This window comes from Falco cherrug, chromosome 1, assembly GCF_023634085.1.
Source record: "Falco cherrug isolate bFalChe1 chromosome 1, bFalChe1.pri, whole genome shotgun sequence".
In the NCBI taxonomy this organism is placed as follows: Eukaryota; Metazoa; Chordata; class Aves; order Falconiformes; family Falconidae; genus Falco; species Falco cherrug.
The window spans coordinates 42,279,239-43,432,671 of NC_073697.1; the positions used below are offsets into that span (position 1 = coordinate 42,279,239).

Here is a 1,153,433-nt window from a genome sequence, read left to right on the forward strand (position 1 = left end):
TCGTGGGTTTACAATTATGCAGATGAAACTTAGAGCATTTGAAATCAGCCTTCATCTTGACTTTGACAAATACTGAAAATCAGGGCATTGAAAAAATGGCTGGAAAATTTTCCCAAGAGAAAAAAATTCTATTTTGAAAGAAATGGCTTCATCTTGACATGTTTATAATACAAAACAAAGCGAAAATAGAAAGATTTGTCAGAACTGTCATAGCAACCTGCTTTGATTTAATTTACCAAAATTTTGTTATGGAAATTACTCAAGTTTTTTACAAAGTATTTTATGTAGTTTGCATGAAGAAATCATGAAATGGAATGGATCCTAGTACACTGTCAGAGAAATTTCCAAATTAGGACAGTGGTAGTTTTTTTCCCCCCACAACATACTATTGCAAGTCGTATGATCATTATAGTTTTCTAGATGTTCTTTCAATACTTCTGCGCAGGTTCATTAAGTTATGAAAAAGCGTTTTCTGTTTTCTTTCCTTTTTTTTTTTTATGGGATGGTACATTCAGCTGTCATTCAGACATAAAGCATGCTTTGAAAATGTAAACATTCCTGCAGTGTCATTCCCGTTTGTGGTGTGCTTTATGTAAGGCTCACAAGGCCTTATGTAACTCTTGACCTGATCGATTAAGAGGTGCAAACATTTTCAGAAGTAACAAGCTGCATAATTCAACTGGAATGTGCACAGCATTTTTGATACTGACATCAAGTTTTTTATCTAAATGTGGCATGCTCATTTTACGTGGAGCATTTTTCTCACACTTCGTACTTCTCTCACAATTATCAGGTCCATGCGGGTTTTCAGAATGTCAATTTTCTTTCTGTTTGAAATGACATCCATCTCCAAACTAGAAGTGGGTGAGCCTGCTGCTAGATAATTGTCTGCCTTCATAAACCCACAAGATTATTCAGACTAGTCATGGCAAACAGACAAACACAAAAAGGAATTCTTTACATCTTTACCTGTTACTGAAAAGTGAGGACAGGGCAAAGGGGTGTGAAACACTTCAGGCTCATTACTCATGATTTATTAATTTTTTCATAATACAACCCCCTGAATATGATGTTCCTCTATTGCTCCTGTGGATAATAAAAGACCTCTTAGTTGAAGTACCTGATCTTTAGCAGAAAAAAATGTTTGACCTTGCTAAAAAAAGTTAATTAACAGGAAAACCTCTGTAAATTAGGTCAAAAGGTCCATTAAGATGCAAGAAAATTTCAGCTTACAACAGACTAGTCACCATCAGTAGTGGCTCTTGTCATCAGCTTTCCATTATTTAATTTTGCTCTTGATTTTTCTCCTCTTTTTTTATTTACAGCTGCTGCTCCTTTAGAAAAATCAACTTTCTGTCATTTTCATGATTTGTGAAGGCCTGAAGGAAAAGACCACAATCATCCATAGTATTTTCATTTGTGACACTGACTACTAACAACTTCATTAACTTTCTTCAGGTCATGTTTTAGTTAAAAGCCTTTTGTGCATTTTTACAGATGTTAATGGAAAGATGCACCATCTTGGGCTTCTGTCAATAGAAAAAAAAAAAGAAATTAGACATTTTAAATACATCAAGATGTAGGAGATAATTTCTGTAAACCTTATTGCATCTAAAACAAATCTTGAGTCTATCTCACCACTGCTTTGTGCCCACAAGATAGAAAATATATTTAAGTGATTGCATTTCTTCTGATATAAAATGTTTAGCAAGTAACTTATCACAAGTATCTGTTTTAACCCTTAATTAAGTACAGAGAATCCTTAATGTAGTACAAACCAGAAAGTGTCTTCTTGTAGACCAAAATTTCTACATCTAGTTACTTCTAGAGTACCAAGATGCATTGTCAAATATGGATATTCCCTGTTACGTTTTGTTGACTAAAAGTCTCATAAAAACAACAGGAGTTGGTATAGTAATGCCCAAGAAAGGATCAAAATTTAACCCACGACTCCTAAATGACATTGCACAAGTACTATGATTCTGTGGAGAAATCCAGCAATTTTCATGTGGATGAGCATGTACCAGACAGGTTTCCATCTCATCTCCTATGTATGGAAAGCACAACAGGATGTAATAATCGAAAAAGCAGAAGGTTGAGGACAGTAATTTCCCTGCAGTGAAGCAAATCCATTGGCTGTTTTCTTCAACAGAGGAATACTTAATGAACTGCATTTGGAGCCATGGCAGCACAGAAAACCCTTCTGTCATGGTTTAACCCCAGCTGGCAACTAAGTACCAGCAGCCACTCACTTACTCGCCCCTTCCTCCCCACTGGGATGGGCAGGAGAATGAGGAGAATTGTGAAAAAGGTAAAACTTATGGGATGAGATAGGAACAATTTGATACTGGAAATAGAATAAAATAACAATAACAACTGTAATGAAAAGGAGAGAGGGAGAGAGGAATCAAACCCAAAGGGGAAAAAAAGCCCCAGAGGTGATGCACAATACAATCACCCATCACCCACTGACGAGTGCCCAGCCAGTCCACCAGCAGCAATCAGCCCCTCCCGGCCAGCCCCCCTCCCCCCGCCCCCCCCCCGAGTTTATATCCTGGGCATGACGTTCTACGGTATGGAATAGCCCTTTGGCTAGTTCGGGTCAGTGTCCTGGCTCCTTGTGCAGCTCCTCGCTGGCAGAGCACAGGAAACTTTAAAATCCTTAATTTAGAGTAAGCATTACTTAGCAACAACTAAAACACCAGTGTGTTATCAACATTATTCTCATACTAAATCCAAAACACAGCACTGTACCAGCTACCAAGAAGCAAATTAACTCTATCCTAGCTGAAGCCAGGACACCTGTTCCTCAGACTGAAAATTTTGAAGAGAGTCATTCTTACTCTGTGACGGTTATTAGAATCTGCATATTAATCCTTCTCCCTAAACCTTTCTTTAATTAGGAAAACAAGGGCATTCTGGGGACAGAGCAGTTCCAAAACACAACTTCAACTACTTCTGCAAAGGCATGAGCCAAAAATACATACTGCAGTTCTTAATCTGTGCACTTTCTGCCTAGTTCCTCTACCATCTCCTATCCCTTCTCTCACACACTCAGCCCAGCTCCCTCCTTTGGTCTCTCTCTCCCTTGTCTTGTTCTCCCCTACAGACAAGACTACCTGAACATATGCTCTCTGTACATATGAACTACACTGTCTTATGGTTTGCAACATAATTGTTTACCTCTGAGAAGTTTCCCTAATTGAGATTCCTAGCAAGAAAAAACTATATTCTGGCATTGCGTAGGATTCACAGTCACGGACAGATTTCCTGTTGTTTTGATACAGTGTGCAAACATAAGAAAATAGAGCTTGTTTTCCAAGGAGCTAACAACATCAGCAGCGCAAGGCATGAAGTGTTTACAAACAACAGATGGGAAACAGCTAGAAGGTGGTGGTCAACATGGAAAACATTGCTCTGTGCTTAAGAGCTACTTAGCTACTGATCAAGGTTTTTGCTTAAAGCTCCTTGGAGAGCTTTAAGGAAAGATACAGAAAATATCTTTTCTGATATAGTTAAGAAAATTCAGATGTAGAGAAACTGAGGCAGCTTTAAAGAAGTCAAGGCAGCTATTCAAGGAGGCTTGAGGAAGAGCTGAGAAGCTACATTTTCCTGAGTCTCAACCTTTTCCCTCGCTGCTACCCCTGTCCAGACAGAACACGATTCATTGTATATATGCAAGAGATTTTATGGCATTTGACTTGAATATTCCAATGTTTAGAGTACATCCTTGGAATATCTAAAATATTTCTAAATCTTTCTTTTTCCACTCCCCCTCCCCTTCAAAATATGGAGGTACAATAAATCTACCACTCACTGCCCTTCTTGCAATTAAAGGAAGAGAGATGACACCCACCCCACCCCCACCCCCCATCCTTAATAGGGGGCATCAACTGAATTTCAAAATAAAATTTTAAGAAGACTTAAAATCTATTCCTGTGGTATTGAAAAGTAACCATTTAAGGAAAAGGCCTTATTAATAATCTGCTGTGATGGTCACTAATCCAGTCAACATTAGTCTGACAACAGCAAAGAGTAGGTGTCTTTTTTGCATTTCTTTGGAATTTTTAAAGTCAGCTTTCTGAAAGCCATGAAGGTTAGTTGCCCCATCCTCTCCAGCATGAAAGAGTGGATGCACATACCCCCTGTGTTTTTTTCAAAACAAACTGCATCTGCTACTTTCCTTCTAGTTACTACAGAGGTACAAGTCAGGGTAAGTCCCTGGATGGTCTGACTGGCAGATTCTTTTGAGCCAGAGAAAAGACTCAAAAGGGGTGGCAGCGGGCAGGGCAGGCAGGAGACTCTTAAGTGTCAGAACTCACCTTGCATATGACTCCCTATGCAATAACCAATTTAAATGACCTGCAGGGTGTGAAGGCTTTACTGTTGCTTACTGTGCTGCTCATGCACAGTAATATCTAGCACAGAAGTGTGTCACTGCAGAGGAGAAGCAAGTCACATTTTCAAGCAAATGTGCCAAAAGTTCTAAAACCAAAATACAGGTCTCAATACCTACCCAAAATGCACCCAAATGTGCTCAGGGATGGTGAATGATTTCAGTCAGTCCCTGTATATTTATGTGCAAGCAAGTCCGAAAGGTAATGTCTTATTAATACAAGGGACTGAACTGTCTTTGAGAGCTGCTGACAATCTCCGTTCAGCACTGGCAGGTAACTATCTACTTTAAAGAAACAACCTATTAGTTGGTTTGTCGTTAAAAGCCTAAAAGAAGCTTAAAGCATTCCGAGTTTCACCTGCAGCTTTCCAAGCCTGCTCAAGTTGCCCAAGAGATCCTCCTCAATTTCTCTCACTTAGATATTAGTGAACTGATTCTTTCCATTAAGACACCCACTAGTCTTAGCTTTCCTGTTCTCAGAAATTCTCTTTTTCAATAAAGCAGAAATGTTATCCAAATAGGAACAGGCCTTCAGGATTAGGTGGTGAAAGAAATTAAGTCCATCTAGACATAAAGAGGTATTGAGATAATAACAGAGGAAATAAGAACTCAAAAATGTTCATGTTCTTGAAGCAAACAATCGAGACCCGTTTCAGCAATAATCTCTCTTCATGTAGAAGAAAGTTCTACAAGAGAAAAGATGAGCAAAACGTGTGGAGGTATTTTTGTTGGTTTTTTTGTTGTTTGTTTTTTTTTTTTTAATGCATGCAGATGCAACACTGAGACTTTATGCTGGGGTAAGGGGGGATAGTTCCTGCTATGGTATTTTCACATGAGCTGGATGTAAAGATAAAAATACACTTTTTAATACTTCAGGAAGTGGACTAAACTATTTTAAGACTGAAAACATGACAAATATTAGGTCCTACTGAATAAATTGATATTGTACAGTATTTCAATGCTAGAAAAATAGAAGAAAATAGAGAAAAAGAGCTAAGTTACATGACAGATATATTACAGCAAAACCTAAATGCCAGCAGTAAAGACAAATGTGGGGAAAATTATGATAAATTGATTGCTATGTTAAAAAAAAACAGTAAGAAAAAAGCAAAAAGCTGGCATTAGCTTTACAATATGATATTGGGATTATATTTCCAAATATGCTCAGATTAACTTTAGAACTACCCTCATTGTAAATTCTTTTTGTATGCTGGAGAATATGAAAGTATAGATTATTATCCACACTATCTGAAAATAACTTTGTCAGAGAACACATGTAACATAATTTTATGGTGAAAACCTGTATTTGCTGAGTATTATGTCACATCTATTGTAATAATAGGTACCAGACTACGGCTTGATTGCCAGATTTAAATGGCATGCAGAAGAAAATGATTTCCAGTACATTACATCATGTCAAGGCATCTGTTATCTCATGTTGTCATAAAAGCAAAAAAAAACCCCAAAACACCACAAAAGCAAACAAACCAAAGAAAACCCAACAAACAAAAGACAGAAAAATATTCAGTAGATGATTTAGAAAGTCAAGTTCAGATCTGTCCAGGCATCAGTAAACTATATTTAGTATTTGAAAACTGGGACTGCTGTGTGCTGAAATTTCCTATGTGATACCCTTGGAACCATCAATCTGCCTATATAACCACAGATGCCAACATATAGTTCCTTACGCACAGAAACTTAAAACCCACTTGATTTCCTTCAGTTTTTATCCCAGGGATTATGCAGCTTTGAGTTTTGAGCAACAAAGAGTACTGTACTTACAGAACCTAAATGCTCTTTCTGCCATGCAGCCTCCACAATGTAAATACTACAAATTGTCTACAGAGGTTGCAAGACACCATGGTTTCTCCTGTACACCTACCTTCTGGTTGATCACACTGCCACTACAGATTTAGGTCGCGTAAACATCTTTCAGCAGTGATCCCACCCATTTCCCTGATGGCCTTTTATATAGATAAGGACTGCGACATCTACGCGAGGTGACTGGGCACAACCAGCGGGTTGATCTGGCACACGGTAGGCTGAGGCTGTGGGATGCTACTTCAAGAACCCCAGCTCTTTGAGCACCTTTTGCTCATAGGTATTTATGTGTCTCCAAGTGTGCGTTCTTCCCTGAATACCACACACTGCCTTTTTACTTCAATCAGCTGCTCTCAGTAAAAACTAAAGTGAATGCAACTTGTATCTGACCAGTTACTTCTTTGAGCAACAATATATTGCAGAACTCAACTTGAAAATCTTAAGTAAAAGTAAAGACTAAATGGCCAACAGGGACCAGGCTTAGTGATAAATGTGAAGCATATCCTCTCTGTATTTTTCTTTAGTTCTTGTTCTAATCATTCTAATCTTCCATGTAAATGCTTAATATTTGGGTTCTGTATTATGACAGCAGTTCCACAGTCAGCACAGAACTAAAACCCCAACATATATTTACAGAAAGCATCCATGTATACTTCACGTAAGCAGAAGAGTCTTTTTGTCTGTCTTGCTAATCAAAGTGCCCAGTATTTCTGATGCTTTGGTGATATCTCTTTTCTATAGGTAGCTGAACATTGGCAGTGGGAGATCCCACAGCAGTTGCAAGTGTTTGTTAGGAGCTGTCAGTTGGCCTCCCATGTCTGGTAAGAGCTACATTAATTTACAGAGCATTTCAGCAGCTTATCTCAGTTTTTAGTAAACAGGGATAACAAACTTCATTTTCTTCCTTTTCTTTGAGACAGTTAACAATGATGAAAAATAAGGGTAGCTTCAAAAATCGGTTAATAACAGAAATAAAGGCATGTTTGAACAGTGGACAGAGCTCTCTTTCAGAACCATGAAAAAAAGAAGTTCATACAGCCCTTCATATAGCTCTTCCAGATTTCTTCATTGCATTCTGGCAGAACTCTTAGCAACAGTCCAGCAATTCACGTCTTCTGCCTTAGATGAAAGTAAACTAGACTAGCTAAGTAATCTGATTCATTTCTTAAACAGGCACACTTTAAACAGAAACATGTACAAACACTTGAATGAGTCCTTTGGTTTGAATTTACAAGAGATATATTTGCAGCTTAGTTACTGGTGAAGGGAAGAAGTTACATCATTTTTCATAATCATGCTTATTTACTATTTGTGGTTCTTATATGTACACTATAGCTCATGCTCATTTTAGTCAAATGCCTGGAGAAACATTTAGTTGACATTCAATTAGTGATGCAATGCACTGTGATACAGGAGTAGGTAATTTACTATGCTCTGTTTGGGAACCTTGCCTATTGCCATTATTATTCTCAACAGACTAGCCAGTTACAACAGAGTAAGGCACTGCCCCTACCTAGAAGAATTAGCAATCCAGAAAATATAAAGTACAGAAATGAAGGCAAGAAACAGAAGGTCTGCAGGTAAAGGTTTCCTAACGTCACATGTTCAATAGGATGGGAAAGACAGTAACAGTACCTAGAAAATTAATGTGATGCAACCTGAAGCCCTACTAAAGACACAAACTAAATGCCCAGTTTGCTTTACAACTCTAATTTAAACATCATCATAAAGAGGAGGTCAGCCTAGCATGATCTCTGTTTACACACACAGAATAAGTCATGTTTCAATCCTAAATGGTATTACGAGGTTAGAATAATTTAAAGTATTTCTGTATACTAATTACTGTGACTACTTACATCTGTCATATGGCTGTAGCAAATATGTGCTATGATGGATCTGATAATATTTAAATTCATATTTAAATGAGGTTTTGCCTAAGATTTTTTTTTCCCTGCTTCAAATTCTCCCCTGGATTCTGTTGTTGGGCCTTTATAAAGGGAACTGAGGTTCCAGTTCAGCTCCCATCTTCCTTTACTTACTGTAAAAATGAATATAGAACCCGACTATATCTTCCTCAGGCTAGGAAAGAGAAAAGACCGGCAACAACTGCCTCTGCTTGAGGCCTACCTAATGGATACCTGTACTATTAACATCATTCCCTTACAGGCTGAGGCAGGGAAATTGTTTTGGCAAGCTCCCTCCAAGCCCAAAAGAGGCAAGAAAATACAAAAGTGAGGAAGGACTCCTCCCCCTCCCCTCCTTGCTGCCTGTGAGTTTATGTAGAAGCTGGGGAAGCAGACGGATGCCACAAGAAGTGCAAAAGATGCATGGAACAACAGCACCTCAGCGGGACTCACACTGCCTCAAAACGACAAAGTCCCTGCAAAGCCACCTACTCCACAGGGATCCTCCACCACTGGGGCTTATGGGACCTCAAGGTCAGCAATACTGGTGCAGGATGGTGGCTGCATGTTCCATCCAAAAAAGACGGCAGAAGGTGCTGCAGCGTGATGAAGAGCTTGGCAAGATGACCAATACACGTGAAGTAACCAAAAAGAAAAGTGCAAGGCTGTGCAGAGAGGGACAAACCCTGACATTTGGTGCAGGGAATGCAGGGCTGCCCGACACCCGAGTAAGAAGAAAGCAAAGTCTGTGCAGTTTAAGAGATCAGGAGATCTGCAGTTCTTGCCATCGGTCCCGGTGGTACACCCACAAAGCAATTGTCCTCCCCTTGCCTAGCACCTGAAGCAGCGCAGGAGATCATTACAGGAGTAACCCTACACGAACCCACGCCCCCCCAGCTCTTTGTCCGCCAGCCCCTCCTGCCACAGCTGCCAACGCTGCCCCTCGGCGACCGGGCGGCCACGGGCCAGGCTGCCCGCGGCCTCCGCACGGGATGGGCCCGCCGCGGCCGCCCCTCGCCCCGCCGCGGTGCCGGGACGCGCCAGCCACCCCCTGCCGGTGCCGCTTCCCGGCCCGCTGCCCCCTCCCCTCGCCGCCGGGCCCCACGGCGCCCGTGCAGCCGGGGTGCCCTCCCCTCAGCCGCCCACCTGCCACCGCCCCGCGCCTGCCCCCGGCCCCGCTCCCTGCCGGCGCCGGGCGCCTCCCGCCAGCCCCGCTCCCCTCCCCTCACACCCCCGGCCCCATGCCTCCTCCCTCGCCGCGCCACCCCCTCCTTCCCACCCCTCACCCAGCCGCTTGGTAACGCCGTTTCCCTACTCACAGCAACTGCGCAGTGAGGCGACCCGGGCCGGCCTGGGGACCGGCTCAGCCGGGACGGGCGGCAGCGGCCAGGCCTCCCCTCGCCCCGTCGCCCCCTCGGCGGGCAGCTCCCCGCGGCCGGCGGCGGCGCAGGCGCGCTGCCTCCTCCCCTAGTGGCTGCCGCGGGGAGGCTGGCGGCCGCGGCAGCAGCTCCCGGGTCCCCTCAGAGCCGAGCGAGCGCGGCTCGGGCCGGCAGCGGGAGGCGGGCGGCGAGGGCGGGAGGCGGGGGCCGGGGCCGGGCGCTGTGCGAGGAGCCGCCGCACACCCAGCCCTCAGTCACCGGCGTTGCTGGGGAGGAGGAGGAGGCGGCGGCGGCGGCGGCGGCGGCGGCGACGAGAGATTCTGCTACCCCCACCCACCGAGCTGAGGTGAGGCCAGGGCAAAGCATCCTCCTTTCTTCCCCGCATCCCTTCCTCCCTTTCATCCTTCTCCCCCCCCCCCCCCCCCCCCCTCCGCGCTCCTTCCTTTCATCCTTCCTTCCTCATCCTCCTTCCCCCTCATCTCGCCTTCCCCTCATCCTTCCCTGCGCTTCCTGGTCCTCCTTTCCTTTCTTCTCTCCTTAGCCACCTTTCTCCACTCCTCCCCATCCCCCAGACTCCTTCTCCCCGTGCCCGTATTTTGCACCCACCAGAAATAATAATCATGCCTTCTTTCCTTTCCTCTTTTTTTTTTTTTTTGTAAACGCAATTTAATTCTCGCCCAGCGAAAGAGGGAAAGAGACGGTCACAGAGATAATCCCCCCTCCTTTAAAGAATGGATTTGAATTAATGGTCATTTTGTGGTGTGTATATTATGGGAAGAGGGGGATTATATTTAGGGAAGAAAAGAAAGGGTCAAAGGTGTGTTTTTTCACTTATTCATCTATTTACCCACCATCACACCGAGGTGAAACCTAGCTCCGTATTATTTTAAGTCTTTTCCAATTATTTTCTTTTTAAATTGTTCTCCTTTCTTCAGACATCAGAGGTTTCTTCCTCCTTTTTATCCATCCACTGTGCGTCTCTGTAATTTACAGTCGCTGCTGCTGCTGCTGGGATTGTCTCAGCCGGGAGCCGGCAGGGAAGGGGCACTGGGAGCGGTGCTGTTCGCTGGGGAGGGGGCGGCGGGCGCAGGCAGAAAGCAGCTTTTTCCATCCCTTCCCTATAGGCCTCTTCTAGGGGCTGAGATCTTTCGAACCACCCGCTTCGTATCCCATCCGGAATCCATCCCGAAAGGTGCCAACTCCCATCAAATGATTTGCTCCAGTGGCAAAGAGCGAAAGTTTAAAACGCGGCTTTGTCTTTTTGTGTAGCGCGCTGGGGATGGGGAAAGCTGCGTGGATGTTGGCTGGCAAGGCGATGGCCATAGCGTCTCGTTGCGTGGCTTCTGGAGTGTGAGAAGTTTTGCTTAGAGGTGGTGGTGGGGAGCGGCATCGCTGCTGTGAGACGTCCCTGGCTGCCTTGCCCATTTGGGAGTTGGCGTGGTGGATGTGCGTGCTTAGGGGAGCACCCGTATGCCAGGGGTTCAGGAAAGTAACTTTTCCATACATATGGTGGGGTGCAGCATGAGGAGCAGGTAGCACGCACCTGCCTCTCTATACATTGGAGGGGTGAATGTGCTCCCTCATGTCTCGCTGGTTGTGTGTGATGCCTTTTCTTTTTAAGGCACTGGTCCTTAAGGTGGCAGAACGTTTATTTGATTGTTAGTATGTTTCAGACAATTTCAGCCTTTTTAAAGTTTTGTCAGTTGAATTAGAAGTTTGTTTATACTTCCTCAGCTTTGGTATGTTTCAAACCCCCTGTTATTTTAGAAATCTACACATACCACAGCAGCCAATACTATAGCAAAACTCTGTCAGCCTGAAGAGTATTAAAACATGCATGCTAGATGTTATCTTGTCATGGATTTCCTAAGAAATGTTGATTCTGTGAACATGTCAAGATTGCAGTGAATGCTGTGTGTTTTGGAGCACGAGGTAGGTAAGTAGCGTGAATAGGGGTAGTCTTAAATGACTTAAATGTCGCTGATGCGAACAACAGCTCTTACTGGCTTTGTGGCTATTACAATGCTGCTGGTTTTCCTTTTTACCTACGGCATCTATGATTGATATTATGGTTTGTATCAGGCTTTTTATACTCCCCATCAAACAGAATTCTTTGGAGAGGAGAAAGTACTGACCCTCAAGGGTGAACTTTTGCACTCAATTGTGTAAATCATTGTTTACAGAAATGCCACCTCAGCTGTGTACAAGGTAGCTGTAATTCTGTTAATGGGCTCTGCTGATGACAAAAGCCTCAACAGGGAAGCTCCAGTGTCACTTGAAGCCCTTACATGGAAATGCAACTCTAATTTATGCAGATTTCTGAAATCCCTTTTAATATTAATGTTGAGTGTGTATGGTACTACTGAAATGCCTTTGAACCACTGAAAACCAAGAGCATTCGTAGACTGAGACTTTAAAGCTAAAGGAAGCAATTAGATCTTCTGCTCTGACCCCTTGACTATTATAGTCAGTTGGATTTTATCCATTTTTGAGTGCAGCAACTTGCATTTGGCTGAAACATATTTTCCAGAAAAAATTGGAAGTTTGCTCAAAGACAGTAAGAGGTGGAGAATCTGCTGTTTGTTACTTGGCTTTGGCTTCCAGTCACTGGTTACTGTTGTACCTTTCTCCAGTATGCTAAAGAACTCAAAGTATTTTCTTACCATGGAGGTGTTTATCTTCTGTAATCTAGTATTCCCTCTTTTCTATTTAAAAAAAAATGAAGCAAACTAAAATTATTTAAATTTGTTATTGTGTGCATTTTTCTCACAACTCAGTTTCTGTGGCTTTTTTTTCCAAATCCACTTTTTCAGCATTTTTGTGAAAACGTGAGCTGGATATGGTATGCCAATGCCTTGTCTCAAGAGTGTTTTGTGAGTTTAAATTACCTCTCTAGTGTTGCTCTTCCGTTTATACATCACATTTACATACTAAACCTTCATCTGCAGCACTGCATTTTGATCTCCTTTTCACTGGGTAAGCTTGCTGTGGCAAACTCTTTGCAGGACTGTTTCTTTCCACAAGAGTTCATCATTCTGTAGGAACACATCATGTGTTTCTTGATTGTAGCTTCGTAACTTTGTACATGGCTTTTTTAAAGATTTTTTTTTTTTCTTGCATAGATGGAATATATGAACCACTCCTGATTGCTTTTTGTAACTGGTTTATCTCAGTGATGTAGCATTCTATTAATTTATAACGTGCAAATTTTGTCATGATTGGTGGTGTAGACTTACAAAATTGAAAAGGTGTTTTGTGATAGTGTCTCCACCTTTGGGGAACTGCATCTTAATCTGAGTTATGTTGTGATGTGTTCTTCTCAAAAATCTGTTGTGGTTTTTTGGTTGGTTTTTTTTTTTTTTTTTTTTGAGATGTCACTCTAACCAGTTCTTCGCCTGTTCGCCTGTTTAATTGGAGCTATTTTGTCATCAGGCTATCACAGAATGCTACACCAAGTGCTACAGAAGTTTATATATGCATGTGCATATTTTTGACCAATTGGAAGTATTAATTTTATCAAATAATGAAACCACATTCATTTAAGAAGATTGATTTTTATTAATTTTACTTCCTATTATTTGTCATATAACCCAGCTAAATCAGTTGAATCTTATATAATTTTTTATTAAATTGTTGTTTTGCTCAGGACTGCCATGATTCTAACCTTCCTATAGTTATAAACACTGTCTCACTAGCTCTTTTAGAATACAGTTTTAACATGAGTGTTCATTAAGACTTTTGAAACTTCCCTGGTATTTTCAGAATTGCTAGAAATTGATGTTGGTGGGATAGACGTCTCTTTGGACACTTCTGTGAAAAGCCTCTTCTATGGTGATCTTTGGTCCTGCTGACCAAAAATGTTTTTTGAATAATGTTGTACTTGTAGTGGACTGAAGAAGTAATTAATCATTCTTTTGAGGTTCCAGCAAATCATCCTACTTCTTTACGATGCAGATTTACTTACTGAATGTATCTGCCCTTTTGCACTTTTAGTATAGATCCTGTTTAGTAGCATATCTATGAAGGGCTAAGATGTCTTTTGTGCTTACAAACCCTCCCCTGTTGGTTTTCTTTTTCCCCTATTGCCAAGAAATGTCTTCATCCTCACCCATCAATTTTTTACACTTACTCTTTCAAAAAGCGTGGATTTTTTCATGCCTTAATACTTTTCTTGTTGTGTATGACTTCTTACTTCTAATAGCAGTATTTATTGAAATCTATTTTGTTGCCAATTTGTAGCAGTTATGACAATGCCTTCTAGGTATTACATGCTGTCTGAACACACAAATATGAGATTTTTATTTTTTTTTTCTGTGTACAGTGACAGCCTTACAATTTATTACATTTCCGAGCCGAGTAGGCTTATGCTTTTAATATAACATGTTGCAAGGCTTGGCTAGAGGATGCTAAGCTATATATTAATTTTCTCCATCCTTTGTTCATAGGCAGTACAAAAGCATAGGGCATACTTTGGTTTTAGATACAATACCAAATGGTAGTAGAAATATGAAAGGCAAGTATACAGAAATAAATAATACAATATGTGGTTGGAAATAGAAAAGGCAGAGAGAGAAATATAGAGTAACAACATGAACATAATAGTAATTACAGTAGTATGCTTAGGTCATAACTTGATTGGAGTTTTTGTGGCTCAGGTCTATAGAAATTGTTCCCCTAAAGCTGACTTGAGGTAAGATGCAAGATGAAAGTGACAAAAAGAATGTTGTATTTTAGAAGCTAGCTAAAGCTGCTTCTTGACTAAAGTAAACTTGTTTGTTTTGTATAAACATAATATTTGCTAGGATAAACTTTCTTGAGAAATTAGATAAACAATAGAGTGTGTCAGTTGACCAGGGAGATCTTTCCCAAGACACAGCTTTCAACACAGCAGGCTTCTGCAGGGAGCAGAAGTGACTGAGACTCGGTCCCCCTGTGAAGCTCCAGGATTGATGGGTAGGGTCCTCCAGCTGTATCAACACGACCGTGAACCTCACTGTGATCAAACTGCTTCTAAGTCTAGCATGCCTGGAACATTGTTGGAAACAAAAAAGACAGCATCATTAAGAGTGCTGTAACAAGTTGAAGACATGACAACAAAACCCAGAAACCAGGCTTTGGCCAATTAAAAGAAGTGGTTCGTCTTTTATTCCAGCTTCTTATCGTCTTATGGAAATTCATAATGCATCTTAATATATCTCAGAGTGATAACACTGTTGTATTGAGTCTTGGTCAGGCTCAGCACTCTATGGATGTAAATTAATTTTGTCTAGGGTTTCTGGTTTAAAGCTCTACATCTCGGTTTTTTAAATGGTTTCCTCAACATCATACCTGAGCCATTGAGCGAGGACTAAGATACGTGGTTCCAAACAATGATCGTATACAAGAAGGCATTCTTAAAAATCTTCAAACACTAAGGTGGTTTGAAGCCATATTTATTATAAGAAAAGATCAGCAGTTCTAGAAAATGAAATTTTCTACACCTACATCGCTTACCAGTACAGTTGGTTGTCGTTCAGGATTTTCATGTTCCTCATGTTTTGGAATTGTATTTTCCTTTATCTTGCAACAGGGAGGTGAAATATAAAATTTCCAGCAAAACAAGGATTCTTTGCACAAGTAGGAATATCACTACTCTCCGTATATACGTTTTGTTTCAAATGTCATGTTCAGTCATCACACAAAGCATTTTGAATTTATAGGGGGCAGGAGGAAAGCTTTTCAATAGTTTTTCATTGGATGTGTTAAGAAAACACACCTTTCTTTGAAATACTTTACCTCTGCTGAGTCAGCGTTTCCTGACAGCAAGGCAGTGTTTGTTTTTTTCTCCTTTGGAATACTTTTTGGCTAGCTCTGCTTTTCAGTCACATCACCCCTTGCATTAGTATTCTAGTATTGAGAACATTAGAGAAATATTTTCAACATTGCTTCAGAGACTGCCCAACTTTTCAGGCTTCTTAAGTAATGAGAATTATTCGGTTAAGTGAAGCTGAGTCTTGTAACAGTAAGAACATCTCCCAGGGTTTTCAATTGAGAGGTAAGAAAAATAGTAGATTTTGCAGGTTTGCAAAAGAATCTCTGTATTCAGAGTATTTTAAAGCTATTTTTATCAATATTCCAATCTGTTATCACTGGTGTTATAATAATAATAATGTGACATTTGTTTCTCCTGTGTACTTGTCCTTTTCTTTGAAGTTATGTGTTTTAAAAACAAGTATGCAGTACATTATGCTTAAAGTAGACAAGAATATTAGAACAGAAGACAATTTGAATAGAAGTGGAATTTATAATCTGAATACACTTTTGTAAGCAGAAGGTGGAAGTGGTTTTGGTCAGGCTAGGCTCCCAGTTGCCCAGGTGACTTCTGCAAATGGGGCCTTAAGCTTTTAAATTACTTAAGGCTTCATGTAAATAGATTAATCAATTTGCTGATTTCTACAACTAATCAACCTTAATTTTTAATACTCTGTTATTTACTAACAAAAGCCACTCTTCTATATTCCATTGAATCTGTCTTTATGGAAATTCTCCATTAAAGCCTGTTCAGCGTGGCTGGGACAGCTAAACCACTTGGCTCTATAAGTTTTACTTACAAGAAGTGAATCAGTTGCCAATATTTTATTCCTTATATTTTAAATACAGAAACAGTGTCCATCCTGTGCAGAGCTGAGAAATCAGCTTTTATCAGTTCTCTAAATCTTTTCAAACATCAAAAGGAACTCTGAAAGACCTCTCCCTAAAGATTTAACTTTCCAGTTAGATTATGGAGTAAAATACTACTAAAAATTTTTAGTAAGCACCAGTTTTATTTCTATTGTAGTATCATAATGTCACTGGCAATAGTTGTGTCCTTTCCAGAGGAACCACATTAACAAACATTAATAAAACCTCTTGAAAAAAGGAATAAAAATTATTTGCAGTTTTAACTCACTCAAATAATCCAAGGCAGGCATATTTATCTGATGAGATATTTTTTGCTCCTTCGCTGCCTCTGGAAAAACATTTTGTTGTTTTTTCTTGGTATAGCGAGATATCCTCTTTAAAGTTGTTCTGAAACTTCTGAGTCGGTTTAGAGAGTTCTGTACATAAATAGTATGAAGTAAATGAATGAAGATAAATAAATAATAATGATTCCTCTGTCATGAAATATTATCTTCCTTGAAACTTTATCAAATGGTCTTTCTTTCTGATACAAAATATGATCAACTGTGATAAATTATCCATGATTAATTCTTCATGTGAGTTCATATCTGTACTATTGCATGTCCCTCACTGGATGCAATATTGCAGCTGTAAGCAAGATGGGGCTAATGCACGGAGGTGAAATTTGTTTATGGCCAGCGTTGTGTAATACAAATTCTGATTGTTTTGTTAGGTAAAAGAAGCATAATACATATTTCCTATTGAAATGACTAGATCTCGTGCTTAAACTCCTGGAAGCAAAAGCTGCAGTTGCTCAAAAATATGTGCCACCATATTTATTGAGAAACTTTGAATATAGAACCCAATTACTTATTTTTTTTCCCCTGCATCTCTGTAAAAAAACATATGATGAAAATGGTTATTTCAGTTTTTACCAAAATAGAAAAGGATTTATTTATAACTTTTTTTTTTTTTTTTTTTTATCATGCCAGATAAAGTAAAATGCATCATCTGTGCTTGATTTTGATACAGAATCTATCAAAATGCTTCGTGGATGGTTATCTGATGGTTACAAATGTTGACTGTTTAGGTAAGAAAAGACTGTTCAGCCTTTCAAGGAAAGTTATGAAATAGATAACAACTAGAATTTGAAGTCAGAAAAATCCAGAGTAAGTAGGAGGATAGTTCTTCTATTTGTAAAATATGGCAAAGCTAGTTAATTTAATTCTTGCATGTTAAAATCCACAGGTGAATCTGTAAGTTTCAGAATTGCAAAGGAATGTTTACTATTTGTTACTGGTTAGAAAGAAACAGTTGCCATTTGTTACACAGGTGGGGTTTTTTTGATTGGGGTCAAAGTGAGAGAGATTCATGTGTCTTTATGGCAGCATATGAACTCATTTCTAGTTCTTACACAAATATTCTTGACTGCTTACTATAATCAAGTCAGAAATGCAAATTCAGAATTACAGCTGCTTAGTCTAATTTTAAACGTATCTATTATCTCTGTAATCTACATTTCCAGTGCTTAGATGCTATGCAGAAATACTTCTAAGAAAAATAAATTGTCAGGAAGTCCATGAATGAAGGAGGATGAGGCTGTGTAGGGATAGAATAGGAATAAATAGATTCAAACAAAGATTCTAGTCGGCTGGGAGCACTAGTTAGAGACTTCAGCAGTGTGCAAAGCTGTCACTTGTACTTGGGTAGGCTGCCCATGCTTGCTGTAAAATTCAAGCCCATTTCATTCAGCTGACAAAATGTTTTGGACTTTTTTGGACTTGCTAAATTTTGTTTCTGGGTCACATTTGATACCTAGCAAGAACTGGAACATTAAAAAAAAAAAAAAAAAGAGAGAGATTGAAAACCTATTGCTATTTTATGATTTGATTTTACTTGTGTGGCTTAGGGACAGTTCAGTGCATGGCTAAGACAGCCAGCATGCTGAATCCCTGGATGCTTTAATCTGCTCTTGCAGACTAAAAAGTTTTCAGGTGACTTGCATCCTTGAACAAAGTTTAGGGTGTTTTGGGTTTTTTGGGTTTTTTTTCTTTTAATATATATTCAAATTCAAACCCTTGCATGCAGGCCTGAGCTCAGGCAATATTTAGTCAATGCAGGTCAGAGTAATGGAACTGTACAGCTGCTTTCTGGGTGCTAAAGAGCAGTCAGGACATGAATCTTGAGCAGGATAGTCTTCTACTCACTCTCTGTTGTGTGAAAGCCAGTATCAACCCTCATATAAATGTTATCAGTTCCCTGTGTCCTTTCCTCATCTTCTAAATAACTGTATTTCCAGAGCATTTTCTACTGCCTTACAAATACTTTTTGGCTTGCCCTGTTCTAATTCTGTATTTACTATCAACAGTATTTTTGTTTACAAATTCAGTCTAAGGAACAGAAAATATAAATGGGGTATCTATGTTCAATATTTACCTTCAGCTGGCAGGGTAAGAAATAGCATTCTAGTATTAATTTTTGTTAATTTAGTATATTAAATTATAATCTCCTGAATGTGATCACAGAAACTATCACCTTGTTTCTTGTGGAGTCTTCTTGGAATGCCAGCCAGAGGTATTGTAGGATCTGAGGCGATGAAGTTCAAGTGCAAGGTCCTGCATGTGGGTCGGGGCAATCCCAAGCACAAATACAGGCTAGGCAGAGAATGGGTTGAGACCAGCCCTGAGGAGCTGGTTGACAAGAAGCTCAACATGACCCAGCAATGTGTGTTTGCAGCCCAGAAAGCCAACTGTATCCTGGGTTGCATCAAAAGAAGCATGGCCAGCAGGTCAAGGGAGGTGATTCTCCCCCTCCGCTCCCCTCTTGTGAGATCCCCCCTGCAGTGCTGCCTCCAGCTCTGGGGCCCCCAGCATAAGAAGGACAAGGATCTATTGGGGTGAGTCCAGAGGAGGCCACAAAGACCATCAGAGGGCTGGAGCAGCTCTGCTATGAAGACAGAGAGTTGGGGTTGTTCAGCCTGGAGAAGGAAGGGCTTTGGGTAGACCTTAGGGCAGCCTCCCAGTACTTAAAGGGGCTGACAAGAAAGCTGGAGAGGGGCTTCTTACGAGGCCCTGTAATGCTAAGACGGGGGGAATGGCTTTAAACTGAAAGAGGGGAGATTTAGATTAGATGTTAGATCATCCCAGAGCAGCTGTCGTTGCCCCATCCCTGGCAGTGTCCCAGGCCAGGCTGGACGGGGCTTGGAGAAACCTGGGCTAGTTGAAGGTGTCCCTGCCCATGGCAGGGGGTTGGAATTAGATGTTCTTAAGGGTCTTTTCCAGCCCAGACCATTCTGTGACTGTATAATCTCAAACACTGCAGCATAACATAATTTACATAACCGACTACTATGGCAGCATACATTTTAGGCAGACATAGCCAAAAAGCCTTAAGAATTAATGTTTTGAAGCAGCTGAGAAAACTGAGTGACTGTAGTAGCCATGGCGACTTTTTTTGCCTTTGTTTTTAAGAAGAATTATCACTGATATTAGCGTTCATGTGAGCCTTAAGCTGGGTATCTGTTCAGCAAACTGCAGATTTGGTGGCAGTGAAAGGAAAATCTTGGATATATGGACAGACCCAACACATGAAAAGCAGCGTGGTTTGGATACAAAAATAGCAGGCTTGCAAACACAATTATGTTGAGAGTTGTCATAATGACACAAATGTTTTTTTGAGGCTCCACACTCCATGCTTTCCTTGTTTGCTACTAGTTTTAGAACTCTTTTGGCCTGACAGGCGCTGAAGTTGTACCCTTTACCTCAGATGCTGAAACTGACATAGGACTGACTGATTCTTCCAGACTTGAATGCATCCTAAGGGTAGCATCAGCTTAATTTTATTTTATTTGTTTTATGGATTTTGGGTTCATGAGGATGATGCTGAGGTGCGTGGACAACATGAGTGTGTTCAAGTTTCCTGTCAGCTTAATGAGTTTATTATTGCTGGGTGGTTGACAGTCAGCCAAAAGGAATAAACAAAAAAATTACATAACCCAAGAACAGCTTTCTTGGCGCGCTTTTTTTTTTTTTTTATAAAAAGATCAGTCAGGAGGAAGGGGCAACGGGGGAACACTAGAGGTGTCTTTTTTTGGGTTTTTTTTGGTTTTTTACAGATCAGTTTTCCGTAATGATGTAAAAATTGGGATTTTTTTTTTTTTCTCTCTCTACACCAGGGGTCCTCAAACTACAGCCTGTGGGCTGGATACGGCCCTCCAGGGTCCTCAGTCCAGCCCCTGGTATTTACAGACCCCCCCCGCCAGGGGTTGGGGAGAGGGAAACCAAGCAGCTGCGGATGGCTGCCTGCCACTGCATCTGCGCGCCGGCCCCCTGGTTAAAAAGTTTGAGGACCCCTGCTCTACACTATAGAAGTGTTGGGAGATGGTGTGAGGTCCATTATGTTGCCATGATGTCTGGGAGAAAGATTTATCATACCCTAACTTGTGATGGCTGAAGCCTTTCCTGATACACTCTTGGGAGATAATCCACAATAATTATTTTTTGAAACAGAGCATGAGCGGGATGGACTGTAGTGATTAGGATATGGGTGGATCAGAGCAATTAGTATTTGGTTACAGAAAAGGAACAACTTTTAAGGAAGGACTGAAAACCACAATCCCCAAAGAAATAAGGTTTTGGAGTTTAAATACTTCAGGTGTGCATAAAATTAGTGGTGTCAGTTCGGCACTTTGAATGGGGTATCCAAGTTTTTGAATGACCTTGTCCACTCACCTCTTGGTTACTTTGGCTTGGATGTTTTTCTTTTATTGCTCTTCTTCATTAAGAGTTGGTGGGGTTTTTTTGTTCGGGGTTTTTTTCTTTTTTTTTTTTTTTCCATTGGGGTGAAACCAAGATCATGTGAGTGAGGAAAGAATTTTGGAATCGCTCCTTTAAAGATTATTTTAAATAATTGGTACTAGCTTTAATTAGAAATTACTAAGAAATGCTTAGAATTGAAGTCACCTCTTGGCCATTACAGCTAAGGTATAGGAAATACAGGCAAAGCATAGCTGCTGTGGGAAAGGCATGTTGCGGGAGCACTTTTGAGAGCTTCAAGAACTTAGAAGTCCTTTAAATAAGAGGAAAGTATGTAAATAATAATAATAAAAAAAGTGTTGTCTTGAGCAGATGCACTTCCTTTATACATTATAAAGAAGAATAAAACCACAACATCCATATTGAATCATAGCTCTGGTGTTCACATAATACTCCTTTTGCATTAAATTAAGTGCCTCAAATCTGAAATGTGTTTAGCTGGCTTTGGGAAATGTACAAAATGTGAGAGGGACTTCACAATGACCAAGTAGAAAGTTTTATTGTAGTGGGAGCCTCTTCCAGCTTGGCAGATGGGTTTCTTGGTATCTTAAGCTAAGGGACTACTTCGGGTATTCAGATTATGCAAGATTAAATCTTTGATCCCTTCAAATTAATTACAGAATTTTCATTAATGTTGTAAAGCTCTTACCCAACACTTCTGGAGCTGGCTCTGCCTTTGGCTGTGGGCTGTGTCTGTACCTTCTAAGTGTAGCAGGAGCCAGTCCTGTGTGGTATTACAATGATACATAATAAGTTGCTTGAATCTCTGAAAAATTCAAATGCTCGCCTGTGTTACCTTGTGGAGCTGTTGTGAGTACTAATGATATCTGTCTCATGCTTTTAGAAAGCAAATGTTTTAGGCAAGCAGGATTATTTTTTTTTAATATTTCAATGTTTTTTTAAAAAAAGTAAATGTCCAGTACATCAGCTCTTCTTTGCATCTGGTTTCTCAGCTGCTGCAAATATACAATACATACTGCTCAAAATTTTGTTTTAATGAGCTTTTTTGTTCCTCTTCTGTTCTAAAGATAGCTTTCCTTCTGAAGTGAGAAACTTCTGTTGTGTTGGGCTAGTTGAACAAAACATTATAGACGGACCCAGTTAGCTAAGGACAAGCTCGTAGCACACTGTTGTAGACACCATGCAGTATTCAGCTTGCTCATCAGTTAGGTCATGGGTCTCATGCAGGTCCTCTGTTATATGTGTCACTGCTGTCTTGCTTCTGTACGACATCCTGGGTTATAGCTCATCTCAGTGACAAAAAAACCCTCAGGCGTATCAGAGTACAGAGTTACTTGATGAGTTTCATTGTATTTCACTCAGATGGTGCTACTGTGCATGAACGGTGCCATGGGAGGAACCACAAGTCGTGGTTAGTCTCTAGTATGGCAAGGTACATTAAATAATTACAAAATGTGGTGAGAGTACTGACATTTCAGAGTTCCCTTGGATAAGTGATAACAGGGAGAGTTATGTCTCAAAATTATGTGTATTATAGGTGTATGTGTCTCCCATGCACAACATCTTGTGTGAAGAATGTATATTTGTTGTGGGCTTGTGTTTCTAAATACAGGGTACTGTGGAAAATACTACAACGTGAGAGGCAAGATATGTCAAGGATGGTGATCAGAGTGAATATGTTAGAAAGGTTTCATTATTTATTTCTCCAAGGAAATGGTTCCTGAAGAACAACTACTGTGTTTTCATTTTTGGTTCCCACTAAATAAAATGATGAATTTGATGAAGGTTTGTAATCACTTCGATTTCTTCTGTCACAATAGTGATACTACCACATGCAACCTTTGCACATATTTAATCACCATTACAGAAAGTGTTGGGGTTTTAGCTGTATTTATAAAGGTCCTCTCTTTTGAAAGTGCAAAACAAAACGCCCACTACATTTTACTTATCTTAAAGAAAGTTTTCATCTGTTGTTATTCCTAAACTTCAAACTTAAGTCCAAAAAGTGTATGTCTAGTATTTCCAGATAATTTAATGAAAATTATGTGTTAGTAGTATTTTTAAAGTTAAAAACATTTGAATGTGTTAAAATTGAGCTTTGCAGAATACTGTGAAAAAGAGGAAAAATAGACCACCTTATTTTTTATTGTAATCAATCGTGTATGCTTTGAGTGATTTCTGGATATCTTACGTGTTAACGTAATGAAGAATGTCCCTGCTGAACTGTTTTATGCTAAGCTATGTTCTTAAGCCAAAAGACAAAAATAGTCTTTAAGAATTGTATTTCCGTGAAAACTGTTAGCAGATGCTTATTGTTGTAGTGAGGCCTCAGTAAAAAGTAATCTATTATTCCTTGTGTTTCATTTCGAGATAACTGAATGTAAGAAGATACTTATTTTTTTCTATGCATTTGCTCAGAGTTGCTACAGTCCAATATTTGCTGTCCTATTCCTATTTTTGTTACTGCTTTTTGTGGTGAAGGCTTGTGGTTTCATTAACATTTATTTTAAATCTGGAAAAACCTGACTGAGGACTAAATAGAAAATAATTCTGTTTTCCATATAGGTAAGCACAGAAATACATGAATAAAAATCAAGTTGGCCTCTGCTCCACGCTTCAGAAGTCTCCTGCACGGCTTTATGAACCTTTGGGAAATGGGCCATGCTATCTTTAATTTTGTAAATAATTAACGTTCTCTGTGTGATTATTTTTATCCAAAGTATATTTCTAGATTAATTTGTGGATAATAATAGTTGTAGTTCTTAAGAGGCTTTTTTTTTTTTTTTTTTTTTTTTGCTGATATTTCTAGCATAGGAGAGTAGGCTCTTACCCATTAGCCAGCCACCTTCCTTCTGTGGGAAGCCATGCATTGAATGAGAGAATTAAACAATTTTCACAGACTTTGAACTTGTGTTACATTGTGATAACCCTTGAAACCCAACATGTACCTTACATGTTAACTCCACCTATAGTTTCCCCAAGTCTTCTTAAGAGAGCTGCTTTGTCACTCACAGCATCTGAACACAGGCTTGTGTTTGTCCTTTGAATTAAGCAACAGTGATTAAATTACATATGTTTTTGTGATCCTTAATTTTCCTGCCTAAAGAATGGTATGGTGACCTTATGTTCACACTATAGAGAATGTGTGCTTTGTTAACTGCATTCTAGATCTGCCCCTGAAGTTTAAACCGGAGGCACTTGTTCTACAACACCAGCTTTGTTGTTGCAGGTTATCACTATCGCATCTGGACACTTGCTACGTTAGGTGCCATGCGGTAGTACTTATTCTCCTTGTATTCATTTGATGTGATTTGCTTAATATAAGAAAACAAGCCCGTACAACATTTATTTTTAAGTGAAGAAGAAAAAAAAAATGGCTTTCTTTAGAATGATGACAATGAACTGTTTATTACCACAAGCTGTGCATTTTATTTTCTTTTAGTTAGAAGGCAGTGATTTGTCTGAATTTTTGGAGTGGTTTTTAAGTGAATAATGATATAAGAGCCTTCTTACTTGAGGCTTCTTATAACTGTAGTTATTTATACAAGGAAAAACTGTCCAAGCATGGATTATTTATGCAGGGGAGAAAACTGGATCTGGATTGATACAATTTTTCATTCCTATCTTCTGTGAACTAATTTGTTTTAGACACTTAGGAGCTTCTTGTACCATTTCCCTTGATAAAATGATTCGATTCAAGCTTCACCTTCTGTTCTTCAAGGCAAACTTTTTTCCCTTGTGGCTTCAAAGTATTATGGCCTTTCCCCTTTCATTTTTAGCAGACCTGGTTTCATTATACATTTAAAAAGTAGAACTCATATTTTTTTTGGTCCAGCGGTATTGGCATGTTATTTTCTTAATTGATCTATTTTTTTCCCTCTGCAACAATTGAGACATGGATGAGAAGATTAACTGCACTTTTGCCCCCCTTCCCTTTTGATTCCACTTTTGATGCCAGTCCCCTCCGAAGATGGTCCAGTCTATGCCTGGAGCCTGGGCTCAGCCTCCCAGTGAACTGTGATATGAATTCACTCTGTTGAGCCACCTGATTGTTTCAAAAATTGGTAGTTGTGCCATTGGGAATGTGCAGTCACTGTTGAAAAGAGCATCCAAACAGCCTTCCTAAAGCATTGCTAATTATTGACAGTAAACATAAAGAGATGATGTAGAGGATTTTATATCAATAAAGATCTCTCCTACCTAGAGCCAAGAATGACCTATTTTATTTTTTTTTTTTAGATAAACCAGCAGGATCTGTCTGTAAACAGTTTCTAAGCAACAGCTGAGTATCCTTTAGAAAGAATGTCACTTTTTATCTCTGACTCCTGGGTTTTATAGCCTTTCTGCCCAAATCGGCACCATAGATTGGGGGTGGGGGTGGGGTTGGAGCACTCTTGTCAGCAGTGATAGTTCTCCTTTTTTCTAGTAGCAACCACCTACAGTTCACTGAGGTGTGTTTGAAATTAAATCACTGTCTACTTTATTGTTGGTTTCCCAACAGCTTTGCTGTCACAGTCCAGCATTGTGAATTATTTCTGTGCAGTTTCATAAACATTCTGTAATGATCAAAGAACCTCTATTTCTACTTCCATTTAAATCCAAGAGGTGACAAAACAGAAACAGCCAAATAATTTTATTTGTGTTTTAATGATTACATGGTTTGAATGGGTTTTAAGGCAAAAATTACTTGTCTCCCCAGCACAGCAGGTCTCTTTCTTCATCAAGAGTTGTGTGGCATCTGTCTCAAAGACTGGGGTAATTCAGAGGCAAAGAAAAACCAGCCCTTTGTGATCAGTTTTTTATTACCTGGGAACCCGCAGCTCAAGTGACCAGTTTTCCAAGACTTACCTGCATTAAACATTGAATGATTTGCATCTATGGTGCATATTTTTGGTCAAACAGTAACAACTACCCAAGAAAGGGAGCTAACCTCTTCCATGGTAATATAGTTGTAAACTGGGGGGGGGGGGGGGGGGGGCGTAATCTCAATGGATGTTGTGACCTCTTGTGACCAATTTTAAACAGATGGTATTTGAAAATAGCAATAATTTCCCTTCAGCCAAAGATTCATAGAAAAAGAATTTTTAGAGGGAATTTTGTTTGGTCTGGTTTACTACTGGAATCTTATAAAAAAACGTTAACCTGGGAGCTGTGGATGTCAAGTAATTGGTTGAGGCTATTGGAATTTACAGTAGTCATAAATGTTAAGTTCTCTGTTTTGCAGCTGAGCTACCATGTCTTGCTATGTCTGAGACTGCTTTTGAAGTGAGGAAACACAGATCTTGTAGAAAGCAGGTTTTGCACCAAAGGACATTGGAATGGAATAAGGTCATGAACTTATTTAGTAAGAGGTGGGGAAGAGTCAGTTGGAATCTATCTTCCATTATATACCAAGCAGCTCTAGAAAAGCAGCCTTCAAGAAAATATGGTGGAGGTTACCTACAGAAAAAGCTTGAATTTTAATGTACTAATTCCATGCTCCCATTTATGAGTTGGCTATGCCAGCTCTGTCAGGCAACAGAAGTAAACTTTTCGTTTGTTGAAGCTTTGGAAGGAAGAAGAGTAGCCTCATCAGTTACCACAGGATGGTAGGACCTATGGAAGTATATTGTTCATTTTACTTAATTTTTAATTTGCTCGCTCTTATCTGCTACTGTTAAATAGTACTTCAGTTTGAAAAATGGTCTTTTGCTAACAGTGCCTGAAGAGATGGCCTGTGGATGTTGGAACTGGTTAGATTTCAGGTTATGACTGATAATATAGGCTGTAGCCTATGGCCTGATTTAAGAGAATTGTAGAGTTTTATTTCTTCCCCAGAAGAGGTAAAATGATAGGTCTCTGTCCAAGTCTTCTGAGAAAAAGAGATCTCTGTAAATGTTTCCTCTGTTACTGTGAGAAGCTGTCTCGTTTCTTATAAGTGTCTTTATTTCCTTTGTTTGATTTGAAATCAGAGATTTCTGCTATGTACAGAGCAGGGAGTTAAAAAGTAATTGAGGCATTTTGGCTTGCATTAAGAAATAAAAATAAGTAGACAGAGTTCTGACTTATGAAAGACAGGTCAGATGCTATTGCGTGCAACTGGGAAACACAACAGGAAAGGCAGTTTAAAATACCTGTTTGCAAAGCTAACATTAAAGTAAAAATATCTTGAGTAAGAAGACATATGAAACATGAGCTTCTGAAGAACTTTCTATGGAAAGGACAATAAAACTGAAGTTTTGTGATGTTCTTTAGGGTCTGCTAGGATGGCTTCCTGTCAAATACCATAAAAACAGACTGATGAAAGACCAAGAGTAAATTCTGGTTTTAATGTTTGCAGCACTTTCACCTTCTCCATTATATTTTGGCCAAGAGCAGTATATTGTTATAAAATTCAGACTGAAAGTAAGCTTTTGTGGCTTTGATAATTTGATATTTTCAATACCATGAAACAGTAATCCCAGTCAATTGCTATCAATAAGTGATTGATATTTCCCTCTAGGTTTGGGCCAAACTTATTTAATAATTTGTCTTTCATGTAATAATAATTCCTCATTATGATTTCTCTGATATTCTGTGAAATATGGATAAATGCCAATGAAAGTATGCCTTTGTTACTAAATATTCTGTTAGCATACTAAATATTCTTTTTCTGTACAAGTAGAATTCTTCCATCTTTAGCAAGCTCCTGGTTTATAAAAAACCCTCCCTTTTCATAAGCAAACCATTGTAGCTTTGTTTCCTGCATATATTAACAAAACGTTTGTAGGCTGAAGAGGGCGAACATGCAGTGAGTCATCTTCTGTTGAGAATAAAACCTGATACATGTGTGAATGGAATCTGGCTTTGTGAAGTAGAGCATGTAGTTTGTTATTATTGTGTTTTGGAGGATTTTTTTTTATATATATTTTTTTGCTTTTAACAGATGTACAAGTTAGGAAATTTTTAATTCGACTTGGGAAGTGCTGTCTTACATTTGAAAATCTGCAAGTATTGGGATGAATTGGATTTAGTAGAGCTTTACTATGACTAGGAATATCTGCCTGAGGTGTTTAGAACACTTTTGGAGGTGCCTCCTTTGATGCTTTTTAAGGAACTTCGATTCTTAAGCCTAACCACAAACACTAGGATGCCTAAAAAGTTTGAAAATGAACTTAATGCCAAAAGCTTTATGAAGCTCCTTGCCAATTAAGTAGCTTATGTTTGAGCAAGTACAGGATTTTAGCAGAAACATGAGTTGATCTGATGACTTAAATGAAATGCCAATATCTACTTAAGTTGAAGTGTAAGTTGTACAAAGATTTCTGCAGCTCAGAAAATACTACACATGGTGATTACAGGCAAATTTAATAACAAAATCTGGTATTCGTTCTATAACAGTTGTTGAAAACAAAAAGGATACGTATGGGTTGATTCATGCCTGGTTATTCCATCCTAGCTGTAAGACTTAGATGTTTATGGGGCTCCTGGGTCCCAGGGCAGCAACTGGACAATTGTTTTTATTTGAGGACAGATGTGTTATCTTTTCATAACTTCTCTCGTTGATGTTCCCTTCATCTCTGAAATATCCTGCTGCAATTGGTTGCACAAATCTGAGGGAAGAAGTACTGCCTATTTGATACTGGGAAACCTGATGGCTGAAGAATTTGAGGTGCATTTAAGTTCTCATATCGTAGGAAGTACTGTGAGCTCTACTCCTCCATGCTGTCTGTCTTCACATGATTTCAATCATATTTCTTTGTGATTTATATTGAAAATTGAAGTGTGTTTAGACTGTCTTCATGTGGAAAGCATTCAATGCCTCTGATTATGGAGACTTTACAGATACATCTTGTAGTTCTACCAGACCTTTTTGGAGGTGGAAGGGCATATGGCATTAAAGACGTAGGTGGGCAATATGTAATAATTTATACAGTGATATACAAGTATTCCTCCCCACTCCATCTTTTCTTTTCCTGAACAAAGCTATGCAGAACTACTGGTTTTCAGATGGCTTCCAACTGTGACTCCAGGATCAGTTACTAACTTCAAGCCAATCATTTCACATGTAAAGTAGGATTGCTTTTCCCCATGTTGTTTCCCATATTTTGCAGTGGTGGAAAATGCATTTTCATCTGCCATCTTTACTGCTGGTTTCTGAGCTTGATGAGATCTGCAAATCTGTGTAATGAGAATTATGCTGGAGTATTCTGCTTTTATCTTATTTATTTTATTTTTTTACTTTTTATCATTAGCAACTAGTCACTTTACTCTTCACCTCGTTTTTTCATGTGGTGGCAGGAATTCAGTCTGTGGACTAGTGATACTATAAAAATTATATAGAGTAGATGTGAAGTTGTGCTTTACCTAGCAGAAAGCTTAGAATCCAGTTAGATACAAAGTTAGCAATTAACTATATTGCCTATTAAAATAGTTATGGACTGAAGTCCTGTGACAAAGTAGGAAAAGCTCCCCGACAGTGAAGCAGAAGCTTTCTGTCTGAAGGCAGCTGTACTGAGCTGTAGTCAGGGGCCAGAGAAGGCAATGATCCTTGGTTTTGAATGAGCGCAGAACTAAAAGCATTACTACTGACAACATCTGTAACTCTGATCATACGCATTTTGGTTCAAAGCCTTGTAGGAGGTAGCAAAAAAAGCCAAATTCACTATAGCGGTGTTTGTTCTCCAAAAGGAACTACACATACAGGAAGACATGCTTAAAAGGAAATTAAAAAGAACACTAAAGCATACCAATTTCTATTGGTCTTTTTTTTTTTTCTTAAATTTCAAGGCAGTAAGGAAAATAAAGAATATTCATTGAAAAAGAAAGCGAAGAAAAGACAATGAGGAATCAGGACAGTAGTGAAACCTATTTTTAGATAAGTAAATATTATTTAAAAAGTTATAATGTGCAAGTATTTAATGCCAAAAGTAATTCTGCAAAAATGTTCAAGACATGAAAGCCAATTATGAATCTCTTTCAGATCTTTTAGAAGGAAGAAGTGTTCCAGTGAGTTGGTAGTCAACAGACAAGCGAGGTAGAAAAGATGGAGACAAAGAGCATGAGGCCTGGCAGAAAAGCCAGGGAGATTCTGTGCATCCTTGTGTTATGAAGGATTTTCACACAGGAGTTTATAGGAAAGGTGTTTGAGACTGCAGTGTTAATTAGAGATGGTTTAGAAGCAGTAGTTGCAATGAATAGTATCTCGTCACTGAAGTGGAATTATTTTTTTAGATCATCATGTATTCACTTTTTTAGTTTGGTCTCATACTTGATGCTCTCTGTGTCTAACATAATGACGAATGACATGTGCTAGGTTTCACACCACAGTGAGCATTGATTAGTTTCATCTTTTATAATTTCTGGGTTGATGTTATCTGATTATTGCAAGTGTTTATTGATGGTTAATGTATTGTTTTGCTTGAAAAGATACATAAGGTGAGAGTTTTACCTCGTTTTGTTTTTTTCTTAAGAAAACTACTTCACTTTCCATTATAATCCTACATGAAAACTATTTGTATTCCATTGAGGTGCCTATAGTAATTTATTTACCTGATGACCTGAAAAGTTTCATTTCCATTTTCGAGTTTATCTGGGTTCCTTTGTTCTCTTAATCTTCACAGAGATTATTTTTTTTGGGCACTGATCAAAGATTCATTGTCAAGATGGAAACTGTATGAAAATAAAAGTTCTGTGGAAAATTAATCTGACGTTAGCTAAATTGCTTTTTTTGAAGAACTAGCACTTCATTGTCACCTGTTCATCTCTTGCATTTCCTTTAGCCTGCAAACACTAGTCATTTGTTAATTAATCCCATCATAATTTGCAGGGGTTTATATATTTATGCAAGGAGTTACTTCATGGTTTAATTTTGGTGAAGAAAATGCATTTTCTTTCTTTCTCCTCAGTTCAGGAGATTTTCAGTTCTAGTAAAGGTCATCTTGAAATCAGACTGGAAAGTTGTTTTGAAAGACTGAAAGGCAAGCACATTAGGTATGTTGGTTTCCTCTGTGATCAGGGCACACAGTGATGGTAAGCACTTGGACAAGTTGCAAACAATTCAAAATACAACCCTGCAGTTACTGCACCTTCTTGTCCTGGATTTGAAGACATGGAGAATGTTTATTGCATTATATATATATACACACACACACACACACATATACATACATACATACATACATTTTTATTTTTTTTTCTTTTTTCCTGAGCTGATATTATTCCCTTCTGTATTGCTTCTCCAGGTTCCTCTCAGATCCATTTGAGGTGAAATCAGTTTCCTTGAGAATAGCAACACAGCATCGGGGAAAAAATGCTTTAAATTCTTTAAAATGTCCTCTCAAACCCCCTCATGTAATAAAGTTTGAATTATTTGTTTGAATTTCCAATTTTTTGAGAATAATCCCCCCCTTAATTTTGAAATAGCCACTTACAGAACTTTGTAGTGCAGAGCCAAAAGCATCTCATATTTAAATAATCTGACCATATGGATATTACTTTTGCAGATGAATGAATTTTGAGGATTCTCAGTTAAACTGGAACTGTACAGTCTGTATCTTTGTGTGTTTATATGTCTGCTGGTTCAAAAAGTACAGTTGTAGAACGATGGATATTTTAAGAATCAAACACTGTTCTTCAGACCTTTTTGTGCAAGAGATATATAGAAATCCCATATTGAAATGCTCCTTGTTTTCTGGCATATGGATTTTCTGAATTTTCAAGGAGGTCAGCCACTTCTTTTTCCCTCTGTGGAGTTAGGACAAAACCAAGTAGGCTGAGTAACTGTTGTGTATTTGTCTGATATCCCTTTGCTCTATTCTTCTCGAGCAGAGATTTTTATCTGGAAAGCCAACTATATTCTGTCTACCATTTCATTGTGTGCTTTCACAAGTGCTGCTCTGCTTCTGGTACAAATGGATGCAGTCAAGGCAGTTTCTAATCCATGATGATTGTAGATTTCTTTGAAGCCAATGGGTGTCCTAAGCATCCTCTTACAGGCTTAGCAGAGGGAATGTTTGAACAGCTTTCTAAGTGTAGCAGGCTTCCCACCAACTCCTACGAAGTTGCTGTACTTTTGTCATCTATTTAAAATTCATATGGTCCTAGCTTCTTAAGACTGCTTTTTCGCTTCTTTGTGTTCGTAATTCTTTTCACCTTCAGCCAATAATAGGAAATCCTGTGTGAATTGAAAAGCCTGTCATACCCAGATGTCGGTTGGCAGTTACTATGTTACAGTGTTCCTTCAAGTCAGTTGTTTTTAAAGGAGAAAAAAATTGTCCATTAGAAATATATTTAATAAAATCACACCACTTATTGAGTTCTTGCTGGTTTGCCTGGAGGTGTGAATAAAAATGTGATCAACTTAAACCTGGCATCACATTTTTCAGCGTTACTGTAAAAAGCATATTAAGGTTTTCATTACAGTTTCTCCATTTTCAGAGTTTTATATCACCTACTAATTTACTCATTATAAGAACATTACATGGAAGGTCCATGTTGAACCAATAAAATTTTATTTGCAGAAAAATGCTCTCCAAACAGCCTTTCCACCTGTTCAGGAAGACACACAGTTTGCGAAAATTCTGCTAAAAATATATCCAGACCCTTTTGTTCAGAGAGAAGGAAATGTTTAGGTTAGGGTTCTCTGTGTATTGAGAAAAAAAATAGCTTATGGACTAAACCATATTTTTTTAGTAACTATTTAAATTCTGTGTGCTCAAAGTTCAGTATATAGTGAGGTAAATAATTTCTTGATTTTTATTTTTCTAAAGTCCAATCTAAATTGAATTATAACATGTATTTAGTAATCCCTGAAAGGATTGGTTTTCTCTTTATTTTATTGTTGTCCATTGACTTATTTTGCTTCCTGTGTCTGTGTTCATATGGCAAGAACTTGATCCATAATGCATAACATTATGCTAGCACTTCCAGATTTAATTTCTGTTTTAAAAAATGGGGGTGTAGAGGAAGCAAGAGAACTTCACTTTGTAGTTGTCGTGGGTAGTGATGGTTTTTATGATTCCTTGAGATGGAAGGGGAGGCTGCTTTTCATGTGTTTTAGTACCTTTGATTTTGAGACTTGGACAAAGATCCCATTCTGTTTGTGCTAAGTGCTGTGTAAATACCGGGCAAACCCAGACTCAGTCTCCCTGCTCAAAATGCAAGACAACAGCTGGATTTAGACAGATGGAGTTCAAACACAGGCTGAGTTAGAATTGATCAGCAAGGTAAGGCTTGGTGACAGCAACCCACCCCAGCCCAACCATCGCTGGGTTTCTGTATGTGGCCCAGCCAAGAAAAAGTACTAGGAGGGGACAGAAAGAAAGCAACAAGGAGACAGATCTTTGGAAGTGTTTCGCTTGCAGGTGCCGAACACAGCTTTTGAGAAGGTACAAAGTTACCTGTTTAACAATTTAGTCAACTGCTTTATGGGATGTTTATAGCTGAAGTCAACTTGTTGCAGAAGGCTTATTTTCAGTAATTCTTACCTCCAGGGCTAACTTAAGCAGCTGCTGTTGATGATTCTTGTTCTGTACCACCTCCTGAGCTACACTGTAATCTTTTGCAGGGCTGATCTGTTAAAGATGCTTATTTCAAACATCGATTTATTTTTTATTCTTGGTTTCGTCTGGTTCATTATGCACTTGAGTAAGTACTTGTATGAGCAGAACCTGGAGCCGAGCACGGGGATAGGAAGAAGTGGTGAGGAATAGGTGGATGCTGCTGAAACATCGCTGCTGCAGAAGGAAAGGCTCATTAAGCTACAGCCCCGTAGGTGTCTGCAGGAAAGTTTGGAAAAAGCTTTAAAAGTGAAGGTGAGCACTATCATGCAGAAAGGTGATTTAGTTAGTGGAAGAAGTTTGAGAAAGCACTGCCTTTACAAAAACCTACAATATCTTTGTAATAGTTTCCTGAGTGTATATGATGGAATAAGATTGGAGTTAACAGAATGTACAGAAAGTGAGATGCAGGATGATAATATCAAGAAGAGAAGGGGAAGAAGCTTAACTTCAGGTATATGGATAAATCAGAATGTCTAAGAGTGTAATATCTGGAATATTTAAGTGTAGCTTGGATTGGACAACATAAAAGGAAATCCAAAAATAATACCTACATAACAGGACAGACAGATAGTAATTTCATTTTTGACTGTTAATATGATTATCCAGACACAAGGTATAGCAGCCACATGGCTTCCTTCTATACCTCTAATTTCATGATAACTGTTCTAAAATATGAATATCACAACTGAATGCAGTACGGCAGTTCTGTTGCTTTCCATATGACCTTTAAATCCTCTTTAGTAATTATTTTTCACGCTATTCCCGCTCTCTTCAGAAGAGTCAGTGTTTTTTTTTTTCTCTCTTCACACCATTACATTTATGTTACATTGGAAGAGTTTTCTTGAATGATCCCAATTTACCAGATAACTTAGATTTTTGTGGCTGAATTGCTTTCATTGTTGTCTTTGCAGTGTTTGGAGTTTTTATCACTTTACCTGTTTCTTTTTTTTTTTTTTTTTTCTTCCTTCTGTAGAGGATATAAGGTGCTTGGGAAAATATTTTATTTCAAGTAATGCAGTCTGAAGAGTCTGAAAACTTTTCTTCTAATTGAGAAGTCATACCAACATCTAACCTGATTCTCTTCAGGCAGATAAGTAAATTGATTATGGCAGGAAGACATTTGTGCTGGAAAAGACTTGTAGCAAGCAGTTAAAGCCTTTGATTTCATCAACACTTTTTAGTTATGGTAAAAGGAAGGTAAAGCAGTAAAGCATCCTTTCAAGGGGTTATTTATACTGGTCGCCTGAATGTTGATATAAGCCTTTGCCAGGTGTTCCAAATTAACCTTTGGTGTGCAGGTATTCTTAAATGACACTTCTGATTTTTTAGCAGTGAATGTATTTTTATTGGGTTTTTTTACTGATTTTTTTTTTTTTGGGAGGGGGGGCAAGGGGAAGGGATGAAATATTGAATTTATATACTTTAAATCAATGCCTTGGAACATGTGAAAATTTCATTACTCAATAGTTTCCTTGAAATTACCTGCAAAGTTAACCATGCTTTCTGCATGGATTAAAGCTGAATTCAGAATTAAATCAGAATGGAGATTTATATAAGCAATAACCAATAATTTAAATAATTTACATCAGTTGTTTATTGCTGCATTCAAAGTGTTAGTAGAAAGCTGAGGAAAAGTATGGATATATCATCAGATATATTAATTTTTGCTCTTATGCATGCTTTTGAAGGAACTTTAAATTGTACTTATAAGTTGGCCCAGAAGATCATCAGGTAGAACATATTCAATTAGTATTTGATATTACACACACACCCCTATCCCAAAATAAAAATAATAATAAAAAAATATATAGGTGCTCCAGGTATAATTTTGTGAGAGATTTTGTGCAGGACATGCTTGTGTGATTTGTGTGATGATCTCAGAGACTGAAGGAACTTAGAATCACTGCAGAAATTTAAAAGTTTGTAGAATAAAAATGTTGTCTTAAATGGGGCTGAAAATGCCTTTGTAGTCAAAATCTGTATATTAAAATAATTTTTGGATTTTAGAACCATCATATGAATTAGCAAGCTTAAGAGAATTAATTTTCCATTTACAAGGTAGTACAAATATAGCCAAGCTTTTCCATAGTGAAACTGGTATTAGAAAACTATTCTCAAATGCATTTAAAGTCAGCATAGTGTGTTCATCATGATTTACAAAAAATAAGCATATGACCAAAAAACTAGTGAAACAATTTGTATCTTTTTGTAGACTTCTTTCTCTATAAAAGAAATATTTATTGAATTGAAAAGAGCTCCTGATTTGTTTAAATGCTGAATTTCTCATCTGTACGTTAAACTTCTTTATGTGGCATGAAGTCTGAAGTGAATAAGAAATCTGGTCTGGGACCTGCAAAGGCTGTGGAGTAAAAAGACAGTTGCTCTTACAGACAGTGGGGGATTTCTTGGTTCCCTTCACGGTGAATCAGAACTGTGGGACTGGCAAAGGAAAATCTTGGGCCTGTTATTAGATACAAGAAATAATTTCATTAGATATTCACATTTTTAAATTTGGAATTTAATTGATATAAAAGATCTTTCTGGTTATAATATATCCCTCCAAGAATTTAGGGTAATAGCACCTTTAGTACTGTTGTAGCAATCTTGCCAGTGGCATGAAGTTGCATGCCTCACAGTTGAAGAAACAGTGTCATAAAAAGCCAATAGCGGTTTGTGTTGGCCAGTAGATTTTATGAGTAGTCTCTACCAGAAAAGTGATATATGTACAGTTTCTAATTTTAGCCAGGAATCCAAGCTAGGAAGTTCCAGTTCAGTGGCATCTGAAACTTTCTCGCATCTCTTCCTCCACCAGTTTAGTTTTGACTTGGGTTAGTAACAGTTTGTTAATTCGCACACACTGGAAAGTATAAAATAAAAAATTGGAAGTAACAATGTGCAGTTTCACCTGTTTAGTCTCTGCCTTTCGCTGCTGTAATTCCGGCACCGTGTGTAGTTCAGGTGCAATTGTCCGTAATGTGTGCAATGGGAGCAGCTCAGAACATGCAACCGTTTGTGCTACCTTGAGGGTAAAAATGATGTTCAGGCTGCACCCACCCAGGAAGTGGGAGCAGGAGCTGAAGAAAAGGCTTTTGGTTTCCCTTTTCAGTAAACCCACCTCAGAGACGTATAAGAAACTCATACGTGTTTCTACTTGATGAGGAATAACTCATGGGTGAAAGGTCTGGTTGAGCGGGTTGTGAGCACTGTCGGGGCACCCATAGAAGTGGCCACATGCTCCTCTAGTGTGCGAGAGCAAAAATAATCAAGATTACTGTTCATTGACCCCCCTCCCATTAGCATCTACAAAACAGGATAACACTTGGTTTTGAGCACCTCTTACACAGATGAAGAAATTTGAGATGTTTAAGTAGCCCAGCATCACAGTGCATAAAGAAATACTGGTCGGTCAAATGACAAAAGAGCTGGGACGGGATGAAAAGAGAAAACGGGATAAGGGAGATCCTGCACCATGATGTTGCTTTGGCAGCACTACCATATGCAAGCAAGCTGTACTGAACTGGTTCTTGCTGAGATGTCAATGTGTGCTAAACTATCAACTGGAATAAAAAAAGTATTTCCATTAGAGCTCTATTTAAATTTCTAAGCAGCGCCTCAAGGTAGTTCTGCTACCAGAAAAAGAAAAGGCTTCCAATGTCTTTTTGATTGGGTGTAAGTTTTGGGCTATAGCAATTTTGTTAACTTTTAGGGGTTTTTAGTTGTGTTAAGTTTTGCTATTTGACTATGGATATGAAGCTGATGGTTTTGGAAAATGTAGATCAGAAATCTTCAAATGCTCTCAAAACATGGGTTTTTTCCCAAGAGAAATGGACAATCATCACATATCACTTTTTAAGGTTATTACCATTTCCTGCCTAAAACATAAAAAAACCCCAAAAGCATGAAGCAGTTTTTCCAAGTAATGTTAAAATTATTCTATTCCCCTTAATTATTACCATCATACTATTGCCAGCGTTATTTCGTTTCTGCATTTATCAGTATTAAAATGAAAAGCCTTGTTTTTCTGTCAGGCATTTTAGCCAATTTCTCCTCTGACAGCTTTCTCTTTCTTCATTTGTTCTGTTTGTTGGAAAGATTGGCAGTTCTGTAGAATATGGAGTTTATAGATGCATAGTGATTTTCATAGATTACAGGAAAATTAATCATCGCTCTTCTGGTTCTGATTATTACTGTATTATTCCAGAATTCGATAAATGGAAATTTTGGGATTGAATTTAGTTTCAATACCGCGACTTCTTGACCTCTGGAATGTCTGAAATTGCGTAGACTTTTTTTTTTTTTTTTTAAGTAAAACAAACTGAAAAAAAATCCAGTGACTTGGGTCTTCAAAAGATCAAAATGTAAAGTAAAATAATAGTTCATATGAACTGGTTTTGGTCTTTATGCAGGTCAGGCAGCACCAGCAAAGTTAAGATCCTTTGTAGAGTTACACATTTTGAGGTCAGAGAATGGCAGGAAAAATCAGGTGTTCAGGTTGTTACCCTCTTACTGCACAATCCTCTCTGGACATATTGGGCAAAATGTCCTTGGTTTATGTTACTGGTTGGTACCTGGTTGTTGTGTGCTGAGTTTAGATGCTCTGGAGTGCAACCTGGCACTGCAGAAGAACATGCTCCAGAAAGACGTACTCTTTTTGAACATACATGTGTTTACATGGATTTGTCATTTCTGCTGTGCAGAAATGTAGCTGAGACCTGTTTTATTAGATAGGGAGGTATGGAAAACAGGGTTAGGATATGGGGAAATCATATGTACCTTTTCATAAGTTTCATAAGAGATGCCAGGTTTACCATCCTTATTCCAGTAAGTGAAAGAGCTTACATAGGCTATGAGTTGGTAGGAGAATCTTTCCCTGAAGCAGAGTTAGGGGTTATGTTTGTACCTCATGTGGAGCTCAGTTTTCAGATCCAAGAATATAACTTCCACTCTGACTGAATCTACTGGCCTGTAAAAAATCTGTCCAAAGGATATCTTCCCCACCCCCAGCATTTTTAGACATATGGATTTTAGTTCCTCAGCCTTTGGAGCTATTGAGTCTTTTCCTATTGGAAGTTAGATTGATTGGTCTGTTTCCCCTTCCCCCAGGTTCTGCTTAAGGAATTCACTGAATCATTCCTGTTAAAAATCTCTCTCCTTCTTACTCTCTAAAACAATGATTCAAACCAACCACAATCAACACGAGGCAAAGAGCCAATGTCATTGTAAATGACAAAACTCAAATTTATAAGGACCTGAAATCAACGCCCAGAAGTGAGATACTTTATTTCACCTTTGCTTTGGAGGTATTATACATAAGAAAGATGCTTAACTACTTCATTTGAATTTATTGCTCATCTTTGCCTCATCTATGTTTTCCAAGAAGTTCTGTTACATTTAAACTTACTTAAATCCAGAATAGCTTCAAATAACTGCTTTAAAACTACATCTACAGTGTTGTATAATATTTCTTTCTTGTTTTGAAGAAGATAAAGGTTGAAAATAGCTTAGTCTGGACTGTAGAATAATCTATAGAAATACTGGGAATAAATTATGAACGTAAATCATCAACTTGGAAATCTCAGAGCTTTGTTTAGTAGAGATATTCTTTGGTAGTTAAATAATAAAGAAGTTTTACTCTATCTGGAAAGGATTATAGCATCATTATTACTTCACTGTATATAATTCTCTCTCTACATGTCTTGCTATATAGAGTGTATACACTGGAGAAAGCTTGTAATTTCACTTTCTTTAGATAGTGGTATTCTTACAACTATGGAAGAGTTGCTACATATTCAATATGGAACGTTATGGCAAGTTTGTGTGAGAAGTATGTATGTAATAGATGTGTGCTTCTGGTTTTAATTTTTAGGTAGTTTAAAAAGGCACAGCGATTCTACAAGTGAAGCTGTGTAACATAATCACACACTGCTGACAGAAACAATTTACATTTGAAAGGCAGTCATCTCTTTTCTGGTATTTTATTGCTAACATTTTAGGCAGTAGAGCCATGTCTTAAACACTTTTTGCTGTGGGGTAATGTATCATCTGCAAGTCCTGAAATCCAAGCAATTAGAGTGGGAAAAGACCTATCGACTTTGTACAGAATATTTTCTTGACAATGCAGGATTTTTTCCTCTTAATGTTTTCAAATATGTGTGCCGGTTCTAATCACAAATACTCTTCCCAAAAGTCTTTTCCATAGTTCCTAAATACAGATCACCACTGAAAAGACACAATATATCTCTAGTTCTGTGGTTTCGTTGTGCTGTTTCTTATTCATTAAATAATTGTGATTTTTAAAATACAAAATTGTTAAAGAATTGTGATTTGGAAAAAAAAACAACTATTGAAGTTTGTTCTGTTATTCTCCTCATCAGTTATTTTTCTAAGAGGCAAACTGTTCTTCTTGATCAGTGACCTTTAAAACTACTTGATTTACGTTTAAATACAATCCATCATTTACATTCCTAATAAAAATAAACCCAGGAAACTCCACAATATTCACATTATTAACTGAAAAACAATTATTTTCTAAACATTATACCCATGGAAAATACTACTGTTAAAATTGAAATCAGAAGTCAAAATCTGACAAATTGACCCATTGTAGTTATCTTCTAAATTTCCTTTGTGGTCTTTCACCTTGGGCTGTCCACTTAATTCCTGTACTTAATTTTTCAAGAATTTACATTTAAAGAGTACTGGATAATGTTATTTGACAGACTGATTTTTTTTTTTGAACTGTTGAATGGAAATTTTAATTAAAATACAGAAAATTGACATTTAAATGTTTTCTTACTTTAATAAAATATATATGCAGGATGAATATGTTATTTTTCTTACCATTTAAATCAGTATAACAAAAGTTATCTGTCATTATGAATTATTTTATTTTTCTTTTTTTTGGTGTGTGCATGTTCATCATATCATTTCAATTTGAGAAATGGTAGATTTCTGGTAGATTTCAGGTAGCTATACTGATTATTCACCCCCCCACCCCCTTTATTCTGTAAATGCTGAAATTAATAGAAGAGACAAGGCTTTCCAGCATTTTGAAATACCAGTTATCTTCTGAACTTTGAACGAAAAAGATGTGGGATTAAACTAAACAGATTGAAACAAAAGCAGTTTTTCACTGCATCTCCTGAACGTTAGCCTCACAAGCAGAATTTTGTTCTAGCTACCTAGGCAGTGAATTCCACCACTTTGATAGTTTAACTTTCCTTAGGGTGCATATAGTGAATGTGTCACATTTAGATATTAATTTGTTTACAGTCTGTCACTCTTTTATGATGACTTTTTTCCTTGATAATTTTTTTTAAATACTTCACCAATTTTATAATGCTGATTTGTGTAGCATGTGTGTATTATATATGGAGTATCTTCTAAAGTAGAAACATAAACCCAACTGTGAATTAGAGAGTTTGCAGAGCACCAAAAATCGCAGCTGGAACTTCAGTTCTAACCTTGGTAACTGCTGCAGAGCAGCAGCATGTTGTATAGGGCAATTTTACACTCTACCTATCTCTCTGTTTATTGTGTATGGGGGTAAAAAGTATATTGAGGATTGGCTTAAAATTTAATAATGTATTTATTGCAAAAGTGCAATAAAATACAATGTTGAAAAGTATTCCTGGATAAAATAAGGAAAAATAGAAAAAAACCTTTTCCAGTTAAATAATACTTCTGAATCTACCTCTTTTTTTTCCCACTCTTCAGTTTCACTAGTCTGAGAGGCTTCTGTCCCTTTGCCAAAGTATTGATTGAATTTTTAGAATGAAGTATTCTCTTAATTTCTTTAGCTAAGTTGTATAAGATAACCATTATAAATTGTCTGAAAGCAAAATATTAGTTTCCAAAGGAAAGTTAAAAAAAAAAAAAAGTGTTTATCTTCAGCTTCATTATAAATTGATGAACTTGCAAATTTTAATTAGCTTTGCTCATTAGTTTTCATCTTGGTAAGCGAGAAGTGCATGGTATTGATCAGAAGTTCTAAAACCTGTGTGATTAAAATCCGTAAGTAATATGTGACAACACAAACCGGTGTTGATCTTCGATGTGATTTCTGTTTCAAAATACAATAGAATCTTGTTAATATTCTCAGTTGGACGACATCTATGAAGATTTAATAATTCATGTTGTAGAATAAGTATCAAGGACATTGAGTGACACATCTTAGTAATTTTAAAGTTTGAAGGCTCAATTTAATACAATATTGATAGCTTGCTCACAAATACTCCCCTTTTATATTATTTTAATATTGTCTCTCAGGAACATAAAGTCAGGTTTCGCTCCAGAAATGTGTTATGCAAAAATGAGGAAGATGGAGCAAACACAGTTGTAGCTGACACTTGCCTATAGGCAGATTTTTATTTTTTTTCTTTTTTTTTGTACATGTATCAGACTTTGAGTAAAAAAGGCATAACCAGTCATATTCCAGTTGCCTCTGGAGAGGTTTGTTGGTTTGGTTTGGGTTTTTTTCTTTACTGTAGTTGCACTTATAACTAGAAGCAGCTTCTCCTATGCAGGATATAGGGAAAAAAAAGGCCATTTCCTCACAAAATGTGATAAATATAAAATCCATATGTTGGAAAGCTTGATCACAAATATTGGTACTGTGTTTTGGAGGAGAGGGGTGTATATCAGCGGACAAATATTTTTCTGCCCTTACCTGGAAATCCTCCATTATAAACTGCCCGCTGACAAACCATCTGTTCGGTTTCTTCCATTGGAGCTCGCCGTAGCAGGTTCTAGGGAAAAGCTTTTCCAAACCTGCTCTTCCTTGAAACTAGAACATAGCAGGATAAAAGAAATGCATTTAAAAGGTAGTAATTCAGACCATTCACAACATGTATGTACATGGGTTCTGAGGCATATAAATGTCCACATTAGGTAAAGTATGTATTCCTGTATTGAAAACATACTGGGAAGCTGGGGAACAGCAAGGTTTAGAAACAGGGGTTTTGGGTAAGGTTGGATAATTTTTTATTTGGTCCTGCCTTTCCTCCCCACCTCTTAAACAAGTCGATATTTATTTCTGTTTTATTTGATTTTTTTTAAGTGACCTTGCTCTAAAGTAATCAACTGATTGCTTGATTCAAATGAGACATTTTACATAAGCAAATGAGCTTTTTGGCCTTTCTTGCTTTAATTTATGCTTTTTGTGGAGACCTCAGTGTTGCTGCTTATGGTCCAGGTATTTTCAGTTTATGAAACAAAATCCTACTAACCATGACTTTAATTTTGACATGCATTTATGCATTCCTGTAATCCGTTCTTTTTGAGAGGTTGATGTGATTAAAGAGAATAAAATTTGTGCTTTCTATACTTAGCCTTTTCACATTCTAACTTTTCCCTTTTCATTTTCTTTTTCTTTTTTTCTTCTCTTTTCCTTACGTCACAGTTATTTATAGACTTTTTAGTGTGAATAAATTACAGTTCAAAGCCTTTGGACTTTAATACCTTGGGATATATTTCAATTTCCTGGTTCTGTGAATTATTATTTTTTTTTTAAATCAGTGGTTAAAGCAGCAGATGGAAACCTTGGTGAATCCTTTTCTCAAGTCCCCTGATTTTCTCTCCACTCTTTGTACTTCCTTCAATCACTAATTTTCCTTTTCTTTTTTTCTGTGACTTTGTGATCCTTCTCAGATAGACATGTTGCAAACTCTCCTTTTCTCCTTTCTACCATGGCTTCTTTATTTGATCTTTCTCTTGAAGTTTACATGAATTTCTGTCATGTTTAACACATTCAATTTAAATGCAGTAGAAATATTTCATAATGATAAGGCAGCCTAAAGCAAAGCTTGAGATATCTGTACTCACTTCTCCGTCCCTACCAGCACTTAAGCTAATTACCAGTATTATTTCTGAAACTGTAAACACATTTGTTTATGTTCTTTTATTCAAAAAATTAACGGTTTCTGTGGTCATTCAGCTAGAAGAATACTTTTTTGTCTTGGTTTTCGTTGAAGACTTCACTCCCAGCATTAACTAATAGTTTCTTCAGATGTTGCTGGAACATTAAATGCTTTGAAATCTTTGCATTTAAGTGTCACTATCTATTAATGAATGTAATTAAAAAACCATCACCCACCACTACTCTGGTTTCTTACACCCAGAAATTTCCGAGACTGACTATTAAGAATTCTGAGGTAGCTTCAATCATGTTGTTTATTTATCAGAAATGCTAAATATTTTTTTCAGATTAGGGTTTTTTAAATAATTTTTCCTGTCTGTTTTTCTAAGTAGCACACCTTTAAAAGGAGAGTCAGGGAGTGCTACTGCTGTAAGGACAGAAATAGTGGGGGGGTTGTAGAGGAAGGGGGCTGTGGGCTGTTGCTTGGGATGTTTTCCTAGGGAACAAGGATTCTGGGCTGAGGAAAGTATCAAAAGGCAGCTTTCTCCCGGTCTGCAGGAATGCATGTAACCATAAGCTGGGTGATGAGACACCATGACCGCTTCTTACATCTCTAATTTCAGAGTGACCATCACTCCTGCTTGGATGGGATGGAGGAGGTCTGTTGGAGGGGGCTGCTTGTCCTGAATTACCATGTGCAGTACTGTCCCCTGGAGCTAAATCCTAAGGTCTTGAAGAGAAAATGGGCTTAAGATAAACTTTTTTTCCGTTTCCAAACGGAAACTATTTTAGGTGGCATTCTGCTCTGAGCGTGGCTAATTTGAGGCTCTTTGAGTCTCTTTGAGGCTCTGTTTACTACAGAGACAGTTCAAATACTGGACTCCACTGGTAGGTTCCTTCAGATAGGTTCAGTGTTGCACTGTACTCAGTAATGAAGAAGGTTTTGACAGGTTCTCACGTGAATCTGGTGGTTTCAACAGAAGGACATGTGGTTCATGTAGAAACAGATAAACAAAAATTGCACGAGGCATCTACAGTCCTGTTTCTCATCTCCAGTCTGGTTTGCCAACTTAGCATGAATTTTCTTGTGAAAGAGAAAGTAAAATTACTTGTTTATATAATGTTTTATTTATATAAGTTTTATATAATTACATAATGCTCCTTCATTCTTCAGTGAAGGGAATCCCCTCGCTGGAAAAGGCAATGATATTTTGCACTGTTGGTTAGAAATTTTGTCCTAATAAGAACTATCCCCTATTTTTTATCCAAAAACCTAATACAAAATATATTTTGTAACAGGGAAGAATACAGCTAGGTGTATATTAAGTAAATAATCTCACAAATGGGCTTATTTTGGAGTATGGTGTGTGTTGTCAGCTCTGATGTTATGAGCCTAAGAATCACCTATTTTGAGATTTAAGATTATACGAAAGATTTTTCTGGTCACAGTAGAATTGGAATCTGTTCTGAGGTGTTTGCGGCTGATAGTTTATATTTGTTTTTCTAAAAGAATGATTATACACTATGTAATACATCAGCAGTAATATGTTGCTATGAGAGAGCAAAAGGATAGCATATAAATTCCCAAAGGATTTACAAAGCTAATGTTTTTCAAACCTTAAAAAAATTTTAAATGGGGGGATAAAAATATCAAAAACATTGCACTTAGTCTAAATATAAATTCTTAATCAGAAGCTTTACTTTCCGCTGTGAAAAGTTCTTGTTCAATGTAAAAATCTTTATAAATTCTCTTTGCATTTTTATTTGATGTCATTCTAGACATTTGAAATATTAAAGCAAATTCTTGCTTCAAATCTGTTTAGAATTACCTGAAGAGTTTTGGAAATGCTGAACTCTGAAAGGTTAACATCACATTTTGTAGAGGCATCATCGAACATTCTTCTAGTATAGTGCTGAATGTGTTAATATGAAACTCTTCATGACCAATATTAATATTTCTACTTGCACATAGATAAAGAAATCCATCTAGATAAAGAAAAGCATGGTCAAAGTACACAAAGTTTTATGGTATGAATTGCTGAATTGTATTCCTTGGAATAGTTGCTATGGAAATAGTTTCTTTGCTAGCTTTTTGTTATTTAAATGCCTCATTGCATACATAGCAGAAGAAATTACAGAGAAAGTTTGACAAATAGAAATAAACCTTTTAGTGGATGTATTCAGAAAAATCATCAAATTCTAGGTTGCCTAGCACTATCCCGTTCTTTTTGCTATACCTGTTCTGTTCACAAATTGAGTATACGCTTCAGTGTAGTGGTGTAATAGATTATTTTCCAGGAAAATTTGGTGAAATGGAATAAACAGGCCATATTAGATGCTGGCTTTATAGCTGGTGTTTTTGTATCTGCATCTCCAGAGATAGGAAGAATGAAGTTGTTCTTGACCCAACACAAGGAGTAGGTTTCTAGGTCCAGGTCTGCCCTCAGCTCAGTAGTGCAGCAGTTGCTTCCCTGGCCTTTAAAATGAACAGATCTAGGTCAAATGTCCTTGGTAACGTGTATTTCTTCATATATAGATTTTCCTTTTCTTTCCCTGAATCAGATCTTAAAACATTATGAGTTTCCTAGACCAAAGTTAGTAAACAAAGATCTGACACTGTAATGTAATAGTGTTTATTGTTCATATCACTGGTTCTTAAATTTGTGATGATGTCACTACGAAGAAATTTATTCTGATTAGTGTGAAGGATTATATGAAGTACATAATAAGTTGTGCTACGTATTACACACCATCAACTTAATATTATAAAAGGGACAAGAATAAATCAAAATCTACTGTCCCATTTCTTTGTTTTTTGCCATGTACAGAATTAAATTTATTTTCAAACACTTAAATGTTCCATGTTCAGTGTATACTTGACTGTAAAAAAAGCAAACAGAAATACAATTATGATAATCAGAAACTGTCAACAGGAGGTAACATGTCTTTGAAATACTGTGTTGATGGGAAAAGATGCTTTTGGAGAAATTTTTGAGAGCTACTAAGAAAAGAAAGAATTGGGACAAGTCATCTGATAAACCAAATACAGAAGTATTTTCCAAAGTTTATTACTAAAGCAGTGAGATGTGTGTACAACAGAAAGGGAATGGGGAATGGAGGGAGGGTGGGTAGAAAGAAAAGTGGTCTTCAAAAAGACTAAAGGTTAAATCAGGCTTGAGAACTTCTGGTGCTTTAGTCACTATGTAGTCATCATCAATCTCACATAATAGGAACTCGAATCTTTTTCCCATTGAAAGCAATAGAGAAAATTGCTAGTGGTTTCAATAAAACAGGTTTGGAGCCCATATCATGGGCTGTTAAGGGGAGAAAAAATTCCTTGCTCTTTTAAGGTCTCTGTGTGTCTGACACACTCTTTTGAATTGCCAAGCTGCTGATGAATGCTATCTTAATCTGCAGCACTGGGGGTTGTAATTATAAGTTAAATGTGGTAGATTGACTACAGCACCAGCAAGTATAGCCTAAACAGAGAACTAAAGTTATTTCAGATAATCTAAAGAATGATAAGGTATCATATGAGACTTGAGTTTCAAGTTTGTCATGAAGCTCAAGATAAAAAGACTGAAAAATATCTAATTAAAGTCTGGTTTGTCTTTGAAATTTTTATACTATGTGAATGGGCAGATTTTTTTAATTTTATTTTGCCAGGGTTTTTAATCAATCTACTGAGATGGCATGGCTCAGAAGATTAATAATTTTTATGCTTTGTTTCAGTTATTGCCATGTAATGGGTTATTTATTAAAAAGGTGATAAATTTAAAAGAATAACAAAGTGTCCCAGAACAAATACAGTTTCTAATTTTCTGGTACTTTCACATTGACTTTACTAGTGGAATGTTATCAGAAAAGTAATTGGTGCTAGATTTCTTTGTTATGAAAAAAAAATACTGAATGTTAGGGAAGCTGAGTTATGCAAAGGTTTAGATGTTTAGAAAGTTTGAAATATAATGAAAAGTAATCCTAATACAGCCCTCTTGTAGTTTCGGGATGAATGAGATGCTGCTCGCTTCAAATGACCAAGTCCTCTTACTTTGAGTACACCAAAGGTTCATTCTAAATTTTACATATTCTATTTTCTTGCATAATACAATACCTGTATAGCTGTATGTTTCTGAAGTGTTAAACATCTCACAGTCGCAAAATTATTTTTTTCAGTCCTTTGGTGAACTGGAGGAAACTGTTTATTGCAAGGAAAGAGAATGGCACAAATGAGGTGACACCTTGAAGTTACTAAAAAAAATATAAAGCTGAGGAAGGATTTGAAACAACATTTTGTGGCTTTTGATCCAGTTCTGTGTCAGTTACACCCTGAAGTATCTAACATATACCCAGAAGGAAAATCATCCATGCTAGAGCTCACTTTCAATAGGTCTCTGAGGAAATGAGAAGGTAAGTGTGAGGTGTATGTGTTGTTCTACTAGTAACAGCTCACTCCAGGCTTCTGGCTTCAGTCAGGATGAGGGATCCTGGTCTGGGATGCGTCTTTGTATGCAGACACTAGAGTTGCACACAGTAGAGAGAATCACCATGATTTATTTTATTTCTATCTACATTGACTTCCATCTAAAAGTAGGTTGGCTTGATGTCACTGAGTTGCAGCCACCTTCTGTTAACAGGGTATGCTAACCTTGGCTGACAAGTTTGGGCACTGTTGAACTGAACACTCGTAGAAAAGTGGAGTTGTTTTCTTGGGCACAGTCACCACCGTTATTGCAAGATTCTCTCTTAATCAACACGATTTAGTGAATTGCTAGCATCCAAAACTGTCACTTTCTTTAGACAGCCAGGCTTATTGGTGTAATCTGTAGGATGGCTACTTTAGGAGTGATGGTCCCAGAAGGATTTTATAAATAACTGCTGCTTCACTGGGAGGTGGTATCTCTGACTGGCATTAGTGATATAATTCAAAGTTATGTATTAGTGTGGAGGTTCGGCAGTGAAATAAACGTTTCTAAAAGGTCAAATTGAATGTACGCAGTCAGGTCTGGCCCTGTTCCCAGATTTTATGAATGAAAACATAATATTGGGCTTGTAAAATCATATCCTTTCTCTTTTAGTGGAAAGTAGCCCTTTTAGCAGACTTTCTTTAGAATTTCTAACTGCTTGTGTAATCTTGTGTGAAAAATGAGATACTTTGCTGTTCTGTTTCCTTGGGTACAAGATTGTCTTCTGTGTGGTCCTTGTTTCAGATGATTGCTTCCTTTGTGTGACATAGTTAATGACATTATAACATTTTGGCATGACTGAGCATATGTGTGTCCATGGCTGATACTGAAACTCTTTCTATCCAAAACCTTGCTGCAGTGTCTCCTTGATGCCTAAGGCTTCCATGGTTAGCAAAGGAGAGAAAAAAACCCACCCCCACCCCCCAACAAAACCGAAAAGAAAAAAAAAACCAAACCCCAAACAAACAAAAACCGACCAACCAAAAAAACCCCAACTAAACAACCAGAAAAAAAGCCCAAATCCCTGGAAGATATGTTGGGAAAAATTAATGCATTTTTCGCAGTACAGGACAATTACTCGGTAATTTCTGTAGGAGTTACACAGCATAAGGCAAAGCTGAAGTGATTTGTAATACTAGACTCCTAAGTGAAATATATATACATTTTACCTTGATTTGTTCTGCTTATTATTTTATGAAGCTTAGCTTTTCTTTCCCTCCTGTAAGACCTTTCATGAAAAATCTCAAAAATCATAATGTGGCTGTCAATGGGAGCTTAGCTTTTCATTTAGCTTTTCTAGAGTTGTTTACGTATTTTAACAACTTTCCCTTTCTCATTACACCTTCAAAGTAAATAGTCATTAGAGAATTTGACTCTATATTTTACTTATAATCTGGTTTTGAGCACTTTATCATGTGAGCTACCTGAATTACCCAGTCAATACCCAGGTTATAAAAAAAAAAAGGTATCTACCTACAAAATCAAGCTATGGCACTGGTATGAAGGCATGTGTGTGTTCTGTGCCCAGAGGATTCCACCATGGCTGGTGCAGTCGTTAATCGAATACAATTCCTTACTTTCTTCATAAAGATGAAACCATTACAGTAATGTGTCTGTCCTGTGTGACATTTTCAAATAATCTCTGCAGGTTCTGTTTTTACATGCTCTTTCACATTGATTATGCCAAACCGTGACAGTAAGCCAGAACACGTTTCAAGATGCAATTCCAAGGCTAAGAAGTAATCATGCAGCTGGCACTACTTGTTTTCCAAGTGGGAAGTGGGGATACACTTTGGTCTGAGAATGCTAGAAATTGTCATAACTTGGGACTGTGCTTGGGCACACATTCATCCAACATGCTGAACTTGGTATTGTGGTATGACCACACAGTCACATGTAAGCGTTCCTAAACTATGTGGGGACGAGGCACAGATCTGTGCTGCTGGACTGAAAAGTAAACCATGCTGTAACTTTTCAATACTTGGTACTTGCTACCATTTGTACAAAGGAACAAAAGGTTGGTTTCCTCCTCCTCTTTCTCCCCTTCAACAAGGTACTTTTTGGAAATGTGTTCTTTCTTCTTTTTTACAACACAAGGGAAGAGTAACAGTAAAAGTTCAGTAAGTGAAGATTTCGGTGCTTTGAGGTGGAAGGATGCTATGCCTTTGACTTTGTTTTAGTGAAACTGGAAGTGCCCTTCAGCCTTATCTGGAAATTCCATCCAGCGCTCTCAGGTTCGTGAGTTTTAGTATTGCATTGAGCAGAAATAATGTCATGTGTGAAACAGCATTATTGTGCCCTTCAATTACTGTGTGTAAGCCTGGGAAAATTATGTGATTTTTCAGCTGAAATAATAGATGGAGACCTTGATGATGCAAGTGATGACGGCTTAAATACCTGGTTAAATATCAAGAAGTGTGTATCTCTTCAAAGAACTAACAAAGTCCTCCAAAACAGATGCTGTTGTCTGGAGGAGGATATGCAGACCACAATGTATGCAAATGTTGAATTTAAAGGTATTTTGTGTAAACTGATGATCTAACACGGTTAATAATTAGAATTTATGTATGTGCTGGCATATGGGAAAAACTAATTAACCGCTGGTGCCTAATGGTGCCTAATAGAAGATGGTAACTTACAGGCAAATGCATGAAGAACTCATCAGATGCTTGTAAACAAGAGCCACGATCCAGATTTTTTGGATTCAGGCTTCTGTATAGTTAGATGCTACAAGGTTCTGTTGGGTCAGCAACTTGCAGTGTTAAACTTTCTGTATACTACATTAAAAAATCCCCTGTAACAAATCCCATTTGCTCAAATTATGTGGTTTAGCAAGTCTGAGTGAGTCGGGTCCCTCTAAGAGGTGAAGTTAGTAATGGACTGTGGTACTGTCCGTTCTGGTGGGAAAACCAGTAGGCACTGGAAAGCTGGAAGTGGACTGTGGGAAAGGCAGGTAATACATGGAACCTCCCCCAACAACATCACTTTGTTAGAATTGAAATCACTTTGAAATCTTGTTGATTGGACATGGTTTAGTGGTGGAGTGGGCAGTTCTAGATTAACAGTTGGAAGTGATGATTTTAAAGCTCTTTTTCAACCTAAACGATTCTGATTCTGTAGGGAATTTCTGATTTTGAATGCAAAAATAGAAATGTGAGCAGAAAGGTTTTAATATATAATTTTAAAGTTGTTATGTATAATTTTATGTTTAAACACTTTAGTAATTGCCACATTGGAGGAGAAGGAGTTAGAAGGTGATTGGTAAATAAGTTATTTTTTGTTATTTTTAATATTAACATTTAAATTTTAAGGTATTATTGGTAAATAAGCTAGTGCTCCTTGTTCAACAATGAAAGGCACAAAAATGTTGAAATGTCTTTTTATATTAGAAAGTTGGCTTTGTACAGTTTTGTATTCTTAATAAAATTCATGCATATATTAAGTTCTTCTCTGCTGCATGTGGAAATTAAAAGTAACTTGTCCAATTGTTCTTTTTAATTTCAGGAAGAACTATACATGCTTTCCTTTTTCTTTTGCCTAGAAGGAATAACTTGAATTTCCTAGGTTACTTTAAAGTACATCTACATGTTTCTTTGTTCATTTTATATTTTGGGATGGAGGGGGAATAAGAATAAAGAAAAAGAGGAAATAATTCCTAAACCAACAACTTTCAACCATATAAATATACTAATATTAACTTAGAAGAAGATGAATTAAATATTTGGTATATAACTGTAGATTTCCATAGGTTTTTAGTTGTAAACTGAAGCTGTAGTTTACAACAGTAGAAAATTATACTGTGGTCCTTTGAGACAATATAATTTATGAGATGTATTTGTATTTAGGCAGCTGATAAGGAAAGGATATGAAAAGGAAAAAATCATACGCATAGGAATTGAAGTGACGAAGGAGACAATTTGTGTGATTCAAACAGAACACTGTAAAAAGTTGTTTGAGAGAGCAAGGTCAATTATGTATAAAGCTTATTCTGAAAATGTTTCATTTAAATTAATTAGGTTTGTTTTATTGGAACTAGAAGTAGCTGGGTCCTTATAGGTTGTGTCTTTTATCTGGCTAGGATAAGATGGGCTAGTTTTCATTCCTCTGTTACTTGCTGGTAAAATGAACCAGATTATTTTAAGGCAATCTAAGAGAATGAAGCTATGGATGATGGATAGATAAATCTGAATGAAAGTGTGACAGAGCAGTGGTGATTAGGACATCGATTGTATGAAGAACATCTAAGAAATTGTCATTTTTTCCATCTTAAGCACTTGTCTCACTAATGACAAGATCAAAATTAATTCCACAAAATAATCTCTTTTGATTTCGTGGTTTCTTCTCAGGCACAAATACTGTGTTTCTTAATGAAATATGTAGCGCCAAAAATAATGAAAAAAGATAAGTTTGTAGCACCCAATCTGAAGAGAATTGTGTAGAAATTGCAAAAGGTGACATTGTAACTGTAAAAGTGAAGATGAATACTGAAAGTCTGTTCCCTTTAGGTCATCATATTCTCGGAGGCAATCCTCCATTTGACCCGAGATGAGTACAAATGAGAGGAAAGACTACAACATGTCATAAATTATCCCAGCCTTCCAAAATAAGTGCTATCAAGATGTCTGATAATGTGAGATATTTACCATAATGACATTATTTAATCTTGGACTCAGGCTTTGAATGTGGTATTCAGTGGCAATAGAAATAAAATGTTAAGTTTTTCCTCTTCGTAATTTTTACTTTTAGTTATATATATTTTCCTACCAATATAATAAGTTGAGTTGTCTAACTTAATTTAAAATAGTGCACACACATGTATATTTGCAATATTCCTGGCAAAAGCCTCTGGTCCATAAATCTAATTTCCAGTATTTAAATTTTTAGCGAATACTACCTTAAATTACCCAATGAAGTTACATATTTTAGACCTGTATTTCTGTAAATAAATTTTGCTACATCGAGGTAGGAAAAGATACTGGTACATTTCTGGGATTAGTATTATGCATCAGTCAGTAATATACTGTATAACCTGAGCTTGAATTTTGCATTTCTTAATAGGTTAGATTCATTTATGGATTTGATTAAATGTGCTCTTTTCAATGATGCATTATGTTGTTGCAAGGCTTATATAGCGAAGATTTATCCTTGGTTAATACTTCAGTTTACTTTGCTTACTTGGAATAAACCAGTGAAATTATGTAGAACTAATTTTTTTCTCCCCAAATTGTATCAGTGGTTACCAATCCTTGCTCAAACATTTCCTTATGATGCCAACTGTGTGGTAATGTTCCCAAATTCATATCTAGCTCTTATACAACAAGGAATTTCAAAGTTATGGAAGGTTCAATATTTCAAATTCACAATGAACTCAGGGGAAGTTGAAGAAGTGGTTCTAATGGAACAATATAAAGAAAAAAAATTAGTTAAACCCCAGTAAATTTCTGATGCTACTGCTTTTGTAAAGTTTTAATGTTATAGATGCTGTCACTAGAGATAACTCAAGGGAGACATAAGAAGATGTAAATAAAAAGAAACTGATGGAAAGGTGTCTTTTGTTGTTATTGTTCTGGCTTTTATACTACAGTTCCTTTTGTAACAAAGCTGAAGTTGGTAAGTTATCTGGTCATTGCACAAGCTATTTTTTCTTAGTAGCAATCAGACATGTAAACACTTTAACAGAATGAAAGAAAATAGAAACAAGAAAGCTAGAAATGATTTGATAGAGTTTCATAATATCACCTCATAGATTATTAATTTTTCCCCCACTACAAGAGTTTCACAGTGTTGGGTTTGGTTTTGTTGGTGTTTTGTTATTTTTTTTGGTGTTTTTTTTTTATTTTTTTGTTGTTGGTGGTTGTTTTTTTTTTTTTGTGCTGGAAAGATTAGAACAGTCGTAGTTTATTTGATACCTTTTGATTATAGTGTATTTCATAAATGTTAAGAATTTTTTAAAAAGTAGAAAAAAATGGCATGTAGTTTTAGAACAGTTTATTGAAAAGAAATGGGGGGGGTAATTTGGTAATAATTTTGTATTTGGAGAATAGCAATGTCTTTTATTTTACACTTACATTATAGTTAGTAGGTGACAAATTGAAGATAGCTGCAAGGGTCATCCAGAAATGAAGTGGAATATTCATTGCTAAGGCATTTATTTTTATTTGTCGGATCATAGAATCATAGAATGGCTTGGGCTGGAAGCCACCTTTGGAGGCCATCTACTAGTCCAACCCCCTGCCATGGGGAGGGACATCTGCAACCAGACGAGGTTGCTCAGAGCCCCGTCCAGCCTGGCCTTGAATGTTTTCAGGGATGGGGCACCTACCACCTCTCTGGGCAGCCTGTGCCAGTGTTTCATTGGCCTCATCATAAGAAACGTTTTTGCATTATATCTAGTCTGAATCTGCCTTCTTTTAGTTTGAAATCATTACTCCTTGTCCTATTGCTACAGGCCCTGTTAAAAGTTTGTCTCCATCTTCCTTATAAGCCCCCCTGAAGTACTGAAAGGCCACAATAAGGTCTCACAGAAGCCTTCGCTTTTCCAGGGGGAACAACCCAAATCCCTCAGCCTTTCGTCACAGGAGAGGTGCTCCAGCTCTGTGATCATTTTCATGGCCTCCTCTGGACTTGCTCCAGCAGGTCTGTGTCTGTCTTGTACTAATGACTGCGGAGCTGGAGGCAGCACTGCAGGGGCGTCTCACCAGAGCGGGGCAGAGGTGCAGAGCCCCCTCCCTCGCCCTGCCGGCCACGCTGCAGGGGATGCAGCCCAGGGCACGGGTGGCTCTCTGGGCTGCGAGCGCACAGTGCCGGGTCATGCCCAGCTTCTCATCCACCAGCACCCCCAGGTCCTTCTCGACAGGGCTGCTCTCCATCCCTTCATCCCCCTTCATCAGCCTGTACTGATAGTGAGGTTGCCCCAACCTAGGCGCAGGACTTTGCCTTGTTGAACCTGATGAGGTTCACGTGGGCCCACTTCCCAGATTTGTCTAGGTCCCTCTGGATGGCATCTTGTCCCTCAGGTGTGTCAGCTGCACCACTGAGCTTGGTGTTGTCTGGAAATTTGCTGAGGGTGCACTTGATCCCTCTGTCATTGATGGAGGTATTAAACATTACTATTATATTAATTTCAAATATTGTACTGGAATGCTTCTCTATCCATGACACAGAAATGGGAAGAAAAAAAAAAGTTTCAAAAGGAAAGTAGTTTCTTAATATCTGGTTTCAGAAGAGTTTGTCCTTTTATGTTAAGAAATTTAATTGCTGGTATGAATGTCTGAGTTCCTTTCTGTGACCTAAGGAAGTAATTAAATGATGTTAAATAGAATCCTATTTCTCAAAATGAGTTCAATTTCTTTTGAATTTTCTCATTAGCTACTGTCTTACCATTAAGTAATTGTGCAAGATCATCATGGAGTAAATGTAGCATAGAAGTTTTAAACCTATATTGTTTCTTTTGAGAATGCATGAACTATTGAAGGTCCTTTAAAAGCTGGAACTAGAGAAGGGAAGAAGTGCAGAAAAAAATAAATAAATGATGGTTTGATTAAATTTGACATTTATTGCCAAACTAAGCTGATAGTAAGGAGCTGATCAACCTGAAGTGCACTAATAGTGGTCTTTATATTTTATTGCTGAAACAAGGCACAGGGGGCAGAAGGGGTTGTGTGTCAACCTCTATGGATAAGACAAAGGAAGAGGTCCTCATTTTGCCTAGTAAGTAGTTCATGTATACATCTACATGATCTGTGTACATTGCTGATGTTTTTTCTCTCTCTTTTGGCACCAATAGCTCATAGTATTGTCTGAACCTCCCTCTTGACTTCTGGCGGCATGAGAGGCATTGAAAGCAATACCGCTGTATCGCTGCCTTTTAGATACTGAAGGAAAAAATGTCACCACCAGTTCAACACTTGAGTTATTCTCTGTGCCTCATTCTCAGTACTGATTCCTCACTTGCAGGAACATTGTAGATCTATGATATGAAGTCGTTTTCTTGAGTGCCTGTGTGCTAAGCTGAATGATTCCTCTACACACTTTTTTTAGTAAATGAAGCTGCTCATGCTTGAAAGGCAAATTGGAGCTGTCATCTCTGTGTTTACCCTCACTATCTACTGGGTTACTTGATTCCTGATCTGCCCTGTCAGTGCAAAGCTGTTCCTGCTGTAATAGCTTGGCACCACGTACCCTCGTTATTTTGTCACACAAGAAGTGGAAAAGGAGTAGATTTATCTCACTCCAAAACATTAGCCCAGTCTTTTATTTCCTTGGAGATCTCCTTATCTTCCTGGAGATTGTCTCCAAGTGATTTGTCTTTCTCTTCTACCAGAGTAGACAGTAGGCCAGGGTGTCAACAGCTTTAGACTCCATTTAATGAGGAGATTAAATGGTTGATGCCTCAGGGTAAAAGTCTAGAGAAAGCACTCAGTGCTACTTGCTGGACTGCCCTGCGAGCCTTGGGCAGCCTGCAGCTTAGGGGCTTCAGGTCAATCCGTTGGGGTGGTTTTGTTTGTTTTGTGTTTCTTTTCCCCTTTCTTTCTGTTTCATGAATGTAGTGAGTTAATCTATGAGCTGATGTAAACTTCTAGCATCTGTAGTACCCTATGACAAGGAGTTCCAAAACCTTTGCTGATAACATGTAGGTTTTTTATTTGGCACTTTAGTAGTTTTGGTGTGTTCTTTTTTAATTGAAAAAGACAAAAGCAAATGACTTTTTCACTTTATCCATGATACTTCGGGCCTTGTTGGCTATATTGTATCCCCTCTCAGTCTTGGGGTTGGTGTGTTTTGTTTTGGTTTTTTTCCCCATAATGAAGATTTTAATCTATTTAGTTGTTCCCTGAAGTCCTTGATCATCCTTGTTGCAACTGTATTTCTGAGTTCTGCAATATTCTTTGTAGAAAAGTAATGGCCAAATACTATTCATGACATGGGTTTATAATGGCATAATGGTGTTTTCCATTTTGTTCTCTTTCCCTTTCAGAATAATACCTCACTTTATTTTTGGTTGCTACTCTGTGTTAAGCTGGAATTTACATATAGCTATTATAATTCACAGATTGTGTTCCTGGGTATTAATAACCACTTCAGAGTCCATCATTATGTATGTAATCAGGATCCTGGTCCTTTTTCCTGTTTTTTTAATCACTTCACATTTATCGAAGTTAAATTTCATCTGTCTCTTTCATAGCCATTTCAAGAACTTCAAAGCAATTCTGCTTGATGGCTCTTGTTTGGTTGGAAGGAAGGAAAAAGGGAGAAACAGCTAAATGGTAGGAGTATGTGGGTTGGCATTTTCCACTGCAGTACATGTTGTATTCAGTCCTGACTTCAGTTAATTTATTGTCAGTAATTAGGTTTCTCAGAAACATAAGAGGAGGGGGAAAGGACATGAAAGTAAAGGAAAATAATAAAGCTTGGACTATCTATGGTTTGTTTGAATTATAAGAGTATGGTGGATCAGGAAGGCAGCATGAGATATAGAAACAAGTCTGGAACCCGTAGCATTACTGGAAACCTGATGCCTTCTTAAGAAGTAATGAATAGACGCCCAAGAAGATGTGTTATAATAGTGTTGGAAATGGACATTTTCAGGCTTTCAAAGACTTAGTAAAATATGTTGCTACCCAAGAGCAAGACCAAAGGAAAAAATCTACACTGGAAGGATGCAGTAGAAAGGAGATACAATTGTTCATAAATCCCTTTCATTTTTGATGCTCTGTTTCTGAATTTTCTTTATTGTAATGGCCAAGCTGTGTTGTACTAAAATCTAGTTTTACTAATTCAAAGCCTTTGTAGTATTTTTGGTTTGCTTAATTGGAAGGAAAACTACAAGTAGATCTGGCTCAAAGTAGTGGTTGACCTAGGGCCCAATTACAGTCACAGTGATGCATCTGAGAAATTTTCTCAATCTGCAAATGTGGTATAGACTGACCACTAATTTTATGTGAACTGTCTTCTCTTCACTTATGGTCACATCATAGATATCAGCAGCTAATTAAAAAAAAAAAATGATTTTTCTAAAGATTTTTAGAACAATGACTGTAGAAGTTGTAGCTAGTATAGATAACGTCCATATGTATGACAATAGACTGACAAAAACTAGAAAATTACAAATTTGGTTTGTCACTATGGTTTTTGGTTTTGTCTCTGTGTCCCCCCCCGTCCCCCCCCCCAATATGTTGGTTAATAACACAAGTCTGAGGATATACTTTTTAAAAAAAATATTATTTTGGGCCTTTGAGAAGCACAATATTGTTGAAAGGCCATTTATATTCTGCAGATGCTTCAGAAAAAAAAAAGAATGATTAAGTCATGAAATGTATGAGTAGGGAAATTATAGAAGTAGTGTACTCTCATTTGTTCTTGGGATGTTTGATTCCTTCATAGATGAGGTGGGGGAAAAATGTTTAGCTATGAGTACTACACTGAAAACAAAAAAATATGGACTGATGGCAATACCGTAAATATCGTGTTGCAACCTAGTGTGTTAATAGAATGGCTGAGTAGACTAGAAACAGTCACATTTAGTCTACTTTCAGATGTTAGAAAGCTGGAGCTGCTTGATAAGAATTAGTTTAAAAAATAGTATGGCGCAGTGGGCTTATGTGAAGACAAATGGGGAATTCAAGGAGTGGGATGTAAACATGTAGTAAAACCCAACTGAACAAGAACAAAATAGCCACAAGGGACAAGCTTAAAGTGCTTTGTACATTGCAGCAGAACAAGTGATAGGATGCCATGGATTAGTAAAAGCAGGAGAATAACCTATTGACTAGATATTTGAATACAGTGTATAAAACAAAAACCGAACAAACAAACAAACAAACCCCCTCAGGCTTAAAGAATGAACATACCACACCAGGACAAATGGTGATATTGGATACTTTTCATGCCTGTGCAATAAAGAGAAGTGATGATGACACTTGCTGCTATTGAATTATCTTCTTCGTTTTCTTTATTTCTACTTGGAGGACCCTAGTAAAACCCAAGAACATTCATGCATCACTATGATGGCTGGCAACATACACTGAAGTTATTAAAGATGTGGATCTCAGCCAAGTAAAACAAATTTGCTGTGTCAAAAATGGGCTTTTTTCATGGTAAGATACAAAGGAGGAAACTTTAAGATAGTGGTATGGTTAGGAAGTTTGTAGCAATGATAGTAACTTTTAATGCTACTGCTCTGTATGGAGAACGTAAATATCAGCTGTCATTAAATTATTATCTTTCCATCTCACTCCTGTAAGTAATCTTTTTAGCTAATGCTGGAGAAACATTGCTTAATATAAACAAACCCCAATGTGTGTGTTCTCCACATCAAATAATTTTCTGTATTTTACGAGTAGCTTTAAAGACACAGTGGGTTGTATCGTCAGTGCCAGTGGCTTTCCAGCCATATGAATTATGTTGCCATGGAGCGTAAATCTCTAGATGTTACTGGCCTGTCTGGTCTGTACCATTTGTAATTAGTGGGAACTCTTAACTCTATATGCTTCTTATCTTAATGGAAAGTAGTGTTGTAGATTGTATACAGTGTTCACTGCTAGAGTTCAAGGGTTCTGGAATTCAGTTTGATAAAAGCTGAATTTAGTTATTGCTGGAGTGTGTGAATCAGCTTCTCGGGAAACCTGGTTATTTGTTGGGCACCATAAGAACCTTCAAAGCATTCACATGGCTGTACAGAATTTTCTGAAATTAGTCCAGATCCCACTTTCTGCTTTTGTTTTGTCGACCTCTTTATTATGTCTTGTGATGCATTTGAGGTTAAGTAGCAAGATTCTCCAGGTGCAATGCAGTAATAGTTTTATATTTTAATTGAACCAGGCATTTTCTCTACAAAACTTGAGCAGTGTGTTTTCATACACTGACAGAATGGCATGCTGGAAGGAAGAGATGTGATTAGTGTAATCACCTGTATAACATGCACCGTATCTTTTAATGGTCATTCGTGTTTAAAGTAATCCTTACCTTTGAGGCAGTGAAGTTCTGAATTTAAAATAAGCAGTGATGGAAAATCCATCTTGAGGTCCTTGCAAATTGCTCCCCATCAACATTTTCCCTATTTAAAAAAAATTTAATAGCTATTTATTTCTAGTAAAAACTTGTTTAATTTCAGCTTTCACTCAGTGGATTTTAGTATACCTTGGCCTGGATGAAGGAGCCTGTTACAAACATTTTTAATTCTTTACTTTTATGACCTCTAAAGTTACCTTAATTAAAAATCTATAAATCTATGATACTGATGGTAATTTTGTAACCCCTGTGTAATACTTCGTTAACAGATTTATGTGCCTACTTTTCCCATTATTTTGTGAGAGGGTAATGTTGAATTTACAGCCTTACTCTGAGGTTGTTCTGTCTTCAAATTTTAAGCAAAGGCACAAGCCTTTTCCCTGCTTTTCAGGAATGTCTTCAGTACTCCACATATTAAAGAAAGATAAGGAAAATTCAAAATTAGTCCAAACTTATAATAGATTAAAGAGAGAGGACAAGTGTTAGGAGGTCTGGTCCTCTTTACATTACATTTTTCCAAAGTGTATGTAGGTTTTCGGAGAAACTGCAACTTTTTTTTTTTGTAAATGTTATTTTCTTTAAGCATGCCATCTACACTGTTCTGGCTTTGGATGTCATCTTTTATGTTAGTAATTGTATGTGTTTTCTGATTGTCTGCATTACTTACTTTTTGAATAAAGGACTGTTCTGAATAGGTAACACAGGCCTTTAATATCTTTATTAATCATTTCAGAATACCATGTCTTATACCACATTGTATTTCAGTATTTCCTAGCTAATGAAACTGCAGAAAATCCTGCAAACACACAGCTGGGGAAGACAGAAGATTTTGGATATCATCATGGATGGCTATGCATTGTGCTTTATTTAAAACATGCATCAGCATAAGAATAACATCGGGGGGGAGGGAAGAATAAAGCACAATTAGGCAATTTAGTTCTTATTCTTAAAATCTATTTACATCATTATAGATTTTTACTTTGTCCTGGTTTTGGATTAGTGGAACAGTGGTAAATAATTATGGAATGGTACATGTGGCTTCTATCAGAATATGAGGCCTTTCTGAATGGGTTTGCTAGGGACAGAGCAACTTTCTTTAACATGCTTAAAGAAAGAGCAGATTTAATGAACACAAGGTTAGCTGATAAACTTCTCTAAGACTTTTGGGAATTTCTGAGGCAAGTGATGAACAGATTGACAAATGCAGATACCAGCAAAAAGTCAATGTGTGCATCTAGAAGTTGGTGGGAATGTTCAGAAAGATTATTAGTGGCCCTTAATATTAATTGCCAAAGAAATGTCAACTGTGCTTCCACAGGGCTTTGTTTGAAAGCAGTTCTGTTTAATGTGTTAATTATAGAATTGGAAAATGGAACAGCTCATTCTCGGTAGTTGGAAGCTTGTAGACTTTGCAAGGGCAAGGGGAGCATGTTGTCATCCAGTACATCACAGTGAAATTGTACAAGCTTTCAGCTGGTTTTATCTGTAGTTAAGATAACTAAAAGATTCTGTTCAGTGCAGGAAAATAGTGTTGCATCTGTAGGAACAAGAGCAAACCCCTCCTAATTAGAATAATTAATAGTTAGATAATTTAAAGCTTAATGAAGGAGAAAGACATGTAGAGATGATGTTAATAGTATTGCTGTTGTAGTGAAACTAGCAGGGAAATAGTCTCCTTAAAAAGCCAACCAAAAGTGCAAAAACCTCTAAAGCTTTGACTCTCCATAGGAAAAAATGCTAATTTTTTTTATTTGAAAGTAAAAATGGTAGATTGTATGGAATAAGAAGTTATCTGTCAGAGAAATGAAGAAAAGCTGCAGGGAAATAGAGGTAAGGTTAATTGTAGTTTCAAAGTATGAGGAATTGTAAATAGGATATTTTCAGTGAAAGGATGACCCCTATATGCAGTGGCAGAAGCTTCCAAAGTTCAAGAACTTTTATTGAATAACTGTTGGAATATGAGATACAAATTCTGTGTTGCAGAGGGAGCAGATGTGCTTTAGTTTATACCAGTAGTGCTTAATACTTCTCTGCTTTTGTAGAAATGTAAGCAGGTATTACCAACGCCAGTTTAATACAGTGACTTAAATACCAAGAGGTTAAATAATTTAGTCAATAAAAGTTTTTGGGTTTTGTTTTTCCCCCTGCAAGATATGAGATTAATATTTTCTTAAGAAGGAACAGGACTTTAACAAAGCTTTTATGATTTTAGTAATAAAAAGGAGAATAATTTCTGTAATTTGATCATATCTACAGTAATCTAAATGTCTTATAGAGGTATTACTTTGCTATATGTAGAAATTTGAAGTAATTTTGGGGGAAATATGGTGGAGAGAGAATGCAGAGCATAGGATCTGCACCAAGGACCTGATTTACAATAATTTGGTTTTCCTAGGCTTGCAGTGTGACCCTACCTGAACCAGCATCTCAGCAGCAGTGAGCTCAGAGACTTTGATCACGTCCAGAACTCCGTGAGAAGACTTTTATTAGCAGACACTGAAGAGCTGTGTGAATACAGAGTGATCTGTTGAGAAATCTTCAGTTGTGCAGAAGTAACTTGGCAATCTTTTGCTGGAACTTAGGCTTCCTTTTGGTATAGGTTCCTTAAAACCTTTTATTTCACTGAGCTTTTTAGGAAACTCCACTGCCTTAACTGTAAATGTTATTCAGTGGAAAAAAAGCATGTTATAGATAATGTAAGATAAAATATTTTAATGTAGACATTTTATGTATGGCTACTTAAAACAGCTTTGAAGCACTTTCATTGCTTACTCATCTTGGGGAAAATCACTTTTCACATCAAACAATTCTACTCCTAGTATTTACCACATCAATCAAATGCGAATCCCTCTGTTTTCTATCCTTCTTAGGGACAGCCCTCCCCAAAACACCAGGTTACTCATATAGAACCAACCATTAGATTTTTAGGTGTTTTAGGAATTAGGTATTGTATCTAACATCCTCTTAGAGTGAGGATCTTTTATATATTAAACTTCTCCAGAGCTGAATTCATAGTCCAGCTTCTTGCCCCAGAGTCCACAGACTGACCTCAGGTCCATACTATTCTTTGTCTAAACATCTTTTCAGAATGGGCCTGTTAGGAACTGGATGGAGCTCAGGGGTGTGCTGGACCAAGGGGGGCATAGGTTTGTACGACCACGCCTGACATCATGGTACCACGTTCCTCAAGGCCATCAAGGGCCATGCTGATGTGAGAGCCTGAACAGACAAGCGACCCATAGCTGTAGATGTGTGAGCCATTAAACTGGAATTATTTTTCTAAGCTTTATAGTAGATAAAAAAAATTTGGACATTGCATACAGCTCAGCTTTGCCCACAGTTTTGGAACATATTATCACTGTTTTTAGTTAAAGCAGAAGAACCCGCAGGTCATGCGGGTGGGTGTAGGTGGAACCTTTGTTACACTGACCCTTGTGCTGCAGTTTGCACCTTCGCTGCGAGTTCTTCATGGTCGCTTTGATTTCTGGAGGCAATTTGCCCTCCCGGATCAGACAGGTCTTGGTGTAGGCAGTTGCTCCCAAGACTGAGCTGGTTAATGTGACTGAAAAGTGTGAATGACTCAGCCATGCCTTTTTATAGCTTTTGTGTTTCTGTGTCAGGGCACGCTATGGTCACCTTCCCCCAGCTTTGTTGCCAAGGTAATCTTCCCCTTGTCAAGGCCTTTTTCCTCCTCACTTGATGGTTTGTTGGCTAGAAGTCTGGCTTTGCATGATGGGCTGCTTCCATTTGAGAACATCATTTTGTTGAGGCCAGACCAGAATCTCAACCCATGGAGGTGGAGGGTTAGCAGAAGCGGAGAGGGCTGTGAATCCAAAAGGAAGCTGAGAGCTTAGAAGGGCTCAAATTAAAAATTCTCTGCATGGTTAAGCTGGGGAGTGGGGCCTAGAGGTTTATTTTGGCTTGGGTTTTCCTGCTTAAGTTTTAGGCGAGAAGACAAAAGAGTCATTTATGAGACAACATAAATAAATATGCCAAGAGCTGGTTGTTCAAACATATGGAGACATGTATTCCTCCAAACCATCCTGCTCCACCTTTTTTTCTTTTTTTATTTTCTTTCCTTCTTCATCTTTTTTTAAGAAAGGTGATGGGAACTGCCCATGTCAACTGATCATTTCAGCCAGATCTTCTGGAGGCTGTACTGGGCTGTCATTGACTAATGATAGGTGCTTTTATCTGTAGAAAAGGGTGTTCTCTATTCCCTTTTCCATTGCTCTCTTACTCGTCATTGTTAGTCTCCGTCCCCGTAGCATTTCCCCTGTATTTTGCTTCTTTGCAAGTTTTATGCACTTATTCTCTGCGTCCTTCTGTCTCTACTTGTATTCTTGCATTAGTAGAGACAGAGAATGGGCAAATGGATTGAGAATAGTGTTGGAAACCAGGTTCTCTTGAGTATCGGAGCTCTTGGAATGGCACTTTATCTGTTCACGTCAGGTCACAAGGTATGTCTGCATTGCTCAGTACTGCAGATAAACGTAAGGTAACAGCAGAATCTCAGCTGTATATACCAACAGGTATGACTGCGGTCTTCTGCCAGCCACGTCAGCCAAGTGGTGGAGTTTCTCGGGCTGCGTACGTTGCTAGTGTTTCTAATGTCTGAGCTAGTTTGTCCTGTGCTCCAGCCTGCCCTGTACCTATACGAGGTAATTCGGAGCCAGCTCACGCATCCTTAATGTCACACTGTTGTACTCTGTAACCATACTCAAGGATATAACCATTCACATTTAGATTTCTAGCTCCCAGTGAAGTCAGTCAGGATTTTTCCATTTCTGTCTCAAGAGACTGTGTATCCTGCTGCAAGGAATTCCCATATTCTTCACATAAGTCTGTCTCTGTGTACAGAGGTGTTTGTTTTGACATCGTTCTCAGTCTAAGGATGCAAACCAAGAAAACGCGGAGTATCTGTCATTCAGTTTCTCAGTCATCTTAAACCAGTTTGTGTTCGTGCTGCTGCTGAAGAGGCAGTTCTGTCTTCCCCTTCACCTCTGCTGCCGTATTCAGAGCTTTACTTGTTACTGGTGCCGTCACACGCGTGCCTCCCAAGTCAGGCAGGGAACTGAAAAATTGTTTTTCTTCTGTAGGATTTAGTTAGAGCTCAACCATCTTATGTTCCTGATGGAATTCATAGCACTGTTACAAAACACAAAGGATGGAAACATGCAGGAGGAGCTGAACTGGCCTCTACTGTGGAAGATCAGGCTGGTGTAAAGCACATGCCCCATCAGTCTGGGCATGGGGACTGTAAGCCAAGATGGTAACTGATGTGGGAGAATCCTTTGTAAAGCTTTATTTTTTTTCTTTTTATATATAAAATCTTTTTTATATATAAATCCCTTGAGGTGTTAGGGCTATTAAAATTTAATATCTGGAAACAAGGGCTAAATTATTATTATTTTGCCTTTACCTCCTCTCAAGTTACTAACTTTCCACCTTGCTGGACACCTTTCTTTCTCGTCAGTGAAGTTCATTTTTTGCCTTCTAGTAGCAAACATAATGTTGGAAGTACAGACTTGTGATGCCAGCATTGCCAATCTGGTATTGTCACCAGATTAATGTTGCAGATTTGCTATGAATCAGATAGAATGGGTTTTTACTTCATTCTGTATGAAACGTTTACCAGCTGTCTTTCATGTCTGCAATGGCATTGCAGATGTGAACTGGACTAACATCTGTTGGTTTAGAGTTTTTCTGGCCTCAACTGGAGACCTGTTCTAGGCTAGCAATGTTTATATTTCTAAAAAATTATCAGTTTGCTTTGGCAAATGTTGCTTTTGCTCACGTAGATTTAAAATATTTCCATTTTGCAGCATAGAAATGAGGTCCAGTGTCACTTGTGAGCAGTTTTTGACCATCAGAATACACATCTGTGCAAGCTGCAAGGGAAGTGGATCTATTGTATGGGAAAACAATATGCTGTAGTGTGATAGAGAAAAAAGTAATTTCAGGTGCAGAGTATTTTGGTTTTGTAGAATGTTTGAAAAAGCAAAATTTTGCTGTGTGAAAAGGTTGGTGATAAGGGTGATGTGGAGTTAGATTTTTGGTGACTGTTATGTTAATGAAGAATTCCACTGATGTGGAATTTGGCTCAAATACCGGTATCCACTCTAAAGATTTGTTGACTGAAGTAAATACTTTCTTTACAGACAGGCTTTGAAGACAAACTGCCTAAACAAATGTTCACATTGAATGCTAGTTACCAGACCAGGTAGAGACATTTCTGTATTGCTGTATTTAGGAAAAACTAAAAGCTTAAAACAAGAGACAAACGTATTTTAGACCATGCGGAAGGATGAAAAAGCAAAGTTAAGAAATGGAATTCCTGAAATATATTCTTGAAAAAGGGTGGAACTAGTTTCAGGGTTAGAGCTGCAATAATCTCTATATTTCTTCAGCAGTACTACTACAGTGCTATTAACATAATTTATTTATTTAATGATATCAAATTTCAAATATCAGGATGCCAGTTGGTAATATATGTGAACAACAGAAATTAAGTTTCACTGAAACTTTCTGCTAAAAATATTTTCTTAACTCTGCAATCACAAAACCACCATGTGAGCTTTATTTCAATGAGACTTACCCCAAAGAACAATCAGTACGTGTTTCTAAATTAGAGGCTGAAACTGAGATGAGAAACGTAATTTCACATTTTGAAGAACAAATTGATTGTTTTCTGTTATGTTACTGAGTACTTAAAAAAATGACCGTAACTGGGAAACTCCAGGGGTAAGCAAACGATTACTAAAAAAATACTTTAGAAAACAAGGGATATCAGTCTAGTCTAGAAGGTAATGGGAAAGGAGATATCTTTCACTTATGTGAAATATCTATTTTACTAGTGTTTTCTTCTATCTAACATAATAGACTTTTATCTTTATACGAAAAATATTATGCGATACCATTATCCTCTGCTCACACAGGTTATCTCACTCACTAGTACTGTGCAACCCTAAGTCAGGTGTAAGCTATGAAGCATTTTGTTTTCAGTGAAATACTTAAAGCTACTGGATTGGGGAATATTTGGTCTAATAGGCATAAGATATCGTTAGTGTATTTTCCTTTATCCAACTGAGCGGTCCCTGTTCACCTGTTCACATTAGGGATATCATTGTAGAAATGGCAAGGAAGAAATATTCCATCTATTCATATACATAGACTTGGGCAGGTAACTTCTTTTTAGTCTTTTGTCATTTAAAAATGCTGTTGTGACAGCAGCTGGAGAAATGTTGAGTAAAATGCTTAATTTGACTTTTTAATTATTTGCTTTTGTGGGGTAGATTTTACTGCAAATGAAAAACTTTCTTACGGGTTTTTCCTAAGGCTCTCTCTTGTATGTATCCTTTTTATAGTTGAAAGTATTGCTCACCCTTTCATATTGAATTCTGAAGGATATTTTTTCTATTTCTTACTTAAGGTTGACACTGAGGCAGTGTTCTGATTGAAAAAAGTGACCATCCAGGTTATCTTTTATGTCAGCTTTATGATTGCCATCCGCTGAAATTACTTGGCTTATGTAGGCTTTGGACTATGTTACAGCTTTGGATATATTTTTGTATAACGAGAGGTGTATGTTTCAGTACCCATGTTAATAGTGAGGACAAGCGTGCTTATTAAAAAGAATGAAACTGTATTTGACACATTTAAAAGTATCATAACTCATAAATTATTGACTAGAATAACTGTGTACTGAAAACATACTTCTAGAATACACAGGCCAACTGGAGTAGCAACGATGTTACATGAAAAAGAAAGAGGTTCTGTGAAAGATGATTAAACATTGTTGGAAAAATGAGGATAGCTTCCCCATTAACCATGTTTACAGCAACTAGAAACTGTCTAATGATTTTCTTTAATCGCATATATGGGAGTTTTCAGCATTGTAAACCATGAAGCCTAATGATTTTTTGCAGAAGAGTGGAAACTGGATAGCAATGTAGCACACACTAGATATTATCTGATAATTCTACCAAATGTTCGCAAATGAGAGAAGGCTGAGAGCTGGTTTGATATGTGATTTATAAATACATTGATTAGGGGATTCTGGTACGCCTCTCTTTTTGAGCAAGTATTTTAAGTTGCCTTCTAGTAACATGGTTTTTTGCAGACTGTGAATGACTTTTGCGTAGCCTTACTAGCATTTTCATTTTGGGTGATAGTAATTAGTCAAGACATTCTCCTGAATAAAGCAGTAAAAGCAGTACAATTTATTTTGTATATACTAGATAATGTTGGTAAGTACTGAATACATACCTTATTGAATCAAGCTTTATGAAATGGATTGTTATTCAAGGAGCAATAGCTGAACTTCTTTTGATTTTGTTCATTGAATTGTGTGGTGACTTTTAATTTCATTTATTTATTTTTTAATTACTGAAATTCTCTTGTCAGTTAAACTTAGTTTTCTGGAGAAAACAATTTTAAACTTTTGCGATATTGTACACAGAGGGCTTGATTTGGATCTCACTTATGCACCATACAATATGATGATATTGGTTTGTCTTTACCTGCTAGAGTTCTTATGGTATTCTGGGTATTTGGAACTACAAATTTTTAATTTTAATTTTAAAATGAAGGGAAATATTTAAACCAGAATTATTTAAAATGAACATTTTTATCACATTTTCCTGTGGGTTTTTTTGTTGTTTGTTTTTTATTGTTTTTATTGTGGGCAAATTAGTTTACACGTGGCATTACTTGTCACCAAATACTTTTATCACTTTCCAGCTCAGTGAGGTGCATTCTATGTCTCTTACAAACTGACAGCTGGATTTTTCTCTATCTGGAATTTGAAATGTAAAGTCCACTATCTTGAAAAATTCATGAAGACTTAAATTGGCAAATAAAATGACAGCAACTTGCTGCTGCCTTTGTTTTAGGGCTTGTTTAGGCTTTTAAGCCTAAAATGGTCTGGAGAATGCTTATTTTGTTTTTAAGCAAGTACTACCATTTTAGGTGTAAAATTAAGGAAGCCTGAATGCTGTGGGGAAGTTTTACTCAAAAATCGGAACAGGCTTGTTGAATTTGTTTTATTTGTTGTGTTGGTGGGTTGACCCTGGCTAGCTGCTACAAGCCACACTCTTACTCCCCCATCCTCAATGGGACATGGGGACAAAATATGAAAACATTGTAGGTGGAGATAAAGACATTACAGTCATTTACCAGTTACCGTCATGGGCAAAACAGACTTGAATTGGCAAAAAATAATTTATTTTATTGCTAATTAAAATACAGTTCGATCATGCAGAGAAAAAATCCACCCCCCTCCCCCCCCTCCCCCCCCAACAAGCACCTTCCCCCCCTCCCCCCCCCCCCCCCCCATCCCCCCCATATTTTCTTGGTCTCAGCTTCATTCCTTCACTCCTGACTCTTCTGCTTCCTTGCCTTTCCTGCCCAGAGCAGTCCAGGGGGGCTGGGGAATGGGGGTTGCAGTCAGTTCACACTTTCCCCCTGCTCCAGTATGGGTCCTTTCCATGGGCTGCAGTCCTTCAGAATGAACCTGTTCCTGCACGCGCTCTCCATGGGATGCAGGTCCTTCAGGACTTACCTGTCTGCTGCTGCATTGGGTTCTCCATGGTCTGCAGTAATATCTGCTCCGATGTGGTTCTCATAGGAAATTTCTGCTTCACCATGGACTTCTCCATGGGCTACAGTGGAACCTCTGCTCCAGCACCTGGAGCACTTCCTTCCACTTTGCCTTCTTTGACCTTGGGGTTTGCAGGATTGTTTCTCACACTTTTTTTGCCTCACTCCTCGAATTGCCATGCAGTGTTTTGTCCTTTCTTAAATGTGTTTTCCTAGACATGTCACCAGCATTGCTGATGGGCTCAGCTCTGTCCTGTGGTGGCCCCTGCTGTGCCCAGCAAGGGGCAGCCCCTGATATCTTCACATAGAGCCAACCTTGCAGCCCCATCACTACCCAAACCTTGCCACGTACACCCAGTGCAACATGTATGCAGCATGTTAGGGTGTCTATTCTTAAGGGAAAAGTTTTTAAATATGAACATTTAAGCACTTGGTGGATGTGGCAGTGGCGCACCTGGGAGTTCTTGGGAGCAGCGGAACACTAGCAAGATTATGGAGAAGTATTTCATATATGAACAAGAACAGCATATGTGGTATTTTCTAAATAAACTCTGCAGTATTTGGGTATTACACATATAATGCATGAATGTTGTGTCATTTTGTCTGTTCTAGGGAGTATGACTTCTGCAACGTCACCTATCATTTTGAAATGGGACCCCAAAAGTTTGGAAATCAGGACTCTCACAGTAGAGAGGCTATTGGAGCCGCTCGTTACCCAGGCAAGTATCTTTGACTTGTTTTGCGTCTTCCTCTAGCCTGATACTATATTTACTCATTTTACATAATTATATAATAATCTTTGATAATAAAATCTTGAACAGTTTTTGTTCGTGATCTCTTGTGGAGAGCTCTGTTTAAAAATGTTTAGAGGTTCTTGTTCTAAATAATTTATAGTCTCAAAGTATGAGCAGGTATACAGTAGCAACAACTATTTACTTATGTTTGTCTTAAAGGCAGTTTAGAAATTTATGAAACCATCAACTTTAAGACAGGGATCTGATTGAGCCCATACTCTTGTTTTATTATTATCCCATAGAGGACAGGTTCACATTAAAAACAAAAAAACAACCAAAAAAATACAGAAACTTCTAAAATCTGTTTCATTTTGTGCCGCAATGGATTAGGAGTGTATGCTCAACCAGTTACCTTTTGACTGAGTAAAATTAGCTAATAGAGGCAAAAACATTTTCCAGTGGTCTAAAAAGAGCAAGGTGAAAGTGATGCTAGGTGACATGTATAATGTGTATAATAGTGCTATCCAGCTTTTAGCCAGGTAGACCAGTTTGTTTATTGTCAGAGCAGATTTTAGTATTTCTATGCACAACACGTTTCCTGTGTCTGTACAAATTTACATGTGCTGTGAGTGCACGCACGGGGGCAGGAGCTGTGCTGCCCAGAGAAATATGGCAGTGGACATCAAACTTCTGTCAGAGCAATTTGCTGAACCCATGGCCCGGTGCTTTTCTGTTCCTGAGTTGCCATTAATAATGGGAAACTGGTTACATAATTTTATTCTAGTAAGCTGCAAGATGGGTAGCTCCATTATTTAAAACACATAAGTCATTTTTCTTCGAGGAATGCTCATTATATTAAAAATTAATTCCAGCTAACCCCATCTGTCCATCCACCTGCTACTAACAATTTTGTCCTAGACATTGTGGATCTTGAGATTGGTCTGCTGGATAGAAATGTAGGCTGCCTTTTGAGTGTGAGAACAGACCTGATGTTTTTGTTTTCAGAATAAAACAGAGATAAAATATAGTTACTCTTTTAGTTCCTCAAAACCGAAGTCTCCGGATGGGTCCTATGCTGCTTCCAGTGAGTCACTCTCTAAGGAAATTACACCTATCCTTTGTTTTTGAAAACATTGTTATCTTTCTGCAAATTATTCTGGACATGTAAATCTCTAACAATGTACACACACAACTTTACAGACTCAAAGGCAGAGAGATGTATGTTTCATTTCATATAGCTGTTGGTAACATGGTAATTAACTTCCGTTATAAACCTCGATAATTTTATTGTTGATATGGAAGATGGACTAAAATCCTGAATTCATTTTGATACCAAATGAAAATGAGGTTACCAGCTCTCTGTTATTCCAATACTGTTGTTGGCATAGAACTTGAAGCTGCCATGAACTATGATCTATTGTGAAAAGAACAAATTACGGAGTCTTTTGTGTGTGAATTTCCTGTTTTCCTTTCTTTTCCAACACTTTACCCAGAAAAAGGAGTACATCAGCCAAGAAGTGAAAGTACCATTGAAGTTGCATAGTTTCTCAGGTTGCTTGGGTTAACTTTTGGTTTTGCTAGATTTGTCTGATAGCATGCTTCAATGAATGTAAATAAAGAAATAAGTTGTACTACAGGGTGTGGATTTCTTCAGTGGTGGAAACTAAGGTGCCCCTTTGCCACTGATGGTGGAAAATGCAGTGCAGTCAAGAGTGGGTAGAGAAATACTGGGCTGTTATTTTATTCAACATTTATGAATATTTCTGTTCAGATTTCTTCATTTCATAGGTTTTTAGATAGAATGGACATATACAAAAACCTTCTGAACATGTAATTTAATTTATTGTATTGAGAAATAAGTAGTTTTACTTATTTTCTGTATTTTGAATCCAATATATTACATTTGACTAAAGCCTGGTTTTGTGAGCTGCACAAACATAATCACAAAAGCTTCAAGTGATGAGAAATGCGCTACCTTCAGATTGTGTTCATCTGTTGCATTTTTAGCTTAAGTTATTCAGCTGCTCTTTCTGTTTTTCTGAGATAAGTTAATGATCATCCCAGTTTAAAGGCTTTTCTTTTTTTCTGCTTAACATTGTATACACAGTCTGGTCAAGTCAAGAAAGTATCTCATTTACCTCTGTTTGGGCTTAGATTGCAATCCGCCTGTGCAGTGACAACCTTCACAAGATACTACATGCACATTCCACATGCAAAGATTTTGATCTCCTTAAAAAGTTTCAAAGCACTTTCCTTTTAAAGAGGACACCTAATTTGAAAGTTTATCTTGGGAAATAAATAAAAATGTAAATATTTAAACCCCGGTCAGTTTGAATTCTGAAGTCCACCGTAGATTCGTAAGAGCTGGTGACTACAGAAATCATGGAGATGTGAAGTTCTTCTGTAAGTCATTAATTGCAGGTAACTGAATAGAGGGGAGATTTAATGGCCACAAAATGCAACAGAACTGTGCTGCAAAAGTTCCTGAGCAGCCTGATCTGATCTTGAAGGCAGCCCTAGTTTGACCAGGAGTTTGGAGTAGATGGCATCCTGAGGTTCCACACAGCCGAAATTTGATTCTGTGATTTCCAAGACAAATCCATGTTTTATTTTGGCATTTACAATTGAATATTTAAAGTGCCCTCTTGTTCTCCAAGTTGGACATGATTTTGGAAAATGCTTGAAAAACCAAGAATGGTTGTACACAACTCTTTGGGCTCCAAAAATGCTAATGAAGCTGCTTGTATCAGTGTGTGTGTGGGGGGGGGTGGGGGGTGGGTGTGGGTGTGTGTGGACTCTGAGCTAGGGTATAAATAGGCATGTGGGTGTCAGATTTTCAAACGGTGGCACCTCCACTGATTTCTATGGAAATTTTGGGGAGTAATGCAGAAATGCATTGTGGATATGAAAAAGAACACTTCTGTGTGCCAGTAGAATGGTGCATTAAAACTGAATTTTAGACAAGCTCATTAGTGTTCTGGATGAGAAAATATGGATAACCTGTGAATTGATTTAAAAGAAATTATAAGACAAGAAGGCTGTCTGAGCTGGAGGCAAAAAAAAAAAAAAAAAAAAAAAAAAAGTCCATTAACTGATCATGAGAGTGCATTAGAAATGACAGAATTGCATTTATTCTAGGAAGCCCTGAACTAGCAAACTAATTAAAACTTTCTCTGGCTTTCAGAGATGTAAGAGTATTATAGTTTGCTGGAGTACCTATTTTCCCAGTGCTTGTTGTCATGTTTAAAGAGTAGCAGATATGCCCTGCCACATGTCTTTTATCACATTACCATTATTGAGATTTTGGAAGAAGTGCACAATTGAACAGTTTATTAGAACTTCTTTTCTCAGCCATATTGAATATAATAATTGAAATATGTTTTTTTTTTTTCTCTGGCATCAATGTCAAAATTAGCTAAAAGTATAAGGTATATGTATTCATTGCTAGCATTGTTTTCTGAGAGTTTATAATAGCTAATCCTTTTTTACTAGAAATCTTATAATTTTTAATTCTATAAAGTTTTTATAAGGAAACGTATAACTTGAAAATATATCCTCAGGGGTTACTGCCTCTTATTCTCACCCTCATGCATAGTAACCAAAATGAATTACAATTTCATTTGTTACACTGTGGTTGGTTTCTTAAAAAAGAATTACACTTTTAGGAAGGGCATAAGAGCCATTCCGTGATATTTTATATGCAGATGGAAAATAGTATTTGTGGAGGTTGCCCACAAGGACTCAGAGGATTATTTTTTATTTTTCCCTGGTGGTTTTGCAAAATAATTAAATGCAAATGGATGCAAGTTATATATATTAAGGGGGCAGGCAGGAAGAAAAACGTCCATAAACCAGCAACATCAACACAACTTTTTTTTTTTTTTTTTTGAAGACACCAGAAATATTCATGTGTGAACAAAGGGGTGACAATATGAAGGAGTTGTGTATAATTTCTGAAGCTAAGGTTTGCTCTTTTGATAAGATTTCAGTTTCCTAGTGTCAAGCTGTAGTTCTATTCATTAGCTTTTCCTAGGTATTCTAAGTAGCGGTGTGGTTGTTTTACAAATATGCCTTTATTACAAGAGCCGTGCAGCAATTGTGCCTTTTAGCATCTTTATATTTTTGGACTACTCTGTATTGTTACAGCATATTAACAGTAATGTGAATAATGGTGAGTGTTCCTGTTGCAAATTTTTCATGACTGATTGTTTTCCTTCAGTATGGCACATTTTCATCCTAGATTTTCTATGAAGAGACAATTCTGAATTACAGTGCATGTTTTGGTTTTTTTCCCCGATAAATTTAAGATGCCCATTACAGTAACTTAAAATGAAGCAATAGTATGTTGTAAGGCAGGTAAAAGTAAATGATTAATGATTTTTCTTTTTTTGGTACATAATATCACTTGGTAAAATTAAGTACCTATATCTATAAAATAAATGTCATTAGATAAAATTCCAAATAGTTTTAATTAATACAATTTATTTAGGAAATCATAATAATTACAGCTGACATTATACTTCATGAACTTGTGCCTAATGTAAACCCTTGTGCAATGTGTATGGAAAATGGACTAATGTCTATATTACCATGGAAAATATAAATATATTCCCAACCCTTCCTGTTAATTGGATAGTATTTATATTCAGTGAACCTTGTTTTGTTTGCATTTCAACCCTAAATCTGGTGTGCAAACGAATCTCCACAGGAAATACATAATTTATTACTATTGTCAGGGAGCTGCATCCAAAACACACCTGTGTGTGTACACAGCCGGCTTTCCTCTTGGAGGGTTTGTGAATGCGGTTGCATGTTTCAAAGAATTTTGGGAAGAGTTGAGTAAGTGGTAATGGAGCACTATATGCCTGATACACGTTCTACTTGTTTTCATTTTTGAGCAATTTTTCTATCTGATAGATTCAGCTGAAGTCATCTTCAAAATAGATCTAAGGGAAGATGAATTATAAAAGCTTATTTTTTGATCATTCGAGCTCAATCCAGCTGTGTAATAAGGTCAATATTTTTTATTTTTTTTTACTTGAACACTATTCTGCCAATTGTGAAGTTAATTTCTTTTTGAGCTCCGCTGCTGTCAGAACACTCCCAGATCTGTGGTGTTACTGGGAGTGCAGGAGGTTGAAGTGCGCATCAGTCTTCTCTGTCCTGGGCTAATTATGTGATGGCCGTTCATGTCAGGGAGTTGAAGATGTATCCTACCAGAAAATGAATATGGAATTTTTCATTTCTATCTAAAACTGAACTTTAAACATTATTTATGAAGTTATTCTGTTGAATAGCAACAGAATCCACCTTACTTTCTCCAACATTATGCTATGTATTGCTTAAAATGATTTCTGAACTAGAAACTAGGAGGTGCCTGTTTTCTTCAGGTTTTTGTGGTTTTTTCCATCCGTTAGAATCTCCAAGAAATATCGGCTGCATTTTGGCTGTCACTGTTTCTTCTTTGCCATGGGATTCACTAACATCTGTGCCTTTGCCAGCTCTAGTTGGGATCTTAGTATGGAGACTTTGTGCTGGCTAAGAGAACCTTTAGCTAAATTTTCTTTCTTCTACTTTTATGGTTCTTTGCTTGAAAACTCTGTACTATCTGTAGTATGTAGTGCCCTGTAGGGTCTGGACCTTGTCAGTCTATGCCTCCCAGTGATTCTATTCACTGTTTAAAGGAGCTTGTGTATGTGTTTGGACTTCTGAGCTTATGTGTATGCAGGTTAGCATTTTCTGGGGGAAGACTGAAGGCATGGAGGGCTTTAGATCTCTTTAGGGAAGAATTAGCGCAAGCAATTGCATAGCTGAAGTCTGGGAAAGTCCGTGATACTGTCTTCATCCTCTCTGCAGAAATAGTACAGCCTGGGGTTTTGAAACTTGTCCAGCAATCTTCCTAAGCGTATTCTTTTCTCGCGTGCAGTTTTCTTGCAACTGTTTCATGGGAGAGTTTTCAGAGAACAGTGTTCCTGCCTGGGATTTCCAAACTCTAAGCAAGAAGTTCCAACTAATATGAATAATTATTGTAATATCTATCTTCTACTTGTGTCCTTGAAGATGTACAGCAAGATGCAGTGAAGCAGAGCTGAGCCTTTTCCTGTCCTCAAACACACAACTCAGCAGGTTCTTAACAACCCTGTTGATTTAATCGGGGTCACGGCTGTAGAAGGGGAACATCTAAAGGTTTTGAGAGAAAACTGGCTTTGGTTGCATTTTTAGTTGATTCTTTTCAGTTTGCTTGAAAAGCAGCTATACATTTTGTTTTTTCAGAGTATCTTGTGAGCTACATGTCAGTTCCAAAAATTCTCAGAGTCAACAAATATATTAGCAAATTGCAGCCTCTTTCTTTTATGTCCAAATTGCTAATTAAAGCAGGATCAGCTTATCTTTTAAGAGGTGGTTGCATAGTTAGTAGTTGGTGGCCTTGTTATAAAAGAAGTAATGGATTTTCATTTTGGCTGATAAGCACATTCTTGTTGGTATCATAAACTGATACTTATTAAAAGTGCTTGAAACATTTTTTTCCAGTGGTTAAAATAAAAGACTTCAAAATTATTGCAGCAGATATAACTGCTGATATGATAATTTATATAACTAGAATAGTTCTCAGTTTAGGATATATTTATAATGCGATTGAGTGCCTTAATGGGGGGTAACTTGAAAAAATGTTTTTAATATCACCAAATGTAAATCATATGTATGAAAAATAAGTAATATCAATGATGTACGATATGAGCAGGGCGTTGGTAGGGTTTGCTAAGCAGCAACTTTGAAAGAGCTGTTCTGGTATCCAACTGAATGTGAGCTCATAGCAGCAGAAGTTAATATGATCCTAAGGTGGATCAGCTGATGGGTAGACAGTAAGTGTAGAGAGGCATTATTATTATTCTAATGTAGCATTAATGAGATTATTACTGGAAGGATTCCCCATTCTCAAAAAAGATGTTGACAAATTGGAAGGAGATCAGAGAGGAATTACGTAAATGATTCAAGTTTTGTCAATGGCAGACTAAAGACTCTGGATGTATTTAATTTATATGCAGGCTTATCAATAAAAAAAAAGTCTTAAATTAGCATAGACTTTAAGGCTATTTCTGCTGGTACTTACAGTGTAAATAATATTCTAGAATTAATTTAAACTGAATTGAACTGGGATTCACACCCGGAAACTAAAACATCCCAATGTTAAACTGATTTTTAGTAGGAATTTTGGAGTAAGTTTTTACAGGAGTAGGCTGTAGTAAGTTAAAAGGTGTTATGATCTTAACCTGTGTACATTTGTGTATCAGCAAAAAGCTTTTTTATAGTGAAGGGTTTTTTTCAGTCTGACGAAATCCTCTGGCTGGAAAATGAAACAATAAGTAAATATAAACTAGAAATGAGATGTAAATAAAATACAAGCTGGAATAATTCTTTTAGAATGATGGGCCACTCTGTTACGACATGCTTTAAGTCTGCCAGGAATTACAAAACTGGGAAATGAATTACTGGAAGAACAAAAAACTGCAATAATGGGACTTCTAATGTCATGAATCGGGGAGGAAGCAGGAACAGGATTGTTTGTTCTCTTTCATAGATTGGATTTGCCAGGAAAATAAATACACAACCTATGTGATTAAATATGTATGCTTCAAATGACTTTGGAAGCAATTTGGATATTAAATTTGTAATCTGTCTTAGCTTCATTTTTGAGAGTGATGTAAAAATCTTATTTGCTTCCTTATTTTTCATTAACTTAATTTTATGTATGTCATCAATCTGCAAAAATTAGAACAGCTACAAAATAATCCTGATTACAAAAAGAGTACGCTAATTACAAGATTTTGCTTTGAGGTGTTAATTAACCTAATTATAATTGAATCATGTTCTGAAAAGCAATGGCAATTTTAGTTCCATTTCCCTTCAATACATATTTCTGAAGATTGGCTTATTTATTTGCAGTTCAAAGAATTCAGGTTATGGATAGATGGATGACTTTATTTTAAATTTGTTTGTTTGTTTGTTTGTTTGCTATGTTGGTTTCTTTGAAATACTATTCTGTTGAAATACTGATTCTGTTGGGTGTGCACCTTTGTCCTGGTTTAGGCTGGAATGGAGTTAATTTTCTTCCCAGTAGCTGGTACAGCACGGCCTTTTGGATTTAGTATGAGAATAATGTTGATAACACGCTGATGTTTTAGTTGTTGCTAAGTAATGCTTACTCTAAAGGATTTTAAAGTTTCCCATGCTCTGCCAGCGAGGAGCTGCACAAGGAGCCAGGAGGGAGCAGAGCCAGAACACTGACCCGAACTAGCCAAAGGGCTATTCCATACCATAGAACGTCATGCCCAGTATATAAAATGGGGGGGCGTCTGGCCAGGAGGGGCCAATTGCTACTGGGGGACTGGCTGGGCATTGGTTAGCATTGTATTGTGCATCAATTATCTTCCTTGGGTTTTATTTCTTTCTTTTTTGTTTTCTCCCATTTAATTATTATTATTACTATTATTATTACTACTGTTATTAAACTTTATTTCAATTATTAAACTGTGCTTAACTCTCAGGTTTTACCTTTTTCCAATTCTCCTCCCCATCCTGTTGGGGGACGGGGTGGAATGGGTGAGCAGCTGCTTGGTACTTAGTTGCTGGCTGGGCTTAAACTATGACAAACTTTTAATGATTAAAATATTTTTTTTAGTGCTCTTTGAATGTTTTATAAAATGCAATAGTATGGAACAAGAGAGAATTTGTTGTATTTTAAACAAAACATTGATTTTCAGCCAGAGAGGTTTATAAATGTATTACAGTTTTGCCATAAGCACATGGTCTAAAATACCATATTTAGTTTCCTGTTTAGTAAATTAATATTTAGTATCTCTTTCCACAACCTCATAAGTGGTTGGTGTTCTTGAATACTATGTGTCTGAGCAGCAAATGCTCAGATTGTGAAGAAATGTCCTCTTCTACTTGTCTTTTTCAATGAATGATTAATATTTTCCTCTTGATGTATTGAAATTGTTCTCTTAATTATTATTTTTCTGTGTACTACTATAGTAATTCAGTACTCGTTGATGAGACTTCTCATACCTTTTACTACTGTATGATGGGGCTGTTAAGCATCTGTAACTCATGCTTAGTGTATTCAAAACAGATGTGTTCAATATTGTGCAGATGACCTTTGAAGAATACAGAAGCAAAATTACTCTGCAGAGGAGAAGTTTTTCTTTTTGTAGATATCTGTTTCTTAGAAGAAATGTTTTAAAATTCCTAAATAAATTCAGTATTAGAATTTTCTTTCTGGTTTAGTTTGTTGCGTCAGTGTGGAGCAAGGGACTAGTTCATCAAATTCTCACTCTTGGCCTGATAGCTAGCTCATAAATAAAAGGGTGTTTAGCGAAAAACCATAATTGTAAGAAGGTAGCCCTGACACCTTATTTTATGTAAGTCCTTTTCTTTAGAAAGTAGTTTTAAAGATGAAAATGGATGGAATTAATTATGTTTGCCATTTTAAAGTAAGAAATACAGCTTAATTTTAGCTTACGAAACAGTTAGTGTGGAAGAGGATAAACCAAAAATAATTCTTCACCTGCTAGAAGTTACTGCAGACTTGACTTTTGTTGGCACTCAATCTGCTCTCCTTTTTCAAATCACCTGCTTCTGGTATGTGTGATTTAGCAGTGTCCTGTGCCACGTCCCTTGCTCTGGGTTTTGCCTGACGTGGTGGATGCTGGAGCAGAAGAGCTGTGGCACAGCTCCGGACTGCACCCACCCCAGGTTGCTTTGCTTGGCAGCAGCCGGGTGTAACCTCTTGCTCTGCCATACAGCCAAGGACACGGGGTTGTTGACCTGGGATCTGACACCACTTCCATATAACCTGACTCCTTTGACTGCTTCTCTTAGCCTGTATCATGTGATCCGATATTTGAAGATTTTTTTCCACCTTTTGCCCCACCTTGAAAACTCTTGACAACATACAGCGTATTCAGCCCATGTTCCTTTTTTCTGTTTGCTTTTCCCCTCAAACATTATCTTGGCTGTCAGCATGCATTTGGGATGGAGGGGTAGGGAAGAGGTGAATCCTCAGCTCTTGTCTTTCTGACAGACATGGTCATGTACTTTCTGTGACTTAACTAGGCAGCACTTGTGGCACCAAGTCCAGGTTTAATGTAATTCCCTTCTCCAAGCCACAATCAGATTGGCAGTCAGTCAACCTTTCGAAGTTAGCTCATGATCCATAGGATATACAACAATATTCTGACCTTTCAAGTTGTGAAATCACAAGCCAGCCATACGCTGCTGAGTATCATATTATGAAATGTGCTCTTTCTTGTTCTAAAACCTTATCTGCTTGTACAAATGGTTAAACTGTGTTTTCAGAGAAGTTTGGAGAAATGAGGTTTGCAACGGGAATTAGTTTTCCCGATTCATTTCATTTTGCTCTAGAGTAATGAAAATGTATTGTATCTGCTTATGCTAATAGTAAATTCTTTTATTAGAAGGTATTCATGTAGAAGCATAATGAATCCAGTGTACTGAATGGCTACTGAATATTGAGTTGTTTCCAGGGGATATGTATTAACCTATTCAGTTTTTCCCAGTGAATTACACAAATCTGCACTCTGTAGTGCAGAACAATTAAGCTTTTACTACTCTGCTTGAAATACTTTAATTACCAGGTAGTTTTTTATTTTTCTGGAAAAGCAATTGGCTAAAAAATTAAGGGAAATGTATGCATGAGGTACAACATAAATATATATTTTCTTTCCTGTCTTCTACTCGGTCCATATTCTATAAATATATGCTTCCTTCACGTGTTCTACCACATAAGATCTCTTTGAATGCATCTGTCATGAACGTGTAATATTTGGGGGTTTTTTATTCCTTTTTTTAACTGATGGTTTTAGTGCTTCAAGAACATGCAATATGATATTGTTGACTATTGGAATGTGATGGATTAAAAACGTCTGTGATAGGGTTTTCATCCTTTATAGAAAAAGTAAATGGGCTGTATTTGGGAAGTTCCTTTCTGACACAAGGGAGGTTAACTGAAAACATGCAAGTGTATTCTTGGTGTGGTACTATGATCAGTTAGTTCATTTTGTAATGTGGTCCATGCTCTGTAAAGTAAGCTTTCCTTTATGAGCCACTTATGTGAAGAATAAATTCACTGTCAAATAGATACCTTTATTTGGGAATTTCCGATTTTAACAGTGTTCTGGTTTGTTTGTTCAAGATGTATCTGGGTTACACCATTCATTTCCAAGCAGAAATGAATGCCACTTTACCCCCATGCCTTCTGATCCAGAAGATCAGATTTAAGACTTAATTATTGCAAATATCAATAATTCAGGAAAGATAATTTAATTGTGTGTGTGTGTTTGGACACAGAACAAGAAAGTCCAGGCTGTGAGCTACATCTGTCGTCTTCTCCATGTGGCAGATGTGTCTGAACACAGGAGGTTCTACCTCCTTGCTAGCTTGCTTGGACAAGTAAGAAGGAGTTAGAACATTATTTTCTATTTTCATATGTTGGCTGGTATCTTGCTGCTAAAGGCTTTTGGTCTCCTTGTGAGGGATTTTCCTGTGTTCCCAGCTTGGTTGCCTGTGGGTCAGGTTTACTTGGGTTTGTCACGTGCAGTAAAGCCAGGTAGAAAGCTGCAGTGCCATGTCAGGAAGAGTGAAGAACTGGTCTTCTGTTGTCAATCAAGGTAAAATTTAGAAGCCTCAGCACTTTATCAAATGTACCTTACCATCACTCCTCAGCCATTATTAGTTTGGACCACGACTTGAAACTGGAAAGGCCAGACCTTGTTTTGAAGTATGCGTAGCTCCTAATGAGGCAGGCCACGTGTTTTTGTTATTAATATACCCGGTTACAGAAATGTTATTAATTCTTTGGGTAGAATGATTCAAGTTGTGCATATTCCTGTAACTGCCTGACAACTTTGTTGATAGATACATACCAGTGGTATAATACAGGATGGACTGATGCAGCTCAAAGCAATTTATTTTTCTGTCACAAAGGGCATCTTGTGAGTGCTTCTCTTTATTTATACTTTAGATTATTTCATATATTATGTAGAAAGTAGTGAGAGTTTTTTTGTTAAAGAAAAGTTGGGGAAGGTAGTTTGTGACATTAATAAAATTGCAGCAGTTGTACCCATCTTTAGGGTCTTTAGTCTTCCACAAAAATTAACTTTCTTCTTGCAGTAGACAGACTGCAAAAGTGGAAATTATTCTTGCAATCATCATCCTGGAGCTTTTGTAGGTGTTTAAATTTTTCTGAACAAAAGTTACTAAGCAGTTTGGAAGTGAAGACTGAAATTTTGAGCTCAATATAGTCACTGCATAATGTTTTATACATCTTTAATGAGTGCTTAGTAATGCATATGTTCTTCACACCTCTCAGCCTTTTTCATTGAAAGAAAAATGTTCAAGAGTAAAATTGGTATAATCAAGTTACACAATTGCGTTCTCTTTTCAAGTGATTAGCCCTGCAGTTTTCTCTTAAGAGTTAGGAGAGTATCCTCAATTAATGTGAGGGATTTTGCCTTTTCTGATTGTGGTTTTTGTGTGGGGGTTTTTTGTGTGATATCCCCCCCTTTTTTCTTTTTCTTTTTTTTTTTTTTAATTTTCCTTCTTTTCTTTGTTTTGCAACTGTTTTGTTTTTACAACCCAGCAGTAGCCCTTTAGGCTGGATGAGCCAGCAAGGACATTAAATATCCATAGATCATTTACTTTACATCTGTCATAAAAATGGGATAGGAAGCTCAGAGTATCAGCTTATATATACCGAGAAGTGTGAGTTTTGTGTGTAATCACATAGTTAGAGTGGTGTATTTTTTTGTCAGCAGAAAAATTCTAGAACAATTATGTTAGAAACTAAGTCAGAATAAATTAAGACACTTACATGATTCTTTCCTAGTCATTAACAGTGACGCTTCTAAAGCTGATTTGCCTTGAAGCAGGATGCATCCTTTCTGTCTGCAGCCTTCCCTCCAGGTCTGCTGGGAACTAAGGGAAGCAACACTGACGTTTTTCTCTCTGGGGTATTAGATAGCAGCCCCCCTCAGCTGTAACAGGAGAGCTGCAATCAGATTTGCAGATGTCTTTGTCAGTGCTCCTGTGAGCTGATGCCCATAGAAGTCCTGTTAAGCAGCCAATAATTTGGTGCTTACCTCTCTCTGAAATGGGATCACTACTCCTGTGAGGAGTCAAAGTGCAAGCTGCTGTGAGTGGCACGGCCCTGAGTGCTGGTCAAGAGAGCTTTTTGGTCTTGTGCATCCACAAATCATCAGCTGAAGAAGGTACATACTAATGCGCTGTTCACATGTACTTGTTAACCCATCACTCTGTTAATTCCTTATTCACTATGGTCCCTCTGCTACTTGAGGCCGCTGACTTCAGTGTCTGCAACAGTTACACTTTTATCTGGAGTACTGTTCTCTGGTGCTCCACCTTTTATTTCTGTTCTAAAATCTTGCATAGCATCGAGTGACTTAGTAGTAGGTACATACCACAGTCACATCTAATTGAGGTTACAGACTCAGCCAATATAAAGCAATATAAAGAGAATGGCCAGTGGTCATACCCACAATGTGGTTTTTGAGCATCCTTAGAAAAACAATCAAGCCCTTTCATTTTTGGGTTGTATTTTGTCAAGTCTCAATTCTGAAGAAGCATTTGGCTTGCTAAAATGTTTTTAAAAATGCAAAAGTCTTGGTGCTTCTCAGGAGTTCTGTATTCTGATAGCAAAGTCATTTCACAGAGAGTATTTCTCCGTCCCATGTTAGAATCAGGTGCAACTGCAGAGGTGCTATGAGTGACAAAACTTTGGCCTGGAATTATTACCTGCTACTGCTTCTGCTGACCTAAAGCTTGTGGCTTCATCTGGACTTGATGCCAAATGTTAAGCCATGCCAGTGAAGCTAAAGGATTTTTAAGTTTATGTAATGTAGTCCTCTCCTTGTCCTTCTGGACTCCCCTCCAGTCCTTTGCTTTTGCCAGTTGCTGTGTTTTGTTCCCAGGTACCATTCTGTTCCAAAACACCAATAAATCTTATGAATTGCATGTCAGGAAAATGTAATTAAATACTTTTGACCTGGAAGGAAAACTACTGGAAAATATTTAAGCTCTCATTTTTTATGGAGTGGAAATTTATTAGAGTGAAGCAGTTTTAGAACTTCGGAGGTGATGGTTTTAGAAGTTTAATTTCAGATTTTAGCATTGTATACCAATTTTATGCAGGATTGTCTTACTACTCCCGTTTGACCAGACTATTTCTGTCTACTCCTTCAAATACTTCCCTTAGCCAAAAAGTTTCTAGTTATTACATCATCAATCTATGCCCTGTGGTAATTTCTTTTTTTCTTCCTCCCTGTTCTTCCTGGTTATAATATCTGTGGACTGTAGATTCTTTTAAAGTCATTGCATAAAAAAAAAAAAAAAAAAAAAAAAAGGTCTGCTCCTTTTAACCCAGGAAGTCTTGTTCCTTTCTTCAGGCCACACTGTGGTGGTCTGTGCCAATCTTTTAGTAGGTCCTTGATTTCACAGTAGGTACGTCAGTAGTTCCTCAAGGCTCCCATGGTAACATCTGGTTCCATGGTACTTTGTTACTCTTCACTCTGACACAGCTTTTGGGCTAGTGTGTTTTTATTACAAAAAAGGGCAGGAATCAGCAGGGTTGCATTTTTTTGGTTTAGATTTTCCTGGTTTAGAGCAAAATTACTTTAGGTTAACAGGCTGTTTGGTCTAAATTCATTGGCTGGTTATATGCTGAGGTTTGAAGTCTCATTTAAAGAAGTCTCGTTCATGCATTGGAAAAGCAGTCATGTTACATATGTTCTGTATACTTGGCAGTCTGAACTGCAACTGTAATTACAAATTTTCCATTGAACTGCTGGCAAATACTTAGGTATTGTGTACTCTTTATGAGTCAACTCAGTTGCAGTGAGTCAGCTCCTCTTCTGACATGTATGTCTTTCACTGATACGGCCATCAGAAACCTGAGGCTTCAGATGCCACATATTAAGAAGATATATATTCAAATGTAATATATCCTTTTTTTATATCCCTTTCCCTCCATTGCACTACCCGGTACTGTATAGAGCATTATCTTCATTCATTTCCTTGCCAGTGGTTGCTGTAAGCTTATGTAATGTATACCTTGAGGTTATATGGTTTGCTGTGTAGTTATGTGATACTGTCACTGTGCACTCTGTGTGTGAGATGACATATTTGTCACCACAGTATCTGAACACTCTGCAAAAAGCTTAGTTAGCCATAAAATGAATATGTGTAATCAGCATCTAATTTCACAAAAGTCCAACAGGGAAGCTTATGCTGGGTCCCTGCATTTCCATTTCTGTCAGGTAGAACTATCAAAAAGTTAATTGTTCATCAAATTCTGCCTTATGCTGGATTCATTAAGTTCCACTTTTGTCCACTGAGAGAGTGTGGGGAACTCAATATTCATAAAGCCTTTATTAACATTTATAATTAAATTTTATACTACTGCATAACTCATTTTTACTTTTCATAAGATTTTTATGATGTTGCTTGTCCTTGTAAATTTATTTACTGTGGTCCTAATGTAGTAAATCTCATATGAGATACTGAAGAACTTTACATGAATAACATGTTCGGCAGCTTTTTTATTGAGTTTTATTCTTGTCTGACACATTTTGTTTTTAAGTAACTAAATCTATACATTTCAAATGTTTCTAAGACGTAGTAGAGATCTAGTTTGAATACGTTCTGGGTTTAATAAAGTTTCTATCTTGATGCAAGGTGCGTATGTGAAAAAATGCTAGCATTTTACATTAAATTTTCCATATTGATAAAGTCAACGTGTTCTGTTGACCATATCGATCAATTCTGATTAACCGCCTTAGCCCTGAATATTCAATTACTTTTATGGCAAAAGTCACACATTACTCAAATTATTTTTCCATTTCTAAGAGGCCTTTTAGAGGGGTGTCATCCATCATTATCACCACATGCACACACACACTCCGACCCACCCACCTACACTAAAACAAACAAACAAACACCAAAAGAAATAATAGTTTTACTTCATCAGATTGTTTAGTTCTGGTCCTAAATGAATTCAGGAAATAATTTTGTATGTTTTCTCACCCCATGTAAGACTTTATATTATACTGTATTCTGCAGCATGGTTTATATTCTAAAATTGGTTCCACTTAGAGATGAAGTGCATATGATAGTTCATTATTTATCAGATTTTTCTGTTTGCTGTGTCATATTTATTCATTTAACATAGACTTTATTTTTATAAGTTGTTCCACACAGGGAAACATAAGTCAGCTAATCAATTCCCACGCAAGCAGTAGCAAGCCTGTCAGCCTGTCTGCTGCTGGAGGGATGTGGATTGGGCATACTGGGAAGCAAGGGATCGTGAGCTGGGAAAACATAACACTTCTGTAAGCACCTGTTCTTTGAGCATCTCAGTCTCAGAACAATCTTGTCTGACTTATTCTGAGCACTTCATCCAAAATAAAGAAAGTACTTTAAGACTTATCCTCCCAAGCTAAATTTTTTATGGCAACAATGTTGTCCCTGAGTCTCTTACTAGACTTTGATAAAGGATTAGCATAATCTAGTTATAATGAAAATCTGACCTGCTTTTGCCCTGCTTCCTAAATGGCTGGTAGGGAAAAAAGGCATTCCTAGATGAGATGGATGAGCAGTTGTCTTACTTCTTGAAAGAAGAAAAATACCGAGAGTGCCATAGGCAATTTGAAATTTTTAGAGCTCAAAAAGAGAGACTTTTTTCGTGAGGTCTTTTTTGAGGTGCTGTGGTACTGCAATACCAATTGCTATACCAATAAGCTTTGAAATAAATTTTCTGTAAAACATTGCTGTTTGTTCCATAGGCTTTTACCTAGTATTTGTTTTTTTCTGGAATGGTTAACCAGCTGTGGGATACAATTACAATACATTCTTTTCACCCAAAGTTTATGAGCTAATCCAAAATCAGAATAGTTTGCAAGCGTTGTGTTGTTACTACTGAGTTATGCAAAAGAAGCTGTTTTAAGATCTGTGTTACTTAAAGCAATATTTTATTATAGTTTGATGTAGGAGAGTGACATTATTATTTTTTAAGTATAGGTGATCAACTAAGAAGTTAAGAAAAGGTCCTGTGAGATTTTGAATTGTTCCTGCTTACTTTTGATTTTCGGATTTCTACAGTAGAGAGGTGTGGAAATTACTTGGCCACATTTTGGAGAATTTTCAACATGGAAGTAAAAGCAAAACCCGCCATCTCCACATTCTTGCCTGGCAGCCTTTTTCCCTCTTGTGCCTTTGTAAATCACATGTCTGCAATACAAGAGATGGGGACACTGGGTCTCCTCAGTAAAAGGGCTATAGGATATTGGCAAAATAACACATTTTGAGTAATATTGGTCTGGAAATGGTAAAACCATTGTTGACAATCCTCGTCACAAAAAATGTAGTGTAATATGTACATGCAGGGTGAGAAACTGGAGCATGCAGGAAGATATAATAATTTCATGCAAATTTATAAATACTTGAAAGCAGAGTATTAGGAATAGATTGTCTCAAGTTTAATACTCACTACTTGTTCATATACTGAAATTAATTAAAATTTCTACTTTGTGCTTCTTACAAGTATGTATTGTTAGAAATACTCAGGCTAAGAAGCAATCTTTCTCATTTACAACATAGTTTCTTATAATTCTGTAACATGACTCTGGGATTTACTGTGTGCAATGTGCTGATTCATTCTTATTCACTTGATTTACGAAAACAATTGAAACTCCTGCTAATTCTACTATAAGCACTTGTTTAATGCTAAGTACATACTTGAGTGCCATCCTGACTGCAGGTATTTCCTTGAGATAGCTTCCTGACAAGAACTGTAACTTTCAGTTGCTTGTATCTTTTTAGCTCTTGTTTGTTATTTACAAAAGCCAGTTAAAAAGAAGGGGAGAAGAAAAAAAAAAAAAAAAAAAGGCAGGATTCAATTCCTTTTAGCTTGTGACATTGGAAATCAATAGGGCTGTCGTGGATTGATTTTTGTACCTGTGCTAAATAAACAGACATTTTTCTTAAGTGTTATAATCTTCTTTCTTTTTATAGTTGTGAAATATTTATATTAGCTTTGTTGCTAACATGTAACAGTAAATTGCCTAGAAATTATTTTTTTTTTAAATTAGGACTGATAAAATTTTTAGCTTGTAAATTCTACAGGTATCCCTAGATTTATTTTAGATCATGTCTGCTTTTAGAAATTGATGCTTACAGGTAAATGTAAAATTAAGTTATTGAAAGACTGAGTAAATGCAAGTGCTTTTTCTTTTAAAGAAGCATTATAGATAAAAGACTTCTTTTTCTTTTTCTAATTCTGTACTTTGCTAAAGGAGATACTCAAGCTTTAAAATTCTGTTTTTCTAGATGTTAGAATAAAAATTGCATGGTATGACCATAACTATGTAGAGATTGCAAAAAGTTGATGTAACAGTGGTGCTGCAGAAGTGTTTGTTGCCATACAACACGAGCAGCATTTTACATTACTCACACAGTACTCTAACCTATCTTTGCTTATGTCGCTATCAAATGCAATAGTAGACTTGGGCAGATTTATTGCCATTTGTTAACATATCAGCGGTGCTGAATGACCCAGTTGCTAGATGATGTTTAAGCAGATGTTTCAGGTGGGACTGAATATGGGTTTTTGTACTCTGGTAGCCAAGAAGTAACTTTTCAGTGGCAGAAAAAAATAATCTGATTGGTCTATTGAAAATTTCTTCAAAGCCTTTAACATTATAACGTATTGACACAGGAATTACCAGCGCTGTGAGATAGCTGCTGTGTCCTGGCAGTCCCTTTCAGAGGCAAAGTGGTGTTAAAAACAAAAAAAAACCCAAAACCAAAACCCACCCTCAGACAGATGCTTTTATAAGACCTGATGCTTTTAAGGGCTGTCAAGCTGAGCTGTGGTTTGCCATGTCTCCTGTCTGCACCAGTGCCCAAGAGCAGATAGTTATGGGAGATTGTAAGGCTCGGTGAATGTGTCAACATTACTGTCTTTGAATCACCTACTGGCAGAAGCCAAGGCTTCCTGAGTCTCAGACTTGGGGGCAGAGAGGAGGGAGGAGAATGCAAAGTTCATGAAGGTTTCATAGCTATCGTGAAGCTGTGTGTGCATGGAGAAAAGTTTGCTCTCTCTGGTCACTCTTCTTCCTCATTTTTTTGTTCTGCATCTTTTTTGAGGGAGTGATCAGTCAGAGAAGACTGAGAGGGGATCTTATCAATGGCCACACACACCTGCAGGATGAGTGTCAGGAGGACGGGCCAGGCTCTTTCCAGCAGTGCCCAGTAGCAGGACAAGGGGCAACAGGCACAAACTGCGACACAGGCAGTTCCATCTGAATGTGGGGGAGAACTTTACTGTGAGGGTGGCAGAGCCCTGGCACAGGCTGCCCAGAGAGGCTGTGGGGTCTCCTTCCCTGGAGACATTCAAACCTGCCTGGACATGACTGTGCAGCCAGCTGGAGGGGAACCTGCCTTAGCAGGGGTTGGACTTGGTGATCTCCAGAGGCCACTTCCAACCCCGATCAGTCTGTGAGTCTGTGATTTGATCTGAGCTGGCAGTCAGCAGCACTTTTTATTGAGTTTGTACAGGGTATAAGAAACATGGATTCTTGCAGTTACTTCCTGTAACAGGGACAAGACTTGACTGTGTGAGCAGAACTCAGTGCCATGTATCTTGGCTTTATTAAGACTTTTAAAACTGCCTGAAATGGCATTCTCAGGACAAAGCCATTTTTTAGGTGAAACTGTTAGGAAATGAGATTTACTATCAGGTTTCACTGTCAATATAGGTGAGTCAAATTATAATCTGATTTTTTCAGTATTTTAGCTAATAGTCTAGACGATGAATGGAGAGACACTGACTACATTTGGAGAGAACATCAAGCTAGAGCTGGGGCTGTAAGCATGTTGGTAGACAGAATTAGGAGTCGACATAACCTTGGCAAATTGCAGATGATAATCTGAAAATATAGAATATAATTCAGTACAGGCAATTAGAAAGCTGTACACTTGGCCAGGCATAATTAACTGCATAAATACACATCAGTGATGTGCCCCAGTGAAGGAGGCAAGGAATGGTAGTGGATCATAGCTAAGCATGTCAAGAGTGTCATGATTTACTAAACAGGCATGCACTAAATTCAGCTGTAGAACAGAAATACACCTTGCTGAAAAATAATCCTCCCATGCTGTTCAGCCCTGGGAGGGCTGTGCTGGTCAGGTAAGATGCAATATGATGTTCACTTTAAATACTGCATGTCAGGAAAGATTTGGATAGTTACAAGGAGTCTAGATAAGAATGATAATGAAGACCAGAAGTCTAGAAAACATGACCTTCTATGAAAGATTGGACAAGGTGGGGCTGTTTTTCTAAGGAAAGATTACTGGAGTGGAATGTAACAGTTCTCAAGTATATGAAAAAAGAATGGGACAATTTGTTCTCCTTGCCTGTAGTAGATAGGATGAGAAATAATGGACTTACATTGCAAAGGGGAATATTCCAGATAGATATCAGAAAAAGATTTATCATGGTAAGATTAGTGAAGCACTGAAATAGGTTTCCCAAGAAAGCCATGCAATGGATGGTATTCAAGGTCTTTAAAACTGTAGTAGGTAACGGTTCTGCCATACCACTGTCAGGAACAGGGGTAGAGCTGATTCTGTTTTGGGGTGAGACAGACTAGATACATTATTTTTTTTTTCACTTTTTCCATGCATATCATGCCAGAATGATTTTGTTTGTTTGTTTGCTTTTCCTGAATTTGTTTCCTGTTAAGTCTTTGCCTTTTTGACAATCGGTGAGTTGTGGCCTTCACAGCATCTCTTTGGTCTCTTCTGCACACTGATAGCTCTGTATAAATCCTTATTTTTCCCTTAGTGAGCATACCTTTATATTTTCGATATTGAGGTTTATCTACCATTTTATCACTAAATGCAGCAAGTGTCTTCTGTGCTGGTTTGTGGTCAGCTTTTGTTTTGCTTAATTTCAATAGCATAGTATTGCATTGCATACATACTGTGTCATCTGTTTATTTTCCACTTTATTCGTATATCAAACACCAGAATTGTTCTCAGATTCTCCAGCATCGTTCCTATGTTTTTTGCTAAATTTCAAGGCTGAAGTATTTCAGTTACAAATCTCTTATTGCAGGACCAAAAGGAAGTAAGAAAATTGGTGGAGACCTTTGATGATCAGAGATACTCTGGATGTAATATCTTAGGTCCGGGGAACTTAGCTGTTAGATTTTACATATTTTTATCATTAAGTTATATTATGCTGGTGTTTGTGAATGAATATCGCTAAAATATGAGTGATTTCCTGAAAAAAAAAGGATGTGAACAAACACAAGGCATAATATTAAGTTTTTTTGTCATAGAGAAAGCAGGAAGAGTCACAATGCCTCTTTTTGACCTTTGTCTCGTTTCAATTCTCCAGACATTTTTCTTTAAGAAGAAAAAGATTGGCAGATTCCACTATTCTAAGAGAGCTGTAAGATTTTTATGAAGTGTTAGGATTGGGATCAAAGACTGGGACAAGAATAAACAATCACAAGATTTGTCCTTACTCAGAGACTGATAACCAGAAATGATAAGCAATCAAATTTTAACTAAATATTATGGGAATATTCATGATGTTTTGCCTTTTTTCTGTGAAAATTCTGTGCTATCTCTTGAAAGAGGGATTATATTTTCTGTATTAAAAGCAAACAGGGAATGTGCTCCTGGGGTATATGTGTATGTGTAGGTTTTCATTTTTATTATTTTTAAGAGACTGTATAGTTTCAGGTCAGCACTGAGGCTTTCCTATTCTGGTAACAAAGTATTCCCTTCCACTTAGTCTGAAAGAGCCTAATTTTCTTGGTAAGAAAATTCTGGCTTCCCTCTACAGCTGTTGATCAAGTTTGAGACTAATAAGCCACCTAATGCCTTCTTAAAAATCAGGAAATTTATCAGCTGGAGATAAATCAGCAGACATTCTTCCTGTGGGAACAGGATTTTAAATGGGGACTTTATCTTTGAGTGCAAGCTGTGCCTCCCAGTCACAGTGAAGCGAAGTTTTGACTCATTACAAAATGTTTAGGCATTAGCATCATATGCCTAATGAATAACGTCACAGATCTGAGGTTTGGTATCTTTTAGCCTGTGCCGCCATGGAGGAGAGCTCTGTTGCGCCATGTGCTGTACAAACTCACAACAAAGTGACTGTTCGTACTTTCAAGAGCTTTTTGCTCCCTTAGTCTGTACTGCTTTCCTGTTTTGTTAGTCCTTTGTGCATCTGTCTTTTGTATTCAGCATAGGGAATTTTATAAAGCTGTTTGAGCCGAGTGATTGAAACAAAATACAAGGCTGTTACACAATTTTCCAAAGACCTTGAAACAGAGTGGGGGGAAAACCTCCTTCAGAACATCTGTAGTCAAACAAGAAATATTCTGGTTTTGAAAAGTTAATAAGGTGAAATCTTTGCTTGTGCAATCAACCATTAAAATTAATCAATTTTCCATTCATTACTGATTATATTGAAGAGATCATAAATACTTAATTACTTGAATTCATATTCTGGCCAAAAATACTTAGCAAATGTAAAGTAGATTTCTAACTTTCTAAGGTTGTCTAACTTGATGTTCTTTCTGTGACTTCAATTTCACTTATGAAATAAAAGTGAATATTTAAGCCTCTTGAAAATCTTAGTTCCACCTGCATTTGCATTTGTAGGAAACAATCAGGTTGAGTTTGGTTGTTGGTGTCAGATACCAGAAATATTGAAGATTTATGTGGGAATTCTGTTCATTAGGAAAAAAAAATAAATCTGTCATTTAAAGACAAGGCTTGTTGGTTGCCACTTGTTTTCATGTTATACTATCAATTTTTACGTGCAATTTAATTCTGTCTCGCTTATCTGATTTGTAGTCAATAGTATTTAATAAAAACCACAACACTTTCTGTGAATTTTGAATTCCCAAACAAGCCTTTGGGGGAGAATAAACATACCAATGTGTATTCCAGTACTGAGCAGCTTCTAGCTCTTCTGGAAATCTGAATCTGTTAATAGAGATTGTTTCTGTGTATCTAATATTGGAGGCATGTCTCTGGATGTTGACTTGGGTTGATTTAGTTACTTAAGAATGGAACCTTTCCTGCTGATTGTATTTTAATTCATTGATTTCCACGTTGTTTGTATTCACAGTCATGGGTGAAAATTTTTCAAATTATTAAACCCAACACTAACAACAAACTTTGAATACACAGAGGAATATTAGATAAGAGGGGATGACAACCAGGAAATGTAAATCTTCCTAATTATTCTTATATTGCTCACTGATCTATTTATCTTCCTTAAAAGAAACATTTCCTGCTGTTCGATGTGTATAATCCCTTTCTTAATTTCATCTAAATACTTCCAAGAAAGATGTTTATTGTCTTTAAACTCATCCTTCTTAATTGCTGATGTTGTCAAGAAATTAGTAAAGATGTTCATCAAACTTTACGGTTTCTTGTTAGCTAGCAACAGTTGAAGCAAAAATCTACTCTTTCCTCATAAATTAATAACGTGAATAATTCTATTAATGTGTTTCTTCTGCACATAGTCTCTCTGTGGCAGACCTGTGTGACTGTCTGCTGGGATGAGTGCAGTGAGATTGTTGTTCCAAGTTGCTTTTCAAGTAGTAGATCAGCTCTCAACAATTCAGCATACTTTTTTTTTTTTTTCTTCTTTCCTTTCTGGAGTTTGTGTTTTCCTACTTGAGAAACAATCTGACCATCCAGTTGAAAAAAAAAAAAAAAAATAAAAATAGCAGGCTTGAAGCAGTTTGTATTGAAATTCAGGTTTTTTTGTTTTCATAGTAAAGCAGAGATTTCAGGAATCTCATAATTTCTGGAGTTGCAGAGTGCTGATAGTTTTATTTGACTGAAATATGTGCACTGAGCAGTCCCTTTCCTCTTTCCTGGGAGTCATGATTTGAGATGAGGTGAAACTGAGAATTCAAATGAAATTATGTCAAATATAGTCTAATGACCTAATTAAATCTAACCTGAATTTACCTTTCAAAGGGATACAAGTAACTGGCACTGTATAATGTGCAATATAAAATTTTTCCAAACAGTATGCCACAAGGTATGTTCTGTATTTTTTCTTCCAGTTCAAATACTGAAAACAAACAAAACCCCCAAACCCCAACAGCATTTGTTAGGCATGTGCTTTTGTATATTTTACTCCCACATCTACTTCTAAAACCTCTTTCCACCTTTCTGACGGTTTGTCAACACAGCAAATCGCATTTGGCCTAGAAATTAATGGAAAAGCAGCTCACTTAACAGGGGCCTTCAGACTTAAAAATAGACATTTTCAATAGTACATGGTTTATTTAATAAATAGTACCAAACAAGTATAATTAGTAAAACTGACATTTAATCTTCAATCCTTAATGCTAGTACTTAGGAAACACCTTTTAGTTTGTGCTCTGACATGAAAACTTGTGTGTGCAGAAAAGGTTTGCATGTTCTTTTTTTAATAGAAAACTTGAGGCCAAAAGTAGTAAGACAAAGTAAGAAATTAAGACAAAAGAGCAAAACCAGCTTGCAGTAGAATCATGTCTGAGCTGTTGAATTTGGTATTATAATGGATAAAAATAGTCTGAATGTGTTGACCTGCACTAAATGTAGGAAAGTTCATTTGCTTCTTCTACCGTTATTGTATTTTAAATGTCAAGTTGACCAAAGAAAATTATTTTGAAGAAGCCCAAGATTTACATATTGAATGGAAAAAATGCAAGATTGTAATTTTTCGATACCTACATCCTAAGCAGTATCTAAATGTTGAAGTAATTCAATCAGTCGTTACATAAGGGCTTTTACAGAATTCTGCTAACATATTATTTTGTATGTTAAGCCATTGGTAGTCCGGCAAAACAATAAGGAAAAATATGCTTGATTTTAAACTTACCGTAATTTGCCATAGTGGGATTTGCACTAGTTTAACTCAATCAACTTGTGAATAAGATGATTTATATGCACCAAGCAAATATACAGTATGGTTCTGGTTTGCTGGTGTAGCAGGATCAGCAGCTGCAAGTCGTAGACCCTGGATCACAGTGGGCCAGCACCATTGCCTAAAAAAAAAATCCCTGTTGAGGCCACAGGTGTGCTGGTTGAAGAGGAGATTCAGCAATCAGCAACAGTTCTGGCAGTGAATCTTTCAAGTACCGATGTGGCCTCAAGTACAGTTTTATAACAATCTAAAATAAACAGGGTTTGTTTAACACTAGGCTTTTATCTCTCTTGCCTTCTCTTTCAAGAAGCTCTGGTGACACCTCCAAAACATATACATTAACAATAAAGAAACCTTTTGGTTTTAGTCACAGGCTGAGCACATCACTGTCATCCTTGTGGATAATTCCCATAAATAAAATTTATGGCACTTTCGTTGATGCATAAATCTTAGTTAAACTGATGTTCAGTGATGTAGAATTATGTTGTATAGTGAGAGAACAGCAAAATCACCTTTTGTTAGCTCCTTCCAGAATGTACCTAAGTTAACTTATATATTGCATTATATAAATGTAATTCTCTTTACATTTATAAGGGAATGTTTTCTGTAACAACTCAGAAACTTGTGCTTCATTTAAAAACAGAAAAAAACCAGGGTTTTTTGTTCCTTGATAAGGATGTTCATGTAATTTTCAGTAAGTAGCAAAAGTTATCTAGAAACAGTTGCAGGAGGTGCATTCATATTTAAATGTAACTTTAATGAATTAACATGGCAAATAAAAAGAAAACAAAACAATTATATTTAATTGTATCAAAAATAGAAGTACACAAACGATACCCAGCCCAAGTATAAATAGGCTCCTTGAAACAGTAGAGTAGTACTTAGACTAATGTGCAACCTTTCAGGTGGTAGAGTGGAAGAATTTTTCTGTTTAGTTTGACTAAATGATTGTTCTTTTAATCCTTTGCTCTACTTTCACTGTGGTGCTTAAAGATTTCCACTCATAGATGCTAGTCTTAATGTTTCTATTGTAAATTTCTAGTGTCTTCTAGATTACACCACATGTAATATTTTTACAAGCTGTTACACATTCCCTGTGATAACTGCCTGAAACTTTACATATTGTACATTCAGATGATTTATTTACAAATTTTTGGTCTTTTGTGAGTCAGTCCTTTTTTTTTCTTCTTTTTTCCAGTTAGAGTTGTACATATTTCTCCTGACTATGCATTGCTTTGAAGACAGAAATTAAACTGCATCCTCAAAGACTGGTGATTTTCAACGTGTCTAGTAGTGTTTGTGAATAACTGCCATTCTTTTCTGGAGCATTCTTTTCTTTTGTTGTTAGGAACAAAAGATGGTTGTGTTTACAGTTGTGTTCTCTTCTGTAACAGTGGTGGTGGAGAATTTGGGCATTTTTAAAAGGCTTTTCTTTTTATAATTAGAGAAAAAACAGTTAAGAGGTGCTTGTTAGGAAGCTGAGTGGGGAAAAGATGTACTTTCTTTTTTGTTTTAATTTTTAGCAGTAATAGCCTACCGAGATAATTGCTGTAAAAATGTAATATGGAATTATATATTGTTGAGGATGACATCCTTGTTAAATAGCTTATTGTAAAAATACAGCCCGAAGTCCATATACTTTAATGTTAATTAATACATTTGTTCTTTAATAAAAAGCTTCTTTTCTGTGCCTTTGTGCCAGAATAAGTTGAAAACCAACTTAATGTCACTTTCTGTGTTTCAGACTTAACAGCTTCTCTTTGGCACCTGCTGTTCTGTTCTGCCAATTGCCACTTACTGCTGGGAATACATATATACACACATATATCTAGACTTATATATGTACGCTGCTTTTCTTTTAAATCTCTAAGACTTTTATTGGCTGTCACTGCCAGTTGGGGTTATTTCCCCTCAGATTTGTAATTTTCTTTCCTTCTCCACATGGTTAAATTTAATCCAAACTTATTGTTACTGCATTACTATTCAGAAAATTGATGCTGATAGTAGTAATGGTAAGGGGCAGTGTGTTAGGAAGGACTATTTCATTTGCAGCAAGAAGAGAAAACAATCTGATTTCTTTACCATGGGGGGAAAACACACACTCAAATTCAGTTATGAGGTAGGCAGACAAATGCCTAGTACTGTGGTAATTAGAACGGTTTAGGTACCATATGCTGCGGGATAATTAGACTTGTTACTCATGCTTTTGTTGAAACAATGAAAAAATTGTTGGTGTCTGCTTGACTAGATCTATCTGTGGAATGAGTGGGACAGAAGTAGCTGTTAGTTCTGTGTGTGATGCTACTGCTCTCTCTTCTTCTGACAAAAAAATCAGATCAGCAGAGGGAGTACAGAGATGGTTTCTGTCCCTGGCAATTCCTGGTCAAAAGCCAGTACTTGCTTCTAGCTTGACCAAAGGTGATGTCTGGAAAGGTTCTCTTTTACCATGTCTAGGATTCTGTTTCTGATAGGCTATTTGAATTAGCAAGTTGTAGTGCCATGGTAGGCCACCAGTGATGAAATTCTAAAATAAAATTAGATATGTTTGTGTGCCAGCATAGCATAGTACCCTTCTAATCAATGGAATATGCTCTACTAAAAATGTACCCCCCAGCCCAAATGGACGAGGTGGTTGTTCTCTACTGCAGATACACCGTATATATGACCATCAAAAGACAGCTTTGAATCTAATTTTAGCTAAAAAGTAGTAAGTTGAAAGTTCAGCCAGTTAGCATTACAAAAACCAACAGCCAGAAAAGCCTAAGAGAAAACAAAGCAAGAGACTTGCAACAGACTCCTTCAAATCTCTCACACAATTTCTTTGTAATAACTCTATGGTATTATTCTTCTATTTTTTAGGGTAGCTTTCTTTAGAGTTTTGCAGTGCAAAAGGCACACAATAGAAAGAAACTGAGTGCTTTGCCAAGGCAACAGATCTTGACTGTAGTTGAAATACAGGCTTTGCTTTCTAAGCCTGTCTACAGTGTATAGGGGATGAGCGAACTAGAAAGCAGGTCAAGAACTGGCTGGACTTCTAGACTTCAAGAGTAGTGGTCAAAGATTGATGGCCACCAATTGCCAGGGGCATTCTACAGGGCTTGGTGTCAATCTGATGTTGTTTAATGTCTGCTCATTGATTTGGGCAATGGGGTGAAATGCACCCTCAATAAATGTCCAGACAACATCAATTTGGGAGGAGGGTCGATATGCTCAAAAGCTGGGGCTGCCGTGAGGAGTATCTCAACAGGCTGAGAAAATGGGCTGACGGAAATCTAATGAAGCCCAATAAAAGCCAACACAAAGTCCTGCGGTGGGGTGGAGTAATTTGATGTCATGAGACATGCTGGGGACAGGCTGTCTGGGCACTGCTGTGCAGAAGAGGACCTGAGAGTCCTAGTGGATAACAAATCCAGAATACGAGACTGCAGAGCAACGTTGTCGTAAAGAAGGCCAAACTCATACAGAGTTGTTCTGGTGGGTTTAACATAAGCATAAACAGAGGGCAAAGGTAAGTTATTGTTCCCCCAGTAGCTGTAAGACCACATCTGCAGTACTGAGTCCTCCTTGGGGCTCATGAGTAAACAAGACATTGCTGTACTGGAACGAGTCCTTATCTTACGTTGAAGTTGACCCTGTTTTGATGTAGGGCTGGGCTAGAGACCTCGGGAGGTCCCTTCCAGCCAAAAATAACTTATGATATACATAGAACACGTGAATTTTGAATTTTAAGTTGGCAGAGGAAATTTTATACAGTGTATGAAATGTGCAGAATAAGCAGGCTAAAAAAGCACCATTCAGGGAATACTCTCTTCTGTCTTTTTTGAGTGAGAATTTATAGGTGCTTTATATTTACAATCTCTGCAATGTTTTGTTTGCTGTTTATAATGTAAGCATGACTGCGACTGAATGGTCGAGCTGTGGCTATTGATGTGTTGTGCGATTCTTTCAAGATTGCATTTCAAATTATTCAGAACTGAAACAATTGGCAAACTAAACTCTGCCTGTGTACTTGCACCTATTCTGGAGGTTGTCATCACCATGAAATGGGTGGCTGAAGGTGAAATGTGCCAGTATCTGAAAATTCATGATCAGCAATATTATGTTGTTCAAACTCTGTATTTCAAGTTGTTCTTTCTCCAAACTGGATACCTGAGTGTGTGTTTATTGGTTGCTTAAGGGTAAGAAATGGTGGGGAAATAAAAAGTGTAATAGTCTGGTTTCATCTGGTCTGTCTGAAATCATACCATTCTGTAGAGTTAAGATTTCACTTAAATAAATTTGTTTAATAAGGATTTGTTAAATTTGTTAAATAAGGATTGAAATAACATGCTAATAATATTACCTTTAACTTGTCCACATTTTGCCTTAGAGAATTTTGCACAATATTCTTGGGGAAAAAAATATCCTTATTTTCTTGGTAGTAATTTTAATTTTCTTCATTTTCTCCAGTTGTTTGTTATTGAAAAAAACCAAAACCCCAACAAACAACTCAAAGAATAAGTTAATTTCATTATTCTTAATACTATTGGAAATGGAACTCCCACAAAATCAGATATTATTCATTTTGGGGGGATTTTGATTTAATCTGTTGTATAAATAGAGTGAAGATTGTTTGCTTCTGTTTTCTGCTGTTCTTTACGGGAAAGGTTTTCATTAAGAAAAGATGTATTACTTCTTACAGAGAAACTAGAGTACTAACTCACTGCATATGTCTCAAGTATTTTAATTCCTTCATTTCCAGTACTTTACATTAACTGAAATGGAAACTCCTGGGAGTCTTTTTCCTTAGGTTTTTAGTCATGTATAAGATTGTTTTAAATGCTGTTTGGGAGAGTTCACAAACAGGGAAGTTACCCTAAGGGAGCTGGTCTTTGAGGCTCCATCAGTAGCTAACGGAGGGCACTTCTTCGGCTAGGAGAAGCCTGGGGAGATCACCCTATGATAAACGCGTCCTACCTGCCTTTATAGTTGCGTGCTATCTTAGTTCATCCAGTCAAGGATTATTTAAATCCACTTATGTTATTTTCACTAATAGAATGTCTTAGAAATTAAAAAAAAAAACCAACAACAACAAAGGAAGAGATAATATTAAAGCATCTATTCTAGGTACAATGTCTGTTAAGCTAGGAAACAAAACTTTCCCTCCCCTCAACATAAATAATCCAGAATTAATTAGAAAAAGCTGTAGAGGCTTACAAAGGAAATTGCCACACCACTCCACCCCCTGTCTTTTTTTTTTTTTTTCTCCTAGCAATTCAACTGTTGCCGGCTTTGTGATTGAGCTCCTTTGAGAATTAAATCTTAAATGAATCTGCCTTTCAGATTGTTAACAGATTTTTAAGGAGAAAAGAAGCGTCAAGAAAATGCTACGTTAAATATCAACTAAGAATTTAACTTTGTAAACCATGTGCTGTTTGTAGTGACAAGTCTCATACAGATCCAATAACACAGCACAAAGTACGGTAAGCCCAGGGGTTTCGCAAGTAGTGTTTTACTCTAGTGTGGTGTGCCCTCATGTGGTTAAAGGAAATATCTTCTCGATTGAGTCAGACACCCTTTGAATTTATTGTTTATTCTGCTAAAGAACTGGGAGAAAAAAAGACTGTTAGCCAAACAGGACATATTTTGATGCTAAGTAGATTTTTGGACTTTTTTTTTGTTGTTGTTGTTTGGTGGTTGTTGTTGTTTTAAAGCTCTCAAATGGTACTTAGAGATGAGTACAAATATGGTAACGTTTGGTTCTGATTCAACAACAGATGTGTGTAATTTGCTTATTTTGTTTTATGAGATGCTGAGGATCCACTTACCAATATTTAGGATGCAGCACCTTTGTTTCTGAGTGGTTAATACTGATATCTCTAAGTATGGAAATGGAGACTTGTTTGTTGATTTTCTCCCACATAATATATAATACCAGTAGTCTTTTACCTTTGATACTATTTGAATACTAAAAGAATTAATTTTGTCATGCTAACACCTAGCTAGCTACTCAATATATTTCACATCATGCTTGTTATGTGTTTATAAGCTTGACTATTCATTCTGTACTCAGTTTTGGAAGGAATTAGAATTATGTATGGTTTATTATTTTTTTTTTAATTTCTCATAATTAATGTAGGTTGCAAGCAGCTTGTCTGGGGGGCTTCATATCCTTACAGCCAATTGCATGCAAAATATCTTTTCTTGTACTTAGAAAAGTAGTATAAAAAAGTTTTGCCCCAAATTAAAAATTAGTAAAATCTGAGAAACCCAGGAAAACACACTTATGGCATCAGTGACATTTACTGTTATAAGTAACAAGGAAAACAACAGATGTCAGCAGGGGGGCTGCACTTGTAATAACATTAACTGTGTGAAGTTAAATAAAGTTACTGAATGCAAAAAAAATGCTTCATCCTCAATTACTGCTCAGATGTTGCTAAGACTATTGGACAGAGCACTGGAAGTTAACATTTCTGTCTTCTTGGAGGTCACTGCTGCTTAACGTGTATTTAATGATTATCAGGTAGACTATAGCTTTCTGATTATTTTTAGCTGAGGTAAGATAAACCTCACATTTTGCTGTTTAAGGGAATATTTTTTGAACTGTAGCCTGTTAGCCATGGCTAGGTTGCATGGAGATGATTGTTTAGGGCCAACTAATTTGACTTTACTGGTTTTAACTTGTTAAGTTCCCACACAGATATGTGATGTCACTACGACAAGGGTGAGCAGAAGGAAGAGGGTCACAGGATCACAAGCAGGAATGACTGTCATCTCCAAATGTTGCTCCAATTAAAATTCAATCTATTGCTATATAAAACCCATAAGCAACCTTGATTTAGAGCTTTGGAAGACTCGAAGGTATGGAGATGGCAAGTGCTTTGGGGCACCCAGATCCTGGAGTGTAATTCATAAACCAAAGTTAAATGATTAGGTGTGGCTGGTTCTGTTAGGTGGTTGAGAGCCAATGAAAAGAGAGCAGCCGAGGAAGAAGCGGAGAGAGGAGAAGAGAGAACACAGGCCTTGGATGAGGCGAGACGAAGAGAAGGCAGCAGAGGGACTGGCATGAAGAGTGTGCTGGTATGAGATGGTGAAAGACCTTGTTGCAGCCTGATAGTCTGGAGAGTGCTGTGACAGTTGGTGCCCCGTGTGAGGCCCTTCGATTATGAGACTGTGTGTAATGAGTGGTGACAGTGGTGATGGCTGTGCTGGGGGATGTTTGAAGTTTTGAACAGTGACGGTGGTGCCCAATGCAGTGGAGACAGGTGGGTATAGCCTGCGATCCAGATCATGTTGAGATAGGCGGAAAGAGCCTGGGGATCTGGATCAGACACTGGTAAAGGTGAGCTGTTGGGATCAAAGAGAAGGAAGCCCAACTGCCGTGGAGTTTAGAGACTGAGGGTAACAGGCGATAGCAGCAGAGTACGTGGCCAGACATGGCAGCAGCCTGCAGCAGTGGCGGGTCCAGAGCAGTTCCGGCCAGACAGCGGTGATGGCTGTGCCGGGGGAAGGCGTGGGAGCAGCGCAGTACCATGAGCAGCTCCGGCCGTTGCTGCTGCTGCTCGGGCTGCTGGTATTCTTGCTGGCATTTATATGCTTGTTGAAGGTGTCTCCAGTTGAAGAAGAAATGGGAGACCACAAAGATGTTAAGAATTTTTTCGGGACACAGAATGATGTGTTAGTGCTGTATTCTAGATCTGCTGCTGCTGCAAGCTCACTCAGGTTACTGTCCAGTGTGACCCAAGAGGTGAAAGGACAGGGTACTACAAGTTCATCAGAACCACCCTCTGAAGAAATCAAAATCCCAGATGCTAATAAAGCAGATAAGAAGAAAGGTGATCAACCTGCAGAAGATGAAAAACCCAAGATAAAAGTGAAGAAGGAATATGAGTCTGAGTTCAGGGACAAGTTGTCCGAATTGTATGAAAAGTTTATTTGTAAAAAATTTGTGATGGTTGGTAAAAACATGAAGTATGAAATGTTACAAAGAAAAAGAAAAAAAAGAAAAAAGGGGATTTGTAGAGGAGTTATAGAGGACTATATGAAAAACTTATTTGTAAAAAGGTTGTAATGATTGCTAAAAACATAAAAAAGAAAAAAAAAAAAAGGAGGAAGTGCAGTGGAATAAAGCTGGGTTAATTATCATTGATAATATACAGCTGTGGGTTGGCTTCAGGGGCGGTGGATTGGTTGATGTAGATAAGGTGCAGGTGTGGCTGGTTAAGTGGTTGAGAGCAAATGAAGAAAGAGCAGCCGAGGAGGAAGCAGAGAGAACACAGGCTCTGGATGAGGCAAGATGAGGAGAAGGCAGCAGAGGGACTGGTGAAGAGTATGTTGGTATGAGATGGTGAAAGACCTTGTTGCAGCTTGATGGTTTGGAGAGTGCTGCACCAGTCAGGCTCCCTGTTCAACACTTGGTGAAGAGAGATGTTTAGGAGTGAGATTAGGAAGATGACAAGTGGGAGAGATGCCAATGAAAATGGACTTTTTGAAATTCCATCACTTTCTGGAACTTACACGCTCAACTCGGAGCCCACAAAAGGGAGTTTATGTCATATGGTGATTAATTGAGAGCAAGTCTGGTTGAAGTTAGATAAGTCCTCCTTCATGGTGAAAGAATGGCTCATTCTTCTCTTTTCAAACCCAACCACGCTAGTGTTGCAGCCCATCTTCTTATAGAATGTTTTGGATGTTAAGGTGTTCACCCAGGAAGGAAGAAGACTTGGTTCCCTTCTCTCCTGAGCCTGAGGTACTTCAAACCCATATTTCTTACCCCCAAGATGATGCTGTACCCACCAGTTCCTAGCCCGGTCTCTAAGCTACGTAAGGTAATGATCCTGCTAAAATTGGGCCATGGTGTGGGGAAAAATTCTTGTTTGCTCATCCAACTCAGTATAGGTATCGGCTATTCTTATCCGTGATGAAGAAATAGATGACAGAAAATGCATGCCTATCACTAATCATGAGTCTCAGTCTTTGAAATGGTACAACCTAACTTGCTTGTGTAACCTAAAAAACTGAAATAATGGGGATCTGTGGATTTCGTACTTTCTTGATGGGGAGCAAGCCCTGTTGTGCAGTTAGAAGAACCACAGCGAATTTGAAATAGAGAGGAACATCTTAAAATTTGACTTTTATATTTTATTTACCTTAGAGGCATTGAGCAGATTTTTTAGGAATTGGATTAAGCCAATAGTTTGTTTGAAGACTCTTTTCTCAAAGTGATAGTAACCTATTGTGTACTCACTCTAATTAAACACCTGCTTAAGCTTCCTAGCTTGGCAAAAGCCAGAATTACTGAAATTCCTAACGGCACAGAAACAGGGAGGGTATCTTGTAATTAATGTTGCTGTTTGTACTGCAAGTTCATTGTGATGGTCTTGGTCCCAGTGGTTACCAGTTGACGAGTGCCCACACCGCAGCACCACCATCAGTGACACTAACCGGTATTCTTCTTGTCAGGCTTTCACAGAGGTTGAATGAGCTGTAGCAACTGAACAACTGCTTCTGTGTCTTTAGGGCTTTTCCTGGGGTCCCAGTCGAGACAAATTGTTTGGGTGGTGTGGGGAACCTTGACTCACATATATGAGCAAGTGGATCCATTGGAGCCCAAGGAATACGAACCTACTCTCTTTCATGAGTGGAATATTAAAGTAATTTTTTTTTTTTTTCTGTCTACAAGGTAACTCCTTTTATGATGGAGTTATAAGAAAAGAAGCTGGAATTCATATTGGCCTTATAAATAGCATCACAGTAGTTTAGTGCCAATTAACAGTAGAACTTGGTCACAAAAGGAGAATTGAAACACTGTTGTTCCTAATTTATTACAAATTAGAGGTGAAATATATTAGAGGAGACATTTTGTTAGCTTAACTTATATTGATTATTGTTTCAGTTGTGGGAGAGTCAGTGAAAACTTATTGCAGGTTTGTATGACTGTTGTATAAAAGATAATTTTCCAGCAAGATTTGTAGGAGGAAAATAAGCATGATGGGCAGAGTTTATTGGGTTTTTTTTCTTATTATTGTCAACAGAACAAGTAGTAGGAAATTCCATAGACCATACTTGCTGAAGAACTTGAAAATACTTGCTGATGAACTTTAAAAGTGCCTTATATAATATTCATTCACATTGGCTAGCATATATCAGCCTCTTCCCATGGTGTGAACACTGATAAGAAGAATATAAATTAACAGTAGCGGTGTTGCTATCTCTAAATTACGTCCTAAAGGTACATCATGTAGACAGAATAGAAATATGCAGACTTGTTCAGAAATTTGTATTTGGCAGTGGAAACATGAATGAGAACAGTTAGCTGTCCTCAAGTTAGATTGGATTAAAATATACTGGCTCTAATCAGTGTTGCCCAAGTTATCTGCGTACTTTACATCCAAAAGTTAGCTATGTCATTGGCATTTTTTAACATCCTAGCTAATAACTTATACATTACAGAAAATAGTCTGCTTACTAATGGATTCTTCTAACCAGTAGGTGTTTACTAACACTGAAAGGAACTGGAAGGAGTACAAAAAGACTTGGTTAAAACACTGGAAATTGTTGTAGATATGAAAGTTATATTTGTCAAATATCTATAGATTATAGGAGAAGAATTGCAGTTTTATGACTTAGGTAGACAGCTGGTGCTAATTGTGCAGAGATAATTACAAGAGTTAATTATGTAAGCTGTTATGATTTATGGGCTAGTGACAGTGAGTGGCACATTTCTTAAGTTGACAGAGAAGATTGAAGAATGGTAATTATGAAAAAAAGAAGTTATATTAAGGACTGAATCATGCTCAGAGCAGCTGTGTTCACAATTACATTGGTGTAATAAGGAAAAAAAGTTTTACGCGTAGTACTAGAGGATAAGCACAAATATGGAAAAAAAAACAAGTTAGCTGCTTCTATGTTTTGTATGTGAATGGAGAAGTAGTTGTTGCAAGTATTTTCTATGATATTTTGCTGAATCTTGTAGTTGGATTAAGATTACTTAATGAGCAGTACTTCTGAGAGCCATATCATAAAGTAACTATTTTGTGCAGGGTTGGGAATAAAGCAAAGTCCCATGTGTTTTTCCTCTGGTTTTGGATGGTCAAAGTCAAGAAGGTCACAGACAGTATTCAGGTCTGTTCTCTACTTCATTTTGAGCAAGGAATTGAATCTGATCTGCCATGCCATTGCTTTAACCCATAACACAATCTGTTTCTCTCTAAAAGAATTTTGAAAAGTCTCTGTTTCTTCCTGCTGCAAAAAGAAAGAAAAAAAGGAAATGTAACCCTGAGACAGTTTGGAAAATGAAATTCTTGTTTTTCAGAGAGTTGTGGTGATTTATTTCTTTGAGCAAACAAACTTCTTTCGGAAACAGAGGATTTTGAAAAACAACGCTCAAGGGGATACCATTATTATAACCAGTGAGGCAGTAAGATAGTGCATTCGAGTGGAAGGTAGCCTTATATCTAGAAGCAAAAGGGCCCTTGCACTAAAATGTCAGGGCTGTTTTTTTTCAGGTCATTGAGTGTTTCTAGCAGCTTGGTGATATATGAGTGTATGAGAAGAGAAGAATAACTTTGTAGCTGTTCACTTTCAAGAAATGCCACTGGGAAGAACAAGTAATACTTACTTGAAAATAGAAGGGACATAGGGGAGAATAATGACATTTTTTTTGCAAATAACTAATGATCCTTCAGAGAAAACTTTTTACATTTATTTCACCCTGGCACAACCAAACCAAAGTATTTGTACAAATGGGAATGATTTTCGTAATGTAGATGTTGGCATAGCCATAATTGATCTACCTGCTTTGGTTTATTAAAAAAAAAAAGTAAACAGATAAATGCTGTCTACCCTCTGAAAAACTCCAACAGCCTCTGCCATTGATATTTAAAAATCATAGATTCACAGAATCATAGAACGATTTGAGTTGGAAGAGGTCATCTGGTCCAGTCTCCCTGCCATGTGCTGGGACATCTTCCACTAAGATTGGTTTGCTCAGAGCCCCATCCAGCCTGATGTTCAATATATCCAATGATGGGATATCCACAACTTCTCTGGGCAACCTGTGCCAGTGCCTTGCCACCCTCACAGTAAAGAATTTCTTCCTAAGATCTAATTTAAATCTTCCCTCTTTCAGTTCAAAACCATGACCCCTTCTGATGCCAAAATGGCACAGAGTAACTGCTCAGAGACAAATTTTGTCTTTAAGCAGCAAAGGTATTTATTTTGTACAACATTGGAGAGCTAGCCGATTAGTATCGGACAAACTAGCTCTGAAGTTTTTAGTGAAAAGTTAGGTATTTCATACAGTTTTCATGAGAGGTTACAACATCTTTACATACATATTCATTTGATTTTGACACCCAGTCATTCCATTCATAATAGGTGTGACCTAGGTGGAATAAACCTTTCAATTTTCGTTGTTCAGCGATTTCCTGACTTGATGGTCTGCTTATCTCCTTCAGGTGCCCACCTTATCTTTTCTAATTATTCAGAGTACATTCCTTTCTCAATATCACCCAGAGCATTGCACCAAACTCATCCTGACTTAGCTTTTTAAGACCATGTTCTGTTTCACTTCTCCTGTCACAACAGGCCCTATTAAAAAGCCCATCCCCATCTTTCTTACAAGGCCCCATTAATTACTGAAAGGCCACAATATGGTCTTCCTGGAGCCTTCTCCTCTCCAGGCTGAGTAACCCCAACTTTCTCAGCCTTTCCTCATAGCAGAGGTGTTCCATCCCTCTGATCATTTTTGTGGCCTCCTCTGGACCTGCTCCAACAGGACCACGTCTGTCTTGTGCCAGGTACCCCAGAGCTGGATGCAGTACTGCAGGGGGGTCTCACAGGAGGGGAGTAGAATCTCCTCCCTTGACCTGGTGGCTGCACTTAGGAAGCAACTCAGAATACGATTGGCTTTCTAGGTTGTAAGCGCACATTGCTGGCTCATATCTAATTTTTTACCCACCAATATCCCCAAGCCCTCGTCTAGAGGATTGCTCTTAATCCTTTCGTCACACAGGCTGTACTGAAAAAAGGTGAGTGATCAGTGAGAAACTGCCAGTATTAGTATAATAGTAATAATAATAATAACAATAACAATAATAACAATAATAATAATGTTTTCCTCAAAAATTGTCAGTATGAGTATATTTTGTAACGAGGTTATAGAAAATCTTGAGTAACTAATGTAATTCAAGGAAATACTGAGGAAAGAGAAGGGTAAGGTATTACAATTCCTAAACTTTTGTCCCATGATTTCAGAAATCCGTAGGGAAGACAGTTTAATTCACAGAGCCAGGAATGTTCTTCTATGAGCTGTAGCTGCTGACTGGGGATTAATTTGATGAGTATGTGATCTAGCTCTATTGCCTTTCGCTTCTGGCATCCCTTCCTACACATGACCTTTTCAACAGGGAAATCCATGCTAATAGAATTTTCTGCTTTTAGCAAAGACATCCTCACCTTTCTTTTGTGCTGCTGCAGCTGTGTAAGGAAGACTTAATTCAGGATGGGACTGAACTATTAATTAGTGAAGGTCTGTTTTTCCAACAGAGATCTGTGCTAGAACTGTGTGAAGCTTCTTTAATAAAATAAGAGAGCAAGGTTCCCTAGTGTGATCACAAAGCCAGGATCATTATAGGGCTGCCAAATTAGCTTATGTTAATTATCAAGTGATATATTTGATAATTGTACAGAATTTTAGGTGAGGTCTGCATTAATTAGTAACAGAAGCTGATAGAGACGTTCTTTCCTTTGTACCAGTATAGGTGGGATAAGAGATTTAAAATAAACCAGTTGGCTTTAAAGCCCTGCCAGAAAAATGAGCTAAGTTCTTGTCCTGTCTTTTTGTCTTCTCCCTGCTCCCCCCCCCACCCGAACACAAATGTATAAAATCTTCTGGGCAGACAGTTCTGAAAAACTCAAGCATAGTATTATTAAGATAACAGGATATTATTTTTTTTCTTTTTATGGTGCAATTTATCTTAGGTTATAGGTTCATATATGGCTTTTAAAAAGGGAAAAGTAGCTAATATGCCATGATTTTTTTCTGTCACTGGTATACGAAGTCTTTCTCCTCCCTTCCCCTCTCCCAATATGACTGACTTCTCTGAATGGTACTTCTAATTTTGGAAGAGACTGATTTCTTAGCATTTCAAGCTGGAAATTTCATATAATTCAAAAGAAGCTGACACAAGGTGGGCAAAATTGTAAGATTCAAGTTTTTGTGAGTGATTTTCTTCCTGGTAGGGTGTGTATTATGTAGAATCCGACCTGTCAGTGCAAAGGCTGGAATCCAGAATTGCCCTTTCCCAAATGAATTTCTTGACCCCACACTGAGAATGATTTCTCCCATTGTTTATGGCCTTTTAGTCAGGTGAGTCTTCTATCTCTTGCTGCATGATGGTACAACTTTGTTTAGAGCAAAGAAAACCCCAGCATTCCAGTTAGCGTACCGTTCGTGATTACAGTACTTCCTTGGGAAATGGGAGATCTCCTCTGCAACAGGAGGGTCCAAAATTCTACTTCCCTTTGCATTTTTTATTAGGCCATCATATTGAATTTTACAGAATATTTTTGGGAACCTCGAATAAAATCTGCTTTATGAATGAAAATTATTGTACTTGTACAAATTGTTGAATGAGTTTTTCCTTATAACCAGTTTGAAGCTCTCTTGTTCCAACTTGTGCCTGACTTTCTTGTATTGGAGGCCGCAAAACTGGACACGATATTCAAGGTGTGCCAGGGCAACTGTAACTTGATAAGACCGTACTCTGTACCCCTAATATGGAGATTAAGTTATCTAAAAATAAGTGCAGAAGAACACAAACATATTAGAAAATTCTTTAAGCAGTACAGTAAGTCCATGACAGTTTTCTTTGACTCAATGCATAAGGAAGGTGACAATGAAGGTTCATAGAAGCTGCTTAGTTTTCTAGGTGTAGCAGTAATGATTACAGTTGGGATTTCTGTCTTGTGGTACAAGATGAGGAAATTTCTTCATGTTCTTTGGAAAATATTTAAATTTTGGAACAAATGTATGCGCTCTTTGTGTCTGCTCTCAGTGGTTTCTTTACTATGTGTCACTTAAGCAGCCAGAGACTTTCTCATTCATTCAGAGATTGTACTGCAAATGCAGTTTCTGGCACTTGAAGTTTTTGCTTTGCTCATAAATTCACATTATTTCATTTAGATATGCTGATTACATTTTAAAGCTGTATGTTGGGAACAGTCCATGTTGGGTCATATAATTGTGTTTAAGTTTACTCCTTCCTGTACTTGCAGAGATTGATAAATTCAGAATGTGGAGGTTTTTTGGAAGGACATGTATTTACATGTATAAATTATTACATGTGCCAGAGATTTCAATTTACACTTTTGTTAAAATTAGCTGAAGATGCATACATTATGTTAAATTGGGGTGAAAGTGTGTTTTCTTTTTCTTAAGAAAACTAACCTCTATTTGCTTCTAGAGCTGTAAATGAGACTGTCTCTGAAATGGATGAATAGTGTTACTTTGATCAAATTACTTTGGAACCCCGATTCAGCAAAATAATCAGTTTTATCTATTAAGTTCATTTAAGTGTATGTGATACTGAATAATTTTCCAAGCAGATTGAAGTGCTTGGAATGGAGAAATAAAATTAAGTGATAGATAGGAGATGTGATTTGTACAAGGTCAGACTTTAGTGACAGTGATGGGACTGGAATAGATGTCGTCTCTCTGCTGTCTTCATCCACAGGCCATGTTACAGCAGGAGATGTTATGATGTTTCAGTGGTACATACTGAAGATTATATTTCTTTTCCTTTTCTTTGTAGTTTCTATTAAGAAATATGTATTTGTTAACCTACACCAGCCTTTTCTTTGATCTTAGTGTCTTTTCTTTTTCCCTTTTTTTTTTTTTTAAATCCTAGGAAATTTGTTTTCATAGAAAAAACAATTTAGGTCTATCTTAAAGTTCCAAACATTTAAGTGTTGGTTTTTTTTTTTTTGTAAATAGTAATATGAAAAATATAACTGTTCCTGCTGATGGTTTCTTAACGTAGAGCATAAAAGAAAAATAAAATTGTCCAGTCACCAGCCTTCTGAATTATTAAAGTAGGTTCTGTGAAAAAAATCAGGAACTACACTGTGTCTGTTTGCTTTTAAATCTCTTTCAAATATTTAGAAACTAAAAAGCAGGCTACTGGGGTTTCATATAAGCCCATGAATATTTCTATTCAGATAGAAGAAGTGTCCCGAATATGGCCTAATTATTGCACTAATTTCTGATTGAAATATTAAATTGGAAAGAGCTACATGACAGAAAAAAAAATCAAAAATTGAGAAGTAACCAACATAGTTATAAGGGGCATGCATTCGTTTTCTTCTTATTGTATTCAATGGCATTTAAATATATATAAAACTGATCTGAGTCCAATTAGACTCAAGATTTGGCCTTCATATTTTTGTGAATGATCTTACCTGTGTGTGCCAGTTGACCTCTTTGTTAGCAAAATAAAATAAAATAAAATTTCCTAGCATCTCTAATGCTGCTGTTCAGATAGCAGTGAGATGTTGCTGTTAAAGTATTTTATGTCTGTAGATCTCCACTGTTTAAAATTCATAAGCCTTTGCTTCAGTGTTACAAATCATTGAGCTACACTGGCAAAGAATGTCTCTAGCTCCCTTTTGTGAACTTCTGCTCTCTTGGTAACACGTATTATGTGATTTCATGTTTATACTTGAGTCTGAGCTTTTGATATGCTAGAGGCATTTTTATGGTAAGTGTGTTTGTTTTTTTTTTTTTAATGTTAGAAAAAAAACAGCAGCAAAATTTATGAGATACGGGCAGACTTTTTAGTAGGGCCTGTAGTTGATAGGGCAAGGGGGAATGGTTTTAAACTACCAGAGGGTAGGTTTAGATTAGATATCAGGAGGAAATTCTTCCCTGTGAGGGTGGAGAGGTGTTGACACAGGCTGCCCAGAGCAGCTGTGGATGCCCCATCCCTGGCAGTGTCCAAGCCCAGGCTGGACGGGGCTTGGAGCAACCTGGGCTGGTGGGAGGTGTCCCTGCCCGTGGCAGGGGGTTGGAACTGGATGCTCTTTAAGGTCCCTTCCAACCCAAACCATGCTGTGATTCTATCTATGAATTGGGATCAAGAACACATCAGTGTTTCCTTTTTAAACAGATTATTTACTTTGGGAATGCTGTTTTCTATATGTCTGTTAGAAGAAGTGGTAGGAAAAGTCTCTGTCTTCTGGGGCAATTAAGAATTTCTTATGTAATGTGCTACTCAGGACTCGTAACACCCCAATGTGTTAACAAAAATTCTATGCCAGAGCTCGTTCCTCTTCATCTTTGCACATGTACATGTGCTCTACACGGACTTTGCCACAGAGATTCTTTACTGAGGGTGTTGAGCACTGATAGACACCTTTAAGTGATTTTTCTGTATTTCTGCATATTAGTCAGCATAAGACAAAGCAATTGTCCTATGTTAAAAAAGCAATAAATAAAATGTTATTAAATACTTTATAATTATATCCATATATTTGGGGAAGTTCTGATAAACTTTTCCTACTGTTTTATGGTGGTTTGGAATTGTTTGCGGTTCTGTAGGTAATTAGATACCAATGTGTTTAAAGCTGAAAAAAATATTTGCTATGAGCATAGTTTCTTTAAAAACAAGCCGTGCTCACATTCTTCCTCTCCCCAAGAAGGGTTGGTTTTTGAAAATGCTACGGATAGTTTTTGTTTCTCTTGTAAAAGTATCCTATTAAGTTCTTTTGAAAATTCCTTAGTTTTATTATAGGTGTGGAGGAAAAAAGCTCCCAATATATGGATAGAAATAGACCCATATTTATTTCTCATTTCCTGATGTAATTGCACCTGTGATGTGCCCTTGCAGTCACCTCAGAGGCTGCGGCCTGTTTCTTAACTGCTCCCTTCTTGGGAATTCAGCAAACCACTGCCTATAGTCTGGGTTACAGACACCTGCAGTTCACTCTGTGTAAGAAAATCTGAATTTTGTCTTTGTCCTTATGCTTTATTGGAATAAAACCGAACAGTGATAACTGATGACAAGCCAGCTCCCGTTAAACAAAACTCACATAATTAATACCTGTTCAAGTAATATTACATTCTTACTGTTCAAGAAATGGATTCTTTTGCAGGATTCCTCATACTTAGCAGTTTTAGGAGGAAGGCCTCTCTTGTCACTCAAGACAGTGTAAATTAAATCAGGATATATATTTCTCTAAATACACTTACTTAAAATTGCCTGGAGATAACTGTGTTATAAGGGCTGTATGTAAAATGGTTTGCTGCTTCTGCTGCTTCTACCATTAATGTACTAGTAAATCCAGCATATAGAAACATTTCGTTAAAGAACACACACACTCTATATCCCTCTATAAACAGGTGTGTATATATATATATAAAATACATATTTATATATACAACCAAAATATTTTTAAGGGTATAATGGTAATAAAAGATTTATTCAGGTTTTATTCACTTAATTTAGCAATAGAATATCTGTTGTCTTGTTCTCAATCTGATTTTCTAGGTTTCCTTCCTTGTCAGTGATGTCTTATTGACTGTCTATCTCTAGGGACAAATTTATGGTGTTCTACGACAGCTGTGGTCACTATTCCCATTCATTGACTGCATTAATTCAGTACTTCCAAATGATCTCACAAGAGATATGTAATTTTTAAATGGGTAAAGTTAGGTGAAAAGTACCCCACCTCATAGCTGAATTGTGCACAGAAGCAGAAGACTTAGAATTCTGTAAGAGTGATTTTGATGATATTTAATATGAAACTAAAATCTTAGGGGGACTAAAAGAAGTCTGCAATAGAAGTAATTTCTGTGTCTTCACAGGACTTGAGCAGCACTTCTGCCAGCTACAACTTATGTGTGTATGAGAGATTTCCAGTGGTTTTTTTAGCTGTTGACTGCTCCACCTACATAATAGAGAACTATGAAATAATCTGATCTAACTTAATTTACTGACCACCTTTTCTTTACTTCAGATCTTTTTCTTCTCTATACCCTCTGAACCATGCTGGCAGTCTAGTTCTAATTTGTTCAATATGTCCAAATAATTAAGATCAATTTCTGACATTATCATCTTCATCTTCATGTCTTCTATGTGAATTTCAGCATATGCTTAAACAATTTTATTGCTGCTGTATGTGAATGCTTTTCTTAGTCATCCTTATGATGTACTGTACAAATCCATTCCATCTGCTAAACCTGAGTATAGATTACAGAGGTAGCCTTGTTTGCTTATTTATGACATTCTAAAATCCTTAAATAGACAATGATCAACTACAAAAGGATCTTTAAGAAATTTCATGAAGAATAATTTCAAGGGAAAACTAATTAAAAATGTTATTTCTAGATATAAATAGTGGAAAAAAACCCCAAACTGATGATGGAAGAATCTTACCTTCTTATAACCAGGCAGAATCCTTTCTGAAAGAAGGCTCTGGAATACATTTGTTTTCACCTAATACATCCATGCATCCAAGCATATGGTGTTTTCAAGCCCTAATAATCCTTTTTTTTTCCTTTTTTTTATTTTTCCTTCTCCCATAGTCTATAGTTTTTAGATGTGATTTGAAAAAAGTAGTGCAGAGATGACAAAAGCCTTTATTACAAATATATTTATTTTCTTACAGTAAATTTCTGTCTTTGCACACCAATAACTCACTTCAACTGCCCTGGTTTGTATCCTGGATAGTGCGCATTGTGTCCCACAGCATTATGGATCCATTGCTGGTTTTTTATACACTGAACACCTGATTTAACATCTGGTTCAGTATTCCTTTTTTACAGAAAGGCAGCCTTTTACTGATGGAGTGATATAACGTTTTTTTGGTCCAGCTAAAAGCTGTGGTGTACACTGTGCTGTGTTGTTCAGCATCCTGCTTGAAGTTTGTAATCAGTTTATTGACAGCTCAATAAGGAATTCCTTTAGGAGATTCTACAGACATAGAAGCGGATTTTCTTTCTTTTTGGATGCTGTGGACAAAGTGGGATCATTTCACTGTCCCCTGTCTTCTTATGCTGGAGCAGTACTAAACAGAATAGTTTTAACCTGTGTAATCTTTGCAGCAGGAGTTATTAATTCCTTAATGTCTGGGAAACAGCCACAGTGTTTTTGTCAGTGCTTGAATGTAACTGGCCGTGCTTATCTCAAGTGACAATTGCTTTTTGAATGGTTTCTGACCCATAGGTGTTAGTTTTTCATTTTATTGGCTTATTCATTTTAAAAAAATGAAAAACAGTGACAAAATGATGCTTTAGCACCAGTGCCCTTCCATACCTGTTTCTTATCTTTTTCTTCTTCACTGCTGGAACGTGATTTGCTTAGCCCAAAATAAACAGATGTTAAAAGGGAAAACCTTTTCAGAAGCGTGGCAGCAGCACTTTGGATTTTAAAATTTAAATTGTACTTAGTGGGGGTATTGATTTACGTGGCCATCTATTGTTTTACTAATAGTTTAAGAATCATTCAAATGGACCAAAACCTTGTTTTTCTTTCCCAAAGGTAACAACGCTTGTTAACACGAGCAATAAAGGACCATCTGGCAAAAAGAAAGGGCGCTCTAAGAAGGCTCATGTGTTGGCTGCTTCAGTGGAGCAGGCTACTCAAAACTTTTTGGAAAAAGGAGATCAAATTGCTAAAGAAAGCCAGGATCTCAAGGAGGAATTGGTTGCTGCTGTAGAGGATGTACGCAAACAAGGTATGTGGAACAAAATGCTTAACAGGGTAATTCCTTTATTTAATGCTTTTCAAGATTTCATCTGAAACCAGTTTGTCAGCTGCTCGGACGATGTAATTAAAACTATGTTCTCTATTACAGTATATCTGTAATATGACATATAAGTATTAAAATAGCTATACCTTTGTGAATTGCAATGAGTATAAAGAATGTTCGAACTTGGTTAAAAAATGTGTTTGAGTTTGTGTGTGTGTGTGTTTTTTTTGTGGGTTTTTTTTTTCCCCTTTTAGCTGTTCTGTCACCAAATAATGAACTTAAGTATTACTTAGCAGCTGTGCTGCCCAGTGCCAAAGCTTATTGTGTAATTTTCAACTTGCTTTTTATTCTGCTGTATAACAAAGTGATGTGAATTATCACTTCGCTACATTTCAGCAGTGGTGTAAAGCCTGTGTATGGAGATGTAGAATTAGGATTACGGTGCATACATTTCTGAACAATCTAACACTAATCAACCAAATAGTTCAGTAATATAGAATTATTTGTGGCTTCAAGCATATATGGAAATGTATACAAAGATTATAAAATTATGAAAATATCCAGACAATAGCAATATTAAAACAATCTTTTTTTTCCCTGGGTGTTGGTGATAAATGTTAACATTGGTTTGCACACTGCATAGATTAAGCTGCAAGTTTCAAGATACATGTAGTTACAAAAAATTACCTAGTTGGGTATGGGACTTGAGTATGGGATAATAACATTTTCTTTACTGGCAGAAATAAACATGGTGTTGCACAATTTAATAATTGAAGTTTGAAGTGGTACTATAAGAAAACTGCTTTCAAGTCAGGCTTTGCAATCATGGATATCATCTGACAGTTTTCCTTCAAAAGGTAAAATGTGTACCAGATGCTTTCAAATTTACAAGTGTGGTAGGGGAACAATATGTTTTCAATATATGCCCATAACAAAACTTTTTTCTTTTATTGACTTTGTAATTATCTTTATTGCAGCAGCATTAAGTACCTTTCAGGTTTGTTCAATTGTAAAGCCTATAATCTCAAGATACCATCTGCCATATCATCAGTCCTGGGTTTTAGAACAAGACTGACAGATCTGTTGACTGAGATTTTGAAAGGAGTCTAAAGGACTCTAGGTATAACTTACTGATTTTTTTATCGAGTTAGGTCCCTAGCAGTCATATGATGTTTTTTTCCGTTTGTGAAAAGACTGAAATGATCATATGAGCAGGCAGGGTTAAAATATTGTATACATAAACAGTAATTAGTGAATATTGTAGTCTGTTCTATCCTGAGGCTATTTCTTCCTCCTGTCCACTATATGTATATATGGTTTCATTGTTTTCCTGTTCCTGTGTGCTTTGGGATTTTTAAAAATATTCAGCTGCCAGTACATCAAAGTAGAGTATCTGCTGTATACTCTGAATGTTATATGAGTATTCTGTTGTTTGATTTTTGTTGGGCTTTTTTGGGGTGCGTTGTTGTTAATTTTTTGGAGGTTTGTTTATTTTCTGTGGTTTGCTTGGTTTTGTTTGGTTGGGTTTTTTTATGCCAATGCTTGTTTGTTCTGGCATGCAGTTTCATTTGTCAACAAATTCAGTTTCCAATTGCTTACATTTACTTATTTAGTGTTATGTCAAATTCTAGTACAGCATCTTCAGCAGTGGTGTGAATGTCCTTTTCCCCTCTGAGTTTATAGGTCTCTCATTTGGGGTTGCAATGCTGACTCAGTTTTGCTAGCAGCTCCCAAGGATCCCTCTACTGAGCTAGAGTCGTCAGCCTAAACTGTTGCATGCTCTCTGATCTAGGCAAATATACCATGTTCATTAGCATGCTATCAGAGCTTCTTATTATCTTTCTTTATGATTAGAGCTTTGTATTAGTTAACAGTGATTCTTTGTAGATTTTTGCTTTGTAAAGCTAGAGGCGTCTGAGAGGATTTGCTGTGGAGGGTTTTGGGTTTCTTCTTGACTGCATTTCTGACTTTTTAATTTATAATAGGTTTTTTGTTCTTTTTAAAAAATCTGTATTTAAAAAAAGACCAGCGATGCAGGAAGCAGAGAGGAGAAAAGAACTTAAGCAGTATTACACAGAGTGATACAGGCATTCATCTTTTGTCAACACTGCAGGCTAGAGAAAAGTCTGTCAGAAAAGTGGAGTAGCGTTCTTGGTCTGTACAACATGAGTCCGTAATTAAGAGAGCAGGAGACACCAAACACCATTATTAACACACACGAGCCACATAAACTAGACCAGCTTTGGTGCAATGTGAAATGATATGTTTAGCTCAGTGAATAAAGAGCTGGATTAATGAACTGAGGCAGTGTTTTGCCAGAGTATTGCTAGTTGAATTTCTGGCCAAATTCCATCTTGGATAATTACACCATCGACCTAAAAATGTCTCCTGCAGTTACAGCTGGCTCTGGTGTGCTCCTCATTTCCTGCCCTATATTGCTGTATACTATTATATACTACTATAGACAGTTGTTGCAATTCATCCCAGAGAGCTTCTTTCCATTGAAAGGTATCAAATGAATGTGCTGTATCATTTGCAAAATACTTTGAAATTAACATGAATGCAAAGAATATATAGCTTTAAGATTCTTGTTACTTCAGTAATGTGGAATGTATATTTGTTGTACAGAACTCTGATGAGAAACAGTTCTCATTTACAAAGTTGAGTTCTAAAAAAGCAAAGAGTAAGAAGCTGGATTTTTAATGTGTTTTTTATTTATTTTGCAGAATTTAATGAAAAGGGGTAAATATTTTATGCATAAAGCACATACATACACACACTATATACACAGGTTGTATCCCATAATAATTCCATAAAAGGAATACTTTGGCTTTATAGTTCAAAACCATCAAAGTATTATTCTCCAATTGCGATGCCATTGAATACTTTGCTTTATGTGTGTTTATTCTGTTCTTGTCAGAGTTGTGTGAAAGATCTCCCAGATGGGGGGCAAATGTGACCTAGGCAATGTTAAGGTTTGTTGTTCATGTCTTCATACATTAGGGCTGAGGGAAAACAGTCTTCTGCATATTGAGGTTTTGGGAGGAGTGAGGTTTTTTTGCATATTTTTGGATTACAATAACCCTAAGCCCTGAAACTACAAAGCCTGAGAAGTCAAGTGAAGAAAACTTCATAGAAATAAGAAATACAGTATGGGGTGGGGGAACAGAGGGGTGTGTTCTCATAGCATAGCTGTCTAAATGCAACTGGTCTTTTATCGATCGCTGCAAAAGAAGGAAATTCCCTTTGGAGGAGACATTCAGGTTTTGATTCACACAAAAATCTATAAAGAAATGCAGGTCCATTGGGTTTAGGTCTGATTAAATTTATTAAGAAGCTGTCTGGGGTGCCAAGGAAAGCAAGACGAGGAATAAGATTATATTTATGTAAATTTATTCTGTTAAATGACTTTGGCAATGTCTATCTTGTAGGTATGTGCTAGTGACTGCTTGATTGTAATATAATTTTCCTAGAAGTTTTCTAGCATATAGCTGAAACTTCCATTAAAAACATGATTTTGTCTAGCAGCTGGTTGTTGCATTTTGAATTTTGCTTTTCAAGCAGGATAAATACAACTTTTCACCATAATCTGAAATACATACTTCGGTCAGGGAACAGAAAATAGCTGTTGATGTGTTTTGCATTTGAAGACAGTGTAAATTTGAGGGGTTTTTTTTCATGCAGATTTATTTATGTGGTGTAAAAAGAATATGATCTATATATTCCATGGCTGTCAGTAAGCGTGAAAGTATGTATCAACATCTGACACGCAAATATAACTAACTTTCTTGGTAACTTTTTTTTCTTGGTGATGGAACATTCTAGAAAGTAAGATTTTAAAGCTTTACTTTCATGGTTTCAACTACTGAACTTTTAAAACTTTTTAAAAGAAGTTTTTTAACTAAACCCTGTGCAAGATCTTCTTCCTTACTGTTCCCTTCTGTCTTCAGTTACCTTGGGAGAAAAGCAGGGAGTCTGCATATCTCAGGTAGTGGGAGCAAACCTCAAAACATACATACATAAGTTGCCGGTTACTTTTTATAATAATTTATGGTGCAATTTAAGCTCATTTAGGCTCTCCTGATTTCAATAACAGCAGTATGACATGGGGAGAAACAGATTCTGTCTGGATAGATGTAATGTCACATACGCTGTGCCCTGCAGCTGTCTGTTTTGTGTTCCTGGAGACTGCTGAACTCTTAGCCAAATGCACAGTCTTAAAACAGTTGCCCAGTTCACCTGGCATTGTGCTTTTTAGGAGGCCTTTCCTGAGTGCACAGTTAGACCTTGTTAGACCAACAGTTCCTTCCTGAAACCCAGCCCTTGCAGTGCCATGCTATCCCAAATCTTTCAGACTTGCTGCCTGGAGGTTTTGACTTTCCTGCAGCAGGAAATCCCTGCTTGGATGCTGCCTGCCTTAAAACTTTTCCAGTCTATTTAGAATTTTGTTTTCTGCCTTCTAATCTAATAACTTTTAATTTTTTAACTGCATTAAAAAACTGCAGCCGTTTCTGTTAACCAAGGGGTCTGTGCTACTCTCCTCTATGCTCATCATCTCTTTCCTTCTCCTTTTCTTTGCTACCTTCATGTGGTCATACATTTTGTCTTTCTTTGCAATTCAAGGCCTGAAATTTCCCCTATCTCATGGTCTCTTTAGATCTCCCATTCCCTGTTAACGTTTCTTTCATCTCCTTCTCATGCCCTTGTTCTGTCTTCACATAAGGTCCTTCTTTTCTCTCATATTCAGTCATGGTTTTGTAATGCAAAGTAGAAACAAAAATCAAATGTCTTTTTCTTGATCTCTTTTTTTCCCCAATTTACTTTACAAACTTAATATTCCTTGTTTGTTGTCCTTGTTTTCTCTACCAGATTACACTCTGAATCCTTCTCTGACCCTGGATGCCTCTTTCATGCTCTTCTGTTAGCCCATCCTTCTAATTTTACTTATTTTTATCCATTCTGTCCCTTTTCCCCCTACATTTCCTTCGTTTCTCATGCTGAAAGTATTCGTAGTAAGCCTGTCTTACTTATATTTAAGTTCAGGGTGTGAACATCATCTTACATAGCATGTTATACTAATGCCTCAGATGTACTTGCTTAGCAGAGTCAGCTGCAACAGACTCTAGCAGCCCTGATTTACTCGATCCACATTCTTGGCTATCCTTTTGACTTATTTATTAAAACAAAAAACCAAACAATGAATCAAACAAATAAAAAACCACAAAGGAAGAAAAAGAAAAGAAAGAAGAAGGGAAAAAAAAACCCACAAAAGAGTTTATACCCATTAGTTTCTAAGAGCTTCCCTGAAATAGTTTGGGTGTAACACTTAAAGTTGCATTTCAAATACAAAAAACCTTAGCTGAATACATTACATTTTGGTTCATATGGTTAATAAGAATTCAGCTAATGGAAATAGTCTTTCTCTCTCTGTCTCCCTGCTAGTTCTTCAGCATTTTTCCTAGTTTATAAAGTATGTGGAAATGAAATTACTTCATGAGGGTGTTTCTGTTGAAGCCATTAAAAGACTTGTCACAATGTAACTATCACTTGATGTTGGAAAGGAGGAAACTATTTTTAGAGAGAAAGCAAATGATGAAGTATTGTCTGATTTCTGCATTTGTTTTCAACTCTGAGTCCCAGTGACAGGATTCAAGCTGAAGGGTTGATCTGCAACTGAAGATGTGTAAAGGTATCTCTTAACTGTAATATTCAAGCAGTGATTCCTTCAGGGCTTTTTTGGTATTTTTCTGAGTCTTTCTGGGTGATTGTTATTCCCAAAGTCTGAGTTGAATGAAAGAACTGCAGGATATTGCGTTTGAGTCGGGAAAATATGAAGGAGGAACAACAGATACTTTAAAAAATAATAAATCTGATACTAATACTTTGTCACTTTAAAATTGTCTACATAACCTGAGGTATTATTTCTTACCTGGGTTAGGGTGCAAATAAATCTTTTTTTTTTTAGGAAAAAAACCCAAAACTAAACAATCTTTTCACTACAAATACATTTTCCCATTGTTTATTTATAATACTTCTCATTGAAATGTATGAGAAGTTCTCTGTCTTTTTTTATTTATTTATTTTTTCTTATAGAATTTAGTGCTATCTAGCTTCTAGCTCTTGATAGAGGAAAAAATGTGTGTAGAAAGGAATTGCTGAAAAGCAGTTATTTTAGACAAACTAGATTTTCTGTCCATTTCTGAAAGATTAAATGAGGCTTGTGGTCTGTCATGCTTGATGGGAGAATGAATCCTGATCTGCACTTTTGAAAGAACCTGTATATATAATAAACATGTTCTCTGTTTTGTCAGTAGTCCGTATGATGAGGTATTCTGCACCTTGCTTTTTGCTCATCTCACCTATGGCTCATGCCTGTCCAACAGAAAACTTTCAGTATGATGGTTGGAAGACTTATATTCAGCAAGTCACTGAAGCTGTTGCCTGAAAACTCTAACTTGTTATTAAAAAAAATATTCATGATCTGTTTTGAATTGCTTGTTATATTTGGAAGCAACTTCAATTTTAATTCATGTTCGCAGTGCTTATCCTAAGAAATACATCACGCTAAATGTCAATACCCTAACACTAGCTTTTTCAGACCCTTTTCAAATCCGTTCATTATCTTTCAGCTCTCAGAGAATTTAGCATCTGAAAGACATTAAAGTTCCTTTTCTAAAATGATTTAATCCACTTCTGATGAAAAAAAATGTTGTTGTACAGGATCTCAAAGAGCTGTTATACAATAAGTAGTGTCAGGGGTTCCAAAATCCAGTAGTGAGGCTGGTGCAGCTCCCCAGGTCCAAGGCTGAGTGTGTATTCCCAGTAGGCATATGCAGCTCATACATACATATATACACAGGTTGCCACTACCATCAGACACTCCACATTCATTATTCTATGATTCTATGAAACACTGGCACAGGTTCCCCATAGAGTTGGTAGATGGCCCATCCCTGGAAATGCTCAAGGCCAGGTTGGATGGGGCTCTGAGCAACCTGATCTCATTGAAGGTGTCCCTGCTTTTGGCAGGGGGGTTGGACTAGATGGCCTTTAAAGGTCCCTTCAACCCAAAACCTGTTCTATGATTCTGTGAAACAAACCCAAAAGCACAAGTCTTATCCTCTTCCCCTCTGTGGTTGATTAGCATTGAAGATGTTAGAAATATCTTTATTCATATGTATAATGTAGATCACTTCAGTAGCTGGGTTTAGCATCACAGTCAGTCCCACAGCTGGCCCCTGCATCCTGGTCTCCCCAGTCGCCCCACTCTCAAAGACACACACAAACACATGGAAGCAGATGCCTCAGTCAACCTCTAGGTGCTGTGGACTAGAGCTGGAAAATCAGAAATCTGGCCCAAGGCATGGCCAGACAAATTCACTGACCAGCCATTGGTTCACATACGGCTGGCCCCTTTATCCTCTTATGCCTCCATTTTTCCATGCTTGTCCGTCCCCAAATCATCTTGGTCCTTCCTTTTGCCCACCTTTGGTTCCTTCTCTAAACATTCCGTTACAAGTCTTGTGCAGTCCTAAAATGTTCTTGCCCTACATCCCATTATGTGTCCTGTATCCTTGAACAGGAAGCTAAAACCAGAGGAAAATGAAATGCGGACAGGTGCTTTTCTGTACATAATTTTCCTTAATGGTTGAGGCCTTTGGGGAGATCTTGAACTGATGATATTTCTGGTTCTTGGTAAAGTCAGCTGACTGAGAGCCTCTGCTTATTCTCTGCGCCAATTTCAAAAGGTTTATTTCTGTTACAGCCTTGGCTGGAGCTTTTTTAGTATTAATTTCACTTTTCAATATTTTGTTGAAGCTCATGTTAGTTTAAATTTATGAAAACACCTTACGTCTGCCAGTTAAGTTTGTTATAAAGGGTAGCTGGTATTTGATATATTGGCCAAATATGACAGTTTGAGACAAATTTTACAAAAGCACAGTGATATATGTTTGAAAAGTAATATAAATTAATATAGTAGGTGATTTTTCCTTTTTCATACTTTGTCTTTCTTAAAGATTTTATTACTATCATGACTGTAGCAGTGAAGAATGAAATTGCTTTAGAATGTCGTTTTTTCATAGTTGTCAAAAATTATATTATACTCACAAATTGAAAGTTATAGTGTTTCTTCTAGAAATATTTGACTTCTAAAATCAGATCCTAAAATTACCACTTGATATTTTAGAAGCATATCTCTGTTAAGGTGTTAAACAGGTGTTATTTGAGAAAGGATTGCAGAATACACCATAGTTAAAAAAAAAATATTAAGGGATTGTAACTAGGGCATATTTTTCAGTAAATATTTTACTCCACCATCCATTGTGGTGTAGTATTAGTATGCATGAAATTTATTAATTCAGATCAAATTTAGAAAACAGTTTCACTAGGTTTTAAAAGAAATAATAAAATAAGTTCTTACACATTGGAAGAGGCCCCTGTAGGCAGTTATCTTGCCCTTTTCTGTTTTCCAGCAGTAATTCTAAAACTGGGTACACTTAGTCCATGGTTAGTAATCCCTGGCAGTATTAAATGTATTGTCTTTTCAATTACATTTTGAGATAACAGTGAACAGTGTTCTGCAAGATTTTCCTGCATGCGTGAAATCTGTATTTAAGTCATCTATGTGTATAATTCAAACCAGAGATTTGAATTGAAGCATCTGATCCCTCAGAAGAACGCTGTTACTGTGAAGCTGTAGAGCACCATGGGATGAACATCTTGGTCTCTCTTTTTGAAGCTGTTCTAATTTATGTGCTAGTGAAGCATCATCTGGATCGCAGCTGAGTGTTTGAAATCACTATTGATTCATTGGACAGAAATTCTGAACTGAATTTCTTCTTGTTCAACCCAACATTAAAAAAAAAAAAAAGTTTAATTCATGCTTTGAACTGGAAAATCAGTTATTTTAGTGTGTCAGATCAAAAGTATTTGGAAGGAGATTCCTTTCAGCTTGGCAATGGAGTAACTTCAGATGACTGGCTGTAGTGCCCTCTAAAACTTATATCACCAATGATAGAAGTTTTTAACAGAGCAAAGGTAAGAAGAGTTTCACCAGCTGTCTAATGTAGCGAGGCATACGGCAAAACGGGGGGAGATCTGAGGTGGTGCAGAGACTTTGTCTTGGGTGTTTAAACAGGGAAGTGGCCTGTTGAAGGCAGAAAGTCAAGGAGATGGGCTTGAGATTTGATCGTTATGCTTCAGTCACATTGCTTTGAATGAAGAGCTGATGGACAATATGGGTTGTGTTGTAAAGCCAAGGGAAGGACAAGTTTCCTTCTGCACCAGCACCACTATCCTGTCCTGTTGGCTCCACCTCTCCAGTCCTTCCCCCCTTGCTGTGCTGAATGATGAATTTTAACTTTCAAAAGCTGTAACTGGAAAACCTCAAGTGATTTTATAATGATTAAGCAAAAAAAGTTTACTGACAAACTTATACAAAACTTTTTCATTCTGTTAAGTAAGTGTTGTAAATGAAGGGGTAAAAAATATTTTCAATTTAAAAAAGCAGGGTTTTCTTTGTCCAGAATGAAATTGTATATAATGCTGTAATTCACCTAAAAAGTGGGCACCTTGGGTTCTGATCTGTGTTACCACGATTATTTCTCCTACTTACTCAGTTACATTTAATGAGCAACATATAAGCTGTCCTTGGAGCAATAAATCTTATCTGGGAGTCTTACTTGCACCCTCCTTGGACTTCCTCCTTGCCTAAAGTATGTCTCCTTCTGTGTTATTTATTTTTGACTGCATTTTCCGTGGCAGTCATCAAACTTTATAAGCAGTTGTGAAGAAGCTTCATTCTCCCATACAGAATAGGTTTTAATTTTGGATATGGTTTCAGAAGGTGGTAGCCGATGAGAAAAGCAATAAAAATGACAGTGTGAAAATTTGAAATACGCTTCCTAATATTTGAATCCTAAAAGGTACTTCATCAACATACAGAATACTTTATTTATTGTCTTTCCATTTACCATTTTGAACTGTCTTTGAAGTACATTTTTCACGTTACAAAGGCCAGTATTATGAGTAATATTTTATATCCCCTCACTTTATAAGATGTTTTAATCAAATAACACATGCTGCTTTCCTCTGAGAAATGTCAAATTTTACTGTTCTGATTGCTAGCTATCTTGTTCTCTCTCATTTTAGTTCCTTTATCAGAGATTAATACTCTTTAGGTCTGCAAGAAACAGCTGCTGTTTATATATGAAAGCTGGAGTAGGAGACCATTCTGTAGTGCCTATGGTATTTAGAATTATTTTTGTAACTACTAAAAATACAAGTCTGGACTCTCCACTGATTTTGATTTGTGATGTTTGCAAATCTCTTTCATCCATAATTTTTCCAAATTTGACTTTCAGAGCTGTGCTTGGCTTTTTTATTTGTTTGGTTTAGTTGCAGATAAATCGGTTTATAACCTTTGTTTATATTATTATGTGATTTCTACAGTATTTAATGAAACAAATGTTGTTTTTCTTCACAAAAATGTTCCAACCATATCTTCCTTTCACCTGTTTCTTATGGACCTTATGGTTTTAAATCACTTTTAATTTTATTACTTTATGTTGTTGTTTTATGGCTAACTTGCTAGATATCATTGTCCACAAACATGTGACTGAATTAAGCTACTGTTCAGTTAATATATTTTCCACTGGCTGAAACTGTTTCTGTTTTATACTTTCATTTTTCTTTTATCGTGCTCTTTCCCAGTTTTTGGAGAAGTAAGATTCCCATCCTCGGAGAAGTGAGGCAGGGGCCAGCAGACCTGCCTGGGGCTAGCGGGGGGCAGAGCTGGGCCTGTGGAGGAGCCCCTGGGGCAGCAGCCCAGGGGCTGAGTGCTCCGGGCAGGCCGGGCGATCCGAGCAGGTGTGTGCTGGCTGGGGAGCTGGCCTTACGCTGAGCCAGGGGAGGGTTATATTGGGTGTGAGGGAACCTGTCTGCACTGAAAGGGCTGTCAGGCGCTGAACAGGCTGCCCGGGGATGGGAGGGAGTCACCATCCCCGGGGGTGTTAAAAACCATGTAGCTGTGGTGCTTGGGGACAAGGTTTAGTGGTAGCCTTGGTAGTGCTGAGTTAATGGTTGGACTCAATGGTCTTAAAGGTTTTTTTCAACCAGAACAATTCTATCATTCCCTCTTGCTTCTACATCTGAGAACACTTTCTGTGCAGAAAAACTATTTTTTCTGAGTATGTATAGCTAATAGAAAAATCTACTGTCGAGCATTAGAACTGTCCTTTCTAGACACCTGGGCATGGTAGAAATTACGTGGAGTTTATAGTATAACATTGAGGGGCAGGGAGGAGGAAGAGAGGTCAAAATTCCTTATGGATGCTATATGCTAGAAAATTAAAAGAAAGTTTCAAAGTCAGAGGAATGAGTTTCTGGAATAACACAGACATAGCAATAACAGAGGCAGAAGGAGGTGAGGCAGTTGTATGATAAATCTGTCAGTTGGTGATGAATACTGGAAAACTGTATGCTGTGATTGCAGTGGAAGCATGTAGGTAGACATGATGATCTAGGAATCCTTCTAGCCCTATGTTCCTGTACAGAGCATAATCTGGTTGAATGTTAAGGTTTATATGTGGCACTTACAAAGTATTTTTGGCTCATTTGTAATTCTGTCCAATGAATCATAGAATCATAGAATAGTTTGCATTGGAAGGGACCTCTACATGTCATTTATTCCAACCTCCCTGCAATAAGCAGGGGCATCTTCAACTACATAAGGTTCTCAGAGCCCCATCCACCCTGGCCTTCAATATTTCCAGGGATGGGGCACCTACCACCTCTCTGGGCAACCTGTGCCAGTGTTTCACTGCCCTCATCATAAGAAAATTTTTGTCCTTATATCTAGTCTGAATCTACTCTCTTTTACTTTGAAACCATTACTCCTTGTCCTATTGCAGCAAACCCTATGAAGAAACCTGTCCCATTCTTTCTTATAAGCCCACCTGAAATATTGAAAGGCTACAATATGGTCTTCCCAGAGCCTTCTCTCCAGGCTGAGCAAGCCCAGCTCTCAGCCTTTCCTCACAGCAGAGGTGTTCCATCCCTCTGATCTTTTTTGTGGCCCTCCTGTGGACCCACTCAAACAGTTCCATGTTTTTCATGTACTGAGGATTACAGAGCTGGATAAAGTATTTTCACAAGTGTGGAATAGAGGGGGTAGTATGATGTCCCTTGACTTGCCGACTTATGTGCAGCTTTTCATCCACCAGCACCTGAAAGTTGTTCTCATCAGGAGTGCTCTGAATCTTCTCAAACCCCAGCCTGTATTGATAGCAGGGATTGCCCTGACCCAGGTGTAGGATGTTGTACTTAGCCTTGTTGAACCTCATGAGTTTCACATGAGCCCACTTCTCAAGCTTATTCAGGGCCCTCAGATGTGTTAACTGCACCACTTGGTATGGTGTTGTATGGAAGCTTGCCGAGGGTGCATTTCATGTCACTGTCTGTGCCATTGTTGAAGATCTTAAACAGTACTAGTCCCAGCATGGACCCTTGAGGGACACCGCTCATTACTGATCTCCATGTGGACATTGACCTATTGACTGCTACCCTCTGATTTCTTGAGGCTGCATGGTAGGACAAACATTTTATTTTCTTTGTTCGTTTGTCTTTATTTCTACTTTCCTTTCCCCATTTCAGTTTTTTCTTTTTTCTTTTTTCCCTCTGCACGTTGCCTATGATTTTCCTGACTAATCTAATCTCTATTTTGTGTTTGCCTTAGTGAGTACTAAAGATGTGTGATTTGGGGATTATTTTTTGCTATTCAGTATGAAATGGAAATACTCAATTACTCTAAATATGCTAGTTTAAGTAGCAGAGATACTTTAGCTAGGCTAGCATAGAAATCTGTATGTACTAACAGACTTGCTGAAAAGTCCATCAAATAGATGCAGCTGTTGATTATTCCTGAAAGTTAAGCAGTTTTTACACCTCTTGTGTTTCTTAATAAACTTCTATAGTGACACCTATATAGAGAGCTCTTGCTAATGATTATTTCTTTGTGTTCTTGCTAAAAGATAGCGATAATCATATATTGTTTATGAACCTTTTATTATACAAAACATACTGATCTGCTTTTCTGTGTGTTGGTGGGTGCCTGTAGGTCGGCTTTGTGTTTTGATCTGTGCACCACAGTGTAATTTCACAGTATGAAGGTCAGGTATCTCTTTATCTCTCTGCACAGAAGCTTTTGCATTTTTTATACATTAATGCAATAAGTATATTTATATAAGGGGCTATGATGTTATATTAACACCTGTGTGTTATATGAATTCTGATTGAAACTGGCAATAAAGTATGAGGGTATTAAAATGTTACCAAGTCAAGTTTAGATGAAAGATTGCTGTAGTCTTTGAAAATTACCTTTTAATGTAATTCCCAATTTTGGAAAGATGGGCTTAATTTTCATTTGGGCATGATTTTAGAAATCCTTGACAAGTTCTTCTATGGTGTAAGAATAACTGCATTGGGTTTCAAATATAGGTTACCATAAATACTATGTGAACAGACAGTAAAAATGAAATAATTTAATTCTTTAAAAGTAAATTCTGTCCCCTGCTTTATGTAAAACCTGCAAGTGCTCTTTGTATTCTTTGTTGTCATCTTGCTCTTATCTTTTTGTGTTGTAAATCTATACCATAGATGTTATCTGTGCTGGTAACACTCCTTGGTGTACTTTTCTCCTCTCTTATGCTAACCTGTACTGGAGTACCTTTTTCAAATGTTGTATTTAAATTTTACCTGGTATTTTTCTGCCTTGGCCAAAACCCCCTGAATTGTCTAATATTAACATGTCCGTTCTGTTAATCCCAGTCAGGGTGTTGCAGAAAGGTGTGTTTTGGGGGTTTTTTTTGGTTGTTTTTGTTTTACTTTTAGCTGTGTTTGTTCCCCAGGTTTTTAATAATAATGTTAAGAATATGGTTTATGCCTCTACCATTTTCATAATCTGCCCATATGCTTTATCTCAGGGTCATCAGAAAGCTGGGTGATTGGCAGCAGCAATACCTCTTGTTATATTAATCCCCAAGCTATGGGGTGCTTGGACATGTGCTCTGTTCAGAGCCAGGTGGTCCCTGCTTCTCTTACTACTTCTGTCAAGTCATTCATGCATAGGAACTAAGTATCAGAAAAAGCATATATTAGCAGGGATATAAAAGTGACCCCTTAAAACAGTTAGTGAGCGGATCAATCCCCTAAACTGATCAGTCTCATCATTAGTCCTACCCACCTCCTCACAGTGGTTCCCTATGAGTTGACATTAGTAACTTGCTGGTCCTTCTGTTCTCAGGAGCTCATTGGGAATTTTTTATAAATTTATTAAGAAAACATGGCTTCCTGGAAAATATCAACCCTTTGAAATGGAAGTGTATCTCAAAAAAATATCAATTTCAGCCAAGTTTTTCACTGGGTAATTTTTTTTTTTGGTGTGATAATAGAGAATGATGGAACTGATTCTAATTATGATTTTAAACTTAGTTCACAGTGCCTAGGGCTTAGATATAATCTGATTGCTATCTTGCTTGGCTGTACAGTATTTGTAACCCTCTTCAAGCCCAAGACTGAAAGTAATATCCAGAACGATGGAATCCGTCTGCCTAATGGAGAATGCCATAGTGGTTTTCTTAGCGCACTTCCTTTCCTGTTAGAAAAGTGTGTGTGCTTTTCAAATATTGTTCCTTTCTATACCTGATAGGTTTCACACATATTTATTAATCACAATTCTCTTTACAATTCATACCTTGTTATGCAGAAACCCATTAAATGATTAAATTCAAGAATTGAATTGCTAGGAGTCACAGAAAAAGATTTTTCTTTGTCATTTAAATTTGCTTTAGTCCTTTTGTTACAATAATTATTTTAATATATTTACCATGCACAGTTCACCAAAAAGACAACTTTTCCTAGCAACTGCCACTGTAGTTATTTGAATAGTTTTGTCTTGCTTATGTGATGACATACTCATTTGAATGTGCTTCTTGTTTCAGTTCTGCAGCTATCTGGTAAAGAATGAAAAGCTTATTTTTAATTGGATATCTCAAATTTCTAGAGTAAGCATGGAAGCTGTGGAAAAACTACTAGCTGAACAAAGAAACAACAGGCTTCCTGCAGTGCTGAATCAATGTGTCCCGGTATCTTGCTGCATGGCAGAAATCTGTTCTGCTGGTAGCTGGAAGACAGCCTTGCCACTTTCAGTAGCTGAACTACCCCAACAAGCACACTCAGGTTTCCTTGGAAGGGTTATTATATTATTGTGTTCACTCCCAGCTGAGTATGAGAGCAAACTAGCTTGTGTACAGCCTTGGGCAATTAGGTTTATCAGGCCACTGGACCAAAGTAAGGAGAGAGCCAATTTGGCAACACAGACACTAATGGAGATAAAAAGAAACATTTTCCACATCTTCTGTGGAACATCAAAGTTCAGCTGTGTGGCTTTTGCCAGGATACAAATAAGGCCATGTTAGAAATCAGTTGTTTGAATTGTTTTAAATGTTCTTCTGTATTTATTGGTATCTTAAGAGGTCTAGTGTGTTTTCACGTTCCCTGTCACCAACCACAGTGCTGAACATCTAAAATGATCATGTTGATGTTCATGAACTCTGCAGTTCAGTGAAGGCTAATCACTTGTTTGGTTTATCCCTGAAGGATGTTAAACTGCAGAGTAGGTGAGAGCTGCAGACAAAGAGGGATTAGAAATGGTAATGTATTCTCACATCCAAAACAATTTATTTTTGAATTGAAATCTAATTAATGTTTTATTGTACCTAAGTGTATCAGTGATGTTTCAAATGAACCATTAATCTGACTATTAATTAGAAAAGTTCTCTCTAAAATGTAACATTTGTGAAATAATTGGTTTAGATTGCCATAGATATGTAACTAAATATCTTAAAGTTCTGTGTTACTGGTATTTTATTGTCCCTTAGGAAACAAGTAGCTGGGTTAATTAAAATTACATATTTTAATGATCTATGTAGAGAATAATACGGTATGCTATTGGATCTAAATGTGAATATTGAATCAAAAATGTATACTAGCTTTAAGGATATGCACTGTGCTTTTAAACACATAGTGATTCATCTTCCATCACTCTATCTAAAGGTCAAATGTAAAGTGATTCAAATGTAAGTGAAGTGGATTGTCTGTATAAACAATTCCAGAGAGATGCAGATCTATAGCTGAAATGAAATGTGAAAACTACAGGCCAGATCATATAGGGACTTTCTGGCCTTGAAATATATTAATACAATGAGAAGTGGTAATTCTTCCACAGAGAAGAGAACAAAATCCCAAGTGCAAGTCAAAGAGGAATGAGTTTAGGTGAAATAGTAGTAAAGATTTAGAAGTATTGGGAAAGGGGAGATGAAGATTTAACAGCCATTCATGGGAAGGTTTAGAAATTCTGAATAGCATTTTTAATACATATTTATGTTAAGTATACAGCATTCTTCAGTATGAAAATACTCTACAAATTACTTTCCAAATTTTAACAAATGTCTATACAGTGTCAAATAGAGATTACTATTGAATTTAATATTTTCAGTAATTGAGAATGTATTTTAAAGTAGTGTAAACAAAATGTTTTAAGGTATGGACTGAATAATCAGTATGATTGTATGGGTAGGAGGAATATAAACAGTGAGAAACCAACCGTCAAACACCAGATTTAGTTCATTATTCCTGAATCAGAAACTGGACTGTTGGCAAGTATACTGGAATGGACAGTAGGTGGTCCTACTCTGTATTTGGTGAATTGTTAGACAAGTCCAAAGGGGATAAAATTGCAGATCTTTACATCCTGAAGGGTTTGGGTTTGCTTGTTTTAATAATGAGACAGCATCCATGAGGAAAGGATTAAAAACCTGCTTATGTTATTTGATATACACCCTGTTAGCAATTATGGGTTATTCAGATCTGTCATATTATCATTTAGTATCATAACACTGTTCTATATGGAATCTGCAACTCAGTTTGGGTCTATACATTATTATAATTCAGAATAGCTTCATAACAACACTTTTGCTCTAATTACAAGGAGAGCACTCTAAAATACTTTAGTTAGGTCACAGATCAGTTGTCACATCTTTTTAATCTTGGGCATGTAAAACAAGAGACAGAACCTAAAAGAGATGGATTAATTAGACCACAGCTTTATTAATTTCTTCCATTTGAGAACTGCTCAGGAATAGTACATACAGTCAGGCTGTCATTATTTCCTTAATTATTTCCAGGTGTTTGGAGTATTGTCAGCAACCCCTACTGATCATAGCTTGTTCTCTAGATTGCAGCTTTGTGCCCACCATCTTCTGTCTCTTAAAAAACACTTAAAGGCTTTGGAAAAATAGCAATTTCCTCAGCATATTAACTGTTAAGTGCTTTAGTCCGTTCCTTTCTTCATAGGTAGATGCTTACCTTGAAGTCTGCTTATGGTTCCAAAAGTTCCAGTTGACCAGCACAGCATGTTTGTGCACTGTTACAAAAAATGTGCCAGTAATCAACCTTGGTACCTCTCAGCCATGCCTTTACTCCTTTTCCCTGTATGCCATCCCCAGCTACTTCCACTAGGCTAAAATAGGAATTGCTTTTTCAAAGATATGGATCAGGAGGTACTTTCTTTACCCATGATAAGTCTATTCAATGATTTCCATATCAAATGGTGTATAAAAATTGACAGCTTTTTATGTGTGCCTATGAAGTGTATCTCTACAGGGCCTTTTTTGTAAACTACATGGAATCAAATTCATAGTTTGTTATTTAAATGCTATACATTTTACAGTTCTTTTTCAATGTGTGTTCAGCCCATCATTCAGAGTTGACATAGTGAAGACAGCAGGAGTGTGTATGTGTGTGTTGGGCAAAGGGAACAATTATTGCTGCTCCCACTTAGTTGTGTATCATAAGAAAATTGGTTGAAGAAAGTACCTTCTTTTAGACAGGATTCTTGTTCTGTATCCATAAAACAAAGTGATTGTGCCTTTAGTTTTCAAGAAACTGAAAATTATATATTAGTCCTGAGGAAGCCATGATCAAACTATTTGTTTTGCTTTTGTCACTACTGTTACACGTTATGTGATTGCATCTGAAGACAAGAGGTGATAAGATCCATGGAGCTGATCGTTTTGAGCTCCAGTGTTAAGAACTTGTATGGTTTGGGTCTTGTTCCAGCACCTTTGTGGTACCAGCTGTAGCGCATGCTCCTGAAGTTGTTTGATATCTGGAGGAAGGAGAGATTTCACAGAATCACAGAGGCAGGAAGGGTCCTCTAGAGATAGTGTAGTTCAACGCCCTTCCTTAAAGCAGGGTCAGCTAGAGCAGGTTGCTCAGGGCTGTGTCCAGTCACATTTTGGATACCTCAACTGATGGAGACTCCCCAACCTCTCTGGGAAGCCTATTCTGGTTTTCAATCACTCTCACAATAAAAATGAAAATAAATAACGATAATTAAAAAAAATCATATATCCATTTCAATTTATGTCATTGCCTATTCTCCTTTTATTAGATATCACTGAGAGGAGCCTTGTTCTTCATTCCTTCCTGTCAGATATTTGTATGCATGGATAAGATCTCCCTGAGCTCTCCATCTCTCTCAGCCTGTCCTCATATGACAGATACTGTAATCCCTTAATTGTATAGTGGCCCTTTGTTGGTTTTTGACCCAGTATGCCCATGTCTCTTTTCTACTGGAGAACCCAGAACTGGACACAGCTCTCCAGGCGTGGGCTCACCTATTTGGAATAGAGAATGATCACCTTCCCAATGTTGTGGCAACACTGTTCCTAATGCAGCCCAGGGTGCTGTTAACCTTTGTTGCAAGGGTGCATTGCTAGTTCATGTTCATTTTATTATGCACCAGGATCCTGTCTTTCGGCTTGATGGCCCTTGTCATGTGCTAATGCCTGGGGTTACTCCTGCCCAGTCACAGCACTTTATATTTCCCATTATTTGGTCTCACTAAGTTTCAGTTTGCCTATTTCTCTGGGGTGTTGGGATCCTTCTGAATGGCAGCACAATCAGTTGGTATATCTGTCACCCCTCCAAGTCTTGTATCATTGGAAAACTTGCTCTCTGTCCCATCATATAGGTCACTGATGAAGAGGTTAAGCAGTCTTGGCTCCAGTATTAGCCCATGGGATACTCCACTAGTGACTTGCCTCCAGCTGAACTTGATGCCATTGATCACAAGCTAGACCAGAAGTTTGGTCAGCTTTCAATGCATCTCACTATCCACTTGGCAAGCTCACAGTTCATCATTTTGTCTATGAAGATATTACAGGAGATAGTGTGAAAAGTCTTACTAAAGTCAAGATATAAGCAACTTGATGTGGCACTTACGGACATGGTTTAGTGGTGGACTTGGCAATGTTAGGTTTATGGTTAGACTTCATGATCTTAAAGGTCTTTTCCTACCTAAATAATCAAATTTTATAACATTCCCCATTCTCCTTGTGTTCAAAGTCAGGTTGGACAGAACTCTGAGCAACCAGATCTAGTGAAAGATGTCCCTGCCTACAGCAGGGGGCTTGGACTACATTATTTTTAAAGGTTCCTTGTAACCCAAATCATGCTATGATTCCCCTTGCCATATCATTGGAGTTCCCTTTGTAAGTTAATACTGACTGTCCCAGATCACCTTCCTTTCCTTCATAAATTTGGAAATGGCTTCCAAGAGTATTTACTCCATGTTTTTTACAGCGATTGAAGTGAGGCTGACTGGCCTGTAGATCTCCGATTCTACTTTGTTTCCCTTCTCAAAGAGAGTAATGAAGCTACCCCAATCAATCACCACGATCTTTCAAAGATAATTGAGATTGAAGTGGGGCAGCTCCCTTGGCATCTGTGGGTGCACTCCATCAGGGCTCATGGACATCAGGGGTCACGGGCTCATGTACAGTGTGTTGCCATGGAAGACTTTTAGCCTCACTTTTGAAGGAAACATTTCTTTACTGTGCTGAGATTGTTAGATTCAAAGTAAAGGTGATTCTGAACAGCTGTACCTTCAAGGGCTCATTAGATCGCTTTAGGATTTGTGTTACAGAGAAAGCTGTTTTTCCAGTGTTTCTCTACAAATGGTCCCTCTTTCCTTTGAGGGACTTTCCTCAGTTTTAGAGTTCTGCTTCCCATTTAATGTTTTGAACATGTTAAAACAGTTGTGGCTGCCCAGGGAAGTGGTGGAGTCACCATCCCTGGAGGTACTTAAAAAACCTGTACGTGCAGTGCTTTAGGGACAGTTTAGTGGTGGCCTCGGCAGTGCTGGATTAATGGTTGGACTTGATATTAAAGGTCTTTTCCAAACTAAATGATTTTTTGGTTCTATAACTTAGGCATGTCCAGTCTATTTAAATGTTCCCTAATGAAGTGTAAGCCTGACTGCCTGCCGCCTTTCCCACTGCTCTCAGGAGCTTCGGATTCCCAAAGAGAAGTCTTACCAGTAAGGGCTTGTTATTTAACCATTTTATTGGTTTTGTAAATATTAGTAATATGTTACTCCACTTAATGTGGCCATACTGATATTTTTAAACAGCCTTTTGTCAGAATAGTTGTTTGTAAATCAAGTGCTATGGAAGCTCACATTTATGAAATGGTTAGTTTTTGTCAGTTACATCTGCAGGTTGTGTATTTTTTTGAAAAAAAAAACCCATATAATCATCCTTTAATTTCTCTTTAATATACATGCATAGATATGTATCTATATTTTTGTGTGTGTATCTGTCTTAAGAACATCATGGAATACTTACACATTCATGTTGTTTATTAACATTTTCCCTAGATACTGATATAATAAAAATGTTTTCTTTTCAGTTAAAAATAGGAAGCAATCAGCCTTATACTTTTTGGAAATACATTCAGAAAATATAAAATTTCTGAATGTATGTTTGTGTGTATAGAGGTTTTGAATATGTATCTTTATGTATATAAAATTAGAGCAAACTATGTATAAATTTGTTGATTTTATCTGGTCTTCTTTCCCCACTCTTATGCTGATTTTCACTTTCAATATGTAGTAATTACTTAACGCCTTTCCAGTTGTTTGGGGCCGTATTTCATTGTAAGACTTAATGACGAGAAGCAGAAATTTGAATAGGATTCAGCATGAGATATGCAGTGGATTGTACATTCCTTTAGCCCTTTTGCCATACATTTTTTGGAATGTTCATCTTTTGGGTTGTACTGAATCATTCAGAATTTTGGTGATCTTTACAATCATCTGTTGATAGTTCTTTGCAGAAGTTAAGCTTGTAGTACTTGAATTACCTTACACAGATTACCAGGGGACTTGTATGTGTATGTGATTCTGGTCAAATAAATCTTTGACTACTCGTATATGAGTGCCTGAATTTAATATACAAAATGAAATGACATCTTGTATTGAGAATCTAAGGGAAAAGGGTTTTTTTGAGCATCAGGTTTAAGACTTCTTTCCTAGGTGCTGTAATTTTATTACAAGAAAGTGATTGAGTATGACTCAATCTAATCTTGCATTACCCCTCAAGGAAGGATAGATAGAGTAGGTCTGTCAGTTAAATACTATCAGAGCAAGCCAGCTGGTTTGATAGTGACGTTGAGAGATAATAGCTGCAGGTGTGAACCTTCTCAAACTGATGAGATCTCAGAACCTAAATAATAACTTTGAACACATCTTCTAGTTATTGCTCAAGCACAGGAAAGTGCCTTGTTGTGTGGCTGTTGTCAGATTCACAGAATCAGAGAATGGTTGAGGTTGGAAGGGATGCCTGGAGGTCACCTGGTCCACCCCCCCTGCTCAGGCAGGGCCACCCAGAGCCAGTTGCCCAGGACCACACCCAGACAGATTTTTAATCTCTCCAAAGAAAACAACTCCAAAACCTCCCTGGGCAACCTGTGCCAATGCTTGGTCACCCTCACAGTAAAAAAGTGGGTTTTGATCTTCAGAGGGACCCTCCTGTGTCTCAGTTTGTGCCCATAGTGTCTGGTCCTGCCACTGGGTACTACTGGCAAAAGCCTAGCTCTGTCCTCTTGGCACCCTCCCTGCAGGTGTTTATTAGTAGCTGTGCTACTGGTAATCATTAGAATTCAGAAATGAAGCTGAATTTCACTGTTAGGTTTTATGTTGGTGGTGGTTTCTTTGGGGTGGTTTTTTTTTGTTGTTTGGTTGTTTTTTGTTTTCATTTGGGCTTTTGGTTTTGTTTTCTTCCTTTTTTTTTTTTTAATGATAAACATTTCCTATGTGGTTAATAGGGGATTTCTCCTCTGAATATTCTATGTTTTTTAAATCACTTTTAACCCAACTAAGACTCATCATTTACAAAATGTAAATTAAATGCACACTCTTTTCTCAAAGCAAGGTGCCAAGGAATTTGTGTATGGCTCTTAATAAGAAAGTGGCTGAATCTGTATGTCTCACAAAACAGGTATACAAATCCTGCAAGGTATCAGGTGAAGTATTTCTCGTAGCTGCAACTGATATGACCTAGAAAGCTGCAGTTCTAATCAGATGTATTTCAGAAACATAATTGTTTCATAGGGCTGCTGTAATCATTACAGGAATGGATATTCTATGCAATAAGAGGAGACTGAAGGCATTAATCTGTCATGGCTCATTGCAAAAATGCATGAAGCAAAAAAAGGCACAATAGGAAGCACAGTGGAGGAAGGATACTTACTTAAATGGAAGGACAAATGGGGCATGAGAAGGAATGGCTATAAATTATCTAATAGTACAGTCAGTATGGCAATTAAATTGTCTCTAATGAAAAAAACCTGTCAGATTCTGGAGTTAGTTTGGAATGAGTTTCCTGCTTCCAGTAGGATTAATTGGGGTTAAATGTCTGAGCTGTTTCTAAGATGGAAGCTTGATAAGTTTATGAGTGTAGTTATTATCATACTAAAATTATTATTAATTATATTGTGACATGACTGTCTGCAGTGGCAAGGAAGCAGACCTGGTGACTCAAGATGTCTGTGCTGCTTGCATTGACCTAATTTTCACTGAAAGTAATTTAATATAGATTACAGAATAACTTCAAATTAATTTGGAAATAAATGGATAACTGGAAGTAGGGTTGGCTTTTTCCAGATAAAAAGGTTTCTCTGAAAAATAATTTGAGTAGCTGTAGCTCCAACATTACCTTTGGCCTAAGGTTTGATACCATTGCTGTACAAAGATAAAAATATGTTAATTAGCACTGAGATAGACTTCCTCCTCCGTAACCCCTAGTTTTCTAGGTTATTAGATCTTAAATTGGGAACTAGTAGTTCTTTATTAAACAACCTGCTATGAACTTCTATATTAATACTTTTTAGATTTGCTGAGTTTTTATGCGTATTAAGTACCTGCTGCTTAATTATTTCAGAGAAGATTTATTTCACCTAACTTGAGCTTTCTAAGCTTAAATAACTAATCCAAACATTTTAATCCTTTTTTTGACTCTCCATATATTTTTCCCTCTGTCCAGCAGTGTTGATTTTCAAATATATTTGCTACTGCTATCTCCTTGGGTAGTCAAACCTAAGAAGAAAATTTTCCAGCTTGTTTTCCTGGTGCGCTGGCAAATTATCAAATATTATTTCCTTCTTTCATAGTTCAATATTATTTATTTTTATCTGAAGCTGCAGACTGGTTATTTGACAGAAAATGGTAAAAACTCCTTAGGACCAAAGTAGAAGTTAAATATTTTGCAAGCATCCTCTTCCACAATCCAAAGCTTTCTTTGGCTGCCATTTCATTCTGGATATACCTGGAGTTTCATGTACCTTCACATACAAAAGTGTTGCTGCTGCATGCTCAGAATCACTTCCATCTCATCTGCATCCAACTTAGAACTTAATATGAGAGAAAACCTTGCTGGGCTTTTCACACAGTTGTATGCATCCCCTTGGGTTCAAATCAGCTACATAGGTTCTAAGTGCATGCTGTATCAAACTTTCTAAAAAAAGCTGTGATAGTTGTTTTTCTTTAAAAAGTAACTGAAAGGGAGGTGATGCTTTCCCAATTCTTACACTGATAAGATGAATCCAGTCTTCCATAGTTGGATCACATTACCAGATTAGGAAATTCAAATCTAACCCTTGCCAACATCCTAGACTCTAAGCTATTATGTGGTCGCTCTCAGCCTCTCCTTTTACGTAGAATATTTTGAGTTACTGACTCAATAATAATAATAACAATAGAAAGATTTGTGGAAATTTAATTCCCAATTTTTAGCACCCTCTCAGTCATGAGTTGTTGATAAATTTTTCCAATACCTGCTTGAATTAAAATATGTGTCAGAAAATTCTTTATGGCTTCAGAGTTCCTTGCTCCTGGTTTCAGTGGTTTTTTTGGCACATGGGTAAAATGCAAAGGAACATAGGTACAGCGATCTTTGGTCCTCCTCTGCAGAAACCTTATGGTTTCTCTGCAGAGACCAGGTACCTAGATGCTGAGCAACACAACATTTAAGCATGTTTAGATTTTTTTTTTCTGTTTATCTGACAATGGTCATTTGTTCATTGTCTCTTAAGAAATCTTTTGAGAGTTTCGGTAACCTTACAGAAATCCAAGAAAAGTATGCAGCCTTAGAAATGAGCATTTTTCTACTGAAATTAGCTATTATCAGCTTATCATCCAAGATACACTACACACAAATTATAGTAAGTACACACAGTCATAATGGTAATATAATAAGGAAAAGAGTTCTGATGGGAATTATCCACTGTGACTGTCTTAAGTCTCTCCCTCACTATTTGCCTGACCTTATGGGAAGTTATGCCATCTGGGATTTTTATTTTTTTTAATGCTGTTATAATGGTCTTAAAAGAATGTAAATGTGCTTTGATTTCACATTATAAGTACTTTCTTTCTGAGTTTCTATGCTGGAGACAAACAGGATTTATTTTTTATTTTTTAATAATAGCAAATTTTGGAATAATATAAAATCTCCTTTGAAATGATGTTTGCTCCTTTTTCAAACTGATTTCCCAGGGAAATAAGGCTTGTATAATTGTTGATCTGTTGACAATTCCTAGTATATTTAAATTACTGTCCAGTTTCAACCTATGCATAAAAATCTCAACATAATTTAAAAAGTAAAAAAAAAAAAAAATCAAGAAGGGGAGAAGACAACAAAATAAAACCTCAGACTTGTGTTCACACCAAGACAGGTAAAATTCCACATTCTTTGCCACTAGCTGGCTGGTAGGGCAATGTGTGTGTTGTCCTGGCAAGGCAGAGTACATGCTATTTCTCTCTCATTGAAAGTGTCATGGAGAAAATACAGAGTGGGTTTTCAGGTAGTATAGTAGCAGAATAGGTGAAAATGAACACGAACCTATTAATTCATCTGCGGAGGCACAAAGTATTCTATGAATTAATTTGTGGTTTGAAAAGAAGATTGTAACAGCCAAGCTGAAATACAGAATCTTTTGAAAATTTAAGATACATTTAGAGAATGCTGATTTTTTTGTTTTTTAAAAACAGCTTGCATACAGAGCTTTCTTTCGGCAAATGGTAACAGTACAAAACTAAGTCAGTAGCTTGTCTTAAAAATGAGTTTTTGTTTGGCATAGCCACAGTGTAATTCCAAGTAATATATCAATGGGATTGTGCTCCATAGATAGGCTGGGTTATTTGAAAGACTTTTAACAAGTCTATAGAGCAGAACACAATACCTTTTGGAGATACCTAAGCTAGTTAGTAAAGCTGCATAACAGCAGGGCAGCCCTACGCAGCTACACTAGCTTGGATCTTGAGTCATCAGTGTGGCACAGTCTAACCTAATTAGTGCTGGCTCTGAGCAAGACTCATCAGCTGGTACATGACAGGGTGCAGATACAGCTGAGTTGTTCCTGTCTGTGGAGACAGTGAGAGCCTAGGATTTGGGTTTAGAGGTTTCTATACTGGGTTGTTTTCCATAGTCTTTTGAAGTGCTTTAAAATACACAGCCATGTTTTTCTCATAATAACATCTCTGAATTTCTATTTTTAATGTATAATTTTTTTTCCTGTTTCTTGCATTGTGAAGGAAGATGATGCATTTTTAGTTCATTATTTTTCTGCTGACACTGTTAAGTAAGGTGGTGTAATCACCCATTTCCTACAAGCATAAAGTTAGACAGCAAGTGATGCATGTTTTCCCTGTTGCTTAGAATAACATGCTACTAGTTTGTATCAGCTCTTAAAGATTGGGGCTTACTCAAAACCATTCTAATAGCCTTCTTGAATTAGTGAACTTTTCTGGAGGCCTCAGCATTTAATATTCAGTTCTTCATTCTGGTCAATTCATCCTTCATGTTCTCATCACAATTAGGAGTCAGTTGGCTTTGACTTCTGTTGTTACAGCAAATGCTTACAGTATATTTATTAGTATATATATTCAGATTTTTGTCTTAGTTACAGGTCCAGGTTCCTGTTCCTACATCTAGAACCATACTGTTTTACGAGTAACTTTTGAACTACAAATGCATCATTCTGTTTTCTTAATGATTATTGAAAAAAATAATTAATGTGTCTGGAATTGTTTTGGAAAATTATGGACTGATATATGTTCTACGTTTCTGTGTGGTCTGTGTTCTATATTACTGCTTTTCTGGTGGTTACAAAAAAAGAAACATCCTGTGGCACAACGCCCTTCACAGTCTTCTGTGAGTCATATATGAAAGGAAAAGATATGTGCCATTCTTTTTCAGTTACCACTGCATTAAACTATTAGTTTATTTGATTTCCAGAGGTGTGCTATTTATTTTTCATTTGCTAAGTCTTTCTTACATATCAGAATTTACCTGATTTCCTTGTGATGTTCACCACATTTGCCTGTAATTTAATGTAATGTTTCCTTTTTGGTTGAGCTTCATGTTCTGTGTTGGCTTAAAATAAGTTATCAAATCACTGAAAGACGGTTATGATTTAAAAATAAATAAATTATGGCCAATTATGCAATTTATTCCTTGTGAATATGGCGGGGTGGAATTGTTCCTACTTCCTGATTTCAAGGTCTTTGCCATTGGTATCTTGCCTACTTCTCTGAATGCACTGCACTGTCCCTGGCTCACCCTTTCCAATCCGATATTTCCCTCAGTTTCTCCCTGTCCTCCTTTTCCTACTATATTCTAACTTATTCTGTTCCATAACAAGCACTATTTCCTATAGTAGTTGAAAGCTGTTAGATCTCATCTTTACAAAAAGAATAGAAGCCCTTTCAGTGCTGGGAGCATTAAGAAAGAATGAAAAGTACTTAGTGCTTTTTAGCAGATGGAAGTATTAGTAAATTTCATCCTTTAAAATCTTGATTTAGTTACCAAGTACCATGTTGAATAAGATGTTTGTTGCTGGAATTGAAGAGGAATAATGTGCTGAGGCACCAGCATGTTTCACTTGTGATACAAGACAGTTGCGCTGTCCAGGAAGATGCAGCAATAGAGATATCTGGGTGGTTTGGGATGGTGAATAGGTAGAGTCGGTAGAGGACATTGGGTGGTAAAATCACAGCAGTGATGGTCATAAAGGGAACCATGAGGGTCCCCAGGGCTGAGTGCCGGACCCTGCCCCTGGGTCACACCAGCCCCCGGCAGCTGTGGGCTGGGGGCAGGGGGCTGGGAACTGCCCGGCGGGACAGGGCCTGGGGGGGCTGGGCGGCAGCGGCTGGGCATGAGCCCCCAGCGTGCCCAGGTGGCCCAGGAGGCCAGCAGCGTCCCGGCCGGAACGGTGTGTCCGGCAGGGCCGGGGCAGCGCCCGTCCCCCTGCCCTGGGCACTGGTGGGGCCGCCCCGCGGGGCCTGGGCTCAGCGTTGGGCCCCTCACGGCCAGACAGACACTGAGGGGCTGGAGCGTGTCCAGAGCCGGGCAGGGGCTGGGGCAGGGGCTGGGGCACCAGCCTGGGGGGGGCGGGGGGGGTCAGCCTGGAGAGAAGGGGGCTGGGGGGGACCCGGTGGCTCTGCAACGGCCTGGCAGGAGGCTGTAGCCAGGGGGGTCGGTCTCTGCTCCCCAGGAACCAGCGACAGGACGAGAGCAAACGGCCTCACGTTGCGCCAGGGGAGGGTGAGATTGGGTGTGAGGGAACATTCTGCACCGAGAGGGCTGGCAGGCGCTGGCACAGGCTGCCCGGGGACAGGCGGGAGTCACTGTCCCTGGAGGTGTTCAAAAACCATGTAGCTGTGGCACTTGGGGAGATGGTTTAGTGGTGGCCTTGACAGTGCTACGTTAACGGTTGGACTCGATGGTCTTAAAGGTCTTACCCAACCTAAACAATTCTATGATTCTATGATTGGGTGAGCGGGGGGAGGAAATTAATAGGAGTGATAGCTCTTCCAGGTGGATGAGAGCAGAGTGAGTATCTGAGCAAGGGGGCAAGGACTGAGGAGCAGAAGCGAGCAGTTTGAAGGCAGAATTGTAGAGAGGTACAGTTAGGCTAATACAGCTGGAGTGCTATGTCCCATCCTCCCTACCAGTGCATGTGAGCTCTCTATTTCTGTAACACACGCTGCTGGTTTTCTTATGCTGTGCTGGTTGCACCCAAGCAACCTGTCTTGGTGTTTTGGTTGCCTTTTTAGTTGTTACAGGTGGCTGCTCTAGAACAAAAAAAGGCAGAGAGTATTGAGGCAGTTGCTACAAATTTAAAAAATATCTTTCTCCTGAGGAATTCAATATTTAGTAACTACACCATTAATTCTTTTCTGACAGCAGTTAGTTTATTTAGCGAGTTGTTTATACTGTCTTTAAGAAAATAGAAGTGTACAACTTACCTTTCATGACTTTTTTCCCACCCCCACCCCCCACCCCAATTCTAGGAGAAACAATGAGAATTGCCTCTTCGGAGTTTGCTGATGACCCATGCTCCTCAGTAAAACGAGGCACCATGGTGCGGGCTGCTCGTGCCTTGCTTTCTGCTGTCACTCGCTTACTCATCCTGGCTGATATGGCTGATGTCATGAGGCTTCTATCACATCTGAAAATTGTATGCATTTTTAATATTCTGTATTGGTTTTGCATGTTTTTTGTGTGTAGAAAAATAGGGAATAACTCAGTAATGGGTATCACTGTTCATATTTCTTACTGTTTCACTGCTTTTTCTTAAAGTGCTGATAAAAAGGTAGGAGATAACACATTTCTACATTAGTCTGAATTATTTTCTAATTTTGCAGAAAAATAACTTTTGAGGAGTTAAAGTTCTTAAATATTTTCAGTGACTGGACTAATACTGCTGTTAAGCAGCTCTCTGAACAAAACAGGTACATTTACCTAACTCGCCTCACATCTTACTCCGGTGGCTTGCTACCTCGGTACTTGTGGAGTATTGCTATCTTGTGGTAAAGTTTAGGTATTACAGTTGTTCTACTTTTTTTCCCTGCACGACTTCTGCATGTATCAAAAGATTGGATCTTTAATTTGGAGTGAGACAATAGTACAAGTGTCTTAATCAGTCATCAAAAAGAGAGACAAAATAAAGAGGAATTAAAGATTGCCAGATAATTTGGTGTAGATTTATATTCACTTTTGGTTGCTGCCATTCCCGTTTCTATACAAGAATATTAAAACTTTGCAGTTGAAACTGGGAAATGTTTATTTTATTTATTTTTGCTAGTTATTAGACTATTTCACTTTTATTGCATAAATAAAGAAACAAAAAAATCTGAAACAAAACAAAAATTTGCAGAAAATTACATATAGAGTATTTAAAGCCAGCAGATTACATGTGTGAGTTTAGCAGAGGGGATGAAGAGTTATTTCTTTTTAATAACTGTCCAGAAAGGGTTTTTTTGTTGTTGGTTTTGATTTTGTGTGTGTGTGTTGGGTTTTTTTGTTTGGTTTTTTTTTTATTTGTCTTTTTAGCAGGGTAATTGTACAACAGTGCTATGTTGTGGAAAAAAACAATGAGAACCCTTCAACTTGCAAACTGTGCAGATAACTTCAACAGTTTGAAAACAGTTTTTATAATGAAAAACAGATTTTTCTGCACAGAGTCTAGTGAGCTCTGCTCTAATGAACAAAGTGCTGCTCTCGTGTCAGCATGGGGCTCTGATTATGTGCAGTGTAAGCATTGTCTCTCGAATATGCTTTTAATTTTTCTCCACTATAATAGTCCATGCAATTGTAATTCAAATAGTCTTTTGCTAGTGAGGCTAACACTTCAATATTATAAACAACAGTTTTTTTCTAAACAGTATGATTAAAATTTAGATTCAAGCTCTTTCATAGGCTCTGAGAAATACTGTTATCACATCTGAGATTTCTTCCTTCTGTTATAGCAGTGTACTATGTTATGTAAAACACAAATGTCCAATACTGTTTTATAAGTGGGTGTGTTTACTTACACAGTTTACGCCCTAGATTTGCAAGGGCAGTGTATGGCAGTGTGGTTTGTAATCTCTGTGTTTATCAGATGTTATTATGAATGCTGTTTCCAAGAAACCAGGCATTTCTGGTTGTTTTCAGCAAAATTCAACTTAAGGACCTTACATTTGTTTTTAATTTTTGGTTGGTGTGGGTTTTTTTAGCATTTTAATTTTTGTTAGGTTAAAAAGGGTAATTAATTTCTGAAGATAAACTGTATAAATATTTTTCTCTTACCATTATATAACGCTAACTAGTTTTAGATGGGAAAAAAAATGAAATTACTAAGAAAGAAAAAAAGTGTTGGTATTTTACAAAATTGGCAAAAGAACAGCACTCATTTTGACTCTAAGGTAACATGCAAAGACAAATGTAAGTTAAACATAAAAATAATAAACTAAAATAATTCTGCATGTCAAAATTATGAAGCCTGATTTATATGGAAATGTACTGTAATCAGTTTTCACTGAAAGCATGTCAGAGACTTCTTAGGAAATAATGCATTTTAATTATGTTTTAGAGTGAATATAGGCAGATATTTTCTGGAAGGATACTTGGTTATTTCTACAGATTATCATTTGCGTTACTAAAATTAGTAATAGTTCTTATTGCAGTGCAGCTTGTGTAATGCTCATAAAATAGCATATACTAATATAGTATGTGATCATGAACATACAAAATTATGAGTATTGTAATTAATTACATGCAAGTTAATCTGAGGAACACATCTGTGCAGTTGAGTAAAGTTGTGTTTTTCTGAAGATCGAGAACTTGCCCTGACATGAATTTCTAAAAGAAATTGCAATAAACAAGGGGTTTGTGCTTACACGCTTTCTAATACTTCTCATTACTAGTTTCTTCGTTTTGGAATTTCATGGGCTTGAGCTCAGACTGACACAATAGCGTATTATCAGCAGTTTTTGAAATCTGATTATCAGAGTGGAATCTGTAACAAATTCTTTAGCAGTTTTATTTTATAGGGAGCTGGCAGGACTTAACAAAAATGTCTATCAGTTTGTCATGCCTGTGCTCAGCATTCCAAATATATTAAAGATGAAAGATTCAGGTAGTTTAATATAAATGCTTCTTGGTGTGAAAGGAAGTTGTTCGTATTTTGCACTGAATCCTATAGGAACAAATTAGACAGTTCAACGATGCTTTGGTAATTTCTGCTAATAGTTAAGGCAGTCAGTTCAGCTGTAAGAATTGCCCTTCTTTTTAAAAGTAAAAGAAGAGGTAATTGGATTCTGAATAAGGTATAGCTTGCAACTCTCAGACTTAGTATAAAAATTCCAGCATGACAACTATGGATTTATGTGCTTGAATTATACATTTTTCCAATAGAAATTTATGGGTTTAATACTCTACTGCCCTGTAATTTGTAAGTCTGCAGTAATCAAGTAAAAGCTCAAAATAAAAATATCTTCTCTCGCTGGTAGGAAAACACAGAGCAACACAAACGTTAAAATAGCAGGTTCTGCGCATAATTGTGCTTTCCTAAATGCATTAGATGCAAGCTAGTCCTGAATAAATGGATTCCCAGTGGCATTTGGAGAGTAAGCTGCAAACCTCTGCTTCTGCACAGGAGCACGTCCCCATTGGAATCAGCCATTTTTCTTTGAGGGGAAAATTTGTTTGTTATTGAAAGCTTATGCACATTCTCATGAATTGAAGCAATAGATTTTAGAAAGGATGGATAAAAGCTTTTCAGTTCTCAATCTCAGAATTGCAGTTTTACCTTGTGAGGGAGAGCTTTGAATTCCCATCTAGTCACAGGAAAATTTCCTTTACTTATTGCATTAGAAGAACATTTTATCCCTTTAGATTTTTTTTTCTTGCTGTACATAAAGTTTCACAATAGATTTGGTAGATTAACTTGTTGGTATAACCAGGGGTTTATATCTTTGCCTGTTAGCTACAGCATGGCTGAGTAAGCACAGATATGTTTTCTTTGGTAGATTTTCTCAGTTTTAAAGTAACAGAAAAAGGAAAGCTGAGAACTGAGGAAAAATAAATAATATATATATTCTGGGTGCAATCTATTGTTGTTTCATATATTACACAAAGTTACAACGTTTTGGATATATCAGGGTAAATTTAAATCTTAATGGTAAGATTATGTTTCCATTTAAAATGTTATTTCATGTGCAGGATTAATAACTTCCCTTTGTTTTCCCATAAAGCTGGTACTGTACATTAACATATTTATCCATTTTGTTTTGAAAACCACAGATATTAAACATTTAATCTGATAAGTGTGAGTGGGGAAATTAATATAGTTAGGCCTTTTACATTAGTTCTACGTGGTATCGAGGTACATTAAATGGGAAGTAACACAGAGTGCAAATTAGACAGCCTCTCTTTTAAGAAATCTAATTAAAGCTAGTGGCACTGTCATAAAGCCACTGTACAGTGATGGGTGTAAAAGCTAAACTGAGTCCATAGAATAGAGAGTATTGGGTAGCATAGTTATAGACTTTGTCAAAGAATGAATCCCGCTTAACATGTTAACACTGTCGATATATCGTGTTCTAGGTAGAGGAAGCTCTAGAAGCAGTGAAAAATGCAACAAATGAGCAAGATTTAGCAAATCGCTTTAAAGAATTTGGAAAAGAGATGGTAAAACTGAACTATGTAGCTGCTAGACGACAACAGGTAAGTACATTTTAGGCTGGTGCTTGAGAAAGTCTGTCCTGATCCTAAAGATCTTGTATTTTATATCCAAGTCTGGTTTAAAATGTAAAATAGGTAATTGCTGTGTCATAGCCTATAATTTAATCACATTCATTTTTTTGCGTGTGATGAAGTTTTTCAAAAATTTCTTTTAAGAAAATTTTCTAATTAATTTAGTTCAGTTAATTCAATTAATAACAGAATGAAGGGTGAAAAGGCAAGTGATTCAGCAGGTTAAGGATAGTTTTCATTTGATGATTATTCCCATTTAATTCTAACCTGTGGCAATTTGAGGTCACTCTGACAGCTGGTAAAGCACGAGCTCTTTGGCAGTCTCGTATAATTCAAAATCAGGAAGAATAGATGTCTACTTCGTGTTCAAACCCACCACTAGTAATATTCAGATACTCAAAAAAACCCCAAGTACTCCATTCATTACTAAGACAGATAGAAAGAAGACCAGAAAATCACAATAACATTTTTTTCAATGCCTGCAGTTATACATCTTTGCAAGAAAGATAGCTTGCTCCTGAACACTGCTGCTTTTTTTAAGAGTCCAGACAGTGTTGTCACTGTGGAGTTGTATATGGTCTCTCCAACTTCGACTGAATTTGAACACCTGGAATCATTCAGGGGCGTGCTGCCTTTCTATTGCATAGCACACTGAATTTGGAAAGCTGGCGTTCCATATTCATTTATCTATTTACTTTACTTTCTGCATTACAGTAATGGCAATTTACTTCTGTATCACTATTGTATTTTTTTATGAAGTAGAATGTTTTCAAAGTTATACTGAAATTAAATAGCTAAAAATGTAAAAACTAGTCACTATGGACAGTACTAGTCTGTATGTTCAGACACTTCCCATTTTGAAATACAGCTACAAATATGGGAAAAAGACAAAAATGTGAAGGTACTAATGAAGTTATATATCTTTTAAGCTATTATTGGAGGTGTAAAAATAAACAGAAAATCTTTATTATAAAACTTTTAAAATTTTCTTAAAGTGAATTTTTATAATGCAAGTAAGTTTTCCCATATAACTGGAAAATCTTGACAGCATTAGAAGAACCTATTACTTAGATACTCTTACATTTTCATTTCATGTCTATTTTGTAGCCTGATGGAGCTTTTAGGAAATAAATTCTCTCTTAAAACTTCTACCTGTCAGTCATGTGTGGTTGAAATTAGTCAATGGGTAGAACAGTTAAATTCAGAATATCTGAGTTCTTTTTTAATTTTTGTCATAGATTCTATGTGTGAACATTGAACTACTCAGCTCTCTAGACTGCTTTGTTCATAGTTTTAAAATAGAAGTAATAGTGTTTTGTTTTTCCATATAAATACCATTAGGACTACCTTACCTAATGTTTAAAAGGCTTTCATGGACAATGTGATATATCCTATGATTAAATAAATCCATAGATTAGACAACAATAATACAATGTCATCTTATTCTGGTAACATATTGCACAGTGTCTGATACTTGTTATCGGGGAACCAAAAGAAAGTATATGTCATTAAACACTAAATGATATGAGGAATAGAGCAAAATATGAAGGAAAGGCGACTGTCTTTAAAAGCTGAAAACTTATTCATCAAGGTAATATTTTTATTTTGATTTATTTTAAAGGTCTACCTTTTAATGGCTTTACAGAGAGCATAGGTATACTACTCACAAAAATATGGCACTTGCTGCAACAGGATTGTTGCACTCCTGTTGCCTTTATGGAATTTATCAGAAGACTGAGTACAGTTGAATAGGAAGACTAATTGGGAAAGTTTTATATAAATTTTCTGCAGGTCTTTGAATAAGAGAAGCATATAGACTCTTTGTGAAGAAGATGTGTGCTGAATTTAACAGCTGTAGCTATGCAGAAGGAATGGACTTTCTTGGGCAGGAGGGGGATTTCATTCTGTGACTTAGGGTAGATTCTGTCATTGAGTCCATCTCTGCAAGCTCACCGAATGGTATTTATGCATGGATACGTAAGCTGTGTAGGCAATTCATTCTAACAGGAAAATTTTAATTTACAACTATAAAAATTGTGTGGTTTTGTATAGGAACTGAAAGATCCTCACTGCAGGGATGAAATGGCTGCAGCTCGAGGTGCTCTGAAGAAGAACGCCACTATGTTGTATACTGCATCCCAAGCATTTCTCCGTCACCCTGACGTTGCAGCTACTAGAGCCAACAGAGATTATGTCTTCAAGCAAGTACAGGAAGCAATTGCTGGTATCTCCAATGCTGCCCAGGCCACCTCGCCCACTGATGAGAACAAGGGGCACACTGGTATAGGAGAACTTGCTGCTGCATTAAATGAATTTGATGTAAGTATCAGAAATTTTTTGAAAATAAAGTGTTTCTCCATGCAATTTTTTGCTTAAATAAGTGGTTCTTGAATAGGCATCAGATTTCCCTTCTCATTCAGGTCCATTTCCTCAGACTGCAGAGGCAAAGTGCAGACATTAATTTGTGTTATTTTTTAATGAGGAATACTTGTTTGCTGCTAATAGACTTGAAGTATAAGAAGGTTTTTGTGCTCATGTTCAGTGGCTGTGACAGAAAGAAGTCCTTTTTGCCCTGGTGTCCTAGAAAATTCTAGCTACATAATTCAAAGTAATGCAAAGCCTGATTAATCTGATGGTTTAGTTCTGTGACCAAGATCTGTGGCCGGCTGAATGGTAAAATCATGTTTGTCTGGCAAGGCAGGAAGTCAAAATGAGAAAATAAAGATGGAGCTGAGCATCCTGGAAACATTAACATTCAGCGTGAATCATGAATTAAGTTAATCAATGATTTTGCAAAAACGTCGTTCAGAGTTAATAGCAAAGTGCTGCAGCCTCTATTCCAGCAATAGCTACAGTTTTGCTTAAGCAACTTTCTTAACAGCTCATTGTTTAACTGTTAATTTCATTGGCAGTCCTCTCTTATGTTTTTGCCCTATGTCGCACTTGACTGTCTTCAGAAAGTGGAAAAAAAACCCCCAAAAACAACCCAACCCTTAATTGCAGACAGTATCTGAAAATATTTTCCTCTTTCATTCTGACTTTAGGTAAGGGTTTGTTAAAATTATTATTAGGGAATAGTGTCCTTTTCACTTTGATTAATACACAAGGCTACAATGCAAGCATCTGTCATGCACATCAGGAGTTACTCAATTTTGCTGTATTAGGGGCTAAAAGTAGAGGTGTGGTACAGGTGGTTCATCTCATGGTGTATTGGATGGGGCTTGTTTTCAGCATCTGTGGCTTACTGTCATTGGGTCTACTTTGGAGATCGTAGTAGAAAGGGTAACTATCATAGGACCAAGGGAAGCTCCAGGATTGAGTAAGATACTGAAAAAAGGCAGAGAATGGGGATACAAGTAATAGTAAAAGGGCAATGGGATTGGAGGTGGAGACATGACAGCAGAAAATGTGTGGATAGGTATAGGAAGAGACAAGCAAAAGAAGGTAAAACCATTCAGAACCTACTGCAGGACCTAGAAGTTGACAGTTGACTCCTGTTCCATCACATTTCAAGTAAATGAAACTGTACTGCCTGCATCAACTATACTGATCTTTTTTTCTCTTTTTTTTTTTTTTTTTAACATATGTATTTCTAGATATTTTCCTGTAAAGTTATTGTGGGTCAAGATTTAAAGAATTCTGCATAGTTTTCAGGGCCTTCTCAGCTCACAGGTCCCTTATGGCTAAGATCCTGAGGGTAATATCCCGGTTTGGTTTGATTATACTCTGGCTTTTGTGTGGGACTTTGCATGTTATGGAGAGCAGAGGTTTGACAAATAAACATGTGACTTCTCAGTCCCAAACTGATGATGATGCTGCTCTCTGGAAAAGGCTGCTGTTCAATGCAAAGAGAGTTGTGCTTAGTGAAAGTAGATTTAGTGAAGACTGTGCGAGACATCTGATAGCATCCCCTGCCCCTCTTTGTGAGAACATTTGTTCACCGTTTTTCTCCTCAGGTAAAGTCTGTTCCACTTTACATGATGTTGCAGTCATTGTGAATGTGTGTGAGACTTACATCCATAGTATCATGTTCTGGTCACAATTGCTTGTGGGAAAACAGCCTATCTTTTTGGAAAATTTTCTCTTTCTAATTTATAAGAAACTAAATGAAAACTTTATCCTCTGACTTACTGAGGATACAAAGATTGAAACTATTGTTTTATTTGCATTTTAACCGTATTTCCTCTTTGACCTCACTGCTTAGCTGTTGAATGAGATTTATTCACGCCTAATTTTGCAACAGAGGCAACATTCGCTGAACTCTAGGAAAAGCCAAAATTTATAGCTGCAATGGTGGGGTGATTGTGAATCTACCCTTATGTTGTACAAGCAAGAAAAATTGCTGGACTAGTGAAATTATCATGGATTAAAAAGACGGTGGAAAAAAAAGTTTTATATTTATGCTGGTAATATATTACTTCAGCAAGGGAAAGTATGTTTATCTTTTCTAGTGAAAATAATTTTACAGTATATTTATTTTCCAGTATCAGTCATATTGAGATCAATTTGTGGTTGGTATGAAGTGCGTACTAAACTTTATATAACAAGATAGTTTTTCTATATTAAAAATAAGTTTTCAGGTTTTTCCATAATATTTAGCGCTTCTTAGCCTTCATTATTTCAAATTTCAGAATCGGTGATCTGTGGCCTAGTGCTTTAAAAACTGCAGTGTAAGATGTCTGAATTCTTTCTCAAAATATTTTTTTGAGAATATAAATTTACTTATTTTAAGCACTTCAGCTATTGTGTAAATAGGTGTCATGTTAATTGTCATATTCTATACAATGGTGGCTTGTAGTATATAGTCACCTGTGAGTTATTAGCAGCAAAGTTTTGAAAAGACTTGTAATTTATTGCTTCTCAGAGATAATTTATGTAGAAATGAGGCAAGTTCATGAATCTGTTATTAGATTTGCTGCTTTAAAGTACTGTTTGAAGTTGATTGATTACAAAAGTACGTGTTTAATGCCTCGGGGTTTGTGCTTTACCTTAAATGCTTTAATCATTTAAATGCAGATATTCCTGGATTTATTAATAAAGTAATGTATTAGTAAAATTTTGTATATATTTTATGCTAAATAACAGTTTCTGGGTTCTTACTACAACTAAGGATACACATTTTATCTCCCCTTGTGACACTTGCCCAAATATATTCAAGTTACATAAAGAAGTTCATTAAAAACTTATTGTGATTCTGAAAATACTCTGTATTCACTCAGTGAAATACTAGCTTTGGTCTGGTAAGGTCTCAGCCATTCTAATTATCAAGGGACTTCTGTCTTTTCACATATTGAGTGTTGTGTGACTGATTTGTCTGGTACCCTCCATGCTGTCCCCATGGCCATCATGATGTGTACCAGAGACAGGACCTACCCATCAAACTGGAGTGCAGAGGGGAGGTAGATATAAGATCAGTAAAATGACTAAGTGAGAAGAAATTCACAGGAGGACTGTGAATCTGTGCTAGATGAAAACTGAGGTGAAAATTGATGGTGTCCGCACTCCGATGCGGGGTTGGCAATTGGAAAGAGGTAAGAGTATATATGGGATGTGGATATAAAAAATATTTATATTTGGATATAAAGTGATGGGATAAATAGATGTAGAGTGGCTGTCTGCCACAGCAAGGCTGATAGGTGGGGGACATGTTCTGCATGATGGAATGGAGAGGGGGCAGTGACAGGCAAAAATAGTATTTGTTGGGCAGTGGGGTTCTCTGTTGAGTAGGAAAGTGCCTTTGTTCAGAATATGGATTGAGATGGTGATTTCTTAGTTTCTAGAAGTGTAGCTGTGTCAGTGGGATGTGCTGACAACAATTTAGAACTGCTAACCAATGCAGAAATTCAGATTCTAGGGGCTTCAAACAGGGTACCCTAAGATACTTAACATTTTAAACAATTCTAAATATTTTGATTTACATTTTGGTATGAAAAATGAGAGTAATCATTCTTGCACGGTGCTGTGAGGAAAGCAATAGTTTTGTAAACATAAAGATGTTTACTATGCAGCCACCATTGACCCATAAAAAGGAGCATTTCTGTGTTTGGAGCAAGGCTTGGATTGTCTGCAATAAATTATGAGTCAAAGATAAAATAAGTTAATAAAACCTCTGATTTAGAAAGGGAAAGAAAAGATACCTAAAGGAAAAAAGGACCACCCCACCCCCCCACACACACTTTCCGCTGATGCTAGAAGTAAGTATCTTTTGTATTGCTCCAGAAAGAAAACATCAGAACTGATGAGATGGCTTAGCTGACTTTCTCCTCAAGTCTTGTGTTTGTATGAGTGTCTGTAATAAATTGGCATATTCAGTATCTGTCAATGGAATAAAATGCTGTGCTATTATATTATTATATATTATATATTATATATATATATTATATTATATTATATATATAGTGCTTGCTTTTAGTACATATTAATCCAGACACACTCCATACTTTATGTTATTTTAATACCTCAGTGATTGTTTCTGTGTGTGCACACATCCATTTGTCTTTAAAGTTGATTACCAGCAGTATTGATCCATGTTATATCTTGAACTGCTGTGCGTGTGTGTCACCCCTTTACTGTCCAATTTCAAAATTTCATTGAGTCTTGAATGAGTATGAAAATAATTTGGTTTATAATGGAATTGACCTGACTGAGAACTGGAAGTGGTAGTTAAAATGCTTTTTGGTACTTGAGATATTTCTGTATTTGGGATGAGTCCTGAGGTACTGAAAATATATCTTTTTTTTTTTTTTTTTTTTTTAATTATGAGAAGGATTTGAACAGAAAAATTCCAGGCAGAGTAACTCATTCTTTAATAAATTTTTGAACAGCACAAGTCTATGATTTGGGAGAGGACTATGTTTGATGAGAAACAAAGTGTCTGATGACACCAGTCACTGTCCTCCAGAGTGTAAAATGAAGTTCATATTTAATAAGTGAACTATCATAAAATTTCTTGAGGATATTAATGACCCTTTAGGAATATTTTGCAGGGCTAGCGAGTACAGTTCTCCTTAAATGGAGTGAAAGATCTAATAAGCATGTAATGAAGGAACAGAAATGGCATAGAAACTGAAGAGACATAGTACTTGGGTACGACAGTAGCAAAGGCTGCTTTTTTTTTTAATTAAAATAAAATTAAGAGCAGTCAAAATGAGACACAAAGGTAGCAGAGAGAAGAGATGCTGTATCATTAAGTGACTACTTTTAAAATGTTGCTTTTTGGACAAATAACTGTATTAGGTGTTCAGCTTGAGAATGGATTTCTCAGAATATTTATGGAATCTCAGTTTACTTGTTCTTCACAGAATTGATTTGTGATGCTGAATATAAAAGAGCAAAATGTGGGCTTCAAAACAAGAACTGAATGGTGTTTGTTTCAGTATCGAAATCATAAGAAACAGTTACAAAAATGTTGCTGCACATCCCAAGCAGCTATTTGAAACTGCACTTGTTGAGCTGTAGTGTCTAGGGAAGCACAGCCAAATGGCTATTTCTGTACAGTAGCAGCTATATATCGATTTTAAATAGGAATTCATGTGTTAGTGTGCACTGGAGAAAGTGTGTTGCAAATTCAGATAACCTCATACGTGACTTTGAACAAAATGCAGGTATTTCAGTTTTTTTCCCTTGTGCAGCTGAAGTGGCTTTTAAACTGGAATGATGTCAAGTTGATCACTTCATGTGTGAAGGCCGGGGCTGCATCCATATGCTTCAAAAGCTTATATTCAGTAGCGAAATCCTTTGGCACTTTCTGCACTCCTTGGATCTCCCCTGAGTGGGGAAAAGTCAAAGACTGGTTATCTTCCGCGTATTAAGAAAGTAATGGAGAATGCAGAATGTTGCATTTTACAGTATACCTAACACCTTTACCTGTTTGCAGAAAGATATGTTTGAGGATGCTGAACTGAACTTTCAGGAGAGGAAAAATTTCAGAGGAATTTTTCAGTCTCCTGATGATGCCAAGGGGCTAAACAAGTTTTTTATTATATGTTATTCCTGCACTTTCCTGCCCATTGCAACCCCTTCGGGGTACTACTTTTAGGGTTCTTCTCCCAGAGGTTTCCATGCAGAACGTGAGTAGTATAGCAGCAAGAAACTCAGACTGAGTGTAGGTTGAGACTAGATGTAAGGAAGAATTTTCTTTACAATGAGGGTGGTGAGACACTGGCACAGGCTGCCCAGATAAGTTGCAGATGCCCCACTCCTGGAAACATGCAAGGCCAGACTGGACAGGGCTTGGAGCAACATTTTGTTAAAGATGTCCCTGCTTGTGGCAGGGGGGTTGGACTAGATGACCTTTAAAGGTCCCTTCCAACCAAAACTATTCTATGATTCTAAATTGTTTTAATCACCTTTTTCAGAAGTTCATTCTACTTTGAATCTTAGTAGGTAGCTTTACAGCATACTATGGTTAATGTTTTATCTGTGCTTATGTATGTGTGGGAATGTATATATATTGTATATATATATTACTGTGGAAGTGTCAACTGCAGTGTACAAGGGACAGCACTGTCAGTGACAGGATTTGGGTATCAAATTGATAGCAGAAATGTGACCTGTAAAGGGAAGCATACTTACTGGTGGTTTGGATCTTGTACCTTCATTGACCTTTAAGAGGTGAAAATGCTGCTGCTGCTCCTCTGTATTTTCTGTGTTGGAGCTCCATCTAGTGGTTTTTTAATATTTATTATTATCCTCCCCTCCCAAAATGCTCCTGTGTAGTAAATGATTATTGTGGAAAGAATTAGGAATCAAGTATACTGTCTGTAAGTTTAACCATACCACATTGCTACCACTTGTTTTGATGGTAGAAAAAGTAATGCCAGCAGACCAGGTATTTTGTGTGTTTTCCTGTAAAATACATTTAATGTGTTTGTATCAGGGCAGTAATCAGTTTATTTGCAAAGGAGTTTTTGTAGTGAACCCTCATCCAAACAGGTTTTTTAGAGATGATAAAAGCACACAAAGGACTTCAAAAAACCCTAATCATCGTTTCTATAAAGAAATATGTTTTCTGTAACCTGTAGCAATACAATTATTACATTATTATTCAATTTATCACAGATTGCTTATTTCATCATTAATGGTAAGTATGAATATCTGAACTGTTAATTCAAAAACATATTTAAATTTTGCTGGGTTACCTATAAAAGCTCAAAAATAACACTAAGTGAAATTTGGCAATTAGGGCTTGGTACTATTTTGATTATGTTTATTTAGCACCTCTGCAATGTTTATGTAACTCAAGTATGTGGTAAGTAAACACCACCAATATTGCAGGGAAACAATATCTCCATTTACATTCAGAGAACAGTGTCAGGGGGGGACTGCTGGGGCTGTGAAGGTGGGGGCTGTTGCTACTCCACCTGCTCTTGGCTGCGTACTCCTACCTAAGTGTGATATTTGTCAAACTACAATAAATTTAGTCATCCCACTGTCCCAGAAGGAAAGATAGTCACTTATTTCTCTGCAACAGTTCTGTGTTCTTATAATGCATCAGACCAGCTCATGTAAAGCTGCCGTGTGGCATTGCACTGTTCTTCTTCAAATGATAGCTACATGCTGTGTCTGCGAAGCTCAGCATAGTGACGGGTAGAAACATTTGATTTACTGCTGAACAGGAACTAAATAGCCTTGTTAGCGCTTTGGGGGACACTGACATACATACATAACGCAAACCTGTGAGCGCTTTGCATTTGTTTTCACGGTAGTGCAGGCACTTCTGACAAAGAAATACCTTGAACACCCTTATTTCTACGGTCTTGTCTCCCAGGTTGTTCTGAAAAACAGGGTCCCTCATATTACCTGCTTCTTTTTACAGAAAGGCAGTTTTTCATACTTTCTTGTGGTTGTGGCATTGTTTATCTAAGTTATCTACCAATTTGATTTTTTAATGGCATTTTTCATTGTGGTTTTAGTTCCTTCTTCAGACATATTGTTCACTTTGCAGTGGCATTTGCCTTAAAAATTGTATTTTCATTGTGCTAAGTCACTGAGAATCATCATCTCTGCCCTGAAGGTTTTACATTTTAAATAGATGAATTAATAAAGCGTAAAAAGAGAAATAGAGGAAAGAAGGTATCTTTTGTCCACAGTCGCAAAACTGATTCATAGAATCATGGAATACCAGGTTGGAAGGGACGTCAAGGATCATCTGGTCCAACCTTTTAATACAAGATTAATACAAGAGTCAATAAAGGAACTGCAAAACCCTAAATTCCAATTAAGTGTCTCTTCTGCTGTACTGTGCTGGTTATTGTGGTACATAACACATCACTTGAGTTTATTGGGATTGTCTTAGATGTACATTTTTGTAAAACTGTGTTATACAGAAGTTTCTTATTTAAAAGATATTTCTGCTCTAGGATACTTTTTGTACCTGCAGAGCTCCAGATAGACAGTGGTATGACTGAAGCAGCTGCTTTATCAGGTTTATGCTACTACGTTGTCTCACACAAATACTTTTCAAACTTTACTTTTTTTTTTTTTTTTTGGTGTTTTGGGCTTTTTTTCCCCTTATAGCATTTCATATGAGATTCACAACTGTATTACTTTGCCCGCAAAAATACCTGTCTTTTCTTTGAGAATATGAGTTTGAAAAATGGATTTAACTTTCCTTCTTTCCATAGCCCTATAGAACAACAGGAGTGTTTGGTTTGTTTGGTTTGTTTTTGTGGTTTCTTTTTGTTTGTTTGTTTGTTTGTTTGTTTTTAGTTTTGGTTGGGTTTCATGTGTTCATGTGTGTGTTGTTTTTTTTGTTTTTGTTTTTTTTCTAATCAGTGCTTTTAAACTGTTTTCTTTCTCAAATAAGAGGGTTGTTTCCCATTAGAACAGACAAAGTTGATATTGGACTACTTTTATATGACCTGATAGTTTCTTTTAAAAATCACTTTTACCCAATTACAAAAGGTAAAAACCTTTTGTTTAATTGGGGGTTTTGTGTGTTTTAAAGAATAGACCACAGTAAATTGTATAAAGGGCTCCACAGAGGCTGTTATTGTCATCATCCTTTTACACAATCTAACAATTAAGGAAGTACAAGGAAGTATTAATTCCTTATTTTTTTGTCAGAGGTTGTATGGGAGGTAATTGGGTGGGGAATTCTAGAAAGAATCTGTAAGAAGGGAGGAATCTGACCTTCCCTGTTACACAGATGCACACAACTGTACCAGGAAGACTTGGAAGACCAGTTTGTTGGTGTTTTTGTGGTTCTTTTTCTCCAAAAATGGTATTTCTTAGAGTTTTTATGGCGAGTGATAACAGACCTGTAATTTAAGAATCTTTTTGTTACCAGCTCTAAGGTTCTGTGGTACCTTAGAATTAATGGTATTTAGTATCTTGAGATAACTATGTTTTCCACATGCTGTTTTTCAAGCTTGCCAAAATACTGAGCACTATCAAAACTTGTGAATCTGTCCATTGACTTACGAATGAATTTGAATACATTTTATGTTGGCAATTTTCAGCTTCTTCAGAGCTGGAACTTCCTCCCTCACCTCCAGCCCCCCAAAAAATTAACATCACGTGTGTGTTTAAAAAATAAACAAAGCTGTCCTTCTGAAGAAGCTGCTGAAATTTGCTTGAGACTTTCTACTTATGGAAACTGTAGATGAGCAGATTTTTCCTGAGTGATATAAGGCAGTGCACATAGTAAGTAAGCTTTTACAGGAGCACGTACTTAATCTGGAAAACGCAGACAATGATACAGTAATCGTGGTTCTTTTGGAGTTGTAAACTTGTTTTGTAAGATTAAATTAATGGTTTGGTTTTGTTTTCCTTTATATTTCTGTAAAAAACTGGCTTTTTAGTATTGTTGAAAAAGATATTCTAATGCAGATAAATGTCACCAAGTTCCAATGATTATGTTCTCTGATAATACAATGCGTTTATGTAGGGTATATAGTTATTTTCCGTATTTTTAGTTGAAGTACAAATAATTTGTCTGATACTTTAAATTTCAGAAGTAGTGCCCTATAGTATATTAATGTTGATAGTTTATTCCTGTTTGAGCAAGAGAAAGATGGGTTATGGTACTAATTAGTATGAAGAGGTCTGTTTTCTGAAAGTTTTTATTCTTTATGAAAACACTGCATCTACTTTATAAACATACCTTTCTATAATTTTAAAAAATTGAGAATATAAGAGAAAATAAGTTAACTGTAATACGATTATAGAAGGTTTTATCAGAAGTTTAACAGTTTTGAGATAACTCTCCAATTATATTTAAATTAATTTTCTTGGACTTTGTTTCAGTAACAGAAGCCAAAAATGATGTATGTTTACACTAATCTGTGTATAGTTGTAAAGAGGCTTGAAACACTTAATTATAAGGGCTGAATTATGGTGTCAGTCCTTGATTTATGGTTCTAATGTTAGTTAACTAATTAGAAATGTAAAATGTTCCAATTCATTTATATTTATCGTTCGTTAACTGGCTATCAAGAAGTGATGGGAACTTGAGACTTTTGAAGGAATTTATTTAGCCAGATTTCTTGGCAACTAGTTTTTCTTCCTTCTGAGAATATGTTAATTTCTTGCTAACATTATGTTAATATATGTGTAAGAACTTTAAACGTGTCAAGAACATAGTCTTGAAGATGCATTTTGATACCAAGCTTTCTTTGGAAAGGAGTAAAACATTTTGTAAACAAAAAATAGTACTCTGGGAACCAAATGTCGAGAGCTGTCATGCAGCAGGTTCTCATCCCCATTCTCTTTTTCCCAAAGCTTGAAAACCTGTTGTCCTTGTGAGATATTTGAGAAATTGTTAGAGTTTAAAATAAACATCTAAAATATAATTTATTTGTAACCACCTATCAGAAAGTTGCTACATTGTTATTTATTATAATTTAAAGAAAGTGTACTACTACTGTTTCTTTCCTTGGAATCTCTAAAGTTTTCTTTCCCAGCAGTATTTCTTGTTATAAAAATGAATTGAGAGGCCCAGAAGTTGGTTCTGATCGTTTTGGAGGATGTTAGGTGTTGCTAGGTAGGGCTTGGTGGCCGGAAGATGTCGCGCTGTATGGAAATATAGGGCCCCCCCTCCGGATAGCCAATAGCTTTTAGCTTATGACATAAGCAGACGGAAGTGACGTTGAAAACCCAGGCTCTATAAGGCCGCGCCGCTTATCAATAAGTGCCATTTGCCATCCACCACATTGGTGTCTGTGAGCTGATGGACCGCGCGGCCTGGGGTTGGCCGCCGTGCCGTTCCTGAACCAGGTCACCGTGCGCCTGTGAAGGCAACAAGTGGTGTTGAAACCCGGCTGACCACACCGGAGTGGTTAGAGACTCAATGGCCAAATTGAGAGAGAGATTGGCTCAAAGAAAAAGAGACAGGGAAGCCCAGCAAGGGTGGTTTGGATCATGGTTTAACCAATCACCGTGGCTAACCACCCTGATACCCATCTTGATAGGACCGATTGCAATGATTCTGGTGACATTGATCTTCGGACCCTGTATATTAAACAGGCTCATGTCCTTTGTCAAGAGCAGGCTAGAAAAGGTTAACATCATGTTTGTAGAACACCAACAACTGCTTTAAAAATGTACTTGGTCACTATTTCCCCCAGTTTTCCCCGGCTATCCCCAGGTATCCCAAGCTACACTCCGTTACCCCCAGTCACCCCCCAATTACCACTTGCCCAGTGTGCCTTATCTTTGTACTCTTTTTTTTTAGAAATATTTTTACTATTACTATGTTAGCCTGTTTAGTTAAGCATAGGGAGAGGGGAAATGTTGCTAGGTAGGGCTTGGTGGCCGGAAGATGTCGCGCTGTATGGAAATATAGGGCCCCCCCTCCGGATAGCCAATAGCTTTTAGCATATGACGTAAGCAGACGGAAGTGACGTTGTAAACCCAGGCTCTATAAGGCCGCGCTGCTTATCAATAAGTGCCATTTGCCATCCACCACATTGGTGTCTGTGAGCTGATGGACCGCGCGGCCTGGGGTTGGCCGCCATGCCGTTCCTGAACCAGGTCACCGCGCGCCTGTGAAGGCAACATTAGGCTTAAGAAATAATGCTTCTGTTAAACAGCAAGTTCAACCTTAGTCAGTAGTGCACCCTTACAGTCATGCAGGTCAGCCACCTGCGAGGCTGCATTAGTAAGAGTGTAGGCAGTAGGTCAAGGAGAGTGGGGTTTTTTTCCCCCCTATGTTTGGTGCCTAAGAAACTATCAGGCCTTCCAGATCCAATGTGGGGCTTCCCAAGTGCAAGGAACACCAACACACTTGAGCAGATCTAGCAGGGACTGCATGATGAGGGACCTGCAGGAGATGACAGATCAGTGGGGGCTGGCAGAGCTGGGAATTTTTCAGACTGCAGAATGGGTGGGTTTGAGGAGGGATCTTGTTGGCATCTTCAAATTCCTAGTAGGATGGTGTAGAGAAAATGGAGGTAAAGTCTACTTTGAGATTCATGGTGTTGGGATGAGAGGCAACTGGCACAAGCAGATTCAAGGAAATTTCTGTTTGGATATTGGGGAGGAAAAAAAACCCAAACAAACCATAAAGGTACTCAAACAATGAAACAGGGTCCAGAGAGATTTGGAAAATCTCCCAACGATGGAGATCTCATGTTGAGTGGTTGAAGCCTTGAGCAGCCTGGCCTGATGTCAAAGTTGACTCTGCTTTAAGGAGGCATTTAAAGCAGATAACCTCAAGAAGTCCATTCCAACCTAAATTATTCTGTCATTCTGAAGTCTCATTAACAGAATATCCCAAACAAATATTTAAGTGACTTCTTAAGCCTAGAAATTACTTCTAAACTAAAAAAATTGTGGGATGAAAAATTACTGAATGCAACTCAGTGGCATTTATTCTTCATGAACTAAGGTCTGATGGTCATGAAGATCTCTTCTTATTTAGAAAAGAAATCCACAAATGTATTCCTTTTCTATGTTTTACAGTGAGAAAATTGGCTTAGATTAATTATACACCCTCAATGATGCATGTTTTATTATTTGTACAGAATTTCCTAAATTTATAAACAGACTGCGACGTAGCTGCTTGTGGAAATAGTGAGTCTCGTTTCAGTGATCAGATATTGGATATATTTGATCTGCAGATTGTCCATCCTCAAGGCTCAAAAAGGATGGAAATATTCCAGGAACTCGTTCTTGATAGGTCCTTGGGTGTCATAGAAGACTGAGTGCAGGGTCTTCAGAAATGGCCAAGGAGAAAAATGTTATTTGTGACTCACTCAGAGGTGTAAGATCTGCTGTTTGAAATTTGTTGTGTAGGTAGGAACCGGTGGAGGGACTGTACACCTATGACTTTAAAGAAGAGGAGGACAGTGAGGCATTTCTGGAAGGAGTGTTTATGTTGTTGTAACTGAAATATGAAAATTGCAATAGTGCTGCATGCATATTGCTTTGACTGCCTTTATGGGTTGAGAAGGAGGTTTGCTACAAACAGAATGTCTGTTGGCTATTCGTAATCCTCTAGTCTCTAGTCAAGAATACTTCCTGTCTTTGTTAACGACCATAGTTATGGTCATTTGAAAACAAATAAAAACCCAACACGATAACCACATGACTTTTAACATGACCATTTCATGGTAATTTAAAAGCATAACCAGATTTGTATAAGGAGATGCTGAAAATAATCTGAAACTTGCAGCTATTTTTTGTAATATTTTTTCTTACTTATGGCATAAATTGCTAAGCTGGTTCATTTGATGCAATCTCATTGCATCTACTCAATCAAATATGATGTTGTGGAGATGAATTTATATAGTTGATTTCTGAAAATCCCAAGTATTATCATTTGACTGAAAAGCACAGCTACATAAATATGCATAGACCTAACTCCTAGAGAAGTAATTTCTAATTTAGAGGCTTGTAAAACTGCCCTGCTTACTGCTGTGAAGCATAGACCCCAGAAGATACATGTGAGATGATATCTCACATTCTGGGTAATGCTGCATTTATTTCTTCTAAGTCAGCAGTTCCTGGAGCTGAAACAATATGCTTTCTGGTTAAATTTCCTATATTTATCCTTTTTATTAAATAGTGAATCTTCATAGATTTCCTGACATCCTAATGTTTATTACTATTTAACTGCTATGTATTCAGTTGTTAAAGATTTTTCAGGGCATGATCCTCTTTCTGTGTATAATGGGTTTTGTGTGTGGAATTAATTGGAAGTTTTATTGGGAAATAAGCTGATCTTTTGTGAAAACCTTGTCCCACTGAATTAAAGAAAACATATTCACTTGGAGTCAGAATTTAAGCTAGAATAAGGTCATTTGAGCAGGTTCTGATTTGTAATAAACAGATACAGTTTTCAGCATTGAAGGCAGATTGTGATTATGTATCATGGCCCTAAATCCTGATTTACACTTTTATACACTGAGTTGTATTTTTTCAAATTAAAAGTATCATTTGTCTTGTGCTTGTTGATTGCTCTTGGACAGTAAAAGAAATAGACTAATCATAAAGTTATAAAAACGTTTTGAAAATTAAAATGCTTCATTAATAAAAATTCTATATGGTTTTAAACAAGTGTGATTATTAGAAAAATTAATGCTTTTAACTTTTTAATTCCTATTTCATTATTTATTTTTAAAGCTCAAATGAGAATTATGCAGCTTACAGAGCGTTTTTAGACAATATACAATTATGAAACTTCTTTGCATGATTGCTACCACCATGTTGTTGATGTGCCTATAAGTGGGAGAAGGCAATTATTGCTTTTGCATTTGTTACTTTGAACTACAAAAGGAGAAAGGCAGGTCAGAGTATAATCTAGTTGTGACTCAAAACTCATAATATGACGTAAGATTGTACACTGATGGGGTAGAGTTGATGTGTTTCAGCTCTATTTTATATTTGGTACTAAGTTTGATATATCAGGTACACAAGTGTTTAGCAGTGATCATAATTATAGAATTAAAGTGTCTTTAATAGAACACAGTTTTTGAATTATTTTTTTCTAGTGGAATAAAGACATTTTGCTAAAGAGTAGGCTATTAGACAAGTTAAAGATTTTTTCAGACTGTCTTCCCTAAATACTCTCTTTTCAGTTAAATAATCCATCCCTTTTTCTTGATCTACAAACAAACAAAAAAAAGCTTGCAAGAGCCTTTAAAAAAAAAAAGGCTTTTAAAAGATTGTGGTACAGAATGGGAATCAGAGCTATTTCACCTTTTTGTCTAAGTGTCGTTATCTAATAATGGTTTTCTTGCAGTGTTAATTTCTTTGATTTTTATTTTTTTTTCTTCCCATTTATTACTGTGGTAATCTAGTAGCATTTCTGCAGTGTAGTCTATTAAGAAAAATAATCAAAATGGAGGAATTAGTTAACAGAATATTCCAGTTTCTTTTAAGTCATAAATAACTTTCACTTTTCATAGGAATTTCCAGAATATCCAAGAAATTTTCAGAAGATTCAGGAAAGAATAATATTAATTCACTTCAGGATGATATATATATATAAAATATTTAGAGGTAAAGAGAAATATACACACATTGCACGCATTCTACAGTAGTGTTGATTTATGCTATGTGCTTCCCAAATACATACTTGGATCAGCTGTGTTGCTCTCACCAGTAGTCTTTTATAACTATAGCTTGTGAATAATAAAATACTATAAATATGTAATTATTTAAAATATTTATATATTGGAATTTTAGAGCTACCAGGTATTTTTGTAATATTGATCTTTCAGGAATTTATTTATGTGAAAGAGTAAAACCCCCATGAAGCTGCTAAATTAAGATACTTCAAAAATGCCGAAGGCCCCTGTGTGCTCACAACTTTCCCACTCATATTTTGTCTTTTAGAACAAAATTATTTTAGACCCAATGACTTTCAGCGAGGCCCGCTTCAGGCCGTCTCTTGAGGAAAGGCTGGAGAGCATCATCAGTGGAGCTGCGCTGATGGCAGACTCATCGTGCACACGTGATGACCGCCGGGAGCGAATCGTAGCAGAGTGCAACGCCGTGCGGCAGGCCCTGCAGGATCTGCTCAGCGAGTATATGAATAATGTAAGTTATACGCTCTTATTACTGGCTGCTTCTTCATTAGATGATTAAACCTTTCTGAAGCTGATGTTATGACTAACAAAAACAATAATGTGTCTTTATACCACGAGTAAAGGTAATGCTATTTGAATTATTTACCTTTGTAATGGTAATGCTATTTGAATTATTTACCTTTTTAATATATCAGAAACATTTGAAAGAAGTTTGGAACAATCAGAATTTCATCGGAATGTGTTTTTTTACCTGCAAAGGAAATCTGTGCTCCCCGTAGCTTCAGCATTGAAATTTGTTCTTATGTAATAAATAGCCAACAAATAGTCCCTTTGAGGTAAAATACTTTTTTATATGAAAACTAATGGCAAGCGCAATGTAAGTGGAAAATGGCCAAATAATTATTTTCTTAATGAAGGTGAATACAGTTAATTTTCAACAGGATTTCCACTGTGTGATGGTGGTTGTTGTGTTTATTAGGAAGTTACCTATAGAAACTCACATGAGGTGGTCTGTTTGCTGTGTGGGTTAAGCCACTGAAGGTCTTCACTTACTGTTGGAGCTATTAAATATTCAGTTGCCATGAAAATAGTGAGTTTAGCACTAGTGCTGTTCACACAAAGAAATCTATCTGTGGTATCTTCAATGTAGCTCTCAGTGTAGGGTTTCAAGAGGTGTTAAATTGTTCAATGTGTACTGAGCTGTAGTGCATAACCTTTGAGTAACTTATCCCAGAAAATGCACTCTGCCTAACATTATGTATTACACCACGTAAGTACTATCGCTGTGTACTTTGAAGGATATGTGAAAAAGTCCTAAGCAACATCAACAACCTTTTTTTAAAAAAAAAAAAAACAAAAAACCCCCAAATGTTTGCAAACAGGTAGTTGCTGTTTCCTGTCATTGCTACCAGTGTACCAGGTAGCAGATTTTGATCCTATTTTGCAAGAATCATCAAAATAATGTTGAAGAGGCTGTTCAAGGATGAACCTTTAATGTTGTAACTTTCGTTGGTACTGTCGTAGCTCGTAGAGCGATACAGTGCAGTATCAATAGTGCAGATTCCAGTCCTTTAGTCATTTTATGGTAGTTCAGTTCAAAATTAACTGTGACATTTTTTAAGCTGTTATTCTATACACAATAGAGTCACCTCAAGGAATAGCTGTTTCTGTTGCAGAATATAAAAGCATGAATTATTTTCTTCTTAGTTTTTATGAAGTGATAGTTGAAAAGTTCTTGTACTGTGAATGAAAGCAAAGTCTATGCTGTTGTGTTATGGGTTAGAAATTATAAAGAAAGCATTAAATAACAGGTGATGAGACTGTGGTGGAAGAGGACTTGCTGGATTGCTTCCTACAGAATGCTGCTTTGTAAAACTATTACTGTTGGGTCTAATTTTTAAAGATCTTAAAAAAAAAAAAAAAAAAATGGATTGTATTTTCTTATTTTATTGTGGTGCCTCTTTTTAAGCACACAGGTTTTTGGTAATGATGTAATTTGCCCTTGGACCAGAAACATCCTTCTTTTATTTCTGACTACATTTACAGAGGAAGGAGAGTTTTAAATGTAGGCATTTATGACCAAACTGAAGGTGGCTAATATAGTTTCATCATTTTTACTTAAACACATAATGGTGTGAGCATCTGTTTTTGTGGTTATGGTGGTATGTTTTTTGAATTTGTCTTCCTCCTTTTTTCTTTTTTTTTTTTCTGTTTTAAGTAGTCCTAGCCGCAAAATTCCTATTTTTTTATATTATTATTTTCCTGCTTTATATTTGAATGCAATCAATTTAAGCAATTTTTACAGCTACTGTGTAAATATTGTAAGAATTAAAGTATACTGCAGTTACACAAAATGAAATATGCATCTGGCATGATAGAATTTGAGAATAATATTGTATTAAATGTTCTCTGTCAAGCTGATCTTAACAGATACCAGTCATAAGGTTCAGTTTATAGATTAAGACAGCTAGATTTTGGATTCTGTACATAAGTACAGACAGGTAAACTAGGGGTTGCAATTCAGTTGTTTAAAGATAGATGCCTAGTGCCATATTAAACAACTGGTTTACATAGTCCAGTGCTTATTTAAGCAAAGGCTCCTGAATCTGCTACTCAGAAATATTTGGATCTATCATGGGTCTTGAGTTGTATCTACTAGCCCCACTTCTGTGTCATGTACGCACTAGGGAAGAAGAAATGGTGACACTCCTACCTTTATCAAATGATTTGAACCTCAGTTACTTAAGCTGCTGTTACAATTGATGGAGATCAGATCAATACTGCCAAGGGAACCTGAAGAGCCATTCTGATGACTGTGGTGCAGTCTAATGTGGGATAAGTAAAATAACTATAGACTCCTGACGATATTAATTAAATCCCCATTAACCAGGATAGAAGATTAGAAGCCTAGCTTGTTGGCAGCTCCTTTTTAGGCATCTGTCTAGAGACTGGATTTCACCCATTTATCTGCCCTGGGAGAATCTGCTTTAGCATTTAACCATTTGCTTGAAACTCAGGGATGGATTTTCTTGGGTTCACAGTAATGGTAAGCATAACTGTATTCATTATGAGAACAGATTTTGCTGGGAATTTTTTTTTTTTTTAAAGCTTGGATGGGTTTCAAAAGGGTAAAACTGAAAGGCATACACCAAACATGAACAGATATATGTCTGATCAAGAGTTGGCTAGAGTGTCAGAGCACATTAGCTTTGAGATGGTTTACTAAAGATGGACACCTTAAACATCTTCTGCCCACATAGCCTTAAGCCACTGCAATCCTTCTCTGGCTTTAAAGCTTGTGATGTTAATAGGACATTAATATGTTGAGTTTTTTACTGTTTGATGATATCTAGAAAATGATGAATCATTTTTTGGAAGATGATAGTTGATCAAATACACATACTGCTTTTGATGCTTGCCACGAGATAAAAAGAACTTAAAGTGAATTACATGTTTTGTGTCCATATATAAAGGATACAGGCAATGAAGTGCGGAGTATTGGCAATGCGCTGTACAGTCAGCATTAAGTCAATCCTTCTCCAGCTTAAAATTGTTTCCTTCAAGTTATCTACTTTGATTTGGGTTCAGAGGGGTGTTTTGTTTGTGAACAAGAACATTTCTGTTTTTGGTTGTTAAGTAGATTCTGTATTCCCTTTTACCTGTTGAATATTTACACTTCAAAATCCCATATAAGCTGGTTGTGGTTTATGTGGTTCTGTCTTATATTAAATTTTCATATAAGTAAAACATTGAGTGCAAAAGAGCATACTCAGAATGGAGACGTTCTTGAAGCTTCACCTGTCTTTTGCTTTCACACCAGTGGATGATATTGCAGGCATGAATTGGAAACAGGCAGGATTACAGGCAGCTGTATGAAATACAAGGTTCGCTATGCAATACTGCATACTTTCTAGCATTTCAAGTGACGAATGCTGAAGGCAAAGCAAAGGGAAAAAAGAGTTTTCCCAGATTTTGTGTGCAAGATAAAGAAGTAGCTTCTGTCTGAACAATGTAGGAACCTCTACCTTTTAGGCTGTATAAGTAAACTTCCTCCACATGCAGAACATCCGCCTGTGCCTACCTCTTTCACAGACAGTTCCCTAGTAGAGAGTTGTGTGTCTTATTTTCGGTGCTCCTGTGGAGATTAAGTACATCCCTCATATCTCCAGGTATATTCCCTGCACCTGTGATCTGTTTTATTGCTAAGTGCTTTACAAGAGTTTAGTGGATCAATATGCTCTGCTACATGAGAAGAGAAAATTTAACACACGTGACAATGTTGTTTCCCCCATTTTTTCATCCATTTTTTACGGATCCATCACAGGCTAACAAGTAGGTAACAATATTCTAACAGTTACTTCTATGCCAGGGGTAAAATCTCTCTATGTATTATCCAGAGTTTTAATGAAGTAAAAGCTGTTTTGCACTTCAGAAGACTAGATAGATGCCACAGGTCGTCTTATAATTTGATGAGGAGGACATAAGACTGGCAAAACAAAACTTTGAGAAGTGAGGCATAGGCATATGAGTTTAAAAAAAATGCAAAATGTTGGCAACCAAAGAAAAATATGAAAAGGAATTCCTTAAAGAGATGGGCAGGGCAGATTTCAGCTTAGATGAGTGAAAACAGTGCTGGTTTTGCAGTTGTATTATATTCTGTTGTAAAGATTTTAGGAAAATTGAAAGAAATTTGTTTGGAGGACTGAAAAGACATGGTTGGAGATGTGTGTTTTGGTTCCTCCTTCCTTCTCCTCAGATAAATGTTTGTTCCATTTCCGAAGTGTCAGGTAAGATTTCATTTTTATATTTTTTTTAAGCTATCTTCGCTAATATTCAGATGTTTTGGTCCCACTTCAGAGGTTATTTAAGCAGTTGTTGTATGAGGTTTTTGAATCATTATTGCTACAGGAAAATTAGCCCCATGGATCTCTACTAGTTCTATGAATAAATATGTATTTGTATAGTATGTCGCATTGACTGGAGTCTCATAGTACATAAGCCCTCTGCAAGAGGGCAATGAGATGTAAACTGTTTCATTATTGTTTCTATATCTAGTAGTACATATTACTTTCATTTGTGTTATTGTAAGTCTGTCAAAATATTTTCCCAGCATGGTATCTACTATTTCTATGGTGAACTCAGCTGAACTTTAAATTTTTTTATTTCTGGGAAGCAATGGCAGGAGGATTCTCAGTCAGCTGGGTCATATGACTTTTTTTTTTCAGTCTCTTACAGAAAATTGATAGGGGTTTTTTCATGTTCTTTTATGTATGTGGTAAATAAAATCATTTATCTAAAAATAAAATTACATTTCTAGACTTCTGTAGAGAAGAACTAAATGCAGCTCCACAAAAGCTCTTAATGCAATTGTTTTCCACTTGTCTAAATTAAAAATTTATGTAATGGATTTACTTTACTGGATGCTTCATGATTTGTATTGCAGGCTGTTAGGGAGCAAAGATCCTAGAAACCTGGGAATTCCAGCTCTTAAACTCAGATTCCTGGATTAGAATTACACTGTCAAACTCATATAAACCAGTGCTGAGCACTTTTTATAGCAATCATCAGGGTGGTTTTGTGTTGATGTCTGATTAAGACAAGAAAGGAAGAAAATTATATCTTTAGAAAAATATGCTTAAACAAGGATGCTTCGAATTCCATCTGACATCATCAGTTTCAGTCCCAAGCAGAGAAAGACTGGATTTCTGGGTAGCGAGTGTATCAAAGAGAAATTTGGAAAGCTGGAGTCACTTGAATACTGGCTTGACATTGATTCAGGTCTGCATTTGAAAAGGCATTTCCCATCTGGTTCAAATACAAGGTTATCTTCTTAAACCATTGAGCTCAGTATTAAGCCAACCTTCATTCTCTTGCCTGCCTTTTCCTTTCACCCAATGCTCCTGCTCCCAGCCACCACCAACGTTTCAGAAGAGCTTGGGGTTTGTTTTTATTGTAATTGGCGTTTGGGACAGAGAACATTTCTATGTATCCAAGTGGAATGAACGATCCTTCATGAAGTCCTTCTATTATGACTGATGATCTAATGTTTAAATGTGAGGACCAGAGCACTGGAGGCTAGGCTTTTTTGTTTCGTTGATGCTTTACTAATATCACCAGAGAAGTAATGTTGCCTCATGTTTTCTCTTTGTTCTCTAAAGTTATCACCCATTCCTGATGTCTGTTCACTGTAGCTGAGATGCTATGGGCTCTAATTTCTGTCTCCTACAGAGAAGAAATTGTTATGTCTTGAAAATGCAAAATATAAGAAGAAGCAACAAGAAAGCACAAGTCTACATGCAATTTTCTTCACAAATATATCAGTAAAAAATTTGAATTGCTGAGAGCAAATTACAGTGCTGCAGTACATGAAAAAGAATTGTTCTTAATAGACAGCTGAAGTTATTGTGCTTGATGGGAGAATGAAAAACATGATAGTGAATGAAAATCTATAAACTCTCACGATATTGTCAGCGTCCATATTTAACAGCTCCATCTGAATTCATATTTTAAAAAAAGTAATAATTGGTGTGTATGTTTCAATTCTGATGCTGACTTGCAGAAAGGTCAGTCTGGGTGTCAGTGAGTAGTAAATTACAGTTATGAGACAGAGGGATGTCTTGTAGCTGTCCTGAGATGAGTAATCAGGGGTGAGTGACAAGAGATTGACTGCTGGGGCATTAGCATTGGCTGATTTAGGCGTGACTGGATCAGCAGGACAATTTTTCTGTTGGTACTGTTGCTGAATTCCTAGTTTTGTGAATATTTTTAGTGGACAATGGCTTGTTTAAAGCTTCCTACTGTATTTTAAGTTGGAGATGAGGTATTTTACTATTCACTTAGCTCTTTTAGAGGCTATATGTGCAGTTTTGTCTTTCCTAACTTGAAAGAAGTGAGTAGAAACACATTCGTTATTACTGGAGGAACAGGATGTGCTCCCAAGTGGGCAAATGTTTTATGATGTGTCACAATGTCACAGCATTGCTTCTCAGTCAGGTTAGGTTTCTTTTCATTTATGCGTCCTTCCTGAGTGCCTCAACTTCTCATGTCTGTACATAAATCACTGTCTAAGTATGCTACCTACAATGTAACTTGAGACACCTTTTAAGGAACCTTCTGTCTCTTCTTTTTTGATGAGATCATTGGAGCCTCATAGGGAATGCCCAGTATTTTTTGATACTTTTACAGACATGCTGCACTGCTTAAAATTGCACAAGTGAGTTTTAATTTATTAGTTCATGTCTGTATTTTCTGGTTTTGCAAGTCTATGTTCAGTTTGTTTTGTGTTTCCTGGCAGATCCAGACAACCATGCTGATGTTTTCCATCAGAAACAAATAGAAAAGCTCTGTGAGAAAGGGGGACTTTATGGCTTGGAAATGACAAATGTGCTAATAATTTGTCTTGACTCCAGGTTATGGTTGTTGCAAGTTTATGCATCCCTGTGGTGTTTCATCTGAGTAGTGTTTTATTTGGATGAGTAGATTTTTAAATTTATGAAATTAATATTTGTGGGAGTTTCTGTTTCTGAACCACAGTACTGATAGCTTTTCCCTGCTGGTGTCCACTGGCGAACATATTATAGGTGCCGCCTTTTTGCTCTTTATATTTAAAGGAAGACCATGATATGCCATGAGAAGTGTTATGTATGTCTTGTTAAAATGCAAAAACGTCACGTCAATAAATCACATAAAGGTTTTTGGAATCTAAGGCTGAATTGCTGTATTAGGTTGAGTGATGTTTCTGACAGGGTATTTCCCTCCAAATTAGCATGGACATTTTCTAGACTGCCAGTAAATCCAAGCAAGTGCCTGCATGTGAAGAATTACTTTTTCACTTTCTTTTATGTCTCTATATATTAATGAAGCCCAGTGATTGACCTGAAGGGTTGGGAAAAAAAAAGCTCTATATCATGTTACATCCCAGTGTCTCAATGAATTCTCTTTCTTACCACTTTATTGTTACTTCGTTATTAAGTAAAGTGCACTTTTACAGATCTGTTTAAATCTAGATAAACCCATTACTAGAAATTGTGCATTTAGTTTTTCCATAACTGAGGAGTGAAGGTGAACTTCCTTGGAATTGCAAACACTGCAGCAGGCTAATGCATGTAGACTTGTCCAATACTTTTTCCTGTTCAGACATCTTGGTAGATGGTGAGTCATGAAGCTAATAGGCTTTCCAATTTAACTTTCCAAATCGTATTAGGTGAAGGGTGCAGGGATACCAGGTATGTTATTCTGTTTATGTGGGTAAAAAACTCTGCAGACCTTAATGCCTCAGAATAGCTTCTGAATAATATTTTGTAGAGCAAACCACCTTAGGTAGATCTGGAAAGATATGAAGGTGCTCCTTCCAACTAGTTCCATGTTTATCCTTTCTATTCCACTTCATATTCTTGCTGGTGATACTTTGGATGCTACGACTGGGATTATAATGTGAACCATTTGGTTCTCAGCTGCTGCTGCTATTTTCAGATTTTTCTGTATTTGAAATCCCACAACCTCTTTTCTTATTGGAAATCAGTAGAGGAGGCAAACAGAAAACAAGCCAGGGTCTGGTATGTTTTTTTCAGCAAGAGTACCCTCTCTCCACAGGAATCGATGTTTAAAAAGTAATGTATTGTATGGCATTCTAAAATAACCTCTTCTTATTTGGGTAATAGTATATGAATGCATTGCCCCAAAAGGTCATGTAAGGTCATGTAATGTCTGTCGCTAGATACTTTGAAAGAGTAGGTAAGAGAATGGTAAAAGTACATCTGATTGTTTTGCAAAAGGGAGTTTAAGTAACAATATATATATATAAATACAATTTTTATGATTTAAAATCTGTTGCACACATGTAGAACTGTTCAAGAGCAGAATGGTACACCTTTTCAAAGGCATTCTCACTTTTTGTTTTTTCTCTGAAACACCTTTTTGAAGGCAAATTTTGTTTAACACAACATCTTTGGTTGTAGTGGTCACTAACATAAAATGGAAAAGAACTTCTGCTTTGCTTCTCAAAATTCTGTGAATTGAAAAGAAAAAAAATAATATTCTGAAAACCATCCAAAATAGACAAATATAAAAAGCTTGTGGTTTTTTAAAAATGTATGTCGGTATTATGGGTAGGCTCATAAAATATTTAGGAGACCTGTGAGAAATTAAGTACGAGGAAAATGATGCTAGAAGAAGATTAATGAAAGATGTCAATAGAATTTTGACACACAGTTTTGTTCACACATATGGAATATCAAAGTACTTTCTGTTATCTTGTCTAGGTTCTACTACACTTTTACCTTTTCTATAATGTCTGATTTTTCAGGAAGTATTAAAGATAAATCTTAGGCATTCATTCTCAGCTGCTATGAAACAGTTTTTAAGAAAGGTTGAAAACAATATACTATCAGAAATTAATGATACCTGTGTAGAGTACTAAATGTCACTTTGTTTATAATGGCGATAAATTGTCATGTAACCTAAGTTTGGGGAACTTTTAAAATACAGAATGACAAGATTTAAAACTAAAGCAGAACCAATTGTCTTAACAGCTGTGTTTTTGTTGTTGGTGGTGTTTTTAATGTTCTTCATCCTTTTCTGCTTATCAGGCCCCAATACGTCCTATACACATTTAAAATTAAGAGCCTGTTAAGTTGTGGTGGAATTTAGGCACAAGGTTTAACGTTTTGCCCAAGATTATTATATTGACAGTCCTGTTTTCTTGGAGTCATGAGGGCTGAAACTTTCAAACCACCAGTTCAGCCAGAGGTATTGTATCTTCCACAGGGCTCCTGACATAATTTTCAGTCCAAATAAGAATATAGAAGTTAATCCAGCATTAGCCAACTCAACTTTTAAGAATTATTTTTAAATAATGATGATTTTCTTGGTGTCTCGTATAATCTTTTTTAATCATTAATATTTCTAATCTAAATTTCTATCAGATCTTTTTTTTTCTCTGGATTTACCACTTTTTTCCCTGTCTTTGCCTTCAGAAATGCTGAATGCCTAACTAGGAAACACTATTTTTTCCACATATAAATTCAAATGTTCCATTGTCATAAAAAACATAAATATACAGGAGAATTCTATAAATTATATTTACACCTTTCTTTGCTATTTATTTTAGTAGGAAGGAGTGGCTAGAGGTTAAGGCACAAGCCTGGAAGTGAAGTGATTTGCCCTTTATCACTGATTTTCTAGGTACATATAGTGCTTAGTCTTCCCGGACCTCTGTTTCTCCAACATAAAAATCGAGCTGATGTCAGTCTTAATTCATTACATTTTGTCTTGCCATTTCCACATTAAAATATTCTGTAATTATACTGCAGTATTTGTGTAATAGTAGTTTTTGATTGTTGGAGAGTGTGCATAATGTCTATCTGTTCAATGATATAGATTTCTTCTCAATTTAATTCCTTCCTCGTTAAAGACTACCTGAATCCCCTCAGTCCTTGTACTGATTTTTTTGCTGTAACTGGGCAAATAGTGAATTGCTTTGCTTTGCCTATGGAACTGAAAACTGGGGGAAGAATGACATGGGGCGGAATGAAGTGGATGCAACAGTCATGGGGAAGGTTAGGTGAGATTTCATTTTTGTGATTTGTTTGTTTGTTTCTGACCAACAACCCAAGCTGCTTTCCTATAAAATATGATCTTAATTTCCTACATGCCATAGTTTGGAATAAATGATTTACTAAGTGGACCTCAAGTTCATCAATACTTTCCCTCCAGAAAACTTGCTTTTTTGACAAATATGTTTATTATCCCTTTTTGTTATACCTCATATACGTATGTATGCATACAAAGCGTCTTTTTATACCTTACCAGAGTATGTGCTCATTTTAAACAGTACAATCAGACAAAAAAAAAAAGTTAATAAAAAACAAACCAAGACAAACTAAAACAAGATCCCAAAAAACCATTACATTTTCTTCCAGTGATTTTCATGTTTTAGCACATTTTATTTCACATTAATTAGTTTTGTTTTTTCTAAAATGTGTTCTTAGAGAAGTACTGACATCTGCATCAGTGCCTTTAATATGCTGGAAAGCATTGCCGTAATGTTTGTGAGGCTTAGGCTATCTGACAATAATGTTGATAAAGTTATTTCTTTACCTGTAGAAAAGTACTTTAGCAATCTTGTGTATATAGTGTGATTCATAACTTCTGTAATTTTTTCTTTATATTGAAGTTAGCAGTTATGGGTCATTAATCTGTTGTTTTTCCATGTCTGCAAGTCAATATCAGTATGAGAGAAGATTTTAATGCATTTTATATTATAGTAATAGCAATATGATTATTAGCTCTGTGTATACCTGTTGTTGGTATATGGATGTTACTTTTAATATTTGCACAGTCCAGATTAACAGTTTTGTATTGTATTCTTTTGGATGCAAAGAATAGTATTCCCAATGCATATAGAATTATTGGGAGTGCATCAAAGTAAAATAAGCATGGACCTACTGAAATTAGGGAGCTTTCAGAAAACCACATAAAAAATCTGTGCCTCTTGGAGGCTACATAACGTTTTCTGTTCACTTAAGGTTGGGTTTTGTAATTTTGGGGGTTTTTTTGTTGGTGTGCGTAATGTGCCCAGATTCTGGTAATCATGTGGAAAACCTGAAGGCAACAATGGAAAAGTAAAGAGTAAATTAGCTGTGCAGACTCAGGTCTCTGAGCTACCTGGACTAGTTGAAGATGCCCCTGCCTGTGGCAGGGGACTTGGAGTAGATGGCTTTTAAAGGTCCCTTCTAACCCAAACTTTTCTATGATTCACTAAAAGCTGGTAGGAGGTCACATTGAAATAGGGCAGGGATAGAAGATGTGAAGTGAAATTTGTCCCATTTAGTTCATTAGAGCATCATTTTGATAGTCAAGGATACACTTTACCACAGGTAAAGGTCAAAACTCTTTTAATTAGTAATATCATTACGGTATTTTCACTTCTATTAGCAAGCAAAACCACAAAATTATAGTAATGTATGTAAACCTGCAGTTCATGTATCCTGCATTGGTTTGAATTATTAGTTTTGTGGTTATATAAGGTTTTTTTACAAATGAGAACAAGGCACTGCAAGTTAGTGAGGGAAGGGTTCAATATAATTTAAAGAATTATCACCTGAAATAAGTGTTAAATGTCCAGAAGAGGGCTCACTTGCACACCATAAGTGTTTTGTGCATCACTAAAGATCTGCATGCCGATTTAGTATAGCTGTAATCAAAAAACCAGTAATAATATAAAAAAATGAAGGGGCTACCTTGTTCGTAGTTATCTGTAAAAAAAAAAAAAAAAAAAAAAAAAAAGATTTTTAGGATTTGTAGGATCTTTAGAAAAAAGTAGATTCAAAAAGTTATTTTGGGGAAAAATATATTTGAATCAAATTAATGTTAAATCATGAAGAATGAAATAGAACTGGGGTGGTAAAGTTTTACTTGCATTTTTAAAAGGCATTGATAATTTGATTTCACTAAGGATTTGGCAGGCAAGAGGCAAAAGCCCCTCCTGCCCTTTTGAGATTAGTTCAGATGTATATGATGCAGAGCTCAAGAATATATGCATTGTAATACAAGCTAATTTCCAAGTTGCTTTCTACAACAGTCAAATGTCTGATAATGTGAAATGAGATATGTCCATGTTTAATGAATTTTGATATTTGACCTGAAAAATTACTTTATGACTTCCAAGATGCTGTAGAAATGCAAGGACATCATGTCTTGTGACACAGTAATAGCCTGACATTGGGAGCACATGCAGATTCTTTTTGTATTTTTACATGAGAAATGAAAGAGAGAAAAAGCTTCTCTACTGTAATCAGTTCCCTGAAACTTCTTTGGTGAAACAGTAGGTGTGAAAGAGGATTGTTTCATTTCTTTTAAGACAACTGAGCTGAAGGAATAAGTAATTTTCCTTTTGGTTTGGATCCTTTTTGGAATTTGAAGTATTGATCCCATATTCATAACATTTAATAGCATTTGGAAACTTTGTTAGAACCCTTCCTTTTAACAGATATTGCAACTGTTCGAAATATCTTCACATGCATTTGGTTTCAACAAAGTGAAATGAAACAGTTTGTAAAGTTGTTTTATTGTCGATAAAGCTGTAAGCTTGTCTGCTTCATAAAGTAAGCTATGATTAAGTTTAAGGTAACATGTTAACCACATATTTTCACAATACGTATGCTATGTAGGGGGTTTGTATGTTTGTCAGATTGATGGATTTCCACCTTGACCAATTCTTTCATTAAGCAATTTTTGAAAAAGGAAAAAACCAAAGGAACACTAGAAGGATGGCAACCCTGATAGAGGCATTATAATTTTATTATGCATTAACATTGCAATTAAATTTATACATGTCTGTGTAAAATCAGAGATCCTCAAAAGATAATTCTGTAGCTTTAAGCAGGCAATGACTGAGCTCTTTCTGTCAGGATCTAAAATACCTTGGGCTGCGATGTGTAGTAATGTAGTTACTATAAGCCTGTCAAATGCATTGCCAGATAGTATTTGAATCCTGGGATCAGGTAAATTAGATTTTAATTGGGTTTTAAGAGTAAGTGGAATAAGTAGATAAGGTAAAATTAACCAGACATATTGATGTAATGAAACCTTTGGTTCTCTTATAAGCTATTGTATTACACACCATACAATCTCTTGTTGAAAAGAGATGTCATGGTAGAGTAGAAAGAGATCAACAGTGATGGGTAAGGCAAATGGTGGTACCTAATGGAATCACATAAACATAATAACATAACCACATTATCTGGAGCACCATAAACCCAAGAAACTGGAGAAAACTGCAGTAGTTTTATTTTGTTACAGCATTTTGAAGGGGAAGAAAACAAATAAAAAGCCCAAAGCAAGTTTTTCTAAGCTGGTGGGACCGTTCACCGGGGAATTTACTGAGGCTATTGAATCGTGGGCTTTTTGATTCCTTATAGAGCAGAGGCTGCTGCAATGTGAAATGGCTAGAACATTTGCTTGTGTGTGTAATTTTTTTTTTTTTTTCTGTTAACTACCTTGTGATGGTTTTGCCTAATGGACTTACTGGTTGCATGACCTTTTTTTCTGGTAACTTCCTTTTGTCTTCCATATAGGCACATTCAGATGATTAAAAAAAAAAAAAAAAAGTTATAAAATTCAATCACTTGAACTCATTTGTTATTCCATTATTTTATCTTTAAACACATTTTTTTATAATTTAAAACTGAGCAATGTCTATAGACTAAAGGCCCTTCAATGCAAACTTTACTGTGAATAATTTATTACATCAGTAAAACAGGTCTGCATCAGGAGTAAGATTCTGTAATAGCAAGTTCTAATTTTTTAAAGATTTTCTACTTAGTAGAAAATATTAAAAGAAGAAAAAGAGTAGGGAAGTAGTAGGAGGATTTTGATGTCAGTCATTAAATCCATTAGATCTTTACAAAATTATGCCTTATCCTTCTGACTGTGTAGGTGAGCATAAACCCTTGTGCCTCATGCAGTACTTCTAATTTCTGCCTATAGGATGAGGACCATAAAGCCAAATCCCATGGATGTCAGTGAGGAATCATTTACTGTTACACAAATGCATAAGAAATTCAGTTGGGAATATAAGAAGCCTGACTTTCAGTATATCGATATAGTATATCCCCAGGAAAGGCAGTAGGGCTAACGATCAAGATTTAGAAATTCAGTTATGTACATGGTTAGATTTGGGTCTTAGGTTTTATGGGAGCTCGTTCATCCTGATGTGTTTCGTGTGAATAGCCATCACGCGAATGATCCACATGTTCAACTGTAAGCATTTTGTCAGAGTGAATTTAAATTAGTTATGAAATCAGATGTTTAAAAACTACAAAGCATAAAGAAGTTAATATTTTGAAATTTCATATCATGGTTTAACTAATGAAATACATTTTGAAGCAGAAATACAGAGGCTTTTTTCTTTTTTCTTTTTTTTTCCTCTTTTTTCTTTTTTCTTTTTTTTTCTTTTCTTTTTTCTTTTTTTCCTTTTTTCTTTTTCCTTTTTTTTTTTTTTCTTTTCTTTTTTTTTTTGGGGGGGGGGTTTCAGAAGCTACCGAGGAATGTTGTTTAAAGAAATGTGCCTTCACCTTTGATGAACATAGATTTTTATTTCCCTCCTCAAACATTTTTTCCTCTCCTTTCAATATAAGTAAATAAATGATTGAATAAAGAAAATTATGCCTGATTGGGAGCCTGTAAGACTAGACTTCCAAAGTAGATCTACATCTAACCATTTGTATGTAGGAAACAATAAAACTTGATGGCTCATTAGCTTGGAATGACCCGACTGTGTTTTATGCATAGGGGTCATTTCTTTACTAATGAGCCACTAAGCCAGATGGCTAGCCTCACAGCAGTCTAACTGCATTACTGTGATTTAGAGTTTTAGGCAAATAGCTTTTTTTTTAATTCTTCCCCCCACCCACCCCACCCCCCCGCCCCCAGACAGGATCTAGAGGGACAGTTTTTCTAGAACTGTGGAAAACAAAGCATTTGCCTTAAAAGATAAATGGCTAAGATGACTCTGTACTTCTCAGGGGTTTATATCAATTTGGAGTATTTCTTACGGTTTGTAGTGATGAAAGTCTCTTAGATACTATGCTCCCTGGAAACTTTTTAGTGGAAAGTTATTTTGACTATCTTATCTATATTGGATTTTGTTTCAATAGATAATTAATCAAACCCATTCTTATTGCCTTGTATCTGAGTTCATATCAAAATACGTGTGAAATGCAAAAGAAGAATGATTCTGCACAGGTTAACAGTGCAAGAATAATATCTGCTTTTTAATATGCATTGTCTTAGAGAATTTTTGCTTGTCTTCATGGCTAATGTATCAGGTGATTGGGATGAGGAATGGTTGCTTGTTTGGGCCTGGATTCATATTGCTCAAGAAACAATTCAGGCACCTTATGTGAGGAGCCAGGTCATTGTGGATCTCGCAAAGTCAACTGAAAGAGATTGATACCCTCAAAGCATGCTGTATTTTAAGTGACCCGGTTTATTTTCTGGGAGTGTTTTTCTCACACCATTGACTAAATCATACACAACATAAGTTTGGAATTTACACAAAAAGCTATGTAGAGAGCAGCCCTAAAGAGAAGAGTACTTAAAGGAGGGCAGTTTATGAAAGCCAACATCAGCAACGTGGTTTTGAAAGTGTTTCAAACACATTGTGCAAATGACCACCCATGGTCCTTTCAGGAGTTCCACATTTGCATGAAATTTGAATATAGCAAATTATCTGTTACTCTGAATAACTTTGTATGATGATTTGCTCGTATCTTATGGGAGTTTGTTACAGTGATGTTAGGTAATTGTATATAGATTCTTAGCGCTGAAAATTGGTCTTATCTTCAAAGGAGGTGGCTATGTTTAGGGGGAATAAGAACATAAAATGGCTCAGACTAAAGCTTTATCTGGCCCTAGTATCTTATTTCTGATAATAGTCATGGGGATTACTAAAGAAGAGTATAAAAACCTGACAAACATATTGTGATACTTCTTTGCAAAATTTATTATCTTAGCCTCCAGCAATTTGTGGTTCAGGGAGTTCCTGAACCAAAGGTGATATTTACTGTTTAAAAATGAATAATCTAGGATCCTTACTTAAACAGCCTGTGGAGCATTAAGATTTTAAGGGATTTACACTGGTCTCTAGAATAGCTGTTTTCCATCATTTCGACACCCCTGCCTTTTTTATTTAACCCCTTTTTTCCCCCTCTTGAGTTTTGCAAAGTGTTTAGTCCAAGATGAATTAGGAAGGGGAGAAATTGAATTAGGAAGTAAAGGAGAGATGTGAAAGCTATTCGACTTTGGTAAAATATTTTTGAAAGACATTTTGTATGTATATACATTTTGTAGATATGATCAACTTTAGCCTGCAGTCACTACATTTTGAATACTGAAACAAAACTGAACACGCTGCATCATGTCTTCTAAATATATCAAGCCTAACACATTGAGGTTTGCTGGCTTGATTTCCACCCACTACTGTTTTCCTGCTATACCTGCCTATTACTAGCTCCAGTAACTTCCAAAGTAGTGTGACTTCCTACTGTGGGAAATCTGCCTAAAATTAGCTGTGAAGATATGGCGCGGGAGATGGTCTGGAGCACTGTGATCTTACCGTGTGCTTCTTGAACCTGATTTAAAAAAACAAAACAAACAAACAAAAAAAAAACAGGTAGCCTGGTACAGCTCTTCAGGGTAGCTGTGTTGTGTGAGCAAAATGAAGACATGGCCAATGTGCTTTTCGTTGTCAGAAAATATTATAAAACATTTAGTAAAGCTTTACTTCAGTAAAAGGGTTTTCCTCTAAGCAGGCAAAGTCAGAACCAGGGCCAAAACTGCACAAGACAACTTTCTTCAGAGAGGAGGAATAAAACCAATGTCAAAACATGAAAAAATAAAATATTTTTAGGTGTGAATGTGCAAGAAAATCTTAAAACTGTTGTGATTTGCCAATGCTCATAAGTCTTCCATCTACAAGATCTCAGACAGGGGTCCTCAAACTTTTTAACCAGGGGGCCGGCGCGCAGATGCAGTGGCAGGCAGTCATCTGCGGCTGCTTGGTTTCCCCCCCCAACCCCCGGCCAGGGGGGTGGGGGTGTGTCTGTAAATACCGGGGGCCAGATTGAGGACCCTGGAGGGCCATATCCAGCCCGCGGGCCGTAGTTTGAGGACCCCTGATCTAAGACATGGGTCATTTTCTAATGGATATACTAATCACAGTGAAAAAAGAAGAGGTATTTTTTCTATTTTATCCTCATTTCAGCTCATATTTCTACGAGTTCACATTTTACGATGTGTTTTGTGTGCGTGTGTGTGTAGCTCACCTTTTTAGCTTCTGTATCTCTTAACTAAAGACAAATGAAGTCTTGTACTAAATATTAAGTGTTAAGACGAAATTTGTATTCAAGCCCATCATTGCTTTTAAGATATTTTTTTGTGAGGATGAAACTTTATCTGTTAGAAAGTAGAATGTGAATCTGGTCTCCAAGTCATATCTTAATCTCTAGTCTGGGAAATGTAAGTGTGTTGTGGGTTTTTTTTCCCTCTTTATTTGGTGTTGCCAGACTAACACAATGACAATTGTCATTGACTATTTTTTTTGTCAAACCATATAATTAGATGACTATGAAAACCAAAAAGCATTCCATTCACTGAAGAGTGGTTACACTTTTATGCCATGTAAGCAAAATTGTAATAACAAAAAGACAGTGTGTCATATGCTGCGTACACTTTTATTTGTTAATAACAAATCTAAAATGATAAATACTTTTCCTTCTGTAAAATTTTACTGAATCTCTTGAGAATTCAGTAGCACTGTAAATGTAATCTGCAGTTCTTTACAATTATGGTTTAAATAGACTGAGTCTAAAGGGAGTCTGCCTATTTGATTTCCAAATTTGCATCACTTAAAATCCAATCGGACCAACTGTTCAGATTTTTATTAGATATGGAATACACAAATGGGTTCAAGGCCACACTATGTATAGCAAATACATACCTTGTTTTACAGCATGGATTATCTAAATTGTTACTTAGCATGTAGTTTGACCTTCAGCCCACAAAGACTGCTTAGCAACTTCTTCAGTTTGCTATATTAAATCCTTTGATTTTCACTAACTGGTGTTTTATAGGCCAGCAGATTGCATTTGATTTTGTGAAATTGCTGTAACATATTGAGTTTAATGGATTTATGGAGGAATGTAAAACAAAAATAATACAGCAGGCGCTCAGAATTTTAGAACACAAGTGCATTAGGCTTGCAGATGGCCGATACGGATAGTGACATTGAATAATTTAGTGTGGAAGGTAATCTGGTTTTGACAGAATACATTAACATTTCACCAACGCATACAGGTGTTTGGGTAGTAGTGATCTGCATGCTGTGATCTAAGGCAGACCAGAGTGAGTCTGTGAAGCGCAGCATTATAATCTCCTTGACTATGCTTGACAAAGGAGAATCTGTTCAAAACCTGCTAAAATAGATTTAGAAGACCCTCAGTACTGCAGTTGCTAACATAATTTCTCACTGTCTGGTGTCATTTTTGAATTTTGATCATGGGAGAAAAATAGAAATATTTAATACTTTGATTGTAATTCTTTGTCATTACAGAGTGGATCTAAGAAAACAAGGAGAAGAAAACATGGCAATTAAGATACACAATTTCTCTTCTGTTCATGTGTCTTATGTCAAAACATGGCCTCTACTTTTTCCATCCAAATTCATGATGAGACACTACAATATTTTTGCCATGGCAACATCTTTAAAATATGGTAGGCAATTATAATCTTTGCAGGTGAGAATGAGTGAGGAGCAATCAGACTAATAACCTGTGACTGGCGTTCAGCTCAGCTGGGAGGAGCTCTTTGGGTTGCATTTCCTTGGCTGTGCATGCATTCCAGTAACGAGTTGTGTCCTATCTTTGGAGTAGTCTCTCCCTGTCATGCACAGGCAAACACATGCACAGTCACAGACCATGCTGGTTTCTTTTACTTCAGCCTGAAGTCAGTTTAGCATCACTATTATTTTTGTTAATTGTCTGGAAGAAAGTAACCAGTTCACCCCAACTCTTCAGTGAAACACATTTCTTTATAATCCATATTATTGAGAGAGGTGACAAATAGGAATACTGTAAGGACTCTTCATGATGACATTCGATAATGAGTATATAATTCAAATTATGTACATCATCTTTATCACATTTCAGCCTTAAAGATATATTTTCAAGCAAATCCTGAATAATTTTTGCCTTGGCAGAAAAGAACCTGCTAATTTGAATATTGGGGAAGTTAAGGCACAAATGGGTTCCACTGTCAATGAGTAAATGGTAACTTTTTGGTGCCAGGCTGCAGTGCTTGAGAGCATCATCTCTTCCAAGCCATGAATGTGTCTCTGTCTGTGCTGTGTGATCAGCAACAGAGCTGAATTTCCAGCTTTCAGCAGAAAGAAGGCACGGGGAGGTTGCTGAAGGACACGTTAAGGTTGGATTTCAGATGGGGCTTTGTGTAGTTGAGGTCATTTTCTTGACCACTCAGGCACTGCTTGAGTCCCTGGGTGATTGTCATTATTGAACCCAAATAATTTGATGAAGGAAAGGGAGGGAGCTTTAAGCAATGGATAGTGTAGGGGTTAAATTGAGTTAAACTTGCTGTTTTCTGCAGCTTTTGCCTTGCCTATTCAAAAAGGAAATAGCTGTCAGATTTCCTGAAAGAAACTACCACTAGTTAGAGCCAAATACTGAGAATTATGTTGAACAGTTGAAGTTTTTCAATATCCTAAGAAATGGAAAACTAGGGGATATAAGGGGAAGAAACCTTAATACAGTTAGCACTCACTATCTCTATAAAATAAACCGTAAGTACTATGAATGCCAAGAATAGCCTCACCATTATATTGATTTTTTAATGTTGTTCCTGACTTTAGTATTGCAGTGCAGTGACATTTCATTACACCCTTTGGAACTATAATAACTGAAGTGCAACACCAGCTGATGGAAATGAAATTAAATCTATCTTCAGTAATAAAGAAGTGACGTCCACAAAATATAGAATACAAACAAGTTTTCTAGTTTTAAAATGTTCAATTGCAACAATCTATAATTAAAAAATAAGTATTTGTATGTAGCCATCCTTCTTGTATATCAGCTAACAATCAGATAACTGAATTTCTCTTTGATTCTTAATGAAAAGTTCATAAAATAAATGCATCTCCAACCACACAGTTGTGAAATTTGTATTCTACAAAGTGTTTAACAAAGTTCCTTAAATACCTTCACATTTGTGGTGACAGACATACAAAAAAAATCCCAACCTTTTGTTGGGAAAATATCATCCTGTTTATGTCAGTCACTGAGTGATATTAAGTTTGTTTAACAAATAAAACCAACCCCTGACCTAAAAAGAAATATACTGGCTATATATTTTGCAGTCATAGGGTTGAAATGTTACTGCCTGCACAAATATCAAAACACCAAGAGCAATTCAGTACTTAGAGCGTTCATAATTTGTGTGTTGTCCTTGCATATGTTGTCTTGGCTTTTCCAGGTTCTATTTCAGTATTTGGAAGTGCCTTTTATACCCTGTTACTATATGAGCAGATAGTAGGATCATGTTTTCAGATCCCCATGCACATTTTGGCTTGCATAGGAGGTGCAAGCATGAGAATGGGTGAAGGATAACTTGAAAAGAGGTTTGAAGCCAGAAAGATGGGGAAATATACAGAAAAATAACAAATACATTTTAAATGGAGAAAAGTATTAATTAACATTAACAAGGGCTGGAAATTTGGCCCAAGAAAAATTTTGTTAATAACATGAAGGATTTACATTACCTGTGGAGCTGGTTAGCAACAAGGCCTTTTAAGAGGAATATATTTTTTTCATTGTCTTGAGGATATTAATTTTTTAGATTATGAACTTAAAAATAATTAAAAAACCAAGCCCAAATCAACCCTACAAACCAAAAAATGAACAACTCTCCCTGCATTTAGTTTACAGCCCTTCTCCTAGGTCAGAGAGCTTGTTCTCTTGTCAGGGAGCACTATTTCCCCACTGTAACTGTTACGACTGTGGAACGTACAGATAATAGGGGGCTGCGAAAGAAGTATGACAACTTTTTAAAGCTCAAACTTAAGGCAGCAGATTGACATTAACATACATCCTGATATATATATATCAGGGTCTGGACAGACAAGGAATGGGCAGAGACAGAGGTACTAGATTAAGCCTCTGGAAGTATTAGGCTTAAGTGCCTTACTTGCCCAGGCTTTTAAGATGTGCTTTATTAAAAGGCTGAAAAAAGCTCCCGTGTTAACGTGTTATACAGTGCCCCAACACTGCCAATCCAAAGTAAATCTCCAAGGCATGGCAATGAGATCCATGACCTGGAGGCATTTCTTGATTATTTTTTTTTGTTCGTTTTCTTAACGAAAGTAAAAATTACTGTCTTTGCTTGAATTCCTCATCACTCTTCTTTAAATGCAGTATTTACCCATGGTTAGCAGCCTGACCTTCCAGGTCACCAACATGGGGAGGAAAACCCCTTGGTTTCCTTATTCACCTAGCATTCAGATAAAAGGTCAAAGAAGTTTATTCTTTGGTTTTGGACATCCAAATCATCACTTTAGATGCAAATTATGCTCTCGTTGCTTTGCTGGATACCAAAGGCCATTGCAAAGGTATTTATTATGGCTTGTCTGATTCATGGCATTCTGTTAAGGGTTGCTATAATTGGATTTTGTGAATCCAAAGAAGGGATTTTGTGGGCTTGTCATAGCCTAATGCAAAGAGTACTACTGGACTACTAAAGGATTTGATTTCACAAGAAATATATGGATGATTATAGTGCCTGGTTCTTCAGTTTATGTTCTCAACATTTTTTGCATAGCTTTCTGTGAACTGCAAACCTTTATTAAGAGATAGGCAAGACGCTAGATTTTTCATTTTGTGCTACGTTATGGCAAAAGAAATTATATACTGCATGTCTGTTGTGCCATATATAGCATGTGATGCAAAAGGGCAGGTTTTAGCAATTTTAGTAAGTTTGGGGAACAAAAATGACTAACATTTGTTATCTTTAGTTTTTTCAGTTCTCCTTTGTGGAAGAAGAACCTAAACTCAGAGTTGCTAAATGACCTTTTGAAAGCGTTATTAAGAATTCAGAACAATTCTTACCATTTTCATCTCGATCTTGATGTCTGTATTACTCTTACTAGAGGTGTTTTCATTTCGCTGTCTCCTTTCCAAATTTCCTGACATATAACTGACAAGACCTACCCGGAACATAATGTGTGAAGACCCCAGCTGAAAGGGAGCAGAAGGAGCCTGACACTGAAATATGAAATGCAACCTTCGCCTGTCACTTTATGATATTAAAGTGTGTCTGGCACCTGTGATCACATTTCTTGGAGGGGGATGGTAAAATCTGTAGTTGAGATCAGTTATAAACTAATCTGGTTTTGCTTTATAACAGTCTTAATTTTTTTTTTTCTTTCCTCATATCTGAAATTTTATGGGTTTGGGAGACCTATAAATATTTTCAATTTCCCCTGGTTCTAGAAATAATATTTCTTCCTATCCCTGTATGTTTATTTTCTTAAATAAGTAAAGGGGCAGAAGTGGGTCATGGCTATTGGGAACACCTTATTTCTTCCTGTTCTTTTAAAAAACTTAAAAACATTTTCAATGAGTTCTTCTATAATACTGTTCTGTGGATAGAGAGCAGTGGGGGCTGAGGGGGTGGAAATCAGTATCTGGTTTTCATCATTATTGTTGTGTTCCGGGATGGCTAAGGGACACATGTGCGAGGTTACTTGCCCATGAGCATTTCGTGCCTTGTTGGCCTGATAACAGTAACTTTTGTAGCTAGAAGTGTTTGGGACTTTAATGAAATTGAAGAAAGGGACCGAGGGCAGTCCCCAGGAAAGTCTGCATCTATGAGAAGGGCTGATTTTCCAGTTGGTGGTTTCCTTGATGAGTAGCTAGTTAGCACCTGTAATGTCTAGCAGGGAAGTCTTAAGGAAATATGGCATACTTCCCTGAAGTAAAGGGATTTGACATTTAATGAGAGTGCCAGTTTTCCTCCAAGAGTGCAGTCAGGCGTTGGAACATGTTGCCCAGAAAGGTTCAATCTCTGTCCATGGAGCTTTTCAAGACCAAGTGGATAAAGCTCTGAGCAACCTGGTTTGGACTCATAACTGACCCTGCTTGGAGCAGGGGGTTGGACTAGGTGTCTGCCAAAATTCCTTCCAGACGGAGTTATTTTATGGTGTCACGATAGTTAAGGGAGTTTGGGCAAGCGGCAGCCCATTGCTGTTCAGAGTTCCTGTACGTTTCCAGCTGACAGCAGTTTGTATTTATGGCATTTTGCAGTGTGGTAGAACTGGTATTCCCATCAGTTGATGAAGCAGGATAAAAGTAGGATATTAATTAAAAATGGATACTGATCTCTTGTAGAAGGATGGTACAAAGGTATGCTTAACTCTCAGTTGATTCCCAATCTGCCAATTTTAAAGCTAAAAGCAGATGTTGAGTACTTTTGTGGCATTTGCTTCTCTTTTGCTGATTAATATAATAGTGAAGGGTCACAGTGCTAGCATCTTCTTTTTTTCTCAAATTAGTAATAATAATAATAAATAAAAGGTCTTTACTATACTGGCTGTAACCAGTGTCTCACAACTTTGTGAAGTAAATGCGGCATACAAGAAGTACACTTTGTGTGTGTGTGAGCCTTGAATTCTACCGGTGTATTTCAGAATAGCATACATATTATTAAAAAAAAAACAACACCAAAAAACAAAAAACAAAAAAACAAAACAAACAGAAAAATCCTCTTGTGATGTTTTTAATTGAAAGTCATAAATCACTTTCCCAAATTGAAAGTCTGTCTTTATATAATTATTTAAATTTAAGACTGTACACTTTATCAAAGAGAGATTTAAATTGCTTAAAGTAACTAGGAATTTACTGGCAGAATTAGATATGCTAGTTATTCTCATGGTATTCTCTATTCCTCAAAAATTTATTTGAATCCTTCTGTAAGATACCAGTAATTAAAATCTACGGTTGAAAAATTGGAAATGGATGTTTATGACATGTTAATCAAAGCCAACACAAGTAGAATTTACATCGGGGCTTAACAGTCTTGTGTTCACATACACTTACATTCATTATCTACCTGTGAATGTCTTTTTTTATTTGGAATAATTTAGAAAAAAAAACCAAAAAAACAAAAAAACCCACAAAAATTGTGGAATATGCAGTATTAAATTATTTTTTAATATTTATTAGGCTTTTAGAGGGAATTTCTGTGGTTTTACCTGAGTGTTAAATTTAGTCTGTTGTTGCTTTTCAAGTATTTTGCTTTTGAAGGTTTTGAGACAAAAGAATATGTGTAAATGAGGCAAGCACACTTGCAAACTTGTGCTATATCAATTTGTAGTTACTTTTCAAAGTTATCAACCGATTTGTGTTCCTGCCAAGAACATTGAACAGTGCCCCCCCACACCATGATTACAGTTTGCAAATAAATTAGCTAAATTTGAAGCTTGAAGGCTACAAGCCAAGAAAGCCATGTTATTAACTTATGCTACCTATGTCATTACAACATAAGGAAACTTACCAGGTAAGTTCTTCGCTAGCTGTCGTTTCCAACAGAGAGATTGATTTATGCATGTTCTAGGGAAAATTATGTTCTGCAAACCCTATCCTTCATGAATCCAAAGACTAATGAGGGCCCACCTTTTCTTCAGAAAATGAATTGAAATTCCTTGTGAATACTTCAGACTTCTCAGTGTGTCTGTATTTGTTTAGCGAATCTGTTGAAACAGGGATTTGCATTAGTTTGTGTTCAGTCACACTACTTTATAAGTCAAGAACTCTCCTTCAAAATAAGTTTCTGTTGCTTTTTTTCATGAATGTTCTTTGAACTCTGTGGTGGTAGCTTGTGAGTTGTGTTTTCAATTAATCTAATCAAAATGCTTTGATTGTCACATAAACTATGTTCAAATTATAAAAATGGGATTTATGAGAATATAGGCTTTTCTTTACCTATTCTTTTTTTTGTGTGATGTAAGCCTTTAAAAAAGATTATAAATATTTCAAAAAAAGATAACTAAAATCCCCAATGTTAACATCACATAAACAAAAACAAATGAAAGGAGTGTTCTGATCCCATGCAAAAAGAAATTCACGTTTAAAATTAGTGGGCTTTTAAACAGCTCTATCCAATAATATCCCGTCTGTCTTTCCCAAGGCATTCTTTTACAAGGACTCAGATATTTGAACTAAAAGTGGTATTAGGTGGCATTGGTTAGGAATCCAATTAATTTTTGATTATTTTAAAGCTTTTACTGAAGTTAATTTAATGACACTTTACTATGGAATTGGCATGTCATTAGACTGTCATGAATTTTAGCTCCATAGAAAAGCTACAGTAACAAAACTTTAAATCATGATGTTACTATTAACATACTTCAGTTATTTACTAACAGGATGTGTATAATTAGGAAAGAAGATACTGTAAGTAATTAATCATTTAAATATTAATACTGTAGAGATTCATTTAGGAAGAGAAAATATCCTGAAACATTCTTTAGATGTTGATCATGTGTTGGAGATTATGGGAGGTCTGCATGTTCTGTGCAAGGATGAGAAGATTTAACACATTTTAAAATACATTCAAAGATGTATAATAGCAATAATACAGTTGTGCCTGCTTTTGTCCTGTGTAACAAGCCACACTGATAAGGTTTAACTGGAGCCATGATGTTGAATAAAACATTTGATTTTCAAATAATGGACAGGAATAAGAACTTTCTAATTCTGTGTTCAGAAATTCTGTTTTCATTCTAAAAGGTGTGGGGTTTTTTGCCAGTCCAGGCTCTAAGCAGAGGCTCCTGTGCTTGCCTATTCCTTTCATTATTTTTTTTTGTGAGGGTGATGATGTGAGCGATGATTAGTAATGTCATTTAACTGCTCCTCCAGGCCTCCTCACCACCACTTGAGTGTGTGGCCAGAAGGGGGAAAAGTTGGTTTCATCCTCTGCTTGGCAAGGATTTAAATCCCAACCTCCCTTCTTATAGTTCAGCATGCTAACCAGAAGCCTGTCTGTTTTGCGGGGGTGGAAAGTACTTTTCACTTTTATATTGAAAATAGTTTAATTCAGTAGAAAATCGGTGTGTGTGTTTGGAGCAGAAGATTGTTTCTAGCACAAAGTGCTTGTGTTGCATTCTTAATTTTTATTAAAAAAATATAAAATAGTATTTTTACATAATTTAAAATGCTCAGAATAATAAAATGAATATTATGCACTTGCTTCTGGAAGAATCTTTGAAATCCATATTCAGTATGATAGAGAAATCACAACTTACCTGTTTGCTTCTTTTTTTTCCCTGGACTTTGTGGAAAAACAAGTTGTGTTGTATGGATCTCAACATGCTTACAATACTTTTCACTCTAAGACAATAATTGTTATCCAATCTACTAAGGCAAGCACTTCAGTTGAGTGTTTAAGGCATAACAATTACGTTATTCAGTGGGTACACTGATATGCGGGGAAGGCAGAGGATCGGTTCTTTGTTCTCTGCCTTCACCAAGGTGAAGGTAAGAGACATTCAGCCATGTGTGACTGATCTGTTGCTTACAGTCTTGTCTTTATAGAGTTCGGAAAAATCTGTGGGTCCATTCAAGATGTAGTGCGACGTTAAGATGCTGTGTCTTTAATGAGCCTCTAACTCAGTTTTTTTAATGTTTAACTAATTTATCATTTAAGAATTATAGATAAGTACAGAGATTAAAATAAATACAAGCATTGAAGGGGTTTTTTCCTTCAGGGCTATAGCATGGAAATGTAATCACCCTGGAAGAGATCTGGCTTCCCAGAAATGAGGTCACCTTGGCAACAGAATCTTCTATTATTGTCTGAAAGAAGCTAATCAGTGATTTGGCAGAGCAAGAGAATGATAAAAGGGCTCTCTGAGCCATTTCCTCTCTTTTTGGTCCTCTTCTGCTGTACAAGATGATGGTGAGGTGCTTGTGTCAGAAGCTGGAGGAGGCTCCTGTCTTTCATTAGTGCATAAAGATGCTCAGAGCACCAAAGGGAATAGGCGAACCCCCAAGAGGGACAGAAGCTGGTTATGGTTTAACCTGGCAGTCAGCTAAATACCACAGAGCTGCTCGCTCACCCCCCACAGCAGAGTGCGGAAGAGAATCAGAAAAAAGGTAATACTTGTGGGTTGAAATAAAGACAGTTTAAGAGGACAGGAGAGGAAGAGGAAACAACAGTAATAATGATAAAAGAATATACACAACAAGCAATGCACAATGCAATCACCCACCACCTGCTGATCGATGCACAGCCAGTCCCCCAGCAGTGATTGGCTCCTCCCAGCCAGCACCCCACCCCCCCCACCCCCCATTTTTTATTAAGCATGACAGGGAATATCCTTTTAGTCATTGGCGTCAGCTGCACCGGCAGTGTCCCCTCCCAGCATCTTGTGCCCCACCCCCTGCCCCTGGCTTTTTTAAATCCACTCTCATGCTGGCAGGGCAGTGTGAGAAGCTGAGAAGTCCTTGACTTAGGCACCACTCAGCCACAACTGAAACATCAGTGTGTCAACATTATTCTCATCCTAAATCCACAACACAGCTCTGTACTAACTACTAGGAAGAAAATTAACGCTATCCCAGCCAAAGCTAGGACAGTTGTAGTCAGCTTTTTCCACCAATCTGTAGTGGCTTGGGTTTTTCTCAATGACTAAAAGCAGTGATCCGTTCAGAATGATGTAAAACCTATCTGTGTATTCTCACATGCTTGTTTGTGATTGTCCTGGAGGATTAGACCGAAACCCACGAGGTCTCAGTCTTCAGTGGTATTCTGGGAAATGAGTGAACCCAGGCAGTGGCTACAGGAGGACTAGTGAGTCAGGGCTGATTCCTTGGGATAGGCAGCTGAGCTATCTGCTTGTGGGATGGTGCCATGTATCTTAAAAGTCACATGTTTTAGGTTTACTTTTAAATTTACTGCCAGAAACTTGCGCTTTTTTTCCTAAAGGCTTAAATAATTTTGATTGGGTCTTCAAGTAATAATGTACCTTTTTACCCTGACTCCTGTAATGTATATCCTAAATCATTTAGAGGGAAAACTTCTAGAGATGAAAATATACTTGAATCTTCTTCTGGCTTAGATGGGCAGGGAAACTTTATATTCTTGCTCTATTTACTTGCTTTTGCCTTTCTCTGACACCCTTTTGCTAGCATGCTTTTGCCATCCCTCTAGTAATTAGTTCTCTGCCACTGCAGTTGCCTATGCCTTTTTTATTTTCTTGCTGTGGTGTGCTTTGTTTGTTTGGGAGGATAAAGAGAGAGTGGATTTAAAATACTTAACCCAACTGAAGTCGTCTTTACATGGCCTACTTGGATGAAACGTAATCATGTGAGTTATACTAGATATCACGGTAGCTGATCTAATGGTTCTGTTTGGCTTTGCTTTCTATTGTTCCCATGGATCAATAGCAAAACAGTATGTATTTGCTTGTCTGAGTATTAGCCTGTTTCTTCACCCACAAAACAATTTCTGGTGTTGTCCATAGGGCTTACAGTTTACAATAAACTCTGTAATACTGTGGTGGAAATTATGTAGGAATAACAGGCTCGGTCTTGCCACATGCTTTGCCTTAGAAAAGAAACATTTGAGTCAAATCAGGTAAAGGAGTTACCATACAAAAATTTGCCATAAAACTGCTGGCGTGAAATTCAGTTCTAAAAGAGGAATTTTGGAGCACAGAACTATTAACAGTGTTAGACCTATTTTGTTGGATTCCCGACCACTTTGGTGAAACTGTCTATGATCAGAAAAGGTAATGAGAGCCTCTGGAAATGACTTTATCTATTTCTATACAGACTGGACATCATGTTGGGGCGTTAGATACTAAAATCATTAGTTCTTGGAGCAACTAGTTAAGAAAACAGCAAGAAGAGAGACAACCATTTATCTTGTCATTCTTAGGGACCAGACCTAGCTCAAGATACTGCTACTGAACACATGTGGTTGCCAAAAAAAGCATGCACACACACACACACCCACACCCCCACCCAGTTTAACTAAAATGAAAAAATATATTAAAAAAACCCCAAACCAACCATAATCGCTTATTATTTACCAGAACAGTTAGTTGGGTAACATGTTTACAAGCATCATGGATGACTTTTAAATATAGTGATAGACATGAAGCTAGTGCAAATCAGAAAACTCCCGAAAAACAGTCTTAGAAAAGACAACCTGCATGATTCCATAGCAAAGAAAAAAAGTCCCATAAATAAGACATTTTTTAACTAGTTGAAGTCAGATGCCAGTGAGGAAAAGGTAACTTGAATGTAAAACTACAGTAAGACCAAAGTAATATTTAAGAAACGTGTTGCTGAGGGCCAGCTGATTTCAAATACAGCAGAAAGGAGTTGTATGCAACCCAGTGGTGGTAAATTCTGTCTGCCATTCACAGTCCCAAACTACATTAGCTGTTATCACTCAAGCCATTGTAGGAGGGAGGAAGAGGAGAAGAGTTGGAGTCATTGTGGCTACTTCTGCAAAAATATCAGCCCAGTGGCCTCAGAAGTCAAATAGGAAATATTAGTGAAGGAAGAGACAACAATGTGGTAAATGCCTTGTTGCCACTGTATAAATTCATTGTACACCTGTATTTTAGATAATAAATTCAATTCTATTTATATTTTAAGAAGAATAGAGGAGGTTCAAGGAAGATTGACAATGATGATTAGAAATATGGAGGTGCTTTATGAAAAGGAAAGAAATTATTCTTCATCTTGTTTGAGGGCTGATTGAAGTGACACATTTTATGAAATCTGATAAAACCAATTGCAAAAAGTAAACTGGGAATGATTGTTCACCCTGTGGTACCATAAAGAAATAGGGAAAAGTTTAAAAAATCAGATCTAAAGCACACAAGTTATAAGGATTTTTTTTTTTTTTTTTTTTTTTTTGTGTGGCATATTTGTAGAATTATTTGCCCGTAGATGTTTTGAATGCAGGAGTTTAAAAGATTTGAAAGAAGGATTATGTAAATCCCAGGACAGTACACTATTTGTGTACACTAATTCTGATTGTCCTTTACAATCACCTGAAGAGTTTGTAACCTTCAGATTGCATGAAGGCAGACTAAGGAAGAATTATAGTGTTTCCTGGATAGGTCTTATATTTTTCCTACTTTTGTAGGCAATTGTTGATGGATATTGATGATGTTTAAAGTATGTGCATGTATGGCATGTGTTCATTGTACTGTATTCTAATGAAGCTGATATAAGGGCTACAGTTCTCCTCCTGGCATACTGTTAGATTGAAAAAAAGGGAAAAAAAAGTAGAGAAAAAGATATTTGCATGAGTCCTGACCTAAATAAGACCTCTTGTTTCTAGTGTAAATATATATTTATTTTGAGTTAAGATTTTATTGTATATCTCTGAAAAATGCCTTGTGTTTTACTTAGTATCTTAACCTGCAAGTTTTTTTTAGAATTGAGCTTGTAGATGAATTCTTAACCTTACACAATCATTAATAGAAAGCCTTTGGAGTTCACTGACATGGAATCTAACTGTGGAAAAGGCTAAAACATAATGTAATTTGGCTACTATTGCATGTTGACAAGGATTCCCCACTGCTAGCCAAAGATAAATACAATAAATAAACATTTGCATGTTCTTGTGAAAAGCAAATTCAAGTCCCATTTCTTTACACGTTTGTTTTTTGTTTTTTGGTGTTTTTTTTTGTGCCACTGTAACCAGCAGCGCTTACTGAGAAATAAAGCTGACATTGTAAATAGAAAGAACAACTCTTAAGCATAAAGTGGGCATGTAATTAATTGCCTATTTTGCTAGTTATTCACAGTTCCTCACTACCTTTCTTTTTTTCTTTCTTCAAAACATGGTATACACATTTTTTAGGCTATCTTCTGAACTCCTTAGATTCCTTGTGTTAAGTTTAACTTGGTAGATTCTGTAGCTGATAAGTCTCACTTAGGAGACAGCAGCAGGAAGATGCTGAGATTGACTTTTTTTGTCATTTACTCATGTCAGAATGATATATGTTATTTTATCCTGGTTTGGAAATAATTTGCAGGGGGAATACGTTGCAAGAAATATAATGTCAAGTAAATATGGAAGCATAGCAAAACATATTTTAGAGTACAAGATGTAAAATGCTGTTTTCACTGAAGTTATTTAAAATACCCTGATAATTAATGTAAACTGTTTGTATTTAGTGAGAACAACCACTGAATCCTGCAAGTCAATAAACAACAGTGTCATGGCTTTAAATGCAAATAATGAGACAGGCAGAAATCATTTTTAAGATATGCTCAAGTTAATGGCTCCATAATTATTAAATAACAAAGAAAAAAAAATCGTATCTGGTAAATCACTGCTATAACAGCAAAGGAGATGAGATTAGAGAGGATTTTGAAAAAAAAAAAAAGAGAGAGAAAGGCAGTGTGGGAGGTAAATTCAGAGGTTTACGGAGCATTGGAGAAGGCATGAAACTTACTATACAATCAGAAAAATAGTTCGAAATTTATTTCAAAGTCTTATTTTAGAATTTTTTTTAATAAGAGGTACAAACTGTATCATTAATGAAGAACATCTGTGGTCTAATTTTATAGCTTTAATTATAAATACATTTTCTTTTAAGTACATGAAAAGTTGTGCCAAATAGCTTCCTTTTAAATTTGAAGTGTTGAATTCAGGAATAAGGAAAAGTGATTCTTATCAAGTTCAGCAGAAAAATTGACCTGGAAACCAAGCTTACAAATCCCTAAAGTTGACAACAAGGGAAGTTTGATCTAATTTTCAAATGTTTAGTGTTTTATCTTTAATAAAATATGCTTTCTTGAGCTATAAGAATTCAATAACTTTTTTTGTTCAGAGAGTTTATTGAATTCAGCTCCACTCTCCCAAATACTGTTTGACTCTTTTCTCATTCTTCACTTCCTGAAGCACTTCATCTATCCACTGACTGACAGTTCTACATTATATTTCACAGTGATGTTAAGGGCTATGACTATGCAGCATAAACCTTCATATTGTAACTCACTTGGCATGAGAAATAGGAAATGTATAGACTGCAACAGCCACACAGCTAGTTAAGAGTTAACTGTGAAGGAAAACCAAAACTGCTTTTATCTATGGGAATCTACCTCAGTATTTCCAAAGGGCTGGAGATATATCTTTTTTTCTGGGAATTTGTGGATAAGAATCCATAGTTATGCACATGTGTTCTTTGCTGTTTATTCTATTCAGCTGACTATGTTTTTGAGTGTTTTGACATGTATATGACAGATCTAGTTTCATCAGTGATGCAAGTAATGGGCTTGACATGATGAATGTAGTGAAAGCACTTGTGTGGATTTGTAATATACTGGTTTTTTTCCATTTTATCTTAGTATTTATTTCTCTTTTCCTTCTCTTGCATTGCATTTAATTTAATTTTATTTTTTAGCTTTCTTAGGGTATTGCAAAGTAGAATAACCTACCGTAATACTGAGAGCTAAGTCCCTGACATTGCACAATGGGACTAGTTCTATCTGTTGCTTCAGTCCACTTGTTCTAACAAGAAGTCTAAGAGATGAAGTCTTGGATGAATGCACAAGACTGAAACCAGAATCTAACCCCTTAAGTGTCTTATCTTCTGCTGTACTCAAGCACTATTGATATTTAATTTTGAATCATGTCGTCAGTATTTTTCCATGGGTACTTCAGACATGACACAAGTACTACCCTGAACAAAGGACTATCAAATACTCAAGAGAACTAATATGCACAGGCTGGTGATTGGCAAGGCACTGACATAAGTCTTTGCCTCATAGTTCTCTCCGTTTATTGTCAGATATAACATGATACATTAAATGTTGGAGTCCACAACGAAGCGCAAGCACGGTTTGAGATGTTATCTATTTCGAGCAGGAAATTAATTATTTTCTGCACACAGATAGCAAGTCCTCTTATTTTCACCCATGCATCAGTTACCCATACTGTAAATACTTATCTCTTGACCCATTTTCTTAAACAGAAACAAACCTGTTAACTCATTAAGGTACTAATTTTTGGCTATGCTCTTCCCTTAGAGTCCTTCTAAACATAACAGAACTCTCAGCCTTGAAAACTCTTTTCTATTAAAGACACACAAAACAGTGAGGAATTGAGAGACTAAGGGCTAGAGGAAAGGCTGAAAATCGCAGTTAAGCTATTCAAATATTGTATGTCTCAGAATTTTCAGGCTGTCTTGTAAATTTTTTACTCTAGGTTTTGAAAATTGTAGCAATAGGAAAAAGATATTTAAAGGGTGCTTTTAGGGTTAAATTTTAGGGCATTTTTAACAACGTACCAAAAATCCTGACTTTGACAAATGCCAACCATAGAAAATGTTCTTTTTAAAATATGATTTGCCCTTATTTTGTAGTAAAATTGCCAGGTGAAAAGATTGCAAGTCAGTCTTAAAGAATTTGAATTTTAGTAAGTAACAACTATGTGATAAAACTTTATTACAATATCCTGCATGATTTAAATTTTTCTTATTATTTTATAAGTAGCTTAACAATACTAAGCATGCCAGAAGAATGTCTGTGAAAATATAGGTCTGTTTCGAAGTTTTGTTTTTGTTATAAATAAGATATGTAAGCCTTTCTACAGATTTAAGCCATAATGGTCCTAACTGGCCGGATTAATATTGACCTTCACCAGCAGTGCAATGTCGGAGTTTCTGCAGCTTTTTGCCCAGTACAGACTATGCGTACCAATAACAAAAATCATAGCTATAGTATGAAAAAAGTCATATTAACCTGACCAAATTTCTCTTGTGATGGTTAAGATATGTGAAATCATAAAGTGTAAATGGGGAAGAGGGGTAGCAAGATGACTACACTGGATGAAAAGTATCACCTAATCTGAATAGTAGAGGCTAGTTTGATGAAAGAAAATGTGCTTTTGTTAAGCATTTTGTAATATAGGTATTCTATTTACAACAGTGGTTTCTTATGATGTACTGTATTTGGGAATGCAATAGGTGATCCAAGCTGGGACAGTTTTTAGTTTTGTGTAGACGAGATCTATTTATTCCAAATGTTATTTCAGAGCATCAGTGTTTGTTAGTGCTTGTAAGTGTAGATTAGCAGCAGGTCAGATTTCTTTTACTCATAATATATGTAGTCCTACTGAAAATAGGGAAATATTACACCCTCAGTAGGGACGATGTCACAAAAACCTGGATAGGGTAACAGAAAACATTTTTGTAGAAGGCGGCTGATTTTTTAAGTGGTACTTGTCAAAATCTGAATGAACAAACTTTGCTTATGTAATACCATCTCTTTCCTCAGTGATCCACAGCACACTCTTTCCTGTTTTGCTTTGGTCTTTTTTCACTTGGTTGTTTTTTTGTGGGGGGTTTTTTGGTGGTGTTTTGTTTTGGTTTTGTTTTTTTTTGTTTTTTGGGTTTTTTTTGGTAGGTGCTTTTAATGATTTTTAATGGGTATTGCAAAATTAAGCACTTAAAACTTGGAAAAATATTTGGTGTATCTATTTTTGTTGTTGTTTTACACAGTGTGATAGTTTGACATAATTGAATTCCTTTGTAAAATTTCCACTGTCAGATTTCCGCATGACTACCCCAGAAATTCTTCAGATTTAATCAGTATTTGGGCTGTAGTTTCTTGGTGTCATGGTGCATCTACATAAATAAACATGAAGAGGCTATTTTATTAACATAATCAGTCTGGAGTAATGTATTTAATGAGAATATTAAAAAAAATCTTTCTGTAGCGGGAGAATGTGAACTGAGATTCTGATACTTCTGAAAGCCAGCAAGCAGGATTAACAAGTACCACCTTGATACCGAATGCACCCCTCAAAAAAGAAGTGGTGGGGGTGGAGCAGGGAAGTACAGAACTGCCTTCAGTTGAGCCATCTACAGGTATTGCATATAGATGATTCAGGTGATTGCTGAAAGGCAGTAGAAAATACTCTTCAGAATCCTGGAAGATTTGATGTGGGGAGGGAGAATACAGATCTCTTTAAATCAGTATCAGACTTTCATGGTACTTAGTGAGGCAAAGATTTCACCTTTCATAACTGGTTTACGTATAACTCTACAGGCAGCCTTTTCATCATGACAAATCTGCACTTTATTGCACCCTATATGGCAGTAGTGCATACACCACAGTGATAGTGTGGATTTATTATAAGTAATTAAAGTAAATGCTGCTATGATCTTCATTGGTAGACCTTTGACATCTTTTATTACAGTTGAATACTTCCTTAAATTTTACATCATGCTAAGGGCTGTCTTGTTTCTATTGTCTTATAAATAGCTTGAATTCCACCTTTATGAGAGTGATTACATGAAAATAAACTGGAAACAAAAGATTACTTTTGCAAGTAAATCTAAAATTTCTATGAATTTAATCAGACTTTCTTAAAAATTTAAAGTAATTTTCCTTCACATAGGAATAATTATCTCTTGAAGGTGAAAAGGATAACCAGCTCATCTCTACTTCACTTAAAAAAAAAATATGGGCATTACTTACAAGCATTTTCATTCAATAGGAGCTACTCTGATTCGCTTTTTCAGGACTTGCAATAATGGATGAAATTACTCATTACAGAATGTTAGAAAAACTGAAAGAATATTTTATGGTATTTGTATTTCTGACCTGTTGACATTCTCCAGTGAAAAATTAGTCCATCTCTGAACAAATACTGATAGCTTTGAGATTTTTAAGTATTGTTAGTCAGATAAAATAGCTTCTACAACATACATGTGTTCAGCTTGCCTTTTTTATTCTTCCCCACAGCATTGTCTTGCACAATTTACTTATTGAAAATTGTCCAAAAATCAGTGTGAGATCACTTTACATCTCTTGTTATCTGTGTTGGCAGACTGAAGGACCTAATAATTTTCTATAAACAAAGATGCAAACTCTGGCTTACGGAATCCTGAAGTCAAAATTCTTTGAAGGATCTGCTAGATGTTGGAAATATTTTCTTGGCTACCATTTGATATTCAGAACACTAATATGATGGAAGCACAGTAAACATCTCCTGAATGCCTTACCATGCTTGTGTAATAATAGACAATATTTATTTTCTAGCTAAAGGCAAAATAGACACTTAAGGGATCCTCTTAAAAGATGGTGCTGCCCATTTAAAAAGACAGACAGATGTATGGCTTCTAACAGATATCCTGTATCCGTGGTAATTACATGCTGATCTGTGATGTTATGAAAGGGATATTCATGAATTGAAGGGAAGAACTAACAGGATCCAGAATGTTTATTGACTTCTTACAAAATTAAAAAATAAATCGAGAAAAAACCCCACCACCAAGGAAACAACCCCAAATAAGCCCAAAATTAAAGCTATGATAGTTTTATTTAAGTCTACAGTGTAATGCATAGAGAAGAAAGCAGTGTTGTCCACTGTATTGGACTCAAAGTAAAATATTATTAAAAATGGGTATAGAAATATAAAACAAAATTAGTAGATGCTAGTTATTTTTCAATTACTGAGCTGTATTAACAACGGTCTTCAGAGGAAGATGTACAATTCACTAACGAATTCTGGTTCCAGATTGAAACTTTTATCTATGCTTTACTCATTGGAATATAATTTTACTTATTGTTTTCAAGTATGCAGTAATTAATGAGTAGTTATACCTATTCCTTGGTAAATATGTCCTGGATAAAGCCTCCAAGAAATTATTATGGGTTTGTTAATCCTTTCCAATAATATCGAAGAGATCATTTTGTTGTGAGGCACATTTAATGAAATACTAATGCACCTAGCAGATTAAAGAGGCAACAATTAGATCCTAGCTTTTGTTTGTGAATGAGGAAACTGCTTCTGTAAGATAGGGGATATATTGGGCCTGTGATAGTTAACTAATACCTTCAGTTAACACTAAATTCTTAATTAAATACGATTGTGCCTATAGTGGCAGAAAGAGCTCTTATCATGCTTTTGTCTGATTACATCACTTGCTACATTAAGTTCGTTAGAAACGTTAAGCAGTGAATAAAGGCCAAGGAACATGAATAATTTTTAATGAATTATGAATGTTATTGAGACCATTTATTGAGAAAGGAAGAATAATTAATAGTTGTAAAGAATATTTTTTTCTTCTATGTTCTACTTAAATATATGCATTCCTGGTGTTTTGTTTTGGGGATTTTTTAATTCAGTCATTAAATGCCTTAGGAAAAAAGATAACCAGAGCTCAAAATCATCAAATACTTTATTTTAATTTCCTTCAAAATTTGACAACGCAAGGAGAAACACCTATGTGAGCACTTCTATGACAGAAATGTCATGAGAGAACAAAAGATTGCTTCTAAATATACTTTTATCAGCCTACTCTGAACAAAGTATCTTTAGGCCAACCTTAGAGAAGAGGGAGAACAGAACTCTGACCTGTGCAGCAAGGTCAGAGGCTAGCTTTTGAAACCAAGGACTCCTCAGAAAACTCTATGCTAGTGACTTCTTTTCACATATAGGAAAGAAATCCACCATGAATGCTGAAGTAGATCTCTCAGGTGTCATATCAACAGCATAAAAGTGGAAGATACCTATTGTAACCAAGTTTTCAACAATTTTGGACTCTATATGTCATTATCAGCATTATCAGTTCCAAAGAACTTGTTTTGGACCTCAGTGTATCCCTCATCAGCTCCAACACCCGCCCCCCCCCAAAAACAAACAAACAAACAAACACCCAAACCCCAAAAAACAACAAGAAAAACAAACAAAAAACCCCACCAAACCAAAACCCCCCAAACTGACAAAGTTGGTTTTGTAAGATAAGTTTCATTGATTCTTCACTCTTCACAGCTATCACAAAATTGTTGGGTTTGGAAGGTGCCTTTGTAGATCCTCTAGTTCAACTCCTCTGCTCACAGCAGGACCAATTAGTCCATGTTTCCCATCTTCCATGTCTAGTAGAGTTTTGAATATCTCTAGTATCTGCCAAAATGTTTCCTTCTAAATACTTTGTTGTACAATCCCACTGGTAGTTCTGTACAAATTGCTATTTCTTTGTAAGACTAAGTTAAATACTGCTGGATTATATATACTCTTTTATTCCCATTCTGCTTGACTTTCAATTGAGTTGTTCTGTCCTGCCTTTTTACTTCATCATCATTTCTGTGCCCTACTTTTGCAATCATTTTCCTGCGTATTGACACTAATTTCAGTTGATACTAGGGTTTGTGAAACTCTTCCCTTAGGCGAAATCAGGTAAGAAATGAGAGCATGCTAAATAGAAGGAATAAGTCATGTTTGCAGAAGCTACTGCTGGCTGTAAGACTGTGCTGTGGCTTAACCCCAGCTGGCAGCTGAGCCCCACGCAGCTGCTTGCTCGTTCCCCCTGCCCCAGGATGGGGGAGAGGATCGGGAAGGTTAAATGAGAAAACTTGTGAGTTGAGATAAAGGCAGTTTAATAGGGAAAGCAAAAGCCATGCATGCCAGCAAAGCAGAACAAGGAATTCATTCCCCACTCCCCACGGGCAGGCAGGCTCTGCCATCCCCAGGACAGCCGGGCTCCAGCAGGTGTAACGGGGACTTGGGAACACGAATGCCATCACTCCCAATGTCCCCCCCTTCCTCCTCCTCCCCCCAGTTTATATGCTGAGCACAATGATGGTATGGTATGTCCCCAGGGTCAGCTGTCCCGGCTGTGCCCCCTCCCAGCTCCTTGTGCCCTCCAGCCTTCCCACTGGTGGGGTGGTGTGAGGAGCAGAAAAGCCCTCGGCTCTGTGCAAGTGCTGCTCAGCAGTAACTAAAGATCCCTGCGTTATCAACTTGGCTTCCAGCACAAATCCAAACTGCAGCCCCATACTAGCTGCTGTGAAGAAAATTAACTCTGTCCCAACTAAAATGAGCACAGACTGCAAAAGCTGTGACATTTACTATTCCAGAGTTTAATGTATATTATTCAACATATTTTTGTAACACTTATTAAATATTTTATGAAGTTGTTTCCCTGTTGTTTCTCAGTAACACAAATACACAGAGCCTGTGTCTGAGGGAGGGGATAGCTTTAAAGCTTAAGAGAAAAAACAGGAACTTGATTAATAGTTTCTGAAACTATTTCTTTTGCCTTGCATAATGTTTTGACTACTCTCTCTAACCAGAATTTTACCTGTGTAAAAAAATCTGGCTCTCCAATAATGCTGAACATGATGTGTTTCTCTAATAGTGCTGAACAGCACCAGAAGTTACAGGTAGGCTTTCTTAAGCAGGTTCAAGGAAGCCTGTGACTGTAGTTGGAAACTTTTCAAAACAGGGAATCGGGGTTTTTGAACAAAAATATTGCTGCACATCTTGGGTACTGTCAAAGATAAGATCATTACTTATAACTGAAAACCAGTGACACTGTAATTTTGTGCAACTTCTTATTTTTCAGATTTTTTCAGATTGCTGCCCTTTTTAACCCTGGTATATGAAGATGCTCCTAAAATTCTATCATTGTTAAAATACATTTAAATTAAACAAATGATCCTTCCTTCAATTTTCTAGTTACTCAAGTGCCACAGTGATATCAGTTAGGATATTGTTGCACATGAAGTTCATGTTGCTTGATAACTGAATACTTAATGTCACTCTGGTAACTCTACTCAGGAATATCTCCCCAGCATTAACACTCCTCTTCAGCTGAGCTTGTATAAAGAATTTTAAGTCCCATTAGATGGAAAATAATTGAGGAAATTTAGTTGATTTACTTTTGTTTCTGCAATTCATTGAGGAAAAACTTGCCTGTTTATGTTTTTTTTAGTGTTTTAATGTTTATATGCAGCTTGTATGACTTAAGACTGGGAAATCGTGGAAGATACATCTATATATTTAAGAAGAAAGATTTTCAGTGACTTGATACTTATATTTCCATTTCAAATTAATGGAGTGGAGAATGTGTAAAGAAATTCCATTCAGAATTATTTACGTTTTTGTAATGATTGTAATGGGCTGTGTTGCTCACTTTTCTTTATATGCTTCCTTACTTAAACAGTGTCACCAATTGTTACAGTGTTACATTCAGAATAAAATACTTCAGGAACTTGACAAAGGTGTTAGACAATGAGATATGTGGACTTTTACAGGGATTTCCGTATTTCTGCACTGTCACCTTAAATGTTTGTAGAATAAGCCAGGCAGAAGTCCTTTCTGGGAGGACTTCTGAGGGCAAACAATTAAAAGTACTAGACATGGTTTATAGAAGAATCTCAAAGAAGCAGTAAAACTCACAATTTAAATTAAGGGAAAAAAAGAAAAATAAGAAACAGTCTTTGAGGTTTTTCTAGGACCTAGCATAGTCCAATTAGCAATGGAACAATTTTGGCTCTTTAAGAGTTTCTGCAATCTTACCAGGTTTTAAAGTCAAAACTCCTCCAACAGATATGTACTATTGATTTGTGCATTTACATGTTCTAATTATCTTCATATGCAGAGCATTTTGACTCTTTTATGCTCAAACTATTACAATTTTTAATCTTGATCACTAGGTATGTCTAGCAATCAAATGTACTTTGCTTTCATGATGAGAAAAGCTTTTAAAAAATGCTTAACAAATGTATTTTGTCGTTGGTTTTTTTTTCCCCCCTCATAAACCCCCCAAGCCTTTTATTAGAGACTGGTTTGTATTCACAGACCTACATTCTTTGTCTCCTGTCTTTGGCTGTCAACTTTGTGTTCCCTTGAAGTTTGCAATGCCAAAGATATTACAGGCAAATACATCAAATGGCTTGTCAAATCATGCTGATTCCCTTTCTAATCTCGGTGCAAGCTTTCACCTCATCAGAGGTCCGGGAAGGTTATGAAATGAAGTTCAACAGTTAAAGGAAACTTCTTGCAAATACAGAAGAGAGTCTGTGGTCCACAGCCTGTTTTCATTCTGTGTGTGCTACAGGTTTTACCCATTATCCTAAGGGGAAGGGGTGGAATCAAAATAATAAGTAGTATCAAGTAATAAAACATAATCTTTTCCTTTAATTTTAATGCAACTGCTTCCTAAGAGTAAATTATAAAGGCAGTATTTAAAAATATATAAATCATACTCCGTTCCTTCTCTAGTCTTCTTTTTCCTTCAAAGTATCAAAAATATAGTCCAGAGGATTTTGATTCTCAGACCTTCACAAAATAATTGTGTTTTCTGACATAAATTCAGGCTAGGGAATGTATTGACCTGCAAATTATAAAATCTGATACTTTCTTAATTGTTCTGATCCTTTACTTTTCTCATTTTTTAATTCAGTTTAAATTACTACTATCACTAATTACAAATAAGAGGATATTACTTTAATTACCTTCCATGATTGGTGTGAAAATAAGCAAGCAGTTACCATAACCGTTATACCAAATGTTGCAACCTTAAATTTATGACCCTACTGCTAGCAGACAGAGCTGTTCAATTAAAATAGCATCTTAATGTAGCTGAGTAGTTCTAATTATTAACTTCTGTGAATGCTATATTTTGAACTTTGTGCCCTAGACTCTCTTGTTCACAACTAAGCAATAACAAGTGCCTTCATCAAAATGCAATGAATTCTCTGACATTTTGAAATAACTGCTAGAACCAGCTGGGGGATAGAAAATAATTGCTGTTCATATATATAATTTTTTGGGTTTTCCTTTTTGCTTCACCACTCGCCTGTGCACTGAAGTTTAGGGAAGTTCCTAAACTGTAAGTAGTTGCAAGCATTTGGGAGGAAATCAATTCTGTTTAATAAGGTCTGTCTTGCAGGTAATATCTCACTGAAATTTTCTTCATCTGGATCTAGGTTGAGAAGTTGGCTTTAAAATAGCAACTGTGGTTCTCCTTGATAGAGAAAGGTCAATGCTCAAAACATATCAAACAACTTATGTTAGATGCCCATCTTCCATGGGGAGAAATGCGAGGTATGTTACCTGCTTTGGGTAGTGACAACCTAGACATCTTCTGAGGATGGGTGCCATGATGGTAATGACAGCCTTCTGTATAAATTCTGCTTGTGCTTTTCAAGATGAAGAGGAGGGTTTCGTATTGTATTTAAGCCTGGTTGATTTAAATCTGGGGGATAGAAAAAGGAGGAGAGTGTAATGTTTCATCTCACTCAAAAACATGCAGCTGTTGCCTTCAAAATACATATCTTTGAAGTTAAAATGTAATGCTCTATAGCCTAGCAGTCTGGGAAATGGGTTCTCTGGACTGCAAGAGAAAAAGAAATATGGTCCTTTAGTTGTTGAGGGTTATGAAAATGAGGTTGTTGGAGAGAAAAAAAGACATAGCCGTAGCATCAAGTAAGCTGAAAAAAAGTTATGTTTTTTCCATTTTCAGCAGGACAGGCTGGGCAGTGTATCTGCTGTGATTGCCTGTGTTGGAAATGAGATCCATAGGGGCTTAAAGTGTCTAGAAAGTTCAAGGATAGGCTAAGGAGAAGGATGTTGAAGGAAAACAATGAAAGATTAAAGCAGTTGATTTGTCGCTGACAATTCTGTGTAGTAAAGATCCTGTGTGTATTCATCTTTAGGAAACAGTGCAGAAACTGCACTGGTTTTAGAGAAAGACCTTCGTATTGGTAATTAGAATTTGTTGAGCTGTTATGTATTTCATCAGCCCGTACTCTGTGGTCTTGATTCGGAAGATGTACATGCGTAGGTGTCCCAGTGTTTTTGGTGAAGCATCTCACACACACAAGGACACCTATCCAAAACCGAACCATAAGCAAACCACCTGATAAACCATCATCCAGGTCTCAGGGAAAATTATGGGATGACAAACCTGCCTTAGCATTTTTGCAGCACAAAGAACCTGCCAAATTGCTTTTTTCAGATATGTCACCTGTTTCTGAAGTACATTTAACTATCTGAAATAAATTATCAATAAATAGAAACAGTTATACACATATGTTTAATTTCACCTCATTTCATGTATCAGGGAGTATAATCTTGTTTCAAAACATGGAGTGGAATTTTATACCTATATTTTTAGGCTTGAAGGCCAAAAAGCATGATTAGAATTACACCTTCTACTGTCTACAGTTAACTGTAACTTAACTGTGAAGACTTTCTAATATGTGCAAACCTGTTTTTCACTTCCTTCTTAATGAACTGAGAACCTGACTTTTTTTCCCTGTTCAGTGGGAAATGGTAATTTTTTTCTTTGTCTGCTGATTGTAAGAATAGTATAGGTGTGTTGTCTCTTTAATCTTCATTATGCCGCATCTGTTTTAACATAGGCTTCACCTGTATTTTAATATAATTAAAAATTTGCTTATTGTTTCTATAAATAAGTATACTAGCAATCCCCAGTGATTTAGAAACTTCTTGCTCAATTGTCAATATGTTATTTTGACTTTATCACACTGATAATATAATAATATGTACAACACGTATGCATTCTCAAAATGGAAACGTAGACATTCTAGTAACTGTTCTTTCACCTGTTGCTGAAATACTCTTTATAATCCTGGGGAAGGTTTATGCATCATAAAAAAAAATAAAATTGAAAGGCAGTAAATAATATTATCCTTATTCTGCAAATAATTTCACCACTCTAACTTGCAGGCTTGCCTGCAGTAATAAATTTTTAGTATACATATCCAATCTTCTTATTTAAGGGCATAGAATGTCTTTGTTCAATGGAATTTTCATCAGAAAGAACATTATTTTAGCATTTAAACTCAGCATGTACAGAAGGCAAATGGTTATGCTTGTGCTGCATAGTCAGGAGTACATAGTTAATTGCATTAATTTTTAATATTATTATTCCACTTTTTATGATTGGAGTGTTTCAAGATTTTTTTCTGTTTGCTATATAGTTGATTCCAGACCTTGTACCAATGCAAGTAGCTTTTGTAGTTCAATTTTGGTTAACTTAAATGACAACTTTTTTCCAATTGTTTCTTTTAAAGTATTTCAGAGATTGCATTGCATCTAGCATTAGTGTGCCACCAAAACAATGTATTCCAGAAGGCAATATATTCTTGGCTGGTTAGTGACATAGACTGTCTCTGATCTATATTTTTCTCTACATTAATATTTATACTATGGTTTGACATAGTGGTGGGGGAGGCAATAAGGGGGGAAAGGAATGAGAGGCCCATCCTTTAGCTGAAACAGTTTAGTGTTAGCAAAGACAGAAGTGGTGAAGACAAGTAAAGGTTGGGTCTGTTCTGCACTGTGGATGAAGAGAGAATGGAACAGAGAGACAAGATTTTCATTATCTACATGGCAAGGGCAGCTGGGGGGGTGAAGGCTCTGCAGGGGCGGTAAGGAAGAGCACCGGCTACAGTGGTCTGCAGACATAGACCTGAAAAGTAATAAAACTCTTAAAATATAACACTGCAATAAGTGATGCCAGCAAGCTAGCTATTTCTCCCCTTTTGCAGCTTGTCTAGTATATCAGAAGGAAAAATAAGAGTCTTTAATTTGGTCCAGTCTTTGTTTCCATATTCCATGTGGACTGTATAGCTTGTAGAGTCTGAAGGAACATTACCGTAAAAGTGCTTTAAATCATTTTTGTTTATGCAGTAAGGGCAAACAAGATACTACCCAGAATGTGTATCTAGCTTTTAACTGCTCCAAGAACTATAGATGTGGGTCATTGCTGTGAGGCTGGGGGTTTTTTCCTACCGTGTAAACTTTCTTCCTCTGGAAACATAGTAGAAAGGTGATTGTGAAGTGGCTGTAAGGTTTTGTGCACTCCACTGACTCCTCTTGCAAAAGTGAAAACCTCAGAAGACAATCTGTGCTAATCACTCCAAAGACTAGCAGAGCTCAATTCTTTTTTTATATTTTTTTTTTTAAACTGGAAACAAAAGATAGGGCATTGCGTGGTGTACTTGCATGCTATGATTGAGTAACAAAATCAGAATTTTCCGTTTTGATGAAAAAGCAAACCAAGAAAACTTTAATGTCATACTGTTATAAATGCTCAGATTAATGTGGAAGTGAATTGAGAATATACTTTGAAGAATCTCAGGTAATCTTCTAGTTCATCCGTCTTTTCTCCATCCAGGTCATCAGTTATGAGTAGACTATTTCTCATAAAGGAAGCAGTGAATTTTCTAGTGTTTAAAAAAGATGCGTGAGGAGTTGTGAGTTTAAACCGAGAGGGGGGAAAAGCCAACAGCTTAACTTTAATACATATAAATATACTCTGAAGGTGTTTATTTTCATTTTCTCTTGATCCTGTTAGGTCTCAAGATACTCATGTTAGAAATAAGATTTTAACCTCAGTGTTCAAGCAAGTACTCTGGAATATCAAAAGGTGATACAGACAATGTAGGTATATTGATAAAAGGTTTTCTTTTATAACCCCATATGGCCTTTCCATTTCTTTTGTCTAAGTTTGTTTCCACATTTATGTTTTATCTATTTGACTTTGAAAGAGAATTAGCAAGGAAATCTATATTTAAGATTTTAGAATCTCTGTACATTTTTATAAGTCTTAAATATAACATTCTGATAACTGTGGGGAAAAGGCCAACTGAAATCACTAATTGCCAGCCACTTTTTTTAGAATGGCAAAATTATTTTTGCCTGTAATAATCCTCAGCAGTTTGCTTTGCTATTGTTGGAACATGTTTGACTACCAGTTGTTGAACGAACTTATATCATTTAAGAGTGGGAGAAGAACATTTGAAAAAGGAATTGGAGTATGTTTATTTAAAATAGGCAAATTAAGGTGGCACAAATATGATTAAGAATAATTTATAATAGACTACCTTCATATGGTTTTAAAAATAAGTAGTTTAAACCTCCCTGTGTGTAGTTTTCCTTTATAAATTTCTTCTGGAATGACAGAGGTTTCTCTAAACATCAGTTTTCCCTGATTTCTTTGTATTTAGTTTGCTGTTATATATTCCCAGCTCTGATTTTTAGTTGTTTCTTTTTAACCTCAGTTCAATGTAAGAATATGAGAATGTACAGTTCCAGATAATGTATTTGAAAAAGCCCTGATATTAAACACGTTTTTTTATTGCAGGAGGTTATTTCCCTGTTCAAAAAATTCTATGGGAAATTCAGAGTCTTATAATATCCTAAGAACATGATGGACCAAATTGATACTTTCCACTTTCAGGGGGTTTCCTCTTACCAGTTTGTCAGACTTTCCAGGTTAAAATAATCCAGGATGATTATCTTCCCTGGTGGGCACATCCATCCTCATCGCTGATACATGATGGCATTATAAGGTGCCAGGCAGGAATTATATGCCTTAAAACTGCTTGCACTCTGCTGCTGGGTGTCTAGGGCTGAGCCATACTGTTTTTGCTGTTAATAGGTATTTGGTCTTCTGTCACTTCTAGGTATTTAATTCTTTTCTCATAGGACTATGGGTTTCTTTGGCCTCCAGCTTTTTTGAGAAATGATCCTAGCAGCTGCATCATGCTTCTGGTGTCTGTATTCCCAGCCCTAAAATATGTGTGTAGTATTTGTCTCTTTGGAAGTTGGTACAATTATGTGTTGGCAGGTGAGAAATAATGTTGGATTGTGTTGGAAAATAATGTTTTATAATTAATGTTTAAATAAATGATCAGACAAGTGATGGACCTGCATAAGTGAATGCCAAGGAACTAGAGAGAAACGAATGTCAAAAACTATTGAGTAACCAGAAGGATGAGGGAAAGGGTTCGAGGTTGTTCTGACTCCAGAACAATTATTTTTTTCCAGTTATTTACATCTATAAAGCTTCAGGTCTGTCAGTGCCAGAAGCCCTATATGTTGTCTGGTCCAGAAAAGACAGAACAACCTGCAGAGACCACCTCCATGCATGTGTGAACATATTTGTATCATTATTTCATGAATATTTTCTTTGTCCGTTATCTCTGCCAGTTCGTGATGATCTAGTCTGTGTTATGTCAGCTCGACATGGGTAACAGCCAAACCAGTAATCTAGACAAGCCAAACTCAAAATAGTGATCTAGATGAGTAAACACTTAAATCTTAATAGCTGGGATGATTAGTTATGGGGAAGATCCTGCTTTAGTGCACAGCAGTTCAGATCGTAGCATTGGAAAAACAGCAAAGAAAGCAAGCAGAAACCAGTGGGCAATTAAGGGATTCATTTTGCAAATAGGGGATGGGATCTGGAGAAAAGACTGTCAACCGCTCGAGCAGAATGACACACAAATCAATACAAAAATAGGGAGTGGATCTGCATAATACAGACTCTCTTGAGTGCAAAAAGGAGATTTTTGGAAACAAACTGAATTACATTTAGAGAAGTTAAGTTAATAAACCGTGGAGGCAATACGTGTATGTGTTAGAAATATTCAACTTCTGAAGTTGTGTGCTTGCCTTGCAATTAAATTCTACTTTATTTTTTGAAAGAACTGCTTCTGTAAGAACGGTTTTGTTTAGTGGAAATTTATTCTGTCACAGGTTTCTAGAGGAAAAGAATTTACAGGCTTCAATCCAAACTCTTTAATGTGACTTGTAACTGAAGATTTCCAAGAGTGATAGAATTGTGTGGTTCCATCTACAGAAAACTCACATCAGAGAGCAAGAAGGCCTCAAAGGTTTCAAAATTAAGCTTGCTCCATAAATTGCAATATCCTTCACAAAAAACCAAACACCACCAAACCTTAAAAGATACACAGATTTACTGATTAAGAAAAAATATATGATGTCATATATTACATTATGAATATAATTCAGTATATCCTTATGTCATATTTTTTTCCATATGAAAGTACCTATTGACACTTGGCTGAGTATTTACTGAAGGAAAACAATGGAATTAGTTACAAAAATGTATATAAAGATGGATTTCTGAAATTATAAGAGCTCTATAATGAACATTAAATAGGTGGTTAGATACGCAATAACAAGCCAGTATGCTTATTTTTATGGAGACAAATCAAGTGACATATTAGCTTTTAAATGTCTTGGCACACACATTTCAGACTTCATATTAATAACAAATCTTCATGTCAATAGGTTAATTGTGTAAGCAGTTGCAGACGTGATGGAAATCAGTCACAATTAATGTCCATTTTTCTAACATTTATCATTTTCTTTTAAAGAGCTGCATTAAACATGTCATCAGAACTTTAATATTGGAAAACTTGGTTTTCTGTGGTTATTCATATGAACTCTCTGTGGATCAAAATACAATTTAAGGATTAATCAGTGTTCTCCACTGTATTTGAAGATCCAAATATATACAAGAATAACGTTAATATTGTGAGAATCTTGAAAACAAAAAAAAACTAGCAGCCAAACCTATTTGGTCAATATAATTTGAAAGTCCAAAGCGCTGGAGTGTGATGGATCTTCTGTGGACTAGAGGTAGAGAGGAAAAAACAGCCCCAAAGATATATTTGAACTTTTAAAGTTAAGATGTATTCTGCATAGGCAGGAAATAACCAGTTTTCCTTATAATTTCAAACCCATCTGATTTTTTGAAACCTGGTTAAGTTTCTGTTTACATACAACAACTCTGTGACTAAATTACCTGTACTTAAGGGAAATATTTTATCTATGCCATGGAACTAGAATTTCTAGGTTTTATAGGCTTGTGTATATTGTACAGCCTGGTACATATATTTGGTACTTGAACTCCCTGAGAAACGTATCTTTTTCCTGTGAAAATAGAGCAGTTCTCTAAATATCAGTGTACCAGCATATACCAGAATTAGAATACTGAGCAAGAAATGGAAAGAGAAGCCCTGCAGCAAATTCCTCTGTCTGAAAAAGGGACCAAAGGGTTTTAAAGTGGATATCTAGAAGAAAAGCTTGAGGGAGAGTTGCATTAGCTTTGGTCTAAAATATTTTAAAATAAAAGAGGGAGCAGTGTGGTGATTTGGGTGTTTCTGTCCATTGTAAAACTAAAAGCTGGATTATGTCTATAGATTAAGTAATCTCATACAAATTCCTAAAAAAATTAGGAAAACTTAGTTACCACTCTGAAATCTTCTCAAGTGAAACATAACCCTGAAACAAAATGTTGCAACCATTCTGCAGTCTGTGTCTTAGTTTGGAAATTTGTTTTCTTACTGTTCTCACACACACACACCAAAAAAAAAAAAAAAAAAAAAAAGTGTCAGCCAAAACAAATCCCCTATTCATTCACTTTTACCTAATTTGACAAATAGTTTGGATGGCTCCCAGCTTCCATTTTCAGTGCAAATATATTCTCCAAAATGGAGAAGCTGTGGGACAGGAGGAAAATGCTTGGATTTACTGAAGTCTCCCAGTTGCAAGTGCAAAAGTATCATATTTTGAGTTCCCCAAATGGTGCGTTCTTTTCTTAAATTCCATTCTTACATTCTTAAATACACACCTATATATTTTTTTAAGAGTCATATTGAACATGTATCGTGTGTCTTTGTTACCACGAAAGAGTTGGGAATGTCTGCTATTTATCCAGGGGTGCTTCAGGAGAAGATTTTAAAAATATAGAATGAATTCTTTCTTGTTAAATTCTGAAATATCTGTACCATAAATAGTCTCAGTTAGCTTTGTAGTGCATCTGCCACATTCTTCAGATGTGGATTGCAGCCTGGTTGCAGAATTCCTTTTCAAACTAATGAGCTATTAAAGGAGAACTCTGTGTTTAGAGAATGGTTAAAAAAATGCAGATGTTGGATAGATTCCTCCAAGAGGATTTTTAACTTCATATGCAAAACTTCATCTATTCTTAACTGTAGATCTGTGACTTTTTGCCATAATGTAATGACTTCAATGAAAAAAATGCAGAATGCCCTTTGGAGGTTATTCTGAAGGTATACAATAAGCTCTAACACTTAAGACCTCTAGTAAAATAGTTTAACTCCATTGGATTATACTTTCTTACTTTCTCTCCCTCTATTTTTTGAACATGATATCTGTAGAACTGTTATTCTCAGTTTAAATGTTTATGAAGATGAGCTTACAAATAGCTGTTAGCTATTAAATCTTTTTGAGTGCTTAATGAGTTATTGTCCTGACTCTTGCATCATTCTCTGAGGGATATGTGATACTATTTATTTTTCTTCATCATCTTTCAAAATTTTATGTAAAAAAGAAAGAAATACACAAAGGATATTTAATCTCTTCTTTTGCTGTCATTGCCATGGAAACATTAAAAGTAAGAGGAACTGTAGGAAGAAGATAAAAAGGTAGAGACAAAGAAGGAGATATAGAACAGTAAAAAGGAAGGTATGCGGCAGCACATTAAGTTGTAAGACAATCAATACTTAGAGATTGTCTCAGTTCAGAAATTCTGTTGTATTTGGAAAAGCTATACATTTTACACTTGAAATGAAGGTTAGTTTGATCAATTTGTATAAAAATAAGAATAATTTTTCCATTCAGTAGAAATACTGAAAACCCACTTCAATTCATGCCTTTTCTGATGTTTTCATAGCATTATAACTCTGATAATGGTGGAGATTTACATCTGAGTTGCATTATACTAGGATGAATGCTTCTGGGCTAGGATGGGCATTCTGTTTGCTCTTCTGGGTGGTTTGTTTTTTACATGTCTTGGACCATTGCCTAAACCCTCTGGAAAAAAGACCTTCCTGATAAGTATAGATAAGTCACTGAAGTCTGTATCCTTTAATGTAATTTGGTGTGAAGGACTGAGAGAGTGTATAATTGTTCTTTTCTTCGATGCGTGAATCTAATCCAATTTTATCGGCATGCACTTACTATAAATATCACAATTTCCCTTGTAACCAGCCACTCCCTCTTTTTCTCCATCCAACAGTCACTAATTTATCAGTCCTGTCTTTATATTTGTGTATTATCAAGTTCCAGTAGGTGGCAGCCCTGCAGCATTGTTTGTGGGTTTTGTAGGCTGAATAAAACTTACTGTGCATTGCAAATGGCTTCTTCTGCAAAACTTTGCAATAATTCTGATGTTCTCATTCCTTTCATGCCTATGATTTACCACTTGGAGGGAATAATGTCCCCAAATCTCCATGCTACATATTTTGTCCTGTGATGATGTCTACTATTGTATTCCATAGTAAAATGTGTATCAGTTCCTTTTTTCTTGTTGCTGGAATCTGTTCTTTAATCCCATGTTGTGGGTTGATCTAAAACACATGCAACAGTTACACTGCATTTAACTGGTAAAGGCATACTGTGTGCAAAGGCCCATTCGCTGATTTATTTTTAATAAATGGATGTTATGTGACTTGCTGCCACCATTTCGTCTTGGGGAATTGATACCTGGTTTGCATAGTCCACTGCTGTGTGGGAATGAAGTTGAGTGTTGTGTGAGAAGTTAGGCTGGCATGAACATCTCTGTATCACCTCTCCAGTCCTCTCTTCATAACCTGATATGGTAAGAGGATTTCCCACTGCATCTGTTTTTCCTATTTAATTTGTTAAGCAAACCTTTATCCATTTTTATAGATGTTCTGGGGTTTCATAAGCACAGGACAGAGCCTGGTAATGTAGTATTTTCTCCTACCAAAGGAGAAACAATCAGTTTGGTGATAACCCATTTATTAGAACTGTGTTCTTAAGCATTTTAAAGCTGGAAGCGCGTGGTCTGTGCGACATTATTTTAGTCTTCTACTGGTCTATATGTATAAGACTACACTGGTCATATACACCTTATTTGGGTTCTGGGATGAGAACCTGCTCCTTCAAGAGAACAAGCACATAAGACAGAAGAACTCAGCTTTCTGGATAAAGCACTGTTATGAATGTCATGAAGCTGTTATTTTTTTGGACCTAGTCATACATATGTTATTGTCATAGCCCTTTAAATAGTGTTGGTGTTGCTAAGCAATATTCAAATCATTTGAAGATATTTTGAAAGTAGTGAATACCTGCTAACAGTCCTTTGGGCTATACTAGTTGATTTACTACGGAACAGTATTCATGCATTTTTGTCCAGTTTTCCCTTTTTTGTTGTGGGGGTCTTTTTTTGTGTGGTGGGTTTTTTTGGTTGTTTTTTTTTGGGGGGGTTGTTTTTTTTTGTTGTTGTTTTGTTTTGTCTTTTGGGTTTTTTTACTCCAAGACTTTAACCTTTAAAAGAACAAAAAATGGAACTAGTGAATTAGAGAAGAGAACGGGGGGGGGGGGGGGGGGGAGATATGGGAGGAAGGTACACAAATGGGAATGTTGTGCTCATTAATGCAGCATTTCCTACTTTTTGCTCTTTGAATTTGAGAAATTTAGAAAGTGGAGATAAGAATTACCAGGCAGTGTGATGCTGCCTGGCAGCCTGTAGAATTCATACGATGCTGAAGGAGGATGCCTGACCTAAGCCAAACAAATATTTTTGCCCCTTTCTTCTTCCTGTTAATTCTTGAAAGAGCTGTTGGGATACTGCCTGGTTATATCACAAAAAAAACTCTTCAGTGAAGGAACACATATAGATACCAATATATTTTTAGGGGTGATACCATTCATATTTTAGTTAAGGTAGTATATTTTTACATTCTCAGTTAGAAATGAAAGAAAATGTTCTCATAAAGAAAGGCTTTATTGCAATTTGTGATGGTAGTGTAGGCTGCTACTAATTGTGACTAATATAAGTAACCTTTAGATATTTTAGATTTCTGAGTGCTGCATCATTGTATTTCTCTTTAGAACTAAGATTTGGTAATACTTTTTTTGCTTTTATTTCAAAGGCATTGTAGTATTTTCCTTTAAATGACTTACAGCTTTGCAGTAAACCACCCTCTTTAAATCTCTAGGGTTTTTTTCTTCATTTTAAAATCAAACTCAAACTAATAGCAAAACAGAGAAATTCTTACTTCAGTGTGCTGCCTATGAACCTCCTGCATGTAAATGCAGCTTGTTAAAGCAAGATTTAAGGAGATATCTTGTTGGATATATATGAGTTCCTCTTTATATTAGCTAGTTCTATTAAGGAGAGAAAAACAGAACTGAGTTTTAAATTTGTACAACTCTTTTATTAACTTAGTGAACCTGGTTTTTTTTGTTTTTGTTTTTGTTTTTTTTTTCTTCTAATTGGATCTCAATTAAATAATTTCTTAAAGAAATGACAGTTTTAAAACCTGGTGTTTTACCAGTGTGTTATAAAACATCTACACTGGGTCACCATTACAAGTACTGATGATGAAAGCAGAGTATATTACAGAAGGAAGTAGGTAGCAACACCACAGTTCAGAGATCTGTTATGGTTGGTGCCATACATATTAATTGACATATTATTTCTAGGAGGTAATTAGCAAGTTTTTGGAAACAGTCTGCAAATATTGGAACTGTTTAAATGGATAGCAAGTTAATGAACACTAGGGGACATAGCTTTTGAGGAAAATATTTGAAAGTCTAAAATACATGTTGAATATAAATCTTCTCAACTAAAATATATTTGGATTGTTCCTTGTCACATTTCAATGCAATTTGTCTCAAAGAGCAGATGCCTTATGCTTCTACCAAAAGAGAAATAATATGTTGAGTGATAAGCTATTACATTCTTCACGAGTTCTCAGATATTATCTGACTTGTTCTCCTGTGTTTTAAAGTCAAAGATGCTTTGTAGTCAGAGTAGCTGAAGATAACAAGTCTGGATGGTGCTCATTTCTTTCCACTGCTGATCTCTGGTTCACTGTCTGCTTCAAGGTCAAGTTTTTCATGAGTTGGAAGCTTGTAGTGCACCAGTTTGGTTGAGACAGTCTTGTGGTTGCAGAGGTTTGAATTTATGTGGTCCTTTACTGAACTGCATTTCCACTTTCATTTTATTCTGGGTATTTTTAAAAAAATGTGACATTTCTGTTTTTAACTTTGCTGAGTACATGGTCAGATAATCTGTTCCTAAGCTTTCATTAAACATATTCCAGTAAACATCATTTTGATATCCAGAGTGTCACCTGGGAATTAAGTAATACCAAATTATAAATTAAAAAATGCCAAATATCTCAATTGAAATGGGTGACCTTTTGGCACAAACTGATGATAATCCTGCCTTGAGGTAGTCTATTTGAATGCACATTCTTTCATAAGCAATTCAGCTCATAAAATTATTTGTTTGCTATTGTCTTTCATCATTGCTTTTGTAATTTCTGAACAAGCACACATCAGGCAACATCAGCAGCAGGGGTAGTAAAGCTCCTTCTTGGAGGTAAGAATACAAGCTCAGAATCAATATCTAAGTTTTCCCATAATACAATTCCAAATGCAATTTTGGAATATAGTCTCATAATGGGATTTTGTTTAGTTTGGGGGGGGCTTTGAGGGGTGATTTTTACTTTTTAAGGATATTTACATGGATGGTTCTAACCTCTGAATCAGCTTGTAGTAAAGTTTGCAGGTGTCCAACTTGTAGGTAATAGGGAGGCTATGTTTCTTCTGATGTTAAAACCCCCCCAAATACTTGCATACTAGCAGAGTTTGATCTTACTAACTAGTCCACTATAGCGCTTTTTTTTCCCACTCACCAAAATGTGCTGTTATATTTACATTCATTTGGACAAAATTTAATTCCTCAAAAAAAAAAGTTAGATTTAAAATATCCTGTTATAAAATTCTCCTGACTCTGATTTTGGCATTTCTCTACCCAGTTCAGCTTTTCATGAGCCTTGAAATACCTTGCATTTGTCTCAGTTTTTCCTGTTGATATTACACTACATTACTTGCTAATGTGGATGCAGCCAGCAATGGACAAAAATCGCCAGAAAACTGTATCCTCCAAGAAAAACGTGAATCTAATGTCTGATGAAGAAACTGGTTCTTGATCTGGAATCATGGAATCATAGCATGGTTGGGGCTGGAAGAAATTTCTGGAGATCATCTAGTCCAACTCCCTACTAAAGCAGTTCCCCCCAGCAGGCTGCACAGAGTCATGACTACGCAGGTTTTGAATGTCTCCAGAGAAGGAGACTCCACAGCCTCTCTGGGCAGCCTGTGCCAGGGCTCTGTCACCCTCAACATAAGGAAGTTCTTCCTCATATTCAGATGGAACTTGTTGTGCTGCAGTTTGTGCCCATTGCCTCTTGTCCTGTCGCTGGGCGCCACTGAAAAGAGCCTGGCCCCGTCCTCCTGACACTTACCCTTAAGAAATTTGTAGATCTGGGTAAGGTCCCCCCTCAGTCTTCTCCAGCCCAAACAGCCCCAGCTCCCTCAGCCTCTCCTCATCTGGGAGATGCTCCAGTCCCCTCATCACCTTCGTAGCCTCCACTGGCCCCTGCCCAGCAGTTCCCTGTCTCTGGAACTGGGGAGCCCAGCCCTGGCCACAGCACTCCAGGGGCGGCCTCACCGGGGCAGGGCAGGGGCAGGATCCCCTCAGGGCAGCCCCAGCCCGTGCTGGTGCCTGGGGCTGTCCCTCCCCAGGGCAGGGCCTGGCACTGGCCTTGGCTGAACTCCATGAGGTTCCTCTCCGCCAACTCTCCAGCCTGCCCAGGCCTCGCTGAGCGGCAGCGCAGCCTCCGGGGCATCGGCCGCTCCTCCCGGCTCTGTGTCTCCAGCCAACTCGCTGGGGGTGCTCCCTGCCCTTCACCCAGGTCACTGGTCAGTGAGTAGGATGGGACCGGACCCAGCAGTGACCCTGGGGAACGCCGCTGGCTACAGCCTCCAGCCAGACTCTGCGCCGCTGATCGCAGCCCTCTGAGCTCTGCCATTCGGCCAGTTCCCGACCCCCCTCACTGCCCACCAACCTCACCCGTGCTGCCTGAGCTGGCCTGTGAGGGTGTTGTGGGAGGCAGCATCAGAAGCCTTGCTGGGATCAAGGTGAACAACATCCACTGCTCACCCCTCTTCTACCCAGCCAGTAAAAAGGCTACCAGGTTGGTCAGGCATGATTTCCCCTTGGTGAATCCATGCTGACTGTTTCTGATGACCTTCTTTTTGTCCATGTGCTTCAAGATGACCTCCGGGATGAGCTGTTCCACCGCCTTTCCAGGGATGGAGGTGAGGCTGACAGGCATGTAGTTTCCTGGGTCCTCCTTCTTGCTCTTTTTGAAGACTGGAGTGACACTGGCTTTCCTCCAGTCCGTAGGCACCTCTCCTGTCCTTCATAACCACTCAAAGATGATGGAGAGGGCCTTGGCAGTAACGTCTGCTGGCTCCCTCAGCATTCAGGGTTACATCCCATTGGGGCCCAGGTGATGGGTTGGTCAGCAGCTGGCCCACATTTTCCTTTGTTGTCCTTTTCCTGCTGATGTACTTGAAGAAGCCCTTCTTGTTGTCCTTGACCTCCCTCACCAGATTTCATTCCAAACTGACCTTAGCCTTCCTTGTCACCTCTCTGCACGTTCTGACTACACGTTTATATTCTTTCCAAGTGGCCTGTCCCTTTTTCCACACCCCATAAACTTCCTTCTTTTGTTTAAGGTTTGCCAGAAGCTCCTTGCTCATCTATGCTGGCCTCCTGTCCCTTTGCCTGTTTTCTTACTCATGGGGATGCACCTATCGTGAGCTTGGAGGAAGTGATGCTTGAATATCAGCCAACTCTCTTGGACCCTACTGCCTTCCAGAGCCCTAACCCATGGGATTCCCCCAAGTAGGTCCCTGAAGAGGCCAAAGTTAGGTCTCCTGAAGTCTGGGGTTGCAATCCTACTCACTGCCTGCTTCCTCCAGGCAGGATCCTGAACTCCACCATCTCATGGTCACTGCAGTCAAGGCTGCCCACAGGAAGAGGTACTGTATAGTCATTAGCCACTATTACATACCCATTCCTACACTTCAAAAAAAGTAATTAAAAAAAGCAGCTGTGGATTAAAGTTGTTTCATATCATGAATCAGGGCCATTACAAAGAAATACAGCTGCCTTTGTAAGTAGGTAACTAATAACAAACAAGATGATTTCTTAAAGACAAGAGTTTGGCTGTGCTAAGAAGAGAAATAAATGCTGCTCCTGCCACCAGTAACCTACCTATATTTCTGTATTTAGCCACCAGTATCCCAAGATTTATCTCAATCTGTTTAAATTTAGTCCTCGTCTTGACCTATGATTTTCCAAATTGTGCAACCTTATAGCATAATGCAGTTGGGGAAAGTGTTAAAGTATGTCAGTGAGTGAGTCCCTGTCAATGATTCAGTCTTTCATGTCAGTATTGTCAATGAATCTCATGCCTGTCTTCAAAATGCTAAAATTAGCCAGCACTAGGTCCTCGGAGGAGCTTGCTGATCCTATCCTGTTGTGAATATTCTGTGCTTATGTCACCATACATTTTGAGTTGTCCTGCCAGACGTGTCTATTATTTCATGCTAGCTGAGGGGGCAGTTACCTTCACAATACTGCCAGATATTCTGAGTGTATCGCAGGTGGTGAGGCTTTTCCTATTATAGCTCGCAACAGTGCAAGAATCCTGACTATTAACACTATTTTTGGATAAAAGAAGAGAATGTTTTCTTCTTCTGCAGAACTCTTCTCTGTTTCAGTCAAGCAAAAACATATTGCAGTACTTGTAACCATCAGTGACAAAGAAACTTCCTGCTTTATGTATTTGCATCATGGATACTAATGAGGCATATAACATTGCACATTTGTTACTAACTTGGAGGTGATTGATCATTTTCATCATGTGTGGACAATTATTTCCTAAATAGGATTCCTAATATCATGACAACTTACACAGCCCCCTCAAACTGATTCACTCATGTAACTATGGCAGCTTCTTGTATTTTGCTGCAGAGATTGTCTGATTACTAAGAAATTATGATTTATTTAAATAATCAAACTCTATGTACTTAACAAGGAAACAATGATCTCTTAGAAGTTCCCACTGTGAATTATCTTTTCAATAGCATAATAACATTAGTTTTTCCCCCCTCAACATTAGCACACAGATTTGAAGTTTATGAATGTAAATGAATGAAGCTGGGTTAATTAGCATTGATAATATACAGCTGTGGGCTGGCTTCAGAGGCGGTGGGTTGGCTGATGTAGATAAGGTGCAGCTGTGGCTGGTTAAGTTAAGATGTTGGGCAGCCAATGAAGAGAGAGCAGCCGAGGAAGAAGCAGAGAGAGAGAACGTGCACCCTGGATAAGGAGAGACACGGAGAAGGCAGCAGAGGGACTGGCATGAAGAGTATGTTGGTATGAGATGGTAAAAGACCTTGTTGCAGCCATATGGTTTGGAGAGTGCTGCGACATATGAACAACAGTTACTGCATTAATACAGAATCAGATAATAATTTTGGATGGAAGGAACCAGTGGATGTAATCTGGTTCAAATCTGCTCAAAGCAAAGCTACCTTCAGTGTTAGATTAGGTTTCTCAGGACCTTGTCCTTTCACACTGTCTCCAAGGGTGGGCACTCCACAGTCTCTTTGGGTAGCCTTGTTTAGCAATATTTGCAAAAAAGCAAAAAGAATTTACCCAGATATCAATTGAACTCTGTTTGAGTTTACAGGGTGGATTTCATGACTGGAGGTTTGCCCAGAGTGTGAGAACGTGCCTGTTCTCCATATGCTTCAGAAGTTTTGGCCCAGTCTTCTCCTGGGGTGCTTTTGCCCTGTCCATAATGGGAATCTGTGATAAATAATTTTCTCTTGTGAATTTTCTGTGAAATTATCTCTTTCTTTTGATGAAAATTATATAAAGTGTACATTTCCATTAAACTAATCTAAGGCAATCAGTAAATATAGACTGGAGGGATGTCATCCACCTGTTTAGAAGAGGCAAGGGAATCTTTGGCAGCAGGCTGGCAAACTTGGTAAGGGGTGGCTTCAAACTGTAAGACCTGGGGAGTGGGGTCCAAAGTGGCAACACTCGGGCCATGCTGCCAACTGGAGAACAAGTCAGACCAACCAGAACAGTGGCAAATATTCCTTAGCTGCCTCTCAAGATGAGAAGCAGAAAACCAACCCCAAAGTATTTATACCAATGCATGGAACCTAGGGAACAAAAAGAAGGAACTGGAACTCCCTGCCCAGTCAGAAAGTCGTGATATCATAGGAATAGCTGAAATATGATGAGACAACTCATATGACTGGAGGATGGTTATACATCATTTATGAAGTTTCATAATGACAGGTAGGGAAGAATAGGAGGAGTTGCTGTCTATGTTAAGGAGAACCTTGAATGTATAGAAGTCATCTATGGTAATTGTGGAAGCCCTGTTGAATGCATCTGCATTAAGATAAGAGGGGTCATCTCCAAGGAGAATCTTACAGTAGTATTGGCTACTGAACTCCAAGCCAAGGTGAGAAGGCAAATGAATCAATATTTGGGTCATGTAAGCAAGCTTCAGGTCAACACAATCTCATTCTTATGGGTATTTTACCTACCCAGGCATCTGTTGGAAGAACAATACAGCAGCTCACATGTCATCCATGAAGTTCCTGGAATGCATCAAGGACTGCTTCCTCATACAAATGTTAGATGTGCCAACCAGGAATGAGGCACTGCTGGACTTGCTACTCATAAACTAAGAAAATCTGCTTTGTAATATCTTAGTTTGTGATAGCCTTGGCTGCAGTGATCACAATATTGTGGAGTTTGGGATGCTGCTGTGTATGCTGAAAATTATTACTAAGACAAAGGTTTTGGATTTTAGGAGACCAAACTTCAGCGCTCTCAGATCTCTGTTGGGCAGGATTCCATGGGAAGTTTCCATGCAGGATAAAGGAGCTAGCGAGTCCTGTGGGTTTTTCAAGACCCCTCTCCTGGAAGCACAAAACCAGTTCATCTGCTTTACAGGTAAGGGAAGCAGGTGGAGCAAGAGATCCCCTTGGCTTAACTGTCAGCTTCTGAGTCTGCTGAAAACCAAAAGAGAAGCATACCAGAGATGGAAAAGCAGACGAACATCTGCTGAGAACTACAGGGGCATTGCCAGAGTGTGCAGAGATGTAGTTAGAAAAGCAAAAGCTCAGCTTGAATTGAAATTGGCCAGAGATGACAAAAACTACAGGAAAGGGTTCTTCAGGTGTGTAAACAACAAGCATAAACAGAAGGAAAATATTGGTCCACTGTTTAACAGGAGAGGTGAATTAGTTACCAACAACGCGGAAAAGGCAGAAGTTCTCAAGTTTCTTCACCTCTCTCTTTACCAGCACTGTTCAGCCCCAGGTCTTTGAAACAAAACCCCAGGTTGATGCAAACACAAACCCACTATCAGTGATGGAAAAGTTGGTATGTGAACTATTACAGGAGTTTGACCTCTACAAGTCAATGGGCCCTGACAACACCCACCTGAGGGTGCTGAGAGGTGTCTGACATCATTGCAAGGCTATTATTCATAATCTTTTAGAAGTCGTGGAGATCAGGGGACATCCCAGAAGACTGCTGGAATAGAGCTAATCTCACATCCATCTACAAGAAGGGCTTAAAGCAGGATCCAGGAAATTATAAGCCCATCAGTCTTTGTTCCCTGGGAAAACTAAAACTAATCCTCCTGACGGCTGTCACAAGTGAAATGAAGCATATGACTGGGGAAAGCCAGCACGATTCACCAAGGGTGAATCATGCATGATCACTTTCTACAACAAAATAAACTGGTGGGTTGATGTGAGTTGAGCACTGGACGTTGTCTACCTGGATTTCTCAAGGCTTTTGATACTGTTTCCCACAGCCTCCTCCCAGAGAAACTGATGTGTTACAGTCTAGTAAGTGGTCTGTGTGGTGGGTGGGAAACTGGCTGATGGGCTACACCCAGAGGGTGATACTGAATAGCTTCTCTTCAAACTGGCAGCCTGTCATAATTGAGGTCCCCAGGGACTGATATTGGGCCCAGCGCTGTTTAATATCTTCATAAGTGATCTAGATGATGGGATCAAGTGTACCATAGAATCACAGAATCGTTTAGGTTGGAAAAGACACTTAAGATATCAAGTCAAACCATTAAACTAGGGCTGCCAAGTCCACCACTAAACCATGTCCCACTAAACCCAAGCACCACATCTATGTGTTTTTTAATACTTCCAGGGATGGTGATTCCACCCTGTTGAAGTATGTGGATGATAGCAAACTGAGTAGGGATGTGGACGCTTTGGAAGGGAGAGCCACCCTGCAGGAAGACCTGGGTAGGCTGGAAGAGTGGGCTAACAAGAACCTGATGAAATTCAACAAAGACCAACATAAGGCTTGCAGCTGGGAAAACATAATCCAGGAGTGCAGCACAGGCTGGGATCTACCTGGCTGGGGAGCAGCTCTGTGGAAGTGGACCTGGGGGTCCTGGTAGACAACAGGCTCAGTGTGACCGAACAGTGTGCTGCTGCGGCAAAGAAAGCCAACAGGGTGCTGGGCTGCACCATCAAGTGCATCACCAGCAGGGGTAAAGAAGTCATTATCTCACTCTGCTCAGCGCTTGTCAGGCCACACCTGGAACACTGTGTTCAGTTTTGGTCCCTGCTATGCTAAAAAGATGTAGGCAGGCTGGAGGGGGTCCAGGGAAGGGCCACAAAGGTGATGGAAGGGCTGGGAAGCCTGCCCTGTGAGGAAAGGCTGAGAGCTGGGTTTGTGCAGCCTTGAGAAAAGAAGGCTCAGGGGAGACCTTGGAACCTTGTTCTGGTATTTAGAGGGTGGCTACAAAGAAGATAAAGACTCCCTTTTTACAAGGTGTCACATGGAAAAGTCGGCGGGGAGGGGGGGATAATGGGTACGAGTTACTCCTAGGGAGATTCTGACCAGACAAAAGAAAATTTTTTGCAATGAGAACAACCAGCCATTGAAATAATCTCCCCAGGGAAGTGGTGGATTCCCCAACTTTTTAAGATTCATCTGGACAGGGTGCTGGCCCACGTTGTCTAGACCATGCCACTGCCAAGAAAGGTTGGACCACATGATCCTTGAGGTCTCTTCCAACCTGGTATTCCATGATTCTATGAAAATATTTGTACCTGAAATGAAAGAGGTATTTTACTAAAAGGTTGAACTAAGTTATGTGTAAATAGCAGATCCTGCTATTCCATGCTGTGGTCCAGGCTGGGTTTTGTGTACCGACTGTGGGTTAGCAATAGTAAACTGATAATACATTTGATTGCCATAATTAAAGGCATTTGATTACATCAGCTTGGAGTGTTTTCTATAATATGATTAAAATTGCACTGGAACACATTTAGCAGTTTTACACTTCAATAATATACAGTACGGAATGAAAACCTGGCAGCACACTGATGAATTCAATGTTGCGTGCAGGAATACAGAGTAAGCACAATTACAGTGTTTCAGAAGTAGTGGACAAGTAATGCATTTCAACAAATTTTGCTTTTGTCTTTGCTTAGTCTTCAAAATGAAGCTTCAGATTTCAAAAGTGCAACTTGTAACTCATTCAAGGTTGTTTTAATAGTTATTGTTTACACTGTTCAAAGATCAGGATGCCTGCTTTATTATTTGTATAAACTTTATATTTAAATGAAATGCATAGCTGAATTATTTTCTTCACTGAATCCTCTTGTTTGCTTCCTGCTGCTTTTCTTTCCTCTTTTGTTTTCAAAACCTGATGTATATTAGGTTGGTTTTTTTCTTTGACTTTCTTGTTTTCCCTTTTTCTTTTAAATCTCAATTTCTTCATCTCTTCCCCTGGGACTCTCTCATTCTTCGGTTTCCCTTAGTTTGTTTCCCCGCAGTATAAAAGCAGCATACTAGCAACACTAAAGGTACGTTCGTTAAAAGTGCCTTTCATCTAAGTTAAGGGTCTAAGGGACACTTTCCTCTCTGTAGTCAGTTTGATCCCTCTGCTTCCTTCAGTGATATCAGGTTGTCTGTTTTCCTTTATTATGTCTAAATTCCCCAAAAGTTGGAGAAAGCATCAATGGAAAAGAAAAGGACATGTTGAATTGGACCTTAAGGGTAATGAAAATGGGAAGCAAATGAGAGTGTAAAAGATAAACCGAGCTGTCAGCAAGCTAACAGTAGTATGGTACAAGACTTCACTAATAATAAAATAATACAGTTTCTGTCTGTACTATTACCTAGTTTGCTTCCATTTTATAATACTGTAATTTTTTTTAAGTGAAATGTATGTTTTGTTGGTATAAAACAGCATATAATTATGGAATGAGAAGTTCCATCTGAATGAGAGGGAGAACTTTACTGTGAGGGTGGCAGAGCCCTGGCACAGGCTGCCCAGAGAGGCTGTGGGGTCTCCTGCTCTGGAGACATTCAAACCTGCCTGGACGTGACTCTGCAGACGGCTTGAGGGGAACCTGCTCTCACAGGGAGTTGGACTAAATGGTCTCCAGAGGCCCCTTTCAACCCTGACCATTCTGTGATGCTGTGACTTGTAGAGCATTGGGGTAACAATTTAATGCATTTCGGTAAACCTCTTACTGATATCTTTGAATTTTCGACAGCCAAGTTCTTATATCTAGATTAAGAGTTAACTTCTCTGCATAGTTTTACTGCTATATATCAACTTCAACCTTTCTGAATGTGTAGAGTCTCAGGGTGCTATCTTGCCAATCTCAATTTTTAGTCCATAAAAATTGCTGATAAGAGACTCTCAAAACTAATTAATTTCTTTGTGTCTTTGAAGTGAGAAAGTCACAGCACCAAAAAAGCGATAGAACAGGCTTCCCTTGGCAACAGTTTTCCCTTACCAAACTGATCACAAAATAAAATTCTTATTACTTTAGGATAAGGCAAGATTGATATCAGAGCTGAGAAGAACTTGGTGGGAAGTTGTGTGATACTAACAGACCTGTAGAAAAGGACCGCATCTGTAGGGAAAAGGAGTTGGTGCTGAGGACCTGACATCCACATCATACCCATTTCAGAAGCGTTTGTGATGACCATGGCCTAGTCTGGACTCATGGCATGAACACCTGGCAGCAGCTGGAGCTCCTGAATCAGACCACTTGCTTTAGTTATACCTTGAATGAAGGCAGTCTGTAGATCTGAAGACCACAGCTTGGTATGGACCAAGTGCAGTAAATGGGAACCAACAGGGACATGATCCTAAAATGCAGATTTAGAGTCACTTGTGGTTCCCAAATTGTCTCTCTATGGAGTTTTACCTATAAAGAGACATCTGGGCAGATGAATCTCTTACCTCACCCCAGCTTTGGAGTCAAACATCATAACTGTTCCTCTGGTTAAACATTTTTCTCTTTGTTGTCGTGTTACAACTAGTAGTTTCCACTTCATGCCCGTGAATCAAATCATTGTTATTTTGAAAAGAATTCACAAATAATTTGGAATTCTAAGTGTCAGGTATTGTTTCTTCTATTTGCAAATAACACAATTACATTTAAAGAAGCTGTCACTACAAAACTAAAAAAACAAAATACCAAAAAAAAAAAAAAATCACTATTATTGGTCATAATTTGATTTATTGCATTTTATATCCCTTTTCTGGTAGGTGGTAATCTTCTTCAAAATTAAATGAAATACTCTACTTTGTCACGGACATATGCATGCAGAAAAAAAACTTTCCTGGGATTGACGGATAATTATTTTTCTATCTTAACCAGAGAATTTAATCACACTAACAAAGTACTGAAATTTTATGATATTAAAAATTTACTTGTAGTGCTTTGCATTTTGATTGTTGTAGTCTCTCAAAAAGTGTTAAGTTCATATAGTAGTTTAATTCTTTAAATGAGCTTAATTTTGTGATGACTTTTACCAGCATCACCCGCAGGTATTGTCTATATCAATTCAAACATTCAAAATGAAATTGACATCTCACATAGTATAATCAAGACCTTGTGTGGCATTCTTGTTCATTGCAAAGTTTAATTAAACTGGAGTGAATTTAGGGTTCATTTATGACTATAGGATACCCAACATTCAGTGTATAAAAAAACAAAAAAAGAAAATGAATTGGGATATAATTGGAGGTTAATAGAATTCTCTCACACAGACTGAACAGTCATTATTTCCATGTATAATTGATACATCAATATTTATTTATTTACAGGCTGATTGTGATTATTTTTTTAAAACATTTTTATAATTTCATCTGCATTGTACTACTCCACAATCCATGCAAAAGTGATAGAAATTGTCAGGATGACTGTGAACTTAATGTCAGAGTTGGTAAAATAGCATAGGCTCAATATAGCTTTGAAAAGAAGAGTTGGAGTGGAAAATGCCAGTGGAATTTTTGGTCTTAGATTTAGTTTTCACTGTTATTCATAGGAGAAATGTGTGAAAAGCCCACCTCGCTCCCCAGAAAAGACTTTATTGTTGGTAACTGTGTATTGTGTGTCTGTGACCTTTACTTTTGAAACCTTGGTTCCTACTTTGGAAGAACATAAAAATTATATGTGGAAAATGATAAAATCTGTCTACTTGTCTACCATTACATGAGCCAGCAGTGTCCCACAGAGGTAAGCAAGCCTGTGCTTGACAACCATGTCTGGGAAATATTTAAGAGTGTATCCACATGTCAAATTAATCAGAAAATATTTGCTCATCAGCTATCTCCAAAGGTAAAAGCAAAACCCAAACAAGCAGATGATTTTATATATATATAGAGAGATAATTTTACAAAGTTTTGTTTACATTTCTTGCCAGCTATGAGAAGACAAAGGGCTCAATTAAAAGGAAAAAAAAAAATATGTAAAGAGAAAAAGATTACAAAGAGAAATGGGATTTGGGGAAAAGAATAGAAAAAAAAAGAAAAAGGTCAGGATGCAACTGTCATAGTGGGTGACAGCAACAGACCTTTAACTTGCTGTCCTGTAGCAAGTCCAATTTGCCAGCAGCAGATATTAAGCAAAGATCAAGGAAAGTGTGGGGTGAGCTCTTCCCTGCTATGTACTCCAAGCTTCCACACAGCTGCTAATTAGAAACTTCCTGAGCTGAAATTAGCATCTGAATCACTGTTTTAATAGCCATCAATGGACTTATAATCCACTCATTTTGCTAAAGACTTACTGAACCCACTCATAATGTTTGAGCTTTCCTGCAACAAGTTTCTGAAATTAATTAGATAGTGTATGAAAATAGTAATTATTGTTGTTCATTTTAAATGTCCTACCTGATTATCCTATTTTAGATCTACTGATTAGTGGCCAAGTTACAAAAGAACGGCCTTTCCCTTTCCCTCTTACTGACTTAATGACAGTTTTGGGTTTATAACTTGAACTGCTGCATCCACTAGTCTCTCAAGAGATGCTAAGGTCTCAAATATATATTTTGTTGTGTTATTTTATTTTTTAAGAAATATTACTCTTTGATGTGTATATGATTATCTTTTTAACTTATCCTTTTTATATAATGTTTAGTAACTTGATGCTATTTAATAAGTTGATTTAAAAGATATGGAGGCAGTGCTCATATCAACTGAGTAATACCTTCAAAGAAATATGTTGTGGTAAGTCATGCAGTACAACTTATTAACCTTAGGTGGGCATTTAGAGAACTGCTTTGCATCTTCACAGAACTGAAAAGAATGAGGTTAAATCCAAATCTGTAGAGACCTCATTTTCAGCCAAGCATTTCAGTACATTTTTTCTTAGAATTGGCTGTTCTGTTAGTAAGAAAATGGTACTACACTGGAGTGGTGAGTGCCCAGAGAAGGTATCAACGGCCAACAGCAGCACTGAAATAGAACATGACAATTTTATGCTGATGTTACACAGTTTATTACCTTTGAGTGACCTTTGGCTGACAGTTAGCTACAGCTGAAGAATACTGACAAATCAGGGTGGATCAGTTTAATTTGTTTTTAATGCAATTTGCTAATTACTCTTGAAATTAGATTTTCAGGAGGTTTCATTGTAATGTTGGAAAAGGATATTGAGGAAAGAGTCGAAAACTTGCAGCAATAAGCACAATGCCTTAATTTTAGGCTATTTCTGTAAAACATTACTGCCATTTTAACAACAAACAGGGATCAAAATAAGAAGTGGATGTTTGGGATAAAAATGAGAGAGAGTAATAAAGTTACAGCTAGCTGTTTAATGGGATGTGATGATGGGGAAAATAAGTTTGCAGATTTGACATGCATTCTCTCAATTTTGCCTAGATTAATTTGCAGTGTTAGGCACATTCCTTAGATTTCCTTAATCCATGTGTACATTTTCAGAGGAAAAAAAATACTTTAATGTGGGCCATCATATGTTAATTTCTAATGTATTAAGGTAATTTGCTTTTGCTAGCATTATAGAAATGGTTACGGTAGTGTAAAATGAGTTACCGGTCTTCCCAAAATAATTGAAGAATAATGAGATTAATCATGAGTAGGAGGGAGTCCAACAGAATTTTAATATGCAAGAAGAAAATTGGATTATGTGGGACATATATTTTTTATCCTGCTTCTGTTAAAAAAAGGAAATACTCCATTGTATGAATGGGTTTTCCTAGGGTGTTACGTGGTTGCTAAGCAGATGAGGTCAAGGGATAAAACTTCCCTGGGAGTACATGGTGTAGTGCTTCAGTTCCAAGCATCAAGAAGATGCAAAATCAGTGAAGAGACGTCATAGGTGATAAACATTCAATAATATGCTGCACATGATGCTGTCTGAGCATGGGGAAAATTCAGGATATGCTTGAATAAAGATTTACAAATTAAAGTGTTAACAAGATGGTGGTATCTCCATCAGAAAGGGACTGTCATGAGAAGAGCAGGAAGGAGTGAGAGGTAAAAAGGAAGCCTTGCACATACTTCTGGAGGTTCTCCATGTGTGAGATGTTTTTGATGGCTGCCTCTGTGAGGTGGAAGAGTAAAGAGCTGAGGGTAGAGGTGTCCCAGGTTTCAATGTGTCCCTAATCCTCATGTGACAGGAATCTCCTTTCACCCATTGCCTTAATTAGGCTATGGACCAACTCATCACAAGTCATCGCTGGTGCTTTACCTTGGGCAAACAAATGTAGATCCATAAATTTCTCATTCTTCATGTGCGCTGAGAAGTATTCAGTTTTCTACTTACAGCAAATTAATGTGATGGAAAAGTACATGGTGATTTAATAATTTTGGAGACTTAATTTTATTTCAGATAATCAAACAAGCTAATTAGATCGCTGAATTTCACAGAAACATTTTGTCTAATCAAGGTCTTGGACAACAGGGGATTTGCAGAAATGAGCAGATCTTTTCTTGTTAAATATTGTTAAACTAGGAGATATCACGCCATATGGTATATTAAGTGAGACACTTGTCCAATCACAGACATCATTTTGCCATTTTAAATAATGCGAACAGAAATGATGTGAAAATCTAGAAATTAATTAGAAAGGGAATAGGTAAAGCAAGGTAAGTGGGAAATTTGACTTTCCAATTACTTCAACTTTTCTCATTAATGAAGTAGGCTAAAACCTGAAAAAAAGTTGTCATGGGCTGTTTTTTCTGGAACAAGGTCTACATAAAACAGACAGCATCCTAGCCTTTTCCTTTAAACTACCTTTTTTAAGCATTATCATTTCCTTCCAGTACAGTTTGCTGATAGTCTGACAGCACCATGCAGCACAGTATGAAAGCCTGGAGAGTGACACAACACTTCTTCACTTTGAGACTGTGCTTTGCAAAATAAATAAATAAATGAATTAATAAACCACAGCTTTGGACAGACAAATTTACCTTTGTTATTATAGTAGATGTGACACAATGTTCTTGGATATTTAATTTAAAATCATAGTTACTTACGTTATTGTGGCTTTGAAAAGTTTGTCAGTTTGTATGGGGAGATGTTAAGTAGCACAAGAAATTATTGCAATAAGTCTGAAGTTCTTGGTTAATGGTCTGCTTTAAAATGAACTTTTGAAACTATGAGAAAGAAACTAGACCCATGGAAGAGACATGAATGTTACGAGAAGAAGCAGACTCTGAAGGTTCTGGAGCATTTCTCAATGCTTATCAAGACTAACACCTAGTTCAGGTTGAGTTATATTAAGTGGTGGCTTACTGAGATTTGCAGAGGTGTATTGCAGGCTGTTATGCTTAACGAGTAGGTTTTTAGAGTACTGTAAGGCGGCCTCAGAAATGAAATTGGGTAGTTCCTAAATTGTCAAAGGATGACAGGGCTCTGGAAATGTTATTTTTAGTACAACTGTGCTGGCCTGTGTCTCGCCTAGAGGATATTTATGGAGCATTCCCAAGGGGTTTGGATTTGCCAAAAATAAGGTTCTTATGCCTTAAACACCTGTGTTCTCTATCCTCACTTACAATGTCACACAAGTTTATTTTTCTTCCACAAAGGATGCTTGTTCCAGATACTGGACACCTCTGAATTTCCCCTTTGGCGAGACTTTTGACCTGTAGTCCTTTTCGGTTGTTTTGAGCCTCTTTTGCAGGTCTTGGGAAAAGTAGGAAGTGCGTGGATGCATAGCCCATTGGACGAGTAAGGAGGCTGAGGCAGTGGTGATAAGGAGAGCTCTGAGACACTCACAGGCTCACCCAGTATGGTGAATATGAATACCATAAAAGTGGGGTGTATTTTGAGTGATAGGACTTTGCAGGGGATGCAACAAAAGCCTGTGGACGAGCTGGCATTCCTGAAATTATTTCTGTGTGATAGAGTGTATTGGAAGCATGGAAGTAATTTTTAGGATGTACAAATGGGTTTTAGTGTGCATGCAGCTTGGTTGCTGCTGTGGATGTGGTTCTTGGAAGCAGTAGAACCATCACCAGCTAAGACGGAATTTGCATCTAAACTGCAGTATAAAAATTACATACTGGCAATTTTTTGTTATTTATTTTTTTACATTACTCCCAAAAATGAGCAGTGATAAAACTAGTTACTTTAAACCACTGATCATCAATATATGAATTATTACAAGATGTACAGTAAAAAAAATAGTTACAGCTTGATATTAGATACTAGCTACTAGGTCAGGGACTGAAAGCGCAGGGTTGTATGTTCTTCTTTGTGCATAAGTCATTAACAACAGAAGAGAAGTTACTTGTGATTATTTTCTCCATAGAATCACTCCCCAGAAATAGTGGCAAATTTGTTCTGAAAATACTGAATATTCCAGGGCCTGAGCAGGGGTGGTGTGTATGTTATCTGGGTCTCTGTGTGTTGCCGAACAGCCGGTCACACGAATGCTGTGGTTTGTACTTTGATGTAATTCATTTCGTTCCTTCCCTTCTACTACAAACAGCCCATCTGTTGAAGTGAGTGGATTGTAGACAGCGTTTTAACTTCTGGTATGTGAAGTATTTTTGATGTTTTCTGTAGAAATATGAGGCCTTCATAAATCTGCAATGTACTGATTCTCTGCAGTGAAGAGTATTTTTTTTTTCCTGTGTGCGAGAGTTGAAAAAGTATAGATCAGTATAAATAATGATAAATAGAATGAACAGTAGCAATAGGCTTATTTCTGATTTTCTGCTTTTTGGAAAAAAATATTGCAAAACCCATGACAAGAACTATCATAAACCATCTGCTATTGCTTGGTGATCTTAATCTTTTTCACTTTGATTTCTTTTTGATGGACATGGCAGGCAAATTGGACTTTTCTTGTTGCCTGAGTGTCTGCATTATGGTTTCACCTTAGATAGCCAATACTTTCATTACAGAGTTGCAATTAGATACTAGAATGAAAACATCTTGTTGCTTTGTATAAATGATGGTACTTGTTGCACAATTATATTGCCAAATTTGAGTATAATAATATAAATTGTTAGGAACGTGAGTGGATATTATTTATGTTTAATAAGATTTAGGTATTTTTGGACTTAGCCACTAGAATTTTGGTTCACAAAGTTTATACTGAGTCTTCAGTGTAAAGTAGGGTGAGCCTTCAGTAAAAGAACTAACAGGCAACATACATGTAGGATACTTGAGGGTAAATAAGTGATGGCATCTGCGTGGTTCATCCAATTTGCAGTAGTGTGGTTACACATTGGCTTGGTCCCGTTGAGGTTCTTCGTTCTCTGGATTGCTGTGAATGAAGCTTCCATGAAGGGATTGAAGATAGAGGTTGGACACGTTTATAGCCTTGAACACTATTCATACGCACAATCCCTTCTTTGGTACTACTGAAGTATGATAAGGTTTGATATGAAGCCCTAATGGAAATATAAATTCTAAATATTTGTGTTTCATCTAATTTCTCACAAATCTCTCTGTTTTTCAGTCAAAAAACCAAAATAACCCTCGATTTGTTGTAGGCATCTGAGCATGGTCAATTTGCCATCCCCCAGGTGAATAAATTAGGAGCAGCGTGAATAGTTTTATCCCTTTTTTAAAACACGTTAGTATAATAGAGTATCTGATACCAAGTCAGTCCTTTTCATGCCTATTTTCTTTAATAAGCCTTTAATAGTATATTTCTGAGGGGTTTAATATTTTTAGAGAAGACTATATTGTGGTTTTTTTTGTTGACTGCCTCTTAAAACTGCCACATTAGAGAGAGAGGTTCTAAGATGTGGTTATTTCATATAGCCATCATAGGTTTGTTACAACATGGTGCCGCTTTTTAATTGTACTTTTCTGTGATATGTTTTCTAGGGTTTTGGTACTGTGTTTTAAGGAGATAATAGTTAAATTTATAACGTTAACATTTCACCACATAAAATATTGTTATTGCTAAGTCTTCCTTTAACACTGCCATTGTAATAATTTTTGCTTGTTGTTCTTTCCATACTTACTCTTGTCAGTACAGTGACAGTCAGAACATTGTTGTTGGAAATTAAGCTGGAATGTAAATTACCTGGAGTGATTACTGTAAATTCATATGTCTCTTAATTTTTTATTATTTAATTACCAAAGAGAATTTAGATTACAATCCTTGGACAGCACAAGAAAATGCATTGTGAAAATCTGATTTTCTATTTTGCATTGAATCAAAGGAATTCATTACTGACCATTGATGGATCTCCTTGGTATCCTCGATGAGATTTACTCACTGTGAGATTGCCAAGAGTTTTATAAACCTCTGAGTCCTGACGTTAGTGTGGGACTAAAACCCACAGCTGTTTATAACATTTTAAAGATGGTTCTCCTTCCCATGTGAGTAAAAGGCTGAATTGTCAGGCTTCCTAACGTGGTGAGCTTTTCCTAGGCAGCTCTACATATGCCACCATCTAGAGCTCTTAGACTATTGGAATATTAATTTACATGACAGATTAATATTTTTTTTATTTAAAGTTAATTCCTCCTAAAATAACAATTTAAAGGCATTAAACTTTATTCCTGTCCCTTCTGTATTTTTTTTAAACTAGAAATTTCTTTTTACTTCTTTTACTCGGCTGTCAACCAATCTCTGCAAGATAGGTGTAGCAGACTAGCAGTCCATTACAATTATGGTGTGAAATTAAACTCCTAGATATAACAGTACTGATCAGTATATGAAATATGAAAACTTGGAATCTGCAAAATATTGAAGAATGCCTTGCAAATAATAATGAATTAAAAAGAAAATCCAGTTTAGAGTAATTTAAGAAAATTTTGAATGTGTGAAAAGAGGTTGGATTATTACTTTTTTATTTTTATTATTGTTATTATTAGTATTAAAATTATTAATCTTAATGCTGAACATAATTATAGGGAGTGCTATGTATGCCTTTAAAAGAATCACTGGGTTTGGTTGTTTGGGTTGTTGTTTGTTTACATACGTTGATATATGTACATTGAAAATTATCCCAACTATTCAAAATTTTTTTGCATAGTTTATTGTCATCTATTTGTCTGTAGATATCAACCCAAAATGACTACAGCTGACTACTGTTCTCCTTCTGTTTGCCTCTGGAGTTGTTTTAGGACTCTTGTAGTTCAATGACATTAAGTTTATGAATTTGCAATAAGGAATGTAATTACAGCGCTATATGCAGGTTTTCATTATCTAGTGCAGAAATTCTTCAGTTACATGTTTGCAAGCTCTTTGATAGCAAGACTTCACTAAGTCACTCCACAAAGCTCATCCTGTTTTCCTGCACAGTCATACATGGGAAACAAACCAAACTGAAGAGAATACATTTAGAGAGGCTTTAAGTAAAATTGTTCAGGTATAACCATAAATTTTCTAAATTCTATTTTGTGTTAAACCTGGCTGTAATTTATAAATATAAAATTGCAACAATTAACTCTCTGAAACTGATACATTTAAGGAGTTGTCTTTGTAAAATGTAAAGAAGATGTAGTTAAGAAAAAAAAAGAAACCCGTATAGTGCAAATATGTGTAGTGTGGCATATTTTACATGAATATTGCTACTTTAAAAACAGAGCATGAAAGTGGTATATTACTATTTTAGAATTTAGCAGTATCAGAATATTAAGAATTAGAATTATTAAAATCATATTTCTAATTATGTCACCCAAAACAAACAGACTTTAAATTACTTTTTATATAGTTTTGCTATTTGTGGCAGAGATATTTCCTGTTGCATTTTATTTTGTCAGTTATCAAGGGTTGGGGGATAAATGTATCAGTTTGTAGCACCTCATAAACTAATGACTATTAAACTTTGTTTTGAGGGAATTCAAATGCTGAAAAATGTATGTATTTTCTTTAAGAACTCAAATAATTAGAGTATGATATTTTGGTTTACATACTTTTATTTTTCCAATATTCACATCTTATTCCAAAAATAATTTACATGTATTCAGAATGGATGATTGCAAGGAACGTATGTGATAGGAGGCACCGCTTCTCCGGCGCCTTGGTGCTGCTCTGGCCTCCTGAGGCCCTGTACCGGGGGCCTGTGGGGCTGCTGCTCTCCCCCCACCTTGCTTCTCATGCCACCACCTGCAGGATCTGTCCCTTGTCCCCGGTGTAAGCGGCGCCCCCCAGGCGGTGCCAGTGTGGCCGCTGGGCTGGGCCGTGGCCAGCGGCGGGCCCGGCTGGGAGCCGGCTGGCGTTGGCGCCATCGGGCACGGGGGAACCTGCTGGCACCTGCTCACAGGAGCCGCCCGGCAGCCCACAACGACAGGCCCCGGCCACGCAGGCTCCATACAGCCTCTTTTTCAGCTTCAGGGTTCTCAAATATTAGGGACTATTTCAGTTTATGTAGAAACTTTCCAACAATTAAATTCTAGGATGGAAATTTATTTCTTGATTGAGAAGCTCAGAATGGTTTATCAATATCCTGTGCAAAACAGATTATGACATTATTTCAGATTCTGGCAGTCTGGATGTTCAAAGATGGGCTGAACATGATGGTAAAGCTTACCAGGGAAAGCCGGGATGGGAAGGGATCGGGATCTTTCTAAAGAAAATCTGTAAAAAGCCATAGAGTTGAGCTGGTTGGCCAATGCTTGAGGGTGATGAATGTCACCAAGTAAGTGTGTGTGGAGTAGTACCTAGTAATGTTTCATTAGTCTTTCTGTGCTGAATGCAGGCAGGTAAAATGTATGGGGATTTTTAACTTTTGTTAATTTTCCCCAGCTCTTGAGCCAGTGTGTGTGCACTGAAGCCCTTGGATCATAGCAAAACAGAACTAGATGAACCAGGTACCTCTGAGTATTTGCAGTTTCTGTGATGTGCTGCTTTTGTGATAGTTCTGGGAAGCATGATTAGGAAAGCCTTGTAAATTTATAAATATCAATCTTACAAAATGAGAAATGCTCACTTTGGCAGGGTTGTGTTTCACTCACTGTCACAGCTGATTTGAAGTTTTAGGTAGAGGGTAACAAAAGAGGGTGGGGTTTTTTGTCCTCTAATCACTGTTTCTGACAAATTCAGAACAGATGGAATATGCCATTAAGAAAGAAAGAGAAGTAGAAAGAACAAGCCAAACTACTGCTTTGTGCCATTAAGAGTTTGGGGTTTTTTAGTTGGGTGACATTTGGTGGATAGGCTGCAATTATTTGTGGAATACTATGTTTTTGAGGTGAAGGACAAAGAGTTGTTCTCTCGTTCTCTTTTTCTCCATAGCTGATGATAATATTCAGTATATACTCTTTTGTTTCCCTTTGATACATAATTATTTGTATACAGCTACCTCCCTATTATGAGGACCCTGTATTTGATCAACTAAACCATTGCTTCTTATTTTCTGTCTTTAACCTACTTTTTCTCTGGACATTTCTATCTGCCCTAACAAGTCCCTGTCTCCAAGCCACACTTCCATTTTCCACTTTGTTACTTTTGGAAATATTTTAGTTCTGATGATCCACATAAATAGCTTTTTTTATTGGTTCCTATTATGAAATTTGGAGAAAATAGCCAATAGATAGTTACCTATATCTTTCTATGTCTATGGGACTTTTTCAGTTGTTCATTGCTGTATGGTTTTCTCTGCAAAGTTACAAAATAAATCTTACCCACTTAACCTTCCCAGCCTTTCAGCCAAATGCAGTACAGTGCCTGTGTTGTAGAGGTGGAAATACTAGAAATTGTGTAATATTAGACTATGAAATATATTAATTCTTACCATAAGGTACTTTAGCCATTTATTTTTACAAGCTATGCAGGCAGTTAATAAGCCTAAGAAAGAATAGAAGGAAAAGTACTGTTCTCTCATTCAGCATATTAGTTCTCTGTGAGATGGCACTTCTCTGATGTAATGCATATGCCTGCTTTACATAACATATAATTATATGCTGTGCTTTACATAACAGCAGAGAAGAGAGAATAAATAGAGAGAAGAGTATAAAACCATTCTTTCTCTTCATTTAGGGCTTTATCAAGAATCTATTAAAATCCCGTTAAATCACTTAAGTACAACCTGCACATTTAAAAATAGGAAAGGGGATTGGAAATTGGTGAGATCAGCAAAGCTACTTGAAACTACATTTGCATTCTTTCATCAGACTGATAAAATTTCAGGTTGCTGGTGTCCACACAAACAGCTAGTTCAATCTGCAAATAATGTCAAAGTCAAGCTCATGATTAGTGAGGAGATTCATGGTGCTCTGCCTTGCTTAAGTCACTGAACCAAAAATTTCTTTTAAACGGGAAGCGGGCCCAAACCAAAACTGCTCCTTTCATCACTTCTTTATCATGATAAAAAGAAATACCATGTAATGGAGTGCTTGATTACCAGTACTGTATGTACAAGGAAGCAAGTGTGAGAGAGAGAGTATATTACACTCCTTTAATCTTTGCTCCAGCAAATCCATGCACCTTAGAATTGCATTTCTGTTCATCTTTGTGCTCCCTTGGCATTTCCTTTGTTGCTTGCAATTATTTGTACTATATATAATAGCAAAAATTTTTAATTTTATGATAATTTTTATGTATACAAAATTGTGCTCAAGTTTCTGTGGGAACAGGTATACTTGTAGCAATAGGAGGTTATGGAAATATTTCTGAAAAAACAGGGCCAAACTATTGTTATGTTTACTTATAACATTTAACAGGGTTTTTTGTTGCTCCTCTTCTGCCCTTGAACTGGATAGTTGCAGTGGAATGGGAGAAAGGTATAATTTAATCTAAAAGAGCATGCTATGTTGAAAGTAACTTCAAAGCTATGATTAAACATACTTACAATAATTAGTTTCAAAGCATTCTAATTCCTAGGAATGTTTGAAGAATTCAGCATCTAATGAAGTAAAATAAATTACACACCACTTTGTTCATTGAATAAGCAATTTTCTTCTCCTAACCACCATTTATCAACAGAGCCTTTCACTGGAAAGCTTCTCAGCTCTCCTTTAACATACTCAGACCCAAGGACACTCCTTGTTCCCCCTCCCACAGGCACACAATGAGCTCGATTATTAAACCTTTGGTGGATATAATGTATAAAAAGTAATAGTTCACTTTGAGAGTTGAATCAAGAGAAGGGAAATGTTCAGTGCAAGCTCTGGAATGGTTTGCTTTAAAGAACTTCTCTTAGTATTGATGAAAGAGGAAAAAATGTATTTCCAAAATTTTATTTTCTGATATTCTTAATAATGCTAAATTGAGAAGTTCCATGTGCTATATAATTTGAGCTTTATTTTTTTGTAAAGGAAACATAAAACTTTGTATTTGTCATCATTGATTCACACCAAGTCAATAGGTTAGTGTTTTGGATGACTGAAGCAAAAAAATACAGGGGAGATATAGAGATATATATATATCCACAAGTAAATTAACCGACAGTAGTGAAAATCTTTCTCACATTTTGACCAAAGGATGTGAAATATCATGTGATTTCCCTCTCAGCAACAAATTTCTGCAGCAACACGAAAATTTAGGTGAGAAATTGGGAGAAACGGAGGAATTTTGATGTGTGATTAAGTGCAACAGGAAAAGGGATTAGCTTTTGGTCATATATCCTGGCTTTCTTACTTTTTATATATTTCAAGTACAATGAGAAAGTAAATTTACTTGACATTTCTTATCAACTATAAATGATTTGCAGTACAGGTGACGTGGCAGCTGTTCTGTCTATTTTGTCTTTGGAAATACAAAATAGCGAGCTCAAACTGAACTCTTTGTAGAACTGGGAAACATAGGAAATTCCTGATGCCATCAAGACACCAAAAAGTACACCAGAAGATGAAAAAATGGGAAAGACATCTGGTTGTTTTCTAGCAAGTCTGGAGTTATTTGTACCTTTTAACGGGGTTTATGTTCCTACTGTCTTTTGAGATCATGTTGTATTGTTTTACCTGAAGTAGGTATGTAGTACAGTTAGACTCTCTAACTGCCCATATAATAATTTAACCAGAAAACCATCATACTTATTACTATTCCTGTCTTAGAATCAAAATAATTTATTAGTTCATTCTAGAGTTTGCAGCATCTCTTGATGACCTGTACAGCCTGAACACCTAGAATCCAAAAAGGAAAATCACCACTTCCTTCATTCTACACTTTGACTTTCTTTTCTACTAGGAAAATTGGACCCGATATTTACCCTTACATTTATTTATTCATTCATTCTCCACACCCACACACACCCCCCCCGCCTTTGTATATTTGTATTCATGCCACAGTTCATATTGGGCTTGTCTAAATGTAGAGTTTCCATACTATCTGTACACACAGTCATGAGCAATATGTCTAACCATTCTTAGGCCTATTAAATTGAATAACAGAATTTTATAAGGGTAATACGGTTTTAGTAAGTGTTTACTGTATTAAGCAGTCTGCTGAGATGCCACAGTAATATTCAAAATGACAAAAACACCGGAAAATTAATTTAAGAGTAATTTTGAGAAACAATATGACTTATTTATTGCTAAAGACTGTCACATATTCAAAATGAGCTTGCATGGACTTGAAAAATTTTAATCTTAAGCCCCTGGGAAACTGGAGACAATTTTAAACAAGTTTCTTTGTTAATTTTCCATTTATAATGAGCATTGTGCAGAAACATTTTAAAACCCTTAGGAATAGTTTGTCAGAGATGATTCCCTTTGTGATGTAATATTTCATTTAGGTAAAATAATGAATAAGCATACAATGTAGAAATACATATATATATATATCATCATCATCTAAACCCACATATCCTAGTAATTACATTTTTATTACCAGATATAAGCAGGAAACATAAATAGAGGTAACAGAGCAATTATGACACAAAACAATGAGACTGAAAATTAAAAATTGAAGGAATACTCTGTCTGTGGTCTAGACCGTTTACTGTCATTCTATGTTGATGATTCAATATGGATTATTTATTGAAGAAATCCCAGCAATAAAATATATAGTTTACCAGCTATTCACTGGGGACATGAAGAATTAGAGCTCTGTTTTCTTATAAAATTGTAATGGATGGTCTTAGCAGTCCTAGATATTGTTTTTGTATTATTATTATTATTATATGTGGTATGGATATAAAATGTGGCATTGGATGAATAAGAAAGTACGTACCCTCTGAAAGTTATTATTATTTTACTTCAAAAGCTCTTCATTACTGTGCAGAAATGTTAGGACTATACTTGGCTGTTACATGACCATTCTGAGCAGGTTTTACTTTTGTTTTGATTTTTTACTTCCTGTATAAAAAATACATCCTCCTCTGCTTGTACTGAATTACCAGACACACACACACACATATATATATATATATTGCAGCCTTTGCACGTGGAAGCTGCTGCCTATGTATTCCCAGCTCTGAAAGAAGCCTGTAGGACTAGACTCCTGCATTTGCTTCTTTTTTTTTTTTTTTTTTTTTTCTTCCCTGTAATTGAATTTGCCCAATGAATTGCATAGCTTCTTTAGAAAACATTTTCTAATAAGGTTCCTACAACTTTGTGAAAACATAGAACAGCACAGGCAACAGGAGGTGCCTAGGAAAAAAATATATCTGTAGAACAAGTGTGGAGTTATATTTCCCTAGAATGCTTTCCCAGGCTGTGCTAAATCACAGCTTGTAAAGTAAGATGAGACTGAAAATGTAAATGCATTTGTTAAAAACTTAGGGGACAAGTTTTATTGCAAGTACTTCCTTGTGCCTATATTAAAAATGTGTATATAATGTGCACGGTTCTGAGCTGTTCTGCTTGACTTGTTATTGGTATTCTTGGTTATATATATATTTTTTTAAATAAATCCAAATTTGCATCAGGATGCATAAAAAAGGTTTTTCATACCTTTATTTCCAAGGTGGTTCAATACATGTGTTTTTCAAAATAGAGACATATAGTCATGCTGAGCTAATGCCGTATTTGGAAAGTTTAAGTAGATTCAGATTTGTTTTTCCTGAAGTTTAAAGTTTACTGTTATTGCACATTTTTTGGTTGATATTTTTGGTTTGGTTGGGTCTTTTGGGTTTTTTTGTGGTTTTTTTTTTTTTTTTAATTGGTAAAATATATACATTTATTGAAAGGCATAGATCATAAAAATACAGAGCTGTGCAATGAAAACTGTTTTCTAATAACTTTCCTGCCTTTGTTGCTTTTAACATATTTGCAAGATTTTTAGTTTTGCTAGAGTCAATGTATTCTTTTGTTTCATTGGGTTATCAAGCAGCATTACAAACAAGCTATAAAGAACTTGAGAAGTTAAAAGGAAATATGCAAGGAGAAAAAGGCTCTTATTTTCAATATTTTCAATGATCCTGCTTTATGTAGAAAGTTGTGTGTTCAAGGTTATAAGGAGTTTACAATACTGAATTCTTTGTTTACTTATTGTATTTCTGCTTTTTTGTATTAAAGCTGATGTGAGCTGTGCCACTTAATGCTCCACTGGAAGGTGCTAAATTGATCTTTTGTAGCAATTAGGATTGTATGAGAGCATGCCCAGGAAAGGAAAGAACATGTTCTTCCGTGCTGAAGCTAAGCTGTTTGTGCTCACTGGTGAAGCTGATAGATATCCACATAGTCTTTACTGAAATAGACTTCTTGCTGTGCCAGCTTTTATTGTGTCCACAGTAGAAAATTCGGGACTTCCCATCAGTTTGATGATCAGTGCCAAATGTTCTGTATTTCCTAGATTTATTTTGAAAACTACATTTATTTTTTTATATATATATATTTGTATGACCTGCATTACCTCAATGTCTTGATTCCCAAAAAATTGGGAAGCATATGAATTCCACCAGTTACATCATTCTGGTAGCTCCTGATATCTTGTCAGCTAATTTTCCTCAAAGATCAGGAAAGAAAACAGGTGAGGGGGGATCCAGTTGATGTATCAGTGATGTTAACACAGTCTCACAGGCTATTTATATCTATATAAATTAGCACTTTCAATTTTACTCAAGTCATAGAGAAAATATATTTTCTTTTCTTGACAGTATTAATGGGTTCATATTGCATGAAATGAACCCTTAATTTTTTTCTAGTCTATATCTAATATTTAATTTTATACAAATACTTTTATTTAGTGAGTATGCATTTGGGCTCCTAACTTTACTCTTCCCTTCTTTTCCTTTAATATAATCTTTCAGGGTTTCTTTTGTTTTGTTCTTTTTTTCCCCCAAAGGGATAGTATTTGGGCCATATTAATTTACATAGCATCGACAAAAGGTTGGACAAATTCTGGGCACCTGTACAGCAGCCCTTTTAATGTGAACGTCCCTGGCCATCAGTCACCTTGAGAACTTCAACACATATATTTTAAACCTGGCTGCTCCTTCAGCTCAGTTGCTTCCTTCTACAGCTATTTCACTCCCTCCACATCCACTTACAGGCTCCAGCTATTCCCTTTGGATGTGGGAGATGGTGGTGGTGTGGCTCAGAGCACTGTCATTGGTTTGGGGCTGCTCTCATGGGCTTGGGGTGCGTTATACCGAGGCGAGACAAAAATTTAGTTTTCTTATGTGCAGCTGGGAAATACCAACTGGGCAAAGAGGTTTGTTGGAAGACCTGGTCCAGGTTTATCTGTACAAAAGTGGCCAGTAGCTAATGGTTCAGGGAAAGACAAATAGATAATTCTTTGTTTAGTGTTTTATTCATACATTTCTCTTATACAGAAAAAAACCACACAAACAAAACAAACACAACCAGACTGTCCTTGGCTCCTTCAGCAATGTTACGAAATAAATAATTGTTTTAGCATACACAGAAGTAAAAAACAAGTATAGAAATAAATGACAAGTGTTGGCTGGATGAATGGGGCTCGTTTATATGGGATATTTTTTCTCCTCTTCTAATTCAAAGGCAAGTCCTGCTTATCACTGCTGTTGAATTTTGCAGAAAAAAAGATCAGCTTTTGCAGATCACAGCTTAAAATCTAACAACGCTGGAGTTTTTAGAGGCAAACTTATGAAAATTAATAAGCTGTGTAGGTTACAGGTCCTCTTGTACTGAAAATCAGTTAACCTGTATTTCTGAATTTGTGCTCTAGATCACAGAAACATAAATAACATTATTTTCAGAGGTCAGCGACAACTCAATGCATATGTGTATGCATGAAAGATATATTCTGTAGTATCTCAAAACTGATGGTCTTGTGTGTATGATAGTTTTGCCCTCAGGTCATTATTCAGCTTAACCTTGGATAGTTGTATAATCACCAAGACTCAAAGTATAGACATTTCTGACTAATGCAAGGTCTAGTGATAACAGTGACTGTCTTTGTATCTGGAATATTATGTTATGGCTCCTGTAACTCTTTGAACAGGTAAGGTGAAAGATGTGGAAAATCTCAAAAACGATGGGCCATAAATGATAGAGGGACATTAATAATTAAATGCATTATAAGTTTAAAAAAAAAAAAAAAGTATCCAGGACAGCAATTCTTAATGATATCTTCCATGGACCATTTAAGTCAATGAATTTCAAGTTCAACCATTTGTGCTAAACAAGGTTAAAATGACTAAAAGACTGACTATATTTTAATGGGCTATAAAGGAATTAAAAGCTGCCAGCAGTCCTTAAAAATATCATCGTTCGGTTCTGAATGCAATGCCCATTACCACAGAAAGATTTAGTCGGTCATAGGGCAATAACTAACTGTAGGGCTGCTGTAATTGCTAGTTTAATTGTATAACTGAGGTTTACCCAGTATAAATTCCCCTGTTGCCTATTCCCTTAGTAGGAAATAAAATTTCTTCATTCTTTAAGGAGCTACTATATTTTTTATGCTATATTTACATCATTCATTTAATATACAGCTCAGTTGTCTAATTACTGGTGACATGTGGTATCCAGTATTTAGTTTATTGAAAGGAAAATGACACATTATTTCCTTGGCTTATCTACACATTTGCAAATAATTGACAATAAAAGTGATTACTTCTATATTTTTCATTCTAGTATTTCAGCTAACCTCTTGACTGTCAGGATTTTGCTGATACACGATGCATGGTATTTTTACTACGTTGTACTGTTTCAACACTCAGCTCACCAGTGTATTTATTTGTCCTCCCAATAGTAATTTAATCAGGTAAAACCCATCAGCAACAATATAGACAACGTATTTGATTACCTCTATGTTGACAGAGAATGTGGGTGTGTTTTGTGTTTTGTGGTTTTTTTAAATAAATGTTTTTATAATTGAAATTTAAGTCTTAGATTCAGGTGAGTCCTGAGGGGGGCAGATTGTGTTACCAAAGAGAGATCTACCATTTAGTGTCACAGCCATCACATCCTTTTACCGGTAAAGGGGATGACTGCAGTGCTTGTGTGTGGAGGTTGCACAAACATGTTTGCATCCTTCAGGTCAGGGGTTCTGACTCTTGCTCCCTGCAGCTGAAAAACTACATGTGGGGCAATGGGCTCCTGTTGGTGAAAGTCCAGAAAGGATAAAGAACATTGTAACAGCAGAGTGAATATAAATGTGGAACTAGGCAATCCAGCATCCTTCTCCTTCCTCCCCTCTGACCTTGTCTTTGCCTTTATGCAGGACACCATGCTTGCCTTTAGAAAGAGGAATGCTTTCCAATTCCAATTCTTTCTAATTGTCTCTTTTTATCATCAGAAACTGGCATATTAGATAAGCAGGAAAGAAAGGAATTTGCTTACAAGTTTGTTAGGAGCAACAGCAAGTGGGGAGGAGGCAGTAGAAAAGTGAGAAAAGCTGCTTTTGTGTTTAGGTTTTAATTATTTATTTTTTTGAAATTTCACAGTGGCTGCTTGGCATCTCATTCTGAGCAGCAGCAGAGGCACTGCAGCTGTCAGGCTTAGGAGGCAGATATGGCATTGATATTCTTGCTTTCATGTTTTAGCAGTTATCTTTGCATCTATAAATGACAGAACCTCTTTTTAATATAATTTAAAATACAAGCCAGAATTCTGTAGACATTGATGGGAATCATGTGGGAAGTACTGCTACTCGCCATGAAAATATGGCTTTGTTAAGCTTAGGATAAGAAATGGATGAGATATTTTAAACAGAAAAAATGGGGTTTATTTTCTTTTTTGTTATTAATGGATGTGATTTGATAAACATATGGTAAATTTTGGGCTGGCAGATCCCCTGCTCCTGCTATAGTAGGCTTTATACTGAATGAATACATCAAGACTAAAGGAGAAAATCATAGAATCATAGAATAGTTTGGGTTAGATGGGATGTTTAAATGTCATCTAGTCCAATCCCCTGCCATGGGCAGGGACATCTTCAACTAGATCAGGTTGCTCAGAGCACCGTCCACCCTTGAATGTTTCCAGGGATGGGGTATCTCCTACATCTCAGGAAACCTACGCCAGTGTTTCACCACCCCCATTGTAAAAAATATCTTCTTTATAAGTAGTCTGAAGATAAAAATCATGTATGGTAAAGAGGAAGATGTTATATCTTGGTGTTAAAACCCTGTGGATTATAAGTAGGGTGTACAGCACGTGTATTTTCTTACAGCATGATGATGATTGGAGATGTGCCTTAAAACAGTTGAGAAAGGGTAAGTAGCAATACTTGCGGTACCAAAGGCAGGAAAACAGGAGTAAGAATTTTTCCAAGTAGTACTAAATTGAGAGATAATGAACATAAGGACATTTTACAGGTGAGAAAAACAAAGAAGCAAAAGACAAACTATGCATTTTAGAATAGCAGATAAACAGAAGGTTTTCGTGAAAGTAGTTACCATTTATTAGTGGAGTACAAAAGTAATGAATGAAACTAATGATTATTACATGCAGAATGTATACTTGCATCTATAGAGTAACGAATGTGGAAGAGTAGATTACAAATAAATGGTATCTAAACCATATTTTTTTCATAAATTGAAAATAAAGCTACAGTTGAGCACATCCTCCTAAATCTTAAGAGCAGAAGGAGAGTGGGAACAGAAGAACATGATTAATCTTTAACAGTAAACTTTTTTCTTGTCATTCTGAATCAAAGGCAACCATGCGTCAGATGCTGAGTTTGAATTAAGTAAGTGATAAAAATGCATGATTTGATGAAGTCAGTGAAAATTACTGATTACTGATATCTGGTCACACAAAAAGTCTCTCTTCACTCATCTTTAACGTTGACTGGCTAATCCTTCTCCTGATTCTTTTTGCTAACTTTTGAAATTATTATTTTTTTTAAAAAAATACTTGATTTGAAACAAACAAAAACAAAAAAAAAAGAGGGGATAGAACAAAAGGGAAAGGGAAGGATTATTTTGGAATTACCTTGGATTAAAAATATGGTAGATCCCATGGACTAGTATACTGTATTGCTATAATTATATTTAGGATTTTGCCTTTGAGGAACAAACTTAGAGCAGCCATAACTTACTTCCTACCTGAAAGCTTTAACATCAAATCAACAGTAGCCTATTACACAGGTTAAATTATTATTGCCATCAGAAAATGAACCACCGAAATAGCCATTTCAGGGGTGTGGATTAATCCAGACAGTATCAAAGAAATGCTAGGGCTTCAGTCTTATGTTGCAGTGATTTAGGAATTGATCAGCTTTGCTTATGAATGACTTTACATCTCTTTGACCTACTCTAGATGGGTGAATTTTGGCAGTGTCTTGTCTTTAAAAAAAAACCAAACAAACAATCATGTGAGACAGTCAGCAAGCAAGAGATGGAGCCATAGTTGTATCTGTAACCCCTACACAAAGGTGAGATTGGTGTTCTGGGGCAGTCACACTGTCCTCTCTGCAATTGCACCAGGCAAGGCTATCAGACCAAGTGCCATGAAATGATGACACCGCTGGGTGTTATAACTTCCCTGCCTGGAGCACTGCATCCAACTCTGGAGACCTCAGTGCAGGAAAAGCATAGATTTGTTGGAGTCCAGAGGACGGCAACAAAAATGATCAGAGGGCTGGAGCACCTCTTCTGTGAGGAAAGGCTGAGGGATTTGGGGTTGTTCAGCCTGGAGAAAAGAAGGCTCCAGGGAGAACTTATTGCGGCCTTTCAATATTTAAAGGAGGCTTAGAAACAGGACAAGTGGTAGTGTTTTTAAACTAACAGAGGGTAGATTCAGACTAGATATAAGGAAGAATTTTTTTTACAATGGGAGTGGTGAAACACTGGCCCAAGTTTCCCAGGGAGGCGGTAGATGCCCCATCCTTGGCGGTGTTCAAGCCCAGGTTGAACGGGGCTCTGAGCAACATGACTTTGTTGAAGGTGTCCCTGCTTACTTCAAGCAGCTTGGACTAGATGACCTTTGAAGGTCCCTTCCAACCCAAACCATTCTATGATTCTATGAATGCCAACAGGAGGTAAAGCTCTCTAAAGCAGCAATGTGTGCTTCTAAAATAATGCCTGAAACCTTTAGCTTGACTTCTTATATCCTGCCAGACATGTTGAATGTTTAGCTTCTAATAGTATCTCATGCCACCACATGTTAAAGCTTATAAACAAATTTGCATTAAATTTTTATGTGATAAATATTTGTTTGGGGATAAAGAAACCCTTATTACTGTCTCTTATAATGACCTCTGTCTTCCTGTAAGCCAAGAGAAATGTGAAGAAAAAAGGCCAATAGCACCCACCGATAAAACCCTTCCTGCAGAGTGTGTATAACAAAAATTATGCATAATTATATGTGTGAATTGAAAGAAATTGAACTTTGTACTTCATGTAAAGGGCCGAAGCCCATCTATGGTGCTAGAGTAAATTAATTCCAGCCTTGTCTCTTTTTCTTTCTGAATTACTTCAGAGCACTTCAGAGAGTCAGTGCTGAAAGCTATGTTGGCCCAATTAAATATTTTTTGTGTATTTCAAAGCCAACACAAAATTATACTGCCTGTTTGTTGTCTACAAATTCATGGAGATATACTTTAAAATACTGTTTTGCCCAAGAGGTTAACCGAATGTTGTGAGAATCTATATTCTTGCTGAAGTTGCCAGAAATTTGTTTTGTAGGAAGAAAATGTGCCACAGCACATGCTTTTAGTTTTCTGTTTATCTTAGTGTGGAGAGAGAATGAAGTCAGGATAAATCCTCTGGTTTGCTTATAAAGTGCATTGTGAAAGAAAAACCCAAAATTCTGGGTACCCCATGAAGTAGAAAATAAGTTCAGTGTAGTACAGGCTTGACTGTGGTATGTATCTCTCCTGTTTTCTTAATTTGCTTTTATAGGATATTCATTATTACTTAACTGCTTATTGTGCATAAGAAAATTGTCTCAATGGGTAACAGGTAGGGATCTGCCCTTTGTTTTTGCTGTAGCCTGAAGCACATGCATAATGCAAACAAGAATTAGAAAATCTCTGCTACAGTTTTCTGCATTCAGGATCATTTATTCCAATTTTTCCTCCTAGTACTAGAGCTGTAACAGTCTATTACTGCTTTTGTGATAGATGCCATCACTTCACCAAAAAACAGGGGGAATGGTGTAAAAAAAAAAAAAAAAAAAAAACAACATTTAAGTGTCTGTATATATGTATCATGTGTCCTTTTAAAGTTTCTTGCAATTTTCTTAACTAAATAAAACCACCGGGAATCTGAGAAAGAGCTGTAGCTATTGCACTTATGCACTGGAGTGCATTTCTTTCTACTTGTGAGATAATAGACCATAGGTAAAGAGTATCGGTATTTTAATGGGTTTAAATGAATAAATGAAGCCACACTTATGTGATAGGTAAATTTCTTCTTACAGTTTTTGTAATCTGAAGCTCTTTCTATCAAACACCATAACTATGGCATGTGAAGAGGAAAGAGAGCATCACAGCTTGAGTAGGAGGAGTGCATGCCAAGGCAGGGTCCTCTCCTGTAATCAGTAATTATGGGGATTCTGATTTCATGTCAGTATTGGCTTTTCATTTGCTTTCACCTTGTGCCTACCGGTAGCATAGAGTGGCAAAGCCCCCTGTGCCTGACCCAGCAGGCCCAGCATCTCCTGTCTGCAGCCCTTGGGGTGCTGTCAGCCGACTGTGATCTTGGGAATGAGATGGGTTACAACGTCCAACATGCAACGTGTCATAAGGTCTTATTATAGGTGTTTATCTCCACCTGTCTATAGAATCAGCAGCACTCACATCCCTGTAACACCGAGAGATGATTGCCAGTGACTGTTGTGTACATCTTGAAGGAGCTATGACTGAACTTACTGCTTGTCCTGTTTTTTTGATCTGTCTCACGACTTTGCTAAAGTCATGTCTAATCCTCAGTTTCCTACCTGTGAAAATACATAAAAGTGTTTTAATTATTAGTTGGAGGTTTCTTTTCTTTGCATATGGTAAGCTGCTGCTTTCTCCACACTATGGAATTTTTTCCAATTCCCTTCAAAATTGTAAGAATGGTGTCATACATAGTGTCATTGTCATGGCTGACCAAGAAAAAATCTTTTTGTGAGATAGGGAGAAATGAGGCATTTTCTCTATCAGATGTTAAAGAAAACCCATTCATCAAAATCTGAAGCTGCAGTATTAGTGTGGTGTCTGCGATGTGATAGCTCTTCCCAAGGCTTCAGCACTTGGGAAGCTGCCTCCAGGAAAGAAATTTGGTTCCTCATAGACAGTCTTAGTAAAAAGGGCTGTAGATGGGTGGACTGGTTTCCTTCAGCTAATGCCCTCTACGCTGTAATTTATTTCTTTTTTTTTAACAGATTTCTCCTCTAGGTCCTGATTTTTATTGTTGTCTTAAATGGTGTGATGCTTGCTGAATCAGCTCATGGAATGATAGATTTGCGTGTACTGTTTCTGCTCCTTAGCACAGAGCTGTACATGGAAAAAAAACCAGGCCTATTAGGACAGGAATTAGAATTTAGTATAAACCCCCTCCACAAAGAAGTATGTGTGTGTATAGGATGTGTGAATGGGAAAATAAAAGCAGGATGATAAATAGTTCTATTTTATGCTTTAGTATTTAATTTAATATCTATATTTAGCATGCTTATTCTGGTAACTGTTAAAGTTTCTGTGTGTTTACCAGTAATTGAGGAGGTTTTTTTAGCTTGTCTTGTAACTAGAGGTAAGGGGGGAAATCGGGGAAAAAATAATCACACCCAGATGTTCCCCTAGTGTTGAATTTTTTTGAAATATAAAAAGGCAAGCCCAGCCACAGTTAATTCTATGCTTCACATGCATATTTCCCCTGTTCTTCATGTACAAGATAATTTTAGTGTTCTCTGCATTGTCTTCACTTCCCCTCCTCCCTGAAGACAGAAAAACCCAAACTATCAAGTTTTGTGGGGTTTTTTTTCACCTGCTTTTCATTATCTCTCAGTCAGCTCTTTTACACCTCCAGGTATATTTATTTAATGTACCTTCAGCACCCTTGATCTTTTATAAAGCAAGGTGGTGACTAGTGAAAATCTGTGGATGAACAGAGCTCTGCAGCAGCAATGGCTCTTAATTGTTGCTGCAGTTGAGGATCCTAGGGAAACTGAGGCAAAGGTTTCACGTGAATTTAAGTCATATGTAATACCAGATTTGGGACACATGTCCACAAGGTTATTTAAAAACTCAAGCCGGTAGAACTAGATAAGTAAATAAGAATTAGGTATACTGCAATTACTTGGTGGATCTGGCCTCTTATTCAGGACACCAGGTTTCTGATAGAAGATGTGAAGGCTAACTGGCATCAATATAATTTCATTTCCCATTCATATTTGCAATTATAATTTGATCGTGTTTATGGTGTCATCATTCTCCATCACACTGTCTGTGTTCAAGTCTCTTGTCTTTCAGATTATAACTGCTTTAGGATAAAACTATGTTATTATCCTTCTCAACTGGGCATTTAATGTGTGATAAATATGTATTCACTGGGAGACAATTCTGTATTTTAGGAGATATGAATTGTCCATCTCAGATTTTCATGCTCTGTACCAGAGTTGCTTATTCCTGAGATTTTCATTACTAGACAGGTACTGCCAGTCACCAAGGCATAAATGTAACCATGCATTGTGATACCATAACAGATAACATTTATCTGAGAGATCCCTATGTCCCATTTGCAATCAGTACGAGCAAAAGCTGGAATGTGGTTAATGCACAGCAGGAGGAATGTCAAATTGTTAATAGCATCTTGCACCCAGGAGCAGCAGAACAGGTGATTCATGGCTACACTAAACTGTGAGAGAAAAAAGAAAACTCCAGTATATGGTGAATTTTCAGACACGGAGTTTCAAAGCTCTAGATCCTGAAATGGATTGTTTTGAAAACCTGGCAGCATTTAAATCCTTCCTCTACATTATATTTTCCTACACTATTTCAGTCCACAATCAAAAATTCCTCTTGTAGCATCTTTTGTTTCTTTGGTCGTTTGCCTCCTACGAAGACAGGCTGAGAGAGTTGGGATTGTTCAGCCTGGAGAAGGGAAGAGTCCATGGAGACCTTAGAGCAGCCTCCCAGTGCCTAAAGGGGCCTCCAAGAGACCTGGAGAGGGGCTTTTTACAAGGGCATGTGTGACAGGAAAGGGGGAATGGCTTTAAACTGAAAGAGGGGAGATTTAGATTAGATCTTAGGAAGAAAATTGTTACTGTGAGGGTGGCGAGGCACTGGCACAGGCTGCCCAGAGAAGCTGTGGATGCCCCATCCCTGGCAGTGTTCAAGGCCAGGTTGGAGCAACCTGGGCTAGTGGAAGGTGTCCCTGCCTGTGGCAGCGGGGTAGAACTAGATGATCTTGAAGGTCCCTTCCAGTCCAAACCATTCTATGATTCTGTGGGGTTTTTTTCTGAAATTCAAGGTTTTAGCAGGGGGGGTGGAACTAGATGATCTTGAAGGTCCCTTCCAGCCCAAACCATGCTATGATTCTATGGGTTTTGTTTTGTTTTGTTTTTTTCTTTAAATTCAAGGTTTTAGTTTCCAACATTAATACTTCCAAAGGAGTATCTTTAGTTCTGTGACTCACAGTGCTTTTGTTCTTGGTGTGAACATCATGATTCAGCATAAAACCATTGTATTTCTACTTCTTTTCTAAGCATACTTAGTTACTCTCCCCCTCATCTTTTTTTCTTATTCTCTTCACAATCTTGATAAGCTAACCAAAAGGTTTGACCCCTCCATCCACAACTGAAGTGAAAAGGTATTGTTAGAGAAAGTGAGATTGGATTGCTTGAGAAAGTGAAGGCAGGAGGAAGGAAAGGAGGGTGGATATATAAAAGAAATGTAGATGGTACAATTAAACTAGGTCAGTCAGTAAAAGGGAAATAAGGAAGGAGAATAAAAGGAGGGGGTATAGGTGAGAAGAATGTCATGCACGTTGTTTGTAAATCAAGCTCTGACAGCTTGTTTCAAATACGAAAAAAAAATCAAAACACAGAATATTGCTCAGAACTAAGCTTATTAGCAAGTAGAGAAGAATTATGCTGTTGGAGCCTGCTTTTCCACAATAAGTCTGTATAAATTTATGAAAAATATCTTACATGGTTAAGCATATTATATGTGCCAGAAAGCAGCACTGAGAATGGCACAAATGAAAAAACCCTAAAACCAGTAGTACCCCAGGTACCATAGGTGGGAAAAATCTTCAAGACCAGCACCATTTTACTGTGACAAAATATTTACATTTGACTTCTAAAAGAAATGGATTTTTGTTTATTTTGGGAGTGTGCATACAGCAGAAGTTAGGAGTCTGTATTATCTTGTGTGCAAGTTCAGTGGACATCATTAAGCTATTGTACATCTTTTAATTATCAGATAGATCACCATATATTATATTACCCTATTTTTGTATGTTTATGTATGTCTTATAACTGTGTTATTTAATATACCATTGAACATCACATTAGGTTAAAGATCACTTTATCCTTCATTATACGAACAGTTAGGGATTTATGTACAATTTGAAATTATTTCTCAAACTTAGGCTACTTTTAATGTAATTGGCACTGAATAATAATAAACACATCATAGCATTTGTACAATAAATTTCCTAAGGGGGGGGGGGAAAGCTACTTTGCTATCCTTGATGCAGACTGCAGTGCAGCACAAGTAAAATTTACCAAGATATTATTTTGTACTGTCTTAGTGTAGTATAGTTCGTTCTCATGCTTCTTCAGAAGCTCACAAATACAACTCCTACCAAAAGACAGATATATATTTACCATTGGTGAATAAATTAAGGATCATTTTTTATCATCTGTTTTGACCTCTGCATAATGCAGAGGAAAAAATATCCCTCATTAAATTCCTATTTGCATTGGGTTTGTGTGGCCAGAGCCTGGCGGAGGGGGCTGCAGGGCGGCTTCTGTGAGAAGCTGCCAGAAGGTTCCCCTGTCCCTGATGGCGCCAAAGCCGGCTGGGCGAGCTCCAGAGGAAGGACCCACACTGGAGCAGTTCATGGAGGACTGTCTCCCTGGGAGGGCCCCAGTCAGGAGCAGCCGTGCCTGAGGGACTGACCCAGCCCTCAGCGCCGCTGGCAGGAGTGGGGAGAGAGTTCTGGAGCAGAGTTGGGCTGGGCGGAAGGGGTGTTCAGAGCTGGGTTTATGTCTCCTGCCCCGCTCTGGGCTGGCTGGCAATCAGTGCCGCCGGTGTCCCCGAGCGGGGCCGGTGCTGGCCGTGAGGGCACCCGCTGAGCGATCTCCCCCTGCCCTCACCCCCAGCCTGTCGGTGCATGTTCTCTGCCCGGCCCAGCTGAGGAGGGAGGGACCGAGCGGCTGGGGGGGCACCCGGCACCCAGCCACCATCAGCCCACACACACTATTCAAAGTAGAGCATATTATCTCACAGTAAATCCTTTCTTCATTTTTAAGTGGCCTATTATGAAGAATTGAGCATAACCGTTAGCAGACTTTTCTAAGAATAATTATTATCAGAGTATGCTCATAAGTATACTTATTTCTTGTCTAGATTTGATCGTTTCAATGTTCAGCGATTGTTTATTCTCATATTTTTGTCTGCTGTTTAGCCTACTTCCCTCTTTTGATGGCAGAAATAGAGCAGGAGTCTAAAGGGGGTGGTAGCTGAAGTGGATGATAACTGTTGATATCTGCAGATGAGTTTGGAGCCTTTCTGTGGGGCTCTATAGATCAGGAGTGAAACCAGAGCACTTCCTAGCACTCCATTTCAACTCACAGTTTGGAGAGCTGAGTAAATAAAATCCTTCTTTCTTAATACTTTCTTTGTATCTCTCATTTTTAGGAGCCGGGAAAGATATCATCTGTCAAAAGGTTCCTGTGTGACTGACAGATTTTGAACACTGTAATAACTAACCAATGTTTGGTCAGCTTTCATATTTTTTAGTTCAGGCAGTTTGGAGGCTGATTCCAAGCTTATTATCTGTTGTGTTTGAAAAGGTGGTGCTGTACTTGCACTTTGTCAAAATTATTCTGTTTCCCAGTGCTGCTGGTGGAGGTCATTCTTAAGTTCCTTTGTGTTTGCATCTCCAGCTATGCTGTTTCGAGAGTACTTGCAGCAGAGCAGTAAGTCATAATGGAAGATATATTGGCAAGAAAAGAGCAACAGAGTGGCTGTGGAGTGCCTACTACTTTGGCAGCAGCAAAAAAAAGGCTAGTTATACCAAACGGAAAAAAAAAAAAAGATATGTTTGCTGATATAGCTGCTTAGTTTACAAATTCAGCTCTTTCTGTAATGATTGATACAGGCATCGACTGTGTGTTTTGTCATACTGGGTCTGTATGCAAGTAATACTGATACAGGCCTGTCACTAAGCCAAAAACCTACCTGGCAGAAGGCAGTGGAATCTTAAAGAGCAACGTGAAGTGCTAGGACAGGCTTGTGCACTGGGAGGATTGTAGAGGTGCAGGAGAGAAAAACAGAATTGCTCTGTCAAATTGCAGCTTTAAGGTAACACAGCAGTTTCCCCAAAGCAGAGGGCTGTTCTGCTTGATGCCCAGGACTGACCAAGAGCTGAGGAAAATATATCAGTGTTGTGGGGCTATTGAGGAATCACTCTATTTGGCTTTCTAAAGTAGAAGTTGACAATCTTGACCTTTTCCAAGAGCGTCAGCAGAACCTAATTGCCCACTGAGGTGTGGCTTGCTCTGTTTTGTGTTTTGTTGTTTCTTTACAAAGTGGCATTTTAACACAATCTGGTTACATTTTTATGGAACAAACCAACCATGAAATGCTTTATTGTTCCATGGATCAATAATGAGGGATTTCAAGCCTAAAAAGACAACTGTCTGGTTTCCTTTCAAGTTATTCAGTGGTATTCAAAGGTAAGTTGATGTGTTCTGTGACAGTCTCCGTCGTAAGAACCAGTTAGTGCTCTCCAATATGTAGACGTTTTAGAAGGAGCTAGGTGCAGATGATGTAATTTCACAGTTGTTCAGTGATTTTCCTATTAGAGAATAAGAAAACATGATTTGAGGTCAGTAGTTCACTACTTTTCTTAATGGAATTGACTGGTTATTATATAGCTTCTTTTCATTAAGAATATAGGAACAGCACTTTGGAATAGACTAATGGTCTTTCAGGTCCTCTGAACTCTTGCAACTTGCATTACCTATAGTTGTTGTTGGGTTTTTTTAATAAAATAGGTGTTTCTGTTTCTCTGTGGTTTAATCTGTGATTGTTGGAAATGGCCTGCGAAAGTGATGGTCTATTGAAGGCCATGTTTCAGTATTTTAATTAGTGTTTATTTGTGATTTAAAAGAAGAAACATTCCCTAAAATCTTAGTTTTTTGTTTTTTTTTTACCAAGTGTTGTATAGCTGAAGGTTAAAAAATAACCAGATGATACCTCAATACTTGTATGTGCTCCTGTCTAAATTGATCAGACAGCTAGATGGAAGAAACTGTAATTTATCTAATGTATTTGTCAATCTGCAAAAACATTTAATTTAATTAGAGCAATGGCTTAGTAAAGGCACTGTTCCCACATCTCATGGAGATGGACGTCAATGGACTTTCTGTTGCTGAAAGTCATCTGAAAGCAAACACACAAATTTAAGAGCATGAGAGAAAGTTCAGAAAGGTGTTGGATTGACTTAATTCCTTAAGGAAAAGATTCACGACAATTACTGTTAATATCCAATTGTAGAAGCATCTGGAAAAGGACACATTCAAAACTAGACACACAAATTTGTCGTGTGCCTGTGCACAGAGCCTTCAAAATTTAAATAGTCATTTGATTGGGAATCAAGGCCCTTGAACTGTGTTCCCACTGTAATTTAGAGATTCATTTAGTTAGATAAAGCACTTAATTTCACTGGGTCTTTTTCCCAATGGTATAACAGAAATAATAAACCTTTGCAGTCTAATTATGAGTGTCTTGTTAGACTTAATTCATTTGTAAGGAATGGCAATACCAGCATATGAAAATTGGCGTGTGGTGTGAAGTGCATGTGTGTATATTTAAATTTAATACACACACAGAGACACACAGAATTGTTAAAAGAGCACAGCTGGGGTTGCAAGGCCAAGTAGTCAGATTTATTTATTTATTTATTGCATATGGACACTCTCTTGTGACTACTCATTATGGCAAATATTTAATTACACTATCATATGCTGTCATCTCAGCAGAAAAACTCTCATTCACTTCACATCAGCTGCAAAGTTCCACCTCTTTTAGCCAACCCTTTCTGGTACCACTCATTTTTTAGCCATCCAGTTGCCCTTTGTCCTGTCTGATCCTATTTCTAGGTCCTTTCCCCATCTCCCTAATGTCCTTGGGAAGTTCCTGAAGAAATGGTTATGCTAGCGTATTTTTTCTTTACGTCTCAAGAACAGTTCCTTGGTGTTCAACAGACTGACGCTTGTGTGAAAACAGTGGCACTGTCTTCCTGATTACAGATACGTTTCATGAACCAATTTCTAACTCAATTTGCACAAATTCATGACTGAATTTGACAGAAAGTTTTGTTCAGCTGGAATGTGAGTGGTGCAGTACAGCTTCAGATACCTTAACTTGAATGTTTTAGTTCGGGTGTTGAACAGATGCACATTGACTTTGGAAAAGATTGTAAATTGACCCATTTTGTGTAGGTCAAAGAATAACAAGCCCCATTTCTTACAACAATTCCTATTAAATTTCAGATATGCTTACTGCTTTCTTATGGTTACTTCTAAGTGAGAATAACCCTATGTCTAGTACATGGAGGGTTTTGACATCTGTATTTCATGTTCGTAGGATGACTCTTTCATATTTGAGAAACTGATGAGTGAGACAATTGTTGTCTAAAATTAGGGATGAGGAAATAAATGGAAAAATCACTGAAAGTAAAAAAAAAATAGAATTACAGGATATATTATTGCAGACTTTGCATTGCATTTCCCCAAGCTATACGTGTTCACTGACTGTTTTGAAATATTTTTTTCCAAAGACTGATTTTGTTTTAAAAAGCATTTGCTACTGAGGAGTGCAGATAGAGCTTATCTATTATCTGCTGCAGCTAGCTGGAATATATGTATTTGCACTGTTTAGCTACGTGGTATGATGATGTTGTGGTGGCGCTACCTTATGGTATTCAAATATTTGAATTCACTGAGGTTTGTTGAATAAAGCCTGTTTCACTCAGCTGAGATAAAGGGTTCTGAAATTAGTAGAAGCGCCATCATTAATACCTATTATTCTTTTACTTTAATAGAAGATAACCATGCTCATTGCTTTTCAGAAAACAGAAGTGTTTTTCCAGGGCAGAAATTACTTTCTTTTTTCTTTTTTTTCTTTTTTTTTCTTTTTCTTTTTTTTTTTTTTTAATTATTCATTATTTTGAAAGCAACAAGGAAAATACAATAGAAAAAGATTGGTATTTCCCACAGTTTTAAACTTCTCTGAGAGCAAGAATTTTTAGAGAAGACAGTTGTTACATTAAATTGAAAATATTGTTAGCTTTACATGGCAGTGGAGACCAAGTCCTTTTCTTATCATTAGACTCTTTTTATCATTAGGGTTTTTTTAACATTATTTTATTTCTTATTTAAGTAGTAGCTTGTTCTTAAGATACAGACTGCATTTTAACTCCCCATTCAAGGTGCACCTAGGACTCTAGTGAAGCGGTAATGAATGATAGAAAAGACCCAGAAGACTTAAAGTTATATCTTAACGTAAGGATGCAGGAGTGTTTTCAACACTTGAGATCTACGTGCATGTATATCTCTGCATTAACTGTGTATCAGGACTGGCTTTGAGCACTCTCTGCTCTGGCTGTGTGTGACCACTTGAACGAATTTGGTCCTGTGCGTGGACCACCATGCAAAACTGTTCTTGCAGCTGAAAACATCTGGGATGTGGAGAAAGCCATGAACTTAGGGGATCTACTGATGCTGTAGAGTTCAAAGGATGCCGTCATGTCCAGTTACAGTAGCCCAGTACTGGTAATGTAAATTTATGTCGCTCCCTAGGTTTGGAGCAGTATCACCATGACTTCCTGTGCTCTTCAGTTGAATTATACATGTACAATATGAAAAACAAACTCACTGATTTGGTAACCCTAGATTTCTGTTCCTTAAATTGCTACATAGAAAAGTCACTACATAATTGGACTGTCATGTAGATCACATGGCAGTAATGCTGGACTGCATCCTTCGGGCTTTAATTCTCACATGGAAAAGGACTATGGAATCTGTTCCTTAGAAAAATAATTTTTAAAACTCCCAAAAACAACAACAGAGGAGACAGCATTTAATAAGCTAGCTAATATGTCAGCTTATTGTTTGATTTAACAGCCAGAAATAATGATGACTTCAAAGGCATGCATTGTAGCCAAGAATATTGCTGCTAACTTTACAATATTAATGAAAGCTGTAGAAGTATCTTTGAATGATGTGAAAGGTGAATTATAGTGCACCTACAGTCTTATGTGTCTAGAGCTGTGTAACTGCATTGCGTGTTTTTACGTGCAAATAGCTCTAGGATTAAGATTTCAAATAATTGCAAAAAATCTAAAATGCCAAAACAATAATGATCATTTTAGAACTGACCTTTAAAAGGTATTTCTATGTACTTTATGTCCAGATTGTTTATGAACAATCAAACTTCTGTTTTAAATTCTAAATCTAAGAAGGCGGGTGCTGTGTTAATACGGAGATACACAGACACTAAACTGTAGTTATAAAATTTTAAAATACCTGAAAACCTGTAATGTCTATATGCTAACAATTTATGAGTAATTTAAAAGTATAATTCTCTCAGGTAATAAATGCTTGCAAAATAATATTAATATATTTCTCTGACTCAACTGAGTCTCTCTCTCTCTCTAACACTGTGAAATAATTATAGGTGCACAGGATGTGATTTGACTGATGAGAGAAATTTGTCAGAACTACTGAGCTGGATGCTCATACACTGCAAGGTCCACCATGGATCATGTGTAATCTTGAATGTGCAGATGGGGAAGATTAGGTGTGAAAGGATGTAAAAACCACGTGCAGCTGGGGACAATGAAGTATGCAGCAAGAAATAGTATTTTATTGATTTGGTTATGTATTATTTAAAAAAAAAACAACTGCCTGACAGACAGTGAAGAGCCATTATGAATGCAATTACTAGTCACCAAGGGAAACATCTGGGAAACTAATATATAAAAAAGAGAGATGTCCAGTATAAGGTCAAATCATGCATGTGGAGCAAAACAGGGAAGAGTCGTGTTATGTTGAAACATGTTTTGTGTAGCTCTTGTCTTCTGAAGAAGGCAAAAGATTAGAATTTAGAAATTAAAAACATTTTGGTACCTAAGAAGTAAGAAAAAAAATCCATTAAAATTAGAAAACTCATTTTGTCATATTTATTCCTTGTCGTGTCTGGCAATTCTGTCATGGTGGTAAAATTTTGTTCGCCTTCTCCCTATTGTCTGAAGTTCTTCCCTAACACTGGTGAAGAATAAGCTTTTCATGAAGCTCTCCTAGCACTGAAACCGAAGAGCATCATAGAAGAGCAGTGGAGTTGATCACTGGCAATACGAATGTTCTCTCTTCCTTTCTTGGAGAAAAGACCTTGTTAGCAGACCACTGCTACAGCCACGTTAACAAGCTCAGCCAGGAATCACAAACAATCATACTTATGGTAGAGCAGATTTCATCAAGGCTATCCACTCTCTTAGGCAAGAAAGAAGGAACAGAAAGAACACTCCACATATGTTCATGAAGGTGTGCCTCTGCAAGCCATTCTGGGTGAGATCCATGTGCCCTGAAATGATTCTCATCTTGGGCTCACTCTCTACGCAAATAAGAACCTTTTTTCTTAAGTAGATAAATAGTCTCATTACTTCTTTTAGAGATATATTAGAGAGACAAGTATTGTAACCTAATTTTTGTTTTTATTTTCCTCTTACTGACTATAATGAGATCTTAGACAGCTAACTCTCATATAGACACCCTGTATCTGTGTTGGGGGACATGTCTGTTTGGTTAGAGCAGTCCCACTTTGCCAAGATAAGGTCATAAAATTGACAAGACACTGAGCTAGAGAGAGCTGTATGAGAACTACCTCTTGTTGGGTGGAAGCATGCTGAGATGTACCAGGAGATTTCTAGTCTACCAAGCTTTGGGGTTTTTTTCTTCTTTTTTTATTTCTTTTCTTTTTTTTTTTTTTCTTAACACAAAATACTAAGGTAGAATCTTGTAAGTCTTTAAACAAACAAGCAGAGAAGGCAGAAAAGATGCAGCATTTTATGAGTTTAGAAATCAGTCTTCCTGTTTGCTGTGTCCTATTAGATCCCTTCCTACAGCCCAGCTTTCCTGTCCAGAAGTTTAAAGTGGTTTTCTGTTGAATAAATTCCATGCAGCCTCTCTCTCTTCCTAGGGAAGGGGAAGGTTATGTCAAAATACATGTTTTGGAAGTGTCAATGATGTCTCTTTTATCAGTGCACTTGCAGTTCAGATCAGCCCTGCTCTTGCTAATGCCAATTGTTTACAAGTTTATATTATTTCTGTAAACCATCTCTTTAAAATTAAACTTGTTATAAAGTCTTGACAAAGGAAAAAAAAAAAATCCTTATTCTAACTAGATTGAGTTGGTCCAGCAGTGAAAATTGGAGATACTTGCAACTTTGTTAAACTGTGAAACAATATCACTTCTAAAGCTTTTGAAAATAATGCAAATACTTTGTCTAATAAGACCTGTTTTTTTAAAGCAATGCATTGGTCAATGAAGATGACAAATTGACAGTCCTGCTAAATAACAACCTCCATTCACAAATGAAAGCAATAGATGCAGTGGATTGTGATGCTAATTTCCATAGCTTGAGCTTTAAAATTGTTCAGGAAATATTATTTAAGCACAAAAGAGTTCTTCAGACAATGCTGATGCTATGAAATTTTTATTCTTTCTCCCCTTAGCTTCAAATGGCAAGTTAAAAATTGGTTCTCCTGACTAACTTCTCTTTTTAGATGTATCTCTGCTGAGAGTTCATACTGTGATTCTCATACATTATCTAAAGACATTTATTATTATTCTTTCCCCAGTTTTATGTATTTTTATGCATAACTGTTGACTTTAATGGAGCTGCTCCCTGTCTTCCCTGCATGTCTAGCATTTATTTTATATCTGCTTTTGCTTAGGCAGTATTCTGAATTGAGAATAAAGCCACCAGTTTGTCCATTGGAAATATCCACCATTACTGCTATTTATTGGAGCCATTATGAAAAATTTGAGCTAAATGGAGACTATGTGAGGAGAATTATAATTTTACTGATATATAGAATATAGGTAATTTGGAATTAGTGTCTCTCACCCAGGGGATCAGTTTGATTGTTCTTATATACGGAAGACAATTCAATTATTCTCCTTTAAGTATGTTTTGTAAATATATATTGTTGTGGATAAAACTGGGAATTTTTTTGTTCTTTTGAGACCTCCGGGCTAAATTAAGGACTTTATATCTCCTTCTCTAACATGTGAAAGAAAACCAACAGAGAAAAAATAGATGAATGTGAAGTAAGACCTCTTCCAGACTTCATTTTCAAAGCGGAGTGTTTTTATGTATATAGATCCTATACTAAAAGAAGAGCTGTATAGAACTTCACACTGTATGTTGAAGATAACAGGAAAATGTCTGGTTCTTTTCTTACATATAGGCACCACACATCTTTTGTGTCAAGGATATAGCTAGGCAGTTTATATTTTGTTAGTTTATGTTTATGATAAACCTTGTGGATGTCCTGAAAAACTTTGAAGTCCCAGAGCCCGTTCTTTGTGAGGTCAACAGAGAAACACCAGAAATGAACTTGGCAGCATGACAGTGTGGCATCACTCAGACATATCGCAGCTGCTATTTTAATTGAATGAGAACTTTAATGAGCAAAGTGAGGTTAACGTGCAGTCCCAGCTTTCCAGCTGATTAGATTGACAGTGTTTCATTTTACTGTCAGAGTTATCAAAATGTGTTTTTTCTTCCCCATGATATTCCCTTATTATAAGTTTTGCAGTAGTAGGGGAATGCAATTGATATGCAGTCAAATTGTTCCTGACAGAGAGATTTTAAAAGCTTTTAGATTGGATGTAAAGGAAGAAATTTTGTCTTTGCAGAGTCTGCTTAGCCCATCTATCTGCATTAAGCATCTAACAGTTACACTGAACAGAAATGACATCTTTAAAAAGACTAAGTGCTGCTTTAACTTTTTAGCGTCATTCTTGGGAGGTCTGAAGTTCATTTTCTTTTTTGCTTGGTTGCTGTATCACTCCATCATAACATTTTATGAAAAATAAAACCATATCTGTGTTCTTAATAGTGTACTTCCAATTCTTCCTTTTGGACCATGGAGGCTGGAGTTTGTGTCTCAGCATATGAAGTGAAAGCACCACACTGATAAATAATTGATGCATGCCTATAGATGGATTTGTAAGAGAAGAAATACAAGCCAAAAAGAAGTCTCTTACATTTCTTATGACTATTGTGGATATGTCTTTTAATCCTGCTTGTGAATCCATGAAGATTCTTATTAATATTAAGGGGTGTTTTTTTCCCCAACACTTCCTAAAGGGCTGTTTCAGAACCCCAGTCTTGTTATTGTCAGAAACTTTGTCTTTTTTTTTTAGTGTTCATACCTAGCCAATTCATACCTGATTAATTTTCTGCTAAGTGCCCTTCATCTTAAATGAATCTTAAGCTGTAGTTTCATTTCATGATCTTTCAATAGAACAGTCCTACAATGTCTCCTTGCAGCCCTCCTTTTACTAAAACTGTACAGTTCCAGCTGTTTTAGCTTTTTTCAGCAGCCCTTCTAACTCCATTTTTTCTGCTTTGCTCATTTAATTACCTCTTTCTTGAACATAAATGACAAGAAGTGCACAGTGTTCCAGATAAAAACTCACCATTGCCTTATGCAATACCATTAATATTTCCTATCTCTGCTTGCCTGACACTCCTAGTATTGCATTTACCTTAGTCACAGGCTCATTACACTGGTAGATTACACTTATTTAGAGTAATAGGTCTTCCTTCCAGTGCCATTTGCACCTGGTAATTGTCTGACAACAAATTCTTATCAATAGTCCCTAGTGTAAGGAGTTGAGCTTCATACTCTTAATTTCTAACCTATATCTTTAAACCTTGTGGTTATCCAGTCCTTCACAGTGATAGTAACTCAAACTTGTATCAAAGGTTCTGTCCAATTTTTCTACATAATCAAATTTCATGACTGCCAGCATGTATATCTGATGGTACTATCTGCTTAGTCTCATATACATTAAAATGAGGTATATGATGCTTAAAAAAAGAAAAAAGAAAACAAAAAAAGAATTAAAAAAAAGGGGGGGGGGAATAGTTTTTTTTTCCCCTCATAGTAATTTAGTTAAACGGAAATTAAAAATATCCTATGTCAACCATATTTTTATAAAAATGGCCTGAGTCAGATGATAGCACATACTCTATATGTCCATGTCCTGCTTGGAGCATTTGGCAATGAGTTCACTTCTATCCTGCGCTGATTTTTCTGTTTCTCCCTTGTCCAGGCTCTGCCCTGCCATTCCTTCCTTGGTCATATTGCAGCACCCTGCAGACAGGATCCAACAATCACCCTCTTCCTAACCCTACCATTACTGTGTTGTGCTCAGACTTCCCATTTTTGCCTTATTTCTTTCCCAGTTGCTTTTGCATGAGCAAACCGACGACGTGTCCCCTCACAGGCTCGATTACACAGAAGTACACTCTTGAGTGCAATATGCATTTCTATTTCTCTGGTTCCTGTCCCCAGTGTTTAGCCCATCAGCGTACAAATACATGGGATGAACTGGAGGGACCTTTGAGAATACTGATCTGATCTCTCATAGCTGACCCTTTGAGCAGGAGATTGGACTAGCCACCTCCAGAGGGCTTGAATTCAACAAACTTGAATGTTTCCATGATCCAAGTCCTGCTTATTTTGAAAAATCAAAACATCCTCCTCTTGCCTTTACCCCTCTTTTTTTTTTTTACATTTTTTTTTCTTTTCTGTTTAGTAAATGTTCTGATTCAAAAACCATTTAAAATCACATTTTTACTTGGACTGAGGATAATAGAACACGTGTATAACATTCCTGAACACTTTTCTTTAATGAAATAATAGTAGAAATGGATCATTTCTTAAAGTATTTATTTGTATTTAATATTACCTACAAAAGCTTCATCTAAACTGACATTTCTGCCTCTGAGTTACACTTACTAGAAATACAGAAAAGGTCTATGATCACTTATGTGCAATAGATATTATAGCTCAGAATAGTCCAGAGAAGTTTTACTTTAGAGAAAGATTTATTTGAATGGAAGAGTACTTTGCTATTCACATGAGCTAGGTCATATAAGTATAAAAGTTATTTTCAACATTGTATCAAATTCAAGGTTAAAAGCTCATTCAACTCTTTTATATTAAAGGTAATATTTATAGTATTGGTTACATTGGGTTGTGCAGCCCAAGACATTTTAATATTAACAATGTAAATGGTACAACAATGGTACCTCTGAGAAATACATAATATATGTATGTGCTCCTAATACTATTCTTATTATCATTATCTACTTTATCTCATTTCCATTATGTGATGGATATTAAGCAATATGAAATAGAAATGGCCATTTCCTCTTATTTTCTGCTTTGCTAGCTGGCAGTATATAACTGATGAAAATTCTTATTTTACCAGGCATGTTTTTTATTCCAAAACTGGATTGTAATGAGAGAATAGCAGGAATAATGCTAACAATGAGTTTGCTCATTAGTATATGGAGACATTTATGAGGTGTACAGATGTGAGATGCTCTTAAGAAAGAATGATTCTTTTGAAATTCATAAGGTATTTTTTTCCCCATAGCCACTAAAGAAGAATGCTGCAATTTATGTAATTACCATGTTGCACAGAAAACTTCTAGGGGGAAAAAAAAAAAAAAAGAATATGTGTCATTAGTATGCAAAGCCGTAACTCAATACAGTAAAAAGAATTTATGGGCTTGTGATTACATTCAATACAGTTAATTGACTCCCACTATTACTTATAAGCTGTGAATAAAATTTGGGAAAGGCACACACACACGCACACACATTTTTTTTATTAATCAGTGACTTCATTTTGTATTGCAATTAAACCCTAAAATAAACAGATCCTAGAATGTAAAAATACATCTGGGTCCTTAGCTTTCTATCGTTATTACTAGTATAGCAAAACTTTGGGTGGCCATGAGCCCCAAGACCACTCTGCATACTTAGTGAAGCTGAGACACACTACACTTTTTTTTTTTTTTTTTTTTACTTTTTGTTATCTCCAAAATTCTGAAAAACTGTTTTATTTAATTTTTTTGAGTCACTTGGTTGTGGTGTTTCTTTGTTGGTAGATGAGGCAAAGGACTGAAAGGAATTACAAACCCAGGATGCCCAGCATTGCTAATAGATAAAGCCTTAGGAAATATGTAATTGAAAGTTTTAATTGACTTTACATAATTATATCCCTAATTTTCAGAACATTTGTGTGTTAATCCCCAGCCAAAATTTGAAATCCACTCTTCCGGGTTGTTTGCTTGTTGTAAAGACAGAATATTAAAAAAAATTGTGTTATTCCCTTGCCTGATTGTGTACTACAGAGATGAAATTGTACAAATATAATGTGCTGGGACAATTCAACACTGAGCTCAGCAGCCACCCTGCTATTAAAATGCTGGATAACTGCCAAACAAATAAAAATAATTCACTTCATATCACGTTATTTCAATACTTTGATGAAATAGGGAAAGGCAACAAGACATTAATTATATGGCTCTACCAAACTCTGCAGCTTTTAGCAAAGTGTTTAAATGCACCTTTGCAAGAATTTGCTCGGTATTGAAATGCTGCCAAAATCTAGGTGTACGTGGTAGGTGCAGGTCAGTGCCATCAATATAGAAACTTCTTCAGGATCAGCAGTGACACAAAAAACAATCAAAATGTTTTATTTATTTATTAGTCCCATTGTGTTAGAGTCCCATTGCGTTCCAAGATTTGGTAAAGACTACACAGACAAATGCACGGAAGGCTAAACTGAGGGATATGGACAGAAAATCATTTGCCTAGATGAATTCTTCCTCAGCTTCTCCCTGTCCTCTGTTCCCATTCAGCTCTTTTTTTCTGGAAATGGATTTGAAACATAAGCCTTTACAGTATTTGCTTCGTGCCTCCTTTGTTATTTGTCTTGAATGCTTACAATTGAAAGCTGCTTTTTGTTTTTCTTTTCCTTTTTCTTTTTTTCTTCTCCCTCCGTCCTTTTTTTTTTTTTACCTTAACCTCTTCTGTGACGCAAGATTTAGCTGTTAGTAAGGTATGAAACTTATCCTTACATTTTAACAAAATTAGACTAAAATTGGGAGAGTCTGGTTCTTGAAAAAAAATAATTCTTCATCTCCTTGGTTAGTGAAGAGGTTATTCTAGGAAAGCTGTCAAATTCCATGAAGTGCTTTCAATACTACTTCACTAAGTCGCTATGTAGGCTTATGGCCAAGTTTTGCTTAAGAGTTCCTGCAGTAAGATAAGCGGTACCAGTGTGTTTGTAAATCCAGAGTCTAATGTAGTGAGAGGAGAGCCATTCACCTATTAAATACTCTCCCACAAAGGTCTGAAAGGGATGCTAGGAACACTTAAATGGTGTTTATACACCACAGTTCTCAGGAAGACAGATCACAGAGCACATCCCGGTGTCCAATTTTGTCTGTTTCCCTTTCCTCTTGCTCAACTGCCCTCCTCAGCCACACTGTCTGCTAGGCAGGCAAAAGTGAGGCCAGCATTGTGTTTTGAGTTTCAGACAGTAAACTATTTTGTCTGGTTTTATGGTTGTTGTCCTTTCTGCTTGGCTACTTCAGTCCGATGAGATTTGACACAAACAAGGATAGGAAGGATGTGCATCTTGGCTGGCCTGAAATCTTGCTTTTGTGGCATGATTTCAAGCATACTCTGCAATCTCGCCAGCATCAACTGGCTTCAGGAGCTCTAAGACTTTGGGTCATGGTCTTCTTAGGGTTACAGTAGAGTCTGAGGGCAGGGGAAGCCCTTGCTCCACCCCAGTTAGGTGTCAGTTCTGGTCTTTAATATAGGAGATTGAGAACAGGCTGTACTCATTCAATGCATTTATAGGAAACCTCAGTAGCTGAAGGCTGGGAAATATATACGTGCTCAGCAATTACTTTCACTCTATACATGCTGAGCAGGAAAAGATTGCAATTTCCAAAATGACTGGCATTGATCTACAGTACGTGTAACCACATAGGAGCCTCTTTTCCCTCTTTTTTTATGGTCATCTTGTGGGGTGTAAGTAGAAAGGGTAAAACACAGCCATCCATCCACTTGGGAGACAGCCTCCATTCTCCCCAGTTTGAATAGGGCTTGAAAATATCTTGCTCAGGGACTGAAGTGGTGGGTGACCAAATGTGAATTTTACTAGAGCATCCATTGAAAAACTGCTAGAAAGGCTGATGGATTTGAGCTGGGTTTTTTGTGCCCACTTCTAAGATTTCAGGCTAAAAGAAATCTTGCATCTCCTCGTTCCTAGGTGTGCTGTATTTTCAAAATGTGCTTTCGAACATGCACAGATGGACTGTCAAATCCAAACCACTTTTTTTTTTTTCTTTCACCAGAAGGGGGAAAGTGACAAAACTACATTAAAATGTCAAGAAAAACAAAAAACGGTTTAGAGAAAATGAGTGGAATAAATTGATGGCTATGTTAGCAACTGCAAAATAAAGTGATACCTTCCTCAGGTGAACTTTAGAGTATTATGCTGCTGACTTCAGCATGTTATACCTACTATGATACTGAAAACTATGGAAAGAGTTACAGCACTGCCAACTAATTGTGCAAGCACATCTAGAATCCTGCTAGTCATTGTAGGGCTCTGGTTACTCAGATCAATGTATTTCAGCAAATTCAGATAAAAATAGAAAAAGGATTGTAGGGCTTGGGCAAAAAATTTGTGAGATGTGATTAAAAGGATGGAAAGTATATCATGCTTTTAAGTAAGAATGAAAGGCAGAGATAGGTAGAATTAAAGGAGTTTTGTTTTAAAGATATCTGAAGGATACAGATAGAGGCACAATAATGGGCTTTTTCCTGTAGCCTCTCGCATTACACAACAAAAGGAGAATCAAAACACTCGAGCTCTGCATAAATACTTCAGAAATTTTTTTTCATATGTAGCACTTCAATCTTTTCCATTCAAAGATCCTGACCACTATTTATAAACAATACCCTAAGAAAAATATGCCGAGAAAGGTCTGCTTTTATATAGTGGCAGATTAATTACACAATATATCCTAAGATTGACTTTACTACTAAGCCTGTATCTACTTTTTTGTTCTTTTTGTTTCTTTTCTTTTTTTTAAGACCAAGGGAAAAATCAATCTAGAGTCACTTAATTTTGTTTAGATTTCCAAAGGAACAGGTAGACAGCAGTGCTGAGTTTAATTGGCAGCAGTGAAGTTACACATGTCAGTCCATCCCAGTGTCTCAAAACTAAGAGCTTAAAGACTCCTGTAGTCTTTCAGACTGTGAAGCTATCTTGATGTTAGTAAATGGACCAATCATCCATTAATATTTTTTTTAAAAGGGAGGTCATTAAAAAAAGTATTCATGTAGTATCTTAGTTTGGTGTGTGGGAGTCTTTGAGACTGACATGCCTTTGCTTTTTCTGCTAGTGATTTGCAAAACCTTCTGCAGATTCAGCTCTCTACAGGGGTGCCTGACAGCTGTGATGAGCACTGAGCTCTCAATGCTGCTTAGCGCTTCTTCCCATTGCTTCCTGTCCATTGGTCATGGAAAAGGGAAGTGTATTTAATGAAGTAAGGGAATCCCATTCATAATGCTGAGGAAGTGCTGTGGTTTCCTTTATCAGATCAGCAGAAAGTGTTACTATGCAGTTCCATAATGCCTGGGGAAAAAAACATACATACCATGGTTGGGTCACTGAAAAGGAAGAGAGAGGGTTATAAAAAGGGGACCTTTAAAAATTACCACAACTAACTTAAGTTTAGTAACATGGTTTTTTTTATTCTTCTTTCGGTGTCTTAGAGCCACTGTTAGATACCTGGGGCTGAGCCTCGTGAAAAAATTCACTTACACAAGGTATTAACTGAGTCTTTTCTCTACAAAGCAACTCATCCTGCAGCCATTTAAGTACATTGAGATCCAGTTTCCTACCCAAGTATGCAGTACAAGGATTGTGGCAAGTCATAGGCAAAAAAATTGTGGGGACAACCAAGTATTTAACCTTAAAATCTTCTGTCACTGTAGTCTGGATGTGGAGCACTTTCTTTTTAGTTTCCCTTTGAGCACCATCCTGCTCTAGGATGAGCTTCTTAATGGGAGAAGGGGAATAGCAGCTGGTCTCAATCTGGGTGAAGGTCTGTATTTCCTGGGGTTTCAAATTTTTGTCTCACTAAGAATGGGAAAGGAGGACGAGATCCAGAGTGGGGCAGATTTGGGAACCTGCTAAGGACACTGCCTAATCATCCGTGGTTGTGATGGTAACAGGAAAACAAGACAGTGCCTCTGAGTTTCATACCTAGATGCGCACAGTATTTACTAAAAGCTTCTTGGGTATTAAGGCATAATTTGAAATGGGAAAGAAAATCTGACATTTAAGAAAAAGTAAACTTCGACATAGTTAATAGAAATTATTAGAATTGTAATCTCCCTGAGACACGTTAATTAAAATAACACAACAAATGGTGCCTCAGTGCAGAGTTTGACATGCACTGTGGCTTTAAGTTGTTTTTAATAAACATAGTAGACAGTAATATCAATTTAGGAAAAAAGATAAGCAAGAATAAAATTCAAATTTAAATGCAAACGTTAGAGTAAAACAGATGACTCATGCTTTATCTATATTGAAGTAATTATACAGTGAGAACTCAGAACAGTGGCTTTGGACTTATAAAGAGCAAATCACCATAGTGAGATTTATCTTCTAGCTAATTTTATGGGAAATACAAAAGTTTCTAAAAACTGCTACTTGAGGGATGGGTACAAAAGGTCATTGCTTCTTCATTTCCCCCTTTTTTTTCCATTCAAGGACTTAACAATCATTCATGTTTGCTAAATCATTTTACTTTTCCCTCAATTTTCTTATTGAGGCTGTTGATTGCTTTTTCTGTGCATGTCTAAACTTTTCAAATTGTATTCATGTCTTTGTATATGATCTGCTAGAAATGGTTGCCAGTACGTTTGCAGTGTTAAGAGTCTGCAGGCATGGTGATAAACAATACATTCTCCAAGGAGATTTGTTAGATTACTGTGCTTTTTATTGTGCCTTAACTCACCTGTGAGCATCTTGAGTGCTTGCTGGGACCGGTGGCTCTGTTATCAGAAATGTTAAATCATAAAACAGAACAAAGACATTTTAGTTATGAGGACTATAGAGATCTTGATTGAAGCATTTTTAAAGTCTGATGCCAATAGATGTCAACCTGCAGTGTGTTAGAAAGTCAGATTAGTGGGAGGCTATAAGGTGGTTTGCAGATGGCTGAAATGCTGCACCAAAACATTAGAAGAGATGATTTTCAGTGTTTATTTTCCCCTCAATCACAATTTCTCATTTTAAATGCATTTCTCTTTTTTTCCCCCCCTTAAAATCAAGGTTAAAAAATTGTTAGTGTCTAATCTGTTTTCTCTCTGCAGTCGGGAAAACCAGATTTTTACATGCCATAATTAATGCTTTGCAGATCAGATTCTGCCTCCTTTGTCAACAGGAAGAAAACTTTATTTAAGTCTGTGGTGTAGAGTTAGTTTTCGACATTCTAGGGAAACAGTTCAGGAGTGCAGGTGGGATGATGAGCTCTGGGGAGATGCTAAGCCAGACCATCCTCCTTCCTTGTTTCTTTCCCACTCTTCCCTACATCTAATTGCAGACCTGGGTGAAGTGCAATGAAATTCAGTGATGGCTGGTAAGGACCTAACGGCATCATGCTATTCTGGGGAATTGGGATAAGATTTGGTCTTCAGTATCTGAGTACCTGTAGAAAAAGTTACTATAAAACTACTGGAAGTAGTTATAAGGCAAATACATGTATCTAACCTAATACCTTATGTTGTATATACTGGTTTGGAAATAATTGACTCCTTTGAACAATATTAAGCATTTCTCTAGTGCTGTCCATCTTCAGATTCTTAAGAAACATTTATCAGTCTCTTAATCCGCTAACCACACTGTTCCTCCCTCTAGCCGCTCACGAAATTGTATCAGTTTTCCTGGTAAATTGCCTTTCACGTTAAATTTTCAGTTCAGTCTTCTGTTTTATATAAAGCTTAACAGAACTTGCTTTTCTCAGTGGTATGCTGTGTTGTTGTTCATAAACTGTTTCTATTTTCATTTTACCTAAGAGTCGATTTAGAATGCCATGGTAAAATGATGTGGGCAGCCTCCCTCTTTGCAAGTGCTGGCAATCCATCTTCAGTTCTGCTTGCAGGTGGAGTGAAGCAGCAGAAAAAAGAGTGCACGGGCTAGAGGAAGGGTGGAACTCTGCTTGCAGGGTGAACGTATAGGCATAGGTATATCAATGAAATCAGTTGATTGCTTCACCTTTATGTGATATTAAATTGCAGTTGTTCCTCGCATTTCTGTAGGGTTTGTTGACATTATAGGAGGAATGGATGCAATAATTTTGAAACTTTGCTTGGAAACCTCAATTTTCAGCATAAATTCATGGTTTTGTACGTATATATATGTGTATTCAGACATGTGCTATATAATAGCCTTACTATTTTACCATTTTTTTTACCTGTATTGTTAAATAATTTGCACATTATAATACAAAGAGTGCCTTTTTGATTTAATACAAGAATAACACTGGTTCCTCTTACATTGAAAAGGTTTGGGTTTTTTCTCATCAAAGCTCCTATCTGTATAATTTGGGATTATGCACATGGATTTCACCAAAGGGTTCTTTGTTGAGTAGGAGTCAGTTTAAGGAGCAGGACTTACCCACGCAAGCAGAAGAAACTGCACCTTTGTATCATACTGTATCTCACTGTCTAAATGTTCCATATTTGTTCCACAGTAGCTCAGATGCCGCTGTACTGTGCTTTTATTCAATGCAGATATACAGTATGTGATATTTTACCTTATGCTGAGGTGCCATAACCAACTCAGTGAAGAACTTTCTGTTAGATAATTTGGCTCATACCTTAGGCAAAGTCTTTCTTGTCAAGATGGTGGGTAAAAGCAAGAAAACAAAGTCTCCTTCGACTCTGAATCTAGTGTGATCAGCAGAAAAGTACTGGATAGAGGTAGCTCTTGATTTATTGTATATCAGTTAATAAACCGTGCAATGAGAGAAAGGCTGGAAAGAGTCCTTGGGAATAGCACTATTTATTTCTGGAGTGTGGAGACATAAGATAAACCTTCCTCCCTCTTAGCTTCACAAAAGGCTGCTGTCTTCAATATCTTTCTTTCAAAAATAAATTTGATATTTTTAATTATTTTTTTTTTTAAAAAGGACTGCATGTAACATAAGCAAATCTTCAGGGCCAGAAGGTAAAATGTTAGAGATGCTGAGATTCTTTTAAAGGATTTCCCATTTAGCTTTTGGACTTTTAATGGAAGAATTACAGTAACACCTTCATTAAAGCTTAATAATTTTTGTTTTAACAGCAAGTAGGTGAAAGCAGAAGTAGGAATTTTTTTTCTGCACAATATGTTTTTTTCAGCTAATCAGTTAAGAAAATAAACTCCAGGCAATAGATAATTCTGTAAAACCTAAAGAATAATAGCCCTCAGAGAGCAAGTCTTTTTCAAGACTACAGTGTGAAGTGATGCTCAAGCCCCAATGCAGTTAGTTCCCTATAATTACTTGAAGGTGCTTTGTACTATATATGAAATAACCTTTGAGTTCTGTAGGGACAAAGATAAATACATGGAAAAAGAAACAAACAGAAACTGAAGTCTTCTGTAGTATCAGGAGATTTTATTAGGTAGTGGTTGACAGCATGTTTGACCATGATGATTAGTTGCATTCCACAGTAGTCACCTATTGCTAGAATCAATATTAAAAACTTCAGGCATTTTAGATCTTCTGTTCCACCTTCCCTAAATCTCTGCCCAAACAGTCAACCTCCCTGTTAAAAAAATGAAATTGTTAAATGATACAACCTCTCACATTCAGCCTTGTTTTCTCTGAAGAGTCACTAATACAATTTTAGATGGAGTTGTGACAGATGGGCTCTAAGGCAGATCTGGCTGTGTGGAAGTTTAGGTAGTTGCTATGACATCACGAGCCCTGAAATGTTGGTAGCAGGATGATTTTGGAGAAAATACTTGGCATGCATAAACTATCACCTGTATTATGCCATGAATAGTCTTTTGGGAGATCTGACAGCAAAATGATAACTTGGGAAAGATACAAATTCATTTTATAAAAATACTCCACCAAACATGGAAGTGTTGTGAAGGGCAGGAAAACTGTTCTAAAACTATTCCCTCTGCCAACGTGTTTCTGGACTCCTGTCTTGAGCAAGGAAACAGGGAAGGATACAGAAACACAAATCTTCTCAAAACACTTGATCTGCCAAGTCGTTAGGAACCCTCTTGCTTTCCCCTGTTTTAAAGGTCAGTTTTGAAAGGTGGCTGCTCAGGGATGGAGCTCCGCTCCTTCCCCTCTCAGGAGAGTTCGCAAAGAAATCGTGGTGGGCATCTTGAAAGGGAGATAATTTCATGATATTGTGTTACATGTTTATCTTTTGTAACTTTGCTTCCCATTTTTGGAATCAAGAATTTAATCTCTCACCATTGTTTTGATCATTTAATGTTTTTTGTATTGAAAAGAGCAGAAATGAACCTGGCAGTTACAAGACATAGTTTGCGCGAGAGCAAGGAATTCAAACAGACCAGTGCATGCAGATAAATCTATTAATTATGCAAAATATTTGAGAACTTTTGGAGACTTATCAATGCAGGCTTCTTTTCTCATGTCAGTGGAAGGACAGTTTTGATAAGGTGCCCTGTGTGGGCTGTTAAACAGTGCTGTTCATTTAGCAAGAGGCAAACAGCAGAAAGCTGTCTTCAAATGTGCCAGTGTCCACACCCGGTTGTGTCCCTCCCGTGAAGGTTATTGCTCCTTTAGTAGATTCAACAGAGAAAATGTCTGAAGATGCATTTACATCATTATGCACCAATGTCAGGTACAGTGGCTGGGGCTTGAGTGGGAGCTCACTTTTGCCAAATTTCTAGGGACGGGAATACCTGGCAGAGGGACAGAGCGAGCAGCTGGAGAACAGGAACATCTGAAATCACTGCAGCTGTTCGCGTCTGTGCAGCTGAGCCAGAACTTCAGTCAATTCTCCATTAACTTAAACTGTAACAAGATAAATCGAAATACAGCAAGGTTGCATTCAACTAAATCAAATTAAAATGGTTAAATTGAAACTGTTCTCATGTAGACAAATCCTATGACATATTAGAAAGACAATTTAAAATAGAGCTAACTGCAGGAAGACTTCATTTAGGAGTCTGGATTAAGAAAAACAATAAAAATAATCTCTTTTTGAATGAGATTTTATTATGTTGAATGATCAAAGAGTTTGGAAAACAGCTTCATCATAATTTAAACAACTTCTAGGGAAAACTGAAACAGGAGTCTTGTCCTTTATGCCCTGACAATGTCTAAACTGCCAGCATAAAGTAACTACTTGATAGCCAGGTAGAATGAGCTGTTTACTTCAGTGAAGTCAGTCTGGATTCTGGTTTTGAGGGTTGGTATGAAAGGTGGGCTTATGCGCACAGCAATGCGGTTGGAATTCTGGATATAGGTAGGAAGGTCAGTACAGAAAAGCAGCCCAAAGGACAGTGAGAATTGCAGATCCAGCAGGCTCGCCCAGCAGGTTTACACTAAAGTCAGATAGAGTCATCCACTGCCTTTTCTTCACTCCCAGCCCCCCACCCAGTAAGGTCTTAGAAAAAAACAAACTTGAAGCGATGGTGGGGAAGGTGAGGTCACTGTTGGAAACATCAGTACTTCATTCTGATTGCTATGCTTTGCTCTCTCTAGATTCAGGTTCTTTTTCCCTTGGATTTGTAAATTGGTTTTGCTTTATCACATACTGCATGGCACAGGCATTTTTTTTCCAACTGGATTGTTTTACTTTTGGTATTCATAATGCCCTATTAAAAATCAGGTGGGTTTGTTGGTTTTGTTGTGGTTTTTTTTTTTAGTTTTCAAAATGGTAATTCTTTATAGCTCTGTTGCATTTGAGAATTTTGCAACCGATGTCCTAATTAATACATTTTTTAGCATAAATTATACACATACAGTCAAATTTGAAATAGCAATTATTTTTAAAAGGTCTAAGTCTTGAAATCCCTAAATTTTCTTGCTCTCACACTTATCAGCTGCTTCTTCTTCCATCTCACTGCCAGTGTAGTATTTTCCAGTAATATATATTTAGTAATACGTCAAACAGCTGCTATGAACTATTTATCCTTACTCTGATCCTTTTCAGAGTAATAATACTTTTGCCTGTAAGATAGCATTGCATTATGAATATTTAATTTTCTTGACACTCTTCTTTGGATCTTCTTATATCTAGCTTCCCCCTCCCCCTCTACGTACTTATATCTTTATATATTCTTTAGTCTTCTCTATATTTTTATTGAACATAGACATTTGTGTTATTTTCTGTGGTTGCTTTTCCCCCCTATAGTTTCAAGCTGAGCAACAAAAAGCTGTCTCCTGCAGTGAGGCATTTTACCTTTGTCAAAGGGGTGAAGGACCTTCGGGACAGGTTTGCTGTTCTCTCTGCAGCCTGCATGCCTGAGCAGATTGGTGCTGTTCACTACACTGCTCTCTTCTAGCTAGAGCTTCCAGTAAAGTGATGGCTTCCTGCCCAGCAGTAAGGGAGAAAGTTAGTTTACAGGTTTTACAAAATAAAAATAACTTTACAATTCCTGAGCTAATATCTATCCATGAGTTTTATGCTGTATAACTCACTGGAAAAGTAGTTGTTCTTTAAATTTAATTAGGTATACTTTTTTCTTATTGCTTTAAGATACTTGTCTTGATTCAATTACAGTTGTAGGTGATAATTTAAAGTCAAACCTTGCTGGATGGTGGGGAAGAACTGATAAGAGTTTGAGGTGTTTCAGTTGGTTAGCATAGGCATAGGGTTGAATTACAGATGACTTAGTTTTATTTGACTTGGAATAATGTTGTTCTGGTAGAGGATCATCGCTTTCACCTGCCAAAGGGCCAGTCCGTAGTCACTGTGGACTATTTGCCATTGTTAGATGAGTCTCAGTGGGAAGTTGTAAACATGAATCGTAAAGTAAAGCATGTGTGTTAAGGAGCATAATCAGATGATTGAAATGAACTGAGGGAGGTGATTTTGTAGACCAGATGCATGTTTTGATACTAAAATACTGTGTTATTACCAGCTTTCACTGTCACACCACCATTTATTTGGAGGCATGTGTATGTAGCATCTTTGTTGGGTAAGAGGTTTCTCTCATGGAGCAAGAATAGCTTAAGAAGTTAATGTGATCCCCCCACTCTAACTGAGTACAAAGTATCTGGTTGACATTTGAGAAGATTTGAGGCAGTTAATCCCACCTTCAGGTGAAGGATTATTAAAATTTCTAAACAATCTCTGCAGTGGTGGATGAGGTCAGTTTTTGACCCTTTTTGAATCAAGGGAAGATCAGCTTGAAGGAGAAGAGAGACTAATTAAAATGGATTCTCCTGGCCCTATCATCTCTCTGCGGCAGCCAGCTGCAGAACTTGAAAAATTACTTTCTGCTGCTGGGCCAGATTCTGGTTATTTGCTTGGCTGGGTGATAAAACCATCCATGACCTTCAGCAGCGCAGAAGACTGCAAATCCTTTGTGGTGGAGAAAAACCCAGAAGCAGTAGGAGGACATTACAATTTCTAAAGTGGAAACTCTCAAATCCTCTTTTATATTTATGCAGAAGAATTGTCAAAATGTAGTCTGTAGGGAGAAAAAAGGCCATGGAAATGTCCAAGACAGGTTTATGTCTAAAGCATAATTTTAAATAATTTTATTTTAATAAGCTTAACATTTGGCGGTTTTAATATTTTTGATTTATGTAGATACATAGCGTTTTACCTATTGAAGATGTCCAGGAGTATATTAGAAATATGAAAATAGTCGGTCTTGCAAACAAGTACAGATAATTGGCCAAGTGCAAATAATGTGGAGTGCCAAGCAATTAAAATATATTTTAAAATACATAAATATGCAAATTTCTGACTTTTTAGTAATACTGAATGAGTTTTATAGTACTGTGATTCAGCTTTTTTTTCCTGTTCAGACTATCTAATGGGCAGATAGTTGTTGCCAGGACAAGCAATGTCAAAATTTTTTGACCCTACAATGGACTTACACCAATTACTCATTATTGGTTTTGTCCACAGAAGGATTCCCCAGGTAGCATTGCTTGCACAACAGCTTGCACTGTTTTCCCTTGGCAGTTGTCTTGCTATGTCTTATGGGGTGATTTAGCTAAATACAATGAGTAGTGCAGCTACACCTACCTTTTCTTATGCAGAAACCTCCCAGTCTCTCACAAATATGTAGATACCTTTCTGATGATGTTTGACATGATGATGAAGAACAAAGGCTCATGAATTTACTCTGTTTGGGTAATACTCCCATTAGTAGCAGCAGCAGTACTGTTTGCCTGTACATTAATTGCAGACAGGTCCAAGAAAAGATGTAACATGAGTCAGCAGAGCTGATTTTGCAGCCAAAAAGCTTAAACCCTGTCCTGGGCTGCATCAGCAGGAGAGCAGCCAGCAGGCTAAGGGATGCTTACTGTGCTGTACTCAGCATGTGCTAGGCTACACCTGAAATAGTATGCAAAAATTATTTATGCATATGCATATAATATTATATCTCATTGCACTACATATACATAAAGAGATATCTGCAATGTTCGTATCTGTCATTCAGTACCTATAATGTGTGATTTCAACATTTATCCCTCCTGTGTGTGGGTCTGGCCCCTTACAATTTATTGATTGCCAATGCATAGGGTCAGCACGTAGGAGAGTGAGTTACCCCGCAGCTCTGAGATATGGCTATTTACTGGTACTGTCTTGGCAGTGATATAATTAAAAACAGGAGAATGAGGTTTCCAGAGCTTTCCTGGCTGCTCTGCAAAGATGGCCAGGGAAGGGACAAGGAAGTTGGAATCATCACACAGTGGTAATGGTGCAGGAGCAGGTTTTCAACTCTAGCAGCAGTTGGTTTAGCCCCGTGGGCAGTACAGCCTCGAGGGTGGGGGTGGGGGCGGCAGCGAGAGGCATGAGGAGTTGTGTCCCACTTGCTAAGCAGTGGGAAGGTCAAAGACCCTATCCTGCTGCATGTACACCTTGAGTTGTCACCTGCTTGGTCCCTGTGTCAGTGACTTGACTGCACCTAGCAAATAAAGGCATCACTAGGCTCCTTTCAGCCTAAAATAGTTTCACCTTAGCTTCTTTAATTCAAAATTATCACTATTGTTTTCTGTAGCCCTTTATCATCAGCAGTACGTTTCCTTTCAGATATAAGATAGAAAATGTGATCAGAATATAAATGCTAAATTAAATTTAAATCCATTAGTTTTAATATAGAGATATCTCTGTAACAGTTCAAAATACTGTAGAGAAGAAAACAACATATGCTTTTTCTGCAGAACAAATATTGGCTTTAACCAGATTAGCAATATTAAAATGTCTTTGTTATTTTGAGTAGCTGAACTGTATAGAAAGGACTATTTATATCAACTTTTCAGCTCAAAAGGAAAGACAACTCTAAGCATGGACAATTCTGTATGTTTGTAAAGTATGGTTTATTTTTAAAGGAGTTTATATGCATATATTAGTATGCAGGTTTTATATTCAGATAGTTCAGTTGAACACTTTTTGTTACTTTCTTTTTCTGAAGCGAGTTGATACTTAAATAGTGAGGGACTTCATATAAGTACTTAAATAAATACCTACCTATATGCAAATAAATTCTTTAAGATTTTAAAGGGTTAAAGTAAAGTCATAATGCTATACATAAAACCAGAAAAATGGAATATGTGCTTGTGTAGGGGGGTTTATTTAACTTAATTATAAAACATAAAGCAATGGAATTTAAAATCCATTTAAAATTCACTCACAATTATATCAAGCTCACTTCCATTCTCCTGATAAGAAAGTAACTGGCACACTGGTTCCACAGATGTCCCTTGAGCAGTGGCTTGGTGATCAATAACTCCTCTGGACAACTAAGAGAGAGGAATAATCCACAGCCAATATAAAATATTGGCAATAAACTCTTAAAAGAGACTGATCAAGACCCTATATTATAATCTCTAGTATGCTTTTATCCCCCTCCAATTAAAAGTATGATTTTGTAACACACAGGCAGTAAAATTCAACTCCCCTTATCATCACATTAATGATATTCGAAAAGTAAGGAAGATTCAACTTCCATTTGTTTAATGTGTTTAGCTTTGAAATTGCATGCTATAAATACTGTGTGGTTTTGTAGTTTATAACTCCAAAGCTGTGAGATTACACCCCAAATCCTGATTTTCTGTGTTTATAACATTCTTCTTGCAGCTGTGTAAAAGTTAGGCACCTAAAGTAAGATAATCGTCCTTCAGTACTCAATGGAGAGATACACCAAGGGGAAAAAAAGCAAGTAATAGACTATTTAAGACACCTGTTTGTGGTGGGATGAATTATCCCTTGGAACTTTCAAATCTAATGGTCTTTTGGGCTTTCTTTTTTTTCTAAAATAGTACCACGTAGCATAACATAAAGTTGGATTTTCAAACTCCCTATAACTACTCAAGTTAAAAAACCCCAAAAACCCAAGTCATAGAAAGTTGTGTGAAGATAACTACATTCATCACAAATAAAGAATTTAATATCACTTATCTCTCTTTATACCTTTTATCTAAAGATGTCAAAATAAATGACAGAGGATAAGAAGTTTCACTATCAAATTATGCAGGTAAGGAAACTAAGTACTCTCTGTTATTTCATTCAAAGTCACAGAAGACTACAGTAATATCCCAAGTTAGTTTACCATGTCTAATGTGTTGTCCATTGGAACATGCTGCTTCCAATAACTTTTCAACCCAAATTGAATTTCCATTACCACTCACAACTTTATGTTGAACCACGTATAGAATCTATAGTACTGTTTAATAAAAAGTAATAAACTCTAAATGGCTTTCTCAGTCACAAGGTCACATTCAGAATGATGCTTTTCAGAATTACCATTTCTTGCTTTATTTCAGGAAAAGAAAGAAAGAATCTGCTTTTATCACCCCCTTCTCTTGCCAAGAATACTTGGCCTGTTGCTGATACTAGGAGAAGGGTCTACTCATGTTTCTTTTTATAGGTTACATTGATACTGGTACTGCATCCCAATTAAAGGTGCTTTGTATAGCAGCTGTAGGGGTTTTTTTCCTTTTTATCTTTTCTTTAAGCAAATACCTGTTGTACTTCATTATCTCTTAACCTTGCCTTTCTTCTGAAACTCTGCAACTGAAGGACAAACACTGCAACAGAAGAACTACCTAGAAAATATTTTGCAAAGGCATTTTTATATTAAAAATGAGAAGGCAGTTTTTAAACAGAATGAAAACAAAAGATGAATTTGTATTTAAAGGGTAGCATTTTTTGCAGTCCTCATAGCATTTATTCATGTTTTGATACTTATCACAGAAATTATCATGCTTTCACCCCATTTTGTATTTTTTTCCCCCAAATATCTTCCAGGTTTTACAACATCAGATTATTTACTGTGATCACTAAACACCCTTCTTACAAAATTCAATACTAAATCCTCTCTCAAAATGCCTGTGTCTTCAGATATATCACCCAACCAAGCTTTGCTATCAAGTTATCGTGGCCTTTATCTTATAGAAAAATCCTTATCCATGAGGGTTTTTCATGTTCCCAAATCACACTTTTCCAGCACTTTGTGAATTGTTAGGAACTGAGATACATCTGTGGATTCAAACTCTTTAAACATTCGATAGTTTTAAAAGATCAATAACTACAGTTTAGAATAAAAATGTTCTCCAGTCGCTAGCAAAAATATCAGTTTTTACAGGCTAATGAGGCTTATAAGGTACATTTCACAACTCACCTGTCTTAGTTATAGTAAGAACTGGATTGGAGCTGCACGTGAAAAGCATCATCTGAAACACGTGTAATTTTGTTTCATTTGACATAATTATCTGCAGAGTGGGGTGGCAGTCTGTGCCAAAAATTAAGATCCTTTCATAGTTTAATAAAATTATACTTTCTTAAGTGCCTGAATTTATAACAAGAGCAAATAAACATTTAAATATTGGGTTGTTATCTTTCAATAGATATTTAAAAATCTATGTATCTAAATTTGTGTCTGTGTCTGCATGTGAGGAAATCTATAGCTTATATAAATATATCTGTACATAAACTACAAATATGTTTAAAAAATAGAAAATCAGAGTGGTTGGCAGCAAAGCTGAATATTTAATGCTTAAGGTACTTTTCAGCATTATCAGAAAGCAGTGTAAATATTGCATCTGTTGTCCCTGGAAAATGCCAGAAAATATTGCTGATTTATTATGTGGGAGGAAGGAAATAAAAAAAGATATGGTGCTGAAAAATTGTACACTGTAGGAGAAAAAACTGACAAAACAATAATTTGTAAAGTTTTGCACTTGCTACATAAAAACTCCCTGCATTGGTTTGGATTTCAGGTTTATAAATCATCCATCTCTTCTCCACGTATGTGCTGCATAGAAATGGACTGTGGGTTTTTTGTTGGACTTGGTTGTATTTTTAAGTTATTTTTCTAACAGAAAGGATGCAACTATTAAGCTGGTATAGCTTCTTACTAAGATAAATCAATGCAAAACTATAATGTCCTATCTTCACTTTTTCTAGTACTGTATTTTACACATCACATCTTGCCTTTGACCTGAAATAATAACAATGTCTGTCTATTTTGTATTTTAGGTGAGTGTAGTAGTTCAGGGGCAGTCATCTTAGTTCCCTTTGGTTTACAGTGTCTACAATTGCATTTAATTTTCTTCTTTTGCAACCTGCCTAGTTAAGCTCAGTGAATATATACTAAACAGAAGACATGAAAAATCTTTGCTTATCAATAATCAAATAGCCATGCTTTTATGATTTCAAACCAGTGCCATCATTTTGAACATGGTGCTGTTAAAACATTAAGAAATTTGTTCATAAATTATAAGTTGGTAAGACCCCAGGAGGGTGTTTAATTCACGTCTCTACACAATCAAAGCTCAGACGCAATGATCTGGTTGTGAAAAATATATATCGGACGACAAATTAAATGGGGAGGGGGAGGCAGGGAGGACCCTTAAAAATTAAACCTGGAAAACTCCCAAAGTGAATGGCTGGATATAAAGGGTGAGTTTTAGCTCCCAGGTTCAACGGCAGGGAGTGGCCTCAGCATAAATTGTCTTCAATTAAACTTAAGTATTTAAGATTTTGATCATTAACACTGATCACTGACTTATGTTTTGAGGTAAATCTGTGTTATATAATGAATGAGTGATTCTGTGGGCTCCTTCATTCGTTAACTGTACAAGTTGAAAGACCGTAGTTGGAAACTGGAATAGTCAGCAGGAAAAAGAAAGAAAAATCTAAGAAACCTTGTGGGTAAGATTTAGGGTCCTGCCTTCAGTTTTGATGCTAAATAATTTGCTTTAGATTTCTTTATGTGGTATTTGTCAAGGTGTGAAGCTGTTGCTTGGTGCCCAGGCTGAGCTCCTTTACTCCTGACAACTGCTTTGAAAATTATAACGTATGTGAATGTTAATGTATGATCTGAAGAAAACATGACTTCTAGATCTGTATCCCTTTTGATTTACAGTGTGGCCGAGCTCTCTGAAAAAAGGATGATCAAAGTTGATTGTAAATTTCCCAATATAACATTAATTTTTTTCCATGGGAAATATTGAGATTGAAAGTCTCAGTTTTGGCTAAATTCTGATTATTTCAGCTGTCAAGGCTCCCTGTTCACTTTTTCAGTGCTTGCTCATACTCATGGTAGCTCTGGGAGACTGAAAATATTTTATAAGTGAATGGTAACTTGAGTTTTTTAAAAAAAAACCAAAACCAAAACCAACACAGTGGCACTTCAACATGATGAGCGATATGATGTTTTTTTCAATACTCTCTGCATCTCCAGGGATATTTCTTTTTTCTGAAATGGGAATTCTGGTTTCCATACAATCCTTAGAGCATCACTGGGTTGCATGACACACTGCTCTTGTATTAGAAATATGGTTCTGTTTCTAGTTTGTGTAGTTTTGGGGGACTGGTCCACCAATAAGTATTTTGACAAACAAAGTCTAATCAAATCAAATTAGTAGAAAATTATGGACCTTATGATAAACTGGAAAGGTTTTAGCAGCATGCTTCTGGCAAGCTTTTAAGCTTAAAAATAATGATTTTCTGAAACTTATAATTTGGCCAAGTACAAACAGGTTAGCTTGAGGACATCAATGGCTCCTAACTCTTGAATAAATTTCAAAGTACCCTGGCAAATTAGAAAAGTATTAGGGTTTTTAAGAAAACAGCTGGGGAAATTACTATCTCAAGTATTGTTAAATGACCTTAATAAAGGGATTGATACTCTTTCCTCATATCTTCTGACAATTCTCAAGAGGACCTGGGAAAGAAATTAAGTCGTCATCTTGCAAAACTGAGGTTGGAATATTACGTTGTGAGGATATATATTTCAAAACAGGAAAAGCTTAAGAATTTTTTCACAAAAAAAAAAAAGGAAAAAAAAGACACCGAGAGAAGGTAATTAGCAAAAAGTGAGTGAAGGCTACATTGCTTTTAGGAGTGATGTTTGGAGATTCACATATTTTACTTCCACTTTCAGTCACCATCATGGTAATTATTTCACTTAACTCTCTCTTTCTCTTTGTTATTGTCTTCTCCTTTCCCTCCTTTTTTGTGTCTTTCCCTCTCTTTTCTTCTTCTTAGGTTTAAAACAGCTGCAGAAGAATATCTCCATGTGACTTCTAAGACATACTTTTTTCTTAGCAATGATGAGTTACATACATAACCTTTCCCTTCAAAGCGTACAAAACATTTCACCTACACCAATTTTTTAGCTATTGCTACAATACAGACATCCTTTCAAAATATGGAAGTTTTGAAGAATATGAATTATATTAGGGTGAAAATGGAGACAAGAAAAAATAATTAAGCAGATTAGAATGTGGTGAAAATAGGGATGTTTATTGGAATTACAGAAGTGCTTTGGAGGCCTATGCAGTAGGTGTCATCCTAAGGAAAGATTTCTGCTCTAAAGAACATACACGCTAAATAAGCAACAAGTAAGGGGTATTTTATCGGTCTAATTGCAAAGAGTTGGGCTACAGGAAAGAAGACTTTTTGCTGATAGTCCCATTAAATAACTTCTTATTACACAACTAGTCCCACCAGGTAGAATAACAGTTAACTTGAACAGCACTATCTTTGTTTCAGAAGTCTAGTGACATATTCCACGTTATGCAAGACATCTGTTTGTCAGCAGAGTGTCTTAATTACAACACCATAATTTGTGTCTTTTTTTTTTTTTTTTCTTGCAACACTTAGGTCACCATCTTCATTGACCTCAAGCTGTTCAGACTTTATTTAATTTTATGTCATTTGATAGTTGTACATGTAATAGCTCACCACTGTCTCGGTTTGTGCTAAGTCTTTGATTTGCTGTTGGCATGAAGAGAAGCAGGGCAGCTGCAATCTTGCATCAACATCACCGCTTCCAGCAATGCCCTTGATTACTCTTGGAGGTTTTCTGTGTAAGTACGGACCGCTCCTAGGCTCCATGCATGCATGAAGTTCCACTGTTTCCTTTGCTGTAGGCAGGACTTGAAGGCATGGTAGCGAGTACTGTCCTTCCTGTACACTCAAGCATTTAAATAATAGAGGTGCCAGTCTGTGCCAGTCGAGAAAGTGTGGATGTGCTAGTGACCTTGTGTTCCACATTGCTGCGATATGAGCAGAGCAGAGCTCACGCAAAGTTCCGAAGAGCTACAGCAATTTGGGAAATCACACACAAGTCCAAGATACTCTTGAAACAGTATTTTCAGCTGTGTTATGTAATTTTACGTGCTGCATTTATTATTTTTTTATATTTTTTTTTTTTAATCTGCTCATTTCCAAGAAGGTTGGGGCACTTTCTCTTTCTCCATAAATAAACTTTGAAAAAATAAATCATATAACTCTCTGCAGAATAGACACTGAGGCCATTTACTAAGACAGCTGCTGTCTTCAGTAAGCATTACAGGTGGTGATGAATTTGCTCATAGCAATTAGTTCAGCTGTTTTACTCCTGGCAGAAGACAGGTGAGTCTAGCATACAGAACAGAGGAGGAATCAGGAGAAATTCTCATGATAGAGACAGAGTCCATTTAAACAGAAATAGGATTTAAAAATTGAAGACCCATAGGGCATTATTGACCCGTGTTTACAGAGGATACAGAACCGCTGATAGATAGGTGGGCAAAACAAGATGATCTCAGTGCAGTCAAAGCTTAAAGCATAACAGGGGAGACATAAGATTTTTTCATGGACCATTTCACTTATAGGAAGGTATGAAAGCAATGTAATGGATGAAATAGTGTAAAGATGAGAGCCATAGATGTGGTAGAGGAACTTTCAGTCCATCTCATGTCTCTCAGTAGGACTGCTTGATTCAGGAAGACTTCAGTGGTAGGTAAGATTGTGAAGTCACCAAAGGTGATTGTAAAATAAAATTTAAAGGAAAGACTATTACATTAGTCAGCCAGGAGACTGAACTTGGAGGAAAGAAGAAAATGGAAAAAAAGAGGGGGTGGGGGGGGAAGGGAAAAAAAAAGCAGAATAGTGGTAGAGAATTGAGGTAAAGGGAGAGGTTAAAATAGAACTTGCCTTCTGCAGCCCCAGGGAAGCATATGTTTTTATAGATGCTGTGAAGACTGTGTTTGATGGGGCTTATTCTTCAAGCAAAGAGGGAAACAAAATCCATGTAATACTATTTTTGACATTCTTTCTTTAGATTTGCCTTTACTGTCCAAAAAGCATCCCTTAATTTTTCAGGATCAGAGTATATATGTCATATAATTTGAAGTATCCAAGACAATATTGCAGAAGTGCAAGAACAGATAGAAGCCTTTTTTTTCTCTTGAGCCTAGCCTACCTCTGCTTTACTTCAGTAACTCAATGACTTGGGGATTATTATTTCTCTGTTATTTCTATAACACATGTCCTACTTTATGGTTATATGTTAGTTGAATAAATTCCATGAGTTAATATAGTCAAAATCAACAAGGTTTGAACATTTTCTTCAACAACACAACAGCTTCTCGAAAGATTAGTATACAATTCCTACTATACATCTACTAAGACATTGTGCTTTTTTTATTGCATACCATGAGAATGTTGTTTAGCTCTTCAAATAGAATAATGGACAGTATTAACCAAGTAGCACCTTTTTTCTTATAAAACATACTTTTTAAAGAACTTTAAAATACCTTTTCTTCAATAAAAAGTCGTATTGTAGAAAATAATGTGAGGGTACTTTAGTCAGTGGCTTATGGGACCTGCCTTCTACCATGATATGTAGAAAGCTTTGTGGTAAAGGGAGAAGAAAGTTCTTGAAACCACAATTTTGTTGCAGACATAGATAGGCCCAACAAAGAAAGAATATGTGTGGAGGGTATTCTCTGAAAAAGGAAAGGATAAAAATGGCATTTCAGTTTTTCTGTTCTTGATAATGGGTATGTGAGCATAATCTTAAAAAAAACCCCAACCAACCCGAAACCAACAACTCCCAAAACAAAACCAGAAATTGTGTTTCTTTCTGTTAAAGTTCCATGTTTTTTCAAACTTTTGCAAACCTTTCCAGAATTTTGGCCATGGTGTATAGGGAGATGGAACTTTTTTATTCATGTTTTCTTCCCAGACTGAAATAAACATGAAATATGGGGTGATTCCAGCTGCATACAAGTGAATATGCTCAGTACACCATGACTTGTGAGGGCATGACCTCTGGGGACTTTATTTCTCTGGGCAGATCAACCATGGTTCTGTGAAATATCCACGCAGATAAACTATGTTGTCTACTTGGCCAAACCTAGCTTGGAAATGCTGGTTTTGATAACTGAATTGACTATCAGTTTCTCATATTTGAGTCATATGGCTGCCCAGGAAAGGTTCTTGTGGTTAAAGGGCTCATGAGACCAATACTCTTGTTGATTCAGCCTTAGCCATGCTATATAGTATTAGGAAAGTCATGGAGAGTATAATATGACTCCAAACTAACCATTTCAAATGCAAGGAGCAAATCTAATCTTGTTATGATCCCTCTGCATTCAGCAGTAATCTGCAGGAGGGGGATTCCTCCTAACTTCAAACAGTTGCCCACAGTGGTTGGAGTACATCTTCTGAAGAAGCCTTCCTCTCTTCCATGTTTCTAAACACAGGCTAGACAAGTAGCTTAGGCTGGATGCCTCAATTTTACGTGGTTATGGTTAGATGAAATTAAACCAACCCTTAATCTGTCAGCGGATTTGTCATATGCAAATTGATGGATTAATGTCTCACTTTCATCTTTTTCCCATAGAAACAGTAATTAGATATGACAGAGAGCTGATTGTGTTGCAACATACAAGTACACAGCACTTCAGGAGTCATAAAGAAGAGAAACAGGATAGGAGATTAGTGGCACAGAAGACAAAACCTGATATGTGTAATCGTATTTTACATATTTTACATTTTGCTCCTCAGAAATCGTAATGACCAAAAGTATTCAGTATAACCTCCGTCATTTCCTAAAGGAAAGTAATAACAGACTATCCAGTACTGTGATTTTTTTTTTAATTTTTTATTCAGGAAATGAAAAGATTTTCAGGTATGTGTTTGTGTTTTACGACTCCTCCTCCACCCTTCAGTTTGTTAGTCTTCTTTCTAGCAACTCCCAGCTGCCTCATGTTAATGTTACTGTAGACATTGCTATCACAGAAGAAGGTAATTTTGAAAGAGTCTGTGTTTTGAATGAAGTTTTTATTATGACACTTGATGTCTATTAATTAGATGAGTCATATACTTAATTCACCATAGGGTTTATATTTACAAATAGTCATGAAAGAATTACTCAAAGACCACAAGCTAGATCTCTAAATGGAAGCAGACTTCTAAATAAATAATGCTTTCATGCTAGGAAATCTTAAAAAAAAAAAAAAAAAAAACAAACAAGACCCAAAATCCCCACAATTAATATAAGAGCAAGAAAGAACAGACTTTAGAATGTGTATGACAATGGAAATATAAGGGGAAAAAAATGAATGCATGCAAGCTTTCTTATATCAAATTCCATAGGTGCTATGATGAATCATCGGTATGTATTATGTGTAAACATATAACATCAGTCTTATCAGTTTTAAACATAATTCATAATATGTAGAAAATTGCTTTTAATCAATTACATTTTTTAAATTAATAGACCAACTTTCATAAAGTCATAAAAAGTGGAGAAACATAAAGTCACCAGCATTAATAAATCATATGCTATTGTGCAGTTATTCTGAAATAAGAGACTGTTTGCATTAAAACATGTAATTGGATATCATAATATTTGTAGGATAATTCAAGAATAATGATTATAAATGTTTGTTTTCATGAATAAAGGGACCAAAAGAGTATTAATAACTGAATATTACACTGAAAAAATGTGAGTTATTTTTGCCTTTACAAATATGCAATTGCATTTACCCAGAGAGAAGAGGTTTTTAAAAGCAGTAAATCTGGACTGTAAGTTGATTAATCCTTGTGGATAGAGCCCGTATCCTTCTAGGAGGTATGACATAGACGGATTTATTTGTTTTTAAGGGGAGTGGGTGAAGGTGAGGAAAGGATAAGTCTACCTCAATGTTTATATACATTTGGAAAAGAGAAGGGGATTTTGATTAAACCTCCAACCACTCTTACCATCAAAGGTAGAGAAAGGAACATATTTTTTTTGCTACAGACCTTGATTCATTGATCTTGGGGCATTTTATCGCAATGTGAAATATAGTTGGCATTTGCTTTTTACAACGTGTGAGAACTGAGTGTTTCAGAATTGGTGTGCCTGTTGTGTGAGGGGTGACAAAGTCACAGTCAGCCCTGTGGATGGACAGAGCAGTGAGGCATTCTGAGCTAGTTGGAATGTTTTATGTAATGCAACTCAGATGACAAACCAGGTCTGTTTTCTTACATCTGCTCAGCATTAACAGATCTTGCTAATTCAAAAAGCATGTTTGTAAGAACATGTGAGAGCTGCAGTTCATGAAAGCTCTTTTGTCCTTGACCTTTACATTTCAGCACTTCCACAGTCTACTGGAGTCTGTTGTTAAATGCCAGCCTGGAGTTATGAAGGCATGAAAAATTATCAGTTATAAAAAGAGTTGCCTTTCAAATGAGGACCAATACAAATCCTCAACAAATGTTGAGGCAAACAGAGCTCCATGCAAAAGCATTCAATGTAGGAATGCAGGGAAGTATTAAAATTCTGACAGCATGAGCAATGACAGGGTGAAGGAGGCCACTTTCCACTGTGGATAAGCCTGCGAGACGAGCATTGTGACCTCGTGGGGGACAGGCAGCTCATAGAAGGGCAGATGGTCGCCAGAATACTTTTAGTCTCTAGCTGTGCAAACAGGAAAGGGGAATTGGGATACGATGATGACATAAGGCATCTTTTGAGGATTTTATGCAAGTATACCAGTGAAGTTTACCTATCAAGGGTTAGTGGATGCATAACTGCATGTCTGACCCTGAAGCAGATAATGGTCTGTATAGTCTTCCAAAAAGCCACAGGCAGCAGCCCTTTGCAATGGCAGTAGGAGTCATCTCACCATACTTTCAACTTTTACAGCGTGGAAGTCTACATCTGAGCCAGCTATAACGCTCCAGTAGTTAATGTGAAAACCAGGAAATTTCAGTGGATGGTTCAGCTGATGTGTTTTACACATCTATCTAAATATGAGTTTATAGTGCCCTAAAAGTGCCCTGGCCCTATTATATCTAAGGACTTGAGATACCTATCAAAGATCTATATTGTAAATATATTTCTATCCTCAGATTAAAATGCCTTTTTTAGGTTTAGTTGCTACATTCCCCCAGTGTTTTATTTTCTTGTAGCACTCCTAGTCTATTGCTCTTCAAGCTTATGCTTACTGTGAGGAAAAATTACCACATTAACAGACATACAGTTTAGGTGTGAATGTATTTGGGGAAGAAAGAGAGCTCAAGTGCTGGTAGCCTGCACATCCCTTAAAACGCTAAATATGCCATCTGTGCTCCAGGTCATGGTATGTACAAGAGTCTTTGTAGACTTGAAAGAAAGGTGCTTGAAGACTTTTGGGCTATAGAAAATACCCCCTAACTACTGTGAAATATCATAACTAATAATAAATATTACTTCAGAGTGATATGGGTTTGGAAAGTTCAGAAGGGAGCATGAAGGCAGCATGAGATATTTTCACAAAGATGCTGACTCTCTTATCTAGTGAAAATCTGCATTTAAAAATGTTAAAACAAGATTTTAACCATTCAGAAGTATTTCTCTCAGATGGCTTTGAGGTTTGTTGGGTTTGGGGGTTTTTTGGTTCTTTTTTGGGGGGTTTGATTTTTTTTTTTTTTTTTTTTTTTTAATTTTAAGGCTTTGCATTATGCCAGTCAGGATCCTCCCTCTTGCCCAAGTATCTGCAAACAAACTTGGATTGCAAATATGTGTTAGGGTGTAGAAGACCTTACTAATTGCATGTGCTCAATATATTGTCTAGTGTTGATTTAAAAAAAAAATATTTTCAGAGAAATTGCATATATTCTGGGGACAGATGTATATGCAAATACAATGAAAGCAAGATTTCTCTTTGTGAATCTTCTAATTTAGCCTTTCAGCATAATCTTTTGATAGAAAAAAACTGGCACATTAGATGCTATTTAGAATTAGTAGGCTAAGTTATATTTTTAAATTATTGTTATAAATATTTTCTAATGCTTTACAATGCTTACAAGAAAATTACACTATCCAGGATAGACTATCTGTAAGTTAAGGGTGTAGAATTTAATCTATTTTAACTATTTGATCTTCTTCTATTCATTAAAGGCATTTCATGTTGGAAATGTTCAACAAAAATTAGAAGACAGTATGCAAATGCCAGAAAAGTTACAACAGTTTCAGAAATTAGCTGATTTTACTATTCTGATCTGCAAATTCCTGCTTGTTATAAAATATGTCAATAGAACAAAACATATGAGGGAACTTTTAATTATCTTGAAAACCTTCAGAAATAAAGGTTGCTATTAAATGACTTCCTTTTGTTATTTTTCTTAAGCACTTTGGAAAATTGCATCTAAGATGAGATAAATGTAGCTGCACATTTAAATTAAGATTATCTTTAGGCTAGTAATCTCATTTACTGTTCAGCAGTTTTAATTCAAGTCAAGACAGTACAATTAGTGTCATCATCCTGCCGGTGTTTCTCATTGCTTTATGGCTGTACTTACTGTTGTTAAGACAAGTAATTCATACAAAGTATAAGTCAGGATAATACATTATTAAAGAGAGCAAGTGTTGCTGGTGCAGCCTGATGAGCTGGACTTCCCTTCAGACACTGATTCTATGTTAGCTCTAATAAGAAGGTCTCATTAAAACACTTGACAAACTTAATATATTTCCATTTTAACATGGAGATAAACTTATTTCAAATGGCAGTCTGAAAAGCGTCCCCTTATTTTAATTGTTGGCTTCAAATGACAGCTGTTTTGAATATCTATATTATGGGTAATAAAATTTTAAGAACTATTTTCTCTATGATAAATTTTATTCCCCTTAATAGGAAGGGGGTTTGCTATTACCTGTCTGTGCTATGTTTAGGAAAATACCTGTTCCGAGTTGCATTATGCCGCAGCTTGCGTGAATATAAAAACGTCAGATGTTTCAGGTATACAAAATGGGCACTAGCTCTGACACTGGCTCTGAACATACTTTGCCTTCCCAGCTAGCATAGATTTGAGGGCTTTTTATTAGTAGTATTCTTTATTTTCTACATCTACATTAGTGGGTCCCAGAGGAAGCCAGATTTCCATGGGTGGGTGATTTTCTTCAAGCCTGCAGCATTAATTAAATTCCTGGATTTGGAATCCTGGGAGTCTAAATTTATCTTTTTTTTTTTCTTTCTTTCTTTTTTTCTTTCTTTTTTAGATAAAATCGTTGTTTGTATGAGTGATTCTGTATGTGATCTGGCAAGATGTGATGCTTCAACTTGTTTTCAGTAGCTGTGTATTCCCTGAGCCCCACTAGTAATGTTTCCTTCGTAAAGAACTCTTAAGTTGCTGCAAGTGCATTCCGGGAAGAGTAAAGGAGGACTGGTTTGTGCTGGGGATGCTTCCCTGAATATATTGCTGTTATATTCAATAATTTCACTACAGTAAAGATGAGCTCTCCCCACTATACAATCTGCAAAGTCAGACAGAGTGCAAGCATGTGGGAGTATTTTACAAGGAAGATGCATGAGGGAATGAATCAAAAGCACAGAAAGGAAACTTTAAACAAAAGCAGGAGACATCAGGTTACATTCAAGTCGCACCTTCAGTGCATACCTTGGTGCTGAACTTATAAATGTATACGTCATTTAAAAATATGGAGAGAGATGCAGAGGCATGGATGTGTAGAGGTATACATATATATATATATAGTTGTGTGGTAGGCAATGTAGACTGTGCCAAAAGCATGTTGTACCAGAAGCATTTCTAGTTTTTTACCATTCACTTTTCTTACCATAAAGGTGTTTAAGGTATACCTGTCTTTAATGAGTAATGGAATATATCTGAGTGGACTAGTCATGTCTGTCTTACTGCTACCAGCTACCCTAGTGCTTCAGCAAGGAAAAGCATATGGTGCTATTAAGACTATGAAGTGTACTCAGAGCTAAGTGATTCTGTGTGATACACACACACCCCTCTCTCTCTGTATATCTATATATTTATATATGTTTTCAGAATTAAGGAGAACATCATGGAAAGACTTTCCTGTTCTTATATCAGTTCTCCTCTATGTATATTTGTGAATTAACCTGGCGTAAGATGGCTTTTGCCTTGGCTAATAAATATGCTTTTCAAGAGTGGATCCTCTTCTGATTTGCACTTTCTTCTTTTTGGAATATGCAGTATTGGGTTTAACAGAGGGTATTTGGGGAAAAGAGGGGAACGGTGAAAATTCCACAGAGCATGGAGAATGCCACTATAGCAGTCACTCACACCTCTTTTCTCTGTAAAGTATTGAGTGTGTTTTCTACCATTCATAAGATAATAATCTCATATCTCAAATCAGATGATCCTGGTTTTTAGCAGCAGCTAAAAATGTTGGAAAGCAGCAGGATTTAGCAGATTGAGCAGAAAATCAAAGATAAACCAGTTCCTAACTGGTAAACTAGAAAGGTTCCAGCTAAAATTCTAAACCAGGATCATTGACAGTTGTTTTTATTCTAATATAATTCTTCAGTTTACTGCTCATTACCTTGGCTGTAAATCAAGCCAGATTAATTTTGTTCTTTGTGTAACTGAATGTTGAGCAATAACCCTTAGACAGCAAAGCGCACCAGCAGAACTGAAGGTCGTTTAAGACTGATTCAAAGTGTGCCTAACGAGCTTTGGACCAGCTGAAGTCATCCAAGAAAACAGTTCCCAAATAAATTGAGGGATTAATTTAAGAACCTCCTCTCACTCTGAAAAAAGTCATCAGACAAAAGCAACAATTGCTAGAGCTGTTCAGAGTTAAAAGCGGGATTAAGTTCTGACTAGTCCTGCAAAACTGGGAAGAGAAACGAAGAAAAAACCCAAACACTGAAGGTACCTTAGTAATTTATTTTTTTTTGGTAGCATTTCAATATTTAACCATTTTTGGTAATATCTGCGGTGACAAAGCATGAGAAGAGAATGTTACTGAAAAATGTGGTAGTTAGTGAAGAGCCAATGGAGTGCGATTTGTTTCTCTATAAAGGAACCTAAATTGCAACATTTCAGTGGATGTTAATGGGATTTGGACCAAGTCGAGTACTAAAAGCTCAGTTTTTTTCAGGTAACAGCCTCATTGGACAGGCAAGATTTCATCCCCAAATGGAAAATTCATTAGCAAAGTTGAATTTCAAAGATTTTTACCATTCCATCTTAAGTAAACTAGAACACAGGATGTCCACTCTTAAATCTAGCCTGGACTGAAGGAAAAAGAAGCATTTCTGTGGATAACAGAGCCACTGCAGTTGTCATTTAGGGGCGTGGGGCTTGTGGTTGGGTTCCCGGGTGAATAGGAAAGGTTGAGTTTATATTAGAGCCTTTTTGTAAGGGGCAGAACATATATGATGTCTCTCCTCTATTTTCCTGAATATGTATTTTCAAAAGTTAGATATCTTCAGAGCTGCTATTACCTTTCTATCAAGTTGTAAGGAATGTGAAAGAGGGGTTCGTGTACTGTCTTTAGAGAAGGGTAGGTAATGTTTAAGTTCATGTATATGCGTGAAAGCCTGCAGATGGCATGCATGGGTGTACAAGCGTCAGTTCCTTGAGATTGCAGCCTACAAACAGCTTAGGATTCATATTCAACAAATACAGACCTACTGTGCTTAATTCCCTTATGTTTAAAAGCCCTGCATTTAAGATCTTAATTAGTAAATAAATGTTTAGTTGTGATAAACAAGTTGATTAAAAGTATTCAGATTTATTGGAGAAGACTGTTTTATTTGGCTAGACATGTTTATCAGCCAGATTTGGATCCCATGATGCTAAATGTTCTATACTGGAAGAAAATTACATTTCCTGCCCTAAAGCAATAGCTTCATTTATGTATTTTCCTAAACAGACTATTGGATGCAATTTGCAGTGGTTGCATTTTTTACTTTTTTATCAAACACTGGTATTTATTTCACGGTTATGCAGTGGGATTATTTGAATTATAGAAAGTTACCATAAGATAGCTAAAACTGTGACTTTAAGTTTCTTGCATCATGGAAGCAATCGCCTGTGCAGGCACTGGGAAATTCTTTATTAGTGGCCACTTGCAAAAGTACAGTATGTGTGTCAGACATGGTGCATTTACAAATGCTAACCTCAGTCATAGGTCCAGATAGTCTCAGCTTTTCTCAGAACATGCTTCCTGTATCCCATTTTCCTGGTTAGTGAAACTGGCAGATACGGTAGGAAAAAGGAGAATAAATGCTAAATAAAATCAGTTTATACTTCACTCCTGTTTGTTTGTCAGTGTTTTGTAGGGGATGTGCAGGGTATGATGTTTCGGCTGGCTGTATCATCCTCAAGGGATGGGAATGGAGACATTGGCAGGGATTAACACTGGGTCCGCCCAATTCACTATTGGATATTTTATCAGGTTTTCAGGCGTAATATACTCTGTCTTTATGCAGAGCCAAACTACATTGTTTTGCAGATAGTTCAATATGCATGTTTCCATATGTAATTGAAAGTTCCACTTTTTTTTTCCCTGTCTGTGATTAAGAAAATAAAAGTTAATAAATTACAGGAAAAATATTAAATTATATTAGATACCACTTCCCCACAGTCATCTGGAAAACATCTCTGTGTGTTCTTAGAGTGTGCAAATTTTATATGCTGTTCCCATATGTTAAACTATTTGCAAAGGCTACGTTAAGACCTCGACTTTGGTTTTAAAACAGTGGTACATAAATATGTCACTGGTACCTTCTTCTGGTTTTGACAAACACAGTCTATAGTGAAAAGCATTAAATAAGTAAGAATTTATTCCTTAATTGTATACCATACCTACAATGTAGTTAAAATATATTTTTTTTCTATTAACATGTAGAATCAAACACAAAACAATGCCAAGTGATCACCTCACAGATTTTTCACAATTCAATCAACACAGTGCTTAGGCTCACTTTGAAAGCGTGACAGTGGAGTTCATACACATACAGCTAGAAAAACCTGCCAAGGTTCTTTCCCCTATTTGTTTTCTTTTACGCATGATAAAAAGAATGACAACCACATATGTTGGGGCAAACAGGTATTTCACCCTGAAAAATTAGCAGCCTGTGATTTTGCTCTTTCAGGAGTGAGGTAGGGATGATTTTTTTCTGTGTTGCTCTTTATGTTCATGAGCAAAATTAATGAAAACCTTGCTGAGAGACCATTCTTAATTTTCACCCAGCGCTGACTCGGCTGAGCTGGGCTGTTGCAGGTACAAAGTCAAGGCTCTGCCCTTTCTGCACTTCACCTGCTCTTTAGACAATTAAAATTAAGCATCTCTACATTTTCCATATTGTCAGCAAAAGGAGGCAAGAGAATAATTTTATCCACTGCCTTAGGTACCTGTCTTAGGATGCGAGGAATCGGGCTCTATATATGCATTTCTCTTTCCTGTCTAATGTAGTTTATAAGCACAACTTCAGGGTAGCTCACCTCAGGTAAGATAAAGGTAAGATAACTTTTGTGCTTCTTCCCTTTCTCTGCCTTCATGTCCTGCGTTTGGTGCTCTCTGTTGTGAGCATACCCATCCCAAACTGATGTGACAACTCCTTGTTCTTACTCACTTTTACTTGCCTACAGGGAAGCATTATGGATTTGAGCAATGATTTTGCTCTGTCTCTTGACAATGTTTTCAGAAGATGAATGAAATGCCATTTTAGGTCATTCCTTCCACTTCCCTACAAAATCTGGATTGTTCTGCTGTGGTGTTTTAAAACCTGCCAATTAAAGATCTGCTCCTATCCTGGGAGTATATTCCACCTCCAAACAGACATTGCTTGGCAGAGCTTGGAAAGTTTTAGGTTTCCTTATGAATGGATTTCAACCAGTATTATGGTTATAGTAATATATAGTATTATAGTAAATCTATAGACCATTCTTAAGTGTACTTCTTCAGAGGCAATATAATATTGCTCACTGAGGTTTTCATTTTCCTATTATCTTTAATATGGTTACAGGTTTTTTCCTATGAAGTGTTAGTATACCTGTGATGATGAATCTCATGTTCCATCCTGCGCATGTGGCGTTATAATTTTATTTTGTTAATTATATAATATAGTTACATAAAATGTGTTCAGAAATATCATTTTACAAGTAATAAAGTTAAAAACAGTAAACTGTCTTGTTTACATCATCATATGCAGGTTGTAATAATGTAGCTGTATGAAATAGGTGTAGCTAATATTTATGCATTAATATTTATAGATAAATGACATTTGCAATGGAAATTTGCTTGCAGATTCTCCATTATGATATAAAACTGACTTCCGTAGAATGTTTCATCAGCTTCATATATTGGCTTCTGGTCTTTGCTTCCTTACAATTTATGTCTGCTTCATTAGAAACCCAGCTCTTTATAATAGACTTTTTATTTAACTGAAATCTCTCTAACACTAAGCTACATTTCGCAGAAATCACTGTGCCGCATACTGCCAATGTTAGATGTGGAAAGAGCCCAGTTTTGCAACTGATCTTCCTTTAAACTTCAGTAGCACTCCTTGCCCGATATTTACATGGCAATCATGACAGGATAATTTTTGGTCTTACAAATCTATAAATTCTCAATTCTCTCACCCCTCTTCTCCGTCCATAAAAAAATAAGGGAAGTCAGGTCATCCATAGAATTACTTGATAATTTGCCCTCATGTATTTTAAATGGGGAATTATTTTTGCAGAAATTGCATTATAATACCATCACTAAGTTAAACACCCCTATATTTTTATGCACACTGTCACAAATGATGACTACTCTTTCTTCCATTCACATATCTGGAAGTTTGGTTTTGATGTGCTAAAGCATGTAAGATTCTGTACCTACCTAAAACACAGATGGGCTTAGTCTATGTACATAATCAAGTGTTTTATTGGAACTGAACCTACAATGCATGCCTTTATAGGAACCTGAATGCTTCTGCTTTCTATAGCGATTTACAGCATTTCTTATTTGTGCTGTGCCTTGTTTTCTGTCAACTATAATAGCATATTTAATAAAAAGCTACAATAAATACTGATATCAATGACATCAGATCAGCAAAGCACATTAATATTCATTGCAAAAATAAATTCTGCAGGGTAAATTATTGGAGGAAGGACAGGCATTTCAGATGATTTCATTGAGACACCAGAAATTGGAATGCAGCATAATATTGACATTAAAGTATGCTGCCCTTTATTTGATTTGTTCAGTAATACAATCATTAATTTTTCAGTAAATTATTCACACTTAGAATATAATAGCTTTGGTCAAGTTGAAAGCCGAAATAATAGTCTACCTCCAAAACCTGCCCAGATTGTAATGCTGAAATCCTTACTTACAAATCCTGTTCCACTGAAATACTTCTACCTCTGTGTTTAGCAATTAAATATGGCATAATTTGGCATGCTGACATTATTGATCAAGTTACGAGTTGCTCTCAAGATGCTGTTACCCACCGAATCTTTCCACAGGGCTGTTGCATTTGCCAGCAAAAATATATGTCCTACTGTGATGTGCAGTTGTGCATTGGTTCACTAGCTGAAAAATGTTTAACCTGTATCTGAAGAAACAATATTGAGCCTAGGAGGAATTAGTAGACTTAGAGTAAGCTGAAAATTTATTCTGTTTAAATTAGGGGGAGAAGTAAGAGTAGATGGTTGGGGACAAGTATGTGCCTTGGATTTCATTTGGGCTGCTGTCTGGAGCTTCCCAACATTTCGCTTTCCATGATCGCAGGCTCTGGAGGGGATCCATCATCGAAGGAGTTCCCTTAGGCTATTGTATTTTTCTGCGTATTTCATTCTGGAAGGAGAGAGTATTCTGTCTAGGAGACACGGAAATTATGCGAATCTCATTTAGAGAAGCTGTGCTGGTGCCTAATTTCTGTATTGTTAAAGCACAAAATTAAATTCTTGGTAGCTACGCAGTTTTATATAATTACGACCATTTTTCACTGAGCAAAGAGAAAAAAAAAAAGAAAAAAAAAAAAGTGCTGTTTGCATTAAGGACCATACAGTGATGCTGGAGAAGTATGTGACCAAGGTTCGAGTCTTCTAGAAGTAAAAATATTGATGAGTTCACACCCCCTTGCCCTTAATCTTTTATTCCTGAAGCCTTTAATCTCTCAGACAACATTCCACTCTGAAATTTATGATGTCCAGCAACAGATCACAAACTAACTGGTGCATCCCATTTCCAGCAGCTGCATCTGATGTGCTGTAAGAAAGGACGATGCTCAGATTCAAGTGATCCTAGCTGACCCGACATTTGTGAGGGAATGAGATTTCACTGCTGTTTCTTCTCTGATGAAAATATTCCCATGTTTTCTGTCAGAACATCTCTATAGTTTTAATAAAGTATTGTAAACATGCTCACCTGTTCTTCTCTGGCATGTTTTGAAAATGCAAAATAGGAAATCAGAAATAATTCCTGGAGGAACGTAATTAGTTTTGAGTTAGTTTTTTAAAATATGGTGATAGCTTGTGTTTGTAGGTAAAAGTTTCTACCAGAAAGCACAACTGCTTCTAACAAAATGTTTTTCTTCTGTGCACTAAGAAACTTCCTCAGGAATTTCAGTACCATTGCTTTGGATGCCTGAGTTAAGCAGTGGCATCTGAAAAACTGATTTATCCCCTAAAGAGCATGTGTTCCCGAGTATATTCTACTGAGAAGCTGAGAGCTCCATTGATAGATTATTTCTCAAATCACTGCAAGAAATAAACAGCCTTGCAAATTTAATCACACAGGGATCAGCAGTGGTATAAAGCTCTTTAAATGTTTAGAGCTAGAGAAAGGGGATATGGGAGTTTAATAAGGAGGAGGAGAAGAGATGAAATTGTTACTTAACTACCAGTTTCTGAAGGGAAATATGTTTAGGGAGTGCATTTTATCTTGTATGTATTGAAAAGGAGACAGCATTATGAGAAGATCTTTACACCTACTGGGACATTTATGTTGTTGTAGACAGGAATAGAAGAGCAGAATTGATGCTCTGTGTGTAGGAAGCACATCCATTTCAAAATTTTCCTGGATTTAGCAGTGTAACCTATTCTTTCCCCTTTAACATTTTAAAACTTTATTTTTGTTGACATTCATTGCACTGCCAGTATAAAAATACATTAAGCTATAATACAAACCTTGGGCTTGATCCAGGTGTGATGATGTCAGTAGGAGTCTTCCTACTGACTTTGGATGAGACTTATAATCACTCTCCCAGCAATTATTTAAGCCTTCTGGAAAACAAGCATTTTTTACGCAAAAGTCTAACCCATCTACAGTGTTGTTGTGGAGTTCTCAAGGGTGGTTTTTTTAAGCCTTTCTAAGATAAGATACAACAGTACAGAAACCATTGAATCTCAGTGTACTTTTTTTTTTTTTTTTAAAGGCTGACAGAAAGGAAATAATTTTCTATTATATCCATTCTTAGACATTTGAATAAATTGCCCGATTGTTAAAGATACTAAGCATTCACAATTCAGAAGAGCATTTTGTGTTAGTAAATGGTGAAGGATGTTTTTCCCCCCAAAGGGAGCACTGAAAAGAGAAGCAAATGTTCTGAAAATTAGTCACCATAGCCTGTTCTGCCTGGAAACAAGCTATACCTGCTTTTCTCCTTTATGTCCTCCTTTTTGGCTTCCAGAGTCATGTCATTTTTTTGTTAGCAGCTTTCTGCCTGAGGGTTTTTGTTGGGTTTTGATCTTTGCGAGAGCAAGTGCGAGGGCCTTATTTCTCCAGAGACAGTGAAACTTGTGGCAGAACAGGGCATCAGAGTAGCTGACAGCAGTGGCTGTCAGTGCACAGTTTGGAGCCCCGTCAAACAGAGCAGGAGGAGCTGTAACAGCCAGGAAGGGCTCTCTGGGTTAAGGGATGTGAGGCAGGAGCGTGGAAAGAGCTCAGGATTGTATGGAAAGGTTTGAGATGGATGGGCTCCATAGAAGGTTGGGAGGGCTGGGTGGGAAGAGGTGTTGTGAATGACATGAAGAGGACCTGAGAGCAGCGGGGAGTGATGGGTTCTTTGTGGAGAGCAGTCTGAGGTGCTGGGACATGGTGGGGGCTCAGAGCAAGGAATGTGGGAATGGAGAGAAGTTAGGGGGTTTGCCACAAATTATGAAAGTAGATCTGCAGACCTAGAGAGACCAAAGATCTCTAAGCTAAACCTGTCTCTGAGAGTAGCTGTTAACAGCCGCTTAGGTAAACAATAAAGCAGGGCAAGTGCTGAGTGATCCTTCTCTTTCGGATTTAAGGAATTTCTCAGATAAAAGTTGCATCTGGGACACCTTGTGTAACAATTCTTGAATTTGTTTTAAATGTTTCTTGAGTCCTTTTATATATGGCTCCAAGATATCTATGACAAATGTTTGTATGTGAGGAAGTATTTATTTTCCTCTGTGTAATCATTCATTGCAATTGTCCCCAAGGTCTTGTATAATGAGAACAATGAATAATTATTTCTAGTCACCTTTTCCATTAAGTTTATAAATGCATAGGTCTGTGTTTGTTTTGGGTTGTTTGTGTTTGATTTTTTTTTCCTCCTTTCTCCACAAAGCTCATTTTGAGTGGAAGAATTTTTATACTTCGATTACTTTTGTCTTTTGTATTTTCTGTTCTTCAGTTCACCTGTGGCATTGCAGACACAGGCACAACCCATATCTATCTGGTTTCCTGGAAATGCTCTCTGTGTTGTTCCCTAACCCTTTCAGAATGATTCCCTCTGTTTGTGTTCTTGATCAACCAAGAACATTATAGCTGTGTTTTTAGAGCACAACCCAAACTGGCACAATATTTCCATCTTGAGAGAATTGCTAAAGCAGGACATAGTGCTGTAAATACACTGTTGTGCTGCAAGCACTGTAATACTGAATTTCAGCTGGTGGGTTTTCATTTTTTTGTTGGTTTTGAGTTTTTTTGTTTGTTTCTCAGTTTCTTGCAACCTTTCACACTGTTGATTGGTTTTGACTATGCTGAATGTTTTGATATCATAAGCAAATTTCACTACCTCACCAACTCTAGATCAATTATAGACATGAAGATAAGCCAAGACTCAAAGCACATCTCTGTAGGATTCTTCTAACAACATCCCTTCACTGGGAAAATTGACCGTCTTTGATGTTTTAAAAGGATACAAATCTATGAAGGAATTTTCCCTTGTACCAAACAGTTCCTTTTAGAGCTTCTGTTAAGGAATCAATCACAAAATCTTACTGATGTGGCAGTACTGTTCAACTGCCTAAAAAACTTAATTATACCTTGTTCATCTACCCTTGCCTGGTGATGTGTTTGTACACAGTAGATGAATCTTAAAATCTCTGACTTGATAAATATGGAGAGTCGAACAGACTAAAAAACTTATTTTTACAGTTGAGTAAGAATTTTTTTATAGAATATGGAAGAGAAACAGAACCTAATGAGTAAATTTAATTGAAATTTGAAGACAACTATAGAGAAGTACTTAATTTACCCATTTTCCTAGCAATGATTATGATGATAAGAATAAAAAGGCTTTTTATTTCCAGAGGACATTTGTCTTGAAAATACAACCTTTGGTATACCTAAGATTTAGAGTGTATTTATACTATATTCATCTCATAATACAAAGTTTTTCACAATCATTAAGACTTTACTCCACTTCCTGCTTTGGTTTCATAATTTCTCTGTCTCTTTTTGGCTTTCTATGAGCTATTGGAGAATCTCATCTAGACGTGTTACAGACAGGGTGCTTCTACTGGGATTATATTCTTCTACTTAAGCATGTTAAAGTCACCAAATCTGGGCTCAATAAGAATTTTTTTTCTCTTACAAAAATTAGCAAGGATTTTTGGGACTCAGTTGTCTGGTCTGTTTTTTGGAACCACTTTGTCCCATGCAATCCATAGAGTTAAAGGGAGCCATGTTCTCCTCCTGCTGTTTGGTTTACTTTGTAACTTTTGCACTCAGATTTTAGGCTTTAACTTAATTGTAGAGGTTTTTTAAAGTATTTTACAGTGCCTGAGGCAATTGTTGCAGGCTGCCTAGTGGACCAGTTTCATTCTAAGTTTTTAAGTTCATCTGAGAATCCAAATTGTTTTGATAGTAATTTTGATAGTAAATTGATAGTCTTCAGATAAGTAAATTCCTGAGCAATGAAATTATATTAAAAATACTTCAAATAAAATTGTAGTTATGAGATCCGGCTTCAACTATCCACTGATCATCTCAACCCTTTACAACCGTGCTAAATAATAATTTCTCTCCTGTTTTATTATTTTGTTTCTGTTATGTCAGTGTATTACTAAAAATGTCAGTATAAGACTAAAGTACATAATTCTATTTTGTCAATGGAGGACTCCTGCTTTTTCAAAATAATAATACTAATAATTATTTTATATATATATATACACACACAGAGTCTGGTTTATTGTTCTGACTGGGGAAAATAGGTATATTTAAATAGGAATCATGAAGATGCCAAAATATGAAGGGTTTATAGTACATGTTGTAAGAAAAAAAAAAACAATAGAGTCCCTGACTCTATTGTGGTGTATCCATTTTACCAGAAAATTCCAGTCCTGTACACAGTTATATCTCGTTCCTGCTTATTTAGGTTCACGCATCTGGCAAATCTCAATGAAAACATCCAGACTGAATAGGGTGAAATATAACAGCATTGTCAGACAATCTTTATTTCAAAAGGATGTAAATCTGAGGGTATTCAGCTTTCCATACACATACTCAACTGAGTTATTATGTTTATTAAAGTGCTTGTTTGCATTATTTCCAGACACAGGTCAAAAAACAATATTCTATACAGATAAAATATATTGGTTTGTTGGGAAATAGAAGAAATTTATATCATCTGTCTCTTAAGACAGCATTAATATTTATTGGGTGAAAAAGCCTTTTTTTTTTAAAGATGCCAGCAAGTATGGGACAGCTGAGGATAATTTTTTCTGATGCAAGGTACAGACCATGTTCTCAGCTTTATGTACCTGATAAATGTTGCTCAGATTTTGTCAATGTCACTGAAGCCATTAGCAGATCGCTTCAAAAAGTTCAGTCATTTAAAAATGAACTGAGCTTTCTTTATGGACATCCATTATTAAAAAGAAATATAACAGAGTTGTCATGAATGACTTTCATCTCACATCAGTTCCCCATCCATGCAACTGCATTGCCTTCAAGGGAGCTGTTCCTAATCTATAACCATTATAGATTTTAAAGTCAAAAGGGCCATTCTGATTATGTGTAATCTGACCTTTGGCATAACATATGACATAAATTTCCACCTGCATTAGGCCTGATGATTAAGCCCATGCTTCCTTGAAAGGTGATGAATAATACATCACACCTAACTTCATCTCTCCAAGAAATAGTAATATAGTCTCAGCTTTCTTAAATAAGTGGAAAAAAGAGAGGTGTCTTTTAAGAAAGATACATTGCACGTGTTCAGTCACTTAAAATCTAATCAATTGAGCTGCCTGCTGTGTGTCTCGTCTATCCCTGTCCTCTGGTTTGGACTGTCCTTGTACTTTCACTACCTCATATTATTGGTATAGAATCAATCATAGAATGGTTTGGAAGGGACCTTAAGGACCATCTGCTTCCAAGCCCCGTCCAGCCTGGCCTTGAACACTGCCAGGGATGGGGCATCCACAGCTGCTCTGGGCAGCCTGGGCCAGCGCCTCGCCACCCTCACAGTAACAAATTGCTTCCTAAAATCTAACCTAATCCTGCTCTCTTTCAATTTAAAGCCATTCCCCCTTGTCCTATCACTACATGCCCTTGAAAAATGACCCTCTCCAGCTTTCTTGAAGCCCCTTTAGGCACTGGGAGGTGCTCTGAGGTCTCCCCGCAGCCTTCCCTTCTCCAGGCTGAACCCCCCCAACTCTCCCAGCCTGTCCCCACAGCAGAGCTGCTCCAGCCTCTGACCATCCCCGTGGTCCCCTCTGGCCCGGCTCCAACAGCTCCACGTCTCTCCTGTGCTGAGGACCCCCGAGCTGGAGGCAGCGCTGCAGGGGGGTCTCACCAGAGCGGGGCAGAGGGGCAGAGCCCCCTCCCTCGCCCGGCCGGCCACACTGCAGGGGATGCAGCCCAGGGCTGCAAATGCATATGAACCTTTCCCATGCAGCTTTGATCTCAAGATTTCACTGAGCCTTGATCAGTTTTCCTGTGGGTTTATTATTCTTGCTGAAAAGTTTATTGGTGTTCTGAATTAGTTTAGCTCTGATAGTCAATTATTGAATCTTGTAAATAGATCTCTATCAACCATAACAGGCAAAGTCAGAATCTTTTCCTCCTGTAGGGAGGGGTAAGGTGGAAGATCAAACTAGATCAGAAGGTCACATTATTTGCATTTCATCTGTAATGTCTGCAAGATATTGGATGATTTTATCCATATCCAGGCTTTTGCCTTTGGGTCAATCCGTATAAAATAAATATACAAAATATTCCACCTGAATATTATAAAACGTCTCAGGAAAGCACTTGGGTTATCAGTGCCTCAGTTCTACTTACAGCTCTGTTCAGTGGAGCCATTTTTATTGTCTGTATATGGATTTATGAACCCTGTTAATATTAACCTACCTCCCTCCAGAGATTGATTGCCAAGTGTCACTACAGCTAATCAAAGAAAATTATTACAATGTTATTCGTTTCTCTGTTCTTGGGGGGTTACCTTTTGGTGTAGAATTGTGGGGTTTTTTTCCAAATCATGTTGCATTGATGTTAGTAGGAGCAGAACTGCAACTTTTGGGAGCAAGCAGTCTGTAAGTGCAGTTGTCCTACATAAGAGACATGCTGAAAACATGTTCAGAGCACCTATTGTGACTAGGGATAAGAGTAGTTATTTTTTCTTAGTTACTGATTGCTGTTGTTATAATAATGGATCCTTCTGTATGAAGGCATTTTGAATCAATGAATCTGAAAAAGTATTTCAGATTTAATATACTTATGTTGTTCTTTTCTCCCAATGTGTCTTGATGTTAAATTTTCTGTAATGCGTGGCATTTACTCCTACTGGCCTCAACTGCATAAATTTAGGCATCTTCCTATGATAATGGCTAACTCCCAGCGTGGTCAGTGGAAAGAACATTCACATTTGGGACTGTTCTTCTTGGTTATTATCTTAAATAGCTCTGATAAGGGATAATGAATCCACTGAAGGTACCTATTAGAAAAACAAGGCGTGAACCACATAAACCTGGTATTTTTGAGATCTCCCTTATCCCTAGTCTTTCTGCAGAAGCAGCCTCTGGGCTAAATAACCCCTCCTGTTCCTTTACTCGCCAATATTTCAGAGCATAGGTTCTAGATGCTAACATGGTGACCCAGCTACCCATCAATTCCTGGGAAGTTTGCAAGGTAGAAAAGGGCTAAGGAAGCTGACAAGAACAGACAGAACAGAAATCTCCTTGATACATAGGATTTCATTATGTCTGTGGTCCATCAGATGATTATTGAAACAAAAAATCCCTTAGTAAGGAATAGTCTGTCAGTCTTATTTGGAGAGTTGGTCAAATATAACCCTGGATGAAAAAAAGATACTGAAGGCTACAACTTGTTTGTTTCATTGATTATATTATGCAAGTGCTTTTATTTATTAGCTGGGAATGAAATTCTGCTGTTGACTGAGTGAATACAATTTCTGTGACTGCAAGGGTTTTGTGCAGAGGGCAAATTAAACCTTAGATTTTTTTTATTATTTGCATCATTAGCAGTCAAGTGAAACTTTCCTTTTCCAAATGTTGCCAAAAATGATCCTGTTGCTTGTCTAAAATTAGAAAAATTTATCAAGATAGTCAGGAAGCAGACTCTTGGTATGCTTCTGAAAGGCAGTAGAGACAGATTCCCGTCATCTATGGAATGAGAATTGCAAGAATAGTTGTTGAGCTACGATATTTTTCTACAAAAGGTCTCCATAAACTGCCTGATTAACAGATATCAGCCCTGGAAAGTCCAACAGTATCATTACAAGGTATAATTTTATTAGGTACTTGAATACATTACAGGGTTTTCTAGTTGTTTTGTTCCCCAGTGTAAACGCTAAAATTGGTAAAGCAAGTGTAAGCCAGAATGTTTTAAAATGTGCCTGGGGGGAGGCGATTTGTCTTACATTTTAGGCCTTTTCAGTGCTACCACCAAATATTGCTTAAGTCTGTTCTTTGCTCTTGTACCCTCTTGGGCAGCAGAGCCTGGCCATGGCTTTGCTGTGCACACAGAGCCATCAGGCTCTGGCCACAGCAGTCAGGGCTGCAGCCGCCTTCCAGCCCTCCCGCACCTTCCTCCTGCATCCTTTGGACTGCCTCCCTTCAGCCACCGTGAGTTTATCTTATTAATAAGGCCAGGCAAGGTAGCGATATTCATGCCATATAATACCCTTGTTGAATACATCGTGGCAAGTCTCTCAAGGGACTGGATCACAGCTTTATTAATGTCCTCCTGCACTGCCCGTCGGTCTGTGCCAGCCCTGTGTTTTACAATCAGAGTATCTTGTGAAGAACAGTTTGTGCAATGTTGGTAAAAGAACAAAGTCTTTTGTGAAGGTAGAGAACAGGGTGTCTTCGGGTGTTTAGTGCTCTGTGAAGCTGTTTAATGTAACAGTGGTTTAATAAGCTGCTTTATATGTGTTCATGGACCACAGCGAGGCAACGCTGCCGACAGGTCATTTGTTAATTGAAGTTTCAGAGTGTTCAGCTGATAATATGTTTCCTGGCAGTGGGTATATTGGTAATAACATATTTTATTCAGGAGACGTAGGTGAAACTTCAGAGTCATATGAATACAGTTTTGCTGCTCTCCTTCACAGTGAGCTGACAACCTGCTCTGGGAAGGGGATAATGCAGGGTAAAGAAAACCATGAGAGAAACTTCATTTATTTGTTTGAACTTTACTAAGAGATGTCCGTTTACTCAAAAAGCCAGTTCCAGCTAGTTCATCTTTTAATGAAGTATTATATTTAATCAGCATCGCCTCTGACTTCAAATCTGAGAGGTTGCACATAAGGCTTTCAGTTATTCTCTAAGAGATGTTAGTACTTTTTATAGTAAATGAGACAGGACTCCTAATGACACCAATTAAGAGATGCGAAGGCCTTGTTCTGCTCTTTATGGTCTGATAGGTCAGTTAAAATGAGACAACAAAACATACCGTGCAGATGGGAACATTTTGGGCTCTTTGTGGAAAGATGAATGTCCGTGACTTAACTAGCAGAAGGAAGAATGAGCTTGCACAGCCTACCCAATTACAGTCTCTCTCTCACAAGAAAATGAAATAATTTGGAAACTTTGCAAACATTGTAGTGTGTTTATGTAGAAAGATAAAATGGGTATTTTCATGTGAGTGGGAGTGTGATGTGAAGTCTCTCTGCAGTCTCTTTATGTAACTTGTACCCTTCCCTTGACCAAACCTGCCATTACCTAGCTGTCATTATACAGACTATACCCCATCAGTAATGACTGTTCGAACTGTTTATATGACCAAAGCTGGCAGGACTTTGAGGAGGATAGTTAAAGTGCTGACAGAGTGGTCTCTTCAGTGTAAGGCAGAAATTTTGCAATTTTGTCCTGTCCATTGGATATGGAAAGTGCTCATCAGAAATCCGAAGCACCATTAGATTTCCCCTCAAATTACACACCTGGTGTTTAACCTTTAAAGGCCTGAATATTTTTTAATTACAAAAATAACTGTTATTCTTTTTGTTAGCCTGCTGCTCTAGGTGTTTGCTCTAGTCTCACCCTTATCAACGAAGGATTTGGTTCTGAAAAGGAAGGGAGGGTAAATAAATCTTAGACCTTGATACTTACATTGGTAGACAGTGTACAATGTGTCTGGAAAATCAACCATAAATAGGTCTTCACCATGGAAGATTAATGTTTCACCTTGATATAGTAACCTGTTCTGGTAAAGCTCCATCATTTATGTTCCACGTTGGAGAAACGTGTCACCCAGTTTATGGCCTCGGTGTTGCGTGTTGAAATATCATAGGATCTGGTTGACATGAGAGTTTGGGGAAACATTTCTTCATTAAAACTATTCTTCAAGTTGCACTTTCTCTTCCATTTTACAAGCAATCCATAGTGTTTAGAGGTAGCCACGCTTTCTGTGGATGTACAACTTCACATCAAAAATACGTGGTCTCAATCACGAATATGATGTGAATTCTTCTGTACTTGAAGGGCAGGGTGTGAAAAGCCAAGCTGCAAACAGAATAAATCTTTCCTTCCACTTTCATCTGGGAGCATTAGATATATAATCTGAATTTTCACCAGTTTGCTCGAATTTGTTACAGATTCCTGTCCACTCCTGTAGTCTCTTTGGAGACTGTGGTCTTCGCACCTCAAATTTCTAAACATTGCTTGGAAGATCAGAGGGAAGCACATGTATTTTGCAGGTTTTGCCTTGGAAATGGCAAGATATGTAGTAAGTTGGGATGTTTCTGGTTAATGCTAACAGTGAATTGATTGAGTGGAGAAAAGGAGAATGGTACAGGACCAGAGCGGGGGGGTGTGTGGGGTGTGTGTGTGTGTGTCCCATCCTCAGGGGTTTGTGCAGAGCTATTGTGAGAAAAAAATGTGGCTTTTAGAGCTCACTTGGCTGTTCCTACTGAAATCACAGGTAACGGTGTTGTTTTGTTCAAGGGCAAGTGCTTTCAACAGCCCAACTGCTGCATCTTTTGTAAAGAACTACTTACACGGAAATAATACAAATAAATGTATATGGGAGGTGAGGGGAAAGCTTTCCATAACACTGGGAATTTAAGCAAATTCAAATACTTGGGTATCCGGGAGCTATATAAAGCTTTTCATTAAGAGACTATTGAGATAAGTCATTTGAAAACTCATTTGCAACTTTAGCATATGAAATTTGAAGCACAAATAGATGGTATGACACTGCATTATTTGTTCAACACACCGATATTTTACAGGTATTCATAATACAAAGACTGAAATGAAGGAAATTTTTGCTACTAAAAGGTAATGAGAAATTGTAGGAACCGAGATACAATAGAGACACATATAGGAAGCGATCCAGGCAGCACCATCTTTGTTAATAATAAAGGAAACATTTTCCATTTACTCTAAACATTGATTAGATGGATGAAGTTGCAAAAAATAAGAAATTAAATCACTACAGAGCTAGCAGTTGTTTTGTTTGTTTGTTTGTTTCAACTGCTCTTACTTTGAGTTACTTTGCTAAATATGATTCTCAAAAGTCACCTTGAACTTGAAAACTTTGGAAAAGTTTCCAGTTTGGTTCTTTTTATGAAATGTCACAGAAAAATATAGCTGCACATTATGCAGTCATAATAAATTGCACTGATCCAAGAGTAACAGCAGACGTGCTGGTGTAGCAGCAGCTGAGAGGGGTCTTGCCTTGTCCTGCCTGCACTAACGTTATCTGGTGGGGAGCATATGCATTGTAGCACCTGATGTGACAGTACTTGGAGTTAGGGTGTTTCTCATTACCATGACTGGTCTGTCTCATCCAATGGCAGGGAAAATTCTGCTTGATTCTGTAGAATATTTTCCATCTTTGTTATCTGGGTTTCTTCATTCTTTACCAGTACTCATATTTTAGCCTGAAGATTTCATGTTTGCATTTTGCCCATAATATGGGGTTTTGTAAAAAAATTTTGTTGTTTTTTCCCTTTTTTTTTTTATTTTCCCTTTTTAAGTGCCTACCAGCTGTGTAAAGCACAAAACAAGATGCGTGTTCGTTTAATCCTACAGTCTGCCAAGCATTAAAGCAATATGTAAATCAGAGGAGTAAATGAATCACAGAAAAGTTACACTGACTTTTAAATCCTGCAAATCTAGTGTCCAATGTGTAGCATGAACTCTGTGCAAAAGAAAATAACTATTAATTTTGCAGTATTTAAAATCAACATTTTGAAAACTGTAGCCTGTGGGCCTAGGATTATAAATATGTTATAATATTGCTATGGTGTATAGTTAGTAACATAGTATACTTAAATACAAGTTATAATATAGTTTTTTATGTACAAATATCAATAAATGCATTAAATTGTATGAAAACCCCACTACTCTCACAAAGTTCTTAACAAATAATGCAATCAGAAGGAATGAAAATTATTAGTAACTACTATTTTCCTTATGACAGAGAAATCATTACTATATTATAGTGTGTTGTTTCACTAAAAAAATACATGACACGTCTTGAGAATGTTTAAGCATAATAAACTACAAAGTTAAATTAAATTTGTGATATGCATTCATTTTAATGGCCTATGACAAATATGAGAATTAAAAAAATTATATTATCTCAATTATCTCAGAAAACCATTGTGTTTTTTTTCTCCTAATGTCTTCCAAGAGGAATTGTACCATATAACTTAGATAAACAGAGAAATGTCCACTTAAAAATAGTTGGCCAGCTGGCTACTACTGCCAACTGAGAAGTCATTTCAGAAACCTTTACTATTTCAATGACTGTTTATAATTTCTGAATTAACCTAAATTAATTTGTTATCATATCTGCTTGTTTTTGAGCCAGAATTGCCCTCTAGCTTGAATCGGTCCTTGCAGCTCCTTTCTTCTAAAGGTGTTGGCTGTCCACATTACGTCCTTCTGGGTTTATTTGCTCTTCTAAATACAGCAAGTTCCTTGGGGCTGCACTCCTTGCCTAGACAGCCCTGTGTTTCGGAGGGCTCTGACAAAAACTGAATGAATGTGCAATAATAGGATTTTTTATCATGTTTCAGTATCAATACCTCACACAGCAGTAATGATACCTTTCTATACTGGCTGATACATAAACTCCATCAAACATCTGAAAACCATCATTCTCTTGCTGTTTGCTGTTTTGAAATCTCAGCTGAACATTTTGTTGGCATTAATGATGACCAGAGGTAGCTTTGAATTATGCATTTTAAAAAATGCTGTAAAGATAATCTTAACATTTAGAAAGTCAGGACACTAAAGGTAAATAGTTTAGTGGCTCTGGACTAATGTGGATTTTGCACCAGCTAGTTTGCTCCAGCTATTTACCCAATGAATGTCAGACTCTCAGCAGTGCCGTTTTGATGATGATGTTGGTACGTGCAGAAATATGTGTTGAATTGTAAGCTCTTCAGCACCAGTGCCAGGGTGGTGTTATTACAAGACTGAAATAATTTCTAGCTGTATCTCAGAAATGGTGTGTTCGCCCACAGATACCACTGTTTGGCATCAGGAATGCCGTACAAAAAGGCATGGAACAGGTTTTGTTTTCCTTTAGAGTTAGTTTGGATATGTTTTTTTCTGAGAACGTGACAGCTTTCTGTACTTGCAAGAAAATATATTTTCTTACAAAATAAGCTTATTTATGGGTAGCAACAGTGGTTGCAATGGTAATATATGTGCGTGAATAATATATAGAATAGGAATTTACAGATACATCCTGAGAACTTAATACAATAAATGTCTGTTATACAGAAATAGGAAACGTGAGAGGTCTTGGGCTCCAGCATTTTCATATTCCCCGTAGAAATACAGCGGTAGATGACACCTAGTGGGGTTTGGCATGAACTACAGGAACGTACCGAAGCTTACAAAACTTCATGAGTGGAGTTAAAAGAGAAAAGTATTTCTGGAGCTGTTGATCCTGTTGTTCTAGTTACAGATATGAGAAGTCTGTATCATTACCGAATTCTTCATCCTCTTAAAAAATGATGTTCGCAATGGGACTGTAACAAGAGGAGCAAAAAGCCTTTTTCAGCCTCTATGCTTTTCCTCTCAATATTTAATTTATACTTCTTGAGGTTGCAGGATTTAGAATTATAAATACACTACTTTGGGCTACTTTTAATGAAAAAAAAAAAAAAAAAAGGTTTATCTTTGCATGAGAATTATTATACCAACCTATCCTATGGAAAAAAAGATAAGCATTTTTTCCTGACAAAGAACAGAGTATCTGCTGTATTTGGCTGTTACCGTGATCTTTCTCAAGGCGTAGTGTCATTACACAGAATGATAGCTAATTAATTGTATTGGGCTTCATAGCACCAAACAACTCAGCTATACTTCAGTCTGAGAAGACATTTTTTAGGGGTTCTTCTGAGTCATGCATTTATTGCAGACCTTAAGCATTGTTTTACTGGTGCATCAAAGCATCTGGGAAGAAAAAGTCAGAAATATGTTTTCCTTCTTTCTGTAGGTAGGTCAGGGTTAAGGAAATAGGTATTTGATAATCAAACTTGGTTCTCTAATAATGATACAGTTTGGTTTTTAATATTATTGAATAAAATAAAAATAATAAATTAATTGAACCACTGTTTTCACTATCAGATGCTCACCAGCATGCATGTACTTGGCCTACAGCTTAGTTGGATACATGTTGGTTTCTGTTTACAAGATGATTTGTGATCATGTTGGAAATTATGCTCTTTTGGGATGCTGGGGTTTTTAGTTAGTATATGTCTATCTCACGTCTCTTGTACTCATTTATTTATGGGCCCCATTGAAGAATTTATCAAAAAATTATGTTTTGGGTCTGGTCATCAAGTGAGCAGGTATGTGCCAGAACGTTTGGTGTTGATTTAGTTATGTCCCTACTCCTTAACAGGATGGACATGGGAGCACAGTCACCTCCGTGAACATATAGAGTTATAATACATGCAAGGATGTTTGTGGGGATGGTGGAACAGGAAGATTTGTCCCAGTGACTGGCAGCTGACACATTACTGTGTGTTTCATACCTTTTATATCTCTGGAGAAACTTCATTTAATAACCCATCTCCCCTGAAAGCACCAGTGGTTGGTGTTCCTCCATGGCAGATGTGCTAAATTGGCTAGAGTCCATTTTAATCTCTCGTTTACTAGTTCTGATAATGAAGTCTTGACCTTCCAGCAGATGGGACTTGCAAAGCAGTTCTGCTTGGTGCTAACAGGATCTGTGGGCCAATCTGTGCCTGAGCATGTGGCTTTTATATCCAGTGGAGTGGCATATTGAGTCAGGGACTGCAGGGTGCTGAAGTAATAATAATTCTTGGAATTATTAAATAAGCACATACACATGCACCACAACAAAATGATAACTGTGGTAGTCTCTGCTTTCCTGTGGTCTTACCATGCATCCTCCTGGATACTATGTTCAGTGCAAGCATGAGCTTCCAAAACTGCTTAAACCCATTTAGATCAGCAGGCAACTCGAGAGAGAGCAGACCAAGTTGCCGTGCTTTATCTTCTGATTATGGGGTGATTATAGATGTGCTGCAACTTTGAGATAATGAATTTTAACAGTAATATTGTCACTTTGCAAATGGTAAATGTGGCACTTGGAAGGTGGTGGTGTTTGCACATCTGTATCTCATGCTCAAGTTTCTTGAAAGGGTTGATTTACAACGCAGGCTCAGAAAATAAAGTAATTCTGATGCAGTAGAAGGGAAAGAATTTAATAGATCCATTGACTTGCATTTTGTAGTGTGCTTAATTTACTTGATAGGAACTTCTGTCATTTAATCAAAACACAAACCACAAATTGTTACATACCCAACGGTAAACCCCATTGACCACACAGGCAGAGTGTATCCCGAGGCAGCCATGGTGACTACAGCCGCTGTCCTCTGCAACACCGCTCACCGTATGGTGCTTGGTCTTGTGCCATGCAATGCACTTGTGGCCATGTGTGACATCCATCGCTGAGGAATGTGTGTGGCCATGCTGGTACACCACAGAACTGGGTCTGTGCTTGGTATTGATCCGTGACACGCAGCTACATTACAGATGTAATTTGTTCAGGCTCCAAATTAACATACTGCTGGGTGTGAATGCAGAGCAGATGGACCGCTCTGGGATAATGCACTTGGACACTCATGGAGGCAGCTTCTCTTACATTCAGAGGCACAGAAGTTGCATTGCACAGAAGACATTCATGGAGAGAGCCAAGGACTAGTCATATTAAGTTTGGACCTAACTTGGGAAGACTTAGAGCTCCTGTAGCAAACAATAATTTGATTTCTGCTCTCAGGGGCCTTCTGGTAGCACCTGCCTTTCCCCATTAACTGTGTGAGGAGCCCGTGGTACGTTATATGCCTGACGTTAGGTGGCAAATACCCGTTTATATCTTCCATGTGAGTGTTTGGTAGTACCAACTGTGTGTAGTTAGCACTGGTAAAAGATGATAGCACTTTTTGAAGTCCTCCTGGTGAGTAATTTCTGGAAGTGGTTACTTACCCCATCTCTCCTGAAGAAGTGGCAGCCATGAATGTTGTCTTCAAGACAGCATGTCTGACTTGGAAGTTGCCACGTACTTACAGCAGTTTCTGTGCCATTTTGCATTTGAATGGGGCTGTGTGTGTGTGCCATGCACGCAGCCACAGCAGGAGTGAGTTTGAGGTTTGTTATCAGATGGAGAAGACAGCCTCGTTGTCCATGAGCTGGGTCCCTAAGGCAAAATCTCAAATGAGGAGTTAGCATTCAATCCTCACAAGTCTTCCCAACTTCACGAACATCAGTCCTATTCTTGAGGTTTTTATGCAGTCTGAATGTGACATTACCTGGTAGAAGACACTGCCATCAGAGTTTCCAAGGTGTCGCTCTGCAAACCCATTTGCAGCCCCTCTCCTGGCTGGGCTCACTCCGCTGGCCCTAAAACCTGAACAGCTTCAATTCCAAATTCACCCGATGCGCTGATTCAGCTCTCACCACTGCGAGTAAATCTGAGCCCAGTGGTGTGATCTGTAGTTATTTAGTGTGTGCTAAGAACAGACTGCTCAAGTCAGCGCTTCGTGTCTCAATGCATAGTCAATATACATAGGAGCAAAAGATCTAAGTTCTGACTTGTTCAGCAGCTCACAAAAGCCTTGATATTAAAAGAATAACTGGAGAGCAAGTTTCCTGCACTGGTGCTGACTGTGGTGCCTAGAGTGAAAATAAATTAGAACTTTTTACTTTGCAAAAGATGTTCAGAAATTAATCTTACAACAGCCTACATAGCACTGAGGGCTTAAATACTTTATTGACCAATTTGGCGTTCAGAGTCTGTTGCGAAAACTAGAAAGGGCTTGCATCAATTTATCTTCCCCATGTCATATTCTTTCAGCCATACATCTTTAGGCAGGGCTGGCTCTTGGGGTGTTAATATTAAGCTGCTGATCTGTGTTTACTTTGGTTTGGTACAAGTGAGTTCAAACCACAGTTGTGGCATTCTGTAAAATCCATAGGTGTTCAGAAGCGTGATGATTGCTGTGGTATTCAGGTAATAGGAGTGGCAATAAATAAACTTTTAATAGATTTTAATTTTTTTAAAAATAATAAAAAGTAAAATAAATTACACTTTAGAGTTCAATTCAGCCGTGTAATCAGCTGTGGTCTTTGGAAGCTGGCTGTTAAGGGTGGGCTGGCTGGTTTCTGTGCTCTTCATCTCTCTTCCAGGGGTTTGGAGCACAGGCTGCAGTAATCCCACTAGATGGAGCAGGGCAGCAGCAGTGCTGTATAGGTCGGGCCATAAGGGCAAACCCACATTATTACCTGCCAAGGAAAAGAAAAGAGAGGAGAGAATGGAATGACAGGCAGAAGAGTGCAAAACCGAATATGTGAAGAAGCAAAGAACAGACTTGTGAAAGACGATTACAAAAAAAAGCAAAGCAGAGGAAACCTACAGTGGAGATGTATAACAGTAATGAAGAAAAACAACATGAAAACAGATGTTGAATCTTATTTTTAAGCCCTAAGCACATTTATATTTTTCTTTAATATGCATTTTCCTACATCTCTGTTTTCTCCATCTTTCATCATAACTGGAAATAAATTTTATTATTTTTTTTATAGATGAAATTGTATTTTTGTCTTGAGAGTCTTACTTAAAGCTGAAGTATCCTCAGGAATGCATTTAAGTCAAGGAGGTTTTACAATCATAGTTTTCTTTGTTTAATTTCAATAGGGAAGATTTAACTTAACTTGACTACTCCAGAAATATTCTCCTTAAACTACATGACCATGTGGGTGAGCTCCACTTTTATTGCTCTGGGTGTTGGTTGTTTTTTTTTATTTTCTTGTTGATGCAGGGAAAACTAAGGTGTTTAATTGTGATTTTTCCATTGTTGCTGTTAAATATTGTTGAAAAGAAATATTTCTCTTGCTATTTCTAACATGAACCCCAAGCGTAAAGCTTCAACATGACAGTGAAAGTAGCCAACTCCATTACAGAGTTCATCTTCTTGATTATTTTGGAATATTAGGAAGATATTGGGGCGGGGTGGTGGTGGGGTGGGAATCTGGTGCAGTAAATCAGGTTTACTTCTGGATGATCTATATTAAATCAAAGTCAGATAAATCAGCAGAAAGTTGCAACAGTATTTGTTTTTTAATGGAAGATTTCAAGACATGCTTTTAACTTATAAACGTAGGACAATTTTGCAAATCTTCATCCAGCAATAAAGTAACTACTATTACAATAAGAAATAGATAAAATCCTGTAAAAATCAGTAAGACTGTTCTCAGATGTAGGTGGGGTTTTGATCAGACCATATGGTTCTGAGATAGTGTCCTTTATAGCATGTCCTAGTGACATGAATTCCAGGAAGTTTCTAGGTGATACTAATTTCTGCAACTGCATATACGTGTTTTAATAGAAGAGAAGCTGGGGTCATGCTGGTAATCCACTCTGGTTTATGTAATAATTTCCTTTAGGAGAGAGTTTCATGTTACTCTTTCTCTGGGGAAAAAAAAAAAAAGGTGATTGAAGAATTTCAGTTAACTATAATGCCACACAAAGCTGCCCTCCAGTTGTGCTTCTCGCTGGAACTATTTATGGGACTGCATTAAAAATCCAATCAATAGACAGCCAAATTAAAAATAAAATAAAATAAAAAAAGAGGAGGTCCTCCCTAAATGGTACTTTTTTTTTTTCCTTAATCCAAATATTCTAGAGCTAATTGTATTTGTGAATCTCCACTCCCCAGTGTTCCCTGTGCAAGCTTTTTACATCTTATTATAAATTATGTGTTTACAGTGGTCTGTCTTAAAGCAGGAGAAAAGGTCAGATACAGGAAAGATATGTTTGGAGGAGACAAAGGAAAGTCAGTCCTGAAGGCAACCTTCAATTGCCAAATCTCTACCAGTGGTTATGAAGCAAGAGTTTCACTGTACAGACACAGAGTCTTTTAAATGGTGTTACCTGAAACAAGCTCAACTGTGCGACGATCACTGTCTGGTGAATCCCAAAATGTGGAAAAAAATTCCATAGGTACTGCTACCAGGGTCACTGGGTATGCCACCAGCATAAAAGCACTGACTGTGTAGAGGCAACAAAAATAGCAAGTTCAGAGTTAAGAATTTTCTACCCTAATATGGGGAGAAAATAGGATGAGAAATTATAGAGGCACTAAAGTAAGGAATTACTTGTGTTTTGATGACTCTTGCCCTCAGCGGGCCAGGATTCTGCTCATGAGCTTTTACACAGTTTCTCTTGCATGGAATGAAAAATGAAAGTAGACACTGCAGCGTTAGAACTGTGATATCTGGGAATAGCCTTGAAAATGTTAATGAATCTCTAATTAGAAGCAGGAGTGTTCATGGGAATTGTGAATCATTTGCTGAGAAAAGCAGATCTGAGCAAATGAAATGCCTCCAAATAGCAAGGATGGAGAGCTATACATGGAATTTGAGTACAGCATGACTTCATCTTGGTATCCACCAAGTAACAACAGGCATTGGTAGCAAAGGAGAAAAGTAAGCAAGACTTCAAAAGAAAGCAAGTGAAGAAAAAATAGAGCAAAGTTGGGTAACACGGTACAAATTTCATGGATAGCACCCAGCATCGAGACAGACTGAATAACCCAGGTGCTGCTTCCCATTTAGTTCTCCATTGCACAATGAGACAATCATATAATAATTAGGTTGGAAGGGATCCATGAAGGTGTCTGGTCCAAGCCTTTGGTCATCTGAGATCAGGTTTGCTCAAGGTCTTATCTGGACAAGTTTTGAAAGTCCTCAAGGATGAGTATTCCAGAACAACAGGGAAAGAGCAATACCAGAAATACAGAAAATAGAATAAGAAGGAGGCACAACCTACTAGGAAGTAATGAGGTTGTGTTGGCAACCTAATACAGCAAAGGAGACAAAGAAACTGAGATGGACAATGAGTTGATGGTTCAGGCCTCCAAAAGTCAGATGCATGGGGAAGACTGAGGCTGTGGTGAACCAGAGACCGTATGCAGCAACTGTAGACCTAGGGCAGCAGAGCAGATGTAGGCATATGGAGAACTATAGAAGTATAGTAGTGTGGCAGTAGAAGAGGGGCCAATGATAGGCAGGCAGGTATAGAAAAACTTGGTGCAAGAAAGTCAAATAAAACTAGGCATAAGCAATTCAAAGACCTTCTAGGCTGTTGTCTGATGGAGAAAAATCATCAATGTGAAGTTGAGTCTTGTCCAACCATGAAAAAATAAACCAGAATTAATTCTTGAGAACAACTTCAGTGCACTTGAAAGTAAATAAATTAAAATATGATGGCATTCAATACCATGTCTTCATGCTGAACTCTGTACCGATAACCCTGTGCCCTGCAGGTCAGGGAATACATGTGTGGAAGGAATATTAACAGCACAAATGGATAAAATGGGGTGCAGTGCCATGCACAGAAGTAAGAGGAAGGAACATGGGTTACAAGTGACTAGGATATGAAAATGAGAGAAGAAAAACTTTTATATATGTGTATATATACATGTATACACACACACCGGGGTGCATATAATTGCAATTTAGCTATAGGTACAGCATTTCAGTATGTACTGCTTTATATACTTACAGCATGTACATCAGTATTTTTGTTGGTCGCTAGCCAGTCTAGTTGTACAATCAAGAAATTACCCAGTGTATAGTGATTAAATCACTAGTAATATATATTGTAGAGTAAAATTGGAAAGAGAGAATTTGCAATATATTGCTATAAAATGTAAATTTTGCTTCTGTCCAGTGAAGCTGATACTTGCTTGCTGTGAAATTGCCAAAATGCCTACAGTATATTGAAGCAACTCAGAGTTCATGGCCAGCATTTTCAGTAGGAGTTGGTGTTTTAAGTGCCATTCTTTCTATTTTTTTTTTTTTTTTTTTTTTCTTCTTTTCTTTGTGAGTTTCAAATTTCAGACAACTTGAGTCAGGTCAGTTGGGACCGTTGAGGTGCTCTGTGTTTCTAGAAATCAGAGGCAGCTTACCTTAAACTTGACCATCAGCATTTGAAGCTTTTTGCTATTCATATATTCCTTTGGGCCTGCGTGAGCTTGGCCAAAGGCGCAGAGGAGTCAGCAGCGGGATGTGGAGTTGCTGCCTGTCATCTTACTCCTCAAGGATTTTAGCGAGAGTAATGTCAATGAGAGGAGTCTCGCTGTATCCTATATTTTAGGGATGTGGCAATTCAAGCATGCTCCGGCTTCTGTAAAAATACATGAGAAGCACAGAGTAAGAAAGAAACCAAACTACTATCACCAGCACATACCCAATCTATTTTCTATTTGGCAGGTATCAGGGTATATTAGAAGTTTTTCTTTCGTTCGGGTTTGTTTTTTTTTTATTTTATTTTAATAGGCATAAAATATATGGAAAATTAAAATCTGAACAAGAGATATTCTACACCACTGAAATATATTTCATCCCTGACTTTCACCTGTGAATTTGTTATATGAGAAGATTTTTTAGGTTTCAAAAGCTGTCACATTCAATTCAAGGAATAGTTTATGCTGCCTCCTTCCTTTAACTTAGTGTGAATGTTGTACACAAGATAGCTGACACAGAGTTATGATATTAAAAGCATCATTTAACTTCTGGCACTTAATTTACCTCATTAACATTTTTATTACATTTTGTTACTATTGCATACTGAGAGAACATAGTTGTAAAGTCATCCAGTTCAGGCTGAGCACCTGTGTATGGTTCAGGGGTGTCAACACACTTTCATTGGCACATTCAGCTGGATTAAATAGTTAGGTTTTCCAGCTGCTCTAGTACCTATCTGTTTGGCAAAAGTGTAGAATAATCTACGACCCAGGCTTTTCCAATTTTCGAGATCACATTTCTAAGTCTGACCAAATGATATGCTAGAAAGAAAAATGGTGTGTTGACCATGGGACCGGTATTTGATTTCAAGCCTTGATGCACCAATACTTCAGTAGGAAATGATCTTGGTAGGATGACAGTTTGTAATCTATCCTCAGACAGCATGAAGGTTGTAAATTGCCATACCTGGTGTTTGCCATTGTTTCTTACTGATAATAGGTGGGAATTCATTGTGTGTGTTTATGGTGTTTTATTGATTGAGTTACTGAAGGTCATGGATACCAAAAAGTTGTGGGGTTTTTCTGCTGTTATGGTATAGATTTTAACATTTTTTTGAAAGTATGTTGGCATAATATACATGATTTTGATAAGCTTGCTATATTTTCATCCAAACTTCTAGAGTGTCAAAAAGTTAAGGGATCAAATTCTTCTGGACTTCTTGTAAATGCTTTCATTAATACATTAATATGTTTGTTGGGTTTTGGGTGTTTTTTTTTATTTGTTTGGGTTTTTTTAAATGTTAATGCTGTCTGTGTATTAGGAGCATGTAATTTCACTCTAACTCCGTTCAGTGGTAAAGAACTGAAGGTTATGTCATTTGTTTCAAAACCTCTTTTCCTTTTAATTTTCTGAATGGTCTTTGTAGTTTATGGACTGAATATCATGACTTTTTAATGATGATAGAAATTATACAGGATACAAAAAAAAAAAAAAAAAGCATCCCATTCTTTGAGTTCCTAACAATCTATAACTTTACAGTAGGAAGCTCAATTGGACCCTTAAAACTGAGTTTATGTGAAGTAAATGGTCAAACCAGTTTCTTAGATTAGTAACGCCTGATTATTTAATATATAAATATTTTCCTCTAAACAAAACAAAAAATAATGAAATTCAATTTGAATACCGAATCATTACTGAAAAGACACTGTAGAATGTAACTGTTATGAGGCTTCTGAATTGAAAAGTTCTATCAATTTTTTGTCATAAAAATGGAATCTTTGCAGAAATTTTAGTAATCAATTTTCTTTTAGATTCTTCTGTCTGACTATGTGGTATTACCTCTTTAATTAAATTATATCCTTCTCCATTCAATCAATGCTAATAGGTTAATCTATTTTCAGCTATTATTGTTTCTTATTTAGTAAGAAAAAAAAAAAGCAGGAGACAGTTTGAGATGAAGTAACATTTTGTGGCAAGCAATAGGCAGAGTCGGGGTGGCTTTTGCCATGAAACATTTAACAGTTGCACTTGGTAAGTCAGCGCAGGTAAAAAAATTTTGGCATATTTTGCCTTTTTTTGCAAATAGAATGGCTAAAATTAGTGTTTGGATTGGTTAGCTTGCTCAATTTTCAATTACTCCTTTTTTGCACGTTTGAGGCAGCCTCTGGAAAGTATTTCTATGGAATTGAGGAGTGAGAAAAGAGCCATTAAAGATCGAGAAGTAGTGAGAATGGAAAAGAAAATCTGAGCATAAGCAGAGGGAGAATGAGAGTAAGAAACTGTGTGTCTGGTTCAACACCATGCAATCTTTATGCACACATTTAGTGATGGTTTCTGTGGTAATCACCAGCAAACTATTGGTAGTGTGGTTGTCAGACCATACACTTAATATTGAATTTTCTATTCTACTAATTGTTTATTTAGCTGCTTAGCCTAAGCTTGGCTTCTAGTGTCTCCATTTTATTAGGGCTTAGTTAAACAATTTGGAAAGCCTTCTGAGTTTGGACAGAGGACTTCCCTCTGTAACCTTCAGTACAGTCCTAAGACTTTTACAGTTCTTGAATGACAATATCACTGATGTGTGACTTCCATGTCTGGGCATCTTTCTCAGCAGCCTTCAGCATCAGCATCCAGGTTGCTGTTTATTCATACAGAGGATATGCATTTCTCTGAGGATTGCATCCACATCCGGTTATCACCGCAACACTTAGATTTAGACTTTTGCTCATCCTAAATAAATTACTTCTAACAGGTGCAAAACCATAATCCGTTTGGTACTTGGCAGCAAGCAGAGGTAAATGGAAGGGGTGTGTAGCTTGGAGTCTTTGAAATCAATTAAATCAGATTCTGTTTTGTTACACATAATCTCAGTTCAGGTGCCGTCTAAAAGCTTTTTCTTTTAGCGTTTGTAACATTAGAATGTCTAGATTGGCATCTGCATACACCTTACACCCCTCCCCCCCCCCCCCCAAAAAAAAAAAAGGTAAAAGGATGTTTTATTCATAAATTTATGGTATTGTACTTAGACTCTAGTCTGCTTTTCCCAGAATTTCCTCCCACTGTGCTCTTCTCTCCATCTTCCCAAAATGCATATTTTCAGCCTTGAGAAAAAAATTTAGAAGAAAACCCCAATCCTCTGCATGATTTGCTGTCCCAACATCTCAGCCACGAGAGATCTCAGCGTTCATGGTTTGGAATAGTTTATCAAAGGGATCCAGGAAGAGCTTGCTGCCTGATTTATCTAATAATTAAGCGTTGCAGTTACTTAGCCTTAGATTAATATTGATTGAGTGTTATTTCTAATAATGAAAATAATCTTTTTTAATCAAATCATAATTTCATACATTGCTCGGTGATTTTCAATGATGCCTTTCATTTGCATGTTGCCTTTGTTGTTTTCCTTGTGTATATACACATATGTGCCTCTGTGTGTGTGGCTGTATACCAGAACAAACTTCTAAAAATAAGGCTACAAAGCCATTTCTTATGCCACAAATCTTTCTTGTGTGATGCTAAAAGTATTTTGAACCACAGACCCATACTACTCTTTTAACACAGAATAACTGAGGGAGGTCGGAAACTCAGACTTTGCTGTGCCAGAATTGATGCAGGAATTTGAACCTGGCAATCAAAACAATTACCAGGACCATAGGAGTGTGGAATTAGCATTCCCCATTGCAGCCTTCAGTTTGGGTATACTCTTAAAGATTCATTGGTCTACATAGAGAGAAATTATTTATTCTGCCCTTTGTCTGTCTGAATGATTTTATGTCTGTCATCCTTGTACCAGAGAGTACATTCAGGAGAGTGAATGAAAGTCTTGACAAAACTGTCAAATACTGATGAATCAAGATTCTCTAATTTAAAACAAAAACAAAAACACCCACCCAACCAACCAACCAAAAAAACCCCCCAAAACAACAAAAAAACCCAACCAAACATAACCAAAAACCACAACACCAAACAAACAAGAATAAAACCCACAGTGTTTATTTGTGGTCTGCAGATCTTTTACAGGGACAAAGAACTTCCTTCTTTTTTTTTTTTTTTTTTTTTTTTTTTTTTATGGAAGATCACGCTGTCTTTTAAGATAACATTAGGAAAATACACAGGTGGAAAAGTTATTGAGTTGTGTGATTTATGTAGGAGTTCTCAGCACCGTTGTTTATGTGGCTTTTTGAGGGAGAAGATTAGCATGGAAAAAATGTGTGTCTGTACATCAGTTTATCTTCCTAGATGAGCTCTATTGTCACCTGTTAGCTTGAGAGATGGAGTATCACAGACAGGTCTAGAAAAGGTAAATAATGAGGCTAGTGAGTAAGCTGAGAATACTGGGTTTATGCCATAAATATTTTTCCCATGTTAATGAATGAATGAAAGTAATTCATTTATTGGAATTTCTGATGGGTATTCCCTTCACACGGCTTCATAGAGCTAACTCTGACATTAGCTCAGGAAACCTTTAAATCTACAAAATATTTCATAGCACTGCAGAAATGTGAGGGACACCCCCCTTTTTCCTCAGTCACTATTTCAATTTATCTTCAAAGCTCTGGTTGTTGCATTCAGAGGACTTGTGCCTCAGGTCCCCTGCTGGTTCTCGCATACCAGCTGATTTCAGCTATAAATGCTGAGCTGCATTACGCTTATTTTCTGGTTTTGTTTTAATTTTCTTTTGCCACTGTTTTTCATGTTCTTATTGGAACTATTTATTCCATACAAAGGAGTGGAAATATCTTTTTGACAAAAACAAATATGAGGAATATGAAAGTCTGCAGAAGTTCTCAGCATGGGGAAATAGGAATGTAAGCTGTTCTGCAGTCACGCATAAAGCATTTACTGTCGAGCATCCACATCTACAATATTGGTGAGCATATTATTATATGCTTATATAAAGTAGTTCTTTTTAGCTCATTGTAAGCCCCCAGGATTAGAAAGTAGAGAGCAGGAAAGGGCTCCCTGATTTTAAGAAATCCATCCCAGTCTAACATCAGCTACCAGCTTACATAGACCCTTTCCTAAACAGACCAGGTTTCATCTTGCGCGTCATCTGTTCCAGTCCCTCATGCTAGGATATTTTTTTCATTTTTCATATCCACATGTTGATATATACTATTAACAGAAATATTGTCATATATATGGAAAACCCTTTCCTTAACAGCAAGGACTTCCTTGTCTTGTGGAAGACAGGGAGAAATGTTTTTGAAAGATCGGGATGACTTCATAACTCAGGGATGATAAACCCAAATCTTACGTATGTGTCAATCTGGAGCTCATTAATTGATAATTTTTCTGATGAACACTGTGTCTATCTATGCTGGTACTGGCCAGAGTTACCTGGATGAATTGCCTGAGAAACTCCAGTGAAATTCCATGCTGTTCCTTTTGCACTGATTTTTATGTAGGTATTTTGAAGTGAAAGATCCACAGACACAAAAAGCTTCAGGCTTTAGATTATCAACAGTGGCTTTTTGATCTTAGAGTGACCCTCACAGCCGAAAACAAATTTATTTTTGCAAAATGTGGAAAAAAGACATGAAAGGCAGGGGTAATAAGTACCAGTATGCAAAAGTCCAACTTATGACCAAAGGGAAGATGTGAGAAGAGTTAACTGTACACAATTGTACAATAACGCTTTATGTCTGCTGTGTTATCTATCAGGTTTAAATAGGTTTTGTAACTTTGATATACTTTTCAAAAAATATAATTAAAAAACCCCCAAAACCAAAAAAGTAGAGTATATGACTAACCTAGCATTACGCTCTGTATGAAAATCAGCAAAATCACACAATGGCAGGTCATTTAGGAGCAAGGTACTCTTTTTTGATTTTTCCTGCTGATCATATTTTTTTTCTGATTTTAATGCATCCTCAAAAAAAAAAAAAAAAAAAGACACCCACAATCAAAACCACTTTCTCTTGGCTGAGTTCAAAGGTATCTACAGGAGGAGCATTCATAGGCCACCTAATCAAAGAAGTGCTTTTAAACATCCTCTAAGAAATCTCAGTTCATTAGGGAAAGACCAAAACTAACAGCACAATGGACTGTTAAAAATTGGTCCTGAGGCTTTGCAAGAAGGGAATGTTAGCTGAAAACAACTCCCCAATAAGCAGGGAAAGCAGACCAGCTGATCTATCTTTAAGGGAAGGATTATAAAGCAACCTGGCAGGACTGTTTCTTCGGGGTAGTGGCCAACTATTTGTGCCATGCTGTTTCCATTTGAATGAAAAATCAGCTGCCTGACAGACTCTTATTGTTCTCCACATCTAGTGCTGTGGTCGATGCAGGGATGTTTGTTACTCTTTTGATGGTTTCAGCACAAAATGAAAGATAAAACAGACTTCATAAAGTAAAAACAAATTATTACTCTGCATAAATACAGAAAACACTTATCAAGCTACGGCAAAATGTTCACAAAGGCTGTGATTTTTCTCTGGAATGGTGGGATTTTGGCTGGGATTGGATTATACTTGCAGTGGCATAAGATCATGGGTCACCAGCTCTATCGCTAATAAAATCATTAGGGAAATTTAGCCCTGACAAGATGAAAAAAAAAAAAAAAGCAGTTGGCTGCCTATGTATCAGTCCTCTCTGCAGCACCACTTTTGTTTGGGCATCTTTTGCCATGTACAGGGAGACTCTGCAAGCAGAATGAACATAATTTCAAAGTAGAGAGCAAAGGTTTATTGCCCACCACTCAGAGCGGGTTTCGAAGCTAAATACTGTGCAGCTAGACATTAATAATGTCACTGCCCCAGTACCATACCCAGTGCTGGCTTGGGGGATTTCAGCCAGGTGTGGAAGGTTTCTCCTTCACTGCTCCTTGGGACAGGCTTCCAACTCCTCGTGGTGATATTTATTTGCCTTAGGATTTTAGATAGCTTTTCACAGAAGTATTTTTCTGCCTGAATCTTTTGTATCTCTGACTTCAAGAGAAGAGATGAAATCTTGAAAGAGTGATGGGAAGAGGAGCAGGTAGGGGGGTTGAAGGGCAGAACATATGACTGAGATTTCAGTGTGGGAAAGAATGGATGTGGGCTTGATGGCAGAAATGGAAACTGAAAGACAAGAATAGTTAACATGGAGCCAAATATTTGGAGGCTAGATGAAAGCTAATGAAAAAGGGCAGGGGGGAAAGGCAAGTCTTTTTCAAGGAATGTCTTTTTTCCCCTAGTAAATTGGAGTCTGAGCACAAAGATTAATTGTTACACATGCCATCAGGATGCAGATCAAAGCAAAACTAAGATCAAAACCCACACAATATTATTTTTATAAAGTATTGATTTATAGGGGTTTGGGCCATTAATAGTTTTCATTTATGCATCAGGTTTCTCTATTACTGTAATGGAAATTAGCATGGCTTCTCAGAATTTAATGAAATTCAGCAGCCCACACTGAGTGTGAATTTGGCCCTCTAGATCTGATCTGCCCATGACTTGACACCAACATATTTCTGTGGACTTCAGTGGTGTTAATCTTACCTCAGGTTTATAAGAACTTCACTGTTTAGTTCAAAAGAAAGTATTTCTGAGGATGTTAACTCAACTTTAACTCTGGATCTGAATTTTAATAATGGCTTAATTTGCTTCCTAAAATTGTTGAATTTTAAAACTCTTGACAACTTTTTGTAAATACTGTACATACAAACCTCTTCACATCTGTGCAGAACTAACAATATCAATGAATCAGGGAGATGGGGAATCACATAATTTTTGGCTCTTTAGTATTTTTAAACTGCTGGTTCATCCTCTGCAGCTGCCTTGTATTTTATAGGTACACTAAATTTGATGACCGTGAAGGGTTGTTAAACAATATTCTGTGATAAAAATAGTTCCCTTTGCTGACATTATATTTTTTCCCTAAACTAGCTCCATAAATTACATCAACAAAAACTGCTTGCACTTTTTCACACAGACACACACTCAGACATACACACAGACACACACCCCCCACCACCACACCACCACCCACCACCCCAATCTGAGACAGGTTAACTACATTGTCTGTAGAGAACCAAGAGCAAAAAGAATCACGTACAAATGATGGACCTGGCCCTCCGGTAATTATTCATGCTAAATATCCTTGGTTTTGCAAGCACTGCTATTTAAAGGCACTGGACTTTTTCACGCCACTGTCACCTGACCACGTACCTATGCGAGTTTTACACAGTATCTTTCTTACAAGATTTTTATCAGGCTTGACATCTGAATACAATTAACAAATTCCTGTATGTATTTCAGGGTAAATAAAGTAATATGATACTTGATAAGTGAATTAAAAGCGTTTGCTGACCCTGGTATTTCTGAAGAAGTTTCATATACTGACAGGGCTATAGAAGCTTGTATATATTATATGTAGTATGAATTAACATTGATATTAAAATGAGACTTTTAATAGTATCATTTAAGTAAGAGATATGCATTCAATTACTTTGATTTGATAGGTCAGAGTCAGCACTGTGGGAGATACTGACAATTTCAATAGAAGAAAAGTAAAGGATAAATTATATTCTCCTGAGTCAAGAAAGAAATTACAATAGAAAGAACAGTATTTAGAGGACAGGCAGGCTGATCATAAGCTATATCATAACAGGAAAGGTCATTCAATGAAACAATAGCTTGATTATTCAGCTATTAAAAATAATCGGGATGGCACTTTTACTTGCTATTGTTTCCCAACTTTATACAAGGACATGTACTAGCTAATAATAAAAGTATTGTAATTACATGCCTGCACTCTGTCTTCAAGCCCCTATGCATTGTATTGAAGGGGTGAGGTCAAAAAGGTTATATAAATTGTAGAAGGTGACAGAAGGACAGGAGAAGAACTGGGTGATATGTTTTATTTTCAGAAGTTAAATGCTGGGATTTTGAAGCAGTTGAAAAAAATGTTCAGACATTCGGTGAAATTCCATTGTTTAAAAAGATGTAAAAATTCCAGCCTGAAATAACTGTTTGGTTTAATTTCTGAAGCTCATTTTATGGTGCCACTCTTGTGTACTTACGCCCCTTACATCCCAGAGCACTGATCATCTAGATCTTTTAAGGCTCTGCAATAAAAATCAGTTAAACATTCTATTTTGAATCTCCAACTTCTATTGCAGTTACTCTTTAGTCTTCCTTTTTACTTTAGACTGTGAAATATTTCAGAATCAGCTAACATTTTATAAATATGTAAGATAAATGCTTATTGAACATTTCTCTTTGGATTGATATCAATAACATAATAGATAATTTATTTCTCATTTTGTTATACATATGCTTAGTAGCAGTGTGTTAATTAATGATCCAAAACCTCACCTGCTTTGCATAAAAGTCCTTTTATTAAAATAGAATAGGAATAAATTATCAGATTCCACCTTAAGAAACAAACAAACAAACAAACAAAACCAAGCAAAAAACCAAATTAACCCCCAAAACCCTACATATCTTGAAAGACTGGATTTTGCGATTCAGTTATACTTTTCATACCTATTGGGATCTACTTGTTCTGAATGAACAGTCCTAGGGAAGCTGCTCATGATAGGAGGCACTGTAGGTTTTGGAGTGAGAAAAAGAAAAAAGAGAAAGACATTAAAGACATTTGGACTCTTATCATATGGTGCTCCATTAGTATTGCTTTCTGATTATTTTCTACTGTTATAGTACTTGAGCATCTAAACAAAATCTGTTTAATTTCAAAAGGCAGTTATGGATTTTCACAATTTGATAGTGTTTCTTGAAATGTTGCCATTAGTTCTGAGAGAAAAAAAAATGCCTCAAGTTGTGTAAATAATGTGGGAAGGGGGAAAAATTTGACAAGATGAGCTCATAAATCAATGATGCTGAAAAGAAATCTGTCATCAGCTCAGCTTAATTACAGCTTGAAAATAGTGGTTTCACAGTTGTCAAAAGCGTAATAATTATGCCAGATTTCTACTTGTGTGGCCTGGCTTCATTTTTTGTTATTATTTTCTTAAGATGTGTATATATATATAAAAATGGTTTGGCAATACATTACACCAATATTCAAAATAAACCCTCTTTATTTTCACATTTTTGCTTTCCTGCTACTGTAATTGCGTGCATTTTTTAATCATCCAGCTTATCAGTGGTTGTTAAAGTACATTTAATTCAAAATTTAAAGATAATTTTAAGCTTCATTTTTCCTTTTCAAGACCCCATGAAAAATTCCTGTGAACTGCACAATCACATCATTTCCATTATATCTGCAAAGGAAAAGGAAAGTAGACCAAGCTTTATGCATTAAGAGCTTCTTTGCTGTGTCTTGGTTTCATAGCCTCTTCTGCTCCAATGATGAAAATTGAACATAGTTTTCATATAAGCCCTTACAGCAGTAGACTATTGAGCCTTTCAGAACAAAGAAGCAGAAACAAATGTTACAGTAAAAGAGGTTAAAAAGCTATTTTCAGAAACGTAGTTAAGTGCAGCTGAATCAAACTCTCCCTACAATCAGCTTTCAATAGTTTGTTCCGTGGTGGTTGGGAAGATGCTTCAATATTACATTTGGCAATCCCTGGATGTTTAAAGGCTCAATAATACTTGACATTGACATTCTGTCATGAAGAATTAGCTAAAACATTGGATCTAGAGCAACTAAGGAGGATGTGATATGTATGTAGGTGTTTGAAAATCATTGAAAAAAAAAAAAAAGATAAATTGTTGAAGCTGATTATGTAACTGTTAGTTCCAGTGGTGTGGAACTTGGTGAGAAGAGTAATATGAATCCAGGAAGGATTAAGGTTTAAGATCAACAATACCTTGATTAAGAAGGTCAGGAGAAATATGAATTACCCAAGTCTCAGTAAACATAATGTGTAAGAGTCCCTTGACCAGTTTACTTATAGGTAAAAATAATATCCTGGCAATGGAATTACGTACCTTATGCTGAAGTCAATAAGAACATATTGCTGCTGCCTTGAGAGCTGTATAAGGATGAGATTACTCTGCAGATACCTCCTGGTTCATTTTTTATGCATACGTGAAAATTGGTCAAGTCTTGCTTACAGTAGGTTATTTCTTCCCAAGTGAGGCTTTACCAACTCTTTTTCTCTGGCTTTCCTTGATTATCAACCTATTAACTGAAGCAAACTCACTTTGTTTAAAGGTCTGAGATTCAGAAACAAAATATCTTCCAGCTGGCATAGGGTCATGAAAGCGTGACCAGGGGAAGGGGAGACAGTTACCTACAAAGGTCTCATCTACAGCTGTTCTCTTTGATTGTGTCATGGCATTAACTAATTAATGACAGCTAAAATCTGTGGAGACACGTGTTTGTTCCAGACTCTACTTCTTAAAGCTAAAAACGTAGATAATTTGGCTTTTCCTATGGAATTAGGGAAATATCAGAAATGTAGCCAATCTCACCATTGTAGATCAGATGTTCATTACATTCTGCATATATCTTCTTCCTTCTCCCAAAGCAATCAAACCAAAAGACTAAAACCCTCAGGTGGAATGAGATCCTTTTCCAAACGTTGCAGTTGCATCATCACTTTCCTGGAAAGGTTATGTGTCTTTGTTTGATCTTTCTGACATAAAAGTAAAAACTGTCCTAAAAACCAAGTCAGGATTTGTTTCTGGGGGCTTAAGTAGATCATTTGTCACTGAAGTCTTGTTCATTTGGCTGCTGAAAAGTCAGAAAGAAAAATGTTTTACCAAAGCCGTAGAAGGATCCCAGTAAAGGAGCGGACGTTTGCTTTTAGCGGCAGGATTATTATCTGCTCAGATTCCAGATCTCTCAGGGACCTTTGCCAAGTCCTGACTAGTGATCACTGGTAAGCCTGCACTGAGGTAATATGTTTGGAAAAGGCAAAACAATAGCATCAGTTAAATAAAAATAGACAAGTAACAAGTAATTCAAAAGATTTTTCAAGATGATCATGACTAATCGTGAATAGCATGGCTGGAACAGAAATGTTGGTCAGCGTTAATATCTCTCTTTCTGGTGAGGGGGAGGGAAAAGGAGGGAGGGAGGTGGCACAGAGAGGTTATATATGATACTTACCCTGCCTGTGCTAAACCAAGGAGTAAAGTATCAAGGCCAGGCTGCAAATTCATTAATGCAGCTGGTGATTACATGGGATATAAGAGATGAACTGCTGCTTTTTAACAGTCTTGAAGTGTCTGTGTAAAATGTAAGAATGGTTTATACAAATTATTCATGTGGCCTCCCAAATAAATTGATTGAATTCAAACTCTTGGCAGTCCTGGCTCTAGAGTCTGAAAATGAGTTAGTTAAAAAATAATGCTCATAAAAATATATATTTAATCCTGAATATACAAAATAAAATTTCTAATGTGTGATAATCAGCATTTCTGTCTGCTTACACACGGTTATAATTTTTAAGATTAACTGTAAGGAAAAATGGTAAAACTCAAGAAGTACCATGCTATGGTTACTGACACATACAAATACAAAAAGCTTTTATCCAATCAGATAGTTTTTAGCATTAAATTACTTATATATAAGTATTCTCATTCATAACGTGTCTAGATTTTTTTCTCTGGATTCATTTATGTAATGGAAAACTTCCAGTGTTCACAGATCTAAGTATTACATCATTGTGGATTTAGTCAGGGATTTCATTAAATCCAATCACATTTTGCCTGAATTAGGACCAAATAGAAACTTTATAAAGACTTAATTTTTCCAGATACTAGCTATGATACAGCGTTAATGCTAAACCCATAAGTGACAACAAAAATACCCACATTTAAAAAAAAAAAAAAAATATCCAATGTTATGTACAGAATGCTAATGAAGGCACAAAGTATGTCCCAAAGATATTAAAATTCAAACAGAAACTGCATCAAATCCTTGAGAACATGATATTGCAGCCATACTTAGAAAGCTGATATATTTGGAAGTCATTCTAGCTTAATTTACGCATTGAGTAACGGTGAGCCTTGAGGATGTGATGCATTTGCAGGAAACTTATGCATCAGATTAGCAAAGAAAAAGATAAAAGAGGAAGAGTTGTAGTAGAGAAAAATGAAAAAATGGGATGTGGCTGGATGTGAGGAATTATTCTTCAAATCAGGTCTGTAGTCAAGGGAGATGGATAGTGAGAGACTTTTTCTTCAGAGCTCATTTGAAGGTAGTTTTGCTGATAACCATGTGGAAGACAGTAGAGCTGGAGACAAGAGAAAGTCAAAGAAAAGATGCCGGTGCCGGATGTGAAAATGCACAAGAAGGGGTGGGGAAAAAATCAGCCAAGGAAAATGTGGTGAAACTGAAGTTGTTTAAATGGGAAGGTACATAAGATTGGTGAACTGCTCCAAGCCATCAGCCTTGGAGGCAGAGAAGGGCAGATTCATTGTGTGCACACAACTGTTCCAAGGTGGAGGGGAAGGAAAAACAGGGAATTTGTGTCAAAAATCAGAAATTTGTGTGAGGTACCTTTGTGTGTCCTGACTATTATGGCTGGTCCTAGGCTGCTTAATATGTGAAGCCTTTCCATTTGTTTCAATGGGCATTGAGTCAAGGCGTTAAAGTGCTTTAGCATGCTCACCCGTTCAACAAATTCACACACACCCTCCAAATGTTCATATTCTCATGAAAGTATTTTTCCTGATGCATGCTTTATTTTGTTTCATTAAAAATGGACATATATCAAAGATTGGAACTTAAAATAATATTTGGAGTGTATTTTAACCCCAACATGTTTTACACAAAACTGAATTACATGATGTTGTTTGAGATATTCTGAAGACAGCTTTGACTTTTCATAATAATTAATGTAGTTCCTCTCAGCTCTATAATGTCTCTCAAATGTCAGCTTACTTGGGTCACATCCAGAAGAAGCACTGCAGTGCTGTCAGGAGAGCTGCCATTCTCTGGAAGGGATGACAAAATGAAACCCCTGTCTTCTTATGACAAAAACAAAAAAACCAAAAAAAAACCCCCACAACTCAATATACTTTAAAAACCAATATTGTTTAGTAGTGTCTTGTCCAATATATCATGGTTCTGATGACTAAATTATTTTCTGAAACAAAAGTGTTGTCATAAAATAATTTCTAAAAGTGCTTTCCAATACAATGTATTTCCCAACTGTAGTTTATGAGGAGAAGGATTTATTATTTTATATTGAATTACTGGCTTATTCCCAGTTTTAGGTCACTGTACTGTATATCTCTGAATAAGGATATGGTTAAGTGCCTGGCTGAAGTAGGCAGATAAATTAACAACTCGTGCAAATGTATTTATGTGTGGTCAATTTAGGTGAGTGAGCAGCTTCATTAAAAGAAAACAGGTTCCATAAAAAGAATGTAGTTTGGTGTATACACAGTATTGAAAGAGCTGAACTTTATTAATGCAATTGAGATATTAATGAAACAAAACACAGACTATAGTGAGAATTATTTTTTTATTATTATTTGTAAGCCTGGCTATGCATTGTTTCAGTATTTATATATACATAAGAAAGCAAAATACTATGTATGTTTCCTTCAACTTCTACCCAAACTATCCTTACATAAGAAAATATGCATCTTATAAAAAGAAACAACTAATTAAGGAAGCAGAGATTCTGTAGAAGAGCTTGTAGGTGAGTTACAATACATCATCGTCCGTTCATAGGCCATGAACATACAGCCATATATAAGTGAGATATATTGCCTAACTGCATTTGTAAGACTTTTGCTGAAGTACTTTATCAATTTAGGGTACAGACGGCACAAAAGATGAAGTCTGATTGAAAAGGAAAGTAAAAATAATGATCAAAGACCTAGAAAAACATGAGAGAAGATGGAGTGAACTGGTGGTGTTTCTTCTGGATAATTAAAAATTGCTACCATTTTTCCTTTAGGTCCTGAACTCTGTATAATGTTGCTGCAAAGTAGAATAAAATAAACAGGTTTTGTTTTCTTGCTGGACAGGAGAAACTGTTCTGGGGTAACATTGCAGCAGGGAAAGTTCAGCTTAGAATTAAGGACAATGTATTAGGAGTAAAGGGAGTTTAGCACAGAAGGATATTGCCTGAGGATGCTGCAAAATCCTTATCAGTGGAGAGTTTTGATAATAGCTAAACAATTGTCAGGAACGATAGAACTGATTTTGACTTTTTGCTGGAAAGTGAGCTAAATAGCTTCTTAAAATGCTTTCAATTATTTTTTCTATCATTTTAGCAGCTCAATGACAATATTTACTATGCTTGTATACAATATTTTAGAAAATGAAACTATAAAACCATCTTTGAATTAAACTGTACCATATCCCTGTTGTCAAACCCATCCAGAATTGTTAAAATTTTAGTCCTGTTCTGAATATGAAAAATCTGAGTTAGTGTTACCCATTCTTTCTCCTGGCAGTCTTTCTTCTTTAAACTACTCCAAAAGAACAAAAATTCTTGGAATGAAAGGCATTTCATGAATGAAAAATGGAGATTCAAAAATAGTCTGTGCATAAACTAGTAGCTTAATAAAGTGGAAGCAAGGACTTACACCTCTGTCCTACTCGGCTTTTATGTTGTGCATAAAATAAGCAAATAGAATAAAGCTAACATTTTCTGTCCTTGTTTCTGTCTTCAGCTTTTTATTCTTCAGTGTCTTCAGCTCTTTATTTTCAAAATCACTAAGCAGTGGTCTGCTATGCTATCAAGTCAGCAGAAATTTCCATTAACTTGAAGATAAGTTGTGTTAGGTCTATCTGTGTTGTATTACTGACACTACATAGATGCCCTTACAATTAAAAGTGTGTGTTTGTGTTTGTATGAGTGATACCACCTTTTAGATCAAAACTTGCTCTAAGGTTCTCACCTACAGCTGCCTGCTTACCTGACTGAGGGTTGATGGCCTCTCAGTAATTTCACAGTTCAAACTGGTGCAGACATATCTACCAATCCAGGTGTATGGATTTCTACACACTAGCTTTAACCCGAAGGTTAGTCGTTCCCTGCCAATTACCTTAATCCAATTTAATGACTTCATTACACGGCAGTTTGCATGCTGTCAGAAACTTACAAATACAGATGCATGTGCACAGATATTTTACTGAAACATTTGTGTGTATAGATAAGTTCAGATGAGGAAAATGGATAAGATGACAGTAAATGAAAAAGGTCTTAGTTTTGCAAAGTAAAATACAAAGTGTTCTTCTTGTTCCTAAAAAGCAATAGTGTATGGACAGTTATTTGGAAGAGTTCTAATACAGTTCAGTTGCAACAGAGGATTAAAATGCCAAAATTCTTGGCACAAAGAGAAATTATTTCATCATTTTTGCTGAGCTGTATTTACACGTAGAAAATGCTTTCTGATATGTAATCCAAATTTCTTTCATTGCAAATTGAGCTGATTATTTCTTCTCTCACCCTGCACAGACACAGAGGACATTTGAACAGTTTCCTTTACAAAATTTTTGAAAACATTGTGTCTTTTTCCAGAGCCACTTTTGTCTAGAATAGAGTTTCTTTTCCTGTGAATGTCATCTGATGCTGTTCTGCTGGCTCTTTAGACTAGCCTAAATTGGAAGTATTTGATTAGCTTTACTTCAGCCATTTGATATGCTGCTGGCAGTACCTTAGTACATGGAATTCTTTTTTCTTTTCTGACATGAAGCAAATCTGTATTTTCAAATGACATTACTTACCTACTTGAGGAAATTACTCTGAAGTAGGGTGTGAATTGAGAGTGCAATGGTTCCTGAGCCCCAATGGGGAAACTCGTATTACACAATCAGTCAGAGATAAAGGACCTTGCTGGAGGTGATTTCAGTTATTTTAGTGGAAATTTCTGCCAAAATTATGGCTGCTTCTGGAAGTAGCTGTTCAAAGTCACTTTCAGCAAGCTGCTGTCCTCTCTGGTGGGACATATATGTCCTTGTGTGGTTTGGAAACTTCTCCTTCTGTGCTCTCAAATAGGTGTCCATGTGTTTTCTGTCTGTCGGAAAGAAATGTTCTGTCCATAGCCCCAGATTCACATTATCAAGAGTCCTCCAGATCTTGAGGATGAGCTGATACTCCCTTGCCAGCATAATTCTGGAGAAACTTCACTCATCTTTGAAAGATCTGAAGCCACCATCTGAATACTCAAATTTAGCAGAAACTTCCATCACTAGAGAAGCAGAAACTTTCTGGATTAGCCAGACTACCTGTGATCTGAGAATCAAGCATTTTAGTTACCATGGCAGAAGTAAAACAGCAAAAAAATATTTTTCTTCCTTCTTTGGGGACCCTGATATATTAATCTAAAATCTCTTTGCGCTACATAGTTCTAAAAGAATGGTCTAAGCATCTGTGTTTATATTTTATTAGCTGTCAAGCACCATCTAATGAAGGTAGCCACTGACAGTGAAGTGAGACAACAAGGTATTTAGGAGTACTGTATTGATAAGTTCGAATTAAAGATTGCAATGAAATTAAACCTAAGCCCTTGATGGAGTGGTGTGTCTAAGAAAAAAATCTTTCTCCGGATCCATCCAGACGTGCTCCAGTTTAATCAGCATCATCAACGCAAAGCTCCCATCTGTGGAAGTGAGGCATACTCCCACCAGAGAGGCGAAGGGAAAGAGCTTCGTAACCAAAAAGATTCTGGTTTCTCCGTAATACCGGTGTAATTGTCACTCTCTTAATTCCCTGTGATAAAATCAGACTTTGAAATTAACTGAGTTGAGCTACAAATTTCTCAGGACAGGTCCAGAAATAACCTGTTGGTTATGGATACCTACACCAGGTAGGAATGTGGCAATCGAGCTCCCATTACGCACAATTAGCTCAGCTTCCTACAAGGCTCCTGTGGTGAGGAGTGTAATCAACTCACCTACAGATGTTGCAGTTTCAGGTGTTAATGCCACAGCATTTCTAGGCCGACCTCAATTCCCTGGGAAAACACAGCCCTTGATCCATGTTAGGATAGGGAGATGTCCCACTGTTCACATTAGATGGCATACAATGCTAATGGCAGCTTCTCATCACTGACCCTAGGTTTGTGGTATACCAAAGAAAGTCATGTCTGAAATAACAGTGACAGAATCACTCCAGTGATATGATCCACCAATTTTTGAAAATACATACAAACTTTGACATTTTGTGTTAAATTCAGGTGTAGACAGTTAGTGCTTTATTAACCACCAATATTGTATTTAAAATCTTGCATCTAAAACTGGGATCTTTGCCTGTGAATACTCCTACTCCTTGGCAAAGCGAGAGAGTCAAGATATGTATCTTGATATAGGTTTGTGGCAAATGCCAAATGTGTTCCTGCCTGATTATGTCATGTCAGCTACCATTCTGCCTGGAGAACTGTTGAGGAAATGAGGCAGATTTCCATTGCAAAATAGTGAAGTATTATTTCAATCATCATACCAGCAGAGATATCCTCATAAGATAAGGTTAAGATAAGATTATTAGAGTTATAAGGAAACTAAGATGAGTAGTATTTATTTCAAAGAAGTCATATCCCTTTATATACATTTATGTTTGCTCACTTATATTAAGATGGATTCAGTAAAAGACACTGAGCTTGTACATACCTGCATTACACAACGTAGGATCTTCCCTTGTCGTTACCTTGCTTCTTGACTCAGCCTTGTAGTGAATTGAGTGCTGGAATTTTTATGAGGTTTTCACTGTCTTAAATCCTCTGAAAGTTTTGTATAAAAATTGTTTCTCTGTTTCGCTCTTGGTATATGTGCTAGCTTTCCTGTGGTCTTCCTGGCTTCTCCTGGCCTGCTTAAAAGTGCATGCATATATGGTGATCTTCATAGGTCTTACCAGGGGTGACAGACTTGACCATGACATATTTTCTTAATATTTTCTTAATAACGATTAAATGATGCCTCCAGATTTCCTAGGAGGCGTGATTTAATTGTTAGCCATGTTATTATGTCTCCAAGTACACAAATATCAGTAGCTGTTTCATAGGGGAATTAAATATTTTAGTTCTTGTAATATGCAGTTTCCTTAATTTTGTGAATGTTCCAGCACTCTGGTGTGAGTTGAGCAACTTAGTTTTCTGGTAGTGAAATGAAGAACAGAAAAATTAAGCGATTTAGGTAAAATGGTAGAGCTCTAATCAATTCAAGACAAGATTACCGGGCAACTTCTAAAGCTGAACATGGAGCTAGCACTTCAGTGAATCTAAGTTCCCAACCCTGTGATATAAATAGACAAGTGTATGTTACTTAAAATGATAGACTGGCTTACTCCAAATAAAATGTTTCTTATGACGACCAGGGGCAAAGGAAGGAGTTATGACAGGAATGCTATTTCCTAAGTGGTTTAAAACCTTCTGCATTGTTCTTTAATCTTCTCCTTGCTAATGTCACTAATAAAAGAGATTTGTCATGACTGTTTATCCATCCCATTGCTTTAGTGCTCTCTCTTCACTGTGCAAGTTGTTCCTTTGTTGACTTCCCAGGTTGTCCATACTTGAAATCACAAGCAGACCGACAGGCCAGTCTGAGAAATGTTGCTTCATATGTTTGGTGTCACAGCTATTTAGACACTTGAAATTTCTTTTCAATTACATGGTCTTATTGGAATCTGTTACTGTGGTCTGCTAGCCAAAACAAGGACTTAAATAAAAAAAAAAAAAATAAAAAAAAAAATTGCTGGCTAACATTATTTGCATGGTAATTGCTTTGCAGTGCCTATTAAATCAGTGTTTCTGGCACAGCTTTGTGATAGCACAAGTAGAGATATTAATATACGGTGACAAAAAGCTTTTCTCCTTTTCTGTTTTTTAAATTAATTGCTGTTTTCCCATGGGGGGGTTGCGTGGGAAATGTATCCCTTGTTCCCCTCAGCTTCATGGGATTTTGATGAGGGCTGTTGCATGGGCTGCAAAACCAGTGATGTTTGCAGACGTTGAAGGAAATGTTTGATGGGGCAGGGTCAGCTCCGCTGTAGACATTCTTGTACCTTTGAGGCTCAGCTCATCAGCACAGGAGCAGAAAATCCAGTCTGAATCCAGTCATTTCCAGCTTGAAAATGAGAGATGACACGTGCCGTTCATCAATCTGAGATGCCTGCCAAGCATCTCAGCACAATTAACGTGCGTGTGTGCTGCAAGCCCCACACCTTCAGACCAGGCTGGATTTACTGTCCTTGCCTTCATTGCCAGTTCAGCCCATACACCATCCTTTTGACACATGCAGATGAAATGGACTCTCTGGCCATACACTGGATGACAAAGGTGTCCATTTTTCCATCTGGGATTTGCAGGCAAGAAATACGTGAGCCTCAGGTAACTCCTAAATCAGGATCTATCTCAGGGTTTGATCTCAGTTTGATTTCTCCCCCAGAGCATTGTCAGCAGTTATATAGGGTATATGTTGTCTGGGAAGAGTCTTCTGAACCTGACTGCATTAGGTCTGGTCACAACTCCTACTTGGCTTTAGTAAGCATTTGGTGAAGCCTGAGGTTGTGAAAAATAATCTTACAGGAACTATTTTTTTTATGTTATATAATATATCCTGCTTTAAGCATTTCTAAGATGCTTCAGGCCAAAGCTCTTTTGTCTCTAGTGCATCATTGCATACCAGTATTTTTAGCTGCCATGATTTAAAAATGTTACTGAAAAGACACTATCACACATTTTCTATATGATTTCTTTTTTCTCTTAAGTGCTCACAGGACTCGATGCAATTTGTAGCTAGAGTTTAATTAATTATTAGGCATATGTAACTGTCAATCAATAATTTAGATGCTTCTGGCTCACAGTTTTCGGAATGGAGCTTGGTTTATGAAGAGTGAACAAATATACCATTCCATCTGTTAGCCAAACCACCTGGCACAAAATCATTTGGGGCATAATTATGTAGTTGGCAAGAGTTTCAAAAAATGTGATTTCTAGAGTTTTAGTCCCAATTGATGGTTTAGTTTGTAGTGATGGAAACCTGACTAATGCATCAAGGACCAGTTCTTTTTTTCACATGTCTGTATTAAAGAACTTGTGTTCACCTTGCAAAAAATGCCTAACATCGACTAATATAGGAACCAAGAGACAGGCGTGAAATAATCCTGAGAGCGTAATCGCAGGAATGAAATTGAAGTTGGTCTGTTGTTAGAAGCGGTTGAAAGGGGTCACGTAGGAGTTGCATCATTGTCCTTTTAATCTCTGTAGGAGGAGACCTGGGACAATTTGGGAAATGATTTTTCCTTCTTGATGGTAGTGTGAATGTTTTTCTGAACTCTGGATTTTACAGGATTGCTACATCTGCAAATCTGTTTGCCTGTTCTTTCAGTGATAACATTTCTTCAGAACAGCACAGAATACACACATAAGAGACTTAGCAAATTATATTTGAAATACAAAGACACTTTCTCTTTTTAACTCCTGGAAGGGGAAAACAAGCTTATACAAGCTTAGCAATAGGTTAGATAAAACTTCTGAATTAGGAGCAAATAGGTACATTCTTTCAAAAGAAATACAATTTGCTGGAACTAAGTGTTTTCCGCTGGTTGCTGACAGTCTTTATGTGTACACCCCACCATGCACAAGTTGCACAAAAAGCCTGCATAGGCTGTTATCTTGTAAAGCTGCAGCTGGGACAAGGCTGATTTAATGATGCAAGGCGAGTGGTGGTTGTAGGGCACACCAGGAGACTGAAGCAGGTAGTTAGAATATGACGTAGTCCTTTTTTCACTAAAATCAGTGAGAATATCAAACAGGACCTGGACCTTGTTTTGAAGTTTTTTGTGTGCTGTTGTTCAGAGCATGTGGTCACACCTGAACAACTGGTTGTTCTGCACGTTACAGAAAGACACGGGCAAAAATTTGCCAGTGAAAATGCAAAGCAATGAGGTTATTGAAGAGGAGTCTTAATTATTAATGAGAAGTGCCTGCTCAGAATAGTTTGCTTTGTTAAGGTGTGCTTCCTTGTGGTAAATCATTGTCATGCCGTACTTCAGTGTCTGGGGAGAGAGCATCCTTAGTTTTAATCCTTTGCATGGTTAAAGTCATTCCGTTATCATTCAGTTTAATTAAATGGCTTTTAAGATTTAATTTTAGTGAAGGGAAAAATGATCTATCATCAAAACTATGATTGATTGTTCTTTGTTTTGTTTTGGTTCTGTTGTTTTATTGTGACAGATATTGGGGAAGAGCCTTTGAGAAAGCTTTAGTAATAAAAAATCCTTCTGGTAGTCTGTAAAATGTGTTATCTGTAATGAAAAAAAGAATTGTTGCTATTGTTAATTAATAAGTGATGAATTAGTCTGGCATCTGACACTTACTTTATCCCAGTAATGGCATTCAAGGGAAATCAAAGATTACATTAAGCTCTCATTCTGAAGAAGCCCCTTTCTTCAATTTGTAGAAACTTACGGCTCTTCAGCTAAAAATCAGGGTTTGCCATTGGTCTGCTGTGAGGAGAAATGTAGAAACAAATTATTATTTGACAGTGTAAGATGGAGAAGAGTTAATTCTATGTATGGAAACATGCATTTCCTATGTGAAACTAAACTTATTATCGCACTTAAACAGTGGGTAAAGAATTCCCACCCCGTATGAGGTGCTCAGCCAAATACTCCGAGTCACTCACTAGCAATCAGTTCTGTAATTGCCAGAAATACATATATGCCTCTATAAGTATTGACGGAAAAATAGATGTCCTTAGTGGATCAGGCTGGATGTCATCTTTCCATATTGAGCAGAGAAGCAGTTTTCTTTAGAGTTCCCTCTAAGCTTTTCCTTATACTGGCACCCATCCTCATGTTACCCAAGTGCTTTATTTTATTTTTTTATTTGTCTGTGCAGTTCCTTATATTCTTATTCTTGAAACTGTCTTGACAGCGGGCACTGTGAATACAGGAGTTGTCTGAAATTGCAGCAGTAAGGGATAGACTATCAAACTTAATCTGACTATGGATAGTAATGAAAATTTTCTGCTGGAACAGCAAATTGTTTATATTACTATACACAAATAATTTGACTAAACTGTTTTCTAAATATTTTTAATTAGGTAAATTTTCAAGACACAATGAAAATGAGTGTTTTTTTGAAATGTAAGATATGAGAAGTCAAACTGTGCCATATTTGTGATGTTATTCTTCAGTTTCAGTTGCAGAAATTAATAACAACATATAAGAATTAACATAAAAGTGCTAGCTCTGACCTCCATCTAAACTAGTATTTGGTCTTTGTCAAAAGCCACCATAAGATACAGCAAGGTATAGTCTTTGATGATGAACAGGTAATTTCAGAATAACCTATAGAAGGCCAGTAACCTTGCTTTAATTATTCAAATGCATACAGGAGTGCTTAGTGTGTTACAAGCCTTAATTAGAAACACATTCTCGGGCAGTATCTAAGTAAATCACTTGTAGAAAGAATTACTTAATTTTTCCATCTGTCTAAGACATAAATTAACCTATATCTAAAAAAAACACTAGTAAGGATGGCATTTGAAGCAGACACTGAAAAAACTGAAGTGATGGAAAGATTTTACAAGAGAAAAACTTAATCCCTTGCTGCTTCTTGTTTTCCCTATAACCACAGCCTGTTTCACCAGAATTTATTAGCTTGACAGTGTAGTAGGCTCCCTGAAAGTGCAACAAAAGGATGTTCACTTCTGCTCCAAGCCACCAGGTTTCATCATTTTGTGGGGTTGTTTTGGTTTTTGGTGGGGATTTTTGGTGGGGGTTTTTTTGTTTGTTTGTTTGATTGATTGATTTGGTTTGGTTTGGTTTGTTTTTCTGGTAGAGAACAGGAGCTTAAGCACAACATACAGTCCTAACAAAATGTTTGGTGTTCTCTGTACCAGAAAGCAAGCACAGCTCCTGCTCACCCCTCAGTGCAGCCAGCTAATTACCTCAGCTCCTTTGGACCACAGAATGTTCTAGAGTCGGGTTTTTAAAAGATATGAACAGAAAATGGCCTGTTAGGTTGCATTAGTCAGAGAAATTGGTAAAAATAAGGGTTCTTCCAATTTTAGTGAATGTCCTACAGAAGCCAGAAGGAGTAGCTGACCAAGAAGAACCTGTGTGTGTTTGGGACATGGGGATGTGATGGGTTTGTCTGGCCCTGGTTTCTCCAGTTGACTGTAGCTGTGCGGGTTTGTTGGGAACACTGACATTCGGTGACTGGTCCCTGAGTAGGAAATTAAAAGGACTGTTTCCACTGCGTGCTGTGCCTTGTCCCAGATGCTGTTCCTATAAAAGAACCTCTTTTAATGTAAAAAGTTTTAGGGATATATATACAAATTTAATTCAGTGTTCTGTAGAGCTGTTCCTTTTTTTAATGCCCATTTTTTGCATCAGTGATTTCTTGTACAATGAGTTCCACAGTTGTTTGTTGGGTTTTTTTTTCTTTAATTTATGATTATTTCTGACCCTATAGTGTGCATGAACCCCTGTCATACTCCGTATCCTCTTCTTGTAGTTTCTTGCAGGTAGGTACAAGCACATCACAAAAAAATTACATCTGCTGTAAAACGGCTTCTGCGTGAAGTAATGACAAGAAACAACAAAGTAATACAGCAGGCAGTTTAATGAGGAACAGCAAATGAGAATAATATAAAGGGAAGCAACAGAGGTTTGTGAGGGGAATAAAAAAGAGAGGGTGGGGGGTGCTTGCTTTTAAAGTCAGTTGCCAATGTATACATAGGCTCTCCCCTTCGTGAATTTATTTTTGCAGCAGCCCTGTGTGAGCTGGCCACTAGAGGGGGAATGGATACACGTTTTGCTCGTGTGCTGCAGTTTGTAGGTCCAGTTTTCAGCCTCTCTCCTTAGGTACAAACTTTCCAAAATCATTCATCCTTACATGTCAGTACCTCAGCCTTATCTAGCAGATATATCCTTTCCTAACTTATCATTAACAGAACTGGGGAATGCTTTCTAACTGAAGGCAGAGCTGTGATTTATATCAAGCTATTTAATTTCTTGAGAGCTGTTCTGTTATGTATATGTTTGAGATGTTATTCCACTTTCCTTTTTCCTCCTTTTCTTTTTTTTTCCTGAGCAGATATTTTCAATGCAATAACCAGCAAGATAGTTGGCCATTTGTTGCATATCAATTACATCACCAAGGAACGGATGAACAGCTCTCCTTATATCTTGAATTTTGCTTTGTATTTGACAATTGAGAATTTCATCCATCAAAGCTTATACAGTCTTCTGCCTTCGGAAGTCTTTTGCACATCCTCATGATTTTCATTACACTTTGTGATATAAATAATCTGTCATTTGAAAAGTGCCATACAGTTCCTGATTGTACCTCGGATGATTCAGCAGCCTTGGCCTTGGGACCACACTGCACTCTGTTTTTTTCACAGTATTGAGTAAAGGGCCACTGTATTTTTGGGTGCCTGGTTGTCTTCTGTGAGCATAGAGCTTGTCTTATTTATGGGAAACTGAATATCTTTTAAAGGCATTTTGTCAAAAGCTCTTTAAAAGTCCAAATATAAAATTGCTTTTATTGTATACTGCTTTTTTAATATTAATATTAGATTTTAATATTAAAATTTAATATTATTTTTTAAAAGAAGTTCAGGGCTACAGGTTTTTACAGAAGCATGATGTTACTCCACAGATAATCAATCAATTTATCCCTGTTGTATGATATTACAGACCTTAATAAATCTTGAAATGAACTTGCAGCTACTGAGGTAAGACTTACTGGTCCGTTATGTTCATCTCTAATCAGCTCTAAACTAAGTGAACTGCAGTGTATTTTAGTTATCCAGGTTTTAGTGCAACATCTACTTTTACTAGAAATGCTCATTTTTTCCTAGCTCCTCCATTTCATTTTTACACTCTCTTTTTTTTTGTTGTTTGGTTTTTTAACTTCTTGATAAACACCATTTGGATGTCCTGATTTGTTGTTTTAAATGCTCTACTGCTTTAAACAATCTTACTTTTTCTTTCTCCCTTACTAACATCTCTATTACCTGGAAACAATAGATCTTAGATAGATTTTAGCATTTGTTTAAAGTTTGATTTTCCAGGACTTATTCATTAAATCCTCATTAAGATTATCATTAAAAGCCATAGCTTGACTCCTTTGCTAATGAAAAATGACAGATTGGGGCTAGAGTATTCTACATAATGGGAAAACATCACCAGGGGAAAAAGTGAAAAGTTTTCAGCTCCCTTTTTGGTGAAAGACAGGCAGTGTAACTTCATAAAACTACTTACGGGAACTTTGTGGGGAGATCTTCGTTCCACCAGGTAGAATAACCTAATATAATCCCTAAGAGTTGCTGGAATCGGGAGATACATACACAAAACCAATACATTAGGGTTTACTTCAGGCTTAAAAGTGCCACCCATTGAACAAACAACTATTGGTTTAGTGTATTTCACATAAAAGCACAGTCTCCAAGGGTCCAGTTCTGTGCATAATAGCAATAAAATAGTTAAGATTTTTTAAAATACACCAAAAAGCCCATCGTGACAGAGCAGAGATGGACAGAGGAATAAGCTCAGTGTTCAGCTTCATAGGACTTCATGGGCTGCAGTTCCCCCATTGCAGATACATGTTTGTATATACTCCTTTTGTCGTCAAATATCACTGCAGTGCTTTCTTTTCCCTTGAGGAGTTTCTGCTGTGTTGGTTATCGCCTAATTCTCTTTCTGGTATTTATCTGCTATGGGCACTGTCCCCTTTTCAATTTTCCCCTTTATTTTTTTAGCAGTGTTTTTCTCTACCCCATGTAATTCACCTTTTTGGAGTTGATGCTCAATGCTTTCCACCTTCTGCAAACTTAAGCTTTGTCCCACTCTGTGTTTGATTTTGGGTGTGTTTTTTTCCCCCATAGAGCCTATGCCAGATGCATTTCTTCTACTCATATATTGTCTCCAGTATTTCTTTTGTCTTTCAGGCTATAGGATTCACATTCAATTTTTTAAACTACAGCAATGACATAATAAATTCATTACATCCAGTTCTTGTTTGGGAATTTGATCTGACAGTAGCATTGGGCTGTTTGTAAAGGTAGTTACGGCACAAGGGGAAGGTCTGTGAATCATCGAATCATGGAATAGTTCATGTTAGAAAAGACCTTAAAGATGAAGTCCAACCGTTAACTGAACACTGCTAAGCCCACCACTAAAGCTGCATATGCTGGTAAAGAAATACAGAATGTCCAATATGGAGTGACATTTACATGAAATTAAGGTAAACATTTGACATGCAGTGGCCTCTTTAACATGAGGATTGCAAACCTTTCAGCGGCAGCCACAGTTTTCTGTTTGCTGTTGAAAAAATTGCTTTGGGAAATAATCTGGATCAGAGAAGTAAATTTTCTGTCAAGATAAACTTTAGTACAGAGCCAAGTTTAAAAAAAAAGAGAGGGGAAAAAAAATCCCTAGGTGGTTTATCTCATTATTATTAACGTTATTTAATATTTACCAGGCCCTCTTAGCAAGCCAGTCTGTCAACAGAGGCGCTGAACTACAGAGACAGATTCAGGTTTACTCCCGGGAGCTCACTTTACCTCTCATCTTGCAGAGAGGGTTGATAGCAGATGTGTTTCAAAGGGCTGGCAGTTGTTAAAAGAATCAAAACCTCTGGAATTCAATAGCTGTGGACTGTTCTTGCAGTTTAGTTTGAGATTTTCAGGGTTTCCTCTTCCCCTTCTCCCCTCGCTTTTAATTCATTCTGCCTGCGAGCTTCTGGGAATGACATATGGGAGAGTGGGTAAGAAGGGATAAAAAATAGAGGGAAAGTATTTATTTCAAGTGATACTCAGAGACCTGCTTTCAGTCTGAAGTACCCCAACTATTAGGATGATGCTTGTTCATACTTTACTGTAACCACTAGGGTACAGAGGTGTGCTACTGCAGGGAGATTTGGTGTATGTATAAGCTGCATTGCCTTCATTGGATAAACCCTTAAATCAATTTGATATGTCCATGCATATATTTTTTAATCTCAGATTTTACTGAAAATACAATTTCTAGTCCTCTCTCTGGTGTTGTGCTCTGGTTTATTATTGGGAGAAAGATATGTCATGAGAAAGGGAGAGCAAAGTTTGCAATAAATGAATGACTGGGCTTAGTGTCTAACCATGTCAGTCAGAGAAATCTGCTGTGCTAGAAATGGAAATTCAGTGATGAAGTAGATTTTTATACTTACCTATTACCTTTGAAATCTTGGACTTAGTCTTTGTTAGCTCAGAAATGGAACCAAATTGGTCATGTTCCCATGGCACCCGTGTTGAAAGACATCTTTCTGGCGGTAGTTACTGTGTCTGCTGAGGATGTGAAGAACATGAGAGCAGCGAAATGGTTTAAAATAAAAAAGTGCCTTAGCAGAATAGTAGGTGCTGTTTGCCAAGCACAGACACATAATATTATCCTTCAGCCACTGCCAATTAGCTCTAATTTCTATAAGTGATGAACATATTTGGATTTTCAGGAAAAGGAGAAATGGAGGAAAGGTGAAAAGCTGGTGTTTGTTTTAGACTGAATTTCTTTTCTTGTAATGCAAATCTGGGTACTTTGAACTCAAACTCCTCTCAGTGCAGCCTGTTACATTTGACTGCCTCACCCAACTATCACACCAGCAAAGGCAAATAAGAACAGTAATTGCTTTAAAGGCTGAATAATTGGGTCTGAATGCCAACAAGTGACTTTAGCTTTGTAACAAAAACAATTGCCCTGTTCTCACAGAAATACAGATTTCATAGCAAATATGTTCGCTTTAAAGCAGACACACTGCAATAAAATTACAGTGCTCTGCAGCACTCGGCTCGGATCTTCACAGCCACCCACCCAATTACAAGCTGTGTCTTGCCAGCAGAAGATTGTTGCTTGGTTTCTGTAATATTTTTGTAGCCTTGCTTTCCTTTACGTAACTTTAGAGGTAGACTGCGCTTACTCCTTTCTTTTCACTGGGTTTTTCTGCTGTAAAAAAACCCATAAAATTGGCTGGAATGGAAAGTCGTTCGCATGGCTCTAAATGTGATACTTTTTTTTAATTTTATTTTAATTTTTTTTACATAGAACATACTCTGAATAGGTGTTTCTAATACCTTAATAGCTCTGGTTTATGTCAGTAATTATATGAAAGGTTAATCTCTAAATCACCAGTATTTCCTAAATTCCTAATAAGCTTCATGCTTGGAAAGGAACCCGTATAAATGCTCAATTTGTTAATATTAGACTGGGTTGAGCAGGTCAAGGAAAAGTATAACCTTGGTGCATAATGATAAATTGAACACAGCAAAAATATCTCAGATCTGTTTGTCCTAATAGATATGAATATGAAAGCTGAATAGGAGGGAGAATGAGTGTGGATATAATTAGTAGGAGAATCTGCTGTTGCTCAAGATCACCCGTCTCTGTAGATGAGGGTTTCTTGAGGGATGGGGGGAAAAGAAAAAAGAGATATTTTGGGTAGAAACCTCTGTTTTTCTAGAAAGTCCGTGGTGAACTGCGACTAGGATAGCTAAGAAGTCCAGCCAAAAAAATTAGTGGGAGAAGCATAGTGCTGGAGTTCAGTGAACAAAATGATGGATGAGGGGGACATTGTGCTGCCAGGGAACAGGAGGTGGCAGAGGAAATGACGTGGCTGCGTGCGTGTGCTTGGGAAAGCGCGTCTGTCCGTGCCTCAGTAAATGAGTGTGTGTGTGACTGAGAGTTTGAAAAGACAGGGAGAGAAAAAAAGAGAGAGAGAGAGAGAGATGCTTGGTATCTTTCTTAAATCTCTGCTGTTGTCCTTGCCACGGTCCTGACATGGGAGGTGAAGGCACTGAAAAATTGCATTTCCCATGTGTGCATGGCGGTCCGCTTGCCTTCTCACCAGCTCTTGTCTTCCCTTTCATCCTGTCCCTTCACCCTTTCCTTTTCTCTCTCTTGTTCAATGAAGCTATTTAGTGTTGTACCCTCCTTTCCAGAAGCTGTTTCATCCCTGCTTGCACAGTTTTTAAAACTGCTTTCTCCACCCACCTTCAGTCTTGGTTTTTCATCTGTGCTAGTCCTTCAGACTTACCATCTTTGAAAAAGAAAAGGCAAAAGAATCCAGTGACAACCTGATTCAGATGTCGTTGTCCCACTCTTTTCTCTCATCTTTTGTCTCCTCTTAATTTATTTTATTGTTACAGCACTGGAAATAAGGTTCCTGATTAAATACTCCTTCTTATTTGCCATTCTGCATACCGTTGGAGAAGCTGGGGGGAAGGGGAGGGGTGTTCCAAGTGTCTTTTTTGCTGTTTATGCAGAACGAGACTCATCCAAGAAACAAATTTAGTCTATCTCCAAAGCAAACGAGGGGCTTTTTTACCAGAACCAAAGAAAATTATCAAATAGGCTCATTTGAAGTTTCCCTCAGTGACTTAGTCATAAAAACATACAGAACATATTAAAAGCATACAAAAATATCCTTAGGTGTCATTAATGATCTTTCTCTGGCACGCATATGCAAGGCGGTTATGAAGCAGGAATGGGACTGCATCTAGATTGGTACCGAGCGCCTGGCTATTGCTGTGCGCTGGGCAGAACAGGTCGTCCCCTTGGTCTCACCCTCTGCGGTACTCAAACAGCAAGGTAAAGGAGGGAATTTGCAGCTTTAACACAGGATTTCTTTGTATTTTATATATTCAGGCCAGAAACAGAATGTGGCACATTAGCATTGATGCTGTGGTTTCAAATAACTTTTTTTTTCTTTTTTTTCTTAAGTAGTACAGAAAGGAAGGAAAAAAGACAGAAAGGAAAATAAATCATCCCTTATATACATTCAAACATACACAGCAACACTTCCTTCATCACTGGGTGCACTGTGAGTGTGTATTTATGTTAGCAGCAGGAGATTGCATATTAGAGATTTATAATGCTGGTGGTGTTAACCATCCTTAACAAAGGTAGGTCTTTTGCTTGCCTTTCACCCTGTCTTGTACATTAAAAGACACTTAAATATAAAGAAAATAATGTTAATTGCCTAATTATAAAGGGGAGATTAGTCCTATTAAACAGAACATTAAAAGGAGAATATTAAAATTATCTTCTTTCCTTTGATATTCCCAAGCATCTCCTGAACAAAAAACTGCCACAACTAACCCCAAAAGCATCTTTTATTTTTCTTCTTCCTTTTGATTTTGGAGCCATTTCATAAGCCAGAATTAGGGCATCAAAAGAGAGGGAATGACTTATCTCTGGACAGTTGGTGAACAAGAAGTTTGGAAGAAAGAGTTACAGAAAATTTCTCCCTGCAGTTGCCACAAATGCAGTACAAATATAATAATTCTCATATACACCAATGCAAGCAGCCTGAAGCAAGATGAATAACTGGATTAGCAATAACTGGATTCAAATGATCTTTTATTTCTCGATTATCCACATACGTTTCATGTAAACTTTCAGACGAATTGTGGGCACCCTGCAGAGTACCTTCATGCCGTGTAATAGCAGTGACACCCCTGTTTCCACCAGTAAATCTTCAGAGGGTATCGAGATCACCAGACATCCTCTGGAGATCCTTAGGAGGTTGTCTCTAGTAGATATTACCCTTAGAAAAGATTTCTGCATGAAGATTTTTAAATATGTCAATTTCTGAAGTTTAATAAGTGCTGTGCTCTATATGGGGATCCACCCATCATCCTGCTAAGGGTGGCAGCTCATTGGTGGTCGTTACCTCTCTTTAGGAGAAATGGCAACAGGCAATACCGGAATCAGGTCTCACTGAGCAGATCACTGCAGCTTTAAAGAAAAATGTTCTGTTCAGTTTACTTGAGCTGTCAATGCACGAGGCATGAAGCACAGAGGTGAATAAATTCCAAAGGCAGAATTGCTCACGTCTTTGCAAACGTAGCTAGAGGTTGCTAACACCAATAAACAGCAGGAATAATTCCAGAGGGGTGCAATCACTGGTGTGTTTAAAATACAACCCACAAATATGCTAAAAATACATAGAAATACAACCACAGGATGATTGCTTATGTTATCAGTCTTGCATCAGATTTACAGGGGCAAAACCATGACTGCACTAACATGTTTCCTTATAGCAACAGGGGTTCACTATAGAAATAAAGCTAGTTCATATATATTTTTATTTATTTATTTATTTATTTATTTTTTACCATACGCAGACAATATTTTAACAATCTTGGTTGGTTTTGGAGGCTTCCTGGCAGCTAGCTGTATTCAGTCCTTCTGGCTGCAGTGCTGCATGTTGATTTGAGGGACATATAATGTAGCCCAAAGGTAGAGAGCCAATTTTTCCACAGTTAAATTCCCTATCGCTTTCAAAGAAGGGTTTAATGGAGAAAATACTTATAGTTTGGCCCTCAGTTAGCACAGTATAAAATATTTGCTCTTAAAATGCGATCAGGCACCCAAGAAGACGAGGGGCTCAGTACCTGCTCTCTGCCCTCACTGCTGGGGTTGGACATGGACACTGAACCCTTCAGGTCACTTGGGAGTTTCAGGATGGATCAGGCCCTTGTGGGTTTAAGAAATTGAAAGGTGTATTTGTTTAAAGAAAAGCCTCGTTTTAACAGTGCTAGCTTGTTTCAAAGCTGTGGGTGAAATTTCAGTGGCCTGAGTAAAAAAGCAGTTGATTTTCATTAATTTTTTTCTGGGGAAAGTCCTCTCCCAACACATAATCTCATTGCTTGCACAGATGACATTATAGTCTCTGTAAATAAAAATTTTGATGAAGAGACTATCATCATATTTTATATAAAACAGGATGAGGTGTACCAAATAGAGGAAAATAAGTTCCGACTCCTTAAAAATAGTGTCAGTCAGAAAAAAAATGAATATCTAAACTTCACTCTTTATATTCAAAATTAATGGCTAAAACCTGTGCAGGGAAAAAAATGGTTTAATCTGTGCCTATTTTCTGCTCTGTGCCTGCTGTATTTTTTTTTTTAAGAGTAGGTGGCACTTTGATGCTATAAAAAAAGAGAAAAACCACGTTAAATTAAAATATATGTTAGATTTGTGATTTTTTTTCCCTCTATCGGTGGTAACCCTAAGGATGGAGAAATATGTGCAAAGCATAGAAATGTTACCCAGTTCATTCTCCGTAACATTTAATTAGCATGTAATGCTGTATGAAGAGAATCTCAAGATGCTCTGCCTAATGGTAAAAACTACCTCATCTTCATTAGTGTGAGAGGAGTTATTGAAAAGATCAGTCAGTAAGGTTGCTCACATACTGGAATGAAAAATCCAAAATATGAAGAAAGGAATCCTTTATTTAAGGGCAGTCAAATAAAACAGCTGTGTGATTCTACATTATTAAATCACTGCTTATATCCATTGATTCCATTTATCAGTCATTAGTAAGGAGGGTTCGTATACTTGCAGCCTCTGCAGAGATTTTAAAGTTGTTTTGTTAGTGAGGGTGGTGGTGAAAGTGAGGGACAGGAGACAGGCTTTGCTGGCAGTTTACTATAGGACCCAGAAGTAGGCTTTAATAACTCTCTGTCTTACTCTGGCAGTGTTACAGCCAAGGTTTAACTCTTGAAAGACACACAGGTTTCACCACCGAGAACCTAATAGTTTTTGTTCTTCTCTATTCACCATGGCACCACAAGCACAAAGCAAGGGTTTCTTTGCCCTTAGCATATCTCAAAAACAGGCATAAAAATGGGAAACGCTAGTAAAGGCCCTTACATTTAGATATTTTATTTTTGGTCTTTTCTATTTTAAAGAAATTTTTGAGTACATTTTGGCAGTGTTTCAGTTGTTTAGGTTTTGTTGTGTGTTGGGTTTTGTTTTGTTTTTTTTCTTTAATAGACTTTGCAATATGATCAGGTTTGATACAAAATACTTTTAGGGGTTATGATGCAGTTTTCATGGATCTTACAGCAACTGACAAGTGAGCTGTACTTAAAAATCCTCAGAAATCCTGTCCCATGGACACGGTCAAAACTTTAGTCTTTCTGAGGTGCACTGGCTCCTTGTTGTACGGACATCCAGTTACAGGTAGCACATTAACAAAAATATAATTCCAGTGTCATGCTTCATATCTTCAGTAACATGATGTAAGTGAATGTGTACTAATTACAATGTGAAGCCATCTGGTTAATTTTAAGCTTTCTGGTTTACGTGGCTTCTTTGCTCCTAGACTTTCATTTCAACACTCAGTATGAAGAGAAAAAGAGGTTAAACTGTTGCATTTTGTATACAGGGAACAATTCATGTAGTATACACCAGTCTGTAAAAACTGTAAATGCTATTTTTTTTTATTTTAAACAGTTTTCTTAGTTTACAAAAGATCAATAATTTGTACCTTTTTACACTCTCAGATTCCTGAATATTGACAGATCTTCAAAGGGAGTATTAGCATATGAAATATTAAGATTGACTGTCCTGAAGGTTTTTAAGACACGATAAAGCTAAAATGTCAAGTCTGTTAGACAGCCCCTCTTAACAATTTCGGCAGAGGAACGCGTCAGAAACCACCAGCAAAGCACAGCAACCCCCCGGTGCCACTGTCTGCCTGCACGCTGTTATTTGGTTTCACACTGTTTAAATCCCCAAGGAAAATCACACCTCGCATTCCCTCGCTGGCTGCTGGTGACAGGAACAAGATCCATACTCATTAATGATCACCAGGGCTCCCTCAATGTGGTTGGGTTTGTAATCAACGTAATACTCCTGGGCTGACATGGCAGCCATTTGATGCATGGTCTGTTTTTGCTTCTGCTTCCTGCGCTGTGTTACGAAGCACTGTCTTAGATGCCTTAAGCTGGCTGGAAAGCACTTCCAGGAGACATACAAGACCAAAACCACAATGAGGAAGGAAAAAATCAGTGCCATGGTCCCCGTCACCACCTTGTGTATCTGAACGGCGTTCTCCGAGTTCTCGCCGGGCATGGTCACGGTGATGGCATATGTGGTTGGGTCCCCTTCGCTGTCCTGCACGTCATACGTGGCGGTGGCAGAGCCGTAGCTGAACGTTTGGTCACTGTTGTTCGTTACCGGGGAGAGGGTGTTGACACCGGTTGTGTCTGCCACGTCTTCGCACAAGTGGAAAGCGTACACGGCATCCAGAACATCCTCGCCCTGCGCGTACTCGGGGGTGGCACAGAGCAGGTTGCTGTCGTAGCGACCCTTGAAGTTGCTCAGCCAGGAGGCCAGGGCGCAAACGTTACGGCTGCAATCCCAGGCATTGGCAGAGAGGCTGATGCTAGTGAGGGACTTCCAGGAGTCGAGGACTCGGGAGTCGATGTAGGTCAGCCGGTTGGAGTCCAGCTGCAGGGATTTGAGGTGAGGTACACTTTCGAAAACGTGAGGTTCGATGTATTCGATTTCATTGCCAGAGAGATCCATTTTTTCAAGTTGCCATATCCAGTCCAAAGTGTTTACTACGATGGTAACTTTATTCCTTCGCAAGCAGAGGGAGTGCAGGGAGATGAGCCTGGGAAAATGGGCTAAATTCACTTTCACCAAGTCATTGTGCTCGAGGTGCAGCTCAGTGAGTTTGAACAAGCCTGCAAAAGAGTTTCGAGCCAGGCTCTTTAACTGATTGTATCCTATGTCTAGAAACTTCAGGCTGCGACAGTCCTGAAAAATTCTCACTGGCACGAACTTGATGGCGTTCGACCGCATGTGCAAAGTTGTCAGTTTTCTCAGCCCGTGAAACAGGTCAGGCTCCAAAGACTGTAGGTTGTTGTATGATAAATCCACACTGCGCAAGTTTGGCATGGGTCGGAAAGTGGTGTTGGGCAGTTGGGTTATTTTGTTGGAACTCAGGGTGAGCTCTTTAACTCGCCGCAATTTTTGAAAGGCATTCCCCTCCACTGAGCAAATGTGATTGTGATCCAGATAGAGCCACGTGAGCTGCATTAACCCTGTGAACTGTCCATCATGCAGCTCTGAAAGGCTGTTGTACCGCAGAGACAAGCCCATCATGCCCGACAGGTTGCGAGGCATCTCTGTAAGATTCAGTGATTCACAGTACAAAAGCCTGCCCTCACACCGACATAGCTGTGGACACCCACTATTCACGGCTGGAAGCATTTTAGAAAAGATACCCAGCGTACACAATATCAACCCCGGGGGCTTCCTCAGCAGCCAGTTTAAACAGAGACCAATAAGAAGGAAATCCATTAGCAAGAATATTTCCAAATAGGCTTGAGAATGTCCATTGAATCTTTTCAAAGTCTACATCATATTTTATTTAAGGGGAAAAAAAGAAAACAGAAAACAAAACAAAGCCAGGAAACCAAAGCAAAACAGCAAACGGAACAAACACAGAGGCAAATATTTCACTTTACAGCATGCAGGAGCTGTGCAGCATTAAAGTTCACAGAGATTCAAAGGTAAAATGATAGTGATTTTGTTCATGTTAAATGCTGCAGCAAAGGAAAAAAAAAAATCTTTCTTCATGAAAGAATTTAATTAAAAAGTGTCTTACCCACCCTTTTCCAGAGAGTGACAACCTCCATTCAGTTGCTTCCTTTGTGTTTGGACTAATTATATGCAGAGCTAAAAAAGACCCCTCTGTGCTACAGATTCAGTCCCTTTCAATGTTGTGCAAGGCTGGCAAGCTCACAATGTCTCACTTCGCTTCTGCTCAAAGAGCGAAAGGCTTGTCCAGCTAGCTTTTTAGCTGACTCCTAGGACCTGCAAGTTTCAGAACTATGTACATGAGCTTGATCTTCTCCTTCTCCCTCTGTCCTTTTCTCTGCAGTTAACACTGTGGCGTGAAAAAAACTCCAAACTCTTTACTAACGACTCCACAGGATTTGTCAATCTGTTTAATGTCCATCATTTGCAACGACCATTGACCGGCACAACCTTTACTCCATAGAGAGATTACCATTCATTCACTGACCGGCTAAGGGTAGCTTTATTTCCCATTCTTTGTTCGCTTTGCTTGTTAGGTGATGCTTAGAGCAGAGAGAGACAGCAAGAATCCCTTCCCTTCAGTTGAGCAGTATGTTGCTAGAGCATGCAGAGGCACCTAGTGTTCACTGAGTGTCGTAAGCTGCTCATGATTGTACGCCTGCACTGTGCATCTCAGACATGGGCAGATTGAAAAGGGGTGGGCATAAAACCAACATTTGAGCGAACCAGGAAAGTAATATATGCTCTTTGATGAAATGGAAAATACTTTAAGCCTATCTCGCCATTTCTCAAACAGGCACGCACACACAGCCGCACAAATCATCAAGAGCGAGGCAGTGCTAAGTAGGAAGCTTGAGAATTAGGATTCTTTTTTTTTTCTTTTTTTTTTTCTGCTTTTGTTTAAAGTCTGAATTTATAAGCTATTAGCCGGGAGAGGGAGATACTTGATTTCTTGGTTTGGGAAGGAATATGTAAACCAGTATCTTTGGATTGCTTTTTCTCTCTAAATCTGATGATGAGATTTGCATTTCGGAGTCTTGGGGTCGGGGTCTCGGTGGTGGGGAGGGGGGGGGGGGGAATGTGTTTTTCTTCTGACATTGTCTAAATAGAGCATGATTTGAAATTCTGTGCATTCTTTCTCATAGAAATGCAGCCAGAGCTCTGCAAATAGGAATGTCTGGTTTCATATAAGCTTTAATTACATTTGGTCTTTTTCCATCCTGCATATTTTGTGTGTGTTCAGCACGTGCCTTTCCTAAAGGCTTTTTTTTTTATTGTTGGTTTTTTGTTTTTTGGGTTTTTTTTGCAGTGTACACTATGGCACACAAAATTATAATTCTTGCAGCATAAAGATTGCTTTGCTTTTGGAAAAAGATCAATGCATAGGTTACTCTGAACATGTCGGCAGCATGCAAAGAAAGGGTTTAATACCCAATCAGTAAATAAGTTTTGCAGCTTGTGCTGGTTTTTGGTCCGTGTACCAACAAAATCCTTGCCTGATCTTTTGCAGCCCTCATTTTCTATGGGAAATGCATAGACAATGGATGTTCTCTGTGATTTTTACTGAATGAAAAATATATGATACTTCTGTCAGGAAAATGCTGGCTGTCTTTTCCTATTATGAAATAGAGTCTAAAGCCTGTGTGCTGGTGAATGCAATCAAAGCTGACAGCTCCCAATTCTGCATGAATTCTCTATGAAGAAGTTTCACATGGAAATACAATCATTGCAGAAGATTTTGCTAATTTTAAGTTGATGTCAGTTATGAGATGCTAGATGCAGAGCAAAACCATTACCTTTGCTTTCTTTTTCACAATCATGTTAATTAAAAAAAAAAATATCTTTCTGAAGGATTTGTTGCAGAGCTGTGAAATCCTAGAGCTGTTCGTTGTAGCGGAGTGTGGCTGGCTGCTGCGAGTGTGTGCTGGTAGAGATCAAGAAATGCAGTAATTTGGTGCAGTAAAAGTTGCTTTACAGGAGTCCTGGAAAACTTAAGCTCTCGTGCATAAAAATGTGGGAAGGACATGAATTGCAAATGTATTTGCCAAAAGAAGTGTTAAATAAATTACAAATATAAAACACTTTGCGGTGTCAGAACCTGGGGATCAATGTGCTTTTATGCTCCCAATTCAGTTTATTTACATTTTTCTGTTGTTCACAGCCCTTGCATTTCAGTGGTTTCAAAGCAAAAATGTGATGCTTTAATAGTATGTGAACCTTTTCTACGTTTTAGCATTTGAGTAGGAAAGCCGAATGTGGTTTTCCTCTCCCAAGATCATACTGTTTTATTCAAAGCAGACTGTTTATGCAAGTGTCCACTGGTTGCAGTACACCTTAATTCTGTTTCTCAGTACACAAAAGCAGGCAGGAGAGCAATGACAGAACCAAGAGAAAGAGCATTGAAGCAGAAGAGTCTACATAAACCTTCTCCAAGAATGTATTCCAGATTGCATTTCTGACTATTTTCATGCAATTAGCAGGGGGAGGGGGAAATTAAAAAGGTGTCTCGAACTTTATATATACCAAAAAAAGCTTCAAAGCAATAAGGTTCTATTCCTTAAAAGACTGCAACCCTATGAGTCTTCATGGGGGAGGTCTTAATGCCTTCTCCCATATCACTGTTTGGGGAGAATTCTGCAACAGTAGCCCTAAAAAATTCAGCTATGTCTTCAAGGAAAACTGTCATTTTCTGCAAATCAGATGATGATAGTGATCACTTAGTTACCATCTAAATGCTATGTATAAGGTGAAGAATTCCTCTAGTAGAGATGAAACTCCTTGATACATCAGTGTGAAGAGCTGAATACTTTTTTTCACTGCTGCTTCTTGCTGTCACCTGGGATACAGCTTGGATCCTAACCAATCTGCCTATTCCCACACTGGCATATAATCTATTATCATTTGGTTTCCAGAGGCAGAAATAAGAGTAGACAGTAGCAAACCTATATAGCATCAGCTGGGAGACTGACAACTAGAATTAGGGACCCAGATTTAATGGCCCTAAGCACACTGCCTTGAAGCTCTGACAGAGGTCTATTGCATGAGGCACTCTGCTCTTATTTGTCCAAAAGTTGTTTGTAAAAAAGAATCCAGGTAGCCTTAAAATGAGACACTTGAGGCTGTGATGCTGAGGCAGAGGCAGTGACCAAATTCAATAACTGTGGCACATGGATCTGAAAAGACTAACTGGGGTGAATATATGTCTTAGCCCTGAAATATCTTGGGGAAGTTTGGTTTTCTTCTATGTTCTTTAAATGTACTTCTTTTGCAATAAAACTCGGAATCCACTTTGAACATTATTGTAGTGCAAAGGGCTTAATTTCCACTGTCTGAGCTGTTATCACAGCCAAACTGTTAAGTTTACACATTTTCTGAAGTTTCAAAGCCTCTGGCAAATCTCTATAAATTAATGGATTTAAATTAGCTTTATTAAATGTGCTATTATAAAACATTTTAAGAAGCGCAAACTAAGTTTGTGTGTATTTAAGGGAGATTGATTAAATCAATGTAAAGTAGGTTATAGAGGAACAACATGAGTAAAATTTTAGAAAGTTTAGCCGGGAAGCTCTTTCTTGTAGTCATGACAAGCGTAATTCACTGACAACACCCTGCAGTGATTGTCAAAATTGTTCAGGTTGAAAAAGGAAAACATTTTGCAATGTATTGAGTCTACACATTTTTAATATTGTGTTCAGATTAACATCACATATCATTTAAGTAGCCTCAGAATCGTTTCCTTCTTACTGAATCCTTGTATTGAGTGGCATTACTGTTTGTGCCTAGATATTTAACCTGCCTGAGTTTGCTATCCACTCCAGATGGGGTTGGGACAGAGTGAGTAAGATCAGAGTCTGGCCACTATTGTCTAACTATGCATATATACATCTTTTAATATATTAACCAGCAAAATACAAAAGGACAGAACAGTAAATTAAATACTGAGTAGATTTCTTCCTTGTATTTTCTGAGTGGTTTCTATCGGTATAAGAAGAAGTGGGACTTTTAGCGGTGACTTTAATTTCCTTTCAGGAATGGACAGACTCAAACCTTGGCCTTACATGGTAGTCTTTAATTTTCAAGGGCACTGAACCATGGCATTTTGTATAAAGGAAACATTTAAAAACAGAAAAGGGAAGAAAAAGATGTGAGTCAAAGTAAAGCAAATTAAATCTGTTATTTCTCTGGTATTTATATCTCAGTCATCCCTGACATTTGGCTGGATGTTCCTTCTGTGTAGGATTTAGGGTTTCAGCTGATAAGAAGTCCATCACCTATATAACGTGTCTTTTAGTAAATATAAAAATGTACTATATTATGCAAGCTTTGGACCAAGATATTCCTGGTGACTCCAGATGTCAAAGTGATAACTACCATTAATTTCTTTTAGTGCAGAACGGAAACATTGGATTTGTTACTACCTTTAAATAATAGATATTCTTGTTTAAATCACCTTATTGTTTCTGACAATGTGATAAACGCTTTTCTCTCTCATAGCAGTCATTCCGTTCTCATCAGCAGCCACATTCAATAGCAGGTAGTCATGTATAGCTCTATAAAGTCACTCACAGAAGAGACCTATCTGCAGAATTGTCAGTGCTGTGTGGAAATGTCAATTTTTAGGAAAATATATCAGTGGTTAGATGAAGTGTCTCTCTTCTCTGTTTATTACTGGTAGACTACTTGAATAAGCTAAAGAATTACTGACTCTCTTAAGTATCTGTGAAATTGCCTATGGATTTCTGGACATGCTGTCAAAACTGTAGGCAGTGTTATTGGTTGTGAATGTCCAGGTATAAAGGAAAAATGATAACAAGTAAAAACTATCTTTTTCTGATTAATCAACACATTGCTGAAGGTCATGTAGCATCCTGGTTAAGCAAAGACTGGTGTGTTACAGTCAAGTTACCAGGTTGTTGGAACTCCCGGGTTTTAGGGAAACTGGAAATTTAAAACTTGGTTTTCAATTAACTCTTGCTGATTTGTCTCTCTCAAAATGTCTTGGGAAGTCTTGGAGGAAGTATGTGTAGAGTGCAATGATTAACAGTTGTAAAGGATTTAGTTAGTCATATTTAATTGTAAATCAATTAGTTCCACCTTCAGAAATGCAAAGCTAGACACTTCAGAAAGGTTTGTCTCAAGACCTTCCCAAGCATTCCTGGAGGTGCCAGGGAATGAACTGTAATTGATTTCCAATTAGCTTAAGAATAAAGAGGGTCAGAGCTTATCTATACACTTTTATGCTCTTCTACTGTTGATAGTTCATCTGTAAGGATTTTTTATTATTAATAATATTGTGCTAAATTCTTTTATTTGTGTTTTAAGGCTCCTTTTTACTGAAAGGATTCGGTCCTTACATGGAGGTAGCTAATCTAAGATGACTGGTGATGCCACTGCATCTCTTGTTGGTTGGTTGGTTTATCTGGGTGTATTTACTCAGGTTCATCAAGCTTGGGAGAGGTTGGATGATGGTTCAACCATGACTACACTGCAGAGTGACAGAACAGCAGGGTTAGCTAGGATTGTGAAAACCTCCCCTGTAGCCAAACCAGTTATGGCCATAAACCCATCATGTATCCATTACTTATTGACAACTCGTGTCCTTCCCCAAAATAACTTGTGTTGCTCAGAAAGCTGTCAAGTCCCACCTGGGGATGCAGGTATAACCATGCCAGCAAACTCTTGCTGTAGGGAGGTCATCCGTGTTACATTGGGATAGCCTTCCTGATGCAAAACAGTTCACACTTTTTATCAATGACGTGACTTTAGTGGCAGTAAACACTTTTTAGCCTTTCAAGGCACAGGAAGTAAAGAGAATTGAGAGGAATTTATTAAATCAATTATTAAAAGCTAGGATGAACAAGTTAAAAGCTGTTCCTGGCAGTCTCCTGGAAAGTCTTTTTACAAATGGATGAACAACCCTTGGAAAATTTTCCCTGAGCAGAAAATCTGTTCTTTTCAGTATTAAACAATTTGTCGTTCTTAATCCCTTTCCTTTGCTCCTTTCCAAATGTATTTTAAAGCACAGTCAGAAAAGACAACAAACCTTATGCTCGCCTTTGTAGATATATTATTTCAGAACATATAGGTTGGTGGTAAAGTCAGGGCTAAACTAGTATTTTGAAATGGAATAAAGACTTACTGAGTTCTCTTCCATCACAGAGGGTACCATTTGACCTAACTCTGAAGGGGTTGTTTTACAGGGAAGTTCTGCTTTTCGATAATGTTACCTGGAAATAATATAATCTGAAATGTTCTCAGATCCTACTCCTGGATTTACTGAAGACCTGAACAATATGAGCTAGGTTGTGTAGGCATAGAAATAGATGTGGGACTGTAGCAGAGCGTCTATAGAAAACAGGCAATTAGATCTTTGGCAGACTGTATTATTTTCAGTTAGATGTGCGTCTTGGTATATTTTGGTAGATAGAGAAGGCAGGATTTTTACGTTTCTGTCCTTCTGTTCTGATGATATTCATAATCTGAAGGGAAAACTCAGGATAAAATGTTCAAAATCCTGGTTGCTTGTGTATTGCATCTTATTGGGAGATTAGAGGGAATCTGAATCATAAGCTCATACGCAGAAGTAATAATGCAGAAACCAGGCTGAGGACTCAGATTTCTGATAGAAGTCATTGTGATTTTTGCAAACTTAAAGCGACGGTTTGTTGACTACCTGAAATATTTATGACTTCATTACGTATTATTTGCAACTGATGTAATGTCTAAGAGAAATAACCACAGGTCAGGAGTCTCAGAAGGACACGTTTAAAGGCATAACAAAAGATAGTCATACCATCTAAAAGAAAGAGAATAACCTGACCTTTTTTTAAAAAAAACAAACAACAACAACGACAAAAAAAACCAAAACACACACCAAAAAACCAAAAAACAAGACCCACTTAAAAATACTGGGGCAATATTGAATGGTTGCATATGGTGTGGGTGGTTTGTGTGTGGTGTATGTGTAATCATAGAAACCCAGCCCTGCTCAATAGCTGATTTAATTTTGTGGGATCCAATGGCAGCCTTTGAAATGTGCCTTTCTGACTCTTTTTCAGTTTTATTTCAATATATTTATATGTCTGTGCTAAAGACTTTTTATGTCTTATAAGGAAGAAATGTACAGTGTAATCAAAACGTTGTGTTGCTCCTTTACTCTCAATAAATGTATGGAAAGGTATAGTAAATTCTGGTAACGTATCCAAAGATCCTGAATTTAGCTGCAGAGCTATAGAAAGCATATGTGAACCACATTCTCAACAGATGTACAATAATATGCATGTAAATTACCCTCACATTATATATGGTTTTAAAGGTGAAACAGTAGATTTGGGGGGCAAATAGTAACAAAGCTGTAGGGTTTACTTCAGATACATTTCAGAATCATATTTCCTCTCCTACTGCTCTAATTTTGAATCTTTAATGTTCATGTAAAATGAAGAGCTTATTGTTTCCTAAGACTCAATTTATGTTGTAAATGAGTGGAAAGATGCATAATCAACTTGAAAAGACAGGAAAAGATCAGCCTGTTTCTCAAGATACAGAACATTTTACTGTGTGTTTTGAATTCTAGAGACAATTTTTAAAGAACACTTGGCTTCTGCTCTTTTTTTTTTTTGTAGTGCAAATTAATTATAATTTGACAAGAGTGTGCTTGATTTTCTTCTTCAGATTTGGTATAGAGCCAAGCTTTATTAGTTAAAGCCTCTAAATCAAAATCAAAGGTCAGGATCTGTGAAATGCCTGTGGCTCAAGATATATTGTAGTTCTTTCCCCATTATTCAGAGATTTTTGTCTATGAAAAGGTGTTTATGCGTTTAAGTGGGTGCTGTATGTTTCATGCGTGGCTGTGGAAGAATAACCATTCTTCATGATTACATCAGTAACGTTCCTAAAAGCAGTCCTAAAAATGGGGGAAATCATTGGTGTGAAACTCCAGAACTATGAAACTTCTCTGTGGTCTATAAGTGCGGGCTGTGGGTTCACGCCCAACACAGCATGTTGTCAGGGTTCATGTTCCACAGCATGTCGTACAGCAGTTCTTCTTCTCCTGCCAGCCCTGTGGATGATGGGCAGAGAAGCTGCTCCCAAATTTCTCCCAGCATCATCCCTCAGCCCCCAGAATCCCTACTGGCATCGCCTTGGCCGTTGCTGGATGGGGCCCATTTGGGGAATGGGCAGGTAGGGGACAAAAGGTGGTTAGGGAAGCAGTGATAGTGATTGCCAGGTATGCCCACAGAGATCAGAAGGGGAGTGAGAATGGCAAATAGGCATTGTTTCTGTACTTAAAAACTTGATTGAGCAGTGCCTGAGCAGAGGCATTAAAGATACCTAGCTATTAAAAACAAACAAACAAACAAAAAACCAAAAAATTCCTGGAAGCAATACTATGTGTCCTCATCCTTGCTTTGCTTATTCTAATTGTATATTGGGTTTTTGCTTGTTCTATGTCCTTGTTCTTCCTACACCTAGGGTTTTCTTTTCTGTTTTCAGCTCTTAATTTCAGGGATTGTCTCTTCCTATGTCCCTGCATAATGCCCAGCATGGACTATCTTTTGCTGTGTCCTAATGACTATGATAATAGTCAACACAGCTTGGGTGTTCGAGGCAATAATTGTTGGACAAGAATAAATGAATTACAATGCTCCCAGATACATCATCTATACAGCTGAGGTTTGCTCACGATGTCTTTCTGCAGCCTTTTTTGCTAGCTGAGGTTGGACTATACCCTGACATTAGGTCAGCAGAGGTCACTTCTAGCTATTTTCATGGCCATGAGGGCCATGAAGGCAGTGGGCATTAGAAGACATTGAAAATGTAGTGGGAAAATGCTTCCCTAGTGCCAGAGGGATGAAATGGAAGGTATTTGCTTCTTTACCTTCTGCCCAATGAAAATGATATTGACAGCAGTTATAAAAGCATTTATCAAGGGGGGGGGGGGAACCCAAACCAACACCCAAACCAACCCCAACCCCAACAACCCCACCCCCCTCCCCCCCCACCCCCACCACCTTTGATACCTACTGCTTTTTCTTCGTCCTCAGTCTGACAGCCCACGGAGCCTCTTGGATGCATCTGCAGCACTGCAAAGTAATGCTGACCTTGGGATACTTCCCTGAAACACAGTCAGCTCTGAGTCTTTTGAGATGTGTTCTCTGACTTTCTGGATTTTCTGGCACCGTTGTATCCATTAAAGACTGATTAGATTTAAGAAATCCAAAAGACCAAACAATACTTTCATATTTCTTTATTTATGTCTAATAATATTGCCAGTAATATTCCAGTATATGAATTCCAGGATACTCTATACCTAACCTGATGCATGAAAAACGGGGACAGTATACTATTTCTTTCAGAGGCAGAAAAAAAACCAGTTTACTTATTGATTGGATCTTGCTGTATTGCCTAGAGATGAGGGTAAAAAGTGAATTAGCTGCTTTCAAGGACTATTAAAGAAATACATATTTTTTCATAATACTTGATTAATTGCTTACAGTACTTGTTTTACTTAAAACTGCAATTTAAGATTGCCCTCTAGTCAAAAGAAAAATGTGATAAAAATGTGACTTGAAACCAGGCAGAAAGTTTTCTAAAGCCCTTTGGGATTAATTCCAGTAATTACTCAATCGGACATTTCCCAGAGAAACAACCCTTTATGTATGAACTCCATTAATCATAATAACGTAGTTCACATGTCAGATACTTCTGTCCAGTCACTTCATACTTTACATTTGTAAAAGACTAATAAAAATCTTCACTAAATATGAGAAAATATTAAACTGCTTTCAAAAAATTCCAGTGTACGTGTATAGATTTTAAATCGGTTTTGGTCCTGTGAGGTGGGATGTGCTTATGTCCACAGATACACTGAAATTCCAGGCTGTAGCTGTCATCGAAATCATGTCTCCTGCTAATTCTGTATAATTTCATTCACAGAACCTTAAGGATGTTCCTGCTATCTTTTCTCCTCTGAACTGCCTGGAGAGGTCTGGTTTGTCTGTCCAGTTGTAAACATTTTATTAATTTGCTTATGTCAATAATTGGTCTTTTATAAGACCTGTATGTAGGAAATAAAAATTCTACTTTAGATCATCTACAAACATAAGAGTGAATTCTTTTTTCTTGCATATGAATTATTACACATTATTGGAACTTCACAGTGAATGTGGAGTAATTGGCTTTGATGATAAGCAACTCTAAGAAGGTTTTTGTTATGTTTGTCAGTGTTTCATCAGCTGAAGATACTCTGTAATATTATCCTGTGTTAAAAAGTGGTGGTTAAATGCTCATATTTGAAGAATTTACCATGCTTTCCTTTTCAGATTCTGGCATGGTTTTGTTCTTTTGAAGCTGAAAAGTGAAATTATCTGTGTTCTGATGAGAAGTGATAAATATAATCTTTTGCTGAATGTAGATAAAAGATGTAGGCAAATGAGCTGGTTTTAGCATAGCCTCCTCGTGCATGTTCTGACTTCTCAAAAGCTGAGTGGGGAAATAGTGCCTTGTCTTTGGAGATGTACTTGATTTTTTATTTTATTTTATTTTATTTTATTTTGGTTTATTTTATGTCATTATGGAGCAATAGGCAACGTACATAGACTGTGATGACTGACGCTTTCCGTTCAGGATTTTTGCATGTCAGTTGTCATTCTTTGCACACTCCAGTAGATGGCAACTCCAGTCTTCTTGACATTTATTCTCCATTCAGACTAGTAATATTTTCTGTGTCCACCCCCCCCCCCCCATCTATACAAATGGCTACGAGTTTCACAGAATATTGATTCAATCTTACTTTTATTGAAATCACCACATAGTATCTGAGCCGAACTCAGACAGTACCAAAAAGAAAAAAAATAAAGAGGCCTGTAAGCACCAATCCTCCTGGATCATAAAGCACATCTTGATTCCCCCATAACTTTTAAAAATATTTTAGGAGTTTTCATAAAAAGGATTAGTACCCAAAACTTCTTTTTATGTGAAATAAGTGAATGGGTTGGCTGCAAAGATAGCATACTGGCTCTAAGTTTGATGGTTTGACTGTAAAGCATATAGTCTGTACCTCCCTGTCGTTAATGTTCAAGTGTTTATTTTTGCGACGCACAGTAAATACTTGATCGGACTTTTTAAAAGTTGCAAATGATATTTCTTTGTCAACTTGATAATGATGTACGTAGGTACGCCTCGTGTGGGGTTAAGGCATTGTATGATACATGAGAATATTCTGAGGTTCCCCCTCTTGCTGCTGTACTCGGCCTGCTCTCTTCCTGCTTTTATTCTGTCCTACCAACTCTATTACCAAAGCATCAGTGCAGAGGAGTCTGTTTCTCCATTTTCCTCTGCTGACTTTCACAACTTAAATACTTGCCTGTAGAATGTGAACACATAAAACAAAGCATCTCTCTGTGAATGAATGCCAGACATCAACAACAGGCACAAAAGATTGTGCTTGCTCTTCCTGGGATGGAGGCTAACGATAATAACAGTCACACAGAGCATCCTTTCTCTCTCTCCCTGCATCCAGACTGTAGTTTAATTTTCAAATCACTTCCACTGTGTGAAGCAAGGTTTTATTTTGTGGTTGATGGTTAAAAAGGGGTGCAGTGAGGGGCAGTTAATGTTTATTTTCATTTTTTTTTTAATAAATACAGATCTAAATTCAGAAGAGTGCATGCTGCTTCTCAGGCTGTGTTGTGATTGTTTACCTCCTTCATCCTTAGAGAGTTTTCAGTAACTGCGTAAGAAACTTTTGAACTGCCACTGTCTGTAACAGCAGTGATGCAGTTTGATACTAGGTCTTACCTATACAGATACAAACATTTATTGTTTAAAATAAACTGCAAAAAGTTCTAAAGCAGAGCAATGTTTAAGGCCAGATTTAGATGTTCATGCTTTTATTGGTTTAGTAAAAACCTTGATTTTCAACCCAGACTGGATCAGTCTATGGACATTTTTACTTCACAGAAACAGTATTAAAATAAATTATGCTCATATAGGACAAGTGGAATATTCGTCCATTTAAGCCTGACTGATTTTTATGTAACAAATTAGTGAGCAAGGTAATTAAATCTCTTTTGGGTGCCTGTTTCATCTCTGGAAAGGATCCCAAGAACCTCAGAAAACTGACTTTTGGTTTATATATAGGTCCTGGGTCTATTGCAGCTAAGTGGCTTGTTTCTCATTATCTCATTTAGTGCTACAGAAACTACTCCACCAGAGTCTTTATTAAAACTTGCTTAAGGCTAGCATTTTCCCTTGGGTCAATAATGACTTTAGAGGAATGGATGTAGAAGCTAGATTTGTTCTAGCTACTGGAATGAATTATTTCTCATTGAGGCCCTGAGGCTAGTATTTCAAATTCGCCACCAGGCACTTCATCAAAAATTCTATTCCAGTATTGAAAAGACCTTCTGCTCCTATTACTAAATGCAGAGCCTACATTTGAAGATCTCCCCCCCCCCCCCCCAAACTATACACCTATACATTTCTTTCTGCTGAAAACCCATCAAATCACCACCTGCCTGAATGAAGATGTGGTTTAGAAATGTATCCTGAAGACCTCATGCATAGGGGACATGGTTGCCCATTATTTCCAGTTAAAATATGGAACACACGCAAAGCATCAAGCTAACTTCTGCAATGCTCTTACTGGTAAAAGCCATTAAAATCCTACAGCTCATTTTCCTGGTGTGAGCATGGTATTTATGAGAGGGGTAGTGTGGAAATACCATTTCTTCCTGCAAGTCCTCGCTCATAAGTAATCCAAACAACATCAGCATTGCTTATTGTTGCGTATCATAGAATCACAGGATGGTTTGGGCTGGAAGGGACCTTTAAAGGCCATCTAGTCCAACCCCCTGCAATAAGCAGGGACATCTTCAACCAGATCAGGTTGCTCAGAGCCCTGTCCAGCCTGGCCTTGCATGTTTTCAGGGATGGGGCATCTATAACTTCTCTGGGCAGCCTGTGCCAGTGTTTCACCACCCTGTCCTCGTTTTGGCTCACTCCCACCTGTATGGACCAGTATCTCAGCTATAAGGGGTAACCAGTCCTCTACTCAAGAGAGAGGTGGGTACTCACCATGGGTCACCCTGTGGTTTTACCTGCATGAACACAGAAAGGACGTGAGGAAGTGGGATGGAAAATCTACCTCGACCCTACAGGCAGCGGTATGTGAGTTGCAAGGAAAAACAATCCCAAAGGACTATCTTGGTTTAACCCCAGCCAGCAACTGGGCAACAGACAGCTGTGTGCTCACTCCTCCTGCCCCTGCGGTGGGATGGGGAAGAGAACTGGGAAAAATAAACCTCATGGGGTGAGATAAAGACAGTTTAATAGGACAGCAAGGGAAGAGAAAATAATAATAGTAATAGTAGTAATAGAATATACAAAAGAAATGATGCACAACACAATTGTTCACCACCCGCTGACTGATGCCCAGCCCAGCCCTGAGCAGCGATCGCTGCCCCCCAGCCAACTTCCCCCAGTTTCTATACTGAGCGTGGTGCCATATAGCCGGGAACATCCCCTAGGTCACCTGGGTTCAGCTGTCCTGGCTGTTCCCCCTCCCGTCGTCCTGTGCCTCCCAGCCTCCTCACTGGCAGGGCAGCACAAGCAGCTGAAAAGTCCTTGACTTAGCATAAGCACTGCTCAGCAGCAACTGAAACATCAGTGTGTTATGATTATTCTCACACCAAATCCAAAACACAGGGGTGTACCAGCTATTAGGAAGAAAATTAACTGTATCCCAGCCAAAACCAGGACTCACCCTCATCGTAAAAATGTCTTCCTTAAAATTTCTATCCCCTCATATGAGCAAGGCTTTCTGAAACATGCAGTACCTCAATAAGTAATAAATAAATAAATAAATAAATGACATTTTTCTAGTTTGGAAAATCTGCTCATGTTGATGGTAAGATAAAATATTGACTTAGAAAATACTTTGGACTTATGATCCCCAAAACATATCGCTAGCTTTCCCATTACTGGTCTGGCTTTTAAAAGTGATCATGGGAAGTTTACAAAATGTAATAGGACAGAAACATTTGTTCTCTTTCAGTGTTTTTACAGACTGAAGTATCTGTTGAAATTCAGAGGTGTTTGATATTAAAAAGAGATTTGCAATGGATAATAGGCAGACAGGTGTTTGGCTTTTCTTTGTGCTTGTCAAGGACAAAGTCTTCCAGCACATTACTTGGATAGCTCACAAGCACATTCACATTCTCATCTTATTTTTTCTTGCTGACTGGATTTTCCCCGAGTGCTATGTTCAGAGATTTCAAATGCAACATTACCTAAAAGGTGCCAGTAAAATCTGAATCAAATGGTGTATGTTATGATAGATACTGCATTTTAACTGCTATATCTGTAGCCCAATATTAAATATAAATAATTATTTTTATACATACAGTGAAATTTTCCCTATAACCATTTCCACAGTTTATTTCTAGCCCAACAACTGCAGGAATTGAAAAAGAAAAATCCTCTCCTTTTGCTCTATGCCATAAAACACACTCCTTACTTTTCATTACAAAGTAGATTTTTCCAGATGTTTCTATACAAAACAGAATAGACCAGTTTAGCAACTACCTTAGACTGTAAAAAATATTTTTTTCTTTTTTGCAATGTGTTTATTCTGTATTGGAATTTTAGAAAGCTCAGTTTTAGGCAGCATCATAGCAAGGATAATTGAGTAAATTCTGTGTACAGGTAAGTTTTTCCTGACAGTTTATAAGGCTGAAACAACATTTCACATAGTAGGAAGAAAAAAAAACCTTCATATGAAATTTGTAATCCAGGTTTAATCAAAATATCAGGAAATTGAAAAAAAATTTACAGACACAGTGTATAAAGAATCATAGAACCATTTAGGTTGGAGACCTTTAAGAGCATCGAGTGCAACCATAAATCTAACTCGACCAAGTCCACCACTAAACCATGTCCCTATGAACCATTTCTTTTATGTTACATTTAATCCCTAAGAGAAAAAGGCAGAGTTTTAGCCAAGATATGACATCACCTTTTGCATGAACGTTCTCTATTTAGTTTCCACTTTTAACAGTAGTGCTCCAGTACAATAGTGGAGCTTATTTTAGGTGCTTATTATATTTTTATCTTTTAAAAATCTTTTTACTTGAAATCTAAATTAAGTTAGACTTCAGTATTGTTGTTTGGTTTTGGGTTTGGTTGTGGGATTTTTTTAGAATACGGAGAATAGGCAGAATATGAAGAACTTGTGTTCTGATCTAAAGATCTTCAGGAGCTAAATTAGACTGTTACCAAAATCATGGGATGTGGATGTCTGAAGTACCTTTGAAGCTCTGAGTCTCAGTCCTGACAGTATTTTGGAGCCTCCTTGTAAATAATCTTTTATGTGGATGTTCCCATCTAACCCAGTCTTCTTAAAGAAATACAAACTGCTATAAATAAGAGTTTAAAAGTCCCTCTGCTCTTTTTAACGTGATTCTTTCTATTGGTTTTAGCTTGGCAAGTCATTGCAACATAAAACTAGGTTCATAGGAGTGCAATGGATTTAAGAAATCACTTGGTCCACCTTTTTCCTCTAAGGCAGTATCAATTTTGTCATTCCTGACACATCAGCTCCTCCTGTAAACTTCAGAACTGAAGACTTCTCAATGAAATCTATTTCCATGCTTCAGCTTTCAAATTCTGGGAGTTTAACAAGCCCAGTGCATCCAAGCTTTTACTGTTGGTGGAGTTTTTTGCTGATCTGTGGTAGCTGTGTTTGATCTTTTTTGGATCCATTCTAAATGGTCCACATTTTCTTGATATACGGTGCCCAAAAAAAAATCCCATGGTATTTAAGCAGAGACTTTGCTAGTTCAGAGAACAGCATCTCCCTGGCTGCAGTTGGGTCTTTTTTGCCTGGGAATGGTGCTTGCCTTTTCCACAGCTGGGTGACACTGATGACTCATGTTCAGCCTCTGATGCACAAAAGCCCCTGGAACCTTTTTCTGTGTGTTTTCTACATAGCTACTACTTGTTTTGTGTTTTATAGCTGGTTATTCCTGACTGAGTGAACATCTTGCACATGACCCTGTTGGAGAGCATCTCTTCTTCTTTTTTTTTTCTTTTTTTTTCTTTTTTTTTTCTTTTTTTCTTTTTGAGGACGTAAGTGCAATTTTATCAGAATCATTTCGAATTTTTATTCTGCCCTCCAAAGTACTTTCAGTGCTTCTCAGCTTGGTGCCACCTCCAAATTTAATAAGCGTATTCCGTGTTCTATCACCTAGGTCATTAATGACAATATGAAACATTGATGGACCCAAAAAAGACCTTTCTGTATCATTTCCAAGTGAGTCAAAGAACTGCTTTTAGTTAGCAAGCTCATTATATGGCATGGATAATTACATTATATTAATGAAACTGGGTAAAAGAAGGACATACCTGCATCTAACAATGATGACGGAAGAAGAACTCACGTATCCTGAGATTTCCTTTTCTTCTGTCAATTTTTGCCTGAGTTAAAGTTATCTGACTGTGCTTCGTTACCATCTAAGGCTCACAGGCAGGACACAGGAAGAACAAAACAGGTTTTCTCCTTCTCATTCCAGGGCTGAGCTGGGCATTTAGAGTCCTGTAATGAGAAAGAACGAGTGTTTAAGTAATGTCCATAAGCAATGTAAGACATGCTTCATTCCTCTGTCTGCCCAGAAATCCTGTACAAATAAACTCTGTAATTTAAATAAGGAAACTTGCAAGGATTTACAATAAAAGGGATTTTCTTCCCATTTCCTCTGATCCCATGGATACTTACAGAAATGAAGCCTCCATCTTCACTATTTCAACTGGGTAACAGGCCTTCCCGTAGAGCTCAATGATGCTAAGCATTCATTTAAATGCACAAATCTCTTTGTGATGAATTATGTATTTTCTTAACTTTTATTTTAATATGAAACAGGATTCTAAAAAAAATATTTTGCATGTTCTACTGTTGAAATAGATACATCTCATTTCTAGCTGTAAAGTTTCTCTGAGAAGACATACTACATTCATATACCCTGTCTCTACGAGCTTGACATAACATTTGAATTACTGATTACCTGCATTATGTGTGACAGTTCATGGAGCTGGACAGCTATGCCCCTGAGGACTCTCAAAGGCATTAACTATTTCAGAGAAGTCCTGGAATATATTATAACCATTAAATGGCATGTATATTTGCCTGCCTTAAGCTGTAAGACCTCAGTGTTATCCCACTTAGTTGGTGGCCATCATATATGCAGAATATATTCACTGGGAGACGCTTTTACTTTTGGTTTGCTCAGTTGAAATCAAGCTTCTGTTGTTTTTTTAGTACTGTTATTCTCCCGGGAATACACAAAGAATTTTGGTTTGGTTTGTTGGGATGGTTATTTGCAAGCCCACACACAGACAATAAATGACAAGCTGATATGATTTTTTGTTATCTAAACAGCATTTCCATGAAACTTTGGCTCATGTGGAATAATCTATTATATTATTACTTACAATTTATTTGACACCTGTCTGCTACTCTAGACACTTCTAGCTATTTAAAGTATATCTGTAGCTTCCAGTACGATAGTATTTGTGCACTTCCAATGTTTTTCTTTATGTCATTTATCTTCAAAACACCTGTGAAATATTCCTGCTTATAAATAGTGAAGGTAGACAGAGTCTGAACTAACATAGCAAACACCATGCAGGAATCCTATGCTTATGCAAAGTGTTGTGCTTCAGAAGTCATAAACTGGCACCCTGGGCATCCCTCCCTTCTGCAGCTTGTTGCATAAAACACATCATGCTCAGCTTATCCCCACATAGCATTTGATTTCCATGTCTATAAGGTTGTAATACTTTAATGAGGCATGTAAAGAAAAAAGAACAGCTTGTCCAGACCTGGCTTATTCTTTTGTATTTCTCATTCTTTTATTTTTATCTTAGGTTTTGTTTCATGTTAACCTGCCTCTCAGAAGAGGCTGACCATCACACACCGGCTATTTCACTGGCTGTCTCAACACCCAGGCACTTACGTGCCCGATCTCATCAGTCCTTGGTAGACCAGATAAGTCATGCTGTCTTCTAAGCATACATTTCCACCATGGAGTCTGTAAAGGGCTGGCAGCAGGTGGACTCAGAGCTATCTGCTCAATCCTTTTGACATCAGAGGCTTAAAATCTCATAGAAGTATTTTGCTGAATCATGTTACAGTTTTTAAATGCTCTGTATAATATGAAATTTCCCCCAGTGCAGCTTCAAACCTCATGTCCCTTATTAAATGCTATAGGGATTTTTTTTTTTTCCTAATGTGGTAAAATCTATCACCTCTATTACTAAGTATGATTTTCTTCTCATTTATTGTTCCTGCTACTCCTTCCTGTAGGGCATAAGTGATTCCTGCTGCTTGGCTTTGGGGGGTTGCAGCGGGAGGTGGCCACATGCCAACGACCATGCAGGTTTGAGGTGAGGTGGTATTTTTCCTGCATGTAAGCATCACCCATGCAGAAGCATTTGCAGAAGCAATCCCCAAAGCAATCCTGACGCCTATGCCATCTGCATAGCCCTTGAAACAGGTAATGCAGAGTGTGTCTTTTGTAGCACCGCCTTGCTTGACTGGCCTAGGAGAGGGAGGTAAACCAGTTCCTGGATGGCTGTGGAATCTTTCCAGATGCATCATGCCTTGTACTCACTCGCTGTCATGACTTACAGATAACGGAGCAAATCTCTGCACTGTATTTTGTTTGCCTGGACCTGCCTGTGTCACAGACATGGGGAGATCCTTGCTGAGAGGAGTTTTGCCACCACTACCTCCAAAAGGGATGCTTTACCTGGCAGATTAATGTTTATTTTGGGCATGAGCTTCCTCCATTGTGGGTTACGTGTTCCCCTCTCAGTACTTTCTCAAAGCTCCCTTTTCTGTGTCCTGTATATTTGTTCCCAAATCAGGCAACCCCAGAGATGCCCTTGTTTCCGCCCAAAATGGCCTCTCAGAGCTGGACTGGAGAAAACACCTGTAAACTGGCAGTTTTAAGGCAGGAACCACTGACAGCACTTGTAACCCTTTCTCCTCTCCTGTGTATCTCAGACATTCATATGGCCAGGATAAGCCCAAGCCGGTCAAGGTGCCTTGGCTCTTTGTAAGTGGCTGGGTTAACGCGCAGTTTGTAAAGGGAGAGTCAGAAATTGCTGGTGGCTTTGAAAGGCAGGAGAGCAGGGGCTGCACATTTGTGAGGTCGAGATTGTGAGTTATGAGACAGGAGAGAAAATAGAGGCAGAATTGATTCAGAGGGATATAAAGCAGGACATTACTGATATGGAGAAATACAATATTAGACAAATGAAGGGGGAAAAACATGAATTTAAAGGTACTAATATTGCAAAAAAAGTTGCAGGAATTGGATAGGATGGATAGAAAGAATTTAAATTTGGAGATAAAAGTTACCTGGATATACATGTATAGTGATCTACTGTTTGTAGTCTTAGGAGAGAGATATGTCCAGTGTGACTCGTGAACAGGGGCTGGTACCTCAAGATCTGCTGAAACAATCCTGCAGTCTCTTATAAAGTCACAAAGACCGTATCTGTTGGGTTTACTCACAGCAGAGAGGAATATACCATATGGGTGACATAGTTTGACCTGCTTAGCATATGGGGAAAACGGTACAATCCCAATTTGCTGCTGCCTTGGTGTGTTGCCTAGTAATTTGGGATCATTGAGTGTGCAATTTAAATTAAAATCTGTGAACATAAAGATACTCAGTAGCTTTGGAGTAAGGGGGGAAAAAAGAGGGTAGTAACAGTGAGGAAGTCTAATAGGAATTTAAAATTACATTTAAATTAAATTCTTGCCTCTGTTTGTAAATGTGGCAGTATTTAATGTGGTTTTGATCAGTGCAGTATGCTATCCTGATAGCAGCATATAAACACAACTTGTTGACGGTGCTGTCAGTATCAGGTTCCTGGGGGCGGTGGGGGATGCCCCTTTATAACAAGCCCTGGATTTAAGTGGGACAAACGATTTAAATATGGGACCGTGTCTGTAGACACAGAAAGCTGAGCTGAAAGTCCATTTCTGTTCTTCATGGAAAAGCTTCATCGAGCTGATTCAGGGCTTCACTGTGAGTGCCCCAGAGCCGAGGAGAAATTCATACAAGCGTAAAAGGTCATATAATACCCCAAAGAAATTGCTTTAAACTGTGTAATCTATAGGGCGAATAATGAAGATAGAGGGGTTTGGGTTTTTTCTCCCCCTCCAGAAATTTACCCTACATTTCTGCTTTGAACAGATGTCTTTAAAATGTGTGTGGGAAATTTCCAGGAAAGTCTCATACGCTTGAATTTTATTATGTTTCTGAAGTGTGGTAATGATTTGAGAGATGACTGATGCTATTATTTTGTTTCATTTTCAACATCTTGTGTTTCATTTCTTTTTATTATGTTTGCACAAATACAAATAGCTGTAATACTAATCACTGTACTAAATTGCTGAAAAAAAGAATATACAGAATTTCAATTTTTTGAAATATTTTCCTAGGCTTCTGAAATATTACTATACAATTTTTGTTTCCTTCCCAGATTTAATTGATATTCATGTCTATCTATGAGGGCAGTCATACTAGTCATTCAACGACATCCAAGTCCACCTTTCAAAATAAGCCTTTGTCTTTATGCTGTACGGCAGGAAAGACTGAAGACTGAATAGTCAGTCCAAAAATTGGGGGCGGCAAGTTTCAAGTAAAGAAATGGAAGCAACAAGGCAAAGGAGAGGTTTCAAGTGAGGTATTTTAGGAGACTGCGTTTTCAACAGAGTGGCTTAACAAACCAGGAGGTATCTTTACTGAAGCCTCATGAGCTCTTTAGGTATTGGCAGGTTGCAAGTCCAGAAACTATTTCATGAGTGAAAGAGAACGGATTAGATGAGCAAAGAGGCATAGGAAAACATACTGAACCATGGTAGCATCTCAGCTCAGGGAACAAAATTACACTGTTGTGGAATGGAAGAAAATTCTTGAGCACACATAGGTGTTCTACAGAATATTTTCTAACAGACAAAACACAGCATATTCAGTGAATCTATAGAAAGGGAGAAATGGGCCAATGAAAAGGACCATGAAGATCATTTTGATTCTATTGTAAATTACTCATAACAGTAGCTAGACAGTCAATTTGAGATTCTTTCTACAGAACGAAATTAAACAATATACAATGGAAATACCACTAACAGGAGGAAACCTTGAAACATGCGGGCAAGAAAAAGTAGAAGGACATAAGATCTAGGAACTGAAGAGACAAATTACTAAACCGTCAAGCTATCATGCCTGTAACTAGACTCTATGACAATATTTTTATTACTAATCTGCCTTCACCCAGCCCTTTCCCACTCACTGTAATGCACATCTCAGTTAAACTCTTTAGTATGGGAGCTATGAGTCTAAAGACATTGACCTTGATGGAGGGATTTGAGTTTTATTCTGGAGGTGTGTCTATGTGCTTATAGATATGTTTAAGCACTTGCATGTGTTTGTGTAGCAGAAAATAAATGTTAGCTAGCATTTGCAGGCTTCACTGAAGTGATTTAAAGGGAGTAGGTGGTTACTGCCCTAGAACATAGAAGGGGTTTGATGATATGAGAGAGTAGGAGGATAATTAAGATTGCAAATATTATTTCTGTAGTTATGTAGTACAGTATTTACTGTAACTAACTTCTGTTTCTGTATATCCAAATATTTAAGTTTTCTCTAAATTCCTGTGTCTTTCTTTCATGCAAAATGTTCTTAAATTTGTTTTCTTAAAGGAAACTTCTAACTGATGGGCATGCACAGAAATATTTGAAACACTGTTCCTTAAGACATAAAGCCAAAAGGCAAATAAGCATCACACACACACACACACACACACACAAAATATTAAAGCTTGTGTATTTTAAGCAGCATTCCTTTGTTTTCATAGTCTATATTACTATCATAAACTCTTCAGACTGCCATAGTTATGTCTAGGGATCATAGCGTTATTACATTCAGTACAGGATGCTAATGCTGTCTGCAAGGGACATAAAGAAAGGGGAGTCATTCCACAATGGTGCTCAGAAAGGAATATTAAAAAGATATTAAATATCAAAAATTGTTGACATTTTCATAGTATATTTGTAGTGTGTGTTCTAGGAATCAGTGGATGAATTTATTCCCCTTCCTCTGGTTTGCTAGTTGAACGCAAGACGTACAATTGGATTAAATGGAAAATATTTTATAGATACTTTGTTGAGGTCATAGAACTTTTATCACAGCAAGCTGGTTGTTTAACCACCATTTACCTGTATGATTGCTCTCTGATGCTGTAGTAATTGACATTTTAAAAAAAATAGAATGTTTATATTATGGCTTTTTAAAATAATATTTCTGGATCAAATTTACAAAGCAGAGTATTTCACCCTCTGATTATGAAGCAGTAAACAGGTCTGTTAATTTTCAGTGTATTCTTTTGAAAGTATTATTGTATCTAAATCAGTATCTAAATACTGATTTTACAATCTTCAATTAAATACAATACATTACTTTCAAAATTAATAATTTTTACAGTGTGTATCTGTGCAGGAAATCACAAAGTGGCTGTTATTATTTACTGTTTAGGTGGAGACATGCCTCTTGTGTACTGGTGAGAGACATAGTATGTGCCCAAATTCTTATTCGAATTCACTGAATTACCAAGTTGATCCTGCCACTGTCGTGCATTATTTTCTGGCAGAGCACAACCGGGATTTCATAGCTACTACACAAATACTCCATATTGTATGGGAGAATGCAGAGAAGAAACTTGGGACATTTTCAGAAATATAAATTTGGTTTCTTACACTACTGGATTAATTCTCCTGCTGGTAATATAGAGGGCAACTTTGATTAATTTAAATTTATTTGATTAGGAAGAAAAATAGTGACTCAAAAGTACATACCAAAATCTCAATGAGTCATAGATTAGTTTAGGTCAGAAGGGACCATTAAAGATCATCTGGGCCAACTCCCCTGCCACGGGCAGGGACATCTTTCACTAGATCAGGTTGCTCAAAGCTCCATCCAACCTGACCTTGGACAGTTTTCTATTGAGATGACCTTACTTTACCTCTGGTTTCAAGACTGAAGAATAGGATGGGTGCAAGGCATGACATGCTTCCAAGATATACTTAAAGGCAAGCTGTGTTCTGGATTGTTTCACAAATTAAGTCTTAACTGGGGTCCCTCCCTTAACACTCCCAGAAATACTGGTCTGTAACGTAGGAGATCATCTTTCCAACATGCATTCCATAAATGGGAGCAATAACCAAATATTTTCTGATTTACTGGGCATTTCCTGAGAGCTCATGAAACTCTTGAACATTCTTTCAGAAATGGTACTGCAGTACAAATAGTGGAGCACAGCATAGTTTCACAGGTCAAGTCTTTACACTTCTCTCCCACAGGAAAAATCATTAGAAAAATAAAGTTTTCATTCCTGTCCTTCTCCTTCAAGATAAATGGGGGAAAAAGAAAAAAAAAGAGAAAAAAGGAAAAAAAAAAACACAACAAACCAACTGTTCACTTTATACTAGAGAGGTAATATGCATCATGGCACTACTTTAAGATGAGATACTTCCTACCCATTTCACACTTTAGAAATAATTACTTAACACAGCACAGCCCATTTTATTCACTGTAACTTTTTCTCAGTAATTTACTTTGTAGTTTTGAAGTGAAAAGCATCATGCGGTGTGGAAAGCCACAGAGCTGCTCCTGCTGGGCTTTAGTTTATTTTTTAAAATTTCTTTAGGCATTTGATCATCATGGAATTGACTCACCCTTAACGCTAATTGCCATACTAAAGAAAACTTCACTAAAATATAGTCTATTAGAAACAGAACTGGATTGGGAATTGGAAATAGAGTCTAATTCCCATAGACTGTGGATTCAGTTACTGTCTTGTTGGTGTGCATCATGACCACATGTAACATGCAGAATCTTTACAATTGTTCCTGTTTTATAGCAATCATTGATTTTTATAGGAAGTGTTTCTTTAATTATAATTTTGTAGATAATACCAATGAAATTTTAGGGTATGACATATAAAAATAGAGTAATAAATAGGAAATGTGGAATGCTACTTTGCATTACTACTGAAATTGGTATTGAAGCCACTGCAGAATTAAACCTATGATTTGTTAGAATAATATGATTTAAAATGTTTGATGCTGTTATATATTAAAACCAGGTTTAATTCAGAACATCAAAATTTTAAGTTATTCAGAAGAGAAAGAAGAAAACGAGATATAGAGGTCAGTTGGCACTTCTACCACTTGCAATTAGTTGCTATATTCATCTGTCATTAAAATGTATTCTAAATGGCTGCAGATGTCTGTGGATATCTTTTAATAGTGCATGATTTGTACCGAGACTTGCAAACTACCACGTTTGTTTTGGTACAAACCATGAACTAGTCCCCAGTAAAAAATCTCCTGCAGTGAATAATGCAGTGCAAGTCCAGATCAGTGGTTCAGCTCCAAAGCCAATGCTAATTGATAACAGAAGGCATAGCCAGGATAATTTAAGAATTTAATTTCCACAGACTTTCAATCCTTTTGAAAATATACACACTTGTCTCATTGGATGAATTTTCAAAAGCATCTAAATAACTTGGTATGATATAAATAACTTTGGAGCTGACAAATCAAATCCAAGCACATTTAAAAGTTCTTTGGAGAGTTAATTTATTTTTTTTTTATTTAATAATAATAAAAAAAAAATTGGCACCTTTGAAGGCTTGTTCAGTTTCATCTATGAACATCAGAGTGAAGATGGTGCTAATTAGCATTTGTTATAAAGTTATTTCGGGTCTTACACTGGAACCACAGGTTTCAGTCTGCTGTGATTTCATTTAACATTCTTTAAATTTTTTTACACTTCATTTCCTACAAGAAGTCTTTGTGGCAATCTACCAAAAGAACTACCTTGCTTTTAACTCATTTTGCAATATTTTGGGAGTTTTATTTGTGCCTGAAGAGGAGGGTGTATCAAGAAAATTTGAAAAATATTTTTTTTTTAATTATTATTTATTTTCAAAGGGTGGACAAAGTGTGAACTGTGCAGTGGGTTTGTATGTTACATATTCATATACTTTCTTCCATTTCCATTAGTTATGAGATGGGCTCCAGTGGCAATTACCTTAATAGTTTCAATGCCATCGTTATCAACATAGAAAAGTTGACTTGTCATATTGCACATTCATAGTAGTAACTCTTATTGGAGGCTTTTATGTGGGTGTACAGAGCTATTCATTCCATTACTCTGTGGACCAGGCAGGATGGTCAAATTAATTACTCCCTCATGAATATAGAAGATAAAGGGCCAAATCCAATTAAAGACCTCAGAGTCTATGAGCTTGGAATTACAACATGAACATTTGAAGTGATTTTTTTTACCACAGGGGTACCAGGACCTGGGTTATGCATTGAGATTATTGAAAAAAGTGAAGTCACCTCAATCCAGGAGATAAACGGTGCTGAGTACAGCCTGGGCCCCCACGCTTCTGGGTCTTAAAAATGAAGGGTTGGAAGGAGAAGGCTTTTTCCAGCTTATGCTCTATCCTGAGGCATGTATGGGTAGTTATTTTTTTTTAAAAGGTTGAGGATCTAAATCACATAGAAGTTATTCTGCTCTCCTATTTTTTTATTTTAATTTCTTTTTTTTTTTTTTTTTTTTAATAGTTAAGTCTCACCCAGGAAATGGGAGGCCTCGGTCTGATTTTCTGTTGTGGGGTGTCATGGCTTAACCCCAGCCGGTCACTGAGCCCCACGCAGCCACTCCCTCCCTCCATGCTGGGACGAGGGAGAGAGTTAGAAGGGTAAGGGTGAGAAAACTCATGGGTTGAGATAAAGGCAGTTTAATAGGGAAAGCAAAAGCCGTGCAGGAGCAAAGCAGAACAAGGAATTCATTCCCCGCTCCCCACGGGCAGGCAGGCTCAGCCATCCCCAGGACAACTGGGCTCCAGCAGGTGTAACGGGGACTTGGGAAGATGGATGCCATCACTCCCAACAATCCTGCCTTCATCCTTCTACCCTCCTGCTCTATATACTCAGCATGATGTTCCATGGTATGAATATCCCTTTGGCTAGTTTGGGTCAGCTGTCCTGGCTGTGTACCCTCCCAACATCTTGTGCCCCCCAGCCCTCTGGCTGGCAGGGCCTGAAAAGCTGAAAAGTCCTTGACTCAGTATAACCATGACCCAGCAACAATTAAACCATCAGTGTGTTATCAGCGTTGTTCTCACACCAAACCCAAAACACAGCACTGCACCAGCTACTAAGAAGAAAATTAACTCTGTCTCAGCCGAAACCAAGACATGGGGAGTCGTGAATCTTTTCTTTCTTATATATCTCTGGACTGTGTGTATATTTTCATGTATCCCACTGAAACTGAACTGTGGTGTGGCTAAGGATCAGAAGGACTGCAGGCCCCAGAGCCCACCCCAGCACATCCCACCTGGGACCCCATGCAAGGCTGTGGGGGCAGGTTCGCGTTTGTTTGCCCTTTTGAATCCACCAGCCTTGCATCCCTGCCTTCAGGAGGAGGAGGAGTCCCTTCCCTTCTTTGATCCCATTCCGTCCACTTAATCCAAGTCATCTGTTTGATGATTAAAAAAATACAGCATATATTCAGTCGAATTTTGGAGTGTCCATAAAAAAAAAGTGAATGTTCCAGTCATTCAAAGGAAATAATGGTAAAACTCCTGGTGACTCTAGAGGAAGTGCAGAGAGGCTTTGTGAATGCACCAGTAAAGGTCTTTATGCATTGAGTTTTATTCTAAGAACAGAACAAAAGCCCAAAAAAATTCTGATATGTACAAGGAGAAAGAAGCACTAAACAGTTCATAGATTTAAAGCATTATTTTATGCTTAATTAGTTTGTAATAGCCTTTACAAAGGTGTTTGGGTGTTTGTTTTTTGGTTTTTTTTTTTCTGTAAAAAAACTGTTGATGAATATGTCACAGAGTTATTTTCAACAAGCTTTTACTTCAGATATCCCACATGGACATTCAGTTATTTTGTGTTGGCTTTTACACTAATGCCCTGTAATTGTGTTTCACTTCCTCTGATTAAACTGACAAGTAATTTGAGTGGATATCACTTAGCACATTGATCTGAGTTGGTGACTGGAATAGACCACAGCTTTGCTCTGTAAAAACAGAAGGAGTTGGTCCTTTGCTCTTGCATTCTTTTGAATGTCTGGTTGGAGTTTAAATAGTTTATTTTTATTTTTTTTCATCGCTAACGCCTCATGGGTGTGGTGTCCTACAAAGGAACACATGGACACAAAGAAGGCAGGACTCAAAGTGAATGATTTACTACTCTAATGAGTTATTTCCTTTCCCAGGCTTTCCTTTATCCCCATGCATTAAAAAAGGTTGCTAAAGTTACAGTATGTGTCAAATTAAACCTCATGTGCATTGTTTGCTTGCAGGTGGGGTTCTCACTGAAGACGTGCCAGGCTGAAAAGCCTTGTTGCAGACACATGTCACTGCCCTCAGAAAATTTGACACATGCAATAACCTGATACTGCTGCACAGTACACTGCCAAGTAGGGTGTCAGAGCTGTGAAGTAGCTGTGGTTTTACTGGCTGCAAGAAACATCAACCAGAATAATTTCAAATATTGTTTCAGTGTAGACTGTAATTGAAAGTGTTCAGAACAGGTTGGAGGATAAAGAGAAAGCAAAACAAATGAACAAACATAAAAACCCACCTGGGTGGTCTGGAGGGAACTGACATGATAAGGGAAAAGAAAGTCCCAATAAATTTGAAAAAGTATTTAATACTCTCTTATAAGTACAAATCTTGCGTTAGCATTGACTTTCAGCTGCATACATTGATGAATACATTTTTAATAGGAAATAAACCCTTCTTTCTTTCTGGATCATCTCAGGAATGTAAGTGTGATGCAATTAAAAAGAAAGAACTACAGAGGTATTACTCAATACACATCTCATAAAGAGATCTTTTGGATAGTGACAGATGCAACTGACTAGTTGAAATCCTGTTTTTCAGTGATATTTGATAATCAAAGCACTTTAAATGCCATCAAGAAAATTCTGTGACTCCTACGGACAGGCGAGATTTGGGAGGGTTTGTACTGTGAGGTCATATAATGCCCGTCTTTACGCCATTAACAATAATTCTGCATCTAAATAGAACATTATACTTGGAACTTCAATATGTTCCTTAGAAATGTGTGTAAATGTTGTGAACTCTTTGATGTACTTCCAACAGTCACTTTATTTGTCAGAGATGTCTGTTTGTTTTAAAAAGCTCCTTTGCTGAAAAGTTGCTTGAAGGTCCACATTATAGAAGCCAACATTATAGTCAAATATTGTCATCAAATAGAGCCTTTCTCTCAAATACATAAACAAACAAAAAAGTCTTTGCTTGCAACCAAATAACATTACGTCATTCTGCTATTCCTCCAAGAGGGAGACCTGAAAAATACTAAAAGGCTGTTTATGAGGGGTGCTGAGATGTCTCAAGGAGTCCTGCAATTAATTCAGTGAATAACGCTCACCCCTGTGACTCATAATATATCCTTTAATCTAAAACCAACTATGAAGAGATTGGCTACAAGTGCTTGCTAGAGAATGAGACATAAAACCAAGGCCAGTGGTCATACCAGACATCAATATCACTTCCATTAAGAGTTCTAATAAGTATTTCCACTAATCTATAACAGAGATATAACAAAGATGTACTCAATAAACTTTCTGAGTTTAGATGCATTTGGTATTATTTGTCATATGTTATAAATTCTTCTGACCTTCTCTACTGCTCCTCTTTCCTTACTTGCCCGGTATTACTTCAACTTTTTAACAGATAATGTTTTAATAGAAAATATTACAAAGGCTTTATTCATATCTATTTCATTACTTAATAACATTAATTATTATGCTTAGAATGCACTTTTCTCAAGAGCTTGTATTAAAGTGTGTAGATTTTAACACTTTTTATTAACATACTCCTTCACTATGGGCTTCCATATCTGATGGGAAAGAAAAAATGTATGCTATCTCCTTTTCTCCATTTATTTTAGATTAAGAGAAGATATCCAGAAGTGATTTAAAAGCAGATTGCAATTTACAGCTGTAAAGCAGTTGGTGATTAAATGGGGAGTTTGTAGTAGACCCTTTGCAAGTAGATGTCTGTGAAGAAATTAGAATAATTTTGAATTCTGGAGTAAACATTTCTGACCTTCTAAATGGAAGCATCTGCAAGATTTCATTTAACTGATGAGTGGAGGGATTCTCAGCTGGTGTAAATTAGTGTCGCTTTAGTGAAGCTGATGGTTTTATAATAGTTTACACCACCCACATTTCTTTCCTCAGAAATTCTATTTTTTATATACATTTAAGTGTAGTAGCATCAGTTTTGTGAACTGACATCAGAATATAAATCTTCTGTTTATTCTACAAAAACCCTTATATTTTCCTCGTTGAGTCCCCTGAGTAAGCATCACAAAGGAAAAGAAGCTCTTTAACTGCAGGAAACATTCTGCAGATCCCTGTTCTAATACAAATGGTTACAAAGTCACCCCCTGTCGAAAAAAGGCAGGAAGGGAAGCTTCAGAGACATCAGTTCTCAAGGGCATTGTGACAGAAACCTAATGTGCATGCTAACACTTGTATCACCTGCATTTACAGTGATACAGATCACATTATACACGTGCTGAAGAGATTTCTTGAGGACATATCAGAAAACCTGTCTCAAACTACCAGTCTTGGCTATCTCAACTGCATTTCCTTGTATTCCCCTATTACCAGCAAACTTCAGTTCCAAATTAGGGTAATGTTGGCATATGTCTTTATCTGGAAAAGCTCAGATTAAAGAAATCCAGCTCTAAGTGGTTTTTGGGTTTGTTTTTTTGGTGTTTATTTATTTATTTATTTATTGTTTTCTTTTGTTTTCTTCATTAAGTTGTGATAGTCCTGTGACCAGCAACAGACCTCTCTTGCAATCACACCTATAATTACAGAGGCAAAAAACAGGTTTTGCACAGTGTTGTCCTCAAGCCATTGGTAGTGACAGCCAAAGCATAAAGTGTGTCTGTATATTTTTGTATGTTAAGGGGTTTTGAAGGGTGAAAATGAACAGGGAGAAACAAGCAAGATTAGAATCATGGAATACCAGGTACAAAGGAACCTCAAAGACCCTGTAGTCCAACCTTTCTTAGCAGAAGTACAGTCTAGATGACATGGGCCAGCACCCTATCCAGCTGAATCTTTAAAGTGCCCGAGGTTGGGGAATTCACAACTTTCCTGGGGAGATTATTTCAATGGCTGGTTGTTCTCGTTGCAAAAATATTTCCTTTGGTGTTCAGTAGGAATCTCCCCAAAAGTAACTCGTACCCATTATCTCCCTGTCCTTCCCATGTGACACCTTGTAAAAAGGGAGTCTTTATCTTCTTTGTAGCCACCTTCTAAATACCAGAACAAGGTTCCAAGGTCTCCCCTGAGCCTTCTTTTCTCAAGGCTGCACAAACCCAGCTCTCAGCCTTTCCTCACAGGGCAGGCTTCCCAGTCCTTCCATCACCTTTGTGGCCCTTCCCTGGACCCCCTCCAGCCTGCCCACATCTTTTTAGTATAGCAGGGACCAAAACTGAACACAGTGTTCCAGGTGTGGCCTGACAAGCGCTGAGCAGAGTGAGATAATGACTTCTTTACCCCTGCTGGTGATGCACTTGATGGTGCAGCCCAGCACCCTGTTGGCTTTCTTTGCCACAGCAGCACACTGTTCGGTCACACTGAGCCTGTTGTCTACCAGGACCCCCAGGTCCACTTCCACAGAGCTGCTCCCCAGCCAGGTAGATCCCAGCCTGTGCTGCACTCCTGGATTATGTTTTCCCAGCTGCAAGCCTTATGTTGGTCTTTGTTGAATTTCATCAGGTTCTTGTTAGCCCACTCTTCCAGCCTACCCAGGTCTTCCTGCAGGGTGGCTCTCCCTTCCAAAGCGTCCACATCCCTACTCAGTTTGCTATCATCCACATACTTCAACAGGGTGGAATCACCATCCCTGGAAGTATTAAAAAACACATAGATGTGGTGCTTGGGTTTAGTGGGACATGGTTTAGTGGTGGACTTGGCAGCCCTAGTTTAATGGTTTGACTTGATATCTTAAGTGTCTTTTCCAACCTAAACGATTCTGTGATTCTATGGTACACTTGATCCCATCATCTAGATCACTTATGAAGATATTAAACAATGTTGGTCTCAATATCAATCCCTGGGGGACCCCACTTGAGATAGGTCGCCAGCTTGAAAAGGAGCTAAGATGGTTAAGATCCAATGCCAAATCTAAAATTTATGAAGTGTCTCTTTTAGGCAGTGGGAAGAAAGTGAATTATTTACGGGACCTCAAAATATCACAGCCTGAAAGTAGAGGAATGTCTTTTGGGGAGGCTTGTAAAAAAGATGCCCCTACAATGCTAATATTTTTTAATTCTCTGGAAGAAAATGATCCAAAACACACATAATTTGTCCAAATTGCAATCTGTAGCCTGATCCTTAGGAGGGCTGGACAATCTTTGTAGTTATTAAGAAGGGGTTCCATCTCATGTAACTTAGTTGTTTAAGAATTAATCATCTAGTACTACAAGACCTCCTCCATTGTCAGTAGAGAAACAACCCCATGTGGTGGTATCTATCCCATATTAAAATAAATACGTAAGACAGATGGGTACTCTAAAAATGCCTATCACTATATACTGAATATAGAAGGAGTGAAAATAACTAGATTTGTCAGTATTCCTAGATGGTAGAATTAAATGAGATGGTCCTACCCTGAAAACTGTCACTGCTTTCTTGAATGGCAGTGTGCTATGTTATGATCTGAATTTAATTAAATTACACAACTGTTAAATGATGGCAGGATATTCTTGCCTTGGGGAAGAACTTCTAGTAGATGCATGGTTTTCTCCGCCCTTTCCAAAAAACAAACAAACAAAACCCCACAAACAATGCACATGTTTTACCTAATGAAAATCAGTTAGATTTATATGTTACACTTGACTTGTAACTTAGGCAAGTCCCACCAGTTGTTTTTTCTGTGCTTTTGGTACCTCAGAATGCTGTAAAATCCAGTCCAGGCTAGTAGCTAGAAGAGGAGGAGTGTATCCCCACCACAGTGATCTTGGAAACTAGTTCAAAAATACACAGAAATACAGAAATATTCAATGTATGTCTACAAATCAAAAAAAGACTACCAAAAGCAACAAAGTGCTGCCTTCATTCTCAGGTATGAAAAAGTTATCCATCTTACGCATTCTGTAATATTATTATTACTCTAAATTCTTCAGGCAGTTCTTTTTTAGGAAGCTTAGATGCCAGTACATGATTATGGGTAGATATCAATTAATATGAGCAGCTGCCACTTGGGAACTAATAAGATCAAGTTCTAATCCTGTCTGGTCTGTCAAATCAAACTGCTGTCATTGATAACATTTCTGAAAATCCTTCGTTATTGCCAAAAGACAAGAAGCAGTTGCAACAGTGAATTATGCATAACAAGAAAAGGAATAGCCACAAACCAACCAAAATAAAATACTGCACTACCCACAGGTTCTCCTTCTTTTAAGAAGAAACCACATATGACTGATATTAAACACACCATTTAATTCACGAGTTCACCACTTGAAGGCATTCAGATATTGTGGTGGTGTGGACTACATAAAAAACATAAGCAAAATTAAAAAACAAAATCCTCTTCAACAATCCACATATTCAGTTTCCATAATTTCTTTATTTCATTAGATACTTGGTTACAATTATATACACATCTAAATAAATTCTGCTTGGATGCAGGCCAAGGACAAGATTTGCACATCTCAGGTACTGATATCATGTCCAGGACATGGTTCATTTATATTTTATTTACTTTATTTACTATCTGGGTTTGCAAGGATATGGCTTACCCAGTCTTCTGCATAGTTGTGATTATTTACGCTCTACTGGAACCAATTACACTCACTGTGATCTGGTCACAATTTTGTAAGGTAATTAAGAACTGCTGAAAGCAAGTGTTTTATTTTAGGTGAACTTCTTAACCATAACATACATTTATGAGCAGGCAAGATAGTATACATACTGGGATCTTGTCCTTTCTCTGTGGTAACGGAACCTTTCTCCTTTTCAACTGCATCAACAAAGGCCAAAAGACCTGAATATATAAAGGATATCTAAACAACCTTTTTTCTCCATTTATGCAAAATTCTCAATCTTTTTTTTTCTCTCTCTCAAGAAAAACTGAATGATTAAGAGAAAATGGGAATGTACAAATTTGCATTCCACGTGAGATGATCCTCTCACAAAATTGAAGATGGAAAACAGGTGACTGCAGAACCTCCAATGTAGTTACTTAGAATAAATGCTAAAAAACAAAATAATGTATAGGAATAAAGTATGGATGTAATCACTGAGCTGAGTAGAACAGTAATTCACATTCACAGCGTGCTCCTAAGAGACTTCCCACCATTCTATTTACTTTTTTAAAAAATATATTAATCCTAAGATGTCTTCTTCAGCTCATCCATAGAGGAACCATACAGATTTTCTAAAATATGTTTTCCTGACCCATGTCCCTAGTGAATGACTACGGTTTTCAACTTCCAGTTAAATTTAGTCTCTACTCACTTCTTCGAGGATATGTAGTTTAGCCTTTTCCTGACCCAAAATTAATTTTGTAAACCTGTCAGAAGGAGACTATGTATTGGTACATTTAAACCTAGCTTTCTGCTTAAAAGCACTGATGCAGCTTATGTGTGTTGCTCAGAATGTTTTTCCTCTCAGTACTAAGCCTCTCTTCATCACTTTTAAAAGGGCTATTGAACATGAGCATAGTTTTTAAAGAGTGATGTTGTTCAACGTTTAAAATAAAATATTAGGACAGATATATTTTTGAGCAGCAATTTACGCCTTAATAAAACATTGTGATATTGAAGTTCTGAATAAACTCTAAATAATGGAACCATCCAACTAGGCGATGATGAAAATATAAAAGTATATCAAGGTTTGGTAGCTTTTGGATCAATAGATAATCTTTCCACCTGTCTCCTGGAGGCTAAATTACTCGATTAATGGCAATGAGGATGCCTTGGACATGCAACACATAATATGTTAAGAAACTGAACTCTCCCAGGTATTTTGGCTTTTATCTAAAGCAGCAGAGGAGCCAGAGGAGTGTGTAAAAACAGTGGTCGCAAAACTTCTTACACTGTTTTAGGCTTATACTGTTTACCAATTATCATTAGTATTATTACTAATACTAGTAGTAGTAGTAGTAGTAGTATTAATAAATTGAAGCACTGAGGTTCTAAATTATGCACTTTAAAGGAAAAGGATAATAGTTGTCACTAACATCACTCATGTACATGTCATGCGCATATTTTTTTCTCTGTGACATTATGTTGTAAGCCTGCAGTTGCGGCACTTTTTGTGTATTTCTTGGCACTCCATCCCCTTCTTTCACAGGTTACTATTGTCAGCCATCTTGACTGCCATTGCTTATAATTATTTTATTTTTTTTAAATAATATCCTCGAAACAGCAGGTGTGCATCTCACACAACTGTAAGTAATCCCAACTTTTCAATACAGGGATATTCATTATCTTAACATCTAAAGCCTCTTTATAATAATAATTTTGGTAATAGCAATTTTATCTGTTTCATGGGCTGAAATTTAAGCTCTGTGATTTCCATATCGGTGGTATTTGGAATTATTCAAAACTAACAACGCATTTCCACTCTGGAGCGTCTTCATCCAAGGTTGATTGTATCTTATCCAAATTATGCTATGTCTGTAGGCCAGCTGGCGTGACTGTCCATGACTTGATTTTGTGATATTGTCTAGGATCAGAAGAGTGTTCTATTAAGTACCACATGCTGACCAGAAGAGTCCTGTAATGAACGAGTTGTGGGATATAAACGTCCTTAACACTTCTGAAAAAATATTTTGGGAGATTTTTATTTTATTCCAACAGTATAAACTCTGAACAGCTCATGAAAAGAATAAAAGGAGGTAGAACAAAAGTATCTTTTTTAGAAAAAAACCACAGTGCTATATCTTAGCAGAGATCATTCTAGCAGAGACTGAAATCTCTTATGATCCTTAAGTGCTTTTTGTTGTTATTTTATTTCAATTCCTAACTAAATGGAGTTTCCCTTCTAAATGCTTACCTTAATATTATGCACTTTTAACTGTGAAGCTTTTTAGACTTGCTTAATATAAAGAAAGCAATGATTGTCTTCTCTATTTGTTTTATTGTTCAACTAATATTGTTGACAGTGGTTGTGACTGTAGGCATTGTAGGGAGAAATAGAACAGTACCTGGATTTCTTCCACCAACCGGACACAGATGTGTTCAAAAGCTACTCAAGTTTTCATGGCAGGTGGCAAATCACATTTAAAAATGTATATTCAGGGAGCTAGATTTTACGCTGCATGATCTGGGAGGGAGGCTGCAGGCTTGAGCTAGAAGTATGATAAAAGACCCATTCCCGACCTGGGGGACTCTGCAGGCACCACAGCCCCTAGCCAGGAGCCCCTGAAAACAAGCTCCTCCTCATCAACTGAGAATAAATCAAACAGGTGGGGAAAAACTCTAAGGAAATTAGTGTGGGAGTGACACAGATTGAGAGAATCATTTGAAAATATCTTGAGTAAAACCAGTATTCAAATGCTATTAATGATCACTAGAAATCAGCAACCTGATTAATATGTTATCCTGCAGCAAAGTTCTCCTTATTACACCATGAATAGATGTAACTCTGTCCACAAGAACTCTGAATACCAGTATTTGGGCATTCAAGTAATCCTGTACATTTCTCCTTCTCCTTTTAACCCAAAGCCAGCAGCAATTTTTACTTCCTTTTTATCCCATCTCCAAAGTATCTTTCTTCCTTTTGCAGAAAAAGATTAATAGAGAAATGATGTAAGGCTCAATACTAAGCTTTATGTGGTTTTTTTCAGGAAACTACTAAATGCCTTTCCATGCCTTCTAGGAATGGAGGCCAAAAATTTATCACAGAGCAACACTAATATAAGTATTTAAGGACTTAAATAAATAAACTTTAATAAACTTATATTTTCAGCACAGAGCAGATGGTGTTTGACAGACTTGCCTGAAGCTATGTAACATCACATGCCATGCTATTTATTTTTCAATAATGTGATTTACTAAACAAATTTCTCCTTCTTTGAAATCATACAGTGAAGTAGAGTTTGTGTATACAGAGGAAAAGGCAGTAGCCATCTTATAAGTGTCCGGTGAAGGACACTTGAAATTCCTGGATAAGTACAAATTGTGTAGAATGTGAGAAGCATCTCTACAACTTCACGTGTATTCATATGTCTTAATAAAATATTGCCACTGAGAGAGTCTGGCTGGATCTCTGCCCACTTGGTTTGGTAGCCTGTTTGCCAGCACAGCCTGGTTCGTGCCATCTAGCGTCTCAGACAACATGGCTTGGGCGGTTGCACAGAGCAGGGAGGTTTTCGGTAAGCAATATAGGACAGTTTTTTCTCTCTTTTGGAGGGAGAAGGGCCTGGCCAGATGGATATTGACAGTTTGTGTTGTGTGACCTAAGGGTCACAGAAGGGTTCCCAGTTGTCTTGTGTTTTGCAATAGGACATACCTTAAGGGCCACTGTTTATGTAATTTAAAACTAGACTAAAAAAGTTACAGGATAAATTTGAGGAAAGGCTTAGGAGAAGTGCTAGACGCAGGCTACCATGGGCCTGCTCTTGATGATAGTTTTCTCCTATGAGCAATACAAAACACTCAGGTTAGGAACGTGAAGTACAAACTTTTGAGTCAATCTCAAAATTTCTACTTTTTTCAAATGGCCATTTAGGGAATGTCAGGAGCCTTTGCTCCTAAGCATCGTCGTTTATCAGATGCCTGATTAATTCGGTGTCATTGAATCCTGTAGCTGCTAACCTGGAAAAAGTCCCAAGTTCCTATTCAGGTCAATTTTCTGACCCCCTAAATGGGTGCCAAGCATTAAGTGCTTGACCTTTCATGTCAGTGGTGAACACAAAATACATCATTGAAGAAGAATTTTTAACTAGTTGTTTTGCTTGAGAGCTGTAAAATACCATCCCAATATAGCATGAAGTTTCATGGTGTTTGCTTTTTGCTTATTCAGTTAATATTCACTGCAAATTGAAGTTTAGCAAATTATTCCCTGATTTATATATAGATATATATATAAATAAAGGTTACCTTTGCCCTAACAAAAAATGTCTTTAAACATTTTGTGTATTTATTTATCTTTCTAAGACAATGCATTGAAGTTTAGGCAATGAGAAGGAAGAGAAGAATTTAAACAACATAAAAGAAATTGAATTATTTGACTGGGAAAATAAAGCATCCCAGAACACTAATGTCACCAAGGATACTTGGTTCAGCTAGTAAACAGCACACAGCTGGAGTAATTGAATTTTTCTTGGAATATAGCTTTGTTCCTAGCAAACTAGGAACCTGGCTGAGAGTAGCTTGCCTGGCAGTCCCCGTTGTACCATTTCAACAGTCAGGAGAAGCTTCCTATACCAAACTTATCTGCCTCATTTTTATTGTGAGATTTCAGCTTGAAAACCCATAGACTGTGCACAAATATGACAGCTGCTGCCTTGGTCAGAATACCAGGGACCAAATTTAGGATGTCTAAAACTAAAAGCATGTGCTGACATTGCTTAGGCTAAAGAGCCATAGTTCTTGAGCTGTGGACTAGATGAACTCAGTCAAAGGATGAACAGAAGAAAAATGTGGTAAAAAAATCAGTGGGTTACACAGATAACTCCTTTTGTATCATAGCAAAGAATTTGTAATGGATTCTTTCTAAAAATCTAAGAGGTAAACATATTTTGTGTTAAACTCTGGTGGCACTTGATATTTTTGTGTTTGAGTGTCTAAACCAAAAAAAAAAAGGGGACGGGTTTTACAGATTTCTAAACAATCATAAATGCATTGGCCTTGTATCATAATTAGAGTTACAGACAATAATAGAAAGCAGGCACTCTCTTGAATGAATGCTCAAAGTGGAAGACTGAAACATGGGCCACTTGCCAGTGTGGCCATGTAGAGCTGGTAACAGCGCTGTACATTTGAGAGATCATTATTGAAAGGGTATGTTTAATCCCCATCCCACCCTAAAAGTGACTTCTCAATAGTTCCCAGAAACGTATGCTATTAGGCTCAGCTGGAAATAGAAAATCGCTCTTAATCATATGCAAGGAATGATTTAAATAGGCGTATTCAAAAACAGCGTTGGGAAGGAAAGAGTACCGCCAGAAAGAATGGAAGAGCATTTTGATTTTTGATGAAAAGCCATCAAACATAGTTCAGTGTGATAAGAGTTGTGACAAATCTTTAGAGAAGCAGTTTTTTATTAAGAGAAAGGTAATACAGCTGACAAAGTCACTTAGTGCTTTTTGTGCTATTGAATGTAATATTTTTTTTTTTCCATTGGTTATAAACCACAAGAACCTTTTTTCCCCCTTTTAATCATCATGAGGATTTTTGCTTTGTGACTTCCTGCAGGAAGGTGTTTTAAGTGGAATTCTTTATACTGCACCTAATATCTACCAATATGATTCCTGTTACAAACGTAGGGACCATTTTCTTTCTGTCCTCAAGCTGTGTTGCTGCTTATTATCATGTTTAACATTCCCAGTGCCTGGCAGGATGGAGATTAGGAACTCTTAATTTTCATTTTACAGTGAAAGGTCTCTCCAGATTTTTGGTGTATTGGCTATAATATATGCACATAATTTATTGGTGGAACAGTCCTGAACTCTCCAGTGAGTCACCTCAGTCTTTCTTCTTATCATTTTGGGATTGTTTCAAAATAATCTGCTATCCCCCAACACATAAACATGTTAAAAACATTACATTGGAAATAGCATCTCGATGGAAGCAAACAGAAGGGGTTGCACCGATTTCCTTTGATAAATCTGAATGTCTTTTTTTTTTTTTTTAAGTGTATATTTTCTGCATTATTTTTCTCTAACTCTAATATTTCATTTTTAACAGACTGGAAGGAAAGAGAAGGGAGACCCACTCAACATTGCTATTGACAAGATGACCAAGAAAACACGAGACCTTCGAAGACAGGTAATCTATGCTTTTTATACTGCTTCTTGATTTTCCAAGAATTCATGGCTATTCAACTTCAGACTGGTTTTGCCACCTGTAAAGGTATAAAGAATATGTCCTTAATTAGATATGACACTACATTACATATGACATTAAGCAAAGGAGTAGTATTTCCTGAGCCAAAAAAACCAGAGACTGAAACATTCCAAGTGTAGCCCCCAATGGCTGTAGTATGTGGGAGGGTAGGCAGATTGGCCAGACCTTAACTGCCTTTGCAGCCAGCAACCCCAGTCATAAAAACACTGGCATATGTGCTTATTTGTGTTTATTTGAATACTCTCACTGAAATAACAGGAACGATGAGCAGAATATCAAAAAGTTTGTAAGAGCAATTATTTTCAAATAAAACTTCTAAGGTACTGTATTAAATAAAGATCCTATGAATATAAGGAGAAGACTAACAAATAACAGGATGCCCAGAGAGGTGCGAGATGCCCCATCCCTGGGAACAAGCAAGGCCAGGCTGGATGGGGCTCTGAGCAACCTGGTCTGATTGCAGATGTCCCTGCCCCTGGCAGGGGGTTGGACCTTTAAAGGTCCCTTCCAGCCCAAACCATTCTATGATTCTAAGAATAACTGCAAAGCATAGTTTAAACTGTAAAGGATTACTTTCTCATATTATGTTTATCATTGTGTTTGGTAATAAGATGGAAAGATTAATTCAAAAAGCTCGAGGTGGAAAAGAATAGAAGGAAGACTGGCAAACAAAAGGGAGAAATCCTCCATAGGTTTCTCTTTACACTTCTAAAGTTAAAGCAGGAGGGATTGCATCTTTTTACCTTTTTTCTCCTTTTGAGATGATCCAACTCTGCATTTTCTGTAAAAGTAAAGCAAAAGAAATTCTACCTGGTCAGCCAAAGGTTGCTTCTGTGAATATGATCCAAAATCCACAAATCTGCAAGACCGAGTAAGTACTTAAATGTATCTTCAGACACGTATTTGCAACATGATCGTTTCAGAAATGAGTGCCCCTATAGACAGTTTGAAATCGGTGCTCTGCACTGCTAGAGCTCAGCTCATTTCATCTCTTCCTTTAACTCACAGCAAACGCATTTGAGGATCGTATTCTTAGAGCTTATTTCTCTGAATAATATTGCAATGGACTTACAAGCAATATGAATCATTGACTCTCCTGTATAAACCCTAGCATCACATCTGTTGCTCAGCTAATGACAGGAGACAGACCTCTGCTGTTCTGACCTCCAGATTTATGGGATCCTAGGTTCTGCAGTGGAGCTTGTACCATGTGTTGCCTCCCACCTCTGTTCTTATTGCTTGAAGGAAGGAGCAGACTAACACATGAGTTGCTGTTCTGTGTGAGGCTCTCAGCAGTTGCCTGAATTACTCATCTCTAAAGCCAAATTTACTCCAAAACGTGATATGAAAATGGCACCTTTCTTAATAAACTGTATGCTTCTCATGTATATTCAGCCCCAATGGTGTTGAATTCAATCTCAGAAAGGTTGGAACTCTGTATGTGGGTAAAGTGAAGCACATATATAATATTTTTGTGCTTGGAGATGAAGCTTTTAATATAGGGGTTTTTTATATTTATGAAAGTTAATCATGTAGGTATAATGTTTATTAAATCGTGGCAGTTGCTAATAAACTAATCAGGATTAGATTATAATTGTGCTAGGTTTTGCACAAGCACAGAGGAAGATGGAGTCTCTGCTTTCAGCAATGGGAATTCTGACTATAAATTATCTTTCAGAATCATAATCAATGTTCTGCTTCATCACATGCATAATCATCAGTATATATGTGCACGTCATCCCAGACCTGCCTATATACCCCTTGCTAAATTTCAGAATATAAGGATGTCACTGAGGACTCAGTTTAATGGCTGGGAAGAGAGGCTTGGACATTAAACAGAAATGAACCACAGCTGAGATCGCAGTGTTCTACTATTTCAGCCATTCTATTTTGGGCTAAATCATGGGAGAGACAACCAACTTTGAATACCATAATGCCTTTTGTTTTTAATGAATCCATTCTAAGGCTCGCTTGTCAGATTTATGAAGCTTAATGTTTTCACCATAAAACTAGACAATCTACAAAATATGTTTTGGTAATGAAGAAGGTATATATAGATTTCATTTGGTACCCAGCCTCCCTTGCAAGGCTTCAGTAGTCAACCATCTAAGACTGATTTTTCTTTCTCTGCCCAGGTTACTTAGGTCTTTATTCCTGAGATTTATTTTGTTTACCTGTAGAACACACAGACATGTGAAATGATTGTGAATAGGATACATGTTACTAAAATTCCATCTCACAATTAACAGTTCACATCTATTCCTATTCTGATGGAATTACATCTTTTATACTCATCATTTAAACTCTCCTGGGCATTGAAAAATTATTATGGAGATCTAATTATATGTCTTAATATAAACGCCAGTAAGAACATCTAGCTAAGTCAGACTGAACAAGTTCTTGGAAGCAGACTATTCTCACCAGCCCATAGCTTAATGCTGCCATTTCTTACTTGATTTTGAACAATTTGGAGAAAGCACAGAATTCTGTGTCTGATAACAAGTTGTGCCAATTGGCAGGATTTGAGGTCTTTCCCCCCCGCCCCGTATGCAAGTCTGTCATAAATAAAAAAAAAATTAAAAACAAAACAAAACAAAAAAAACCACCAAAACCCACACAAACAAACAAACAAAAATCCCCAAACAAATAAAACAGACCAAAAAAAAAAAACAACAAACAAACCAAAAAAAAGAAAAAAAAACCCCAAAACCTAAAAGCTAAACAAAAGCATCTTTCACTGTGTGGTACAGCAAGCTAGATCTGCAGTAGGGTGCTTGTTGATGCCAGTTATTTTGTTTGTTTGCTTTACCTCCATTGGAAAAGGAAAAAAATACTAACCCTGTAGTTCAAATATTACAGCTAATCATAAAGCAGCATGCACACAGAGTATTTCAAGCATTGCAACTCTGCAGTGACATTGAAACAAAGATAAGCAGGAAGGGCACACCAAAGAGTTTGGCTAACAGACAAACGGGATGCCTAGCAAGGACCAACCCAGTCTATAGATCATTTGAAGTTGTATGAGCAGGGCACCAGCTGTTCTGCTGTCACCACCACTGGTGTCCCACCTGTTAGTACTGCTGCCTCCTGCCCTGCTGCCGTCGTCTCTTTGCCTTGTGTCCTGTTCCAGTTAATCAGTTGAGTTTGTTCAGTCTGTATGAGCCAGTCGGTTCCCCTGCAAGGTGTAATAACCAAAACCATTAGTTTTCTCTTAAAGATCAGATATCTGTACTGCTATTAATTTTAACGGAGCAGCCTGTCTGCATTATTCTATACAGTAAATTGAAATAATATAATCCTTCATTCTTGTGCATTCAAGCCAGATTAATGCTTCATATGCCTCTAAGTGGAAGGAATTGTAAAGAAATACAAGGTTTTTACCAACGATTCTCAGTTTCTACCGGAAATGATGCTCTCATGCAGCTGTAAAGGACAATTCATCCACGTCCTGTAGGCTTACATTTATGGCATTACTGAAGCTAGTTAGAAAAACTGTATGAAAGAAATACTCAACAGAAAATTTTCATTTTATTTAAAACTGGAAATCATCAGAAATTATCCAGAAATTGAAGGGGGGGGGGGGGGGGGGGGGGGGGAGAAAGCCTGACAGTGTTGAAAAGTAATTTTTAGATTTTTTCAGTAGTTTCAAATTTTTATTTTGAAAGTTAGTAGTTTATTTTACCTTAGCATTGCAGTATAATGATATACATATAAATACATTGAAAATTAAAAACGTATTTTCAGAGTTGTCAAAAAAGGTTTCCATTTTTTTAAGGCATTTTGATAATTTGGAAATTTTCAGGTTTCATTCCAAAGTAGAATAAAGCAAAAAATAAGTACTATATTTTTCTTGAAGTTGGATTTCTGGTTGTCCTTGTAGTTTTAGGCAACAAAACTTTATTATAAAATGTATTAATAGGAACTGGGAAGTAGAAAGTCCAGAAATAACTGCATTACCAGTTGCATTTTGATAAATACTTTGAATGTTTGGTTTGATGTCCTCGGCTTTTGTTTTATTAGAATAGTCTAACAAATTAAAGCTATTGCTAGGTATCAAAGTCTGTGTGTGGAGCATCAAAAGGTAGTTTTTGGCATCTGATTATTGTTATTGGCCTTGGACTATGTGTTGTTGGGTGCAATCCAGTTCAGCCTGGTGGGCAAGTACCACAAAAAGCAAAATAACATCAGCATCCTATTAATAGCTACATACAGTTAGTAGCTAGGATGGTAATTTTGAATATGGAAAGCTGTCGTCATTTCTAGACTCAAAATACCTCTGCTTGTTCTTATGGCTAAATGAATTCTTCAGACCACTCTCAGAGGCGAAACATTCTGATTTAGAATTTCTTTTTATCAAAAATCTCCTCTTGTCAGATTGTCTTTTCCAGAGAACATCCTACAGACCTCTGAGGAATACCTGTTGGGTAGACACAGAACTGAAAAACAAAATTCCCAACAGCTGAATTAATAAAGTCTTGCTTTCCATAGCATTGTACTGTCCATTTAGGGCTTCCTACAGCAATAATCTCAGGTCCTCCTTTGTGGTTTCTTATCTCCTCATTTTCTCCCATCCATCCTTCTCCCCTCTCCTGCTACCTCATCTGCTGTAGCTTGCTTGTTACTCCAGGCTGGTCGGTAAAATGCAGGAAGATGTGAGGCTGGTTTTAGCAATTGCTCAGCCAACTGGCTGGCTGGTACCCACATGGTGGTTGGCCAGCTGGTTCCTATGTTGGTACGCTGGCCAGCGAGCTACTGACTTTATATAACAAATTTTCCTCCGTAGGACTCTTAATTCAGGTCACCATTCTCCCACCCAGACAATTTTTCATCAAACTCCAGCTATTTAGCATCCTCAAGACCTTTCCTGTCTGTCAGATGGCTTTAAAATTGACCAACAGATTAAAATGCAATTGAAAACTGGATAGAGTTACTATCGTGAGCCTCATTTCCTCAGGAAACCAGTTTTGAAACAAAAGCCTTTATGGCCAAGACTGTGGTCCTGTTCTCTTTTACTCTGTTATCTGCAACTGCTGGTAATATTTTTATTGTATAATTACAGCATGTTATTCTCCATAAATAAGCCCTTCAATAAAAGTTCTATAATGACATGTAGTTTGTTTTCCCATATGATTTTCCAAGAATGGGTTTCACATGTAGCTGTGGTTTGTCCTTGTTATTGGTTATTTAATCTCAGCTACTTTGTAGGCTGAAAGCTGAAAGGCAGGCACTTCCGTGATTCCTGTATTGGTTTGGGTGAGTTCTCTCCCTCTTTCTTACTAACATTGATGGAGGTTAGGATATTGATTGCTGCTTCTCAGTGTGTGCTTTTTCCCAATAGCCACTACTAGCACCCTAGGGGTGGTGGCACACTTATGGATGCTTAGGATCAGGTTTAGCCATTTAGGCATAAATCACTATTAATAATGACTGCTATGCTGTCTTTCTACCCACCAGATACTCAGACTTGTTCAGTCACATACACTGTAGCAGCCAAATTAAAAATAAATAGATATATCCAAGTCATATTTGCCCTTTCTGTATCTCTAATCAGTTCTTTATGTATCATGTAGTTAGGACATCCTTTCACATGACCCTTACGTATTTTTGATTCGTCATTTACTTTATCCTCTTAAATACCTTTGTAAGACACCTGGTGGACTACAGGCACGGTGTTCATTAGTCTGTTACCAGCCTTATTCTCTAGCATATCTCCCCTCAGTTGCACAGCTACAGTTATCATACTCCTTACCTTTTAGTCCTTGATAGTACTGTTTCAGTAGCTATATTAGGCTATAAGTTGAACTTTAAAAAAGTTAAAGGTTGATGACACAAATACCTCCTGTAATTTATTCATGCAAATTTGGTAAAACAAAGATCTTGGGGAGAACTTCTTGAACATGCTCAGTTTTTATTTACTTCATAGGTCTCCAAAAGTATTTGCAATTCAGTGTACTTTCTTTAATATGGGTTACAACAGTTTGAATTAGATAACAGGCTTCATAATGTTCTTAGGCTTATTTGATATATTATTTTTTTTCCCTAGCTCTTGAGAGGCAGCGTATCTCCATTTGCTCTTTATGTCAGTCACTTCCACTTAGATTAAGTTGTATTGCTACTGTTTATGAATGCTATTTGCGGTTTTAAAAAAAATTGTTTAACACTCTGAAACCTGCCAAAAATTGATGTAGACTCTAGAGAGACTCTCAGAATAAAAACCTGGAATATTAACTCATGCAATTAGCCTAAAGGGACACCTAAAACTGAAAAAAACGTGTTCCATTGGAACAGATTTTATTGCAGTAACCCATACAGCACAAATTGTATTATGGGTAGAAACTTTTATAATGTTTTCAGTCTATGGACTTAAATCTCTCTTCAAATATATGCATAACTTGCTTCTTTACAGCATGTAAACACTTTCAGGAAACACAGGACACCCTCCAACAGAGGAAATTTTATCATTATCATTTTGCAGTCACGGTACTCTCTCGTATACAGACCAGATGACTTGTCAAATGCTGTAGGGAGGGCCAGTGGCATCTAGAAATAAATCTTTCTGCCTTGAATCATGATTTACTGACTTAATTTTATTGTTTGTCCTCTCTTCCTTCTACAATGCTCTATTAAGACAAGCAAGAATTACTGGCAGATTTTAGAAGAATAATCTGAAACATAGAAAAGTAAAGGTGCTTCTGAAAGTGAAGCTGCCTCAGCTATAGGCATTCGGTGTCATGCCAGCTCTGGGAGGTACACAGCAGCTGTACGTTAAGCCCAAGGGAAGTGCAAGTGCTCAGAAAGCAAAACAAAACCATCATATTCAGAAGAAAACAGTGAAGCCAATTCTAATCAAAATTAATAGATAATAGACAACTAGCTCTTTTCAGCTTCTTTGAGAAGCTGAGCAGCACACCCAAAGAAATAAAGACTCCTATTGAGGGGGCAGGAGGAAGAGAAGAAAAGAGAACCCTGGGAATTCACACCAGCTGATGGCAGGTGTAGAAATTGGGTGGTAATATATGAAAGCTGTTTTTCCTTCAATCTCCTATACGGTTAATAGAGAGTTCACCTTTAGAGGGTGGTCTGGCATTTCAAGGATGTATTTTTACAAATGCTCAAGCTCTTTGTATACAAGGAGTCATAAACAAACCGCTTCCTAATCTATGTACCCTAAAGATAGGAGCCTAAAGGTAGGTTCCTATGAATAGTTCTTTTTCTTTCAAGTTATGGAAGCAGTCAACACTGCAGCAATAAGTGCATTTCTAGGGGAGCTGGGGAAGCAAGTTCTGCCTCTCATTACCATAAAAGTAGATTCTGATGTGCCCTTTCTTGCAGATGAGAGGGCACTGGTTATAGTTATAAATCCTGAAGGTGGCACTTTTTTAATTCAAGATCTGTATAATTTAAGGAGGGCTAAAAACACAGAGGGAGAGGGTCATGGACCTTACCTAGCTCACATGCCACTGCAAGAATTTGTAAGAGAATTGATACAGTGCTTTGAAAACTCAAAACTTCATGCAAGTGTTAAGTAATAGCAGAATACCCAAGAAGGTTGTAACTTTAAAAATTTAGTCTTGCATGAATGTTTACTAACAATTTATTTTGCAAAGGCAAAATTAAAGCAAGGTCATACTTAAATAGATGCTCCATAGGAGTGTTGCTAATCTTATGCTTTATTACCAAAGAAGAGGCATCAGTTGCTCCCAAGCACAGCGTAACTAGTGGTATTACCTCATTCTGTTGCACAAAAATACTTCTTGACAAAGTATTGGCATTTTTTTAAAGGGAGCCAGCCAGAAGTCAATGTAAATGTCTTTGAACCTAAGACCACCTGTGGCATCAGCCCTTGCTCATTAGAAACTCATCACCTTTTCCTTGTTGCTTAATAGGTTATGTTTTCACCTGCAGTGATTCTAGCGCTCTTGATTAGGGAAATCTGTAGGCTGGCTTTCTGAAAGCAGTCTGTCAAATGCTAATACAGATTTATTTCTGTGCCAGCACTACATGCTTATTTCTTGTATTCAGTTCAGAGGTGTGTTCAGGTCTGGGGCCCCCAACATAAGAAGGCCATGGACCTGCTGGAGCAGGTACAGAGGAGCACATGAAAATGATCAGAGAGCTGGAGCTGCTCTGCTGTGGAGACAAGCTGAGAGGGTTGGCGTTGTTCAGCCTAGAGAAGGGAAGAGTCCATGGAGACCTTATTTAAGCTGTTCAGTACCTAAAGGGGCTGACAAAAAACATGGAGAGGGGCTTTTTACAGGGGCATGTAGTGATAGGACAAGGGGGAATTACTTTAAACTGAAAGAGGGTAGATTTAGATTAGCTATTAGGAAGAAATTCTTCCCTGTGAGCATGGCGAGGCGCTGGCCCAGGCTGCCCAGAGAAGCTGTGGCTGCCCCATCCCTGGCAGTGTCCAAGGCCAGGCTGGACGGGGCTTGAAGCAATCTGGGCTGGTGGAAGGTGTCCCTGCCCATGGCAGGGGGCTGGAACTAGATGGTCTTTAAGATCCCTTCCAACCCAAACCATGTTGTGATTCAATGTTTAATATGGGTGCTCTGCATTGCATGTATATCAGTACTTCCCTGGGTTTCTCTAGCAGCTTGCACAAAGGTGTTAGACAGGAGTCTTGTGTAATACTGGCTTATAAAGCAGAAATAGTAATGCTCCAGTTGATAAAGTCCTCTGTTCTTCCAGCTTCCACTGAGTTTTTAGCTGCTCCTTAAAACAACAGAAGTAGGCATACTCTGAATTTCACCAGCTTGGACTGAAAGAACTGTAAGCTGCTGCACGCTGTTCAGTACTGCATCCACTTTTTGTCTGCTACCATTAGGTAGACTAACTGGTGTATTTGTTTTAGGAAAGGATTTTTAGAAAAATGTCTAAAAATCTGATCTAGAAAATTAGAGGTAAAGAACTGTTATTTAAATTGCACTTAATTGTAATTTTGACCTGAACTTATTTGAATGCACGTGTCTCTGTCTCCCTCAAAATTCATTTCTTCTGGATATTTATCACTGTGACATTGAGTTTTTTATGGTGCTCTGAAGTGCTTCAGAGAACATGGAGAGTGTTTTAATACTGCTGATTTACTCTTTCAGGTCTGTAGTAATTTCCTTACTGCCTAATTATAAGGCTCAGTTTAATTTACTCCACACATAATGTTTACTGATGCACATATGGTGCAATATTTCAGGAAACTGTATCCATATCAGGTAGTTTTGTGTAAGGCTACAGTTTGTAACATTTCCATCAAATGAGGGAAAATTTGATCCTCAACATAATACTCATGATGAATTATTTTTGTCTGGCAAAAGCCAAAGAGTGTAGTAGCTATGGCTGCTTTTTCTTGTTGAAATTGGGAATTGATTTTTTTTTTAATTATTTTTTTTTAATGGAATGAAGTTGTGAGCACTGGCTGTTGTTGTGAGGGCTGGCCTTTCAGAGTGGCTTGTGAGGAATTATGATGCAAAACTCAGTGACAGCTATACTGCGTTAGAGTAGATTACTGCACATAAGTTTGTCTATTATTCCTCAAATAATGGCTCTTCATAAAAGCTCACATATTTCAACAAAGCTTTGTACTCACTCCAGGAACTTTAGAAGATGCCTAGCTCTGTAATCACTGCAGAGAAATGAATATATAAAGTTTTTTAAACTCTTTTTGATGAGAGACACTGTAAATATGTAAATATGGGAGATCAACAGAAGTATATCATGTTGCTACTCAGAACAACCCCAGTCCAAAACCAAAAAAGCTCAACCCAAAAACTTATTCCAAGAAATTTCTATTGATGATAGTTTTACATAAAGAAGTTTTCACTGTTCTGTAGGGTTGGCAATAGAGTGACCTGTAGCCGCATCAACGAAAGACACTTACAGAAGCTTGGATTCATAAGTACAGCTTCATATTTTGATATTCATGCAGTAGCATGAGGTAGGGAGCTCTGAAAACATGGGAAAACAGTACTTTTCCGAAGACTTCTATAATTCTGTCCTCCTAATGGGCTTATGGGCAATGGCAAAGTACATAGAATTTAGTTGTCAAATGGGATTTCAACATTGTGTTAGTTTCTTAATTGACATTAATTTTATTTGGTAACACTACTTCTGAAGTATTATAAAATGTCTTCAATGTTATTTATTACTTGTTTGTAAGGAACCGGAAATATAAAGAGTTTTGTTTTCAGTTTTTGCTTTGTGGAAATTACTGCAAAGGAGAAGAAAACAAAACAAACAAAACAAAACAAAAACAAAACCAGCAAAACAAAACAAACCCAAGAAAAATACCCAGGCTGTGATCTCACTGCAGTAAGGGCTTTTTTGAAAGGTATGGTTGATAACTGATAGCATCGGTTATCAATCATCTCTATGTATGGGGCAGGATCAGCTTGTGACTTTGAGTGACTCTCAGAAAGGATGATGAGAAATCCATTTTTGCAGAATACAATCAATTTTTAATCTTGTTTTAGCCATTGTCTGGAACTCAAACAGATAGGTCTACCAAAGACAGCTATCATCAGCTTTCATTGGAGCTAAATCTCTAGGTCTTAGAGAAGCTGTTGATAGTATTTAATATGCCAGCCTGTTCATGCATCTGGGGTAGGTGGGAATGCAAGTGTGACACATGTACCATTTACTTTATTAACACTTCAAAGCTTATTGGATCTGACTGCTCCTAAGTGAAGTTACTAAGCATGCTTATCATAGGATAATTACATGAAGGGTTTTCATAGACAAATATCTTCCTGTTTGTGACCAGTTATTTAACCTCCCCACAACAGTTTTGTCCCCACTTAATTTTTGTTTACTACATGTATAATAACGCATAAAGCTCCAAAGCCACTCTGTTTGATTTAAAACAACAAAGCCTGAGATAATACGTGAAGTCACACAATATGTTGTAGTTCTCAGTTTAATCCATGGATGTCTAATCCATGATTTTTATTTTTTCCCATTACCCTCCTCATTGTCACACCTTTTTTGCATCAGACCCTCTAGGCTTACAGTCTTAGTGACATTTTTGACACTTTACAGTCCTTGGTTTTCACAAGGATATGTTTCAAAGTCCTATCCTTTTTCTTCTCTGCTGGGGTAACCTCCTACAATCTTTCCCTTCTTTGTTCCCACATGTAATGTCCTGTTCTGCGACTTCATCTTTTCATATTCTCCTTGTCACAACTCTACCCTCCCAGATCATACAGAATGTGAAAGTCACTGTCTTTCTCTTCTGGGTTATTTTGACATCACTAATTCTTTCCACTGACTGTTCACTCCCTACCTGTATTTCTGTCCTGTTTTTCTAGCATTTTTGGATGAAAATCTCTGTACTGTCCTCTACTTCTTCATGCCCTGTATCGTTCTTCATTGTTAAAAAGAATAAATATTTGGTACTGTCCCAGCGCTCTGACTGGCACTGCAATTTTATTGTTCTATCCAGGCATGAAACAAGACAGAGTTCTTGCCCTGATAATACTCATATGTTTGGGGGGTATGTGGGTGTCTGTCCCTCAAGCTTATATATTTTTCCCTGCTTTTATGTAACTACACTAATGTTGTTAACAAGCCTGAGGCTTGCTATTGCTGAATAATGATAGCACACACAGTGCCCCGCTCTGCTTCCCCCTGCCCCGCCCCCCACCCCCCCCCCCAAAAAAAAAAGGGGGGATTAAATACCTAATACTTGGTAACTAGTTTCTTCTCTACTTCTGACCAGATAACAGTCTGAGGAATCCTTAGTAGTGACCTACAAGAAGGAGGAATGATTTTTTTATGTGTGTCTTATGCTCTTTCAAATTTCTGGTCAAAAATTGTCACTTCACAACTTACTTTCCATTAGTAAATTAATCCCCAGCCTTTTCCTGGCTAGGCAAGTTTCTCTTTAGAGAAAAAAAGTCTCTCACACACACACAAAAATATGAAGAAGTATGATCAGTATTTGTAACAGTATTTCTTCCTGAGTTTTTATCTTGGGGTTTTCAAGTGTGATACGTGCTTTAAATATTAATCTTGTTACTGTTTAATCTGTCAGGACCTAATTGATGGCATTGGCATTTGCATCCCACCGTCTACCATTTTTTGGTCCCACCTTCCTGGGTTGTAGTGTGCAGAACTGACTGAGACTTTCTCTTTAGCACTATATTGCAGTAGGTTCTCATGCTCACAGTCTTACTCACCAGAACTCAGTTTCACAACGTATTGGAGGAGGCACGCTAACTGCAGTGGAGAAGGCTTTATTTTCATCTCTTTCAATTAAATTAATCCCTGTTTGGGAGTGCTCCACAGGTGCGAGCTGGAGTTCGGTTCAGCTTGTAATGCTCGTTAAATAGAAAATGGTGAATAAGGTGCTCCTTGGTAAACTTTTGTTACAGGTAGCTTTATACTGCCAGTCTTTATAAAGTTTAACAATCTGTTAGAGTCATTAATCTCCTGCTGTGACTTTACCTTCCCGTGTCAGGATTAGACATTTAATTCTCTACTAGACTGTAAGTAGCACTGAGACATTTTGGTTCTAAAATTGTTGTATAGCCATGGAAAACATCATTTCAATGGCCAGTTTAACCTCTTTGAGCTCAATTATAGCTGTGAACCGACAATGATAAACCAGCCCTAAACAGAGTTAGAACAGTAGAACATGATGCTATCAAAACCAGCAACTGACTCTGTGCACCATAAACTGACCAAATTGACTGAACTGGAAAGACATAAAATCTGCCTTGTGGTACACTATTCATACTTCTAAAAATATTTACAGGTCTTGATGTTTTCCTTTTATAACATTGTGCTGGTCTGGCAAACTTATTCTTCTAGCTATATGTTAATTAATAAAGTTTTCTCCATGCCAAAAGGAATTAAGCAAGACCTTCATTTAATGTGCTTTCTGCCCCAACAAATGGAGTTTCATGTAGTGGAAGCTACCAACTCTGTGAAGTCACTTCTAACTTAAAAATTCAGTGGAGAAAACCCCCTAAAACATTATCTTATGAGTAATAGTTTGTGTCATAATATTTGCATCAGAATGCAGGGTGTATTAAGGCACTGCAAAGATATTTGTTAGCGTGCTTACGTGCACAAGGTCTTGTGCTGTTTTAAGAATAAAACTTGATGTGGTTTTGCTGCATGTTTTATGACCATTTAAATTCAAGTCACGAACTTCTCCCATTCCCTTCTAAACTGATGTTACTTCTATGAAACAGTAAAATATCTGGACGCATAAGCCATCACTTTGGCCGGACCTCGTTGCAGTATGCAGAGGAACATACAAGATTAGTTTTCCAGTAGTTATTTACCATGATGAATAGCCCTAATTCTATCAAATAGATGGGTAATGCTGAGCTAATACTTTTAAATGTCTTGTCTTGTGCAATTAATATTACCCTGTCATGTATCCATTTGAGCTATTGGATGAATGTCCTATGTTCATATTCCTGTCACATTTAACAAATGATTTTGTCAAGTAATTCTTTATAGCTTGTGGTGATGGATAGCAAAATTTGTAGTCTCCTGAGTATATAAAACCCGTTAACTATACCTTTCAACTTCAATGCAAGGGCATCCTAAAACTCAGATAACCAATTTCTAAAGAAATTATAATGTGTGTTTACAAGAGGGGTCAGAAGTATGCTACTAGCATCTCTGATTAACACGGCATAGGAAAACAGAATTTGTTAATTTTATATTTATCAAACCTGTGACAGTCAGAATTCAAATTCTTTTTCAGCTACTGCAACTATGAACCTTAGAAGGCAACTTACAATTGCTATTAGCAACAAGATAACCATTTTATTCATTCATTTGGATTCATATAAGTCTACTGTATATTTACAGTTGTAAACCCCAAATTGCTGGTTGCTGATGCTCCTACTGTCCTTTTTATTGATTTCTGGTATGTGTTTGTGGACTGAAGATATTTAATACCGATGAAAATAAGCGCATACTTAACCACCCTGAGACTTTTCTTACAGTTCCATGGGGCATATTGGTATAATCACATCTATACACATTAATCTTGATTAAAAAATGAATTGCTTTTTCATTGAACACAACACTTGGAAACAGATACCTCCTTATGGAATGATATAAACAGAGAACTGTGAGTGTTAATTTAACATTTAAAGTAGTTTTTTTCTCTACAGCGGACAGCAGGTTTTATTGACAGGTATTAACCTTGAGCAACTGGATTTTTTTAAAGGTTTTTTTTTTTCCCTGAGAATGAGATGGAAACCACATGGAGTTTTTAAAATCCTTTTTTTTTTTTTTGGTGTGTGTTCCTTTTGTGTGTTCCTTTGGAGATGCTACCATTTGGCCTATTTCAGTACAATGGGATTCAAAAAGTCTAACTGTAGGTACTGAAATAAGGCATCTCACCTGGAAGCAGAGTTTCCCAAGTGTTGGGATGTGGACACCTGCAGAGGGTGATTAACCAAATGTGAGATGAACCCTCTCTGGTACTTTCTCTCCCTTAATGCTGGCTATAGGTGAAACCCTTCATTTAGTAGGAAAGGCTTGATATGCATAGTGAATGGAAATCTATCAGTTGTGTAATGCAGAGTGCTCTGCTAGTGCACTGTAACACATAACATCTTAGTGTATTTTTTTCTCTATTTTTGCAATACGTTGATATATTTGCAGCAATATTACAAAATTATTATTTATCTTTGTATTGACATGGTACCTATGAAAATTATCCATGGATCAGGGTCTCATTGTATAAGATGTTATGCGAACAGACCCGAAGGACGGTCTGAAAGAGCTTTCAATATGAGGATAAAATAAGAGTCACCAGGTGGATATCAGCAGATTGATGAGAGAAAAAAGAAGGAGTACAAGGTGAAAATGTGATAGGTATTAGCTACAACACACCAGCTTCCTAACTGTTGGCAGGTCTCTGATATATTCTTTTTTTTTTCTCCCCCGTTTGTATGTATTATAGTGTTAGCTATTCTGAGTGCCTTTAATCATTTTGAAAGTGGAAAAATATTTTCCAGATAGAATCTGAATAGAATTAACTTTAAGGGGAATTAAGAATTGCTCTTCTTGATACATTGGCTGCTTTAGCTGTAATAGAAATCGAAGGAATACCTCATGCAAACATGTGCGTGCTATTTTGCTTTGCTTGTTTTTACTGCATCACTCAGGTATTGAATGGAAATATTCAAAGTTAGCTCTCTCCTTATTCAAGTAGAGCTGACAATTGCTGCTGTCAAACAGCAAATGCATCTTGGATCATGTATTTACAGTGCCTAACAATATATGAGTTTTCGGTATGACTGGGTGTTTTGATGACACCTTGTCTAGCTAGAGCTTTCTTGTCTGGTCTGCAAAATAGAGAAAATTACCTTTCCTGATGTTTCATCTAACTAAAATTGCATGATTTAATGATACTAGTGGCTTGCTGGACCTCCAAGCTGAATAGCTCCCCATTTGTGTTTGAGTCCACAGTTTTTCATCCTTAACAACCAAAAAAGCTGGAGAAAACATGCTAAAAATGTTTCTGATAAGTAATTTTATAGAGAAATTAAGGTTCCAGGAAGAATTACTTAAGATTTCAGTTATCTTTCTGGCTGTCTTTCAAATTTTAGTGAAGTTTGGCATTAATTAGTGGTTATTAGCAAGGTAGAGATGAAGTTAGTGACATCATTCTTCCAGTAATATTGTTTCAAATAGATGTTTTTATGAAATAACAGGTGTTTAATCTTCAGTAACTTTAGGGTGTTTGGTTGGGGTTTTTTTTCCCCTTGAGAATAAATTGTAGAATATTTTCTACAGTGCCTGGAAAATGCTTAGAAAGGTTTCCTGTTTATACCTGGTAGAGGTATTTGAAAGAGAATACAAAGCACAAGGCATGTGTTAAATGAAGTAGTCTTTATTGCATCGAATACTGTTCAGTGCAGGAATTAGAGAAGGCTTAGAAATATTCAGGCTAATATTTTTAATGGTTGCTTGAAGTTAAGCTCCTTAATCCATATTTGGCTTTTAAGTGAGCTGAACTGTTTTTTAAAGTAGCATGCAGCTTTCAATTCTCATCAATTTGCGATTTATTAGCTGGGTAATCACCACCATCCTATATAGATCCATTCAGTCCAGTAGAATTAGATGTCTGTCAGCATGAATCTCAGAAGGGTTTTGCAGAGCCTGGGCCCTGAAGTGTTTGATATTTGTATGCCTGCTGCAAATATATAACTTGGAGGAAAGAAAGAAAAAAGCCCAAACTCCCGTACAGTGCTGTGAGATGTGATATATCAATGCTTAAATACAAGGAGCCAGTGAATAGAGTAGGAATGTATATGGATACTTCTTTTATTTACTAGTCTGCTCTGTTTTGTCACAGCTGCGGAAGGCGGTAATGGATCATATATCGGATTCATTCTTGGAGACCAATGTCCCATTACTGGTTCTCATTGAGGCTGCAAAAAGCGGTAATGAGAAAGAAGTGAAGGAGTATGCTCAGGTCTTCCGTGAACACGCCAACAAGTTAGTTGAGGTAAGTGACCTTATTGATGCAGCTAGATTTCCATCTTGCCTCTCTTGGAGAGGAAAGAAAAATATATACTGCTTGAAATGTTAGAGGCAGCATTTCTGTAATACAGCTTTCAGGAGTTTGGGTCAACTTTATCCCAGCAATTGCAGAACAAAAGCCTGGGTGGCTGGCAGAAGGAAGTATGTGCTGTATTTTAGTTGTTCATTAAAGCAATCGAGCATGTTAAAGATGGTATTTTCAATATTTTTTCAAGAGTCATGAGCAACAAGAAGTAAATTTCAGTTCAGCTTTACTAACAGAACAATAGATCCTAATCTCTATTAAGTAAAAAGCCAAATAAGTGCTTCATGATGCTCTATCTGGTGCTGGCCAAAGGGTACTCTAGACTTCAGAGCTTGTCAGCCTGAATTAAAATAGGGAAAAGGACATACAGACAAGTCATAGCCTTAAGAGCATATTTACTCTTTAAAGGTCTGTATTAAACACACACACACATATATTGTCTTTCTGAAGAGATGTACTGTGTAAAGTTGAGAAATGATAATTTTGAGTCATCAGGGATGATATTGACATAGCTCTGTTCTACCGTAAGGAGTATAAATTGAAACCTGGATGCTCATTTAATAGACTTTTAATAAAATAATGATAATGTTCATCTCTGTTTGCCCTTTTTAACAGATCAAGAGCTATGAGAAACACTTGTATTTTTGGAAGACAAATATAGCTCAGTGATTTGCTTAAGATTATTACGTGGCATTATTGACTTCTCTGTACTAGCATTTTGAAGAGTATGTACCCTCTTTGCAACATCCTTTCTTGGTAGCCATGACACATGTTCAGCAGAGGAAAATGGTATTAGGGAACTACTGATGTGACTATACGTTTGAATGGCTTCTGTGCTGAAATCAAGCATTGTCCTAGCTCTCTAGTGCCTGAGCTGAAGCAAGGAGTAAGGGTTTCTTGTATGCTATTGACTAAAGCTAGACAGTTCCCTGACAAAATATGTCGGGTGGTGGTGGTGGTGCTATTTTTAGTGGGAATAAGGTGCTGTTCTGGAGCATCTCACTCTGCCCAGGTACAAACAGAGAGTCAAGGTACCTCAGTCAGGGTCTGGAAGTCAGGTTTTTGCTATAGTACTTGACTTGTAGGCACCTAAAGGTAGGTCCAGGGGTTTAAAAGCTCAGGATGGATTTTGTACAATACTGACTACAGTAAGGTTTATTACTGTTATCTGCAAGAGGAGCACTGGAGTGTCAGTGACTTTTCCAGTCCTGACCCCTCTGTATTATGTAAAGATTTGTTACTGCCACCTGGTGACTGGAACTGTGGCAATGGAAAAGGAAGTAGCCAGCAGGTATAATAAAGGGGGGGGGGGGGGGGGGGGGGGGGGGGGGGCGGGGCGGGGAACCAAACAGAAAACCCCTCCAAAATGTTCAGTTATAGTGTAGTGGTAGTTACAGCTGTACCCTTATACATAATATACAATGGACGTATGTGGTTAGTATTATAGCAGTCCCCTCCACTGATTTGCAACAGTGTTGCAATTACAGGTCTAACAGCATGATTAAAAAGTTAAAAATAACTCTACGGTTTTTTTATAAAAACATATCTATTTTAGATATATAGATATATTTTATAGATCTTTTAAAAAAGCTAATAAGAGGTAATAACATAAAAGGAAGAAAAATACCTTTTAAAAGCTATAGTAAAAAAAAAAAATCACTGCCCCCAGAAAAATACCCACAAACACCATCAACTGGCAGAAAACCAACAGGAGGGTGGGGTAGTTATCTAGCTTTGGTTTTACAAGCCTAACATTATATTAGACTTGTATTTTAGATCAAACTAGCATTTGGTTACTGATTTTGAACATTATGTGGTCATCTTTAGGTAATCCACCAATAAAACAGTGATGATAGTAACAATGGCCTTGTTGGCCCTAATAGCTAGTACTTTTATTCCATTTAGGTTGTTCCATATTATTAGAAGCAGATCCTTACCTGATTCTTGTATGTCTCTGACGTCTCGTACTAGCCTGTGGGTCCATCCTTACTCTTTTCCAAGAATGGGTTCTTTTAGATGGATCTTAGGCTTTTATTTGTAAGGATTCTTTTTGTTCTGGGTAATAAAATATCTTGAAGAATTTAATTTCTAGTGCAAGTGGAATTTTGAAACCCAACTTTCAGGTTCATCAGACTGCACAAGAAAATAAATATTTGGAATAGATTTATGTCCCTTGTACACTAGATTTTGCACTTAAAATAGTTTCATCATTTTTACTTAATGTTGCACAATGTATCTAAGCAGATGGGCTTCTATGGTTTTGTGGGTCAAGTATTTTGCAAATAGTAAAATGTTGTTTAAAGATGAGCCATAATCAAGTGACTATGAAATGTGAGATCCTTTCCCAGGCACAGGGCCAGAATTGCTTGCTAATATATGCAAACACAGTTCCACTGAAGTATGTGGAGTTGCACTTGCTTATGTTAGAGGAAATTGGCACTGCAAATCCAATACTGTGAAAACTCTATCATACTAATTATTAATTTTAAAATCAGAATCTGAATTTCTTGGATGTCCTACCAAGCTCAATATAAAGTCTATCAAAAGGTCAAGAAAAATAACCCATGTTTTAATACTTATTTATGTAAAAGCTACATTTGCCATTCTGAGAAAAAAAATGCATTTCTTGATAACTGATGAATATAAATGGCAAAATTTTCTTGGCATAGCCAATACATTTTCAAAAATATATATGCTGTAATAATGAGGGTTATGGAAGTTAACTTTCTTTTATAGTCTATATTGCATAATACTAAAATCTTCTCTTAGGAGCTGTTTTCATTATTGGTGTAATTTCCTTTCTTTGCCTCTTATCATAACATTTTGTCTTCTGCTTTTCATCTGACTTGCTATGATATGCCTCACTCAAGAATAATAACAACAAGGTGAATTCTCATTTTTCTACACATTCACTGACAACAAGTTTTGTCTATGGGTTATGTTGGAAACACAGAGTAAGGTGTCATCCCATGAAACCTGAGGCCCCTTATCTGTGATACATATATTTAGAAGCCTTGTTGTCTCAGGCTAAATAAGATAACAATAAATTAAAACAGGATTTAGATGGTACTGTGTCAGGCTAGGATACCTAACTCCTTTTCTTCAAATCATATTTCAGCAGTCATCTCTCAACTTTCCTGCCTTCTGAAACTGAAGTTAGAGAAGTGATGGTGCCTTTCCAGGTCATGATCTTTACCTCATGAATCCCTTAAAAAAATTATCACTAGTGATTGAAAGTCAGTAAATACCTGAGTTGTATTACCAGCTTCAAATGTGACCTTGGGAAGTCAGTTAACTTCTGTATCCAGGCACCTTTATTTGTAGTGTAAGGTTAATGACAGATAGTTCTAACACCTACCACAAAAAGGCACTTCACTGATAGATCAGCTCAGATTTATTCAATTCATCTATCAAAGCACTGTATGGCAGCTAATTAATTATTTTTTATTATTCTGTTTAGTAAAGCTTCCTTGGTTTAACTGTTAGTCCCCTTCCCTTAGACTGTTTCTTGCAAAACTGAATTATTAAATCCAACCAGTTTTCCTGGGAGATGAAATTCAGCATCCAGTAAACTTCAGAGCCATGATAGCAAACTCTATAGTTGCTTTCAGCAGGAAACAACACCGTGTTTAAAGAACGGTGAAAATTCAGATCATAGGGCCTTGTAGTTAAATTAATGCATTGGATCAGGCTTTCCAGCCTCACAAGGATGGAGAAATGTCCAAGAGACTTCTACTAATGACTTAAGTTTCTGTGGGGGTGGAGAGGTGCATCGGGGGTGTATTTTTAAGGAAAGACTTCACCGTGTGGTGATCAGTGAACTACAAAAGTTAAATCCAGTTGTGTTATTCTTCCCTGAAACTTAGCTCCAACAAAACTGGAATTAAGAGGATTTTTGTTCTTTAGCATGAACTGATACAGCACCACATTTGAAACAGCAAAAAATAATCTTTTGAAAAGACAGTACCTTACCAATTTTGCATTAATTACTTTTTATGAAGAATTCTCCTGAGCCTACATGAATCTATCAGTTTCATCTCACACAAACTTAAAGATTTTTGGAGAAACACAAAATAATCAAAGTTATCTTCTAAGAACACTTAGCTAGTGGAAAAGAACTGTGTTAAGCAATGGTTTATGGTGATTAAAAATTGATATAGTGCAAGCAAATCAATAGTATCACAAGTCTGGATAATAATTTGTAGAAGATGACACCTAACAGCAACATTTCTGTTTCTGTTTTATAGTCTCTTTGTCCACTAGACTTGCAGGAGTCTCTATTAACTTCCCTGACCATGTAATTGGAAGAGGATACTGGGGTTACTTTTGAGAGTTTAGGGGTTTGACTTTTTTTCTTTTACAATGTCAATTGGGAAAAAAAAGTTAGTGTTTGATCTTCTTTATAAGACACAATGCAGGGCTACCCATCATTTTCCCAGATGGTATTATTTGTAGCTCCCTAATTCAGACTGATTGAATCATAAGTGTGGAATGAAGGCAGGAGGGAAAAAAAAAACTACTAGTGTGCACAGTACACAAACAAGCACTTGGACCTGCTCAGTGACCCCTGCTTACTTGATTTGGTAATGACCGGGGGGGAAAGTGTGAAAGAAAATTTTGCTATGGTGGTCAACACTGAGTTTAATCTAGTTTTGCATCAGCTGTAACAGAACTAATATCCAACCCAGTATTTTTTCATTCCTGAAATATCTCTCAGAAAGGCTCACAGAGCATTTGGTTCGTAAGAAATGCAAAGCTAGACTTTCTCTTAGGGAGTGAAGATCTTCTGTGTAAATCTGCAACGCGCTTGACATCGATGGAGCTCTGACAGTTTGCAGCATGGCGCTCTAGCTCACTTTCAGGAGGTACTAGTGATCTTTGTAAGGAATATATAACAATGTTTGGGGTTTGCTTTTGTAAATATTGTATAAGTTCATGAACTGAGTTGGATTTTCATTTAAGACAGACAAAACCCAGAGTAACAAGCCTACGAGGAAAAAATTTGGCTTGTTTATTTCTTCAACTTTACTTCAAGGAACAAAGAGTGTTCCTACTGATATATTTCACAAATGCTGTCCATACTTGAAATGTTCTATTCTTTTTTATTTAAGTGCACAACACTGTGTTATCAGAGTATACAACTAGCTGCTTGCTTCTGGTAATGAAGAAAAAGTGTCAATATTCTTTCATAGCTTCTGTATCCATCTTCTGTCGTGAAAAATGTATACATTCCTGGGTTTCCTCCTACAAATTGGTCAGTTTTTATTCTTGTATTTTTCTTTTAGTTGACATTAAGCTAGATAAGAAATAATATTTAGAAAATAGAAATCCTTGCTTCTAATCAAGGAGTGTTAAGGTCATAGATTAGTTTAATTTAAGCCCTTCAAGTTGAGAGATTTTATTTGAAATTAAAGCTGTGGGCTACCTCTGTGTCCTAGTGTTTCATCTGCTCATTTTAGTTTTAATTTCCATCTCAGACCTTTCTTCCCTGCATGGGCAACAGATGTTCTTAATTCCTAGTAAACATCATGAGCATATAGGTGATAGCTAAAACCATGAGTCCAATTATCTGCAATGAGAGCATGAAAATGTTGAACTCGTTGCATTTATTTCTTTTGAGTCCCTGCTGCAGCTGGGTCTAGTTAGTCCATGTCTTCACCTTGCAGATACATATGTCTTTGAGACAAAGTGAACTCAGAGTATCTCAGGATAAAGCTGTCTGGTAATGCTATGTCATTGGTGAGCTCTGTATGCTGGCTTTTTTGCTTACATTAACCACTGGATATTGGTAGTCTGCTGGGATCCATGCCAGTTTCATCTGCTTTCTAGATTAAGGCTGAAATGAAATCAAATAGCCTTATAGAAAAGGCGAGGCACAGAATCAACTGTTGGTTTGTGACTTTTTGAGCCTCTTGTGTACCTGTCCCTGAAGAAGATGGTTGTTAAAGGAATTAGATAACCAATGTCTACGTTTTCAAGATTGTTTTCAGCCAAAAAACGTCTCTGCCTTCAGGCAATATGGGTCCACCACTGAGGCTTGCAAAGTCTGCTGTAGGAAGAAGCAGTTGCAGAACCTGCCTGTGATATGAAGGTTGCATCATTAGCAGGGAAACATGGATTGAATTAAACAATCTGGCAGTGGAGAACTTGGCTGCAGCAGATGCTGAAAACCCTGGATGCTGATCCCTCAACATCTGCCCTTAGCAGGTTTCTGGTGAAACCCTGTGATCCAGTGTGGCTGAAAAGCGAGGAGCTTACTTATCTCACGGCTACCTGGGCAATGCAGTTCCGTTTCCAGAATTTCTTCCCACTAATAAACACCTGAGTACACTAGCACACCAGCACTCACACACTTCTTCACTTTTTTTGCTTTCATTTTTTATCATATCTGTTCTTTGTATACTCTATTAGTTATTTTCATGAGAAATACCTGATCTTCTCCTTGCAGAAAAAATTTATTCCTGGTAATTTCCCAGTATTTTCCAGTTAGCTGCTTATTTTGTTTTAAAGATAACTAACTTTTAACCGTGCTTATTTACAGCCTCTGTAAAAGAGATAAAATCTTTTTTACAAAAAATTACTCCCTTTTTAATCACTGAGTAATTTTTAAAAAATATTTTTCTCATGAATATCCCCTGCTTAGCTAGGGACTCACTTCTCCAGTCTGATCATGCCACTGTCCTATGTGATTCACATGGTACAATTTCCCAAAATAAGATGACTCCTACAGACTCTAGTATCCACTTATGTCTACTATCTCATAGCAGTCTATGTGATTTAAATCTTGTTAATAATATAAGCAAGAGCTCTTGGTATCATTTTAGTTAATTGATTACATAAATTATGGATTTAGCTCTTCCTAACCAGTTGTTTGAATTTGTAACTTTAGTACACTAAGATGCTATACAATGCCTAGGCTGGAAATCATCCTCTCACTCTTCCATAAGAAGAGGTCCTTTGAAAGGAGTAAAAATGTAGAGCCTGTTAGTGCAAGGGGCCCTCTGGAACCTGAATGTCTTTTTTACTTTGAACTTAACCCCTTCTGTCAGACGTGATTATTATTTACAGACATGTCATCTTTTCCATCAGGAAAGAGATGAAAGGAAGTGGAAGCTCCTGAGACAGATACCAGCCTTCCTCAATTATTCACTCATCAATGAGTTGTTATCAGAGGCATTGCTCTGAAATTGTCAGCATGAATGCATGGCACCCATGTGATGACACAATATAAAGCTCCCAGCTGCATGGCTGCTCCATCCACTCTGTTTAGCAGCTAAAAATCAATACTGGCAGGTGTGTAGTTTACCTACTTTTGGTTTCTTTTAGGCTTGGGTGAGTTTTTTTAATATTTCTTTTTACTAGGCAGGAAATATGAAAGTCTGTTTGCTTAGCAGATGAAATTTATTATCGGCATTTTGCACTGACCAACCTATTAGTTTTTTGGCGACATGGAAGAAAGTGATCTTTTGCACCACCACCACCCCACCCCCCACCCCCCAATGGATTGTGATTGGAAGGGGGAAGTTCATCAAGTGGTATTAACCTCTGAGAGAGGTTAATAAAAGAAGATGGTAACTGCCTGTCCTTCTGATAGTCATATGATTCGCCTTGCGTTATTCATGTGTCAGTCAGCACAGCATCACTTATGAGACTCCCTTTTCCTCTCCCATTGACTGTTCTTTCTAGCAACCGGAAGAAGGATTTGTTAGAACAGGTATGTCAGTCTGTAATAAGCTGTAAAGTTGGAGTTAAAAGGCCCAAAGTTTAATTTGAGCAAACCTGTCTCTTTGGACTAAAATAGTTAGCATATATTAGGTAGAAATACAAGTAGTTCCATAGCTGACTTGTCTTTCAACCTTTTTAAGATGTAGTAAGTGCACTGGATAAGTTTTCAAGATGAATCCAGAGCAAGGCTCTTTTATTAGTGTTGCCCTCAAGACTTGTGTTTTTAATATTCAGGATGGCTTATGTCCATTAACTTCTTCATGTCTTAATTTCATTTGACTGTCCTCAATGTGTTGTATAATGCAGACATCTTTCCTACTTCCGATTGCCAGTTGTGGGGATCTGAAGAGAATATGTGCTTTTGAAGACAGGGAGAATGAGATACTTGGTATGTTATTTATTCAAAGGTGATATTTTCTAGACAGCCCCACCTACCTACCCCCATTCTTTATTTTAACTCTCATATTCTATTTTGTAAAGTGTTTTATTTGTGTCTCTGATAACAAGCCATAACCAAAACTGATGCTTTTCTCAATATTTTTTTTAAAAGGCTGCTTTGACCTATATTCTAGAAGCTGTATGTTTAGATTAATTTTTGCTACTTAAGACACATTAACATTTTACTACTATGTAAAATGTTTAGCATCTTGGCCTCTGTTCTGTGAGGTATTAACATGGTTATATTTCAGTCAGTGAATATTAAGAACTGTGCTTTTTACATATGCATCTGAGGTTTGACTGTAAGAAAGGAGTTTAATCAAATAATCTGTCTTGGAGCATGAAATTTAAGAGAAGTAAGGGGAATGGTGGGGAATAAAAGAAAGGATGAAATACACAAAACTATGCTGGTATTCCAAACTCACAACAAAGTAGGAAATAAAGCAAACAGCTTATATTACTATAGAGAAAGGGAATTCTGTCATCCACAATTGAGCCATTTCCAGCATGCAGGACAGAGAGAGGCTAGAACTATTTAAGAAGCCAAAAAGTTCAATACAAGCAGTAAGAACTTCTGAGGAAACTGAAAAGATCGTTTACAAGAAAATAGTCAGAAATAAAGGAAAACATTCAGACATGCTAAAAAAATTCAGCAGAAGATGTTCAAGGAAAAGCCATGTCAAAGAGTTGAGGACAGAATGTCATCTTTAGTGATGAAGTTTTGAACTGATGTAAAAGAAGAAATTGTAATCAAGAAATCTCATAATTTGAAACAAAAGTTGTAGCAGCTTTGATTTTAACAAAGATTGCAATCAAGATATATGTGCAAAATTTCAAATATAGACCCTTGAGCAATCATGTTTATTAACCCAGAACAAAGTATGCAAATGCTAAAATTATCTTCTCCAAATACTAGTATCATAGTTGTACAACAACTAGAGTTGTACAGGAGTTGTCTGTGTTGCTTTGATGTATGTAATGCATTGGTCATAGTGTATCTTACCCTGTTTTTTTTTCCCTGTATCCCATTAGCTAGATTCTAACAAGTGTGGTGGTTATGATGATGTCCCCTTCATAGGTATATCCTACTGCTTCTACTAGTGTCCAGGCTGTAGCTGCTTAGTTGGAAGTGCATTAATGTCAAAATAATCCTTCTTGCCTAAATGTTGCTTGTCAGAGATGCTGTCTGTGTTGGTTTTTCAAAGTTCCTGTGCCAGGGGGTACACTGGGAACTTTGCAACAAACTGTGTTTAGTGGCACCCACATATCACTTCCCTTGGTATACTTACAAGGCATTGCAGTGTTTATTATTTAGGAAGACCAAAACTCCTCCATCCCAATTTTTGATTAGAAACCTTTCACTGATACCTAATCCATAATCAGTTGTGCCAAGTAACTTCAACAGTGAATTCCCCTCAGTACCAAGGTTTATTACTCTATCTGTACTCTAAAATAGGTATTTCATATATTTTAGCCCTTACAATTTGTTCCACATCTCATCTGCACCTTTGTTAAGCAGGACCTTTCTTATAATAAATCTGTTCTCCACATAGATACTTGCAAGTTTTGATCCAACAACTCCCAAAATTTAGGCTGTTAAATGAGATCCTTTGGTCTCTTCCTATAAGTTTGGTGGGGGTTTTTTTGTTGTTGTTTGGTTGGGTTTTTTTGTTTTGGTTTGGTTTTGGGGGTTTTTGGGGTTTTGTTGTTTTTTTTTTCCTAAAAAAGTTTAATTACCTGTGTGACTCATGTTCATACCACCTGTTTTTCCAGCAGTTTCACTCCTATGTCTATGTACAAACATAAAATGTCCTATTTCTTCTTAGCATGTGCTAGGCAGAAGTAATACCTGTAGGCATGGTGTTTTGTGGCTTTACTGGAATGAAAATATCTTGTCACATCAATATGTTTTATGTGTTTTCCTGGAATTCCAGGTACTTTCAGTAATGAAGTGCACCTTTTGCCATTTTGGATAAGTTCAGTAACTGTTGTTACTGTGGTTTTGCACCTATAGTCTAAACTTTGGATGGCCTGTGTGGCTTTAAAATGTTTTTCTATCAAAATAGATCCTTGTGATGACCAGAAATGTTAGATAAGCCACATGTTTTTCTTCCCCAGGATAGCTGTTATTTGGTCAAAGTTTACATCGCTTGCTGGAAGCTTTTGCTACAGCATCGCATTTGTGAAATGGTAACAGAAATCAGGGGGATGCTATGAATGGACACAGAGCAGGCTGTGAGAAATAATAGTCTGGGAGGGCTGTTGGGGGAAGAGAAGATTTTAGGGTGAATTATCAGGGAAGTTATTTATGTGCCCTTGTAATGCTGCTGCTGAATGCCAAATATATATGGGACTAGATCTTTTTTCTTCTTTTTTTTTTTTGTTTAGTTTACTTATGATTTTTTTGCTTATTGACAACCCATGGATTCAACAAGAAAATTCAACATTTCATGTAGATACTGATCTAGAAAGTAAATATTCACAGTCATAATTTTCCTAGGTAAAAACTTGAGCTTAGTTATGAGGGAAAAGAGACACTGGAAAATCTGTAGTGCTGCAGCCCTGGTATGACTTGTTAGATAAATACAAGAGTAATCTCATTCAAAAATATCTAGATATTACTGAGTAAAATATTATAATCCTGATAACCAGTTTCCTTAGTGTTTGAAATTTTATTTTATAATTTAATTTGGAGATAAATTTCCAAAGAAAAAACAAACACCTCACTACTCTCTTACAATAACATTTTAACTACTGTGTGGATCATGTTTCTGTAGAAAAATCTTGATGATAATAAAGGAAGACTGTCTTCATGGCTTAGCATGAAAAGTAATTGGCTTTATTGCTTTATTTCCAATCTTGGACTTCTGAAAATCAAACAAAATAATTAAGTGGATTTTTTTCAAAATTCCAGAAAGTTTTTCCTGTGGCCTCAGAGCAGGCATGAGAGACTTCAGCCTGAAGACAACTTCTTAAGAAACTTCTAAGGAGCTGAGAAAAGGATTTTAGCGTGAAAGTGTAATCTCAACAGTAAGTTTAGTTTCACAGTACACAGGTTATAAAACTTGTGTTTTCGTGATCCTGAAGTGCTTCCAGGACTTCAAAAGTTCAGGAAAAGGACTTCTGTAAGATTTAGTCTCTTTACAACACATTATGCTTGAAAAGCACAAGATAGAGAAGGGAGGAGAAGTCAAGATTTTATCAGTGCCCATATTTCTTGCAGTCAAAAGGACTGAGGGTTAGAGGTCCTGCTTCTAAGAGATGAGTGACTTACAGGCTAGTGATATCACCCTAATGTCTGGGTCGTTATACCTAGATAAGAAAGTCAAGTTATTGCTTTATAATGAGACCCTTTTATCGTAGAGCCAAAAATGGTGGTGCTACATGTCTCCTTGTAGTGCACAGTTCCATAGTTGTACCCTCTGCGGTACCTAGTAGATGACTGAAGTTTTTCTTTTCCTTGTAATGAAAATAATTACAGTTCTTTCCCATAGATATGCAGAGTGTGTAGCAGATCAGCTGTTACCTTTCCAACACACAGTGTGTGCTGTTCTATATTTTAAAAGGATTTGGAAATTTTACTGTGCCCAAGGAAACAGTTAAGAACAGCCCTAAGAACTTAAACCACTGTTTGTGGCATGACTGAAAAGTCCCATAGATATGTTTTTGTTGCAAAAATTGCTATTGCCACAATGTCAGAAGGAAGATGAAGCCACCCAGCAATGTATATTAGCAAAAGAACAAGGAAATTAAAAACAGAAGTTTTTAGATAATGAGAAAGAAGCAACAATAATACCTTATTTGACTCTGACTGTAACTTCCTCAGCCAGATAATGATTCTAGTTGGGATGCCACTACAGCTGAGTAGAGTTGAAAAGAGTTGAGGTTTTTGTGTTATCCCTCTCAGATAATAACAATATCAAAGGCCATCCCTTTGTTTGGTAAATTTGTTGCTTTAAGTTATAAAAATTCAAATATACACAAGAAATGGCAGGAAAAGCTGCTACTGACCACTGCTTTTACAATATTTTATAATATTAAACCTCTAATCATAGTACTGGAACTAATCACTGAGTTACTTTGACATCCACTGGCTTAAAGGAAGTCAAACACTTAAATAACACGAGTAGGAAGTTGTAACGTTTCACATTCACAGTCTGTATAAGAGAAAGCAAGAGAAGATGAAATTTTGTATCTTGGGTTGCACACAGATATCTCAATATTACTGTAATCTTTGCCCATTTCATTGAATAATGGCAAATGGATAGGATGAATAGATCACTGGCAACCTTACACAAAAAGGTTATTCATCAGTGCAAAATATTAATTATACTAATTCCTAACACGTGATTTTCAAATGCCTAACAGGTAAAAACACTAAGACCATAAATTTTGCAGTCAGTCTTTTATTTACTGTCTGCTCAATTAAAAACTGAGCTTAATGAATCTCTCAAATGTACTATAATATTCTAGCATTCATTATTCCCCCCACTCCTCCATACCAGGTAAAAAAATATCTATCTTTTTTTTTTTTTTCCTCCTCTCCATCCCTATTTGGATCAGAGAGGAACTTCTGAGTCACACCATATATTTTCATTTCTGAAAGTCGCTGATAGCAGTTTTGCCATCTGAAATGATGTACAGAGAATGAGATGGCAAAAAGCCAGGAAGCAGCAGGAGCTCTGGAGAGCAATGTGCAAGTACAGCTTTACCTAAGTCTTTACCTTACATCTTTCTGTCTTTGCCATTTTCTGCAGAAGTTAACTTCTTTCTCACCCATATCATGGCCAAAAATCATCTTTTACTGTAGTTTTATTTTCAGTGAAACTCAGAATTCTGCTGAGAAATTGGCATCTCTTTCCCCATTTATGAATTGCCTGATTTGCAAATGAATGAGGTGTTATCTAAATATATCCACAATTGGTAACAACCATTAGGATGATTCATCATTTTTATACATTAGAGTTGCAAATACAAAAACTTCTTCCCCAATATTTTTGCTGAATATGATCCTACTCCTTGCCTTTACCTGCCTTTTTTACCTTTGTAAAGAGTCTTTTAGAGAAGAATGATTTCCCAGCTCTTCAAAGCAGAATAATAGCAACTTTTATTCCTTCTCATTTTGTAATCTTTAACACAAAAATGTTTGACATTTTTGAAACCATAAGTAAATGTGTACAACCAGATGCTTGCTCATTGTAAAATGTAAGTCTCCTTCCATCTTCACAGGCACAATGCCAGTCTCCATCAGCCAGGTGTAAATCCAAGGCTTCTAACTTGACTGAACTTAGAACCATGACCACTCAGGTTGTCTCAGGATTTGGGTGATGCTTTTAGTGCTCAAAAGCACCAAAAGTCTGTCTTACATCAGATTATTTTTTTCCTTTGTTGTTGAACTCAAAATGCTTTTTTAATTTAATTGTTAATATTATCTCCACTTTGTAGGTGACGTCCTAGAAGGTGAAATGCTTTGGGCAGAATCTATTAGTGGACCTGTGGCAGATCTGGAAAAAGAATCTGACAACTGTGATTTCTATCAGTGTTTTTTCAGTGAGGCTTTCACACTCATTGTTCCAGTTTCTAGGTCGGGGGTCCTCAAACTTTTTAACCAGGGGGCCGGCGCGCGGATGCAGTGGCAGGCAGTCATCTGCGGCTGCTTGGTTTCCCCCCCCAACCCCCAGCGGGGGGGGGGGTGTCTGTAAATACCGGGGGCCGGATTGAGGACCCTGGGGGCTGTATCTGGCCTGCGGGCCGTAGTTTGAGGACCCCTGCTCTAGATTTTAACCATACTATCTTTTGATTTTGGTTGTCTTTTTATTTACATATCACTTAAAATAGTAAACTAGTTACAAGTGAGCAAAAACCTTCAAGCATTTAGAAGCCATTAGGTACAGCCTACGCTTTACTATATATAAGCCAGTGAAAGTAAACATAGTATACATCCAGGATTAATTTTAAATAGCTAGAGCCTTTCTAACATACAAGATGAAATTCTTTTTGCCAACTTTTGCCTTAGACAAATCTTTTAGCCTTTTAGATGGCTACTGTCTATACCCTCTGGATCATCTTGTAAGAGAGGTGTATTTCCAAAAGGTGTTTTTCACTATCTCAAGGCAGGTCTATCAGTCAAAATACATGGGCTGCATTGACTCTGAAAATACCTTTCCCTCTTGTGCAACATTGTAGGGATCCTAGAAAATTAGGTGGCAATAAATGCCTTTTAGATAGCTAATGATGAGCTGAGTTACATAAGGTGAACCTCTATCCGTAACGAAAGAAGTCGTATCTGTGTGAAAGATTTTTACCGCAGAAGTCACTGCTATTGCCTGTGGTGTAGTTCTAATTCTGCCCTCAGTTACTTGCAGCGAGGATGGTATGTTGTAATTACCTTCTTGTGAAAGCCTAGAATGCTTCATTCCCATTGAATCCTTCCCTTGTAATAACACTATAATATCAAGTCTCTCTGAAAGTGAGACAACCAGTGGCACATGTGTCTAAAGGGAGCATAAACATTTCCCACCTCATGCAGGTTGAAGAGATGTTTCTCTAATATTTTCCTTTAAGCTGCAGCAAAAGAATAATATCCTGCAGCCACTCCCTGTGGTCGGTTGAATCTTAACCTGTTTGAGCTTTCTGAGCTTATTTTAGTCTGCAGTGTCTGTCAAAGATTCTCCTGTTTCCATCTTATGTATGTTGAAAGCTATCTTGGCATGTAAATGTAACACAACAGATGGGAAACAGTACAATTGGCTGACCTCTGCTTTCAGCATTTAAATAGCTAAACTGGTTTTATTACCTTTAAAAAAAAACAACAAAAAAAAACCCCCAAACCGAACAACAACAACAAAACCCAAAACAAACCCAAACAAACAAAAAAACTTGCAAGAACTTATACTGTGGGCCTAGTTAACACGTGCCAGTTGCAATCCTGTAACTGCAGTAGATTAAGAGGTCGGCTTCATAATGTTTTCATGGGATTGAAAGATACTTCCATTGATTTTAATGAGAACCATAGGGATGAGATGCCTAGAAATCTTTCCTCTGAGTAAAACAAGGAAGCTAAAATAACATTGGTAGTAGTGCACACGGACCTCATGAGTGTGTGTTTCCAAAGTCATACTCTTACTTTTCAGTATCATTTAAAAGATGCTGAGGACAAAGAGGGCTTGCAACATTGGGAAGTAAAAAATTGTGCTTAAAAGTGGTCAACACGCTTCATCTTAGAACTGTCACTTTCATGGGAAGGTTTTCCTTTTGGTATTATTTTTCTGGTTCTTTCAGTTCCTGATGCCCCCTTTTCTCCTGTTATTTACCCTCCTTTCGGGCTGAATTGTAACACCATTGGCTACCACTCTAAACCTTCAGCAGGCCAGGTTTTATTTTCTGCCAGAGAAATCCTGGATGAGCTCAAGAACACCATTGCAAAACTCAATACCATCCTGTCAGGAAAAAATAAATGCTATAAATGTATAGATCTATTACAATGTGAAAATCAGAGGACCTTAGTTATTAAAAAGCAGGTTAAAAGGACACTCCCCTCATATACCTTGTCTTCTGACAGAAGGAGAAAGATGTCCTTAGCATTTTTACCCTTTGTCAACTCTTTTTTTTTTTTTTTTTTTTTTTTTTTTTTATCTTTAGAGCTGAATATTGTTATACCTTCTCATGTCAAGGATTCTTTTTTCATACATGAATTGGGACTCCATCCGTCCAGTTCCTACCCCATTTGTCAGGCTGAAGTGTGGATTCAAAGTGCCTTTGAATGAACTCACACTCTGGCAAACACTGACTGGGGTTTCAAATATTACCAAAAAATGACATAATCAAATCAATGGACATATAATAAAAAGTGTTTGACACATTCTTTACAAATGTGAAATATTTATGGAATACTTTTTTTGAAAAAAGTCTGACTGAGATAACACAGCAACATATTTGAATACTCACTGCCTTTGGGCAGCTGTGAGTAGGTCATGTGCTTTGTAGAAGGGCCTTTGAATCTGATTTTTTTCAATTCTACCAACCACAAATGTTGTACACGTAGTTACAGCTGTAACTGTAACCGTACTATAATCTGATGGCATAGACATGGTAAAACTGATCTTCCTTTACCAGATATGAGCACAATGTTTAAGTCTATTTCTAGATGGCTTAATTTTTCCCCCTAGTGTTTTCAAAATAAAAGGACAGAATAACTTCATGCAATTAAATAACAAATTTATCTTTCATAGCAGTTATTATAGTAGGGAGGCAGAAATCTGTATTTTTACTTACCGATGCTGTTCTCTGCAGCTTTTGCTGCATGGGTTTTTGTACTTGTTTTTATTCTTCCTGCTTGCCCTTTTCTTCAGTAACATAATAAATAAAAACAAGCTCTTGTGTGTCCTTCTTAAAATCCTATACTGTAATTATGTCATTTTTGTTGTAATATTGATTTGGGGAAAGTATAGCCCATCTGTATTTCTGCAAATAAAGAAATGGAAATCTGAATCTTACAAGAGGGAGTTATTTAATCTTTATTGAAATGATTTGTAGAAGGCTTGCAGAAGAGAGAAATAAAGAAGTATTGTGATTTGAAATATTTTAATTTTAAAAGAAACTTTATTACAAAGTTGAGAATATATATGTATATTACATAAATAATCATCTTCAAGACGTTCCTGTGATCAAATTAAATTCCATGTTTGTACCTCATTCTGCAACTCTGTCATACTTACATGATAATTATCTGTCATACTTACATGATAATTATCATCATTATTGTTTCATCATGATGTCTGTTTAAAAGACCCTTTCACTGTGTTAGAAGACATTTAGGGCAGAATTTTCTTGAATTCTTCTTATAGGATGTATGAGATCCTGCACTTATGAGGACAGCAGAATACTTGCTACAAAGGGGCAGGAGGCTGATTGTCAAGTAAGGAGGAAAAAGAAAAAAAAAAAACAACCAAAGTATTAACAGGTTGAAAATCCTGCTTATAGGCTGAATGTTACAGAAATGAAGTACAAGAAAGACCACCAAGAATGGTAAAACATTAGATCAAATTCTCTAAATATCCACAATCTAATTGCTAATTCCAGTCTGATTTCTAATCTGTAAATTCCAGAAACTTTCAACATCTAGATCAAAGAGCTATTTGGAAGGTGATTCCAGAATTTTATTCCCACAATGATCATAAATCTTCTCATTTAATTTGAAAATCTTATCAGCATTTGAAGCTTTACTTATGTTTTCCTCCCAAGCACTTATCTCAAATGCATTTGTAAAACACTATTGTAGCTTCCTCTAATACCCTATTTCCCCAGCCTTCATAGAAACTCTTTGTACTTGTGTGGTTCATGCTGCTCCTTTTATACATATGGCTGTTCTAAGTGAAGTTTATGCTAACAATTTAATATATTTTCTTAAATTATCACTATTGATTTTTTCTTCTTCAGCATCTTTATCTGCTCCTGTATCTTGGACGCTTTATCTCTCTCTGATCTAGTCTGTTTAGTCTTTAAATTGATTTCACAAGTATGGCTTTTATGGTAGATTATAATCGTTGTTTGTAATCTGTCAAAGTTGTTACAATTCCTTGTGATTGAGCAGGCAATATAATTTCTATTTCTGCTTAATCTTTTCCGTGCTCTGCATTTTCTTGGTCTGATGGACATTGAGGTAATCCACGTTCCTTTGGCAGCTCCTCAGAGAGTTAAGTCAAAGCCTTTTGGTGTCATAGATACATCTGTAATGCTGAATAAAAGAGGATCAGAGAGCTAATGCAGGAGCTGAGATCATTCAGTGGGATTCTCTTCTTTAACAATATAGACATAGCAGAACACCTCTTTCTTAAAGGAACCGTTTACAACCCTTGTTACATGAGTGGCTTACGTTTTAAGACAGGAAGGATCTGTCAGAATACACATATATAATCTAAAGGGACAGAGAGACAATGTTTAATCATTTGTGGAAATCACTTTGTGACTGGAGACTGCTGAGACCATTCTTGAAAAGAAAAGCTCCTTCCTAGAATACTGTGTGTTGAAGTCTTTACAGGCAGAATGATGATAATGACAGTAGCAAATTATACTTAATCTGAACTTTTTTTTTTTTCCCACCTCATCTTTTGGGTCTGTCATTTAAAGTATTTTATAACATATTGACATGTATTTTGTCATGTCAGTACCCTGAAAAATCTTGGAAATCCGTAACATTTCTGCGAGGCTCAAACTCTCAGGAAATTGATGATATTTTTTTGATAAATATACTTACATCCAAAGTGTGTGACTATATGAGGTTGAAAAATGGCAGGATGGTGCAGAAAAATGTCAGTTCTGTGAAAGATTGGTAGAAATTTTCAATTAAAAGGGCTCGGTTGAAAAATAAGACAGCTCATCAAATTTTGTAGGTGATGCCAGACACTAATCTAAACAGTAAGAGAATAGGCTTGATAATAAAGGGTAAAGCTTGTAGGTGGCAGGTAAAAGTAGTGGGGTTAGTTGCACAGTAACAGGTGGAGCCATTCTGGAGCTGATGCAGTAAATCCCTACAGCTGAACATAGTCTTCTGAACCCTCCAAACAAGTACACATCGGGGATGTTAAATACAGAGATGGACACTGTGTAATTATGGATTTTAGTTATTCTGGGAAAACCTGGAATGAGAGTGAAGCTTTGTGAAATTTCTCATATGACTGCTTTCCCACTAAGAAATGCAGTTTTAGGCCAACATAAACTGTTTGTGAAAGATTACTGAATTTGGCCCATAGTAATATACTAGGTGTCAACCTGAGACAATTTTTTGTGATTATTTTTCATTGCTGCCATTGAACAGAAAAAAATATTATTTAAACAGCTCTAGGTTTTGGCACACATTTTACATACAGATAGTCTGTCTGGCACAGTTTTTGTATTTTTATTCTTTTATTATGAAAGAATTTTCCTGAATCTGTCATATATGTTTATAATAAATCTTGACCCTCACCCATGTATATATTCTACTTGACTAACAGTAATGATCTGGAGGAAAGATACCAGGATAAATTAATTTATAAATAATACTTTTTGAAATTGTGTGGGAATTCTCATATATTTTAGAAACTTGCTTGTGTTTCCTGCAGTACTGTGTAATATTAAACATAATTCCCTGACTAAGGCATTAGTCAGCTGGACCTATTTTACTCAATCCCCCTCATTTTCGTTTAGTTAATATATTCTTCATTTCCTTCCTTAAGCTGAAATGAGAAATTGCCAGGGATTTTTTGTAAACAGCTGATATACTCTATTATAAAAGCCACCAAACTTTTCTGGAAAGACAAAAAATTATTAGTTGTGACTGATCAAAAATTGCATATAGATATTAAAGAAAACAAAACTGATCTCAACGCTATTTAATGCATTGGTTAGGGGGAAAAATACTATAACGGGATGATATGATCTTGGTAATTTCTTGATGTAAACTTTTTTTTTTTAAGGCGTTCAGTGAACCACAATTGGGCAGGAGCAAAAAATACATTAATAGGAAACAATTTACAGTGTTTCGTGTCCTTTGTTTATCTGTCTTTTTACTTGGAAGTCTATGGACTGAGATGTCTGTATCTATTTTTTGACATAAAAGGGAAATCATGTAAAGATGTATGTTGAAGGAATTGGATTATCTTTATTTTTCAAAAAAAGTAAGCTAATGTTATAGTGATAGAAAAAGTATATGTATTAGTATTTCTAAACCCTGTACCAGTTTTGTGCAGGATACTATACTCTAGACATAAAGGATTACATGTAATTACTGTCTTTAAACTCAGTTTAACTAACTGTTGGAGAAATACACCAATAAACAGATGCTGATATTTTTTTTTCCTTTTTTGAAGCATAAAATGAATGGGTAGGATTGCTTTGATTTTTCAAGAACTAGAACTAGAAATTCCTTGCATTAGCATTTTCAACTGCTTTAGTCAGAGTGTTACCAAAGGATGACTGTGTTTTGTTTAAAACTCCATTTGAAGGAGGTTCTGAATTATGTGTAATAAACTGTATTTGCATTCAGAACAAAACCTTCATTTGCTATTCACTGAATCTTAAAGGTTTTACTGCATAGTGTTAAAACTTTCGTACAGAGACAGCAAGTATAAGTGCTTTATAGCCTGGTGGTCTGTGCATCGTCTACAGAGGTTAAAGCTGTGGGTTTGTGCAGCTTCAGGTGAGGAATGGAAATGGTCCTAGATGTCTAAAAATTAAGTTGTTGTACAAAGATGAGAATATATTAACTCTTCTTCTCAATGTATTTCAAAATCAAGGAGACACCACTGCTGTTGGGAAGGTGGAATGGGAGAGGACATACATTCTCTCCTCCTGGAAAGTGTTATCAGCTGTGAGCCTTTGGTGCAGAGATTTTTATTTTTTTTTCCCTTGGTTTACTCATTTGTGCTATGAAAGCAAAACTAGCTTGAGGTTCTGTAAAGTTGGTTTCTTATAGATTGCTCGGAGATGTTGAAACCAGTTTTTCACCACCATTGCAGAGTGAAAAACCTTAGTGTTCCTTTGGTTACAGAAACAATAGTAGCCTAGCTGCAATCTGAGAGGCTAAGAATAGTTTTCTCTATTTTGTCAAATAAATTCATAAAGATGAAGAAAAGTGAGTATCTTTTGGGTACACAAGATTTTAGGCAGCTACAGCAACTGCGTTTCAAAGTTTTAATATTATAGATAGAAGCCTAGCGCTCCCTGCTCCTCCCTTCTGAATTTGCATAGCCCTTCATAACCATCTAACATTTGGACTAACTCAGGAAAAATAATGTAGTAGCAAAAACTGTGATACTTATTGTCTCTGGTTCATCTTTGTCAGTACTTTTTTTTTTTTTTTTTTTTTCAGACAAAGATAAATTCCCTGTAAAGCAGAGTTGGAGCATCACTGATAAGTTAAAATGTTCTCCAAATTTAGACCAGTTAATTGTACATTATCTACCTTTTTACAGCGGACTTGAGGTTTTAGCTTGTTAAGGAAGAAAACTGCTTGATAGCAGCAGCTGTGTTATCAGTGAGTATTAAGGAAGATGATTATTTTAGTTAATTTGAAAACAGCCTGTGTGCCAGCAATCTAGAGAAGAAACATCTAGTTCCACTAATCCTCACTAATTGTCCTCAAGTTTGATAGAATAGTTATTTTTTGTGTTGGTTAGGAATTCTTTTTCAATTGGCTTATGCACTGTATAAAGGAAAGAGTTTCCCTCGGAATTGGAGTGGAGAAAAGAAGAGAGTTTGTGTAGGAATTTCATAAATAAAGAGCTTCTATTCTGCAGAGTAAATGCTGGGCAGCTTATAAAAGGTAGACTCTCAGGGAGCTGCTTGAAGCTTGTAGTGTTAGTGTTTCTTCTGTCTTCACCAATGTTTAGGGAGCTTTATGGAAGCCTATGGTCTGATGTACTACTTTTTGTCCAGAAAGCAAGCACTGCCAGTCTGTGTATGCTTATTAGGTTGATTTTGTGAGTGATTAGCTTTGCTTTTCTCCACTTTGATACCAGCATGGCACGGACTAACTATTCCTGCTTGTGGTGTGACCTAGACATCCAAAGAACCCTAAGGGTCTCTTTGAGGTAGGAGCACAGAAGTACAAGTAAAGATTGTCAACTTTTGCCATTATATGGTCGCTTTCTCATATACTGAGATGAACATATAAAGAACTGGAAAGCAGAGACTACCATCCCTTGAAAAACAGAGCCGTTTATTAACCAAAAATGAAGAGCAGTACTTCCCTATAGGGCATCTGGGAATACAAGAGTGCAGTTCAAATGTGAAGAACCGCTCACAAAAGCCAATGAGTGATTCTGAAAATGGATAAAAAAGCTTCAAAAGACTTTGGAATCTCTCAAGATAATTCTGCCAGCTTGCACTGGCAGATTTGGGCATTTTTTCTTAATTCCAATTTGAATACTGTTTCTTAGGGGAAAGAACTGTCAGCTGAACACTCTCAGTGGCACATTTGGCATTTGGCTGAAGGCTGAAGGGTAGGCTTCAATTACACTGTGTAAATCCAGAGCAAGAACATGAGTTCAGTCCAGTACTATACCAATATAGATGAATGCAGTATCTGCCCTATTTTATATTTAGGATTTTTCAGAAGATTTATTCTTAGTGGGAATGTTCATTTGAATGTCAGTGTTGAATGTCAGCTGGAGTGTTAAATGTTATTTTGAGTGTCTGTTGTTTGAATTTGGGGTTTTTTTAGTCCATGTGGATGAAACTAGCATTTCTCAGCCTGTGGAAACAGTGTAGGGTTTTTTTGCTTCCATAAATCATGTGAATTCAAGTAGAACATTAAGGCTTTCAACTTGACTGTGTTTGAGTTCAAGCCATTCTCTTGAAATGAGATCGAGATATTAAATGTAAATCACCTCTGTGCTCCCTTCGCAAATTGAATGCTTGCCTAAACTGGGAATAACACAACATGAAAATCAGCTGTTCTGTGAACTTCTAAAGCTGATCTTCAGTACACCAGTGTTTTCTCAACATATGTTCTATTCAAATAGCCTCAGCACAAGTCCATTTACCATTACTTATATTGGATTTTGACACCTAGGAAAAGAAAATTTAGCATTTTTTGCCCTGACTGATAAACTGAAAAAAATGTTGTTTTTAATTTTTTCATAATCAATGAATCCTGAACAGCTGCATGAGTATCTCTGTGTGTGTGTGTGTGACATTATTTTTCTTTTGTAATTTTAACCGAACAGGTGAATATGCATTGCAGCAACATGTTCACAGCCTAATTCAAACAGCAGTCTTGTGTTACTACACAATTCTGAATGATTTTACATTGTTTCTTTATGTGTTTCTTAAGACTACAGTGTAATGTTAGCATAATAGGTAGCAGGTAATGGCTTGCATACTATTTGACTGCCATTCTTTCAGAAGAGGTAGTTTCTTAGATGGGAACTGCCTAAGGTAAGTCATGTTTCCATTGACTCAAAAATGAAATTGGTTTCCTTGTGTTTATACAAATAAACATTTTCTACAGCTGTTATCCTCAAACTACTGAGTTCGTTTCTCCTGTCACTCACACTGATGTAAATCAGGATTAATTTTACTGATGCTCATGACCATATAATGCTAAATATATAGAAGGAAAAGAATCAATGCTTTGATAGCAAGCTGTCATTTTTGAAGGAAGACAGTAAAAACTAGCATTAAAAGCTTTTAGCACTGCAAAGTTCCAACACATTTTGCCATTTGGGAATCACTGTCTCTGGGACAAAACCCCGTCATACGCTTGCCTCCGCCACACACTGTCAGACCACTTGTGCTGCTCCTTCCCCTGCCCTTTTAGCTGGCAGGAGGCTGTCAGCATGGCAGCTGTCAAGGGGTTGAAAGAACTTAAAAAAATATATTGTAAGGGAAGGAAAGGACTTTTAAAAAATAATAACAATAAAAAGCATTAGCTTCCTGACAGTGAAATAAATGTGTATATAGCAGCTGAAGCAAGAAATACTCACCTAATTCTTTGGCTTATTGTTATTCTGGCTTTATTCTAATGCAGTTTTTTCCTGTTCAGTATCAGTTTATAAAACTGTGTTACATGTTCACTGACCCCAGATAACTAAACAAATCCCAGTGTGCAGCCAGATGAATAAATTCCAGTTTGTAGTATTGCAAATATATGCTGATGGCTCTTCAGCAAATTTGTAATAAATTAACCATTAAAAAGATGCAAGTTAGAAGAATAAAAGGATGTAGTAACAATGTGGTTTTGTACTACATTGTTTCTGGTACCAATGATATCTCTTTTTTTTTTTTTTCTTTGTTTTTCTTTTTTTTTTTTTTTAACATATAGACTACAACACATTCTTCAGTCAACCAATCGTGTCTTTGTAATGCCAATGAAATAAAAGCTTTTGTGATTAATTGACACATTTAGAAAATCCTATTTTATTTACCTCTTTCTATACATGGGCTGGCACTACAGAGGCACTTTTACATAGAGACCCATAAACATTTCTGGAATGCCATTGTGTATGTATAGAGAAGTGAAAACAGAGCAACATTTACTACCATTTGTGTATCGCTGGCGGATGGATAGTGGAATTCATTTCTACCCTGGTTTGTCAAAGCTACAATTTATTGACCAAAGCGCGTGTTATATGAGCCAATGCAGGTGTAAATCTCTAAAGCTCTGCTGAAGTGGAACAAAGCTCCTGTACATCACTTGGGGATCTTCAGATTTGTCTCTTTGGATGGATTGAATGAAGAGACTTGGTGATTCTATGTTAGAGTTGGTGAGTTCTAAATTCTACTTTAGAATTGTGCCATGGAGTGCAATGTTGAATGTGATCTGCAGTTCTTCATGGTGCACATGCTTAATTTTTTATAGCTGCACTTGAACCTCCTTTATCTCTTATTTTCACACACATATTGTAAAAAAAAATGTTTAAAATTTGCTAACATGTTTTAATGTGTTCAGGACTTCTCGCTGTTGGTGAGAATGTTGGTGTTTCTCACTGTGAGAACAGGGATTGTTTTTTACTAAATAGAAATGAGTTGACCACGGTCAATTTTAAATAACATAAGTAGTGATCAGAAATTGTATCATTATATTTGCATTATTTGGGGAGGCTAAGATGCTGCAGACATGTGAGCATAGACAGCGATAAAAATGGGTTAAACAGATCACAGGAACCAGAACCTGTTCTAAAGATAACTTGTCAGGGAAAGAAAAATCCTTCAATGATACATTTTAATATCTTTTTTTTTCCCCTTTTGTCTTCCAAGTGCATAAATATACCTTAAGTGCCTGGATAATATGTAGAAATTTAATTTACAAGATGAATTGTTTAGACTTAGCCAATAATCCTTTGCGGTGGTGTTTCAAGCAAAGAAATGCACACAGTAATAAGGAATGTCAAAATTCCTTTTAGCTAAAAATGTCACCTACACTGATGTATGAAGCTTCTTGGTAGATCCCATTTTAAGGGTTTGGGGTTTTTTGGTTTGCATTTTTTTAAGGTACTAAAGTTCTGTGAGTTTATTAGAGGCATGTGAAGATAGTCCTAATGGACTCAGATATCCTTACTGCTGTACAGTAGATAAATATTTTTTCCTTCATTTCTTCACTCACAAAATCTAATAGCTCAGATTCAGATTTCAGCTAGCACTGAGTCTGCAAAGGAGAAATATGCAGAAGAAAGAAAAATGGGTTTGTTGGGGGGGGTGTGTGTGTTATTTTGGGGGGTATTTTGTTTGTTTTTCTTCTTGCTAACATGCATTTGAATGGGCCCTGAGCTCGGATTAGTGCACACTTGTTGCAGTTTGTTTAGTAAATCTGACCTCATCACACACTAGTGCTATTTGTTTTCTCTAATTAAATGTTTAATGTACAAGAATATAAATCCTTACAACTGGTATCGACACAGACTTGTGAGACTAAGTGAAACAAACATCTGCCAGGGATGGTTTAGGTACAGCTGATCCTGCCTTCAGACAGGAGCATCATCTGTCAAGTTTCCTTTGAGCTCCAATTTCTACAACTCACAGTAATATTGTATTAATATTGGTACAGTCAAACGGATGTTCCTGTGGTATCTAGTCTCCTGACAAAACTAATCAAACTTAGCCAGAATGTTGCCAACATTAAAAGAAACTTGATTTGCCTACCTCTAAAGAAGGATGTAGGAAGGTCTTATTCCCCACCAGCTCCACAAATAGGTAATCTCTGGGTAAAAAAACCAACCAACCAACCAAACAAAAGTACTGTTAGCATCCATCAGCTTATCTGGACATATTCATGGGTGCAATTACTGCTTCTCAAAATAGCATGGAATAGGCCTGAGAAAAGACTTAATAATACTCCATTTTATTGCATGTGTCCTTGCATTTCCTATGTTTTTCAGTTTTTCCCTGTTCCAGGATGATATCTCGGAAATCGTTTAATCTAAAGACAGATCTTGGAAAACTGAATGATGACCTGCAGGATGATGAAGGGTAGCTTCCTAATCATCACAAGTGAAAAACCTACTCTCATAACTCTTTCAATTACCTGCGGCTAATTTTAAAGGTGAATTACTGAAAGGTTCTTGCAGAAACAAGAAACCAAAGTTCCAGAGCAACTCCTCAGTCTAGTCTAGGGTTTCATATGTCCAGAGTGATATTAACAGTGTTAGTTTCAACATATCACAAAAGTCAGGAGTCCCTACAAATGCATGCTAAACAGTCTTATTTCTCCAAACCTGTCTTCTCATAATCAACGTGTAACCCCTCAGAAAGACAATAACTCTCCTCCCTCCTAGTTAAAGGTTTGTCAGACGTACAAATCTTGCTGTAGTTTTCTAGGAAGAAGTAATATCTTTTATTAGACGAGCAGTTCTGTAAACAGTAGACATTATGAATCCTGGTTTCTTAGAGATTTGTATTTTCTCGTCAAGTATCAGAGCCAGGTGAAGCTTTTCACACGGAATTTATTAAATCTCTCACTACTTGAATTCCTCAGGGTGGCCTATCAGGTAAACTCATTCCTCAGTGAGGCATTAAGAGGCTAGTAAGGTTTGTGTCCTCAAAACAGTTGCTGGTTTTCATTGACATTTTAGAAATTTAATACTGAGACATTGAGACTTATCTGTTACTTTGAATTAAATTAATCAAAAGCTTGAAAAATTATTAAGATGGACCAGTGGAGAGGTTCTCTGCAGCTTTATCATGGACCCACTGGCTGCAGGCTTTGAACTAGCAGTTGGCAAAGGAGCCCAAGGTGCATACTGATAATGCCATTAAGTCTAATAGCAGAGACAATGGACTTATTATCCTGATCTCTGCACGGGAAGAGGACCATAAATTAAAGCACAGTGAATTAAAGATCTCTGTCTGCAGTCCTGTTTAGAATTTTGATGTCAGTTTTGATTTCTTAGATATACGTTTGTTCCCATTTTACGTTTAATGCTAAAAGTCCCGTGAAGAGTTCTTGATATAAACCCTCATTATTAAAAACTATTGGCATGTGAGCTGCATTCATATGGCAGTTATGGGGTTTTGGAGGACTCAAAGAAAAAGCCAGAAACTGCACTCTAATGCACAAGAAATAATTCTGGTTTTGTTCAAATGGTTTTGGATATTTATGAGCTAATAATGGTCCTTTGAAAAGGTAATCAGCTTTCATGCATAGAACTGCAAATGCATGAGAACTGGGGTAAAATGTAAGACTGAGTCAGAATATAACAGTTTTTAATCAAATAAACCATATGATTTACTTTAGAACTAAGATTAATATTTCCACATTTTTATTAGTATTATAACAAAAACCAAAATTCTATAAAAAAAAGTATGAATGCAATCTTAAATTAAGAGAAAATACAATCTGAGGATATGAATTCCAGCAGATTGAATAATTGAGTGGGTTTTTGTTTTTTACTTTAATGTATATCCCTTTCAGAGGAGGAAAGAGAACTAAATGTAATGCAGTTTTTCTCACCTCATTGTCCTTTACCTACTTATAAGGACAGATCAAGGTGTAAGGTTTCTCAGTGATAAATCATTCTAAAAGATATAAGAGAAACCATGTGTTATATGGATCAGTAAGTTTAGGCTAAATCTCTGCTAAGGATTATGTTTACAGTTGAAAAAGGTGGATGAGTGTGTGCATGTGCTCAGGTCTGTCTTGGCTGTAGTTGGCATACTGGTATAAATGCAGCTGCTATTAAACAATTCTTTAAAAAGTCATCTCTGTTTCTGGTCATACAAAAAGTACGGATATACAGTGATAGGACAAAAAGGGAGGAGTAATCGATTGTCTAGTTTTCTATATACAGAAATGGGAAAATGTCTTATATCCACATACTGTTTTTCTGTTAAATACTCTGGGTCTTTGTTTCTTGGTGTCAGATGCTCATATTGTAAAAGTAAGTATCATAAATATGAGTTTTCCAAGAGAAAAGGGGATGTATTAGCACGAAAAAGGGCTACTAAACAGAGGAGTAAACTAAATGATATTTTGAGCCAGTGCGAGCTCTCTCCATGCCAGGGTTAAGGCATACTGACAGGAGGAGCAGAAAAGGGAACATGTAGTTTGGTTACGTTGTCTACACATTCTTGTTCTGGCCAGATGCCATAATTGTGCATTTCTGTTGAACCATTATTAAATTATTTTAAAAATATTTAATAGGCTTTTATTGCACAAAATGGCTCTTTTCAGTAGAGCCAAGAGACAGGACGGGGGCAATAGGCATGAAGCACAGTAAGTTCCTCCAAAGTATGAGGAAGAACTTCTTTACCATGAACTCTGGCACAGGCTGTCCAGAGAGGCTGTGGGGTCTCCTTAAAACCCACCTGGATGTGACTCTGTGCAGCCGGCTCGAGGGGAACCTGCTTTAGCAGGGGTTGGACTAGATGGTCTCCAGAGGCCCCTTCCAACCCCAGCCATGCTGTGAGTCTGTGAAAAATTGGATACATGCAAGAACAATCTGTGTCTGAACTTTGTAAGCCCCTTAAAGTATTGCTCTAAATAAAACTGTCTTCACTCACCCCTGTGAAGGCAATCAGTTTTTTACAAGGTTTTGCCTATGAGCAAGGGAACTAATAAGTCTTGATTTCTTAAAAAATAATTGCATTCTACATGCCTTCTACCATTATAATCTCAGTTTCTTTCACACTAGCAATATTCCTTTTCATGAAATACCTGCAGTTTTTCCTCCAGTCCTTATGAGGGTTTATCACACTTCTACTTTTGTAATGTATCCAGTTTCTATCTATGCCCATATTCTTTCATTTCTACTAATTTCCTCATCTTATCTTCAAGCCTCCTTCCATGTCTCCTATATTTCCTTTGATGGCTGGAGAAATGCAGCATGAGCTGTGGCTGCATAAATGATTGTGCTGACCAGTGCTTCCAGGCTGTCCAGTAGGCCAAGTAAAATATAAAGCTGAATTCTCCCTCAGTGGTCAAGACACTCATCTTGACACAGATGTGGGCTTTCATGCAATTTAGGGGATGACCAGCACACCAGTCAGAAATCTTAACCTTCCTCAAAGGCAGGGTCATGGACAAAGTACAAGCACTAGAGGTACATTTACCCTCAATGATAATAAACTAATATTTACATAGATAGTAATGCAGGGTAGCAGCCTGACTAGTTCTGCATATCCAATTTCAGGTTTTCATGTGAAGAAGTTGCTATGCTTACATAGAATTTAAGATGATCCCACCTGTCTTATCAATCACTATAAACTGTAATAGACTGTTCTATAATTCTTTATTTATCTGCTCAGCTTGAGCCCTAAAATGCATAGAATCGTGGAGCATACTGTGTTGCAGAGGACCTATAAAGGTCATCTAGTCCAACTCCCCTGCCACGAGCAGAGACATCTTCAATTAGACCAGGTTCCTCAGAGCCACATCCAACCTCATCTTGAATGTTTCCAGTGACGGGGCACCTACCACCACTCTGGGCAGCCTATGCCAGTGTTTCACCACCTTTATTGTAAAAATTTTCTTCCGTATATCTAGTTTAAACCTACCTTCTTTTAGTTTGAAACCATTACCCCTTGTTCTGTTACAATGGGCCCTGCTAAAAAGTTTGTCCCCATCTTTCTTATAGGCAGGCCCCCTTTAAGTACTAAAAAGCTGCAATAAGGTCTCCCGACAGCCTTCTCTTCTCCAGGCTGAGCCACCCCAACTCTCTTAGCCTTTCCTCATACAAGAGCTTCTCCATCCCTCTGATCATGTTTGTGGCCCTCCTCTGGACCTGCTCCAACAAGTCCATGTCTTTCCTGTGATGAGGACTCCAGAGCTGGATGCAGTACTGCAGGTGGGGTCTTCCCTTGTCTATTGACATAGTCACTCCATCATAGAAGGCCACTAGGTTGGGCAGGCAAGACTTGCCCTTGGTGAAGCCATGCCGGCTGTCTCAAATCACCTCCGTGTCCTCCATGTGCTTTAGCATAGCTTCTAGGAGGATCTGTTCCATGATATTCCCAGGCACAGAGGTGAGGCTGATAGTTCACTAAGTACCAGGATCCTCCTTTCTAAGGGAGTTCCCAAGACCAATAACCTGATCTTCTCTTACACTGGGAGGGACTTTGTTCCCCCAGTCCCTGCCTTGCAGTCCATCCACTCAAGAGGTATGTGAAGAGAGGCTGCCAGTGAAGAATAAGGCAAAAATGTTGTTGAGTACCTCAGCCTCCTCCTCACTGTTGTTACCAGTTTGCCAGTCTTGCTCATCAGGGGGTACCCTTTCTTTGATGTTCCTCTTCTAGCTGACATACTTGTAGAAGCCCTTGTTATTATTCTTTGTGTCCCCTGCCAAGTTCAGTCTGATCTGCACTGGTCAGCTAACTAAGATTAGTTCTAACTCACAAGCTACATTTCTTTAGGGAACAGTAATTACAATTTGTGATTTGTTTATACCCTGGGGTGTTTAATATCACACTGTGTTGATATCTTCAGAGCTTCTGTTCCTATCCTGAACTTTGTTGAGTTCCTACCACAATACCCTGTTTTTCTTCAACAGTTGTCAAAATAAAGCTTCCTGATAATATAACTAACATTTCATTATCACAGCCTAGTCAGGCATGCATCTCTGTTCTAGATGTTCTGTCACTGAATAGTTTGCTAAAATAGTGGACTGTTATTAGATAGATGGATTGCTTTGGTAACTACTTGCTATTAATATCTATTAATTATAGCACTGCCAGGAGTATGTTGTCAAAATTGTTTTATGGGATCAACTCATACACATTGCAGTCTTGTAAATCTTCTTTCCATAGGACACCAACTGCCCTCTTGCCCCTTGAGTATTTCAGTATAGGTTTGATCATAATTCATTGGAGTTGTAATAGCAATGGCCTTGATTGCAGATTGACCAGAAAGGATTAGTACACGAACACCATGAATTTCTTCCTTGTTTGTTGGTATACCAAAACAAGAAAATCTGGCGGTTTTGCATCCTTTGGAGAATAACAGTTATTGTTGGTTCAAAGTTCTGTTGTCTGTTGTTTCTGAGATATTACTATAGTTTTTGGTGTTCCTATACATTCTTTGTTCACTGGTTTTTTTCAGTATGAATATACCAGGTAGGGAAGAATGGTGTAATAAAGCCTGTACCTGCTGTCAAATGAAATAGAAAAGTAACCTGATTCTGCTAACAGAGGTAAAATAGCACTGAGATGGGTCGCTGGTCTCTGACCTATGCAGAAAGAATTCCTGTAGATGGACATTTTACATTTGCTTTTTGTGAAAGGAAGAAAATAAATGTGTACCATTGCAATGCATACATTTATACCTGTAACTCAGAAGATCAGTAAATGAAATTAATCAACTCTGGCTATACTACCTAGACTCAGCAGTCATGTTAGCTATGTGGTTTAGAACAGAATATCAGCTTTTTGGCCCACCTGAATGGATGGACAATAGAGAACAGAACCCCTAGAGCTTTATAAGCTGCTTTATTGTAGGAGAAAGATGCTGCGTTTTATCAGTACAATGCTATGTTGCCTCATGACCAGTTAAAACAGGAATCTGGTCTTAACTATGTTCTTACTAAGTCCTGCTCTTCTGCTTGGTTTACTACAGCTGCTTGCTTTTTATTTCTTCAGCAACGGATGCACATGTATAGAGAGAAAATTATGAAATTATAGTGAGCCAGACACAGGGAGAGATCCCATATATCTGAAACTGAGTGGCCTGCTGCACTTCCCAGCTCCTGTGGGAGTGAACCTCAGGAGAAGCCCTTTTTGCTACCCTCATCTCCCTCTTTGCTGGCCAGCCAGGAGGCATACGGGTTCCTCACTAATACTATAAATTAATTGTATTCCAGCTGAATGCCTCAGAAACACACTCTTATGGAAATGAGGGAGGATCATCTGTATTTCCTAAGGGAATTTTCTGTCCAAGCATAAAACATTTCTATTGATTTCAGCTCTGGGAATTAACATCTGGACTCACTATTCTAAAGTCCCTGAATTTTCAGTCACTTAAAGATAGAGTGGAACAGAGAACCCCTAACAGATACATGCCTTGATGTTTAATTGTGGCATTGGGTCCTCGTGTACAGGAGGACGTGTAAATGGAACAGCTTTAGCCTGTTCTAGCTGAGGGTGCAGGTTGCTAGTTCTGGGCAGTACTCTACTCTATGTGGCCAACAGCATTGCTTGAATAATTTTACAAATTAAATTTAAGAGAGTTCCAGAATTGTTTTTCTTGTGTGTAAATTGGAAAAATGCTCTGAAACAATCACCTGCCTTTTCCATAACCAGTTTGCTTTCCCGTTTTCCATAGAGAATGCTTGGGCTGATCCTGCTGAGAAATCGCAGTGACCTGGAAAGTCGTTGTAAAATCGCAGATGCATCTTAGCATTGCACCTCCTGGTTTTAGTAGGTCTTTGGACCACAGTAGGGGGTTTCTTGTGCTTTCAGTCAGGCATGTTTATTGCAGTTGGGGATTGTGAGTGTGGTGTAGAAACTTGACCTGTTTCAGGAAAAAAAGAGTTGTATGGTCAAATTCCATCTAAAAAGAGAAAGAAAGAAAAAAAAAAAAGAATCAGTATTTACTCCAAGTGAATATCTTTTTTATTACTATCTAAAATCATTATTCTTGTCTAATATTAAAAGTAAAGGATCAGACATAATACAATACCCTTTTGTTGTATTCTTTACTGGCATCTCTGTAACTGAGCATGAACCAAGGGTTTTTTGTTTTTTTTTCAGTTATGAAAATAGTAAAGTAGGATTTTTCAAGTGGTTTCATTTTTCATCTCACTTCCATTCCATTGTATAGGCGATAACCATAGCATGCACAAGAATGGTCCTAGAAAATGGAGGAGATTCAGACTGCATTAACAGCACTTCACTGAATTTGTCCCATGATAGGTTCTTGGCATTTTGAGTTAAGCTTTCAGTACACGAGGCTTCTAACACTCTTGTCTTTCAAAAATCTCAGTCGAAGACCCACTAAATTTTTTCAAGTCAGGTTTACTTCAGACTTTACCAAAAGCAGAAACTTCCTAAAGTTCTTTCAACTAAATCTGATATGGAGGAAGTCCAAAGGGAGTTTGAGTGAGTGGAAAACCCTTGTTCCTGTAGTAAGTATGAGTGAATATGCTGTTGACCTGCATGCAATTCGATTTTTTTATACATGTGAATGTACGTACATGTGAATAGCTTAAAACTGTATCTGTTATATAGAGAAGACTACATGAGCAGTTAACATAAATGAGTGACAACTGGCGATGTTATCCAGTATGAGGTTCTCCCCATGCTATATGGAATAGGTACTGAGAAAGAGACCACAATCTAATACTTTCACGGTAGTTCAAATTGGCACTGCAGTGCATGAAGAAGAGAAATCTGCTGCAATATGTACTCTCAGTGACATTCTGATTTTTGGCACTTGTTTGCGTATGTGCAAAAACATCCTGTGTAGTGATAAATAGAGTTTTGCTCATAATATAATGCTTGAGTGAACAGACTGAGGATAAATAAGTTGAACATCTTGGGTAACTTAGCTTCAACTCTGTGCTCTCCAATAGAAAAAATCTCTTATTCGTGGCTCCATGAATATCACTGGGCTGCCTACAGCAGTACCAACATTAATATATGTCAAAATTTTGAAGGATTGGGAGATTGTAACAATATCTGCATAAATTACGAAGTGGATGGATAAATAATTACAAATTGCTAAGATACCACCCATCAGCTGAAACACATTAAGTGATTATTTGCTTGGCTTTAGTCCACTGTGAATGTTACAGAAGACTGACTTAAAACCACTTTCAACTCAAGCTGATTAACTGATGAAGTTTCAGCTTCTCAAGTGCGTGGTGTAGACAGGTAAGTTTGACAGTGTCTTGGGTTTATTTAAGTTATTCTATATTTAAAAAAAAAAAATAACTTGCTGTAAATTGTCTTATTCCTAGTATTTGCATCGGTTATCTCAGTGAAAAAGTAAGTAACGTAAATGGGAAAGACATGTATAACAAAAGTAAAAAAATCCCATACTTGAAAATATAGAAATCTAAGATATAAATAGATTGCATTCTATTTATTAATTTATTTATTAATTCTTTTTTTTGTATAATTTCTTCTAAGCAATCTATGGTGGGAAAAAAGGATACAAGAAAAAAATTAAAAATAGAATACATACATTTGCAGCAATATTCTACAGCCTTTCTGCTGGTATTGCTCTTTGCTATAGCATATGCTTCTCCCTTTTTTTTACATTTTTGCTCTAATCAATAGATTTCTTTTTTGGACCCTTTCATTTACATCACATTCAGAGTGGCCACATTAAATGTTTGAATTTAAGTTTGAACCAGAGGACAATACATTTTGGTAGTCATAGTTCCCTTTAATAATACAAAGACCTGAAGTCAAAATTGGAAATAGTCACAACAAATGCTAACTACACTTGATTTTCATCAGTGTAAAAATAAATTAAATTGGTATGAAAGATCCTTGATGACTTTTGTAACCTGGAGTGTGCAATTTTATGGCAGAAATAAAGTTTCCCTGTCTTAAGTAGTATGCATGTCAAAAGCAATGAAAAAAATGCTAATCCATGCTTCAGTAGCTACCTAGCAAAAAACTAGTGCAGGCATTGCCTATCCATACAGTACTTAGGCTTCCACCTGCCATGTAAAAGCATGTTCAGATAAAACCTGTCCTTGGTATGTCCTTTCAACAATGGTAATAAAAATTTGCATTAGAAACAAAGTCTTTCCCCACCCCCATCTGCTACACAGCAGAAAACTGCTTGAGGCTGAAATACAACTGAAAACATGCAAAGACATTTTATTGGACTGATCCTGCATATATTCTGGGTAACTGAAACTAATGGAACTATTTGCCTGACTAAAGATAGATACATAGCAAGGCGCAGAACTGCATCTTGGTCTATCGGTGCCAGTGATAGGAAATTAATATGAAGGAGTTGCTACACACTTTTTCACCTCCCCAGTTCTAGGATTGGGTCAGCAGCTTTGGTGATTGCACAAAAATATAGCATCACTGGATCTAGAGTGTTTATTTTCTTGCTCGTTACTTCTCCATGCTCTTGTAGGACAGGTTTAAGGTGATTGGCAATCGTTTTGATGGTATAACAGTAACTTAGCAAACTTGAAATGCTGGACAGTAATGTTTACCTACACAGCGGTTTCACTGTTACTAAGTTCATGCATTTTGAGGATGATTCACAGTTCATTGATTTTGATATTTAAAATATATTCATTCATATAATTACTCTTCCGACAGTTCACATTGATCTTAATACAAACTTAAATTCTGTTTAGGCAATCAGTGAATTCAGTATGCTCAAAGAACTTAGTAAACAGAAAAAAAAAATAAGAAAAAAAGAAAAATTAATTAACTGGTTGCTTCCACAGCTTCTCATAAAACCTCCTCTTCAATGCTTTGGTGGAGACAGAGCACTTGAAGCGTAAAGGCTGTCAAATCAAAGTTTTGGCAAATTGGTAGCTACAGTAACATACAGCCTTTTTCTTTTCCATTCCAAACTACTGCTCCATCCAACTCAGAAATGGCATATTAAATGAATTCCCAACCTTGAAAACTCTGAGTTCTTCACAAAACATGTTGCAAATACACACATGCAAAACAAGTTATAATGCACCATTAAAACCTCTTTTATTTGTGTTACCTTTTTCAACAATCATCAAGGCCACCTATAATCTAAGTTTAAATAATAAACTAGACACATCTAGAGGATGAGATAATCAGCCAAAGACCTGAAACAGTCTCTGGAAGTGCCTTTCTCTTTTTAGCTGTTATCCAAAGAGATCAGTTTGGCACCCAAACAAGTGTTTCAGCTAAGTGGGGTGGAATTTGGTCTAAGCTTTTTTGGTCATAGTTTTAGGCAGGAAAAATATCTGGAGTTGCTGAACTTATAGCAGGCTAACCTCACAGTTTCCATCAACTAGGAGCATGCATGTGGACCTTGTTAGGCCAAGAACACCAACTGATGGGAACTGGATTGTGTTTGATAACAAATTCAATCAAAACAATTAAGTAGCGTCGTATCTGATGATTGAGTGCACTTAAAACTTGTATTGTTTCACAAATCCATGCTTATATGATGGTACTGAAATACAGGCTTTAGCATGTAATTTCTATTTCTTGCATGTTTTAACAATAAGTTTGGGGCAAAGTCATAGTATTTCTGATTTCTAGTGCTAAATTCAATTTTATCCAGATTGGATCTACCTTTGTAGAATTTGCTTATCTCTATGCTTATTTGACATAATGAGATCTTCCCATGGTACAGGCTGGCATACTCCCTGCAGAACTGTCAAAATATTATTGCTTTCTGACTGCTGATGATACAGGGTTATATGCAAGATTTGAAATATAGCACAAAAACTATTTAGATTAGGATTATACATGATACGTATCTTTTTTTTAAAAAAAAAATAAACATAAATGTAATGCTTTTTTTGATGCATATTTAATGTAGCCATAGATTACGTTGGTACTCCTTCTGTATTGATAGTAACATCCAAAACAATGTACTGAATTTTAAATTATTTTATAAAAAAAGGAGAAAAACAATTTTTCTGGTTATGTCTGCATCCTTCTTTGGAAACCCATGGCACTTTACAATATCCAAATATTACCTCATCAGGTTCTAATGACTAATTAACAGAGACAGCAAAGAAATAACTTTTTATTTTCACTAATTGTCTTCTATGATCTCTTCCTAAAGAACTCAAAGACCTGCTTAATAGTTTGATTACCATTTCCTGACACCTAGCCTCTTTCAGTCACGTCTATCACTGCTGTCTGAGAAAAAGGAGGATACACAGTGCATCTCAAGCCTTAGGACAGATAATCACAAAATTAAAGGACAATCTGAAAAACCACTTATTTAAAATACAGGAAGATGGGTTTTGCTGAACTTAATACCATTTGCTAGTTTTTAAGATCTGTAATTTCCACTCATGTTAATGCATTCTAATTATTTCCTGCCTAGCTTTTGTTACTCATGAAGATTAAAGTGGTCTGTTTGATGTGTGCAAAGAAGTGTCTACAGAAAATGGTAAATTAATTGGAAGATGTCATCTTACGAGAACATTTTTGACTTGAGTGCTGTAAGGCTGTTAACAAACAGACTAACTCATTTGTCTCACAATGAAATGAAAATAAAAAATCACAACATTATGATAAAATCTTGACTAGGAAATGCCTGCAAGACTCTTTGAAGCCTTAGGTTCATTTCTTCCCTGGGCTTTGGCACCGTGATGTATGCAAATCACGTTCTACATAACTCTGAAGTGAAATAGGTTCTATGCAGAACAGATGGACCAGGGCTAATGTGGCGATGTGCACTGGAGATGAGAACAGATTAATACCACAGGGGGAGACTGGAGGAAAATTGGAACGATGGGGGTATTTGAACTAATTAATGAGTCATTTCCAAGTGATAGTTATGTCTTCAAGCACAGTAAATAATATCAAGGAAGTGTATTTCAAATTTTATACATGTGTTTTAATGTAGATTAGAATTAAGAGCCATACTTTGGCATTATTAAAAAAAATATCTTGTATTCCCCCATCCCAGAATGTACCCTTGTGATATAAGTATCACTGATGAGCTCAATATGTGCATGGTGACATGAATTGCTGTTTGTAAAACCCATGGCAGACTCATGGACTTGGCACAAAGCTTTTGGGAATGGATTTTTGCAAGGAGGATTGTATGAGCTGGTAGAACATGTTCTGCCACCTGCACCCAAGCCACAGAGATGCAGCTCTGCAGTGTCTGGAGGCATGGTCTGATTGCTAGATCTCATTCAGGTGTCTCTCTAAGTCTCTCCTATCTTCATCTTAATCAAACAGCCTTCAGACTCGTGAAGTTCAGAGTTCCCAAAGTTGTGCCAGAGCAACAGCATGTAGATACCTACATCTTTGGATGAGATCTTCAGGCGTGCATTACAGAATGAGGCTTTCAATGGAAACATTTCAGCTGACCAAGTTATAATACTCATTCTAATGGACATTTTACTCGGAGGCAGATAGTCACATAGAAATAAAGAGGTCCAACAGAGAACTAAAATTATTTTAACATGCACAAAAACATGAGGATCTGAAGCAATTAAGATACGTGAGAAATATGTAACTTCCCAGTATCAGTGAAGGCATCAGAGTTTTGTTTAGGGTTGGAAAAAGCAAAATTCCATGTGTTAGGACATCGAAGATTGTTCATTTTGCAAAGCTTAGAGTATATGGATGAGCCTGATTACTAGTATTCATAATGGACATGGTTAATAAATGGAAAAAGAAATGGTGATGAAAGGAAACATAGAGCTAATTGTCTGGATGCTCTGCATTCTCTACATGACTTCTTAGGAGATTACTTTCAAGCTATAGAGGAAGACATGAAACACTTGACAGTGAGGGAAGATTTTGTGAAAAACCTAATGAAGATGGCTAGTTCAGTTTGCTAGTAAGGAAACAATCTACATGGCTTTCTGCTCACCAGCACAGATGCTGTATCATTCCTCTTACATACAAGTCTTTCATTCTAGACCTGGTACAATAAGAAGAGAGAAAGATATAAAATGGCCTGTTGCCTAAAACTTGATTCCTGCTCTGCTGATTTCATTGCAGGTAGCAAATCTGGCCTGTTCAATATCAAATAATGAAGAAGGTGTGAAGTTAGTCCGTATGGCAGCAACACAGATTGATAGTCTGTGCCCACAGGTAAGCGAGATTCCTGCTAAAAAGTATTTGAGAAATCTTTTGGCATTAAAAACATCAGTTAGCTGAGACAGAGAAAACAGCCTGGATGAAGATTATAGCCTTGCCTTTGTCATTACATTGGTGCCTGTTTTGCACGAACTGTGAAAAATACGTTCCTATCTTGAGACCTGCATATGGAATGGGGTGTAATGCTGTATTTTTAACACAGTCTGTAATCTATTTGTTCTTTCCCTTGTGAAAAAAAATTTGCCACTCCTTGTAACAAGTGATTTTGCATAACAGGTAATAAATGCTGCGCTCACACTAGCTGCCAGACCGCAGAGCAAAGTAGCACAAGACAACATGGATGTCTTTAAAGATCAGTGGGAGAAACAAGTGCGAGTTCTCACTGAAGCTGTTGATGACATCACTTCGGTGGATGATTTCCTCTCTGTTTCAGGTACTGAGATCAAGGGACTTTTCTAAAAATATACTCCTAAATTAAAGTAATGGGTCAGAGCAGAGAAAAGCTATAATTACTAAAGCATCATTAGTCCATTAGTCTGAGCCTGTTGGAATGCTGATCTTTTATACTCAGTAGGAGCAACCAAGCCACGCCAATTAAACACTGTTAGCAATAGTTAGCTTTTCATCTCCCAGAAAATAGCATCCTACTTGTGCTTCTATTTCTAAAGAAGTTTTTGGGTTTTGGGGGGGGGGGGGGTGTTCCAACTCAGGCTCAAGGTAGGGTTTTGGCCACCTCTTAAAAATGTGTTCCAGACCTCTGTGTGACAGACTGACAGTATATGTAAAAATTGTTAAGAGTCCTTGTGCGGTTGTAGGCAAGAGGAAGAAAGACGAAATTTCCTTGCTGTATTTTGTAGTTTTGTTCAGATCAGCTGTGTCTAAACAGAGGGGCAGATATGCCATACAGTCCTGGCCCCCTGATCATCATACCAGTTTAGCAGGCCCTGGAAAGGGATAGGAAGAAGGGGAATAGGTAGATGCTGCATGTGTGTCCTATCTAAGTATGTTGTGTACCCCTATTTCCAGAAGGTTTGGAAGCACTTCTGGGTCCCAGAGTTACTGTTGTAGCAAGGCAACCAAAAAAAGTGATGAAGTAGTATAAGAAACAGCAAATCTTTGCACTTCTCTGACCTTGCTGGGAAGGATTACAAGGCAAAGTGAGGTTTTCTATGACAACAGAGGAATTATCTTAGTCCTTACGTAAAGAAAAGACGGAGAGGAGAAGGACATTGACTCTTTGGGTCATAGTCTTTTCTCCATCCTCCTTGTAAACTTGTGGCAGCATGAATTGTTATAATATAGTCATACACAATAAATACTATAATTGCAGAGTGCTGCATGTCTTGGGTTAATTGTCTGCTGCAGAAAACTCATTTCCCTATTACGGTTTGAAAGAGGTGAATTCCATTGTTGTGAATAAGGACATAGAACGTTCCAAGTGTGCTTAGCTTACTTTAATGTCACAGAAGAGCCAGACTTCAGGAGGTAGCTTGGCCTTAATTTTATGTTGCATTCTACATCTTTTTCCTTGATGTTTTCCAAATTTCCTAATAAAAGTTTAAGAAGTTTGGGAAAAAAAATATTTATCCTTTAAATAAGTCCTTAATTTTCTTTTTTGCCCTCCTTTTTCATTTTGTTTGGTTGTATCCTGCTATTATTAGTAACAGGGAAATGGTTTGGTTTAGTATAATTACACTCCACTGTTCAACACACTGCTAGAGTGTTTACTGCAAGCCATGACAAGAAAGAGAAAATGAACTCTCAGCATAAAAGGGTACTTCAGGATCTGATAGCACATAGAATTTTATTTGAGGTTTGAAGCTGGCAAACACATTTCAACAAGCCTAGTTCTACAATGAAAGGACAGACCAAGCTGTAAACTGTAGACCCAGTCCACAAGCCAAAGAGATAGCAAACTTTCTTAAATGGCCATTTGGTGATTTCACTGAGGACTTTGTTCACTCCAGGCACTTTTATCTGTAAAACTAAAAGTTACTTGAATGGATAATGTTTTTGTTTTTTTGTTTTTTCTCAAATCATGTTTGCTTCCAGCATAGCCTTGACTGAGATCCAAACTTTCCAAAGCAACTGAGAGGTAGTATTTCTGTTGCTTTTACATTTTTTTCTAATACTGTCCATAGACAAATCTATTAAAAATAAGAAAAAAACATCACATCTATCCAGAAAGCCCATTGCTGCTAGCTGTAAGCTTGGAAGCCTCAGCTTACACAGGGTAGTTTTATTTTTGGATATGTTTGGATAAACTAGCGAAGCATTCAAAATGGGCTAGTGTCTGGTTAAACGTACCTTGTGAAATGACACCTCCTCCTCTTCATATTGAGTGTCACATTTGATAGCATGTTGTATTAATACAGTGGCTACAAAACAAAAGAAGGCTGACCATAATTTTAAACAGTTACTTTTTATTCCAAATGCACTGTCTGGTCAAACGCATATAGGGCTTCTTGTTGGGCAAAATTTGGCTATTCCATGGTAAAAAAATTGGTGATGGTGAGGAAGAAAAAGTGAAGAAATATTTTAGAAAAACAACATCTTTTAAATGTGGATAGGGAATTTTTTAAACAAAAAAACTTTACCTTGCAAGTTACTCTGATTCACATCTCAGGGGACTTTCAGTTTTCATTCAGAGATGTTACAGTTTAAAATTCAACATCATGTAAAACATTTCTGGAACTCTCAAATGATTGAACCTTGAGATTTTTAGTAGTGAAGATCAGTGAGTCATTCTATTTTTGTGGCCAAGGATAATTAATAAAAAGCAGTTTGTGAATGTGTTGATTCTGTTATTTATTACTGTTACATCAAACTTAATATAAAGAACAGCATTATTACAAAGATCAGCATTCATTTATGGTGTCTGCAGCAGAAAAGTAAATTGTTATTTAAAGCCATTGATTTTCTCAGAGTGGGCTTGTTCAAGTATGAAATCCAGTCATAGTTTTATTATTGAAATTATTTTTAACTGGCTGCAGGGAAATAATGTCTGACCTAGTCAAAATCTGCTTCATCCTTTCACATTATCTGTATGTGAGAATACTACATAAACTATGATAATGCAGCACCTGAAAGTAGATGGCCTGATCCTGAGCTGAGAAAAAAAAAAGCAATGCAGCTCCCAAGGTTTTCATAAAGCTACACGATATTACACCATCTGAGCAGATTCACTGTTGTCAGCTTACTCCAGAACATGCACAGTCACATGTAATTATACTGTCTGTCATGAAAAATTCACAGCTTAATCTCTGGCATAGATGGAGTAAAGGAGATGAACTGCTCATGCACAGGTTCTCTGCTATCTACAAAGGCCATTTGCTGTTGTCTTTTCAAAATTATTTATTTTCTTTTCTAACTTATTTCAGCACAAATGAACCAAACATACTAAATGTTTATGGGAATGTGTAAATTCATCTTCAGAAAATTATCCAACTGTTTATTAGAGCATCTGCATAATATTTGACTGCTTTCCTTTTGCATTGATTTTTATTACAATTTCATTACAATAAAATACAGCGTCATGTTTGAAATTAATGTGACTATTTTTCAAAGAATTACAGGTTGGTACTTGCAGTACAGGTGAGAGGATGTAGCAGCCCAGTCCCTTTTAAAGTTAGATATCACACTTGGGATTTTTACTGTTATGTGACATAGTATCACAGAATATTTGTTTTACAGGCCTGAATAAGGACAGATTGGGTTTTTTTTAACATAGTGATTTGCTGTTTACCCAGATCGGTAAGCTTTGTTATGAAGAATGAAATAAGCCTTATTTGTTTCCTACATTCCAGAAAACCATATTCTGGAAGATGTGAATAAGTGTGTGATTGCTCTCCAAGAGGGGGATGTTGATACACTGGACAGAACTGCGGGTGCCATCCGAGGCCGTGCAGCCAGGGTTATTCACATCATTAACGCAGAGATGGAAAACTATGAAACCGGAGTTTATACAGAGAAGGTACTGGAAGCTACCAAACTGCTCTCTGAAACAGGTAAGCTTACTTGAAATATTATTCAGTATTAAGTCAATCAAAACTTGCAGTAAGTTTTCTGAAATCTGTAACTCAGAGGGGAATCTGTGCTTGAAAACAAGATATAAACTAACAAATTAATGACCATGAGTGTTTTCTTTATTCTCTACTCAATGCTATTGCAGACGATGTATTAACAAGAGCTGTATAAGAGAAGAGATTCAGTAACCCATCAAGGCTAGTATGCTTCATCCAAGTTTCAGTGATTTGAGTAAATAATACGTGGCTTTTCTTCAAGTTCTTTCTGAGTTGGTTGATTATGTATTATGTGTCTAGAAAATCATTACAAACATCACTCTGTTGTCTGTGCAGGTGAATGTACTTGTTGGTAACTGAAGTTGTGTTTCTAAACAAAGCAATTTTTCATTGAAAATACATATGAGCAACTGAAAATATATTACCTGATTGAAGAAATAGAAAAGTCTGCTAGATTATATAAAATGTATATTATATAAGATACATTGATTATATATTAAAAACAGGGACTGCTAGATGGATATACTGGGTAAAAAAACTGATTATTTTTTTTTTTTAAATCTTTTTTTACCTTCACTGAGGAACAGGGGTTGGATTCATCTAGGTGTAGATATAAGCTGGTCATTTTAGGCTCCTTTATACTCAGTATTATCTGTTGCTATGTGCGTCTGCATTGTTCAGTGCAGACAGTACTGTCAAGTGTTCTCATCTCAAAGCAGTGGTCTACATTTGTTTGGATGAATCATGTTTTGAATTTCATTGACTTTATGGACTGGTTCTCCACTCACTGTACAAGTGACCAGCTATGATTCAGATGCATGAATTGTGGATGTCTGAAAAATGTCTGAGCTGATCCTTCCCTACCTGGCTGCACTTGCTCCTCTGGGCTTTATAATAATCAAGATTATTTTAGGAGGAACAAATGATAATGGACCAGCTCAGGACACAGCAAGTGTAACATTCAGGCATCTCCATATAAGGTAGAAAAGCAAAAACTGCTGTAGCTTTGGCAGCCTCTGTGTTAGCTTTGAGAACAGAAATCAGCAAAATGAGCTAGAAAAAATGTTGGGATGGTATAATATTACTTGTATTATTGTTGTCCCCAGGTTATTTTGTTTTAGCCCTAATAGGGACCCCAAGCCTTATTTGCACATATAAGTACCAATGACCACAATCAAGAATTTCTGCTTGTTCTGACCTTTCATTATTAATTATTGGAATTTATAGCTGAATTGTAGTTTATTGGTATTGTGGTTATGACCAGAAAATTTGTGCCTTGAACACACGCAATGCTTGTAGAATGTAATATAGTCATTAACTTTCACAGCCTCTTTCCTGGGAGCTGCAGAGAGACATTTTTGGGGAGAGGTCAGAAATCATTACCATGATCTTCAGCCTGTGGTACATGCTCCATTTGTCTCTGCACAGCTGTTTCCTATACAACATTCCTATACAACAGTCTTTACATCTGACTGAACCTAGAAGGTCAGGGTTTGACCATGTACAGCTTGAAGATAATGCAATAAAGTTTGCTTCTTTCTTCCCTTGAAGCTTAGTGATTCTATTTGTGTCATGTGCTTTTAGGTGGGAGAAGCAAAAGTGGATCTGAAAATTGTTTTTGTTAGTCTCCCTATTTTTTACTACCCAAGAAGAGATCAATGGAATGAGTACTGTAAATTTACCTTATTTGAAAAAGTCTATGAACTGGCATGAATTCAAAGAAAGAAAATAATCTGTTGAGTTTGGTATGGAAAAAGTATTTTTTTGCACCCTTGTGTTAAAGTCTCCTTTTGGTAAAGGAGAGATTTGGAATTCTTCCTATCACTAAGATTTCTTTATTAAGCAAAACAAAACATATATTCAGGCTTTTTATTCAGCCAAAATTTCTGACCTATTTTTCTGTAAAATTTTGTAATAACAGTTTTTTCAACAGAGTAAGTGGCAATTATAAAACATTGTTATATAGATCAATAATAGGCACATATATACTTACTTTCCATATTTAATGCACTTTTTGATATAATCTGAATTATAACTAATTGCTAGAGTCTCTGGCCTAAGTGCATCTTGACAATATTAACTTGTTGATGCTAGGATTCAGTACTTAAGACTGAGTCCCTGTCCCTCAAAGTCAAAGTTATTATTTATGTTGTATTTTGTAAAATATAAGAAAACTTGTGAGGATTTTAAAAAAAATGAATTTTAAATGTTAGGAACTGTATGTCATGTACAAATTGTGCGACAGAAGTTCAGAAGATGGAATGGGCCCAAATTCAATGGAGCAAATGAAGCTAAAACCATTTATGCCAGACACGAATGTGTATCATAATATTACAGCATAATTTCTATCTGCAGCTTTTCAGGCCATTTACAAAGTCATTGATTATTATTTCTTTATGATTGTTGATTTAAAAAGGTAGAATTTCCTGACTCAATTTGTCACTGTAGAAAAAAGTGGTTAAAAGAGTATGTAGGCCACCCTATGCCGTTCTGTGCCCTGCCCATATATACCCTGCCCTCTCCCCCACAACAGGTCGCTGTCTACATATGCAGCCATGTAGCTATGGATGTAGAGATAAGGGCATCTATGAATACATACATACATTTATATATTCTTTCTATTCATCACCTTGAGATCCTGCACAGATTTTATCAGACACTCAAGAACGATGGGAGTGATTTACTTGTAGCCTTGTTCCACCCACAGATGCAGATATCAAAATTTCTGTGAGAAACACAGTGATGAACACCTTATCATTTTCATCTTTGTTCCTTTTTCTTTTTTAATTGACCTTTATTTATTTTTAAATGAAGTGCTTTCAAAAGCTAGGAAAACTTTATTTAAATGACAGCGGAAGGAAGATAAACATATTACCTTTCTCTTCTAGTTATTATTTACTTTTAACTATCAGCTTAGGGAAAAAAAGCCTCTGTTAAGCCTCTTTTCCCAGGGATTTCATATTGTTATATGAGTACTGGGTTTGATCCACAGTAGAGAAATATGAATACACTGTTTTGGAAAGAGAATCACCTTGCTAATTTTTTTATTTATTCATTATTTTTTTTTTGGGGGGGGGGGGCGAGGGAAGCGGGGACAGTGGGTATTAATCTTTAATGAAAGTGATATTGGTAGGTTCTGAGAAATTGAAACTATGCAAAACTTACTTTAATAACTGGTTTCACCTTAAAGTTTTATTTATTCATTGTTGTAATTTACAACCTTTGGAATATACGGGGTAGGTTTTTTTATGGTGTTTTAGTGCTTTCTTGCCTGTTCTTGACTAACCTACTGCCTTTATAGCCAAGTGGTTAGTAGAGACCAGATTCTTATCTCTTGACAGCGGTATTAGGGAGTGACGTATTGGTTAATGTCTTTTTAAATTGGATACTTTTATTTTCCTTTAAAACCAAAATAAAAACTTGACTCTCACTTGCTGACTTTCTTATAAATCCAAGATGAAAACTATAAAACCACAGAATCTACAGGCCTTGCTGGGAACAAACACAAAGTTCATACATTTTAGTGGATGTTAATTATGTGCAGGAGTAAACTAGACTTCCAGGTTTAGATTTTTTGGTTGTTTTTTTTTTTTTTTGGGGGGGGGGGGGCACTGTGAAGCTTTACTAATACCTTAAGCTCAGTTTCCTGAAGAGCAAGGCTCGGTGGCTTCCTGGGGACAGCCCCAGCCTTGGGCATCAGGCACCTCTGTGGGGACAGGGATGAACTGAGGGCAGGCTGGGATGGCAGCCCATCAGTGGGTTCAGCCCAGTGAGGGGAACAAGGTCATACACAGCCCAGGGACTGGTACACAGGGCCATGCTGATGGCTTCTGTTCAATCTTCCGTTGGTATGCAGCATTTGTAGAGAACTGTGAAATTATCCTGCTACAGATGACCGAAGGGAAAAAAAAGGAAGGAGAGAAGGGTGGAGAGGAAAAGAGAGGAGAAAGAAAAGGTTAAAAACAAAGAAAAAGGCAAAAAACGAGGGAAGAGAGAAAACAGCACAATTTCTCTTTGAATATTGAGATCTTTAATACTGTTCAGTGCCCTGTCCTAGCCATGACCGAGGCCAGCTGAGAGTGTCCCATTACCTTTAATGAGGAGGAGAGTGAAGTCTGTTCAGCAATTGCTAGAGAAGCTGTACCAGCTGAAGGGAGGAAGCATGAGTTTCTAAATGACTAAAAAGAATTGTCTGTAGAAAGAAATAAACAAGCAATGAGGTTGAATATCATTTCCCAAGATTTCTGAGATACAGGGAGGAGAAAAAGCTGTGATATTCTTTAAAGGTCAGAGGGCTGAATTTAAATTGGGGAAACTCGAGTAGACTGCAGAGTTGTAATGAAAGTGAGTGAGTGGGAAATGAAGGGGAAAAAGCAGAACAAATGGGACCAGAACTGCGTGAGAAGGGCTTTTTTGGGGGTTCCAGGGTTTTTTTGGATGGTTTTGTTTATTCCTTCATTTTGCATTTGGGATGTCTGGAAATCATCCTGGAAAAGCAAGGAATATAGTACTTGGGTTACTCACTCCTATGAAGGACATTGGAAATTCGGAATCTTCTGATTCAGACCAGAAATTTGAGCTTCAGCTTTTAACATGTTTTTAAAATATCCTAGTAACTTTGTAACTAGCTGATTTTAAGTAGGCCACTCTCTGACTTCTGTTTTGACTCAATTTTATTTTTTTTTTATTTTGTCTTTATCAGAATGAACTAAAGTTGAAAATCAGCACTACTGGCAATTCAGCAATAAGCCTGTGAGAGTTTTATCAGTGTGAGTAGGACAAACTTTAAAGATATTTATCACAAGGAAAAGGCAGCTCAATGATATTATCAAATCTAATACTAAAATGTGGTAAAGATGGATTTTCAAGCAGTGATATGAAAGGAAACAAAATGTAGAAGTAAGAAGATGAATTTAGGCATAGCTGTAATATATAAAAAAATATTGAATCTAAGGCAGAGCTAAAAATTGCAAAGTGGAGCCTATTTAAAAAAAAATGATGTTAAATTAATGTTTTATGGGAGTATCAGGTAGTTATAGTACAACTGATGGGTACCATCATCCTGAGAACATGAGATCGTTTATCCAGGGATTTTGATGAAATTATGGCTTTTCTTCTGCAAAGCACTGTAGGTTTTTCTTTAAAGTTTTGCTAAACTGAAATCCAAAGGTCAAGGTATCACCAACAAAAAACACTTGATACACTATTAAAAGAAAGGTATTTTACAAAAGGACCAGACAATATCCAAAATTATGTACCACTAGTGCCTGGTTTGATCCAAAGAATTTTTAACCAAAGAGACTATGTTCAATATGCAGAGGAATACAGTAATATATAATGTAAAATATATTATAAAACAATTAAATGAGACATGAAATTAATATATCACCATGGTGTCTAAAAGCTTAAATTCTATTTCTTTTTCTCTCCACTTTTAGGATTTAAAAAATGGAGTATAGACTAAAGGCAAATATAATGTAATTGATTTAGATTTTCAAAGGCTTTTCATAAAGTCACACACAAAGGACTGTTTGGAAAATGGGTAACCATGGAGTGAATGTTAAGGCCTTTGATGGGTTAAGAGCTGGTTACAAGGCACAAATGACCATTTCTCAGCAGGCAGAAAGATAAATCCTGTAATGCTTCAGGGGTCAGCTCTGTGGTTGGTGCATAATGTATTAATTACCAGGTGAACAGAAAGAAGCAAAATTTGCCAAAAGAAAAATGCTGGTTTGGCTAGTGGGAGTAAGGGAGTTTCCTTATCAGAAAGGTAAGGAAAATAATTTTATTCCATTTCTCTAGGTAAATGGAACTATTTAAACTGTATTATCTTCTCTGAATGGAAGGCTCTGAGCTAATTCATTCTCTCAGAAAAAATATGGCATCATTGTGGGCAGCTGGGCAAAGATACTTTTTCCATGCACAACAGCCCTCACACCTAACCTGTTAGCCTGTACTTAAGGAGGGTATTCCTAAATGTCCCAAATAGTTGCTTTATCTTTCATCTCCATAACCTAAAGATCTTCCAGAAATGGAAGAAGGTCAAGATAAGGATGACAAAGTTAAAGAAATGTGGGTATTTGGAGGCAAATTAACTCTTCTGGAATGTTTAAAAATACTAGGATTATCTATTTCGGATGTGCCAGACACTTTAAATAATGAATAGTAGATTAGAAGGGCCCATTTTAATAAACCATTATTGCTGAGTTGGTGTTAAAATCTTTTTCTCAAAAACATCTTGTGTTGTTAAAAGCCGTTTTTTAAAGTAAGGAGTTTGGTTGTGGAGGTAGAAAAGAACTTATACCAAGTCTAGAAAATATTGGGAGAAAAATGCAGTGAATATTGACTAGCTCCAACAGAATGTTTTGTGAATTTCAATGTGAATTGTACAATAATCTTTTAAAATAAAAACATTGGCATTCCTTGCATCCCCTTGCCTACACACACCTACGTACAGATACACGCAAACTTATAACTAAAGCAAGAAAGGGTGTTTTGCTTGTGTTATATAAGTCATTTTGTGTCCAACAGCATGCAACAGTTTCTTGAGGGCATTTTTTTAAGAGCTGCAGCTAGCTTTTATTTGAAATATTAACCTGAAGGGCGTTCCATTTAGTAGTAATAATATTTGGGGGTGCTCACTGTGTGTAGTCTTTATTTGCGCAAGGAGGCCAGAGAACAAGTGAGACTTCTGAAACTGGTGAGGTACATATATCCCTGCAGCCATAATTTCTTATCATTTGTACGCTTTGTGATGTAACCTTTCATTACATGGTTGCCTACTATGCTGGCCAGGAGGCACCTCACTGCAGACACCACTTACCTTGGTTCTTCCCTGACATATTATCTTTCTGCAAATGAGAATTCCATCAGGAAAAAAGTTTGGAGGTGTTTTTTTGTTATGTGTGTCCATATCTCACAATACTTGATAACGTAACTCCAGACATCCCATTAATTTCTACAACGTACAGCTCACCTGCACTGCATGTGAGCAAGTCTGACATTTCCTGAAAGTGTTGCATTACCATGTCTATACCACATGGTTGCATATACCTGCAGATAAAGTAGGAGCCTCCTCTGAAGTGCCAGAGGACTTACTTAACACATACAGGCCAAAGGGTCAGGGCTTGGCCATAAATTCAAGGCACCTTGAGAACTGATTTTACAGTCCATGGCTAAATCAGTGGTGCAGTATTGGCAGTGAAGGCTGATTCTTCCTGAAAGTCGTGTGTTTACTGCAAAATCCTGTAAGGCATACGTATTCATTCTTTTACATCTATCCTTTAACCTTTTCTTTGGGGAAAAGTGAATCAGTAAATAGCAAGAAAAGATGGCCTTGTGCTTTGGACAGTGATGTTTCATCCTTTTCTATTCCATAGCACTTAAACCAGCATGCTACAAATTTTGCCCTAATTCTACTTTTCCTCTTTCTTGAGTGACCAGTGTAAGGCACATAGGGTTTGATATCCAGAACTGACGAGGATTCACATTTTTACTGATAACTATTTACTTGTAACAGAAGTCTGTGACTTCTTCTCTGAGCACATAATGTAAACACTCTGAAAACCCAATCCAGTGATGTAAAACGCAGACAATTATATATGGATGTTTCTTCACCCATGACAACAAAAATATTATTACTATATGTATGTCTACGCGCAGTATGTCTATGCACATGTGCTACAAAGATACATAGATGGGAGCATACATCAGTCCAAGCAATAAAATATTTAAATAAAGTCTTCTTGGAAAACCAGTTGGTCTAATACTGTCATATTAGGCAATGAAGGGCAATGGGGCTGGGGCACCAGTCTGATGGGGTGGCTGGGGGCACTGGGGTGGTCAGCCTGGAGAGAAGGGGGCTAGGGGGGAACTGATGGCTCTCTGCGATGGCCTGGCAGGAGGCTGTAGCCGGGGGGGTTGGGGGTGGGTGGGTGGGGTGTTGGTCTCTTCTCCCAAGGAACAAGCAACAGGACGAGAGGAAACAGCCTCACGTTGTGCCAGGGGAGGTTCAGATTGGGTATGAGGAAAAATTTCTTCCCCAAAAGGGTTGTCAAGCACCGGAACAGGCTGCCCAGGCACAGGGTAGAGTCACCATCCCTGGGGGTATTTAGAAGACATGCAGCTGTGGTGCTTAGGGACATGGTTTAGTGGTGGTCTTGGCAGTGCTGGGTTAACATTGGAAGTGACGATCAGAAAGGTCTTTTGTAACATAAACAATTCTATGAGTCTGTGATTCTGTGATATATTGTATAGTATTTCCGTATATCTTTATAAAGCTTTTTCTTTTAAATTAGTAATATAATAATCATGACTGAAATGTTGTAAACTATGATACGATATGAGACTAGGCTTAAAAAAACTTTTAATGAAATATTTAGAATCTTCTGATAAGGAATGTACAGTTTTTCTAAAAGCAGACTTTGACAAACACTTCAGGCTAAATAAGATGTCATGTTTGATGTCTTATTCTTCCTTCAAACTGAAATGAGAAATATGCCGTCTTTGACAGGGTATGTCAGATACCACATAGTTATCATTCTTTGAATACCTGTTTAAAATACCTAAACATCCTAGTACACTGTGTTCTTTTGTCAATTAGTTAAATTAATGGGTTAATAAAAAACATTTAAAAATTTCAGAGTTCTGGATAAATTTTTTTCTAGTTTTTTTTAATCTATAGCTTTGTGATTTTCTTGTACTAAATCCTCTTAAATGTGGGATAATAGCAGAGATTTTTTCCTAAGAAATCATCACTGTTTTTTTAATGTACTGGGTTATTCATTCATTTTTTTTCTTTATTATTCTTCCCTGATAACCCTTTACCTTACAATACCACCGATCATTCTGGATAATCTTGTTGATTTATGTGACATAACCAACTATGATGTTTAGAAGCACAGATTCTCTGTGTGAGGTTTTCAGGGATCCTTCTTTGAACTACTAGCAGTGTACTTCTCCAGAACTTTAGACTGCTGTATCATTCTTGAATAACCTTATCCGAACCAGACCAGATTTTACAGCTACTTAAGGGCTATTTGGCCACATCTAAAATTACGTGTCTAGCCTCTGTGAACATGGCATAGGGAAAATCAAATTTCTAGACAATTACAAATGCTTAAATGAATGCAAAGCTACCAAGAGCTAGTCATAGGGTGAAGCTGAATACACCTGAGTGAGATCAGTGACTTCTCTGGAGCTCAAACACCTGTTTAGTTTGAGGACAGTCTGACTCCAGAGAACAATTTCTGGTCTTTTATAAGGGTGATTCCCTCAGATCCAAACCCCTGGATATTAGAGATTTGAGTAGGTGCTTGTCTTCTTAAAATGAAACTTTAAGAAGTAGCTCTGCTGATGCTGTTCAAAACGAGTCTTCTGGCTAGAAAAATGCCCCAAAGGTGAGACCTTTGGGAACCCTTCAGTTCCAGTGAGATTTGGATGGAAAGTAGCCTCTTCTTGCTCAGCCAGTACCCTCCTGGACATTGTTCTGATTTAGAGCCAAAACTGTTCTAGGATTTGGCACAGGAATGGGACTGATTTATGCCTAAACTGGGTTGTCTAAAGCAGACATCTGGTCTAAGCCAGTCATCTGTCCTCCCTCTCTATTCAATGGGCAGAGGAATATCAGAATTTGATCCAGCTGAATTTGAACTCCTTTCTTAAAGTAGGTTTGATTAATTGACTCATGGAAAAATCTATTGCTCCCTATTTGGTATTAGAAAACATAGATTTTAAAATTTTAGATCTATGGAGTAGGATGAAATCAGGCTAAGTTTCCTAACTCCTACTGCTATCATCAGGAATTAGAAACCCAGGCACCTGAAGGGACCTTGACCATTATTGCTTTTTTTGTGTCTTAATTATCTCTTTCTAGATTACTGTATATTCACATCTACTTATGACTGTGAGGAATTCAAGTTCCTAAATAATGAGGCCATGAAAATGCATTAAATTAGCTAGGTATTCATTTAATCTTGCATATTAACGAAACAATACTCTAATGCTATGAACAATAACATCCAAACGTTTTTAATTTTTATAATAATAATTTTATTATATAACCTAACCTTTCCCTATCAGTGATCTTACTGTTCCCATATCACTAAATAAAATTTGCAGCTATGTTTTGAAATGCAAATGTTGCAGTACAAACTGATTGCCATAGGAGAAAAAGTCGACAGAAAATATATTTTTAGAAATGGAGTATTACTTGATAATTTTAATATGTAAGTGATGGGGAGGTGAAAACCAAGTAAAGTTTTAGAGAAAATATTTTCTGTGTGGAGTAGGGTGGTTCACAAGAAAATATAGGTTATATCAAGGCATTAGTTCACCCATGGTGATGTGCTAGTTTTCTATTATGCTGATAGTAAAAAGAAAAAAATTTAAAAAATAATTAATAAAATGGAAGTAATTTTAATTTTGTTGTTACCCATTTTTTTCTCCAGCAGCCATTCAACCTAGATTTTGTCAACTGTGATTTTACTTTCAGTGCCATTGAAAACTCACTTAAAGAAAGGCTTTAAAATCTTTATTTGTTAGAATGACAAAGTCAGTAAATTAGAAGTGTTGCTATTAACTTGGGACCTGATTCCGTAAACATTTATGCAGGTGCCTAATTAATTCATGTAGTTAGACTGAGAGATCTTAATGGATCATATTTTTCAGTCCAAGTGTCTGCATAACTTTTAAAGACTGCAGCTTAAACTAAGAAACCAGTATTTAATTTTTCTCCCAAAGTATTGATTTGCTTCTGAATCTGAAATTCATAGCCAGTCTGTCTGTACATAGTAGTTGAATCATCCTCTATCTGATGCATTTACAAATTTCAAGTCCAGGTACAGATTTTATGACTTCGCCTGAATTTTGTTTGTAGCTCTTTCACTGTTGGTATATGAATATCCTTCTTAAATGACAGATAAGAAAGACTGGTAGTTTTGTGGGTGTAACTGAGTTAGATATTTGTCCATACATGACTGTCACGGAGCTCCTCATGTGTGGACCAATAACATTAACTGAAGAAGAATACAATTCTTAACACAATTTCCAAAAACTTTACTACATTAAATGGCAACATATGCTTGGAGAAGCTGTAAGTAATAGCATCTTATTAGTTTAAGATAGTTTTCCTTGCTTGTTTAATCAAAAATGAGCACTGATGTAAAAATGCAATTGGCAAGCAAGCAATTTATAATATAGCTTAATAGCTATTTCCATTTCAGAACAGCAAATAATGTTCATGTGTAATAATGTAAATCTAGGACTAAATTATAGACAGGTCTGTAAGGTTAAAATAGTTGAAAGAAGCTTTCACATCCAAAGGGCAGTCACTGTGCTAATACATGTGATAAAGAATGAGTATCTCATGTTTAACAGAACAAATAAAATATAACTTTCTATCTCCTCCGCATGGCCTGATGCTTATGAATCTACTCCTGCTGCTTCTTGATTAAATGAATGGAGTCATGACTGTTGGCATCTTTCCAGTGGCATAGTAAGAAAAATGATCTGTGGGGCTTCAGTCCAGAACATTATTGGTGTAAGGCTTCATTGGCTGAGTTGAAGGACTTTAAAATTTGGGTAGAAAGGGGAAAAAATCCCATACAGAGAGAATATGGAAAAATATGGAAGGTCCTGTCATACTTTGACAATTGAGCTCCACTTTGGCTTCTCCCTATTTGTTTCTCTTGTACATCCATTTCAAGCAAAGTAAGTCCAATAGCATGGTATTACTAAAGTATTATATGCATTTAAAACATCTCTCTAAAATTAAATATTTATTTCCGGTGAGGAATGTTTCTCATTGTAGCACGTTTTGCTGGATCTGGTGCTGAACAAAGATCATATAGTTGCCTTTTAAATACTTTAACAACAATTTCATAGACTCAGAATTGTTTATGTTACAAAAGACCTTTCTGATCATCACTTTCAATGTTAACCCAGCACTGCCAAGACCACCACTAAACCATGTCCCTAAGCACCACAGCTGCATGTCTTCTAAATACCCCCAGGGATGGTGACTCTACCCTGTGCCTGGGCAGCCTGTTCCGGTGCTTGACAACCCTTTTGGGGAAGAAATTTTTCCTCATACCCAATCTGAACCTCCCCTGGCACAACGTGAGGCTGTTTCCTCTCGTCCTGTCGCTTGTTCCTTGGGAGAAGAGACCAACACCCCCCCCCACCACCACCACCCCCCGGCTACAGCCTCCTGCCAGGCCATCGCAGAGAGCCATCAGTTCTCCCCCAGCCCCCTTCTCTACAGGCTAAACCGCTACAACTCCCCCAGCCACTCCCCATTAGGCTGGTGCTCCAGCCTCTTCCCCGCCTTCATTTTTCTTCTCATTTCTCTTCTTTGGAAATGCTCCAGCACCTCAGTGTCTTTATTGTAGCGAGGGCCCACAAACTGAAGACAGTATTCCATCTGTGGCCTCACCAGTGCTGACTACAGAATTATTATAACTGCCCCATCCCTGCCGGCCACACCGTTTCGGACACCAGCCGGGACGCTGCTGGCCTCCTGGGCCACCTGGGCACGCTGGGGGCTCATGCCCAGCCGCTGCCGCCCAGCCCCCCCGGGCCCTGTCCCGACGGGCAGTTCCCAGCCCCCTGCCCCCAGCCCGCAGCTGCCGGGGGCTGGTGTGACCCAGGGGCAGGGCCCGGCACTCAGCCCTGGGGACCCCCACACCACTGGCCCCGGCCCCTCGGCCCGGCCTGCCCAGAATCCCCTGCAGAGCCTCCTGCCCTCAAGCTTTAGCCCTTCTAATGTTCTCCCTGCATAACCTCAGGACACCCTTGCAGTCCCCCTGAGTGTCCTGCCCCTCCTTCCAAAGGCCATAAACTCTCCTTTTTTCCAGAGTCCCAGCCAAGCTCTCTGCTCAGCCTGGCTGGCCTCCCCCACCGGCTCCACTGCCAGCACACACCTGCTCGGATCGCCCGGCCTGCCCGGAGCACTCAGCCCCTGGGCTGCTGCCCCAGGGGCTCTGTCAGCCCGGCTCCTCCACAGGCCCAGCTCTGCCCCCCGCTAGCCCCAGGCAGGTCTGCTGGCTCCCGCCTCGCTTCTCTGGGAATGGGAAACTCTTATTGCTCCATGATAGCTGTGCCCCAGGTGGCCTCCAGCCACCACATCGCCCTTCTCGGCTCAGGAGCAGCCGGTCCCGCGGGCGCCTTCCCTCGCCGGCTCCCTCACTGGCTGGGCCAGGGAGGTCTCTTCCACACGCTCCGGGAACCTCCTGGGCTGGTCCCTCCCTGCCGGGCTGTACTTCCAGCGGGCAGCTGCTAAGCTGAAGGCCCCCACCAGAACAAGGGCTGCCATTGTGAGACTTCTCCCAGCTGCTTATAGAATATGTCACCTGCCTCTTCGTCCCGGCTGGGTGGTCTGTAACAGACTCCCACCAGGTATCTGCCTCGTTGGCTTTTCCCTGATTCCTACCCTCAACCCTATCATCACCATCGTTCAGCCCTAGACAACCAAAACACTCCCTAATCTACAGGGCTACTCAACACATCTCCTTCCTTGCCCGTCCCTTCTGAGGTGTTCATAGCCACCCCTTGCAGCACTCCTGTCATGTGAGTCATCCCACCGTGTTTCCATGATGGCAGCTAAGCCTTAGTTTTCCTGCTGCATTTCCATGATACCAGGGGGAGTTCTGATTTAGCAAGTAAATAATCTTTAAAACGTTTCACTTCTGTATCTCCCTTGCGGATCTCTGGGCCTAAGACTACAAACTCAGGTGGGTTTGCTTGTGACCAGACTAGTGTAACAAATACAGCATGCATTGCTGCCTGCTTTTCTATGTGCTTTCATATTCATAGATCAGGTAAAAATAATTGGAAAACGATTCTTGTAGTCCAAATTACATGCTTAGATGTTAAATGTAAACGTGTTCACCAATTTATATATATTCATATACAGATATCTATTATTTATATTTTTATAGATATTGGAGATAAATGAGTTGTAATAATCAACTAAAATAAGCATGTTTATCTTCTTTTTTTGGGGAAAAAAATCTGAGCAGTAACCTCTATCAGGTTATGAGTAATTCCCTTGAGGAGCTGGTGGAAGTTCTTTGATCTGAGTATTTGAAACATGATTCAGAAATAGCTTCTAGATAAAGATTATAGAAGCATTTATGTTATTTGGACTACATTGTGTTGTTGAAACATAGAAATACATAGAAATGTCTGGATACAACCACAAAATACGGTGGTGACGGTGTTTAAACTTTTTTTTTATATCTTGTACACATGCTACAAAAATCTTGGTCAGGTACTTAATAAATACTCCAACTAGGGCCTCACTGTGCAGCTTCACTGTATAGTCTCTCAAGTCTTTTTCTATATATTTTAATAATACTAGATTGACTTCCCATTTTTTACAATAGCATCTCTTTGTTAGACACACTGCAAGAATCCACTTGACATATCTTTCTGGTTTGACAACATGACACAGGTAATTATTCCTTGAGATGCTTTTTCTCATGAGTTCCATGTCCACCTTATAGTAACTTAATTTACATTTTCCTTGGGTTTCTTCTAAGAATGTCATGTGTGGCCATGTCAAAATTCTTACCAAAGTCAAGCTGTATCATATCTGCTGCTTTCTCCAGCTCACTAGTTGGCTTCCCTGTCAAAGCAAAAAAATTGTAATAGCTTGATGCAACTTATTTTGACAAATCTATTGCCTGTCCAACATCTGCTCATTATTTACAAGATAATTAAGCATTAATTGCTTTACATCACATTTCATTTTTTTTCTGGGTACTAAAATTAGGCTGAATGTCCTATAATTCTTCCTTATTTTCTTCTCTACCTTTATATAAATGAATATGTGCTTTTTCTTCTTTTTCTAAATCTTTGGAACTTTCATTGTTATTCTTTCTCTTGAGTTCTCAAAGATGGCTCAAAAATTGCTCTGATTATTTCCTTAAGAATTGCAGGGTACATTTTACTGTCTTTTCTTAACTTGAAGACATATTTAATACATACATTTCCTTATGTTTATGTAGATGTTCTCCAAACTGCCCTTTCCTATTTCAGGTCTGTTGCACTTACTATTAATTATATTAAATACCTGACCACCTCTGCTAGTTAGGAAATTCTAGATAGAAATTTAAAGAGCCTAAATATTAAGGTTCTTTCCCTCTCTTTTTATTGTCATTTTTGCACCTCTAGCTTTACTTTTTTAAACCCCATGACTCTAAATAATCTTTCTTTTATTCTTTATGTTTACTTGTTTTCATTGTATTTTTAATGTTTGCTTTTTGTTTTTCAGGCTAAAGACTTCTTTATGCAATCATATTAGTCTCCTACTACACTTTCAAGTGTTCCACTAATTAAGCTAATTTGATATATGCATTTATTAATACTCTTTCCAAAACTTCCAGCTGTCTTGAACTCCTTTTCTAATTAAAATGTTTCCCCTCTGCCTAGCAATGTTTTGTTAATGTTTACTTTTTTAAAGTCTATTGTTGCTGTCACATTTTCCTGTTTTCTCCAATATATCCCCAGTACTTATTGCACTTATTAAACATTATCTGCAATAAAGATACAATTTATGTTCATCTGTGTACATGAACAAAAACATATATATATGTGTGTGTATATATGCCTAGGCAGAATAAACAAGTTTTGAGTAGTTATATCCCTTTAAAGGGTTCCTATTTAACATCAAGTCAGTAATGCCAGAAACAGAAAGGTTAAGCTTTTAGTTACTGCCACTTTTTCTTCAAAATGTAAACTACTCTTTAATATGTCTTTTTGTGTTTTTACTTTAAATCAGATAGTAAGATGCATAAAACCATAGTTTTCATTATGAATAAAATATATTTAAGGACATTCAGTCAAGAAGAAAATGTGGTTTCCTACCACAGGGAAGTTTACTTCCTAGGAAAGATTGTCACTGCTGTTGATGAAAATGACACTGGAAATTCCCCCTTGTATTCATCAGTCTGAATGAGGCTACCAAAAAGTGTATTAAAAACAGGGTCTAAGGAAAAGATGGTAAAGAACTACAATATTATAACAAAAAGCATCTGTCTGACTTAGGAACCCTCTTTTCCTGTTTTGCAATTATGGTGCCAAAATAATAAAGCCAAGAGTACATGATTTGGATACAGAGATACTAAAAGGCATCACATAATAAAAAATATGTGAATATAATGAAAAAATTGCTTCATGTAAATCTTAAGCTTGACCCAAATTCCTTAAATTTAGAAGAATTAATCCCAATGCAATTTTGTATCCAGGTTTCTAATGAAGCATTGGTTCTGTTTGTCCTGTAGTACATGAGAGTCCAGTCCTCCAGTATTAATGTTAAAATACTGAGTAGGAGTAACTAAGTTCAGAAGTATAGGTGCGTTATAATTAGTGGGACCTGATGTTCCTCTTCCTGCTTGCAGGATTTGCGTTTAAGTTATTAGAGGACTGGTTTGGGGAATATTCATCTTTCTGCATATGTGACATGGAGATAGTTATTATACCTTCAAAGGAATCCTGTATAAAATTGGAAGAAAAGCCTGTTGTTACTTCAAGGAATGCCTTTAAACTATTTACATAAATAAATAATTGCTTTAAGATATGTATTTTAAAAGCTTATACTGCTGTTTATAATACCATTACCTAATATCTATGGCTATTTTTTGTGTTATATACATGATGATAGTGAAGAAACAGAATGTACATTTATGTGCCTTCACAAAAGTAATTTCCTAGGTTTTGCATTTTGTCCCTTGAACAATTATTATTATTATTATTCCATATGAACTAGACTGCAGTTAGTTATCTAAATTAGTAGGCATAATAGCTACATTTTGCTTTGATCATTTGGTATAAATATGTACTGTGTTCATTCCAAGTTGTAAAGGTTTTAAATGTACTTTATTCATAATTCAGGTATCTTACAGTCTTTTAAAAGTTAGTAAATCACACTTTTTTATGGAAGTTTTTCATTCCGTATTGTGCAATTGGAGGAGAGAATATGAAGATTGTTATTTCATGCTGTCAGAAAATGTTCCGGAGCTCTGCATGTGCAGAGTCAGTACAAACCATGCCATGAGGCTTCCCGAGTCTTGAAATTGTAACAGTATGTACTGTGTCTACTGGAAAGTATTTATGCCCAAGGGCAGGGAAAAATGTTCACGAAAGAAGGTGTCTAATCTTAGTGCCTTTCATTTTGTTTAATCTAGTTATGCCACGTTTTGCTGAACAAGTTGAGGTTGCCATTGAAGCTTTGAGTGCAAATGTCCCACAGCCATTTGAAGAAAATGAGTTCATAGATGCCTCCCGCTTGGTTTATGATGGAGTTCGTGACATCAGGAAAGCTGTTCTGATGATAAGGGTATGTAAGGCACCTGGGAAATAAAAGTTGGGACTTACAGGAAAGTATTGCATTGGATGAGAGGAATATAAAAGCTTCTTGGAATCAACTTTGTTTCATAATAAGTCAGAAAAGCTTGACATTGAAACAAACATGAAACAAAAGTCTGTGCAGCAAAAGTGAATTTGTAACTAAAGGGATGAGGGTGTTTTAGAAGATGAACCACAATTAATTTGTTAATCACCTAGGAGAAGATTTGATCACAACTGCCAATAGATGCAAACTTCATTACTGTTCCCATACTAGTAGCATTAATTTGCTAAGATCTTCAAAGTTTGTGTAGATTTTTCTTGTGGTTTGGTGGTGTGGTTTTTTTTCCTTAATGTATGTGTGCTGCCTAGGATATGAGGTAAGTCTGGTTAATATCTAAATGAATAAATAAATAATCTTGCTGCTCCAGTGAGCCTCTGCAGGGATGGTTTTGAATGATTACTGAGGCAAAGAATGTGTCATTTCAGTGCTGAGTAACCAATTGATTCAATTTACTTAGGCATCTTTTAAAAAAACAAACAAACAAATAAAGAACCCCACAGAACAACATAATTATTGTGAGAGGTGTGTGTCTTGTTTTTTACTGTAGTCTAAAAATTAAAAACCCAAACAAACAAACAGACCAAAAAAAGAGCCACCACCACCAAAATAACAAACCAAACCTGCTTTGGACATCTCTTCAGCAATTGAAACTCTTATTTAAAGCCCAAATTACCTTGAATCTGCCCCAGTGAAAGTCACGTACAAATAAAGCTACTGTGAAAATCACGGAGAAAACTTACAAAGCGAATAACAGTGCTAAAGCAGCAGCTCAAACCTTTGAGCAAACAGGTAACATACACTCGTGGTTGTGAGTATATTATGACACTGATGTAAGGCTTTAGGCAGCTGGACCACTCCAAAACAGCCCCATTTTAGTCATCTGTCACTATGTATTAACATTTACAGGAAAAGCTTTTGATGGGCTTAATTTCATAACTGTGAAATATAAACTCCATTCCCACACCCAGTGCTAATCTCAGGTAGCCTGATTTATAGTCATGGCTGATGACAAACAAGGATGGCAAACCTGTCCCGTTTTCTGGGTATGCAACACTGGGGTATTTGCAAGTCTTCTGGACTGGGTTGCAAATAAAAGATCTGTAAAGTATTTCAGTTTTTCCTTTGATAGTCTAGTTCCTTAGTCTGTAGCAGTAGTTTCCAAACTTCTTGTAGGATAAGAACCACTTCTAAGCACATTTTAATCTTTTTTAGTCTTTCATGAGTCATTTTAAATTGCTTCATGAGACATAATCATCAGGTGGGTTCTGCTATAGACCCACGCTTTCCCACCATCCCTTATGCAGAGGTGTATCTTCCAGCACCCCCCTGTACATCAGAGCTGTCCCAGAGAGGTCATCATGAGGCTGTCCATACTGGGTGAGATGCTTCAGCTAAGCACAAAGCACAATTTTAAATTCTGGAGGCACATTCACTTATTTAATTTCTGTCTTATGTTACATTAACTACTAGCTTCGAAAGCTGATCAACATACAGGCTTCACAGTCTCCTGTTTACATCCTAGATTACTTTTGCCATTGTATCACTGCTACTTTCTGCTCCTTGTATGATATGAGTTAATGAGTTCTGCTTACCTAGATTAGGAAGATGTACTTTTACATTCAGACAATGAAGTTATTTATGGAGCTAAATGTAGTACTCCTTACCCAGACAGAGAACTAAAGCACATAAATGGATTCATTATCCTTGTGAGTTAACTGGGAAAATCCACATATATAAACTGACATAGACTGGAGTTGCTGAATCAGAACCTTTTCTGTAGAAAACAAAATTAGTTTCAGTTTCAGACACATCCAAACATCTCACATTGAAATGAAATATATAATTAAAGGGTGAAGCGTTAAGCTATAAAATACAGTCCTTAGAATATTTTTATCTAATAATCTACCAAATCTCATATATCCCTTTAATTTAGGCTGTAAAACTTCTTGCAGAATTATAAAACCAAAAAAACCTTGCAAACTTTTTAGAGCATCTGCCACAATTATTTTCAGGCAGTAATTGTTCATGTGCATACCATGAAAGACTGAATTTGTCTGAGACGATTCCCTTATTCCATAGAGGAAATAAAGCCACTTTTTAAATTAATTTTTGTTGGTATTATTACCTTTAGTAAGCTGAAGGAAAGAGGGATAACTCTGCTCTTTTCCCTTGAAACATGGAGATTTTATTGTCCCTTTGAAAGAGAAAGGAGACTGATTTTTGCATTGAGGACTATTATTATGATCTATACAGAAGAAAAAATCTTTTTCACAGCTGAAGCGCTTGTATCAATAAATTTAGAAGTATAATTATAGAATGTAAAAATAAGATAGAAAATAATAACTTAGTGCCAACATATTTTTCTATTACTGTGTGGGGATCAAATTACAGTTTTTTTCATACCTACTTATGATATTCTCTCAGTTATTACACAAAAATTGTCGGTGCCATTAGGAAGAATCACATTTTTCTCATTCTTATGTATCTCCAAGCCTGGTCTTCTCTTTTCACACATGGCCTTTACTGTTAGCAACCTCGCTGTTAGCTACATATACATTAGCCTTAGTGTTACATGTGTTTGGATCAGGAGTACACTTTTTAAGCCAATCTCCAGTTGTTCCCTCTTGCTGTGTTTTAGTTCATTTTACAGAGTAGTCTTAGAGCATATAAACTTGATTCTTTGGGATGATTCTGGAAGATGCATCCTAGGAGCATCTTAAATGCACATCTATTCTGTTCTATTCTATCATTAAGGAACTTCCAGTCTGTGGGAAAAGCCTGTAGTGAGTCTGAGTAAAAATGAAGTGAGGGTAGTGCACGTCAAGTCCTTAGCCCCAACTGTTCAGATGTATGAATTCTCTTCTACTCTTCCATACTTGTCAGTGTAGACTTAGCCATGATCACCCACGGAGCAGCCACTGTGGAGACTTCCAGAGTGCTGCTACATCTCAGATCCTCTGGCAAACTAGACCTGGTGGAGAATCCCATCATCTTTTTAGACAGCCTATCTCCAAAGGGTGTTATGGGGTCCGTTGTCTACATTGACTACCTGTTGCTTCTCAGGTTGAATTTAAAGTGTGAGATATTACTGTAAATCATTGAACAGCTGAAGACATGCTGTGAGAGAGGTTCTTTTACTTTGCTACTCCAAAGCTGTTTGCAGCACCTGAGTCACTCAGGCTGCAACTGCCCTTGTGCAAAAACAAATGTACAGAGTAGCATGGAGCTGAATAGAAAAACATATTATAAAGGGTTTTTCTCTCCTTAGCTTTTAGAATTAGAGGGTATTTTCATGTTAAAAAATGGGGGATTATCTTTTCCTTCTTTCCTCTCAGTACAAGGTTAGCTTCACTTGGTGTTTGCAGTGCTGAAATTCTTATAATTGCATCTTACAATTTTTAAGTGCATACAGAACTATAGCATAGTGAGGTTTCTATCTTCATCATGTTTGAATTGGTGGAATATTAAACAAAAAGCATCTATAAATCTGCATATATATGCCATTTTATGACATGCATAATTCACACTTTTATACTGCAATTATATTGATGGAAGATACTTTGTTTACGGCAAAGTCTACAGTTTAGCAGCCAGAGAGATATTTTAAAAAATTACTGGAAGCTGAAAGTCACCAAATTCTTGTTAGAAATAAAGCATACATCTTAAAAGAAAAGTATATATTTACTGGGTGATTTAGCTCGGATTGTGAAAGATTCTTCTTCACTGGAAGAATTCATCTGAATTAGATGAATGAAGTGAAGAATATGCTTTATGTGTAGTAGAGATACTTTATGTGAAAATAGCCCTGGGAAGCCTTACAGCCTGTGCCACAGAACAGACAGACTAAAAATTGTGAAAATGTACCATTTTTCTACTAAAATCAGTGAGTTCATAAAATCAATTATTTTTGAAAATTACTTTAGCTCCTCCTGCCACTAGTGGTTGTCATAGTTTTATTTGGAAGCTGTCTCCAATCGCAAATCCATGTTTCCTATGTCTGTGTGATCATAGGTTCAGGTGCCTGCCAGACTGATTCAGTCCTTCTGTCTTCCAACTCAGATAAATTAAATTCCAGACTTTGTTGTCTTGGAAATTAGGTTTTAAATACCAAGGTCCTGTTAGTTGTGCACAAAAATTAGAGTTGTTATGGTATGTTTAGAAGGCCCTGCTAAGAGTAAAAATCTTTATGTCAAGATACTTCAATAGAATATTTCTTTTTTATACGGTTGTGTCTAAACAAACAGGAGACCCTATTACGTATGGGCTGCATCTCCAAGAGATCAATCAGATAAAACAACACAATGATGCAAGAGCGAAAAGTATGCAACATATTTTAAATGGCAGCCTACAGATAACAGTTAACTACTGTTCATCTTAATGAAAAATGTAGCTATTTTTTGAAGAAAATGAGGATGTTAAATTCACTACACTTGAAAACCTTGAGTAAGTGAATCTGAAAGTTAGTTTTTAATTAGATCTCACTGGTACAGAGAGGAAATACTGAGATTTCTTGTGCTTGTATATTATTAACAGTTGCATTAGCTTGTCCTTTTGGTTTACACTACATTTTCTCAAAGTTCAACATCTATACTTACTAATTTTCAATCTTTTAAAGATCACAAATTTTAACATTATGAAAGTCAGGCAGTAACAGCAATACCTTTTTTCCTGAATGTTTCTTTATAAATAAATCCCTGAAATGGAATTTTCAGAATATTTTAGGTTTTTTAAGAGGTATCATCATGTCCTTACTGGTTACAGTGTTGAGATGTAATATTCTGAATGTTGCACCTTTAATTTACTGCCACTCTGACTATAAAAGCCTAGCAAAGGGCTGCACGTTATCTTTTATAGCCTTATTTATTAAAGTGGAGATGGAAGTTACTAAGAGGAGTATACTTGGAGAGAGGGCAGGGGAGGGTACTGGTTTTATAATGATCAGTGCAACTAGATAGCTGAATGGACTTGGAGGATGGATAAGAGCCAAACGGTTTATGAAAAAGGGATTTAAACTCTCCACCCTGTTCCTCACAGTAAAGCCTAGGCAAATAAAAAGCTGAGCCCTATAATAGCAAATACCCTCTTCTGCTCAGGGTGTTGTATAATTCTCTTAGTAGCTGGTTTGCTTATGGTAGATTTTAAAGTCACATCCTTCCCTCAGGCAACTGAGGAGAGAGAATAAAGTGATTAAAGGCGATTGGAAAGCAAGACCATTGGACATTCTAATGATGGGTACCAATCTTTCTTTCTTTTTTTTTTTTTTTTTTTTTCCCTGTGTCAGTGGAGAAAAGATAAATCCATTTTTTCACCTGAAATTCATCTCCTGTCTATCCTGTTAATATACACTATTTCTACGCATCTCTTCAGAAAGGCAGCCTGAGTTTCATTACCATACTGTCATACTTGGTTATTTCTTCCTTCAGTGCTAAGCATCAAAACACATATTTAATTCATACATTTTAAGCCAAATGAACATGGCTGTGTTTTACTCTCCCCATCATGTGTACTTCACCACGTAGCTAGCAAAGCAGCTGATTTTCCATTACAAACAGTGATGTGCACTTCATGTTGGAAACCAGGCTGTAATATAAATATCGCCAAAAGACTTCTCTACATTATGTTAGAGGGTTTGGACCAGTTCCTAGTGACTGAGCATCTTCAAGACAGAGCTGTAATGACAACTGGCAATGATTAGCACCTCTGCTAGCAAACTTGACATTGCCTCCAAGCATGAAATGCCAGCATGGATGATTTCTTCTGTAATGACTGGCCCTCTAGGTTAACGCTGAGGTGTATGTGTACCCAGTAGGGTAAGGATTTTTCTGCACAGTTACTGTGATCTTTTTCTATCAGCACTGTCACATATTGTACCTTCAGAAGTTAGTCATGGCTAGATTGTTGTACTAGATGCAATTCAAGCACAAAAGGCAATATAATCTTCCTTCTAAAGACTATTTCTGGTTTTGCACCATCTATATTCTATATAGTGCTAAATAGCGATTTAAAGTAAGCTGTCTCTCCATATATACATAAGGAAATATTTTTTGCTAGAAGGTGAAAAACCCAAGTAAACAGATCCTTCAGTTATCTTTTTTTGTCCCTCTCACCAACATTTTAAACAACTTGAAGCCAGCATATACATAACTAGATTTAATCCATATGCCCAGGGACCCTCACACAATTCGTAGCACCAGCAATGGGGATAATGTCTTTTCAGTGTAGGGGATGAGGCAAATTCAAGAGCTGAAAAGAAGCATATGAACCAACAAGATAAAGCAGATTATAAACTTTACATTTGTTTAAAAACCAGTTGACATAATTTACATTTTCTTTCAAGGGGAAATCTCTTATTTGCTTTGATAACTTTTTCTTGCAGGATGTTAGTTACTTTTTCCTAGGTATTTACCTTCTCTCTTGAAGATTACGTGGAGATTCCAGTAATATAATAGCATTAATATCCAATTATATATGAATGAACATAATTTTGAAACACTGCATTCCAGTTGTTAGTGTTTCCAGAGGATCTTTGTTCCAGGAACTGCATTCATCATGTTAACAGAGTTAAGAAAAGTTGCAGCAAGGTAATGATAAATGCCATTTGTAAAGAAAACTATAGTTGAAACAACTTAATTTTAAAGACAATTCAATTTCAGTTCTTGACTGCTTGGGCAGACAAGTTAATTTAAAAGCAAAGAGAAAAAGCATTTCCTGAGCAGGTAGTCGATGAAATAAGAACTTACTGTACATGGGACTTTGTATCCTTTATAAGCTTGTCATCTCCTCTCTTTTGCTTTCTCTCTCTGTCTCTCTCTCTAGACCCCTGAAGAGCTAGAGGATGATTCAGACTTTGAGCAGGAAGATTATGACGTTCGCAGCCGAACAAGTGTTCAGACTGAAGACGACCAGCTTATTGCTGGCCAGAGTGCAAGGGTGAGTATAAAATCCACTTACTACGTTAAGTGTCTCTATAGCTACAAATAAAAAGCTATGCCTTGGAAAGCAAATGTAGTGATTTCAAATCTTCAGGGTCACTTAAGAAAGGACAGGAGTATTTTTAAAGCTTTTTCATGTCTCACCTATTTGAAAACCACTGACTTTATTGCATGATCTTCCTTAGGCTTATATGATGCTTTGTACCAGCTGTTTGCTCCAGCTAGTGCTGTAGGAGAAGGCCTTGCAGGTTTGGAATGTGCTGAAACTGTGGGAGTAGTCAGCAAACTAAAAAAAAAATAAATTAAAAAAAAATCCATCAGGGCACCATGTGCTGTACCCAGAGAAATCTTACATTAGTCATGTTTCCCAGTGTGCAAACCTGTCAAGAAGATCTGTTTAAGCTACCGAGTCATCCCTGTAATTTAATTGTAATTGAAGACATTTGTTACTGAGTCAGTGTAATTTTACCAGAGTAATCACATCATGATAAACTTGAGCCATTGTGATTTGTGACCTCCACTTCTGCACGGGGATTGCAAATTAAGCTGATGAGTGCTTCAGGGGTCATAGGTGCTGGAGAAGTGAAGTTTGTTAACGCACAGGATTATGCCACCCTCTGATTATTTTTTGGGGTGGTTTTTTTTTTTTACTTTACCTTTAACTAAACAGGCTGCTCAGAGTATATATAAAAAAAGATAAGTATAAATGTCAGATTAGAATTTGGGGGGCAAAGGGCATCATGAAAATATATATAACTGGAAAGAGAGTGCGAAGGAAAAAAAAAAAAAAAAAAAAAAGCCTTTACACTTTCCAGCAGAGAACCAGTGGGGAACTGGGAATTACCTGATTGATATTCATGGCTGTTTTGCACAGGTCTGCAGTTTCTTCTAATAAGTGTTAAAAGTGAAGTAACACACTAAATTAGAAGTATCCTCCCCATATGCACTCAAACACTGCAGCAAAAGCTGGTAACGGGAACAGTGACTTCTTACCTTGGCTTCTGGAAGAGGAATTGTAGGGCCGAGAACTTGAAGACCAAAAGGCATTTTGATGCTTTGAAAGATCAGTTCAGAGGATCAGGAAAGAGGAGTTCTCAGCTGCCGTAGGAAGATCTACAGTATGTTAGGGCTTGACACAAACATTTTATATCCTGAAAAGAAACAGTAGGGTAATGGAAACCTAAATGAAGCTTACTTAGAGTTATTGGAGGAATGTGACACATAGATTCAGTGGAATGGGCAGAGGTTTCTTTTTGTCTTAAATTAATTTCCCTGAATCTTGAATACAGTTAGTAAATAAACCATACCATGTATCAGAAAAGGTGGGTTTCTACCACTAAATCCCAAGGGCAAAATAATTTTGTACTTGCATATCAAGGACATTTCATATGTATCACTATCACCTATATAAAGAGCAGATGGGTTGTAGGTTCTCATCCCATAGAGCTGGGTAACCAGGAACTGGCATTGAAAACCCGGCAGTCAGGCAAATTTCAGAACTATACCTTACACTGACAATGATGACAGAATGATGTTCTGGATGCAGTTGACTATCTTTTATCTTTATATATATATAAATAAATCTTTTTCTATTTTAAAGAGCATAAAGTCCTGTTTGTTATATTCAAAGAATTGGCAGTAAGTCTTAGCTATAAAAGTATTGAGATACAATACAGTTATTTCACAGTCATCTTTTCTTTTCTTTTGGTTATGTCTAGGATTGAGTAGCGTATCATCCTTTTTTGATCTGAAAACAAAGTAAAGACTGCAGTAATATTTTTACTAAGAATCTAGTTTACCTAGGGACTTACAAGTCTTAAATTCTATTACATTTATTGCTGTTATCACTTTTGCACTTAAAACCTTCTGCTTCGATCAGCTATACACGGTATAAACATAATATATTATAAAGACAGTCCTGTTCCATAATAACATAGAATGCAATATGTACAGGAAGCAACAAATTACGAAAACCTGAAATGAAAACATGCTAAGCAGAAGCCACCCTGTCCACAGTCTTGAGTGACTCATTGAAATGAGTCTGCTAAGCATAATGGTATCGTATTTGAACCTTTTCTGTAGGAAAGCTGGATTTTTATTTGTCAAATGTAATGGATTAGTTTAATATGCTGACTTCATAAAGCTATTAGTGTTTCAGTAGAAATACTTGTATTGGTCTTCAACAGAAATAAAACAAATATATAAGCTGCATTTGCTATAGGATATAGCTTCTTTGAAAGCACATCAGCAGCTGGAATAGAAATGTTAAAACACTGCATACTGGTTTAAAGAGTGAGCAGCTAAAGCTGCCTACAGAAAGAAACCACATGCAAGACATACATAACGGCTTTCCAAATTTTATTACTCCTATCATATTCCCTTAATTTCAATTAATTCATCTGTTCTAGTGTTTTATGTGTATTTTATATGTTTATTTATTAGCTTGACTTACACTGCATTTTTCTGTAGAAAGACTAATATACCAACATTTGAAACTGCTGAGTTACATTGATAAGGCCTAATTAAAACTCATGTGTTGAATTTTAATTTGATTAACTTGCAAATTTCTCATTTTCTGATCTACTGTTTATAACCTTTTTTAATTTCACTTTTGGAAAAGGTCAATTATGAATTTTTAAAAGCCAAGAGCATTTTAAGAATATGTGGAGAAAGACTTCATCTGATTGAAAGTGGCATAAACAAGAAAAAATGTAATGACACTTAAATATGTGTCACACCCCATTAAATGCATAATGTGGTCTTCAGAACCCCCTAAAGACAAATAATAGCTCAACTCGGAAATCAGTATTGGAAGCGTCCGTTTGATCTTCAAAAGTAATTATTATAATTTTGTAGAGTTTTCTTTTTTTTGTGGAGGGCAGGGAACTTTGTTGTTCATGTCAAGGCTGATTAGTATCAACCTGTGTAGTGCCTTTTTGCATATCCTCTAAGAGACAATTAAGCCACTAAATATTGTTGAAAGTTACATTCATTACAATTCACTTCAAATGTATTATCTTGCATGTCATAGCTTATTTTACTGTTGGGTTAAGCAGAAAACCTCTGTTTCTGACAGAGAATGAGTGTGGGGGAGATGCGGCAATTCAGTCTACCTTTTCCCATAGATGTCATTCATTTTGTTCTTCCTAAATGTTAAGATTTAACAGGAATTTTCTTTAATCTTACTGTATCAACTGGTGAATAATCTGTATACCACGGCATCACATGTATAATTTTTAAATTTTTGAAGGCATAAGAAGAGCTATAAACATCCTTTGAATTTGTTTTAACCTGTCCTAACAGAAATCAAATGTCTGTGGGATTTTGCTTGGCATCTTCAACTCCCATAAAAAGAAACTAGAAGTCAGGTGTGCCATTTGGAACACTGGAAATATATAGCTTCTAGCTTCCTTTTTTTCATGCTCAACTTCTCCCATTTTTTCTCCAGGCTATCATGGCTCAGCTTCCCCAGGAGGAAAAGGCTAAGATTGCTGAGCAGGTAGAGATATTCCACCAAGAAAAGAGCAAACTGGATGCAGAGGTGGCTAAGTGGGATGACAGTGGTAATGACATCATTGTGTTGGCAAAGCAGATGTGCATGATTATGATGGAAATGACAGACTTTACTAGGTAAGGAAAAAATAACCTGTGCTGAGGACTTCTTCAGACATCCCACACCTTTCCTTTTTGTTGTAATGTATAGCCTGTTGAGATGATGTGCTGTGTTTTAGGGGTTGCAAAGACAGGTAACTCACATCATACGTAAGAGGGTGGGTTGTACAGTTTTCTTACACATGATTTCTCTGGATGTTTCTCCAAATGGGATTAATCACATTAAGTTTTTGTTCTATTTGCAAATCTGTTTTATTTGCAGATCATCTTGAATTTCAGCAGCAAAGATAGTCTGTGACCTTAGAGACACTCAAATGACATTTTGCTTAGTACCCATCTAAATGCATATGCCTCCCCGAACTTTCAACATTTCAACACAATTTGTGTCAATCAAAAATAATGGCAAAACTATTTATATCATTTTGAACACTGAACATCTTTCCAGAAAAATCCCAAATGAAACTGTTTTGATCTATACTTTATTGGAGCTTGTCAGTAATGATTTTTTTCTTTCATTTCTTTTTTCTATTTGTTTCTTGTTCTTTCCTCATTGCAAAGCATCAAAAGGCCATTCATTAATGATATAATATAAACAGAATTTCGTTTAAACATGGTCATATTGTTAATCACACCAAGGAGAACATTTTACAATATTATTTGAATTACAGATCACCATCATAATAAAAGGATTTTCAGTGTTTATTTTTAATATGAGTTCAAAAGTTTAAATGGTATTTGTCAAAATGTGATTAGACAAAACTGGACAAAAATCTTCATGTTTTTCTTCAGAATTAAAATAAGACATCCATTTATTCATCTCTCTGAGATGCTCAGATAGATTTCTTAATCTCTGGCTAATCACATTCCTTGTATCTGGAGCCTTTAAACCATTTCAGAGGAGACAGTCTCTCCATTGGTAATATAGGGTTCACACATACCTTATAGATTAATAGATAGCTTAATAGATAGGAGGCTGTGCATTAATTTGCAAAGAACTTTTCTCTCTGCACTTGCAAAATTAGTTAATTGCTAATAGACAACAGCACACATTTTTATCCATTTAACATTTGATTATGCATAGGGAAAGTCTGCTTACTTTACTATCTTACTAGACATACTTCTTTGCAAATACCTATTCTTTCAGTTTTCTCTCGATTTGTGCTTTTGCAACAATTATTTTTGTAGTAGATTTGCCACTCCTGTATACCAAATGACAGTGTAGAACTGTCTCTGAAGGTGATATTTTAGAGTAATCTTAATTACTTTCCTATTTGTATTGTATTTGGGTCTCTGATCCTTCTGCTCAAACACAGAGTTAAAAGCTGTCCAAATAGTGTCATCATTTCATTGAAGGAAAAAATAATGTTCTAAAGCAACAGCCCAGAATATGAACACTTTCTGCAACCTCCTGGACAACCTTTGGTACTTGAACGTCAAATTGAAAGTTTTGTAATTACTTTTTCTACGATCAAAAGAACAGAACTGATATGACAATGAGAAACAAAACTACTGTCACATTTGAAGTAAATTAAAAAAATAAAAATCAAAGTGCACCTCCATCTACATCATATTCAATAAAAACTTGTTTAATATATTTCATTAAAACAGAACAAAGCCTTTCACACCTTCTTGGTTGACTGTAACCTCAGCAGTATTAAAATATAATAATTTTGCAAATGCATCAAGTTTGTGACAGTCAGATCTACTGATATAATTGATGTATAATCATACGAGGTCATTCTGAAAGATTTTTCCTACAATTTAAGTTCAACAAAAGTGGGATACTTTTTGTTTTCCAATATCTGTTTAAGGTGGAAATGAAAGTACGGAAAGAATTTATAAAATGGAAATAGGGTTTAGTATATTACTCTTGGCATTATAGATGAAAAAAATGCAAAAATAATACTATGTTGTGCTTAGAAAAAAAGCCTTCAGTTTTAGTTTAAAAAAACCCCTTAGTTCATATTATGATTTTCCATCAGTCTTGTCTGAAGTATTATTTCTCCACATAATATATTAAAAAACCCAACAAAACAAAACAAACAAACAAACAAAAAAAACCCACCCCACACTCAAAAAAGGAAATTAATCTCCCAACTGAGGATTCTCAGAAGCAGTAGCAAATTTATTATTACAAACCGGATTAAAGTTCTGAATCTGAAGAAAACTCAGAAAAGTCTGCAGTAACTACTCTTTGTCTATGTACATTTTGGTAATTTTAATGACTAAAATCAGAATTTTGTGCATCATCTTAAAAGTATAATGAAAGATCAATCTTTAATTATACATGTTTTAAGTGTAACATTGAAGTGTAACATAAGGATTATGCTTCATGTATCTTTGTTTTCTGACAAAAATCTACAAAAAAGTGTTTTCTAAAATGTGACATTCTTGCTCCAGACATGACAGGCTTAACCTATAGCATTGGTTTGGGAATAACATGATTTTGAAATAGTTACGTATTCCAGAAAGAATGTTGGCTTAATGAGCACTTAAAAATGCATATACTTTTAAGTATTGATCATGTGATTGAAGGCACATCAAACTAAATTGCTAGTGAGGCATTTTGTAAGAGAGAGGAAATATAGCAGACCGATTTCTTAATCAAGCTGTACTGTAAAGTAGTTAAAGATGAAATTGTAATAAATTAAGAAGCCATTCTTATTACTATTTTAAAATCAAACACTAAACAGGGTCACTAAAACTGTTGCCTTTCATGATTTATTTAGATTGTGCATAATTGTATTGTATTTCACAGAGGTAAAGGTCCCCTGAAGAACACATCAGATGTCATTAATGCGGCCAAGAAGATTGCAGAAGCAGGATCGAGGATGGACAAATTGGCACGGGCAGTAGCTGATCAGGTAAGCACAAAAATGAGCAGAGACATGATGTAACCTCTATCAATGAGTTATCTTTTGCAGGAAAATATTATCTTTACTTGTCAAAAAATTACCTGTTGAAAATCACTGCCTGGTTACTGATCTACCCATTGAATATAAGTTGCTGCTTCTGTACCAATCAGCTTGGGTTTTGCAGTACAGGAAGGTCATAGATGAGTCTCTCTAAACCTCAGAAATGCTTGAATTGTTCCACAGCCTCAATTCTGGACCCAGGTGATTGTATTAGAATTAGACTGATGTATTTCCTGCCATGAAAGCAGTAGAGACTTGGATGCTCTCTTACCCTTGCCATATGCTTAGAAATCCTTATATTCTTTTCACCTTGGTCTTCCAGCAATTTCCCCTCAATATAGCACTTTTCTTTTTCAAGTTTCCCTGGCTCCCTTTCTAATGCTTTGCATGAAGGTATTGTGCTTTCACCTTACAGCCCCATGCTCCATGTTCTAAGGGTCTGTGTCCTCAATCCCATTACCAAATTCATATCATAACTGGAAAGATAAGCTTGCTATATTCAGCTCTTTTCTTTCAAATTGAGTTATCTATCCGTTGGGAGAGCAAGAGGAAGCATCATATTAGAAGTCAAGAACCAAATTTTGAAACCAGGTTCTAGGTAGCTAATTGTAGATTGAGGCAAAGTAGATTTGACTATTTTTTCCCTTGTAAACTTCCTATAGTTATTTTCCTTTCAATCTCATCAGGAGAAATTTTGGTGGAAGTGGATATTGATAACTTCCCTGCCTCTAGTCTTTCTCTTCAAAATAAATACTTTTTTTTGTTTGTTTGTTTTTTGTTATTCAAGTAAGCATGTAAAAGCGTAACACATCCTGCCAGGGAATAGGGGCCAGAGTGGCAAGAAACCTGAAGCTGCCCATTTTCCTATAAACTCAGAAATTTTGGGATTAGGTTTTCTTCATTATCAGCAGGCATTTTTCCTGTAGTTAACCCATTCCAATCCTTCAGATGTAGCATCTGTTCATTTTAGCATAAGAAAGAAGAAATCCATCTGTCAGCTGATGAAATTCCTGTCTACAGTATTTGCAGAGGTGGAATATTTTAAAGAAAGGAAGACAGAGACTTACTATGCTTAGAATGCATTGGCTTGAGTTACATTTTAAATTTCAGAAGACTGTACCATGTACACTTTAATAATAAACAGTAAAATCACTATGAGAATGAAGTGTTTGTTTTAATGTTTGCACTTTAATGATATTTTACAGAACTTTGGAGACGTGTATGTAATTTAAACTCTTTATGGACAGTTGCATTTATAATTACTGTTCCAATGAGAGAGATCTTAAGTTTTCATTTGCTCCAAGGTACTTGTATTTAAAGCCTTGTCAGCTCTCTAGAAGTATTGCTTTAAAGTTCATTTCTTTCAGTTCATAGACTTCAAAAGCAAAGTAAGTATTTCTGTATTAAATTGTCACCAGTAGGGAGAAGAGATCTCTTAGGGATTCACGCCTGAACAATGTGGCAACTGTCTGAGAAACAGAGGCATTATAGCATTGCCATAAGTATAGAGCAGATTAAGCCTAACAGCCACAATGAACCTCCAGCTTTGTTTACTGTTAGTTTTAAAAGGAGAGAAAACAAGCAAACTGCTTTCAGGGTTATAGATGACAGTATATGCAACTACTTCACCACAAACATATCCTTTGCCAGCATTAGCTGTTGGGGCTAGAGCAGTCATCTCAGGTCAGAGGCTGTGATGCTGTTGACTCGTGTGTTCAATTGTATCAGGTTTTGTTTAAGTGTTCTGATAATGTTTTACGAAAATTGAGCATAAACTTTGTAAGATGCTAAAAAGACATAGCGTGGAATCTTTGTTTCTTAAGCTATACATTCAAAGAACATTGTCAGTCACACTTTGCTGGGTAGCCCCAAAGAGTAATTTACTGGAGACAGGCTGTTAGCAATGGACCCTTTCAGCAGTGTTTCATCACAGCGAATTACTGAGGTCTGTTCTCCTGAGGCAAGGCTTTGAATATTAAATACAAGAGTGTTGTTTATCCTGCTGTTGTTATTGTGGGGGATGATGCAGTTTCTATTGAGAGTCCCAAAGGCTATGAATAAATAGTACCTGGGCCTTTTCTAGTTATTTTGATTATAAAACTTTCAGTGAGTCTACCATATTTCACCTAATGTAATTTGTATCAAAGCACAATTGAGACACCCAGCATCCAAAATAGTGCAAGACTGTAGATAGCTTTCCATCTAGTATGAAGAGATATCCCTTAGACATGCAGAAAGACCAGCTAATCTCATTATGTGCTTGGGAAGGGCTGCCATACTGATGTCATCTGCTGAGAAACTCTGTAATACGTCACACTTTAGAAAATAATTTTCTTCTGGCACAGATTAAGGTATTTATGCATTAGCAATAAGTGTGCCAAATCTGTCAATACCAAACCCAAGCAGCCTCACTCCTGCCTCTCTGGTCCTTGGTGTGTCAGTAAGGGGCTTGGCTTCTGCCAAGTCTGAAGCAGAGCTGTGTCCTCTGAAGGTCTGCACAAATGCCAGAGAAGCTGGCAAGACAGCCAAGAGTTGGCATTAGAGTGGATGTAATCAGTCAGAACTGGGTTTATCTGGGCTTTAACTGGTCCATGTTGTGTCTTCACCTAGAAGACAACTTGGAGTTTCAGGTCAGACTTGGGCTTTTGGCTGCTCAATAGATTCTTCTGTTCTGTACAAACTGATAGCATAAGTGAAACTCCCTCACAAACATAGCAATCATATGATTTTCATTGTCTTTCATTAGTGGCTGAGAGAGAGGTTTCTTCTTTTTTCAAAAAGATATAAGGCATCTTCAGGTTACAATTTGTAAGTCTTGAGTTGAATGAAAGGTAGAGTTTGAGTTTTCACATTTCATCGTCTCATGTAAAGACGAAATGAAATGGATCCACCCAACACAAACACATTGCCACTATTTCTTCTGATTACTTCTGTGTAATCATATAAACTCTGCTGCATCTAAACAAATATTTCTTTTGTCTGTAGTGCCCGGACTCAGCCTGCAAACAGGATCTGCTAGCTTACCTGCAGCGCATTGCCCTCTACTGCCACCAACTCAATATCTGCAGCAAAGTGAAGGCAGAAGTTCAGAACCTGGGAGGAGAACTTATTGTATCAGGGGTAAGCTGGTATTTGTATTTAGCCATTTATGTCTCTTCAAAGGGAGAATTTTTGATGGCAATAATGTACAAAACAAAAATACAGTGATTCATAAGCAAGCTTTTTAAAATGTTATCGCCATTATTCCAGACCTTACAATAACATGCATAGAGCAATTTGATTTTCCAATTACCCTTTGTTTATACTAACCTTGTAAAGTCTTCATTCTTCCAAAAGAAAAGCAATTTCATAGCCTAGAAAGTCATTGCCAAGCTGGGAATATTATAATTATTTGGAGCTTTTGTATATTTGCTCTTTATAAATCTTCTTTCCTTTGTTAGTACTGGTAATTTCCTTCCTCTGTGCAGATGCCAGCTCTATACGAAGTGCATATTGTTAAGATGGTGATGACTAATGGGATTTCATTCACTCAGGTTCCAATGCACACTAGGTTTAGCAAAAACTCTGGAAGGCCAGCAAAATATTTTAAGTTTTGATGCACGTGCTGTTTTCAAATACTATTGGCAAGCACAATGACTTTATACTCTAATTCCCATCCAGTTATCTCAGTTATTTTCAATGAACACTACAAACATTTTACGCACAATCTTTTTTAGAAATAAAGACAGGTATGTGCAGTAGCAGTAATATTATAACCTATGAATTTTCTACATTTTTAAAGTATTTTTTCCTTTCTTCTCCTAACATTGGACTCTGTGTCTCTGGGAGATTACTAGAACCAGGCAGTAGCAATTGCTGCTCTTCATGACTATCTTGTTTTGTTCTTTTAACTGATCACCCTAGTATTAGCCCCATGACACCTTTGATATCTTCTTACTCAAATACAGGCCACATGTATGTAAATGTATAATATGTTTCACTCTCCTGAGTGTATTTTTAAAATGACAGTGATTTGTGAGACCCAAGACACTTGAAACTTTGATACTTGAAAGATTGTTTTCACATGCAGTTTTGAAAAAGCACCCTTTCATTGTTTAAGCCCAATCAAGTACGAAGATTCCTAGGACAGTTAACGTGTGCCCTTCATTTCATCCATAACATTCCCCAGTGAAATCACTGGCCTTCCTCAAACATGTCAGAAGTCAGAGCAAAAGTTCTCAACTACACAACATTTTGATTTTTTGCAAAGCACTATAGAAGGTCTTAACCATTTGCCAGGCTTTCTTGGATCAAACATTCTGAAGTCATATATGCAATCCTAAAAGGAGCTGCTTAAATGTTCCTGTGTCTGTCCTGCAATTGGTCTTCACTTCTTGACGTATGTACGTATGTAATTTTAATACCTTGATCTTCCCACAGCAATGAAAAGATCCTCTTCCATTTTCCTGATATTAATGGAGTGATCTGACCTTGTATCGCTGACAGCTATGCTTCATAGTAAATGCTATGATCTTTTCTTACCTACTGCCATCTGGGTCCAGCTTTTCATACCCATTGAGTTGTCATATTCATCTATCTATAACAATTACCCAAACCAGTGCTTCTACCAGCTTGGCTTCTGTGGTTGTGTGTGTTTCTTTTCCAAGTCTCTTTATTCAGTGTATGTGGATGCTGAATAAGCCATTGTGAATCTCTAGCATCTATTCGTTACTGGAACATCACCATCCGTTGTAAAATTTAAGTGGCCGAACTGCTTGACTTCATCATTTCCAGTCTGGCATTGTTAGCATCTGCTGCTTTCCAGGATTCACCACCATTGTGTTTCTGTTTGGTTGGGTTTTTACAGTCAGTTGCAGATAAAGAAAAACTAGCTTCAGCCACAGAAATTATTTGGGTCTGTTCCAAAGACTCAGTAGTGCTGACATACAGAAAATTTTAAGATTGCCGAGCTTTCTTCTTCTGCTGTTGCTCTGAACAGGAGGTGGTATAGAGAGTTGAACTCCTGTGCATCCCTTTTTGAGAGCATTATCTTGTTATGTGGTATAACACACAGTACAGTGCTTCCCTAGTAGCATTTTCCAAGCTGTTTGTCTTCAAGGTGCTGGGTACTGTATGCTCCTTTGCTATCCAGAGATCTGATATCCAAGTGCACATCTACATCTGCTTGTCTACTTGCTGCTTCTGCTTCCATATTCTTCTTCATTTTCTCTTGGATAGCCAATTACAAATAAACAGTATTTTATTTACATTAAAATGAAATACCATTATTTGGCAACTTGCATACAGTACAATGTTAGAAAGACAATAGAAACCCAGAAATCAAACTTCCCAACCTATGACTACAGAAGTAAGTTTATGTGACTGCACTATATTTAAGTGTTTTGATGTAAATATCAAGTGCCCGGATGATTATTACAATGTTGTAATTTACTACTGTGTTTACAAAGAAACACAGTATAGCTAAGATTGACCCAAAATATGAATTATGATTCAGAACTATTATGGGGAGTACAGTCTCTGCTTGAATTTTTGCATTATCAAGAATATTAATAATATTTATAAATGAAATGTATGCATATGTATGTATGAATCTATGTGTGGGCATATGTATGTTTATGTAAAAAGGAAAGAGACATAAAACCAATTAAAACCTAAAAGACAGATGAAAGGAACCCTACAGTTCTTACAGTTCTGTTAGAGAAAAATGTGTTGCAACAACTTCAAAAATACTGTGTACATAACATATAATGAGCTATATATCCTTTGGTGGAAGTTCTATTTCTTTTTTCCTCACAAGACTCAGTAGTTCAGTATGGTTTATCTCTGAAAATAAGCATAAAGCTGATCTTGTTTGCTTTTTACTCTATAGAGTGATATGATACTAGCATAGCATATGAAGGGATTCTTTTTTGGCATCATTGACTTTGCTGCAAACAGGAAAACAGATCAAAAAGTAAGCAAATGTCACACTCCTGAAGTGTAAATTATTTCAGTAAAGCACTCACTGTTATTTTTCCCTTTCTTTCTTCCATTCCTTTTCCCCCAGCTCTTTCTCTCTTTTGATCTTTCCCATCAAATTCCCTGCATGCAGATAGCAAAATTATTTTCACCAGATAAGCAAGATCTGGCAATTGAGAGTTAGCATTAATCAGCGTAACTTTATTAATATCAATGGAGCAAAGCCAATTTAGATTATCTGTTAATTCAGTCCTTTATGTTGCAAAGCGAAAATCAATTCCTGATTCCAGTTGAGTTTTGAAAACTAAAATAGAGAAAAACTATATGATACCTGTTCTTCAGTGTGGAGCCTTGTAAACTTGAAGAATATTACAGGGAAGAAAGTAAAGAAAAGGGGTGAGGAGGAAGTTAGATAAAAGCAAAAAAAGAATTAATATTTAAAAAATGGAAAATATTTTTTTAATTTCTAATCTATGTAGATAATACCCTTTTTCCTAATAATAGTGTTTTTGACGATGGTCCATAAACAAATAGATGTTTCTGTAATTTTAAATTTGAATATTCAATTTCTAACTCTTCTCTAAGAATAAACAACTTTCTTTACAAAAATCACAGACTATAAGCACTTCAAAATAATTTTCTTTCTCTCTTGCCTTAGTTTATTTAATGTAATGTATGTTTACTTCATAATCAGTTGCACTATTGTATTGGAATGAATCCTCTGAGGTGCTGAGCATATGCTACTCTCAGTGAAGTAAATATCATTTACATATATTTCGCTCTTGCTGATAGATAGCCTTTTTGTGCTAGCTGCTTTTGTTGAGTAGTGTTGGTTTTAAGCACGATGTTTGTTATTTGGATAAAAATTCAGACTTCTTCTATCTCTAGGGCTGCTTTATTTTTTTAGTGTTTCTGTCCGACTTGTTAGCTAGGCCATTACAATAAAACAGATCTATATATTCATTTCTTACTCTAGAATAAATATCCACTTGTTCTGTTTACTGCTGCTCTGAAGCTAACCAGCTCATTTACCTACTACCCATTTAGGCTATGAACTTGCATTTTTTTAAATTCTTGTTTATGTTAGTACATAAGTTAGTTACTAGAGTCTTCCCTGCAGATTAAAGACAGAATCTAAGACAATCCCTTATCCAAGGCAGCCCCCTATCATGTTGTTTTGATATAGAGCTCCACAGATACAATCAGCTGTATTATCAGAAAATTTGCTCAAAGAGTCTTAAACTTCTGAGCCAGGTAGATATGCAGTGTCACACAGAGTAACAGCCATATACCTTTGAACACTGTCCAAAAATATTGGATCAACAGCCAAAGCACAGTCCAAACATAAACTTTATCTGGGTCCAGTTTCCAATTGTTTTCAAATGCCTATTTATATTTGCATAATAGGCTCAGCTACTATACTAAAAGAAGTATTCTTATAATCTTTATATATTTATAATTCTTATAACATGTTGATCTTGGTGAATTTAAGTGAGGGCTTTGGGGGAAAGGAAGGTAAAAAGGCTGGAGCCTCCATTAAATTTGGGTAGGATGTTATGAAAATTCCTGGACTGGGAGGTTGGTTATGTAAAAATCTTAACAGATATGGGATATACTTCAAAATAATTGTATGTTTGTTCTTGAGTAGTGATAAGAATAAGGTAACTGGAAATAGCTAGTCATCAAAAATGAATGAGCCTCATTATTTATCACAAAATAATAGTGTGCATCCAGCAGTTATTTCAGGTGAGCTGGCAAACAGTTTCCCTACCAATTCTGCCAATGGATCTTACATCTTTTAAACCAAAATGGTTTAAAGGTCCTTCTTTTCTTTCATTTAAGCCCAAATCACCATAAACTACCTTGTGCTGTAAAAGCAAGTTGGTACGTGTATGGCCAGTGAAGTATCATAAGTTGCTACTTACGAATTCTATAGACTCAAAGTCAGGTGATTTGAAGTTCACCTGCTATTAAAAGTGAGTAAGGCTGTCTTTCATAGAATTTGGATTAAGAGCCTATGCATAAACAGTTATTTAAGAGCCACTGATGTGTTATTTCATTTCCCCGCATCAGAAAGCCTTTCTAGAGTTTTTTCTTTGTTTTCAACTAGGCAATCAGGGAGAACCTTTACATTTAAAATTCTTATAGAGTATGGAGAAAGTGTTGTTTTGGAGTTTGGTAAATAAAGCAATTTAATACCTCCTGAATCAGGCAAAAAATTAGCACTATGTAAAAAAAGGTTTGCTGAAGGGAGAGTTGGCCAATGGACAAAACTGTAGGATTCCTTTTATTCAAGATTCTCAGGAGAACAAAAAGGTTACTCCTGTTACTTAGCTAGCAAAAAAATAAGTTTTACTGTTAATTTATATCAGACATGGAAGAATGCTACATGAAGTATACTCACAGGAACAGTCTGACAAAACCAGACTTTCTAGATATTTCTAGGCTGCACTGCCTGGATTGGCAAGCTGTCAGTGTTTTCAGTAGAAAACACCTGAGCTAAGACCTAGCTGTCATTAATGATTGATATCACTAATAGAAATTTTGTGGGTTTTACTGCTAGTGATTCAATTTATTTGGAGCTGAGGGTAAGAGCAGTTACACCTAAATAATTGCTGTGTTCATGTTTCTTGGACAGTGGATGCCCAAAGAATTATGCACCACAAAGAAGTGATACAGTCCTATGTCTAAGCTGACATCATTGCAAGACAAGGGTTTGGGTTATGGCAATACATGACAATGGATATAACACAAGTGAATATACTCAAATTGATAAAGAGAAGAGAAAGATGGACCCATGGACCCTATAGATAATCACTAAACTGCTTATGATTTGATTTTTATGATTTTCTTGTTTAATTTAATAATTTAGGTGTGGTGGTTTTTTTTTATTTTGTTTGTTTGTTTTTTGGTTTTGGGGGGGTTTTGCAAGTTGTTTTTCATGTTTACCCACAAGACTATAGTAAACATTTAGAATGGCTAAAAGGGAGTTTGGAAATATGAACAGTATATCATATGTACTAATGCTGAGAAAATAATGTAAGATGGGACTGATGGAATTATATTTGTTTACAATGGAGTTGGTGGACAGGAGTTCTGTTTTGAGACATGGAATGAAAGCAGTGGGTAAAGGAGAGGACTTTGGAAGTAATAAGGAAGTAAGCCAAGGAACTTGAAATATGACATATGAAAGAGTCAGGAAGAAAAAGCCCAACCAAAAGCAAGATAGGAATATGAAATCAAAGAATTGCAGTCGTGGAAAAGGAATAAGATAAACTCAGGACCATAAAGTTGGTTGGACTCCACAATAATATCTACTCTTCTAGTAGGACAAGTGAGGAGACAAAATAAAAAAGTAGGGTCTTTATTTCAGGCCTGAAGTTACCACTGTAAAAAGACAGCTTCCAGAACAGGAAGGCTAGGGCTAGGTGGGGAAAGTGAGAGACTTTATTTGCAGTGTATATTCAACTAGCTCAGGGCATCTGCTTTGGAAGAAATGAAGGAAATGAAAAATACAGGGAGACATTTCAGCTGTGCCTTTTGGGATGGGGATATATTTAACTAACCTCTGCATATGTGTTTGAATGTATGCAGACATATTGATATGTGAGAAGGTAAAATAAAGCCATAGTAAGTGTACTATGTTCTAAAATTTATGGCTACATGAAGCATGTGATACTTCTAAATATACAGGTTTTGATAAGCCTTTATCTGGAACAAATTGGTTTTTAGCTTTTCTATTTTTTACTAACAAAGGAGTCTTCAGCTCCTGCTGGCATAGGCTGTATCCCTCAATACATTGTCCAAAAAAGGGACTACCTGATGATGTGGTAAAATAAAAAAATTATCATCAGGACACTGAGGCAATTTACTACTCCTAAAGGATAAAGGCATCAGTGAGTTGTGCAGGTTAATCAAAATGAGTACTAGTAAAAACCCTCATGGTCGTATATTCATTATGTATGATGTATTTTATGGAAACACCATCTTAGAGCTTTTTGAAAGTTAAAACAGTGAAGAATTCCTAATTATCCTATGAAACACCTCTAAGATGGATAGAAAAAAGAAAAAGACATAAACAGATTATCTGTAGTGGTTCTAAAACCATTTACAATACCTCCTCCAAATATGTAACAATAATAAAGATTTAGCTCATTAGATTAATTTCATCTGTTGCTTCCCAGTAAAAGTACTGTGGTCTAGGAAGCCCAGAGGGTTTATGCAGTTGGCATCTTTGGAGGGATTCAAGTCCCAGGGAGACATTGCAGCAGCTGAGTGGATCTACTGTTGGTAATGAACTCATTTCAAGTTGAAGGTTGTTCAAGAGACCTCCAGAGAGCTCTTTCAAGTGACGTTTATACAGCATTTTGATTCAGTTAAGTGAAAGATCCCATAGGATCTTATTTCTACATCTGTGAGTTCACATGGTTTTATAACCATTTGCCTTTATAACTTGATTGGACAATAATATCCTGAGCTTTGGGCATCTGGGGGATCATAAGCATGTTCCACATAAAGAATAAAGAATATCACAAAACTTTGGAAAGGTTGATTTGTTTTTGTTAGTGTTATGGTTATGTCTTCAAGCAGCTGAGTGAAGGTGGATTGGTGGTGGGCAGAGTTTACATTATGTAAGGAAAAGCAGATGAATGAGCTTAAGACAGAACTGAAAATTTCAACAAAAAAAATAATGAAATAATCTCAGTTCTTTTGAAGCTACAATGGTTTGATATAAGGCTATTTTCATGACTAAGATAATACCTCATTGTATACAAATGCACATGGAAACACACATACACATAAATATGAAACAATATATCCTGCATAAATGGAAAGATGTTATCTAGAATTTCATTTGCAAGGCAAAATCACACTGCACTTGTCTTTATTAGAATATATTCATGGAGACAAGAAGCATGCACTCCACCTATATGTCTACATTTAGTAGATTAAAATTTAGACGGGTCAGATGTTTATCCTTATTAAGAAACATTTTGGCTACAGGGAACATGTTCTTTGCTTTATCCAGTAGCAAATATTCATGAATTTCTGAAGATTACATTTACTGAAATTTCTCATTAGAAGAGTTTGCTGCAAAGAAAAACATTTCTGATACCAAATGATGTTAAGCCATTTAATTCCATGAGAGCAAAGCAAAGTGTTATGGATTCAAGACTGAGGCCTGAAACACATATGAACATAGAAAAATATTAGAGAATTGAAGGAAGTACTAATGTATATTCTTCATTACATACTGCGTTTGTTTTAAAAATAGTAACCACTCTAAAATCCCAAGCCCACCTGCTACAGCAGTTATAGTTTCAGTTCAGCTTGTTTTCGTATTCCAGACCATGATGAATGAGATGGGAAGAAAATGAGAACATTATGGCTTTCTGATACACAAATTGCACCAGCCCTGCAATAATTAGCAAGGCTTAGAGAACATTCTAACGTACCCTGAGGTATGGTCCTAAAGGACTATTCCTGTAAAAAATTACTATAAAGAAAGAAAGGACTTCAGTGCTGTCTCATGTTCACTTCTTTTCCTGTCTTACTGCCTTTAAAGGAGGTAGTTTGGAGCCAAGCTTCACTATTTTGTATTAAATAAGAATTCTTTTCCCTTGGGGCATTCTCAGTTGGCCTCCTTCATGCACAGCATAGGTTTGCTAATAGGTACATCCTGAGGCTTTAAATAAAAATTATTAGGTTTGTTTCTTGCACATGGGAATTATGGAGAACTGAACTTACATGATGACAGATTTAACACAGAATAGGAGATTTTGGACTGTTTCTTATACAGAAGTACATCTTTTAGCTCTTGCAATTATTTAACTTCTTGATTTGGGTTGTGGTAAAACTTAGTCTCACTTCTAAAAATACTACCAGATGATGCTTTTACAGATATTAAAAGAATAACAACTTCAGTTCAGACTCATCAGTTTCTTTGACTTTAATTATGGTTCTTGACAACCTGTGTTGCAGATGAGTAACACACAGAGAAATACTCACAGACAAGAAGACATACCCTCAAGGGAAAGCATCAACAGGTTTTTCCAGCCAGAACAGAATCAATTGCAAATACTGAACAAAACACCTTACAACAAAATATTTAATAAAACTCACAATAGGAACATATTTCCTTTAAATGTAGGACACTATAATAGCCTTTAGGAAGGGATCAAACTGCGTGAGGAAGTTTAAAATTTGCCTTATATCTTTAACCTCTGAAATATTTTTTTCCACACTTGGAGCACATTATTATTACTCTTACTATTATTATTTATGAACCTCACAGAGGAAAGAGAAAAATATGCTTATTCTTATATCACATCATTAATCTTACATAACTGATAATCAGCTGCATCAACAAAAATTGTTTCTTTTGTATAATGTATTGAAGATATTGATATGGAATCAAAGTAAAAACCTATCCAGTATCAGAAAAATCAGTCCTAACCTCTTACCATTAAATATTCTTAAATGCTTTCTTTTAACATCAATTCTTTATAATTCTGATTAATACATCATCAAAGTACCTTGTGAACTAGGTTACCAGGGTAGGCAATAGTATCACTAGAAAATAAGATGAAGCATATAAGTGATGTGTCCTAACTCTCGTCAAAGACCAAATTAGAACTCTATAATTAGAGCATCAGTATCATTCAAAATACTGCAGAAGCATTTTCATCTTTTTTTATACCGGCAAATAGTTTTAGCATTCCCTTTGTCAAATGATTAAGGAAGTTACAGTTTTACTCAGTCTCAGATGGGATGTTACATGTTTCAGCATTCAGCTCAGATAATAAGCAACAAAGATTTTTCCATTTGTCCATCAAGATGATCCACTACAGCAACAGGACATCTTTGGGCCGGAGGTGGGTCTGTGTGAAGGTCTCAAACTTTTATGGTGTGCATCAGCTTGGTATTTTTACGGATTTTTTTCAATCTGTTGTTTCAATTTCTTAAAATATATCCGTTTTTACCTTCTGTAGGTCTACTGGTAGTGCATACAATGTTTCTGCACCGTTGGTACTCTTCAGCTTGTCACAGCTTTGCTGTACTCAAACTTTATAGAAAGCAGCCACTGGTACCTTGTGGTGCCTTCCCATTCCAAATTGTCTGTCCATCTTTTTAAGCAAGAAAGCAAGCACTTTGTTGTTTTGTGTGATAGATCTTTGATGTCAGAGTGAACATGGACCCTTTTTTTATATATAGTCTATATATATATAGATTTCTGGTGCCTGGGTGCAAGTGTTTAAATCAATGATTTAATCTGCATTCACATGATTGTCTTATGCTGTTAGGCTTAACTTCTGTCCCTTAAGAAAATACTTTATAGTAAATTGTTCACTTACTGTCTCTCTGCATTTCCATGCATTCATTTAATTAATCTCAGTTGTATTCCTTGGAACACTTGGAATATTTCCCTTTTTTCTTGAATGTACATAAATTTAAAAAATGTTTTCGTTCAGGTATATTCTTTCTCTGCTTTTGTTAAATGTTTAGGCCAGTAATGTATTCTTGTGTATGTTCATGGGTCAGTCATCTTTTTTGCTCTTCCCTTAATTTTCCCTTTATCAACTACAGATATCGTACTAAGGAGGTCAAAATAATATTTCAGATTGAACAGTGCTAGCCCCAAAATACTATCCAGCATATTATCTTCCACCTAATCTATTGAACTTTTTGTATCACATTATCATGATGGAATCTGCTATATTTCTCCATATTTCTCATCTTGTGTTGTTACTGGAGAATATTCTTGGCCACACTCTCTTCCAGGATTTAATTGTGCTACTTCCATACATTTCTATTCCAATAAAATATAATTTATTTCTTTATAGAACATCTTAGAACTGCTACTACAAGTGTAATATTTCTCATATTTAAGGCTACATCCTCTGGCCATCCTTATCTTTATCAGAATGAGCAATCCTGCTTAGGCTTCATAAGGTCTAGTGGTCACAGTAGTTCAAAATATATTCCTACTTTATTTGGCAAAAACAAGTGTGGTGCAATATTCAAGTCATAGGTTACCTAAGTCATGAATTAACTGAATTCCACTTGGTACCTTTTACCATAAAACCCTTTAAAAATTCAATTTTTCTTTTCTATTTGGCAGACTAGTAGGCATACATGTTAATAAGGAGTAGATGAAAAACAAGGTACCAGAAACCTTTTTTCTTCCCACTATCTTCATACATACAAATAGTTTGAAATCAAGATGAGGTAGTGAGAAATCAGACAGACATATGTTTAATTCAATTATCAACTGAAATTCACAGCACTATCATCACTTTGCATTACTCAGATGCAGCCTAGTTTTGCATTGTGTTCCTGAAGTTATTTATCATCTTTAACAGTCACAACAGCTCTTAATTTAGTCTACTGGACTAGCTGATTTGTCGAGGTTTAAAATCCACAAATATACTGGTTTAAAGTTGCATCTTCAGATACTGCAGGATTAGATTATGATCAAAGTTTCAACAGTAAAGAAGAAAAGTACTTCTGTTTTTAGGTGAAGTGACTGGTACTAGGCATTAGTCACAGAGTTTCTTTTTTTAATAGGAGGAAAGGAGAGAAAAACAGAGCACACAAACAGAGCAGGGAATACACATTAATCGTTACTAAGACTGAAAAAATAATCATTATTAGGTTAGAATTTACATGATGATTGTAGCAACAAAAAGCTTAAGGGAAAACTTCAATATTAACTCTGTGTGCTTATAATACATGCTCTTCAAAGAGATTTAAGAAGCAATAATTTTTCCTCTTCCAAAAGGCAGGATCTTATGCTAGCACTCTGTAATGGCACTGAATAGTCCCCCATTCTCTAAGCAGTTTCATTTAATTGAGAGGTTTAACAGCGTATACTTTTTTTTTTTTTTTTAATTTTAGTATACAGCTAGGTTATTATGAAAATACTGGTGGATAATATAAGCAATTATGTTTACTCTCAAACCTGCTTTTCCAGAATTTGGATGATAAAAATTCCATTTATAATAAAGTAGAATGAATATCCCATTTTAAGCCCTCCAGTTTCAATTCTTGGAAAATTGTTTGGGAAAAAATAATGTGCTTCAGCCTATAAGGTTGTCATTGTCTGAAAATGTACAGTGTTGAAAAACATTACCTCTTTGAAATTTTGTTGATATTTTCTGGAACTTTAAAGTGTGCTCTGTAAATAAATGTATGCCCAGATTTTTTATACTTCCCTCACTTGTTCTTTCAGCACAGTTTGCCAGTTCTCATTTTCAATGTGAAAAAAATATAATTCTTTCCTGACCTTCACGTAGTGATGTTGGTGGCCTGTCCTCTGGCTTACTCAATTACGGGGCAGCTCAGAGGTGTGGACTGTCTAATGTTTATTCAGCACGGGTGGACACAAGTGTAATTCCAGTTGTAGTCACTGGAATTTCAGCTGCTTGCATCAGTGTTTATGTTTTTGTGCAGTTCGGCTGTTCAAAACCATACACAAAATTGTGCTGCTTGGAGGTCTTTTAACCAATTTGATGCTCAATCTAATGTCAATCAGATTTTAATGTGGATAGAGCTTTCTATCCTCTCTGGTTTTCATCAAAAGGTGCCAAATTTTATACCCTTTCCCAATCAGCAAACCCTGTAGGGCTTGCATGCTTAACCTGTGCTATGGGAGCAAGTGAGAGGAACCAGCAGACAGCGGGGTCACTCATCGTGGAAGAGTCCCTGTTTCCTTGACCAAGCATAGCTCCTTCAGCACATGTTTTCCTCTCTCCTCACCTCTACGCTACGGCACAATATTTCCCTTGCTCTCTCTCTCACTATCTCTTTTCTGTATCTCTCGGAAATCAGACTGGAGTTCAGAGCACTTTCACTACCTTTTATGAGGTAGAGTGTGATGTCATAGATGGGGGCAGGGCTAGTCAACTTTCTACCCACCCACCCACCTGTGCTGAGGGAGCTACGCTTGAGACCGGAAGCAGTGACTCCTCGACGGTGAGTAACCTCCTGTTTCATATCTGTCTTTATAGATTGGGGGGTGGAGGGAAAAGACATGAGAATGGGGGATATTTTTTTTGTTGTTGTTGTTAGCTAGCTTTTTTTATTGTTTTATAATTAACCAAAAAATTAAACATAACCCAGAATGAATTGCATGTCTTATCTTAGTCACCTGCAAAAAATTATTTCCTTCCTCTTCTGAAGTCCTAGAGTTAATGTCATCTGTAAAGCAATGATCACCTTTGTTTGCAGAGGTGGCCCATTTACTGGAGATTAAACTGATCCTTCGATGTTTATCTTGCATTGTGAAAAGGCAGGCTCTAGTCCCCTTGAACTCAATTACTAAGCTTCCATTAATTTAATTACAGTAGTGCTGGGCCATAATTTTTATAAAGTACTTTGTGATTAAAGATAGATGGTGTTACATTTGTCATTATTAACTGTGGATAATGCCTGTTTATACAGCACAAGATTTTTATTCTCTATATTCTCTGTTACTGTTTTTATTTGCTTTATCTAGAATGTTTATGAAGCTATGTATTAACAATAGGCCAATTATAAAGCCTATTTTGTAGATGAAATAAAATTCAAAAGTAAGTTGTGGAAGATGTAAAATTAAGCAAGAAATCCCCAGAAGATGTAACTGAGATTTAACCTTTGAAATTATAAATTGAAGCGTTTGATTTTTTTTCTTGTGATAAGAACTGTGGGCAGAAATATTCTAACTGAATTTCTTCGTGTTTTTCTTGTGTCACTTCCTAAACATTACTATTTTACTTTAAAGCACTGTCTTATTACCTGTTTCCCTTGGCCCCAAGTATTACTGCTTCACTGTTTTAATATCCCTCAGCATTTTAAAAAAGACAAGATGGACTACAAAGATCTTCCTTTCTTGTTCTGCCTCTTGGGTATCTATTAAAGCTGTCACGGTGTCAGAGCTCTCATATTGAAGGGCAGAAGAAGGACCGCATGAAGATTTTGGCCCCTAGGGATGCTGCAAATATTGCTGTTCTTTTTCATTTAAAGCTCTTTACCAGCTCTGTGTGGGGTCTTGTCATATCTCAGTGAAAGGCACTAAAAGGCAGAAACGCATACTCTATAAATCAAAGAGAGTGCGATCACAGCCTTTTCAGTGGAGATGGTCCATAGTCTGATTGATGAAGTGTGATTTAGTCTATTTTCAGGTGACTAGGTGGCTTTGAGGCAACAGGTATAGGATGCGGACCATTCCATCTTCTGGTTAGCAGCATGTATTGGGGATTGATCAGTAGCGATAGATAGATATTCCTCCCTGATGTCTCAGTGATGCTCTTTCTATCAATGCATAGGAGAGTTGAATGAAATTCTGGGAGGATGAAAGTCTTGGTTACAAAGTTACCAAAACTTTCACTAATGACAGCTTCCCTTCCTGTCAGAGAGAAAAATAAGGATGAAGAATAGAAAGCTTGGCTCCCTGACAGGTGCTAGCTTTTCTAGCTTTGAATAATGTGTGCAAGGAATTTTATTACTACTGCTTATTCCTTTAGTAAATCAATGAAGTCTCCAAATCTATCCTTTGTAAGACCAAGAATTTGTCTGTCAAATTTAGCTTCCTTAACAAACTTTGATCTCTCTGGTAGGAAAGGAAGAGCAAGTAAGTCAATCTCTAATGTTTCACTGGGAAAACTTTATAGGAATTGCTGCTGTTAAAGACAATTTGAGTTTTTTTCTTTCCAGAAGCAAATGCTTTGAGGTAAAATTTAATTTAGATCCTAAGCACATCCTTTGCTGATGAGTTTACAGAATTGTCTTTGCACATAATTGTGCTTCATAATGCAGGAGGCTAATTTTTGCACAGAATTGGTAAAATGTAATGACCAACTATACAATGCCCCTACTCTCGCTTCAATGATACAAAAGTATTTTTGTGGCATAGAGAGGGAAAATATTTTTTTAAGTGATGGAAGGATTTAGAAAAGGAAATCAGAATTGGTATCATTCAGTAATTCTGGTGAATTAGAGACCGTGCTCAGCACTGAGGGGGTATTGTGGATGTCAGTGGCTTACTTTAAATCCAAAGAAATTTGCTCTCTAAATTTATTTTATAAGATGAACAAATTAGCAGCTGGCTGACATGTATGGGGAAGGAGTTTGTAGAGGGAATTATATTCAAAATGACATAAACTGTTGTGGTAATTAACCTGGAATCTGTCTGTGCCAAATCTAATAACAATTTTTTGTCCATGCAACCCCAGGATGTGAATTTGCCTGAATAACTGAACACTGGGAGAATAAATAGCCTAATTTTATATTTACTGAGCTAATTCCCCTGTTAAATAATTTTATAGGCTTCTATGATTTTAAAAAAAATTAAAATGTCTAAAGTGCACAGATTCCTGCATTTTACAGCTTTGCCTTAAATATGTATTCAGTCAATTGCAGTGTTTGTTTTAACTGCACACTGTTTACATGTACATAAATTAAAGTAAAATATTATAAGGCCTAGGTTTCAGCTGACTTAATTTAGTGTGTAATATGAAAACTTTCAAAGCAAATATCTAGGCAACTTCCTCCAATATATGCTAATTTAAATGTGCTAAACCTTCGTAAGAGTTCTGCAAACAGGAAGTTACTTTACAATAAGGCAGGCTTAAAAATTGTGCTGTTTTCTGTTTGCAAGCATAGCGTGTGTTACTGACTCAAAGCAAAACCAGTAACTAGTATATTTATACCCATATAGCATACTGGAAAGGGGTGAGCAATACTTTAATGATTTAAGATCATATGTAGGCATAAAACATTTTTTCAGTATAATTAAGATGGCTATGTAACATTCCCAAATTTTTGGTATTTGCCAGGCTGATTTCTTTTAAAAGTTGAATTAAAACTTTGTGGGTTGGTTCTTACCTTCTTTTTCTATATGAGAAGTGAGGGAGAGCTGTGAAATGCACCATCTGTTAGCAAACCATGTCAGCTGGCAGATAGATGCTTATCACCCTGCCCTCTCTCACTGCAGTTTTAGGCTGGTATAACACCATTGACTCAAAATGAATTACTTTTGATTTAATTTTGCTTAAGCAAAATAAGTCACAATGATAGTGCACAGCATTCTAAAGGACTCTTCGTGTTGATTTGAAGTACAGCCCTTTTAAACTTTGGCCTCAGTTCATTTGAATTGTCAACAAAAACGCTCAATAGCTCTTGGGCCGAGTATAGTGGTTGGAGGCAAAACTAGGACTGCCTTAACACCATGGACTTTCTGTTTCTGGGACAATTGCATCTCAAAGACATTAAACATGATTCTGTTCAGTCATAATGCTTTGGATTTTTACCAGTCCCATCTGAGTGTCTCAAAGCAAACATGATGGTGTACCCTTGTAAAACTGAAAACAGAAGCAAATATTGTCATTGCTTCCCTTCTGGAAATGAGAATACTGAGCCACACTCCAGGCAGAAAAGACCTATAGAATCGTGATGAGTTTCAAACACTACATCCTCCTTCAAGACTCAGTTAATTTTCAAGACCAGCATTTCTGTCTTCCATTCTATATTCCAGTTTTCACTCTGGATGGCCAAATAAAAATAAATTAAAAAAACAGGAGAAAGTTCACTGTAGTTAAGAAGTACAGTTGGAAAAAAATAGTTGGAAAAAATCTTGCAGTAACAGTAGGAGGCTACCCCACTCAAGTTGTGCAAAATATGCGAGTAGGTCTATGGTGTAAAGAAAATGAGTATTTTATTATTCAGTAAGATTTTACTTGAATTATGGAGAATTTTTGACTATTTATCTCCATTGCTATATGGAGAGTAATTCATCTAGCCAAGTGTAAACATCTATATCTGAGATGTTCACTCCAGGCTTCCTCTATAATTAGTAGTGATCAATGGCCATTTATAGAGAGTGGGATATTCTTGTTTCAGGTAGATGCTGACAACTGGTTAGATTTAGTAACATCTTAAAAAAATTACAGAGACATGGGCAGGTGAATTAAACCATGTATTCAGACAAGCATAGAGTCAGGGGGTTTAGCTCTGGGGGTCTTTTGATGGTTTATATTGATATATAAGTGACGTAAACTTTCTATGAATTTTGCTGTTGGAGAAAGGAAACTGCCTATTTTTTCCTGGACATAAATATGTAAATTGGTTTTTTATCTATATAAAGTAGATCTCTTGGGGCCCCAATCTCATTAGTTTCTGTAGGCTGGAGAGACTGATGTGTTTGTAGTATGTGGTTTTCCCACATTTGACACTTCTGGGAATCAAAAGAGAAGAATTAAGGAAATCAATGTCAAAAATGTTCATTAAGTTTGTTGGAATTCTTGGACTGTTGGGTCAAATCCTAGGACAAATATTTTGTAGTTGTTGAGCATCTCTGCCCAGATTCACTGTACTGTCTTTAGGATTGTAACGCAATTTAAGATCTCTAAATATAATTTAAAAGGTGAGGTACTCTGGCCCATCTCCATAGAAAAGGAACCCATGGAAGATCTCTAGTGCTCCATGGTTCGTGGTCTTCTCCACCAAGCACAGAAGGAGCCTGGAATGCACCAAGGTCCAGCACCTGGAATTAGGTAGGATGAGTGCAGGAAAAACTTCTTTCATAGAAATGGAAACTGAAAACCTTGCCTAGGTCACTGAACACACTGTCTCAATGTTTTTTATGAGCAGCCATATTTTTCTTTCCTGCATTCCTAGAAAAACTGTTCAGTTACAGACATCTGAAAAAAATGCTTCTGGGGATCCTAGTGCCACCAGCTATGAACAGTTCTTGGATCCTGACTAATATTAAAAAAACAATTAGTCACATTTTTCTGATGCCAAGTAAAGGCAGACAAGTCTATAGATAATCATGACTAACATACAATATTTAAGTAAGAACATTGTAAAAGCCAGTGCAGAAATTTTTCATTTCACCACTCTTATAAATAACAGCTGAGTTTATACTTTCATCTCCCTTCCATAAATTCTGGATTAGAGGGAAGATTTGGACATGTGGTAGAATTAATTTGGTTTTGTGTAGGGAAGATGTCCTGAGGTGAAAAGCACAGAAACCATTTGGGTTATGTGAATCATTGAGGCTATAAGTACTGCATTTCTTGTTCAGAGAAAATACTATCTAAAATACTGAATCACAAAAGAAAATGGAGACCAAGTAAGTTTCTTAACATGAATATTTTCTGAAGATAGTACTACAGGACTTAACCAACTTGAGTGAGCTATTAAATATTTGTCAATAATTGGCGATATTTTTTCCTCCCCTCTACAGTTACTCACTTTTTCCCTTTGGATAAGGCACTTGTTCTTGTAATAGTGAAAATGAGATTGCCAACTTCATCTACACTATACTTTTAGGTACATTTGCACATATACAGACAAGAAGGCTAAGGGAAAATAGTTATCTACATCTACCTAACAGGAAGATCTAGAAAAGCCAGATCCAGACTTGCCAGATGTGTCAGGTGTCAGGAAAAGGGGCAACAAACACAAGTTTTAACATGGGAAATTCCAGTTAGATAGAAGGAAAAAAGCTTTACCTTGAGGGTAGTTAAATTCAAGTGTGGAGGTCTCTAGTCCAGAGATGTGGGAGACTATCTATCCTTACACATACTCTGAATTTGGGCAAAATCCTGTATAGTCTCATCCAATTCAATTTGTTTTGAACAGGGCATTGGACTAGGTGACCTCAAAAGTTTCTTTTCATCCTAAAGTATTCTATGATTATATGAATACTCACATATTAAAACCTGAATAATAAAAATGAGCTTTCACAATTGAGAGCAAGATTTTACTCGTTCCAATTTATTCTTAATTTGCTGTTATCTTTGCTTGTTCTTTCCTTGTGAACTGCAACAGCCTTTACAATTGTTTCTGTTTTGTTCTGGTTTCATTTGTTTACAGTCTCCAGTAATTTTTACATATTTTGCTGGTTTAAAATAACATTTAGACTTAGCTAAAGTAAAAAATTTAATGAATTAATGCATTCACAAATTGTACATTCAGTAATTGACCAGGAAAAAAACCTAGTAAGAAACACTTACTGAATGTTATTTAATCATTGAGTTGGTCAAACAAATAGAACAGTGAATTGTGAATAAAATGTATTTAGAATAAAATGTTAGAATTTCCTTTACAGGTTAGTTGCCATATATTGTTAAACTAGCTCTGTCAGTGCTGGGTCTTTTCTGAAAAGCTGAAATGGGGCTCACTCTGAAAGGCTACTGTGGAGATTCAATGTTATTTCTTTATTTCATTGCACACTCTTGTAAAGTCCTGGAAAGTGGTCAGGGAATGAGAGAAAGGAACATTTTATGTGAGTTGAGTGATACTACAAGGACCCTCAACTCCAAGGAAGTAAAAGCCTTTTAGCACCTCAGAAGTGATCAATATCTTGAATGATCAAGCCCTTTATCTGCTTCTATGAGACATAAAATATATATGAACAACAGCAGGCAAATGTTAGGAAGCAAGGAACAATTGTCCTGGTACTGTCTTCCATTCTACAAAAGGATTTTGTTTTATTCATTTTAACTCTGTTTGATGCATTGTTTCCAAGCTCTTTTCTAAGAAAAGCCAGCTATGCTTGTAGAGCAGCTATCTTCAAAGTGTCTCTGTGCTGACCTAGGCAAGCGTTACTTTACAGATATGAAGCTAGCTGAAGGAGCAAATTTGCCTCAGAATGTGACAGATCCTCACAGTTGAAGATACGGAGATAATTCACATATGGATACCATACTGACACTTTTACAAATTAAAAGAGAAGTTGGGAAAATAGCACATTTCTCAGCATTGCAATCTGAAATCCTGCATTATGCTGCTTTTCTTTTTGTTTTCATTGTGACAAAATCAGGGGGAATAGCAAGAGAAAACACATCCTCATGTAAAGAATATAGTATTTCTATGCTTTATTGATTTTTTTTTTATCCAAAGTCTCCTGTATTTTGTCACTGAGTAGAATTTCCAGCCAACCAGACATGATTTGGACTCCCTTCAGGTAAGACTCTTAAGACATGGTTTTTATTGTTATTATACCTGTTCTCTAGACAAAGAACAAAAGGTTTGTTTCCAAAATTCAATTTGAAAGAGCACTAGGTTATTTTTGGCTTTTAAAAATTATGTCTGTCTTCAAATTACATACAAGTCAGAACTCAGTTCAGGAGGAGGGAGATCTGTAGCCCAGACTAGTTACATATCCTATATTTCCTCTTTCAGACTTAAGTGCAATTGGATAGGAAAGTGGAAATTTGTACTGAGATGCTTTTGACAAAGTCCTTTTCTATCTGTGACATCAGGTTCAGACAATGTCTTATTTTGTGTAGACTCCCGGCATATGAATCCATGTATAAAATGGTGTATACAATCCTGGCAATACACAGACAGCTTACATAAAGTTTTTAATGAATGACTTTTTTTACTGGGCCTGATACTGAGCTTTGACAGACTTCTTACTCTAATTCTCTTCAGTAAGCCTCCTGACAACATCAAAATATCTTATGTTTTGACTTAGCCTGTTCTGTCAAATATAGTTTGGACTTCATCTTTGTTGAAGATGTTTTATCTTTTCCATGAAGATTAGGTAGGAGCTTATCTTCAAATCAGTCATACAAAAATCTCTTTCCTCTTCATGATCCAAGAATTCAGATCAAACTATTCCATGGGACAGAATAATTTTAAAGTTGTAAATGTGGTTATACTAATTTTGCTACAATTAGTAATGTAACCGTGATGGCCATTACACAACCATTTTTTTGTCCATGACATTGCATCGTAGGCAACATCCTATCCTCCAGGCATTTGTTCTATGCAGAATGAGGCAGATTTAGAAGAAAAAAAAAGTGAGCCATCATGGCAGAAGACTCATTCCCATGTTTGTCTATTGTAGGTTGCTGTAGAATGTGTTTCTTCCTCTACATTCAGCCTTAGCAAAGAAAATGTGTAATATAGTACCTATAGTGCTGGCAAAGTTATAGGGTGACATCCTGTTCCCATCTATAAAACTCCTTTGACTGCGCTGACTGAAGATTTCTTCCTTGGTCTGAGGAATTCTTCCAGATGTTTGAGCATTCAGACTGATGTCAAATATCTTCCTTCAGTAACAGACTCTGAAAGTTTTGAGGCAGTGTTGTAGCATGAAAATGACTGATAAAGCAAGCTTATTTAAAAAATTCCAATGCCATATATGATTGCTTGTCCTTACAGCAGTGTTTCTGGTATACAATATGAATTGTACTGTTTTGGCATCTTTTTCCTGCTGTGCAGTGGCACATAATGAGCAGAAGAAAGACAACTGGTTCTAAGAATTATTTTATTTTGGGTCAAAATGTTTGCTCCTGTTAAATTCTGAAAAGAATGCAAAATACATTAATGAATTATTAAATATTGAGGAAATAATCTACATTATGTTTCGTATCTACAAGAAAAAAATGTAAATTTTTTGTTATAGCAGTAATGTCATATTGGATAAATAACGTATTGACTGTAAATAGAGTTGATGAATAGAAAACCTTAAGTATACATCAGAAATTCCAAAATATATTTTTCACCTTTGGAACCTACCAGGCTGGAAAGAAGCCAGTAATAATTATAGTTCACAAAAATAATTGGGTAATGTTAACTTTTAGTAGTTTCCAGTTCTTTGGGTTTTCATTTCACCATTTCAATTGTTAAAATGTGAGCTTTCAGGCTAGTTCATTAGAAGGACAAACACGGACAATGTTTAATGTCAGCCAGTCATATAAAAATGGCATTTTGATAATACCTACATCAGAAGGAAATTTAGTGATTTCCACAAGTACAACAAATCATATCAGAAACTAGAGGGATCAAAGTAAAAGAAAATAAGTGTCTGTGTCCTGCCTAAAACTCATACTAGCTATCTCACCCCTGAGCTGTGATCCTCAAACTCCAGGCTCAGAAAGCATCTACATTTCCAACATTAATGTTCCTCATGTGTGTGTTTTGCTCCAGAATATGCACACTAGTATGTTAGTTTGAACTGCTCTTGACAGCCTACCACACATAGCAAAAGCCTGAACTTTGACAAGGTTTACAGCTGGGTGCTTCACTGTTGCTAGATGACCCAGTTTCAGTATGCGATTTCAGTGCTTACATAACTTATTAGGACATTGCTGGACAGCAGAGCTGGAGCTGCCTAATATCTCCAGTGGTGTACTCGACTCTTGGGCCAAAACCAACTGCATCAGTATCCCTCAGACTATAACCTGTGAGTCAGGCTTTTTGCAAGGCTTCTTAAAGACTTGTCTACTTGTAGCTATTGATGAGAGGATAAGAGAGGACAAAGTAAAGATAAGCTGACTAAATAGGCAAATAATCATGATGTTGAAGTCCATGTTTCAGTCTCTCAACTGAGAAAGCAAAAAAACAAAAATCCTTTAAAAAATATTTATTTGTGAGCTTTCTGGCAGCCACTATGAAATGTAAGTACAGTCTCCACTAGCTGAGCATTTCTGAGTTGGTACATGGCTTACTCTTATTTTATATGCTTATGGAGAAACAAAAGCTATGCAGGGCTCCTGGTATTTCAGTGAAGTAACCTTTATGTCTTCCTACAGTAAAAAAGTGGGGGTTGTAGGTCTACTGGGTACATTTGAGGGCATTTAGGTGATATTCCTTGACTTTATTATTCTGATTTTATCATAAACTTAGATTACTCCTTCAAACCTCTTCATTTAGTGAATGAAGTATAAACCCCTAATTTTAGTGATACCAGTGTTGAATTGTATTTTATGATTATATTTATATAGTGGTTTTAGTTTCGTATTTAGTATTCTCCTCAAAGCAAATTAATTGGGATATTATTTTGTCTTTTATCTTTTCTTTTAAAATAGCCTGGAATAAGTAAATCAACTGTATAAATGCACCTCTACACATTTTCTGCATTGTCTGTTTATCTTTTCTGGAGAATGCCAGTACTGGGAGTATTTTTATATGCTTTTGCTTTTTCAAACCAACATAAAGCAGTTGGTAACCTATTGACCTTGTAAATTAAACATGTGTTACAGAATAGCAATAGTGTATAGAAGACAGAAAATACCCATAGTTCGTGGTATATTTACTTGTCTACTTTCTGTTGTCCTAAGAGATGGCAGACATTGTTACAACCAAATGGGCTTGGGAATCCCTGTGGATTTCTTACCTGTAATTGAAAAAATGCAGATGAGGACAGTTATTCAGTGGATTGGCCACCTATAAAGCATAACTACCTCCAGAATGAATTAAATATTCAACATGTATAAAGGGGTAAGTTAATTGCAATCAAATGTGAAAATAAATAGCTAGGAAGAGTATAATACTGTTTTACATGGCCACAGATCCCTTTTTAACACCATTGTGACCACATTACATTCCAAATAATGACACTTTGTTATAGAATTTCAAATATATAGGATAGCTTTCTCACAATAGAGCCATATCTAGCAAAAAACTTATGTACATGTTCAAGTGACTGAAATACTGCTTCAGCCATTCCATAGTAGTGCTGATAAAGAGCAGATGTCCCCTACCATAGGGGTGAGTGCATCTGAATGGCAAATAGGCTATTCTTGCATTAGCTGTCACTAATAGTTTTATGCATGAAATTGCCACAGAAATGTAAGACCTAAGTATCGTGGATAAGATCTTTTTTCTTACATGTATCTCATATATATATATGTAAGACTGGATTTACTATTAAGCACAGCTGAGAGGAAAATGTTCTGTTGCATAAGGATGTAACCTGGGAAAATGGTATTCTTGATTCACCGTCCAGATTCATAATTGCTTCCTGTAACCTTAGTTGCTCTAGAGGCTGTTGAGTGACTTTTGGTTCATGATAATGGTGACTGCACCTGTCCACAAAAGTATGAACTTGCTTTGGAAAGGAAGAATAGCAGGGAATGCACCCAGAATTCACAGATTAATTAAGAGCCTGGCAATGCCTAAGCTATCTGCTCAAGGCACACCACAGATCAAATCTTAGCCAGGAGTATTTGAACGGTTACAGGTTCTTTTTTGTCATGTTAAATAAATTACAATTGCTCCTCCCAATCTCTATAAAGCAAACCAGACTAAACTTTATTTATCAATAACTACTAATACTATTGTTTTGCACTCACACATTTCAAGGTCAATATGGACCGTTGTTACCATGTAAACTGTCTTCCTGCATAACTGGCGCACAGGCTCCCTGAATTAATGTGCATTATAAATGTCCAATAGTTATGCTTAGAGTGCACGTATTAAACAAAAGCATCCAATACTGATTTCATAACTTCTAGAGATAGAATCACTCTTTCAAGCGTTCTTGTGATTAATTATAATAACTGCTAAAAATTTCAGCACATTAATAACTAAAATGACCTGCTTCACCTTTCAGCCATTAAGTTTTGTTGTATCTTTGTCTAATCTGTTGGACCTGGAATATGATCAGCTTTCTGTTACTATGTACTTGCTGATTTCAATCAACTCATTTTTTAATCATTCACTTTATTAAAGGAAAAAACAGCAGACTGAATTTTTCCCACCAAAGATGTTTTTTGTTCTTGAGGTTCTTTAAAATCTGTCCAGTTACTCAGTATTGTTCTTGCATTGAGTATTCAGTATTCCATAACTGTGGACACACAATAATCTGAATATGATAATTTAACCTATTTCACCATATTCCTGCTTTTTGTATCCTCAAGGAGTAATTGCCTAGGATCCTGTATAGGATAAAGTTCCTTATTGTATGAGTAGGTATCATCTGCTATAAAGTTGGCCAAACTGAAATCTACATTTCTGACTTTTATCAGCTTATTAGATATCAATCACTTGCCCTCTGTATGGCTTATCACTTTCCAATAGTTACCTGCAAATTTCATCAGTTAAGTTATCAGTTAATCTAAATCTAAATCAGTTAAGTGACTTCCAAGTTTTTAACAGAAATATTAATACTGTAAAGTTGAAAAATGGTTTCTCCAAAAGCCCACTGGAAAAGTCACAGTTAAGCAATGATTTTTTTGTACATACTTTTGATACATATTTTTTGAAACTTAGGGAATCTGGAATCATTCTGTATGTGCCTTGACAATTTTGTAACATCAGCTGAGTTTTTAATCAAACTGTCATGTAGTACCAAGCAAAACACCTTTCAAAGGTCCAATTATATCAACAGCATTAATTTTAGTGATCCAAAGTTTAATTACATAAAAATATGATGTAGGTTACTTTGAAAATATTTTTACCCACAAAACCATTTGATTATCATTAACTATATTTCTTTCCTCCCTTTATTTATGGAGTCTGTCATAGACATTGCATTTTATTTGGGAGTGCTGTCAGCTGAACTGGCCTATAATTTCAGGGGTCATTCTAGTTGTGCTACTCAAATATTTCCAGACTAGGAACTATCTGCAATTCTTTTGGTGTCTCCCCCACTTTTCAAGGTCTATTAAAATCAAAACCAATATATAACATTCTTAAACAACCAGCTCTTCCAAAACTACCTTTACTATGTCATGGTCGCTGGAAATAAAGATTTTTTTTCTCTGCTTCCCTTATCTTTGGTGGTATATTTATGATTATAAATATGAAGATATCACTGTAAATTATTTTTTCTCCTTTCTAAAAACTGTGGTATAATTTTTCCCCATTACAGTGAGGTAACAATTCAGGGAAAACATCTCTTTTCATTTGCTTTACTGTTAAGGAGAAAATTTTCCAGCTTTATTCTCTCCCGCTTCTTCAGCTATTTTGTATTTAATTGCTGGTTATTTTGCTTAGATTATGTGTATATGTAAAAGAAGCAAGAAATCTTGATTGTCACAAAAATCTGGAAAATTCTGCATACAGTGCAGGAAAAATGCAGCACAGCTTATAAGCGGATCAGAACCTCCTCAAAGCCTTAAGGATTTTTGGGGGAAAAAAACCCTGAAATTATCTTCTTGGCAGATAATAGGTTCTGCTGCTCCAGTGTTCTACTCTTGCATTCACTAATTGCAAAGTTAGCTTGTAGCATTTATTTTTTTTTCCCCTGAATGATTTATGCCTTCCCTGGGTAGATGGCTGTTTTAACCTGGATAAGTGACCAGCTCCAGTGCAGTGGTTCTTAGGTTCTTTATGAATTTTGAATGTTCCCCAGCATTCACTGTTCTTGGAATTTTATGGGACAGTAATCTAAATTTCTCTCTTATGTTTAAGGGCTTTTCTTTCCTAAATGGAAGCAAACATATTTGTAAAGAGATCTAAATAGCAGAACACTATTACTTTGTGTAGGAAGTCAAAGGCTTGGTTGGCTTTTAGCACAAAAAGCTATCTTTATATTCATAATTCCCTAACCACTGCTAGGGAGTGAAGTTTGCTTTCTGTACTGTGCACTAATTTCCTAGTGGTACTTTTATTTGAAATGTTAATTTTCCTTTTATTTTTTTTTTTTTTGTTTCGGGTTTTTTTGTTTGTTTGTTTTGTTTTGTTTTGTTTTGTTTTTTATTATTAACATTATCTGTTTGGAAAAGTGTATATGTTTCTGTGCCCAGATTTTGTAAGGAATTAACACACTCGGGGCTTGATTCACTGCTGCTTCATTCCAGCTTTATGCCACTGTAGCTCTGCTGATTACAAAGCACAGCTTAAAACTGATGTAACACAGTGGTGTAGTAAGATCTAAATTTTAATTGAAATGCTGTTCATTCAGTTTAATTCTTCTTTACTGAGCCATAATACAAGCAAGGAGCTGGAGGCAATTAGAAAATCACTGGAAGTGCTTAGGTAGCCAAATTGGGTACATGGACTGGCTACCAGCAGATTTTGGAGAACATTCCTAGCCTAATGCTATTATGGGGGGTTTATGTCTCTTTTCTTATTCCAAGACTTGAAAGCATTTTACAATATGAATGAATATTAAGGGCAAGGACTAAGTATCTGCATGTTAAAATGTGATTAATAATGGTGAAAATAGGAGCTCTTATCTACTACAACAGCAGAATGAAAGAGATAATTGAAATGGCATCAAAATATGTATTGTGGTTTTCTAGAAGACATCATATCAATCTGGTTCCAAGCTTGCACAAGTACATGCTTCTGCACACCTTTATTAATATAGTCCATAAAATTACTAATGTGTTTAAAGGTGTAGATTGCATCCTTTGTATGGTTTTAAGCACCTAATTTAGGTGCCTGCTCATTTCAAAATGCTTCCTTTAATCATTCCATTCCTTAATATATGTCCCATGTAAAGCAGCTACCAGAACTCTTAAAGAAACACTGGGAAATGTGAGGCTATTAGAAATCTTCAACAAATAGAATTCACACAGGAATGTGCAGTGTAGACTTGATCCGGTCAGTTTATCCACATTGATTATGAAGTAAATATTATTTGACAGTATCACTTTCTATTCGAAATCAATCCACCAGTGTTTCAAAAAGAATCATTTAACAATGAATAATGCTTGACTGTAGATCTCTGCAGTAAATTAGAATATCCTAATTTAATAGAGTATGATCTGTTATTTGCCAACAAACATACAGATTGCCTTATAAATCATGCAGTAGTGTGGTTATAGAATAACACTATACTGAATTATAATTCATTACTCGCTATTGAACAGTCATGTTTCTGCAATATAATGTAATTTGCCATCTTTTAACTTAGTTTCTCTTACTAACAGAAAATACAAATTAGTTCTGAGGAAAAATATTTACTGGGGACATGCAATTAACTATTCATTTCAGGGAATGGCACCAAGTACATGAAAATCATTAAAATACTTTTTTGTTTTTCACCTCACTCTTTGTAGCTGTTTATGTATTTAATGAATCATAATAAGTGTAAGGCCACGGCTGAGGAAATAAAAAATAATGGGTAAGTCTACAAATTAATGTGTTTCCAGATACAGGCTTTCTGTAAGTCTATTCTTGTTCACTCACTGACACTTCAGAAAGTTTCTCCTGAACCTTTCCTCTGTTAATAATTCAAATTACTTGAGGTGAAGTATAATATGTTGGGGTTTTTTTGTTGCCTTATGATTGTTTATCCTGATTGCCGTGCTTAGCATTCCCGTTAAGGATTCATATGCTCCAAAAATATGGAGCAGTAAAGGTTTGCAGGGAGACAAGCCTTTTAGACTAATTAAAACTAGCTAAGAACTTACTGAGCAAGTTGAGTGGAATTAAACAGTTAATATTACATCTGGAATTGTTCCTATAAACTAGGAAAGACTTGTAAAAAATTAAGGCAGCTTCCATGGGAGAACGGAAAGGCTTTATCACAAAGAGTATATCCCACTTTGACAGTATTTTGGGAAAAGGATGATTGAACATCCTAATTAGTAATCTGGGTTGCTACAGTACTTAAGAGTGTATTTTTAGCACCTACTAATTTGAGGATGTCCAGTTGGCTTTGGCGAGTGCCTAATTCACATTTTGGAACACTGAGACATCGGAAGTCCCTTTATATGCTTAAATCCTTTTGAAAAATTTGGCCAGGGATATGTACCTGGTTTCAGTGTATGAAGCTTGCTGACTGGAAGTCCCAGTGGGCTGAAGTCCAACAAGTTCTTAAGGCCTTTTACATCCAGAGGATGCAGGAACCTCAGGCAGACTCATGCAGGGGAAAAACGTGAGGGTATATGTACGAAAAGGCTCCTAATCGTAAAGTAAGATTCCTTGTGAACTTAAGTTGCTCACATATTACAGTAGCTACAAAAACCTGCAGTTAACTGTTTCATCTTTTTATTTCTTCAGGGGTTTCAAAATCTCCTTTCATCTTTTCAGATGGGATTCTCTAACAAGCTCAGCACTGGCCTCACGCTGTTCCTGTAGACATCATTGAGGGTGTTATCCTGGGCTTAATAGGAATAATTAGAACAAACCTGAACACTTGGGAAAAATCCCTGTTGACCTGTTGCGTGGTTTCTGACATGTAAAAGTAAATTTTTAAAGGTCTAAGTGAGAAGTAACTTTTTTTGTGAAAAGAGAGGCAACTTCTTCACCTGTAGAAAAAAAATCAACAAGAAAAAAGCAGACAACACAAGCTTCTCCTTTGAATTATTAAAAAAACCTTCATGTGAGGTACCGCAGTCTTACCTTTGCAGTTCAGTGCATGTTGTTGCCGGTGCTTGTTACTACAAGCTACTTGATTAATCCTGAGGGAGAGGATTCATTTCATCTTTAATGAGATCTAAGAGTATTCAGACTTCAGTCAGGAAATGGTCCAGTGATCCTGTCATGGAGTAACCTTGCTGTATTTCATTTTCTTTTCTATTTGTAGCTGGACAGTGCCACTTCTCTCATCCAGGCAGCTAAAAATCTGATGAACGCTGTGGTTCTTACAGTAAAAGCATCATATGTGGCTTCTACTAAATATCAGAAGGTCTATGGTACTGCTGCAGTGAACTCACCAGTTGTATCTTGGAAGATGAAGGCCCCTGAGAAGAAACCTCTAGTAAAGAGAGAAAAACCAGAAGAGTATCAGACAAGAGTGAGAAGAGGGTCCCAGAAGAAACATATTTCCCCTGTACAGGCCTTAAGTGAATTTAAAGCTATGGATTCATTCTAAACCACTGAGCTTTACCAGGAGGGTTTTATATTCTTTTTGTATGCATACCTGCTGACTCGTATGCGTCTGGCATGGGGGGGGGAAGCAGTGTCAATTTGCATGCGACCTGAGACTCTATTGAAGTAACTAACTTTCTGCAATGCCAAAATATAGGGCATTCTCTTCTGATGTTAAATGGACTTATTCCAGGCTTCCTTTTTAACCTAAAGTATAGCATTAAATTGGCCAAAGAATTTGCATCACAGGGGTACGTGTGGGTTAAATAATAAATTCATGTCTAAACCCAGAAATTTTTATGCATGCAAGAAACATTAGGTTGGCAGGTATATTAAGTGAAAAAAAAAAAGGAATTGTAATGGTAGACCATAAAGCTTGTATTGCTTCTGTTCCAGTGCAAAAATGTACTAGCCAATATGCTTAAATGTGTGGCCCAATAATTAAATGATATAACTTTTAAGTCATCTTCACTATAGTATGTGAATTTTTAAAACAGATACAAACTAATTCATCTTAAAAATGCTTCTTTTAAACCATACTTCATTCTTTATATTCTAGTAGTGTTATGATTGCTAACATTTCAATTAATCCCATTAATATGACCAGAAGTTTACTTTCGCCAATTGAATTCCTTATGGTGGAGTATGAAGCACAATATGGTGATTGACATTGCCTTTTATATTATGATTATTATTATGATTATTATTATTATATTAGTAATAGAAGACCTGGTGGTGGAATGTTTAGAGACACGGAAACTGACAGTGTGAGAATTTAGCGGCAAATATGTAGGTATAGCTTGGATTACAGGTATCTGACATACCATTGTAACCACTAACTCAATAAACTCATTTAACCTTGGAATCCTCAATATGTCTTGTCTCTTAATGTACACGTATCTCCTGCATCATAGTTGATGTAGACAGTGGTTAATTTTGCTTCATGTTTGTTTTGGTTGGTTGGTTGGTTGGGTTTTGGGTTTTTTTTTTGTGAAGGAAAGGCAACATTACATTCATGTCCTCATTTTTTATAACCAGGATAGTCAAACATGGTCAATGGATCAAAAACAGAGTCTAAATTTGAGACAGATTTAAGCCTTGATACATATGAGATATGTTGTTTGGGATTAAATTATTTGTTTAAATACAACACCTCAGAAACAGCATAAAGATAGTTCAATATATCAAACTTATAAGGTTGGCATCTCAGAACCTTGAAAACCATCTGTCGTGCCACACTGGATAGACCTATATAAAGAGCATTGCACAAAGAAATGCAGGATCTACTTTTATTCCCTTTTAGCCCCAACAGCTGGCTTAACTATAGAGTCTGTATTATTGTTATGAAAAGGTCTCAGTGAAAATAAAACAATGAGCATGTATTTATTCTTCTTATAATTAAATACAATTTAAGAGAACATTCATGACCTCATAAGGGGTTTGAAGCACTGTGATAGGGTGCAGTATACTGCCAGTGACATGTATAGCCCTTACACTAAGACATGTTTGGATGCTTGTCTCAGATACTCTGCTTATTCCTCAGAATAGCAAAGTACCAAATTTTGTTCTATTGCCTTCCTACACAATCTATATAAAGGAATGTACTTTCAGAGGCCTTTTAGGAAATTACTATTTTTGCTTTGTTTAGTTGTGCTGTATAATAAAAAGGTTCCCCAATCAGAACTGGATACTGTACACATGATTAAAATACATTAGAAGATGTGGGGAAGTCCTTGAAGAGCTTTCCCTATAACGCCCTTAGTCTGACAATTGCTTGTGGTACCAGTAAACGACCTAAAAGTAATTGGGGTCTTTACAAATGAAATGACAGAGACAAAGGATGGTTACTGTGTTTAAAGAAAGAATAGGAAACCCCAGACAAATAAAAATATCCCAGCATGGTGCATGAAAAAAGAAAATAGGCAATAGGTCACAAATAAAAGTCACAGCACTTCTTGAGAAGTGTTTTGCTCTAAAACCGTGATGGATTAACTAAACAGTTGCTTTAAAATTATGTTGTTGCTCTAAGAGGCATCTCAAACTCAGAAATGTTTAGTAGAAAGGAAGTAGGCAATGACATCTATGACCGTGTCGTGTTGAGTCGCCACTGATCAAGGCTCCATGGCTAAAGAGGACTAATAGAAAGTATCCATTATCAGTCACTCAGTCAAAATAGTGACAGTGTCTGCAAAATGCTAGGGAAAATTAGAGTCTGTGAAGGTATAACCCAGAATTATATTGGGCAACTTAATTCATGTGAATTAGAGTCCTACTTTAGGGTGGATTATTTGCCTTCTGAAGGGATCTGTCTGTGCTCTAAATATCTTTATTGGCAGCATGATAAAATTTAGTGCTGACAAGTGAAAAGTAACGCACATGAGAACAAGAACAAAAAACCAACCAGAACATGCCAGTTCAGTGCTCAGCTCATGTAGTAAAGCCAACAGAATGTTAAGATTGATGAGAAGGGGTTTAATAAAGAGGGAAGTATCAGGTGATACTGTACAGCGGGGATGTGCCTATGTTTGAATACTTGAAGCAGTTTTATCAACTCGTGAAAGAAGAAATGGTATAGAATGGAAATGTACATGGAAATATGAGAGGGATTACCAAGTCTGGAATTGCTTTCATATAAGGAGAAAATAAATAAGGTAAGAGTCTCCAATTTCTTCAGGCTATGAGATGACTAAATAAGGAACAAGTAATCACTGGACCTTTTAACTCAAAAATTGGGGATGAAACAATGAATTACCAAACAGCAAGTTCAATATTTAAAAAAATACATTTTTTTCTTAAAATAAGTCAATTTTGGAATTAATTTTCACAACACCACAGTTGCCACAATGTTAACAATTCCATTGACTAGAACAACAAAGAATTCACCCCACAGACTTTCCATCTTGAAATCTTGCAGATCTTAAAGAGCTAGAAGAGCTTTAAATCCAATAGAAATTGTAAGCATAAAATAATGTGTGTGGATTTTGTTTACTACAGCCAGTCCTCTACTGAGGTAAGGGAACTCATATCACCAGCACAGCGTAATGAAGATCTGCTTCACCTCTGCAGCCTTTGGTCAGAAAGCTGCAGCTGTTTCTTGTGACTGTCACCTGGGTTCACAAGCCAAATGTATGGGTACCATACGTATTCCTATATACTTAAAACCTTGACAATTTTCTCTTCAAATTGTGCCTGCAATGCCAGAGAAACAATTACATTGCTGCTTCTAGAAATTACAATCATATATTTCTTGATGACGGAATTTAGTTATTTTAAAATAATTGTTTCCAGCAAATGAATGTACAGCAGGAAACTGGTCTGTAGATCAGCGTGGATGTCAGACAGGCATCCCTGAGCTAGGAGCAGTTTCTATCCTGCTGTGGTCTTCCATGCTGTGGTCACTCTTCCTGTTATTCACATGCCAGGAATTGTTTTTTCTTTATGAGAAGATAGAAGCCCAAATTAAAAGACTGAGCTATATGCTTCTTCCAGAAATGGCTATATCTTTTGACCTGTGGCCATGAGGAGAAGACTAGAGGAAGGGGGTTGGCTCACTTCCTGTCTTAATAAAATATGGGAAAGGGGGCTAGAAGAATATTTAAGTTTATGATATACTCGTTCAGCAAGAACAGCAGCCAATTTCTGAATTAAGAAGTCTGAGAAAACAGAAAGCCTGAGAACATTTAGATAACTTTCAAAATAATTTTCCTAAAATTATTTTTTCCTTAGCAGTTTATTTATTAAATAAATAATTTCAAAGTGAGAATAAGAGTTAAAATAGCTAAATATGTATTCTAGGTCAAGGAGCTAGTAGTCAAGGGACTACTGAGCAAGATGTCTTACTGCAAAGGAACAGAGGTTTTGGATGGGGCAAAGAAATTAAAACCGAGTGTAGTAAAATAACTTAGGACATTACTCATACATAGCACTTCCTTATCCTTAATCCCTGGTGATCTCAATTACATTATTAAATTTATACATGAGTTTAAGTACTTGGCTGCATATTAATGATAGTATTTGTATGCTTAAAGTTGAACAAATGCTTTGATAACAAGGAAGCAGGGGATAAAGCTCTGCACAGAATCACTTTGATCCAGTATTTTCTTGCTGCTCTGTCCTTAGAGTGTGAAATACCGATCAATAGTTCAGGTTTTTTACATTTTAAAAAGAGGTGGACCAAGGTGTGGAAATGTGATGGGAAACAATCCCACAAAGACAAAAATACTGGGTGGATATTTTTATATCTAGCACATTGGTTTATATCGCCACATGAAAGCTGACTGAAATCAGTTTCCTGTGTCTCTGTGACACTCAAGTTTAATGCTGTATAAGGTATATAGGCTTAAAATGACATTTCTGCATGTAATAATGTAGATTTCAATGGGATTTTCAAGCAAAAACCAAGTGGGTTGTTTTTGTTGTTGGTTGTTGTTTTTTTAAATTAACCCCCCCAGTATAAATCTAGATTGAAGGCTTATAACAGAAATAAAGTGATGTATCTCCTTTCACTCTATTTATAAACATGCCGTCAAACAGCCTTTCAGATCAGACTTGGTTGTTCGGTTAATTTTGCAAGGCAGAGGATAAATACGTGTCTGGAGAAAGAAGGAAACTGGAACAGGGAAAGAGGAGATTTTTTTCATTTGAACCTCATCAGTAGTTTGTCCGGGAGAGAAAGGTCACAGCTGAAGCTATGTTCAAGGACAGACACATTATCCCATGTCATCTTAGCAGTGAATTTAAGCATCTCTTTGGAAGTTCAGCACATATTGAACTTGCTGGTGAACTGCACCTGCAGACATCAGGAGTAGCCAAGAATTTTTCTGGTTTCTCACTGAATGACCAAGTGCATCCTCAAGCAAGGGTTCACATATTTCTCCTGCTTTAGATATTTTTCCCTTTATGACTCATTTAACACCAGGCTATGGAGAACTTGACAGCTTGATAAATGCTGTGGGAGGTAGAAATGTATTTTCGTGCTCTAGTTATACCTTTAAAGGAATAAATATTTAATTACTTGGGTGATGCTTCCTTCTTTTGATAACGTTAGGTGTGGTGTCAAAGGTGAGTAGCTGTTACCCAGTATTAGCCTCATCTTTTTGGGAAAAATTTCAAAGTTCTGTTGTTTGGTAATTCCTGTGTGATAATGGACTTGAAAAGGGATGCATCTTTGCAGAATGTAAAATGTTTATACTTACCTGCTTTATCCCAGCTCACAAAAAGTTAAATATAAGGAAGAAATAGAAACAAAGTTGTTTCCAAAGCCTCCTAGAATATTGAGAGGTAATGACTTTGCTAGGAGCATGTATTCGATCTATGTGCTGGTTTTGGCTGGAATGGAGTTCATTTTATTCACAGTAGCTAGTAGGGGCTATGTTTTGGATTTGTGCTGGAAACAGTGCTGATAACTCAGGGATGTTTTAGCTACTACTGAGCAGCACTTGTGCTGGCTCTCATCCCACCCCACCAGCAAGGGGGCTGGGGTGCACAAGGAGCTGGGAGGGGGCACAGCTAACCCCAGGGACATCCCATACCATATCACATCATGCTCAGCTTATAAACTGGGGGGAGAAGGAGGAAGGGGATGGGACAATGCTGGGAGTGATGGTGTTTGTTTTCCCAAACCTCTGTTACATATGCTGGAGCCCGGCTGTCCAGGGGATGGCTAAGCCTGCCTGCCCATGGGGAGTGGGGAATGAATTCCTTGTACTGCTTCACTGGCATATGTGGCTTTTGCTTTTACCTGTTAAACTGTCTTTATCTCAGTCCACAGGTTTTCTCACTTTTACCTTCCCGATTCTCTCCCCCATCCTGGTGTGGGGCCAATGAGCGAGCAGCTGTGTGGGGCTCAGTTGCCAGCTGGGGTAAAACCACACCTATTCCTTTTTTTTTCTGCAACATTTAATGCAGAAATTATAAAAAAGAGATCCTTTGGTCTGCATTTGTAGGAGGACATATTAAATTGTCTTAATGTCTATCTTCTTGCTGAACCATAGATTTGTCTGCTAACAGGAGAATTAATGGGGGGGGGGGGAATCAAAATTTTTATCTTAATTTCTCTTAATCTATTTGCTGATTTTTCTTTCAGCGTGTGGTTTTATTTATGTGTACTTTGTGTATGTGTGCATGCACACAGAAAAATTCCCAGGTTACACAGAGATTTAAATAGACAAAAATCTACCAGGTAACAACCTTCTCCCCAGGAAGCAGGTCTTGCCTTCATTTAGCTGGAATATCACAAGGATGCCACCAGAGCTTCTGCGTGGGCTGTTTGAGTTTTGAAGATCACTGAAGATCCCAATACCTGACTTCTCAAATATATTCATGTATATATAGGTATGTATGTATATGCATGTTTGGTGGTTTTGTTGGGGTTTTTTTGGGTGTATGGAAGTCAAGCCTAGTTCAGTTAACCATAGGCTCCTTGTTTTCATTAGATTGCCAGCAGTGTTACTGCCTGGCATTACTCAGGCTTATGCAGCCCAGTGTCTGGAACTGCAGGAGCTAACAGAGATCCTGCTCGTTGTCATATACAATTTTCATTATTAATTAGGCCATGGTCTATAACTGAGACCATAAGGAAGATCCATTATTTGGGCGATAATTGTGGAATAAATTAAGATCACTAGACTTTGTCATAGAGCTATGTGAAGCCTAGGTGCCTCTTAGTTTCATTTGTCCCTGAAGACAGGCTTTTAAATCTGCAGTATGCACAGCTAACAGAGCAGAGCAGCTCTGTGGTATTGCAGGGAGACTTTTATTTGCCCTGTGGAAAATAGCTCCTCTGGTTTTCCCTTGTGCCTTGAACTAAGCTGATTTGGGTGCTTACACCCTTGTATATGTTGTGGGGGCAAGGGGGATATTTATCACCTCTATCACTGGCAAGATGTCTCAAAAATCACATTAGCTGGATATCATGCACCTTGGGAGATCCCTTCCACTGGCAGCACTTTAAACCACAGATTTATGTTTGTGTGGATTGGTGGAAACTTTACCTGCCTGCAATCACAGGGTGTGCTACATGTTACATACCAGCTATATCGCACATTGAGTATTAGTCACCATTCCATTTTCTCAATGTATTTATTTGCAAGTGCTTCTATTGCTTTTAGAAATCATCTTTATTTTTCTTTATAACAGTGACTTGTCAAATGATTAAGTGGGGAAAAAAGAAACTCCCCTTACAACTCGGCACCTATTTTGCATGTACACAATCTGAAAGAAATATTTATGTGGAGGAGAAGGAGTGGTGTAAGTTCTTAAATCATAGGTATTTTCTCAAGTTACAAAAACTGTGTTGGGTGAGATCCTGCTAGTTATTTTTTCTTTTTCTATATTTCTTTCTAATTTCCTTCCTTGTTTTGACTGATCAGTTTCTACCTATTATTTCTCTTTTACAGGTAAACTTTGCCCATTTCATCATGAAGAAGCTGTAGTGCAAGTTTACACACAAGTGTTATGGACAGGAGGGCTCATCTAAAGCATGGAACACTGGAGAGTCCCATGACTGCAGGTGACTTGGGATAACTGTTCCACCTGTTAAAATTTTAGGGCTGGTGTTTGAGTTTTGCACAATCAGGGCATTTTTCTAATTTCTTTACTTTTTTTTTTTTAAAGAGTCACATAAAGGGATTTATATATGATATCTGTATGACAGCATTTGTGTGAAAGCCATTATATTTTGTACCTTGAAAACTTTCAGATTAGTTTCTGTGAGAGGAGGAGGAGGAGGAGAAAAAGCATTTTGCACTAGTGCCTCTAGAAAGACAATCTGGAATGAAGTGTAAAAAACAAATCCTGAGACAAAATAGGAAATGGACTGGTATAGTCATCTCAGAGTGCTGTCAGGGTCATGTAAAAGATGCCTATTTCCTTGAAAATAAGTAAAGAAAAAGTTTAAAAAAAACTTCAGAGAAATATTTATATGAATGCAGCTTATTTAATGTAATATTTTGAAGAGAAGTAAAGGTGGCTTTATAATTTAAAATTTAGGAAAGCTTAAGGAAGAATGTAAGAACCACAAGGTTTTAATTAATCTTCAGTGTCTCTCTCCACCCCTTTTCATTGTCCTAAGGACTCGTCATGGTGATGCCAGCAGTCAGATGAGCACATCATATTTACCCAAGCTGATGCAATGTTTCCCAACCTGACTTTGTGTAATTACCGTGGGTCCACAGAACAGTGTTTGGACAGGTACCAGCATTGCTGCTGCAAGAGTCTTCTGCAGGATTTTAGAGCTGGACCAGCCTTCTTCCATCTAGACATCAACATTTGGCTCCTAAAGCTGGTGTGTGGCCATGCAGGGTCAGGATGAGGCAGGCAGAGGGCTATAACCCCTGCAGAGACCCAGGCTCTAGCAGGCATAGCATCACTCTGTCTGTGATCCACAGACAGGGCAAATATGTTCCCCCATATATTCAGAAGAAGAAAATAAAAGGGAAAAAAAATAAACCAACAAACCAAAAAACCCAAACAAAACCTTCTGCAAAGGTTTTATGTAATTTCTCAGACTAAAAGAGCCCTAAACCACCATGGCTGCTCCTTCCCTTGAATGAGAAGTAGATAATGGAGACTCCCACTTAACCCAGTTGTTGGTAAGAAAACCAAAACTGAATGTCAGGAATGAATCTAAGTATACACCCACAGAGATACTGACAGGTAAACCAGTAATCTGTGTTAATTTGTTAAACACATTTCATCAGTGGAAAGAACATTTTTTTGCACTGTTGTGAGTTGAATTTTCAGACACACATTGTTACTGCATCCTACTTTATCACCATCAATTTCTTCAGCTATTTTTTATTCATCTAGTGCAATTTCTAAGAACCTTTTAAAAACTTAATGTGCTTGACAGGAGAAAAAAACAAAAGTTATGAAAAACACGCCAAAAAAAAAAAAAAAAAGGAAACAAAATAAACCAAAAAAACACCCTGATACTCATTTATCTGTCTCTTGATTCTTCCACATATCAGATCTAGCAGTATCATAGCATAAACCAAACACACAACACCTGCAACTCACCTCCTTAAAGGGCTACACTCTGTGATCACCATCTTTCCAAGTCAAACTATTTCCAGATAATGGGATTTGTGGATTACAGGAATTTTTTTAAGTCTAGGTCTGAAATTACATTGTACATGTAAAGTGACTTCATGGATAAAGATTTTCACATTAGGATTCCATTGGCCAGGCTGAATCTAGGTAAAAACAAATTAAATTGAGAAAAAATGGCCCAACTCATGTTCCTATATCATGAGTTGTGTCTAACTAGTCACAACAATTTTTAAGTTCTTTCCTTCAGCTATAGAAGATAAAGCAGAAAGGTGCTTCCAGCCTCAAATATAACTAAAAGGCTGACATTTGTCTCCATTTCAGAAGCTACTGCCTTGATTTAATGAAGATGTGAAGAAATCACTCTTGAAATGACTTTTTTTTTCTTAATCTCTTTTTCAAATGCTTTCCAGACCTAAAGAAAAAGAAAATTATTAGGGCAGTTCCAAAGCCTGTTAATTTATACTGTTCTTACTAACAAAAACGTCTGACTGAGAATATGGTTTGCTAATTGACCTTATAGTTGACCTGTAGAGCATCATGTGTTGGGCATACTAAGTTGTCCCATGATAATTCCCTCCTCATCAAGGCTTATTGCTTTAGTGCAGCTCATTAGGAAATGAGGACGTAAATTAAACTTGAAAAGAGAAATGGAAATGCTGAAGTTGATGTGGGAATAGCTCAGAGTATGTTGCATGCTGCAGAGGGTAAACTGGCCTTTGCTTCCTTACGCCTTGGCTAGAGATGCATTTATTTAGGAGTTACACCTCCCATTAAATTTAATTGCTTCCCCTGAGGCTCTCTTGGTAAAAGCCTGCTTAGGTGAAGGAGAGGTGCTTCCTGTCTGGGAAGCAGTATGTGGTGAAGGTATGGCTATTGGCAAGGGAGAGATTCACATTAATCTGCTTGGTATGTACACTTGCTTCCTGCAAAGGTGATGGTAGGGGCTGCAAAGGCTCATAGTCAGATTGCTAGATATAGCTGAGCTGGAAAACAGAATATGCTTTTTGTGATATGACAAAGGTTACTTAACTTGTTCACCTGTATTCACAGCATTTCTGCAGGAAACAATGAGCTAACAGAACTCATTCAGAAGTTAATTTCATTTATTATTGATGAGCTATTTCAGATTGCAGAGCAGTTTTATTTTTCAATTCAGGATTGGTGTTTCTTATTCAAGAAGTCTTTCCTATGTTACTAATTCAATTATACAGAGCACCTTGCTTCTTAATGTTTTGCTTTTGGATTATTCTCACTCCTTCCAAAGCCATCAGATTCTAGGTTTGCAGTCAAGCTATTGAAAGCTCTCATCTTGCTTAAATAAATACTTGATTACTAATGGTTTTATGGATGTAAAACTCCCTAGCATTGTGTCTCAAGTATAGCCACTTTGATGTTGTGTGGTGTTTTTTGTTTCTCCCCCCTGCCTCAGCATTTTGTGCTCAGGAAGAAGCATCATTATTTATGTTAACTAATTGGGTGGGTACCTTATAATACTGCCCTGTGATAGCATCAGAAAGCTTTTGTGGTAGCCTGATAGAGGCTACTGAGTAGCAGATAGAGGAAATGTTGTCAGCTTGATCACATGTGTCTGCAAGAGAAAGTTTGGGCCAAGTGCCTCTATAGCACAAAGGTTTCACTAAAGCAGGATATTATCATGGATTATCTCACAATATGCAGAAGAGTCCAGGCTGTAGCCTAGTTTCTCTTCACCATGTTGTTTTCTGACGTTGTGTCTACCTTGGAGATAACCAAACTGGTTGTGCCTGAGTTGCATTTGAAACCAGAAGCAGTATAACTGCATCACAGCTGTATTCTGTGCAAGGAAAACCCTGATAAACAGCATTATTACACTGGCTGAAAGAAGCCCAAGTTATTCAGGGTTGCAACACAGAAAAGACACAATTTTATTTTCTTTATAGTAATCTTTCCAAAGGAGAACAAAACAACTTTAAATCAAGATTCATTAGAATACGTGCCATAATATTTCTTAACATAACTAAAATGCAAAAATGTCTTGACCAAACAGGATAGGCATAAAAAAGCAATACAAGCAAATTTGCCTTTGCCCACTGCATTCTTGCAGGTGGTTGCTTGCGTTCAGATGTAGTTTCACTCAGTCACTGGTTTTCAGACTGGCAGCAAACACAGTCCTCAAAGATTCTACCTTCCCATCCCCTTCAGTGCCTGCACTGCACATGCACTGCCTGCATGGCACAGCTCTTCTTCTCCCTCACTGCTCCCTTTCTTTTCCTTTTTCTTTTGGCCCCATTCTATAGCCTGATTTTCCCTTTCTCCAGGGAGGATCTACTTCAGCCCACAACCGTTCCCAGCATTTCCTTATCTACTCAAAGCTGGTTTGAGGTCATCTGCCCCATGCTGTGTTGCAAGGTGAAGACATGATCCCCATCACAGGTATGTGAATTATGACTGTCAAAAGTAGAGCTATTCCATACCATCTTCAAAGCATTATTTGTCAGAAGTAAAATGTTCCTTCTGGATTTTACACACTATAGTGATTATATTGTGGAAAGGGTTAGTAGCTTTTTCTGTATTATCTTGTTATAATGCACTCAGCAATGGACCTTGAGACCCTCTTTGCTAAACCCCCTTGTTCAGTTTGCTGCTGGGGTACCTAGAAGTAACTTGGGTGGGATACCTCGGGAAAACACCTGAGGGGCTCCCCACTGTGGGCCAGCAGCATCAGGCCAGAAGAGATTTCTCTTCTATTTCTTTGCAGAAGTTTTGAGACACCCTTTGTTTCCCAGCTACTTCAAGCTTGAAATGGTCTGTGCTTTCCCTTACTTTGGCCCTGTTGTTTTTTGGGGGGGTTAGATATAGGCGTGTGTGTGTGTTTTGGTTTTGGTATTGGGTTTGGGTGGGGGTTTTTTTGCATATGGTTGATGTCTTGTTGAAGTATAATTTCTCTAAGAAGGCTTTGATGAGAAATTAGTTTCTATGTTTTATGTGACAGGGACGCATGTGCCCTGCTGAACTGGAGTTGTGCTTTGCATGGCACAGCTCTTACTGTGGGAACCAACCACCCAGCATTGGCCCTCTTAGCAACAGCTTCCTTTGCCTGTAAATCTTTTTTTCTAGGCTTTTAATCTCTCATAAGGACAGACAGACCCTGAAGCACTAGTGTATTTGTTATAGTCACTTGGCTGGCTCCATTTCTAGGCCAGTGGCTTTGTAAGACTCACAAAACTTGCTTGCAGTCTGCAGTATAGAAATGCATATGCTGACTAACGATAAACTGTTGGGTTGTTTTCTGCAAGTAGGGCATAAAAACCAGTATTGGGGCATCTAACATAAATATTTGGGTTAGGCTGGAATCGGAGGTGCAGCTAAGCTTTCCTAAAATGTCAGCTTGCTTAAAAAGAAGTCTTGCAGATGTGAGAGCTGGTGGTGGAGGTGGCAAAGAAAAGCAGACCATCATTGAAAAGTAGAGGTGGATATAAGTTGATCTGGTTTCTTCAAAATACTCAGAACTTCTAATCTAAATGGCGATGTTTTAGCTTGCCTGTTGGGAGCAAGTTTGGTGTTGCAGATTTTCATGCTGCCTGGTCTGTGTGTTCAGGATAAATCCCTGGCTGCAGCACATAGACCATTGGCCCCGGCTGAGCAGGTTTCGTACCAGAAGCAGCCTGTGTGTAATAGCATGAATCTCGGGGAAGGTTTGTTTAACCTCTTTGCTTTGCTTTTATTCTTAACTTCTGTCTGCCTGTCTCATTAACCTGCGTGATCTGATTGTATGGCTGTATGAGCACAGAAGCTCTCTGTCTGAGGAAGCTTCAGAAACAACTCTAAATTTTATAAGCGATCAATAAATTGCAAAAGACCCACTTCTGAAGTCATACATACATATCAACAAATAGGAACTTCAGAAATATGCTATGTAAAATCTCTATCCACAATTAATTCAGTTTTAAATTCCATATGTTGGCAGATTAGGCGCAGTAAAGAATGGCTAACACTAAAGCCATGAATCATATCACCAATGTTGCAGCCCCTTATGAAGAATTTTATCAGGAGATTATATTAACCTTATTTGAAATTGTCACAAACATCCTTTATTATAATTATCTTTGCCTGAGGTTCTGTTAAGAAACCATGTATCATTTTGTAATACAAATGCTTCATAACTGTGGATTCTTATCCTGTGCAGTAACATTAAAGTGACTTTATATCCCTTATGTGTACAAATTAAAAAGAAGAAAATTCAAAATACCCTCTCTTTAGCATAAATTGCCTATAAATATTTTGTCACAATGACCCTTCAGTCATAAATTAGCTTGGCTTATGCTATGCTGACACTGAATAAAGATCTTGTTCTCATACATCTGTTTTCTCTAACAGTAGTGATTTGACCAAGATTTAAATTTGCACTAGCAAGGACATCTTTTCCACTATCAGTGTTTTTTTTGTTTTGTTTTGTTTTATTTTAAAGAAGGGAATGTATCTTTCTTTGATCAATTTAATATCAGTCGATGGCAGCTCACTATCTTTTTAGAATCCTGTTGCAAACTTGTATAAAACTTAAAATACTAGCCCAGGTTTTCCTTCAGCGTCTTTCACAGGCAGCTCTGGGAATGTTTGGTCACTGGAGCTTGGCTTCTTGTTCTTACTGGGCAGAGAACTGTGCTATAAGTTTAAGTAACCTAGTGACTAATCCATACCATGCGAGAAGCCAAAGAAGCACCAGAGTAAGGAGGCAGGAAGCTACGGGTTAGGAGTAGCTGGAGGAGCATTTTGCATCATGGCAGGGATCCCTGGCACGCAGACCATGTTCAAAATGCCTGCCCTGCCTTCTTTTCTGGCAACACACTCAACGACTTCCTTTAAAGGGATCACCAACTCCATGAGCCTTATGCCTTTTGAATTCTCCATATGTAAAACAGCTTGAGAAATGCCTTAGCCCCATTGCCATGCCCCCTTCCAGGGGAAAAGGCTAACTACGGATATTTAACGAGACTAATGCAGCATCAGGCATAGATTCATCTCTACAATTTTGTGTACTTTCTTCTTACAATTTGTAAACTTGTACATCTGTAGAAATTTGTGAGACTTCTCTTGATGCAAGTAGGAGCAGTATATGGTCCCATAGTTAGACAGCTTTGGTTTTGGCAGCAGGCTATTTGAATCAATGGCTTTTAAAAACTAAAAAGAAAAGGCCCCAACAGTAAAACTAAAGTTTCTGGTGAACTTCTAAGGTAGTCAAACTGCAGGAAACTGTATTTCCTTGATGAAATCTCACTAAGAATTCTAAATAATAAGATGCCAACAAACAATCTTATGCAGGCACAAGGAGAACATTTCATCAATAATTGATGGCTGAGGGTTTTAAAGTTGACTGCAGCTGTCCTCATGCATGTATCTTTATTATAGCACTGTGTCTTCACCAAGATTTCTGGTTTTATTCAAAGAGGCCTTGCTGCAGGCATGTAAACATACTCTCCCAGGCATACCACAAGTACAAAGCACGGGGCTGTCCCTGATCATAAAACTAAGAAGGAAATCGGAGAACTGTGTTACTAATGAGTAACGTGTCCTTGTTAAAGTTGGAATATTTCAGAATAACCCCTGACAGAGCACCTTGACATCAACAGAGTTAAATGTCAAGTAGGGGAAATGTGCAGATAGGCAGAGAAAATAAAATCTGGGAACAATTGGATTTCTGCATTTTATAAGACTTCAGGGCAAACTGAGGAGCGTCTTGCTGCTCTTTGCGTTTCCAGGACAGATAGAGGAGACTTCTGATGTTCCATGCAAAAAACAGGCATTGGCAGTTCTGGTCTCTTAACAATCTCTGGTCCATATTGGGCAGAGCCTGAATATTATTTTTTCTGGAAGAAGATGAGGAATAAGGTATTAGTCAAATGATGTGTTATATCAACACCTCTGGCGTAGAACTGAAAAATAATTTTGCAATAAGATTCTAAGAGCTACTGGTAGAAGTTTTAATTTATAGAATATATCCAAGGCTTGTAGGATTTCTGTGCTCTGCATCTTCCTGGTAGGAAGGGCAGTACTATAACTGAGAGAAAACCTCTTTGTTTTGATACTGTATCCTTAAGCAAAATCCTACCTCTCCCTTGTCAGTTCCACCTTAAAATAAATGTAAGAAAAGACAAACATTTAAAAAATATTGCTTTGAATTGCAAGCAGACCTGTCTAGGAAACTGTCAGTATTTACTTTGAGGGGAAAAAATACTTATTACATTATTTCATAAATATTTTCTGAGCATTTCATTTAGGGAAAAAATCCAATAACTATAGTTTCCCAAAATACCAAATCTATTTCCCCCCTCAGTGAGAAAAATCTGTACTGAGGCACTGAAGGATTACAGTGAGCAACTGATCTTCCTGCTGTCATATTTTAAATCAAACAAAGCTTGCTATGGGAAAAGAAAAAAAAACAACAACTTTTTTTTTTATGTGGAAAGGAAATTTAACAACATATTTCCAACTAGTTCCATTTTGAAAAAATCAGACACTTTTCCACAAAGCAAACCCTCATCTGATTTAAACCAGAATAGCCACATCGACATCAGAAGTTATTCTCTTTAAGATCTTATAAGTTATTACCTGGTGTGATTTTAAGAGCATGATGGTTTACTGCATTCTTCAGTTGCAGTATTATAAGCAGGATTGACCAAGGTGTGCACACTGGAACAGTTACCCAACATATGCCTTTGACAGACCCACTTTTTGGATGCTGGCCATCTTCCCAAATTATAGCCTTTGGGACTGACATTTTCCACACTTTGTCTTTACGAACCAGCTAATAAAATAAAATAAATCACCTAGATCAATTCTGTCCCATATAAGGATGAGAGTAGGAAAAAAATGTATTATCTTGCTCTAGATAAGCACAAAGTGTCAATCTCCCTGAAGAGTGGGGTTTTCACATATAAAATATTCTTCCTGTGAGCTAGAAATTATTCTGATGTTTTTTTTAAAAAAAATCTAAATGGTGTGTGCTCCCATGAAAAATGCCTTGTAGAAATCTCAGTATGCAAAAGTAACGCCATAAACTTTTATAATCCACCAAATGTGTAATTTCATGAAAGAAAGTATCAAATTAGCTTGATAGGATCTTCTTTCAGAAGAAAACGTGATTTATAGTGCCTTCCTTTGGATCTTTTTCTGTTATATCCTGTGTCAACCATTATTTCCCTCAGAACCAACGTCAGGCTGATGTGCTTGTAGTTACTTGGTTTATCTAAATACTTACACAGTCTCCAGTTGAAGAGCAGGGATGCAGGGCACACAGGATTGCTGTGTTTTCAGATTTGTTTTGTCAAAGATTGGAAATCACACGCATTCATCTGGCCTAATGTGGGTGCGTAAATCTTGCGGTCAAAGATGACACAGCTAGGTACCACAGAGCTCCAGTTCATTACATCCTAGTGTATAATCATGAAATATGTGAGATTAACTGAGCACTCAGAAATGCCTGTTTCTCACCATTGGTTATGGGGGCATTTTAGGATGATTTGCTCATAGGTGTCCACACTGTCAACTTCTGAAATTAAATATTGTTCAGAGAAAGTAGATAAGACAAAGGAAGGATACCAAAGCCTGTCAGCTAGAGCGATGTTTCTTTGGGAAATGTGGCATGATTAGTGACTGACGAGCAGGAAATCGCAATGCAGGCAATGTACGTGTGCAAAACAGTGAATTGCACAGCTTTAACACTGCCAAGGTAAGCAAAACTCAACGTTGAGATGTCTATCTGCTACCTGCATGGCCAAATTTCTATTCCCTGGCTGGTTTAAACTATGATACAATCATTAATTACTTAAGCATGGGCAATTTTTCTTTTTGCAAGGTGTTCTGTCTTATTTCACATGTATGATGGACTTCTGGGGCTGTGTCATGGCTGCGTGGAAGAGGAGGCTGTCTGCCAAACTTCACTTTCTGTCAGAAACTGTACTGAGCAAGCCAAAGGGTGGCATAAAGAGGAGGCAGCCTCATGGTGAGGTAGCTGCATGCTGCTCTAGCGAGTTAATTATATTTCAGCTTCTGTCTTCAAATTGTGTGATGCCCAGCAAGTCTCTTAAACCAGACTTTGCACCAATGGCCATTAATTGATGTTCCCCTCTTCCCTGTCTCTCACCCTGAGACCTTAAATGATGACTGGCTGGAGTCTCAGCTCCCGCAGTAGCAGTCAAAGTCACGGAGTACTGTGTGTGTAAAAAAAAAAAAAAAAAAAAAAATTATATAGGGATAAGTGCCCTGAAAAAAAGAACATTCCAGGTGTTGCAGGCTAGACACTCCCAATTAGCGTACATATTTGATTTTAATCTCTTTGTGTTTTCGCTGTGGAATGGAGATATTGCTGCCTTCCAGCAAGGGTAACTTAATTAATATTTATGAATTACTTTGTTTCTATAGTGATGAGCAACCTAGAAGGTTCAGGAAAAAAATAGTAATAATGTTTTTGAAGCTGGAGTTGACTAGGGCAGAGTAAATAATGAAAGGGCCAATAAACTGAAAGATGAGAGTATCAAGTGGCTACTGATTAAGTGAGCAGTCTCCCCTGTCCTGTGAACGAGCTGTGAAACAAAAACAATTGGTTTTCTGTCTGTCCTGAGCCCCAGGAAATCAGGGACCTGTAAAACTGGACCACTTTTTCTATGGAATTTTATCGTGAAAGCTTTCTTTAGAACATTTAGTTACCCTGTGGAAAAAAAAAATATTTTTTCTTATTAAAAGAAGTTGAAAACTATTTTTTAAATGTATACCATATATTTAAAAAATATACAGTTGGCCTCTTTTGACTGGAAAAGCAGGAAGAAATGAACAAAGCATTTTACTCAAGCAAATATGTTTTAAACTTTTAAACAGTGGAAGGAGACAATGACCAAACTCCAAGTCTTTAGGTATTTTATTGCACAGATTTCCATGAAATCTCAAAGCAGAAGTTCATGTATGTACATTGTTTATGTACAAACGACATCTGTGTAAAGCTGACCACCTGGTTTTCAGTTTCTAAGAAAGACAAGTTTCTGTGTCAGGTCATTCTTGTGATGTGGCATGGAATGAGGTTCAGTCAGCTAGTAATAGAGGAATAAGATTTAACTTATGATGAACTACTGGAACTTACGTTGAGGGATATTATGAAGGAAGGTGTACTTTGAATCCCTGACATTTTATGTATGCAATGTGCTCATGAAAATAATTGCAAATAATCATTATGGATTTTTTTAACTAAAATACAACTGTGCTAAAAATGCTTCATGTGTAAGAACTTTGATTCCCATATAACACCTCATCAGTGGAATTTTACTTTAAGAAAAAGGGAAAAAAAGGTTAGGGAAAAAAGTACATCCTTTTTCTCTATTTTACAGTCAGAGAAATTGAGGTCAGTTACATTACAGACAACAAAATGAAATATCATAAAATGCAATTTTCACAGTAACATGCATCATAAAGGCAGGATAAAGAAATTAATGTTCATTGCTCAATTACACAAACTAGGAATTGTTAAAATATACAATAGATCATACATTGTCCTTGTGCCAGATAAGTTATCATTCTTCAGTGCAATATCTACCTGCAAAAAAAGATTGAATAGCATGCTGTTGTCATATTTAGTAGTGCTGTTCGAAATGTTCTATTGAACATTTCTTTTTAAAAAAGCTTGTTTTCAACAATTGGACAAAAAGTGGGATTTGGTATTTTTTGCTAATGAGAGTTATCAAGGAGGGGAGGTGGGGTGGGTTCAGTTTTCAGCAGAAAATCTGCATATTAGGAACAGCCACCTTTAAACTAGTTAAATTGAAAAAATACTAATTTTTTGTCTTCTTTTCCCTGAAAACATTTTACATTTTTAACTCCTGGATATTAACAAAAATGTTTGTTTCATCTATCGAAACTTAGATTGAGACATAATTTTCCTATTGACCATGAAGAGTGTCGTGTACAAGAGCCATCTCATTGACCCTGAGACTAAGCAAATTACTTGTATACAGCAAAATGCTGAGGGCAGGTTCTGCCACCTTTACCCTGCGAAGCATGAAGCATTGTCTGGAGGAGTAAAACCATTGTTCAGAGTAGCAAAGGTTGAAGAATCTGCTCACTAGCAGAGATACCCATGAAATGTCGTGACTAATTGGAAAAGCAACTCTGAAATTAGCATTTGCTGAATGGTTTAATAAAATCAGCGTGGTATGAAAAAATAACAGCAATTACTGTGTTACATAACTCCCAGGAAACATCTATCAGACATCACAGACTAGCTGACGATGTATAATTTAGCATTCCCCTTCCTCAGAACTGCATGTTCTTGCTCAAGACGGTCTCTTTCCACCATATCCCCCATCTGCTCCACCCCCGCTTCCTATCCTGTCTGATTGCTTGTACGCTTTTTTTTGTATATGTATTTTTTATTACTGATATTCATTTGAAGGAATCAATATCAGATCTGTGGTTGAATCTTCAAACTGCTGATGGCCTTTGCCAGTTAAATAGCGATTCCAACTCCCATTAGCTTCAACTCACTGGTTTCGATTTGATCTACCAGTTTATCTATCCAGGCTCTGGCATTGCTGTCTACTAACGCTCGCAGTTTTTGGGTTGCAGTTGAGAGTTGGCAGAAGAAAATTTCACAGAGGAATCCCTTCTCAGCACTGTTGTTTTTAATTTTCCCTGTACAATGCTGACTCTTAATTCATTTGTGATCATGGAAATAAAATGTCACAGTTCAGATACATTGAAGGAGAATGGCTGGGAGAACCAATGTGCTTTCATGTTAAATTCACCCCCATGTAGAATAATTCTGGGTTTATGTCTTTTTTTAGTTCTTTTTTTTATTATTTTTTTTTTTCTTTTTGTGGGCTATGCCAGTTTAAATTAGTGGTGCTTATGGCCAGGATCTGGATGTGTTTGATACCTGAAGAGAACTTACGATGACTTCACCAAGGCTTCAATGCTTTGAGTCGTAACTCATCACCAGTGTCAACAAGTGCAGAGGGCACTGAGGACCTCTCTGAGAGGCAGTTCATGGAGGTGGTGTTTTCATGAGGATGAGTAGTATAAAGTTCCTGATCCAACACTGTTGCAGTTACAGTTACACATGTAGGCAGGTAACACGAAAGAAGAGAACAGTCAAACCCCTTGTTCCCAGCAATATGCCCCTTGGCTGCAGTAGCCCCAAACCCTCTGACTCCTCTCAGCCTTTCATATTCTTCCAATCACTTTTCTACATCTCACGACTTCTGCCTCTGACTTATGCAAGTTATTTGACCATGGAAACTATCTAAAATTTAATTTCAAGGAATCGTGCTTATAAAGATGTATAAATCACCTAAGATAGGACATTTCAGTTTGAAAATTTAGTAATAGCTTTGCTGGCTTGAGAAGAGAATGGATCTTTTAGATGAGATGTTGATGGAATTATCTGGTGAATTTAGATACTTTTAGATGTATTCAAATCTCTTCCTAATGGCAACTGACAACCTGTGAACACGTAAAATACTCCGTGCATAGCTTCAGAGGTCCCTGTTACCAACATTTCTAATTTGAAAGCGCATAGCTCCCAGACCACACAGCCTCCTCTTTAAATGTCAGCGATTTATCAGTTTCCAGCTCTTACAGGGAACAACACCTTTTAGAGAGCATGGATACAGCATGTGATAAAACAGACGGAAGCTTGTAACTGCCTGTTTTTATTTTATTGACATTTCTGATGTGTGTAGAATTACTGTAATATAAAGTCAGTTAACCACAGTCTATAGCTGAGAAAGTGCTAAAACAGTGACTGAAAATGAGTGGGTCTTTAATCATCACAGACAATTAAAAAATAAAATAATAATAATAAAAAAGGTAGGAATCTTGCTTACCTAATAAATAGGTCACTAGAGGAAAGCTGATAAGAGGAGGCGGGGAAATCAGTGACTATGACATGAATGGAATAGTAAAAACCACTGACGACTGAATTTTTAAACCTACTCTGACAACATCACTTCCCTTGATGCTGTCATAATTGTTTGTGCAATTATTTATGGCAACAAAATTCTAGTTGTGCTGAAAGAAGTATTATGACCTGCTATTATAGTTTTAAGTTTTCGTTAAACAGTTATTCCTTGAATTCTCCTGCAATTTTTAGCTCATACTTTTGACCACAGAAAGACCTCTTTAAGTTGTTTTCTGTTTCCCTTCTACATAATCCTGAAAATCTTAGACTTCACAGTAGCAATGGAGCAGGATTCAGCCTTGAGGACAGTACATTGTTCTGTTCAGCTTTTCATTGGAGACAGGGATTATGCAGAAAATCTGAATTCTTTAGTGAAAAAAAGTAAGAACACCCTGTATTCTTACCGATAAGTTTTTAGACATAAGCTACATGAGGGCTGCATTTTGTGGAAAGAAGTGGAAATAGATTATATGCCTATGTAAAGCAATGGGATGAAATTACATCCTCTAACAAAGTTGTACAATAAGGAGCAGCCAATAACACATTGGAAAAAATAAGAGGGTCTAAACAGAATTGCCTCACTGAGCTGTGCTCATGGGCAGCACGATGAAGAAGGTGTTGATTTGTCCCCTTGTGAAAAGTTTTAGCTATTCCTGTGTACTGTGGGAATGTGGTGGCTGCTATTATCTCCTGTTCCTTCAGGAGGTGAACAAGTGTTGGCATCACTGGGATTGATTCTGCAGAGAGCTTTTGTCTTCCCCCAAAATAAGTCCTGTGGTATTTTGGGAAAAGGAAGATATTGATACATTCAGATATTCTCCATTTTTTTTTTTATTACCTGGGCATTTACATCAAAGTGATTGAAAATATCAGGATTCATGTGCAACAGGCATAGCACAGAATGCTCTGTATAGAACAGGCTGATTTATGTCTAAGGTATTAAGTCTCGATGTCCCCAGAGGAAGCCTAAATTATCAGAGAAGATTAGATACCCAGAGTTTAATTGGCTAAAAATGCTTTGTATGAGTCTGATGTCAGTGATAAGATTTGTCTGACCAAAGATAGACCGCTACGCTGCAATCGTCAGCTTTAGTCACAGTTTTACAGTGAGTCACTGAAGATGCCTCTTATAGTAAAATAAAACAAGCAAGCAATTGAAGGGTGTTGCTAATTACATCCTAAATCAGACATCTACCTTTGGTCAAGCAAATCACACTCTAAGGTAACTGTTCTTGTTCTTTGACAAAATCAGAGAACCTGAGGTGACTTGCTCAGTTGTGAAGGTTTGTAAAGTTAGGAGACATGAATCCAAACCTACATGCACTAGAAAAGACAACACTAGGCAATGCACAGGCAGGTGAGGGGCTAACACTTTTGTTAATGAAAATCAGATGACAATCAAAATGTCTTATCTGAAATAAGAAATAGAAGAAAAAAAAATCAAAAATCTTTATTGTGTCTCTTCCTGACTGTCAAGGTTGTTTTGAGATGAAACTGAACTTTGTATCAACTCTGCCACTGAAGGATAAATTAAGCTTGATGAGCACATATATAAGTAAAGTGTGTTCCATCTTGTTAGAAGAGTTTAGCATTTTCAAGCCTTTCTGCAGCTAAAGAGGCTAGGATTAGCACTACTGCAATGTGGTTTGTGTTTTTTTAAGTAAGTCCAGCATTTCCTAGTGAAATATTTTCTAAAAGATGAGAGGAGTGTGAAAATTAAAAAGAAGAGCTCTCTATGCCAGCATTTAAAAAGCTGCTTACTTTACCCCTTGGAAACAACGTATGGTTCCTAGTATGTTTTCAGGGTTTTTTTGTAGGACAAATATGTCTCAGTCTGCAGCCTAAATTGATAAAGCTTTCCTCTTCCTGATTGCATCTATTCTTCTTTAACCTTTAAAGATTAGGAAGATAAATATTTCATGTTATATATAACAAACACATATAAAAATATTTTCCTTTTCACCACATTATTCAGTGGTATAACAGTCTCTCAGCTGGAAGTCAGATAATACTGAGATGCCCTTTGAAGATTGGTTAAGTTTATTGTTACTGGAAGATTATTCTGGTCATATGAAGGAGAAGAAGAGCATATACTAACAAATTAAGCTATAACAGAATATTGGTAGGCAGATATTCTAAATGAGGCATAACAGGAAGTATAAGGCTCTGCTTTATTCGTATCATATGTCTGGGGCTGAAATTAGCCATATGTCACAAAAAATACAAGAGAAATAGAAGGAGTTGTCTGAAGAATTAAACTAGATATATACATCTTTCATTGTTCTTTTTATTCTTACCTCCACCAACCACGTTCTTCAGAAGGAAGGTGGTGGAGGGGTAGCTCGCTGGTGACTGTATTAATGTGGGTCTATAAAAAGCGAGGTTCAACTTTCCCAAAGATCTCCTGGGTAGCCTTAGGCAAGGTCCAACTCCCAAGGCTCAATCCATAATCTACTGGCTACACCAAACACCAAAGTGTCCAAGCCCTGCCAGAAGTCACAAACAAGGAGGAATTCCTTTGCCTGCTTTGCTTGAAGGTCTGTTGAAGGACCTGTTGAGGTTACCCTGCAATGAGCTCACTTCATATCTTGAGCTCTAATAAAGTCACAGTACCCACCATTGCCTTCGCTGGAGAAGAGGAGATGAGGTGAAGCCCCTACATATATCTCGTTGCTCAAGGCACTGTGGAAGAAAGGGAGTTACCTCCCTTCTGTCCCTCATTTTCATGCCTCTAAACATAAGGTTAAAGTCAGCTTGAACTTTTATATACACAAAGAAATGATTCATCTGAGGGGTAGGGGGTGACAGTAAGAAAAAAACACTGTAATTGCACTATTGTTTATAACTTAGTTTCCTCTTTCTGTCAGTACCTAAACACCAAAGGCTGATGATATTTTCTCAATGAAAGTGCTGTATAAAATACAGCCAAAGTCCTTGGAGCAGAAAACAGAACTCTCCCAGATGAAGTCATCAACCACTAGACTAGAGATTTAAACTCTCTCCCTCCCTCCAACATAATGAATCTTTAATCGCACTATATGAAATGAAACGGACTCGAAAGGAAGGGGTTGAAGATTTCCTTCCCACTTTTCACCTTGGAATAGCTGTACTCTGGTGGTTAGCGCATTCTCCTGGAGAAAGATGAGGGTTTGAATCCTCTCAGGGAAAGAGTAAATCAGGCATGTATTCCGCATCCTGGCTGAGTGCACTAAGTTCTGAGCTGTTAAAGAAAATGAAGAATATTTACTTTTCTGGGTAAGAGCAAGAGCTGAAGAATAAACTCAGTGTCAAAGGTTCAGAGTCATGCAGCCGGGAAGAGATCTCTGGAAGTCATCGAAACCTGCCTTCTGCTTAGAACAGGCCATTGGAGTTACATCTAACTTTTAAGTAAGGCCAGGTATTCAGGGCCTGGTCCTAGGATTTCTCCAGGGATGGAGATTCCACATCTCTGTGCAACAGGTTCCAGTGTTTGAATATCCTTGTGATTAAAATGTTTTTTTTTAATATCTAATTGGAATTCCCCTTGCTGTAATTTATGATGATCACCCTCAGTCTGCAGTTTTTGAATACGCTTACATTGATGCATGGGATAATTTCTAATTTAGAAGATTAGAAACCAAATCGGCAACAATCTTCCTAATTTATTCTCCAAACACCTGAAGTCTCCCAGAGGTTGTGATCTGACATGGAGGTATTTCATTCATGCCTAAAGACAGGTAAACAGTCATTACCTACAAAAGTAATGTAATGAAGGTATGCTCACCCAGAGGACCATTTCTTGTTCAAGTGTACAAGGTTTACTAGGTTGCACACCATCTGGATTCAGCAGTGTGCCTCATTCCCTGCAAGTCTTTACATGATTTCGGACACCTTTACACATCATCTGCATTTATTTATCTCCCAGAGGATTACAGATTTTTTTTAGTATTTCCTGTTTCCAGACGGTACTACCAAAATGTCAAATAAGAACTGAACATACTGCAAACTCTGTTTTGCACATAATGCAAACTTTATTTTGGGGCAAATCTGTGTCCAGAGAAGACTCTTAAAACTCCCCCTTCTCCCAAAAAACCCAAGCCAAAACAAACACAAAAAAAAAAGAGTAAAACAGAGACTCACCAGAGCCAGCTCTTTGGAATATAGTAGAGGCTGAAGATTTCACTTCAAGTACGGAGTTGTATGAAAGAGAAAGTAAGACTTCATCAAATGGGATGAGACTGAATAAAAGTCCAAGCTTTTGAACTTCACTTGTGCCAGATTTAAAGCCATAAAAAGTGGGACAAACTGATATGCTGTTTACCTTTAATCTTTCTTCATGAATTTTGAAAAAAAGATTAATATTCATACTTTCTGTCTAGGCTGCACTTTTTGTTTTTTTACATTTTTTTTTTTTTTTTAAGTAATGTTGAGATTGCTCTGGAAATTTATCTTTCTGGTGACTTAATTGCCAGTGTCTTTTTCAGATGATTCATTATTGTGATATGTAATGTGCCCATTGTTAAACATGTCCAACATGTTTTAAGTTAAACAAAAATACTTTTGCAAACTCTGAAGAAATATTGAATATATGTATGTAACACCTAAAGCATTTAATAGTCTTCTATTCTGAAGAATTAATCTGTGAAGAATGACTTCACAATCAAATAAATTTAATCGGTTTGGGCTGGTTTTATAAAGTTACTTCAAAGGGGAAAATATTTTCTTATGATAATATTTAGTCACCTTGGTTATTTTGCTCTGTGTATAATTAAAGATTTGTATTCATATAATGGCTTCCAAACATGCAAAACCCAGGTTCCATCAATCTCAGCCTACAAAAGACATTTGCAAATCTGAGTGTAGCAAATAATACAGCAGAAGACATAAACAGAGCATGGCCAGAAAATTCAGAAGAGCTGAGACACATTCACAGATAATAAGAAATGCATTTTGTCTTTCTGCTCCATTTTCTATGCCTTTGGGTTTGTATTGGAAAGTTTGGATAGTCTTCACAATCTCTTTAATATCTTTCATTCCTGCTTCTCCAGTCTTGATTGAGGACTCCAAGTGCAACTGCAACATAATTAGTAACATACAAACTACATAAGAAGAGGATCAAAAGAAGCAGTAAAAAGGTGGGACAAACCCACAAATTAATTTTATACTGTCCAAAATGTCCATGTTTCAAAATTAGAAGGAAGAGAAAAAGAAAAAAACCCGAACAAAACCAAACCGAAACAAAAAAAGGACAAAAGAAAAAGATGCAGCACAAATGCTACTTGGAAAGAAATACAATAATCTTGTTTAATCCTGAATCATTGTTGCAATCAATTCAATTTTGTAGGTAAGCTCCCATGACACATCTATTCCAAGAGCTAACAAGAGACAGAGCTGAAATACCAACAACCCAGACAGGAGACCAAATTTTCTCTTATGATGAAAATCTCTGCTTGGAGAGGTTTCAGATCTGCGTGATCGGTATGAAATTGAAATTGCTCCAAGTGATTTTGATCAGTGACTGTCTTCACAGACGAACTGTTTGATGTTAACGTAAGAAAGGAAACAGAGTGTTATGAGAGCAAATGAGAGCTTTGGGCGGGAGAACTAAGAAAAATTCTGATGGTTTTTTTCACTAGTCACCATAAATACATGTGATAGAATAAAAAGGAAAAAAAAAGGAAAAAAGATTAAATAAGACTAGAAAGATGACCAGGGTTAGGCAGATATAGAGGGTTTATTCTTTGCAGAACACAATAAAAAATTAACAACAGCAAAAGATAATGTTCAATAGCACATCAATAGCAGAAAAGTGTATCTACTGAATCCTTCATTTTGAATTAAAGGAGTATTATATTAAAACAAAAGGGATTTCATGCACTTTCTGTGTGTTATAATAAAGTTTCTGCCTTTAGTAAGGATGAGACCTTTTAATCTCATGAAGCATTCATACTGACAAGTAAGAGAACCTATTTACATTAGCCAACTTGTTCATCTCCTTATTAACTTGCGTCACTAGCGGCTCTGACTGAAATTGAGCCATTCTGAAGTCAAGAGCTGGCATGCAAGGTGACACATGGTCCTACTTTCCTCTTGTTGTGGATAATAATACTTATTGTGCTGTGATTAACCCTACAGTCTCTTCCAGGAGTAGTCTGGCTTCTCACTGGGAACCTGGACATTTTAGTGCAAAGCTTGGTGTAGCTGATGTATAGGGACACTTCAGTCTCACCCTCTGAATGTAGATGCAAGTATAGGTGAGGTGGTTTGTTTAAGATCAGACTTGAGCTTTCCTAAGGCTGAAGCGTTTTTGTTTTCAGAGCTATTATTTACCAGCATTGTGCATTGCATTGCCTCTGATCTTTACAGTGCAAGGTCACAAAGTATTGGAAACATGCAATAAATCTTCTGGTGGGTTTGTATCATTTTCATCTTCATTTAACAATACAATACATATTTACTCTCTAAGATGGTATTGCCTACTGGGTGTATAAGTACAAAGTGCCTTTAAATACTGCTAATCAAACTATATGAGCAGCTAATGGAAGTGATTGTAGACCTTACTGAGGAGCTATGCACAGTTTTGCTGCCTAGCAAGCAAAGCTGCAGCCAAATTGTGAACTTCAGGAGTTCAAAAACTTGTCCCTTGCTTCATCCTTGCTCTGGGGGATAGGAAGCTGTGGCAGCTTCTACTTGGTATGGCTTAGTTGTTCTTAGGTGCTCACTCAGGTTGGCTTAGCTCCACTAGCTGATGTATTGGCAAGATGGAATCAACACTTCATGTGGTTCTTGGTTTTTGTTGTTTGGGGTTTTTTTTAATTAATGTTGTCCACCCTCTGTAAAAAAAAAAAAAAAAAAAAAAAATAGCCTTCCACTGACATAGATACAAGCAGTATGAGGGTACCTATATGTTTTACTATTACTATTTTTCTTCCTCTATTGCTGTGCAAGTGACTTGGAAAGAAACCTTTACTTATTCTCACAGGGCCTACAGCAAAATCACTGTGCAACTTTGTTGTGTAGTAGAAGTGCACTTGAGTTGGTCTGGGACATGGATTTTTAACTGAATTTGGGGAAGTAAGAGTTGCACAGCTGTTTGTTTTGGGAAATGGATGGCCAGGACAAATCCAAAAGAGTATTCTTGCTTGCAAGAAAATCCCTAGGTGTTATTCTTAAGGTCATGGGTCTTGAACAGCTCATTCCAAAGCAGTTTATTTTCAACATTGCTTGCATTTAGTATGGCATATTGCATAATTATAAAATACTAATTTTTTTACTTTTAAGATAATTTTTGTTGTTCTTGTTGTTGTTTTCTTTTTCTTTGGGCCAGAAAGTGATATAAGTTATAAATTCTACATTCCAGGTTAAGCAGGACAGCACTGCTTACATCATGCAGTTTACACTCTGGTTCATCTGGGGTAAACTAAAAATAAGAGCGAACAGAAATTAGGTCTGTACATAGTATTGTTATAGCTACAACATACAGTGCTATTAAATTGTTTTCTATTTCCAATAGCAAAAGACCTGAAACGTCAACATGTTTGAGTGTCTGAAGATGCAAATAAGGATCTAGAAAGAACACCAAAAGCAGATGTCCATGTTTGTCAGGTATTTTAATATTATTTCTTCTATTAAGTCATACAGCAAGATGCAGATACCTCTGAAAAATCTCTTTAGCTATGTATATGCCCCATTAGAGAAACAACTTTAAAAATCTGTTATAAATGCCACAGTGAGCTTCATGCCTCTCAAAGGAAAGGAAATAAAGAATTACAGGAATCTTATTGTACTGGTGCTATGGGATGGGAAGTACAAATTGATGGAAAGCTCTGTGAAATAGGATACAATAAGATTGGTTTCCAGATGTCCTCAGCAGTCAGCTCTCCTCCTTGAAGACACCGTGGTTTCTCTTTCATTTATATTCTCCTTATGACACTTGAAGAAATTAATGTCACTACTTGCTCCTATCTCCCCCAGTAAAGCATGGTAGGGACCATGCACATTTCCTACATTTCTCTAGTTCCGGGTTTGTTTCAGAGTAGATTTTCAGTATGAAAGAAATTTAGTAGAGAGTAAACCAAAGGGAATAGATGTCCCTTGAAAAGGTTGAGCATTTATATTCTAGATTCTTTATGTCCTGTAACTGGATAATCTAACTGTAGTTCTCTTTGGTGTTTTAAATTATTTTTTTTAGAAAAAAAGTAGTTTTTTTTAAGAAAATAAGTAGTTGTCTTATTTAAAACTTTATTTATTTTATTCTAACGGATCTCAGAATGTTTACTAAATTGCCTATGTACAAAAGTCATTGACACAAGGATGATGCAGAGCTGTGGGCTGAAGCATCTAAATGTTAAGACTGGAAGCTATCCTGTGCATGTATAGGAAATTTAATGTTTTTTTCTCTCTTCTACTACATATGCAAAGAGAAACAGCAGCCATCTGATCATTCCTAAAATATATTGGCTAAACCAAGGAATATTTGAATGTGTAAGTCTCTCTAAAAATTGGATCAAGACTTACCTGTTCAATGTGGAATAATTTTCAGTGATACCTTATCTCCAGGATAGTACACATAATTACCGGTAGATTTCAGAAGAAGGCTGAATGGCACTTGCTGAATGAATCCCTGGTTTTCACTTACTGGTCTCTACACTGGTAGTGGAATCAAAACATTACTAAAATAAATTACTGAATCAGCACACACTGAATCAGTGACTGATTTCTTACCCAGGGTAAATCAAAAAAACCTTTCTGTCAGCTGCAGATATCACAGCACTTGGAAAACTGTCACGTTACACTTTTCTTTTTCTTAGATGTACTTACAGGGCCACCTAGCTTAACTTGTGAGTGCCTATGGCAGCCTGGGACAGTTTGGCTGTGTGTACCTCATCAGCCTCTGTGGGACAATTAGGTTCATCAGAAAAGAATCCTGTTGCTAAAAGTACAATCCAAATCACTTTGAAATAACTGGAAAAGCTGCCATAGGTTTTGGATCAGACCCCCTAGTGCAAGCTGGATGCAAGAAGAGCTGCTAAATTCAGCTGGTATTCTTTTCATCCAGATAAAAGATAAGCTCTTACTCAAGCTGTGAACTCCCAGAGGGAGAAAAATGAATAGAAGAGTTGTTCAAACACAACAGGCTTGATTGTGCCTGACCCTGTGTGGGTGCCGGGGAAATGGGAGACAAGTGCAAGCAAGCTTTCCCAGCTCCCTCTGGAGAGCCTGCTCCAGGCTAGACGTGGTTGTGCTCCCTGAGATCAGGGAGCCCAGGGGCTAGCACAGAATAAAATGCCTGGATCAGGGAAGAGGAAAGAGATGTCAGGATGTAGAGCTGTTTACCCCCATTGGCACATTATGAATCCTTTAAAGCGGGGCAGCTGCTGCCACACACTGGGTGAGATGCTGGCATTAATAAATCAGTTCAAATTAGTACGTGCTTGAAGTTGCACATAAACTGATCTGCTTAAGGAGATTTGTTTCTGTGCTCCCAGGAAATCTTGCTGGGATGGTACATGTTGCAACTGTGCTTTCTACACAGGGTTACCAGTGAAAAGAGAACAAGCAGTTGTATAAAAAAAAAAAAAACAACAAAAACCCAACTAATAAAGGCTCTGCAACATTTTTAAAAAATATGTAAACTAACATGGCCTACCAATATCCTTATAATGCTGTTGTGTGAGCATATAGTGGCTTCTGCAGTACAGAACAAGGAGGCACAATTAAATTGTCTCACAATATTAAGCAGGACAATGTACAGTTTATATTTATTACAGCAGCAATTCCCAGCTTGTCAGACTGGGGAATGAGGCACACCAGGGCTAAGGTGCAAGTGTGGAGAGGTAGGTGGCAAACCTAGGCAGAAGGACTGTGTAAGGACTAAGAGTCAGTTACAGAAAGCTGGACTTGAAACATTGTGGTGGTTGAGGTAGTGGGCAAAAATGGTGGAAAGTCTGTAGCTTTGAGGCTACCTAAAAAGCCTGGACTCCAGTGTGTGCTCAGCATCCTCCCTACTGCGGTGCCATAGGAAAACCCCATCATCTGTCCTCAAAGTATTGTTGGATCCCTTGTAAAAGAAGAGGATGATTGTTCATGCCTCAAGTTACGCAGGCAGCAAGTGGCTATCACAGCTGTTCAGAAAGGACCTGGGGAAAATCCATGCACACAGTAGTACTTCAAACTCCGCATTCTGTTGCTGCATTTCTGTACTGGAGTATGGAAAAAAAGTCCAGGATGTTTTATTGATCCAAAGGATCAGGTTAAGGCGCTCAAGTCTGGAAATGTATTTATAGCAAGAGATGAGTCAGCGTCATTAATATATCCTTATGGTTATTGGGTAAATAAGGGCAAAGATAAGGTGGTTAGTGAACCTCGCTGAGTGTGTTGATGCAAACTAAAGCAAAGCATTCAGTTCCAGTGATAGTTCATGGGCTCTTTAGCAAAGATAGTTTTTCTCTGTCCATTTGCTGTATTTTTTTTTCAGACTTCTGACCTTTATAATCAATGAGAAAAGGCCGTCAATTCTGCCCATTACTGAAAGAACATTTCCCTTTGTTACTGAAAAGGAGAAGTCAATGGGCCATTTTTTCCTGAACTGGCATAGCTCCACTAACCAATATTTTTCCAGTGAATTCAGGACCTGTGATGATTGATTCATACATTTAATGACAAAGCAGGCAAGTACTGCATAGGCGATGGCAGTAAAAGTTTCTGTATGCTTCAGAAATGATCTGGAGGGACCATGATGAGAAGGTCATTATTTCATTTTCCATTTTAATTTCCTTCTCCTGCTAAGCCTACTGCACAGTGCTGGCTGAATATGCAACTAATGCCTGGAGCTGTGCAAAAAAATATATGCTTGAGTTGGTTCCAGCTGACCCCTCAAAAAATCTGGTTGTGTGCAGCCTCTTTTAAACTGTTTCATGCTGATTGTGGGTGCAGTAGAAAGGAATATTGTTTCAACGTGCAAAGTTAAATGTTTGCTTTGAGTATATCAACACAAAATATATGGGCCTATTTGAAATGTATGTTGGTTTTTTTCCTCCTGAAACTGAGAAATGAAATGCACTTTTCCAAAAACTTTGGAGTCTACCATAATCAGAATTTTTTGGAGATTATACTTTTGGACTCAAAATGTTTAAGATAAATTTGAAATCATTACAAAAATTTCAGTGAGCTTAAATGAGTTTTAACCTGTGTGCTAATAAGATTAATCTTGTTTCTGATTGACCCACTCCTTTCTCTGCCAAATGTATAACATTATGAAGTACTTCCCAATGCTGTCAGGGCCTCTTTTTTTTTTTTTTTTTTTTTTTCCCCCCCTAACCTTAAGCTAGGGCTTAGTCAGCAGCCACAGTCATTTGCCTTTAGTTCTAACTTTCAAATTCAAGGAAGAAAGCTTAAATACTGCAAAACCCCTTCTGACTCCAGCACAGCCAGCTTTATACCCTGAAATGCTGGAGCTTTATACAAGCAGAAGACTCAGTGACTTTTTGCTGCGTCATAAATCTATGCAAGCAGAAGTAACTTTTGCTAAAGTGGAGAGTATGAAGCTGTTACACACAGTTAAGCTTTGAGGGTTATGCCAGAACAATTGCTTGAGTCTTTCTAAATCCAGCTGAAGGTGGCATCAAATTTATCTTCCTAGGCCGTATGCAGGAGGATAAGACTAAAATATCAATTCTGTCTCTGATCCAAGTCTCTATTTAGCAACTGATACTCTGGCTATCTATACAAAAACAATATATATATGTTTTATACATACATATATATATATGTATAGGTCTCTCTGTGTGTGCGCGTGCGTATCTCTTCATTGAAGTTGGTGGGAGTTTTATGATTTATTTCACCATGTATAGATGGATTAGATATCAGAGGTTATTGAATAAATGGTTCAGCATACATATTTCATTTCCTGTATAAGAGTTCATAACTATATATAAAGATTAGGTGTTTTAAAACAAACTACTGTAGCTTCAGCAGTCACATCTCCTTGACTAATTCAGGCTACAGTGATATAATTCAATAACAGGGAGATTGTATTTGCTGCTGCTTATTACCTGCTGTTCCAGATAAGTACTTTTTTAAAGGTGGTTTATTTGTCATCCCCTTTTATAACATTCTGACAGAATGGCATGTAAGTTATATGAGGAACTCTTGGTTATGTGCTGTACGCACAATATTTTTGCAAAAATAACAAAATTTTTTTGGATTAACTGTATTTCAGAATTTCCTTTCATAGCTCTTGTTTTCCCAGTTAATGCACTGTTTGTGTAGTATTTGCTGTATCTTTAGAAAACACTTACATGTTTACTTATACTTAGCTATCAATATGCATTCATTATGTTCACAGTGAATATAATTTTTCTGTGTGGGAATGGCATAAAATAGAACAAGTTAACTGAAGCCTTTGAAGTTAATCTTCTCTTCTCTTTGGTTTTTCTCTTGCTACACCAGTTGGCTCTGTCTCACCTTCCCCTCCTCCCTGACCCCTCTGAGCCCAGTCCTGTGACAGTCCCTTGGAAGCAGACGGGTGTTCCTCACTGACAGGCCCTTAGGGAATAATGTCTTTTTATGCATACTGCAAAAAGCCTAGCTTTTGTTTGGCACTGCATAAGACTTAGAAGGTTATAAGCAGTGCCAGATATTGAAATGATCTATCAGCAGTCTTGGTAAGGATATAGATAGATATTTTTTGCAAACCCTTAAAAACAATAACCTGAATGTGTATTCTTAGATCAATGCATAGTGAGTTTATAAAATACCATATGTGAGAAACAGATTCCTCCTCCTAGTTCCCATTTTCCATGGAAGTTAGGCTCTCAGGACATCCTTGGCTGATCTGACCCATGAAGAGGGTCTACACTGTCTATGTCAGCTGTAATTTGTGCTGTGGCTTGGCCTTTGGGGTACCTACTTCTTCCCATAGACTGCACAGAGAGATAACACACCACATTTATTTTAGAAAATCCACAATAATTTATTAGAAATATGGCTGGATGTTTTGTTGGTTGGCTAGTTCATTTGGTTTGGCTTAGTTTGGTTTTTATAAGTATTACAAATGGGCATTAAGAAACTAAAGTAATTTTGAGTCTAGGCTGAAATTGAGTAACTGTAACCAAAACAAATTTATAAATGACTAAAATTCTTCAACTATTGGATTGGCATAGTCATTAAAATAAATTAATATTAATAATTAACAGTTAATCTGAAGAGAAATTTTAACATATAGAAAGTGGGAAAATGAAATAATTTCTAGTTGCATGACTGCAAAACTAGTCTATCCGTTTCAGTCCTCAAAATGGTTTAGTCACACTACTAAATAATTGCTTATTTACCTAGTTCAGATTAGGTGTTTTTATCAGTGGAGTTCCCTTTTCATTCGTAACTGATAGCTGCAGTTCTCAGATCTCAAATTTCACTACATCTTTACACAAAAATAACTTTTAATGTAATTTAAGGTGGGATTTTTTTCCTAATAGATACACTTTGATTTAATAAATATGTTGATGTATCTGAAAGTAACAATTTGGTGAACTATATTAGGTTTCTATATGAGATGTGAAAAGTTTTCTTTACTTCAGCTAGTCCAAGTATTCTGGCTGAGGTTGTGAAGATGCCAGGTTTTGACCTATTTGTAGTGACGTATTAAAGAGTTTTAGAAGTGGCATTGTATAATGTAAAAATTCAACAGCCAGATCTATGAAGCATTCTTGGCCCTACGGTGCTGCTTCCTGGTGGGTGGTATCTCCCTCATCAGATGATTTTATATGGCTACACATTCTGGTGCTTCCCATCAAGGACAAGCAGGTTATGCCTGGTTATACCTCCAGATCACTGAGTTTCTAGTGGTTCAGCTGTGATGCAAATCTAGCTTTGTCTCCTAAGCTGTTACAGAGGTTGTGTATGAGTGGTACATGTGCCCAAGTAATTAAAAGTTGTCACATTTACTCAGTGGTTTGAAATAGATGTTTTCATAAAAATTACACCTGGGATTGTTTTTCTGATTTTGACTTATCAATTCCTGATGCAGACTTTTGCATAAATAAAACATAGCCTGGTATTACTTAATATCATTTCGTACAATTGGTGAAAACTAATTTGATGATCTTGTAGAGGGATTTCTTATTTCCCAAAAGAACCAACAGATGACATCTATCTAATTTGCCAGTTAAAATTCATACATGCAGCTTATATGAGAAAATTGATTGGCACTCACTTGACTGTTGAAGAAGATTCACATCAGTAAATATAGCAACTGCATTAGTATTACCTAAACTACCAAATGACAAAATACGTTTTGTCTCATTCTATTTGTAAAAGAACAACACAATTATTTTGCGAATAATCAACTTCTCAATTTAGTCACAATTACATGCTGTTATAATAATTAAAATTGCACCCTTCTATTTAGATTATCTGAACGGAATCATCATTTCTCAGCTTAAGATTTAACTACATCTTTCTTTTTTTCCCCTAACCCTCCAAAAACAAGGTTTCATTAAAATCATATGTAGGTTCTACACTTCTGTTCAGTTTTCATCTGGTTTGGCTGAGAATGCCAAAATGTGGGTACTTGAATACCTGTGACTTCAACAACTGTGTTATTGAATTGCTCTTTAGGGAAGAGACCTTTTCATTAGGCTATTCATAGGAAAAAAGGAACTGCCATCATGCTATGGCTGAAGTTTAATTTATTACAGCATTTTGTCCTTATTGGTGGCTGGCAGATAATGCAAAATACTGTACAGTTGGCAGTTATTTTATGCATGGCATCAAGGAAAGCTCCTTAGGAAATGTGGAAGATTTATATGTATTCACTATTCAAAACTCTTAAGACATAAATATTTGCTTTCTGTTCTTAAATGCACTTTGATCCCCTTATAACTTTAGATACCTGATTGCTGTGTTGGTCCTACATTTCAGTAGAAAATTTGGCCTGTGGAATATCTGCTGAGCTGCAGACCAAGAAAGATGCTTTCCCTGCCTCCTTAGCCTGAAGGAGGAGGGTTTTCTCAGTAATCTTTTTGCTTCATCCATGTTTCTGTGCAGTGTCTAAACAGGGTGAAATACAGAAATGACATACATATGTCTTCTCTCCTCCCGTTTTGGAAATTTTCTTCTTTTTCCTTTACCCATGAGCGGTCTTGTTCTCTGTCAAACATCAGAAGTGATATTTCACCTCTCCATGTGCAAACCAAGAACAGGCTCTCTGCCAAGCCAAATCCATTATAAAACTTTAACAGATCTGACACATATGGGTTGATGAATCTTCTGATGTCTTCTACTGTCACTTTTCACAACAGCAACAGGATGAGATGATTGTCTCGGACACCCCAGTTTCAGCTCAAGAAATTACCTGCCCCAAAATAGTGTAGTGGGTAAGCTGATATTATACAGAGATTTATTTGGAATGTTAATGTTGAGGTATATATGAAGTAACTAAAAGGGCACGTAGGAGTTGTCACCAGAGAGAGTAATCTGAATAATCCACTCCTCTGTGCTTTGGACATAGCTCTGACCCCCACACACAACCCTAAAATGGGAGTAGTGTTTCATTACTTGTAACAGAACTGTGAAGACATTTCGTAGAGGGACAAAACCTCACTGCAGAAGGCATGAATGCTACCACTTGGTGAAAATGGTAGGCATAATACTGGATTATAAAAAAAACAGACGTGCCTTGAGAAAGTGCTCCTTTCTGCATGAATAACCTCAGTGCCTCTCTAGGTACAATTCACAGCTTCGTAATAAAAAAGCTGCAGGATACATTAGTATTCTATGATACCACAGAGCTCTTTTTCACATGCATATATATTATATTTCTGCATATATGTTTGCACAATTAAATAATTTATAAAGGCACATTAAAGCAGAAAGAAAATTAAATATATTGTTATCCTTAGCTTCACTGTATGAAACTGCGAGAAAAAGCTTATAATAGCTAAGACGTTAAATATTCTTCTGAGGTTCTCTACACCTGGTCATCCTTTTTATGAAAGATTTGAAATCTAGTGTGTAAAGTATGTAAACATCTGTAGTACATTAAAAGCAACATCCAGCAGTACTGCATAATCTATTAGTACTTCATGAAAATGTTTATTGTCTAACAATTTGTTTTTGAAGCATAGTCTTGTGGTTTTAATAGTACGGCTGTTTCAATTTTTGACCCTACTGCAGGTTTAAAGTAAGATGGTAGGCTCTTCATTCTGCATCTTAATCCTTTCTATAAAACAGGAGTAATAAAGTGTGTCTGTTTCAAAAGGTTTTTTTTAAATGCAAATATAGAATACGTATATGACATCAGCCTGGTATAAACACATTCTCGTGATTCACCTGATTAATTACAAGTTTTAAGCCAGTAGAAACTACACAGTTTCCGTGTCATTTCCAAAACATTTTTGTCTTTTTTAGAGTTTTGAGCCTCAAGCCTGCAAAGACTCAAGCCTTTGCAGTATCACTGCATATTTCTATGGAATTGCAAGAAAGCAAACAGGCTTAGCCTGGGTTTATCTAGACTCTACCTTTGCACAGTAAAACACGTAGTATTTTTATATGATCATGGCTAGGCCCAAAATGTTAAAATAATATAGGCTCTTACTGCACACATTTATTGCTGTCCTAAATAATGCCACAATTTCTATGCTTAATTTCTTTCAGACTAAACAAGCTTGAAGGCTTTTCTTCTAGAATTTTCAACCCTGAAGCCTTTTATGGCTTGTGTGTTTTGTTATGCTGTGTTATACTTATAATTGCCATTAAAAAGATGGTGACTAGTGCTAAATTTTGTGCAAACCCAGAGATGCTGATAATACTTGCACTGAGGATTTGTTACCTAAATAAACAAGGTGGGCAGAGCATGTGATACCTAGCACTTGAATGAAGAGAGTGAATAGCAAAGGGCGTATTAAGGCTCTGGCCATGGTAAAAAAGTAAAGGCCTAAGGTGCAACGATGGCATTTATACAAGAGGAATAACTTTAAGAAAAAGGAAACAATACAAACTGAGCAGAATCCCATGATGATAAGAAAAACAGGCATGGAATGGCCTCAGTGCAAAAAGACTGAGAGGCAATGGCGTAGACAGTAAATTGGTACTGAAAAAAGAAAATTCAGTCAGTGCTGTAGGTACTGCTCTGCAAAGGGATAAAATACTTGCCTCCTTTTAACTACATTTAAGCTCATATTTCTACAAGTGCAAGCTCCTTTTACTCCTCCTCTTCATGGATTTGTTCATCTGTGACAATGCAATAAGAAAAGATGCCATAAGGGCTCTACTGTCAGTAAGACACATTCCACACAGTTTGGGCTATAAGAACCCAGAAAAAGATTTTATTCTGCATTTATCTCCTCCCATTGCACTGATATCTATTTTACTTAGTCCTGCTTCTTAGACTTTCATCAGCATTTATTTGATCCACTGGCTTTTTTACTCCAAACCCGTGAGCTTGTTGTCAGCACTTCGAGAAAATGCTAAGGGTCTCATCAGCTGTTTCTGCTTCAGTTGCTAAATTCTACCAGGTTGTGTGTGCAGCCATTGCCTGCCTGACCCAGCTATGTGCCTTATGGGAAGAGAAGTAGGTGGAATCGCTCTTCATATCCCAATGATGTTGGTAGATGGGAAAGAGCATGTTGTAGGGATTAGGAGCTTCCACTGTGAATGTGGACCTGCTGGAAATTTACATGGTGGTACCAAGGGACAGTGTTGAATAATAGCTAGGAAGTTACTGGAAAGATCTACAAATTAAAAAAGGAATTTAAACAGAAGAAACCAGACTTTTTTCTCTGCTTGTTATTACTGTATTTTCTGTCTGGCACTGGCATAATTCTGAAAAAAATCACACAAATGTGCCTGTTAGGATATGGGCTCCCAAGAACATGATTATTTGGCTACTGTTGTTGCTATAAATAACAAAATGAGAAGTTTGTGGTAGCTAATCTCTTGCTGTTTCTGAGAGTTTGTTTCATGGCTTGGACTCAGTGGGGCTAATTTGATGAAGTAGCTTGCTGCCTGCCAAGTGGCTGGAGCTGTATGGCACTGGGATCCAGCTACCTGCACAGCTTTGCCTAGCTGGAAAAAGTCAGCACAGCACTGGAGCTTGCTTTATGCAGGGGCAGCTGGCTTTTTAACTCTGACCCTAGGCTGGAAGCCTGGCTCTGACAGGGGTCTATTAAAGTCCTTGAATTACTTGGTATAATACCAACTGTTTTTATTTTAGCTTTGATGTCAGGCAAGACAAAGTTCCTTAGCCCCTAAAATTCCACCCGAAGGATCCAAGCTTTAGGCAACAGCTCATACCCAAAAGCTTCTTGTTACCTTTGAAGCTCAGCTGGTACAAAATCCCATTCTGATTTAGAGTAGTTGTAACCTAACTAGGGAACAGATTACTGTGAAGCTGCTCTATCTAAATGCCTCATGAATTAAAATCCTGTCTGTATTGGACTGTCATTTTTAGATATTTTTGAGTTGTTTGGGGTTTTTTTGTTTGGTTTGGTGTTTGGGTTTGTTTGTTTGTTTGTTTGTTTGTTTGTTTTCCCCTAAAAGCTTTTGTGTGTTTTTGGCCTTTTTCTCCTTCACAGCAGCTAAGCCTATGCCTTCAAATGTGATAGAGTGCTATGACAGGCTGATATTCTGGTCCCTATGTGGTTTGAAAGTAATAGCCACGTTTCTGCATCTGGGATTCAGCAGTCTGTAAAGAAAAAGGCAAACCTCCATCTTTTTTTTTTTTTTTCCCCCCTGTAAAATATATGGTTCTAGCACTGGGTCTTTGTGTTGCAGATTGATGAAGTGGTTTACTCAAATACACAAAACAGAGACAGCTCAGGATAGGAATTAGCTTAGTCACATAAGGAATGCTTTATATACCCTCTTCAAGTTTGGTAAGTGCCCTGTTCCTACCTAGATGTGTAACCCACTTACCAATCAAGAAATGCATTTAACAAACATTTTCTATTTTAGTGACTCAATAATATTGTTTCCTGACTCACTGTTGTAAATCTCTGTGTTCAACCGTTTATAATTTTACAAGGTTTGGTCCTTTTTGGAGGTGAAGTTTTCTATTCTTTCTGACTTCTCTGTGCTGATTTTTTGGGGGGTTGGGTTTTGAAAAAGAAAAGACACTTAAAATTTCTGCCTTTTTTCCCTACAGTAAATACAAAAGGTAGACATGTTAATGTAGAGAAAACTATCTGGTAAAAGCACCTTAATAGGATTATAGCCTGAGGTTTAGGGATCAATCAGTTAGGATGAGTGTCCTGAAACTGAGAGCAGGGAAGGAGAAAAGGTCTGGGACTCACTGGTATTAGGATTGAGGACTGACTGGTTGGAGTAAGAATGGAGACTGGTATCTCCCGAAGAGCTCAAGAGGAGCTGGCTGGAGAACAGGAAGATAATCAATCAGGGAGGGTGAAAGAGAAAAGGAAAATGGGCAAAATAAGAACAGACGGTCTAATTACTGAACAGGGTATCAAGAAATGTTAAGAAAATTCAAGAAAAGGGAGATCACAGAAGTCCTAAGGTCTGGGAACAAACACATTTGTATCCAGGGGTGTGCAGCATCTTACACATCGGCTTGGTTTCAAGCCTCATATGAGGAAGGAGTTCTGGTTTCAGCAAATACCTGTGAAATTCACTGTGTCCTTTCTGCTTTTCTATTGATTCCTATAAAGGATGAATATCCCCTACGGTTATCACTAACTTTGCTAGCTTATTTAGCAGAGAGTTGCATGATGGAAATGAGTCTCCAAGCACACTTATAAACCATGTGAATGTCAGCATAATTTATTATACTGAGGTGGGATGTATTTTTTGTTTACAGTTAGCTGCCAACACTAGAAAACTACAAATTTTATTTATTATTTTAACATAGGTATCCTGTATCTTAATTCAAACACAAAAGTCAGAAGCTGTCAGTACAGTGGTTGTCTCTGGAACTCTAAACCAGTTTCTTTTTATTTATGCACCACAATAACAATAAGTATATTGTATAAGACATGGAGGCACTGCACTTTGCACCTTCTTTGGAGTATTATTTTAGTCACTGTGCTCACAGAGAAGTCTTATGCATGAAATGTGAAAATAACCCAAAGCTGTTCCTGGATGAATGGACCAAATAAAACACGGAGCTGACTATATTGTTTCATGATTAAAAAAGATTAGAAATGCCTTACAGATGTATTCTTTCCAAGAAGATCTTAAGAATTCTTCATGTAATGCTAGGACAGTTTACTAGCTCCCGCCTCTGTGAGTGCTGGTTCAGTTTTGAGACCATCACTTCTTTGGTACATGAGGAAAATCTCTGTATCTCATCTGCAAAAATACTGAACTAGACATGTAGAGAACTTCTTGGAATGGACAAATGCAAATATGCCTAATATACAGAGCTGTTTTGAAAGGAGATCAAAAAAAGCACTTTTAGTTGCCCTCTGCCTCAGTTCCCTTTCAACAAAATAAGGACAACAGTATTCTTCACAGAAGTACAGAGTGGTTGAGGTTGGAAGGGAGCTCTGGAGGTCATCTGGTCCAAACTCCAGCTCAAGCAGGACCACCTAGAGTCAGTTGTCCGGGACTGTGTCCAGGTGGCTTTACTTCCACAGAAATATTTTGAAAATTAATTAATGTTTTTGGAGGATTTTGTTACTACAGTAATAAGCAACACTGAAGAACTCAGGAGGAAATTGAGTGCTATCCACTCTGTGGAAAGCAACAAAAACCAATTAGCATGAGCTCTTATAATTAGAAAATGTATTATAATGCACACTGGAGCACACTGGCTGATTGTTGTGGTTTTGATTCTCTGTCCTTAGTTATCCTTTGGTGCAATTTCTATTATATTGTTTTATAAATGCTCTAGTGGCCAAGCCAGCTAGTCCTGACTACAAAATATTTATTACGTTGATGCTTAAGTTATATTAAGTCTTTATGATAATTCCTGGAGTGCTTATGCATAAACAGCCGACAATGATATACTGCTTTCCCTGACATCTTACTTGTTATGTGTGTAGCATAAGTATTGGTCAAGTGAATTAATAAACACTGAATACATTAGATGTCATAGGAAGAATATGAAAGTAGTAACAACTCATGCTGTATTATCTGAGATTTCAGGCACTGACTCATTCCCTTTCTCTTTTATTTGGCAGCATATTTCTGTGAAAGCAGATGAACTTTGTCCTAAGAATGTGATGGGAAAGTGTTTAAATAAGATCAAAATATACACTTTTGACTTTTGTGTATTTTGTATATTATTTCAGAGCTTCTTCACAAATTAGCTTCCACTGATACCACTTACTGGTCACCATTTGCAAAGCAGACAAAATCTTGATCACAGAGAATGCAATCAAAACATTTTTCATTTAATTTGGTAATCTGTCCTGAGACTGCGTTAATTCAAAATCGTATGTAACAGTTTTTACATCATTCTAATCTCTTCATTATACCCCATTATTTGGACACCTACGTTAATTACTATCAATTTATTATAGTCTTAGTACTTGTAGAGATAAGGCAGTCAGTCAGCTGTGTTTGTCTGAGAAAGCTTAAAATGCAGTTCTTCATGTGACTTGAAGATTGTATGGACTTATGAGGAGTCTTGTTTTATAGCACAGGCCAACCAAGCTGTGGCAGGGAGCTCCAGTCCATGGGGGTTCTGGTCTGATAATAATTGTCAGTTAATTTGGGGATAAAATTAGAGGACTTTAGAACTGATCAGGAATAACTAATGAAGACAGGGATTTTCTTCAGATTATTATTTTTGCTCTGGACTGCACAATCAACTTTTCTGGTGAATTAATTGAGGTGTCTTTCTTTTTTTGACTGGTACAAATGCAAGCTTTTTACTTTTTTGTAATTTACTCTTTTGAAATGAAAGATGGACTATGGTGCAAACTATACAGCCCAGTTTTACTTTTAAGGCATAATAGTTTGCTACAGCACCAGGGCTGTAACGTAGGGTTTCTGGAAGTGATTGAAAAAAACAGCTTTCTACCATTCTCTTTGTGCTATTCATTTCACTGTTTTTAAATATTATGTGTTTTGTCTTGATACTCAGATTTGTTCTCAGCTATTTGGTGGTAGCATTGTTTCCATTTTGAGTTACAGCTAATTCAAGCTTTCTTGGAGGACAGAAAACGCTAAACATCAGGTCCAGCCCTGTTTGTGATCACTTATGAAGACACCTTACAGAACTGAGAACAGAACTTCAGCATCATCAGCATTTCAAGGTAGTCCAAATCTCATCTAGCCAATGCATTTATGCCTGCACAACACTTAAAAATTCGAGTGGCCTATTTTGTCTTAAAAAAATGTAAGAGAAAAGGTTCTATAGAATAGTTTTCCATTTATTATCAGTGTTGCTGTAGGCATTTCCATGCTGTAGAGTGGAACGCCTTAGGGAATCTTGGTGCGAAAAAAATAGCAAAACAGCAGGCCCAGGAGAACTTTGGTTTTTTGGATGCTCAGGGCACTGTTTTAAGACAAGAGGGTCTTTTGAGACCTGCACGGTTGTGTCAGCATGTCACAGCACTCTTTGGCTACAACAGTAGTACTGAGTCAGCTTGTGTGTTTTTGCAGTACCATCCCTTTTTCCAGGATTAAGATGTCCCAGGGCTGTCCCAGGAGAGCTGTCAGTCCCATTGGCCAGCATGACACCCATCACGGCAAGTCACCAGGAGAGGCTTTCCAAATCATCTTACAGACCCAGAAGGGCTGCCACCTAGGCAATATGGGACATTTCATGAGAAATTTGAGTTTGCACGACACTTATTATGGGACATTTAGGGGAAGAAGCAAAGACACGGAATAGGAGAGTTCAAAGTGGTTTGAGGAGGGGCAAAGGTGCATTCAGGGGATAAAAGAAGCTGGTCGTGTGTAAGTAGATTGCTGGACAGTGTGCTTTGTCTGGCTGTGCCCTGCACAACCATGATCAGTGCAGTCTGGCCTGCCTTCTCATTAAACTCCATTTCTAACTGTTTTGCTGGGTAAGAGGGTGTCTGTTCTGTGTGCATCTGTGTGTATGGAGTTCTGAGTGCCAGCAAGTGGAGTCAGACCATGGGTCAGAGGGGTCTGTACGTCTGCGATGCCAGCAGGTGGAGGGATTGGAGTGCATGCATGCAATGTGGGTGCATGAGTCACTCTGCAATTGCTAGTGAACATCAAGTTGGACTATCCTTCGAGTAGAGTAAGAGGTTTGGAAGTCAGATATCAAGGAAAACCCAAGTCTTGGCCAGATAATAGAGAGACCTGAGGGTCTCAAGTTTACAACTGAGGGGATCAGAAAGATCAAAGCCAAATACAGGATGAACTGTGGAGTCTGGGAGTCAACGGGGGGGGGGGGGGGGGTGGCAAAGGAAGATAGAGGATCAAAGGACAAGTTACTGAATAGACTGTTTAAGCCCTGCTACTGGGGACATCCATAATCGTATATAATATGTGTATATTTCCCACTCATTGATTATTATCCTGATCAGCCATATTGGGGAATAGCAGGGGTTTCTCTCTTAATTTGTGTGGTCAGGTGTTGTTTACATGTGTGTGTTTATAGTATATCACGTGTGTATGTGTGCCTCTTGGGAATGCACATTTAGCTTCACTGGCTAGACATGAATAAACCTTGTCTCTATTGGGCTACCAGATTTGGCAGTCCCTAAAAATTATATTACTTGCTTTGCTTTAGAGTCCAGGAGTCTCTTTTATAATTTAGTATCTTCTTTTAGCAGCCAGCATATGATCAACAGTCCAAATCCAGTTTGCTTAATTACAGATTTTTAAATGATGTTCCTAATTAGGAATCTACTTTCTCAATGCTTCCTCTTTGGCAGTAGCTCGTAATTTGACCGTTTTATGTAACAATTCTCCATTCCTGAGAAAGCCCTCTATAACAGGTACATCAACAAAGTTATTAATGTCAACTCTTTTTTCCTCTCTCTTCCCCTGCCCCTCTCTCTGTCCTAGATCATAGATTCCAAAATTGTAAACGTATAGATTTATATTAGATTAGGGGGGAACAATTCAAGCTAAATAGCTTTATATTCTAATCCTTAATCAAAAAACGTTGCAATTCTGGAATATACTCAGGGCTGGTTAACCTCAGTGGAACGGGTACCAGATAAAAAACAAACAAATAATTTCCCTTATTGAGTGATGACCATTATCTGGTTTTCCACTAATGCGATTCCGCCAAATTAAACTGATTTTTGACAATTGAAGGGAGAGAAGAATCAGTGTCAAGGTCCCACACTGCTCTCCACAGCTAGTACTTTACAAGGGAATGTCACTACTGACACAAAATCTCCTAATGCCATTAAGTTCTTTTGAGGTCATGATCTAAAAGTGAAATGGCACTTCCCATGGATGACTAATGTGCATGGCTTATGGAATTAAATCTGGTGACAGTGGTAAAGTCTGTTCAGGGACAGACTTGCATCTTTGGGCTAACCTCATATCTTCAGCACACTATCCTGGGAAAGAGGTAGTCAGCCTGTGTGATTTTCCAGTTGTGTTTTCAAGACCATTATGATAAAAACCTGAGAGATTAAGCAGTTTTTTTTAAAAAAAAACAGTAAATACATTATTTTGTTTTGTGGTAAAGAGACTAAAGCTTTGATTTCATTCTAGCCTACATCTTTGCAGAAAAGGTTATGAAAGGAGTCCCAGGAGGCAAGAAAGTAACCACAAAACAGGGAAATAAGCCTCTTTCAGCATATAGAAAGGAGAGGTGGAAGAACTAAGGAGTATTTCTGAAATAAAGTTCCACTGACAGAAGTGAAAAAATCTGAAAGTAATGAACTTTTGAGAAAAGTTTGATTACAGAAAGAAATATAGGCAGGTAGCCTATGGATAAGAAGATCGTGCCATAAAAGAAATTCACTAGTGACAATATACTTCCCTGAATATACATATAATTATTTTATTATTATTATTATTTACTTGATTCAGCTGAAGAGAAGGTGCTACTAGGAACAGGACTGGCTACAGCCCAATAATTTCTCCTCAGTCTGGTATCATTATTTATCCAAATAGCCCTTCAAGTGGTTGCTTTTCTCTTCCTCCTCTTTAATTACATTGAGAAGACTAAACTTTTCATGCAATTTAATGAATTTTGTCCTGGTTTTCTTGGAAAGGTCAGCTAAATTTGGTTGAGATCAAAGCAAACTGTGCAATACGACTGTAAAATAGGAGCTGAGATCTAAACTTGCCATTCTTTACGTTCAGTTCAAAAATGGCACAAGTCAAGACACTGGTCATGACATGAATCACTTTAAAAGAACCTTGGAAAAAATATCCCCTTCTTCCATGATAAAAACTAAAAATAAAAACAAATTTGCAGATTTAGGATTTAAGCATTTCACAAATGTTATAAAATTCTTTTGTATGTTCTTGACTTGCTGGGTGTTTTCAGCCTTTCTAAGTCTGATATATTTCAGCAATAAGAACAAGGTGGGTTTTTTTTGGTTTTTTCACTTTCTTCTTTTGAGATTATATAACGAAGATATTTAATAGACATGGCCAAGGAAAAAGGAGAAAAACGCACCAAGTTTTAAAATGTTTGTTTACTGTACTCTTTTCTTTCTGAAATTTGAAAGCCATCTTAAAGATAAATACATAGCTGAAAACAACAAAAGGAAGAACATTTTACATAAGTATCACCAAATTCTTTTACAATGAGTTTTATTAATACTTAAAAATCTTGATTAGTTCTGAGGTCCAGTGTAACTCAGGTTTTTAGAGTATTGTGTATAGAGGCTTTACTCTTACTGCTGCACTCCTATTTGATATAGTCTTATTTTCCTTCTTTTCTGAGATTACATGGCATGGATACATATGCTAGTATGCAGTCCATAAATAACATTTCATGAGGTATTACATCAAACTTTCTTCTGGCAAATTCCAATGGGGATGTGAGATACAAAACAGAAAAAAACATTAATCTCTCCCTATGTCTTTGTTAGTATAACATAATTTATCCATTGTTCCTTTTTTTATGAGTTCAATAATGTTTCACTAATGATCATTTAGAAAAATATAAAGAAATTACTCCTAGAGAAAAGAGGCTGTAATCATAATTTGTAGCACAGAGGGAGATCAATTCTAGACTTCACTGTGCTAAGTCCTGTGTAAACCCAAAGCAAAAGATGTTCCCTTTGCTGAACCTGATGATTAAGTATAGAACTATAGAAAATAAAATCTGTGTTATGAAATGTTTGAATCTCACTATTTTTAAGTGAGACTTGGAGGACAGAGTTTCAAGGTAGTTTTTGACAATCTCAGCCTAGAAGGCTCTGTTTTATTTCTGGTTTGTTTATGTTCTTCTTCTAATAAACCATGAGTAACATTTTGTGTGAACTTGTTCTCTGGAGCCTGATCATTTGTGCTGTCTTTGTTATAGTGGCTACAAATGTCACACTGAAGGTAGATATTGAAGGGGATATAATAAGATTTTTAAAAGAACTGTCATAGACGTTAGCGACAGAGAGGCTCAAGACAGATGAGATAAGGACAAAAAGTCACTACAAAGCCTTCATATAAAAGGAAAAATATTTCCAAGAGTTATGGGTAGTTTTGCCTTGCTCTAGAAATGGAGAGAAGCGGGTTAAGGATGAGCAGAGAGAATTGTCTTTTTGGGGACACAGATATAAACAAATCAAACTCTAATGATTAGGAGGAGATAGGGAATGAAGTTACTCACAGGACTGAGAAGATACTCTTCTGCTACAGCTATAGCATAGCTCTTTGTGAAATATGTACTCCCATCTTTGATTAAGAACATCTGGATTCAAGTTGAGAAATGTTTAATTAAGGCAGTAATTCAAAGATCATTGTCATCAGGAAAAGCTCATTTTCTGCCCCTTCCACAATCACTGGAGAATTTCTGACTCAGTACACCTGAGAACCTGGCACCCTTCATTGTTTTCATTTTTGTTCTCTGTTATGAACCAACTACCCTACAGAGAGAAGGCAGAAGATGCAAAAATTTGCCAAAAGAATGGGAAGTTGCCTCGTTTGTTATAACAGGTGCTATCTGTTGCACTTAGCTGCAGTATGTAACAACACCCACGTGGTAGGCAGGAGAAAATAGCTGCTCAAGCAGTCAGCATGGGCAGGCCTGCAAATAGTCCTGTCCCCTAGTAAAAGGAAGGGGGAAGAGAAGACATGTTGGTGTTATGCTGAGAAAGGTCTGTGCAAGGAAAGGCAGAAGAGAGGTAGGTTCTGTTATGCAACTGTTAAATCAAAGACGTAATTAAGCTTTAATAGTTTTTTTGGGGTTTCTTTTCATTGAACTGGTTGTTGAAATGGTATTTGATGTTTGTAGTTAAATGGTAAAATCTGTTCCTGTAACTAAGACTGTAGATGAGAGATTGGGCCTCCTAATTTCCAGAAGATGCTTACAGCTTTATTGTCAGAAATAAAATTCTGTGCAGGGGGGGGAAGGTCTAACTACAGAGAAGTTTGGGTTCCTCTTTCACCTAGATGTCCTTGCGTATGTTCAAGTTACTCCTGCTAGCTCATTGGCTATGTGTGTTCCCCTATGTTTGCCTTTATGTAGAGGTATTTCTGTATGTAGGCACTATATATATATATATATCAGGTGTTCTGTTTAATGCTAAATGTCAGATTAAACAGCTCTGTGTGTGACTGTGATGAAGTAGAGAATATGATTTTTTGCAAGTGATGGTTATTAGAGGTTTGGGGTTTTTCTCAGTGCTGCTGGGTTTAATTAGCCATACTGACACTGCTATGAGCCTTTTACTTCTCTGTAATCAGCATCTGGGGTGCAGCCTCTGAAGAACACAGAGAGTTATGTGCTTATTGTGCTGGTCTAATGTTTGTTGCCCCAGTACAGATGGAGAATATGCAATTTAGATGCAGCTCCTTACGTCTTAACGTGTAGTTCCTATCAAAACACCACTTACGCTTCACTTTTTGAATGTACTATGACTACTTGACCCTAAAATCCAGTGAAGGCAAGCAGCTGAATTTCTGAACTCGACCTCTTAGTGGTAAATTTTCCCTGACATAAAGTCAGAAGGGACATCCCAGTAACCAGAGACAAGTTTAGAAAAAGTGTAATATCTATTTTCTAGCAAGAGTCAAGCCAGATCTGGAGAGGTGGATGAGGAAGATGCAACATCAATATATCACTGTACTGCTTGTGATGGAGCCCCATTTTGAAGGCAGTAAGGAAAGCAATACATCATGAGCTGACTCTTGAATTTTCTATGTGTCTCTTGTGTTATATTGCCTAACCCCCAAAACTGCTGATGTATGCTTTCCTGAGATGCTGTTTTCTTCCCCAGTTGACCTGCTTCCCACTAGCAGTTTAAAAGTTGGGGAGTAGTTCAGATTTAATCAGAGCTTGAAATTCAAGTAGAAAGATTTAGAAGCCTGAGTTAACTGTACTACAGTCTATCCCCACTAAACTTTTGTCTGAAGGTTGATGGGGTAACAGTATAGGTGACAAAGAAAAATGTCATATAAAACTAGTTCAAATAGACTTACATTTCGGTCTTGAAACCAGTACTGCTGGTTACAGCTTACAACTTGACTAGTAATGCTAAAACTGAATATAATAAAAAAATGCCAATATCTCATTATCGAGGGGGAAAAATATCTAAGGATTTATGTTTGTAGGGAGGCATTTAAATAGAAAGTAATCACTTTAGTGACATCAAAAGAGAAGGACATACAGGCAAAGGAGAAAAAGAATATCAGAAATTATCGAGGGCTTGAAAAAAAACTATTATACACAGAGAAAATGGGAATGGCTGCAACAGTAAGATTTAAGAAGCCACAAATAGCAGTACTGCAAAAGCAGTCAAGAAGCCAGAGTGTCACTCTCTTAAATCTTTCACCTATACTTGTCATTAGTAGCAGGACTTGAAATGTTAATGAATATGCCCTCATATAGCAGTCCTGGGAATTGCTGCCATTACCAAATTAAAGGTGTAGAAAATGAGGCAGGGAGACACGGGTCCTGTAACTTTGTGCACGTAGTCTAACCCTGTCATCTAGCTTCCATCTATAGTTCCTGGAGAGACAGCAGCACTTGCAGAGGGCAATTCAATTTTCCTCTGTTGGCTTCCTGAAGCCATTGTAAAGCTTGACTATCAGTTAGGTTTCAATGAATCCTACTTTCAGTGATGCTTTCAAGGACATGTAAATCTTCTCTCGCTATTTGGGGAAATGAATGCAAATTTTTTTTCTTATGTAACTTGGGAAAGCATATAATTTTTTATAATAGTGCCATAGATATCAGAAAGTAACAGCACCAGCCTCTCAAAGCCACTGAAGGTTTTGATGGAAATGAGGTGGAGATGCAAAGCATCTGACTGTCTGTACAGTTTAGATAGGCTTTCAAATGCTTGCGCTTCAGTATAGGGACCAAAGTAATCCCCACATAGTTAATGAATTTTCCAAAATTGAAAAAAAAAAAACAATTGCACATTTTATTTTATTTTTCACTTTAACGAGGGACAAAAATTCCATCTCTACATTAAATACATGTATTTAATCTGATTTATTTTCATTCCACTGACTGGACCAGAAATCTATTATTTGCCTCTTTCACTCAGTTCCACGAGTTAAAATAAATAAATAAATTGTTATTCTTCTGCAGTCATGAACTTCTTTGGTCAGTATAAATGTTCCTCAGCATCTACAATCCTGCTAATGACAGATTTGGCTCCAGTTTATTATGGGATGTAAAATGCTGTAAACACCAACCTAAACTGGTCAGGATCATTGGCTTTCATCTGACATAGTCATCTCAGCTTGAACCCTTTGCTCTGTATTGTAATTAATCAAAGCTTACAAAAGTCAATGTAATTAAGAGCAAGGCAGTTCTAATGGACAAACTGCAAGTTGTCGGTGCTATATCTAAATAAAGCAACCAATTAGTGTAATCATTTCCTTGGCACAACAGAAAGCATCTGACCCTTTTCTTTATCTTGTCTCCAAAAATTTGTGTATCTGTGCTCCTGCTAGACATTGTTTTTCCCCTTTAGAGTGAGAAAATTAAATGCCAAAGTGCTGAATCACTAGAGAAGATGACCTTGCTGGAAAGATGAAATCTGAAAACTAACCACCTTGCCACTTGTGAGCACAGAGAATAAAACCTGCTATTTGTGAACCTCTCAGGATAAGTAGTACTTCGGCAGGAATGGTTTTAGCAGACTACAGTGTTCCTTAAGAGGAGAGGAAAAATCATTGTTCTGTTTTGATCACTTGTTTTTCTATGGCAGTAAGGCATTCAGCTCAGCCATCAATCTTGCATTAATAAACTTAACGCAGGTGAACTTTAGTCTTGAAACGTTCTTAAAGTCAGCTGGTAGGTGCAATCTGTATGAGGATCAGTACCATGTAACTGACATAGCTGCCTCTAGCTGAAAGCACGTCAGCCACTAATCACTTGATAGACCTTTGTTGCAGGATTTGGGGACTGAAGCGATGAAAAATAAGATATGAAAGAGAAGGCTAATTGGATGAAAGCTAGTAAACTTTATTGAATTTGGCAGGAAATACTAACTAACAGTTAATGTTTCATGATGTTTTGGTTTAAGATCTTGGTGTGTTGTGGGTTTTGTTTGTTTTTTAAAATTGGTTTGACTAGTTTAACTTTCCTGGAACTACCTTTGAGTGACCAGCTATATCTTTGATCTCTATCACCTCCTATAAATATCCGGGTCCTATTAAGTCTACCCTCCCACAGCACAGCATCTCATGTCAGATGACATGCTCTGTGTTTAAAGGCATGGCTATGATATGAAGCTGTCAGTCACAGGTAGGACATGCTCTGGTGCGGGCTTCCCTGTGTGGTCCCTGACAGTTGGGAGCTGCAAGGGACTTGCTGGAGGATGCTGCCCAGCTTACATCGCTGCCTGTTTTCTGTGATGGGTGGCTCTAATCAAAACTGAGCTAGATAGGGCTGATTCAGCCCAGGGAAATGACAGTGGCTGGGTTGATATTTTATGCCTCTCTGAAACCCTATTATTTATGATGGGTGTTTAAAGATGAGCTTTCACAGTAAAATGGAGCAAAATGGATCACTTCAAACTATCCTGAAGTCCAAATGGATTTGGAATCAGTTTAAAACAGATCTGCATCTCTTCTGTACTGGAGGTAATGCAATAATCTTCCCGTAAGACCTTCATAAACTGTGGTTTCTTTTTTCTTTTTTTCTTTTTTTTTTTTTTCTGCTTTACTCCTGCAAGTGATTTTGATCTTTTCAACTTGCATAGCTGCACATACAGGATGCTGTTCTGTTATATCTTATTTTTGTGTTTCACTATCTTATCAATGCACTCATGCACACAGACGGAAACTAAAAATATTTGAAGTACAAAGTTACATTTTATGCTATAATGTGATCATAGAGTCCGTTTTTCAAAGAACAGTACGGGACTATATTTTTAATGCCTCTGGCATTTATTTCCATTATGTTGTATGGCACAAGTCTGATAAAACTTCATGGGATGTATTGAGGCTTTAAGATATTGCTATGAAATGTTAGTCTCACTCAGAAATCCAAATGAATCCCACAATTCATTTACTTGCTCTGTATTGACAACAATAATCAGCAGTAAATATTAATGTGAATGCAGAATTGTGTGAATCCATTAGATACAGCATCGGTGAAGCCTTTATGCTGCTTAACGCTCCAGAACGTGACAGTTGTCAGCTGCATATACAGAAAGAACCGCAGAAAGATCACTCTTGATGTGGATGAGACTTCTATGTTTTTTGACAGATGAAGACAAATTGGTAATAATTATGTACTGTTTTTCATATAAATCTCTTACGGAGCATGTGAACAGGCTGAAATAGGGTACAGTAAATCATACTGTTGTTCAATATTTAATTACTGGAAGTTTGAATATCTGTGGGGTTTTTTCTTTTCTCTTTTTCCCTTTAAAAATAAACCCAGTAACTAACTCTTCATTTAAAATTGAGTGTCTTGGATGCTGAATTTGTTGCCTGGCAGTATCTGACAGCTAGAGGATGTAGTCTCAGTTACACAATTCTTTTTCAAATGCTGTTCCCTCTCCCTCTTCACACACCCCACCCCCCAAAAGAAAAACCAAACACCACAGATGAAAAAACAACATGTGATGGCCTCAATATAGCCATTGTATGACCTGAAAGATATTAAGGGAAGCTGCTTTTTTTTTTTTTTTTTTTCTCTCTCCGTACTGATGAAAGTAAAAATGTCCTAGGCTCCTGGGAAATAAATAAACAGTGAATGTAGACTCTGTTCTCTTCCTGGTTTACCAATAAAAATAAAATTCTGATTATAACTATAAATTCCACTTTTGCAATACAAAGAGACTGTTCTAATACTGTTGTAGTTACCAGAAAAAAATTAAAAACTTAAATTTAAAAGAGCACACCGCAGACCAGTTCTATTCATTAATACAAGTTCATTAGGCTTTCTGCTTTATCTGCCTTTCTAGAACATCATCAGTGACACTCAAATGTTTGAAAAAGACAAAACATGCAAATCATAAATACAAATGCAATGCAGATTCTTTCTACACCCAAACTGGTGATAATTCCTGGTGTCTGCCTGCTGTCACTAAACTGCTTTTGCTTTGTCCAAGGTAGCTGTAATGGCAAGCAGTGGCATGTGAGGTGAGGCAAGCTGTGCGACAGCTACTGGTGATGCTCAGCTGTTTGTGTGATTGAAGGTGCTTGTCACTATTGGGTGGCTCAGAATTTATTTCCAGAATAATGCCGTTGATGCTGTCAGCTGTAAAGTGCAGTACTGTTGCAGTCTGTAGCTGCGGTGGTAGGCAGGAAAGCGCAGCATGGAATAACAGGCAATGGGTCAGGAAAGAGGTGTGAAGGTAGTCCTAGAAGAAAGATACGGACTCAGACTATGACAGATACCTTCTCTAGCAAGGTCCAGCTAGAGAGCTTTTCCCTTTTCAAGGGTGAGAGGGATTTAAATGGTAAGAAATAATTATTGTGGACCTTCTTTTCCATAGAAAGTGTGTAATCTGCTCTGCAAGTGCAGAGTATTTGAGCTTCTCAGTACGTTCAGGATACTATTCCCATATAATCTGTGTTCCCTAGCTGAAAAGTAGTACTTGCAACAATCTTGGAGGAATATTAGGGTAATCTTAATTCCATATTAATGAAGCTTCTTTGTTGGTGCCTTCTCCAGGTTATTGTTTTTCTTAATGGCAAAAGAATATTTGCTTTGGGAGATAAGGGCCAGTTAAGCAGATACATGGCTTCTAAAGTTAAAGAATATCTACAGGTCTTGCAGTGCTTGTTAGAAGCAGATAATTTTCCTTTGTAGAGGTGGGAAAGGAAAGTTGGGGGGAAGAGGCAAAGTAGTTGCCCAAGGCTATCCTGCAGAACAAAAAGTAAAACTTGGGGCTCTTGGGTCCTGACTAAATGGCCTGTTCTCTGGCAAAGGAGCTATTTCGTGATTACAGAATATTATCTGCTTTACCTTCAGTGGTATTATTCAGTTAGTTATGGTACAGTATAGTTAAAAATTGTGCTTTCATATGTGTGGAACCTTATTTGCCTGCTGGAATTGAATGAATGTGCAGGAATAGGATAGAATTCAGTTTTCCTAAATTTAGTCAGAAGAAGAACGAGACAAAAGTATCACATCATGAGTACAATAATATCAAGCATGTGAAAGAAGGCTGGTATATTCCTCGCTTTCCATCCTCATTGTCTCCATGAAAATTCTACCATTATGTGTAACTTTACCCACTTTAATTTAGAGGGGACCTTTTTCAGTTAGTCCCATGGCATCATTAGCATATTTAATAGTTGCTAGCAATTGCCTTCTCTGCACATGCTGAGAGTAGCTATTTCTTAGGTAGTTGCTTAGACCCTCTGAAATGTGCATGGACTAAGCATCTACCCAGCAACATCCATCCCCTTGCAGTACTCAGAATGCCTTCCCTCTCCCCAGGCTGATGGCTGTGCCTGGTAACAGGAAAGTCAGTTTTATATTAGTTTCACTTGCTTTTAATTCTTACAATTATTTTCAGGATCCTTCTGCAGCTCAAGTCTCTTGGGGGGTCTATGAGGCTTTGTGTTTTCTTCCTTTCCCTCCCTCTCAGTCCAGTGTGTGTATTTGGGGTGGCTGGTTCGGTCCTCGCTCATGGGTGCCTGAGACAGGCTCTCACAAGTAGGGGAACATTCAGATGTACTCAGCCAATTTGGTCTCAAATTTGGGGAGCTAATTCTTTTCCCGTACTTCACTTTAAGAAGTATTTTACATGTTCCTGATTCTTTTTTCCCCTTGTATTTAGATTACACTCTAAATTTTAAAAATACCCTTATAGTAAAATGTTTACAAATCATTCTCGGAACTTCTGAAAGTTTAAAACCTATCTTTGGCAGCATGCCAGACAGATTTGTTGATTAAAAGCATGTTCCCTCAACTCACTTAGGGTCACGTGAAAATTGGCTGCTTTAAAATTGTCCCGCCTGGTCATCTTGACATGCAACTTGCAATATAGTCTATGCCCTGATCCATTTTTTCAAAGTTATGATTCAGTACTGTTTCTTCAAACAAGCACCAGACATAATGTATCAGAATAGGTTAGTGCCGAAGGACTGAAATCATGTGGAGTATGTCCAGAGTCATTACTGTATCCTGAAGTATGAAGAGGAAGAAGAAAAAGCAGAACCTCTGTGAACTCAAGGAAATGGTGGTTTTGGTTAGGAGAATACTAGGATGGCATGTGCAAAGATTAACTTGTGCTAAATCAAGTTGTAAATATTGAGAAAGCCATAACTACATGATACAATGCCTATATCTCATACAACATGACAACAGTACTGACAAATTCACAGCTGCATGGACTCTCCCTCTGTTCTGCATACTTAATTTTCACTGTGTGACCTATTTAATTGGACACAATTGCAATTTGCTCCAGGCTTTATTTTGAAACTTTGTGTGTCTGTTCAGGCCTCATAGCATCATCAGTCCATTGCTTAGAAGATCCTTTGGACTATTTAGCATCATTTGAGTAAATTTCCTTCATTTCCAGGAGATGCAGATCACTGGAAATCAATGCAGGCAGTTATTTAGATCCCAATATGTTTATGGAAGACACCTAAACAAAGAGTTTTCTAAACCTTTCTGTAGCAGAGCTGTTGTTTCTCCCAGTGCTGTCTGCTGAGTGTCAGTGATCTGTCTGGTTTTTAAATAGCAAATGTCTACCTTGAACTACTATGGCAACTGATAATAGTGGGTATCTGCCCTCTTTCTCCTGCCAGAGGTGTTGAGGTCTAGATGGCCATGAACACTGAAGAACTTCCTAACTCCAGAAATGATCTCTCTAACTCTCGGCTCAGTATTTTACAAGCATTCAGCAAATGATCACTGTATGATCTTGTAAAGTTTCCTAATAAATTTTGTATTTCCAATTTTTTTTTTAATAATTGCCAACAGAACCTGGGGGAGAATTTACATTGCTGCTTGATGCTTTGATGCAAGCAACTGATTCCTGGGATACAAAAAAAATGTTAAGCGTGTTTTGTTCTCTTTCAATAAATGATGGTATATCAGTTGATGTAATGATAGAAGGGTGTGGGTGTGTTTCACTGTGTCATATCCCCCTCCCCGCTCCTTAGAGCACCTTAAGATTGTTTTAATCTCTTGTAGCAGTAAAGTCACAGCACTGTTGTCAGTCAGTCTTTAAGACTACAGTCCTTTCTCACTGCAACACAGCTTGTGGCTTGCACTCAAATTGTGTTATCTTTCCCTTTATTCTTTCTTCTTCCAAAGTGTAAATTGTTTCCTGTCACTCTATAGGATTTTTCTCCCTTAATGATACAGAGAGAGATAACTACTCATAGTGCTGACAGAGGTAAGAGTAGTAGAGTAAGTAATACTTCAGATACAGAATGATATACCGCTAGTGGGAGTAAACTCAACAAAGATTCATATCCCAAAACACTAGTTAGTCTATCAGCGCTTCTGCCATTATCTCTTAGGCCACAAATCTGAGAGACAGTTTCAAGGTCAGCTGTAACTATATTGAAAATCTATAGATTTAAGAGAAGCCCAGAGGGTTAGCAACCTTTTTTGTCTTGGGTTTTGTTTCTAATGTGTGACCACATAGATACCTCCATTTGGCTGGATCAGTGTAATGGGATAAGGGTAAATATAAATGCCTACACAGATAATTATATTTTGGGAGGGGAGAAGTAGTATTTGACAGAAATATCAGGTGTATCTTAACCCATAATAAGTATGAGGTCAGAAGGTATTTTGTGTTGAGACTTACGTAATTACTGGTGTAAGTAAACATACACCATTAATACTGGCACTATGCTTATTTACCCAGAGAAAAGACTGATTGAATTGGCTCACTTAACTGTTTTTCATTGTTTCAAGAGGGTTTTTTTTTTGTGTTTTTTTTTTTTTTAAACAAAAACAACCAACCCCAAAATAAAAACACAACGGGGCGGGGGGGGGGTGGTGGGGGGGGGGGGGTGGGGAAGGGCATGCCTATATTTAAAGGCAAAGTTGTAACGTAAGCCACTTGCATTTCAGGAATGTTAAGTTTTTTGCTTGCTATATAATTAAACCAATATAATTATTCAGATAGAGGAGTGTTCCATAGTGTTAACTTATAGCTCATTCTTCCCCCTTCAGTTTTTGGCATTGGCCTTATTACAAACATAAGTACAAAGCTGCAGAAGGACAGAAAATATAGTGGAGATCAAATCAATTAAATAATGAACTGAGGAAGGGCTTGCTTTTTTTTTTTTTTTTTTTTTTAAATAAACGTAGAAACTAATCTTGTTGGTTCAGGGTAGACCTCAAAAGCCTAAGGCAAAACCTCAAAAGCCTAAGGCAAAAGGAGAGGCATGTGTCTGGGAGTAGTGACAAGATAATTTTTTCCCTGTTAGTGGAAATGAACCTCTCCAGAAAGTTAATAAAGTTGTTGGTCTGCAACTTGGAGAAGAGGTAGTGCTATCTACAGATGGGGGAGGAGAAGGCTTAAAGGTCTAATGCTTGTCTTCATTAGTCATTCTGGGAATGAAAACTGCAATTAAATCAGCATCTGTAAGAGAACTCACTGTCTCTTTCTGCAAGAGGGATATGAAGCAAAAAATACATATTTAGATTGGCTGAATTTGAACTTAGGCTGCTGTATCCTTCATTCTCAGAGGTTTTGCTCTTTAAAAGAGGTATTGGCAGGACGAAGCAGCAATATTTCATGTAAAATGTTCTCATAAACTAAGCCTGATCCAGGTTACAACCAGAACTGGTGCTACCCACTACCATTATTTCTATAATACTGTCTTCCAGGACTCACACTTGTAGCTCATAGGAAATAATAATTTAGTAGAGCCTTTTGTAAAAGGGCAGGGGGTAATGCTTTTAAACTAAAAAAGGATAAATTCAGACTAAATATAATGAAGGTTTAGGTTGGTGAAGCACTGGCACAGGTTGTCCAGAGAGGTTGTAGATGCTCCATCCCTGGAAACATTCAAGGCCAGGCTCAATGGGGCTCTGAGCAACCTGGTCTAGTTGAAGATGTTGCTGCTCATTGCAGGGGGGGCTAGACTAGATGGCCATTAAAGGTCCCTTCCAACACAAACCATTCTATGTTAATAAACCCCAAACTTGTGTATTTCTGGTGTACATAAAATTATTATCAGGGGGTGCAAAGCTGGTTAAAGATCTGTTTTCAGAGGGTTTTTAGAATGAGTCACAGACAGAAATGGAAGCATGAATTGAGGCTCTTCAGGGACATGTCCTAGTGTGGAATTATTAAATATTTTCATTAAGACCAAGAAGATGGAATAGAAATGTTACTTATAGAATATCAGGCTGCACTAAGCTTGTAGAAACTGTAAGTACATGGGAGGACAGGATGAGAATTTGGAATGATCCTGACAAATTGGAGACATGGCCTGGGAAAAATGGATTGAGATTAATCAGAGATTATTTCTACCTAAGTACAGAATTTTGAACTTATCACCTTTAATGTGGTGCAACTGAAGAAAGAAGCATTAAAATTGATAAGGAATCTACAAATGTCACCTCTGGAGGAAACTGGGTTATTTCTTGTAGAAAAGAGGAGACATAATGTGTATTGTAAGTGCTACTACAGAGAGGACAGAAAAGGGATGGGAATGGGATGGGAAGCTAGTGACAAACTCAAGGTTACAACTGATATGTTGGCCAAACATTCGTTGTGAGCTTGCATGTGCATAGTCTTGCAAACTCGGTGCTTTATTGACTGCATGGTATAAATCTGTCTGAAATAAATTCCTCACTGGTATCAAACCCTAAGTCTTTCAGCAAAGTGGACCATCTTTTGGTTTGCTTTTGTTTCTCTGCAGTCTGTTAGGATGAGGTTGGCACTAATGCTTTTTCCTACACATGAGATCAGGAACTGTAAAGCTATTGTACAAGTAAACTGTTCTATTTGTTTCCAACAACGAATTTGAAACTGAAGCATACATGCTCAAAGTAGGCTTTAACCTTCATCTTAACTTTTTGAGTAGTTTTTACATTAACATGCTATAGCTGTCTCATATTACGATCTGAATTTAAGACTGAAAGTACATCCAACTTCAGCAATTGCTTGTCACTCACCTGTTGAAATATGCGTTTATATTGCTAATCACAGTGAGGAATGTCTTTTCCCAGTACTATGCCCACTAGACTACCTACCACTTACCTGAATTTTCAGAAACCATTTTCCATAATAGGTCAAGAGAACTACAAAATAATATCCTTTCTGCTAATGCAAAAAGTATTTTCTTCTTTAAAATTGAAGTGGTTTCAGCACTTTCTCCTTTTTCTGTTTGTTCATGCTCCCTGGAGCTTGGTTATAGATGAAACGGAAACGTGTTGGATGGATGCCTTCTTTCTTATGACCTGAAATTGGCTTTAAACAGCCATTTAGGAGCAATTCTTGCTCATTCTTATGAAACTTCAAAGATTGTATGTGACTATGTGCTCATGTAACTTCTCAAACTAATCATTTATACCATGTTTTATCTCCTTCAAAAGTGGCTTTCTGGACATGCCGCTGTACACAACACACTACAACACACTACTTTCTTAAACATAATTTTTTGGGTATTGCATGGCTGTAATGCAAACAGTAAGTCATCTTTCAAATTAACTAAATTTTGCCCCTATTTGTGGGATGCTGCCACGGGGTGGTTAAGTTGTCTAAGTGTTGATTTGGGATGAAGTGCTTTTAGGCTACCTTGCTGCATGAGCTGTATTATGGAATCTTTGTGTAAGGAGAGTGTAAGCAAAGCTTTGAGTTGGGGTGACTACAAAAACTGTAAGATGTCTTTTCACGCTAGTTCATGAAGAACTAGCAATTAAGTGTGTTTGCTTGCTTTAGGCCCTAAAATGTCCTTTTATGTTCCCTATACAGACAATGGAGACAGGCTGCCCAAGAAATTGTGAATGCCCCATCACTGGAAGTGTTGAACAGGGCTTTAAGCAACTTGATCCAGTGAAAGATGTTTCTGTCAATGGCAGGAGGGCTGGACTAGATGATGATTAAAGGTCACTTCCAATACAAACCATTCTACGATTGTACCTTCGGAGGATGACTGATCTGAACTTAAATTGGCATTTCAGATACAGGGCCTGAATAATCATCCAGAAGATTATTTCTCTACCAAATTTTTCCACAGTGCCACTTTATATAAGAGTATATATTAATTTTTATTTCTTATTTTTAAATTTTTAACACTGCATATTGACACTATAGAATAGCTTGTGTACATGAAATAGGAGCATCTTGATCCCAGCCTTGAGCTTTCTATTTTAGCTGAGTTTGGAATGACTGAAACAATGCCTGGGAAAAGTATGGATTTGTTATTTGCTGCAGGGCTGAGTCTGTGGTCCTACAGTGCTTGTATAATCCTTGGAGGCCATAGGGTGGTTCTAGAGTTGTGGGTAGGGCTGGACACTTAGCACAGATTTCAGTGTCTGATATTTTCTTTGAGCACTTAAAGATCAGAGAAATAGAAAAATAATAATTTTCATTTTCTTTCCACTTAACTCTAAGTAGTGTATTTTGATAGCAGCTGACATATGGAAAGCTGGGGAAGAAAGTGCTTTGAAATATAAGTAATGTTTGTCAAAAATAGAAAATATATAATGATATGACAATAACAAAAACAGTTTGCATGCCCCCTCTAACTATTATTTGTTTTGATTTGACTGCAACAGAAAACACTCATCCACAGTTGCTGCCTGGCTTGTCAGTTATTTAAAATCACAAACCTTAAATCAATCCCATCATTCCTCCTTTCTGCTAAATAACAGCACAATCAAACACTACCACCTGCAGACACTGACCTGTATCTCAGTCCAAACTTTCTGCTGAAGCCCATGAGCAAGAACTGTCTACAGAGTTAACTAAAAGTCTAAATAATCTGTTCTATATGGTTGTGGGATTAATTTGTGCATACTTAATCCCATCTTTGTTCAGCACCTTTATATAGTCTATGTACAATAATCATACAAAAAATTAGGTTGTGAGGGACTTTTGCAAGTTTGTAGTCCAACCTCCTGCTCAAGAAAAAGTACTAACTTCAAAGTCAGAGCATGTTCCTCAGGTCTTTATCCAACTGAGTCTTGAAAATCTCTGGGAACGAAGATTGAAACCACTCCTTTGGACTTCTGTTCTGGTGTTTAACCAGTCGCATTGGGACAACCTTTTTTCCCCTTCCCTGCCCCCCATCTCTTGTACCCATCAGAGTTGTACTTGTATAACTTCACTGTTGCCTCTTGTGCTTTTACTGTGTTCTATATTCCTGCATCTTCATTCTTCTAGATAAGGACAACTTTAAAACTTAATAAAGCCTTCCTATTTCAGGCTAGACAAGCCCCACTTCTTCATCCTCTTGTGTGCATCTTTCCAGGTTCTCAATCTGTCTCATACTGGGGCAGAGGCACAAAGCTGCACAATATACTGCAGATACAGTCTCCCAAATGCTGGAAAAAGATGAGTAATAATTTCCTGTAATTGACTGGTCAAATTATTTCAAATGTGGTCAACTATGCAGTTTACCATCACTGTGGTTAAGGCACATGCTGAACCATGTTCCACTTCTCAACTGGACACCCAAGTCCTCTTTGACTCTCCAGCCAGTCAGTCCCCAGCCTGTGCTGTAGCATGGATTTAATTTCTCCAAGGCTCACATCATCTGTCTGTCTTCTGCTTCACAGTCAATTTATTTCTCTCTTCTTAACCTACCATCTAGCCAAGGAGGCCAGCAGCGTCCCGGCCGGTGTCCGAAATGGTGTGGCCGGCAGGGCCGGGGCAGCGCCCGTCCCCCTGCCCTGGGCACTGGTGGGGCCGCCCCGCGGGGCCTGGGCTCAGCGTTGGGCCCCTCACAGCCAGACAGACACTGAGGGGCTGGAGCGTGTCCAGAGCCGGGCAGGGGCTGGGGCACCAGCCTGGGGGGGCGGGGGGGTCAGCCTGGAGAGAAGGGGGCTGGGGGGGGACCCGGTGGCTCTGCAACGGCCTGGCAGGAGGCTGTAGCCAGGGGGGTCGGTCTCTGCTCCCCAGGAACCAGCGACAGGACGAGAGCAAACGGCCTCACGTTGTGCCAGGGGAGGGTGAGATTGGATAGTAGGTAAAATTTCTTCACCAAAAGGGTGGCCAGGCACTGGAACAGGCTCCCCGGGGACAGGGGGGAGTCAGCATCCCTGGGGATATTTAGAAAATGTGCAGCTGTGGTGCTTAGGGACATGTTTTAGTATGGGTTTGGTAGTGTTAGTCTTTATGGTTGGACTTGATCATCTTAAAGGTCTTTTTCAACCTAAACAATTCTGTTATAATAATTTTTCCTTAGTTTTACTTCATCCCAATGCTTGCTTGCTTGCTTGCTTGCTGAGAGTTCCTACAGTCACTAGGAGCATGAGATAAAACTCCACTCCTGTTCCTCCACTCCTTGGAGAGATGGGAAACTGTGGAAAAGAATAAAAATAATTACTACACCTGCAATGGCAACAGAAAGGCTTGGAGTTAGAGACCTGGGGTGCAAGTGAAACTTTTTTTTTTTTCTTTCCAGTCATTATATTGATATAAGACTGTTAATGAACACTATAGCAAAGGAGACAGAGAATTCAAATGACCTGCATAGAGAACTATGTGGTTGAAAACCTGTCTGGCTGTGATGCCTGTGGTAAAGATTAAAAGAACAGCTATGAAGGAGAAGCAACCAATTTGGAATGGAAGCCACACTCAAAATCATGATTCTCCCTGCTTCAGATTCAGGGTTCCTACACCTAAGCTAAAACAGAAGCTGCATTTACCTGTAGAGAGGGAGATGTAGTTAAAAAGGGGGGGTGGGGGGGGTGCGGGGGAGGGGGGAAAGAAAGCAAATGTGTTTAATATGAGATATATATTTGGAATGAATTTTCTGCGGAAGCTGAGAAAGCGACAGCTTTGCCTTATAGATCCTCCCAAAGGAGCTATGGCTCAAAGCAGTACCCTACTTGTCTTCATCTTTACAATGAAGCAATCCTGGAAGCAGATAAAGTGCACAGAATGAACACATAGAAGAAAGGCGTAAGTTTTCCAGTGAAAAATTGCATTCATTCAAAGCTGGAGAAAGTTGTTTCAGGCAGGTTTCTCTGCTTTATTTTGTTAAACTTCAGTCTGATCACAGCTTGAGCTCAACAGCAGTTTAAAAGCTATGAAAGCACAAAACTAGTCATTCTATCATCCAGCTTATGTCAGCTTATTTTGATTCAATAGAAGCATTGGAGCCAGACCTGGGTACTGTTGTATGCACTACATGGATGCAGTTTAGTGCTCGACTCTCCTTTATAATGCCCAGAGGTAACAGGTGGTTGTTTTTTTTAAAAAAACAAAAACAAAAAACCCCCCACAAAACAGCAATCTAGCTAAAGGGAAGAAAAAGGAGGGCAGGGGGAACCCATAATCTTTTCACTTGCTCTGTGAATCCATATGGTTTCTGGGGTAGAAACATGATGTGTTCACAATGGTACTCTTTGATTTCTAAAAATAAGGAAAAAAAAAAACTTCCTCTTGCATTGATCATATGGTGGAAATAAGGCACAGACCTTATTTTTAGATACAAAGTAAGTGGCTCACAGACACTTTGTTTAATGTGTTTTTGTTATATACTGCAACAGGGGCAGAAATCTCAAGTGCAGGGCTGTAAATAAAGAATGCTCCTGGCTGAGGAAGTAATACTGTGGCTACAGTCCCCATGTAGGTTAATTTCTAAACCCAAAGCACAGAGGTGTTTTCAAAAGTGACACTCGCAGGAGGGCAGGCTTTCAAAAGTGACTTAAGTTCCCAACCCTGCGAGTAACTCCCTGTTCACTTTCCAATGCCCTATGACTGATTTTTTAAACTGTTGTTAAAATCATTAACTCTTCTCTGCCTCCCCTTTACTACCTCCAGGACCTAGATCACAGGTCACATCCACAGGGTGACCTGACCCTGGACCCTAACTTGCTAACAAGCTTTCTGTGAAGCAAATTCAGAGTGTGATTTAGGACTCGGGACATTGCTGAGGTCATTCCCAATGGCTTGCAATCAGCTATCGTTTTTCAGACCCTACAGCCCCATATCCTTTCAATGCAGTTAGCTTTTGGAGCTGTGTTTAGCAGGTAATACTGAATTAAAATATAGCTATAACCATAGCCTCTTTGACTATGTCTAGGGTTCACGAGAGAGGTCTGTAATTATTTGTAGATGTTTTTTGACTGGGGTTTGGACTATAAATGCTTTCTGTAAATTTCTGCTTGCTGTAAGTTTGTTGGCTAAGCCTCTTAAAACATCTGACACATCAGATGGCTGACTGTGAAATCTAAAAGAATATGAATAGTACCTGGCTGTTTGAAGGTATGGAATAATGAAAAGAACTCTGAAAGAAACAGAAGGTCAGAAAATGCTCACTGATATCTGGTGTTTTCTACGTGCAAAACCATGGACGTAACAGAATTAATTTATTTGGGCAGTAAGGCAAGAAACAAAGGAAAGAGCAACTTAAATGGGGGAAGGGTGAGCTGTGAAATGAGCAAACTTAAGAAAAAAAAATGTCATGGGAAAGGTGTTAATTTTAACAATTAAAAAACCTCCATATAATTAACGTTTTAATATGTTGTAGAAGAATTCCAATACTGCTACAGGACACTAAAACACCTTTCTGATTAAAGACTGACTCTTAATAACAAAATACTCTAAATTAAAAAATAACAAAAAACCAAATGATTCTGCACGTTACATTTATTTAGGTTGTAGCAATTACATGGGCAACGGTCAACAAAATATTGCCTGCAGTTACCTGCAGAAATTTAACTGTGCCCTCATGCACATGCATTGCAATAGAAACTTAACTGGCATTTCCTCTTGAGCCCTAGTTATATGAGTATTTCTTTCTTATCTCATACGAAAAATGTAAAAGCCTCGTATTCAGCAGTGAGCAGAAAATTATGGATGCAGCCTGTATAAAGTTCTCCACTGTTTTGATCATACCTTAAATTCTATAGGTACTAAATGAAGGGGGAAAAAAAATAAAGGCTCTGCATGTCCCAGTTGTTTGAATCCATGATCAATGGGATCTCTCATATCAAATTCAGCAGCACAATGTTAATCAAGGTCAGTATCTCTTTTGTTTGCAGTGATTAAGGGTCATGTCAGGAAGACATATTTATTTGATTGTTTATGTTCTTCACATCTGATATGGATTGAAATCACTCGTGACCAGTTAGAGACTCCAGCCTGAGGCAGTTTAAATGGATGCTGTGACTTCAGCAATGGTTAGAGTTCAACCTCTGCCGCACATACACATTGTGTGGGATTTTCTGTGAGATACACTGGTGTTTTAAGAATTGGATGTTGCCAGTGGGCACGTTCCCTTGATTTATCTGTTTTCATCTTCCCTGTCTGAAATACTTCAAAGTCAGTTTGAGGGTGAGAAACACTTAGAGTTTTCTAGGTGCCCTTTTCTCTACCTGGCCTTTAAGCAGATTTTTTGAGAGGGAGAAAAAAATTGGCTGGTAATTTCATAAGAATTTTATTATTCAAACTTCAAAGATAATTGGCCGTAGCACACCAAATAGACAGTAGTCTATTTTAACTGTTACTGAAGGGTCTGTGGAAAACCTTATGGAGTCCTGCGAAGCTGAGAAGACAGAAGCAGACTCTCCTTGGGGGTTGCACAATGAAAGGCCATGAGACAGAGACCCAAAGTTTCAGCAATGGAAACAGATTTGATATTAGGAATTTATTTTTTCCTCATCGGTTTTTACACACAGGAACAGGGGCTGAGCAAGGGGTGAGGGAAATAACAGACCCTGCAGATTTTCCAAGGTGAGCTGCACAATCTCCCAAGGAATCTGATTTGTTGTTGAAGTTGCTCCTGCTTTGAGCAAGAGTTTGCAGAACGGACCTTCAGAGGTCTCCTCCAGACACAAATAGTGCCCAATTCTGTGATTATGATTCTATGTAACCTCTCCTGGGGAAAGGGAGATCCCCCTGGAAATAAAAAGTGGCACTTGATAAGCAGTGAATGCAATGTTTTTTATTTATGAGGATGAGCTCAAAGGGCTTTTGTCAGCTCAGTTCAGACTAGTTATATATGACATAGTGCAAAAGTCAAGAAAACAAAAGTTGCAGGGATCTAAAAATACTTTGGTGATCTCACAGGGCTTTCCAAAGTATATATATCTTCTGTTAATAAAGCAAGCATTTCTAATTAGTGTAAGTGACCACAAAACTCTAACCGAAGAGCACAAATTAGAGAAAGCATAGCCTAATTTAATGACTCAAAGTTATTACCTGCCTACACAAAGTCTGACATAAGGCAAGTATCAACTGAATTATGTGGATTGAATGAGAAGTCTGGTGTTTTTGTGCCAAGTGGAGGAATGAGCGGGGGAGGAGGATGGAAGAGAGGGGAAGCTTTGGCTTGTGACGGAGAAGCTCATTTACCCCAGATCTGAAATCCATATGCTTGTTAACTAGGAACTGGCTACATCCCAACATGAAAAATGAAGTTTACATTGTGTGTGTGAACGGCAATTTGCATTGATTTGCACATGATTTGTGTCTAATTTGCTAATCGTTAAACTCCGTGTGATATGTAAATAGGTAGAAAGTTAAAACTGAGGTTTTAAATTCATTCACTTTGACAATTTAATCTCATTGGCAGGAGTTGCCTTCTTTCAGACGATCTGAGTACATTGAAGTTCACCCTCTATGAAAGGCTTGCAAAAAGGTCTTTCACTCATATTTTTCCCTTCTATTACTGTTGTCCGAAAGTATATTGAACTTCTTTTGCAGTAAACTGTTTTTTAAGATTTTTGAGTTATTTAGATTATTCCACAGCCATTTACGTGACTTGTGGTCCATTTACAGATGAGACTGACCTATACAGCTAACTATCACTTTGAGATACCTGAAATACAGATGGGATATAGAGCAGCAAATGTAGAAATGGCAGAAATAGAAATAGTTGCCTGCAAGACATAGCAAGATTATGTTAATGGGAGAAGTATGAGGCTGAAAAGCTGCAAGCAGATCTTGTAATATTTCGGATAAATACATAGCTTTATTTTAAATGGGTTTAAATGCAAATGGAGATTGCTGTATTGCAACATTTGACAAAAAAAATAACTTGGACTTTTTTTGACTGAGATAGTAATGAGAGGTGACTAAAAGAGGTTACTTGATATTATCAGTGCCTTAACTATTTTGGGTGATTTCAGGATTGTTCATGACCACCTCAGGAGAGAGGTGGTGCTGTCAAAGCTGTAACAAGCAAAAATGAACAAGTTTCAAAGACCAAATGGAGTTTAACCTTCTGTTAAAGAAGGCCTTGTCAGAAATGCATGCAGTGCTAATACATTTTAGTTGACTATAGGAGCATGTTAAGTTTTCCTGATGTCCCAGGGAATAAAAATGGTATGTAAATGAAGTTGCTGCATGTGTGGGTTGTTCGTTAAGTTTTTTAATTTGAAAAAAATTATTCAATCAAAAAGCATTTTAACAACACAACAGTCCACAAAGTGTGACTCAGTGATCCAGTGCTCAGTGAATGGAGCACTGGATTATTAAAAAAAAAAAAAAAAAAAAAAAAAAATAGATCTCCTCCAACTTGCTTTTTCATCAAGACAAGACACAGTTAAGAGGTATAGAAAAATCTTTATTTTAACTGAATGATGTCAAGGCAGGATAAGGGCTTATGTTGAGTGGTGTTGTATGCTGGAGCCTGGACTTGAGAGACAGCAAAGTTCAATGGTGATGTGTAAGCACGTTCTGGACAGGATGCAATGTAAGAGAAAGAACTATCCCATATCGAGCATACTTATATTTTATGTGGGCTTGTAATGAATATGCAGCAGGTAAACATACCTTCAGATAAAATCAAGGTGAAAACAGTCTAAGAAATTTGCACAGACCATGAAGTAGCTTAAGTTTACTCTTTCATTCTGTAGTCAGTTGTTAGTTTGAGGTTTTTCTCAGTTATTTTTCTTGGTTAGGTATTGATGTTTCCACAGAAAAAGGGGATAGCTCATTACTATCCATCCATATTTACTTCATCATGTAACATTTTTTTAAAATCTTTAGTAGAAACCTAGAAGTTAATTTTAAAATGTTGTACAACTAGTACAAGGTCCAGGAGCACACATCGCCTTGTTACCTCCTCTACCACCTTTGTCAAAAAGTTATCATCAATGCTCTGCAGGAACCTCCTAGGCTGCATGAGCCTAACTGTGCTGTCTTTCCAGTAGACAACAGGGAGGTTGAAGTGCTCCCTGAGAACCGAGGCCTGTGATTGTGAGGCCACCTTCATCTGTCTCGGAAGGCCTCATATGCTTCTTTTTCCTGATCAGGTGGCTTGTAGCAAACACCCACAACAGTGTCCCCCATGTTGGCCTGCCCCTTCATTTTTACCCATAAGCTCTTGACTTTCTGCATCTGCCCCTAGGGAGAGCTCAGTGCAATACTGTCGCTCCCTCAAATAAAGAGTAACTCCATCACCTTGCCTTGCTGGCCTGTCTTTCCTAAAAGGTTCATAGCCATCTGTGACAGCATTCCATGCCTCTGTAATTGCAGTGAGATCATGGCCCTGTAATCCCCATGCTGGGTGTGTTGGTGTGCAGCATTTCAGAGAGGTAAATGAGCACGCAGGTTTCCCAGGAGGGGTGCAAGAGGGCCCACCACACCCATGCACACCCTTGAAGTGTCTGGCCTTCTGGTACTCATCTTGGGAGGCAGCTAAGGAACATATATTGCTGCTCTGGGTGGCCTGGCTTATTTCCCAGCTGGATATGATGGACTGAGCAGTGCCACTTTGAACCCTTCCCTCTCTGAGTCCTCCAGTTTAAAGCCATCCTCTCCAAGCTGGCCAGTCTGTTATGAAAGATCCCCTTCTAGGCAGATGGATCCCATCCCTCTTAACAGGCTATAGTCAAACAGTATCCCACTGGCATAAAAGCCAAACCTCTCATGACAGCACCAGCTGCAAAACCAGAAGCTGATGTGCTTTATACATCTATTTCTGGTTGCATCCCTTTCCTCTTACTGATAAAAAGGAATTAAAAATAACTTCAGCACCAATATTTTTTACTTGTATCCCCAGGGCTTTATAGTTTTTCTTGATTCTGCCCAGGGTCTGGCTTGCAGTGTCATTTGTGCCCATGTGGTAGAGTAGCAGAGGATAGTACAAAGCCTGTACAGACAAACCATCAGTTGTGATTTACTCAAAGCCATGGGGAGATCTGTTACCTACTTGTATTTATTCCTGCACTCTTGGACATAAAACTTGTAGGCAAAGGGGTGGAAAAGATAGGGAACTACCCATGCGGAGTAATTATTCTTATATATATTCAGAGTATGGGAACTGGCAGCTGATTTGAAGAAGGGGAGAAAAAAAACCCCAAAACCCAAACAAACCACCAAATACACTTCTAGGTCAAATTTGAGACAGGGGAGTACAGGACTTTCATTTAATGAACTAGTATTTATGTGTAAAAATTGTGGTGTTAAAGAACCATAGAGAGCTTAGCATTTGTTTTGAAAGGAGGCAAGAACAAGTCGCACACCTGTTTATAAATGGAATTGCAAACAAAGCATCAAGTTGCAGTTTGAGAAACCAAGCCTATGCAATTTTCTCATTTTAATGTCCCTGTAATAACAATCATATTGGACTAAGGTGTGTACCCTATACATTTTTCTACTTTGTAAGCTAAGAAGTTCATGGAACCATAATGTTTCAGGTAAGATATTTTAAAAGTTCATTGATTTTATTGGAAGCTATTCTAGCTGTGAGGCCAAAGGGAGTTAAATCAATGGCAAGTGCTTTGGAGGTTGGAATTTTCTGCCTTTTGGTTACAAGTTCATGGGTTTGCACTGCCTGATGGGCCATCCCATCTGGTTTGCAAGACAAAATGACCCTATGCAATTACTCACTCTTGAAAACTAGGGCATATTTTGTCAAAGTCATATCTGGCTTCAACTTTTTCTAGAACCCTTATTTTCCTTTTTTTTAAATAGAAGAAAGAATAGTCCTGGGAACTGCTTTTCCAAAAAATGTTTGTTGTGATCTGTAAAACTGAGCATTAGTTAAGCGGCTGCAATAAATGAGGAACAGGATTTCTAGAAAGGTTAAAGCACTGATATGGCATGGAAGGAATCTGCAGTTCTTAGTTTCTGGTCTCTGCTGGGACAATTTATTATGCTGTATCAGGTTGCTGGCTCTCCTCTTTCTCAATTAATTCAGTCTGCTAGTTAATGCAGCTAGTTACTAGCAAAGATAAGTGTCTGCTAATAGTAAATGAGATGAGACTCCTCCTGATTTCAGGGAATAAAAACATAGGCCAAGTTCTTTTGTTACTCACACTGCACTTCCCCTATCAGTTGTTCCCACTCACAGGTGAAATAAAACAAGAAACTTCAAGAGATGGACATCTAGTTATCCTTTCATAAGATAACTGGCTGGTGTCCGAAACGGTGTGGCCGGCAGGGCCGGGGCAGCGCCCGTCCCCCTGCCCTGGGCACTGGTGGGGCCGCCCCGCGGGGCCTGGGCTCAGCGTTGGGCCCCTCACGGCCAGACAGACACTGAGGGGCTGGAGCGTGTCCAGAGCCGGGCAGGGGCTGGGGCAGGGGCTGGGGCACCAGCCTGGGGGGGCGGGGGGGTCAGCCTGGAGAGAAGGGGGCTGGGGGGGACCCGGTGGCTCTGCAACGGCCTGGCAGGAGGCTGTAGCCAGGGGGGTCGGTCTCTGCTCCCCAGGAACCAGCGACAGGACGAGAGCAAACGGCCTCATGATGCACCAGGGGAGGGTGAGATTGGGTGTGAGGGAACATTCTTCACCAAAAGGGCTGGCAGGCGCTGGCACAGGCTGCCCAGGTGACGATGGAGTCACCATCCCTGATGGTATTTAAATGATGTGTAGCTGTGGCGCTTAGGGACATGATTTAGTGGTGGACTTAGTAATGTTAGACTTTTATGAAAGATCCGAAAGGTCTTTTTCAACCTAAATGATTCTGTAATCCAGAACTCCTGACTAAACAACAGGAGTAATTATGTATAATAGCATATGAACAAGAGGTTTGAACGTGGACTCTGCATATCCAGTGAACATCAGTTAAGAGGTAACATGTCAGCACACCTAATGCTGCAGCAGTAATCGGAAGCATTTGTCTCCACAGGAGTGCAACATCACATCTTTGAGTTTAGTCAATTTGAATCCTGCCAGCAATGCCTTGTGAGTCCTATGTTGTCCTTCCATTTCACTGCCTTGTGCCTTGCAGTCATTGAATATTGGACTATTTAATTGATTTAACATTATTTTGATTGTCTTATAAAGCAAATGCTGACCTTGATAAGGGAAGCCTCTTACTTTTTCACTTTCTTTTTTGCAGTTGCCAGCACAGCAATTAATATATACTTAATAGAATCCAAAATTAGTCACTCCTGAAAGTAATTATGTGCTAATTATGCAATTATTTTATTTTATATAGGCTGCAAAAAAATCTAAAGTACTTCAATTATAGTTTCTTTGAAAAATCAAGTCAACTACTACTTGACATAAATAGTCATTTATGAAATAATTTGTCACTTGACATTTTAAGACTTTAGGCATTTTTACAGCACTGTTATTGTGTACCTAAGAAAAGTACTTTTTCTTTATGTGGGATTTTTTTCCAATATTAGAAATGTGTTGTGGTTTTCTCTTACACATTTGTCTGAAATTAGCAGATTATATGTATATATAAGTATGAACAGATTATTATGCATTTGTCTGACTCCTAGCAGTTTTGGTTGAGTTTGAAATAAATCCTTTAAAAGTAAGATTTTTAAGAAGGGGGCTAGAATAATTTTGTGTGTAAATGAGGCTGATTAGATAAAGTTCTTAATGTATCTAATGCTTAATTTCTGCTTTCTTTTTTGAATCTGTTGGCCATTGTTGCTCCATTTCTCAGAAGCGGCAACATCTCCAGGCAGATAAAAGCCAGAAGTTTTCTCAGAATTCTGTCTGAATAGGTAAATTGCCCAAACTAGTGCTTCCAATCAGAGAAACTGTATAAGCTCAGTCTGTTCTGTTTGGCCAGCTAGTATATCAATCAGCACACACTAACGGCTTGCTGTTTGACATATAGGTAGCTGAAAACCAGGTACAGCTTCCCAAGGAACCGTCTGGGTCTATGACAAGGCAGACAAAGCATTGCAGTGGCTTGCCCTATACTGAGTATTGCAACAAGGAAAAGGTTTTGGGAACAGATGATGACGGAAAGCAGTAGGAGATAAGCCTCAAATCCACAGGAAAGTAGGCTTGTTCAGTTCAGCTGCTTATGAGTTATTTTAATTTTCCTCTAAAAGATGTCTCTGCAGTGCTTTATCTCCATAACAATATTGTTCAAGACAGTATCTGCTGTGCTCAGAGGGAAACTTTCATTTGTGTACAGGAAACAAATAGTGTCAACCAAATAGCACTTATGACCCTGTCTGCATAATACTACAATAATGTGGTTCTGATTTACTGTTACTCAGACTACACTGGTAATTAGGAGCTCAGATGAATTTGAAGCCTTATTATTGTAAACAATATAGGAAGACATTCACAGAAGATTTACAAAATTATGTTATGCTGTTTGGTATCTGGAAATCTAAGGCAGAGAGGGGTGAGTTATAAACCTGAGATTTTAAATGCTTGTTGACTCTAACACCTAGCAAGTCTTTGTTGATAGTAAATTAATTTTTATCAGTATAAAAAAAATCAAGCAATATTAAGGCGTTCATATTTACTAACAAGTATTTTGCAAAATCTGTGTAGATCCCGGATAGAAAAGCAGCATTCCAGCTTTACAAGGCTGGCTGTCTTCTCTATTCCCAAAGGAAGATTTTTTGCTCATCTTGAAATGTGGTTAGTTGCTTGCTACTGTTTGCTCTGAGTATGGTCACTTTTTTGGAAGTAATTTAGCACAAAAAGTTTTATACTATTCTTGTAACTAAATATATAGCTGGGAAAAGGGAGGTGTTCCTTGGGTCCTTGACCTCATCTGGCAGCTGTAGGTCTAGACAGTGCTCCCTGAGGGGCTGCCTTTTGTAACCCTGCATTACTACTTGCTCTTTCTTAAAGTAGGTGGTGGTAGGTGGGTGGGTGTGTCTTATCTGAGCTTTAACTTGAAAGAAATAGGCTACAGGTTTTAGATCTTTATCAGTTGCTGCATGAAAAGCTGTATTGTAGGGAGTCTGATGATACTGCTAAATACAAAAATATTCTCTACCATCTACCTTTTTCCTTCGATGCTTTCTGTAATCAGTTCCCTTATTGTGGTTTTACCTCACTCACTGCTGTGATTGACTGGCAGACAGAGACCACAGCATTGCCAATTTACATTTGCAATCAATGGAGCACTTAAGATTTCCAATGACATTATTAACATACATTTAATAAACAACAAAGTTAACTTTCAGCTGACATTTCTGCTTCAGTACATAGTCATAAACACTTAAAATGTGATTACACAGAACTCTTCCTGGATGGGCTGTATTGTATACCTCTGCTTTCCACTTTCCCTCTCAGACACTGTTCAGGACTCCTCTCCTGCTGAAAAGCTCCAAAACGTTTTGCCTTCTGACATCAGCAAATATATGTACACTATTTCAATTTGAGAGCTAGTTAGCAAAAAGCTCAAGGAGCTCAGATAGACACAGATGTAAGGATGTGGTGTAATTTCCTTAGTTTATGTGATCTGGGAATTTGTAACATTTATTTTAGAATATGTTTGCCTTACAAAGTGGCTTTAATCACCATCCACATTTGAGCAGCAAGGTTAGGCTAGCCTGTCACTAAGCACCTACATATGGAGCTGACTTACTGGTTACACATGAGGAATTTGCCTACCTTTATGGCTTAATACAAGAAGGTGTGAGCCTCCATCTTTGGTCTGTTGGCTCAAAAAGTGAGGGAAGAGCTGCTATGCAAGTCTAACTGAAGTCAGCGCTTTCTGTGACATGTCCCGCTGGTGGGAGCGGGGAGAGAGCTTGGGAGCAGGGTTGGGCTCAGCAAGAAGGGAGGGCTGGGGGGAAGGGGTGTTCAGAGCTGGGTTTGTTTCTCCTGCCCCGCTCTGGGCTGGCTGGCAATCAGTGCAGCTGGTGTCCCCGAGCGGGGCCGGTGCTGGCCGTGAGGGCACCCGCTGAGTGATCTCCCCCTGCCCTCACCCCCAGCCTGTCGGTGCATTTTCTTTGCCTGGCCCAGCTGAGGAGGGCAGGGACTGAGCGGCTGGGGGGGCACCAAGCGTACAGCTAGCACAGGAGTTGACAGAAGTGTAGTGGTGAACTGCATAGTAGCTATTGTGGCCTTGTAGTTTCATACATGTCTTTCATACTAAGTCTCATGTATTCTGCTACGACACAGAATTAGCCAATATATTGTTTGTGCTGGAAGGTCAGTGGAGACCATCTAAAATGGCTGAAAGCTAAGTGGGCAAGCACAAGTTGAATGGGCATCAAGATAGGCCTTGTTTTGTGCATAGTATTTATCTTTTTCTGTGGGTTTTTTTTAGGTGGGGAAGAAAGATTTCCCAGGAAGATTATTTAAAAAGCTAAAAACTTGGAGGTTTTGATAACTGGGATGGCACGTCTGGAATTACTTGTTTGTGAGGGATATTAGAAGCAAGCTTGGGATGCTGTTGATGCCAAAACAGCACAGAGTAACTGCTCAGAGACAAATTTTGTCTTTAAGTAGCAAAGGTATTTATTTTGTGCAGTTTGGGGAGCTAGCCAATTCACACTGGACAAACTAGCTCTGAAAAGTTAGATATTTTATACAGTTTTTGTGAGAGGTTACAACACCTTTACATACATATTCATTTGATTTTGACACCCAGTCATTCCATTCAAATAAGTGGGATCTAGGTGGAATAAACCTTTCAGTTTTATTTGTTCAATGATTTCCTGACTTATGATCTCCTTATCTCCTTCAGGTGCCCATCTTATCTTTTCTAATTATTCAGAGCATATTCCTTTAACATTGTCAGTGGTACATTCCTTTACCTTAACATCGTCAGTAGAACCTTTTCTTATTCAGAGTGCTTTTCTTATTATTCTGAGTACATTCCTTTAACATCCTCGGTGGAAACTTTTCTAATTATTCAGAGTACATTCCTTTCTCCACACAAACAGAACGTCACCCAGAGTATTTTACCAAACTCATCCTCACCAATCTTTTTAAGATCTTGTTCTGTTTCACTGTACGCTTACTAACTCTTAATAAAATATGACCAAATAAACAATTAAGATATTTATATTACGATTTTTTTTAAGTTTAGCATTTACCTGTAAACCATAGAATCATAGAAGTTACAAGGGACCAGCAGTAGAGACCCTAAAATCTCTTTGGGCAACCTATTCCAGTGTTCAATCACCTTTGCAACAAAAAAGTTTTTTCTGACATTTAAATGGAATTTCCTGTATTTCAGTTAGTGCCCATTACCTCTTGTCCATTCACTGACCACTGCTGAGAGGAGATGGGCTCTCTTTTCTTCATCACATTGTCAGGTGTTCCGACATGTTGATAAGATCCCCCTGAGACTTCTCATCTCCTGGGTGAGCAACCCATGTGATCTCGGTTTTTTCTCATATGGTAGATACTCCAATCCCTTAATCGTAATTGTGGCCCTTTGCTGGACTCACTCCAGTATGTCCATGAGTCTCCCTGGTGCTGAGTAAGGGAAAGGATCAAATGTCTGATCACTGCCCTCTCCAATCTATGTTTTCAGGCTTTTTGCATTTTGGGGAAGATAAGTTCAGTTACCCTTTGCTTCATGTTTTGTTGTTGCTTTTTTCTTTTGAAAGCATAAGGAGAAAAAAATGTGTGTAAGCAGCTGTGGAAGGAAGGATATGGTGGGAGGAGAAGCTACACCTTAGTGTAGCAAATTTAAATCCCAGTCCTTGAGAGGAAAAGAGTCTATTTTCATAGCAGAAGGAGGATTTCAAGGTTGCAAAGATTTGGGGAGCTCTTATGTGTTTAAATATTTAAACTTTTACTACTTCTGAAGGTAAAAAATAAAATAAATCAATAGGGAAAGAGAATGGAAAAAAAGCCACTTAGGAATGTGAAACTTTTTCTTCTGACACTTCCTAAAAAAAAAAAAAAAAAAGTTCTAATACCAGAAAAATTTATAATCCAGAGGACAAGAGAACCAAGCAAATTTAGTGGCATATGTTTAAAAAAGACTGTTTCTTTTTACAGCAGTAAACACATAGAGTTGGACTGAGGATCTGAATTTATTTGAAATTTCAAGGGTATGAGTTACTGTCTGCTTAACAAGGACTTAATTTTTTTTAAAATATTTAAACAATATCCAATACTAAATACGCTTTAATAAATAACAACATAGATTTCATGTTAATTCCTTCTGGTGGTATTTTCCCAATGTAAAGTTTTTCAGTACTGGGTAGACCAGGATCTGAACTATGTCACGATGGAAATAAGTATGCTGTCCACTAAAATAGCTTTATTTAATTTGCTGATATTAATCATTCAGACATGAAATCAAACGTGCCACCTCCAATACCTGTGAAGATATTTGGTTTTTCTCTGTTGTTAGACTTTTCTGCAGATATATCCCTAGGATTCTTTGGGTCATGTGTCTTCTTATCTTAATAATAGTAATTAGAAGATTAAAGAAGTGCATTCCCAGGTTTCACAGTTTGAAAATATGAATTGATTTTGTTGCCATGTAGCAAAGGACAGGGAAAGGAAGGCAAAATTGCACATTGACAAAGTAGGAGCCTAATATTAAATGTATTGAAAAAAAATCAAGAGAATACCATCATATTACATGTAATTCTGTGTTAGGAAGTTATATGCTTACTTTCTTAGTAAGAGTTTATGGCAGGTCCAAAGACTTGGCCATCTGAGTAAGAAAAATGCAGACTATTACTATTGATATTTTGCAGTTGGAAATGGCCTCATGGAGTAATTAGATTGGCCAAAGGTCTCTAAAGAAGTTGGCAATAAACCTCACCTTTGCTAAATCCAGTTTCCCAGCTGCAAGATCATCTTTCACCTCAAGCATAAAGAAATCATCGATGTTCATAAAGAGAAAAAACAGACATATTTGAATGTGAGTGAAAAGAAGCTCCTTTTTTGTACAAAAATGGGTTTTATCCTCGTGATCAGCTGATCTCTGAACTTTTTTTTCTCAATATATTTTTCAATTAAAATATGGAGATTTAAAATTAATTGTAATATACGGGCTTGTACCGTCAGCGAAAGAGGAGAGAGGGTCTCAGGGTTTCATCCTTAGAAACTGTTCTTTCCCAAAAGCTGAAATTACCCAATGATTTCACAATGAATGACAATCTTTAAGATGTGTGTCTTTTCTGCTCAGTAACTTCTGATTTCTTCAGTTTGGTCTCTTAATCTGTTTTTTAGTGAATATTGGTTTCAGTTCACTGCTTTTCTGGATGTTCTGTACCAAAGATTATCTTTGAATAGACTCCAAGCATGAGTAGCTTAGTAAAAGTCTCTCATCTTATTAGAGTTTTATATCCTTACAGCAGGCTCTCTTTCTCTTGTGACACATAGGCTAGTACTGCAGACAGGTGTATCTGCAAACTCTTTATTAACTCTTTAGGTATCTGCTTGCAATGACATTGACACCTGCACAATTTTAAAATAAGAAATATGGATAATATCTTCATGTTCATATTTTACTTCAAATTTTTTATCAAGTTTTCATTAATATGGTTTCTATCAGAACGGTTTTGGAAAAGATTTTATGCAATTCTTATTTGAAATCTTCTGGGAAAGGTGGGTTTTTTTTAGAATAAAGTGGGGTAGTGGATACTGGAAAATTAATGACGTAGATTCAATTAACTAATCATGCAGACTAATGCAATGTTAAAGAGGTAGTGTCCAGGAAAGCATTCTAATTACAACAAAGTATTTCTTCAATCCCATATAAATCTAACTAATTTTAGCTTACTACAGTCTCTGATGTCATATTTCAGTTTTGTGTTAGAGTGGTTATATGATGACCAGTCCTAGACTGATGACAGAAGAGGACTCAACATCTCCAAATTAAATGATCAGGGATAAATACTTGAATTACTGGTGACGGGCAAAATGCATGAGAGCACCAAGGTACTTGATGTGTGTTTTGCTGCCCAAGTTTGATTGTGATCCGCAAAACTCATACCAATTTACTAAGGTTTGTCTATATGGCCCAATGCAGTATTGCAGAGGGATGCCCGAGCTATCTGTGAATGAATTAATGCCAGGACTAGAACCAATATGTGTAGGTTAGACCTCATCCTTTTCTGATGGACTACTGGAGAGCGGAGTTAAATAACTTGGGTCAGTCTACACATCTTTTCATTGTCCTATGTCTGTAGCTGCTCCACTGTTGTTATGTGTGCCCAGTACCAGTCCCTTTTGGTGGGGCTGGAGATCTTAATGCTCAAGCCTCCATGATATTCCTTCTGCCTGGGTCTGCTGTGGAGTCTGATCTTGTTCCTCTGAGCCTGCCTAATACAGTGCTGGAGTGAGCTCATATTGCAACTTTAGCCCACTTCAACTTAAAAAGACTGCAAAAGCTAAAAATCCCATCAAATTCAAGTAAATCTGAGCAGTGCTGCTGTGCAAAAGAGATTTTAAGGTTCTTTGAAGGGATCAAAGCATGAGCTTGCTTCCTTGGGACAGGGGGAAAACCTGAATTCAGACTCTTTCTTCCAGGAATGTTTCTCTGTGTTTTATAGGAGAGGGCATCACTGGGCTTCCTGTAGGGAGATTTTGTGCAAAGATGCTTCTCTCTGGGTCCCACGTGGTTTTGGCAATTCAGCTTACCTGTGCAAGCAGGAATGTTTGACCTCGTGAGCCATGACCTTTCTGTTGCTGAGCTCCCAAAACTCCAGGAAGCAGCAACCTTTACCAGGGAAAAGTTGGACAGCATTGTGGGATGGCGCAGCACTTCTGAGAACATCACCTAGATTGCAGGTCTCCAGTTTGCCACGTGGGCAGCTGAGTCACAAAGACATTTATATGCATCAATTTTCATATCTGTTTCTCTGCTCAACCTCAAAGCTATTAAAAATTCTGTAGAGTGGCAATTTATAATTAGGAGGCAGTGGGAGTGTGATGAAGCATCCGCACTAGTATTAGTCTGAGTGAGTAGTCTGCATGTCTGGATGTGGATGTAACCTTTACATTGCTCTTCTTTCCATTTAGAAAGAAAATTAGAGCAGATGTGAGGATTTCCTGCCTTGGATTGAAATATTTGGAAGTCTGATAGTCTTAACAGAGCAAGAGATAGAGCAGTGTGACAACTGTATATCAAGAAATTTCAGAACATCTGTCATCATGATTAGTAAATCTGATAGGGAAGAGAAAAGCTGCTGTGCCCCTGTGAAGAAGGTTGGGCAAATATGCTAAACAAGGCAACTACATGTGTGCTGTGAATGATGTCTTGGGCAAATATTTCTGTCCCAGAAATCCCAGGGGTAGCATGGGTATTTTGCTCTGATTTACAGTTACATAAACTAAAAAGATCCTAAATGCCTGTGCAATAACACCTCTGCTGAAAGACCATGGAGGATGTTAAGTCGGATTAAATTGATTTAGTTTTTCCTATAGGCCTTTTGTTGAGTCAGAGACTGTATTCTAGTCACAATAAAACTGTATAGCAATAAGACCCCACTGCAATGCAACTGTCTTGAAAGCCTTTTGGGAATGCCTTATTAAGAAATAAGAATATAAATTTCTTCTGAAGGAATAAAATGCAGTTTAACTGCTTGAAAACCCAACTCCTTTAAAAGCAAGAAACACCTAGAGGTTTATTCAGAATTCGTGCAGAATCCTAAATTGATTTGATCAGAGAAATAGCAGTTACTCTTCCTTCTCAGAGCCCTCCTCCCCTGTAGAATGAAGGCAAGCAGTGGAAAGGAAAATCCTCATCTTTAATTTGAGCTTTGTAAAGCCCTGACAGATCCATCTTCTTTGTAAAAAAAAAAAAAAACAACAAAAAACCCAAAAAAAACCAAAAAAAAACCCCAAACAAAACAACAACAACAAAATTTTATTGGTTCTGATTTCATTAATCATTAAACAACAAATTATCTGAACTCTACCACATCACAGAATATAATACACAAAAGTTTTCTAGATCTATTATCTTGCTTAGTTAATGTTTCTGTCTTTTCATGGAATTACATCAATTATGAAGGGTAACAAAGCTGATGAAGGGTCTAGACTAGAGCACAAACCTTATGAGTAGCAGCTGAGGGAACTGAGGTTGTTTAGTCTGGAGAAGAGGACACTCAGGGGAGACCTTATTGCTCTCTACAACTACTTGAAAGGAGGTTGTAGACAGATGAGGGTAGGCCTCTTCTCTCAGTAAGTGACAGGACAAGAGGAAACGGCCTGATGTTGCACCAGGGAAGGTTTAGGTTGGATATTAGGAAAAAAAAAATCACCAAAAGAGTTGTCAAGCATGGGAACAGGCTGCCCAGGGACATGGCGGAATCACCATCCCTGGGGGTGCTTCAAAAATGTGTAGATGTGGTACTTAAAGGCATGGTTCAGAGGTGGACTTGGTAGTCCTGGGTTAATGGCTGGACTTGATCTTTAAAGATCTTTTCCAACCTAAGTGATTCTATGATTCTATGAATTTTTAGTTTTTCCAGGTTTAGCTAGGTTTCTTAATTTACAATTTTGTTTTATTTACCTTGTTTATTGAATTTGGGGGTGGGTGGGGTATATTTGGGGTTTTTTACACTTCCAGCTTAAGCTCTGATTGCTTTTTAATAGTCAATTTTTAGTAAGGCTCTTTATTAAAATCAAACAAATGGTGCCTGGTTGAAATATGCCAGTTGAAGAACCATCCTTGGTTCTTAAACTTTTTTATCAAACCTCTAATTTTGATGCCAACTTTCTTAAATGTTGTTGAACTTTTGTCAAGTATATAAAAAATTGTGATGTGAGAGTGTATTTAATATGGGGATTTAGAATGAGAGTAACTCAGATTAAAATGAGTTCTGGTTCCTTTGCTCTGGAAACATAATAAGAAACAATTGTGTGCTATTGTTCTGATTTCAGATTTTGTAATTTCTCAGCTTGAGGGTTCAACCATTAAATATTTAGGCTTGGCTTGGTTTGTAATTTTCTGGTTGGAAAAGAGGACTTTACAGTAAGGAAACAAAGCACATGGCCTCTTATGTCCTACCTGCTAAGCCTATTGCAATTTATGTATTAAAGGAAAAAAAAAAAAAAATTAGTCATTCCACAGAAGAGGAAAAAGAATCTGCTTCCAAACTTAATCACTTATGTGCTCCGCACAGATCACAGCATTTGTGTTAGAGCTGATTGAAAATTGCAAGTAGTATTCACAAACCTCATTGCCTGGAAACTTCATTACCATGCCTTCCTCTTCTTATGGCTTGGGCAATGTTTGTCTTACCCCTACAACTGGCTTCAAAGGCTCCTGTGAGATGTTCTTCCTACCCCATTGCTCTGGTTATGCTACCCATTTTTCCCACATGCCCATGTGTTCCACATCAAACATAATCTGTTTGTTAGCTTCTGTTGAGCTTCTTAATTTTTTTAATACTGTGCAAAGTAGTAATTCTAGTCTAATTAATTTTCCTGTTTCTTACTTTTTAGTTCTTATCCACAGACAATTTGCAAAAAAAGCCAAATAAGCAGAGAAAATGTACTCCAGACTGTTCACCCAGCTCTAAATCATCTCCAAACTAATCCACGTAGTGTATGTTCACTTTTTTGTCAACGAAGTCTTTTTAGTGAACAGAATGTTCTAAAGGCTCCATATTTAAAAGGAATTCAGATATTTTATATTCTTGATTGTGTTCCATATTCCCTGTCCTCTGGATTGCTCATAAATCTAGGCTGGTTGGTTTCCATTTTCATGTTTCACTCCAGTACTTCCAGTAGCCTTTGTGGGACAAAACTGGATAGTTCATCACTTTTCCAGTCCATTTGTATGTAACATCTGTCACTGAACATAATACTGTTTACTGTCCTCAGCTGAATAAGACATTCATAATGGGGGATAAAAGGTTTTCTTGAAGCTGAAGGAGCTTCCCTCCCCCCACACCCCCACACCCCATTTTTTTTTTTAAATTAATCACTTTAATCATAGACAGTTTTGATTTCCTGATGGACTGAGTCTGCCTTGGAATTAATAGTATCAGTTATTTCCCCTTTAATTCTGCTTTTTGGAGGGAGAAAGTAGGGGAGGAAGAAGAAAAAAACAGCATTAAGTCATGCCTCTCTCTAACAATAGTCTGAGTATGGGAAAAAGAAACATTGAATGAAAATGCTTTACTGCCCTCAACAAAGAGAACAGGGCGCTTACTGAAATGCTATTCCAGCTTTTCTCCATGTTGCCTAGCAGTACGTGAGGATATATATGCTCCATTCAAGAAGAAATAGTTAGTTGATTGTTTTCGACTTCCATTGCTTTTGAAGCTCTGTTCATGAATGATTTCCCTCATTTGATATGTCCATGGGATATAGGGCAGGTAGATATTTCCTGGGATGTTGCACCAAGCCCTCTTCTTTCATGGTCAAACATAAAATTAGCAAACTCCATTCTGAAATCAGTGAAACTCCTTATCCATACCGTATCAAATTATTCAAATATTTTTTTACTCCATGCTCAGATCTATTATATTTTTGGTTTTACTTCATCATAGTTTTTATTCCATTTATTTTGTTTAAAAGCATATTTTTTAGACTATAATACAGTTATATAGCACACTACCACAGTTAATAGAAAGCTGATATGACTACTTTGGTGGTCACGACTGCTGTTTAAACTCTTCTTTAAATATTTTCATTTCTAAATCAGTGATCTTAAATGTTGCTTGAAGAAGCCTGAAATTCACAGATTTGTATATCATTAAAATGGTATTATGGTCTTGTAATGTGACTTTTTTCATATCATAGGTGGTGGACCCCCAATGGTAACAGCTAAATCACATCTGTGTGAGAGTAGCAGGAGGATTTATCATTCTCAATGCCCAGAGTCTGACCTTCCTCCTGCCAAAGCTGTCCATTACATCTAAGATGTATCCAGGCAATATGGTTTCCATACTCAACAAATTATCCTTTAGGTTCTTCTCAAATACTTCTTGTTGAGATTTTAGTAGTCAAAGTCACAGATTTCATAATGACCTTGAGGAGTTCAGTCTGCAGACTGATAGCCATTTGATACTGAGCCCAAAATTCCAGCTGGTTTTTGTTTAGGTATTTTTAATGAAGTCTATCTCTTCTCTGCTGCCTTAAAAATTAAAAATATTTTCATTTCTTGGTGCTTAGTTTTCAAATACACTGAGATAGTTATCTTCTTTCTCCCAGCCATCATTCAACCATGATGTACATAATTAGTTCCTTTAATCTTTGCTAATAATGCATCATTTGATTAAAAGCTAGCAAGGCATTTATAATAAAGTGTACTTTCATTTTAAATCAGCAGAGCTATGTCATATGCTAGAAAAGCACGTGTCAGAGCAGCCTTAAGAGTTCCCCATGCCAATTTTGAAATGGGCAATAGGTCATGTAGGCAATAGAAGAGATTGTGCATAATGATAGCTAAGCTGGAATCACTGTTTTCATTCATTTTAGATATCTTCCCAGCCTTGTCCTATAACTGGGTAGAGAATCTGGAAAAGAGAATGAACACTGATAAGGTGCTTGGTCTCCTTTTCAGTTTGGAGAAAATGAACGTACCACCAGGTTTGGTGGTATTTATTGTATGAAGTTTAAGACTACCTGAGCTGTTTTTTTGCCCCACATTTCCTTATGCCTCTTTGCAGAAATACACACTATACCACATTGCATCTGTTTTTGTGGAAGTGTTTAAAGTGTAACTACAAGATGCATGTCCAGTACCTTTCTGCATATGCATAGGATGTTCATGTAAAAAAAAGAAAATAAAATATTTTTATATTGGAATCTATTGCATGTAGGAGGTATCACAGAGATAGATTAACTGTAAGATAAGTCAGTTAATTTTGTAGGTGGACGAAAAGATAATTCTCTTAAGTCTCAAAATACATGCCTGCATTTTTAACTTCTTATTTTGTTCAAGATCAGGATTTAAACAGCCTCTGTGAATCAGTGTAAAGTCATAGAATCACAGAACAGCCCATAGAATAGATCAGAAGGGACCTTTAAAGATCATCTGGTCCAACCTTTTGTAGGAAAGAGAGCTTAGCTGCGATTGTCTAGCACCCTGTCTTGAAAACCTCCAGTGATGGGGACTCTACTATGTTCCTGGGGAGGTGGTTCCAGTGATTGATTGTTCTCACTGTAAAAAATTTCTTTCTCATCTCAGATTAATCCCTCTACAGTATAACTTGTGCCTGTTGCCCCTTGTCTTCTCCCTGTGCCTCCTTGCGAAGAAAGACCCTCTACCCTCTTTGTGGCCACCCTTTTAAGTATGGGAATACTGTGATGAGGTCCCCCGAGCATTCTCTTCTCCAGGGAGAAAAAGCCCAGCTCTTTCATTCTTTCCTTATAGGACAGGTTCTCCAGCCCTTTGATCAGCTCTGCGGCTCTCCTTTGGACTGTCTCCAAACTGTCGAAATCTTTCTTGAGTTGTGGGGTCCAGAACTGGACACCGTAGTCCAGGTGCGGCCTAGCAAGAGCTGAGTAGAGTGGGATGATCATATCTCTCTCTGTGCTAGTGATGCCTCTGTGGATGCAGTCCAGGATCTGATTTGCCTTGCTGCAGTGGCATGCTGCTGACTCACATTCAGCTTGCTGTCCACCAGGAGCCCCAGGTACCTTTCAGAAAGGCTGTTCCCTATGCATGCAGATGTTAGCCTGTAGTGGTGTCTCTAGTTATTTGATCCCAGGTGCACGACTTTGTACTTGTCTTTGTTAAACTTCATGCTGCTCTTACTAGCCCAAAGTATTGTTCCAGCCTGTCCAGGTAATGCAAGATGTATTTATTTTCTCTATCTTTTTAACAGTAGAATACACAATGAATTGCTGTTTCTTGTCTCAGTTGCATTAAAATCTGGTTTGTGGGGTTTTTTTATGAAAAGAATATATGGGGTGATAGTATTGCAGACCTAATAAGATTAATTTGCTCACAAGATTTGGAAGTTTTGGTGGTTTGGTTTTTTTTTACTTTTGTTTTATTCAGTATCATTAATCCATATTTTTCTTGGTTACTGTGTTTTAGTATTTTAAAGAGGAAGCTTCTCTGCTGGCTTACTCAAACTTTATTGTCCTCAGGGAACTATCTGGTTTCTGTGTTTTTCTAGCCTGCTGCGAAGCGGAATGTAAGACTATAAAGTCTCTGTGGAAATTTCGCCTTGTTCATTATTCATTATCCTTGCCACTGCTGATGGTGACAAATGTCATTACTTTAATGACCATCGTTACCCATTGTCATAATTAAGGGTGATCATTTAATGAAACTGAATATAACATTGCTTAATGCATCAAATTAAGAAAGGATGTCATGGCTAGGTACACAATATCACCCATCATTTTTAAAGATGAATCAATAAATTAAACAATTTCTCCTTATTAATATGACAACATCGTCCTTTTAAAGGTTCACAGGAACAAAGAAAGGGGTGCCAGATGGTCCTTTTCCCTACTTTCCTCCCAATTCAGTGATGACATGGGAAGCTGGATTCCTCCACCATTGTCTGGGGATTACCCAGGAATGTTTCGTGATGGACATGTTATGCCTGGCTTCTGTATGTCTGCACCTCTCTAGTCCATTAGACATGTCATCCCCAAGTAGTTGCAGCTTAATATTGCTATGGCTAACAAATGTCTCCTTAATTTAAGTGACAAGCATCTGTATCTCTGGAACAGATGGCCATGAACTCTGGATCATGGATCACTGTGGGTGGTCTGGCATATATTTCAGAGGGCTGAAGCAGGCTCTGTACCGCTTTTTTTGCAGAAGCCATGCTATATGAAGTGCTAGTGCTCCATAATAGGAATGGCAATAATCCTGCATAACAGAGAAAGCTAATGAAAGTTCAATCATGGTGTCAGTTCCTTCTGTTTCAACAAGTGGAGTCCACAACTGACAAACAAATTCCATCTTTGTTGGGCAGCTGTACTAGATGTGCAGGATGCTCATTTGGGCTGTGTGCTGATGGTCTAGGTGGTCTGAGATCCCATAGGACATCTGTTCTGACACAGCAAAGAATACGTGCTGATAGTGGGAGTCTGGATTTCAGTTGGTTGGTAGGATCAGGAAGAATACAACATATGATAAGTGGGCACAGAGGAAGAGAAATTTAGAGACAGAACAGGAAAAAAAAAGGGGGAAATATCTAAAGGGAGGGAATGAAAAGATCCATACAACATGGGTCAGCATGTGAGCAGAAGCATTTGGCAGGCATGTGGGAAGGAGGTTTAGCCATGGGTGGTTGTGGCTTTGTGACAGATTAAGGAGCTTTAGTGTCACTTGTACATCTGTATTTAGTTGAAACAACCAAGGGCAAGTCACCTTATCTCTTTCCAAAAAGACATGTCCTTCCTTCTCAAAGGGTATGACATTCAGCCAGCAGTGAATATGTGATATTTAGATCTTGTTATCACAGACTGAGAGAGAACAGGAGAAGAATAGATGATAATGAGCAATGAAGTAAAGGATATACTCCAGTACAGCTCTTGACAGAGGGAACCCCTTACCTCAGAACTAAATTACTACAACTATGTTGTAGGCAACTCATGTAGATTTATGTATGTTAATAAGCTGGAAGTCTGTCTAGATATTAACAGGTACTGACTTTGTTTAGCTTGTGAACCCAATGAAAAATGAAATCAGATTGGTAGCAATTGGCTACCTTGCAATCACATTTACCGATAGAGGAGAAAATATCCACAGGTGTACAGCTGTGATTTAAAACTGAGCTTTAATGCTGACAGTGAGGACTACACCAGAATCTAAGTGTACACCAGAGTCTAAAGTTATGCCCTTCTAAAGTCTAAAATTATGCCCTTTGGGACTGAAGTTCTGAACAGTAATTTTTTATATATTTTTTTTCCCCAGGACATGCAGTCATTTCTTAAATATTTATTAGGGGTTGTCAGTAAATCAATGGGCAGTTAGCCCCACTGATTGTGATTGATAAACTTCAAAAAGTGTTGCACTCTCTAAGGATTCCACCCCACCCCACCCCCATCCCCCTTAGTAATTGGAACAACTCTTTGAGAACACTTTCAGCCTCAAGGACAGAATATGTAATTGTGTTCATGAGGTACATCTATCACAATAGGGAAAGAATTCCCGTGTAAGTATTGAATGGGAGATACAGGGAAAGAAATTCTAAAAAGAAAAAAGATTAAAGCACATTCTACCTTGTCTTCACAACCTTTAGATTTCAGCTTTCACTATAACTTAAATCAGAAAGCTGCATAATGGGCAATCTGTGTCTAGCCATTTGACACATCTCATTGATTCCCAGTCCATGCTAAAGCATGACAAAGCATGTGTATTTCTGATACCTAATAAGAAAGTGTGGATCTCATTGGGAAAAAGGAAAAAAAAAAAAACAAAAACATCAGACAACAAAAAAAAATACAAAACAAACAACTGCCAAAAATATTTACTTCTCAAGAAATCTATCCCCCATTTTCACTCTTTTCTTTCTGAAAGGGAGGGATAGATTAAAGTACAGCCATATAATTTACAGTTAGCCTTAGCCAGTTCTGAGTTATGCACTGTTCACACCTAAAATAGCACAAGGAAGCCAGAAGCACTAGATCAAAACACCCCCATTTTTCTTCACTTTGCTTCAATTCATAAATATATAGTCTTCTTTGAAGTAATTTATCTGTCCAAAGAACAGCCTGGAGTGTGTGTGTGTTTGTGTGTTTGGGGGGGGGGGGGGGGAGGAACCCAACCCCAAAAACCCAACCAAAACCACCATTGCTGAGCAATGAAAAATTCCCTTTGGGGACTATGTATATTGCACGCTTGAAAATGTTTTTAGTATTTTAACTGTGGTTGAAGGTGTGTCCTATTGTTAGTGTTACAGTTCCAGCTATAGACATGGTCACCAGGTCTATGTACCTGCAAAATGCAAAGAGGTTGTCCTTTTCTTAGACAGTTACTGTTGCAACAAACAAAACAGGCCAATACTGATAGAAAAATAAGCTTCTAAGATTTAGTCATGTTTCCATCATTTTTGCAATCAGCCACCACAAAGCCATGTTTAACTTACTGTTGTCCACAATGTAACATATTTCACCTTTCTCAGTGGAATTCTTCCTTCTCGGGTTTCACCTTTACAGTACCTCAAAGTTAATGCAAGGTTTTTGGCCAGATTCTCCATTACACTGAGATAATACAAAGGAACTTCAACAAAATCAGTGGAAATATCATAAAGTCATCCTGGTTTCACTCCATTTCAATCAACTTAATAATTTCATTTATACATTTTGTTTGGGAGACTCTTTGATAAAAGAAATACTGTCCTGAGACCCTGAACACTCAGCCAACCTCTGCAATGAAATAAGTTGAAATCAATCAGATTTGCAGGTGCAGTTTAGTATATTTTGGGACATAAATGGTTCTGGATACCTGTTTTTCAGCAAGAGTTTCAGATTATCTGAATTTAACTTCACAGCAAACTCCCTCATTGTTTCTGTGAATCTGTATCGAAAAATCCTATTTAAGATGAGACATTTGATGGGATGGGGTACGTATCTTTTCAGTTCTGAGAACTATAACATTTAACTGACTGACCGTTTAGAATAGAGAAGGGATAGAAAGAAAAAAAATCAATTAACAGAAAACATGTATTTTTATGATTTAATAGACAATATATACGTGTCTTTTCAGAGCTGCCAGGGTGTCTCTAAGTACTTGACGTGGTACACAACTTAGGACATTTTTATTCAGAACTGAAGGGAAGGTGTTAGATGTGTGAAATTCTTTTCCTAGCTCTAGTGCTGAGTTGGCTTTTAATTTCAGTATACTACTCTTTAAAGTGGCAAGTCATGATAATTTGCCTCTCAGGACTGCTGTAAGGTATCATAAATATTTTTAAGAGTTTTGAGACCCTTGGATGAAGTGTGTGATAAAGGGAAAATGCAAAAATGTACAGAGTTCAAGTGTGTTTCATTGGTGATGTTTATTTTTTTGACTGCTGTTTAGCTTAGCTTATCCAGTACTCTGCCTGGTTTGTGTACTGGAACCCACAGCAACTAAAATACCTACTTCAGTTTACTGTCAAGTGCCTCTTCCCTTTCCAAGATAATGCAGACTGTATGGAAATAATATGAGGCTTTTTTGTGAGTGGAATCCTTGTATGACTAAGGAAAAGGAGAAACACTGTGAACAGCTTGGAAGAGATGGCTGGTAATAAGTAAAAATGCAAAGGCTCTTATGTGCTATGGATCAGTCTGGACTAGAAGACAAGTTCAGCGGGTACATGTTGGAGGTGTTGAAGTGGTACAGAATTCAAATGTGTTGCACACCTGATCATATGCAGTGCCACTGTGGTAAATAAAAAGATCATTAATTCTTCTATGTGATTACAAGAAAAATGGATATCTGTTACATATTTCATAACAGAAGTTGTAAATTGCATTTCCTTGCCTTTACCCTCATCTTCACCATTTCAAATAAGGTGTTTAGGAGTTACTCCATGCCAGACCACTAGTGCCTGGAGTGAGCTAGGACACAGGAGACTGGGATCCTTTACTTGTGTTTACTACATAGATCACTACATTTATTCACGTCTAAGCTGCATAGCCTTGAGAATATGCTTCATGATTCTGCCTTTCAATTCCTCTTATATTAAATGGAGATAAGATTCCACTAAGCTTTTTTGGTGTTGTTTGTTTGGGTTGGTTTGTGGGTTTGGTATATTTAAATGTCTAAAGTTTATATTCTTCCTAAATGGCGTTTTTCCTGATGAAGCAGTGGTTGTCTCGTGTACATCAGGGTGCTGCCTCAAGGCATAAAAGTTCTCCTTGTTTTTCCTGGTTCCATCATAACAACTGTGGGAAAGTTAATTAATCATTTATGTTAATTTAGTTAATCAACCAAAGCTGTAGGAAAAATTTGTCTGCTGACCTGGAATATTTATTTTTTCTTAAGTTCTGTTCCAAATTTTGTATACATATGTATGTTCTGTTCCAAATTTTGTATACATATGTATTTACGTTAATGCTCACATAAGTTTAATTTTTAATGGCTGGAGGGTTTAGATGTATTGTCTCAATTTTTCTGCCTAGGTATTTACAGTACTGCGAGCATAAGGAACCTACCTCTAAGTAGTGCCAACATTTGTATCTTGATACATCTGCCTATGGATTTGTGGGTGTTCTGCTTTGGAGTTCTTGCATACAGTTTTCCCCTGGCCTTTTTTATATTTTTTTTTTATTATTATTTTTAACCTCTTTTCCCTGCTTGAATAGTTTAATCTGATGCCAACTTTGTAATAGAATTTATCTTCAACTCTAGATAAATTTATTCTTGAGTGCTTGAAACAGTCACTGACAGGCCTGAGAAATGCAGTTAGAATGGTTCTGTCACTAAAAGTGAAATTGTGGATAATAGGTTGCTCTTAGCACTTAAAAATATGATATATGTCCAGTGATATTTGATTGATGTGTGTCTGCAAACTGATAACTACAAAGCCGTTTTGCTCTCAAAGGTGGTGCTTCACTTCTATTCCGTTTCTGAGGGTTTAAAATTTCAAGAGTGATGAGCTGTATGAGACGGAATATTTTTGGAGGCTACTAGCCTTATTTTGATCCCATTCCTATAAAATAAATACTCTGCAGGTTATTTTTTTTTTTTCATTTTACACAGCTGTTTGGTTCTGTTTTAGAGAATAGCACACTGGGTTTCTTTCTTTTTTTTTTTTAAAAAAAAAAATTGATAGCATACTTAGGACAATTCAGTTTAGTGTGGCATAAGGTACATTAGAAGTTAGCTTGACATTGAACCTCAAAAGGTAATTTTAAAGCAGTGATGTATTACCATGTATTAGTGATGGTCCATCCATTCCAATCCTCCAGTGACTAGTTATAAATCCAGTTCTATCCATATCTTTTATGATAATATAACCTGAAATTGTAAATTCTGTGTCCAAATATATCCAAATATACTGTAAGTACAGGTTTGGAGATTTCATGAAGGAGATATAGAAATTGCTGAAAAACTTGGAGAGTTCTATAAAATCAATATAATGAGCTGTATAACACATAGCACAAGTGGGAAAGTTTCTGATACTGGAGGGGTCTTTGAACCACGAGAATCATCTTAATATTCAGTAACTCAAAGGCAGAAGCTGGACAAGCCACAGGGAAGGTACAGTGCAGCTTTTGAACAGTCTGAAAGCTCAGTCCATGTTCATTCTGAATCAAGGCCAAGCGACTTTCTTAAAAGAGGTTCCACCATTCAACTATAATTTACTGAGGTTGGTGCTGAAACTGGATGAACTCTGAAGCTTGCACTATTCAGTTATTAATTATTGACTGTCTACTTGGAACTCCTGCATGAAAAGAAGATCAAATGAAGTATCTTGTGAGTTCATAAAATGAATCAATCTGATTTTTATAAGTTTATATCAACATACATTCTTCAAAGATTATACACAGATTTGACGTGCTTCAAATCTAAAGTTACTACTTTTCTGATTTTAACAAATTTCAGTAACAAACCTTGTCTAGTGGAAATGTTTCTATTCGTGAGAGGAACTTCCATACTGTGTAGTTTCAAAGCAGGTAACAGTGATTCTTTCGTTCATTGAAGCTGGTACCAAACTTTAAAATAACACTTGTGCCAGCAATGCAGTGCAACCCAGCACACGAAAGGGTGTTTTCCTTCTTTATGGAAGGTTTCATAGCATACAGTAGATCTTAATTTTGCATATTCCCTTTATGAACCACCCTCAAGTATGAAGTGCAGCACTTGTACTTAAAAGTTACTGTCTGGTGATTGTGATAGTGGCTCATTCTAGATGGATGAAGTTTGTGAGCATTGTGATTCTTATGATCTTTCATCTACATGACTTTCATTATTTTATGGAACCCTAGTAAGTGTCTGGAGTATAGCAGTGCTTTGGATGCATGTATTGTTTGCAAAGACACTCATAGATTTGCAGAATCTTAGGCACATTGTAAAATCCTTCTTTCCCTCTAGTTTTGTGGGAGGACTGAGGAAAATGCCAAAACCATCTCTCCTTCACATGGAATCACACTCCACTGTTTCTGTAGAACAAATCTCTTGTATGGGTTTCCTATATGATTTTACTTCTTCACCCATGATCTGTAATTTTGTTAAAACACTACTTTCTGTCCTTGTACTAAATGTCATAGAATCACAGAATAGTTTGAGTTGGAAGGAACTTTAAATATATGGTTCCACCCCCCTGCCAAGGACAAGGATACTTTCTACTAGCCCAGGCTGCTCCAAGCCCCATCCAACCTAACCTTGGACACTGCCAGGGATGGGGCATCCACAGCTGCTCTGGGCAGCCTGTGCCAGTGCCTCGCCACGTTCACAGTAAAGAATTTCTTCCTAAAATCTAATCTGATTCTCCTCTCTTTCAGTTTAAAGCCATTCCCCCTTGCCCTATCACTACATGCCCTTGTAAAAATATTTATCTCCAGGTTTCTTGTCAGCCCCTTTAGGCACTGGGAGGTGCTCTGCTCTAAGGTCTCACTGGAGCCTTCTCTTCTCAAGGCTGAACAATGCCAACTCTCCCAGCCTGTCCCCACAGCAGAGCTGCTCCAGCCCTGTGATCATCTTTATGGACTCCTCTGAACTCACTCCAACAGGTCCATGTCCTCCTTGTGCTGGGGGCCCCAGAGCTGGACGCAGTGCTGCAGGGGGGGTCTCACCAGAGCAGAGTGGAGGGGGAAAATCACCTCCCTTGACCTGCTGCCCACGTTTCTTGTGATGCAGCTCAGGATATAGTTGACTTTCTGGGCTGTGAGTGCACATTGCCATGTCATGTTGAGCTTCTTGTCAATCCCCCCACCCCAGGTCTTTCTCCTCAGGGCTGGTCTCAACCCATTCTCTGCCCAGCCTGTATTTGTGCTTGGGATTGCCCTGACCCAGGTGCAGGACCTTGCACTTGGCCTTGTGCAACTTCATGAGGTCATTCAGGATTTCAGTGTTTTAAACTATTGGGATGATAAATGGAGCAGAACAGGGGGCTAATACTGATTTATTTTTTTTTTTTTTTAAACTGGTTTTGTGGTCTGTGGGTAATTACACACCTGGTTGAAACCAGTAGGCTTGGAAATAAACTGTCAGGAGCTCCACACCCTGACACATTCTACCTTTCCAGCTTTCTGATTATCACCAAATAAATGTTTTGCTCACTGAGGCTTATGCTGTTCCATGAACCTGATGAGCTACTATCAGGTGTGGCCCTGCTATGAGCCAGTGAGGACCTCACAGAAGGTCAGGTTACACATTTCTGGTCACATAATGCTCAGAGTTTGAATGAAATGGATGTCTATCAGATAATGGACCCTAATGGATTTCTGAGAAAGGTAAGAAAAGCATTTGAAGGTGATTTTCCTATCATTATAGAGACAAGGAGGTACAAAAATATCACAGAGCAAAATACAAGAATTCAAGCTGAGCTTAGTTGGTTAACTATGGTAAATCCAATCTTCTTTTTTTCCCCTCCTTATTTTCATAGTTTTAATATTGTCTTCAGTAAAGTATAGTTTAAAAGTAGAAAATGGTTTCAACTTTTCTCAATTCACTCTGATAACAATAGCTCTAGCATTTAAAGAACAGTGTTGCTTCACATGGAACTCTGTTCCAGTTGTGTACACCAAATCTAGAAAGTAAACTTAAAAAGGAAAGTTCACCTGCAAATTTTAGCTTGGACCATAAATAATTGGTAAATATCCAAATCTGAAACAGTAATTCCTTTTAACAGGCATAAGGCAGTGTTACCTAAGAAGCTTTGTGTAGCTTCGAAAGGGAAAATAAGGACATCATGATTCTCAAGGTACAATATAGCATACACTACAAGGCAGGGGGGAAAAAATGCTGCATTAATTTCTAGTCCTTCAAATACCATTTTCCTTTCTTATTTTCTGTTGCAAAGTAACGGGGAAATAGCTCTTTCTTCTGCCCTGTCATTTGTAAATCATCACAGTTTAGCCATTTCCTATGAGGTTCAGCTTCAAGATTTAGAGACCTAAACTAGTTGCCAATGTCAGCACATCTGCCAGTTAAGGCTGATTAAACCCATATTATAGTAGCAGGAGATCTAATCAACACAGTCAGTGCAGGTATTCAGGTCTCCCACAGTAGATGTATATCTGGTGACCTCTTTAGCTTTCTAGATTTCAAGGACTGTATTGGTTAAGGGCTTTGTTCAGGTGTCCGCACATATGTTCCTAGTATCACTAGAAATATCCTGAGATGTCCAGTCTGATCTCCAATTTTTGGTCCAAAGGGACATGAGTCTTCTCCAGATCCTGCATCTCATCTGCCAACTCCACTGTAAAACTAAGTTTTGAGAACATTAGTCACCATTCATTTCCTTAATTAAGTGTTTATGTATATCTTTCTATTGCTCTACATTTGGAAACTTTGAAACTTCAGAAAATATATTTCAAATTCTGATATGATACAGGAAGGAGTGTATTAAAGGAAAGGTGTATTCTTACAAAATGTTTATTGCCTTTGTATAAGATGAGTAATAATGTTTAGAGGATGAGGTCATTAACAACTACAATGCTGTGTGTAAAATCAAGGCCATACTGACGAGCAATATGAAAGTATTATTGCTTACAGATAAAGTATTAAAGTATGAACATTGCTGAATCCAAAAGGTTCAGAAAGAGAAAAAAAAACTATCATTGTTCTGGAAAATCAGCCTAAAAGTAATAAATGAATAAATACATAAAACATTCAAGCATTTAACTTAGCAAATGAAGGTCAAGAGAGGACCTACTGATTGATGTTCTGTGTAACTTCATTCACATGGACAGCAGAATTCTGAAAGCAAAGGGCACTTTAGTTCATCGGGGGAAAAAAAAGTATGAGAAGCTGTAAAATGCACAATTTTAAAAATTAGTATCATTAGCCATTACAACAACTCCTCTATCATTTATCTTTTTTGAACAGAAAATTAATGACTTTCTAAAAGGCATCCTAGGTCAAGTACAAGGTTTTAGTTTTGATGTAGCAATAGCTTGAAGAAAATTTCTAGTAAAATATTCAAAACACTGAGTTAATGAAGTGGCTAAACTGTGATAATTTACAGATAAAAGGGTGAGAAAAGATACTTTTATTGTCAAATGATCAGACTATCTCTGCCTGGATCAACGCATGACAAAAATATGCATTTACTATATTATTAAGAACTAGATAAGATTTTACTTACTGCCAAGATCTATCCTTTCCTTATTTTTCTGAGTTTGTAGTTTGGTTCTTCAATTATTTTTGTAAACAAAATATCTCTCCTCTACACAGAATTTGAATTTGCTTGGAAAAAATCTAAATGGTAGAACCATTTAGTATTTCAGTTTAAAGTTAATTGAGAACAAAACCCAAGCAGTTACCCACATATCAGACCTGGAATTGCATGTATAGTCATTAATTATACATATTTCTGGCTTTGAAATACTTTTGGGTCAAAAGTAGGAGAGGGAGAGACTTAGTATAACATATTTTTGCTATTTGCATATGCATACATATGTTGACTAACAATGTATACCTTTGGTTATTAGCAATTCAAACAGCTAAGTTACTCTTTTAACTTACTGTTTCATAAAGCCACAGTGAATTTGCATCACTAAGAAATTTTAAGAATGGCATCAGATTTGTATGTACTGGAAGACTTACCAATTTTCACCTTCTACTTTGTAGTTCAGTTTTGGGAAAATGCAAGAAGGAAAGAATGAAGTAATGAACTTTGTCTGTTTTTTAATTCTCATGTACAATAAATCACATATAGTGAAGACTCTTACTTAAGAGATAATTAAAATTGGAATTAAGAAATATGAATTACCACTTTGGGGAAGAAATTAGAATAGTTGGAAAAACAGTGATTCATTAGTGTGATCCAGAAGGGAAAGCGAAAAAAGAGGGGAAAAAAAAGTTTCAACACCCTTTTCTGATATGAGATGTATAAGAAATCTACTGACTAACAGTGGTTTGTGGGACAGATGGATGGAATTCACTTACTATATTTCTTGAAATTATTAAATGTCACAGGCATATATAAATAGTATATATTTATTTTCCTCCCTGCTCTCTTTCCTTCATTCATAAGCTCCAGCCACCTCCAGTTTTGACTATCTGAAACCAAAACTGTAATCCTTAAAACACTTCCATTCAGCTGCCAGTTTACCCCAGATGCTCTTAAACTCTAGTTTTCAATGTTATTTTTCCAAGTACCTGAAGTTCTGCTTCTTGGCACGACCAGACTGCCAAAGCTTTCACCATCAACAACATGGATGCACACATCACACCTCTGGGATACTTTCCTCCTTTAGAAACTACTACTGCTGGCATTATTTTGCCTTTTGTGTTTGTGTGGCTTAAAGAGAAACATTGGGTTAATGGTCATCAGCACTGGCTGCAGATAATATGCCTCTCATTGCTAAACCTATACCTGACACTCTCTTCCTTCTCACCCTTTGTTTCTGTTGAGGTCTCACCCAACAGGATGTATTTAAGCCTTATCAGGAACCAAAAATTCATTCGTGTTGGTACAGGTGTTAGTTGGCTTGTCACTGGTCAGTAGGAAAGTACAGGTTCATCACTTCAGGGTGGGAGCTGCTGTTTGTCTGGAGCAGAGTGAGTGTATCTTAACCATGTGGGTGGATATCTTAGCAGATTGCAAAGGAAAGCTGTTGTTCACTCAAACTTTACTTATTCCATGAGGGGTGGAATACCTTCAATAAGAGGGGTGGGAAGTCTCCCCATTCCCTATACAACAATTGCAAGCTACTCACTAAACTTTTATTTCAAATGAGATTTTTTTTCTCTCTGTTTCCTTCTATTTTTTTTCTTTAAAAGAAAGGCATGTCTGCTGCTGTGATAGTGAAAGAAAGATCACAAAGGCCTACTGTCAGTAAATGGTTTGTTCTGTTGGTGCCTGGTGATAAAAAACACCACCAAACCAAAAACAATCCAAGAAAAGAAAAAGGAGCAGGTGATATGACAGTCAAAACCACAAGAAGTGAGAAATAAAGGTTGAAGAAGGTGAATTTAAATATGCCTCTATTTCAAGAGAAATTTGTTTCATGCTTGCAACTAGGAGTCTATAAGAAATTAATAATTAGAGAAGAAAATGAAGAAGGAGACAGAATGAAGCAGGTTCTGACCTAATAACGTCAAGAAAAAAACACAAGGAGCCACAGTCCCCTGTGGTGATGCATACCATTTGAAGTATCTCACTTAATTATAGCTCTGCTAATTTGTAGTAGTTGCTAAATAGATGTACTGTATCCTATAGTCTTTGAAATACTGGTGAAATAGCATGCTACTCTATTTGTAATTTAGAGTCTCACAGCAAGCTGGAGCAGGTATTTGCCCATGCTGTTGAGAATGCCCTGCTTTTCTCCTTGGTGAACATATCAAAAGTGGTCTTTCAATTGGCAGCCCAAGTAAATTCCTTATGTGTGTAATGAAGGTGAAGTCCTGTAAATTAGGTTTTCTAATATGGAGTATGATGGTACATAAATCCTTGTCTGCATTTGAGATTTCATTCACCAAGACAAGAACTGTTTTGCATTAGTGGTGTATAATTTTGGAGTCACTTTGGATACACCCTGGCATCATACTTGATAGCAGAATTTGATTGCTAGTATCATAGGCATAACTGTAGAAGTAATGGGAAAGTTCAGTCAGGTCATGGAGCAGAATTGTTCCCAGTGGTCTCTCCTCATTTAAAACCAGATTCATTTAAGATGAAGATATGCCTCATTGTTCTTCAGATAGTCTCCAGAGCGTCTGGCAGCTGGACTAAGCAGAAATTAATTCTGATGGTAACACAGTGATCAAGGTGCTCTAGAATAGCTCATATTTACCAAACATATTTCTGCAAAGAATTTTGTGTATATATTTTATAACCAGAATAAATGTGCTGGCAATTGAAAACTGTAAGCCTGTTACTGGAAATTATTCTTGCAAACTGTACTTATCCAGTGACAACAGCACATTTGAACATCTGCTGTTACCTTACTGAAGTATATGGATTTAGCTGTTACTAGGAACTTAATAAGCCCAGTGCCTTCATCAGCTGCTTTTGAAATCACTGTATGATATGAGGAATTCTTTAGGGAATTGAAGCCATGGTGTATCATAATACATTTATCAATTGACAAATGCAAACATATTGATATATATATATGCAGGGAAGGGAAAAATACATCTCCTGGGCTAGATACTTATTGGACTGTGAAAGCAATTTAAAAATCAAATAAAGACCTAGACAGTATCTAGTACAAAAAAAATATTTTTTTTTCCCGAAAAAAGTCACTGTCTATGAAAGCAGATGGACTAGATGATCTTTATAAAATATGTACAAAAATGGGCTAGATTCATCGATATAATCCAGCTGGTTTACTATAATGGTGAAAAGCAGCAATAACAGTTAAATCAAGCTTATGGCTGATTTGCATTGTTTGACTGAGTCAAAGGATCTAGCAGTCCATGCAAATCGTGACTTGCTCCTTGTGTTGTATTGTCCATCACAAAAGTTCTAGGGCTTTGCTCTTTTGTAAATTATGCTCAATACCAGTGAACAAAGGCAAGTGGGTTTCACTTAATTCTTAAGCTGATCATTGCAACTCTCATCTGAGAGAGATTTTCCTGGATTTTGGACTTAAATGTGCCACAATTGTGCCCTAGTGCTGCATTAAGATGAGTCTTAAGAGACTGTTTTGTTGTAAGGGAGTCTTGATTCTCATGTTCTTGCATCCTACTGCTGCCACTTGTGCTGTTTCTTACATTTTTAAAAATAGTCTTCTGCTTTCTTCACCTCTCCTATGCCTCATCAACCATTTTTAATAGATATATCAATAACAAGTAGGGCTACTTTCATCTAGAGACTTTATTGCATCCTCCATGGAGTGTTAGCTCTTGTTTTATGGTTATTCGACTTGCTGCAGCTTTCAGTACAGCTTGTGTTATCACTGAGTTACTGAAATGAAGCTAACACATTCTTTACTACAAAGTCATCTTCTCCTCATGTCCTTGTTTGGCAGCTCTCTGCCTGGGCACTCTTGGGGCCTGCATAACAAAGACTCCTCCTGCTGATTACACAAAAAAACATCTGCAATGCTTTTGAGGAATCTCACCTACAATATTTTTTGCAAATGTTTCAGAGGTGATGTAGAATGCATGTGTGTTCTCTTTGTCTTCTGTTGCCTGTCTTCTATTAACTTCCAGCTTCAGATTCCAAATCTTGAAAGTCTAGCTGTTAACAGCAGAGTGTTTTTAGGAGACCTTTTAGGGCAGACAGTCTACCCCCTTTTCCGTAAGTCCCTGAATGTACCTTGTATCAGAACCGTATCATCTTAGCACTTCTCTGCTCGTTGCAGAGTTTCTGATACCCTACAGCGACAGAGAATACTGTGGAAGTCTTTTCAAGAGGGAAGAGTGCTGTCCTCTAAACCTTGACCAGTTCAGTTGCTGCTTTCATGACCAATCCTGTTGGTTTGGAAGAGCATCATCAGAGGAATAGAAAGTTCAAAGAGGAGAAGAAAATTGGCTTGACCCTGCTCAGTTTGCTCAGTGTAGTTGGGCTGGTCTCCCTTGGATAGGTGCCTTCTGAATGATTCTGGGAGAAAAATTTATTATATGTGTGACTGTGCTGAAATATATATCAACCAAGGCAGAACAAATCGGTTTCATTATGGAAACATCTAAAAAGTAACAGGATACAAGTCTGTGTGTGAATTACAAAATAGCGACGTACGTAATAATAAAAGTGTACTGCTGTACTGCAAGGATAAGTGTGAAATAGTAGCTGTAGCATATTATGTGCACACTAATAAAAGAGTGTGGCTGTGGCTCCAAATACAAACTGAAGCAGCTTTTTACCAATACTTGTAGGTATATGGTAGCATTTCATAAAAGGAGTGTTGTGTTGTTCTTCTAAACAGAGCGTTAACTGATTATCTTCTGAATTTCAGTTCCCCAAAGAGCCATAGTTGCTACCGATTTATGAAGACTGGCTTGATTTCCTTTCCGTAAATAATTAGGAAACTGTTCCTAGGTTACTGAATTTATATGTCTGACAGTTTATATTGCCAAACATCACACTTTCCTTGAAAGAAACCACCGTGTTGTAACTGTTTTAACTGACTGTAACTGTTTTAACAGACTATAAGTGTCGTAACTGAGCTTTTACCTTCCTGATTCTCTTCTGTCGTGCTGAGGAGTGAGCAAGTGGCTGTGTGGTGCTTAGTTGCTGTCTGGGGTTAAATCACAACAGATTTAGGGACACGTAGGAGAGGTCAAATGTTTTAAGAGACAGGTACAATCCAAAGCCCTCTGTGCAATGTGCTAAGTACTCTAATGAACTAATGAATCTACATTCATCTTTGCTAACTTTTAAGTTGAAATAGGCAAATGAATGTGAAACCACCTGAAATTAATGCCTTTTTGAATATCCTTTCTCAACAACAATTTTTGGAGGTCACAGACTTTAGTAAAGGAAATTGGATCCTATAAAGCATTTAAAAAATCTAAAAAAAGACAAAGCAAAGAATCTTAATGAAACTTCTAGGAAGTTGTGATTAGTATCAAATCAAAGTCAAGTTATCTATCAGTCCTCGGAGACAATGGGGAGGCAAAAAAAATAAAGACCCTATCTCATAGATATAGCAATATATTTCATTTAATTATGAGCAGACATTCTGAGTTTGGCAATGGGAGCTGTCTAAAAAAAGAACCATGCTGGGCAACAGTACTTTACAGGAATGAGTAACTGAAGGCTAACCCATGACAGTGCATTGCACAAAAAAAAAGGAATTTTAGGACAACCTTTATTTTCCAGAAGAAACATCAGGAAGCCAAAGCCTTTAAAAACATAATGAAAGTATTTACCTACTCCTTCAGAATATTTTTTGGGGAGTCTACTTTAAAATAGCTTACCCACCCAGCTAGCTACTTACAGCAGTGAAGGTAAGGATGGAGACCTACTCTTTCCTTCCCATTTCCTACTGCTAAATGTGTAAACTTACCACATTTTGCAGAAATGTCTGTAAGATTACACAACAGTTGTAGGAAACTGTCAACCTTATCCCCCACTCTCTTTTGTCCCTTCACATTAACCTATTTGAGGACATCAGTAGCCATGAATCTGAAGCCCATAAACTAAAAAACCTGATCACCTTGTCCATCCTGAAGGTTATACTCTGTGGTAGCATCAGGTCAGGTCCTGAATGAGTATGTCTTTCATGATTAAGCATCTCATCTGACTTCTGAATGTTTGGCATCTGGGCTTGAGTGCTGATGCCTGTCAATGTTGCAAAAGAAAAAACAACAGGTCTGTCTCACACATCCATGCTTTCTCTAGGCAACGCTCACTCCAGACCTTTCTAGCATTCTCTGCATTCCCATCCACCATGCTCAGTGCAGGCAGACTTAAATTTGAAAGCACACTGACATGGCAAGTCCTCCTGTAATATTAGCACCAAAGAAATGGATTTCAATATCAGCATATATGAGGGTAAGGCACAATTAATTATGTCCAAGTGAATCAGAGTCACAGGTTTATCAAGCTGTCTAAAATTTGTCATAGATATAAATCTATAGCAATTTGGTGTGTCTTCAAGTATGCTATTGTGAAGGGAATGATGCAGTATGTGCCTGAGCAGCTCTTTATCTGGGAAATAATACCTGGATTAGGTTAGATATATAAATACTTTAATTCATGAAGCAGCTTGGTCATTCTCAGAAAGCATTGACTTTTAAAGAGGTTTAAATCAAACCAGAAGGTAAAATGCTTCAGTTTCTTAAAAACTAATAGCATGAAGTGATTATTGTAGCAATAGACACTCATCTCAATAAAGTAACATTTTGCCAGAAACCGAGAAAACAAGCTTTGCTATCATACTTTTAAAAAAATATTTCTGTGATTTAGGGGCCTAAATACTTAGCTTTGAATTTGCCAGAGATCCAAAGTAATTTACATGGATTTGATAATTTGAGCATTCAAATTTGCATGTTGGGTCTGTTGGGCTACAAGATCTGATTGTAGGCAAACAAATAAAAGAAATTTGATCAAGCTGAACAGAGTTGAACAAATTAACATCCATGGAACAGCTTTTGACCAGACCAACAAGTACCTAATTGCTGTGGAAGATAATGAGAAAGAGAGTCATAAAGACAGTAGTTTCCACACCCCACCCTCCACTTACAGACCTTAAGCAAGGAGCATGCCTAGTGAGAGTCAGAAAGAGCTACGTTATACAGAATTTTATGACAATATGATGAAAAAGTAAAGACAAAGTGGTGCATGTACTTTCATAGATTCAGCAGAAATATACTTTGTAGAAGTTTTTGATTAATGATAAAATAAAATCATAATACTTGTACACAGTCAGACAGTCACTCAGCTTTCCCCCCTGTTCTTGACTTTCTGGGCCTTTGCAAATATAATAAAGCTCTTTACATATAGCTCTACAATCAATGGCCGTTGCAATGGGGAAGATCACAGTTAAAAATTTTACAATACCATTATATAATGAATATACTTAATGAATGTGCAAATGTTTTAAAATGGAAGTTGTTGGACAGTGTCCCATGTATGTAAGAGTAATTTTTCATGTCATCCAGTGGTTTCTGAATTTGAAGATTTTTGAATGTAAATAATTTCTTTAATATATCCAATCCAAAGGAAAAGGTATTTTTTCCTTCTGTTTAATCCACAGAGAAAAAAATGTAAATGAAAAAATAGAAGTAAAAAGGAATATAAAAATGACTACATTGGAACACATCATTATTGATTTTTGCATATGTTGTGTTCATATTCAGCCAAAAAATATTGCAATGAAAACCTCTATTGACATTTTCATGTTAAAATGTTTTTCTTGTCAAAGTTACCAGCCTATATAGCTTGTTACAGTGCTACATTTCACAAGGTTATCATAGGTACTGCATCTCAATACACTGACATAAAACTCACTTGCAAATCCAATGTAGATGAGCTCTTCCCTTCTTAACAAAATCCTGATATTGTGTGTAATAAAAAGTGAATTTCCCCTAAAAAATACTCTGTCCCATTCACCTTGATACAAATAGTAAAATAAATATAACATTGCATTTCTACTTATTATTTATGTTGAGAATTCCCTCCATCATAGATAAGCTTAATAATTATTTTTTCTTAATCAATGGTTCTTGTAACTTTAGAATGCAAATGGTTGTGCGTATGCACATTTTACATTTGGCATGTAGATAATCATCCACTGAACTGATGAGGGAAGGAGGATACTTATTTAGTTAGACTACTTAATTAAGAGCTGGAACATATTGACTCCGCTTTCTGGTTTGTCTCTAGCTTTTAGTGTGACATTTGTACACTTTTTTCTGTCTCTAAAATGCCATACTTCATCCTTTAACATGGGAAGAGTGTGGCTTGATTTCTTTCACTCTTTTTATGTCTTGCCTATTTAAAATGTGATGACTTGTTATAGCATTTGTCTGCATGAAGCTCCAATGTTAGCTTCTATTGCAAGGTAAATGACAAATATTGTTTATCTGCTGCAGGAAATATGGCATAAAATAATGAATTATGTACACTTTCAAATCACTGTACTGTAGCTACAACTATACTCTTATTTCACCTTTGTTCCTTCTTGCAAATGCTTAAAAAGGTTTACCTTGGAAATTGGCAGGATGAATAATACTGTTAGACTGAGCTTCAAATTAGGGATAGCACCAAGCATATTGAATTCTTCTCTTTCATAAGAGCACATTAGTAAAAAGTCAATTATTAACTCTGCTACTTGATTTATTTCAACATTTTGAATGTATTAGAGGTCAATGTATTTAAGAGGGTTTTTTTTTTTTAAATTATTATTTCAAGTGGAAATTAGGTTCTCAGAGGGTAAGTAGATTATAATAGATCCCAGCTCCTGGGCCCATGCATGGTATGTCAGTAGGATTTATTATAACTCGTACCTTAGGAGAATAAGAATTAAGTGTAATTTTCTCTTTTATTTAATGAGATTATATGCTCTTCAATAGGTATTTTCAGTGTGATTTGGTAGTGTATTCTTACAGAGAGATCCAGGCCTTAGCTTTATCAGTACTTTTTTTTTTTTTTTTTTTTTTAATTTCTGATTACTTCTTCTTGTACCTTTCCAATTTAAAGTCACATTCACAGTTTAATATGCAAATTTATCATCAGGTTCAGTCATACTGCATCACTTATGAGAATATTAAGCTGTGCAGGTCTAGTGAAAGCTCATTGAACACTTAAACGAAGGCAGAGAGTCTGCAAAAAATTAACAGTTAAACAGGTGAATTATATGCCATAAAAGGGAGGGGAATGAGAGACCACCACTTGCAATGCTGGGACACAAGCTCAATGTGCAAATGATCCTGACAGTATCTAGAACATATTGGTACAGAATGCATTGTTTATGAAATCAGACTTTTGTAACCTTAAAGAATTTTTAATCTCCTGATTTCATTAAGGTGCCATGATAAAGAAAGAATAATTTGATTTTTTAACTGATTTACTATTTACTTAGAAATGGAACTGATATGATTATTTATTGAAATATCTGGAGGCTGTTTTTCCTTAATTTAAGCAAACACAAACCAAAGTACTTGCAGAATCTATTGTATCTGCTGTCAGAAAATGATGTGACTGTCCAGGCACATGAAGGGATCAGATTGATCCTGTGTCTTGTTTAGCCATGAAGTGGGGAGAACACAACAGCAAAGAAAAATCAAAGTTTTTTCCATCTGTGGGATGGGAAGTAATGTTACTTTTCCTTTTGCACAAGTCTGAAATGCATACTGCCCTTGCTGCTGTTGCAGGCCAAACAAAGTTGCTTTCTAACTTGGGTGTAAAGCATATTTTGATAAGTAATGCCCCTCTGAGTGTAAATGGTAAAACTTATTCTGGTTATTTTTGAAAAACCAAGAGTTTGTAAAACATTTCTGGGGTCCTGCTTAGGCAAGTCCATGGAGGAGGGGACACAGAAAGAAGTAGAAAACTTTAGATAAAAAGACCTGTTCTTCAAGATGACCTCTGTTGGAAATGCTGAAGTACTGATTTGTGTTTGTCTGAGGCTGGCTTTTTTTGGAAAAGAGGCAGAATCTTGAGGACATGAGTAGGAAACGGTTTAATTTTAATTATTGGGTTTTTTTCTGGCTGATGAGTCCCCGTCAGACTTTGCTATTGTGACTTTTAGAATCTCTGAACCAGTCCTCCCAGTGCAATATTTTATTTTGGGGTTTATATTTGGGTTTACTTTCAGAGTTTTTCCCCCCCACAGTTGTCTGAGGTACAGATATATTCTTAGAAAAATAATCACTATATTCTTGCAGTTGCATGTAGAGTTCAATTGCTAGAAGAAGGTAAGAAGTAGAAATGTCTTCCCACTCGTTTGTTTTGTCCTAATTTCTGTTTGTTAGTGGTCCAAGAAACTACAATGCTGGAAGATTTCAAAATCTTCTACCCACTGACTGGTTTTAATGTATTAAGGAGAAATTGATTTCTCTTCACTGTTATAAATGTTTTTCAGAAAACTAAAAAGGCTGTTTTGCGAATCAGTACATTATTAGAAATACTCTGACAATCTGTAAGTGGTTTTTTGAAGCAAATATAGAACTGCAACATAACAGGACTTTTTTTTTTTTCTTCAATTGAGACAAAAATTTCAACATTAAAGTAATAATCAGGCTTATCTGTTTTCCTGAATTAGAACCCAAATTCAAGAGAAGAGTAAGTAAATTACTGCAGATGTACAGTAGACAGAACAAATTTCATGGAATTCATTTTCTGGAAACAGCGATACCAGATTGTCTCCATTTAGGAAGAAATTAGATATTCCTTTGGAAATTCTGATTATACCTTTGCAATTTAACTTTAGCTCTAGAATAGAACTGCATGGAATCTAGGAATCTCAAAAATCCACCTTCCCTATGAGACTAAATTATTGTTATCCTACAGTTAGGTGAGGTAACGTACTTTTCTTTACCAAGAATTCTCTGCAGGGAAGAAAGCAAGCTATTGATTCTAACACAATAGATAGGTTTCTCAATATGTTGAGTTTGAGCCGACTAAAACTGTAGGCTAGATCCTTAGCTAGTGCTATCTAGTATTAATGTCAAAGGAGAAAGAAATCTTAAAATGCATCAGGTAAGGATCTTTCTACAGGACAAGAGTAGTATTTTTATAAGCATGCAGGAAACTTCAATTTAAATATTGTAATGTGCTGCAAATGGAAATATAATCACACAAGTGGGATCTGCAAAAGAAAATGTAGGTTGCTACTTGACAATTTTACAAATAATTTAGGTAATTATTTATTGCTGGGGAAGTTAATGTCAGGATTGGTTCATGAATAAAATGGTTTCTTGTGTTTTGAGCAGCTTGTGTCACTGTTGTCAGCTCAAGTAAAGTGCTGGGGTAATGGTGGTGTTCTTATTATCAATACTTATTATTTATTGAGGCTGTCACTGCAAGTGGTGCATAACAAATATAAGTCAAGGCACGTTTCAGTGGTAAAACTTGGATAAACTCATTAGACAAATCCTACCTGAGTCAGAAATTCAAAAAAAAGAAAGGAAAATGAAAAAAAAAAAAAAAAAAAAGAGAGGGCAGGTGTATTTAATAAAATTGTTCATTCAGAGTCTAGCTAACACACATGGACAGCTGAAGAAGTTCTGTCTGGGCCTGAATGGGAGCTCACACCATCACAGGTAATGAAGAGATGAAGGAAGAAAGATGATAAACGAGGGTAGTGATGCTTCTTCACTGTGTCCTGAGTTATCTGATGTGTTACAATATGATTTCCTCGTTAACTATAGGTAAAGAAAAAGTGTTATTTCAGTTTATAGGATCAGAGGAAAAAAAACCCAAAAAACTTCCACTGGTGTCAGATGGAAGAAAAAATTATAGCCATAATTCATCTGCATATTGGTGGTGATTTAGCTTTTTTATTGCTGTATTTCTCACAGATAATATACAGACCAAACTCTTGGATTCATCAGCTGAAAGCTTTTGGGAACAGAGTACCCCAGAAGCACTGTTTGGGGTAGTCATCAGACTCTTTCGTAATTAATTCCTGTGCCCCATCTCATTCTGAGCTGGTTTTCATGGAGAAATTGTTCTTGAAAAAGACTGTGAAATGAAAATATTATTATTCTGAAATAATTTCTGAATGATAGTGACTTTATTACATAGATTTAATGCAAATTAACGAAACCCAAGTATTTTTGAACTTGTATGACTGCATAATGACATGCATGTGCAATTCTCAAATAACATCGCTTGTCATATTCCTTGTGAAGATAAATCTTGTGTATAGAAGACAGGCCACCAGAACAACTATAATTATTAACAGAATTTTATGTCCATTATGTTGGGGAGAGGAATTGCCAGTCATTTAGAGTAGAATTACTTCTGTCTGTAGAGTGGTCTGAAAATGTTGACTACTGTACTCTGTTTCCCTCGGAGGTGCGTAGATGCTGCCAGAATTCATGGTGGTTAGAGACAGCAGATTTTTCAGGGGAGGGCTAGCCACTGCATATTTGAAGGAGATTGTGAGTTTCTTTTCAAAAGGCCCCAGGGAAGCTCGCAAAGGACTTTAAATAATTCACATTGCAAAAATGCATCCGGAGAGCTTAAAGTCAATAAAGCCTCTAGCTCTTTATAGTACTTTATGACTGAGTCCTAGTATATTAATTGAAGCTCTCAGAGGCAAAGACACCATATTCTCAATCTGCTTGGGTGCAAATGTGAGATACCATATGGGAATTAGCCCCAAGAGGGAGGACACAATAAACCCACAGTCAGAAAGCTTAAATAAGAAGTGGGATTGATTTCTTTAGCATAAATAACACTTTTGCTACCCTGCATTTCATGAGCCTACATTTCTGATGTGAATAATTTTGAGCAGAAAAAGTGTGAGAGAGTAGAAATCTGTGTGGGATGGAAGATAAATTTAGGTCTGTAATGAGGGACAGTTTGAATTATGTGCCCAGTGTATCAGCTGTTAAAGAAATTTTTCTTTGCTGCTCAAAATGCAGAAGTTTCAAAATGTTTTCCACCCAACACTATTTCTTTCACTTCCTGTGGATGTTGTGGGCTTTTAAAAAGAAAAAAAATATCTGCAAATAATATAAAAAGCTTTCAGCAGAGCCCCTGACTAGTTTCCTACAGCCTATACTCAAGGAAAATGAAAACCAGCTCTGACCAAGCAGTTATTTTATGTTAAAAATATAACACTTCAGCAGATGCAGAGAATGTACAAGACAGATTTGATAACATAATTGAAAACAATTACCCTTGTTTGGGTTAAAATTAATGTCAAATTTTGTTCATTTTAACAAGCTTTTTCAAATTCACTAAGAAAAGATGCAACTTTCTGACTAATTTGAAATCTATTTGGAAGACATGGAGCCTGTTTTTCCATGGTTTTCACCATTCTGTCTGTACAATCTAGCGAAGTTAGAAACATTGGATCTTTGAAGATAGATGTAAGGTTTTTACTCTACTGTTGGTGATGCCAATCATCCAGTTGAAACCAAATTTTAGGAGGAGAGAGCAAACACCATGAGCACCAAGAGATAGGGCGTGGAAAGTGTGATCATTGTTTGTCATTTAGGTTACTGCTTTCTGTTAGAAATTTTCTTAACAGGTTATACTTGTTCAAATATAAGACTGATTATTCCATAGTCATAGGATTCATCTGAAGAAGCAAGAAAAATGGTGGCATGGCTAATTAAAGTCCTTCAAGAAAGAAGGTGGAATAAACTTTATATGGAGTTTTGCAGAAAAATAATCCTCTGTCTCCAAGTCTATAACAATAAGTTAATAGTTATTCCATTTGCAGGAATGACTGGCTCAGATTAACTGAAATGTTCAGAGGTGTAAAGATCTTAGCTGAATCCTGTACATATCTTGATGTTAAAGTCCCAGGGATATATGTGATACAATGATCTCCATTGGCTAAACAATATTTGTAAATAGCTTGGAGAAGAGTGTCTATACAAGTTAAAATTATTGAGAAATTTTCACTTCATGTCTCTAAACCTTTTCTATTGCCTCCCACTTCTACATCTGTCAACATTTAGTTATCCTGTAGTGTTCTGAAAAAAAACTGTGATTTGACCCCTGCCTTTCTTGGTTTGAGTCCTGGTTCCCCCCAAACACAGCAGTATCTAGGCAGAGGCTATAGAATTCCTTCTATAGCAAGAGAGGGAATTCCTTTAGAAGGAATTACTTTATAAAGCCTGTCAGTGCTGTTTCTTAAGCAGCTGGGAATATTTGCTATCAAGTTAGGAAGGAAATACAGAATCCAGTGTCCTACAGAGCATAGTACTTAGATATCCCAGAAAAAGATACACAAATTTCACATTAGGCAGAAGTGTAATAATCTTTTATTTACATAATGTCTTCTGCTAACCTCTAATACTCAAAGTCTGTATTAAAACTGAGGGATGGTGTTTAATAACCTTTCAGAACTTATTAGCATTAACTACTATAGCTCTACATATTTTTTGTAGTTTTACCAATGTGCAGTCTTTCTTTCTGTCTTATTAAACCTTGTGACCTGGAAGTGGGTTTTGTTTGTCTGTCAGTGATGTTCTGAAATGTGGTGCTTTCCCGATTAGAGCTGAAGTGTGCTACTCTTTTTCTCGCAGAAGCTGTCATGCTTCATTGTTCAAGTGACTGTTACCCACCACCCTCTTCATAATCCCTTTCAATAATTGAATAATAGTCCCATTTAATAATGGGAAAAAATGATACACTTTGCACCAGGTTCCACTATCTTTATGTCCTACATGCTGGTCCACACTGACATGGGAGGGTAGGGGAGATAAAGTCTGAGAAGAAGGAGTATAATTTAATTTCCCATTGAGCAGTGCCAGGAAGATGTTAAAAGGAAAAGAATTATGAATGTCAGAAGCCCCACAATCTTGTTGTTCTTGTATCCTTAACTTCAGTGTGAACGTAACATATTGATGGGTCAGGTCCTCAACTCATCTGCCGACAGAGGGTATGAAAGCTGGGAGATGTCATGTGCAAAATTTGTCACCGGAGCTGAAAGGCTCCTCTGTCTGTTTGGCAGGTAAAGTTGGAAAGCTCTGTCCACCCAACCACCCACCCACCCACCCACGCATCCATTCCCATCTCCTTATGGTGTCAGCAGATGCTGAAGTGAGTCACAGCCTGTTTCCCCCTCTGAAGGCACAGTTGTCTTAATGCAGGATAGGCAGATCGCGCTCCTGGCAGAGAGCTCTTTAATGGTTGACGTAGGCAAAACAGCCCAACTCAACACAGAGTAAAGTGCAGACATAACTGAGTATCCATAACATGCAATTGTCACAAAGGAGAGAAGTGGACAGGATTTGGGTTAAATCTGGGAGGATATCAAGTCAATTTGTTCCCTTTTGGGAATGAAGGCAAACACCATGACTCAGGGATCAGTAAGACTGTAGGACTGAAAATTGAGGCCACCTTTGGCTCCATCTGTGTTGGACTCAGTGACACAGCATCTGGCGCTGTTCCTCAGAGTCTGGAAAGCTTGAATAATCTTGGTAGAAAGAGGAAAGTTAAAAAAAAATCCAGGCTATCCATGAATTTCCCAGAAAAACTACTATCCTGCAGTATAGAGAGAAAAGGAGCCAGGTGATACCAAAATGAAGTGTTTAAATGGCATCAGACTGATAGTTCTGACTGAGGAATATTGGGCCAAGTGTATGTGGGTAGGTTGTACCAATGTCGTGGCCTTCATGTAAATCGTTTCTTCATCAAGACACTTTTAAACAAATAAGAGCAGGCTAAAATGGACCAGTCATGTCTGAATACTCAGGCATGAAATCTGAGCTGGACATCTTTTACATCTGACAAAGTCTAACCCCGAATTGCCTATTAAGAACATGTATATATGCAGTGTTGCCAACGCTGTGCTCAGAAAGGAAATGTGATGAGGCTGGTGATTCTCAAGAATCCGGATGCAAGGAGAATTGCTGGGGTCAGTATCAGATGCTCATAATGGCAGACCACTGAGAAATACAGGACTCTAAACAGTAATTCATTGAAGTTGTAGGTAATGAAATTGCTGGGCAGGAATTTATTATAGACTACCTAATTTCTCTAAAGAATGACCTAAACTACATCAAAAATTGTGCCACACTGAGCAATTTTAGCTGAGGAATACTAATTAGACATTGCAACATAACCTGCTTAATTCTCAAAACATCAGAAATACAGCAAAGCCTTGTAGCAAGGGATAATTTTTATATTCTCAGTAAAAAGTTAATAACTAATTTTAAATACAGTAACTCTGCAACTAACCTGTGATTATTGCCTGGTCAGGCTTGCTTTGCGCAAAGGGTTTGCGGCCACCAACAAAAAGTGGGAATGCTGCAAATGGTATCAAAGGAAGTGGCAAACTACAACAAGCATTAACATTAAAAAAATACAGACAGGACATCTTAAAAACATATTTGCCTTCCCCCAAGTCTGGGGATAATAGGAAAGGGGGAGGACTGCTTGAGCTTGTTTGGGAAGCAAAGAGAAGACAAGTGCAGAAGGTGGGACAGTAGTTGATGTCAAATGCAGACGGACTGCAAATGATGATGGCAAGTGCAGACAGGCTGTTGCTGTGTTTGGGAAGGGGTAGCCTACCTGTCCAGGCATAGCTTGAGAGGTGAAAGTGGGAAAACAGATGTTGCTGCTTATGCAGGTAGAGTGGATAGCTGCTCATTAATGACACAGGCATATACTGATACCACCCTAAATAGTGTGAGGAAGAAAAATATGCTACTCTTCCCTTGTCATGTGTCAGCTGCAAGCTGTTCACCTGCTGCAAAAAATGATAGAGCTTTCTCTGGTCTTGTAGATAGAATAAAAATCTTGCTAACCCTGGTAAATTATCAAACCAAGTTAACTTATATCATAAGCATTAAAGGAGTTAGCCAAGGGACTCTCTGAATCATAATTGTTTGTAGTAACCAAGTTTGAATTCCAAAGTTTGAAAGATTACTAATTTCAATATTGAAAAGGGCTAAAATGTATTAAGTGGGGAAATATATTGCATCAGTTGATCTATTCTAGGTAAAGTAACATAACCAGTAAAATATGGAAGCAAACTCCAGCAACAAAGGGTTAGAGGAAAAAACCCCATTAAATTGTCAGCATAGCTTCAAGGAAAGAATTTTTTTAAAAGCAGAACATGTTCTATTTGACAGAATTTCAAGTCTAGCTCAAGAGGTCTGTTTGTGATAAACTCTGGTTTTCTCTAAAACGTTTGAAGATTACTGTCTGACATTTGAATAAAAGAAACTTCCTGTACATAGAATGAACAGAGAACATTAGGTGGATTAATAACTTTATAACAAACAGATCTCTCAAATTAAGTTCTTAATGGGGGAGATGTCATTAAAGAAATTGTTTCTTATAGGTTCCAGTCCTATATCCAATGACCTATATCTTGTCAAATCATGGATACAGCAGACAGATTTCTGGAATATAAATAATGTTGGCATGATCTGAGATACCTGGGAACATGGTCATAATTCACCAAAATATATTCTGATATATTTGGGAATACAGAACTCAGTTTTTCCTGCAAGGTAGGGGAGTCTTCTGGAGTGCAGGGCCCTAGAGAAAATTTAAAAGTTATCCCAAACAGTCATCTCGGTCAAAACACTGATGTGTTGACAACAGGCTGCAACAGCTCTCCTTTTCTATTTGGTTTGGTTTGGTTTGTGACTCAGAACTTTTCAGTCATCAATGAGTTCTTGAGACCTTGGGATTTGCATTTAACTATCCAGACATTCTAAACAGTTTTCATGCATTGGATCTTTACAGCGTCTTAGTATTGAAAATTTCTCAAAGGAACTTCTGTTCAAAATTAGTTCTTCCCCATTCTAGTCTGTTGTGCTGTGTGTTACTCTATTAGTTATTTGTGTGTAAGAGAGAGGAAGGGAAGACTGCCTTGAAAATGTTTTACAGCTAAAGAGAAGCCCTACTGAATTATTTTCCTCTGTTACACTTTATGCAAAATGGGGCTGATGAAGGAACAGCAATTTGGCAGCCCGTTACAGCCATCTAGATGAACCATATTGAAATAATGACCAGTCAAATTACATGAATTGTGCTGTTCTTTGCACAGACAGGTGACTACTTTATTCCCTACCATGCATAAATAATAACCTACATACTCATTTAAAACAAAAAGAAAAGGAAAAAGAAAAAAAAAAAAGAAGAAAAGAAAAGGAAATGAAAGCCTGTATGTCATGCAAAGAGAAGTAAACATTGACTGTCAGAAAAATCAAACAGGAGATACCAAGCGTAGCTAAATCCTAGGCAGATGTGAGAGCTTTTTGGCTGGCAGGTGAGCTTGACTCTGCTTCCTACTGGAAATGGTATTTATACTCCATCAGTCCCTTCAGGTGTTCTGGTAGACTTATTCCAATAATTCTACCATTATAATAAATTTGGTGAAATCCTATTGTGTCCCATCTTTCTTGCTGAGAGAGGCAGAATGGAATAGTTATTGCTGAATGGTCAGCTACCAACTAGATCTCTATTATAGTTAGAAGGAATATGGGTTTTTTCCTGTCTTCCTATATTTGTCCATTACGGCTGAGAGATTCAAAGGAATATGACAGTTAGCTATCCAGGCTGCAAACCTGTGGGAGTGAAATGGGATCGTTTATGCTTTTTATCCATAAAGGATATCTCAATGGATATCCCAACGGGGACATTAGTACTAACATATCCTGAAAAGAGGAGAACCTCCAAAAGTGTTTAACAGCTCTAACCTGCCTGTGCCACTTTTAATTACTTCTGTTCAATCTTATGCTGAAGCTCGTCCAGTGAAACCACATCAAAACCTATGAATATGGCTATTGTTTAGGCCTGTGCGTTTGCTCAAAGCATCTAATAAAGCAATGCTGCTCTCATGCGGGCACAGATCTGAAGCACCTTTACTGATTGTAAGTGCTCCAAATATAAACTTGGACAACTAATTCTCATTTCACTAATACTAGAAAAATACGGCCAGATTCTTATGTTAAAATCTCCGGGTTTGAGGGAGTTTCATTGTTGGTGGTGTTGGGTTTTTTTCTGGTTGATTTTGGTGATAGTGATTTACCTTGCACAGCAGGTAACAGGCATCAATACTAGAACAGAACCAATAAAAATCAGCAGAGCTTTGATTTCAGACCAGCATCAGGCACTGATATTGTCAGGTCTGTGAACACAGAAGTTATAACACATTCATTAAAGAAAGTTTCTAAAAAAAAAAAAAAAAAAGAAATGTTGTTGATGTATATAAAAGAAACTGAAGAGGGGGAAGCTTCGATATTGTGCATAGTTTCACCTGATTTTGCCAGTATCTTTGAGCTTCATTCAGTGTTTATTTCTTTGACAGTGCAATCCTGCACAAAATAATGGGATTGAAACAGATGAAATTCTAGGTACAGAGCAATTAGTTTTTGTCTTCTTCCATCTTTCAAAATGACCAGTGTCAACCTACTGCAAATGTCTTGGCTACTCAATGCAGAATGCTAATTAAGGATGCTGACTTATCTTTTCCTAACTGTCTCTTTATTCGAACATTCAAAACAGTGCTAATTAGTCTGACTATATAAAAACAACAGTCTCCAACTGTTTAGTTACAGCTCCATTTATTCCCTATACAAAGACTCCCTTCTTGCCTTGATTTTAGTGTGTACATGTGCATATATGTGGTTTTGCTGTCAAATAATTTTTCTAATGGCAGGAATGTTCAGCCCAGTAATTCCCAGAGAAGATAATTTCCATTCTCTGCTGTGCACAGCTCTATGTACTGCCTAAACATGGAAGCGTGGCTGTGTGGGTGTACGTACGTTTAAGGGGATGTTTAACTTTTTGACTGTTTGTTTGTTTGTTTTTTTTAAGGACTTGAAATTATCTTGTTTAGGTATACTGTACTGGTTCAGTTTTTTATTCAGCTTCTTGCCAGAGGCAACTCAGGGCTGGAAGCTGTTTCTGAATACTTTCCCTAAGCATCCTGACTCTTCGATAGCCATGGGTAAGTGTGAGGACTGAATATGCTGAGGAAAGCTTTCTTCCTCCCTTCTCCTCATCCTGTAAGGCTGGGATGATAGGGAAAGCCTTGTTTTATTTATCCTTTAGGAAATTCAGTTGTGGACATGTCTGACCCAGCTATACAGCTGACAGGTGTGGTAGTCTGAGAGGCAAAGTGCTCTCTGATAATGGTGGTGCAGCTCTCCTGGTGTCACTGGGCTACAGCTGGGGAAAGGGAGATGAGAATTAGTGTAAGCTAAGAAAGTGGAAGGTGCATAAAGGTCAGAGAATTGTTTTTTATAACCTATAACCTCAGTCAGCCTCTGGAGGTGACTCTCCATTGATGTCTCTGTTGACATATCTACATTGACGATCAGGCTTCTGGGTTAGACAGTTCAAGTCGTGGCCTCAGGCAGATGGACCATGGCCATTTGACTTTCTAGCTGAAACTGTCTCATGTCTCTATCGCCTTCCACATTGCTAACTAGGAGGCAACAGGAGTTGCAGCTCCTCTGTCCCTGAATGAGGGGAAGAGAAATGAAGGTGCAGCAGCCCAAAGAGCACAGTGGGGTCACTGAGAGTCTAGTCAAATTGTACCACGTTGCCAGCTGTGGTTGCCCAAAGGCCGTGCTGGGTTTTGAGGATCAATACCTTTTGAGGATAAGTATCCTTTGAGGATACCAGTGATCCATTCAAGAGGTTTGGCAAAGGGGCTGTAGTGACTCATACTCCCCACCCACCCCCCAGTTAGTCTTTATTGCAATCACTTAGCATTTTAGGGTTATTTTTAATGGAGGTTTAGCAGTCAGTATTTGGTAGCCTGGTCTTTTATACTATTAAACATTTTTTTAAACATCAGGTGTGATATTCCTTCATCTTTTCCTCCAGGTTTGTTGCCTGAACTTGACATTTACTCCAGTTTTCCCTACAAATAAATCAGTTCATAACATTTTTAATGTTGTTATTATTATTCACTGTATGTCAGGTGTTATATTAACTCTAACTTCTGGCAGTATCCTGCTTTTACAGAGCCCTTTTTGTCACCTATCTAACACTGCAGTTTAATTGGTTTCCAGCTCAGTGCACAGCTCTCACTCACATACACACACAGAGGCACTAACACACGCTCAGCGCTTCCCCCCCCTGCTCGGGATGCAGGCTGAACATAAGAAATCAAAGCCTGCAGCAAGGCTGAGCCTGTTAGAACCAGTGGGCCTCATACTGAAGGGTATATTGATTTTCTACAACTTCCAGGGAGGTAACAACAAACATTTTATCATCGACTATACTCTTTTTTCTTCTTAAGTCACTTCTGCACGCTGCAGTCCAGATGGGCTCTTTGCTCAGCGTGGTACTGCATACTGTGTTTTCATTTTCAAAATTCAGTATCTTACCTAAAGTCTGAAGAATAGTATCTGCTTCTGCTGGAAATACAATGGAGTTTCTAAAATGCATCTTTCATGGTTCTTACTTGGAACCCACTGTTGTACTACATGATTTTATTTATAATCTTCATTGTAGTTATCCTCAGAATATATGTGACACAGGACATCACCTTTATTCTCCAATTTACAGTTAAAAACCAAAAGCCTGGACCTTCAAAGTTACACAGGTGTCTAATTCCAGTGGGAAAGCCCATTTGGCTTTAAGCTTTAAGGTCTGGGATTAAATGATATGTTCAAGGGCAAAATAGCCTGTAGCTATACACTGAAAACTATAGGTAACAAATCCTATTTTGAATTTTCTGCCTTGACAGTCTCTTAAAGCTGCATTTCTACAAAACAGATAATTTCTAAAAATTTTGCCTTAAAATAATTTATGTCATTACATTCCTAAATTTTCTTACATATGTTGGGTCCTCATGCTGTTATTGTTGAAATTCTTCTTAATGTTAGATATAAGGACTCTGGGAACAGAGCCTGCCTGCAGGAAGGCTGCTTTGTTCCTTTACATTACTATCATTTTACCTAAACCCCTGCGGCTTCTCCCTTTCTCATTCTCCTACCATGTGTAATCACTTCTGGTGTTTGCACAGCTTGGCACTTCCCTCTCTTGTTGCCCACCTTAACTTAGACATACGTGTCCTGGGGCTCCAACTGTGACAAGTCATTCCATAGTGGGATTTCTATATTATTCTGCGGGCCCTGGACGCTGCTCTGTCGTACCTTCAGACATGCTATTCCCATTGCAATGCCATGGTTGGGCATATTCACAGGTAACTGTTCCCGCCTGGGTCTGAGCATGGTGGAAGCTTGTTGCTCCTTCTACTCGCACTCGCTCCTTTCCTTCAAGGTTATGCCTTTTTGCTTTCTAAACCAGTAAATCATGTCTAGAGCTTTTTGGGTTTGCTCACTGCTATACCTCTGTCATCTTGGCTCCCAGAGCACCTTTGATTTAATGGAAGCGCAAGGATGTTTTTATCCCAGGAGATAAGCTAGTCACAGCTTTGCTGGCAGCACATCTCCCAGCCCAGACAGATGAGGGCTAGGGTTTGGAGTGGGGAGCAATGTACCACTTCTCCAAAATGACCATGAGCTCAGCATCTTGATTCCCTTGAGAAAAGTACAACCAACAGCTGTTAAATCACAATGGTGAAAACTTCAGTCCCGTTTGAAAGGCTCTCATGCCAGGGCCAGGGCTGAAAAACACCGTCAGTACCCTTTCCTGACTACTTTGCATGGCTTTGAATCCTGTTCCTGCTCTGCCTCAAAAGAGTGCTGGTCGTGACACAAAGCTCCTTGGATCAGGTACCTTTTCTTACTTGCTGACAAAATACCTATATATTATATATATGTAGATATATATAACTATAGGGATTTCATTTCTTTGTTGTTATTTTTTTTCCTGTTTGTGTAATTTTGGCTATAAATTGGAACGGTGGGCTAGGTTGACCAGAAGCTGCAGGACAAGTAGGCTTTTTCTTCTTGTGCATTTTTTGCACAGCTGTGTGGAATTTCTGTCTGCTGCTTTCATATTTGGCTTACCAAATTCAGAATGTAACTATAAGCCCTAACGTTTTTAGTCATTGACATGGGTCATAACCATTTTTGATGTGGCAACTAAATCAAACATGGGTGATCTGGAATCGGTAGTGGGATATTTTAGGTGTTGGCCTGTATTTGCAATGTATACACACAAAGACATGGGGGAAAAAAGGGACCAAGTTTTCTTGTTTATGCCCAGTGTCTGTTGTTTTGTGGGGTTTTTTTGTTTGTTTTTTTCTACTAGAGGATAAGATATTTCTTTAGATGTATGTAGAGGAGGAGGTGGCACCATACATATAACAAATAATTCAGCTTCTTCCTCCTAGAGAGCAGTTCTGGGCAGTTTGTAGGGTGGAGAGAGTTGGACTCAGTAGTGCAGAACTCTGGAGACTTTAACCTTCCAATTTTATATCACTTAAGCATGTGGGTGCTCTTTTTCTTCCATGCAGGGGCAGTCACAAGATGCCTAATTCAAGAAAGTGCTGGTCTAATCTAGCTAATCACTGGATTCCAGTCGAAGGATGTGTGGGATAAGGGAGGACAGTTGTTTCTGCCAAGTACTTGATCGGGAAACAGTAACAATTAGAAATGAACGCTTACTTTTGCAAGCCAAATATTAGCACATTTATTACTTTCCAAAATTATTATGAAAAGGCTGCTATAATTGTTATTAATCAATCCATTAAAAGTAATGGGGCATGATACCTATTACCTTAATAATGAGTTTCAGTATCAAAGAGTCCATCCATATTGCTTTTATGTGTTGAAGTCCACATCCTTGTTTAGTGATCGTCTAGGCTGGAAATGAAATCTTTTGCCAGGAGAGTAATTCACTCTGAGAGGTGACTGCATTAGCCCTGATTTATTTTAATAAATACATGGAACTATAGCTGAGACATGAAACAGAACAAGATCTTAAAAAGATTGGTCAGGATGAATTTGGTACAATGCTCTGGGTGATGCTCTGTTTGTGTTGAGAAAGGAATGTACTCTGAATAATTAGAAAAGCACTCTGAATAAGAAAAGGTTCCACTGAAGATGTTGAAGTAAAGGAATGTACCACCACTGACAATGTTAAAGGAATGTACTCTGAATAATTAGAAAAGATGAGGTAGGCACCTGAAGGAGATAAGGAGACCATGAGTCAGGAAATCGTTGAACAAAGACAACTGAAAGGTTTACCTCCACCTAGATCCCACCTATTATGAATAGAATGATTAGGTGTCAAAATAAAATGAATATGTATGATGTTGTAACATCTCACGAAAACTGTATAAAATACCTAACTGTTCACTGAAAACTTCAGAGCTAGTTTGTCCGGTGTGAATTGGCTAGCTCCCCAACGTTGCGTGAAATAAATGCCTTTGCTGCATAAAGACAAAATTCTCTGAGCAGTTACCCTGTACCATTTTGGCATCAGAACAAACATTTTTTGTAGCAAATGCAATTACCCAGCAGAGTTTGTCACAGAGTAGTTACCTTTCATTTAAGGCAAAGTGAAAACACCAAGGAAATTTTCATGACGGATTTTTTAAAGGTCAGGGTAGCCATGTGTGTAAATACAGAGAAACCAGAAGAAAAGAGAAGGTCAACACATTGTGTTACTGCTCAGGGACACTCAGATCCTTGCTCTGTGCCATGGGGGGGGGGGGGGGGGAAGTGGAATGGGAGCGGGGGCTTTTGGCTTTTCTTTGTCTCAATCGTTTCTTCATCCATAAAGCCGAGGAATGTGGGCACTTTCCTATATCACTGACCTCGTGTGAGGTTTAGTTCGTTAACATCCATAACAGCTCAGACACTGACGTGGAACAAAGGGCAGATAAAAATGTGGACAGACCGTTCCGCAGAGCTGCTGTTTTTCAAGTGCAAATTTTCCTCTGTCCAACAGTTGATGAACACACATTTCCTCTCCTTTAAATGTTTCCAGGGTAATAAAGCTAGATAGTAAGTTGCTGTCAACTGGGATGCAACAGTTTTCCGAGCATTCTTTGACGTTGTGTTTAAGGAGTATTTCTGGGTTTAGAAGTGCTGTTAAACAGGTGACTAGCATTCTACCAGATGACACGTGAGAGACAGTCTTTCATAACCATGGCAGGATGTAATTATCATCTCTGACAGGACATGCAAATCCTGCAGGTGTTAGTTAACTCATGAAATCTTTCTTTAGGATAATGGACATGTGCCTTGAGCTTTAGGAGACAGTCTGATAAGATAGCTCAGACAGCTAATGCTAAGGTTGCAATTCTACATGGGTTTGTACAGGTCCTGATGTAAAGAACTGAGAGATCTGGTTTGCTGTTTCCTTAAGCACACTGTTTAGTCAACTTTACTAAGACCTGCTTTTATCTTTTTACTTTCACTTCTGTCTCAACCAACACCCACTAATGAGCTACAAGCGTTAATTCCATTGATATATGATTAGGAGTTTACATGTTAGTATGAAATATAGGGTTCAGTGTATAGAAAAAAACCCCAACAAACAAAAAACCCTTTACAAAGAGATTTACTCATTGTCTGCCCAAGTGGGGGAGAGCTGTTAATATTTTCCTAATGTCTAGTCAAGTGCAAGAGATAGCACCTATTTTTCTGAAGGGCCATTATCATTTCCAAGGCAGGAAGGGCAGTCAATACCTGGAAGAAGGAGTGCTGAAACTGCCTCCTAAATAAATTAAGGATCAATAATGTTTGGTGGGAGGAAGGAGGATTTTAATCTAAATGGAACCCCAGGGAGATTTAAGAAAAGGATTGAACATAAAAACTACCATGCTTTGCCAAGAAAAGCCTGTTTCCTCTTCTAGCAACCCGAGCACATGGAACGGGCAAGAGAACATGTCACTGGCCATGGGAGTAAAGCAAACGTCGACAATATGTCAAATAGACACAAAGAGGGAAAGAGAGAGCTTTTGGATTTGATTTTAAGATAATTAGATTAAGCATTCTTAGTTCTCTTAATTTTCTTCTACCCCCTCCCCACCATATCTCCTACCCACTTCTTCATGAACCTTTGTTGCTGTGTTATTGGTTTGGTGCTGGAAGTAAATTTTAATTGCTTTCACCAAAAATGACTCCGGGCGGGTCATAAGTGGAGATTTTTATGGACAGGAAAAAGATGGATCTCCTGTGTCACATGAAACCCAGCAAGCTGACTGCCTCTAGAGGTTGCTCAGTGCACGTCCACCTAACACATGCTGGCTTGAAAGATACTTCGCACAGGAGCTGAAGGTGGACGTGTCTTCCTGTAATCACCAAAAAAAGCTTTCTGGGTTTAAGAACACATTAGAGAGCATGGTTGTGACCTATGGATCTCAACTGAGTTTGTAGCATCTCATGGGACTGAAGATGCAAAAAATATAAACACATCTGTCCAGAGTGAATGCCCTTGAAATTATAGACCTCATGGATACAGTGGTCAAAATCAGTAGGAACACTGCGGAGGTATATGAAAACACAAGTTACAAATAAGTTACTAGAGAAAAACTGACCTTGCTATATTTTGTGCCTATACTCTGAACTGTGAAATCTACCCATTCCAGAAAGCTCTGCCATTAATAAATTTAGAGAAATCCTCAAATAAATATAATGTAATTTAAAATTCATGAATAAATTTTACCAACATTTGGGCTGAACTTGAGCATGTACATGTTTTAATGAACTTGTATTATGCATATACTTCCTTGAATTGACATTTTAGATTACATCTTTTAAAATGAAAATCTAAGATAATTTTTTTTTTACTTAATGTCACAAACACTTTTCTTGCAAAATTTCTGTCAAATCATTTAAACTTTACATATTTTAATGTGTCTAAATTAAGAAAATAGTATCTTGATCTTCCAGATTTCTCTTCTTTTCTGGAAAAAAAGAAAGTTTCATTTGGAAACTCTTTTTTTATTCCTAACTAACTGGTAGTTAAAAATGCACTTATTACTGAATAGCAGCTGGAACTGTGTTGGTAACAGATTTTTTCCAACATTAATTTAATTGAGTAATCAGGGTTGTGGGTTTTTTGTTAATTTTAGATTAACCTATTTAAGAGAAATACTAAACTTTAAATAAACTTTTTCTCAGGTCATTTGGAAAATTCATTTTACCTGTTCATTTTAACAAAATCTAATACTTTATACCCAGATAAAAACTGAGAAAAAAAGATGCGAAGACAGAGAAATGGCACAGTGGGTTAAAAAGTCAGAATTCTACTTCTGAAAGGCAGTGATAATGATAATTTTAACTCAGCAGTTCATCAGAAATTCATAAGTTATAGATTAATCCAAATGTCAATTTTCTCATTAAATCTTTGACCAGAAATTTATACCCAACTTTATCAGGTATTTTTCTTTGTTTTTTTATTTTTTCCTTTGAGTGAACTAAAGAGGGTATAAGTGTTCAAAGCAAAACAGATTGTGTTACACGGAAGCATCTCTGTAGTCAAAGGAAGAGAAAACACTTTTTGCAAATATAACAGTGCTATTTGGGCAAGCATCCATCCCCTCCCATCAATAACTTCAAGAAATTAAAAGAGGGATTAGCAGATCAAAGGCAGTATTTTTTATGTAGGCTGCATAGAAGAGAAAATCTTCAATACCAGTGAGTTAAACAATCCTACAAATTTCCACCATTACTCTTATTTAAGTAGTTTGAGCCAATGAATGGTAGCATAGCAAGATAAATTCTCATGACCAGTTTGAGTCATTCTGGAAACCAGAACCTAAGTAAAGGAGACCCTTCGGTATGTTTACATAGAGTTGACCTTTAATACAGAATTGAGCATTTCATGAGGCTAGTAAGTAAATTTTCTTGAGTGATTCCCCTCAACACAAAAATTCTGTTGCCTCTCTTGCATCTGTAAAAGGAGGAACCCTCAGATCATCTAATTAACATGAGTGTATCTTTTTTTACACAGTTCTGTATAACACAGAAATCATATGGTCAAAAATAATCACATTCTTGACTTCATGCTGACAAATATGACAGAACACTGCGATTTCTACCAAACATCTACCAATGAGAAATTACAAGTGTTGCCAAAAGTATTAAAAATGAGACATTTCTTATTAGGTTACAATATGACATCATTATTTTTGCCAGAACATTTCCATCCATACAAAACTAATGTAGAAGTTGAATTAAATGTCTTACTTTCAGCTTGTAGTTATACATCAAGCTGTTCTTCAGTTTTTAAAAAATAGAGGACACAGATATTGTTTCTGCAATCTGAAACTGTCACTTTTCTGTCAGTTTATGATGAATCAGTATAGTATAATATAATGTAGTATAATATTTATTTTAGCAAAGCATATGAATTTTATCTGTTGTTCTGACATTCTTACAGACCTTGATCTTGTGAAAAGCAGGAAGGATAGAGTCTCACAGGAAGTATCTTAAGGTATAAACATGCATATTTAAGCAATATATAAACAGGAACTTCACTGTGTCTTCGGGTATCACAACAAAATGGGTGCTTTATTCTCACTGAAAGCAAGTGGGAGAACACTTTAAAACTTGCAATTTGTGGAATATTTACTGTTTTATATAGGATTTGTGTACATTTGACAAGGAAGCTGGGGGGGATGAGGGGGCTAAAGAGCACATTATAATGTGCCTCTGTAGCTTACTGGTTAATGTAGGATGAATGTACAGAGTTTGAGGCTGTGCCCTGAGCATTTTGTACACAGTTGGTATGGGTGGTTGATGTCTAAAATGCACAGATACTTCATGGAGTGTGAACTGCAACATGGGAATCTCCTGTCCAAAGGCAGTTCTACAGTCATGGTGTTTAGGAATCTGCATTGCATTTGCAAACTGTTGGATTTTCTCTTTCTTCTCACTTCTTTCTTTTCTTCTTAAGGATTTTAGCTGTCTCATTAAAAATAGATTATTCTATCTCCAGTGTTAATCACCTCTGAGCTGGTGATTGAAATCCTCTCCCGATGAGGGAGAGCTGCAGGTCTGAGTCTCCAATAGGCAATAGAAGAAATGGGATGCAGTGCTCTCATGTTGTGGTCATGACCAGAAAGCAGTCTCTGGACACTGAAGATGTTCTCCAGCCCTGAGACAAGATGGTCTTTAGAGGTCCTTTCCAACCTCAACTATTCTGTGATTCCTTGGGAAGGAAAGAGACATCCACGTCCCACACTTGGATTTCGACATAACCATTGTAGGCATCTTTCGGAAAAGCTGATAGGGTTTTGAATCTTCAGTGAAGGAAATGGCCGATTAGTTCTGCCTCAAATACTGCTTTTCACCAGGACTTGCTTCTCTTCAGCTTTTGCTTCCCTGTTTGTTACCTTAGAAAATTTCTCTGATGGTTCTTCATCTCCTACCCTTATAAATGAAAGCTAGCTATCATTGATTCCTCTACATGGGCTAGAATTTAGGTGTTATAATACGGAATATTCATACTAAGAGTGCCCAGTTTCTTCCTCTCATACCCTAAGCATCCACTGTTGCACACCATTGCAAACAGCATAATAATCTATTAGTACCTTTGGCATGACATGTCATGGGCTCCTGTGTTCTCACTACTTGTAATACCTCATGTCTTTTTGTACACTTGAGTTTTAGTTTAGGAGGCCTCCAAAATGAACACTTCTTAGTGTAAGGTAGGAGAAAGGTAGTGTCTACCCTCAATACTGAAAATATGATCTTGTGAATCTTATATGTGAAATAAAAACTCATAGAACTAAAAACTGATTCATTTTGAATTGAGGTGTCAGATACATACGAACTTCTAATGACATACCTGCACTTCCCTTCAGAAATGGCCTATGAGAAATAAGGTAAACTAGGAATAATCTGTTCATTAATATTAAGCCAACATTATGATTATAATCAACCTAGCTTTGAAATCAAAGGTAGTTAATAAAAAAGTTATCTAAAATAAAATAAAGGTCACTATCAATGGGCCGTCTTAATTATGCATGATGAGGAAATAATTAAACTTTGTGTTAGTATTGTCTGGTTTTCCAATGAGGACTAGCTGCTCTGTTATCTGTAATTTAAAAACTAGTGTGAGCAAGAAGAAACAGTGACAAATACAACCAGTAGATACTCTAACCCAGAATAACAACATGATACAGGAGAAGCATTGTCCTCTGCAAGGCATTTCAAACAATCGTTTGAAAGGTACAAAATTCAGTATATTGTTTTATGGTATTTACCCCATCCATGATAAACTTCTGTAGCAGATGGAAGGGTGGGGGAAGGTTAGATCTGGTTATCCTTTTCTGAAATACTTTAATCATCTGAAGCATAAAAATTAAAACCCTCTTTGTAAATCCAGATCAGTTTGTTTTCCAGGTATATATTTCTGAGGTGACTAAAAGGAATTCCAACTTATAGAAAAGATAAAGGTATTGACTGTCTTGTTCCTAAATGGGGGGGGGGGGGGGGGGGAAGAGGCAGAGTCATGTATCTTATGCTAACTTTCAGAAGTAAAAGAGAGTAACACCCCTTTTTTTCTAGGCATTAAACACCCCTTTTTTTCTAGGCATTAACCAGAAATTGAATTTTACTCTTATTCTTAAAAGGAACTTGCTTTTATTTTAGACTTATCACACCTAATACATTGTGATGAAATCTTGATAAATGCTACCCCAATGTGTGCAGCCCTCAAGGAGAAACGTGATGCTTACAGTTCATCTCCCCACCTACCCCAGGATCTAGAATAACTTAATTTGTTATAGATATACTTCACTGCTAATAGTTCAAGCATACAGAGATCAGTTATAAATTGGACTCTGGTAGCATCAATGTGAAGCATTTTTGTGAAGTACTTGGGTTGTTTTGTCCTTTACAGTTTTACAGTTCATTCTTCAGAAATCCTGTTTGTACATACTAGTAAAGCAAGATGCCTCCATGAAAATGTCTTCATCTTTTTGTCTTACTGATTCTCAGTTAGACCTACCCAGGTAGATCATATGAAGCAATTGATTCCTTAAATCTTCTGGGTTTTTTCACATTTCAGGCTTTCAGTTTAATAAAAGAATACAAGCTGTCCTCATGATATAATGTGCTCAGTTTGCTTAATAATTACTTGAGAGACAATAATCTTCATTGTGTGCAAAACTGGAAGGAAGACTTCATTGTCGATCTCACTCTATAAATCTTTACTGTGATGTGAGTCTCTTTTACGTGAATAGGGACCAGCTGCATGAGAAACCTCCATTGCCAGGGATCAAGGATCTGCAGCTGAAGGTTCACTGTCATTGTCCTGATGCTGAGGTGGTATTGATTTCCTTCACGGCTAATGAGGATTCTGATTAGCCAGGGTATTTCTTACATCCCTGTTCAGTCAATCATCCCCTACCAATGGAGCATAAAACATTATTCAGGTGGCATAAACACATGATATAATTTCTATTTCATATCCTACCATGTTAGTTTGGGACAGTCCATTTTGGTTTACAAACTCTCTCTTACTTCTGGGCTGATGTACTGAGTTTATATTAATATAATGAAATGAGAGACATATCATATATTTGCATTTATCAGATTTCTGGGGAAGTATTAATGTTGTTAATGCAGTGCACTTCAGTGTCTGACTGAAGTATTCTTGTGAGATTGAAAAAAATCCAAGTTCTGCTGCTGTCCCTGTCAATAATTTACAAAACAATCTGGCTTTGGTTAGACTTTGATGACATACTTCTCTTTCAGTGTTCATTAGCATGGAAAAAGAGGGAACACCATTACTGGAATCTAGGAACAATTTATTATTTTCCACTATATTTCAATCTTTTGCACAATTTTAAGAATTCAGAGCTTCTGTTTCTGTTTAACTGTTAAGCGATACATTTTTTATTCGAAGTGCAACAATTAAGTTTACAAATTTTTTCCCCATCAACTTGATAAACTGTTTTTCTGCACTAAGCAAGGAAAATTGCAGCAGTAATTAAATAGAATTATTTTGATTTCTCCTTACCTTTTGAACAAAAGAAAACCAACATATTTTCTATAACTAACAATGGCATCTCAATAAAGTTGTCCTTCCCTTAAATTAAGAAAAAGAAAAAAAGAACTTAAATAAAAAGGGCATTGTACCTTGAATTTGCCCTGTAGTTGTCTAAAGACATTAGAGAAAGTAGCTGAACAATAAAACACTATTTGGTCTGTTATTTAGAATAGGTGGTATGACTTACTATCTACAGTTTCTATTCCTGTTTCTGCCAGAACCTGCCCTGTGACCTTGGACAAGTAATTTCTTTCCATATTTTACTCTTCTGATTTGCAAAGCTGAAATCACCCATGTAGCAGAAACACAGAGGAGTCAGCTAGGACTTAGGGTGTCAAGCGATGACATGAGATTGGATACCCCAGGGCTCCTGTCAATGGAAACAAGGCACAGCAGTGCACCTATCTCAAATTAAGATGTTGTTGGTTTATCTTTATTAACATTAAGCAAACATGATTAACAGAAAGAAAATGCTCCCTTAGGGAATAAAAAGAAAGGAATAAAATATCATGTATTCTCCCTAAAGAGAAGTTAGTAATCTCTTACTTTTTTATTGCAGAAACTGTGGGGTGTTTAGCAGAGTGTGATCATGGTCTAGAACTAGGATTTCCAGGCACTCTGATAGTCACAAATATTAACAGTAATAACAGCAGCTCGTTATATAGAACATAACTTTTTATGTCCAGAGTCCTTTCAGGTTATTATTTGCTTCCTTATCCCATCCTTATACCTTTGTGCACACCAGACTGGGAATCAGCACTACTAGAAAGAAACTGGGATGAAGTGCTAAACCACTTCACAGCCAGGTGAAATGGAGCCAATGTCTTCAGCTTCAAACACAGTAAGGGTCACTATTACCAGGGCTGGAGAGCTCCGCTCATGTGGTTCTTTGTGACCCTAGATAAATCCTCTAGGTTCTTGGGGAGGGGATCAAAATTTTTGCATTCCTATAATATTTTCTGAGCTTGCATAGTTTTGGGTGCATGGGAAAAACTGCCCCTCATTCAACGTGAACTTACAGTTATTTTTATTACTTTACCTCCATCCTCTGCAAGCAGAGGGCAAGGAAGCCTTGCTGTCTCAGCTGCAAGATCCAGAAGGGTTCCATTTATATATGGGAACCAAATCTCAAAAACTTCTTAGGGCTGGGTAGGAAATTATTTCCTGTTGGGAGAGAGTTTACCATAAAAACATCCATGAGTTTGACATCTGCTTTCAAGTAACAGCAGTCTTTGTTTTTGCAATACTAGTCCAGGATTTCATACTCTTGGTCAAACTGAATTACTTGCTCTGCTTGCAGTGATCAGAAATATCTCTTCAGCTATCACTGTAATTCTCAGCTGGTGAAGGTTGGTCTCTATTGCTAAACAAAAGGGGAATTTAAACATTCAGACTGTGATTGTCCACAATGCAGCATTAACAGCTAACTCCCCCAGTTCTCACTTTCCCTAGCTGATCCCCAATCTGCTACAGATCAGAACAACTCTAAGAGCAGAAATCTGTACCACTGGTTCAGGGTGCAGACCTGTCCCTTTCCCTTCTTTATCATTATAAACTTCATCTGTGTGATCCCACAACATAGATGGTAATCTCACCCTGCTGCTCCACAGTACAAGGGTGACTTGCTCTTGCACTTGTCCACAGCAGCTCCACAGGTGCCACAGAATTCAGAAGAGTCCCAGAGATTTATTCCAAATGTGAAATAAAGGTAGATCCTAGAGAAAATTTTATCATGAAATCTATAAAAGTTTTTGTCATCTGATAAATGTCTTAATGTTTGAGTATGAGGGTTTGCATCTGTACTATTTTAAATTGATGGTATGGCCAGGGGTGCCAATCTTTTTGGTGGGAAATAGAAGATATGAATGATGCGAACATGTGCATCTTTCTTTTGTTGTCTGGAGGCCTTTATCTTTTAAGTGACTATTTTTTGAAGGTGGAAGAATGGAGGGCATAGAAAATTTTATCGGGCTACTGGACATGGTGGGCTAAGGGGGGGTGATATTGTTGTAGACTGTACGTCCTGATATGGTAACCAAGGTGTCTTTGGTATAACTGAAGAAGTTTTAGAAATTTGCATCAAACTGAGACCAAATAAAAAGATACAGACTCCTATGTTATGTCAGGAATACCACTAAGTCCCTCACAGTTATTACATGTAGACAATATGACACTGATGGGAAATTGTTGCCTTGTAGCCACCTTTGATAAGTTTAACATGATACCCTAAGTCCTCAAGATCAGCTGTGAATGAGTTGACTGTGGCTGCAAGAGAATATTTAAATATTTGCAGAGCTTCAACAAGCAGGTACTGATTTTACAATTCATGCATACCCAGGCCAATATGTTGGTCTATTATGTTGTTTCTTGTTTTGCTGATCCAGCATTTCACAATAAATTGTGCACCTATATGGTCTGATTTACCATCCCACAACTCTGCAGTAGAATATGGTAAATAGCTGAAAAGCTTATTTGCAAAAGAAGAAAAAGTATTTTCAGAATAAGTGAAACTAATCACAAATTCACAGTGAATTAATCTAATGGTTTCGACTTGGTTGCAAGGGAAGGGGTGGAGATGAGGAAATGAAGGATTTATGTCATCACTTCTGAAATTAAAGGTTTTGAAGCACAACACTTGTGTTTGGACATTTATCTGGATTTAATTAAAATAATAAATAAGTATGCATGGAAAATATGAAAAATAGTAATTTCTTTCTGTGCCACTCCTGCCCTTCTCTTTTGGTATTTGAACTAAAATCAGCTCTTTGAATAACCCTAATCCAAACTGAATGTGCACTGTGGAATTAGCAAAAGGCTTCATGCAGATTTTGAGAGAAGTCAGCCCTAGGCTCCCACTCCAGCCTGAGCAGTGGCTCAGAACATAGTTGTAGGCAAGTTTCTTAGCACCACACCAGTGGGGGTTCCCAGGAAGGAGGGATAGGATACCTGCCTGGCTTCTGCTGCCAGGCACAGTCCATCAATTGTAATGGATTGCTGGTGGGAATGAAGCCGCAGGCTCAATGTGTCTTTATCTTCTTACAAGTAACACACAGTAACAGAACAACGGAATATTTTTGTCCCCTCTTAATGCTTCTGCCAAGCATCTGCTGTGAAAATCAACATAACAATGGGTTTCCAGTGGTCAAATTCTGTAAGAGCTGTGATTGAGCCTTGCCCAAGGCTACACAACTTTAGTTTTGCGCTCAGTCTAATTATTTGTGGGAGCTGGCCCTGCTTAGCTGCTGAGATATCATCTAAACTCTGTTTGAATTCTGGGGGTTTTTGTGTTTGTTTTGTTGGTAGGGTTGTTTTTGGCGTTTGGTTGTGGGGTTTTTTTCATGTATGTATGGAGACATTTTTTGCTGAGAAAAGACCTTGGGTAAGGATGTCACTATATACCTGCCAGCCTTGTGCTTCCCTTCAGTAACGATCCTATTGTGCATAACATTTCTGGACTTGACTGCTGTTAAAAAATGGCTCCTAAGGAAGTTGTCTTCCCTTACTTTTATGGAGAAGCTGCTATAGCAAGTAAAAAATGTGAGTTATCAGGAAAAAGGAAGAAAATCTACCTGAATTTCTCATTATTCTGATTCCCAGTTTGTATAATGTTACTTATTATTGATTAAATAAGGGTATTTCATGTGTTTGTTTAATACGAGGGAAACAATTCCCTTGTAGCTACCTTTTTCTGCCACTTATAATTCCTAAAAAGATGGGTTGTTCAGACCTTTTCTCTATTTATCTACTTAAGCAATAAATTAGAAATATGGATGCACAGAAGTCCTTTAATAAATCTTTGTTAAAGCCATTGCTACAATAGTGTAAAAAGAAAGTTATATGTGAGCCTACTGGTGTAGGGCCAATACTTATTCATGAGGTAGGACACTGCATTGTGAGCAAGCTTTTGTGAAACTGTTTTTATCTAGAAGCCACCATCACTCATCAGGCAGATAAAAGTTAATCTGTGTTTGGCAGAAAATTAAACAATTAACGGCAGGAGAAAGAAAAGAAAATTGAAGAAGTGAATGATGACACTTTAATTGAGTAACGATCCATCCACGAACCTCTTCAAGAGTCCTTGCTATTAAGAAATGGTCCTGCTGGCCTTGTCCAATGAACATGTTTTCTCTATTGGAATTAAGCATGTAGAAAAAAGTTCAACAACAAGCTGTTTACTCAGCACTGCAGTATATGGTTAATTATCTTGGTTTCATGTGGTGCGCTGCTAAGAGGTTCAGATCCAGTGTCCTACACAATACGGTGGTGACCTACTACTGGAAGACTGCAAAGTCACACTTTCAAAGAAAACGAGAATTGGATGCCTGACCCAATTTGTGAGCTTTCAGGGTCTTCTGTGGCCTTAATAATCTTCCCACTCAAATACACAAGTACTAAATACATACTCTGGTGATCAGAACCCAGATACAGGAACAAGACATTCTGGATTCTGTTCCTGGTTTAACTTTTTATACATAGGTCATTCACTGTATCCCATTTTCTCTGTCTGTAAAATGAGAAATATGATCCTACAAGCTCCACAAAGGCTGTTGCTTAAAGCATACAGTTACTTTTATTTGCTGCTACAGAATTAATGAAATACCCTCGTACGCTTGAGCCATCTTGTGGTGCCTTGTCTAGTAATAATTTACGATCACAGACATTAGAAATCTTATCACAGTTTCTAGGGGAGAAGACAGAAGGAAACTTTGCTATCAGGTGGCTACTTCCATATCACCACAGCAGTAACATACTCAGTGCACCACAAAGGTCCCATTGCATTTTCCTGAAATCCCACTTTGGTAGGAGCAGGCTGTACTTGGGCCACCTCAGAATGAAGGGACAGAAAACACAGGAAACTCCTGTGAATTAATTCCTTCTGAAGGATAATAATTTAAAATGGGTGGTTTCTTTTCCTGCATATTTAATTGTAGCAAAGAGAAGTATGTGAAATAAAACATGCACAGCTTCTTTAAAGCTGTAGGTGATGTCCAGGCAGAAGAGAACTGAGAATGGTTTTTGTCATAAGCATTACAGTGAGCAGAGGAAAGAAAAGCCACTTTGGGAAGTAGCATTTCTTAGTTTATTCTAGTAAACTTATTATTTATCATTAGGATAAAGTTGCTTTTCCTCTTATAATATGACATATGGCACCTGATTCATATAGGAAAAATGTTTAAAGTTATTCAGTGCTTTGTCCATGGGTTTCTGCTGATTTGGTATTCAACTTTCTTTTGAACCAAGTGATAACTTTCCATTAGTATTTATCAGATTGCTCTCATAGCACCACCAATGAAACAGACATAATTTTGACAACAGAAGTGTAGGACACTAAATGTCCAAAGTTAACTCTCACTGCTTCCTTATCCCCCTCAGTTCCCTCCACACCATCTCCAATTCTCCACACATTTGCAGTTAGGGAAAACATTGCTTCCTCTCACATTTGATATTTTACTATCAGCTACTTTGCCTCATGTCTCATGCTAAGTAACAATACAAGGGGTAATAAGTAATATTACTCAAAAATCTGTGAAAATCTGAAGAGGTAACTGTGCTACTTCTATCCCTTAAATTATGCCTTCTTTTTCTGTTTGCAGATCACATTGAAATAAGAAATATTTTACTTGTTTGTCAAGGTGTAAGCAGCCATAAATGTGATAGCATAGCTAAGAACAAACTCATTCTCTCCTTGTTATCTCTGCATGAGTTTCAATATTGAATAGGATTCATGATACGCCATGCTTTCTCATTCACAAGGCTGTTACAGGAGCAGCCCATAAGGCCAGAGCTGTGATCTATACTTGCATGGAGTGTTGTGTTTATGATTCAAATGGCAGCAACTGGAAAATCCCAATTCAACATATGTATTTCACTAGACCTATTAAAAAAAAAAAAAAAAAGGACGAAAAGACGTGAGACTAGGCTAATTCTTTAAAGTATATGATCCATGGTAGATGCAGAGCAGCAGACATTACCCTTGCTCAGATGTCTGTGCTTACACAGAGCAAGGTGATAGTAAAGATGATTCATTCAAACTCCATTGAGAACAACTAATCAGCTACATATCATCTAAAGTACTCTGTCTTCCCAATGAAAATGGAAAGGATCCAATTAATAGTGGGGGAAGCTCTGCTGAGAGTTTTTAATAACTTTATAGTAGAAGGAAGTAACATATGGAGCTACAGTCTACTGCCAAAGAGGAAAAATAACAGAAAAGAAGAAAAATTATGATGTCTTGAAGATCTTGGAAAATACACAAAAAATACAGTCTTCAGGAATTCATTTGGTGGGTTAGAAAGCATGGGCAGGCACAGGATCCTGCCTTAGGACAGAAAGAAAGATCTGATCAGCTGAGGTTCAGTTCAAACTTATCTTTTTGCTGGTGACAAGGCTTCAGGTCAGTGGTGGTTAGCTGTAGAGATGCCATTCTCGGAAATAAATGCTCCATTGACACCACGGTGCTTCAACAGCTGCACCAAACTATATCACGCTGCTGGGCAAGCATAAAAGAACATGCTTTGTTTTGCTCTGTTATGGTGAGGGGACCAGCAGCTTCAAAAGGTGCTTTTGTGGAGAGATGGCTTCTGGCTTTAGCAAAAATTTTCAGAGATTTGACTAATAAGGGCTGTTGGGATACAGATCTTGTATTCAGAAAAAAAAGGATTGAATTGAAATTGAGGCAGTTATCTGGACCATCTTTTCCTCCCAGCGAGGATGAACTGTCATCAGGTAGGGATGTATCAATAGGAAGCAAGGAAGGATGTAAAGTGGGGTGGGTATGATCGTTAAATATGGGATTAAACATTTGAATTATCTGGCTTATCTGTCATATAGTACAGACTGAACCCAGCATTGGCTAGACCTGCTGTCCAGGGAGGGGCAAGCCATTTAACCTCTGCCTCAGTTTTCCTCTCTGTCAGGTAGAGATGAAATTATATTTTTAAGTATCCTGTTCTCAGAAAATTAACTTTTAAATGTGTTGTTAAAAACATAACAAAACAAACAGCCTACCAATAACCCTAGGCTTCACAGATTTATTATCTGTCTAAAGAACTTGATGGGTGAAACTGAAAAAAAAACAAAAAACAACAACAAAAAACCACCAACAAATAATTGCGTTATTAATAGGGCTTCTTAAAGTATATTTTCTTGGCAATATAGGTATGCCAATAAAGGTTAATTAAAATAGCAGGCAATCATGATCACATTAAATGGGGTGTATGCTAATCTCATGCACTTGCATAAGAACCTAAAAAGCATGTGACTTGAGGATGACAACAGAAAGCAGGATATTTTTAGCTAAAATCAATAGAACTTTCTTTCACTCAATTTCTGTGTAATATGGAGGTGAAAAATTTTCTTTTCTTCCCATCATCTCTATAGGAGGAATGAGACATAATAACATTTTTTGGCACAAAAAATCTGTGTATGAAAATCTGTATTTCAAAAAAGAGAAATGTGCCTATGAAAGATACAGTAAAGCATTAGTGACTTTTTTCAGTATCTTTCCATTTTTTCTTGTGTAGGACATACTACATATGCACATATATATGTGTGTGTGTGTGTGAACAGTGCATGTGTGTTTGTACAGACAGTCACACTTTTAGTCCTTTTCAGGAAAAAGAGAAGGAAAATGTGAGAAAATATAATGGAAGACTTAAAACAGCATTGTGCTGTATGCTGGTCTTCTGCCCAACAATAAAGTAAGACTGCATTTGCTGTTAAAATCTGACTGTTACAAGAAATTATACAATGATGTGTAAGCATATACAGTAAATAATCGCGTGTCATGAATACCATCTATGATATGCACGTTCTGCTTGGGTAAAATGAAATCTGACTTCCAAAGTGCAGGTTTGGTTGTCTAATGGAAGCTCCTTTTCAGATACTCAGTCAGGCAGCTGAGCATCACTTCTACCAGCAGAAGGTACAGGATGATATATTTCTCCTTTTAATGTCACTGATAGTTTAACCATTAATTTTGTTATGCTTTGAGCATCGCTGATAGACATTTGGATGCCATTACACATTTTAGAGGGTGCAAGGCTATCTCTGGCATCTTTTAATGGACAAGTTCTGGTAAGACTTCTGTCATCTGTCGGGTATCTAGTCTGGCAAAGAAGTGTTCAGGTGCTAAGGAGAGACAAGAAAGGTGCAGAATAAAGAGCTAGCTAGCTAGATTAGTATTTATTCAGGTGTGAAATAGTAGACCTAGTCACTCATTAAAACAAATGTTAAAAGCCCCAAAAGAAAAGCTTTCTGTCCTCATCCTTGATGCAAAGAATCTAAGAACAGTTCTAGAGAAAGGGGATAAGTATTTTTCTTATCAGATGGTAGTCTAGAATAGTCTCTCTATGGACAGAAAACTGTCTATAATAACCCACTGAGAGCACTACATGGTTGTTAAGGATGTGAAGTTATAGCTTTTATCATCTGAAGTTCAAAACATTAGAACTTTATGAATAAGCACCCAAACCCGGGACCTTTTTTTCAGACATATTCTTCATATTCCAGCTGTCTTGATAATAAATGAGCAGCAGGTGTCAGGTTGATTCAGACAGTCCATCTCCACCTGTTGGCAGGGAAGGGAAGAACAATACCTAATAAAAAAATCAGATCTACTGTATCTGGTATAAAATTACTTGAAGGGAAACGGTTAAGATAAGAAAACTTAGAGGATGCTGTTGTTCCTTTTTGCAATGTTCCCCTCACTATAATAGTTTCCATGAGCTAAGTACTGCTACCTTAAAATACCTGGGAACCTGCAGGGAAGGAAATGCAAATGAACTACCATGAAAACTGTTGTTTGCTCACATTAAGCTAAATGCATTATAAAGATGTGGTAGTATTTACCATAAAACATGGTTTGTTTTAATTTATATACTTCTTTACATCCATACGCCTGTATCCCTAAGGGCCATAAAGCAAAACGTGAACAGAAAATACAAAATGAATAAAATATATCTTGGCTTCATTTGTGTCAAAGCCACAATAAAATGAGGAAATATAATCAGCTTAGATGCTGTTTTGCTTTTATTTATAAAGGTTACTGTTTCAGTCTGTTTTAATTATCATCATAGCAGTTATTAAACTGTGGCAGCACAGAGAAGGCTGTATCCCGCCTTGACAGACAGATTAGTATCTAGTTCTAAATGAGGGACACTTACGTTAAAACTGGTTCTATAAATCATTCCCCAACTATGTGTTTATTGTGGTCTTGCTCCATCATTATTTTTTAAAAGTGCATTTCCCTTTAATTTCACGGGTCTTAATGGATAATTCTTTGCTGCTGGATGAAAGGAACTGAAAATGTCATGTACGATGCTGTATAAGGCCAACCAGTTTTACTTCTGTATGAATGGTATATGGATCTGTGTCTTCCCTAGGGCAGAGCAAAATATGTTGAACTAGATTCAATTGTTGAAAAAGAACAACATTCATTTTTATCAACAAAACTGGTGCAGAATGGGAAAACACAGAGAGAGAGTATCGGAAAGAATCCAAACCAATGTTGTTATGCTTGTTTTATCACTGCAACGCACCTAAGACTTTCACAATTTTATAAAACTAAAAATCAGAGAAACAAACAAACTAAAGCTCTTTCATATCAGAATTGTTCTTTCTATAACTCTCTTAAGGACCGTACAAATCCTGTTACAATTTGATTGAAGGACCAAAGTCCGGTGCCTTGTAATCTGCTCATAGCTATACAGTATGTGTTTTATTGCTGCTTGCTGTGTTTCTGTGTCCAGCGAACAAATACACTGCATCTTAATAAATTCTCTCTGAAGAACGTAAATAGCATACTGAGACATACTGCTATACAATGCAAAATTCTTTGTGATCAGGGCAGAGTTGCATCTTGTCAAATAAAGTATTAAAAAAAAAAGTTATAAAAAGCCCTTTGGTGCTTTTAATTAACAAATCAACCTTTGTGGTATGTAGGGGTCGTGGCAGAAGACATTCTATCATTGTTTAACACTGGTTGAATGGATTAATTATAGACACATTAATAATGGCTAGTACAATCTTATATTACATATTGATTTTGATCTTTCATAGCACAAACCAACTGAGGTTACTGAAGCTGTGGTTTTGTTTGGGTTTTGTTTCTTGGGTTCTTTCTAAATTATTGCAGGTGTAGTAAATACATCCTCCTGGTTCCCAACTGACTATATTTTCTTCCTTTAAAAATATTAATTAGGAAGGGACGCATTATAAACAGTATTATTTCATATGCATAGAAAAAAATGATCAGTTATTCAAGGAAGAAAATAATGTGACCACAAAAGCCTGTTGTGCTATAAGTACAATAAATATGTTAAGTACATACTGTTTGCAAACAGCTTGTGAAATATTAGGGGTTTACCCTTATTTTACAGATCATTTCATATAAAAATAAAAGAAGGGAAATGTTCTCAGATAATTTAGCTAGACAGAGTAATAACCCACATAAATCTGGGAAAAGGTGCCTCTCTATCACTAAAGTTCATCTGCTTCCCTTGGAATTGCTGGGTGAAGCTGGTGAAAGGGGAAACCACCCACATCTCCTCTTCATCCCACACACTGGAGATGGTATGTGCCTTGCAATACAAAGCACTCAGTTTGCCCAGTTTTGGTTCAAAGGGTGAAGGTATGGATGAATTTAATTAGAAAAAAAAAATCCAAAATTTAAGCCTAGTATTATTGTGTTGTACTGGTTTGAAGATATTTTTTTTTTTTTAATAATTTAATAATTTAACTGATGTAGTGCAGATCTGGGAATAAAAAAAACATCCCCTTTTTCTGAGCATCAGACCCACAGCAGACAACACAGAAGTCCTAACACCTTGTGTTTATAGATCAGCAAGCACAACGAAGGAGAACTTTCCCATTCAAGTATACATCAGAAAGTTTGCTTAACAGAATGTTTTCCCTTCCTTGCATTATGTTTGGGTTCAGTGAATAACAGAATATTTCCATTTGCATTGCTGATTTGGAGGAATGCAGTTCTACCACAAAAGACGACTTTGAGCCTTTTCCAACAGCACAGAATCAACTGTTCTACCACTAAATTATTATTTTTTAAACTTGACTGATTTAGCATAGTCAGACAGACATTGAAACTTTCAAGCTTTACCCAGCAGTCTGTTGGATATATAAACTCAGTTCTCTCACAAGATGAGTTCTATCACCTAAAATGACCTATAAGATTTTCAGAAATGTGTTGCAATATGCAGGGTGGTTTGCTTCTGAATTATTTTGGTTTTTTGTTTTGTTTTTTTTTTTCTTTTCTTTTAGAGAGCACCAGAGACATCTGATTGTACAGCACAAACACAATGCTGACATCTATCGCTCTCTCTTTAATCATTAGGAAAGGCCTGGTGAACCGCCTGAAATCTCAGTAGGCTGCACATGGGGGTTTTAAGATAGCAAGGAAAATTTTAGAGGATCTCAAGTACACCTAGAACCATGAAAGCCAAACATACCTAAGCCTGTATCATCTGTTCATGTTAGTTGAATCTGTTCATGTGAGCTTTTAAAGTCATTTCACATATCACCTCTAATCTCTTACAGATGAGAAATGCCTAACAGTCCTCAGTGCTGTAAAACGCCCATTTCAGATCTCTATTAGCTGTTAATTGCCATAGACTCACTTGGGGTCCTATCCTTGGTTATTACACTGATATGTCAAATAGCTGCAATGTGAAGCAGGGTGATAGAACTAGAAGTTTTCATTATCATGAGTTTGATTTGGTTTTGCTTCATTCATAGTGCAAGAAGCGAGGGCGGAGAGAAGGGTAACAAATACATTATGGAACTCCCTGCTTTAGAACATTGTACCACAAAATTTCAGCAGGTCTAATAATGAAACATAAGGTTTCATTTTTTATAGGACAATTTTTTTTCTTGTGTTTATAATTTAGGTGTTTAAACAATAATGCAAATAATGTGACTATAGAACAGAGCCCTAATATTATTTTTTCTGGCACTGTTTACATTCCCTACTTATAAGACAGCTGACGTCTGAAACAAGCAAAATCTCCTCCATCTTGAAAAACCCTCTTTCCTCCTAAGCATTTAATAAAAATTAACCTTCAAAACTAAAACATCTAGAATTAGATTTCTAGATGAAGAGGAGAGGCTTTCTTCAAGAAAACACATCCCTTGACCTGAAAGCCATGCTTCTTTTTATACAGCCCGGGCTAGGACCACCTGTCTGGGCTGCAAGCACACATTGCTTGGCTCAGGGCCAATTTTTCATCTGCCAGTATTCCCAAGCTCTTCTTTACGGGGCTGCTTTTAATCCATTCATCACCCAGTCTGTACTGGTACTGGTAATGGCCTTAGCCCATGTGCAGGACCTTGCACTTGGCCTTGTGTTTCACAGGTTCACATGGGTTCACTTCTCCAGCCTGCCAAGGCCCCACCAGATGGCATCCTTTCCTTCTAGTACATCAGCTGCACCACACAGATTGGTATCATCCATAAACTTGCCGAGGGTGCACTCATCCTGCTACGTCATTACTAAAGATGTTAAACAGATCTGGTCCCAGCACAGACCCCCGAGGGACACCACTCCTTACTTAGCTGTTGCAGCCACTGACTGCAACTCTTTGGATGCAGCCATTCAGCCAATTCCTTATCCATCAAATAGTCCGTCTATCAAACTCATCTCTCTCCAGTTTAGCAACAAGGAAATTGTGTGGGACCATGTCAAGGGCTATGAGTCTCAGAGACATTTCAAACAAATACCCTGGGACATTTAGAGAGCTGGAAGGCTTAGAGAATTCAGCTGCTTTTGGATATGTACCTGAATTGAGAGTAGTTACAGGCACCTTTGGTCCACAAAGCTTTCCTAGCATTAATATCATCCCTGCACAGTGCTGAAGGGAGTATATTTTCTGATCTTTATTTTACAATAGTGAAAACAAATGGACAAAATGTGATTTTGCAATAAGCCAAGTATCCTCAACTTCCACTGCTTTCAAGGGGGAAGACTGCAGAACTGAGCTCAAAAAATCAAACTTGCAAAACACCTTTAGGCTGGATTTTTTTTCAAGTGTTTATAGCCTTCCATTTATGAAGCACTTTTAAGTGTCTGTCCCCAGTTGTTGGTAATAAAACACTTTTAGAATGCTTCATTTAAAGGATTTGCCTACAGGAATATGGCCAGCTTTTAATAAAGGGGAAGCTGAAGCTGGATCTCTCAGTTGCTTCCTATGCTCTTAGCCACAATAGCATCCTTTGTATGTTGGTTATTTTTTCCCTCACCAAGTCAGGCCTTTTGCATGACTCTAGGAAAATACCCATGGAGAGGTGATCAAAGAAGAACAGTGAGAATAACAGCATGGTTTCTTTTTAATTCTATGTCTGCATGCTGATTTCAAAACAATGTGAAAACATGTTTTGAGAAAATCTGTTTGATGGGAGAAATGAGTAGCATAAAATGGATGGAAAAGAAGATACTTATTCATCAAGAAGCTGATGAGAAGAATTTTTTTTTTTTTTTCCATTGGGGAACGCTTAATTTCTAAAATTCAAAGATAAGGAGAGGAAACATTGATAAAGATTGCATTTCTGTCTTTAATTGATTGAACTTTCTTAGTGGTTTTGCAGATATGAATTTTACTAGTCCTAAGAGACATTGGAAGATAAAATTATTTCTATAGTACTTCAATATAACACTTAGTTACATATATTTAATGCTGTTTAAATGAAGATTTCAGATTCTGCACTTTAAGCCTCACTATTCTTCAGTATTATGGGGCATATAAAGCAAATACCTCTGGACCTCAAACTCTTCTTCAGATCCTGTGCTTTAATTTATAAGCTGATCAAATAATTCTGTAGTCTGTATGCAGTTTTGATTTCATGTCTTCTCCCAATTCAGTTTGCATTGCCCCAGCTGATGGATTAGTTTCAAATATTTATGATGTATTGTGATGCTACTGAAAAGCCCAGCTGGGGTAAGGTGTCCCTGAGCTGGGTTTGTATGTCGCGCTCCTGCTGTGCTGCGTTTCTGTGACAAGGTGCTAGGTTCACCACTCTGAGTGTGTAGATTAACTGACGTTTAATGCATCCTAATAAAAAATCAAAGCAAAGGAAAATTCAGCTTGCAGTGATTAGATTAGTTTACTCCCACTGAAGTACCCTGACATTTTTGCATGTTACTGTGCGTCCCGTAAGACTGAACAAACACATTGGCAAGAACAAGATATGTCCACTCCAACAGTGCAAGAATTTCTCATAGAAAAAATCCTGTGATGCTTTTGAAATGTTTCCAGTTATATATGTAACTCTTTTTTGCCAAATTTTAGATTAACTCAAAATTATAGATTTTTTTTTTCATTTAGAAAGTTATGGGTTTTATTTTGGGTTAAATGATCCTTGTTTTCCTTGGTTTGTTTTTCATGACCTATTTTCCTTTTATTTCACAGAGTCACATGCTGAATTATTGTCAAAATAGTATGTACCTTAAGTAACACTCCTCACTGTTGACTGAAACGGGAAAATAATAATGCAAAATAGCAAGGTGAGAAGTGGGTCAAACTTTGCCGTGCTGTCCATGAACATAGCATTGCATGGAAGCATGTTACTCAATAGTAGAGAAAGGAAAAAAGTATTTTTTTCTCATGAAAGTTAGTGATATCTTAAAAACAAAAATACTTCCTGCATTGAGATGAAAACAAGAGTTTTAATGGTTTATCATAAAGAAATAAGGATATATACCATCCAAGATGAACTTACCTTTATCCTGGATATTTGTCCTGGAATAGATAGGTCCAATTTAAAACAAGTTTTGAAATGCAGTTGTCATAGCCTATGATGTTAGTGTGCGAAATACTGAATTACTGATTAGTTAGGTTTTTTCTTTTTCTTTATATATATTTGTGTGACTACATGTTGATACATTTATTTATATGCATATAGAGAAGAAATAAATGCATTGTCATATATGTAATATATAAATCTATGCATTAATATATTTATCTAAGCAATTAACATTTTGACAAAGAATTGTATCTCAGTCTGAAATGCTTTTCTTAAATAAAGTTTCATGGAAACTGCTCTTGTGAAACATTTTCTTCTTAAAAGAATTGTGAGGAATTGTAAATGAGTTTTTTTCCAAACTTATCTGAAAGACAAGACTTTAATTTAAAAAATAAGAAGAATACATAGGCACGAGGCATAAGTACATGAGAAATAAGGTAGAAATTTACCTTGTCTATATAGAGCTATTAATGAGCAATAAGTAATTAGGAAGAAAAAAAAAAAAATAGTTGGAAACCAGATATCTTACAAGGACTCAATGACTGTGCCTTCCAACTGCAACTGTAATCTGTTCTTACACAGATAATTTTGTGAGATATCATCTGCTGATTTGAGGACATGCTGTAATGACAGAGGTCTCAATATGTAAGATCTTAAGCCAAAACAAAATGTGAAGAATACTCAGTACCAAGAAGCTTGTATTTGCAATGATGTAATGGCATGGAACTGAGAAGTACATACCTTTCCTGGAAGAAAAAGCGTTATCATATTTATATTAAAGGCCTTGCAATATTTATAACTGACTGATTGGGTGGCTTAGGGTTTTACAGCAGGCGGCAGCTTAGTGTGAGGCTAATAAGGAAGAAAATGCCAGTGGTCTGACATATCTGCCACTGAAAGCATATATCACAGAGACAGATGGCAGACAGGGATATGTTCAAGTGTGACATCCAGATTTTGTCATATTAGGTATATATACAGTCCATGATGATAATGTATTGACTGAAGTTTGAATACCTCAAAGACAGCCAACGTGGACGTAAGATCTTACCGGTTCACTGAAGAAAATTTGGATACTCCTGGTCTGGGCAGACTGGGGGGTTTTGGCCATCCTATGTGCTGTTGGAAACTGACTGTCTTAATGTATTTAATCTGTTTTTTCCCCTGAAAGCATTTTCTTGCCCCCCAGGTCTCATATTTAGTCTGCCTTCTGTACATGCCTTGGTCAGCCCAGAAGCAGGTAAGAGATTTATAACATTGCTTATTTTGGAGGGCATGGGGAGACAGTAACAGTTGTTTATTCAAATATATAACATGCATCGAAGCCTGCTTTGGTATTAAAGGCACTTTGTCTAGTAAGAGAGATGATCATCTCATCTTTTGTCACAAAGCATCTCACTATGAAGTCTGATATGTGAAACTTTCCTAGCTGTCTGTTGGTTTATCCATAACTAGCGTATTACTGAAAGGTCCCAGGGAATTGTTTTAATCAGCCACTTTGTTCCCTAGTCTGAATTCCTAATGCTTGGCTACAATTTAGATATAACTGCTCTATCCAATTTCTTTTTCTTAGCTATAAGAAACTTTCGATTCTGGGTTTATTCTGGCATCACAGAACTTAGACTGTAAGACTTAAACTCCTGGGACCTAAACTCCTGGGGCACGCTTGCAACTAGTAAAAGCACACGCTTTGTTAGCAACACAGTTTTCTTCTTGTAGGTATATTTAGAATGCCTCTGACAGGGATTTTTTCCCTTGATATTTTAAGTTTAAAAGTTCATGGTTACCAATACCTGCGGTATATGCAGAGAAGTCAGATGGAGCCATGACTCATCCTAAATATTTCTTTTGAGGGTAACATAGGCGAATTGCTTTTCAGGTAGAATTCATCAGGTCCCTGGAATGGAACGCTTTCTTGTCTACAAGTTCTTCCTGATGCATTGTATTGCTTTTCTTCAAAATGTTAAATGTCTTGATTTGCATTTGCATGACTTGATTGAACCCTTGTTCTTGTTTGCATGTGTAACAGTTGCATTTTATCCTCCCTTTTTTTCATTGTAGTTCTCAGCTCATGTTTCTTTCACAGCTATTGTTATATGTGCTTAATTTTGAAATAATTTTGCATGTATTTTCCATAACACCTTTTCTGCATTGTCACTGTGAATTGTGACAAAAACGTTGGCTGTATTTTCTTTTTATTTAATACTCTGCTCACCTTTTGAAATCTCCAGCTGCATCTTCTGATGGAGACTGAAATACTGACTTCTTTTAGAAAACTATTCCATGCAGTAGCTATGTCAAATTGGTTTTTCCAGGAAAAAAAAGGAAGAAAAATCTCACATTTTTACCACATCATGTTTTAAGCAACATTCCAGCGGTACCATTATACTGATCTGTGTGGGAGGGAGTCCAGAACAAAGTGTCCTCATTTTTAGTAAAAGAGCATTTTTCTGTTCTCCTCTATGCCAACTTCCTCAGAGATCAGTGAAATTATTTAAATAGATACATTTTAGGAATAACTCACATTTTTATAAAGTATTTCTAATCTATATTTTTCTTTATAAATGGGAGATTTTACTGTGTTGACTTGTTGAAACAAGAATGACTGTAAGGTTTAAGGGTGAAGTGGGAGAAGACACTTAAGTCCTTTTACCCACATGCATACATATGCATGTTTTATGGTAGAAGAATTAAGCTTTTTTTTGTGTGATTTTTTTGTTTTGGGGTTTTTGTTTGTTTGTTTGGGTTTTTTGGTACTGAAATCACCATTCCAAGCTCAGACAACTAATCTGTTGACAACGTGCCGATGCGATCTGATGTATTTTTATTCTCGGAGATGTTAAGTGCTAACTACTCTTGCTGATAATTTCCCTCTGAAATGTAGACCAGGTGTGCAAATGCCTAATGCAAATATAATTGCAGGTTTTGGTGCCCATTCAGAGTAAATACTGGGGATTTATGAGCAGTCTTTATACCACCTACCCCACCTGAGCAAGTTACAAACTGGAAGCATGCCTATCCTAGTGTGACTCCACAAACACCAAACTCAAACACTGTCAGCAGACCAGTCACATCGTAAGTGCTCTGAACCGTGCCATGCAGGCACTGCTTCTTCAGCATTCACCATCTACAGAAAGCCTGTGATGACTGAGATCCTAATTTATCCCTTACATTGGAAGGGAATTAAGCACCATAAGCATCAAACTGACATCATATGAGACAAACCTAGACTTGGAATTACTTTGCAGAGGTGATCAAGATGGCTTGTTCTGATTTAGGCCTGGTCTGGAAGAAATATAATCACATCCAGGTGATCCTGTGCCAGACCAACATAGCTCTCTTTGGGATAGGACTATGCTTGATTGTTATCAATGTCTGTGATTCATCATTAAATGAATTCTGACTGCAAAAGTCAGTGTTGGAGCTACCTATGCCCCTTAAAACTCTACATCTTACCTGCTACTTCTCTGCACCACCTTACCTTTCTCTACCTTTCCTTTCATTCAGTGAAACTGCAAAGCAAAGGGGAAGATAAATTATCTTCATTGGCTTATAAATCTAAGATACAGGGCCTTGTATAAAAATTATGGCAGATGTATATGTGATTGATTAGAGCCTGTTGTTTGCATTGTATTTGGAATTGAAAATGCAGGAAGGAGGGAATTTCAATAGCAAAGTGGAAATAGTTGTCATCAGGATTAATGTTAAATGATCATTCATGTCTGTCTTATCTCACACTAAGTTTTTTTTAGTGGAATTTTAATAATGTAGACTTTATTGTGCATTTACAGTGATAATATCCTGTCAATGTTTTGTTGAGCTGGTTAATTTACAGGAGCTAATTTAAAAGGTAGCTATTGTATTAGGGGATCTGTCCTGTTGGATTGATAACCCAGCTTTTAGGATATTATTTCCACAGGAAACAGACCTTCATCTTTTCTCCTCATCTATTCACTTGCTCTCCAGCTTCTAATTATTCAAGTGTGAAAGGAATTTCCTTCGTTTGTAGACACAAACATCTTCACCACACGATTTATGAGGTTGTCTGTAAAGCAAACTTATTATTTTGTCTTGTGTGTATTTATATAGAATTCTGTAATATATTAAGTTTGCATGTAGGGATAAATATAACCTCCAGCTGATATAAACCTGTCTGGGAGAGATATTTTTCCCTTGAAAACATTTAATGTATTTACTCACAAGTTTTATCATCAAATGGAATCATTCAGCATACAACCCAGGCATGCTTATAACAATTCACAAACAGCTTTCTCACAACAGCAACTGAACCACTGAAGCTGAATGTGGCAGCTATTTAACAATTCTCATCTGTGCAATGTGAGACTTGAAACAGAAAACAACCTCACCACTTTCCTAATTTTAATACATATTCAAACATTTTCCATCAGCTGTCATTTAGTTTCCTAAATTCCTTTTTGCGAGGCACTGACTGCCTTCTCTGTCATCACTCTGAACTGAATCCTGGTGTCTTCTTGAAAGATTTTATTCTACATTGGCCTTCGTGCAGTTCTCACCACTCTAGTATTTAGAGAAATTTCAAATAATCCATTGAAAAATGGGACTGAAAAAACCTTAAATTCTCTGGCTGGTGCCTGTAGCCAACTCTCATCTGTTCATCAGCCACTGTGAAAGATGTAAAAAACATTTAGCAGTAAGGGGTTTCAACTGCTCACATGTCTTTTGTGCTCACTTTCTGCACACATCCAGGCAATAAAGTTTTACTGGCACAAATGCTCACAGCAAATGGAACTCAAAGCTGCATATGAGCATCTGCAGAAGGTGAAGTTTAAATCTGTTCAGGAAGGCATCCTGTGGGAAGTCCTTCTGTGTTCATCCATTCAAAGAGCAGGAGGATAGGAAGCATAGCATATTTTCTAATTGAAAGTGATGAGCAACACATGTTGAATCTCAAGTATTTGCACTTAGTCCCCAGGGTAAAATGCTAGAAGATGAAAATGGTGAAATAAATTCATACAGCGTCCAATCTAATACTCATTAAAATAAATGAAAAGACAGTTTGAAATTGGACCAGGCCTATTGGTCCCAGTCAAGTATGTGAGGCATCTTATTATCTTTAAGGAGACTAAGCATGTATGCACATGTTTATGTGTAAAAAAATACGCACATGTTTAAATGCCAGGTCGCTTTGGGGCTGGAATAAATTAAATTAAGGAAACTGTAACTTACCCTCTTGGGGGCCGGGGGGTGGAAACAAGAGGCTAAATTTGCTTGTTACATTTAAAATGTTTAACAAAACATATCCTCCAGTTTAATAGAGATGTTCAAATAAATTCTTCTACAGTTTTCATTGGTAGAATGTCAATGGTTCACCTTTTCAAAGTGTCAGAATGCTAGTTGCCATTAGATAATTTCTCCAAGTCCTTTGTTTTTGTTTGGTTGGTTTTTTTAAAATGCTTGTTCTCTATTACTTAAGCATGCTTTTGTGAAAAGATGAGCATTATAAACCTTGCCTTTCCTCTTTCCCCTTAGAAATGCAGAATAAAGTTCTTCAGCAGAAGTCTACCCAAACAAACATACTCAAAAGCTTCATTCTGCATAACTCCGTGCTCCACACTGGATTCTGAAGGTAAAACCTCTTCAGAATACATACTCCAAACTTTTTTTTTACCACAGAGCCTTGTGTTTTTCTTTGAAATGTTCTTACTGAAATCTTAACCAATTCTGAACAGTTTTGTTTCTGTAAGTTAATCAGAGCTATGTGTTATGGCTGCAGATGAATACTGCTGTCCTCCTTAGGTTAAATATGACTTTGAATACAATTCTGGTAATGCTGAGTGTGACTACTGGCACAGCCAGCATCAGTAGATAGGATGTTGCTTGTATGTACTTTAGGAAGACAGATGATTCAAAAACATTTCAGAGGAGTATTGCATCGGAGGGATATCAAAGCTAGGTTGTGTCTGGAATATGTTGCTGAAGTTATATTTTAAATTACCTAAACATGAACAAAAACTACCTGTATGAAACCAAAGGAAAATTGGAACTTTGTAGGCAATGATGTAAGGAACGGGTAGAGGCAATGGACTGTATTAATATTGTACTTTTAATTTGAAGTTCTATTTTTCTCTGATTGCAAGTCATTGCTTACTTTAGTACTTTAATGTCTCTGTATGTGAAATGAGCCAATTTCCAGGTTGCTTATCAAAGAATTTTATTCTCAGAAGTATGGAATGTACATTATTAGAATGTTTCATTTTGCTTTGTTATCAACTTTGTCAAGGAATGAAAGACATTTGATTTCAGATTGTATTTAAAACAGAAATTATTGATACTTTATCTGCCGTTGTCATGACAGCTATGAAAAATTCTATATTTCAATTCTGAAATCTTAAATTCGATACCTTATGTCTCAGACATTTAAGGAAAAGAAACACTTAACAAACTTTAAGTTGAAAAATAACATTGTGAGCCTCAGCCCATTAACTCTTCTCTGACATTCTTCCTTTGTAACTTACCACGTTGTGGATGTGCACATCCGAACAGTGTAAATCAAATTTCACACCTGCATAAAGCACTGAAATAAATGGCTTTATACTGGCATGAAAATCTAGTGATGAACTGGGCTCTGATCCTGCTTATTTTGTTCACTTGGGAAATAAGAAAGGAAGACAAAGACAAGTAAAACATCAAGAAGAAGATCAAATGTGAGACAACATAAATGGCCTGAAATTGATTCCTTTTACTTTGGTGACATTTCATTAACTTCAGTGAAGTTTTGGAGGATTTTTATAGAAAGGCGAGTGAGAAGGGAATAAGGAGAAAGAAAAGAAAGACTTTTCTTGCAGACCCCTATAACCTGATGTGCTGAACTGTGATTTTATATAGGGAAGAGCAATACACTACTTTTGAATCTCCAAAATGACCTTGTCTGTCATCTCTTTATTCACACGTGACTTTGCAGGTCATTTTTATCAAGAATTTCTGGGGAAAATCCTAGCCGTGCAGCCCAGAAAAAAGGCTCACTTATAAAACCGCTAATTATAACTCTGGTATTTTTGAATGAAAGTTCCCTTGAGCTTTCATACTAGTCACAATGACAGGCTGTGACTACTTGATTATTCAGAAATGTTCCAGGAAGATGGTTCATCTAAGGAGATCAAATACATTGTGTTTTCTATCTACTGGTTTGTTGGTTTTGTTTCTTTTTTTTAGTTACTTCAACCAGAACAAAATGTACAGACACACAGCCACTGTGAAGTGGAGCTTCTTAATTAAGATTAAGCAATAAATAGCACTCCATGTTTGGAATATCCCGTTTCATATATTCAATGGGGAAAAAACGAACACTGAAACATTTCCTGACTTCAAAATCAGGCTGCAGCCAGGATTAGGCCAAAAGCTCCTGTTATTTTTATTATTGTACGGTTTGTTACTTCTCCTGGTTTCAGAGAAAGATGAACATTTGAGGTGGGACTCAGCCTGCGGTTTCTGATACATCTAAATGTAGATGCCTAAATGTGCGAGTCTTGAGTCCGGTTGCTGCAAATCTGGGGGCACTTCAACCACAGCAGCAGATCCACAGCATCTCTTCAAGTTTGGAAGGTATGACACATGGCTGGTGAAAAATAAGTGTCCTCTGGACTGGCGGTTGCAGGCCATGTAGGATGTCCTAGAGTGTCTGCTCAGTAGAAACCTTCACCAAATACCTCTTAAGGCTGTGTTAAACCCACAGCCAAGGCAGATCTCATCAGCATTGTAATTACCTGCATATACAGGGGTAAATTAGGGTGTGCTAGGCTGAGTGCTGGACCCTACTTTTGCTGGACAAACCAGTGCCATGGCAGTCAAGGAAACCACTCCACTGTAGCTAATTTAGAATTGCTCTGTGACTGCAGAAGAGCTGACAGCAAAACATGAACAAATCTCTATGCCTTGAAAACAAACCGATAAAATGCCCTGTAACTCAGGCTTTGTAGTGTGTACTGTGTTTAAGAACTTGTCTGGTACCAATACTTATATACAGCTGGTGCTCTTGCTCTTTAAAATCTGTCAATTTTATTTTCTTTTAAAAATAAATTTAAAAAATCTTTCATGTCAGTCAGCATGGGTATGAAAGCAAGTTTTATAGCAAACTCAAATCCATGAAAATGTGTATTCCTTACAGAAACATTGATGCAGCTGCTGGTGCGAACAGCAGTGCCCTAAGGTATGCCTATATTATTTTGTGAATGATGCATGCTGTGAAGGGTGGCTGAGCACAAAGCTGCCAGATGCTCTCTGACTTGCCTATTTGTAGGTCATTTGTGCATTCTGATAGCTGAGGTGTAAATGATAGAATTATGGAATAAACAAAAAAAATCTATATCAGACCTGAAATTTGCCTCGTGACTGCAATGATACAGCATTAGATGAACTTTTAATGCAACTAAATTTTATTCAGGAGCAGACTTGTGCCTGACAACAGATTTTACCTGTTGTCAGCTGCTGATAATGAACTTTTCTCTCCCACCTTTTCAAAGGTTACAATGGTGAAGCAAATTATAACATCCTTATGTGTATTTATTGATCTCATGCATAACTTCCAGCTTTATTTATCCAGAGGGGCTCTTGATTGTTTTGGTTCTTGAGAGGAGTCCCATGTGGAAAAGACCAAATTCTTATTAGTCTTTATAAAAATGCAAATGTGATGTTATCAGTCATTGTGGTGTTATCTAGAGAACACAACAAATGCTTAATCCCTTGTGCTATTCTCCTGTCAGAGTAAAGAGGAATTCCTGAATGTCTCCTAGGTTAAATTCACAGTCAAAAAGATTGAAGAAACACTGAGATGGAGACATTCACAGAAAATACTTCTTATGTGATATAGCATATGTTGATCAAACATCCAGAGACAGATCTAAAACTACTGATGGACTTTGGAGGTGGCCCAAATATTTGTGTTGTGTTAAAATAAAAAAGGGTGCAGCAATCACGTAAAGAAGCTTGTTTTGCTTGGTAACACTGGATCTCTCAGAGTATATGTCAGCACAACCGAATAAAGCATTAGAGATCACGGAACAATGAATGCCAGTCACGCAGAATGGGAGACCCTGTGCTGGAAATTTATAGGGAGGTATAAGGATTTAAGAGTTATAATAGTCAAGAAAATCAAGGTTTTTGTGCAATGATATGACTGTGATTCCTGATGTACAAAGCAGGGATTAGTTTGTTAAAAATGAAGGTTAACAGTAGCTTTCATGTGGCATCTGTGAGCCCAGTTTTGGAACACTGTGTACTCAGTGAGTGCCCGGTGATTTTAGTAGGATATTAAAAAGTTTAAAAATGTGCAGACAGGAGGCACAAATAAAGGGTTCTGAAGACTCAAGAAATGCAAGAGTGATAATTTGGTTTTTCATAAGGAGATTGAGTAGTGACTTCATTACAGCATATAAATACACTCATTGAAGAAAATGCCAAGTATTAAAGGACCTTTACTCTAATCAGGTATAATGGTTGGAATTTAGAAACAAATTAAAAAAAAAAAATTAAAAACAAAGCACAAATCCGTAACATGGAAAATAATTGCAGCAAACTACAAAAACAGTGGTGATTTCTCAGTCCTCTGAAATCCCCAACACGGTACAAATGCATGGAATAAGAAGTGACTGCTGTCAGTTAAAAGGCAATTCACTGACATTAAGGGATGTGTGGTATATAGGAATCTGACTGGGTGATCTCATAACTTGAAACTTTTGAAGCTATTGAAAGAGTTTGGGTAGGCTCTTGGGTAGGATACTATGAAGTAAAGGAATCTGAACAAGAAGGCATCTTGTGCTGAGAAATATGGAAGATGTCGAAGAAAATTGGTAGCATAACCAAAGCCTCAGGAAGGCTGAAACAAGCATGTAGATCCCTAAGAATACAAAAGCAGCTTTGACCTTGATGCCAAAGCCAAGGTGCTGCTACATGAGTGCTAGAAAGTGTTGCTGAATGCTCACACACATTTTATGGCTAAGACTATTGACCCTGCCAGTTTCTTTGCTTTCTTTGTACATATCACTTCTAGCAATCTTAATTTGACTTTCTTTCAGGAGCAGATAGGCTCAAGAAACCAGAGTAGATGGTCCTCTGAGACTTAGATTATATTTATAAAGCTTTATGTCACGCATTTGTAATAATACCAGGGGGAGGAATACACTTTCCATGTCTAAAGACACTGTTAGTGTCTGTTAGTATATATCAGGAAAAAATACTCTCTAGAAGTACTAAGTTAAAAAAGAAAAGAAAATATTTTCCATATTAAGCATGAAAATTATATTAAATAGGGCATGGCAAAATATATTAGGAAACTGAAATCTGAAGCTCTCATGGGGTATCCTGTTTATTGTGGTTCCAGCCAAGCTTATGGATCAGATAGTTATGGATAGTTTAACTAGGTTCAGATGTTTTTGCATGCTTACATCAGTAAGCCTTTAAAACTTCTCAGATTCACTTATATCATTAATCGTAGTTAGAGATAGGCAAACATGAAAAGCTACAGCCTACTCATTCTGTCTGAGGGTATTCAGATTAATTTTTCGTTAATTTATCCTTATTTCTGTAGCTTATGAGTACTTATTTATGTAAAAGACAGCACAGTGAGGAGACCTTAATACAGACTTTCCAAAGCAAAGACACCACTTAGGCAAATATTTGGTGAGAGCTGTGAAGTATTTTATGCTTGCTCTTAGCTCTTGGGGTCATTTTCCATACCAGTGAGAGTCTCGTTTGAAAATAATCCACTATTGTTAAGTCTTTTTTGTTATATTTATAGACTCCAAAGCCTGAATCCTCTGCTCATAACATTTTATCTGGTGATGTCCCTATTAATTCCCTAAAAACTTCTGGTTAAACTTGCTAATATCACTTAAGGAGGCTTCTAATCTTGATGTAGAGACTTTAGCTGATGGAACTGATCATGTTCTTAGATAAAGTTTTGAAATGGTTAATTAACCTTCTTTTTAAAATGTGCAGCTAATTTCTTATGTAAATTTGTCTGTCTTTGGGCCCCAGAGATAACATTTTGTTTGTTCAGTGGTTTCTATTGTCACTGTAGACATTTCCCCTTCATCCATATGCTGCATATCCATAAAACGTGATCAGACTGAGATCACTCTGTGCTTCCCTGTAGGATATTTATGTGTGGATGGTAATCCTGCATATCATAGGGGAATTGTAAGGTTTGCTTATTCTCTTTAGGGCAACTTATTCATTTTTAATAGTTGCTTCTGCAGTAATACTGTTCACTATGGTAGCTGAGGTAATGATGGTTCCTGATTATGAAAATTTTGATTAAAAATCCCTTGCTTTGTAAGCATTCCTGTACGGTGATGGCATTTCTTATCAGCCATAAGGAGAGAAAGAGAGTTCCACTTCCAGGTTTTAGCCTTTTTTTTTCCCCCATTGTCACTATATGTGAGAGTAAAGATGTCTGAAGTGCATATTGCTGTAAGTATGGTACCATATTCCAATGTCCTTCCTAGTTTTCTAATCAACCCAGGCTATATTCTTTTTTTTAAGATTCATCTCACAGTACCACCAGAGACCTCAAAATCTATTAGTGTAATGCCTCTAGTCAACAAACCACAGCAATGTATGGAACAGGCTTTGGGTAGAGAAGCTGAGGTCCTAATTTTTTAACGTTCTTAATGCTTTTTGACAAATGCATCCTTAATTGTTAGGTAAACTGTTCAAAGTTAGTGGCACTCTAACTTTTATGTGCTTGAGACATTCTTGTCTCAGTGACACGTTTGGGTGGGGCACAGGTGTGATGGGAGGATGTTTCCTCCTGCCCTTCCCAAAGGTGGAGTGGTAGTCCTGACCCTTGGACTTACACCAGTGTGGGTGCAGGGATATGAATAAATATACTTTTGAACTTGTTTCTGTTACACAGATGCATTTACACTAGTAAAGACAAGTAGGACTGCAGTACACAGTGTGAAATACTGAGGATTTTTCCTTTTGGTTCCACTGCATTGCTTTAAGTAGAGGAACTAAACACACTAACAAAAAAATCAAAACAGCAAAGATTTCAGGTCAGAAGAAAACTTTATGATTAGGTTTGTGGATGCCACAAACTAAAGCATATCAAATTCAGCACAGTTCGTGCATGTAACCTTTAAATTGCTTTTAGATTATCTAAACCATGAATTGTTTCTAAATAGAAACATTTCAAATGATAAATTCCACAAACTCTAATATTAATTTCAATTTAGCTACCTACCAAGATTAACCCAAAACAATTAATTATACACATTTTTTAAAAGACTTCCTCCTTGTTTCCACACTGAACTAACCTAACACTCACTGCAGTGGACTAGATTCTTTTTTTTAATTTTTCTTCAGAAATACCACCGAGAAGACATCTTTTGTCAGTTTCTGATTTTTCTTCATTTGTCCGTAATCTTAAAATGTACACCTTGATTCCCAGTTGCTCCTCTTACTGGGCTTATCTCCACTGGAGACCAATAAGTATCTTTCAGCTCCTGGCTGGCCGGCCAGATCACCCCTTGCCATGTCCCAGGTATGTCATCCCAGGATGCACTGTTACTACTCTCTTCCTGACAGTTTACAGACAGAAAGCAACCTCTGAGAAAGTTTGTAGACTACTGGTTATAAAAAAAACACTTAAAAGCTAGGAAGAAACCAAAAAGCAAATAAATAAGAAGAGGAAACCTTGACTTTGTTTCATTTGGGATGATGGAAATTAATTTTTTCTACATGTCTTTGTTCTTCTAGCTGCAACAAAGGACTCCACTTGTAGAATGATGAGCAATTTTCTTGAACCACTGCATGGTGATGGAGGTTATACAAGGATAGGAGGTATCAAATATTTCTGCTGTGTAGACCTTTTAATGTCAATTTATAGCTTTTGATTATTTTCACTCATAAAGTAGCTAACAATTTATACACTACCTATTTATGTACAGAAATATATTTCTAGGATTAAAAATCATGTTTGTGAATGATTTTATGTAAATGTAGAATTAATTTGCATTGTTAAATTAATTCTGTTCCTATCAAAACAGAAAGAACGTGTAAAACAGAACAAATAAAAATGAACAATAGCTTATAATTTCATTAATGGATATTTACAAACTGCAGGGTTATGCCATTTCTCACTGCAAGATTATTGTTCATTTTATACTTCAAATAAAACTAAAGAAGCCATTTGCTTTAAACTTTATAAAATAAGTATCCTACTAATATCTAAGCCATGAATTTTGGTTCTGGTCTTTTGCTACACTATTTATAACGTATGTTTATTACATCCTTATGGAATCACTTTTCTTTCACATAGCAAAGACATTAGCTATCTATCTGGACTTTGTTACTTATCTGCTCATAGTAATTAGAAAATATCTAAGGAATTATTTTTGTTTTCTAAGGGAAGAAATAGGGAAAATTAAAAGAAAAGAATGTTTTTTATCTCAGCTCATACTGGATGTCAGTTCATCTGCTGCCAGGGTCCAAAGGGTAAAAAGCAGAAAGCTGTAGACAGAAGGAACAGGAAAGCATCTACAATATGGGTTGTATATCAGTATCAGTCAGAGTCAGTGTTCTAGAAACCATGTAGCAAATATATTGCTGTAGACAATCTAGTTCCCTGGAGGAAGGGGCAAGATTTTAGCTTTATATATGTTTCTTCAGCTCTTCTCTTTTTATGCTTTTGGCAATATAATAATTGATTGTACAGAACTGTGGTGTAGGAGGTCAAAGAAAAGTAGGGGGGTTTAGGTCTCATGTAAGAAATATTGGCCTATACATCACTGATTGAAATGTTTCCAATTTGTATACTCAGGCTGTCAACATTAAGATGGTTTAAATTACACCAAAAAAGATTGGCGTACCAGAGAGACAAAAGGACCTGTCTCTCCCCATCCCTGAGAGAGTCTTAGTTTGGCACCAAAAATCACAGTCACTCCCAAAATGCTTGTGAAAATCTAATTATTTTTACTAGTCTTCCATTAATTTCAAATATTACCTATTTATCAAGGCATGAACCCAGATGGAGCTGCTGAAGGGAGAGGCTGCAGTGCAGACCTGGGGATGCAGGATGTGCCCAGACCCTTCTCCTGGGGTGGGCGTAGGCAGCAGACTTGCCTGCAGAAGCTGTGCCCGAGTGGAGGACATCCTGCAGCGGGTGGCTGAACTGCAGGAGGCGGTGAGAAGGCTGTGTAATGTCAGAGAGGCTGAGAAGGAGTGAGATAGCTGGTTCCAAGTGCAGTCTGCAGCAGATCGACAGCCCATGGCCAAACAGCCAAAACCTTCTGCAGTGGTGCATACAGAAGGGAGGGCCATCGATAGTGCAGGAGAATGGAAGCTTGCAATGGCAAGGACCTGCAGGAGAAGAAGGCTTCCCCCGAAGCCTGAGGTGTTCTCGCAAAACTTCTTCACTGCTCTGCAGACTGAAGAGGAAGGACCCGTCACATCAGGAGAGATGCTGGAGCTGAGTAAGGCAGCTGGTCTGCTCCCGTTGTGCCAACCAGTGCAACCAAGGAAATGGGACAGGTGCGAGTGGGTGAGTCTCTTCGAAGATGTCCAGAGGCACCCATTTGCCGACCTGAAGTGCTCTCTAGAGAGACGTGCTGCTTGCTGGGGGCTCGTATCGGGGTTGTTACCAAGACTTGTCCAACCCACTGACTATTATCCACTGCTGTTGTTTCAGGTGGATGCCAATGATACAGCCAGTAGTAGTCTGAGGGGCATCAAAAAGTGTTGCAGAGCCCTGGAGCTGCGGTAAGTGACTCTGGAGCACAGGTAGTGTTTTCATCAATCCTCCTGGTCAAAGGGAAGGGATGAAAGGGCCAGTCGAATCTGGCGAATCAACAAGTGGCTACCAGACGGGTGTCACAGCAGGGGTTTCGCTGCTTAGACCATGGGACTCACTTTGTGAAACCTGGTCTGCTGGGGGCTGGTGGGGTCCATCTGTCAGACAAGGGGAGGAGCATCTTGGGTCATAGGCTTACCAAGCTGGTGAAGAGGGCTTTAAAGTAAAGTTGCTGGGGGAAGGGAACCTCAGTCCATCCCACTCCTACCAGTTTGACACCAGTGCCAGCAAGAGATGCCCAGAGCCTGGAGAGGGATCACAGAGCAGCAGGAGAGCACCTGAAGAGCAGCACAAAGGGTTTCCAGCCAATGCAGTCAGGAAAGCAAACTCATTGGGAGCCCAACTTAAATGCCTCTATGCAGCTGCACTTAGCATGGGGAATAGAGAAGAAAATGTGCATGCACCTGCAGGGCTATGATCTGGTTGGAGATGTGGTGGGATGGCTCCTGTGACTGAAGAGTTGGCGTAGAAGGATACAGGCTCATTAGGAAGGACAGGCAGGGGAGATGGGGAGGGGGTGTCCCCCTCTATGTCAATGACCAGTGGGCATCCATGGAGCTCTGTTTGGGGATGGATGAGGAGCTAATGAGGGCTTATGGGTCAGGATTAAAGGGAGGGCAGGGACAGGTGACATTATAGTGTGGGTCTGCTAAAGGCTGCATGACTAGGAAGACCAAGCAGATGAGGCCCTCTACAGACAGATAGATAGGAGCAGCCTCATGTTCACAAGCCCTGGTTCTCATGGGGGACTTCAACTACCCAGATATCTGTTGGAGGGAAAGCACAGAAGGGCATAAGCAGTACAGGAGTTTCCTGGAATTTGTTGATGATAGCATCCTTCAGGTGAAAGAGGAGCCAATAAGGAGAGGTGCCGTGCTGGACCTTGTTCTCACCAACAAGCAGGGGCCTACAAAAAAGCTGGAGAGGGGCTTCTTACAAGGGCACTTAGTGACAGGACAAGGGGGAATGGCTTTAAACTAAAAAAGGGTGGATTTACATTAGCTATTAGGAAGAAATTCTTCCCTGTGAGGGTGGTGAGACACTGGCCCAGGCTGCCCAGAGCAGCTGTGGATGCCCCATCCCTGTCAGTGTCTAGTCAGTTCGGACAGGGCTTGGAGAAAATGGTCTAGTGGAAGGTGTCCCTGCCTGTGGTAGGGGGTGGGGACTGGATGGTCTCCCTTCCAACCCAAACCATTCTATATTTTATTCCGTAACTCGCTGATTGTTTCTGTCCTCAGTCTTTAAACATGCACAGAATTTCTCTCCATTTAACTTTTCAAAGCCTGCTTTGTTCCATGTCTTCCTGAAAATCTTCATCTTCTTTCTATCAAGTCTTTAATATCTCCTGTTCTATTTTCTTTGAAAAGGAAGTGTATGAATGATACTATTCTCAAAGTGGTATTTCTGTCAACTTCAGTTCTGATGGGTTATGTGGAAAAACAAACACATTCCAATAAGGTTATATACTACTTTCCAGGAAATTTTGTAAAATATATTTGTAGGTTTTCATGTAGTTTTCACAGTAGCAATTTTACCTTGGTAAATAATAACACTCACAATTTTGTAAATTTAGTGAAATAATTACCCACAGCTTTAAACTTTGAAAATATAGGTACTCTCCTGTGCTTATTATCGCTACTTTACTATGCTCCTGTTTTTCATAGACAGTTATTTTGGTGTATCGGGCATTTTGACATTTTTATGGTGAAATGTTAAAACTTGAGATGTTATCACTAATAAGTTCCTTTGAAATGTCTTACACAAGCCTGGTAAATAAAATTAATATGTAAAGTTAAAACTGGTTTTCTAACATAATCCCCACACATCTTTATCACACTAAGAAGCTGTTAACAAAAGCTCCTCCTAGATAAAGTAATGTAGTATTATTGTTACTGTTACTCACTTTGTTCTTATTTCTGGAGAAAGCTTTAGCATTACCTAGGAGACATGAATCTGTGCAGTAGGATGGAAATAGCCATCATCAATTACAAACTGAAGGTGGCTTTCTATGAAATTCCTGATCAATATCTGATAGATCCAAATCACCAAGAGAAAGACTGGAAGCATGCAGAAGACTAGCTGTGTGTTTTGGCCTTACTAAGACCTCCCTTGACCAGATGGAATGCCTAGTGATGGAAAAAAACTTGCACTTTTCTAGCCTTAGCATCCTTTTCACAACCTCTTCAGAACTGTCAGTCTGGTAGCTCTAACCAGAATTTAGCTGGCTTAGAAGAAATACATATTATTAATTTTTAATTCATTATCCTACATTTCAGCTTTGAGCTTTTAGACTGCTTCACTGTAGTTAGATTACTTCTTTTTCTTTCTAATATCTAGCTTCCCTAGCTATTCACCCACTGCCAGTTTCATGTCTTTATAATGCCATAGGTGAGCTGGTTTCATCTACAGTGTTTGTAAGAGCATTAGTTTGCAAAGGGCTCCTTGCAAGACAGAATTATACAGACAAGAAAGAAGTCAGAAGCACTTACAGGAAGAAGAGATTACAATAGATGTCTTCATCCTGACACTTAAATGGAGCATGACATTCTTAAAATATTAGTAGAACGTGGTATGTCAAGAAAATAGTAAAATATTTGCGTTCTATTAGGGGAAAAAAAAAAAAAAAGTGTAGATGCATACAGAGAGATTTGAAACCAGAAATGACAGGGTGGGTTGGGAAAAAAATTCTAGTAAAGCAGTAATGCTATCATGTGGAGAAAACACTATTGTACTTTATAAAAGATGAAAGCTTCTGTCTATTGTACGAAAGAGATAAAATAGAAAAGCAATAAATACTGCATAATCCGAACTCATTGTTCAAGCCATACGCTACTCATTCTCTGGCAGCAGTCCAAGATAAAACATCAGTGGTATGCATGTAAAGGTTTCTTTCATAAATATTTAAAAATTACTCTACTTAGTGCAGCAAATAATACAATTTATTAAAATAAATAGAATATGTGAATTAAGGCCACTTGCTACTACTAAGAATAGAGGTATCAATCTAATCCTGCTCAACCCTGGGATGGGCAGACTCAATTTTTTCCCACTCAAAGAAACATTAACTGAAATATGTAAAAAGAGAAACAGTTCAAAACTTTGACCCTCTTAAGTACTTCTTCTGTTTCAATAATAGTTTATAGGAGGAACTAAGAAACAAGTAAAAAAATATCCTTCCCAAATAAGCGGTTCCAGATTTGGTCCTAATCTGTTTTTTTCTTGTTGTGTTTGGAGAGTATTGAAAACATCTTCTTCTCTGTGCCACCTGAAGCTCTTACCAGATATGTGACCCAATAAAGCATAATATATTGTTTGTCTTTTGTGATACCAAACTGAATTCAACAATTTTTAATGTTCTCTTACCCTGATGAAAATGCATATGTCTTTGTACATGGGGAAATCTACAACAGGTAGGGTTATGTTGTGCTTTCTTTGATAGAAACTGTTGGATCTCTGTAGCATTGGCCAGTATTTCAGTGCAAAAGTAGAGAGAATGTAAGAAAGAATAAACATCAAAAAAATATTTTATTTGTTTCACATGAATTTTCTTCCATGCATAACATCACAGACTGCAAATTAAAATGCTGCATGCTGAGATTATTCAAATGTTCCACAGGAAGGTGAACAGAAGGTCTTCAGAGGAAGAGAATTTCACCAGGTAACCATTCTTCGAGAAAAAATCCAGGTTTTCAAACTGATTTTGCTAATATGATATCCACATTCCTTAATTTTAATTACTGCAGATGATGTTTACCATATTTATGTCCCCACCTCCCAAACCTATCCTACAAGCTATTTTCTCCTGGAAACAAAAAATACATCTTCTAAGATCTGTGTATCATCATCACCAGTACCAAATGTCAGTTGCTATTTTTGGTATCACAGAACAGTACTCCTACAGATAACTGTATACCATACCACAGCTCCTTAATTTAACTACTGATGATGATATATCTTCAATAGAATTAACCCTTCTGCTGTTGCAGTATTAATTACAAGAGTAAGGAGAAGAAAAAAAAAAAAAAAAAAAAAAGAAAAGGCAGTTGTTCTCATCACTGTAAGAAGCAGCATACAGAAGGGAAAAAATGCATTTGATTTATAGCAGGATACTGTATCTATGCACAGACCTCTAACATATACTCTGCATTTGCCTTTTTTTTTTTTTTCCCCCTCCCACCAGGGTGATTCCTCTATCACGCTCATAACAACTTCTAATTTTACTAATGTGTTTCTTTTAGAAAATTACCGATTCCAAGATGTCAAGTGATGAAATAGCCACTGTGCTCCCAAGCACAATATTCCATATGTTAATTACATTCATCCTTAGAAATGTCCTCCTTACTTCAGTTCTGAATATGTCTACCTTCAACTTCCAGCCATAGAATCTCATTATCCTTTTGTCTCCTAGGTCAAAAAGTTCTTTCCTGCAGAATCTTCTTGTATTAATACTGATCAACCATAATACTAGAGGATGAATGTTGGTGTTTATTGAAGCCAATTTGATTTTTCATAAACTTTTTGACTCTTACACTGAATGAAGACAAGAGCGTAAATTTCAAATGCCTGACATATTTTATATTGTTTTATTTTAGTCTTTGCATGTTTGACAATCTGAATGACTACTGAAAGTTTGGAGGAATGCTAAGTGTCCTGTCAGAGCAGCTGTTTTTCTAAAATGTTTTCCAAAACCTGCAAGATTCTGGAAACTTTTTTTTTCATTGCCATAACCAATGATCTTTTCATGGGATAATGTTGAAAATCACCCTTTTTTCTGCCTGGAGTGATATTACACTTTGAGAAAGGGATGCACTTTGAGAAAGAAAAAGTCAATCCTTGAGACTTAGTATGTAACAGGATATGAAAAATATTTTAAAGTTAAATCATATTATAAAACTCAGCGAGTCAGTATAATTTTAATTTTAAGAAACTGCTTTAAAGCAACCCACACTGACCCACTTTTTTGTTGTCGTTTCTTCAATAAAAATTGATAACACGTTCTTGTCCTTGCAGAATTACTGTATTGACAGAGGAAGTTGAACTCCATGCATGATTAATGACCAGGGTAGCACTCTATCAAACATGCAGCATGCATTGGGATATTCAATGCATCTGACAGCCCAAGAATGATTATCCTTTGGAGGAACAGAAAGCAGACCGTGACAAAATTACAGTTGCCAATGCGTCCTGCCGCATCAATAAAATGGCACACCGCAACAAACGGAACTCTTGATCTCACCACTTACACTGGAGCAGATCAATTGTATAAACAAGTTATTTAGGTGCTTAGACAGTTTTCTTTAATGTACTTTGTGGCTGATTAATAAGGCCTCCCTCCGCCTTTTCGACAACAGATGTTAGAGAGTGTTTGAGAAGAGAGAGAAACAAAGCGTAGTCTTGGGGATGAAGCAATACACTGGAAATTTCAATTCTGTCTTGTCTACGGATTTTAGTTCTAAATTGGGCAAATGACATATTTGCCAAGGCTCCACCTCAAGAAACTGTCACGCACAAGTGTGCCTGCAGGTACCATGTATAAACATAGAAACAACCCAGAAAGGCAACTCCGTTTTCAAGGCAGGCATTTGGTATGTGTTAGTGGGAGAATTCTGCCAAGTAGCACATCATCCAAATTTTTAAACCAACACATCTGGTGTTTTCTCTCCTAACTACAGAGATGTGTTCTCCTAGCAGACTATTAAATAACTTTCATCATACTTTCAGAATTTTTTCTCTTTGGGAATTTGAAAAAAAATGGACTAAACAGAGCAGTTTCTGTTGCAGACAGAGAGCTTAACTGGAACATTATGCTGAGTATATTCACCAGAAAATGAGGACTCGCTATAAAGGCAATGTTTTATTGAAGCATTGATTTAAACTAATGTTTTCCAAAATAACAGGTTTTCTACACTCATCTGTTTAACTTGTAAGGAATGAATTTTCAGAGGCCCTTCCAGGTATCCTAGTATTTCAAGTTGTCATCAGTTTCTGAACTATAATGCAGGGAAACGATTTAAATGCAGGGCTGTCTGATTTCTAGGTTATTTCCATTACGCAGGGGTAGTCTCTAACTCCACAAGACTATATGCTCGTCATAGAGGCATCATGCAGCAGGCAGTCTGCATCCGTTTCTTTTCCTGAAAATAACAAACCTCAGAATTTATTTTCTTTTCTAAAGCAATTTTTAGTTTTTGTTTTGTTTGTGGTTTTGTTTTTTTTTTTTAATTTGAGTTTGTGTTTCAATTTTGAACAAACCTATTTAAATACTTCCTATTTTTGTCCACAGAGAGAAATACAGCATTAATGAGGTGGATAAGACTATTCAGTTTACAGTCTTCATTTCTGTCTGTTTCTTTAATCTTAGATTTCAGAAAGTCTGGTTAATTCTCTTGCTTTTGTCTTTCTTATTTGTTTCTTCAGACCATTCAAAGTCTAAAGAGAACATTGCTGAACAAAACAATAAAACCTATGCTTAAAACAGTTTCAGCTACACAGACACAAATTTTAGAAATCTGTCAGGAATATCTGTTCTTGTCCATTTAAAAAAAAAAAAACAAAACACAAAAAACCCACAAAAAACAAAAAACCAAACAAAACAACAAGTCAACCTAAAGCATTTTGGAAGGCTCTTTAGATCCATATCTCTTCAAAGAGCCATAAGAACAAGTAGACTGTATTCTGCACTCATATTATTTTACGTATTTTCTTTGGTTTTACTTATTTTCATGTTTTGCTTCGGGTTTTGTGCATTAGCAGTTATACTAAAGGAAGAATGAAACATTTTGCATTTTTGCCATCTTCACAACTGTTGGATCATATGTGAAGAAATACTGATTTGCAATTTAAGCTACTCCAACATCCAGACTTTCATGTTCACCTCTAATAGTTTACCTTTCCTTCCACAAACCAGACAGTGTGTTATATACTCCCCCAGCAAAAATTCTCACTCCACTCCCTGGCACGTAATTTTCAAGGAAACATCTCCTCACTTGACAGAAGCCTTACAATTAAACAACGAACCAAGCTAACTGGAGTTTATTCGGTGCTTCACAGCAATGTTGCAGGAGAACAAAAAATGCTACTCTTGGTGGAAGGAAAAAAACAACTTTTGGGGAACGCTGTCCATTTAGTGGTCTATAAGGGCTCTTTCTGAAATCTGTGCAGGTTTCTCCTGCTTGCTCCTAAGCCCTGGATGTGGAGATAAAGAAAAGGCTTTGTTCACTGTCTGGGTGCCAGGCTGCAGAGTGATTGTGCCTTAAAATGTAGTGAGGGAGCAGCTAACACTAAACCTGGCTCTGAGCTCACCTGCAAATCAGCTCTGTGCACACCTGTCTGCAGTGAGGGGCTGCCCAAAGCCTCCCACAGCTTAAATCCTCATCTGGGAAGAAGAGACTTCCTCAGACGAGCATGGAGGGAGTAAGCAGCTTGGTAGAGTGTGAACTGGCTGCCAAGGTGTTTTGGTGCACATAGGCACATTCCTGGGCAGAACTTGGTGGATAAGCAATTGCATATAACCAGCACTTCTGTATGCAATAAAGGATCTCGTCTGGGGTCTGTGCCTTCATATGCCACAAACGGTGCCCAAATGGGGACTTGAGGAAAAAGAAAAAAAACCAAACCTGGTGGCCTAGCCCAACTGAACCAGGGAAGATGGATACACAAGCGCTCTCATCACCACTTCAGGACAGTAGGTGAGCAACTGGGAACCATGGGACAATCATTAATACAGGAACAGGAACAGAAAACCCATATGGATGCTTTGGACCAAAACAGCTGAAATCACCCCCGCGCACAGATTCTGCATTTTGGACAAAACCAACTGAGTCATCGCATTCCAGTGAGTACTCTGAGATTATAGTCTTTTGAAATAAACATTCCCTTAGTAATCACGTTTATCCTCTTGTAGCAGTAGGATATTGTGTCCAGTAGAGGCTGTATGAATTTCATTCCTGTATTTGCAGCAAGGAGGAAGAGAAACACTTGAATTTTTTCTGTGCTGTTTTGCAACTGTGACTAGATCTGTAGATTTAAATTATACTATGCATTTTATTTAAAGACCTGAAGAGAGACTTGAGCTGAAGCAGTTCTGAAAGCAAGAGAAAGAGAGTATATTATGGTGCCTTAGGTCAGTGCGGAAAGGAGGCTATACGAAAGGGAGAGGTGGAATTATTCAGTGTACTCCCCGTCTGGTACCAGACAGGGTGACAAGCTGTGTGAGAGCATCTCCTATACAAAGCTGTAAAAGAACTCAGATGCTTAGTTAAAGATTTTGGATTCGGTTTGGCGTTTATCATGAACTTGTACACTGCCATTGCAGAAGGACATGTTATGACCCCATACAATAGGAAAATGCGTCGTGTGACGCTTCCCTCTATGAAGTATAGTTTGGATTAACAGAGTACTGGGACCGAGCTACTGTGCAGGCAATGGATAACTTAATGAACATGAAAAATATAGATTGAGGGCCTTGGTGGCTTCCCACTCCGCTCATTTGACCAGCTGATCATGGACCTTCTTCTAATGGTGATCCAGAGAACAAACCAGAATAGTGTGGATCTTCCTGCTGCTTTCTTCGTTGCACCTGGTGCCACCGCATAAGCTTTAACCACATTGAATAAGTTAGGATGTTGGCTAGCCAAACAGGCTGATGTGACTAGTCTGGCCCTTGAAAAATTACTGATTTGAAAAATATTGATGTGTGGGTTTGTTTTATTGCTAGAGGTTTGGGCCATTGTTATGTCTACTGTGTTTGATGAACCTGATGTGAGCCATGAATCAAAGGGCTATCCATCGAGCTATGACCGTTCAAATTCACGCAGCCTTAACCTTATCTAATTTAAAAAATAAAAAAGGGGGAATTATAAGGGCTCTTTCTGAAGTCTGTGCAGGTTTCTCCTGCTTGCTCCTAAGCCCTGGATGTGGAGATAAAGAAAAGGCTTTGTTCACTGTCTGGGTGCCAGGCTGCAGAGCGATTGTGCCTTAAAATGTAGTGAGGGAGCAGCTAACACTAAATCTGGCTCTGAGCTCACCTGCAAATCAGCTCTGTGCACACCTGTCTGCAGTGAGGGGCTGCCCAAAGCCTTTTAATTAGGGGCATGCCCAAATCCTCCCATGGCTTAAATCCTCATCTGGGAAGAGACTTCCTCAGATGAGCATGGAGGGAGTAAGCAGCTTGGTAGAGTGTGAACTGGCTGCCAAGGTGTTTTGGTGCACATAGGCGCGTTACAGGGCAGAACTTGGGTGCACAAGCAATTGCTTATAACCAGCACTTCTGTATGCAATAAAGGATCTCACTTGGGGTCCGTGCCTTCATATGCCACAGTGGTCCACTTCTGTCCATAGAAATCCAGCTGTGTTTCCCCACTGGAACAAAACACAGTTCTCTTTCATAGAATCATAGAATGGCTTGGGTTGGAAGGGACCTTCAAAGTTCATCTAGTTCCGTCCTAAGAGCCTATCTTGCATCTACAGCTAATTGGCTCACAAGGATCTTACTAATTATGGTGGTTGGCAGAGCTGTGGAGATTAGAAGTATGACCTTTTACAACCTCTTTGCTCTATCTCTGAGGCCAGCGAAACAAAGAAAGAGAAACTAAGCACTGTTAGGCTGCTCCATGTGGTGCTGCCTTGTTGCCGTTTTTTGCTGCAATCCATCCTCCTGCCCTAGGAGGCAATGCATGAGTGACATGGCTAGCATTCGGCAGGACTGACTGACAGTTACTCTGTTTTGCTGCTCCTAGCTTTTGTGTATAGCTGTTTACACAACCTATGCCTGACACCGGACTAAACAGTGTTGACCCTTAGTGTTCTGCATAAATACTCAGCTTTGTATTAAACTCTTGGGGATAATTATCCATCTTCGCGTCGCCACAAATGTCTATGTGTTATCAAGCAGTAATATCATCTGCTTAGTATAGCTCTTTGTCTCTTCTGATAGTCACATTCCCTCATTGTGTTGTAGCTAAATCATGTCAGAGTCTAAATATTCTCTGATTGCTATTTGTATGATTGACATTCATTTGCCCTGTCAATATTCTTTGTACTACTGGAGTCGTGGGTCAGTACTGTGGTCCCTGCCTTACGCAGCTTACAGCACTGAAGGGGTGTTGCTTTACTGGAATTGTTATTATTCTTCTCTGTAATCTTCTCATCAAGAAATGCTGTGTTTCTTATGTTCCTAGTGATGTAAGCAGAGGGGAGCTCAGACCAATACCTAGATGAAAACACAGCTTTATTTTGCAGTTAATAATGTGACTGGGACTGAAACCAGCAGCTTTTAGTTTCTTATAATTCTAATCTTAGCTCTGCCTGTAAGTAGATCTTCCTATTACGGTATGAGTGAATCTGTTAACTCGGTTGCTACAGAGAGCAGGAGATGTCTGTCAGCACACAGATAATTTACTTCAGTACCTTTTAACTAAGAATGTATAAATTAATATTTCTGATTCAGTTATGCGATCTTTGTTGACAAGTGCTGTGTTCTTTGTGATGAGGATTATAACACCTCCCTAGAAAAAGAGTACCTGTCTAAGCAGGGATGTAGTAAAGCAAGTAATCTTGCTATCTGGATGTAGTTTAAAAAGATACAGCTGAATCACTGAGACTAATGGTAAAGGGGAGCAAACTATCAATACTACACCAGAAGTATTTGCATCTAAAGTATAGTCTTCTCATCCTTCTCACAGCCACAGAGAACAATTAGTTTGTAGTATAGTCAGAAAGATTTGTTGGCAGTATCATGTGCTTTGGTACAGGAAAAGTTTCAGCTGCTGTCAAAATGTACAGGTTTTTCCTGTTGGAAAAAGAAGGAGCAAAAAATACAGCCATCTTTCAAAATCTTGCAGGGGAATTTCAGTATGTATTGTGCTGCCAAGCATCTTAGTCGTTTGCTGCTAAATTGGTATTGTGCTGTCTAGAGAAGCTTCTTGGTGAAATCATTCCTAAAGATGGGGAGAAATGTCATTTCTACCCTGTGATGCACAGCTACATGTCTCTTGCCCTGGGGAGTCTGCAGCTGCTTCTGTGCTGTGGAGGAATGATTGATGCATGTACCAGTGTGAGATGTCATGACCATGTCACCCTAACCCCCAAAAGTCAAGTGATAAAACTTGTTTCCCCATCATGACCCTCTATTTGTGACAATTTCCTCTTGCTGAACCTTCATTTTTTTCCAGAGATGAGGACACATAGTTTTTTTGCAAGGTCATGACCCCCAGGCTCAATAATTGTTTTTTCTCTCTGGCCTATTTCTGCAGTTTTCTCATTCGATTTTATTACTCTGGTAATGAGGAGAGGACTCAAGACAGGTTTTGCTGTATATCAGCAAGTTTCAGAGTAAGGCAGACAATTCTGTTTGTAACTCAACCCCACATATAACAGCTTGCATTACAGAGCTTATGCAACTTGAGTTACATGGAGGAATTTGTTGTGCCACAACAAATTGTGTGCAGCACCATAGATGAGGATTTAGAAAGGTAAATAAAGTAAAAAAAAAAAAAAAAAAACAAAAAAAACCCAAACCTTAAACAGAAGAATTGGAACAAAACTGGAAAAATTCATTCTGTGAACATTTTCAACTCTACTTGCTATTACAGGGATCGTGAGCAAACAAAATTTTAATTTAAAACAAAATAAAACAGAAAAAGTTAAAAATTAGGGATGAATGCACAAATGGGCTTTTTATTCTATAGTCGCACAAAGTGTTGCAGACACTCTGAGATCTCACAGCACTTTGGGAGCTAGCAGCAGCAGGGAAGAAGAGATTTAGCATATGACGAGGAAGGCAAAATAATCAGAGAAATAAATTAAGGATTGTAGTAATGTCATAAAAACTGAGAGAGCAGATAGATGAGAACCTGTGTCGCGGTTTAACCCCAGTCAGTACCTGAGACCCATGCAGCCGCTCGCCTGATCCCCCCATGCTGGGATGGGGGAGAGAGTTGGAAGGGTAAAAGTGAGAAAACTCATGTGTTGAGATAAAGACAGTTTAATAGGGAAAGCAAAAGCTGCACACACAAGCAAAGCACAACAAAACAAGGAATTCATTCCCCACTCCCCATGGACAGGCAGGCTCAGCCATCTCCAGGACAGCCAGGCTCTGTCACATGTAACGCGGACTTGGAAAGATGAATGCCATCACTCCCATTGTCCCCCCTTTCCTTTCTTCAGTCAGTTCATATACTCAGCATGTTCCATGGTATGAATATCTCTTTGGCCAGTTTGGGTCAACTGTCCTGGCTGCCCCCCAGCCCTCTGGCTGACAGCACCTGAGAAACTGAAAAGTCCTTGACTCAGTATAACCATGACCAGCAACAACTAAACCATCAGTGTGTTATCAATGTTGTTCTCATACCAAACTAGCCACTACACCAGCTACTAAGAAGAAAATTAACTCTGTCCCAGCCAATACCAGGAAAATCCCACACTGTTTTTTCATGTTGACTAAGAGGCATATCTAATGATGGCAATTTGACATCTAAATGCCATAGATGACAATAAAAGTATTCCTCAAAGATGCAAGCAAAAAAAAAAAAAAATTGCCCTGGGATCTGGTCTGTCTGAAGCCACTTTTTAGACATTTACAGTACTTATTCATAGTTCAGTGTTGCTTTTAAACCACAGCCATCATAGAACCCCACCAAGGCTAATTCAGCAAAGAGAAAAGGAATTCTCTCTTTTCTGTCTCCTTGAAAGGTAAGATAAGAATGGTATGGTTAATTTATAGCAAGGAGAATTCAGGTTCAATATTAGGAGCAAAAAGACTGTCAAGGCTGCGATACGCAGGGATATACTGACTAGGCAAGCTGTGGAGTTGCCAACATGGGAGATCATTAGGAACAACTTATACAAACTTCTCTCAGGAATGACAGGAACAACCAAACACATTAAAGCAAGTGGAAAACCTGTATGATTTTTGGCCCTTCCAGCCATATAGTTCTATACTTCTAGGTGATCTGGGAGAAAATAGGAAACTTTCTGAGAATTTTTTTTTTTTTTTTTTTTAAAAAAAAAGGCCAGCAAGAGCAATAAAATTTATTCTCGAGTATTTTTTTTCCATGTCTCTTGTGTTTATCCTTTCTTGCCAGCCAAACTCCTTTGCAGTCCAGGACCACCTCCTTTAGCGATCCATCTCCATGAGGAGCTTCTTTTTGACTCATTACCTGCTGAGGAAGAAAACATTAAAAGATACCTGTTCTCAAGTGTTCCTACAAAAGGAACACACAATCCATACAACTAGGAGGCTTCTGGCACCCTCTTACTGTCTTGGCTTTTTGCCAATTCTCTTTTTCTCAGTGTAGAGGTATGTGTCCATTTATTTTTTTTCTTTTTTTTTTCCTTTGGTTCCAGTTCAAAGTTTGAAAGCTATAGCTCCTGTATCATGAGTTCATTTAATAATAATTTTACTTTAGTGGTATATCTTCATTTTATTGCCTGTGTGGGAGCAGATTCCTCTTTCCAAGTACTTTTTGAATCCTGGTCATTTTACTTATCCACATTAGCAAATCTTAGGTGCTCTGCATTGCAGTATTTCCCTCATAGCCTCTCTCGTGACAAACTGCATAGGGATTGTAGGGTCTAAACTTTTGTATTTTGCAATGTATTTAAATTAATGATCTGTAGTAAATGGTATATATGAACTTATATAAAGTATATATAAACTTACCCAGTAGTCCAGGTAAGTTTATATTAGGTAATTAGCACTGACATAGTTTTAGGGGTTTTTTTTAAGGGTTTTAGCAGTTAATTTAAGCCACCACTGTGAAAGCAAGTAATTTACAAAAATAACTATTGGACATACATTTTTACATTTGCCAGCTCAACGTGCTTATGCTCCCCAAAACACTCCTTGTTTAACATTATTAATGTCTTCCACGGGACTACCTGAATGAGTAAAAATTTCCCACGTGAGCAAGTTCTGTGTCCCAGATGGTATTCAGCCATACCTGCAGCCTTCACAGCTTTCCAGTTATCTGTTGGCAGTATTGCTGGTCTCTTTACACTGGATGTTTTCAAAAGGAAAAAAGGTGGGGCTGTGATCTGGCAGTTCTGAATTCTCTTAACTATCTCTGCCCCAGCTGTCTTCTGTGGTTTCAGTAAAGTTTTTGCTCCTCAGTTTCTGCTTTTATACAACAGTGACAATAGTATTGATGTAGAACAGTTCTATGGTAAAAATATATCTATAAAATATTAGGATGGCAGACACTAGATGAAGTTGAAGTCACTAATTATAGATAAGTGAGAATGCAAAGGTTAATTTCATGTAAGTTGTTTTTAACTGAAATTCACTCTGTGCATTGGGTGTATGAGGGGAGCAGGAATGCTAGAGCGTTTCCATTTAGAAATGTGTGGAAAAAGTGATTTTCCCAAAAAAAACATTGCAGGCTACCTTTATTGATCCAGATTTACTGCAATGGTTAGAAGTAGTGCACAACCTTTAAAACACACTTAGTGTTCACCAATTGCCTGAGTGTATGGTATATCATGCCAACACTTACACTCTTTTACTGCAGCCCTTTAAGGCCAGGACCCAGCTATATTTCAGAGGAGTAAAAAAAGGCTTGTAATTTCATCACTCTCCAAGTAATATGGCAGTACTGCAATACTCATAGGGGGGATATTGACTCAGTACTTACTGGTATTCAGTCCTAAATCACTACCTGTATGACTGATAAGGGAACAATACCTGTGGGCTGTATTGCAAAGAAATGGCATGCTTGACTGCACATCACTAAATGTATGAATTCAATACATAGAGTCTGGAGATTTTACCACTAATCCAGAAAGACAACAATCTACAGAAGGCATTCAAGCTTGAAGGTAGGCAGTTGCCTGACCAATTTTTAAAATCACAAATAGGTGAAGAGAATACTTCTTTTGTTTTAAGGGTATTTTTTAAAAAAATTGTTTTCTTTTTACTTGCCATATTTACTAACAAATCTGTTCTGATTGCATTATTTCTATGAAGTCATCCTTCCCTGCAAACACTCTCTATCTGACTACTTGCAGATTTTTGTGAACAATTCATCAAGGAAAAAATGCCAAATGAATGTGACTTTGTAGCTAAAGCTGTGTGAAAGTCAGCAGGTTTTGTTCAATAGTATGTGTGCATGCACTGTAGTTTGGTTTTGGTTTGCATGGATTCATGCCTTCTGAGCTATAGGTTCAGACAAGTCATCAAAATCCACTCCAAATGTCCCCATTTATTCTAGCTTCGTGCTGAAATCACTGTAAACACTCTGCTCCTATATTTGAAAATAAAAAGGCATGACTCACCCCTGCTTTCTTCCACCTTTATGCCATTTCTAACTCCACTGATTTCAGTGGCAGCCTGATTTTGGAGGAGTTAAACTGACATAAACTTAAAATGATACAACACTGAATTGGATCCCTCAGGCTTAAAAGATGGATTGCGATGATATCTGTGCACTAACCTTTGTGGAATGAATATGGAGATTTCAGTTCAGTTCCTATTTGCAGCACACAGTCAGCACTGAAGCCACCATCATTAATACATCTCTTCTCTGCAGTGCAAGAGCTCTGCAGAAATACAGTCCTTTTACTCCATCAGGACAAGGGTAAGAGACAGTGTCATATATCTTAGGAGGAGAGGGCATCCCTGGGGTCATCAAACACCGCATTCTGCATCTATATCACATACACAGAAATCTCTTTTACGTATTTAAACCTTTCTCTTAAAGAGGTGGGTTTTTGTTCCTTCTCCTTGCTTGACAATAATCGTCTTCAGCTAGCAGACCAGTTAGTGAAAAACCTTCTGCCAGGACCTTAGTGAATGACTTCGCTTTGTTTCTTTCACCTTTCAGCCCCCTGACATGGAATAATAAAAAATTCAGACTTTAAATAAAGAAACAATATTTCACAAATTCCAGGATAACTCTGGTGCTACAGCTGTCTGTGTGTTGGGATCTATGTGAGGATCTGAGAACTGAGGTGATTTTGCCTCTTCCAAAGTTTACTTTTAGAAATTTTATCCCCCTCTACCCATGGGACCTGATAGTGACCTTTCTTTATCCTCTCTAAGCAGTTTTGTGACCTGGGCATGCCCCTCTTGTCTTTCCCTACATTAATCAGTGATCTGCAGTCAGGGAATAATTATACATGTAAACCCCTAATTACAACTGTATATTGATTACTTCAAAACCAAGTTATTTCCATATAATCCTGTTGAATGAATAGTTAAAGGAGTAAACAAATTACAAATTCCTCCCCAATGTTTCAGGGAATTGAAGGTCTGTGCCAACACAAAGCATCATAATATATAAAACTGAGATGTAGTTTGTACTTTCTGTGAACAGCCTACCTGATGTCTTGGAAAATTGATGGAAATCAAATTGTTTTATTTTTCCTTCTTATGCAAAACCTGATGAAAACATGCTTTAGCTGGATTTTTTCCAAGCCTTTCTAAAGATTACCTGCTTTGAAAAATACTTTGAAGTTTACTGATGAAAAGCACACTAGGTAGTAGCTGAACATCATTATAAATACATCAGACAGGAGATGTGAAAAACTTTTATTATGATTTCCTGACTTATTCTTATGGTGAAGAACACCACAGATTTCTTTTTTCATTTATCTTCTATTGCTTGAAAATATCAAATCACTGTTAATAGTGAAAATGTGCAGTTTAATAGTTTTCTTGCCTATGTATTTATCTTGGCGGACCACAGAGAACCTTGATTATTTTCACTGTCTCTAGCCCATGAAAATTGTCACCTTTTTTCTTGATTTACACACAGAGCTCTAATCATAAACCATCTTAAGAAAATACGTGAGGCTGTCTGCCAGAGCTTTCAGAAAGTGCTTGTCATAACTCAACAGCCATTCCAAAAGTAATTTCTAAAAACTTAATTTTATTGTCCTTAAAGATATTTGTACTTTAAAACTTAACTATTAGTTCCACATCCATGTTTTAAAGGAGAAAAAAAAGCAGAGTGTATGTTTTCTGTAATAAACTTACTCTTCTCCAGAAAAAAAGAAAGAAAAGAAAAAACCCCACAATTTTTACTGTTTCTTTCACATGCAAATTCTGATGAAAAAATACCACACTGCAATTTAATTGAGCAGTAAACCATGGAATGTTATGGCTGAAATTTTGTTCTGTAAGGACAATGAGTGTGAATGGGATTTTCTACTGAAAATAAGACTATGGACAAGAAATGCTGTTATATATTTCTTATCCAACATTTTTATCAATAGATTATAAAAATATAGGTAATATATTTCTATTTCTGTATACACAGCCAAACACTCATATATATACGTACATATGTATCTATATATATGTCTCAAATGTATGCATATGTATTTAGATAAAGCTGTATCTACAAAATTAGTATCTCACCTGAGGGTTATGAAAAAGATTAATTTTTCCATGACAGCTTTGAAGAATGCATAATATGTGGTCATAATGCAGGTAAAGTGCATTTCAGCTTTGCAAGTTTATTGCACAGTAATTTGTTCTTTCTAGAAGGGCTTCATCCATTGGGCAAGGAGTTGAGTTTTCAGAAAAATTTTAGTTGAGAAAATGTATCTCCCCAGTGTTCCAAATTTTATTCACAAGTATGTTATCACTTATATTATTTTCTCACCTTTCCCTGACTGACTTTTGGTCCAAAATAGCTGCAGACATACCCAAGACTCAGTCTTATCTAAGCCATCCTTGAAATGACTTCAAGAGGTATCAGACTATCAGTGAAGAAACTTTCCTTGAATTCTTAGTGTAGCCATTAAGTCATCAGAGTTATTTTTGCAAAGGGAGGATTTTTGTGCTTACACATTTCATGAGTTTTATTGATATTAGAATTTTTTTAATATTAATAAAACCTGATGTGTAATCTGCGTTACTTCTGCCTTTGTAGTAGCTAATGAGTTTTTAGTTTTCCATAAAGCAGTGAACTGATAGAATGATCACTACCTCAATGCTATAAATAAATACTGAGATTAAATAAGACAGTATTTTAGGAACCAGTTGATTGAATTATGTCACTTAGTAAGTCAAAAGGCATTGAAATTTTCCCTTCCTTCCCACAGGAAGTGGTCTAAGTATAAGATGGAAGGGAGTATACAAAACCTGAATTTTCTAAAGTAAATTCTTTGTTCGTGACCATTGCATAAAGAGAATGAGACAGCCCAAACAAATGGGTTTGGACCCTATTGTGGTTTTAACTCCAGCCAGAAGCTAAGTTCTATGCAGCCACTCGCAAACTTCCCACCACCACCGCAGAGGTATGGAGAGGAGAATAGGAAAGGAATGTAGAACTCAGGGGTTGTTTTACATTTAAATTTAAATTAATTTAAATTTAAAATTAAATTTAAAACAATTTAATAATTAAACTAAAATACAATAGGAGGGGAAGAAACCCCAAACCAGTAATAATAACAATTCTAATGAAAAGGATGGAGGAGAGGAGAGGAATAAAACCCAAAGGGAAGGAAGAAAACCAAGTGATGCCCAATACAATTGCTTACCACCCGCTGACTGATGTCCAGCCAGCAGCAAAAGGTTATCGGCCCCTCCTGGCCAGCTCCCCCCAGTTTATACATTGAGCATGGTGTCCCATGGAATGGAACATCCCTTTGGTCAGTTCAGGTCAGCTGTCCTGGCTGTGTCCCATCCCAGTTTCTTAGCAGCGCCTGAAAAACTGAAAGGTCCTTGACTCAGTATAACCATGACCCAGTAACAACTAAACCATCAGCGTGTTACCAATGTTGTTCTCACACCAAACCCAAAACACAGCACTGCACCAGCTACAAAGAAGAAAATTAACTCTGTCCCAGGTAAAAGCAGGACAGAACCATTTAAATTCCCCAAATGAACCCTATGTCCTAGGAGCTAGACAACACTTGTTCATGTAAATTTAATATAAAGCCTGGGCAGTAAAACATGATACTGAACTCAGACTCACAGAAGAAATTTTGTTGGAAAGAATTTTCGCCTGCCTGCCTAGACATGTCTTCCAGGATTCACTTTTATAGATGTCTAGCTTTCTTAGCTGACAGACAGCGAATCAACCAAATATCTTGCAGAAATTAAAATTTAGATTTCTAAAGACTGAAGTTTGCAACTACAAGCTTTCACAGGTTTTCTCTGCTGGATGGTGAGGGCCCAAAAGAGTATATCTAATTAATCCTGACCAGTGTATTGTGCTTTGAAGTCTATGCAACTTCCATTCACTTACACCGCTGCACAAATTAATATTGTCCAAGCACAGTGTCAGTGTATATACATATATGTGTGTGCATATATATATATATATATATCTGTATAGCATTACCTCAGCGTAGCTAAATAGCATGATTTCTGGTTTAGTGTCCAAGTTCAGTTTCAGATATTATGTAGAATTTAAACATACCCAGAAAGAAGTCTGACAGTTCTGTTGGACATTTTTCATACTCCCACATCTGCTTACCTATCATACACAGAATAGGTACATGTCCTTCATTCACCTGTCTCCAACGATTTTCCACAGGAAGATCTTAGTATTACCTTAGACTAAACTTTTGATGTTTGGGCAAAATGAAGCTAGTTGTCAGTGTCCTTAGTTTTATAGAAGTTGCCAGTAATTTTATCTTTTTAAACAGTCTCTTAATATAATCTCATTTGGAAATCCCAAAGAACATTAATTAGTCATTCAGCATTTTATGGATGGGCTGTTATCTGAGCTTTAGGAAACCATACGACTTATTCTGCCACAGAATAAGTGACACATTTTCTGCGTGACACTAGAAAACGCAATGAATTTGTTATCAGCAGGAATAAAGCCCTGACATTGGTCTTGGCTGTGCTGTATCTTTTTAGAATATATGAACAACATTGTGTTTGTTCAGAGTTTAACAGAGTGGATTTTGACAGACATCGCAGCCTTAAAGCATTACTGTGTTGTTACCAACTGGTTGTGCATCCCAGTTCACTCTTTGGAATTGTCACAGGCTGTTTCAGCTGCATCTCTGTTCTTTCCCTCTGACCTCTTTTAAGACCTCTTTAGAAACACAAATCAATGGTTTGGGTTGGAAGGGATCTTTAAAGGCCATCTAGTCCAACCCCCCAGCTATAGGCAGGGACATCTGCAACCAGATCAGGCTGCCCTGTCCAACCTGGCCTGGAATGTTTCCAGGGGTGGAGCATTTACCGCTGCTCTGGGCAACCTGTGCCAGTGTTTCACCATGCTCATAAAAAAAAAAAAAAAAAAATTCTTCCCTATATTTAGTCTGGATCTACCATCTTCAATTCAAAACCATTATCCTATGTCCTGTTGCAATAGGACCTACTATAAAGTCTATCCCCATCTTTCTTATATAAGCATCCTTGAGGTATTGAAGACAATAAGGTCTTCCTGAATCCTTCTCCTCTCCAGGATGAACAACCCCAGATTTCTCAGCCTTTCCTCACAAGAGAGATACTCCAGCCCTCTGATCATTTTTTGTGGCTGATATTTGGAGATATCCTTCTCCAAACTGACTGAAGCTTTATGTTGTAATTTTTCTTTGAGTAAAATCCCATGCTCTGCCCCTCCCAACCAAGGATGTTAAACTGCAGACTTCTCCAAATTATAATAAATTACCTTCTTTTGGTCTGCTAGTTTTAATTTAGGGGGAACCTAGCAGAAGATTCTGTTATCTAGGGAACAACCAGCTCTAATAAAAGACTTGGGAAAAGACATCTTCAAAACAAATATTTCAAACAGGATATATCGGAAGGAAATGCATGTAGAAGGAGCACATCTGACTGCTGGCAACATGAAACAGCACATGGAAATGTTAAGTTGTTGCAAGGTTTGTCCGATCTTGGATTAAGGTTTCACTGAGCCTCAGGTCAGGAATGGCATTTGAAATAGTTTCAAAACTTTTGTCTTCATAGTCCTTTCAAAGCAGGCTAGACTATTTTGTTTCCTCCTCAGTGCTTTTAGATACTACATTTTTTCCCTCATCAGAAAGCTGCAAGTACAGTCACTAACCAGATCACAGAAACACATATCCCATTTCAAACATCAATATGATAATCTATGAAGACAGCAGCATTTCATAGCCTTTGTCACATGAATCCTTCCAGATCTGATACACTTCCACACTGTTCTAATTAATACTCCTTTCTTTAAAAAAAGTAAAAAATACATTCAGTATAATTTATCTATTATATATAGAATATATATCTAAAAGTGCTATTTATCTAAAAGCCTCTGGCAGCTGAAATCTGGATTAATCTTCTAGCCCAAATCAAATCATGTCAAGTCAGATCAGCTTCCTCATATAATGTGATTTTTGTGGGAAGGTCAGCTTTTCTCCCTGTACATGACCTATGACAGCAATGTGAAGAAGCAGACTTGGCATCTCTGTGAGGCAGATCCTGAGACAGTGGAATTCAGCACAGATTTCTTCCTTTTCCTAGAACCTAATCAATTTAAATCACCTGAAGATATGGCTTGAACTCTCTAATACATTTCATGGACCATAAATTTGGAAAGTAATAGATCCAAAAACTTATTTTCCTATTTTATTGCTTTCTCTTGTGGTAAAATCTTTGTGTGTCTATTCAAAAATCTTAGCTATCCTGCATAATTTTAAGAGCAGCAACATAAATTCTTATACTTGATCTCCATATGTATATTCTTAATTTAGCTACCCTATTAGCGTCTATGCTGCTTTACAGCATTTATTTCACAAACTTTATGCATAAGAAAACCTATACAAGTCTCCATTTAAAAACAAAAAGTCTAGAACAGGGCCGTGGAAATTACAGTGACCAGCAAATGCTCCTGCAGCTAGATATTGACTTTACAGCGTGATTAAATTATATCCATCTCCTCTCTCTCTCTTATTGTCATGTTTTTGAACTAGACTTCAGTCACTTCGGTTTAAACTCCCATTTCCAGAGTAATGCTTTTTAGCAGTGACAATTGCTGCAGATAATTTTATACTTGAAGCAGGTTGATGTATTAATTTTTATCTTAAGCCAGTTGCCAAGTATGGTACATCCAGTGGGAATTTATGTTCTGATTCTAGGTTAGCTCCTCTAAGTCTGTTCTTAACCTTAATAACTTGGTTATTCTGAACACAGAGTTGCTGATCTGATCTACATTCTGGCCTACAGACTCAAGGTCAGTGATATTGGGGTATCTAATATTAGAGTAAATTACAGAAAAAGAAAAAAAAAGAATGCATGACAAAACACAAGTCTCATAAGAATATTCAAGTCACTCCAAAATATCAAAAAACTCCAAACACAGGAATAGAGAGTGGGTGAATCACAGACAGGGGAGAATTTTGGCTCAGGGAGTTATTTATGTACTGGTTTTTTATTATTTTTTTCTTTCTTTTTAAAAAAAATATCTGAAGGACAGTGTTAATTCTAAATCAGTAATAAACTAGCTGTAAGTTACTTTACTGCTGACATTAACTTTATGTCATATGTTATGGCCTTTCTGGCAGGAAGCTAAATTAGCTTTTTCATTATAAGTGAACATTTTTTTTTCCCTGCTTTCTCTTTTTTTAATGTATTCAGCATCTTTGACAAGGAGAGATAGTCCTCTCTGTAGATTACTACCTGCATGCTATGTCAAAGTCACTGCTTTGCAACAAGATTCCTGTGAACAGAACAGCTTAATCATAAAAGGGAGTTATTTAGGTTTGAATCCATAAAGGAAATTAAAGTGTCAGGTCTGACCCTTGCATTCCAGACATAACTCCCAAACTGAGATAGCCATGTCTCCCTGTGATGTTCCTCTGCTCTGTTTCCTACACTGAGTCACTGCAGGGCAACATCACTTGTGAAACAGAGGTTCCCCAGAAGTCTCAGATTTCCTCTGGAGTATTTCCAAAACCATCTTATTCTTCATAAAACTGATTTTTTGCATCTGTCAGGTGCCTTATCCCTTCCAGAATCACAAACTGAGATTTGTTATACCTGCCAGGAGTGACGGGAATGAAATCTCCTGCAGGGTGTAGATTTATTGAGTTTTGACTGCCCAGAGACTTCATAACTCCTACTGCTTTCAGGTTTCTTCTAATCACCAGTACATGTGCTGTTCCTGTGTGTCAGGAGGTAAATATCTTTGAACTTCCTTTAATGAACTACTTTGACTTTGTGCAGAATAATTGAAGTTTCTTTAAGTTACCAAGCAAACAGTATTAGCAGGACAGTGTAGCCTAATGGTTGAGGTATCTAGCTTGGAAAGGAAGATTAAGGGATGCACTGTGTTCCAGTGCCCTCTAAATTATTTTATCTGATGTATATTGGAAGAATTGCTATAAAATAGACTTTTCAGATCTTTCGATATTATTAAGATGATGCTTTCAGACAAACATTCTGACTGGAAAGACTCTACTGACTGAGATACTGTTTATTTATTCTTGAACACCAACAAATGATCCTGAACAAGATCTCCATGATCTCTTCAAAATATCAGTTATGAAAATAAGACTTAAACTTTCAAGAACAGAGTTACATCTGTTAATTTTTAGAGAGATATGGGTCTTTGGAACTTATGTTACTTGACATTAAAACTGAAGAACAGGTGGTAGTAATACTGCCCTTCAACAATTTCCTCTGCCCTCTACAATGGTAAACTGCCTTTAAAGTCATGCATAAGTTTTTGTGGTTTTGTTTTTTTAAAAATATGTTAAGATCTCTCATATTAGAGATCCCAGATAATGGAGAGTAGCATCAAATTCTTCAGATTATTCTACTGTGAGACAAGTGAGCTGACAAAACTGGAAATTACCAGCTAACATGAGCCACCAAAATCCCGGTGTAAGCATCTAAGCTCCTCTGTTCTGGCTCACTTGTCCTCTAGGAAATTTTAGCTGGAGCTGAGAAACCATGAAAATAATGTCTCCACCTCATAGAACAGGCTGTACATACTCAGTTTAGCCATTAGTTTCCCTGGAAATTTAGCAGAGACACCAGAGCAAAGTGTTTTCACTAGGAAGTACTGCTCAGGAGCTGAAATCCTGCTGCCTGCCAGAGCTTACCATCTGTAGGTTAGTGCTAGGTTTCCTTTGGAAGCTCCATCTGCTTTAACTGCTTTCAGTTACTACTGAAAAAAACCCCTACACAATACTCCATATTTCTAACATTAAGGTTTCTAGCTGGGTATCACTGACTGAAGAAAAAAAACCAAAACAGCAGTGGTGGTGTGCATGGATAATATATACAATACTGATTTATAAAAACAACCACAGAAAAGAACTGATGAGCTACTTGGGGAAGAAAAGCAACCACTACTTCACTCAAATACTTCTGTTCTGCCATCATTCCCAATTTGTATACCTGCTCGTTTCTGTTCTTCCCTTTCTAGGCTTTGCTTTGTTAATTTATCCAGATTTAATTTTGATCTAATTAGGTACAATCAGTTATTGGTATCAGGACAGTTCCTGAGTAACATTAAGATGATGCCAAGAAAAGTAGCAATGCTGATCTAGAATGAAGGTACCAAGACTACTCTTCTGCCAATTTTAACTTTAAAAAAATATCTACAGAATTCCATGGGAATCAGAACTAAAGACTTAGCCCAGGTCCACAAGACATCCCTGGAATGTTAGTGTGTGTATATATATATATATATGTGTGTGTGTGTGTGTTTGGGGTTTTTTTACATCTATTAAAAAGGGAATAGTTCCCACTGAAAACCTACAGTGAAAGTATCTGCATTTAATAACAATAATAATGAAAATAATAATTAAAAAACCCAGATAACATTAATTGTTTAACCTCCACCAGGTTTCTACCACAGTTGTGGCTAAGTCTATTTTATTTACAGGTGGAAGCAATTGGATCCCTTTTTATTAGTCTTTATTATTATTTGACTCTTCATACCTGGTGGAGTATCTGATGAAGTGGCACATATTCTGTGCAAATACGAAGTGACCGGTGTGAAGAAGTCTGGCTGGAACCTGATGAGAAATTTAATCCCAGAAAAGCCCCCCAATCTATATAAATTAATGCAATTAAGGCTCATTGAACACTCCTCTGGACCCACTGTCAAAGCAGATAAACAACAGTCCAGCAGTCTGTGAATGTGTAATCAGATAGAGTCTGGAATTCACTGAGACGTGCTTATGCTTTCGACACAATGTCAAAATCATTATTTTGCCTTTGACTCTTCTGTTTCTTATACCTCTGCCTCCAGCTCAATAATTTATCCATCACACATTTACAAGAATGCAAGATAAACAGCAAAAAAACTAGCACAGCTCTACCCAATGGGAATTTAAACACCGAAACAAAATAAACTGTATTTAAAATCTGGTATGAAATATAAGAGTGATTCAGTTGGACAGATATTATTAATTTAATGGATTATTAATATGATATTCTATTTATATCTCCTGATCTATCCCAAAATCTTCTGAGATATTTTCCAATTAGTTTTTAATGATAATATAAAATGTAGCTACTTCTGGGATAAACACCCATCAGAAATTAGTAAGAAATCCATTGTTAAAAGCTAGGTATGAAGAATTTGCCATCTAATTCATAAAACTGGAATAGAGCAAGCACACCAAGGATGTTTCTATACCTTTCCATGTAGCCATTCAAAATTCGTACAATATAGTACAAGCACAAAACCTAAGGTTATATTGTAGAATCATAGAATCACTTAGGTTGGAAAAGACCTTCAAGATCATTGAGTCCAACTTAACCCAGCACTGCCAAAGGCACCACTAAACAACGTCCATAAGCGCCACAGCTACATGTCTTCTAAATACCTCCAGGGAGGTAACTCCATCATCACCTGGCAACCTGTTCCAGTGCTTGACAACCCTTTCGGTGAAGACTTTTTCCCTCATACCCAATCTAACCCTCCCCTGGCAGAACGTGAGGTCATTCCCTCTCATCCTATCACTTGTTACCTGGGAAAAGAGACCAGCTTCCTGCTGTCTACCACTTCCTGTCAGGCAGTGGTAGACAGCAATCAGGTGCCCCCTCAGCCTTCTTTTCTGCAGACTATTAGCTATTTCATCTTGTCTTCTCATTGTTATTTTTTTTCTTATTCAAGCTTAAACACAGAGCAAAAAGACACACAGTCCATCGCCGTCTAGTGTAACAGGGAAGTCTTCCCCTCTCATCTGCTCACATTTTACCTTTCTGGTATGCTTTCTTTCACTAATCAACCAGTTTTTGTGAGCTCTGTGAGGGAACATGGTAGAAAAATATGAAGTGATAGGGCAGGGAAGAGACTTTTTAAGGTGGTGGGTTTTTTGGGGGTTGTTTTTTTTTTTATATATATATATTAAAAAGGATAAAGAATTTATTTCCCTTTTGCATCCCTTTGAACATTGTTCTAGCTTACGTTACTAAAAAGCCTTGTTGCTTCCTATTTAGAAATTGCAAAGAAAGCTTAAATTTCTTAGTGGCTAAACTGACAGGCTCCAGGGACTGCAAGGTGGTCTGTTGAATGCAGGACATACATTTAAACTTGGGTGTTTTTTTTAAAGTGTGCAGATATGAACATACTGGTTGTACTACATTACATTATTGCATTTAGCTGGTAAATGCAATGTGCCTAGTAAGGATCTAAACCTCTTCTCATAACTTTAAGCAACAATATTTTTATGTTATGTTGGTCTAAATCAGGTAATCAATTCAGTTTTGATTTGAAAGATTGGTACTTCATATTCTTTTCCTTTTATCCTTTCCACTTTTTAAAAATCTTCAAAGAGTTTTAAAATATGTAAAGGAAACTCATGAAACAAGGGGAAGAACAGCCTTACTTTTTTTTGCATTAGTGATAAATACAGGGGTTTTAGCAGCTTTTGTGTGTTTTACTAGAATTTTTAAAGCCTTTTCCTTTTTCTTTTGGAATAACTAGAGCAGCATACAGAACCTCTTTCAAAGGCATCGGGTGGCAGATCATAGAATCATAGAATTTTTGGGGTTGGAAGGGACCTTCAAAGATCATCTAGTTTGCCTCCCCTGCCACGGGCAGGGACACCTTCCACGAGAGTAGGTTGCCCAAAGTCCTGTCCAACCTGATTTTGAACACTTCTAGGGATGGAGCATCCATGTCTCCATGGGCAGCCTGTTCCAGTGTCTCACTACCCTCGTAGTAAATAATTTCTTCCTTATATCTAATTGAATGTAGCTTCTTTTAGTTTAAAACTATTACTCCTTGTCATACCACTACACCACTACAGGCTATGGTAAAAAAAATATATCTCCATCTTTCTTATAAGCTCTCTTTAAGTACTGATAGGCCACAATAAGATCTCCCCAGAGCCTTCTCTCCTCCAGGCTGAAGAGCTGAGGCTCTTTCAGCTTTTCCTCATAGGAGAGGTGTTCCAGCCCTCTCTACATTTTTGTGGGTCTCCTGTTGACTGGCTCTAATAGGTTCATGTCTTTCCTGTGCTGGGTGCCCCAGACTTGTGTTTAAGACTCCAGGTGGGGTCTCACCAGGGCACAGTAGAAGGGGACAATCACCTCCATCAGCCTCGTGACCACACTTCTTTTGATGCAGCCTAGGGTACGGTTGGCTTTCTGGGCTGCAAGCACACATTGCTAGCCGGTGTCCAATCTTTCAATTACCAATACCCCCAAGTTCTTCTCCACAGGGCTTCTCTCAATCCATTCATCACCCAGTCTGTACTGGCACTGGTACTTGCCTCAACACATGTGCAGGACCTTGCACTTGGCCTTGTTGAACTTCATGAGGTTCACATGGGCCCACTTCTCCAGTCTGTCAAGGTCTCTCTGGATGACAACCCCTCCTTCAAGTGTATCTGCTCAGCTTGCTGTCATCTACAAACTGCTGAGGAGTACTGGTCCCAGTACAGACCCCCGAGGGACACCACATGTTACTGATCTCCATTTGGATGTTACTGATATCCCTTTGGACACAGATCTCTATTTTGACAGATATAATTATATACGTTGATGTTATCATACAAATCAATAACTGTTAGTCTGCTTGTGAAATTAAGCTCCTTGTGTACTCAGAAGAGATGGTAGTGGAAAAGGAGTAGCTCCATCTACACTGGTGGCGGGGTGTGTGCATTTGAAATCAATTGCAGGAGGAACAGGGTAGCAAAAAGAGCATGTACTACTTATTAATCATAAAAAGGAAGAGAGTAAGGAAAGAAATTTAAACTAAATATATTATTTTAGATATCTGCAAGTAGTGATTGCCGTGGTGCTTTGGAAAAAGAGACTGAAAAGCATATGCAAAAATAAAACTTCCAAATAATACAATTTCTCTCAGCCCACTTACGCCTGCTTTTAGCCTTAAAACATCAAGTGATGTTTCAGTCCTGGAGAAGGTTATTGGATTGACAATCCTGGAGAATTAAGTCCTTGTTTAGATTGTAAGGCTGGTAAATTATAAGAAGTCATATTAACAAAACCAGTTTGGTTTATTTTCTGAAGGTGTTCCCAAAGAATTAGGAGGCTAGACAGTGTATCAGTTGGTTCTGCCAACAAGCAGCTCAAGATAAATCTGGTCTGGTGTGATACTTTTCTTTTTTAAAACCTTCTGCTTTAAAATCTGTGCACTCTATAATTTATCTTATACACACCACAATTTTCTTCAGGTCTTCAGGTTACTGTTTTCTGTTTGAGTATTTTTAATCAAATTCTGCACATTGCTGAATGACATGTCATTACAGAGTGAAAACAAGATGTTAAAACAAACTATTAGATGTTTAAATTTTCTGTCACACTCAGTTTCTTCTCCCTTCCCAGTCCCTAAACTAAAAATATCTTGCAAATTAACAATTTCTGATTACTAAAATCTCTGCTTACAAAACTTTGCCCCCACGCTTCTGCTAGACCAATGGTTCTCTGCTGTTTGTGTAACTGCCCTGAAAGACGTACTGTCTTTTCATCATAAAACTACAAGTGACTTTCTTAGTAGGAGACATACTTGATGTCTAAAACAAAGCGAGAGAGAGCTGAGCCAAGGGGACCACAGTGCAACAGATACCATTGCTTTTTTTCTTGATACAGAAGGCAAATGAGAGGGTTGGATCACTATCACATGGTTACTGGGGTAGAACAAGATGGGTTTTCCCATTTTTAATTTGTGCCTCCATGGTTTTTTAGGTACTGAATCAGTGTCACTTTACTGAACCACATCCTCTGCTCTGTGGTGTAGCTCTAAAATGCTTCTAAAGTATATTCTGTACAAGGTGTAAAACTGGGGCAGTGATGGTAGTGATCAACAAGATCTATCTAGGATCTTGTTTGTTGAGGTGAAAGGCATATAACCAGTTCATTTTAATAATTTGTTCCATACTACAAACAGGCAAGAAATTGGACACTTGTCCTTATACAGACATATTTTTACTGCTGAAGGCCACCAAAAAGAACACAGAAGACACTCAGTCCCCTGAACAGGTTGTATTTCAGTTCATTGCATTATATGTAAGTTCCCCTGTAATTCAGCATAATGTAACAGAAAATACACACATATATCTTTCCCAGGTGAAAACCCAAAAAGCTTTACGAAAGCACAGCCAAAGGTATCAAAGCCAAATTTCACTGAGAAATTGTTGTTATTTTCTTCCTGAAGTGACCATTCTATGTCTGATCTCAAAGCATACAGATGACTGTTTTATGTAAAATGAAGTAGGAATGTAGGGGTTATTGCATTTGAGGTTTTACATTTTTTTTAAAGTACATCTGGCTTAAAAAAAAATCACCAAAACATACTGAAAGATAGATCTTTCTGCTCCAGATTTCCCCCAAAGATCCTTGATGTTATTTATGGAAAGTTGGTGTAAAAGAGTAAAGTTTTACAAAGTTATAAGTATCAGAAGTCATCCTTAGTTTAATAATAATAAAAAATTTAAATACATAAATAATAATGATAAATAATAATTAATAATAATAATGTTATTATGGTTAACTTATTGAGCTAGATCATGGATGCTTCAGCTGTCCTATTGTTCCACACAATTTAGAAACACGTAAAAGAAGGCCAACATTGATGCAACATGCTTACGGTTAAAGCATCAGAACAAATTGGCCTTAAATTTTGGAGCCACCGTTGTCCTTTCTACAATAAATATCTACCTGCTTTTTAGAAAACAAATGACTGTAAGATATCACTGAAGACAGGTCTTTGTGATGTTCATGTTCTACTTTGCTATTTCATGCTTAAACACATCTGGCATTTTTACATTTTGAAGGACACTGTTAGCTGTATAATCTGAACCGTACTGTACCTTAAAAATTTTAGTTCTGTTTGTAATGTATTTGGAGAATACTGAATCACAAGTGATAATTAGCTGAGGGTCTTTCAACTCTCTCAGAGCTAAGATAGTGAATTGTGAAAATTAGGAATTACAATTGATTCTGATCCAGATGTTGGATTGCTGCATGTTACTCATTAATTAAAACATTTATTACAAAGTTAGCAAAGGGCTATGGTGACATATCATTTTAAAGCATGTCTCTTTAGTGACCTTAGCCTTCCTGGCTATGTGCCAGATGATTTTAAAGGGGGACACAAATGAATAATGCATACTGTAAAACAGAGTTGTTCTCATAACAGAGGCCATTTCTCAGTGTTATCACTTGACCTCTGAGAATTAGTACAATAATAACAATAATCATCCAATCCTGCAGAAATATTAATTTTCATATTTTCATTTCCTACGTTTAGGGTAAATTACATATTTAAAGTAAATTAACTCCTTTTTAGGGGAGTAAAGTAACAAAACAAAGTCATGTATGATAAAGAATAGGATATGTAAAAGGCTGGTTACAAAGAAAGGGGATGTGTGGTGTTTGCCCAAATGTTTTGGTTTTGTATATATGAGTACTCTGGGATTCACTGTTGGGAATGCAAACAATAGAGGTAACAAAAGAAAAATCTAAGTAAGAATTTGTATAAACTAGCAACTTGACTACAGGAAAAAAAATCATACATGTTTCTCTGAATGGCAGAAAATCAGACAGAGATATGAAGAAGGGAAAAATTATTTATTCTTTCCTTTGGCCCATGAAAAAGTGCTTCCTAAGTGCATTCCTGACCACTTTCAGAAACAATTTTTTAAATTTCTACCTACAGTTCTGTACCTTTCCATGATTTCTCCTAGGAGACTGCATTGTCCCTGTCACTGTACTTCCCACAGTTAATACAGCACTCAGGTCTGACTGGCATGCAATGGAACCTGGATCTTAGCAGTTCTGTTTGCCTGAAATAACCCAGTTTGTATTGAATCTGTGGCACAGACCCCACCAAGTGCCTAGATTCTAATTTCAGTGAGATTCCTGCAGGAATTAGAAAAGATGACAGCAGTGAGCACCAGATAGTAAGAAGACGGTTCTCAAATGTAACTAGTATTCACTGGACACCTCAGTTTTTTTCAGTTAATAACTTCAGAACACTTTAATCAAGAAATTCAATTTTTCAGAAGGTTTAAGACACTTATTTTTAATTTGTGCTCCCCAAAATCATAAGTCATTTGAAAAACTTGGCTAGGATCATACAATCATAGAATATCTCAATTTGGAAGGGACCCATAAAGATTACTGAGTCCAACTCCCTGCTCCTTGCAGGACTACCAACAACTAAACCACATCACTGAGTGCCATCCAGACACCAAGATCCTGCATCTCCAGCAAAGGGGAAATGTATAATGCTTTTTAGATTTAGATATTTTAGATGCATTCAGGATTTTGAGGTTAGGAAAGGTATAGCAGTGGAAATAAGATACGCTGACCATTATTTAAGTTATCAATAGGAAGCATAACTTTGTATCTTAACAAACCCTTGCTTTGTGAGGCTGACCAACATTACATCTTCTAGGACTAAAGTCAGGAATCAAATCCTAATAGCAAACAATAACACCAAAATCTTAACCAAGCAGCACCAAAACCTGAAAGTTTCAGCAGCCGAAAATGCAGATTTATGTTAGCCTTGAAAGGTCTCTAATATTCAATAATCTTTTGGAAATGCAGATTCATATATAATTTACTTTGGTGTAAATCAGGAGTAAATTATTGAAATCTCCATTAGATGAAAGGACATGTTGCATGACTCTGGTCTAAAAGGCACCCAGTTCAATCCCCACCACCAGCTTTGTGTTCAATGCCCAAGCCTGTCAGTGTTTAAGAGGCATTTGGACAAAGCCTGTAGCAACAGGCTTTAACCTTTGGTCAGTCCTGAATTGGTCAGGTAGTTGGTCTAGATGATCCTTTTGGGTCCCTTCCAACTGAAACAGTCTGTCTAAGCCTTCATTTCCTCAGTCCCTGCACTGAGCCTCAGGGGCTTGAGAGACGTGGGAAGAAAGATTACTATTGAAATCTGTGATGAACAGATTTCTCCTAAGGCTGTGTCACTGCACGTAATATTGTGTTAGACCACAAATTTATATTGATTCCTATTGAATGCCATCTAGTGAACTGCTAACCATACCTCTTACGGAACATAAATATTAATTGGATTAACACATTTTGGCATATGAGGCTTGGTGAGATCAAGCCATCTATAATACGGTGAAAGGATCCAAGCAACAACTCAAGGGTGCTATTGGTCATGAAGACAACCTTGAAGGTGAGCAGCTTATTATGCACCAAGGGTTTGCAATTTCACTGTTTCCACATGTTAAATCTGGAAACTCTGTAATTTAATGGAGATAATGGGGTCAAGTTTTAAAGCTGAAACACAAATCCTATTATATCTTCCCTGGATTTCATGATCCACTCCTTTGAACACAGAGTGTTGCTTTAAAAAACAACCCCCGCCAAAAGATCTCACTTTCTATTCAGAAAACACAAAACTAACAGAGCCTAATCTTTCCAGCATTTAGATATTTCAATGGTGTCAAGGGAAGTGGGTGTTTTCAGCTTTGCTGAAGAGAAAGAAATGATACTTGAGATACTCAGTGCTTCTTGCAGGGAGGGTTGGAACGGTGAACAGTAATGCTGGAATTCCCAGCACTGAATGCACATCAATGGGAGCTGACAGATAAAACATAGGTAACTAATTTAAATGATTAAACTGAGTCATAAAACAATGTTATCTTTTGGAAAACTAATTCTGAAATGTGAACAACTGCAGGTGGTTAAGGATGCTTGGATTTCAAAATTCAAAACATAAAATTTTGTCTAAGTTTTCCAGGCATCTGTGAAAACTCACTCTGCATGTATCAAAAAGTGACAGTTCACTTAATACTTAAACACTGATGGCACTTTTTGTGCCTGAGATTAGTACTTTGTATTCCTACTTCATTCTCCCCTGAGTATATTCCCTGAGACGTTACAGGCATGTCCGAACATTACAGGTTTGCCCCTTGCCAAAATGACATAGATTATGCCTGACAATATCTGTCGTCTTTTCCATGCTTGCCACTAGCTAAAGGCAAATTTGTTCTTTCACTTTAATAAGAAAAATACCTCTATTCTTAAGATATGAAGGTAAGCCAGCGAGTGATTGTCTCTCTATGCTGATTTATTTGAAATCTTTGCTTTTGCAGAAGTGCTGTGCTGTGAGTGTGAAATGCACCTGACTCCACTTTAAACATTGTGTAAGCTCAAAGTAAATGGATTATATTGAAAAAATAGGAAAGATTACAGTTTTGTTTATTAAGTTGGAAACACATTTACATAAGAAACACATAAAACCAAATACTGTGTGCATGGTGATATAGTAGTCTCCTTATAGCTGTGATTTCAGATTTTGTCTGATGTGTCTAGCAGGAAGTTAAAGCTTCCTGCTAGAAGTAAAGTAGGGCTTTACTACCAAATAAAAAGAGCAGGTTTTTCAGGGTAATTTTCAATCTCTGAATTTCCATCCCTGGGTTTTGTTTCATATTTTTACTTTTATCTTATCTGCTGTCAAATGTAAATTAAATTTCAGAGCATGTTTTTCATTTTTCTATTAATACCAGGGACCTTTCTTATTGTTGTTGTTTTTTTGTTGTTGTTGTGTAGTATCTAACAGAATAATACATGAAAACTCTAGAATTTATCTAGGAATGATTCGTTTACAGAATTAGAGAGACACCTTAAAGCATTTTTTCTTGTACACTTCATTTCATTCTTTTTTCAAAACAAGAAGTTGACTTGTACTTTTACATTGTAATTCAGCATAAGCCTTCTTGCAAATAAGTTGGTTTTGCACACCATACATGATAATTTTTGGTGTTCTGCAACCATTTGTCTTTTGGTTTCATAGAAACATATATCTGATGATATATGTCACTTCACCACGTGCTTTCCATTTGTAAAGTTTTATTCATTCAGAGAGAACTGTGGCCACCTCATACCAGCACAGACAAATATTCTCTCAGTTATTTTGCATCTACTGTAATACAGTCATGGATACATACACCTGAAGCTGGCACACTACAGAGAAGCCTTCAGGCTGTTGTAACTGACGTTTAGGAGCAGATGGGTGCTGGGATGGGACCAAAATTAAATTAGTACACTACAGGTGGTAACAGAACTAATTGTATTAAGTGCTATTAAGCGAGCACTGAAGGCAATTCAAATGGAAGTCCATGTTTTCAACAATGTTATGTGTAGTTAACTCACTAATTGCTAAATGTAATGATTAAATGTTGAACTTAGGATATCTTGTCATCAGATTTTTCTTGAACACATATTTCAGTCCTTGAACAGTAGATGACTACTCTGTCATTTTTTAGAGAAATGTAAATCTCACTCAAGGTGGTTTCAAACTGTACCTGTCCAGTGATTCCTCTTTCTTTGTTGGGACACACTTGCCATGAGTGACTGCCAAAGGAGGTTCAGAGGGTGGCACAGGAGCCTAAGTTTCTGTGGACAAGAAATCCGCAGAGGCTGGCTGGCAATACGACAGAGGAGCTGTAGGAGAACCAAGATACTTGTATGTTTCCCCGCCGCATCATTGTGCAGTAGTGTTCACATGCAGGTTTTAGTGAGGAATGTTTCAGAGACATCAATGGAATTTGGAGAACCAGCACTGGGAAGATGAAACTGAGGGACAAATGGACAGAAATATATTGGGACCACCTGCTGGGATATAATGCTATGAGGGAAGCAGACAGCAAAATTTCTGTGAGGGATTGCACTCGTGAACTTGCTGGGGATAAGACATCAAAACTGAATTCACATTATTTTTCCCTCAGTGAAACTTTTCTGTGTGGTAGAGCTGAGGCAAATTTGCATTTACCATTAGTACAGTGTCATGTAGTATCATGTACATAGGAATGACCTTCAAGTATAATATTCTCTGTCCAGGTAATTTCACTAAGATAAAAAACACTGCAGGCAGAAAACCTGAGCAGTATGAATTTTTGAGTACTGTTTCTTTTTTATCCAAGAACAACTTCATTGTGCCTGTTTCTGAAGCTTCTCCACTGAGGGCACATGCAGGAGAGCCCTTGTGAACTTAGGAACTCTGATATCAAAGTTATTTTCCTCTATGTGGGTCATCCCTCTAATGTATTAGATAAATTTCTTCAATATCTACTATTTATATCCATGTCTTTAAATAAAGTTAGTAGAACATAGTTGCAAGAGACTCAGAAAGAGGAGCCTCTGTCTGTGACTGCAGGGATTGTGCAGAAAATTTGGATGCTTGGTGGAAAACTTTTAGGTTCTTGTCCTAGTCCAAGGTTAGGCTTTCTTTTGTGCTGTTTTTGTCTGGTGTTTTGTTTTCTAATTAAATGAACCGTAGCCTGAAGTTCTTCTTTGATGTATAATCCTTCCTGTGTGGAGATCACATCTTTAAACATATATTTTGGGGGAGCAAGATCACAAACAAATGGATCAGCCTTAAAATTGTGAATTTGGCTATGGGATCATTTTAAGTTCCTTGCTTTTGCAGTGTTAAGAATTCCCAATTGTTAAAGACTGACTTAAACATGGGTTATATAAAATTAGGAAAAAAGTGAACAAATATAAATATTTTACAGACTGATTTCCAGAGTAATTGTTTTTCTTCACTCCCCTACAACCCATTACATGTAAAAACTGTATCTTTAAAAGCATTTTAGACAGGAAATAAAATGTGTAGCAAACACCTTCTCATGTCATTACTTAAAAACTCTTCCTGATAAACAACATTTGTGTTGCCTTTTTTTAATATCAAAATAGCTTCATATGGAAGATTGTCAGTGTCAAAACTCTTTTATGATCTAAAAAAATGTAATTATGTCCTGTACAGAAAATCCTTTAGGTGTTATTTTAACTACATTCTTCCTATGTGCTTGTCATCTATATTATGTTTGTAGTTCGGGGTGGGGTTTTTTTCCTTTTAGGGGCTTCATGGTATTTTAAATTCAAGCTTTTCATTGAAATCTTTCTAATGGCTTCTGATGAAGAGTAGGGCAATCTGTGCATTAGGCTGATGTGAACTCTTTTCCCTTCAGTGGAAGCTCTTACTATGTTAATGTCAAAGTTACTACTTACAGTTCAGTTTATATGTGGACTATAATTGACCTCAATGGGATTTTGGTCAAGTCCTAAGAGAAATCTTGGGCACAGAGACTTCAGTAAATCATTATAATCCTACTAAAACTGTTTTTTTTTACATTGGTTACCCTGCATGTGCCCCCTTACCTCCCACATCAGCATCGATCTTTTTCATACTGTAAATGACTTGGAAGAGGAACAATCTCCTGGCGAACATGTTAACACAAATGCTATTTCTCAGAAGCTCCATTTAAAAAAAAATAATAAATAAAAAAAGAGCTCAAAACTGTCCTGTGTACCATCAAAGAAGGAACATGGGACTGAGAAGGATCCCTTGAGTTATTAAATACAATCCTTTCCTATCATATTCAATTAACCATGTCTCTAAAGACCATGTATTCAAAGTACAGGATAAGAGAAAAGAATTGGAAGATCAGAAAGACGGAGAGCATAAATAAACCACCAGAGGATGCTCATCAGGATATTTGTCTGTTGTATCAGCACACTGTCAGAGCACTAGTAATCTTTTTTTGTTGTTATTACCACAGCAAAATGGTTTTTATGCTCCAGCCATAGCAGATAGGAACTATTTTGCCTTTGCCTGTGTTGCGACTGGCTCACTATTACATCACTGTTAGCACTAATTCTTACATTCTTTTGAACGGCTAGGTATTGGCAGCTGATAAAATGTTATTGCGGTAGGTCTGATCTGGGATACCATGTTGCACATTACAAAGGTTTGAACCAAATGAGACCAACAAGATCCTGAGTATATCAAAAATAAAACCACCACCAAAAATCCCATGTGCATCATTATAAAATCATCTGTCAAGCTGCCTCATTCAACTTCTAATAGGCAGAACAGAACCTAGCAATTAATGTCACTATCTGTTATTTTCTTTGTAAATTATGTGGTTTTTTTCTTCAAATACTTCCTACTTTGCACTGATCTACTTCAGTAATACCTAAATCCCGTTCCATTGGGATAAAGTTCAATTCAATTCCTTTGAGTGTTAGGAAATGTCATGAATGTGCCCTGCATCTTGTAAGAATAGAAGAGCATATCAAGATGTTTTCATTACAATTTCACTTAATACTAGAGCTGTGCATGTAAATGAAACTGGTACCCTTTGTTAAAAAGGCATGTGATGCTCTGAAAAGAGTCACATTCACCTGGCTCAAATTAGTTGTCTGAAGTGTAGGCTAATTTCTTTCTTTAAGCGATCTTTACTATCAATATGTATCTCCAAATGCAAAGCTATGTTGTTTTTTCTCTTTTGACAAAATAGAAACTCTGTCATTCTATTCAATCATTTGAATACTGTTTTTATTTGTTTATGGAATGTCTTGCTATGTGGGGAAAGAGCACAGCTCAGCTAAGCAGTCATTGCATACAGAAGTAGAGGGTGCACTGCACTCAGTGAGATAGCTTGCAGTTTTAAGACTTAAACATGGCTCCTTACTATTGCCATTCCTTGCTCTTTCTTCACCCTTCAAAAAGAATGTGTGTTCTAATGACTCATGTGTAACGTGACCACCTAAGGAACCTGCCCATGCACAAGTCCATGGGACCTGATGAGATGTATCTGAGGATCCTGAGGAAAGTGGCTAAGCCATTATCCATCATATTTGAAAAGTCATGGAAGACTGCTGAAATTCCCACTGACTAGAAAAGGGGAAACATATCTCCTATTTCTAAAAAGGGAAAAAAAGGAAGACCTGGGGAACTACAGGCCACTCAGTCTCACTTCTGTGCCTGGCAAAATCATGGAGCAGATCCTCCTAGAAACTGTACTAAGGTACATGGAAAATAGAGAGGTGACTGATGACAGCCATCATGGCTTCACTAAGGACAAATTGTGCCTGACAGACTTAGTGGCAGCACTGCTGGATAAGGGACAAGCAACTGACATCACCTACCTGGACCTGTCCAAAACATTTGATACTGTCCCGCACAACATCCTTGTATCTAAAACTGAGAGACCTGGACATGATGGATGGACCATTCAGTGGATAAGGGATTGGGTGGATAGTCACACTCAAAAGAGTTCAAGTCAACAGGTCAATGTCCAGGTGGAGAGCAGGCATGAGTGGTGTCCCTCAGGAGTCCATATTGGGACTGGTATTGTTTAACATCATCAGGGACATGGAGCAGTGGACTGAAGCGGACCCTCAGCAAGTTTGTGGATGACACTAAGCTTAGTGGTGTGGTTAATGCTCTAGAGGGAAGGGATGCAGCCCAGAGGGACACTGACAGGCTAGATAGGTGGGCCTGTGCAATCCTTATGAATTTCAGCAGGGCCAAGAGAAAGATCCTGAACCTGGGTCGGGACAATCCCAAAAATGGATACAAGCTCAGTGACAAGTGGATTGAGAGCAGCCCTGCAGAGGAGTTGAGGGTATTGGTGGATGAAAAAATGAGTATAAACTGGTAGTGTGTGCTCACAGTCCAGAAAGCCAGTTGCATTCAGGGCTGCATCACAAGAAGCGTGGCCAGCAGGTCAGGTAATTCTCCCCCTCTACTCTGCTCTTGTGCTACCCCACCTGGAATACTGCATTCAGCTTTGGGACCCCCAGCATGAAGAAAGACATGGACCTGCTTGAGCAGGTCCAGAGGAGGTCCATGAAGATGATGACAGGAATGGAGCACCTCCCCTGTGAGGACAAACTGAAAGAACTGGGGTTGTTCAGCCTGGAGAAGGGAGGATGCCAGAGGAGGCCTTATAGCAGCCTTCCGATATTTAAAGGGGGGCTACAGGAAAGACAGGGAGGGACTCTTCATCAGGGAGTGTAGTGACAGAACAAGGGGTAATGTTTTTGAACTGAAAGAGGGTAAATTAAGATTAGATATTAGGGAGAAATTCTGTACTGTGAGGGTGGTGAGGCGCTGGCACAGGCTGCCCAGAGAAGCTGTGGATGCCCCATCCCTGGCAGTGTTAAGGCCAGGCTGGATGGGGCTTGGAGCAACCTGGTCTAGTGGAAGGTGTGCCTGCCCGTGGCAGGGCGTTGGAACTGGATGGTCTTTAAGGTCCCTTCCAACCCAACCCATTCCATGATTCTATGACTCTATAAAAAGTATAGATTAAAACTTTAATTATCAGTTTCTGAAAGAGACTAATTTCATGATCTTTTCTTTACCCTTTCAAGGCTGAGTTTCAAAGCTCGGGCTCATCCACTCTTTTTCATGGAAGTGTAAGTGCACTGCAGAAGATATATCTTGCAGGAAACTGTCTGTGTGGGAACAGAGGTGATCTGCTGTACAACACCCTCTTTGAGGATTGAGGATGGTTGATGAGAAAGGATCCACCCAACAAAGTGGGGCAAGAGGATCTTTACCAACTGCTTGCCTGACCTAGCAAGGGGGGATTTAAACTCGGGACAAAGGACCAGGCAGATAATGAGCATACTTAAGTGAGGTAGTAGAAGCTGAGGTGGAAAGCAAAGGATGCAGGAGGGTTAGAACAAGAGAAACCTCAGGAATGACAAACTAGACCATGAGGAGATCCTCTACAAGTGTATGTACACAAAGACACATGGCCTCAGAAACAAGCAGAAGGATCTAAAGCCTTACCTGTGGTCTCTGAGCTATGACGTTGTTCAAATGACTGAGAAGCACTAGGATGTTTAGCAGAAACATATTGATAGGTGATGTCATGTGGCTTAACCCCAGATAGCAGCTGAGAAAATTAACTCCATCCCAGCCAAAACCAGGACAGGTGAATACAAACTCTTCAAGAAAGACAGGAAAGGAAGATGTGAATGGTGCCTATGTGGACTTCTTCATTAGGACAGATGACAGTTTGGTTGAGAATTGGTAGGTCAGGATCAAAATCCTTCTTTAAACAATTCAAGAAAGACAATCCAGATCACAGAATCTTGTTCTCCATTGGAGGCTTTAACCTCCATGGTATCTCCTGGAAGGACAACACAGCAGGACACAAGCAGTCAGAAAAATTTCTGGGGCAAGTTAGGGATAAATTCCTCACACATGTACTGAATGGGCCAGCCAAGAGGGGTGCATAGCTTATCTGCTGTTAAATAAGAAGGAAAAACTGGGTGAGGATGAAGTAGCTTTGGTAGCTACACTTGTGGTATCTTTGACATTAGTAAGATCTATGACAAGAGACTGAGGTAGTAGGCTTGTTCAGCCTGGAGAAGACAAAACTCTAGGAAGACCTAATTTCAGCCTTCCAGTACCAGTGCACAGTTCATGGAGAAAATACGGTGGGAGGATGGGAGATAACAGACATAAGATGAAATAAGGAAGGCTCAGACTGGAGAATGTTGGACTAAAGACCTCCTGAGGTTCCTTCCAATCTGAATCATTCTGTGATGCTGTAGTAAAGGACAAAGAGTCAGAGATTGCAAAGTGTCAGGATAAAGACACAGATTTTGTGTCTCATTTGATGTTTTCTCATTTGACATGAGAAGACATGTCAGTGTTTCGACACATATGGCTTCATTGCTGTATGTGTTCTGCAACTGAATGCAAATGTTCTCAAGGCTATCCAAAAAGACTTGTGAAATAGACAGTGTCTTCCAAGGTGCTAGATTTTCATTTGGATAAGTGACTTTTCACAAATAAACATGGTTTAAGACATAGCCAAATGCCTCTATATTGGCTTATTCAAGATTTGTCTGCTGAATGTGTGAGTTCCCAACTAAGATGGTATGCAAGTCTACAAATGGATAACTTTAACCCACAATTATTAAGCTCAAGAATTTAATCAGAACTTGTTCTATGGCTATTTCATCTCAGTGCACAGTGAAGATTGAATGGCAGTTAAAACTTCAGAGTGAGAAACTGGAAATAACCAGCAAATCAGAAGGAACAATCAGGGACAAAGTGAGGATTTAATCTATCTCTGAACAAAAATAGGAATAAGTATTATGTCCTGCATATACTGAAATTCCACCTATGTTAGATGTTCATCTAGTTACCAGGAGGGCCGTTTTATTTTTAATTTTAAAATTGGCAGATTGTAACAGTGTTCTTGTACTTGAAAGATACTCCTCTGTAGCATGTTCTGCATACAATGGCTCAGACCTCAAATGATTTTAGAAACTGAAACTACAGCAGACTGCATGTCAGTTTTCTTCCTAAATGTCTCGTGGGGTCTGCCTATTTCAGGAAATCCTTCTTTGTGCCATAGTATGATTAGCAAAGCAGCTTATTATGAAATTTCTTGTGGTTATGAATAAAGGAGTTAAATAGTATTTTGTACAATTCTGCTGCAATCCAAAAGCACATATTTAATCATAGTATTACTTGGATTTTTGGCCAAGCAACATGATGTGTTTGGCTTTTGCAAGCTATGATGTATGGTTACGATAAGGTGTATTCTCTGTGTCCTCTCAGGATGGTCTTTTCTAACTGACTTTCTGTAGAAATTGCCTTGACTTTTTGATGTAGCAAATGTACTGAAAGCCTCTGGCAGACATTTTGTTAGTATTCCATTAAGATCAGGAAGGTCCGTGATGTTATTTAAGCTGACATTCTGTGTAGCACTTATTTTTGCACACAATTGTTCTGGTGTTAAGACTGTATATAGAAATACTTGTAAATTTAAGTAAACTCTGAATAGGTATGGAACATATCAGGTGTTTCAGAACTGCATTAATCAATTCATCTGGGTTTGTACTGCACTTCCTCAGGACCATCATTGTTACAGATCTAGAAAGCTGTGCATCTAGAAACATATGAAAACCTTTCTCATGTACTGGGAAATCACTAGCTGAGTAAAAAGCTTCAAGATGGTGTGATAGGGCTGCACTCAGCATACAGCTCTGGAGTTGGGCAGTACCAGGCAGGCCTTGAAGATATGCTCATTCCCTGTTGCATGCTATCATCTGAACCAGATAGGTGCTGTCCACTCATGTGGGAATAACTGAAACATATTACCCTTTACCTTAATTGCTGTTATCTGAGGCTACAACCTGAAAAGGTCCTCAGGCTTGGGAAAATTAACATTACAATTCAACCCCTGTTCTTGTCCCACTAGAGGCACCCAACCCACTTTAGCTTCCAAGCTACAAATGAGTGTCATTATTATAGCAAAGTCCTTATTTTGCAAAGGCTGGGGAATGTTTATGCAAGCTAAATTACTGCTACTCTGCTGTTCAGGCTGCTCTAATCTGCTGCTGTGAGAGTGGAAGCTGGGAACAGAGGGCATGGCTAGAAACAATCAAGACATCACACTCTAAATATGTGGCAACCAAGTCATTAAACACCTCCTCACACACATTTCTCTGTCTCTCCAAGCACAGTCAGCACCAGCTGTAACCCAATTAAACTCAACAGTTCACAGGTGTTCAGTGGAATGATTAAAACACAAAACCACTTTTCTGTTTAGGCTTCCTTAACATTTTTACAGCTATTTAAGTTTCATGCATTAAAAAATAAAATAAAATAAAATGAAAAAAAAAATTAAATCCCTGAAGTTGTACGAAAGGAAGAAATGTCTCCAGACACAGTTTGAGGTTAATTAAAGTATCTTTGCAAACTGCCCCATACTTCTTGCTGCACTACCCTACAACTCTTAAAATTTAAGAAATCTCATATTATTTATTCAGCTTGAATACTCACTATGAAACTAGGCACGTATTTAACAAAAGAATCTGGTCAGATTAACAGAATTTGGTCAAACAACATCACAGTAATTCAGAAGACTGCTCTGTCATATGATAGCTTTCTGCTTCTGATAGCCAGCCTGTGCCAGAGTGATTGCAGATGCTGGAGACCCTTTCCTACCACTCCACTCTTGCAACTGTTCAGGCAAACTAACTTTTGTGGATGCTTCTTTACTTGTAGCTTTTGATTGCTTAGCTGGCTGTATGCATACACTTGTTGTGTAGCTATTTGCCTACTGAATTTTTAACCTCGTATATTGAATGCATTCACTCACACATCTGTGGTATCATCTGCTGGTTAATTATATGTAGTGGTCAGTTTTGGAGTATGACAGTATGGAATCTGCAAACTATTGTGGGATGATTTTGAATAGCATATTGTCCTGGAATCTTGGTCTGGGAGCTGGCAGAGGAGAGACTGTAGGATCAATCATAATGTCTCCAGCTCCTGGACTTCAAACAGAAATGAAGCTGGGAACAGCTGCCTTGTAAAGCACAATTGCTGGTAGTCATTGAGTTGCAAAAAACACTTTTCTAGCTATGAAGCAGTAGGGTTGACTTTTCTATCTGTGTGTCTGGGCAGCTATTGTGGACTACAATTGCATCCTGTTATACCACCTTGCAAAGCTTTAAGTAGCATAGGGGAGTGCAGGAAAGAAAATCTGTGTTTTCTTCCCAGCTGTGGCAATTTTTCTGCTTGTGATCTTCAGAAAGAATTTAAGTGAGAAGAGATGGGAGAAATTTTGTACCTAGTGTATTTTAGCAGCTGAGTTACCCTTTGGAATTCATTATTCTGGTTCACTCTGTGCGGGGGGGTGGAGGGGGATAATAAATTTCTTTGCCACTAAAAATTCATATTTGGAGGGATGCACTTCACCTAATTTTAATGTTCAAAAATTTAGTTATTTAGAAAAATGGGTAGTTCTGGGATTATTTGTTCCATCTACACTAGACAGCTATTCTCAAATGACCGAACTTCACTAATAGTGAGAAGGAGCCCATATTGGTGTAGCTTGTACTAGATGTCCTTTTGACAGCTTAAGTTAGATTCCAGGCCTTTGAGATAATTTTTATGGTACAGTGTTTTTCTACAGATGTTCTTATTTATTCTCAAGTCTTTGGAATCAGTATAGTTTTCTCTCAGCAGGAGAAGTGATTTGGCCAACATAGAAAGGTCACTCTGGATGACTACATGATAGTAATTTTTCCTTCTTCAGCTTTAAATTTTATGAAGATTTGAAAGTACCTGCCCTTTATCTCAAAATAGCTGTTGAGTCACTGACTGCAATTATAAGACATCACAATGAAGAGAATTTATGGACTTTGTAATCAAAGTTATTTTGCATACATTAAGATTTTACATATTCCACTAGTATTACAAGTAATCTCCTAATAAACACACATTTTAACTACATCTGGAAAACAACAAAGCCTTCACATAAATTGCAAATGAACATGATCTGTATTATCTGGGAGCAGAATGCTCTTGTCTTACATTTGAGCTGTACCTTGCACAATGAGAATCCTAGGTGATACCAAAAAAACCCAAAATAAGTAAAGATGATAGCTTATGAATAGTATGAATTTTTCATCCTTTGGGGTTTTTATGTCAGCACTCATTTCAATTCAGGTATGTAAATCGAATATGTTACCATGTTGACTATTACTCTACTGTTTCATTTCCTACTGTTCCCATCATCTCATATAGTACTGTGCTATTTATCTTCCTTAATAACAAAGAAGGAAAATTGTGCTTTTAAATTTCTGAAAATATACACTTTTCAAAAATACGTTAGACTCATTGGGAAGAGAATGGGGGAAGATGGAGTAACAAATTAAAAAAAACATTTTAGAATAAATTTTCAGGAGGTCTAGGTGCTAACCTGTTTCTTGGCAGTATACACATTTGACAAGAATCTTCTAAAGAAACTAGTGCTTATTATTGCTTATGTGCATCTAGATAATGATCCAGAACCATTTATAAATTCTGTATTCATAAGAATCCTGATAAACAACACAAAATTTTAAAAACTGATAATTTTTTTTAGATAGACCTTTGCCAGCAGGTCATGGGCGGTGATCCTTCCCCTTCACTAAACACTGGTGTGATACACCTGGACTGCTGCGTCCAGTCCTGGGCTTCTCAGTACAAGAGAGACACAGACGTACTGGACTGAGTCCAGTGAAATTCCACAAAGATGATTAAAGGATGGTTAGTCTCACCACACAGAAAAAAAATCTACCAAAAAAAGCAATTAATAGCAGAGTAATCTGAAAGATTGAAACATTGCTTTCAGGTTTGTTTCTAATATGAGTAATGTTCTATTGTATATGCAGTATTTACAAAGTCACTCTTTCATCAGTTACGTAACTATAACTATTCAGAATGAAACAGACATATTTTTGTACCCAATATATTCAGTCCTTTGCAAGTTTACTTGATATAGGGAAGGAAAGCAGTTCTGTTTTGTAGCTGAAGGCATGGCCAGCAGCCATCACTGTTTAAATAATTGTAGCCTTGAGCCTGGTTTTGCATCAGCTAAGCAATTACCCTTTCTTTTGCCTTCTCCAGGTTCAAAGAATTCTAAACAGTGGTGCACAGATATTTTTTTTTTTTTTGCAAGTTGATCTATATTTCATAACATTGTGTGAATGCTGGTTGGGAAAGACATTGTGGAAGTTACAGCTCTGCAAACTCATTCCATAAAGACCAGATGCTGGATCTATAGCTTTTGTTGCAGTACTTACAAATTTGTTTTTTCTCCAGGTAAAAGTAAAATAATAAATTTCACTGTGTAAATGATGTAGAAATTTTCAGTGATGAGGGGACTTTAACAACTGCAAAAATGAGTATAATCCTGAGAATCAGTGATGAGGGTCACAGAAATAGAGGAGCATGGCAATTCCTAATGATGCCAAAATGGCACAGAGTAGTTGTGCAGAGATGAATTTTGTCTTTACGCAGCAAAGTTATTTATTTCCTGCAACATTGGGGAGCTAGCCAATTCGCACTGGACAAACTAGCTCTGAAGTTTTCAGTGAGAAGTTAGGTATTTCATACAGTTTTCATGAGAGGTTACAACATCTTTAAGTACATATTCATTTGATTTTGACACCCAGTCATTCCATTCATAATAGGTGTGATCTAGGTGCAATAAACCTTTCAATTTTCGTTGTTCAGCGATTTCCTGACTTGATGGTCTGTTTATCTCCTTCAGGTGCCCACCTTATCTTTTCTAATTATTCAGAGTACATTCCTTTCTCAACACACAAACAGAACACCACCCAGATGTACCAAACTCCCCTATTTTTTTTTTTTTTAAGACCTTGTTCTGTTTCACTAAATATTAATTTGCAAATGAGTTTGTCCTTATTTTCAGCTAAGGTTAAATCCTTACCTGATAGAAATCATTTATGGATTAATGGATCAGCATGGAAGTCCTGCATTTGCAGGATCCCTCTCCACAGCACTTTCCACTGCTCCATTTCAAAGTGTAAACTCCAAGTCATGCTGCTTTCTCACATAGACACCGCTGTATGCATTTGGCCATTTGCTACTTTCTCTTCTGTACCTTTTCAAGTTTTACTTCATGGTTTTTGATGTAAGGAGAAGTAGTAGTCAAGCTGTGACCACTCCTAAGAATCTACACGGTGGCTTAATGACATTTTGCCTTTTATTTTCTATTTCTTTCCCAGTAACCTGGCATTGTTTTGGTTTACTACTGAACATTAAGTAATATTTTCTCAGAGTTATCTCAAATAACTCAAAGGTACCTGTTTTGAATGTTAATGAAACTCTGATTTGCATACTTTTGGCTGTTTTTTTTCCTCCTATAATGCTTTTCATTTATCAACATCTAATTTCATTTTTTATTTTCCAGTCACTCAAACCCATGACATCCTCCTGCCATTCTTAGAGTCTCCCTTTCCTTTTAAGTCAGAAGCATCAGTAACGTTTGTCAGCTCAGCCTCTGCATCCTTTTCTAGATTACATGTGAACACATTGAAAGGCACAGGTTTTAGCACAGATCCTTTGGGATTATGTTAGCAACTTCCCTTCATTGTGAAAACTGTAATTATTTCCTACCTTTTTTTTCCTAGTCATTAATCAGTAGTTAATCCATGGGATGACTTTTCTTTTTATCCAATGACAACTTAGTTTCCTTTGAAGAGAAGTGTTTTCAAAAACTCTTTGAAAATCCAAGTATACTATTTATATATGCATTTAAGAAGTTCAATCTTAAAGGACATTTTTTCATGTATGGAAAAGTGACTTTCATGTCTTTGTGTGTGTGTGGCAGTGATTACTTCTTTATGCTTTGTTTGACATTTTGATAATATTTCTATGAAACTTCATGAATATTATAATGTTTGAGGAATAAAATTTCATTAATATTCTATGCAATATAATGTAATAGTTCATGATGTATTTCAAGATAATTTCAAGGGGACCATTTTTGTGATCTTAATCTTATATTTTATTAAACTTATGGTTGGAATAATTTCTTTAATCTTTATGTAATATTCCATCAAAATTTAAGAGGGTATTTCTTGAGTATTTCCTGAACTATTTCATCATTACTTTTATAATTTTTATTTAAAAAAAAAAAACAAAAAAAAACTTTATGGAACTCTACTTCTATGTTCGGAAATATGCTTGTATAAGACACTTTCTTTGAAGCATTCATAAAAAACAACTGTTCACATTTCAGTATAAACACTATTTAAGTGAAAATTTACATGTATTTAATATAAACTACTCTCTAGTTCTGTCTTTATCTTATTTATCTTCCCATTAAGTTTTAACGGACACTATAGCTAAACAAACAATCCAACAACATAGCAAACCCATTCATATTTTCATCTGACAACTCTAGGCTTTCAGCACTGTTTGTCTTCAGGTAAGTTGTTGAAACACTGCAGTAAAAGGTTCCTTCTTATACTTGAAAACCTGAGTATGATTTCTAAACTTGCTTATCTGCTTATGTTGCTAGCCAGGGTTGTGCCCAGGGCTGAAGACTAGACACCTATGGATAGGTCTCCAGCAAGTGACTGTGTCTTCCCCTTGGCTTTCTCAGCAGCTCTGCTGCCACATGTTGCCTAGAGACGTACTTCAGAGGTCAAAAATGGTATAGTTTATCAAGAAAATCAGAAAATAAAAATGTGAACATTCTTCTCCATCAATTTTGAAATGCAGCTTTTATACCTTTTTTTCACCCGGAATTGGGCAGAATGGAGCTGAGAAGATGCTTTACATGCTGTGAGCTAAATTGACCATCTTGGGCTATGGCAGCTGGGACCTGCAGAAGGAACGTAAACCTTTGTAAGCCTTTCTCATGGTAGCAGAGAAAATCCCTTACCAGTAGGACCAAAAAAACCACTGGCTGTTTGGGTTTTTTTTCCTTTCTTAAAGAATCCAGAGAGATGACTAACAGTTACCTGGGCTGCCAGTAACCAGAATAGTCCCTTATGAGATGCTCCCAGGATATAAATTGTCTATGCTGGAAAAACAGTCAAGACACTTGTGCTTTGCAATGGAACACCCACTGCAAAGAACAGCTATCATTTTTATCGTACTTCATATTTTCTGTAGACAAAGGTGTGAAATACATATTGTCAGAAGCAGAGGGGTTAGCAGTGTTCTCAGATTCCTGCCTGATTTCTGCTTTACTGTATTCCTGTACTTTCACATGTGTCTCAGCTTACTGAAATATTTCCCCTGAAGAGTTCACCTGCTGCTAAAAGGCTATGCTTTGTACTGGACTAAATATGTACATAAATGGCCTTAAAATACATATGTTGAACAGTATGATAAAATGCTATCAAGTGTACCCAACACACTGATAGGAGGCAGTCATATGAAGTTTACCTTATCACAGAGCTAAAATACTGCGGATTATATCTCATGCTTCTGTGATATGATACTTTGAACATCTGAAAAAGAAATTCTATGAAACCTGTTACCTCAAGCAAAACACTGATCAAGTGACAAGGTAGATTAATTTGGATGGTGTGTAGTTTTTACAGTAATTGGTAAATGTGTTCCTGGTTATGTTTTTATCACTAGATTTTGCAGGGACAGTGAGGGAGTGGGCAGTAGTAGGACAGGAGACTGGAAGATAGACGTATATGCAATGGAGCAGGTCAACAGGAAGGACTTATGAGGAGCTCCTGAACTGCTTGTTCTCAAGCAGTAGCGGTTTTTGCTGCTGAGGCACATTGCATGTTTGTTTTAAGCATGTGGCTCATGTGGGCAAGAATAGGTGTATGGAGCCTGCATGTTGGGGCCTGTCGTTGTGGGCTGCCGGGCGGCTCCTGTGAGCAGGTGCCAGCAGGTTCCCCCGTGCCCGATGGCGCCAACGCCAGCCGGCTCCCAGCCGGGCCCGCCGCTGGCCACGGCCCAGCCCAGCGGCCACGCTGGCACCGCCTGGGGGGCACCGCTTACACCGGGGACAAGGGACAGATGCGCCGGAGCAGAGGTGCCCCCCACCTGCGGGGCAGCCCCCAGCCAGGCAGCCTGTGCCCCCTGGGCCGAGGAGCAGCTCCCTCCTCCACAGCCTGGGGAGGGCCCCAGGCAGGGACCAAGTGGCTTGGGTGCACCCAGCCAGCGTCAACCCAGTACAACGGGATAAAAACTTTGGACAAGTTACCTGGGGAAGTAACTTTTCTGTTTGTATTAGCCCCAAGGCTGAAGGTGCTAGAACAGAACATTATCTATGCATCTACATTTAAAAAATACTTAAAATAAATTCTATTTAATGGCCACATGAGACATACTTTCTATGTGCCCTCCTCAGGGCTTCCAGGGTAGGTAGCAACTGGTCTCTTCTAGCTGGTGTCTCCAGCTGTCTCCTGCTCCCTCTTCAAAGAGACTGTAACAAGAGACACATCATCCTCAGAATGAATATAGAAATCTCACACCTTCATTGCCTTTGGTATTATCTTCAGTGAAATGCAGCTTGAATCAGAATCTTGACAGAATAGTTGGCAAGTTGGCAGATGCACTGCCAGAAATGCAATTTTTTTCCTTTGGTCATCAACTTCCTTAAAATCCACTTTCAGCTCCTTGAACTAGAAATGCTCTGTTTCCCAGGCCTAACTTCTCAGCTGCTCCTTTAGTAATGGATTTATTTATTGTTATATTCCAACAGTTCTTTCCTAGAGTTTCCTATATTTTCACCTCTCCCCAGGAATCAAGGAGCTCTTCACATTTTTGGTCCAATGCATGTAATAACAACACTGAACTGCAAGCAAGGTTTTAAACACAGATTTAAGAGCACTATAAGGTGGAGTAGTGAATAAATTGGTCAATGACACACAAGTACACTCAGTCTACAATGTCAGGTAGGGGAAAATCAAATTAACGCAAAGTAGAAATGCATCTATACAAAACCTTAACCTGTTTAACTAAATGAGGAGTCTGCTTAATGCAGTCAGGTAGAAATACAGCTCTCTGTGGTTGGAGCAGTAATTTCAGCCAAGAATATCACATCATACCAAAGTTTTAGACAGTGAGAAAAAAGGTCAGTACAACTGAATGAGAGGGAATCAAACAGTCCTGTAGAAAAGAGCTTTGAAGTGCCATGCCATTTACAGAATCACAGAATAGTTAGTTAAATTTAGATACCTTTGAGAATTCTGTCCCTAAATTAGTGTCCTATATTCAATGATGCCTGGTACCTATACCCTCAGTAAGAGTTGAAGGCACTGTCTTAAAGCCATAGAATAATTTGTCTTCAGGGAGAGTTCAAAGAAGGCTGGCGTAAGCCTATACCAGGGAGACCAGTACCATTAGCAGAGTACTGCTTATTTTGGCATCCATGCATTTTTACATCTAGACCTTTGCATCTTATCCAGGTGTTACTGCTACCTGCATCATAGTCCTAACAATTTTAAATATTAAGTTTTATTTTAGTGTCAGTTCTGCTTTTTAACATTTTTTGAGACAGAAAGGGACTATCATGTTTTTGTAGGTTTACCTGGTATAAAGAGTTTTAGCTGAAGTCAATGAAGCTAAGTTATAATCCCATCATCTCTGAGAACCATATTAGTAAGGTGTAAGGAAGAAATAAAAATTCCAGTTTTCTTCTTTGCCAGGCCTATAACAGAGTCTTATCTCTGAAGGTAATGAAGTAGTTTTCATTAACAGCTTTTGTTATCACATCTACCAGCCTGAGAAAACACCTCAGGAACTCTAAGAAATCTTACATGACAGTAGAAACTGATGTTTCAGCAATGTTATCAAGCCCCTGACCGATTTACCTACTAACATGTAAAGAAAAATTCATCTGACTGAACAAATGTTGAAGTCCACTTCAGGGTAAACTGAATAGCTCTCTAACCTGCTCCGAGTGTACTACCAGGATACACTGTAAGTAGTAATCACCCAACCCACATACAGCTTCCCAATTTCAGGCATTTAAAATAGCAAGCTGAATCCCACTACTAAATATTAGAAAGCTGTCATGCAACTCCATTGCCTAAACAGATGTTTAATTCCAATCAAGTTACCCAACATCCATCTATGTAGATTTGACAAATATGACGCTGGCATTGTAAAGGACTTTTTTCTCAGCAGCTGGTTTAAGTTCCTAAATCTGAGGATTAAATTCCTTTGCCCACTTAATGGCTGGTATGGCCACTGAAGACACTGTAGGGAATCTGAGATTTCCAAGCGCTGCTGCCTGGTTTGAGCTGACATGAACCCTCTGTCTTTCTGGAGTTCACACAGGGTACCTGCAGGGCATCTCCCATCACTGCTGGGTCTAATCCTGTCCTACTCACTCGCCAGTGACCTGGGTGAAGGGCAGGGAACACCCCCAGTGAGCTGACTGGTGACAGAGCTGGGAGGAGGGGCTGATGCTGCTCAGCGAGGCCTGGGCAGGCTGGAGAGTTGGCGCTGGCGGAGAGGAACCTCATGGAGTTCAGCCAAGGCCAGTGCCAGGCCCTGCCCTGGGGAGGGACAGCCCCACGCACCAGCACGGGCTGTTTGGGCTGCAGAAGGGAAGACTGAGGCCAATGTATATAAATACCTTCAGGCGAGTGTCAGGAGGACAGGACAGGCTCTCTTCACTGGTGCCCAGCGACAGGACAAGGGGCAATGGACACATAATGCAACGCAGGAAGTTCCATCTGAATATGAGGAAAAAACTGAAGGTGGCAGAACTCTGGCACAGGCTGCCCAGAGAGGCTGTGCAGTCTCCTCTGGAGACATTCAAACCTGCCTGGATTTGATTCTGTGCGGCCGGCTGGAGGGGAACCTGCTCTGGCAGGGGTTGGACTAGATGGTCTCCAGAGGCCCCTTCCAACCCCAACCATGCTGTGAGTCTGTGCTCTCAAATGCCATTAACCACTTTCATTTAAACTAGTGATTATTGAAAGAGTGTGACAAAATGTCACACTATTTTTCTTTGTATAAGCATCTTTATTTTTAAAAAATGGGTAAGCTCCCAAATCCCAATTTCTGAAATTTTCATCCTGTTCCTGGGAAAACAAGCTATCAACAGTGTGTGTGGAGCAACAGGAAAAATACTGTCATGCACCTTTGTAGAATTTGTGCTTCCTCCAGATAATATTAGTAATACAGAAGATAACTGTATGAGCTGTGTTGCTGCACAGCTGGCCTCAGGGCTGTTCCCACTATACCATCCAGGTGAGACCAAAGATGCTTAATGACATGCCAAGGTCATCCAGGAAATATGTTGCAGAGTAGGGAACTGTGGTGAATCATAACATATTAAGACCCTCCTTTGTTTTTCTTCTACCCAAATGACACCAACAAAGCTTGGGAGCATCAACAGTCATGCACTACTCTAGATAAATTTATCTTTTATAATTATCTTGTAGAGGAGAGAAGAGTTATCTGTTTGGCAGCAGTCTGCATGCTGCTTGCATATGGTATTCCATTTCCTACTAATCAATACCACTATAACACTAATTTTTGTAGAAAGAATATCATCTGTAAGAATACTTGTAAAAATATATCTATGGATGCACTAAAAGCACAAACCACCCAAAATACCACCAACATTTTAATTGTTATTTGAATTTTGGAAGTAGTTACAGTTAAAGTCTGCCTGTAGCTGTTGTTTAATTAATCAATCATTTCTGGAAGTAAAAATAGGAAAAATAAATGTTTTTGTCTTCCAATTAAGTTACTTACAACAGACATGGGTGAAAATAAAAAAAATCCACACCTCCTCAGATATAGACAGTAGGAATTTATAAAACATGACTGTGCCACCCAACATGAAGCTAAGAGGTGTATTTAATCTTGGAACTGATCATTAACTCTGTATCTGTCTTTCTCACTTGCCAGACTGAATCAAAAATAGCACCCTATTCATGCAGTTACAGCTAATACCACTGTATTTTAGCACGTGCTAGTGTGATTTTTGACATGGAAGAATCCTAAGATGTATTTAAGGTGAAGCACCTTAATTCTAAGTTTCCACATCAGAATGGCATGACAAGTGACTGCTTAGCTGTTTCTAAGTAAACATGAGGGAAGCTTTCGTTAGCCACCATCCTGGACTCTTCTTCAATACAAGCAGTATGCTTTGAAACAGGCTGGTGAGACAGACATATTCTGGCATTTTTTGAATGAATATTTATAGTCTTCCACCCACTGTTTTCTGCAAGTCACTCCTGCAAAACAGAAATCTTTGCTTTGGAATAACAGCCACTTAGCACGTAGAAAGAAATGCCAGTTTTGTAGCGAGGAGTTGGATGCTACCATCTCATGGCTTGTGGGCCAATGCTGCTCAGTCACGGGACAAAGATTTTTATTTTTAAAAAAGCCACTGAGAAGCATTAAAGTATAGTGCTTCTTGCAGAGCTGTTATTGCTAAACATCAGTACCCATAGGCCCATAAACGTTGGACATCATTAGCAGAGGGTTTCTTAGAGGCTCAGGAAACTTGACTAACTTCATTGAGGTGTCTACATTTGAAAAGGTTTTAATGGATTTCAAAGGCAATTCATCCTCACTGTATTTAAAATTAATCATAAAGGTCCTTGTTCCACCTTGCTCCTCTGGCATTTGCCTTAGGAGTCTTCACACTGGAATGCTTGCAGTATTTCTCTTTTGTTTTGTCTTTTTATTATCATGCAAAGTTGATTTTACTCCTGTTACTTATAAAAACCTACATCTGACTCCTGCTTATAGGGGAAGGGAAGAGTGAAAATCCATCAGCATGCTGGCAGCTAAGTTAGAACAGAAGCAGATTTCAAATCAGTAAAGGCAGCACTGCCTTTCTGTACCAGAGAATATCCACAGAGGCTGTAGCTTGGTGATCATAAAGAAACACCAGCTGAGGTGAACTATGTGCTATACCTTAGTGAGAAATCTTCCTGCATCTCCCCAGTTGCCTGCCACTTAATCATATAAGTGATTTCATTCTCTGCAAACTTCCCCAGTTTAACGTTGAGTTTAGTTCAGAATACTTCCAATGAAAGCAATTTCACAAAATCCTCTGGCAGTTAATTTCACTGTATAAGCAGAAATAAGATGATGAACTTCGAGAGAAAGCTTTCTTCAGCTTCCAGATGAAAACCTGTCTTCTAAACTGAAACCATCACATCACCTAAAAGGAGTTAATACAACCAGGACTACAGAGTGAAATGTAATACAAAAGCAGAACACACCAATACGCATTTCTCTCAAGTAAGATCTTTCATCATGTATTATATTTTCTGCATGGAGAAAATGTAAATACACGAGTAAAATGGTAAACGATTCAAGACTATATTCTTTTTGTACCGGTCTACAAAAAAAATAAAGAGCTGTAAAAAACCCAACAAATTAATGCCTGGAAAAAATGAAGCTGTTAAGATAATAAGTTATATACAATCTAGACACTTGGCAGTGCAATAGTTAAAGAACAGGGAACAAAAGCAATGATTTTTTTTCTTTCATAGTTGTGGACCAGAAAAAATGTAAGTGTAAATTTAATTGAATAAGCTCTTGCTTAATTTATTGGATTAGTTTTAAAATACACCTCATAATTACTTTATCCTCTGAGAAGTTTCAGAAGCTTTTAATGCTTAAAAGGCCAGATGCTTTACTGTGCTATGTATATTCAGGCATAGAGGATCTTACCAGATGAAGAAATAACTTCCTTAAAAGGGTTTTTGTGCCTCAGAAATGCACACACAGGTAATTTGCCTGACATTTTAAAAATTTAATTTGGGGTTCTTAGGAAAGAGACAATCATCAAATAACAGCTCATTTTCCATCCATAGAAGTTCCTTAATGATTCTAAATATGATGCATACTCTGAAAAATTACTTGACTCACAACCACGAGCTTTTATCACAATTTGTAAATGTAACAATATGCATCATTAATGACTCAAAATTTCAAATTTGCTTAATGATTTCTGCCTCATGTCTCAGTCATTTTGGTCAAGCCATTTTCTGCAGCGTTACATTGCTTTTAGGTTTTGTGCAACTTTCCCACCTTAACTCCATAATGTCATCCAATTTGAACTTTACTGCTAACTAGTATTAGTGAAGAGACCAGTCATGCTCAACAGCTGTTCACACAGCTTGAGTCCTGTACTCTTCTCTCTCCTTCCAAGTGGTGTGTAGGTTAAGGTCTTAACTAGCAAATTGTTCCTGGGCTGCAGCAACTGGCTACACAAAGGCATTTTCAAACAAAATGATACCAATGCAAAGCACACCCAAAGCTAATTGAAATTTTTGTATTTGTACTGCGCATACAGATTGATGGTCTGCTCCAGCACTGAATTAACTGGCACAGGCTGCCAAGAGAAGGTGTGGGTGCCCCATCCCTGGCAGTATTCAAGGCCAGGTTTGACAGGGCTTGGAGCAACGTGGGCTAGTGGGAGGTGTCCCTCTCCATGGCAGAGGGGTGGAACCAGATGATCTTTAAAGTCCCTTCCAGCCCCAATTCTCTGATTGATGTTTGAATGTTGCCTTAACACAGGAAGTAAAACAGACTCGGTGAGATTTGGAATAGCCTTCTACAAAGAGTCTATGAAATAAAGGAAATAAATTACTACAAGCTTCTGTAATTTCTAAGGCATTAGACAAAATTGCCAAGCATTTCAGTCACATAAAAAATGCAAGTGGAGAAGTTTGTGGTACAATCATGATGAAACATGCTGTTGAACAAACCCAACAAATGTAATTGCTCAGTGTGCCAAGGGTGGTTACTTCTGCGCTATAAGAATGTAATCAGTGATGCCCAGGCTGTTACACTTGCACCATGATCACAGGCTATAGTACCCAGTTGTTCATGGAAAGGAGAAAGCAGTCACTGCATGATGCTTGAATGAAAAAAAAAAGGCTGTTATGAACATCTTCGGGGGTTTTTCCTCTTAAATGGTTCTGCCAAATCATGAGAATGATAAAACTGTCCTTTGCAAAAATGAAGCAATCGTAGGTCAATAAATTCCAGCTACCTTTTAGAATGACATAACACAAAGCTGTGCAACAATTTGAAATTTTGAATGGGTGCTGATGTTCTTTGAATGTATGTGATATTTCAACAAGATAAGGCAGATTGTGTGACATGCCTGAGAGATTTTGATAACAGATTCCATATTTATGAGGCAGCTTGTGATGGAAACCATGTGCCCATTCTGAAGCCCAGGAGAAGATGAACAGAAAAGGTTTCCATTCAACATTGATGCAAGTGATACTGGATCAAATAATTCAGCTCTTCAGTATTTCAGGATGACTGACCAGCAGGATTAATTATTGCAGAAGCATTAAAAGCTTTTTTCCAGAGGTTTCTGAACTAAATATAAATAGCATATTTATCAGTAGGGTTAAACTTCATAGTCATATAGCCTTAATATGACTAGACACAGCCCAACAAAAGTTAATTTGTCTCAACTCACATAAAATGTGAATCATTACATACTTTGTAGGATGGAGGTATGTGATGATAATCTGAGCTATATGCTTAGCCATTGCAATACAGACATAAGATCTCCCTTTTGTATTTTACTTAACATGAACAAGCATGAGGACAGATTCAATAGACTGAGGATTGAAAGGAGAGTAGGACCTGCTGCAAAATATGCACAGCCGAGGCTAATTACCTGAGTGTGACTTAAATCAACTTGTCTTCTCCTAAAGAGCTCACACAAAAGCTGAATGTGCATGTCTATAATATGCAAAGATTTGAAGGTTTGCATTGCTGAGGTTTCCAAAAACCAAGTAACAGCTAATAGTACCAGCTGAAATTCTGGGAATTTGAACATGATTCTTTTCACTAAAATCATTAGAGATTTTTAAATTATTTTTAAATTATTAACTGATTATTAGGCTATTGTAGTAAGAAACTCAATTTTAGTAATATTTAAACACATCTTTCAAATTTTACAAAATGAAACAACTATCAAACTAAGCAAAAAGTGAAAAAAACACTATTTTTTCTAGCTTTTTAAAGACTAAGTGTTGTAACAGCTAATGACCATCACAGCTTTCTTTGCTTATGACAATCTAGTGTTGCTGTGTGCTGTTTAGTTTTTCTATGCAGTAATTTATCCACCAAGAAATCTACAATGAGAGACTCTGCAGAGAAATGAATTGGGGTGTTGGTGCAGTAATTATGTTATCAATTGATGAGTTGTGATTAGGTTTAATATACTGATCAGATAAGGTATATTTAAAAATATATTTATCTCAGCATTTGTATATAAATTGTATAAAGCAAATACTTTGTGAAAAAATTGAGGATACATTGATATCGAAGTAAAACATGCTTGATTGAGTCTACACAGAAAAATTACTCACAAACTTTACTAAATGAAATTCAGATGTAGGCTGACTGGACTAAGTAAGCTGGAGCATTGCTTATTATATCAGGAAGAGAGAACCATGAAGTGAAAGGGTAGGATATTAATCCACTTGTGGTTTCAAGTCTCTGCCTACAAATATATCCCAATTACATAGTATGCAATATCAACACTGCTTTGATATCAACTTGCTTTAAATAAGTTTAAACACTGTAAAGTTTGTCAGTGTACTTATTTGCACTAAGCATCCCCCCACCAAACCCTTGGACACAATAGGAGGTAGGGGGGAGTGCTTCACTCAACCTCTGTATGGTTTTAAGTAGATAATACCTTCTTGTGTAAGGTGATAGAACGGCTCAGTCCTCCATAATGTGAAAGCCTTCATATTAGTAGATCCATTTTGGTTAAACTTCTAATTGAAATTCACTGAAATTTTTAGTACAAACTTTCTGGGGGAAGTTGTGATTATGCTGGTTTTTTTTGTTGATGCACACACTTCCACCTGTGTAGAGGAAGATAGTCATTTGTTTGCAGACAGGTAGAGACCATATGATAGACCTAAACATCTTACAATTTAACAGAACAAATCCCTATGTATTTGTCCCACTTCCCTCTTGGCTGTATAATTTAGAACCACTGAAACTAATGACCTAGCTTCTTTCATGTGAAAACATGCCTACTTGCTCTGTTTGGGTCTTCACTGAGGGCAAGGTACTTCCCTGTCTGTCTCTGTCACTACAGTTCTAAACACAGGTTTCTTGTTTTGGCTAAATTAATTTAAGACTGTTCTTGTTTGTAAAAAGACACATGATTTTGTAGTTATGCTGCCCCAATGTGTCAAAATTATAACATCACTAAATACTACTGAAAAGGTCAGAGGAAATAAATAATTGCAACTCGTATTACATTTAGCATTAGGAGAGCACTGTAAGTGTCTTAAATTGCATGAAAATCAGATAATATATTTTTTAATTTCTTATTAAAAGAAGTCCACATTTTAGTTTCATTATATAGTAATCTGTGGCCCATTGTCTGTCTATTCCTATATTTGACAATGTCAGTATCCTATTGTGGAAAAAATAATTGGCCCTTTTCAAAGTGTACTGAGGGTCTGGAAAATATGCTCTAAAAATCTCAAGTGTAATGTTTTCTTAAAAAAAAAAAAAAGACCTTTCAGAATTCTAGAGGAGAGCTACAATTTCTATTAGCATACTCTATAGAGTGGTTAGGCTAAGAAAGATAATCAGTCTTACAACATTCAGTTGGACTTCAATACATATATATATATGCAGAGAGAAAAAGGGTTGTGTGTGCACACATGTACATATGTTAGGTCAAATTGTGGGTTACTTTAGCACCTAATATATCTTCATCAATCATAGATATTCCCCTTTATTTCCATACAGTTTTGAAATCCTGCTTATTTATGAATTCTATGCGCACTGCACTGCTGAAAGCTTATTCAGTCCAGAATACTTCTTTTGAGCAGCTTATACAACAGTAAGGCACAGCAGATTCTGTTATTTTTTCTTACTATTTATTGTCGTTTCAGCCCATTAAATGTATACACTTCTAGTCCCATAGGACATATGAATTCTGTTGGAAACATTTATTTTCAAATACAAAAATATATATTGAGCTTCTAATGTATATTCATGTTAATTAGAACAGAGACTGGTAAATAAGTGGTGCAATTGAGCCCTCTTTTACAGATGTGTTGAAAACAGACAAATTTCTGGAAGACAGGTGTTGTCATTCTGTCAGCATAAAGATCTTATTTATATATAAGTTTATATGAGGTTTCTTTTAAATTATTAGCACAAATTTGTATACTAGCTTTGAGACCTGTATCAATTCAGAAACAGTGAATACACCCACAATTTGAAGATTGTGTGCAGAGAAAACCTTTGCCTCAGACATATGAGATTGAAATAGAATGGACTGTGCTAAAATTAAGTCAGTGAGAGAAAAGAAAAAACACAGACTCACACTTAGATCTATATTACTAATAATACAGCAAAGAATCATTCCCAGATCATGTTATCAAAATTTTAACTGCTTTATGTGACTTTCTAATACCCTTTACCAAGCTTGGTCTAAATTTCAGCTGAATAGATGCATTTACTGTAATTTCTGCTTCATGTTGAGAGCTTCCATATTTCAGTATAAAAAGATGAAAAAAAGAAAGCTCTTACTTTCACTACTTCCAAAAAGAAGCCAGCTAGTTTCAAGTGAAATTTGCAGTCCAAACCTGTTTTAAATTCTGGGGACACCAGTTGGACACACGTAAGGAAGGAACGTCAGCTGCCTTTTAGTCAGTAATACACTGTTTCAGGCACTCAAACAAGAGGTAGGGCACGTAGTTCAATTTTCTTCTCTACATGTGGAGATTCAATCCTAGATCTCTCATTACTCACAAGTGTGTCCCAGTTAACTTCCAATATGCGATTACGCTGTGCCTTTCTCTGAAGTTATCCCACTGACAGTGCTCCGCTTGCTTTCATGCTACTTACATATTCATTGAAATTAGGACTTAAATCCAAGCATTCTATATTAGTCACTAATTCCTAATTTCTGGAGTTATTTTCCCTTTTTCTCTCACATTGGCTTAATAAACACCACAAACTGAAAAGACTATGAATGCCCTATAGTGAAATATGCTTTACTGTATGAGCAAAGTGCTCTCAGCAATATGAGAATATTAAACCTTGATCTCCTATTACCAGGTGAGAGCTTGAATGATGGAGCCATGCAGTAACAGGTAGTCAGACAGTATTACTTCATTTTCCATTTTGGGAAAAGTGCCTATGACAAGCCCTTCATCGTTTTGCTAGAGAGCTGTCACCATCCAAGCATGAAACAATCCTCTACATTCTTATTATGAAAATAATTAGCCACTGGAAGAATTTACCTAGGGATATGGCTGATTATCTATCATGAAGTTTTGTAATGAAGCCTGGATATTCTTTGAAGGGAGAATGTTGTCGTATTTGAACATATATATGGCTTACTGGAACACCTAGTGGTTGGTTCTGTGCAAGAGTCAATAGGTGACATATGAAGCCTCTTAAGCTGCAGGCCAGCTGAAATGATGATACTGTCTCTTTTGTGCCTAAAATCTATGAATATATAAAAAAGCTGCCTTGTGCTTACTGTGTTTGGTAATTTATTGTCCACTCTTTGTCCCTTGCTTCATAATTCTAGAAAAAAGCCCTACATATTTACTCAGTGAGATACGTATTTAAGGTCTTAGTCATGTAATGTATTCTTGTAATTAACATTTCACTGTTTGTTAACATAATGGCACTTACAGTATTGCAAAATGCAAACTATTAATCTTAATTATACAAGCTTCTGTATTTGATTAAAATAATCTGCAAAGCGCTTTGGCACAGCACTAAACAAGAGAATAAAAAGGTCAAAAAGAAATGTTTACTGTTGGTTCATTGGTAAGATGGTTCAGTAAGTTAGAGTTAGGAGTCTTGCAATAGAGCAAGCTGTAGGGAAATCAGAATTCTATAAAGTTGCTTTGCCATCAACAGATCAATACGTATGAGTTAAACCCTTTATTAATGGGAAATACAAATACATTACTTGGAAATTAACTGTAAAAATAATCTTCAGCCTGAAGTAAGTATACTGCACTTCATGTGGTGGTCTACTAAAGGTGAGGTAGGTGTGATAACTAGGACCTACAACTAGCCCTTCTGTAAGTAAACAGAACAGCAGTGCCTTGTGCTGCCCACTGAGCACCTTCAGGCATAGAACTGTCTACTCTTTAAAAATGCTGTAGCTAGTTTTGAATACAAAAAGATCATGCAAAAGACTAATAGCATAGGAAAGTGAATTCAGAAAAAGATTATCATTGAATGACAGAAGAATTTAGTTTTTAAGGGACATGTGAAGGTGTCTGCTCCAGTCCCCTTGAAAGGAAGTCCAAATTATGCACATGGCTTGTCCAATCAAACTTTGAATATCTGAAAAGATAGAGAACTGACAGCCTGTCATGGAATAAAAACTTCTTGTATCTGAAAATTCCTGGATTTCAGTTTGTGTCTGTTGCCTTTTCCCTGTGTACACCCAAGAAGAGTGTGACACCGTCACCTCCATATTCTCCTATCAGGTAGTTGAAAACAGCAGTACTATCTCTTGTTAGTCTTACATTCTTAAGGCAAAATAAATCCAGTCCTCTCAACCTATTGTACTATGTCTGGCAAAGCAAAGGGAAGAGTGTATTTTTTTACAGGACTACAAGATTTACATCTCCAAGTCATTGCAGCTACAAAGCTGGGACAAGTTTTGTGATAGAATTAGAATGGCTGTTGTTCTGAAAGAATCTCAGATATATCCACCCAACCATGTGCCACAGAACAGGGGACAAAATTCCCATTTCGGCTCCACCATGATCAATTGAAAGTTCTGACTGCACATTAATGATTTCTAGTCAGTATTCTGAAGCTACTAATATGGGCCTATTATAATCTTGGATACATCTATGCAAGTACGTGCCAAATAATCCTGATAATGGCTGTGCTATTGTCAAACTAGTGGCAATAGCTGGTCACTAAATCTTAACCAGTCATTAACTGCACCTGAAACAAGCCAGGAATAGTGTATTTTTCTTACCACCCTGAAAAGAAGGAACTGGAGATCCAGAAATAGTTCAAGTAGAAGAGGGATTAAGGTGATACATGAAGAGTATAATCATTCAAAGGAAGATTTTTAAAAGGAAAAAAATATTAAAGGCACCATGGGGAGCTCTAGACAGGCGGTAGAAAGACAGGTTTTGTAGTGGAAAAGACTGCTGTAGTGGCAGAACCATCCAAGGCTACTGAAAGTACAGTAGAAAAATTCCTTGGTGAAAAAAAGAAAGTGTGTCCTTGGAGCATCTCTGCCTTTAACTATGGCATACAGACTAAAAGAAGTTTGATTAGGACCTCCCGCAACACTGTTGGAAGTATCTGCCAGAAGAAAGGTAACAAGATCTGTTACAATATATCTTGCCATTACTAATGGCAATGATCAATGCCTGTGAGGTGGGGGGAAGGAAACTAACACACTGGGCCAATTGTCTGTTCCTACACTGCTCTTTAATCAACTAGATAAAGGGATATCAGGATCCAGTGGGTGAATGAAGCTTGCAAAATTCAAGCCAAAGCACTTATTTCAACGAGTGTAACTAGCCGGTAGAACAGTTTATCAAGGAATGTGATTCTGTTACTTGAAGTCTTTGCATCAATACTAGACGTATTTTTAAAATACATGCTTTAACTCCATACACATCTAGTGTGGAATTGCTAAAATTACATGGTCTGTTTGAGGTATGACTAGGTTATGGCTATGGCAATGGATGTTGAATGAAACTCAATAGATTAAATTCTCTTCCAGTTTAAGTGAATTTTTCCTGTACTTCTCTAGGGCAGGGTTTCACCAGATATCTGCATAACTTTATTCTTGAAAATGCTGGGGTGATTTCTATCACAAGCAGAAACTGATGATGAAATTAAAGGAAAACATGTCCTCCCAAAGTAAATTACTTTACTGTTGAATGCTTAGAGCTTTGAAAAAAAATAGTGCTTAGTAACAGGGAGATTGGAAAGAAAGTCACAGAGTGAGAAAGATTATTCTCTAAAACATGCCAGAAAAAAGCCACATAAATCTGAATGAACCACATTGCAGAAAGGTATTTGTTCCATTAACAAATCTTACATAGGTATTAAATAAAATCTTGCAGTCTTATTAAAAAAAAAAAAGACTATTTGAATGCATGTCAACCTAACACTATTTCATGTTTTATGCAAATTCACATCATCTTTATAAATATTTATTGATTTTAGGTGATTGTTTATTAAAGGCAATTAAAAAACCCTCAAATGTCTAAACTGATGCTGGGTAGATGTCTGTTTGCCTCAGATATGACTCCATCAAATTATGTTAGCCTAATGCCAGAAATCAATGCTTTTTAATCATATGGAGGAAACATTTTTAGGACTTTTTTTTTCTTTCAGTGGGTGTAGACATTTAGAATAAACATGTAAGGAAGAATTTAGAAACAATGCTTTTTACACTTCACTATAGGTGTGGCTTCACCACAATTTTGGGAAGCCTCAAGCTGACCTGAAATTAGAGATCTATCTTCTGGTTCAGAAGAAATGCTCTCTAAATATGGGTCATTTCATAACAGGCCATGACAGGGCTTCTAATTGTTTACTGCAGTGCTGTTGCTTTTAGTGTTTCCAGACCAAGAAGTATAAAAGATTCATACCAGTATAATCTAAAATTCTGGTACATTAAATATCTAGTAAAAATTGATGACAGAGCAAAATGTGACTGGGGGTGTCATTACAGACAATGAACCAAGTTACATACCTACTGAAAATCTGTAAGGACATAAAATATTAAAGAAATTCAAGTTTGTCACCTTACACAATCAAACTGAAGGTGAGCTGTTTTGTTTTGGATTTTGGTTGGTGTTACCCCCCTCCCCCGTTATCCTTCAATGACATCCAAGAGATACAAAGAAAAGCCATTACCAATTTTCAGCACTGAATTTAACATGTATTATTAGGCCCTTTGAATACAAGTTGTAGTATGATTCCCACTCCCCTACAGTGTTAAAAATTAATGATCAAGTTCTTGGTGTCACAAGCACAACAGTCTTTAAAAAATAATGTAGACCATCACTGCCTTACTTTTCCCATTTTCCCAGCTGCATGACAACTAGCTTAGACAAAACAGTATTAAACAGGTGTTTTGAATCCCCTTTTGTTCTGTCACAAAGTATGTACCAGCAAGTGGATGACTGACAGGTTTGCACATAAGCTGGTCTGTTGGCCAGTTTAATCCGTGAGCTGGGCCAACGGTAAGGGTTACTTTCTCAAAGTACCAAATAACTTTTGAGATGTAGTTGAAAAAATATGCCCTTTAGTGTATTCATTATCTCTCTAGCCTTCTGCTTTCTTTCAGCTTTTAGCATATATATACATTTCCCTAGGGTTAAGCTAATGTGTTTCTCAATTCCTAGATTGCTTTAACAACAAGAATCAAAGACGATAACAAAATGAATTCCCAAACCCATTCTGAAGCACATGAGTTTTGAATTTTAAGTATTTTCTTGTTTCGAGGTAAGAGCTGTAAACAGTATCTTCTAAATCAAATAGAAAAGCTTTAACTTGTGAAATGTCTCCATGTTCTCTTCTCAGCCACCAGCCAAATTAAACAATTTTATATGTGTGTCACAGAGCAAATCAATGACAACACCTTTCAGAAAATTAATTAAGAGCAAAGAATTTTTAAAGACCACTAGGTACTTTAGATGGGGCATAATATTAGGGAGTTTTCAATTTTCAAATGTGAAAAAGAATTTAAAGAAAACCAGTGAGAACATATTTATGCTTCCTGTTGTCAAGTATTTTGGATTCTTTTCAAGTCTTTCTGTTATATTTTATAAAACAGAAATCTGAAAGCAAATAATAAATGGCTGACTCATTTGTCAGATTAATGACACTAAGACTTGGTGGCTTGATAACACATATGGTATTGCACTTTTTCAGATTTTGAACTCTCAAACATTTCCTGAGGAAGTTGTAGTTACTTGCAGGAGCTTACAGACACGAGTCTTAATTTTTTTCTTAACCTGTAAGAGACACTGAAAAAGCTCCAATGTTTCATGGGTCACAAAGTAAAAACCACCAATTTGCTCTAAAAAAAAAAAATACATTAATTGAAATAACTGGTCTGCTTTGGGTGGCCTCTGGAATTCCTCTGCTATTAGGTGGCTAAAATTTAGAATTTACTAGAATTTAGTCATGTAGGATCCTTCTAGTGTCAAGAAAGGGAGACCTCCAGGTATCTGGAATAAAACTGTCTTCTTCAGGTTCATAAATTGAATGCTTCAAACCCAATAGACTAGCTCATGCTAAAGCACCAACACATTCAGCTAAAGCAGCTGACTCAAATCTCATTAATCACCTACACAAAACTGCTCAAGATCTATAAAATAAGACTGTATTTACACTGCTGTTGAAAAGACTTTCGTACAAGTCGATCTGGTTTCAGCTGGGATAGAGTTAATTGTCTTCTTAGTAGCTGGTACAGCACTGTGTTTTAGACTTAGGATGAGAATAATGTTGATAACACACTGATGTTTTAGTGGTTGCTATGTAATTTTTATTCTAAGTCAAGGACTTTTCAGTTTCCCATGCTCTACCAGCATAAGAGGGTGGGAAGGAGCAGGGCCAGGACAGTGACCTGAACTAGCCAAAGGGCTATTCCATACCACAGAACAACATGCCCGGTACATGAACTGGGGACAGTTGGCCAGGGGCCACTGGTGACTGCTGGGGGACTGGCTGGGCATTGGTCAACAGGTGGTGAGCAATTGTATTGTGTATCACTTGATTTTTCCCCCCCCCTTAGGTTTTATTCCTCTCTTTTTCTCTCTTCTTTTAATTATAATTGTGTTATTGTTAATACTTTAATTTCAATTATTAGATTGTTCTTATCTCAGTTCATGGGGTTTACCTTTTTTCCAATTCTCCTGCCCATCTCATTGGGCAGTGGGGGCAGTGAGTGAGCAGCTGAGTGGCAGGCTTAGTTGGTGGCTGGGGTTGAACCACAACACAAGTAAAAGACTTGAGCTGCTTTAAATTCAATGGTTTCACGAAGGAAAACAGAAATTGTTTGGGTCCTGCTTTATCTCTTTACCTGTAGGGTATTCTTTGCTTTGAAAAAAACTCTTAAAGTGCACTGCTTCTGGGAGCTGAAGCAAACACTGAAATTTTTAATAAGGTACACAAAGGACATAGTATCTACAGTGAGTCGAAGAGACCCCAGCTTGTATTTCAGGCAAACCCATGCACTGTTTCTGTAAGGCCAATGTAAATAACACATCCTGCTCAGTGATCTGGGCTCTGAGCCGAGCCTTTAGGCTGGCTTTCTTCAAAACAAAGCTCTAGTTCCTGATCTGATGAAGTTAGAAAAAGAACTTGCAGGTTGTGTTAAAGTTAGGTCTTTTGGAAGGTTGTATGTATATATTTTTAATAAAGGATCAGATACTTTAATATAATATGGCTTATTGCCAGTTCATGAGGGTGAATTTTTTTTTCCTTAGATTTGATTCAATCAACACAAACTCTGTACTAAAAACTTCCAAATGGGTGTACACGCTGCTAAGAATGTTAGAACAATATCACTGAATCAGGTATATTTTGGTCAAACATCTGGACTTGCAGGTTATTTCCAAACAGCCAGATCACATTAACAGGCTAGTAAAGACTTCATTAATTATTTTTTCTCATGTTTTATAGACAATACATGTGCAAGTCTTCATTTACATGGAATTCTCTTGTTAATTAGAGCAATCCTTGCAAGCAGACTTGCAGTTTCTTTTTTTAGTCCAAGATGCAGGTTATCCTATCTCCCCTCTTGAACACATTAAACACTTTCAGTTGATAGGATATAAAAATCTATTACTCTGCATAGAGTGTAACTCCCTTGTTTCCATTGTGTCTATCCTTTAACAAGGTAATAAATATCAGTTAGTCACCTGGAAAGAGGCCAGATACGGAAGTCAAGCTGAGTTTCACTGTCCAAAGGGAATAAAGGTAACTTGGAGCCACAGAGGGTCAGCCTCATGTCGGTTTGCTCAGGGCTACCTCTTTGATCTTCCTGATTAGGGACTTGGGCTCTGCATTTGCTTTGGGTTCACTTCTCAGCAGCACAGAGAACCAGAGCTGTTAGAGCATCAACAGCAGCAACAGAAGGGGAGATGAGAGAGCACATGTGGCAAAATTGAGAGCCACAGAAAGTCTAGATGAGAGAGGAAATGCATGAACATGCTAAAGGAAAAAATACATTTGTGACAAAACATGTGTGAATGAACAGCTGACCAAGTGATACTTTCTGCTTTTACAAGAAGTTTGTGCTATTTTATTTTAAAAATGTAATCTTGTCATTATAATTAACTGACATACAAAAAATTACAGCTCAGCACACACAATTTGGTAGAACTTTTGTTTGAACAACAGCTATGAAAGTTTGTTGAATTTATCAAAGACAGCAACAATTGCCGAGAGCTCTTACTTCCCTTAACCTGTTCTTCATCACAGATTGGTATGTGAGATGAGAAAGACAAATGCTCTACAGCAGCTGAATTCTCCTTTCTAAAGGAGTTAGGATTCACCACCAACTGACCAACAAAACTGTATAAACCAGTTAATCTCAACAACAAGCAGTGTATTAGCTTGTACTATCTTCACAAGCCACTACAATAATACAGGTTTTGGTTGTTTTGTGTGTTTGGTCGTTGTTGTTCTTTTAAATGTGTTCCCTAAACTAGAAAAGGCTCCACTTCGGTGAATTAGAGTAACACTCATTAGGCCACAGTAACTCATTCACTTGCAATTATTTCTCCTTACCCATACTAAATGACCTGTGAAGGACTTAAGAAAAGATGGCAAAGCAAAAAAAAAAAAAAAGGGTACAAATAAAGCAGATCAATCTTAAAGAGAATAAATGTTTTAAAGATAATTTTGGGGACGTTCATATAGTGCTTTTGCTGTTCTAGAAATACATGCTAAAGTATCACACAGTAAATTATGAATTAAAAAACATTATAGAAACATAGAATCATAGAATTGCTTAGACTGGAAAAAACCTATAAGACCATTAAGCCAAACCATTAACCCAGCACTGCCAGGGCCACCACTAAACCATGTCCCTAAGCACCACAGCTACACATTTTTAAAATACCCCCAGGGATGGCAGCTCCCCACATCCCCGGGCAGCCTGTGCCAGCACCTGCCAGCCCTTTTGGTGCAGAATGTTCCCTCACACCCAATCTCACCCTCCCTTGGCGCAACGTGAGGCCGTTTGCTCTCATCCTGTCGCTGGTTCCTGGGGAGCAGAGACCGACCCCCCTGGCTACAGCCTCCTGCCAGGCCATTGCAGAGCCACCGGGTCCCCCCCAGCCCCCTTCTCTGCAGGCTAAACCCCGCCAAGTGCCCCAGCTGCCCCCATCAGACTTGTGCTCCAGACCCTTCCCCAGCTCCGTTGCCCTTTCTGGACATGCTCCAGCACCTCAACATCTTTTAACATTTAACCTCAATGCCTACTAACAATCTGTAATTATTTCCTTTCAGCTTTTTACCTAATAGAAGAAAATATCTTGTGAGAAAAATGTCATGGAATTTTGCTGGGACACTACCATTAATGTGAGCACTCCAGAGAGTTAGATGCAAAGGCAGCTGTCAGTTTTGGCATTCAGGAAGCTTTAAGTACCTAGATTTGGAGCCTTAGAGAATATCTTCTAAAATAGTTTTTCATCATGAAATACATGAAGGGGCTTTTTTGTGTGTTATTGCACCACAAGGCATCAGAATGGTTCCAGTTTGGGTCATTGGACAGACTAGAGACCTCAGATCCATAGAACAAACATCTGTCACTTCAGCTGCCTCAGTGACAGACAGCTGTAGGAGGTAATTTCCCATCACATTGCCAATGATTAGAGAAAGAATAAAAACATAGGTTGATGGTGGGATTTACTGATGTTGACTGACAAAGAAATGAAGGCTAAGAAAAAGGTATCTGGGAGTTTCTCCCAACACCTCTGTTGCTATCGCTGTCTGTGTTTATACTTTTCCCTGGTCATGACAATGTATGTCTCTTCTTCCATTCCCACTCTTCAATACCTTTTCTAGGCTACACCTATTCTTATTATAAATCCTCCTTTATTTAAAAAAAAATGAAATCTTTCTGCATGTCACTGTAACACTGGGTAATCTTTCTCACTGGTTTGTTTTAAATGCTTTGCATGCTTCTGTTCCTCGCTTCTTAGTAAGCCAGTCACTGTGCTTTTATTCCCTCCTCCATGCTTCTTGAGTATTTAGGTTGCAAATAAACTACTAATTCTGAATTTCAGTGATTCTTGTGATAAAGGTTAGTTGCAACAGAAGTAACCCTTGGGCTGACAGAGCCTCTCAGCTTTGTAATAAGGTGGTAGATACAATGAATTGTGGCTCATCAGAATCTGTGTAAGATGTTATCCAGAGTAGAAAGAATGGTTTGTACATCTTACCAAACTCCCCAAAGCTTACTCAGAACATGTGCAATATTTAACTTTCTAATATGTGTTTATATGCGTATATATCTGCATTTACAAAATTGTAAAGATATTTACCACTGCCCTTCACAACTGGACACTTTTCAGACTCCTAGTCCTATTTCAAAGATTGAAAGCACTCGTATTTCTATGTGATTGGGCTATAAGCACTTTTAAAAAAAATCTTCCATTTGTCTAGATCTTTTTATTGGAGAATTTTGAACTGTATCATTTGAAACTCAAAATCACACGTACTGTGAAGTAGACATCTGACAGAGGATGCATTATCCTGAACAGCATATGCTTTAGAAAATTATAAACCTGTTTTAAAGTCTTACATGTGAAAGCATTAAGCTACATTTAGCTGTTCTCACCAAGGAACCCCATAACAACCAGTTGTGTGGTGTTTTTTCCTCTGCAATATCCATCTCTAACAAATGCAAACAATATATTGCAATTGATATACCATGTTCAAGCAATCTCAACAGAGCTGATCCCACTTTGCTTCCTTGTCAATAAACCATTCAAATCCTTAATAGCTGTGCATCTCCTCAGATTAAGGTAGACCAAACAACACATTTTGTTCCACAACAGAAACTTAAGTTACTGTTTCTAGCCAACTTTTTACATCCTATCCTTTAATAAATCTAGTGAAACCAGACATTTCCTATACATCAAAGAAACTATTTATCTTCCATGCAACCATGAAAGTGGCCTCCAAAAATCCCATCTGAAGGTTGCAGTGAGTCAAATTGTGTTTTTTAAGGGAGAATATGATTTAGATTGTTCACTGTATAGACAAGTGTTTTTTAGGAGGATTTACTTTTCCTAAATACAGCAGCTAGGAATTTTCATGTAAAATACTCATCAAGTTGACAAACAGAGCAGAGACAATGAAATCTAGTTGGGATTCCATGCAACTGTAATCATCTGGCAGATTAATGAACAAACAGAGCATTTTCCCTCTGGAGCACATAGGCTACAAATTTGTCTTTTAGAAAACAGTAGTATTTCCCCTCATCTTCTCCCCAGGAGACAAAGAAAGATATTTGCAACCATGACAATGTTAACAAGAAGGTATGAACTGATGACACTAGAAACAACACCTCTTTTCCCCCAGGCCTCAGGAAAAGTTTGCATTTAACTGCAAACTCCATTTAGGAGAATTATATATATTCTTTGACCTAGAACCATGGCTGCTTATTTCTGATTTCTGTACAAAAGTAGTAGTATTCCTCCCTTGGCACTACAAATAATATTTGGATCAGGTTGAGCAACTGTGTATAATATATATTGCTAAAGATTAAATCTTTAAAGAAGGATCTAGCAACTCCCACAAACCTGTCACCCACCGGCAGTTAGTAAGTTAGTACAAAGTAATTCTCTTTCTTTGGGATGTCAGTGGCAAGGTGTTAGGAGGGTCTGCAGGGAAGCCTTGGCAAGGAGAGCTCTAGGGCTGCCTCGTGCTGGACACACACAGCTCCCAGCTAGTTCCAGCCAGGTCCTGTCAGTCCGAAAACAGCCCCACTGCAAGACACATCTGATCCTAGCATCAGCCAAGCTAGTGGCACCTCTGAGAAAGTGTGTTTAAGGAAGGGCAGAAAACTGATGAAGCAGGTTATTCTCTGTAACCCACAAGCAGAGCATGCTGGTGCGGCTATCCATACGGGAACTTCAGTTTGGGGTGTGCCCTTACCGGAGTAGGAAAAAAGTATGAGAAGGAAGAAGCAGAGATATATAGTCATGAACCAGCTATTCCCTGTGGCATATGAAGGCATAGACTCCAGGTGAGACCCATTATTTCCACATCATTTTTCTGTTTCCATACTAACACCCCATGGTTCCCAGGCACTCACCTGCCATCCTGCAGTGGTGAGGAGAGCACTCACATATCCATCTTCCCTGGTTCAGCTAGGCTATGCCACTGGGTTTCATTCCTCGAGTCCCCGTTTGGGCACTATTTGTGGCATATGAAGGCAATGACCTTTATTGCACACAGATGTGCTGGTTATATGCAATTGCTTATCCATCAGATTCTGCCCTGGAACTTGCCTACATGCAGCAAAGCACCTTTACAGCCAGTTCACACTCCACCATGTCGTTTACCCCTTCCACATTCATCTGAGGAGGTCTTTTCTTCCCAGATGAGGATTTAAACTGTGGGAGGCTTTGGGCATGCCCCTAATTAAGAGAGTTTGGCCACACCCCTCACTAAGAGGCATTGGGCAGCCTCTCACTGCAGACAGGTGTGCACAGAGCTGATTTGCAGGTGAGCTCAGAGCCAGATTTAGTGTTAGCTGCTCCCTCACTACATTTTAAGGCACAATCGCCCTGCAGCCTGGCACTCAGACAATGAACAAAGCCTTTCCTCAGAAAGGGCCCTTTCAACTCCCTGCCTCTATTGTTTGGGGTGGGATGGAGGAGCTGGTACTGAAGGAGTGAAGTTGGACTTGGAAACAGTGGAGAAAAAGTGTTATTCTATATATTTGTCCTTTTTGTTTCTCGCTACCCAAATGGCAATAAATTAAATAAATTAATTGTACCCAAATTGGGTTTGTTTTGCCTAGGACAATAATTTGTAAGTGATCTCCCTGCCTTTATCTTGATTCGCAAGTATTCTCGTTCCTTTCTCAACTTATTTTCTTCTCTCCCTGTCCCACTGGGGAGAGGGAGGGAGGAAGCGAGCGGCTGAGTGGGAGTTTAGCTGGTGGCCAATGCTAACCCATCACAGCTGTACTCCAGTGCACTAACTTGGAAATACAGCCTATACTCTGAATGTGTACAGTGCTAGTTGCCAGCTTGGCTGATTTGATCAAAATCAATATTCCAACATGTTTATGGATGCCTGTGGGCAGCTTTGGACATGGCATGGGGAATTTATGTTTCTCTCCAAAACTTGGTTCTGTCCCATGTGCATTACACTTTATTACTTGCAGGAGGGGAAACATGACATAGGAAGGCAACAGCACAGGGGTGGATGCATTTCCTCATCTTCTAACAAAATCTTCATGCCTGCAGGTCATGAGACAGAAACCTCATTTCTCAGGGAACTGAGAGAATGAGGAGATCTTGGAACTTGGCCCCAAGTTAGGCACCAAGATTGGGCCTCACCAATACCAGTTTCAGTAGTCTGGGCTGTTTCAGCTGTGAGGTTCAATTACCTTGTAGCCGCTGTGCCAGCACAACCTGTCCACAAGGTGCATGATGTGGCTGTAATGGCAAAGAAAGGCTTGAGCTCTCTGAAAGGCTCTGAAGCCACTGCATGGTCATGCTGGCTTGAAGTGAGACATTCTGATGTGAATCAGCACCGCTCATTAGTGAAGTGAGCACACTGATACTCAGTTCACATCTTGAATTTCTGAACTTTCACTGCTCAAAGTTTGACTGGAAAATTTAAGTACAGTTACTTTTCAGACATGGGTCAGTTTTTCCTAGTCCATCCATCAGTACAGTACCTTGCAGCTCATTCTAATTGAAGTTGCTGTGAAGTAAACACTGGTGGAATTGGTACTGAAAATGTCAGTGACAGTCATACCGTGATGGCAATCTGAAGTGAAAAGGAGGTTTGATGGAAAAAAAAAAAATAAATAATCCACAAACCCACAGTGTCTATCCCTAGGCAGGGACTTAAGGGAAGTCATATGCAGCATGGAAGTGTGTAACTTTGCCCCTTCAAAAATTAATTAGAAAGTTCTCCATCATTCTGCTTATCCTTGCTACTAGTGTGTGACAAAAGCTGCTGGATTAATGCGATTTCCAGAACTGTGATACGATAAAAACTGGTGAAAAACCCCAACCTCTGCCCAACTTGGTTCAGGGTGGATGTACTACTTTGTTTCTGGTCTTTCTACTGTATTTTATTTATTCATCTTGTCTTTAGTATTATCTCTGTTTCTGTGGCAGTTGTATCTTCAGGTCTAGTTATGAACCTGGGCTGTGTTATATACAAACAGAAAAAAAGTTTTCATTCTCAAGAGGTTACGAATCAAACCTAGAGGTGGATTTGATAATTATAGCAGTGATTTTCTTTCATCTGTCTTGCTTTGGATCCACTAAGTTCCACAACAGACTATAGCTCTCAATTAGCTCTAAACAAAATCAAATTCAGCTGAAAGCTTGCACATTCAAATTTTATCCAAATTTGGCAAAAACATAATATTGTGAATCTTTAAATTGCCAGGAGTCTTCCAAAAGTGGATAACAATATTCTTTGAATGCTTTGGCTAGGTTTTGAACGTTTGTCCAGAAAAATGTTCTATAAACTCTGCTCCTTCTGATCTTCCTGTGATTCAAAAATGTGACACTCTCATAGTGTAGCAAGAAGTTGTGACCCTTATTGTTTAATATAAGTGCAAATGGCATAATTAAAGGCTATCATAACCGAGGAGATATATATTGGCTTTAATATATTTTTTCAGCACAGAATAAAATCTGAACAATCTTTCGCTGCATGAAAGCTATTAAAATCCAAACCCTACTAAGACTTAAATAGAACTGTTAACTTTTCACAGACATGATTGATTGGCCATTGCAAATTGTTGAAACCTGACTGATTAGGCTTTTAGATAATCAATTGCATAATGATCAGCAGCAAATGATGAGGAACCAATAAAACACATACGGTTAGAAACAAATGACTTGTAAAGACTCTAACTCATACATGTCAGGCAGTTTAATCATAAGGAGTGCAAGCTGTGACCTCTGAGTGGGATGTGGCAAGCTGGCAATCAGGAAGGTAGTGGAGGCATAATGCATCGGTCTTTCTTTGCTGGACCACTGAGAAATGATGAGATGGTGTAACTTGCTGTAGCTTGAAGTCACAATGCGACTTAACTTTTTTGTTGTTTCAGATTTTAGCAAACCTCTCTGTAGTATGCTTATTGTCCTAGGAAATACAGAATTTGTAAAACTACATGTCATATTATAGCATATACCCCTGGCAAGTTTTATTTTAGCCGCTTTCTTTCCCTCCCACTTCTTTTCAAAAGTGGTGCCTGAACCTGTCCCAGCAATTAAGAACCATTTCAATTCTTAGAATGGCATTTGAGTGAAGTTAAGTCTGCAAGAATGGTGGATGTCAAGACTGGGAAGAACTTCACATGTATATGCAAAGATAAAAATAATTTTCCTCCCAATAATTATTAAAAGAAACAGAAGGCAGATTGTTGCGTTTCATTTTTTGAATGAACAGTTTGTTTTTTCAAAAAGCTTTCCAGCAGTAATCAGAGACATTACTAAAACAAAAAGCCAAACTCTTTCCAGCTCAACAAAGAAAGAATCAAATCCTTTTTTCATCAAAAAATATCTGCAGACATTGGACACTACTGTTTGAGGTTCCTGAGCAACATGGCAGGCTAAGGCTAAACCTGTGGGGTTGGCTTTCACATCATCTCCTATACATGCCCAATGCAAATCCTTCAATAATCACAAAGTCTTATGTCAAGAGAGGCAAAATAGCAATTCACCCTCACTCTCTCTGACCCAGGAATGTCAGACCTCGGCTTTCTGCAGACTCTGGGAGGAGAAGCAGCTAGGGTAACTGAGTGGGTGGCTGCTGTAGGTGACGTACCAGCTTATTCACTGCAAGATCTTTTCCGTCTAGGCGGGCAGGATGCAGTCCTCCTGGACCATAAGTGATTTGAAACTGTCCTTTTTCTCTCACCATTAGAATCTACGGTAGATCTGGTGACTGAGGTGGGGGTGAATGTCGCCCAACAGGTCTTTTTTGTGACACATACAGGAGCCAGGTTTTTGGTGAAGGCTGTGACTGTTGTTCTTAAACATCCAAGAAATAGTGAACATGATTTTGGAAGGAGAGAAAAAGATGCTTTTTTTTGGCTCTGAATTTGCTGAAATGTGGGATTTGGAGATTTCTACTTGAAAAAACTGATACTTATATACACCTATGCGTATAAGTGTGTGTAGCTACATAAAAAGGAGAGAGACCCTGCAGGGTTCACAGGTATATAAATAGGTAAAGATTTACACTGCCTACTCATTCTGCTCAATTCTGGTCAGTAGCAGCTAGACCTTCCTACTAGTACTAATTAATACAATGCAACATATAAAAATAAAATTAATGACACCATTGACCCTTATATTTTTTGGCCTTTAAATTTTTATGAGAGGATTTCATAGTCATAAAATTTAACACTGTTTTTCATTACATATTTCTTCTGCCTGATTTGTCAGCTCTAATAAATAAGATTTTGTTGGATTAATATTGGTATGCTCATGAACAGGATCCACGTCAAGTCATATCTGAGCCTAAATTATTTCTACATTCTCTAGAAAAGGAAAAAATCCAAGCACTACAAAGAGTCTTATTAAGAAAAGCAATCAAAATGTATGACTAATGGTGTCAATTCCTTACAATGAGCATCTTTTCTCTAATCATTTGGAAATTGAAAGTTGTTCAAATTCCTCTGAAATAAAACCATTTTCTTTCTCTGCCGTATGTTTGCCTTGGGTTAGTTATTGCATTCAGCTAGTCTAATAGCAATGTAGTACTGAGCAGAATCAATGGCTTACTGTACATAGTGATTTCACAAGTTAATTTCATTTTTAAATGAAACATATTTCTTTAAAGTAAGTACACTGAGAAGCAAACATGGCTAGATAGCTACTTTTATAAACATGACTGGTGTCTACTGATTACTTCACATCACCAGTGTACTTTAAATAAATAAAAATCCTTTGCCTTTTTTTTTTTTTTTGGGGGGGGGGGGGGGGTGATGGGCAGGGAAAAATATGAAAAGTGAGAATGAGACTATAACTGAGTGTAAAGCAATATCCATCATGTATGAAACATCAGCTACATTTTGGGAAGCCATTCTGACTCAGCTGTTTGGCAATACCCTGTATCAATTTGCTCCTGGAGGACACTCAACCAAATTTTAAATAATGTATTTTCTTTCTTACTGAAAGGGACCAAATGAAAAATTTACCAGGTCAGTTATTTGCTAGCCAGATACAGAGGTGATAATTTAGCTGAATGTTAAAAATTGTTTAAAATGTGTCAGGTATTTTGCCAGTAAAACTAGCCTATGACTGTTGCATTGGAAACAGAAGGCTTAATCCACTTTTTTCTAGAATTTAGAGGTTAAGGGTAATTTTCTGTAGCTTTCATATAGCACATCTTGTGTATTGACCTTGACGCATTCTAAGTGAGGATTTGTATGTGCATGCCTATACTGTGAGAGCAGTCATGCTCTTTAAAGTCTTAGTCCATGGCAAAGGGCTCATAACAGTACGTACAAGTCTCCTCCTAATTTATACACTTATGCTGCGTGCATTTAGGACTTAATTCCTAAGAAAACAAAAAGACTGTGTTTATGATGTTTTGCATATGGGAAGCAAAGCAAAGCAAGTGAAGTGACTTGCCTCAGGCTAGGTAAAAGATTGGAACAGAAGTATCCTGCCTATAGGCAATGTTGTTGTCTGCCTTCCTGAGGTTGTTTGATTTATAGCAACTGGACCTGTTTATTTTCATGTCTCTATGTTGAGGGTTTTTTTTAAGAAGCACTGGTTGCTTTACTCTTTCAGTTATGAAAAGCAAAATAAAAATTTACCTGGATTATCAATTGCTTCATGTTAATTGTGTTTTAGTGGAGCAGCCAGAATAAATTTAACAAGGTGTTCCTAAGTGCTTGCATCATTTTCATGAGCATGTAATCACAATTAACATAGAAAAAGTTCATTCAGACCATAAAACTGATGCTAATTATCCTGAAAGTTGGAGTTGTGTAGATACTTTAACTTACAGATCACAGATCCAGATTGAAAAAAAACAAACATGTCACTGGAAAACTATGTATTCATAACTACATTTGACAGCCAGAATGTTTGTTTTATCTACTTTAAGCTATTTTTGAAAGTTAATTTAAGTGTCTTTCAGAAGACCTAAGTTCCTTGAATAGTTAATGAAAGAGATAAGCTCAAAGCCACCTAAAATCACTTTCATGAATAATTCCACCTGACCTCAACCCATCAGGGATATAAACATGAGCATATACAGATTAATATTTGCATGCAGAACTGGTTTGTCCATGGAAACAGATAGCTGTGTCCATATGCATGAATCCTGTGAGTAAAACTGCTGTCTTTGCTGAGTTGTAAAGGACAGTGTACGCAAAATTACAGGAGATACTTTGAATCATTGATCATCTTGATCATAAGATTTTTATAAATTTATAAGTTTAAAGCAAGATATAATTTTCACAATTAAGTGTGGGTTTGTGATATGCAACCTAAAATTTCATTCCTTTAGTTCAGATTGCCTTGTGGCTTCACATGTCCTTGCAAGTCATATTAAGTTTCAGAATACATTATAAAGATAAGTATTGGACCTTTCTTTATGTGGCATTATCAGTTAGCAGATAATTTATAGAAATGCTGTATAAAACTTGGCAAACTTTAGAGTTTTAGGAAAAATAATAATCTTTCCTGTCTTCATCACCTGCATTTTGATAGGTTGTAAATGTAAGACAAAGTCATCACACATTGTCATGGTTTAACCCTGGCCAGTAATTAAGTGCCACACAGCCGCTTGCTCACTCCCCCCTCAACCCAGAGGGATGAGGAGGAGAACTTGAAAGGAATGTAAAACCTGGGGTTGAGGTAAGAACAATTTGATAATTAAAATAAAATAAAAATGAAAGAGTAATAATAAAACAGATATAATGAAAAGGAGGGAAGGGAAAGAGGAATGGAATCCAAAGGGAAGGGAGAAAAGAAAACAAGTGATGCACAGTACAACTGCTCGCCACCTGCTGACTGATGCCCAGCCAGTCCCCAAGCACCAATCCACAGACCCCAGCCAGCTCCCCCAGTTTATATATTGAGCATGATGTTCCACGGTATGGAATAGCCCTTTAAGAAGTTAGGGTCAGCTGTCCTGGCTGTGTACCCTCCCAACATCTTGTGCCCCGCAGCTCTCTGGCTGGCAGGGCCTGAAAAGCTGAAAAGTCCTTGACTCAGTATAACCATGACCCAGCAACAACTAAACCATCAGTGTGTTATCAGCGTTGTTCTCACACCAAACCCAAAACATGGCACTGCACCAGCTACTAAGAAGAAAATTAACTCTGTTCCAGCTAAAAGCAGGACACACATATATCCATGTCTCTGCTGAAATGTGGCTGCAAGACTTGTGACAGCTTCTGTGTTTCGCGTGGACCTGCCCATCAGATGAAATCAGTGTTAACATAATATGCTAGTTATTGCTGGTATTAAAAAAAAAAAAAAAAAAAGAATTATAACAGGGCAAGTACAGAAGGAGTTCAACAGCTGCAGAGTATCAGAGTATCACTGGAAGAGCAGTAGTGGCCTGAAGCAAAAATCAAAGTAATTACATCTCTCACAGGAAGCGGTGAGCAGCAGAGTTAGATAGGTTAGATGAAAGGAACGTAACCAGTTCACTTAGCCCATTTGTTTGCAAGAGAATTGGTTCCTTCTGCTTCAGAGTAGAGCGCTTCCAACCACAAGCCTTCTTCCTGCAACCCCAAATAATGTCACACTTAAATAGCCAGAGTTCAAACAGTGGTTTAAATCACCCACACAGCAAGCAAATTGCAAATGCGTGGTAGGCACTGAGTGCAGCGTACCCACCTCCATACATCACCTGAATTCAGTAGAGCAGCACCCATGTTAGCATGCTGTGTGCATGAGTGGGAAGGACTTCAGTACTTTTGCACTACAGTGGCTTTAATGCTTGTGAATAAATGTATTAGTGTAAAACTAATTAGTAAATCAGAAATTCCATTCAGCTTTTTGCAGTACAGATGCAAATCTGTTCAATACACTTACTAATATTTTGCCTTGTCTCAGCTAAGGCATCTTAGCTGAATGGAAGTGCTGTGTGTGATGTTAGTAAGAGCTTTGAACAGGCACCTACAGGAATGGGAGAGGGACGTGTCCGCAGAAGACACCAGTTAGCTGTTACTAGAATACCATGGCCAGTTCTGGTGTCTAACCTTTTAAAAGATTGGAGGTATTTCTGAGAAAGCGTGTAAAGCTGCCTTGTATTCTGCAACATATGCCTCATAAACAGTGATCACATATGCTCAGTCTGCTTAATCTGCTTTAGGAAAAGACAAGAAGACAATTTATGATTATCTCTATGTACCTATGCAGGGAAAGACCTCTTTTACTAAATGTTTCCACAGTGTAAAAATCATAGACATAACAAAATCCAGCAACTGGAAATCAAAATTGGACTAACTCGGGCTAAGACTAGTTAACAGGAGCTGGGAGGAGAGTGTGTGTGTGTGGGGGGGGGGGGGGGGGGGGGAGGGGATGGTTCTGCCTGAGGAGGCAGCTGGTGCCTGGCAAAACCTGGCATCTACTTTATAAATAAAGGTAGTTCACGTGTGTTTAACAGGCTTGTGCAGGCATTTCAGCACAGCCAGTGTCACTACCTGAAGAAAAGGTGGTTAATCTCTAGTGAAAAAACAGAACATAAATCAGCTTCTCACAGCCAGCGGGCTCATTTGGACCAGCCTGGGTCAGTGGTGGGAACTGTTTTCCCTTATCCTCTAAGTTCCTATCTTGGAGATACCTCAGTTGCTCAGACTGCACTTATCTCTTCCGCATGGATGTGATAAGATACAGCTCACTAATCCTCATGCAGTCTAAATTGTGCTGCTGTAGGCTTTGGGACTGGCATTCCAGAGGCAGTTTTCCAAAGGTCAGTAACAGCACCAGTCACTGCTTTCCTTACAGCATCTCTGCCTGACTGCTGTTGCTTAAGGCAATCCTGTCCCAGAGGAACATAAGCTAAGAGAGGAAGGAATCTCCATTGACAAGTTCTTCCAGCTGTGCTAGAAAAGTATCTATGGAATGGACTTTGGAAAAAAACAGTGAAACACCTCACTGTAAATATGTTAGAAATTACTTAGAAATTTCTGTGGCTTTATTAACAGGACTGAAGAAAACATAGAACATAATTCCTGTAAAATCAAAATCTAAAATTCTGATCTTATCTCCTGCCCTTTCTGCCCTTCAGGCTACCACCTATCAGAAATATGGGAAAAGATGGGATTATCAGAGTAATAAGAAAATAATGGCAGGAATGTGCAGTTTTCAGATGTTGTATGGTCACTGAGGGAACCATAGCCTATGGCATAATTTAGACTACATCCAAAGGTTGCAATAATTATTTCCTCCATTCCAGAGATTGCTCAAAATATAATTTTGAAAATGAATGATGTATGTCGACCTCTTATCAGCCTTCCATCTTTCTACCTGTAAGAAATCAAAGAAAGAAAAGAAAGCAAGCCAGCCAAAAAAAACATGCCCCAGCTGGGTAGTACAGCTACATATTAGAAGACTTTGATTGTTTCAGAGAATCGATGGGCTAACAATTTTGTTAGAGAATATGACGTTAGGGACTTACTGTAGCAAAATATTAATCAATGTATTTTTTCTCGTAAAAATGCATTATAATGGGATTAAATAAATTAATTTTTTAAAGTTAAATTTAAAGTTAAAGTTAAAGTTAAAGAGTTAAAACATTCTCTTTTTTTGTAGGGTTTTTTTTCCCAGTAAAGGTGGAATGGACTCTAGATGGAGAAGTTAGTGCCTGCACTAAGTATTATACATTACATTACTTAAATAACTATATATTGTGTGCATATATGGAGTTATTCAGCAGCACATATGATAACATATGACTTTTTAAAATATCAAACCTGAATCTAATAAAAAAATAACATTAAAAACCAGCCCCAAAGAGCAGAATACTTGGTATATAAGCAAAATTATCAGTTTAAGAATAATCTGTTCCTTAGCATAAAACGTTTACTTTTAATTTGAGGGAGTAGGTATCATACGAGAATTATTCATCAGTGATAAAAACATTTGAGTCTATGAAGACTTTTGCCAGCAGGTGTATCAAGCTTCTTCCTAAAAGACAGAGATGTAATTACCACAGAGGACATTATCTTATGGTGAATATATTTCTTACCAATCTCTTGAACAGTCTTGTCCACCTGTATGCATTCATCTCATGGAGAGCTGGTGCGGGTGAGAGCCCTTCAGGGAAGCAGCCTTTTGCTATAAGAGGGCCCAGGCTCACCTGCATGGGAAGTAGGGACTTGTGTTGAGGATAGTCTTCTTGAGACAACTGAAAAAGGATTCCCTCACTTCAGCACCTTCTTTCTTGCTGTGCATTCGTACAGAATGTGAGATTTTGTTATATTCTTAATCTGCTGAGGTTTATGGAACTGTTCAGTTTTCATTGTGTGAAATACATGTGGGTTTTTCTTTCAGTTTTTTTAGTTAAGTAGGGATCACATCTCATCTTTTAAAAATACCATCCAGGTTCTTTTTCTTGAATCTGTTAGTACGTCTTTTTTCTTTTCTTGGTTTTGTTTGTGTAACTCTTTTTTTGTTTTCTTCAGGAATTACCTTCTGTAGAAAATACTTATTGATACACATATATGTGTGTCTGTGTATATATACACTACACGCATGTGTGGATATGTATTCCTTTCTAGTGGAGGTTAGTGGAAATTCTAGAATGAGACAGAAACACAGGAGAAAATATCAAGAAAAACATGTAACATATGAACATGCAAAAAGCCATTAAGTTTTAAACTTATGCAACCCCTTCCATGCTGGAATTTTAAAACCTGGACAGAGATCAGTAACATTTTATTTACATTTAAATGCCACGTTTCTGCTTTGCCTTTATAAATCTTGTTCATAGGTTAACTTGAGTCTCAAATGAGCTGCTGAAGATTCAACGATGGATAGGTAAAATCTATTTGCATGTGAAAAACAAGATGATTCTGCTTCTAACATTGGGCCAAGTACAAGCAAGCAGGCAGTTTATGGTGCTGGCTGCTGCTGGGTGCACTCTATCATTATTAAAGGAGCACCAAATTCAGCTGATTCACAGATGGCATGTGGGTGCTTTCAAGGATGAAAGCTTTAATAGCTGGGCAAGAATATGTATTAAGTGTGATGGCAGAATGTAAGTAAATAGCAGATACATGAGAAATACACGATAGAAGGCAAATAAAATGTAGGATAATGTGAGATGCAATTTTAGGAAATGGCCAAATACATTCGTATAGAAAGAACCACAACGCACTCTGGATTTCAGCTACCAAACAGCTGGACTTTATTATGGTATGTGATCATCAATACATCATTTTACACTTATTGCCAGAGTAGTATTCTGAGTAATGAACCCAACATAGAGCGAAACTCTGTCTCGGCAAGACAGAGTAAATAAGCAGTTAGAGGAGATGAAGTCAGAAACAGAGTTTGGAGGAGATAATTATGTTAATGAAGAAATAGTTACATGAGAAAACATGAGCAAATTCCTGGAATGCTATCTGTGGCCATTCAAAGACCCTGGGAAACAGACGAAAATCCTGGGGGTTTTGTTTGTTGCTCCTTGTTTGTGATTGTAGTGTCATAAAGAGAAAGGTCAAGCAATGAGGTATAATATATACATAATTCAAACTGAACTGTATAGCTGTGACATTTCATGAGAGAAGAGGATGCAAAACAAAGTCATCATGTTAGCACAATAAAAAAAAAAAATAGAGATAATATCTCTAAGGCAGGCACTGGGATGGGAAGTTAAATGGTTCCATATGACCAGAACACTTTCCACAGTCAGGCTTTTCTTACAAAACCTATAATTTTATTATTTTTTATTTAGACTTTTAATTTATTCATGGTTGTTATTAAATTTACAATACTTTTCAGTTCTTAAATAATTCCTGTATTTTATCCTGAGGCAAAATCTCTTTAGCCTCTGGCACTTAGACTCAAAGACTTCTCACTTATCTGCAATAGCTACACTATCTGACTTGAAACAAAAAAATAAATATATGGCACCACACAGGGCAGATATCCAACAGTGTTATAATATAATACATTAGCCACTCATCTCAGGAAAATTGGATAATAGTTTGTGTCATTCATCAGTGTGGAAGTTATACTTCATGCTGTCACTGGGGCATCTTTGTACTGTCCAGTGACATCCAACTCAGACAGTCATGTTTGGAGGCCCCTTCCTTGTGCTTCTGCCCATTGAGACAGGCTCCTTTACAGGGTGGTTCAAAGAAAAATCTACTGTAAGAGCTTTGAATCATGCACCTAAAAAGCCTTTCTGTCTTCTTTGATTAGAAAGGAAGCCTTAAAAGGTGTAGAAATCATTCAGTAGGAGCGAGGGGAATTAAGTGTGGTGATTAACTTTCTTCACCAGTCTCTCAAAATTTTTGCTTTCTCATTGGTCTAGATAAACCCTTGTGATATAAGAATTATTTACTTTGGAAAAGGAAAAAGAGGACGGGGGGAATAATTATCTATAGTGTAAAACAAGAAAGAATCTGAAAAAACAGAGGATGTTAGTTAAATCCTTATAAACAGTTCACAAAACATGGCCTTGGGGGAAGGAACAGACACCATAAATATGGCAAGTTGGGACACAACAAGATGAGCTCAGGGAGAAGCAAATGGTTAATGAGACTAAACAGACAATTATTTGAACTATGTGTGAACTATATTAGTTAGCATATTAAAGATCCATCCCACTAACTGAAAGAGACCCCCTGCTAACCAAGCCCCCCCCCCCCCCATTCCCCAGAATATGCCTGGTGAAAAAAAAAAAAAAAAAAAAAAAAAAAAAAAAAAAAGCGTTCTGTACCTTGAAATGGAGATGAAGCTTGTAAGAACCAATGAGAATTAAGTGTGACTAAACATAATTATAAACTATCGTTCAAAATGTATAAATGTTTTAGGCTGTGTTAAGAGGTGTGCTAGCTGTGTGGATTGACCACACCGGTGAAGAACTCGGGTTTGGGATAGCACCTGAATTAAGACTCAAGAATTAGCAGCTTGAACAAAACACATCATTTACAGGACTTTTTCATTCCCCTCCTTTCTCCTCAGGAAAAAATGTGCGTGCATTGCGGAATGCTTTGTTTCCTAAGGTTCGCTTTAAAGGCATTTATTTGCATTTATTTTTTTTCTTTATTTTATTTTCTCTTAGAAAATACTTAGTCTGCTGCGTTGGTGAAAGCACTCCAAGGCGTTAACTTGATTCAAAGCACAGGGTGATAATGACTTTGATGACCCTTAGTTTGCAGAGAAAGCTCTGTCCTCTGCCTAAACAAAGGTTACTGATGTGAGAGAAAATTTGTTATCATTGTAATAACAAAGTTAAAGATCACAAATGTCCTCTATAGCTATAGGTGTTCATTTTGGTTTTGTAGATCTTACCCACTCACGCCAAAATAATATTTTTCATAGGAAATCCTTGAAGAACAGAAAAAAGCAGTGGATTTTCTCATTATGAGAATGTGAATGTTGGGGTGCTGCGGGGGGCGGAAAGAACGAATACAGCTTGTAGCTGTTAAAAGACCTTGTGACAAAACTGCTCCACGATCAGTGACCATGGAGCAGAGGTAAAGGCATGCCATGCCCAGGGACTCCCCAGGGCATCCCACCAAGAGGAGCAGAGTGATTTGCGGTCGCCTGGTTGAGGTCTATTGCTCTGCAGAGGAGAGTGCCTTAGGTAGAATTCAGCTCCAAATTAATGAAGCCAAGATTTAAATACCTGCATGCCAGTGTCTGCAGGCATTGTAGCTCTCTAAGCTCCCATTTATATTCTTTGGCGATCTAATAAACAGAGTCAGTAGCATCTTAAAATTCCTCCAGATTCCATTCCCTATATCACCCAGATCTCATTTGACTCTTGCCCTAGATTATTTCTGCTAAAACAAAGTTTTAGGGTTTTTTTTCCAGTTCAAATACATGGAATAGTGTGAGGTCTGTGCCAAACTGAGGATGCAAGACCTTTCAGGACAGTAAGGTAATATTTTTTTCAATAGATCAAAGTTCCTGAGTACTCTGCCTGAGAACTGTACTCAGCTTTCATTTCATAAAAAAACCCCATTGGCTCATTGCAAAATAAATTCCAGTAACAAAATAAAATACTTTTTGTGCAAACAGTCAAAGGACTTAGCAGTGAACCAGAACATTTATGTTACTTGACTGTGGTAAGGCATGCAATGAATTTTCAGGAAAACAAACAAAAGGAAAAATTGTTAGGCATACTTCTGTGAATGATTTTGCTTTATCTGTCTTCTGGCTTTATTTTCTGTATCTACAGTTTACTTTTTCCCATGTTCACTAATATATAATTTATGTACAAATATCTTTTAACTTTAAGGACAGAATCAAACAGATAAAAGAGTAACTTTTCCAGTTCAAGATTTTTGCTATTTTTGTTGCTTCATTTCTTACAAAAAGTACAATGAATTCCTGAATATGGGCTTTCTGCAAAGTAGCATGCCTTTCTAAACAATAGGAACTGAAGAAGCATTCAGGGGGGTTTCCATCTTTCTCTGGCAGGTGCTGTTTCACCTCATGGTCCCCATTAAAAGCCAAAACACCTTTCTACACTATTAGTTTGCTTACTTATTTGGCAAATACTTCCTACAGAAAACACCCTGGTAAATGTTGCAGCCAGTGTCATTTGATGCAGCTTTAGGATTTTCTCTGTACAACGTACAAACAGAAGGTGTCAGAGATCCAGGCTCAACCTCCTTTTCTAGCAAAGTTTCTTGGGTATTACTGGGCAAGCTATTTCAGACCAGATCTTCAAAATGGCTCAGAATGACTCCAAATTTCTGGGGTGGGATGGAAACAACAGTTAGTTCCTTATCCAGTACCTCAAAATAATCAGGTTCCTTTACATAAGAATGGCTTTAGCAACACCCACTGCACTCAAGATATAGGGGTGTGAAATTTAGGCTATATGAAACAATGGAAGATGGGATGGATCTCAAGTGACATTGTCTCTTGCTGGACATTTTGCATTTATCTATAACCCTAAGTTTCAGGATCAGGTGGAAACTCATCTGTAAAATTTTCTGTCATATATAAACTTCTAAGACACCCTTTTAGATAAAACTGACTCATTTAGGGTTTTTCTTTTAACATATGGATATATCATTTGGTATCATTTAGAGACTGGATTATGAATCCAGGAACAGGAGACATTTGTTCCAGGCTTTCTTCAGTTGCAGAGTTTTCAGATTTCCAGCTTCCTCTCTCCACAGAAGCACTCTCATGAGAAGCTTTGTGCTACTTTCACCATTCACTTTGAATTAACTGGAAAGAATTTTTTCTCTTTGAAAATTTCACCAAAAAACCTATATGATTTTAAAATGTCAATAATACTGTATTTTGTAGTGTAAAACTATTTCCAAGCTGTTCTACTGATGACACTATTAGCTGAATGCTTCATAAGCTTCAGTGAATTTCATCCTCACACAATCTCTGTGATATAAACCATTGCAGCGCTACATGAGCAAAACTGTTTTACTTAACATCACAAACAAAATGAGATGGAAAATATCCAATTCTTTTAAGTCCTTGACTGTCACTATACACTTGTGGATCCTTCTCCTTTATGTGTTCCTGGAAACAGTATTCTCAACGCTCAGACAGGATCAAGAGATCAGAGAAGGGAAGATATGGACTGATTTCAAGAAGGTCAGGCTAGGTTAAATGCTTGGTCTACACACTTTGATTGAGTTCCTTTAAATGTGCTATTGGAAGCAGTATGGTAACATTGATGTAACTTTTTATTTGCTTTCCAAGGACTTTCCATTAGTCATTTGTCAATTGGCTTTTTATCCCTCTGAAGTATTTTTCTTTCTTTTTCTCTTTTTCTTTTTCTTTTCCTTTTCCTTTTCCTTTTTCTTTCCTTTTCCTTTTCCTTTTTCTTTCCTTTTCCTTTTTCTTTTCCTTTTCCTTTCCTTTTCCTTTTTCTTTTCCTTTTCCTTTCCTTTTCCTTTTTCTTTTCCTTTTCCTTCTTCTTTTTTTTTCCTTTTCCTTTTCCTTTTTCTTTTTCCTTTTTCTTTTTCTTTTTCTTTCTTCCTTTTTATTTTTGTTCTTCTTTTTACCTTTCTCATCTTTTTGGATTTTTTTCTTTTTCTTCTACTTCTTCTACCTCTTGTTTTAATTTTTCCTCTTCTTTTCCTTTTCTGCTCTTGCAAAAGCACTTCTTAGAAACCAGAGATATGCAGTTCCACCAGTAGAAAAGAAGTGATTTCCTGTGGGCAATGTCACTGCTAATATGAGATGTCCAAAAGCAGATGGTGGTTGCTTCAGGCTGCCCTGCGATATTCTTTTAATCCTTGACAGTGCAGCATGGGTACTGGGTGAACCGTATTCATGAAGATACAGTTCATGAAGATTTGAAGTTGGTAACAACATTGCAAAATTCATGCTCTCCTGAATAAACTGCACAATAATAGCCTTACCCTCTGCACAAGGCTTTCAACAGGGCTCTAGCTGAAAGAGACATGTAATTCAGAACAGATGAAGCATAAAGCAGCATAAATATTGCACAATGGCTTCAAAAATGATCATGCATGACTGCATACATCCTAATTGTCCTTCGTTTGTATGTAGATTTAGCAGTGCAAACACTGGTGCTGTACCATTAGCACTACCAACATGCATTTATAAACTAGCCTCAGGAAACAGTGTAGAAAAAAGACATTTGATTAGTGCATGATTTAGACCCAGAAAGGGCTGCTGGAAAGCTACCCAAGTGTTCATCTGACAACACAGGAGGTTCACTATCTGTATTAAAGTAATTATTTCTGTAGAAAACAAAACAAACACAAAAAACCTAAAGAAACAAATCAGGAGTTTAAAAGCAGGAGGTGAAGAAAGCATGTGCTGCACATATGCAATGCATAAGATACTGTGCTGCAGTGAGGGTTGTCATGGAGACTGCTGGATGGCAGTAAAAATGCAATAGGATCTGAAAGTGAGGTGCTGAGAGCATCCCATACGTACCCTCAACTCTCACCAAAGTTGAGGCAAGTTGAGATCTGTCCCTGTTTATTGCCAAAGCAGTCTAGTGCTGGGCAATATGAGACTTAGATGGGCAGCAGTAGTTAGTGGCATAGGAGCTCCCAGCAGCTGTTACCTTCGTAGGAGTTATTCCCTGAGAAGCAGCTGTCCCAGGAAGAAAAGAAGGATTCATTATTGTTTCACAAGAATGCTGCCTGTGCAACAACTTTCCTTTTTCAGAGTAGTGAGTAAATTACTTAGCCTTTAGAAAAAAAAAAATATCTTACCTCAGCTAGTCTGGCTGCTGAATCATGAGGCCATTGTCCTATTCCCACCAGTCATAAAGCCTTCCCTTTCTATAACAGGGGATATTAAAAAAGAAGCCGTTTCCTTTCTTACAAGTACAGCTGGAGTACGGAGTGATAAAAAGGTAAGCCCTGTTATTCTGTACAGCAAAGCACAGATGTGACAGCCCCATCCCTTGTTTCCACACAACCATTGCAAACACAGCCATGCTATCATACTGAGAAGCACTTACAGGTTGTCACCCTGGGTTTAAGCATCCATCTCAAAATACACGACTGAAATCCTGACCCTCCTGAAATAGTATGGGAGTCCTTCACAGAGTACATTAGGGCCACATTTCTTTCATAAAATATGCACTGTAATAGAAAAGATGCTGTTTGCATCAGTCCTTACTGAGACTATTGGGAGTGATGCTGCTTAACGCTCTGCTTTCTTCTCTGATGCACATTCATGTTCACCGTGACCCAACCACCCTGGGCCCTTGCAGAGTCCCACTGACCAAACAGTGCCAGACTGCAGGATTCAGATATACTTGAGGTTCTCTCATTCGTGAATCAAATCATTCTTCCTTAACCCAAATGGTAACATCAACTTAAAACTTATCTAATAAAAAGTGAAACTGGTAAACTGGTTATGTCAATGGGAAGAACATTTTTTTTTTTTTTTTTAATTTGTAAATAATTTTCTTTATTTCTCCCCCCTCCCCTCCCCCCCCCTTTTTGATTACACCTGTCATTTATCCTATTCTCAAGTTTCCTAGCAAAGGAAATTAACTGACTTCCTACATGCTAGACCCTGGGAATTAAATTATGTTTATAGTACAATAATCTAGAAGCTAGAACCCTGGAAGTAAACAAGGAGTGAATCAGTTTTATCAGTATAGATACCATAGTAGGTTTCAGTGGTGGCAAAATTATATACCCATTAATTTCTTGTTAAAGCAATTCTAAAGAAACTCCAAAGAGCAATACACCTTAGTTCACAAAGCAATTGCATGGCCTACAGTCCTGGAGAAATTCTTTCTCTATACAGGAAACTGAAATTTCTTTCACATGTACAACACATTGTTCAGACCTAGTTTGGAAACAGTATTGGAAGAATTACCTCTTATCAAATGAAAAATTATTGGGACCACTTTTGACCCAAAATTACAATGTGTAGTTGATTAATGGGACATGTCTACGAGGAGGGAAAAAATCTGTAACTGAAATCTGCAACCTGAAAACTGCTAAAAAGTTCTGAAAATGCTTAAGACCAATTTTTCTCCAACAGTTGTGGATGGAGAAGACCATTTATTACAGCCAAGAAGTGTATGGTTTCTTTATGTAAGAAAGTTAAATAATAAAGAAAACCTACATATAATTTATAAATCACTGCAATTATTTCCTGTTGTGCCTACGGAAAAGCAATTGCTTCCACACATTACGAAGTTCTGCTCTCATTTTAGTCATTCATTTATTAGCATCTCTCTGAGTAATAGAATCATCTTACCATGCACACATAAATGAATGATAGTAATTACCTGCTACCTGTAAATAGTTCTGCTTATCAAGCACTGAGGGTTTTTTTTAGCTTATTTTTATTTTTAAAAATGCACATTTGGAATATCCATATCAGTAACATACGTTATCTAACTCTTCCGAAATTACATATGCAGACATTTCATGTGCCAAATTTAAGGTGACCTATGCAATCTAAATCCTATCTTTTTGCTCCTCTGTACCTCCATACAATCTGTAACAATGTGATTATTATTATTTTTTTTCACTGCAGGAATTCAGCCTTGTTCAGTCAGTATTTTGGATGGTTATTGAAGAAAGATGAGCAAGAGGTCTGGAGCTCTCACTCAAAAGTTAGCCTGTGTTCTGTGTATCTTCTTTTTGAGTCTAGTGGTTACCAGATGAATTGCAGAAGTTGACCTCAGTGTTCTCTATATTCATGATATTACATTATAATCCAGTAATTTCATTACTTTCAGTGCTTTTCCTATTGAATTAGTATAGCTGAAGTAGTTGCTTTAGCAGTTCACAAACCCTAAAAATTATCAACCTGTTGCTTCAGTGTTTACTCAATATTCCATTTCTTCCTAATTCATCCAAATCCTCCTAATGCATCATGTATTGTGCTGCTTCAGAAAAGTCCATATTTTGATGACACAGTCAATTGAGCCTAATAATATGCTTTCTGTAGAAGTTAATTACCCTGGTTCATGTTGGTCCCTGTATCTCATGGCTTAGACAGTCTTCCTTTTGGTCCTGACACCACCTAACCATTACAAACATTCTTCTCATACAAAAATGCTATTAAAATTGAGAACTTTGAATCTTAAATCCTGAAAAACTAGCTAGACTCAGAATCATGACAGGGCCCTGTGAAGAAACACATATTTTTAAATAAGGGAATAACTTAGGATTTAGGAAATTCACATATTTTCTATTCATCAGGTTGTCATTCCTATGTCAAACTTTCACAAATTTTGCTGGTATTTGACTACTATATCATCACTAAGACTTAAAAATAAATACACACAAAGTATGGTTGCATATTCACCTTGATACTAATCAACCGCCCCACCCACCTGGGATCTCAATCCATGCAGACAACACTATTCAGGTTGTTGGGTTTGGAATCTTGCTTTGATTGCATCATTCCCTCCATGATGTGTGGCTTGAACCTTTGCATACCCAAAGCAAGTTTTCAAACTTATTTTCAAAGTGCTAGCCTTTAAAAAGTCATTTACTTTACCTCGTACCTGTAAGACTTGTGATGTGAACAAGATATCAGCTCTCAACTTTGCACTATTATTGATCATCTGCTTTCCCTATCAGCACTTATACTCTTTACTTCCTTTGCTGAAAGAGTCACTCTAAACATTTGTGGAGGAATTCTATTATCAGTTTTAAATCCTTCCTTAAACCTGCCTTGTCTCAGGCTACCTATCCGTCTAGCTTTGAAAAGGCTACAGGGAAGGCTTTTTTCACACAGGTTCCTCAATGTCATTTTAAATTCAGCATCTTTGTATTTATGCTGGATAATTCACCAGCTGCTCCCTGTAGATCTGAAGAATACAAACACCATAGGTAAACAATAGGCTTTTTCTCCCTTGTACGTCTCCTTCCTTTGCACTGACCTTTGATTAGAGGTTTTAAGGCTACACAAGCAATCAAGGCTCGTGCAATGTAATTAGGACTAATATTAATAACAGCATTGGAATAGTGATTTTTTAACAGAAATTCCTAATTGTTTTCGTAGAAGACCGGCTGGCTACCTTAGATATTTCAACCTCAGCTGCTTCAAGGAGTGGAATAGCTACCCTGGGAATAACGTAGTTGTTGATGAGTAGACTAAGTCACTCACTAGATATACTTTTATTCCTTTCTATGATCCACGAAGCCATAGCACCACTCCTTACAGCTCCACAACTGTTTGAACACAGAGCCTGTGTTTCAGTATGAGTACTGGCATCTATCCTCTGGAGGGCCTGGCCACGCGATCGCCTTGCTGCTAAGGAGACTGTGCTCTAGAGTTTCAGTCTGGCAGCCTCTACTTGTATAGCTGCACTGATAAGAATTGTCTTGGGAACCTGTGATGTGATCAGCAGGGTATGACAAAAAATGGCAACTGGAAGAAGAAAAGAAGAAATGGACTAAAGCAAGCTGAGAACTGTTGTTGAAAAAGATCCTGGTAGGAATGGGAACTGTCATGGAATCCCCTGGTGAAGCTGAGGGACATATAAAAGAAAGGTTTGGGTTATTTGCTTGAGACAATAAATAAAGAAATAGATAGGTACATCAGTAAAAGCACTGGGGAAGCTAAAGATGTGTGGATCAAATATCACTTCAGAAACAGAGTCACATTCAGATCTGTGGGATGTGCTTGTCAAATAACAAAAGATTGCTGTTCCTTTCATGTGAGAGAAAATATATGTTTCCTTTTCTAAGTTAAGCAAATGCAAAACAACTGCAAATTCCAGGAAGCTGAAGCAGACCAGAGACAACAGCATGCTAGTCACTGGATTCATGCAAATAACTCAGGCAAATGCCTTATGTTACATGAAAGTTTTTATTGCCAGAGCATGTATGCCATTAATTGCTCTTGTTACATGAGAGTTTTTATTGCCAGAGCATGTATGCCATTAATTGCTCTATAGGAAAAGTACACATTCTTTTTGAGGTAGAGAATTTTCCTTCTTTTGGAGGAAAAATGAGAGAGGAACACATATAAAGCTCTTTAGACAACATCAAAAAGGTTAAAATGTGACATCAACACAGACACGAGTCTGAGTTAGCACAATGTGGTACTCACTTTCTCAGGCTTTATCTTAAGTTGCTTCAAGGCACTTCCAACCTAGCTGCTTAAACTAAAAAATGCAGCATACAGTAAACAAAATCACATTTCCCTTACACCCTTCATGACTACATACTCCACAGAGCTCAAATAGGAAAAGAAGCAGGAGTAACGTATCCTTGATGAAAGAGAATTCCCAAACTAAAGGTATTGATATGGAAATTACTAGATCAATTCCAGTAGTTCACTGTATAGATTGTTAGTTAAAAAAACCAAAGATATGTCTGAAATGATGCTACCTGAGTTTTCAGTAATGCATAGGTGCACCTGAGTTACCTTTAAATTAATATTGGTCACAAGTTAACTGTAGCACCAAGGAGATCTTGGAGCTATAAACTCCCCTAAAACACAAAGAAAACTGTCCATTCTGGACTCTCACATCTTTATGGATGTGGACATCTGAAATACATATCTCATAAATGATTGTCCTACACAGAAATACTGTGCGTGCACTCAAAGCATACATTAAAAGTAGTGAAAGTGCTTTGTCATAGGAAAATCAGATTACAGCACACATTAGTTAGATAACTTAGAGTGAGGAATGCATTCTTTTGGGGAATTTTCAAGATAAAAAACGATAATGTTTTCCCCATTTAAATAGTTCCATGAGTAACATGAGATATTCCACACCTTTCTTTGTTGGGGAAGAACTACATAGCAAATTTAATGTAAGTGCAGCCCAGAGGGCAGCAGGAGGGTAACAGCCAAAGATGGGACCTCTGACTTACCATAGAACTGCCTAAATTTTTTGAGGTTTTCTGTATCCTATGCTGAACAGCTGTTTTTCCCTATCTCTATTTCTCTGTCCCTCCCAGTATTTTTACCTTAGGATAATTCTTTTCCAGTTCTCCATGTCTTGCTTTTGCACCCTTCACATCATTTCCACTTTCTCTTCCCTCTCTTTTCTATTCTCATCTCCCCATTTTCTCCTACCACCAGATAGGATGCTGGATGACACCAGATTGTTATTGGCTTTATTATCTGAATCCTGCCTGGCCTCAGTCTGTAAACTCTTGGGAAGAGACAGTCTTACTTTGCATTGCAAAGCGTAGGTCCATTCTGTCCCTTCAGCATGATGCTAATAAAGAGGATCCATAAGACAGACAATCTCAATATGAATTACAAAAATTAATTAGCATTGATTGTAATGAAAATTTAGAAATTGGAAAACTACTAATTACTAGTGCTGTTGGCAGTACACCTTGAAGGGTATTGAAATAAATGTTTGATGACCAAGAAGTTCCAGTGTTGTACTGCAGTGTTTCTGCCATCGGCAGCCTCCAGAGTACATTAAATCAATATCTTCTATTGACTATATGAAACTATATGTCTATGGCCACTAGACATTACTCCCTTGGTGGCTTTATCTCTTGCCTCCTCACGCTTGGCCCTGTTGCTCCTCTGACCTTTCCTACTCTCACAGCACTGTTGCAGAGTCCTTTTCCTGAGTTAGGCAGTCTATATATCCATTCTGCATCTAAACACATTTATTTGGGGAAAATAGTTGTATTTATTGATTTATTCCATCTTCCCTTTCCTCACAGCCCTTTAGTCTAAATGTTAAGCATAGTAAAAGTTAGAACATCTGGTTCTGTGTGGTTTTGTATAGCAGACATGGGCTTTGCAGCAGGATCCTCTTCATATATTGGACCTATTGCTATACCAATTACAGAGAGCATGAATCCTTTACAATTCCAATAAAAAAATCCAGCTGCAGTAAATAATTTTTTTCATTAAAAGTATGCCTTGTTATAGTCTCATTTTGTCAATCGAGGTGGCAGCTCACATATCAAAGGAGTCAGATGGACTTTGACCTGACTCCAGCTTCGCTGCATGAATCGAAATTCCTCTTCCACAAGAACCAGATAATTCTCTGCTGACTGTAGACAGTATATCTCTGAATAAGGAAATGGGCTTGTTTGCAATCAGAATATAATTGTTTTTTAGTTTCATCTCATCTTGATAATTGTCTATATTTGGGTTTTAATTTGTTAATGTATTTTTGAAAATGAAATTGATTACACACTACACTTTTTTTCTTTTTTTTTCTTTTTTCTTTTTTCTTTTTTTTTTCACCTCCAGCTGTTAAATTAAAATCTATATGTTTTAAAGGCAGGATAATAATCATGCCAATTACTTTTTCAACTGTTATTATTTTTATAGTGAGTCAGCAATGTCCACTGCATGAAGTGGTATGATACCCAGATCACAGAAAGTGCAAACACAACAGTCAAAAGGAATTCTTCAGTTTGATAGGAAGAGAAGAAAGTGTAAATACAAAGGCAAAGGGCCAGGATATCATTCTATACAATTCTTTTTGCTGTGCTGGAGAAAAAGTCCGGCTAAACCGTAAGCTGTTTTGATACTTAAGGATTCCTAAACAGATTTAAGCTATAAAATTTAAGCTTTGTGCTTTTTGTCCTTGGAAGTACACCTACTGCAGGTGCAAAATTTTTATGTGCAGATTTTCTGTAGGTGAACTGAAGTAGGGATTACTTGTATTTAACATTAGGGGATAAAAATCTGACTGTAAGCCACTGTCTTTCCCTCCGTGGCCTTCCTCGATGTATATCTCAAACTGCAGAGCTGAGACTCAGTGTTTTGTCTTTTCAGTTATTATCAGCCAAAAAGATGTCTTGCCAAATATGCCTCAGTGACAGGTATTTTCAGAAAGCTTTTCATTAAAGGCTAACGGGACAAATTCACTATTCAGTCACATGAAAGTACAGCCAGCCTGCATCACTGGAATTACTCTACATATAAGCTGAAAAGAAACAGAGCAGAATTTGGTAGATTATCTTTAGGATTAATGCCTGAATGACATAGCTACAATAGATATGACAGCTTTTCCTGCTAATGTAATTGTATTGCACTGTATTACAAATATTATTAATTAACACTCCATTTGCAGGTGATCTAATCAGTTAATACACGCCTTTGACAAATGTAATATTGCCTACTGCAAATGGATATTTAAGCTGACTTGTAGAAATCATTTTCTGTTCCTTTTCATTCCAATATTCCTATTTCTAACTTCATTGCTTCAACATTTGGCAGGGAACACTTAGACTGTGTGAGGCATGCCACGATCAGTATCCATGGGCTAAAAATGCTGGTAGAAATCAGCATGAAAACTGCAGGGTTTCCTCAAAAAGTACCAGCTCTCTGTTTGATCTGCTTCTCAAACAACATCTCTGACAAGCAAAAAAGACAAAAAAATCAAGAGCTTCACTAAAATGCATTCATGTTAGCATAAGTGAGTTCTCAGAAATTTTGATGCCACATGTATGTAGATGTGAATCAGGAAATAAAATGAATGGAAGTGCAACATAATTAATTTAGGAGAAGTTCCTCATTTATGCAAGAATAATAGAGAGTCTCAAATTCATAATTAATCATAAAAAATATGAGAGACCTTTCCTCTTCCTCTGCCAGTATTTCCACACTTCTTGCTTTGTGTTAAGCTATAATTTGTTGATTAAATTAACATTTTCTATAGGCATTGCTCTGGCACTGCTCATGGAATGAGCAACGAGGGTTATTATGGTCTTAAAGCAGTTTCCTTGGCATTTTACAAGGCAAGCATAAATTGCATTTCATATTTCAGAGTTTCTACTTCCCTTGAGGGCCTTCAATGCGAAAAGTGCTAACTTCAGCAAAAGAAAATTAAATGCTTGTAGTTTTGGAGCATTACTGCAAGAGGGAAGTAAGTATAGGTGGAAGGAATATTTTGAAAAAACAGCATGGACACTTTCATCCTAGTTGTGTGGCCTAGAACGTTGTTGTTTCTTTGGTAACTATAGAAACATTGCAATGGTATTTATTGATTTACCAGCTCATTTTCCTGGATGCTGTAGTTCTTGTTTAGAAAGAAGATTGAACCATTAAAGTTAAAGAAATGAATAAAATTGTTACCTATGCAGAATATGAATTTGTCAGCCCAGATATTCTCAAGCAGTTGGAACTAATCAACAGCACATCAGATTATCAGCTAAGTATTACAGTGTCATTCTTAGATCATTTTATATATAAATATTCATATAGAGAAAGCAAAACTTTATAATCATAATTGTTTGCTTACTAGAGAAATAGGAACAAAGCATTGGCAATGAAGAAGGGTTAGTGTAAGTATGTACAGGTTATGTAAGTGCTGATGAAAAACTGCATTTTAGACAAAGACATTTTAATGGCTTAACCACCACATAGATAAAACACATTTTAAACTTCCATCATGAGGAAAACAATATCTGTGTGAGGACGCAATTATAGGCATTTTGATTTTCCCAGTTACGAACATGCAGGACATGTTTATGCTACAGAATAAATTACAATGTAAGGACCCTGAAGCTCTGGATGACTTGAGATGGTCGGCTGACACAGTACAATGCTGTATTACAAGAAGATACTAGTAAACATCCCAAAGCACTAAATGCCAACCTGTGTCTAAGGCAACAAACTCTGTTTCTCAGCATCCATTAAAATAATGCCAACAGTGTGCAGATGCAACTGTATTTCTACATCAACCCATAGTCATTGTCTTGGTTACCTCTGGCTTATTTTTGGTGGTATATAGCTGTAGCTGCTTGTCGTAGTATCCTTTATTTGTTTGCCAGTCACAACCTCATTTATTACGCTGCTCGAGTATGTCTGTACTCCATGTGGAGCACATCTGAGATCATCTGTAAGAGTTAGACTTACCATGCATGCAGACAAATGATTTTCAGCAGCAAAACTAGATTTGGAATAAGGCCCTAATGATTTATCCATAAGGCTAAGTAGGATTGCAAGTTTAAATCTACTGCAACAGCTTTCTCTTTTCCACTGTGGGATAGATAAAAAGCAGAACAGAAGAAAAACGATGTACTCCCAGGCCAAGCTGCTCTCATCCCAGAACAGTCAGTCCTGGTTATTACTACACTTCTAGAGCATGATAACTTCCAGAATGCAAGTGGAATTTATAGGCAATTTGAGTATCTTCTTGCAAAAAGAGAGGAAAATGTGTCTAGTGGGGCAAAGGTTTGCCTTGCACAAACTAGTGATTTTTCAGATCTACTATAAAAGCTAGGTTACACTGTTTGCACAATGCTGTCAGGTTGATGAGAGTCAGAAATGTTCTGGAAACAAAATGAAAAATCAAAACTATGCTGAAAGAGAAGGTAGAGTTTGTCCCAGATATAACAAATCTTATGTCAGTGGTCCACATAAATATTAAGAATAAAATACCAATTCCATACCCAGCTAGGTCTGCTGCAATAGCTTTCTGCTTTCAGGCTCTTGGCTTATATCTTACTATCTAAGTTGCTTTTCTTTTCTTTTAGCTTCATTGGCCCAAATTCCAATTACCTGGAGAGGAAGAGTGGGATGGGAGGCTAAGAACATGTACAGAAATAGAACCTGAATCTTGTTGGACCTAGGAACAGCTGCAGAATCTTCATTCCTATAAAATATTATTACTGACACTTTCTCATTTTTAGATAAACAAATGTGACATGCAGTGACTGGGGTTAGGTGTGGTGAATTGTTAGTGGCTAAGAATGCCACCTTACTATATGCCAGTAGATGTAACTGGGGAGTTTCATCTTGGTCTTTTTGTTTTTATATATATAAAGTATATTTTCTTTATGTCAGTTTTGATCTTGTCTAAGAGAATTAGTTGTAAATTTAGAAAAAAATTGCTTTGCTTGACATTCATTTCTTCATTACCAGAATAGATTTGGAGTACTTAAAAAAATCTTTCATAGAGTGACTGCTTGAATGAGTGAAATTAAAAAAAAAAAAAAAAAAAGCAACAATAGAAAACCTAAATACAATCAAGAGAGATTAAAAATGTCTCATTAAAATTGATGAAAAACTGCACTCCCCCTCATCAACATCCAAATCCTCAATCCAAAAAAGGATTAAGACAGTAAAAAGCTTCCTTAGAATTAACACTACCAAAATTTTCCTTCTAAGCCATGCAACCACACAGGGCCAACTCTTGCAGCATTACCAGTGTTTATTCACTAGGAATTACAGCTGATTTATATCCATGCATATGAGAGAAACAACAAACGGCCAGGTAAACTATTCCATAGTATTAACAACAAAAAAATCCTTTGTGTAATAATAATTTCTGCTTTTCAACTTCAGTAGCTATTTGAAGTAGTATAGTTTTGCTAAGTGGTGACTAAGAGAACATGATAACAGTGTGCAAAGGGTATTGGGACAACAAAGTGAAATTTTAGGTCCTTCAGGGGAGCATAACTGAAAGTAAGGGAATGGAATTAAAACTAGAAAAATCAGTGGCCTGATCCTCAAAACACCCAGCAAACAATATCACACTTCCTATTTTGAGAACCCCTAATTAATTCCTCTCTGTTTTTTGACAACACTCCTCAGATATTTATAGTGCCATCTCTTCCTTGCTCATTGCTAAGTGAAGCAATGTTAATGGACTAGTTTCAGTGGCAAATGTGACTCAATATTACATGTGTACAGAAGTAAGTTATTAAGCTATCTAACAGCTTGATAGGAACTGACTTTGAAATGTGTCATTTTGTGTATTCAATCTTCCAAGCAAAGTGAGGAAGCCCCAGAACTAAGGCTTTTTGAAAGGACTTACAGTGAGAAAGCTTGGTCCAGTTGTTTTAAAAGGCCTTCAATCTGAATATTTTTCTATACCTCTTCCAGGCCAGTTGCAGACCACCATTTGCAGACCAATCATCCAATTTCCAGTGCATTATTATAGCCTTTTTCCTGAGTGCAACTTGGGAAACAGCTGCTGATTATGTGAATTCTTTCAGGCAATGGCAAGAGGCTATTCTGTGTCACTGGCTTTCTGAGCTGCCCCACGAGGTAATAGATGCTCATGTGGAAATGATCCAGAGGAAATTACTAAAGGCTTCCTTCAGATCCCTGGAAATGATAGTACCCAGGAGCAGTACCAGGAAAACTAACTGCCACCCAGTTCTAGCCTATGTTTGTAGAATGCCTTGGACAGAGGTCTCCAAAGATCACCTTGCAAAGTAAGTCACTCTGGCAGAAGTCTGTTGCTGGATGACGTCTTTCTGGGCTCTTCTTTGATAGAAAGAGAGTGGCGAACATGGGGTTTGTGCAGTGTTTGATTTATGCATGTGTGCTTAACTGTATTGCATATGTGCAACAGAAACACTTTTGTGGCTAATAGTGGCATCTTGTCACATCAAAGGTGTGTATAAGATCAGATGTGGGGAGAGCACAGTTTCAGCTGTAGCCAAATGAAGGTGGTCTTATCATCTGCATTTCACTGTGGAAACACCAGATCAGAGAACTCACATGAGTTATGGAAATCAGAGATTAGATGTTAAAAAAGTCTCTGGCTTCTAATGAAACCTCAGGCCTTTGATTTAAGTCCTCCTCAAAATAGCATATTTTTTAATCTGAATGATTGCAACTAAAAATAGAGTAAGATAGGTGTGCAGTTCCCAGCTGCAGAAAACTGCAGAGTTTCCTTTAGGGAAATATTAACTTTCTTCTTTCAATTGTACTTCTTTCTTTTTCCTCTTAACATACATTAGCTCCTACCTTAATCCTTCACACTGCATTTAGAACCAAATAAAGCATTAATATGTTCATCTGCGTGAAATGTTCTCTTAACTATTACCTCGGGCAGTCATTTAGTTGAATCTGATAGGGGAATGCATTGACATTGTTAAGGTTAATGATCCAATGATTAACAATACACATTTTGCAGCTCAATGCTTCCAGTCACTGTTTCACAGAGTAATGTGGACAACTATATGTATATTATGCTACAATATCTGGAATGGGGTCTTTCTTTCTACATAATAGGTGATGTAAAAGAAATAACCCCATGCTCAGACTAGTAGTTCTAAAAGATGGACAAAGTTTTATACTTATCAAGAACGTGAGGAACTTCACTGAACTCATAGATGATACTATATTACTCCTGATTAGCTCATAAAGTCAGTCAGCTTTTAATTTGTGTCCCACTGCATTTAGCTAAATTATCTACAATTTAAGAAAGATACTTTTTATGTTCATAATTATGTTTTCCTAAAGCTGTAGTGCTATGTTGGATCATCCACAACACAGATCTGATCTGAACTGATGATCCACTTGATTGCACTTCTATTCAGAGCACACAATATGAGTTTTTTGTAGTCTGCCTTTTCATCATCATCATCATCATCATTGTTGTTGTTGTTGTTATTATTAGCAGCAGCAGCAGCAGCAATTATTAAACACTTCTTACTTCAGCTCATGGATTTTACCTGCATTCCAATTCTTCTCATCCCCCTGCAGGGATTAGGGGGCTTCGTGTACTTAGGTGCTGACTGGTGTTAAACTACAACAACCATCCTCTGGAAGCAGGATCTGCCTTTGAGTGCAACAGTTGCATCTGAACTAGGGTTCCCTCTTCTTGAATAGCATGTTCCGTGGATATTTTTGACCCTCAGTGTTCTGTAGTTGATAAGAGTAATCTCACTCAGCTGCCTTTAGAAAAATAGAATTCCCTCTCCTAAGTTTATCAGACTGTTTTGAGACCACTGAAATCTAAAAATAGCATAACTGCAAGAAACATTATTTCAGCAGTGCAGTCCCCATTTCAGTATTCTGAAATAATTTATAAAAATTAAGTAATTCATTGAGTTTCACAGCACCCCACTTTTGTTATTAGCACTGCATTAGCATTTTCAAGTATTTCACAGGACCCAAATATATGCTTGAACTTGCTTATACTAAATAATTTTCATAATTTTAGGCATAAGATAATGAACAGACCAAATAAATAGGACAGTGGCAAGGAAGGACAGGAACAAAATCATACGGTTAGTCACATCCGTCATGAAGGCATCTTAACAGATTAGTGAATACATTTATTTTTATTTATTTATTTATTGTAGATTAAGACGTGAGTTGAGACATAATTAGCTTATGACATATCAGTCATATTTGGGTTCCAAATTTAGGTAATTTAATGTTTTGATTTTCAGAAGGCCTGTTCAAGAACATGTTCTGTTTAATTAGTGGAAGGGGTAAGTGTTTGCAGTCTCTGAAACTTTCAACAGTTACTTAGGTGATTAAGCATGGACTGAAGCAATTTTCTTAATTATTTAGTTAAGAAATGGGGAACTACAGCCTAGATCCTCATTTGCATTTACATATTAGACCACTGCAGCAAAGTACATGTACTGTAAACTACACAGCAGAAACAAATGGGTTAAATTATTAGTCCTGAAGAATGATTTTAATCTCAGAAGGCATTGCATCAAGAAAGGTAAGTCTCTTTTCTCAACTACCTACATGAGCCTGTGCCACACAACACCTTTCTCACATTGACTCACACTCTACAGGCTTTTAGAGGTCTAAGATTTCAAAAAAGTATTTGTAAACTGACGTTTCAGCAGTTACCATTCCCCTATACCTCCTTCAAGTACAGTGGTGCATATTTTGCATCTGGTAGACAGGCAGTATAATGAAGCATTCAAAAGTTATCAGCATTGGAATGCATTAGTGTCCTGAAAGGTCATTTGCTGAACATTAGATGCAGAAGGTATACGCTAATCCATGACAGTCGCTCATATCAAGAAAATTTCATTAAGGGAAATAGCTCTCTTTCATACAAAAATCAGGATGAAAGGCTCCAACTTGAAGGCATGGATCAAAGAAGAAAAGGTAGGAGGCAAATTCCCTCTTCCATGCTTGACAGGTGCCAGAGATGCAGCCAAGGTAATGGCAGTAAAGCGTACCAAAGACATACATACAGCTGTTAAACAAAAATGCCTTTTGTTTCATTCCTATGATTTCTACTCCCTTCCCTCTGTAACCTTATCGAGACAGACAAGGCCATGTGATTCATTCTTGATTGGTTTTGAAATGTTATAGTAACAACTTCTTGTACTGGCTTTGTACCTTCTCAATATTCGTAACACTTTCTTCTCATGAGTACATAGCTTGTTTAATGTATATGCAGATCATCTTTGTTCCCAGGGCACCAAGTTTTGAGTGTATTTTTACATAGATCTGGTTAAAGCACTTGAGAATGAGATTTTCCATGTTAAAAAAAAAACAAACAAAACTTAACATCCTGGAAGTCAGGAAACAAAGGAGTGTTTATGGCCTTTGGAAGAAGGGACAGGCAACTCTGGAGGACTACAAGGATGTTGTGAGGTTATTATGCAGGGAGAAAATTAGAAGGGCCAAAAAAGAGTTCAAACCCCTTTCAAGGATTCCAAACTAGCTTTCTTTTTATCAAAAAAAAAAAAAAAAACCAACAACAAAAAAACAAAAAACAAACAAAAAAACCACAAAACAAAACAAAAAGCAAAAAAACAAAACCTCTCATATAGTGTTTCCCCCCTCCCCCAACATTTCCTTCTCAAAGTCTTTAAAATAAGGAGAGAAAATAAAGCCCGACCACACCTGTCTTTAAAAAAAGGCACATATATATATATCCAAATGGCATATTGTAAGGGGAAGGTCTCTTTCCCTTTGCTCTAACTGGAGATTTTTTTCTGTTTGGAAAACTAGTAGGTATGTCCTAAAATTTTAAGGGGTAGAAAGATTGAAGTCCCAGTACTCAGAGATATTCCCTGTCTCTCTTTGATTTACTAGTGTAGACACAGCCTCTGACTCTGATGAAGCAAGTGATAATGTGCTGCCACGCACATTTCTTCAATTAATAGTCACACCTTAAATACTTAGAGAACTTTTTATCTTATATTATTGTTCAAGTGACCTTCTTGGGCAGTGCATAAGCTAGATCACTTTTCACATAAGAAAGTGTTAGAAGGATATTATTATTGTATAATGCTATTAGTATGTAACTGCAATTAAATTTTCTAAAAGAAGTTTGTAATCTCAAATGTTCTAGAACAGCAGGCACTGTACACTACAGAGGAAATGTGAGTCTGGTAACTGTCTTGTGCAGAACTTCTGAATCAGTAAGGTTTTTGAACTTCCAAGAATTTTGAGTGTTTATAAAGTTAGACACAGTCCTCACCATAACAGGTGAGATGAATATTCCATCACGCAGACTCACATTATTAGACAAGGAAATATATATTATATCAAACATGATGGCAGGGACCAATATTTGGACTGCAAAGGAAAGTACTTTCAGTAATAACATCCCTGGCACCTTTGATGGAGTTGAAGGTAGAAATGTTTGTGAAAATTCAGAAAGCTCTGCATATTACTTAACAGGTTTTATAGCAACCTCTGCAAGTCACCTTTCCTCATTTTTATTATTTGTATTTATTTTGGAAAAAGATAAATATCTAATAGTGTCCCGTAGAAGAATTATTGGGTTTGGATAACACAGTTTTGCTGCTTATTTGACTATCGACCCAGTATTTGCCTACATCTGCAGTCCCGTTCTTGGAGGATCTGTTGTAGTTACTGAAGTCTGCAATGATCTAAAGGAGGTAACTTATTATACTTTCTCTCAAGTTCTTTTGTTTTGTTTTGTTTTGTATCACTATTGATGTCTTTGTCTGATATCAGTCATAAAAATGTTTCAAATATTTACTTTGAATAATGAGGTATCTTGCAGGCACTGTTTAATTTTAATGCCAGAACTATGAAAGTAATATTAACATTAATTTTGGGTAAAAATAAGTATCTATATAGGGCTTTGAAAACTCCTCACAAAATAGGAGACAAATTGAACTTAAAAAAAAAAAAAAAAACAAACCAAAAAAACAAACACAAAAACCCACAAAAAACAAGACTTACTACAAATTTTGCTAGAAAAAGGGACATAACCTTCTGACAAGTGTCTGGGTTTTTTCCAGTTTCATATTTGTATTCCTAACTGTAAGTGGATTCTTTTCTTTATAGAAGTTACATTCCAGCTAAACAAATTATAAACTAGAAGTTCTTCTCTAATGCAGGTTTAAAACAACTAACAGAAAAGACACCACCACAGCTCTGTAACTTCATAACAAGTACAACTTGTACCTGCTTGTGCCATGACTGTTGCAGCTCTGATGTACATAAACCAAGTTCTCCCCTAAGTGTTGGTTTGCAAAGAATTTTTGGTGATCTCACTGTTAAAATTGCTCTTAGACTATCTAGTTATTAACAAAGAGCATTTTAATTTTTAACAGTCCAGATTTAAGAGCAGTGTTATCAGAGATTTTTTGCTTGTGAACTTTCCTTCTACATCCAACAGTATAAATGTGCAGTTGGAATATAGGCCAGGTTTTACATTTTATTTTATTTTTTTAATAGCAAAATTACTTTTTCATATCAAAAGTACATACTATTTTACCTACTGGGGAATTTTCTTAGTCCCTCACTTTGTAAAAGCTAAATATTTAGCAAAATGAACATTTTTTTTCTGATTCAGTATTACATGTGACTAGGATATTGCTAAAAACTTTGCAGTATCGGAGACTAGCTAACTCTGTCTAACAAGGTCTTTGCAGAAGGATGTGAAAAGTGAGATCATTTGTAGCAATACATTCATCAGACATGGCTGGTGGCAGCTATTTAAACAACAGCTTGGCAGCAATTCAATCTTCTTTCCATCACATAAAATATATGATACACTTCATTGTTCTTATGGGAAGGGTTTCATTCTCTTAAAAAATCATGTATACCTTTAAAAACTGGGTAATGTATATCTAAAAAAAATGCATTCTGTGGTCACGCCACTGCCCGAAAGAAGCAACTGGCAATTCAGATTTAGGACAAAGTGTCTGAGGTTTCATTTTTTCTTTCTTCTTCCATGAGGTATCACATGTTTGCAAGGTACAAGGTGCATCTGACAGTTGATTTTGATTTTTTTGTTAAAATCTCATTGTGATGGAGAAAATACAGTATGTAAAGTGGGGAGCATGGTTCTACAGCCTCCAGAGTTTCCACTGTTTAGTCAAAGGCTGTGGACCACACTAAATTATCACTGAAAGTTAATAAAAAAATTAATGTCAGCTACCTGAAACTTGCACTAAAATGACCTGCTTACTGCTGATAATCCAGTCTAATAATGACCTGAAAGAATCAGACTTTCTACATACAAAGTTATTTACTATTTTAAAATTAATTGTATCTCCTTACAAGTTAAACTGAGGAACCTTCCTGTTTGTTTCACATGGCCATTAGAAGGTCAGAATGAAGGTATGTTGAATCGGATCAGATTCCTGCTCCACCAGGCATTCAGGCATGTATAGCACTCAACCAGCATGACTGCTTTGGAATCAGCATCAGAACTCAGCATGGAAAAGTACTTCTGTGCTACTGCCTCATTGCACTGGACAGACCCCAAAGTCCTGGTTCAAGATATGAGGACTACAGTCATGGGTGAGCAGAAGTTTATAGTGAAAAATTGTTGGAAAAGCTAAAATTAAGAGAAGTTTGTTGCTGGTATTACTAAAATAAACAAAACAAAAGGAAAGCATAAACAGTTTTAGAAAATAGTTAGTATACATATGCAAATAACACATTTCCAATTCAGTTCTGGCTCCTGGCAACGCTGAGGGGGTACAGAGCATTTTCTCAAGCTATGGTAGGATAAAGTTCATCTACATCAGTCATGGCCGAAAGTTACAGGGTTTTGCTAATTCACTGGCTTAGCTGAAAGGACCACTGAAACAGCTCCACAGCCAACACTGATTCTAGCTGCTCAGCGGGACTATGACAAAGGAAATGAAATTCCTCCATTATCATAGAGAATGCAAAAACACACAGTCAAGATCAATTGAATCTTAGCTCTGTCCAATATGAAGGATTTCACTAAGCTAGCAAGATTAAGGTTAACCAGCATCCTAAATAGGATCCACTTATAGACAGATAATGTGAAACAAATCTTAAACTCCTGATCTAAAATGCATTAGATGCTCCACTGTAAATTCTTTTGACTAAGGGCTGAGCTCTTCCACTGAAGATTTTGTTATCTGAATAGATGAGATAGACAAAGGGTATTGAAGGTACACAAGAGTGAGCTGACTTGCCTCATGCAGATACACTGCCAGATACAATGAGGAGAAATTTCTTTAATACTGTTGATAGCTTATTTGATGGCCAAAGACAACTGCTCCTCGTTTTGGAAGGACAGTGACTAGCACATCAGCCACACCAGTTTTTAAAACAAAACTCAAAACTTCAGAGTAGTAGATAAGACCTTAATATCTGGAAGCACTGTCATGTCAGTACAGACAGTGGGGCTTTTACTTTTAATTGTGATTTTAAATGATCCTCTATCACAGGCAAAAAAGCTGAAAACCAGAGAATATCTCTAAGAAGCAGAAATGTTACTCGTAGCAAAATTAATTCTGTCTTCATCAGAGCAAGTAAAATGCCACTTTTACTTTTTAACAAGACTGCACAAGCAAATTAATTCTAAATGAGGCAGCATTGTCCTGCTGTTCCTCTTGCAGGACTTAGTTCTACCTTCTGCTACTTTTTTTTATTCTGGAAATTACTTTTCAGGAGGGAAGGGAAGATTTCCACTGTGTGAAAACCACACAGTAAAATACATACAAAAAGGAGATGAAAACCATATTGGCCTGAAAACATCTTATTCAGCTTTAGAGAATTAACTCAGGCACACGTTTGGCACCTATTTACCCTAGACTTTTGCTAGAAGAAAATGTTCACAAGAAAGCAAAATGGGCATTTCTGAAGTGTGAATTAGATCTAGAGGTATATCCACTGAGTACAGAAGAGGCCTGGATTGCCAAGGAACATAAAAACTTTCTTGCAAAGCAGGGGGATTAGATAGGGTGAAGTTAAGTCATTCTACGTTTGAAACACAGCCCTGAAGTGTGGAGGATGAGATAGAATGGGAATGTGCAGTAGCGCAACATCAAGACCTGTAAGATGTTTTGCACCATCAGAGTGGGAAGGTAAGAAAAGCATGATGATCCTTTTTTTACTACTATTTTCTATGCTATCATTAAAGCAAAGAGACCTTGAGACCTCACTGGGATTCTGAGTCAGTGCTTATTAAGAAGCTTCCATAGTATAAACAGAGAAGGCAGAAATCAGAGACATTATCCCTATTTTAGAGGAATGAAATTAGAAAAGGAGATTAAACAGTTTGCCTTAGGTGATGCAGAAAAACAATTTGTGATCAGGGAATACCTAACAGACCTCCTGAACCCCAGTCAGACACCTCAACCATATAAACTCCTATTTCTTAAATTTTTCAGTTATCTGGCCATACACTACAAACTGGAGGTGAATGGACAAGGTGAAGAAAAGGAGTAGAGGGCAAGGGAGATTTCCTCCAATTCTGCCTCTTGCAGAAAAAGAAAAGTTAAAGTTAAAGAAAAGTTAAAGTTAAAGAAAAAGTTGTTTCTATCTTTGATTTTCAAACCACAGCCTATGACTTCCCTCTTTTTTCTCCAAGATCATCTTTCCTTTTTTTACCTCCCTCTTGCCTTCATCTTTCCCTGCTCCCTTTCTCTATATGGTTCATTCACAGTTGCGTAGCAACAGCACGTTCCTTAAAAAAGAGACTTGTTAGGTATAAAAGATTGAATGAAAAAAAGTGAGTTGTACAAGGTCTTAACAAGACTATAAAACAATCATATTTTCTGACTGGTTCTTTCCAATGAAATAACTAGGGAGGTGTGTGGGCTGAGAGGATCAGCATTTTTGACACTCATTTCCAGCTGTCCTTTTCTAGGCCCCTAGGCAGGGTCCTCTGTAGCTTCCTGTGATTGGAAAGACCAAAGAAGAGTGCATGATAAAAGAAGTAATGAGAATTTAAGGCCGAAACAACCAATGAGAAACCCCTACCAAGGAAACAAAGGAAAGGAAATAAACCTGGTATTTTTGCTCACAGCTATGCTTAACTCCTGCAAAAGCTCTTACTCCACTGCCAGCTCTGTAACTTTGAAGGATTATTCCCCAAAGGTGAACTGATTTGTCCAAGAACACATGTGAGCAAAAGCAAGGCTTAAACTCAAAAGTTATCGATTCTTCTCAATGTATAAAATAGTCACTGGAGATCCCACTGTGATAGCTTACTATTGCAGTTTAGCTGCATTTATCATAGCCAACACTGAGTCAAGTAGGATACTCCAACAAAGGCCAATCTTGAGAAAGTCAAGCAACTTCAACACATAAAATGCTAGTCAGACATTTGACAGCCTGTTCTTGAAGCAGAGCAGAGGAATATCAATATTATACAGAAGGTTGATAGTGAGGATCAAAATAGTTTTCTCTAAAAAATTATCATTCTAAGACTGAAATCTAGTGCCACGGCATGGCATGTCAAGTTGTTGCAAATAACACAAGCCTATCACAGAATCACAAAATGGTTTGAGTTGGAAGGGACCTTAAAAATAAACTAGTTCCACCTCCCTGCCATGGGCAGAGACACCTTCTACCAGCCCAGGTTGCTCCAAGCCCCGTCCAGCCTGGCCTTGAACACTGCCAGGGATGGGGCACCCACAGCTGCTCTGGGCAGCCTGTGCCAGTGTCCTACCACCCTCACAAGGAGGAATTTCTTTCTGAGATCTAATCTAAATTCAACCTCTTTCAGCTCAAAACCATTCCCCCTTGTCCTATTGCTACACATACTTGTAAAAAGTCCCCCTCTGGCTTTCTTGGAGTCCCCCTTTGATTACTGCAAAGCTGTTCTAAGGTCTCCCTGGAGCCTTTTTTTCACCGGGCTGAACAACCCCAGCCCTCTCAGCCTGTATTCATGGCAGAGCTGCACCAGCCCTCTTAGCATCTTCACAGCCTCCTCTGGACTTGCTCCATCAGATCCATGTCCTCCTTATGTTGAGGGCCCCAGAGCCGAATGCAGTACTCCACCATACAGAATTTGACATAATCTCTTAATTCCATAAGCAATTCCTTGCTTTCTACCCCTTAGCATGTGAAATGACTTCTCTTCCATTTAGATTCATCAGTTCTTTCACTCACTCAGTCTGGAGGAAAAAGAGAACATGCAGTAAGAGCATGAGAAAGGCCAGATTTTTGAGTAGGATGATACCTTTTGATAGATTTATCTCTTTTGTGAGGTGATCATGTGTCAATACAGTTATAGCCTTGATCTGCTCAGCTTCCATCATTGCTCAGGTTCTCATCATGCAGAAGATGACCTTTGTGCACAAAGACAGAAGTAATGAAATGAATGTTCTGTCTGGAAAAGGTTCAAAAGCAACACTTTGATGACATGAGTACCAGCAATCACTATGAAACAGTAGCTGTGCTAATATTTAAACTTTCTTCTAACGCAGCTACCAGGTGCATGATAGCATACAAGGTAATGTCTGTCTTGGCCATAAAGCTAGAACAGAAATAGCTAGATACTGAGAGACTGGAAATGTTGGTCAACCTGATTTTTTCATCTCGATCTTGTCTTGTTCTATTCATTTAACTTCTCTGAAGAATCCTTTCCTGTAAAGCAGAAATAGTTGAGTTCTATTTCAGGGAAGCTATGTGATTGATGAATGTTTATAAAAAGCCAGATTCGAGTACTAAGTATTAAATGAATGGGATGAATTAAGATGAAGTCTAGAGAGCCATACACTGTCCTTTTCTTCGACTATTGGGAAATTTGCCCATGTCTTCACTTTAATTTGCAATGACCAGCAGTCAGATATTAGACTTGAGCTACAGAGTAGCAATTTTTTTTTCCTTCTAAATTTTCTAAATGAGGAAAGGCTTGAATCCTTCCTATCTTTTATATAAAAGTCAGCTAATTCAATATTTAAAGAATTGAAAACATTTTTAATTCCATGCCAGAAGGTCCAAAGGAGACAGTACTTGGAGAAAAAATAGGCTGAAATGAGTGACACATGAGAAAAAGAGCTGTATGGGAAGGGATGAAGAACTCAAAAGTCAGAGGTCCATAGTAAATCTTTCAGTAATCATGATCCCAGATCATTAGAAAGGAATTCAGAAGAGGAGATTAGATATTTTGAGGGAGCTTTAGGATTAATGAATTCATGGAATGGCTGATAAATAACACTGGTACAAGTTAGCTGAGCAGAAGTTATTGGGAAAAAAGGATCAGTTGTCTGTGACATAATGAAGTCCAGTAAAGAAAAGGTTTTTAAGTACAGGAGACTGAATGTATCTAATGGTACCTGTTCCTGAAACTAGAGTACTGGTCCCACCCAGTGTTTGCCTAGGAAAACATTCAGTAATCCCAACTGTACAGACATGGAAGAGAAGAACCATAACTAAAAATTAGTCACTGAAGACATGTCATCTAATATACTGCATTAGGTCCAGCCATTTTGTTGATCTGATACACAACGATTGTAAAAAAGACTGGGGCTTGATAAGGAAGTTGTGATCCCCTCATAGCCATAGGAAGCATAGCTATTCCACAGAGAAGAACAGAATGTATCAAGATAGGGGATTGCAGGAGCCAAATGTGGCAAATTTAAGTAGATTGAGACTGCAAAAGCTCGAGTTTTCTTTTGGATATGGATGGAAATAATTTTTAGGGTTTCATAAGAAATTAAGAGGCACAGACAGCATTGAGACAAGGCCAATTTAAAACATCTGAATATATCAGAAAGATTCTGAAGGCATTTAAAGCTAAGACAGTAAAGGCAATAAAATCACAACTAGAGATGGTCATAAGCAGGCTAAACTACATCTCTAGATGACTAATGCTGTTGATACAGTGTAGAAAATGCAGACACTTTACTGCATCTCCCACCTAAACACCCTCACTTCCTTCACCTCCTATCTAAAAATCACCTTCTAGATGGATTTTTATCACTTGAATTCAGATACATACAGCATTTATAAAGTGAACATTCTTCTCTGAAATGCAGCTCAGTCATTAGATACCCACGTGCACTTGATGAATGTTGCACTTGTTGCCAACTTCCAGTAACCACCCTATTAAATAAAGTCCTTCAAATATTGTTTTGTGGGTAAATGTGATGCCAGTGCATGGGAAATTACAACACTAATAAACTAATCTCTCTAGCTAACACAAACATTGATTAAACTACCTATGCTACCCTGTCAAGAACTGCATACAGGGCTACAGCTTTCTTTTAAGAGCAAGAGGTACTAATCTTTCCTAATCTCTATCTTCTAGCAGTAGTGAAATACTTAATTTGTTCACTTTGCTCTGTCTTTTCATCTAATCTAAGGCTGTCAGCAAGTGTTACGTTGGTTTGTGAATACAGAATACTGCACGAACTCACACTGAAGACACTAAATTCATATCAGTTGACTACTGAATAACTGTAAGATTGGAAAACTAATTTCAGAGTGGCATTCACCTCCTGGGACAAAAATCATGCATTCTTAGTATCTATGATGGGTGAGATGAATTACTTTCTGGAGGTGACTAGTGCTCTTCATTGACAACAGATAAAGTCTACAAAACTAACTTAAACTATATACTGAAACTGTAGTTGGCTTAAGCACATCCTTAATGGCTTCCAGTTCAATCTGTGATTTCACAATGATTACCTCTTCAGCCCATCACCAACTCTGTGAGCCATCTAATCTTTTAACATTATGAATTTTTTTGCATGAATTATTTGCCATATCCAGCACGATACTTAAAAAAAACCTAACAGAATTCAAATCTGTAAGTAAAGCACTGAACATTAACATAGCTCATGAATAAATAGTAATAAAGTGCATTTTTTATAAATTCAGTGAGATTTCTGTTTCCTCTATGTCCTGGTATGTAAGAAAGCAACTTTACTGTAATAGGTCATCTCAAAACATTTACTCTAGTGTTTGATTTAGTGAATCATGTTCATTCTTAGAGATGAGTTCTCCAGATGAGCTCTGGAGAATCTTCTGTGGCAGCTTAATGCATAAGAGCCCTCAGCTTTCTGTACATCCAACTACTGGAGTTCATTACAGCATTAACATAATCTAAGAAAACACATCCCAATGTATGTGCTGCTGCATTTAATTGTTCAGTAGCTGAATTTATAATCACAGTGAAAACGGGTTTGCACTGATGTGGCAGTCTGTGAAGTGGAGCAAACTGTCAGAAAATCACTCTTCTATAAAAAAAAAATAATTGTGTTTGGCACAGATAAACACATAGGCCAACAGAGGTAGTATGATATGTTCTTTCCCATTAGTTCAAATGGTTCATTTAGAGCCATGAGGATGTGGGGAAACAGCTGCAACAGCTCCACAGACCAGAGAAATTAGATCTGGGTGATAAACTTCAGGGCATACATGACAACAGGATTAATCATAGCTAACAATCTTCTCTAGTACTGCAGAGGATTTCAGTTAAGGGAGAGAGCTGGTGTTATAAGAAATTAGCATAGCCAGAAGAATTACAAAATATAACCCATAGATGCATTAGTGATGCACATGACGTGTGTGCTTGGGGCTTAATTAGTGGTTGGCTGTAGGCCTGAATGCAAAAATAAATCTGCAAACTACCCACTGGGGAGACTGGTAAAGCCGTGGATCCCAGTGCTGGGAGAGGCAGGTTGGACGGGGCGACTTCCTGCTTTCTTGCAGGCTGAAGAAGTATCTGTCTGTGTCTTCAATGTGTCTAGCCCATTTTTGTCTCTCCAGTCATCAGTAAAGTCATTGCAGCATGTGTGAGAGCATTTGTTTTCTCTCTCAGCGCTGACAGTAGCAATGAGGTTCCTCTCAATCTCATCTGGTGTTCTGGATACTGACATGGGCAAGGAATCAGATCTAGACAGTACTGTGCCATTGTGATTGGATTGCTACTGCTAGCTGGGCTGAGGCAAGTTGGTGAACACCTGCACATGTTAAACTGTACACATACTCACAGGTGATACCAAAGAGGAAAGAATTCATGTCTGTTTGAAGGCCATGCAATTCATAAGGTCAGGGGAGGAGCAGAGACTAAATTATGGCTCAGAGAATGAAAAATAAAAGATGCCTTCTATTTAGGGCTTTTCGTGGAGGTACCAGTCTAATCTGTGGGAAGCCTCAGGTGAAGTGAAATCAGTCTACTCTGACACCTGATTCTTTTGGAATAATCATTAGAATAACAAGTGGAGATGCTACAATGGAATGGAACCAAAGAATCATTTCTGTTTCGAGCAGCTGCCAAAATACCTATTTACCACTGAGACCAGAACAACTCTGAAGCAGCTGTTGTGATCTTTTGGGTAAATAATAGGTGTTAAAAAATGTATAAACATTTATACATGTTTACCTTCGAGACGTCAGCTTCTGTGAAGCAGACATTTCCCTTGCTGCATACATAATACATGCTTTGTTTGAAAAACTGCCTAATTTCATAAAGGGAGAAAAACCTGTAGGGCACTGTATATGTACAGTGCTGTTATCTCTTGTAAATACAGACATAGTGGAGCCTTAGCATATAGTAAGGCCTTACATTCTGTGTTCAAAGTCTTTAGCGAGATGCTCAAAGCGTTCCTATAAGTTTGGCAAACACTGTTACCTATCCATTTCTAGGAAAGGCCAGGATTTTGAAAACTATTCACTGAACTGCAGGCCTTCTTTTGCCTAAGTCCATTGTGGGCCACAACAAAGAAGTGAAAAGCTCCTCAACCAGTGGTGTTTATCTCTAAGGATTTAATCTCTTTACCCATCATCATTAGTATTAGGCATCTAGTCTCAGCTAATGATTGAGGCTCCCTCCACAGTCCATGAAAAGTGAGAAATACTCTGTGTGCAGAGCTAATATAGTAATAATTCATCATAAATATTATCACAAGTGACGAACTGATCTACCAGAAGAAAATAATGTTCAGCCAGCGCATGTGTCCAGACACAACCCACTGAGCACCATCCCAGTTAATCAAGCTATAAAAGGGCATCTCTCCCTCTCCTCCCCCTCCCCCCCTCGCTTTTTACTGCTATCTGCTGTTAATCATTTTATATTCCCAAACTTGATATTTAAAGAGAACCATTTTACTATTTAATAAAAATAAATTCATTTGATTGTTCACACTAAAAACCTCCCAGCCATCACTTGGCATTTCATATGCAAATCTGCAATAAGAGCATCTTGTAAATATTTGGTCCACAGTAGCAGGGGAGTTAAAAATGTATGGCATAGAAAAAGAAAACAGTCAAGTGTTTTTTAATTGGAAACCTCCTTATTGAGGAAGAACTATGACCATGTCTATTATTCTTACTATTTTCATCTCAAGGCACAAAGGCTAGGTAGCGGTTTACAAGGTGAGTCCCTTGCAATTATGCTGCATCTTGTTTTCTTGTTCTAATCCACTTTCACAATTTCAACAATTTGATCAAGCATTATTCTCCATCTAGCATTCCTTCCATTGCTAAAGTGTCATTACACCTTGTAGAAAGACATAATTGAATCTCCAGTTTATTATTAATGGAGTTTTAATTACTAATTGATGTATTATTGATGAAATCATTATAATAGTCATATCATTAAATCATTAAAAGAGGCCTTTGTACCATTAATATTAGGGGGAACCTATGGTATATTTTATTTGGGAGATCTTTTTCTTTTCTAACGTATTGTCTTAGTTAAGGGATACTTTTAATAAATTAGTATTATTCCAACTGCATGATAACACTACTATAAAACAATATTATCATTGTACCCATCAGTGCAAAGGCACGTAGGTAACAAATAAAAGAGCTTCTTATCTCCTAATGATACTGACATGACAATCATTTGGCACTTTTTTTGTGGATAGATGTTATCTTGCTTTACACAAGAAACGTTTTATAGAATCTGTCTATCAATTTTCACAGACCTTTGATGACTTCTTTGTGCATGGGAATCTACTTTTCCATGGGAGTAATTCTATTAAACAAACCCCGATTTCAGAACAGTGGAACATGGACAGGTCCTGCTGGAGGTCAGCTGAAACTGCTGGTTCCCATCACCCCCACAAATCACCAAGTGAGTCCTTGTCTGCTTGTTTGTAAGTTTAAGTTCTACAGAAGTGTTTTTACCTCGGAGAGCAAGGTCTGAAGAGCTGAGCCCTGCAGTGGAATCTCTGGGTATAGCTCTGCTTTCTGTTACAGAAAGGCCATTCTAGATGGCCTAATGATCTTCCCTGGCCTTAGTCACTGTGCTTCTGCAACAGCTTTTAACAGTAGGTAGCCAAGTGACAAAATTTTATATGGCAGGCAGTCAAGAACACCAGGAATCCATGAAAACTGAGGGGTACGGTTGTGCCTGACCAGATATGACAGCTCAGAAAGCAGTGCACCACAACAGTTACAGTAGGTGCTCACAGTCTTGTTAATTTGGTGCAAAATATATCATGCAAAATGAAGCAGGGAATTTTGAAGGAAGGAATATAGGAGACCTCTGGTTACAAGTTGCTTTGCCTGTGTGTTTCTAAATAGTGTGTTTCTAAATATGTAGTGCTATACAGCTCAAGATGCATATTATTTCCCTGTGCACTAGTTAGGATGGGAAAAACAACAGACCAATACACTGGCTGCTGCTGGAAGTGAGGTTCAGAAGACAGAGAGGTTAGAATATATCAGCTGAAAACAAGAAGGTAAAAACATTAAAGAATGTTTAAAGAAAGAAAACATTATTATCTTTTTTTTTCAAAAATTAGATCTCTTTCCAAAGAATGTTGGTAATAACCTGGTTCTGAAATCTTCAAGGGAAAGATTAATTTTAAACATCAAAAAAAAGTAGAAATTATACAGAAGGTCAAGAACATAAAATTAAAAATGAAGTAATTGTCAAATTCAGATTTTAGCTTTAACTCTATGCAAAGAAGCTAAAGGGAAAAAACAAACAAACAAACAAACAAACAAACAAAACTCCACAACTTTCGTATTGAAGATGTACTCAATTAATTTTCCAGAAAGTTAATAAGAAATAAACAAATTACTCCAATACAGAAAGGAGTTCAGTGAATTGCTAATGTGCATTTTATGGCTAAGATACTAGTTTATTTTTGAAATGGGTATAAAAATTCTGTATTACACCGAAGTTTTGGAGCATTCTGGTCTCTGAAGAAACGAAAATTCTAGGGTCTTTTTGCAGCTGGTGTAGTTTTGGCAGTTTTGTTTGTGTTCACCAATTTGATGACCTTTCCTTTGCAGTACCTGAAATTTTTTTTCAATGTCAGAGGAGACCAAGCAGCATGACAGGCAGCAGGCATAGTAACGGGAGGAGTAATGGGAAACCTCCATGCTGCTGAGATGCTGGCTAAAAAAATTCATTGCTTCCAGTGGTCAAACAGGTCAGCTATGTGTGGTGGGAGATGAAGGAGATTATTCACTCCACAATTATGGAAAGGAAGACTTTACTGAGTATAAAAACTGACAACTAATCTCATTCTATTCCAGGCTTTTTCCTCAGTGTTCTTTGCTAATAGTCCTTCCTTAAATCTCTCTCTCATGTTCAGGAGCTGAAATAAGACTGACTTTCTGTGGTAGTTTGTCTCCAATAGTGCACAGGAGCCACAGAGATGGATTTAAATTCAAGCTTGGCATTGTGTTTGAAAGACAGAATATTAATAGAATATCCAGGCTAAAGGGAATGCAAATAACTGCTTGCATCAAGTATTCTCTTATTATAGTCACATCTAATATTTCCTTAGAGCCAAAGCAAAGCTCATGAGAGCAGGGGGAGAAGAAGAAAAGGTATGTTAGGAGAAGCTGGCAATTAGCCATGTACCATGCTAAACTGGCTGGAGAAGCTGGGGAATAAAGTCATGTTTTCTTGAAGTAGCTATGTGTGCACACTCCTTACATTTTTAGAAAGCTGACTTTCACCTCCAGAATAAACTCGTATTTTAAGCAAGCAATTCTATCCCTGAAGACAAAATCCCTTCACTCATACTGATGTAGCATGATTACACTGACATATCATAGATTAAGTAATTGTTTGGTTTACTGATAATGTCTGCTAAACATGCTGAGAAATAGCCACAAACAAGTTACCACATAGTCATTGCAAGAATGGCATGCAAAAAAGGGCATACTCTTTGAATGAAATCTATAGACAACTTCTGTAAGTGGTACATATTAGGGAAAAGAACTTGATTGGATATACATAATTTAGCTGGAAGCAATAAGGAATCTTTCATAAGAAGCAAATATTAGTTCTTTTTGCCAGTCTGGTGAGGGTCTTAAGCACTAGAACTGCATTGTTGTATTAATTTAGGAGATAATTTAAAGTGTATTTAATAAGATTCATTACCCTTAAGCAGTGCATTAGTTGTTATCACTATAAATAACCTAAAACGAAAAGAGAACTCAAAGAATTTATCCAGTTTCATATCCAACCTCTTTCCTTAAATGAAAATTTTATTAGTGTAATTGAAGATAGCAAAAAGTACATGATACAAGACAGCTCTAAATATACAAATTTGGACGTTTTACAAGCGTGGTTTGACTTTAAAATGCCCACTTGAACATTGCAAGTGCAAACTGCAGCCTTATAATTTAAAATCTGAGTCACACTGATGGATCTCTGTAGCTCTGCAGTGCAGGCTGAATGTGTTTGAGCTTTTGGGAGCAGTCACATTACAGCTGGAGACATGATATTGCTTCTTCCCCACCCTTTTTGAGTGTAGGAGTGAAAAAGATGTCTGTACTGTATCAGGTGCTATTTTCATACCTATTATTTTAGGTACAAAATAATCTCAGCATCTGATGATGAGACATTCTCTGGCTTCCAAAAACATCAAAAGCATCCATCTATGGCAAACCTAAAAGAGGCAACAAATCTCTGTAGCATATGCCACTAAGACTTTTTGTAAATGTGTAATTTTCTCTTGGAAAAAGAAAACTGAGCTGTCCTCTTCCACCAGATAACCCTTGGATACTCTCCTCACCAGAAAGATAAGCATCCTCAATTTCATTGTTTTGTATATAGGATTCAAATTATTCCCCATTTGCCTCATTTCTTTCCAAGTCAAAGTTCTTCCTTTATGGCATCTATGCTACTATCCCCTCTCAGTATTTCTTCATAACCTTTTGTTTTCTAATTAGCTTTTCCTTTATACAAAATAGCAACATCAGTCTCTTTTTTTGGGTTTTTTTTTTCCTTTTTTTTCCCCTCCCCTTTTCAGGAGTTTATATCCCTCAGCAATCTGTCCCTTGAGGGCTGTTCAGTAGGAATCATAAGCTTAGCATAAGGTCAGTTTTGATGCAAGACACACAAAAACTTTTGCCCTTTGCAATTCACTGAGCAAGTTAAACACAGAATCAGTATTCTGCGTGGACTAGCAGATGAGAGACCTTTTTGACAAATCACTGCAGAGGCTGAAAGGTGACAGCAAAGCATAACAAAGTAAATAAGTAGGGAGGGAAGAGTAATTAAAAGATATTTGCCAGAAACATTAAAATGTCCAGTGGCTCCATTTATTAAGAATTATGTGTAATGGAGACTTGTACTCAGACGTCCCATCCAATCTGCATATGCCTTCAATATAAAATACTAATTTTATATGAAGCTATTTTTTCTTTAGAATTAATTTTAAATTATTTCCTAAAAGTGGAACAAATCTGGCAGAAAGGAAAGAGGTTATTGCTTCTGCTAATGAATGCACTTGAAAGATGGAAGGATTCAAATGACCTCCAATGGGAGGACTCAGTACTAGAACACCACTAGTTTGTTGTGTATCTTCCTGAAAGAAAGGGTTTCATATCTGATGCTGTTCCCTCCTCCTGTAGTTTTCCCTTTGAAGTGACCCACATCTGCTGAGCTTCCATAGGAGATATCTAAAGCATTTGCTTGCAGTGAGTTCAAGCTGTGGTGCCTAGATATATTTCACTAGAAGATAAACACAAAAATACTTTCCCACCATAGATTAGAACCATAAATTGGGGCTATTAGATTATACTGCTTTACAGGGTATAATGACAATAACTGCATTAAAAATCATTATGTACTCCAATGCTACAACAGCAGAAGCATAATAGCTTCTAAAGAAAATAAATGTCCGAAGCTGTGGATCCTGTTAGGAGAACCCAAGTTTATGAGGATAAGGTTCAACTGCACTTTGAAAATGCAAGAACTGTCTCTTATAGACATTGTAAATGCATATGTATTTATAAAAGGAATTGTGAGTCCCCAGAAGTTTTTCCATTACAGTGTCCCCGTTTATAGCTGCCAACCAATATAGGTGGCAGCCAGCATTTCATGGACAGGCACATGAGAATCAGGTTTCACATGTGATAATATTGTGGAGCTGCTGATGCCTTATTGTTGGCACTGGCTTCTGATACAGACACCTGAGGTGAAAAATGAGGTGCAGCTTCAAAGACATGAATACATTTTGATTGTGTATTCTTCCATTTAGTTGCACAGGGGAAACAGCCATGTGTGGAGGATGTTTTTTGAAACTCCCTCTCACTGGCTTTGTTGCGACAAAATAAATGTATTTATGTATTTTTTAAAGATTGGAACAATTTCTGCAATTGTTCCATTTCTCCACTATTAATTAAACAATGTTCCAATTAAATGTCAAATGGATTGCTTCAGGTAAAATAAAATAAAAAAATGCTGAGCTCAAAAATGTAATTAATTTAAGCAAAGATTTTTTATCGTTTCCCAAAGTTACAGGACATTGTTCACAGGACAGGAATTATTCATCTAGTCTGCTGGTTATAAATCTTTTAAACTAACAAGGTCAAGGGAAAAAAAAAATCTTCCCCTGCCATATTAGGAAAATAACTCACACTCATTCCTCCCTAATGCTACTTATGAGACACCAAATGCTGAAAACATAAAGAACATATTTATGGAAATAACAAAACACAAACTGAATTACAGAAAAATAAAGGAAGCTAGAGAATTTTTTTCTTCAGCAATCCTGGCATTTGCAGTTTTTGAACAGTAGGTATCTAGTTTCACTAAGTCTACCAATGCTTCAGAGGGAAAAACTGCAAGACCTGATACTGTGAGTACACTGAATTGACACTAGCAGCAATATAATGCATTCAGACCTGGAGGATGGTCACCTTGCTGAAAATTCAGGGGCAGAAGCACTTTACCTTCTAGCTTTATAAAGGGAGACAGAAATAGCAAATGTGTTTATTAGGTGTGGGAGAAAAATAGATAAGAAATCAAGCTAAGCAAAGAGTAAGCCTTGGCTGAGTGTTTTGGAATACATAAAAGCAGAAGATTATGAAAAGTAAATATGATACAGTGACTGCACACAAAGCAAACATTTGACCAAAGGACATTAGAAGCATCAGTTTGTTTACAGGTGCTCTGTGGTGTGCTGGGGACAGCCATGCCACCCCAGCTCAGCCTTTCTCTGAAATACATCAGCTATAGTCCTTGTCAGAGCATGAGCCACTCGCCTCTGTCCTGTGCCATGTTAGCCCAATTGACCCTTCTTTACCATCTGAAGTTCCTGACTCAGCCACATTTGGTGTATTTGAGGTAGGGAGCTGCAACTAGAACCCTGTGGAGGATAAAGCTGGCTCTGTGCTCAGCTCAGCTGTACACAGTTGCTCAAGAACTGCAGGTTTGTAGGGTCTGTCTGAACAGTGACGAGCAGGAGCCAAGGTCCATTCTTTGGCCTTCAGGGAAAGTAGCACAAGGTGAATGGATGTATATAGCTAAATATTCTTCTTAAAGAGTGGCTTCACATGTAACAGCTGCCAGAGCCACGCTATTACACAAGCCATGAGAGGGCACTTGCTGGCAAAATGCTAGTTGGCAAGTGTCAAAATTGTGGTGGAGCATGATAAATAAGTATGATCCACAGCAGTTCTCCAAGAGAGAGCAAACGGGATCTTCCCCATTGCCAAACATCACTGGGTCTTGTTTCAGGACTGGGATTTGCAGGTGCTGGTGGAATGCAAGTAAAACATGAGGAGATATGCATCTTTTTAACAAGCAAGCAAATGGTTTAGCAAATCAATCTGTCTCTATGCCAAACATTTATAATACAGCTTTCTTCTCTGGAAGAACTCTCTGGTCTCTCCTTATTCCCAAAGAGGCAGAATCAACAGTTACAAAATTTACAAAGGAAATACTCTTCAATACCCTGGAGCAGTGCAAAGTCGTGCCTACGCACTTTAAAAGCTAAGCAAAAAGGTATAAAATAAAATTTCTGACATAAGAAAGAATAGAAATGAGTATATTCAGAGAGCAGGTATATTTTGTATCAGTTTTTGTGAGGAAATTCCCGAGAAGCAGAACAGCGATATTAATAAACCAGTGCAGAATCAAACATTTGAATACATAAGAATGAGTCTGAATATGATACTTAAAATATAGAGATAAATATGAAACACTATATTTTAATCACAAAATTCTTACTGTAAGACTATTCAGGAGAAGCTTTTATACCATCCACAGCTTCAGAACTGTTTCTTTTCATGCATAACATTTTGAAAGTAACGTATCTCTAATTTCAATGATTGACATTTTGTATGCTGTTCTAAATTCAAATGCATACCATTCTATTTACTTTAGAAGATGACAGGTTTTTTGAACAGTTATTTTATATCTTATCATTAAAAGAAAAAGCCTAAGCAATTTAATTTATAAAGGTATTAATGGATGATAGCAGTCATTGATAATATTAACTGAAACACTCATCAAGTAAATTCAGATTATTTTTATTTCCCTCCATGTTAAAATATGTTCTGTCTCTTTAGATCAAGAGTTTGAAACATTTTCAAATGATTCAAAGCTGTCTCCACTGATATATCTTCTCATTCAGTCCACAGAATTAAATCTGAATTGAATTCTGAACTTGGATTAGGTTGGGTCAGGTCTCCTGATGCTTTTATGTGCAGCTCCCTGAGACTGAGAGAGGGACTGGGGGAAGGACTTCCCTCTTTGCTTTTACTTCGTCACCAGTATGAGTTACCTATTTTCTCTTTGCTGCAGTAACAAATATGAATGTAGCACTTCATTGCTTTGAAGGAATGCCTTTTCAATCATTACATGTAGCAGCTCTGACGAAGAGCACCAGAAGTTTTCTAAGATTTTTAAGGGGGGGAAATTATCCTTTTGTTCTAGGTATGTTTGTCCCTTTTTTTGTACACTGGATCATTATGGTTGCCAAGTTTAAATCTTAGGATTTTATTCTAGCAGTTCCTTCCGGCTGGGCTTCTGAGGTTTAAGAGTAGTGAGTGCTTCAGGCAGAGTTTTTCTTAATATACCTCTCATTAACAGTTCTACCGGAGAGAACTCAGATGCAAGTGATCAATACATCATAATTGTTGTATACACATCTTCTCATGATTTTTACCAGTTTGTTTTCTTTTAAGTTTGCACCACTCTTCCTCCTCTTTGCTGGGGAGTTAACATGACTTCTGATATAAGTGTAAAAAACCAAGACAACATTTTCAGCAAATACAGGACATGCATCAGAGGTGTTAAGGCCTACAGCCTTCTGTGAAGAGCTTAGGAATTTCACCTCTTGTGGATATTGGCTTTAGTTTTTGGATGACATGTGCAGCTAACATCCGTGAAAGTACAGCCAGGTCAGTATATATGAAGAAATAATCAGCCACAATAACATATGTGTGTCCTTTCCAGAAATTAAAAAAAAAAAAAAAAAAAAAAAAAAAAAAAAGCTGTTGCTGTCTGCTGCCAAGGATTGTCAGGTAGCTTTGTAGAGATTAATGAGATTAGCTACTGCTTCCTGGGAGGGGTTGTTTGGATATTCTTGTTTGTTTATTTTTCCTCCCATGCTATATTCTTCACAGCTGTTACTTAGGTTTGAACCATCCTAATCAAACCCTACAAACTGCTGTACTGGTGCTATGCCCTTTTTTGTGCTCTTGCCTCTCTTCAGGATTTTGGAGAGCAGCTATTCTGAAGTCTCAGAGGATTAAAAATACTTTCATTCCATAATCCCAATGTCAGAAATCTGAAAGTCCGCTTGTGTTTACTGTGGCAATTGGTCCATTGGAATTTCATCCCCTTGACTCTTGCATCTTTGGCAGCAATGAATAAATTTGATTTATATTGAATAAATAATGAAAAAAATTGATTTATATTGATTTACAGAGTATGATTATTTTCAGGTCAATATGAACATATACCTAGCTGGCCATCTTCCTCAAAAGTCTGTTCTTTGACATTAGCTTCTACTTGACAAAGACTTTCCATAACAGAATTTGCTGCTATCAAAGATCAAAAGAAAGCACCATTTCTGATCACAGTCTTTCAGTCTAAAAGCAAAGGTCATTTGTTGAATGTGAGTCTTATAATGGCAGAGACGCTATGATCTGTTTTGGTGTTATCAAACTAGCCAAGTATGTAAACACTAGGCCTTTTGCAGGTGTCTGTGGCTTTCTTAGAAGCCTACATGCTGGGACATATAATTTTTTTGCTTTTTCTGCAATTTTTTTATATTAATACAACAGGGTGAGATTTTTTGGTCTCCAGACAGGTTTTCTTTGATGAGGAGATATGTATATAGATCTACAGATATACACACACTCCAAACGACTATGCATCCCTTGTCTTTATCTCTGGATGACAGGCACAATACAGAATATTGTGCTGAAGAGGAGATGTGTCAATACTTCTTTAATTACATTAACTGGCTTTGTTACTTGCTTTCCAAAATCTGGTCTTTCAGACCATTGCAACATTGCTGCATTCACAAACTTTGCTGGCTTTCTCTGGAACTGCGGAAATATAATGGTTCAGAAATTCCTATTTCTTAAGACTGAACAGCACACATTTTATCTGCTCCTTTTCACAGGTAGTAGCCTCATTCAGAGCAAGGCCAGCTTGCTGAAAGTATCTCAAAATTCATCATGCTCAGTTTTATTTCTCTCATAAACCAACACATCTTCTGCATGGTAAAGGATGCCAAGCAACTCTGGCACCATCTGAGATTTCTTTTTCAGAAATTTTCTGCTGCTAGAGTGATACTGACTGGGAGCCAGCTGACACAGTAGCTTTCAAATATAATGATGAATACAGTTAATGCTTAGATTCTTTCATGAAAAAAACAGGGAGGAGAAAGGCCAAGAAGACTTTCAAATTATATAACTTTGAGAATATTTTGTTTATGGTAAGCAAGCTAATAGTGTTTTGTTTCTCCACATACATATGATAATTTTCTGCTGAGCTTTGGGACTTTCATTGCATATAAGTCTTTAAGTAACTTCATATGTCAAATACTTCTCGTGTCTTCCTTTCTCTTTTATTTTTTTCTTACCTTCTCTAGCAAGAAAACACAGAGGTCAGAAACTGCTGTTAGAATTGCTGATGTCACAAGGTTGATTTTATATTCTCTTGGCAACTCATCTATTCCTGTGGACACGTGGCTACATCTCTTCAGTTATTTGCCTTTTTGCTACTGATGCATCCTTGACCTTGTTTTACTGGTCACCTAGTGGGAAAGCATCAGCCTTTGCATTATCTTTCTAAACTGTATTTTTCTTCAGTTCACCTGGCTACTGTCTACAAACATCCTAGTTGCATTCCATGCAACAATTCCTGTATATATTTTCATTTGCCTTTACAAATATCCATTATTAGATTGACTATAAATTATTATTGAAATTATAATGACCATTTTTGTTTAAGAATTTATGCATTCTGTTCATGTTGTTTTTTCTATTATAACAGAAGTAAGGATTTGCTACTACCTAAGGCTAAAATTCCTAAGATAATTTTTATTATTCTGGGAAACTGGTATGTTGATGTACAATGCTTTGCCTTCTGGTGTGAGCTGTGTCCCCTTTCTTCTGTTAAACACAGTTATCAGCTGTACTTTCTGCTTTACTACATCTTCCACAGATTTTCCATCTCCCTGCCCTGCTGAAATTTTTTGGTCTTTCAATCCTTCATGTAGTAAATTCAATGGAACTCTTTCCTTATGCGTGTCTTCATTCTTTATTCAATCAATATTGTCTGAGATTATCTCCCTTTCTGCTAAAAAAAAAAGTCATATCACTACATTTATTTATTTATGTATTTATGTATGTATGTATGTATGTATGTATGTATGTATGTATTTATTTATTTTTGTTGCTGAATCTTCTACCAAAGTGAGTTCTAGATATAACCGGAATTATGCGAAGAGTGTGTCTCTGCTACCAGCAATTATCCTCCTCCTAACTAGATGTCCTTTTACCATTTCATATTTGCAGTGTTCAGTTAGGCTGACCAGGGTAATAAAAGCTGCTTCCTCTGGGACATGGTACCTCCTGTTACATACGACCCTTTCATAAATTTTATCATTTCTGCCTATGAAATGAGCATCAAAAGCTTCTCTTTGCTGCAATTTGATTCTGTCTCTGGCAGTTTCAGAGCATATAGCTTATCAGTGTAAGAACAATTCTGACAAACATCAGAATCTACTATTATTGGGCTGTTCTCTATTAAAGCAGAAACCTTCCTCTATCTTGTCTGGATTCAGCAAAGCTAGTTGTCTGAAATACCAAACTGAAATTGCTCCAAGAACCATTTCCCATCTCTGTTCCAGTACTGAGATGACCATTTTGTTAACAAAATTTTCATGGACCTTTCTCCCCTCAAGTTTTCCCTTGTTTTACATTTTCATGTTTCTGGTTGCTCTTAGAGTCTACTATTTATTTTGTTTCTTGGATGGCGTCAATCAAAAGTCAGTCATTAACTTGCTCTTCATGAGCTCCCTACCTATGATATCTTTTCCAAATGTTATATTTTAGGTTTTGAGTAACATATTTTCCTTTTACTCTTTTTGTCCAGTATTTCTTGTCCTCCTTGGTTTTTTTATATAGTAGGAAAATATTGCTAACTTTCCAAAAATATTATCTTGACAGTGAAGATGACCATTTCTTTCTAGTACTACCCATACTACATATTCTAACAGGCACCAGTAAATTCATTGATTGCAAAGATATTAGGTGGTCAGGTAAAGCAAAGAACCCCCTATAAATCTGCAAAAGTACCTGTCTCACTTCACTAACCACACAGGCAACCTGTGCCACTGATTTCAGATCACTGGTTTCCTTCCTGTGTACTCTGCTAAGAAACTAATATTTAATCACATCCATATTTACCTTAGGTTCCTAAAGCAATTACCCTGGATCAGAGCCTCTGTTTGTTTATACTAGATTCCTACTTGGGACTCTTAGTTCATTTTATATTTTAGATTATTTATATAATAGATAGATAATTATAGATGTTTTTAAAGCTTAAAATGCATATAGTTCAGTCATATAAATCAAATAGCTGTTATGAATCTGTAGTGATGTTTAACATAAATACAGATGTTTTATTTTTTCTTATATGCATACATACACCCTTTACATACACCTACATACACACTTTACACTGTATGTGATACGTCAATAAAAAGAAAGATTTGTCCAAGATATATTGCCTTTTGCTTGCAATGTTATATTGTTCTCTGTTATATTTTTAAGGCTTCATGACTTTTATTGCATGCATGTAGGCACAAGAAAAAATTATTCTGTGATTCTATGGTTGGAGCTGGTGATCTCAAAGGTGTCTTCCAGCCTAACTGATTCTGTGATTCTAAGTTTTTGTTTGTTTGTTTGTTTGTTTTCCCTGATAGTCTTTTCTTTTTCCTTTTCCTTTTCCCCTTCCCTCTCCCTTTCCTGCTTTAGACTGTGATATTTCTGGTTCTTGATCTTGAGTACCTAAGTTCTTAAGTATGCTGATGTGGAAATTCACCCTTTTTCCTGCAAAATACCTTTGAACTTTCTTGTCCCTATGCACAACAGAGCAATTCCTCCATTGGTAAATGTACCCACAAAGGCCACCTGCATGGCAAGTTCTTACTTTCTCTTTTCTATTTTTAATTCTCCCTGCTGCAACCTTCCTTTGCCCCCAGTTTTCCAAATAATCATTCTCTACACGTACAACTCAAATGCTTTGTATGCAGAACATCATGTGCTGGGCTCTACACTCATGTACAATACCAGAAATATTTGGATTGAAACCCCATTTTGCTACCTGTAATTTAGGGGTTTCCTAACAGGATCTCATTTCAATACTCTAATTAGAAATGGTCTAGAAAACTAAAGTACTCCAAGGCTAATTGATAGATAGCTTGTTCTGTTACCGATAATGCCATAATTCACTTACTCCTTTGATGCCTGTAAAATGTTAACCTGTCACGCTCGTTAATTTTTTTTTTTATTTTTAATGTACTATAAAATTATATCTTCCTCAATATTTTATGCTTTTATTCATAATTTATGGCAACAAATAATGCTTGTAAAGCATTACAGGAAGCAGATTTCTATTTACCTGGCAGGGAAGTGTGCTACACATGCAGTAACAACCACAAAATGTTTCAGAGAAAAGAGATGTAAAATTTGTGAAGCTCAGGCATTTTTTTGGTAGCATCCATGACCTGATTCATCAGTTCTTTCAGCTCTTGGTCCTGACATCTCAGCCTATGTAAAACCAGCATAAAACTCATCACTCCCTGTTAATAGTAAATCAGTGAAAAAAAATGTCCTTATCTTTTTCACCTTCCTCCCTGCCCTCATCTATTTGTCTAATACTCGGAAAAAGAAACTGGAGATGGGTGCCTAAATATCATTACAAAACTGAGTCCCAGACACTCTTGCAATGACTATGACATGAACCTGCACAGAATGGAATCGATGGATCCAACCTAGATTTCCCAAGCTCATTGACTTATTTGTTCCTGAAATCAGTTTAGGTGATATGCAGCTCTGAGTAGGTACAGCTATGTACTGTGTTTTTACAATGCATTATGCTTCCAGATCCTGATTCTCTTTGGGGCTTCAGGTTGTGACTCTAATAATTTTAATTGTGGGCCAGTCCGTGTTGACTTCAGATAATTATGCCTTCCTTTGAAAAGCCATAAAAGAGGAAAAATAATCATTTGCACTTTATCGCTTCAGAGGTTCCAAGTGCAGTAATGTAAAGGTTATGAACTGATACTTAAGACATTTTCCCCTTCTACCTTTTTTGCAACCAACACATGGCTGCAAATGAATCCTTTCCACAGATTTATAATTATAAGGGGAAAATTGTTGTTTGAAATACATTTTTTTTCATTTTTAAAAAATGAAAATTAAATTTGAAATGAAATTTTAAAACCAAATATTAAGCATTTTTTAATACAATGTAGACATCTCATTTACAATTCACAGTTTTCTGAACCACTGGAATTCAAAACCAAAGTCCAAACAACATCAGACATTTCCAAAACTGATTCCAAATTTGCTGTAAAAAGTTCTTGTGTAAATACTTTTGTTCTCCTCATTGACTTGATGAAAGGGTGTCTGAAACCAAAAAGGAAGGCTCACAGATCAGAACAAGGGGTGATTTTTATCACCTCATTTACCCCAGAGATTGGATATAGTGTGTATCTATCTGTAAAACTTCAACCATAAATTAATGCAATGTTTGCCTCTAACAGCACATCATCCCAGCAAACACCTGCTAATCACAGTTTGAAACCCAAAGCAACACATGGTTTAGTCCTAAGTCCCCTTTTAGTGGTGTCCCACAATTTGGATGAATTGCTTCTATCCATCTGTATCTGGAATTAAAGGCTCTGTCCTACTGTCTTGTAGGAAATTATTTAAAACAAACAAAAAAAAAGCATTAATTTGGGATAAAATGGCATCACGTAATGGCAAGACTAAATATTGAAGCCATTTACATATTTAGGATACTATAAATCAGGCTCTAGCTTAACTATTTTTCTTTGATAAGCATCATGCAAAGAGAAAGGAAAAGTTGGTGCGTAATGTAGTTGTAGGGCTGCAGGAGTTGACAAAACTGACGAGCTAAATCCCACAAGTTAAGTGAGGACACTCAATTTGCCACTGTAAAAGCGCAGCTAACTTTAGGAACAGAGTTGTTGCCATTAGCAACAAGCCAGTCATTTATAGAGGGAGTGATGTTTATCACTCAGTGTTGCTCTGAATTTTCAGTGCTTTGCTCTGAGTTGTTTTTTTTTTGTTGGTTTGTTGTTTTTTGGTTTTTTTTTTTTTTTTTTTTTTTAAGAAATGTGTTTATTTTGTAATAAGACAAGCTCTGGTCTTGTGCTGGTACGGAAGTAATTTACTGTCTAGTGCAAAGTGCAGTTTGCACAGAGCCACATATCTGTATTAGCTATTGAATGTATTTTACTAGTGCTTTATTTCAGAGCTTGGGGGGGTGGGGCGTGGGGTGTATGTTTGGAGGGGGTGGAGTTCATTTTGATTCTGCACTGCCTTGCACAGGCTTTTATACTTTTCTCCCCATAAAGTCTCAGAAAGCCATTTCTTAATCCCTCATATACAGATATTGAAAATTTAAGTTAATAATATCATAAATTTGTATCTGACTTACACTGACAATGCGTCTCTTCTTTCTGCTTCTTTTGGTACTACTGCTTGTACTACAATGCTTGCTCTAGTTCCCTCAGCACAGCTCTCTGCTGTCAGTAGATCCTTTATTTCTTCTTTCTCCTCTTCTTAGTGTTTGAAGGGTTTTGGCTACAGCCTCCTCTTTTTCTTCCTTGACACTGATTTTCTGTATTTGTTAAAACAACTGAAATATTATCCTACTACTCCTGCTTTTGTATTCTACTCCTATATAATCAAAATCATCTTGATCATCGAGCCTGTACTCCGGGTGTTATTATCCTCCTATCACCTCCACATATCATTTTCTATCGTTCTCAACCAGTTTATTAACAGTTCATGTCCTGATTACATTTTCCCCCACCTATTACTTGTCATCATAGATTTGTCCACTGAGACAAATGTACACAAGAACAGCTAGAATTGTCATAAAATATCCTGAAATATAACCACAATTTGCTTTATTTACTTTAGTAAAACATAGCCTTTCTCTAAAACCTGGTTTACAAAATCACAAGCTGTAAAAAATATGGAAAGAAGTTAAACAACTGTGTTGGCATAGAAAATAATAAACCGACCATGACTGCATTTACTTTGAAACAAAACCTCTCTAGTCATTGAAACTATGCGTTTCCAGAGCAGTCCCAGAGCAGAAATATTTGGTTAAAAAATGTAAATATTTTAAAAGAAAGCTTCATGTAATTACTAACAAGATTATGCAATAACATTATATTGAGTGGATACAGAGACACAGGAAGTTTTTTTCAGGACATTTGTTACACCATGATTTCAGTAATGTCTGTAGGATAATCTCACGCTTGAGGACTAAACTGAATACAAGTCTCTTGTACATTGTTCCCTTGTCATTTGCTTGTCTGTTTTACAACTTGGTGCTGTAAAATAAGTCAACTGCATAGCTGCTGATACAAGAAAATTTTAACATGTAATTTTTTGCATAACTGGGATGTGCAGTTCCTTGGTCCATGGTCCAGAAGAAATGGGTAATAGTATTAGCATGAAAATCTTTAGGGAAGTACAAATGACAATGGGCAGTGTTAAGGCAGAGAGAACACTTAAGAGCTGAATACTTAATTCTGTTTTATTTGAAATGTTAAAATTACAAAACATCACTCTCAGATATTTTGTGTTTGGTTTTTTGTTTGGTTTTTTTGGGTTTTTTTACTATATGGTATACAGCTCAAACAGAAAGAGAGCTCTAGTCAGTAAGGCACAGCACAAAATCAGACCAAAACAAATACTCCAATTTTTTTAAGTAGATGATGGAGACACACAACAGGGAGGACACACAGGAGAAATAAGTACCATGGAAGCTTATCAGATGAGAGGTTTAATTGTCATAGCTGTGCAACTGAAATAATGAGCTTAACACAGTAACTGAGAAGAAGCTGCATATTAGACTAACAAGGTGGATGTCTGTAATGCATCAAAGAACTTGCGAAGGTCTTCATAAGATTCAGAGGGTACTGGAGAGGAAAGATTTATGTGCCATTCAGTGCGAAAAGACACACAAACTGGAAAATGCCCAAATAAGTCACTAAAATATATTTTAAAAAGCATGAACTGTATAGATGTGGATACTGCAGCCTGGAATTTGAGTGCATGTTGATTGCATAGGTAGAATAATTAACTGCTTAAAAACTGTGCGAGAGAAGATGAAAACCATTAGAAGATGCACAATACATTGCATAAGGGAGTGATTCAATATGCACTATAAAAAGTCATGGCTTGGATTATTTAGCTTCAAGCTGGTAGACAATTTTTCCTATTCTGTTCTGTTTGATCAGTGATGCAGAATGGCTATATCTGTAATAGAAAATTAAACATCCTTGGGACTGTTCTTTGATTAGACAGAGCAGCAGTCATGGTACAATCCACAGCTGTGCTGGTGAACTCTTTCGACCTCAAATCAAAGTAGATGCACCCCAGCTGCTGTTGAAAGTGATCTCTGGCCCTTTCTAATCCTATACTCTTCCGGAAATCATTTGGAATAATATCCAGTGGCCAGAGCCAAGACGGTATTGGACAGATTAATAATACAAACAGTCCAGGTTTTGTGAGTAGGTGAGCACATAAATATTGCAGTGTAATAACAAGCTGGGATATTTAAGGAGCTAGCGGTTCCTAAAGTGTCAATAAGCCAAAGAGACACCAGTAGGGCAGGGACCTTCCTTAACTTACGGTCTGAGGTCCATGAAAGGCCTGAAAGTAGATCAGCTGACCTGTGGCACAATGCAAGTGGACTTTCCTCCTTGCGATCCTCCAGGGTTAGCCTTCAATATAATGTCTTGGTGCCAGGACAATATCTGCCACTGTTTTGCAGAGGATAAAAGACATCTCTATCACTTCACATGGTGAGGCACAAAGGACAGAAAAGCTTTTGGGAGAGACAGCAATCAGGAGAGGGCTGGTGCAGTTAGAGCTATCCGGTTCTCTCTATTTATTTGTGCTAAATAGCACAAATGAATAAATAAACAGAAAGCCACTAAAAAGTAAATTTCTGAAGACCAGACTTCCAGGCTATTCTATTAAGGCCAGAGAGACAGCTTGGGTTAAGAACAACTCCAGTATATCTGTATTTAGTAGATTTTTGATACAGAGGCTGTTTAGCCTCTACATCAAAATCTTAAATGCATGTTCTGTATGTGTTCACATTTGTGTAAAAATGATGAGTACCCTGAGAGTGTTAAACACTTACTTTCCCTCTCTGAAAGACACTGACATTATAAAGAGAAGTATACTCATGTTGATGAACTTCATATCATGAAGTGTTTATAATTCTGATCAAAAACTGTCAAAAATGTTCTCTAAATTAACTGCATTAAAAAGCAAGGACAGAAAAAGCAGACTCCTTAGTTTTTGGTTTGGGTGGGGTTTTTTGGCTTGGGTTTTGTTTTTGTGGTTTTTTTTTTTGGGGGGGGGTGTTTTGTTGTTTTGTTTTTTTTTAAATTTTACTTCTTCAGGCTTGTCAGCATGGTGCAGCTGGGAAATAGGCAGCCTTCTGACATGCAGATGAGCTCCACAATAGATCTTACACCCGTTTAGGGATAGTGGTGATCTGCCTCTTTTTCTGAAGTTGTTTCAGACCCTGTTCAGTCTCAGAAACAACATATACTGTAGCTTTAATGACTTAAGGTACGTAGCATTGTTCCTTGAGTATTTAACACATGGAATATAGGTAGACTATAGATGATTGCTTGTTTTCTCTGATACCATAGAAATTCAAACTTTGTGTGAATGGTACACCTAGTCTGAAAAATGCTGGGTGAAAAGGGAGAGAAAAAGTGAGGTCAAATATTTATTAGCTACAACTATATCAGTAATTAAAACAGTTCAGTGCCTTTCTACCTGTTCTCTGGCCCTGCCAGAAATAAAGATTCACGGCATTCTCAGAGCTGAGCACTTTCCTTTCAGCCTTTCAGGCTGCTTCAGCTACAGTGACTACTTGAAAGCAGGTTTTGTGCTGCCCACCAGACTGTGACCACGTGTATTTTGGGAGACTGAGGATGAGCCAAAAGTCTCTCAGAGGGAATATTAATAATTAAGCAGTTTGTACAACATACCAATGTTTAAGACCACACACCGGACCAGTTTAGACATTTGTATGGACATGGCATATACATTAAACATTCAAGAGATATCACTTTCCTGTATTTACTTATAGATAAACATTCACATATGCACAGGAACCCTTTACAAATTGCTGGATGAAGAATTCAATTAATTCACTGAGAACTGTGTTTATGAACATTAACAAAATAACATGATATTTAGAAGTGTTGATCATCCAGTTAACATGAATGCCTATTTTCTGCAAACTTGGAATGAGGGATCTTAGTCTTAGTATTGTGTGTGATATCATTTAAAGTCTCAAATTAGGCATTTTCATGGAAATGTCCTACACGTGAAATACTTGTCTATGCTCTCATTAGAGTCAAAAGAGATATGTAATCAAGGGTCTCTAAGGATCTAGTGACTTAATTGCATTTGACTGCGATGGTAGCTTGGATGTCTATCTCACATATAGACACCTACATATAGACACCTAAATGTATGTGTCTTGATCCACAGACTGAATCCAACCCACTATGATCTTCCTGTGCATGACCTGAGCAACACTAGAAAAAAAGCCATCAGGCAAGGGCAGTTTTAACTCAAGATTTTCTGATACATGTTTTATTTTACTTCCAAAACTGTTGTGCATAGAGTCGGATTTTTTCCCCCAATGAGATCTGACAAAGTATCTGTGTAGTCTATAGCACACATATGTATTACCTCTAATCACATCAACATAGGGCTTTATGTACTATAGTACGCATGCTCACATGCCTTTGTCCATGCCACCCCATTGGTTTGCTGGTCCTCAAGGCCTGAGTTAGTTTCTTGCAAGTGTGACAGTCTTTTCTGAAATTCTGAAATAGGTATAGCATGGTCCTTCTTCTACGTACAGATGTATTAGCTGTTTAGCAGAGGATATGACATAGCCACAGTTTGATAGTGTATTTCTATTTGTATTAAGGTATTTCTAACAACAATGAACATTCCCAAAACAGGAATTGATATGGTTTCTTACCTCAGAGAAGAAAAGTTCTTATGTACCCTTTTTGGACCCCACAGGCTGAGGTAGGAAGATGAATATGCTTTGATCATGTAGCAAAAGTCAATGTCAGTGTTGTAAATTGTTTGTATTTTTTTTTTATTTTAAGGCTTTGACTAAGGGAAAAATAAAATCAGAGCACAGGATCTGAAAATATCCATATCTTAGATGGTGAACTACCTTGGACTGACAACTGCTAGTGACAAAATGGGAATTCCTAGATCTGTATTTTTATGCTTCTTCCACTAGATTCCACATGTTTTCCACTAGAATGTATTTTCATATAAAGATATTTATAAGCCTGGAGGAGTCCAGCTTCTTAAAAATTTAACCCTGCATAATGGACTTAAATATTTGCTGGGTGGGGCATATTAAGAAAGAAAGGCTGTATTTTCTTCCTTCTGTTTTAAATCCCCATTAAAGAAGCCTTTCATTGGATTAGCAAAGCCTGATTTCATCCACACAGTATTAATTGCAATTTGTTTCAACTCAGGATACTGATTTTGTTGTTTTTTTTATTTTTTCAAAGAGAAAAAAATAATCTGTTTAGTGAACAGAGTAAATGCCATGCATAATATTTTTCCTCAGCTACTCACTACAAAAATTTAAATACACGTGTTTTAATTGCTAACCTACTTAGCAAATAGAGGAAGACAAGGCTTACAATTTTAAAAGATGCACAGAGACAATTAAGACTTCCAGTAAGTATATTGTTTGATTAGTTTTTATAAGGACCATTCCCATTGACATTTTGTTTGAATTTCAGGTGTAGCCTGTGTCTGAGCATTTAGCTTTTGCTCTTTTCTGTATTTTCATTCCCTTAATCTATAACTGAAGATTTTCCATGTGAAAGCATACTGTGCATGTATGTAAAATCCACCCAGCACAACAGGACATATTTTAATATTGGGAGATTTTCTTGCCAATAACGATTTGAAAGTTACTGTGTCCTGCTACAAAGTGAAGAACCTCAGACTTTTAAGAGGTGGAGACTGACTTAGAAATTATTGTAAAATTTTTTTAGCAGCAATCATCTTTATTAGTAATAGCTACCCTTAACAGTGAATGGTCACAAGGTCTATCAGTATCACTGCATATTGACAACATGGACTGGACCAGCAAACAACCTAGCTTTAAAACTGAAAGAAGTATATAAATTGGGTCTTTGCAGAAATCTTTAATCCTTTCTTGGTCCTGCACTTCCATGTGGAGATACTAGACAACCTGGAACTAAGTCAGAGCTCTCTGCATTATACACCCTTGCCCACTGTAGGTAGCATAACCTTGCTCTTAGTTACTAATCCTTGGCTTTCACATCCCTTTGGGCTCTTCCCAGTCTCAGAAAAAGTGTGGTTCAAGATTATAAGGCTATGTTGACTGTTTTAGATCCTCCTCTGCGTGAGAGCATAAAGACCTGAACTGAACAGTCCATACAGGTGGGTTTTTTTATTATTTTTTAGCATTAGGGGAAGTGGGACATACGATGACCAAGTTAGTCTAAGTATTCCAGGATGGAGAACACATCACCTTTAACATCCCAGCCTGTTGACTGTGGAAATTACTTTCCTTTTACATTACAACACATTTACATTACAATACAAAATTAATATTATAGAATTGATTTTTTATTTGTAGGACAAGACTTTATGGTACATTTGATCCCACTGTATCATCTGTGATAAATAGATAATTATAAACAGTGAAATTTAATGTACCAAAAATTATCTAACAATCCAAATGAAAACTATGGACATGACTGTAAATAAATCAAGTACATACCACATTTAATCAGTATACACAAAGTAACATATGATCTTGACTATTATTTTAGCATGTGCTTTCCATCTATGCTTTATTTATGTGATGCATTCCCATGTCTGGATGGGAGCAGGAGGATTAATTACATCTTGCACATGCTTATTTCTCTCTCTCAGCTCTAAAAGGAGGGTAAGAATATATTGTGCAAATGAGTCAACAGGTCACATGCTATAGGATTCTTGACTTTATATTCAAATCGTACACTAAGTGATCATCTCTTTGTCTTGTGTGTACTCAGTATTTAACACAGCAAACTCACAAGTAATATGAAATCTATGCATAAGCAATAAATTTAAAATTGATACACTGAAAAAATATTTCTTCATATATAGGGTTTATTTTCTCAGTTCAGAAATCTTCAAGGCTCTTTTATTCATTAGAACTAGTCAGGAAAATAAAACTAATAATATACCGGAGGCTACAGAAGTTAATATAACAAGCCCTCATCTGGTATAACTAATTGTAGTTCTTGTTGCTTAGCACTGAAAAATTTTTAACCTTATACCTGTGAAAGCAATTATGTGAAGAATTAGTTAATCCCCCCGACATCAGCTTTACCTACATTATTTTAAGCACCATAGCTACTGCATAAGACACACAGCCTGCAAAGAGATGGAAAACACTAGGCAGACAGGTAAACATATGCATATGAGCAAATACTATTTTGGGATGTCTCCTAAAGCAAGCTGTACACTTCCTAAAATAGAGACAGACAAAACTCTTTTCTGAAATCTATGCAATCTGTCAGAGAAAGATGAATTGATCTTGCAAGATATCACTTACACAGTATTATCAACACATCACAGCCAACTGATAATTGAAACGTTATCTGCACAGCTGAAGGAAAAGGTGTCCTGTTTTAAAATTTGTCCTGTAGCTATTACCTGGTGAAACTTGAAAACACTCAGCCCATTAAGTCTCAGGGAATGAAGGCATTCAACTGAAAAAGGAGATGTAGTATCTGAGGAGAGACATGTTGGTGTCAGGGTGCCCTCTTATACCTAGGATATTGCTGCTGTGGATTTTCAGGGATGGGAAGCAGCAGGCAGTAAGAGTGGGAAATTCAGTTATGAGGTGCATAGACAGCTGCCTTTGTGGCATGTGAGAGGACTGTCTAGTAATTTACCTACTGTGGGATGAAAAAGGTGGAACCAGACCTCACAGGATAAGCTGTTCAGATATGAAGTGTAGGAGGCAGTGTCTGAGGTCTGTATTGGCATCAATAGCAGAAAAGTAGACGAGAGCAGTTCTTAGACTTATATTCAAACTGTTACAGCCTCCACGCATGCTAGCATTCACCACTGCTATCAAACGTGAAGCCTCAAAAGCCGGCAGAAATCCAGAGTCTCAATGCAGTGATAAGAGGGTGGTGTAGTGAAGAGAGACAAAATTAGTATGAATTGGGGAATTTTCTGGGATTTGAAGAACCTGTATGGGAAGGAAGAGTTATGTTCAATCCAAATGGACCCATGCAAGGCCATAGAAAACATATTTAAACTAGAAATGGGAGAAAGCCAAAAGGCACACCAGGTGTCCCAAAGGAAACACTGCTGAAGTTACTTTTCATCAATTAAACAAACTCGTTGATTGAGAGAAATGTATAGAAAACAAAATATTTACATCTGCCAATGCTTGTAACCTCCTTCTGGCAACCAAAAGTCACACTGAGGGTTAGGAACTACAAAAAGACCTTATAAAACTGAATGAATCATGAAAAAAGTCACAGAAGTGCTTTTATGTAGTTAGAAGTAATGCTTCTACAGAACAATAATGTAAACCATGTATACATGATGCCAAACATTGAAGTTTTCTACAACCAGTGAATCAGTGCACAAAGGAAACCAAAGAAGCCAATGAAATGTGCTGTATTATCAAGAACAGCATTAAGAACTATGTAGAGGAGTCCTTTTTTCAATGCTCAAAATGCGGAATTTTATTTCATTTCCCTGTTCTGAAATAGTTATCTAGTGTGGTGACGCAGGTCAAGGCGGACTGAAAAAACACTATATCTGCTTGGCTGGGTTCGGACAAAATGATAAAATGCCCTTTATTGTTTATACAAATTACTTATATATCTTAGACAGTACATGTGTCAGACCCTGATAGGTTTTTGTGTTCTTCTTCTTGCTTGCTATTTGCTGTTGCTGTAGGTGCCCGTATGCTGCGGTTCTAAGTTCCGGTTCTCCGCACCCTGTTTACACACCTGACAATTTGTGGCTGTCTTAAAGGTACATGGTTAAGTCTTTGAAATCAACTAACTTGTCTGCAGACCCGCTGCAGACCCCAACAATCTAGAAGTTCAGAAATTTCTCCTTTTGTAGTAAAGCATAAGTAAAGTAACCAAGATCGTCCCAAATGCTTTATCTGGCTTGACTGTTGCCTGTGTGAATAGGTAATGATGGGAATAAAAGCAGCTCAAAATATGTAGAGAATGGTGAAAGATACACCCTGGTTTCCCTAATAAAAGCACTCCTCCCTGGTTCACAAGTTGTTCTCTGTCATTTGTCACTACGGTTCTGCTGCCAGATTCCTCAAGGCATGACAATGTAAGAAGAAGGTAGGTCGATCAACCTGCAGGAGCAGCCTGCTTAAAAGATTCTCCAAACATCATTAGTTTAAGAATGTTTCTTAAATAATACAAGAGGTGGACCAAGAATTTTGGAAATGTTAATCAAGAAAACCTTTTGTGCCTTTCTGGGAACAGAGCCCTGTATGGATTTATTCCAGAAATGCTGAAAGCTATCAGTTCAGTTTACTGAAACAAAACATTACAGACTGTTTGTTCTAAATAATAAATGAATGGATAGAGCTATAATGTGAGTTTGAAGCCTCATCTTAGAATTTTCTAGTTTGGATTCCAGTTCACACTTAAGAGACTAGTTTGTGTCACAATTTGCCTGGCACTGACACTCAGTCTGATGTTGACAGTTACAATATACTGTAGAGAGCAATTCTCTGTTAGCAGGTGTTTGAAAGTCAAAATGTGAAATGCTTTCCAACCCTGGATATTAAATTTAAGCATTTTTGCTAGAACTTATCCTTTTAAAAATTTTTTTGAAACCCCCACATCTGTATTTTAAGAGCAGCAGGGCAGAATGCCTATCCCAAAGACTGGACTTGAGGTTCATGACTGGGTTATGAGTTGTAAAGTGTCTGAAAATTAAGCATTGGTTTAAAAGCAGAATGTATAACTGTCAGTAAGGTGCTTAAAGTGAAATGTACTTTAAATTCAAAGTCTTGAATTTTGTCCTAACATTTCAAAGGACATGTCTGTCACATGTTCAGGGAAACCCCTGCAGTGACAAGCGGAGATAATTAATCCAAGTTCTAGCAAGTAGTTCACACCCAAGGAACAATATATGTGCTATTTGGTGATCAGCCTCTACTAAGCCATCCTGGACTCCAGAGAATTTTTGTAAACTGAACTAAAACCTTTGCTGCTGTACTTAAAATAATAAATTTAACCTACCCAGGTAGCACTGAGCTCAGGTGCTTCACTCCTTTGTGGCCATCAGTTCTGTTGGTTCTGCCACATGTTTGCATTTTGCTGCCTAAAGTGCTTATCAGCAGTAGCTGTCCTAACCAGCCAGAAGCTGGAGACAGTCTGTCCTTCCTAGAGAAAGCATGCTATAAATTACAACTTATATCTTAAGTAATATACACTGCAAGTTGTGTATGGCATTAAGTATGCCATTCCATGCAACATGGTGAGCCAATGTAGTAACTCTATCAGCACAAATGGATGTTCCTTCTTATCCATCCCTCTCCCCACCTCCTCCTGCCAGCAGCAGGTTTTGGTACATATTGAACCCTTCCACAAGCTGCTTTATGCCACTAATTTAGCAGAAACTAAATAGAGAAAAAAAAGCTGGATTGTTTTCTTGCATGCTAGTGACTTCTTGGGAAGATCCAACACACTGAAGTTGGAGCAAAGTGGGAGACAGGACTGGGAGCTCATCAATGAGTCATGAAGAAGAACTAAGGAAGATCAAGGGAATGGGAGACATCTTCTTCTTCTGGTGGAAATGCTATCAGAAAGACAAAGATACCTATGAAATTTTATCTCAGGACTCTAGATTACATAAACCACAATGACCCAAGATTTGCTACACTTCCATTTCAAACGTTCACGCTTACAGACATGTTCCTTCATTACAGCTGCTGAGGTCAGTGGCTGTCTATCTGTGAAGATAGAAGAACATCCTGGTGATGTGTATGAGAACACTGTTACAGCACCACAGATATTTTACTAAATGTTGTCTTTGGATATCGTGACAGACAATTAGCACTCACAACTCTGCATGAAACAGGCATCACTATATTAAAAGGCTGGAACTATATCTAGACACAGTGGGTAACATCAGAGGGATCTAAGCTGCTGCAGTTTGCACTTCCTCCAGGCCTCAATAAAACAGAAGTTATACCAACTTGTGCTCCCTTAGGCTACTCATGAAATAAAGATATCTCTGTATGTGCCTCTATCAATCTGCCAACACTATTTTCAATGTATAGCTCTTTTTCTTCTCAGATGTTCTGTTCAACTGAAGATTTCAAGGTTGCATGAAGACTGATAGATGAGGCTTGTTAAATCAGGATGATCTTCTAAAACACAAACAAAATCTTAAACCAAATGCAGAATCTTAACCCAAGTGCCCGGTACCATGTTAAGAGGAACAATTTATCAAAATAGGGGTGTACTGGTTTTGGCTAGGATAGAGTTAATAAATAGCTCATACTCTACTATAAAAAAAATTACTAAGTATCTTTGATACTTTCAGAGTCCTGACTGAAAATTGATTTCTATGTTTTTCATCACCTAACCTCATCAGTTCAAATCAATTAATTTGATGGGGAACTAATTTGCCTCTAACGGATTTTGGCAGGGACTCCAACAACAGTGCTCATCAAAGAGTGTTCATCAAAACCCATTGCAGTCAGGTTTAAAAAATGGTCTCTTTCTTGTGTTACTGGAAAAAGGACCACATTCTGTTCTTGTTTACCATAGTTTCTGTCAATTATATGTAATCCTGTAGCAAATGTGCCTTGGGAGAGTGAAATTACACCAAAGGTCAGGCTGCTCAGGTAGCTGGAGTTTGGGGGTTAGCACTTGTAGCTGCTGTAGAGGTGACCCAGTTGAACTGTGAATTCTCACATCACAGATAGAGGTAACCAAGAAAATATACCAAAAATGACTGCAGAGTGTGATTGGCTGCACACTGAAGCCAGATAAGGGCCAGTGACATTGGCAAGTTGGGCTCAGTTAGCGGAGGGAAACCATTTAGTCCACTCACCATCTGGTCCTCAAAGGAGGTGAGCAGGGGAATCTCTTTTACAGGGACTTTACAGACTACCACACCACTTCAAAGCACAAACACTGTGACAGATTGTATCAGCTAAGGTGTGATTTTAATATCAAAGCCTACAGGTTATGTCAAATTAGCTCTATACCTTTCGTAAATGAGCGAAGTTACTGTCAAGAGGGTTTTAATTAGATCTTATGGATTGCCATAGAAGAGTGTGGGTTCTGGTGGTTCTTGGTATTTCTGCTGTCCTTACTCAGGCTGAAAAATCTTTTCCAGCCTTTTCTTCCCCTGCTCTCCAGCCCATGAGTAATCCTTTATTAGCTCCTGTTGGGCAAAAATATTTTCTTTTGCCTTTTCAGGGACTTCGGCATATCTGCCAGAGAGGTTGATGTCCTCTATCTGCGGTAGTCTTCAAATATTTTTTATACTCGTTTATACTATTGATAAATCAGGTTTAAACATACTCTTTGTTATAAGGCCAGCTGCTCTTTAGTTCCTTTGTTGTAGTCATATCTAACCAAATTTCTTGGGAAGGCCATGAATATTATCTGAATGTCAATGCTTCCTACCAGTTTTGTACAGGTATTTCCTACATAGGAAGCTCTACCAATACCTATATCCTACAGTCTACAACTACACCTAGACTAAAAAGGTTAAAAGACACTAAGACCTGTAGATCAGGACTCAACATTCATGCTGAGCCCATCACTGATGCTCTGAAATAAGAAAACAAGGAAAATCCGTTATGGAAAAATATTAGTGACTAATTAAGAAAAATATATATTTGCTCTGCATTTGATCTTATTATGGCTTTCTTGTTTTGACTGATTTACTTTTATAATATTTGTATTCATTGAGTGAGCTTTTTTATGCTCAGGTTTTTGATTGATTTGGGAATGAGCAGAGATGACACCTAAAACCCTAGCTCATAAACAGTTACAAGTAAAACAGGTGCAGCAGTAATAATAAAACCACAAATCACTAAAATATTTGTCTAAAAAACCACAGGAATGAATTTATATTGAATGCACTGTTTCTCTGAAACAAATTTTTAGCCCTTTGATGCTTTTATTTTCTCTAAGATCCTGACAAAATGTGATTTTATCCTGCTATCTCCCATAGGATGGAAAAGAAAACCAGACATTATTAATGGATGGATTCTTAAACCACAGCCAGCGGGAAGATAAAAAGAACAATGGAAAAAACAAGACTCTTTAAATGTAAAAACTTTCATTAAAGGTCCCGTGCAAGGTTTTCTCAACACTAATGATATTTAAACCTATTTGTAGCTGAAACAATATTAACATTTTATTTTAAATTTAGGTAATAAAAGACCAGAACATTAATTTGTCATCTGCTTCTCACAATGCCTCAAGTTAAGGCCTATATTTAAAGAAATATTTGATCTATAAAATATCTTTTTTTTTTCTTTGTTTTAAACCCCAGCATTGACATAGTATTAAAGTTAAAAAGCTAAGTGATAAATCTTACAGCAGCCACATTTTTTTTTCCTGAAGTGATTCCTTAGGTATTACCTGTTAAATGCTTGAAAGCAAAGGATTTACAATTTTCTAAAGTAATGTAACTTTTTTTGAAGACCAATTAAATACAAAGTCTAACTGGATGCCTTGGCACCTTGAGTGAGTGAAGTAAGAAATAGGCCCATTTTGAGATGTTATTCAGCCCAGAGAAGATGTATTGCCTATCTGTTTCCATTCCTTTGACAGGATACCTAGACAGATACTTTAGATGAAACACCTAAATTTCAGATAGATAGCTGAAGTTTAAGATAAAGGAATCACCCCCTTAGTCTGCACCCTTAACTGCTTTCACACTGAGTTATACAAAAATGTCATCCTTCCTTCTTTGAATGTGAAGGGAGTAAGGTTGGAAATTTTTCTGACCAAGCTAGAAAATTAAAGTTTTTCATCAGATCAATTTGTACTGTGAACTTCCTGTCACTTCAGAGCTGCAAATTCAGGGAAAAGAAATGGCAACAAAATGCATATTTGAAGCAACAATCAGCTGTTATATTGCTAATGAAGGTAATCGTATGTTCATTCTCTTCAACGGTAAGAGGCTGAAATGGGCACAGGAAAATTAATCAAGTCATTTAATAGCCTTCTTACAATGCAATCCAAAATTTGTTTCAGAATCCATCAAAAACATATTATAAATCTCAGACAGAAGAGAATCCTTGACTCTACAGAATGTCATATTACTTATAAGAGACCCTACAGAATGTCATATTACTTATAAGAATTAAATCTAATCATTAATAGCTTTTCATCTTACCACAAAGCAAAATAAAAATAAATAAAAACTAGGGTAAAGAAGTTATCCACAGTTATTACAACAATTAAGAGAATTCTCCTCCTTTTCTTACCTATTTTAGCTGGAAAATTATGAGACCAATTCAAAGAGACAAGTAAATAACTTTATGGAAACTTTTTATAAACCACATGCTGCTCTGCATTTACCTAATGGTTGTGGATGAACACCTGTAGTAGTTGAAGTGTATGATGAATCAAGCTGTATAATGTGACTTCTCTACTTTTGTGAGTCACTTATAACTGGTCTGGAATATATTATATTCATAGAATATTTTTACAGTTGCACCAATCCAAAGCAAACAGTATTAAGCATACAACATAACAGAAAAGCTTGAGACATAAATCAAAGGGCAGATTCAAAGGATCTTGTCCATGTGCTCTGAAGACCAAGACTTCACCATCTCAATACTCATTCATAGGAAGCTTGTCTGGGCACCAATAAATAGCTATTTTACCTGCCTCTCTTTAGAAAGTTGATCAGGTTTTTTTTGGTTTGTTTTTTTTGTTTTGTTTTTGTTTTTGTTTTTTTGTTTGGTGGTGGTATCTTGCTTTATTGTTAAGTTGGGTTTTATTTAGAAGGTTGTGAAGACTCTCCTTTTATGGAGAATTTAAGCAATCTTCTTAACCAAGATGTTTAAACTAAGTATGAAGACTACCACCCTCACTGCCTCAAGTGCCCCATTGTTTGCACACCCGGAGAAGCAATCTATTTGGTTCAGACTTTTTGTGCTCTCAGTGTGATGTAGACAAAAAAGTGGGCTATGTCCTATTCATTATATATGTAGCTACCCCATTACCTTACAGGATAATGTGGTTCAGTTTCAGTTCATAAAAATTCACTCCTTTGCCATAAAGAACTTGATGTATCATAGCTCATATAAAGGGGGATTTTGAAGGGAGCATCTGATTTATTCACCATAAAATACTAAATAACATGATGACCTCTAACTGATCTACAGTGCACCAATCATTCCTGAGGAATTTCAATTTTCCTTCAATCTATACAAACCATGTTCAGGTGCATATTACAAGAAGACTAATGCAAACTGCCCGGTTGTGCAAATAATATACATAAAATGCCAATGGCATATGTTATTTACTTTGAGGTTCCATGATTTTACTTAGCATAATCCCACTTAGCTGAACAAAAGAAATTCAAGTTTTCTCTGAAAGTCTAAAATAGCAATTGGAAGGAAAGAAAAAAAATAATTACCTATGGTTTGCAAGACAAAAAAGGGGAAGAAATACTAATATACAGATTAAGTTAGAGCAAAACAATTTCCTAAGTGAAAACACCTTTTTTTCTCCTTCTTTTATGCCCAAAGCAATTGTTCTGCAACAAAGTCCTTGTATGTTCAGCCAATAAATACGGATTTCTGAGGTCTGGTCCTCGTAGTGGCACGCAGAGAATGATTGAAAACATTGTAATTGAAATTACTAATTTTCAGTCTCATGATTTAAACAAATAGTTATGATATAAATCCAAAGGACAAAATGAGGATGGTTGTCCCAGGTCAAAACAAACATCTTCATACCTAGTGACAAATAGCAGTTGTCTGGGGACAGAGTATAGAACAGGACACATACAGAGATATCTCCTTGTGTATACTCCCAGATTTTGCTTTCAGTTTGAGATTTTAATAACAAGATTTCATTTTGCTTTGCATTTTGTGCTGTTCAATTACCATTCTAAAGAGAGATTATCAATCATCAGTTGCTTTAATTTGGGGCACATTTTTGTGCCCAGCTGGATGAGTTTTGAGATATGCATAGATACATACATGGGTATTAATATTGCCATTTTTGATCCATCCTTCCTTCTGGGTCTGCATAGCTTCTATTACCTCTGTACCATGAATACCGGATTCAGTGAAACAACCTCCTTACACAGGTTTTTATTGCCTTTAGTTTCCTTTTCATATGGAGTCATATCTCTGAAGGTCAGAAAATCAGCTGCCTGATTTCCAGAATGCATCGAACAAAGGGGGGCATTTCACAGCAAAGAGGGTGTCTCCACAACTGGCTGCACCTCACTTTTCCTGACTTGCTTATTAAAGGATGCTTTTTCACAGCAGCTGCATGAAGACTTCCAAAATTCTGTAGGGTCCTGAAGTGCAAAGAGGAACTTTCTCATCTCCAGACATAGAGTGTAGGCAAAGGCATCCAGGTTCTTGCTGTAACAGTGCATAGCTAATTCTCACTTTGCATTCAGCGTGGCTACCTGTGTCACTGCAAGATGACTGAGTCTAAATCAGATTACAAAGTTTATCAAATCAGAATAGTAGTACCTGCCTTTTTATATGTCCTTTTTTTCTTTCACATGTGCACTGCCTTTTCCATAAACCCTTTTTTCCCCCCACATTGGACCCTGCTGCAATTAAAGACTGTGGATTTTGCTGTTGGTTTCAGTGAGAGCAGAACCACAATTTAAGTTACTTCACAGACCATGTAATAAGGACCGATCTTGTCTGTGATTTCAACTTCTTGCAATCATTTCCCTGATTGTTAGGTGCTCTTTCTTTCCCTGTCAAGTCTGTCTTTGCATTGTTATATTAATGTTTAAATTGTACAGTGAGATGCTCCGTTCAGGAGCTAGCAGTTAATTATTATTTTGCTGTAAACATTCGGGATGCCTCTATGTGCTGCAAAAATGGAATCAGGACTAATGTAAACCAGTCAAGGCTTTCATAAAAGAAATCTGGTATCAGTCAGGTAGCCATTGTGCTTGGGACAGGAGACTGCTTAAAAGAAAGTGCAGTTCTAAGAAGCTTCTAAATGATGGGTCTTTCAGAAGAAGAAAAGACACATTTCAAAGGCTTTAGAAACTAAGAATTATGCAACGATTTGGGACAGGATTGTACTATTCTGAAGAGCTAATCTGCTGGAAAGAGCTAGGTCTCCCCAGGAATGTTAGTATTAAGTCATCCACAGGGCAGGGGGCATGCAGAAGCAAAAGAGAGTTTTGGCAGAAAAACAGCTGATTGAGGAAGAAAAGAACATTTTCTTCTTAACATAACTGAACAGTGACCTTTGCATTGTTCAACGTACACGTGCCAAAACCTAGGAAATGTACGCTTGTGTCTTCTGCTTTATTGCATGCTGATCTAGTTGCTATATAGTGTACACGAACAGCATTATGCTGTTGCATGTTATAGAGTTGCACCTGCTTTATTGGTGATCAGCTATAGCTTGCAGTGAGAAATTTCTGTGACTTGAACTATGGAAGTGAAGGCAGAATGAAACATAAGCAAGGTAAGGCACCTTATAATGTTTTAACCATGCTAAGGAATTGCCCCTTAATGAGGAAATCTCAGCTATGGAGAGAAGAAAGGGTAAAGGCAAAAAAAGCAACAGAGAGAAGAATGTGATAGGACGGAGGGCAATGCTGCTCTTTTACAGGGCTCTTCCATTGTGCAACTCCTTTCAACAGAAAGCCACAGTTAACAATACGGCCCTGTTGCCAGACTGATTGTGCTTTATTGCTCTGAAGCATACAACTGATTGCTGGTGTTGCCTTCATCATACAAGTGCTCTCTGTATTCACATCCCTCACTCTATTAGCTGCAGCTGCAAGTCATCTCTGCTGCTGGAATCGGATTTTTCCATTGCCAATTCACGCATGTGTTATAATTGAGTGCACTTGAAGTATCTACCGTATGCGCCACTGATATTTAGAACTTCACAAAAGTTTTTATTGTTACTTCTTGGATTTTTTTTTTTAATTCCTGTATCCTGAGATTTTATCATGTGAATTCTCCGGGTTTTCACTGGCTCCTCCTGGTTAGGACTGAATAAGTCAATTTACTAGGGAGACGTGCAGAACAATGTCTATGATATTTGTTAAGACTTCATCTTCTAGAAGCACAGGTTTTCGGTACCCATGGTGTTTGCCCCCAAGGAAAGCCAGCCACAGCGCATTTTGCTTTTAACCGACTAGAACCGTGCCTCCTCATCTGGTTATAATGCTTTTGACCTGCTGGCTTGAGTTTCTCTCTGAATAAAATGGAGTGTCCCCTGGCACTGTCAGGGAATGCAAGAGGATCTGGGCATTTGAAGCAAAGAAGATACCCAACACTCAGTGTTAAGCAATTGTATCCTAGTGAAACCGGCTGTATTGTTTATGGGATGGAACTGAGACAGTCGAGCTCGCTGCAACTGAAGAGTACAGCCAGTCAGTCATAGCTCTTAGTATAAGGTCTGGTAGCAAGGGCAAACAAAGTCCCAAAAGGGCCATTGGAGCAAATTCCCAGCTGGTATAAACTGGCCTGGTTCCAGCAGAGCTCCAGGGCTGGCAGAAGGCAATGCTAAAAGGCGTTACAGAACCTGTATGTGTAAGGATAAAGGGGTGAAAGGGAAGGGGAGACACTAAGCTTAGAAAAGTGGGAAAGGGAAGACCTAGAGGGCTTAACAACAGAAATTGATTATTATTTTAAGTAATAAAACTACTAGCATATAATTTTCCTGCACAATCCCAGGGATATATCACCAGGTTACCTCAATATGCATTTAGAATTTGGCTGTCTATTGCACTGCACATTTTTTGTCATTTAAAAAAGTATTACATACCACTGCTGGTTAATTTGTTTTCATCTTGAACATGTGAAAAGTGCTACAAAAGACACACTGTGATGTGAAATCTGACTTTTTAAAAACAATGCAGAAGAATACCTTCTGGTTTTCCAACATTTCAATTTTTCACAATCTGATTTACCCAATTTCAAATAGTGAGTCTAACATAAAATTCAGATTAGGCTGAGGTGCCACACTTGATATCCAGGGAGACAGGCTGATTGCAGCAGCCATTTGAATAGCAAATTTATCCCACTTTAAACATGTAATAATATATTAATTTTGTCCATAAACAAGTCACTGGCATTTCAACTTCACTGAGAGATATTATTTTAAAAGAAGAAAAAACCCACAACTATGTGTCTTGGAATATTTCTCCCTCAGAAAGGTTATAAAAAAAAATTGTTTTGTACATTTGTTTAATGCTGATAGAGAAACAGAAGGTGAATTCACTAGAACTTGATTCTTAATCACTGCAAGAAGGTCTTATTAATAGTTGGCTCTCTGGGCTGCAAGTGCACATTGTTGGGTCATGCTGAGCTTTTTATCAACCAACACCTCGAAGTCCTCCTCAGGGCTGCTCTCAATCCATTTTCCACCCAGTGCTTTGATCTCTCTTGCATTTCAACTACCAGTGTGTTTGCAGCTAAGTCTTTGAGATGATTCAGGCTGGTAGACCTATCATTATTTTTAAGCAAGAACAAGTTTCATTGAGACAGAATGTGGGTTTCCTTGTCTACACAAGGGCTTTGCCCTAATACAAACATACAAATGGCTGAAATCAAGGGCTCATTCTCATCTCCTACATGTTGGCAGTTAAAAGGAATAGGAAAAAAAAGAGGGACCACCATTTATTAACTACCTGCATCACCAATTTTTTATAATAGAGAATGACTCAACACAAAATCCTAAAAATGGCTCAATGAAAGGAAAGGTTTCCCTAGATCTATGTTAAAAGCTCTTTTTATTTTTGCACTAGAAAACAAGCTAGCCTGTTGCCAAAAGCAATCTGCTTCTATAACACTCATTGAAGTGAAGAAGAAAACAGTGTCACATATACTGGAGTCCTTATCATGGTCTTATGAAAAATCAGAAACCTAAACCAAACAGTATTATGCTAATGGAGTGTTACAGTGGTGGGAGCAACCTAAATATCTAGATTAGCTACATCACAGAGTATGAAAAATAAAGAGTTGACTGAGCTGTCCTAAGGCCAGAAGAGAGCAAAAATGATGAAAAGCAGATTTGTTGAGGTCTGTTCTTTGCATTTTTATGTTCCAGGGCGCTAGCAAGTAACAGCGTCAGCACCATAAATGTGGCTATGGGTCTTAATTTCCTGACCAGCCTTACGTGGGACCCCTACCCCCCACCCTTTGCCCATGGGTTCAGTAGCTCCATTTAAGCTTCATCCTGGGCCTGCAACACTTGTTTGATCCATACTGTACATTTAACTAGGCCTGTTTCTGTCTCCTGAATGGACCTTGGCTATACCTTGTTAAATTTATTCATCTCCAGTCATGTCTCTGCCACTGCCTCCTAGATGGACCCGTTTTAGCCCTTTCTGCAGTTCTGTCTTTGGCCCCATCTCCTGCTGCTCCTGAGCTGGGGACTCCCTGGATGGACCTGCAAACCTGCAATTTGGTTCCTCAGCTCATCTTTCTGAGGCTGTCAGTAGACCCTAATATCAGCACCCTGGCCTGCTGGTTGTGTTCAGATGCTGTGGGACTGCACCTTGGCTAGTGAAGTCACTGTCTGGGCTGTGGTCACTCTTGGCTTGTCCCATCTCATGTAGCATTCCTGCTTGTGCTGTGCCTGACATAGATAGCGCTATAATCTATGGGTAGATGTGTTATCGTAGCTGATCTCTTTTAAGCATATTTGCAATGGGAGAGTGGGGTGGAAGTAGAAAGAGTGGTTCAATAGTCTTCTTCCAGCTATTATTTTTGAGATCCTCAGGCCTCAATACACTGCAATGTTAACTAATGTATTTCTGAACTTACCCATAGTGTTAAACTCTCCTTTTTTCCACTAAAACTCCTCTAAAAATGCCCTTGACTAGCACAGGTAACTAGTTCATTGAAATACACAGGCATTGATCACATCTGAGAGTTTTTTCAGACCCATCCAGCCAGATTTTTCCAACAGCTCCCAGCTCCGCAGACCAGTGCAGTGTACAAATACTAATTCATTGTAGAAGCCAATTTGCATTTGTTCTGTTTGCTGTTTGTGACTGCAGGAGACTGGGAGGAAGGAGGGGAAGCTGATGTTTTGTAGGCAGAGCAACAGAGAGTATGTATATGTTTACACACACAGCATTCAAAAGTTAAATTTTAAGCATGCATTGCCATGCCATCATGGATTAATACTATGTAATGTAGGGCAGGGAGCAGTACTCACTTTCCTGAGCCAATGGAAGAAGGAAAGTTGTTGCAAATGGTAGATATAGTGACAAAGAGAAATAAATGGGTAAATACTTGCATGCAGACAGCCACATTACAGAAGACCATGACATTATTACTGAGGTAATGATGATGCATACCATACGTCTTTCAAGAAAGATCATTACTGAGAATAGGTCCTGGCAGTCTGAAATGAAGAAGTGCTAATGGGAGGCAGGAGGAGGACCATGAGGTCATGGTTGTGATTAAATTCGATCAGGCAACATGATCAGAAGCATATCTCATTAAATGTTTTCCTCTTTATAAAGGACAGGCAGAAACGTAGGTAGTCATTATGTAGGTAGGTCTTCAAAGTGCAGTGCAACATCATAAGAAGCAGCACCACAATGTAGTAGTGATGCTGACTTGTGATGACTTTTGGATATGTAGCAGCATATAATTAGCAAGATGATTACTGTTTATGTAAGTATGAGAGTAATGAAAGTCACTTGAGTAAAAAAGACTAGTTAAAGATGGAAAAGGTAGAAATTTCATAGAACAGCAGTTAGGGATTGCCATTTCAATGTGTAGTACAAATGCAGTCACACAAGAGTTACATAGCACTCTTGCTGTATTACCTTCAGACTTAGTAAAGAATTTGATAGAGATGCAGATCACTTCCAAGTAGATTTGAACCTAGCAAGTATAACCCTTTTGGCAGATAAGTCTTAAATGTTATTTTTCTATTCCCATCCAAACCATTTCAGTGAAACTCAGTCAAGAAAAAGGATCAGTTCCTGGTAGAACTAGTTTAGCTGAAATTTCAATTCATTTCTGTGGTATTCCCAGCTAAATGTCCAAATTATATCAGCAAATTTCTGCCATCTAAGAGTTAATAAAGACTTAAGATGGTCTACCTAGCTTAGCAACTTGTCTCTTGTCAATGGCCTAAAATGGATTCCTAATAAGTATCACTGCAAGAAAATACACAAATTTGCTGTGTGCTGCCAGGTGCCAACTGCTTCTAGCTCAGAGACTTCCTGAATCAGAAGTGCTTTCTATGCATTAGTAAATCTAATCCACCTGTCCAATCTAATACTCTAAACAAACTTTATGACTATGGTAGAGAAAGACAGACATCTCCAGAGAATGATTTATGTACTCTGTGTGTGGATGTCCAGGGTAGGTAAAATGAATGGCTCTTAATTTCCACTTTTCCTCTTTTCAGATGTTTTGTTACTTAAAGCTATGTTTTAGTGTCATATTACATCTTACAGGGCAGCAAATTCATTGAAGATTGCAGGAAAATCAAAGGCAGAAATCAATTTGACAGCATGAAGAGACACAAAACCTAGCAGCAGCAAGCTGACCCAGTTTGCCATTTTATTCAATACATCTCATTTGAAAACTATGTACATTGTTGGGTCAACTTGGCTCAAGACAGCCACACGAAACAAATATCCTTCACATTCTTACAGGTAGGTCAGACAAATTGTCAAAATCACCAAATGAGGTTTACACTGAGAAATAGGACCTGAGTTTTCGATATCAGGCAGTGCTCTGAACATCAGTGTTTGCCTGTTCCCTTCCTCCAAACTGTACTTCTGGATTTGAGAGCTCATACATGCCAAGCAGGGGAGAGGAGGAGAAAAACTGGGAAACCCTAAGAGTTACCATTCAGCTGTCAGGGAAGGAGCTGGCAGGAGTAAATATCATAGTTATTTAAGTTTGTTTTGTTAAACATACTATGTAAATATAATATGCAAATTTTGTGGAGGCCTCAGTATTGTGAGGTTTGGGCTTCCCCACTGCTGATTAAGAGGTTTCCTTGATGGATCTATAAATATGGAACATTAATCTGATGAATGTGATAATTTGCTGTTTCAGAAGTGTGTATAAATCCAAACCAATACCACTATTCTTTTACACATTGTGTGAGCAGAGGGGAGAAAAATGAAATAACTATTATTTGCCTGGGTACTGAGAAGTCAGTATTTGAATGTTGGGTCCTTCATGACTACAAAGAGAAGATAAAGTCTGGAGCCAGGTTCAGACAGGGAAGTTAGCCCTAGTTGGAGTTATATATGACACACCAGTCGCTGCTTCTTTGTAGACCTACTGAATTTGCACAGCTTCACCAGTTTTTCAAGCAGTAGTGGGGAGGCTGTATTGCTGTAGGAGCACAGCAAGTAGACATTTGCTTGTCCTCTGCAGGGCTGCAATGTTCATGTCATTTTTGCCAGTCGCTGCAGAGAAATCAGTGCCATAGAAGTGTGGTGTCAGCTCAAAATAATCACAGGTGTTTCAAGAAATTTCATCTATTTGAAGAAATACTAGTGTGGCCATCTATGATGAATAGATGTACATACCAAATTCAGCACAGAACATCTTTTTGGTAAGATGTTGATATGGGAAGATGCTTTCTAGGGAAACTTAGGTCAATCATAATTAATCATTTCTATGCCAGTCATCCTTTAATCTTCACTTCAGAGCAGGATGAGAGAACTTTTCACCTCCATGAGATGTTTGAGGAGGAGAAGCAATAGGGAATACAATTGTTGAAACAGGGAGCTACAGATTCAAAACTTTAGTTCAGAACTACCACTGTTCAAAAGTCTTCAGGGAACACAGAGAAAATGTACCTTGAACAAGCTGAAGAACAGCCTAGGCTTGAAACCAAGCCCTCCAACTGCTTGGCTCTGCCTCTCAGCAAATGGCATGTCTCTTAATAAGGGATCCCATCTAAATTCTGGAAATAGGTAAAATTAATGGAAACATTTTTCTAGTTGGGGAAAAGAAATTAAAAGAAATAGAAAATGGAAAAGATAATAAAATATAATAATATAAAATAAAATTTAAATAAAATAAATAAAATAAAATAAAATAAAATCCAACAAAAGGGAAAGGGAAAGGAGGAAAGGAAAGAGAAGAAAAGAGAAGAGAAGAAAAGAAAAAAGAAAAGACAAGAAAAGACAAGAAAAGATGAAAAGGGAAAGGGAAAGGGAAAGGGAAAGGGAAAGGGAAAGGGAAAGGGAAAGGGAAAGGGAAAGGGCAGGGCAGGGCAGGGCAGGGCAGGGCAGGGCAGGGCAGGGAAGGGAAGGGAAGGGAAGGGCAGGGAAGGGAAGGGCAGGGAAGGGCAGGGAAGGGCAGGGAAGGGCAGGGAAGGGCAGGGAAGGGCAGGGAAGGGAAGGGAAGGGAAGGGAAGGGAAGGGAAGGGAAGGGAAGGGAAGGGAAGGGAAGGGAAGGGAAGGGAAGGGAAGGGAAGGGAAGGGAAGGGAAGGGAAGGGAGGGGAAGGAAACATTTCATAAATGATTGCAGCTGGTAAGATGTTTTTTCTGGCAGGCATTATATATGCTGTTTCTGGACATACAGCTCTTCTTACTCAGTGATAAAGCATCAGAGACATGAGGGACAAAGTTATTCTTTTCCCATAAGAGTTTCTAGTCCACTGTCTAGAAATGCATGTTGGACCAGGAGAGGAAAAGGGTCTAAGGGCCAAGACCTTGGTCAGCAGTATGCTTGCTAGAACAGTGTTCCTATTCCTGACCCAAATACAATGAAACCTGAAGAACTGGGGGGATGGGGGCTCGAGGTCAGAGGGCAAGGGGAAGAAAGACTAGCACATTCTGCCATCTCCCTTTCTTTGCTGGAGCTACACAGTCCCTTTATCAGACAACAGTGATCAGTGGCACTGAGCCAAGCAATGGCCTGACACTTGCTGGTACCTTGATTCCAAACCACCTATTTAGTCATTAACTGCAGGTAAATTATGACACTTGTATATAAGTTTAATCACTTAATCCGTTTTTCCCTGCAAAATCTGCCAAAATAAATCCTGAACTCTTTGAAAAAATAAACATACACAAAAACAACCCTCTATTATTTAATGTGGAGAACATTTGAAAAAAAAAACCCAAACCTCATCACTAAAGGAATTAACGTCTGTAAAAGGCTTTGAATGGAATGACATTACGATGCACTTGTGCTGGTTTTATTAGTGACAGTTATAGTTGAATGACTGTATCTGCAAGTACTGATAAGAGAAAAAGGTGGAAAAAGTTGTCACTTATTCAGGACCTACCCCCCAAAAAACATAGTAACGAATACTGTAAAAACCATTTTGTTTTTTTCCATATTTTCTCTTCATTTATCTCTGGGGTCCTCCATATGAAGTGTTTGTCTCGACAAACTGTCCCAGATGAAAGTGCACTTATTTATTCTCATATGAGCAATATGTACTGTGCTGTGTCAGTAGCAGTAATATATTGCATACACTTTTGACAATATCTTGGGGAAAAAAACCAACTAAATCAGTAGTTCTAAAAATCAAGAAAGTATTTGCCATAACTCAAGAGAAAAAGTCATGATTTGTTAACACTTGTCTAACCAGCAAATATACTCCTTAGACTTTCATTAGGATAGATACAAAAAGATAAGTATCTATGAGAAATTCCATTTCATTCCATTCTCATTCTGGAATGATGGAGAATTCAAAGGTTTAACATTAATAACTAAAGAACTAGAAAACATGACCTAGGAAAGGTTTTATAGAAACCCTAAAGAAATTAAGACTTTCAAGACACATAGTATTGATTTTCAATTGCAAAAAACATGCAAAGAAGAGCTGCAAAAATGAAAGGAATAAAATTATTCTCCATTATCACTGTGGATAGATAAAACAAGATGTCATAGATTTTTCATCTTTACTTTAAATCCACTGCTAAGTGGAGTGAAGCACTAGTCCAACAGAATTAAAAGGGTGTGGAACCTCTGTCCTTTGATGCTTTTAAGATTTAGACATCTACAAGAACCAGTGTAAGCAGCATGGATGCTGACTTAGCTAGGTTAGTTCAGATGTTCTTGCAATCTTGCAGTCTTGTTTTCTCCTATTCTTGAGGAATATTCAGCGATCAATGGGTAGCATGAGGATATAAAGGTGTTTAAAAGAGGGCATCCAATAAAGTTTCTGAATGCTTGTTGTTAAATATTACATCCATATCACAGCTGGAGACTAAGACACAAAAAATTAAATCAGTTAAATATATAATGATTATTTCCAAGCAACAAAATTATCCACAGTTTGGAAGACCTATTCTGCATCTTCAATACTACGCTAAGACATGTACACTAAATTTTTTTTCTTACGCTAGGAAAGTCTCTTTTCTGTTCAGGGCTAAAATGGGACAAAAATTCCAAAAGCCAAACAAGGATATTGACCGGTTTAGATTCTTACACCCCCCACTCCCCCAAAAAAAGCCATAAAAAAGCTTTATATATATATATATATATATATATATCTGTGAGAATAAAAAAAAAAACAAACCAAACCCAAACAAAAATCCTTGTTCTGTTCTTTTCCATTGTGTCATTTAAATAGCAAGACTTCTGTAGCTATATAAAAACACAGAGAGGAATGGAAGGAGCATGAGTCTTCCTACCTTTATCCTAGTGGAAACCAAGAGAAACCCCACTGACATCCATGGAATTACAATGATGTAAAACTGGTGTATATAAGGGGGGGAAAAGGCATCCAGAGGAGTACACTTCATTGGTTTCAATAAATTCTCTCCCTTTTTAACACCAGCTGTATAAAAACCTTCAATAAAATTTTATGCGCTAAGTCTGGTGCTGAAATGACCAGACTCTTTCCAATAACATAAAACTGCAGTAAGCAATTAGAATATTTCTGCTTAAATATGTTGTTCTAATTTGTTTAGTATCTCATCCTGAAGTAATACTCCCACATCATCAACTATCTCCAGTTTTATCAGCCTGATTTTCTCCAAGATACAGAGGAAAATGATAATGAAACTTGCATTTATAACTACATCTTTCTGAATATGTATTTTCCCAGATGTTACATTCCAAAATATTTCTCCTGAAGTTTTGCTGTTGCCTTGTTAACAATTATATTCAAAATGCTTATGTTTTGTACTACTTTATGGCCACGATGAGAGTATCAAACCATCTCCAGCACAAATAGTCTGCTATCATGGAGACTTACAGACTTAAATATTACAGTGCACATTATTTAGTATTGCAGTTTTGTATGAGTTCACTTAGTTGTTAACTTACCATCACATTTTGCATTTGGGTAGCAGCATATGAAATTTTTACTATGAAAGACCAGACTTCCAAAGTAATTTGGCCAGGATTTAGATGAACTTGAAAATTTTTTAAATATATGTAATTGCTATTAAATCCCCACATTTCCAACTTCAGTTAATTAATACATACATTTTAGTGAAATTGTGTAAATGTGAAATCTATGGTCACCCACTTACAGGTTGTCCTATTCTTTCAGCGTGTAATCTATTAAAAAGGCCAGGACTGACTTTCTTCCTATAAGTACCATGGCTATTACACTGAGCAGAAACAAGTATTTGAAATGTTTCAGTATTGATTAGCACAGGCAGCTAGTTCAAGTTCTAGAATGTGAGCCAAGATTTTAAATGCCTGTGACATGTAAACCTGTAACAATCACTACCAGGTGGTGATCTAGTTACAACACGGCAGAGGTAAACATTTCAATGATGGATAGTAGAAATTGTCTTTGTATGGTGGGAACATCAGATTAGAAAGTATGGATGAGGACTAATTTTTCTGTTTACCAATAAAATTTAGCTAAAAAAAATAATTGTTGTTGAACTGAAACATCATTGATATTCTTAGGCTAATAGAAATTTATATATGGTATCAAATAAGTGGCTTTTTTTTTTTAGCTCCTTCCAGCACATGCACGCTCTGAAACAAAGTTTGTTTTCTGCCACCTTTTAAAACATAAGTACATGTTAAAATGGAATCCATCTCTTCAAACCAAATTAAAAGACTTCATTAAGAAAAATGTCACATTTGCACTGTCCACAGTGTTTGTTTGCATTAGTTTGAGCATCCCTGTTTGGTCTTTTCTATATAGACATCTTGGTGCAGTAGACTGTAAACCTCCAAGACCTCTGATCCTGATTTTGTGGTTCACTCTCTCTCCTCTATACAGTCCTGTGTCCATGGAAGAGTCAGCTTACTTTAAGGATTGTGAAGCAAAGAATTTTCATGAATTACAACTATGATATTTTAAACACAGGTACAACAATAGTTCTACACTAAAGGGGAATTATTTATACAGTTGGAGAAGAAATGGCTGAGTTTAAAACTAAAAATTGTAAGCTGTGAATTCCTATGGACTTTTTCTAGTGCGAATTCTTCAAAGTAAAGAATTTTTTCCTCCCTGACAAACAGGAATTTCCCTTGTTCCAACATGTGTTTTGCAACACAGAAACATGCAACATGTTGCATAAAATACACAGCAACATGCATTCATTCACTGAATTCCAGTGCTTGTGCTGCAATTTGCAAGTTGCACATATGTGCATATGCATTTGTATATTTACATGTATATTCTAGTAATGTTTGTAAATACGACGTGCATATGTGTGTAGAGTATAACCAATATACATTTTATAGAGGAATATTTAGACACGGAATAGGTAAATTTCCTAAGGAAATTGCAGACATCTGCATGAAAAGCATAAGCTGAATTAAGAACTCCTGAACCCATATTTAAACCAATGCTGCCTTCTGCCAGATGAAGAACTAAACTTCTAGTAAAAATCTACAGATCTTCACAATCTCAAAATCACCTTCCACTCTTTTTTGTGTTTGTTATTGTTTCAACTGAAGTTACCTATCTCTCTAACACTGTCTCTCCAAATCCTAAAGGTTTCAAAAGAAACACAAATATGTAAGCATCTCTGAAAACTTCAATTAATGTCATCCAAATTCTCTTCCTAACTAGAAGTTAAAATGCAAATAACAATTATACCTAAAGTGAGGAATGGATCCAACACACTAATTACACTTACAGAGGAGTTTGTGGTTAGACCACCAAAAATGTTCAGTGTTTCTAAAATAGACACCAGACAGCAAGATATTAATAATTACAATAAGCCTGATTTTAAACACCCTATAACTTCATGTTTCAGATGTGTATATGGTATGCCTCCACATACAGAGTTTGTCAGAATGCTCTGTAATCCTTACTGTTTCTACCGGGAAAGTTTTCTCATGATATATTCAATGGCTATCTTTTTGGCCATTCATCTGCCTTTCTTTTGTTTGTTTTTTTTCACCACTATTCTCATCTTTTCCCCTTTCTTGGGTGAAACCTTATACTATAATTTTTGCTCTTTTGATTTATTATGAAGATGCCTAGTTTTTACTTTCATAGTTCTGTATATTTTCATGCATCTCGGCAAATAACCGGTAACTATTAACATTCCTATGTATTAGTTAGATTTTGCTATCTTAGTTATGCAGAAAGACAAACTGAGATGCAAACAGGTCAAGCAAACTTGTCTGAGGCTATGCAATGAGTAATCAATAACGGAAAGGCTCTGAACAGTATTAACAGGTTTTGACTTTCAGTTTGATGGTTAGACAAAGGAACAAGGCTATCTTCCAATTTATTTTAAATTAAAGTAGGTCTTTAGAGTTAAGGAAAACAGACAACTTTATCATTTCTTACTGTGCCTGTTGTTTACATTGCTGAGATATTGCAATCCACGTCTGTAAGTGGTGTGAAAAGAACACATTAGCTCACTGAGGTGGTCAAGCTGTAGTACTGAATAAATGATTCTAGCAAATCCAGTAAGACACAATTTCAAGATATAGGGAACCTCACAGCAGTATCTATTTGGATATACCTCCTCTATTATAATAAGGAAAATATGCTGCCAGCCTTCCAGTCAAGTGAACAGTGGACATGGAGCTCATACAAGTCAGTCAAAATAATAGCAGCAACAAATGAGAATTTTGTTGCAAAGCAGGGAAATATCACATAAAGAAAAAATGTACGAATCTCTAAATATGCCAAATGGCTGTTTATCTAGAGATCGCCATGGAAGCCAGTTCTGACTTTAATCCTTTCATGTATGCAAACACAGGTTCAAGCACAACTAAACTACTAAGTAGTTTATTTGAATAAATGTAATTAAGTTTTACTTTTTTTCAGGGAATAAAGTTACAAACAATGAATAGCCAACAGTAAATTACAATGAAGGAATTGCATTAAAATATCAGTAAATGAATACAAACCATAGGAGGTAACCAAAAGTAAATTGTCAATTGCTACTAGCCAAGGCAGCTAGTGCTCTGGAACATATCCAGCACTTATTTTCTCAACTATTAATTGAATTTAGCATGTTAGTATTTTCTTATCCTACATCAATCAGTACTTTCATCCTTTTTAGGATTCTGTACCTATGTTCAGCTTAATCAGTTGTGTTCATGCAATATGTGAAAAAATACTAAGACATAACCATTTAACATCTCTCTTCTTTTAGTAATGGCAAAGGTAAGATCAGACAGTTCCACTTGCTGCACTTCTCTCTGGATGCCTTTTGTTGAGTTTCACCTGTTTGAAATGATCATATTTGGAATTAAGAGTATAGACATACTGGGAGTTTTTAGCTCTGTGACTGGTGTTAAATTTTGAAGGCTGAACTTTGATGTTGAATCATTGTAGGGGATGCTAGGTGGTTTTTTTGTGAACCAAATTTGCATTTGTATATTCAAAGACAGCTTTTATGGTTGTTACCTATAATCTACAAAAGATTAGTGCCCTGATATATTCAGCTTCGTGAACATTTTTTAGTTCTTTGCAATCTTTTTTATGCTTCAGTTATCAGTGTGGTATCTGAGTGATTTCTGTGTCTTAGCATTGTCATTAGAATAAATCCTGTGTTGGTCAGACATGACACTGAATATTTGACAATGATCCTCCTGGGAGCTGCTTCAGGAGGGAAACAGGAGACAGAGAAAGAAATCATTTATCAGGCATCAGGAAAGAATTTCTGAGGGTGGTATAGACACACTCGTGCTTTTGCTGATCACAGCTACTGGAACAGGACTGGAGCTATCCTTCCAGTTTCAAACCTCCTCAGAACTATTCTGGGAGGAGCACTGTGCTAGACACATGTCGAGACAAATAGGTGATTAGCTAAGTACCTTGTATTAAAACAGGAGGTAAAGAAGACCTTCTGCTTTGAATTATTAATCATTTCACATAGCTATAGAGATATGAATTGTATGCTATGTATCTCTGTGACAGTGAAGATAATGAAGGCATCTTGTATGAAAAACAGAAAGTAACAAGGTTTTAGTAATTTTTAAACTATAATATCAAATTCTATTCCTTCTGACTTATAATCAAATAGATTTTGATAGAAGTCATGTTCTCTGAGCTAACTCTTAACCCCACATTAAAGAGGGTGATTACTAATCTCTGGTTTTAATTCTGTTCACGCAAAAGTAGTAGTAGTGGGGAGCTCTCTATAAATAACTCTATCAAGGAGGCACTTGGAGTTCTAATACTTATGGAAAAGGAATATTCCATCCAATTTAGACATTTGTATAAATGGCATCTCTAGATGACATGTGTAGGAATTAATATTTGAGAGACAGATGTCCAGAGAAGCACTGCTCAACTGCTTCTCCAAATGAATATCATAGTTCCTATTGCTTTCAAATATATATCTACATATTACAGTAAACATAAAAGGTCATGTTCATGTGATGTTCATATTCATTTCCATCAAGAGTGTTTCCAAATCACAGCTGGTTAATTTGGTGACTTCAGTTAGTCACTTTCAATTTTAATTTTGATTTCTCAGTTACTAGGTAAATGTAAGTTAAAGCAATCAAAAAAATACACTTCTCATGTGAACCACCAAAGATGACTTTAGACTAGAGACATTTATAAAAACCAAGTTTTAATCCATTAGTTACCAAATATGTAGCAAAAATTTAAGTACTACCAGATATTTATGCTTTATACATACAAGCAGGAGTTGTTGTGGTAGTGACATTTTCCAGTCAAAAATTACATAGCACACATCAGATGAAAATTTGTAAGTGCAGATGAATGATAAGGATGAACCCATCAAGTTTGAAAATATGAAAAGACTGTAAACGATATGAAAAGAAATTGGCCAGTCAAGCAGACCTTTTGCAAATGTAATCAATCTCAGTTAAACAGAAGGCAGAAACTGTGTAAAGAAGCTATTACTGATCAAAGAAATTACCTTGAATTTATGACAAGGCAGTGAGAACATCTTATAAATTGATGCAGGACACTTATATGGAAGCATATGCTGAGGAAAACGGAAAGATTTCATGGGCAATTAATGCCTATATAGCAGAATAGGTGAGAGCATATGTTCTTTTAATGTAAACATGATCATGATCCTGATTCTGCATGAATTCATGCTCACCTGTTTCAAGTTTCTTGAAGAGTTTAAAGTTCAACACATTCTTAAGTACATTGCTGAACTGTGGAAACATGTCACAACGTATGATGAATACGAACAGGAGTGTGTGATGACATAAATATTAAAATGCTTTTAAAATATCTCATATATCAGAATTAAGTTTTTAATACTTAGTTGTTACAAAAGGAAGTTATATGGAGATTGACAAAGAATCAGAGCATGAGGTTGAATTATGCAAAAGAAACCAAGAGACCAGAATGTTTTATTTACCAAATCATAATCACAAACGGATGGAATTTATTCTGTATGAAAGTATTTGGAATAGGCATACAGATACTGTTAGTAGTTCTTGTGCCTCCAGGGATACACAGGCCACAGAAAATAATCTGATAATTTATTTTGATCACTTATATGTTTCAAATACCTATGCCTCACCCTTGTGCTTGTACTCAATTCAGTGAAGAAACATTGCTTCCGTGCATCTAATGTATCCCGAAAACAATGAAATCTGAATATAAAGACTGTCAGGCCATGGAGAAACCGCTGTTTAACTTGTTAGTTTCTTCCAAGGATTAAACATCTTCACTTTTAATCTAAATATACTTCCCATTTAAAATTTTCATTCTAACTATCAGATACAATGATAGAAAAGTAATGGCTTAATAATAAAGGTGATTGATACACCAAAAATGTTAACAAGCAAAGCCAACTTACCAATAGAACAACATTTTTCACAGTGGGAAGAACTATCATCAACAGGCTTTCTCCTGAAAAATTAATCTTAACTTCAAATGCAGCACAAGGTTTCAGTCCTGCTGCTGTTGCTGTATGTAACAAGGAAAATAAATGGGACTTCATAGTACTTACTAGCTTCAGCAGTCACTCAGGTTTTTGTTCACTCGCTGTTCTGACCACAAAACTTTGTGCATAGAAAACTGGCTTATTTCACAGCATTGCTTCTGTTGCTATTCCTATAAAATGTCTTTCCTGCCTCTGAAACTCTTTAAGGAAAACTGAGGGGCTGTTTCTATATTAACAGATATTCAGAAATTTTCTTCTCATCTTCAGTTCCCTGTATCATTCAAGCAGTATCTGTTCATATAGCTAAAATAAGTAAGTATGAAATAACATGGGACAGTTGGTTTTCTGTATTTTTTTCTGTTTTATTTGTTTGTTTGAGGTTTTCTTTTTGTTGTTGTTGTCTTCCTCCATTCACCTTTTTTAGAAGCTGCACAGAGAAGTTGCTGCTGGTGCAGTCAGGTTTTCTTCAGCATCCTACACATCAAAGCAACCATGAAGAGATTGAGGACACTTGAATGTTCACAAGTTTTCACCATCTACGGTTAGAATACACTGTGAAAAATTGGAATTGTCCCAAGGAACTCTCCCTGGAGCACTGCTTCATTTTACAAGAGGCTTTGGACTTAGTAATGAGAAAGGAATACATGTTCAAGCATATTTCAGTCCCATAGCCTACCTGAATTTGCTGATAGCACTTTGCATTTGTGTTTTCAGCTATTTGAGAATCAATGTTTCTCAGGATGCTCCACACCATATTTGTCAGAAAATCTGTATATGTGAATATGAGACCAGTAAAAAGGTCTATTTCTAGAATTAACAATTTAACTTCAGTTAGTTATTAAAGTTATAATATCATGATGAATCCTTTGCTCTTATGGTTGCAACTTGAAACATGACAAAAAGTACCACAACATAAAAGAAAAGGTAGTATTCTACTTCACCATCATGGATATTTTTCCATCTTATGCTCTATGTGTTGCTATTCATTTGTTAATTGGGGTGTCCAGTGGATCTGCAGAACCATAAAGACTTCTGAAAAACTAGATACTGTGGTGCTATGTACACTAATGTTGCATTTAAAAAGAAAGTAATTGGAATGGGGTAGAATTGCCTTCTAAATATTGGCTAAGAAGGTTTTGGCCAGGGAAGTGTAAAAGCACATTAATGCCTCCATCCAACAGACTCTCTAAGCAAGACTGTTTTGGACCTATATTACAAGTTAGAAGTACCACTTGGACCACAAAATTTCTCTCACAAAAACCTTATCTTACACTCCTAGTAGAATGTCACGTATCATGCAAGAAGGCAGTTTCTAAAGGAACCACCATGTGTTCAGAATATGCACTATTAATGTCAAGTGAAACGTTAAGTACAGAAAGGCACTCTACATTGCACAACAGAGAAATCCCAAAGCTTCCAAATGCTCAAACAGGTGTTTTCACCAAGTAAACAGCCGAAAGAGGCAGTTTAGGTCTAGCATCTATTAGCCACATTAGCATGATGCTGTATCCGGCACTTAGTCTCTTGTGTCGCTGTCACATTGTAAATACAGAGACTTCCCAGAAGCATAGACATACCCACATTGTGCCTGCTGCTGTCACCTAGTCTTGGGTTAGTGTATGACTGGGGATTTGAATGTCTCTGCTCCCATTGTATAGAGTAAGCTTCCTCAAAGTAGCTGTGGTAGTATTTTAGGAAGGAGCTAGTTTTAAGAACAAAGAACTTGGGAAGTTGGCTCCAGGCCACAGAGAAGCCCATTCTTGGCTAAATTCCACAGTAATCAAATCATCCAGTATGTGAGCAGAAAGAAAAGAGTCTTATATTCTACAGTGCAGTTAAGGCTTCTTCTGAGATAAAAGCAAACATACAGGCTTAACCAGGTATACCTTACATAGGCTTGGGCCAGGGTTTACCTACATGGATCACTGATCACCACTATTTTAACAACCAGCAGACAAAATCCAAGAGGAGATGTGTCCGTAGAAGAAGACACTTTTATTTTTCTCTTTCTATCCATATACTGCTTGTTGTTGTTTTATCTCTGTGAACAGCCCACAAAAGACAAAGCCAACAAAACCAGGAACTGTTTCCTGCGATGCATCATCTGCCTTGGAGCAATGTGATTGCCTCAAACATTTGAGCTAAGAATATTTTCACTAGCTCTGAAGACAGCTGCAATGTTGTCACTGTGACCCAAAATTCCCAACGGAAACTCTGACAACTCAGAAACAGAAGGTGAAAAGGGCTCTGACAATGCAAACTTTGAAGAACAACATGCAGATTAATGTCTGGGGAATACCTCACAAACTGTTTCTGTTCAGTCGAGCATAGGAGATATAATCAAATCCAATAGCTCTAATAAAACCGAGAAAGATAAAGGGGAAGCAAAAGAAAAAGGGGGGAGGGGAGGGAGAAGAAATTTGTGTAGTAAATTATGTTAGCAAGACAGGTGGGGTTATCACACTTCTGATCAGATATCCCAAATCAAAAGCACAGACATAAACACCTTTGAGTATCCAAGGATCTTCTTACAGCAGAGGATTCTGGAAGATCTAAGTTGGGAGGATCAGGGTTGGCAGTCTTCATGGGTACCCAGAGTATTAATATGGGTATTAATAAGGCTGTATGGAGAAGGATTTTATAATGACAGAGGAGGTGACTGGGGAGGTGATCGCTGTTGTATAGCTGAAAGAAAAGGAGGAACAGGTTTGCTCTGACATGCACTCAGCTTGCCTCCAGCAGGATCAGCAAAAAGTGAGTGTGTGTTAGACTGGATCTACAACCGACCTGGTTTTAACCAGTTCCCACCTTTTCTGCAGAAAGAACAAGGTTAGTTCAAAATCTACAGCACTCCCAGTTTAGCTAACCTTTGACAGGGAATGCTTGGAGAATCTTCTTCTTTTGGGCTGACTGCTACATATGTAGCAGCTAGATCAACAGTTTCCAGAGTTCCTGGCAGTCTGACCACAGTGTCTGATGGGATTGATGTCCAGAAATCCCAGAAAATGTACAAAATCCATAAATTCTGCCTTGGACAAAATTGTGGAGGAAAAAATAGAATGTATCTGAGGAAATTTTAAATAAGAGTGAAATTGAGATGAGACCTGTGCATAAAGATTTAATATGAACCTCATGATACAATAAACCATATAAAGACAGTAAGAAAATATTTCATGTTATTTCCTTGCACCAGAGTCTTCCTTTTCATACTAGAGATTCAGGGTGGTGTTCACCTCTGAGCATTTTATCTGTTCGCTTTTATGTATATTCCCAGACTCCTTCTACACTCCAGGGAAAAATATGGGCTGTTCCAGAGGGAAATTCACTACAAATTGATATGAGGATGAGGTTCTTCTCTCAATGGACTTTTACTTTCTATAAATTAGATATGTTTTTATGCTATTGATCAGGTCTATATACACATTAGTATAATTATCAAAGTCATCATATAGAATTATTTGGATCAAGCTTCAGCCATCAAATTATCTACCTACCTACTTTAAACGTTTATTTTAGAACTGAATTAATTCACTGTATCAATCCAAATAATCCCATCTCTGGAAACAGCTATAAAAAGAGCCCAGACTGCTTTCTTACAAGTTAGATATATCACTTATACACAGAAAACTTGTGTAAAATGAATAATGATATAACATCTATTATAGAGGATTGTGATGAAAAAGGAAACAGAAGAATCCTTATCACCAGATGATACTTTGTATTTATTATAATGTGCTAATACTATAGTACACCAGTAAAATAATATAACAATTTAGACACCTGTGTGAGCAAAACTCCTGTGAGTATATTTGTAACAAATGGGGATAAACAGAGAATAAAAATATGTTTATTAATGCACATGGCTCTAGCGCTAAGTATAGTACACTGTACTATAAATCATGGTTTAAAATAATTACACTATATGCAGGTACATGCCAGTGAGCAGGGACTAGGGTTCAAGAGAAATGGAGTTTATTTTTTTTACTATGAACAAGTGCTACCAACCTTTGGGCATCTCATTTTCCTCAGCCATTAATTAAAGATTGTGATACTTATTTCCTACGTAAGCTACAGCAAGGTCTGTTAAAGAAACTATTATGTAAATACTAAGTGCCATTGAACGAATATAGGCCATTTTTGCTGCTGATGTCAATGAAATGCAACCTATTTCCTTTGCTAGGGAAATAAAAAACTTTAATATATTCTGCAACAAAGCAAAGATCATATAGAAAGCTTTAAAAATAGCAGAAGCATTAAGGAAGGAAACAAGTTGTTTGACAGATGTAGAAACTTATAATACAGTCACATTAAGTACTGATTAAATTTTACCCTTCAGCATGGTCCACAGGCTACACTGACTTCAGTCACACCTGTGGGTAATTCCAATTAAATAAAAACATGGTCAACAGTAAGACTTTGTAAGAAATGTCAATCCATAATTCGTAACACACTGAGTAGAATCACCACCTATAGCACTTCCCTTGCTAAATTAGCAACTGATTTAACTCAGTAACAAGCTGCAGCAATGTGTAACTCAGTCTTGTGTGAACATCCAGATTTGCATTTCTTCAATCATGCTTCTGGATATTACCCTGCAGTACCATGGCAACCATGTGGTATTCTGCCTTTAAAGGACTTGACAAGGGCATGGCTTAGGTGGCACAACTGAGAATACCTGGCTATGCTGTAGTAGGAGGTCCTGTAGGTGAATGCTGTTCTACTAATTTTTTAATAGATTTTTTATAAAGAGAATTGCATGATGCTTTTTGCCTGAAGAAACTAATTCTAAATTCATTCTGTATTACTACTGTGTTTCGGTGATCTGGTGGTCCCAGGAAAGAATCTGGAGCCAAATGTTTTGTATTAGCAATGTTTTCCAGCTATAATAGAGAAATGAGGCAAGGTTCAAATCAGTTTCCCCCTGCAAGATATCCTCACAGCTATGTTTACACTATCACTGGGGAAACTTACTCACCATTTCATTCCTGAGTTTGGGTGTCCTGATCACCTGGGTGGCATATGTGCTAATTTTCTTGGGAAACCAGCTAGTTTTCTCCAAGAGTAAACCTAGACAGAGCAAAGAAAATTATTTTCTAAACACTCTGTTCCAAGCGGAGTATGGATGTAGATTATAGCAGATTGTCTCCAAAATCTACCCAGCTAACCTTCTGCCCTAAAATGTCCCCAGTGCCCTCAAGCTACATGGTAGTCACAATGGCACACATGAAAGCACTGAGCTGCTGAATTGCAACACACACTTTGTATTATCTTAGGTACTTTGAATTAAAAATTCTCATGGTATCTTTGGGTTCATGCGCCACCACATGGAGCCCATACGAAACTCAGCCAATGCAATGTGGTAATGGTTTGAAAGAGTGCAGCAGTCCTCTGTGCAGAGGCTGGCCCTGAGCAATGGGAATACACAGCACTCCTCTGCTTGGCCTGAGGGCCAATGATTATTTCTATGGGCAGATAGCATTTGACAGGTTAAATGAGCCCCTGGTACAGTCAGCAGCTGCTGTTGTGCTTATCAGCTGTTGGTCCATTCTGCTATTGGTGCATGTGTGTTGTCAGTGCCGCCATCCTAAATACCAGTGCCAGTGCGGGTGGTATCCGGAGATGCCAGTGCTAGTCATACAACACAAAATATTTTTTTAAGTTTGCTTTGGCAGCACAAATTCAACCTGTCTGATCATAAGGCATAGCCCTTACATGCTAATAGGTACATAATTGTACCTGTATGTTATTGTACCTGTATGCACATGTAAGAACTCATTGGCAGAAAACTGTGTCTGCCAGATCGATCCAGAATATATGAAATTTCTGACTTCTTTTACAAACAGTAGTTAGTTAGCATAATTCTGTATTAACATTACATCTGTAACTGAGCTGGCAAGTTCACAAAGATCTATCTCACGGTCATAAGAGCACCTGATTTCCGATAAATATATATCACTTATTCTCTCCTTCTACCTGTGATACTGTTCTCCTTGCTTCATTAATATATTATTCTTAACCCATTCAACTGTTGGTCAGTATTTCCATTAGGTATACTTTGATTAACATTTTAGCAAAGGCTTTATAGAAGTAAACATACTAATCAAAACCCCAGCCAGGCCTAAGGCAACAACAAGCAAAATATATACACCAAAGTAAATAAGCCTTCAAAGGTAACCTAAATAAAACTGTTATGCAACTCATTTTCCAGCATGTGACTTCATAGTCATCCAAGCATTTACGACTACATGTACAATGATAAAACACATGTACACACATGCATATAAATATGAGATGAAGAACCTTGTCCATATAGCCAGTCATTTCATCACAGAAGGGGATCAGGTTAGCCAAGCCCAGGCTGTCCTTGGAAAACGTGTTCAATGTTTTCAATTAGCTTCTTCTCTTTCATGTTTCTTTCTTGAATTTTTAAATAAAGTGAGTATAACTAAGATTTTCTCCTTATCTGATTGCTGGTTTTTTCATGAATGAGGGAGATCTTTCTCCTGATCACACTAACCAACTCTTTCAGCATCCCATAGATTAGAACATGTTCCACTTCCTTTGCTAGTCCCTAATCTGTTCTCACTGCTCTGGCTGTCCCTTTTCCAAATCTTGTTGATATGCAGAGGTGTCTTGGAGCAGCCTTTGCCAGGAAGAACTAAGCCAAAACAAACAAACAAACAAACAAACACACAAACAAACAAAAACCCAAAAACCAAACCCAAACAAAACAAAACAAAAAAAACATTTCATTTCTGGCTTTTCTACACTGTGAATCACAGGATTCTTTCTCCCATCCATCAAGCGACCCATATTTTTCCTGAACTGTTCCTGTCCGTGAGCCACTACTGTGAGCCTTTATCTCACCAACCTGCAGACTCAGAAGCAAGACTGGGCAAGAGAGAAGGCACTTCCTCAGAAGTGAATGCAGAAAAGGAATGCTCCCTGGGCTGTTCACATTCTTATTCTTGTTCTGCTTTGGCTGGTAAAGTTGCCTGGGGACTCCTCCAAAGAATGAAATAAATATTTCTGTTCAGTGCCTGCCACTGGACAGGCAGGCAGCATTGTGCCATCTAACATAATATTACACCAGCTGTCCCACAAGGTAGAAAGACAGGTTCTGTCTTGTGCAGAAAGCAGAGTTTCTCTTCTGTGTACATGAAATCAATGGTTGCCTGCAGAAGGGGGCCACTGTTTTCTTAAGAAGTGGAAATTTGGCACAATGTGGAACAGGATAAAAACTGAATAGCATTACAGACACAGCTTAAATATAAGAAGGGGAAAGAGGAAGATGAGAAAATACGGGGAGAAAGACAATATCCGTGGCAAAGACAATGAAGAGAGAAAAGGGAGGAAAACCAACAGTGCACACACAAGAACAGGCAATCAGAAAGCAAAGAAATGAGAGGCTGAAGACAAAACAAATCAAGGGCTCTAACAATATCTCACTGTGACAAAAAGAGAAAAACACTGACTCACCAAACTCATTTAGTGGAAGAAAACAGTAAGGTAATGAGAAAGCATGAACCATAAAGCAAAATAAAAGTCAGTCTATCAATCTACACTAGATTTTGGACTTGGATTTTGTGATTTTCATATATGTCTCTGAAATCATCATGACTGTCTCCTCTGGTCACTAACCACATGGTCTTTTAAAGAAAAAAATAGCTTTAAGTTGCATAACAGAGAGGAAAAGGAATGTGTTCTTCCCTTAAACTGACTGTGGAGATAACAATGTACTGATATAGAAAAAGCTTAATGATTCCGTTTTCTGCGCTTTTAGGAATTTGCAATGATCTGGGCTGCTCTGGCTGAATCACTGTTATCTCAAAACCTCAGAGTCTGTTCCAAGACTGCTGAACATATTGTACGTGTTCTGCGTAAGGAGGCATCTGTGTTCCTCACATCAGAAGCTCAGCTGTTTCCTAACCTGTCTGCTTTTGTTTAATGCAGAAAAAGAATTGTATGTAACTAGCAGCAGTAAATGCATCCGTTCTGATGCAGAGGGGACTTTTTCTATTTGCATTTTGAAAGCTACTTTTAAAAGAATGAAACTCTCCTAGAGAGTCCCTTACAGAATACTACATATTACTAAAGAGTGCACATTATTGTTGATTTCAGAGCTTTTGTTGTAACACTGCTATATAGAGCTTCATTGAGCATAAGAAATATATTTAAGCTAATTTTTAATGTGTGTTCTGTAGACTATAATGATTCCATTACCAGGTAGCATATGTTGCTCTTTTATTCAATTATTCATAGTTAAACTGACATCACAGACCATCTTTCATTCAGAGTCCAAGAAGGAAAAGATGATTTTCTTAAGTGTCATTTATGAACACAAATTCCTTCCTTCTAATCAACCTGGTAATTAAACTCTCAAGAAAAAGTGCTATCAAAAAAGGAAAAAGAAACCTAAGTATCTCGCTAAAGTCCTTTTCTTGTCACAATTTCACTCGTCTCCTAAGTAAAGATGCCTTCATTTAACACCACTTAGTTTTCAATGCCTTTTTCTAAAGTGTCTCTATTTTCATTCTTTTTTCCTGTTCTTAAGGCTTGATTGCAACTAACCAATGAAAAATACTGAGGTTTCTGAAAAATGCTGCAATTAAGATCACTTCCAGAAAACTGTGGTGGATGTATTTGTTAATTTGTACTTGTATCACAGAAGTGTTTGAAGGACTCTCTGTGATAGGTGAGGTACAAACACTTCTTGAAACATGTTCCTGCTCTAATGTTTTTTGTAAGGAAGAAGGATTTGACTGATGTGAGATGTATTATTTCCATTTGCGAATGCATACTTGAAGAACAGATAAATGAAGTGTCATTCTGAGAGTCATGAAGGAGAACTGTGAGGTCCCACCCTGGGCTTTATCCATGAGACAATTTACACCTTTCCATATGATTTCACTCTTCACTGTCTTCCAAGGGGCTTACACATTGAAGTTCTCAATCATATTCCAAACTGCTGGAATACATTATGGGCAAAATAAAGTTTAAAAAGTCACCTTATCAGCCTGACAGGCCATCTATCAGAAGTTACCATAAAAATAAAACTAAAGTACCACAAACAAATGACTGGTTTAATCCTATCAGCAGTGTTTTGTATTCCACTCAGTTTTCTTTATACTCCTTGTTCCATATTGCTGTGTTGCTCCCATCAAAACTAGTATAGCGTATTCCTTGCAGAACCGAAGGGGTCCAAGATCAACCTCAAAACATGGTATTAAGTTCCTGAGCAATGACCTGAACTGATTTTTCTCTTCAAGTTTATCCAGCAGACTTGAGGCACTTCCTGAAAGAAGAGTGTAAGTGAGGTTCTTGGCTATTATTTGTCCTAGTTTTAAACACTTTCAGATCTACTGGAACAAATAGTGATAACAGTGATAATAGAGCTTCCTGGCTCCAATAAGTTGTTAAGGATTTTGCAAAGGTCATCATCAGTATTTTAGTTTACAGCAAAGTGAGGTAAAATGATACAGACATCTCCCAAAGAATCCTGACACAAAGTGGTGACAGGAGAACCCATCTCCCATGCACTACTTTTTCTCCTATCCATTATATTCTTTGCATTATGTTTTAAAACCAGCTTCATTTTAATCTGTGAATGCACAGAAAAAGTCTTCAAGTTGATTTTATGGGTATTAGAGAACTGTGGGACCTGCTGGACTATTCCTTATATAAGGTGGGATATTTCTCATGGCATTTATGTATTACCCTTATTTAGTCCTGATGAGGTGGTGTTTCATGTTTTAGATCTCATCATTTATCATTAAGCAATCATCTTTATCTGCAGAGAACACAATCCTTTATGTAAACATAAGGTTGTTCACAGCCAATCAGATGTCACAGAAAATAAAAGAAACAATAAATTTTAGTTCAGTCCAAACAGTTTTAATCTCATTTTGGGATCCCATTGTATCTTATAAATAAGAAATTAGAAGCTTTCTGTTCCAAATGTATTAAGTTTCCAAAGAATATTCTTAAAACCAAAGCTTTTAACAGTAAAGCTAATAATACACATTCTCAATATTAATTTTATTTTAACCATTTTTTTCTCTATTTATTTGTTTGGAAAACCTTCCAATTCTTGTAGTAAGTTGATTTTTCTTGGGCTGACAGTAAGATTTCAGTGAGGGGTAAACAATATTATAAAAATAAATTATTACTGTTGAGCTAAATATTTAAGACCTCAAAGTGGTAGCTGCTGGAGGTGCATCAATTTCTCACTAGCCACTAAACAAGCAAGATAAAGACCAACCTTTTCTATTACAACCTTTAAAGCTGAAAAATTATGCTTAAACTGTTAAATTCAGTACGGGAGTGTTCATAGGAAGGATTTGATACCATTCACTGAATTTAAAGCCAGAAGAGACCATTAGATAAATGGATGTAGTTTTCTGTGTAATAAAGATGAAATATTTGTGTCTGATTACCCTTGCAAAGATCCTAATAACCTGAATTTATCTACTTTTTCAGAAGCCTTCGTGACATGAATACAGAAGCGTGAACTGGAAAGGCACTGCAGACGTTGTTTCGCTGGAACCAGCTATCACCACAGAAATTTCAGGAGACTTCGTAACTGAGAAGTTCATTATGGATGACCAGATTAAAAAAATGGAGCTTTGAAGAGTTCTGTTTCATACACATTAAATTATGTTGTCCTCTTGTCTAAGTATAGACAGCTTGGAGAAATTTTTCATCAGCTATTACTTACTTTTAAAGAACAAGAGCATAATAATAATTAGCTATAATAATTTGGATTAAATAATGAAAAAACACAGTGCCATAATACATCAGAACAATAGTTTGGGAACATATTTCCCCACTGTTTGGAAAGAACAGGAGAAATATAGCTAAATATAAAATGAGGAAACAAAACTGATATAAGAACTGGAAGATCATAAGACATAAGGTGAGAGAGTAAGGAAGCTAAATTTATGGAGTCTGGAAGAGCAAAAGCTCAGGGGCAATATGATCTCAGTCTATAAATATCTTCAAGGTAAGGATATAAATGAAAGGAAGGAATTATTCAGTCTCAAACTATGAAGACTGGAAGAAAAGGTCTGGACCTAAGAAGGAAGTTTAGGTAAAAGTTTTCAGCTATATGAGGAGATGAAACAGTAAACACACTGAAAGCACGTCATTCGAGGTACTGACCCTGCAATGGGAAGTTCACACCAATAGATATGTTTTACTTGTGCATTTTCATCTAACAAATTTCCTGCTACTACTACATGAACCTGAGCTACCCTTGATTTCTCTTAATCTCCTCTGAGGCAATATTTAAGTTTTTGAGACTTTAGCACACCATGCTACTGGTTTTCAGTTTGTCATAGGTTATATGGGAAGGGAAAGATATTTGATAGCCTGAGATAAGCTTATCTCTATGAGGTAGAGTGGGGAAGGTAGAAGAAACGTTTTTATAGCTCTTTCTGGAGATGTTACATAGATACCAGCTTTTGTGGATGATATGAGTACTCTTTCCCATAGCAGCTTCCAAATATCGCATCTATCCTTGTTCTTGATGCAGACATTTCATATAACAGAAACTTCATTTTACTTCCTAAGCTTCATATCTTACTTCACTGGAATACCTCCTTAAAAATACCCCTACCCTTTTTAAATGGCTTCAGACACCCTCTTTTACTGCTATTCCTGCTCCTTCTGTGACCCTACCTTCAATCTAATCCTTGATTGTGACCACAATCTTGCAAGAACATCTGAAGATGCTTTCACAAATTGCAAGTGTTCTAAAGAAGGAACTTCCAAAGCTTTCGCTCCCCTTCCTTCAACTTTTATAGCAATATTTAAAGTAGCAGATAAGGTTTATCTCACCTTACAAATAGTTATTTCCAAAGATGTGCCAGTCCTCTGCCAGCTCATATATGACCATAAAGTGAAAACATAGCATATCTTGGGAATTGCTGTATTCAAATGATAAAAATATTAAGAGCTGGATGGTGGGCCTGTTTAATAAGCTTACCAGAGATTTATGGCACTTCTGAGCCTATCTGAATGTTGCTTTTAGTGAAGAATGTTTCTAAAAAGTTGATAGCAATTTGGTGTAAGCTTTTATCATACAGCAGGAGAGGTAAGTTTTAAACCTGCAAGATCATCAACGAAATAGTTCCTGGAGAACCTGGATCTTGTTTCTTTCCATGATTGCCCTAAGATGAAATGATAGAGGATGTCCTTCCTCTGAAGGAAGTAAAAGTGAATCCAGTCCTTTGAAAACTAGATTTTATCCACATCCAATGAACACAAAACATGTTTATAGAACAGGGGATTTTTCACTTTGGTTAACAAAAATTTAAGCACTGTACTGTAATTCTAAAGGTTAATGCTAGCACTGAATGTGTTTAAAATTGGTAAGAATAAGAGCCATATTGTATTACATATAATAGAATCAAGTCTGCTGACTTACCAGTAATATTGGAAATAAGGAGAGATTCCAAAGAAGACCAGAATAATGATTACAGAATTAAGAAGTTGACAAAAGGTTTACAGTGCAGGAAATCTAACTCTAGTGCATCAGAGCTGATCATTGTGGGAGGAAGAGCAGCTGCATAGTCTTCAACTACATGAGACTGCTGGAAGAAAAAAGAACTAATCTGTTGTTCTTCACAATGGATAGAGCAAGTAATAAGAGGCTTATACTTCTGAAATAGTGATCTAAGTTAGACTTCAGGAAAAAGCTTTCTAAAGATAAGTATAGTTCAGTACTGCAGTAGATTTATTTGGGAGATTATGAATCATAGACTTGCATGAGTCTTTCAAGAACAGTTTAGACACACTCTAGTTAAGAATGTTTTAGATACAGTCAATGCTGTCCTGAGGGAAGGAAAACCTGTATTTGATTCTGCCAGGAAGCAGAAGGATGGACCAGACAATCTCTTGAAATCCCATTCAAGGCATTTTTTATGATAATGTTTAATGAATGGAAGTTCATTAGGCAGTAAATAAAATCTGTATTTTTTACAGGGAAGATAATTTAATAGTGAAAAACTGAAAAGCTTGATCTGTGCTGTGGTTGATTCTCCACCCATTTTAAACAATTTTTAAAATAAGACTGAAAGTAGAAATATAAAATAATAGCCAATTTCAGTTGTAGCTTATTGCCAAGACAAAGGAATTATTTCAGGAATGGCCTGTGTTATGCAGGATGTTACAATGGTTCTGACTGGTTTAATACTTTTTATTTTGTTTATTTGCTTTTTCCGTTGGTCATATTCATTTATCAAACTGCTTCCTGGCTCTTGGTCTCTGACAGCATGTAAAATGCTTTAAAAATTTCTAAAGAGATAGCAGTTTATCCCATATAGCCCTTCTAGTTGCTAATGCTCGCACACTTAGTGGTTTACCCAGTATGGGTAGGGGAAACAATCCCCTTTTAATGATTGCAGACCATAGGATAAAAATTCCACTAATATGTTTGAGGCAAACATCTTTATAATAGTTAAGTTAATGAGGATGTGATTAATGGAAATACAGATGCAATGCATTCTCCACCTCAATGGAAACACCCTTAACTAAGATAGATTTAAGTACTAGGCATTAAATTGCAAATGGAGTCAAGAACAACAAAAGTACTCAGTACATTTCTCTCCTTTCATGCTGTTTTTTGACATATTTAAAGAATTACCTAATTTGCTCTCTAGTTTGCAGTTATGGGGCTACAAAACAAGAAACGATACATTAGAAAAAGAGTTATATTCATCCGCATCTGCTGCTTTCTTCCCTAAAGGACAGAGTTGTCTACAGGACAGACCAAAGGCCAATTTGCCTTGATTAGTTTAAGTGCAGCTTAAGGGCAGCTGGTCTATAGAAAAGTAGAAGAGGTGAAAGGCAAGTCCAGTGCCAAAGAAATTGGAGTCACTGGGTAATTCAAACAGCAAACTGTTTATACATATGAAACCTACTGCAGCATTCACTGAAATAAAAGATGAATTCCCACTATCTTTATAAGGGCATGGTGCCTTCCAAGAAAAATGAAGATTAAGTGAATTTATATTTTCATTTAAAATCTTTGCATGGGTATATAGCAATTAGATAGAAGATTTGGGTTCCTGAGACCTGTTCAATAATTTCTTTATCTCACAAAGTTTCACTTCGTTCATGTAAGAGGTCTTACTCGTTTCTTTTGGAGAAAGACAACACACTGTTTTGTTATACCTCCTGCTTGCAATCTGTAAATAATAGTAAGATAGTAATGATGAGAAATAGAAGGGATGAAAAAGACCTGAGAAGGCGTGTCAAAGGACTGCTGTGTACCTGTTTATATGGTTGTTACACAGGGCAATTGCATTCATCTGTGTGCTAGAGGCCAAAACAAGAGTACAAATTTCTTCCAGCCCATCTCTGGTATTCTTCTAGGGGTTTTAGTCAGTTCAAATCCACTTTGCTACTTCTCTGCAGCATGACTTTCACCCTAAGTGAGATAAGTAATGTACAGCAGAAAACTCTTGCCTATGCACTTGAGCAATGTTTTTCGGTAGATCTCAGCATTATTTTTTAGGGCTGATTTAATTCAAGATGCAAATGAGAGCAAAGGTTTTATTGTTAAGTATCAGACATTTCAGTTACATCTACAGTGGCATTTAAAGGGGTATCTCACAGAGGATGAAAGAAAGGGGTAAAAAGCTCACTGTCAATTTTGATACTGACTATTCATGTCACAAGTACCAGTAAACCAATGCAAGACGAATATTTGAACTGCTTGCAAACACAAATCATGTTGAACAGGGTAAGTGCATCTCCATTTATTATGCAGGGAGCTCAGGAAGGCAGAACATATTTATTGTTAATAGAACATTCACCTCAGGCTATACCAATATAGCTTTTGTTTTGATAAAACTTGTCCTTGGGGAACCAAACACAAACTTCTGAGCTTTTTCAAGGAATGAGATATATTTTCTGGTTAACTTAGTATGGGTCTAAATTGCAGGCTGACTTCTGTTCTGAAGGTGATTCTGTGTCTTTACAAGGGGAATGAAACCACAGAAGCTGTGAACAGAAGTCTTCTACCTTCTTTTTGCATCTGCATAAAAGATGCATGGAGGTACAAGACATCATGGAGTTACACACCGTGCCCCTTTTTGCCCTTCCTGTAGAAGACTGTGACTTTAAAATGAAAAATAAATCTCATCATAAGAAGTACGAACAAATGCAAGTACTTGGCAAGCAATGAGTTACATCGGCCAGTAAAATTAAAAATAAATTTCATCACAGGAAATCCAAACAAACACAAGTACTGGCAAGCAATTGTTCAGCTTCAATAAAAGAGAAATAGTATAACAGCATTATGCCTTTTACTCCATCTTTGAAGCCTGGGATTTATTTCAATTCTGCATCTGCAAATTAAAACAGAAAGGCTAAAACCTGACACAAACAACTGATAGGTCCAAACCATACAACTGAGAGCTGAATTTGAAATTACCCTGATTCCAGAGTAACATAGATCTGTGTTTTTGGATCTAGACGGCAAAAAGGTCACTTCTGACCTGAATTCAAGACATGTAGGAACAGAATCATTCTGTTTAGTTTATTCATACATATATTTATACACACACACATAAATATATCTTTGTTTCTCTTCTCCCATGATTAAACACATAACGCAGCATCACATACTGCACTATAGTGACTTGATGAAAGATGATAAAGGGCAAAAATTTACCATTAGTTTTAAGGAATAACACAAAATCATTATCAGGGCTAAAAAGAAAAATACAAATTGTTTGCCACATCCCAGTGGTAACAGGGAATTCTAAAGCATAAGTCAAGGACATAAAAATTAAAACATCAGTGATTCTGCTGGAACATACTTGAAGCCATTTTAATACTTCTTGCAAAATGGGTTGAGGAGGAAAAAGTGTCATTCTGAGGCAATGTGAATGGATGAACAAAGAAAATGACCACCTGGAAAAGTCTTACACAACCTTTATTACTGCCATAGCAGTGATAGTACTATTAAATAAGTACATGCTCTTCTATAGATATCCATACTTAAAAGAGTCAATACCCAGTATTTTTCAGCCTGCTCCATATCCCTTTATTGCTGTTCTAGTAGGAGGGGAAAAAAGCTTTACAAACTGATGTATTCGGATGACCAGTTTCAGATAGTTATGAGCAACACAAATGAAAAGGCCATGACTAGGGAGCAACTTTGCAGGAGAAGAGAGAATACAATGTGATTCCGTATCATCTCTTCACTGGTCTTCTTAAACAGGTGATAAATTTAAGTTCTTTCCAGGAATACAAAATGAAGCCCTTAAGTAAGGTTTCATAAAACACAATGGGACATTTAAGACTTGTATGCAGAGTTAAAATGCGAAATAAACTAATAAACACATTCTGGAAAATGTTAAATAGTGCGAGAAAGTCTGGACAGTGCAACAATTTTTTATCTTCTAGGAGATGACAGTATGCAGGTAGCAAGAATAATAGGTCGTTTCAAAACAGATGTTATAGTCCAATCCAGTTCCATCTGAACTCCACATGCTTCAGTGCACAGAAACAAAAATGCTTCAGGATGAGATTGTGCAAACCACCATGCTAATTTCAGTTATGTCATTAAGTTTTTGTTAAGCTCACTTATAGTTTTAAATTCTGGACTGAGTGCAGAATCACTACAAGGCCTTCTGAGATCCTGAAGGCAGCAGCCCCAAATGAGAGAGACACAATTTATTCCAAGTGAAATAAACTACAAAATGTAAAATTAATTTACAGCTGTTCAGCTTTCATTAGTATGCCTCTACAGACAAAACTTTCCGACCACTGCTTTCTTTACCTGAAAAATTGTTCAAACTAATTGGTTCTTAGTATACCAGAAAACTAGCAAATGAGCTACTGAAATACCTGCTTTTTCTAAAAGAAAATAATCACTAGACCACATTTAAAAAAAAAAAAAAAAAAGCAATTTTGCAATGTGAGATTATTTTCTAAGTTATATGCATACACATTTTCCTTCAACAAAATACAGGGATAACAGTGTTGGCATGTAAGAAGGTAAGTCCAAGTACAGAAGTCACATCTTTGCCTGAATATAACTTGCTTGGAATCCCAAATGCTTAGGCAGGGCAGTAAGAAGAGGAAGGTTGCTCTTGTGGGCTCAATTCTTAGTCACAGTCCTCTTAGATTTATTTTTTTTTTTTAACTTCAGAAATTTTAACCTGGAGTGAAATAATCTTATAAGACAATGGTGCTGAAAGGTAAGATTTTTCTGTAATTAGTTGAAACTGTTAATAGCACTAACAGTCTGAGGGATTCAAATTTAAACTTGCATAAAGTGATTTAGGAGGGACTTTAAGGTCCCTTTGAGTAAGCTGAAATCTGTAAAACAGTCATTCCCTATTATATTTGGCTTTAAAACACTTGATAAAACCATGAAAACTGCCTCTTTGTGATGGAGAGTCCTTGAAGGAAATAGTTTACAAAATATTTCTTTCTAGGCTTCTCTGTTGCTGCAAGCAGTCTAGAGAAGTAGCAGCAGGATGGAGAACCAAGAGCATGGAGTGGTCTTTGCTAATATAGTATTAATAATTCCTCTTCATTTAGACAAAGGATAATACAGTGATATACATGAAAAAATGCTAGAAAGATTTTTTTTTCTCTCCTTCCTTTTTGATTGCTCCATTATTTATAGCTGTGTTCTTTGGAGTACAAACCCAGCATTAAAGACTGAGTTAAATCTCCAGTCTGTACTATCCAGATGGATTTAAATCAGGAGAAAAAAAAAAAAAAAGGAAAAGAAAAAGAAAACTCATTTTCTATGAAATAAGACTTTATTTTCCTCATCTCAAACATCAGATCTTCAGTATGGGATGCAGCTTTTCAGAGCTAGCAAGTAATAATAAAGAAATGGAATATAGAGTTATGCAGAGAAAGAGGCAGAGAACTAAATGTTTACTGTAAGAGTATGAGCTAAAAACTTCAGGTTGAAGTAGCACATAAAGAAACAAGAAAAGACAATAAATGAGAAAACTCAAGAACCCCGCTCTGTGCTTCACAATAAAACTGTTTTCTAAAAATATGTGCCTAAACTAAGATATCTACTCTGAGGTAAATCCTTAAAGGAGGTAAGATGCTTCTTAACCCTGATGAATTTAAAGCCAGGTCAGGAAAGGTGACACAGTTTATGTCAGCTAACTAGCTGAGGTAATATACAACAATGCCTTGGCTTCAGGAACGTGAAGCATCTTGACATAAAAAAGAAAATCTTAACCTGTTTTGCAGAGATGAGGCTTAAAAGGGAGTCTCTTTGAGAACACATGCTGTCAACTAGAAAGGAGTGTGGAAGCAGCTTTCAAAAGGCAGGTTCTTTTCATAGTTAAAAGGACATGTAAGATGCTTCTCTGCAGGAAAAAAAAAGTTTAATAAGGAGTACCTTATCATCTACATTACATGCAAAAGGAAGAATAGCTTGCTCATTAGTTTAGAAAGAGTAAGCCACAATATATGCAATACCTAATGTGTCTAGCAGTCAGTCTAGAAAAGACATTTTTAGTATCTCATCACAGATTCTCAGCAATGATGAAGTAGACTGAAGACATTTACTTGTACAGGCAATATCCTGGGCAACAGAGAAAACAAACAGCAGACAGGATAAATCAGAACTAAATTCAAATCTGAAAAAGGTACTTACAATAACAAATGCTGTGCTTGAAATATATTAAGCTGAAGGACTCCTCTACAGAGTACTAAAGAGAAAACATTGGAGAACTATTTCAAATCAGCAACATTTAATAAAAGGATTTATTGTTTGTTTTTTGATATACTCTAAATACATATGTATTTAAAAGATATCATGCAGTAGTCATTAGGTAAGGATTTACATATGAGATTTCCAACTACATGATGTAGGTTGTGAAGTCTCACCCCTTAGAGATGATCATAACAGGCAGGCAGATTCCACTGCAATAGCCTTGGAATCTCATATAGTTTTCAAGATCTCATATCTGTCCAAGTAATGTTAAAAGAAGCGAAGAGCAATTGTGCTGTAAAGAGTAATTTTTACTTCTCAATCACTTGCAGCAGGGTAACAGCTCTCAATTGAGTAAGCATGCTTAAAAGAGGTGGTTGTCAGCGTTGCCAGTTTGAAATCACGGTTGTCTTCTCGGAAGCCCATGATCTGTTTTTTTTTTAAAGCTGAGGACTCAACGTGTTTTAGGTCTGCCTTTTCAGACAAATCAGCCTTTTCAGAAAAACCTAAGTTACGAAGGAATGCCACTGAGAAGGTCTAAGCCACAAAGAAAACCACCAAGGCAAGACGACAAGCTAGAGAATAATAATTAAAAACCAAAAAACCCCCAAACAAACTAAAAACTAAAAAAAGAGATACAGCTTAAAAAAAAGAAAATAGATAAAACACAGCTTAAAGCTGAAGAAAGGCAGCAAACCCCTGCCCTCAGAACAAAGTTAAAAAGAACCAATTTTGGAACTGTAAAGATACAGAAAAAAAAAAAAAAAAGAGCCTGATTTCATACTTAGATAAAAAAGGCAAACCTTCCAGGAATTCATAACAGAGCATTTGATTCTGCCATGAATCTGATCTTTGCCTCAAGTATGAGACAGATTGTAAAAGTCAGGGGAAAAAAGGCATATAAAGATGGAAGAATTAGTGCTCTAAGTTTTACTACATTTCAAAGCAGTGCTGGTCATTTCTTTGCCATGAAGTGGTTCTGTCAGTAGCTGCTACTTCTGTCACATGAGCCCTACCATAGTCCAAACAACAGTGTAATACACACTTTTTCATATATTCATACATATTTTATAACTTCATATAATTAATACAGGGTTAATTAGGGATTAGTCTCCTCTAATAAATAACATCCTTTAGTTGCTATGGAGTATAATCCAGAGTGCATGCATCTTTCTGCTGAGACTGTAATAATTTATTTAGCAAACTTTCCTATTCTATTCATTATGTATTAACTCTTTAACAACTCCTTATAAAATCTTATCAAGCATTAGGTAAAATAAGCACTTCCTTAGGACAGCAATGTAAGCAGAGCACTTGTATAGCCATTTTAAAACCTAAAAAAAAAATAAAAAATAACACTAAGAAAAAGTGTCAATGTGTGAATTGGGAGTCACTCCTGGGACAGGGGAAGATGAGGTGACTCAATGCCAGATCTGAAGGATTCCTTGCAATGCTAATATCTGCAGGCTTTGTCTTCTACGGGTCGCCCCATTCCCTTCTGAATCCTCCATCTGTCATTCCCCTTCTCCCATCCCACAGAAATAAGAAAATGTGGCTACACTGCTGGAGGTTTGGAAGACACTTGCACTTATTTTGATAATTTCACTGAGTGACTCAAGAATCATATTCCTCCTTGTCTAGCCTCACAAGACTGTTTCCCTCAAAAAAAACCAAAGCACACAGCTTCACACACAAGCGTGCTCACACACACAGAAAAAAACCCACCACTTCTTGAAATGCTTGCTCATTCTGTGGAAAATTCTGCAACTTAACAAATGATAAGGCAGAAAAAACTTTTTGAAGCAAGATTTCCAGACATACTTAAAATGAACATAATTGTGTAGTCATTAAGATATTATGGAAATGGTCAAGCTAAGTATTTGAAATTGCAATGAATACTAGCAAACCCTGTTTTTAAAAACCACATTCACTAACTCATCTTTCTTCTCCTTTCTTTCTTGCATTAGTATGTTAAAGTAATGCAATTTACATGCCTTTGAAAAAGCATAAAATCTATTAAGATATGAATAATAACTCTTACTTTGTCGCTGTTTCTTGTAATACAGAATAGCACTGCTTCCAGAAGAAAATGTAAAAACATAAAGTACTGTTTTTGACAATGATCTGAAGGTAGTTTCAGGTTAGTTTGCAGAAATGTGGTATACAGCTTTGAATTATGTATATGGCAATTTAGTACCTCAATTTAGTTGAGCTATACAGTACAGTGATTCTATAGTCATTGTTTCACAAAATAAAATAAAATAATAATAAAAAAAAAAAAACCCACAAAAAAAACCCACACACCACAAACCCACAACTTTTCAACTTTTTTTTTTTTTTTTTTTTAATTACTATGGAAGAAAGTCACATTATTAATTCAATATCAGCTCTAGGAAACACACTGCCAAATTATAAATCATAACCAGGGACAGAAGAAGAACTAAAGGTGCAGGCACAAAATTCTCTCAAGATTCCTTCATTTTTGTAGAGAAGTGATTTGACTTGCTTTGATAAACTCCTAATGTAGTGTGGAAATGGGTTTACTAGACATATAGTGAGTGTATCATCTGGTTACCTGCCAAGTAATGTAAAACTCACTGGGAATCCTATTCAATGTCGATTTTGAAGTCCCAGTGAAACTAAACGCCTGTTAGCTTAAAGGGTCAAATAACTGAGCAGTGTCAAGAGGATTTCAGTTATTTTCACCCCTGTATTCTCTCACTACTAAATTCTTGTTGTTCCTTGTGTGTGCTCAGGCTTGAACAGGTATTAGTTGATCCCTGCTGATTGTATTACAAACAATCATGCTAATGGAGGGGAATTGCTTGTAGGATAAGAAGCCTTTAACCTCCACTTGTCAGTTCAAAGGATGGCTGGGTTGATAGTATTCAGAAGTCCTTTATCACCTGAAGGCTGCTAGATGATGTGAATGAAATAACAATGAGTGAATCCTCTTTCTAAAACACAAATCAAGCTTATCAGAGGAAGGGTAAGGAGTTTTTTTTAAAAAGCTATATAGGGCCAACTCCCCACAGCACAAGGGTACTTGGAAAACTGAGAGGTACCAAAACATGTTTACATCTGCTGTACTTTTGTGAAACATAGCCATGCCCACTGAATCTATCCTGCATGGCTCTGCTGTGCTGCTCTTCATGGTAATTTTAAGGACATTTATTTGATATTAGGCATTTAAGGCACTTCCTGATCAGCTGGAGTGTATTCAGAGGGCTCCCTGGTATGGAGGAGAGAAGAAAAAGGACACTCAGGGAGAAATTACTAGAACTCACCTTTGTCCTTTGCCACAGATTTCTTGTGTACATCACAGGGAATCTCACAGAGTTAGATTAATGCTACATCTGGTATGTATACTGACATCTACATTTCTGGAATTTGCTTCCAGATGAAAGAGAAAACTGAGCAAGCAGACTTCAGGGTCATGACTCTCTAAAAATTGTGTGAGAATAATCAGTTCCCTCAGAAACAAAAATAAAAAAATATTCTACCAGTTGCAAGAAGTCTGCTAGAAATAACCAACAGGAAATGCTGAGCACAGTGGGACCCTTTCATACTTTTATATGCTCAGTGATGGCTGTCAGGACAGGTCTCCCTTTTACAAGTGTTTGCCGTGATGGTGCATCAAGCTGTGCTGATACCTCACAGGACTTAGGTGCTCTCTCACTTAGGAATCTAGTGAGACTTGTCAACTAACTGCTTAGGACAAGAAGTTTTGGAAACAAACAGATAACCTTTATTTGTTATTTGAATTTTTAGGCTTAGGAAATGTCAAACGTGTTTGAAGCTAAACAGTCAACATTCCCAGGTTGCAGGTCTGGACTTCAGAGTTCACCCCTGGCTGTTCCACACCTCAGTCTGTTTTCTGTAGAAAGAGGGTAAGAATATTTCTCTGCATCCCTGGGAAGTTGAATTACCTCTTGTGCAGAGGTCTAAATAAGAATATGGCATATAAGAACCTAATTTGCATGTGCTTACAGTCATATTACACAGACTTTTCGAATAGAGCACTGATTTATTTATTTTGAATAGAGCACTGATTTATACATGTGAAGAATGGGGGCATGATGAAGTGGTATGATTTTATGCACATGTATTTCACTATTACACAGTGTTTACTTTAAAAACTTGGCTTGTAAGATGTATTTATGCAAACTCAGCATTTTTTTAAGAAGTACCCTTTTTAAAGGTTTGTGGCTGTTTATACATTTTCTCTTGACCTCCACACAGCAGTCTAAACTGAATTTAGAACATTGGAAAAATCAGCTGCTTAATTATTAAAACAACTCGCTTTTAAAAAACTGTTCTAGCCTCTCTAACACTAAAAGCAAATCTTCCCTGTGCTTCCATGGGAGCAGAGTTAAAATTCAGAAGAGCACACTGGAAAAATTCCACTCCAGCTGGGTGTTGTTCTACAATATCTTTGTCACATACCAAATGAATTTATCTTGTGTACAGGTGTACAGCATACATTATATAACCTCCACATACAACAGGGTTGCCAGTAATAGAACTTGGGGGAAAAAAGCTCTTGGAAAGTCAGCAGACAAAAAGATGGGAAAAAGATTCAAATTGCACAGGTGGGCTAGTGTTGCAAAATCATTTTTGAGAAGCCCTTTGTATAAGGCAATTCATCCTCATACCAATGTGTTTGGAAGCAAATAATTTTATTTCATCTGCTTTTGACACAAATTGATACAGCACATAACTATTCATTTGCCTTCATGTCTGAAAATGTTGCTCATAGGTGATTTAAAGAACGAAGTCAAAACTTCTTAGTGACTAAGTATCCTTTATTGGCAGCACTGGATGCATGGGGGATCGCTCCACCAAAGTCATGCACACCGAGGGAACCCCTCAGCCCCCTCCTTATACAAGTCACTCATGCCTATTCATCAACTTTCCGGGAACTTATTAACATATCTCACACCTGGACAATCAGCACATTCCATTCAAGGACCTAGTATATCTTCAAGTTAACAACATTAACATATCTTGTGCCTGGACAATTAACACATTCCATTCAAGGACCTAGTATATCTTCAAGTTAACAACATTAACATATCTTGTGCCTGGACAATTAACACATTCCATTCAAGGACCTAGTATATCTTCAAGTTAACAACATTAACATATCTTGTGCCTGGACAATATCCTTAAGGAGTTGTCTCTATGCAGACTCTATTCCTTAGCAGTCATGTTTAAAGTCTCCATCTTCATCACGTTGCATGTACAACAGGAATCTAAGACAAAATGTCCCTTTTTAAAGATAACTAACCCAAGGACTTAGCAGTCTGTGCATCCATCATGTTGCAAAAAGAATCCTTGGACATCTCCCGACTTTAACTAAACATAGGTGCATCATCCTTTAGATAAGTGGTACAGCATTCACTATTAGGTGAAAGAATGAGCTCCAGCATCTCTGTGTATCTCTACCTGTACAATTAGCATCAAGGAACAGGGCAAGCAGAGAACACTGTAACCGACAACAGAGGGGGACAAAATATTGCCTAGTCTCGTCCCATCGAGTAGTTCTTTACAAATCATTAGCTGTGGCCTACATCTATGCCCAGATAATTGATTCCTATTAATAAGAATAGCATGGCAACAAGTATAAAGTACTGAACTTTAAGTTAGAAAGTCCAAAAGAGGTTGAGGCCTGACTGGGACATATAGAATAAGCTATTTTTTCCCCACTCCCTTAATATATGTTGTCTGAGCTGTAGCTGTATGGGGAAGTCTATAATACAGCTGCAGGTCCTTTAACTGAGCCATGAATCTCAGTATCAAAGAATAATAATATTTAACTCCTTTCCTGACAGCAAAGCTAGAGCAGGTTCTAATACTATGCGACCTGTACGTTAGCCTATGAATTATCCCATAGTACCCCTTCAGGTAAAAAGTTGTCTTTATCACAGCTAGCTGTATGAAAAATAAAAGTTTCTGTTAAGATCAATTTCCAATGATATGCATCTGATCCTTTATATGTTTTACATGGCTATAAGAAGTAGATCTATTATTCACACATTTGGTGTTCAAATATGTAACGTGACCTGAAGTTCTTTAATGCCGTTGTACATGTGAAACCATTTGAAGGAAATATACGTATGTACTGGGAGAAACAACAGAGATCAAAACACATTTGAGTTTCTGCTTTGTTTAATGAACCTTTGTCTACTAGAGCAGTCCCAGTGGCACTTACTTATCCATGTAAGAAATCAAATAATTTGTATTAGTGAAATGGGAATTTACAGTGATTTCCAGCCATATAGAAATACTCACTTCATTAGACACTCCCTGCATTTATTTCATGGGGGGAAGGAAAACCTAATATATGCAAAGCATCTCCCATCTGCAGCTTTCACTTTTTCTTTCCGAAAGATCGTGGCTGATAGGAAAATTACAGATTTACATTCAAGAAAAAGAAGATTGTAATATAATTTGAAAAAAAAAAAAAAAAAAAAAGCAGATATTCTCTTTTACATTGTCTCTGCATAGGGAAAGCGATGAGAAGCTGATAACAGATCTATGTTAGATTTTAAGTTTTGCAGTTAACTTTCTGACCAAATAGACTGTACTGCTGTTACTCATCACTAGATGGACATAAATTTCCCCTGCAACACAGTGTGATGCATATGGGAATGCACCTTCTCTGCAGGTGTTCATCCTTCTGGGAAGAAAATCAGTAAGGTTCTGGTATACCACCATAGCCCTTTCCTGATATGTTTGTTTGGGAAAGCAACTATTACCTGAAGAACGTGAGGTTTGTTTTTATCCTTCCTTTGGACAGAAACTCATGAGGTCATCTGCAATGGTTTGAAGATCATGCCAGCTATAATGGCAGTAATAAGCATAATGACTAAGATGATTTAGCTGTTTCCATCACATGTAGGGAGTTGTTTCCCTAAGGTAAAATATTGGTAATATGGTAAAAATACTGCCAACTTCAAAAGCAGGTTTAATTTACCTCTCAGTTACCCTGAAGTAGGAGTCTCTAGAACATGAGTAGAACTTGCAACTAGAATAGCCTCAAGGTTAGACTGGACTCTAGCCTTTACCACTTGTGTCTGAGGGCAGCCTTTAAGTACCTCCTGTGAGAGTGTCGACAGAGTGTTTCTAAGTATAAAGTCAATACAATATTTTAAAAATTTTGAAAGGTTCTGATTCCTCTTTCCCCAGTGGTTATACGCCTCTCCACTGTGACTGCAGTCTGCAGTCATGCTGGCTAGGCTTCCTTACTGACGTTAAAGCAAGGGTCTCAAACTATTTTTCCCTTTTGATGAACTAAGTTTTTTACAGCCTCTGCTTCTAATCATCATAACCAGAGAATTAAATACTTCTTTTTTAGAACACTGCAACATATTCCAGGTGATTAATGATGAAGATGACCAGAAAACCCCATGTGATTCCTGTCTGACAGGAAGAGAAGATGAATGAATGACAATTGAACTTACATGCCACCCTCTTGTCCTCTGTCAGTCTGCTTCTGGAAAAGCATGATACAGAGTATAGGACACTATAATAATATCTATAATCAGATATTCCAGCCATAACTATGCAGGATTTAGTCTCATATGTGCTTTGTAGCAAAAAACTTTCCTTCTATTCTAATTGTTCTTTGTGAAAGGAATGAGACATATTGAAATCAATTTGTGGCTGGACTGTTTTATATGTGCATAGAATCATAAGTTTGAAATGGAAAGGAATGATCTTCAACGTTGATCCATTTAGTCAATACTTTTCCCACAGCTGGTCTTTCTTTTGCTGCAGAACTTATTTCTTTATCAAAATTCTGAATTGGCTCAACCATGTCCTTTCTATGATCACAGTTGTTCACCAAATCCAGAAGGTTGAGCAAACATGAAAAACTATTAAAACAGAAAGATTCAACATATATTTTAGGACAGCTATCCAAATATAAGGTCCCAACACTTCTGAAGTCTGTGTTAACTGTTACATTCCTGCATAAACCAGAATTGGGAAAAGTTCCACTACTTTGGGAATCTTTTAAAATAACAAGAAAACTAAAGCCACACTATCCATTCCTGGGACTGTTCCTTATAGTCCTACAACCCATGAAGTAAGTAAACTTCATGAGTCAATAATTGCTTTGCTTGTCCAAAAATGTCTTTATCTTCCTTTTATTTTTTTTTTTCTGTCACCACATTCTTTAGTTTATGACGTTTTATGCAATATCCAGATTTGTTTACACATGGCAGTTAGAACTTTATCTGGAAGATTAGATTTACAGATATCTGAGCAGCTACTTTGTCAAAACCCCTGTGAGACAGTGGGGTCTACACCAGACCAAGGAAAGCTTCTTTTTGAAAAGGAGCCATATATCCTTTTCAAACAAAGCCTACAAGTATCCCAGCCCCCAAAAGTCATGCTGTTAAAGAAAAGATTCTTGGAAGTCAACAGCAACAACCACCCTCTTCTATTTTTTTTTTTTTAAGTTCATTATTTAACATAAGCAATCATAAAATTTGAAGAGAGCTTTGGGAAATACAAATTTAAATACCTTGGAGCCAATGAGCTGAAAATATGTTATGCAGTACCTCCAAAAGTATCATCTCAGGCATATAAATTGTCTAAAATACACATTAAACAAGTGGTCTAAGTAGCCATGTCCAGAGCAAGAATTAAATGTTGGCTGAATTCAGGCAGAATATGTAAGATTATGGATGAAGCACTTTGTAGGGTGTAAGAATCAATGACTTAAGCAGTTAATGTACTATTGGCCTCATGAATATGAGGTCTGGTCTGAAGAGAAGACTAGGAGGAGGGTGGATTAAATAAACTTGATGGAGAGAGAAATTTGCTAGGAATTATATACTCTAATATATTGAACCATAGAAATCAATAATGTACTACTCAGGCAATGAAGACAACTGATAGAGTATTAGCAGAAACCTGGTCTGACTGAGAAAGCATTAAAACAAGCCTTGTTGGAGAGAAATGAATGGCAAAAGTTAATAAACAGCACAAAAATAAAAAGCTAAGGAATAGTGAGGAAGTATGAAGCATTATCTGGGTTGATTGTGAAACAGGACTGAGTGATAAAAGGGTCATCTGGCATGCTGAGAAGGCAAAAAGTGATCTGAGAATAGGAAGCTAATGAGTACCATAGATCACACGCGATAAGAAGATAAATGGAGGGGTGATAATACAGGCAGCTAGGGAGAGCATTAGCATAAAGAGGTGATAATAGTATGCAATTGGGAAAGGAGACTGTAAAAATCTAAAGATAAATCTGATAATAAACAAGTACCAATATACTTGACTGAAGGAAAAGGAAGGAAAAAAATTTGCACGTGCACAGACTTAAAGAACTTAAGTATCTTGTGAAGATTACAGTGGTTTAAATTCAGTACTGTAAACAAGTTAACCCGGGTCTTGACTTAAGCCGAAACAGGTCCTGCTATGAGCAGCATCTCTGTAAGAAGCCACAGCTGGTTGATGTCTGGGAATATTAAAGGTTCCTTTGCAGAGTGAGCCAGGTGTGATCTCAGCTGCTCTGCAGCTACCCCAGAAATAACCCTGTCCATTCTCTGTTTTAGCCATGGTAGGTGAATGTGAAACTGCATGCTAAAAGACCATCTGGTTAAAACTGTTATAAGTCTTGCTTATTTTGAATGTTTGAGAGTCACTGCAGGAAATGTCCTGTGTATATATATTTTTTTTTCATAGAACATTAAAAGTAACATGCCTTACAGAAGAAATTCAAATAAAAAAATCACCACACCCTAACCATCTCCATGTTCCAACAAACAAATGCTGAATTCCACTCATAAGAGAGATGAATAAATCACTTCCAAAAAAAACCCCAAACCAACCCCAAACACATGCCATTGAAAACAGTCACTTCAGTCTGAATCAAACACGAAAGTTTAGGAAGATGTCTTATAAAGGCAAGTTTCATTTTCTCACATACGCATGCCATCTGAGATTGAAACTAAAGGATAAATAAATAAAACCCTCCACTACTACTCTACTGTCTCATGAAATCTACACTGAATAAACCTCCTAAAAATCTCATTATTGTAAGCCAAACAATATCTCTGTGGGACGCATAGGCATTACTGGTTTTTTGGTTAGATTAGGGGAACCAGCACATGCAGCCAGAGGTGAAATTATCCTTCCTACTATCATACTATTAAAAGACATGAGCGGTTTAAATTCAAGCATTCCTCCTAACACTGAGTCCATTTTAGATGATTAAATTCACAAAGACTGATAGCGAAAGAAACTGTGTTGGTTGGAAAAGAAATTAGAAATGTTTTTTACTAAGGCAAGCCATATATTTCCTTAGTGTAACCCTGACATGCAAAGCAGAAAGGACTGGATTTCAGGAAAAGTTCATTTGCTCCACAGACCATGACCTGATCATGCCCAGGGGTGCCCAGAAAGGTGGAGGAGACATGGATATAGGCTGCAACAATTACCCTAGACCATGACTTCCATAAACTGGCCAATATGAGCTATGAATTCCATATGCCAATTTAGAAATTTGGTTGCGTAGAAGAGCACATGGATTCAGGAGTGAAGTATTTCTGAGTTATCAGCACTGCTCTGATTCACTTCTGTTTTGACTGGTATAATACTTTTTCCATTGAAATCACAGCAAAATTCCAAATAATTTTGATGGAGGAAAGATAAGTCAAATGCTGTGCATGTTTGAAAGCACCCCAACTAAAAATGCTTTACTAAGCTTTTATCATTTTGTAGATTATTGTTTAAGCATATATTCCTGCACGTAAGAACATTTTGTCATTTACAGGAAGAGTCTGATCACCTGTACCCAGTGACTTGTAAAAGGAATCACACTGAGGCAGGAGAGTTGCACCAGCAATAACTCTGGGCTTTATTTTCTGAAATGATCAGACATCTCAAGTACATGTCACACGTACTCTGGCATCATTTGCTATTCACCAATTACTTACCTTTTATAACAGTTGTAATTCATCCCAGGGTTATGCTTTCTCGCATGTAGGTTGAGATACTAAAGGTCAGACTTTTGCTTAGAAAATAGTGACCTTAGCAAGTATGAAGAATGTTATTTCATTAAACAAATATACCCATGTGTGTATGTCTGCATATATACAAGCTAAGTCTTGAGATCAATCCAAAGTTGGGCTTTTGTTGCATTTTGTATTACAGTAGCCTCGGAGAATCCAAAAAGAGATTGTAATCCCATTGCAACAGGCTTTTTAAAAGAAACTGAAACTCCTCTTCCCTGGGTGAACTTCAAATCTTCATAAAGATAAGTAAAAGTTAGAGAGGAAATATGGAGAATTGCAAAATGCTGGTGAAAGCAGATCAGCAGGACTTCCTTGCTTTTACTTCACTACTTAAAAATACTGTTTAAATTCAAAGCCACTATATCCTTTATAATCAATAATTAGAGAGATGTAAATCACACCTGAAAGTAGATGTCTTCAGTCAAGTGAACTGTCCTGTCGAAGTACTTAGGGCAATTACTTCAGAGACATCTAATGTTTACATCCCCCTTTGCAAAAGACGAATTTAGCCCCAACTTCTCAGGGTCTTAATCCAGTGCCCTACCAGTTGGATAATTCAGTTTCTCCTTCTAGCATTTCTTTTATAGAGTTAGGATAAGATAATAAGGGTTTTGTGAGACTGGGTTCCCTCAGGTTGTTCCTTTAGGTATTACCAAACTGGCTATATATTTTATACAATTATATTCAGTTAGGGCTGTGGTATGGAGAATCTGCACAGGCTGCTACAGTTCTTGATTGATTGCTTTGCTAGACTGACAAAAGATATTTCTCACTCTCAGACCAATTCCACTGAACATGCTCCAGTAATTTTTCTGCAAAAACAGTTTGTGTAAAAGGATGATGTCCTTTATTTTTCTTTACTTTATTAAACCCATATTTAATACTAGAAAATCCCAGCTGCTGCTACATGCCAGCTAACAGAATATCATTTCCATTTGAGTGTTGAATCAGATATTACCCACCAAAACTATTAAAATCTCATTGCTATCACTATGATCAGCATTCTGGATTAGTAATGAGTCTAAGGAACATGTGAACAATTAGAACTTAAGGTACATATGCCACCCTGCATTTAAATTTGTTTTTGGGGTTATTCTTCTCAAGGATACTGAATCAGATTGATCTTCACCATCACAGCTCTAAGAATCTGATGATGAACAAGCAATAATGTAGAGAAAAAAAGGGAGAATGGACGGCTTTGGAAAGAGCTTTATGGGTCATTGACATGAAAACTAAAGGCTGAGTGCAATAAGCTGATGGATATTTTCCCATTTTGTGACTTGACACAGCTTGTATTACTTTGGGGTTTTAATTGGAAATTGAGTATATTTTTCTACTCTTAAAGTATTCACCAGTATGTGTCAGACAAGGCAGAAGAGGTAAAATGCTAATGACCTTGAAGGCAGAATTTCAATTTAGAGGTAGCTCTTTTCCACTTTAATGACTTTTATAGAAAGTGCAGACAATAGGATTTAATCATTCAGCACTGTTACCCATATAAAAGTGATGGTGACTTCTAAAGCAGTTCATTTGATAATGAAGCATCAGGAAAAGTATTTGTATGCAAGAGAAGACAGAAGCTGATGTAGCACAGGAAAAGTCACAAGCCTTTTACTCTCCAGAGGTAAATTCATAAAGATTGCCCTTCAGTAAACAGAATAGTAAAGTGCTCTGACTGCCAACTTTTCACATTTGTGCTGTGAATGACAGAAACTGACGAGATGTATTTGGTAATTAGGGATGTAATTTAAATTTTACTAAGTTTATGAGCATTTGATATTAAATTCCCTAAACATTGGCAATAACATGTCCTTCTGTGTGATTATGTCATGAGTCTGAAGGCATCTAAATCACCCACTATTCACAAACCACCTGGCCATATTTTATAGGTTTTCTCCACCAGTGAAAGCAAAATACTCCACAGGAACCTAGGGAACACATAAAATAGTCCAGTCTCCCAGCAACTGTAATTACTTATCTTACTTTCCTAAACCAGATAGCCAGGTCTAGTCTGTTCATGCAGTGCATTTAGACTTCTGATTCTGACAGGAGAAGAAAGAGAAAGGGCTGGGGGTGGGTGGAGTGGGAACCCACCCAGAAGGACTTGCAAACACTTTAAGGAAGGTGGGAACATTGTCAACATTAAGGTTTTTATATTCATCGCATCTAGATGTTGTAAAAGTATCTTTTAAGCAGAAAGCTGTTTCAGGAAAAGAGAGGTGAGTACAATCAAACATACTCAAACCTGTACATTCCATCTGTAAGTAATAGGAAAAGGACCTGACACCCCTGCCCTTCTAACCACTACCATTTCTCAGCTCATAGCTATGGAAGTTCACTTGTTTAAGTTGACATATGCAATTAATTGCATTAAAGCACAAAACTGGTAATTATATATTAGAGCAGTAGGCAATCACTTATAAAATCATTAAATGGCAGTCACTTTCTTGATTTTATTTGTTAGCCAGGGATAGTCAAGCCTTATTTTTTACTGATGAGTGGTGGGCAGAGGAAAAAGGGGAAAAAAATGGTTCTGCATGCAAGATTGTTACTAAGATTTCTTGCTGGTAGCAACTGAAAGAATAATCACTTCACAAGCAAAACCCCAGCCAAAGCCAGTATGATCCTCAGATTTGCAGGCACTTCAGGCTCTGTCAATGAATACTGAATCCAAACTCTCTGGCAGATGCCTACCTATCAATTTAAAGGAGCAAGTCCTGTAGATGGTAAAATAAATACACTGAAGAAATTGCCACCTATAGACAAGAAGGAATCCAGTCTTCAACTTAGAAACCCCACCTTGCTCACCACTGAAAGGCATGTCATTGTTCATTTTTTTTCTCATGTTCCTTCCCTGAGCAGAAATGTTGATCATAATGAGAAACATAAGATTACACTGTTAAGGCTGCTAGAAACTCTCATCTGATCCAGGAGGACAAACCTTCAAACACTGTGTTCTCATTTTTATCTTCAAACTGTGGCTTTTTATGTGGGATTCAACTCATATTTATTAAAATGTTCACAAGAGGTGAACAGAAAATACACAGTGACAAAATATTCTGTTGCAGCTGTTGGCTTGGTGTCAGGTCAGCTATTAAACTGTGAGGAGCTAATCAATACAGCTCTGGCATTACAATGAAAAAGGTAGTATCTGCTATAAATTTTCACTTACGTGATCCCAGTGAGATGGAACAAATTTAAGTAAGGGTTAATCTTGACCCTTTCATCTCCTCCTTACTTTTTCATGACTTTGAAATGCAAAACTATTAGTCTTTTTCAAGTTCAAGGCCAGACACTACTCCCTGGAGTTGACCTCTATTTGTCTGTCCTTTCACATCACTTTGGAACACTCCAACTATTATGTCATCATTTTTCTACTTCCTTTTCCACATGCACTTGATGCTCTATCACACCATGGTCGAAAGACACTTGTAATGTGACTATTCTAATGAAGTCTACAGATTCTCCCTTTGAGAAGGATCACTTCTATAGCTGAACCATCCTAGTGTTAGTTGTGGGGTAATGCTAACCTCTCAGAAAACACTGTAAGCTGCTAGTTTCTGCCTTTCCTCAGTACATATTTTTTATTTCAAATAATTTATGCAAGATGGCACATTTCAGAGGTCAAATAGTAACTGCTAGTTACCAAACCTGTTTGCTTTGTTTTGTTCCTGATGTCTTTTCTGGGATGGGTCTGGACAAGAAGACATCAGTCTGAAGTTATTTTAAGTTTGGAAGCCAGAATGTGAGACAGAAAGTGATGTTAGTAAATATAATTGAAAATAAGTTTAAGAGTTTCATTGATTTTTATTTATTTATTTATCTGCAAAAACAGCAAGGAATAAGACGTAGCCTATGTGTTTAGACATTTGGCATCTCTTAAGATGGGAAGAGGATATGATATTGGCAACCTCAGCAAATCCAGCCTTCCAGTTAGAGTAGGATTGCTGAACATCACGTAACACACAAATAACTGTATAAAAAGAATCCAGGTTTCTTCATAACAAAACTGAAAACTGAACTTATTCTGAGTTCATCCAGGTGACCAGCAACCTTATTGGGAGTAGCAACTATGCCTGACGCTGCTGTTTATAACTGTTTAGCGTGACATATGGACTAAGCAGGACAACTCGCAAAGTAATTCAGGTAACAGTTCAGCTAGATACCACTTCATCAAACAGAAGATGACACAGTCCAGCAAAATCTTCACCGTGATTTGACCTAAAAGGATTAGACATTGCGTCACGTTTGCTTCAGCACTTTTCAAGCTACTATTGTACAACACAAGAGATTGTCACTGCACTGAGTGGAGATTTGCGTTGGGTTGTCACGATCACAGGGTTAATTCCCTGTTACCACACTGCTACTGGGCACAAAAGATAATTTTAAGATTAAGCTGTACTTCACACTGGTGATTAAAGCCAGTTTAGCTATCCTGAACACTTATGCAACCAGGAAAGTGGAAGAAAAAGTCTCGATGGGCCTTAGGGTCTGGACTCTGTACTTCTTGTTGCCTACACGATGTTATTTTGAAACAAGACTCTCACAAGTAGCATAGCTTAGGTTTTTGGGGAATAGGACTAAGTTCAATCCTTTGAAATAAAGCAGTACTAGTAACCTGAACAACTGGATCCTAACAGCAAAGCTGGCCTGATTTAAGCCAGCATTAGGGTGAAGAGACCAGTTCCCCTCACAGGGCCATCCAGAAGCTTTTTTCCTTCTTTCACCTTAATAGATGACATTTACAGATTGTATGCCCTTCAGGCCTGAATCTTGCTAGCTCTTTCTACAGCAAAGGCAGGAAAACTCTGTAATCCACAGCTTAAAGGACTTTTCACAGCCTTCACCAGGTGAGAATACCATTCACAGGAAAATTATCAACTCCACAAGTAACGAGGAAGCTCAACCTATGTTCAGTTTTCTACCAAAAACAAAAGAAAGGGGGTAATTTTGGCTACCGATCCTCTCTGGAAGCTGTGTTGACAATGGGTTTGTGTTTCTGCATGGTGAGAAGAAACAAGAACATTGCCAGCAAACCACTGGCAGCTCCTCTGCAGGGAATGCTCCTGCAGCGTGGGAAGGAGCATGCAAATGTATCTGTAGACATTTGTATTCTCTGTTACTAATGTTTATGACTCTCCCCCCACAGTGCATGGCTTCAGTCATTTATAAGTGGTTTCACAAGAGAAAATCATACACATATATGTGAATATAGGCACTTAAAATTGTATTTTCTAATAGGGGTAAAAGCATTGCAGAAGAAATACCCTTTCATGCAGAGAAGAAAATGACAGATCCCAAGTACACTTCAGTTCTTCTTCCCTCTACCCATTCATATTTTAATCTTCATTTACAGCAATAAGGAAGTGTATAATAAACCACTCCATGATGTACACCAGCTTCCATGCATTAACTTCTGCTTTTTTATTCAGAGACTTACTAGCAGAAGGCATAACATTCCTTACTCTTTGCTGTTGTGAGAAGAGCTGTTTATTTGCTTAGAGACAAAACCTGGACCTTCTTCTGCCAGGAAATAAATTGGCCATCTACCTGATTGTTTTACTAGATTGAGTTTTCTGCCTCATGTCTCCTTGAATAATTAATTGCATAAAGTAACCTGATTGCATGTTCACTTCTCTAATGTGCATTTTTCAGTTCCCACCACAAAGGATCATTTCACTGGATGACATGAGAGAATTATAGTGAAGGAATGTCACATCACAAAAGAATAAGGACAGACAAAACAAACAAAGCTTTTTTAAGAAAAGCTGTCATTTATACTACTGCAAATTCTACCTCACCTCCCAGGCCTTTAGTATAATTTCTTTAAATTCTGCAGTGAAGGTTGTCCTGTAGGACTTAAATTTTGCTCAAGATGAAGGAAAATGCCATCAGGGGACTGGATAACTTTCACCTTTTAAAAGGTTTTGTTTATTCACTTTGCCACATGGTCCTTCAGTCTGGCTCTCCCCTTTGGTAGGAGTTTTCCCCCTTAACTCCTCTCCCTTCCCCCCTCTGCCAAAACCCTACAAAAAAGGTGGCATAACTGGAGGCACCACTGGTCAGGTCAATGCATAGTACAGCCTTATTCCCCTTGTTATACACCATGGATAAAAATCACTGAAATTCAGTGTTGAAGTTGCCATTATCATCCAATCTTGTGAGAGAGCAGGTATATCATAGTTTAGTGAGCTACTCAATCAACTATGGGTCAATTTATCACTTTAGAGTTTGTACTCTCTGAACTATATTTACTGAAATCATTAACTTGATCTCTGGTGGCTATAATGTCAACCTCCAAAGCAAATTCTGATCTGTGTCCCAGTTCCAATTCATATGCTGCACATATATCATAGTCACTTAGTGCCTTTACCCTATTGCAATGCAGTGAATAGCACCAACACTAGTATACTAAACACCAGAAAGCTATGTAACATTGCATTTTCAGGGTTTTTTTCCTCCTTCATAAAACAGTACATATTTTGCAAAAAGGTGTTTGTGAAATAAAGGCCCAAAAAGAAAACTGAAAAAAAATTAAACCTGCAGTAAATATATCTCATGCCCCTTGCACTGCTAAAAACAATATTTAATTTTTTTTTTTTTTAAAAAGGTCAAAGCACAGAAAATTATATGTGTACCCAATTATTAGAATGACACTGGTGTTTACAGCGGGACACTACAAAGTAGTACACTGTACACAGCTTGATGTTCCAAATACTGAAGTATCTGTCTGTTATAATACATGCATAGGTCTTAATCTAGGAACAGAAGCTAAGTTATCAGTTGATGGCATGCAAATCATGCCATCATGCAAATCAAAATGTGAAACTGGGAAACAAGGCAGGAGGTACAAAAATCTTCATGAACCAACATGAAATTCACTATTATCTGTTACCCATCTTGGTGCAGAACTGTTATAACACATAAAGAAAAGATTGTCTTAAACTAGAGAAATTATTTTTTTCAGACACACACAGAGAAAATATGATGCAGTCTAAAATCCACAGTTTAATGGTATAGTGACAGTGGAAATAATTTTGCTTACCATAGGATTTCAGATGAAATAAGGATTCCAGGCAGATATTGGCCTACTATTCATGAATAACTCATTTTGACAGTACTTGCTGATGTATGGGTTCAAGCGCACCATGCCAACCCATCACTATGCACAATCAATGAGTTAGCAGGACAAACAACCCTCCTTTAATAAATTACAACACTGCATGTTTTGATTCTGGATTCCCTAGCTGCTAATGTGTTTCTCACAGTGGGGTAGAATAGATGTTCTCAGTTCACTGAACTGTAAAATCAAATAGATTATGATATGTGTGCATAAAAAGTTAGGGTTATCAAAATTTGGATTTTTATGTGTGCACTGCAGAATCGTATTACATTTTATTAGACTTAATGCATTATACTATTATATCTAAATACTAAGGTTATTAAAGTTTTTTCCTAAATGCTGCAAAAGTTTGAATTCTTTACCATACCCCTTAAAACCCAAAACAACAAAACCAAAAAACAACCACACATTTTTTTCGAAGTACTGGTTTTGGAAAAGACATTTTGCAGCAGTTTAAGTATTATGGTAGGAGAAATGGAAGTGGGGCAGGAAAGATTCCTTAATGTCCTTTTTTTCCCTCAGTAAAAGTCTCAATTCCTTTCAAATCTTTCAACAGTATACACACCCTCCATAACTCCATTTCCAGAGGTATCACTTATGTTGAACAATGGAAAAAATTGCTATTTCCATAAGACTTCATCATCTAAGCAGAGCTATAATTTTATTGTCAAAGTAGCCGTAGAGTACATGGCATATCAAGAATAAAATACAAGCTTAGGGACCATATTTCCTCAGGCTGCTAAAAATTAGAAAATGGATTAGGTGCCTCAGCTATTCCTACAAGATAAGGGAGGGCACATGACCAATTTGTCTTATCTTACCCTTATTTTACACTTTTAGCAGATCAACATCTTCCTCAAACATTGTTTTTGGTTGTGGTCAGGATTTCTTCAATGTCAGAGATTAGTTTATCTAAATCATTATCAGAAAGCTTAATGTCCCCATAAAACTAGTGTTGAATTACAGCACTAATAGAAAACTGTCTGTTACTTACAATACAGCTGAATATTCACAGATGACTCACATCACCAGTTTCCCTTCCTCTGTGTTTTACAACCATGTTTTCATGTGACTTTGAATAGTTCTGTTGTGATGTTTTCATGTATTATTTACAGATTCCATATACCACTGGGGAAACAAACAAATGATATTCCCATTTAAATATAAATCAACACTTCTTTTGTACAGTTATTTTAGTAATAACAAAATGTGTTCCTCTGACTTCTCTGGTTACCAGAGAGTTTGGTTTACTCCTAGAAGAAAATAGCCCAAACAGCAAAAGAGATCTGAAATCAGTTTTTACCATGGAATAATCCTGAAGACACCTGTAAGTGATGGACAACCTTTATATATGTCTTGACTCATATCTACCTTAAAATGGTGGAATTAATTATGTGCTTTTATATTTTAATCAAAGCATAAAAGATAAAGACTACTCAGTTTGACATGAGAAACTGGCACCAACTCACATGTCTAACTCTTCCTAGAACAAGCTACCCTACTGACAAAAACAATTAAAAATATATATTATCCAATGTTAGTGCAGTGCAAAAGAATTAATCCAGTAAGAAGCAAGTGGAGACAAACGAAAAATATAAATAGCCCACAGATGACTGACTAACAGTCAGGGCTGATCTTTAGTAGGTTTTGGTAATTTCATTACCTGCATGCTCTGACCCCTCCATTTGACTAAATAGCACTAAATACTCTGTCCTATAATACGCCTGAAAAAGGTCCCCTGAATATAGTGAAATACAATATAGTCCAACTTCCTTGGAAAATGCAAAAAAAAAGCCCAAAACCAAAACCAACCAACTAACCAAACAAACAAACAAAAAACCCCCACCCAATCACCACCAAACCAATACCAAACTGAATAGGCTTATGCAAAAGGGTTTGTGTTTGAATAATGTTCCCCAGTGAATACAAAAAGCTGTTTATAAAAGGATTATAAAGAGATATAAACTGGAACAGTGAAAACCTGTGCAAAAGTTCACTGGTCATCTCCATCATACCCCCTCATGTCTCTGATACAAAGCAGCTGTAAAATAGTTATTTGGGAATGCCAAGCAACAAACACTTTGAGAAGAAAACCTTAAAAACTTGATAAGAGATTGATACATCAGTAGTAGCTCCAACAGAGCGATAGAAGGGATGTTTCTTCATTGGTGGAATCACATAGAGATACTGGTCTTTGCATGGAGGTCAATACATGATCCATACTGGTGCTGTGCAAGAAGGTATATAAAACGTCCATGGTTAGCGTATCTTGTAAGCAGCTAACTTGTATAAACAATCTTGTATGCTTATCCAGTTAGCTGCTTACAAGGCTCCTTTTATTTTCTATTGCTGATGCATGATATCTGCATTAGGGATATGTGTATAAACTGGGAGTCAGTTACCAATACATATCCAGACAAAGAAATAGTCAGAGAAGCAAGGAATTGTCTCTCTCTAAAGTTTTCGGTCTTAACTTCCCTCAAGAAAGATGAAAGTGATGGGAAGTGACAGTAACAGAAGTTTCTACTGAGCAATGTTCAAAAGTAGTGACTTTTTCCTATTCCCTGGTGTACCAGCCTGAGTGATTTTCAGTGATCCTATTGCTTTCTGGTCTTGCCAGTTTCTTCTCTTGATAGTCAACACAATTCCCTTTGCCATTTTTGCTGTGTCTGACCAAACATAGATTGATATGTCATCCAGCTTTTGATTAAAGTTTGCATAGTTTAAAGATGCTGTCCTTCAGGAAAAGAGCAGCTGCTGAGAAACACTAGATACAAAGACCTGGTTGAACTTCAGCTTAGATGAAAGCTTCAGTCTGCAAAGTATGCTGCCTTTAAAAGACACTTTCTAAGAATAATTTGAGAAAATCCCCCATAGCAGCCTGTAGATTTGTATAGATTAAGAAATTTAAAATCTGTGCCATGGCGTTGTGAGAAGTCCCACTGTTGCATGCACTGAATTACTGCAGTGTTGAGATTACAGAGTGTGCACTTGTGAAATGCTAACTCCTGTCATGTTAATTTTTTAAAAAAATAAAACAACAACAAAAAATGAAAAAGAACCCCAAAAAACACTCAAAACCAGTGTGCTGCATTTTGATAATCACATCTGAAATGTCACAGTGTGGGCAACTGCCCTGTGTAATACATCACTTTTCTGTTCAGTCAGAAAGTGATAAAAAGGGCACAGGAAAATAATAGATTATACGCTTCATTTTTAACACTTCTTTATGGAGAAAAAAGAACCTGTAAGGCCTTCCAAGCCATCTGTTATCCGAACATGTCAGATTGTTGCAGATGAGAGACAGTTTACTTTTTAATACCAGAAGAAATTTATAGGAATTCCGAGCAAAATTCAGTTCAAAACATATGGTAGTATCCATAATGCACCTGTTTTAGTGTTCAGCACTCATTACTTTGTAGATTTAATAGTTTGTCCATTATTAGTCTTTTCAGCTGCAAGATAATCATCAAATATGTTTTTATGAAAGCTGTACAAGTCAAAATGATTCAATTATGAATTAAAACAAATTACACATTTAGCTTAACAAATGAATAGAATTTAAATATTTTAGGCTTGTATATAATATTTTGTAATAGTACAATTTGCTTCAAGTGGCATATAATTCATACTGAAAAAGGAACTCTTCTTTTTTTTTATATGTAAATAATACAGCTATATTATATATTCAGCAAGGCTAACACATTCAGCTTTTCTAATCCATTAACAAAAGCAAATTATTGCACACTTGCATCCAGGGTAGAATACAAGCACTTCTAGAAACTATAAAACTTGAATTTAAGAAATAGTGTCAAGTTGAAAGTCACATAACTAACTTACTGACTAATTGTCCTGTTTGTAATTAATAGATTGTTTGTTGAGTTTGTTTTCATTCCGTTTCTATTCACTGCACTGTTACTTTTATGTCTGGCTTCCCAGAGAGAAGATGCAAGTGCCACTGAAGAGTTTTTATGTATAACCAAAACACCCACAAACCTATCAGCTTTTGTTGCAGGTAAACAAACCTGACAGGCTTTGGGACTCAGGAGAGATCTTCCCAGGCTGCTAGAGCCAGACTGATGGAGCCTGAGAGGCAGGGGATTCCCCCTATCCCTCTCTGATGGATGTGAGTTCTGTGGTTTGCATTTTCAGGTCTAGCCCACGAAGCTGAGCACATGCTCCAAAGATGCAAACACACATGCATAAAATACACACAGCCAACAACACAGATTAACAGAGACCAAGAACAGTGCTTTCACTGGCAGTCACGTTACCACAGGGCACTGTCACATGCACACCAGCACAGCCTGACCCTATTCGTCCTCTCCAGCTGGCCAAGACTGCAGCTTGCTAAGCAAAGCAATCACAGGCACATTCATGGATGCCTAGAATATCAGCACTGACTTTTAAGGCCCCTTTCCCGGCTACTCTCTTGGACCTCAGCTCTTTTCAGATAAGTCTCCTCTTCTCACTGGCTAGACTGGCTTGAAGTTGGGTAGCAGAACATCAATACATGCTTACACACACCCCAGCTCTCTACAGCAGCCAATCAGGTGTGATCCGTACAGCAGCACTCAGACCATGGTGCATCCAGTTGCTGGGCATCCAGATCTCATATCCTACTCCCTGAGTCAGTCTAACCTGAGAGTGACTTAACACATCAGGCACATAAAATGCACATGCAAAAATAAAAAGCATACTCATACAAAAAATACTTAGGATTAATTATTACTTTAATAAGCAGATAGGACAGACTGTGGTGATCAGGCACTGGTCTCACCCAGGAAAACACAGTGACCAGCAGCTTGTTTACATGCAACCAACCCCTTTTATTCAGCTCACTCTCCATTTTCCCATGCCTGTACTTCTATCCAGACTTCTGTGCCCCTCTGTCCTCCCAGATCAACAATCTTGCCATAACCACTTCTCTCCCATTGGTCCTAGTTTTGCTACATCTGTATCCAAATTTATGATGTGTTTACTAGGTGATCTAGGCATTAAACAATATTATGGATATAGTTATTTTGGTACTCATCCCTTACAATTGCTGTTTAATCATCTGAAGTTTGCCTGTTTCTCTCAAAGCTCTTCCCTAATTGACTAACAGATCTGTCTATTCCTCATGGCACTATCTGTAAATTTGATCAGCTTCTCACACTTCAGTAGGTCTTATATTCTTGTAAGGCAAACAAAAGCCATTTGGAGAAGCAAAAGGAGTCAGTGCTTGATGGTTGGTGTTTAGCTTCAGTTCCTTTCTTAGCACTGTGCAGGTTAAAGCTTCCATTGAGATCTAATTCATATAATAAGAGCTATAAAACCCCCAAATTTTGATTCAGAGAGTATTTTTAGCCTACATCAAAATTTCTGCTCCAAGACAGAAATGAGCAGGAATAGGATAGTCATTAGCCCTACGTTATCAGATTCAGGTGCTATGCTAAGGAGTCAGGTAAAAGGCTCTTGTCTGAACCAGCCATCACAATGAACTGAAGCTGGTTCTCACACAAGCTGGGCTGCTCCCCTAGTCACCATCCAACCACGAAAACATGAAAAGTAACACTTTCACTGAAATGGAGAAGTTTTGAAACCTTAACATATTTTTCATAGAACTAAAATATTACTTTCACCCTAAATATTGCTAGTGCATTTTTCTTCTTTTACAGAAGAGAGGAGCTATACACAAAAAAGTGACCAGACAAAGCCAATTGTTCCCCCCAGGTGGATTAGTTCTGTGTAAACAAAAATGCATTTGCACACTTTGTGCTGCTGCTGAATGCCTAAACAATGTATTGCCCATGGAAAATAATCTTTGACCAAGGTTAGAATGTTTCTAGCAATACTGAAAGCTTCCATCACATTTGTCAGCAGGGTGAAAGAGGTCATCCCTCCCCATCTGCTCAGCACTGGTGATGCCACAGCTAGAGTACTGTCTCCAGTTCTGGGCTCCCCAGTACAAGACAGATATGGAGGTAGTGGAGAGAATCCACTGAAAAGCACAAATTTGATGAAGGGACTGAGCATCTCTCCTCAGAGAAAGGGCTGAGAGAGCTGGAACTGTTTAGTCTAGAGAAGAGAAGGCCTGAGGGGGATCTTATTAACGTATCTGAAAACCTGACAGGAAGGTACAGAGAGAAAGGAGCTAGGCTCTTTGCATTGATGCTCTGTGACAGGACCAGAGGCAAAGGACACAAACTGAAACATATCAGGGTCCATCTGGAAGTCAGGAAACACTTTTTTGACTGTTAGAGCAACTGAGCACTGGCACAGGCTGCCCAGAGAGGTTGTGGAATCTTCACCTTTGGAGATATTCAAAAGCTGCCTGAACTCAGCCCTTAGCAAGTGGCTTTAGGTGGTCCTTCTAGAGTAGGGTGGTTGGACCAGATGACCTCCTAAGGTCCCTTCAGACCTCAACTGCTCTGTGATTTATTTTACATAATGTACTACTTTACTTGAATTTCCCATCTTTTCCCACTACCTGAACAAGAGAAAAAATAAGAAATGTTAGACTTGTTTACCATGTTGAATTCCTACAAAGGTTTCCAGCTTTAAATCTGTCATTAAATACTAAGTCATTTCTATAACTTAGATTAATGGGATTTTTAAATGCATTTAAAGTAAAATCAGGTTAACATTAGACAATATTTTAAATTAAATGCAACACTTGGCATGGGTATCACTACTAGAGAAAAAAATTTGTAATTGAAAATATTACTGTGATATTAACAAATCTTATTATCAGAGACTATCCCACCTTATCCCTGTTTTAACACAGGACAAGTTGTCCTCTAAAATATTATCTGTTCGCTGAATGAAGAGGGAGTCTACGAAACTAACAAACTTTTAGCCCTTAGATAGCTACTATAACATGTGGTGGGATTCCTTCTGCCCTTAGAACAAACAGTTGCCTTGTACCTGTGCATTATCTACTCGTAACCTCTTCTTCAAGCATTTTTCCAGCTCCTCATCTGTAATTACTTTGTCAAATGCCTTTCTCTGACAAAAAACACTACTGAACTTGTTCCTCAGCAGTAAAGCCCCTCCACATTGTTTCCCACAAGGTACTGTAGGTGTTACCTCCTCTAGACTCTTTCAGCCCTGAAACCCACTTATTCTTGTAAAATCTCCAATCCCTTTATGAATACACATGCACTTAGATATTATGAAAGCTTAAAAAATTGTCAGTTGAAAGGGACCTCTGGAGGATATCTGGTCCAACTCATTCAAATGACAGCTGATTTTGAAGGGTCATGATTGCAGAGAGTTTAGGTGGTTATCATTCATATGAAAGAACTCCCACAGACAAAACAGAACCCATTTCTGGGTTTGAATTCAAATTCGAATTTGACACCACCAGGAAAAATTTCTGTCTTTATTTAATATTATGGAAGGGAATGCTATATCCAATTCACCTTTTGCACTACATTGAATCTTAGAAATAAGAAAATTTTGCACACAAATCAGGAAGAAATTGTTGGAGTTGTATAAAACAGGTGGAGAGGTACACAGTAGGTGGTTATATAACAAAATAATGTCTTTAAACCATTATGTTCCTGAACAAGAATGTTCACTAACTATGCTTAGAAAAGAATAATTATAAGCCAAATAATTTTGTCCTTCTGTTAGCAAGGAAAAAGACATCCATTCCACCGCCTTGAGCGATTTCGAAGGAGCAGTAAGGAAGAGTTAGCAGTCCATTTTCAGCATCATACCTGGTGGTTTCCATTACTTATATTGTTATTACTCTCAGGAGATGCATAACTGGTGGTCTAATTGGTTAGGCAATGTCTTGAAGAATTACTTATTAAGCAGAAAATATGCCAATAGTAATTCTGTGCTCACAACAACCAATGTGAAAATATTTCAAAAAAAGCAATTACATAACTGTCTCCAAATTGCCATCGTTAGTTATTCCCATCAAAAAGCTGGTTCTTTCATGAAAACAGTCTGAAAAGAGTGTTTCCACCTCAAATTACTGTGTATTAAATGACAGCAGAATGCCTGGTGGAAGAAGAAGGAGAACTTAGGGCTGGAGGGACCTGCATTCAGGTTTCTCCTGCACTGCAGGTATCCACTGGTATCTCTGGCAAGTCATAAGATGAATGCCAATGTGGCCCTTTGCAGCATTTTTCCAAAATATTGAACTAGCTGAAATATGATAGAATGTATTGCTGTACACTGACAATTCAAACCCTGTATCATAGAGCAGTGACAGATTGGAGTACCTTGTTAATGAGGCTACACTGTTTGTAACACCTGAACAGACTCAAGTATATCCCACACGTGGATGTAGCTACTGTGGACCTGACATGGTAGTCTGCAAAAAAATTATTGGTGTGTTTTTTTTTTTCTTTTTCTCTTTATATGAATGATATTGCAAGGACAAACGAAAAAGAACTGGAAAGTATTCAGTGAGTAATAGCAGTGACATAAGCATAATAGACTATATGACCTTTATTTTTAAGAAGACCTATTTGCAAAGACCAGTGGTGACTGACTGTTAAAAAAATGTCCTTTCTTATTTAATCTATAACCTCCAACACAAGCCACAGGAACTCAACAGTACACTCCTTGTATAAAGCTGTATCATGTATGGTTAAATGAGAGCATGCATTTTGTGGAAACAAACTAGACTCTCCTGATAACCTTGCTAACAGTGAGTAACAAGAGCTCAATACTCTGATCAGGTTCTTTTAGCTATTCCACATATGGAAGATGTAATGTTTAATATAAAATTTACTTATTTGAAGACAGTTAATGTTACATGAGATTTCTGGTTTAGCTCATTGATACAAATATACCAAAACCACAATACAAATGTAAGCTGCAATCCCTATACATTGCTAAGTTTAACCATGATACCAGCGTGGTATCTATTACTGAGCTCTAGAATATGCTCACTGTTACAGCGCTAGGCATCCCTGACCAGGAAGGAACAGGTGGGTTGGAGTCACCTCAAGCCCAGTGCTCTCTTTGAAAATTTTTTTTGCTGTTGTTCAGTTTTTATACTTTATGTTGGGCTAAGCCACATATTCGCTCTCTCTATACTGGTCTGGCTAACTCAGGGAGCCATTTATAGTGAGAAATGGAAGAAATATTTATAGTACCAGTTGATTCACTCAGCTGTTGATAGCTGTCATCTAAACCAAAGGCCACCCTCCAGACTCTTTTGTGTTGAAATACAGTCAGCTTCTTTGCAGCAGCTGTGGTCAGTCCCATCCTGCATTAATACCTTAGCTTCACAGGCACATTACCCTCAACCACCTCCTCTGAGCCTTCTTCCGTTGTAGAGGTTTATTGGGCGATTGCAGTGAGCTGGACAAACATTTGGTATAATACTGCAATATTTGTTAGTTTTCTTTTTTAAAGAAAAAATTTAAAACTATCTTAGAAAGTTTCTTCTCTGCACTTGACTTTTCTAGCCTCAGTTTCAAGTCAATAAATTGGTTACTTTTCCTGTTAAGAACTCTCTGGTAATATATGTCTTCTTTCAGTGCAAATTTTTACCCAGTTACAAGAGCTGTATATGCAAAGCAACCAAGGTAAACCTACATTTGACATACAGCTTTAAGATTGTCACCCAAATACTTTGGATAATGTAAACTGCAGAAGAAACAAAAGATTCATTGGGTACTTGGCCCAAACTGCCATGGTAATAGAGTAGAAACATTTGTTAACTTAAGTGCTGTCAGAAATCCCAGGCTAATTATACATATTATAGGTAGTGTGGGTATTGGTGAAATAGTAGACAAGTGCCACCGGCATCTGATGCTGAAAAGGAAAAATTCTTCTGTATGGCTTCAGCACTATTCATTGTACAGCTACATCCACTGGAGGTCATGTCAGAAGTAGATGCAAAAATGTATTTTTAGCAGACAAATTTAGTAGGATTAATTTGACCCAAACAGTGGGTTTACTTTGAGGTACCCTCTCTTGGCCCTTCTTTTCTTCAAGAGAAACAGAGGTACTTAAGTGTACAAGTCACTATCTTACAAAAGTGTAAGAAAAAACATTTCTACCACTTAATGTAAATTAAATTAAAAATGAGGCACTGCTCAAATATATCTACAAAGATACTACACAACAAGTATCTGACACCAGCTGAGAATTGTACCCATCCCCAGTCTAGCGGATGAAATGACAGCAGTAAAAAGGGAGACCCAGGATTAAGACACCATTTCCATCTTCAGTTCAAAGATGACTTACCTCTCTCTGTACATCAGAAAGAATAGAACTGTAAAAGTCTGATTCCCATACATCACAGGCTAAGTGACCATTTCTCCAAAAGTTTGTGCAGGAGTTAAACCTCTGTATGCTGGTAAACTAAAAAAACCTGGCAAAAGTTTTGTCATAAGGGAACAGTTGGTGCACTTCTCTTGTAGTGAAGCATTCACTAACTTGAAAGCCAGTTCTTGCCTCTTGCAGGGTCAGTTTCTCTCATACATGTTAACAGATTCCAGATGAACTCATGCCTTTTCAGTTTAGAAAACTCAAATTTTGATGTGCAAAGATTTATTTCAACATTCCTCACAGACTTCTAAAACTTTATTTGTAGTTTTGATAAAACATGAAAAAAAGCTTAAGCCTATATTCTTGTTAGGATGGTTTCTGAATTCCACTCTGAGCACATCCGTCATGTGTCTTTTGTCTGGTAGGCAATACTCTCCAAAAGCCAACTGAAGAATTTTAAGAACTGAGACAAAGAGGATTTTACTATTTTCTTACATATTTACCAAGGCTGGTAAAATAAATGAAATTTATAGGCCACCATAAGGGTAGAAGCCCACCATTGCCCCAGAAGAGCAGTTATGCACTGGAATGTTTCTTCATGGCAGTTTTGGATTTGGGTGGGCGAGGTGGGTTTTTGTTTTGGTTTTTTGGGGGGAGGGGTGAGGTGGGTGGGTGGGGAACTACAGAGTGTGCAAGTTGTTACGGTGTCAAATTCAGCCAGACGCACAGTACTTATCTTGAAGGTGTGAAAAACAAGATGCTAACTGCAGCACTACTTAGATAAACAAATGGTACCTAAGACTATGAGCTTTTACCTGGGGGTTGACATGACCTGAAGACCCAAACTAAGGCAGCGTTTACCTTTTGAGAGCACCCCATACCAACAACAAAACAATAAAAGATTTACCCTTCAATGGAACTAGGCATATAACCATGGCCAGAAATGCAAACAACCAGAATCCAGGATATACCCTCCTACCTGGCACAGGACATTGACACAAAACAAAGATCTACACACCACTGACCATACATCCATACCACCTGGACAGAACAAGCATGTACTGATGCTGCATAGGACAAGTACATACGATATGTAAGCAATAGCAACTGGTTGGCCCACCCCTTAACATGAGCCTACACAACTGTATCTTAGCATATATAAACTCTGCTATCCTCTCTATTGGAGTTTCCCATGCATTAGGCTAGGGCACCTTTATACATATAGCTAAAATACAAAAGAATAAATTCCCTTGGTAATTCTGTGCTAAGCTTCCTTGTCTCTCTCCTCAGCTGATGAAGAACTGACTTTTACAAGGGTCAGGTAAGGGAACAGAGAGCACCTGTGCGCAATTTAGCATGCATTTTATTACTTCAGGTTAACTTGGTAACAGAAAACCACCTAGCACCTTCATAGGCAGTGTGGCTTATATTAGTGAGCTAAATGCGTTTGTGCCTCTCAATTCAAACAAGGGCATATGAAGATCTGAAGCCTTACAGAGTTCAATTCTTTGAGGAAACGAAGAACTACTGCAGGTATTTCTTGCAACTCACTCTGATTTTGCAAAATTTTTCCTAAGTATTTTTAATATTGTACAGACACATCATTTAAGCAGAGGAACATTTTTGTTTAGCTCTTTGAAGACATGAGAAATTCAGGAACTTATAAAATATTCTACTGAGAGGTAAGCCAGCCATCTACTTTCTGAAGTCTTACAACGTTTTGTACTCAAATATTTTTCCTGTCATATAATTTTACAGATTACATCTGTATTTCAGATTCAGCATCCAGGTACTTTCTGCTGATTTTGCTACACACTGACATACTTCCTTGAGACATCACTTTTTACAGTGTTCACAATAAAGTGGTCAGTCCTAATTATTCTGGCCAGCAATAAGGGACTGTACTTGGTAACCTTTTCTGTGCAGTATAGAGATGTTATTGTCAACTTCGATCCTAAATGAAAGAGCACCTTCTGTTACACTGCACTATGAAGCAGAGTGAAGTCTGTCAGAAAATAAGACAGTGATCAGGTAGTGACCGTGTAGTGTAACTATTATCTGAGCTATGACTATGATCTGCTGTTCAGTAACCTGTGGGATAAATATATCACTTAAGAAAATACATTATAATAATGAAATGAGCATGGTCTCCAAATGTCAAACTAATTATTTAGTACATACAGGACTGACCCACTAAAGAGTTTTCCAAAGTCATCATTACTTTTTGCTTCAGAATTCCCTAACATGTAGTGTTAAAAAGGAAGACATGCTGGATTTGTTGTGTGAGTACATGTATTCCAAAACTTTACATACATAGGTGGATCAAGCATGAAACCTCTAAATATTTGCAAATACTACAGAGCAATGTACACAACAGTGGAGTTTTATTTGTTTATTTGGTGGGGGGCTGGTATTTGGTGTTGTGGGGTTTTGTTTGTTTTGGGTTTTTTTGTTTTCTTTTGGGTTATTTTTTTTTTTTTTTTTTTTAAGATCACAGATCCAGCACTAAATGTCTTGCAACAAACTGAGGAAACACTGATATCCTTCTAGTCTATGCTGGTATTATCAGTAGTAGGCAAGATTCACACTCACATTTTAAATAAATGCATGCAAATGATAAAGAATTATTTAGGATAGTTGTAGAACATGACATGAGAAAAATGAAGGTAGCTGTATCAGTAGCTGTTCCACACAGCCAAACTCAGTGGAAGAAGTGAAAATCCAACAGGAAAACATTCTCCTGAACTGCATCTTTATAATGAACCCTCCCAGGGGTCATAGTTGTCCCACTTTAATTGACTAAGAAAATTAGTAAACTATATGTAATAAGCCAACTTTTAGCAGAGACAACAAAAGCTTTTGTCTCAGCTTTCATGTGAATTAGAGCAGGCCCTAGGTGGAAATTTCTACATTTATTTCCTCTGCAGGTTTTATAATAAAATCTCTGCCTTCCAAAAGGTAAAAATATTATTTAATCTTTTGGGGGTATTAGAATTCAAAGCAAACACCAAATTCACATTTTCACAGTTAAGAACCTACAGAATTAATCTGAAGTATTCTCCTGCTGACACTCCTATCCTGTGAGATTCTATAATTTACTAAAGTATCTATTTTTGTACTATAATTGTTAACAGAGTTGTGCCCCACTGGCATCCATCTTCAACCTTTTTGTTTGCCTTTGGCTCACTTGAAATGTAAGTATAGGCAGAATAGAAATCCTCAGGAATGAGGAAAGAAATTTAATTGGGGTTCTTTTTAAATGTTTAATCTATATGTGATACACCTTTTGGAAGAAAATAAGAATTTGTGAGCAGTTTTACTACCTATACTACTCCAATGTAAGAAAGAGTTAATGTAGAACAGTCCTAATTCTTTTTACATTTCAAGAACGGAAAGATATTATATATCAGCTAGTTACAACACTTCACATCTGACTGTAAAATTGCTTATCCCCAAACACTTCTCATCCTAAAACTAAGATTATACAACAGAGCTTGGTATCAAACAACTCCATGCTTTGGAAAAAACATTTTAGTGTCAAAAGGGGAGCTGAGCTTTTTACCAATACTATTACCAACTGTCATGCTGACCAGAAACAGATTTGACAAGCCACACTCAGCTATCATCGCACTGAAAATCCCGTAAATTTTGAGGTTTTGATTACACTATCTGTGAACCGCTCTCTCAGACTGAGAGATTCATCACAGATTGATAGGACTGAAGGGACTCAAGAAATCTTGCTGTTTATCCTCCTGCAAAGCAGAATCAGCTATACCTGCAATTCTTCATGACAGATATTTTTCTAACCAGTTTTAAAAAACCTCCAAAGTTGGCAGCAAGGCTGCATATTTTCTAGCAGTTCACTATACTACCCCTTCATTTTTAGTGGTTCTTCCCCCCTATAATTGCCTAATGTGAATTTTCCTAGCCACCAAGTCACTGCTTTGCCATCAACACCTGGTGAGTGCGGAAAACATCCTTCTTCTATATGGCCACATACATACACTATACTTAGTGCATTCCACCTCACTCTTTTTTTATACCATAGAAACATCTACAAGACCAGACTGCATCAGAGCAAACAGCCAACTACCATAACATTTACTTTCCAATAGCAGTCAGTGACACATGGGTTAGAAAAATCCTGTAAAAAATGGATGTAGAGAGACCTCCCTCATACTATTCCCCAAACTTTCAGCAACTACAGTCCAGAGCTTCCTGATATTACTTTTATGTTTTTAAACCTGTTCATGCATTTGGCTTCCATAACATCCTTCAAAAGTTCTTCAGGTATTCATTACGTGAAAAGAGGAAGTTGAATAATCATCCCACAATCACCTTCTCTGTAATACTGAAGATTTTTTATTCTGTATCATGTTTTAATTACAACAGCCTCAGGTCACTCTGTCCCTCCTCATAGCTAATGGTTTCCAGGCCCTTATTCTTCCTCAGACTCAAGCGCTTTATATCCTTCTTGAAATACAGCACCCAGAACCTGAGTGCTGTCACATAAAATTAAGTCTTTCAGGTTTGCTAGCTATTCCCCTCCCAGATTTTTTGACTCAATGTTCGTGTGCCAAAGTAAACTCTGCATTTTTCTGTAATGAATAGCATCCTTTAAACATTTTCAGACTGTATCTTAAAATTGGCAAAATTCATTTGAACTTGCATTCTTTCTTTCAATGTACTTGTAGCCATGAAAATCTAATGACCACAGGCTATGATCTAACTCCTAAAAAATCGACTACAGTATTGACCGGTATCAAATCCAGGATTTCCAGGAAACTTGTTTTAATATATTCTTTTGTTTTGATAGTAAATCTCTGATAACTACTCTCCATATGTTTTTCAAGACAGTTTTGTATTCATCTTGGCATATTTCAAATTATATTTAGGGTATGGATCCCTGGGCTACTTACGAGAATGTCAGGTGAAAAGATTTACTAAAACTGTTATCATTACTTACTAAAAGGTGAAAACTGCTGCTGATATAACTGCTATTTCAGACACTCTCCTTTGTTTCTAGCACTTGTTAATGTGTCATGGAAGGAAACTGGATCAATTGACCTAAATCCGTAACTATTATTCATCTCCTTGTTTTCTTGTTAGTGATATGAATAGCTTCTTTTTCTACTATATTTTTTACAGGAGTAACCTGAAGTTGATCAATCCACAACTCCCAAGAATTCCTCTCCTCCCCTCCCCATCTCTTTATAAAGATCAAAAGCAAATTCTCCCTTTACCAGTCCTTTGGTACCCCCATCTATTACCCAAACCTTAACTGCTTTAGAGATCATCCCCACCTCTTAAGTTCCTAAAATGAAGTTTACCAGGTGCAGTGCTTAAAAACCTCTAAGTGACAATTAGAAAGTGTTAATGTATTCTTGCTGAGGGCTTCCATGTTTTTCAGTGGCTGACTGTGTATAATAGCCCAATGATGTGTTGGGTTTTTTTGCCCCTAGACTTAAGATGGATGAGGACAAAAGGGGAAAATGGTTCAGCCATGCCAGCATATTGATCTGCTATTTTGCCTCTCTTCTGAATATTAGCTAGGTAGTTTACAAACCTTTCTATTAGCACTGATCTACTTTTTAGTCTTGATGTCCCTTGGTGACTGTGTCTCTTTCTGGTTTAGATTTTCTCATTAGGTACCAAGCAAATTTTTTTCCACAGAGTGCGATCGTGTAGCTGTGCAGAAATTGCTTTGCAGGTTTTTTTTTTTTCCCTCCATCAAAATAATAATAGGTTTTGGAAGTTTCAGTTTCAAAAGAAAAGCTAAAATACTTTTTTTTTAAAAAAATAATTCTGATATCTTGGGCCGGGGGAAATAATTTTCAGACGTTACTGCTTAAATCCATTTTGACTCTATTTCCAGCTTTCTGCTATAGAATCATAGAATAGTTTGGGTTGAAAGGAACCTTAAATACCATCTAGTTCCACCCCCCTGCCATGGGCAGGGGCACCTTCCACTAAACCAGGTTGCTCCAAGCCCCATCGAGCCTGGCCTTGAACACTGCCAGGGATGGGGCATCCACAGCTTCTCTGGGCAGCCTGTGCCAGTGTCTCACCACACCCTCACAATAACAAATTTCTTCCTAATATCTAATCTAAATCTACGCTCTTTCAGTTTAAAACCACCCCACCTTGTCCTATTGCTACAGGATCTAGTAAAGAGTCTGTCACCATCTTTATTATAAGCTCCATTAAGTATCAAAGGGCTGCTATAAGAAGTCCCTGGAGCTTTCTTGTCTCCAGGTTGAGCAACCCAAACTCTCTGGACCTGTCTTCATAGAATGAAATCTAACTTATTCATTTAAATTATATTAGAAACTTAAACAAAACATTTTGACATAATCAGAACAACTGGTTTATTTAGGTTTTTTTTTCAAAGCCACAATTACTACACTGGTAGTAAACTTACCTTTGGAGGCCAGAAATATCCCCCATCCCTTCCTCCCTCTCATATCTTCGAATAGTTGGGGGTCGGGGAAGTAAATTTTAGGGAAAAATCAGAATTAACTTTGATACAAAAATATTCTTTCTAGATGAAGAATGAACTCTTGGACTTAAGCTTAGTGTTATGTGTCCACAGAAAATTAAGTACAGGATCATCAAAGAAGAAGCATGGTACAACATTATACCATTATATAAATCCAGAGCTTACTTTTATCTCAAAAACTACTAAGTATAGTTTGTATTCTGGGAACAAGACCACGTGATTGGGAAAGGGGTAACAAATAACAGTAAAGATGTATCAGAGTTATGATGTCATTATTACACCATCTTATATTGGAAAAAGTTAACTGAGGCAGTAAATGGTAAAAAGGGTATAAAATCATGAGTGACATGGAGAAGGTGAATAGGGAAATACTGTTGTTGGCTCCTTCCACAGAAGAACTAATGACCATAGATTAACCTAGATTATTTTTTAATAATTATAAATGTTGTATATGTATCATTTATATATATAAATATATATAAATATATAATTTAATAATTATAAATTAACATAGATTAACAGGAAGAAGAAAAAAAAAAAGGAGGAAAAAAAAAACAACCCAGAAGAAAGCCTTTTCTGTATTTACCTGAGCTGGGGAATACTTTCAAAGAAGGGTATAGATTTTAGAAGCTTACAAAGACTCCAACAGTCTTAAAGGTTTTGAGCAAAATATTTGGTGAGGATTGTTATAAACACAAAACCTACTATGTACTCTGTAAGAACTTGACTTAAAAATGGCTACAAGCAGGGAGAACATTTGGCAGCACTATATATAATAGCTTGATTCCTCTGCTTTTCCTGAAACATCCACTTTCGCCTGAAATATGATGCCAAGGTAAGTATCCAAATACCACACATCGTTCAAGCTTCTCTTTTCCTCTGAAAACACAGCTTTGTTAAGCACCTACACTATTAACATTTAATCTCTTGCACATCACTTCTTGACTCTATCTGATAACCTTTCTTTTAAGCCACCATTGTTGCCACTATTTTCAGTACTTTTCCTATTTCTTCAAATATATTAATATCAACGAGTATTTGTGAAACTTGTTTTCCTACTTTTTGTATTCCAGCATTGGATTTTCATGTTATTAATAATCTGTAAATCTAATTTAAGCTTTTCTCATGATTGGGACAGTAATAACACTTTTCATCAACATATTTCCTGATTTCTAATAAAATGTTTAGATAATTGTATGGCATTTCTTGTAGTGAAGTGAAGGCCATGAATATGGTCTGTCTGCTACATGGTTGCCTAGTTACATAAAGCCTGTAGGAACCTTTAACACCTCTACTAAATTTGGTTGAAACAGGTAGAATCCAGAAGTTATTATTGCAAAGGTTGTATATGGGTATGTCTTGTTCCTTTAGGAAATCAAACAAAAACCCCCACAGTAATTAGCTGCAGTGCATAGCAAAGATCTATTTTCAGCTGGGTAACTGGTTAAACATAAAATGGAAATATTGTATGTTTATTTCATAAAAATACCCAGCACTATATTCTGTGTGCTAAGTGATTTTTTTTTACTATAGAATTATTTATTATTAAATAACTTTTAAAATTATTGAAATATATATACTTTTGGATTAATAAGCAAGAGTTCCTGCATAACTTTCCTCCAAATTCCCATACTTGTCCTGATAAAATAGGAACACCAAAACTAATAAAAATAGCTTTATTCCCATGCCTCTTTCATTTTCAGCTTTATATCTCAAGTTGGGCTGAAACAATAAGAAAATCTTCTGCACTGCTGAAATACATTGCAAATACAATTTTAATTTTTTTTTAATCCAACAGCTTTCTAACTTTTACAGGAAGATGTTTATGATCAGAATAATTAAAAAATCCCATTTACTTTTTGTGTCTTTTATACCCCCCCAATACCCCCAAAAAACCCAAAAAACAACCACACACAAATCCTTGTTCTTTTAAACACTCCCCCACCACAATCCACATGGCAAACTCTTCTATTAATTTGCTGCAGCGCAAACTAATAGGTAGATAAAGAAGTGCTGGGGGCCTTTTGTTGTTGTTGTTTTGGTTTGGGGTTTTTTGTGTGGGTTTTTTTTGTTGTTTTTTTTTTTTTTTTTTTTAGTAACTGCAGTGGAGCAGATTTTTATAGATAGGGCTTCCAAATATATATGCTGTCTGAAGCAGAACAGCTTTATTCTACCCATATTATCATAACCTTAAATTCTTGTCTTTGCAATCTTAACATTCCTATTTACAAAGGCAATGTATAAAAATAGTAAGGATAAACCGAACATTTTCCCTAAAAAGTGAAAATCCTTCTCTTAATATCTCTCTTTCTAGTCATCTCCTCATTTATTGCTCATCAAGAACTGGAATTTATGCCATATGTACAGCTACATTGCAATGACACATATGAAAATCATTGGGAAAATACATGATTAATTACTGCCCAGTATGCATCAAAGTGGCAGGTAAGTCCCAAATGAACAATGGGAAAATATTTTAGAGACACGCATTGTAGCACCCCTTGAACCGAACCCCAGGAGAAATGCCTTGTAGAAGCTAAAATTCTCAAATGATTAGGATTAATCTAAGTGGAGAGCACAGAAATGAGGGAAGGTGCCTTCTGAAGATATAACACGTCAACCTCATGTCACCAGACAAGTTTCACAAGCTGTGCAAATGATTAAGCTTTTCTTCCTTTGCCTGTGAATGAGTCACTAGTGAATTATCCCCATGTGAGAACGGATGGAAATTCTGCATGCTGCTAGTACACTCACCATATCTATCCAAATCCTTTTTTCACTTCCCTTCCCTCCACGCTGTAGGTTCTTTACAAATGTAAAGGGGAAAGTGTTAGGTACTGTAACACAGATCTTGAGTGATCCCCACTTTTTATTCTCTTCAGAAAAATGTAACAAAATGCTGACTAGATTTTTTAAAAATTCCCCACTCTCCCACCGTTTGCAGAAATATGCCAACAAGCTCAGAAGTTACAGGCAAGGAAAGGAAGCCGTTCACAGAGGCAGACAGTACGTTCAGACACACAACATACAAAAGCAGTACTAATAATCTAATGCAAAATGCAAGCCAGGATCTCTGGAATACACCAGAACATTAAGTTATCATCTAAAAAACCTCTTCTGGTTTAAAAACACTGAACTAGAAAGTAACATCTGCATTTGCTTAGCAATACATCAGTAGGGATTTCTTTTTCCCTCCCTTTTTCCTTGACTAATCCAGTCAAACCAAATTGGATTTAGATTGATTTAAAAAGCAGCTTTGACTTACTTGTCTGCTGATCTCCTATCTTAAAATCTTTTGATCTGGAAAACATATATTAATGATATGATAAGAAGTAAATATTAAGGTCCTGATTTTGCTGGATTTCAGCTAAATAACATGGCAAGTTTGAAAGCACTTCTAATTTACATCCCCGATAGTTTTAGATTGTTTGCCCTATCCTATGAAGACTAGTACTTTCACATTCTAATTCATTCAATGAACAAGACAGTTTCTAGCCTGTATCTCTTCTGTCAGTATGTAATTCAGCTAACTCAATTACTTCAGCTGGAATATGGTTAACTTTTACTCCCCTCCCAAAATTGCAGAAAAACATTTTGATGGAGATGCTTACAAAGTTCATTGATAAATTAAGCCTTTCAGTTCCTATTCTATGTTTAATGTATTAAATTCTGGCATCTTGAAGTTCTGGCATCTAAACTATTTTTTTTCTTTAGGTTTCCATCAGTATGAGTTTCACTGGAAAACTGTAACAGTGCTGGAGAAAATCTAAGAATTTCAGATCTTATTAAATACATATTACACAGGTATTTCTGATTTTTAGTGCTTAAGACTTTCAGTCTTAAGTTTCTGAAGCTCAGCACTTACCAACAGATTAACGGGATTGCACTGAACATCTTTCACCCTTACTCCTGAAATAAAGGATGTATAAAAGGAAAGCTTTGATCTTCCTGGTCATATATAAAAGTGAGAAGGTTAAAATACATCAGTTAACTATACAGGATGAGGAAAAATTAAGTTTCTCTCAGACTAAGGTTTATTATTACAATTTGTTTGACTAGGACTTGTGCCAACAGCTTGATAAATACTATTTCTTTCCTTACCCACTCCTCCAATTCTCAGCAGAACTGAAATTACTGCATGTCAGTATTGATTAATTCATTTAAGAAATGGACTAAAAGAAAAGTTCTAAACTTGCTGAATATTTCCCATTTCAGCTATTTTCAAAGAAGGATGAAAGGGAGGTATTTTCAGTTTGTAGGAAGTTTTTGTTTTGAAATAACTCTAAGAAATTGAGATCAATACTGAATGCTTTTTGAAACTTTTTATAGGAAAAGTTAACATTAAATAATTCCCCCCCCCCCCCCCCCCCCCCAATTTACTGACTTGCAAAGGTGTGAAACAGGGATTCCCCCCACCCTGAGAAATACATTAAACAAACAAGCATGGAATGGGAATACTGGTTCTTATTGCTTGCTGGTTTAAAGAGCTATTGAGCCAAGGGCGATCCTGCTTCAGAGTTGGCACTTTCACTTTCACATTTTAGTTTGATTAGTATTAACGCTACTGTTGTATAATTTTTTGGAAGTAATTTAATCCCTGAACCATTTCCCCATGTGTAAAATGAAAACAAATTTGATTGCAAGACTTCCTTTTCAACTTTAATATTGTTGGCAAGTAAGATTCTCATTATGCCTTGAATAATCCCACTTCAGCTATTACACAGTACTCTAGTGCATGTACTAACAAATTTCTTCAAATATTTATTTCAACATACATCATCTTGATAGTCTTCAGATTTAATGAAGTTCTTAGAAATATTTTAAGATACAGAAATATTTTTATATATGATTGTATCTACACAAATATTTTGGACTCCAATTCCCTCACCTTCATTTAATTTGGACAAGTTTATAATCTTTGGAATTTATCCTTGCACTTAACTCTTGGCAAATCTGCATCTGCTGAACCCTTGCTGAGTGCCATAAGTGTGAAATAGGTTGTTCTAGTATGAATCCGGAATGAGGGGTCACCTAGGGAGGCTTCCATCAAAACTGGTACATCTCTTTGGGAAGTTCCAGCTATCCAGTACCACAAACTGTTTAACAGCATAAATTATTGTCAGAAAATGCCACACAGCTTTAGTGAATGTTCTGTAGAAACCAACAATTTTTTTCCCTCTAGTTAACTGAGCCTTTGCCTACTTGCTCTAATTAAAAGAAGGTCAGAATCCTTGACAGTCTTCAAGAGATTTGATTCTTCCTTAAAAAATGTGGGTTAACATCCTTCTGATATTTTATAACAGGAGTAAACTCAGCCATTAGACAGACATGGAGAAAGAACTCACTTGGAACAATCAGGATGCTTCATTCAGTCCTGGTTTACTACTTTGCACAGTAATCTGGGGACACTATATATATTTTCTCATCTGTAACATGCTTTTACCTAGAGTTTTGAGTTAAAATAGCTTTCACTTGTGGGTTGGTTTTTTTTTTTTTTCTTGACTTCCCTTTCTGCTAATGACACCATTTAAAACCAGTTAATAGAAGCTGGAGAAGGCCTGCCTCTTGACATACCAAGCACCGAAGAAGAAAAATAAATTCTGCAGTAGTGGCTGAAATAATTGACTTGCTCTTTGGTTGTCTGCTTCTTGCCAGCCTAAGAATCCTTTCCTGTTTTGATCCTACTTCTGGAAAATCTCTGTTATGAAAGGGTCTATATTCAACAGTAAGTAATTGTTCTTTCTAGCACAAGAGCTCACTCACTGGAATTTTTGTGTTCCAGATTCACTTGGGAGAAGCAGGATGGCACCTGTGGAACTAACCGTACTCAGCTGAATCAATACTATTAACACAGTAAATTCAAAAGGCACAGGGTTAATTGGACTCCTGCCAGACAAAGAGTAGTAAGTTCCTAAATTGAAAGGTTAAGGCATTTGGATTAGCTTTGCTCACCATGCTTGGAAACTTCAGATCATATTTTTCTAGTCAGAACAGAGGCAGACTGTTCAGATGTCTAGTCAGGCAATGAATGATTTTCCTAGGCTGCGAACATTTTCTTAGTCTGCAGAGAGGTAAATTTAAGGTCTTCCAAGGCTGAAATAAATGCCTATTTCAGAAGAGGCACTTAAAGCATTTACCACAAGGTGGGGGACATATTAACGCCCATTCTTGACCTCATTTACTGCAGAGGCTTGAACCAGTCTCCCCTATCACAGGTGAGTGCTGTAACCACCAGGACACCCACAAATCTTTCATGGCATGTACAAAAAATCCTTAATAACAGAAACGGGGAGTATTTGAGAGTAAAAGTTTTTGTCAAAATAAGACCAACATTCAATTCAGCTATTTATCTGAAGCTGTCTGGAGGAACATTTACACTTGTTCCATTTATGGCCTTTATTTCAGAGTACTCAACAGTTTAGTGATAAGGACACTCACTGGATTTCCAAAGCTGAATATACAGTCTCTCATCCAAATCAGCCACAGAAGAGTCTTCAGACTAAGCAAATACCTGTATTTCAAATCAGCTTTTTATCCCAACACTTGATATCCTTCTTTTCCTTAATCTGAATAATTCTACAGTTTTCTTCACTTCTCCACCCCACCCCCACATTTTTGGAAAAAATGCAATTCACTGCAAGACTTTCAACTGTATGTAGGTACCTAAAGACACATACAGATACAATGCCTATAGACAAGTGTATGGCAGCCTCTACTGAATATCTGATGAGCAGAGAAGTGTGCCTCTTTACTCTGAACAGACAGTGCTGGTACATTTCTTTGATTTGCAAAGATGAAATATGTTTCTCCACCTCTTGCTGTGTACCAAATCATTTGACAGTGTGTCTAAAAAAACTTTATAGCTATAATACTTGAATTACACAACAACATGTTTTCTTGCTCAGAATTGTGCTCACAACAGTAGCATACACCAGCTAGTAGCATTTGAATTGCTGGGAACTATGTAGTAGTAAGAAAGCCAAGAATCTACATTATGATTATCTTTAGGCTCACATATGGAAAATCCCCATAAGGCAATCTCTGGCAAGAGACACTGAAAGGTCAGTGGTTCATCACTCACCTGTTGCAGTACTACAACACAAGAAAGATCTATCTTTCCTTTATTCACCTAAAAAAAGCTAAAAATAGTTAATTAAAAAAATTTCTCTTAATAACTTCACATGAAATGTTTATAGCATAGTAATAAAAGAGGAAATAAACCCATGGGCTTTTTTTTTTTTTTTTTTTTAGAATAACTAAAAAAATAATGACAAAAGCTTTTGTGGCTCACTAAGGAACTGCTTTAAGTGTTCAGGAACCAGAAAGTTCTACTGAAGAGTTGACTTTTATTCCGTGAGCATCTGAAATTTAGAACTTATTTTTCTCTTCCTTGCCACCACCTTGTTTTAGCTTATCACTACTTTTCAAATAGCTTTGTTTTATCTCTTCCTTTCGTCTTTTAGTCCCTTCTATTTTGCCCATTCTCACAGACAGCTTCTTTCTAGTGTTTATCATTATTCCCTTCTTTGCAATTTACCCAGAGAAAAATTCTCCTCTTTATGCAGAGGAATCAAAAAGCCTGTTTGATATTCTTAGACAGAAGTTTCATTACCACATACATATATGTTACAGAAACATGCAGAAACATCTCCAACAGAGCTCTCAGACTTGGACAACGTATTGTAGTCTTATCACTTATATGAAAATTTCTTAGTATACGCAAGCCCTGTATTATTTCTGAGACAAGCTGATGCTGATAAAATGCCCAGCCCTCTTGAACAGTGCTAATGCTCATTGCTGGATGCTGTTCCATATTCTGCATTTGTTTCATAGGTGGAACACTGAAACTGATAGGACACTTCATTCACAACACACACATTAATTGTGTGATAATTTTATCATTCTGTTCAGCCCAAAGCATTTGGCAAACCAGTTATAGCAACATTGGAATGCACCCATGTCTGTAATAGAGGTGAGAAAGTAAAGGGTAAGAGTCTTAAGAAACCAAATACTTTGAGAAAACACTCATTTTAATATAGAAAAGCGTCACTGAGATAATATCTAGATGAAGAAGAAACATTTTTTTCTCTTACTTGACTTTCTCCAAAGACTCCAGAGCAGTTAATATTTTGGCAGTTGAGTCATTCCCAGCAGGAGGAAGAAAGAACTTCTATTCAAATCTGGACATTTTAGAATCTGTGTTTTGAGTACTGGCCTAATCTCAGAATTAATTCCGAACAGTAATCCGCATTATCAGGATATCTGCTTATCAGAGAAAAGTATGTATCAGACTTAACAGGGATCATAAATTATTAGAGAACTGGAAGGTTTTTTAGTGTTTAATATATTAACTGTTAGATTTCCTTTTTATCTCCTCTGGTTTAGGTACCAAACGGACTGAGTCAATGATGTTAAGAAAGTGGAGGCAAAGAAAAGGCACATAACTTCATCCAGCCCTGAACAGTAACATTAGTTGTTTGAGCTACATTAAATATTGTCAAAGAAAAAGCTCTGTTCTTTCATAGTCACTAGAAGCTTTCCAAATCCTTTCACATGTAAGTATCATGACTAGTAGCATATCATGAGACTAAGCTACACAACAGTAAACTGAGCTCTCCTAGACTCTTTCCCTGGTAGCATCCAACACCAGAAGGAAGGTGAGATTTTTTTTTTTTTTAAAAAAAAAAAGCATGCAAGGGAAAAGCCCCCAATTGTTAAAGCAAACGTGCCCTTTGTAAATCAAGTCAAAGATTACCAATGACTTTACTACTGTCTCAGAAACAGTAAATAGTGGAATATTCAGCTACAGATCCACACAGGTAAATGAACAGCATGACTGGCAAAGTAAAAATGAAGATTGTATTTTTACAAACATGCATCCTAGAAGACATTGCTTGTAAGTAGGCATATCTTGGAGTCAAGAGCCAAAAACATTTCTTGCAGCTGGTGATGACAGAAAACGAACATATGGAACAAGTGAGGAGAAAAACGCTGGTGGAATGAAGAACATTTGGAAAGTTAAATCATATTACAAGAAGTAATTTATCAAATTTTCAATCAGCATACTCCTCCTGCAATGACTTATGGATGGGAATCTTGTAGACTTGCAAGAAAAGATGAAGCAAGTAAAGAAAAACAGGTAAAAGTTACTAGGGACTGAGAAGTAAAAGAAAATATAAATAGTACTTGCTGTCCAGCCAAGGAGTGAGTGCCTATCATCCCGACCATTGTTACGTTTTAAGACTTGAAAGGCAAAAGCCACAATCCATTTCTTCCACTGTCTCTACGACTTCTGCTTACATCAATTCTCTTTACTGGACAAAGACACAACCTTTTATTAGTGAACCAATAAACACACAGACCTTTAAGAAATTCAGGACACCATTCAAAAGAAAGAAGTGGTATGTATTAAAAAAAAAAGATCTAAATGTTTCTATAATTGATTTTACAGTTAAGTGAAAAGAACATTATGTCCTCATTTTATGCTGGACACAAGTAGACCATCTTCAGGAAAAAGTAAATATAAAGGACAATAAAAAAAAGATATAATTAATTCATCAGGACTGAATTTAAAAAGTATCAAGCGTGAAACATATCACATTCAGGCAAAGAACAGTCCAGAGTTTAATCACTTTAGCAGAAAAAAAATCACTTTTAGTTCAGGAATAACTGGTATCTGGCAGAGTGGCTCCCTATGCTTCTTATAGCAATAAAATGTAAAGCAAGGTCAGTACTCTGTCTTACATCACTCCAAGGAAGATTAAGTGGAAAGTTCTAAATTATAAGCAACAGACAAAAACATGCAGGCATCAGTTACCACAAATCAGCTGATGCAAGATAATTTGTTGGAAAAGAGAACTGCTCTCTACAGGAATCCCAGGAACAAGAGGACCCGAGCACTCATTTGCTTGTCTGGCTACATTTATTATTAACTCTGGCTGATCTTAGAACTTCCAGGACTTGGTTGCAAGATTAACATGATTTTGAAATGAGCTAAACACTCACTGTTCACACATATCTCAATGAGAGCTACTGACTACAGAAGTAAGCTAAATAACCAAAAGGAAACTGACAATTATCTTCTAGATGGGCTACTCCATGAAATGTGTTCTACCACTCATGCTCACATGACTTTCTATAAAGTGATGGTATATTTAGGTGCAAAGCTGCAGAGTCATCTGCAGCAGGTCTAGAAAGACAGGCAAAACTGAGAAGCAGAAGAGACTAAGGAGTCTGTAACAGACCTTGTATTTTGAATAAATATTCCAAAAACCAGAAGCCAAGAAGTCAGTCTTCTTGCTACTACACTGAAGATCTTCCTAATTAAACAAATATTTTACATGCATGACAGAGTCTTTTGCAATATCTTTTATAGATAGAGTTAATATTTCTAGCTGCCCACCAAAAATAACAATGAAGAACCTGTAATTTATCCGTTCAATCAGTCACTACAATTCATGAATCACCATGGTCTGCAGCAAAACACTGATTGCAAAGAAGGTAACGTCTCAAGTCCCCAGCACCACCTCTTCTGAGCCAGCTGGAGTTTGTTCTTGCTGAATTTTTTAGGCTGAGATTCCAGGTAAAACATAAAATAAAAACAACAAACCGCAACCAAACCCAAACTACTAATCATTTTAATGAAGTTAACACTTCTGCTACGCCACTGGAATAATTCATAAGTGTAAAAAATCTTAAAGAACAGAACTGTTTTAGTTAAACTGAAAGCAGCAGTATTAACCCATTCAAGCAATGAGAAAGTTTGCAAGCCATTTTACTGATGTGTAATTTAATACCTTGGAGTATCTAAAACTTTCAGGCCAAAAGGTCCAAAGAAAAGGTGGTGGTGATATTTATATTGGAATTTTCACAATTTTCATAATGAACGGAATATATATAGCCGGTATGGCATAGGAATGCCTGGAGTCCAATAATTCTTGGAAGGAAACGATAACTGCTCTAAAGGGCATCATTAGCAATGATACTCCTTTAACCTTAGAGCTATGTATTTCAGTTTGCAAAATGTATATAGACATTTACAGATCTATTGGGAAACTGCAGGACATAGATTTAAAGGCATTGCCACATAGATGGCAGCAGGGTTTGAAGGCAGGAAAGTTTAGCTTTTTATAGCTTGCTAACTCCTTTTAGTTCTGCAGATGTGGAATATGCATTAGAACTTAGCATTTCACAAGTCATGCTTTGATACTTCGAAATTGATCATTAAATATTACCTCCCTCCTCCACCAAAAAAAAAACAAACCCCAAACATATTTAGAAGTCAATAAAAGGAAAAAAAAAAAAAAAGAGGACTCAAGGTATTCATTGTAAATACAAGTATATTAAGCATAGCAAATTGTTAGCTACTAGCATAAAAATCAGTTTCTGCTTGTTATGAGATAAATCCATAAAATTACCATGAAAAGCTTTCATGTAACTTTAAAACATTTGTTGGCTGGGGTAATATCAAGACAAAAACATTTTTTATTACGGGGAAAAATATGACTCCATCACTTTGTTATTTTATACAGCAGCATGAATCTGCTTGTTCATCATATACAGATTTTTATAGTGAAGAGTAGTCAGTTGTCACTATGGTAACACAGGTGCAACGTATCAAGCTTGCATAAGTTTCTAATCTCAGTCCTCCTCTTTGATTGAGTTAAGTTTGTCAAGCTTACAGTCGAAGGAAATCAACAAAAGAGAACTTGCCAAAGGGGAATGCGACCTGAAAATGCAGGTAAAGAAGAAAAGTAGAAGTAGTTATCCTGGATTAATGAAAAGGAAAATCAGAGGCAGTTCTCAGAAGTATTTCTTGGCAACTGCTTATTTTAATTCAAGCATTAATATCAAGTAATAGCCAGGGAGTGTACCCTCTATGACCAAAGTGACAAATTTGAACATATAAATAGAGGATGGCCATTTCCTTAACATGTTTACTGACTAATGCTATTCAGACAACGAAGTATACAAAAAAGAAGAAAGCAAACTGTAGAAATAGATGTTATAGACCAGGTTTTGCTTGCTTTTTTCCTGGACAGTCCCATTACACCTCTTGAGTCTGTTTGCATGAGAAAAGCACTGGCTCTAAATCAGTGCAAGACACACACAATTACTTAATTCCACCCTGAAGGTTCATATATGGCAGTGATACAGTGGCCCTTGTAAAATACTGGAGAATCTCTTTACTACCTCAAAAAAAAAAAAAAAAAAAAAAAAAAAAAAAAAAGCTGCATCATAATCTACATTTGTAGAAGATTTATTAGAAATGTGAACCGAAGTCAAGCCTTTTAGTGGTCTCCATTTTCTGGCTGGTAAATCTAATGGCAGGATAGTATTTCCAAATGCAATAGTATTGATCTGGGCAATGCAACATCAGTAAATTAAAGTCAGCTTTAAAAAATCTCTTCATGCCAACTATAAAGGAGGGATATGCAACAAAAGACCACAGACCAGATATTTAAAGTGACACTTTGAATCAGGGCTATACAGAAGAAAATACAATGGAATATGGCAAAGATTCAAAGGCTTAGAAACATTATTTGTTTCAAAAAAAATCATTTCTCTGAGTCCAAGATCAAACATTCCAGAAAGTTATTAGATGGTGTTGTGGGCTCAAGGTCAACACAACACCACTAACAAGACATAGGTTATGGGGTTTTACTACAGAAGCATCTAGCAAATGCACAAGGTTTTTATTTAGCTTGCAGTGTTTCATGATAAAAACTACAATTCTGCATCAGTTCTGTGCTCTCGCTTTTGGCACTCAAGGCAAGCAAACAAACCAATCAATAGTTTCAGGGGAAGAGAGCCATCCCATATCACACTAAAATTCTTTCAGACTCCTGTGCAACAGAAGTCTCCCTTTAGAAGTCTGCACATCCTCCCTTCCTAAACTGAGGGGAAAAAGAGCTTCTTGTATTCTGTCTCAGAAGGGTTATTATTAACTGGCTGACAGCAAGGCAATGTTAACTTAAAATGCTATTTTCTAGGCCTGGAAAACTGTGAAAGGAGGAGTGGAGAGATGGTGAAGAGGGATCAGTCCATGTATCCCAAACTGACTTTTTGGAAACAGGATTCAAAAACTGGATCAACTGAAAATTTTCCTGTTGAAATAATAAGAAACAGGAAAATACAAAGATATATGTAACCTAGAGTCTCCAAAATAAATCCCTGGACACACTGAAGAAAAATAAATGTCTGGAAGATATCAGTGTTTTAGGATTCAAGCTTATCCTGCAATTACACAAAAAGCCTGGAGTTAATAGTTAAATCTAAAGGAAGGTGCATACACTATACATTTGTCACAAGCTAAAGAGTCAACTAGGGAGTTTTACTTAATTTAACTTATTTCCAATCAACACAGACTTTTGATTACTGAGTCTGTTGTTGAGGAAAACAAAAAAAAATCCAATACAGTTAAACAGGCATGTAAGAAAAGACCTTCTCCCCACACCCCAGTACAACACCACTGCTCTCCCCTTCTCAGCCTCTATCTCATTATTTTTATGAGGTTGAGGTCAGTGCATAACTGTTGCTTTCTGCCATTGCTTACTTCTGACTTGTTTCCCTCCACTACTCTCCACTGACTATGGCTCTTGACAGGCCACGGTCTCTCAGGGTTGTGCCTGCTATAGCATGGGTCCTTCATAGCCTAACAGTTACCATCCAAGGTATGCCTGCTCCAGCATGGAGTGTCTCCTTCCAAGACAGCATCTCCAGCTGTGTACCCCACAATGTCTCCTTCCACGTCTTCTCCAAGTTAATGTCACCATTAATTTTATTTCCTTAGCAAATTCTTCTCATGTAGCTCATTTTCACCTGTATTTATCAGAAGGGTTATATCTCGAAAAAGTCATACACGTTTCTTGGAAATGGTGTAAGAGGGAGACCTTATTAATGTGCTCTTAGGAAAGGAGGTATGAGTGCATGCCTTTACAGACAACAAAAGCAAAATCTTCATGAACTGAGTATAAAATGGGTTCTCTTAATTCTATTCTTGATGGATACAATGGCTGTTTCTTAGGGTAGTCCTTTAAAGACCTCAAACTGGGAATAAGCCAGATACAAAATCTGCTGCAAACATTAAAATAGGTTCTATAAATGAACGTTAAAATACAAAGGCGCATTAAAAATAGCCCAGAGGGTATCTAGATTTGACCCTGGAAATCAATGAGCAAACTTTAATAGTATTTAATAAATAGACTGTGCCATAACCAGCAATAGAATATAATCAGTAAGTAATCTCCAGAATTTAGGGGTACCAATTCATAATTGCTTCTACCTTTTCCTCTCGTAACACAATCTAGCTACCCTATTTTCAATTTGGCTACCACAATCACATATTCTACTTATGTTACAGAGTTAATTGAACATATCTTAGAAGGTCTTAAGGGCAACTATTTCTGTGCTACTCTGCTCTTTCCTAACATGAATTCCTTCATGGGCAAAGGAATACTATTATTTCACTGTTTATTTACACTGATAACAGTACAGTGGGAAAAACTACAGGATTAAAACCCCTTACATTATTTTTCTTCTGATTTTATATTCTATCAATATGCATAACTGTCCATGTTTCAGCCGGGAGACAGTTAGTTTTATTCTTGGCGGCTGGTACAGTGCTGTGTTTTGGATTTAGTATGAAAATAATGTGGATAACATACTGATGTTTTAGTTGTTGCTAAGTAATGTTTACTCTAAATCAAGGACTTTTCAAGTTTTCTATGCTCTGCCAATGAGCAGGTGCACAAGAAGCTGGAAGGGAGCAGAGACAGGACAGCTGACCCAAACTACCCAGAGGGATATTCCATACCATAGAAAACCATGCTCAGTATATAAAACTGGGGGAAGCAGCAGCAAGGGGGGGATGTTTGGAGTTATGGCATTTATCTTCCCAAGTAACCATTATGTATGATGGAGCCCTGCTTTCCTGGAGATGGCTGAACACCTACCTGTCCAAGGGAAGTGGTAAATGAATTCCTGATTTTGCTTCACTTGCACACACAAGCTTTGCCTTACCTATCCAACTGTCTTTACCTCATCCCACAAGTTTTCTCACTTTTACTCTTTCAATTCTCTCTCTCATCCCACCAAGCAGGGAGTAGGCAAGTAGCTGTGGGGTGTTCAGTTGCCGTCTAGGTTAAACCACAGCGATAACACACAAAATGCAAAACTATCTCACCATAAACAGATGCATAAAATAGCGTAGTTTGGATATGTTAAAAAAAAAAAAACTTAAATAAGATACATGCCCCAGGAAAAAGCAGATAGTAAAGTGCTACACCATGCTGGAGTATGCTTGCATGGTCTTTGAGAAAAAACAGTTAATTGGTGACAGGGTGAAAACAGTAAGATTTAGTATCTGCTTTGCCAAAGGAAGACAGAACCATAATAAAAGGGTAGCCCTTAGAAGGACGAAATTAATCAAATTGGTATAGTGAGATCAATGAAAGATTTGTAAAAACACATGAACACTGAACAAATGTGAGGTAGCAGGGAATTAGACACATGACTCTTTCCAGTCTGGGACATGGTGATGCGTTTGTACAAAGTGCACCAGGCATGAAGGACTGGAAGTCTTTGTGCTTGGTTGTTAGTCACTTGTTCAAAATGCACACAGGGACATTCTCTGATAATTTGTAAATTCTGTGTAAGTGGTTGTAGTCTGTATAGCTTTTTCACACTCTCTCCATCTATTTTCCATTACTTAAGAGAAATAATTCAAACTGGTTTAACCATTTTTGATTACTAGATTTTTTAATGTGTTAGCTGTGGTCACTGTTCTACCTCTTTTACAAGGCCAAAGCACCTTATGATTACTAGCTAGTGCTCCTAGGACCATTTCCCAGACCAACATAAATCAACAGAACACCCCATATCATCCCAAACCAGCCTCTAGACATCCAACAGTCACCCACCCAGTTCTCACCATCTTCTGCTCTAGGTACAGGTGTATATCATTAAAACTCAATACTTAAAACTATAACAAAACACGATACCGCATTTCAAGCACTTTTCTCCAGAAAAGAAAAAGATACGATACACAATGTCAGTTATGTTGCTTAAACTATGAAGAGGTATCACCATAGGACCCAAGGTACACAAAAGAAAATCCAAGCTGAAAATTCACAATTTCTCCCCATAACTGTTTAGTTATGCAGCAGAAAATACCTTCAAAGTTTCTATTATCCTCTCATACATGAAGAGGTAAACTTTACGCAATCATCCAGTAACTATGCCATGACTTCATTTCAGATAGGGATGGCATTATAGCATAGCTAAAAAATTCACATTATTCATACATACACATACATATTTTACAAATCTACCTATACACATACACACCCACCCATCCCTCTGTGACACCCTTCCTTCAGGCCAGACCTCTATACATTGGAGCATTTTTGTCAGGAACTCAAACAAGCTCAAATAACTACACATTTCAGGACTGAATTCTATATACATTAAAGTTTTCTGAAGAGACAATCAAAATGTGGACTCTATGAAGCATGGATACACAGAACTATAGGTAGAGACTTAGCTTAACATTTGAAAACAAAGTATTTATGTTCAAACATGTTTGCAACCATGTAATATCAGCAAGAAAGGTGCCACACTGAGTATATCCTCACAAAATACTATCTGAAAACAGAATGCATTTTCACTGTAATGAAATCACTTTAGCTCCAAATTGCGTTCCTCACAGAAATCTTAATTAAATTAACATTGAAACAGGCATAACACTGGCTGAAGGGAAAACGGCACACACTCCCATCTCTGCCTCAGTGGTCTTTGCTTGGACAGTGCTCTTCCTCTGCAGAATTATGCCTAAAACTAAGAGAACAGGATGTGCTGCCTCTATTGGTCTCACTCCCTTCTGCATCCCTATACATGTCTTAACAGAATAAACTAGTTTTTACCCAGATTCCTGACACTATTGAAACGAGCACTTCTTTCATACGCTGTCACTAGAGTTTAGCACATTAACTATGGGTACCTACTGCTTTTGTAGCTCAGAGGTGAGAGTATTTCAACACCTTGTGGAACAAGACAAGTATAAGCATACAAAATAAGATTTTCTTCTTTCATCTGACCTTTTCGTTTATAGCAGGAAATGGGTGGATGCCTTTTAACCTCTCTCCCCTCTTGCCCATTTATAAGTTCTCTTCTAGTATACACACGCCCCCTTCTTTTTTGTCCTTCTTAGGAGATTTTTCTTGGTGATGAATGAACTAAGAGAAATTGAAAACATCAGCTGAAATAAGCATTCAGAAAGACCAAATGTTTATGGAAAAAAAAGTACCCACAGTGTTCCAGATCTTGATTCAGAACTCAACCTGCTCATTTTTTTTTCCTTCTATCAGGCTTTGCTTCAGGTTCATCTTTAATCCAAAACCTTTGCAAACAAACAAAGAATCTTTCATACGGGCAAATTTAGAATTTATGAAAAGTGAAGTTTGTAATAGAATGCTCAGTTGTGGAGCTCTTTGCCGTGATAGTGTTAGGTTTAACTGGATTAAAAAATGATGGAGTATTCCTGTTACCCATTTAAATGCTCAGTTATGAATATTAAAAAGAGATGACAGGAGTTCTGAGAAGATTATAAACTGACATGCTTTTAGGCTTAATCTAATTTTAATGGGGATTTAGCAGAAACCCCCACTGTGAACAGGTCATTCCATAGTACCTTTCCAAAGGTTTTCTTATGTCTCCTTGTGAAAGCAGCTTATGCTCAGCCATCCCGGGGACAGCTATTTCATCCCGGGGACTTGCTGATTTTATTACCAAATAGTAAGTTTTGTGTATCAAAAAGCAGAATGGCTATATCAGATATCAGGGATCACTTAACAGCAAACAAGCAGAAGATGCCTGTGCAGAACAGAAAGTGAAGATCCTGGGTAATATCCAGTTAAAAGTTTTCTACATGAGTGCAGGTTGTTAAAAAAATGCCTGGAGAAACCAACATGGGAGAAATAGCTCAGGTGGTAAAAGTTGCAGTTAGAATTAGGAATTGTATTATTTCTTTTAAGCCTGCAGTGAGATGCTGTTTTGTCAACAAGCCAGGAGCCAAAGCAAGGATGAGGCCTGAGTCACAAAAATTTATCAGGAAATTAAGGTAGTCAGACAGGGTAAGCAAATTAATTCCTTTTGTTTGATGTGTGGTAATTGCAGCTTCTCGGTAATCCACAAATAACCAAAATGGGGTTGAACTGCACAGACAGGTACAGAGGAGATGACTGCAAGACAAAGTGAAGGTTAGCTGCACATATTCCTTTCTACCTCAGTTGTGCAGATTTTCATTCTGTTACTTCATGCACACTCCCTCAGAAGGGAGGGCATCCCAGCAGGCAGTCTGACAGTAACAGCACTTCAGAGGCCCAGTCACACATCCCAAAACTCCCTTGTTCAGCTAATTTCCACCACCACCACCCCACCCACCCCCAGGGCTTTTTCTTCAGGCAAGCACACTGGCATTTGCAAGGAAGCCAAGTCAGCCACAAGTGGAGATAACAAGAGTACCTCAAGAGAAAGGATGACAGCTCAAACAATAGATGAGCACAGAAAAACAGCAAACCATTTTTAAAAAGTCAGGTGGGGAAGCTGTCAGTTTGATTAAGGGTCTGCCCTGGATTTGACTGGGGTAGAGTTAATTTTCTTCCTAGTAGCTGGTACAGAGCTGTATTGTGGATTTAGGATGAGAATAATGTTGATGACACGCTGATGTTTCAGTTGTTGCTGAGCGGTGCTTATGCTAAGTCAATGACTTCTCAGCTTCTCATGCTGCCCTGCCAGCGAGAAGGCTGGGAGGCAGAAGAGGCTGGGAGGGGACACCGCGGGACAGCTGACCCAAGGGATATTCCATACCATATGACATCATGCTGAACAATAACACCAGGGAGGAGCAGGGGCTGGCCAGGGGTTGACAGCCTACTGCTTGGGGACTGGCTGAGCATTGGTCAGCAGACTATGAGCAATTGTGTTGTGCATCACTTGTTCTGTATATTCTTTTATCATTACTATTATTATTGTTTTCCCTTCTATTTCTGTCCTATTAAACTAACTTTATCTCAACCCACAAGTTTTACATTTTTTTCCAATTCTCTCCCCCAGCCTGCTAAGGGGGAGTGAGCAAATGGCTGTGTGCTGTGTGGTGTTTAGCTGCCTGCCAGGGTTAAACCACAACAGGGTCCTTGTATTCTGGCTACATTATCAGGCAGACACTTTCACAAGGAAATTTCCTGGTCACTTAAGTGTTCTTGTTTTGAGGTGTAATGGGGCTTCCATTTAAACATAAAGGATCAAGACCATGGTTTAATAAACAGAAGTTCACTAGCTATACCCTACATACATACAGAGTCTCAATACAGTATGAAGTTGTGCTCCAGTCACAACCAAGAAATAGCTTTTAAATTGCTACTTCAGGAGATGGTAATAATCTAGATGCAAAACCAGACAACTTACCACAGGTCACAAAAGCATCCCCTGCTTATGGTCTACTGTTAAGTAACCACTGACATCTGATATAGCCATAGGCATTCTTTTTTTGATATACAAAAGCTATGGGACAGTACGTTAGACCATAGCGAGAACAACCTAGATGTGCCATGACTAAAATCAGTAAGTTTATCCCTGGTAGCTAAACTGTGTCTAATAATTTTCCCATTATACTAATACTTGCTACTGACATTAGAAAGAGGGTAGATTTTTCAGTACAGATCTCATTGTGAGATTGGAGGAAATTAAGGATGTGTGTAGTATGCAGCCACAATAATGTATTTTGAATCAACTTGTCAGGCACAAAATTCACATGACATTTGTGTTCCTGAGCTTTTCCTGTGAAATCTGATGCCTCTGCGTAATGTGAGTAGAGAACCAGATCCCTTTATTACCATTTTCTGTGCATCAAAATGAGGTCTATTACAAGGCACTTCAACTAAGACCCCTTATGTAACTCCAGTGCCAGGGGTAAGCATCAGCTGTTTACACATAATGACTACAGTCATTTGGGGAAGCAGTAACACAAATCTAGAATCATAAGAGATTTTACTTTCCCTTTAGGGGCATTTAATCAACTTACCTTTCAAGGCACAGTCCCAAAGCCCAGCTCTGCTCCTTCCATATTTTTGTTTTATTCACAAGTTCACTACTTTTGAAGGCCTGATTTATTCTCTGTAGTTCCTGCCAAGTGCCCCAGCTTCCTAATCTTTAGCTTTCACAGTAATCTTAGCAAATACCTACACAATATTTAAATAAGCAAAATCATTTTTGCACAGACCATCTTAACACCCCTATTATCTAAAATTATTATTTGTTATATAGCAACATTCAGCAAAGGTCACAACTGTTTTTTTAGATGTCATTACATACATTTCCATCATCCTACCAAAGCACACTATTAGACCATCAGATCTTTCATGCAACAGCCTCTGCTCTCCTTTTATTTTCCTGTGAATGAGCAATGTCTAGCATAACAGTCCAGTTCCATGACTGGGGACTAATTGTCATGCTAAAGTTGCCACATTGCCACAATACTGACCAATTTTTCAAAAATATCAATCAGTTCATCAAATCAATCGATATTGTAACAGAACTTTAAAACAAGTAACATAGATCTTTAACAATGAAAGTAAAGAATAGTTCATGTAGTTGCAAAAATACCTGATTTTTTTCATTCTGTTATAATGTACTAGAAGTTTGAGGACCAAAAGAGAGGATTTATATCATTAAAAAGTTAGAGTAATAAAATTGAAAACCTTGCAGTCAAGACGAGATTAAATTAAATACTTCAATTTATCTCAGATTTTCTTAAGGTCATATTTTCTAATTGAAATTACTTGTCAGCCCTGACATGGAAGTTGTGTTATTTCTTCATCAATTTGAATTTGCAGTTTTCCGTGTAGCATATTTGGCTGAAAAGTTCAGCCCAGATGTAACAATTGATTAATTTAGCAATGAGAAAGGCCTGACTCATATCTTGACTAATTGCTCTGTTTGCATTAGTCACTTTAATGAGCAGACAATCTTACTGATATATCCACAGTACTGTCGGCTCCTCTCTGTGTATGCTATGGTGCACAAGAGGAAGGAAGAGACATTTTGAGTACTGTCACAAGGAAACTTTTTGGCTTTTAATGTCAGTGCAGAAATGCAGTTTCTGTATGCGTCACTGGAAGACTTGGTTGAGAGTTCAAGCATGACAAAAAGAACCCCAACACCTTCTTTGCCCAGAGACTCTGTGGAGTCTCCATCCTTTGAGATACTCAAAGTTTGGCTTGTCATGGTCCTGAGCAACTTGCTCTGTGTGACCTTGCATTGAGCAGAAGGGTGAGACTGCACAATCTCAAGTACTTTCTGCCAACCTCAGCAGTTCTGCACTTCTCTTTGATTCATGCATTTCCCTTAGAAAAAAAAACCAACAAACAAAACCAAAAAACCAAACCAAAAAAAAAGTATCAGCTTTCAAATCTCAGGTTTTCCTCCCCAAGGGCATTTAACTGTTTGTTTGTTAGGCAGCCTTTAGATTACACTGGAACAGATGCTAATCACACAAGTGAGCACTTTAACCTCTATACCACAGAATCATTATCCTATTTTTGATACTTTTATGGCACAATGATGCTTGCACTGTTGGGTGCACAGTGATCCAGTTTTATTAAAAATATTGAGGGTGTTTTCAACCAATGTGTTCTGTAACATGCTACTTTTCCACCTCCCTGTTAGCTATTGGCCAACTAGTACTCAAGAGATAAACAGGACAACTGATATTTTCTGCTCACATGGGCATCTTAAAGAGGTGTACCAATTAGCTACAACCAACAGGACTATTTAGATTTCTAGCTTTGGGAAGCACCAAAATCTTCTCGTTATAAAACACACATGTGCCTCACATTTTCATGCTTACTCGTGTTTTTAATATTTAACACACTGTCTTCTGTCTCTCACTGAACAAATGATATTGCTCTATTTCCATTTCTACTCATTTTGCCATGGTGTTGTAAAGCTCATTTTAGACATAGAAGTATTTCCCACTCAACTTAATAGGGATTTATGTGCATTGTAAATCTCACTTTAGAGACAGGTGAAAAAGAGTTAGGCAGAGCAGTGTTCAGCATTGCTGCACTGGATCTTGCTTACATAGACCTGGGACAGCTATTGCTGAAAGTTAATAGTCAACTTTTCATTTTCAATAGGCCAAAAGTAACATGTGGGGTTTTTTAAAACACAAGGATATCTTTAATATTTAATATAATTATTGTCTGAGCTGCTTCAATTCTTAATAGCATTATTTACATGTAAGTCAATTTTATAAAGCTCAAGCTTCCATTTAAATAATTCTACAAACTGCACATGGTCACAGCTGTGCCTTCTTTTCCTTAACAAAGGGTAAGTCAGAAGTCACCTAAAGTGATTTGGTTTCCATTTGGTTTTTTTTGTTTGTTTGTTTGTTTGTTTTAAAGGGCAACTGGAAGTTGTAGAGGCATGCAATCTGAATGGTTTTCCTTTCTATTATGATCTCCCACTACTGAAAAAAAAAACCAAAACCAAACAACCCACCCAAAACCAAAAACAGACCACAAAATAAACAAAAAAAACCCACCAAACAACTTACTTCTGCAGAAAATATATTACAAGCAAGGTTTGCAAGTCAGTAGCTGTGACTATTCTGGTAACAGAATTATTTCACCATGCTCATGACTTACATTCTCTTGAATGCAAGTTCTTGGGATAGCCCTGCCATTGTTCTGTTTCTCTTATACATCTTCTACCACATTACAGTTGAAATACAGCTGAAATCAGGTATTATCACAGTTTACATATATTCTGTAAACTCTCTAAAAGGATATTTAGACCTAATTCAAAGTCAGTAAATTTCAGTTTAAAGCTGGTTAAGGAAAAATGAAAACCCACCACTTTTTATCACAAACAAAACTCTGAAAAACATGGGCTTTGCACATCGGTGCCGATTTCAGCAAAAGTTTGTTTTAAAATAAAACCAGGTAACATTTAAATGCATCAGCACAGACTATTTCAAATTCCCAGAAGTGAAAAATTCAATTTTTTTCTTAATTATTATTGTTAGGATTATAGCATGAAGAGGGATACTTAGATTCCCCCCTACCATAATGTTTCTATCAATCCCAAATAATTTCTTTTTCCTCTCTGAAAAAAAACACTCTCATTAAGACTTCGTGCTGGCAGATTACTTCCAATAGGAATGCAGACAAGTTTTCAAATGCCAAAGTCCACCACAACATCAATTTTTTTCTGCTGCACAGCTAGCCAAGCTAGTGGGAAACTCTGTAGCCCTCGCATGCGGGGCTGCCTTTCAGTCAGCCATGTTTAATACTCTTACCTCCTTTTTAACTCAACTCATGACCTTTTCATGTGCACTGTCCATTGCAAATTCATTACTAACCTACTCCATAACTACGCACCAGCGCCAGTGACACAACACTGATGCTGAATACCCACACTACAAGGCTGTGTTCCAAAGATCTGAGAACCTGAAAAAACACCACCAATTCAGAAGTTAATTTAAATAAAGACTTTTTAAGGGGCAGGAAAGAAGAGAAACGGTGGGAGACACTAGGTTTACATGGATATTTTCCATTTTTAATATCTAAAACACAAATTTCCTCCCTGAGCAAATACATACCTGTCAGTTACAAAGAGTCAGTGGTAGCACCTTACATCTGAAAGAAGCTATTTGGCCCTGGAGACAGATGTAAATTAATCGAAGTTCAGAGGTGTTGTATTGCACAGTGTATTCCCATCTTTCTTATCGTAACATTCCTTGGATATTTTTATGCAGCTGCTATAGTGTATGTGCTCAAATGAAGTATTTTGCAGGCCCTTGCAGAATAAAAAACAACCAACAAACCCCAAAACACACCTTTAATGTATCCTGAAGACATGTACACACAACACTGTAAAGCTTCCTGCATTTAAGGAATGCAAGAAAGGAGTAAACCCCTTGATGATACGTACCCTAGCAAAAGCAAAAAAAGCCCAAAACTGTTCCTTGAGTGCCTTTATCATTTAATGACTAAAACATGGTATAAGAATTATTGGTGCTAAAAACCCACTAAGGAAACTACATTCTTTAGAACCACTCACTGACACCCTGTCCATTCACATACGTGCAAGTATCCCTCACTTACAGCACTTTTTTTTTTGTTTGTTTGTTTTAAAACACAGCTCCCAGAGGCAGGTTTCATCTACTTTCTCCTTTTACAGAAAGGTCAGTAACTGTACTATTTCTGTTCTATTCTCAGTCCAGTCACTTCTACTCTGAGCATCCATGTCTCATCTTGTCTGTTTAGATTTCATGCTCCTAAGAGTATAATCTATACCTCACTTGATATTAAGTTTTAAGAGATTAAAATGCTGGTGTTCTCTAGGTAACTCAGTCTAGTCTGCGCTTGCTCTGAACCACAAATTCCAGATTAAAGACGTTTCCGCCAGACAAGGGAAAACCCAAATGAGGCAAGTGTAACTAATACTATGAGCTTGAGACAATTATAAAAACTGCACATAAGAAAAGGAGCATTTTATTAATAGCACCAGACAGACAGAAAAATACAGTAACCTGGAAAAAAGCTGCACTTTAAATATCCAAATAGAGTGTGACACAGCAGCAAAATATCAGCCAAATCAGCAATGAGAAACTAATTTGTTAGCCATGCTTAGCCCGTCAAAGGGATGACTGATGACAGCCAGCAATGCCAATTGCTTACTCTGAATATTGGGAAGAATAAATCCTTGCAGCTAAAGTTTTTAATTTTTTTTCATTTTATATATATAGTTATGAAAATGACACTTCAGGCATATAGCTGAATGCAATATTAAATTTTTCTGCTTACTCTGCAGTGCATCAGATAAATTCTTCAGAAATTAGTTGCTATATTGGTATCATCTTTGCTCTTCTTATAGTTAAAAGCTGTGGCTGAACCTCAAGCACCCAAAGAAGTCCCAGACAGGCAGGAAAAACATTGCTTCACTACTGCGGCTTGTCTTTGGTTGCACCACCCATTTTTGGTTAACTGTCACTCACTGGTAATAGAAAGCATTTTATGAGAAGGAGGAATAAAAAGAACTGTCTAACTACAATAAAGTTTACTTTAAGAATGGAAACATACACTCAAACCCTAACACTTCATATAACTTCAGTTTATTCTAGGGAATTCATGCATTGCTTTTCATTCTCAATTTTGAGTATGAGGATGTAAACCTGGTTAGTGAAACCTTTTTTAGGCCTGTCATTTACATTCCATTCATATGTGCTCTGAATCCTCCACAAGCTATTATGTAAGGTCAAGGTACCTCTCTTCCCACTACACAATTCTGCTTACTTTTATAAGCTCCATCTGTCCTTTACCTTATCCTTCTCTAATGTGGTTAGAAATGCCTCACTTGTAACACTAAGCTTAATGCTCTTCTGTCTCTTTACCAGCCAGTTCCTGTATCTGGATGCCATTCCTCTTCAGGTAGAGCAGACTACTGTAACCACTTCCAAATTCTTTCAGTAGCTCTACTTTATCTATATAGACAAAAATATGGATGTCTCAAGATACCAAGTTTTTCCAGCAAGTAGCATCTTGTCAGTGGAGGAATGCAGATGGCCAGGTGTACATGATGCTGTTCTGTGCAGCTACTTCCTATGGAACCTTGGCCAGAATCCTTGTCTGATTTTCAGAACTTTTTAAAGAAACAATTCTGCCTGCTGTGCTGGGAAGCTGGACTTTGCTGAAATTGTGATATTGCTGCCTGGTGTAGGGAAGGTCATGCTGATAGGAGTGAAAACTTCTGTAGTAAATGGATCAAACAAAAATTTCTGAGCCAGAAGGAATAAAAGCAACCTCTGAGCTCATACCATTAAAAGCCAAATGAAAAGCCTGACCAAGATTTCCTGCAAGTTCAGCAGTTCCCTCAAATCCTTTCATTTAGAAAGAGCAGAGAAATTCCCCCAGCCTGCTGCTTTGGATACAGTAGGGAGTGAAGGAGAGAGAACATGGACATTGTTTACTTAATAGACTAGGCTCAGATAGTCTACTGATAAGGGCATAAAGGTGGATAGATTGTTGGAGAGCCTGTCAGTCTTAATCCATGAGCCATGGCAGTGCTACTGTTAAGAAAATAAATAATTACAGCACACACTGGTAAGGTGAAGTCATGACCTCATTCCCAGAGCTCAGCACTGGTCTTAGAATCATATAATTGTTTAGGCTGGAAAAGGCCTTTTAAGATCACTGAGTCCAACCGTTGACCTAGCACTACCATGCCCACCACTAAATCATGTCCCTTATTGCCACATCTACAAGTCTTTTCAATATGTCCAGAGGTGGTGACTCATGTACTTCCCTGGACAGCCTGTTCCAACACTGGATCTGCTTGTTTGCACTGCATTAGATTGTGGGCATCTTGGGGCTGGCACTTCAGGATAGCCAGAATTACCACCAGCGTTCCAGCAGCACTGTTTTATAAAAATGGTTCTTGCATCTCTGTATTAGTGTAAATGTTTGCTGGTCATCCTCACAGCAACAAGGTAAGTTAATTATATGCTACATACAGGAGAACTGGAGGTCTGAGTAGCTTTATATTAATTCACAAACTAAGTAAACTCCCTGGTTATAGATCTGCTGATGCTCTTGCTGCATCAGTCACTAGTCTTGGCCACACAGCACTCATTTCAACAAGAACCTGCAGTTTCTGACTCCCTGGAGAGTAAACTAGTAGACCTAATAAAACTCCTAGGCACCAGAAATTAGGTGAGAAGACAAGAATTACCAAGTCAATAACTGAGATTACATCATGAAGCATTTAATAGAGCTCACCATGTTTGAAGGCTTCTAAGACTGCCCATGCTGATCCACACATCTTTTTGAACAGCAAAATAACTCTAAAGCTTGCACCGTTGCCAAGTTTTCACTGAAACCTGCCCATCAGCAGAGCAAGATGCTTCAGTGATGAGTGTTCCATATTTTTATGAGCAAAACAGCATTATTACTGAGATGAGCATTCATATTTTAGTAGAATTCATATTTTAAAAAAACCAACAGCAATAATAGTGTAAAATCTGATGACAAGTTGCATGGTACATTAATGTTTTCTATAAACAAACATCCAAGAAGTAAAACATATGCTAATGCAGAAGAAGATTTTATACCCATACCTGCCAAAAATAGGTGGAAAGAATCCAAAGAATTCTGAAAAAATCCAAGGCCTTTATGAAAAGCACATTTCTTCTAAAACACGCCAGGGGATTAGCTGGGATCCAAGATTTCACCTGAGATTTTAGCTCAGTTCTGTTAGCTATATCAATTGCACACATGAAATAGTAGAGAGATATTTTCTGCTCTGATAACCTGTCTAAAAGGTAGAAGACGGGTTTTCCCCAGGGGAGGGAAAAAAAAAAAAAAAAAGAAAAAAGAAAAAAAGAAAGTAAGTAGTGAAGTGGTCTAATAGTTAGACAATGAGACAGTCCCCTACCACAGCCAGGAATAGACAAAGCCTGAGGATTAGAGTCCCACAATTTAGTCTTAAAACAACCCAAACAACACCACCATAATTTAAGATTTCCTTCCCATATTTGTATTTTAAAAGGTAGATCATATATATGCATTCTTTGCTTTGTCAGTTCTAGAAAGATGACCAAAATATTGTCAGGGAAAAGTACATTCTGTCTTGCTGAAAAGCTCCAGTAACTGGCTCAAGCTGCTTCTCCATCTTCTGCCCCCAATCTACACTGTACAAACAAGATGAGGTCTTGTATTGAAAAATCAATTTAAAAAGTTAACCATCAGAAAAAAAATAATAAAACATTTAATATTCAGAAAAAATAGCGTTGAGCAGCTACTTACTAGAAAGGCAAGCATTTCTAGACTTCATGACCCTAGCTTTGTAACAACAGACCCTAGCTTTATAACAACATTAGTAAAAAAAAATAAATATCTGATATCTGTAAGGAAATGAAGACTTCTGCATGATTAAAAAATAAAATAAAGATCAACAAGTAGGTAAAATGCAATGACCGATACTTGTGTCAGAAACAGACTGTGGTATATATGAACTACTCTTTTACACCAGACAGTACTGCAACTTCTCTCTCCTACACCTGGCACATAACTCACTGATGTGTAACATCAATATTAAATTTACTGAGCTTTCACAGGTAGGAGAATACATCATCAATTCCACAGCCACTAATGAACACAATATTTCTCCATTAACTTCAACAGATATTAAAGTCCAAAGTCTTATTATATTTAGGTTTCCTCACTGAAATCTTTAACTTTATTTTTTATTCCCTCAAGAGATTTTTATTAATCAGAAGTATAGAGGACAAACTGAGCCCCTCCACATACATGCTTTGAACATAAGCAATTCAACAATACCGTATTATTTTGGATAAAAGCCTAAAGCAGAAACTTTAGCTCATGGAGCATGTAGTTGAATATGAACCTCAGCATCCAACTTATAACTGCTGCTCTTCTACTTTATGTTAATGCTTTTTTCAGTTAGCACTCTATTAAGTTTCATGCCTGTAGAAACATTATATTCATATCATTGCACTGTAGCTTTCAGTCACTCTAGTAACTATGCTGACAATATATCATGTCTGAGAGCGAAGGATGCCTCAAACCACAACACACTAGCTTTGGAAATAGGATTTGAATATCTAAATATATGGCAGATTCTGACTGCTTATGAAATACAGTAGTTTTGAAGAGTATCTTACAAAGACCCAACAAAAATCACCCTGACAAAGTGAAAGATGAGTCAGAACTGCCCAGCTCCTCAACTCCAACAGAAGCAAGAAATTGAACACAGCAAACTGTGGAACAACAAAGAAATATCATCTTGATTGTTGGCTAGCAAAAAAGTCTTAAAAGTAATTTTTCTACTTGAATCTAAAGCACTGTTGAGGAATCCAAGTTTAACCTTTGCTTTTCTGTGTTTTGCAGAAATAGTACAGGACTAATAGGAATGAGAAAGGCTCAGACTTCCTCTTGCCCCTTCATATAGGCAATTTTACGGGGTGCACATTGCAAATCATATGGTAGGGAATGCATTATATGAGACAGCAGAGTAGGACCTCTGAACTATCTGAGCAGATCTTTTAGTTTCTTATCACCTCCTACCCCCATGCTTCTGCCACAACACCAACCACCTCCTCTGTTCATAGCACAGTACATCAGCCAGCAACCTAAATCGGGCACAGGATGTTGTAGTGACTGGAACGTGCTGAGGGGTTAAGATTAAGACTATGCTGGTGACAGCACCACAACAAACAAAAACCCAACAAAACAAACCCTTTCATTTCCTTCCAGGAATACCTACCCTGGACCTTTGCATGCATGCACACAGGTGCACAAAAAAAACCCTCAACTAATTCTGAAGCTAAGTATAACTTCAGAACGAGCAGAAGGCCAGCATCTCCTACACCATTTACAGACAATATTTGCTAAAAATTTCAAAGATAGCCTCTGCAATGTTGTGACCACAGTCTGGATTTAGAAAATCCAAAACTTCTCTAGTAAATCCACCAACAATTTTATATGGACATAGAACAAAGGTGAAGGATAGTTTTTGGACTTTTTTGTCAAAATTCATAGAAGAGATTTGTAGCAGGATTTAATCTCCTGCAATAGGAACATTTTTTGAATAAACATGCCTGCCGCACATCATTTTGGTGATGAAGATGACATTTATGCAGATTGTATGCAAAGATGTCAGTCTATTAAGCTACATTAAAATACCAGGTTCCACATATCCAAAAAAAGAAAATTAAGGCAGCAGTCGTAGGAATCAGAGATATCTTTGCAACTTTTGTCCCATAAAGATAGTAACAGTATGCAGTGGAACTTCTGTGTTAAGTATAGTTATAGAGGATATTTATGATTACAGATGGATAGTAAATACTTCATACATCTATTGAAATTAAAAATATCTCAGTTTAAAACATTTACAATGTCTTACCTCAGGGAAAACTAGGCATACCCTTTCTTTCCAGAGATTTCCACAAGCAAAAGGCTCTTTACCCTAAATAGCACTGTAATAAACATTTGCCACAACAAAGTTTATGCACTTGACTCATCCTTAGTTTTAACTACCATAGCAGAAGATTTAACATATGTGCATTATTTTCCTCATCCTCCACAGGGTTTGGAAGTCAGCTCAAGAAATCTGCCCTTTCTGTTGCATTATGTCTCAAAATTCAGATTACTCGTTACTCAGCTGGCTAACAAACCCTTCATTACTTATGAAAGCATAAAATAATAGGTAGTAACTGTTATGAAACTCTAACAAGGCATTCAAAAGGTTTTGTTTGGTTTTCTACGTGAACCTGGTAAATTTGAAAAGGATTCTGCATTTCACACACACCCAAAAAATAAAATAAAATTCTAGGTATCTTCTCCCTGTCCCCAAGCCAAAGACGAAAAAGTTACAGAACTAGATTTATAACTACTTAACATAACTACTTGGAGTCTGGATCCATTCTGGAATGCTGAACTGAAAAATAAAAGGTTTTCTAATAAATCAATAGTTTTGAGGCCAAAGACTACTGTCATGCAGTATTTCTGTGAAACCAAGTGGCAATAAAACCCTTAGTTTTTCACATAAAATGTCATATTTTCCTTACTTTCATTTAAGCCAGATATGAAAGAAACAACACTAGTCCAACAACTTTTACACTTCTTCATTTTTCTCATCTCCTAACAGTTCTTTAGCTTTCAAAAAATAAAGAATCACTTCCAGGATATGCATATATATGAAATTGAAAGAGATAAAGCAAAAAAGTTAAAGATCATCCTCATGCCTTCCAGGAAATACAGACTTTACAAAATACCACATGAAGTTTAACTTCCATACTTTATATTCAGAATTATGAGATAAAAACCTGAATCATTTTTTTTCCTCTTGCTACCATCTGACTCTATATATGAAAAAACCCAGATTTCATTACCTTTTTGGTAGAAAATGGTTTTCTTACAACGATAAAAAGATAACAATGAACAAAATTTGCAAATGCACAAATTGCTACATGATCCAGCACAGATACAGACCCTCAAGGGCCAAACTTTCAGGTATTACATAGGAGGGGAAAAGGATTAAGCATGACATATAACCAGTTCCAATGTATTAATACTAACCTCTTTGAACATCTTCTATCTAGTGTAAATAATAGACGACTTTTTCATTGATCAGAATGACAAACTGGAAGCTTTATTATATCCCACACAGTTTAATTTTCCACTGGAAAATAATTTGCTAAATAAGGAATGAAAGGACTTGAAGGAAAAAATAATTTAATGCAGGCTACATAATACAAAAGCTTTAAGCATAAGGCTGTCAGTATGTTAAATTTAACAGTCTAGCAATGATTCTCCCCAGTTTTAAAAACCCAACACTAATTCAGTTTTTAATCTCAAATGACCATGTCAGACTGTATAATCCAATCATGCTAATACAGCACCACATCACAAATGACCATGTCAGACTTCATAACCAAAATTACAGCACTTTTTTGCCCTTTTGTGTAACAGCAAAGGTCCTAAATAAGAAGGGAACAGGTCAGCTCTTGTGACATTCACCAATTTGCAGGGTTACAGAAATCAATCAAAAATTATCTAAGTCACTGCTGATGAAGCATAGGGACAGTAAATCAGCTGTCCATTTTTACAACACAGGCCACTCAAATTGGTCAGTGGTCGAACCTGCGCTAACCAATTTTAAAAAACCACAAAACCACAAAACAAACCAAACAAACCTAAAACAACCAAAACTAACCAAAACCCAACCAAAAAAATAACCCCCCAAAACAGAACACATACTAAAAACCTCACAAAAACAAATGAACCACACCATACTCCATGGAAACATATCAGGAATTAGAATTTACAATAAGCCCCCACTATGATATATCATGTAAAGAGAATTCCACTAGCTCTTTACATTTAATGGAAAGTGTTCATGGTGCTGTGTGTTTTGGCAGCCAGTGGGGATTGCTGGAAGTGGCTGTGACTGACACAGGGCAGTTCATGGCCTTCTCCCATGCAAACCAACTCACCTGCCCCTGCTACTGAAACCCTGCAATTTACACTCAATACATCCACCCCTTGCCTCTCTAAGGCATGTATTTAAGAACTGTTTGAATACACAACCATTACAAGCTCTACTTTCAGTATCATCACACCCTTAATATCAACACAGAAAAACTGTTTGTCACTTGTATACACACTATTTGCACCTAGCAAACCAGCAAACTCCAACCCTAGGCCATGCCTGGTCCCAGTGTGGCCCACTCACTCCATCAGTGGGCAACACAGTCTCTGCTCAGGATATTTTACGTCACTCCACCCCACCACTCAAAGACAACTTTTCACACGTCCCCCTGCAGCATTTTTCCTGCATACACCCAAGCAGCAGCACCATGCACTCCTGTAAAGCTTTGGAGTGAGAGGGGGTGTTCCTACCTCTTTCAGAGGTGGCCAGAGCCAGCTGTGGCCAGCTTGTGGCCCCCTCCCACACTAGGCACTCTTACAGCTCCCTACCACCAAAACACTGCCATTAACGGCCAAGACACTGTCATACAACCCAGTGTGACATTTTCATGTGTAACATAACACTCTTTGGAACAATCAATAAAATGACTAAATGTTATCCATTACCAGGAAGGGAACAAGAAATACTGAAAAGAGTAGCTGGTTCAAAAAATCTTCTGTAGTGCTGCCAGGGTCCCAATGCTCTCCCAAACCACTAAATAATAAATAAAACATGATGGCTGAAGTAAGTAGCAAGCAGCACAATTGTGCAGCAGCCTCTTTAATGACACTGCAGGACTTCTGCAGGTGGAGCTCCTTTCAGCAATTACGCTGTGGAGCAACCTCCCCACCCACAAAGCATGTAGTCTGGAAAGGCATGTAATGGTGAGGCATGAGAAGTGGAACAGCTTGTCCTGCTATACTGAAAGTCTGTATGGATGTGACTGAAGCACTCTAAAGAAGTTGAGGTAGGTGTATCGAGTTGTACAGTTCTTACTGTTTAAATGACAGTGATGGAGGGTTGTGTTACCTGTGTTGGGTGGCTGTGGCAAGGTTTTGGGGAGAAGCTGCAGGGAAGCATCCGTGAGGTGGTCTCAGGGGCTACGTTATGCTAGATGTGGTTCCACAGTGGACCCCCCACAGGAGACTGCTGAGTTAGCAAAGATGGTGTTAACCTCTGGGAAAATACATCTCAGAAAGGGCAGAAAATGCTGGCCAGACAGAGGAGGAGGAGGGAAAAGAGTGAGGAATAGCAGAAGGAGTGAAGTTCAGGGGAGGTAGAAGAGGTGGTCTGTGGTGGAACAGATATTCCCTTGTGGCCTGTGGAAGAAACCACACTGGAGCAGGAACAGATGGAATGTCCTGAAGGAGCTGCTGCTCTTGGAGAAGGTCTGTGATGGAGCAGATCTTTTCTCACAAGATTTTAGCCTAGGGATAGTCTATGCTGGAGCAGAAGAAAAGTGAGAGACCAAGAGGAGCTGTTATGGACTGACCATCCTCCTCCCTTTCCCCCTTTTCTGCCTGGAGTTGGGCTGGAATGAAGGTCAGCTTGAAGACGGGAGGAAAGGTGGTGGTTTAATGGTTGGCTTTGTTTCTTACTACCCAAATCTAGTTTGACTGGCAAAAATTTAGAATAGTAGAATCATTTAGGTTGGAAAAGACCTTTAAAACTGAGTCCAACAGTAAACCTAATACTGCAGAGTCCACCACTAAACCATGTCCCTAAGAACCATATCAGCACATCTTTTAAATACCTCTAGAGATGGTGATTTCACTGCATCCCTAGGCAGCCTGCTCTGGTGTTTGATAACTTTCCCCAAGTTGAGCCTGTTTTTCCCATGATAGTATTATCCCTCTACTTATCTCAGCCTATAAGCTTTCTCATCCTATTTTCTCCTGCTCTGCTGAGGAGGAGGGCATAAATGAGAAGCTGGGTGGGAATTTGGCCTTTAATCCCAGTTAACTCACCACAAGAGGACTAGATAAAAAAAAATAAATAAATTAAGATTTTAAGAACACAGAGCGCAGTGCTTGGCTAATGATTTGTTGCCCAGTAAACAGAAAATGTTCTTTGCATGAATGAAGTAGCTATTTGTATTTAAATCTATAAAGCACATCTATTTTATGCAATGCTAAATATAACAAAACATTACAGCAAATCTGTTCAGTTTATAGTACCTAGATAGTTTTTTGTGCTTCTGTTGTCTGGACTATTAAAACACATAACTATAAAAAAATAATATCTATAGGGTTGTTGTGGTTTCACCCCAGCCAGCAACTGAGCCCCCTACAGCTAGTTGCCCACTTCCCCCTGTTAGGATGGGGAACAGAACTGGAAGAATAAAAGTGAGAAAACTCATGACCTGAGATAAAAATGATTTAATAGGTAAAGCAAAAGCTGTGCCTGCAAGCAAAGCAAAATTGGGAATTAATTTACCACCTCCCATGGGCAGGTAGGTGTTCAGCCATCTCCAGGAAAGCAGGGCTCCATCATGTGTAACAGTTACTTGGGAAGACAAAAGCCATAAGTCTGAACATCCCTACTTCCCTTCTTTTTTCCCCAGCTTTATATGCTGATCATGATGCCATGTGGTATGGCATATCCCTGCAGTCACCTGGGGTCAGCTGTCCCAGCTGTGCCCCCTCCCAGCTCCTTTTGCCCCCCCCCCCCCCCCCCCCAGCCTCCTCACTGGCTGGGTGGCATGAGGAGCAGAAAAGGCCTTGACTGCATAATCACTGCTCAGCAGTAAATAAAACATTTCTGTACTATTAAATCTGTTTTCAGCACAAATCCAAAACAGCCCCACACTAGCTGCTGTAAAGAATGTTAACTCTGTCCCAGGTAAAAAGCAACACAGAGGGTTGACATTCACAACAGTGATACCATTGCATCACAACTTGGGAGCAGAAAACATATTGAAATGACATGATATTTAAATGCCATGTTCTCAGAAATTAAATTTGATCTTATTAATAAATAAGAGGGGCAAAATCAAACAGAGCAATGTTTATTTAGACTTCTCTACAGTGAACAGATGTATAACATAAGAGAAGATATGAGAGTAATGCTGGACTTTGAAAATGTGAGTTTAAGTCTGTTATGAGCCCTTTCTGCAATTTTTTGGAATCTTGTAGGTCTGATTAATTCCTGTAACTGATGCTCATAAAAGAGGGATCTATTCAGTTAAGGCATCTCTGCTTTCAACCAATACGGACAAGCATCTCGGCTTTCTCCAGGTGACATGTCAATGTCATGAGCACAAGTGACAAGGTTAATGTCATGGGGGCTGCAGTGGTGCTCACGTGGGAGGAAGCCATGAACTGCCTTGTGCTCATCAAAACAACTGCTGGGACAAGAATGTCCATGATGGACAGCAGCCATGGGTGATCCAGGCAAGAGAGGTGCTGAGGGACACGGGTGTCACATACACAGTGGGGCATGGACACTATGGAACAGTGCAACAGGAAAACCACTAAGCAGTGCACAGCAGAAAAACAGTAAGTGGCAGAGAGCAGCTCAAATAGAGGGTCATGCATGTCCTCTGCATCATGTGTCACTTGCCTTACTGAAGGAATTTGGGCAGACTGAGTGCAAGATGCAGCAAAACTAAGGAAATCTGAAATTCAGGAGTTGCAAGGATAGGTGTCCATCTTTAGTTTTTCTTTAGAAGTGTGGGTCTTTCTTGTTCTTAATACCGGAATCATTGATCAGATGTTTGTGTTGATTAGCAATAAATTAAGTAAAATTCCATGACTTGAGACCATTCTGCCTGCAGCAGTAACCCCCAGAGAGGCCTGGATTAGTTCATTATCTGCCAGTGCTGCCCAGTAAAAGAAGTGGGGAAAGCATACGAAAACTGCAGCAGATTTGAAGTCCTGCGAGAACAGACTTCCACATCAAATCACCAGTGTCCATACCTCATAGCCTGTGTAAGGAAGGGCAGTGAGAACCCATTTCACTCGCTCCACTTCTCCTCCATAGGGCAGAACAGAGCAATTCAATGTCTTTTATCACTTCCCTAAAAAATGGCTGGATCCAGGTGTTTTTGTCCTGTAATGAACATGTAAGTGTGCCCAAAACTATTGGGTTTTTCCCCCGAACCCAGAATTGTGAGTTGTCTCAGCATTTTATTTGGGGTGTGGGAAGAGAAAAGTATGGAAGTCAGGACAGAGAGCAACGAGTCAGGAAACAAGACTCAAATTATCAGGTGGCAGGGACTAATCTACTGGAAGGAGTCCTGATTTTTTATTGATGTAAAGAAAACTACTGGTTTACCGACCTTTCCCACAAACTTTACAGGCAAAGAAAAAGCCTGTCTCCATCCACTGATAAAGAAAAGCACGCTGTGCTCAGTGGTCTGTGGTCATCTAAAAGACTTTACAGAAAGGAGTCTTGTCACCTGCCGCTTCGCAGAATACTCAGTGAGTAGCCACAAATAGGCTGTGCTGAGACAAAGTACTGTCTGAAAGACAGGTGGTGCTGAAAGAAATCTTTTCCTTGTCTTCCAAATTACTGTACCCCTGTCAACACTTATCCTTAGTCAAGAAAGAATCCTACCCAATTTTTTGTCCAATTTTGGAATTGTCTAGGAATAAGGGCTTTCAAGGACCGAGGCAGCTGGCCTGATGAAAGCAAAAAAGGGCACTGATCATGAGCGTGCTCCGTAGCTGTTTGTTCCTGGACCCCCATGCTTTTCTAATAATTGTCTCTAAGCCACAAGCTCTGGGCTCTGTCAGGCCTTGATCTCTGCTGGAGCTGGCTTGGAGAATGTCCAAAGCTGGTTTGGAACAGTATTTCTCAGACATATGTCTGTGCTGAATACCTAAACCATGCCAAAATACTACATCTCCTTTAACTCCTCTGATTCCAGACAGGAGGGGTGGAACCCTGATTCTTCTGAGACTGGAAGACAGCTCTCATTTTGTAAAAGCTTGAATTAATTTTGTTTGGAGGTTTAAGAAAAGTCACTCAGCCTCTCTCCCTTATAGTTGCTCAAATGAATCTACAGGGTTTGTGAGACAGTAGATCAGAATTGGCCAGGCTTGGGTTATTTGCTTATCCAACCCAATTGTATGAGGAAGGCAAGGAAAGAGCAGAGCAAACCTCGGATTCCTTCAGTCCACTGCTCTTTCATGTAACATAGTTTTATAAATTACATATTCCTGAAACCTCTACATATGTTTTCATGTGTTATTTCTGAGACTGCTTAAGAGTGAATAAAATTTCAAGCAAGCAAAATTTGTACTTCGCTCTTTAGTGCTTAGTTAGCAGTGTTAGAAGTGGGGTGCCAAGGCGAGGCTGGAGCCAGAAAGGTGAGGGAAGCACTCTCACTGGAAACCAAAGAGTTTTAGAGGTACTGTGACTCAGCTGTTTGTTGGGTATACTTTCCTATTCTCACAAAATAAATTGTGTTAGGAAGACTAGTCCCTCCCATCTGATTGTGCCCTCGTCATTAGAAAAAGCACCCCAGATTCCTCCAGTCACGGATGAAGATCACACACAAGTATGTTTGAAGCCAAACAATTATTTTTTCTTCTCCAAAGTCATGATCATTCCATGGGCATGGAAGCTGCTGATGGATATTCCAGGTAGTGCCAGCAGAAAATGCTGTCTTGAAACAGTCTATGCAACACCTCCCCCCCCACCCCCCAGGTTCAGCAACAGGAGGGAAGTTCTATGTCACTTTTGTCACAGGAACTTTCTTTAACCATTGTCATTACTCTTTGTCTTTCCATTTATGTAATTGCTATTTTGGGCATTGATTATTGAACTTTGTTTTTTGTTTTTTTGTTTATGGTGGTTTGTTTTTTTTTGGTTTGTTTGTTTGGTTTTTTTTTTTTTAACAAGAAACTAAGCAAATATCCAGACAGTAAGATTACTAATTACAATGGTCTGATCCAAAAACAATTTCAGCAGTGAAGTGGCACCTGAATCTCTCTTCTCTTTCCTATCTGATGACACATCATTCCTTTCAACTTCTGCTTTTTTGGAATAGATTTTGGGCAGTGTAGAAGTCATTGTGGTTTGGGTTTGGTGGTTTTTTGGTTTTTTTTTTTTCTTTGAATCTCTGTTCTTTGAACCTTTTTTCTTTCTTTGAAATTGCTTGCTTTTATAAGGTAGAATATAAACAAGTAAAAGGAAATTGGCACACAGGACAGAAGTTCTAAGAACAAAGCGTCCAAATAATCTCATTTTTTTCCCACTAAACTGAGATCATAGGATGGCAGAAGGCCCTGAAACACAAAGATACATAGGATGTGAGTGTGTGTGTGTAAGTATGTGTCACAGTTGGAGAGTTGTTTAGAAATACATTTCAAAAAGTTCTCCAAATCTGTACTATATTCACAAGCATTACAATATTTCAATATTGATATTTCTAGGTGGACATAGATGGCAAGATGTTATAGAAATCTGCAGATGTTTTCCCTTATCTTCAAATAAATACAAAATGCAAATTTTCATTTTCAAGGACTTGTGTCAGTACAAAAAGGTATTCATTTTTTTCTGCTTACATGAAATAATGCAAAATCTCAGTCTTTCTGCCCTTTATCTGAGTGTAAAACACAGAGGCAATGTTATTGCATTGTAAAGATGCTGTAAACTATGAAACAAAGCAGGTGACTATTTAGGCTCTAGCTTTAGGCAAACATACATAGGACAATTTTTGATGATTCAGTATGGGCGTTGATAACTATCTCCTATCTTATTCAAGGCACTGAACTCAGAGCTTTATTAGCTTGGTACAGGAATGTTTTCCTCCTGTGGTCTAGCACAGAACCTAATCTAGACTCTTGGTTGTTACCTGCTGATAATCTGTGCCTTCTGTTTTTTATTTTTATTCCCTTTCCTATCAGCTCCTCATTGACCTAGGAACTTAGCAGAGGCAGAAATTTCCAGGCCTGGGATAAGATAGTGAACCATGGCTGGAAACCTTCTATGTAATTGAAATACAAATGGAAATGAGTCATGCTAACAAAAATAGATTAACCACATTAACCAAATTTGTTACCTTCACTGTGGTCTTCTCAGTCTCTTTCCAGAATATAAAATTCCAGTATGAGTAGTCTTTACAATTCTATTTTGTGGTTTTCGTCATCATGTATTATGTGGCAGGTTTTTTTTTTTTTTTTCTTTGGAGAATGGAAAAACTGCAGAGGCTGTGGGCTGTTTAGTTGAATTTCTCTAGCTAGTATGGCAGACAGTCAGAACTCTGTTAAACACTGACAATTTTTGAAACAACAAAAGAAATAAACTTTGTGACTAATACAGATCCAATAAATAGAACTGAAGTTCCATTAAAATTTCATTAGTCTATTCAGCCATACTCTTCACACTCCATTCCTTCCCTTTGTGGGCTAAATCAGATGTTAATGCACATATATTTTTGACAGATTTTGATAACTTGGCTGCTTTTTAGGGATTAAATCTGACAAGCCAGCAGACCCGTTCTATGGCTGGGAATATGGAGGTGGCAATAATAGGAATTATTTTAGGCAGGGGAAGCTGTGTTAATAATGAAGAACAGTTTTCAAATAAAGCAGAAATTAGTGAAGTGCATTCAGAAATTCTTTAAAGTCTCAAAGCATTGCTTCTTTTCCATTTCAATAAAACCATAGTAAATTTCTATGAAGAGCTTAATGACAGAACCATTTGCTGTTGCAGTAGCTGTAAAGAAAAATGACTTAATGAACATGAAGACATAACAAAAGTTGCAACACTAGCTGTTAATATAAAACCCTGTTTTTCCCAGGCCAGGGAATGTAAGTTTTGTTTACTAACATTAGAATTTATAAACTCTTACACAACCTTATTACAAATAAATAATTACATTGAAGAATAATTCCATTTATTTCTTGAAATAAGGTTGCAAAGCTGAGTGGTTGAAAGCTAGGGAATATTAGTATTAACATAGCCTCTAGTTTTGTTCCTATATTTTTCCTAGAGCTGTTTTCCACTAAATAAACTGAAAATAGAAATTATGTTGTGTGGACTCTCACTAATGCCCCCAGGAGTGGTCAGTAGGGCTAGAAGCTTTACTTCCACGTGCCTAGGGCCATCATTTAGCCTTGAAGGAATGTTCTCTAGAGCAAGCTGTATCCTGCCTCAAGCCTGAGCCTTCAGACTAGCCCCTGATGCAGGGTTGCCTCTTTCTCATGAGCAACTGCTCATTTTGTGCTCACTTTTTACACTGAATAATCAAGTATTTGTTGTTCCTTTGGACACTGAATTAGTTGTTTAGCTCAAAAAGTCTGTTTCTCCTTTCCTTCAGATTCCCCACATAGGGCCCCAGATGTGCTCTCTAAATATATGATCCTCCTTTTTCCTTCACACATCACATGATCTAGATTCCAGTTACTTTGCTCAATTGGCTTCATTGCTTCTTCCCTTGACCTTTAAATGCTTATCCTTCGTACAGCCCTAATTCATAATCAGCCTTTACTGTTTCTGTCCATCATCTCCTTGACTTATCTAGGTATTGCTTTTGCTCAGTGCCTGTCTCAAACTCCTTGATCACCTGCATCTGTTTCCACTGACAGCTTCTGGAATCTTTGGCTAGAAAGAAATAAATATTTTCTTCTCTTAATCTCAAACCATTTAACTCACTGACTTACCTCCTTCCTGAATGACGAGAACATGAAAATCCAAGACTATCTTTTTCACCTAATCAGTTTGATTTTTCTTATTTTCTCCAAGCCCCTTTCTTCTGAAGCAGTCTTTCTGAGTGTCCTCCAATTCTCAGACAGTGTAGGAATTATCTTATCTAGCTGTAGCTGTGTTAAATTGAAAAGTCTATTCTAAAGTCACCTATTGATCTCCCTCCATTCACTGTCAGTTTCCAGAAAGTTAGTTATACTGCTCCCAATATCCTCAGGATGAAACATACTTTGATAGTGTTTCTCTGTCTTCATTAAGAAACCTTAAGAAATTTTAGACCAGATATTTAGCTTTCAAATGATTAGTGATAAGATGAGATAATTTTTGATTTTTTCTGTGCCCCAGTTATCTCTTAGAATTCTCTTACAATTCTACTACCTAAGTAGGTTGTGATTTAAAACTCCTCATGTATAGTTCCTTTCTTAAGAACAGAAACATATTTTCCCCTTATACTGTCTTTAAAAACATTATGGGTGAAATCTTCCAAAGTGTTTTCACCCCAATGTAGACATTCATCATCCAAACACTTCAGTTTGAGTGGTTTAGGTTTGTCAACCAAATGGTTTAGGTTTGTCAACCAAAGTACCATGTGGCCAAAATAAATATCTTGGTTTTAACAGATAACCTTGATAGTACCCTGGCTGTAATAGTGGGGAAACAGGTCAGATTGCAGAAGTTAGTAATGGACCTGGTGAAATCTCATTTCAGTACCCAGTGCTTAGCAGTCGTTAAAATTGCAGACTTTTGTAACATTCATTTGTTAATAGTAAAAAATAAATAATTAATTACTGGCTAAGAGCTCTGTTACACACTTTTTAAAGGTCTAATTGAAAGCACATAAAATTCAACAGAAAAGCTTGAAATTACTTTGTTGTACATTTTTAGAGAAAGAAAAGAGGCATGTCCCTGTACAGCCTGGAGAGAACACTGAGCTCCTTAGCATAGATTAGCAATTAGGGGAGAAATGACTTTGTGTTTCTGGTAAAATATCTTCTCCTGACCAATTCCATTTCATCACTTACCCATTTAGCAAGCAAAGCTGGATGTCTCCTGAAGGGTATCAGTGACACTAATTGCAGTTTCATAAAATTCCAGTTCTGAATCTGCATTAGGGAAGGTTCTAAACCTATAGCTATAGTCCATTGTCTGAGAAGATTATTTTCCATTTCTCCTTCAGTTCTTCTTGCCCATAGCACGCTGGTGTATGCTATAGAGGATATATGCAAAATTATTTTCTCTCTGTCTACCTATGCATATTATTTAAGGAAAGGGAATAGTTCTTGAGGAGCAGATTCTATACTTTTATTTGTGTCAACTTTGCTGTGCTCGCTCCATTGACGGAGGCTTAGTTCTCAATTTGGCTTGTCACAGCTGGCCTGTATTTCAACCTAGATAAACTGATCCCCTACAAAGACACTATCTAGAGGTAGCAAAATTTTCTGCTGACTCTTACCCCAGATGTTCAGCTTCCAGCTGCTTATGACTGCTGAATAGATTTTGATTCAACACCAGGCAGTATTGACAGTAATCCCTCACAAAACCATTTCTTCATATCAGACATTTGCAGCACATAAATCCTATTCTCCAAGGAAAATACATTATGTTTTCCCCTTTATATACTCAGAAACACTGCATACAATACATAATATCATTCCCTCATAAAGAAATTTAATAAAACAAGAATGCGTAGCTATAACCTGCTTCCATCAATGTGTGCAAATACATCTCACTTGCACATGACTGGGGATACAGACCAACAGAATGAGCACCTGCAATCACAGCAAAAATTGCACTGACCTGTCCCCTTTCTGAATGGATGGATTTCAATTCCCACCCGCACCCCCCAATTTCATATGATTAACATTGTCTCTCCAGGCCGTCTGATGATTCTCAGTAGTTTAACATACAATTAAGCCACTTCTGTAAATTCTGCTGGCTACTCAGTGGAAACCTTAAGCCGCCTTTGTAAATCAAGAAGACATTAGGTTTCTAAATCATTGAGACTCCTTTGAAGTCTGAACCTGCAGGAAGAATAATTACACAGTGAGTCAAAGATTAGAATAGGAAAAAGAGGTATCGCTGATCAAATCAGCTGGTCAAATTTAAAGATGGACAATGAAACAAAGACAAATGGAGGTCTTTTTTATTGCACTACTATGTTAATTTCAGTCTTTTGTTAGATATTTTAAAATAAAATATAGGTTGCAGTTATTATTAAAGGAAAATATCTTTACAGATGAGTAAAGTGTGCATAAAACAGATGATGAGCACTTGCATTAATGTATATTCATAAAAGTACTTGGCCTGAGAGGCCATAATTTATGTGCTAGAAGAAGATACAGGTTTGCCAGTTGATGACCACAGGTGATTAGCATGTGTTTGGCTGTGTGGGGAATGAAGAAAGGAAACATGAAGCCATTAAATTGGAAATTTTAAATAAAGAAAATATACTTTCCCATCAGGCACAGTCAAGAGGCTCATCCATTTTCATGGTCTAAATAATTTTTACCCTCCCTTGTAAGATGTTTGTTCCTGAATAATGATTGATCCTAAGCCTATGGAAGTCAAAATAGAAGACTTTTATTTGCTTCAGCTAACTTCAAAAAAGATCTACAGCTAAAACATTTTTATATTGTTTACCATATATAGAGGAGAAATTAATCTAAAATGCATAGAACAAATGTACTTTAAGCTTGGTCTAGTACTTTACTAGTCACTGTTAATTTTGTAACAGAGCTACCTCATCCTTTTGAGCAGGAATGCATATTCAAACACTTAGTAACTCACACTATGGGATAGTAAAATGACTAGAAAGAGGTAAGTGCAGTGCAGGGATTTGCAGGTAATCCCTATACAACAATAAATAGCTTACTGAAATAAGTACATGTGCTGCTATCAAGACTGATATTCCCAACTAATAAACCTGTTGTGAACTTCTTATTCATCGCTTGAAGACTTCCAGAAATCTTACGAGGGACTACATATATACAAACTCACTTATCACAATTCTTTTAGTTTTAAAGAAAAAGAGAATACATTATTTATGAGATTTGGCTGTATGGACAGTTAAGCAACATCCTTTAGATTGACTCAGTGGGTAATCTGATGCTGTCATATGCTATTGGAGTGACTGCCTGGTAATGTTTGCATTGACAGTCAGAAGGATTTATAAAACAGAAGCTCAGCAACACACATCTGAAAACATCACCTGTCTTAATGAAGGACATTGTATTTCATAGTTGGGGCTCCAAATAAAGCATAGTTCCAAAAGATTTTTTTGTGAGCTCATGTGGCAAAGAAATCTGTGATCACATTTTGTGTTGCCTGAAACTTTTTGGATCATAATGAAACCATTCCCTGTTGGTTTATTTTAAGATTTTTCTGTGGTAGATATTTTATCTTTTGTTTCCATACTTCTTGTTTTATGCTACTTGCCCCTCCCAATCTGCACAGTCAGAGAAGGGGGATCTCATCTGCTCCTGATAACACTTACCTTGGTTTTGATTTTGCCAGCTGTCCTTCATGTGTATTAGGCAGGATGTCCTGGCCATTTGCAGTAACTTGTGCTCATCTTGTTCTTTGTTTGGCAACTTTATTATCATTTGCATGTCTTCAGTTTTTCCACCTTTAGTCACCACATTTCTCTGATGCTATAACAGTGTTACAAAAAAGTTTTGTATTGTTGGTTACACTATTTTAGTATGCATGTATTTAAGTTCAAGGCAATCTAACTTTTGTTGTATCCTGATTAGTGCATTTTTAATTTGTGTCACAGTCCTCTGCTTTCACTACGCTAGTCTTCCCTGTTTACAGTAAATAAAATATATATTGGATAACATGGGAGATCTGAAGGAAAACCTCCTCAAGGGAGGCATATTTTCCAAATTCTTTCAGTTTGGAATTTGGACATTTTTCGTGACTAACGAAGTTAATGACTTAGTTGGACTCAGTTAAAAATAACTATTATAACTCCATATATGGCCTGGATCTTTATTTGTGGTGCATTTTCCTGTTCTCTGTTTAATACCTTCCCTCACATTTTCTTCCTCTCTTGAGAGTGTTTAGATTAACAAATGTCAGGCTTGTTTCTGTATTGGCTCCAGAGGTCAGTTGCAGAACAACATCTCCACTAAAGAGAGATAAAATAGCATAATCCAATCACTAGTGCATTAGAATAACAGCCAGGAGATCTGGATTTTATTCCTGGTTCTATCACTAACAGTTTGTATGACTTTGAACAAATAATTATGTTTTCTGCCCTTTCTGCTTTCTTATCTATGCAAAAAAAAAAAAAAAAAAAAAAAAAAAAAAAAAAAAAAGAGAGAGAGAGAAAAAGAGAAACTTTGTTTTACTAACATCCATGAAATTAATGCATTGAAAATAATGTATGGAAGCTACCATGGCAAAACATTCTGGGGTTTATTTGAATTGATTGTCTTTCCTTTTCAATCCAGTGGGGAAAAGGATATGCAGAATGAGACAGGAAAAGGACTAGGATTCAGTATTATAGGACAGTTTTATTGCCAGTGTTAGCTTTCCTGTTCTCCTATAGTTTGGAACAGAGGAAAATAAGTTCCTTCTGTAACTTTTCACTTAAAACTAATCGGTATATTATTCTACACTGGGTTGAAATTTTGGACAAAAACTATCTTTTAGTTGTCATTTTAACAAGAGATATAATAAAAAAAACATATAAATATATTTGGTAGACTAATTAAAAATGGAAATGTAGTAAGTTCTTTATTTATATATTTTTTTAAAATAAAGTGTTTATTTGATAAGAAAACCAAGGCTCTTGTTGTAATTTTACTTAGTTTTGTTTAGCTTTCACTAGCTTCATAAATGATATCCTATATTTCAAGTGCTTGTGGTTGGTTCAGGAATCCGTAAGTAGAATTCTCTTGCTGATACCATGCAAAAGGTTAGGTTAGCTATTTTCTCTTGGACAGTTTTCTTTGAGTAGTAACTATGTTTAGGTTTATGAATTGCAGGAATAGAGGTATTCCAAAATCGAGTTGTCACACCTCCCAGAGAGGCTTAAGGGTGAGGATTTCTGGATCTGCTAAGCTTGAAAAGTAAGAAGATAAAGGGAACTCCTAAAAAAAAGGAAGATTAATTTTGGGGCAGGGAGTCAGAAACAAGTGCAAGTTGAGCAAAGCAAGCCTCTGGAGCAGCAATGATAAGAAGCAAAAAAACAGGTAGATTCTGAAAGGCAATAGAAGAACTGAACATGATCATGGCACCAACGTAAGCAAACCAGTCTGCTTTCTCTTGTGCAGTCCTAATGCTGTGAGATCCTTTTGCACTCATAATAAATCAGAATTAAAAACATGGTTCTGGTGAATGTCCATGTAGCAGAGAGATCTTCAGAGGAAAACAGGAATGTTTCCATAGATAAATCATTATTTATAGCATCTCTTAGCAGAGTGGAGACATTTTACATCTGTGTTACAGATAGCAAAAAATTTGAAGTAGTCACAAAATGGAAGTAAAAGTGAAAAAGAAGCAAAATGGAGAGCTAAATAACCAGGATCATACTTTAAGGAATTAAAAAAGATGTACTGAGTGGCATGGCTGAGTTGCTTGTACAAATATGCAATGATTCTCATTAAAGGCACAGGATTCAGTGATATTTAAAATATGCACCAAAGAATTAAGCCTCCATACTCCATTCCCTCTTGTCTAGTCCATGGAAAGGGGTTATGACTGAGTGAGGCACAGACTTTTATTGTGACTCCACATTAACTTTTTGGTTTGACTTAAGTGTCCCACTCTAGCCTTTACTGTCTGTACTGTGTTTTGAAAATGACAAATATTGTGTACTACATAAATTGACTAACTGTATAGTAGTTTGCTATATTTAGAACCCAGAGCATCATTAATTAGGATTCACTGAATTCAACTGAGTACATCAGGTTGTCAATGAAAGCAGACCTCTCGGGTAGATATTATAAATAAGAGCTCTTGGCTGCATGTGAAGAGCAGTCACAACATTTTGAGTTTCTGCTCTGGCTTGCTGAATGATATTGCACAAATCTGCCACTGTGTTCCAGTCTTTCATATCCCAAGACTGTTCACCACTTTAGTTTCAATATTTTCTTATTCATACAGAAATACTGTTCATTTTGACCATATAGAATACTTTCCTCATATTGTTATCAGCTTTTCTGAAAACATGTCAGTCTTGGTGATTAGATTATATAAAGCAAACATACATGTTGTTCACTCTTTAGCTCCAGAGCCATTGCAATAAAATGAGTATTGTCATTAGGTACAGAAGACCAAAGTTCATTTGGCATCTCACCTATGAAAACCTTATGTTACAGCAGATGAGAGATTCAGAAAAGACCTGGCTAATCCTTTTAAAAACAGATCAGTATTCGGAAAAGGGAGCTTGCTTTTTCCTCACTTTGTGCTGTTGTTTTTCTTGGGTCACGTTGTGGTGGTGAATTCCTAGTCAGTCTTCAGTGGAGCTACATTCTTGTATTTACTGAAGATCTGCCTCCTTTTTCCTCAACACCATTCAAAGATGGCTTTTAAACACTTACAGGTCTTCTAAACTGATGGTTTTCTAAGGGTAAAGCAATAAAACACTCTCATTCTAATTATGCTTGGGAGTCTTTATTTTCATGAATTCTGTTAAAAGTAGAGGACTTTGCAATATGTAGCTGCAGGATACTGGTACCTATCTGCAAACAATGTCAAGGATGACAGAAATAAGGTGAGACATCTTCCTGGGAGGCTAACATACTGGACAGTACTACAGGGGACTGCACACCTGCAATAAGAAGCTGTTTGAGGTCCAACCTGTCAATCTTCCTGCCTATTCTTAGTGTTGTCACAGCAAATTTCTAGATGACTGAATTCTTCCAGGCAAGATACTATGAAGTTGTGCTTGCTAGTGTTCCTATGCTCTAATAAAATTTGACATATGTTGTAACTTTTGGATGCAATCAGTTCATGGAGAAATTAGACCTTATTATTGTTAGTACAAAATAATCTCCTCAGTAAACTACTTGAAATGTAACTACTGAAAACTTTCTGTAGGAAAGCGAAAGGAAAGAGAGCTCTTTCTATTCCAAGTCTTCAAAGTTCAGTAAGAGTCATAATGATGCTTTCTTGGGGTGGGGTGGGGTGGGGGAGGAATGCCTGCACACCTCTTTGGGTATTAAGACTGCAATACAGATATTCCTGTCAGGAACATTTACAGCACATCTGTCCTTCCACCCATTTTCTAAAGAGACATGGTAGAAGAGGGAAAGTAGAACTTCACTTGATTTTGGAAAATACAAATTAACTCTACTGCTAATGAATGCATTAATATCAACAGAGCAGGAACTTTAAAGTGAGAGGAAGGGAAGGCTCTTTCCAGAGTTTCTTTATGAACATGATGGTTTCAGATGATTGTGGATTGACATCAGTGTTTGCCATGCGTTGCTGTAAAGGGAACATTCTGAATGAATTTGTTATTTAATATAAAGATAACCCAGCGTATGCGTCTTGATTTGCCTCTAGTATGTATGCATACCTAGCAAGTATGGAAAGGGTGAGTACTTAACGCTTATAAAATATGTTCCTCATATGTCTATCTTGCATTTTACAGGAGCTGATTACACAAATGCTTCAGAATTCACTGTCCAAAAAATAATATGAAGCAACGCTACAAACTATATCACTAAGAAATCATACTCTCTAAATCTTACCCATCTTCTTTTCGCTCAATTTATTAAACTGATGGGCCTATGAAAGATGATACCACCTTCATAAGGTTCTTTTTACTGTGGATAGCTATAAACTCAAACCCATACTAACAACTTTTTCCTTTCCTCTTGCACATATATTTGCAGGCCATAGTCATGTCTTCTTACTCTGCTCTGTTTCTTCAGTCTGTTCTCAGTTCCTGATTTTTCATGAAGGCCTTTTAGTATACTACATTTAACTGTGCCTTCATTAAAGCACTCCTAGAAGATCATCTACCTGGTTTGATACGCTGCTAACAGGTCTGCTGCACTTTAGTCCTGCAAAGTCAAAATTGCACATTCGCTTTTATTTTAATTATTTGGATTTTTTTTGTCTTGGAGAAGGGACATTTAACCCCATTGTAAAGGAGAAATCAGAACTTCTGTACACTATACATCATGCCAGAAAAAGTTAGTCTTAGGACAGTATTATTGTATATTCAATGTCAGGTGTTACTGCTGCATTTCCTTGCTATTATATATATCATATAAACAATTTTTTTCTTGAATTTATAGGACTTTGGCTCTTCTTGAAGGGAAAATGGTTGTCCTTATTTCAGTAAATGGTCCCTGACATAAAAAAGCAATAGTATCAAAATGAGGTTCTAAGACAAAAAAATACCACAGCATTCTACATTTTTTCTAGGAAGCTGTTAGCAGATGAGTGGGAAATCTCAGTATTCAGTGAAGATGCTGAAATAAGAGTGATCTCTGTAGAAGCAGGGCACTTGATAAGAAATTTTCATCTGGAATTTGGCTCATGCACAACAGCCCAGAAGTTGTCCTTACATAATCTAGACCGTATTTGTGAACTATATCCAACCTTTTCCCACATCAGTATGAGAGGACTCATTTGAGCTATAGGCCAAACTTCAAGAAAAAATGTCATGGAAGAAGTCCAATTTCTGAGCACTTCAGTGTTTATTTGTGTGTTTGTCCACACAGTTCTGCCCTTTGTTCTGGATCTCTGCCATCAGATGAGAATTCCCTTGGTGACATACTTCATAAACAGCTTAAAAACATCCTGGAGCAATGTTATGCACCTTGCAAAATTTAATACTTAGTAATCTTTTACAGAAGAGAAAGATTGTGTCCCTGAAGTAACTCAGTGCAACAAGCTATTGTTTGGAAGATATTGAAAAAACTCACATTTCTCTATGAGGATCATAATATGTGGAGGGAGTACTTTCTCTTGTCTCCTTTTGGATTTTGTGATGCCTGTAGCCTGTGTAACTCTGGATGTTATCAAAGACAAGAGCAAAAAATACAGATGGCATAAGTACCCTGTTTTCTCAAATGTGTGTTTTGCCCATTCTGTTTTGACATTAATAATTCGTGTATAGTGGGTATTTGACATGAGTCTGTGGTGCACCTAAACATACGTGGTGTGGTCAGGCTTAGAAAAAACAATGCACTGAAGTCTACAGCAGAAACTCTTTATCCCCATTATTAATAAATGTGGAGATCATCTGGAAAGGTGATTTCACATACAACCTGAATTTTCACTGGTGGAATACCTCAACCTGTCTGCTCCATATTTTTTGCCTTAGATAAGCATGAGATGGACTTTCATTGCTAATCAATTTTATCTTGTTTTTCAGTTGTGTTGCTTTACTATGAGAGATCTTAAGAATACCTCCAGAGGAAAAACAAGATTCTGAAAAAAGGAATCCACCCATAGTCTGCTTTTTTTACAGAAAAAAAATAAAATATCTTTCCAGTCCATGTAAGTTGAAGGGAAATGTAAATGAGCAAAAGCCATGCAAGGTGTGTGCTGCTGTCTACAGGTTACTTGAAAGAACAGTCTGTGAAATGTGACTGTCATTTTCCAAAGTCTTTAAAGCTTTTAAGTAATGACTTAATTATACAAAGTTGTGCTCAGATTTCACACAGTAGGGCTATATTTTTAGATAGACTTGAGATATCTTTGAGATGACAGCACAGAAGTGGTGGTATATGCTTCCCCAGACGTTCTTAATTCATAATACCAATGCTGGAGAAATTTTGGAGATTTTAGTTTCTTATTTCTAAGTCAAATGTAATATGTGAAAATACCTGTTTTAAGCTCTTAGATAGTGTAACAAATTGGTAAGAAGTAATTGAAACCTATTTCACCTCTGAAAAACCAGAATATATTCACAAAGTGCTTTTTTTCAAAATGGACCCTGAAATGACAAATGAGAATTTCTCATGCTGTAGTCTATTTATTTGAGGATGAATAGTAAAGTTCTCATAAACTTTCTTACACAGTTTGTTACAAATGACGCTATCAGCTTTACAGACCTTGATACAGAAACTTGTTCAAAGGCTTCTACTAGCCAAGTTTTCCAATGAGAAATACTTTTCCTGACTGTATTTTAAACTTTGGGTAGAGGAAACTACATCCAAGAAAGAAAATATATGTCATGTTTCTGAATTTACAGAAGTGGGTTTTGGCTGTGTAAGAAAATCTTTGCTGGAGGTGGTAGACTAGCTGCAAAAGAGTTTAAGGGAAGACTGGGGAAATCATACTTGTTACTAACACAAATTGTTGCTTGTGCTGTGAATAACTCAGTGGTAATTTCATAGTAATGTGTGATGGAAGTCTCACTAAGTTCAGGATGCTGCAGGCATCCCTCCAATAAATAGGGGATAAAAGGGATAAAAACGTAAAGAAAGGTTTCCCACACAATGTCATTGAGCTTTAATTAATTTTCTGTTTCAAATCTTTTAATGTACATGTCAAACATACATGCCACCTCATCAAGCCTGTGCTGTTGATGTGTATGACATATCCACAGATGTCTTAGAGTAGTCAGCTCCACTAAAACCTCACACTTATAAAGTTGTTGATCTTCCTCCCCACAGCAGCTGACTTGGCAAAAGGTGAAATTGTGAATAATTACCTCCTTTGAGTTTTTCAGCATTTTCATTTCCAGCTGATACCTATAAAAAGTTGAAATTCTATGAAGTACAGGAGGAAAAAGTAAGTTATCTTGAGTTAATTGATCTTCTCCTAAAGTACCAAAAATGGCCAACTATCCAGTGCAGGAATCTCATGAAAAATCTCATTCTTCTTTGGTAATAAATTGTATTTCTTAAAAATCTGGAGAATAAAAATGCAGTAAGGTACACAAAATAGAAGATAAGTTGTGAAATCCATTTCCTTCTTTCACTTCTTCAGGTGTTTAGTACTATATAGTGGACTGTAGCTCATGATGGTCAGCCATAATGGATTTACATTACCAGACACTTATTCAACACACTATATCTTGGATTATAAATGATCAGAAATCAAATGCATTAAAGTAATCCACATGGGAAATGGAATGTATCTTTCTCAATCCCCTTGAAGCAGTGACAGACAAGACAATTTGGGAAGAGAAAAGCTTTACCTTCACTTTCAGTGTTTGTGTCCTTGTCCTGTAGTAATACTGGGCACAGCTACCTGCAGCTTCTCTTTGTAGGGCCAGTGCTGTTCCTGTAGAGATTACATATGTTCTGGTATTGGTTCCAGTCGGTCATTAGACAAGTCCTCCTGGCTTGAGTAAATATCTACAATAAAGAGGAAGCAGGTTAGACCTCCATTACACAACACAGTTTATCTTATGAGGAAGTAGTTTAAAATCACAGATGTTAACCAAACATTTTTTGCTGTTGAACTGATTACAAACTTGATTAAAAACTGCACAGTACTTACTGAGTAGAAAAGCCTTATAGTACCCATGGAACATGGATTCTAGAAATGACACATTAATTTGCAAAAACCCTGCACGCATGTGTGCTTGGCAGTACAAGCCCAAGCTGTTCTGTTTAGGGCTTGACTTTGATTATAACAAATACTTAGAACCATCTCAGGGGCTATGGAATCCCTTTTCTGCTAGCTTGGCTGATGGAACTCTGTCCCCCTCTTCAGCTGAACAGGGATTAATACTATTAACCACAGGTAATCACTTGCAAAGTGTGCCTACTTCCATTTTGAAGTAGAAGCCAATAGCATTGAAGAATTCTTGTTGTAGTTTGAAATATCCCTGTTTTGAACTGTCATGACAGCCACAAAAACTGAGACAGATTTTTTTGGTTTTGTTTTTTGTTTTTTTAAAAGACTTAAGAATTCAAAAGGATTCTTGAGAATGGAAGGATAGCCAACTGAGAAATACTCAAAACATCATGTATTGATGAGTTTATAAACCCACTCTTAGATTACTGAAAGATGTGGAAATTTTTCATTTCTTAAGGTCTAATACATACATTAGTATTAACTTTGAATGAATCTACTTTGAATAGGACCTGTCTATTATATACAGATTATATTCTGGAAGTCAATGACTAGCTCAATTGCCTCTAATATTAATAGTCTTATAATTAAAACTAGTGCTATTCATCTATACATCTCTTCCCATTTTCTTTAAATACTTTCTATATCATGAATGCCATGCCCTGCAGCCCAACAAGCTTAGCTGAGAGAGAGGAGATAAAAATCCCATTGTCCAAATGCTTGCTCAGAGGGTACTGCACAAGGCTTGGGCTAGAGACCATTGGTGCCAGTTTGCTTAGTAAGTGGAGAAAGTGAATGCGTACAGAATAAATCAGAAAGAATCTGAAGAGTTTAATTAAGCCTAGTAATCACTCAATCCAAGACAAAAATTGTTGGAACTGTAATTAGCAAATAATATTTATTCTGATCTTTTCCTACAAGGGTATGATGCAGTTCTAGAGGATAAGCTGATGACAGAAGGCAATGACAAATCTGAACGGAGATCATTAGGTGAAAAACATTCATAATAGCTAAAAATAAAATGAGTTAATTTTCCAAATAAGACCTGTACCACTGGTGATTTCTTACTGACATTGACAGAGTTGGAGTGGTCAAGTGTTGGCCCTACTCTTTTTTTATGTTTTAAAGAGAAACCTTTTTCATAAAGGAATGATTGCTTTGTGTGGCATTGTCAAGAACAATAGATTTCTTCAAGAAACCAGTGAGAAGATTTTTATGGATGTTATGAATTGCACCTCCAAGCTCATCTAAGACTGAATGGAAAGGCCATAGATATCGCTGTCAACTTTACCCCTTCTTTGATAGAATAAGTCTCATAATTCTGGGACAAATTCATTATTTCTTTCTGTTATCTCTGCTTGTCTTGTCATCACATCTTCCTGAGCCCAAAAGGGAAGTTTTTTACTGGCAGGTGAGAGCATGTTATTTAAACTCATCTCTGATTGTCATAGCTGCTGGACAAGGATCTTCCTACAGAAATGGTGGATCTTTATGACTTGTCCTGGGCACCCATTATTACACTCAGAGACACTGTTGAGTTATTCTGTAACCTGTATCGCTCATGTGCATTTCACTATTTTCTTACATAAGTTGTTTATCACTGTGGTGACTTCTGAGTCTTCCCCTGACATTACAGACAAGTAGATACCTTTGTTCCACTTGTTCTGAGCTTCCTGGTGGCACCGCCAGTAACTTAGTGTCACTTCCGAGTCTTCTGCCTCCATGAGCTGGCTAGGCCATTAAAGACAGTTCTGCACTGCTTTATATCAGATTTTCTGAGTATCTCAAGCATAAAATAGAGTCTACCAAGTCACAAAGCCCTGTACCCTGTGTAAGTTGCCTAGCAATTGGGAATTTCAGCTGAAGAAATTTCTGAATTCTAGAACTGAGTCTTAGAGGGAAGAACAGGAAAATGTATCTGACTGGAGCTTTGTCCATTTCTGCTTTTTAAGTACTCCAGACAGCAAATGAATCAAATTGACCTGTAAAATAGATTGACAAGTAATTTTCTTTTTTACATTTCTTTTTTAACAGGTGAAAGATAGTACTACCAATTTGCCATCAACCTTGATTTGATTTGTTTACTATTTTGTTTGTCATTTTTACTAAATGATATAGTACTGGAAGAAAAAAAAAGTTCAAGTTGGATGCACTACTAAGAGCACATGGAATCTGCTAAGCAATGAGAAGATTACCCCCAAAACCCTAAAAAGCCTGGAAACTGGATTTGTGTGAAACTCATGATCACCAAATCCTTCCCAAATAAATGAACCCTCTTACCAAAGGTGCTGTCAATGTTGGAATGTATAACCAGATATCAGACTTCTTTTCTTAAATATATTGTGTTGACAGATGGGCTGTAAGAAATGACGTACAACACAGAAGTGATCAAAAGCTCATTTTCTATTTTACTACACTGAAATTATCTGTCATTTTGTAGCTTTCTCTTTTTTGAGTGAACAAAGACCTGATAGCCACATAAGGTGTTAAATGGAGAGAGGCACTATCGGTGATTTTCTTGACTATCCGATTGTTTGACAGGTTCCAGCTGAACACTTGTTACTCTTGTTTGGTTTGTTGGTAGCCAATCACTCCATAATTATGGTGTCATAGGTCATAATTTCCTTATAACTGAAAAAGAAATAGTTATTTTCAAAATCAGTAACTTGTTTCTACATCTTTGACCTTACTAGCATGTTGAGTGAGGTGGTGTTAGAAACATGCTAGACTTTCTTTCCTTTTACTTTTATTGGTTAAAACTGGCTAGATGGCTGAGCCCACCACCACTCCTTAGTGGTAGTAAATGCAGTTACATCCTGCTGGTGGCCAGTCCCAGGGGGTGTTCCCCAGGGCCCAGTGCTGGGGCCAGTTCTGTTTAATATCTTCATCAATGATCTGGACGAGGGGATTGAGTGCGCCCTCAGTCAGTTTGCAAACACCAAGCTAGGGGTAAGTGGTGATCTGCCTGAGGACAGAAAGGCTCTACAGGGGGGTCTGGGCAGGCCAGGCCGAGGGGCCGGGGCCAGTGGTGTGGGGGTCCCCAGGGCTGAGTGCCGGGCCCTGCCCTGGGTCACACCAGCCCCCGGCAGCTGGGGGCAGGGGGCTGGGAACTGCCCGGCGGGACAGGGCCCGGGGGGGCTGGGCGGCAGCAGCTGGGCATGAGCCCCCAGCGTGCCCAGGTGGCCCAGGAGGCCAGCAGCGTCCCAGCCGGTGTCCGAAACGGTGTGGCTGGCAGGGCCGGGGCAGCACCCATCCCCCTGCCCTGGGCACTGGTGGGGCCGCCCCTCAAATACTGTGTTTGGTTTTGGGCCCTTCACTGCAAGAGGGATGCAGAGGTGCTGGAGCATGTTCAGAGAAGGGCAATGAAGCTGGTGAAAGGTCCAGAGAACAAGTCTTATGAGGACAAGCTGAGGGAACTGGGGGTGTTTAGCCTGGAGAAGAAAAGACTCAGGGGGACTTTATTGCTCTCTACGACTGCCTGAAAGGAGGTTGTAGACAGGTGGGGTGGGGGGTGTAGGCCTCTTCTCTGAGATAACCAGTGACAGGATGAGAGGAAACAGCCTCAAGTTACACCAGAGGAGGTTTAGATTGGACATTAGGATAAATTTCTTCACTGAAAATGTAGTTAAGCATTGGAACAGGCTGCCCAGGGGAGTTGGTGGAATCACCATCCCTGTAAGTGTTTAAAAAACACATAGGTGTGGTGCTTGGGACATGGTTTAGTGGTGGACTTGGTGGTGCTGGGTTAACAGTTGGACTTGATGATCTCAAAGGTCTTTTTCAACCTAAATTATTTATGGATCATTAAAAGAATCAAAATTTGCACACAAAGCAAAACTAAATTCTTAGGAAAACAGCTTTCTTGAAAGCCCTGATTTTTCATAAATATTTATTTTCCACTCCTCAGTAAGCACAGCATTCAAATGTGAGGAATTCAGAAAATAAGTAAATAGATTGATTTGAATATTCCTATCCATCCTGGGATTCTACCACTCCCCAATTTAGTAGGCATTTTATAAGCACCTTCATAACAGGCTGCTGACAACACTGAACAACTAATTGAATCGGAGAAACAAGCACAAAGGATGCTCAATGTGATACTTATTCAAAGCAGGAATTTATGCAATTCCTGACTTGAGTCTTGGGTATTCAACATCTTTATATAACAAATACGCATTTTCTTGTTTGCACTCTTGGTCATCCAAGTTTGCCATGCTCTGCTCCAAAGGAAGAGTAACTGTAAACCCAAACATTCCTTTTGAGATGCTATGATGATGGGCATTGCTCATTTCTCTGAGGTCACAAAGACATCATTTGTTCTAAGATTATATTCCGTCCTGCTTCCCAATGTCTCAAATCTGTAAGGAAGCTAGTATAAAATTTATCATGTTCACCCTTTTAAAGTACATTTATATATTTCATCAAGCTGTGGCATAACAGCTGTATAAGTTATAAACAGGTATACTGGAATAAAGCCCTTCAGTTTAGACTTCTGTCATTCAAAGAGGAACAGAAACTGTTCCTTTCACTGCATGTTTGATTGGCACTGTTGCGTCTTTTACCTATTTGGCTATCTTTACTCAGTCCAGGGTGAATAACTGCCACATTGATAATTAGTTTTTCTTTCCCAGTGTTATAAGAGGATCGCTCATGGCTCTGAAGACTGTTTTCACTAGGAGTGCAAGATAATAGGTGAAGAAACAATAACACAGAAGGAAGCATCAGAAAGATTAAAAAAAGCTATTATTGCCCATTGTACTGAAATTGTCATGTTTTTACATCCCTTGCAGTCCATTTGATATGGGTTCCACTCAGCTGAGACTCAGAACCATGATACCAAGGCTGGTTTATTGCAAGAGGGATAAATAACAGGTATCATTAATAGTTTGTGCATGGATCACAAGCTCAAAGCCAACATGATCTGAGCCAACAGAGTAATTAAGTGGGGAACTAGAAGAACCTCTAGGTTGTTCAGCACATCTTAAAAGCACAGATTTGATATCCAAAGGCCTTAATTTTTCCTCAATCTGTTTTCACCAAAAGAACAACTATTTTTCTTTCTTTCTCACTCTTACAGTTAAGTTAAAGTTTATCCAGAATATTTTCTTAACTTTCAGCTCAGCTTCCATCAGTATTTTCAGTTTATAAACCTAGGAGACAAGTTTCCAAGTGTAACCAAAGCTTATTTGGCCAGAAGTGTGTCAGTCTCCAAGTTGGAGCACATTTTGTCAATAAAAGTGCTGTCAAATTGGGATGCTAATATCTACCCACTGGTAACATAGCAGAGAATGAAACCAACAAATCTCAGATTCACATTAAAGTCTAATAAGTAAGTATATTGAGGTCCCAAAAGAAGCCGTGAAAGATCTGTTGCCCCCTTTTCCCTGACCTGCCCCTATACCAAGCAAGCTACTAAACAAAGAATAAACCTGGAAGGAAAACCACGATACAGAGTTTTGTTTCCTGAGCCTTTTATTAGTTGTTTTTACGTAGCAGATGCTTTTGTAGTTAAAAGTGTGCTTTACTTCTGATTTTAATGAACTAGAATGTCAATTATCAGTGCTTTTTTGGTATGTTTGAATTAGACACGTTCAAGTATATTTACCTTTAAACTTCGGCAGGTTAATGTAACTGTAGATTATGGAACTCTAAATGGTTCCAGCACTACACTGCTTCACTGCTCACACACAAGCCTCACTCTTAAAATATGCATTTAAGCAGACTTATTTTAACTTTTATTTAAGCATCTGTACTTTCCTGCAGTAGATCAGCTTAGAACTTGTAGTCTTAGTGGCACTTACAGAGCTATAGAATTAAGGTCAGAGGATCTTAAGCATCTGTTACCTCAATTAGGAATAAGTATAGAAAAAAACCAATTATAACACTGAAAGTTACAGGAAGAGATCCTGTGCTTATTTCCCCTAGATTGCTCATATCAGTTGTAAAAAACGAACAAAATAAGGTCAGAAGTAGAGGTGTGTCTCCCTCCTCCCCACCCCTTGCAGGAATGTAGCAACATAAAAAGCCTTACAGTACAGGCATTCAAGTTCTGCAAGAACTCTGTGGAAGAGATGCATGGCACAGAGAATTTGTACAATCTAAAACACCACCAGATAAGAGAAACCTATGATGCTATTTTTATTTACTATGCATATCTATCCTATTGGATGCTGAATTTATATATCCCTTAAGTACCTGAACAAGAGGAGCAGATACACTGACAGTAATTAGGGCTTGCCAAAAAGCTACTGATCAAAAAGTAAGTCTGCAGTTATAATGCAGACCTGAGATCAAATAAGGAAGGCAGGCAGCCAAGCAGGTTAAGATCATCACAGCATCAAGCATAGCACACACACAATAGAGCTCAAAAAACCACCAGAGTCAACTGCCTGAACTTAAATGCAGTGCCTGGCCAAAGGGAATTTCTGCATGGGTGGAGGTCCCAGCTGAGGCTGTTCAGGACAATTAGAGTCTGTTGGTGTACTCAGGGCTCTGGCATTACTGTTTAAAGATGTCAGTATTACAGATTTCTTCCTTTAGAAAGGACTGATGAAATAGGATAGACTATGTAGGTTTTATTATACTTGGTTGATGAAGCATTTTTAGACTAGTGATACAAGAAATAACGGTGGTAGATTTTTTGGAAAATGGTGTATTTTTTGATGGAAGTGGAAATCAGGTAGCAGTATAATACCTTACCTTTTATCTAGTTTTCTAATAGCCGCTGTTTGTGTTTGGCTCTTAAAATGATCTTAGTTACGTAAAGATGGTTCTGAACTGTGAGCAGTTTTGAGTGAGACCATAAGGCTTATTAGGAAAGTTTTTGCAAAGCTGCTATATGAATGACTATGGCAAGAGATGTGTAGAAACAGATCCCTGGCAGCGTGCAACAGTTGCATTCTAAGTGTTTGTTGCTCTTTCTAAAAAATTTGAAATTATGCATCAGTGTGAGCAGCTTTTGCTTTTTTCCTTGCATCTGCTGGCCTAAAATGGTGTTCTTTACACTAAGAGAGCTTGGATATTACTAAATTATAGGGCTGTATTGCATTTCAATTTTTTATCCTTCTTTGGTACTTTCTTAACACAGATGTTGCTTCACTGACTCTGTGGTCTGTATATATTGGTCTAATATTTCTGAAACTACTCAGACTTACATGAAAAATAGCAAGAAATCTTATCAGAATGGGGTCTGTCTCATAAAACTTAGTGTAGTTATGATTGACAGCAGAATGGAGTGCTAGAATGGATCTGCTTTAAATGCCTCAGTACTTCCTGGGACAGTTGTTATTTAAATACAAGCATCATTCAAAAATGTTGTGGAAAAATATGTTGTATTGATTTAGCTGATATTTTTATAAGTTGTTCTTATTTCTCATTCATTTTCACAGAGGAAAGGCTAAGGAACCTCATTAAAATGCCTCATCTGTCCTGGAAAACTTTTTCTGTTTCTGGACATCACAAGGAAAAAGTGAGAAGCAGAAGAAATGCAGGAAAAGATGGTTGCAGACAGGTAGTTGCAGTGGAAAGGTTAGTGACATCTGTCTTGTTTTCATCCTTGAGGAGACGTGTATTACTTTTAGAACATTTTGTAGAAACAGCTCAGTGAAAAGCTGTGTCTTAAGATACTGGGCTAAGGAACAGGATGAGCATCTTATGTGTCAGATCTGAAAACACCAGAAAGTGGAATGGGAGAGTAATCCCCCTGAAAGGTGTGTTCAGCTTCATGTGGTTATGGCTGTGCTGAATGCACACAGATGTCTCCATCAGCATTATTTTCTTGGGATTGTATATTTAAATCAGATTTAGTTGTATATAGTTTCCAAGTGAAATTGCACCTTTCTCTAGAAAGAGAGTATCTGTATGTTCTGATAATTTTAGCTGATATTTACTTGCCTGCTAAGGGCTTATCTGTACTGTTTGGGGTACAATCCTCAAAGATTTTCAGGCCAGGACTTTAAGGGTTTGAAGAGAAACAGGATGCTCTATTGGTTAGCCAGGAACTAAGCTATGAACCTAGCTATGTATTTTTACCATTTTTTCTAAAAAAGGGCTAATTGATCCAGGACGTCCTTGCTGCAGCTTTTTCCAATTCCTTCACTATTGCTCTATTTCTGTCAAACCAATCTATTCTTTTTATTTAATATAGGATTAAATACATTTATTCTTTTAAATAGATTCTCAGGGCAAATTCTTATCTGTTGTAATAGTGTAAATCCATGATAGTGGCAGGGTAAGCCTCCAGCTTACACAATTGGAATCCCATTAGAAGCAAGAAGCTTTGCAGTGGTACTCTAAGGGATAAGGGCTTTTCAGGAGTCCTCTACGCAGACATACATGCTCACTAAGTGTGTCAGGAAGAGGTATAACATAATAAAACTCTGGTTCTTTTCAGAGTATCCATGAGAGATTTTAAAGCTAACTGGTTAGAAGTTACTGTATGCACATCATGCTCTCTTAAATGGGTATGACTGAGTGCAAGGGTGATGCTATGACCATTTCCCTTCTGCTTGTTAGTGGGCTTCCCAGTGGGGGAACCTCTGGCAGAAGGCTGGGACTGCCTCTTCCCACACAGCAGCTGGCTACACCCGGAGGAGGAGGTTTGCAGAACACAGAGGTGGGCACACAAACAGCAGGAGATACAATAGTATTTGTACAGCAGAGATCAGAAAATGTTGAGAAAGGTGGAACTGATACATAACCAGGCCTTGTGTATTAGAAAATATGTCCTAGTGACCAGAGGTGACTTTCATACCAATTCAAGATTCCATTGAAAAGAGTTTGGACTGAGACCAAGCTTTAATGAAAAAAAAAATTTGCACCTGCAAAGACAGAGCGTACAGGTGGAATTAATATTTTTTGGTTTTGTTTCTGTTCTGCCACTTCAAAAAGTCTTATACTTGATTTTGCTCTAAAAATCTAATTTGTCTGTGCTGTGTCCTGTCCCCCCCCATTCCCCTGCCCCCCCCCCCCCCAAAAAAAAAAGTGCTCATGGTGTTTTCTACATAGTTTTTAAAGACAGAAGGTTCTAGTCAGCCTTGTATCAAAGTCCTGGCAGTCCTAGGACACAACAGACTAGAATAGACTAATTCAGTTGGAAGGGACCTACAATGATCATCTAGTCCAGCTGCCTGACCACTTCAGGATGACTAAAATTTAAAGCCTGTTATTGAGGGTGTTGTCCAAATTTGTCTTAAACACTGACAGACATGGGGCATCAACCACTTCTCTACAAAGCCTGTTCCACTGTTTGACCACCTTCTTGGTAATGAAATGTTTCCTAATGTCCAGTTTAAACCTCCCCTGGTGCAGCTTTCAACCATTCCTTCACATCCTGTTGCCGGATCCCAGGGAGAAGAGCTCAGCACCTCTGTCTCCACTTCCCTTGCTCAGGAAGCTATAGAGAGCAATGAGATTGCTCCTCAGCCTCCTTTTCTCCAAACTAGACAAACCTGAAGTCCTTAGCTGTTCCTCATAGAGCATGCCTTCTTGCCCTTTCACCAGCTTTGTTGCTTGCCCTCCTCTGGATGCATTCAAGTTCTCAGCATCCTTCTTACATTTTGGGGCCCAGAACCACATACAGTATTCAAGGGGAGCCCATACCAGTGCTGAATAAAGTGGGATAATCACCTCTTTTGACTGGCTGGTTAAGCTGTGTTTGATGGAGCCCAGGGTGAGATTTGTCTCTTGGCTGTCAGGGCATGCTGCTGGCTCCTATCAGGTTTAACCAGACCCCCAGATCCTTTTCTGCAGGGCTGCTCTCGAGGCACTTCTCTCCCTATTTATATTGTTTCCAGTGTTACTCCATGGCAGTATATATTCCATTTTGGACTTTTAGATTCACTATAACTATATATAGATCTTTATTTTGCTAGAAAATTTTGGAAACACTGTAGTTGCATGGGATAAATCTGAGTCAGAACTCTGTCAGGTAAAATAGCACTCCATTTCATAATATCTATTCAATTACTGTTCTTCCCAGGGACAAAAATGCCCCACTTCCTGGGTATCACACTTTTTTTTTTTCTTTTCTTTACTAGTATAGCATTATCTTGGGCAATTGATTACCCCTCAACTTGCTAATGTCTTCTGCCCTAAGGTTCTGGAATCATGCTGAATACTGGAGAAAAAAGAATCTGCGAACTTTTTTTCCCCAGGAAACACGAGCTTATAGAGGAAGTACCTCGCAAGCAGGACAGTTACTTTTTTTTGTTTTTTTTTTCTTCCCCCCTAATCTATTTTCTTAGCTGATTGTATGCAGTTTGTTACTCGACACCTCAGCTTTTTGACCATGCTGCAGTACAGTCTTTGCTTCCCACAGCTGAGAATATGTTTCATTAGCTACAACAAACTGAGAATAAGATCCCATCACCAGGGAATTTCTGATACACATATATGTATTTTATACATATTAATGTAAATGTGTATTCCTCTCCCCCCACCCTCCTTCTGCTGGCATTATGGTGTGCTACTTGTACAATGATATCCCTAAGGGAAGGAACATGCTGTCACAGGAGGCTTGTTGTTTTCCAGGGGCAATCTGGGTAGCCACAGGGAGACTGCTGAGGCTTGTCCAATCTTTGCACCACTATTGCACTCTGTTCATTTGCACTGCTACCATCTGTATTAGCACCGGTACCAAGGGATGCCTGGAACAAATCAAGACGCACTACAGAGCTCTAGGAGCAAAAGTGAAGGACATGGGAGCCTGATGGGCTCTCTGTAGTCCTAGGCTGGACTTTTAATAAGGGATGGTCTCCAATAGAAATGGGCACATCGTGTGAGTTAGTAACTTGCTGTGTGGATGGTGTTGCAGGCAGCCTCTTGGCTTTTATAACTGTGGGTTCTTTGAAAAACAGAGCAAGAGACAGAATCCACCCACAAACTAAGTAAGAATACTTTCACCAACAGGGTTGTCAAGCAGATAAAGATTTAAAGTATATATGTTCAGGGCTGGCATTAACATCTTATGTCAAGATGAGGCAAAGAATGGTAGGAATGGTAAGTTCATGAAGCAGAGTAATAAAAGTCTTGGGAAAGGTAAAACTGGTCAAAAGAGGATACAGCAGTGCCTGTACAGAAATGCATACAACCTGGGAAAGAAGGAGGAGCTCAATCTGTCTGTGGATGCAGTACTGTGATGCCATTAGAATTGTCAGGATGTAGCAGGATGACACTAATAACTGGAGCTCAGAGGTGATGCGTAGGTACAGGCTTTTCAGGAAAGCCAGGCGAGCAAGACCAAGAGCACAGTGTTATCATCTAGAAGAAAGAGCTGCTTAAATTGTAGAGTTTTTCTATAGATTAGACAACAGGCTGATTGTCTGCTTTTATGTCAGGACCACAGGAAAGGCCAGTGAAGGTGACATTGTGCAGGGGATGTTACAGACTACGTGTTCAGGGTAAAGTACTGGATGAAATCTCCAAATCATTTTATTCCTATGGGACTGGAGATTCTGTCCTGCCACTTACTGAAGGGATAGAGGGATTCAAGCAATTCAGGAGGCTTCTGGAGGGTGTCAGGGTTAGCCTTCTAAGATGGATTAGCTCACATGTAGATGTCTGTGCAGTAAAGATACACAGTCAGGTGAGTCCTCGTGTCTATAAATTCTTGGACTAGATGGCAGTATGAGCATTGTGATACCTTGAGCTGGTCATAAAAGAAATTCTGAAGTGATCTGTTTGCCTTTAGAATACTTCCTTCTCTGAACCTTTGCAGTAGATATGTATTACATATGCTGTATTTTGTAGATACTTGAAGCAAAAAATTATTTTAAGGCATTATAGACTCTGTTAAGGACAATTAATCTGTCCTTTGGAGTAAAACCATTGTATCAAGCTGAAGAACTAATACATCTTGTTTTCTTTTCCTGACTACTGTGTCAAAGATACATAATTTAAGAAAAAATCTGAAACACAAGCATTCACTATACCTTCTCTGTGACAATCCAATTCATGTTGCTTGCCTTCTTAAACTTTAAAAAGTAACTCAGTATAAACATATAGACCATGCACAAGGCCAGTTGAGACGGTTCAGAAGGCAGTAGTGCACTTTATCAATCTGTATCTTTAAAAATCAATGAATTAAATCTAGGCTAGTAAAAGAATTATGCAGATATTCTCGACATGATGATGTAGTCCAGCTCATTTACAGTGTGACTAAGGACAATAAAAGGCTTCTAAGGGCTCAGCTTTGTTCTAGCTGGGGATAAAATGTGATAACAATTCTTACATGCTTCTAATCTTTAGTGTTAGAAAGAAATAATGCTCTCAGGAAACGCTCATATGTGACCTTTTTCTCATACTGCAGTCATTCAAATACTGATAGTTAAGTTATTAGCCTGAAATACCCTCAGGAGCTGAATGAGTAGCTCACCCCGCTGCCCACCCCACCCCACCTCCCACCCCCACCCCACCCCCAGAATCTCATATTTACACCTGTTATACTAAATTCATGTTTTTAAGATTATTACCCAAAGAAGCAGAATGGAGATTGTTCTTTTAACCAAAAAATAATAATAATAAAAAAATAAATAATTGTGACTGTATACTACAGCAGAATTCTTAGCCAGAAGTTTTGTGCCCTGATCATGTGCTTTTCTTCTGTCCTTTATTCTTGGAAAATGTAAGATAAGATTCATGTTCTCTCTCCCACTGATTAGCATCTATAAACATATTTAGGATGTTTTACTAAAGTCATTTAACACTTGCAGAAGACAATGGGTCATTATTGCTATATTTTCCTAAAATGAATGAAAATCATATTCATCTCAACTTCTAGACTTAGTGTTTTGATTGTGCCCACATGAAACCTCATTTAGCCATCAGCATAGCAGTCCTTTCTGAAAATCAGTAAAATCTGTGGTAATTCTTCTGAATATTCATTGTCTGAATGTTCATCTCTGTACTTTTTGAACATACCTAATGGTTAGTGTTGGAAATAAAACGAACCTTTACTGTTCTTTACTAAAACGGTGAAAAGAAAGGAATGAGCTACTCACTGTTGCTATTGTACATCAGATCACCTCTCTAAAACGTTTTGATCTAAATATGTGAGAGAAGATGATGCTCCTTCTACAAAACTGAGATCTTACCACAAATGTTTTAGTGTCTTTGGGAAGGCTGGGGATGCAGTAATCTGTTAGAAAGTAGGTTTCCCTATTCTCACTAATATAAAAAAAGCTGGATAAGCATTTAGTTAGAGAGATAAAAAGTTGGGAATTAGGATATCTGGACAACTTTGAACAAGGAGGCAAGATCACTAAGGAGTGTGAAACACCCCACCTGAATGTGTAAGGGAAGTCACAGCACAAATGAAAAGTGATACAGTGACTTGCAAAGTTTCTATTCAAATATTTATTGCCTACTCATTTAATAGAGTTTTTGGTTTTGTGAATGTGATGCAAATTCAAGTCTAAGAAAATTGCAGTGTCTACTGTTTACACAGTCTTCTTTATGACTCCTTTGGGAAGTGAATGGCTCATAACTTAACATGTCTGTAGTTGACCTCGCCCCTTCAGCATCCCAAGAATTAACAATTTACAATATTCTGTGGGAATTGCAACAAGTTCTTGTCCACTTCTTTTGTTCAAGATATTTTCTGTCACAGCTCTTGTGCTTGCAGAACTTGCAATATCGTTCATTCACAATGTAGTTTGTCTTCCTAAGTACAAAAATAGCTGTATTTACTCTGCAATTTCATTTGTTTCAAATTTGGAAGGGATGAAAACCAACGGTAATCGTACTATAAGACATATGGTAGAGTAAGATCCATAGATGTGCATTAATACATGTGATGGTTTCACTTTCAGAAAGTGGTATTTGAATATTACAAAACTTAAATACTGCCTAAATCAGGACAGCTATGCCACATCCTTAGAGGTTTTATCAGAATACCTTTGCTTAATCCAAATAAAAGTGCCAGAATTAATGTTGTTCTTATGAAATGTGGTGCAGGGGGACTTACAGTAAAACCTAACAATTCCCTGACTCTTCTAGATGAAGTAAGAAAAAATATCTTTATGGATGATGATTAAATGAAAGACATGCTTTTGGATTCAAAACAGCATAATGTTATGCTGGTCATTAAAGTGAACTGCTGTTTCCCTCTCATTTTTATGACAGAATTGAAGAGAAAAGCACTTGAAAAATACTGATCTTACAGAATGAAAGAGTATAGTATGATCCTCTGCAAGTGGCAATTTGCAGAAATAAGTGCTGAGTTCATGGATGTACAGAGAGCGGGATTTATTTCATCTGACTTTAGACATCCAGAATGAGATGTCTGCAAGTAAGCTGGTAAATTTCTGCAGTCAATGGAAAGAGAGAGACACTTTATGGAAGTAGTTTCAGGGTGTTATTCTCTTCAGGAAAATATGCCCTATATCAGAAAATCAGTCTATTTTCAAAGAATTTGCCTTCTGTACAGGCAAACACATAAAGGAGTCTGTGTTTGGGGGTCAGTATGCCTATTTCAGTCTAGGGAGGCTGACAGAAGAGAATCATAGAAAGATTTAAGTAAAGGAGACTTCCAGTGAACTACCTTTTCAGAGAAGAGCTAGCTAAGTTATAACAGTTTTCTCAGGGCCTTACCCAGTTAAATTCTGAAAAACTTCAAGGATAGAAATTCTACAACCTCTTGGGATAACTTTAACCTTAACTACCATCACATCAAAGACTTTTTTCCTTATGTCAAATTAGAGTTTCCCTTCTTGTAACTTTTCTGTTGCCTCAGTCTTTATATTATGGTCTCTTCTCAGCACCAAGTCGTCATATTTGTCCTGTGCTACTTCTAGCACAGGATGCCTGTTACAACATAGGCCTCATTCCAAAAGAGGTCCAGGATTCTCATTTGGTGCAGTCAGGATGTGTTCATCTATTTCCCATTGGCCCTTTGGGTCCTTGATAGCTTTCCTTTTTGTGTATGTTTTTCCAAGTGGATATCCAGTTATATGATGACTAGCTATGATGTACCATATGTTAATGCATCTGGTTATTCTGCACTGCAGCATAGTAGAGGCAATTGTCAGTAGTAGCATTAATCTACTTTTATATTCCAGACGTTTATTTTGAAGACTTCTATTCAAACCTGTATCAGTTGATGGACAGCTTCAAAGTTCAGATAGCATCTGATTCACCAGAGGAATGGTAAAGAGTATGATGGCATTATTTGATTATACTTTAGCAAGAAGAGGAGTTTAGAGCAAGCTGGGATATCTTGTTTAAAATTAGTTTGGTCAGAACCAGGAATGTTTGGAACACTTCCTTGAAAATCCAACCAATTCTTTTTCAGTCGTTTCTCCCCCCTCATTTTGCTTCTCAGCAATCCTAAACCATAAGAAAGGTATTTAAATAGAGAGAAATTAAGTATAAGTCAAGTAATATGATGGTACTTGTGCTTAGAAGATTCACTGTGTTGTCTTTTGTCTTCCAAGCTACATTCAGGAATAGCTGTGAAGTGTGCAGACTCTAATTCTATTACTGCTCACAGGCTCAGAAGCCAGATTACAAAGAACGTGTGAATATTGGATGTAAAATTTCATTCTGTGTATAGCAGGGGTCCTCAAACTTTTTAAACAGGGGGACGGCGTGTGGATGAAGTGGCAGGCAGTCATCTGTGGCTGGTTGGTTTCCCTCCCCAATCCCCGGGCAGGGGGGGCAGGGGGTTCTGTAAATACCGAGGGCCTGATTGAGGACCCTGGGGCGCCGTATCCGGCCCACGGGCCGTACTTTGAGGACCCCTGATGTATAGAATCCCTTTCCAAAGTTGATACTCCACTGAGTTGGTCATTTGGTACTCTTGGTTTATTATAAAAAAATTGCTGATCTTGGAAGCAGCCTTCAGTTTCACAGAGAGTTGCATTCAGAGCTGTGGCTACACCATTTGATTTCATACTGTGTTAGCTGACCTTTACCTCTGATCACTCCAGGTAAGTTTTCACGTCACTATCCAGGACAGCGCTATTTCTGTGATGGCTTTAATGAAAATGTGCTCTTTAATCTAGAGTGATTAAAGCAGCTGTTTACTTTTGTATTTAAAATCCTTGTACAGTTACTCTAGGAATCTTTATTTTCTGCTGACAGCAGATTGCAACTTTCAGTATTCTGAATTTATATTATCTTATTATTCTCAGCTAGAATCACTAGAAAATTATCACTTAGAAAGCCTGACATTGGTATTTAAAAAATTTCACAGCTTTAGACAATTTATCACATCTTTCAGTTTTACAGAACCTGGGCAAAATATTAATTGACAGTAAGTCTGAAGAATATGCAGATAGATGGATATTTGCCCTAGGTATAGTGTATGAAAGTCTTGTGAAGATCAAATGTTTATATTCTATACAATCCATTTTCTCTAAATATGTGGTTGCTGTTTGGCTAGTTCTGTATGTCTCCCTACTTCTCTGCCTTTATTATTTTGAACTAGTAATCTTAATAAAAGAAAGTGAAATAAATCTTACATACTTGATTATAATTCAGTTGTGATGAGTTGGCCCTCAAAATCAGATGGTACTAAAAGTTTACAAATGACATTTCCTGTTAGAGATGAGCGCCAGCTGTATAGTTTGGACATGGATTTCAAGCCACAAAGATGTTCAGATCTGTGGGTTTAGTTTTCTTGTCTATCATCACTCTATATTTAGAGATGTATTTTAGAGATGCCTCTCTAAAGCATGTTTCTTTCTTTTGTAAATTGCATCCTATTTCTGTACCCCTACACCCCCCTCATTCTGTACAATTAACTGTATTTTAATCTAGCTGCATGATGCATTCTGTTCTGAACAGGGACCATCATTTATTATACTCATTTTCTGCAGTGTCTGTAAATTAGATAATTATTCTTACCAAGCTTTCCAAAAGGAAACAGTCAAGTTGGTTTTTGCTCAGCAATGTATGCATTCTGAGTAATTCAGCAGTGTCCAAATAATTATCTCTCTTTAAAGTTCTGAGGCAGTAGAACAATAGCTAAAAGTAGCAGTGAAGTTCTTTTTCCAGAAAGGCGTTACATAAAGATGCAGTCTAAAATCTTATGTTGTTCTCATGCTAAGTCTCACAAACTAAGTAGGCTCTGGGTGCAGCACCAAAGAGGGAAATTGCTAACCCAGGCTCCCAACTCTTTGAAAAACTTTCGACTCATGCATTGAGATCTGGCAGTAACTCCTAAGGTAATAGAAATCAGAACATTAGTTTCTGCATTTTGAACTGCATTGTTGCCAGAAATCCCACTCTAGGTAAGAAGGCGTAATTCATAGCCAACAGTTATTTCTAAATTTGGTGTTAAAATTAATTTAGGGTTGATCATCTGTTTCCTAACTTCCCTGTTTTCTATGTCAGCATTTCCATGCATGAGTAATTCTAGCTAATTTTCTTTTTAACTGACTCCCTCGTAAAAATTCACCATGCCACTTTTTCTGTAAGGCAAGAAGAATTTTTCTGTGTTTTTCATTTGTTTGTTTCACTTTTATTTCTCTCTCTTTTTAATGGGCAATATTATCATTACAGTAATTTTAATGTAGGGTAAGGACTGTGGCTCTCAGTTTAAACATAACATCAGATTTCATTTCCTTGTGGTTACAAAAAGTTTACTGCAGCAAAGAAGCCCACATCTTTCTAACATCTCACTAAATCTGTTAAAATATCAGAGTCTGCTTACAACTGTGAAAGTGTATTATATGACACAGACTTAGCACAGTTATTTAGAAACAGAATGGCACTCTGAAAGTACCCATCTATTAGTTTTTCTTAAGCACTCTTCCTTTCCTCCCAGAATATCTTCACCATGTGTGTCTCAGTTGGGAAATGATGTCTTGGAAAGAAAGCTGACTTTATAATTGTTTCAAGAGCTATGTCCAACAAGATAGCAGTTCAGAAATTAATACCGTAATTTCTGACTGACCATTTTCTCCAGTTTTTGAAAAATCAAAACCATAGTACTTTCTAACTCTGCTACTCCATATATCAGGAGACTACTTCAATGCTGTAGTAGGGTGGGTATAATCTGGTTTAATTGCATTTCTGAAAGAATCTATGTGAAAAATATTGTGGTGGAGGGGATAAGCCAGTAAGGCTGCTGTGTTCCAAACTGACAGAAATTTCTGTACTTTAATGAAAACAAAGCTAAACTCTTCTATCACCTTGCTGTTACACAGTTCAAAGCTGGTAGCTGAAGGTAAACAAGTAAGCACCTCAGATGATAAAGACATATTTCCAAGCTTATGTATAGTAGTATCAGTCTTTTTTTTTCCCCTGCAATCATTGGAGAGCATATATCAGAATAAGGTATTAATAGCACATTCACAATATGCTTTCAGTCTCATCTGTGGTAAAAAGCTGTCTTAGGCACAACACAGAAGCATAATATTTTTACTGGTTTTCAGAACTCTGACTGGATTGGATGGCTCCACTTTCAATATGAGAATAAGGTATGTTCTGAAGATTTGCATTTGCTTATGACACTTGGTCCAAGAAAATTGGGTGTTTTATTAACAGAAGGCTTTTGAAGAAATGCACTTAGCTTGCATAAACCAGTATGCTGCCCTGCAGACTGAAGATGCTATAACTTTATGTCATACATATTTGTTTGACTGTCTTCATTCACCAGAGTCTGGTTTGACTCCCAATTTACTTTTAGTACTAGTTTGAAACCTTTATTCCTAAAACATAATACTTTCCTGCTCCTTGCCATGAGTCTTAGTGTTAGAAATTGGTGGACAGTCTAAATAGGGAGTGATTCATTGTGGAGAGGTTGGTAGGAATCCGCTGAAGAGCTTGGACCAGTGCTTGGCTGTGTCGAACAAGTGGCAGCCTGCTTTTTGTACAGAAGTTGACTTCACATCTGGGCTTAACAATCTGTGAGCACTCTTGATCGCATGATTAAAATGGTCTTTCCTGGCTTTAGTCTTTTAAAAAAGTATGAGAAAGCAGCAGACTTTAACAACCTTTGATATTTCTGCCAAATTACTTTTCTTTCTCGTATTATATGTCATCCATTGTTTGTAAATTAAGGTGATTTAAACTAACATGATTTCATGGAAGGTTTTACAAAGTCTTTTTTTAGCCTGGAAGGATGTGACACTATTTATGAGTCAAAGTAGGCTACATTTAATTGTCACTGAGCCTATGATTTATTTGGCAGGATTACTGGGTTTTACTGATTTATCTGTTTGTTTTGCTGCTGTCATACAGTGCCCTTTACTCAGTGACGGACTAATACATTTGGTTTTGTTTGCTTGTTTTTTCCTCATTAGTAAACAGCTCCAGACTCTCCTAATTTGCTTAAGCCATATGCTTTCCAGAGGCTTTGGCCGTTCATCTAAGATAAGAGGCATGATGCACAATGTGCTATGCACAGCTTACCTTGTGCTGTCCCAGGTGTATCAAACATAATGGAGACTTTTTCTTTTTTCTTCTCATTTTATAGATAGTACTATTAATTTCTGTGTACACATTGTTGCTGCAAGTCTACCAACAGCTGAATCAGAAGCTGCTTGCCAGCAACATGGAAGTGAGGAAGCCTGTGAATTATTTTAACTCTTTCCTGATTGCTTTGAATTTTATGAAGCAGTTTTTTTTGTGTGTGTGTGTGTTTAAAACAAACAAAAACCTTTGTTCTTGCAAAATTAAATACATTGAAAAAAGGAAGCTACAGATCCTTCTGGAAATGCCTGGTAGGTTTAGTAAGAATAAAACTAGAAACTCTTACAGAACTGTACATAAATTATAGAAATAGAAATATCAAGTTCCATAGAAATTACTCTAAAAAACCTATAGAATTTAATAGAAATGAGAGTCTTTCTAAAATTGCTTTTTTAACCATCCTATAAATTGTTAAAATGGGGATATAATTCTCTATTAAACTCTTTAAGGAGGCTCTGAGAGTCTTTAATTCTCTATTCAGTTTCAAAGGAGTGATCCCAATTCTGCAATCTTTCTCACAGGATTGAATTCATTGACATCCGTGGATTTGTTCAGGAAATGCAAAACCTATGCTGTACATCATGCCATGCTATAGGAAACTTACCTAGTATAAAATATTATCTTACTTAATAATGCCAACCATTCGTACTGCAGATTTTTATATTCCTAGGGCAAAATCTATAGATTAGTTCGGTGGATGGCTACCACACCATCCTGGACAGCTGAGTTCATGTGCAGAATTAAAGAAATAGGTTTAGAGCTGACCAAATTATTTCACCAGTGAAACAAAAAAAAAAAAAAAAAAAAAAGAGTCCCAGGAAGCAGTATGTCACCCTGGGAACACCTCCATATGTCCACTTGTGCTCTAAACTTCTGGGTGTATTCATGCTTGTAGACTTGAAAATGCTACAGAGGAAGCCTTCCAGCCAAGGACTGGGATTAGTCCTTGTTCATATGTGTAATTCCCTAAAAGAAGAACAGTTGATCTAAGCCAGTTTTCTTAGTGGCCTCTGTGATAAAGAGTGGGTGAAGATATGAAAAAGAGAGTGAGCTCAATTTGATGATTCGTTACTTTTTTTTTTTGCCCTCCCCCTAGAACTAGTTATCTAAGTCAACTTCTGAAAAGTCTGTCTCTTCAGGAAAAGCTGACTCATCTTCTGAGGGTGCCTGTTTCTCTCTGGAACAGCGAGCCTGTTTTGAGCACAGAGGCATTAACCACAGCTTACATCAATACTATGGAAAGATGTAAAGAATTGCTGTCCAGACTTCTTGTATCATAGTCATGTCTGAGAGTTTATCAGGTGAAATCTGGAAACACAGTAGAAGAGGTATTCCTCCGAGTAGGATGCTCTCTCACTCAGTGCCAGTGTGGATGATTGTTAGACCAGGGATCTATCTCATGCCAAGAGGTGAGGGCAGGCACAGCCGTAATCATTCCTGTTCATAGCAATGGACAGACTAGGTGGTCCTCACTATTCAGGATCTACAATAAAAATCATGCACTACACAAAATGAAAAACAGAGAGATTGTGCTTTTTTCCAATACTAAGTCCTAGCTTATGGCCCTCCCCACTACTGACTTGGAAGTTCACCATTGGCATTTTACTTTAGGGTTCTTAATGGACAACTAAATGGAGGCCTTTGATTTGTTTTTCATTTTGACCTGTGCTTAATTTTGAATCCAAGTGATGTACAGTAGCAATCTCATTTGCTTAGCCCATGGCAGGTATCTCAAATGCCTTTCCTGAGACCAAGGTCACTGTGCCTTCTTGTTCGTATCTTGTTTGTGAAGATGTTCTTTATTCTCCCCCCAAATTCAGACACAAACGCTTTACACTTCAGCATTGTATTGCAGTTAGTTTGACTTCTTATTTTGAAGGGAACACAGAGACAGCATTAGTGTTTTCTTTCCGGTCAGATGACTGTGCTGTAATACAATTTTCATACACTACACACTACATTTTAAAGCTCTTGTATACCAACTCTGTCTCTTGCTTTCTTTTTAGTCTTTTGTCAAAATACTACTCTTGCAAGCATTCTGTTTTACTGAAGGTGAAAAAAAATAGAACAGGTGTAACCAGCAATATCTGTGTTCCAGCACAAAGAATAGAAATGGCTTTGAGATTACAATGTAATTTCAGCCTCAGAAAATGAAATCGGTTTCATCCAGGAAGAAAGGGAGAAAAAATGGACAAGAAAAAGAACTGCTATTGAAATGTTTTCTTTCTGTCTCTTTTGGCTTTAGTTACTTCTCCCTGTTTGAGTCTGATTGCTTGTTAAAGTATATGTTTAACATTGAAATGGTGAAAACACAAGTTGTTTACCTGAAATAAATTGCATTTAAAAGAGAGCTGTCATCTTTCCTCCCCCTTATCTTCATGTCTTCACACATTCTTTTGAACCCCAGGATAAATCAGGTGGTAGAAATTATACACTAGAAACAGATTTACATTAATGGTGGTAACTGGCGTTAAATAAAGGTATTTTGAAAGATTACCAAGGAATAGGCACACTTTCAAAAGCAATCAAGTTTTTTTGACCACTGTTACTGATCATGTGCATGCTCTTAGGCTGCTCCAATTGTGGAAAAAAACCCAACCAAACATTAATTTAAGCCACTTTAGCAAATAGACCCTCATTTTTTTTCCTTTTTCTTATTTTTTTTTTCCTTTCTATCTAAGGCTGTATATATTAAGCTAGGGATACAGGAAAAAAAAAAAATGACGGAGGAGCTTCATGATCCCTTGCAAGGGTCATTTGAAATGGCATTGCCATGGGATCAGATGAGCATCACTGCAGTCAGTACACTGTCTTCTGCCTGTAGTGCAATGATACTGTCACCCCTCAGTGTTTGTGTTGAGGGTTAACCCCAACAGGCAGCTCAGCCCCATGCAGATGCTCACTCATTCTCCCACAGTAGGATGAGGGAAAGAACCAAAACGGTAAAAGTGCAAAAAAAAATAAAAATTTGTGGGTCGAGATGACCCCAGTTTAATAGGTAAAGCAAAAGCTACATGCCCAAGCAAAGCAAAACAAGGAAATCATTGACCAATTCCCATCAGCAGGCAGGTCTTTAGTTTCCTGTTCCAGGGAAAGCAGGGCTTCATTGTGCGTAACAGTTACTTGAGAAGATATCATTGCTCTGAACACTGGTGCCTCCTTCCTTCTTCTTCCCCCAACTTTTCTTGCTGAGCATGATGTAATATGGTATGGAATATCCCTTTGGTCAGTTGGGGTCAGCTGTCCTGGCTGTGTCCACTCCCAGCTTCTTGTGCATCCTCAGCATCCTCGCTGGCAGGGCAGCGTGAGAAGCAGAAAATGCCTTGATGCTGTGTAAGCACTGCTCGACAATAGCTAACAGCTCACCTAAGTAAAACACCATCTTGGTCACAAATCAATAATGTAGCACTGTAGGAGCTACTGTGAAGAAAATTAACTCTCTCCCAGCCAAAACCAGTATGTTTTGAGTCATCAGGTAGTATATGGCTGATTCTCTTCCCCTTCCCACCTCATGGCGATATTTGGGATCTGGTATTTAAAAAATATGGTACCATTACTGAACAACAATTTCCAAGGACTTTCAATGTGCAGCCAAAACAAAGACAAAAAAAGCCACTTTACCCAAACTGTCACATTCATGTGAAAGACAATGCCATAGATAGAAATTTCTTTCATATCTTTCTTCTTTATTGCTACCCCACATATTTGTGTGTTTGTGATTTAATTTAAGGAAAACAAAATATAAATTTTATGAACAACTGTTCTACAGACCATTTAAACTGACTATTCTTTCAAATAAGAACAGGTAAAGTATTTGAAAGCTGTCAAATCTGTTCAGCTGAATGAAAAAATCCCGACCAGAAAATTTTTTTTAAAGCCTCAGTATTTAAAGGCAGTGAAACCATTTTAAACATATTTTCCTTCTTTTTCATGTTTTTAACAAAGTTAAGATATTTTGAATTGTGGTTGTTAACAAGTGAGTCTCCCGTTATAAAGTGAGAAACAAGATCAAATGAAGACATGGTAGCAGTATTAAAATATACAGAAGGGTTGCTGCAGACAATGAAATTAACTCATCTCCATGGCCATAGGTAAGTTAAAAAATAATAGGCTTAATTTCCATCCATGAACATTTGTGTTGAACTGGAGGAAAACTGTCCCTGGTGACTTACGGTAAGGATCATGAAATGATTAATAGATCAATTCAAACAGTTCATAATTTCCATCACTGTAAAAATGTTTAATGCCAGGGTAGATAAATATTATTTACAACTGGTTAATGTTTAGTTGACTTGGATTTGAGTCAAAGACATAGTAGGTAACCTCTTGATGCCGCTTTCATCCTTTTTTTTTTTTTTTTTTATATTTACTGTTTAATACTCTACAAGTGACCACAGAGTTCATCAATGAATTGGGTTTTATTTGGCACAGTAAACCATCATAAACAGGTGGTACACTTCAGAAAGGAACTGAAGTAGGTTCACATTTTTCAGTGACATAAGTGCTTGAAATTTAAGTGTATCAGATGAAATGAACACTCAAAGTTCTTCTCCCCCCTGACAATGGAAAGATCCCAGGTGACTAGCTTAGAGTTAGACATTGATGCTGTCAGTGTCTAAACTTAGCTGAAATGCATCTCCCACCCTGTCTAAATCCCTGAGGCCTGACTTCAATAAACATGGTCAGTCTAACACAAAACAGAAATGTGAAGCTCTTCCCAAGAAGAAATGATAGACATTTTCTTTTCAAATAACATAACTTGGATAGTGTGGCAATCTGTAAAAATGAGTAGAAGGTTTGGTTGGATTCTCAGCTTTTTCCGGGAAAGGTCCAAATATAGATCAATCTTTTCTCAGAAGAGGGCCCACCAGGAAGCAGAGCAAATTACCTCCATAGCAAAAAATTCAGTATTTACAGAGTCTGCACATTGCAGCAATGGTCTGACTCCATTTTCTTGGAAAACGGATGGAGGAGAAAGTTTCAGGATGTCAGTCTTGAAGGGACAGAAGTGATGGCTGGCAGCCCTGATTTTCACACACAAATTCTGAAAGGGAATGTGTCATTCTTGCTGAAAACTCTAAGTTGCTCTCTAGTTAAAAGGAAGGATTTTTCAAGCTATTCTTTAGCATATGTTCCAGAAAGCTTAGCTGCCTAGGGTCAGTGTTCTTTATTCCATCCATGGATGAGTTTCAGGCATATAAATATTTTGTGAGGATTTGAGATGTCTGAAAATCCTCCCTTATTACTTTTACAGAAAAAAAAGATATCCAACAAAATAGAAGTTCAACAAATCACAAAAATTATTTAAAATATCTTTACACTTCCTGAAACAGCACAAAGACAAACAACTTGTTTTGCTCTACTGTTTTCCTTTAAGAATGCTACATTTGTTTATTTTTAGTCTGATTTTGGGGTTTAGATTTTTTCTCTAATTAGCTAATAACATGCATTCATAACAATTTGTGTGATTATAATTTGACTTTAATTGTCTGTATAGTGCCCTGACTCACTTGGCAAAAAGGAGGCTTATAAATATAACTCATTATATTATTGACATGCTTTTGTAATTTTCCATTTTCCTTTTAGAAATGCAATATTAAAATATTTGAAGCAATGAGTTGTAAGGAGAATGGGGGGTGCATCTAATTAACTTCCCAGAAAGAGAGAAATCTGCATGAGATTTGATCACTTTTGGTTTTTTACTATGTAGAGGGAATTGAGTAGAATCTTATTGGGGTTTGTACCAATATTTATCTACACATACTTGCCTTTTAAATCCACCTGGACAGTTTTCTCTTCAACAGTCCTCAAAGATATGCATCAGTATTTAAATAGTCTCTGTCCTGATTTCATTGTTTGTCACCACTAAGGCTTGTTTGATTGTTTCCTTATGTTGCTTGTTTGTTGTATCCAATTCTGCCTTAAGTTACATCTGCTCTGCAGCCACTTAACTAGTTAGTTTGAATGAGAGTATCAGTGTAGGTAAGATACAAGCATAGAACACGATAAAACAACCTTTCACATGTTTATGAAGTTTCTTGGGTGGGTTTTGAAATCACAACTGATTTGCATACAGTTCAAGCTAGGCTGATATCTGTACCAAAGCTAGGGAATCTGCATAGAGTCTGCTTTGAAGGCATTGCTGTGACTCTGTTCCAAGCAATGACATTTGGTTTGTGCCTTTAGGTATAAGGAAGTATCATTTCCTGATGGTATTAATAACTTGGAACTTAAATTAATTCCTTCAGCCAATCTCAGAATGCAAACACTAATGCATCTGTAAACCTCAAAGCTGCATCAGTGGAAACTGATGTAAGTGGACATAGTTGTTACTTTGTTCTCTGGACTCTACCTAAACCAAGTGTTTCTGACCAATTTTGGACCTTCCATAACACCAGTGAGAAACTGGGATGCTGCAGCAGACAGTTGAGTTTTGGTTTGCCCTTCTACATTTAGTCAAAGCCAGTCTTTGGTACTGAAACCAAAAGAAATATTGAATAAAAGTACCCTCAAACAAGGAATATATTGAGAAAGTCCTTATTTGCAAAGTTGTAGGACACACTGCAGTTGAGAACAAGATATATATATTAATGCTTTGAACATGTGGAATATTAAACTCTAGGTTTGACTTTTAAAACGCATCACATTAATGGAATACCCTTTTCTCTAAATGAGCATCGACCACTGTGTGAAAACTGGTGTTTCCTGAGTCTGGATGTCACAAAACCACAAGAATTGCTCTTGGCCCAGACCAAAACCCCATGTAAACCAGAAAGCTGTTTGCAGTAGTGGCTAAAACCAGATGCCTAGAGAAGAGTGATAGAACAGGACCAGTTTATCCTAAGTTTTCTATTAATATCCTTCCACCCCCAGGCATCTGCATAGAAACCACCACTGGCTTTACATTTAGCAGTTGTCAATGGATATTTCTTCTATGAACTGATCCAGACTTACGCTGAGCTCATCTAATCCTTTATGATCTACAGCAACCTTTGTTCACTCAAAAATTAAAGACATTGTTTAGGTATTTTTAACTAATTTCTCCTGCAAAATGGGATTTATTGCAAGTGTGGGTAAATTTGAGCTGAAAATCTGAAAAATAGATTAGGTTTGTGTTTTGCATGTTTCATGTCTTCTACAGATGGGAGTATTTCGGCTTTTTCTGCTACATTTTTACTTGCAAGGATGAAAAGCTGTAATTGTTTTTTTGGTACCATGAGAATTGAAGAGATATATATATATATATGTGCATATTTTACTACAATTATGTGAACATGATACTGGGAACAGATAAGATAATAAAGTTATGAAATATAATGGGACTAAAAAATAGACCTTTAATATGTCCATTATTTACATTAGATATCTCTTGAGGATTCAGTAGAGACACTTCTATTTCATCAAAAATGTCCTTTCCTTAGTAAAAATAGCCTCCACCATTTTCTTCACTGCTGCAAGAGCTACATGTGATTCAGCAGATTTGGAGCCTGGTTACATCATTTAGCATCTGTGTCTCTATCTAGATGGCAAGGTCAATTTGTTTCTGCAAATAGATTTCCCTCAACTACAAGGGGCAATCAGTTCATGAATTCCCAGAGGTTCGGTTCTTCTTGCTCTCCTGTCTCTCTGACACAATTCCAATTGGGGATGCTATCAAGCATTATAAAGTTAACCTTCTGGTGTATACTGGCAGCAGCACTCAATTTTTATCTGTCTTTTAGGTCCCTTGGTGCTGAAGTCCTTGTTTAGTCAGATTTGCTACGTGATATTAAACCCTTCTATGAGTTGCAATCTTTATCACTTTTGAGCATTGATGAATGGAAGGCCGAACTATGTTTAAAATGGTTTGAGAATATTCACATGTAGCTGTTACAGCTGAGTTCATCTTTACTTGCAGGTCAATCTTGCATTCTCTTTTCTTTTGGAGGAGTTAAACATTAATAGCCATCTCTTTGTACTCATGCTTGCTTCTGTCTACCCTAAATTCAGCCTACAGCAGACATCACTCACGTACTCATTAATGTGATGATATACCAGAATTGCCTGTGTTTTGTCTCCTCCAGTTGTTATATCTCTAGGTTGGCTGCTTGAACATGCATTTTGTGAAACAACAGTGTGTTCAGACAGTATCTCCCTAAGAACTGTGGTGCTTGAGATGGTTATTTCATAGATCCACCATTGCTGCTGCAAACAGGAGCCTGTCACTATTCTCTATTAGCAGTAAACTGTCAGACATTGCTTCCTCTGTCTCAGTTCTATGTGTGCACAAAGCATACAACTTGGAGAAATGACAGCACTGAAAGATGAGCCTATCTCTGAGTTTATTTACACCATACAACAGAATGGAAAGTGAACATTGCCAAACTAATACCAAATGCCTCACCCATTTGCTTCTCTTTCCTTGCTCTGTTCTCAGCTACTTGCTTTGGGGATAACAGAGTAATTGCTTGTGGCTTTATATCTTACACCCTTGTATTATGGGCAGTATTTAAATTGGTCTGTTACACTACTAACGAGTTGGGCTTTTGTAGACCGCAAAGAAATCCAATGTTTTCAACAGAAAATTCTTTTTTTGTTGTTTTATATTTACATTGACTTTTTAGAACATTTTTTTTTTTCTTTCTTAACTGTTAGCCTTGAAGGAGAACTGCCAAGTTGCATGCTTCATTATATTTCTTTTCTGTGGTTAGCACTGGTAATTACAAGAGGAATGTAAAAAAGTTTATTTTAGTTTATTGGTTCAATGTTTGTTCATTTTTCCCTCAGGTGCAGTGTATAGTGGATCAAAACCATCCTAGTAATAAAGTATTAATTTATTATTGCAGCTTTACAAAAGCAGTATAGGATATATATATTACACCAAAATTATAAATGGATTATTTCCTTGGAAAACTAACAGTCTATATAAATCAATACCATACCAAATTAAAAATAACAGTTTAGTATTTTTTTTTCTAGCAGGCACATTTTATTAAAACAGCCATCTGAGTTTTAAAAGAAGTAAGGGAGGAAAACTGTAACATTAATTGATTTCAGTGCCATTTGTTTTATGCTTTGTTAAAGTTTATTCAAAATGAGATTATATAAAATATGTTATTTCATATATATTTATAGGAATCACTCTTTTTTTCATTTTTTGTTCCAAGGAAGTGGTTGGAATACGTTTTCTTAGAAAAGCAAATGTAGAAATAACATATAAGATGCTAATGAAAGATCAAGAGTAATATGAAATAAGTATTAGGCATTTAATCTTCTCCCTTTTAACCTGGTTTCCTGACATAACTCCACTGACTTCAATGGAACTACATCAAATTACAACAGCTGGCTCCAGGCAAGTGAACATAAAGTCCTTTCAGGCTGGGGCAATGGAAGTCCTCCCTTTCCAAAACATCAAACACCCAATAAAACACAAGGAATAAATCTCCCGCCGCTTGGGTCTCATAACTCACAGTGACAGCTCAGGTCAAGAAATCGCTCAGTCGCATTAATGCAACAGTAATAAATCTTTAGAGTACCAAGAACTGGGGTATTCAGCATGAAGAAAAAACCTCACAGAGCTGTGCAAAACCAGCTCAGGTCTGTCAGTGTCAGCATTAGATGTGGTTAATAAATCCCTTCCATTCCTGAGAGCATGGTATGGAGACATTCAAGTTAGGTCTAGAACCAGTAAGGCCATGTCTAAGTCTGAGCTAATAAGCTTTGCCACACTTCAGCTGGCTTCCATGTGCTTGCAGTGATTTGTCAGTGCCAGCTGGATAACCCACTCATGGCTAACAAAAAGTTGACTGTGCTAATTTCTTCTCAGAGCAAACTTTAACCTTCCTTTCTCTTGGCAACATGCAAAGCAAACGTAATAAAATCTAAGAGCATATGGATAGAAGGTAATGCCTTTAATTTGGAGCATGCATATGGCTGCAAAAAATCAATTAAAATCATGCTAATTTTGCAATAAAAATCTCTGCTACAAGGTAAAACACTGAGACAAGCACATAGGAAGGTTAAGGTAGGATGGTACAGAAGTGCTTCTGTGATTCTTCACTTTAGGAACTGGGATTCAGTCTCCTGATTATCTCTTGGATAATTTTGTGAAATCTCTTGAACACCTGCCTGATCATGGTAATCAATATTTTTGTTTATTCACACACCTTGACTGCAACCTGAATCTTTTTTTTCAATATGTATGTGGAAGGTGGACAGTACTGTGACTATACAGTCCTAGGAAACAAGGAAGGTAGGGAACACAAATTAAGATACTATTCTAGTAATTTCTTCTTTCTGTTTATATATTTGTTCAAATAAACACTGCAAAAGTCTTGGGACAAACTTTTACACGGTGAAAAACTATTTAAGTCATGTTGCTGAGGGATATTCTGAAAAGCCATTTCCCACACTTGATGAATTTCTAGAAAGTTCTGAGAAAGACAATAATGTTTAGTAGACAATATTGCCAATGGGGTCCATAGAATATAGTTTCATAACAAGGTAATTCTGTGTAAATCAACTATGTGAAGCTTCTTGCCCCTTTTTGTAAGTGTGGGTGTGCTTGCTACTTCAGGGCTTAAAAGTCTAGCCCATACTAAGAGGAAATGTTCAAAAGGAGATATAGATATGTATAAATTATTATTAATTTGGTTAACAGGTTTACAAACACAAACCCATTCCAGATTTGACGTGCTGGATCTATGGGTTATGTGCAATCTATGGAATAAGAACAAATGTTATCAAACTGTTACTTGTTTTTTTCTTGTTTTGTCCTTGATCCTTTTTTCAGTTGTGCTCCCTGAAGCAGGTGGGCGTACAGTCAGGGAAGCACTGGGAGGTCTGCTTGGAGCCTCTAAAGATGGCTTGCCTGGCTGTCTGCTCTGCTCCCCTGCTGCAGGCTGTTGCCTCCCAGCAGAGATGACAGAACAGCCTGCATGTGTGATTCACAAAGTCAAGCAGTTTAGCTTAAACTCACCTTCACTGGGGGTTTAAACTAAGTCATCAGTCTTCACTAAAACAGATGACAAATACACAAATTTTGTTAAAACCTTTTCTCTGAAGGCTGAGGGGTAAGGGAGAGTGCAGTAATGTTCAAAAGTCTGGCAACTCTGTTTTGCATGTATACCTGCAACCTAAGATTCCTCTTTCCCCATCATATATGATTCCATTTAATTAATTGCATTTCATAGCATGACCAGTCTCTTACCTCTCAGAGGAGAGGAGAGATCTTTTATTTCCTGAGTCTTCTCCTAGTGTGTCATGGTACAAGCATTACAATGGGCAATATCCTTCCAGTCCCCATTGCTACTGAGCATCCCAGTCTGAACCTGAAGGTTTTGTTTAAGGAAAACTACACACTGCTGTGGAGCTTGTCTAATAAAAATCATGGTGCTCTGAACCACACCAAAAACTACACCATTTCTCTCCACTCTTAAGCTTGATGTGCTTTCAAAGCATTCCAAAAGTGGAAGTGTATCTGACTTTCTACCCACAGCCTGTGACTAATGGGAGATGCTGTGTGGTGGTATGGACTTATCACACACAATGTGTGATTAGCACGTATGTGATAAGGACATACTGTTTATAATGTGGGGGGAACTTAAAAAGCTCCTCATAAATGTTACAAAACTAGAGAAGACAGTGCTGGCACTCAAGGGGGAAGATTTAAGATATTATCCTAATGTCTTTACTTTTTGCAAAAGAATGTGATTTTCTATGCAAGGCATATGTAAACTTGAAAGTACAGCAGCTTGTTATTTCTTCTTGAAGATCTCCAACTTGTCAGGTTTTAGGGAACAGGAAGGTAGCCAAAATTTTGTGAGAACAGAATATCCCAAGTAGAGAAAGAACTTACTTGTTGCCGTTCAAAATTTTATTCTGAACTTCATTTTCTAAAGTTAAATTACATAGTTGATAACAAAGTTCATTGAGTCTTTCTGCATAATGAACAGAGACTGTTAATGGCAGGACATATAAAAGATTTCATGGTGCTTTTTCCCTGAATGTGTTCTACACTTGGTTGAGATCCAAGGGCCATGCATTCTGGATCCAAATCCTAACACAGAGCACTTGAATAGCACAGAATACATTGTTTTGCCCTTTTGTGCCTCAGGTTCCTACATTTGCCAGGAAACTCTTCTGACAGAATGAGAGCACATCATAGTCTGGGTTTTTAATGGAGGAACAGGCAGCTGAAATACAGACCTCAATTCTGATACCACCAGGGTGTGTCAGAGCATTATCTGACACAATTACATACCCACTGACATGCTTTGTAGTGTTATGACAGGTGGTTTAGAAATTTAAAAAAACACATTGGAAAGAGCAGCTGGGCTGACTAAAGGTATGCTTAAGTATGGTCCTGACCCCCACGTCACGATGAAGACTTCCAGATCACATCTCCAGAACTTTCTGCTGCATCACTTCAAGTCCAAATTATTCTAACTGAACAGAACCAAAAATCTCTTTAGGATGTGTCACAACAGTCCAGCATTTAAAAAAACGGAAAATAAGTAAGTCATATGGAGATGAAAGAAACATAGATGAAATATAGAGATGAAACAAATAATGAATATAATCCCTTGCCATAGCACTCCAGATGTACATAAGATCCTGTACAGATGGACAAAAATTTGACTTAAAGTTATCTTCTGGTCACAGCAAAATGTTGGCCAAAACCATTGCGTTTTCCTAGTGTTGATGCTGTATTTCTTGGTATTATATTTCCACATATCTGTAATACCCCTGAAATTACCTCTTATCCATCCATTTATTCTGCTTTGGAGTTCATTTGCATTTCCTTCCATTACTGACCCTGTCACTTTACTTTCATTACAGACTTCTATTGTTCTACTCAAACTATTTATATTCCAGTCCTTGGTTACACTTCAGTCCATGACTTATTTCTGAATTAGTTACAAACCCAGACACATTATTCAATCTACTGCTTTCCTTTCTCAGCATCTTATCTCTCTATCAGAATTCATCCTCCCACTTAGTTCTTCATTCAGCCATGTAGGTCAAGGATGGCTGATCTTTATTCACAGTTCACAACCCAAAAATATGAAATAACACTTTTTTACCCACTTCCTAAGATATTAGGGGTTTTTAATAGTTAACTGTTTTGCCTCCAACAATCTTTCTTAATAAGACTCCGTTACAGTGTCCACAAATTACTCTAGATAGTCATGAAACTAGGCAGAACATATTCCTACCATTCAGTTGTACCTTCAGCAGTTCTGCTTGCAGCTGATGCAAAAATGTACAGAGATGTGTTTTGTGGATGCCTGTTGTTGGTTACTCCATTGCGTTTGCACCTCACCAACAGATACTATTTTGGTATGTGATTCTGAAACATTGGGAAAGATTTTCTTCCATCCATTCTCTTTTCTCTGTGCCAAGTAACGTCAAGATGGAATAAACTGTCTTCTGGTAGTCTTGATGCATGTATGTAGTAGGTCAAAACAATGTATCTTTCAAATTTTCTGGGAAGTACACTCCCAGATACAACCTTGCAAGGTTACAATCAGCATCTGAGCTGTGGTAAACTGGGGAGAAATAAGCATGAGATACTCCGATTAAGCTTTGGAACAGTCCTTAAAAAGACAAAACTAGGAATTATTTTAATACTGCATTTTGTAGCAAGCTGCTTGTAATCAGATTTTGTTCTGCATGTTTTCCTTTAAATGACCTTTGTGTCTGTTTTTCAGGACATTGTTTACTCTGTATCATGCTGTCTGGCTTTATAAATGGATCTGTTGTGTGCTAAAGTATCAAATGTTGGTTGATGTGTTTTGGTGTTTTGGGTTTTTTTTTGGGGGTGTGTGTGTGTGAAATCTAGACAAATTATGCCCAATGCTTTCACCTTCAATGGGTTCAACAAAATCAATTCAGCTATATTGGTAATGTACTTTCCAACACTCAGCAGCCATCTAGGCCTGAATTTTAATGAAACCAACACACTGTGTACAGGCTGCTGCATGAGTGGTAATAATACCTTGCACTTATATAATAATAATTCTATTTACTAGGCAATATACAAATGAAACACCCAGAATGTAATGCCAAAAAACATTAGAAGTCAAGATGTTTTTTCAAGCATCGTTACACCTGAAAATATAGTGAGCTGTAATGCTTCGGGGTTTTTTCTCCCTCCCCAGGCTCCCTTAAAGTAGGGAGCTACAATAAGTTTAGCTACCTGGTACTGGTGCAAGCTGTTGCACTGAATGTATGATGTTATGTAACCAAGACAATCTCTAGGTACATTCTGTACTGTTTTGTGAACTGCACAGCATATGGAAGAAAGGAAATCTGGAATTATCAGCCAGCTAGTGATGAAACAGCTAAGTCCGGGACGTTTTCCTACAAGCTGTGCTAATAGAGGAGAGCTAATTCTAGTATGACAGTCTGATCCCTTGTCTGTATGACTGCATTACCTCCTATTGTCTGTATTTCTGTGCTCAGAATCCTGCAATTATACAGGGTACATCCAACATTATCAGATCAGTTATCAGATTCTTCAGGGGCTAAATCTGAACACTTGCAGGAAGCATTTTCAAAAAAAACCCAACAACAGAAGCTGTTGCATGTCTGGAAAAGATGGAGAACATCTCCTTTTGTGCTATGGCAGTATTTTACTACTGAAAACAGTAATTTGCCACCAGAAGTGGAAGTACGAGCAGGGCAATGAATGTGTGTGCTAAGTTGAACTAAATATCCCTGAGAGGATATTTATATACTTATGTCATTTGCTAGTCTTAAGGTAGTTATTGGAAAAGGTCTGTTTATGGGATTTTGTTTTATTTCACATGGTTTCACAAAATCTTTAAAATGATTAATGGGAACTGCCACACGATATTGCAAAGACCCTGGGCCCAAGGCACTGTGAAATGGTCCCATCTACATCCTTTTTGTTTCTCTTGCCATTGCTGTTTAGTGTTGTGTTTATTATCCCAGATTAGTTGCTCACATAAGACATTGGGCACCCTGTAGTCAGGACGAATACTCATTTTCCTCATCTTCCTCTCTTAGCCAAAGCTTTATGAACAACACTCCCTTCTCCCTTAATTAACAGTGTATTACTAAGAGGAAAAACTATTGTCATTTAGCTTGGAATCAATGTTACATAATTGACATACCCTACTGTGATGTCATACTGCTGTAAAATACCTTGACATGATACATCATAGCAAAGGATCCATGATTAGAACTGTATCCCAAGAAACAGTGTAAAAGAAACAGAAGTCTACAACTCATTTAATCCTAATTTAGAACAGAGATTTTCCACAAAACATCTTTTCACATGGCATGAAATTCTAAGTTTTACAGGTCTTTATTAATGTATATTAAAAAAAAAAATAAATCATCACATTTGCAATGTATGTATTATTTCCCCTCTGCTGGTGTTCTTATTGCACTGATCCTGTTCTTTTGCTGGCATATATACTGTGCAGAAGGTAACTTCTATGAATTGTCATAGTTTCAGTTGAATGAAGCTGTAATAATGTGTTTCTTCTGAGAGTCTGGTTGAGGGGCCTCTGCTAACACTGGGAAAGCATCAAAAGCATGAATTGGAGATGGGTGCTCAATGACTCTGCAAAGCTCTCTCATCAAATATACTTTCTTCTTTATTAGTGCTGTAAATGCTCTAAGTGTGGAAAAATAATTTTGCACATTGCTACAAAAAAGCTTGGTTGAAAATGTATTATGAAATATGCAAGTAATTTTCCAATCAAAACAGGACAAAAATGCACCTTGTAATTATTTATGTACATTTCATGAGCACCCAATTCAGGGTCCTTGGGGCTTGAATTCAGGGAACCCGAGCACTCACAGATTCATTGGCAGCTGTAACCGGATGAAGTGCAGGAAATATAAATTTAAGAATTGCAACCATTACTTACCCAAAGACAAGGGATACTACAATTACACAACACTTAAATTATGCAAATTGTATCTGAAGCATGAGACTAAAAAAGCCTGGTTTTGTATTGCTTTGTGCCTGTGTTGCCCAGCAAGCTTCAAATTCCAGCTAAAGCTTCCTTTTGCCAGACACAGTGTCACCTGTGAAAGTACATACTCTGTCGTCTAATAAGGGTTGAGCTCAACTTCGCCCCTACTAAAGTTCTGCTCTATCCAAATTCTTAATTTGAAAGGGAGGAAAAAAAGAAAGGAAGTACAGTATGTAATTTTATTTGCAAACTTTACACTGTCCATTAGATTTGGGTGGAATTGGTCTACAGGCTCAAAAGTTATTGAACAAATAAGCCAGACAGCAAGAAGTTATTGTCTGCAATGCAGTGTGTTTCATTGCTTTACAAACCACACTATAAACTTGGAAATGCATCTTCAGCCAGTGTAAATTCATTTATCAGTACTGCTTCTGTGAAATCATGCTGAATTTTGCCTGTTGAGATCTGACATCTTTGATAATTTCTGTTAGAAATACCTGTTTTGTCACATTTGTTGTACCATAATCAACATTCAATTTTCCTTACATTCTCTAGGGTAATAATGAAAAGGAAAAGAGGAAGATAAATGCAGCATAGTTTCTATAGCTCGGTTAGAGAATTTTAAGAGAGGACTTGGGCTGTTTTATTGGATACTGAATAACATTACAGAAAATACTCATTATCCTTCAATCCAGGGTGGGAAGGTGTTCTCAAAGATCTAAAATCACAGAAACAACTGAAAACTTAATTTTACTGCAAATGAATTATTACATCTAAGGATCAAGGGATAAAAGGGGGAAAACCACTGTGTGCAAGAGATACTAAAAAGTGGAAAAAATGTCAAATGAACAGGCTATGATAAAGGAAGTGACTATTATTATTATTGAATACAGTTTCAAATTTTGCTTGTTGGATGGCATTTTGAATAGAAACTCAGGTTAATTAAACTTTTAAACAGTCATATTTAATACTATTCACTGTGTAATGAGTGATATAAACAGCCAGTGCTTATTAGAAAGAGATAAAGTTGACAAAATTAAAGGTTTAGGAGGTGGTAGAGTGAGCTTAGAAAAAGAATATGCCATTATGTAAAACCAAGTATTAAACTTCAGTGTGGATGACTGGTATATCTTTTAAGTTAAATGAAAGCAAAACATAGGTTTAAAAATTATAGGAAAGAAAAGATCTGCAGTATTGTTATAATTTTATGTGAAGAAACAGAGGGACTATAAAGAGGGCATTGAAAGTACAAATGGGAATAATGAAGCAGTACTGCTGAAGCATATTAAGATAAACATAAGAGGTTCTTTAGATATGTTAGAAGACAAAAATAGGAAAGAAAATATTATGAAATTGAGGGAGAAAACAAAGCATGGCAGTGTGAGTAGCTGAAAATGAGTAGGCAAGTGAACCACATCCTTACTAGGAGATTATCATCAACATAGCTGTGCAGACATGGGATTCCCACCTGCTTTTGGAAACAAACTGGAATAATAACAGTGGCAGAATAAGAAAAGGACACATCCCATAAGGATGCTGTTTGTAAAAGATTGCATTCAAGGGTGGAGAGTGAGCTCAGAGTACACTGGAGTTTTGGGGTTTTTTTTCAGTCAGTGATGGCTCTAAATGGTCATCATCTCTGGAAATCACCACTTCTTGATTTTACAGGTGTAGAAAGAGATGCTAAAGAAAGAAGAAAGAAATGGGGTGGAAAACCTCTGAGGTTTACAGCTTTCTGGGCTATCAGAGGTGGTTTAGTTGAAATCTGAGGATTTCTTATTAGTATCAAGAAAGATTCTTTGCTTGATTCACTCTCTTAAAATTTGTTTTGTATTTCTTTCCTTTTGAAGCAGCTGCTGTTGACAACTAGTGGATATTCATCCTTTACTAGATTAATTATGTTTCTTCTGTTCTTAAGTCCAGTAAGAACTAAACCCAGAATTTAACTCCTGAGATAGAAAAGCTTTTTTACTGCAGACAGTAGTTGTGAGCTTATTGTTCTTTGATTTTGTGTAGCTAATAAGCAAGACCCAGGGCATTGCTTCTTTCCTAATGTGCTGCTTTTTCTGGATGATGGAAGGAGGGGGAGGAGGCATGACATTTTCTGTTAATAATTATGCATACCTGGGTCCTTTCATTCTCATAATAGTGAGTGATAAAACCAAAGCACGTTCTTTCCTCTTGGTGCCTATTTTGTACATAATGCATCTGTATTATGTGATAATCAGCACATCTCCCGCTTCATTATAATATATATAGCCAAGAATTGCAGGAGTTCACATACTCTGTTATATTCAGTTTATCATCTTGTGGAACCCTCAAAAGTGTTGCAAGGTTTGGTCATTAGCAGTCTTTGGAGTATATATTGCCATGAGATGGAGATCTGCTGACTATTCAGGAAAGAAAAAGTGCATTTAAAAGAACCAAATATCATCACAGAAGACTGCAATGAAATAACTTTTAAGCATTTGATTAGGTGACTCTAAAGCCAACGAATTTAGGAAAAAACAAAACAAAACAAAACAGAAAGGGCAGCTAATAACCTTAATTCAGTAGTATCCTGGCAAAGGTTAGCAATATACTTGATACTAAGGGAAATGTGGTAGAAGGTTGCTGATTGAGCAAACAGGCTAATGGAGATACATAAACTACATTAACTTGATGGGATTGTGGAGTGTAAGCTTGGCTGAGTTTTTAATATACAAACTATTAATTACATGATTTAACAAAAAATAATGAATTCAACAATTCTCTCTTCCCCCCTCCTTCTTCCCCCACCCTCTCTCTTAGTTTTAGTGGGAGGAAGGGACAGCTTAGGATCTGGTGGTACACTGGGACAGGAATAAAAAAGAGGTTTGAAAATTGTTTTGAGCTGTTTTAAGAGAAACCAATGTCTTTATTTTTACAAAACTTAGAATAATGTAAGAAAAGCTTAGGAAAAGCAAACATTTCAGGGGTCTGAGACCTTCCAGAAAAGGTGGTATAGTCCAATGCAGAAACAATCAAGAAAAGGAAATCTAGATTTTATTTTTACCTCTGCCACTAAACTTCTATTTCACTATTGGCATATCACTTTGTCTGACCTCTCTCCCAAACAGCTCTTCTCAAAATGGGCTGAGAGTACTTCAGGGATGGGCCGCTTCTTCTTATATATTTTCATTGTATATTGGCAGTTCTTTTTGCTGCCTGTGATTTTATGTTTTCTGAAACATTTGCAAACTGCATGAGACCAACCATTCATTGTAACGCCATTATTATTATTATTGTTGTTGTTGATGTAGCTATTGATAGATTATTACTCATAATAATATCAAACTAGAATATACTGTGTGATAAATGATGCTGATAACTTATCTTGTGTAATATGATACACTGCAAGTGGTCTCCCTGCATTGTGGCTCTATCAACATAACTGATTGTTGTTTATTATGAATAAAGTTATCAGCATCTGATCTCCTGTGTGTTTACAATAACAATAAGTCTGTATAACTCCTAGATTATTTATATGCCTTTTAAGTCAATATTACCCTTCCAGAGAAGTGTATAAGTTAAATGAGATAATTTAAGGAAAAACACCAAAAAAACCCCCACAACCCTCCAAAACCCACATAAATAACAGACACTGTGGCCAAGAATGTTTAGCTTTCAAACAAATAAGTTAACAGAAAGGTTATATGAACCTGAGGCAAAAGCGAAGCCCTCTGCACAAGACTTATTCTTTTAACAATAATAAGGCCGTGTAGCACAGCTGCAGATAAATGGGAGACAAAAGGTATCACAGGTAGGTCACAAACTCCAGTAAACCACAGGATTTTAATGAAGTACATATAATTCTGCACTGAGCATTTCATTGGAGAGGAAATGGGGAGGAGACTCACCAGGAAAATTCTTCATCTTAACACAATAGACTGCACAGTGTGGGGATTTGAGGAACATGACTTCAAAGTGAAGGAAACTTGGTGGCCCACCTGGAAGCCAGAGAAACTACATGCAGGCTAATAAAGCTGTAAATATTATGATTACTATCTTTAATGTCAAACCTTTCCAAAAGCTGAAAGAAGGGGAATCCAGAGATGTCCTTCAATCTGCATTCTCTACACTATCCTAACCTGATAAACTTGCTGTTAGCAAGTGGCTGATCTGAACAAGACAAGCTCCTTTTGTCCCCCTGCCCCCCTTCTTTGGTACCTTTATATTTAAATCCAGCCACTTCAGTCTGAGAAAAGGGGCTTTACTTTTCACTGAACACTAAGGGAAGACCCTGGCTTGGATAAGGGCAGCACAAGTACATCTTATTACATACTTGTATCCCATCTCTAATGTAAGGACATGGAGTGCAGAGCACAGGAGGAAACTTAAATGGTCATCCTGCTGATACATTTGTCATCAGGTCTATCAGCGAAAACTGGTGTCAAAGCACAGCAGCAACTAATCAAGTTGCAAAGACATCATCAGAATCATAAACAAAGTCTCTACCTGTTCACACTGGCAAATAAAGCGTGCCGTTTCAGTTTAGTGCAGGTTACAATAGCTGTGCTATAGAGCCCACTTTAATAAAGTCAGTTTGGTAGTCATTGTGATGGCATCTGTAGCTGGGGTTACATATCACAGCCAAACATTTTCAGATAATTTCCTTCTTAGTATGTAATAATGCTTCTTCAAATGCTTGAGATCCCATCTAAAATTAAATGCTGGATATTCTGTACCAGCCTTGTGGGAGATGGAATATTTTTTTCTTAAACTCTGTGTTTATCAGTCACAGACATACTTCATCCTTTACATGTGGTGTCATTGGATACATCCCAATATTATATCATTGTGGCAAGAGACAGAAATTTTGTTTTATTTTTTTTTCATGCAATGATGCAAGAAGGCTCTGACCAACTAAGGAATAAAGCTTAGAAAAATAACAATTAAGGAAGAAAACTCCAGCTCCATGGGGACAGAGAAATATTAAGCTATATCTTGCTAAGCAGATAGTGAAAGCAAGAAAAAAACAACAAAGTGATGTGATGAGATGACTCATTCTGGACACAGATATTGCAAACGGTGGGGAATTTAATTGCCTTGCAATTAAAGGGTGAAGGCACAGAGAGGGCGATAGCTTCTATTAGGCAGGAGGACAGCACCACTACCAATGATTCATTCCTAAAAAACAAAGACTTCTGAAATACTGTGATCATTTGTAGATGTCTGCAGGAGAATTAATACGTGAAAACAGGAACATTCATATAGGCTATTACAATGACAGAGTTCCCTCAAACTCTGACCCAAATGTCTACCATACCATATGAAGCAGATAAGGTTTTATTATAAAAACTTCCAGTGAACTCCAAAGCATAGTTCTTTTACCATTGTAGTTCTATAAATGAGACTCAGAAATCTACTAAATTAGCTTTCTTTTTTCCATTCACTTTATTGTCAAAAGAGAGCATTCCCCACAGAGAACACTAACAGCAAATACTGCTGACTGAAATGTGATACCTGAAGCCATTTCCCTGGCAAATAACTGAGGAAAATATCCAAATAGAATCCATCAGTCATTAGAGATATTACACACTCACAAAAAAATACCACTTTTAGTGAAATATTTTTTTTATTAATAAGGTGGGGAAGGAAATCAGAAGCTGGGGAGTGAGAGAGTTATAGTTAGTATAGGAAAAAAAAAACAAACCCTACTTGCAATTCACAAAGGCTAGCATTCCCAGATGATCGTGGGTATGGCTATGAGAAAAAAAAAACAACAAACACAAACCAGCAAAACCACCTTTTATAAAAACTTCCATTATCCCAACATCCTCTTATAACAGATTAATAGACTAGCTGTCTAATCTCATGTTTCTTTCTATTGTCTTTGATTATCCAGACATATTTGGTGTCACCCAAGTGGCACTGTGATAATTGGGATTTTGCTGTACCAGCAGCTGAACTTTATTATCATATATTAGTAAATTGGATCCCTTGCCAGCATTCTTTAATACATCTGCATATAAAAAAAATCATTTATAGCCCCAAAAGAACAAGGCTCATCCTCCTCAAAATTTACTTGATTTTTTTCTTGTTGAAAAACCCACCCAAGGAGTGGGGGCAAACATGAGCATTTGGGTGAAAAACAGTGATTCTCTCACTCTGTCACCCTAAAAGTTCTCTCACTTCTACTTTTTAGTGTGGTGTTATTGTGTTTATGAAATAATATGGGCTCCCTCTGGTGACTAATTGAACACCTGCAAATTCCCGAAGCTTTTAATGAAAGACTGAAGCCTGATGGATCAAAGCATCTGCCTGTGTGCAGGAGGGTGCCACGTCCTACATTTCTGTGTGTGTCTAAATGCCATAAAAACCCTGTAAGCACCAAATCCAAGACAGCCACCTCTTTTCTTCAAAACTCCAGGCATGCAGTTTCTGTTGTAATGTTTTCTAACCACTGAAGACCACCCACTTGAAGGTAAGCAAGGCTAGAATTACAGATTTCACATGAAGACAGTGATTTTTGCAAGCTCATTTTCTGTTGAGAAAACTGAGCCAGGGGTGTCACTGCCATGCAAAAACATGCTGTAGTTTTCTAGATTGTTTTGATATGATTTGTTTCAGAGGAAAAACAATGTCAAGTTTTAATTTGCACAGTGTGTTTGATAGGAAGCAAGGCTAGACTGAGGTTTCAGGGACTTCTGAGGCAGAATGGAGAAGTTCATAGAGATCACCACTGATGGTGGTCTCATCCCTCAGCACGGAATAAAGACCATTTTCAGTGGGCAGTTTGGATGCAGCGCTTAGGTTTCTATTAATATTGTGCAGACTGCTTCTTGTCAGATGGTCTTAGTGATCAAAAGCCTTCCTAACTGTGTTTTTCTTTATGACTATAGACATAGTACTTCATAAGAGCTGTTACATATGGAATTCAGGCAGTCTTATGCAAAAGTAAACAAGAAATGTTAGTTTAGATGAACAGAAAATAATTGGTTTTGTTTAATATAATATCTTTTCAGGGACATAATTTTCTCTGTTTTAAGCTATCCTGAAGGTGTCTCACTGTTTGTTATCATGATGCAGGAGTACAGAGATGTCTAAGATGAAGACAGAGCATGTTCTTTAAAATATGTTAAGCCTTTTAAGGAGGAACATCCCGGCATCTGAGATCACTGGCAGTTGTCTCTGTCTTTTGGGTGGATAAGGCAGCAAGAAGAGGGAGAAAAAAGGACAGTATCTTCAGAGTCATTCCAGAGCTGTACCATTTTTCTTACTGTATCAGCAATTTTTCAACCTTTAACTTGTTTACATGGTAATAGTTATCCACAGTAATATGCTTCATTACATTTTTTCTTAGGAGTTTCATAAAACCTTTTAAAGACACAGTAAGAGTTAACTTTATTTTGTGTTTCAGCCTAAGGACTATCAGTATGTAGCATCATTCTACAATCTGGTTGTTAATAGCAAAAATGTATTTTTTCTACTTTTGTATTGGAAATGGCAATGCTCCTGTAAATTCAGTCTCTCACACTACCAGACTATATTCAACATTTTAATGCTCAATAAATTAATAATTTCCTGTTAAGGCAATGCACTTTTTTTGAAAGTGGTAGCTCAGATTGCTATACTCTAATTTATAAATAGCCACACACTTTACAAAATCATTAGTCACGTACCTGAGAGTACTTAAGTCCCTTCCCAGTCCCTTCCATTTTCCTCCTGTGAAATTCTGTCTTTGTAGAGGCACACCTCAATTTTTGCATTATTCAAGCTTTATGAATTATGTTCCTGTTTTAGCAAATACAAAGAATGAAAATTTTCTTTATGTTACCTTCAAGCTTAAATGATAAATATTTATGTTGCTTTTGCATCTCTGCTTCTATTCTACTTTTTAAAAATTTTTGTAGCCTCAGAGGTATCTTAAAGTTTAGGGTGTATTAGCATTTTTTATTAGCTACAAGTTTTTTTAGTTTTTATTAGCTATGAATGTTGATATATTGTCAACAGTTGGGTTTTTTTTCCTATTTTGCAAAGTTTTCATGTTCAAGTTCATTGCTGTCTTAATAATGAAGCAGAAAATTGATTATTCCCACCTTAAGTGTGTAGAACTGAAAACCTACTGGACATATTTTGATATTTCTACTGGACATATTTTGATATTTCTGTAATTTGAGATATCAGAAAGATATCTTTCAAGAAAAACTTTCAGTGTTTTCAGAGTTGAAAGAGAAGTTAACATGTAAGGTTTAAACAAAGCTTTTTTTTTTCTACTTACAAAATGCACCATTTTAACTGAGTTAATCTTGGAAAAAAACATTCATTACATTTTTTGTAATGATCAGGTGATGTACAAGCATGGCTATGAGTGGTGCAATGGTATGTTCTTGTTGTTTCTGCAGCAACCACCTTATTTAATTTGCTTAGCAACTGAAGCAAAGAGTTTTGTTCTTAGAAATCCTATATTCTTTTTATGATCCATTCCATTTACATACTTTCTTAATCTGACAGTCCATCTCAAGCAACTGAAAAAATGTGTGTGCATAAAATGCAGGAGGTTTTACAGAAATAATTGCTATCTTTGCTATCGCAAGAAAAAAAAACTTGTCTCATTTTGAAAGATGGAATAGTTAAACTTTTTGGAGAGAACAAGTTGAACTGCTAAAGAACTCTTTCCACTGCAGTCACTATTATTGCATGAAAAGGTGTTCACTCAGTCATTTAAAAGCACATGAGACTTTGATGTGGACTATGAACTCTCTTCTCTATGTTTTCCTTTGGGTGGTATAATAGATTACAGACATTTTGTTCCAGATACATAGTTTTCAGTTAAATGTAAGCTAAAGTTAAAAATTATTTTATGAATTAAAAATCATCATTAGATATCAAAAGAATGAGTATATAGGAGAGGATAATCTTTGGTAGGTTGATGGGGTTTTTTTGGTTTGTTTGGTTTTGGGGTTTTTAGGTTGACTAAAGGTTTTGCTAGTTGATTTCAGAAACATTTCAAACAGCATTTTGCATTTCAAAGGAGATTGATGTCATTTTTATATAAACTTTGTAAGAAAACCTTCACTAATCAGGATCCTCAACAATCAAAGATATTGAAGAACCACAGTGAGCTCTAATTTAAGATTGTGTAGCTTGATATTAGTGAAATAATATGGCTGGGTGACTTGGACAAAACTTCATGAAAAAGAGGGCAGGTTCAGTCAGAGCCTCTCCAGGTACTATATATTCTTATTACTTCTTTGTTGTTCCACTTTGGCTAACTTCTTCACTTTTGAAGGTTCACATTGGTGTAAAGCCTCAGAGATTTTGCATCCTGTTTTTAGGGGCAGCACTTAGACTGAGCTTCTGTCTGACAGCCCCACTGTCTGTTCTAACCTCCATCCAAGCCCCGTTTGCTTTCCAGCCCACGGTGTGAAGCAAAGCCGTGCCTCCTGCAATATTTTCAGCACCTCTGACCTGGTCAGCAGCACAATATAATAATGATGTCCTGTGTGCACTCCTTTTTTTTAATCAAGCACTAAGCCTGGAAAAAAAATAATCCAGTAGTGATTATTAAGGAAAATCTGTGATAACTGTTAGTCCCCATCAGAGGAACTAGCTTGTTCCTTACAACAAAGTCTGTTATGCATGATACACACACAGGGCAAGGACAATTCTGATAATCAGTAACAAATCTTTCCAGATTTTTTTTTTATTTTAGTATTTATTTATTTTATATTCATCTTTCTCATGGAGGATTGCAAAAGCAGAAGCAAGAGCTTTTGAATAATACCCTTTTTTACAGGCAAAATCCCAAGTAAGTTGCTCCTGTTATGCAGGTCAATGTGATTTTAAGAGAATAACAGATTTATTTTTTTTTTGTTTTGTTACTTTTATGGTTAATTTGCATTGCTGGGTACTTTGATCTGTGAAAGCAAGGTCACTTCTGCAATGGCTAGGTTGACTTAGTCAGCCTTGATGTAATAAATGATGGAACTAAAGGACAGAATGACACTTTAAAGGTCAAAACAAAGAACCCATGGATGTTACCTTGAAAATTTGATAAAGCAGGGCCTTTCTATGAGGTAACCATATGACTGGCAGACATGCAAGAATCCATGTTTGATATTGCCTAAGAAACTATTCTTTCAACATGGATTCTCCACCCTACGTTGAACAATGGTATAAGGAGGGGGAAGCAGAGCAATCAGAACACTACTAAACCCTTGTCTTATTAACGGGAAAAATAAAATGGGAAAGGAAAACTGAAACTAAATATGAAAATGATTTCTGTCAATTGCCATATTTTCATGTCCTCTCTCAAAAACACGCTCTTCATATTTAGTTCCTACAAGTATAAATAACATTTTCTAATGAAAGCTAAAGGTGTCATAGTCAAAGTGAAAAAATTTCAATTTTGGGCCACGACAGATAATTCATACTGCATATATTTGTGGAAATGGCTAGATGGCTCATGGCTACATAAGCCCTATTTCTTAGTCAGAAGTAACCTAAACAGTCAAAAATGAAAAAAAATGTATGTATTTTAGTAAGTATCATGAAATCAAAGTAAGTGCCTGATTTCATTTGCTACACAGAAGTCTTGCAAAAAACTGTCTTGAGAGACAAAAGATATTGAATTGTAAAATTGTAAACATTTCTCATTTAACCAAGTTTAATATATTATTCTCCTGTGGGAAAATACATTTAAAACCATCTTGGTATTTAATGAGAGAAGCTGTTCCTGTTTAAGACTAGAGATATCTTTTTGGGATCCCATTAAAATCAAACAAAATTGAATTAATTTGAGAACGTATTTTGAGGGGGAAAATCCTCATACCTTTGCCTGCCTTATCTCTGATACTGAATTTTTAGTGATGACAAAAACCTGGAAAAAATGGCAGTCTGCTCTTTAGCTGTTTCTTTTTGGTGCCACTTTGAGGATCCTTCATTCTTCGTATCCTAGTCGCTGCTTCCTTCCTTAAAAGAGCTGAGGGGATGAATAAGAAATGTTGAGAATAATACTGAAATTTGGAGGTGGATCTTTCCTTTAGAGTCTGAAGAGAAGAAAAAAGTATTACCTGCTTTCATCTTTTTACTGGCATAACTCCTTTATGGATGGTTTTGGTAGCCTCATTAGCTTAAGAAATTTGTTAATGCAGGTGCCACTGTGTGCTGTCTTTATTCTTGTGAAAAGAAACCCTGAAACATCTTTAAAATACAAATACAAAGATTTTGCTCTTTCTTATGTTATGAACACGTTCTGAGATTTCTTCAAGTATAACAAAACTGTCAGAAGTTTCTTAGATGTCCAAATGTGCTTGCCTTTTTACAGATGTATATATATATATATATATATGTATATATATATATATATATATATGAGTTTCAGGGTATACTTTTAAGCTTAATTGTGACTAGCTTAGATATTGGGGTTTTTAAGCATTGACCTTCTTACTATTTCTTGAAGAGATCACTTGTTTCTTTGGACTTCCTTATGAAGTATAACAATCAGCTCCCTATAAATAATTCCCTTTATAATATAAATATATTCAAATGGATGAATATTTTCATTATTATTCCATACTTACTGTATTATGCCAAAACAAACTGATGTTTAAATAACTGTGCTCTAAAGAGTCACTTTTAATCTTAAACATTTTCTTCAAAGTCACACTTAAACGTTAAGCTCTGTGTGAAAAGGATTTGCTAGTAAAAATCACCCAAGGTTTTTTTCAGTAGCTTCAAACTGAAGGAGGTTTTCCCCCTTATTTGGAAAGGAAAATAGGAAATTTCTGTTTCAGGAAAGGAGTGACTGGTTTGGATAGACTAGTTAATGAACCATTTATAAATCTTTTTCATAGAGATCATGGAAAGTATTCTCTTTGTACTCCTTGTCAAGGGGGATGTCATGTTGTTTGGGAAGAAGACATAAAATTGCTTGCCCTTAAACCAAAGCCCACTTCTCTGAAGAATGTCATCTGCAAGTGCTCTGTGCACAGGACTACTGGTTTTGATTGGGACAGGGTCTGTTTTCTTCACAGTAGCCTGTATGGTGCTGTGGATTGGGTTTGTGACCGAAACAGTGTGGATAACGTAGGGATGTTTTAGTTATTGCTGAGCAGTGCTTTCACCGACTCAGGGCTGCCTCTGCTTTTCACACAGCCCCACCAGCAAGGAGCCTGGGGGTGCACACAGTGTTGGGAGGGGACACAGCTGAAACAGCTGACCCCAACTGACCAAAGTGATATTCCCTACCATATGACATCATGATCAGCATGTTTTGTTTGTTTATTTGTTTGTTTCTTTTATCTCAGCCCATGTGTTTTCTCAATTTTACCCTTCTGATTCTCCTTCCCATTCTACTGGGGGAAGCAAGCAAGGGCTGTGAGTTACTTAGCTGCCTACTGGGTTAAACCACAACAGGCTACAAGAAATCGATTCTTCTAAACATTTCACACAACATCAAGGTTATCAAAACACTGGTCTAAATGAGAAGGCTGGGTGCCCATGTGACTGCAAACATGGGAGCTCACAACTGAAGGCTAATACTCTTTTGCATCCTTTTTCTCTTTCCCCAGATCTGTACCTACATGGTAAACACGGATCCTTGTGCAACGAAGAGTTTTTATTTTACAAACTTGTGCCCACCCTTCATTAAGGGAAAAAAGACATCTAGGGGCAAGTTTTATTAAACTGAACACTTCAGTTTCTAAAACAAGCAATAAACCCCCAAATATAAATGTTAGTCCAAACATCAAATATATGAAAGTGCTGAAGATTTCCTTTTCCTCTAAATTTTCATCAGGATGAGGAATGTTTATATCAATTGTGCAGAATAAGTACAGCTTTTTTCTATGTCAGTTCATTTTTGCGTTAGTAATGAGCTTTAAACTCAACATTGTTTTAACTGGAGCGCATACTGGAGTGGATATAGGTATAGTAGGAAATGGATTTAAAATGCTGTTTGGGAAGCAGGACAGAAATTTCTATAGCCTTACAGCTTGTTTTTTAACTGTGAGAATTAATAGTGAATAAATGTTGAGTACTAGAAACCTGTAAGTGTTTAAATGCATGCTGCATTCTGTGTCAATTTTTAAACTGCATCTTGGTTAGGATTCATGACTAGGGACCCAAACAGCTGCAAGAGAAGCAATATGATAAAACAGAAAAAAAACCCCAAAACATCAAAAAAACCCAAAAACCAGCCTCATTTGCCTACTTCATTGTTGGCTATGCATGGCTGAAATCTTATTATATGAGGTTTTGGAAAATGTAGTCATGCAAAGCAACTAGACGTAGTATCTTAGTATCATATTGTGAACTTGGTCATTTATTTCAGATCTTTACAAACTTAGAGAGCTATGGGATATCTTACAAGAAAACATAATGAATGCCAGCAACATAAATAAATACAGTAAGACTTGCTCATCACTAGCTGAGCAGTTATTTAAGGTGTGGTTGTTTTTCCATTTGCGTGTGTTTACTTGGTTTGTTGACTTGAATACTCTTTCCACTATCTCCACTTTCCTTCTTATTATGGAACTGCCTCTCAACAATGTGTATTCATTCTTAATTTCTTTTGGTATGGCATAAACACTATACATTCACATAAAGACTGGAACATTTAGTAATGGGGAGTGCTGAATAGAATAACTCCTTTGTCATTGCACCCATTCGCTTGGCAAAAGAAAAGGAACAACATTGTGCCCTTGGAAATATTTAGTTTCTTAGAAGAAATAAAATTGATGATACACTAACTTGGTAGTTCTTTGGTACTTTTCCTTTTCTTAATCAAAGTTTTTTTCCTTCCTTCCATTTTGAAATTTAAGAATTAAACTTGCTCTGGTCTTCTTTCAGCAACACCAAAGATCTAGTAAGGGGAGAGGAAACAGAGTTGCCTTATCCAGAATTCTGCTTCTTTTCTCCCATTAGAAATGAGGTGGGGTATTGACCCAGTGTATTTTCAGTCAACTACCTGCTAAACCTAAATTAGAAATTAAGAATCTGCCGCTCTTATGTGGCAAATGAAGAATTATTAATACTTATTTAGGTGTGCCCAGTTAATATCTATATGCCCCAACGATGATGTAACGAAGTTAGGTTTTCAATGAAGACATCTTAGGTAAGTTAAATGATATGAACTTCTGCTGCTGCAGCTTGAGAGTTCACATTGATGTCGGTGTCTGTAAAAACGCTTAGCAGCCTTTAAATAGTTTTGAAAAAAAAGTCTAGAATTATGTAACTTGAGATTTCTCTTCTGCTTTTCCAAGATGAATGCTGAATTTGTTATTCTGGTCTTCTGACACAATTATAATACAGGAAAACCTCTCTTTCCTGGCTCAGATGCTCCTGAAATGTAGCAGGAGCAGCAGTAACCTTTGGGAAGAGGGCACCTTGAGACAAAGGACATCAAGCTGGCTTCAGGATTAGGAACAATTTCTTAATTTCACCTAGTTTTATCTTGCTCTGATGTGAATATCAGCATGAGTCACCTTGACTCCTGATAGGTACTTGGGAGAAATGGGCACTTCGGACCGATTTTGAATGTCTGTGTGTCTGTGTTAGGGTGATGTGATATGTAATGTATAGTTTCTTTTCATAGACGCAGAGGGGATTCCTCTGAGACCTCAGACGTATCACTTCATTTCAATGTCTCAGCTTAATATGGGGATATTATCTTTCTTGCTCCTTGTTTTCTTCTCTTGTATCAGCAGTTTGTAGTATTTTCTGCTGTAGGGGCTGCTTATCAACCTATTTTTCTTGTGCTTTAAACAATATTTCTCTGTAATATAAACAATGGACTCTCCTTTCTGCTGCAAGCTTAAAATACTTCTGAACTTCATAAACTCTCTACAACTACCTGAAAGGAGGCTGTAGACAGGTGGAAGTAGGTCTCTTCTCCCAGATAACTGGTGACAGGACAAGAGAAAACAGCCTCAAGTGGCATCAGGGGAAGTTTAGATTGGATATTAGGAAAAATGTCTTCACTGAGAGGGTTGTCAAGCCAGTCTGGGACAGGCTGCCCAGGGAGTTGGTGGAATCACCACCCCTGAGGTGTTTAAAAACTGTGTAGATGCAGTGCTTAGGAACATGGTTTAGTGGTGGCCTTGGCAGTGCTGGGTTAACAGTTGAGCTGGATGATTTTAAAGGTCTTTTCCAACCTAAATGATTCCACAATTATATGACAAATCAATGCTCTGAAGTAATGCTTTTACATAGTACAATGCTCAGTTGGAATTTTGTTCTCCTAGACAAGACCTTTACTCAACATCCATCAAACAGAGAAGATTTACATAAAGCAGACGTGTCTCTCATCTGCTCTGTTTTTATGGGAAGGAATTAAGAGATACTTTAGTAAGTTGTTCCACAAAAGCAGTCTAATTAAAGGGTAGAGGTATCCACAGCATTTGGAATTATGCAATTCAAATTACTTGGTTTTTTTTTTTTTCTTCCTGAGGTGAAATAATTGCCCTTGAAGAAAACACCTTTTCGGTCTGTGGTCTTAAGGTCTAGGGGCTGGGCTGAAAACACAATCCAAGTTTTCTAGTGAAACTGCACTGTTTTCTGTAAACCAGGTTTCAGAAGGAATAGACACAGTAACAAAAAAAAAACCCAAAAAAACAAAAAAAAAACCCCACAACACCAAAACATAGCTTTGTAGCCTCAAGCACAGGGTCTTTGCCTGGTTGGATGGGGAGTCTTTGGATGACTTCTTTCCAGGGTTCTTCCTTTCTGCGTGATATAAACATTGGACTGTTGCATCTAAAATAAAAAAAAAAAAAATCATAAGATTTCATCACCCTCTTATCGTGGCTGCCAGCCTGATATTTACAGTACTTTCCTGGCAATTCCCTGAGGCTAAGGAAAGGAGTGTGTCTTCAGCATGCTGGTTGAACTCTCTGTTCCATCAAAGCTAGCTAGTGACACCACCTCCAATATCACAGCTCTGCTGAAGACTGTCAAACAAAATAGAACAAGCGGTTGTGTTTGCCTGTTCTCAGAGGGGATTCCTGGCTTTGCCTGAGTAAGGCAAACCCTTCAATCCTGATCAGTGCCTAAGAGATGGAGGAAAGCATATTTTCACAAGGAGATATTTGTTTAACATTTGTATTGGCAAGTTTTATGTGCCTCCCTGTTCAGAGCATGCATGCTTAAACAATCCTCCAGGGATCTGGATTCCGAGCCAGGTATCTAAAAGGTGCAATTGCACACTTCAGGCATCCAAATCTTTTTGTGTATGTGGACTCTGAGCCATTTTCTGCACTAAGCACCCTTTGTAAAGCAGTATTAACTGAAGAGAAGTTAAGGTCCTTGTTCAGAGACTCACAATAAATTTTGATGTAGCCAGTGAGAGAACGTTGTTGTCTGTCCTACATTCCAGCCACCAGCTATGACTTATTGTTTCTCCTGCCTGTGTATTGATCATGCATTTATTTGTTAGCCGCTTGCCAGAAGAAGGCCAGCTGATAAACTAAACATATGAAAAGAAACCCAACATACCCAAAAGAAAGCAATGTACTCAGGAAATGTGCAGCTCTCACTTAAAAGGAGAACAGATAAGAGAATCGTGGGGGTTGTGCCAACCTCCTCAAACCTGCAAGTTCCTGAAGCTTCTTAATATGTGACCGTACAGTTCCTGATGTTTGTCAGCTTTAAACCTCGTAATCTGTGCCTTTGTTCCCCAAGCTTTTCTTCTTTACATGAGTGTTCCTTTTATTTATTATTATCTGTGTGGCTACATGGGGGAGAATAAGCACAGGATCTGGTCCTTAAAGCTGCTACCTCATGTTGCCAAGTAACTTGAGAGGGAAGATGGTCTGTTTTCCAGGGAGGGCAGGAAGGTTCAAAGTGCTTGTGTGAAAGGATCATAGGTAAGAATTTAGATGTGCATATCTAAAGGAAAAGCAATTGTCAAAAGTGAAAGTTAAGAATGTGCAAGAGACTGACCTTAAGAAATATAGTACAGTAGAGCTCCTTTTGCTTTCCTTTTCTAGCTTGTAACCCTTTGGTCAAATCAGAGATGACCTGTGCTCCTAAATGTATGCATATGCATAGTCCCTCTGAAATCCATGCCTTTGGCATCCATGTGTGTTATTTGTGGTATAGCGATCCACTTGAATTTCAGTAAGGAGAAACGTCTTCCACATCAAAAGAAATAAGAAGAGGAGATGTTTGAATTTACCAAGAACTGTATCTCTGCTTAAGATCAACCACCTGATTTTGCTATTTTCTTATGTATTGCTTTGCATCCTAAATCCAGTCATGTTGGTCATGTTTTTCAGTGTTTATTACATGCCGCTGATATAAAAAAGAATATTAGTGAGTTGTAGTTGAGTATTTCTGTGTTCATTTTTCTTGTAGTCCCTTCTCCATAGGATATCTGTAATTTCATTGTCTAAAAAAATAACAAAAGAACTGATAGAGTCACATTATATATAAATACAGACACAGACTTGTAACATACCATTTTTTTGACTAGAAGTTTTATTAGGCATATGAGAGAAACAATGGCAATCAACCGTACAGCCATAGTTACTTTCTCTGGAATCACCCCTCTCTGGGGCCTGTCCCTTCAATGACTGCTGCTTTTTGTTGGCTTTTCTGTTGCAGGGCCTGGGGAAATGTGTGCCATGCAATGGAGAAACTGAACCCAACACAATATTGCCATTTAAAGGCATTCTGTACCCTAGGGTACACTTTCTCATCTTTGCAAACTTCACAGCATTTCGAGCTATAAACAGGAGCCCTGATCCAGTGTGACTGTCTTTGGCAGACCATGTTACCTCCTGTACCTTCCCTTGACAATAAAGAGCACTTAGGCACCTACTGTAGCTATGTATGGTCATCCCTTACACACATGCAGAGATAACAGCCTAAAGGGATAGACCATACTCCCTTATCCAAAGGATGTCATGTTAAATTTTGGGTTCTGTCCCTTTAGGAGTGAAAACTAAGATTCTCTGGAGTATACACAAACACATTAGGGTTATAAAAAGCCCAAAGCATAATAAGGAATATGAAAGAACAAGCATTGGTGACAAAAGCTGCCTTTTTATTGCTATACAGGAAGATCCTTAGGAATGGGCTTGGGCTAGATTTATTGCTGGTGCACAACACTTGGCTGCTGGACCATTCTCACTGGTTTGGCTCACATGCTCCTTTCCTTGGGATTTGAAGGACCTCAAGGTAGCCCATGCTTTGAGGGAATGCTTACTTGCAAAGCTGGTGAATGCAGTCCCATGTGGACACCTCTGTCTCTTTTGTCTATGCACTGTCCTCATGAAAATGTCATGTGGTAGTGTCACTGCATTTCTTGAGGAGCTGCAAATACGAGTAAAGGACTTGGAGTATCTCTCAAATGAGGAGGGACTGAGAGACCTGGGACTGTTCAGCCTGAAGAGCAGAGAGCTCAGGGGGATCTTAGCAGTACCTGATGAGGGGGGAATAAACAAGACAGTCAGATGCCTCTCAGTGGTGCCCAGAGCTAAGAAAAGAGGCAATGGGCACAATTTTAAATGCAGGAAATTCCATTTAAACATACAAAGCATCTTTTTTAATGTAAGAGTCACCAAATACTGCAGCAGGTTGCCTAGAGTGGTTGTGGAGTCTCCATCCTTGGAGATACTCAAAATGCAACTCGACACAGCCCTGAGTAATAAGGTCTAGCTGCACCTGCTTTGAGCTTGGATGTTTAGACCAGGCAACCCCCAGAGGCCCCTTCCAACCTCAGCCATTCCAGTGATGTTGTTCTGGCATCTGGGTGATGAACTTTTAGGCAGCCTCAGGATAGTATCAGGTGCCAATTGAAGAATTCAGCAAGAATATGTGAATATCAGATATGGAAAGAGCTTTGGATGTCAGACTAATTCTGGAAAGTATAGACAGAGTGTCACAGCTACACACAGCAAGCTGTCAAGTGCATGCAGCAAAGCAGCTGGAAGCAGGCAGGACTCTCAATCCCTGCACTTTTGTTTATTCAGTTCCATAGTTACAACAGCAGACACATCTTTTTTTCCCCAAAAGAAGTGATGGCCAGGTTGACACTATCTTTTTTTAAATCATTCTTTTATCATTCTTATAAAACTTTACAAATATAAGGTGCGTATAAGGCACATCTTCCCATTGTACAAGTGATGTTTTATACTAAGCTTGAAAATCACATTGAAATTCATGCCAGTCAGTGGAGTTCTCTAAGCATAGGATGCCCATACTATTAAATAAAAGAAGCTAGCATCTGAGAGCAATGGTCAATATGGTTAAACAGTCAGCCACCAAGAGAAGGTGGCTTTTCCCACTCCCTCTGTTCAGAGCAATCCTTCCATGGTGCTATCATTTGAACCATGTGCAAGGGAAAGCACCATTGGTCCAGATGAAAATTCTTCCCAGGAACATGGAAACAGTCAGAGAAGTCTGGATGCTTATGGGCCTGATTCTCTAGCCTGTGATTTGGTGCTGCTTATTATATGAAGAGAGACCTGAGTTCTCATGAATGAATACCTCACCCAAATCCAATTTCAAGATCAAGGACAAAGAAGATACATTCTCTTTAATGACTAATTTTGAAAATTTTGGGGCTGTTAAACATTAACAAGGAAAAAGAAGAAAATAATAAAAAAAAAAAAACCCACACCTCCCTGTTACTGGAAAATTCCGTTGCAAAACATTGTCATAAATTGTGTGGGATTTCCTAGGCTCTGGGCTTGTTCTGGAGTGTTTCACAATGGAACCTGACAGAGCTGCATCAAGGTCAATGGATTATCATCAGTTTAAACCACATGAGGAGCTACTCCTTTCTATTTGTACAAATGTAAAATGATCATTACAGAGAAACAGTAAATAGGCAAAGGGCTTTCATCATAAGGAAGGATCTGAAATGGTTTCTTGGGATGTTTTCAGAGGAATTTCTATTTTTGGTTTGTCCTCCACCATACCCACTCATCCCCTGGAGTTTTACTTGTTCATTTCTAGAGCTTAGGCACTTTTATCAAACACTCACTTTTACTACATTTATTCATAATTCTTTTACATTTACTTGTAATTAAGTCTTTATTGATTTGACACAAACCAACAGCTGCATTTCACTGTGGAAGTCAACTGAAAAATATATGCCATCCACTAAACATGGACAATACACTTGAGAATGCAGATGACATGTATTAAACTCTGTTATCATTTTTGTACCTCTTCAAGCACAGTATCAATTATATATACACACACTTGCATCCAGAGCTTCTACTTGATAGGCTGCATATAAAGTCTTTGCAGTAAAATGAACTATAAACAACTAGCTACACCGAGATGTATTTTGAATAGGTTTTTTGTATTAAAAGAAGTCTTTGATGTGGAAATTATTTTTCATTTGAAATTCACCCTCTTAACACTTCTGAACAGCATTATATTTTATTGAAATAGGGGCCTTAATACACTCCAGAGCTGCAGAGAGTTCAGGAACCTTCCCAAAACTACTAACCTTCAGGTACAGGACTGACTGTGCTACCTGCTCATCCTGGGTTTTGGAGACAGGGCTGTTCACAGACCCCTTTAAGGAAGGGAACAGTAAGTAATAGGACAACTGTATTGGGGTGACCTGGAAAGGAAAATGTAAGGAAAAGGTGGGTTGTTGCCCAGATGTGACCCAAGATACAGTGATTTTATGGCATTCTGTGGGCAAGTAAGTGGGTGAGGAAATGCTTTATACATGGATAAAATGAAACCTTGTGCAAAGGAGCAGGGATAGAAACAGCCAGTTCCTGAGGCTGAGTACCAGAGGGTATTTATCAAATGGCTAGACTATTTATCAAATAAGTCAAGTATTTATCAAATGACCAGAAGACATATCTGGAAGTCTCAGATGAAGCTTTACAGATATGAAAGTTCCACCTTCAACTACATATTTAAAGAATAAAGTAATAAGAAAATTGAAATATCTAACAGTGGTAGTGAGTGCTGGTTTTGACCCACATCATTCAGAAAATCTGACATGGTAAAACTGTCCATTTTTGCTCCCATAATTTGTTGGGAGTCCATCCACTGACTAATATGGCCATAGAGCAAGTCCTGGTTAGGGACGTAGTTACCATAATTACACGTTACTACATAATGTATTGATCTTAAGCTATGAATTTTGCATATTAGGATGTCTTAAATACTTATCTGGGCACATAGATGACACACAATCATTATAAGACTTAATGTCTTCCTAAGCTTTGGCCTTCAGCAAAGGTATAAAATCTCAGTCATTTAGTTCATCCTGAGTTTTGGACGCCCTGTTTTCATTTTTAAACTTGCTAAAATGTAATAGAACATAATATTTTTTTCTTAGCAAATTGTTTGCAAATACTCTCCTTTTCCAATTACGTTCATTCTTTCTAACAGCAAACCTACCAACATTTCAAGGCAATCTAGACAGAATGCCTGCATAGTGCAACAAAAGGAAAATAACAGTGGGGAAATTGCTTTACTTGTAGAAGGAAAGACTTCTGGATTTTAAGTTATTAAACCAGACATCACTTATCACTGTGCAAACAGTGAAAGAAGCATTTATCCCTCCTCCATTCTCTTCTTGTCCTACCCTCATTCACAGAATGAATCTTCCCATTCAGGCCCTGTACCTGAATACTCGTGCTAATAGAATAATTAGTTTCATAGGCATTGCTGATTAAGTTAAATACTTATAAATATTTATAACACTTTGCATAATATTCAGAGATTAAAAAAAAAGAGAAAATTAATGGTGAACTTCTTTCTACAAGTTCATTTTTTCACATAATCCAACTAGTAATAGGAAGGTTTAAATATAGTTGTCATAGTTACAGGGCAACATTGCAACTATTGTAATAATGGAGTAATTTTCACAGCCTTTCATTTTTCTCTTTCAAATTGTGCTTGCACCAAAATCCCATGCTGGCAAGATGCAAGGTGCATTGTGTTTGTGATGTTTTTTTTCCTCTAAGCTTTCTAAAAGGTTTGCAGACACTCAGATTTCATTCAGAAATGCCCTGAAACAGGCATTAGAGCTCCACAAACAACTCCCCACTTGAATGGTGTGTGTGTCACCAAGGTACCAAGGCTTGCTACATAATCCATGCTCAGCACCTCTCAAGGGTGATGCTGTGCCTTTGTTGCTGAGTAGGGAGCCACCTACACAGTGGGAAACGCTGAGCAAAAGGATGTGTTTGAGCTCTCATCCCTCTTGAGGCCATAGGTCTATACATACAAAGCTGGATTCATCCCTATGAACAGCAAGTATTTAGCAGAAGGAACAAAGATAAAAGCTAAGCCAGACCAGGCTCCTTGGAGAATCAAGAAAGTACTTACAAAGAATAAATTCAGCCTGTGTTTGTTCTGAGTCACCCACAGACCTTCTGTTTCTCACCAGTGCTTCTACAGAGTTCTTGGGGAACTTGACTGGAATGTTTTGGATAGCTGCCTGGGTTAGGGGTAAGAACTGCAGAACACATCGCCTTCCCCTGAGAGCAGCTGCCCACATCGGAACAGCTAAGTTTCTCAGTTTTTTGTTTTGTTTTTTGTTTGTTGTTTTTTTTTTTTCTTTAATCAGAAGGCTTTTGGGGAAGGAATATCTTATAAAAATAGTAATGGCAATAGAGATAGGGGAAGAAGTCAGGCTCCATGGCCGAGTGTTTTGGAAATTCATCCAGGAGGAAAAATCCAAAAAATCCTAAATCCTTCCTGCTTGGAACATCTCTGGCTATCAGGTGTGAAACAAAAGAATAGTCGCAGCTGCAGTTTTGCCTCTCTCAGATGGATGCCCAGATAGCTGGTGACAGCCAGCTTTGCTATTGTCTGCTGCCCATACAACTTCATAACCCCAACATACCTGTGGCAATCTGCAGTCTCACCCAGTGGTTACCTGCCATCCGGAACCTTCTGCTTCAGTCCAACAGCTCTCCCAGCATGGAAAAAGGGATTGAGCGTTTTTCCGCATGAACATTTCATATTTGCCCATTAAAAGGATTAAAGCACTGGGACTCTGAGCCTAGGATGAGGTAGACCTTGCACTCAGTGTTTTAGCCTCTGTGTGCAGAATGGAGGGGAGAAGGGAAAGCCAAAGCTCTGAATCACACATGAAATTCTAAACCATGGGATAGAGAAAGGACTACAGTCTGAGGTGGTGGCTGCCACTCTGCAGTGTTACGGGACCATCTCTGGAAGGCCATCTTCCACGCTTTCCTCCAGCTTCAGCTGTCTGCTTAGGGATCACAGGAAAACTTGATTGGACCATGTGCTACTGCAAAGCTTTCAAGCCCCAGGTCTGCATTGGTTACCGAAGCCAAAGGAGTTACTGTAGGTCTGTTGGAACTTGATAGTTAAACTAGTCAAGATTATCAAGAATCATACAGCTGAGGGGCCTGAATCAGATCACTGAAGCAGCCCTGGACGACCACTGTCCTTTAGTAAGGATTTATTTCCCTTTGAGGTAACACAGTGAATTGAGCACTACCAGGAGGTTTTGCAGTTGTCTGCTAAATGTCAGACACGATGTTACCTTGATGAGGACAGAAGAAAAAAGAATGCAAATTGAAAATGAACTTCAAAATTTAACACATATCAGTGGGACTACAGTGTTTTAGAAGTTTGATTTTTTTTTCCTGATTTTGTTATATGTAAGGTATTTTGAAGAGTGTGTATATCTGTATACCTATATGCACTTATTTACATACATAAGCATATAAATGCCATCATCAGTCATCAGGAAATAGCATGTTTATTTTGATTGCAGTACCTTTTGGTATAAGCACAAACTCTTTTTTTAAATAGAAATACAGGTCCATGTGGAATTATGCCTAAGTGAACTTACACCTAAGAACTTCCCTAAGTGACGCGTATTTGCAGTCAACAGTTTATGGTCATAAAGCCATAAGAAATGCTAAACACAGCAAACAATCCACACCGAAAAAGTGACTGGTTTTTTAATCCTGCTGTCATTTTTGAAAGTTAAAGATGTTCTCCTTCTTAATGTCCTTAGCCTTTCCATGACTGAGTTCTGTTATTCTGGTATACTTGGGTTCTTACTTCTAGATCTCTATTATATTGATGAGTTCCCAAACTGTGCTCTGAATAGCACCTGTGACACACAGTCTACCTCACGGGGTTATGTACAAACTCTTAAAACAAGAAGTGTATATACAAACTGTTAAATAAAAGGAAATAAAAACGAGTCACGCTGGACTAATGAGATGATAGGAAACTACTGTACCACAAATATAACTATAGACTACATTTGCATTCACTATGTAACAGAGATGACAATAATTGCAAAGTTAGCCTCCTTCCTCATACCAGCACTGAGTGAAATAATCAAAAGTATAAAGGTACAACTTTTTATATATATATATATAAAGTCAACACATCCAACACATATCACAAGGACTAAACAGAGGCTAGCTAGAAACCTGGAAACTCCTGAGGTATGCTTTGGAGTGCCTCAGCTATATGCTGCATGTGTTAGTACTTTCACGGAGAATACCATGCCTCTTCTGAATGATCTAAAGCATCCAAATGAGCTGTTGATGGCAAGATGCCACACGGGAAGCTGGATCTAGTTGAAAAGAAGCAAAAAATGGTTTCATGGTAACTACTAAGTCCAATTATTCCCTGCTGCATGCAGACAGGGATGTAATGAAATGTAGGCGGTATAGGGATGGAGATTACTGCAGCACTTCTATTAGTCATAAAAACAAGGCATCTGATGAGACAGTGCTGATGGAGAGAGAGAACATGCGTGCATGTGCATGCGCATGCACACAAACACACATATAGATATATGCACGCATAGTCCGAGTGGCAGTTCAGGCACTGCAGAGATGGAACTCCTGAACTATTTAGTTCAGTTCATTGCACTGATCAGGACAGGTCTATGCACTCATTTAATTGTAAACACAGATCAGCTTTCCAGGAAGGTCATGGTAAGGCCATAACTATCTCATTAAGCAAATTGTTCCACTATCTGATCAGGCTTGAGTTCACTTTTTGCATGCCTCCTTTAATATCTAAATGGAAAGGGTAAAATTATCAGCTGGTATCAATTAGTGCTACCTACAGTCAACAAAACTACAGAGACTTATAAATAAATTAGGGTCTGGCTTATTAGCTGCATTCTTTTCTTATGTTGTTGCCTTCCTTGCATGTTTATTTCATTGAAAATCTTCAAGATTCAATCATGCAGGAAGGAAATGGAAGGTATATATATTCATACTGTGATTAAATAAAGTACACTTTACTAGGATGGAAAGAAACATAATCACAAGAGGAGAAAACACCTAGGAACAAAGTAAAGATGAGAAGATCTGGATTTATATGTTGGTTTGTGTTACATGCTGAGATAAAAGGCTTTGATTTCTACCTCTACTTTTTGCTACTCAGAGGGCTGGATGCTACCTGATTCAACTATGTGACTCAGAACCATCTTTTTTTTCACTCATCAGACAATGTTAGAGTTTGATTTAGAGATAAATTAATGACTTTCTCTATTTTGATGAGTGCTGGTGCCTCCAGAGGATTTACGCTGCAGCTGGTGTTTGCTAGTTTCCTCGCCACTTAGCATGCCAGTAGACATGGGTATGTGGATGGATATGGATAGGACAGATGATGCCAGCAAAATGTTGTTGTGGGATCCCCACACACTACATGACCCTCCTGTGGCAAGTTATTTCAATTTTAGGGTGAATTTCTGAAATGAATGTGACAGAAGCAACAAACAAAAAAATAAAGAAAAAACCTTCATAATACATTTGGATCAAAACCAACAAATAACCAGGAACAGTCTTTAAAACAATGTGTTTAATTTGTGTTTGTTCTCGTAATAAGCACAAATGTTATAGAAACTAGCACTCTACTGAGATCTTAAGAAACATCTCCAACAGAATTCCCTTGTGTTCCTGTATCTAGTTGTTTTCAAGGAGATAGAGTACCAGCTTTTGGTGAAGCGGGTCCTGGCAAAAAAAGGAAATTCAGCATCTAAACTGCTAAATAAGCATGTAATATGTGGTATATTCTTGATACTCATGAGTGGGGTAAAATCTACATGGAGTTTAGGTGATTAACTTGCTGTTAGGAAGACTTAAACACTTGCATGGATCAGGGCTTTATTGCTTATAATGCAGACTTGAGCAGAAACAGCATAATACACAAAACCTAGGAAAATAACATTATTGTCCACTTTATAGCTAGGAAGTGGAGACAGAGGAAAACATAACAATGGTCATAGTGAAAAACCTAAAGGTTCATTCATTCCACTAACATGTTTCTGAAAATGACCTGTAAGATTAATTCAAAGCTGAGACAATTAAATGTTTAAACCTAAGGAGATTCAATCCATTGGTCCTAAACAATCTGCATGGTGTCAATGGGCGTGACACAGGGTCTATTGGACACCCATGCCCTCCTAACGGATCAACTTGAAGGCAGCCAATACTCACAGGACATCTAAGACAGCACTTACCTATGTTTAGGTGACTGAACTGCACCTTCCAGAGTTTTGGGAGTTGTTTAGCTCTTCCAGTGGAAGTGTCTGTGATGAAGGAGCTGAATCCCCCTCTGCATTTCAGTGATTGTGTTGACTGCACTTGCACTGGATGTAAGTGCAGACACATATGTCAGCATCTATAGTTTAGGGTCTTACTTTGCAAGCCCAGTCCTATTCTGAAAAATATTTAGGATGGAGTTAAAAAGAGAAAAAGCTTATTTCCAGGCGTATTCTCCACACTGTGCCCCCTCAGTAAGGACTCCCAGATTTTGGCAATCTGTAGACTAGGTTTTTATCTGAGACAGATGTTGAATCCAAATATTCATGTTTAATAGGCCCCGAAGGAACTTCATTTCTGGTATTTTACTATTCTCTTTTTTAAAATCCATCTACCTTTTTGGCCTCTGTACCATTCGGTGGCAATTATTTCTACATTTTTAGCTTTAATTTATTTTAAACTTGCTGCCTACTAATGTCTTTGGGCACTCCTTGTCTGTGTAAATGAATAGATACTTCCCCATTCACTTTCTTTCATGCTGATCATAGTTTTATAAACTTCCCCTTTAAGTGTCTTTTTCAGGCTGAGTCATCCTAGTCTACTTAATTACTCATCTTGGAAAGCAGCTATATGTCTCCAGCTACTTTATTGCCTCTGTCTGTATCTTGTATGGGTCACCTAGGTAAACAAATAGTTTGGTCACGGTGAATAGCTGTGAAATATAAATCACGTATATATCATTATCTGAACTCCTGAAAAACACTTCTGACAGGCCTCTCCCCCTAGCTGTCTTTCATGTAGGGGATCTTTGCCAGCTCACTAAAGGCTGTGGCTTCATTTAGGGGCTAGATGACCACAAGTGCATTACTGTAGATGAGTCTTTTTCGGTTCTTGGCCCTAAACTACTGATTTAAATAATGTGGAAAATGGATCACAGACCCCTAAGTTCTCACGGCCTCCCTGAAAATGTGGTCAGAGCTACACTCTTTTCCTACTTATAAGATTTGAAAACAAGAGGAAAAACCAAACAAGCAAGCAAGCAGACTATAAATGGTGTACAGACTTCTAGACAGGCCATTCAAATGGATCAAAAATGGGTTAAGGAAAATGTCCCACTGGCTCCATTGGCCAGGAGAACTGCTCAGCAAGCCAGAGAATCTCGGAACATGTGTACCCATGGCACAAAACCAAGAAGCAAATAATCAATTGGGTGCTTTATCAACACAGTATTCAATTAAATTTCAATTAAAAAGGAAAATAATGCAGCAGTCATTAGCTAAGCAGTGGCCAGGTCCTTGCACGAAATGTCAAGATACCCTTGTCAATTTGCAAACTGTTTAGATAAGGATTAAATTCTCAAGACTGCACGCTCTTCAGGAGGCCACTGCAGGCATTCCTAATGGACTCTCTGCCCTAGCCTTAGAAACCCTTCCAGTTTCTTGTTTATCAAAGTTAATACCTCTCTTTTGAAAGATGATTCAATAAAGCATTTCTGAATGGGGGAAAAAAAATCCAAAGTAAAAACGAGACATTATCAGGAACATGTGATTGCAAAACAACAATAATTATGTCTTTATCATGCTAGAAGTCAAATTATTTCTCCATGGAAATTATTTTGAAGATGACAGCTTGATAGGAAGTGCCACCAGTCCAACATCCACAGTTTATTTACCACTCCAACAACCAAGCTCTAAAGAAGCAATTTCTCTCTGTTTCTCAGTTTACCTTCTTTTAGTGCGTAAGGCATAAGACAAAACCAAGCAGCTGAATGAATGATGTTATTTTGTTTGATTTAGGGTTAGAATTAGTAGATTTCTTAATCCCAGGCTCTGATAACTGACCTGTACCTCTCATGGTACTATTGTTCCATGCAAGGACCGTTTTGCCTTCCATAGTGACAGTAGTAGTCCCACCAGAGCAGCAGAAGTTGAAAACTGATTTCATTTTATGACAAAAGGCACATAGAAACATGGAGGTACTATATGCTATATTATGTGTGGAAAAAAAAAACAACAGAGAAGAGATATTCCAGTCACTGGAGAGATAAAAAACATAGAAATAAAACAGATTTTTAGCTCAGTCTCATAGATGGAGTTAGGCTTTCCATCAGGTAGCACAGCTTCTGGCCTTTGGCAGATGTTGGCCTCTCACATCCCGACGTTTACAGTACTACGGCTGGTAGCAGTCCTTGGAGTGCTGCAGATGTAAGCTTGCATTGCATATGTGCTTCTTTCTCAATTGTAATGTAGTTTAAAATCTATTTCATTTTACTTTTTCAAACTCACCTTGTAAAAAAAAGTGTTAGGAAGCAATTCTGAGTCAAGTATGCTTTTTGCATGAATAGCAGCATGCTGTTATTCCTGTATTTAGAACCATGCCCATATACACTTACAAAAAATTGCTGTTACGTGTGTTTTTCTTGACTATGCTTTCTGAATTGTTCTGTTGAGAGCTGAAAGGATGCCACAGTTACTTGGATTTTTGTGTTAGCTTTTTTCTTACATATCCTTTTGTACCTAGACCAGATACACTTTTCTCTATATATTTCTTAGTCTTCCTTTTCATGGCTGTCACTACCTTTTTACTTGCAAAGGGACGTCTCTCCCCAGCTGTGTTTTCTCTTCTTTCATCACTTTCCTTGTGTGATTACAATCCACTGATGTCTTTGCCATATTGCCCTGTGTCAGCAAACTAGGACATATTAGAGGCTGTTGAATGTACAGAATGTATACCCAAGGTTACTGTGTGTTTTGGTATGTAACATTCCTCCATTCCATGTGGGTTACAATTATTATGGGCTTATGGCTTTTAGTCAGTACACAAATCAGGCCCTTTTTTTATAGCTGCAGGTAAAACCTACAGGCTACCTACTGATTTTTCCATGCCTCACTGCCGAGTTTGATTTTTTTCCCCTATATTATTCAGGAATTGAGGAGCACTGTGCCTCACTGAAGCTACAGAAGTAAATATAAATAGATTCACATGGCTTCAGGGATAGGTACTTCCATGGTTTTGGGGAGCAACATTTTTTTAAAACAAGCACAGAGGCCAGAACAGAGCTATTGCATCACATTAGAAAGACAAGAGACCAGCAAAATAATGGAGCAGGATTTCCACTTGAAGAAGTGAGATTTTTCCCTACCGAACACAAACATCACTATTGGCAGTGCAGGCAAACTCCCTGGAGGGCTGCCTTTTCACTGTACTACAGCTGGACATATATCTGGTTTTAATTATTATTTTGCTTTAACATTTGTCACACTGAAAAATGCAAATTGGGATTGACTAATACCACCTGGGTGGTAAATCAAGCTAAAAGAATAAAATATAAAAGCAATCAAACCTACCAGTTCAAATCTATACATAGTAATAAAATTTAGGGCAGAAAAATAATTTAAAAAATTCCACATTTTTCTAACTCAGAATGATATTTTATTTCAGAATTTATCATGTAGAACAACTTGAAATATCTGAAGAATAGCTGGAAAATTAACTTTTTTGTTAAATAGGTTTTCACTTGTTTGCAAGCAAAGAACAAAGCCAGAGATTTGCACAGCATATATGAAAGTTGCACCCTGGGCCTGAGGAATGCCAGTGGATAGCTGTCTAAGACAGTTCACAGCTATCTACAGCATGCCATATTTCCTCTGTGGAAGACATCTGCCCTATTCAAAATGAAATTTGCCCCTAAAAATAGCTGTATCGGATCAGTTCACCTCTCCATTTTGCTCAGGATCCTGTCTTTGACCATGGCTGTTAGTGGATGCCTAAAAAAGACTAAAAGAACATAACAAGTGTAGTAATACTTCGCCAGAGCATGTTCCCAACTTTCAGGCATCTGCATATCAGGGATTTTGGAACTCAGAAGATCTGTCAGAAGCAGAGATAGGTTTTTTCTTGCATTGATCGCTACATTAGCTTCTTAAGTCTATGTGACTATTTCATATCACGAAAATTCCGTGACAAGAAATTCGACAGGATGACCAAAATGCCATGTTGTCACATTTTTTCATTTTCAGCCAGACAGTTTCTCATCTCACTACATGAGCCTGCCTTAGTGTATAGGGGAAAACGTGGATAATTTTTTCCTACTTATTTTCTTTTCTCCTTCCATTGACACAATAGGCTAAGTGTCAGAAACAATGTACAAAACCAGAAATGCAGAACAGCAGGTCTTTTCTCATCATTGTGGCCACTTCATTTGATAAACTTATAATTCTTGAATCTTATGAACCACAGATTAAGTAACATTAGGTACGAGTCTGAAGATTGGGATGTTCATGTAGCTTAACTGAGGGAAGAGAAGGTGAGCTGGTGATACAGAAGGGAAGAAAGAGAAGACAGAGAGGGGCAGTAAAAGGACTGAAACCTAGAAAACACATTTTGCAATTGTCTGGTTCCTCACAGAGGAGAGCTGGTCCAAAACTCCCACTCTAAACTCTCCTGAACTTTGCGGAATTGTCAAACGCATGTGGCTTCAAACACAACAGTTCAGGCTCCCTTCTGTTACTATTCCCACCAACACTTGGCACAAAAATTACAGCCTTCTTCCAAGGATCCTGATGGTATTTTCTAATGCCAATTGTCCTGGACATTGCCCCTGCAGGGTGGGTATGACAGCACTAATTTATAATCAGGCAGTTAATTGTTACTTGCTTGACTTTGCTCAGCAAGATAACAGGGAGCTCAGAACAGATCCTGTAAACCTTGTTCACTGTCTAGACATACAGCCTCCTGTGGCTGTTATGGTGAAGAAGCAATAGCACTAAGGAAAGCTGGGAGTGGAGCTGTAAACACCATCTTTTATCTTTCCCTTAGATGGCAGTCAAAGAAATTCAGGATATTTCAGTATCTGACAACCGTACCGTGACTTTGCCAGAGCCCCACAGAGTTAATTGGTTTTTTATGTCTGGCCCCACACTTTTTCTTCTTGAAAAATATAAACAAGCTTTTTTCTCATCCTTCTCAAGGTCTTCTGTGCTTCTACATGCACTAGTGGGAGAGGGGGAGAGGGCACAATAACTGGGTATTCCTTATGGCAATAATTAGCCAATGACCAGAATTGCTTGGGTGCTCTCTGCCCCTGATGATCACTAGTGAGGATATGTAACAAGCTGTGACTGGCACAGGCCTAGGGCAAACATCTGAAAGTAAAAAAAAATGACTGCAGAGATGAGCTGGAATTATAGTCTGCAAACTGCTATTTAGTTTCTTTCCCCCTTTTTTTTTCCATATAGAAACGTGGGACACTTTTTTTGATCTTTTTTTAGTGGGACAGAATATATTGTTTTCAATTGACTTGATAACTACCACAGACACAGAATGACCTCAGCCTCTGACCCTGAAAGCATTTTTCAAGACTAACTTTCAGGAACATATGTTGGAAATCGGGAGGTATTATGAAGGAAGCAAGTAAGAGAACAGGAGTTCAGAACATAGGAGCAGATATGGTAATACATTTAATTTTTCATTTGTTTGTTTGTATGGGGGTTTTATTTCTTTATAAATGCTGAGAGATTTCACAGAAAGACCAGAAGAACTGAGTACTATTAATAGCTGCTGAGTACTGAGCATTTTTGAAGCTCAAATGGTCATTTACTTATTTAAATATAAGCTTAGAGATACAGCTTAGTGTGGTCCAAAGATGCTGCAGAATCTTATGTTTTGTTGTTCTTTGCAAGAGGGTTCCCTACTTAAAATCACCATGTGAAATGAATATTGATACTTATACACATAATTGCTTTAGCGTGTCCTATATCTTCTCCTTTCTGCCCTCTCCATGGCTGACCTAGAAAAACAGCTTACTATGGCTCCGATGTGTTGCCTGTTGTAGAGTACTAGAGAGCTGAAAATCCAGCTTCACACTTTACGGAAAAGGGAGGAAAGGATGCTAGGAATAATTGCAATTGGGTGTATAATTTGCCACATGCACACTTTTGCTTGAAACAATGGAAGAACTTAAACCCAAATTTATCCTGCATTTCCTGCCTCCTGGAGTGGTTGCCTACATGGCTGTGATCATCTCAGTCTTCCTTAACCATTTTTAAAGTGATGTGTTGGATCTTCTTTATGTCTTTCTTCCAAAGGATGGGGAGAGAGTTTCAGCTACAAATTCGAGCTAGTCCTTTACTCTCTTTTCTTGCACACACAAGTAATTTGACACGGCTCCCCTGCTGTGGCTATAGGGACTTAATGACTGGAGGGAAAGTTTTCTTCTTAGACCTAGAAATATAGGATAGGAGATAGGAAGGGATAGGCAACTGTGTCTAGCTTCTTACCACCGTAGGAACCTGTGTAATGGTAGTACATGAACTACCTGAAAGTGAAGGGCTCAGCTTGGGAAAAGAGGCCCAGGGAGTGTTTCTTAAAATCCAGAGATTCAGTAGGAGCATTCCCCACAGCACTTCTATTTCCATCATTCTGTCCTCTGCCACAGAGACTGACGATTTTCTGTCTCCTCAAACACCGTAACAAGCCAAATGCCATGAGGACAAAGGTCTTTGAACCTCAAAGCTTACAATTTGGCTGAGGAAGACAGCATGGGCGGAAAAGGTCAAACATACGACTAATGTCTTGGTCCCGATGTCCCTTTGGCTTTAGTGAGCTTCCAGCCAATTGTAACATATGGCCAAGCACAAGGACCCAGTCTTTGGAGACTGTATGCTTTGGGCATAGCCTTTCCTTTTCTAATCCTTTGAAAGGTTAGCAACACAGTTCAGGCCAGATATAAGAAATCATGCTGCAGAAGTACATCCTACCTGGATAAATCATTCTTTTCCCCTGTGTGACTTTTTTTTTTTTTTTAAAAAAAAAAGGTTTGCAATAAAGCAATCTCTCAGCATCTGTGCTATGGAAATTTCTTTTGACCTTGCTGAATGGCTCGGCTATCCATCATGTCAGAGCCAAGTTATCTGCAAGGTGAGCACTGGGGACTATCACCTCACCTACCTGCCCCAGTGACTGTAAAACACAGCAGGAAGCCGGCCTTAGCTATCCCTGTGACAGATACACTCTCTTCCCTGCTTAGGCTTTTCCCCTCACTTTTTTCTATTGTTTGTTCCTCACAGTTCAGTGGTGGAATGAAAGCAAGCATACGCACAAGGTCTTACTTACCTTTAGGTGAATCTCTGTAGCATCAATCTTGGCAGTAAATAAAATCTCAGCTCCATCACCTCTGTCTTTTCCTTGTTCTATTGCAACATACATTCTTGTTTCAGACCTGAAGAGAGGCTGAGTTGCTCTTTCCTACAAGCTTTTCCTCACCAGGATATTTGGCATCAACTTCAACTGTCAGGCAACAAAGGAATGGGTACATGACACTGACTTAATCCAGCATCTGTTGAAGTCTATGGCCACCTTTCTTTTAGATCAAGACCTAAATCCTTATTCCTAAAAGCAGCTTCAACACCTAATCCTTGGAGGAAAGAAGGGGGTGAGCCGAGTACAATAAAACTCTGGCATTTTTGTATTTGAAGGTCACATCAGCCTGACAGCAAAAACTCCCTGACCTGTGCAGTGGCTTTCCAAGGAAACTATGCTTCCAATGAAAAAGCATGAACGCCATCATGCTGGAGATTTAAACTGAGGCTGTACAAAGGTGGAAAATATACTAAGCTTAAGGGAAAATCTAGTAATGGTGGAGGGGTGACCTAACAGTCCCCTTTCTCCTGACGTAGTTACAATAGCCGTGATGTTTTTTGGCTGCAGTGAGTAAAGGACCCTTCTTTTGGTCTTAAGAAAACAGGTCTTCAGCCTACCTGGTTCAGGTAACGCCACCATGCCTATTGACTACACAAAACTGGAAATTCAGCTTGTAGCTGCAGGTGATTTCACACCAGTACTTGCTGCAGGATGTCCTCAATGCAAAAAGCATCTAAAAATTTTTAAAGTGTTTCACATTACAACAAATTATATGCAATAAAACACATCTTTTCGTTGCTAGAACAGGAGATAGGCTGGCAGTGTTCCTTGCCCATCTAACCTTTGGTTCTGTTCAGTGTGCAAGGTCAACTCCCTTTGTGCCTGCTCAGAACCTCTGAGTTTGGCAGAAATTGTGCATGCATGCAGATATCTACAAAAGAGAGTTTGTTGGCAGGATGAGGACGTTTTTGAATTATTCTGAAATAGACAATAGAGCCAGAATGAATAGCTTGACACATATTCTGTGTCTACGGGGGTGTGGGGGGGGTCGGGGGTGGGGTGTCATTGATCGGTTTTGGTTTAACATAGAAATCAAAAACATCTGAGGTCATTCTCCACATCCCTCTCATTATATACTGCAATATTATCCTTGCTCAAAACCCAGTAGATAGCCTAGCATTTTACCATAAAACCCTGGATTCTAGAGTCATGGTAATATACAAACTTCTCTGCCTTTCTTTTATAACTACATCTATAATCAGAGAGCTAGATAGCTAGATGACTTCTAGATTTCAAAGCTTCTAGGAAAAATATAAACCAGGAACACTAAAGCTTGAAAACCACAATAAGAAGTTCCTACTTTCCATAAACTACTTCACTAAATGTCATCCTTCCATGTTGTTACTGTCTCTTTTTAGTATTGCAATATTTAAGCTAAACTGATAATCTGTAAACAGCTGGAGTCAGAAGTATTAGAGCTGGTCTTGCCTGATGCGAGAGTTCACCAGTCTTTCAAGGCTGGCACTTAGAGTAGAAGTAATCTCATTTAATAAAATTTATGTAGGTAAGATGTCCACTAAAAGCAGTCATTTAAGTCGTCATCCCAACTATTTTAGACTTTCAGCTCTGTTAGGTTAACTGCATTCTGCAAACCTGTTGTTGTCCTTTGAGTTAAGCCAGTGTTTAAACAAGCTGCTTACACTAGGCACTCACATTTGTGTGCATGGATGATTTCCATCTATAGAGTATGACTGCACTGTAGAGTAATGTAAAAATAATTTCATAATGTAAAAACAGCTTCCAAAAAATGAGTTCTATCATTAACATTTTGGCTAATTGCATTTACTGAAGAGGTGGCATAAATTAGCCCATGCTCTGCTATGCGTGTTCCTACCCCAGGTATTCCAACCAGCCCAGCTCCCCTCCACAGAGCACTTACAAGAGCAAGGAGACCTGGAAACATATCCCGATCACTTCATCCTTGTGACTGGCACTTCTTCAGACAATAAGCACGTCACTTCTATCTCCCAGATCCATGGGGAAGAGTGGGCTAGAGGTACCTGCCCCAGTGCATCCATACAGTGCCTGGGTCTGCGTGTAGGCTACATACCTACAAGTCAACCCTTCGTCCTTGTTCCCCAGAGAACACGGATGCCTGCAATAGTGCTACAGATGCTGGAAGTGCAAGAAAGAACTTCTCAATCAAATATTTCAGGAGAAAGATTTTTTATTTTTTCATTAAAGATAAAGTTCATTAATGCTTTATATTGGTCTCTATATTGCCTTTTAATATGTGATACTTCCTTATAGGTTAAGAAAAAAAGAAGAGACAGTTGACCTCTCCTGTGACATCTAACCAAAGTAAGTGCAGCTGGTTAGATGAGTATTTAATGGGGATGTGAAGACTTAGATACAGGGATCAACCGCTTGCTTTGCATTTGTGCTGTGTGTAAAACATTGGATTCTTAATCCATGACTGATTCCAGGTAGTATTACAGTAACATACGTAGTCAGAGTGTGTCACCCCCTATATAAAATAATTTAACATGGTTCATGGAAATGAGGCACTGCCTGAAAAATATGTCAGGTTTCTTACCATCTCTGCTGCTGGATCAGGGAAGTCAGTTCTCTCTGCCTTGGTTTTGGTTTTGACATTTACTTCTGCTGGAAAGCGACTTTAGGTCTCTGTTAGAAAAAAATATGATGTAAATCTGATCCAGATAATCTTAAAACTTGGAAGAAACAGCCTACTAATAAAAGCTTATTAAATGTAGCTTCCTACAGTAGCGCTGAGGACTCTTCTAACACAATTAAAACCAGACCTGTAGCCAAATGCCAGAAGCCTCTTTTCTGTTTGTCCTTTCTCAGAAGTGACTCATCCTCTCAGCCTAGCCCAGGAGTGTGTGCTAAAATGCAGCTCCTCCATTATTCAGATGACATTAATTGAGGACTTTCTGCTTTGCTAACAAAGGAGGTGATAAATGTCTCTCCCTTTTCCTTTAAAATCTTAACCTCCTACAGTTGCTTCAGTGTGTTTGAGTAGATATAATAAGCAGATTGAAGAAATTAATTAATTATGTGTGTTAACTTTTCACTTTTACACTTCGTTGAACCTTTTTGTTCCTTGGCCCTGCCTTTTGTAAAATTGAAGCTGTCTCCCAGGGTGTATGGCTTTTAACGTGACTGTATACTGTATTTAATTGCTATAGCCCATCAAGCATGTGGAACATTTTAACAAGGAGTTTTTAATGAATCCCTGGGAAGAAAATACACTCAAAAACAATACTTCAGTACATAAGTACTTAAATACACTGCAGCAATAAAAATACAACAAATGGCAAAGATTTTCTTTGCCTCTCTATGTTTTAAACTTTAACCACAGACGAGGTTGCAGTCATTCTCTGAGAAACAGATTTGATTAAAGGTTTCTTTCTGCAAGGCTACAAATTAATTATTTCAGACTGTTTGATGATTTTCTAGAAAGATGTGTTAAACTGCTGGTAATTTGAACACCAGTAAGCAGTTTGCATACTCCTTGCATCTTTTCAGTAAATGCCATCATCTATTCTGTATTGCCCTTGGCTTCTCACACTTGTGTCAGAAGGAAACGAGATTTTTAACACAGGCAACATATTCGGTACAAAGTGGAGAGGGGAAGAATTTCCCTCAGGACTTAATCCCAGTAAAGGTTTGGGCACTGTGCAGTTGGCACTAGTCACTTGTCTTTCTGAATTATGCTATTCAAAACCATGGGCAGCTCTGTAACGTCTTCTTTTTCTACCATCAAACGAATGTCATGTGGCAAAAAAACAAAACTAAAAAAGGGACAAAAAGGAAGATAAGGACATAAGGTTAAGACCCAGAGTTTCTACTTGTAGGCCTTATGGCTGCTTTTTATCAATCAAATATTTAAGTTACTACCACTACTTCTCTACAGCCTTGGCTAGAGTTTTCTAAGAATTACATGAGCTGATGTTTGCAAAGCAGCTTCCTTGTGAAAAACCTTGCCATTTTTATGGAGTATTGAGGGCTGCACATGAGTTCCTACTATAAAACAGGTATTTCCCTCTCTCCCAAACCCCCAGAGTTGCAGTAGCTCCAGGACTGATTGCAGAACCACCCCTGCCCTGGCTGATGCACCATCTCCCTCTCGTGGTTGCTTGCTCAGAGAGGTTGAAGAATCTGCTATAGATTCAGATAACAGGCTTCAAGCTTTTAAGACAAAAGAGTGAAGACTGATGGTTTCAGACACAGTGGCCAAAGTCACTTTTCTGCTGCTAATGATCTTGGGAGAAGAGTTATGTCTGAATTTCAGCCAGAGTTTTTCTCTGACTTTTAAGGTGAAATGGAAATCCCTAAACTAGGAATAGTTACAATCACCAAAGCCTAAAAAAAACTTTAATATTTTTAGAAGGTTCTTTCAACACTTTATCAGAGCCACACAGAAATCAGAACAGGAAGAAAAGTGCTAAGATCTATTAATACTTGAATTTAGAGCAAGGTTTAGGTCACTGAAACCACAGAGAATAAAAAAATAATACTAATTGACACTTCAGCTTCTAAAGAAAGGACAAAAAGGTAAACTGTCCTATAGAGTTATAAGGATCCTTGGCTCTAGGCGGTGTTTCTCAAGTCAGTTTAATTTAAAAATTATGTGCCACCAAGTTGAGCTGTGTGAGTTTTTGTCATGCACACATGCTGCTGTGTATTTACTAAATCTGGACTTTGATACAGTTTATGGGACAACACATATTCTCTGAAGATGGTTAAAACCAATCGTTATCAGGCTAAATCTCCACTCTGTCCTTGTGTTCTGTCTCTGTCAATAAATGATAGGGAATGGTTATATGGAAACAAGGTCAGAAAATCATAAAATGCTGCCACCATTTCCATTTGGAGAAGTCTAGAATGAGAAATTGTCTGTTTTATGGTATTATCTAGTATATATTTCACTTCTGACTAAGCCAAGCAGTAATCCTGCAACCAGCTGGAATTTCTGCATATTACCAGACCTTGTGGCAGCAGGAAAAAAAATAAAGGGGAAAAAAACCCCAAAACCAAAAACAACTCCCACACTCAATCTTCCCTGTTGGTCATCAAGAAAGGACTGATTATGAGCAGACTGCAGAGACATCAGAACAGTTCTTTCCTGGTCCTAGTTAGTATTTCAACATTTATACAGCATGAATATTATGACAGCTCACTAAGCTGAGCTAGTTCAGACTACTAGAATAAACAGTGATCATCAAGGATGTTCTGGAAGGCGTGCATGAAAAAATTGGCATGAAAAAGGTTTAGTTTTCCTCTGACAATGTAGAAAACATTTGCCATCCCAGTTTGGAGAACTTGATTACAGATTTTTAGCTCTTTTTGGCTTAAGCCATTTAGCAAATTCAGTTTCAAATTTGAAGACAGCTTTGAGTTAGTCAGGACTGTAGTTTTAGGAAGATAGTTATTTGAACAATCCTGGCCACCACTCCGGCAAATTCTAAGGTTAATTTACTACACTTCAGACTTCCCAACTTTCCCCAAAGGTCTTTTACTCTGACAAAATTTCTATGGCCAGAGTCACTGCAGACTGAGGATACAGTTCAACATCTATTAATTCAATGGAAAAACTTACTTTTGTTCAGAAAGTACTCACTTGGGAACCTATTTGCCCTTATTTGTAACTAACAGTAATGTAGCTTGTATGGTTCTGATGCTGTAACTGCAGAAGGAACAGATTAATGTTCATCTATGCAAAGTATGCCAGTGAAAAGAGTAAGAATACCATCTGAAAAGGGAATTTATGGCATTTTTTTTTTTCTGTTTCACCTTTATTGCCAAACATCTGCAATTACATGAGTTAAGGTAACCTAAAGCTCCTTGTCAGGTTGCAGGTAAAGGATAACTACACCTATCCATCAGCTTGCCTCTCTTGCTGACTGTAGCCAGATATAGATGAAGTAAGGAAGCATAAATGTTTAACAAATTGCATTGCTTATTTCATTTATATAGCCTTGACCTTGGCTGTTTCCATAAAGCAGCTTCAGATACTACTAAAGGTACAGATGCTTGCATTTGTTTCTGCCACTGGCTTCGCTTTCAGTGCTGTGGCTACACTATGTTCAGTATTGCTTCCACTTCGACCTTATTTCCAAGAAATATCTTTTCAAGTGGAATCAAAGACATTCTGTTTGGATGACGCTTGTTGATTCAAGATGACATTGAACATATCCTTGCACAGATGCAAGTGGCATAAAGAAGATTGACCTTGAGGTGCTCTATACCAGTTTGCAACATAAAGGATTTGGTACCAAATAGAGGATTAAGTTAGCAAACGGTGTCTTCTTGTACAGGTAAAGTTGTAATGGGGAAAAGGGACAGGAATTAATCTGGTCCTGTGGAGATACCTGCAACTGTTTATTGCCTTTATAGTCCATAGAGAGAAAAAGTCAATGATACAGTGTGATTCAGCTGGTCTGTTCTAGCTGATTCTTTTAGTGTGAGATGAAGTGCCTATTTTTCTCAAGGGTTTGTAATAATAATACAGTAACTATCTTCAGCACAGACATAAAAATCTACATGCATATATATTTGTCAAATATATTTGGTCAAATTAATTGTGGTGCTGCTGTTTTCCAAGGACCACTCATAATGCACATACAGGGGTTAGGTTTCTAACTGAGCACCTTCCATGGCTATTTTGATATTCCTCTGTCTTTCCATTGATTCCCTAGGAACAATTCGAGGCTTGTAATAAAGTAGCGCAAATATCTACATGCAGTGTCCTTACCTGTAAGTCAATTTTTTTTTCCAGTTCCCAGTCATTGTAGGATGTTACCCAGAAGAACATCAATCACTCTCCAAAGATCAGCTTGCCTTATTAGACAGGTCTCCTACCACCATTCATTTAATTTTTATTTCTTCTATATGTGCTTTATCATATCTTTCCATTAGGTGTAGCAACTGTTCATGTCACACAGCACAGCTTTGTGGTCTTGGATGTTGAAAAGTGTGACACAGCAAGAACTCCAAGTGAATCAAAACTATTAAAAATAAACTCAGTTCTGGAGCATGATTTTTCTTGAAAATGTTAAAGATTATTCTGACATTTTCAGAACATCACAATTTAACAAAGTTATCTTTACTGGTGGAACAAAATCAAAGTGCTAGGGGAACTGACACATGATATAACATTAGGAGGCCTGGAGCAGGCAGGGGAGATATGGATAGAAAAATACTACAGAATTTACTGTGGATAGTGAAGTCAATGGAAAAACGGAGTTTCTTCTGTAGGAAGTTCTATTACTTTGACAGCTGGTTTTATCTTGAAACTTTTTTTTTTTTTTTTTTTTTTTTTTTTTTCATTTCAGAGAATAAGTTAAAAATTGTTTGGCTATATCCCAGGGTCTAACAATGTCATAAAAGGGAGCAACAGCAGTTTATCAGGGAAAGCACTGTGCAGTGGGAGAACAGAAGTGAAGGTGTGAAGTGTGGAAACTCCAGCATTATAATTCTCATAAAGTATGGCTCAGGTAGAGGAAAAGATTAAATATTGACTTGAAATGAATTTTTGGTTTTACATTTCTCATTCAAACATTTCAGTAAGAACTTATTTTTCCAGTGGAGAAAATATTTCACATGGTATTGTTTGGCCAGTCTACAGGCTTAGAGCAATATTTGTCCTCATTCTAACAATCTCAAAAAGTCTCATGTGAGTGCCAATGTGTGTTTGGTAATGTAGGGAGCAGTGTTATACACACCCTTTACATGATATGAAAACATACTGAAATCAGCCACTGACCCAACTTGTAGATTTAATTTGGAAGAAAACCACATGCCATAGGTGACCCTGAAAAGAAGGACACCACCTAACATTTACATTTTTGTGAATTAGTTGAGTATTGTCATCTTTGCTGCACAGACATTCAAAAAAGGTGGAAAGTTGGTTGGTGTACCTCCGTTACAAAACCTTTTGAGGAACAGGAGGCAATTATTTGATTTCCTTTCTTTGATGATGTCTATAGTTGAAAAAATGGGTGGCAAGGCTGAATACAAGTAGAGGGAAACCCCACCCTGTCTTTTACACAAAACTGAAATTTTCCTTTTCCAAGGAGAAAGCCAAATATTGTGTTATATGGACAGGGACTCTCAGTGTTTCCCACAGTGCTTCCCATCTGCCACTGTGTGCACAAACAGGGTCCCAGCAGGGCATGGGCAGCACCTTTGTCTTTCAGAAGCCATTGGCAGAAGGTTCAGATTATTTCCTTGATTCCTGTCAGTCTTTTTGACCGTACTGAAGTGCAGCATAAAATCCCTACTTCTGAAGAAAGAGACCCTTCTACTGCCTTTGAACTTCTCCTGAGAGGTGGCTGCTACCACTGAAACTGCCAAAACTGCTGCTGCAGTGGCTTTCATCTGTCGGTCAGCTATATAGTTTTGTAACCATGCATTTTAATGTCTACAGTGTAAATGCTTTTCTGAAAATTAAAACAAATACTTTTTGTTAGTTGTTCTTTTTTTTCTTTTTGGCAGATGATTTCAGTTTGGAAGGATGTTTAGCACTGAAGTACTGGCATGGAGAAAACAATCTTTGTTCTTAGTTCGCAAAGACATGATCTGGAGCATTCTCTCTTCAGTATGTTAATTAAACAAAACACTGGATTTTAATAAATAAGTGCATCTACAAGTTCCTGGCCTCAGGGAAGTGTCATCACAATATTTATTGTTTGCATGAATGGATTTCTCACATAAACACTTTTCCCTATTAAAAGGTACAAAGCGTATATTCAAATTATAATAGCTATGAGGGGGAAATAGCGGGGGGGAAAAGAATGTTTTTCAGATGAGGTCTGAAAATGGAGAGTCAATGAAATGGAAAAAGATGAGAAGACAGATGTGTCTGAGGAGGATGTGCAGTGGAAGGTATCTGTTGGTTGGAATTAGGAAAACCAAGAAGTCTGATGGAGAGGTTGCCTCCACAACCACAGCTCCATGAGTATCTTCTCATATTTGTTACAGCCAAAGGTGAGAGCAGTTAGTTGCTGGAGGAAATTTTAAGATTTTGAAATTATCTGTATCTGTCTTATAATTCCATTATCTTTCCTTTCACTGAAGGCCTGTTTTCTCTTGTTAACATGGGGGTTTCTGTTTGAAGCCTGTTATACCAGGCACAGCCACAGCCACAGGGTACCACAGAAACAACAGGATAAAAACCCTTCTGTATGCAACCAGAAAGTATTAAACTTTGCTTAACAAAGAAAGTTTAACTAAGTTGACTAACTTTATTAACAAAGTATAATAGTATAAAAAAACCCCCAAAATAAAGTAAAATAGTATAAAAGTATAAAGAAATAATACTTTCACATTTTGGTAAATTATCTGTTTTTCTAGATATTACTGTGGAGGAGGCAGGTGATACCATGGAATTGTATAACCCATGCCATTAAACAAGATCCTTCGGGTTGGTGTGACACCAGGCAGAGGCATACATAGCACAAAAAATTGTGAAACAATTGCACATTTAGTTACTTATTTACAAATAAACATCCTGCCAGTGTTTGAAGTGAGACTGATGTGCAAAGCAATATTTCCCAAGGCAGAATTAGCAATGCATGATGCAACTGCATACTTTTCTCTGAGCAACAAACTGCAGATACCTAATGAATACATAATGCTTTGAATATAGGGTTTCTCAGACCAGTGGTGAGAAAGGGACATGGGACATCTTCAGAGATGTAACAAGAGAGATGACCTACTGCTTCACAGGCACCTCCCAGTTTACTTCCAGCTAAATGATGACTCCTTCTGTAGCCCAGTGTTTGGCCAAGGTCACACAGGATGACAAAAGTCAAAGCCACTTCCAGTATCTTGAAAGAAAGGAATTCACATCATTACAGCTGTCATCTAATTGTGACATGACTGATGATTTTGTATGATAGTTCAGCTTACTGGAAAAAAGACCTTTGTGGCCTGTGCCATTAGTGTTAAGTGATGGTGGGATGGATCACTGGCATATGTGGCCACCTGAACCTGACCTAATCAAAATTTCATGTGTTTTTTTATCCTACCTATGACAGCAACGGAAAAGGAGCTATAAAGTAAGAAGAAATGGACTAATAAGTGTCCATATATGTGCTGTAACATTACAGAAGTCCTAATATATGCATTGAATGCGTGCTGTTTAATAGACATTTCATGCTTAGGGTGTGGAAGAGGAATTTAAGCAGCTACAATAAAAAACCTGGAGGAGTATAATAACAGAATATGACACAATTAGCATGAGTAATCAGATGGCTATAACAAGACATCATGTTCATGATCTTTGGTCTTGGGCTACTTGGTGGCTAGTAGCTAATTAACTGTACCAGTGCTTTCTTGCTTTCTGCATTCCATTCTAATAACTGAAAAACTAAAAAAATCCTAAATGATAAATCTGGTCATGAATCAAGTTTGAGGTGGAAGGTGCTGAACGAAGCCAGGTCCTTGGGTCATGAAATAAGTAGGCACTAGACTTTCTAGTATTAACATGAGTTAACAGGTAAAGGGACAACCCTGGAGAAGCTGGGTCAGGTCCCTGACTGAAATCACAGACACAAATAAAAAAAGAACCGATACACCCCAGTTAAGAAAAAAGAATGAAAGGCGGGCAAGGCCAATGCTCCTGCCATTCCTGTTCCACCTCAGTCAAACAGAGAGAGTTTAAAAGGGTGGGTATGGGATTTACTTGCAACAAAGAATTTTTTACATCTCTGTAAATAAAACTACTGCTTAAATATATTTTAAGTTTAAAATGTTTATCTTTAAATAAAAAAGAGGAACTGAATTAATTTTTCCAATACAAAGTTGAGCACTGTAAATATTTAATTTTGAAAAAGTCAGAGTGGAACACTTTAAGGTCTTCAGAATTTTTTATTCTTTTTTTCCTCCAGCAGACATGGCAATATAGAGATACATGTGTAAAAATTTTTACTAAAAAGCCTTTGTTCTCCTTCTGTGATGTCTTCTGTATTAGATTTTGAAGAGGCAAGTTATGTTCATAGATCATAATGATCCATTAAGGAATATGAATAGACTGAGTTCAGCATGGGGCTTTCTAGCCAGATATGTATTAGTGTATCATAGTCTCAAACAGGTAGCATTTGCTGTCCACTCAAAATTCAGTTACCTCTACTGATCTTTGCCATCACAGACCAGCCATCCAAAAAAATAAGGTATACAATATAAAAAGATATAGAAAAAATATTTTAATATCTCCTCCTGAATGGATGTTTATTATTATAATTTTTCCCCTGCAAAACGAAAAGCAACTAAACCAAAATGAGATTAAATAGAATGAAAGTATACTCATAGGCAAAAAGATACAGAGAAGAGGAAGGCTGCAAGATAAGTTGAGAACAGGCAGGAAAGGCTAACCAAAGTATTTAAAAGACTGGAAGATATAATTTTGAGATTAAAAGTTTGGAAATAAGCTTTTTAGGTCCTTTCCAAAGGGGCTAAGATGTTTAGAGCCACAGAATTTACTGATCTGAAGAGTTCTTAAAAATCCTTTGACTGTCAAAGCTTCACTGACTTCACAGACTTTAGTAAGAGATTATACATCTTGCACATACGTTAATACCTGTAACCCTGCTCTTGGAGTTTTTCAGTAAGCTGTACTGACAGTGTCCTTCCAGCTGGCCAGACACCTCAGGGACCCTGGCCATGCACCCAGGAACCCTCACTGTAAGTACCATAGCACTGCAAAGGGCCTCCCATGCAAGCCATCCTATGCTGTCACAGGTGCCCAGTCACAGAAATTCCTTAAAGAGATACAGCGGCATCTTAAGATGAGCTACTCTTTCTGCTTTTTGCTACTCTCTTGTAAAAAACATGTTAATTTGTATTTAGGACTTTTCTATATACCTTTCATTAGTATTTGCATTGCCTTATTCTTCATACTAACAGAAAGAAATACAAACTTTTTTGTCTATATGCATATACATTAAAATAGAGAAAGAGGGAGCCTTTAAGAGATATAGGAAAACACTACTGTTATTATTTTTAATAAAATATTTTCTTATGCTCCTCCTGATCCTTTATCATCACCTTTTTTTTCATAAGACTGGACACCATATTGTAGTAAATCACATTCCATAAAGGCCCATATACATCCATTTGTACATTATTGGTGAGAGGAGGAGGAAATATTAAGACAGCATACGTTCTCTAGGGCACAGACTTGTTTTGGACTTCCCTGATGGCTCACAGACTCAAGAGGGAAAATGAATCTATCGGTGTGCCTCAGTGTGACAGAGGACAGGTGTTGTGGAGAAATGCTGTCACCACTCTGCTAATAAATTGCCATGATTTAAACTTCTCAGAACAAGAATCTCCAAGCCTTAATGGAGAATATATACGGTTGATGTAGGACCCATATGCAGGGCTGTCACAGCCTGACCCCACTTGCTAGCACAGCAGTGGGTTTTCATTGCACCCTGAACACTTCAGACATATTTTTCTCCCTCTCTTGTTCCCTGCCAGACTGGGACACCAGAGGTGGTGAATGTCACTGCATGTTTAGCTCCTGACACCGGGCTAAGGACAGCAATGTGAAAAGGGGATGGAAAATCTGCCTTAAAATCTTTCCATGGGTGGAAAAAAAGTAGTGTTTTGGTAAGAGGAAAACGAGTCTTCCTCTCATCGGGGCTGGATGAGGTCCAGCCTTGTGTCAGTAATGACTGCAGATCACTAATGACAGATGGCTGCCCAGTGACCTATTCAAAATGGCTATTGGTCTCTGTCCAGAGGCTCATGAACAGGTATCCGTATTACAGCTGGTGCTAACTGGCATCTTCGTTAACAGGCTCATCAGAAAAATCAAGGACCAAGTGGCCTGCAGAGACTGAACTGTCCTTTCACCCTGCTGCAGCAAGGTTGAAACATGTTGGCAAGAAAATCTTCCCTTATGCTACCCAAATTTGAATGTACTTTGTATTTCCAGTGTCTTCTGTGAGTAACAGACCCTTCAGAAAATACGATAAATTTTATATTGTTGCAAAAGCTTCACAGACATTTAAACAAATTATATATGCATATTTATTAAAGAAACAGCTTTAAGAGATCCATAGTTACAATTGGTTGGATTTTACAATGAGCTCTCAATTCCACTTTTTATATTTGAAAAAGAAAACCCAGCATATCCTTCTTATTGTATTAAGATAGTAATAAATAAATAAAATATATTAAAAAACCCAACCGACCAAAACAAAACCCCACATACCAAAGCCAACATAGTTTTGAGTACTTAGAAAGTATTTTCATATACTTTATCTTAATTAACCTGATTATGATGGAAACTGGATTAGTGGAGAAATTTTGCATTAAATGTCAGACTACTTTTGACAGAGACAAAATCAATACTGAAACAACACAGTTTATTATCTCTGTTCCTGTAGCAGAGTGACGAGAAGGAGAAGAGTAACAGCCAAGATAGATTTGTCATGAACAAATCATGTCAAACCCATCTAAAGTCCCTCTGTGACAAGGTAACAGACTTTGTGGATAAAGAGAAGCAGTAGATGTCACCTATCCTGCCTTTAGACAGGTTTTTAACATGGTCTCAGATGGAACTCTCATAAGCAAACTAGGTCTAGATAAAACTACCAGGTACAAAAAATAATGAGTGACTGCATCTGAAGTATAGATACTAATGGAAAGAGACACGGAAAGAGGTTCTGCAATAGTCTCTTCTAGGTCACTCTTTTTCAAGGTTTTTGTTAAATCTACCAATGACACAGACACAGGAAATATATTATGGAGGACAGACCTAGAATTCAAAGTCATTTTTACAGATCTGAACAGAGGAAAATAAAAAACAATTAATTTAATGGGGACAAATGTAAGATTTTGCCTGTAGGTGGGAGTAATTAGTTCCACAAATAAAAAACTAGGAAGTCTCAGCAGTTCTTCCAAAGATAATCTTGGGATTATGGTTGATTACAGGTGGAAAACAATGCAATGATGGCACGCTGTTGCAGGTGTATACCTTAGAAGACGGGAGAAGTATCTTTTCTTTTTACTCAACAGCACTCACAAGGTTTTAGCTGAGCTCATCTTTGTACACCACACTTCTGGAGAACGGAGGAGCAGTTAGAGTCCATAGGAGATCAGTGGAAAATGTGAGCTGGGAAGAAAGCTGACAGAAAAGGACTTAACATGCTGTTTTAGTGTGAAGAGATGATTGACAGAACAGCTATTAATTGTGAAAAAGACTGCTTTTTAATGAATTCTTCACGGGTATAAACTGTAGCAAAATGCATTCAAATTAGATAAAAGGACTATATTTCTAGCTGTACAGCCAGGCAGCATACTTTTTACTGATTTTTTTCTGGGTGCTATTATGGTAGTCCTTTTGATTAGCCTTCAGCACAGGAATGCCTTATCAACAGCAGGTTGAGAAACTTAGCTAGAGAACCCGATAAGATATTTTACTGCTCTGTTTTTATATGTCTGTGGATGGACCAGGTGTAGCTGTAGACAACATTTCTGCAGCAGTGTCCATATACCTTGAAGACCTGAAACACAGAACACCACTGAAGTCAGGGTGGTGATGCTCATGTATTTCAGGTTCCATCCAGGTGTTTCAGGACTGGGTTCCTCCCTTTTATTATAGAGCTAATATATATTAATACTATTCATCTGGGTGGCATTAAAACAGGCACTACTCACATGTACATTTTGCATCAAGAGCCGAACCAAGTTGAACAGGGAGCTATGCACAGGGACACAGGCAAAAAGATTCTGGAATAAGTGTTAATGGAAAGAGTAATCATGAATTGTATTGAATCAGATTCAGATATTAACACAAAAGGATTTAAACAGCTGTAACTTTAAGAAACATATATAAAAATACACATAACTAATACAAATCTAGACAGCAAAGACCTGTCAGGCTATATCTTGTTCCCACCTCTTACTAGCCACACCCGTGTATTACATCCTACCTTTAAACAGGTTAATGTTATGTGATGAAATCCCAAACAGAGTCCCACAGAGGGTCAGCCATTTTGGGGTGTGTACTGGAGTCTGGTGGAGAATGTGACGTATGAACACATGCTTGGTCTGAAACCTCTTCAATGGAGAGACACTCCATCTTAAACTTTTGCTTAGCACTTAGTATATTGTGCACAGAAGAGAAGGGATCTGCTTTTAATGAATTATAAATGCCCAAAATCAAACACTGAATAACTATTTTAGATGTTATTGAAAGTAAGAAATACTGCTAGCATGATCATATCAAATCGTACTGACTGGTTTTTACATGATTTTACTTCAACCAATAAGGAAAAAAAGCCATGAAAGGTATGAAACTACTGTTGATTTTTCTCTCTGCCAGGAATAACCCACAAAACTTCACATTTCAACTAATAAGTCGAAATGGGTGAACGGTGCCAGAGGTGCGGAGAAGGGGAGGTAAAAAGTTATATGATTGCTTGACTAAAGGAGCTTTTAGACCACTTTTCAGACTTTAGGCACCTGATGTCTACATTACAAATGTAACCACTATAATTTACAAATGTAGTTGCTATATGGTCAGTGGGAATATATTGCCATATTTTTGTCTGGAGCCTTCTGGAGATAGCAGTTATCCTTTGAGTGCACAGAGAGAAAACAGTGATGCTTCTAACTCAGATTTCAGTTATCCAGTGTGGGTACTTGGCTGAAGTCTTCTTTTTTTCTTTCTTTCTTTCTTTCTTCCTATCTATCTATCTATCTATCTATCTGTCTCTAAGCTGTGAGGTTCTTGGTTGCCTGCTGGGGTTAAACCACAACACATGTAAGTACAAGAAATTCCCTTGCCACAATTTCAATATAAAGTCAGGTCCAAAACTTTCCTTAGTCAATTAGAACTTAGGCAATTATTTCAATTTTTAACTGTATTTTTATATCTGCACAATCAGTTTTTCCCTTTAAATGCCTACGAATTGTGAATTGTTACCAGCCATGATCAGAGCTATGTTCTCTCAATGGCTAAGGTCACAGCGATGGATATACGTGCACTTTGAAGGCACATTGGCTATATTTAACTATTTCACATTGCAATCAGATTACTAATATAGGATCTGTCATATGGCAGTCATCATGGGACCTATCCTTTCAGTAGAGCAGCTGACACTGTGACTGTTGCTTTCAGCCTCATTTCTATTTACCTCAGTTGCTTTAGAATACAAATGTCTGGAATACTTTTGCCATCAAAGGCTGAAAGCATTGGTTTGAATCTCTTCTTTCCCTTTTCCTTCCATTGAAAGGAACAGGAAAAAAGCATCATAATGACCTTGAATATAATTATATTCATTAAAATTATAGTGGTAAATTAAGAATTATACCCCTTTAATACTTTTCTGTCTTAGCTATTTGTCTTTCCTGTAAATACATGTTTATATTTTAAAAGTTTTTTGTATAGATGAATGTATATTTATATATGTGTGGTTTTTTGTAAAATAGAAATACAAAAAGGTACCATTTACTGTTTGAGTCTTTATGGTTTATTCATATGCGTTTTAGCACAGTGGGGAAAGATTTTTTTTTTTTCCCCTATTAATTCTGCACACTGAATCCTGCAAATATTGGTAAATTTAAAAACAACTGGTGAGGGCCCTGCAGTCCTGTGCAATTTGTTATATGTTGCTAGAGCACTTAGCACTTTCTACTGCCTAAAATATCTCTGAAGGTACAAATATTTCTTATTTATGAGCTGCTGATACGAACCAAACATAAGTCTAAACCATTTCTTTAGTCTCCTGATATTGGTATTTATTTTAAAACTGTGACTCCCTTTATACCTTGCCTGTTTGAAATACAGTGTTTATTCTTTAAATGATCACTGTAGCCACAATGATGGTCAATTGTGTGGAGGTTGGAATGCTGTGACATTCTGTTTTGGTGCTTCCCCCCCCCCCCCCCCCCCCCCCCCCGCCCATCTGGGGGGAGAAAGGGCAGAAAAATCAATGCAAGACAGATATGATGTGAAACCCACTGCGCATTCTTACTGTGAGCCTGTAACCTCTGAGACTTAGGAAGTAATACTGAAAGAACAGCTAGAGAGGAAACTGGGGGAAAAGTTGCTATTTTTCATCTGGTTCTAGGCTCTTTGCCTACTTAGAAATAAACAGCTCTGCCTCAGAACAAAACTGCCTTTTATTAAAAAAGAAAATAATAATAAAAATTTATTTATTTTCTTTCTTAAAGTCTAATGGAGACAAAAAGCACATAAAATGTTATTTTAATAAATGCTGTTCTGATTGGATACTCTTAAATAATCATGAAGGTCTACCACTACTATTATTTGGGTCTTGAGAAGAAAAGTTTAGTTCTTTTTATTTATCAGTATGCTTACATTAGCTAAAGAGCCCTCATAAACAAAAACGCCCACAACTTTACGTATACTGAATGGCACCCAAGGTGAGCATGAAACCATGTACCTAAAGCTTGGTTATAATTTCTAAGGGAAAATTGTATACTTTGTTAGAGAGAGATACAGATTCAATGTTCTAGTCAGATATTAGCTGTTAATGAATTGCTTTATGAATTAAACATTACATTACTGATTACTTGACTATTTCCACAAGTTTTATGGATGTTAGATGGTATTGATTGCAGTAGGCTGCCACTCAGGTTTGCCCCTGAAAGAGCAAAGTACAATGTAATATGTATTCTTCCCTACTGTTAGTTGGAATTCCCATAGCAGTTATATGCTGTCAGGGAGTCAGAAGTCTGCAGCTGCATCAGGATCAGGGACTGGGAATGATTCCTTGCCCCTTTTTCTTTCCTTGTTCCAGAATACCAATGACATGGTTTGAAAGTGTAGCATCCCAAGGAAGCTACGACAGCTGCCTCCAGATGTAGCAAAGCTACAGGGATACAGTACTGGTACTTTACTCAGAGTTAGGAAATCTCCAGGCAGCCATTTATTGAGCATCGGGCCGCTGTGGCCTACAATGACATGTGTGGGTGTAGCAGATCTGTTTCCGATGACCACCAGAGTTAAGATAATTTGCTGTTTACACTCTATAAAGTTATAATTTACAGATCTATCTTTATAGCAAGTAGCATACAGCTCTTCACTATTGGCATGGAAAGGCAAATAACTTCTTTCCAGATGGGGATATTCATATACTTATCTTTAGGACCTAACTTAAAAGCCCAAGATGCTCATTGCCTTAATCATCTTAAACACTAAGGTTCTGGGAAACGTCCTTCTAACCTGCAGCTCTGTACTCACATGGCTGTACTCTTGCTTCCTTTCTTTTACCTGATTTTCTCTCTCCTCTTTCATTCATCCCCTCTTGCAGGGAGCCAATCCTGCAGTATATTGGCTAAGAGGGAACCTATCTTGCTTTCCAATTCACTCCTTTTTTGAAAGCCTGCCCTCACAGTCCTTTTCCTAGATTAGAAATACTAACTCCATCCCCTTCTGCAACTGCCTGGTGGCAGCTGACTCACGCACAGCTATGAAGAAACCCATACAGACAAACCTGCCCTAAGGATTCCAGTCTGAATAGAGGTAACACATGCTGGCTTGCTCTCTTTTAAAGGCTTGTTTTCATTTTTTTGTGCTTTCAATACGCTTTATGGATACAATCACAGAGATTTCAAAGGGGTATCTATAAAACTTGCAAGAAGTTGAGTCTTCCACCGTTCCATCCATAGCAAAACTTGCCAGGTATCTACAGATAGTTAATCTGGGATTTCTCCTCCTTCTTCGCTCTTCCTCCCTGAAAGAAACATGTACTTTCAAAACAGGTTCCCAAAGATGTTTGGATGTGTCTTTGCACTGCCCTCTTCTGGAAGTCTGTATGTACAAGGGAAGCAGGAGCCAGCCTCTTACCACACCCTGCAGGGAACAGAACTCTCCGTACAGTTTGCTTCAGCTCCTTTCCAGGCTGGTGGCACAAAGGATGTTAGGGATCGGCTGCAAACAGCTGGAAATTCACTACTGAAATGAAAATGCAAATTACAACCTGATGAACAAGGAACACACAGGTTTAATACATATAAAATACATATACTACACATATACTTATGATATTTTTAATTCTGCAATAAATTTGGCTTGTCAGAGGCTCTCCAGAAGCAATTGCCACTGTGAGCCCCTGCTATCACTAGAATAACTCTCAGTCCTCCTGAAAGCAAGAAAGACAAGGTACTTCAAGCAAAGCTTGAAAGGGTTTCCTTGCTAAGAGCATCAGGGTCTGGTTGGCAGCTCAATGTAGCTGTATTTTTTAATGATTTTACAAAAAAAAGATGGGTGAAGGGATTATAAAATATTCTTGTTTCAAGAAACCTGTGCAATAGTCAGTGAACTGTTTTTTACATCATATTCATTGCATTGCATGAAACATTTATTTGCATTCTTGTGGCTCAGTTGAGGAGCCTCTCTATAAATCTTGCTTTAGCTTTCCCTTTTAAACCCTTACACTGCCTGTAAACCTTATCTATGGTATTTTTGTAAGGTAAACAAGTCAACACAGCAGATCAAAATCCCTGGGCAGGATCCTAAATTGGCAGGAAGTTTCCGTTTACAGAACAGCTGGGTTATGAAATGACTAGGTTGCTCACATAATTCTCTGTGTATTCAGAAATGAGGACAGCATCTCTTTCTTTGACATACAGAAATGAAAACATATTTTCATTTCTTAAATATGAATCAAATAATATATCATGGCTTTCAGAGAACAAGTTCATAATTGAGTTGATAATGAAGATTCACTTGCTTTGTATACCTGATCAGTACTACAGTTACATTTGTGTATCCTTGCTAGGAGAACATTAAGAAGTTTGCCTGATTAAAGTGTCTTGGTGGTCTTTGGGTTACTGCAGGTGAAAGTGAATATTCCCTACAGACAGAAAGTGAGATAGCAACGTCAAAGCAAAGGATTTAGATAGGAAATTAAGATCAGGTGAAAAGGCTCATCTAAAGGTTTTATGTTGATACTGTCAAATATTTAGCATCCACAGGACTGAATTTTAAGGAAGAACTTCTATTCCATGGAAAATGAGTCTCCATTCGTCACAGAAAATCAGTGGGGAAATAATTAGATAAATAGACATTCTGCATCTTGAGCTGCATATAACTCCTCAGACCTAGATATTTTGTTTGCTATGCCTCATCTTAGTCAACACTAAGAAGTGAGATCTTTTATCTGTTATTAGACCAAAGCAGATGCTTCCAGCTGGAGAAGATAAGCCCTGCCATTCAGCATTTTCCTTGTCCTCTTCATAGTGCTGCTTCCAGTAGTGCCAATGTTGTCTGCTCACTCTCCTGACCATAAGACACCAAGTTTGATAAGACGATCTCTTAAATTTTCTTGTAGATCTACAGTTACGCATTAGCACAGCTATACATATAGCAAGGCAGAATTACAGCCACATCCCTATGGACAGCATAAATTCATTACAGACAAAGTCAAAAGAAATCCTGCATTTTGGGAAAATAACTGAGCTTTTGTTCTGTGGTGAAATAAAAAGAAGGTTTTTTTTTATTATTGTTATGGTCTGAGTTTCACATAGCAGAAATCTAATCTGCAGCAGTACAGCCCCATTGTACATACTATTACATCATTTACAAATGGACTTTATAAGTTATTTTGACTATATAGTCAAAAATCTTCTCCACCATATATTACCTGTCAGTACTGAGAGAGAGAAAAAAAACACACAAAACACTCAGCTGAAAATACTTAATAACTAATAGCTGCCTGTGGGCTGAAATTTTTAAATAAATAAATAAAACCAATTTGCATCACCTAAACAGCATATGACATCTCTGAGTTCTAATTAAAGTTTCCACTTCGAGCCCATGGAACGTAAATAAGGTTTGGACATTCCTTAGGCGGTTAAAAAGGCTCCCTTTCAATTTATTGGATTCAGCTAATAAGTTTTTTAAAAAAGCTCTCATACTGTCCTGTCACTTTAGATTATTAGCAACACACATTGTGTCCAAGTGCAGTGTAGCTTCATGATGTGCTTTAAGTGGCTGGATGGCTGCTGGAAGGACTTGAATGAAGCTTGTGAACAGAAAGATCATGAGAAATTGCTCTGACAGTAGAGCAAAGCTGCGAGGAGTGTTTACTTACTTGCCACTCTGTTCCTCATCACCATGCTTACCAGGTTATTTTGGTTATGCCCTAAAGATCTTCCTTTTACAACCAGATTGCAATTTAAGCAAAGCAGGGAAAACCATATAAATGGCTTTGGAATAGCCTTAGAAATAACCCATGAAGCTGCTGTGAATCTGAGACACAATCAATTCTTCACCCTCTTTCATTCTCTCTTTGGCTAGGCCTACACTGTGCTGTTGGTCTGTCTGTCTGAATGAGAGCCACACTGAAACATAATCCAGTGTCTCTGGAGTCCTGTCCCTTGACTGTTGGTGCCACATTGCTGTGACCCTTTCCTAGACAATGGTATGAAGAGGGGAAGAAATCAGTAAGGAGGGACATTACTGAAAAAACAGCTGTTAGAATAAGTTAGCCTGTACGGTCACCCTGAAGACATAAGGACTGTAGGAAACTATGAAGTGAGTACTGAAATCTCATCAAAATCTCTGGATCTTCATGTTAGGAAGACAGGAACAGGAAATAGGAAAGGTGGCTGATGTGAACCTTAGATGATAACCTGGGTTACCTGGTGGGTTTATACCCACAGCAAATGGAGTCCTGCCTCACTCAGTGACAAGTATGATGGGTGAAGAGCATCACCTTCACCTATCCATGCAGACTGAAAGGTAGTTTAGCAAAACCTGCACTCCAAGCCATGCATGGCACACAGCTGAGGGACTTTCACATCCTTTGCAAGGGCATGTGAACCTTAACAAGCCATTAACCATTTCAATCATTGAGCAGCCTGGCCCCACTTACAATCAAGATAAGCCCATATGTTACAGCAGTGATGACATATCGTTATCCTTATTTGCCACACTTCTGCAATGTAAGATGACAATGCAAATGGACTTTAAGACATCTAAGACATCAGCATTTGTGGAGAAAAAAAAAAAAAAAGGTAAATACTATGCTTGATTTATCTTTTTTTATGATTGCAGAAGCCAGGAACAGTAAAATACATGAGATACTTCTTTTATCAGACAAGATGAAATTAAACCATAAGCAACTGTTAATTGTTGAGGAAGGATAATAGAAGGAGAAGCAAATATTTTTTGCCCCGTGCGCTACCTTGCCATAAAAGGTAACAGCTGAAAAGTAATTCTGTTCACCAGACATAGACCTCAGATATCTGGAATGTTTTAAATGATCCTTGGAGGTATTAAACAGGACCATGTTCCTTTCCCTCCTATAGGAAGTTGGTATTCTACTGAGTGCTGGTGTTTCTTGAACATACACAGTACTCGGGAAAAGAAAACTGGTCTTTCAGAGTTCCTTGACTGCATTTTTCTTCTGGCAATTGAGCAGCTGCTCCGTGGGTGAAATGTTCTAGTAAATGCTTGTGAGTATGAGATTAGTGAAGCACAGGAGAAATCTGAAGTAGAACACACGTTCATGAGTGAATAATTATGGCTTCATTTGCAGTCCTCAATTCCAACGTGACTCCCAGAGAAAAGTGAGACCTTGCATCTTACTTTTTTGTCTCCCAGACTCTCTTTAAAAGAAAACTTTTTTAAAAAATACCTTAAAAAAATAATAAGGGAGATACAGGACTGAAAGGGAATAGTTATACCATCAAATCATATAATCCTTTTTGTCAAGATAGTCAGGCTTTTTACTCCTCCACTCCCAAAATCGAACTCCTTTTCCCACTTACTAGAAAATATTTCTAGCTTTTAATATTAATATGTGGGATATCCATTCATTTAATATCCACTAGTCCACCTTCTAACATTGCCCTTTCTTTTAAGTAGTTTTCACACTCCTTGTTTTCACGTTCCTCTCCCATGAATGTACAGGGATAGTTTTTCTCATTTCTTAACTTCTTTTCCATTTAACTAAACAAGTCAGATCTTGTAATAACTTTTGGAAGTAAATTCTACATCTCCATCATTATCTGAGCTTCTCCTCCTTTTCCGGTTTGATCTTTCTTGGAGCAGTGCATCCATAACTGTGCGGTGCACTTAGACTTTGCAGGTTCACATTGCTACTCTGCTTCCAGTGAAATTATTTTATCTTCTTTATCCACTGTATTTCTGCTTCTATATCACTTTTGTAGCTATTAACAATCTGATCAGCTAATATAGCCAGATGTTTCTTTTCCTGTTGCTTTCAAATGCTCGTCTCCCTGTTTTATCACTGATATGATTTGCTTAGTTCATAGGTGCCTACCATTTTGTGGAATTAAACTTTTCCCCATAACTGTTAAAATTGTTTTGAAAGTTATTTTAATGTTCCCACATGCTGTTCTGACCCTTTTCTGTATTATTGAATCTTTGAACTTTGTATGGAAATCATTTCACTTAATTTTACATATCTAAAAAGCAGATAATAGGTAGTTTCCCTTGTTAGTGGAATATCACAGGTACCCTAAAAGTGTAAATTCACCACATTTTCACACAGGAGTCTGAGACAGATGAATGAACTAAGCCTCTATATTTATTGTAGAGAGAGCATCATAGACAATGAGTTTATACATAACACCTAATTTTTTGATGTTGGGAGGTGCAGAAATGAACCCACCTCTCCTTTCACTAAGGGATAATGGGGACAAATAAATGAATGGACTTATTTTGGTTTGAAAGCATTCATTGTTAGAATCATAAAATAATTTATGTTAGAAAGGACCTCTAGAGTAAACCACCCACCCTGGGCTCATTGTCTACCAGAGCATGTTATTCTTGCACATTTTTTCCTGCAGAGAGCTATGAGCTCAGTTATTACTGATGAGAATTCTACCCAACAAAACATTCTAACTTCAATATTCACTAAATTCATCAAAGTGGATTTCATATAGCATCATGAAAAATATGCAGCTCCTGCTGTGTTGGTTTGCTATATAAATCAAAATGCTAAGGAACAGAAACAATGCTCATGCTTACAAACCTCATAAAAAAAAAAAAAAAAAGGAAAAATGACAAATGTCTGCTATGAAGTATTTGCAAAGCATCTGCAAACCAAGAATTATCCACTAAAGACATTTGTGAATAATTTCACATAATGAATAAATATTCACAGAGCACCAACAGAAAAGACAGCAAAATTCATCAAATAAAATTATTTGCTGCAAATCACTCATACAATTCCTGTCTTTAAAACTTCAAAAGCAGTTGCTGTACTGTGCATCATTCAAGCAGCTTTAACTGACTGTTGATTCCATTCTAGTCCAGATTTTCTTAAATTTAGATTGCTTCTTGGAAAATGCTATGCAAAAGGAAGCTATATTAAATGAAATTTCTGTAATTTCTGTTCTGAACACCTCCTCTAGTTTCCATTATTAACCAGATTACTCATGATGTTCAGACAATTTAAAGTTTTGTGGGTTTATTTTGATATGCTCAAAAAGCATGAAAAGCTGAACATAGAGGTTGAATAGCAGGAAACTTCATGGGGAAAACAATGGGAACAGATTAATTGGACCTGAACTTAACTAAAGGTTATTTTCCCCTTGTCCTTCTCTCATCAGTGAAGAGAGGGAGAGATGTTGCTTGAGGCTGAATCAGATACTTAAAATACAAGTTGTCTTCTGTGCACTGGTCTTTATCTTGATTCACAAAATATAGAGAAGAGCATCAGAAAATTGGTTTGTTAAAACTGGGTACCTGCCTGTGGTGAGACGAAGCCATGGAGGGTTGTTACTGATGGAGTGATCACTTCACTTAGAAAATATATCTTATATTAATACAAAGTTTGATAGTAAATGTGACATTGGTTTAACAAGATTTGATGGCCAGGTACACTTCATTATTTACTGCACAGTGGACAGGGTCAGACAAAACTGTCAGGGAGACCCCCACATTGAGGCATGAGGTTCAGCAAGGATCCCCTTGCATTCTAAACTCCTCCTCAGAGGGTACTTTAGGTGCAGCTGAATCTAGACCTAGTCCCAGACTCGGTCAATGGTTTATGTCTGAAGGACTATATGTGCATGATCAATCTTTTATACCCCTTAGCTAAGATTTCAAAGTTTCAGTGAGCTTATTCCCAATTCACTTTCTGAGTATCTGACGTGATAAAGATTCTCTGAAGCTTAAGGAGTAACCTTGAGAGACATCCCTACTCAAAGGGGAGGGGGATCCTGGTGTGCAGCCCACTACCATGCAGGAATGCTCATCAGGCCCTCAGCTGTCTACTATATATGGAGTAAAATAATTTACTTATAGTCGTATTTGCATACCAACTACAGAAGTTAGTTTCTTCCAAACTTGGCTTGAGTCAGACCTTGACCAGCGCTGTAGGTGAGTGTGTTGCTCAAATTAGCCCTGGGCTATTGTGTTGTTAGCTGTGTACCCCCAAAACACTTTGAGTTGGATGCAGCCATCATGACCAGATGCATCCATTACAACTGCCACTCGTTAACACTTGAGCAGGGTTATGGGACATAAAGGTCAGGTTGCAGGGGACAGAGGTGAGCATGTCACAAGGCTTTGGAACAAGGCAACCTCCTCAGGCAGGCTTCCCTAATCAGCAAAGCTACTTTGTCATCACAGAGCCTCAGTATTTGGGGGGCTGCACAGGTAGAGGCTGGGAGGGATCAGGAGACAACACTCTCTTCACGCAAGATGAGTGCTGAGATATGATGCTAGAACTCTTATGCTTTGGCTGGGACCAGGAACTTGGCCACAACACTAGCCAAACCAGTACTAGCCATGCAGAGTACTGAGAATACACAGGTCAAGTCAAAGCCTACAGACTTCTGTATGTCCCACTTATGTAAATTAAGGATTTAATTTTTTCCCCAAGAACACAGGCTCCACATAAAGCTTAGGCAGCAGTGCCAAGAGGATTTTGCTGGTTCTCACAACAGACATGAGTTTTTCCCTCCCAGGAATTTGAAATCATTTCAGTACTGTTATCCTACCAGAGCAGCAATAGGCCTAAGAAGATTCAAGGAAAATGGTACAGGACATAGTTAAAAGTCTCATTAGAAAATAACTCTAAAAACCCCTATCTTGTTCAGAAGGATGTAAATGGATGCAAATTTTATGAAAAATTACTGTAGTCACATAAGTATTCATGAAAGTAAGCTGATGTACATCTGTTAGGGGATTCTGAAAGACTTTGTCTCTAATTCTTCTTTTTAGAGCACTGTTCAAATGAACTGATGGAGCTAAGTGAGGAAATCCAGAGACAAAAGATATGGAAAGCTTTCCTTGGAAGCGGTCTGAATCTAACATTTGATTTAGTGAAGGTAAGCTACGAATGTGTGTCAAGAAAGGTATTTATACATCACTATTTTTGTCAAAATGTTCTTGGTATACTTTCACTCCTAATTTGGGCATCTTCAGTGTGAAATCTGAATGCAAAATGACTGCTTATGGTGTACTTTAAAAAAAAAATAACAAAAAGAAAGAAAGAAACAAGGACCTGGAAAACATACAGGGGAAAAAAAGGAAAGTAAGAAAATAAAAAAGGCAAAAAGTAATGATACAATGAAATAAAAAAAAATCTGGCAGGAGCAGTGTTGGAATAAGACAAGAGATCAAAGAAGAAAACAGTGTTTAAAATTTTCATATACCAGGAGAAGAAAGAATACCAGCAGCATTTAGTTTTTTCATTAGCGTGCATGTGCTGCTGGCTTAACTACAAGCTTCCTTCAGTACGTTGGTCCTGCGTGCTTGCAGCCACAGAGGTGTTTGGTTAGCTGGGAATTTGGTCTTGAGTAAATAGATGGAAAACTTTTATCTGTATATATGCTTATGTGTGCATATACAACCAGGACCCATGCATGTGTGTACATACAAAAGTGTCCAAGTTCTTCTATTTCCTAATTAAATGTCAACTTTTTTGGTGAGTTTGTTGTAGCTGTTACAAGAGTAAATGTAGGGATGAGAGTGTGTTTCTTCTGATTGCCTACTATTATTAATGAAACCCATTTATATGTTTTTGCCAGGTCCTGTACAAGAAGATATATACTTCTTGAAATTTCCACTGAAAGTTGTAATAATTTTCTGATTTATGGTTAAATATTTCTATAAGAAAAAGCAAATATTTTTTAAAATTATGACACAAACAAAATCTGAAATGTCATCAGTTATGTGTTGTGGAGCCATAGAGGAGTGAACAGACAAATAAAATACAGATTTTTCATAAGATAGTATAGAAAATACTCTGATACGAAAAAGTGGTAGCAATCTTACTTTCCTAATATGCTTCAATCAGTTTTTCTATATGATTCTTTCCACTCAGAATTTCAATTAGGCACAGAGACTTTTAACTCTCCACTATTCTAAAAACTATAATCCCTGAGAAGGCTCAGATTTGGTTTAGCAATAACATCTAGTCCATCATTATATTATGACTATACTAAACTATTTAAAGCCTAACTAGGCAGACTCCTGGTAGCAATGAACATTAAGATCTGATTTTTAAGTAAATAAGACCTTTTACCTGAGCTATGTAACTTCAGTTACCTCATGTCTTGGTCACAAATACTAAGGACATAACACTCAAGGAATATTGATGGCTGAAGGTACTGATTCATTGGTTCAAATGAGCAATCAGTACTTCTAGTAATGACAGTTGTATGTCTAGTCTCTGGTTCTTGGAAGACCATTAGGTTGCTTTTGAGTGACGAGAAAGCTAGATAAATATTCACTGCTCTTATCTGGAAAATAGCTAGTCTAATAAATAAATAAAGCTATGACATATGTAACTGAAATTTGAAATATGGAGCATCATGCAAATGCAAGTTCAGATTTGCACTGACATGTAGTTATTTAACTCCCTCCAAAATCTCTTGTATTCATCCAAGCCTTTCATGAAAAAAGAAAATCTATTAAGATCTATTAAAAATTGTATTTTTTTTTTTTAAAAAAAGGGGGGGGGGGGGGAGGTGGAGAAAAGGAGGGAGCAAGAGGCTTGTCCTTATTCTATAAAAGAGAGGGGATGAAATGGGCCCATGAAGTGGATAGTCTGTTCCCTGCCTTGCCCACAAGCTGGCAAATTGTAGCAAATGCAGGGTGAATTAAACTAAAGAACAGTGATTAAGTGGGTATTTCTGAATCACTGCATCCTTACAGCTCAGCTTGCATACAGCCCAGCCCAGTCCTCACTGCTGCAATGCACAGCGCAGGACTGTGACCTATTTTTGCTTATAGCCTTGCTGGAACTCAAATTGGCATATTCCTCACAAACAAGAATGGCTGTGAGTTGCTTTATTTTTTCCAATAAACTGCTCTTGGCTGATGACTATCTTGCAGCTAGATGGGATATTTAATACAAAAATCATGTTTCATAATGAAATGCTATATCAGCCTTAGTTTCCCTGTAGTCTCAACTGTAATAGTGTTTCCAAATCACTAGGTGATTGGTTTCTTCCCCCCACCGTAAACAATGTGCAGTTCCTGTAATATTATTTTTGCTATTACTTTGATTCCCTTAAGGTTCCAAAACTATTTCCCCATTCACTGTGTTAATATCTGCAGCTTGTTCTTGCTTTGTAGCCTTGGAAGCATATTTCAAAATCTCATTCCTGTGTTGCCTTGGTTTGTCAGGAGTGAAGGTCCACACAGACAGGGTAAATAAAACAGGCTATTATTACTATTATTATTATTACTGTTAGTGCTCTCCTGGCTTCTTAAACTTGCATGCTCTTTTCACAGTAGCTAATGCAATAAACATCCAGGGAAAGGCCCAGAAACAGTGCTGAAATGGTTTTTCATCTTTGCTTACGCTTCTCTTCATTTCCTCACATCATCTCATAATGTCATCGCTTTGACCCTTACCCTGAAGCAAGGGCAATTCCTTCTCCCCTTCCCCAACTTCCTCATGCCTACACACCTCTTTAGCATAAAGTTCAAACTAAAAAAAGTCATCAGGGCTGACTCCATTGTGAGCCACTCCAGGTTTTCCCCATAATATTAGCATGAATCACCATGGGGACATTTGTAGGACATATCTGAGCATCTCTCCCTAGACATCTCCCAACAGAACAGTGCCTGTCTACAATGCTGCAGTAAACCAAAGGAGTTCAGAGGTACTTTTATTAATGTTTTCCACTTACTAACACCATTAGAACACATCACAGCCATCCCACTAGGAGTTTATATCTTTAAGCTTAAGTGGTGCAGGTGAAGTGATAACATCTGCCAGTGATTGCAGCTGCTTTTTCACAATTCAACTGTCTTTTGTCTCCCTCCTCAGTGGGTGCTATGGAAAGCCTTTGGGATCCCAGCTACAACATTCCTTAGCCGTGCTTTCAGCATCCAACATGTATTTTCATAATCAGATTTGACATCACTTATTGAGTCAGTCCTCAGTTGCCTGTTATTCACTATAATCCCTGTCTCCTCTCTCCTTCTATTGCATCAGACCTGCGTTATTCCTCCTTTTTACTTACAATATCAGGATACCATGGACTGCTTGACACACACTGTTATAATGGAGTAGTATGTGAAAGGTTTCATTATTTTGGCATTCTTATTATAATAAGGTATTGCCTTCTTTTTCCAACTACTTGTTTTCTTCGGAGACCAGTGCTTTTAACAGCTTTATTGTTTCCACTTTACAGAGTGCAACTTAATGCCTTTTTTCTAAAGCAGTAACCACATAACTCACTTTCACTTTACTGATGCTGTCAATGAGTGTTGTGCTGTAAGCAAATATTTCCCCATATTCTTTCTTTGGGCTGTTGTCTGCTTATGCCTAAGTGTCAATTTTGAGTTATCTAGGTAATTCTCCTGCATACAGACTGTTACAAAGCCTTAAGCACTACTGTTTTTATTATTCCACATTACTGCTGAAAAAGGTGATTGCATTACTCCTGCTAAACTCCTAGCCTGATAGATTTAGATTAGATTTTAGGAAGAAGTTTTTTTACTGTGAGGGTGGCGAGACACTGGCACAGGCTGCCCAGAGAAGCTGTGGGTGCCTCATCCCTGGCAGTGTCCAAGGCCAGGCTGGACGGGGCTTGGAGCAACCTGGAATAGTGGAAGGTGTCCCTGCCCATGGCAGGGGAGTGGAACTAGATGGTCTTTAAGGTCTCTTCCAACCCAAACCATTCTATGCTTCCATGACTGATGAGCTACCTGCAGAGTTTCTCTGTTACTTGCTTTGTATTTGATTTGCTCTTGAGTTCAGCAAGAGTGTGTCTTGTGCCATGGCATTGACCAAGCTTCCTGGTTTTATGATCTGCAACCCAAAACCTTACCACAAGGTACATAACATATCCCTCGGAGAGCTAAATGGAAGGGTGTCACACAAGCCAGTTCCGAGGTGGGAGGCAACAAGCCCTTTTCAGAATTCCCACCAGGCTGATCTGAATATGCTGCTAAATCTAAGGGTGATTAGGCTCTGTAAGTCTCAATAGTTCCTGTGGTTTTACTTCATCTGTGTATCTGCATTATTTGGTAGTGTCTTTCCTCGTACCAGATGTGTCTTGCAGAGATCACCATGTAGCTGGAACATGGAAGATGTACTTGACCTGCCCTCAAGCTGCATGTGGTTCAAAGGCAACAAGTTGCCAGCCCTTCCTTTAGCATGTTATCCTTCTCACGTAAACACAGGGTTGTGCAATAGCAGTTATCTTCTCATCTGTAGACCTCTAATTTATCTGGCTGAATGTACTCTGTGTCTTTGACTCTTCTACTCATGGCGGCTAGCTAGGCTGTCTTGGGTCTCGCACAGCTCAGGCCCATTAACTCGCTCCACTTAGCCTTTTTCTTTGCAACGCTTATACTTGTAAAGCCCATCAGTGGCATATTTCTTAATTATCTTTCACGATGGACGTATTTTGCTTTTATGTCAGCTACCATGTATTCTTAACTGAGACTGTTCACAGTATAAGAGATCCACATAGATTAGACCTGTCATATTTCCATCAGGGTTTTACCAAACATGTGCTGTAAAATTGATCTATGCATGTTCTGAGTCTCTGATACCTGCAGCTCAGGTGGGCCTGTTTGCCCAGATGGCATGTACAGATCTTGCTGGACATATGGTAGCCCTCCATGGGGTTGGATAGACAGGTTTCCTATTAATAAGGCATTATCAATGAGACTGATTTCTTTTCATAAGCTCTGGTCAACCAAAATACACACAGGCAGAACTGGTTCCTAAATTCAATCTCTGTTCTTTTTAGAGATTATGTATTTGTTGCAGGAATATGATGGATTTCTTATGTCTTTCATGTTGTAACCATTATACAATTGACCTCATCCTACTACTGAGCTATGCTGTGATCTGCCACAGGATTTCTTGATACTAAACTCCCCGATTTTTCATACTGCATTTCCTTTTGCTCGTACCCAATTCTAAAACAAGCAACCTGGCACAGTAAGCAGGGAAAGTTGAATACAGAGCTTTACTGAAAGCAAAGACTGCATTGATGCCCATAGATGATGATTAAAACTCATGACTGTCACAGAATTACAGCTGCTTTTATCACATTTAACCAATGCCCTCAAGCAAAACTGAAAGGGAGAAGTGTCATTCCTCTAGTGGCCTTCCAGAGGATGAGGACAGATCTCTCTCCAGGTTCAGGTCTCCTTGCCTGAAGCTGCTCAAGCCAACAGGGAGCTTTATTTCTTTCCTTTCAGATTCCCATATTGTAGCATGTATGATCTGCAGTGCATCTATGTTAGTGTTGCCATGGTTACTTTGAGTACAGTTTATTTTCTGATGCTCACACATACCTCTGTATGAAGTACACAGAGGGAAATGCAATACGCTTTGAGGTACACAAGTGTTGCTGACAAATCTCGCCTCCAATGTGGCCATGGCCATACCAAGGTCCTACTCCTTAGTAAGTATTAGATTTAGAACTGCTGGCTAAGGTCAAAACCTTGTCTTCTTCTGTGAGTATCATCCACATTACAAACCTGTAAGGTTCTCCTGCACTTTAGTACAGGGATGCACACTGTGTCTCCTTCTTACAGAGGGGAGAGAAAGAAAACACTGATAGTATAGGGCTGGTTTGGGGAGAAGAAAGAAAAGGTAACTATCCTCAAAGCAGCATCACAGTCTGGTTCACAGAGTTCTGTAAAATTAGTTGTCAGTGTTCTGCACAGTTTTGGGACATATTTTTTTACTTCCAAAATGATGTAAAAAATAATAATGGAGGTTGTAAAGTGAAGACTTTAGTAGCTTGAAAATGGCAATGCTAGTTTCTTGTACATTCTTAATTGCAGTTCTCTTGTATGGTTTTAGGACCCTTTTTATTTTTTATATTATCACCTTCTGTTTCTCAAATTATATAGTATGTAATATCAGAGTTAGGCTACTTTTATATCACCTCAAGGACAAGTGTGAACTTTATACACATCACAAAGAATTAATTGGGATTCCAAAGGCTAAAGAAAAGTTACTTCATATGCTTAACAATCAGGTGTTATTTTTATATTTTACTGCTTTAAAGAATGTGTGCCATTTTTTCTGATTACAAAAGTAGGGAACAGCTCAGCACACATTTAATTGTGCATGTTATTCATAGACCTACCAATGCTGATGCCACCAAAGGAGCAGAAGCCAGAAAAGGTGAAGGATTCAGGGATTTTATGACTGGCTAGAAGGCAACGAACTGGTCCTGAGGCAACAGGGAGTCAGAAAGGGCAATAAGAGAGGAAAATATAAAGGAAATTGGTTCATATCTGTTTACATATGGCTTTCCTTTGTTTTTAACTAGAAAAATACATCCAGTTGTAGTCCAAGCATTTAATGGCTTTGTTCTCACTTCCCAATAAATACATATTTTTGGCACTGTTTTGCTACTGTTTTCTTCCTTGATGGACTATTACACCTGAAGCACTTTGACCCATGGAATACTGAAGAAGTTTTAGTAAACTTAAGGCAGGTTTCATTTCATGAAATGTCCTGAGAAATACTTTTGAGGGTGCCACTAATTTTATCTGAAAGACTAAGTCAATACTAGGTGAGATGAATTAATGTCCTAAATGACCTATTCCTGTTAATTAACTAAATAGGTGGCCTAGGCTGGCTCCCACAGCAGGATATGCCTATGATGTAAATGTCAGCCAGTTAGGTTGGGTTTGTCCTCACCTAGTTAAATTTAAAGGTAAGTCAGCTGTGTCCTAAACTGCCTGACTGAAAACAATACAGGGATTTGGAAATATCTTACTGAACACACATAAAAAAAAAAGCATCACTCAAAATTCTTGACTGCATCTGTGCTTGACCCATGAACCATCTGTCTACCATGTGTTAAAAATTAAATCTTCCCTTCTAAATGTGGGACGATACTACACCATACAATATGTGCAGTATTTTTCTGAATTAATAATTTCTCAGGAAAAAACAAAAATTAGAAAAAAGCCCAATATATTCCATTTATAATAAACAGAACCATTTGATTCTTGAATGCGGCAGATATTAACATCTTTAAATTTGTCAGCTAAAAAAAATTAAAATAAATTCTTGTTGTCATTACAAAAAAAACCTTATTTGCCCACCATGAAATATTAACAACCTACTTACATGTCTTGCATTGATTTCTTCTAAGTATTTGCATAAATTGCTAAAAAATTACTTTCAGTTAGCAAAATACAAATGTTTTATTTTGAAGATATTGAAAAAAATCACACCTCTCTCTGTCTCTTATTTTTTTAATGAACAAGCTGTCAGAATGGGTGATAATTTACAAAATTTTCCCACCAAATCACTACAAGAACCAAAACTAAACAGGATTGGAGTAGAGGGCACTTCTTAAAGAGGACTTGGAAGTACCCAGAAGTCACTCCACTACTTGGTCCATGCCAGCCTGAAAGAGCAGATGGTCAAGGGGGACTTCTGCTCCAGGAGAACCTGGCATCCAGAGGTGCAGGAGATATGCTTAAAATGGACAACAAGATGTTTGTCCCAGGAAAAAAATAATAAAGGAAATACGATTATAAAACTGTAAGAAGAGGAAGAACAGCAGCACAACTTCAGAGATTAGCTGTCACTGAATTGACCAGCTGGAAGACTCTTCCTTGCATGCTCTCTGTGCCAGGTACCTCCTTCCTCCATTGCTCTCTCCAGAGATACCCTGGGCTCTTAAGTCTTTTAAAAGTTCTTCCTTGGAAATGCGCATTGAAAGCTCCCCTGCAGAAACCCTCATTTCCTGTTCTACTTTAGGCAACCTTTCTGTTCCGCAGCTTTGTTCCATCCTAAAGCCTAAAAGAATCTAAATGAGCTGCTTAAGGGCCTAAGACATAACTCCCCTTTGATTCAGTAAAAGACTGTGTGTGTCACTGATGGTGACTTCTCACTTGCATCAATGTTTTGAGCTCAGAAAGTCAACTGAGCTTTAACTACAAGCTCACAGTCCACCAGGTTGCCAAGCACATGGGATTTAGGAGAAAGCATCTAGGAGAGACCTCTTTAGACACATTAAAACAGAGGTGGGCATTTTAACGTTGCATAGATAAACACATTCCTTTAGCATTAGGAAAAGAATGATAGTTTTTAAATATGTAAGCTTCAGGTTTAGTGATTAAATGCACCTTTCTGATGCCAGTTCCTCCCTTTGTCTTGATTAAAAAGAATATTAATTTCAGTATATTTTAAAGATATCCTGTAAGATTCTGTCACAATTTGCTTTATGCAGCTGCTTGTGTTGCATTATTGATACTAATTTTAAGTAGATTTCCGACCCTTTAAAAATAACAAGCTGTCTCCCAAAATAATTCCAGAAGTGCTAGTAAAAATTAAGATACTCTGAAGAGTATGGTGAACCCAAAATTTCCAGCACATCTTTTCTGCAAACTAACTTTTCTTGGTTTCATACATTTAATAATGGGTTTTAATATTGACTTTTCAATTTCTGGTCGATCACATTAATTTTGTTAAATTCTCCTGCAGAATAAGAGAAATACTGGGAGTCTTACAAATACTAAGCTTTTTGAAATATATGTTAAGAATTTTGATGAAACTACTACTGTAAATTTGAAACTTAAAGAGAAAATTTTAATTTACTCTTCTCCATTTTCTAATCATCTCTACAAATGATTGATATTCTGCAAGGCCGTGAGTTTTATATTGAAGATGTTTAGTGATAGCTGAGACATCACATAAAGGAAAAGCTATCTGTGAGGGTTATCAAAACTTGCATGCCAAAAATTCATTAGAAAAAGAGTGTTATAAAAATCCACCTGCAGTTCTTAGAATGCGTTTGATAAAAACAGAGTAAAGATAGAATGAAAAAGACTACAAAATCATAACAAAATAGAAGTGTAGGAAATGGAAAATGGACATGATTAATAATTTTAGTGGTTGAGTTTTGGATCAAAGGAGAAAGAGTGTCCTGTAAGTCAGTGAAAATTAAATAGAAGCAAAATAACCCTTTGGAAATCAATTAGAGGAGGAGACCACTTTTAGTTATCAAAGCCAAGAACAAGGCTTAGATCCATATGCTGTTTGGTGGGAAAAACCATTTCAGTTACTAATACAGTGTAAGAGCTGGGTGAGTAAAGGTTCTAGGTTACCAGTTTGAGCAACAGAATTGATTTAAGAATTATCAGAGGAAATGGAAAGAAGCTGGTTGGGATTAAGATATGATTAGCTTGAGTGTTTGGTTTTATTAAAACAAACAGGAATTGCAAGTGGGGTGTACAGAAAGAGATGGCAATGAGAATATGACCAAGGGCATGGTGCTGTAACACAGTATATGTATGTGTGTGTATCATACACTGTGATTTTTAACAGGAACATATGCAACCTATTAATTCATACACTAAAATTAGCTTTTTCTTTCACTTGCTTCATTCCACACAAATGTTAAATAGCCACAAGATATTTTCATAGTTTAGATTTACTACTCGCCTTGTGAAAGCCTTGTTGCTCGTAGACCAACTCTGCTAGTAACTAATCAGTAAATGAAATCTTTGGACCTCAAGAGAGAATCTGAAATTTGTGCTTATCTATACAGATATACTCAGGAGAGGTTTGGTGGGTTCTTTTTTTTTTTTTTTTTTTTTTTTACAATTTCTAGAATATGGAGTTAATAAACAGTTGAAACATTTGCCATATTTCTAAGCCTGTTTCCTGCATAAAGCAATGCAGGAATCTTGCCTGAGTTGGTGCTTCTAAAGTGAAGCAACAAAGGCAAATCCCACCCATCCTGATTCAGTGAAATTCTAAACCCTGTTGCTGTGGTGGGAACTTGTAAAAGCTTACACAGAGAAGAGTGAAGTACTGTTAAATGATCTACTTTATAGATATTGAACATAAACCTAACCCACTTCATTAGCTTTACACCATTAATCTCAAGGAGCCTAATAGTCTCACCTGGTTATCCTTGGAGTTTCTTCTCGATATCAATAGAGAATTTTGTGGTGAAACACATAGTAGAAGCATTAATCTTGTCTGTAGTAGAATCAAATGTTGATGTGCTAGTAGACTTCTGGGCAATTGGGTTCAGTTCCAGGGGAAAGGATGCAAATTTGTGGCATACTCCACATATTTTACATACCACAGAACAATTTTTAGGGCTTCTAGGAGTCTTAGTTCAGGGCAATATCTCTCCATCAACTGGAAGCTCATTTCTTGTAGAGGAATGAAGGCAGTGGGTTGATTAGCATTGATAATATGCAGCTGTGGCCTTGCCTCCAAGGCAGTGGGTTGATTGACATGGACACTGTGCAGCTGTAGCTCATTCCTGCTAGGTGGGTAAATAGCACTGAAGATTGTGGGTTAGGTAGTTGGATAGAGGAGGAGCATTGTGATCTGACTTCTGGAGGAAGGCGAAACAGCACAGACAGTAGAATCTGACTGGTGGTAAAAGTCTTGTTGCAGCCTACTAGTTTGTTTGTGCTGTAACAGTCTGATCTAGATATCAAAGCTAAAAGTCAGAGGGTGATCACCCCTATTAGTAGGCTTCTTTCTCTTATACGTGGAAAATGAAAAACCTTCTATAAATAAAGTCATTAACCAAGATTTCTTCTAAGATTATTATAGGAGTTGAATTGCCCATGAGCACCACACGTGCATATGTAGCACAACTGTTAGTTGACACAGAGAAGTGACAAAGAAAGACATATCAAATGTTCAGAATTTCTTTATTTGTTAGTTTATGTACTTCAGAGATGGAAAAAAATACTGTCTATAAAGCATCAGGCACTATCAAAATGTAGCTATTATTTATGTATAAATTCTTCTGAATTTGTAAGTTTAGGTTTAGCTTACCTGTAAATGTCTAAAGTCTCTATCAGCTTCTAATCAGCCTCAGTCATAACACTGGCATAAAAAAGATTAACAGGTAGCCCTTCTTACCTTCTAATCTCACAGTATTCTATGCCTCAAAGCCATACTTCTTGGGGATTTTGATTTCATCAGTTCTCAAGGAAAAGGCCAGCTGGGCTAGCTTTATATTTTCATAGAAGGAGGAAAACTCTGAGCCTGTTTGCAGTTCATTATTCAGCAGCCTTCTCTCTGCATCACTGCTGACCCTGGTAGTATGGAGTAATGCTTCTTGCACAACAGGCAAAATTATATTTCTAATCACTTATGGGTATCAAAGGACACATGGTAAGTTTTGCAGAAGGAAGAGGATTAGCTTTGTTGTCCTGGCTAGCTTTCAGTTTGTTCACTGAATACAAATCTACTGGGTAATTTAAAGTACAGCTTCTTCTCCCCTTAAATGTCATACCACGTGGTGCTCTGAGCTGTTGAACAGCTGCCATATTCCTCTGTGGAGATGGCTGCTGAAGAATATATATAGCATCATTTTAAAGCTTTGGGGAATTAAAAATACAAAGTATTAAGCTGTTCATATATTCAGATGGATAAGGAGAAGGAGAGAGAGGGACAGAAAGATTTCTGATTATGGTAGGAAAGACAGTGGAAAATACATCAAGTAGTGAATAAGACCAACTAATGATATATTCTACAGCACAAAGTTTACTGCAGTGATTAAGGACAGCTGATTCCTCAAAATGTGTTTTTTGCTTTCTTTTTGAAATTAGATTAATTTCTAAGTATTGAGAAGTCATCCATAAACACTAACATCTTCTGAATCATAGTTTTATTAATATTTTTAACTCAAATCTTGAGAGAGAAAACATTCTGTTTCTTTTGGTGTGGTAAATTTGTGTTTATGGTAGTCAAAATCTGCATCACACCAGGCACGTCTTCAAAAGGATGAATAAAACTTGGGAAAGACTCAAAATCCCAGAAACAGAATGAAGGTCTGTGTATGATGGACAGTTACACATGGAAAGAACTGCTGGAGAACAGGATTTGTCCAGGATGGATAGACAGAAGGGGCTGCCTTGATTCTGGAAACCAAGTGCCCTTATGAGTATGATTGTTTGTTTGCAGCTATCTCCAAACATACCATTTCATATATCTGGACCACAGATGGCACTGAAGTAGTCTTTCCAACTTCAGGTTTCTCTGGGCTGATGCAAGACACCAGCCCAGTCCTTAGAGGTGTTGTAAAAATGGTTTGAACTAAATTTTGGACAAAGAAAGAAAATGCTACTAGGAGATCTGAGGGCTATGAAGTGGTGAGATGTGTTATGTTAAGTAACTAACTTGTTGCTAAGGATAGTAACCTCCTTAGATGGATCATGTATAACCACATGATCACAGTCTCACAGGAGCTTAAAAAGCAAGATACTTGTATACAAGTGGCTAAGAAATGAGTCTGTGAACTCCTCAGTTCCTTTAATTTTATAGATATATAAATTTAGGAAAATATTATCTGACTGATATATATTTATATCAATATTTTTAATGCTTTTATTTTTAAAATTTTGTGTCTTTCTGCTGGAAGTTATTTCCCCTAAGTAAACAACAGTTATTTTTAGCTTTCCACAAAAGAGAAGGGAATGAAGAAATTAACTTGGTCTATGTGTTTAATCCAACCAAAAGTATCCTACAGCAGCAAAAGACTATAACAGGCATATGACTTATAACAGACTTTGAATATTCAGGTTTTATATTTAACATACTTCACTATTTGAGACAGCCATTTTTTTTTTAATAGAATTTAAAATACAGGATATCCAGAAGTTTGATCACATTTTTCTGTTCCAACAAAACAAAACCCTCAGTTAATGTCCAATATTGAATAGAAGGGAAAAAAAAAAAAAAAACTATCAGAAATGTTGCTGCTTGCAAGGGACAGATTTCCTACTGAAGAACAGAATTCTTGTTTGTGTCTTGGCCACCTGCTCTGAAAACAAATTCAGAACACAGTTCTACTGCAAATACATTGGTAAAAGGTCATTCTTATACCATGACATCTTCCCCCCTGCTTGTCCAGTGTAAGGAAACTTTAAGTCTAGACATTCCAAATGTCCTTCCCTCAAATAAGACCAATGGTAAAGATGTTTCTCTCTTTCTGGGCCATTTTTTGCTTAGTTTGTTATATAATGGCTGTTCACGGTCTTAAACTTTTTGCATAAATTGGGCCATGATTAACCTCACATGGAAACTGGAACATACTAGTGTGTATATTACAAACACTTACCAAACTGCAAAATCCTTCTGAAATCACTGGGACAAAATCAAGTACCTTGAATTAAGTAAGAGTTTTCCAAAATTCTCAACAAAGTGATGTGGTTCAATTAATGAAAAACAGATACCAGGCTGCTGGCAGCAATGTGAGTTTATTCAAGTAATGAACATTCATTTGATAAAAAAGCGTGCAACACGGTAGGATTTTTATTAGAAGAATAACAGAATTTAAAACAATGTAAGCTGTCTTTGAGACAGTGTGTTATTACTTAAATGGTTTATTTATTTTCCTTCCTGCCCTCTACCACCCCCACCCTGCCCCAAGCATCTACTGTATTCATTCCACAATGCCAGTGTCTGGAGGTTGTTTGTGTGGATTCCCAAAGTAAAATCACAGTCTCCTTGGAGACAAAAGTGTTATTTAGTTATTTAGATTTCTTTCAGAAAGATTTGGATTCAGAAAGAGAAGTGCACAGGTACAAAACAGTGTCATCTCTAAGTGAGATGGTTTTGGAGGACTAAAGATTAAATAAAATTCTTTGTCTATCACTTCAACAAAGTATCAGTATACTAGATGGAGTTTTACTACAGGTGTACATTAAGATAACCTTTTCCTGTTGCAGTATATGTTTATCTGTGTATATGTGTATGTGTGTACGTATGTGCATATATACATATATCTACATACAGAATACTAGTATGTAAGGATCATGGAAGATTACAGAGTTGACAGTATAATAATTTTAAGTAACTCTATGAATGTAAATAAGGTATGGAAATTTTTGTTGGTTCGGGTTTTTTTTCTTTTTTTTCCCTTCTTTTCTTTTCTGAACAAGCTATGACAAAAGCCAGCCGTTCTTCCAGGGGCTAAAGAGAGTGATATGGTGTGTGCAGCCAGTGTAGTATCTCCACTGTTGGTATTAAATTAAAGGATTTCTGGTTTGATGTCAGAGGATGTATGCAAAAATTGCATCAGGAACCTCTCCCGAATGCCTAATATGAAGTAAGGGGAATGTCTTGACTTACTAGAATAAAACACAGTTTGTGGGAATGCAGAGGATTAATGTGGTTTATTATTTAATTCCCAGACAGATGAAGCAGCTGAAGTCTTGGTTGAAGAATAGAGTGAATTAATATAGGGGCTAAATTAAAAACTGGACTACTTGAGGAAAACTAGAAGGAACAGGATAAACTGATGAAAAAGCATTGCTCTAAATTTCTTATCAAAGTTATTCCATGATATAGTCTGGTACTCCTTAGCTGTCCTGTAATCCTCTGTCTCCTCTCCCTCTTTCTCCTTTTAATATATGTATGGAAATCACTTTTACTTCTAGTTCTTTATTTATTATTGGAAATAAGTAAAATTGTTAGGAAAGTAACTTTATAGCAACTGTAACATACCTTCAAGTGCACGGATCACATCCAAGTGACAGACGGTAAGCTTCATGCCCAATTTGTATGAACAATTAGCTTGGGCAAATAAAGTAATTGCATATGCCAGTTCTGACAGAACAATTTATTTTTTTTCCCCTCTGTGCAATCATGATGATTCTAAAAGCAATTGTAGGGCCCGTTGTAATTTAAGGCAGGGACTGCTTGCTATTCTAGACTTGTACTCTTCCTAAAACTAGAAAGCCCCATTTTGGTTGGTCCCTCACCACTGCCATGATTAACACAATTATAGATGGAATAACTTCATAGCATTTCACTTAACAAAGATAAACTACTGGTGCTTATGCAATTATAATGTGCAATGCTGGATGTCCCCACACCCCCAAAAAAACCCCAATGCTGTAATCAAATCTACTGGATTTGTATTTTGAAAAGAAATTTAGATTATTGAAAATGATACAGAAGACATTTTTTAAATTTTGAAGTTAGTGAATATGGGGAGGAGAGGGATTAGTTAGATATTCTACATCTAAATGTTGGTTTTTTAGTGTTTCTTTTGAAATGGAAATCTAATGCTAGCAAGAGTTTTGTTGTTGGCAGTAAAACTCTCCAATTTGTTGTGTATTTTGCTTCACAGAATGTATCTAGCAGGAGCAGTACTGTAATCACTACATTGCCACAGTTATGCTTCATAAATCCTACTTGCAAATATGAAAAAGGTCCTCCTTTTTTAATGCCTATCTTTGACCTTTCTTCTGCAAAGGCAGTTTCCTAGAACTAGTTTTCAGCTAAGCAAAAAAATTTCCATAAAGATGAACTGTTTCTCCTCTGATACGGAGCAATCGGGAATGGTACGTGTTACTCTGACCGAGGCTGAGCAGAGACGTCAAACTGAATTTCCTACATAACATGGAGTTCTCATCCACTTATTCTCCAACTTTTACACACATATCCCCTTCTGAATAAAAGTGCTCATATTTTCCACCAGAAAATAACAGTTCCCTATGTGTGAAAACTTTGGGAATGCTTGATGGTTTACTTGAGGTTGGCTCAAAAGCAAACAGAAAACTTGACATTTTTTGTGAAAAAGAATTTTCACCCCTTGGTAAATGGACACTTCTTGTTGTCTGCTGTCGCATGTGATGGTGCATGTAATGCGGGCTTTTAGGCCATATTCTGTCTCCATAACTTGTAGCCATCTAAAAGGCAGCTGTCAGCCGATGTCAGTCATCTAACTTCTTCCATCATCAATAATGGGGAATAGGTAACTCCATACAGTGACTTACCCCATCCTGACATAGCGGTCTAAAATAGAATAAATAGGTCTCTGGATCTCTTTTTCTTGACTGCAAATGACAGCTAGACAATTAGCTGTTATATCTAAAGTTTGGTGAGATGGATCACACCCTTATCCATCAGAATTGTTTGTTTTTACAGACAAGGATCTGAATAAGCAAGCAGGAAACTCAGGTTTTATATTCTGATCTGCCACACAGTCTTAGATAAACTTGTTCCAGTTTATCCCTATCTTATTCCTCATTTTCTTTTTTGCTTACTTTGTCCTACAAATGGGCCGGGGAAAAGAAGAAGTCTTATGTCACTGCTGAGGCGGACATGACACACAAAGGATTGTGCACAAAACCAAAAGGCCAAAAGGCCCTGTTTATTGTTCTAACAAGCCTTTTTATATATTTCTTCAGAATAGGTGTCTATATTGGTTCACTTACAGACGATCAGTACATGATTGGATGGCCTTTTCTTTGCTACACCTTTGATACGCTTCTTCCACTTGTGCATCTGGCAGTTCCTTATCTTGTTGGCTCAGCTATTCTCAGGACTTTCCCAGGCTCTTCAAGGATACCCGGGTATCTGTTCAAGGCTAAGGTTAAGCTCACATTCCGATCCCTTGGACCAGCCAAGGTTTCCCACAGTCTTAACAAGCATAGCCAGGACTTGATCTTCACAGTCACAGATTTTAAAGAGGAAAGGACCAACAAATTAATTAAGTGGGACTTATATAATTTTGTTCATTTATAAGTTAAGCAGCCAGCTACGGTAATCACCTATGAACCTTCTATTATCCCTGGAGAGACATGCAGCTTAGAAAAGCAATGCATGCCATCTATTGTACATACATTAAAAGCTAGGTGAAATGAATCCAACCTTAGAAGATAAAAAATTATCAAAATGCCAAATTTTTGATTCTAACTCATAGTTGTTGTCATTGCTACTGCTTAGTTGAACAGCTGTGGCTTTAGTTTTCATTTACTCCTTCTCCAATAGATGGAAGTTACCTTCAGGAATCTAGAAGGTTAAAAATAGCTATAAAATCACAAGAACTTGATTTTTTTTTTTTCATTTAGGATACAAGAGAGAACAAAATCAAAGTACCTTTTGCCTACTGAGCAAGAAATTGTCTTTATTAAGTGAACAGAAGCTCTGAAGATGTATTCAAGATGGACCACATCCTTTGGTTCTGACAAAAGTGAAGGAAATAAAAATAGGATTAATGTGACTTATATGAATAAATCTTAAGAGCAGGTAACCTACTACTGCCTCTGATACAAGTGTTCAAAGTTCCCCATCAATAAAATGCAGCATCCACTATGACACCGTAAGGAATTTGTGTCCTTTGTCATGTCAGAGACTCCCAAGTCAACACAGAAGCAAAGTTCATCTGAGCACACTTCTGCTTTCACTCTTGTTGGCTCACAGAGACAAAAACTAACACATTCAGAACACAAAGGTGTCCCAGTGGGCTGACAAGAAGAATAAAATTATTTCCCATTGGAACTGAAAATGAACACAAATTTCATCACTGTCTGGTCCAAATGCAAAAGTAATTTTTTTCCTTCTTGCGTAATAAGAATATATCAAAACCCACACTGATAACACTGTAGAAAACTGTTTAGAATGAAGGATATTCTTTATATAGCTGAAAATAATAAGGAAAATTTATTTGGCAGGAGGAAATAAAAATATTTTAACTGTGGCAAAATGGACTCCTTGCACATAAAGTTGCCAGTGTAGCTGGCCTTTACATAGCATGGTAGACATCCACAGGATTTCTCTGACTCTGGATGAAGAACAACTGAGGTAATTAGCATCTGTTTAAATCAACATGGAGAAGCTTCAGTGATAGTTAAAATCCAGACATCTCTACTATTTTCTTCACATTTGCTATGTAGCATTTTTTTTTTGGGGGGGGTGGGGTGGGGTGGGTGGATGGGTGGGTGACTAAAAATGTTCTATTGAAAAAAGGAGTTTTTTTGTAGCCATGATGGTCAAAGACTATAAATTATCAGAACAGACATTGTCTTTTTTTGGAAAGCTTTTGGGAATTCTTGAGGTGTCCCATAGAAGTTTCTATATACATATGTTTGCATAATGGCTGACTGTTCTCCCTCTCTCTGACCTGTGCAACAATATCAGATAGCTAAATAGAATTACCACTACTCCTTACATATCTTGACACTCAGTTTGGGATAAGTGAACTGTCTCTTTAATTGTGATCTTGGCCATTGAGGGAGAAGTACTTACAGGAGAAAATTAAATGAGAGCTGTTTTGGCCCAGATGGTTAGCAGAAGTGTGCCTCTCAGGGAAAAATGACATGGTCTGCATCTATCCTAACAAAGTTGAGCATGCTTGGGAAGATTCCCTGGCACTGGAGCATGATCATTTATGCTAGTAAAGCATTAGAAGGCTTCCTGGCATGATTTTGGCCCATTCCAACAAGCTCCTTCCCTAAACAACTTCTGGACATGATTTGGCAGCTGGAGCAGACCAGGAGCCGTTCCAGCAGGCAGTTTGCACACAGACATCCTGCTCTGGAGGCCGAAACAGTTTATTAGAAAAGATAAGAGATGTCCTGTACCAGTTGGGCTCATTGCTTGAAGATATCTCTGGATACATTTAATTGGCTGGTGTAGATGTAGCTGTAATGAAACTTGTTCCCACATGTGAACACAGTAACAGGCCAATCTTGGCTGGAAAAAATTTCCTCAGAGGAAGAAAAGCTCAAGATAATGTTACATTTGAGATTACTTTATTAAACTACAGATTTTTAAACCCTAAAGTCTGATTCATTATTACATTTTTTAAAGGATTTAGCACTTATGTGATGCAGTTTTGTCATTGTTTCTCTAAAATGGAAACTCATTTCTGGAAGATACTATGATTTGGAAGATATCACTGTACACAATGATTTTAGTTCCTCAGAGTTGAAGGCATTCTTCTGCCCAGTTTATTACACCAATAAAATAGAAACAAAATAAAGATCATACATGCTTACTGAAAGGGCTTGGAAATACAAATACGTTTGCATTTCACTTACTGAATTTAGCGTGGTTTACTTAGATTAGTAAGGTGAATATAACAGCCTGGAAAGGCAGATAGACAAAGCAGACAAAAATAATAAATTGTTTTCAGCAGTCCTGAGGAAACAAACAGCTTTCCCAAAATAAATAGCCAGTTCTGTATATCAAGATCACATAGAAGTAATTACTACAGCTGACTTGTATTCTATAAAAAATCTTTTGCATCAAAATAGTATCAGTGACTTAAGAGATTGCACCAGACATGATGGATGCACTTGACCCCTTAACCAAACTGGAGATAATTTGGTGCAAGCTCCAAAGGAGGCAAAGCCCTGAGCCATAGCCAGGCCACAAACTCCTCTAATTCCAATCTGTTCTCTGAAAACCCACAAAGGAACAGAGTGACACAGTGACCATCAATGTATATGAGCTTGGAACACTGATCATGTGATCCACACATGAAGAGCAGGTAGGTTTTCCAAGACTCATTCATCAAGGAACAAAGAAAGTTGTGGGTACAAGGAGTCTCATGCATACCTTTCCCATCACATGTAAATCGACTACAAGCCAACCACTTTATTTCGTAAATATGACAGCCCAAGTGAGCCTTCTCTGAGCTCTCCCTGCCAGCATGGTGGTGATCTCCCCTTGAGCTGGGATACCTCTCAAGGTTGCTCCTTGAGGCAGAGAGACCTTTTACCACCAGCTGGTTTTTGGTAAGTGACAGATATGGTGCATAACCTTGTAGTGTGGTGAATTCGATTTCTGCCTTGGAAACTTTGATTTTGTCTTGGTGACATTGATTTTGCCTTGGTCACTTTGATTTCTGACTTGGTAGTTTTGAATCACTGCTCAAATGGTTGTGTTCGAATGATAGAGTGAAGCTTGCCATCAAAGGTTGTTAAGTTGCACTTTTACTTCATCATATTAAACCCACCTCTGTTAATAGTTTTGATGGTGATTCTTTAAGTGATCTAAATCACCCATTCACAACAAATTGGTGTAGTTGGCAGGATGACAAGTAGTATCACTGATTATTTATAGAAGCATTGAATAAGTCCAAGTCCCAGATTCTCAGAAGAATAGGCTCACAACCACCGGCATGACTAGGGTGCTATTGAAGAACATTAAGACTAACAAAAGAAAATATTAAAAATTGTAAAGACAAAGGAATCATTTGTAAGATGTTAGGCACCTGCCTAGAAGCTGCCTGTCAGGATAGAAGAAAGCTAATAGAGGGAGACAAGATCTGAGTGAGGAAATAGAAGGCAGGAAGGCAGCTAAGTTATTACTCTCCCTGCAAATTGAACAGCTACAGAAGCAGTTGCAGGAAGAAGAGGAGAAGAAACTAAAGTGGGAAGAAAAGACTGAGATGATGCTCACATGGTTCCCACATCCCATTAACTCCTGCAAATTAGGAAACCAACAGTGTTCCCATAGGTCTGGGATGGTAATGTCTGGGGTGATGCTGATAACTATGACGTGGGAAATGATGACTGTGATGAAGGAAGTGATGACCCCTTGTTCCCCCTCAGATTTCCCTGAATATGAGGCTAGACCTACCATTAAAGCAGAATATATCTTGATTCCAGTTCGTCCTTCACAACAACTGGTGACATTTCTAATAGATACAAGAGCACAAAGTTCAATCACCTAAAGTCAGTCACTGGAAGCCAGGTGGAAGTGTATGTCATCTACTTGCTTTGTAATTAAAAAAAAAAAAAAAAAAAAAGAATATTTTGGGGGTTGATGTCTTGATCAGATGAAACTTGTGCCAGACAGACAGCAGCATGTAGTCCTTTGGTTCAAGTATTGATTCCAACCGCAGTAGAAACTGGGAGGCTACAGTACGTGCACTCTGTACAGGCCCTGTACTCCCCAGCTCAAAAATTACTGGTGTTCCAAAGTATCCAATTCCTGCTGTGGCATGAACTGGAATTTCTGAAGTAATAGCAGATTTGTAAAACCAGCACATTATATCCAGAACCCACTCCCCATATAATTCACCTGTCTGGCCAGTCCGAAAGCTGTATGGATGCTGTCTGGCAATTGATTATAGGTGCCTAAGTGCCAACACAGCCCCACTAACGGCTGCAGTACATTGTATTGCAACTTTAACAGCCACACTATAAGCAGACACATGTCCATGGATGGCAGTGCTAGATGTCAGAGATACGTTCTTTATAGTCCTCTTGCAGGAGGAAGATATAGAAGAATTTATTTTCACTTGGGAAGGTATGCAATACACCTATAACAAACACCCACAGGGGTACAAACTTTCACCCACAGTTGTTCATGCTGTGCTTGCTGAACTTTTACAGACAATCTCACTCTCTCAAGATGTGAAACCATACAAACATATAGATGATATTCTAGTCAGAGGGACCTGCCCTGAAAAATTAGAAGAAGGGAAAACAGCAGTATGGCAAGCACTATATAAAGCAGAAGTTGAATTTTCACCTGAAAAATGTCAGGGACCAAGTACAGAAGATTTTTAAGTACTTGTTAGATTGCAGGTAGTGCAGCAACTCCACTGCGCACCCTAAGCAAAATAGAACAATTGCAGATACCCCAGCTGAGGAAAGAATTACACCACCTTATGGGTACCTTAGGATGCTGGAGGAAGCATGTACCTGGATTTTCTATCATTGCTCGCCCACTTGTACTCACTTTCATAAAAGGGGAAACCATGGAAATGGAAGCCAGAACATGAAGAGGCAGCCCAAACCCTAATACAGGAATCAAAAGCATATCAGTCACTGAGGCCAGTACACCCCCGTGATCCTATGATAGCAGAATGGAGTTTTGCAGAAGACCATGCTGATTGCAATCTACTCCAGACCAGTCCAAGTGGGTCAAAAAGGTCTTTAGTGTTTAACTCTACAGCACCTGAAGGGACAGAACAGAGCTATTCCAAGTGGGAAGAGACTTTTGTCTTTAGTCCGAGCAGTTGAGCCACTAAGGGATAACCCACCCAAAAAATCCCACTGAGACTTCTATTGTTTTCTCTTTCCAGAAATGATACTGGGAATGATACCAGCACACCATTGCTGGAGATTGGGAAACCACTGAAGGATTATTTATCCTCGCAGAAGTAATCATCACCAGCATGAACCAAATTCAGTTCACACATCAACAAGCCATACCACAGAGTGCAGAGGCTCACTGCTTTTATTTATGTTAATCAATACAGTAACTATAGTACATTCTGTACCATACATGTTTCTCATTTGTGGGTGCAATCTACTGTAACAGCAATTATAAAGGAAGGTGATGAGGGCACCTCGCCCACTGAGATGCAAAAGGTAGTTTGGGATAATGCTACTCAATTCGAAAAGGATTTCCAGTCTTGGTGGTATCTAGTTAATGCCACTTATGACCCCACTGACAGTAAAGCTACACCTTTTGTTTTGAAAATACGCAATGTTTCAGTATGCGTCATACACCCAGTCATTGTACTGGGATTAAATCACCATGGAATTGTCCTCTGTCAGAACACAGAGCATCAGAGCATAGGACCAACAAAATGGGGAAAATAGCAAGCTATTGATGTTGATGCACATGCTGTATGGGTATTACAATAATTTATTTGTGAAAGTAACACCATTTAGGCCCAAGACATTTGCCTTGACACTGAACTAAATGTCATTTTGAAATACATCCTGATGAAAACCCTGAAACTGTACTTGTATATGTTGGAAATGGATGCGCCTGTGTGATAACCCTTTGTAATTCTATGTTTACAGACAACACCACTGTAGAGACATATAATCACTCAAATATCTGTTTTTGTAATTTTACCAAAATTATGGGATGTGACTAACTATTCAGCTCTTGTCACAACTCAACAATTGCTACAATCTAACTACACAGTGTCAAGATTTATTGTCTACCACTATTGGAATAAATCTTATACTGGTAGGAAAACTGTTGCAACATGATGACCTGAGTCAATTGCTACAATGAATTTGGAACAATGGACAAAGAACCCTGATTACCAACCATCATGATGCAGAGAAGATACACCCTGTCCTAGAAAGAGTGAAGAAAGGTGGAAAACCTCACTGGTGGGAAACTCTTTTTGTATGGTCACCACCAACAACTGGAATTTTTGGATGCTCCATCCAATTATAGTTTTGTTAGTTTTGTTATGTTTATTGCTCGTCATTATTCTTGATGTCAAAGTTTGGTAAAAGAGGAAACATATGTTAATCCAACATGTAAAATTTATACAATCAACTGATTTGGTGTGTGAAATGGGGGATAAACAGTAGCATTAACTGTGGCACTTAAACTAAACAGCTTATCAAATAATTTGACTCTTATCACTGAACCGCAATACACCACCTATTTATGACACAGAGGCAAGAATTAACCACACTGCCACTTTATGAGTTGATAAAGCAGATTGACTCTAGTCATCAGGTGGACTGTGATGGATGAACTCCACTCCTTCACCAAACTAGCAGTAGTTTGATGCAAGCTCCAAAGGAGGTAAAGCCCGGAGACATAATCAGGCCAAGAATTCCTATAATTCCAATCTGTTCTCTGAAAACCTGCAAAGGAGCAGAGTGACACATTGGGCATTGATGCATATGAGCTTGTAACACCAATCATGCAATTAACACACAAATAGCAGGTTTTTTTTCCAAGACTCATTTATCAAAGATCAAAGAAAGGAGCTCTAACAGGCATTGTAATTTGCAAGTTTCTGTTTATATTATATAAAATTGACTTTACTCCCTTCTAGCCTTCAATATTGACCACAGAGTAATTTCTATGAAGTGACTCAAAATAATATGAAAATATAGATTACTGAGGAGAAAATATCTCAAGGGAAGCTAAACTGCCGATAGCTGTGTCTTTAAAAATGTTTGAACCATCAAGGTAAGATAACATAGTCAAAGGTCTGGAAGTATTCTGAGACATATTAGAGGATAACCGTTTTCTGAAGGAAATAGGCTTGGGTTATTTATTTCTGGTCATCATGGTATTAAAAAAAAAATATATTAAATCACAAATGTGTGGTGAAGGCAAGAAAACTACTTGGTTGTAAGGAGTACCTTATTACATTTATTTCCATTGGAGTCATTTAAGAAGGAGGAAAGAGAAAGAGAAGTTAAATATAAGAATCAAATGCTTCCTGGATCATATGTCTGCCATGAAATATGTATCAGTTGTAATGTCAATGAACAGTGTCCAGATAACATTAGACACGGAGAACAGGGCATGGAATGGAACCTAAATCAGAGGTCCAAGACATAAAATAAAATTATGGATGTTGGTCTGTATTTTGACCCTATCAGTGTATGTATTTGCATTAACCTCTTTAACAATTATATTCAAGAAAACAAAGAAACACTTAATTTCCAAGAGAGAACTTTTCTTAGAATGTATTAATAGTGTGGTTCACACCTATTTTTGGATGAAGACCAGTAAATGCCATAAAATGTTTTCTAATATACATTCTGTAGACACTTCCGGGAGCTTGAACCAGAGGTTTAAGTTGTTGGAGGTTTAAGTGTTAGGTAAAATTAGTTCAATACACAGTCCATGATAATTTTATTGGCAAGAAACTTTCAGATGTTGTCTTTACAAGATTCATTAAAAGCCATGAGTGAAGATATAGGTACTTTTGCTTGTTAGTCTCTGTAAACACTGTTGAAATAATTGAGGATTAGAGGTATTTGCTCTTGTCCACTACCCATATCAATTCACAATGAGTTTATTCTGATGAGGGACACATGGACAATAAGAAGGGATTTTTCAAGTACCTCAGCAGCAAAATAAAGACTAGGGAAAACACGAGCCTGCTGTGAACAAAGTGGGTGCCCTGGTGACAGATGCTACAGAGTGGAGTTAATGAATGCCTTCTTTGCCTCAGTCTTTACTGCTAAGGCCAGTCCTCAGGTTTCCCAGACCCTGGAGGCAAGAGAGGAAGTCTGGAGAAAGGAAGACTTTCCTGGGGTTGAGGAGGATCATGTTAGAGATCACTTAAGCAAACTTGGCCCCCATGAGATGCACCCTGAGTGCTGAGGGAGCTGGCAGGTGTTATTGCCAAGCCCCTCTCCACCATCTTTGAAATCTGCTTCCCAGATCAGGAGTGAACTAGCAATGACCCTCATTTACTCATAATTACTGCTTAGTATGGTAGCCCTAATTCATGTCCTGTGAACTTTCCATGTGATCACATAGGTACTGTAAGAGAAAAAGTTGTTTGGGTTTTTTTTTTTTTTTTTTTTTTAAGTAACAATATAGTATGCATTACCACTATTCTTAGCCCAGATGGAGAAAAAGAAAAAGTAGGACAAATCTTTTTATTATTTTCATTCTTAATAATATTTTGAACTATAGAGCTCTTGACATTACTCTTGGGACACTATGATTAAAGACAACAAAATACTCTTAATTATTGTTTATAAATCATTTAAGAAAGAAGACAATTAAAAAAAATAAAAAGGAAATGCAAACAACCTAAAGGCTTTTATGTTCTCTTCATTAAGAACTTTCAGTTAGGATTAGTCCTTTGAGACATTGTCTTTTGTTTCTTTCCTCAAAAGCAATTTTAAAGTATTTTATTTTATTTTTCTTATTTCATCTTTTCTTTTCAAAGCAGTAGGGAGTAGTAAAAATATCACAATATCCGTGACAACTGGGTATATTACACAAATAATAAATAATAAACAAGGAAATCACTGTTGTGGTAGGACATCTGAATACTTCTTAAGTGTTTCATCAACATACAAGTTTGGTTTTGAAAGGGGAAACTCTATTCACCAAGTCAGTAAAACTGAGAATACAGCTAACTAGGTCAGTCCAAAAAAAATCTAGAATTTTTCATCAAAATGTCATTATTCCTCTTGTAGCTTCCAAAACCAATACATACAAATGATTGACTCCATGTAGCATTCATGAAGCACTGTGGTGGTTTATATGGAAAGTACTGATGCAGGTTGTATCTAGATTGCAGTCCCCAGCAGGTACTGTGAAAGCTTAGGTAAAATGAAAGATGTCTCTGCATGAAGTAACTGTCATCTAAATACAGTAGTGAAGATCAGCTTTTTCATCTTAACTTTTGATACAAAAGAGAAGCATCACACACCAGTTTTCAGTTACTTTTGCATCATTGTAAGGGTCTTTATTATTTTGGAGGTGGCAAAGGCAGAGAAAAGCAAGGGTCAGAGTGAGGATGGGGTAAAGACTGTGTATGTGTTAGTGTGTGTGTGTTAGGAATACACGCTTAGTTGCTCTCCTGGCTGCACAAAAAACAGGGAATTGCAGCAGCCTGGCTGTATTGGGTAGGGATGCAAGGACTCCTCTGGTGCAGAAAGTCTGCTTAGGTTTTGTCTCTTGTGCACTGGGAAGGAAAAATTCCCTGGGTCCTAAAGTCTTCCAGAGCTGGAGTCCTTAAAACAGAGAAACCTAAAGAAATTAGAGAAAAATTCAGATGCTGGACTACAATCCAGTCTAAGTCACACCTGCATATGATTCCTTAAAACAATTTGCGTAGTATTTTCATCCTTTTTAAGGTATACATTTTTTTTTATTTGAATAGTTACTGTTTAAATATCAGCATGCTTCATGAAAGATTAAAACCAAATTGATCTTCTTTCTTACTTTTCAATCCGAGTTGCTATATTTTGCAGTTAAAAAATATGATTTATGTATATTTATTCATACAAGTCAAAGTTGCAGTTAAATGTCAAAATGCAGCATTTTAAAATGGATTAACAATTTTCCATTGTATTCTTTCATCTCACAAAAGAAGACTCAAAACAGGAATTCTGAGAAGCATGGCTTTAAAACGTATGTATAATTCATGTATAAAACTACTATATTAAAAATATAGGTCAAGATCTGGCTTAAAAATGTAGTTTATAATAATCTCTGACAATCTGTGCATCCTCCTTATCAAAATGAAACTCCACAGATTATTGCCTGTTTTTACATATAATACAACCACATGATAACCAGAGAGGTCTAACACTCAAGCTTCCTGCCCTGCATATGCCTACTGCTGTCTATATTTGCACGTCTGAAATTTTTAGTGACTAAGTCATCTTTATTTGGTAATTTTGCTGTTTGGTAGCTTTGTGCCTTGGCCACCAGCTACAGTAAATCTAAAGTCTTTCACCTTTGTACTGTCTCAACTACTCATCCACCAAAACTGAAACCGTGCTGAGTTAGATCTTACTCTCAAAGATTACTGTGTTGATGAAGATATGAAGGGAAACCACTGTGTTGCTCATCACTCCTCACGGGATTTCTATTCCAGTGCATTTGATATTAAAAAAGATTTGCAGTTGCTCAGCTTTTTATGTAGAGAAATACTAGGATTCAGCTCATCAGAGCTGTGCAGGTACCTTACTCCCCATCAGCTCCTTTTTTGCCACATCCAAACAATGGATAAGAACGCATTAATTTCTTTCCTGTGCAGTGTCCAGGTATAAACTAATGCACCCACTATTCTGCACCTAAGTATCACTAAAACTGTCTAAGGCCCAAATTCAGATCCTGAATAGATTTTTTCTTCCAAGGTTTTGTTTAATCTGTCCATGGAAAAGACCACACTGGAGCTGGTACCCACTGCAGACCATGCAGGACCCCATGATGGAGCAGGTGGATATTCCTAAAGGAAATGTGGTCCGTGGAGAGCCTATGCTGGAACAAATTTCTGTGGAGGACTGCAGCCCTTGGCAAGCCCACATCAGAGAAGAGGAACACTGTGAGAGGAAAGGTGCAGAAGAGAGAAACCATTAGCTACCAACTGTAACATCCCGCTCCTCAGCTGCCTGAGCTACTTGGTGCCAGAGAGGAGTCTCGAGTGACCAAGTTGAGCTTGTGAAAAGAGGAAGGGAAAGTGTTATTTTAATGTTTGTCTTTTTGGTTCTTGATACCCTAATTCATAACTAAATAATCATAATTATATACTTTCTTTCATTGGCAATAAATTTAATTAATTTCCCCCAGGTCAAGCCTGTTTTTCCCATGATGGTAACTGGAAAACAATCTCCCTATATTTATCTTAACCCAGGAGCTTTCCCATCCTATTTTATCCCCTTGCCCCACTTTGTGGAGGGAATGAGTAAGTGTTTGGCTGTAAGGCCAGGCTAACTCACCATGTGTCACACTAGGACTGTTTTTCCCCATTATATCACTTTATATTTATCTTTGTTAAATTTAATTTGACATTTCATTGCCTAGAAACTCTGGTCTCTAAGGTCCTTCTGAAATTCTGTAGTCTGTCCTTTTCCTAAGTGCCTCATATAATGGTGGATCATCATCATTCACATCATTTTATCAACATACAGATCATCACATTTCTTTAGGTCATTTCTTAATACATCAAACAGAATGAGTTCCAGGACAGACCCCTGAACAACTGCTCTGATGACCATCCTGCATTTTAAGAAATGACCTTTTACTGGTATCCTTGAGTTCCTGTCCTTTGACCAAAGACTAATGCATGTTAGAGTCTTTTCTCTTAGCCCATGATACTTGGTGTTCTTACAGCCTATGTGGAAGCCTTTGTGAAAATTTCATAGGAAATTAAAATAGTCTATATAGTTACTACCACTTTAATCCATAGGTTTTTTGACCTTTTTAAATAATGCCTTCTGCTGAAGCCATGATGACCCTTCTCAAAATAAAAATTTACAAATTATCCAAGCATCTACTAATTCTATAATTTCTTAGTATTGCTATTAATTTTCCTAGTGGATATCTTAATTTTAATGGACTGTTAGTCCCTGAGTACATCTGGAAACTTCCTAAGCACTTGTATCTCATCCCCCATCTTTTTGTCTTCAGATATCATAAAGTTTTAAGTGAGATGTTATATGCTACTGTTAGTAATGTATTTATTTAATCTGTGAGTTCCTGTAGAACACTAGAGGTAATATAATCTGGTCCTGGTAATTCGTTAGTGTTCATTATGTTTATTTGTATTGTAACCTCCTCCACAATTGCCTTCAGAGACACTCAGTGCTACAGTGACTAGAGCGCTTCAATATACCTTGGGAATCCCATGCTGAGTTCTGGTCCAGAAACATTTCCCCTGCCTATCTGGGCACCATGCCGGATGCTTTTTCCCAAAACACCACCACTGATTGGCATAAATACCATTGTGGACAGAGACTGTAGTTCTTCCTTTTATTCAGTTTATTAGTGGTGTCCCTGGTTGAGGGATATCTGGTTTGCATTCCATCCTTTGCTGGTCAGGGTTAAAACCCAAACGTCAAATATTGCAAACCCTATATTTTAGGTATTCAAGAAGAGACTCTTTTAAGCCTCCTGCTGAAATTGCTAAACTTTACAGAACAGCTAAATATTCATTGGGCAAAAGACTCTATGATCCTAGTGATTAGGGTATTCATGTGGCAGGGGAGATGTGAGATCCTGACATCCTAATGAATATTTACATAATTTCGTATGAAGTATTCACTGGAGCAGAAACAGCAAGTTGCCTGATCACTTACCTATAGAATCATAATTTTTTTGCCTTTCAGCTCAATTTATTTTTAATCGTGCCTTACAAAGAGGAACAGACTCGAGAGGAGGAGCTGTCTTCATAGAATATCCTAGTCTTTTGTGTATTTATCCAATGTTAGTTTTGAAAGTCTCTCAAAAGCTGAAGAGATGTAAACCCATTGCTCACACTTTCTCAGGATACTGGACAATGAAGGAAAAATGCTATTACAACCACTCTTTTCTCTGGTCTCAAGTTTTGGAAAAATTTGTACTTTGTTAACAATTTTTGTGAGGAGATTCAGTATTTTGAATCACAAATGGAAGAGGCCATTGCAACCTCTGAGAGGAATACAGATTATTCCTCACTTTGCTGATGTCTTGGTTCCTGGATAGACTTGGTGATTTCCCATCTTTTTGGTTTGTAGCATTTCTGGCACAAATTCTCTGTGTTTCTGCACACCGCTGCACTTTTTATCCAGAAGGCATTTTAGAACATTTAGGAATCTGAGGAAATGGGAGCATTTCTAGATTTTTAAATGACAGCGCTGCTCTAGGTGGAACACAGCAAATGTATTTTGTGGTGTTTTATTTTGGATCTTCTGCTTGCTATCACGAGGCTCCTGATAGCAACAGGCAGAAAATGCAGTGGAATGCCTCACACAAAAAAGAAATTCACAAACAAACAAAAGTGGCTTTGAAGCAGAGATATTAACAAATGTGTCTCCTTTAGAAAATGTCAGTATGTTAACGTTAATCTGCAAAATGGAACTTTTCAACTGAATTCTCAGAAAAGAAAGGTGAGGGTAAGGGGTGGGGAGGAAATATCAAGTTTTCAACTTTTCAGCCCAGTGTAGGCTAGGAAAAAGTTTAGAAAGCCTGCTGTCAACATGACAGCTCACTTGTCCTCAAGATTACCAGTCTAATACTCTCAAGATAAAAGAGACAAAAATGAAATGGAAGTTACTATGTGGCTTTTAGGTCTGAAATTCTGTAGTTCAGTCCTTCTGCATTAACTGCACTGCCAAATTTGAATCCAGAGTCGACTCAGGTCTGTTCCTTATCTGAGGTGGTTTGTTTGGGTTTTTTAACAGGAGATGGTCTAATTCCCTTTCATGGGGAAAGCTTTTCTCACACTAGTGGTTCATCAATGACACGAAATCCAGAGTCCTGTTACGCTGTACATATAAACTAGAGACTTCACTCTGATTTGAGATACTGGAATGAACTGAGTTAATGAAGCAGAGGGTATTCAGAAGCTAGCTGACTACAGCAAGAGAGCCTGTTCATGTGACTGCTGCAGTATTTATACTCGTGTATTAATTGCCTTGTCTGGCGAATGCTGTTCACCTAGGTGAGCTGTTATCTAGACAACTGTACCCACTTGCTGTGGTGATGTCTAGGCAGTGTCCTTCTCATAGGCATCAAGATTATGAACTTGTGCTTTTATTACCATAATTTTGAATTCAGCCTTACATTTAACCACAGGTAAATTAATGTAGTAGTCCCTAATATGTCCAGTGCTCATATCTAGCTGTACCTTCTCACTGTCAAAGAAGGGTGTCATCTCCCAAGTGAGAAAGTAGTGGCACATACCCAACAGAACAGAAACAGGACAGAAACAGAAAATCTGTTTGCCATTATGGACAGCACATATAGCTATTTTGCCCCTCAGGGTAAAACACAAGCACAAATGGTTATTTCTGATGAGACAAGTAGTCAGAATAGCAGGTTTACGTAGACAAGATTTGGAGGGTTTTTCTTCTTTTACTGTAACAAAAATGAGAAATTTGGTCAGTCTTCTACTCCCACATCCTCAGTAAATGTTTAATTATCTTCAATAATGATAAGCACAAGACCAAGTAGAAGGGGGAAAAAATCTAAACCACGGGAGGTTGCATCTTATATTTTGTGAAGAGAAATGTTCAGTAGCTACAATTTACTTTCCTCTGGAATTCATTTTTCCCTGTGAGACACTGAACATCACAGAATGTGACAGAGGACTCAGAAGACCTCAACCTAAAAAATGAGATTCAGACTAGGTTTTGGCCCATAATTTCAAATTTTCATTCTTGAAAAGTACTTCTCTGTCTCAGGCTACATTCCAGCACGTTTTATATTCTAAGTTTTAACTTACAGTCTTTCAGTTTGTTCGCTTACTTCTGAAAACAATGAGCAGCCCAGCATCTGACTTGGGCCCAAACCTCTGCAGAGTTTCCAAAGGAGGCTTTATACTGCCTGGGTTGCCCAAGTAACCCCATGTTGCAACTACTGTAAGCTTATGTATAAAATGTGATTATCAGTTCCTGCATGCTCCAGAAAATGTAGTATTGGCTGCTTTGCCAGGGCAAACTCACTGACATGACAGGGATGCTTTCATGCAGCAGATTAACAGCCAGCAGAACTTTGGAAGATCTGTGCTCAGTTCTTTCCTCTGCTTAACAGGACTTAACTCCCCACTTGTGGTTTTGGCAAGTTGCTTAGACAACAGAATCAAGGCTGCTTGGAGGGAGGGCAGAAGCCATCAGCAGTGCCAGATGAAAAGCCTTGCAGTGCACAGAGAAAGAATTCAGAATTCACTGGACTGGAAAGAGGACATGAAAACAAGGGCAGCTCTAGCAGAAACACTGGGAACATCCTCTGGGAAGACAGGGAGGCTTCATCTCCACTTCCAAGGGCTGTTTATATGTTTTTCCCAGGTGTGATTTCATGTAAAATGTATAATGTCCTAGCAGCAGGGATGGGGACCTCAGTCAGTTTCTGCCTACAGTCACTGATGTGTGCTATAACCACTAGGCTGCTCTGTGAAGTGGGAATTAAAATGATCCTGGAGGCTGCTCTGTCAATCCTCCCTCTTAAAAGTTGTACTGGGCCCACTAATGTGTTCAGGTATTGAAATAAAGACTATCACCACAAGCTATCTCCTCTACAGTTGTTCCCCTGCAACACATGCTCCCTTTAATGAAATCTCAGCAACAATATTATCCATATTTATCATCTCCTGACTTTCTTTTCCCAAGTCACTCTAGCAGAATCTACAGAAGGTTCACAGAGAAGACACAGCTGGTATCTCAGCTGCCTGATTCCTAAATGGACCGAGCCAAAGACAAAGCAGCCTGCCAGCTCTCTGGAGCCAGAACTGCCTTCCTGTTCACAATCAGATTTATGCAAATATCCTAGCACTGGTCTAAAAATACCTGGATTTAGTCAGGAGAGGCAGAGAAGTGTAGAAGGCTTATACCCTGCTCTCCCATCTCATTACAGTCCCCTGCATCATGTGTCATAGCTGGAGCCACACAGTTAAAGCAGGGCTATGTTATTCCCTGGGCCAAGGCTTATTTTCTGACAAAAAAATCCAAGACCAAACAATCCAACAAAAACACAGGTGCTCTGTCAGAGAGGAAGAACTTTACTGTTTGCTTACTGCTCACAAGCATACTGAGCTTGTCACCACAGTCAGTGGAGAGGGATCAATGAACTGATACAGGTCAGGAAACATACTGTGCTTGTGTTTCCTGAGAGTTAATCAATAGTGCCAGATAGAAGTACTGAGACATGTACAGAAACTGAACTGCATCTCCTAGGAGATGGATGGCTTGCTATATCTCTGGTCAGACATAAATAATGTTAATAACTCAACTGATAATTAGATTTAAATTATTAATTTTTGAGGCACATAAGGGATCAGACTGAAATATTCCTATCTTTCTTCAGCATTTTTTGGTTAAATGTCTAGGGGAAAAACATGAAACCTGTTCCGTTGGCAGATACAAGGGGCTTATTGTTGATCTTTATATAAGCTGTAGGATACCTGCTGATTTGGACTGTGTTTTGCATGTTGTAATTAAGCTGCAAGTTTTTGGTCTTTTACTAAATTTATAGAAATAGAATTCCAAGGCTTGTTTCAGATAATGTTTGTAATATTAAACCAAATTATAATGTTTATTTTTGCCAAAGAAATGAAGTTATGCTTAGCTTGCTTTATTTCCATGAGTTAGTAAACATGCTGTAGACCTGGATATTAGTAGAAAACAAGTTTATAACACATTGCACCAGTGTCTAGAAGAGATGATCAAGAAGTGAGAGAAACATCTGTGTGTCTCCCTTGGTGACAGACTTATAAGTGGAGAGGGTAATGGGCAACACTACAGGCAGCTACCAGAAAATACTTAAGCACTGACAATGTAATTTAGGAACCTATTTCCAGGCTACAGGTCAAGGAAAAATCTCTGACCAAATGTTACAAGCTGCAGACATTTACAATTCCACAGGTGAAATTTTATAGTTGTACAAAAGCACAAAAGTAAAGTTCACTACCTGGGGTACACTATATCAAAATTCACTAAAGTAACCAATCACTTAAGTCTTTGAAAACATGCAAAAATAAATTAATTCTTCACAAAGCACTATGACCACACTAATTTTAGGATGTTGGGGGCAGGGGATTTCTCTTACAGAGCACTGAACTGGTCATTAGATCTAAACCTTACACTCATCCAAGCAGAATGTCCTTATTGTTTGGATACAAATACACAACTCTGTGATCAACCTGGAAATTAATCATTACCCCATGGCAGGTAGGGAAAGACCTGTGACCAGAAGAGTGTTCCTAATCTTCAGCTACTCTCAAAGCAGCTCCTCAGGCAGTGAAATTTCAGGGTTGCCACAGATGTCCCTTCACACTGATACTGAAAGCCAGCTTTATGTCACGCATCTTTGAGCAGGTGTCATTTAGCTGCCTTTCAAGAGTAAGGAAAACCCCCTACTTCCCATAGATTGCATCTCTAATTTTACTGCTATCATGACAGTGTGGTGAGGGAGTCCAAAACCTACTATTTATATGGCAAATGACAGCTTTGCCTTGTCTGAACCTAACAACTACCTAGTGCAGCTTTAAATAAACAAGAAGTTAAGTTGGCACCTCTCTCATCTGGGCTCTCCCAAAAACATTGACCCTTGCCCTGAATTCATTTTTCTGTACCATCACCAAAGTAATATCATTTTTGCATCACAGGTTTTGGTCATTCCCCTGGAGTGGACCTGTTGAGACAATCTGCATAATCAAGTGGACTTCTTTTGCTAGATACAACACGGTTTCTGTTGCATGCATTTCTGTAAGATATACTGAAGAGATTCCTGCTGTTCTATGAAGTAGTTCTACGAAGGCTTATTATTGCCAGAGCACTATAAGTGAATAGAAAGCCTTGCAAACACATACAGAGACATAGTGCCTGCTGAGAGAAATTTACAGTGTAGCTCTGCCAATTCTGTATACCAGGCAAACCCCAACACTTACTTTTGTTATAATTATTTTTTTAATGGCACATTACAGTTCTGCTCATCTTTTTTCTTTGCCCCTTACTATTTTTTCCCCTCCTGTAAGAAGATTCTGAAATCTGATGAGGAAGAGAGAGCTATATATTGACATCATGAAATAAAATCCAGCTCCCCTTTCCTCCCATATTCTAGTTTTCCTGACTTTTTTAGAGAAAAGGACTGTGAAAAGATATTTGGAAATGCTTTTACCTGATTTCCATGCAGCAGAATTTCTGAACCTTTCATTCTGAAAGCTCTACAGCATCATGCCCTGCACATTCCACATCATCTGTTCCCTTCTTGTTGCATACATAAACTCCTCAGATCTGCGAAGAGATGAACACAATTTAAGAGAGAGTTGTAATCTCCTAAATGCTGAGAGAGAAGTGCAAGACTTCAGTTCTGATTAGAAAGGTTTGCTGGTTAGTATCTGTGATTGATTTGCCCTGCTTTCAATGTATGTTTTAGCCTTAAGGAGGATCAAGTGATCCAGCTAAATAATACAACTGGGGACACGAACCTCACAGAAAAATGTAGTATGCCTTTTTCAATCTTTCAGCTATCAATTTCTCTTACAGTGAAGTAAGTAGTTTCCTTAAAGTGAGGTTAACTAAACTGCATAGGGCAGAAATTATGGAGCTATTTGGTTTGTAGGGTAGAATCAATCTCTTTTTGTTCCAAGTATGGACCTTGATCTACACTTACTAGTTCAAACTACCTATAGACACTTATACTTAAATATTTAAAAACTGAGGCCCCAGTGAGTAAGTGTTGGAGTTCAGGCTTGGCAGGTGAAGCCCCCAACTTGTACCCCAAATTTACATTGCTAGTAGTTTATAACTTCAATTAATTCATTGACCTCTGAGATGAATCATACAGCATTACCCTACAAAAATCCATGAGACTGATCAAAGTCTGACTATAGGGACTGCAATGTTTGCTGTACATCCTCTGTAGTAATCCCAAAGTATCTAAGTCCAGGAATTTTATCTGTATCACAGGCTCAGTGTTTATACCAGCTGGAAGAGTATATTATCAAGCTACCTTGGATAGCACAGGTGAACTCTCTCTAAAGTTCTAAAGTTGGAAGCTTTAAAGTTCTAAAAGTGGAAGCTGAAAGGCAAAGCTAACAGGCTCAGGCCAAGTGAAGCACTATACAACTTTTCAGACCCAATCTACTACCCCCACAGACTGGGTACTCTCTATATAGACCCGTTGACCCTCTTGGAGTCACTTTGGGCACCTCTAGGTGACTGTATGATGTGAATGTGCACTGCTGGCAGGCAGGAATCATCTTATTTCCAGCTGGGTCAGTGCCAGCTGACAAAGAAATTGGGAACTTGGGGCAAGTGCAAGAGATGTCAGTGGGATCATGGTAGCACAATCTGCTCCACTGGGAAACTCTTTTAAAGGTCCTTTTCACTGTCCATATGAACTTTTATTTATGGGAAATTCTAGGAGGAGTTGTTAGGGCATGTTAGGGCACCCCTCTTTGCTCTTTGAGCCATTTTGGTGTGCATAGCAGAAGGCTTATGCTTTTAAGGATAGAAGATCACATTTTCTTCTCACATACTTTTTCAGATGTGCAATTATGGTTATTTCAATGAGGTAGTTCCTGACTGATTTCTGAGTAGGTGAAAGAGAGAAGCAGCCTTGCCAAATGGCCAGAACACTGAAAATTTTCAAGTGGATTGTATTATTGCCTGATGGAAGAGACTGCTGGGTAGCCTTGTACAAGCATTATCTTAAATTTCAGTTTTACAGAAAGGGATATCACAACTTTTTATAATGTGCTTTGGGATGTTCTGATGAAAATAGCTCTTTAAAAGCTAAGTGGCATTGCTATGATATTACAAGTGGACCGCATGCAGAAACAAATCCCCTTCTCTTGAATTTTAAATATTATATTCAATCACTGTTTTTTTGTCTGGTCATGCTATGTCTATTGTATGGTTTGCCTATGACAACAGTAGAGCCACACTGAGATTTTTTTTTCCTGCAGGAATACTTCCCTGTTCAGAATACATCCCAGATACTTCAGGTAACTATCAACCTGTCTGCTTTCTCTGTAGGAATACCTTATCACTGTGTGATGTGAAATCTAGCCTTTCTTGCTGTATATTAATACTTCTATCTGACTTCCTCTTTCCAATGCAGAGCTAAAGCCCCCAAATACCTGAAACAGCCTGTTCTCAGGGTTCTCATAGAGCAAACAGAAAATGAGCTCAAAGTGGAAACCAGCTATTTGGAGATTAACAGATTAACTTTACCCTCAAAGAAGTTCAGAAAAATTAAATCATTTTATTTGGGGCTAATCTGGATAAGCCAGAACTCCTTATCAGAATAGTTGGGGGCACTCACTCAGTCCAAAAAGCGTACAATAGCTATTTTGACAGGTGACTGCACAGTGACAAATGTACACTTGCAACATCAGTGGCCTCACCCTTTTTCTTTATATTGATATGACAACTGCAGCTGTAATAGCCTTCAATACTTCCACTTAATTGAAAAAAAATGGTACAAAATGCTCTACACAGAGAGGTAGCATAATGGAATATTTTGCTCTAGAACCAAAACCTGCAAATACTGGATATCTTCTATCCATTATTAGATGTGTCATTTGAAACATTTCATAAATTTCAAATTTGCTCCCCTTAAAGCTTTAGCAGTTCTGTTATTCCTGCCCAAAGACTATGATATTTTTATTTTCCCCCCCTTTCTTTTCTCTCTCAGTTGCTGTGTCATAACATTGGAAATGGAATGATTTTATTCAGGGGCTGGATTAATGGCCATGCATACAAAGAGGAGAAACTAAACCTCCCTAAACAGGAAGGTCAGAAACCATCTGAACATTCAAATCCCTGGGAAGCACAACAGTAGTAAATGAAAGCTAACCTAGTAAGAACAATATTGATTCTTGGATATTATTTCTATTATTATCAGATTAAAATTTGGGAAGAAATCCTCTCTTAATATTTCCCTGAAGTACTAAAAACAATGATCACATTACACTGGAACTCAAGCTTTAAAGAATTTGAAATTCAGCTAGAGCTGTTCTAGCAAGAGTATAAAAATCCATTTACTTCACATCCTCTTAAATCCTCTTAGTGCCTAATAGATTAGTGTGTTAAGAGGGAGGCAACAGTTTTTATTTTAATTGAACTGGATGTTAGTTTTCTCAGCTAGGTTTGATGAAGAGGTGAGTTCTCATGATGGAGTGGTGAGAGGTTTCATTCCCTCCTCTTAATGGTTTGACAAGTACAGGGAAGGACACTTTAGTTTTATGAATGCTACATTTTGCCACTCTCTGAAATAAAGCTTGCAGAACTATATTAACATTGGCTTTTTCATAATGATTATTTTGTCTGGGGAGAATTTGTGTATGAATTAACAGAGTGGCTCAGTTTGGACAATGCTTGGTCTAGAGGCACATTGTCCCACCAGCATGGAGAAAAGTATTGGAAAAGTGTAGATGTCTTACCTGGAAATGTTTATAAAAGAAGCTGAGACTATCTGTCTTGTGTCTCCCTTGGTGGGTCAAACACAAACCCCGGTGAGTCTGAGGCTAGTGTTAACTCATGGATGTGGTCAATCACTAGATTTTCACACTTCACAGGACACAAAGTCCAGTTCTGAGCTTTTTGTAATAATAAAATAAATTTTAATTCACATTGTTCATCTCCATCTGTACAGAGTCCAAGAAACATTATTCTGTGCAATGCTCAGACTGCTTCTTCTGTCCTTTATGGACGTTCATTATAAAAGGCATATTTGACTCATTAGAACATGAGTATATACATCAGACACTTTGGATTCAATAGAATTAAAGTAGTACATTTTTTCCCTTCTTTTTATTCTTTAATTAAGAATTCACTGATATCAAAAGAAACAAAATTAAACTGACCAATATTCAGGAAAGTGTCTTCCACAGAAATTCAGTTCACTCCCTATTTCAACTGTAGTCACCAGTAGCCTTTAGCTGACTACAGTTCCTCAACAATGTTTTTTATTGCTTTCTTATAGATTCATAGAATAGTTTAGGTTGGAAAAGACCTTTAAGATCACCGAGTCCAGCTGTTAATCACCACTAAACCATGTCCCTAAGTGCCACAGCTACACAACTTTTAAATACCTCTTGGGATCTATGAAGCCAGGCTTCAAATATACTTGCTTACTTGTCTTATTGTGCGCAGCTTTCACATCCACCTTCAGTAATGCAAAGGTAAGTGTTTAAAACACAATTTGCCATAAATTTTTCTATATGCTGTTGACAGAGATGGATGTGATACCATAGAGTGTGATTTAGACAGAAAACATGACTTTCAAAAGGGTTAAGCTACATGGGAAATTACCCGCTTCTTCACCTCTTCCTAATGTACTTTGATTTCTTCAGATTCCCATCTGGAAGAAATGCAAAATGCTGATTGCTTTTTCGAATAATCTGAAATCCATGAAAAAAAGAAGAATTATGTCCCCCAGTGTTGCATTTAGACTCAGTGTGGGCTTCTGCCATCACCTTGTTAAGAAATATGGAAGTACCTCCTCATCAAGATATATCAGAAAGCGATGTTTAAATCAATATTAGTATTTAAGCCTTTTGAGAATGAAAGATAAAGTACATCTATGTATAGATAAGGATATTCAAATGTAGCTTTTTGCTCCTAGTGAAAGGGAAAAACACATACAATACAGAGGAAGGATGCATCTTGATTAAAAAAAACCAAAACCAACAACAAGCAAACAAACAAAAAACTGCCACAATAAAAAAGGAAGGTAGCAAAAGCAGGAAAGTAAACCCTCCTAACAGTTCAGGGAAGCCACAAAAAAGTGTCAGCCGCTAGAAACCAATTAATTGAAAACTGGGTGACCTTTAGATTCCCTGCAGAGTGTTAAGAGGGTTTGGCTTACTGCCATGATTATGAGTCACTCCAGTCCTATTGGTATAATTACTGCTACCAACAGGCAAATAATCTCAACCTTTTACTGATCTCTTGCCTGAAACAATAATCTTCCAGTCGCCCACCAGCAGCAGATTTTGAGATATGTATCACCAGTCTCCAGCTTTCATCTAAATTGGTTCTGTAGTTTGACATCTGACTGCAGCCTTCTCACCATTCCCTAGTGAACCAGTAATAATAGGCAATTTTAACCCCAGCAAATTAATTACTTTCAACCAGATGAAAATTCAGCATTGTCATGACTCAAAGAAATGTAGGCTCAGCAGTTCTGTAGGGAGATGTTGGTTATGATGCCTTTTGCTCTAGGACATTTGCTATCCCAGTTGGGTTTCCACTTGGAAAGAAGGAAGGACTAGCAAATTCATCCTCACAGGACCACTGTGTATATCCACTGTTTGCCAACCATCCCTGCCTACAGGCAGAAATACTTGCTATAGCCTGGCCCACTGCTGAACAAGATATACTGGTTCTGGGTACAGTTACTGTTTCCAGAAATGGAAAACAATCTGTCCATACCAGTAGATTGGGGGGGGGGGGGGGGGGGAAGTACAATAGTTGACTGGCCTCTCCACTGATTATTCAGTGGCCTAAACTGTCCCTACACGTTCACCTAAACCATAAGCTCACTTGGCTGTAACTTTGGGATACAATTAATGATGGGTAACAGAATAATAGTATTTTAATCTAATTGTTAAGTGCCAACACTCAAGTATTTGTGGTAGAATAAAACTTGCCTCTCAAACACATCTTGTATGAACAAGAAAATCAGGGGGTATGACAGGTGTCTCATCCTTCCTCCTTACCTCTCCCAGGAAAAATCTCCCCAAAACTGAGAATCTCCAAGGTGCTCAACTACCTTACTTAATGGTTGTTATTAATTAGGCAGTTGCTTTGAAAGGAATGAGTGGCTACCTGAATATAATATAATTAATACAGTCAATTTGTGTACTGCTTCCAAATTTGACATTATACCTGCTGAAATGGGAGCATAGTGGTGAGAACTACTCTGTGCCACAGGATGTAAACCCATCTATATCTCATATAGAGCAAAGGGACTGAGTTTCTCTCCTTCAGCATCAATGGGGTTTCAATGATCTCAATTTCAGCATGCTTCTGGCCTTTGTAGAATAAGGACTTAGATGGTTTCTAATTTGGAGCACACAAACCCATAATAATAATAATAATAAAATATTTCCATCCCTGTAGGGTTTTGCATATAAAAGATAGAAAAAACTTATTTATTAGAGAATTGGAGATAAATCTTAGTCCCAAACAGTGAATCGTTACCCCAGGTTCTGGTAAACAAATCACAAAGCCAGCAAAACCTGACCATTCAGATTAATGAAAATGGTTTTACTGTTATTTTCAAATAGAAACAAAATCAGAACAAACAAATCTTGGGGTTTTTTTGGTGTGTTTAGAGCCTCTTGAATTCAGAAACAAACAAACCCAAAGCTCTCAAGGCTGAGGCATGTGCAATTTATTCTGCTCCTTCAACCACAAAAGGATACTTTTCTGCCTTCCGGCTTGAAAACCTTCTGGTCATGAGTCTCGGCACATCTTTTTCTTCAGTCTTGACATTTTCTGTTTTTGCCTGAGGAACTAGAGCAGGGTGAAGTCATTTAGGGTTTGCACTAGAGAACCAGATAAATGGGTAGTTTCATTTGTTTTCTTCTAAATTGACAGGGACTTCAGGCACTTTAAAGCAGACAGCACTGTTGCCTGACAGTCACTTCTAATATGCTGGGTGTACCTTCTTATTATTTATTTCTTTTCCTCCAGCAGTGTCATCTACTTTATGTTATACCCCAAATTCACACTTGTACACATCTTTGAAAAAAGGCACAAGGCGATTTGGTACTTTTGGGGGAGGGGCAGGTGGATCACATCCTCTGACGGGGATTATCTTATTTATATATGCAAATACACATTCATGTACAACCACATACATGCATTTAATTTAAAACCAGAACTGGAAGTATAAACTGCTTGTCTTAATACAGTTTAAGAACAGACCACCTAATTATCCATGGCAACCATTGTCTGGAAATTGCAAGAAGAATAAAGCATGTATCTAAAATGAAATCTCTTAATAGAATATTTTTTTTTACATTTTACTTAGAAGAAACTAAAGAAAAAGTGACCCATTTTGATACAGTGAAAAATAAAGGCAACATCAATAAAATTGTCAGAGACCTTGACTCTATTAAATTATTTCACTGAAAATAGTCAGGACTAATTTTTTCTTATTCTGCCATGGCCCAAGTGTGTAAACAATATATGACCAAGATCCAAAATTAACATCTTCTACATGCAGCATCTATTTTGCTGCTGATGTTTTTTTCTGGCAATGTGAACAAAGCCATTTGCAAACAGTACTGCCTGGGACATGTTTTTCTGAAGCACAAACTAAATGAGCCACATCAGCAAATGGGTTATATGAGGGCGGTGGGGGAATTCACTTCTCCCCTGCCTGGTGATGTGGCCTAGAAAGCAAAAGCTGGTGAGGCAGGAATGTGTATGAACAGAACACACAAATTTGTTTAAGTTTTTTGCCCCCAAATGGCTAATGCTAAAAGGGAAGAAAACCATCAGCCAGATTAAACAGAAATTAAATTATGAAGACACTTTTAGGAAAAGGAGTCATCAGCTTGAAAAGAGGAATTAAAGATGGAGCAGCCTGCCCTGTCTTGTGGCATGCAGCATGTAGGTATCCCACTTTAATGAGCAGATGTGACTCCAAGGGTGTTTTCTCACTGTTTAGAAATTTATAGATAATCATTAACATTTTGTAAGTGACTAGGACTGTGGTTTATCTGCTGTATTGCTGATATTGATGCCAGATGTATAATTTATTGATTGCCTGTTAATTCTGTGTTGTTCATCAATCACACCACTTCGATCCTGATTTGCTTGAATTCATACAAGTGAGCAGCTCTTTCCTGTGACCCTGACCCATAAAAGAGGAATCATTACATCTAAGTTTTAATATTTAACTGGGATGTTAACTGAGGAAATTAGTCTCTCTCCCAGTAGTGAATGAGGCATCATGCTTCTAGGTGGAGATTCACATCCCATACGGCTTTGTGACCCCTATGGCTATGGGAAGAGTCTACAGAACCAAAACCTTTAGGAAAGTGCCTAAAAACAGGTGGCTGAACAAGTAGGAGTGTATGTCTTAGGGTGGCCTTTTTCTGGGCTGGAGGAAGGTGTTACCCTCTAAATGGGATCCACTACATTTAGTTTAGAAAGGCCATCTATTTGAAGACAACTACAGGTGGTTTTCATTTGTTGAATAGCTTGGTAGTCAAAGGCTTTGATCAGAAATTCAGAAGACTTGGATCCAAACTCTACTTCAGAGTATTGGACATATTATTTTATGGAAATTTCTTGATTACCAATACTGTGGAGCCCCCTATGGCTGGTAGACACTTCATTAACATCCACACAAACGAATTAAACAATACTTGGGAATATTCCTGACATTGGAATCTGACTCTACATATGTTTAATTGTTACTCTCTGGCACTGTTTGGACCCGTATGTAGTTTGCATGGAAATGTGCAGTTTGGGAGGAGTAAGAGGATTTATTAACATGGTTTATTGTGAGACAATAATGTGAGGTACAGCATGCCCATAACCTGTCTGCCCAATCTGAGCTATCATCTCATTTGCAAGGAATGATCAATTGTTTGTTGGAGTAAACTAAAGGAAAATTGGGCATTTTTTGCATCATTGAATACTAACAACCTACCACAGTTATGGCTCTACTAAACAGATCAGTATTATATAACAAGTACTCCATGTCCCAGGCTCTGCAGGTGCATATTCAATTATACCAGATCACCTTCATGAGCAAGCTAATGCTTACTAAAAAAATAACAAGATTAGAAAATTATCTCTGTACAGAGGTAAAGAAGTGAGACAGGCACGATCAGTGTGGTCAAAGCCACCAAAGATAGACATATCTTCTGATCTTCTGTTGAAAATGAACAAATGATACCTGCTAGACACATCTGCTGAGGCTAAGAGCAACACAAATACAGCATTGTGACAGCACAAAAAAAAGTAGTTAAGCAGGGGCTAACTTATTGATATTTCTACTCTGGTAAAGGTAATTTGTAACTGTGAGTGAGATGAAGGAGATTTGTTGTTTTTTTGTTGTTTTTTTTTTTTTTTTTTTTTTGCTTAAAAGAGATCCTGTGATAAGCTTGGCACTTTGCACATATATAGGTAGAGTCATCCCTGCCTTGGCCGTTTTCCCAAGGGACAGGAATATTAAGGGACCAGGGGAAGATAGCAAATCAACCAGATACAAATCAGTGAGATAACCTGCAAACGGCATGGCAGCAGTGGGGGATTTGAACTGAAAATTAAACCTGAAGATCCACAACACCCCAAAAAAGTCAGCAGCGTGTTTAGCAATAACTGGCAATCCTGCTGACATTTAACTGACCCCCCCCTGTTGGGACCACAAATGATGAGAACTGAATGTGCATAGTGACTAAATGATCTTTTGTCTTCTGGCAAATCAGCAGGGGATTGAAAAGGAAATTTGCTGACTGCTTGTTATTCTTTGTGGCTAAATCCAGGGCTTCTCGTGCTGTCTCCCACCGTGAACATAAATTCATTTGAAAAACAAAATAAGAGGGAAAAATAGGCTCTTAATGCAAATTGCATAGTACTAAGCAAATAAAGGGGCTAATAATAAGTGATAGCAATACAGACTCATCCCTTCGTCAAGAGAAATGAGAGTCTTACATGGTATCATTCACAGTTACAAATTAAGGCATTACTGGCATTTCTTTCTCTTTTGTGTGACTGTGGATTATTAAACTTCAGTCTTTTATGTTCATTTTCAGGTCAGCAAATTCCTTCATATTCTTTGGATAGCATATAATAAGGTCATCTACTGACTTGGAGTTTTTGAAGTGTCTGGTTTTCATCTCACCTTCTTCCCTCCACCCAAGTTCCTTCTCACGGTCCCCACATCTTTGGCAAAGATTAATGAACTAAGGTAAAGCTGCTTTTATTTTTAGTAAGTGAAAATTCCTCTAAGGTCTCTGGGACCTTCAAGCTTGTAACACAGATCCTATTGTGCACCTGAGAGGTCCTCTGTTGGTGAACCATCATCCTATTAATCACAAGACACAAAATGCTCCTGTCCCACAAACATAAAAATGAGATGAAAGTAGTCTTAGAGTGATCATCAAATTACAGCTCTTTAATGAGTTACCATTCATCAGCAGAGCTGTGGCAAATGATTGTGTGTGCATGTATTCTTAGGCCATAAGATATGTGAGCTAGTATATATTATTTCTTGTTTTAGGACACAAAAGCAACTTCTGAGCAGGCTACCATAGCTCAGCTGAGGCATGATAACTTACTCAATAGCAGTAATTAATAGTTACCATTAGCCTGGTTTAGATAGCTAAGGTACTACAAAGACATACATCAAAGAACGTGGGGATTCATGAAGGAATAGTAGGCAGCCACACATGGAAATCTATAGCAGTCTGTTGCAGCACAATCAAGCTGCAACAAGGTCTTTTACCATCTCATACCAGCATACTCTTCATAAGAGTCCCGCTGCTGCCTTCTCCTTGTCTCACCTCATCCAGGGTGCATAAGCTTTTTCTTCTCTCTGCTTCTTCCTCGGCTGCTCTCTCTTCATTGGCTCTCAACCACTTAACTTAACCAGCCACACCTGCACCTTATCTACATCAGCCAACTCGCGACCCCTGAAGCCAACACACAGTTGTATACTATCAATGCTAATTAACCCAGCTTCATTCCTCTACGGCAGTCCTGTGTTAGACACTGGGACAAGCAGTATGTTAACATATTGAATCAATTTATTTCCTGTGTTAGATACAGTGTATTTGGATATTAATTGGGTTAATTTATATTGCTATGAATGGCAAGTAATGCTGAGAAGTACAGATAGAAAAATAGTAAGTTATTCCATAATTTTTCTGTGCAATGCCATATAAGTTAATGGATATGGCTTAGTTTTTCTCAGGTCAGATATATTGGTGAGATGTAGAGTAAAATTTACATTTGAAAACTCTGTTTTGCAACAACAGCAATTTCTATATAGAGGCTTATGAACTGTTTTCTCTTGTTTGTCTGTGAATAGGTACATTAGAGTCCAAGTGCCCAGATAATCTGTTGGTCACACCACATGCACGAGAGAAAATATTTCTGGCTGATGAAGTAATCCTAGCTGTGATTTGTCTATAGTAGTGTTTTACTCAAAAAGCCAAAGGGCTATTTCAGAGAACAGCATTTTCTCTTTCAAAGGTACATCAATTTAAGTACTTCATCTGAGTATAAACAAGCCAGAAATGCATGAGTTATCTATTTCTGCCCCGAATCTGTTAAAAATTAAAAGCACAGAAGAAAATAGATGAATCCCATCAGTAAGACCAGTGGCAGCAGACAAGGCTTAGAAAGTGCTGTGGTTCCGGGGTCAGACAAGTTCCTTTTGAAATGCATAGTGTTTTATGTATTATGTTCAGGTCTTGGATAGTCAGACATTTTGTAGAAATTTAATATTTAAATGGGCATCAACTCAGGAAGCACAAGCAGGAACACAAAGGAAATATAAAACTATACTTGCCTCATTAGCCCAGAGGACAAAGTATGTTTTTCAACATGTATCTTTGGGGATACTAAGTAACCAGTTTTTAACAAGAGTCCTAAGATGTTTTCTTAATGATCAGTAGAGGCAACCCCATGACTGTTCGCATCTTCAGATACTTTCACTGTGTTTCACTGGAGCTTTCCATATTAGCAAGGCCTTACTCTGTTTCAAGCAGTTATTCTGTATGTAAATCCTAGATTCTAACAAATGTCAGGTCATTTGATCTGCAAAGCTGACAAAGCTCAACATTATGGAGATATCTGAATGATTATAATTTGCCAGTTATGGGCAGTGTAACTCATCACTATATTCCAAATTATTATTTACTATGCTAGTGTGTAAAGGAACAACAAAGCACAATTACCGAGTGCTGTCACAAGTGCTTATCACCTAAATAATCAAAGCAAGTTTCATGAAGGGAGTAACTGACAAGCTCAGGACAGAAATCACCTGGGGCCTGGGTACAGGTTTGTACACCATCAGACAATCCTTCAATGTATTGGCACACTCACAGGCAAGATTATGGCCCATGACAACAAACACATTTTTGGAAATGCTTGGGATAGAAGAAATTCCTGTGCGCTGTATGGACATGCCACCCTGAAGGGATTTGGGTTTCTTGTTTTTGGGGAGGAAAAGAGGGTTTAGCCAAATGGGTATCAGCTCAGCCCTGCATCTTGGCAGCAGAACCAGGCAACATGTCTAATCCTTTGCCAAACAGCAAAGGCACAGCTATAAACTCTGGCCGAAATAAATTCTGAGACTGCTAAAAGGTCTTAGCTTTAGGTGTGCTTTGGCTTTTTGGGCTGTTCTGAAATCTTTAAGATTATTTTTCTCAAGGCTGTGTGATCTGAGAGAAAAGGGACCACAGCGCCCTTTCTGCCCCCACGCTGGACAGGAAGAAAGGGAAACAAAGGGAGTTCTAGGTCTTTCTTTAGGTTTTGGATACCCTGATTTTTGAAACTCACATGCAGTCTGAAATCGGATTAAACTGAATTGAAGAAAGAGAGAACCTGAAAATTTTGGTAATACAACTCCTTGGTAATACAACTACTAAAATAAAGCTGATCTGGCCCTGGGGTGTGGCTGCCAATATCTAAGGCCATGGCAAATGATGGATCCCTCACAAAGGAAGAGAGTGCCTCCTTGAACGCAACTGGCACGTCACACTCAGCCCAGGGAGCACTCACTGCCTCCATTGAGAGTGGCTGACTACACAAAAACAAACACTTCTCAGCATTAAAATAGAGAAAATAAGTTAGAGGTAGCCTGAGTGGAGAGCTGCCTTGCAGTGAAGAGGAACTATTTCTGAAAGACTATTCTGTCAGTACTTTCTCAAGGTCCTGTTGACTTTGCATTTCTTTTCATAGATATTCTTATTCCTACATGTACAAATAGGACATGGCTCAGTCCTTATGCCTTTCACAAACAGAGGTTTAAAAGCATGTTAGCAATTCACTTTATCAAAAATTGTTTTTCTATTTTGCAGTCCATGCTTTATAATTAAAATCCTTGTGTCATGTAGACTAATCTCTTGAAGAAAATAAAAAATGTCTTGACCATAATGACCTACTATTTGCAACATTCACCTTTGTAATTCAAAGCTTGCTTTCTTTCTTTTAATGAAAATACTCAGTGTATTTGAAGATATCTCCAGAATAAATTTAAATAGCGAAGAAATTATTAACAGTCCAATTTCCTTAATAACAAGAGGAAGAAAGTAGTGTTATCTGACATTAATTTCCAACTTAACTGATTAAAAGAACACTTGCAAATTTTATGAGCTTTACTTTAAAACAACAGGTAGATTTTAATGAGGCATCACCTTCAGTAATAGCTATGCATTCAAAACATTAAAGAAGAAAGTAGTTCTGTAACCAAATTAAGTTAGTTTTCATTTAAAAATTAAATTGAAAGAAAATGAAGGATACCTTTCTCCTATAGTCTACTGAAACTTCAGTAGGCTGACATTACTTAACTGATATATTTGCAAACATCTTAGCATGCAATACTGGAATCATGAATGCTTGAATCAACAGTGCAATGTTATTTTCTAATATATAAATATTTAACTTTGGTTACACATACATCAGTGGCAGCTCGCAACCATGTCATTCCTGGCCAGTATCTGTCAAACTGTTAGGTAAAGCTCTCCTATAACACACATTTTTCAGCATTCTCATGCAACCTCTTCTCATGCTTCAGTAACCATATCAATAGAAATTTTATCTGAATTTCTAGATCTCCTCCTTTCATATTATACCATTATTGCTTGCCTTATACACTACAGTATAGTGAACATTTTTTTTTTTAGATGCTTTTATACATGTCTACAGTTATCTTGTTTCTCCTGGGTTTTGTATTCTCTTTTTCTCAATATTCAAAAATGATATTCTGTTCAGTCTTTTTTGTGGGTGATATTTCCTAGATTTCTAAAATAATTTTTGCTTCTCTTCTCTGGCCTCTTTCCAGCTGTTCACAACTATTTTAAAGTATGTTGTGCAACACTGAGAAGAGCATTTCAGCTAAAGCCACTGAGTAGATTAGAAGGATTACTAAGATTACTACATATGTCTTGCGAGATACAATTTTTCCTTTCATCTGACCTAAATTTCTTTGGCTCTCATCCCTTCTTTTTCATTTTACAGATGGAAAACTCAGATACAGATAGATTATGTGAATCACCTCATTTCACATAGGAAATTCTGAGATCTGGGAACGGACTACACAGCTGATGAGTTTGGAGTTCAGCTCACAGAGAAATTGTATATTCTATAAGCCATTTTGAGGGTTTCACACAGTATTGTTTCTCCTGAGCTCTCTGTCATTCAATAGGTTCAGTGCTCTTTCTAGCCTTTTCACTACTGCCAAACACTTTCTCCATGCCTTGGCTTCAGCTCTAAAATCTCCCTTTTATCTCTATTAAAATTCTTGGAAGGATCCATTTCTCCCACTGGTTACAGGAACCTCACACAAAATGGCCTCACACATTAGCTGTTTGATCTCTTTCTTTAACTTTTGCATATCTTAGGTGTTATACTTTAAACGTAGATTCTCCTTTTTGGCTCTTTGGGAAGTACCTGCCACGTGCTGAATGTTACTGCACAGAGCAGAAGACATTTTTCCCATTTCATTGCCACCGTCTGCCATTGTACAGGCATTGTCTGTAGTGGAGTTATTTTTACTTCACATCAGTGCAAAAAATTTTAGAAAACTTTATCAGTCACTATCAACAAAAGGAAGCATCTGCTGAAAAATCTGTGATACAAGGTGGGCCTGAAAGACAGAGTCAGTGATTGTTATTAATCAGGTTATTTTACCTGCAAAAGCAAACAAGCAACTGGACTAAATCTGGGGTATTTTTTCAGCTTCAGAAATGCTTTCAGAACATTGACAACTGATGAAATTTCACAACACACAGATATGCTGATAAGCTGTGAGGAAAAGATACTATGGAAAACATGAAAAATTTTATTATATGATTAGGTCATAAGAGAAGTCCTTAAATTGGTAACACAGGACCAGCCCGCAATGAGAGATATGGGAAATTTGCTGTAATACAGAGGTCTCTTATCTGCTACTCCTGCTACACAGGCCACAAGAGCACAGCACTGTTTATATAAACAGGTACCTGGCAGCGTGCTTAAGAAGCCAGTGATCAAAAACAAGGGTTTTAGAGAAGAAAAACACCTTCCTCCTGCTCTGAATACTGACCTTCAAACTCTGCCTCTAATTCAGTGCATTTTTTTTCAGTTGGTGGAGAAGCTTTGAACCTATTAGACTCATTTGACTTCTTCCAGATTATTTTTATTCTAAGCATGTAGCACTGTCATTTCCAGAGTGTTTGGCTCCTTGCAAGGCAAGGAACTGCCTTAACTGACTAGGTGGTTCTGACCTAAATGGGATTTTAGGACATGGTACTGGAGAGGCAACAATATGAAATATCTCAAGTACTTATGGTTGGGGATTTTTTTGTAAATAGTCACAAAATCAAATTAAGTACCAGCCTTTTTAAAAAAATAAATCTACTTTTCATTTTCAGTCTAATCATCATAATTGGAGGTTACCCTTCTTTCCTTTTGTATTTTCCTAGTCTGTAATCCGTTTAATGATTCTGTTAGGGCACATGAAATGGATCATCTGCACTAAAATGGAGGCTGTGGTGATGAAGTGCTTTCCATTTTCCCCATAATGTTCTCATAGAAGACTGATGACTAAAATCCTCAAAAACAATTACAAAGAGGGAGATCCATCAACAGTCAAGACTGACCTTTTTTTTTTTTTTTCTCACAGAAGTTTTTTCTGGGTCAGTTTGACTTCATTTCTAGAGTTCTGAGCATCTTCCCCTTATGAAAACTACATAAAATAGAATCTTAGAATAGTTTAGGTTGGAAAAGATCTTTAAGAATCCAACCATTAACCCAGCACTGCCAAGTCCGCCATTAAGCCATGCCCCTAAGGGCCACATCTACACATCTTTGAAATATCTCCAGGATGGTGACTCAATCACCTCCCTGGGCAGCCTGTTCCAGTGCTTGACCACCCTTCTGGTGAAGAGGTTTTTCCTAATGCCCAGTCTAAACCTTCCCTGGCACCACTTCATGCCATTCCCTCTTGTCCTGTCACTGGTTCCTTGGGAGAAGAGATCAACACCCACCTGCTTACAACCTTCTTTCAGGCAATTGTAGAGGGTGATTGGTCTTCCTTCAGCCTCCTTTCACGAGGCTAAACAACCTCAGTTCCCTCAGCGGCTCCTCATCAGACTTGTGATCCAGACCCTTTACCAACTTCATTGCCCCTCCTTGGCCACCCTCCAGCACCTCAATATCTTTCTTGCAGTACCTCAATATCTTTCTTGCAGTGAGGAGGAGGCCAAAATTGAACCCCAGATTCAAGGTGCAGCCCCACCAGTGCCCAGGGCAAGGGAACTATCAATGCCCTGGTCCTGCTGGCCACACCGTTTTGGACACAAGCCAGGATGCCTTTGGCCTCCTGGGCCACCTGGGCACGCTGGGGGCTCATGCCCAGTTGCTGCCACCCAGCCCCCCCGGGCCCTGTCCCGCCGGGCAGTTCCCAGCCCCCTGCCCCCAGCCCGCAGCTGCTGGGGGCTGGTGTGACCCATGGGCAGGACTGGAACTCAGCCTTGGTAAACATCATAAAGTTGGCCTCAGCCCATCAATCCAACTTGTCCAGATCCCTCTGCAAAGCCTACGGCCCTCAAGCATGTTAACACTCCCGCCAAACTTAGTGTCATCTGCAAACTTACTGAGGGTGAACTCAATGCCCTTGTCCAGATCAACAATAAAGACATTAAACAGGACTGGCCCCAGTTCTGAGCCCGGGGGAACACCACCTGTGACCAGCCACCAATGGGACTTAACTCCACTCACCACCACTCTTTGGGCCCAGCCAACCAGCCAGTTTTTTATCCAGCAAAGAGTATGCCCATTCAAACCATGAGCAGCCAGTTTCTCCAGGAGAATGCCATGCAAAATGGTGTCAAAGGCTTCACTAAACTCTAAGTAGGTCAATGCCCACAGCCTTTCCCTCATCCACTAGGTGGGTCACCTTGTCATGGTGGGTTAGTCAAGCAGGACTTGCCTTTCATAAACCCATGGTGACTGGTTCTGATCGCTGGGTTGTCCTGGTATTGTTGCACGATGGCACTCAAGATGATCTACTCCATAACATTTCCTAGCACCGAAATGCCTTATTTGCAGAGGCTGCAGTAAAGCCAAATTATTCAAGACAGAAAATTATGAAGACATTTTTTGACATCGATTAAGAAATGTCAAATTCCAATTGATGACTTGTTACATCGGTCTTCTCTTAATTGCTAAAAAAGGGTAAATCCTTCTTATCTTACAAGAATGGAGTTGCTCTCATTTTGATGTGACAAAAAAAAAAAAAGTTTTGAGGAAGAGGTTTGAGGCCTTTTCATTTTTATAGAAGAAGAGTTTCAGGCTGCTTTATATCTATGATAGTCTGAAAACCTTAATTTTTGAAAGGAGATTGCTCTTCCAGAAGTACCTAATGTTTTGGAAAATTTCTTTCACAGTTTCAAATACAATCCTGCCAGAAGCCAGGAATATGAGTTGTACCAATATTATTGTTATTGTTACTATTATAATCATCATAATTATTATGAACAATTATTTAGTTACATAATTGCATCCTTTTTTGCTCTCTTTTGCCCACAACACCTAAATAAGGCCCGAATCTTCTTTAGTTTCAATAGTATATGGAACAAGGAAATCCATATTGAGGTATTCCCCTATTTGCATATGTGCCTTGAAAGAAGACAAATCCTAGTGAAATAAGTGTAATATATTCTAGTGATAACTCACATCAATGTAATGCACGCAAACAGTGCTATGATAATTATTATTTCTTAGAAATTTCTTAGAATTTTCAGGAAAAAATAAAAGAAAACTGTGTTAAACTGCAGAAAAAAATTCCTCATGTGGAAGGTGCTTTGGCAGGCTGGCAGATGGCAGGTAAATATTATTGAAAGAAATGCAGTGGCATGATGTAGGGGAATAAGTAGGCAAGGATTATTTTTCTCTTTCTTCAGCTCAGTAAGGAATCTTCTGTAATGCAAGCTAAATTTTGATTTCTTATTTCATGTGTTTGGAAAACCAACTAACATTACAGGTAATGTACTTTCCAAATTTAGGGCGTCAAGTGATATAACTAAAATCATAGAAAACATTAATATAGGCCAAATCTCCCCAAATGACATTGAGAACTGAAGAATAAAGTTCTTTAACAGTTTCAATTTGCCTGGAATACAGAATGAGAAGAGATTGTATCTTTAATACCGATTTGTCTTTGGCCAGGATAATGATATTTTCTCCAAAATACTTGGCACTAGGAATCAAGATTAGTATTTTCTATAGTTGTTTTAATCTGTATTTTCTTAGCGTATGACATATTGTGATGAATCTTAGTATAGCACTGCCAAGAGCACTTGTGGCTTCAAGAAAGTGAATCATTATCAACACTGTAAATATAAAATTCATGTATATACACAGACATATAAACAGATTGTGTTTTGGAACTGTTTCTCAATACAATAAGAAAAGGTTGGCTAAGGTCAAATATTGGAAACTGGTCAAATAATGAACAAACCTTTTATGTTCTATGAAGTGAAAAAAATATTGTACCTGGCATCTGCAGAAAGGGAAGATGCCATCCTTAATAGACACAATATACACATTCGACTTTTTGCAGTACTGAGAATGTGATCGAGTCAATTAAACAGGGGTATGGCTAATACCGTGCTCGACTGACTCAATCTTCATGAGTTTTCTGGCTACACAGCTGCAAGGCAATAGCAAGACACAGAAGCAAAGCTACTGATACCAGCAACAGAGTTGAGATCAGTGATGCAGCATTTTGACATGTGCTCAGGGTCGTCAAGCTGGGAGGAAGTGGTTCCTTTTCCAAATGATATTAACTCTTGTCTTTCTGAAACAAGACAATCACTTATGTTGCTAAAAGCCCTTAGAGAAAGCAGAAGTAGGGTGTGGCAGCAGGTAACATATTCCTCTGGAAGACCTCTTTTAAAAAAAGATGTCATTGGATAGCTGCCTTCTGTTTTAGACATCCAGAATAGTATTTCAGCTACTTCTGCAGATGTTGTTCACAGCCAATGAAGAAAAGACAGCAGAACTATGACAACCTGTTTTATTTGCCTATGTCAGAAGGAGAAGAAAGTATTAAAAGTCATTCTTTATTCCATTGTTTAGAAAGATAACCTAAACAAGTATTTCTCTGTCAGCTAAGGTCTTGAGAGTTTAGAATTAGATCACTCTGCTCTAACCTTGAAAAAGGATAGAAATAAAATATGAGCAACTCCTACATATTTCTGGAATTATTGTTTGTGTGGCAATGTCTCTCATTCAAACTCTTTAGAAGGTGTGTCCACAGATCAGTTTTAGTTTGTATCTATACACGTGGTTTTACCCTCTCTACCATTTGTGTGGAAAAGTGCTTAATAATTTAAGTCTTTCTGTGGTGATGCAATTAAAACTCGAAACACAGTTTAGGTCACACTGCAAGTTGAGCAAACTAATCACTAAATACCCATCCCATTACTCCCTCTGACAGGTCATTTAATAAAACTATCAGAGAAAGAAATCTTTTACAAGTAAGTAAAATTAATGAAGGAATACATCCCGGAATTCCCTGGGCAAGCATAGAGTAGTACATTTAGCACTTTTCTGTAGGGATTTTAACTTATAACTGACTAAAGTTGTTTCAATCTGTTAGACCAACTTTGGATCATCATCATTAGCCCCTATCTTATAAATGTGACCCAACTCAGAAAAGCATATTTTTTAGTATCAGTTAAGTTCCCAAGAGGATATAACTGGATCTAAATGAAGCTGAATTCATTCTTCTGTGTGCTTAATTATCAACTATAAATGCCTTGCAGCCTAAATTAAATACCTGTCTACTGTTGTCCATCTATTTCAGTTTAATACTCTGTGGGTATTCCTCTCATGCTATCATATTGGCAGACCTCAACTTTCAGGCAGATCTTTCCAAAATCTAATATTTCTTAGCATAGTTTCATCCTAAACAGCTCAGTCCATGTTCACAGAATTGCTATGATACAGACACACACACAGTTGCTCAGCTCTGAGACTGTAATTTATACTGCTGAGCTGGTGCCTAGGTTAACTGCATACTGCTTGAGGAGAATTAAGGCTTTCAGGAGAGTTTACTGCATCTACACACAGAGCAGAAAGCTGCCAAAAGTATCCTATGGGAAATAGTTGGGAGGACGAGTACGTTTTAAATCTTGTTTCTATCACTGCTATGTTTGTTGACTTGCAACCAGGAATAAGATGTTTGTGTGAAAATAGGAGTCACAGGTTTAAACTCTCATCTCTATTAACTACCTAACTCACCCTCTTTGGGAGTGAGGCAATGGGTCTGACTATATAGTAGCTGGAGGAGGATGTGGTAAAAGCATTGTCTGCTTTTTGCATACCAGCTCAATGATGGGGAAACCTGCCTAAGAATTTGTAGACCAAGACTCAGGGTGACAAAAGGATTCAAAGCAACAGGAGTTGCCAAAATAGTGACCTAAAGCCCAGGAACTGGCTGGGAAGACACCCTGGTTCAGGACAGCAGAGGCAGAGAAAATATAATTTGATGTGAAATCTCCTTGAGAAATCTATTATCCTGGAATAAGGAAGCCTGGGATTTGGAACACTTCCCAAAACTGTTTCTACATAGGTCTTGAGAATTCTTAGTGCATGATCCAATGAATCTTGTTGAACTTGATATTTATTCCTTCTGTTACTACCACCTCCTACCACTAATAAGTAGATCTTGAAATACAATGTTAGTGATTGTCTTTCAGAAATAATTCAACAAACACAGATTTGATGTATGTTTTTCAGTTAAAAGTTGTTATGTAGGTCTGGGCAGTTACATCTGAAGAGATTTATGACATATTTGGATGCCAGAAAAGAGAAGCAGGAAACAGAATAATAAGACAACAAAAGCAAAACCAAAAAAAGCCCCTCCCAGATGTTAGCAATTTTATACTTTTAAAACAAATATTTGTCTGCATTTAACTGACACTGTTTGCTATAAGAATACTGTTCCTTTTGTAACTTCTGCCATTAATAATTTCTTTGGTGTATTCCTGAAGTGAAAACTGTACAGGCTTCATGGGAAGAACAATTGCTCTTTGTAGATGAAGGTTAAACTACTGGTGTAGAATTGCTTCCTACACAATGGGAGAAGGGAAAGACTATAAAATATGCTTCCTGTCAACAAGACAGCTTTAAAGCTTCTTGGCTCTAAATGAATCCCTTGAATTGATAGTTTGGGAGCACGGCTTGTGCTTCTTAGGACTCAGTTTGGTTATAAAACAAGCAGATCCCTCTTATTTATGCAGAAAATCTGGAGAATGCAATTTTTCAAAGCATTTCTGAATAAATGATACCACACTTGTGATACACTGAAGCTTGATTTTCACATAGTAGTAAATACCTATCCCAAAAGAGCATCCTTGTTTTGGTTTGCTTATGTTTTAGAGCAGGTGGAAGGAGGAAAATCAGGAAAAAAAACCCTCAGAACAAGAGACAAACTGTAATGCTTCAAGCCTGAATAGAAAAGTTAAAGGACTTTTTTGACTTGCCATCATGTGCAATTAGCAGGCTCACATCTTTCACTTGCTAGCACTTTTATTGACGTTACTGGAGTGTCTTCTCATTTCCACTGATCATACATTGTTTGTAGTTGGAAAATAGAAAAGAAACAAACAAAATAACTGTATGTCACAAAGAAGTTTTAAACTAATTGTTGCTCGTAATTTGAAATGAAACTATTTCTTCCAGAAGCATAAATATTTTTAAATGAGATTTTTCATTGTAAGTAATCTGAAGTCTTTACTGAACATTTTTAAAAATTATTACTTATTGGCTGCCTGCTTCAATCTGGGGAAAACTGAATCTACATATTTAGCACCAGAGGCTCTAATCCCTCAATTTTACATCTTCTGTGTCAGAGACTGATGAAAACCAAATATAGGGCCTGTACTTACAGCACAATCTGAAAAGCATAGAAGTACACTTGAATTTCTGCTGACTTTGATTATGTAGTTAGTAGATTCTCAGATCCTCATTGTCTGTCACCTTCTGCTTTGTTGTAAATCTATAAAACTATTATTATTTATCACTATTATTATTATTGTTATTTAGATTACATTATCAGTGCTGCTGAGTACGTCCAATTTTAACCAAGAACCCTTTCTACTAGCCATGTACACTGTGAAAGACTGTGCTTGCCCTGAAGATTTTATTGCATGGACAGAAGTAATTAGCAGAACATATGATGTGTATGTTATTGAGCTCATTTTCAGAAGACTGTGAGATTCAATTTATTGATGCAAATTGCATGTTTTCCTCAAGGTAAGCCAAGAGGAAGAACTGTAATTTTTAAGGGACAGAAAAAAATAAATGTTTACTAAACTAATGCCCCATCAGTTTAGAGAAATGACTATCACTGCTTCACTCTTTCTGAGGGGAGGCTACCTCAGTGAAGCCTGCCTTTGGGACTGATATGTCTTTACAAGAACTGTGACTCGAAGACCAGATTGTCATTTTATTCTCCCTGTGTGTGTTGTGCTAAACATAACGAGGCTAAAGCTGCTAAGTCACATTATGTAAGTCATAAATAATAAGAGTAATCAGGAGCAGATGCAGCCTCAGTCTATATGGAAGTGAGGGCTTCACCTTACTAGTCCCAACTTTAAATAAAAAAGCCAAGGTCCTACCCTGTGCAGCACTCTCTACTCAATAAATCCCAGAATGCTCAATGTAATGGAAATTCTCCATAGTCTAAGCCACAGTGAAACTGAGTGCAGAAAGCATCCTTCAAATAAAACTGGTTCATAAAACAGAATAACCAGACAGATAAGAAAACACCCTGCAACATGAGTTCATAGTGTTCTAGGACTTGATGCTTTAAAAAGATCTGTACCAGTGAATCCCTTCTTCCAGATAATTGGGGGGTTATAACACTGAACTATGTTCTGAAATAGAGGTAATGCATAGTACTACACTATACATTTCTTTGAAATAGCAGTTCGTGCTTGCTCACCCCTCCATAAGTTTTATTTTTCCTTCTGAGTTTATCAGTATGTATTTTGTTTGACTTACAATTGTGTTTCAAAGTTTTCCAGTTGCTCAGCATTTATTATATAGGTTTCTCTTAAAAGAAAAGAAAGTGAAAAAATATATGCACAGGAAAGACCATGATTTGATTCCTCTATTAAATTACTAGATTATGTCTACAGACTTCTGTGAAGTCCCTTCTCATGTGGCTCAAGGAAAGAGTCTCAAAATCAAGCCCAGTACATTTAATACTCAGTGTATAGCCCTTATCCATAGCAGAATATGAAAAGAAATCAAAACAAGTTCTGACAGAAAGAGCATGATGAAAGCAGTGCTGTGAACAGATATTTGCTGCCTTTAGCTATCACAGTGATTCCTTTCTTCTAGCCTGGATTGAAAACACACGTTTGGCAGACTTGTTCTGAATTTTTTGTTTCATGAGTCCCAGCTGTGGTTTCACTTCAGGTAATGAAATATAAAAATTACAGATAAAGATATTAGATACTCAGCATGTGTCAATAGATGAAACAAGGAAAGGGAATTTACAAGCATGGCCCATATGTTGTTGCTGCCTTTGGTCTCCATGAGAGAGCACATAAGTTTCTTTACTTCTGCATCTGCACAATGATCTGAGAAAGGCCATGACCTTAGGCTCAGGTTCAAACTTGACAAACTTGTGCAGTTCTGAAACTCAGAAAACTTGTGTCTTGCAATCAAGGAGCAAAATACTAGTTTGGTTTGGTTTGGAATGGTTGGGTTGGTTTTGGGTTTTTTTGGGGTTTTTTTTTTTTTTTTGGTTGTTGGTGTTTTGGGGTTCTGTTTTTGTTTTGGGATTTTTTTGTGTGTGGGTTTTGTGTGTGTGTGGTTTGGGTTGTTTTTTTGTTTTTGCTTTTGTTTTTTTTTTTTTTTTTGTTTTTGTTTTGTCAGGGGACCACCATATCCTTCCCAGAAGGCCTATCATATTGTCATATTGTCTCTTGAAAGTCAACAGACTTTGGAAACACCCAACTGGAAATTATTACTTATTGGTTTATACAGGAATAAAGTTCTCTGCAGGAAAAAGGACTTGCCCACCTTTAGTTTCTCTTTCTTTCACTCTTCCCAGGAACTGAGAATTATTTTGGGGTACCATTGATATCATTAAGGAAGGTATCCTCAGTGTTGAATTTTCCTTAAGATGTGATTTTTCCCTTTTGTGTTTCCAATGGCAATAAAAAAGACAAATGAAAAAGTGAACAGATATGAAAGAACAACTAAGCAAATGAATGAACTTATTCAAGATTCAAAGAAAAACTGCAAAGATAACTGTGGTGAGCTCATGACAATGTGGTGATCAAAAGAGTTTGGAAAAGCTTTTCTTTGCTTTAATACATGAAAGTTAAGCATAATAGCAATTAGACTTCAGTTGCAGTAAGACCAGTGACTTCTATGGTATCCAGTGCTCTCATTATGATCTCCTTAGATGTCTAGACTCACCTATGGCTCTTTGAAACCACCTTCATTTAGTGTTACTCAGGTTTTTGACTGAACTTGAATCCTATGGAAATTCACACAGTAAAGTGGTGTAAATAAAGAGTGCACTCTCACAGCTGTTGTCTGCAAATGTGAATTCAGAATATTAAGAAATATTTTGCCATTATGACAGTTAAAAACATGATAACAACAACAACAACCCAAAATGACAAGGATCTTCAGCTGGTTTTCCTACTCCTATAGCAACACCTCTCTATTAAGTTGATGGACTTTCTAAGACTGAGGACAGAGGATTTACTTCCTTATGTTTTAGGAAAGGTACGAAATGGAGGAAAGAATCATGGTAATAACTGCTATCTTAGCTTTTAAACACAGAAGACCAACAGTTTCTAAATTAGTTTCTTCATGCTTCCTTCTAACAGACAGAAACTAACTACACAGCTCTTATTAGCTTGGAATTACTTCGCAAGGAAGTCGTTACTGTTTTCTGAACAATAGTGCTAAGGACTGGTATGATCTGTTTCTAGAGATACCAAACTATTGGCATCTAGGTATTTTGTATCTACCTGTTGCTCCTGCTCAGGACCGCCTGAGCCAGACAGACTCAATGTCATACCTCGCGTGAGGGAAAGGCGCGAATGAGGTCAAATGACGCCAGTCAGGGAGGGATACTGGCGCAGGGTGTTCAGACGAAAACAGCGACAAGAAAGGGAAGGAAGGACAGGAAAGGAGGGGACCCAGTGCGCATCGGGACAGAGCCGCAAGAGACAGTGGTCGCCATGGACCCGTTGGCGGCCCGGCGACGCGCAGTTTCCCCCCCACCCCAGAGGCAGCAGAGTCCCCTGATGGCCCCCCCCCGCCCGGCGGCGCGGCCCGCCAGCGACCGCTCAGGGAGCTGTTTCCTTCACAGTGGCTCGTGCCCCCCGCCCGTGCCCCGCCCCGCCCCGCCCCACCGCGCTGGTGGCTGGGGGTGCACGCGGTGGCGGCATGGCCCGTTGTGGTGGGCTGCGCGTGGCTGGGCGGGCAGAGGCGAGCGGGCGTGGCCGGGTGTGGCCCTGAAACACCATGGTGGTGCCTGCGCCCGGCCGGCGCCTGGGCTTGGGTGACAGTTGGCTCCTTGCCCTGCCTGTGGCTGCCGGGAGCCTCGTACCAAGCCCAGCGGGCTGTGAACTAGCTGTGAGACAGCCCGCTCGCAGCATGGGCTCTCACACCTGTAATCTCAGAAAATCATGCAATAATTTATATATAAAATGGCTGCCTATTCTTTAAAGTAGCCCGGTATGGCAGGCAAGAATTATCATCCCGGCAGACTGGCAGAGTAATACGGAAGAAAAGTGATGTGCCCAGAATCTCCAGCCCAGTCTGTGACAGTTACAACTCAAACTAATCCAGGATTTTTCAAGCTACAAAATCAATTCACAAACCGATAGTGACTGAACTAGGAGCCGAACACCATGGAGGCTAGGCGTCCCACACTATACTGCTGCCACCAGTTTGACAACAGATCAGCATTGTTACGTATGATACAGTAACACTTGGGTAACTCCATATTTTGTCATAGAAATTTTAGTTGTTACAAAGAAATGTTTCTCTCTACTTTGTACTAGGCGGATTAAGGGACATAGAGGATAACAAGGTCACTAAGGCATAACTACACTTTCTGTGTTTTTACTGAAGGCAATTTAATTTGGGGTTACCTAGAGGGAAGAAAAAAGGACCAACAATTAGTCATGCAGCATAGCTAAGATCATGCAGCTTTCTGTTCTGCATGGTGAAAGCTCAGTTGGTCTGTGAGAAATCACATTTCTCTGTGACCTAAAGGACATTATAAAGAAAACTATCAGGTTAGTTCCTGTTGTCGAATAACCATCACAACGATAAAGGAGGAGAGAAACCAAGATAGCAGGATTTTTCACTCAGCTACAATTTCTGATGTTGCTTTTGTCCAGATACATTCAATAAGAATAAATATTGAGATATGATGTACAAGAAGAAAAGGGAGGAGAATGAGGGTGGCAAGGTTTATTTAAAACAGCTGAAGAAATGTAATTTCCATTAAGTTTAAATAAATGAACAATGTGTGAGAACTGAATAGCTGCCATGAGTGAAAGCAGAGAAAGGATGGACACAGCCACCTTTCCCTGTATTGAAGAGTTAACATTGTCAAAGTTAATTTTGGGCTTTTCAGATTGCAGGGATGTAAAGCTGGAGCTGGGAAGGACAGATAATTTTTTATGCCAAATTAAGGATGGCTCTAAAACCTAGTGACCTTTAAATCGGATGTGAAAATCAAGGATAATTGAATGGCATGCCTGCTAATTATTTAAAGGAATTAATAATTCAGAAACAGAGAACTAGCTCTGACCTGGTCTACAACTTGAGGGGCATATATCCAATTTTGAGAATCCATCATCTGCCTTGTGACCTCTACTTGAGGTTTTCTAAGTTCAGCCTAAGATATATGGGATAAATTAGAGTACTGGAAAATATGGCAAAGGTCAACTTGTAATTTTTGTTCCTGTAACACAGAGAAGCTCAGAGCTGTCACTGCAATTAGACATGCAGAAACTGGAGATAGGGAAGATACTACTTCAGCTGTGCATTGAAGGTACCCTGACCACAGAATAATGGGGCAGGTGGAGATCTCTGGGATGTATCTTAGTGATTGCTCATCATAGCAGTCTGCAGTTTGCTGGTTTGCTAGGGCCAGCCTCTTGCCTACAGGTGGATGTGAGATAGGAGGAGGAGGAGGTAGATCTGTATTGATGGGTGAGGACTCATCTGAGCAGATGTTTGTCTTGATTGTATATACATATATGAGTTTGACATCCAAGGCTCCTTTTATAAGTAATACAGTGAAGGGGTCATTCTGTGCACAGTTAACATGGTCTCAATGTAGATGCAGAAATAGTTTAGACTGATGAATTCAAACCAAGGCAAATTTATCTCTATAGGTGTAAAACAAAAAACCTGAGGTGATCAGTGATTTGAAGATATTTAACTGTGGATGAGATTAATTTTACAGAAGTCACAGAGATCCTATAAGAACCTTGCTAACATGCATAGATATTTTCCTGGGGCATGCAGAAAAAATTCTGCAGACTACAGAAAATATTAAGCCTTCCCTGCCTTTTTTAATTTCAAACATAGCATTTTTCTTGTCTTCTATATGTTAGTGTGGGAACTGAATAAAATGGTTTGGGAATGTCAAAGCAAGTTCAATTGTTATTTTAAGTAACCTTGAATGACGTATTATGCCTGGTTCCATTTCAGTCCTCTGCATGATCTAAGTATCCTTGGGAAAAGTCAGACAAGATGTTACACACATGCAAAACAGTAGGCATGAATTTCAATACTTTTGATGCCAATGATGTTTAACATGTCTTAAAAGCTGAGAAATTGTTTTCTGGATAGGATATTCCTTGAAGAAAGGTTTGCCAGCTGTAGCATTGAAGAGGTCTACCTTTAGCTGAATTAGCTGGGCTGAATAGTGGAATTAGCATAGTTCTATATTAGTGAGATATTTAGGCTAATTAATGTTGATATTTCTGCACAGGTCTGCCCCATGCCAGGTATACATGTCCTGTAAGATGCTAATTTGGTGGGATTCAAAACACAGGTTAAAGCTTCTAAAGGTAGGTGTCTACTTCTAGGTCCCTGTGTGTGAAATATGTATCTAAGCTGTTACAGTTGTGGAGATCTAGTCAATACAGTGGAATTTAAGGAAGTATTTTAAGCAATGTAGATGCTTCCATTTGATCATCCAAACAGTTCTTAGACCCAGCTGTCTGTACTGGCTAGATGGATATGGACTATAATGAGAGTTTAGACACTTAGATGCAGACATACACATTTCAACACCTACATTTAAATGTCTTAATCTGGAAGTTGAACTGCATCCATGATGTGCATATGCCTTAATTTACCCGTTTGGAAAAATGGTCAACATAATTTCTTGTCCTTACAAACACATATGAAAGGAATGAGAAGGAACATTCATGTTCTTTAAGAGGGGATCCATGTAACAGTAACAGTTACAAAGACACAGAAAATTTCACCATATATTCATTAAAATTGCAACTTCTACCCCTCTAAAGCTATTCGCAGATCACACATGTAACATAAAATCCAAAGAATAAAGAGCTTTTGCATCTCAAGAGAATTTTTCATGCCTGTTAACATGGTGGATACCCCTGGGGGAGCATATGAAGCAACTAGCGTACTCCAGGAAAGTGGTACATTGCAGGGAAGTTACATGGCATGAAGCAGTGTACAAAACTGAATAGTATAATTTGATCCCTGTACCCAAAACACAAAAGATCGATATGTACGCTGTATGGAAAAGTTACAAGTCTCTTTCATCTAATACTAGTAAACCTTTCTGTCTATAAAAGCAAAAGAACACAAAGAGCTCTGATGAATAACTGCAGAGTGTGGATCTGTCTTTTGTTATCAGCTACTGTCACAGAGGACTGTAATATTTTTTTCTCTCTCCAAGGCCCAGAAGTCATATTTCAGTTTCAAGTTTCTTTTATCTTTAAGCTTCCAAGTAGATATATTTGATTCATAAATTCATTCAGAAAAGACTTTTGTTAGCTCATGCTTCAGCAGCAGTATGTGTTATTCGTTCAGCAGGAACAAAAAGTTCTTGTAGACTAAAATTCAGTAACTCTCCATAAGGACTTAAAAATATTGAAGTTAGACTGAGGAACTGTTGCACCTGAGGTGGGATTTGTCTGCCTCTGCTCATATACAGCATTTTCTTGCTCTGAATGCTACATGCATGGTGTAGATGTGAAACAGGCAGAACGCTAAAGAGAAGAGAATGGGAAGAAATAAATCTGTTGTAATGATATTCACAACTGTTGTATGACTATGCCACCAGGGACATATTGCTCTGTTATTGCTGCCCTCTATCCTATCTCTGAGTTTGAATGAGGGATCAGTTTTGTTATAAATGGTAGGGTAGATTTGCTCATAAGCCTCTCTATCCATCCTTCTGAAATAGTTCCAAAGACATTTTTATCAGTGAATTGAAATTGTTAATGGCTGTTGTGGGTGCAAGCAAGCACTAAGAGTAGGGAAAACAGGGAGTTGTCTCATATTGGTTGCAGTATGCCTATACCATGGGCAGGTCAGGTAAAGGCGTTTAAATGCCTTGGGTTTTGTCCCAGACAAGATGTCCCCAAAAGTCCTATCCCCCAAATTTTGCTAAATCCCTGGGATATGCAGCTCAGGTTAGAGTTACTTTATTACATATCAACGTATCTTTTTTTTTTTTTTTTTTTTTAGAACAAGTGAAGCACATGTCCTTGGGTAAGGGTAAAGCAGACCAATTTTACAGCCGATCAGTAGGAACTGCTATCTGTTAAAGCTGTGTTGACTTCATCACTGAACAAACATGATTATGTAGTGGGAACAGATCTAAGTGAAATCTCCCATTCCGCAAATAAGTTCTTTTTATCCATAGCAAGCACAGAGGACCATTTACACCCTTAGCTTCCTCCAATCACTCACCCTCAAATTTCTTTTTTCTCCCTCTCCACATGCTTCCCATTTTGCTGCTTCTATTTTTTTTCTGTTTTCCTTAGCTATTAAACACATTCATCTTAAAAGAATTATTGTGATAGGGACTTAAAGCCCTGAAAGTGGTTTCTATTGTTTATTAAATACCTTTGTTTTCACCTCCAAAGAAATATTAAGCATAGTTTGATATAAGCAAAAGACTCTATCTAGTGAGATTTTTTTTTAATTTTTTTTTTTTCCCAGGCAATCAAGAGGAAAATGTTCCTTTAGTTATCCTGCCTCTCTGGGATTGTTTCAAAAGATGGAGTATGACTAGGACTCAAAAATTATGTTGTGAAATTTGGCATTTTTCCACCAGAAAGAACCAAAACAAAACAATGGCATCACTATATAGATATTATATGTGTATTTAAAGGCCCTAGGGACATCTTCTCTTTGAATTTCTTCTGCCTTGTCCTTCACATGCACCCAGAGAGAATTACACCACATATTGCAATGTAATGTCAGTGATCCCCAGAATGGGATGCCCCCTCCCCTTCTAATGCAATATTGATATTTCTCAATGAAATATTAATATTAAATGTCCAAGCAGACCATATGAGATGGAATTTGCCGAAGTGACTGTCTCTTGAGCTATTTATTTAGATTCTGCAAACCAAGGAAGCTCCTGCTGCATTGGATATACTTACTTCCCCTTGCTTCCCAGTCCAAAGATTCACAGCAGCAAAGGATGAAAAATGACAACAGTTATTGCTTTAAATTGAAACTGAGATTTAGAACAACAATTGAGAGTTTGGACAGAGCTCTCAATTGTCCTAAATCTCAGTTTCAATTTAAATTGAAAAAAACTATTCAAACTGTCAATATGGTTTGGTTTTTGGTTTGTTTTTTTTTTTTAACTATAGAACATATTCTTAAGCAGTTATTTCTTCAGTGATGGAACAAGAAATTTTAGTTTACATATTAGCAATGATGTAACTCTTATCAGGAAAAATGTTCCTTTATTGCAGTGAATTTCACCGAATGAGAACCACAGAATCTCTCTGACTTTAAGGGTATGTATACAGGGCTTAAGGAAACATCTATTGATTAGTTTATTGCAGCTGAGCTACTGAAAGGTTATGTATTATTTACTAATTTGAATTTTTAGTATCTATGAACAGATTTTGTTCCTTTTTTTTTTTAAAGTTATTCTGAATGTAGTTGTATTTGAGCAACCTCTAGAGAAGTAATGACTGAGGAAGGTAATCCTTAAAGGACTTCGTTCTGCAGGTAGTAAAATGTGTTCCAATATTAAAATTGTCACAATGATAATTAACATGACAAAATGTTTTAATGAAGGGAAAAAAAATGAAGAGCTGTGCTACAAAATACTGCTCCAACAAGATGGATATTGCTGATATTGTCAAAGATTTGTTTTATAATAGTAATCTACATGTCTTCTTTCATTAGCACAAAATAAATAGTGGTTTAAAATGACAGATGCTCTCCAATAGTATTTCATATGAAACAGCATCAAGTTAAAAGGATTAAATTTAATTTTGGTCTAGTTTCTTGAAGCAGACTGAAAAGGGGTGTGACTGGTGTACTTAAAGCCTCAGGGGCAAACACTTAGAGGTCTGTTTCAAAATGTGGCTTTTGCACAGGCTTACCATGTAACACTAGTAAGTCTATTTCTTTTGGAATTTCTTCTTTTTCTGTATTGATCTGTTATGTGAAAAGGATATTTTTTGCCTCCATTGCTTGTCCATATGGCCTATAAATATATCATAGCAGGTCTTTCTCTCAGTTCAATATTCTCTCAGTTCAATATTTAAGATAACAGGGTTAATAATTACAATTATGGACACACATTAAACTTGGTAAAAGGAATATTTTTCAGGTTGTGAATATCAGCGTTCAAAATCAATGTTTGCCAGTATCACTTTGCTCTTCATGTATGCCTGTGTAATAATTTGTCTTTAGCATGTGATCTTTCCTGAATAGTGGGCATCACCTTCAAACAATCTGAATCTTTAAATTCCTCATGGAAATAAATCCTGCAACAAAACTCATTTAACAACGGTGTTGGGCACTTAGGCCAAGAGATTATGAAAAAAGTGCACTGAGTGCATTTTATCTGGCCAGATTTGGCATGGATCTGAATGAGTACATCCTATGCTCTACTTCGATTAAATAGAGGGAAACTGATGCTCTTAAGGTGCAAATCATCCTTCCCCAAAAGTAGATGTTTATATTAGCACTCCAAAAATTGCTGTATCTCTCCTTTCAAAAATAAAACCCTTGAGCGACAAGTTCAAGTGTAAATGTGTGTATTGTATGCTTTTTGGTCAGGTGAGTGCTATTGCAAACGGCAACTGCAGCCCTGTGTCAGTGGATAAGGCAAAAAATGTTATGAATTCTGGGGTCATCCTCATCCCTCCCAAGTCAGTGGCTTAACAGAAAAATTCAAGGAGCCTTTCACTCTCATTTGCTTTGGATCAGGCCTTCTTCAGAATGAGTCAGTCTTTAGTCAGTTCTGATCCTTATATTATTAAGACATGATGATACAGCTTTAAATGTAAAGGCTATGAACAATTACATCTAAAGGATTGTGCAGCTAAGCAGCTGGCTGGAAGCTAAAGATGCAATCTTTAGTAGAGGAATACAAAACATAAACATTATGCTGTAAATCATTCACAAAAAAAATCTGGCATAAAATCTGACATAAGTAGATTTTTGGAATAATAATTATAAAATATATATCTTCTAGAGCTGAGACTTTACTATGTACTGAAACTAGAGATTTTTCTCTCCTGTGTAAAAACTAACAGCATCTCTGAAGTTCAACAAAAATAATTGAAAGTCAAAATTAAATTGCAGAGCTAGAAACAGTCATAAACAGCTCTATTTTAATAGTAAATCTAAATTAAGTTGGGACAAATCATAGATGTCTTCGGTTAAAAAAAGAGATTGAAAATTTTATTGCTAAAGGAGAATTTATTAATCAAAACAAAAAGTAAAAAGATCTACAGTAGCAGACTAAAGAATTTGATCTGGAGGGAAAAAGAGAGAGATATCATCTAGGTCATAATATTAATCTAGATAATGGAGAATTTAAAAAGTTAAAAAAGGAACCTTGAATGCGAACTATACTTAATTCAAAACATTGAAGGAAGTCATGTGCATGGGTAATGCAGCAGTAATGATTTCTGGAATGTGCGAAGACACTAATCATAGTAGTCTTTGCTAATTAAAGAACCTATAATTATAGCACAGGGATGTTGAAACCTGTGTTGTTACAGTACTAGGACAATGTCATGTAAATTACTTCTTCCGTGCACACAAAGGTGGAGCTTCATTTCCACCTGCACCAATCACAGATGTCAGGACCTTTGCTAATTAAATAAGTAGACATATAAGCTGGTGATCAAATGAATTTATACAGAGGGAGACAGGAACAGATTTTGTCACTTCTCCATTCCCTTGTGATCACTATGCCATTTGAACTGAAAGAGCAGTCCTCCTGGCCCTGACTCACAGATATGTGCCTGTAGGTTTTTTCCCATCTATTTATAACACACATTTGCTTCTGAATTGCTGTGGAGAAAGGGTCAGGAACCAGCTTTTGCAAATTTTCATACATTTTCTCACTGCTTCTTCCTCAAATCCCTTTCCTTCACAGTGATCCACGTCTCTGTTGTCATTTTCAACTGCTTCCTTCTATGTTGCTGGAATTAAATCAGCATCATGTAGTTTTGTTATTCATTGCTACTATCAGCAGAATCATCCAGAAAAAATTAGGTTTGGGGAAAAAAGTTTTCATTCTTGCTTTCACATGAAGGTCTGTGTTTAGATCAGTATATTGAATCTTTGTGATTGACACAGGATATGCCCAGATCCCTTATAATTAGTTGATAGAGGCCAGGTGATGTAAAGGTCATTTGTGGGACATAGCATTAATGTCATTCTCTTCCATGGACTGAGTGACAAACAATTATCTCTATGCTATGATTTAATTGGATTGATATCTAGTGTTCCAGTACTGACAGCTGCCCCGAGGATGAATATTTTTTTGTTATATGCAATTACATGCCATCATGAGATTGTTGGTGATTAATGTCAGCCCTTCAGAACTGTCACCCAGAAAAGGAAATAAAGACAGAGACCAGTATTCAGGCCTGAAAAGATAACGATGATCCTGGAGCCTTCAACATAGCTTTTTGATAAAGGCATAGTTTCTTGAACTACCTCAGGGCAATGGTGTTGTAGGTTTAAAAGCAGCTTGTTAATTCAGTTTGATTAGGTCTCCATTTGTTATATTAGTAATCTCAGTAGGAAACACCTAAGTCCTTTTGAAGAAGGTGTCAGAGGAACTAAGAAGAAGTAAACAAGAACTTAATTGGACACCTGAGAGTCAGTTATAAGCTTAGCAACGAAAGAAAGATAATCATATCCAGCAAGAGAAATGCTTTGTCTCCAGAGTTTACGTGAGAGAGATTATAGTGAAGGTGGGTATCATTAACTAATGATGTGCAACCACAGTGCAGTGAGCAGTTGATTACCTTGCCTGGGAATGTAATCTGTGTCACAGATCAATCAATGTTGATCTTTTAAAGGAATCAGTCTAGAGACTTAGTTTTAGAAAAATCTCAGTGATCACCCTGGCCATGGGAAACATTTGCCCATGTGACTCTTACAGACCAGGCTTGAATGGCTGACACTTCTGTTGGCCTGAGAAGAACATAGCTTGTCTTTTGCTTTGGTATCTGGCACTTCCTGAGTGCAAGTTCTCTGCTGTCCTTGGAAAGAGAGGATAGTCCTGACAAACCGATGTGCACACAATTTTCAGTAGATGCCTTCTAATCCTATACCATCCTCTTTTTTCTCTTCTGTAGAAGAAAGCCACAACAGCAGATCCCTACCACGTTTCTTGCAGATTCAGAAAAATTTATTAAGTTTACTGCTGGCATTGCTATTTCCTCCTCCAGAGAAAAGGTGGAAGGTTTCTATGAATCAGATTTGGTCTTCCAGTTACCAAATATACGTAGAGTATTTTACTGTCACGTTGCACATTTGCACTTCATTCTTTTTGAGACTGTGTTCATACAACTGTTCATTCTTTCTTTTCATTATAATTTAAACATGGGTCTACCTATGTTTTTCAATGTATTCTCTAACCTTCCCATTTATTCTCAAGGCTCTTCTCTGGGTTGTCTCAGTTTTTCAGTATTTTTCAGCTGTTGATTGCAGATTAGAAATGTGAATTCTAGAAGCATTCTTGTTAATAGAAATGGAGGTAGTATCATGTCTTTCTTCTCAGTTGGCGCTTCTCTGTGAATTCAACAGTTATATTAAACCTTTGATTACTGGAATTTCATGTTTATCTGACAATTTGAAATGATCTTTAATTCTTTTTCAAAATTATTTTTCTCAGGGACAAATTTACCTATCCTGTAGCAATGGCTAATAACCACGTAACAAGTGACTTTACCTTTGACTATATTAAAATGTGTTTGCTTACCCACTGATGCAAGTATCTCTGTAGAAGTGGCCTGTCTCTGTGCTATTTATCATTTCACCGAAATCTTACCAGAGTTCAAAATCTGCTTTTAATCATCATAGACTTAGATTATTGGCCTAGGTCACTGTTAATGGTACAATGTACGGGCAAGAACTAGTATATTTGGAACCAAAGGAAATATGCACCCACTATAGATGAGTCCTCTCACACTTTCCTTATGAAACCTGAGGCGTAATTAATTTTCTATTTTAATATTTGTATTTTAACTGTGTGTTACAACAGTCTGTTGCAAGGCTGCTGTTTCCTTCATCAAGCAAAACAAACTTTTTCATCTTGTCAGTCAAGATATGAAGTTAGTTTGATGACCTTTTTTCATGTTGATTGATGTTAATTATTTTACCTTTCTTTAATTTTTTTATTAGTTGAACCCCTGTCAGCTGCTTCATTATTTTGCCCAGGATCAGTATCAGGCTGTCAAGAATATAATTGCCTAAGTCCTTTACCTTTTTTTAAAGAGTTGGTATCTTCAGTTCTTTCTAGTCTACAACTCCATCTCCCTGTTAAGAAAAAGATCTGTCTCCTAATATTATTCTTTATCATTGTTTGATACATCATGTTAGAAAGACACTGAAGATCATGTCACTACTGGAATAGGTGAACAAACTTACATTGAAAAAAGAGAGATTTTTTAAAAATTAGAGTAAGCCCTGTAGCTTTTACAAAAGTGAAACAAAGCAAACTGTATACATTCCTTGCTATCCGTTGCTGTTACATCAAAAGGGATCATGAAGAAGACAGCAAATTTTTACAAACACTCAAGAAATTTCAATATTTCTGTTACACTAAGATGGTCAATGAGTCATTGTACAGCAGAAACAATGAACAAATAACAACTGAAGAGTTAGGTGATAAAAAACACTCACAATTAGACTGAATTACAGTCAAATTAAATGTTTGAATTCTTACAAATCACAAATACATTTAAAAAGAGACAAATGTTATTTGTGAACCCTTTTCAAATGAAAAAACCAAAGTTTTTTTTAAAAAATAATATAATGAGCATTTTACCCAACATTAATCAAACTCTCCATGAGTAAACTCATTTATGTTTTTCCATAAGCATTCTGAGCCAAGAAAGCAGATAGAAATATGCCTCATTGATTGTCTGTATTCTAATTAATCGCCGTTGCGTGACACAATTGTATTGGCATAATGTAACAGCTGTGCTTTCTGTCTTCCTGAGCTTCTTGAAGATACCAGGCTTCACTGGAATGACAGGAGTAAATTTTGGCTTAAGGATTAAGGATTAGAGATGAAGAACTATTGGTATGATTTAAGTCTCTGAAATACATGAAGCACCTGAGGCTGATGGTGGTGGTAAGGGTATAATCTGACATGCTGTAGAGAGAAAATTACTTTAAGTGCTGTATAACTTACTTGTATCTCTTTATGTATAAGAAGCCATGGAAAGTCACATTTTCAATGTGTTTAAAAAATTCACTGTACACTGTAATTCCTAGGAATTTGCATAACTAAATCATGTAACAGATGTCCTGGGAATTTTTCAGACATCATTTAATTTTCCACACATCTATTCAGCATTCTGTTGTCCGCAGTATTAGAGCAAGAGATCTAATATTCTATGATAAAAATCGACAGAACTTAAAAGACAAACTGTTTTACTGACTTTTGAAGCCATAATGTAATTCAGATTCCTATTTCAAAACAAAAGATGGCCCTTCAAATCTAAAATTAGTTAGCATTTTTATTTTAATTATTTTATGTTATCTTTTTTTATTTGCTTTTTAGAATAAGAGACACAGCAAATACAGGAATGATAATCTGCAGTTAACAATCTCATTATTTATTAATTATACTTGTAAAGTTATTCAGTACAATATATACATAGTGGCCAAGCAATTTGGCTGCACAATTATTTATTTATGGAGTCAGCATAGCTAGCCCATAAGTATGCAGCATTATGGTTTCCATTCTTAATACCATGTTACTAGGAAAGTACATCACTATGTAAACAACAGTGTGTAATTAGTTTGAGTGCAATCCACAGGTTTCTTAGAGTATATCTATATCACACCCACGTACTAACTGCAGATTGAGATCCCTAAGTAGAGAAGTGTGAGGAGAGAAATGTGATGCAGATACACCAGCTTGGCCTCTCCTGCCCAAAAGTACTTGGAGCAGGAGTCAAGCTGTGCTGTGCCTGGCTGCATAGAGGAGGAGCATTCAATGCTTCAGGCACAGGGTAAGAAATAACAAGGCGGCTTTCTTGCTGTCTAGCCTGGACTCTAAGTGCATACTGTACTAGATGAGCAGGTGTGCTGGACCTCCATACCCTACTGCAGGAAAAATAACTGGAGTGTACCTTTCTCTTCAGCTTGATGTTAATTTTAATATGCCACCACCTTATTTTCCTTTCCACCCAGATGAACCTCAAGATATATGTAAACACTGCCAAGGAAATCAATGGATACTGTACTTTTACAGTTGGAGACAAGACAGAAACCTTGTCTTTTACTTGTAGTTGAAAAAAATGTCAGGGTTTCTGAAGTTGTTTCTGCATATACATACAGTTTAGATCTCACGTTATTTGCAGTAAGGTTTGGTTTGTATGAGTAAGACAAGAAGTCAGAGAATCACATTACTTTCCAGAAAATACAGACATTCCAATAGATCTCCCTCGTTTGCACCATCAGAGAACCTGGCCTACTAGTAATGATATCTGTGTGCATAAGGTACCTGATTTTCAAGAGAAGATGTTCTCATCCATTTTTAGATATTGGAAAAAAATAAACCCCTCCAGTGAAAAAGAAAGAATTATGAACTCAAGTTGTGTAATTACACATAACTGCTTTGACTCCAAGTTAGGTACATTGATTCACACTGGCTCAAGACCTATCCACTAATTTTTATGTTAACGTGTCTAATACAGACCCTGAAGACTTTTTTTTTGGTAGCATTTGCCAGTATTTCAAAGTGTTTGCATGAATTTTAATGCTTATTTAAACCAGGTATTAATAATAATAGCTAGCTACACTATGGGAAGCAGCTTTGATACTTTTAATCCACAATTCTACTAATGTATAACAGTCGCCTCAAGTTACCCCTTCTTAATCAATGTTTTGTGTATTTTTGACAATATAATGATATTTATATTGACAATGCATATCTGAGGCTTTATGTCATCTTTATTTTATACATCTTCTACTCACAGCTCTCTTATTTCATGTAATTTGCTTTCAAAATATGTGTGCAAGAGGAAAGTATGAACTCTTCATGCTGGTAAAACACATATATTTTTAGTAACCACTATAAAGCGTGATGTAGAAAAATATCTCTATATACTCACAGACTAACTTTAAGCCTTATGAACAGTTTTTCATGTATTTATTCTTAAAGTAACTTTTACCAGTCTTTTCTTTATGCTTCAGTTGTTCTCAGGTTGGTTGCACATTTTCTGCCTCTCAGTCTTTGCAAAGGGATAGCATCCTGCTGCTTGAACTTTTCCTCCTCAAAACAACACCTGATGAAAAACTAATGTTACATTAAATAAAGAAATAACACAAAATAAATCACAGTCCATCCCAGAATATGTTTGTTTTTTCTCCTGGGAAAAAAAGATTTCATATCTCTTAGGTATCTGTGACACAGGTGTTGCATCCTGGTCCAAGACCAGAGCAAAGTTGTATTTTTGGGATCAGAATTAAGACTCAAAATTGAGTCAAGAGCCAAGGAACTTTATTTGCCTGACAACAGGTTTGCAAATGGAAAGGAGACAGCAAGAGATAAAGAGAGAAAAGGAGAAGGAAAGAATGAAGGAGTTCACAGCTGTAGCTGACACCCTGGGGCTGCAGCATCCTGACAGTCCAATTTGTTTCCAGATATGATGGGGGAACGTTCTGTCTGATGTCGGTTGGTTCTATTCTTTCATAGGGTTGTCATGAGCTGTTCTGCTTAACCACACACTCCACCCGGCGGTGGTGTGCATGCCTAATACCTTCAGGTGGTCCTCAGAGGTCTCCAGGCCCCTCAATCCCCCTGACCCCGGGTCTGGGCACATGCTCAGGGGTTTGGTTAAGCTTCTCAGGATTAGCTCCTCCTGTTGCTCCATGGTGTCAGTCGGTGGGTTTCCTGCCATAACAATGTTGAGATAAACCTCTGCTATGGCAACGGTGGTTCTCACTGAAGTGTCTCTTACAACAGGTAAATAAGATGAGTTATGACATGAAAGTCATAAAATGGAGCAAACTCCCTGTTTTCTAATTAACAATGTTTGAGTGGCCTTCTTTGTAAATAGGAGAATAAGCTTTACCAAACTGCTCGTGGTGACTCACATCCATACCTTTACGCCCTACTGAAAGGTTTGGATTGCTGTTCTTTTTTGCTATGTCTTGCAAGTTTACTTCAGTAAACTTGCAAGTTTACTGACAGTGAAAATGTGTAATGTATTGCAACAGACGATATGTGGCACGCTGAATCAACATGCTCAGCCTATAGCATACTCCTAAGAGGTCCTCAGAAAGAAAAGGATAACCAGAAACAGGCTGAACAAATTGTTCCACAGGACGGTGAATACTGTCCATTAGCATCAGCCAGGAGCATGAGGTGGCAGTGGAAGGACCATGTTTTGAGAAGCCAGTCTGAGCATGGAAACCTTAATTGTCCAAAACCAGTTCGGCAAGTTGTATAGGCTGTAAATGGCAAGGTTTTGGTACTGGCAGGGTCTCTGTGAGAAAAGGTCAGGAGCTTCCCCCTCGATCCATAAGCTTTTCCATTTTTTTTTTCTCCCCCATCCAGCTGGAGAGGGAAAGTGAAGTTGAGTGGGTGTATGGCAGCTGGTCAAAGTTAGCTGCACAAGTTAAGCTACGTAGCAGAGGAAAAGCTGTTTAATTTTTTCTGGGAATACCAGTTATGGGATGCTTCAGTACTCATTCAGAAGTTGAGCACCTCTTCTTCACTCTCAGAAATGAAAGCACGACTTCCACAAAGAAATTGATGTTAATGACACAATCCTGATGGGTAGGATGGGAAGACACTCACTCTAGAATTAAGAGAACTTTATTTTAATTTGGATTAGGCAAAGGCTTGCTTTGAGTTTGGATTTTCTTATCAGATGATGCCCAATACACAGTCAAGTGCCCCCATTTCTTCTTCAGTTTTATATCTTAATCTGCAAATATTGAGCCCACAGAAAATGTTCTCATCCACTATAGATATTGGAAAATCTGATTTCATCTCAAGATAATCAACAAAATCATCTATTATGCTCAACTCTCCCTAAATATAATTAATTTTCCAAATTTTTTCAATCTTTGTTTCATAAACTGAAATCTTTCTACTCTCAGTATCTGAAACTTTGTTCAAAATTTGCTCATCTCAGTTCTTGACTCATGGTATTTCAAGCCAGATACCAGATCTCAAAAGACATCACCGTAGCACATGTATTTGCACAATATATAAAAGTTTAACTTATGAGTAGGCTGGTCTTGTGGGTTAAGAATTTTCACTCAATCAAGGTAATGTCACTGACGTAAGTGCAAGCAGTTTAGTATACACTACAGACCATTTCTCTTAGATCCTAAAGTTGTCCACAGCTGCAGGAGTAACACACTGGTAAAGGCTGGTAAATTACAGTGTCCACTGCTCTTTAGTTGTCACTGGAGAAAGAAGAAAGCTACACATTTCAGGAATTGGTTTTGCATAGATCTTCAGGATAATATCTAAGTACATACATACACAGTTTCATTACTCTTCACCTCTTAGTTGCCTGTAGGCAAAGTGTGTACTTTAAAAAAGCTTCAATCCTCAATATAGGTAGCTTTTGTGCTTGAATGAGGTATGTTATAGCTGTACCTAACTTCAACTAATACCTTTTGGGCTGAGATTGGCTCCTCTTCTATGGACTATGTAAGGTTAAAAGTTTTCTTTTCCCTAAAAGCAATTGATTAAGAAATGCAAAAAAATAACAGAGAATGAATGAAGGATGGCAATGCACAGATTTTTTGTGGATTTCTCTGATCAATCACATTTTAAAAATAATATTTCTCAGTACATCAACCTGGAAAGAGAGTATAAATGCTAACTGTCCAAATGCCTGATGAAGCTGATTTATATTGACTAAGGCACTCAAACATCAAAATGAAAGGTGGTCTCAAAATGTAGACTGTTCATCTAATAAAAACCATAATATTATTCCTCTTCTGTTGGTAACAGAAGGCAGCACTGAAAAATAAAATGCTGTTTGATTGTTCTCTAGCTTTACTTAGGCTGTAAATTATGTACCTGAAGATATTTATTACTTACTGGATTAACTTGACTGTGAATAAGAAAAAAGTTCGTTTGTCTTTGGCAAAAGGAATTAAAGTTAAACTTTAAAAAGATTATGGAGCTTCAAGGTGCAGTGTAATGAGTATTTTGTCTAAGGCTGTGAAGAAATTCATGACTATCTTTCAGAAAGCATTCCAGAAGAATTAACTTGTAGCTTGTGATTGCAAGTATACATGAAAGTAGGAAATAAAAATAGCACTGACATTTCAAGCATGAGTTCTACTTCAGAGAGGAGCTGGGGATTTAAAAGAAAACAAAAAAAAACCCAAAAGAAAACAAAAAAAAGAAACAAAACCCAAAACAAAATAATAGTCAGGATTTGTATATATTAAATTTTCATCTGGCATGATTTTACAATAAAATTGTGACAGCTATAATTATAATTAGTTCTTATGAGATCTAGATTTTCTCTGAACTACTGTAAAGTGTTCAGACTTTGGAACGAGTCTTTGGAACAGACAGAAGTTTGTTAATGATGAGTCAAAAGTTGGATGACATCCCAAAGGAACTAAGAACTCATGTAAACTTTCAGTTTCAAGTGTAAACAGCAATATTTCAATCTTGGTATTTCTAAAGAGAGGAAAAAAAACCAACCCCGAAACAAATCAACAATTACCAGTATGACTAATTAAAAGCAGGAAATACTTAAATTAATCTTATCTTGAGAGAGGATAACTAAAGAATAAAAATAAATCAATAATGTAAATAAAAACAAAAATCTCTGTGATGTAGTGAAGACATTGAATGTATTTGTCTTAAACTCATGTAGGATGAGTGAACTTGAATAAAACAGCATGCTAAAGCATTTACTGATTTAATCGGTCATTGGATTAAATTTCAATATTCTCTTCCACTGCATTCTTGTTAATGTATGAATATGGTGAATTTAATGTTGTTTTTTGCTATTTTGCTTTTATTTAGCTCCATTATCTACATTCAAAAAACACAGCCGTGCGGCTTACCTAGAAATTGCTGCCTTGAAGCCAGGTTCCTGATGAAATCAAACACTTTTTCTTCTTTTTTTCTTTTCTTTGGTTTCTTATTTCTTTATTGCTCCATCTGCCATTCACAGTGTCATGCAAGACAGAGATGGGAACTACCTCACAGATCATCCAATCCATCTGGAAGTGCTTCAGGCTTCCTACAAGACGGTTTTGTCTTCATACCTGTTTTTGGTGTGTTAGGTCTACCCCTGAGTGACTTTTCTCCTCCAGACTTCTAGGAAAACAAAGAAATTGCATGATGATTTTGAATGGAACAAATATAGTAATAATGAGGTCATGAAAATACTTCACACTGAAGTCTTCATCCAGGGGTCAGAAAACAACAGAACTATGGCATAAAATACAGACAAAATAATGAACAACCCCCAAAAATATTCCTAGCCTTTCTTTACCAATAATAATGAAATGCATGTTTGCTACTTCTCTTTATATTTCATGTTTATTAGGACAGACTGCTAAAACCAAGTAGATTGAAATACTAGTGGAAAGTGAAGTTTCCATTTTAAATCTGAATTGAAGTTTTATATTAGGTACCTGCTTCCTAGAAGCTTGTTAATCAAATAAAGGTACTAAAATCTATTAATATCTGCTTACATTAAGCTCATCAATGTAGATGAAACTGACTGTCAGCAATTTCAAATTTAGATCATTTAGTCTTCCTGTAGGCACAGAAATGAGAATGTATTCTGCCTGTTCATTTCAGTGTTCAGACTGCTGTCCAGCTCAAGAAGATAAAATTAGCCCTCAGGTAGCCTACTAGCTAATGAACCAAGGTAGCCAAGTACCAGTATTACAAATCTTAAACCCATAAAATAGCTTAAACCCATAACATATTCAATCAATAATATGATTGAAGTGGCTTTTACTTGGGTTTGGCTTTTTTTAGGGCTATAAACTTTCATTTTCCCCCTCCACAGCTGGAAAAAATCTGCAATTAAAATTGTGACAGCAATTAAAAGTACATGAATTTGAGAAACTCTTGTATTTGTATTCCTCTACCTGCTACCACAGACTTTAACAACACTACATCTAAAATACAAGGAGTATTTCTAATACTCTGTGTCTCATGGTAAAATGGTAAAATCTGAGCTATAGTAATAGGATTGATTTAGTGATGGAAAAGGGGGGGAAACAACAATTGTGGCTCCTAAATATCAACAACACTCCTGTTTGTCAGAGGAGGTTGAGTAAACATAAAGATATGCTGAGCAGTACAGCCTGATGCAGGAGCAGCAAGTTAAGTCTGATCAACCCATCTTTGGAACAAGAAGTCATATATTTGTGTTAGTGTGGTGCCAAAGACAAACTAATTATCCCTGGTGAAGGGGAATATTTATTAGCTCAAGCAGAGCAATGTTCCTGTGATTATATTGTTTTTAGGACATGAGAACATAAGAATGGCTGTATTTGACCGTAGCAAACCCCACTTAGCTCATCACCCTGCCTCCAACAGAGGCCAATAGTGGGTGTCCAGAAATGATAAAAGAATTAGAAACCATGTCATAGTCCTAGCATGTGCTCCTAGACACCAACTAACTGCGGCTCAGGGGCTTTGCGAGGCTTATGTCTTCATGTTTCAGATCCCAAATTGTACCTAGCCAGGAGCACAGCCATACATCCAGAGGTAAGCACCAAACCAAGTGCATGACATGTACATATCTGCAACATCCCAACCACAATCAAACAGGAAACATCAAACCTATTTAAATGCTTACTGAATTCACAAATTATCATAGCTGAATTTTGCTAAATGTAAACAGTGCTCCAGAAATGATCCTTAAATTAAAATGTTCATGTAAACTGTGGCCTGACTTAGAAAAACCTATTTAAATTAATAGGTTATACTGAAACAGCTTGTTTGTGTTTCTAATTGTATAATATATATTAATCAGAAGTGACTGTTTTCTGAATTAGCACAATCACAATTCCATGCGATTTACTTCAATTAAAATGGAATAATCAGCTAGTTATTCCTTTTTTCTCCTCTCTCCCTCTTTTTTGTCTTTTTTTTTTTAAAGCCAAAGTTAGACACTGACCTCCTTGCTCAGTGCATTAGTGGCACTACCACAAAACTTTCTGACACTAAAATGAAAGCATGAATCTGTCTGTCTTTGACCTCTGTGATACTTTGAGTAGCAAACAGAAACACTAAAACCGGAGGATGACAAAGCAAAGCAGCTGTAATTTTGTATTGATCATTAAAAAGAATTAATCCTAAATAAAAATTTACTAAGCATATACGAAGATCATTAGGATAGGTACCCTCAAGTGTTATCTCCAGGGTAGACCGCTAAACCGCATAGCTGAATTGGCCCGGCTATTTGACGAAGTACATCTGCTAGAGATATGGTCACTAAATATACCTATACTAGTAAATAAAGTACGGCTCAAGGAATGACCCATAATTGCCTAGACTGTTCAGTTTTGACAGACTGTTTGCTTACATCCTATTTACAGCCAGTAGCAACTCTCAGGCAGTACTTGCAAATGATGTGAATAAAAGCAAATAGTAAAAACTGTTCATAACAGGCAGTGTGGCTATGGCCATCATATTTTGGGGAGAGAAGGGCAGATTGAAGCATGTGGATGTGAATTGTTCCATGCCTTTGGGCCCTGAATTAAAAAACAGATCCCGACCAATTTTATCTGTACCACAGTTGCAGACAGTTCTGGAATTTTTATTTGCTTGCTTGCTCTTGCGTTTTTTTGGTTTTTTTTTTTTTTGTTTTCTGCCAAATTTTTGCATCATTTGTTTGAGTAACCCAAGGTAATTTGATAGAACTCTGTAAACACAACTGTGCCTAAAAAAGGTTTTTCTGGCACAAAAGTCAACTGGTGATGTGACTTTGTCATGCTTTGAAATGGCAATGCTTTGCTAACAGAACTTCTTCAATATAGATGTGGCAATTAGTGTTCTGATAAGGTTCTGGCAGCTCCTGAAAAACAGAGTACAGTGAACACTTCTAAAGAGTTTGTAGACTAGTTAAAGGGCTATTATGCTATCATTGTATATTGCAATTACACCACAAAATACTGACACAGTGCTTTTCTAGACAGAACTGTAAATTGGCATAGTTTTTTATGTGCTTATACAAAGACAACAACTGTAGAATCATAATTAAATTTGGCAACCTGGAAATTCTGGAGGAGCAAAGATGTCTGGAAAAAAGATGATGGTTTACACTTTGCGGAATTTTATTGCAGGACAATCTCTCATGCTGGAAAATGTGAGGAGCATCACTGTGTAGCTGTTCTCTCTCTTTTTTTTTTTTTTCTTGGACAGGAAATATTCAGAACAAAATGTGACCATTTCACATGCAATGGTGTCTCTGTCAGAGGCAGGTGTTTAAAAAAAAAAAGAAAAAAAAAAAAAGAAGGTAAGCAAAACTAAACTCCACAGTTATGTAGCTGAACATATAACTGACGGAATAATCACTTTTGCAAAGAATCTTAGTCTTGATGAAATTCAGTAAATGTTTTTTTTCCATAGACATTAAAACTTTCTTCTTGGCTAAACTTGGGTCTTAGTCACATTGTCATAAATCTGGAATAAAAGTTAATTAAAATGTGTGAAGTTGTTGGGAAATGGTAAAATTGAGGCTGTGTTTTTAAGAAAATTGATTATTTCTAGTAATTAGCAATATGAAGCACGAAATGTGTAAGCATGACATTTCAGTCCACTCGAAAGAGAAATGCCTTTATTTCACATAAGATTTGTACAGATTTGAGTTTTGCAATGCAGTTCACATATCTGTCCAAATGAACTCAGGTGAGCATCTGAATCTGTGATTATATGATCCATGGCTCATCCATCTTCTTCCAGAGTTGTTGCCTCCTGAACAGACTGTAGATTACCTGTTTGAGTTTATCATTTAGCAGCTTGCTAAGGCATCAGGGCTGCTGAGATGCACAAGGATCCAAGTGTCAAGCAGACATATCTAACCACCTATTTCCAGTCTTACTGTCTGTGGACAGCATGAGCGGTCTTGAGGAGGTAGCAGTCTTGGGTCTCAAGGTGCAGCATAGAGATAGACCTTGATGATATCTACAGTGGTTGCTCTGCTGCATCAAAGATAAGCTATCACTATTCTAAATTCATTTTCTGGTGAAGATAAAGACATTTGGAGACTTCCAGGATGCAAGGTGACTTGGTTATATGCCTAAAAGAGGCCCACAGCATTAAAACTACAGGATGTGAATTTGACCAAAGAAAGAAAAAGTAGGGAAAGCTGAATTCAGCTAGGGCAGACCTGGTGTAACATAATTTCTGAACAGACAGAAAACTAATCTTGTACTCTTATTCCTGGTCATGGCCGTTTATTGACTACAATTAAGTATATAATCCCATTTATACCATACTCTTGTACCAGATCAGGATATTTAAACTATTTTAGCATAATTTTATCACATATTATGGTCATACATCTAATTTCTGACTTTCTAATACAGTGAGTACAGGAAGATCTGTAGTTTGCTCGCAAGAGGTCTACCAGCAGAGGGAACTGGTCCTATGTTTTCCATATCAGATTCTTTCTGTATGGCCATGGGTGTTTCCAAAGTAATTACACAACTGGAATATGACTTCTTTTTGTCAGACACAAAATTTTACTGTATTTCCATACTTCTTTGCAAATGCTTTGTCAATGTACAGGAGGAAATTTATTCCCGTATTTTCTGTATAAAATATGACAAGTGTTAATAAGCTTGTCTGTCCACAACAGTTTAGATTACTTAGATTTTATTTGCAGAATATACCAAACTGACATTTTGCTGGGGGAATGATTTGTACTAACAGATGGTGGGATGGTTTTTGTTGCTTTCTCCCCTCCTTTCAGGCTCTGTATAGAGCGTGACAGACATTTCAAAGCCAAAACTCCAAAGGTTTCACAAGCTTATACCAAATAATAACATGAAATAGAATTAAGTAGGACCCAAATCTGATGTCAGTGGCCTAAGTCCCTTTGACTAAGCAGAGCCCTGATCTGGAAGGTGGCCAGTGAAAAAGCAGCAGTATAAATGAATTCCTGTATCAAGTAAGGTTGGCTTTCTGTGAACATCTTGTGGAGTTCTCAGAGCAGATTTGGGCAGGTGTTGCTTCCCCATTAACTTCTGGGCTGACTTCCACAGCAAAAGAATTGCAAAAGCAATTTCCTCTCTCCCTACACTGCCACTGCATTTGGCCTAATATCCTCTGTGGGACTTGCACCTGCCTTGTCCAGATTTAAATCTGGCCTTGGTCTTGCTATGAGTTTTGTACCATCTGCATCTGCATGGACCCCTTTTAGCATCAGTGTGGCTGTACCAGGGCTGCCTGCATCCACAAGGCTTTTGGAAATCACTTCCTGAGCCCTGGGGAACAAGACTGAAATTAAGGGGTTATATCAGGGGTGGATTTGCTTTCCTCTTCTTTCCCCACCGCCCCTGCTATGGAACAGTGATGTCAAAAAAAGACTGGTTTTCATATAGCTATTGTATATTTGTGTTTTATGCCAGTCATATGTAGTATTTCCTTTCCATATTTAAAGATGTAATCTATTTAATTTTCTAAATCTCTCCTTGTGTAGAGTATGTAACAATAAATAAACTCTTCAGTTTCACCTAATCTGAATTAGATCTGTCACATCTTGAGAACCACAGTTTACTGCATCTTTGAAGAGTGGTTTTTTTGTGTTTGGTTTTTTTTTTTTTTTCCTTTGGAGATGGATAAAGTAATAGAAAAATGAGTGTGAATGGTGAATGGCAAAGTGCCTGGTCTGATTAAGACAGACCAACTACATAGAAATTGCCCTGGCAAAACAGAGCCAAGAGGGTCACAATTCAGTGAAGCTAGGGAATATAAAAGCTCTTAACTCTCTATAATGCAGTGGAAAGCAATCAGTCTTTGTCAATACAGAAACACGTATTTAAGTAACCAGAATATTCAAAGGAAGGAGTTTCTTTGATCCTTTCACATTTATTCATTGATAATTATCATCTTCTTGCTAAACAGTGTGTCTTAACTGGAAATAAAGCTGATCGAAAACATGAGAGCAGTGAGGAAACTTACACAAGTGAACATAAGATGGGAAAAAAAGAATTAAATTGATCATATATATATGAAACATGCTAAAGAAACAGCATTTCACACAGTCCTTCGATAGCAATTTTGTCCTCCAGATCTTTTTAATTTCCTCTCTGTACATGTCTGTACAGTAGTAACTTATTTTACATCTTGCCTTTCCAGAAATCATGTATTTAGGTTTGTAAATATCAGACAACTTACTATTTTACAATTAATTGTACTTATATATTTTTATTATTCTGACTGGTAAATTTTCTTCTGTTGTTTCAATTCCCATGGGGTTTAGTTACTTTGTTAGTTCTGATTTTGTTTTTTGCCTTTCAGGATTAAAATGTCATGATGCTTAGTGTTTGCTTTTATCTCAGTACCCTACAGGTTTCTCATGCTGTGGACAGGAAAGCTGTGAAAGTATGGGTGTATAGCATTACTCTACAAGAAACATTGCAAAGGCTAGTCATGTGGACTCTCTGAGAGCTTGATCACAGTGCTTTTTTGTCAGCACAAATTTCTCTGTAGGTCTCAATTAGGTTTAGATCACAGTCTTAAGTTATGCAATGATTTCCAAAATCATGAGTACAAATAGGTGTAAACTATTTTTGGCAGTTTAACAAATCTCTTCATATATACTGAATGAAACTAGAGGTCAAAATAATAAAAAAACCCAAACAAACTGAAGAAAATGCTGCTATCTAATACCGATAGTGCTCAGTCCTTTTGGTCTTCAAAATGCTCTGTGCATTTTGGCTGATATTTTTCAAAATGCCCACATGAGACATCAAAATACTGCCTGTGTGTTTTAGAGGTATGGGTGGCTGAGAGGGGAAATGACTCTTGGTGAGTCAGCAGCAGAGCAAAGTTAAAGTGTCTGAAATCTCTAATTCCTGATTTTCCTGGTTACTTTAAACCATACTGCTTCAGCAAGTTACTTTTAGCATGCAAACCGAATCACAAAGGAAGCACAAAAGAAGCACAAACCAGTAATTTAACAGAGTAAAATAAAGGGGTTTCTGCATTCAAGAGAGACTTCACACCACAAAAAACAGACAACAGGGAGGTCATGCTAATTTTCCAATTAGATCTAAAGATTTCACTATTTGCAGAAAGAGAAAACCTAAGACCTAATGGGAGAAAAAACTGAACAGATCAGTGTGAAGAAAAAAGTTTTGTTCACAAGAGGTCTACCAGCAAGGGGAACTGTTTTCCGTATGAGGTTCTTTCTGCATGACCATGGAATTTTCCAAAGAAATTACACAAGAAGCAGAAGCAGCAGGCTTAGCTCCTTCCATCAGTTCTATAGTACAATTTGCTAATGTGGTCCTCCATGAAGCTCTGTTGTCTTCCAAGGTCTGACTATGCACACAGCCTATGTAAAATTTTCTAAAAAGTTGTCTGCAATTAGGTGGTGTTATCTCATCGATGAAAGCCCAGTACTTATTTTGAATCCCTGGGTTTTACAAATGGGGCTTATCAAATTCATAACTGCTCATTTATCATTTGGCAAATTGTTTCCTAGGTTACTTTAGAAAGACAAATACTTGCTAGTCATGGAAAAAGCCTGTCAAGCACCAAGTAGAAGAATTTCTTAAAACTTTAGATTTGTCAACAAATTAAAACCCTGTGGCAAAAAAATGTAAAGTTCTTTCAAGTCTTTAAAATGTCTTTAAGAATTCTTGAAAGAAGGACCAAACGGCATTCTGTGCTGGCATTCAAAGTTAAGTTTGCAGATCTGAGTACATGAAGACAGTTGAATCACTGCTTCTTGCATGACACAGCACTTCTCCCCTGTTTGACTGCCTGACATTGCACTTGGCTTTAAGCAAGTGGGGTCAGGCAGGAGACTGCAAATAGACAGTGTCAATACAAGGAACTGAGATGTTGTCAAAGAGCATCAGTGTTGATTATGGACCTGAACATGCAAAGATAAATATTAATGCATACATAGGACCATCTCTTTATATACTCCCAGCACTTTGCTTGTTTAATGGTGTTCCATAGAAAATACTATAAAATCTTATGGACTTAAGCAAGATACACTCTTTTCCATTTCAAATTTGTAAAGCATCCTAGACCAGAGAAATTATTTTATGGCCATGTGGTGAGTCAAATGAAAAACTGATCGGTTGTAAACTAACCCCATCCTTTATACCCACAAAGCAATTCATTTTCAGGATCCATCTCCAGCTTTTCCTCAAGCTGTACATTTTTTCTTACTGGCACAGAAGTAGGGTGGAGTGGCGTGAACACATCTGGTAAGTGAGTATATAGGAAGAAGTACAGGTTGAAGAGTCTCCTTTCAACACCTCCTGGTACTTAAACAAGCTTAAAGTGGTTGTGAAATCAGAACTTTAGGCTCCCTACATACCACTTAAACATGTATTATATTTTCTCTAGGAACACTCTCAATAAGTGTTACCATATTTATTGATATCTGTACAGCGACATGAGATGTATGGATGATGCCTACCTCCAAAAGTTTGCAGGGCTTGCAAATGTTGGGGAAAACCTTTAGTAAGGAACAAAGGGTCCAAACATTACTAAGGCAAATACTAAGTGTTGATTTTTTTTCATTCAGTTTAAAAAGGAAAATGACAAAGTTTTTTCACAAAATTCTAGGTTTGGCTTATCCTTTTACTGAATAGCTAGCTTTCAGCAAATGGAAATTGCCTAATGATTTCACTTACTAGTCAAAATGGTTTGCATTTTGATAAAAGGCTTAATAAAGTTGGCTTTAAAAGCAGAAGAAAAATAAAATGGCTGTGAAAAGTGAGGGAGTTCTGTGAAAGATTTTGTTGTGTAAAAAGAAAAGCTATTGCTTATAGTATCAATAAATAAATGTAAACAGTAAAAAAAGAAGTGATAACAAATTTAACCAAAATAAAAATTTAGTGAACACTAATAAAAAGCTATTTTATCAAGAAAGTAGAAAAAAACTCTTAAATTATATTTCTGAAGAACTGAGAAATAGTGGTACTGAATTCTGTCTGCAAACCTTTCCCTTGCTGACACCTTACAGATTGTATTTTCAGTATCACAACTCCTGCAGCTGAACCTTTGACAAAATTGTTACTGTTTTTAAGGTGGCCACAACAGCTCTTGGTGTTGAGCAGCCTTGCTCAAGAAAACACTGAGACAGAAGCCATGTTTAGACCCTGATGTGGAAGGTACTGAGCTTTGCAGCGTTATAGAATACAAAACAAAACAAAACAAAAGGCAAGAAAGGCATAAGCATGTAACTACTCAGACTGCTGTCCCTCTAAATGTCATTCTCTTTCCAATGATGGTAAAACCCAGAGTCTTCTGGAAGAGGTGTAAGAAATTTTTACACCACCAAAGATAGAATAACACACTTATTGGGAAAGTGTTATGTTAACGATTCTCAGTAGTTGCCTCTTGCTCTGAAACCAAATGTGTAATTGCATTCAGGAAGTTTGTTTGTTTTAAACTCAGTGCAACGATGTCTGCTGTGACTTTGGATAGTCTCATAGAATGTTAGAGGTGACCAGACCTCCCAAGGTGGAGTTTTGTTATTGAAAATATGATTATTTCCTAAGAAATGTAATGAAGTGCTGGCACAAATAATAAAATAACTGCAGAACTGTCAGCTTTGTGGCTCTCATGGTCAGCTTGAATAACTATTTTAATAATCTCTCTGCAGCTATTTAACTACAGACATGGAATATAAAAGTAACATTAATGGTGTTAGCCTTTTTCCTTAATCTCAAGAAAGAAGCACAGGGAAAGATTATGACCAGCATTGTGTTAAAACATTTTGTATCAATTAGAATTTAAGGATCTCATCTATGTTTCTGTCTTAGCTATATCATGCAGTACTTCCAGGCTTATAAAGTGTGGGTTTTATTTAACTTATAAAAACCTATGTAATAGGTTCATTGTGAGAAGGCTGATACAACTTTGGAGAATAAAAGGTATTATAAACAAATCACCATAGAAAAAAGGTGGCAGAGAAAGAGGAGAAAAGGAATGGGAAAAGCATGAATGTACCTTAGGACAGAACTAAGCACTGAATTACTGAATTTCTGTTTTCTAGAAGCCTTAGGTGCCTGCTGTTCACCCAGTACCTTAGAGAAATATTGGTCCAAATTGTTACTAATCTACCTTCCTTTTACTGTTAGTGTTGATGTCTCCCTTAAGAAATATGAGATGAAGAGGAGGTATGGCTCATATTAGAATTTATGAACGTAAAATTACCTTTCCATGATCAGCCCCAGATTGCCTTGCCAAGTTTGTATGCTGTCCATAAGAAGTGCCATTGCCCCATTGCCTGACTGAAATATGGATTTTATATCCAAATAAATTACAGCAATAGCTATTCATAAAAATGAAGCACATTTTTATTATTGATCTGTTTCTTCGAGGGATGAAAAAACCAGTGCTACACACTGTTTGTTTCTGCTGTTTGCTACATGATGTATAATGTCATTCTGCTTCTTTGTTTCATTTGTTTTAAACTTGCAAAGCTTTAAATCACGTAAACTTTAAATAATATTTCATTTTAATGTAACATGTAGAGGACTGCAAAATTAAAGAACTCTAACATTCCTTTTTCTCTAACATGACAAATTGTTTTTATCATATTTTGTGTAGAACACATTATTTTGAAGAGAAAGACGAGATCAGGTAGATACTCCTACAACATATTCAGCAGTTTACCATAACTGTGGTACTGAGTTCTCAAACAGTGCAGTGAGGTTATGGTGAAATACGATGACTAGAATATGACTGTTGAGTCAGAGTTTCTAGCTGTGGTGATCTCAAAAGATAAATTAGAAGGGTCTAAGTTCTTTCCAGTAAGGTTTTGAGGTCTTAAAATTCTGACAGTTCAGAACCCCTCAATCTCAAAAACGCTTAACCAGTTAAATCAAACACTCAGCTGATGAATTACTGCCTACGGATCTAGTGGTTTATTTTGTTAAACAGATGAATTATCTGTGCTTTTAAGTGGGCCAACCAGATCAGACCTCACAAAACATAGACATAATCTGTCTCATTTAATGCAGCACCATGGGGATGTTGTGTATTTTGGATAGAGGACACCAGGAATTCCTTGTCTGCTTGTGCACAAACACTGAAAAGAAGGTTTCCCTTTCTGAGTGATTAGCTACTGGTCTAGAAATGATGCTTTGTGTACCTGACCTAACTCAAGCTCCCTTGTGTAACCCTTGGACTATGGCATTCACAGAGAAGTCTGTTTACAGAATCAAGAACTTCATTCTGAGCAGTGCATCCTGCTATTTTGCCAGGCACAGACAGTTTTTATTATCTCAGTGGCAATATAGAGCACTTGGTATTTGGATGAACTGCTCTGTACTTGAAAAGTCTGATTGCTGATTCAGTTTTGCTGTAACAATATACTTGCTCTCTGAAAGAGCTTAAAATATGATACTGTTTAATTGGAGATACTGATTCAACGTGAGCTGAAATTAATGAATGCTTTAGCATTGATTTCATTGGCTGTTGGATCAGGCCTTTTGAGTTAGAACTGATGAGTATGAAAGAACATTTACTTGTCATCACTTGGACATGTTACTAATTTGACAGATTTCCAGGGAAGGCAGAACAGTGGGGCAATCGGCACAGTCTTATATGAAACCTGGATTACAGAAAACACTACCGTTTTCCTTTGATTATTGAATTTGCAGTTCCATGATGTGTTTTTATTTGTGTCTGTGGAGCAAATCAACTGTTGATAAAATAACTACTAAAGCTAGAGAAATGAGAATAAAACAAGTTCCTCACAGAAAATATGCATAAGTTGCTTAGAAAGCACTGTGGGCTAAGAATAAAGTCTCAGATGAGAGATACGTATTTATCATATAAAAAACCCCCACACAGATGGAACAAGAGAATGCATGCAAATTTGCTTATGAAATTCATATATTTGTTGAAATATATTTCATAGCATCACATACCCTGAAAACGAACAGTTTTCCTACAAGATGACATGGAAATTAGGGTGAAAAGCAAGACACTAAAATCTGCAGATGAGAAAAGAAACTACTTACGGTAATTAAATCCAAAGAAGACCAAGAAGAAATCTGGAAGTATATTCTCCAATTTCTATTTTCCAATATTAAATGAAATTTGATGGCAATATAAGCATAAATTATATAGGGTGAAAAAGGAGGGGTAGTGACAGAGGACCTAATGAAGTTAACTGTATTAGTTCCAGAAAGATCCCTGGACACCACCAGAGGCACCACCAGAGGATATTGGCCCCAAGAGGATACAGAGATGTTAAACACATGACAGGCAGGACAGAAAATAATATGACATAATTGTATTATACAGATCAACTGGCCTAGCCTCTACTAAGCTACTACACAGGCTCCTAGACACCCTTCCAAAAAGACCAGAGGGTAAAAAGGCACTTATCACATGGAAATGAAAAATTTTATGGTCATGAAAATCTCATGAAAAGGAAGTGTATAACTGACATTAGTTACCTTTGCAAGCAGTTTAGCAGTTGGGAACTTAATCAAGATGTTTGTGACTGGGAAACAGCAATGAACCTCACAGTTCCATAATACAATAACAAAGAGACAACCAGTGAATTTCAAAGGGGGCAGGTTTGAGGCTGATGAACAGAAGGAACATATTACACAAGGCATCATTAAATGGTAAAACTAGTTGCCCTAAGCTGCACTGAAAGAAAATACATAGATTCAGGGGGGAGTTACACTTTGTGTTGTTAGCAAAGGCATTTAGCATCAAACAGCTCATCCCAAGTAAAAGAACACCACTGGAGGAGAATAATAATCTCATGTTTGGTGTCATAAATCAGTCTTTTACTGATTTTACAGAGCAGGCTGAGACCAGCAGAGGCATAAGGATTACTCCACACCTGCCTTCTCTGGGGGCTTCATGAAACATCTGGTGCTGCATGAGTGATGTAGTTTACTGTACTATATGCTTATTGGTTCAGATCCAGTTAGATGGTTCTGAGGTTCCAAAAGAGCTGAAAAAACAATGAAGTCCTGAAGCCAAACATTGCAGAGTGCTCTCATAAAAGCTGATTTAAGGCCACAGGGATGAAATTCCCCCACACACATTTTATTTATTGCCTCATCAGTGCAGTGGGAAAGATCTGAATGATGTCAGTGACTGCAGCCCGTCACTTGCATTCATCTGATGCTTTGCTGTCCAGGTGCCAGAAAGCTCCTTCCTATGGATCCAATTCCATCTGCGCTCTTTTGAAACACTGAATGGTTTCATTGTCAAAATTTACCTGTAAATTAAGTACTGCTAGAGAATGTCTCCATGTTGGGAAGATCTTATTGCAAATATTTCAAGTTAACAAAGGGGAAGAGAAGTAAAATAAATTTTTTTTGGAGAGTCTTTCAAAACAATACATAGAATAGGTATTCACTGCCTGAATATACCTTGTGACCTTTTTCTCCTCCTGGTAGCAGTATTACTGATGGGGTATTAGTACACTTGATGAATGTAGCTGTTTAAAAAACTGGAGAATACATTGCATGTTCCCTGTGGTGATTTGGAGGACTTCCATCCTCCAAAAATTGCACACAGGTCTAGGATCCTGGTTTATAGACTGTTTCTGCTAAGACTGATCTTCTGGTACTAACTGGTATCATGTTTGAATGACCTTCTGGGAATAGCAGAGAGCTTTGATAAAAAAAAAAAAAAAAGAACTAACAGAAAAATAAATAGCATAGTGGATGGAGCTTGATCCTTTGTCTTACCCCCAAAGTTATTAAACTGTCTGTGTCATCATATAGACTCCTAGTTAGATACTTGCAGAATATTCAAGAACTTTTTTTATATTGAACTTATACTCTTTTTACCTTCCAATTACTCATGTTTTGCCAGATTTATTTGACGGTGCACTGAATATAGTGAAGATTTCCTCTCAGGAGGAATCTACTAACACCGTATTATTTCCTAATGACACTGTTTTTTTCTTGTTGTGATGAACTGCTGCCTTCTGAGAGAACAGAGAGAAAACTAGGAACAAATTATTTTGCTTTTCAAAACTCATTTTTGTTCTTTGTAGTTAGTCAATATTTTTTATTAAACTATTATTGAGACAAAATTATTTATTGAACTTTCAGGTTGAGCAAATGACAGCTTTTTGATAGACAGAAAAATCATAACCTAAATAACTAACATTCAATAAAAAAGTACTGTAATCCTTAAAAATTAACAATATTTTCCAGAATAATTAATATAAGATTTTTTTGTGACATTGAATACTTCAGCAGAAACTGTACTTCCTGTAGAAAAATACTGTTTTAAATGGAAGTAATTTTCCCAGAAAGCGTCTGGGTCTGTACTTCTAAATTCATCAGAAAAAAAACTTTTCTTCTCTGCTCATGGTATTTTGAAATACATATCTAGAAACACAGAAGGGGTTTAACCAATTCAAACACTACAAAATGGTGATAACTATCTGCTTATGTTTGAGAAGGAAATAATGTGCTTAATACAGTCACTGAAAGTATGCCTATGTTTAAAGGTTCTCATGTCTTCTTTTTGCACTGCTCCTTCTCTTTACTATTGGGAGTGGAGTTAAGCCTGTCTCCAGTTTTATCATGACCCACCACTAATTAATATACCCTGCAGAAAAGAATGAGATCCCAGGCTGAAACCCAGCAGTGCAGTAGTATCTTAATACAACTAATGGCTAGCACTGGTCTGAGTCTGTTTGAGAGAGACCTTCACAATCATCTATTTAAACTTTCTTTGTAAAACAAATAAAGGTAGGAAAACAAAAGATCATCAGGAAAACCCAGCTGTCAGAGTAACCCGGAGGATAGTCTTGTGAGGGCTTAGATCTGCTGTCAAAGTATTGCATATCACTTGAGGCACCTTAACTGTCTGTACATGTTTTCAGCTTGTAGCTAATCTGAGATAACTGGACTAAAGCTAAATTGAATTAGCTTGTGATAGTCTGACTAATAGGACACACATGGACAGTTACTATGGCTCACCTAGCCTGGTAACTGGTTAAGCTGAGATAATTTGTTCATCTTTGTGAGCCCTGGGAAGAAAGCATCAACCTTGGTGACCCTTCAAACTAGGCAAGGCTTAAATGTATTCTGTGACCAATCCTGGACTTTCAGAGTAATGGACTGGATGATTCAATTTGACTTTTTAATTTCTTGACTGTTGTGATTTTCTGAGAATGGCTTCTCTTTAGCCACTTTCCTAAATCAGTGTGAGAGTACGGGCCCAGACAATTATCTCAGAAGGGCTTTTTAGGTTTTTTTGAGCCTACACTCAAGCAACTTGAGCATGTGCCTTTTCTGTCATAATAACCAACTACTGTAGCATCCAATGACTTTTTTATGCCTCACTGGCAGCTCTGATAGACAGAGGGGACTCAAAAGAAAGGAGACAGATTGGAAGCCAGAGGCTTTTGTGTATTACTTAGCAATACAGCTTACATCTGTGATGGGCCTGGGCTGAACCACTTATTGTGAGCAGAAGTGCTGAAATTCATACTTATTTAAGGAAAGTATCCCGTTTCAGGAAAATTAAAGTGCTTATTGCTGGAAAAACTCAGAAACCTACCAGAGATCCTATGGCTTTCGTATTTACAGTGACCTGCACACTTGGCAGTCTTTTCATAGGAAGTTTTCCGAGAAGTTTCGCAGAGGCTGGCCAAAGCACATTGGAGTCTGTTACTGGGAAGCCAGAGAAGAAAGATTTCCTAAGTCAAATGGTAAAATCACCTGTTATTGCAGGAAATCATGTTGCATGGCCACTGTTTTTCTGAACTTCAACTTAAAAATAGTTTAGACTTTTTCTTCTAGCTGTTCTGACTTAATGTCTCTAGAAATTACTTCTCCCAAAGATTGGATGTCACCATTTTGGTTACATTTTCCACTTTATCCATTACTAGTTCTTCTTCCTTTTCCAATACTCTTATTTTATATTCCAAAAGATAACTTTGTTATGTGCATCTGAAGATATATGTGCTTTTAAACTTCCTACTTAATAGGGTATTAACTTAGTTATGGGGTAAGAAGCCCAGAGGGTTTGCCTTGCTAGTGAGGAGGAAATACAAATGTTGAATGCTAAGTATGTACAAAACTATTTTCTATCAACTTGTTTTTCTTGTTATGACCAATAATCTCTCTGGAGTTGCAGGCTCAAAATTTTTCTACCAGTAATGCAGTCATGAAAAGAGGGTAAGGAGAATCAAAGGGGAAGAGGCCCACAGGTTGCTATTTCAATAAAGCAAGAAAAATTTTGGTGAAAAATGAAAACAGATCTATGTGGAAACACTGCCAACTGATATGGCTAAATTGTGGAATATTAATTCAATCTGATTTATGGGATAGGAACTCTTTTGCCTAAAGTTATCAGACCAACAGGCTGGTATGCAGTCCTCCTTGAAACAGTAGAGAAAGGCATGTCCAAAAGAGGTACCAGTTGTCTTAGACATCTATCTCTGCACTGGATGAATCACCCTCTGGAAATTTTTTTCTCTCTCAAATGAAAAGCAGGGAGTCTGTGTCTCCTTTTGACTAGACACTTAAGATTTGGAAAGCTAAAAAACTGCAGCAAAGCCCATCTGAAAGAGAGAATATTTTCCCATACCAGATTTCTCAGTTGTCAGTTTTTGGATCTTAAATGGCTTATATAGATGTCCCCAGCTTGCAGTTTCCCTGGGAATGTTACTGTATTAACAGGCTAGCTTAGATCCTACAAGATTATTTCTATTTTCCACTGAGTCCTTTGTTACATAATATATTATCATACTGGGAGCATGTGTGGAAATTACTATCCTGTGCTTTTTGCCTAAGAGCACTGCAAGGGAATTTATGCCATTGCTCAAAGTTCTACTGAAAAAAACTCCTCTTTTTATATTGCACACAACTTATCAAAAGGAAACCCCTGACTAAGGCTTTTATAGCCCTCTGCTGGAGATTTACCACTAATCTGCTCTAGCATTACAATCCCATGCCAGAATTATCCCCCATTCTGACCTTTTTTTTTTTCTTTTCTAATTCTAACTATATCAAAGAAAAGAAAAAAACAAACAACTGTGATGGATTGCACTGGAAAAAAGGTTTCACTTTAATTATTTGTAGTGTAATTTAACAGCACTTGTATCATGTGTTTGCTCAAATTTTTGCTGCTTTTAGCATGATGTAAAATGGAGGAAAGGATATTCCAGGTGCATGTGCTGGTGGTGTGTTTGCAGGTGGGAGGGGGCTGAGAAGGGTTAGCTGAATCTGTATTCCTGGAAATAATTGCTTCATTACTTGAATGAGTTACACTGAGCTGAGTTGATGTGATTCGCCATCTGTTTCTTTTCATTTATTGAACTAAGTGCCATTGGACAGTTAAATAAATAAGTAAGAGCTGTATGCAGCCGGTGCAAGAAAGTCAGGGAAGTCAGAGTTTGAAAGTGCTGAGGAGGCTGTGGCTTATCCTGCTTCAGTCAGACAAAGGCAGATATGATGGGAAAAGCATGAGCATTATAGTCTCGGTATGTGAGCTCAATTTTCAGCACTACCTCAGGCTTGTTATATAGCTTCAGGCACCATACAACTGCTCTGGGCCTTCAAACTAAAGGTATAAAATAGGAATTGTAAAGATGATGATTGGTTTCCATCTCACTGCGTTTATCTGATTTAGTTTCTGGGATTTAGGATTTTCCCTTGGCTCATATATGTAGCCTTGCATAGGCCTATGTACAACACCTTGCCCAAGGAGAGATGGACCCGTCAGTATTTGAAAATACCATTTATTTAAGTAAGGTTATTATTAAGTATTTGGTCTAAGTAAGATATCCATTCTGTCTTATCCAAGCCTTATGCAAGAAGGGTTTTTAGTAATACCACTATTTCAGGGTCTCAGAAATTGAAATAGATTTGGATGGACCTCTTAAAGCTTCTCCTGACTTGAACTCCTCTCAGTTTACCAGCTTACTCAGTCCTCTCTATGATATTGTATGCTTGATATTATACATTTCTTGGAATAATAGAAGTAATGTTGCAAAATGTTTTTGGATTTGTGAAATATGGGTGGAAATGCTGTCCCTTTTTAAAATGTATGTTAAGCAAATTTTATTTTGCTTAAATATAAATTGTCATATAAATGTCAATTACCGTGTACATCTTTGACTTATTTGGTGGTTTCAGAAATCTTTAGATCAAAGAGGTCCTTCTAACCTACTCAAAATTTGAATGTGTCACTTCATCTCAGTGAAATAAAACAAAAATTTTCATCTCAACAATGTCCAAACATGTGAGTACATTGCTAAACTGCAGCTCTCAACAAGAATGGCAAAGCTCTGTTACAGAGCTGTTGTGATTGCCAGAGGCTCTAAATGGTCAAGGAGAGAACAGAATGCATATTACTGACCCATGTCACTTCAGATTATGAAATCAGTTGTGTGGTCAGCATCCATATTTTTTGTAGTGGCTCCTCTACATTGATAAGCACAGAGAAGGCCAGTGTTATTTGGCCTGTCTCTGAACTACTAAGATGTAGTCTTCCATCAGCATAGAGGTATATTGGTGTAGTACTGTATCTGGACCAATATGAGCTGCAGGTTTTTGCTGCGATTTGAATACTGTTCTGGAACTGGTTTGTAGCACAGATGCTCCTGTCATGGTCCTGTCTACTCCCATCCTTACAGGATATGTCCTTACTCAGTTGTTTGAGGGCTTCACTAGAAACATTGTTGGCAGGTATTGTTTTCTTTGCAGGGACAATTCCTTTCTTTAAGGACCTAGTCATCATCTTTAAAGGTGTGCTAATGCAGGTCAACATGGAGAAACTCAGAAGATAAAAATATTCTGGCTCTTCCAAAGTATTCACTGCATAGAAAAAGACAAATGATAAATGCATGGAACTATTAAGCACAAGTCTAATGGCAGATTCTCACCTGGATTCAATATTAGCATAGTTAACAGGCCAAAAGCAAGTCAAATAGATCCAGGCTGTGCAAGAGTAGGACGACAAATGGAGTGCCATTGCAGTTAGTGCCAAGTCTAATCTCATTCACATTTTGTATCGACGAGATGACCGAGAAGAAGGAATGTTAAAAAAGGTGTACAAATGAAAAAGTGACACCAGACTAGGAGCTTTGATCAATACTAACAAGGCAAGAAGCTGGATCAAAATGGACCTTGAAAAATTGCACTAGCTTTTTCCAAATGACTGCTGAAGTTTTTTGTGGGAATAGAAAAGGACGTATAAACCCTGGAGAGCTAGGGAAACCTAGTTAACATTAGGGCTTTTAAAGTGCAGACTGAAAGCTTCCAAATACCAGTCATAGTCATAATATCAATGAAACACGTATCTGTGTGATGCATCACAGATTAAAAAGCATCGTAAGGATTGGGTGTCAGCAGAGAGGAAGACGAGTAAGAGAATGAAATATATACATGAACAGAAATTGAGGTGAGAGAAATGTTGAATGGGGAAGCAGAATGAGTAAGCTTTGGTGTTGATTCCCTGGAGGACTTTGGCTTTCTTCCTCCTTGAACCACAGAGCTTTATCATTTGTCTTGCCTTAATTAGTACTTTTAAGGAGCTTTGTGGGTAGAAGAAGCCAGACAAAACTCTCAGTATAGCTGATAACAAGTAAAAATTAAAAATTGCTGAGCAATACAAACTGAAGTGAAATAAGCACATAAACAACTTGAGACTACCAGCTGGCATGGAAATTCTAAGCTTACATAGTTCCAGTTTGTGCCTATAATTGCAGTCAGTGTTAGTTTTAGTGATTTCCCCGCCATTTGTTCCTGCATTCAATAAAGCAGGTAAGGACCACGTGCATATATTAGACTTAGTTAAAGCTGGCCAGTGGATAATTTCATTTTGCAACAGCTTTCCAGGCATAGATGTTTATATTCAGTCTATGTTGGAATAAACCCTAATGCTTTGGTAATTTTTGCAAAATGAATTTGGTCTGGAACATTTGTTTTTGGATCAGAATGGTTAAGTTGAAATCTGTGAGTAAAGGGTAAAGTGCATATTGTATTAGAAATATTTTTGTAGGGCAATGTTAAAACAACGGTCTTGAAAGAGACTTCTTGGGATGTCCGGATCTTGTACTATCAGAGCCAATAGGTTGTATAGAATCATTCAAAACAGCACAAAGCTCTATTTTCAAAGCAAGCTATTCCAGACCATGAATTTTGTAATCGTGGTTCTAATATTTTGAAAGATCCATCTAATTTCTAACCTGCCTTATTTACTAGCCAATTTAATCTATTTATTCTTTTCTCTGTATTTACCCTTAGATTTCCTGCCCCTGTATTTCCTCAATAAGGAAAATACCCTTTTTGTCTTTGCTTTGTCAAAATAGACAATCCAGGAGCTTATTTGTATTCACAACTTGTAAAAAAGGATGCTGAGATTTACAAGAAGTAACAAAAATTACTTACAAATGGCATATTTGGATTCAGCGGGTGAATTTGGAGCTCCCAGAACTCATGGTTTTGAGGGGTAAGCTTTTTTGGTCTCTGTCCACAACTAAAATACTAGGAAATGTCTTTCAGTTCTTTTCCCCCACCAAGGAAATCTGAGCTATGTAGGACCTGCAAAACCTGAGCTTGTTGTAGGACCTAGATCACTCAGGAAAAAGGCAAATAACAGTAATGTCAGATACCACAGGGACAGCCTGACCTAAAGACAACTACAGCCAATGAAGACTCCTTTGATTTGCACTTGAATCTGGCTTCTAACACATGCCATTGCGTTTACAGTTACCATTCATGCACTTACATTTCTTAGACATTGACTGCACAAAAGCAGAGCAGAGTAAATCAATTTCTTGAATACCTATGGCTGGATCAAAAATGCCATGTCCCATAACACAAAGCAGTGAATCAACAGGAACACAAGCTTGCAGAGCTGCTCAGAAGACTGTTTTGGATATTTTAATGGGGCTGAGCTTCTGCCAATACCCGTGCCTGTCTGCACTGCTCCCTAGCTGTATGTCTCATATCTAGTCAATATTCCCCCTTTTTAAAAAAAAACACCTGTTACTTTCCTTTTCTCACTTTCTGAACTCACTTTGCTGCTAGATGTGGCATTTTTATATGCAAGCTTCTGCACTTACTTTACCTCTTGGGTGTTCAGCAAAACTCCAGTTTTACCTTGTGATAGAGACAAAATGCTGTATTTATTTAGCAGAGGTGAGAAATCAATGGCTGCCTAGCAATGAAGTGACAGATTTCCAGAGATTATGTGTATTTGGAGAAATGGGAGGCTGCTTCCCCACCCAAATAAGCCATGCTTATCTTGAAATAATAATAACAACAGCAACAATAATAACAACAATAATAATATGAAACTAATGCTCCATACCTTTATAAACCTCAAGTAAAATGCTGTTCAGTTTTTAATCTGATATCCTAATTAAAAAATGTTTATTCTGTTGTAGTATCCTAGTGTTTATCATTGTTCTCTCCCCAGTAATTTTGTACATCTGTGAATTTTGACAAACTTTGAGAGGAAATTTCTGAGATGTTAGAAAGGCATTACATTCCCATATATTTTTCTATATAGATAAGTAGAAGGTGGAAAGTGAAGTTAGCAGGAAGACTTCAGCATAAATTCTACATGATTATTAACCTCAAGTAAATCTGAGAAATGTTAGAATTAATAATAGAATAAAAAAAGATTAAAAAACTGAGAGTGCACTGTATGAAACAAGAGATAATCTAACTTTGATATATAAAAAAATAGAAAACCAGACTTCCTGAATTTAGTCACACATTGAAATTTTGGGTTGTCCTCATTTTCACTTGCCTTTTTCAGTTGAAGTTAAACCAGCCAAAGAAACTGATCGATCACACATAGGAAAAGTTTTACAGCAAGACATAGCCATCCAAGTCTGATCTAGTAACTAGAATATAATTAGTCATTACTAGAGGAGCTTGGGTCTGAAAATACCCTGTAATAAAGCTCAGTTTAGTCTGTGATTCTCTCTTGTGTTAAATGACAGAAGTTGGGGCAAAGATAATGTAGTAAACATCTCAAAATGCATTGCTGTACAAGCAAAAGTTACTGTTCGTTCATTACTGATCTGCTTATGCTTTAACTTTACATCAGCTTCATTCAGGCACTGTTGCTAAAGGATGACTGATAGTGAATATAGCAAATGGCTATTTCAATCAAGAGTTAACAAAGTACTTAACATGATGTCTAAAGTTGTGAAACTTGCCCACGTTTCTGATCTTCTCTTTATTATTCTGTTTGCAGTAGTAATCTGATTTACAGTACCCAGTGTACAGCCATAAGGGGGCGAGGGGGTGGAGAATATAAATTGTCAACTCAGTATTAATGAAATAATAAATTTATCTTGACAGCAATAGCATTTACCCACCAGAAAGCCCCAAACAAATGATAATAAAAAGACTACAACTTTTTGTGCATTTGGAAGCTACACTCTGTATCTTTGTTTCAATAATAGGTATTTTTCTGCATTAATGATCAAATCCCGCTTGTCCTTGAATAATCTCACTGGGAGTTAATGAGAATAAATGTTAATAAGAGAAAGAGGTTTAAATCCCAGTTCTCTGGATTGGAGGATTCACTAAGGTTTTGATTCTGAGAAGGCTCATCCATGGCAATGATTAACACATCTGTTAGCAGCTGCAGTCTTATGTTTGTAGGATATCAGGTCATCTAGGAACTGTGTGGACTGACCTCTGTGTATTTTTATTGAAATCAGAGGCCTAGTGCAGCCAGGATAACAACCTACTCTAGCAAACCTTCTGGGAAAGAAGGTATAGATCATCTGATATGGTCAAATGTTACGGACAGTGGCTCTATAATCGGGATGGACTGACTATATCCATGCCAGTCATCTACTGCTCCAAATGTTTGTAAATACTAATGGCTTTTAAATGATTGAACTGATGATAAGTGATCTGATGTCTAACAAGTTATTTTCACTTGAGTTTCTTGCAAAAATACAGAGCAATGCAAAGTGAATATACAAATATGAAGTCAAATTTTATAATCAAATACTTAGGTTGGAAAAGTCCTTCAAATTCAATTTGAAGATACCACCACAGTATTTCTTTGTTGTAACTAAAACACACTTAGGACCAGGTTCTGAAAGAGCAAGCTGAATGGAATTTGCCCGAATACAGTTTTCACATTTTCCTGCTGAATTAATCAAGATTCCCTTGCAGCTCTTTCAAAAGGTGTGTATCACCCTCATGAATGCAACCACCACACTCTGATCATGGCAGAGTTAATTGTTTAAATCCTTTCCACCCTGTATTTTCCAGAATTCCTATCTGCCACTGAACACAAGAGTGACCTCCCAATGACTTCATCTCTCTCTTTCCTCTGCTGGTGAGTTTTGCTTAGATCAATTGTCGCTGAGGCTTATTGCAAATGTATTTCCTGATTTTCTGTGGCCAGCTCCTTGGCCATTATTCTTTAGGTTTTGTTCACAGAAAAACATTTGAAATTTTATCTGTAATTGCTTTCCATATTGCCTCAATCTAGCTGCTTGGGTAAAGCCTTGTTCCAAGAGTAGCAAGAAAAAAAACAATAATTACAGTCCCTTTCAAACAATAGGAATATTTTTAGTGAGAGTTAACATCTCTTATTAAACCAGCTGGTATAACTGGAAGAAAGAACTGAGATGTGAGACACATAGGTCCTTCCTCAGTTCTGCGGTATCTCTTTCCAATGCTGAAAAACTCTCAGAAGGCTTCCAAACAATTTATAGTAATTAATGAATAAGTAATAAGTTAGGCCATGAATCATATTGCTGTGCAGTACTGTTGGCTCACATTACTGTATCAAAACTGGGTCTGAATTTTAAAAAGCAAGTACATTGCATCTTTTGGTCAATGAATATATGTGAGGGTCAAAAGGCAGCCAACTGAATTACTGTTAATAGGAAACAGAAATGGAACTGAAAATTATGTGATTTGTTAGCATAATATAGAATGAAAAGGGCATGATTTTGGCAGGACCAGAAAAGAACAACTCAGTAGCAAACAACTGTAAAGAATGAGAACTTTACTGAGTACTGAGAGTCCTACTGTGGAGGCAGATTTACCTATGTTATGCTATTAAGACAATTGTTTCAAAATACATATATTAATACACTTTTTACAGTCTTATAGTACCTGATATAATGTTTATAAATAGCAGTAACTGATTAACAATAAATTAAGCTAGAATGCTGACCATTTAAAAATGAACTAATGTGAAATATAATGTAGGTTGTATTGATATGATGCTGTGAAAAGATCAGAGTAAGAACTGTAGCTAATTCATTTCTGTGTTAACTAAAATAGTGCTGAAATCTAAGAATTATTGCTTCCAAACCACTGGGTAGTGCGGTATCTGAGAGACTGTGTCTTCTGTAAAACAGTGCACTGTGTTATAGAGCTCTGTAAATTGTCCTAGGTCATTAAACAAATCTAAATTAAAGGACAAAGCAAACACCGTAGAGCATTTCTTCCCTGCTGCTGATTTAATGCCTTTCATACCAAAAATCTCCTCATTGACACCAGGCAAGAAAGATAGGTGTCACTGAGCGATGGCACGGGTAACAACATCCTGACTCTGAAACTGATGGGACTTTTTTCATGTAATTCACCTCGTGGGCTCAGCATCCTTTCCCTCTCCTCTTTGCTGAGTTATTAAAAGATAAAGAAGAGCAGCTGCTGCAGCAGACATAAAAATTGACAAACTTACAATAGGTGATGCCACCTGTGCCTGCCTAATTTAATCACAGCCCAAACAATCTGCCATCCATTTACATGGAGATAATATTCAAGAGCATCTGAAAGTGACTCAGAAGCAGGAGGGTGAGGGGAGAGGAAGCAGCATGGGAGCAGTTTGCTCAAACACCCTCTTGGCTACAAAGACACTTCACAGAATATGGCTAGTGGACGTGAAAAACCCTTTCCCTGCTTTTACATAGAGAGGGGAAAAAATCTGGTAAGCAGCTAACAAACAACATATCGAACTCTTAAGTGCCAGATGGATTCAGCTGTACACTATTATATCAGCTACAGCTGATCCATCTGTAGTGAATGCTCCTTGTCAGTTGCTTGGCTTAGAGAGTGTTTGGGAGGGCACGCCAAGGGAGGAAGAAGCCTGTTTGTTGTACAGGCATAAGTGTCATTTCTGCTGATCTCTCATTGCCTCACCTGCAGTAGTCTCCTCTTCGCTTTTTTATATAATTACGTTAGTATCACTCTGGATGTTACCACTGTAAATCATTGTGATTCTGTATGAAGACCGTGCTTCCAAATTCCAAATACCTACTTCACATGCTTGTAAGTGTATAGGTCTGCAAGCTTTCCCATTAAATAGTCAGTTCAGCTCTGATAAAAAAATTCATGGGCCAGAAGAGAAGACTAAGTGCATCTGAGATTCTTAAAGCGGTTACCTTCTTAAGGTAGAAAGGCAGCTGGGCTGTGAGCCACTCTTGAGATCTAGGATGAGTTGGTGTGAGTTGCTACTATGAATGGTGGGTCTTATTCTTAGGTGAAGCTCTCTGCCATCTGATGTGTCTCCAGAACAAGAGAGTTCACAGACACAGAACTTCAATGAGCAAGGTATGAGTGTGTCCATCTTCTGAACACTTTAGTTCAGTGTTGAGTGTGTTGATAAACAGGTTAGAAGTCATAAAAAAGTCTCACACACAGCAGCAAAATCCAAGCCTTTGTGAAAAACCGATTTATCTAATATAAACCCTATAGCATTCTCATTAGCAATACAACATCAAAACTTTCTTCTGTGTCTTTAATGGAATAAATGGAAGCACATTGGCTATATACTGATTTTCACACCATCCAGTGGTAGCCAGAACTTGTCCCTTCAATACTACTAGAGCCGGTGGGTCTACCTAAGTAGAAGGAAACAGGCTTCAAAAAAATCAATAAAAGCTCTGGTCTTTTAAAGTCTTCTTTTTCTCCCTATTTATCTCAAATATACCTACATTTTTTCCTGAACTTCCCCCTCATATTCTTTTCTTTTCTCCCTGCCATTATAATAACCCACTCCCACCAGTAAGGAAGTTCTTCCCCTGAACTTTCATCCCCGAAGTCTAAGGGGAATGAAAGTTTTGTTCTTCATATTTGTGAGTTGCTTACTGAAGTAAATTTGGTATTTAAAGGTGCAAAATTATTATTCAAACTCTGAAAGCAATTAAATTATGCAAGATTTAATAAGAAATACACTGCCTTTGTACATTGTGCTGTAGTCTTTCTGCATAACAGCCATATACTCTATTAATTAAATGTTAGCAGAGATTATATTCCCTACAACAGTCTAGGCTGTCACTAAGCACATTTATTCCCATTAGAAAATATTTAAAGAATGATCAAAGCATACATAAATTTCCTGAAATCTGAAAGGCTTCAAGAAACTACGCAGTATGGTGTGAGCTGCAAGACACTGGCTGAACAGTGTTTATGTGGAGGGGTCTCCAAGACATTTGGAGTTGTTAAGATACATATGCTTCAAAGTATCTCCTTTAACTGCTGCAAATTGTATTAATTCCTTTTATTGTTGTAAATTAAAGTGCTATAACCTTAAAAAAATATTTATATTTATTTTATTTTGTTCTTTTAATAGACAAAAATAAGATCCAGAGATTGGAGTCTGCTGATGCTTAAGACACCCGAATTTAAATGTTCGCATGCACACAAAGATTGTCTTTAGGTCAAGAGCAATGCAGCCAATGCAGTCAACTGAATCTGGAGAATGACTTAACTCACCCAAATTAGACAACCAGATTCAGGTGTCTAAATGGTTCAACTGCCAGTTGAGATGTCCTAGGTTATCTGAGAGGCCACTCAGGACTTAACAAACACAGCAAAGAATCTATGGGATCAGCAACAGGAGACCAAACAATTGTCTATCTTGACATACAAACCCCTCCTGCATTAATGTAGCAGTCTGTCAACAACTAATACAGTTTTCCCCTCCCCTTCCTCCCCCTGTCCCAAAAGAATCTAATAGAGATATGGAATGAGCTGTGTTTCTGAGTTCCTGTTGCTTAATTGAAACAACTAATTCAATTAAATGAGTTTATAGATTTTAAATGAGTCTATCAATTTTAGATTATTTTCAAAGTAATTTAAGTTTCATTTATCAACAGAATTCTTGTAGCATTATTTGTGAAATCTCAGTTTTGGATGAGGGGGAATTTTGTGAGTTTTAACAGCTAGCAGAACTTTCTGTTGAAAAATTAAACAATATTCAGGTGAAGGTAAACAGGAGGAAAGAGGAAGTACCTCAGTCCACATCTCTGAAATATCTACCTGTCTGGAACAGTATTGTTTAATACCCTTTTTGAGACCTTAGGACCTCAGTACCATCAACACATGGATGCTTTCAGGCTTTGCTTGTTTTGGATAACTAATTGTTATTTATGTATAGATGTGGTCAGAATATTTGTTCATTTTTGTAACGGTGGAAAAATATTTTGTCAACCAAGTCAATACCACGAAAAATTTTCAGCTGATATATGGACATCTAAGGGGGAGAAGTGTATGTGTCTCCTTTTTTACTAAAACATTAATCTTTACTAAATAAAATAAATTCCTATTTTTACCTGTGAAAAGTTTAACTGAAAACCGAAGTTACTGAATATGTTTGAGGAAAAACACCTCAGTCAAATCTAGGTATATTTTTACTTGTCTTACAAAGTATCTTTCTATTTAAGCAAAGGTTTAAGTTTTTTCTTTGGTTTATTTTTCATCTTTTGTTTCGCTTTGTTTTGTCTTCCAGTGAACAATGTCTCATCATAGAGAAGAATAAAAGGAATTTGTTCTCTCAGAAAACATAGTTACTCCATCTTTTCATCTGGAGTTTTTCTGTTATTTTTTGCATAATGGTAAAAAAACCAAACCTCTCTTTCTTACTGTATCCTACTTTTATTTGAGGTGGAACTTCTAAAATCAATCCCACAGAGTTACTGGGAGTTTTATCATTGTTTCATTTTAACTAGAATTAAACAACTTTGGCTACATATAAAAGATGTTTAATAACTAATATACAGTTATTTTTAAGATACTTGATTTTAATAAGTTTTGGTGTAAGTAGTTAAGGAATATACTTTTTTCTCAAGTATGTTTCTGGAAATGTTTGCTGTTTGGTTTTTTATTTTCATGGTTTTGGGCATTTTTTTTCATGATTTCTTATTCTTATCATTTAAACTTCTAGTGCTGCAGTGGATCGAGATTTAAATAGGCTTTTAGCTTTAACTTTATTTCATATATCACGAGCTTACAGAGAGGGAAACAAACACAAAATATTTTTTTTAATAATGTATGATCAATATTAGCTGCAGCTCTTCAGGGCTTGTGGAATCTTGTGAAATCAGTCACAGATTTTTTCACTGTTTTAAATGAAACTGCATCTGACCCAGACAGGAAAATTTATCATGTTTTTGAATGATATTTTGAAACTAGTCACACTTAAATGCTAAAACTCATGAAGAACATTCTTAGTAAGCTAAGAATGTAAGGCAAAATGTACATGACCTTGGTTGATCTATAAATAATATTATACTTTTCTGCACTATTTCAATATTTCCCTTTAGTAGTCTGGTCATGAAGCATCATATAGTTAGGAAAATTATTCTAACATATGGGTTATGTGACAAAAGAATCCTTCCTCTCTGAAACTCTTTTTTCAGTATTTCAGTTACTCCTGCTGGCTCAAAAGTGTATTCTAATGAATGAAAAAAAACAGTTGAAGCAACTTCTTAATGCATTCCATACTGTCTTTCTTCAGGGGATATGATTGTAAATGAACAGATCTAACTCTAAGAAAAAGAAAGAATCAATAAAGTTAAACTTCAAAGTCATCCCTTGTGTATTCTTATGTTAATATTTCTTTTGTTTCCCTCTTTCTGTTTCCACTGAAATCTAAAAGCCATAAACTAAATATTTTAAAAAGCTTAACAGGGAAATATGTCAAAACACCAAATACTTTTGAAAGGTTTCTGAAATCTAAGAAAACCTGAAACAAAAATTGAAGCTTCATTTTCGTTAACATGGCACAGTGCCATGTAGTGATAGTAGCAGGTGTATGTACTAAAAAGCTGGTTCATGTGTGCTCTTTATCTATACGTGTGTATATATATATATATGTGTGTGTGTGTGTTCTATAATAAGGATATTGAACTGGACAGGTTCAATGAAAACAATCTAGGAAGTTTTAGGGAATCAGCTGAGATGAAAGGCAGGACCAATGTGTAAGGTCAGATACTGGAAGAGTTGTCTTACAGTTTTTAATTTGCACATGATGAGGATGATAGCCTGGAGCTTAGTGAGGTTTTCTGTACTCTTTATTCTGTAAATATGCATTTAGGGGAAGGTGAAATCCAAAACAATCTATAAGTCAATATGCAGTTCAGTCACTTTTGTTATAAGCAATGGGGAGGGGGAAAAAAAGGGGTAATATTTTATTCCAACTTTTTCAAATTAAAGAGTTTGCCTTGTTTCACCATGACTATTTTACATGCTACATTTGATAAAATCTATTATATCTTGAGAAAGGTAAGAAGACCTGATAATAATAAGAAAAGAAAAGAAAAGAAAAGAAAAGAAAAGAAAAGAAAAGAAAAGAAAAGAAAAGAAAAGAAAAGAAAAGAAAAGAAAAGAAAAGAAAAGAAAAGAAAAGAAAAGAAAAGGAAAAGAAAAGAAAAGAAAAAAGAAAAGAAGAAAAGAAAAGAAAAGAAAAGAAAAGAAAAGAAAAGAAAAGAAAAGAAAAGAAAAGAAAAGAAAAGAAAAGAAAAGAAAAGAAAAGAAAAGAAAAGAAAAGAAAAGAAAAGAAAAGAAAAGAAAAATATCACTTTTGGAATGCAAATTTTTAGATGTTTCCCATGTATTTCTGTGAATTAGAAAAATTTATAAATCACTTTCTGTCATCCTATTTTCTGTTTTCCACTATCAAATTAAATTAAAATGCTACATCAGCACGTTACTTTGGTTTATATTCTCTTTGATCATGAACAGGTCTTGGATGTCAGGTCTTTAACGTCATGAACTGAATTTTTGCCAAGTAATGGTATTTTCTAAACTGCTGTGGAGTAAAAGGTGGGAAACAGGTTTTGGTTTATAACCTCTGATATGCTAT

General features: G+C 37.4%; 2 protein-coding genes and 1 long non-coding RNA gene across 4 annotated transcripts; 1 reads left to right on the forward strand and 2 right to left on the reverse strand.

The window, feature by feature from the left end:
* The first annotated feature begins 9,642 nt into the window (after positions 1 to 9,642).
* Positions 9,643 to 524,655, forward strand: CTNNA2 (catenin alpha 2). 2 transcript variants are annotated; one of them, XM_055698149.1, is made up of 19 exons: positions 9,643 to 9,846; positions 69,976 to 70,082; positions 115,665 to 115,860; positions 144,626 to 144,792; positions 148,704 to 148,823; positions 150,906 to 151,172; positions 166,635 to 166,838; positions 400,933 to 401,013; positions 417,416 to 417,568; positions 456,359 to 456,451; positions 456,734 to 456,890; positions 460,264 to 460,464; positions 477,666 to 477,817; positions 484,706 to 484,819; positions 488,270 to 488,451; positions 491,192 to 491,297; positions 494,334 to 494,468; positions 507,138 to 507,281; positions 523,507 to 524,655. In XM_055698149.1, the coding sequence occupies exons 2-19, from the start codon at positions 69,981 to 69,983 to the stop codon at positions 523,792 to 523,794; spliced, it is 2,862 nt and encodes a 953-aa protein (XP_055554124.1). In that variant the 5' UTR covers positions 9,643 to 9,846; positions 69,976 to 69,980; the 3' UTR covers positions 523,795 to 524,655. The 2 variants fall into 2 exon arrangements, with proteins under 2 accessions (XP_055554124.1, XP_055554132.1); XM_055698157.1 differs by lacking the exon at positions 507,138 to 507,281.
* LRRTM1 (leucine rich repeat transmembrane neuronal 1) lies at positions 359,738 to 362,531 on the reverse strand. Its single transcript, XM_005442643.4, has one exon. The coding sequence runs from the start codon at positions 361,626 to 361,628 to the stop codon at positions 360,063 to 360,065; it is 1,566 nt and encodes a 521-aa protein (XP_005442700.1). The 5' UTR covers positions 361,629 to 362,531; the 3' UTR covers positions 359,738 to 360,062.
* On the reverse strand, positions 450,407 to 484,723 carry LOC114016786 (uncharacterized). Its single transcript, XR_003561449.1, has 3 exons — positions 484,630 to 484,723; positions 475,052 to 475,105; positions 450,407 to 450,548 (listed from the first exon to the last, which is right to left on the reverse strand). It is a non-coding gene; the product is annotated as an uncharacterized LOC114016786 (long non-coding RNA).
* Positions 524,656 to 1,153,433: the final 628,778 nt, after the last annotated feature.

What these genes read in the sequence shown, in the direction of transcription:
- CTNNA2 (XM_055698149.1), top strand. Translation starts at nt 69,981, where the DNA reads ATGACTTCTGCAACGTCACCTATCATTTTGAAATGGGACCCCAAAAGT. An exon ending in TTCTATCACATCTGAAAATT is followed by an intron (nt 144,793 to 148,703) that starts GTATGCATTTTT and finishes ATCGTGTTCTAG; the next exon opens with GTAGAGGAAGCTCTAGAAGC. An exon ending in CTGCATTAAATGAATTTGAT is followed by an intron (nt 151,173 to 166,634) that starts GTAAGTATCAGA and finishes TTTGTCTTTTAG; the next exon opens with AACAAAATTATTTTAGACCC.
- LRRTM1 (XM_005442643.4), bottom strand. Translation starts at nt 361,628, where the DNA reads ATGGATTTCCTTCTTATTGGTCTCTGTTTAAACTGGCTGCTGAGGAAG.